Source organism: Schistocerca americana, chromosome 2 (genome assembly GCF_021461395.2).
Source record: "Schistocerca americana isolate TAMUIC-IGC-003095 chromosome 2, iqSchAmer2.1, whole genome shotgun sequence".
Classification (NCBI taxonomy): Eukaryota; Metazoa; Arthropoda; class Insecta; order Orthoptera; family Acrididae; genus Schistocerca; species Schistocerca americana.
The window spans coordinates 841,006,894-841,845,623 of NC_060120.1; the positions used below are offsets into that span (position 1 = coordinate 841,006,894).

Below are 838,730 nucleotides of genomic sequence, written 5' to 3' on the forward strand. Positions count from 1 at the left end.
GGTAACTTACCAGAGTGTGTGATCGTCTATTTTAAGATCTGAGAGGCGGTTTTCCAATTACTGGTTTCTGCGCTCATTGAGCGCTGCCTTCAGCTCTCTCTGTAGACTACTGAGCAGCCTCCTGGCGGCCTGATGTATGGTGTTCTGTATTGAATTTGAGCTAAAAAGCTTTCCAGGAGTTGTATCTGCAGGGGTGATCCATCCCTTTGTGGGTGGTGCTCTTCCGCTGCCTGTAAGATGGTACCTGTTAGATCTTGTAGCTCTTGCTCTACAGTTTCGGCAGTTGGTGATGGTGTGCGTGCGATATTTGAGGTGACAGTTTCCCGATATCGTTCCCAATCTGTGCGTTTGTAGGACGCCTGGTACTGTGGGAACGCTACGCACTCTCCCACGTCGATCTCGAAGATGAAAGGATTGTGGTCAGAAGACATTCAGTTGACTGTCCTCACAGCCACAAACCCTGTGATTCACCTAATGAGAGCTATGTCTTGTACGTCAGGTTTACCTCCTTTTTTAGGGAAGTGTGTGGGCTCAACTGGACTCCATGTTTCAAAGTGTTGGAAGAGTGCTAGTTGCTGAAATTTGGTGCCAGCTTTGGAGGTTACTCTAGAGTTCCAATATGGATGCTTGGCATTGAAGTTGGTCCGCTTACTAATTTGCCTTCAATTTGCCCTAGTGCTGCTATTTCTCCTTTGTCAATGTCGTCATTTGGGGGGCAACTACTATTAGGGGTCCGATTTCATTGGTAGCTAGTATGTGTACCTGATCGTGGGGGATCCCTCTTTTGATGTATATGGCCACTCCTGTGCCTTGGGCTGGCCTATCTACACGGTAACTATGGTAGTTGGGAACTGCCACTTTGAATCCAGGCTTGAGGTGGGTTCCTCTATCATATATTTGTGTATTGAGAACTCCTTCATGAATTCTCTGAATTCAACCTCTTGATTAACAATGCCATCAGTGTTAAAGGCGCACATAGTCAGGCAGTGGATATTTGGTGGTCTATCCATGATGGGGTTTTGCTACTACTGGCGAAGTCGCAGAGGGAGCGACTGCCGGATTGCTGCTTGAAGGGCAGCAAGGATCTGCGTGTCTTGCTTCTGGGCCTCCTTGGATTCCTTCATCATCTCCATGACGAGGTTCATGGTCTGGACCATCATGCCTATCAGCTGATCTGGGGGGGGGGGGGAGGTTGGGGAGTTGTTGGGGAGAGGTTTGCGCTCTCTGTTGCAGTATGTGTTATGAGTTCCTTAGTGCTTTCTCTGTTGGGGACCTGGTCGTTGTTTTGTTATAGCATTGCTCTTGTATTTGTGATTGATGTTATGGTGACAGGACTACCCTTTCATGGCTTCTCGGAAGAGAAACCACTTCAGCGTATGTTGCTCTTGGAGTGGCAGGTCTCGGTTTTACCCAAGTTTTGTCTGTGTGTGTTGACGTGTTTGGTTTCTTTGTGTGTCTAGAGGTGACGGTGGTGTTTTGTTTTTGTGTGTGGGGGGCGACCTTTGCGCCCTTTTCTTGCTGTGTGTGTCTCTTGTGGACCTCACAACCTTGGCAACCCACTGTGTGGTTTTTGCCACACAGCACGCACCTTATTTGTGGGTCTGTGGGTAGCAAGGGACAGGATCTCGTGTCATGGGCCTTGGCTCACTTCTTGCGCCTTACAGCCATGGTGCAGTGTTCAGCATTGTGATTTAGACCCTGGCACCTGACACATATCACTGGCGCAGTGGCTTGGTGGTGACAGAACTACTTTGATGTCTCTTTGTTCTGTAGGATGTTCGGGAGAGTGACCTGGAATAATGGCCACTTGCTGTCTGCTTTGCTTATCTGCTTGATGGTCTTAACGACGAGTCCCCGGAGAGTCAGGTCTGTTTTAATAGCCTGTGGGGACAGTCGTCTTGGGAGGTCCCTGATGACTATGATTTTGTTACTTGTCTTTGTTGTGGGGAACATGTAATAGGGTATGTTTTTGTTGGTGAAAAGTGTCTTGATTGTGTTGTAATCTTCCAGTGTGTGCAGTGTTATTTTTGTTTTGTCCTCGCCAGAAGATTTTGCCTTGAAATTCTCTTTCTTGATTGCCTCCTTTATCAAGTAGGTAAGTTCCTCGTAATTTCGATTAAATTCCGCGGTAATCGGAGGGAGATGACGTGTTCGTGTTTTTGTGTTAGTGTTGTTGTTTTGTTTGGGTTATCAGCCACCGCCTGAAACCTGTTCAGGATGGGTCCTACTCCCTGGGCCGGCGGAAGCTTCGGCTGGTAAAAGGTTTCCCTCGCCAACACGAATTGATTCCGAATTCTGCTCAGTTACGCAGTTTCCTTCCAGGGCGACGGTTTCCTGGTTCTCTCCCAGAGTGACAACAGGTACTGTCGGTGGCACAGGCTCCTGAGAGGGTGAGGGAGTGGTTGGGGTAGGGGTGGTGGACCTCTTCTTGCTCTTCGATTGTGTGTCCTTGCACTCCTTACTTACATACCGCTGTTTAGAGGAATTGGATTTGTGTGTGTATGTGTGTGTGTGTGTGAGGGGGGGGGGGGGGGATTTTAGGTATTTGGACCGAGATAAGGGTTGGGTCGAGGCGATGGGTTTGGGAAGGATTTCGGTTGGCAGACGGGACGTCTGCTTGCCTTTATTTAGGGATTTTATGTAATCTGGGAGTTGATTTAAGGCGCTGGCAAGCAGGAGCGGACTTCGGAGACGGAAAGGAGGGGTAGGATCACAAGTACTGACAATGTATGACGATGTTTGCGTTTTCTGTATTACAGCATTTTGTGTATTTGATGAAATGTCCAGAGTGGAAATGGGGGCTGCTGGCAGAGGACTGCCAGTTATAACCGTGGTTGGCACCGTTGGGTTTCCCGTTTGCATTGCTGCGGTGGTGGACGCGGAGGTCTGGACGGCGGCGGCGGGAACCTTCTCGTTGGTCCCGCGAGCGGCTTCCAGCTCCCGGCCCACAATTTCCCTAATCTTGGGGAGGGCAGAGTCTGGCTCTGCGGCAGCTGGGAAGCTCGAAACGGCCGGATGCGCGGACCGCGGCAACAACAAGATGCGCCTTTCGCCTACAGCGGTACACTGCCACGACCCCATGCCACCGCTAGTGTTCGACATTCCGGAACGGCGAGATAGAACGAAAATTCTGATCTCCGGCGTCTCCAAAGCTTCCTCGCTCACAGAGGGCCAAACTGTATTTTTACGAAAACGCAGTCGGTCGTTCCTGCATCCTTGGTATGCCTAAGTTTGAAAGCTTTGCGCACCCTCGAGACGTAACCTGCAAGAGAGTCCCTATGGCTCGACGCAGTACCGTACGTACTCCGGCAGCTCCGCAAGCGATCCGCACAGTACGACCGTCACCGAGCGACTGAGGGGTGCTCACACTCTCATCTGACACTTTCCTCTCTTTGGGGAAGTGTGTTGGGGAGTTTGTAGCCTTTTGGCTTTCACTCCACGTGTTTACTTGTGTGTGCGATTGTTTTCTATGATTTTTGGATGTCTGTGTAACGTGACGAATTTTCTGTGTGAGTCTGGTACTTGCCTGAGGTTGGCGAGCAGATTGATTTTAGGGGGGAGGAAACAGGATTAGAAATTGGAGATAGGGATTCTCCTCCCACAAACATCATAAAACTCTGCATTTGTGTGCAGTCGATGATTGAAGGCTCACGAACCTAAAACCCGCAAAAACACCGGTCATTGAAGAAAACAATACCACGTAACGGACAATTATAACCGCCAGACGCACAAGAAACATAAATGAGATGTTATTTGGCAACAAGCCAAACATTTGTTCGAAACAGGTTATGTTAAGAAGGGCTTGATATTTCTGTATATGGAAGATGCTGCGATTAAAAAACAGCAGAATGCACGAGCCATAGCAAAGGACTGGATAATGCGATGACTGTGGCATTTGATAGTCTGCTAAAATGATGTAAAATGTTCACAAGTTTCCCTCGTCTCGTGTGCATACGGTTCTCTTCATATGCGTTCTAATCATCTCATTGAATCTCCACATTTGCTCTTGGATGATTAAGAGAGAACGTAAACTTCTGTTTTGGGAGATAAGACTCAGTAAATTGCCACTTTCGCAAAAAATTAATGTACCTTCAAAAATAAAGAAATAAGTAAATTCTGTAAAGTCCCCGATATAGAAGCACATATTTGTACTTTACTATTGGACTACATAACATTTGTTATTGTTACAATCCACGATGGGTATCAGGAAAATTTTCTTGGAAACATTGACACTTATTGCGATGTCTATCGGAAGGTAACAAATCGGTTCAAGAACTGAAAGCAAAACACTATATTTAAGAGCTGGCCGGGATGACCGAGTGGTTCTAGGCGCTACAGTCCGGAACCGCGCCTCCACTACGGTCGCAGGTTCGGATCCTGCCTCGGGCATGGATGTGTGTGATGTCCTTAGATTAGCTAGGTTTAAGAAGTTCTAAGTTCTAGGGGATTGATGACCTCAGAAGTTAAGTCCCATAGTGCTCAGAGCCATATTGGAACTATATTTAAGAATCAGATGGTTCAAATGGCTCTGAGCACTATGGGACTTAACATCGGGGGTCATCAGTCCACTAGAACTTAGAATTACTTTAACCTAACTAACCTAAGGACATCACAAACATCCATGCCCGAGGCAGGATTCGAACCTGCGACCATAGCAATCTCGTGGATCCGGACTGAAGCGCCTAGAACAGCTCCGCCACCGCGGCCGGCTAAGAATCAGACGAAGGGGATATAAAGAGATGAAAATTTATCACATATACACATTTGAAATAAGAAAAACCATCGTGACACTCAAAAGTAAAAGTTTGTGTGGAGATGATGAAAACACCAACGAGATACTAAGAAGTTGTTGTCCTATAATTTGTTATTATCTCAGTCACATCTGTTTTAAAAGACTATTAGTTCAGGTATTTTACTACACAGATTGAAGCATGCCTTGACAGGATTCTACATACGAAGGGTAGCTGCGCAGAAGTCAGTAATTAGGAGGCAGTCTCACTTTTCACAGCACGTTTCAAAATTTTTGAGGGAATAATGTATTCGAGGGCTGTGACCCAACTGTACGAGTATGTGAGCGACTGAGTTGTTGCATGCCTTCCTCAGGGATATCGTGCCTAATTCTGTACAATTGGCGCGTTGGATCTTCAAAATTCCAGTCTGGTTTGAGGGCCCTGTTGGAGGGCCCTGCCCATAATGCTACAAACGTTCTCAGTTAGGGAGAGATCCGGCGACCTCGGTGGCCAACTTAGGGTTTGGTAAGCACGAAGACGAGCAGTAGAAACTCTCACCGTGAGCGGCAGATAGGTGAAGGAGGGCTACAAAACGGTGCATAGAATATCATCGACGCGCCGCTGTGCTGTAAGGGTGTCGCGGATGACAACCAAAGAAACGGCACCCCAGCCCATGACTCCTGGTTTTCGGGCCGTACAGCGGGCGACAGTCAGGTTGGTGTCTCACAGCTGTTTAGGCGTCTCCAGGCACTTCGCTGGTCATCACGGCTCAGTTACTATAAGAACACGCAGGCAGTGATATCCGCTCTCTGCAGTCAGAGCCAAGGCGATTTCTTTCTGTTTGTGGCGAAGCGTCTGCTGCAGTGTCCACGCTTAACCAACATAAACAAATCGCGGCGGCATTGGGTACTGCTAATAGCTGCACTTGTCGCGAGCCTCCTCAACAACAAGAGCTCACTGTCTCTGCTAACGATACTAACAAGGGAGCCTCCCCATCGCACCCCCCTCAGATTTAGTTATAAGTTGGCACAGTGGATAGGCCTTGAAAAACTGAACACAGATCAATCGATAAAACAGGAAGAAGTTGTGTGGAACTATGAAAAAATAAGCAAAATATACAAACTGAGTAGTCCATGCGCAAGATAGGCAACAACAAGGAAAGAACAAGAGCAGGAGTGCCGTGGTCCCGTGGTTAGCGTGAGCAGCTGCGGAACAAGAGGTTCTTGGTTCAAGTCTTCTCTCGGATGAAAAGTTTAACTTTTTATTTTCAGTTTATGTGACAAACGCTTATGTTTTCATCACTTTTTTGGGAGTGATTATCACATCCACAAGAAAACCTAAATCGGGCAAGGTAGAAGAATCTTTTTACCCATTCGCCAAGTGCACAAGTTAGGTGGGTCGACAACATATTCGTGTCATGTGACGCACATGCCGTCACCAGTGTCGAATAGAATATATCAGACGTGTTTTCCTGTGGAGGGATCGGTTGACCTATGACCTTGCGATCAAATGTTTTCGGTTCCCATTGGAGAGGCACGTCCTTTCGTCGACTAATCGCACGGTTTTGCGGTGCGGTCGCAAAACACAGACACTAAACTTATTACAGTGAACAGAGACGTCAATGAATGAACGGACAGATCATAACTTTGCGAAAATAAAGAAAGAAAACTTTTCACCCGAGGGAACACTTGAATCAAGGACATCTTGATCCGCAGCTGCTCACGCTAACCACGGGAACACGGCGCTCCTGAGCTTACAGCATCCTTGATGTTTCCTATCTGGCACATGGACTACTCAGTTTGTATATTTTGCTTATTTTTTCATAGTACCACACCACTTCTTCCTGTTTTCTCGATTGATCTGTGCTTAGTTTTTCAAGGCCTATCCACTGTGCCAACTTATAACTAAATCTGAGGGGGGTGCGATGGGAGGTTCCCTTGTAAGGAGTTAATACATCTTACTTAACGTAACCTAAGATGCAGGTCGTGGGTTGGGTAATAATTCGGTTTGTAACTTCCCATCGCATTAAAATACTTCACAGTCATATTTGATGCAATATTTATTGTTGGTTGTCTCTCTAATGTTAATAGTATTGATTCAGATTGTGCGTGATCACGAAAACACACACACACACACACACACACACACACACACACACACCACACACAAACAGTCATTGATTCCAGTGAGGGTGACCACTACTGTGTGTTGAACAACACATTCACCAGTCAATTCCTCAGTTGGCGTCGAGTGGATGAGATTTTTCAATTACCTTGCATTGCAAGAATTGTAAGGAAGAGCACTATGGGACTCAACATCTCAGGTCATAAGTCCCCTAGAACTTAGAACTACTTAAACCTAACTAACCTAAGGACGCCACACACACCTATGCCCGAGGCAGGATTCGAACCTGCGACCGTAGCAGTCCCGCGGCTCCGGACTGCAGCGCCAGAACCGCACGGCCACCGCGGCCGGCAGACTGAAAGTAAATGGACTTGTATCTAAAGAGCTGCGACAAAGCAAAGCTTGACCGACTATCAGATAATTGTCCACATGGGTTTTGTGGACGAGTATACTTTTAGTAACCAACCCACCCACGATCATTATGTAAGATTTCTCGAAGGCGTAGGGCCATTGTTTTCATTAAGTCGTCGACAGTGTAGCGTGATGGTTTACTTCCCACCATACGTTTTCTATATTCGTCCAAAGGTCGCTTGCATTTGTAGGTCCACATGGCAATGACCTTATTACCTCTGCCCACATATTCTCTATCTGGTTGATGTTCGGTGATCGTGGAACAAACAGCAACAGCTTATCCTCTCTTGCCCCTTAAACCAATCTCGCACTGCTCTGCTATGATGGATCGAAATGAAATTACAGAAATCGGATAATTTGAACGTCCGTATTGCAACAATGCTGGGCACATAAATTCCTATGATGGAGTAACAGGTAGCAACTGCCCAAGAAAAACTGAGAAATATGTCCACTAGCAGCAATGTAACGTAATTATAACCCGTATTTATGTGATGGAAATACTGAGTCGAACAATGCACATCTATTTCAGTGGTGGGAAGATGCACCATATCGAATTTACTGATGACATAATGACAATAATAATAATAATAATCCCGTGGGGCCGATAGGGGAAACACTCCCTCATATGGGTGGTACCTAGGAAATCAAATACTTGGGGTGAACCAAATACTAACACAATCCTCAACGACTACTCAATCCGTTGAACTCAAAATCCACGCATGTCTGAGTGAAAACCACCGCTACTCTGGTCACCGTTTGTTAGCTCAATGAGCTCGGCTGAAAATATTTGCTTCCAAAGGCTTCAACACCCTCTGGTCCTGTCCGGTCCTGGAATCACCCAGGCCAAACCAATGAGACACAAGCAAACATGAACTGTGCAAACTGTCAACAGGCGGCAGTTGGTATTTCGGATTCTGGGGAGGCCAGGTTAGCACGGCAGAGAATATTGAAGATCTCTTGTAAATTTCCCTAGAAGCAGAAAACATGCATTTGTAAACTACACGCCGCGCGGGATTAGCCGAGCGGTCGAAGTCGCAGCAGTCATGAACTGTTCGGCTGGTCCCGGCGGAGGTTCGAGTCCTCCCTCGGGCATGGGTTTGTGTGTGTTTGTCCTTAGGATAATTTAGGTTAAGTAGTATGTAAGCTTAGGGACTGATGACCTTAGCAGTTAAGTCCCATAAGATTTCACACACATAATACCTTTTTTTTACAACAAAAAATCGATACATTGATCCAAATAACGAAAACTAAATAATCTACCATAATAAATCGACCGACAAAAATTCTTATCATTGCTCTTCAAGAACCACGACTAACTGACAATGAAAGCTTCTATTATGGAAACCATTGCATCTTCAAGAGCAAAATACAACAAAAGGTAGCGAAAGGCGTACCAATCTTGGCCATGGCATTTCTCTAACACAGATCTATCATCAGTTTTGTCAAAGAAATCACACCCATCAACAATCGACTTATGACTATGCTCATTCAGAGCCCCAGAAAAAATAAACACTCATCAATGCACATGGCCCCACCAACATCGAAAATAAGAAAAATACCAAAAATGTCGAAAAATTCTGGAACACACTCGAAAATACTATGAGCAAAATTCACCAAGATGACGTGAAAATACTAAAGGGAGACTTCAACTCTCTATTTGTGAGAGAAAAAACCTGTAGAAAAACCATTGGTACAAATTCAACACACCGAAACACTTAGACCAACGGCACACGTCTGAGTGATATTTGCCAACAATTCAACCACATAAGGATGTCTTCCCACTTTAGGAAAATACCATTTCTCATGTAATATGCTTGGCTACCAGGTGCAAGCTGCTGTCGTTCGCCTTTCTATACTCGCTGAAAGCCAAATTTTTTATTCTTTTGTAGTAGAGCTACAAGCAGGCAGATACAAACTCAATAAGGGAATCGTAAGACAGCGCTCGAACAAAATTCGTCTTGGTACTTTCAATAACCCTTAGGCTGTCAGAGCGAAAACCTTACGATACTGCCAATTTCATAATGCCACTTTTGTTTTCTGACGACATATTTTTTGTTGTTGTGAATACATAATTTTATCTATGAAATTCCACATTTTCATAATACTTGCGATTGATACAGGAAATGAAGTAAATACAGATCTTTTCGAAGTCAAAAGTCCGTAATATTCTACTAATTCGTGTTGAAATAGGCTCAATCGTCTTAGAGAAACATAATGCTTTATTAAGATAGATTGCCGTCGTGATGTTTCTGTAGTAAGCTGAATTTAATTTGTATTAGTACAGGGAATATTTTAATTGCATTTTCCATTAGTTTACTAATCGCAACATTAATCATCAAAGAGAAATTAATCAGGAGCCGAATTTTCTTTTACGATATCTACAACAATCTGACTATGCTTAAGTTGTTTGGCAATTCTACGCCTGTAGAAACCCACTGGTTCTAACGATGTCATTAAACCAGTGTAGTTTTAAGAGTATTTTCGTCTAGAAATGAATTGCCTTGAAGGTTGATCGATCAAGAGCGGGAAAGGTAAAATTTTATGAATATATGACGAGAGGGACAAGTGCTTGAGAGAGGACTTCCCTATCAATACAAGTGCCTGAGAGATGACTTTCCTATCAATCTCCTGGATAGTTTTGTTTCTCAAATCAACAGGGTGAGTTATCATGTAGTAGCATAGGTGATGTAGTTTTGTTGCTCGACTTTCTTACACTGCGACCGAAAGGTGTCTCAGTTGTTGACAACAAATTCCAGCTGTGTTGCACACACCCCTTGGGGCAGAATTCGTAGCCCAAAAAACACTTTTGGAGCTATCAAACGTAAAATATTATGTTCACACTACACTTTACTCTAGTCTACGTCTTTTGGTGGGGCTCAGCCTTTCATTTCTTCTTAGGAAGTTAACGATAAAGGCATCATAACACGTCGCCAGTAACAATACTGCATAGGAATGCTCAATGAGCGACCTGATGACGTTCAATAATAGTCACTCCGTTGATTTTTGTTGTTTCGAATTAGAACATGCAGTACTCCTACACCAGACTTCTGAACTTTGCCTGTTGAATGCAAATGTCGCATGATGGTAAAGTGGTAATCTGTCACATATATCAGTAGTCAAGACTTCCTTAATGTGGAAAATCATTCATGCGTGAACGATCTTTGTTGAAACGAGAATATCTTTTTCTGGCGTATTTTTCCCAAAAGCACTCACTCCACGCACAGTTCAAATCTTTCTAGCTGCCTCCTCTACATTCACCCCTCTGTTATACCAAAAGTAAACGTTGTGTTGCACATGTTACACCTTTTTCCACTTGCGACTCAATTTTACAATGCTTCACTGTAGTTCATGATATTCAAGTATGCAAAATCCAATGCTCAGCTGCAAGATGATAACTAGAACTTCAAGCTGCAGATGGCCGGACTTAGAGTTGTCAGGGGCGGTCAGTTTTATTGGCCACCTTAAGTGAACGACTCGGACTTAGTCTCTGTGGCGGCCGGCCGGCGGTCAGTTTTTATGCCTAAGACTATACATCACATCTACAGATTTCCGTCGCATTCGGATAATTCCTTGATAAGACTTTTTTTTTGCCTTAGTGTGTAAATGGGACATCCTGTATATTATGTCTCTGCGATCTTTTGTTCAACAGACAAATTCGACACTAATGTTTATTGTCAATATGATCTACGTAACTTGGAACTAATCAATTAAGTACTATTTCAAGAAAATATTTAGCTTTCTGCCAAGAAATGTCTCATTTATGACGCTTGTGACACTGCTCATCATTATTGTTGGTTACAAGGTACTGCTTTTCAGCGACAAGTGCTTCTGTAGTCCTTAGATCCGAACCTTCAAACATCGACCGTACACAAACGCAGAGGTTGTTGATGTGTGACAGAATAGACACAGGTCCGAGTTCAGATATAATTTTTATTCGGTTTTAGCCGTTGGAGGTGAAGTGCTTGCCTCGTCAGAAACAAGCTTACCCTGTGTGTTTGCTTGGACGGTCGTACTGCCATTTAAGTGATTTTTACAGAAGATACTTTACGGTTTTAGTTACAAAGCTTCGTTACTGGTGGTTGCCGTTTTCTACTCCTCTTTACATATTTTCAGGCCAACAGGTTTTTCTTATGTGGAAAGTTTATGTGACATTTCACAAAAGAGAAGTGACCTACAAAGATAGAAAATGACGCAAAAGCAAAAGAGTGTTCTTAAAAGGAGAAAATAGCAAAGGGCGAAACCAACTTTTTTCTTATATTAAATGTGTTCGCCCTTGCGAATGTGGATATACATTAGCTGTATAATGGAACGACTACAAAGGAAATTTGCGTCGGACCGAGACTCGACGCCGGATTTCCAGGTTATCGCGAGTGGTCGCCTTATTGTCAGGCTATCCGAGCACGCTCCATGCCAACACCCAAACATTCATATGTCGTCAACCATGTGTCTGCAACATGTACTAGTACATTCATTATGTATATTCACATACAGGGGAGACTTTTTAATCGAAAGTCCCCTTCCCAGTGCCGGCGGATAAATATAATGTTTCAGTGCCTGTGTTGTTCAGAAGTACATGTTCCTTCAGACGTGCTGAGCACTATGGCTCTCAGCACTATGGGACTATGGGACTTAACATCTGTGGTCATCAGTTCCCTAGAACTTAGTACTACTTAAACCTAACTAACCTAGGGACATCACACACATACATGCCCGAGGCAGGATTCGAACCTGCGACTGTAGCAGTCGCGCTGTTCCGGACTGTAGCGCCTAGAACCGTTCGGCCACCGCGGCCGGCCTTCAGACATGCATTCCTATCCTAAAGAACATTACATTGTATTTTTGAACAACACAGGCACTACAATATCGTATATAACTTTCTTCCTCGAGTACAACCTCTGCTAACAACGAGGAATGGACCTGGCGACTTTAAACCACGCAAAAGAGATTAAATAATGCCAGCTAACACTGATAATGCTTTATAAATAAAGGCCTGGTACAACACTCTCTTAAGCTGCAGCATCTTAAAAACAGAGGAGAAAAACCAAATGACGACTAAAGACTACCCAGTCTTTGGGTTTTCAGATACACACATGAAAGTTTGAAGATTCCGATTACAATGGCGCCGACACCATTTGTGATGAATTTACACACTTTTGTCGCTTTTCCAGGAGGGAAGCAGCGTAGTGTCCGTGACGAGGACGCACTGCGTGGGCTTCGCGTGCGACGTGTGGCACCTGCTGTCCCGCAGGCTTAACTTTACGTGAGTACCGTTCTTACAGTACGTTATCACGTATCCACGTCGTGCGACGGTACGAAGAGTGGCAGCTGTTACTGTCATACCGTGACACCTGTGCGAGTTCATAGACACCGCCGCCGCATGACTTGTCGACCCTGCGCATCTTCATCTATATACATATATCGCGAGCCGCTGCACAATGAATGGGGGAGCGTACTTACTACTACAACTGCTCACTCCCTTCCTTGTTCCATTCGCTTCTTTTCGAACCCTAATCTACACTACTGGCCATTAAAATTGCTACACCACGAAGATGACATGCTACAGACGCGAAATTTAACCGACAGGAAGAAGATGCCGTGATATGCAAATGATTTGCTTTTCAGAGCATTAACACAAGGTTGGCGCCAGTAGCGACACCTACACCATGCTGACATGAGGAAAGTCTCCAACCGATTTCTCATACACAAGCGACAGTTGACCGGCGTTGCCTGGTGAGACGTTGTTGTGATTCCTCGTGTTAGGAGGAGAAATGCGTACCATCATGTTTCCGACTTCGATAAAGGTCGGATTGTAGCCTATCGCGATAGCGGTTTATCGTTTCGCGACATTCCTGCTCGCGTTGGTCAACATCCAATGACTGTTAGCAGAATGTGGGGTTCAGGAGGGTAATACGGAACGCCGTGCTGGATCCCAACGGCCTTGTATCACTAGGAGTCGAGATGACAGGCATCTTATCCGCATGGCTCTAACGGATCGTGCAGCCACGTCTCGATCCCTGAGTCAACAGATGGGGACGTTTGCAAGACAACAACCATCTGCACGAACAGTTCGACGACGTTTGCAGCAGCATGCTCTATCAGCACAGACACCAAGGATGCGGTTACCCTTGACGCTGCTGTACAGACAGGAGCGCCTGCGATGGTGCACTGAACGACGAACCTGGGTGCACGAATGGCAAAACGTCATTTTTTCGGATGAACCCAGGTTCTGTTTACAGCATCATGATGGTCGCATCCGTGTTTGGCGACATCGCGGTGAACGCACATTGAAAGTGTGTATTCGTCATCGCCATACTGGCGTATCACCCGGCGTGATGGTATGGGGTGCCATTGGTTACACGTCTCGAACACCTCTTGTTCGCATTGACGGCACTTCGAACAATGGACGTTACATTTCAGATGTGTTACGACCCGTGACTCTACCCTTCATTCGATCCCTGAGAAACCCTACATTTCAGCAGGATAATGCACGACAGCATGTTGCAGGTCCTGTACGGGCCTTTCTGGACACAGAAAATGTTCGACTGCTGCCCTGGCCAGCACATTCTCCATATCTCTCACCAATTGAAAACATCTGGTCAATGGTGGCCGAGCAACTGGCTCGTCGCAATACGCCAGTCACTACTTTTGATGAACTGTGGTATCGTGTTGAAGCTGCATTGGCAGCTGTACCTGTACACGCCATGCAAGTTCGGTTTGCCTCAATGCCCAGGCGTATCAAGGCCGTTTTTATGGCCAGAGGTGGTTGTTCTGGGTTCTGATTTCTCAGGATCTATGCACCCAAATTGCGTGAAAATGTAATCACATGTTTGTTCTAGTATAATATATTTGTCCAATGAATACCCGTTTATCATCTGCATTTCTTCTTGGTGTAGCAATTTTAATGGCCAGTAGTGTAGCCTATATCGTTCGAATAATCCTTTCGTGAGATGAATTTGGAGACAGAAGTATCGTTCTGCAGTCTGCCGCAAATGCTGGTTCTCTAAACTTCCCCGAATCTTTCCATCTAAGCTCAAGGAGACTTTCCGTAAGACTCTAGTACTGAAAATCAAATGAAACAGTATGGTACTAGAGACCTTTCCAAGTCTCTATATGATGTCTACACGCTGTGTGAAGTGACGAATGAAAATTTGTACCAACGCTGGGATTAGAAACCAGGTGTCCTGATAACTAGGCAGATGTGCTAACCACTGAACCACCCTGGCACAGTGGCTTTCCACAACTGCATTGACTACCTTAGCACGCCTCCCTCCTCAATCCAAATTCCCATTCGCGCTTCAGCCCACTTGTTATTTTTCCTAAACTCAAACTGCATTCCAAAAGACCTCCAACTGTACTGGAATATCATGTGAACATCGAGTGAAATGGGGATTCCACGTGAAACCCAGGCGTAGCTGCTTCAGTCAAATGAATCTATGTGGTTCCAGAGACCTTCTGGATTGTCAAATTGCTACGAACTGTATATGCAGACTGAACCGATGAGTGAAAAGTTGTACCAAGTCTGGGATTCGAACCTGGGTCTCGCTGACACTAGGTAGGTGCGCTAGCCACTGCGTCAATCTGCAACAGTGGTTTTGCACAATTATATGGAGTACCCTAGAAAGCCTCCCCTTCAGTCCAAATTCCTATTCCCACTTTGTATTCCGCCTACACACAATTATAGAGACTCTCCAACTATACTGGAATAAAATTTTTGGATGTGAAGTCCGCCAGTTATGCAAAACACCGTTTTTCTCAGTACGCAAACATGTTTCGGCACCACTGTGCCATCATCAGTGGGTTTTCGTTTATTTTTAGTTCAAACAACAAATCGTTTATTTTTGTAAATACCTTTACATTTGGTGTGCATGAATTTTCTGGATCACATTTATGTTAATTACTACAGGTATCTGCAACCAAACGATGTTGATGAGAAAGCTTTTTGCTGGGAGTTAATCTATCTTCTAGAATGTAATTTAGTTTTTCGCGATGTTTTCACGCCTATTTTCGTATTTACTTACGTTTTCGTGCGGCAAACACTTCCATTCTCCGCACACACACACACACACACACACACACACACACACACACACACACACACATACACACACACAAAGATATAATGCAAACAAAATTCAAATTGGGCGCCGAACTCTCTGGTGAACAAATGAACACTGACTGGGCTGGGACACATAACAAACCACAATCACACTGTGTTCTGGTGTAGTGAAAAGTGTTTTATTAAGTTATTTGTGGAAAATACTTGTTATAGTTACGTATGCATCACAACATCTCAGCATGATGCGGAGAACGGAAGGAACTCCGTCAGGGTGGCGTAGTGGTGAGCTCATCTGCTTAGTGAGCAGCAAGGGGATCTCAATCCAGGCGTTGGCACAAATTTTCGTTGGTAGCTTCAGTCTGCTTATAAACTCTCGTACTGACTGAACAGTAACCAAACTGTCAGCCTAGATACGTATACAATCACTGTAACTGAGTCAAGTCACATAGTATTGTACCTGAAAATTAAGTGAACATTTGTCCCAACCAACCTCACCTATTTACATTTATCCAGATTTTATCAAGCTGTCGTTCATTACACCAGATGGAAATTCTGTCCAAGTCATCGTAAATCTTACTCAGCGACAACACTTTCCCATACACAACATCTTCACCATCGAAGGGGCTCAGACTGAGGTCCACCATATTCGACTGTTTCTGTATATGTAGTTCAAAAGAAGTCCTGTCACTCTTGCTTGGGATCAGACACTAACCAGAAAAAAAACACCCCCCACATCGTAACACCAACTCCTCCATACTTCACTGGTGGCACCACACATGTCAGGTAACATTCTCCATGGATTCTCCAAACCCAAATCCTTCAACCGGACTGCCATAGGGCGCGGCGCGATTCATCACTCAAGATCACTCGTTTCCAGTCATCCATTGTCCGCTGCCCTTGCTCTTTATACTAACTCAAGCGTCGCTTAGCATTGACTACAGAAATGTCTGGCTTACGAGGAGGTTCTCCATCACTATAGACCATTGTTTTTAACTCACACAGTGATTGTGCTTGTTTGACTGTTGGTAGCACTTTGCAACTCAAGAGCGATTCCTTCCATTGATTTCATGTGAACACCCCTCGTGATGGGTTACGGCCCTTGTCTGTCAGTACATGAGGACTGCCTGTTCTTGGATTAGCTGCAGTTATTCCTCTGCGCTTCCACTGCACAGTCACATCACCAACAGCCAACTTGGACAACTTTAAAATGGTTGAAATGTCTCTGAGGGATCCTTTGTTCAGGTAACACCGAGTGACGAGTCCATGTCCCACATCACTGACCAAACCATGCCATTGTTATTCCATTGCATTCCATTATTATGATTTCATGATTATGATTTTATTTATTTATTTATTTGAGTGATCAGTCTTCTGAGTGGTTTGATGCGGCCCGCCACGAATTCCTCTCCTGTGCCAGCCTCTTCACCTCAGAGTAGCACTCGCAACCTACATCCTCAGCTGTTTGCTGGATGTATTCCAATCTCTTTCTGCCTCTACAGTTGTTGCCCTCTACACTTCCCTCTAATACCATAGAAGTTATTCCCTGATGTCTTAACAATGTCCTATCATCATGTCCCTTCTCCTTTCCCATGCTTTCTGCATATTCCTTTCCTCTCCGATTCTACGCAGAACCTCCTCATTTCTTACCTTATCAGCCCACCTAATTTTCAACATTCGTCTGTAGCTCCACATCTCAAATGCTTTGATTCTCTTCTGTTCCGTTTTTCCCACAGTCCATGTTTCACTACCATACAACGCTGTGCTCCAAACGTACATTCTCAGAAATTTCTTCCTTAAATTAAGGCCTATGTTTGATGCTAGTAGACTTCTCTTGACCGGGGCTGTCCTTTTTCCACTGCTGGTCTGCTTTTGATGTCCTCCTTGTTACGTGTGTGTGTGTGTGTGTGTGTGTTTGGTTTGAGGTTTTCGGGCGCTAAGCAGCGTGGTCATCAGCGCCCAAACGCATAGAAACAGGAACACATGCGGTGAAGGGACGAAGACGGACAGCGAACAAGGAGAACGGCTAAAAGACACAGGCCTGACGCTGTTCCAAATCCTCACATACAGAGGCAAAACAAGAGGAGAAGAAACGCACTAAAAAAGGAAAGGAAACACAAGGAAAAGAGAACAGAAATCGAAGTGAAACAAGTAGGTAATCGTGACTGACGGACCTCTTACCTAAAGCCTGGGTGAGCCAGTCACCCAGCAGCACATTAAAATCCTCTCCCTAAAATCCGAGGCAACAAATTGGACAGGACACAAAACCGTAAGACCTTAACCACAGTCGTTGCGTCGTCTTGCAAAATAAAGGGCAAATCCGGTGGCAAGGAAACCATCGCCCTCTGGTCAGAGAATAAAGGACAGTCAAGTAAAATGTGGCGGACAGTAATCTGGACGCCACAAGCACTGCAGATTGGGGGATTGACGCATAACACGAAAACGCAAAAGGGAGGTAACAGCATGGAGGGGGACGACACATCCAACAACGTAAGGGAGGGAACATGCATCTTTGGCAGCCACATCCGCCAGTTGGTTTCCCCTAATACCCACGTGCCCCGGCACCCAGCAGAAAGAAACCTCCTTCCCCTGCCGTTGCAGGTGGAGTAGGGCATCATGGATGTTCTGGACGACCTTATCCGCTGGGTAGAAGTGTTGCATGGTCTGAAGGGCACTCAGGGAGTCAGAAGAGATGAGAAACTTAAGATTGGGAACACGTCTCATCTGCTCCAATGCCCGCAAGATCGGAAACAATTCGGCATCAAAGATGGTAAACGCTGCAGGAAGCCGTAACTTGACGACTCGATCAGGGAAAACAACAGCACAACCAACAGAGTCCCCCTGTTTAGAGCCATCCGTAAATACTGGTACATGGTCGGCATGCTGGTTTAAAATATCGTAAAATAAGGAGGTAAAAACAAACGCAGGAGTGCAGCTCCTCCGGTACTCTGACAAGTCTAAAAGGACGCTGGGCCTCTGGAGCAACTAGGGAGGCAGGCGGGTAAAACCCTGGAGTTGGGGTGCCACACGCTCCACACCAAGGGACTCAAGCAAATGCTTGGCACGAATCCCAAATGGTCTCGTTGCCCTTGGACGACTGGAAAAGAGACGTTCCATAGGCGGCCGGGCAACAGTAGGGTATGTTACGTCCGTCATTGGTTATTTTGCTGCCTAGGTAGCATAATTCCTTAACTTCATCTACTTCGTGACCATCAATCCTGTTGTTCAGTTTCTCGCTGTTCTCATTTCTGCTTCTTCTCATCACTTACGTCTTTCTTCGATTTACCCGCAGTCCATATTGAAAATGTCTGAAGGAGCTTCCGGCGTTATACACTAGATCATTTATGAACACCACAAATACAAATTGGTTAATAATACTCCCTTGGGGTACTCGTGAGATTACCTATATATTTGTCGCATTGTTGAGTTACTTCTGAGACAATCCTGAATCTATCACGAATCTGGTTTACTACTCGGTAAGGTAGTGTTTTCTTCAGTAAACGGAAGTCCGGAGCTGTATAGGATATTTCCAGAAGTCAAGGAACACGGCATCGACCTTGTCGTCTTAGACTCCGGCGTTCTGCACTTTATGGGAGAACAGATCTGTTTTTCAGAAGACATCTGGTTTCGGAATCCATGTTAGTCTTAGTTGAGGAGACTTTCAGTCTCCGAAAACACAATATCGTTGAGCATAGGAAATATTCAATAATTCTACAGCAGATTGATATTAGCGGCGGAGGTTCGAGTCCTCCCGTGGGCATGGGTGTGTGTGTTTGTCCTTAGGATCATTTAGGTTAAGTAGTGTGTAAGGTTAGGGACTGATGACCTTAGCAGTTAAGTCCCATAAGATTTCACTCACATTTTTTTGATATTAGTGGTATAGTTTCATGGTGTTAGCTTGGTATTTTTCGAGATGATAACTACACCTTTAAGACTGCGCCTCGTATTGGCCTTTTAGAGCTTCTATGAATGTAATAGATAACCTATTTTTCTGTTTTTGTCGAAAACTGAAATTTTGAGACCGTGGCTGTGTACAAAGTAAGTGTTGATTCTTGCGAAAAAGAAAACAGCAACCACCACTGTTAACAATGCTGCTTATTCACACAACTAGCACCGTCATCGGTTTCGAGGTCTTCACACTGTGTTCACGATTAGATGTACATTTGTTCAAGTTTATATTAGCTTTCGGCAGTAGCTAATAACGACTGAACACAACGTAAACACATACTTTAGGTATAACTGTGTACTTTCAGGCTCCTTACATTGAAAATCCCTTATCTTTGTGTTGTAATAGTGACTGCTTGCGTTCGCAAAGTGGTTAAGAAAATATAAAACACTTTTTTGATGTGCGGTAATATATATCCATGTAATATAAAACACCACAGACACATTAATAAGTTTTTTCCACACGGATATCCCAAAACAGCGCCAGAGAATTTATCTTCGACAGACGCTACAGTGTATACGTTGTTCTGACATTCACGAAGCATAAACAATTCATAATATAGAATTTACATTCAGTGTGGAATGATTACAAATAAAATAATTCAAAAAGACAAGTTTGTTGCAAAATGTAACAGAATGATGTTATCTAAATATTGTGGTATACATAGAGAACAAAATAAATTATGAGAAACAAGTATATGTAACTAATGTATGAATGTATGACTAACCAGGCTTTTATATTTTAGTGTAGTGGTTCATGCTCGGTTATTGCCTGCATGTTGTTATTGTCAAAGGGAGTCATGTTTATGTATGTTTGCAGGTGGAAAGCAAGTGAACGAAACTTTGTAGAAATGCTTCATTGGCGAGCACAGCCTGTTAACTGAGGACATGATGTGTGGATTTGCTGTTATGTACATATGTTTCTATCTCTCCTAGTAGATTCATAAGGCTACCTTTCTTAGGGGGTCTTCAGCGCTTTTTACTCCACGTCTGTTGAGAGTTGTGTGCATTGTTCAAACGTATGACGCCTAAATGCCATTTGAGTCGAGTCTCTAAGCTTCTCCCTGTATGTCAGTATGTCCTACATCAGGGCCGACCATGATGTGCCAAACTTCACGCGGGCACGGTGTGTGGGCCGCGTGCTGGCCGCCGCTCGACCTGTCTCGTAACTTTACGGATGTACTCGGTACAGAGCGACATTTCAGGTAGTACTGCAGTGTTGCATTTTTCGGTCGACGCAACTCTCTCCCGTGTTGTCATGGCTGTTTACCATTCCCTGTATGTTCACGGTATGCATAAAGTTTGTGGGTTCAGTGGATGTTTGCACAAAAAGAGACAGTAGATTAGATTAGATTAGTATTTGTTCCATAGATCATGAATACAACACTTCGTAATGATGTGGAACGTGTCAGGTTAATAAAAGGTGTCTATACAGATATTACATTACACAAAATATTACATGACACTTAATATTTTTTAATTATTTTTTGTGGAGATTGGGGAAATTACCCAGTTACTATATCCAAAAATTCATTTAATGATTAGAAGGAGTTGCCATTCAGAAATTCGTTTAATTTCCTTTTAAATGCTATGTGGCTATCTGTCAGACTTTTGGTGCTATTAGGTAAGTGACCAAAGACTTTTGTGGCAGCATAATTTACCCCCTTCTGAGCCAAAGTTAGATTTAACCTTGAGTAGTGAAGATCATCCTCTCTCCTAGTGTTGTAGCCATGTACACTTTTGAATTCGTTCGGACTGTTATTAAGAAATTTCATAAGTGAATATATATGTGACGCTACAGTGAAGATCTATAGTTCTTTAAATAAGTGTCTGCAGGATGATCTTGGATGAGCTCCAGCAATTATTCTGTGCAATGAACACTCTTTTACTCAATGATGAGTTACCCGAGAATATTATGCCATACGAAAGCAGAGAATGAAAATAGGCGTGGCAAGCTAATTTACTGAGATGCATATCGCCAAAATTTGCAATGACCCTAATAGCGTAAGTAGCTGAACTCAAATGTTTCAGCAGATCTTCAGTGTGTTTTTTCCAGTTCAACCCCTCATCAGTGCATACACCTAGAAATTTTGAATATTCTACCTTAGCTACCGATTTCTGTTCGAAGTCTATATTTATTAATGGTGTCATTCCATTTACTGTGTGGAACTGTATGTACTGTGTTTTGTCAAAGTTTAATGAGAGCCCATTTGCAGAGAACCACTTAATGATTGAAACTTCCTGGCAGATTAAAACTGTGTGCCCGACCGAGACTCGAAATCGGGACCTTTGCCTTTCGCGGGCAAGTGCTCTACCAACTGAGCTACCGAAGCACGACTCACGCCCGGTACCCACAGCTGTACTTCTGCCAGTATCTCGTCTCCTACCTTCCAAACTTTACAGAAGCTCTCCTGCGAACCTTGCCCGCGAAAGGCAAAGGTCCCGAGTTTGAGTCTCGGTCGGGCACACAGTTTTAATCTGCCAGGAAGTTTCATATCAGCGCACACTCCGCTGCAGAGTGAAAATCTCATTCTGGCACTTAATGATTTTCTGAAAAACATCGTTTACAATTTCACCAGTTAATTCTTGTCTCTTGGGTGTGATAGATACACTTGTATCATCGGCAAAAAGTATCAGCTTTGCATCTTCGTGAATATAGAATGGCAAGTCATTAATATATATTAAGAACAGCAGAGGACCCAAGACCGAACCTTGTGGCACCCCATTCTTAATTGTTCCCCAATTTGAGAAATCACCAGTTTTTTGCATATTATGTGAACTGCTTATTTCAACTTTCTGCACTCTTCCAGTTAGGTATGATTTAAACCATTTGAGCGCTGTCCCATTCATACCACAGTACTTGAGCATATCTAGAAGTATTCCATGCTGTACACAATCAAAAGCCTTAGAGAGATCACAAAAAATCCCAACGGGTGACTTCCGGTTACTCAGAGCATTTAGTATTTCATTAGTGAAAGTATATATATAGCATTTTCCATTGAAAAACCTCTCTGGAAACCAAACTGACATTTTGTTAAAACTTTATTTTTACAAAGGTGTGAAGCTACCCTACAATACATTACTTTTTCAAGAATTTTGGATAAGGCAGTCAGAAAAGAGATCGGGCAGTAGTTGTTGGCATCAGACGTACCACATTTTTTATGCAGTGGTTTAACAATGGCATACTTCAGTATATCTGGGAAAATACCCTGCTTCGAGAGCTATTACATATGTGGCTAAGAATCCCACTTATCTCTTGGGAACAAGCTTTTATTATCCTGCTGGAAATGCCATCAATTCCATGTGAGCTTTTATTCTTGAGAGAGTTTATTATTTTCCTAATTTCAGAAGGAGAGGTGGGTGGAATTTCAATTGTATCAAATGGTGTGGGTAAGGCTTCTTCCATTAACTGCCTTACTTCTTCTAATGAACATTTAGATCCCATTTTCTCTACAACATTTAAAAAATGATTATTCAAAATGTTTTAGACTTCTGGCTTGTTGTTTCTCAAGTTTCCATTCGCTTTGATAGTAATGCCGTCATCCTGTACTCTTGGTTGCCCTGTCTCCCTTGTAATAATGTTCCACAGTGTTTTGATTTTGTTATCAGAGGTATTAATCTCAGACATGATGCACATGCTTCTGGATTCTTTAATAACCTTTCTTAATGTTTGGCTGTTTCTGGGCCATTACTCTTTCTTGTTGTTAGATACAGTTCCCTTTTATGGTTACAAGATATTTTTATTCCTTTAGTAAGCCAAGGTTTTTGCATAGTTTCTAATAATTAGATTTAACTACTTTCTTGGGGAAACAGTTTTCAAATTCTCTTACAAGTGTGTCATGAAATAAGTTATATTTTAAATTAGCATTGGTTTCCTTGTACACCTCATCCCAGTCTAACTGCTAAAGATTTTCTCTGAAATTTCTAATTGTTGAGTCATTAATCGAATGCATAACTTTGGAGGGTAGTTTTGAATTACTGAATAGAACTATGTCATATACTGTAACTAGCTGAACACCGTGATCAGAAAGGCCATTCTCAACAGGACAAGAATTTATGTTTTTAAACTTATCTTGGTCTATAAAAGTGTTATCTATCAATGTGCTGCTCCCCTTTACTACCCGAGTAGGAAAATTGGTGACAGATATCAAATTGAAAGAACCGAGCAAGACTTACAGGTCATTCTTCCTATTACTCTCTTTCAGTGAATCAACGTTGAAGTCCCCACAAATAATAATTTGCTTTCCCCTATCTGACAGATACCACAACATGGCATCCAAGTTTTCCAGAAATAAATGAAAGTTTGCTGAAGGGGACCAATATACTATTACACTTATAAAAGAGCCCTCCTTCATTTTAAGTTGACAGGCACATGTTTCTATATGTTGTTCTAGACAAAACTTCTTTGTATCTAAGCCTTTTACACAGTGATGACTTTTGACATGTATGGAAACTCCTCCTCTCACCTTATTCTCTCTACTCATGTGTGCAGCTAGTTACTAACCACTGCTATTTACCTTTTCCATATCAGACACAATGTGATGCTCAGACAGGCATTATCTGTTGCATTATCAGATTCAATGTCCTCTAAACAAACCAGGAGCTCATCTATTTTATTCTTCAATCCCAGAAAATTTTGCTGAAAAATGGCAACATTATTTTTTACTTTACTTTTGTGAGAATCTACTTTTTTCTTTAATCCACCAATAGTTTGGTTAAATATGGTAACATTATTATTTACTATCCTGTTGTGAGAATCTTGTGAGTTTTGGACCTCTTTAGCACCTGCTTGCCTGATCTTCTCATTGGACACTGATATTAGTCAAAAAACAGGTACATCCATGAGTACTAGTGTCCCCCCTTACGGATTTAGCTAACAACCCTGCCAGTTTACCCTTCCCTTTCCTATTGAGGTGTAGGCCATGCCTTGTGAAATACCCTCTATCAATAGCCTCGACAGGAACCAATCCAATGTCTGACAGAGTGGCCGCCTTACACAACTGATCCAACTCCATATTTACCCTCCTGACAGAGTGGTTCAATTGGGGCTGATCATACCACATGGAAGCAGGCACCAGCCTAACATTGGTATGAGTCGTTGCAGAGGCTATTTTCACCAGGTCACACTCAATACTGTAGCCCTAATCCCTATCAATACTGTTTCCCACTCCACCCACTATCATCACATGATCCTGCTTTGAGAAACCCTTGCACAAGGAACCTATGTCCTCTACCACCTGGCTAAGACATGAACTTGGCTTGAGAAAGTTTGTGACCTGGTACCTGTCACCTAATTTTTCCTGCAAAATCTGGCCCACACGTCTTCCATGACTGAGCGAGGTGGCGCAGTTGTAGCACACTGGACTCGCATTCGGGAGGACGACGGTTCAATCCCGCGTCCGGCCATCCTGATTTAGGTTTTCCGTGATTTCCCTAAATCGCTCCAGGCAAATGCTGGGATGGTTCCTCTGAAAGGGCACGGCCGACTTCCTTCCCCATCCTCCCCTAATCCGATGAGACCGATGACCTCGCTGTTTGGTCTCTTCCACCAAACACTCCAATCCAATCCTCTTCCATGGCTGCTACCTAACAACAGAACTTTTCTGTTACTTTCTACTTTTTTAGAAACAATTGGTTTCCTAGTGACATTCTGTTGTATCTTAACTACATCTACTTCTACTGGAGCCTCTTCCTTACTTAACTGTGGTAGCAAAGCAAACCTTTTGGTTGTGTCAATTGGGAAACTGTCGGACACTGTCCTCTTTCTGTGGCCCCTGTTCCCAGCTACCACTTCCCACCGCTGTTTACCCTCCTCCACCCTTAACCTCTTCAGTTCCTCCTTCGCTGTGTCCAAATCAGCCTGAAGGGCTCTAATTTTCTCCCCCTGTTCAGCTATAATCCTATCTCTTGAGCAAACCCTGCTAAAGAATGGAAAGTCTCGTTTGCTTCCCCAGTTCCCAAGCTGCTACAATTTCCCCAACGAAATAACCTGTCGCAACAGCTGCACAAAACCCCTGAACTAACTTTCCTACTGCAGCTCACACACTTAGTATCCATGGTAGTTTGGAAATTAGTGAAGAGATTTACTAAGTGATAACGATAATATATTAAATACAGATGCAAAAGGAGAGTAAATATGTTTTGGAAACTAATATGTAAGTAAACTGTTACCAAATGCACTTAAATTTGTGGTATGCACGATCAAACATTAGGCCAAAACAGCCGAATGTAACCAAGACGAACTTTTCGCAATTACTAGAACACTACGCAAATAAAAGAAAAACTTTTAATGGTGAGCTTGAAGAGTACACTAAAGAACGTATTTAATTAGTTAAAAGTGCTCAACTACAATTAATTACAACCTAAATTACTAATCTTTTACGAGAGCTCTGTCTCTGTATGTGCGGCCTTGTGCAGGGCTACCGTCTAGCGATGCATCGTCACTAGCTTTGTTAAATTAATGGGAATGACAGAAGACAGGGATGAACATTCTCAATATCTTTTATGCAGTCTTATAAGCAAGGGGTACTGAGAATTTGCTACGAAACGGTATTACAGGACCATACAGACAGAATTTAAAGATTTCATTGGCAATAAAACAGCAAAAAATTTAACGATTCATTATTCAGTACATCAAAAAACACTTTGTGCTAAATTTGTAGGCATGCAGCACGTGAAGAAACTGGTGGTATGAATCGTAAAATTTATGAAGTCACATGCATTATTCCACTGTCAGTTGGAACAGTTTCGATGGAAATGTATGAAGAGTATGGAGACTTTATGCATTACTGCAAAGTGCGTTGGGTCGATTTTTCGATTTAAAACTCGCTATTGTTGAATTTATGACTGAAAAAATAGAGGAACGGCAATTAGAACGTCCGGAAAGGGCTACAGACCTTGCATTGTAAGTTAACTTTACTGGACACTGCCCACAGTAAGAGAATGCAAAGTGAAGAGCAACTTCTTTCTGGTTTGATGGGGATGTATTTAAAACGAAAATCTCATTACAGAAGGTGCACATTCTGCCAACACAGTCCATTTCCCTAAGCTCACTGACGTTAAAGAAAAAGTGAGGTTTGTAGAATTTATTGTGACCCTGAAATAATTGCAGAGATCGTCTCCTAAACGTTTTTGAGGACACTTACATCTTTCGAACTGTCTGCGAGACCATATGCCGTTTCAGTTGAAAGCGCCCGTCTGTATGTGCAGATGTAACTGACTGGCCTGTAAGGTAATTCCAGTTTTAATGGCAAATCCTTTCACGTCAAAAGTGTCCAGGACGTCTACATTGCGTTCCTCTGGTAGAGTTTCCTTATCTCAGTAATGGGTTTGTAAAAGTGCTACAATATTTCGATCGACATATTTGTGTGGAGACCTTTCCTCGATTGTGGCAACTTGAGCGTGAAGATCTGGGAAATGGTCTGCATCCGTCCGTAGGCCGACAGTTTGTACCAGATGAAAACTGTATTATGTCTTCAGAGCGTCAAAAATAATTAAACAATACTGAAAATTTGTTTTGTTTGTGGCCTATGTTGTTGAGAAATGTGAAATTTAAAACCGAGCCGTATAGCCCACGCAGGATTCTCAGTGACCAATTTTAGTCCAGGGCGCTGAGCGAGTTCATTCATGTGTCCGGAAGGGGAGGTGACGGTGTCTGAAACCGTTCGGCTGGTCGACGATGACAGAATCGATACGCGCGCCCTGCAGCCGTCCTCAAACGAAGTTACAGAAAGTATACAGTAAAAAAATTCATTTTTGCTTTAGTTTTAGGTTTATACATCAGGTTTTTGATGGCGTGCCCTCATTTCTTTAATGGTCATAGTTACTGTGACTTTTACGTGGAAGTAAGACACTGGGCGAAATTCGAAAAAGTTTGTGTTGAAAAATAGAGGTCATTATGACTTTGCGTTTGGTGCATACTATATAATATGTTGCAGCGTATGAAATTTAGCGAACATATTGTGTTTTTCTTTAGACATGGTTGGATGTCTCTATTTGTCAGCAATCTCGACAAAATTTACCTGATGTAGTACACTCATTTGCGATTGCACCGCGCCAGCGATAAAGCCGAAGTGAAATATCCACAACGTTTCTCATATTTCATAAGCGGTTTGAGATATCGAAATGAGATTTTGGCAAATAATAGCACGCAAAGAGCGGAGTATTTTCCGACACAGTTATAATGCAAAATTTCATTATCTACCGTGTTGTTCCACTAACTATAGACATTTTTGATGAAAGAATGCAATTTGTAAGGGCCGTTGATAGCTGATGAAACGAGAAATGCTAGCCGGCCGCGGTGGTCTCGCGGTTAAGGCGCTCAGTCCGGAACCGCGGGACTGCTACGGTCGCAGGTTCGAATCCTGCCTCGGGCATGGATGTGTGTGATGTCCTTAGGTTAGTTAGGTTTAAGTAGTTCTAAGTTCTAGGGGACTGATGACCACAGAAGTTAAGTCCCATAGTGCTCAGAGCCATTTGAACCATTTTTTGAGAAATGCTATGTGTTTTGGAACAAGATAAGTGAAGACATTACACGTTTATTTTGTACCTAGAATGTGCTTTTTCATAAACTACTGACCTCACTTTTCCTCAGTTCCTAACTTAATAAACTTAATAAATTAATTTTCAGAATTTTTTTTTGCAACTGTGTCTGCACAACATGTTAGTGAGGTGCGACTGTGTAAACGCCGCTGTGTTTTCCGAAGAAGCAACTTTTAACAAGGCAACCAGAGAAATGTGTAGGTTTTACTCAAAATTCGCCACTCATGGTGCTTTTCTGTAGGTTATAAATGTATAACAAACCAGGCGAAAATAAATCGCTGCATTTTCGGCGAAATTCTTTGTAGATACTAACCAAAATAGGAGTGACAGTAGATCTTCTTGAATGGCCACCACACAAGTGTGCACAAGGAGGGCTCCCACTTCATATTTTACAGTAAATGTGAGTGTAGGCTTCAGTTTAGAATGGTACTTCCCCTCCAGCGCTTGGCATTTCCCCTACAGCGCCTGCCTGTAACCCCCACCATTACCACTTTCCCACAAATGCCCTGCCGCCTGCGCATCTAACAGTCACGGCATTCTGTGTGCACTATATGCAGTGCGACTGCACTGCCATTTCAATGCGGTACATTCACAGTTTCCCCCTTTTCGCCCTCCTTGTGCACAGACAGCATGACGTGGTGCGAGAAATGTGCAGCGGAGACTGAGTACTGTTGCACTCGTACCTGGACATGGCCAGTGAGCCAAAGTCTTGGTCACCCTACATAGTAGGATGGGCAGCTTTGGCAACTGAGTTTGTATATGCCTGATCTTTTGTATGGGGAGTTATTATTTCTTAAGTTGTGAATGGCTAGCTGCTGAAGTTAGTTGCTTGTGTTCCACAATGGAGCCTGAAGATGAATCTGTTGGCTCGAAACCGGTAATGACGCTATTTGTGTGACTGGAGAGGGTTATTAAGAATGGCTGGTTGCTGTTTCCTTCTTTGCAAGAATCAACCTGTGCCTTCTTTTTCGTTATTCATCACAGCTGTTTCATATTAACATTATCATTTTATACATTTTTGATACACAAGGTGCTCAGAAACGGTGTGAAAAGCTTGTAGGGGTCTTGTAGGATAGGTTGCGCTGAGAAATAATTGTTAAGAAAAAAAAACGGATATGTTGCGCGGTTTCTGAGTTAATTAGCATTGAAGTTAGCCAATTAGGTCTTCCTGTGCGTTAAAAACCGGTAATGCACAGATATGTGTTGGACCATGAGTTATCACTTGTTCAAATGCTCATTGCTAGTGAAAACTGCCTTTTTTGAAAGCGATAAATTTAAGCCATGTGAGCAAAAGCTGCATTTTTTCGGTCTGAGGAAACTAATCGAAGAACTTGTTTAGCGAAACTGCCTCTGACAGGGTGCTTGAATTTGTACTAACTTCAATGCTAAATAACTCGGAAATCAGGGCAACGTATCAAATTTTTTGTTTAACAGTTATTTATTTCTCAGCAGAGCCTCCCCTGTAACACTCTTACAAGCGTTTCAGTCTGTTTCTGACTGCCCTGTATAAATAAAGTCTCGTACATGTACTAGCTGATAAAATGAGGATGGCTGACAGCCGCACAAAGGTAGCTGACCTTGCTGAAGGCAGTTTCTGCCGGCAGGTACCGCTACGAAGAGAACACCGAGTTCGGCATTCGCAGCGGCAACGGCAGCTGGAACGGCCTGGTTGACCGCCTGATGGGTGGCCACGTGGAAGCCGCCATCCCCTTCTTCCTGCTCACATCGGCGCGACACGCCGTCATCGACTACAGCACGCCGCTCGTCACCACCAGGTCTGACCATTTCGTTTCCTAGTTGTGACCTTTGACCTTTTATGCTGCCATGGACGCTATTCCTTGGTTTCTCAATGTTTTCGACATTTTCCTCTCCTCGCCGATTCTGCAGAGAAGCTCTCACTTCTCGTTTTATCTGTCCACCTACTTTCACCATCTGTCTATAGCAGCATAACAAATTCTCAGTCGTTTTTACAACTTATGTTCAAATTACCATGAAATTTCGAATTCACATTGAACGGCTGCCTTCCTCATACTTACGTTAACCTGGGAGTTCGTAAAGGACTAAGTGCATTGAGATAATTCTCATGAAACATCGGATGATTGAATAGAAATTGGTGATGTCTCCCCACCTGTTCTAAGTTGAAAATGAATGAAAGGCCTAACACACCCCACGTTAAGTAGCACTGCAAAGTATATCACAGATAGAAATCTAATTCTCCCTGACCTGAACTGCAGCACAAATGTGGGAAGCCAGCAACCATCTCTCCATAAGACACAATGAAGTAAGATGCATGTGCCTTTTCACTACTATTACGAGGCAAAGCAGGACATCCATTCATCATGGCAGCAGGAAAAGAGCGGAATGCCTTTGTGAGTGGCCACGACGTCTCCCTAAACGAATTCTAGTGCCTCGTGTTCCTACTGGCCGGCACCTGTCAAACCTCGAACCCCTTGTCAAGACTACGCTTATTGTTTCCACCCAGCAAAGTGTCGTCCCAGCCGACGGATAGGTGACAACAGATTCGTGAGCCAGACAAGTGAATATCGCCAGGCACACGAATATCCAGGAGGAAAGGTGTTGCACTCCAAAGCAGGCGCCTTTCATTGTTCTCCTTGTCACCTAAGACGGAATGTTTTCCGCAGATACCATAGCGGGAGACATTCCTGCAATTATATGAACTCATCAATTTATCTTTTAAACATACATAATTAAATTTGTTCCAACGGTGTACCTGTACACAAGTATGTGACTCACACAAAGGAGCCAGCCGCTGTGATCGAGCTGTTCTATGCGCTTCAGTCCAGAACCTCGCTGCTTCTGCGGTCAGAGGTTCGAATCCTGCCTCGGGCATGGATGGTTGTGATGTCTTTAGGTTGGTTAGGTTTAAGTAGTTAGGGGACTGATGATCTCAGATGTTAAGTCCCATAGTGCTTAGAGCCATTTGAACCATTTTGAACTCACATAAGGGAGACTTGTATGACCACACACAGAACAACAATTAGTCAAATAGAAAATGCAAACATGAGAAGAATAAGTAACGGTGAAAATAAATAAGTATGTGGAACTGGCGAAGGAGACCAAGCTGTCTCACTAGTCCGCAATAACATAAACGCATATAACAATCAGGGAAACTTAAACAGGTGTGAGTCTATGTAGCAAGCGAAGGAGACTAAATTCTCGCACTAGTCCATAATAATATACACAGTTAGAACAATTAGTGGAAATTAAAATTCATTAGTCTATGAGACAGGCAAAGGAGACTAAGTTCATACTGGTGTGCAAAACTTAACGAGCAAGGCAGCTTTTGTATGATGTGTTACTGCAAGTAACGCTGCTCGATGAAACTCGTACCATACATAGAGAGAACTTCTAGTTAAATGAAAGAAACACACAATGAAACAAACAGAAATGCCACTTTTATTAAAGACTGCAATAACACTGAAGTTAATGCGATTTATGGTGGTACCCTGGACAAAAGGCATTTGACTGTGTTGATCTCACAATATTGCTCCGGAAGTTGGACCATTACAGAATAAGGGGAGTAGCTCACAATTGGTTCACCTCTTACTTTAGCAACAGGCAGCAAAAGGTCATTATTCACAATGTTGATAACGGCTGTGATTTGGGATCTGAGGGGGGTACTGTCTAGTGGGGGGGGGGGGGGGGGTGCCCCAGGGATCAGTGTTGGGGCTGCTCCTGTTCCTTATTTATATAAATGATATGCCCTCTAGTATTATGGGTAACTCTAAAATATTTCTGTTTGCTGATGATACTAGCTTGGTAGTAAAGGATGTTGTGTGCAACATTGACTCGGTTTCAAGTAGTGCAGTACATGACCTCAGTTCATGGCTTGCAGAAAATAAACTAACGTTAAATCGCAGTAAGAGTCAGTTTTTACAGTTTCTAACACACAATTCAACAAATCCTGACGTTTTAATCTCACAGAACGGGCATATGATTAGTGAAACTGAGCAGTTCAAATTCCTAGGTGTTCAGATAGATAGTAAGCTGTCGTGGAAAGCCCACGTTCAGGATCTTGTTCAAAGACTTAATACTGCCATTTTCACTATTCGAACGGTATCGAAAGTGAGTGATGCTTCGACACGTAAATTAGTCTACTTTGCTTATTTTCATTCACTTATGTCGTATGGTATTATGTTTTGGGGTAACTCTTCCCATTCTAGAAGGATATTTTTGGCTCAGAAACGGGCGGTTCGGGCAATAAGTGGTGTGAGTTCACGAACCTCTTGTCGACCTCTGTTCACGAGTCTGGGTATTTTGACATTGGCCTCTCAATATGTATATTCCTTATTGTCGTTTCTTGTTACCAATATTAGTTTATTTCCAACAATAAGCAGCTTCCCACTCGGTTAATACTCGGCAGAAATCAAACCTCCATTTGGATCGGACTTCCTTAACTCTTGTGCAAAAAGGCGTGCAGTATACTGCTGCATCCATTTTCAATAAGCTGCCACTCGAATTCAAAAATCTTAGCAGTAATCCACGCGCTTTCAAATTGAAACTGAAGAGTTTCCTCATGGGTCACTCCTTCTATTCTGTCGAGGAGTTCCTTGAAAAATTAAGCTGATTCTCATTGTATTGCTGATAGCGTTTGCTTAAACTTATGGACTGATTTTCTTTCAGGTTCATGTACATTTATTTTTATCTGTTATTACTTTTATGCTGTAAGTTCATGTACTGGCACGTTCCATGACCTTGGAGATTTGCTCCTCAATTTGGTCCTACGGAACTTGACGTGTAAATAAATAAATAACTAAAAACAAAAAACTGTAAATGGTTCTTAATAGGATGCGGGTCAACGTGGATGGCAATGCATGCTCTACACCATGCTCGCACGCTGGCTACAAGATAGGTAAGGAGTTCTTGTGGTAGGGCGTTCCATTGCTCCAGCATCACGGTTCACAACTCGTGGATAGTCGTTGGTACATATGGACGTGCTGCAATAAGTGTTCCTAACACATCGAACACGTGCCCGCGGGATTTCAGTCGGGGAAATGGGCAGGCCAAGCCATTCGTCAAATATCCTCTCGTTCCAAGAGGTCCTCTAGCTGCTCTGTTCGATGTGGTCACGGATTGTGGTCCACAAAAACGAATAAACGTCCTCAAGGAGTGCAGTGTCACACTAACACTGACCGCTGAGTATACCGTGTTCAAAGATGACTACATTCATGCAAAACTACGTCTCCCCACATCCTAACACCTGGCCTACCACAAAGGATCATGCGCGACAATGTTTCTGTGTGAATTAGGCCTAAGTGTTCCCAACTGTCGCATATGAGAATAGATCCTGAATCAGTAGCCAGACTGAATGTGCTCTCACACACCAAGAGTTAGCGAACTCACAGTGGCAGTGGTTCGTAATGCTCCCTGTACGTGTGAAACAATACTGTGAGCAACACACTCGTCACACTTCATTCTTCCAGTTTTACAATGATTCTTCCTCATGTCAAGTCATTGAAATGGTGTTCAAATGGCTCTGAGCACTATGCGACTTAACTTCTAAGGTCATCAGTCGCCTAGAACTTAGAACTAATTAAACCTAACTAACCTAAGGACATCACACACATCCATGCCCGAGGCAGGATTCGAACCTGCGACTGTAGCGGCCGCGCGGTTCCAGACTGTAGCGCCTTTAACCGCGTGGCCACCACGGCCGGCTTGAAATGGTGTCTTCAGACCAATTTGTAATGGAGAACACCAGCACAGGCCACTGTAACTATTCGCTGATTGAACACATTGTCTTTTCCCATTGCATCAACTGCCTAGCTGCCTCGTGTTGCTCGGGTAGCCCCATTTGGCACTATACTCATGCTGGCCTCATGTCATGTGGTGTCCTTATTTCTGAGCATGACTGGGAGATATCTGACAACCTTCTCCTGCACTTTCATTCATTTCCACCAAGTTATTAATATGTTATGTTACTTTATCTGTCGCGTAGCTATGTTTTTCAGAACAGTGTATTCCAAACTGATGACATTCCTTGAAATTTAGCTAGTTAGGTAGGCAAACAGTGCTGAAGTCAAGCTACATTATTTGTTTACAGAGAGAGAGTGGAAGACTAGGGTTTTAACACATTCATGAAATCATATATAGGGCATAAACAAACAAACAAACACACACACACACTCACACTCAAATTAGTTACATTAAGCATTACGAAAATGTGCCTCTTCCAACACAACGTAAAATAATAACCCTGTGACTCCATGAAAATTTATGATTAAGGGTGACAATGGTGCATTTAAAGAATAAAAACTATGTATGGGATTATTAAGATCAACAGACAAAGAAATAGTATGTTGCATGCAAAAGTTTTAACTGTGAGGCATGTCAAAGCACGCTGCTGAAAACATCAACTGGTCAAGTGACATAGTGTTTACGAGGCAGTATGCTCGTTCATCATTTCAACTAATGATAAAAAGCCAAATACCTAAAGTAACAAAAATCACTGCTCATAATCAGACTGATACAACGCACTTCTCCTCTATCGAAACACGCAAGGCCAGAGCAGCACATCACTGCCTCACGTTTCGTTTTTATCACAGTGTGTACATTTTTTAACATTTAACATCGAATGTGAGATACATTTGCGTTACATTCCATTTAAACTGGGCGCAGCGTCCTAGTAGTTTTTACATTTGCTCATATTCACATGGACGATCTTCCCTGCAGGTTGTCATAATAAAGTCCCTATCCCATACTACACAACTGGCCATTAAAACAGCTGCGTCGCGAAGATGACATGCTACAGACGCGAAATTTAACCGACAGGAAGAAGGTGCTGTGATATGCAAATGATTAGCTTTTCAGAGCATTCACACAAGGTTGGCCTCGGTGGTGTCATCTACAACGTGCAGACATGAGGAAAGTTTCCAACCGATTTCTCATACACAAACAGCAGTTGACCGGCGTTGCCTGGTGAAACGTTGTTGTGATGCCTCGTGTAAAGAGGAGAAATGCGTACCACCACGTGTCCCACTTTGATAAAGTCGGATTGTAGCCTATCGCGTTTGCGGTTTACCGTATCGCGACATTGCTGCTCGCGTTGGTCGAGATCCAATGACTGTTAGCAGAATATGGAATCCGTGCTGGATCCCAACGGCCTCGTATCACTAGCAGTCGTGATGACAGGCATATTATCCGCATGGCTGTAACGGATCGTGCAGCCACGTCTCGTTCCCTGAGTCAACAGATGGGGACGTTTGCAAGACAACAACCATCTGCACGAACAGTTCGACGACGTTTGCAGCAGCATGGACTACCAGCTCGGAGACCATGGCTGCGGTTACCCTTGACGCTGCATCACAGACATGAGCGCCTGCAATAGTATACTCAACGACGAACCTGGGTGCACAAATGGCAAAACGTCATTTTTTCGGATGAATCCAGGTCCTGTTCACAGCATTAAGATGGTCGCATACGTGTTTGGCGACATCGTATGAACGCACATTGGAAGCGTGTTTTCGTCATTGCCATACTGGCGTGTCACCCGGCGTGATGGTATGGGGTGCCATTGGTTACACGTCTCGGTCACCTCTTGATCGCATTGACGGCACTTTGAACAGTGGACGTTACATTTCAGATGTGTTACGACCCGTGGCTCCACCCTTCATTCGATCCCTGCGAAACCCTACATTTCAGCAGGATAATGCACGACAGCATGTTGCAGGTCCTGTACAGGCCATTCTGGATACAGAAAATGTTCGACTGCTGCCCTGGCCAGCACATTCTCCAGATCTCTCACCAATTGAAAACGTCTGGTCAATGGTGGCCGAGCAACTAGCTCGTCACAATACGCCAGTCACTACTCTTGATGAACTGTCTTATCATGTTGAAGCTGCATGGGCAGCTGTACCTGTACACGCCATCCAAGCTCGGTTTGCCTCAATGCCCAGGCGTATCAAGGCCGTTTTTATGGCCAGAGGTGGTTGTTCTGGGTATTGATTTCTCAGGATCTATGCACCCAAATTGCGTGAAAATGTAATCACATGTCTGTTCTAGTATAATATATTTGTTCAATGAATACCCGTTTATCATCTGCATTTCTTCTTGGTGTAGCAATTTTAGTGGCCAGAGTGTATTTTGTTAACAAGACAGGTTGTTACAATGAAGGTTCCTTCTCCTTGTTTATAGAATATTGCTATCCTGGTATATCTTGATTTCTTGACGAAGCGCTATATTTTTAAATACCTTATGTCAATACTAGCTACACAGTTTGTACATATATTCGTATGTACATGTCTACGTAAAACTTCAAAAACGTGATCCATTATTTAAACAGAGTAGAATATATAATATGGCTTACGAATTAATTGTAGTTAAGCAATTAATCACAGATACTTTGCGATCTAGTATAGATGTTGCCTCTAATGCCACCTTGTATAATATCCCAAATGTTATGAGCCAGTTTGGCCAATGATATTAACGAAGAATGTTTACAACTAAATAGATACTATGAATCCATTAAGATATGTAACTCAGCTCATTACATTCTGTTACACTTTGTATAGCGCGTAATTGCACAGAGGGGTGTATCCCATCTTTTCTCATGTTGTATTCTACAGGGTGTTACAAAAAGGTACGGCCAAACTTTCAGGAAACATTCCTCACACACAAATAAAGAAAAGATGTTATGTCGACGTGTGTCCGGAAACGTTTAATTTCAATGTTAGAGCTCATTTTAGTTTCGTCAGTATGTACTGCACTTCCTCGATTCACCGCCAGTTGGCCCAATTGAAGGAAAGGACGTTGACTTCGGTGCTTGTATTGGTTGACATGCGACTCATTGCTCTACAGTACTAGCATCAAGCACATCAGTACGTAGCATCAACAGGTTAGTGTTCATCACGAACGTGGTTTTGCAGTCAGTGCAGTGTTTACAAATGCGGAGTTGGCAGATGACCATTTGATGTATGAATTAGCACGGGGCAATAGCCGTGGCGCGGTACGTTTGTATCGAGACAGATTTCCAGAACGAAGGTGTCCCGACAGGAAGACGTTCGAAGCAATTGATCGCCGTCTTAGAGAGCACGGAAATTTCCAGTCTATGACTCGCGACTGGGGACGACCTAGAACGACGAGGACACCTGCAATGGACGAGGCAATTCTTCGTGCAGTTGACGATAACCCTAATGTCAGCGTCAGAGAAGTTGCTGCTGTACAAGGTAACGTTGACCACGTCACTGTATGGAGAGTGCTACGGGAGAACCAGTTGTTTCCGTACCATGTACAGCGTGTACAGGCACTATCAGCAGCTGATTGGCCTCCACGGGTACACTTCTGCGAAAGGTTCATCCAACAATGTGTCAATCCTCATTTCAGTGCAAATGTTCTCTTTACGGATGAGGCTTCATTCCAACGTGATCAAATTGTAAATTTTCACAATCAACATGTGTGGGCTGACAAGAATCCGCACGCAGTTGTGCAATCACGTTATCAACACAGATCTTCTGTGAACGTTTGAGCGGGCATTGTTGGTGATGTCTTGATTGTGCCCCATGTTCTTCCACCTACGCTCAATGGAGCACGTTATCATGATTTCATACGGGATACTCTTCCTGTGCTTCTAGAACATGTGCCTTTGCAAGTAGGACACAACATGTGGTTCATGCACAACGGAGCTCCTGCACATTTCAGTCGAAGTGTTCGTACGCTTCTCAACAACAGGTTCGATGACCGATGGATTGGTAGAGGCGGAGCAAAAAAATGGTTCAAATGGCTCTGAGCACTATGGGACTTAACTTCTGAGGTCATCAGTCCCCTAGAACTTAGAGATACTTGAGCCTAACTAACCTAAGGACATCACACACATCCATACCCGAGGCAGGATTCGAACCTGCGACCGTAGCGGTCGCGCGGTTGCAGACTGAAGCGCCTAGAACCGCTTGGCCACATCGGCCGACCGAGGCGGACCAATTCCATGGCCTCCACGCTTTCCTGACATCAACCCTCTTGACTTTCATTTATGGGGGCATTTGAAAGCTCCTGTCTACGCAACCCCGGTACCAAATTTAGAGACTCTTCGTGCTCGTATTGTGGACGGCTGTGATACGATACGCCATTCTCCAGGGCTGCATCAGCGCATCAGGGATTCCATGCGACGAAGGGTGGATGCATGTATCCTCGCTAACGGAGGACATTTTGAACATTTCCTGTAACAAAGTGTTTGAAGTCACGCTGGTACGTTCTGTTGCTGTGTGTTTCCATTCCATGATTAATGTGATTTGAAGAGAAGTAATAAAATGAGCTCTAACACGGAAAGTAAGCGTTTCCGGACACATGTCCACATAACACATTTTCTTTCTTTGTGTGTGAGGAATGTTTCCTGAAAGTTTGGCCGTACCTTTTTGTAACACCCTGTATATTCCCATCTTTTCTCATGATGTGATGCTGACAATGAAATGCATCATACAAAGTAAGAAATAAATAGAAAAATTGGTGACCGAAACAATAGTAATTTTTTAGCGTCTTTTTTCCGAAATATAGTACCTATGAGACATTTTTTCATGAAATTTCCTCCTTCTATGACATTCATTCCATACAGGTGACAAAGTTTTCCTCAGGTCTTTGAAATTTCTATGGAAGTGATTACAATTGTGGGTAATTTGTTCAAATGGACCAATATTTGCAGCACATTAGGCAAATTCCCATGCAGTTAATCTGCAGTTATTATTTTTCGTCTGGAAAACTGCACCGTGTTCTTCATAGAAGACGATGCAAAATGTATATTCATGTTTTAAGGCCTCATATATATTCCTAAATCCAATATGGTAACAGCTTTTGTGGCATATGGTTGGTACTGTGAGGACCCAACTGATGTATGCAATAGATCATGTGACGTGCTGGATCACAACCATGTATCACGGGAATTATATGTATTGAACAGAATGGAATTATAGCATTAACAGGTGAACCATACAAGCTGTCTGTGGCAGGTATACTTTGTATCAACACGAGACTAGCAGGCGCGAGTTCTGCTCCTGGCATACAGCATTTAATTGGTGATATTTCTCAATGTGTGAATTCTTTTATGTGTAGTGACTTTGAAAATGGTGTATTGCCGAAGCGAGTAAGCAAAAAAGAAATAAAATAAATATTTTGTTGAAGACGAGTGCAGAATATGACTGCCACGTCTCATAATACTTTTATATGTACGTATAGCCTCTAATCTTACCAGCGCACTCCATTTTCTTGTAAATAGAAGTTATCTGTAGAACAGATGTGTAGACGTGACCTGGGCGGGCCGTATTTGTATGGCATACTGCATTGGTGGAACTCATTATGTAATTAGTTGTGGCATATAAAATTAGCCACTAAGCGTTGTGATGAACTCGGTAGTTGGAGGCGACCAGCCCCTTTTTGGAGACCCCAATCGTACAGTGGATCTGAATGTTCCATCCAATGTAAAATGTAGCTGCTATGTGATGTATGCTGTGTTATAAAGATTCTTTGCACTCTTGGAACAGCTCATGTTCCCACCGACTCGTTCACACTAAACCATAGTCTCTTGCATCTTTCTCGCCATTTTGAGAACGACTGGTACAGTACACCAGGTGACGAGTATAAGAACTGGACTGACAGTCGTGAGTAATTACGAAAACATGATTATACATGTCATCTGTTGCTGCACATCACTGCTGATAATGTTGCTTACTAGAACAGAGAATAAATAAATTTTACTAGTTAGCCATTCTTATTGAATAGTCCTGCATGGTAGGGTTATACAGTTGCTATGTGGTTTACAGTCTGGATTTATACATCCGGGACCTGGATGAGCGGGAGTTCATGTGGAGCCACTTCCTGAGGCCCTTCGACACCCGCCTCTGGCTGTGCACTGCCAGCTTGGTAGTCATCACCTGGGCAGTCCTAAGGGTGCAGAGGAACTTCAGAGAAGCGGCCAGTTATGTGGCAGCAGATGGACAGACATACAGCGATTTCCTGCACGTCGCTGGATTATTTTTCATGCAAGGTAAAGGCAGCACTCTCTCTGGAAAATATGATATTTTCTTCATGTATGGGACAAATACATGACTGACGCAAATCACAGAAATAAGTGGTTTGAGTCGACAGTCGACAGCTTCATATATGTGTAATAGAAAATAAAACTCAATTTTATTATTTTTAAAATATGTGAAGGTGTCACATTGTTCATGTTGTTGTTATCTTTGTCGTTGCAGTTCTCAGCTTGAAGATTGCTTTGATGCAGCTCTTCATGCTACTCTAACCTGTGCAAACTTCTTTACCTCCAAATAAGCATTCCAACCTACATCCACTTGACTTGTATTCATGCTTTGGTCTGTCCCTACAACTTTTAGTTCTCCCCTCTCCTCCAACCCTCCGCCACCTTTCACAAATACACACTCCTCTGCATCACCAAACAGAAGATTCTTTGATGCCTCACGATATGTCCTATCAAGTCAAGTTGTGTCACAAATTTTATTGTTACATAATTCGAGCCTGTACTTCCTCATTATTTATAGGTGACTCCAAGAGAAACTGAGCCTGAGATTTATTAAAATTTTATTTTAAATAAATTTACATCATACGCTTCTGATTACACAAAAGTTAAATTTTACTGTCCTGAAAAATTATCAAAATTGTAAAATTTTTTGAGGAAATATAATTGAACAAATTCGGCACTTCTGTAGGTGAGGACACAAGACAAAAATTATTGTTTGAGTTGTTATGTTTCAAAAGCAGAAACTTACCTTTCATACATACTTCAGTTTTTAAAGAAATGTAAGATTTTAACCCTTTCGTGGTTGATGGGTCACATATGTCCCACTAACTTTGAGCGCCAGTTCGAGTGTCGGGATATATGTTACCCAGCTCTGCACAGTGCTGCCATCTAGGGACGACTGTACTGAACCTAAGAAAAAAATCGGGACTGCACTGCAAAGGCAATAGAGAAGCGGTGACTACTTTTGTCGACTGGCGTGTATATATGGCCGCTGCAACGCCACTTATTTGTGTCATTCTTCAGTTTTCATCATTTCTCACTTTCCAGCGATGTCTGAAGTAAGTAATTCATCTTATTATTAACTTAATAATCATTTTTAGTACAAATACAGTGTGGAATGTACTTCTCAGCGACTGTACTATCTTATAACCGAAATAAAATTAGTGGGACACATGTGTCCCAGCAGACATTATTTGTAAAGATTAGCAAGACAATTGATTAATGGGAATTCATGCAGGAAAAAGAGGGGATCAATGCCCACTTTCTTCCCAGCAAAGAGAGGAGTCTCTAGTGTGCCAGATGACGTCCGGCTCGTGAACGTAGGCAAACATGTACCGAAAGACAGTGGCACTAGGAAGCGATGCAGATTCTGCAGCACAAACTCTAAAGAGAAGAGAACAAAAGTTGTTTGCACTGCTTGTGGTGTACCACTCTGTGCCACAGCATGTTTTTCCAAGTTTCATGGCATATAAAGTTTTGTAAGTATTGATCATGTATCATGAAAACTGAAATGTAATGAATATTTTTCACACTGGCTCTACACAAATAAAAAGATTACATACATGTATAGTTTGTAGTTATTTTATTCTCTGCAAAATCCTGTTTATGGCTAAAAAAATAAAATTACAAAATCAGTCAGTCAGCAGAAAAGGTATCTTGCGTTGGTTCATGGGACATGTGTGTGCCACTTCCTGTTGTGAAAAAATGGAGAACTTAAAAAATATTTTGGTGGTGAAAATATAATAATGGGACTGAAAAGAAACTGTTATCACCATAGCTGTACAGCTATGCGGAACCCGTAGACCTTTACATCACTCTCCCCAGAGAAAAAGAGGAACCATAGGTGGCTCAAAACGACCTTCTGGGCTTTATGAATCTATTTCGCCATTTGTGGCATCAGAAGGCATTGTAACATGTATTTCATTTGCAGACACAGTAACGTTCAGTACAGAGAAGCGTGCCTTCAAGATGACAATTTCATACATGACAAATGCTGTTGACAAAAGACAAATTAATAAAAGCAATAAAAGCACAATACCGACAATCAAGTATGCACTAAAATTAATGGAGGAATCGAAGGACTTAATTCTATTTGCTGCTTCAGTGAAATTTAGCTCATTATTGGAAGAGATTAAATTTTCATGGATGTCCTTAATTAAATTATTGTCTTCAGAAAAACTTGATAAGGAATGCTTTCCATGTGTTAATATGTATGATTCATTGTAATAAACAGATAACATTCTAGTTAATGGCAGATGTCTAGTTGCATGAAATGTAGTTGGCAACACACTAGGCACATCAAATAGTTCACATGATGAATCAAAATGTGTGGCATTCCGTATTAATCCACTATTGTTCAATTTTAGTGTAAAGGGTAGCTCAGGTGTATCATAGTTTTTACATGTAAATGTGACATCAAGGGTGCAGTTAAATGAGAAAATTATACCTTCAAAACATCGTTTAAGAAATGGATGATAAAGATGCGTTAAAATTCTAGGGCAACCATCTCTTGGTGGATGATTCATAGACAATTCTTTCTCACAGCTTACACTCTACTGCCTAAGAATACTGCCGATTCAGGGCAAATTAGCTAATGACTGCGTTTACACATATGCATATCGTTTTCATTTAGGGACACAAAATAACTTCGATCCTTACTGATCAGTAGATAATCATTCTGTACATACTTTACATGAATACCTGCCTGTTTCCATTTCACTGGGTATGTATATATCTTATACATTTCAAAATTATGCTTTGATCTAGCGGTGGGAATAGAAACAATAACAGTTAATACATCTTCAGTCACTAAGGAGTGTGTGATGGTTAACTTATAGTGAGCATATAAATTGTAAGAGTTAACAGGGTAAATCATAGTATATGTTGCATCTAGCTTTCGTTCAATTGATAGTAGGATCTGTAAAAATTGTTTTGGATGTAGTAGCACACTACTCAAGCAATCATTTGAACTACTTTCTAAGGCTGTTATTACGTTAAGGGCATCAATTCTAGCATTTGACAAACTGTCAGTAATCCTTAACAAAAGAGTTTTTAGATCTAAGTGTGCACTCACAGCATGTAATTCTTTGGAATAGTTCTTGGATATTTGCGTTTGTTTCATTACGAAGTCGTGGAAATGTAAGATAAATTGCTTTACAATCTGTTCAATGAAAACTGTGTGGTTAGTAACGGTTCTTTGCATATTCTTTAATACAATAGTCTCATTAGAGAGGTTCGTTGAATCTGTACTGGACTGTTGTTCAAGAGCTAATATTTTGCCTTTAACTTCGAGTAGATCTCGACTAGTTAAAGTACCAAATACAGTATGAAGGACACTCCCTCCCAAATCAAACCAGGCACGTTTATGCCTAATTCAAGTTTTGTGTGGCAAAAGCTTTAAAAAACAGTAAATCTCTTGTTCATAATTAGCAAATGTAGACTCTACCTGCGTTTTGGCTGTGATCCAGTTATTATACCAAGATGTACCCATTTCCAAAACAGTATCATTACCCTTAACAGAGCGAATTAGGTCAATTTGCTTCTTTACAGAATTGAACTGTTACTGGATTTCACTCAGATTGTACTTGAGGACAAGTTTTGTATTACTTGTTGAAACTACCATGTCTGATCGTGCTTCAAACAAAACAACTGTACTCCGTGGTACTATTACTACAGCATTAGTAGAATACGCCATCATAGCAAGTATTAGAATAAAAATGAACGTGGTTAATTAGTTCTGAATACTAGAGGCAACAATGAACATAAAATAAATGAGTTTCGTGTGGTAACCTGTGGAATAAAAGGTTTAGTTTCGTTTGTGCACTCGTGCAATAGCTTCAATACTAAATTTTCTCAAAACATTCACATAAGCACATGGCTGAAATAAACACACGCATTGCGCTCTCATACACTATACACGTTTACGCAGATTGTAGGGGTGTCTCGAACAGGATCGCTCGGAACGTGGCGATACCTCCGCCTCGGAGCCTGGACTGCGACCCCGCGATTCTCGCCTCCTGGGTTTGAGAACAGCAGGTCTGCCTCTCGGTTGGTCCACTTCGTCTTGCGATACTACAGGAAATCTACCCGAACGAAAGGGCAGTCGGAGCTTAAGAGTGACTGGCGACAACACCTCCATGATTGGATATGGTCCTTTCCAAAACTTCTTAAACTTTTTGACTTGACTCTTCTTTAACACCACGTTGCTCAGATACACAATATCTCCAACTCGATACTGTGGCACTGTTGCTTGGCGGGCGTGTTGTCTTGCTTGGATCGATGATTCCGCTGTTTCACTCCCCTCCATGCTTCCTTTGACTTGCGTCCTAGATCCCTTACGTGTTCATTGCTGATTCCGGCAGTCGATCGTGCAAAGTCCAAGGGTGAATGCATTCTTCTTACGTAGACGATCTCATATGGACTTAGCACAGTTGAGTTGTGCATTTTGGCATTGTAACAACTCACCAAGTACAATAAACGGACATCCCAAATGTCGTGTTTGCTGGTCACATAATGGCTATCCATTTTAATGATTGTTCTGTGGACTCTTTCTCCACTCTTCCATTTCCTTCAGGGTGTGCTGGTGTAGTCCTTAACTGAGTTATTTGCATGAGTTTACAAGTCTGTTTAAGAAATTCACTCATGAAATTCGTTCCTTGATCACTAATTATACTTAATGGTGATCCAAACTTAAGAATCCATTCTTCTACAAAAACTTTAGCTATAGACTCAGCGCTCTGATCAGGTATTGATATCATGAGAAGGTATCTAGAGAAATGATCTAACATTGTCAATGTGTATTTGTTTCCACCTTTAGTCTTAGGCAACAGTCCTACGACATCTACTCCTACTCGTTCAAATGGTTCACTTGCTTCTGGCAGTTCTTACAATGGTGCCCTACTTTTTTCTACATTATTCCGTCTGTTACAGGAATCCCATTGTGAAACAAACTCCAAAACTTCAAATTTGCGACTTGGCCACCAAAACATTTGAGCTATTTTAATGTTTGTTGCTTTTTTACTGAAGTGTCCTGATAATAAAGAATCATGTTTCTCTCTCATTATTTGCTCTTTCATGCTTTCTGGAATAACTAGGCGGTTTCCTTTACTAGTGATTTTGTACAATAATCCATCTATTACGACAAAACGTTGATCATTTTTCCATAGTTTACATTGTGGATCTTCTTCCTGAGCTGCTTTTACTCTTCTTCTCGACTCATTGTAACACAAACATAAACTTTTCGACTCACTGCATCAGCATTCACTTGTTGTTTACCAGGTCGGTGAATAACCTTAAATTGGTACTCACTCAGTCTTAATGCCCATCTTGTTGGTCTGGAACTTGGATCCTTTAAGTTCAATAACCATTTAAGTGCGGCATGATCTGTAATAACTGTAAATTCTCTTCCTGTTAAGAAACATCTGTTATGTGTTACACCAAAAACCAAAGCACAAAGCTCCTTCTCAGTAGTGGTATAATTACATTCTGCTTTGTTTAATTGTCTTGAAGCAAATGAGATTGGATGTTCATGACCATCAACGTCTTGAGACAAGATTGCACCTATGGCAAAATTGGAAGCATCTGTTGAAAGAATAAAAAGTTTACTTATATCTGGCTATTAACACTGGGGCTGTGGTTAGAGCAGTTTTAAGTTCTTCCATTGCCGTTTTGCATTCTGTTGACCAATTACATGTGGCTCCTTTCTTCAGTAGCTGTGTCATTGGACGTGCTATATTCGCATAACTGTCTATAGAAATTTGACAATCCCATGAATGATTGTAGGTCTTTCAAATTCTCTGGATCAGGAAAATTCTTTACGTCTTCAATTTTGGATCAGGTCGAACACCTTCACTGGTTATAACATGGCCAAGATAGTTAACTTTACTTTGTGCAAAATTACATTTATCTATTGATAAAGACAGGTTTGCACTTATACGATCAAAAACAGCTTGCAGTCTCTCAGTATGCTGCTTCATGTTTTCACCAAAAATTATTACAAGGTAAACAAGTGCTTGTGTTGGGGTGAGCCCTCATAAAACTGAATCCATCAGGCGTTGAAATGTAGCTGGAGCATTACGAAGTCCAAACAGTATACGAAGATACTTGAATACTCCTGTTGCTGTTACAAATGAAGTATTTGCTTGATCATCTGGATGCACTGTTAACTGGTGATAACCACTTGTTAAATAACACACGGAAAAAATTCGACTTCTGCCCAAGTAATCCAAGGTTTCCACTAAATTTGGTAAAGGGTAAATGTGGGGTGTGGTCACAGCATTCAAAGATCGGTAATCAACACAAAAACGGAACTGTGGTTCTCCAGAAATTGATTTCTTCTTTAAATGGTTCAAATGGCTCTGAGCACTATGTGACTTAACTTCTGAGGTCATCAGTCGCCTAGAACTTAGAATTAATTAAACCTAACTAACCTAAGGACATCACACACATCCATGCCCGAGGCAGGATTCGAACCTGCGACCGTAGCGGTCGCTCGGTTCCAGACTGTAGCGCCTAGAACCACACGGCCACTCCGGCCGGCTTTTACAATTACAACAGGTGAACACCACGGTGGGTCTGGAGGATCTCTTGGTTTTATAATTCCGGCTTCTAATTGTTCTTTATCCATGTCTTCTACCAACTCTCTTTGACTAAAGTGTATTCGGTAAGGTTTCTGTGTGATTGGGGATGCATTCCCTGTATGAATACGATGCTGAACTAAATAAGGGACAGGTAAATTTGCAGGTTCTCGGAATAAGTCTGCATACTCCAACAACACAGGAGCTAGAATCTTCTGTTCATCAGTTGTCAAATGTTGTATCTTCTTCGAAATCTTGCGCTTCAGTTCAGTATTAACTTCGTCTCCTCGTTGTAATTTTGCGGTACTGTTACAAAAATCTGTATTTATAACTGCAGCATTTGTTACCTCATCTGGAATCTGTATTACATCACTGTTACTTACACTCGACACATCAGCAACTTACGTTCCTCGTGGCTAAACAACATCCTCATTGCTCTTATTGGTTATTGTAACCGGGACTTTTGCGACATTCTGTCTCACCACTGTAGCGACACCTACATTTCTAGCAACATAACAATGCATTGTATCCAATAACTCACTTTCCTCGGGTCGCTCAGTTAATAACGAAGTTCCTTCCTTGCATCGGGGTGACTTAACTTCGACGTAGATTGTCTTTCCTGCTCCCTTGGGAATTTGCTGAGGCTGAACAATTTGAACATCGACTCGGACGGTTTGAACTGATGCATAGTTTGGGCGGTCCATTCCCATGACATCAGTATTGCTGCTCCTTTGAGTACGATCTGGAGAACGATCTCCTATGTTGTAGTTGCTACGGCCTAGTCTGATCTTTCTTTCGGTGACAAATATCTCTGCCTCGTTAGCGGATAAGAAATGAAATCCAAGTACACGGTCATAACGCGTTTCGTTATTTGAAACTACTTGCACCCTTGCTGTGTATTTATCTTTATTTTGACCTTCATCTTGGCCTTGGCCAAGAATTAATTCTACTCCAACTTCTCCATAGTTACATAGCTTTCCTCCGTTTAACCCTCGCACTTTTAATATCGGCGGTTTCAATTTATTCCGTTTATCTATGGAACACCACACTAATGTGGTGTGTGTTCCTGTGTCAATAAGTAGTTTGATGTTTCTCCCACGATATACAGCACCTACCACGAAGTCATTTTCGGTCTGATTTTCGCTGGAACTAACAGGAATCACTGTCTCTGACAAGGGGCGGACGGAGTGGTAGCCCGTAAGTCCCTGTACTCGTTTAAAGATCTGACAGATTGTCTGTTGTTCGCATTACCTTCCTTCTTGTTGCCACAATCTCTCGAAACATGATCCTGCATCCCGCAATGCTAGCAGATTCGATTCTCTTTACAATCCTTACGCTTGTGACCCAGATTATTGCATCTGTAGCATTGTACTATTGTGTTGAAAATTCTGCTTTCTTGTTTCTGCATCTCATTCGGTCGTCTTAGCGCTTCAACGAAAACAACAGCTGATTCTACTGCCTCCTGAAACGTTTCACATTGCGCCAATCTGACAGCTTTGCTTACTTCCTCTCCGTGCAATCCATGAATGAGTGTGTCCAAGGCTCTCTGGTCGGCTTTGAACAACTGAATGCGATTTTCATTTTTATCTTCTATTAACTTGTACCTTTGAGCGTTGATGTTTCGAATTCTGTCGGGAAACTGCTCGACAGATTCGTCTCGTCGCATTCGCATACTGTGAAGCTGCTCTCTGTTAAATGTGATCGCGTTTTTACGTTTAAATCTCTAAATAACAATCGTTATAAACTCATTGTAATCTTCTGTTTTCACGCAAGGAGGCTCCACGGTAATGAAATCTTGTGCTGCTCCCTGAATTCTTAATTTAGCAACCACTAGCTTATCAGAATCTGTCCATGATCCTAACAGGGCGACACCTTCAGGTTTACGAAAAAACACTTTCACATCATCTTCGGATTTCCCACTAAACACTGGTACTGATGGCAATAATGAAAAATTCTTTATTGTAGTTTTACCTGCACTGCATGAACTATCATTTGCCACGTCTCTCGGAATGTTACACTCACTTCTTTCTGCTTTTAACTGCCGAATCTCTTCTTGCAGTTCATTAATAACAGTTTGTATATCGACAACGTTACTCTCACTGGATTGCGACATTTCGTCTAATTTAAAGCCAATGAGTCACTAACATGCAGATAAAAATCCATCACTGCCTTTTGTTTTATAGCCAAACTGGAGTAGACCAACCTGAATTCCAGCGTTGGATGTTCACGCTGCTGCTGCTCGAAGTTCACGTTGTGCAGTGTCTCTTCAGGACTGTAGATTTTCCATAATAATCTCCATTCTGAGACCACTTCTATACGGGGGTAGTTTGTGTTGTTGCTCCGGATGATGATTACACGAATATTTTGTCAGGATTTGTAAGCAGTGGGTCCTTGAGGTAGGGCAATACGCGAACACGACAAGTAAGTTTAAGCAGTTTTATTGACAAAGGCGGATTATAAAACACGCACGCTACGCGCACCCACCATCACAGTGTCTGACATCCTAACACCGGCTAATTACGGTCGTATCGAAAGGCTCCATGGTGAGCTAAGAAAAGAGACATATTCGCTTCCAAGGCCCCGCTAGGTAATACTGCCCGCTGCGGACGGCGGCCAGTCGCCTACTCCCCGTTGGAGTGCGGCTGGACGCACTTCTACTGACCAAGCAAATTGTCAGCATTCCAGACATGTCGGCTGGAGGGCGAGTGTTAACGTACCGCACAGCTGCGTGAAACCCACAGACCCTTATAATAAGTTAATTCGTATACACATACATTTACAGACTTCTAGTTAGAGACCATCATTAGATTTATTCCTGGTACACAATACGTTTTTTGCAAATAATTTATTACATAACATAGTGCCACACTGTTCACTCATATCTCACTATCAGTCACTGCACACACTATACTCACTTGGTTTCATAACGTCTCACTCACTACACAAACAACCACACAAATAGACCGGTGATCTTTGGGCCGTTTTCTGTACTGCAACTTCCCAATTCTATCCTGAAAACCTGACTCAGCATCCATCTATAATGAGTGAGATGTCGAGCTCAGAAAGAGGAAGAGGTGCCACTACTGTGCTATGCATTATGTGGGGGTAAGTTTTTCATAAAAAGGAAAAAAAGAAGGAAAAATACATGGTGTGAAGGTATTATGTGGAATGTTGAATATTTTATAATCATTATTATTATTTATTTGTACAACATTTTTCACTAAACCCCTACTCTGTTTTATCTAAGTAATTCTTCATGTATTGCATAACAGATACTTTTTAGCTGCCTTTTTAAATGAGTGTACTTTTGCAGTTTCTTTAATCTCATTTGGTAATTTATTGTACAGTTTTATTCCTTGGTAGATAATGTTATTTTGAGTTTTATGTTAATTTTTTCTTGGTAAATGTAGGTTGAGTCTAGCTCCTGTTCCATGGTCATGGACAGAGTTGTATATGAAGTAATTACCAATGTTATTTTTTATGTTTACAACTGACTGGTAAATGTATTCACACAAAGCAATTAAAATCCCCAGTGTTTTGAACAGATCTTTACAATGAGCTTGACTACTATTGTTGGTTATTATTCTCATGGCTCTTTTCTGGAGCTTGAAAATTTTGTTAATATTTTGTGCATTTGTTCCCCAAAAAAGAATGCCATAGCTAAGAATTGAGTATACATATGAATAGTATGTACCTAAAAGACACTGCATGTTATACACTGATGTCAGGATTCCAAGGGCATAACATGCTCATGACATTCTGTTTGCAAGTATGTTTGTGTGTTCACATAACTTCGCTTGAGAATTAATATTCATTCCTAGAAATTTTGCATTGGTTACACAGTCTATAGAGGTGCCATCTACATTTAATTTAACATTGTCGTGTTTGCTCTTCAAACTGAAATTCATGGCGTTAGTTTTCCTTATGTTCAATGTCACTTTATTGCTTATTGACCAGTCGTGAACTTCCTTGAGAGTTTCATTTGCTTTCTCTGCAAGGAGTTCTCTTGTTTTCTCAGTGACTATAATATTGCTGTCATCAGCAAAGAGAATTTTTTCACCATGAGTAACATTACTGGGAAAGTCATTGATGTATCAGGAATAGTATTGGTCCTAAATATGCTACCTTGCTGAGCCCCTACACTAATGTATTTTGGTTCTGATAAGTGTTTTACTAAATGTTTAGATCTATTTGAAGTATGTGGTGTCTCTACTCTTTGTACCCTATCTGCTAGGTATGATCGAAACCAGTCACTAACTACCCCTCTTATTCCTAATGCTTCTAATTTATTTATTAGAATCTTGTGGTCGACTGTATCAAAGGCCTTAGAAAGATCCAAAATATGCCTGTGACACGCTCATCTTTGTCGACAGCATCAAGTACAACTTTTGTGAATTCTACTGTGGCTGTGTCCATGTTTTTGCCACTTCAGAAACCAAACCGTGATTTGCTTAAAAGATTGTATTTATTCAGATAATTCATTAATCTGTCTGTCATAATTGCTACTATTATTTTTCAGAATGGTGACAGAAGGGAAATGAGCCAGTGATTTTCTGTGTCTTCTGCATTACCTTTCTTAAGGAAAGGTACAACACGTGCCTGTTTTAACTGCTCTGGAATGTCCCTGATTTGAAGGATTCATTTATTTTATTTGTTAAGGGGCCTTGTATAATCTCTATGCATTGTATTAGTACTCGCATTGGTACTTGATCTAAACCTACTGACTTTTATTTTTTAGTTTTTGAACGGTTTGATTGACTTCATTCTCTGTGGTTGGAACTAACATCATTGTATTTAGTGCAACATTATTTACACATGTTATATTTGTTTTGGGGAATTTTTGCTGTAACTTCTCTGCAATACTTGAAAAACGCTAGTTTCCATAGTTTTCTAAGTGTTGTGGATCATTTATTACCTTATCCCCCTCCCTTAGCAGTATGTTATCCTGCATTTGTTTGCCTACCCCTGTTTCCTTTTTTAAAACATTCCAGTCTGCTTTGCTTTTATTCTCTGCATTATATATTGTTTTGTCATTAAAATGACTTTTTTGCAGCAATCAGCACCTTCTTATAGATCTATTTGTATCTATGATACAAATGTAAGCATTCTGGATCTTTGTGACTCTTTCTGATGGAACTTGACAGTGCACAGCAAACTGCGGAAACGACCCGAAAATTTGTAGATGACATAAATAAACTTATTCCATCGTTGAGTAAGGAATTTGTTTTCAACTCCAACCAATCGGGATTTGAAGAGGAAATGCATATGAAAGTAAAATGCATGTGGTGAGTCATTAGCAACTACTAATTTTCATGTCATAATTGTTAACACAACACTTTCAAATTGGCCTTACTAAAGATTGAAATTGCTACCACGCAGACAAGGGGTTCCTCGTGAGATCAGTGATGAACAATCATACTTCTAAATTCTGTCGACATATAATCTCAAAGAAATTACAAGGTCTGAACCAGCTATCAAACTGATTGTACCAGGAATGTTTATTCTGTTGGAGTTTCAAACTGAAAGAAAGAAATCAGCCAAGTGCAGGTTTGCTGATGCTACACAGATGGTTCGTGAAGGAAATTCAGAAATACCGATTATGTGTATAAGATCTGTAGGAGACTCAATCAAGATGTTAAAAGCGGACAAGAAAAATGTGTCCTACATCGAGTTACAATAAGTACGTTAAACTCTTCCAAATACAGACATCAAATATGTTAAAAGCACTTTATATTATGAATTTTCCAGAAATTCAGACATTTTTGAAACTGGATGAGTTGTAATCTGGATAGTTTTTTAATGGTGGATTTCTTAAATCAAAGTAATTAGGTACTCAGGACTAATAATGATTTACTACCTGTATCTTACTTATAGGTAAAAGACTTTCCTGGAAGATTATTTAAACAGGAAGTTAGGCTGTAGCATGTTAACTACTGATTCATCTTTAAATTAACATCTTAAAATTAATGTTAACTTCTGAAAACAGATTTTACTTCACATGAGTCCCACCTATGACAGTTCCTTGTCCTATACATGATAGTCTTTGATTGCAATTTTATTAGTAAATTTTAATAACGTTATATTTACTGGTTTTTCATCACATAGAGAATTACTTATAGAATGTCAATTGCATGTTTTCTGCAGAAAATAAGTGCATAATTCACAAAGTTCTTGTAAAATGTTGGTGGGCATTCAATACTTTGTCAATTTTCTGTCCTACCTGTGACAAGGATTTAAATATGATTAATAGCTTACTTTGTAATTTTCTGATATTCAGATTTAATGAGGAAAAACAAATAGTCATATGATCTTCAATCAATTTTTAATTTATTTCTATTTATACTTTCTGTTTTATTAGCTTTTGATTGTTGAAAAACGTACTGCAACTGTCCCACCCATATCAATGGAATCCCCTTTTGATCTACCTATCTTATCTTGAGCATCCTTCTGAGGACAAAGTTTCAAATGCTTCTAGTCTCTTCTTGGCCAAACTGCTAATCAGCCACATTTCACTCCCGTACAAGGCTACACACCAGATAAATAACTCTAGAGAAGATGCCCTAAACCTTCAATTTATACTCATTGTTAAAAAAATTCTGAAACACTGTTCTTGATATTTCCAGTTTGCATTTTATTTCCACTCTACTTCGACCATCATCAGTTATTTTGAAACTTCCTGGCAAATGAAAACTGTGCTGTGATAGTCTTGCAAGTTTCACAGGAGAGGTTATGTGAAGCTTGGAAGATAGAAGACGAGGTACTAGCAGAAGTAAAGCTGTGAGGACGCACTGCGAGTCGCACTTGTGTAGCTCAGTCGGTACCGCACTTGACCGTGATAGGTAAAGGTCGCGAGTTCGAATCTCGATCTGGTGCACAGTTTTGATCTGCCAAAAAGTTTCATAACAGCACGCACTCCACTGCAGAGTGAAAACTTCATTTGTGATCAGTTGTTTTGCTGGTCAAATAGCAGAAATAATCTACTACATTTAATGTCTCATTTTATAATCGTATTGCCTCAGCACCAACATATTTCATTCGATTATAATGCATTATCTTTGTTTTACCTTTTTCAATGCCCATCCCATAACCTCTTTTCATGACACCATCCATTTGGTGTAGCTGCTCTGCCAAGTTCTTTGCCAGGTTTGAGAGAATTACAATATCATCAGTGCACATCATATTTTTATATCTCCTCCCTGAACTTTCATTCCATTGTTTTCTTTACTGTGTGCTTGATGTACAGGTTGAACAACGTGAGGGATAGGCTGTAACCTGCACCTGCTTCATTCAGTTCTAAGTGACTGTTTCCCTTTCATGTCCTTCGACCCTTATAACTGCTATTTGTTTTCTTTACAAGTGGTAAACAAGTTTTCACTCCTTGCATTTTGACCGTACTGCCTTCACTATATTATAAATAAGTGAAATATTAAAAATGTCATACCATGATGGAACTAGCAGTGTACTTCAGTGTGACCTGGAGGTAAACGTACCGGTCGAGAGTTCTCTCCTTTGATAAAAAATAACGTATGGTATTCAGTCACAGTCTTCTTGTAGATGACTCACCAAGGAGTTAAGCATTTTAACCACTCCTTCATAAAACGTGTAGTCGCTAATTAAATTCTTCATAAATAATACAGTGCAACAAATTGTAAATAATTTATATTCAGGAATAGATGAGAAAAGATTAGCTTGGTTTTTATTTTCATTTGTTTTCTCAAAATATTCCAGATCAATTGGAAAAAATTGAAAACAAAGCAAAAATGAACATTTCAAAAATCATTTCATACTCAAAAATACTCTCAGATTCTCAAAAACACTCTTAAAGACTCAACAGTACCCTAATTTGAAATGAAGTATTCTGTCTTTCACTTTTTTATTTCTATATAGAACCCCTAGAACACTGCAAAAATCATGAACTTTTGAGAAAGTTGAAGAAAACTCCAGAACTTTCTAAAGCACTGCAGAACATTCTAAACCCTTAAAGAACACTACAGGATAATGGAGAACACTCTGAAGTGTGCTGGAATAATCGAGAACAATTTATAACATTCGTTATCTTAAAAGAATATTCTTAAAAGTCAGAAAAAAATTATGGATAAAATTTTAACTTTTTCCAATGTACACAAACGGGAAAGAGGTGGAAGGTGTCCTAATGACCACAATAATGTGACAGTAAGTATTTAAGCGCTTTTATTTCCATAACAGCAACAGCTATCACTGCTCAGTCACTACAATGTGTAGCAGGGGACTGAGGGATAGAACCAGATAAAAAAACCAACATTAGGCGAGATGTGTGGCTGGAGGTATCATATTTGAAACCCTTGCGCCGTTTCTGATTTAATCAGCATTGAAGTATCAAATCATTGTGCACACAAATTCAAGCAGCTTGAGAGAGACAGCGTTGTCAAATGAGTTCTTCGTTTGGTTTCCTCAAACTGAGCAAATGTAGCTTTCGTTTGCCAAGCTTAAGTTCATTACTTCCAAAAAAGACACATTTTAACCGGTAATGTGCATTTCAACAAGTGGTAACTCATAGACCCACATATCTCTGTGCATTATCACATTTTAGGGTGTGCCAGTGCTTGAATCTGTGGGTGCAGTGACCTGATTGGCTAACTCGGCCTACCTGTAATACCCATACAGACTTTTCAGATTATTTTTGACCACCCTGTCAATTAAAAAAATGAATCAGGAAACATAGGAAGTGTAAAGATAAACTAAATCATCGTATTCTCAATGGAATTGTATATAATTTGTGGAGTCTTTGGAACAAAAACCTCTTTCCTTTAACATTTCCTGGCAATTTTTTTGCTTCAATTACATTGTTTGATAGCTATTTTAATGTCATTCTTGTTCCATTACATTAAGTTCAGTGAATCAAAATTTCTCAACACTGTGATCAGTGATTCTATTTATAATCTTAAACAACTGGCACTTCCATCAATTTCAAAAATTCGATGGGAAAATAATCATTTGCGTTTGCATTAACAGTTGAATCAATTGCAATGCATATTCCTTTCCCACCAGAAAGCTAGTTTTGATTTTTAAACTTCTTTATGTCTTATTACTAAAACATTATTTCAAAAATCCAATTTGAATCTGTGTAATTCTGAACAGTGTTTGAATAATCTTAATCATTTAATTCATCTGAATCATTGACAGTGTTACATAAGTCATTTATGAGTTCACATTGGCCAGATACACAAACCATTGCTATGTGCATTCATCAGTTTATAGGTCTCATTTCTTCATCATTGGAAAGTGGAACCCACTTATTTCTTCTTAATTGTACTTTTTCCATTTGAGGCCAAAGGAATGATTGCTTCCACAATATACTGATTTTGTCTGCTGAGGTCAGTTTTGGAATAACTAGAAGCATTTGCTGAAATTCTCCAGAAAGTGTAATTAATGCACCAACCATTAATTCTGAATTATCTTATAGATCTTGTAATGTTTCATGTGATGTGTCAAATAGCTTTTTATGTGCCGCTGTAGATTTGTTCCAAATGAATACTTTTTACTGTTTTAAAAGTTGACGTCGTTCCGATGCTCCTGATACATTCCATACTGGAAATTATTGTTCTGCATTATTTAGTGGCAGTTTCAAAGTAGAAAGAACAGTTTGTCCTCCTTGTATTAATGCTACTACAATTCCAGATGATGTCAATGCAAGCACAATCTATTTTTTGGCGCATATTTCAGCCAACATTGAATTTATTAAAAATGTGTTTCAGGCACCTTCTGTTGTCTCCAAACAGTTTCCTCCTACACTACCTCTGGTGACATGATCCATTATGTAATCGTAAGGTTACTGTTCACTTTTTATTAACAGTATGGAGGACACATCCTCTAGGCTGAAAGACGACCTGGTACACCACACATGAAAAATAATCTGCTTGAGCATATAAGCATGTCAGATGATCAACCATAAGGATAGATGTGGCTGCATTCTACATACCCTTAGCCTACCTTAAAGTGACTTCTTACTCTGTATGGTAACCATATGTTTTTTGTCATAGACCTAGACGCTCCACAGTTTTCTACCAATTCCCTTCATCTTTCATCATAGCAATAACCTTCTTATTTGACAGCTTTATGTCATAACAGTTATCAGCTTCATATCCATACACATTAAATGCCTCAGGGTAGCAACTTATTACCTGATATAGATTACAGTCCTTCACCCAGTTAATGAAGCTAACCATATCCATTTAAAGTGGCTCTAAGGATTCAAAACCAGTTCTCGTAAATTCACAATGAGAAGGATGTATGTGGAGGTTTGGTAGATCCAATACCCCCAATCCAACATAAACTGTTTTGCGAACTACATTACAGCCTTCAATATCATCAGAGCCACAAATTCTTTGTGAAGGTGACAGCACATTTAAATTTTCCCTTGGCGATCACCTGTCTCAGTTCACAACGCCCCTCCCAATGAATAATTTAATATCAGTTGGTTTCTTAATATTTTTTATTATTTCACCAAAAATCTAGTTAGTTATTAATATATAAAAGCTCCTTTCAAAAGTAAATGACATGGACGATCTTTTGTTGGTATTTAAGTCTATATACTTCCTATGACAGGGACTCTGATTGCATTGAATAATGCAGGTAACTAATCAGTTCTCTAAACAAACTAAGACATTACTGAATGTGTGATATACATCGTATTATCTCCTGGAAACGTGGACATAATGGCAAATCGCTGTGCATGTGATGCGAGCTACTAGAATATGGCAAGTCTAAGTCCAAAACGTTTGCTGCGCCAGAATCATGTGCCACATCTGCAACGTCAAATCCTTCGATTTCGGCATGAATCAACCATCGAAACCTCCAGTAGGTAGACAGGGTTGCATGACGAACCTGTATGAATTGTTAACATCGAAGTATGTGCGAGTTTTAGCTTGAATCAATGGATGACTTGTTGTTTAATTCACCCATTTGCAGGTTATTTGCCTTGGCATGTATATTAACATATTGACAAAGTCCCCATCGAATCCCACACTTAAGAAACAACAGCATGTCGCTATTGCTTAAAATTTCGACTCGTGCTCGACACCTGTGTGTTTTAGCGCTGTGATAACCGAGGCTCAGTGTAGTAGAGGGCACGAACCATCTGAATTTTTTTGAAAACATCTGCCAAGAGGCATACACTTTGTCTATATGAAGTCTTTCGTATTCCCCAAAGTCAGAGATATTTAACTCCTATCAAATACATTTCATGTACTCATATTATGCACCCATTATTGTATCTCCTATTAGTTTACTAGAAAATGCAGACATACAGGGTGAAGCTGACAAATTCAGATATTCATATGAAAAGATCCATTTCTTATATGAGGTGAAACTTAGCATCATTTGGATGTTCACCACGAGAAAGATGCATATCATATTGACTCATGGTTCCAGCAAAGTCCTATAGTGGTTCCTTGCAAGAATCTTGAAGCATTCAGGAAGTGCAGTGTTGTATGCTCAGTGGATTTCTTTGAAAACGAAATATGTTTACTCTACTGTAGGACATGTAATGCATCCTTTGTCAGGCAGCACTGAGCCAGTATGAAAATGACAAAGGTAAATGAATTTGCTAATTTGCTCAGTAGTAAGGTTTGCTGTCAGAGAGACAAATTACAGAAGCAATAGCATAACGTAATGGACTTACGTTCCAACATACGAAAATATTCATCATTTCGTTAAGTATTATGTGAACTCCTGTTAGAAAATGAAATCACCATCTCTTACTGATTAGTGAGCGTATCAGGCTGTGGGTGCTGATGAATGTACCTTTGTTCGATAAGCATATTGAGTGTGAAAAATATTACTTTAATTTTCACCTTAAAAAGTGGTAGGAAACTAAACCAGACTTCATATTTAAAGATGCAGGTTCTATTCAGAATACAATGTTCAAACAGCAAGACACAATCTGTGATCAGCCTGATTGCTTTCGAAAAATGTACGTCACCATTTGTGACACACCATCTCTAAAACAGAAAATATGTATGTATATGCATACCACTGGAAGAAGAAGTAACTGTGAAAGAACTAGATCTTCTCCGAAATATGGCTGTAAATAATGGTTATCCCAAAAACTTACTGGATACATTATTCAAAAAGAAAACCAAAAAAACGCATACCACTTCCATAGATGAAATAACTTCAACCAGAGACATAAACGAACCATGGGGAAACGAAGTTCTTTAATGGGCATATCTGGGTATTGTTTCCAACGAAATTACTCGATATTTGAAGAACACAGAAGTACACACTAGCTACAGAAGCAATAATAATCTACGACGATTATTGAGACACATACTACGAAAATCTGAGCCGTTTTCGCAATTTGGACTCTACAAAATTAACTGTGGAGAATGCTCAAAAGTTTACATTGGAGAAACAGGAAGGAAAATTAGTGCACGATTTAAAGAACACATGACAATAAACTACAATAACGCATCCACCTTTGCTGTGCAATTCAAAGACGCCAACGACAAAGTACCTAACATCTATGAATCACTTCAAATATTACATAAGTTACAGAAAGCAAAAATAATGGATCTAATGGAAAAAACTGGAATTTACATCCGTGTAAAAGACCAGTCAGACAGACAAAATTTTAGCAGTTCTACGACGAAGCATTAAAGAACCATGGTAAGTAAAATTATCGTTACACTCGTCAATTTTCGTGACTGTTATATAAAAGACCATGCAACTGTAAAGCAGTTTTTGCTCGATTCTCATAGTTTTAGTACTGTTCCATTAGAGTACTGTGGTCGATTATATATATATATATATATATATATATATATATATATATATATACGAGGTGTGGCTAGAAAAAAACCGGACTAGTACTGGTGAAACAATAAAACGAATGCAATAAGGCTGAAAGTCGCGTGGCCTGTCACGTGACTCTCGCTCCGCCTACTGCTCGAGTTTCATTTGCCTCCTGCACTCAGTCTGCCCGTGGCATCTGTTTTAAGTAGTTGACGTTTTGTCTGTGCGTCGGAAAATGTTGAGTGTACAGAAAGAACAGCGTGTTTAACATCAAATTTTGTTTCAAACTAGGAAAATCTGCAAGTGAAACGTTTGTAATGTTACAACAAGTGTACGGCAATGACTGTTTATCGCGAACACAAGTGTTTGAGTGGTTTAAACGATTTAAAGATGGCCGCGAAGACACCAGTGATGACACTCGCACTGGCAGACCATTGTCAGCAAAAACTGATGCAAACATTGAAAAAATCGGTAAACTTGTTCGACAAGATCGCCGTTTAACAATCAGAGCAGTGTCTGAGTTAACAGGAGTTGACAAGAAAAGTGTTAGGCAGATTCTTCATGAAAGTTTCAACATGAACAAAGTGTGTTCAAAAATGGTTCCAAAGTGTCTCACAATTGAACAGTAGGAACGCCAAAGAATGATTTGTTCTGACATCCTGGAAAACATTGAAAGTGATCCCACCTTCTTACAAAATGTTATTACTTGTGATGAATCGTGGTTTTTTACTTACGATCCCGAAACTAAACGCCAATCGATGCATTGGAAAACTCCTGGTTCTCCACGACAAAAAAAGCACGAATGTCAAAATCGAAATTCAAGGCAATGATGATTGTTTTTTTTTACATCAAAGGGATTGTGCACATTGATTGGGTACCAGAGGGACAAACAGTGAATCAGCATTACTACATTAGCGTCCTGGCTACCCTACGTGAGCGAGTACGGAGAAAACGGAACGATTTGTGGAGAAAAAAGTCATGGATCCTTCACCAAGACAATGCCCCAGCTCACAGTGCGTTGTCAGTGAAGACGTTTTTGGCAAAACACAACATTCCCATCTTAGATCATCCACCCTACTCACCTGATTTGGCCCCCTGTGACTTTTTTCTTTTCCCTAAAGTCAAGTCAGCTTTGGTAGGAACTAGATTTGAGACTGTTGAAGCAGTAAAAGAAAAAGCGACGGAAGTAATGTATGGACTTACCGAAAATGATCTGCAGCATTGCTATGAACAGGGGAAAATTCGTATGGAGCGGTGTAGAGACCGAGGAGGAGAGTACATTGAAGGAGATAACATGAAATTGTAAATAATTGTAAATAAATGTTTTTTCCAGCATCAGTCCGGTTTTTTTCTAGCCGCACCTCGTATATATATATATATATATATATATATATATATATATATATATATATATATATATATATATAATCTTCCTAGTACTAAGTACGTTAAAGCATCGACCTTATGTATATAAGCTTTGCGACAACTGCTTCAAAGTAACAAGCTCCTAAAATAACTAAAAAAAATCTAATTTGTTGTCGACTATTGCATGCAGACATTTGAACAAGGACGTGCATGGCATAATATACTACTAAGGAACCATCCATGAAGTCAGTTATAATGTACCTTGTATATTTACAGATATGATTTCTTCCCTTGCTAAAATCACAAGTGTCACTAACATGTCCATTGTATAATGTTTCCGTTTTAGATAATCGAAAATTGCCTAAGGCCAAAATTGTACAATTGTACGTGAAATAAAGAGAATGCATACTAAAGGCATTACGAAAGCATTCTAATAATTCATCGCAGCCGCAGACCCTATAGCAATGGAAATTGTAGGATTGCAATGGTTGTTTGATGAATGCTAAAATTCGTTATTTTTCAGGTGACCAGAGTTATTGGCTTCCGTAATGTCATATTGGCCAGCATAGAAATTAAGTACTGACCCATGAATCCCATTCTATGCAGTACATCTAAGCCGCAGTTTGTTGTTTTATGATATTGTACATATTCTATACAGATTTGTTTGGAGCTGATGAGCTGGGCTTCTTAAAATAATTTTGGTAACGAATTGTGTGTTTCTAATCTCAAAGTTTTGGTTGATTCTGGATAAATAGGTTCGGATTGTTAATGGTCAGTCATTAGTTTTATTGAGAAAGATACAAGTTAGTTTAAATATTCTTCAGTTTTCGTGGCCTATTAAAGACTTGTCGTCGAGTATATGTCTGCTTATTTAGTACTGGGATGTAATTTCATAGACTAAGTCGTTTATGTTTTAGACAACTCTGGAAACAAGTTTGCCTTTACATATTTTTCAGGTAGAGACTGTCTCTTATGCAGTCATGATCAACCTCCCTCAGTTAACAGTATTAATTCGAGCGATTTCCAATCTGATGTCTGACATTCAGGAGAAGATGAAACTCAACAGTTACTAAGTTTATTAAGTGAATTTCTAGGTATTACAGCCCTACACGTGACTGTAAGTATCAGAGTTAAGTCTCAGTTGCATCTCACCAACCAGTCTCGATTATGTCACTCTCCTCACTGATTATCGCTGCCAAATATGCGCGAGTTGTGGCAGATTACTGATAAACTGAGCGTGGACAGTGTCATTAGGCCTTCGACAACTCTGCATGTATCGATAGTGTTTTTGTTTCCAAAAGGAAAAAGCGAAGTATAGGTCTGTCATAGACTACAGATTGCTTAACCAGAAGCTAGTTTTGAGTTCAGTGCCCCTGCGTGATCTTCGCACTTGGTTACTTGGTTTACCGGAGTGCAGTATTTAATGGTTTTGTATCTGAATCACCCCTACCGTCAGAAACTCCTAGCTGAAGAATCTATGTCTAAGTGCTTTCTGCATGGATTGCAATTTGTTTGCGATGAACAAAGTTCCCTTATGATAGTCGACTGGTGCAGCAGTCTTTATCATGTCTGTTAGATTGCATCTTGTATGAACTGAAGTTTCGTTTTGTATGTAATTACCTCGATGATATGGTTGTTTACAGCAACCATACAGCACATTCAGTATCTTAAGCAGTCGTTGTCCTGTTCTAGGAAGGCGGGATCAACAGTGAGACCAGCTAAGCTTAATTTGGCCTGTGCTGAGATTTCTTTCTGTGTCATCTAGTTTCAGCCAATAAAGTTAAAGAGAGGACCAAGTCCAATAATAATTGTTCACCCTCTTCTCTCCAGCTTAAGAAGTGAACTGAATGGTTTATTGGAGTGATTAAAGTTTCAGGAAGTTCATTCTGAACTTTGACCAACTACTTGCCCTCTTAAACCAACCTGATTGTAAGGGAGAGTTTTTCAGTGGTCAGATACCCGGCAGTCAGATTTTGATGCACTGAAGCAGGATCTCAGTAGTGGTTCTGTGCTATCCATTCTGGATTTTCAGTGTCAGTTGATTCACCAAACGGATGCTAGCAAATCTGGAGTCATTGCCATCCTGATACAAGAATTTAATGGAGATCGTCGGGTGATCATGTATACATAGAGAGCTCTCTCAGTGCAGAGGTTAAATACTTCATATATAAGTTGGAAGGACTTGCATTTTTATTTGATCTAGACAACATAAAGTTCTATTTGGAGCACTGATATTTCTTATTAGAAACAAACACACGATAAGCTGGGTTCTGGTTGTACCCAATATGGTTGGCAGGATAGCATGCTGGGTAGTTCATATTTCAGCTTTCCAGTTTTCAGTTAAATACGTAAAGGGTTATGACAATCGCTTAGCTGATGTGCTGACTTGTGTGTTTAGTGGAGATCTGAAGTCCACTGAGATCTTGCAGTCAGGTGATAATCTTCAGTGTAGTATAGCTTCACTAACTGAAATTCCATCACTTTCCTGGAATATGAAGGAGCAGTAGGAGCAGGATCAAGTGCTTATGAATATTAAGAAGCAGGACTAGCCAGGTATTGTTTGAACAACAAGTCATATGTTATTGGTACCCACTTCAATGGAAGTTAAAATATTTTTCCCACCAAAGAGCTGATCCCAACTGTATTTTAGTACTTTCTTTCCTCCTTTTGTGGGTGTCATTTGGTACTTTTAAAACCACAATTAAATTTAAAGAGCATCTTACTTGGCCATTACCCTCAATTCAGATTTCAGAAAGTTAGTCAAGGAATATCTGAAATGTCAGTCTTCCTAGCCAAGTCCCAGTTCTCATCGTGGTTTGTTGCTTTCTAGTCAGGAAGAATTGCCAAGTGTATTTTTGTTGGAGGGATCCTTTAACTCGGTCTGTTTGGCTTTCGCCAGATAAAGTTATGACTATGGGTCTGACAGTTCAGTGTCTTGATAAAATATTTTCTTACTTTGGCACTCCCAGGACATTAATCAGTAATAATGTGCATAGTTCACTTCTAGAGAATTTATAAATTTTGTTTTGGTTGCATCATAATACATAAACATACAGCCTGACTATTGCATTTTTATGTTTAATTTTTAGGAATGTCTTGTCAATTAGTAAGAAGAATTGCGCTAGTGTCACTGCTATACTCCCATTTGGCATTAAAGTTAACCTCTCAGTTTCATTTTAAGATTTTTTCAATAGTCTGCTTATTACTGTCATGTACACATCCTGTAACCACTAATATCTACATTCAACATGTTGCTCCAAGGTATGTTTTCCATAAAGTACCCTGTGTGTACACCTAGTAGTTGCTCTTGTATTTCACTTTCTGATTCTGTTTCTATGTATCTTTACTATTTTTAGCAGATATATGAAGATGTCAAAGTCCAAAATGCAATTATATTGTGAGCAATAAAGTCATCTTATTTTCTAAGCATGACTTTTTGATTAATGACCAATCCAGCCTTTATACTGTTGTTGATGTTCACACAATGTTTATGTAATATGTAGCTATCCTGCATCAGCACAACATAAAACCAAGCTACATAGGTTGGTACATTCACTCTTGGCTGTGATTTGGTTCTAACTAATCCCATGGCTGGCTCTTCAATGAGACTGTTAAAATATTGATTCTCTGATTTACATAAAGATTGTATTTCACATTGTTTTTGTAATTGCCTGTTGTGATCAAGTGTGCTTACAAGTGTTAACCGTTACGTCAATTAATTGTTTATTGATAGCTGATGTATTATTCTGGATCATTTGTTGATTAAAATGTTTTTCCGTCTGTTCAAATAGTACTTACATTCATACTGTGCTTTACTGGATATATTTTGAGGCAGAACCATGCAAGTGAGGTGAAGCTACATCTACATCTACATTGATACTCCGCAAGCCACCCAACGGTGTGTGGCGGAGGGCACTTTACGTGCCACTGTCATTACCTCCCTTTCCTGTTCCAGTCGCGTATGGTTCGCGGGAAGAACGACTGTCTGAAAGCCTCCGTGCGCGCTCTAATCTCTCTAATTTTACATTCGTGATCTCCTCGGGAGGTATAAGTAGGGGGAAGCAATATATTCGATACCTCATCCAGAAACGCACCCTCTCGAAACCTGGCGAGCAAGCTACACCGCGATACAGAGCGCCTCTCTTGCAGAGTCTGCCGCTTGAGTTTGTTAAACATCTCCGTAACGCTATCACGGTTACCAAATAACCCTGTGACGAAACGCGCCGCTCTTCTTTGGATCTTTTCTATCTCCTCCGTCAACCCGATCTGGTACGGATCCCACACTGATGAGCAATACTCAAGTATAGGCCGAACGAGTGCTTTGTAAGCCACCTCCTTTGTTGATGGACTACATTTTCTAAGGACTCTCCCAATGAATCTCAATCTGGTACCCGCCTTACCAACAATTAATTTTATATGATCATTCCACTTCAAATCATTCCGCACGCATACTCCCAGATATTTTACAGAAGTAACTGCTACCAGTGTTTGTTCCGCTATCATATAATCATACAATAAAGGATCCTTCTTTCTATGTATTCGCAATACATTACATTTGTCTATGTTAAGGGTCAGTTGCCACTTCCTGCACCAAGTGCCTATCCGCTGCAGATCTTCCTGCATTTCGCTAAAATTTTCTAATGCTGCAACTTCTCTGTATACTACAGCATCATCCGCGAAAAGCCGCATGGAACTTCCGACACTATCTACTAAGTCATTTATATATATTGTGAAAAGCAATGGTCCCACAACACTCCCCTGTGGCACGCCAGAGGTTACTTTAATGTCTGTAGACGTCTCTCCATTGATAACAACATGCTGTGTTCTGTTTGCTAAAAACTCTTCAATCCAGCCACACAGCTGGTCTGATATTCCGTAGGCTCTTACTTTGTTTATCAGGCGACAGTGCGGAACTGTATCGAACGCCTTCCGGAAGTCAAGAAAGATAGCATCTACCTGGGAGCCTGTATCTAATATTTTCTGGGTCTCATGAACAAATAAGGCGAGCTGGGTCTCACACGATCGCTGTTTCCGGAATCCATGTTGATTCCTACATAGTAGATTCTGGGTATCCAGAAATGACATGATACGCGAGCAAAAAACATGTTCTAAAATTCTACAAGAGATCGACATAAGGGATATAGGTCTATAGTTTTGCGCATCTGCTCGACGACCCTTCTTGAAGACTGGGACTATCTGTGCTCTTTTCCAATCATTTGGAACCCTCCGTTCCTCTAGAAACTTGCGGTACACGGCTGTTAGAAGGGGGGCAAGTTCTTTCGCGTACTCTGTGTAGAATCGAATTGGTATCCCGTCAGGTCCAGTGGACTTTCCTCTATTGAGTGATTTCAGTTGCTTTTCTATTCCTTGGACACTTATTTCGATGTCAGCCATTTTTCGTTTGTGCGAGGATTTAGAGAAGGAACTGCAGTGCGGTCTTCCTCTGTGAAACAGCTTTGGAAAAAGGTGTTTAGTATTTCAGCTTTACGCGTGTCATCCTCTGTTTCAATGCCATCATCATCCCGTAGTGTCTGGATATGCTGTTTCGAGCCACTTACTGATTTAACGTAAGACCAGAACTTCCTAGGATTTTCTGTCAAGTCGGTACATAGAATTTCACTTTCGAATTCAGTGAACGCTTCACGCATAGCCCTCCTTACGCTAACTTTGACATCGTTTAGCTTCTGTTTGTCTGAGAGGTTTTGGCTGCGTTTAAACTTGGAGTGGAGCTCTCTTTGCTTTCGCAGTAGTTTCCTAACTTTGTTGTTGTACCACGGTGGGTTTTTCCCGTCCCTCACAGTTTTACTCGGCACGTACCTGTCTAAAACGCATTTTACGATTGCCTTGAACTTTTTCCATAAACACTCAACATTGTCAGTGTCGGAACAGAAATTTTCGTTTTGATCTGTTAGGTAGTCTGAAATCTGCCTTCTATTACTCTTGCTAAACAGATAAACCTTCCTCCCTATGGAATGTCAGTGATTTAAATCTCAAACTAATACCGGTAAAATTATATGTTTGTTGCTGATTTTTTGGGTTATTATACATAACGGAATTCATTTGAGTTTGTCGAATTTCATGTGAAATAAAAGTCATAATAACTGTTAGCATAACTAGTTGAATGAACTGAAACCTATTTCTCTTTTCTGGTATGTATTTTGTTACTGAAATTGTAATCGATATTTTGTAGATGTATTATGAAAATCTTATTATAATCTATTGATCATTTATGTTTTTTGAGACTGAAATTATGATCTGTACATTGTACTATGAATCTGAAATGTTATAACTTCTCTTTTAATTGAAAACAATATTATCACGCTTATTCTCATACAGGGGAGAGGTGGTCAATAATATCAGAAATAGTTAATAGCACTGAAAAAATATAATTAAAATTATTGATATATAATCTCTTATCAGAAGAACACCTGCTACAATGTAGCGCCTCAGGGAAATCAAAGAGTGTATAATGTGGCTACTTCTGTTTCTAAATTCTACTATATAAACCATGTGTAGGTATTCTTGTCTTGTTCTATGCGCTATGAATAAGTGTGCATAGCTGCAGCATGCGATATAGCAGGCATTTCCGTGTGATGTGCTATGGAAGGGATCAGGGCACTTCTGTTAAACTGCAAGAAAAGTGACTATAGTTAATTTATATGGGACAGACACACATTGAAACTGATACTGAGGTTTAGGTAGATCTTTGCCATAAGGTCATGGAATAAGAATACTCGTATCTGAGGAATTATGTACGTGGGAGAAAGTAGCGCTCAGTATTAAAATCTATTAAATGCAGAATTACCGATAACAGGATCTGTGGACTATATGAAGGGATTTTAAACTGAATACAAGAACGGAATTGGATACTTAGCTTTGAGAAAGTAGAAGCATACAAAGTTTGAATGAATATATCAATGAATAGTAATGGACCATAGTCCTTGTTATTATATCTTTGAGTGACGAACTATAAAAGTCATGGACCAGCTAGTTATGGTTATAAGTAACAACAATCTTCAGATCTGTAAACAAACAAAATACAAAAAAATACCTTAGCAAAATGTCTTTACAAAGTTTTGTAATTTGTAATTTCCTTGAGTCATTTTAAAATTTTAGAAAATTATTTGCGATGGAAAGATTTTTTTGCTAAGATAGTTGTTTTTATGTATTCGTATAGGTGTACAGCCAGGTTCAGTTTCATTGTTGCTGTTTGCACCAGATTTCTTATTCATGTTGCTTTCTATATAATGCATATCACCTGATGACTATTATTGGGGCATCCAGTTTGCATTCAACCCAAATTTAATATGAGTATGGTATGTTACATTAAAAGCATTAAGTTTTTTCTCGGTGTAACACAGAAAAATCGACTGTGATGCATATTCATTTTTATATTTTTACCCACATGAGTGTTCTTCTCACAAAGCTGTGTCAGCTTTCAAGTCCATATTTGGCAATGCTGTTGGTCTGCTGATGAAGCTGTGTCAGGCTGCTAGCTGACAAGATGGCAGCTCTAGCGTACATTTTGATTAGCTGTTTCATTTTAACTCTAAGTGCAATACTGGTCTGTGGTTGGAGGTGAGCTAAAGTCATGTACTTTGGCTTAGAAGCTCTCTGATTGGCGTATTCCCAAGAAAGTGGCAGGGCTTGAGATAGTGCTGAAAAATGAGACTGAATGATAAAACAATGAGTTGTTATTGGGATATATAAATGTGGGTTTGAAGCTCCCTGACTGGCCTATTACCAAGGAAGAGACGTAGCTTAAGAAATAATTGAAAAAAAAATACACATAGTGTGATATATAGGAAAGATGGCGGGTCTGGGTTACAAATTGATAGTCTGTTTCTCTTTAAAGGCCAGTAAAATATTGGGCTGTGGATGGCTGTTTTGTTTTAAAGGCTGGTAAAATATGGACACGATAGGAGGAGATGGGTGGACCTAAGGCAGAAGGGAGAGAGGGATGGGCCTGACTCCTCTTAGGTATTATTCATGAGGATTTGATCATTAATTTCTATTGCAGTCCCGCTCACAGAATCATATTTAGTTCTTTCCAAGACTCTTGTTCTTGGAATTCAGAGAATTGGGTCTGTATTCTAGTACTGATGGATTTCTCATACCACTCAGCAAATGGGGTGCCCCATGATATCCCTCTAATTTGCCCCTACAAACGTATATTAGCTGTAACAACAACACCGTTTTTTGCTACGTAAAACTCGCATCATTGCACCAGTTTTCATTTTACTGCAGTATATCGCAAATTATCTAGAATTCGGTCATATCCCATTCCCAAACACACTTCGGGGATAGTTTTAAATTACAATATCCAGCCTAATACCCGATCTGGTTACACATGATCATGTTGCCACAAATGATTGTGCCTGATAATAGGATGGTCTGAGGAAATGGCATTAGATGACAGATCGTTAGGGACTGACATAGACACTTGTGATGATAGTCTGTGTGATTTTAATGACAGTTCTGGAATGAATGTTCACAACGACAATTTTGCCACTCATAACAATGGTCCTGATAAGCCTGATAGGAGTGTTCACATTCCAGGACCTCACAATGCCGTTCCAGGCACACAATCGTTCAATGCTTTCTGGAAAACGAAAAAACAGGAAGCAAAATTTGTGTGCAAGCGTTGAACAATTTTTTTAGGAATGTACATGAATTAATTTATGTCAAGACTTTCCTGGTGTCTGACACGTACATTGGTATAGTCATCTGTACGTCAATGCCTAATCTGGTATTACATATACCTGACATTGTCAAGTTATGGGCGGTCTAGATTGATATAGAAACAGGAGTACAACTTCAAACAGCCAAAATGCTGCTTTACAACACTTATTATAATGACTAGTTTCAGAAAACTATGTTGCCATCACTAGATCTTCTGCAGTACATTTCACAGAATCTTGATCAAATGCATATTATACTGAGTCATATCACATAATGATACTTCATGAACATGCGAACAATAGTATATCAGTAAGTCAAGCATAAAATAACTATTACTTAAAACAAGTCTTCCAGTGTTCTGGTAGTCTTCGTTCTGGTAATGTATGAACATGAGTTTGTATAATCAGTGCAGTATATACACTGATTTAAATGATATTCATTTTATGCTTGACTTGCTGCTATACTATTGTTCTCATGTTCGCAAAATATTGTTCTATGATGTGATGAGGCGTAATATGCATTTGATTAAGATTCAGTCAAATGTACTGCAGAAAACCCAATGATGACAAAGTAGCTTGTTGAAACTGATCATCACAATAAATGCTGTATAATAGTGATCTTAGCTATTTGAAATTGTACTTCTGTTCCTGCACCATCCAGTACTTGTAGAAAAAAGCAATAACAGACAAATATAATGTGAAAGATACATAACTTACAAATGCATTAATGTGCACTATATATACATACATACATATACATACATACATATATATATATATATATATATATATATATATATATATATATATATACATGGCAATAATTACCCATGCAGTCATCTGTGGTAAGCAGTTCCAGTGGACTGAATGCTATCGGTTACTCTTTCAACAATGCACCTGGTAAACACAATGGGTTGAGTGTCATCAAGCCCTCATTCAGTATCATTATTTCAGTACTTACAGTATGTGAAATATCAGTGTCACCCTATAACTCAGGTACCTCCTGGCAAATGACGTGTGCACCTGCATATTTCTCTTTAAGCTGTGTTGGCAACTGCTGATGGTTTGATTGCTAAGTAACCAAAGTAGGTTACTCTTGTATATAACTGACAAGATTGTAGACTTGTAATTGCCTTATGTCAAAATAATAGTTATACTTCTAATAATAGTTTACTTTTACAACACAGTGGTGGAAAAACGCAACATCAAAAATTAATTAATGTAGAGTAATGATATTTTGGGAATACATTTGTCTATGTAACACATTTAAGAGATTAACATTGCAAGATCACAGGTTAACGTAAATGTGAGATATGCCATTCCAAATGTGAAATGTTGGTAGATTCATAACTGGTGTAACCACAGAATGTTCGATGCAAGCATGGAAATGTGAATGCATTGTGTTGCACAGGTGTCTGGAATTGTTGTCTGATGATGTTCCGTATGTGCTCGACTAGAGACAGAGCTGGTGGTCAAGTAGGCCAAGTCGAAATGTCGACACTCTGTAGAACGTGTTGAGTTACAACAGCAGTGTATCAGCGAGCATCATCCTCCTTGAAAACAGCCACTGGAATGCTGTTCATGAATTGCAGAACAACAGATCGAATCATCAGACTGATATACAAATTTGCATTCGGGGTGCATGGAATAACCACGAGAGTGCTCCTGCTGTCTCATGAAATCCCATCCCAGATCACAACAGCTGGTGTAGGTCCAGAGTGTCTAGCATGCAGACGGGTTGGTTGCTGGTCCTCAACTGGCCTCCTTCTAACCAACACAAAGCCATCACTGGCACTGAGGTTGAACCACCTCTCATCAGAAAACACAACAGACCTTACCCTCCAGTGAGTTTTCGCTTGTCACCTCTTAAGTCGCAAATGACGGTGGTTTGGGGTCAGTGGAATGTACTCTACAGGGCGTCCAGCTCGGAGCTGCCCTTGAAGTAACCGATTTATAACAGTTCGTTGTGTCACTGTGGTGTCAGCTGCTGCTCAGATTACTGCTGCAGATGTAAAATGCACCAGAGCCATACACCAAACACAGTGTTCTTCCCTCGCGGTAGTGTCACATGATACGGTCTTCTTGCGACCGAACATTCCCGTGACCACCTCTGCCAAACCTTGCTGCAGTATTGCAGAAGAACATCCACCTTTTCGTAGCTCTATTAAACGACTTCGTTCAAACTCAGTGAGGTGCTGATAACAGTGTCTTCGTTGCCCTAAAAGCATTCTTGACAACATCAATTCCCAATGTCCATTCTCAAGGATAACTGACACACACGATCGTTACAGCATGTATTTAAAGCAAACTTGATTTCCATCCTCATAGTCACGCTACTATCGCTAGTGTTATACGACTGTCGCGAATTCTGAATATACATCATCTTTCAGATGTGCAAACACCCCTACCAACTTCTGGTTTAACTCCTTCTTGCTATTGTGATATTTTTGTCTGTCAGTGTATTTTCAGCCCTGTCAGTCAAATGAAATGTTTTGAGATGTAACGAAAGAGGAGCCAACTTTGGCGAAGTTTAATGTCCATTGGGTGCAATGGAGAAGGTAGTTGGCAACACTGCAGCGTTCTCACTCTCTGCTGGTGTCTGCAGGGAGTCGCACTCGTTGTGATGTCCCCTTTTCTGACAGTGTGAGGGCATTGCTGTTATCGATGGCGCCGTTTATGCTGCACACGTCCTACAACGGCGTCCTCACGCGCTGTTGGTGCACGCAGGTAGCGGCACCGGATATGACGTTACCTCTCGGGGCTGCGTGCGGGTTTCGCTGCTTTCGGCGTCATTGGCGGCGCTACTGCTGTACACTGCCTACTGCGGCACCGTCACAGCGACTCTGGCGTCTGGGCGGCCTCATCTGCCCTTCACTGATCTTTCTGGACTGCTCCACGATGGCTCCTATCTAATGATTCACGTAGCTGGTTCTGGAGAGCTCTCATTCTTTACCGTAAGTAATAGCAAATTATATATCTTACTTTTGCGCGTAATTTAAAGCTTTATATCTTTATTACTTTGTAAAATGTACGACCAATTTGAGCTCGCCTTTTGAGACAAATTTTGGACGACAGCCTTGCAAGAACGATTACGGCTCGAAACATTTGAGCCACAACCGTTCAACAGCAAACAGGAAGAATTAAGAAAATGTTTTGGAAAATACAGGGTGTTTCAAAAAGAACGACCTGATTTTAAAATTCCATATTTATTGACAAACACATACTACAAACATGGGATGAACTGCAATATATTCACTAAATTTTAACGTTTTAGCTATTATTACAAACGCTCTATGTGTCCACTGGCAGTAGCATGAACAACATCTTTTTACATTTTTACCACAGTTAATATTCAGTGATGAAGCAACATTTCATGTTAGCAGTAACGTACACCTATGGGGACTCCAGAACCCTCATGACAATTACTGAGCATGAAAGAGACTCACCTAAAGTGAACCTTTTTGTACTATCTCTCGTAAAAAAGTGCACAGTCCCTTATGTTTTGAGGAAACCACAATGACTGGAATGAGCTATCTTCAAATGCTGCAGAACTGGCTTTTCCCACAACTTCAGAAGGACTCTGATGACTTCATTTTGCAACAGGAAGGAGCTTCACCATGCTGGCACAACAATGTACGTCAGTTTCTTATTGACACACAGCCTCAGCACTGGGTAGTGCACATGTGCCCGGAGACGCTGCGATACACTCCTTGCCTCTAACAGCACCAGGTATGACCCCATGCGATTTTTTCTTGTGAGGATATGTGAAGGAAAGTGAGTTGATATGGCAAATCTACGTGTAGCTCAAGATTGCTAACACACAATAGTATGGTTGGTTGTTTCATGGAAGGGGATCTCAAGAAGTGGAAAGAACAGGAGGGGAGTGCGTGAAAATATGGAGAGCAGGGGTGCCACAGAAATTCTGTGTGCAGTGGGCACAAGCACAACCAGCAACCTGTCCTGACACCTATACCATACCATTATCATGATAGGATAGCACCAGGGGAAGAAGACACAAGAAACAGCACAACAGACCAGAAAAAATGCAGGGAATATGTATGGAGAACATGGCGAGGATGGAGGCAAGGTCAAAGCCTACATAATAACGCCTAGGCTAACTGAACGGCTCAAATTCCAGAGGAAAATTCAAGGACTTATGTCTGAGAGTACAAACCACTTTCGTGAAGACCAAGGCGAGAGGCAACCATGCAAGGGGAGGGGTTGTTTTGGAAAGAGACCGAACTGCGAGTTCATCAGTCTCATCGACTTAGGAAAGGACGGGGAAGAAAGTCGGCCATGCCCTTTTCAAAGGAACCATCCCGGCATTTGCCTAGAGCGATTTAGGGAAATCACGGAACACCTAAATCAGGATGATCGGACTGAATTCCAGCATTACCGATGCAGGGTGCCACGAACTTGTTTTTTCAGCCAGGTGTCCCGATACTTTTGATCACATAGTATATATCCACGAATTTTAGCTATTGTTGAAGGTTTTTATTGTTTTTTCAGTCTTAACCACATTCGCCACGTGCAATAGTTTAATATGTACGCTGAGGATCTGGCAGTCGTGATCCCAAATCAACATATCGTCTAATTACTTTTCTAGTCACTCCATTCTCGCTTGGTAGAGCAGTATTCTGCACTACTTCATATTTTCAATCTCCACCTTCTCAGACAAAGCTGGATTGAAACTCTTTCTACAGCTTGTTAACGGGCCTATCGCCAAAATTAATTCTAGCTAATTATCAGAGTTAGCCGCGTGAGTACATTTACATTCACCTTTAAGTGTCACTGTAAGCATCATATATCGGGTGATTGAAAAAGAGAGAACAAATTTCAGTTGTTTATTACAAGTAAACTATAAGAGATAAATACACACTGCGCGTATCGCTGGACAGAGGAAGTTTCGAAGCTTTGACACAGTTGGACTGTTGCTTGTTTATAGCAACATGGCAAATACACCACAAGGGAAATCATTTAGTGTGTTGGAATCCGAGTGTAGTCAGTCCTTTGTTCAAGTGCAACGTGAATTCCGCCGTTGATTCAGCAAGAAGCCGCCCCTGCAGATGCTGATTTATGACTGGTATACAAAATTCTTAGAAGTTGATTGTATATGCAAAGGAAAGAGCATGGGTCGGCCACGAAAGTCTGATGAAAATCTTTAGCGTATCCGAGATGCCTTTACACGGAGCCCTCGGCAGTCTACAAGACGGACAGACCAGGAACTTCAACTTCCAAAAACCTAGTGTAAGGATCTAGGGGTCACAAAATACTGGCGTCGTCGTCGAAAATGAAAGAGACTCACCGAAACTGTACGTATTTTATGTTGTTTCTGTTCTAAAAGTTTTTAAAACTTTCTTTTTTGTGTAGTAAACTGTGACCGGAATGTCATACCTGGACATACTGCAAAACTGGTTGTTTCGTCAACATCACGAAGATTGTAATGGTTCTATTTTTATGCATGACGGCGCCCCGTCTCACTTTACGCTTGAGGTGCGACGTTATCTTAATAACACCAGCCCACAACATTGGGTTGAGAGAGATGAACCACAAGATCTTCTTCATTGCTTTTAGGTTCCAAAGTCAGACTGTACTATTTTTTCTGTGGTGGTACATAAAAGACAGTATATGTCCCACCTATGGCAGCTATTCTTCAAAAGCTGAGAAATCGAATTGTTGAAGCTAAAGATTCAATAAGTAGGGACCTGTTGATTCGCGTGTGGGATGTAATGGACTACTGTTTCGATGTTTCATTAGCAATGTATTGTGCTCATGTTGAGTGTATATACAGGGTGATTCACGAAGACATGCAAATATTTTAATACGTTATTTTACAAGTAAAACTAAAGAAAAAAGTTCATATAAACATAGGTCCGCAAATGTTTAGTTACGGAGTTACGGCTAATAAAAGATCTTTGCCTAAAATTTAGCAATTTCGCTAATATGAAGTCATCGCAAAACTGTACGAGGTTAAAGTAAAGCACAATTTCCATTCATTTTGTTGTTATTGATCCGGCGAAACTAATAAAACATGTCCAAGACGTGGCGTCATCATCATTTTGGACAGTTTCCAGGTCTCTGGCCGGGTCTGTATGGAAAATAGGCCTCTCCATCGTCTTCTATCTGGCCACCATCTCTCCATCTTCATCTTGATCCAGCCTCATCCTTTCTTCTGGACGCATTCCTCTACTCATTTCAGCCATCTGTCTCTCGGTCTTCCTCTTAGTCTCTTTCCTTCCAGTTTCATCTCCTGTATCCTCCTGGCTATCCTCTTCTCCTCCATTCTCTTAACGTGTTCATACCATCTCAGCCTTGATTTCTCTATCTCCTCCTGTAACGGTTCCACCTTCATTAACTCTCTGATCCCCTCATTTCTTGACCTGTCTATCTTTGTCACTCCAATACTGTTTCTCAAGAATTTCATCTCACTAGCTTGTACTTTGCTTTTCTCTCTTTCTTTCATACCCCAGGTTTCTGATGCATATGTCAGGATCGGGACATAGTATGACAACCTTTTATCTGATGTGGGGTACATCCTCGCTCCATATCAGGCTTCTGACACTCTTCCAAAATGCTTCTGCTTTTCTCCAACGCTCATTTATTTCTCTGTCGTTTTTTCCATCTTCCTGTATCAGGCATCTTAGGTACTTGAAACTCTCCACTCTCCTCAGTCGTTCCCCACCAATTGCTATTCTCGTTGCTACTCTCTCCATCTTTCTTGTTGTGATAATCAACTCTTCGTTCCCATACGTCCAACTGCTCTTGTACTTCCTCCTCCTTATTCCCCTAAATCATCAGATCATATGCAAACACTACAGCATTCATCTTCCTTTCACCAATTATTTGTGCTACTGTTCTCATTATATCATCCATCACTACAATGAAGAGTAATGGTGAAAGTGCACTTCCCTGCCTCAAGCCATTCCTCTGCTCAGTCTAAGCTGATGTCTCTCCTCCCACTTCCACACAGCTCACACCTCCATGGTACATTTCCCTTATCCTCCAAATAATCTGTTTTGCTACTCCTCTGTTCTCCAGGGCTATCCACACTTTGCTTCTACATACACTATCATACGCTTTCCTAAGGTCCAGGAAGGTCATTAGTAGATTTATTCCATATTCATAGTGCTATTCCTGCAGTTGTCTTACAGCAAAAATTAGATCCACCATGGACCTTCCTGTTCTGAAGCCATGTTTCTCTTCTCTCATTCTTCCTTCTAGTTTTGCCAGAATTCGTGCTTCCAAAATTTTCTTAGACATCTTTGCACAATGAATCACCAATGTTACCCCCCCAATAGTTCCCCAGACGTCTTTCTGCAGTAATTTCCCAGAACATCCAGAGAACCGAGCTAGGTTAATAATTGGGTCCTTTACCGACCGCCCGACTCAGCAGCATTAGTGGCAGAACAACTGAGAGAAAATCTGGAATACATTTCACACACATTTTCTTAGCATGTTATAGTCTTAGGTGGAGACTTCAATTTACCAGATATACACTGGGACACTCAGATGTTTAGGACGGGTGGTAGGGACAGAGCATTGAGTGACACTTTACTGAGTGCACTATCCGAAAATTACCTCGAGCAATTAAACAGAGAACCGACTCGTGGAGATAACATCTTGGACCTACTGATAACAAACAGACCCGAAGTTTTCGACTCTGTAAGCGCAGAACAGGGAATCAGTGATCATAAGGCCGTTGCAGCATCCCTGAATATGGAAGTAAATAGGAGTATAAAAAAAGGGAGGAAGTTTTATCTGTTTAGCAAGAAGTAATAGAAGGCTGATTTCAGACTACCTAACAGGTCAAAACGAAAATTTCTGTTCCGACACTGACAATGTTGAGTGTTTATGGAAAAAGTTCAGGGCAATCGTAAAATGCGTTTTAGACAGGTACGTGCCGAGTAAAACTGTGAGGGACGGGAAAAACCCACCGTGGTTCAGCAACGAAGTTAGGAGACTACTTCGAAAGCAAAGAGAGCTTCACTGCAAGTTTAAACGCAGCCAAAAGCTCTCAGACAAACAGAAGCTAAACGATGTCAAAGTTAGCGTAAGGAGGGCTATGCGTGAAGCGTTCAGTGAATTCGAAAGTAAAATTCTATGTACCGACTTGACAGAAAATCCAAGGAAGTTCTGGTCTACGTTAAATCAGTAAGTGGCTCGAAACAGCATATCCAGACACTCCGGGATGATGATGGCATTGAAACAGAGGATGACACGCATAAAGCTGAAATACTAAACACCTTTTTCCAAAGCTGTTTCACAGAGGAAGACCACACTGCAGTTCATTCTCTAAATCCTCGCACAAACGAAAAAATGGCTGACATCGAAATAAGTGTCCAAGGAATAGAAAAGCAACTGGAATCACTCAACAGAGGAAAGTCCACTGGACCTGACGGGATACCAATTCGATTCTACACAGAGTACGCGAAAGAACTTGACCCCCGTCTATCAGCCGTGTACCGCAAGTCTCTAGAGGAACGGAAGGTTCCAAATGATTGGAAAAGAGCACAGGTAGTCCCAGTCTTCGAGAAGGGTCGTGGAGCAGATGGGCAAAACTATAGACCTATTTCTCTGACGTCGATCTGTTGTAGAATTTTAGAACATGTTTTTTGCTCATGTATCATGTCGTTTCTGGAAACCCAGAATCTAATCTGTAGGAATCAACATGGATTCCGAAAACAGCGATTGTGTGAGACCCAACTCGCTTTATTTGTTCATGAGACCCAGAAAATATTAGATACAGGCTCCCAGGTAGATGCTAATTTCCTTGACTTGCGGATGGCGTTCGATACAGTTCCGCACTGTCGCCACGTGAATTCACGTTAAAGCGGGAAAAGCTAAGTGTTCAAAAATGTCTCCATCGAGTTCAATGCCCTTAGCTGCACGTGTATGAACAGATTTTGTTGCTTGTTTCATTTTCACAGAGTTGTTCTTAATTTCGTCTATTGCATTCATAATGCGAGCTTGTAATGCCTAACGTTTATTGACTTTGCCCTCATAAACTAAGTCTTTCATCCATCCCATACGCAAAAATCCATTAGTGTTAAATCGGGCGATCTGGATGGCCACAGACGTGTAGCACCGTGACCAGTCCATCTCTGGGGAAAATTTTCATTTAAATGTGTAGTAACGGCGTTGGTGAAATGTGGAGGCGCGATGCAGTGATGAATCTGGGAACGAGGGGGAAATCCCCCCCCCCCCCCCCCCCCGGAATTGGAAATCCCCCGCCCCCTCCGAGAAATTCATATCTATAGTTGTGATGAAACACAAAAATTATCACCTGGTCTGTTAATTTATACCGTTGTGACAAAATTTAAAGTACGCCAGCTGCTGTTGTTAACGAAGTTTGGAGTCAACTATGGATAAGTCGTGATGACATGCAGTTCTTACAAGCAAAATGAATGCGTAACACAACAGGTGGCGGCTGGATCGCTATAGTTTGGTTTCGTTACTTATCGGTTCGGTTTGGAACACTTAGCGTCGATTGTTCAGTTCTTATTATTATTATTGCCAACACCAACAAATCAGCAGTTGCTGTATAAAAAGTGTGCGGTAAAGCTAAGCGTTGCAAGGTGTGTTGGCAACGCCGATTGTGGAGTAAGTCCCTTTCCTCTCTCATGTCTTCCCTCACCGCACCTCCAATCGGCCTAACGTGTAAGCTAATTCCTTAGCTACGCAGCCCACCCTCGCTGCGAACTTTATTCTTATCCGCCACTCGTATCTATACTTTATTTGTCCTTAGAATAAACCTGATGTCACAAAACACGTCCCTGGGTATTGCTGCGGAATTGGAAGTAGCATCTGACATTATAAAAGATGGTTTGAATTTTTTTATTGCATTACTGGGAATATTTCCAAGATTTAATAGCCATATAGGTCTTTCCTAATCGATGAGTCCAAAGCTCAAACCATATATTTGTGTACACTTGACAATGATTTTCGCAGTGTCAATGGGGTTACACAATTTTTGCCTAAAGAAGCGTACATTTCACCATGAGTGGGACGTTTAGCAACGCTACTCTGCGAGTATAATCTAAGCTTTCATAAACATAAAAAGAAGTGTTGGTGCCGAAATACAATGTCGAAACAACAAACTTTAATTTCTTTCTTTTCTAATAAAAGACAGTGTATTGCAAAGGACAAAGACGAGTGTGAGTCTATTGAAAGAAGTGCTAGTGACTGTGACGATGAATTGCGTAGGTATACCAAGTTTTCAGTTTCCCTTCCACAGTTTACAAACGATAAATGTGCTATTTCTGGCCCACCCGTAAATTGCAATTATAAAAAAAAGTACTGAACGCGAGATTAAGTATCAGCAAAAATGGGAGTGTAAGTACATTTGGCTGTACCTTGATCACGAGCGGGGTGGGGCTTTCTGCAAATTGTGTGAAATGCATTTAAAAAACGATATCGAAGCTCTACAGAAAACAGGAGGGGTGTTCATTTCTGTACGTTTCACTAAATTTAGAAAAGCTACCGGAAGCCCGGGAAAACTACAAAAGCACGCCGACTCAGAAAAACATGCAAGAGCTGTTGCACTTGAAAATTGTAGATTACAGGGATTAAACGCTCCAATTCCCGTACAGATATTTAAACAAAATGAAAATGAAAAAGCTTTAAACTGCCAAGCATTGTCATAGTTAATTCGAGATCTGTATTTCCTTAGTAAGGAAGAAATATTCCACACAACAAAATATGAACCTCTAGTTCGTAAGGTAGTACTGAAAAGCGACTTTAATCTTGAAAAGTCGTTAAAATTTCAGAGCGAAAGGTTCACATATCTTAGTAAGTATACTGCGTCAGAATTCTTGACTTGTTTGGGAGAGTCTTTAGACTTTCAAGATGAAACACTTCTCCATGACAAATATTTTTCATTAATGGCACACGAATCTACAAATGTTTCCAACCAACGTGAACTGTCTTTAGTAGTTCGATATGTTGCATTCTCTCCATCGTTTGAAGTGAAGGAAAGGTTTTTATGTCTCGTCGAATTGAAAATCACTTCAGCTGAATCCATATTTACAGCAACTGATACTGAACTAAAGAAAAGAAAACTTTCTTACGACAGATTATTATCTTGTTCTTTCGACGGTGCTGCTAATTTTATGGGTTCTATCTCGGGAGTCCGCGCTCGGTTGTCAGAGAGGAAGGGCCATAAGCTGTCATACATTCACTGTAGAGCACATGTTTTGTCAATTGCTGTCACCAACTCTAGGAATAAACACCCCATTATAAAACGCACATTACATGTTATTAAAGACATTTACAAACTTTTTCATGGTTCTTCCAAACGAGAAAATGTTTTGCATGAAATTCAGTGTGCTTTAGAGCAACCTGTTTTAAAAAATACCGGAAGCTGTTGACATCCGATGGTTAAGCACCTATCGCACAGTTCATGCTATTTTCCTAACCTACAAGTCCATTATAATGCCATGTGAACGTATACACAAGGACGGTGCGGATTTAACAAGTTTACGTGGAGGAATCTTGTTAGAAATGGTGAATTCCAGTGTCATTGTAGGTCTAGCGATTTTAGACGATACGTTAAATTCAGTCTCAAACTTCTGTAAAGTTCTGCAGAGACAGTCACTTAAAATTTCGCAAATCCCTCTACTTGTTTCTGAAACTCTGGAACATTTAAGACACATCGACTGTCTTAGTGACTGCGATGGACATAGTGCAGAAAATGAAACTCTTAATAAAATTAAAAAAACCGCAGGAGGACGCAACAGAATTTAAAGGTGTGCTGTTCACGAACGTAGAGGATCAAATTCAAGCTATGAAAAGCGCAAGGAAATTTGTTAAAAATATGATTGATGAAATTGAGCAACGGGTTGATGAGAAGGCAATAAAAGTGATAGAACTAAGTGCATATTTTGAAAGTTTTAAAAAATTTCTAGAGTTTAATGATAGTGATTGTAAAGAACTGTGCTTGATTTTGGGACTTATAAACGTCGACGCTGTTATTGCAGACTTGAATTCTTTTAGGTACGTTGTTCGTAATAAATTAGACAATACGTCTTCTGATGTTGCTTCTTTCATTCTGAGAGCCGACATCAGCTACGAAGCACTACGGACATTCGCTGAATGTGTACTGTGCATTCCCATTTCGACTTGCAGTATGGAAAGGTCATTTAGTACAATGAGCAGGGTGATGGCAAAATTAAGGAATAGTATGGATCAGGAAACGCTCCAAGCTTGTGTGAAGATTTCAACTGAAGAGGACGACGAGCCAACAGAAAGTTTTATTGATGACATCATTAAGAGATATGCTGTAAAAAAGCCTCGACGTATTAGTTTGATGTAAATATGAGTTTTTTTGCATGCAATAAAATTATTTTATTATTTAATATAATTAACTTAGGCTTAGCCTAACAGCTTAGTACTTACCCTACATATTATTTAATTATATATTAGCTATTCATGAAAAATTTTAGATATTAATAGCGCTGCTACGTCTTTAGAAGGATATCACTTAAATTTTAAGGCTATAACTTTGCCCTCTCCCCCCCCCCCCCTCGTCAAGCTATATATCCCCCCAGGGGGAAAGTGGCTGTATTCATCACTGCGACGTCATGCTGAAAATACATTTGCAATCGCGTAGCAAGTGGAACATATTCGAGCAAGCGAGGCATTTCTTCTTGAAGGAATTGTAAGTACGTCTTGCCAGTTAGACGTCCTGGGAAAGTGAATGGTCCAATAAAAAGTGTGTTGATTATACCACACCACACATTTATGCTAAATCACGGCTGGAAATTGCGCTGCACTGTTGCTTATGGGTTTGCTTCAGACCATACGTACTCGTTATGTAAATTCTTTATACCGTCTCGAGTAAACTGTGCCTCATAATTAAATAAAATGCTTTCGTTTAACTGCCGATTAGTATTTAACCAGTTGCACAACTCCAAACGAAGGGGCGGAATCTCCCGGATGTAAATGATGCACTTTTCGTTTATGGTAAAAACGCAGATTTTTGTACTTCAGTGTACGCCGTACCTTAGATCGTGAAATGCCTAGTCGTTGAGAGATACGTCGTGTACCGGTACCCGGGCTACGTTGGACAGCCTCCATAATATCCTCATCATCGTCTTTACCTATCGAGCGCTCGTACTGATTATGAACGCAAGGTAGAGAAACTGTCTCCTTTAACATTCGAAATACTCCACTAATGGTTCGTGCATTCGGAATCCTCCGAGTTAAATAACGTACGCGATATTCGTTAACTGCAGCCGTAGCATTACCATCACATTTGCCATAAATAAACAACAAACTGGCATATTCCTCTGTCGTAAATTTGAAAGCCATCCCTATTTCAGAAATAATCTACAAACTACAACAGTTACTACGTGGTTTCACATAAATACACTGTTGTTATTATGTTCTTTCACTGAACAATACAGAAAACTAACTCGGTTCGAGTTTAGGAAACGAGTGAAACAACTTACTAACGGTTGTTGACAATGACATAAACGTTTCTACATTCTTAATGGAAAGTAAACAAAGCTACTTGTTTAATAATCTTTGCAATTCTGAATGTTCTGAAAAACTACTGCAGATACACACCTGGGGCATGTTTTATTAGATTCACCAGACCAACAACAACAAAATAAATGGAAATTGGTGCTTTACTTTAACCTCGTACAGTTTTGTGATGGTTTCATATTAGCGAATTTGCTAAATTTCAGGCAAAATCTTTTATTAGTCGTAACTCCGTAACTAAGCATTTGTGATCCTATGTTTGTATGGACTTTTTTTATTTAGTTTTACTTGTAGAATAACATATTAAAATATTTGTATATTTTCGTGAATAGCCCTGTATAGTACCTGTGCGAACATAAAACTCTGAACCTTCCTTTTTCCAGTGAAATGCGCAATGTGTTTCTGTCCTTCACAGTTTCTCTGTGACAAGCAACTGAAATCTGTTCTTTTGTTTTTTTTTAATCACTCTGTAGGTGCTTCTGGAAGAAAACTAGTAACAGCGTTCCTGCCTTGAAATAAGTTCTGTGCCGCTTTTAGTTATGTCTAACAGACTCTACACATGTGCGTATTACGTGGTATTGTGAGCGAACAATCCCTAGCACTACTTGTTGAGGTTGCCAGTTACGTAGAGCAAGGTAAACATACGATTAAATGAAACTTCCTGCCGTATTAAAACTGTGTGCCCGACCGAGACTCGAACTCGGGACCTTTGCCTTTCGCGGGCAAGTGCTCTACCAACTGAGCTACCGAAGCACGACTCACGCCCGGTACTCACAGCTTTACTTCTGCCAGTATCTCGTCTTCTACCTTCCAAACTTTACAGAAGCTCTCCTGCGAACCATGCAGAACTAGCACTCCTGAAAGAAAGGTCCCGAGTTCGAGTCTCGGTCGGGCACACAATTTTAATCTGTCAGGAAGTTTCATATCAGCGCACACTCCGCTGCAGAGTGAAAATCTCATTCTGGATACGATTAAATGTTGTTCCACTTTTTATTTCAACAAAAGACGCTGTTTCCCAATATTGTCAAAGTGTTCACCTTGGCCTTTATTATTTTTGTTCAAATAGGAATTCATTACTCGGATTTATTCACATGATTTGCCTTTCTCAGAGGAATATGAGTGTTGAAACGTTTCACGGAATTAATTTCACTGTCATAAAAGTCTGAGTCACACCTATAGGCGTGTTTATACTTTCTAACGATTAAGGCAACAGTTTGCAACAAGGAGAAAGTCCATTTTCGAACCCAGGTCCGGCACGAATTTTCTTTGGTCATGACATATTCATTCATTCTTTATGGTGAACAGCTGTACTCTTATTACACAGCGATGATCTTTAACAAACTGTTGATGAGAGAATGTACAGAGTGACAATTACTGAAATATATGAAAAAACGTAAATTAGTTAAGAACTACGCTCTGCACACGCTTTATTCAACACGTAAACGTCACTACAGATATCCGGATTTAGGTTACGACATGTTCGATATGCCATCGTTGGCGATGATTGGTGCAGACGAATAGCGAAATTCTGCGTGTTCCGCTGAAGTGTCGGAAAATCATTGCTGTCTATGATCTCCTGAATAGTTGTTTTCAGCTCAGCAATGATTTGGGGTTATTGCTGTACACCTTCTCTTTAATATATCCCTACAGAAAGGAGTCACATGTGTTCAGATCCTGAGAAAATGGCGGACAATCGAGGCCCATGCCAGTGGCCTCCGGGTACCCCAGAGCCAGAATGCTGTCCCCAAAGTGCTCCTTCAGGACATTCTGCTTCGACTGAATCGAGCTCCGTCTTTGATGAACCACATCTTGTAGAAATCAGGATCACTTTGGGTAATGGAGATGAAATCATATTCCAAAACCTTCACGTACCGTTCAGTAGTCATCGTGCCATCAAGGAATATCGTACCGATTATTCCGTGTCTAAGACATTGTACACCACAGAGTCACCGGTTGAGGGGGAAGAGATTTCTCGATCGCGAAATGAGTGTTCTCAGCCCCCCAAATGCTCCAACTTTGCTTCTTTACGAAGCCATCCAAATGAAACAACAAGCCGTGTGCACATAGTAATTCTCATCATCCCCCACGGCCAGCCGTGCTGTATGAACGTCCTAACCCAAATCATTCAGAAGTTATAACGATTTTATTTCATATAGATCAGTAACTGTCATTCTGTTATCTCACAGTGATAAACATAAAAGTAGTTTCAGTAAGCGTACAGATTTTCTTACGAAATTCTCCAATCAATTTCAGGATTCCAATGACCCAGTCATCAAGACAATTTACGCAAAGCACGTGGAAAGAGGAGTTAGGCCGATAGCAGCAAAGGAATTATTTGAGAGAATGTGTAGCTCACGAAAATATGCTGTGCTGGTAACGAAGCTGTTGTACAGATTGCACGAGCGTTTAATGAACTGTTCACTCATCACCGCACAAAACTACATGAGAGTTCAGGTGGCTTTTGCATTCAGAAAAAGAAGTCCTTACCGCGAAGCCATTAATTACCAGTAAGTATTTACGTACATTTTAAGAGCTGTGAAAAATTCGCATCTATTCAAATGTTAATGAACCACAAGCCATGAATCTTTGTAACAAGCGACGTGAAACTAAACGGCAAAGACAACTGTAGTTGACAATGTCAGCGAAACGATTATATACAAAAGCGCAGAATAGATCCTTCCATTTGTTCTTATTTTTCCTCCGTTATTCCGCACGCTGCTCCAATTACTAAAATGTAGCTTTCACTTTTATAATACGTTCTGTACAACGAGTATTCAAACACAAGCCATATAACGTGCACCCTCAAGGATGTATTGAGTAAGAATGTATTTCTCTTTTGTTCCTTGACTGATTTTGTAAAATTAGGTTAGAAGTATTAAGATGTATGTAGGAACGTATAAGCATGTTGGAATATAATTACACTGTCGTTACCTTACAGTAAAGTAACATTTCATCTTTAGCCTGTATACCCACAAACAAACACACTTCACTTCTTTCCTTATTCTTCCTTTGCAACGTTTACTTTTTCAGCTTGCCGTGCAATTGAAAGTTCAACTTTTCTCTCATACCACATTCTTGCTGTGCCAGTCCTATTTCAGCGGACTGGTATACGAACTGTTGCAGTGAAACGACCAGGGAGAAAAACAATAGCAGAAATAGTCTTTGTTTTAATTAAAGTTTAAACATAAATTCACTATACTTAATAGACAAACAGTTTTACGCTAATAAATGCTGTACATCTAGATGCTAAAGAATTAGAAGGTTTTTAATCCTCTCTTAAAAGAGGATTTCATTACATTTTTCATTTCTAAAAGCAACCCACAGAATATATTTTTATAGGTTCATACAGGGCTCATAATTGATATAAGACTTTCTTATGCATTTACAAGTACTTCCATAAATTAAGTAAGTCACTGTTTAATTCTAAGAATTCCTTTCGTGATATCATAATACATGGTGGTAGTCGATGGCGTTCGTATGGACAATGTTCTGAAGGTTTTCCAATGTGTCTGCTGAAGTAACATGGGTTCATTTAGTCTTCTCCAAAATTAATTAAAGGCTCTCTTACAGAAAGACCAGAATATCTATTTATGGGAAGCGAACAGATTTGGAGATGGCAAATAACTGAAACCAAAATATTGTAATTCCTAGTGTAATAGCCACATTTATTAAATTTAGGTTGCATGAGCCCAGATTACATAGGCGTTTCTCCTTCTTGCTAGACACATGTCACAAATCAGCTGCTTACTCTTCCTTTATTTACAGAATGTAGATAGCCTTATTCTTACTGCTTTGTGAAATTCGGCCAGAATGTAAATCGTTTGCTTATTGTAGCTTGTAGTACTGTTAATGCAAGTTTGATGTTTTCTTTGTGCTGCTTTCATGATGTTGTAATTTTAATGGTCATTAGTGTGCCGTATCCGAAGTTGTTCTTCATTAGAGGCTTGCAGAATATGAACACAATCGTTTCTAATTACTACACTTTGTAACAGAAAATTTGTGGATCCCACGATATGCAGAAGTTATCATTATGTTAGAGTTTAAATAATTATCTTTTTACTCCCTGGTATCTGGACGAGTCGTAACATTATCACGCTCAAAGGATCACAGTTACAGGCAAATAGTCCACTATGCAGATATATTTCTGATTACACTGACAGCTGTTATGAGTCGTGCAATTTTCTAATGGATGTCAGGAGGTCTAGTTTCAATATATGACAAACAATACTTTTGAGACCTAACATTTACCCATAATTAAACACCATTATGCTGTCATATGACCTCCATCATTTTATGAATCATAGTGATACCAGTATCTGTATCCCCTACAACCCTTCACTTATAACATGGATGTACAGAAGAAGCCACCCAGAACGGGATGCTCTATTCTGGATTCAGTTATATAACGCAGAACATTCGTTTTAGTTTGGGTATACTTCTTTAAATTTTACACTTTTTTGTGTGCTGCCATTAAAAGAAAGATATCTATCCCATTACAACAGACATTCTGGAATTGAAGCAGTTAGGAACAATGTCCCTCAGGCTTCTACCACGAGTTTATTGTTTTAAACGTTAATAGCCTTCGTGTAGCAATGCCATAAGGTGTAAATTTTGTCCTTTTTGCATATAATACAAGTATCAAAACGAAACTTAAAAGAGAGTACTGATGCCTTTACTGTAAGGACAGCTGCAGATATGTTTGAATGTATCAACAGAGGATTCAAAGAAAATAAATTGTGGTTCCATATTAGTGCATATTGTTTGGGACTCCACACAGAAGTGTGGAGTGTTAAACAGAATCTATTGAAGCAATGAAATCCGAGATGTAGGTAGCGACCAGTTTTTGAGAGTAGATAGAGATCTCAAAAAGTACTGTAAAACCACTCATTAGATTCCATGAAACCATTTAGTTCATTGGCACAGGTATAGTTTCAACCATGGATGAGTTAACGTTAAAGAAACTGTTTTTCTGCGCATTTCATGCACTTCATCACATGTTCGATTAGTAATTAGTAAGTGGGCGTCATGGAGAAGCTCATCAAGCTCCAGTGGTAGACTCCAAAAGAGAGCTGTGCATCATGGTGAAACTTACAGTTAAAGTTCTGACAGCATATATGGCATAACATGTATGGCATAACCTCTTTAACTTCCCACACTATTCAACAAACAATCAACAGATAGTTTTGTTTTTAGTTAACAGTCTTCTGTCAGTGGCCTGACATTTGTGCTAACCTCTTTGTGTCAGAGTAGCACATCAGCCCACATCCTCTATTATTTGTTGGATGTATTCCAATCTTTGTCTTTGCCTTCATTTTGCTACCATCTACAGATAGTTTTAGTGTCATGGAAGATATTTCCTGATGTGTCCTATCATCCTATCCCTTATACTTGTCAGGGTTTTCCATATACTGTTTTCTTCACCGATTCTGAGGAGAAAATTAGAGTACGAGATGAGCAAATTTGTGATTGATATGATTTATATAGCCTTATAACATAAATATTAATCATTTTGCTAAGGCAGTTGTAAATTTTAATGGCAAGTGAACAATTATTGTGAAATGTATGTCGATTTTCGTATAGAATCATTAAATAGTGCTACAATGAAAATTGAAATCAAAATAAATATTGTACATTTGAATGACTTTGGTCTAAATGGGTTTTAAAATCATTATGTAAATTTAGTATATTTAAGATATTATTAACTTGTGATAGTCTTATAATAGTGAATCAATTAATAACAATCCTAAAAATTTTTCACTTCAATTTAGTGATAAATTAAAAATATCAATTGAATAGTCAAATGTTGAAAATAGATTTGTTAAATTTTCAGTTCAAATTCTTTCTTCCAGTTACTCCTGTTTCTGCTTTTTAATAGAATTTCTTTTAAATTAGAAAAAGTTTATTTGTTTAAAGAAAATTAATACCACAGAAAATACAAATAAATAGTCATATGAGTAGTGGTATTTGGGGGATTTAAATTACAATTCCCATCAGGAGTTAGTTGTTTTAGTTTACTTGGCTATTACTAGCTATGAGATATCAGATGTTTTAGTAATTTTAGATTAGCACTTTAATATTATTTCTTAACCAACTCCTTGAATTATTTAAATAATAATTTTAGTAAATAAATTGACTGCAGTTCTTTCAGTTACAGTTGCTATAAATCAGTGAATTTCTCTATAAATTTCTGAAAACTGGCCAAAGTATAGTCCACGTCTATTTATTTTAATGTTCCTTGACTCTATCATGCAGGTGTAGCTCCAACTTTGTGTCCTAGAACAATAACTACTGTAAAATATTTGATGCTCTAGCTAAGATTCAAACTTCTGTACTGCAAGAGGAAGTTGGATGTAAAGATGCAGAACAATTGATTGAGTGTGAGTTGGGATACAGTTTTTAAACGCATTTGTTAAGAAATATCAAGTTTGGACAATCTTAAGAAAAGAGCAATGAAATACCACATTTTGTAAATACAGACTAGAGTCAAACAGTCAGATGCATTAGAATGAATAGATTCCACGCAGGATAAGGTAGCTGATAAACAGTGCCCAGTTTTCGTCCATACCATTGGGGGAGTTCACTCCTTTGTTTGGAAGAGAAGGCCAACAGTGTTTGCCACTTTCAGCTGGGCGACAATGACAGAATCCACGACATGCGATCTTTCTCCAACGATTTTACAGGAACTTCTTGGTAAAAATATTTCATTTTTGCTTTACTTATAGGTTTATATGTCAGGTTTTTGATCATGTTCCCATCGTTTCATTAATGCTCATGACAGTTGTGATGTTTACATGGAAGCAAGACACTGTGCGAAATTCGAAAAAGTTTGCGATGAAAAATGGGGGCCCTGTGATTTTGCGTTTGGTGCATATTGCACAATATGTTGCTCCATATGAAATTTAGGTAACATATCGAACTTTTCTTTACAGTTATATTGAGGTCTCTATCTGCCATCAATCTCGAGAAAATTGATCTGATGTAGCACACTCATTTGTAATCTCACTGTGCAAGTGATAAAGCCAGAGTGAAATATCCATAACAGTTCTCATATTTCATGAACGGTCTGAGACATGGAAATGAGATTTTGGCAAATGATAGCACACAAAAAGGAGAATATTTTTCCATATTGTTACTATGCAAAACTTCATTATATACTATGTTATTCTACTAACTACAGACTTCATGGATGAAAGATTGTAATTTTTAAGGGCTATCGATAGCTAGTGAAACGAGAAATGCTATAGGTTTTGTAGCAACAAAGGGAAGATATTACACATTTCCTTTGTACCGAGGATGTGCTTTTTCATAAGTTACTGACTTCTCACCTTTCCTCCATTCCTTAATTAATAAACTTAATAAACCACTGTTACAGAATTCTCTTGCAATTCATCTGCACAACAGTTAGTGAGGTGACACTGTATAAACTCAGCTGAGTTGTGGAAAAAGAAGCAAATTTTAACATGGCAACGAGAGAAGTGTGTAAGTTCACTCATGACGCTTCTCTGAAAATTACTAATGGTTAGCAAGCCAGGCGAAAATGAATCACTGCATTTTAAGCGGAATTTTTAAAATGACAACTGTAACAGAATTCACAGACGTTTTTGTGTGGTCACCTTGCAAGTGTGGGCGTGGAGGAGCTTCACTATATATTTACAAAAAATATGAGCGTAGGCTTCAGTTTAGAATCGTACTTCCCTCTAGCACTCGGCACTTCCCCTACAGCACTGGCCCGTAGTCCCCACCACTATGAGTCTCCTCACACATACCCTCCTGACTGCACATCTACCAGCCATGGTATTCTGTGTGGACTTTTCCTGAGCCATTATGAAACAGAAACTAATAAAAATTGATATAGCAGATCCAAACGATTCGTCAACATGTCAATCATAAGGTTTCTCAGTAATGCATAAATAATTGAACAACTAACCACTTATGGAGCAGAAAGTTAATCGTTATCCGATTGTAACAACAAACTAGCCAATAAAATTACTCCTCAGATCAGGATTGATCTCATAGACATGAGAAATGGATTTAATGAAACCTTTGAAATTATACATGGAAATTACACAACTTCTGACATCTCTGACTTTACCACTGTGATATGTGTCCACTACTCACAAGTCTGAAGAGAGATCGATTACTCCATCAGATAAATAATATCAATTCAACAAGGGCTAATGCCTCTGAATACAACCATCACACACAGTCCTTGGATTATGCTACCAAACCAGCAGGACTGGTAGCTTGAGCATGTGATTCCAGAGATCAGCACTACAAGCACAGTGTGCAATCTACAGTCCACCAAGTTCACCGCATTCTCGTAACTGTCCTCCTCTGGCCCAGTTGTCTCACCATGTCCACCTGCAACTGCACCCTCTAGCGCATGCCAGTGCCAGGGACCTCATTGTGCCCTTGGGCGGCACAGACCATGAATTTCATCCTTACAGTGGAAGGAAGACAGAAAAAATAGGTGAAACAAGTGCTGGGATGGCACATACTCCGGCCCTGCCGCCCCCCCCCCCCCACCCCAATCTCAGCTGGGGCCGAAAACCTCCTTCATCAGTTCTTAGCAACTGGCTTAATGTGAGTGATCTGAACTGAAACCTCCTTACAAATGTGCCAATCTTCTAACAGCACTGTTACCAGGGGAAGAAATCTTCTAATAGACAATGGTCCTCTATACTGGAGCAACAATTTTTTAGAGATTCGTTCCACCCTGTTACTGACTCCTGGAAATTCTGGAATTGGATGACATCGCCAACTTGGTAAGCATTTTCTTGGCTCTGATGGTTGTAACGCATAACTTCTTTCCTATGGGCCTTCTGGTTTATCTCCACTGCACAGCAACCTGTTGGGGATTCTTCCCTTCAGACAAAAGATCCTTGACTGCCCACAAGTTGTGCAACTGGCATCTGAAAACCCAGAAGTAACTTGGTTGTTGTTGACCCCTGAGTCTCATGATGAGCGGTATTATATGCTATGTTCAACAGGGCTGAGAACTGTATGAATTATTTTGATCCTTATAGTGTAGGTGATCAGTGAAGATCTGAGTTTGCAGTTAAGGCACTCCGCATAAGAGGAGTTAGTGTAGTATTGGGTGTTATATCCCCATCCTAAACAAAATTATTTAAATATCTTGGCAGGAAAACAGCTCACATTTTCAGTAACGACGGATTCGTTGATCTGAAGTTCCCAAAATTCCTACTTGAAATCTGTGTGACTGCTCAGGTCGTCGCCCCTCTGGTGGGTAACAACCATACGAATCAGGCACAAACATCAATACAAACCAAAATACACTTGCTCCAATCCCTACATCTCAGCAGGGAACCCACGAAATCAATATAAAAGTGTTCAAATATCTTATCAACGTATGTCGAAGCCACATACCCGTCTTTGGTATTCTAAGGAGGTCTGCTCAAAGCACATACCTGACAGTTCCACATCCATTTTCGACCATTAACAAAAACTCCCGTATCTTCTCCCGTGTTTTGTATACCCCAAATGCCTCATTACTGGGGATTTATCAAAATACTTAAATAACAGCGAGACCAGTTAATCACGTGCTACAACCTTCAGTCGACCCACGTCATGCACCTTACAACACAGCACCGGATCTTTCATTAAATAAGGGTCGACACGCTCACCATCCTCAATCCTCTACTTGATAATCTCCAGACGTTCATCCCGATCTTGAAATTCTCTGATTTGTCTGAACAGACTAAGAATCTGAGTCAGACTGTAAGTAATTTTACCTGCCTGTTCCTGTTCATGCTCTGGAGGAAGATGCGTTGGATTATCATCCTTCGGTTGATACATGTGGGCTAAACCTTGGTCAACATGTTCTTAGAGCCCTTGATATTACAGGCATCAGATCTAAATGTGAGAATCTTGGTAACCCACATAGCAGTTCTCCTGGCTTTCGGGGCCTAGCGATTACCCTGCTCTGTGCTTGATTGTCTTTTTTCAGGATAAATTTCTGGTGTTCCAAGTAGTACTAAAATTTCTCCATTCCAACAAAACAGCGAAGGGGTCTAACTCTTATATGGTGTAGTTCCTGTCCAACTCATTTGACCCTCTTGAGCCATATGCAATAGCCATTGGCTCCCCTGCTTTTTCGTGGAACAGAGCCCCGCCAAGTCCTTGTCCTTGTAACATTAATTCTCCATTAATGTCCAGTAGAGCTAATACTGGCGCAGACTTTAATGACTGTTTAAGAGCTAAAAACGCAGCCCTCTGAGAAGACCAGTAAGAAAAATTTGCATCACTTATGGCGCAATTCATTGAGAGGACCCGCTTCCTCAGAAAACCCGTCAATGAGCTTATGGAATAATTTCGCTATCCTGACAAACAGAGCAGCCTGTTTAAAATTACAAGGACGAGGCACTTGATTTATAGCCTCAACTCCGTCAGGATCGATACGGATTCCCTCTCTGGATGCCACATGTTCTACAAATTTCATCGAAGGATAGGCAAAATCCACTTCCTCAGGAATTCCTGTGGCACCTGCCTTCCATAACCGCCCAAAAACTTCCTCCAAATGTACCATGTCCTGAATTAAGTTACAGCATTCAATTAAATCGTCTAAATAGTTGTAAACAAACTTGAACTTCACATCAGAAAATACAACAACCATCAATTGTGACAGGACTACAGACCCTGTCCTCAGCCCAAAAGGAACTCTATTGAATTTAAATAAATTCCAATCGGTAGCAAACGTTGTGACTGGTTTGGACTGTTCGTCTGAAAGTATCTGATTGTAAGCCTGGTTAAGATCTAATGAGGTGAAACCCACAGAAACGTGAGTAAACGCCCCCAGCAAAGGTATCCATCCCAACACCACCTTTTTATTTAATTTCCAATAATCACTACAAGACAATATTCCTGACTTCATTCAGGCACCAGAAATATTGGTGCTGTGCAGGGTGACTTATGTAGGGATGAATGACACCTTGGTCCAACATTGCCTTTGTTTTTTCTCGTAATATTTTCATAATTGGTGGAGATAACCTATATGGTGTTGCTGTAACGAGCACCTGGTCCACTAACCCAATGAAACAATCATTCATGTGGGTGAACTATAGTTTCTGGGTTGGCACATCCAGAAATTGACAACAAAATGCTTCGATTTTGTTATTAACAAAGGCATTCAAATGGTTTAATTGATAAGTATATGTACCTGACTCCCCTTCAACCATCCTGATTTCCTGGGATTGTCTCTTCCTACCATGGCAACACCCTCACCATGCTGGCAGAACTTGAGCAGAGTTTCCAGTCTCAATTTGAAATAAAAGCTCGTCCTAGCCAAATTCGAAACTAAGCCCCACCTTCCCAATGGATTCAGCTCCAAGTATACAAGGTATGACCAAATTTTTAACAATCTTCATATTAATTTTTTACGGGAAAACTCCCAAGGTCACATCCACCAGCAAACTACCTTTAAGCGTTAACCTTGATTCATCCACTGTCACCAACAGCCCCTTTGCCGATGACAATCCTTCCTGCTTATATTTACCGTGATGTTTGGTGAACCAGTCATAATCAAATGCCGAGACGGTACTTTGTAAATCCAAGAGCTCACAAACTCGCTCGTTATTTACAACACTACAATCCCAAGGGAATCTGTTTATTCGACATATCCAAAATGTCCTGTCTGTGGTGCAACAATTGTCATGACTCATATTGCAACGACTTCCCCATACAATCCTCCTTCATATGACATGGTCTGTTTCAATTCCAACAATTCAGTTTCTAGTTTTCGCCCCTCGCAGGATCTTGTTCCTTATTCTCTACTGATTGTATCCTGACCTGAACGATATTTCCCTCTGCATTTACTTTCTTACTCACAAATTTTTTCCCGTCCGATTTCTCTCTGCAATAGTTAAGGCACTCCCTAGTTAGAATCTGTCTGATCAGGTCCTCTAATTGTAAAAATGTCCTAGGTACCTGGCAGAATACTGGCCTCTGTCTACTTTCAGGGTTCAACCGTTCTTGTAAGTATGTTATGACCTGTTCCCCAGAACCATCGCCAATACACAACTCCTAACACAAGCAACATATCTACTAATGGTTAACATAGGCAACATATTCCACTAATGATGATGACAACACTACTAGTTTTCATACTGCCAATTAACTATTTCCCTAAGAGCCAGGTAGGAATGAGCCTAATTATTCCGCACCTGCACTCTTGCCAAGCATTCATACATTGTACAGCTTGCAATTAATCTCAAGGCAATTTCACTTATTTCCATGGCCATTGCCTACTGCTGGGACGCTAATGGAAAGTACAAAAACTTCTCAATTGAATCCACTGACTTAAGCGACATACTAGCACGCTGCTTTAAAATACCTTGCAGTTGATTTTGCAACTTGGTAAACATAGTACTCAGGACTGTTCCCTTCATGTTCCCACTATGACCCCCTAAATTAAGGACAGCATCCTGCACATCTGTACCCCTGTCATTCCCACACCACCATTCCCAGATATTCTCGCTCATACATTCTACCGAAATAATGATCGAATTAGGCTTCTAACTTATAAACCTGACTAGCTGTACAACCCTCCAAGTCCTGGATAATTTTGACAGTCTCTACCGAGGAATCACAAATAGCAGCAGTGGCCAACTTGCCTTACTGGGTGTGGTCACTTTACATACTACCAGCAATTGATTGTGCCGATGTACTTGTTCAGTCAATTCCTATACTGTACCCTTGGGTTCAAGCCCCTGTCGCTCCAATTCATAAATAAGTTCACTTCACCTCAGACAAAAAGGATCCTTAACAATGCCAGGCATTCTGAAAAATACAAGATAATGAGACTGCACAACTTAATCTTAATATCAGACCACCGCTGGCACTCAGTCAATTGAGCTCACTCTGCTACCAGATTTGTAACAGAGAGATGGGCATGGACCAACTGATTGAGCATGAGTTGCAATACAGTTTTGAAATACATTTATTAAGGTATACCAGGTTGAGACAATCTTAAGAAAACAGCAATAAAATATTACCTTTTGTAAATACAGACTAGATTTGAACAGACTGATGCATCAGAATGAATACCCAAGCCATTATAAAACACAAACTAATAACGATTGATGTAGTTGATCCAAATGATCCTTCACAGTATCAATCATACGCTTTCTCAATAACACACAAACAAGTGAAAAAAGCCACATGGATCAGAGAATTAATCACTGACTGACATTAACAAAAAACCAGCCAACAGGCCACAAAATTACTCAGTCCCCATGTCTGGATTAATCACATAAGCATGAGAAATACACTCCTGGAAATGGAAAAAAGAACACATTGACACCGGTGTGTCAGACCCACCATACTTGCTCCGGACACTGCGAGAGGGCTGAACAAGCAATGATCACACGCACGGCACAGCGGACACACCAGGAACCGCGGTGTTGGCCGTCGAATGGCGCTAGCTGCGCAGCATTTGTGCACCGCCGCCGTCAGTGTCAGCCAGTTTACCGTGGCATACGGAGCTCCATCGCAGTCTTTAACACTGGTAGCATGCCGCGACAGCGTGGACGTGAACCGTATGTGCAGTTGACGGACTTTGAGCGAGGGCGTATAGAGGGCATGCGGGAGGCCGGGTGGACGTACCGCCGAATTGCTCAACACGTGGGGCGTGAGGTCTCCACAGTACATCGATGTTGTCGCCAGTGGTCGGCGGAAGGTGCACGTGCCCGTCGACCTGGGACCGGACCGCAGCGACGCACGGATGCTCGCCAAGACCGTAGGATCCTACGCAGTGCCGTAGGGGACCACACCGCCACTTCCCAGCAAATTAGGGACACTGTTGCTCCTGGGGTATCGGCGAGGACCATTCGCAACCGTCTCCATGAAGCTGGGCTACAGTCCCGCACACCGTTAGGCCGTCTTCCGCTCACGCCCCAACATCGTGCAGCCCGCCTCCAGTGGTGTCGCGACAGGCGTGAATGGAGGGACGAATGGAGACGTGTCGTCTTCAGCAATGAGAGTCGCTTCTGCCTTGGTGCCAATGATGGTCGTATGCGTGTTTGGCGCCGTGCAGGTGAGCGCCACAATCAGGACTGCATACGACCGAGGCACACAGGGCCAACACCCGGCATCATGGTGTGGGGAGCGATCTCCTACACTGGCCGTACACCACTGGTGATCGTCGAGGGGACACTGAATAGTGCACGGTACATCCAAACCGTCATCGAATCCATAGTTCTACCATTCCTAGACCGGCAAGGGAACTTGCTGTTCCAACAGGACAATGCACGTCCGCATGTATCCCGTGCCACCCAACGTGCTCTAGAAGGTGTAAGTCAACTACCCTGGCCAGCAAGATCTCAGGATCTGTCCCCCATTGAGCATGTTTGGGACTGGATGAAGCGTCGTCTCACGCGGTCTGCACGTTCAGCACGAACGCTGGTCCAACTGAGGCGCCAGGTGGAAATGGCATGGCAAGCCGTTCCACAGGACTACATCCAGCATCTCTACGATCGTCTCCATGGGAGAATAGCAGCCTGCATTGCTGCGAAAGGTGGATATACACTGTACTAGTGCCGACATTGTGCATGCTCTGTTGCCTGTGTCTATGTGCCTGTGGTTCTGTCAGTGTGATCATGTGATGTATCTGACCCCAGGAATGTGTCAATAAAGTTTCCCCTTCCTGGGACAATGAATTCACGGTGTTCTTATTTCAATTTCCAGGAGTGTAGATTTAACGAAACCTTCGAAATTTAGCAATTCTCAAAGTGGAAAACTAATAATTAACATCAATGGATTAGAAAGACTCTATTAGGAAAATCGTCATGCCAAGCACTCAGCAAATCAGTCTTAGCCAAAGAATCACACATTGCGACCAACGCTTTCAAATGCATCGCCTGCAAGAATCCCTGACAGATCTAAAAATGATTTTAATGCACCCATTTATTTGCCTGTCATCTTTTACTTGAATACTCCATTAATTAGAGTTTGCAGAACAAGCATTCTGTAAGGTTTAAAAGACAAAATATCTCTTCACTTATTCTCTGTGAGATGACAAGAGGCCAAGTTCCTCTCACTATCGCGTTTCCATAGTAGTCATGTCTCATGGAAATTACACAACTTCCAACTTGCCTTAATTTTCCACTATGACATGCAACCACCAGTCGCAAGTGTAAAAGGTGATCAAGCGCCCCAGCAGATAAATGACAGCAGTTCAGCCAGGGCTAATGCACATCTGCAAGTACAATCATCACACACCATTCTCGGAGTTATTCCATCAAACCACCAGGACTAATAGTTTGGTCACATGATTCCAGCAACCAGCAGTATGGGAACCCACACAATCCACAGTCTGCCCAAGTTTGCTGTCACCTCACAGTTGTCCACCTCCATGTTGTTTGTTTTGTAATCAATGCATATGCTTTGTTTTTTGAATATATTATCTATTTTATGTGTGAATTTGCTATGGTAGGTCACTGTATGGCATTTTTAGTGGTAGTGCGGGTTGTATGTGTTGGTGTGGCCTCATTAGTTTTTCCATTATTTGTCTTTACTTTTCTGTTTAGTTTGTCTACTATTGTTTTTTGTTCCTTTTTTTAATTTTATTTGTTTTATAATAGCCAGTTTTTTTTGATAAACAGAAGTGATAAGGCGGATGCTGTTCAGTCTATTTAATATGTATCAGATTCTAAACCTTTTCCTGATTCTGTTGGTGATTTAAGATTTATTTAAGATAGTGTCGGTTATTGTGGATTTTCTGTATATGTCAAATGAGTGTTTGTCATTGTCTTACCTTATGGATATATCTGGTATGTTTAGTGTTTTTTCTTGTTCTTCTCGTGTTGTGGGATTTATTTTGTGTGTAAAGTATTTACATCTTTGTGTAGTTTCTGTATTCTATTTTTAGGCTCATCCATCATATATATTATATCAAAGAAATTCCTGTACCAGTACATGATATCATAGCTTTTGTTTTTATTATGTCTTCAAATATTAATTTTTCTATATGATTCATAAAAATGTTGGCTAATGTTTCTGAAATAGGTGAACCCAGGGGTAAACCATCTTCTTTTATGTAGTATTCTTGATTGCATTCAAAATAGTTTAGTTCCATTATTAACTGAAACTATTTTATTGTCAATGAAGTAAATGGTTGTGTGTTTTAGGCTTTCTTCAATTAGTTTTGTGGTTTCATTAACAGGGACACAGCTGGACATACTTTCTATGTCAAAGGAGAGCAGTGTTGCTGTGCCAGGGATTTTAATATCTCTTATGTGTTTTACTAACTGAGAGGTGTTTCATATTGTCCAATCATTTTCAAGTTTATAGAACTGAGTGAGCTGTGACTGCATTTGTTTTGCTAGTAGGTATGTGGGAGCTGCTCAGAAGTTTACTATCAGTTGGACAGGATAATTCTGTGTGCCCGACCGATACTCGAACTCGGGACCTTTGCCTTTCGCGAGCAAGTGCTCTACCATCTGAGCTACTGAAGCACGACTCACGCCCGGTACTCACAGCTTCACTTCTGCCAGTATCTCGTCTCCTACCTTCCAAACTTTATTTTTGGGGGAGAATAAATTATCATGTAACAAAATATGAAAATTAATGCAATTAAATATTTGATGTGTTTTATAATATATATAATTATTAAGTGAAAATAAATATTAGTTATAATAATCATATTTGTTAAAACAATATAACCGACATATACTATAAAATGGATTTATTTGTGTATGTGTGTGTGTACATGTGTAAGTTGCACATCTCCTTGTACACCACTTAACCAGTTTCAGCCTATTGGGCATCAATCGCTGTGGAGATAAGAACCACCGAGCTATCATAGATCAGGACATTTAACATCATAAGCAATTAAATTCTTGAAAAGCTGCTGTGTCATGCATGACATCTAAGTTTATTACTTCTGTGCTACTAACTCTATTTGCAATGAACTTAGTAGCCAGTATCCACATATGCAACAAAATTCACTTCCAAAATTCTATCACAGAAAAATACATAGATAAAGAGATGTGAAAGGATAAACACATAGGTACATGAAAAGCTGTTGAATTGTGCATGGCATTTAAATTTATTAATTCTTTGCCTCTAACTGTATTCATAATACATTTTGCCGACAGTATCTATATATGCTGCTGAATGTACCTACATGAATATATCATTATATGACTTATGATTCAAGAAATATTTCATCATAAACACTAAGATATGTGGAAAAAAGTCGTATCATGCATAAAGCCTTAACACATTTATTTGTTACTAGTAAGACACTCCCATAGTCGAATCAACTTAAGGAAATCCCTGACACCTGGCAGTGCTTTTGACAGGCTTTAAGTGTGAAACACAAACAACTATAGGAAAAAATAAATGTCATCTATAGAGTTATGAAGTGGATTTGCCATAAAGATATTTACAAAACCACATTTCATACAAGTGAAGCAGCTGCACACAGCTTGCAGAAACTGTCTGGTATATTACTCTGCAAACACAGTTCATTTTTTGTTTTTGTTTCTTATCGAAAATTGGCAAGGTGAATACCCAGGCACTGTTGGGTTTGCCAGCTAACTTATTATAAATTTAGATTTATATTATAAATAATAATAATTATTATTTTTGTTGCTGTTGTTTTGTTACAATAAGATTGTTCTTGTTGTTTGCAGTGGTTCAGAAAACTATTTTTTCTATTGGGAAAATGACCTTTTGCTAACAGAGATTATGTTATAAACTAACAGTTATTTTCTTTCCTTCTTTGATGAGCACTCACAAATGCATTTCAAAATATGGTTACTACTTTTACCAGCCAATAGTTATCATCAGACTGTCTGTTTATGAAATACAGGAGACCACATAAACTGTTATAAAATCTATAAAATCGGTCAACTAGGAATATACCAACAATACTCTTAAATTTTACATCATCACTTGCAGCATCTGCCTATAGGTATAATTTTATTGTAATGTTCAAACGCATTGTTTCATGGCGATATACAGTGAGAAAACTCTTTTGAGCTACCAGCCATGTCAATTGGTTAAAACCTTGAGTACTCCTTGGCCATTGTCAAGTGGCCAAGAAAAAAACTGATAAAACTCTCTTCACCTGTCACCCCTTGAGGTTTCGGCAAAATACTTCTTTGTCATTGTCAAATAGTCATGAATAAAACCGATAAAGGTCCCTAGGGCTTCCTGCTGCAAGTAAGAGCGGTACTCAGCTGAAGACCCATAGATATCAATCCATCTGGTGTGCTGGAAGCTCAAGAGAATTTTTAAACTTTATTCCAATTTAACATCTGATAGATAGAAATTACTTTTGCATGTGGCAGGTTTTATAATATTTTCTGTTGCCTCCTATTTTCTATCTGTAGATAGTCTGAGGATCATCACTGGTTGGAAAAAATCAGTAACTGCATTCTAATTGGTTTGTGGTTGATGTCACAAGAAAATAAAAGAATGATTTATGTATTCCAGGGAACCTTCTAGTTGATACTCATTTAATAGAAGGGATGTTCAAAAAGAAACGAGCCGAAGTCTGGAATGTACGTCCTGCTGACAGGAGGGTAATATCGTGGCATGTGTAACGAGGTGTCGTTCTGACGAGAGTATGGAAGTTCACAGCCCGTCGCTAGGCGGCACGCGTGCATGCCACGTGACTATACAGAGCTAGCAGCAGCCTGCATCAATCGTCCTACGCTGCCAGTCGCATTGCAAACAGTGATATGGAGATGTCAAATGAAGAGCAAATAGGTGTTGTTCGTTTTCTGACAGCAGAAGGAGTAGGAGGAATGGACATTCATCGACGAATGTCACAAGTGTACAGCGAACACTATATGTCCCTTACAAAGGCCAAGGTGTGGCACAAGTGTTTCGGGGAAGGACGGGCGTCGTTAGCCGATGATGCACAGACTGGAGCACCACACTGCATTACTGATGACGTCGTCCAGCTGCTGGATGCATTCATTACCCAGGACCGCCGAGTGGCAGTGAAAGCCATACCCACTGTGGTCGTATTGAGTGTCGGAAGTGTTCACACCATCATGAAGGAACGGCTGCACATGCGCAAAGTGTGTGCCCAATGGATGCCAGACAGTCTTCAACCACACCTGGAAGCATGTTGAATGGCCCACTGTCTTGTTGATCTGCAGCACTATGCTCGGGAAGGGAATGCGTTCCTGGCATAAGTGGTGGCTGCAGATGAGTCATGGTGTGATCACTTCGAACCAAAACATAATGAGAAAGTGTCCAGTGGAAGCATCCAGGGTCACCACGACCAAAAAAAGCCAAGGCAATCCACACGAGTGCAGGAAAGGTTATGCTGACGCTCTTCTTTGACCAAGATCTCATCCGTGAGATTATTCTGCTTCACGACAATACAAAGCCTCATACGGCCAACACAGTCGTGGCACTCCTGCAGAAATTCAAATGGGAGGTTCTCGGCCACCGTCCATACAGTACAGACCTCTCTCCCTGTAATTACGCCATTTTTGGTCCCCCTAAAAAGGCTCTGAGTGGCAAACGATTCACCTCGGACGACGACGTCCAGCTATTCGTGCGGAACTGGTTAACATGGCAGTCCTGGGAATTTTGTGAGACAGCCATTCACTGGTTTGTGTCACAGTGGGACAAGTGTCTCAACAGCCAGGGCCAATACTTCTAACATACAGGTATTGGTTTCTGTAATTGTGCCTCTGGCTCATTTCTTTTTGAACGCCCCTTATATGTTGTAAGGTGATGTGATCGATAAAAGCAGTTTATTGAGTTCCAAGTAGCGAAACATAAATTCGACTATCGGTTACTAACATGTGATGTCTTCCTGTTACTGGAATAACTATTTGCAGGCTCCTGAAGCTGAAGGCTGAGGGTGTGCTGGATCGAATTTTCTTGAACGAACAGCTTTTCATTGACATGAAGCAAGCACAATGGCCTCTGGAGGCGGTTCTGTTGGAGCACGTGGCTCCGGCATTGGCAGTACTGGCAATTGCTGTAGTGGTGGCCCTGTGCCTGCTGGCGCTGGAGAACGTCTGCTGTAGGTACGAAGGACAGCTGCACAGCCCCCAAAGATTGTAAATATTTTCTGCTCTGTAGCAATTGGGCAGTTAGAAGAGGGATAACGGAATGCCCGTAAGTTTGTTGTAGCAATTAATTTGGATTTGTACTGCAGCTGTTCAGGAAATGTGGTGAAACTACAACTTGAAGCTCTGTTTTACAGCTATACATTCAACCATGTATCGCTGTGATGCCTGAGTCGCTGAGCGGAATCGTTGTTGCCAGAAAGTTTCAAATAAGCAAAAGGAAGATCTATGCAAAAGAGTTCTCTGCAGGATGGCTCCACACCACTTTATTTATTTTATTTCCTCTGTGATTTTACTTGTGTAGAGCGGTGTAGAAGGATAAATTACCTGAGATACGCTCACTGGCAAAAAATTAGCCATTCCCTAGAAGTACAAAAATGATTCAAATGGCTCTGAGCACTATGGGACTTTAACTGCTGTGGTCATCAGTCCCCTAGAACTTAGAACTACTTAAACCTAATTAACCTAAGCACATCACACACATCCTAAAAGTACACACTACCCACTTCAAGTGGTGAGGTAGCGTATATCTGTTCCAGGCGCTCATGTGATCCTCCTCTACCGACGCAAGTTTTAGTAGTGAAGTGTTGAGTATGTTCCAGTAGGCTGTATGAAAGCGGCGCAGTAAGATACGTCGACATGGAAGGCGTAACAGAAACACATAAAGGAAGTGCCTATGACCACACCATCAGTTAAAGTGCCCGATTTATTTGGGTTTCATCGCGGTCTGCCCAAAGTGTCTACAAGCTGGATTCGTTGATGAGATGGAGAAGATCCAATGAAGTGCGGCACATTTCGTCACGGGATCGTTTACTTGGCACGAGTAAGTTATGGAGATGCTTGACAAACTCCAGTGGCAGTCACTACAAGAGAAATATCGCGCATCATGGAGTCGGACAACATATTATACTGCTTGACAACTACTAAGCCGGCCGCTTTGACCGAGCGGTTCCAGGCGCCCCAGTCCGGAACCGCGCGGCTGCTACGGTCGCAGGTTCGAATCCTGCCTCTGGAATAGAAGTGTGTGATGTCATTAGGTTACTTACGTGTAAGTAGTTCTAAGTCTAGGCGACTGATGACCTCAGATGTTAAGTCCCATAGTGCTCAGAGCCATTTGAACCATAGCGCTCGAGCCACATGAACTATTTGAACAACTACTAAGAAACAATGACATTGTTGGGCAGGAATAATCACAAGCAACGATGGACACCATAAAACATAGTACATATGGTACAGAGGTGGAATGGTATATTTCAAAGGAAAAATGGTACAGCAGGATAAAAGACAGAAATAACGTTCATGGTTGACACAGATCATATTCCCAATATAAAGGTTAATGTCGTATTCTTAGTTAGGAATGAGCCACCCTTAGGCCCCAATGCACATTTTGCTGCTGTTATTCAGGCTGGTTACGAAACAGCTGAGGAGTCCTCGGGGGATATTGTCCCTTTCCTCTCTGGGGTGGTTTTCAGTTCTTGCACAGCCGAGAAGGGGGTGTTGATGGAGAACACGTCTGCCAAGAGCACCTGAGACATGCTCTGTAGGGTTTAGGTCCAGGGAGTACACAGGCCTTTTCGTTCATCCAATATGTTCACTTTCCAGTATGTCCACCGCTAAGTGATCCTGTGTTCTTCGTAAATGGGGACTTATCACACACCTAAACAGATAGACACGATCCACAGTAATCTGGCTGCAATACCGCTGTGCTTTAACGGTACTTTGTACAAAGATATGCACCATTGTTGTGCATAATGCTTGCTCAAATCATAACGCCTAGTCCATAATAGCGACGCTCATGAACATTCTGTGGTGTGTAACATGTTTACCCCTCCCGTCTCTCCTTCTCTCTCTCTACACTAACTGCTGGCCAGAAACACTTGTCACAGTGAAGCGGGATAATCGTAGGACACCTCTCGGGGCCACTGCTGCTTATCTCAGCAAACATGCTCCCCACACCAATAAACTCTTTCTTGACGATGGCGTGGTTGATGTGGGATGCATTTAACAGACTTCCCAAGTTACAGACCAGCCTGATTTAATCGCCGTGAAATGGTTCTGGGGGACACACATGTACTGGTAGTGGCAACAGGGTCTGCAGTGAACTGTTTAGGAATGAGATGTCTCGTCCTTCTCACTACTAGGGCTACGTATCGGTCCTCTTGTGATGTTGTCGTCCGCCTACCACCACATTCGTGCTTTCTAATTGGATTACCACCTACAGCTATGGCCACAATAGCGACTCTTTGATCGGCTATGAGCCATTCAACTACTCGTCCACGATCGTAAACACTCAAATGATGTCTTGCACACATGTTACCATACCACAAGGATTGTCACACTAAGTTTCATCAAACACCATATTGCGTGAACTGCCGAGTACACCAGTGTGTTTATGCACTGGCTTCACTGCAATTGGCACATCCCGCCCTCTACACTTCCCTTTTCTATCTTTGGTCGGCTGTTCTGCAGCAATTGTCAGTTGTTCTGTAGAAACTGTTGGTGGTTCCGTGGCTACAGGTAGTTGTCCCTTAGCATTTTTCATGCAGTGTACTACCTCCCACAAAGGTTTCGCTAAGCAGTCGTAAGTGAACATTTCAGAATGCCTAAAGCTCCGTGGAGAAGCACGGATCTGCCCCTCTGCTCATAGAGAAACGAAATGATTCTGCATCAAGTGGCATAATCGGCACTTTCTCGACTAAGTTTGAGAGTGCTCAATGGGGGCTTTGCCAGCAATGTCTTAAACAAATAATACATTCTTCAGCAATGTGTGTTGGCTGGACACTCACGAGAGAGTCACGCCCTGTGCCTCTATATTAGCAAACCTCGATTCACGAATGTGGACTCTCGACTAAGCCCGTGGCGGCCTTTGTTACAACTTAATTTCCTCCCACTCTACCTAGACATCAGACCACCGGCCAACGCCGAGAAGTTCATACAAAAATGTTCTAAAAGCTTCTAGAACTATTTAAGGCACCGTCCGCCCGAAGGGATTAGCTAATCACAGGGTCTCCTGCAAACAGTGTCAGGATAGCACTATGCGTTCTGCGTGGGAATAATTGTTAACCGGTAACTCCCAGGCGCCCGTTGACGGCAGGAGATGCATTCAAACGGGGTGGAAAAAGGCTTTTCTTACTGGGTGGTTCTGTACTGCTTCCTTTCAACCTTCGCCTGTGCCCCTGACACCGAGAAATGGCACTCGCTGGGCTGCTCCACAGGACAGCCTTGCAGCGGGCTGTAAAAATTCTGCCCTTCAGCAGCTGACCAAAAAACTCCCAGCTCGCCCCCGACCTGCCCGAAGCCAGTCGCTTCCTCAGCCTGTCTCGCTATCCTAGTCACTGCAAAAATTACTTTCGTAAAGCATGCAATGCTGCAGTTGTTAGCGTGAAGCTATCCAGCATCAATCAGTACGTTTCATGAACTGGTGACCCCACCTAAAATTGATCCCAATTGATATAAATATGTTAATCCAGTCGACCAAATTAATTACATTAGCTGATCATGTAACGAGGCAAAATACCACCGCCTACCATGATCACAACGCAAAAATTAGGGAAAGTAGTGCACATACTGAGCTTTATAGATAGTTATTCTCTCTGTATGCCGTTTGTGAAAGCAACAGGGAAGATAAGGAGAGGTAGTGGTACGAGAAGTACGCTCTTCCACCACAATATGGTGACATGTGGAGTCTAAATAAAAGTAAGACGGAAGGCTTGTAACATGCCGTAACAGTGGTCGTAAAAATATCCTAACAGGTATCGGGGTGTTGTAAATGACAGTCGGTTTCAGATCCAACTGGAATTTCTTTTGTTAGTGCATGTCTACACTTCAGCCAATTTCCAGCCGAACTTTGTTAAGGGACCTGCATGCAATGGGTATTTCGATCTGGGTACCTCGCAAGAGGCCTTTGTCCACAGCAGCACCTAAAGCTGTACGTTTTTGATAGGCCGAGCAGTACACAAGCTGAACGGTGGTATGTAGTGTGGTCTGATGATATATGATGTTGCATTTTTTGCGAATAATCCGAGTGTAAAGTGCACCAATGGCGCAATGAAGTGTTTAACCCACAGTGCGAGGCCCATGGTGTGAGATACTTCAGGCTGGCAGTGGCTGTGTGATGGGTTGGTAGTGTTTCTCTTACAATAACTTGAGACCATACACTACAGGTTACCGTGAACATGAGCCAGAATGGTAATTTCAACGTTCTCACTGAACAAACTTTGCCCTGTCTTCTGTACCTTCATGGTGAGTATGCTGTATATTCATCATATAACCAACACTCAGGCACCTTAACACACCTCGAATGGCTCGCTGTATCACCTAATCTCAGTCCCACAGAAAATGTCTGGTTCTGTTCGAAACAGAGGGTGAAACGTTGGAATTAACGTACCTGCAGTTTGATAGCTCTAGAATAGCTTTAGAATATAATAATCAACGAGTGGCTTCCGCTGTGTATGTAAATGGCATAAGTCAAAAAAGTGTGGACTCTCTCTCTCTCGCCAAAATTAAGCCATTACAAAGGTGGCAGGCAATATTGGCGTGATGTCCCCTGGGAGAGGAGGGGGAAGAGGAAGAGGGGAGCTTTGCCCAGTATGCCTATATTGCTCCTATTTAAACTCAACGAAAACTTTATAGCCGGCCGTTGTGGCCGAGCGGTTCTAGGGGCTTCAGTCTGGAACCGCGCGACCGATACGGTCGCAGGTTCGAATCCTGCCTCGGGCATGGATGTGTGTGATGTCCTTAGGTTAGTTAGGTTTAAGTAGTTCTAGGGGACTGATGACCTCAGATCTTAAGTCCCATAGTGCTCAGAGCCATTTGAAGCAAAAACTTTATAAGCGACGTTATCATTGAAGAAACACTGTTTTTAAGCGCTACTGCGCAGGAATTTCGGTAGACAAGATTACTACTTGCAGCTAGCAAGTGTATAATTCATCGCACCAGACAACCTCACGGTACAGGTTTCTGCTGATCGTGCTTTTGCAAGCTGACTGGATGAAAAAACTGGTTAAAAATTAGGTGGTTGGAGTTCAGGAAAAAGAGCTGAACATCTGTGTGCGATTAATGTCCAATAAAACGATAAACTTAATCGAAATCAGAAACGGAATACTGACTTTTTTGTAACATTACACACGCCTTTCAAGATTGAGTACATGTTGCAGAAGTCCTGATAGAATGGAAGGCAGCAGGATTAACAGAATAATTTGAACACACTGCCGATTGCATATCTGTTGTTTTACTGCACCAGTATGTTGTTGATAGATAGTTAACAACTCTGTTTTCTATGTGAAATTATCCAATTATGTTTCCTATAAACTATTTGCTTATTTTTTAATTGTTTGATATTATAAAATTTCAGTCGCTTAGTTCAGAAGGAAACTGCGAAAGCTACACCTTCCAGTCGCGTAAAGGGATTTTGATTTCACCTTGAAATATCAAGCTGCGACCATGAAAGTTGGTGTTATAGTCTATTCAAAATTACTCTAGTATTGACAGCTGCGACGGAAGTGGTAGGGAGAAGGCCGCGCCGGAGGCACGGCTCGGATTCAGCCAATCCCGTGATGGCTGTAGCCTCAGCCCAGCGGGCACGTGAAATCCTGAGTTGCCAAATCTCAGTCCACAACACTTCCGCTTGTGCCGTGATTTAGTTGCAGTGAGTCTGGCGATCGCTGCGCGCTGTGTTCGTTTCGTTGCAGTTTAGGAGTTACCGTATTGTTTCTGTGACAGTCATTTGTTGTGTCTTATTTAACATGTCAGAAGAAAGTACATCGAAAGTTAGAAGTGGAAAAGTTCGACGTCGTTCTCTTGGACAGGGGATTGCTTTACGAGGACAGTGTAGAGGAATGATTTGTTCGTTTAAAAGCTTACTTTGAGAGTGAAAAACTTAATGGTGGCCCACTGCTCTCCGTTAGCAAGGTAGTAGACGGAACGGCAGCAGCACTGAATATCAACAAAAACACTGTCGTCAAAATTGGGAAGGAACTTTTTGCGACAGAAAAGGAAGTTGGAGAACCATCCAAACTTGGTACTCCCAGGAAGAAACGTTCTATGGATAAGCGTCTTACGAATTTAGATTCATTTGCATAGGATGCAATTCGTCGACATGTTTACGATTATTATAGCGGAAAGGAACATCCCACACTCTCAAAGTTATTGGTGACACTTAAAGAATCAGGACTTTTTCATGGCAGTCGAACATCGTTATTCACAGTTTTGCACAAAATAGTATTTCACTACGGACAATTTTGCAGCCGTAAGCAATTGATAGAAAGGGAGGATATTGCTGCATGGCGATGCCGATTTTTAAGACAGACATTTAGCATAAATTTTAATGAAGTGGTTTAGCTAGATGAAACTTGGTTTAATCCTGGTCAGGGGTGGACAGACAACACGATTAAAGGAACAATGCAGATGCCGTCTGGTAAGAGGGGCAGATTGATTCTACTGCATGCAGGCACCTCCCAAGGTTTCGTACCAAATTGTCTCCTTCTCTTTAAATAGAACAAGACAGGAGATTATCGTGAGGATATGAACCACATTACATTCAGAAAGTGGTTCGTAGAAGCTCTAACACCCAATATAAATAAACAGTCAACAATTGTTTTAGACAATGCTCCAAATCATTCAGCTGTTGTTGATAAAGCACCTACCATGCCAAAGCGAAAGGAGGAAATGATTAATTGCCTTGAGCGTCGTAACGTAACTGTATCTGATGACCTTAAGAAGGCCGAGGTTATGGAAAAAATAAATTTCCATAAACCGCAATTTCCAAAATATGAAATCGACGAACTGGCAACAAAATATAGGCACACGATCGCCAGGCTGCCACCGTACCACTGCCACTTCAACCCTATAGAGTTGATATGGGCCCAAATTAAAGGTTTCGTTGCCAGGAACAACCAAAAATTTACGCTCTCCTCAGTAGAAGCACGCACTAAAGAAGCTATTACTCACGTTACCTCTGAGCACTGGAAGAAAGCCATCAAACACACACACAACAAACGGCATGGTAGGATGAAGGTGCTTTGGAGACTTCAGTGGAAGAGATGATTATCTCTTTAAATCACAACAGTGACAGCGAGACTTCAAGTGTCTGTAATAGCGACGAGAGTGATGTCAGTGGAGTTTTGCCATTATCCACATAGAGACGCAGCACAGACGGATTCAGCTACACGTTTGGAGTGCGCAGTTCGCACTTGTAAGTACTGACATAACAAAAAAATGGTTCAAATGGCTCTGAGCACTATGGGACTTAACATCTATGGTCATCAATCCCCTAGAACTGAGAACTACCTAAACCCAACTAACCTAAGGACAGCACACAACACCCAGTCATCACGAGGCAGAGAAAATCCCTGACCCCGCCGGGAATCGAGCGCGGGAACCCGGGCGCGGGAAGCGAGAACGCTACCGCACGACCACGAGCTGCGGACTCTGACATAACAAAATTAATTCACACAACGTTTTGAAATTTTAATATGGCGACATTATCAAATATTAATTCCAAAGAAAGTACATTTCTAGAATTCAATTTGTGCATACATATTACAGTATACAAAAAATAAAAATAAAAATTCATTGCCCGTTTTTGTATTGTTTTCGTTTCTCAGAATAGATGTTGCCCAATTTAAGATGCTAAACAAGCATTATTTTTTTTTTGTTATGTTGAAAATAAGGATGCATATCAGAAATATATCAGGTCTTTGCAAATACAGAGATCTGTTGCCAGTCGCTACTGTACGCGAGCAGACGATTGAGCGTCATATTATTTACAGTCCAGTACCTCGCGTTAGAGATTTTTGACACAGCTAAGGTTTGAAACAGATGAAAATTTGATGTTTTCTTGACATTTCAATCAAACAATGTGTACACGTAACTTCAATAACAAAAAACTTTCTCGTATGTCGAAAATTTGATAACGTCGTCGGAAAGTTGTTTCTTGAAAAAATTCGTTTTATTGTCTACATAAACATTTTAGAAAAATAAAAATGAAACCATCACATAGGGAAACTATGTCGCAACGAATTACAGTCGGCTCCACGTTTAAAGATCTAATAGTCAGCGTGTGTGAGCGAGTTGAATGTAACATGAGATTACCGAGTTCCGTGCGGGACTTGGCAACTCTGTTCCACGCTCACGTGTGCTACTTCGGAACTGTTAATCCTGAAGTAATTCTGAATGCACTATAGTCATTCTCCGCGTATTGCCGCTGAATACGACACGTTTCCCTAAGACGTATGACACCGCCGTAAGGTTAGCTGTAGAAGTCTGCATTTTGGATGTCCAGGAAATGTTCCACCTCGAAAACCACCTCCTTGTCATTTTGGAAATTCATGACAGACAATGGTTTTTTCATACAAGGAAAGGGGAACAACTCACTGGGTGCCATGTTAGGAGCATTCGCGGGTGGGAGTGGGAAGGGGGAAGGAAGAGGTAGAGCCAAAATTATATAGCCAAAAGGAATAGCGTATATAACTGTTACCTATGTAGGATGAAGTGTGGCGTTACTGTGATGGCAAAACATCCCATTGGGCAGCCTCTCACGGCCTTTCGTCTTGACAATCTCCCGTGACTTTCTTAGTTTACCCCTGTGACTGTTGTCCTCTTAGGAGCACAACTGGTTAGCACCAAAAAAACATTCAGCATCGCTTTACCCGATGATGGTTAGGTCTTCTCCTTCCTTAATGTTTTTCTGTGTCTCCAGCCCGCAGCGATACACCCAGCCCTTGTCTATGGTGTTTAGGTGATTAAAGACGTCACTTAGATTGGCTTGACACAACTGCAACATTCACACACTGATGTCTCGGCTCACTTCGATTGGCAGCATCATCCTGTTTTGACGCCCCATTGTGGCGTGCTACGGTACTGTGGTGCGGATGTTTCAATGTACAACAAAGAAGGTTAACCACACAAAATAACTATCATATACATGATTCTGCTGCTACCTCCAAGCTGTGGGAATAGCTAAAGGCATATAACCTCACAACACCATAGCATGTCAACAATGAACTGAAGTTTCCCATCTGTTAGACCAGGGAGGTTGACATATGTGACCAACTACTTCATCTTACTAAAATAAAATTTTCCCTCTTTGCATTAAAATCTGTGGAACTTAACGTTTAAATGAAAAATGAATTCACTCAAATTTGTGAAAAAACTGGACGTCATAGGATGAAAAAACTTATAAAAGGATCCGAAATCAGTTCAAAAATGCTGCAAAAATAGCGTAAAATACGCACAAACCAAAAATGATGTTGCATTGTGTTAATGTATACCAGGATGGCGAAAGTCAGGTAACATAACTTTCGCCAGTATGGATTGCTCATACTCGTGGCCAAACTTCCTCTTTGAAGCTTAGAAGATTTCCAAGCACAGTTAAGTATTAATCATCTGTGACAAATGTGCTGTACCTATTAGACTATATTCCTTACAAGCCATCCAAAACTCTTCAACTACACAAAGTGCAAAATGTCAAGCAGCTGCTGCTTTATGAATATCAAAAACAATTTCTGTTAATTTCTACATTTTGATGTAAGGTATTTTGAAGAAATAAAGTAGTGTAAAAAAGTGCCAGCACAACTAGTTTGTAAATTTTTTATTTCCATATTTATTATCACATGTAAAAATTAATTAACAAATACTGAACTACAATTTCCTATTAAAAATAACGACATCTTATTTTTATTATTATTATGAAAATAAATTCAAAATTAACACAAACCTGCAAAACCAGTTTTTGTTCATTGAAAAATAATTATTTACTTAAAAATGGAGGAAGTTGCAGCCAAAAACCGCAAGCTGGAGTACTTTGCGAAAACACTTGCCATGAAGAAAGAATGTAAACTGGTACTAGAAAACAACAAGCCACTGCACTTGTGCCAGCAAGGCTTATAAATTACTTTAAACACCTGAGGTATCTGAATTTACTGTAAATACCATGGAAAGTGCCAATGTGTTGGAGAAGTCGCAGAAATAATGGATCCATGAAAGATTGCCACATTAGAGCATATACAAAAAATCTCTTAAACTTCTACCCTCGTCTGGATTTGCTTAAAAATTATAGTTCCAATGTACTTAAACTGGCTGCTTGAGAGCGTATGTGGTGTAGGCCTACATGTGAAAGTCGTATTACCAGCTGTCAGTGGCATTGCAATTATTGGTGCAGAGTTCTAATGATAGTGCCAATACAGCAGAGTTCTCATTCATTGACTTTCGCTCATTTGGTTGTAAACAGACATGGAACTTGAAATTATTTTGCACCCTGTCGGCACATGCAGTGCGCTTTGATGTATTACAGTTTTCTTAGTCGCGTACATTATACACTCCTGGAAATGGAAAAAAGAACACTTTGACACCGGTGTGTCAGACCCACCATACTTGCTCCGGACACTGCGAGAGGGCTGTACAAGCAATGATCACACGCACGGCACAGCGGACACACCAGGATCCGCGGTGTTGGCCGTCGAATGGCGCTAGCTGCGCAGCATTTGTGCACCGCCGCCGTCAGTGTCAGCCAGTTTGCCGTGGCATACGGAGCTCCATCGCAGTCTTTAACACTGGTAGCATGCCGCGACAGCGTGGACGTGAACCGTATGTGCAGTTGACGGACTTTGAGCGAGGGCGTATAGTGGGCATGCGGGAGGCCGGGTGGACGTACCGCCGAATTGCTCAACACGTGGGGCGTGAGGTCTCCACAGTACATCGATGTTGTCGCCAGTGGTCGGCGGAAGGTGCACGTGCCCGTCGACCTGGGACCGGACCGCAGCGACGCACGGATGCACGCCAAGACCGTAGGATCCTACGCAGTGCCGTAGGGGACCGCACCGCCACTTCCCAGCAAATTAGGGACACTGTTGCTCCTGGGGTATCGGCGAGGACCATTCGCAACCGTCTCCATGAAGCTGGGCTACGGTCCCGCACACCGTTAGGCCGTCTTCCGCTCACGCCCCAACATCGTGCAGCCCGCCTCCAGTGTTGTCGCGACAGGCGTGAATGGAGGGACGAATGGAGACGTGTCGTCTTCAGCGATGAGAGTCGCTTCTGCCTTGGTGCCAATGATGGTCGTATGGGTGTTTGGCGCCGTGCAGGTGAGCGCCACAATCAGGACTGCATACGACCGAGGCACACAGGGCCAACAACCGGCATCATGGTGTGGGGAGCGATCTCCTACACTGGCCGTACACCACTGGTGATCGTCGAGGGGACACTGAATAGTGCACGGTACATCCAAACCGTCATCGAACCCATCGTTCTACCATTCCTAGACCGGCAAGGGAACTTGCTGTTCCAACAGGACAATGCACGTCCGCATGTATCCCGTGCCACCCAACGTGCTCTAGAAGGTGTAAGTCAACTACCCTGGCCAGCAAGGTCCCCGGATCTGTCCCCCATTGAGTATGATTGGGACTGGATGAAGCGTCGTCTCACGCGGTCTGCACGTCCAGCACGAACGCTGGTCCAACTGAGGCGCCAGGTGGAAATGGCATGGCAAGCCGTTCCACAGGACTACATCCAGCATCTCTACGATCGTCTCCATGGGAGAATAGCAGCCTGCATTGCTGCGAAAGGTGGATATACACTGTACTAGTGCCGACATTGTGCATGCTCTGTTGCCTGTGTCTATGTGCCTGTGGTTCTGTCAGTGTGATCATGTGATGTATCTGACTCCAGGAATGTGTCAATAAAGTTTCCCCTTCCTGGGACAATGAATTCACGGTGTTCTTATTTCAATTTCCAGGAGTGTATATTGGGGCAGAGCACGTCTGATCTGCAGAAAATTTCTTGAAAGGTGAGTGAATTTTCTGTCCGTCAACGTATGTGAATGGTCTACGCAACTGACTGCCATGCAGAGGACTTGGATTTGATTCCCATTACTGCTGTGTGGCCACATGTAGTAAGCGTTGCTTCACGCAGTGGAGAATGGCAAAACAGAGGCAGCCGGCGATTGCGGCATTGCGAAGTAGGCACGGCACAGATAGCCTTGCTGACAGTTGCAGTCCACCAACCGGCTGACGCAAGGACGCACGCAGACCGAGAGCCGAGCGAAGCCTGGAGAGTGCTGAGTAAGGGAAGTGAGGCCAGCACGCCAAGTTACGCTGCAATATACTGCAGGAGTAATAACAAGAAGCTACAACTGAGGGTAAAAAACGTCCTCCTGCCGGATATAAATAGTGGAGCGCAGGCAGCAACGGACAGAAGCCATTAGGAAGCAGTTCGTATCTGAGGACGGACGTGGTCCGTGTCCTAATGTTCAATCTTCGTAGGTGACGATTCCGGAAGTCTGTTCCAGCTCACAGGAGTCATCCGTTCGCCGCCAGGTGTCTACTTCAGCTCTGGGGGTGGGTCCGAGTTCAGTCGGCACCATGGCTGACTAACTACACCGAGAACTTCCAGCAGGACCGGCCGCAGCGCGGTCTTGGCCGCAGGCGCCGCCGGGGAATGACGCCCGGACCCCACGGCAACCCGGTCCCACGGCGCGTGGTCCGTCCATGGCGGGACCTCGCGGACATCGCGACCGACGGCTTCCCAGCCGCCGGTGCAGCAGGCGGCGGCAGCTGACCTCACGGCGACGCGGCTCGGTGGGGGTGCCGTACTGGGCTGCCGAGCGGCGACGAGTTCATCTCAACCACAGGGCCTCCTGACTTCAGTGGAGCACTGGTGGCGCGCATTGCGCGCATTGTCGGAGAATCTACACAGCAGCAGCCAGGCGGAAGGATGCGCAGGGCTGGGCAGCGACGACGAGGGAGAAATTGTAAAGAAAGCTCAATAAATAATTGTAAAACTCCACGCCGTCTCAGTCTTTGGCGCAGCCACTGTGTCTGCTGCTAACAAGTACTGCAGAAGTCGTAACAAGTAGCAAACGGCCATAACAAGTACTTCAGAAGTCGTAACAAGTGGCCATCTGACGTAACACTGCATTCAGCCTCATGAGGCCAAGTGAGGAGCTATTTGACCGAGTGGTACCGGCTTCAGGTCGCAAAAACTGACTACGGCTGGGGGAGCGGTGTGCTGACCCCAAGCCATCAATACCGCACTCAATATTATTGACAGAAGATGGCCCAGTGGTCAGTTGGTACTAATGGGACCGCCGTGGTCTGTGGATGGAGAGTACGCTTTTACTAGTGAGCTCACTAATGTGACACAAAAAAACCGCGCTGCCGCATCATGGAGATATTTACATTGAATTCTCCCGCAATAAACAGAATTTTGTGTGTTTTTCCCGACACAATTTGATCACATGAAAATCATTAAGAATATTCATTAAGAATTTTTACTAGGCTTCCTGTATTCATAATTTCTTTTTTATGACCAGCCCAAATAATATATTATTTGCTGCTATCCTCATCTATATCGCAACTCTGTAATCGATCAAAGACAACAATACTGCTGTTCAACATAGCAAGTAGCATCCAACCAATACACCGCAATCATATAGTTGATGCCAATCAGCATTTTAAAGATATCCACTCTCTTTCGATATAAGACTACCTCCAAGAATTATTTATTTATCACAATCCGCTTTCTTGATGACAACAACGGACCGTTGCGTATAGAGTTACATACATGCCTATTTTCATGATAATCTCTTTATTCTTCTTTACCTGTATTTTTTCTATTCCTATCACTGAATTAAGGAGAGTGTGAAACTCGATGGGGAGCTGTCTTTAACTTCGAACAGCAGCTGGTTATGTTTGGCCCAATGTACTCCGCGAAAATATTGTCATAGTGAGCATAACAAAGTAAGTACGCAGTAAGTCAAATTTGTTATTTGTGGGTCGCCTCACCACGGAAAAGTTGTAAGACAGTTAAGTCTCAGTTCGAATCCTGCATCGGGCATAGATGTGTGTGATGTCCTTAGGTTTAAGTATTTCTAAGTTCTAGGGGACTGATGACCTCAGATGTTACGTCCCATAGTGCTCAGAGCCATTTGAACCATCAAGTCTCAGTATAACACATTTTTATTTGTTCTTCATGATACTCACAATTCACATAAAATTGACAAAGAGAACAGATCTCTAAAATCTCAATAGAAATTACGTAAAATGACAGTAATGTTGCGGAGAGGACCACCTTATATGGAAGACTGTGTGGAGAACGTGGCAACATTTCCTCGTCGGGGCTACTCAGGAATTCAAAGTTAACGAGACAAAAAGACCAAGAAGAAAAACTCCACATGAAGGGAATGACTCAACGCTGTTGCCAATGTGAGAAACCAGGAAAACTTCCCACTCTGTACAAATTTGGCTGGGGCAGTGTCCCAACGATTGGTCGACTACTTCACACCAAGCGATGGTGACCCATTCGATTGGACACGCCGTAATTTTGGAGTGAAGGCAAGCCACCTTATCTCGTTGGTAAGGCAACACTTTGGCATCCCGTCCACACAGAAACGGCAAAAATGCCATGCCAGCAGTGGCAGCACAGCAGTCCCTAAGCCCAGCGAACACTGGCGCTGGCTCCAGTCGACAAATGCACGGTGTGGGCCGTGGCCCTACTTCTGCGAAACTGCCCAGCTCTCTAGGGGAGATCGCCCCTCCTGATGAGTCTCACTGACGCCCTGAGCTGACAAACAGGACCCAGGGACCACACTGGGAGCACACCAGCCTAGCGAGAAGAACGCAGATCTTTCCTCCCGAGCAAATGTACCCACTAGTTCAAATGGTTCAAATGGCTCTGAGCGCTATGGGACTTAACATCTATGGTCATCAGTCCCCTAGAACTTAGAACTACTTAAACCTAACTAACCTAAGGACATCACACAACACCCAGTCATCACGAGGCAGAGAAAATCCCTGACCCCGCCGGGTATCGAACCCGGGAACCCGGGCGCGGGAAGCGAGAACGCTACCGCACGACCACGAGCTGCGGACAACCCACTAGTCTTAGTTAAATAACCACGAAATAGTGGTAGAAAAATGAAACAATGTCACATACCGATGTGTAACATTCATGTCAAAAAGGCCTATAATACTATTTTTTCTTTTCTTTATTTCTTTCTACTATTGTCGCTCTAAAATTCAGATGTCTACCTATACGCTGCTCTACGTGTAGCTCATCTATGGTACCTCGTTCCACCCTCAGTAGGGTCTTCCTTTACCGTGATACAAAATGAGCAGCAGATTTTCATTATTTCAAATAATCTTGAGTAATTTTAGTTATCTTTATAACTGCTGGCAACGGCCTTGCCGCAGTGGATACACCTGTTCCCGTGAGATCACCGAAGTTAAGCACTGTCAGGCGTGGTCGGCACTTGGATGCGTGACCATTCAGACCGCCATGCGCTGTTGCCATTTTTCGGGGTGCACTCAGCCTCGTGATGCCAATTGATGAGCTACTCGACCGAATAGTAGCGGATTCGGTCAAGAATACCATCATAACGACCGGGAGAGCGGTGTGCTGACCCTATGCCCCTCCTATCTGCATCCTCCTCGGAGGATGACACGGCGGTCGGATGGTCTCGATGGGCCACTCGTGGCCTGTAGACGGAGTGTTTTTTTTATACCTTCTGCTATTAGTACAGTTACAAAAACATATACTACGACTACAGCAACAAAAATATAACATACACAGTTCTAAATAGGTCACCACCTTCATTTTTCTTCAATAACTAATACCACTACTGAAAATTATGTTACCAATACTAATACCGTTACTAATACTTCTACTACTACAATTACGTATGTAATGTAGACTCACTGACTCTCAGGGAACAGTTAAATAGCTTGTGTAGCTCCACTATCTCCGCTTATTGTGGTCTGAGGTGAACACATACACACACGCGCTCGCTCTCTCTCACACACACACGCAGTTTAGTACTAAGTAAATGTATGTAGTTTCTCTCTACATCGGCCACCCGTCGTGTACAGCAATGCAGCGTGTTCTGAAATTCCCGCTACAAACTTCTAGGACTTGTAGAGGAGAGTGAATGTATAGTATTTTGAATGGGAACCCACGTCCGGAAACGACATTCAACGACGCTACGGAGCGTCAAAGTTATAGGCACTGGGGCCTGTAAATGTATGTGTATACATGGTGGTTCCACGATGATGTTACAAACTTTCAAAGGATGATGGAGAAGGATAAATGTATCAATATGAGATAAGTGTCCCTGTACCGGAAACGAACGAGTTGAAAGTTATAAGCGAAAACCGTTGGGATACCTCTGACAGCGGAATACATGTATCGGTGCTGTTGATGCTAAGAATGTGGGGTAATCAACTTTCAGAGATGGCTGAATGGATCAAAATAAGAAAAAAATGTACGGTAAACATGGGCTCTAAAATTCATATCGGAGGAGGTATGAACCGTTTTTCGTCTTTGCTAGTGTGAAACACATCTCCTCTATTGAACAAGTGCTCATAGTTCTTAAGGTGTGCATTTTGGACACTTTTCTAGTCACTTTTTCTTGTTTTGCTCCATACTACCACCTCTGAATGTTGCCTACCCTACAATCTTAGCAAGAACCGTATCGGTACATGTACTCCATTGTCAGAGGTATCAGAACGGTTTCGGTAATAACTTTCGACTAGTTCGTTTCCAGTAGAGGAGCACTTACCTCATATTGATACATTTATCCTTCTCCATCATCCTTAAAAGTTTGTAACATCATCACGGAATGACCTTGTATACACATACATTTACAGGTCCCGGCGCCTATAACTTCGACGCTCTGAAGCATCGTTGTATGACATTTCCGGACATGGGTTCCTATTCAAAATACTATGTACTTACACCCCTATACAAGTCCTAGATATATCTAACGGGAATTTACGAACGCCGTGTATTTTACTTGAGCAAGGCGACTGAGCAGAGGCGCATCACTTGCATTTCACTGATTCGTCCAGTTTTCTGAAGTACTCTTGTGGTCTCCTCCCTTCATTCGTCCGTTACTGTATAAACGAACGAAGTGCTATCAGCCTTTGTTCTCGTTCCGTGCAGTAATATATTGGCCTTGCTGTTCTCCACCTTGGTGTCTGTTGGCTACAGTTACGACTTACTTTCCTGAGGCAGAAGCAGCTACAAGATTTAAGATGTCATAGTACTCTTTTGTTCAAATTATGTCATTGACAGTTTTGCCTCATAAAGGTGCTTAGCAGTCCTCGTTATATCTTCAACTGGGGGATCTGGTGTGCCGATTTCGCCATGGTCACAACTGGTCTTTGCCCTCCTACCAATTGTACTAAGACGTGTAAGGTATGGCCCGTTTCCCGAGTTGTAGTGGCCCAATCTCCTATTTCGCTGAACATCTATTACCTGAAGCCTTTCGTTTCTATGTGAAAGAAATGGACCCGTTCTCCTTGTTGTATCTAAATAACTCTATTTCTGATGCCATTCTGCAAATGTAGAAATAAAATTGGCCTGTCCGAGTAGTACCCGCTCACTGAAACTTCCGTACGAACTTAATTATGAATATAGACAGTTCATCCATTGCGAAAATCGATACTCTCGACCATTTTCGCCTGTTATCGACGTTGACGCTGGCAGTATATCGGTCACGGGGATTCCAAGATTTTCGAGAATGTTTTGGTTTCAATAAGGTATTAGTAAATGTGACATTAAGTCATGTCGGCTGACTGGGCCGCAACGGTAAGTCAGACATCGGGCAAGGAATAACCTTATTGCTCATATGACCCATTTCGGAATTTATCCATCATCACATATTCAGAAGCGTTTACTACACGTAGAGATAGCGAATGTTTGTTTCACAGACAACTTGAAACGCCATATCTACGTACAGTAATCGATTCTGGATATGTATGAATGAAACAAACATTCGCCATATATAAGTGCAGTAATCGCTCCTGGATATGTGATGATGGATAAATTCCAAAACGAGTCATATGGGCAGTAATGTCATTCCTTGCCTGATGTTTGACTTTTACATTTGGGACCCCGTCAGTTTGAATGCAGAATTATTGTTTGTTTTAGTTTCAAGTTTGACGTCGGATAACAAACGAGAAAACAAATATTTTTTCTTTTGATATAACTACACATTTCCAGTTTTCGGATTATTCCTTTACTTGTATTGTGAAACGTTACTTCTTGTCAAATTTCGTGATTCTACGCTAAAGGGAAGTATCCTACACGTTTTGATGAGTCAGTGTGGAACTGTCAAAATATTTGACATAAATGGTCGTATTTTTGAAACTTAATTATGTAAACAGACAGTTCATCCATTGCGAAATTCGAGATTTCGCCTGTTATCGACGTTGGGGCTGGCAGGATATCGGTCCCAAGGATTCCAAGATTTTCGAGAATGTTTTGATTTCAATAATGTAATTACAAATGTGACATTAAGTCATGCAGGAGGTAGGCGACCATTATTGTAATAATCAGCAGCCCTTCATTCAGGCTGACTGGGTCGTAACGATAGAAGTCAGACATCGGGCAAGGAATAACCTTATTGCTCATATGACCTATTTCGGAATTTATCCATCCTCACATATTCAGAAACGATTACTGCACGTAGAGACAGCGAATGTTTGTTTCACAGACAACTTGAAACGCCATATCTACCTACAGTAATCGCTTCCGGATGTGTGTGTATGAAACAAACATTCGCCATATCTAAGTGCAGTAATCGCTACTGGATATGTGATTATGGATAAGTTCCGTAACGAGTCATATGGGCAGTAATGTCATTCCTTGTCTGATGTCTGACTTTTAAAATTGGGATCCAGTCAGTTTGAATGCAGAACTATTGTTTCTTTTAATTTCTAGTTTGAAATCGGATAACAAAGGAGAATATAAATATTTTTTCATTTGATGTAATTACAAATTTACAGTTTTCGGATTTTTTTCCTTTACTTGTATTGTGAAACGTTACTTCATGTCAGATTTTGTGATTGTAGGCTAACCTGAAGTATCCTACAGGTTTTGATGAGTCAGTTTGGAACTGTCAAAATATGTGACATAAATGGGCGTTTGTTTTGACTGCACTGACCCAGGATCGTCAGTATTTTCATCCGCCAAGGGCCCATAGACCTCAGTACCATAAATTTCAACTCGATACGCCTGTTTTTCACAGACGGACAGACAGACAACAAAGTGGTCCTGCAAGGGTTCCGTTTTTACCGATTAAGGTATGAAATCCCCTAAAAGAACAAACGAACTGCTACGAATTGGAGGAATAAAACAAATCAATGGCAGCAACACACATTAACGACACAAGCCACCCTTTGAAAATCGAAGACAACTTGGAAAAATCGCACAAAAGAGAAAACAATAAAAAGAGAAGAAATGGAAATATTCATTCATAATATAAAATACGGTTATAATATTCTTAATGAAATTACAGAATTAAACAAACTCAAAATTCTTCTATGGCCTTAAAAATGTACGAATGCAATAGAATTAAGATGCGCCTGTGTGAAACAAATGACTACCAGACTGTTAGTACCATGAATATTGCTGAATGAAACGATAACCTAAACTCATCTATATGCTGCATGGACGTTCATTTTTAACATTGAAAAGTGGCTACACTGAGCCACAGCGCCAGAGATTGCGCCAAAGAGTTTTATTCAGCCGCCTCCACTGGCAGTGCTTGGGGAGAGCTCGTAGTAGTCAGTGCTTGTTGAGAACTCGTAGCAGAGAGTGCTTGCTGAGATGTCGTAGTGAAGAGTGCTTGTCGAGATGTGGCAGTACTCAGTTCTTGTTGAGATGTGGTAGTAGCGACTCGGTATGGTGATATATTGTAATGATTAGAGTGCTTTTCATCAATATAAATGAAGGTAAAAAAAAATTTTCTTTTTTACCTTCATTTATATTGATGAAAAGCACTCTAATCATTACAATATATTACCATACCGAGTCGCTACTACCACATCTCAACAAGAACTGAGTACTGCCACATCTCGACAAGCACTCTTCACTACGACATCTCAGCAAGCACTCTCTGCTACGAGTTCTCAACAAGCACTGACTACTACGAGCTCTCCCCAAGCACTGCCAGTGGAGGCGGCTGAATAATACTCTTTGGCGCAATCTCTGGCGCTGTGGCTCAGTGTAGCCACCTTTCATATGCCCCTCCTCCACGGGCCAGAATTTGATGGTATTTTTGCCAGCATTGGTGGTGAAAATACCACCAAATTCGTCCACAAAAATACAGACAAAAATAAAAGATAATATTAATAAGTAAATATCACATAATTAGATAAAATTTTGGCTTTGCACTGACCTTTCAATAGCCTAATATATAAAATACAGTAAGCAATACAAATTCTTTCATACATGTGACTTTACATAATAGTTTACACAATACACAAAAAATCAGTTTATACAAATGTTCACAAAAAAAGCTTTTAATTATACAAAAAAAAAACAAGTAGTTGATAGTTCCAGCAGTAGGACCCAGCAATGGTCAACAGGTGCAAATACCAACAAGTGACATCATTCAGCAGAAGCAGTTCCATTAGTGGCACTCAGCAATGTTGAGCAAGTACAGACACCAACAGGTGACACCTTTTCAGTAGAAGCAGTCCATCTGTGGCACCCAGTAGAAGCAGTCCATCAGTGACACCCAGCAATGTTGAGCAGGTGCAGACAGCAACAAGTGACATCATTTCAGTACAAGCAGTCCATCAGTGGTACCCAGCAATGTTGAACAGGTGCAGACACCAACAAGTGACATCATTTCAGTAGAAGCAGTCCATCAGTGGCACCCAGCAATGTTGAACAGGTGCAGACACCAACAAGTGACATTATTTCAGTAGAAGCAGTTCCATCTGTGGCACCCAGCAATGTTGAAGAGGTACACACAGCAACAAGTCACATTTCTCAGCAGAAGCAGTTCCATTAGTGGCACCCAGCAATGTTGAACAGATGCACACAGCAACAAGTGACATTATTTCAGTAGAAGCAGTTCCATCTGTGGCACCCAGCAATGTTGAACAGGTACACACAGCAACAAGTCACATTATTTCAGTAAAAACAGTCCATCAGTGGCACCCAGTAATGTTGAGCAGGTGCAGACACCAACAAGTGACATTATGTCAGTAGAAACAGTTCCATCAGTGGCACCCAGCAATGTTGAACAGGTGCACACAGCAACAAGTGACATTATTTCAGTAGAAGCAGTTCCATCTGTGGCACCCAGCAATGTTGAGCAGGTGCAGAGAACAGTCCATAATATTCACTATCACTGATCACACTGTTCATCAGAGTTTATAAGCAGAAATTAAACATGTCCTAGTGGCACCAATCATGTAGAAAAAGTACAAGTAACAGTCCATAATATTCACTATCACTGATCACACTGCTCATCAGAGTTTATAAGCAGAAATTAAACATGTCCTAGTGGCACCAATCATGTAGAAAAAGTACAAGTAACAGTCCATAATATTCACTATCCTAATCACACAGTTCATCAGCAGAAATTAAACATTTCTAAGTGGCACCCATTATGTTGAAAAAGTGCAGGTAACAGTCCATAATATTCACCATCACTAATCACACAGTTCATCAGCAGAAATTAAACATTTCTAAGTGTCACACATCAATGTTGAACAAGTTCAGGTAACAGTTCATAATATTCACCATCACTAATCAGACAGTTCAGGCATGAACAATAGTTTGAATCCACACACAAATGCTAATAAACACACAAATGATATCAGATAATTGTCATATTAACTATTACAAATACTCAAATATCAGTAAACCTATAATATTTATGGGTGTCAGTGCAAGCCACTACAAACAAATAAAATAATATTTAGGAGATAGGTGGGTAGGATTAGGAAAGGAAAACGCACAAAACACACTCACTCATCTTTCATGCACATTAAGTACTACTGTGTAATTGAATAGTGTTAACTGTGTAAATGTAATTCTGTCAAAATTTGATGTTCATCATGTGTATCAAGTAGCAGTGGCAGCAATGTATAACAGTCAATAATAGTTAAGTCAACGTCATAGTCATCATGTCAAGACCAATGTTTGCCAAGTCAGATCAAAATGTACGGTTGCTGAACAACTGTCACTGAGCCAAGATATGCAATTACTTCCTCTCTCCAAAAAAAGTATATACTGCTTAGTGATTTAACAAAGTGTGTGTAGACAATCTTCCTTCCACTTTAGTGTTCTAGTCTGCTATCTTCATCCTCCTTGTTCCATATAGACCAACAAAAAAAATATGCACCTCACTTACTTTTCCTCTTATACACCAAAACTCCAATAATCATCAGCATCACATAATCTCAATACTTCAATAATACCTCTTACGTCGATACATATAAACCTTATCAACAATATCATTTACCTTACCTCTTGTCCACAAAAACTCCAATAATCATCAACTTCACATAATCTCAATAATACCTCTTCAATACGTCGACACATATAACCCTTATCACCAATATCATTTCACTTCCGTAACAACTCTTTCCTCTAGTCAGTCTCCTCGAACAAGTACAGATAAAATCCTAATGGAAACCTCATCATCCCATACAATCCGAAGACACACTGTCAACACACAACCTCTGTGTAATCCGTCTGACCCAAATCTTCTACTCATTATGAATTATAAACAAAAGAAATGCATACATGACCTCTAACAGACTTAGTTCGAATAACTCTCAGTAATTAAGTACGATTACGGAGTGTGAATGATCATAATATTTCACAGTGTGTACACCACTTCAAGAATTATGGCAAACAGAAGCAAACATGTGGAGTATTTCTTGTGTCAAGTGTCACTTCCTATTTCAATTGCTCACGAAAAATGCAGTGTAATAACTGTCAATGGTCTAAACCTAATTTTGGTATGTCGTGTCGTTAGCTTCCTTCCTATTAGCATAAATTTATACAGCTTTCATAAAACCTCCAGCTCATGTGACTTCTATGAAGTTTCTTGTACTTCAACAAGACAAGAAATTGCAAATACCATTTATACTGACGTGATAGAAAAAAAATTAGAAATACTATAATTGTGCAAGAAACCCAGAATTACACACTAATACAAGAACACACGCCAGATGCTTTGTTGACTGAACCTGTAATGACGCATTATTTAGGACACTGAAATAATGAGAGAAAAAAGAAAATTTTTTTTTACCTTCATTTATATTGATGAAAAGCACTCTAATCATTACAATATATCACCATACCGAGTCGCTACTACCACATCTCAACAAGAACTGAGTACTGCCACATCTCGACAAGCACTCTTCACTACGACATCTCAGCAAGCACTCTCTGCTACGAGTTCTCAACAAGCACTGACTACTACGAGCTCTCCCCAAGCACTGCCAGTGGAGGCGGCTGAATAATACTCTTTGGCGCAATCTCTGGCGCTGTGGCTCTGTGTAGCCACCTTTCAACATATAATGCTTACATCTACAGAGAAACGTTTGTGTAGTGAAAGTGCGTCAAAGACACTGTTAAAATAATCAATACAATATTGTAAAGTTAAGTAACAGCTCCGCCAGTGCACCAAAGATGCAGATAAACCTCTGGGACGCGAAAATTGTAATTGAACTACCGACATATACAAAAGTATATCACACGATTATCACGCCATAATAACTGATACAAAACTATCTGCGTCCTGCACACTCTGTTGTCTCAACCACAACAACGAGGCACAGCTCCATGGCAGCAGGAGACAACACTGGACATCGATTTCTGGCCACCCACGGACCGCCATCTCCACTCAAATTAGCCGCTCCAGCAACAGAACAAGGGAACAAAACAGTTCTATGTTAATGTATGCTAAGACATTTTGTCTTAAAGCAACAGATGCATAAACGCCTGATTATGGGCAAACATGCTCGTAACGCGATTCAGTGTGTTAAATTAATCATAAAATAAATAAAAGTGACTTTTAGCAGGAAAATACACTACTGGCCATTAAAATTGCTACACCAAGAAGAAATGCAGATGATACAAGGGTATTCATTGGGCAAATATATTATACGAGAACTGACATGTGATTACAGTTTCACGCAATTTGGGTGCATAGATCCTGAGAAATCAGTACCCAGGACAACCACCGCTGGCCGTAATAACGGCCTTCATACGCCTGGGCATTGAGTCAAACAGAGCTTGGATGGCGTGTACAGGTATAGCTGCCCATGCAGCTTCAACACGATACCACAGTTCATCAAGAGTAGTGACTGGGGTATTGTGACGGGCCAGTCGCTCGGCCACCATGTGCTGGCCAGGGCAGCAGTCGAACATTTTCTGTATCCAGAAAGGCCCGTACAGGACCTAAAACATGCGGTCGTGTATTATCCTGCTGAAATGTAGGGTTTCGCAGGGATCGAATGAAGGATAGAGCCACGGGTCGTAACACATCTGAAATGTAACGTCCACTGTTCAAAGTGCGGTCAATGCGAACAAGAGGTGACCGAGAGGTGTAACCAATGGCACCCCATACTATCACGACGGGTGATACGCCAGTATAGCGATGACGAATAGACGCTTCCAATGTGCCTTCACCGCGATGTCGCCAATCACGGATGCGACCATCACGATGCTGTAAACACAACCTGGATTCATCCGAAAAAATGACGTTTTGCCATTCGTGCACCCACGTTCGTCGTTGAGTACATCATCGCGAGCGCTCCTGTCTGTGATGCAGCGTCAAGGGTAACCGCAGCCATGGTCTCCGAACTGATAGTCCATGCTGGTGCAGACGTCGTCGAACTGTTCGTGCAGATGGTTGTTGTCTTGCAAACGTCCCTATCTGTTGACTCAGGGATCGAGACGTGGCTGCACGATCCGTTGCAGCCATGCGGATAAGATGCCTGTCATCTCGACTGCTAGCGATACGAGGCCGTTGGGATCCAGCACGGCGTTCCGTATCACCTTCCTGAACCCACCGATTCCATATTCTGCTAACAGTCATTGGATCTCGACCAGCGGGAGCAGCAATGTGGCGATACGATAAACCGCAATCGTGATACGCTACAATTCGACCTTTATCAAAGTCGGAAACGTGATGGTACGTATTTCTCCTCCTTACACGAGGCATCACAACAACGTTTCACCAGGCAACGCCGGTCAACTGCTATTTGTGTATGAGAAAGCGGTTGGAAACTTTTCTCATGTCAGCACGTCGTAGGTGTCGCCACCGGCACCAACCTTGTGTGAATGCGCTGAAAAGCTAATCATTTGGCATATCACAGCATCTTGTTCCTGTCGGTTAAATTTCGCGTCTGTAGCACGTCATCTTCGTGGTGTAGCAATTTTAATGGCCAGTAGTGTACAAACAATAATATCATATAGTCATGGTTCCTAAACATACCCATCACGGCTACAATTAATTAAATTCTTTATTACTAACTGACTTGTCGCTGATTCCCCAATAGTTATGTGTAATTTTTCATAGAGATTGCAGTCTTTTTTTCTTATTTGTAGGTCCAGGGGACATATGCTCATTAGTATTGTTTGGGCGTCTATTGATACGGTGTTGAAGACTCTATAGCATCGTAGCAGAATTCCTCGCAGCACTTTCCTCACTGCAGCTGCAGATCCGACCAGCCGTGCGCCCAGGTAGTGACACAACTGGTTACAACTGCAGCTATATAGATTAGTGGTAAAATCTAATTACGAAACCTCCCTTGTCTCATATTAATAATTTTATTCATTACACAATTCCACTTCCTTGCTACAAATTCTATGTGGACATTAAACGTCCAGTGTTCAGCCAAAAAACTGTCATAATCAAGTTTTCTGCAGAGGTCTGGCTTCTGAATTTATTTATTAGAGACGATGATGGATGTTTGCACACATATTCTATGGCTTAGTTTGTGTTTATAATGCTCTACCCACATATCATAAACGATTACTACGCAACTGAAGAAGTCTTCTCCTTCCTCTGCAAAACGGTTTAAATGTGATTTCTACATTTCCTAATGTTGCTGGTTGCGTTGATCTATAAGCTAAGGTACCCAACAAGCACAACTATTGCAATAGTTTAGAGATTGATAGGCGATTGCAAATTCTGAACCATAGTTAATACTCAAATCATGTTCAATATTACCAGTTCTGGCACGACAATCATTACGGAACATTCGCTCAGTTGTCTCGAAATTCCTTTCCGGTTTCGAACTGGGTGAACTACCCGAACGTTCTTCATCACAGGCATATACAGGTTCACTTTTGTAGTAATTTATCTACACGTAAATTTTTCGTTTACTAAGACGAGAGCCATTGTATTCTGCAAATAATTTCCGCTGCGTTGGTCCGTTCAAAATACAAAAAAGAGTCATTCCTCTCATTTCTTCCTTGATGTATACGAATAATTAATAAGAAAATGCTCTGAAATCACTAGGAATGGAACTCTTTTCTGAACTATTACAGCTAAAGCACAAGAAAGTTAGTGTGGTTAAGGGGTAGACAGGAGTAGAAACTGTTTTGGCCTAATTTTTAATGGTTTAAAATGTTCCGTAGAGAGCCTGCTTTAGGATTCATTAATAATGTGTGCCATAAATGTTAAAATATTTTAAAACCGCGATTTGAAGCAGGGGGTCTGGCACATCTAAGCGCTCGAATGCAACCGACGCAAGACTGTAATTGTTACCGATGGAATATGGATCCTGTTAGTACGAATTATATCACATAGGGCATTAGTATGAATTAAAATACTATTTTCAAAAATATTTCTTTTCGTAACGTGATTTCTTCATGGTAAACAGTCCGAAAACACGTGAGTGTCTTGCGCCTGGTTAATTCGTCATATCGCTTGTTTCTTATACGAAGCGAAAGGTAGGCGTATCTAAATAAAGATAGAAAAGATTCGCAATCTCAATCGTGGAAAAAGCAATTCGACTGGTAACCGGAAGCCAGTTAATCGATATAATTTCATCAAAATGAGAGACTTTTGACTTAGGCGAAAAAAAGTCCAACTGTACGGTGCTGGCATTGCTGAGTAAAGGTTAGTTCAATTTCAGTATTAAAAAACGTAAGTTGAAACTTTAAACGCTTGTTCTTTCAAAACGACATTTTTCAAGTCGACAGGAGCTGTAACTCATGCAGTTACATCATAACTTTTTCTGACTTGTGAGTCGTAGCTTTTTCTACTGTAGTATGTAGGATTTTGGCGATATATTTTAATTTCATTTTTTGGTGCAGGTTCTTATGACAATTTTTTTGTCGAAAACATTGACTTCTATTTCAGAGTGCCGCCATTTTGTTAAAAATCATTTGTAGTGTCCTTACGCTGCGTAAGCCAGTATCATCAATTTCAAAGCATTTTTGAAATTCTGCAGTAGGGTGAAAATTGTGACGTTCAGAGCTCCCACCAACCGCTCTCGCACTTTTGTGGTCTTTCGTCGATATTGTGCTGTGTCCTTTGGGTACAAGTTTTTTACTTAAAAAATACATAAAACAATCTTAAGGGTGTACAATGAAGGTCTAAAGTAAGTTTTGTAATTTGTTTGTTATTTTGTTCAAACAAAAAATCATGACTATTGCTTCCAAAATCAAGCTGGTCGGCCCACTTTAGTTAGTATTTTCAACCTATGGAGCTGAAAAAATTGCTTTTACTTATTCAGTTGCCCTCGTAATTCATTTCCCTGCATGATGAAAATGTCTGATAGTTGGAAGATGGTATCTTTGAGAAAACAGTCTAAGTACGTATTGTCGAAAGTGTACTGAAAAATGAAGCGATGAAAAATGTCAAACAGTTCGCGACATATACTATTACAAAGTCGAAACTGTTTGTACACGGCACTTGACAACAAGACGTATACGAGGGTAAGTCAAAAAGTATCTGTGCAACATATTTACAATTTACATTTTTTACCAAGACATAATTTTTTCAACATAGTCCTTGTGGTTTTCAGTACATTGGACGATCGTCATGCAAGGTTTCCAGTACCCTCAGAAAAAATGTTTTTCGGTTGAACAGCAAACCATGTGTCCACTGTCTCCTTCACCTCTTCGTCGGAGGTGAATCGACAGCATCTTAAACTACACTCCTGGAAATGGAAAAAAGAACACATTGACACCGGTGTGTCAGACCCACCATACTTGCTCCGGACACTGCGAGAGGGCTGTACAAGCAATAATCACACGCACGGCACAGCGGACACACCAGGAACCGCGGTGTTGGCCGTCGAATGGCGCTAGCTGCGCAGCATTTGTGCACCGCCGCCGTCAGTGTCAGCCAGTTTGCCGTGGCATACGGAGCTCCATCGCAGTCTTTAACACTGGTAGCATGCCGCGACAGCGTGGACGTGAACCGTATGTGCAGTTGACGGACTTTGAGCGAGGGCGTATAGTGAGCATGCGGGAGGCCGGGTGGACGTACCGCCGAATTGCTCAACACGTGGGGCGTGAGGTCTCCACAGTACATCGATGTTGTCGCCAGTGGTCGGCGGAAGGTGCACCTGCCCGTCGACCTGGGACCGGACCGCAGCGACGCACGGATGCACGCCAAGACCGTAGGATCCTACGCAGTGCCGTAGGGGACCGCACCGCCACTTCCCAGCAAATTAGGGACACTGTTGCTCCTGGGGTATCGGCGAGGACCATTCTCAACCGTCTCCATGAAGCTGGGCTGCGGTCCCGCACACCGTTAGGCCGTCTTCCGCTCACGCCCCAACATCGTGCAGCCCGCCTCCAGTGTTGTCGCGACAGGCGTGAATGGAGGGACGAATGGAGACGTCTCGTCTTCAGCGATGAGAGTCGCTTCTGCCTTGGTGCCAATGATGGTCGTATGCGTGTTTGGCGCCGTGCAGGTGAGCGCCACAATCAGGACTGCATACGACCGAGGCACACAGGGCCAACACCCGGCATCATGGTGTGGGGAGCGATCTCCTACACTGGCCGTACACCACTGGTGATCGTCTAGGGGACACTGAATAGTGCACGGTACATCCAAACCGTCATCGAACCCATCGTTCTACCATTCCTAGACCGGCAAGGGAACTTGCTGTTCCAACAGGACAATGCACGTCCGCATATATCCCGTGCCACCCAACGTGCTCTAGAAGGTGTAAGTCAACTACCCTGGCCAGCAAGATCTCCGGATCTGTCCCCCATTGAGCATGTTTGGGACTGGATGAAGCGTCGTCTCACGCGGTCTGCACGTCCAGCACGAACGCTGGTCCAACTGAGGCGCCAGGTGGAAATGGCATGGCAAGCCGTTCCACAGGACTACATCCAGCATCTCTACGATCGTCTCCATGGGAGAATAGCAGCCTGCATTGCTGCGAAAGGTGGATATACACTGTACTAGTGCCGACATTGTGCATGCTCTGTTGCCTGTGTCTATGTCCCTGTGGTTCTGTCAGTGTGATCATGTGATGTATCTGACCCCAGGAATGTGTCAATAATGTTTCCCCTTCCTGGGACAATGAATTCACGGTGTTCTTATTTCAATTTCCAGGAGTGTATCTTCAAGTAGGCAAAATAAATGGAAACCCGACAGGGCGCGACTAGGGCTGTAAGCAGTATGCACCAACACCTCTAAATGCATATTCTGAAAAATGAGAACAGTATGGGAAGTGATAAGTGAACGCACGTTGTCATGCAAAAAAGAAGGCCGATTTACAATAGATCTCGGGCTTTGTTTCAAAGTTGCAGGTTTCAGCGGGCTGCAAAGCACATTGGTGCAACACTGACTGTTTATTGTTGACCTCAGTTTCCTAGTAATGAGGAAGAATTTTCTCAAAAACATGTGAGAATCACTTTTTCCGGAGAGGATTGAGTCCTGAGTTCCTTTCTCACTCGAGACCATAGATTTTTCCGGTCCCTGGCGTTTTCTCTATTGCCCAACGTGACGAGTCCGTGTCTCATCCTCAATGGTGAATCGTTTCAAAAACATTTCACCCACGTTTGTACGTCGTGAATCGTTTCAAAAATATTTTACCCACGTTTGTTTGCCGATACAATAGCTGCTGACAGACTTTAAAACGATTGTTCTTGTAGTTTTTTGGACTGTATTTTGCATATACTTTACAAAAGTTGAGCCTGTTGTGGATAATGTCATATGCATAACAATGACTAATAGGCATTATTCGAAATTACGGCACGGACTTTGCAAGTCTCCTCTACGTTAGTAAGACGTGATAGGATGACTACTTGTCCTAGACTGACCGTACATGCGAGGTTGCTGTTGAAAGTGTGCAAGTCCACGCTTCGCGTGGAGTACATCTATATGAGCTCGTAACTGGAATCTTGTCTAGATAGTTGCTCCCCCGTCGCAGTAGGTAGCGCGGGCCTCTGGCTCGTGGCGCTTGTGATGCTGAAAGCTGTGAAATCTGCAAGAGAAGTCTGACAAGGAACAGACTATTCGCTGTGAAATAAAACTGCAAATCACGTTAGGGATGCCATACGTTTATTGCTGGGTGCTAATCCAGGTGCACTCCAGAGATCACGATACGTAGATGTAGCACCATTTGCCACAATCCAACACACAAATTATGCAGTACATTATGATCGTACGATCATTGATACACCCTCAAGACCGGTTCTCAACATCATCACATTCGACTGCAATTTACCGCATTGTCTTTTAATATTTAACTGTGCCTTTGAAGTTTGTGACGATCGCGTACAGCAAGTGTCCATCAGCATCGGACGCCTCCACTCGACCCACCGTGGCCACGCAACCGACTCTTGGGCTGCTAGCCGCAAAAAAATCCTCTAGACCAATCAGAGTCTGGAATCCTCTTCGCTTCCATATACTGTAGGTCTCCTGTCAGCCAATGAGACACGAACAGTGAGTTCCATGTCACCTGACTGTTACGTGTTCAATGGCAGTAACCCAAGTTGGGTACTACTGCACAAAATAATGGAATCTTATGCATAGAATATTGTATGCTGCATATTTCATATGGAATGTATCTACTACAACTTTTTCAAAGTTGGCATCAGTTATGGTTCTGATTCAGCGTAATTCTCTTTTCTCGTCCTTCATGCTTGTTTAGCAGCTTTTGAATTACTCAAGCCTCTCTTAAATACTTCATCTGATAAAACTTAGGCCCCATATTGTGCTGACAAGCTCTGTTGTAGCTTAAATCGCTAGACTTTCTAGAAAACCTTATCAAAATTTGATTACATTACGACAAATATTCCATTTATTCTGCATACTGTATTTCCTATTAATAAATCAACCATAATTAAAAAGCAGCCTTTCTGAAGTCTTTTGCATAGACCTTAGCCAGTGACTACCAGGCCAGGCACAATCTGACTTGAGTAAGTAGGGCGTGCAGTCTGTCATACGTATGCACACGACATCCTCGTGATCTCAAAAAGCGACTTCTGTGGCTTTGCGTGTCAAACTGGTAAATCATCCGCACGCCGACAATATTCACTAAAATTGTGAATTTCTCCATCAGTAACTTGCGTGGTAATTTCCCTCTCCAACTGTAGTATTCTGTGACAAGACTTTTAAAATTTGATTCACTGTGTTTGATTGCCACAATCCCATGACGTCACGCTCTTACCGCTTCTGTCATTAACCATGTTTCGCTCTATCCGTCTCCAGAAATCCACGCATCAGTAATTATAATATTTACAGAGTTTTCCAAAGCACATCAGCAAATTTTTTATCGCGAATGAAAGGCACCTAACATCTGATGCGGAATTATTTGAACCTTTACTCCGTAGACTGACAAACACATTCTATCAGCTATTTGGAAATAGTCCTTATGATTCACTGAAGTGTCGAAAACTACTAAGCATATAATTTCGTGAAATGTAATACATGTTGACAATCGCTTTTGAATGTGTAATTGATTATTTTCCAGCACGAAACTTACTGAATTGGGCAGATCTCTTCTGTTTTATTTTGCAAGATACGAGTATAAAAATTAGGACATGAACTTCACTGAGATGCGGAAGAATGTAATCAGTAAGTGTATAAATTGGAATTTTTCTTGAAAAAAATCTACACTGGTCGACCTCATGAATCACAGAGCATTCGTAAGCCGAAACCGAAAAAAAAAGTGCGATTGCTTTCGACCACAATAATTTTGACACCTCTGAAAGCAAGTTAACACCTCATTTCACTAAGTGCGCAACGTTACGGTAACACAAAAACAGCTCGACACTCAGCTTCATTAGGAGAACGTTATTGATTGCTGCGCTCCTGTTTACTCGTCAGACTTCATGACGTAAATTGGTGACTTTCTGTCATCCTTTATCGTGAAGCGTCAATAACACAAACTGCTTAATTTCACACTCATCTAGGTACGAATCTAGTCTAGTAGGGGGAAGGGTTGAGAAATATTTATCAGTATATCATGTACTTACTACAAAATGTGTCCAACGTAGAACTTACAACTACGTCCACATCGTATGACGAATTCAGCATCCTATAATAAATGCTGTAGGCAAGAAATATTTTCTTAATAATTTCTTGGATAAAATATTACACTAAGCCACACGTCTATGTCCTTCTGCTGTTACTTGAGTAAACTGATGTACGAGGGTAATCCCAAAAGTAAGGTCTTCTATTTTTTATAAGTACATAGACCTGTTTATTTCTACAATGGGTTACATAAGTTTACAGCTCTAACATTTAGCTATTTTTCGACATAATCACTATTTCTGTCGATGAAATTTTGTAGACGCTGTGGCAGTTTTTGTATGCCCATGTCATACCAGCTCGCCGCCATGCTATTCAGAAAGTTATGAACCTCTTCTTTCACCTCGTCGTTGGTCAGGACTGTAAGGTGGGTGTTTCAGTGTTGTCCATCCGAGTTTTGTGATCGCTTCCATGGTTTTTTGACTGACATATGGCCGTGCCTTGTCGTGCAACAGCAAAACATCCTGCTTTTGCCGATGTGGTCGAACACGACTCAGTCGAGCTTGAAGTTTCTTCAGTGTCGTCACATATGCATCAGAAATTATGAGGGTTCCACTTGGTATGATGTCCACAAGCAAGAGTCCTTCGGAATCGAAAAACACCGTAGCCATAACTTTTCCAGCAGATGGTGTGGTTTTGAATTTGTTTTTCTTGGGTGAATTTGCATGATGCCACTCCATTGACTGCCTCTTCGTCTCTGGTGAAAAATGATGGAGCCATGTTTCATCACCTGTCAAAATTCTTCCAAGAAATTCATCTCCACTATTCTCGTACTGTTCCAAAAGATCGCTGCATACCGTTTTTCATGTTTCTTTGTGAGCCGCTGTCAACATCCTGGGAACCCACCTGGTACAAACCTCTTTTAACGCCAACACTTTCAGTATTCTGCAAACACTTCCTTCCGCTACCCCAACGTAGCGTGACAATTCGTTCACTGTGATGCGTCTGTCAGCAGTCACCAATTCGTTAACTCTCTGCACATTGACTGGAGTGCGTGCAGTACGAGGCCTGCCGCTGCGAGGACAATCCTCAATATTGCCGTGCCCGCTTTCATCACGTAACCTGCTTGCCCACCGATTAACTGTACTGCGATCGACAGCAGCATCTCCATACACCTTTTTCAACCTCTTGTGGATGTTTCCCCCTGTCTCGTTTTCACAGCACATGAATTCTACGACAGCACGTTGCTTCTGACGAACGTCAAGTGTAGCAGCCCTCTTGAAGACGTGCTGTGACGGCGCCACTCACGGGAACAGGTTGAACTAAGTTTGAAAACTAGCAGGAGGGATGTATCTACACACTGTGAAACACTCACACATGCAGAATGAAAACTGTATTTTTACAAGAATAGTGTGCATTTCTTTTGGAGTGACCGTCGTCGATAAAACGGAAGATTACCTAATATTGTGAAATACTCAAAAATTAACCGAAAACTTGTCTTTGGGGAGCGTGTAAAACCAGGCGAGAATTTTAAAAAACCAGAGCCAATAAAGGCATTAACTGGCAAATTAGGTAGTCATTTGGTGAGCTATGAAGAAGGGATCACATTTATTCAGAGATAGCCACAAAGAATTGTGGATGGCATTATTGAGTCATCGTTGCCTAATGTGGGGTCTTGACCACTCATCTCAGATAGTATGTCTAAAGGATGCTGCGTTCTCGGAGTGCTATACAACAATCCAAGCAAAATAACATTAGTAGTTTTATTCCAATAAAGCAGATTGACAATACTTAACTTTAAAATAACAATGGTGTCGCAAGCTATGAGCGATATGCAACATAAATCCGGGCCCTTTGTTATATACACTACTGGCCATTAAAATTGCTACACCACGAAGATGACGTGCTACAGACGCGAAATTTAACCGACAGGAAGAAGATGCTGTGATATGCAAATGACTAGCTTTTCAGAGTATTCACACAAGGCTGGCGCCGGTGGCAACATCAACAACGTGCTGACATGAGGAAAGTTTCCAACCGATTTCTCATACACAAACAGCAGTTGACCGGCGTTGCCTGATGAAACGTTGTTGTGATGCCTCGTGTAAGGAGGAGAAATGCGTACCATCATTTTTCCGACTTTGATAAAGGTCGGATCGTAGCCTATCGCGATTGCGGTTTATCGTATCGCGACATTGCTGCTCGCATTAGTCGAGATCCAATGACTGTTAGCAGAATATGTAATCGGTGGGCTCAGGAGGGTAAGGCGGAACGCAGTGCTGGATCCCAACGGCCTCGTATCACTAGCAGTCGACATGACAGGCATCTTATCCGTATGGCTCTAATGGATCGTGCAGCCACGTCTCGATCCCTGAGTCAACAGATGGGGACGTTTGCAAGACAACAACCACCTGCACGGACAGTTCGACGACGTTTGCAGCAGCATGGACTATCAGCTCGGAGACCATGGCTGCGGTTACCCTTGCCGCTGCATCAGAGACAGGAGCGCCTGCGATGGTGTACTCAACGACGAACGTGGGTGCACGAATGGCAAAACGTCATTTTTTCGGATGAATCTAGGTTCTGTTTACAGCGTCATGATGGTCGCATCCGTGTTTGGCGACATCGCGGTGAACACACATTGGAAGCGTGTGGTGGTATGGGGTGCCATTGGTTACACGTTTCGGTTACATCTTGTTCGCACTGACGGCACTTTGAACAGTGAACGTTACATTTCAGATGTGTTACGACCCGTAGCTCTACCTTTCATTCGATCCCAGCGAAACCCTACATTTCAGCAGTATAATGCACAACCGCATGTTGCAGGTCCTCTACGAGCCTTTCTGCACACAGAAAATGTTCGACTGCTGCCCTGGCCAGCAGATCTCTCACCAACTGAAAACGTCTGGTCAATGATGACCGAGCAACTGGCTCGTCACAATACGCCAGTCCCTACTCTTGATGAGTATAGTGTTGAAGCTGCATGTGCAGCTGTACCTGTACACGCCATCCAAACTCTGTTTGACTCAATTCCCAGGCGTATGAAGGCCGTTATTACGGCCAGAGGTGGTTGTTATGGGCACTGATTTCTCAGGTAATCACATGTCAGTTCTAGTATAATATATTCGTCCAATGATTACCCGTTTATCATCTGCATTTCTTCTTGGTGTAGCAATTTTAATGACCAGTAGTGTATAATGTTTATCAAGTTGACACACAGTTTGAGGATCACTAATAACTGATATCTTATCACTCTCTGCTATACCGTGCTAATACTCTGCGAGTACTGTCCACTAATGTCCGGCCGAAGCTGGCAGGAGCGGCGCTTATATTCCCTTCAGCTTGGCGGCGCTCGTGTCCTGGTGCAGTCCTAATCAGCGCACCACCGGCCCATGTCGTTTCACCGCCTTCTCTGATCTTGCGTTCTTAATCTTCGTTCGGCGCTTGTGATTACGCCAGAACATTATCAAGCTTCTTAACTCGTGCCTGAACGTGAAATATATTAATCTGCTTTGCACAATTTAACTAAGCGTACATGAGTGGAAACAGAGGAAAAGGAACGGGAAATACACGACTTCATTCATCCACTCTAGAACCACACGAAAAAAGACTAACTTCAGAGAAAGACCCATCACCATTACATGAATGCACTAACTGCGGAGAGCTTTACACCGACTGAAACAACTAGTTACCATAAATACACGACACAAGAATCAGCGCATACAACATACAATCAACCGAAGTGACCACATGGTGGGCTAAGTCATACATTTAACCGCTGCAAACAGAATTAAAATAAAATCACGAAATGTATGGAATCATGTGCAAATATGTCTATAAGAGCGAATAGATTATGGATCACCTCGAATTGATATCAACCAGCAGGATGGAAGACCCCAACTGTTCAATGAATACATTGTGCCCACTAAACAAAGACAATTACCAAAAGTTCCCACAAAATACTAAAATGCAATAGCTGAATTAGTGCAACCGGGCTTATCAATGAAAATAGAACGGACAACGTATAGAGGTGGAATAACGAGCTGAAGACCCACAGAATAAATAACAAGTGGGACAACAGCATGACGAGGCAGACACTATAACAGGTGAAAGAAAAGTACAGCAAATGAAAAGAAATATCGCACACACATGTAATTACTCTCCCATTCACACAAGATTAAAATCACCCTACATCAACCTAACCATGTTCCATGGAGCGCACTCGACACAACATTGTTCCAGAAGAAGAAAGCAAACTGCGACCAAGGATAAAATCATAAACTCCAGTAGTACCTGTCATCAGCAATGCATAGCACATCCCGAAGAGTAAATCGGAACACTTCATTTCGGCTGAAGAACTTAAGTATTCGCAACGACTTAATATCTGAACATCGTGGTTCAAGCTATGGCCTGTCTCATCAAACTGGTAGCATGATGATTACTATAAAAAGCTATGAACAACACTCACCAACAGCTAGTAGCAGAGTGTTGGTCCGCTCAGAGAGCTCAGAAAACCCATGCGTGCAGTGGGAGCAACCAGAGGGGTCGTTTCCGCCACCGACATAACAGACTGATAGTCATGAACAAAAGGAATAGGCCTCTTTGCCCATGGAAGAGATACGACGTTGGTTAACCTGAGCTCCCAGCAGACGAAACGCAACTCAACTACTAAACACAAAACAAATCCGAAGAGACACATGAAAACACCCATTCACTCACATTCTAGCATACATAAGTTAAGGCAAAGGAAGGATGTGATTGGTATGGATCTGGATTACACATGTGAAATGAATGGATCACGTGACGTATTGACATACTGATCCAAAGCGCAAGCTGCTTCCATTTAACATAAGAAAAATACTCAAGTCTCATCAACTCCACCGTTCAGTCCTTCTGGGAAAGTTAGTAAAAGACAAGCAGTGCAGAGAATGACGTAAACAGAATCAAATGGGACACCTAGTCTTATGAAGCGTCGCTACAGAGGCGTTTCAACTGTAATGGGTAGCAAAACGAGCATCCAGCTGGCTCTTACGAAAACTTACCGAGTCAAGAGATTTTCACTCTTCTGCTCGTCATTGCCAGACACTGAAAGTGTCGCTTTTCATGTTTTTAGCGAGTGCAGGCAGCCAACGTCCTTACCGCAGTGGTAGCAGCGGTTCCCGTCAGACCACCGAAGTTAACCGCTGTCGAGCTGGGCTAGGACTTGGATGGGTGACCATCCGGTCTACCGAGCGCTGTTGGCAAGCGGGGTGCACTCAGCTCTTGTGAGGCGTACTGAGGAGCTACTTGACTGAGAAGTAGCGGCTCCGGTCTCGTAAAGTGACATAGCCGCATCCAGTGACGCCTTTGGCTTAGGATGACACGGCGGCCGGTCGGTACCGTTGGGCCTTCCAAGGCCTGTTCGGACGGAGTTTAATTTAGTTTTAGCGAGCGTAGGCAGGTATTTTAATACGACCATTTGCGCATGGAAACATGCTTCCGTCAAAACGGAATAGTTGTCCCAGAGATCAAATTTTTAGAGCTTTTTTGATTAATTTTTATAAAAAGTTTTTAAACGTATTTTTCAGCATATTCAGACTTAACTTAATGCTGATTTGCGATATACGAGATAAGTGAAAAAACTAATGAGGCTGACAACAATAAGAGCGATCTGGTAATGCTACTGTGTTCTATTTGAGTAAGGCGTGTTGTTCGTCCTTTCCAGATGCTCATTCCGGGTTTCAGCTCCAAAAACCATCACGTGATTTTTGGGAGCGCGATCAGTGAAGTTATGTTTTAGTTGCGTGTTGCGAAAATGGAAGAGAGAAATTTAGAACAATGTTATGCAATCAAGTCTTGTTTTAAGCTTGTAGAATCAGCGAATGTGACCTTTGAAAAGTTGCAAGGGGCCTATCGAGAACATTCGTTATCAAGATCACAAAACTTTAGTTGGCACAAATCATTTCTGGCAGGTCGACACCTTCATTTTCAAAAGCCTACGGAAACGTCTGTCATTCTACAGAGTAAAGGTTCAAGTAATTCCGCATAAGATGTTAGGTGCCTTTCATTCGCGATAGAAAAGTTGCTGATGAGCGCTGGAAAATGCTATAAAGATAATTTTGGTTATCAGTGCCCAGATCACCGCCAGACCCAAACTTCCATATATCGTAGTTTCTGCTTCACAACTTGCACTCTTAAACATTATTTAATTCCGGTAAGGGGGAAGGGGGGGAGGGGCGGGGGACATTTTAATTCCAAGTCGCTGTCTGGTATCAGCTGGTAATTACGATACTACAGTGACTGTGTTGTTAAGACGTACGATGTGTGCTCGTCCGAAGAAACATTACACCGTACGTCTTAACAACACAGGCATTGAAATATTGTAACATACTATTTTTGATGTCTGACGTCTGCTCTTAACGCAGCCACTTTTATTTGGGCGAGTGGCCGGTGGCTATTAAATGTGAATTATTATGTTGTAAGCTGAAGCTGTGATCTTATTTAATTCTGCGTTGTTGTAGCACACTGTAATTTCCTACAGTTCAGAACATACTCGCATCTGACGAGTGAAATACGCATTAAAGGAAAGTTTTATGTGACTTGAGGCTGCTCCACGATTTTATTTTAAGTTTTTACAAGTGAAAATTACGTACCTGGTAGATACTTTTGGTAGCGATTCACTTTGTCGGGTTCCTAACATGATGTGAGTCACAGTTTTTGGTGGAAACTGCTAGGCTCCAGTCTCTAGTAAACGAGAGGCTGGTTTTCAGAACATAGCGGCATGCAGACGTGTACATGACGAACAGTTAGCTTAGTAGAGAAATGATTTATGTTAGTCCGATTCCAGTCCACATCCAAGCAGTATTTTCGGTTGGTTGCAGCGCAGTTTGGTAGGGGCACTATGCCTAACATGGCACTCTGCCTGTTTTCGCACCCCTCATCTTGTCTGGAAGTAAGTGCTGTCACCTGGCGGGAACTAACTTAACTAGTATCCAGAAGCAGGTCGACAGTCCTGTAACAGCGTTGGTGAAATGCACAGTTTCATGAAGTTCATTTTCTGTTTTCTATGCAGTCAAGAAGTTTTCGAAGAACAGTCTTAACCAAAAAAATTTGATCAAAAACTCTTTATAACATATTTTGAGTAGGTACAGTTGTAACAGTTTATGAGTTGATAGTTTGATCGGTGACGTCGGCCATACAGAAATGTAGTAGTTCACCGCCACCATAATCCTAATATCACATTGTGCGATACTATGCAGACAAAAATCATATAAATGGCTCCTAACGCTTTGTCGTTTTATTGGTATCCTTCAACTTGTTCTAATTTATTGTTACAGATGCATCCGAAGCTGATGAAACACTGGACTGAGGAAAACATGAAGAGAACAATCATAACAGTGTGGAATAAGGGGACGTGTCTGTGCCGCACGTCAAAATATTTTGAAATTCCAAAGTCAGTTATGATAGACAAACCAATTATGCAGACAACGATTAAAATAAATTAGTAACTACTAAACTGTGTAAGAAACGCGTGATTTACAGTGAGCTGGAGCTGTATCTCAATCTTGTCAAATACTGCTGGAATATGGTGGTCAGGTTTTATGGCTTGATTGTAATGAATGCGAAGAAAATGGCCTATCACTTATCAGAAAAAAATATACTTTCGACGTCCTTTCAACGAAAGGAATACAAGCGGGAAAATGCTCCTATCGCAGCACAAAAAATGCAAATATGTTCGTGTTAATTTTAAAAGACTCTGACTGAAAAGTGGGGTACCAGCTGCCTCATTCTATCTTCCTCAGCACCTATAAAATTTTTCCCAAAAATTTTGGCACGCGAACATGCTCGTGCGTTTTTAACGTGCAACTCACCTCAAAAACCTAACTGTAGCTCACTCACACCCACTACTCCATCGCTGTAAGTCGCTCTTGCCCTTCCACTCCTAGTTTCCCTTTCTCACTCACTTATTCAGCCCAACTCATTGTCGTTATCTCTTTTTGTCTCTCTGTCATCGTCTCCTGTGTCACAGCCACAGTCCCTTTCGTTTTGTCCTACTACTATAGTCTCTCCCCATTATCAATGTCTTTCTCTTGCTCTCTCTTACTGCTGCTATCCCATTCCCTCCTTCCTATTGCTGCTGTTTGTTCTCACTATCATCATCTCTCTCTTCCTCGTTGCCACTGTCATATACTCTGTCTCTCATTATCACTGGCTCTCACCCACTTCTACTTTCTCTTTCTCCTTATTCCTCCCCCTGCCGCTGTCTCCGGTCACTCTTTTAGTAACACTGTTGTCTCACTGCCAACTGTCTCCTTTACTCTTTCAACAACACTGTTCTCTCACTATCAACTATGTTCCACTGCCACTGTGTCCCTCTGTTTCTCTCACACTGTCATTGTCTCCTTCGCTCTTTATATAACACAACTGCTGTTCCCCCCCCCCCCCCCCCCTCCTCAATGAACCATAGACCTTGCCGTTGGTGGGGGGGTTTCAGCGATACAGATAGCCGTACCGTAGGTGCAACCACAACGGAGGGTTATCTGTTGAGAGGCCACACAAACATGTGGTCCCTGAAGAGGGGCAACAGCCTTTTCAGTAGTTGCAGGGGCAACAGTCTGGATGATTGACTGATCTGGCCTTGTAACATCAACCAAAACGACCTTGCTGTGCTGATACTGCGAACGGCTGAAAGGAAGGGGAAACTACGGCCGCATTTTTCCCGAGGGCATGCGGCTTTACTGTATGGATAAATAATGATGACGTCCTCTTGGGTAAAATATTCCGGAGGTAAAATAGTCCCCCATTCGGATCTCCGGGCGGGGACTACTCAAGAGGACGTCGTTATCAGGAGAAATAAAACAGGCGTTCTACGGATCGGAGCATGGAATGTCAGATCCCTTAATCGGGCAGGTAGAGTAGAAAATTTAAAAAGGGAAATGGATAGGTTAATGCTAGATATAGTGGGAATTAGCGAAGTTCGGCGGCAGGAGGAACAAGACTTTTGGTCAGGTGAATACAGGGTAATAAATACAAAATCAAATAGGGGTAATGCAGGAGTAGGTTTAATAATGAATAAAAAAACAGGAGTTCGGGTAAGCTGCTACAAACAACATAGTGAACGCATTATTGTGGCCAAGATAGATAGGAAGCCCACGCATACGACAGTAGTACAAGTCTATATGCCAACTAGCTCTGCAGATGACGAAGAAATTGAAGAAATGTATGATGAGATATAAGAAATTACTCAGATACAGAAGGGAGACGAAAATTTAATAGTCATGGGTGACTGGAATTCGAGTGTAGGAAAAGGAAGAGAAGGAAACGTAGTAGGTGAATATGGATTGGGGGTAAGAAATGAAAGAGGAAGTCGCCTGGTAGAATTTTGCACAGAGCACAACTTAATCATAGCTAACACTTGGTTCAAGAATCATAAAAGAAGATTGTACACATGGAAGAAGCCTGGAGATACTGACAGGTTTCGGATGGATTATATAATGGTAAGACAGAGATTTAGGAACCAGGTTTTAAATTGTAGGACATTTCCAAGGGCAGATGTGGACTCTGATCACAATCTATTGGTTATGAATTGTAGATTCAAACTGAAGAAACTGCAAAGAGGATTTAAGAGGTTGTACAGAGTTTCAGTGAGAGCATAAGGGAACAATTGATAAGAATGGGGGAAAGAAATACAGTGGAAAAAGAATGGGTAGCTCTGAGGGATGAAGTAGTGAAGGCAGCAGAGGATCAAGTAGGTAAAAAGACGAGGGCTAGTAGAAATCCTTGGGTGACAGAAGAAATACTGAATTTAATTGATGAAAGGAGAAAATATAAAAACGCAGTAAATGAAGCACGCAAAAAAGAATACAAACGTCTCAAAAATGAGATCGACAGGAAGGGCAAAATGGCTAAGCAGGGATGGCTAGAGGACAAATGTAAGGATGTAGAGGCTTATCTCACGAGGGGTAAGGTAGATACTTCCTGCAGGAAAATTAAAGAGACCTTTGGAGAAAAGAGAACCACTTGTATGAACATCAAGAGCTCAGATGGAAACCCAGTTCTAAGCAAAGAAGGGAAAGCAGAAAGGTGGAAGGAGTATATAGAGGGGATATACAAGGGCGATATACTTGAGGGCAATGTTATAGAAAGGGAAGAGGATGTAGATGAAGATGAAATGGGAGATATGATACTGCGTGAAGAGTTTGATAGAGCACTGAAAGACCTAAGTCGAAACAAGGCCCCAGGAGTAGACAACATTCCATTAGAACTACTGACAGCCTTGGCAAAGCCAGTCCTGACAAAACTCCACCACCTGGTGAGCAAAGTGTATGAGACAAGCGAAATACCCTCAGACTTCAAGAAGAATTTAATAATTCCAATTCCAAAGAAAACAGGCGTTGACAGATGTGAAAATTACCGAACTATCAGTTTAATAAGTCACGGCTGCAAAATACTAACACGAATTCTTTACAGATGAATGGAAAAACTGGTAGAAGCTGACCTCGGGGAAGATCAGTTTGGATTCCGTAGAAATATGGGAACACGTGAGGCAATGCCGACCCTACGACTTATCTTAGAAGCTAGATTAAGGAAAGGCAAACCTACATTTCTAGCATTTGTAGACTTAGAGAAAGCTTTTGAAAATGTTGACTGGAACACTCTCTTTCAAATTCTGAAGGTGGCAGGGGTAAAATACAGGGAGCGAAAGGCTATTTACAATTTTTACAGAAACCAGATGGCAGTTATAAGAGTCGAGGGGCATGAAAGGGAAGCAGTGGTTGGGAAGGGATTGAGACAGGGTTGTAGCCTGTCCCCGATGTTATTTAATCTGTATATTGAGCAAGCAGTAAAGGAAACAAAAGAAAAATTCGGAGTAGGTACTAAAATTCATGGAGAAGAAATAAAAACTTTAAGGTTCGCTGATGACATTGTAATTCTGTCAGAGGCAGCAAAGGACTTGGAAGAGCAGTTGAACGGAATGGACAGTGTCTTGAAGGAAGGATATAAGATGAACATCAACAAAAGCAAAACGAGGATAATGGAATGTAGTCGAAATGAGTCGGGTGATGCTGAGGGAATTAGATTAGGAAATGAGACACTTAAAGTAGTAAAGGGGTTTTGCTATTTGGGGAGCAAAGTAACTGATGATGGTCGAAATAGAGAGGATATAAAATGTTGACTGCCAATTGGAAGGAAAGGGTTTCTGAAGAAGAGAAATTTGTTAACATCGAGTATAGATTTAAGTGTCAGGAAGTCGTTTCTGAAAGTATTTGTATGGAGTGTAGCCATGTATGGAAGTGAAACATGGACGATTAACAGTTTGGACAAGAAGAGAATAGAAGCTTTCGAAATGTGGTGCTACAGAAGAATGCTGAAGATTAGATGGGTCGATCAAATAACTAATCACGAGGTATTAAATAGGATTGGGGAGAAGAGGAGTTTGTGGCACAACTTGACGAGAAGAAGGGATCGGTTGGTAGGACACGTTCTGAGGCGTCAAGGGATCACCAATTTAGTATTTGAGGGCACCGTGGAGGGTTAAAATCGTAGACGGAGACGAAAAGATGAATACACCAAGCAGATTCAAAAGGATGTAGGTTGCAGTAGGTACTGGGAGATGAAGAAGCTTGCACAGGGTAGAGTAGCATGGAGAGCTGCATTAAACAAGTCTCAGGACTGAAGACCACAACAACAACAACAACAACTGCTGTCTATTATCTTCCAGTATTTATTACTGTCACTGCAACTGTCTTCTTCTCTCTCAGCATACGAAAGAGCGAATATGTTCATATGCCAAAATGTTTGGGAAAATTTTTAAAGGTGCTGAGGAGGGTAGAATGAGGCAGAGGGTACCCTACTTTTCAGTCAGAGTCTTTTAAAATAGATAGGAAAATATTCGCATTTTTTGTGCTGTGGTAGGAACATTCTTCAGCTGGTTTCCTTCTTTTCTTGCTGCAGCAGGTCATATATCTCATATGAAAACAAATGTATTGCTCTGTAAAATTTAGATAGTTTACTTGAGTGATATTTGAAAAACAGAACTAATATTACACCTCAGACCAGATTTTATGTGAAAAATAAATTTGCATATACTTCAGTGCTACAACATAGGGTTCCCAGATGATAACAGAGACAATTTGCAACAAATTTCTCCGTGCTACGTCACTTTATAAACTAAGTTCCCGCCTCACACTGGGCTTTACGTGCGTGCTTCACATGTACGTGTAGGGTAACTATGAACTTCTGTATCTCGGAAATGGAAGAAAAAGTGTAGAAAATTTTCAAGCTAATTCAAGATCGGAGTCCTAGGAAATCATGGTAAAAATTACAGCCACTTGCTGTGTATAGCCGTCTCGGAATCCGCGGCCGGGTTTTGGTACCCAAAAAAATACACTCCTGGAAATTGAAATAAGAACACCGTGAATTCATTGTCCCAGGAAGGGGAAACTTTATTGACACATTCCTGGGGTCAGATACATCACATGATCACACTGACAGAACCACAGGCACATAGACACAGGCAACAGAGCATGACCAATGTCGGCACTAGTACAGTGTATATCCACCTTTCGCAGCAATGCAGGCTGCTATTCTCCCATGGAGACGATCGTAGAGATGCTGGATGCAGTCCTGTGGAACGGCTTGCCATGCCATTTCCACCTGGCGCCTCAGTTGGACCAGCGTTCGTGCTGGACGTGCAGACCGCGTGAGACGACGCTTCATCCAGTCCCAAACATGCTCAATGGGGGACAGATCCGGAGATCTTGCTGGCCAGGGTAGTTGACTTACACCTTCTAGAGCACATTGGGTGGCACGGGATACATGCGGACGTGCGTTGTCCTGTTGGAACAGCAAGTTCCCTTGCTGGTCTAGGAATGGTAGAACGATGGGTTCGATGACGGTTTGGATGTAGCGTGCACTATTCAGTGTCCCCTTGACGATCACCAGTGGTGTACGGCCAGTGTAGGAGATCGCTCCCCACACCATGATGCCGGGTGTTGGCCCTGTGTGCCTCGGTCGTATGCAGTCCTGATTGTGGCGCTCACCTGCACGGCGCCAAACACGCATACGACCATCATTGGCACCAAGGCAGAAGCGACTCTCATCGCTGAAGACGACACGTCTCCATTCGTCCCTTCATTCACGCCTGTCGCGACACCACTGGAGGCGGGCTGCACGATGTTGGGGCGTGAGCGGAAGACGGCCTAACGGTGTGCGGGACCGTAGCCCAGCTTCATGGAGACGGTTGCGAATGGTCCTCGCCGATACCCCAGGAGCAACAGTGTCCCTAATTTGCTGGGAAGTGGCGGTGCGGTCCCCTACGGCACTGCGTAGGATCCTACGGTCTTGGCGTGCATCCGTGCGTCGCTGCGGTCCGGTCCCAGGTCGACGGGCACGTGCAGCTTCCGCCGACCACTGGCGACAACATCGATGTACTGTGGAGACTTCACGCCCCATGTGTTGAGCAATTCGGCGGTACGTCCACCCGGCCTCCCGCATGCCCACTATACGCCCTCGCTCAAAGTCCGTCAACTGCACATACGGTTCACGTCCACGCTGTCGCGGCATGCTACCAGTGATAAAGACTGCGATGGAGCTCCGTATGCCACGGCAAACTGGCTGACACTGACGGCGGCGGTGCACAAATGCTGCGCAGCTAGCGCCATTCGACGGCCAACACCGCGGATCCTGGTGTGTCCGCTGTGCCGTGCGTGTGATCATTGCTTGTACAGGCCTCTCGCAGTGTCCGGAGCAAGTATGGTGGGTCTGACACACCGGTGTCAATGTGTTCTTTTTTCCATTTCCAGGAGTGTATGTTTTTTAGTGTTTCTCGATAAAGAGAAAAGATTTTTTAAAACGGAGAGGTGGTTCTTCTAGATAAATGCTTAGACAATATACACTTAAAATTTAAGCAATTTTCTGTCGCTATTTATTATTTAGATTTCAATCATACCGGATTTTACGTGTAGAAATAGGATAACTTTGAACCTGTTTATCTTGGAAACGGATAAAGATATCAAGAAAACTTTCAAGTTTTTTCGAGATCGGGATCTTAGGAATATGCTGCAAGAAAATAAGCCATTTGCTGTGCATAGCCGTCTTGGAATCCTCGGCTGTGTTTTGGTCCGCACCGGAAAATTCCGTTTTTATGCACAGCGTTTTGGATCATATTAGGTATGCATGCTGTTGCAAGCACACCGATTACTGCGAGACGAAATGTCACAACTCTTTTATGAGGAGGGATCATGAAATAATTTTGAGAAAATCCCAACCGACCTCATCCAAAGTATAAAGGAATTTATCCGAGAAAATGTTAAACAATTTTGCGATATTTGGGAAAAGATGAATCATTACCTTAAAAGACTCTACGACTGCACCAATACTGAAATTGCAATAGTTCAGCAGAAGATAAACAAAGTCATAGGCTTCAAAGATAAACGCCAATTTGGCGCTGTTTCTTCCACAGAAAGAGGATCCTTAATAAAGGTCGTTACGTGCAAGTTACTTTATAACACATGTCATGTTAGAAGCACATATAATAATTACAACGTAAAAACAATCGATAGAGAAGAGTGGGTGTAATCGACAGAAACGAGAGATCGCGTGTGGAAAATTGGAATTATTTAAGACTGTTCCCATCTTTCACCCTTTACGCATCTGCTTCTCCATACTTCCGTGTTTGCGATTGGTCGTTAAGATATAGATAAGAGGACACTTGTGTGAAAATGACTCACTTACATGGCAAACGAGAACTCAAAGGAAACGCACAGAGGGAAAAATATTGGTAACAAGTTAAGATCCCAGGAAATCAGCTCATTATGAATTTATATGCACTCGCAAGCGGCACTCCGATAGTGGGGACTGTATCAGAAAGCATGATCAAGAAGCGCAATTAACGCTTCCGTTCCTCTAGGCCTGTGCGTGTCTGTTGTTACTTGCTCATTTGCATCATTAGAAAGATGTCAGAGAGACTACGTGTAAAAACACGATACTCGTGGGAGCAGTTGCGCAGTGCACTGAAGGCTACGTGATAGTACTCCGGCGCCTGTAGCTACATTGCGACCGACGCAGGTTAGTGCAGCTGAAGGTGAGAATCTAATTTATCTAGTTTATTATACGAAGTGAACTCGACCTCAAACGACAAAATATCGGAGCTTGTTCGGGGATATTTTCTGGGTATTTTGGTACATAGAAGCCATGGCATCCAGCGGTTCGTTACAGATCAATTGCATTTCATTCGGTTTCTTACTCCATTTATTTTTTATGTTTTGCATGGAAATATTCTGCATAACAGCTCAAACGTTCAACATCTACATCTGCATCCATACTCCGCAATCCACCTTAAGGCGCGTGGCGAAGAATACCCCGTACCACAACTAGTAATTTCCTTTCCTGTTCCACTCCCAAATGCAAGTGGTATCCGGAAAGTAAGTTCCGATCGGCCGCAAAATGGAAACCACTGTGAAAGTCAAAAAGTTATTTGAAACAGTTAGCTACAACTTCCAGCTACTTATCTGCACAGTCGCAGCTCCGGCTTTGACCTTTGTCGCAGCGTTGCACCAACTTTCCAATACCCTCGTCATAGAAGGCTGCCGGCAGTGCTTTCCCCAGTTCCATAAGCTGGTCTGCTGCTCGCTGTCTGTGCCAAAATGTTATCTTCGTAGCCAGCGGTTCATGTGAGCAGAGACGAAACTCAGAGGTAAGAAGTTACGGGCTGTATTCTGGGTGATCCAATACGTCCCATCGAAAACGCTGCAGGAGCATCTTCAGTGCCCCTGCAGAATGCGGCTGAGAATTGTCTTGAAGGAGGAAACGCATAACAGTTATGTTACGTGGGCTGCATAGCTTCAGGATAAATTTCTCGTACTTGGCGGGAAACACTATTTTCTAGGCATCTTTACGTGTCCACTGCGCGATCAGAACTGAAAAGTGCGCCGTGACGCGATCGAAGGGTGAATTGGAGACACTGCCCAACACATCTGTCGAAAGCTTCATCGGGTTTTTTACAGTGGTTTCTGTTTCGCGACCGATCGGAACCTACTTTCCCAACAGCCTTCCAAGAAAGAAGGAAAAATGACCGTCTATATGCCTCTGTATAAGCCCTAATCTCTAGCATCTTATCTTCGTGGTCCTTACGTGCAATGTATGTTGGAGGCAACACAATCGTTTTGTAGTCAGCTTCAAATACCGGTTCTCTAAAATTCCTCAATATTGTTCCTTCAAAAGACCGTCGCCTTCACTCCAGCAATTCCCATTTGAGTTCAAGAAGCATCTCCGTATACTTGTGTGTCGTTCGAACCTACCAGTGTGTCGTTCGAATCTGTCTTTGAATTGCTTCGATGTCTTCCCTTAATCCGACCTGGTACGGAGCCCAGACACTCGAGCAGTGCTCAAGAATAGGTCTCACAAACGTCCTACACTACTGGCCATTAAAATTGCTACACCACGAAGATGACGTGCTACAGACGCGAAATTTAACCGACAGGAAGAAAATGCTGTGATAGGCAAATGACTAGCTTTTCAGAACATTCACACAAAGTTGGCGCCGGTGGCGACACCTACAAAGTGCTGACATGACGAAAGTTTCCAACCGATTTCTCATACACAAATAGAAGTTGACCGGCGTTGCCTGGTGAAGCGTTGTTGTGATGCCTCATGTAAGGAGGAGAAATGCGTACCATCACGTTTCCGACTTTGATGAAGGTCGGATTGTAGCGTATCGCGATTGCGGTTTATCGTATCGCGACATTGGTGCTCGCGTTGGTCGAGATAGAATGACTGTTAGCAGAATATGGAATCGGTGGGTTCAGGAAGGTAATATGAAACGCCGTGCTGGGTCCCAACGGCCTCGTATCACTAGCAATCGGGATGACAGGCATCTTATCCGTATGGTTGTAACGGATCGTGCAGCCACGTCTCGATCCCTGAATCAGCAGATGGGGACGGTTGCAAGACAACAACCATCTGCACGAACAATTCGACGACGTCTGCACCAGCATGGACTATCAGCTCGGAGACCATGGCTGCGGTTACCCTTGACGCTGCATCACAGACAGGAGCGCCTACGATGGTGTGCTCAATGACGAACGTGGGTGCACGAATGGCAAAATGTCATTTTTACGGATGAATCCAGGTTCTGTTTACAGCATCATGAAGGTCGCATCCGTGTTTGGCGACATCGTGGTGAACGCACACTGGAAGCGTGTATTCGTCATCTCCATACTGGCCTATCACCCGTCGTGATGGTATGGGGTGCATTTGGTTACACGTCTTGGTCACCTCTTGTTCGCATTGACAGCACTTTGAACAGTGGACGTTACATTTCAGATGTGTTACTACCCGTGGCTCTACCCTTCATTCGATCCCTGCGAAACCCTACATTTCAGTAGGATAATGCACAACCGCATGTTGCAGGTCCTGTACGGGCCTTTCTGGATACAGAAAATGTTCGACTGCTGCCCTGGCCAGCACATTCTGCAGATCTCTCACCAACTGAAAACGTCTGGTCGATGTTGGCGGAGCAACTGGCTCGTCACAATACGCCAGTCACTACTCTTGATGAACTGTGATATCGTGTTGAATCTGCATGGGCAGCTGTACCTGTACACGCCATCCAAGCTCTGTTGGACTCAATGCCCAGGCGCATCAAGGCTGTTATTACGGCCAGAGGTGGTTGTTCTGGGTACTGATTTCTCAGGATCTAGCCGGCGCGAGTGGCCGAGCGTCTCTAGGCGCTACAGTCGGGAGCCGCGCGACCGCTACGGTTGCAGGTTCGAATCCTGCGTCGGGCCTGGATGTGTGTGATGTCCTTAGGTTAGTTAGGTTTAAATAGTTGTAAGTTCTAGTGGACTGATGATCTCAGAAGTTAAGTCCCATGTGCTCAGAACCATTTGAACAATTTTTTTTCTCACGATCTATGCACCCAAATTGCGTGAAAATGTAATCACATGTCAGTTCTAGTATAATATATTTGTCCAATGAATACCCGTTTATCACCTGCATTTCTTCTTGGTGTAGCAATTTAAATGTCCAGTGGTGTATATGCGGTCTTAGTATGAAGGCTTTCACGACCGGATGACGTATCTTCTGGTAAACCTTGCGGGATGTAAGGTCGTGGTCCATGAAACTCTTCAGCTCCTAACGTTTCGTCCAGTGCTTCGCTGGACATCTTCAGAGGGGTGTTTCTCCTCCGGTGAGTCTTGCCGAGTCGGCAAGACTCACCGGAGGAGAAACACCCCTCTGAAGATGTCCAGCGAAGCACTGGACGAAACGTTAGGAGCTGAAGAGTTTCATGGACCACGACCTTACATCCCGCAAGGTTTACCAGAAGTATATGCGGTCTCCTTTACAGATAACGAACACTTTCCTAGAATTCTCCCAATAAATCGAAGTCGATCTGGCGCCTTTACTACCACAATCCTCATATGCTAGTTCGCTTTGCAACGTTACGCCCAGATATGCAAGCGACGTGTCTGTGTGAAGCAGAACACTACTAATGCACTACTAATGCTGTATCCGTACATTTTTTCCCTATTCATCCGCAACCTTGACGGTATGAGCTGTGTATCTTGTTTCGTAAAAGATTGGCATCATTTACTCAGGGCACGTACCGCTGACAACACTAATGTTCCCTTTAACTCGTTGCCCTCACGCTACATTCAGTACTGCCAGGTCCTGTCAAGGGCCTGCTTCTCCGGCAGTGTTAATTGTACGTCTGCAATGATACACACTGAGCTGACAAAAGTCATGGGACAGAGATGTGCAATATGCACATATGCAGACGGTGGTAGTACACTAGGTGTGAAAGGGCAGTACTTTGGCAGAGCTGTCATCTGCACTCAGGTGTTTCAAGTGAAAAGGTTTACGACGTGGCTTTGTCCGCTCGACAGAAGCTAGACGCAGGGGAGATTCCATTTTGGAAGTCATTAAGGAAGTCAGTACTCCGAAATCCACAGTGTCAAGATTGTGCCGAGAATACCAAATTTCAGGCACTACCCCTCACTATGGACAACGAAGTGGCGGACGGCCTTCCAATTAGCATGACCTACTGTGGTATTGTTGTATATGCTGGAACCGCTGTTCTCTATTAATGTACTCATGCTGAACTACAGGCAGCTTGTTGAGGGAATGAAGTATTGTGGGATCAGGGATACCATTCAGGAAGGTTGGGTTCTACACTAGCAGAACTTCAAAAGGATTATTGAGTAGATGAAACAAAGGATACTTTAAGCTGAGAGTCGTTATCCCTGTTAATATCACTGGCAGCCGAAAAGTCAGTCTGAGGCTGTCATGTTGAGTCCCATTTAACAGTGTCCCACAGTTCCATGATTACGATCATTCTGTGCCATTTGAGCACCCCTGCACATAGCAGGTGATGCTAGCTACACCTTACTTGCACACTGAGTACATCTTGGTAGGTCCTGTTTTCTGTAAATGTGGATGTGTCACAAGCATGTATCATGGGAATGTGTCCAATTCTGTTCCCCAAACAAACAGTTCCATTTAGCCAGCCTCAACAACAATTTGGATCACCATGGAGCAGCATACCAAATCGTTCCCCCTGGCATTGTCTGTGCTCTTCTGCTGCCATTAATACATGAGTCTTCCTGTCTGGCATAACTAACAAAATTTCCTTTGTTTTGAGATGTGCAAATATACCTAAAGTCCTCCACTTCACTGTAAACAGATGTACTACATTTCATTCATACATGCCATCAATGCTCATTACTCCATCCCCTCCCCCCTTCTCTTCTCTAAGTTGCCCCATCTCTTGACCTAAGTGCATACAGTGAGGTACGTGCAGACTGTTTGGGAGCAGCTTGCTCACTTTGTCATCTCATTAGGTCAATGCTGGTTAACGTGGGGTGGCAAAGTCCCCAGAATGGCCTGGAAGGGCGAAATATACCCAATGTGAGTGAACTGATACAATCGTGGAACTGTAACTTCACATTTACTTGTAACGGCTAGTAAATATCACCCACTGGCCCAGTCACCCACTCCTGTCTACAAGGTTTCTGTGTAATTCCATACTAAAGTACTTTTTGCCCTATTCTCGGTTTCAAAAATTTAACTAGTGATGGCATCTTCTGTCCATATACTACCATGTGTAGTGAAAGTCCTGTACTCTCGTGCACTTTTGAATTATCTGATGCCACTACATAAGATAATATGGTTACTGACTTAACATCTTCCCTACTGTCCTGTGAACCTGTTCCTTTCTGCCATTTGCTTGCAGATCCAGTGCACTTGTTCTTAATTATCGAATTAGTAATAAATGACAAAGTTTATTTATCAGTTGCGACCAGAAGCTAGTATCTTGGTCTGCAGTTAATGTCTCTATGGTAACGAATTTTAATAACTGTTTATTACACATGGTTTTGATTTCTGTGTCAGATTATTGATTTAGAATTGTTTTAATCTGCATGATGCTTGAAAATTGAGCTATTATTTTCGACAGACGATGTTTCACTGTCAGTATCTGTCCAAAAGGACCAAAGATGTCTAACCAGATCATATAAAATGGTTTACTGGCCTCTGATAATCTCTGCAATCGAATACACCGATGCTTTAATTCAGCTCAGTGTACCCATGTTGCACAGTTCATTATGTACAGCTCTACACCATTCTTGTGTGTCCACCACCAACATTTTTCAGTTGCATGTTTCTCTGTGATTCTGTGACCCACATGCCCTGCTAATACATGAACATTTGTCTATTTTAACACTTCATTTCACAAATAACATGGAACCACAACATGACACCCACATTTTGTTTGTTTACATAACATTACATTGTGCAGAATAAAATGTGGTTGCATTGTAAATAGCTCGCAGTTTGCATCAGTGGCTTACATTTTCTGCCATTCCACAGACTCTAGCATATTTGTGTGGCTTGCCAAGTCGATCAGTCTTCTCAACATCAAATCCATAAGTTTTACTGCCCAGTGTGTTAACAGTTAATTTAATCAATAGAACTCATGTTTGCACTGCACTGACTGCTGAAGATTCTCTCCTTTCTGCAGCAAATATGTGAGTGTTTGTTATTTCTACAAATTTTGGTAGACACTCTATTAATAACCCTCCAGGCCAAAGAAAGATTGCAACTCTTTTATCCTATGATCTGCTGGAAAGTCTTGTATGGTCTTTGTTACCATGGCTTCTATCTGAACTCTTTCACTGTATGAGTGAAAACGGTACTTTTCCTAATGTAAAGTGACCCAGTTCTAAGTGTTAGGTGTGCAGTTCAAAACCACTTGAATGCTTTCCTTAGCCATAATATATTCTCTTCTACGTTCTTCACAAAGATAGTTAGATGATCAAAATACGCTTTATATTGTTAAGTTTTCAATCTTAGCAGTACTCCAATTAAAAGGCTGAACTGTGGCCGGTTTTTCAATGCATCAGCATGTGCCAATGCTGATTATGTGTCCATGGGGCCTCATATGCTGTCTGTGGACAAATATCTCTTGTTACGTTTAACTGGAGATAACCATTCTGCAAATGTATGGTGGGAAAATATCTGCATTGCCCAAGATTCCACTATCCTCTTCACTCCTGAGACAAATAAAATTCACAGAAGATTTTTCCTTTCACATTTTCCAACAAACTATTACACAAGCATGAAAAAGTGCAAAAGAAATAATTTTTTGATTATTCACTTGGTCATAAATGTAGGTCCACATGTGTGGATTTGAGGTCTCACTTATCGTGAAAACATCTAGTCTTTGCTTTGTATTTTCTCTCCCTTTTACTCAACAGAACCTTCTTTAGCAAAAGATTTATTTTATTCGAAACAGTTATTTGCATATGCTAATGTATGTGGAAAATATGTATTTTAATATTAATATTTTTGAAAAATATGGTTCTTATACAGATATTTCTCGATGCTCTTTACCAATTCCATAACTGCAAGAAAATAAAAATCGTACAATAATTTCTGGCAAGTAATAATTCCCTACTGAAACTGAACACATCTTTACTTTTTATGACAGGCTTCAAAACAATTACTTTTCACACCACATAAATACATTTCACATTTGATGCACATGACTCTTGTCTTGGAATTGCAGCCAGTTCCTTGCATTTTGAGGCATTCTTGGTCTTAACAAATTTTGGTAGGCGGCCAACATTGTCAAACCTAACCTTTGCAACTGGTTGTGACATGTTTTTTCGGCTTTTTATTTACATTTTCTGCATCATCTACGTCTTCACTGTCAGAGGAATTAACTGTACAGAGGAATCCTTTTCTCAAAGCCACTGACACAACAGATTTGTAAATAATCATAGATTTGCCAGCAGGTATTTTATAATCCATCGGTGACAACCTTTGTTGTTTGGGTATTTGATTGTTTGAACACTATCTGCGCTTCATTGCCCAATAACTGACATCACAAGGTCTATAAAATGATTTAATATTCTTACAGGCCATTTTACTGTGCGAATGTAGCATCTGTAATATGACATAAATCTGTCACTGAGATCAACACCTCCAATATTTTCATTATAGAGCTTCACTGCCATCGGTTGTTGTGGAACATCTAATCTTTTACCCTTCTCTTGACCACCTCTTACATGTTGTGGAAGGGCTGCTTCCAATGCATGATGAAAGCAGCAGCAAACTTTTATTGTCTTTTCACTTAATAAGACAAATTTTGTGATCTTCCCTAACCCATTCTTCCCATTCCCCCTGTTGAATTGGTCTGTCATTTTTCAATTTCTTCATAATTGGACCTGCCCAGTTCTTCATGACTGCTCCTGTCTGATAAACGTTTCTCTCCAATAACATGTCTACAGAGTTTATGCTTGTGAAAAATCTGTCAATGTATAAACAATGCTGATTGTCTCTGCTGCACCAAGACTATATTCTTTCTGATCTTCAGTTGACACAGTACCTGCTCGAGTATATAACATGAAGTCCAACATAAGACGACCAGGTGCAACCAGAATGAAGCATATTAAACCTAATGCATTAGGTTTCGATGGTACACAAGCCAGAAAGCCACAGTTCCCAGGAAATGGCACCATCTGTTCGTAAATGGAAAGGTGGTGAGATCTTGAATGGGTCAGGCACTTCTTCTTCACACAGTCCCGAAAAGGTTTTATCCTGCAAAGCTTCTCATGGTGCTCAGTGGCGCTAGCCACAAAATGCATGTAGTTCCTCAGTTCATAGAATCTTTCTCTTGTCATACACTTAGCAATAACTGGAACATGAGTATCATGAGGGCAGTAAAGCTCTCTTTGTGCATAATCCAGGACTCCTATTATAACATATATACCAGCTAAATGCAATAGATCTTCTGTATTGGTGTTAACAGATCTAAGCTCTAGTTTCTGAACCGAATGTAAGTTGATTTGTAGGATGTGTTCTTCCTAGAATGACAGTGGAAAGTGTTCTAGGAAGGATTCAAAAATTCATTTCTCTTCTTTATAATCTGGAAGGTGAATTTTACTCCCACAAGGATTCATATGCCGCATTTGTTTCTTCTTCCACTTCATCGATCGTACTGGCAGACAAGGTAGAACGAGAATTTCGTCTGGGGCATCCAAAAACAAATAAAACATGAGTAATTGGACTACATAACTTTTAATTATTGTTGATAATTCCTATAAACAATAAACTCACCATTTCCATCATCTGATTCATCACGAGAATCCCCAATGTCGTCTACACTAGCTTCATCTTCGTCATTGCCTTCAAGCTCAAGAGTGCTATCTACAGTAAAAACGTGAATTCGTCATCTTCCCTATCAGATAATTCTCCATTGCTCTCATTAAGAAGAGTTTCTAATTGCTCATGTGTTAAGATTTCACGCATATCTGTAAAGTGTATAAGTGACGGTTATTTCAGTATTACAAGTGAGTATTACATTACGAAGACCAAATTGTAATTAGCAGATATGAATTAAGAACTGAATTCCACGTACGAGGACCCTCGTACAATACATAGGTAACAAACAAAATTTGTGCAAAACCGAACTAATTTTCAACATCTAGAACACTAATCACACTTTAGGAAAAAAACGCAGATTCTCCGTCTAATATTTACACATAATAATTATTTACATAGCTGTCCGACTTGTAGAAGCAGCCGTTTTTAGCGCACGCCGAAATGTAAACTAACACACGAGTCGTTCCTTGCAAAAGGTGCTGCGCTCTCGTGTTAAAACAAATAACTAAAAGGGCCACGCTCGCGGCCCATTGCTCTATACTTGGAAAAATACTCCTATTTTCGGAGAAAAAAATAATGAACAAAGGTCCACATTTGTGGACCGACAGAATGATGAGGCTATATTCTAGACTGGATAAGAACCCATAACCACAGAGCCTCGTTCCATCTGTACTTTTCTTTAGCACGATTACCACTGGCTCTCCTCAGAGATGGAAGTCTCCTCTATAATAAGATCTTAGTTAACAAATTCTGGTTGCAGATGATGTGATGTATGGCTCAATTTACTGTACATGATCAGCTCATTCCCCGTTGGGATTATATGCTGTGTCACTGGTGTCGGTGGCAAAGACCCACAAGATTTAAACAGATCCTCTTTTTCAAACAAAAAAATCCTACTTTGTCATTTTCTCTGCTCTTTTTAATCGCAGTACCTTCCCCCACTGTGCAGCTGAACTGGTGAGTTACTTAAGATTAAGATCCAAATTAGCTCTACCTAAATTTTGTGGCCTGCCTGATCTTAAGATTTGAATTTTCTCTAAGTCTTCTTTTGTAAGATTTCCAAATTGGTGGTCACCTGGTATACGCATTTCAAAAATTGTTGACATCGACTGATGGTACAAGCATTCTAGTTGACCATCAAATGTTTCAAAAGTGAGGGGTCTAATCCTGCAAGTTCGTAGACAGACCATCCAAGACCTGTACAACACCTTGCGAATGATTTATGGTACATCTGAACATATTCTGTCAGAATGATTGTACATACGAATTGTGGTGAAATTTGTGCCATAACTGCTGCAGACTGACAAGGAGCAACATTATGCAGAGATCTGCAGAGAACGACCACTTGAAGACAGTGAGTGGTGATAAGAGTCTGCTTTGTGGCTATGACCCTGGGACTCAGCAGCAGTATTTTCAGTGCTGTAGCCCTTTCGTCACCTTGGCCAAAACAATAAAAGCTTCATCAAGTTCAAATTAACAGAAAGTCCTTATTGATCTGTATATCCCTCTGGGCCGGATAGCTGCTAATGACTAGGATGTACTAGCAAGATTATACAATACTGTGTACGACCAACAGTATTCTGAAATGTTTCACTAAAAACAAAATAACATTTGTCTAGAACCTGCCATACTCATAAGACTTAGCTCCATGTGACTTCTTTCTCTTCCTCAAGAGGAAATAAAGTTGGAGGGGAGAAGATACGATACAATGGACGAGATTCAGGCTGCATTGATGAAGGAACTAACAACCCTAACAAAGGAAGACTTCTAGCATGCATTTCAAAACTGGCAGATCATGTGAAAGCACTTCAAGGATAGAAAAACTGTCTCTTGAGTTATTCAATACCCCCCCCCCTCCTCCTCTCATGAACCATAGACCTTGCCATCGGCGGAGTGGCTTGGGTGCATCAGCGACATAGATAGCCATACTGTAGGTGGAACTGCAACTGAGGGGAATCTGTTGGGGGACCAGACAAACATGTGGTTCCCGAAGAGTGGTAGCAGCCTTTTTAGTAGTTGCAACAGTCTGGATGATTGACTGATCTAGCCTTGTAACATCAATCAAAATGACCCTGGTATACTGGTACTGTGAGCAGTTGAAAGCAAGGGGAAACTACAGGTGTAACTTTTTCCGAGGGCAAGCAGCTATGTTGTATAGTTAAACGATGATGACGTCCTCTTGGGTAGAATATTCTGAAGGTAAAATAGTCCCCAAATCGGGTCTCTAGACAAGGACTACTCAATAGGATGTCGTCATCAGAAGGAATAAAACTGGCGTTTTACAGATTGGAGCGTGGAATGTTATATCCCTTAATCGGGCAGGTATGTTAGAAAATTGTAAAAGGAGAATAGAGAGGTTGAAGTTGGATATGGTGGGAATTAGTGAAGTTTAGTAGCAGAAGGAACAGTACTTTTGGTCAGGTGAATACAGGGTTATAAATACAAAGTTAAATAGGGGTAATGAAGGAGTGGCTTTGATTACGAATAATAACATAGGAATGCAGGTAAGATACTATGATCAGCAAACTGAATGCATTACTGTTGTCAAGACAGACATGAACCACACGCCTACCACAGTAGTACAAGTGTATATGCCAACTGTCTCTGCAGACGATGAAGAGATTGAAGTCCGCAGCTCGTGGTCGTGCGGTAGCGTTCTCGCTTCCCACGCCCGGGTTCCCGGGTTCGATTCCCGGCGGGGTCAGGGATTTTCTCTGCCTCGTGATGACTGGGTGTTGTGTGTTGTCCTTAGGTTAGTTAGGTTTAAGTAGTTCTAAGTTCTAGGGGACTGATGACCATAGATGTTAAGTCCCATAGTGCTCAGAGCCATTTGAACCATTTGAAGAGATTGAAGAAATGTATAATGAGATAAAAGAAATTATTCAGATAGTTAAAGGAGACGAAAACTTAATTGTGACAGGGGACTGGAATTCGACAGTAGGAAAAGAACGTGAAGGAAAAATATTAGGTAAATATGGACTCGGTGAAAGGAATGAAAGAGGAAGCCACCTGCTAGAATTTTGCACGGAATATAATTTAGTCATTGCTAACACTTGGTCCGAGAATCACAAAAGAAGGCTGTGTATGTGGAAGAGACCTGGAGACATCAGAAGGTTCCAGGTTGATTGTATAATGGTCAGGCAGAGACTTGGGAACCAGATTTTGTAAAGGGACGATGTAATGGGCTTAGACACAAAAAATAGCTTTTTCAAAAATTATTGTTTTCTCAAACTACAGAGTTTAATCTATGTGAAATGCATTTAAAGAATTAAAGTACTTAATTCTGTACTGGCAGTCACTCCCATCTATTTCTACATTTGGGAAACAGCTTATTTCAGCGGAATTTTTGCGAGTGTAAAGGTTATTTTCTTTCAGTGTCTCTGACACCTGTATCTATATCTTTGGCTGACGTCTACATCTTTAACTGATAAGTTTCACGCATGTGGTTTATTATGTTTTGACAGTACTAACACATACAGTATTAGTATGTGGAAAGTTTAATTACCATTTACGTGGAAGTGAAGAGACATGCATAATGGGTAGTGGAAAAACTGTGTTTAGGAAATGAAGGCTTCATGGAAATAGATTTACCAAGGAAGAAGAGGAATCAGCTCGAAATAAAGAACATAGCCTCTCGGCTTCAGCATCGAAAATTGAGACAGGAATATTGCGTAGGTGATGTTGATATGCATGACACTGCATTCAGGCTTATTCATTTAGAGCTTCTCTGCCAGGCAATAAAGCTTTCATGTTCATGTGTAAGCTGTAATAATACGGAATGCATGATTGTGTGATGGGAAAGGGGGGGGGGTAGCTAGTGATGTTAAATTAATTTGGAATTCATGTGGCTATGAATTTTCGTTTCCCTCCTCCATAAACACTAACAATGGGACATATGAAAGCAATTTTAGGATTACATTTGCTCTGAGATGCCTTGAACAGGGTAGGAAAATAGGTAATTTATTGTGAGGTTTTCTGAACATTTCTCCACCTTGTGCAAGGTTTAAAAAAAAAAAGTATAGAAATTTCTGATGCTGTACGTGATACTGCCAAAGTTTCAGTGAAAAAAGCAGAGGAAGAATTAGTGAAAATAAACCAAAAGCAAATATATGCTGTGGCAGATATTTATGATAGTGAATCTCCCATAAACGTGTGTTTCTGTAGATGAGACGTAGATGAAAAGATGTCATATATCTTCATTTGGTGTCGCATCTGTAATTGGTATTGACTTAGGTAAAATTTTAGATGTAGAAATTATGTCTAAATACTGCCAGCAATGTGCAACAAGATAAATGTTTAACAATAAAGAAAGTGAGGAACTGAGGCAAGAAAATCATGTAGCAGCATGCTCTAAAAATTATAGAGGCTCAAGTGGGGGGATTGCGGCCTATGCAGTAATATTTTCTCCAGACGTGAGGACCAATATGGAGTTAGGTATACTAAATACCTTGCTGATGGGGACTCCTCTTGGTTCGAAGTCGTAGCAGGTACAAAACTGTACAATACTACAATAGATATATTGAAATGTGTTGGACACATCCGAAAGAGGCTTAGTGTAGGCTTCGTCACTTGCCGAAGGAGAAGAAAGGCGAAGCGCTTGAGGGTGGAAAACCACCAGGAAGAAAAAGAATGTTTGCTCTGAAAGAGAGCTATTAGGAAATACACAAACAATTTACAGGCAATGGAGCTTGTTGTGTGGGCAATTTTTTTCCAGAAACTATCCAGTGACCAAACACCGATACATAATTTGTATCCAAAAGATGATTGGTGTAAGTGCAACACGGGAAATGAGATTTATTTACATAAACACTCATTACCAGAACCCGTTATGAATGCAATTAAGCCCACGTTCAGGTTTACTGAGGAATGTCTTCATGGAAAGACACAGAATCCAAACGAAACCCTCAGTAATCTGGTTTGGATTAGACGCTCAAAAAGGACATTCTGTGGGCTTGATTTGCTCAAAACAGGTACCTATGACTCAATTTTTTGTTTTAATGACAGAAATAATGGCAGAATTGAAGTGCTGAAGAGAGATGGCATATATCCAGGTGTGTTTACAACAAAAGTATTTTACACCATCGAGGAGAGTGGGGTCAAGAAAGCTAACAGATCACTGTCCTACCTACAAGTTCAGGCCAGGTAGATTCGAAGGGGAAAGAAGAGAAACCTGGCGTATCAGTACGGAGGATTTTAAAATTAGAGTAAGCTTATCACATGTGGAAGTATGGGAAGAAAATCTTTGAACTCTATTTCCCCAGTTTTACTTTTTTCATTATTAGAAGCCTTTCCTCAAAAAGTATGTGCACTAATGCTATGAAATTTTCAGATTTGTCCGAAACATGTTGCTACCTAAGTGGAACTAAAAAATACGAGATTCTGCGACTACATTCTGATTTTTAAGGGATTTTATATAGGGAAAAAACTTAATTTAGGATGTGGAAAATTCAAAACTATGTTAGTAACACGATTTGCATTTTCTTATGACACTACAATAACATTTTCAAATTCACTGCATGATTAGATTTAGTTACGGCTATTTATAAAAAAGACGATAAAAAATTAAAAATTCAAATTTCTGGCAAAATATTACTCCACCGTCTTTTATCTTTTTTCCGTTTAAATACTGCTATTTTTCTTTCCACATGTAAAATTTTAGACCTGTTCATAAATAATTATGGCTGTAATGATTTTTTAAGTAAATGTTTACATTCTCGGTTACATTCCCCCCTAATGTAAGATATTTCCGGTGCAGATGTGGACTATGACCACAGTTTATTGGGTATGTAGATTAAAACTGAAGAAATTGGAAAAAAAGATAGGAAACTAATGAGATGGGACCTGGACAATTTGAAAGGAGCCTGAGGTTGCTGAGAGTTTCAGAGGGAGCGGTAGGCAACTGTTGACTAGAACACGGGAAAGGAATACAGCAGAAGACGAATGGGCAGCGTTAAGGGATGAAATAGTGAAGGCAGCAGAGCATCAAATAGCTGAAACGTTAAAGCGTAGTACAAATCCTTGGACAACTCAAGATATATTGAATTTAATTGATGGAAGGAGAAGATATAAAAGTGCAGGAAATGAAATAGGCGAAAGGGTAAACAAACGTTTAAAAAATCAGACTGACAGGAAGTGCAAAATGTCTAAGCAGGACTGAAAATAGGACAAATGTAAGGATTTAGAAGCAAATTTCACCAGGAGAACGACAGATACCGCCTAGACGAAAATTAAAGAGGCCTTTGGCGAAAACAGCTGTATGAACAACAAGAGCCCATACAGAAAACTAGTCCTAAGCAAAGAAGGGAAAGCTGAAAGATAGAAGAAGTATGTAGAGGGTCTATGCAATGGAGATGAACTTGAAGGCAATATTATAGAAATGGGAGCCGACGTAGATGATGAGGTGGAAGATGTGATGCTGTAAGAAGAATCTGACAGAGCTCTGAAACATCTAAGTCGAAAAAAGGCCCCGAGAGGAGAGGATGTTCTGTCAGGACTACTGATAGGCGTGGGAGAGTCAGCCATGACAAATCTGTTCTTTCTGGCGTGCAAGATGTATGAGACACGCGAAATACCTTCAGACTTCAAGAACAATGCAATAATTCCAGTTCGGAAGAAAGCAGTTGATGACAGGTGTGAAAATTACCGAATTATCAGTTTAATAAATCATGATTGCGAAATACTAACACAAACGTTTTACAGGACAATGGAAAAACTGGTAGAAATCAACCTTGTGGAAGATCGGTTTGAATTCCAGAGAAATGTAAGAACACGTGAGGCACTACTAACCCTACGACTTATCTTAGAAGATAGGCTAAGGAAAGGCAAACTTCCGTTAATAGTATTTGTAGACTTAGAGAAAGCTATTGACAATGGTGACTGGAATACTGTCTTTTAAATTATGAAGGTGGCAGCGATAAAATACAGGGAGTGAAAGGCTATTGACAACTTGTACAGAAACAAGATGGCAATCATAAGAGTCGAGGGACATGAAAGGAAAGCAGTGGTTGAGAAAATATTGAGACAGGGTTGTAGCCTATCCCAGATGTTATTCAATTTTTACAGTGAATAAACAGTAAAGGAAACCAAAGAAAAATTTGTAGTGGGAATTCAAGTTCAGACAGAATAAATAAAAGCTTTGAAGTTTGTCGATGACACTGTAAATCTCTCAGACACAGCAAATGACTTGGAAGAGTAGCTGAACGGAATGGACAGTGTCTTTAAAGGGGGCTATAACATAAACATCAGCAAAGACATAACAAGGATAATGGAATGTAGTCGAATTAAATGAGATGATGCTAAGGGAATTAGATTACGAAAAGAGACACTAGAAGTAGTAGATGAGTTTCAGTATTTGAGCAGCAAACTAACTGATGATGGCTGAAGTAGAGAGGATACGAAATGTAGACAGCCGTTGCAAGAAAAGCGTTTCTGAAGAAGAGAAATTTGTTAACACCTGACACTGAAGAGTCAAAGAAACTGGTACACCTGCCGAATATCGTGTAGGGTCTCTGCGAGCGCGCAGAAGGGCCGCAACACGACATGCCAAGGACTAGGAAGCAGTGCTGGAGGAAACTGACACCATGAATCATGCATGGCTGTCCATAAATCCGTAAGAGTACGAGAGGGTGGAGATCTCTTTTGAACAGCACGCTGCAAGGCACCCCAGATATGATCGATAATGTTCATGGTTGACGAGTCTTGTGGCCAGCGGAAGCGTTTAAACTCAGAAGAGTGTTCCTGAAGCCAAACTGTAGCAGTTCTGGACGTGTGGGGTGTCGCACTGTCCTGCTGCAACTTCCTAAGTCCTTCGGAATACACAATGGGCGTGAATGGATGCAGGTGATCAGACAGGATGCTTACGTACATGTCACCTGTCAGAGTCGTATCTAGATGTATCGGGCATATCATTCCAACTGCACATGCCCCACATCGTTACAGAGCCTCCACCAGCTTGAACAGTCCCCAGCTGACATGCAGGGTCCATGGATTCTTGAGGTTGTCTCCCTACCCGTAGACGTCCATCCGCTCGACACAATTTGAAACGATACTCGTCCGACCAGGCAACATTTTTCCAGTCATCAACAGCCCAATGTTGGTGTTGACGGGCCCAGGTGAGGCGTAAAGCTTTGTGTCTTGCAGCCATCAAGGGTACATGAGTGAGTCTTCGGCTCCGAAAGCCCATATCGATGATGTTTCGTTGAATGGTTGTTGATGGTCTAGTATTGAAATCTGCAGAAATTTGTGGAAGGGTTGCACTTCAATCACGTTGAAGCAGGAAAGCTTCTGTAAAGTTTGGAAGGTAGCAGACGAGATACTGCCAGAAGTAAATCTGTGAGGATGGGGCGTGAGTCGTGCTTGGGTAGCTGGGAGGGTAGAGCACTTGCCCAAGAAAGGCAAAGGTCCTGAGTTCGAGTATCCGTCCGGCACACAGTTTTAATCTGCCAGGAAGTTTCATATCAGCACACACTCCGCTGCAGAGTGAAAATCTCATTCTGGAAACATCCCCCAGGCTGTGGCTAAGCCATGTCTCCGCAATATCCTTCCTTTCAGGAGTTCTAGTTCTGCAAGGTTCGCAGGAGAGCTTCTGTAAAGTTTGGAAGGTAGGAGACGAGATACTGGCAGAAGTAAAGCTTTGAGGACGGGACGTGAGTCGTGCTTGGGTAGCTCAGATGGTAGAACATTTACCCACAAAAGGCAAAGGTGCCGAGTTCGAGTCTCGGTCCGCCACACAGTTTCGATCTGCCAGGAAGTGTCATATCAGCGCACACTCTGCTACAGAGTGAAAATCTCATTCTGGAAGTTCGTAAAGACATTCCCATTTGCATTGCAGCAACTGCTCGGCGAATATCGTTTTGCGTTTTTAGTTTTTAATTTTGTACCATTTTCCTAAAAATAAACAAAAATTCGCTTTGTTTCCATAAATAAATAATTCCATACACATAAACGATAAAAAGTATGCGGTCGGATTTACCCCACCATTTAGCGGTCGAATTTACCCCACCATGCCATTTTGCATTTAACACCCATAGAAACAATTTGCACAAACATTCCAACAAAAACGATACATACACTGAATAGGTCACTAAATGCACTATAAAATCACTTACCGTTTGTTTTGCGATCGTTTTATTTAATAAGGTAAATCTAGTGATGCAATTTGCACAAAAATTAAATTGAAACAATCGAAAACACACTTGTTGTCTTTTGAGTGTCTAAATGTCAAACGCGGCAAAGCTGTCAAGGTGGCATTTTCGTTATTTCGAATGCTCAATGTGGTAACACTAATGCGAAATCGCTCCGCTTTGCCGTTTCTGACAAATAGAGGGCGGTACAGAGCCCTCAGAGCACGACTCCTACTCGCATTTGTTCACTTGTTCACTTTTTATTTTTTTAAGTTGTGTATCCAACATAATGAATGTCCTGAAAAAGATAAATGACACACGAGATGCGAAGCGAGCTGTTTAACTAAGAGAACAATGCTACGGGTACTAAAAGACTTGGTGAATATTTTTCTAGGAACAAAAATGTAAATCTGATCCGCCCAACCAGTAGTAATAACATTAACAGACAAGGTGAAACTTTAACGCCATTTAATGAAAGTACTCACACATGTGAGAAGTGTTGCGACGATGGTAGTAGAGTTATGAGTTGAAGAACGTTGTTTTTGGCTTTGATGCTGAAGAGATAGTAAAGATGAGAATTCTTGATGGTAGAACGGAGAGAACTGAGCTAGTGGCAATGAATATCGCAAAGATTGCTATAGAAGACAGAACAGATCCTGAATTTAAGTGCAGTTAAATTGTGGCCTTTGTGACAAGCCTGTGTTACAGATGCGAGTAATGAAAACGAAACAAACACGACCACTAACGGGCCCGTGCCAAGTGGCGCCCGCCTCATAGGTAAGTGGGTTCTAATGGTAGAAGTGGATGAAATGTTCATTGCCATTATTCGGCTGGAAAGCGGAGGAGAGGTGGTGGTGTAAAGTTCCTGATCATGCGGCTTTGTGTTCTGGATTAAATTCAAAACCTCTCGATAGTATCTCATGAACTGAGGACATGCGACACTGTTGATGTTGATTCATTCGTCTTTTGGGGACGTTATGCTCGGGGGCACCCACAGTGCTACTGGAAAGGAGTAGGCTATGTTCCAGCACACATTATACATTCATCCGTTACACTCACCTACACTCCACAAACACACATAAGGCACAACTCTCACTTATCTGCAAGGAAAGGTCCCTTGTGCGGAGGAATAACACGCTTTCCGACTAGGTGGCTGAATCTATCCCATGGGATTTCTCAGTCAGCAATTCCATAGATATTTCATATTTAAAAAATTGTTCAAACTTCTCTGAGAACTAAGGGAGTTAACATCTGAGGTCATCAGTACCCTAGAACTTAGAACTACTTAAACCTAACTAACCTAAGGACATCACACACATCCATGCCCGAGCCAGGATTCGAACCTGCGACCGTAGGGGTCGCGCGGTTCCAGACTGAAGCGCCTAGAACCGCTCGGCCACAGCGGCAGGCTCATATTTTTAAAACGAACCATTTAGTGATGTAGTGAATTGGGTTACTACAGCTCATTCAAACTCTCATAGCACCTCCGCGGAATTTCTCAGCGTTGGGAGAGATCTCCCCTTTGTTGCAATGAGATGGTGGTAGCCTGTTTGCCTTCACCTCCTGAGACGTAGCTGTTCATATACTGATTTTCTTATTCAGTGTCCTAATCAGAGACTACTGACTTGTAGAATTCACTGACTCTTCGAACTGTTGGTCGTACTTGTGACTTTACCATGGATATTCTGCTACAGCAGATTATCTCCAACCAGCATCACTAGTAGCAAACCAATTGTGACATACCTGATGTTGCTCGCACATTAAGATAACTGGGCTATGCATGGCTCTGTTTGAAAAGAATAGCACAATAATGCCGTACGTTCAAACCACACACGTCTTCTTTCACGCCCAGCAGCTGACATGCTGCAAATAATAACCTGAAACTGCGATCCTGCAGTCAGATAGCCTATGTATTGAGCAGAATTTCAAATTAATTAAATAAACAGAACTATTAAATAAAATATAGATAAATAATTTTTAAGAAATCGTTCTATTCTAATGTGTGTAACTGATGTAGATGACACCAGAGAATTATGTTCAATAATGTTTATTCAAGAAAGTAATTCTTAAATAAACGAAAAGTGGTCCTACATTAAACAATTATTCTACAGACAGGGAGTTAACCTTGTGAAATGCAATGAAACAGCGTTAAGTGAGCTACGTGAATGGCAGCAGGAGCCTCACGCTAAATAGTGATCCAAGATGCATGAAGAATAAGTCCATTTCGTGCTCACAGTGCAGGAAATATTGGCCAGACTTCTGCATGACGATTTACAAATTAACGCACATGAGACGAGTAGGAACTCATACTCTCTCTCTATTCGCAGTTCCGAAATGCAAGAGGCAAAATTAAAGTTCTGTACTGGAGCACATCCAGACCTCACCTTCAAAAGTGAAAATATTTTAGCAGCCGTTCACCGCCATAATTAATCGCCCACACGACCGAATAATCTACATTAGGACAGACAAATCTATCCTGCATCAAATCTCAATGTAAGGTATGTAGATTAGCTCCCTTGAGTGCGCCAGTCAAAAAGTTCCTCTTCCCCTTGACTCCAGCAGTGTTCAGCCACTGTCTAACTTTCGTTGGCTGACCGCCATATCCATCAAAAATACATTGTTCTCATGTTCTACCCACACAATTTTGACTCAACTTGAACGCTTCCTGTGCTAAACTAATATATCATAGCTGGTTGATAAATAAATAAGTCATCACTATTGCACAACTGCACTCACGTTGAAACACAACAAATTGATATTGAAACTATTGTTTATGCCTGCTTGACAGAAGCGTTTTTGGCACTCTTTTCGATAGGAACGTCAGCTATAAAAGGGATCGACCATTTCTTAAGTTATCATGGGTTTTAATACCAATTGTAGTCAACATTTTAAAAAAAATTACTGGCAAACATAGTAACGTATTCCTTAGTCAACTGTGCAAGTGAGTCAGGATAAAAGGCATTCATGCAGCATTTAGTTTCTGTGTTATTGTGGAGGATATGATGTTCTGGCAAACATTTGCGTGATGAAAATGATATGAAACGTAATAACTAAATAAATAAAATAGTTACAGATACGTAGCTTTCAGGAATTATAGCTATAGTGCAATACTATCCTCTGAAATATCGTTGGTTGAAATGGCATGAAGCGTTTAAAAGTTGTTAATTCTAAGGTACATTGTGAAAACATTTAGTCATTCTAAAATATTAATTTCTATTGTTTATAAGATAATGAAAATGTTATTGTTTCATTCGATGCACCTCATTTTCTGATACCACAGATGTATTCATGTTTGCTCTATCATATAACTGTGATTTATTACAGAATTTCTAAGAGTTACAAGAAGCCATATTTCATACTGTCTCGAGGTCCACCGTTTATGGTGTATCGCCAGCCCTCTGGCTATGAAACTCATGCCATTAAAATTCTCCCTGTTGTGGGTTTTACTCATTTCTGGCCAAGTGCTGCTTGCCTTCGTACCTGGGGTGACCAGCAATGGTCGCACGGCCTGGACCAGTCACGCCACCCACTATGCCCTGGGATCACTGGCGAGTGAGTGTTCAGTTGCACGACAAATTCAGTGTCATGTTTTATCTATTACAGGCGACAGAATCGCTAGCCTAAAGACTTGAAACGTTATGTACTGGTATAACATGGTAATATAATCATTTGCAAACTCGCTAACTGCGACTTAGCACTTCTGATTGTGAGTGGGTTCCACCTTTGTGTGTGTGTGTGTGTGTGTGTGTGTGTGTACCTTTTGTTTATTACTATTACTGAACTGAAATAAGAATTAAATCACGAGGTTTTCGAAACTTTTATGCATGTGCAAGACACACCATTTCTTTCTCTTGAATTTACAACAATAATTATGATATTAATATTACAAGTTTTAATGAAGAAAAACGATCGCAAAGTTACGCCAAACAAAGCTTTGTCGCTGTTGCATTATCAGTGTGGGGTAAAACAGCCTACGCTTGTATACTTAACTTTCTTACTGATAATCGTTTTCCCAAAGGTCTTATTCCAGCAGGTAATCAGTTGTTGACTAATGCCTACTCTTTATTGTTGTCTTTCTTCCTTAACCTGTCTCGAGAATCACCCATAGATACTTGTGCATTGACAGCCCACATTTAGTTACTAGATGAGATTTAAGGTGCCAATGTTGCAATGGCAAACAGCCAGTAAATATTTAAATATCAGTTCCCTTGAATTTGGCGAGAAATTGTATCAAGTTTCCAACAAGCCAGGCAAGCGCATTGTGCTTGGCGGCGGGGAAAAATTTCCAGTCTGGTAACAAAACTATGTTGACTGATTCTCATGATGGCTCTCGTGGTAATAGAAAAATTTTTTCTTTGTCATTTCCAAATATTTACCTTTTCCTTCCATAGATATACATACGTTCCATGTTTGTTTCAACACTGCACACTTCACATAAAAGTGAAGTGGTCAGTTTGATTTTGTATTTCTTAGCTACAGTTGGGTAAGTGTTGGTGATGATATCTAGCCACGTATCTCTTATGTTTGCGGGTAAAAACCTTTCCTAGACATTTCTCCAAACTTGTGACCAATTTACGTCAAAATATTTGATTGCCATAGGATGCTCAGGAGCACGTTGAATTATTGTTGGTAGATTCTTGCTGCAGAATATTTCAATGCGACTCTCTTACGAAGCTTGTGTCTATGTAGTATATGTAGCCATATCAGTAAATTATGCGTTCTGAATCGATACACTTTAAATCAGATGTCGTCAATCTGAGAGTCGAAATATTTGGAAGATTACTTACCTGCGCCTTCCTTGAGTCTCTTGCCTGTCTGTTTTAGGAATATTGCCACGCAATGCTGATACGGATTTATCAGTCCCAATCTGCCTTTGGTACATGGGATTGCTGTGTTCGAGAAAGGGCAGTTTGAACAGACCGTATCTCCAGAAATGCCACTCCTCCGTGAAAGTATTTTCGGGTATAGACAGGAAGGCAGATACACGATTGAGCTGGGATAATATGTAAGACTTGATGTAATTAGCCATTTGTATTCAGTCTGGACTTCAAAGACTTTGAGTCCCTAATGACGTTTTGATCGATTGCACTTTCAGCTGCCAGGAGTTCTAACGTGTAACTTACGTGGGATTTGCCGCGATTGTGATGCCCAAATGGTGTTTTTTGTCAACTGCATGCCACCATAGGTACCACTAATATTGAGAATTAGGTCTTACGTTAATACAAACTGATTTATCCATGTTGACTTCTGGATCAGCTGGATTTTTTTATATTTCTTAAGCATGTCAGCTGCGCTGCTCTCATTTCGCTTATCATTTAAAATCAGACTGAGGTCATCTGCATATGCATTTACGACAATCTTCACCCTGTTTGTTTAGCATCCGTCAATGCAGTCTGTACTCTTTGGAGACGATGTTCCGTTGCTATTGCGTAGAGAGGAGCAGACAAAGGACAACACTGAGAGAGGGTCCTTTCCGACAATATCTGTTCTGAAAGATTCTAATTAATCTTTAGTTTGGTACGTTCATTTCGTACACATACGTTGACAATTTCGATGAAGTTTCTATCAAATCCCATTTTATACATGACTCTTTCAAGGTAGTTGTGTTCTACTCAACCGTAAATTTTGGATGTAAAGAAATGCAATACGGAAAATAGTTTGAGCTTTGCAAGTGAATGGACAAGATCTCGATAGACTGCCATTATGTCAGTCATTCTACATCCTGAGCCTTTGGACGTTTTGTACAGTCAAAACTACAGTCAGATCACTTTTTAGTCGACTGTGAATGTCCCTTGTGAATATTCTGTGGTCAGCATTGGTTAAGGCATTCGGATATAAATTACCGCCTGCAGTAATTTTGGTTTTCTTTGGATTTAGCAGTGTTACAGCACCTGTGAATTCAGCTGGTGGCACTACGCTTCACAGGATTTCATTGCAGAATTTTTCTGCAGTGAACCGAAGTAAACCTTAGAAATTGCTATAACATTCCCACAGCAAACAGTCGGGACCAGCAGATTTGTGTCTTGAAGCCTTTTAGTGTGAATCATAAATCTCATCCATAGTAAATGAAGATAGGGGATTCACATTACGGTCTTTGCTAATTTGAAACAAAGATCTAAAGTTGTTTAACCACTCTTCAACAAGTGCAGGTGCCACACTTCCTGTAGAACACGAGGAGGCGAAGTGTGCTGCAGTAACTTGTGTGATGCTCTTCTGTGTGTCACGAACAACTCCTTCATCACTTTGAAAACTTTGCACAATGTACGTGGCGCTGTTTCGAGCTCTTGAACCTGGTGGTGTGTGCTTGTTAATTGTTGCCATGTTTTCCTTCATCTCTGACCCTGATGCAATTACCTGTAGTATGCTTCTTTGTCAAGCCAACAACTTTAGCCTTAATATGTTTTATCTCGACAAAGATTACATGTCTCTGCGTGCCTGTCTCGTTTAATTCGAGAAAGTAATATTCTCGCGTTGTTTTTTGGCAGGCAACCCGCTATCCCTTCACACAGATTATTAAGGCAAGCTTACCTTTCAGTATCCATCATTCGATCCTAGGTATGTTTCGCTCTGTCCTCAGTGTCAGTCTGTTACATATCGTGTTTATTTTTACTCTAATTCAAAATTGGAAGTAAATTTCAATTAAGTTGCCATAATTCTCTATCCAGGTGGATTTTTTGTGCTGTATGAGCAGTGCTGACATGATTGGCAGAATGATCTGAAAAAGCTCTGGGCCAAAATTCTGCTGCATGTATTTTGTTGGTGAGATGTGATCTGTACATGCTATTTAATCAACTCGTATTTGCTGTGATATACGAATAAAACTGTCTGTTTTGGCATTTTAGCCTCTAGGCGTTGGATAACTGAATTCCACTGATTAACCTCTGCAGCTCTAAGCTAAAATTCATATTAAGCGTGTGACTAAGTACGCAGTTAAAATCCCTGGCGGTGATCATTCAGGTCTGCTATTTCTGTGGTGAAAATACTTGCTTGTAGTTTGCCCCTGGAGGTGCGTAAATATTAATACACTACTGGCCATTAAAATTGATACACCAAGAAGAAATGCAGATGATAAACTGGTATTCATTGGACAAATATATTATACTAGAACTGACATGCGATTACATTTTCACGCAATTTGGGTGCATAGATCCTGAGAAATTAGTACCCAGTCAACCACCTCCGACCGTAATAGCGGCCTTGATACGCCTGGGCATTGAGTCAAACAGAGTTTGGATAGCTTGTACAGGTTACAGCTGCACATGCAGATTCAACACGATACCACAGTTGATCAAGAGTAGTGACTGGCGTATAGTGATCAGACAGTTGCTCGGCCACCACTGACCACACATTTTAAGTTCGTGAGAGATCTGCAGAATGTGCTGGCCAGGGCAGCAGTCGAACATTTTCTGTATCCAAAAAGGCCCGTACAGGACCTGCAACATGCGGTTGTGCATTATCCTGCTGAAATGTAGGGTTTTGCAGGGATCGAAGGAAGGGTAGAGCCACGGGTCGTAACACATCTGAAATGTAATGTCCACCGTTCAAAGTGCCGTCAATGCGAACAAGAGGTGACCGAGACGTGTAACCAATGGCACCCCATACCATCACGTCGGGTGATACGCCAGTATGGCGATGATGAATACACGCTTCCAATGTACGTTCACCACAATGTCGCCAAACACGAATGCGACCATCGTGACGCTGTAAACAAAACCTAGATTCATCCGAAAAAATGACGTTTTGCCTTTAGTGCACCCAGGTTCATCGTTGAGTATACCATTGCAGGTGCTCCTGTCTGTGATGCAGCGTCAAGGGTAACCACAGCCGTGGTCTCCGAGCTGATAGTCTATGCTGCTGCAAACGTCGTCGAACTGTTCGTGCAGATGGTTATTGTCTTGTAAACGTCCCCATGTGTTGACTCAGGGATCGAGACGTGACTGCACGATCCGTTACAGCCATGCCGATAATATGCCTATCATCTCGACTGCTAGCGATACGAGGCCGTTGGGATCCAGCACAGCGTTCCGTATTACACTCCTGAACCCACCGATTCCATATTCTGCTAACAGTCATTGGATCTCGACCAACGCGAGCAGCAATGTGGCGATACGATAAACCGCAATCGTCATAGGCTACAATCCGACTTTTATCAAAGTCGGAAACGTGATGATACGCATTTCTCCTCCTCCTTACACGAGGCATCACAACAACGTTTCACCAGGCAACGCCAGTCAACTGCTGTTTGTGTATGAGAAATCATTTGGAAACTTTCCTCATGTCAGCACGTTGTAGGTGTCGCCACCGGCGCCAACCTTGTGTGAATGCTCTGGAAAGCTAATGATTTGCATATCACAGCATGTTCTTCCTGTGGTTAAATTTCGCGTTTGTAGCACGTCATCTTTGTGGTGTAGCAATTTTAATGGCCAGTATCATAGTTTGTGTGAGTGAGAAGTCGAATTCAAGGCTGTGACCTTGTTCAACAATTGCCAGCTCATGCACTGTAGTGTGGCACAAGAGAAGATAGATGTGTCTGTGCTGAGATTAATTATTGCCTTATATTCCGACACACATACAAGTTTTGGGGTCGAACTGTACCTCTCCTGCTCTGTGGTGGTTGTATGCAAGAGAACACCCCTCTGAACACTATTAAGCCATCTGTGCAGGTTTGGGTCAAGTTATGTTGTATGTGCTACACCCAATAGTATATTGCTTAGTAAAACATAGATTGTGATTTTTGAAAAGTCAGGACGACAGATGGAGGGTGATGAGGGTGGGATGGGGGGAGGGGGGGGGGGTTGAAAAGTCTTTGTCCTAGAGCACCTACATTTGTAAATATAGCGGGATTTGCGGGAGGGGGGGGGTGAAAAGTCTCTGGCCTTGAGCACCTCCATTTGTAAATATAGCCCCATCAGTGAACACTTGCCTTTGTAGGAAAGCTATGTAGCTGGAAAATGTTATGCATACCATCCTTAATATGTACTGTTTCAGAGTGTGGAATCTGCAACTCGACATGAAGTGCAGAATTGAGGATGGGGCTCACACAGCAAGGCACAGGCACAGTCGCCATACACCGTCAGCGAAGGCGTGCTTCGACAGCAGCCAGGGGTCAGAAGTGGCGCCCCCTGAGGTGTGGAACAGCCTGCAGCCGCTAGTGGCGCTGTCAGCGCTGGTGGGGGTGCCGCCATGCCGGCCCAGGTGGTCGGCCACGTTGGACGCTGTGTCACGCCTCTACAGCCTCGCTGTCCTCTGTTCCCTCGTCTACATGGGTTACAGTGCAGCAGCGCGCGTCATCCAGTCCTTCAGGCCCAGACCCAACTGCTACAGTTATTTCGTGCCCAGACTGCTGGGTTGCGGTGTGGTCACCTCGGCTGCCTGCGCATCCGTGCTAGCGCTCCTGGCAGCCCGTTGTGACTGGTTATGCACTTTCTCGGCGGAGCTCCAGCGGGTAGACGACCTCCTGGGCGTCGACAAGTGGAAGGCACACCGCACCACCAAACTCTACCTGTTCATCTCGCTGGGTCTTCTGATGACAGCTTACATCGGAATCGTAACCTGGGACACCATAATTGCTTCCTATTACGATGTACTAACTGAGATCATTGTCTTTGTAATCACCATAACATTTGAACAGTTCTTTATTTTTGCTCTGATCATCAGATACCGGTTCCTTATGCTAAACGAAGCTGTGCTGCACATGTTCTCTTATCAAAAGGAGACCTTAAGCATGACGAACATCACAGCGACGACAAGTCGACAGTGTCACCTTTCCCCACTCTCTTTACCTAGTAAGCAAAACTCTCTGAAGCAAAGCACTTGGCCAGCGTCTTGCGACCAGCTGTTAACGGTAAAGGTCGCCCACAATAAACTCTCCAATTTAGCCAGTGCTTTGAATGAAGTGTACACTGTTCCTATTACAGCGATGGTCTTGCAAGCACTGACCAGTGGCGTGCAAGTGATTTTCAATGTCCTGTTGCTCCTTTTAGATGAGGAAGAAGACAATAACGTGCTGGTCCTCCCAGACATCTGCTATGTTGTAATGACTACAATAAATGTGGTAGCCCTCGCCTGCTGCTGTCAGTCCACTGTCTCACAAGCGAGAAGAACAGCCAGCATAGCAGAGGACCTCATTGTGGCCAATGCAGCAGGTATGTTACTTCCCTCATTAGCAGTTGTGACTACCGCTTTGTAACGTTATGGCTGGTTTTATTTCAGGTTGTGACAGAAACACCTACTTCCTGTGTAACAGTTACTACACAGCCCTTGGAGTGGGTGCCATGGTAGGAAATATTGTCACTAGCCTGTTGCAAACAGCTGTGCAAATAATATGGTAGAAACTAAGAGTAAGGATTATTGTAATTGACAAGATTGATAATGTTTTAATTTAAGTCTGAAGTTAATATAGCTAAGTACCTGGCACTGGCTGGTAGTTGTTTCATCGAAATTTTGTATTAAATATGGAAAGAAATAAAATTGCACCTCCATCACTTGTCATGCTATGGGTGTTCGTGTCCTGCAGAGTTTCTGTTTACAAATAGTTTATTACTTATATACCAAATGTGGTTGAATGTTCTCGAAGCATTATGCATTATGTTTTGCAGGTCACCATCTTCCACCTCCATATTCAGACGTAGGAGCTATACGTCATCAGTACTCGATCACCAATCTGCCTAGCCACCCTGAAAGCTATGGATTCGACAATAATATCGTTCTTTCCGATTATTATTGAAGGTCGTCCCATCTTTCACACTCACACACCACCCCCAAAGGAGCCAAAAGTGTCTTACTTCAACAATATTTTTGTTCCAAACGGAAAGTCATAAACATACCACAATTTGTTAAACTTCCTCAATATGTTCCAGAGTTGTGCTTACATGTCACACTGTTCCCATCTGTCTACTCCTACCAACAAAATCCCCCTAGAAGTGGTAGGTGTATCAAGTCCCACAAAACCTTTTTCTTCCAGATAGTAGTCATATGTAGTCCATCTCTATAGTTGAGTGGTCCCACTAGAGGGACTTGGGTTCGATTCCCAGTACTCCCAGCGATTTTTCCTTTATGGGAGAACTGGTATGGGATGAACTCAGGCTCGTGAGGCCAACTAAGGAGTTCCCCTATCGATTAGCACCTGTTCTAAAGTCAAGAAACCCTACAATGACTGGGAGAATGGCGTGCTGACAAAATGTACTCCATACCAGATCCTGTGATGCCACTGGTTGAGAATGACACGGTGATTGGTCAGTCCTGATTGACCCATCTGGGTCACAACATAGAACTTCTCGTTTACCTTAAGCTACATTTACATTAATGAGCTCAAACATTATGATCACCTGATTAATAGTGTGTTGCTCCAAATCTGGAAAGCTGTACAGCAGCAATTCTATATGGCACGTACTGGACAAGTCCTTGGTAGTTTTTCAGAGGTACATGGCACCACATGTCCATGCACAGGCTATGCAATCACCATTAACTACAGACCAAGTTGTGAGGGGGTGCAGGTCTGTCACCTGAAAGACTCCTCGATGTGTTCAAGCGAGTTTACATCAGATGAACCTGGTTTCCAAGACATGAACACGATTTAACTATCATGAACCTCAAACAATTATATAATGATTCCGGTCTTGTGACAGGGACACTAATCTTGTTAGATCACTCCATCACTGTTGGGGAAGCCATCAAACGTGAAAGGATGCATGTGGTCTACTGTATTTTTGAAGTACTTTAGAGCTGTCATAGTGCCTTACATTACTATCACATGTGCCATGCAAGCACAGACGTATCTTTGTGTGTTTCGAGCAGCCTTTCATTTGGATGACACCGCATCCAGACACGACCATCGACCTGGTGTAGCTGGAAATATGATTCTTCCAAAGGTGACACGTTTGTATTGATCCCTGGCCCAATCTCGATGACCCCATACCCACTGCCGTCGTTTTTTACGATTTCGCTGGGTCAATATGCGAACACATAGGGGTCTGATGCGAAACTCCGTTTCCAACAACGTGTTCAGAACAGTGTACTCTCACGCACTAATGCCTGCACCAGCGTTGTACTCTGCCACCACATCCGTCACAGATCGCTGCCTGTCCTGCTTTATTTCCGCTTTCTGCGGTGAGGTGTATATGTCCAACATATTGTCACCTACTCGTAGTATCATCGTATTTCAACCGCTTTCCATAGATGCTCAAGACAGTAGCACGTGGACAATCACCATCATCGCAGTTTCCGAGTTGCTCGTTCCCAGTCGCCCAGCCGTAACAGTCTGACCTTTGTCAAAGTCGCTTATGTCGGTGGATTTCCCAATTTACCCGTATCGTCGCTGGAAGGATACCCTAATCGTCTCTCCTCCACTTATATACTTTCCTGTCCGAGTCATCTGCCTACAGTGCTACCAAGAGGCACGCAGTCTAGCAGTGTTCAGTGGTCATAATGTTTTGCCTCGTCAGTATATGAACCAAAATTCACACACGTGGACACCGCGGCACGATTCATGCATACTGACTCAACATAAACGTTGTCACAAAATTTTGCCCCATGCATGTCTTCAGCATACAGTAAAATGAACATCAAAGAAAGGAAGTTTTGGAACGCTATAATTACTTGTACGACAAGTAACTTCATAAAATTCTGTGCACCTGTTACTGAATTGGGTATAGCTTTCCATTAGAACACTAGATTTCGAGAGTTTTATTGCATGTCTGGGTGTAAATTTTTTTTATTTTCTAATTTTAGAGTGTGTGACATGATATATCGCTTCTACATAATTCTACAACATTTACAGTAATTCTTATGTAAAACATGTGCAATTGTTTAATACTATCATAGAAATCAGACGTCGTTTTTGTTATTGTACTTTAAATAATTTATTTTTCCTTTAGACGTTTCGTCTATTATCTTCCACGCACTACATCTCCCATATTTTCTCGTCCACTGTCAGTATTGGTCCCTTTTCTTCACACTCCTTCCCCCAAAGGACGAAAGGAACCGATTTCACCCCTCTCCTTCTTGGTCCATCCCTGAGTCTTTTATTCTTGGTGGTTCTCCTGTAACCACTCAAATCATATTGTCTAAATGTATTGTTTCGCACTGCTTCATCAAATACATTTGGCACCAGTTTCCATTGTACCCTCTTATCACTGGTTCTTTCGATTACTATCAACTACTGGGTGGTTACAATTAATGTCCAGCTACTCACGGAGGTCCAGTGTGAGCTGTAATTATCATATGGCAGCAAAACTTTTAAATATGCCAATGCATGAATATGGAACAGATTTACGCCGGAACAAAATTGGTTCCATTTGTGGCTACCAGATGCAAACTTGGTACTGTACACTGTTTGTATGAAGGTATGACAAGCCATTACGTGAGCGAACAGAATGGGTATCGAGAAGATAGACTATGCACTGTTAGTCAAACATGTTTTATACGGATGGAAGCAGTTTTATTTCTACACTGAAGGAGTGTCGCTGATTGAAAGCTCTGAGGAGATGATATTCAAATTCTAAAACGCGGGTGTGCTTGGTGTGACACCTAGAAGAGGAAGGAGCTCTATCCCTTCATCAATATGAGGTTACTGTTTCTCGTCCAGCTTTTGGTCCCACAGCGCTGAGAACTCTGGTTCCTGCACTCAGAGCAATACCCATCAGACACAGCGGGGTGGCCATCCTCGTACAGAGCGAAAGGCATGTGGACACCAGCAACAGTGATTCAACACCCTTGGGTGGCGCATTACGTCAGTCGACACTCCAAAGTGTCCAACTGCACTACTACCAGAGTATATGCTGAGCTAGAAAGCTCACCATTATTAGTCCCACATCCTCACCAAACACCTCATCTAACACAAAAAGTAAAAACGACGCACCACGAAGGAATTATCCAAATGGGATGCAAATCTGTCGATGTGATTTTCATTTACAGACGAATAAATTATTATAGTTTCAAAAATAGTATGTGATTTATACAAGAGAAAGGTTTTCACAAATTGAGCAAGCCAACAATGCGTTGACCCACCTCTGGCACTAATGCAAACAATTATTGGGATTGACATTGATTGGTAGAGTTATTGGATGTTATCCTGAGGGATATCATTCCAAATTCCGTCCAATTGGTGCATTATATCGTCAAAATACCGAACTGATTGGAGGGCCCTGCCAGTAATGCTCCAAACGTTCTCAATTGAGGAGAGATCCAGCAGTCTTGCTGGTCAAGGTAGGATTTGGTAAGTTTGAAGACAAGCAGCAGAAAATCTCGTCGTGTGCGCGCGGGCATTACCTTACTGAAATATAAGCCCAGGATGATTTGCCACAATTAAATAATACAGGACGTAGAGTATGGTCGACGTACGGCTGTGCCGCAAAGGTGCCACGGATGATAACCAAACGTGTCTCCCTATGAAAAGAAACGACGTCCCAGACCGTCACTCCTGGCTGTCGGGCGACAGTCCGGTTGGTACCCAACCCCTGTATGGTGGGTCTCGGACATGTATTCGCCTGTCATAGGGGCTCAGCTCGAAGTGGTACTCATCAGTGGAGATAGTTCTGAGATTAAAGGCCGAATGTGCCCAACACCATTGTAAACGGGCTTGTCGGTGTACAGAAGTTAATCGTTTCTCGGCGCAAGGGGCTCGTCCCCCTTTCTGTGAGTGGCCTGTTAATGGCCCTTGTGGTCAGTATCGTAACGACGATAACTATGAATCCGGGGGCTCTGAGTGCGTGTCTGACGATTCCTCACTCCTGTCGTTCTGTCGCCTCTCTCTAAGACGACCGCTTCCTTCTCGACGTTGTGTTCGGTGATGGTTCATCCGTTCCTGCCAACAATGTCGAATAGTGACATCGCTCCTATTCAAATTACTCCAACCGGCTTATTTTAGCCCAAGTACACGTCCTTTCTCAAATGATAACATCTGCATGTATTGTTCACGCGCCAGCACTGTCCATCTGAATACACAGAATGAGATCCGGAAAGATTTTATGCCCTGTTATCGGCACGTCTTCTGTTTACAGTTCTTGCCACTAAGCGGAGAAATTGTACTGTAGCCTCAAACATTCATCCGACAGTCGTCAAAGTTCACAGTTTTGCCTTTTCCGCCGATACCTGATCGACTATCAGTTTGTGACTAGTTTGCATAACTCCTTCGTGGTGCGTCGTTTTATTTGTCTTACAGTGTAAGGTTCTCAGTATAGATCCAGCGACAGTATAATTGCACTCAGAACTGGAGAGGGAGCTCTCCACGCATCCTCCGCCCCCATTTCCGATAACACCCACATTTCCATGTCCCACCACACCGCCAGACATCTCCAGTTCCTCACACCAGCCCGTGAATCTAAGTGCTTGGCGACCAACCATACCAGCGGTTCACCTTCTAAAACATAATGCAGGTCGGATCCGCCCATATGGGCAATTGCAGGAGTGATGGAGATGGGAAACCAGTCCAGCCACTTTCAGGATCCGCTGGAGGGCACGGAGCTGGACCTAGGCTGTTAGACAGAAATGTTGCACCTGCAAGCGCTGGCGTAGCCGACCACGGCGTCTCATATCATGGGGTTCACCGGCGACCTGTAGGTCTGCGGAGCAGCTTCAGAAAGCTCAGTACCAGCATAGACTTCTTTTGAGGCGTTTCCGATATTCAGTCGAATTCCAGTCACAATAATATATGCAAAATTTCGTATCGTGCGTATTTTCGGTATCAGAAAAATGAAGAAATCTTTCGGCAAAAGCGGGTGTCTGAAGAAATGAGGTGTCATCAGCTTAGTATGACGCAGGAGAGAGAACTGGCTCTGGAGAACGCTTTCTGCACTAGGTAAACACAGTCTTTCGCCAAACCAGCATACCCTTGAGAAACATAACGGGGGCACTACTTTCGTGTCCCTCTGTCCCCTTCCACTCCACCTGACGCATTGTGTGACTAGTTAATGAGGGAAGGGGAAGGAGAGGGTTCAAATGGTTCAAATGGCTCTGAGCACTATGGGACTTAACATCTATGGTCATCAGTCCCCTAGAACTTAGAACTACTTAAACCTAACTAACCTAAGGACATCACACAACACCCAGGAAGGAGAGGGATCACATTAAAAAGGAGGTGCGATGTAGTGAAGACGCTCATTATAAAGCTATCATCTGAAGATGATGGCGACCTCTGCTGTCGAAGTATCCTATAATGTAGAAAATTGCACCCGGTTGGACACCCAAGAGCAATACAAAAAGCTGATCCGCCCGTGAGGTTTAAGATCAGACACTATTATTATTATTATTATTAGTCATAGCAGCAGCAGCGGCAGTAGTATTAACAGGAGCAGTAGCAGTAGTAGTGCCAATATTAACGTTATTAGTTGTTGGTGAGTACTGTTACATTGCCTTTATCTCCAGAATCATACATTAAAGGAAAAAAAGGCATCACCCTCAAGGAGGGTGAAAACCACACCACTCCATCTTTCGTTTTATAGTACAGCAACCTCTTGGGATGTTTAAGAAAGAGTAGGCAGTCCCGGTCGCAAAATGGTTTCTTGCGTTTCACTCTCACAGAAGTACCATCAGACATCAGGCGGAAAGCAAGTTTTCTCAGTACAAATTTATGAGTCAAGAATTAGCTATGAAGCTACATTGTCAGTTAAATCAAGCAATTGGGAAACCACGACCCGAGTTGTGAAAAGGTCGTAACCAAAGACAAACTCACCTGGTAAAAACGCTCGAGGACCACTGCCAACTGTACAGGAAGTCTCACAACCGCCAAAAATGGCACGTCATCCAACAAAATTTCCAGGACACATTCACCGGATAAAAGTGCTCGAGAACCACTGGCACGAGTATAGAATGTCCCGCAATCATCAAAAATCCACTGCATACAATAAAATATACAGGACACACCCAGCTACGGAAGTAAATAAGAGTATGTTTCAAGGCGAAGAGCGGTCAATGAAACAAGCATAAGGAACCACGTACATAAGGGCGGAAATAAAAGAACAAACATTTAGGGCTAAGCGAGCTTGGCTCACAGAGGATGTGAGTGATATAAGGAATAAAATCGTACAAGAGTCACACGTTACCTGTGTTTACGTGCCCTGATGCAGGGCACATTTACAACATAGACCAGGTGTATAAAGCCTCCTTATGCCACACGTTTACGGCTCCTACTACAGGGCTATGAATCAAAGAGACCTACATCCTATTAAGCCCCCCCGGCTAGCCCCGCGATAAGAGCAGGTTTCGTCTGAACGCGAGTGATGTAAGTACATACACACGTGTGTGGCGTAGACCTGGTGAGCTCTCTATTCCACATTGCATTCGCCCACAACATACAGGTTCTACCCCAGGATTCATGTTGTGGGGGCCATCGCTCACAACTCGTGGTCATATTTGGTGTTTCTGTAGGGTACAGTGACAAGTGCCTGCTGCCTTGCATAGGTAGTTATCCCCGTGCTACTGCCATTTCATCGACAGGAATGTGATTTGGTTAGTCAGAAAGACAATGAACGTCGACGTACGGCTACTGCGTCGTATCATGCCCTGGCCAGCAAGATCACCAGATCTTTGGCAAAAAAAGAACATTTATTTATTTATTTATTTATTTAGCGTATGTAAAAATTACAGAAACAACACGATTTTAAAAAAAATCACATATGTATAAACAGAGCAATAAATAACAGTTTGTATATAAGGACACCGCCAATTGTAAATTTACACTCACAGAAGAGCAATCACAAGCAGACGTCCAGCTTAGATAATAAATAGTCGATTGCCTCTTGGGTCGCCATTAGGAAATCCTGTGGGTCACCCTCGTATGCCCTTAGTGGGCATTCCTGCACGATGTGTTTGACCGTCTGTCTCTCAGCGCCACAGTCGCAAGCGGCCGAAGGAAGTTTACCCCATCTGTGTAAGGAGTCGGCGCATCTCCCACAGTTGGTTCTGATGCGATTAAGAGTTGACCAAACTTTGCGAGGGCAATCAAATCCTTTTGGTTTACTAAAGATGCATGGCATACTGTGGCAGTTTACTGCTGTTCTGCTCTCCCATTCCTCTTTCCATCGGTCATTTATTTTAAAGTTGGTTTGGTAAAGAGCCTGTGCAGTCTTTAGTGGAGGATGCCTAGACCGGATGTCGTGAGTATCTTCATGGATTGGTAATTGAGGGTTGGCCATGATTTTTTGAAATTCTCTAACCAGAGCGTGTTCACGGCGCAGGTTAGGAGGGGCTATGTTACTGAGAACGGGCAGCCACGCTGTAGGAGTTGGCCTGATTGTGCCTGATATAATACGCATTGTTGCATTAAGTTGGCTATCTACCATGTGTGTGTGTGTGTGTTTGCTGTTGAGCCACACTGGGGCACAGTATTCTGCCACTGGATACACCAAGCCAAGTGCGGATGTTCTTAAGGTAGATGCTGTGGAGCCCCAAATGGTACCGCAGAGCTTCTGCAATATGTTGTTGCGTGTTTTAAGTTTCGCTGCAGTTTTCGTCAGGTGTTCTTCGAATGTTAGTGTCCTATCTAGGGTAACCCCAAGGTACTTTGGGTGTTTGTTGTGATTTAGTAATTTCCCGTCTGGATAGACCTGTAGTTCTCTGTTGGCCATTTTGTTGTTCAAATGGAAGGCAGATACTTCCATCTTTGTAGCACTAGGTTGTAGCCTCCATTTTCTAAAGTACTCGCTGAGAATCCCTAGGTCACTCGTAAGGACATCTTCGGCAGTTTCTATATTTCTGTGGGCTGTTGCTAGAGCCCAGTCGTCAGCATAACCAAATTTGCGCGATCTGGTTGCAGGCATGTCAGCGATGTAAAGGCTGAAAAGGAGGGGCGCAAGGACAGAGCCTTGTGGGAGTCCATTATTGAGTTTCATCTGTTTACTTCTCTCATTCCCCATTATTACTTGGAAGGTTTTATTTGACAACGTATCATCAATGAGGTTGGTTATCTCCTTGCGGAGGACGACAAAAGAACATATATGGTCATGATAAAGCGGGAATTTTCTCGTTCTCCAGGGTCTGCCAAGAGCATTGCCGAATTACAAGAAAAGGCGTAAGATGACTGGGACCATCTATCGCAGATTTCTGATTGTTTGCATGCGAGGATATACGCTTGTGTTGCCGCCAGTGGGAGGTGGATTGTGTAATGATGCCACTGTTGGGCACCCTTCACCATGACATATCTGTTTCTTTTTTGGCCATGTATAAATTGTAAGGGCGAATGTTTTGACAGACAGTAGAACGATTTATTATAAATAGAGGAGAGTGGAAGAAATACACGCATATGGGTAATTACGCGCAGGCTGAATTACGAATTATCAAAGGCGGGTGATTTGCCCAATTCGTGTTGCACCCTGCTGGCAGGCGTAACAACTACAGCACCACTCCAGTTACGTTGTGGGATTAGTCAAGTGATGTTTCTTTCCAATGTGTGTGACGTAATTTTTGTCAGTTGTATTTTGCCAAGGTAATTGACACTGCACATTGCTTTAATCCAATGTTTTGCATATCAACTACTAGCCCTATAAGTAACCTTTCATTTAATTGTAAATTTGTCTACGTATTTGAACTAGGAGCCGAGTTCTGCTTAGTTTAGTCACCAGACTCACTTTGGGGCATTGGCATGTGGCTGTTAAATGCGTGGTATTCCTTCTTGGTAATAAAAGTAGTAGGTTTTGTTTTCAATACCAACAAGTTTTTGTTATTTAAAATGGCTAGAAATTGTCAAAGAAAAACCACGAAAGTAAAACGGACACAAGAGGAACTTCATAAGGCTCTTTATCCCATAAAATCAGAAAGAGAAGTATCAAGGACTTTTAGAATTCACGAAGCTACTTTGCACACGAGAATGAAAGCGAAAAATACCGAAGGTCCAAAACTTGGAATAAACCCCATATTTTCGATCGAACGAAAAATGAAATTAGGTTCAAATTGCTCTAAGTACTGTGGGACTTAACATCGGAGGGCATCAGTCCCCTAGACTTAGAACTACATAAACCTAACTAACCTAAGGACACCACACACATCCATACCCGAGGCAGGATTCGAACCTGCGACCGTAGCAGCAGCGTGACTCCGGACTGAAGCGCCTAGAACCGCTCGGCCATAACGGCCGGCAATGAAATTGGGGATCATTTATTACTACGTCCAAGCTGTTTATATCATTACATGCACCCAGCTGCGAGAGATTACGTTTGAGTACGCAGAGGCTAACAAGGTGGCAAACAATTTTGGTAAGTCATCTACGTTAGCAGGAAATGATTGGCTAGCTCTATTTTTGAAAAGAAACACGAGTATTAGCGTGAGAAAACCTGAAGCAACTTGCTTTAATAGAATAGAGGCATTTAATGAAGAACATTTTAAAAATTTTAAGCATGTCTGAAAAAAATAAATCTAATAAGCGCGAGTACTGATTGTCGATGAAATGAGCATAAGTATCGTACAAAAACCCAAGAGAATTTTGGCTTCTAAAGTTGTTAAACAAATAGAGGAGCAGGGCCTACGTCTTGCGAAAGGGGGAAAACACTACAGTCATGGGTTGTTTCAGCGCTGCTGGGGCGGGCATTCCCCGTATGTTCATCTTCCCCGGGAAAAGAATGGCAACTCTCTTAAGTAAAGTTGGACCAGTTGGAGCAATATGTGGTAGTTCCATCAGTGGCTGGTCAAGTGAGTCGTTATTTTTCGAATGGATCCAGCATTAGAGGATCCAGTGCTGCTAATTTTAGATGATCGCAGCATCCAAATTTCGCTTGATATTTTTGAATTTCGTAAAAAAAAAATCTATTGTCATGGTAATCTTACGTTCACAAGCTTCAAGCGCTTGATGTTACATTGTTTTCTTCTTTGAAATCAGCCTTCAATCGAGAGTGTGAGCCTGTATACGAAGTTTCCAATCGAGAGTGTATGCCTGTATATGAAGTCAAGACTATATGAAAAAATTATACCTTAAGAGTTAGCTGAATTTTTTAATAAGTCATGTATTAAGGTTGCTACTATGCCAAAAGGACGGTCAGGATTTGAGGCAGTTGGCATTTGTCCTTTCAATCCAGACAAATTTCAGCATATTGACTGAGAACAGGTCTTCTTGCTAAACAACGCTAAGCGGGCGCGAGGGCTCCGGCCACTCTCCTGCCTAGCTCTCCGAGAGCAGAGGCGATTGAGGTTGAGGGGTGAGCAGAGAGGTGAATGAAGGCTGTAGCTGGATGACAGCAATGCAAAGCATTCCCCTTTTCAGACGCTGGGTAGTTTGCTGGAAATACAGCTTGCGTTAAACTATATTTACGTTCTGCTTTAGGAATACTGTGGCGTCCAAGCAATTGCCCAAAGAATAAAAAGTGAAGAAACCAGATCGTTCAACGCCAAGTGGGAACTGCCTTACTTTTCGCATCGTTCAAAGACCATGCAAAATTCTTAATATGCCATCGTGCTATTATAGGCTGGAGAAACACATATTGGATCGTCGTTACAACACCATCCTGGAAGACAGTATGACGCACTTGTCTTCTGATGAACGACAGTGAATGCTGGCTGAGCTGAACGCAGCAGCCGTTAGAGAAAAAACTGAGTGAAGGGTAACCAGAGTGGTCACAAAAATCTTTTGCTGTTAACAGCACGTATTGTTTGAATCCTTTAAGTGTCTTAATCCAAGGGTAGAAACATTTGGTGGACAAGATTGATACCATTGTCCAAAAAGTAATCCTATGGAAAAATCAACTTCAATTCATGACATGGAACATTTCTCGTAATTCAAGGAAGTAATTTGTGGATCAGACATGTCTCACCATATTTGAGTATTAGAAACATTTCATGATGATTTCTCAAAGAAATTCCGATGCATTGCTCGACCGAAGACGGACTTCGATTTACTTGTCAGATCATTCTTGCTTTTGACTGCTAATGTATCTCGTTATTGACAACTCGAAATGATAAACGTACACTGTAGCATCTAGCTTAACGACGTGTTTCTGCTTTCCAGGTAGTTACAAGCCTTTTATGAAATTTCACTCCAAGAGCAATATCCTCGATTGCACAGACAAGTTGCAAGGTTATTTCAGTACTTAGTTCAACACAAGAGCGCAATTTTTTTTTTTTTTTTTTTTTTTTTTTTTTTTGGCGTTATGAAACTGCCATTGCCCGCCAAGCTTTCAGCTAACACATTTTAATCTTCTAAACTCCATATCTTTGAGTGTATCACAAAGGATAGTTTTAGTTACGTTCCATACTATAAAACCGAAATGTGTATAAACTTACAAGCAACACAACTTAAAGCTGAATGTCCTTATGTAAAGCTTTTTGTAGTTCGTGTACGGGTATGGAAACAACCTCATGTATGCATGGACCCTGCATGTCAGCTGAAGACTGTTCAAGCTGGTGGAGGCTCCGTAACGGTGTGGGGCGTGTGCGCGTTGGAGCGATATGCCTGATACGTCTAGATACGACTCTAACAAGTGACACGCACGTAAGCATCCTGTCTGATCACCTGCATCCATTCGCGTCCATTGTGCATTCCGACGGACTTGGGCAGTTGCAGCAGGACAACGCGACACCCCACACGTCCAGAACTGCTACAGATTGGCTTCAGGAACACTCTTCTGAGTTTAAACACTTTCGCTGGCCACCAAACTTCCCAGACGTGAACATTATTGAGAATATCTGCGGTGCCTTGAAAGTGCTGTTTAGAAAAGATCTCCACCCATTCGTACTCTTACAGATTTATGAGCAGCCCTGTAGGATTCGTGGTATCAACTCCCCCCAGCACTACTTCAGACATTAGTCGAGTCCATGCCACGTCGTGTTGCGGCACTTCTGCGTGCTTGCAGGGGGCCCTACACGGTATTAGGGACGTGTACCAGTTTCTTTGGCTCTTCAGTGTACTTATAATAGTTAATTACGTAATAAACCCATTGTTTTGGAAGAAAAATGAGAACCTAAAAATCTTCTGACAGAAGTAGTCAGACTGTGTTGCAAACACGTCCTCCTAGGTTTCTCGCACGCGTAGCCTTCAGCGTATAGGCGTCTCATTTACACGCCTGCTCGCAATACCACGCTGGTGGGGAAAGTCGTAGTGTTGAGCAGACTCGGCAGCGCTAGAGGAGCGCGTGCACACTCTGGGAGAGCAAATCCTGGCCAGGTCTGAATTAGAACAATGTGAGACCTCCCCAATGCAACAAATGGAAACGAGGTGGTTGCTTTTACAAAGGAAGCGAATATCCTAGAAAGTAGTCAAGAACAGGTTCCTGGGCCATCGGCAGAAATTCCACTTTCGACAGAAGAGGTCTTAATAAAGGCAATTAAAAGTTTAGTGACAAGCATGTTAGTGTATCTGACATATCTCCTACTGTAAAACAAAATAAGTACTCCCTAAAACAAAACAAAGGAAGGCCTAAGGGAAAGTCTGTGATCCTTACAGCAACCCCACAAGAGGAAGAACTACAAATGGAGTTAACAATACAAAAAGAAGAAGAAGCTATGAGAAAGAAAACTGAATAAAATAGAAAACTTAAGGGTGGAGACGACCAGTGTACAATTCAACAACTTAAAAAAAGGCGAAGATGACATAAATTTCGATTTAAAGGACATTTGTGATGACAATGAATTGGATGAAATTGATGCAACGGCATTTTTAGAATACGTCTTTTTAGTTTTTGGAGAACTATGGTACCGATGTGCTTCGTGTAGCATTTAGAGCCATGAAGAATGCACCTGCTGGAATACTCCAAAAGGTTACTAGTGTGATGTTAGCTATACAAGAATACGAACCCTTTTCAAGCCTGTAAAAACTAAACAAGAACTATGAGAAATGTTTACAGACCATCGTAATACTACCCCTGTGTTTCGTGTAGTAGGTGGAGCTATGAAGGATGCAACGGCTGGAACATTCCAAAAGATGACAAGTGTGATGTTTGCTATACAAGAAGATCAACTTTTCTCATGCCTACAGATACTAAACAAAGAAATTATGAGAAATATGAAGATAACAACTGCTCTCGAAAGAACAGATACCATTGATGACCGTGCAGCTTCTCTAGAATAAATGAAAATTAATTGAAGGCCTCAGCTGCCGACAGGTGTTGTTGATATACCTCGATGGCGACAGCTGAAATTGTCTGCCCTGACCGCGACTCGAACCCGGGATCTCCTGCTTACATGGCAGACGCTCTATCCATCTGAGCCACCGAGAACACAGATGAATAGCGCGACTGCAGGGACTTATCCATTGCACGCTTCCCGTGAGACCCACATTCCCAACTGTCCACAATCTACATATGTAATGTACCTAATAGATATGAGTGGATGGGCAAATATCTAATAAGTACATTACGTATGTAGATTGTGGTCAGTTGGGAATGTGGGTCTCACAAGAAGCGTGCAAGGCATAAGTCCCTGCAGTCGTGCTATTCGTCTGTGTCCTCGGTGCCTCAGAAAGACGCCGGTACGATAGCTCAGCGTGTTCTCTCAGAGAGCTGGTTGGCCTCTGTAATAAAGAAAAAAAAGTATAGAGCATCTGCCATGTAAGCAGGAGATCTTGGGTTCGAGTCCCGGTTGGGGCACATATTTTCAATGTCCCATCGAGGTATATCAACAACACCTGTCGGCAGCTGAGGGCTTGAATTAATTATCATTTAATTATGAGAAATGTTTACAGACAATCGTTATTTTGTTAATTAATGTACTCTTTAGTATACACAGTTAATAATGCAATAAAATATAAAAATAGCATCAACTGTCCATTATTACACCAAATAATGCTTGTTTAGTCCTAAGAGATGGGGAATACCACACATTTGAACCATTTTTATTTTAATGTTAAAAATTAAGGCAATGTTAACAACTATTTTCAGTTGGTTGGAATGTATCGAGAAATGTCCGCCGGCCACTGTCGCCTAGCGGTTCTAGGCGCTTTAGTCCAGAACCACGCTGCTGCTACGGTCGCAGGTTCGAATCCTACCTCGGACATGGATGTGTGTGATGTCCTTAGGTTAGTTAGGTTTAAGTAGTCCTAAGTCTAGAGGACTGATGACTTCAGATGTTAAGTCCCATAGTGCTTAGAGCCATTTGAACCATTTTGAGAAATGTCCATACTATGGTATGTATTTGTTTTCGTACCTGTTTGATGACGTAATGAACAATTTACATCGATTTTTACTTAGGTGCGTGTTTTCCCCAGACCTCCCAAATGTTTCTCCTTTACTGCATTTGTACAAACGTAAAAGGCCCTCGCAGTTTGACACTGTAAGTGAGTGTTCCCGTGTGCGCCCCACAGCTGGCGACAGCGAGGCGGCGTCCCAGCAGCTCCGCCAGCTGTCCAGGCAGGTGCGCCACAGCCCCGTGTCGTTCAGCGCGTGCTCGCTCTTCAGCGTCGACGCCACGATGCTGGCGGCCTTCCTCTCCACTGTCGCCACCTACACCATCATCCTGCTACAATTCGCCGTCTCCAACAATAGTTGCATCTGGAAAAATTTTCCACTGGGTACTGTGGGATCTGATACCAATGAGACTACTTCTCCATTACCGTGAAACCCTATGCAGCGCTTTGCTTTTGTAATACTAGAAGAGTATTCAGGGTTTCTCAAACCTTTTGGGTCAAAATGGAACAGGTGGTAGTGGGGTCCACAACAGATTATATTGAAACAGGGAGTCAACGGTCGGAAATGCATACACATTGTACACCATATAACGACAAAGTAGCTGACAGTAACTGTTCAAAGCGACAACCGCCAGTCTCAGTGCTTGTACTGCAACAGAGCAAGCAGTTCTGCTGCACTCTCGCAGAGATCCGTGATGTCTGTTGAACACAGGAACAGGCAGTGGACGGTAGAGTACAATCGTGATCACCAAACAGACTTTACACAACTTAGTTCATAGTATGTGTGTCATGTAACGACCACATGCATCGCACTGGAGCGTTAACCTGTGCTGCATGCACACCACTATCCCTTGTGTCAGTTGTCTATTGCAACAGACAGCTTGTGATGTGTCCATGGTGAGGTGCGTTACTGTGTACAGTGCATAATGCACAGTTCAAGAAGGAACTTTACTTATCACGAGACTTTGAAGACAATTACTGTACAGTGCTGCAGGATGTAGTGTCCTTAAAGCAGCACGAATGTATAGAGAACACTTCCCAACAGACGTCATCCTAATTACAAGAAGTTTATCTCTGTGGATAACAATGTATCAGAGATTGGGTCGTTCATGCCAAGGTTCCCATCAATGAAATATGTCGGAACTCCAGATTTTGAGAAGAAGTTGCTTGATTGTGTGGCCAAACACCCATCAATAAGGACCCATCAACTTGTTCATAAAATACACACTTCGAAAGATACTATGTGGAGAATACTGGTACAACAAATATTACACTCCTAACACAAAGAACGTGTGTAAGCCCTGGGACCAACTGTTTTTGAGGCCTGTGTTCACTTCTGTCAATAGATTATCCCCCAATAGTTCTGTAGTGCCGAACTTTGTACAGTTTTTATTGCTCACGGATGAGGACTCACTCACTTTTCGAAGGCGTTTTCAACACCCACAACAGTCACGTCTGGAGTATGGACAATCCACACGCAATGCATATCGGTGGCCACCACCAATGATCCTCTGTCAATGTATGAGAGGGCATTGTCCAATGTCATCTAATAGGAATTTATTTGCTGCCTCCCCATTAGTGTGGACCATGTTAGCTGGTGTTCCTGCGAGATGTGCTGCCACAGTTCTTGGAGACTGTACCTCTCGTTTTTCATGAAGGGATGTGGTTTCAGTGAGACGGAGTACCAGCTCACTTTGATGTTAATGTCCACGAGCACCTGAACAAAACGTATCCTTTTTGTTGGATTGGAATGGGAGGTCCTGTGCCACAGGCAGTGCCATCGCCAGATCACACACTTGTGGACTTTTTCCTCGCGGGTTATCAAGACTTTGGTGTAAGAAAAACCCTTAGAAACGAATGAAGACCTGTTTGCTAGGGCCCAAACTACCTGTCTCCTGGTACAACAGACACCAGGGATCCATGAGAGAGTGCGGCAGAGCTTCGTGCACCTTGTCATGCATGCATTGAAACTGGCGGTCCCCACTTTGAACAATTAATGTGATCTAAGTTGTTATTATGCGGTGTACTCGTCCATAGCACAATAAATACACATTTCCGATCATTGCTTCCCTGTCTCAATATAATCGGTTGTGGACCAGCTGTCATATGCTTCAATTTGACTCAGAACGTTTGAGACACCCTATATATTTCGTGTGTAGCCGTAGCAAGGTGATCCTACGTGCCTGACAGAACAGCCAAAGCTGTGTCCCTCCCTCACCATTAAGACAAACTTTCTGTATTTTTTCAAAGCAAAATTTTAAAATTTTGTAAATAGGTTTAATAATAATTAACCCTTATTGCAAAATATTACTAAAATGAAATATACTGATGAAAAATACTGAACACAACAAATTCAAGGTACTATTATAGTAAGTAAACTACAAATTGTATAAATTATTAAAAAGTTGAAGGAAAAATGAAATTCATGTCTTATTGTTCATGGCAGTTATTGTACATTGGTTTAAGTGTGGCGAATAATAAAAATATGAAACACTGTTGTCCTCCTCTCGATTATTTTATGAGTATTGTTTTAGCAATGTGACGCTAATTAGAAGAAACTTGCGCTCCATCACATCACTGATCATTTATTATAGCAGTATACATACATTGGCATTCATCAAGAGAAAGAAGCAGCCAAACGCTCACTTCTGCAATACGATATCGACCAACCTATCTAGAACAGTGATGGGTGGTCTAACATGGCTTACTAACATCTTGAACGAACCTTCTGATGCTGCGTACCAGAAGCCCAGCCTCACATTCTCGACCTGTTAAACCTACCTGCCGTTACCTGTGGTGCAGTTGCTCTTACGGTTCGCTCCCATATGTGCACCTAACTGAACTTTATGTGAGTACAACAACACTATCAAAGAGATCAATATGCCATTAAAGAGAGCACGAACTAATGTGTTAAAATCAAATTTATTATTAAGGGCCCATGTCCTCCAAATAATTTGGTGTATACGTTACAGTATTTATGCAAAGCTGACAATAGCACTCACCAGAACTCAAGGGGCTTGCGAGACTGAAGCTAATAGTGATTGATCAGACAATTCTGCCCTACCGAACTGTCTACTAACACATAACATTTCAATCATTTTGAAGCTCTGTCAAGTGTTACTTAGACACAGATTGCCAGTTTTGGAATATGCCAGCAATACGTCGCACGATTTGTCAAACTAACAAAATACGCTAATCGCATAGTCGTGACCATGCGGCCATCAGCAACAACCTATAGCAACAGTTAGCCAGTACACAACTAAACAATTATCGTCCAGCTTACCGACGTTTGGTTGGGTGATGTGTGGACGACGCGCCATAAGCTTTTCTCAGTTAACCTATCTTCGTTTAAGTCTGCAGACATTGGAGATATCTTCATCTTCTACAAACTCCTCCAGATTCCTCTTCATCCCCTCCTGTTTAGACTGGCTTGTATTGCTACGCTATTTACAGCCCTGTAAGCAGTCTGAAGACGTTCCTTCAATAATCGTTCGTACCATGTCATTCTCATATTTCGAAATACTTTGCACCTTACATCATTGCCGTCATTGAATGTAGCAGCAGCATCATGCACACCAAAGTGAAGTGTGTCTATTCCAACAAACAGGGTCTTGGGGAGTCTTGATCATAGAACACTATTTTCATTTTCATTGGGGTTCTGAGTTTTTCCATGAACACACTTTTTCAACAGTTCAGGTGCTGCTAAGTGTCTGGAAGTAGGTTTTATCGCGTCCATTACCGCATCAGGCCGACTATATTTGAGTGTACACTTCACCAGTTAACAATCCCTTGTTGTACTTACACCAACTGTTCTCTCCTTTGGGACACATGTAATGATGGGAATTTTCATCGGTTGAGAAAGTATGAAAAAAAAGCCCAAATAGCCCTCTTCATTTCATCGACTCTGTGTGTGTTTTGCCTAATAGCCATTCCATAATAGTTCTGTATCTCGCCAATTACACTGTCAGTTAATTTTTCCTTCCCATCAAACCCTTTACCATCACCGAGTTTTTGATTTTTGTACGAAGCTTTCAGTCGCCGAAATCTTGATCCCGTTCGTTGTGTACGTCCCCAATGCACTCAAATTTCTGCACTACAACATCATCACCATACGGCTACAGTTCTTGAATATGTTTGAAACTCTTAGAATCACCATCAACAAGGTAATTCACATATCACAGTTTATCACACGCAAGAGAACGTTGAAATACACTAGGAACACCAGATGCTTCCATTCCTCCACTACTGTCACTATAGTTAGCTGTGCAATTATTTTCATGTGTACCTTTATTTTTTGTGTATACTTACAATATTTGGATATTACTGCTACATCTAAAACTTTCCCTGTATACATGCTGTGGCAGGTTATACGCTATTAAGAGATGTGTGTCCCCTTTTATGCCAGGTACCATGGAATGCTCCAGTCAAGTTTATGTTACTACTTTTTTCTATTACTGCATCTTCCACAGCTCTCTTCATAAATTCTACACAGATATCTTCTACTTTAGACCCTATAAATCTACTATAGTTCGTAAACTTGGTTGGGGATTTGGAAGATTCCTCACACCATAGAAAACTGCACCTGCAGTAGCACTCTTACCGACTGTACGCATAGCATAAACAAATCTAATGTTGTTTTCGTAGATTTTGCTACCAATTTCTTCATTTTGAGTTACTGCAACACTATTCGAAACCTGTATGAAGACTTACCACACTTTAGTTCCATTTCACTGGAACTCCTAAGTGATTTTTTATAGAGAGTTCCACTTCACTACACTGAATACATCAACACAGTTTGCAAAACTTCCGTTGAGAACTGAAACAATATTTCATGCACATCCGATTTACTCATAATACATTCATACTTGTCACTAAGTGAACCAAGCTTCCTCGGCGAAGTACCTTCTTTCTCACTTTCATTGCAATGGGCAGTTGTACCAGCAAGGTTAGATTCAAACATCTGGTTATCGTCTTTATTGTTTACGGTAATAGCACCTACCTGATGATGATGTTTGGTTTTTTTTGGGGCGCTCAACTGCGTGATTATCAGCGCCCGAAGCACCTACCTATGGCTTTTCAACATTTCTGCTTTTCTTAAAAGTATTCAGAGGATTTCTAGTTACTTTGCGTTTACTCATGATTATCCTTCAATAAAACAGAGACTTCTATGCAAAAATTCACAACGAAAAATATCAGTATTACAAAAGAGTAAATAAACAGGAAACATACGGCAACCGAGCGAGCGATACGTATCGAACTATCACAGGTTAGTAACAACACTTTTTTTGTAACACTTATTTTCTCTCACATCATCACTACAATATGCAGGATGAGCATGTAGATTCATAGGAAAAACATCTGACAGCATTTTAGCAGCGACACAGTGGAACACGCCCACGCAAAACATATTTCAAAAATATTTTAAACATAGTTGTAGTCTTCAGGACTAAATAAATTATATATTATTTGAAAGGGGAAAGTCTGTAGACTTTTAAAAAGCAAAAAATTAAAAATTGAACATTTCATTATTTTGGGCCTTTTCGGAGCCGTTTAATTCTTACTCTTACAAAATGAGGTTTCTGCTCGAGTATTTGTCTTTCCTCGATCGTCCGTTTCTTGGGTTCGTCCATTTGCTTATTGCCAAGGATGTCTGGCCTCGGGAATTGCGTCTAACTTTTTTTTTGTGCCTTTTGTATTCTTACACCGGCTCGACGAAAACTTTCTGTTGACGCATTCTGAAGCGATTCATGATAACGTGGCATCCAGGGGTGTCCGACGGCCCCACTAACGTGACAACGGTCGCCTCATGCCGCCTCGAGCTAGCATGAATTCTGATTCCAGTACTTGATTAAAACTGAAATATCTTGGAGTCACAGCTCTGACCTACACGCGGTTTTCACCAAATGCTCTTCAATAAAATATCGCACCCATGCACTTTTTGTTCCTATCTCTTTCTCCTGTTACTCAATTTTTATGCTTACGACAACGAGGACAGCAACAGTAAGTGAGGTCGGTCAGCGATTGTACGAGGGTTGTTTTTTAAGTAAGGGCCGTTCGCGCGTATAGTCCCGTAGTTCGCGCGGACGCCGCAACAAGCCACCGCGCCACTTGCCGGCATCCTTCCCGTTCACACTGATGCAAGTTGCAGCTCTGTAGCTGACGTGTACGCATCGCTGTGCTACTTTAAAATGTTTACGATTATTGAATCGCCCGCCGCATGTGGGATACGGTCAGTGATACGTTTTTTGACCACGAGAAGCCTATCGGCTGCAGAAATTCATCGTCAGTTAACAGAAGTTTATGGCTTGAATGCAATGAGTGAAGGTAAAGTGCGTCAATGGGTTAGAGAGTTTAAAAATGGCCGTCAAAACGTCCATGACGAAGAACGCTCAGGCCGGCCCTCTGTGATCACTGATGATTTGGTGGCTGCAGTCGAAACAAAGATTCGTGAGGACAGAAGATTCACAATTTCCACTCTTTCTTTGGGATTTCCACAAGTTTCAAGATCGGTTTTGTACAAAATTGTGTCTGAAAACCTAAACTTTAAAAAACTGTGTTCTCGGTGGGTACCAGACCCCTCACAGAGGACCACAAAGGTAAGAGATTTGCCACTTCATTGGACTTTTTGATTCGTTATGAGGAAGAAGGGGATGACATATTGAGTCAAATTGTCACTGGAGATGAAACATGGGTATCCCATATCACTCCCGAAAGCAAGCGACAATCGATGGAATGGCGACACACAACATCACCCGTCAAGGTCAAAGGCAAACAGATGCTGTCAAAGCGCAATATTATGGCAACTGTGCTCTGGGACCGGCGCGATGTTTTGCTAGTGGACTTTATGCCACGAGGAACGAAAATCAACTCAGATGCCTACTGTGCAACTCTAAAGAAGTTCTGCAGAGCAATTCAAAACAAAAGGCGCGGCATGCTGACAAAAGGAGTTTTGCTCCTGCACGATAACGCTAGGCCTCACACCTCTCAAAAGACTCGGGATTTGATTGATTCTTTTGGCTGGGAAGTTTTGGACCATGCGCCATACAGCCCCAACCTTGCTCCTAGCGATTTTCACCTTTTCCAGTACCTGAAACACCATGTTGGTGGGCAGCGCTTCAATGACGACGATGAAGTGAAAGCGGCCGTGAACTCTTGGCTGTCGGAGCAGGCGGCCGAATTCTTTGAAGAGGGAATTAAAAGCTTAGTTGTAAGGTATGACAAGTGCTTAAATAAACAAGACAACTATGTAGAAAAATAGGTAAAAGTGTGTAGAATCAGAAAATAAAAGTTTTTTTACAAAAGTATTTGTATCTTTTTTAAAAAATAAAAACGGCCCTTACTTAAAAAAACAACCCTCGTAAATATCATTGCCACGTCTCAAACAGGTTTTACTTACTCCATGTGAATTATTAATATAGCATAAATAATTAACCAAAATTTAAAGAAAAGTAACTGTAATTAGAGATGAGAAAATATCTCTGTCCAAGGTTTGTGTTTTTATTATAATTTTACTTAGCATTCCTTGCTCTGGGCGAAAACTCATTGACTATGACCAATGGCAAGGCTCACATTTGTTAACATGAGGGTTAAGGCTTCCTGAATAGAGTATAGCCACAGCCTAACACATATAATCACGACACTTCTGCTCTTTTTGTCGCACACTGCTACAGCAGTGCTCCCAGGAGGCAGTAACGTACACTTCTGAATACGGAATCGGATGAGTTCGAATACTATCGCTCATGGCATACTGCCTGTTGGTTTCTGTCTCGAGTTCTTCGGCCGAGATTTGTTTAAGGTGTGACCCCATGGCCCCGTCATCCCGGCACCGCAATAGAAAGATGAGACATAACATCAATTGCGACTTCTTCTTCCATCGTTGGTCAAGGCGGCGGTGTAATCTGAAAATTCTCCTCTCAGTAGAGGCGTATAGCAAATCTGTAGAAAATGGCCAACAGCTAGCCTTTGTAAATGTGCTGGTCGCGAGAGATGTTGAAAACCTGGGACACAGCGTGTATCGAAAACCGACACAGACGAACACTTACCTGCGCAAACTTTAAAATCAGCAGCCAGGTCAGGAAGATGCATGATTAACATGCTCGTGACGCGAGCAAGACGAATGTGTGAGCCACAGCACTTCAGATGCCAGATGCAGCACAAGGAAAGCGTTCTGAGGAGCAATGGGGATTCCACAGTTAGATAAGAAGTGACATATCGGAAAAAGAAATGTTGGATACAGCCTTTCTGCCACATATTCCCAGAGTGAGGGACAGAATCGGCCTATATCGCGCATACAAGGCGTAAAAACTAAAGGTCTATGTTGGAATGACTAGACGATCAATAAACACCAGGATCACGAAACATAAGCCGCATTGCATGTTGAGGCAGGTGGAGAAATCAGCCGTGGTAGAACACGCACTGTGTGAGACAGATCGGATAGTAAAATTCGCCACACGGAAGTTCTTGCTGTAGGGAAGAGCTACCACATCCGTTAGTTCAAAGAAGCTACAGAAATACACAACATGAGAATAGCTTCAACAAGAAAGAAGATAGTCTCAAGGCGAATGTATCCTGGACTCCCGTGATGTAGAATGACCATTGCAGATATCGAGGAGAGGGGGGGAGGGGAAAATTGGCCGGGGAAGCCGCGGGGGGGGGGGGGGGGGGGGAGGGGCAGAACGTCAGAAAAATCATTAAACAAATGTTGGCCAAAGAACCCGAGACAGAATAGAGCAGGTAATCCGTCAATAAATGGCCGTGAGAGACTTAACCATTTTCTAGTACCTTTATTATTGATTTCTAACATAGTATTTTAAATAGCGAGTGTATGTAGTGCCATTAAAATAGACAATAAGTAAAACTTGACGCCACATTTGTCTTTAATTAGGCTCCTAAGGCCACTAGGAGATTTACGATGGTGTATACGGAACAATAATTTATTTACTGCCCTCTTGTAACTACAGATATTTAGAAAAGTGTGTTTTTTTCTTTTAAAAACAAAAAAATATCTAGTGAACATTAGAAGACCTGACATTATGCAGCAGGTTGTTGAATGCTATATCTACTCAGCAACATGAAATTTTGTTCGCTACACTTCCAGCCTAGTCACTGAATGTGGAACGTAGGAAACTTACATGGACTGTAGTATGTATGTTATTTAACGTATCAAACGAGCCACCGCAACTGTAGCTGAAGAGGAAACCACACAGTCGTGATAATAAAACGTCGAAAGCAATAAAACTGCTTCCCAACACACGAGAAACCAGTTTAGCAATTGTTGCTACCACTGAGCCACAAACGGCAAGAATCTCTAACACCCTCGCTTTTTGAACAAGACTTCGTACACAGCTGTTAAGTCTCAGGGAAAGTGCCTATCTTAATAAGAACGGACAGCAATAGAAATATATTCTTCTCTTGTATTAAGTATGTGTTTACGTTCTCGTCCTTTCAGTTTTACCTTCATGTTATTTCATGCCCCCCAAGTCCCATATGGACAGAAAGTGGGCTGTCACCGCTACATATTCAGCTCTTCAGCGAAGCTAGTTAAAAACATGCTTACTGAGAATGAGAAACAGACATTAGGACTGTTTTTCTATTTTAAATTAAAAATTAAAGACGGACACTAAAAAACGAAAATATATTCATTTTAAAAACACATCACTGAATGGTGAAATTATTCTGATAAGAAACATGAACAATCCACTTTCACCTAAAATCTGAAGGACCTGCTCTGGGTGTGAAGTATTGTGGGAGGAAAATATGGTCCAAGAGGTTGAGGGGTTGTGTAAAGAGATAGGTGTCTGAGAGGTAGGCAAACTGATGATAGATAGGAGATGAGGTGGATATTGGGACAACACAGATGGTGGGAAAGACAGAGGGTGGCGAGTAGTGTGATGAATGGCTAAGGTAGTGGTTGAAACAGGAATGGGATAGGCATGAGTAGAGCTGGAGGTGGAGTGAGGAGCCCTGATGTGGAGCGGGATAGGTGGGGAAATGTTAAAGTTGGTAGAAGCGATAAATATCGGGGGGATCTCATTTTCTGGGAGAGGGAGTTGGTTGAAGGTGCTTTCAGAGGAGTAAGCTGCAGTTATATCCATAAGTGGTAACTTGTATCACTGAATCAGGGAGATTCGGCTGTTTTTATATTTATTTCACAATTATTCATGTCTCTTGATAATTCACGAGCGTTGTCATGGAGAATGTGTACGCCCTTGCTCAACATTCCTCTTCTCCGGTTCTGAATTGCCCGTTTGAGTTATTTCAGAGTCTCACAGTACCTGTCAGCATTAATTGTGGTACCAGCGATTCAGCTCCGACGACGAAGTGAAAGAAGAGGTTCATAACTTTCTGAACAGCATGGCGGCGAGCTGGTATGGCATGGGCATACAAAAACTGCCACAGCACCTACACAAATGTATCGACAGAAATGATGATTATGTCGAAAAATAGCTTAATGTTCAAGCTGTAAACTGATGTAAACCATTGTAGAAATAAACAGGTCTATGTACTTATAAAAAAAATAGGAGACCTTACTTTTGGGATTACCTTCGTGCTGTTACAGGAGGCAGTTGAGTACTAGTGGATAGCCAAGAACAATTAGTGAAAGGACAGCCTGTAATGTTAAAGAAGGAAACGTGTGGTGCGTTCAACAGTTCGCTATGTGGTAAATTCTGCAAATTCATCTCTGCAAGACACAGCATCAATGCGAAAGCACCATTTCTGCTACTTGGGAATGGCAGTGTCACACCATGAGAAATATATGGAAAAAATTTGTAAGCAAGCGCTGAAAAGCATTTCGAGTAAATAAAAAATCCATTCACGTACCATGTAAAGTGGAACTGGCTGACGAAAAAAAAAGTTGGACATTGCAGCAACTCTGTGTAACTTACTGTTATGTTATGGACCTGGATATAACACAATACTTCTCTCTGATTTTTAGCATAATGTATGATTTCGCTCTGGTTTTTAACATAATGTATGATTACCTTACAACAAATCATGGCTTCTGTGTGCGAGAAAACTGCCAAGTAAATAGCAGTGTCATTGTGAACAGCAATAAGACAGTTGGAACACACAGTTTAACGTAGAAGTGTTCTAATTTTTAATGACGATGTATAACAACTTTCCGTGTCAAATCTAAGGCCCAGGAGTGAACAGAGATATCAGTTACCATTTTACCGATTTTATAAAGTGTTCTGATCTGCATCTTTGAGAAACTTTCATGTCTTCCTTGGCTTAAGAACGTGATATTACCTAAATGGAAGCTATAATTTATAACTACAGAACAGTTGGCGTGTTTGAGCATGTAGAAGATTGTCTTAAGTGTATTCAGTGCAAACAGTATTTTCAATGTGCTCCACTGTACTCTGTGCCAATTGCTTTCGAGTGGTGTAAACTATTGGACATCTTGCAGAACAAGTTCAGTGATATGTTTAACAGTGTTCTGCAACTTGGCTACTTGCAATACGAATACACAAATTTTCGGCTGATGTTCAAACAAATCTTCCAGACAATAAAGACTGAGAAATGATTACAAACTATGTTCTGCCTGCCTACAGTTTTTTTATAATTATTTACCTGGAAACTATGTACAAAATTATTAACATAGAGTCGAAGTGTTACATTAAAACTGGAGACCTATTTTTCTCAATTTAGCACATTTTTCTCCTCAGTACAGTCAAAGACAGATATTGTTGAATTAGGACAGTTCCCATTAATAATGATATTCCACAGGTATCAAGAAAAAGAAGCACAGATCACGCAATCGCCGACGGCATTCACTTAACGTAGTGGCGCTTGCGTAGAGTTGTCAGTGCTAACAGACAAGAAACACTGCATGAGATAACCACAGAAATCAATGTGAGACGCACGACGAACGTATTCGTTAGGACACTGCGGCGAACTCTGGCGTTAATGGGCTATGGCAGTGGACGACCTATGCGAGTGCCATTGTTAACAGCACGATATCGCCTACAAATTCTGTCCTGGCTTGTGACCTTATCAATTGGACCCTACACGACTGGGAGACCGTGGCCTGGTCATATGAGTCCAGGTTACAGGTGGTAGGAGCTGATAGTAAAGTTCGACTATGGCGCAAACCATACGAAGCCATTGATCCAAGTTGTCAACAAGGCACTGTGCAAACTGGTGGTGGCTCCATAATGGTGTTGGCTGTGTTTACATGGAATGGACTGTATCCTCTGGTCCAACTCAGTCGATCATTGATTGGAAATGGTTATGTTCGGGTACTACTTGGAGACCATTTGCAACCATTCATGTTGCCAAACATGTCACCAGGCTGCAATTGTTCACGACTGATTTGAAGAACATTCTGAACAATTCGAGGAAATGACTTGGCCACCCAGATCGCTTTACATGAACGGGACATAAGTGACACGTCAGTTCGTGCACAAAACCCTGCACCGGCAACATTTTCGCAGTTATGGACGTCTAGAGAAGACGCATGACTCAATATTTCTGCAGGGGACTCGCAGCGACTTGTTGAGTCCATATCACGTCGAGCTACTTCACTACGTCGGGGAAAAGGAGGTCCGACACGATATTCGGCGATATACCTTGACTTTTGTCACTTCAGTGTAATTGTTTAGGAAGGTAACATCTATTTAGTGCTTTTCATAAGTACACTCGTGTTTTACGTGATACACTACACTACAGATTTCTCCAAAACACTTCATTTTTAGTATAGTTTGTTGTGCTCAAGTAACAATGACAGCTAAATGTTCCACTAATGTTGTGGTGGACTTAGCTCATGGTATTGTTTAATAGTTAATTGTGAAAACGAAAGGAAATCCAGTCTGTAGGCTCCTTAGAAAGCACCATAGTTCTGATCAGTGAGCATTGCTCAGTTTTACAGCCACAAGCCATGTCTGTTCAAACATAAAAGTACATCGGAACTTCCAGCAATAAATCGCACATTTTCAGCAACTAGTGCATACTAATAACTGTACTAATAATACTTTTTACTTTAATCATTCAAATCGGCCTCCTCGCTGTCTCCACCAACCACCAGGCTCTCTGAATCATTTCTTTATTTGGTCATCCGACAGCAAACACAATCTGCCTCCGCAGCCGAGCAGTCAGTGCAACTGACTATCGTATGAGGAATCTGGATTCGATTCCTGATACTATGAGAGATTTATCCTTGATGGGAGAGGTGGTGGTTGGTGCAGTTGACCAATTATTAGCGGTTCCAAGGTCAGGAAACCCTTCGACGACCGGGAGAGCAGAGTGGTGACCACATGCCCCTCCATATCCCGTCCAATGACGCCATTGGCAGAGGATGACACGGCGGTCGGTCGTTTCCAACTGCTCGTTTAGGAGCAGAACGGGGAAGTTTACTACAGAAGACACAGCACTGCTTGCTCATGAACGACAACATTGCACGACACTTTACCGTCGAAAACAAACCAGCCTTTTTTAATTCACTGAATGAAGCATAATAGTTACAACAGGAGTGGTGAAATAGTACCTGTAAAACAAAGAAATCACGTACCTCGAGTGGCGAATTCACACCTCACACTTACATTAAATTAAACATGCACAGAATACTCTATGCCAAAGGACAGTGGTCATACCGAATACCCCACCACACATTACTGGCGTTCAGAGGGCTCTGGTACGAGGGCAGTTCAATAAGTAATGCAACACATTTTTTTTCTGAAACAGGGGTTGTTTTATTCAGCATTGAAGTACACCAGGTTATTCCCCAATCTTTTAGCTACACAACACTATTTTTCAACGTAATCTCCATTCAATGCTACGGCCTTACGCCACCTTGAAATAAGGGCCTGTATGCCTGCACGGTACCATTCCACTGGTCGATGTCTGAGCCAACGTCGTACTGCATCAATAACTTCATCATCCGCGTAGTGCCTCCCACGGATTGCGTCCTTCATTGGGCCAAACATATGGAAATCCGACGGTGCGAGATCGGGGCTGTAGGGTGCATGAGGAAGAACAGTCCACTGAAGTTTTGTGAGCTCCTCTCGGGTGCGAAGACTTGTGTGAGGTCTTGCGTTGTCATGCAGAAGGAGAAGTTCGTTCAGATTTTTGTGCCTACGAACACGCTGAAGTCGTTTATTCAATTTCTGAAGAGTAGCACAATACACTTCAGAGTTGATCGTTTGATCATGGGGAAGGACATCGAACAGAATAACCGCTTCAGCGTCCCAGAAGACTGTAACCATGACTTTACCGGCTGAGGGTATGGCTTTAAACTTTTTCTTGGTAGGGGAGTGGGTGTGGCGCCACTCCATTGATTGCCGTTTTGTTTCAGGTTCGAGGTGATGAACCCATGTTTCATCGCCTGTAACAATCTTTGACAAGAAATTGTCACCCTCAGCCACATGACGAGCAAGCAATTCCGCACAGATGGTTCTCCTTTGCTCTTTATGGTGTTCGGTTAGACAACGAGGGACCCAGCGGGAACAAACCTTTGAATATGCCAACTGGTGAACAATTGTGACAGCACTACCAACAGAGATGTCAAGTTGAGCACTGAGTTGTTTGATGGTGATCCGTCGATCATCTCGAACGAGTGTGTTCGCACGCTCCGCCATTGCAGGAGTCACAGCTGTGCACGGCCGGCCCGCACGCGGGAGATCAGACAGTCTTGCTTGACCTTGCGGCGATGATGACACACGCTTTGCCCAGCGACTCACCGTGCTTTCGTCCACTGCCAGATCACAGTAGACATTCTGCAAGCGCCTATGAATATCTGAGATGCCCTGGTTTTCCGCCAAAAGAAACTCAATCACTACCCGTTGTTTGCAACGCACATCCGTTACAGACGCCATTTTAACACCTCCGTACAGCGCTGCCACCTGTCGGAAGTCAATGAAACTATACGAGACGAAGCGGGAATGTTTGAAAATATTCCACAAGAAATTTCCGGTTTTTTCAACCAAAATTGGCCGAGAAAAAAAATGTGTTGCATTACTTATTGAACTGCCCTCGTATATATGTCGCAACTACGGCTGGACGGGGTGCTCCACAGTAGGGAAGCTGCTGTGTACCCTTCGTTTTCATGTGAAGACATTACATCCTATATCGACATTTCGTTTATACTGACATCAGTCCATGCTCTATTTTCTGGTATTTTATTGTGTATTGAATTGGGGATCTAGAAACGACTGAGAGGCTACGCCCCACCGTAGCCCTCAGTGCTTCACAACCCCACCACAGGCCACAGCAGTCCACCCACCACTCCACCGCCCCACACTGAACCCAGGGTTATTGTGCAGTTCGGCCCCAGTACCCCCCCCCCCCCCAACCCCCCGGGAGCATCTCATAGCACACGAGTGTAACCCCAATGTTTTTGCGTGGTAGAGTAATTCTGGTGTGCACGTACGTGGAGACAGTTTTGTGCAGCACTCGCTGATAGTGCAACTGAGGTGGAAAAAGGGGAACCGGCCCGCATTCGATGACGCAGATGGCAAACCGCCTTAAAAACCATCTACAGGCTGGCCGGTACACTCGACCTCGACACTAATCCGCCGGGCGGATCGTGCCGGTGTAACCTCCCCACAAAATATGATAAATGAAAATGAGCCAAGTGTAACCTCCCCACAGAAAAATGTAAAAAAACCCAAGTGTAACCTGCCCACAGAATTATAATTAAATGGACTTTTTTTTTAATATTGTGACCTCTGAACAAAATTGGCTCCCATTTATAGTCTGTGTGCAAAAATGTATTCACATTTAATATTCCCACAAAATTCTTTTCTCATTTAATGTCAAGTTCGAAACAGAAATATTCCTAAACACCAAAATGATAAAAAAATTCAGTAACCTGCTAAATTTTATAAGGACAGCAGCGCTGCCCTTCGGCCCTGTATTCTGAATAAAAAAGCAAAAAATTCTTACCTCAATAAAAACTAAAATTATATCTTCTCTTAATTAGATATCATTCGACACAGCATCGTGCAATGCTGGCGTATATTTTCTGTTGATTCTTGGAAGGAGTGATCATGTCTTGGAAATATTCTTTAAATTCAAATGAATGCTTTTTTTAAAAAAAGAGTTACTTTATATTATAAAAATTATTATTGGGGCATTTTTTTGAACAAATTAAATTATAATTAACATACATTATTAAATATGCGCAGTGCTGCTTCTTTACCTTCTACAACAATACTCATCCTCCAGAGTCCTGACCAGAGTCGCGAGCAGAGCACACAGCCGACGCATGCCGACTCCGTCCGACTACTACTGACTACTCCAGACTACTACTGTCGACTCGCGCAGACAAGCGCAGACTAGCGACAAGCAACAACTAACGATAAACTACTCTCTGGTCAGAGACTCTGTCATGCCTCGCCCATCGCCGGCGAAGCATACGCCTTACACCGGAGACTGGCACGCCTTCCTTCTCACGAAGCAGCGCGTTAGACAGCGCGGCTAGCCGGGCAGGCTATTTTCTGGTATACTCTGGAGACTTATAACAGCGTCATGTGTCGCACCATTTACTGCCGACGATATCGCTGTGTATCATGAGATTAAGTGTCTTTGTGGGAGCCCATGGTCTCAAGAAAGGAAATGTCTCGCCGGTCAATGGAACCCTAGGCCAGCCGCCTCAGAACCATCTAGGAGACGTGGGAGAGACCTGCTGTACGTCTGTGAGCAGGTCACGTTATATACACACACAACATCCACTGTTCGTCTTCTCACTGACATAATGTCAAAACTGAGAGTTAGTCACAGTATGCTAGTCAAAGAGCACCTGCACTAAAGCACTATGGTAAAGTCTTCATGCAAAAGTTTCATTTGTCTCAAAACAATAACTAACGCTCATGAAGCGATCCTTACATCATCGTTAATATTATGGGCAGACTGTGTTTTTTTTTTTCCTTTTTTTATAATCCGAGTGTGTGATAGAAAGAATGTAACTGATTTGATTCATTCACTTCATTTTAAGTAATTAAGGAACTCTCAGTAGAATTAGTCCCAAAGGTTTGTATTTCGTGGACATAAAAGCTATTACTGTATTGTAATGGCCGGCCGGTGTGGCCGTGCGGTTCTAGGCGCTTCAGTCTGGAACCGCTTGACCGCTACGGTCGCAGGTTCGAATCCTGCCTCGGGCATGGATGTGTGTGATGTTCTTAGGTTAGTTAGGTTTAAGTAGTTCTAAGTTCTAGGGGACTGATGACCTGAGATGTTAAGTCCCATAGTGCTCAGAGCGATTTGAACCATTTTTTTGTGTTGTAATTATTTTTCTTCTCCTGGCGCAGCTATATCCATTTATTTTTGTTGATAGGAAATGTCAGATCTACGTTCATTGCCCACAGTTAATAAATGAATTATTGTAGATTAGTGTCTTAAGCTAGATAATGCAATAAACAATCGTCATCTAAACATCTTCCCACTATGGACATAACAAAGCCCATTACATTAATTTGCTTCCCAAATTCGGGTTAACAAATCAATGAAATCACTCTACTGATACGCATGAGTGTATTTTGCAATCAATTTGTACAGCAGTGTTTTCACAACATTTTTCTGACGTTCGTGAAATAAGTGAAAGAGAAATACAGTTTCATCTTTCAACGTATTCACAAGCTATGGTGGAATTGCTACAACAGATGAGAAATAAAGGAAACTTCTTGCGGCCATGCAGCTTTTACTTGTTTAGTCTGTTTATCAGTTTCACCCGTGTAAGGGTAATTAAAGCCGGCCGAAGTGGCCGTGCGGTTAAAGGCGCTGCAGTCCGGAACCGTGCGACTGCTACGGACGCAGGTTCGAATCCTGCCTCGGGCATGGATGTTAGTGATGTCCTTAGGTTAGTTAGGTTTAACTAGTTCTAAGTTCTAGGGGACTAATGACCTCAGCAGTTGAGTCCCATAGTGCTCAGAGCCATTTGAACCATTTAAGGGTAATTAAGAGAGCATTAAGGTGCTTTGGATCTTGGACAATGAAGTGGCATGAAGTGTAAAATGTAGAAGTCACAACAACATTAACAGTTCTGTTGGACTCGGCGTATTAAGCATACACGTAAAAGTAGTGAATTTGGTAAGCATCTCTCACGTCAAAAGACGCAATGGAGGTACAGCAATTATATTTCGTAGTATATTATGGTTAAATTTTTTGGGGGTGAGCCACTGCACAAATAAATGAAACGCATATACATTTTTCGTCGTATTATTTTACATTATCGTGTTTTACACGATATTCAGACGAATTGCAGGAATGTTTCTGCTAAGTCTCATAACACACACACACACACACACACACACACACACACACACACACTGAAATAGTTTAACATCAAGACATATAAACACTGAATAGTCCAACACAATTTTAGAGAAACCAGCTCTCTCTTACTTGTGGTAGGAAAGTTCACCCATATGTTCTAAATAAGAAAAACGTATTTGGTTTGGAATAAACTGTATGGCACTGTGAAAGCAATTGATAAGTAGCTGCAAGCAACCCTACTGTGTGTCTCTTGATGCTCCTGAAAAAGTCTGTTCATAGTACACCTAAAGAGATTCTGTCCATACAGGAGCGCTTTTGTACTTCAGATTTCGAGGTAGAATTACAACGAAACTTTTCAGAAGTTCTATACTCACTTTTACACGGCAGTGTAAGAAATGGTCCATTATATGGCCTACACAGCACTCCACAACATAGTTTTAACGAACTGCTGTTGAGTAAGCATTTGTACAGTCTGTAATTAACTGGTGTCGCTAGTAGCTTGCGAATTTGAAATATCAGTCTGGTCACTCCTCATCGTAGCTCCGACTTCAGTTGTGGATAGACGGGGCCATAACTCAGGTGTGCAAAGAGTTGGAACCGTTCTCCTCGGCACACTCACGACGTCCGGCAGTAGCAGTACAGCCTCAGCCGGAAGTTCGTCATGCAGGCGCTCTGCTTGCCGTACCTGTCAACAGAAAAGGACGTTCCAAATACCGGTCCACGTAAAGCATCCAGTGATTTAATCGTTTAAACTATAAAATCTAACAGTACTGTGAAATAGCACTATAATTATGTCCTAATACCACCAACGTTTGTGTAAACTGCAACAGATAAAAATAGAAGACGGTCGAGTAGGACTTGCGCACTAAGGGTTCTGTGCAAACTTCATTATGTATATAGACAACTCTCGCAGTTGATGGTTGGAGACACAACATTGTTGTTACAGGTGGTCTGCGAAAACCAGTTCTTGGATGTCGGCCACTGCAGAATCGCATAGACGATTAGTTAACCTCCTTAGTTTCAGTTATGGCCTAAAGATGGCGTACTGAAGTACCGAAACTGGTAGCCATATAACATCGTAAGAACGAGTTTGAGTGTGCCATTATATTACATAAGTGAAGAGCCGAACGTCCTCAAATCTCCTATCATCCTGTAGTGTTGGGTATCTTCACGGTAAATAGTTTTCTGTCCGCACTTACTCAAGAAGCGAAAATATGATTATAAGCAACCTGAATCAAAACATTTTTTTTTATTTTATCTGTTGGAGCTGCGATACTTCCCTTACCAGTAATGCGAGATGCACACTGTAAGATCGTAGGCTTAATTAGCTGCCCATATAAAACTATACCGAGACGCTTAGACTGCTACCTGGCAACATATAAATGGCATCGTTCTCTCGATAGTGCGTTTAAAATTAGTTGCGACTTTTGACAGTTCAGTACGGAGCGAGAGCAAGGAAATGTAGTTGCCAATCTGTGCTGAACACGTCAGCTGTGCAAGCTGGCCGGTCTGCAATCTTTCTCAAACGATTTTAAAGAAACTGCACGGTAATAAACTTCAAGTCTCGCACATCTTAAAGCTTCATTCGTCAGCTTCATGATAAATTACCTATCATTTCATTATTGGTCATAGTTATTGTGATATTTCAGTATTAACTAAACTACTATAAGAAATTCTTGAAGTTTGCAGTGAAAAATAGGGGCTACTGAGAATTTGAGTTTGGTGTGTGTTAGGTTATATGTTACTGATCATTAAATTTAGATAACGTATTAAATTATTCTCTAAACGTCGAAGGATATCGCTATCTGTCTACTCTATCGAGAAAATAGAATGTATGTAAAGGGCTCTGTCACGAACGCAGCCACCAGTGAAAAAGTATCTCATAAACAGACCGGGATATCGAATCAAGATTTTGGCAAATAATAGCACGCAAAGAGAAGAGCATTTCGCCATATGATTGATAAGCGAAACTTTCACATCTACCACGGTATTCAAGCAACTACAGGTTCTTTTTAATGAAACAGTGCAATTCTTATGGACCGTCAATAGCCTGTAAAACGACAATTGCTGTGGGTTTCCATCAAAATGAGTTAAGAAGCTGCACATTTATTTTCATAATGAGAATAACTATTGATATGTCGCCGGCCGAAGTGGCCATGCGGTTAAAGGCGCTGCAGTCTGTAACCGCAAGACCGCTACGGTCGCAGGTTCGAATCCTGCCTCGGGCATGGATGTTTGTGATGTCCTTAGGTTAGTTAGGTTTAACTAGTTCTAAGTTCTAGGGGACTAATGACCTCAGCAGTTGAGTCCCATAGTGCTCAGAGCCATTTGAACCATTGATATGTCTCGCCCCCATTTGCGAGTTTAATAACATGCTGTTTTCTGATTCTGCCACAATTGTTGACAGCATTAGAATGTTAGCGAGAAGTATACCTGTAAAATCGGCTATGTTTACGCTAAAGGAGCAGATGTTTACACAGCAATAAGAGACGTAACGTGTTACTCAAAACTCCATACAGTCCATGAATACATGTCTCTTCAACTACATTCTTGGTATGGCTGACAATTTGAGACCAGTCCTGTGGTGTAGCACTTGCAATGACTTCTTTTGTCAGGATTTCAGAATCACTGAATGTAAATTTCTTGTTGTTTTTTGGCACATTGCTTTTCACCTAGTGACTTTCTCAGTCACATTTAAATGAACATTAAAAGGAGAAAGCCTGATTAAACTACACTCTTTAGTTTTAGCCATTTCGAAGATCTGGTAGCGTGGAAGTTTTACTGTATACGGTACTACAAGTTCAATTAAGGAGAAGTTTACTATCTTTTGGTTCAAAAAATCGATTTTTTTTAAATTGCATTTTTGGATCCATAAAAGTGTTTAGAATCCACTCCTGAAACGGTTTTTTCCGAACACGGAACGGAAATGTTTCTTATTCGTGGTTGAACAAAAAAAAAAAATGCACCTGCCTGAAATTGGCGTTTTTTACGCACCAATTTTTTTCGGGGATTTCGACTTTGTAGCCGCGATAAATTATTCTATGTGTTTGCCCATGACTAAAACTTATAGAGTGATCAAGGAGCTTACGACGTACTACGGCTTGGCAATCCGACGGCATTCCAATTCGGTGGACCGAGCGAGGTGGCGCAGTGGTTAGCACACTGGACTCGCATTCGGGAGGACGACGGTTCAATCCCGCGTCCGGCCATCCTGATTTAGGTTTTCCGTGATTTCCCTAAATCGCTCCAGGCAAATGCCGGGATGGTTCCTTCCAAAGGGCACGGCCGACTTCCTTCCCCGTCCTTCCCTAATCCGATGAGACCGATGACCTCGCTGTTTTGTCTCTTTCCCCAAACAACCCAACCCTCCAATTCGGTGGAACAGATAAAGAAGGCAATTTGGGCAACGTATTTCCACAAGTTTTCGACGGATGACCACCCACAACACCAAAATTGTCCGGCTGGGGAAAATAGTTGGTGCAAGTGGCGCATTGCAAAGGCTATCGGACATCTAGACGAATATCAACACTGCCAGCTGCTCTCCAAAGAAGTTCAAAAAGTGATTTATCCGATCTACGAGGCCGTTTCGGAGGACGAGTTATTGCACCAGTGCTTTGGAGGAAACAAAATTCATATGAAAGTTTGAACGCGTCTGTTTGGCAGTTAGCCCCCAAGCATTTGCAGTCTGGTGCGAAGACTGTGGAGACTGCGACTTTCCTGGCAGTGAGCAGCTTCAACGAAGGGTATTCAGCAATTCTGAAGACCATGACAACGATGGACGTCACCCTGGGACTCTATTCGACGCAGTTCGCCAACGATTCGGACGACCACCGGATTCAAGCGGCCGAAAACAACTTGTCACCGGCCATACGAGCGGCTCTGTATCAGCGCAGGATGGCGCAGATCCTCTCTGAGGAAGAGGAAGGACTAGTTTATGGACCCGATAGCAGATTGAACGTAAGTTGCATAATATTGCATTTATATGCAGTCAAAACTTCAAACGCGTTTTTACTTGAAATGACTTTTTTTTTTATCGCGCGGTATGGTAACTTCAAATTTACTGAACCGATTGGCATGATTCTTTGCTTCCGACGAAGCTAATTAAATTGTCTAGGAGTTGTACCACTTTTACTCCGATCCATCAACTACAAATATTTTTACTTGGTCGACGAAGTCGAAAAATCGATGGAGAAAACCCTGTCTTTTTTCAAATGGCAGCCATTTTGTTTCCTATGGTCCAAATAACTAAAGCGAGGTACAGCTCCTAAAGAATCTTGTATACTTCGCTAACGTCAATTCAATTTTGATTTCAGACGAGCTGGTTGACCTGTGACACACCGCGCGTGGAGGTCTACATCGAAATTTTGTATCGTTCCGCCTTTGCTCTTCGACATTTCCAGTCGAAAAAATTCCAGTTTGTAGAGGAAATATCAATAAAAAGTTTGACCAAATTTGGCATTATTATCTATAACACATCCCGAGAAAACAATTCAAGGAACATGCTTTTTTCGGGCCAAAGGTAGTAAACCTCCTCTTAACTTCACCTTACACAAATTAAGTTCTGCTTTATCGACTCGAACATTTCTTCTACCCAGAGAAAAACAGCCGCTTTCCTTCACTGCAATATAGGATTTTTATCCATCACAACAGAGAAGTAATGCGCACTGTGATTTACTACTGTCTAATTCGGAGGAATATTTTGCAACAGAACATTATCCTCAAAGCCGGTGAAAGTGATCTTAGGTGACCACTTCCACTGCGAATCTCGTGCTCACTTGTGCTGCACTGTTTTTATTCGTGCAGTGCCAACACGCAACACTCGTTCCCAATACCTGGTGACTGTAGAACACTTCAACGCCAGAAAATATATCTTCACAATGAGAGCTAATGAACGGAGGTGCCTCTAATGCGCGACACATGGCACTGTTTATCCACGGCGAGGCAACAGTGGCGCTTTACCAACCGAACTGCTGGCGGCGTGGTAGGGAAAGCCGACTCGCCATTGGTGTTATCTAGGCAACGGTGTCATGCCCCTGCGGCGATCCAAGCGACAAAAGGCGCAACTAATTTTAAACGCACTATCAAATTTCTTTGTCAGAGATTTGATCAAGGATGTGATCAAATAATCGTCATATACATTTGACAAAGATCTTTAACGTGACACTTAAAGGGGGTATTACACTGTCATCATAGTTTTCAAAAAATGGTTCAAATTGCTCTGAGCACTATGGGACTTAACATCTATGGTCATAAGTCCCCTAGAACTTAGAACTACTTAAACCTAAGGACATCACACAACACCCAGCCATCACGAGGCAGAGAAAATCCCTGACCCCGCCGGGAATCGAACCCGGGAACCCGGGCGTGGGAAGCGAGAACGCTACCGCACGACCACGAGATGCGGGCTCATAGTTTTCGTCAAAGTTCAAGATGGCTGACAACAACAACTTGTTATTAACCGCAGCAGTTGCATGTACCACAATTGCACAGTGGGCACATGCGGATAAGAAGCGGGGGGAGAAAAAGGAAACGTATCTGGGTAAAGCCGTGGATTTTATGACGACACAATAAAAGCATTCAACAAAACTTGTTACGTGAGCTTCTAGTGAAGGACGTCAAGTCTTACATCAGTTAGTTAAGAATGGATGAGCATACATTTCTGTATGTGCCCAGTGAAGTGTATTCTCATATCACAGAGCACAATACTCACTTAAGAACGGCTATATCTGCAGAAGCGAGGTTCACTGTAACACACTGATTCCTTGCTACAGGAGACAGCTAGGTTAGGTCCCATCTCCAATCTTCTTAATCTAGTTTTGTATTCAGGGTGCCTCACGTTGTAAAGCGCCTCATCGGCTTCATACATCTTCATTAATTTTGTAGTTGTCGGTACACACAAATTGTATTTACTGGCAATATTTATAAAAACACTACAGATGACAGAACGCTACAGCGATGCCAGCACTCCACGTTGTAACATGTCACATTGCAGTGAACAGAAGGCAAGCGACTTCTTTGATCAAATCTACGGCGGGGTCCTAGATTTGATCAAATATTTGACGAGATTTGACAAAGTTCCCTATTATACCATCAAATTTCTTTGACAAAGATATTCGACAAAGCTATTAGACAAAGAAATTTGATGGTGTAAAACCGGCTGTAGGAACGGGCAAGCGGTACCGTTAGAAATCGTCAGAGGCGCCAAGTAGGGAGAGAGACGACTCACTGGTTGAGGCGGCTGACGACGCCGGCGAGCGCCATGTCCCCCTCGTGCGGGCGGCGGCGCACCGTCGCCTCGAACACGGCGTCGCCCGGACTGGTGCGCAGCGTCACCAGCACGTCCACCGGGGCGGCGTGCGCGCCGTCTGCGCCGTCCAGCTGCGACTTCCTGCAACACACGGCGCTTCACAGCGTGCGCTTCAGCGAGCAGTAAAGTCGTCGGCACACGGGACGAGGCAGCTAACGTCGACGTGTACGCAGATGGGATATCCAACGTCACGAGACGCAGCGCCGTCAGCACACGCCACGACCAGGTTAACGTGCTATTGCACTTTCAGCGCTCTCCAGCGGCAGTTATCGGCTTTATTTGTCTCGTAAACAACACCATTTGTTCACAAAAATTGCCGCGCATGGAATTTCTATATTAGCTCTATTAAAACGCACATTTCCCTTCTTGAACATATACTAGTCATGCTGTTCCGTCTGTGAGATACATAAATAAAAACTTATACCCGTGAACGTATAAAAAGAGAAAAATGAAAGATACATGTCCACTCAGTCTGCCCAATCAGACCCGAACTTCTTCTGGAGGACGGAAAATTTCTTTTGCGAGGTAATGCTTTTAGTTGATTTTCTAATGATTTTAGATGCAAGATTCAAGCTTTTGACAATGTTGACTGGAATTCTCTTTAAAATTCTCAAGGTGGCAGGTGAAAAATTCAGGGAGCTAAAGGCTTTTTACATTTTCTACAGTAACCAGATGGTAATTATAAGACTCGAGAGGGTAAACTGGAAGTAGTGGTTGAGAAAGGAGTGAGACAGGGTTGTAGCCTATCCCCAATTTTATTCAATCTGTATATTGAGCAAGCAGTAAAGAAAACAAAAGAAGATTTGGAGTACGAATTAAAATCCGTGGAGAAGAAATAAAAGCTTTGAGGCGTGCCACTGACATTGTAATTCTGTCAGAGACAGTAAAAGATCCCGAAGAAATCTGAACGGAATGGACAATGCCTTGAAAGGTGGATGTAAGATGAACATCAACAAAACCGAATCGAGAATAATGGAATGTAGTCAAATAAACCATGTGAAGCTGAGGGAATGAGATTAGGAAGTGAGATACTTAAAGTAGTAAATGTGTTTTGTTGTTTGGAGAGAAAAATAACTGATGCTCGTCGAACTAGAGAGGATATAGAATGTAGACTGGCTATGGCAAGGAAAGCCTTACTGAACAAGAGAAATTCGTTAACATCGAGTATAGATTTAAGTGTCAGGAAGTCGTTTCTGAAAGTATTTATATGGAGTGTAGCCATGTATGGAAGTGAAACATGGAGGATAAACAGTGGAGACAAGAAGAGAACCGAAGCTTTTGAAATGCAGTGCTACAGAAGAATGCTGAAGATTAGATAAGTAGATCATGTAACTAATGAGGAGGTATTCTACAGACTTGGGGAGATGTAGAATTTGTGGCACAACTCGACTAGAAGAAGTGATTGATTGGTAGAACACGTTCTGAGCCATCAAGGGATCATTTATTTAGTAATGGAGGTAAGCGTGGAGGGTAAAAATCGTATAGGGAAACCAACAGATGAATACAGTAAGCAGATTCAGAAGGATGTAGGCTGCAGTAGTTATTCGGAGATGAAGAGGCTTGCACAGCACAAAGTAGCATGGAGAGCTGCAGCAAACCAGTGTCTGGACTGAAGACCACAAAATCGTGCAAGATTCATACAAATATATGCACCCGTTTTCAAAACGTACTTTGTGCACTTCGATTACAACAATAGTCGAGATCGGATAACATTTGGATTAAAATTTTCGGCTCATGTTAAAGCTATCCTCAGATTTTCTGGTCCGCCTATGGGTAGTGCTGGCGGTACGATCGCGGTATCACGTGAAGAGCCAAGGAGCCGCCAGCACCAAGTATGGGCGGCCTAAAAAATCTGAAGATAGCTTTAACATGAGCCGAAAATGGTAATCCAAATGTTATTGCGATCTCGACTGTTGTAATCAAAGTTAGCACCAGATCGCTGCACTCCACAGACAACGTTGTCTAAATTTATGATACTTTACACACTTGGCTTCATTTTACGGACTAGAGAAATAATTACGAAATATTCGCTACTGTAATAAATAGTAAAATAACGTTCAATAATTAGCATGCAAAATGACAGTAACAATATTCAGTTATATAGTGGAATGTAGCGAAACAAACACGTCCATGTATTCTGGAGGCCACGAGCTGTTTGTGCACTGTCACACTGACCTGCTGATATCTTCATGATGATGCCAAACAGTTGGCAGCTGTTGCACTTAATGAAAAGGTTGAACATTCAAACATGTGTAGCTCAGGTTCTCATTAGGAAAAAATATTTCTGTTGCAGCTAAGACACAGCGAAAGTTAATGTAACAGGGTCTAGAAGGGTTAACAAACTGTACATATGTAACAATTTTTACTGTTTCCGTGGAGAATTTATCCTATATTTTCTACTGTTTGATTTGAGCTCCTTAGCTCCTTGTATGTATACAATTTATGCCATTTCCTTCTGAAGAAGATATCCTTAGCGGTACCGAAACCCGGTCAAGGTTTTATAGCAAACTTACGCAACCGGTTGGCTGTATATTTCATAAATTGAAATTTATTTACGGTTGCTGCTGTCAGCCGTGTTTAAAATTGCAAGCTTATAAAAATTCATCACATCGAACAAACTCTCTCCTGACAGAGAGCGCACTTACACTAACATAACGTCAAATATAAAGGACATTATTTCTCTTTATTTCACAGGATATTTCCCACAACCTTTTAGAAAACGTGAAGGTGGAAAAAAAATGATGTTCATCAGGGCGCGAACCCTCTACCAACTCTGCCTCTGTTCAGTAACGTGGCGCATCAACCAACTATACTGTAACTCATCTTCCAAAAGACGAAAACCGAATTTCGGACACCGTTTTTGCTGTCGTGTTTACACGTTAAAGTCTGAAGCGGATTTGATAGTTCAGTTAAATGTGGCGTCTGGGAAACAGCCGATCCAGTTTCTGATTCAGTCAACACAGTCGTTATTTCTCTTCACTTAAATATTACAGGTAGGCAGCTTCACGCCCAGTCTCATATTTCTGCTTCTCCTTCAGTGCACAATAAATACATATTAACCGAATATTCCGAAAAACAAGACGTAACTTGACAACCCAAGTACGTTTCAAAATCGGTTGCATTTGCATGGGAGCGAAAATCAATTGGGGACATGGAAAACCTGCGACTAGAAGCAGATTTCCAGAATAGGTTTTGAAGTGTCCACACGACCACCCAAAAGCGGTATTGGGAAATCGGTTTACGAAAACCAGTTTTGGGAGCCCCAGGTAAACCGAGTGCCTGTGACTTTGATTCTGCTGGCCTTGTATTTAATGTTAAAGTCTAAAGGCTTCAATCACGGGAATATTATTAACTGACGTTTAACTATAACAATTTATAATAATAATCACAGGTTCTCCTGAATCTTCACTGGGTCGTTGCCTTAAATCGTATTACTCTCAAACATGCGACTTCTAACGCAAATAACGAAACACGAGAACTCTTTAACCATCAATATGACGTTTTCTGTCATTTTATTGTAACAAATCGTAGCAGTACGTTTGTTCTCGAGACATTCAATGTACTGGTGCTTAGAAACAGTATACATTCATTAGCACACTGGACTCGCATTCGGGAGGACGACGGTTCAATCCCGTCTCCAGCCATCCTGATTTAGGTTTTCCGTGATTTCCCTAAATCGTTTCAGGCAAATGCCGGGATGGTTCCTTTGAAAGGGCACGGCCGATTTCCTTCCCTAACCCGAGCTTGCGCTCCGTCTCTAATGACCTCGTTGTCGACGAGACGTTAACCACTAACCACCATCTAACCACTATTCATAGGACGTAACATATAATATAAAAACCACGAATATGGGCTTCTTCTGACAAGGGGACGTACGTACTTGTCCTCACCGATTTGATTCATACAAACAGGATGTGTAGAGCATGGCTAGGACTTCAGCTTAGGTAAAGAGGAAGGCGCAACTCTGAACTGTTTTCGAGAAAATCGAGTCTGGAAGTTTCAGGCATTCAGATATATACTACTGTGTGGCAGCTAATAGATAATGAGTCCGTAGCGAAGTGATTAAGTGTTTGGTTTCAGAAGCACAAAGTCTGTGGATTGAATTTCTCTGATGGTGCTTTTTTAATTTTTTTAAATTCCCACTTAACTCTAACAACAGATTTATTATGACGTTCCAAATTATGAATATTTATTAGCGTAATATTTATTCTGAAAAACAGGAAAAATAAACATTTTGTAAGGACTCTGGAAATAAAAAAGAATGCACGACCATTTTGAATCAAATCAGTAGTCTTTCTTACTAACGTTACTGTGCCTACATTTGTGACACGTATGGAGCACTGCGCGAATCAGGAAGATAATGATCGTAGAAACGTATAAAACAGTAATTATAATGGCATACAGCACGCGTAATGAATCCCGAGTTTTTGCATGAGCATGGTTTATTCGATGTTTCTATTGGGAAACAAACTTGGTTTACGTTTATAAACGGTTCTCGGACCGAACATTGGTGCAAACAACTGATGGTGTACGATTGATTGAATTTTCATGCATTCTTGTCTTGAAGCTATATCTCTGTCGTTATCGATTAAGTACGAGCAATTTTGTAGTCTCTTTACGATGTTTTTCACCCGCCTGTAAAAATAAACGCCGCAGGGATGACCAAAGGAGTAAATTTTGGAAGAATTACTTCAATACTGCACTGCAGGCCCTCTCTATCTCGAAAAATTTCACCTTCAAAACCAGGTTCGTTTGCCCTCTCCACGAATCGAGCAGAAGGAGAAATTTTCCTTCTCTCATGTACTTAGACGTCAATTAGGAATTCCCTGTACAGTGCTGTTGCGAGTTTGCTGGGCTTTGTATCTGCGTGCGTACTCATAAGCTGGTTTTTGCACCCTTGGTCTAAATGAGCCTGTGGTCTCTTGCAGGCAAACGAAAACCGTTGGTAATAATTTTCCGGATAAGATGACAGCCTATTGTGCAGTGTACAAAATGGCTGGTTCAAATGGCTCTGAGCACTATGGGACTCAACTGCTGAGGTCATTAATCCCCTAGAACTTAGAACTAGTTAAACCTAACTAACCTAAGGACATCACAAACATCCATGCCCGAGACAGGATTCGAACCTGCGACCGTAGCGGTCTTGCGGTTCCAGACTGCAGCGCCTTTAACCGCACGGCCACTCCGGCCGGCTGCAGTGTACAAATGTGTCGTTCTATGCATATCCTTTCCCTGCACAACAAACTTCTTTGTTCCGCGGTCGGCGAGAGTTCGGTCGTAAGTCGATTGGTATTGGTATCCTAGAACAAACATTCACAAATTAGTATCGTATGGTCTGCATGAACAGTATTGCTATTGATGTAAATGAATCAGGTACTTTTATGTGTAATACTTGTCTGATCGTTGTTAGTAACAAAATCCTTGTCGTATTCTGGTATGAGGGCTCGAGTCTGCATTCGGAAATTGCTGCAGTAAAGCGCTTTCCCTCTCGGATACAAATCTGGCGATTTTTCCCTGGCGAATCCGATGTCTCCGCTTGAAGAGCACGACACACGAGACATAAGTTCGAAAATTTAAATCAGGGAATTCTTCAGCAGCAGCAAGAGCCCATTGCTGTAGGTATCTCGTCGTCACCTGCTGATTACATTCTCGAGTTTCTATGAAACGCCCATACGTCCACCGATCAGTTGTTCATGCCTCTTCCACCTTGTTTTGGAGAAGGAACTGTTCACTGTACGCAAATGCCAATTAAAGTCGTACTTTTGAAATTTCACTGTAAAGCGATTCGGCTTCATACTCAGGTTCCCGTTCTTTTGCTGTCGAAGTACCAGGCACATCAATACATTTACTCGTAAAATCAGACGTCTCGGAGTATAGACGTGTAACTACCTCGGAGGCTAACATATGAATGAAGTACTCTTCGAGTTTGTAAACACTGTTCCCTTTCTACCTCCCTGGTGGGTCAAAACCAACTGCAAGATAACCGGAAAAATTGGTTCATACGGTGAGTGGTATTCACCCGTACCTACACCGGGAAAATGGGCTCATGGTTTGATGAAACCTACCTGCAGGAATGCGATTATAATGAGAAACTACTCCCAAACCGTTCAAGAAAAACACGAATTTTCAAGTTGAAGATAATAAGCAAGAGCGAGATTCAATCCACAGTTCTGTATCTTATGGAACTAAGCGCTTACTCTGTCGCCTGTGGACTCCTCGGCTGCCGGCGATCTCCCATTAGCGTATATCTCTGCCTAAAACTTTCAAACTCGATTCTCTCCAAAATGGTTGAGACTTTCGCCCTCCGTTTTACATACACACACCAAAAAAAGTTTTGCATCACCCCGGTTCCCAGTACTCCTGAAGACAGACGTTGACTGTGAATATTGTATCACAGACACAGTCCCTTTGACTGTTCATATATGTCACTAAACCTCCCAAAGATGTAAACAACCATGCATGAGCAGCGCCAATTAGACGGAAGGGGTCCGACAGCCGATCAGTTCCAGTCATTCCATCCGGAAGGAGGTACACGCCTCGTGTTGTCTGTAGTTCTACCATGACAAGACGCTCCATACCGCGGTTCGATAGCGTCCGCATTGTTACTTTGTGCCAGGAAGGGCTCTCAACAAGGGAATTGTCCAGGAGCCTCGGAATGAACCAAGGCGATGTTGTTCGGACACGCAGGAGATACAGAGAGACAGGAATTGTCGATGACATGCCACGTTGCCGCGCGGTCTAGGGCGCCTTGTCACGGTCCGTGTGGCTCCCCCCGTTCGAGGTTCGAGTCCTCTCTCTGGCATGGGTGTGTGTGTTGTCCATAGCGTAAGTTAGTTTAAGTTAGATTAAGTAGTATGTAGGCTTAGGGACCGATGACCTTAGCAGTTTGGTCCCATAAGACCTTACCACAAATTTTTTACCAAACTCGCTCAGGACGCCCAAGGGCTACTACTGCAGTGGATGACCGCTACGTACCGATTATGGCTCGGAGGACCCCTGACAGTAGCGCCACCATGTTGAGTAATGCTTTTCGTGCAGCAACAGGACGTCGTGTTACGACTCAAACTGTGCGCAATACGCTGCATGATGCACAATTTCACTCCCGACGTTCATGACGAGGTCTATCTTTGCAAACACGACACCATGCAGCGCGGTACAGATGGGTCCAAGAACATGTCGAATGGACCGCTCAGGATTGGCATCACGTTCTCTTCACCGATCAGTGTCGCATATGCCTTCAACCACACAATCGTCGGAGAGGTGTTTGGAGGCAACCCGGTCAGTCTCAACGCCTTAAACACTATGTCCAGCGAGTGCAACAAAACGCTGTTTTGGGGTGGCAGTTTGTGGGGCCGACATACGCCGCTGGTGGTCATGGAAGGCACCGTAACGGCTGTACGATACGTGAAGGCCATCCTCCTACCGATAGTGCAACCATATCGGCAACATATTGGCGAGGCATTCGTCTTCATGGACGATAATTCGCTCCCCCATCTTGCACATCTTGTGAGTTATCCTTCAGGATCACGACATCGCTCGATTAGAGTGGCCAGCATGTTCTCCAGACAAGAACCCTCTCGACATGCCTGGGATAGATTGAAAAGGACTGTTTATGGACGACGTGGCCCACCAACCACTCCTGACGGATCTACGCCGAATCGCCGTTGAGGAGTGGGACAAAGTGGACAACAGTGCCTTGATGAACTTGTGGATAGTATGCCACGACGAATACAAGCATGCATCAATGCAAGAGGACGTGCTGCTAGGTATTAGAGGTACCGGTGTGTACAGCAATCTGGACCACCACTTCTGAAGGTCTCGCTGTATGGTTGTACAAAATGCAATGTGTGATTTTCATACGTAATAAAAAAAGGCGGACATGATGTTTATGTTGATCTCTATTCCAGTTTTCTGTACAGATTCCGGAACTCTCGGAACCGAGGTGATGCAAAACTTTTTTTAATGTGTGTATTTTGAAGTCCTAGCCATGCTCTACATACCTCATCAATATGAATCAAATCGGTGAGGGCAAGTACGTACGGTCCCCTCGGCTTTCTGCTGTGACGTAGGAAACGTTCTTGCTTCCTACTGGTTTACGTGGTACGTTGCCGAAATATCGCAGAACGTATTTTGTATTTCACGTGACGAAATGCCTCCTCAGCGTGAAACAGCAGGAAGTGAAGTCACGTCAACGTTGGCTAGCTCGTCCAGTGTGCCGGCGGCTTCAGGTCGTCCTCGCATGTGTACGTGGGGCGAGCTGGACAAGTTCTGTGACATCATGACATGGAATTTCATGTCACAAGACACTCCTAAACGTGGAAGGCAGACTCGTACGCGTAAAGCCACCTTCACACAGAACGTGGCATTCAACGTACAGTGCTGATGACGTCTTTACCGTGCTGTCGAAAGCGGAGAAGTGATCCGGCTTCTTCATACGGTATTTCTACCACGACATGATCACATGCTACCGTACGGCGCTCTAGTTGCAAGCATCTGCTAGCGCTTGTGCAAAATACGTTGTGACCCGTGCAGAAACTCATTGCCGTTCTTAGCACTGGGAGAGTTCGCCCCTTTTTTTCTGAAGGGGCGGCCGCTTTGTTTGCTGATGCCTGATGATCTGTGCACTACATCGTTATAGGTGGCCATCTCACTTGTTAATGTGCTGATTGTTTAATTTGGCACTATAGTCAGAAGCCACTCAGTTGTAGAATTATCGTTCGTACTCGCCTAACCTGTTAATACAATTGATTTGCTGACTGTAGCTGTTAGGCGTTCTACTAAGTGTAGGCTTCAACTGTTGAAACGCATGACACACAATGTTCAAATCAGACTTTCTGGCGAGAAAGTACAATGAATCTAGTCCTACAGGAACCCCTGCTCGATTACTGAACTGTTAGATACCACCTAAATTTTAGCTAAACTCGAGTTGATTTTCATACGTAAATTATATAGTTCTTACCTGTGAATGTTCATAGGTTTCTTATTGTCAGACACAATTTTCCCGTAGATATATTTTTGTGTTTTATATATCGATATGTTATCTGGTATCACTCTTACACCAAGAAAATTAGCACTCAGTATATTAAAAGTATATTATCTGAGAAGAAGTCTACATTCGATGCAATAATTTTCATTCTTCAGTGTTGTATGAAACAGAATATCTGTCTCCATTTATGATTTTGTTAAGTTTACTATCGATAATGGAATCTATTTTATAAAAATAACAGGAAGTTTCCATTTTTAAAACATTCAAAATTTGTAACCTTCATTATTAATTATTAGGCCTGTAAATTTTCACTTAAATATTTATTTTCAGAAAGTAGTATATAATAAAACTGGAAACAGTTTCAATAACCAAAACTGTATTCATGCTACTTGGATTTACTACCTGTTCTTGAAGGTTCTGAAACATATGTTCATAATATATTGAAACACGTATGTATTCAGTGTATTCATTAACAGCGATGGCGAGGCATGACAGAATCTCTGACCAGAGAGTTATTTATCGTTGCTAGTCTGCGCATGACTGCGCGAGAGTTCAGTTGCGTGTAGGGAGTCGCGAGTTGCAGTTACGAGTTGGACTCAGTGGAGTCGGTAGTTGTGTGTGAGGAGTCGGCGGGCGTCGACATGGGTCTCTGGTCACAGTTCTGGACGAGGTATATTGTTACCGAAGGTAATGAAGCAGTATTGCGCTCAGCTAATAACACATGTTAATTGTAATTAATTTGTTCAAGAATTGACCCAATAATAATTTTCTTTTATAGTAACTGTTTTAAACAAAAGATTCATTTCAAGTTAAATAATATTTCCTATGCATTCCCTCCAAGAATCAAAATTAAATACGGGCCAGCATTGCACGGAGCTGTGCCGAAAAATAAGAGCAGATATAGATGCAGTTTTACTGAGGTAAGAATTTTGGTTTTTGTGTTCAGGTTTAATTATTGCACAGGGCTGAGGGTCAGCGCAGCTGCCCTTACAAAATTTATCAGGTTCATATTAACGTTAATTTTGTGGGGACTTAACATTTTTGCACATTTTTATTATCATTGAGTTTTATTACTGTGGGGAGTTTACATTTGCGCCATTATTATTCTTTAATTTTACAAGGAGGTTACGCTTGGTTCATTTTATTATGCAGTTTTGTGGGAAGATAACATTTTGGCTCAATTTCATTATCATTGTCTTCATATTCTTGCTGGGAGGTTACAATTTCACTAATATTGACCTTTTAAAATTCGTGCGGGGAGGTTACACTATATACACTCGTGTATACAATTTTTTGAGGCAAAGTGCGTAAGAGTTTGGTACTGGACTTCATGAGATTAGTCCGAATTACTCTCGGGTTGCTATCACTCAGTTTCTCATTAAGTTCTTTAAACACAACGTGAAAATGATATATCTTCTACATTGTTTACTTAAAAATTTGTTTTCAGTAATGATGTGAAGTGCCGAACAAACACCGATTGTGAACTGAAATTGTTAATTCTTCAGACGAAGTAAATAGTAACACCCAGGATTTCATTATATAGAATACTGCGCAGTAGTAGTAGATCGCTAGACGCTGAAGCTATCTTGTAAAGGTAAGTACTTGTTTTGAATTTAATGTAATGTAACCTACCTTTAACCCAGGAAATCAAAGCTACAACATGAGAACATTGCGTAGCATATAAGATTGGTTCATTACAGGGGTAAGCTTAAGAATCAATATTTGTGTTATAGCGATAACAATAGTAACACCAGTACTAGTAGCAGTACTGGTGTGTTATTTACATACAACATAATAGTAGTACCATTGAGATGGATATATAGGAACGCTGAAGAAGTGATCATTCTATTAGATGGAAATATTAAGAACAATCCACTCACTTAATTTACGTAAACATTTTGCTTTGATGTAACGATATTTCTGTAGACTCTCTCCCTCACAAGGCATCTATTGCGGAGTGGTGTACAGCTCTTATCCACTTTGCTGCAAGCCTTTCAGTAGGGAAACCGTTTAAACACGATTCATTAATAATCACAAACATAACAGAAGCCAGTGTTTTTGTTTACACTCCACTCTGGAGCTTAGTAAGTATTATTCACTATACTAAACCCCCTTTCACACTCAGAGGAAAATACTGGTTTTATTTGTATCCTTTGCATCAGATCCCATAAATTTTTACGAATTAAATTTTCCTTTTCCACTTGCTTGAACAGGCACATTTCCTTAATTAATTTTACAACAACAGAACTGTCACTGGTTGAAGGCACTAATTTCATGGTTTTACAGGTAGGAGTCGATTTTGGCATCACCAAATAACATCAACTTATTTTCTTCCTGTGGCCACCACATTTTATTTAAAATGTCATACTGTTTCAAGGATAAATTATCACCACCAACGAAAAACCTTGCAGTTGTGCTGTCCATTAATCCTTGAAGCTGGTACTTGAAATTTGTGAACAATTCAATCACTCTGTCTGAAGGTTCGAATGATCCTTGAATGTTTAAGTAGCTGAATATTCGACTTCAGCAGCTTGTGTAATCTAATGACTTTTCAAGGACAGAGAAGGCAGACTTAGTGCATATCAGTGATTGCAATGAAAATGAACCAAATGCTCAGAATTTTTTAAGTTGTTCGTCACTTGTTTTTAAGAGACACACACTCCCTCGTTCTTTAGAGACAGACACTTCTCTCTCTCCTGCCTTGGCCATTCAATATGTAAGCAATAGTAATTCTCGTTAATAATGTGTCAACATGAAAATTTGTGTTTATTTTAAATAATAATAATCATTATTTTCCCAGTTAACAGAACAGGCGTTGAGTTTTTGTAAGTACTTGTAATGTTTTCCGGAAAAACAGTTTGCCGACGAACAATTAGCAGCCGTTTTTTACATCTCATGGAGATCTCTACTGACGGTAACAAACTTTTTCAGAGCCTGCAGTTATTAATTCTCTACAAAGTCCGATAACTTGGCGCGATCAATTTGACACGCCTGCAATAATTATTTTTCACGCGGTAGCGAATTATTCAGGCAGCAGACAACGGTTCGACACATTTCAGTCTCAAAATCACAATAACTACCAATATTTGTCCTTTGGCCCATTTTATTCTTCCTCTCGGACTGAAAGGGACAGTTATAATGTCCCCTATATCGAAACAATTCAGTGCCTCCAAAACACGTGAGTTTTAAAAAGTAAGAACGGGTCGTATTCTATACATATGAGATACGCTGTTCTAAAACCGCACGCGGTCGCTTGTAATGTCTCTACATTCTTTTCTTCCCACTTTCTGCAACCTTCAGAGAAAGATTTTTCGATTACTTCCTTTTTCCTATCATTCAAAATAGATTCGCTCTTTAAGTGAAATTTGCTCCTACCATGCTCACTAATTTTATCATTTAGCTTTTCGCTGTTGTTTGCATTGAATCCTTCAGTAAAAGTTAGCTCAATGTGCGTTTTACTGTCTTTAAGAGCACCGTGATTTTGTATTTCCTAGAACTGTTTGATAAAAGCCAGAGGCGATTTCCTTTCCGTTTTTGAAATCCGGTTTTGTTGACACATCCCCCGATTAGTGTAATACACTTGTTATTTTCAGTAACAGATATCAGTTCCAATGTTGCAGTTTTTTACTAAGAAGCTGTAGTATTAATATTCCTTGAAGTTGAAGCCTGAGATTCGAACTGGAATAAATCACTGTCATTACTTTCCGTAACTTTACGCTTTATCGTCACAAATTGAACCACGCTGACCAGGAATAGAACACTAACTGTTTCAAGAAATTGAAATGCAAGGTACAGTCGTAATGGCTGGCGCAGAACTGCTGGAAATGTGACCCTAAATACCAAGCCATTTAATGAACCTGAGAATTGTTTACCGTTTAGCTTACTTTGTATTAGCAATATGGATTCTTTTGCTTACATCTCGCTCTCGTACCGCGTACAACCCCCGTCGAACGTATTCTGCGTCTTCTATTTTCAAAGAGCAGTAGTAATACTCACAGTAAAAAGAAAAAAATACTTCCCTGGCAGGGAAGAAATTCTTCTTTGAGAGGCCGGGGAACTATTTAATGAGAGGGGGAAATCCCCTCATCCTCCTCCCCCCCCCCCCCGCCCCCCTTTAATTCGAAGACTGATGACAGAGCGCATCTGCGTAATAATGTTCGTTATAGTAATTTGCACATTCGGCGTTGTACAGGCACTATCTTTCTTTAATTGTATCTGTCAATGCACACAAGACATCCTCTGTCGCCGGCCTAGGTAGCCGAGTGGTTCTAGGCGCTACAGTCTGGAGCCGCGCGGCCGCTACGGTCGCAGGTTCGAATCCTACCTCGGGCGTGGATGTGTGTGATGTCCTTAGGTTAGTTAGGTTTAAGTAGTTCTAAGTTCTAGGGGACTGATGACCTCAGAAGTTAAGTCCCATAGTGCCATCCTCTGCCCACGCAGCCGTGATGCTCTTTATGTACACCCAGACATCAAAACATTGCCATGTAGCTCGTTGACGTTAAAATTCACGGACCATTTGAGGACTGCTTATAGCGCAGAGAGTAATTGGCCAATGGAAGATAAACTAACTCTGAAACCAAGATTTCCTCCAATATAGTGACAATACAGAACCTCAGAGAAAAGGGACCTTGTTTTAGGGCACGTTTCTTATACAACTTTGACGAGTGATTCAGTTGCGTTCTGAAACGAAAACAATTCGCAAAGTGAGTTTAGAGAAATATGTGTAGAATCAATCAAGTGACATTCAGTTTCGAAACTGAGCATTATTCGCTCTGTGAGTGCAGAAGACGATGCAGAAGTTATCTTTAGGCCACATCTACTCGAACGCCAAAATTCAAGACGTCATAATTACTCGTAAAAAGCCATGAAACATGTTTGTTTGAGATTTCTATTCCTGACGAACTGCAGCTTCTTTTTCATCAGTCTTCCCCTACGATTTTTACCCTCTACAGTTCTCATTTCAACCATGAATGTTGTTCTCTGTTGTCTGGTCCTTGTCATCTTTTTCCCTTGCTCCAAGCGTCTGAAGATTCTCGGCCACCTGGTCTCTGCACCTTATTTTCAGTCTCCCATAAGATCTTCGTCCATCAGCTTATGCTCTCGTACTTCTCTCAATCTAGCATCCTCTTCTCTTCTACAGACATGGCCGCCACATCTCAACCTCCCTGTCTTATTCATAAGACATTTTCCTAAGCTCCCTAATTTTCCTTCTACGCCATTCTCCTCCCTCAGAAACTGGTCCAAATTTCTTTCACAGGATTTTATTTCCAAACACCTTTATCATTCTCCTGTATACCGTACTTCTCCTTTATCCTAATTTCTACCCGATATAGTAATACAGCTCTTATTATAGTTAGTATATCCCTATTTTGCTTCCTCGAAAAAAAATGGATGACGGTAATTAGTTGAGTGAAGACGCTCTGGATGTCGCTTTGATCCTCGCTTCTGTTTCTAATTTCTATGTTGTTTGCTATATTCTACAGACAGTTAAACCCATCTACTTTTTCAAACATGATTATCAATCTGAAGATTTCCCCTTTATATTAGTCCTGTAATTTCTTTCTGATCTCATGAATTTAATTCATCGTCATTTACCTTTAGACCCCTTTTTTTAAAAAAACTCCTTTCTTGGCAGGTCATCTATATTTTCAGAGATTAATTCTACATCACCTGCAAAGCTAAGTGTATTAATTTTTATTCCTGTGTTAATTGCATTTTTTAACAGGCTACTCATTTTTCACCATCGTACTGTAACAATAATCACAAACACTCCGATTCTCTTCTTTTCCAGTTTCTTCACAGCCAGAGTTCTTTACACCCCGTACTCAGTACTGTGTAGAATGATTATTCCATTTAACAGGCCCTATAACTGTCCCATCCTTTCAGTGAAGGCAGCAATGCCATCAGCAAATCTTATAATTAATGTCCTTTAACTCTGAATTATAACCCAAATATCCTATCCTCTGCTTCCACCATTGGTTATTCGAAGCACAGGTTGAACAATAGGGGAGAAAGACTGTGTCCTTGCGTTATGTCTCTTTTATTGTGAACACTTCTTTCTTGGCCTTCCACTCTTATTGTTCCCCCTCGTATCTAGTGCGTACTGAATATTATCTGTCTTTCATTACAGCGTGCACCAATTTTTCTGAAAATCTCAAACCTTTAATTCCATGTTTCATTGTCAGACACATTTCCTAGGTCGACAAATTCAGTGAAAGTATTTAGATTTATCATACACCTAGCCTCGTTTACGAAGCCTCATTGGTGCCTTCATCTTTCCTAAAGCCGAAGTAATTGTCATCTAGCATGAGCTGTTGAGCTGATTCTGCTCAGAAATCACTCCTTAGCAGATGTAGCCACTAGAGCACTGGTAAACACGCGTGAGCGATGTTCGTTCCCCATCATCAGTTTGCACTTGATGTGGGAGCACGTTGTCGGCCGTTTCCTCATTCGTCGTCGTGGGAGTGAGTACTCTCTGACTAAAGGAAAACGTGTTAGGGAGTGTATCAGGTGGCTAAGGAAACATGAACTCACAGTTTCGTCACGACGTAACACCACCAACTAATGTTAACGACGTTTCTTTCCAGAGTGAGATTCATACGAAGAAATGTCGCTGTGGCAAATCTGTCTTTGCAAAATGCTCGTGGTGTACGGAATTTCTATGTTTCGAATGTTTCTGTGATTGTTATAATCCAAGGGAAGGCACCAAATTTTCCTGAAGAATAAACATAAGAGTAAAATAAGAATAAATTATAAGAATTAAGAATTGATATAAGAACAAAATATAAGAATATGAGAATTTAAAAAGATTGTGATCCCTGAAAATACCATACACATATATAATGAATAGATAACACGTATTGTCCAACCTAGCTATAATTTTACAATTAAGATAACGCCCTTTTACCCTTAACTCGATAAGAAACATTTGTCTAGTAACCTTCTACGGACGTGGGTAGATAAAGGAAAGAATTAAAATAAAATAAATAAAAACAATTATCGTGTTTCGGACTTAGGACACAAAACTAGCTGTGACACTAGCCATTGTGCCACTAGTTGGGGCGAGCTTCTCTCACACTAAAAGGCATCTAAACTACGTCGAAAACTTTGACAGTCATTTTCTCAGAAATGGTAGAATATCGCCGGCCGGGGTGGCCGAGCGGTTCTAGGCGCTACAGTCTGGAACCGCGCGACTGCTACGGTCGCAGGTTCGAATCCTGCCTCGGGCATGGATGTAGGTGATGTCTTTAGGTTAGTTAGGTTTAAGTAGTTCTAAGTTCTAGGGGACTGATGACCTCAGCAGTCCCATAGTGCTCAGAGCCATTTAAACCATTTGGTCGAATATCTACTGATAAGCCGACAGGCGTGTTATTTTGGCTCCTGTTCCACGATCAGAATTTCTAGGAAGTCGGGTTATGGCACTTCCGTGTTCTCCTCGTGAGTCACTAGGAGAGTCAACATCGATCATATTCGGTTACTTCCGTCAAGCTTCGCGAAGTGTATTCGCTCACTGTCGCACACAGGGCTCTTACCTACCTGGCCACCAGCAGCCGTGCGTCGCGGACTTCGGCGAGCGTCAGCCGGGCGCACTCGCGGTGCGAGCCCAGGAGCAAGTTCAGCTGCGTCACCACGAAGGTCGCTGCGCGCACCGCCTCCTCGCTGTCTGTCGATACCGGGCGACTCTCCTGGCACGTGCACCTGCACACAACCACCGCATTTGCTGGCGACGCCTATACTAAAAATTGTGGCGATATGACTGTTTTTGTTTTCACGGCATTCCGCTTGTTTTTAGGGACGTGGAAAATATATCGATAATGTATCCATTTTCCTGCCTTCTGAGCTCCGTGCATATGGTTTATATTATTTTAATAAATACAGCAACCAGCTACTTTGTTATGTATTTGCATTTAAGCTAATAGGCGTTTCGGGCTTTCACTCAGTTAACATAATACATATTCGAAGTTTATTCAGTACATACTCACAACGTAGACAGCAAATTTAATACTGCAGTCGCCCTGTGCAAAACAATAATTTAGTTAAATTACTAAAATTCGTGAGTTGCATGTTTACGGTGTACTGCTGTTTACGTGTATTTACTTTCTGCCCTGCTTGTTGTTATGCCGATTTCCGCCCTTATGGATGTGACAGAAAGATTTTTCTTTGCTTCTGTTTTGCGCAAAACACACCAGTATCCGCCATGTTGCCGACTGACTTCTTTGTTTACATCCTAAAATGCGTCTGTGGTCAAAGATTACAGTTTGCTTACAGGTTATGTTATGGTTGAAGTTGTATTTTGCTTACAGTTTCTGTACGACTAAAAATAATTAAAACTGTTTGACATGAATGTGTTGAATACATTAATGGTTGCTAAGTAAGTGGGTTAGTGATTGTTTATGGTTGGTTGGTTGGTTGTTTTTGGGGAAGGAGACCAGACAGCGAGGTCATCGGTCTCATCGGATCAGGGAAGGACCGGGAAGGAAGTCGGCCGTGCCCTTTGAAAGGAACCATCCCGGCATTTGCCTGGAGCGATTTAGGGAAAACACGGAAAACCTAAATCAGGATGGCCGGACGCGGGATTGAACCGTCGTCCTCCCGAATGCGAGTCCAGTGTCTAACCACTGCGCCACCTCGCTCGGTCGATTGTTTATGTTATATGGTGTAATATAACAAATGAAAATAATGTAGTACATTTTGTATAGAGGAATTAATATTACTATTTTTCTTTCCTTTTCCTCTCATAGTTGGAAAGATATTTATAAACAACAAAGACAGAACAACAGGTTTACGTGAAGTAGAACCGTTTAATGTACCAGATGGATTCACACTGGTTTATGTTTTCTCATAACCCAGTGTGAGCCCATCTCATGGCCGTGATTAGAGTGTTGTTACGCAAGCTTATTATGAGCATTTCTTACAAAAATAACTAAACTAGCTACCAACATAACGTGTCTAATGATCTCAAGAATTTAGTCGTATAACCGCACACAAAGCACAACCATGAAAAAAAAATGTAATCTGATGTGAGCCGATCCAGTGCATAAAATAGTTCTGCATAGTGTTAATCTGTTGTCCTGTCTTTATTGTTTATAAATGTCATTACAACTGTGAGAGAGAAAGAAAAGGAATAAGAAAAGAAAGTAATGTTAATTCTTCTACATAAAATGTACTAAATTATTTTTATTTATTATAAAATACCATATAACCTAAGCACTCACCAATACACTTTTTTAATAACCACGTAGAATTATCAGCACTCTGACATTAAAAAATTTCAGATATTTTAAGACACACAGAAACAGTAAGCATAATATAACTTTGACCATAGCGGGACCTGTAAACAAAATGTAAGTGTTGACCACAGAGGTATTTTCCCGACGTAAATAAAGACGTCAGTCGACAACATGGCGGATTCTGTGCTGTTTTTGTGAAAAACAGAGGTAAAAAAAGTGTTTATCCCACGTCCATCAGTCGTATTGCCCCAATACTACTCAGTGCAAAAAACCGTACATAAATTTTCATGTTTTGTAAAAATAAAACTGAACACAATATCGTTCGATACAATTATTTAGAGAGAGAAAGTTTTATATTTATGAAGAAAATACCTTTGAAAACAATAGAAATATGATTTTTTAATATACTTTCTCGCCAAATGTCCTTTTAACCCAGGGAACAGGTGATAGTCACTGGGCGCCAAGTCAGGACTATAGGGTGGGTGGGTGATTGTGTTCCACTGAAACTGTTGCAGGAGAGCAACGGTTTGCCGAGCGATGTGTGGGCGAGCGTTGTCATGGAGAATGTGTACATCCTTGCTCGATATTTCTCTTCTCCGATTCTGAATAGACCGTTTGAGATTTTTCAGGGTCTCACAGTAACTGTGAGCGTTAATTGTGGTCCCAGTGGGCATAAAGTGGACCAAAAATACCCTTTTCCGATCCCAAAAAACGGTTGCCATGATTTTACCGGCAGACTGTCTTTGTTTGAATTTCCGCGGCTTTCGCGAAGAAGAATGCCGCCACTGGCATGATTGTTGCCTGGTCTCAGGTGTAAAGTGGTGTGCCCAGGTTTCGTCACCAGTGACAATTGGGTCCAGAAAGTTGTCCCTGTTCGGCTGCAAGGTGGTCCTCAGTCAGCATGCGTGGCACCCATCTTGCGCACACCTTCCGGTAGTTCAATGTTTCCGTTAAAATTCTGTGAATAGTGCTTCGGGAAACCTCAGGAACCAACGTGCAGAGATCATCCAGGGTGACCCGCCGAACCGGCCGGTGTGGCCAAGCGGTTCTAGGTGCTACAGTCTGAAACCGCGCGGCCGCTACGGTCGCAGGTTCGAATCATGCCTCGGGCATGGATGTGTGTGATGTCCTTAGGTTAGTTAGGTTTAAGTAGTTCTGAGTTCTAGGGGAGTGATGACCTCAGAAGTTAAGTCCCATAGTGCTCAGAGCCATTTGAACCATTTGATCCGTCGATCTTCAGGCATGCTTTGCTCAACCTTCAACACTGTCTGCTCAGAAATTGACGGTCTCCCGCTCCTTTGTTCGTCATAAATTTCGGTCCGACAAGCTGCAAACTCTCTACACCACTGAGAACATTTTTGACTTTCATGCCCGACTCACCATACACTTCCGTCAATTGGCGATGGATTTCAATCGGCGCAGTGCCCTTGGTGCGTTCAAAAACCAAATAACTGCCCGCAGTTCGGACTTGGCGGTAACATCCTACGGGAGCTCCATTCTCAACAGCTGCCAAGCCAAGACTGATCTTCTCAGCGCGGCGTGCGCATGTTTGCACACAGCGCGTGAAGCTCTCCTCGTAACAGTGTGACCAACTGCCACACAAACAGAGTTCTGTACTTATAAAAAAATAGGAGACCTAACTTTTGGGTTTACCCTCGTTTAATTCCAGTGTGGTTATGGGGTCATACTGACCCCAGTGGCATTGAAAAAAAAAAACACTCCGTCTACAGGCGAAAAGTGGCCCATCGTGACCATCCGACCGCCGTGTCGTCCTCAGAGGAGGATGCGGATAGAAGAGGCGTGGGGTGAGCACACTGCTCTCACGGCTGTTATGATGGTATTCTTGACCGAAGCCGCTACTATTCGGTCGAGTAGCTCCTCAATTGGCATCACGAGGCTGAGTGCACCCCGAAAAATGGTAACAGCGCATGGCGGCCTGGATGGTCACCCATCCAAGTGCCGACCACGTCCGTCAGCGCTTAACTTCGGTAATCTCACGGGAACCGGTGTATCCCAAGTGGCACTAGGAGGGTTAAATATGTGGGTGGAGCGGAAGTAAACACGGATTGGATGGTTAGCAGCCGGTGAGACGAAGCTCACCAGTGTGGCTCGACGCCGGCGGAGGCGCAGGTCCTGGCGGCGGGTAGCTCCGTGAAGAGGCTGAGTCCTCGCGCCGCCTGCGAGGAGTCGGCGGAGGCGGCCGCTTCGGCGGCGGCGCGGCTGCGCACGCGCAGGGAGTCTGCGTCGAGCCCGCGCGGCGCGTGAGCCACGTCGAGCAGCGTGCGGTGCAGGTCGAAGGGCGTGCTGAGGCGGCGCGCGTTGCGCCGCAGGTTGGCCGCCGCCGCCGGGTAGCGCTGCTGGAAGCCCGCCGGCAGCAGCACCGACAGCATCGGCAGGCGCTCCTCCAGGCGGCCCTGGTACGTCTCACGGATCGCGCCCCACCGAATGCCGTGGTCGCTCATCACCACCACTATCTGCGCGCACGCCCAACACTCGTAAATGCAAAGCAGTGCCGGCAAAACTTATGCAGTGATACCAAAGCTACATCAAAGAAAATCTTCGTCCTTCCCACCACCTCCCGCAGCCCAAGGGCCGTAGTTAATATCTACGAAGATTGTTCAATAAGTAATGCAATACATTTCTTTCCCTGTCAGTTTCGGTTGAAAAAAAGTGGGATTTCTTGTGGGACATCCTGGAATATTCCCGCTTCAGCCCCTATAGTTACAAGAAGTTCCCATAGGTGGCGGCGCCATTAACCTTCAAAATGACGTCTGTAATGGAGGTGCGTTCAGAACACAGAATTGTCATTGAGTTTGCTTTGGTGGAAAACCAGAGCACTGAAAATATTCAGAACGTCTACGGAGAGTTGTCAGTGAACAAAAGCGCTGTGAGTCGCCGGGCGAGGCGTCTGTCATCATCGCTACAACGTCATGCAGACCTTGAAACTTCTTTATTTAAATGTGTGTGTCCGTACTTAAATTGACTGAACACCTTATCCTCAGCGTCTTCTTCCCCTCCCTCACCATTACCTGCGCCACTATCTATGTCCACTCCACTGCTCCTCTTCCTTATGACTTCATCTCGCACACTGACAGCACCTTCTCCACCTATGTGATTGCCGCCGACCGCAACAGTCATAGCCGCGCTCCTGCCGCCCTTCGGCGGTGGCATCAGTTCCTCTCCACGATCCAGGGCGACCTTGTCCCCCTTCCCCAGCACACCCGACCCGAAAGTGCCACCACCTCAGATGTTGTCACTGTCTCCGCCAACCTCCTGGGGCGTATCGCCGTAGCCGTCGCCGTCCTTGACCCCACAGGTACCGATCACCTCCCCGTCCTTCTCACCATAACGTCTGCTCACAGCCCCCCTCCAGCTCCGCACCCTGCACCCCCTCCTAAGACCGTCCATGACTACCACCGTGCCAACTGGGATGCCTACCAGGACTCGATCTCCACCCAGGTGGAAAGCCACCCTCTTACCTATCGCCATCCTGACGACATCATCCACGCCTCGTCCTTCCTTCAGAAGGTAATTACGGACGCCGTGGAGGCCCATGTTCCTACTAAAACCATCCACCCCCACTGTCCCACTCTCCCTCCACGGGCTGTCCTCCTCCTCGAATCCCGCCACGTCTATCGCTCCTTCCTACGCACTCGTGACAGAGATACACTCCAAAACGCCACCGGCAAATACAGCGACAAGTACGGAACCTTATTACAGCAACGAAACGCCGAGACTGGTGCCAGACCTGCACATGACTCAACGCCACCCTCCCTATCAACTCCTCCAAGTACTGGTCTGCCTTGCATCGCCTTACTGGTTCCCTTTCCACTCCCCACTACCCCCTTCTCCATAACGATCGCCCCATTCCTGACAACCTCAGTAAGACCAACCACTTCGCTTCCCACCTTTCCGAGGTCTTCTCCATCCCAGATGATCCCCACTTTGATTATTCTCTTTTCCCCACCGTCATGGAACGTGACGATACCTCGGTCACTCCACTCGCTCCTAGTCTGCAGTACTTGAGGCAATTGGCAGTTGCCCCCCCTCCGACATAAACACTCCCATCACAGCACAAGACATTAAACTTATCCTCCAGTCCAAACGCAACACAGCCCCTGGTCACGACTGTGTCACCTACTGCCACCTTCGAGAAAGGCCCTTTCCTTCCTGACTGTCCTCGCCCATCTCTATAACGTCATCCTCTCTACTGACTTCTACCCTGACCTGTGGAAGACCTCCTGCATCCTCTTATTCCTCAAACCCAACAAGCCCCCTTCTGCCGCCTCTTCCTATCATCCCATCTGCCTCACCTCTGTCTTCAGTAAGGTCTTCGAATCCACTCTCTCCCACCGTATCCATCAGCACTTTACTCAACACCACCTCCTCCCCTTTACCCACTGTGGCTTATGACCCTCCTTCTCCTCTGAAGACCAACTCCTTAATGTCGTTCACCTTCTGTCCCTCCAGCTCAACTGCCATTGCTCTGCCATTTTTGTTTCCCTTGACCTCCAAAATGCCTATGACCATGTATGGCATCCTGGTCCCCTCTTTAAACTCCAAACCTACGCTGTGCCTATCAATTTTGTCCATCTGGTACCTCCTTCCTCTCGCACCGTCCTTGCTATGTCACCCTCCACAACACCAACTCCCGTATCTTTTATCCCACTGCTGGAGTCCCCCAGGGCTCTGTCCTATCCCCTCTCCTTTATCTCTTGTATACAGCTGATATGCCCAAGCCTCCCCCACCAGTCTACCTTCTCCAGTATGTTGATGACACTGCCTTCCTGGCTCTCTATCCTACCCTTCAACAGTCCCAACGTACCCTCCAAATCCACCTTAACCAGTTCACCACTTGGTGTAACCTGTGGTCCCTCCGTCTCAACCCCTCCAAAACCCAGGCAATCATCATAGGCGGCACCACCCGCTCCTTTCGTCTCCAAGATTTCTACCTCACCCTTTATGTTCGTCCCATCCAGCTCACCCCCACCCTGAGATATCTTAGCCTCACCCTCGACCGACACCTCACCTGGACCCCTCATCTCCAGACCATCCAGCAGAAAGCCCATTCCTGCCTCCGCCTTCTGAAACTCTTGTCTGGCCGGACCTGGGGATTGCATCCTTCTACCATCCTCCACACCTACAAATCCCTCATCCATCATACACTCTGTTATGCCAGCGTTGCCTGGATCTCCACACCCACCCGCTTTTACAAGGACCTCCAAATCCTTGAACGCCATGTGCTCCGCCTTGCCTTCCGTATCCGCCTTCCTTCCCCCATACGGCTCCTGTATGAACTGATCCCCTTCCCCCACCTCCTCCTGTTCCTCCAACATCTCGGCATCCTTTACATTGTCTGCAGGGTTGATCCCCCCCACCGTCTGGTTTCCTCCTTCCTCTCCACACCCCACCTGCTGCTGCACCTCTATCGCTGTATTGCTCCCTCTCTCCACCTCCACACCCTCCATCTCCTTCATCAGGGCAATTTCCAGCGCCTCCCCCTCTCAGATGATGAACTTTGCCGTGACATCTACCCTTCATTCCAACTATAACCTGGCCTTGTCCCCCCCCCTTCCCAGGGCCCCTTTTTTTCTCCCCTCCTTCTCCCAGAGCGGATTTTCCTCCTTCCCCCCCCCCCCCCCCCTGAGTCCCTGCACCCAATCCTTGCCTCTCTCCTTCCCACATCCCTCCCTACCTGGCCCTCTTCAGCGCGCCCCCCCGCCCATCTCCCCCCTCTGCTCCCCTCTCTCCCTTCTTCCAGTCTCCCTCATCTCCTTGCGCCTGGCAGATCCTCCGTTTTGATCATCGTCAGTGTGCCACGTCAGTGTTGTGTTTAGTGCTGTTTCTCCTGTGCGTCAAGAGGTGTGATTTTAATTGTGTGCTGCCTAGAGGTTCGCTGTCAGTGTTTGTTATGTGCTACGCCATCCGTCGATACTTTTATACTCCGGTCATACAGTGCCTTGTGTTCTTTTAATTGTCGCAGTGTGTGGTTTCTTGTGTGTGCTACTTTTTTGTACGGATTTTATCTCCATTTTACAGTTGCCCCTTGTTTTGTCTATTGCCTTCCATTATGTTCCCCCTTGTTTATATCTATGTCCACCATATTCTCTCCTTTGTATATTTTTGACTGTCTTCTATTGTTTGTTCCGTCTTTCAGCTGAAGAGCAGCGCATATGCTGCTGCCAGCCCGCCCCGATGGGGAATTGAAATACAATAAAGGAAAATACTTAAATTGCTGAATGACTGAGAAGATGAAACTTCTACGTTATTTGATTCTGAAACAGCTGAGTAAAAGTGAATGTACTGAGCCTACTTTCTCTTTACTTTTTTTAAATCAAGTCAACACTGACCCACAATATTCTATCGCAACGCAATCTGACTGCTGAAAAAAGGGTAACCTGACTTCAAATAATTAATTCAAAAGAATGGCCCTGACTGAAGAGAAATCCTAACAATGATCTATACATTTCATTAAGCACTTACCTCACAATAGTCTTCATTACGCGAACTACTGCAATACAGCGAGCGTCAATACTGCCAGCTAAATAAAAAATTCTAAGTACTAAAGCCACTAACAACTAATAGGCATGTGGTTAGCAAAGGAAAGATTTTGTTGCAAACCAAATTATGTATTTTTTACCTTAATAATGTGACATCCATTTCAGGGACGAACATAAATCGTCATTGACATCTGGTACATAGGTATATAATCACGAATAATATTCAATCTCCAAGTCGAACATGTACAGATCGTTAGCCTACGTTAACACTTCAGATCTCTACCCTCCATCAATGCTAACTTCTCACATCTAACATCCATCACTGCTGGTCCTTCACCTCCAACTGCCCAACAGTACTTCCATCACTGCTGGCGACTAACTTCCAAGTGCCCAACACTACTGGCGATTAACTTCCAACAACGAGTCCAACCAGCCACAGAGACTCTTACAAAGAAAGCGCAGTCAGATCCAATGCAAAGCGCTACACAGCGCTGCCAACACAGAAGCAGCCCACTCACAACCTGCCCGATCTCGCGCGTGCCGGCCAGCCGCACACAGCTCTGACTACGCCAGTGTTGGAAACCAAAGAGCGACTCCAGTGTTTACGTCCAAATCACTTCTCCTTCTCCATGACAACTCAAGGCGTCACACAAATTGGGCCGTCGAAAGGAGTTCACAAAAATTCATTGGACTGTTCTGCCTCATCCAAACTACAGCTCGGATCTCGCACCTTCCTACTTCCATCAGTTCGGCCTAATGAAGGACGCACTCCGCGAGACGCAGTACGTGGATCATGGGGAGTTTACTTATACGGCAAAATTTTGGCTCCGACGTCGACCAGTAGAATAGTGCTATGAGAGCATACAGGCCCTCCCAGAAAGGTGGCTTAAAGAAGTCGCACTGAACGGAGATTATGTTGAAAAATGGGGTTTGGTAGCCAAAAGAGTCGGTAATAATATGGTATACTGGAATCCTAAATAAAAGTAACCTGTTTTCAGGAAAATATTTGTTGCATTACTCATTGAACCCACTCGTCTAAATGGCACGTAACAGATGGCTTTTGCTATTTGGGCTAAATTTAGGGTCTGTAGATCCCTAGGGTGACTAACCTCTAAAAACAGTTTCTTTTTCGCAATTCTCGAATCAAAAACCTATACTAGACATGGTATTGCGATAACTACCTTGCTTTGGTTGAAAGCTTCTGTTGGCATTTTCTTCGTGTTTGCGAATTATACTAGGGCTTTCTAAAACTCCAGAAAACACAATGTATTTCTCTTTTCTATTTCCCCAAACATATTGCAACTCCTAAATGCCATTTTCTGTGCATCTACATTTATTACTGTACAAAAGTATTGTACAAAGTGGATGGTTTTATACTATTGTAGTCCAAAAAACAGTAACATGTGCATCTTTTTTCGTTTTGATTGCTCACCTGAAACTATACGAATTGTGAAGGGACAATTATGCAGGTCAGCTTGCATTTATGGCTTTTTACGGTTTGACAGCATGTCGTCTACAAAGTAGTCAGAATGCTTTGCTTGAAGAGTTACTAATTTTGAAAATATTTCTTCGAGAGTCAGACTGATGTACGTCCTGTACTTACTTATCTCGTTCTGTTGTGCATCTTCACGGTGCTTTTCATTTTTTCCTTTTTTCCATATCTTTTACCCTTCTCTCCCAACTTTTTCATACACGAAACGAAATACGGGACAAAACGGACCTCCACATATGCACGGAGAGACATTATATTATTGTTACCGTTCATTTATTCAGCATTTTGCTTCTACCGTATGTGGCGATAATTTTGAAAGTTTTTTGTGTGTTTTTGGATGAGTCTGCTGGGACAGAACTTATTTGATGTGGAACTTATTTGATGTGTGTGAGCACGCACGCACACTTGTGTGTGTGTGTGAGAGAGAGAGAGAGAGAGAGAGAGAGAGAGATAGTGTGTGTGGGTGGATGGGTGGGGAGAGAGAGAGAGAGAGAGAGAGAGAGAGAGAGAGAGAGAGAGAAATGGGGGCGGGAAGGGGTTGATCAGCAGGTGTTTTGTATAATAGGGGATGTTTAATACAGGCTATTATGTTTTCTTTCAGGAAATTTCTTGGTGTAGTTCATTAAGAGTTACAAATAATGTTTTTTTGCATAGTGTTGTGTAATAGTTCAGAACTTTCGTTCCTTCTGTTACTGCTTTAGTATGTGGTAGTTCTCCTTTACTGCAAGTTTTCCGCAAAGACTGTTGCATTCTCTGAGGATCTCGAGATTTGTTTCAATAGGCAATTTCAAAATAGTAAAACACACATGAACTCTGTATAAAATTTTACAGCAATAAATCAAGACCCATAGAAAATGGCACATATGTGTCGAAACATGTTTTGGTGGACAAAAATATGAAGGACGGGGTTTAACAAGACGCTGAGTTTAAAAACACAAATTTCAAAAATGCATCATTTAAGGATTACTATCAAATAAAATACAATATTTTACTATTCAGTTTATGGTTTCTTGAACTGATGCGATGAAAAATGAAAATAATTGAATTCATTAAGATGTTAAATAAGATTTATTAACATCCCTGTGGACACATATATTTTTTAAGGAAATAAAAAAGTTGATATTTCTGTCCATGCAAACACTAGTATTTTAATTTTAAAGACGGGGTTACAACCATAATCAAACGTGTATGTTAGGCAAATGCAATATAGCAAACGATATGAATCAACAAAATAAATTTCGTCAATATTATATTAAAATTCAACACCTTCTCAAATAATTAAACAACCTGAAAAAGTTAGTTTTAAATAGGTTATTGGCTAATTGGTTTGCGCATTCACTTCTGAAGCTGTGTATGATATCTATGTAGGTAAGTTAGTACTCACAAAATATGACTTTCAATAATAGCACAGAGATTTTAAGTCTCTTTTTCAACAAATTCAATTTTGACAATGACCTTTTTCCACTGCTGTGTCTGATCATAAATGACAGGAACATTTCGATGTGGGGAAAATTCCGTTCGACGTTTCAAGGATTCTGGTTTCGATGTAATTACGTATGGACAAAACCGCATTTCTGCGAAATCGAACTCTTTTCAATGTGCCACAACACCGTTAACCGTTCTTTTATGAGTCTGTGCAGTTTTACCAAATGAAATCCCGCAAGTGTGACCGGGCGCCAGTGCGAATTTGACGCGAGAGGAGTGCAGAGTTTGAGAGAATTTATATCAGTGTCCAGCGAAAAGCCCATAGGAAATAGTCTTCCACGACTATAAGGGAGTCCGCTTCAAAGTATAATTGACGATTAAAAATTTTCCGTTTGAGGCCGTTGGTGCAGCGTATATGCAATGTAACGCGCCTCCGGTACAGGTACATAATCACCAACATGTAAGAAAGGGATTAGTGTGACATTTTTGTCTTTCCGACGTGCATCCGGTAAATGCGGAAACGTGAACTATGGCGACCGAGGTCCTGTTATTCTTTACTTGGCTGCCGATGGACAAACAACGGTAGACATCGATCGGGAATTACAGAATTTGTTTGAAGCAGCATGTCTGTCGAAAACCCCCTTGTTGAATGATGCGAGAAGAAGCACTGTTGCTTTATAGTACCACAAGCCGCCATATCGCGAGGACCGTAATGCAGGAGTTACGCCAACTCGAGTGGTAGTGGAAGAGAATCGAGCACTCGCCTTATAGTCCTGATCTCCCCCCGTGCGATTATCACGTCTTCGGTCACTTTAGAAAAAGCTTTCAAATGTCGACGATTTCTGTCGGACTACGATGTGCAGCAGGCAGTTACGCACTGCTTCACGCAGCATGACACGGTATTTCACCAAACCGGTATCTCCAATCTGCTGCGTCGTGGGATGATTGCCTCAACTCTCACGACTATTTTGCCTGATCTGTATACTGATTCTGATCTGTCCCACAGGAACTTATCACAAATTTTCAATTTTTTCAGGTGACAACATGGTGCTTGCTAAATCTGTCAAACAGCGTTCTCAACTGAAGATGGCGACAAGGTGGACTGGTGAATATTGTGTCAACGTGACTGTTTGATCCGGATGCAGCGCTTAAGAAAGATATGTTTTTATACTAAACTTTTGTAGTACATAGCTTGAGCAGCGCATGTGGTGGTTATTGCGGGAACGTAGAGCGAGGAGCGGTTCGCTACGTGAGAAAATATACACTACGACAGAGGAAAAACGGCGCACCACGAAGGAGTCATGCAAACAGGTTACAAATTAATATTCATACAGCTATTGACGGAAAATGCAAGATTGTAAACTACGGCGGCCGATGGACGAGTATGGGGCATCTGGCAAGGATAGTAAACAGGGGACATGTCGATACCAGGGCAAAAAGTCTTTGCTAATTTCATTTCGTGTACGCGTACTGGGAGTACCTATGCCTCGCAGACAGGCGCGTGAACAATTTACGCAGATGTCAGGATTTTAGAGATGACGTGTAGTTGGGCTCAAAGAAGACCCTTGCAGCAGAACGGTAAGTCGACGAAATTCTACGCCCTGTTTTGTTGCTCTTCATGACAAGCCATTCTGGGCTTAAACTTCAGCAAGATAATGGCCGCTCGCGGACACAGCGAGAGTTTCTACTGCTTGTCTTCGTGCTTCCTGAACCATATCTAAGCCATTAATGTCGCCGGATCTCTCCCCAATTGAGAACGTTTGGAGACTGTGGCCAGGCCCCTCCAACCAGCTCGAGATGTTGATGATCTAACGCTCCAAGTGGACAGCATTTGACACGATGTAGCACAGGAGGACATCCAACAACTCTGTCAATAAATGCTGAGCCGAATAACGGCTTGCATAAGGGCCAGAGTCGTACTAACTCACGAGTGACTAGTTCAATTTGTGAAGCTCTTTCTTTCGAAGTTGTAATCATTTGTTTGTCTGTAGATGTCCATCACACGTACCGATTTCCGTCCCATTCGGATAATTACTTTCTCGTCCATCTTTTTTTTTAATTTTTTTTTTTATTTTACTGTACCTTGCACACTGACATATGTATCGAAGATATCTCAATTACATTTATTAACAACAATAATAAATGTTTTATGTAGAAAAGGTCAGGGGAAATCTCTGTTATTGATTATGAGAGATTATTAAAGTGCAATAAACTTGGAGTTTTGGTAAACAAATAACTGGGTTAGTGTCAACCGAAAAATATCGAAAAGTTATGAAGTCTTAAAGCAGGTCTTGTGGGTTGACAAGTGCTTCTGTCGGTACTTAGCCCTGATTCAGCCAATATTTATTTGTTGACTAGGACCGTACACATTTTCCCATCTGCGAATTAGTTATGTAAATTAATAACAGAAGTGTATCACTGTAATATTAACAAATATGAAATATAAGAGGGTGAGTCAAATGAAAACCTCAAATTTGTAATAACAAATCGAAATTTCGCGCTGTTATCCTGTAAGTTCGTAAGCGTGCTACAAACAGCGTGCAGAATGGTCTGTAGGTGGCAGCATAGTGCAGATGCACACATACCGTCGCAGTATCAGTATAAAGATGGCCGCCCCATTTATGACTTGCACCAAGAACAGCGTTCTGTTATTCGTTTTTTGCATAGTGAAGGTGTGAAACCTATTGAAATTCATCGACGAATCAAGATTCAGTATCGTGATGCATGTTTGTCACAGCAGCAAGTCTACGAATGGAGTAGGAAGTTCGCAAACGGTGTGACTTCAGTGGAACATGCTCCTCGTCCAGGTCAGATACAACGAGTTGTGGCTCCACAGAACTTTGCAGCAGTTGAAGCCATAGTGAAGGAAAACCGCCGGGTGACACTGAATGAAATTGCAGCAAGTTTACAGATTAGTCATGGGTGAGCACACCACATTGTGCTTGATGTGCTCCAGTTTCACAAAGTGTCTGTAAAATGGGTGCCACGGCAGCTGACTTCTGAAATGAGAGAACGACATGTTTATGCTTGTGAAGAACTTTTTCGGCGCTTTGAACGAGAAGGTGATGGCTTCCTTGCAAGAATCGTTACTGGGGCGAAACCTGCGTTCACTTCCACCAACCGGAAACGAAGAGAGTGAGCAAGAAAGGCGCCATTCTTCATCACCAAAACCAAAGAAGTTTCTAACAGAACCATCAGAAGGAAATATTATGCTGACTCTCTTTTGGGACGAAAAAGGCGTCATTTTGGAGCATTACATACCTAGAGGGACCACTGTCACCAGTGCATCAGGCCCCACACTGCCCGTACAACAGTTGTAACAATCACAGACCTACATTTTGAGTGTCTTCCTCATCCACCATACTCACCAGAACTCGCCCCAAGTGATTTCCATATGTTTGAACCACTCAAAGACGCAATGGGATGGAAGAAGATCCGTTCTGAAGAGGTACGCCACGCAGTGCATGAGTGGTTGTGCGGACTACCAAAAGAATTTTTTCTAAAGGAATTTATGCACTTTGTAAGCCCTGGAGAACTTGCATTGATCGTGGGGGAGATTATGTTGAAAAGTGATACAGCTTTGTACCACTTCTGCGCAATAAATAATATTTTAAAAAATATTTAAGGATTTCATTTGAATCACCCTCGTAGTTAACGCACCTTGACGGCATCTCCATTTTTCGTCTATTGATGGTAGTTACCCACAATTCTATCAGAAGACCCAATTCATGAATTTACAGCATGACAACGCCACAGTCTGCGACAGACATCATCAAAGGAACTGCAAAACCTAGGAGGACTGTCTAAATGCTTGCTCACGAGATTAATTCACGTCTAAATTAACGACTCAGTTAAACGGATATGCACAGTGTATTTGTACAGCACCGAGGTCGCTGCTCACGGGCGAAGCGGAGCGCAAACGCGGCAGATTCTGCTCAGCGCTTCAGCTTCGCCCGTTGCCACGCTATTTCGAGCAAGTGCGTGGATGACACGGCTTTACGGCGAAGGCTACACATGCTGGAAACTTAGGAAGATGTATTTGCAACGTAGTGTGGCTACTCTAAGAAGCGATAGTTGCAGCATACTTTTATAACCAGGGTTTTATCACATATGTTTATTTTCAAGTTTTTATTTTTCTTTCAAAGCAATAACATTATTAGTTAATTAAATAAATAAATTAGAAAGCTGTTTTTCAAAATAAAAATCAGTCGTCTGTTGAAACTGACGACTGATTTTTATTTTGATAAAAAGAATACGCACTGCAGTTGCTGAACAACAGCCATGAACAAAAACCTAAGATACTTCTAGTATAGTGAGCAGAATTACAGAAACCTGTACATTTAGGCATGTAACATTAACTTGTGGTGTTTATAAATTCCTACTCATTTCGATTTTTGTATATGTTACGTATCTGGACTTATGATTTATCATACAGTCAGGTGCGTGGAGTTAGGCAGGTTAAAATCTGTTAAACCCGGGCACTGGCAAGACTTCATCAGTTTCATAGCACAAAAAAAAACAACATAGGCACGCATACAGGATGATTTAGTTGCCCCTGCATACCCACATCGTCTTCAAATCCACGAGCAAGATTTTCATACACTCTTGCTCGCTGTGAGCAAACTACGAGTATTAGCCCTACTGAAAAAATGAACACAACCTTTTTGAGGAAATTTAATAGAGTTAAATTTTGTACTAGGACACGTTTCCGCTAAACGCCATACTTTTCCAATTATTCAAGAATACTGTATAAGAATGACTTATAAAGCGTATTTCTTAAATAATTCGAAAATCGTGGTCTTCAGGGGAAACGTACCCCAGTAACTGCATTAAATTTCCTACAGTCTTTCTGTAGGACAATTAGTTCGTGCGTAGTGAGCAGAAGAATATGAAAACGTTCTGCATGATATCTGAAGACGTTGCGGCCGCGTAAAACACAGTGGTAAGGGCAGCTGAGTCAGAGTATAATGAACCAACCATTGTAATAACTTCAGACAAATAAATCGAAAACAGTCTTCAGTCGTTGCAAGTCTTGGAATCTCTTTGAGTAGTCACACCAAAATGTCTGGATTACTGGAACACAGTCAGTCATGTCTGATCTACAAATGACTGCCTTGAATTCCTAGAAATGTTGTGTGTCAAGAGCTTGAAGCTGATATTTCTAGAGGATTAATTTTTGTTTGATAACATGCATCTCGTCCACCATATCTGTTACCAAACGGCATGAAGATACTTAATGAACTCAAATAATTGATGATGTCGAACATAAAAAATCTTGTCACTAATTATCCCTGTTTTTCCTTAATAGAACCAGCATTAACTCTTGTTCGTCAGAAGAGAAAGGCATCAAATCATGTTTGCTTGTGGTGCTGCGCATAGTGAGCAAGAAAATATGAAATCGTTCTGCATGATATCTGACGGCGTTGCGGCCGCGTAAAATACATTCGCAAGGGTAGCTGAATCAATGTGCATACTGAACCAAACATTGTAATTACTTCAGTACCTTCTCTTTGAAGTCAGAAAATTGGTCTTTGGGTAACATTTTATAAATAACTTTTAAATTCCTGGTTTGGACAAATAGGTCCCTGAGCCAGGTGGTACGCTATAAGTCTATCAACTTAAGTTACTCGCATAAGTAATAAGGAACATCAGCAGTAAAAGGTGAGAATGGTCTGACAAACATATTGTGGTGTTTTTCCAGCTCATAACAGTATCATGGCATATCAAAGACATTTTATGGTCTTCAGACGATACGAAAAATAGAGCAGTTCCCATTCCGCTTTGATTGATGTGGCTATTCCACTTTTTCTTTTTTTGGACAGATGCATAGGCACCATAGTACTCCTAACGCATAATGTGAATCTAATTTAATACAAGTAGTATTGCTAGCAAACTGCCTGGCGTCTTTCAAGACGACTGTCTAGTTTGAGCGCCGTGTGGCCGTCTGACTGCAACCACGGATCGTTCTTTGGCCAAGCCAGGCATGATCCACATCTACATCTACATCAACATCCAAATCCATATTCTGCAGACTACTGTGAAATGCATAATGCAGGGTACTTCATACTGCTCCGCCTATTAAGGATTATGCCCGTTTTATTTTGTATGGATGAAGGGAAGAATACTCCTTAAATGTCTCTGCGAACAATTATTAGTCTAGTCTCATCGGGTCCGTATTGTGTTTTCTTAGATTCTTCACATTATCCTGGTTCCCAAGCTTTTGTAAGCAAGGATTTTGTGGGATAGGTGTCATCTTCAAACTTCTGCCTGTTCAGGCTTTTAAGCTTTCCCGTGACGCTCTCTCACGATTCAAACAAGTCCTTTAGTCACATGACACATCCTTGACAAAAATTCTAAGATGTGTCATACGAGTGTTTTATAAGCAATCTCTTTCGCAGAACGAATGATTCCCCTCAATGCAGCGCAAGTTCATCTTCCGGCCCTCATTAACACATCACTTTTTTTTTAGTTAACAACCTGATGCTGTGCTGTACGGTACAGTATTGCCCACGTTTGTTGTGAGTGTAAATCGACATCAAAGAGGAAGGTAGTCTCGACGGAAAAAAAGTGAGACGCTATGTATAGGGTCGATTAAGGAGAACTGTTTAAAAAATTGCTGCTGAATTTGATGCTGAAGCATTTGCAGAGAGTCTTGGGTGCGTTGTCAGCATGGCAGCCCCAGTAACGTAGACAACAATGTAGCCGGCCCCTATACGGGCCACTACAACCACCAACATCACATCCAGGCCCTGCGGGTTGCTAGATGCCTGGGCCGCAGGCGCTTCCTCACCAGAGGCGTACGTACTCCGCAAGCTGGGAGCGCAACGACCGATGGCGGCACCGTGATGGCGGAACTATTTTCTTCACCCGCGATCACGTGACTACACATATCCGTGCAAGCACCATCCACAGCGGCGCTGTGATCACAGTCACGTGATGAAGCGCATATCCGCCCGCCTGCCTTTATAGACTGTGACGAGGCCACCAACAGAGCAAAACCACCCCTTCCGTCTCCTCGACGTTGCCTCTCCTGGAGTCTCCATCTCCGGACAATCCAAGCCAAGGCACGCTCCCGACTCCGTCTCCTCAAGCTCCTTTCTGGCCGCACGTGGGGTCTGGCCCCCTCCACCATACTCCACACCTATAAATCCCTCAACTGCCCTATCCTCTGCTACGCCTATCCCGCCTGGATCTCCGCCACTCCTACCTTTTACAAATCCCTTCAAATCGTGGCACACCACGCGCTCCGCCTCGCCTATCGCATCCGCCTCTCCTCTCTGACGCGGATCCTGTATGACCTCATTCCGTCCCGCACCTCCTCCTTTTCCTCGAACAGATACGGATCCTCTACATCTCCCGTAAACTTAATCCCCCTCACCCGCTTGTCTCTCCCATCCTTTCCCATCCCCGTCTTCTGCCGCGCCTGGATTTCCATGTCCCACCCGCTCTCCATCTCTCCACTCACCATACACTGGCCCAAGGTGGCTTCCGTCAGCTCCCCCTACCTGATGATGCCCTCATCCCCTCCTTCTATCCCTCCTACCAACTTTGATCCTCTCGTTCCACCCCCTGTGTTTTTCCCAAGGGCACCCTCTCTCCCTTCTCTCCCTCCTCTCTTCCTCCCTCCCTCCACTCCACCGGGCTTCCCCTATCCCCCTATCTTCTTTCCTCCCACTCACCGCTCCTCTGCCGCTGGCATCTACATCACCTCCTCTCCCTTCTCCCCCACCTTGTCCCTTTTGGCAGGTCCCCGGACTCGTACACGAACAGTGAACATTCGCGCGCCGGAGATCGTCGCCAGTGTTTGTGTGTGCCTTCGTGTTAGTGTTTCAGTGTTTCATCGTTTGTGCTCCATCGTTCACGTGTGTCATTTCTGTCATCTCTGTTCGTGTCCACGTTCTGCACGTTTTTTTTATTCGGACACTGCACCCGTGAACAGCTCCATGTATTTTAATCTTGTCTGTCTACAGTTGTTTATCCACCATGTTTGTTTTTCCATGTCTCTTTATGTACCGATTGTCATTTCTGTGGCCGAAGAGCGGCGTAAGTTGCCGCTGCCGGCCAACCTGTATAAGGTATGAAAATAACAATAAAGAAAGAAAGAAAGGAACAGCAACAGACTGACTGTTTTGCCAATCCGGTCGAGCGCTGCCTTCTAGCGGCAACCGACTCATTCCGACGCCGGCCTATTGGACCACCAACGTCGTCAGTTTCGCCGGCCCCAGCGTGCCTGTGCCACAGCATTACGGCAGGTCCAGGCCAGCTTCCAGAGAAGCCTCTATATTTCAGTACCGTATGTCATGTTATTGTTAACCTCCTGCAATAAACCACTGCAGAGATCACTGGGTATCCCTGTTTACTTCCTGTGCCATCGTGCAAGGACACAAAAGCCGGTCGTCACTCTTATAGATGTAAATGACTATCACGAAATGGTAATGACGCTAGCTGCGTTACGCCCCCAGGACATGACTTGAAGCCTTTTGTTTGGTGTACGAATTCAACAGATATGTGGCTTTGGTGTACGACAACTTTTTCAAAAATATATTATGGCGCACAGAATACATCGCCTTATTTTTTTCCAAAATGACGTCAGCAGTAAAACGGGCCGGTAAAATACGTACAACTCCGTGGCATCACTCGTCGACGTTCCAGCACTGCGGTATCATTTTCTTATGATATTTAATGTTAACATGGGGCACGTGAAATTAAAGAGTGGTGAAAGTGGTTATTATTCGAAATAATTATCCTTCAAAGGAACATGCGAAAAAAAAATTCGACAACTAAGTGAACACAAGCATCAGCAAAACTACCAAACAAAGCAGGTACACGATACGTGACAGCGATAGCTTGAAATGTGTGAACACTGAAAGGTATTTACAAGTCCACACTTAACCACTGCAACGTTCCTGCCTTAGTTTGTTCGAAAATATTTCTCCATTTCCACCTCCCCCAAACATGATGACATCTTACATAGCGCAAACGCACTGCACTGGTGTCGGTTGATACATGCTCTGGAAAGATTCATTTAAATTACAAATAAATTACTGTCAGTGGTGACTAGTAGCCAGGTTTACTTTCCAAAATTGGAGGTCGATATATTGTCCGGAATGTCGATGTTCCTATAATTCAGAGAAATAAGTATTGATACTGAAACATCGACGTATAGACTCCCGACTTCGAGGATCGTAGGACATCGGTAACATAGACTCACAGTGCGGTTGAGGGCCCCGCAGCGTTCGAGGTCCCTGAGCAGGCGCACGTAGAGGCGGTCCCCGGCGGCGGGGTAGCTGAGGATGTCGTGCGACAGCGAGGCCCCCCAGAAGAGCGCCCAGAGGCGGCGCCGGCACGTCAGCAGGGCGCGGCCCAGCCGGCCCACGTACTCCAGCAGCACCTCGGCCGTCAGCCGCGACCCCGTGCACAGCTTGGCGTTCATCGGCTTCTTGTGGCCCACGTCGTCCTCGGACAGCTTCATGTACGGCCGCAGGTAGTAGTCTGTTGGCTGCAGCACGAAGCCCACCTGCCGAGCATACGTTCCCCCACTTACCACACACAACACTCTTGTTCTCAAATTACAAATATTTATTACCGAGCGTCCACTCCAACAGCGAACCTATCCTTGCCCGAATCAGACCTCAGAAAATTAGTTTCCAAAAAATATATAAACCCCCCTTTCCACTGTTACTTCGAGAAATCTCGTTTCATGCGATTGCTACTTTCATTCCTACTGTAATGAATACTGATGCGCCAAAAAATAATGACCACTTACTAAATAGCATGTTGGTACACCTAGGAAACGTAATACAGCAGTGATTCTGCCTTCCATGGATTCCACAAGTCCTTGGTAGGCATTCAAAGATATGGGCAAGACCCTCTAACCATCTCTGGACTTTGACGATCTAATGCACCAATTGGACAGAATTTGGCACGATATCGCTCAAGAGGACACCCAACAATTCTATCAATCAACGTAAAGCCGAATAACTGTTTGCATTAGGGCCAGAGGTGGACCAACCCGTTGTTGACTTCTCTTGAAAAAATCAACCAATCCCTCTTCTAACAATACCACTTGCAAAGTAGGTTAGAAATCAGATTAATTATGTTGCTCACGCAGCATATGTTCGCTTTATAGGGCAACAACGAAGTTATTGACTGTGGATGGTATCGTAAGAATTGACTGTGGATGGTATCGTCAGAATGGAAATAATGAAGTCACTGTAAAAAAGTCATTAATTTTGGCACTTATCTTGAATGGATTCCCACGTAGATTTCGTCGAAGTTGTTATGGCTCATCTTGTTGATTCTAGGGTGATTCCACTTTGACTGCTAGAAGGTCCAGATCTGTATTTTAGCAATATCTGAAGACCTAACAAATGCGTTTTTCAGAAATTTGTTAATGATCAAACAATCCCAGATCAGAACAATGGTATGGTAGAAATAATTTTTGACTTCGTGTTCACGATCCTAATTTTTATTAAACTTCTTGTAAATTCACATATACTTCTTCTTAATCTACATCTACATCTACATCTATACTCCGCGAGCCACCTTACGGTGTGTGGCGGAGGGTACTTATTGTACCACTATCTGATCCCCCCTTCCCTGTTCCATTCACGAACTGTGCGTGGGAAGAACGACTGCTTGTAAGTCTCCGTATTTGCTCTAATTTCTCGGATCTTTTCGTTGTGATCATTACGCGAGATATATGTGGGCGGTAGTAATATGTTGCCCATCTCTTCCCGGAATGTGCTCTCTCGTAATTTCGATAATAAACCTCTCCGTATTGCGTAACGCCTTTCTTGAAGTGTCCGCCACTGGAGCTTGTTCAGCATCTCCGTAACGCTCTCGCGCTGACTAAATGTCCCCATGACGAATCGCGCTGCTTTTCGCTGGATCATGTCTATCTCTTCTATTAATCCAACCTGGTAAGGGTCCCATACTGATGAGCAATACTCAAGAATCGGACGAACAAGCGTTTTGTAAGCTACTTCTTTCGTCGATGAGTCACATTTTGTTAGAATTTTTCCTATGAATCTCAACCTGGCGCCTGCTTTTCCCACTATTTGTTTTATGTGATCATTCCACTTCATATCGCTCCGGATAGTAACTCCTAATTATTTTACGGTCGTTACCGCTTCCAATGATTTACCACCTATGGCATAATCGTACTGGAATGGATTTCTGCCCCTATGTATGCGCATTATATTACATTTATCTACGTTTAGGGAAAGCTGCCAGCTGTCGCACCATGCATTAATCCTCTGCAGGTCCTCCTGGAGTACGTACGAGTCTTCTGATGTTGCTACTTTCTTGTAGACAACCGTGTCATCTGCAAATAGCCTCACGGAGCTACCGATGTTGTCAACTAAGTCATTTATGTATATTGTAAACAATAAAGGTCCTATCACGCTTCCCTGCGGTACTCCCGAAATTACCTCTACATCTGCAGATTTTGAACCGTTAAGAATGACATGTTGTGTTCTTTCTTCTAGGAAATCCTGAATCCAATCACAAACCTGGTCCGATATTTCGTAAGCTCGTATTTTTTTCACTAAACGTAAGTGCGGAACCGTATCAAATGCCTTCCTGAAGTCCAGGAATACGGCATCAATCTGCTCGCCAGTGTCTACGGCACTGTGAATTTCTTGGGCAAATAGGGCGAGCTGAGTTTCACATGATCTCTGTTTGCGGAATCCATGTTGGTTATGATGAAGGAGATTTGTATTATCTAAGAACGTCATAATACGAGAACACAAAACATGTTCCATTATTCTACAACAGATTGACGTAAGCGAAATAGGCCTATAATTATTCGCATCTGATTTATGACCCTTCTTGAAAATGGGAACGACCTGCGCTTTCTTCCAGTCGCTAGGTACTTTACGTTCTTCCAGCGATCTACGATAAATTGCTGATAGAAAGGGGGCAAGTTCTTTAGCATAATCACTGTAGAATCTTAAGGGTATCTCGTCTGGTCCGGATGCTTTTCCGCTACTAAGTGATAGCAGTTGTTTTTCAATTCCGATATCGTTTATTTCAATATTTTCCATTTTGGCGTCCGTGCGACGGCTGAAGTCAGGGACCGTGTTACGATTTTCCGCAGTGAAACAGTTTCGGAACACTGAATTCAGTATTTCTGCCTTTCTTCGGTCGTCCTCTGTTTCGGTGCCATCGTGGTCAACGAGTGACTGAATAGGGGATTTAGATCCGCTTACCGATTTTACATATGACCAAAACTTTTTAGGGTTCTTGTTTAGATTGTTTGCCAATGTTTTATGTTCGAATTCGTTGAATGCTTCTCTCATTGCTCTCTTTACGCTCTTTTTCGCTTCGTTCAGCTTTTCCTTATCAGCTATGATTCGACTACTCTTAAACCTATGATGAAGCTTTCTTTGTTTCCGTAGTACCTTTCGTACATGATTGTTATACCACGGTGGATCTTTCCCCTCGCTTTGGACCTTAGTCGGTACGAACTTATCTAAGGCGTACTGGACGATGTTTCTGAATTTTTTCCATTTTTGTTCCACATCCTCTTCCTCAGAAATGAACGTTTGATGGTGGTCACTCAGATATTCTGCGATTTGTGCCCTATCACTCTTGTTAAGCAAATATATTTTCCTTCCTTTCTTGGCATTTCTTATTACACTTGTAGTCATTGATGCAACCACTGACTTATGATCACTGATACCCTCTTCTACATTCACGGAGTCGAAAAGTTCCGGTCTATTTGTTGCTATGAGGTCTAAAACGTTAGCTTCACGAGTTGGTTCTCTAACTATCTGCTCGAAGTAATTCTCGGACAAGGCAGTCAGGATAATGTCACAAGAGTCTCTGTCCCTGGCTCCAGTTCTGATTGTGTGACTATCCCATTCTATACCTGGTAGATTGAAGTCTTCCCCTATTACAATAGTATGATCACGAAACTTCTTCACGACGTTCTGCAGGTTCTCTCTGAGGCGCTCAACTACTACGGTTGCTGATGCAGGTGGTCTATAGAAGCATCCGACTATCATATCTGACCCACCTTTGATACTTAACTTAACCCAGATTATTTCACATTCGCATTCGCTAATAACTTCACTGGATATTATTGAATTCTTTACTGCTATAAATACTCCTCCACCATTGGCGTTTATCCTATCCTTGCGGTATATATTCCATTCTGTGTCTAGGATTTCGTTACTGTTCACTTCCGGTTTTAACCAACTTTCCGTTCCTAATACTATATGCGCACTATTTCCTTCAATAAGAGATACTAATTCAGGAACCTTGCCCTGGATGCTCCTGCAGTTTACCAATATTACGTTGACTTTTCCTGTTTTTGGTCTCTGAGGACGGACGTTCTTTATCAACGATGATAATGTCCTCTCTGGTAAGCCGTCAGGTATTTTATCGTTTCGCCCAAGGGGGGGTCCCTCTAACCTAAAAAACCCCCGTGTGCACGCCACACGTACTCTGCTACCCTGGTAGCTGCTTCCGGTGTGTAGTGCACGCCTGACCTGTCTCTCTCTCCACCCAATAACGGAGGTCGATGAATTTGCAACCATTATAGTCGCAGAGTCGTCTGAGCCTCTGGTTTAGACCCTCCACACGGCTCCAAACAAGAGGACCGCGATCGACTCTGGGCACTATGCTGCAGATATTAAGCTCAGCTTGCACTCCGCGTGCGATGCTGGTTGTCTTCACCATATCAGCCAGCCGCCGGAAGGAACCAAGGATGGCCTCAGAACCCAAGCGGCAGGCGTCATTCGTTCCGACATGTGCTACTATCTGCAGCCGGTCACACCCAGTGCGTTCAATAGCTGCCGGAAGGGCCTCCTCCACATTACGGACGAGACCCCCCGGCAAGCACACCGAGTGCACACTGGCATTCTTCCCCGACCTACCCGCTATTTTCCTAAGGGGCTCCATAACCCGCCTAACGTTGGAGCTCCCTATAACTAATAGGCCCGCCCTCTGTGACTGTCGGGACCTTGCCGGAGAATCGGCCACTGGCCCAACAGGCGAGGCATCCTGTGGTGGCTCGGAAACGATGTCATCACCACTAGGAAGCACCCCGTACCTGTTGGAAAGGGGTAAGGCAGCTGCCACGCGGCCAGATCCCACCTTCGCCTTTCGGCCAGGCACGCGCGAGCCCACCACTGTCCGCCATTCACCCTGGAGTGATGGCTGACCGGTAAGATGCTCACTGCCGGAAGACGCAGCGACATCAGGGGTTCCATGCGATTCCAAGGCCACCGAAGTAGGCATAGGTCTCACCACAGTTGCCCCAACGCCACTACGAGCCGACGCCTGCGCCTCGAGCTCGATGAGCCTAACAGACAAAGCCTCCACCTGCCCCCGAAGAGTGGCCAATTCTCCTTGCGTCCGCTCACAACAACCACAGTCCCTACACATGACTATGTTTACCCTACAAGCGAACGGTGTACTCGCCTTATTAGCAGCAGGAAATCGAAGTGCTCTCTCACTGACGGTCTAACCGACACTGTGCTGTTCTAACCAAACAAACAAAAGCCTGTACGATACGAGGGTCGATAGCAACGGCGATACTGTACACTACACTGTTATTAAAATAAACGGTTGTGTCTAGTAGGCACTCAAACACGCAAGAAATTACAAAAATAAAATAGTAACTACCCAGATAACTGAAAATAAGTTGTACCTGTTTGAAGCTCGCAAAAATGTGTAACAAGCGAACGGTGTACTCGCCTTATTAGCAGCAAGAAATCGAAGTGCTCTCTCACTGACGGTCTAACCGACACTGAGCTGTTCTAACCAAACAAACAAAAGCCTGTACGATACGAGGGTCGATAGCAACGGCGATACTGTACACTACACTGTTATTAAAATAAACGGTTGTGTCTAGTAGGCACTCAAACACGCAAGAAATTACAAAAATAAAATAGTAACTACCCAGATAACTGAAAATAAGTTGTACCTGTTTGAAGCTCGCAAAAATGTGTAACAAGCGAGCGGTGTACTCGCCTTATTAGCAGTAGGAAATCGAAGTGCTCTCTCACATCATCGAAAAAACAGTTTTGTATCAATCTTCATATATTTAATTTCCACTTTAACCGAACACAATACTTGACTGTTCTTTTACAAAGCGAAATAACAACTTAACTTCTGCAAAGTGAAACAAAGACTGCTCTGTGCGCATTTGCGCCAAAACGGTTTCAAGTAAGTCAAAGATTATGACAGTCTCACAGAAATGAATACGCACAAGAACCATATCACTGTAATATATCGATACATCGGAGTACCTATACATTAATAAAACCAAATGTGAATACTGTCACAAAAACATGTCTGTTACTTCGCAGAAAAGTAGTACGATATTACTGGTATTGAGAACTGGGGTTGGAGTGCGGTAATGGTCATGTAAATAAAGAACCATTACATTCTGAAATTGTAATCATTTCTTTGCTGTACATGTACATCACATCTACCGATTTCCCTTCTATTCGATAATTTCTTCGTGATGCGTCTTTTTTTGTCTTAGAGTGTATATAATCATTGTTATTGAACGTGCACAACCTGTTTCGAGAGCTTGCAGATAACAGGTTTAAAATGTATGGCAAGAAACTGAACAGAATGAAATATACCTTGAGGTAGCTGAAGATGCCCATCCAGGGCGCGTCCTCGCCGAAGGCGCTGCGGTAGCCGGCCGCGTGGAAGGTCTTCCAGAGCCAGGGGCAGTCGTCGAAGGCGACCTTGTCGTTCGGCCAGCACGCGTTGCGCAGCTCCGCCTCCGACATGCCCGCCAGCACCGGCACGAGATTCGGGAAAGTGTTGTCGCCCACCTGCCAAACAGCCAGACTACTCCAGTAGATCACCTTCCCAGCGTCCACTTCATCCTCCGATGAGGCTCCAATTGAGCCACGATGAAATTCTACTCTGCAGGTTTGTGCTTAACTATACTACTGCTAGCCATCAAAAAATTGGAAATCTGTGGTTAGGTCTTATGGGACCAAACAGCTTAGGCCATCGGTCCCTAAGCCTACACACTGCTTAATCTAACTTTAACTAACTTACGCTATGGACAACACACACACCCATGCCCGAGGGAGGACTCGAACCTCTGACGGGGGGAGCTGTACGGACCGTGACAAGGCGCCTGGGATCAAAAGTTTAACACCATGAACGGAAGCGAATAACAAAATATCACTGTGTGTTCGCATACAGCTCAGAGGGGAAGAACACAGGCTTCAATCTGTAAGTCATTTGCGGATATATAAGCTGCGAAATTAAGAAGACATAGCTGCTCTGGTTACTTAGTTACATGCTCCATAGATCGCCTGAACGATTCTTCTATCGATATAAGACATTATGGAAATGAATGCTCCAAACCATGCAACAATAAGGTAAGGCGTTTTTTAATATTATACACGATAGGCCTGTTTCGGCTTATTGCCGTTACCAAGTGACCTGCGAAATAACGTTAGTAAGATTATCTGTATATGAATTGTGGCTGTTTTACGTTTACATTTGCGCTGTCACTTACGTCTAGCTGGAAGTGACGACCACATTGCCTCTATTGTAAAGTCTGTCTGTCAGTCTCAGTAAGTAGTTCTTGTAGTAATCTAAACGTAAAAATACGTTTTTGTCAGATATTTTGACAGTTGAGTTTTGACAGTTCTTTACTATGATGCTAAATGTTTACAAGCTATATACGGCTTAACAGAGATTACGTTAGCTATCGTTGTTCTTATTTTCCTTTAAATTTTATCTATGGTCCATGTAACTTTTGTTTACCATATGGCTATGTCATTTCGTGTTGTATTATGTCAATAAAGTTTTCTAGACAGTATTTATGTTTAAAATCCGGGTGTTCGTTTAGAATTTCCTGTGGATATTTCCTTGTATGAATATCAATTTCCAGTTCTTCGAGAATGTTCATAGTAAGTCCTTTCGGTATTTTGTGTAGTATTACAATGTCAGTTTCAATTTTCTCCGCTTTGTAGTGTTAAGTTTTCTGTTCTTCTTTTTCTTTTTTCTTTCTTTTACAGCCTACCAATTTTCAAATAGGAATTCGTCTATGGAGTAGAAGCAGTTAACCAGAAGAAATGATTTCAGATTAGATTTAAAACTTTCTTTGCTATGTGTCAATGTTTTACATTCTTGGACACATGGTAAAAAGTTTTGTTGGTGTATATTGAACTCCTTTCTGAACCACTGACAACTTTAATAATGGCTACTACTACTAAATACTTCGTCCGAACAGGCCTTGGAAGGGCCAGCAGAACCGACCGACCGCCGCGTCACCCTCAGGCTATAGGAGTCACTGGATTCTGATATGGAGGGGCATGTGGTCAGCACACCGCCCTCCCACCAGTGTACGTTTTCGTGGCCGGAGCCGCTAGTTCTCAATCAAGCAGCTGCTCTATTGGCCTCACGAGGGCTGAGTGCACCTCGCTTGTCAACAGTGCTCGGCAGACTCGGATGGTGACCCGTCCTGGTGCTAGCAAAGTCCAACAGCGCTTAACTTCGATGACCTGGCAGGAACCGGTGTTACCACTGTGGCAAGGCCGTTGGCTTTTAATAATGAGTAAAACAGGCAGTTTTGTTCTTCTAGTGATCTTGGTATGGACATTGTTCATTTTCTCAAGTTGTGATGGATTCTATGACGAATTTCACTAGCGAATATGGAAGGGCTAATCAACAAAGACTGACGCTAATTTTTTTTCGCAGGCGTTTATTAATCCATTTCACGTTTAGATGATCTTTTTTAAAGTACGCCCCTCCTAGTTGAATGTACACTTCCAGTACTCGAACACTTGGCGCAGGGCATTCTTTGTAAGGTCCTTCAGAACCGCCACACTTTTCTTAAACACTGTTTCAAAGTTCTCAAATGGAATGCCCCGAAGCTTTTGCTTTAGCGATGAGAATAAAAAAATCACAGGGTACAAGACTGACGCTATATAAGGCGGATGAGGTACACAGCTAGTGATCAGTTGGGCTAGAAACTGCATGACATGATTTGTGGCGTGAGAGCGCGCATTGTCATGATGAAGTCGCCACCCAGTCCGAGAAAGTTCTGGTCGTTCCCTTGCAATATGTTTCCTGAGTTTAGCCGATACTGACGAGCGGTATGCCGCTGCAACAGCAGTATCAGATGGAACGGCATGCTGGTAAATCATTCTGTGACAGTCAAAAAAAGTGATCACCATCACTTTCCCTGCTGAAGAAACAACTGTCGCCTTCCTTGGTGTTGGAGAACCTGACAATTTCCACACTGTGCTGGCTTGTTTCCCTACAGAATCATAATGATACTGCCATGCCTCATTATTGGTGATAATCGATTCCACAAATACAGGGTTATTACAAATGATTGAAGCGATTTGACAGCTCTACAATAATTTTATTATTTGAGATATTTTCACAATGCTTTGCACACACATACAAAAACTCAAAAAGTTTTTTTAGGCATTCACAAATGTTCGATATGTGCCCCTTTAGTGATTCGGCAGACATCAAACTGATAATCAAGTTCCTCCCACACTCGGCGCAGCATGTCCCCATCAATGAGTTCGAAAGCATCGTTGATGCGAGCTCGCATTTCTGGCACGTTTCTTGGTAGAGGATGTTTAAACACTGAATCTTTCACATAACCCCACAGAAAGAAATCGCATGGGTTTAAGTCGGGAGAGCGTGGAGGCCATGACATGAATTGTTGATCATGATCTCCACCACGACCGATCCATCGGTTTTCCAATCTCCTGTTTAAGAAATGCTTCTGTTTTAGCCTTTTCCGTAAGATTTTCCAAACCGTCGGCTGTGGTACGTTTAGCTCCCTGCTTGCTTTATTCGCCGACTTCCGCGGGCTACGCATGAAACTTGCCCGCACGCGTTCAACCGTTTCCTCGCTCACTGCAGGCCGACCCGTTGATTTCCCCTTACAGAGGCATCCATAAGCTTTAAACTGCGCATACCATCGCCGAATGGAGTTAGCAGTTGGTGGATCTTTGTTGAACTTCGTCCTGAAGTGTCGTTGCACTGTTATGACTGACTGATGTGAGTGCATTTCAAGCACGACATACGCTTTCTCGGCTCCTGTCGCCATTTTGTCTCACTGCGCTCTCGAGCGCTCTGGCGGCAGAAACCTGAAGTGCGGCTTTAGCCGAACAAAACTTTATGAGTTTTTCTACGTATCTGTAGTGTGTCGTGACCATGTGTCAATGAATGGAGCTACAGTGAATTTATGAAATCGCTTCAATCATTTGTAATAACCCTGTACTTCGCATCCACCAATTAAGAGAGGCAGCTCCTCACGGGTTGTCTCCATTCGTGCGGCCTTTTGTTCGGGAGTCAACACACTTGACACCCAACGAACACAAGTTAATCGTAAAGTCAGTGCCATATGAAATTCTCAATATTTCACTAAGGTCACGTAATGTTATCCACCGATCTTCACGGACTATCTCAGCACCTATCTTGATGTTGATTTCAGTCATAGCAGAAGCCAAAACATCAGACCCACCTTCCTTAATACAAACACATCGGCCTTCTTTGAATTCCTTGAGCCACCTAAATAATGTTACACGATGTAGTGCATCTTCACCGTACGCTTGCTGCAGCTTTTCCTAAGCGTCAGTGGCTCCATGGTTTAAATGAACACAGAATTTTGTTGCGCAGCACTGTTCCTCTCTCGTCACATCGATTGTTTGGTATACGAAATACAAAGAGCATGTACAAAACAGAGCAATATACCAATCTACCGATACGAGATTAGCAGCCTATGGATAATGTACATAAAAACCCGCTCTTTTCAAATATACATGGTACAGATAGGAAAATGTCACGAATACTGCAGGAAAAACTGAATTTAAGTCTTTGATGATCAGCCCTCATATGCATTGCGGCGACACAGTTAAAGCGCCTAACTCGTTGAAGAGGTGATGGCTGTAGGTGAGCACTACAAGAATAACTTAATTGTTTCAATAGCTCAGTAATACACTTCTTCGAGTCCAAGTTTTAATCACTATTTACACCAGACATTTGAAGCATTCTACCATATTTACTGATTCCTGCTCAACTGTTGTATCAGTTGTTGGTATGACTATTCGTTGTACCAAACTGTATTTAGTGCGTTTCTTACAAAATGTAGGAAGAGTCCATTTTGTGAGACTCACTTTATAATTCCTTGGAAAAAATCATTCACAATCTCTTATGTTGATTTCTTTCCAATAGGATTTATTATAACACTAGTATCGTCTGGAAAAATACCCATTCTACTTGTTGAACTTAAAGTGGAAGGTCAGTCACACGTAAGAAAGAAATTGAACCGTGTGAGGACTCCCTTTGTAATTTCTCCCCAGCCACTAAATCTTCCTTCCCTTCCACCTCTGTCGGAATTATTCAACAGTTGTGTGTTAAACGATTAATTCTATAAAACTTAAGTTTTTCTAAGGGAGTAACGTGATCTACACAGAAACCTTGGAAAGAACACAAAAAATATTAATTGGTGGTATTTTACCATATAAGGCTTTTAATACTTTACGAGTGAATTTATAAATAGCAATCGCAGTCGAGAAATCCTTTTGGAATCCAAACTGTATTGTACTAAGTGAGCTGTTTTTACTTAAATATGAGGCTACTCTTGAGTGCGTCACTTTTTCGAATATTTAGGAAAGAGACGTCAGTAACGAAATTGGACGATAATTATTAAAGTCTTTGTTGCCACTTTTCTCACGAAGAATTTAACTATTGCATATTTTGGTACATCTGGGAAAAATTCCTTGGGCCAGTGATTCATTACGTATGTCACTAGGGACATTACTTATGAAGTTGGAAGAACTTTTCAAAATTCGATTTAAATTCCATCAATACTATATGAATTCTTGTCTTTTAGAATTTCTTGTAATTCTATTAATTTTGGTGAAGGATGTTGATGCTACTTCTAGATACTTAAAGCTTTGTGGCATGACATTTTTAATATATTCTCTTCCTGCTTTGAGTAAACCATTTAATCCTCGCAACTTGTGAATTATCAATCACAACAGTGCCATTTAGCTTAATTTTTATGGTATCTTATTCACTGACTGGTTGTCGTGTCTCCCATTTGGCAATAACGAATACAGTTAGAATCTTATTATTATCATTGTTAATTTGGCAGGAAATACAAACTTCACGACATTTTAATGACTCTCCTTGAAATATTACAATACTATTAGTAGAATGCAAGTAAAATCAGATCTTGACTTCTTCTGGCCTGATTTCCGCCTTCCTCTTACATGAGATTTTAATTTCCTTAGTTATCAATAGTTTACTTGTTTTTTTAATGGATTCTCTGGATAACTTCAGACTCTGGATACTTTCATTTTCTAACACTAATTGCTATCGAATAAATTTGATTTAAGATTATTATCTCTTTCTATATATATCTAATCCCATACCATCTCGCTTAGATTTCTCTTAAAACGCTGTAGCCTGTTTTCATTAATAAGCATCATGATCAGATATTCCATTAATAATTAAGTACACATCAACTGCTTCAACCTGAGCACTGTGTATCAAAATGTTATAAATCAGTGTCCTTCCAGCTGGCAGCAATAACGCCTCTTATCTGGCGTAAAGCCGAACTGAGCCTGGATGGCAGATACTGTGGGCTAACAGAATGGATTGAGTAAATTACTGTAACTCAGATAGCAGAACATCTCTGAAAGCATTTAACTAGCTTGTGCTTCAATGAAAGAAATAAGAGCATCGCCTTATTTCATTTCTGTTCATCATAAACATGCACCGCGACATCAAGAGTCAAGTATGTGGCACAAAAACATATTGTTCACTTGTATGTAGGTCTAATGTTAGACCGATATGAGAAAGTATAAGATAATGCATTACGAAGAGGTAAAGTCCGTAACGGTTTCCCTAATATGGGCTCGGTACCACAGCTCCTCTATGCAGTGGTTCCTCACGCTACCTGATGCCTTGGTCTGAGATGGTCGAATAGACCGAAACTGCTAACCAGAATCAGTAACAATAATTTATTGCGATCTGGGGTCCTTTTTATTAAAACATTAATTATAATCGCCGCGTTACGTAACGATGTAAGAAACTGTCGTTTTAAGCGGCGCCAAGGCGAGGGCCTACCTTGTTGTAGCCGAGCATCTCGATGGCTCCCAGCCTGCGTAGCTCGGCGAGCGTGCCGTTCATCTGGCGGTGGAAGTTGAGCCTGGAGACGGCGTCGATGCCGACGATGAGCACCGAGGGCCGCTCAGAGAAGGACTCGTCGTCGTCGCCTACGTCGGTGAGGTTGACCACGCGCTCCTCGACGCGGGGCTTGAGCGGCACGAAGGCGTGGTAGTCGCGGAACACGATGCTGCCATTGGTTGGCGAGCGACACTCCACCTTCACGAACTCCTCCCCGGACACGTCGGTGCCGCTCTCGAACGGCACGCACTCCTCAGCCATCCTGCGCAGTAGCAACAGTTACGCGGCTTCGGGATCCCGCTCATTATTTCCCCATACAACGGTAAGGAGGTACTGATGCAAAACTGTACCGTAGTGATCATTTACCCCTGGCAGAACTGCCGAAGTTTCCCACCCCCCTTTCCCCTTGCTCCCCAGCCCCACCCCGTAAAATCACCTGTATGAAAATTTTGCTACACATTTTTATCAAATTTTATTCCTTTTTAGGTAAGATTGTTAAAGGTGAAGCATTTTTAATAAATTATATTTGTACAGAATATTGCACACGACAAATGAACTGTATCATTGTAGTAAATAAAATACAAGCTCTATAAACTTCATAAAAAGAATGAGAGTAAAAACAAGATATTTGTGCTGTTTTTTATGGCATATTCGTTTTACTGTGATATATAACAAAGACCAGATTTTATTTGTTTTTCATTAGTAACTAATTAGAAATAAAAGAAAAATGGCAATAATAAAGAGCTGAGAAAATACACTCCTGGAAATTGAAATAAGAACACCGTGAATTCATTGTCCCAGGAAGGGGAAACTTTATTGACACATTCCTGGAGTCAGATACATCACATGATCACACTGACAGAACCACAGGCACATAGACACAGGCAACAGAGCATGCACAATGTCGGCACTAGTACAGTGTATATCCACCTTTCGCAGCAATGCAGGCTGCTATTCTCCCATGGAGACGATCGTAGAGATGCTGGATGTAGTAGTCCTGTGGAACGGCTTGCCATGCCATTTCCACCTGGCGCCTCAGTTGGACCAGCGTTCGTGCTGGACGTGCAGACCGCGTGAGACGACGCTTCATCCAGTCCCAAACATGCTCAATGGGGGACAGATCCGGAGATCTTGCTGGCCAGGGTAGTTGACTTACACCTTCTAGAGCACGTTGGGTGGCACGGGATACATGCGGACGTGCATTGTCCTGTTGGAACAGAAAGTTCCCTTGCCGGTCTAGGAATGGTAGAACGATGGGTTCGATGACGGTTTGGATGTACCGTGCACTATTCAGTGTCCCCTCGACGATCGCCAGTGGTGTACGGCCAGTGTAGGAGATCGCTCCCCACACCATGATGCCGGGTGTTGGCCCTGTGTGCCTCGGTCGTATGCAGTCCTGATTGTGGCGCTCACCTGCACGGCGCCAAACACGCATACGACCATCATTGGCACCAAGGCAGAAGCGACTCTCATCGCTGAAGACGACACGTCTCCGTTCGTCCCTCCATTCACGCCTGTCGCGACACCACTGGAGGCGGGCTGCACGATGTTGGGGCGTGAGCGGAAGACGGCCTAACGGTGTGCGGGACCGTAGCCCAGCTTCATGGAGACGGTTGCGAATGGTCCTCGCCGATACCCCAGGAGCAACAGTGTCCCTAATTTGCTGGGAAGTGGCGGTGCGGTCCCCTACGGCACTGCGTAGGATCCTACGGTCTTGGCGTGCATCCGTGCGTCGCTGCGGTCCGGTCCCAGGTCGACGGGCACGTGCACCTTCCGCCGACCACTGGCGACAACATCGATGTACTGTGGAGACCTCACGCCCCACGTGTTGAGCAATTCGGCGGTACGTCCACCCGGCCTCCCGCATGCCCACTATACGCCCTCGCTCAAAGTCCGTCAACTGCACATACGGCTCACGTCCACGCTGTCGCGGCATGCTACCAGTGTTAAAGACTGCGATGGAGCTCCGTATGCCACGGCAAACTGGCTGACACTGACGGCGGCGGTGCACAAATGCTGCGCAGCTAGCGCCATTCGACGGCCAACACCGCGGTTCCTGGTGTGTCCGCTGTGCCGTGCGTGTGATCATTGCTTGTACAGCCCTCTCGCAGTGTCCGGAGCAAGTATGGTGGGTCTGACACACCGGTGTCAATGTGTTCTTTTTTCCATTTCCAGGAGTGTATGCTTTTCCAAAAGGTTTATAACAGGTTTTTCTTTACAGTTCCTTGCTTTGAGGGAGGAAAAGTAGTTGATTATACGGGCTGTCCCAGAGATGTTGCGGCGACAAACTTCGAGAGATTGTAGAGGATGTCTTCAGGGACAAATCGAGGACAGGAACCTGTCTCCAGAAACGTCATCCAATGACGGTACAGAGCGTTGAAGTTAGAAGCGGCGCCTGCCACTAGGCCACCCCTTCGACAGCAAACGTGACTTGGTACACTGACGGACCATAGGCGGAACGTCTTGCAATGTTGCTTGTTATTCAGTGATCGCGACTGATTACCACGATCGCCAGTGGAGAAGATGGATTTAGCTCCCGTGCAGAGACGCCTTGCTCCTATGAATGCGCCGGCCGTGGTGGCCGTGCGGTTCTAAGCGCTTCAGTCCGGAACGGCGGGACTGCTACGGTCGCAGGTTCGAATCCTGCCTCGGGCATGGATGTGTGTGATGTCTTTAGGTTAGTTCGGTTTAAGTAGTTCTAAGTTTTAGGGGACTGATGACCTAAGATGTTAAATCCCATAGTGCTCAGAGCCATTTGAACCATTTGAACCTATGAATGCGTGTCGTGTGTAGCTGTTGGATGACCTCGAACTGAGCATCTGGAAGGAATGAGCAGACCTGTCTATACAAGTGCAACAACACAGTGTTGCCAGATTTCTCGCAGTGCTGGCAGTCTCATTACTTATTTCACACGCCTCATATTCTATCGACAAAACGGCTAAATTTTGACTGTCTACTTCCACTCACAGTCGACTCTTAAGACTGAGCAAGGTTAGCAAACTGGACTCGCATTAGGGAGGAAGACGGTTCAAATCACGTGCAATCCAGATTTAGGTTTTCCGTGATTTACCTAAATCGCTCCTTTTTCTGAAAGGGTCGCTGCGGATTCCCTCCACACCCATGAAACATTTCGAGCTTATGCTCCGTCTCTAATGACCTCGATGTTGATGAGACGTTAAATCATAATCTTCCTTCCATTCGTTTCGACCTTAAGCAGTATTCTTCATCACCTTTAACTTACTTGAAGTGTGTTCAGAAGACGCTGATGTCGCTGGATGGTCATAAATATCATAAAAAATACGAGTATTCCCTTGCTTTTATAAGCATCTCTTAACCCACGCTTTCGGAAAGCCTTCAGAATGATGAAATGGGATGCCGTGTCAGTTATCTTCATCAGCTCTTTCAACTGCAACTTAAAATCAACCATTTTATTTACTGACTCCGCAGCATCAATATCTCTACTGGAAATTTGTCAAGGCAAGACGCAAAGCTTACATTTGCGACGTTTCTCAATGCGAAATTAAAATCGGATGAAATGAGTGATGTAAGTGAGATCTGCTTTCCACGTCACTTTTTTATTGTATCAAATTGAAGCGCTCAAGTAGGGTCTCGCTCCAACCCTCAGCTACAGTAATCGGCGAAAATCGGAAATCTACCACCATTACCGTATTTACGTTAATACCCGGTCGCCAACCTTTCATATGCTGCTATTACGTAGCGCGGTAGTAGTAAGAACTGCACTGATGGAAGCGAGTGAGTTTTGCTGACGGCAGCTGTGCGAAACAAGTGCATTATTGCCATATAAACCAGGTTAGCGATACAAGGCGTGTTCAGTAGTACTCGTTTGTTTATGATGTTACTTGACAAAATAGGACTGCACAAATGATACTGAGACAACAACAGCGTGAGTTTAATCTCGGGATGAGGTAAACATCTCTCCTTGCAGGCAGACGTCAGGAATATTCGGGTAGGAGAATTCACGTACCCTTTCAGGTTAGTTCCTCAATTAACTTTCTTTTTGATCAGTTCCTGCGAGTCTCAGTACCTGAACCCCTGCCAGGGGACAGTCTCGCCATGCTCTCGGTGCGGTACTGAGTTGCGACACAATACCGCATAGCAGTATTGTCAGAAAGTGAAGCTTCTAACCATCAGAGAACATAGTTCCGATGCAATATCATTCGTTCAACGGCACTAACATTGTTCTCTCTCTCTTCCTCTCTCTCTCTGACTCTGACTCTCTGTGTCTCTGTCTGTCTGCACACATAGTGTGTAATAAAGTGATACCGACCCACTATATGACTTCAACCGAGTTTCCATTTCCGCATCGAATGGACGAAACGGATTAATTTTTGGTAGGCATAGGCCGCGGTAAGGGCCTGTGCCTTACAATGTATTTGAAAAGTGGTATGCGTAATCGAATAGTAGGCACTTTCCTTGAAAACAATGATTTTGGCCTAACGTGATACAAAGTTTTACGTTACCGAGCAGCTAGATTCCGAACAGCCGGGCTTGCAGAACTTGCAGAAGATAGCAGGGGTCTCAACCCACACCCTCTGATATCCAGGCCTCACGGGGCAACTGTGAGGTCATTGCCTCTAGGTCGCTGCTGCAAACCAGCGTCAGCGCAAGAGCGTCTACTTCTTTTCTCCCACAAAGTAACGAAGGGAACGCAAAAATCGATCGAGAAAAATGAAATAGGAAAGTCGATTTATGAATGATCACAAGCAAAACCAACGCGTTTTTCACGACGCGTTTTACTATGTGGAGGGAGGGGGTGTATGAAGGGGGGGGGGGGGGTAATGCACTTTGTGCCCACCCAAAAATAAATAAAAAAGAACCAAATCTTTAATTGTTGTTCACTTAAATTAACAACATGCTTTTGAAATAAGTACTGATGTGCAAGTAGTGAAAATAACCTTTAGCACACTCTTTGCAACATCAGTGGATATTCAGTAACGTGTACTACCAACCTTACGTTATGATTGTCCACAAAAAAATTTAAAAATGGAAATTTCGTTAATTGTTGTTGACGTTTACCCACAACATAATTTTTTAAAATATACTGATGTGTGAGGGTGATCCTGAAACAGAAAATATTGTATACAACATTCACTGTGCAAATAACATCTACTTCCTATACTTAAATTTTTGGGTTAAGCTTAATTTAAAAATTCAAAACATCTATGGAAACTGGTAGATGAATTCATTAAAAACAATAAACTTTTTTTTCAAAATTTTAAAACGCGTATCAACCGACTCAAGTCCAATATTTTCAAAAGGTGGACATAATGTATCCCCGTTCCGCCCCTTGGTATTGCGAGCGTTAACGAGAAAAAGGCTCGTATGTTCTCCATCCCCCCCCCCCCCTCCTACCGGTGTTCTTCTCCCTACGAAAAGAAGCCTCTCCACCAGCTGGAGAACGTAAGTGCGGGCCATTTGTTGTCACAGTGTCATTTCTGCAGTGTCATAAAGCAGCATCATAAAGAAACGAATACACAAACGGACGTTTGTCACTAATGTGGTTTACATGCCAACAGCGCACTTTGGTTCACACAGCTCGCTCATGTTCAACAATGCAGTTCTTGCTGCGACCCGCTACGGTACTGTTGGATCTCAAAGTTTGGACCGAGCGAGATGGCACAGTGATCAGCACACTGGACTCGCATTCGGCGTTCGGAAGGACGAAGGTTCGAATACCCGTCCGTTTATCCAGACTTAGGTTTCCAGTGATTACCCTCAAATGCTCCAGGCAAATGCTGGGATGGTTCCTTTGAAAAGGGTGGCGCAGCCGATTTCCTTACCCATCCTTGAAACAATACGAGCTTCAGCTCCCTCTCTAATGACAGCGCTATCGACTGGACGTTAAACTCTCACCTTCCTTCCCTCCTTCCTTCCTCAAAGGTCGGTCGGTGAGCGGGAGCCGAAGCAAATACACTGTAAGACATAAAAAAGAGAGGCACCACGAAGGAATTATCCAAATGGGACGGAACGCAGTGGATGTGATCTATACAAACAGACAAACACAACATCACAGTTTCAGAAAATTTTGATGATTTCTTCAAAAGAAAGGAAATAACAAACTCAGCAAGTCAATATCACGCTGCTTCACCTCTGGCCTTTATGTAAGCAGTTATTCGGGTTGGAATTCATTGATAGAGTTGCTGGATGTTCTCCTGAGGGATGTTGTTGTTGTCTTCTTCACTCCTGAGACTGGTTTGATGCAGCTCTCCATGCTACTCTACCCTGTGCAAGCTTCTTCATCTCCCAGTACCTACTTCAACCTACATCCTTCTGAATCTCCTTAGTGTATGCATCTCTTGGTCTTCCTCTACGATTTTTAACTTCCACGCTGCCCTCCAATACTAAATTGGTGATCCCTTGATGCCTCAGAACATGTCCTACCAACCGATCTCTTCTTCTAGTCAAGTTATGCCACAAACTCCTCTTCTCCCCAATTCTATTGAATACCTCCTCATTAGTTATGTGATCTACCCATCTAATCTTCAGAATTCTTCTATAGCACCACATTTTGAAAGCTTCTATTCTCTTCTTGTCCAAACTATTTATCGTCCACGTTTCACTTCCATACATGGCTACACTCCACACAAATACTTTCAGAAACGACTTCCTGACACTTAAATCTATACTCGATATTAACAAATTGCTCTTATTCAGAAACGCTTTCCTTGTCATTGCCAGTCTACATTTTATATCCTCTCTACTTCGACCATCATCAGTTATTTTGCTCCCCAAATAGGAAAACTCCATTACTGCTTTAAGTGTCTCATCTAATTCCCTCCGCATCACCCGACTTAATTCGACTACATTCTATTATCCTCGTTTTGCTTTTGTTGGTGTTCATTTTATATCCTCCTTTCAAGACACTGCCCATTCCGTTCATCTGCTCTTCCAGGACCTTTGATGTCTATGACAGAATTACAATGTTATCGGCGAACCTCAGAGTTTTTATTTCTTCTCCATGGATTTTAATACCTACTCCGAACTTTTCTTTTGTTTCCTTTACGGCTTGCTCAATATACGGATTGAATAACATCGGGGAGAGGCTACAACCCTGTCTCACTCCCTTCCAAACCACTGCTTCCCTTTCATACCCCTCGACTCTTATAACTGCCATCTGCTTTCTGTACAAATTGTAAATAGCCTTTCGCTTCCTGTATTTTACCCCTGCCACCTTCTGAATATCCTGAGAGATATAGTGCCAAATTCTGTTCATTTGGCGCTCTGGATAGTCAAAATCCCTGGATGGTTGGAGGACCCTGCCCCTTATGCTCCAAACATTCTTAATAGAGAAAAAATCAGACGACCTTGCTGACCAAGGTAGGGTTTGACAAGCACGAAGACAAGCAGTAGAAACTCTTACCACGTACGGACGGAAATTATCTTGTTGAAATGTACGCCCAGGATGGCTTGTCATGAGTGTCAACAAAATGGGGCGCAGAATATCGTCGACGTACCAGTGTTCTGTAAGAGTGGCGCCTATGACAACCAAAGGGATCCGGTTATGATAAGAAACTGCACCCGAGACCATAACTTCTGTATGTAGGGCCATATGATGGGGGACAGTCAGCTTGGTACCTCATCGCCTTCGCTGGTCATTGGGCTCAGTTCGAAGCAGAACTAATCACTGAGGACAGTTCTATCCCAATCAACGAAATTCCGGACTGAAGACGTGTCTGGAGACGCCCCGAACATCGATGGTATGCCGGCCTGACAGTCACCCGCCATACGGCCCGACATCCACGAGTGAAGGTCGGGGTGCCATTTCCTTTCATAGCAGGACCTTTGATTGTCATTCCGGGCACCCTTACAGCAAAACGGTACGTCGACGATACTCTACGCTCCGTTTGATAGCCTTTCATGGTAAGCGATCCTGGAGTTACGTTCCAACAAGATAATGTCCGCCCGCATACGGTGAGAGTTTCTACTGCTTGTCTTTGTATTTTCCAACCATACCTGGGACAGCAAGGTCGTCGCGTCTTTTGCCAATTGAGAACGTTTGCAGCATTATGCACAAGACCATCATTCATGTCGCGATTTTGACGAGCTAACGCGCCAGTCGGACAGAATTCAGCAAGATATGCCTCATGAAGACGTCCGGCAACTCTTATCAGTCACTGCCAAGCCGAATAACTGCTTGCATAAGGGGCAGAGGCTGAGCGGTGTGTTGTTGACTTGATCGTTTTATGAAGTTCTTCCTCTTGAATAAATCACCCAGTTTTCCGAAAGTGTAACATTTGCTTTTCTGTTCATGTACAACGTATTTCCGTCCCATTCGGTTAATTTCTTCGTGGTAAAAGGCTTCTTTTCTTCTTCTTCTTCTTCTTCTCCTTTCTGAGAGTGCATTTTATTCGACCCAAAGCTTCCGATATTTTGCCGATTTCTGCTGAGCAATGGATTGACACGCGGCATTGGAGGGAGTAAGCACAAAAAGGTGGAGATGATATGTAACTTACTTGGATCTCCAGCAGTACCTTTCTGCTCTCAGGTTTCTGCTGTTAAGATCAGCTAAATACATAACAAATAATTCAAGCATAAGCTTGACTGATAATGTTACGGGAGCTGTTCTTCTTTGTCCCTACAGACTGATATACTCTTTTCTTCTAACAAGGAGACCATGGAGCAATTGAATTTTCGAATTTTTTTATATTGGTGGTACGCGAAGTACAGAACTCAAATATCAGCTGCCCAAAGCAGTGACATTCAGCTCTAAAAATTCTCAAGAAAATCTACTTTGAAGTTTGCTGAGCACCTTTAATAGCTTAACAAGAAACGATTTTGTTTCTATGGGCAACTTGTCTCTGTGACAGAATGCTTGTTTACCACTTAGGGGTCTTGAGGAACCACGATTGTGCGCTATTCAGACCTCAAGGAGATAGTGTTACAGTGTAGGGTGCGGAAAATTTTTGTGTCGGCGATTATGAAACCATAACAGACCAGAATCAGCCTCCCCCTTGTCTCATAAAATGTTTGTGTTCCAATGACATTTTCAATATCAAATTGTGTTTTTCAGTAGTTTTTTTGTCTCTTTGGTTGGATTAGATATATTGGAATCTTCTACGACCCATTGCTTCTCGAACCATTTTCCCATAGTGTTATCTCTTACATACCATCGCAATGTTCGTTTGTGTTAACTTATAATTGGTTCTGTTGTTTTATACCTATGTGTTGTGTCTTCCCTTTCTTGTTGTTGTTGTGGTGTTCAGTCCTGAGACTGGTTCGATGCAGCTCTCCATGCTACTCTATCCTGTGCAAGCTTCTTCATCTCCCAGTACCTACTGCAACCTACATCCTTCTGAATCTGCTTAGTGTATTCATCTCTTGGTCTCCCTCTACGATTTTTTCCATTTCGTACTATTAAATATCTTGTTTCCGTCTGCTCCACAAAAAATACAGTCTTCCTGATTTTAATACTATGCGAGTATAACATATAAATTAACGTTCTCTTCCTCCAATTAACCAAATGTGTGTGATCTCCTACGGGACCAAACTGCTGCAGTCGTCGGCCCCTAGACTTACATACTACTTAAACTAACTTATGCTAAGAACAACACACACCCATGCCCGAGGTCCGGCGGGAGCGGCAACGCAATCTTTCTTTTCATGTTTAATGCGATGTTTTAATTGATTTGTACTGTTCAGTAACATAATCCGTATTGACATTAAATGTAGCAAATAATGTTCTTAATAGGAATCACCCAACCAAATAGGTTTAGAGGTATCTTGTAGTAAGACTCAAGGAACGATAAAATACAAAAGGAAAATTTGAGCAGCCAGAATAAATGCATCACGAACTCTTAATACAAAGCAAACGTAAACAAATACGAAACGAAAATTTAAAACGAGAAATTGTAATAAAATGTAATCCACACTTCATTTCACTTTGTTATTATTGTAATCTTATAAGAAATAAAGTTTACGTTGTTGGAAAAAAAAGGTTCGATTCCAAATCAATGCAAATTTTTAAACAATGGTGATGTGATGTTCTACGAGCAGATTCGTTAAGCTTAAAATACATCAGGCCGGCCGGTGTGGCCGTGCAGTTCTAGGCGCTTCAGTCTGGAACCGCGTGACCGCTACGGTCGCGGGTTCGAATCCTGCCTCGGGCATGGATGTGTGTGATGTCCTTAGATTAGTTGGGTTTAAGTAGTTCTAAGTTCTAGGGGACTGATGACCACAGATGTTAAGTCGCATAGTGCTCAGAGCCATTTGAACCATAAACATGGAAAAACAATAATTAGCGCTCGAGACGTAATCGCTGGATCACTGTTTCCTCGTTCATTTCGAATACTTGTCATTTAGTTATAAAATTCATCAAGCGTATGCTAATGATCACGTGTCTCATTGTAATTAGTATGGAAACTGCATGTCCCCTTATATTCAATTTCAATCGCACACAAAAATTCAGTTTCAATGAAAACATAATTTCTTATTCGTTCGTCTTTCATAAAATATTCTTAATAAAGATTGATTACATTACGAACAAAGCATTACAATCTTTTCCATTCTTATGTATTTTAACGGAAATGCTCATGAGTCATGCACCTTCGTTTAATTATTTGAAGAGGTTAGGATGCAAAGCCAGGCCACCCCCACGTTAGGCGAACATTCTGACACAGAGCCACGTTGTCCGTTGAGGAAAATGACCTGATTCTAGAGTATAAAAGACGCTCGGATAACTTCAAAGTCGATTTTCTTGAGAATTTTTGAGAATTTCATCGAACTACTTTGGAAAATTGATATTTGAGGTCCGATCTTTATGTAACATAAACATAAAAAAACTCAGATTTCTGTCTGGTAACATTTTCAATAATGCTTCATTATTATTATACCTGTTTAAAAATTATAAAACTTGCTAAATCTCCGTAGAAAAAATGGAAAATAGGAAGTTTTCAGGAGAGTGGGCAGCTCTGGCAGATCACACAGGGTCATGTTGGCAGGGCTCTGCATGTAGACGATGTCTTCACTGACAAACTAAGTGTAGGAACTTATGTCTAGAAGAATCACCCAAAGACGCAACAGAGCGTCGAAACCGCGAGATCAACGCTTGGGGTGACACAGTCACTTCGCCGACAGACGTGTCGTTGTGTTCTCACTGACTGAAATCGTACATTTACGCAATGGGGTCTGACAGTATTCAGGGCATTAGACTGTGTCGAGCCCGTCCCCGCCCGTCACAACAACACAACAACACCGTAGAGGGCGCTAGTGCAGCATCACCACTTCAATCGCTGTCTCTGTCCTTGCGACACGCGTAGCACGCTGTGGTTTCCACGCTTCATGGTGTAGCTGGATGACGTTTCCGGGCACGGGTTCGCACCCTCAATTTCTTACCAAAGACGCCCCCTCTTTTATGTCCTTTGAGACCATTATCGTATAACAGTGTAGGAAGAAATCCTTCTGTTAATAAATTAAGCTCTTCCATTCTTATGCTTGCTTATTTTTTCGTTTACCAGCAACCCACCCTCGCTTAGCATCGTTAACACTAGGTATCTACGGTGTGACGACTAGTTTGTAATATATACTGATATAGGCTACACAAATCTTCATCTTGAATCTGTCTAAAACCGCATCAAAAACTTCACAGTAGTTCTTGAGATCAACCGCAACATTTAGTTAGAAAAGCACGTCAGGTGCTTTAATTTTGATACTTACAGATTTACAGCAACTATACATTCGAATTTAAAATGTAATACTGACTACAGGTAATGAGTTCGTTCACTGTAGTCAAAACACGGAAATCGCTTCTTAACGTACGTTAAATACATAATCAAAACAAACGGAAAACAATATTTTCTATGTTTTACAGATATCACACAGTGTAGCAAAAACACTGAAATACAGCAACTATAGGATTTCCTACTATTTGAGGCACACAACAGACCAAGGTATTTTCAATACCAAAGATAAACCCAATTACTAGCCAACAGTGGGGTATATAAAAATATTGTCGTTACTGCGATAAGATTTATATTGGTCACTCCACATTTGCTGGGCATGTATTGAGAGAGGACCACAATTTCCAGCCACAGTGCCCAGTCTTCCATGTAGCAAACGAAAGCCAAAATCTTGAATTGTTGGAAACACTGGAATCTCCAGGTTTAATGCGGAATGTCCAGACACAGCTAAAAAATCCCCCTTCTCTAAACTTCGTTTAATACTATCAGTTTTCCAGTGCTTCCTTTACTGACTGTTCTTTTTTAGTTCTTCATTTTCCTGTATTTGTTTCTTTAGTACTCTTGTCAGCTATTAATTTTATTTTGTAGTGACTGTTAATTTAATTTAAAATCTTATATAGGAACTTTATTTCGAGATTCGTTTTAATGGTCTTTTTCTGGTTTGGTCCCTTCATAAGGAGCGATAAAAAAGTTTTCGTTCGAAGATTGTACAGTACAGAATCGGTATCCCAGTCAGACAAAATCACCGTGAGCACTGAGGCAATAATCCCACCGACAAACTACGTTGAAGATACCCATTTGGCGAAACAACGCATCCTGCTGCGCGAGGAAGTCCGTATCTGCTGCTGCACATCCTCGTTCGACAGGGAGCGTCTTCCTGTCGAAGCCTTTATGAAGAGACCAAACGCGTGATAACCGCACGGAGAGAGAACAGAACTACTGGATAGGTGCTCGAGTGTCTCCCACTTGAGCTGGTCTGTGATGAGGCTAGCCTCCCAGATAGACCGGCATCTTGTATCGAATCGCGACCAGCTCGGAAGTTGCCGTGCCATTCCACAGTCCATTGTGGTTTCTGCCAAACATGCTACCTCACATACATTCTTCAGTCTCTGATGGATATCCACAGGCGTTTGTCCTCCGACACCCAAGAAGCGAGGAACAGCACGTTGGTCCTGTTTGGACGCACTTAGTAACAGCATCGCCATTGTTCACGTTTCCGCATTTATTGCATGCACATCAGAAAGACACGAATGTCACACTAATCCCTTGCCTACACGTCGGTTCTTATACAGGGTGATTCAAAAAGAATACCACAACTTTAGGAATTTAAAACTCTGCAACGACAAAAGGCAGAGCTAAGCACTATCTGTCGGCGAATTAAGGGAGCTATAAAGTTTCATTTAGTTGTACATTTGTTCGCCTGAGGCGCTGTTGACTAGGCGTCAGCGTCAGTTGATGCTAAGATGGCGACCGCTCAACAGAAAGCTTTTTCTGTTATGGAGTACGGCAGAAGTGAATCGACGACAGTTGTTCAGCGTGCATTTCGAACGAAGTATGGTGTTAAACCTCCTGATAGGTGGTGTATTAAACGTTGGTATAAACAGTTTACAGAGAATGGGTGTTTGTGCAAAGGGAAAAGTTCTGGACGGCCGAGAACGAGTGATGAAAATGTAGCACGCATCCAGCAAGCATTTGTTCGCAGCCCAGGAAAATCGACTCGCAGAGCTAGCAGAGAGCTGCAAATTCCACAATCAACTGTATGGAGAGTCCTACGAAAAAGGTTAGTTATGAAACCTGAACGTCAACTACCCGAGGCGATGGATCGGCCGCCAGGCAGCCCGTGACAGAGCACTTCATCACTGGCCTCCAAGAAGCCCTGATCTTACCCCCTGCGATTTTTTCTTATGGGGGTATGTTAAGGATATGGTGTTTCGGCCACCTCTCCCAGCCACCATTGATGATTTGAAACGAGAAATAACAGCAGCTATCTAAACTGTTACGCCTGATATGCTACAGAGAGTGTGGAACGAGTTGGAGTATCGGGTTGATATTGCTCGTGTGTCTGGAGGGGGCCATATTGAACATCTCTGAACTTGTTTTTAAGTGAAAAAAAAACCTTTTTAAATACTCTTTGTAATGATGTACAACAGAAGGTTATATTATGTTTCTTTCATTAAATACACATTTTTAAAGTTGTGGTATTCTTTTTGAATCACCCTGTATACTTAGATCGGAGTCACACTACATTGCATATACACTGCAGCGACACCGTCAAATGGAAGCTTTTTGATTGCCCCTTACATTTAAGCATTTAATGTTAAACTTGTAACTTGTTAATTGCATTACCACTTCACTGTCAAAGATGATATTTATTCTATGTTCGTGCCTCACTCTAGGTGAGTAACATCTTTCCCAATCCTATTTACAAATATTGTAACCTCTTTGACAAAGAGATTTATAGACTGGTGATGGCCGTCTAAGCCGAAACTCAGTTAACTAAATCGACAACAGACGTTCAGCTTCTAAATGAATCATAGTTAACAGGAATCCGACATAAGGTACTTGAGTTACCCAGCAGACAAATTGACCAAACGCAGTGCCGCAGTGGTTAGCACACTGGGACTCGCATTCGGGTGGACGAAGGTTTAAATCCAAACCCGCCCGTTCTGATCTATGTTTTCCGTGATTTCCCTAAATCACTTAGGGCAAATGTCGAGATGGTTACTTTGAAAGGGCGCGGCCTACTTCCTTCCCCATCATTCCCTAATCTGATACAACCGATGACCTCACTCTTTGGACCCTCCTCCAAATCGACCAACCAACAAGAAAAACTGTCGCGCTCAGTAAATAAAGCAAGCTTTACCGAATTTTAATTCGAAAACTAGTAAACATTTAGTAGATAATTTTATAAAATTTGTCTTCTTTTGGAGTCAATTTTCTAATTTTTCGTCCAATTTGAAATGCAATAGACCAAGTTAGTATACTTTCAACTACTGTTGGCAGAATCCTCTTCTGTGTTTCTTTTGGTATTTGCCCTGTTACACAGAATTCCATTTACATCTTAATTGCTTCTCTAGCCTGTTGGACCCTGCCTTCCATATCTCCTTCACAGCTTCCCGAAGTATGGATTACCGATCCTAAGAATTTAAACTGCTTTAATAGATCCTTGTGGTAGAACTACATTCCTTCCATTTCCTCCCACTAATAGATATTCTGTCTTGATAATATTTTTTCGAAGCCCTCTTCATTATCATATATTTGCAATTCTCCCTACTTTATGATATCAGGGCTTCATCATTGGCAAATACTAATGAGTAGACAGTTCCATGCTAGGAAGGCATTCATACGTTCACACGATTGCTTCCAACGTTCCAGCGTATATTGCATATATATTTGAAACAAGGTCGGTGACATACTGCATCCCTGTCCAAGTACTTTTGATGTGTGAATTTACACATTAATACAATCATTTTCAGAAAAAAAGGGACAACTTGAAAGACTAGAGATAAAATGTTCATATTCACAACACATGGATAGCAGGGCAAGGAGAGAAAGAGCGCAATTGGTTTTAGTGTGGGTTGCCTACATCAGGGGCAAATCCATTGCTCTCTTTTGAATGACAGGTCCTTAACTTCTTGCTCGACAAGCCTGCCCCTCCCCCTCCTCCTTCCAACCCCTCAGGAAACCTCCAATCCTCCACCTCCCCTTCACTGATACAAGCACACTTTTGGTATCTATTTGATTGACTACTTAATTAAATTGATCAATTAATTAATCCCTCCACCACTGATAAGAGGGACGTGGCTAAATCGACAAGGCATAGCCTTTAATTTATGATGATGACCTCTGATAACACCCGCATCCCCCCACCCCCACCCACTTCCAATAATTGGCGGCTCTATGGTGTAGAGTAAGGCTATCACTGACAGGAAATTCAATTATAAAGCAGAAGGTTTATTTTTTAAAAAATCAGTTTGCAGGGGTTGGATCTCTCTTGCTCATCATTCTCTGCTATTTAGGAAGATGCAAGTCATCTAAAATACATCGAAAAGAAGTAATTATATCGATCGATTTTCTTTTCATCCCGATCGCGCAAGGCGTACCGTTATGAAACATCCATCACACGTAGTTACTCTTTCGATCGAGAAGCATGCGCCATCCACTGGCCCACATAGAACGACACCCATGCAGGCTCGTTGGAGCTGGAGTGTACAGGGGCTCCCACGAAGCGACCCGACCTGTCTGTCAACGGCCGTGCCACGCGCCGGTGTACAAGGGGTGGCCGCTGGGGCCGCATGACTAAGAGACCAGATTCACGCTCATCTCCGAACGAAAGCACCCGAGAAATTCCTGTCGAAACACGTGCTCCCTCTCTATTTCTCCTCGAGTAAAGTGCCACGGCCAGGCCTGTTTGGGCCGTCGGTGCGGTCGGACCGAACCACAAATAAAGCAGTGTTTACCCTGTAAACCCCTGTAGAAAACCGATGCACACGAGAACTCCTTCCAAGGCAAATGCCTGGATGAGAATCGATCCAGAAATACTGCTGAAATTAATAAATAATTAATTTCCTGTCACGTAATCATGATGTAGGGGATACTAAGGCGGATGCCGTAGCTGTCTCATACACGCAAATTGACGATGTCACAAAACTAGTTACCGGCTGACTCAAAATACACTTTTAAAACAAGATCGTAGCAAACAGAGAGAGAGAGAGAGACAGAGACAGAGAGAGGGATAGCGCTCCAGTTTGCTTTGAAAATGACATAGGAGCTAGCATGAGATATTTCATTTCGCCATGGACTTTAAACTATCCCAGACTTCCTGCGCACCTTTCTTGAGGTACACTTCCTGAACTGCTTCAGCAGTTATTAAATCGGGTGTGAGATATTACATCCTGAAGATGTCACAAATGCTGCTTCAGAAGACATGCCATGAGATTAAATCGTTAATATGGCATTTAAACAATTTCCTTCTCACAGTTTAAAACTACTCGAAATTAAAAAAAAAAAGCATCAACACTGCACAGTAGTTTGTGTGCATAAACAACAGTGTTATGTTTTGACGAGAAATTTCATTAAACAATGCAAACCCATTATTTTGACTACGTAAGAAAAAATTTTGTAACTATTATACAGAAGTGTTATGTTAAAAACGGAGAAACTTATTTTTCTCAATCTAGAGCATTGTTCTCCACAATACCGTCCAATATAGGTATCGCAGAATTAGGGTTAATTAACACAATGTTATACAACAAGTCCTAAGAAAAGAACCAATTTATCAAATAAACAAGAAATTACACCTTTAAGTACAGTTAATGCGTTATGTGCATGGAAAAGGAAACTGGAAATGGAGAACATCAAAGTAAAGAAAAGAGGACTGGAGTATTTGAAGAAGAAAACCACCATAAAGGAAGAATATAAGACGCAAATGGAAAAGGAAGAAGCTATTGTGGATGTTCAGACCACACAGTGTATGGAGAAGTCTAGCTACGACTGAGGAATATAAGATCATAGCATTTACTGTAAAGATCAGTCGTAAGTGGCCATATGTTGAATACTGGCCGAAAACGGTGGATTGGAGCACGTTTATTACGTTAAAGGACACGCGACAAATCTGTTTATCAAACTCCATTCCTCCTCGGATCTGCTTAAAAAGGATGGTTACCTTATATCGAAATGTGGTGGGCTTGAAGTCAGACACTTAATAACAAAATAACCGTTTTCAGAGCTTAAAACCGACGAAATAGCAACCGTTAATGGCAATTCGTTTGCAAAAGTTCGAAACCTAAAGTTCTATACCGAAATTCCACAAGAACGTTCAGCAGAAGTACTGACAGCCTACACCTGGAAATATGTGGAGTGTCATAACAGCATTATGCACGAAATAAGAGGAAAAATTAAGATCACCGTATGCTCTCGTCTAGAATAACTGCCAGAAGGAGCAGAACTAACTGTTAAAGTCACAACAGAGATAGCTTACAGGAAAAAAAATTAGATACATACTGGAATTCAAGAATATACCTTGTCTGTATTTGTCAAATTACTGGCTGGAGAAAGAAACAGATGATTCAGATGTTGATATAAAGTACAAGTTAAAAATTAAATTGGACGTTATTAAAACTAAAACTAACAAAAATAAGAAAACAGCTGTTTTCTGTATGTAAATGTATAAGCAAAAGTTAATAAAAAATTTGTACTAGAATATTTACCTGCCTTATTCGCTAATCTACCAAAAATTTCCTATATACATTGATTCATGTGCGTGTATTTCGGATAGGGGAAGTGTGTAGCAGGGAGATCTTAAAAAGTAGTTGAAACTAGGTAGTTGAAAGTACAGTAACCCCCTTTTCTTACATGTATGAATAGTGAACTACCAAACCCAGTTTGTACTGAGTCGCCTTCGGGACTGCAATGTGTCGCATGTATATTCTGCCGATATTCGAGAAGATTCAATATGATGAGTGTTTGCGCTAGGAGTATTGGTAGCGTTTGAGCTCCTACCACTCAGGTCCTCCATGGCCTGCGGGCCTCTCTCTGGCTGACACGTGCTTCCGCGGCAGCAGTCATGAGCCACGTTTACGGTGGCAGTTTCCTCTGCTGGTGCTGTACTGTGGTACCGTGTGTGTGGGCGTCCAGAAGGACAGTACGTGGGCTGTGAGAGAGTTTTCAACGATCTCAGTCATCTAGCCGTGAATGGATCGTGTTTCTCAATACATCGCGGTGATATTTGTTGTTGTTAGTATCCTATCACATGGTATACCCTTTCCTCCCCCCTTCTTCGTCTTGGTGTAGCTGAGAGATGCAGTCAGATTAGGAATTCTATAGCACTTTTTTTAAAAAAGAAACACTTAACAGATCTGTAGTGGTTGGAGACTCTCTAATCGTGACAGTATAAATTGACGCCGAAATCTGAAATTCAACTATCGTTCCAATCGTGACGCCAAATAACAATAGGCACCTAGCAGACCTGTTGTGTTTCAGGAACTTTATAACCGTGATGGTGTAAATTCACATCGAGATGTGAAATTCCAACTATCGTTTCAAACATCACCGGCTCCATTCGTGGCGTCAGATACTAATAGGTTTGGATTATTTAATGAAATTTCTTGTCAAAAACATAGCACTGTTGTTTATGCACACAAACTACTGAGCAGTGACGATCTTTCTCTTCATTTCGAGTAGTTTTAAATGGTGTGAAGCAAATTGTTGAATTACCATCTTAACGATTTAATTAATATTTGCCATGGCACGTCTTCTGAAGCAGCATTTGTGCCATCTTCAAGATGTGATATTCCACACCAGAACTCATGAAGCAGTTAATGAAGTGTACCTCATGAAAGATGCACAGGAAGGCTGGGGCAGTTAAGAGTAGGTGACAATGAAATATCTCGTACTAGTTCTGTTGGGTCTTGCGTACTCGTTTGTATAGGATGCCTAAAGGATGCTGCGTTCTCTGAATGCTATACAACAATTCAAGCAAATAACATTAGTAGTTTTATTTCTATAAAGCATATTAACAGTACTTTGTGATGCAAACAGTAATGATCTTCGCTATAGACAAAGTCCAACTAAGTACGATATGGACCACGATATCGTAGTACTCTCTCCTATGCCTTGCTATGCTCCGCGAATACGTTTCCTAATGTCCGTATACTCAGACGATCTGAGCGGCTGAGGCTGACAGGAGCGGCGGTTATATTCACTTCTTGCAGGGGGCGCTCTTGTCGTGGTGCGGTCCTCATCAGCGCACCATTGGCCAGCGTCGTTTCACTGCCTTCTCTGGTCTTCCATTCTCCATCTTCGTTCCGGCACTTGTGGTTACACCAAATTTGGGTGCGCGAGATAGCTACCACGTTCGCCAAATATCACCTGCATCACGATCATGCGACAGGAAATATTCACTTAAGCAGTATTTCTGGATCGTTTCTCAGTCAGGAATTTGCCTTGGAAGGAGTTCTCACATAAATCGATATTTCACAGGGGTTTACAGGATAAATGCTGCTTTATTTGTGGTTCGGTGACCGAAGGCGTATGCAAACCTTGCAATGGTGCATTACACGAGGAGAAATAGAGAGAGAACACGTATTTAGACAGGAATTTCTTGGGTTCTTTTGTTCTGGGATTAGCCTGACATCCCCCCATGTTGTTAAGGGGTCTGAGCAGCCACCTCTCGGAAATTGGCACATGGCACAGCCATTGATGGACAGGTTGTTTCGTGGGGGCCCCCTGTTAATCCGACTCCAAGCAGCCTGCATGGGTGGCGTTCTATGTGGACCAGTGGATGGTGCATGTTTCGCGATCGAAAGATTTTTAACACTGCAATTATGTGTGATAGGTGTTTCATGAAAGTATTCCTTATGCGATCGGGATAAAAAGAAAAGCGATCGCTTTAATTATTTCTTTGGGATTGTAATATTAGTAATTTTCGCCTCACAAACATTAATATACGCTCAGTAGTAAATGCCTGATGGCCTAAAGTTATCGAACAATTGTAAAGTAAAAGAAATGAACCATCGCATAGCAGCGACAGAGTCTATTATTCTTTATCTTTTCCGTTCTTGTGCGGTGCCTGTAAATCTGTATCGATTAATGGTATAAAAAAGAATTCTGTTGTTTCAAGACAAATGAGGCTTTTGGCGCCGCACCTTTTAGTGTTTGTACTCTATGAAAGGCGGACGCGGACTTGCTGTGTTCCGCAACTGTATTTTATATTTTGTGTGAAAATATTGAGTAAATATGCTAATTGTTATTTTTCTTTTTTTTTCTATCAGAAAACATGTAGTTTCTTGTAACTGATTACGAACAGGAAGCATCAAGAGGACATTTTGACTGTTATGTATAAAGTATTTAACCACAATGGTCATCTATTGTAATTTAATATGAAAACGTACGTAGCATTAAAAAAACGCGTGTTAAAGATAAGTGTGCTTATTTCAGTAAATTAACCTTGATGATTTCCATCTCCTTATTTACCTGAAGGATAATTATTTTGTGTTACTTCATCACCAGAAATTACGATCACGCTAATGGGCCGAACGCAGCATGATGCAGAAGGAACATTATCGTTTTCCTATTATTTCTGAACCAACTCTTTTGTGTAGTGTTGCATTTCTTTTAAAGTCTATAAATCTTTTGGTCCCTTTGTGTTGATCCGGGTATGACTACATCGCGACTATAAAAATGCACAGAAATGATAATGTTTCTTCCGAACGATCTCAAATATATATCAATATGCTGCTCTTATTCAGGTATTTAATGCTCAACCTAATTTATTATAATAGTGTAATCAATCCCTGATTCTGTTGCCAAGTGGCCCACCAAAATATTCACTTTTTCGACATTAAAACAAAAAGTAACAATTCTTTTTCTTTTCGTCCCCCAAGAGCAACGCTACAGGATGTAGCTTACAAGACCTGCATCTTTGCCAACAGCAGAGGATGATGAGCAAGAAAGATCGAACCCCTGCAAATTGAATTTTTTTTATAAATAAACAGTATACTTTCTGCTTTGTAACTGAATTTCCTATCGTGAGATCCTTCCTCTCCACCACAGAGCTACCAATTTCCAGGTAGAAGAGGGGGAGAGGGCAGGGTAGGATTGATGAGTGTGTTACTAGAGGGGAGGGGTTAATTAATTGATCAATTTAATTAAGTAGTCAATCAAATAAATATCAAATGTGTGCTTTTATCAGCGAGGGGGAGAGTTGGAGGTTTCCTGAGGGGTTGGGAGGAGGAGGGGCAGGGGTAGGGGTGGGAGAGCAATACGTTAAGGACCTATCCATCAAAGGGAACGATTATTCCAGGGGGTCATAATCCACTTAGCAGAACAACAGGTTAAGGACCTGTCAATCAAAGGAGAACAATAGGTTTGCCCCTGATGTAGGCAACCCACTCTAACGAATTGCACTTATGCTCTTCTTGCCCTACTAATGACATGTACATTAGTACGTTCTGCAGAAAAGATTACTATTTGAACCATGTCAGGCTGTGGCTTCAAGGTGAACATTGATGTCACAGCGCAACACCACCTACCAGTAATGTTGGTGGCTCTGGTTGCTGCTGTAAACCAAAGGTAATAGATTAGCGTGACTCGAGCAAATATGCAGGATGCCCAGCAGATGTATGCACAAACTTTACCATCAAATGAGTGAGTTTGAAAGAGGGCACGTTATATGCATTAGAGAATGTGATGCATCCACCTGGAAATTGCTCATCATGTGGGGTGAAATGTTTCAGCTGTGCATTAGGTGTGTGGTGGAGAATGGTTCACAGAAGACCGTAGAGCACCATGAGATGGGTCAGGTCACACCACCCAGACCCCCCCCCCCTCCCCCTGAGATGATCGACACTCATCTGAGTGGCATTGCAGGACAATCTGCATCCTCCTCGGCTCTGGAGCAACAGTGAATCAGCGTAACATATCGCACACTATCAGGGGTGACAGTCTGTCGCAGTTTATTATTGCATGGGTTACGTGCATGTTGTCACTTCTCCACTTTCCTTTGACGAATGTGCAGGAACATGCTAGATGTCAATGGTGTAAGATACGATGTCACTGGGGACCCAAATGACATCAGATACTGTTTTTGTACGAATATACGTTCTGTTTGTTTGAAATGACGGCCACATTTTGACCCGCCGCAGATAGGAAGGAGCAGAATCACAGTGTCTGCATTCACACACGACATATAGCGCGCCAAGTCAAGGCTTGCTATTGCGTACAACCACAACGCAGAGTTGGTGCTTATCCAGGACACTGTGAGCAATGTGACCTACGTGAATGGCGTCCAGCGCCCCTTAGACATACCCTTCCTGCACAACGCCCCTGATGCCATTTTTCAGGAAGACAATGCACGATCACGTGTTGCTACGTTGCTGCACGACCACATGCCTTCTTGCTGTCACAAAATGTCAGATTTTTACCTGTTCCACCAGATCACCAGACTTGTCACCAATCGAAAATGTGTGGGATATGTTGAAATGATGGGTACAGCACTGTGTGTCAATGCCAGCCAACACAGATGAATTTTCGAACCAGGTGAATGCAGTATTCATGACTATGCCACAGAACGCCATTCACGATTTATACGCTTTGATGTCATCACGATGGAGCAAGTTATCAGGACCCATGGCGGATCCTGTGCCTGCAAGGCAACAGGACACATGCTCAACTGAGGTGACTGAAATGCTAATCATATCTGCAGAACATACTAATGTACATATCCTATGAATATTAACATCCTACATCTAGTCGTTCAAGGTGTTCTGTTTTTTCTAGCCTTGAGTGTATTTATTGTGGCTGACACACTGCATTGTAAAAAATTTTAAAGTTTGTTCATCGTAATACAATTGCTATGAACTTTTACCATATACTGAACATGTTTTCACATGATTTTCTTCGAGAAATAACTTGGCTCACGTTCCATTGTTTCCATACATAGGAAATGATTAAGAGGGATAACAAATCAAAACAAATCGAATTATGATAACTGAGTAGTTTCTGCCAGAGAACGTATGACTGTTGGTATAGAGTACTCACGTAATTGCGTCGTCGACGCCGTGTGAATAGTGTTTGGGGTCGCCATCTGGCCGCCAGAATCGGCGGTAGCAGCAGCTAAAATCTGAGCTGACGTTGTACAATCGTAGACGCTCCCTCTGAAAGCAAAAGGCAGCAATCCACAAGTTACAGTTCCTGATAGTGTGTTAGCGACAGTGGTGCAAAGTTCAATAAATGAATTTTCTTTAATATCTTAACTTCTATTCTTTCACTTTCACATGTCTCTGAAATGGACAACAGATGTGCGTCAGCTTTATGAACCGTAGCTACAACACTAGTATTTCAGTTCCTTTTCATTTATGTTCTACCACAACACATCGACGCATATTTATTACATTCATTCTTACAATACTGGTAAGCATTTAGTTACCGGTGAAGACTATCCTATGGAGGCAGTATTTAATGTCGTGTACTGCATCGCATACAGTGACGGAACACCACGCCTCTTCCGAAATGCCGCATGTTTAGTTTATTCTCAAGTGGTGCACGATGCAAATGGAATGTGTTTGTGTAGAAATTCTCCACAACATCTGACTGACTTATTTCAGAGAAATCATGAATAATTTGATCGTAATCGTGATTAGGGTGCGACCAGGCATACGGCTCTAATGACAAAGGTGAAACAAATAAAACTGAAAACCAGATTCATTACTTTATCCATGATTACTGTTATTAACCACAATGTCCGAGGGGTAAATTGCTTGAAAAACTACAGCATACAGCCACTTTGTTGTTATTCATGCCAAGAAGAGTTTCGCTTTCGCATCTGCCTTGAAGTGCTACACTTGTGCACCCATCAACATCATATTTATGTCGACTGCATTTTGAATGCTGCACTTATCTTTTATTCTAAATTCTTATTCTATATCCTTTTCTTTTCTGAACCACATAGAAAACAAAATATTCAATGAAAATTATGCAGCCAAAACAACACAAGGTTATATACTTGTACCGTTATGTGAATGGCATCATTTGTTTGGTAGATCAAACAGGCACCTGGATAAAACAACTACATAGTGGTGTAGAAATAGTTGACCCTAGAATAAAATTCATCTCTGAGACAGAAGTAGGTGTGATAAGCAATTTCCTAGGCACTACCACATTCAGCATAAAACATACTTTCGGGGTATTCAGGAAGCCCACAGCCACAAGCACAACCATTCACAAACATTCCAGTCACCAACAGACAAACAAACTTTCAAGTTTTAGGTACATGATACACAAGCTTAACATAACCCCACAGGACAAAATCAGTTACACACAGGAACTAAATGCGATACACCAGATAGCGAGAGAGAATGGGCACAACACACAAATAATAAACAAACTGAGCAATAAAATAAAAGCAGCAAATCGAAAAACAACAAACTAAGAACAAATTACCATCAACAACAAAGATCCAGGAACACCAATACAGGATAAACACTGGGTACCATAAACACCTTACAAGGAACAGTTGCATAAACTGACATGCAGCAATAAAACGTCCACAGGTTCTGGAACATTCTGAAGAAACAAGACTACAAATGTCATACCACACAACACAGTACAGAAAAACCTAAACACCTTCATATACATACGTACATTAATACTTGTTCCATAGATCATGAAACAACATTCTGTAATGATGTGGGATGTGTCACTTTAACATATGTTTTCTTTACACGAAATAATTCATTTTTTTACAGTTACTACTTCATGTCTAGAAATTCATCTACTGAGTAGAAGAATTTGTCATTCAGAAATTCTTTTAATTTGTTTTTAAATTTTGGTTGGTTATCTGTCAGACTTTTAATGCTATTTGTCAAATGACCAAAGATTTTTGTGGCAGCATAATTCGTTCCTTTCTGTACTAAAGGCAGATTTAAAACAGAATAGTGAAGATCATCGTTCCTTCTAGTGTTGTAGCTATGTACTTTGCTGTTATTTTTCATAATACAAAAATATTTTTCATAATACAAAAATATTTTTCATAATACAAAATAAACGTAAAGCAAAAGAAAGAGATATATGATTTGGAACATAGAATACTCGTAGGTCATATAAAACAAGAGCCTCAATCGGTCTAGTCAAGGGGGTCGAAAGATACAGGATGGATTTAGTTGCTTTAGAGGAAGTTAGATGGGAGGATGCTGCTACCCTTGAACTCGACAAGTGTGTAGTGTTTAATGGAAGCTGTACTTCTGGACGCAAATTAGGTATGGGATTTTGTGTGAGTAAGGCAGTAGCTGCTAATATATCTGAGTTTTCATCAGTGGCCCACTGAATACCAGTGTCAAGAATAGACACTAAGAGATACACAATATCGTTTGTGAACTGCCATGTGTCGACAGAAGAAAGCACACCCCAACTGAAAGACGAATACTGTGCAGAGTTTGAAGTAATGGTGACTGTCATTCCGAATAGCAATTATAAAGTCCTAAAGGCCGTTGTGAATGCAAACTTGTGAAGAGAAGGGCTATTCCATTCAACAGCTTGAAGACACAGTTTACATGAACTCAGCAACGACAATGCATCAGATTCATCACCTTTGCAACATCGAAAGGGATGTTCATCGGCAGCACAGATTTCCAGCGGAAGGATATACACAAAGGAACTTGGGTGTTACCAGATGGTAAAACAATTAAACAGATTGGTCACATTGTCATTGACAACAACCCAAAAAAACTGTGGGATGGATGTAAAGACAGGACGGGGTGCGGCGCGCGGGACCGACCATATCCTAATAAATAGCTGGCTACAAGTACAACCCAAAGCCAGAGTCCGAATCAACCTTAAAAAGTAGTACACTGCCACATCAATACGCTCAAAGACAATACAAGGAAATATGAATTGTAGCTCAGTAAACGTTTTGAAATTCTACAGGATAAGTATCCACAAAAGAATGCAGAAGAACTATGGAAAGAAGTAAGGAATTCTGTAAATGAGGTCCATATGTAGTCATCAAGAAGCACATCAGGGACAACAAGATTTGGCTGGGAAAGAAAGCTGTAAGGAATCAGCCGAAAGACGAGAAACTAAGGAGAGGTGGCCACGAGGCGCAAATTCTACACAACGCAGAACAAAGTTAAAAGAAGTATGGATAACTACCTAAGCAAACGTAAGGAGAAGAAAGAGAATTACGTCAAAGGAAAGATAGAACCGGGTCCTCAAGATTTCTTGCGAAAAGAGACTCAAAAGCTGTACCATAATGTTAACTTCTTCAAAGAGGAATACCAGAGCAACCAAAAGATCGTGAAAGATAATGAAAGGACTGTAATCAACATTGAGTTCAACAATGATGAAAGATGGAAACAATATTTGGTAGATTTAAATTATCCACCATCTACAATGGATGAAATGAAGAATCGGATAACGAAGCTGAAGAAGAACAAAAGCCCAGGAGAAGAGGAATTTTTTCACAAAATTGACAACACAAAGCTCTATTCGGTTCTTTTATTGTACTGGCGGTTTCGGCTACAAACCATCATTTGGTACCGAAAACGATAATACAAGAAAAGAACCAAACATAACTTTGTGTTATGAGTATTGTGAAACATATTTGCGTTGCTGACAACCGGCGCCTATTTATATGTGGCTGTGCGCCTCTGTTTTGCTAATGCGCTGCTCCGAGTCATGTATTCATAACACCTGGGTTGGGCCAGTGGGCCCCTTCTGCCTGTAACTTGCGCCATGCCAACCTCTGCGTTTACTCTTTTCAACAGGTCTACAGCCCTGAGTCCTCCATTCTACTTCACAATCTCTGGTGGTGTAACTTACTGTCAACAGGCCCACGCCTAGCTGTAACTTGTGTGCTCCATAATACTGCACTGATACTAACCTTTTCCCATCTTAAACGGTGGTGCCACTACATTATTCCCCCCTTTGGAAAGACCCGGTCCCTGGGACGTCCTCTAACTACTCTTTAACTTGTTTGGGTCAGCATGTACTTACGACATATTTACTGCTACTATAAGAAAACTTAGATGTGGTCTAGTCATCTTAAAACACGTGACATGAGACAAAACATAAAAATTCTTTACTGGATGACCACTCCACTTGATCAACCCCTTACCTACCCGTCTTATGCCCTCAATATCGAAACCACTGGGATTTGGACTATCGTCGGTTCCCTCTTGGAACTGGCTCTCCGTCTGATTGGAATGAAAACAACACACAACAAAGTTAAGGCTGCAATGGCACTTGGCACAGAGGTGCTCAAAACGATCGTTACTTGTCGTTGCGCGGCGCGGGATTAGCCGAGCGGTCTCAGGCACTGCAGTCATAGACTGTAAGGCTGGTCCCGGCGGGGGTTCGAGTCCTCCCTCGGGCATGGGTGTGTGTGTTTGTCCTTGGGATAATTTAGGTTAAGTAGTGTGTAAGCTTAGGGGCTGATGACCTTAGCAGTTAAGTCCCATAAGATTTCACACACGCACTTGTCGTTGCCTTTGCCTATATTGAGCGACATGCTGCACAAGCTGTTCGGGTGATATGCGCCCCTCTTGCTCTGAAACTAACTGGTATACGGATCTCAACAGACCTGACTCCAAAGTTTGATTTAACAAGGTCAGATTCTGCCTTGGTAAAACTCCAAAGTTGCTGCTGGCCAGTACAGCTGTGGCTGTGTAACATTCAATTGTGGGACTTCTGAAATTGATGCTGGCAGGTGGAAGGTTGGTCTTATTATGTTACACGCAGTTCCATTGATTAAAATTCTGCTCCCCTCGAGCTCTATACGTTTCGCTTCAGCAAATACTCCCTGCTCAAAACAACTTGCTACTACCATTAATATTCCGTAGGTGGAGAAGATCCAATGCATCTCGACTTGTTACAAGCTCAATTTTGGCTCCATGATGTCCCTTGGACAGTCTATTTCTTCCCTTCTGGCTAAAAATAACTGCACTGTGCATGTGTCCGGATTGGTTGTTATCACCCTGGCTGGACATACCATTTCCTTCCCTCTATGGCAGCTCCGTAATTCCTCCCTTGTCATCTCGGCATACCAGCTGTTAACTGCCATGATCCACAATACCTCATCAGTTTTTTGCTTCTACCAACTTGCTCAATACTCCCCTTTTCAGTGACCTGAGAACATGGATCACAATCACCCTTCCTCCCTCTTCAAAAAGACTGCTGTTCCTAGCAGGCTCACAACACTCGAAAATACATACAACATATGAATATACAATGCCTAATTAATCTATGCAAAGCCAATGTTACATAACAAGAAAACAAAAAACTACAAATACACCACTACTTTCATTGTCGCAAAGCATACGGTACATCATGCTGTACTCAATCTTCCTGGTTTTCTCTGAGATGAACACCTCTCTTTCTTCCTCCTCCCCTTCTGTGACATGCCTGGAATCACATCGGGACAACCCTTAAATGGCCGCAACCACCCAGTGTGTACTTTTGTTGTTGTAGTTGGCAGCTGAAGCTTAACATTAACGGAGAATGTGGTTTCTACTACTTGGTATGGCCCTTGATACCTCATGACGAACTTCTTCGTTTTCCCTTTTTGCTTATAGGGGCTGGATAACATTACCCATCGCACTACTCTATACTGTGGTAAACTTTCTTTCCGCTTCACTTCATCTTCCTGCCTTTCCAAAACCTTTGTATTTGCATTTTGTACCCGTTTCCAAACATCCTGAATCGTTCTCACGAATTGACGTGCAGATTCACTGGTCCTTCCGTTCTGTAGCTTCACTAAATCGAATGGTGACAGCATTTTTCGCCCATACACTACCTCATATGGAGACAAACTGGTATTGGTATGGACTTTTGCATTGTATGCACATACAATATGCTTCAAATACTCGTCCCACAGATGGTGATGAGAATCCACATAAAAACTCAGCATCTTCCCAATTGCTCTGTGTACCCGTTCTGTCCTTCCATTCACCTGTGGATGTAAAGCGCTCGTCCTCAACTTCGTTACATTCAACGGTTTTCACAGTTCCTTCATTAAATCCGACATGAAAATGGTACCTTTGTCAGTAATTACTGTCTCTGGTACACCAAATTTCAAAATCCAGCTATTTACAAATGCTTCCACGACCATTGCTGTCTGTTGATTTGGTATAGCCGCCATCTCCACATACCTCGAAAATTGGTCCATTACTGTCAGAACGAATCTGTTCCACGATGGTGTTCGACTGTAAGGTCCTAAGACATCAATTCCCAACATAGAAAATGGACATGTCGCTTATGGCAATCGTTGTAGCTGTATCTGTTTCCGATTCAAATCTGCTCTCTGTGCACATGGTATACAATTCTTCACATACTGATCCACATTCACTTTCCTACCTCTCCACCAATACCTCTCCACCACTCTCCTATCCGTAGCTCTACACCTGCCATGACCAGATAACACGTGATCATGTGCTTCCTTTAAAACCTCATCTCTCAGTTTCGCTGGCACTACTACCCTTGGTCCTAACTTCGTTTCCCTGCACAGAAGACTGTCGTACATGTTAAGTTGTGGCTTGTAACAACACCAACGCTATACTATTGTACATATAATAATTTTTTCTTCTGATTTTCGATAAATTAGTGTAATCGATGTTCTGATTTCATTTCTTTTTTGTTTCATGCCATTATGTTAAAGGAACTGTAAACAATTTTCGATGTGAATATTAATGTTTATGTCAAATGTTTAAGCAATATTATAACAGAATTGAAATGTAAGAAACGTTGAAACTATTGTAAGATGTCAAAGTTGTAATTGTGCGTCTGGTCCATACGTAGGCAATGTATAAGGATATGTGGAGTGCAAAACCTTAGGTGAATACCCTGTCTGTAGGGGAGCGGTAAAAGGTGGATGGCAGGCGAGCGCGGGAAAATGCACACGGGCGCGGCACGGCATAACGGGCTCAGCAGTAGTAGTCGGAGTTGGGCATTGGTCTGAGTAACAACGTTCTGGATCGAAGAGGCTCTCCTGGAAAACGTGATTTCGTTGAGCCTCGGATGTGCCGTTTCCGACGCCTGTACAGCATGGCAATATTCCATAGGCACTAAATGGAAAACTATTGCGACGCTAAGAAGAAGTAAAGTGCCGATACATCAAGAGCTATAGCTGTGATTGTATGTGTGCTCTGCGCCTCACCATCTCGCCGCCCGCCAACCGCCGCATCGATACGAACGGGTTGAAACTTTTAGTACTGTATTCGTGTGGTCCAGTGTTACTTTTGTTTCTGACTGTTCAATAACTACTTAACTTTTACCAGAACTGTCCTATCATTTAATTATCCTCATCACTAACCTAGACAGGGTCCTTTCAACATGTTGTGCAATCCGAGTGTTCCGAAATGAAGATTTAAAGTTTATGTTAATAATAATTACCTGCAGACCTATCTATGTTTGAATGATGTTTAAAGAACTTTGTTGTTAATGAATCAATAAGTAAAGAACAAAGGTCTGACAAAGTTGGAAGATAATGTTGAAATTGGTTTAGCAATGAAGTTTAGTTAATTTGAGACAAAAATAATGGTAGTTAAATGAGCAATAAATAAGACAAAAAAGAGTAGTAACTCATATATTGGAAATCTTGAGTGCTTAACGACTTCGATAATCAAAAATTTCAGTACAGTGATCATAACAGTTTCAGGGTCCCCCCCCCCCCCCCCCCCCTTTTTCTTTTCTATTCATTTAAATTCTGAAGTGTACTGAACTGATTTGACCAGCAAAGCTAAAGTCAATATAAAACCAAAATTTATTAGTGTTTTACCTTTTTCAAACTTGACATTGTATGTGTGTTTCGAAAGCGCTATTTCTAGGGTAACCTATGCCCGATTTTAATCAGATCAATAGACTGTACGAAGTTTGTAGTAAACATTATAGTGTATTGTTGTGTATTTATGGCTTGTTCATATTAGTACAGAAAGTGAAATTATTAGTTCAGTAGATTTTCTGGTTCTAAAATTTACCATATTATGCAGTGTTATTACGTGTTGTTTTGCATACACGTACTCCAACTTGTACAGGGAAGAAACTCATTTAATGCCTAATTAGGCTGGCGACCGTTTTATTAACAAATTGGTAGCATATGCTGTGTTGTTTCTTGCCCGTCCTAACGTGTAGTTGCACTTCAGACTTGCTTGACGTATCATTGTTGTTACTGAGTGGGTGAAAGTCTGATTTCACTAAGCCTCACAGCGCACCTAGCGAGTCTAGTGGACGGATCCTTCAACCCCAACAACCACTTCAACGCAGCATGATGTCACTACCCAAAATCTTCTCCCACATAAATAACATTTAAAATACGTGATTCCATAGATTACACTAAGCATCTCCCTATCTGTTGTTGAGTAATTCCTCTCTGCTGCATTCAACTGCCTAGATGCATAGGTTACAGGATGTTCTTTCCCATCAATTTCCTGACTAAGAACGCACCCTAATGCTTGATTCGATGCATCACATGCTGCTATAAACTCCTTTTCAAAATCTGGAAACACAAGAACCAGACTTGATGTTAACACTTCTTTCCATTTTTCAAACGCTTTCTGACGCTCTTCTGTCCACTCAAATTTCACACCCTTCCATAAAAATAGCGTCAATGGCTGTGCTAAATCTGCAAAACCCTTCACGAACTTCCGCTAGAAACTTGAAATTCCGAAGAATGATTGCACTTCCTTAGCTGTTTTTGGCTCCCAAAAATCCCTTACAGGCTGTACCAACCTTGAATCTGTTCACACTCCGTCCTTACTGATAATATGACCTAAATAATTCACTTCTCCCAACGCAAAGTGACACTTCTCCAGGCTCAACGTCAAACGAGCTGCTCTTAAGCTCATAAAGACTTCCTTTAACCGCTGTCTATGTTGCTCCATACTACTTGAAAACACTATAATGTCATCCAAATAGACAAGACACTGTCAAGGTTTCAAACCCATCAACACACTGTCTAGCAACCTCTGGAGCGTTGCTACAGCGTTTGTCAAACCTAATGGCACTCTGATGTACTGGTAATGTCCTCCTGGAGTAGAGAAGGCAGTTTTTGGACGATCCTCTGGAGCCACTTCCAACTGATGATAACCAGTTGTCAAATCCATCGTAGAAAAGTTCTGGCACTGTCCTAAGTGATCCAAGTCTCCGATATGTTTGGAATGGAGTATGTATCCGTTACTGTCTTATTATTGTGGTATCGGTAGTCACAACAGAACCTGTATTTCTTAGTTCCATCCACAAATTTTTTAGGCGCAACGACAATGCCCCCTCCCCAGCAACTATTAGTATGCTCTATAATACCGTCCACAATCGGCTGCAAATACCTCGGTATTCTGTATGGTTTATGGTAAACAGGTGCTTCGTTCCCTTTCGGTATCCCATGTTGAACTAATGGAGTTGCTGGTAACGGCTCTTCCGGGAAAAACAAATTCTTAAATTTCCACAACAATTCTTCCATTTGCTCTTTTTCTTCTCCTTTCAAATGCTTAACTTTGTTACGCAATGCAGTTCTATCGGCAGTTAATGGTTGATCGCTACGCCTACCTCTCGAACACCAGTCATTTGGTACATCCAAATTCGCTACTAAAACTTCGCGTCTACAGCGCTAAAATTATCAGTGTTCACGGGGCTACTCGCCCGTCGTTTCCCTCTTGTATGCGTGCAATACTACATTTCACAAAACAACCTAATGGATCCAAAAATTAATTATCCTCCAACGTTTCAACAACACATACCGTACCCACAGTTATATCTGACTCTACACTTACCCATAGCGACTTCCCGGTGCCACTAGATACACACTCATGCGAATTAAGCCTTAATGCTAATGTACGCAGTTCAGTTGGTTTGTTCATTGCGTTGAATACCCCTCGCGACAGCTCTCCATTGACAACAGTTTCCCCTATCTGAAATAACATTTCACCAAGTTCCATAGTTCGTAGTCCAAGGTCAATTTTGGCATGATGTTGATGCAAGAAATCTACTCCAAGGAACATATCGTAGCCTTTGCTTACCCATGGTACTACCTCCATGCATGCATCGAATCGGACTTTCCCTATGCGAAAGTCAACTGTCACTAACCCCAAAGGTGTGACCTCCTTATCCCCCACTCCACGCAACTGATAATGCGGTGGGTATAGCTTCCTTTGTCCCATTTAACTCTTAATAGCCACTGACACTTGCGCCCCTGTGTCCAACAAAATCTTAAACTTTTTAGTTCCTATGGATCCTACCACTGAACATCCCACCTCTGCATACGTATTTGTAGCACTGAAATTAAACAGGAGCTCCCTTAGGTGGGTCTTGGGCCCCCTCTGCCGTTTAATGCTCGTCCACCTCCACTAATTCCACTTCTCCATCCTCCACGCTGCTTATTTCCACCACTTCCTCTATTCCTCAGTAACTGGGTACACTGCCTCTGCACGTGTCCTTTACAACCACACTTACAACATTTTATACATGCTGTAAACACTGTTTGCCTGTCACGTACCCTCGTTGCCACGTCTATTTCTTCACATTGGATTGCCAGCTGAATTGCCAAATGTAAATCTTTTGGAGTCCTTTCACTCACTTTCCGCGCCATATGCGACAGTAACCCCCACAAAAATACACCAAGTGCCCTTTGCTCGGCCTCCTGCAACAGAACACCATTCACCTCATCGCACTGACCCAACTTGTAAGTACACTCATTAATTTCTCGTATCCTGTCCGCAAATTTCTCTACCGTCTCCCCTCGCCTCTTCGTCATTGTACTCAACCTCTCCCTGAAGTAACGAGCGCTATTCGGTTTCTTGTACCTCTGTCAAAGCCCCTCCTTCAACTTCTTAAACTGTCCCGCTTTCCTTAAGGCCTCAGAACATGTTTCATATGTCTTTGCTTCACCCGTTAATCTAAGCTTGGCTACATGTAACAACTGTTCATCAGACCAACCATTCATCACAGCTGAAGTTTTCAAGTCCTTTACAAACGAACGCACATCCTCAGATGCCTTGCCAGAAAACAGAATAATCAAGCTCGTGGCTGGATCAATCTCCCGCTGAGGTATCATAGGTAAAAACGGCTGATCTGATGCAGTTTCCCGTTCACTTCTTGATGTTAATTCACTTCCCAACTCCATATTGTCCGCCGTGAATTGTGTTACCTTTTCCAAAAAATATCCGTACCGCTTCTGGTTCCAACTTACCTTGCGTCCCTGACTGTTCCACTGTGTTGCTTTCGTTCCCAGTTAGTCCCATTTCAGCCTATAAAACCCCACAGAAACAAAACATTTAACTACAAAAATAAACTGACTTCTACATCCCAGAATCTTATTTTACGTTTTAGGAGGAGATAAAACATCATACTCAACCCAGTACAGAAGTAATTAAATGCCATGAAAGAAAAAAATCTTACTGCCCCAAACAAAAAACACTTATTCTGACAAACAAAAGTAATATACCTACGCAAAACATATCAAGTGGTCTGCCAGGAGCCATACTCGAAACACAAACAAAAAGGAAAGAAAACGTCCAACACACAAAAAGTAAAATTGGTCAACACTCCACACATTTTGTGAATGTAATGCAGGAGGTGGGCTCGAACCTCGTACTGTGCAGACGACGCCTGCTATTCTGATACCAAATGTAGGTGGATATTGGACGAGGATGGAAACTGTCGGGATGCACTGTATTAAAACTCGCCCCAGATTCCCAAGTGATTTATTATTTTAGCTACAGTGCTCCCATTCCTCTCGGTCTGCATCACGGGGTCCCACAATGCTGCAGACACCACTTCGCTGTCCGTGAAATGGCTTGGCACGGGATGGCTGCCTCAGTGACCCGTGCAATACCCTGCTGTGTGTCGGTCTTGTACGGCCGTGGAGTTGTGACGACATCAGGTCGCGCGGGCAGTCGACTCAGCGGTCTCCGTCCCTATTGACTCAGCGCCACCCGTTGCAAGGCGAACCGCGGTGTGGTTCCTCACTGACGTAGCTAATATCGCAGCGACTACAAGCGCCCGCAATCCGGCGTCCAAATCTGCAGCTCTCGCCTCGAGATGCCTCTGGTGTGTGTTGGGACCCAACAAGACTGCTCACAGTAGCGAGCCGTGGAATGGCCCACCACTGGCTGGCTGCGGACCCTATGTTGGTCTCAGAGGGATGAACCAATGACCTGCTGTGGACTGGAAAGCTGGCGCCCCATCTGCTGCTGCGTCTAGCCAGTGGTGTCACATACCCCGCCATCCAGGAGAGCTGTCAAACTTGAATGCTTTGTTAGTGAAACGGCACCTATTTATACGTGGCTGTGTGCCTCTGTTTTGCTAACGTGCCGCTCTGAGTCATGTACTCATAACACCTGGGTTGGGTCAGTGGGCCCCTTCTACCTGCAACTTGTGCCATGAAAACTGTTGCATTTAATCTTTTCAGTAGGTCTACGGCCCTGTGGCCTCCATTCTGCTTCGCAACAGCTGGTAGCGTAACTTACTGTAAACAGGCCCACACCTGGCTGTAACTCGTACGCTCCAAAATACTGTACCAAAGCGAACCTTTTCCCACCATGACTCATCTCCAGCCACCACTCGCGCCATGAACGCATTCCCTTCCCGAGCATAGCACTGCAGATGAGCAAGACAGTGGGCAATTCCACATGCTTCCTGGTGTGGTTGAAGACTGTGGGGACCCACTGAGCACACACTTTGCACATGTGCAGTCTTTCCTTCATGATGGTCTGAACACTTTCGGCACTCAATTCGACCACGGTGGCTAATGCTTTCAATGTCACTCGGCGGTCCAGGGTAATGAGTGCATCCGCCAGCTGGACGATGTCATCGGTAATACAGTGTGGTGCTCGAGACCGTGCAACATCGGCTAACGACACCCATCCTTCCCTGAAGCGGTTGTGCCACGCCTTGACCCTTGCAAGGGACATGCAGTGTTCACCGTACACTTATTACATTTGTCGATGAATGTCCGTTCCTTCTACTCTTTCCGCTGTCAGAAAATGAACAACACCTCTTTGCTCTTCTTTTGACGCCTCCATGTCACTGTTTGCAATTCGACTGCCAGTGTTGGACGATTGATGCATGCTGCTGCTAGCACTGTACAGTCACAGGACGTGCATGCGTGCCCTCTAGCAACGGGCTGTGAACTTCCAGGCTCTAGTCAGAAACACACCTAATTACAAACGCCATGATATTACCCTCCTGTCACAGGTTTGCGCATTCCAGACTCCGGTTCGTTTCTTTTTGAACACCCCTTATATTTTATTTCCTGCTGCTTTGACTATTTCATCCCTCAAAGCTACCCATTCGTTTTGTAGTGTATTCGTTTCCACTGTTTAAGTCAAGCGTTACCTAATGCTCCCTCGGGAACTCTCAACACGTCTTGGTTCTCTCGATTTATCCACGTCCCATCTCTTTAATTTCCTACATCTCTTCAATTCCTTCAGTTTTAATCCGTATTTCAAAGCCAATAAATTATGGTCAGAATCCAATTGGGCTCCTGGAAACGTATTACACTTTTAATGAGGTTTCAAAATATTTGTCTTACCATCATATAATCAGTATGAAACCTTCCTGTGTATCCACGTCTTTTCCGCATCACTATTAAACCAAGTGCTACAGATGATTAACTTATCCTCTGTGGGAAATTCTATAAAGCGGCTCTCTTTTTCATTCCTTTCCCACAGTTCCTATTCTCCCACCATTTTTCCTTCTCTTCCTTTTCCTACTAAGGAATTAGAGTCACCCATCACAAATTTTCGTCTCCCTTCACTATGTGAATAATTTCTTCAATCGTTTCACACATTCTTTCAGTCTCTTAATCTGTGAAGCTATTTGGGACATAAACTTACACTATCATGGTGTTGCACCGGTACACGGTACAAAATATTCAATCGTGCGACGACAAATCAGACACAAAACAAAGTAAAATGAAAACTGTAAAAACTTTGAAGATGCGCGTGCAATTAGCTGTCATAACGGTAATTTACAATGAAATGAAATAATAATGGTACAAACACACTCTATAAGATAACTGTATAGGATCTTTGTGGTAATTAATTGTTCTTTTACTCACTGGCGAAAGAAACTAAAAAGACCAGCGTTATTACTCACTCTCTGTTCTAGTCTCGAATCTAACGCTCACTACGGCGGCCATTTCGCATTGTAAGTTGTATATTTTAAATAATATATGGTAATTTATGCTGATTGTGCATTTTCTTTCGTTTGCATAGTGACCTTCACGCAGAAATAAAAATATTATTTGTAAGGTTTTCAGCACGTGGAATAAACAACAAGAACGGTCGAACAATCGACCATTTTTGGCAGACATCTTGCGTAGGAATAATTTCATTATAATTTCAAAGCGTTCCGCCATCAACGGACGCTTTAAAAGACTCGTACCATAATTATTAAGGAAAAGAAAGTGAATATATTAATTTATGTCGTATTAAGGTAAAAACTAAGAACATTCAGTTAAGTCCAGCCATTGGCCGCTTCTCGGCAAGGTGAAAATTATTACGTTTAAAAAAGGGAAATACGATCTTTCATTACAAGGTTTCTTTTAATTAAATTTAACTACAGTAAAGATATCATGCAGCAATACTTCAATGTGATAACACGAAATACAATCCCTGAGATTATGTTTACGTGTTTTTTTTTTTTTTTTTTTTTTTTTTTTTTTTTTTTTTTTTTTTTTTTTTTTGGTCAGTATGAACACTCCACGAAGACGTCAGTTTTAACAAATTCTAAAAGCGCCTCACGCAATCCTATATTAACAAGGCGGTGAGTCGTGTGCTGTTAAATAATCAGAGTTCAGAGAACTGTTATACGAAACTACAGATTCGGGTCTCACATATTATCATGATTCTTTCTTGTGTCCGCTCCGCCAAATAATTGCTCGATTCACGATCTTGCCGGGCGTAAATATCAGTAAAGTTAGGCAGTAAGACCGTACACTCCTTTCGTCACATTCATTGTGTACACCGTAAGTATACATGAGACGGTGTCCGGACCTGGGCGATAGCGGTACAGTGGGTATTGGCCTCGTGTCTATCTTGCTTACGGTAACACGTTCACTACATTGTTCCTGGTAGTTTCTCTGCATTCCAATTTTCTTATTCGTGACTAGACCTATTTCTGCATTGCCCATAACTGATTTTTCGTTTATAACTCTGCAGACACCTAACTGAAGCCATGTTCTTCCTCTCACCGCATTTCACTAATTACCACTGTATTCAGCTTCAAACGTTGCATTTACGATTTTAAATCTCTGATTAAGGGATCGAAATTTCCATGCACGGGCCCTTAGAACGCAAGTTCAGTGTTTACTGATGAGAATTTCCTCCTGAGCAGTCCCTGCCCGGAGATCTGAATGGGGTACAGTTTTGCCTGTATAATATTTAACTAAGAGGATTCTATCATTAACCTGTAGAGTAGAGCTGTATGCCATCGGAAAAATAATAATTATAGTTTCAACGTGCTTTCAGCCGTTCTCAATACCAACACAGCAAGGCTATGTTGGTTGATGTCACAGGGCCAAATCATTCGATCATCTAGGCTGTTGCCCTACAACTACTCAAAAGATTGTCGCTGCCTCGCTTAATATTCCATATGTTTGCCCGACCTCTCCAAGGATATCCTTCCACTGTGGTGGTGCTTTATCACGGTTACCTGCGTCATTGGGGCACAGAAGCCATCCCACTGCTGCGAGGTGCACGTTTCATAGCGCATGAGTACCCCTCCTATGTGGTTACACACATCGTACGACTATCTGTATTCTTTAGATACGAAGTCCCCCTACTGTGGTAAGGTCCGCCATTCGTGAGATACGAGATACAACCAGATACTAGTTTCGGATGGATTTACTTCAGACGCTGTAATAATCGTCCGTGTACCGTAAACATATTAGTTGCGTGTACGATCTTGATTAGCTACAGGTGGGCGTGGAGTGGGTTTGAAACGATGTTTAGTAACAAAGGAACAACTGCGTGTGATAGAGGGGTACAAGCTTTGTTTCCATCGAACTCTAAATAGTGAAATTTAACAATGTTTTGCTGTAAAAAGACTTGCAAAGCCTATCTAAATATTGATGTAACAGGTAAGACTCGTGAAGAGACTATTTCTCACAACCATGACCCTGTCGATGTCCAGTCTACGCTCAGGCAAAACGTAAGTAACTCTTCCAAACATAAGGCGGTTGAGCAGTTGTGCGAATGATCAAGCAAAGTTCTTCATTCTGAGATTTCTACTGATGACTTAATTAGCTTGAATAACAAAGATGTCATTCTGATTAGAAAAAAAATGCAGTTAACTCGGCTTCATCCTAAATTGCCAAGGGTCCTATCGGAGTTGGGCGCGATTATATCTCAGTATCTAAATAACTTAGTCTACATCTACATTTATGCTCTGTAAATCACACTTGAGCGCCTGGCAGAGCGTTCATCGAACCACCCTCACAATAGTCTCTGTTATCCCACTCTCTAACACTTACATCTATCCGTGCGAGCTCTGATTTCCCTTACTTTATTATCATGATCGTTTCTTCCTCTGCAGGTCGGCATCAACAAAATATTGTCGTATTCAGAGGAGGAAGATGGTGATTGAAATTTCATGAGAAGATCCCCCCGCAACTAGAAACGCCTGTGTTTCAATGATGTCCACCCCAAATCCTGTATCACGTCCGTGACACTCTCTCCCCTATTTCTTATTAACTACTTTAGATGAAAATTTGTTATTTGTTATTACGATTATAGGTCTAACCACTGTATAAAGCCTGTTGTTATTATAGGGCTAACCACTGGAAAAAATCTGTCATTCTTAAACAGTGTGATACTTTATTTATGGACAGTACTTTTATTATCCTCCCCTCCCTTTTTAAACACCTTTTTGTGGTTCATGGTTCTAACAATTATACATACGTACTGTTACTTTTTACTTTATTGACAAGCAAATCTCGTAGTATGTACATGTCGGCCCTTCAAAAACTAAGTAATTATTTATCAGTAAATTTTTCTTCGTGGGCTGTTTGTATTGACTTTGAGGAGGCTACTCATTCTGCTGTCGTCATTATTTGGCCAAATACATCTATGATAGGACGTCGTTTCCACCTTGACTTGATTCCGCAAAATTCAATCATTCGGTAATGTAAAGAAAGAGGCTAGCCAGGGTAACACTTTACACTTCAGAAAGACTTTTTTCGGGCTTGCTATTGTCTCACCTGGTGAGTTAGGTGATTGTTTCGCAAACGAGGTTATGGCCTTCAACCACACGACAAAGCTGCACGTCAGTTTCCAGATTATCCGTTACAACAGTACATCCAGTAAGAACTTAAATTTGCACCATCACTAGGAACAGAATTCTCCTCTCCTCTGACACCAACGACGAATGCATACTAAAGTATTCGTCTAAAGTTTCATTTACGCTCAAACATATTTCAGATTGGTAGCCATCAGTGAGATACAAGCACCTGCATTCATAATAATGAATAGAATAAACTTGAAAAACATTAGACAAAATAAGAAAGCAGTTGACGAGAAGGAATTTCTTCAACAAAAAATGATACAATTTCGAGAAGGCGAAATAAGTAGGCTATAGTATATCAAAGCCATAGCATACAAATTTCTGGCGTAGATGAAAACAGAAAATCATGTTGTACAAAAAGACTTAGTAAAAAAATGTACCATAAATGTTACAATATTTCGTACAAACATTTTAACATGCCTACGAAATCGTAGTGGATTTGGTGGCTAGGTCTCTGTCTGACTGAGCAGGAAGGAAAATATGCGAGACAGAACTCGGGTATCTCAGTACTCAAGGGGGTACGCAACACGGCTATCTGGTAAATAGCATGGATATGCAAATAAGATTTTTTTTTTTTTTTTTTTTTGCTTCTTCCGTAGCTAGTTCAAATTCTGACACACCCTTCCACTGTGGATGCTCTTACTGTTCAACAATCTGCATCGCTGCGGTACGCAAGGCACGGTAAAGCTCACATTTTTTAAGGTACGAGGCACCCCTCCAATATGGTAGCATTTGCACTACAGCTGTCTGTATTACCGAGACAAAGAAGTCAGTCTACTAGTTATCCGACAGTTCGCAGGGCATGAGATAGAAACTGAAACGAAACTCCGCCAGAACAGGCCGTGAAGGACCCCTGTACCGACCGGCCGCCGTGTCATCCTCAACCCACAGGTGTCACTGAATGCGAATATGGAGGGGGATGTCGTCAGCACATTGCTCTCCCAGCCGTATAACAGTTTACAAGACCGGAGCCGCTGCTTCTCAATGAAGTAGCTGCTCAGTTTGCCTCACAAGAGCTGAGTGCACGTCACTTGCAGACCAAATGGTCACACATCCAAGTGTTAGCCCAGCCCGACAGTGCAAAATTTCGGTGATCAGACGGGAATCGTTGTAACACTTCGTCAAGGCCGTTGGCTGAGGCATGAGATAATCCTCTAATATGGCTGCACTTGTGGTACCACGACCAGTACCGCTGAGGCACGTTTAAGTCCCACTAACGCGGCAAGGCCCACAGTTGGTGGGGTATGAGATACCCCACCTACGCGGTTGCACTTATTGTGTAACTGTCTATATTAATGGGGCATGCAAGCCACCCTAGCGCGGAAAGGTCCACGGTTCTTAAGGCATGAGGAGGTAGTCCTCTGTTGTGGCTGCACTTAAGGTATGAGACAATCTGTATAGATGTACACAAGCGATCTACCGTGGCAAGGTCCGCGGTTTTTATGGGACGAGATACCCCTATGACATGATAACACTTACAGTACAGCTGTCTGTATCTCTGAGGCTCATTAGTCACTCTACCATGGTGAGGTCGACAGTTCGTGAGGTATTAGACATCAATCTGAAGCAGTTGCATTTATGGTTTGACTATCTGTATCGCTGAAGTATGTAAACCACCCTTCCATAGCAAGACCCACGGTTTGTGGAGTATGAGTAGTCCAGTGTGGTAACACGTTTATACATCTATGTGGGAATACCTCCTGTACGACTACCTGTATTGATGGGGTATGCAAGCCACCCTATCAAAATAAGGTCCACAGTTAATGGACAAGAAAAGCCCGTCAGATTTTGTGGTACCTAAGGTATGACTTTCTGTATCGTCCAGGCACGCAGTTCACCCCCCTACCACAGCAAGGTCCACGGTTCACGAGGTATGAGATAGCTACATATTGTGGATGCATTTAAGGTACGACAGTCTGTATCGTGGAAGCACACAAGCCACCCTATTCACGTTGAGGTCGACGGTTCGTGGGACACGAGATACACTTCCGATGTTGTTGCAGCTGCACCGCGGCTATCTGTATCGTAAAGGAACATAAGCAATCTCACCACGGGAAGCTGCGTGGCTCTTGGGGTATAAGAGATGTAAATGTAGGAGCACATAATGAGAGGAGATCCATCTGGGTTGGACTAGGACAGGGGTTGGGATTGGCGTTGGGATAGGATGAGAACAGTAGAGAGGCAGCTTACCGTACCCGGATGTAGAGGCGCGCGTCGTCCGAGGTGACGAGCCGCGGCCGGCCGCAGTCGATGTGCGGCGGGGGCTCCACGAAACGTCGCACCTGCGGGTCCCAGGCCTGCAGCGCCGGGATGCGGCAGCCCGCCGTGTCCACCGCGAAGCTCGCCGCCGACGACTGCGCCGCCAGCCGGCGCTCCTCCTCGCTTTCCACCGCCACCATCCCTGCAACACACACACACCAAGCACTGCCTATGTACGCTGCTGACAACACGGCACAATACTAAACACCATTACAAAAACATTTTCTCTGCCGCAATTACGTCAGAATTTATGTGTGATTTAGTTGATGAGATATGAGCGACATAAATAAACCACTCTAAGACTGCACTACTTTGCCATCGTGACTTGCATCTCTTTATGGAAAACCTCTTTCTCAGTAACGTACTAATCACAGGAAATCACTATGTAATGGAGATGAAAGTAAGCCTTCACTCTCACCCTCCATTTTTATTTTCTTTTATATATATTTGTGGCGCGTGAAGTTCAGAACTCAAATATCAGTCCCCCGCAGCAGCTCGTTGCAGCTCTCAAAAATTTTCGAGCAAATCGACTTTTAAGTTTTGAAGTTTTCCGAGTATCTTTAGGGCCCTAAAGTAAGGTCGATTTTTCGGCAGTCGCTGTGGCTCGGTGGTAGAGTCCTCGTCTGTCAAGTGGCCGGTCTGGTTTCGATTTCCGGCAGATGCAAATTGTTAAACGAATATGCTTGTTCTATGAGCATTTCTGTGCAGTGTAAAATGCATAAAGATCGGAAAAAAATCAGTAGCGCTCGAGACTCGTAATCGCTGGTTCATATCTCATTTCGGTCATTACATTTTTCGTTTTTTTTCGTTCAATTCAATTTATATATAAAATTCATCAAATACACTCTAATTAACAAATACCTAATAGTCATTTTTATGAAAAATGCACGTCTTCTTATTTCAAATTACATATCATACACAAAAATCCAATTTTCATGGTAAATATAAATTCTTAATTACCAATCACTTATAAAAGATTTCTTACGTGACCATTTTTCTGCAAACAGTCACGCAATCTATGCAAATCCACAATGAAAGATCTATTTGATTGAATATTTAACTGACGTCCGCCTTCTTAACTCATTAGTCACCGCCTCTGTCTGCCATTCAGTGTGGCCAGGTTCGATTTCCAGCTGGGTAGGAGATTTTCTCTGCCTGCGGACTGCATGCTGTGTCATCTTCATCTTCATCATTATCGACACGCGAGTTGATAATGTGGCGTCAGCTGAAAAGACTCCCAAATCGGCAGTACAACTTCCCCGCGTGGGAACTCCCGGTCATCAATGCAATTCGATCATTTCATATCATTTAACTGTCACCATGGAATACAATAAACAGCAGTACTAGTGACTGTCAGAAACTCACTAATGCGAACTTACTCTTCTTTTAAGCTTCTTTCGAATTTGTATGCTTTGTAGAAGTGAGAACCGTTGAAAGCATTGTGGATATGGAAATGAGCGTTTGGCGTCATTGGCCGGGAGGTCTCTTGCGGGACAGGTCCGGCCGCCTTGGTGCATGTCTTATTACATTCGACGCCACATTGTGTAACCTGTCCGCCGGATGGGGATTAAATAATGATGAAGACAGCACAACACCCAGTCCCTGAGCGGAGAAAATCCCGACCCAGCCGGGAATCGAACCCGAGCTGTAGGACGGCAATCCGTCACGCTGACTCAGCTATCGGAGCGGACGTTGGAAGCACTGTGAGTGGTGGAAACAGGACGCAGATTACCGCAGACAGTAGAGTCCGCCGCAACCTTTAGAGCTAATTTGCAGATGACCGGCCGAGGGAGATGGTTCAAATGGCTCTGAGCACTATGGGACTCTACATTTTTGGTCATCAGTCCCCTATAACTTAGAACTACTTAAACCTAACTAACCTAAGGACGCCACACACATCCATGCCCGAGGCAGGATTCGAACTTGCGACCGTAGCAGCAGCGCGGTTCGAGACTGAAGCGCCTAGAACCGCTCGGCCACTCCGGCCGGCGCCGAGGGAGAAGCGTGCCGTGCCGGGAGTCAAGCTTTCATCTCAACGAAAGAAGATACGATCTCTGGTTGCGCACGCTGCTGGCGAAACATTTTACAACCTAGGTGTGGAGCGAAGAGGTTCGCTTTTTAGCGGAAGGCACTATAGTGCTCAAATATAGAAAGCTGAATCTTTCTGAAAAAAGCAAAGGACGCCAGAGGACATCTCGAAGACAGACTGGGGTCCCACAGTTTAGGTCTTGGAAACGTAAGAAACCGCTGGAAATACTGACTCTGCAAAAACACAAATGTTTACACAATACAAGAACTGCCATCACTGGCCACGGCAAATAAATTACGGGCTAGAGAGAAACAGCTTATGGGTGACGAAGACCACTACACTGGCCAAAGAGAGAGTGAAGCGACTTTTTTCTGCGGAGGATGGTAAGATGAACATTATTGGTTAACGATCTAGAGGAAGGGATTAGCATTTTTATTGGTTGGCGCCCGGAATATCTGGAGCCCAGCCAATCTGAACTTAGTAAGAGATGCAAAACACAGCAATGCGAGATTTCCTTTTAATTAACATTCCATCAGAAATCATTCAATCTTTGAGAGCCTCCACTGCCAGACTTTTAAACTGAGAGGTGACGACGACTCGGCTGGCCTGCCGCACCGCCTGAGCTAATGCATTGGGGACTTACAAAAATTTCAGGCTGATCCGCATGTACTCTGGCGAGGGCCAGTGTTTTCGCCAACGACTGATTCTGCAATCACTTCAGCCTCCACTTGCAACATTATGGTGAGATCGAGCGGCAACCATGAGACGATGTATAGGGACACCAACCACCAAACCATGAAACTACACTACAGGCCATTAAAATTGCTACACCACAAAGATAACGTGCTACAGACGTGAAATTTAACCGACAGGAAGAAGATGCTGTGATATGCAAATGATTAGCTTTTCAGAGCATTCACAGAAGGTTGGCGCCGGTGGCGACACCTACAACGTGCTGACATGAAGAAAGTTTCCAACCGATTTCTCATACACAAACAGCAGTTGACCGGCGTTGCCTGGTGAAACGTTGTTGTGATGCGTACCATCACGTTTCCGACTTTGATAAAGGTCGGATTGGAGCCTATCGTGATTGCGGTTTATCGTATCGCGACATTGCTGTTCGCGTTGGTCGATATCCAATGACTATTAGCAGAATATGGAATCGGTGGGTTCAGGAGGGTAATACAGAACGCCGTGTTGGATGCCAACGGCCTCGTATCACTAGCAGTGGAGATGACAGGAATCTAAACCGCATGGCTGTAACGGATCGTGCAGCCACGTCTCGATTCCTGAGTCAACAGAAGACAACAACCATCTGCACGAACAGTTCGACGACGTTTGCGGCAGCATGGACTATCAGCTCGGAGACCATGGCTGCGGTTCCCCTGGACACTGCATCACAGACAGGAGCGCCTGCGATGGTGTACTCAACGAAGAACATGGGTGCACGAATGGCAAAACGTCATTTTTTCGGATGAATCGAGGTTCTGTTTACAGCATCATGATGGTCGCATCCGTGTTTGGCAACATCACGGTGAACGCACATTGGAAGCGTGTATTCGTCATCGCCATACTGGCGTATCACCCGGCGTGATGGTAGGGGGTGCCATTGGTTACACGTCTCGGTCACCTCTTGTTCGCATTGACGGCACTTTGAACAGTGGACATTACATTTCAGATGTGTTACGACCTGTTCAAATGGTTCAAATGGCTCTGAGCACTATGGGACTTAACTGCTGTGGTCATCAGTCCCCTAGAACTTAGAGCTACTTAAACCTAACTAACCTAAGGACGTCACACACATCTATGCCCGAGGCAGGATTCGAACCTGCGACCGTGGCGGTCGCGCGTACGCCCTGTGGCTCTAGCCTTCATTCGATCCCTGCGAAACCCTACATTTCAGCAGGATAATGCACGACCACATGTTGCATGTCCTGTACGGGCCTTTCTGGATACAGAAAATGTTCGACTGCTGCCCTGGCCAGCACATTCTCCAGATCTCTCACCAATTGAAAACGTCTGGTCAATGGTGGCCGAGCAACTGGCTCGTCACAATGCGCCAGTCACTACTCTTGATGAACTGTGGTATCGTGTTGAAGCTGCATGGACAGCTGTACCTGTACACGCCATCCGAGCTCTGTTTGACTCAATGCCCAGGCGTATCAAGGCCGTTATTACGGCCAGAGGTGGTTGTTCTGGGTACTGATTTCTCAGGATCTATGCACCCAAATTGCGTGAAAATGTAATCACATGTCAGTTCTAGTGTAATATACTCGTCCAATGAATGCCCGTTTATCATCCTCTTTTCTTCTTGGTGTAGCAATTTTAATGGCCAGTAGCGTATGTTACCACCAAATCATATAAATACGTTACGACCAAACCATATAACCATGTTATTGCTGAACTACAGAACCATGTTACTACTGAACCATGCAACCATGCTACCACTGAACCATGTAACCATGTTACCAGCAAACAATGTAAGCACCAAACCATCGGATGTTCGTACAGTACTACCATCGTGTGTGGCACTGGTGGTGGTGTGACTGACCTGGCAGGATGTGTCGGTGGTAGGCGGTGGGCGCGACGCTGGCCAGGTAGAGCAGCGCGGCGGTGAACGCGAGCCCCAGCCACAGCCAGCAGCGCGCGCGCTTGCCGCCCGCTTTGCGTTCCGGCGCCGCCTGGCCCATCTGCAACACACGCGGCGGTATTGTCAACGGGGCCGCACATTTTCCAGGCCACCAGCGCTGCTGTAGTATATGGCGTTACTCCCACCTTGCGCGGGAAGCTGGTGTGGTGTGCGTACTGTAAGACCTTCAGCACACACACCATGAGATTATTTGACCTGTCGCTCTAACGAAGTAGGCGAGTGTCAGCAATATGTCTCGTGGTCTTATCGTGGCGTTTTTATCTTCTGCCATTAGGTCAGACGATAGAAATGCCACTTGCACGCTTAGAATAGCAGATTGGCGGTGACCAACTTTAAACAGAACTTGGTTAATTTTCACACACATTTATTAACATAATAACAAGCATAAAAATTACTTAACTTGGTTCTGGACGCTATTTACAATTGATAGATTCCACAACGAAACATTGTCTCGAAATTTCGTAGAAAATCCGAAGAAATTCTGGTCGTATGTAAAGTACACAAGCGGCAAGACGCAGTCAATACCTTCGCTGCGCAGTGCCGATGGTACTGTTACCGACGACTGTGCCGCTAAAGCGGATTTTTTGAACGCAGTTTTCCGAAATTCCTTCACCAGGGAAGACGAATGGAATATTCCAGAATTTGAAACACGAACAGCTGCTAGCATGAGTTTCTTAGAAGTAGATACCTTAGGGGTTGCGAAGCAACTCAAATCACTTGACACGGGCAAGTCTTCAGGTCCAGATTGTATACCGATTAGGTTCCTTTCAGATTACGCTGATACAATAGCTCCCTACTTAGCAATCATATACAACCGCTCGCTCACCGATAGATCTGTACCTACAGATTGCAAAATGGTGCAGGTCGTACCAGTGTTTAAGAAGGGTGGTAGGAGTAATCCATCGAACTACAGACCTATATCATTGACGTCGGTTTGCAGTAGGGTTTTGGAGCATATACTGTATTCAAACATTATGAATCACCTCGAAGGGAACGATCAATTGAGATGTAATCAGTATGGCTTCAGGAAACATCGTTCTTGTGCAACGCAGCTAGCTCTTTATTCGCACGAAATAAAGGCCGCTATCGACAGGGGATCTCAAGTTGATTCCGTATTTCTAGATTTCCGGAAAGCTTTTGACACCGTTCCTCACAAGCGACTTCTAATCAAGCTGCGGGTCTACGGGGTATCGTCTCAGTTGTGCGTCTGGATTCGTGATTTCCTGTCAGGAAGGTCGCAGTTCGTAGTAATAGACAGCAAATCATCGAGTAAAACTGAAGTGATATCAGGTGTTCCCCAGGGAAGCGTCCTGGGACCTCTGCTGTTCCTGATCTATATAAATGACCTGGGTGACAATCTGAGCAGTTCTCTTAGGTTGTTCCCAGATGATGCTGTAATTTACGGTCTAGTAAGGTCATCCGAAGACCAGTATCAGTTGCAAAGCGATTTAGAAAAGATTGCTGTATGGTGTGGCAGGTGGCAGTTGACGCTAAATAACGAAAAGTGTGAGGTGATCCACATGAGTTCGAAAAGAAATCCGCTGGAATTCGATTACTCGATAAATAGTACAATTCTCAAGGCTGTCAATTCAACTAAGTACCTAGGTGTTAAAATTACGAACAACTTCAGTTGGAAAGACCACATAGATAATATTGTGGGGAAGGCGAGCCAAAGGTTGCGTTTCATTGGCAGGACACTTAGAAGATGCAACAAGTCCACTAGAGAGACAGTTTACACTACACCCGTTCGTCCTCTGTTAGAATATTGCTGCGCGGTGTGGGATCCTTACCAGGTGGGATTGACGGAGGACATTGAAAGGGTGCAAAAAAGGGCAGTTCGTTTTGTATTATCACGTAATAGGGGAGAGAGTGTGGCAGATATGATACGCGAGTTGGGATGGAAGTCATTAAAGCAAAGACGTTTTTCGTCGCGGCGAGATCTATTTACGAAATTTCAGTCACCAACTTTCTCTTCCGAATGCGAAAATATTTTGTTGAGCCCAACCTACATAGGTAGGAATGACCATCAAAATAAAATAAGAGAAATCAGAGCTCGAACAGAAAGGTTTAGGTGTTAGTTTTTCCCGCGCGCTGTTCGGAGTGGAACGGTAGAGAGATAGTATGATTGTGGTTCGATGAACCCTCTGCCAAGCACTTAAATGTGAATTGCAGAGTAATCATGTAGACGTACATGTAGACAATCTGAAGTTCCTTTGGTATTGGTACGTTAATCTTATTCTCACATATATCTCTGATACTTCACAAAAGTGTCTATACATTTATCTTCATGGCTATGTACAAGAATATGGTAATCTTATTAGTCGCAGACTGAAACTTGACTATAGACTGGTACAGAAAAATGTAGAACTCGTACAGACTGGTACAGACTAATGCAGACTGGTACAGACTAGTGCAGACAAATGCAGACTGGCTAATCGGAGGTCTGTACACTCGTTATAATACCTCGCGCGTTCGTGTATCACTGCGCGAGTGTGATCCGCGGGGAGATAAGGTTCTACATTTGCAGCAATCTCACTGGCTGCATTACATATTAATACGCGGATCGGCGGAAGCAGAATTTGGTCCGTCTCTATGGCAGCGCCATCTCATAGTGCGGAGACGGACGATCGCTGCGCCTGCGCTGTTGTGCGAAAGTTGTGTACGCGCTGACTACGCGGAACTATGTACACAACAGGTGGAAAGCTAATGATTTGCATATCCGAGCTTTTATAGTGCAATTGATGCCAGTTTGAGGCTTGTTGCATGCAGTCTTCATGGTGTTGCAATTCTTGCGGCCAGTAGTGTATTTTGCATGAGGGCTGAGTGCTGCCATACTGCTAACGGAAGCTAGGTCGAAAGGTCACTGAGGCCACAACCACATTATCACAATCAGGCTATGTTCAGAAATGCAACAACAGTTCAACTTTGTCTGTAATGAATACGTCAATTTATTATAAAATCGGTAGTACCTAGCGTTTTCTGGTGTGTTTTAAATGTGGTACCCACGCCAGTAATGTACATCCACAGCTATATCTACGTACATAATCCGCAAGCCACCGTACGGTGAGTGACGGAAGATACCCTGTACCACTACTAGTCATTTGCTTTCCTCTTCACTCGGAAATAGATTAAGGGAAAAACGTCTTTCTACATGCCCCAGTATGAGTCCTAATTTCTCGTATCTTACTTCCGTGATCCTTAAGCGAAATTTATGTTGGCAACAGTATAAACGTTCAACAGCCAGCTTCAAATACTGGTTCTCTAAATTTTCTCAATATTGTTCCTCGAAAAGGACGTCACATTCTCTCTAAGGATTCCCATTTAAGTATCCGAAGCATTTCCGTAACACTTGCGTGTTGTTCGAACCTACCGATAACAAATCTAGCATGTCGCCTTCGAATTGCTTCGATGCATTCCTTTAATCTGAGCTGTTACAGATCCCAAAAACTCGAGCACTACTCAAGAATAGGTCGCACCAGCGTCCTGTCTGTGGTTTCCTCTGAGATGAACCACACTTTCCTAGAATTCTCCCAATAAACCGAATCGACCACTCGTCTTCCCCACCGCAGTTTCCTACTCATCCGCATTAACTTACATTTTTCCGCATTTAAAGAAAATGTCCAAATGTGTGTGAAATCTTATGGGACATAACTGCTAAGGTCATCAGTCCCTAAGATTACACACTACTTAACCTAAATTATCCTAAGGACAAACACACACACCCATGCCCGAGGGAGGACTCGAACCTCCGCCGGGACCAGCCGCACAGTTCATGACTGCAGCGTCCGAGACCGCTCGGCTAATTCCGCATTTAGAACTAGGTGCCATTCAACATATCAACTAGAAATTTTGTCTAATTCATCTTGCACCCTGCTACTGTCACTTAACTTCGACCTCTTGCTGTAGACCACAGCATCATCAGCAAACAACTGCAGACTGCTGCCCATCCTGTCCACCAGATCATTTATGTTAACAGAAAATAACAGCGGTCCTACCACACTTCACTGGAACACTCCTTGACGATACCCTTTCTCTGATGAACAATCGCCATCGACGACAGCATACTGGGTTCTTTTATTTAAGGTACCATCAGTCCACTTAGTACCAATGTATGCAATGCTTCAACTTCGGTGCGACGAGCTGATATTGTGGTGAACGGCATATACTGACTACGACAATCGAACGTTCAGTGGTACGAACGCATCTCTGTGTCTTACCGAACCAAAGATTTGTTTTATAGGCTCTTGGTGACGGAAATTGAGAGATCGGACGTGTGAGAGGAGGAGAGAGAGTGTATTGTTGTGAGACGCCATTACGGTATATAGTAAATGTTCAAAATAGTTTTTTGAACAAAATAAAATCCAATAACTAACATCAAGTATTCAAGCTGTGTATATCTCCATACCAAAATTAGTTAATTATCACCGTACAAAAATTACGAGACGTAGATCGCTCGGAGATGAAGTTTGGAACGACAGTGCGAACCCGCATTCGTCGAGAGATTACCTCCGAATTAATAAACTTTAACTCGCTAAATTGTTGGACCTATCATCCAGATTCATCAAACAACATAGCACACAGTTGCGCCGGACGATCTGCGTAGCGAATAAAGGTATTAGAGATTTCGGGTGGAGCAGATAACGACGAGGAATTTCTGCAAGATCGCCGCTGCGGAAAACATCTCTAGCTCTCCTGTGGTAATTAAAACGAAATATTTATATTTCCCAGGTTTTTAGGATAATAAAAATAAAAGGAAATAAGGAACTAAACTAATCCAACTAAATCCATTAATTAAAAGCACACATAAAGGATATTTATTTATAATAATAAATAAATAAAGAATATTTTAATTAACTAACCAATAGTAGTATCCTAAATGACTCACATATCTGGGAACCTATTCCGCATGCTCACACCTCCTTTAACAGTCTGCAGTGGGGAAAGGGGCAAGGGGCACCGTGTCAAATGCGTTCCACAAATCTAGAGGTATGGAATGTGCTTGTTGCTTTTCATCCATAGTTCGCATGTGAGAAAAGGGAAAACGACCTCTAAAACCGTGTTGTTTCGTGGACATAAGTTTCTCTGTCTGAAGAAAATTTATTATGTTCCAACTGTGAATATGTTCAAGAATTCTGAAGCAAACCGATATTATGGATATTGGCCTGTAATTTCTCAGGTCTATTTTTCTACACTTCACATACACAGGAGTCACCTGTGCTTTTTTCCAGTCGCTTGGAACTTTGGGCTGACCAAGATAAATCCACGCTAAATAAGGGGCAGTGAGGTAGCGTACTGTTTGTAAAACCAAACTGGGATTTCATTCGGATCTGGCGACTCATTTGTTTTCAACTCTTCTATAACCAAAATTATAATTTTTTGTGTTAATCTCGCGATCAGGAGCAGAGTACTACACGATTCCGCAAGACCGCCTTGTCATCCTTACCACACGGCCTTATTTGGACGCTGTATAGAGGAGCATGGGGTCAGCGGTCTTGTCTGGCAGTTGTCAGATTTCCAGACCTTGCAGCCGCTCCTTCTAATTCAAGGAGCCCACAACTGACCTAAGGTGCCTGAATCCTATCACCAAGGGGAAAATCATTGACCAACAGGAATGGAATGGCTCTGAGCACTATGGGACTCAACTGCTGAGGTCATTAGTCCCCTAGAACTTAGAACTAGTTAAACCTAACTAACCTAAGGACATCACAAACATCCATGCCCGAGGCAGGATTCGAACCTGCGACCGTAGCGGTCTTGCGGTTCCAGACTGCAGCGCCTTTAACCGCACGGCCACTTCGGCCGGCATTGACCACCAGGAAATGAAGTTTGTTTCATGACTGTGAGACACGCTAAACGCTCAGACACTGAGGTGGTGGGGACATAATTTCTTATACAGTGTCCATAAAGACCTGCTATCATTTAAAAAGAATCATAACTTGCAAAGCATTAGAGGGAGCATCGAGTTTTGCTATGAGACGTTTAGCAGCTCTCATTGGTTTTTTTTCTGTTATGCTAGAATTTCGCTTTTTTCCCCACTCTTCGCTCGTAGAACATCAAGTTGGTTTTAGAGTTCTGTCCAAGGATGAATCAGCGTTGCAGCATCAACTATTCATATTGCTTCACTGTTTCGTGTGCGAAGGATAGAAATGTCATTGACTGGTGTTGTGTACATTCAATCCGTTACGTAATCCTACAAAAAGAAGTTTAATGGCGTGACATCGGGAGAGTGCAGGGGTCACGCCATGGGGCCATCATGACCTATCCCCACCTCTCCGGGAACGTCTGCTGATCAATCGCGGATAAGGGAGATCGGCCGGTCATATTTACAAAAGGAAAATCACCAGACAACCAATGTTTCCATAAGTCGTTATTTTATTTATGCCACCAGTTTCCGCACCTCTTTAATGCCACCTTCAGGCCCCTGTGCACTCAATGTGTAGATTATCATATACATCGATGCGTGAATATCCGGAGCCATCAGTACCTAGATTCCGTGAATTTTTTGTGTAGTATATACTTCGAAGACTTAACAACAACTCAAGTCAAGTCTTTGAAGTAGAGACTCCACAAAAAGTCTTGGAATTCAGGTAATGATGGCTCCAGTTATGCATGCATCGATATATCTGATTCTCTATTCATAGAGTGCATAGAGGCCTGAAGGTGGCATTAATGAGGTGCTGAAACTGGTCTTAAAAACATGCGTGACATAATAAAGTACTTTACACAAGAACCTGCAGTTGGAGATATGTTTGTGAAGTAGTCAAGTACATTAACCTTCTCCAAGTAGTTCCAGTCACGACAGCAACAACAGAGCGGTCGTTTAGCGCCCTTAGGCGTCTGAAGTCATATCTCCGATCAACAATGGGACAGAAGCGATTGAACAACTTGGATGTTCGTCATGCCCACCGAGATGTTTTGGATGAATTGGATATCAAACCAGTCATCGACGACTTCATATTCAGTAATTCAGTCAGACGTTCGACATTTGCATCGTTCTAAAGACACTCTAGCCCTAATAATGGTATTTAGAGCAATATTAAAAATCTTCATAAAATAGAATATTAAATTATAGAATATAGAATATTAAATACATACATAATGTTAAATTTTCAGTTTCAAAATATTAGTACTAGTTTAGTACTATATTACTATAGTACTATATTACTTTAGTACTGTATTAGTTATTTTTAAATATTATTTTTAGGGTGTAAGACCCAATTAAAAACAGCTATTTACGTACTTTTCGACTGACAGTATTAGGCATACTGTATTAACTGTATTAAAAGCATTAACTTTGAGATATTGGTTTTATTTGATGAACCCTGAGCCTTATTCAAAGAAAGCTTAAATTAGCTATTTCACTTATTAATCAAAATGCTATTACTGTGCGACAGCAATATTTTATGTTTTATTGATTTTATGATAGTTTATGATTTATTTAAATATAATTTCAGTCTCTTTAGAGCTATATATTCACTGTTCTGTAATAGCCTATAAACATGACTATTACTGTAAATTAAATTAGCTTTCTACAAAAATACCGAGCCTGTTTATTTATTTTTCTTTTTTTTTTCAAAGAAAAAAAAAGTGTCAGGATTGTCGAGTTTCCCGGAGTGTCGAGTTATCGAGAATCCAGTTTTCGGGGTTCTAATGTTCATCATATGACTCTAAAATGCTTTAAAAAACTTTAAAACTCACTATTTTTCATCTCAAATTTAGAAAATTTCCCGGGGCAAGACCCCCAGTATGCCCCCCCCTCCCACACACACACAATATGTTTTATAAGTCGGCGCCCCTTAATGTGGAACGTTTCTTCATCTGATAACAGACACTTTTTCAGACAATCATTGTCAGCATCTATTCAGGAGAGCGTGGATCGTGAATGCGTCACACAAAATTCTTGGACCACTTGCACTTTGAACGCAAAAAGAAGTAACCGCTTACGTGACACTTTACAGACAGTTGATCTTACTTTCTGCAGTTCGCGTGATACAAGACGAACTGACTTCTAGGAGCGGCGTAGAAATGCAGCTTGCACTCCGTCAACACGTGTTGGAGATACTGGGGGACCTCCACTTCGAGGAAAGTTTTTGAACCACCTCATTATGCTTGTTTTATTGTCGGTGGTGCCCTCCCATACGGCCGTAGATAATTGTGCAGTACCGCCGTCATAAATTTCAGTTGTGCATAGCAGATAAGACACTTCACACTCTCCCGGTCTGTCGCCATTTAGATGTACTTCAAGTGCAGTCTGCAACATAGGACAAAGAGAAAAAAACCTTTGAGAGATGTTAAGCGTTTTACAGCAAACCACGACTTTCTGTCCGTAATAGTTTTTAGGTTTTGATTTTTTGAAATGATGGGGAGACTACCTATTTGTGCTGGACGGCGTTTCTATACTCGCAGATGATATGGTACAGCGTGATTCAAAAAGAAAAAAAAACAGAATTTTATTGTTTATTACAGACAAACTAGAAAAGATAGAAACATATTGCGCATGTCACTGGATAGATAGACACTATCCCATCCACTCAACACAAATATCATGCGTTGCTCGAGAAACACCGAACTCCCCGTTCATCGAAGCGTCAGCTTTAACAATTAGCTTTCTTAGGTCTTGATGTACAGCTGCCATAGGCTGGACAAAGACTGCCTTCTATGTACCCACACGGAAAAAATAGCAAGGTGTGAGCTTTGGTAACCAGGGAGGTCAAAACAATGAATAAGATCTTGTTGCCCACCTCTTCCAGTCCAGCACTGTGGGGTGTTGTTGTCAAGATAAAGCTGCACCTCAAGGTGAAAGTGTGGCGGCGCCCCGTCATGCATAAAAATGAAATCTTAGCGAAGCTGAGCAAACAACCAATTTCGCAGCAGTCTCTGTTGCTCCATTATGGACAGGGGACATCGTCTGGTTAAGTAATTGACAATGTCAATGAAATTCACCAACAGCGGAGTAACTTAAGATGTTATTTTATTTTATTTTGAAGGTTACCAGTTTCAGCATTTCATTATGCCATCTTCAGGCCCTATCAGCACCTCTCCAAGCGAACAAAAATGTGATATACGGCCATAAATCACTGGATGTCGTTAATTCAGTCGTTTCACTAGTGCTTCATTCAGTTGCCATCAAGTCTTCGAATGAAACACGAGTGAAACGATTGAATTCACGACATCCAGTGATTTGTGACCGTATTCCACATTTTCGTTCGCTTGGAGAGCTGCATGTGGGGCCTGAAGACGGCATTATGAAATACTGAAACTGGTAGTCTTCAAAATAAAATAAAATAACATCTTAAGTTACTCCGTTGTTGGTGAATTTAATTGACATTGACAACAATTTTACAGTATGTCCAGGTATAAGCTGAGGAAACAACCAATTTTGCAGCATGTCCAGGTATGACATTCCTGTCACAGTTTCCTCCGTAAAGAGGGAAGGTCCAATTTCTGTGAGCCTCTTTCATGTTCGATGACGATTTTGTCACTCCCAAATTCTTACATTATGCCAATTTACTTTATCCAATAGATGAAACGTCGATTCATTCGAAAAGATGAGTCCTTCAGAAAAGTGTCTTCTGCCATATCCGTCGGGGCGCAGCTGCTGCAGTAACTGCAACTTGTAAGGCTTCACATGCAGGAGTCGTTTCAAAACACGCCACATCATTTTTGGAGAAGTGCCCGTCTTGTGGACCTCCGAGGACTCCGTATGAGTGCATCTCGGATACGATCGATTTCTCCAAAAGGCATGCGCGGACGACCATTGCTTTTCCCTTTGCAGGTGCGACCAACTTCCAAAACTATTGTATGCCAGTCGTAAATTTGATGTGAAGAGGTGGCATCTTGCTGAATCGACTGCGGAATGCACGTTCTTCTCTTATTCAGTAGCGCTACAGCCCTTGGTGAGCCTTGGCTTCTTCAACAATCTTCCTGCACACTTCTCGGTTATTTGCTGCTCTTTTCCATCCCCGGACTCCCATACTGGTGATATCCATTATTACCTCGTCGATCCATCTTCTTCGAGGTCTCCCTTTTCGCCTAGATGATGGATCACACATTTCATCATTTTCTTTGGAATTCTATCCCCTGCCATTATCTTCAAGTGTTCTAGCCATCGTGATTTGACAAATTTCACTATGTCCCTGCCTTGTATTAACTCTTGTAATTAGGCATTGTAGCGTGTTCTCCAGCCTTCTTCCTCCCTTATTGGCCCATAGATTTTGCGTATTGTTTTCCGCTGAATAGTTTTTAGCGCATTTTTATCATGTTCTATCAACGTCCATACATCTGACCCGTATGTGATAACTGGCGGACTAGGGAATTATACATTACCAGTTTAGTTTTTCTTGTAACAAGGCTATTTTTGAAAAGTTGCATATTTGCAAAGTAAGCTCTGCTTCCTGCTTGTATTATTTCCCTTACAGCCTTTCCAATACTGTTATCATTTGTTATTAGGGCTCCCAAATAGTTAAAAGAGGACACTCCTTTGAAGCATTTCCCATTGATGTTTACGTTTTTAGGGGTTCTTCTAGCCTCAGATTGTGACATTATCACATAATTTGTTTAGTTTTCATTTACTATGAGGCCAATTTTTAAGGCTTCTGTTTCCATTGCCCGATATGTTAATAGGAGTGTATTGGTATTTCTTCCTACTATAGCAATGTCATCAGCGTATGCACATATCTGGCTAGTTTTCATAAATATGGCGCCTCTTTTGTTGATTTTATTTACTACACTATGCAGGGCTATATTGAATAGGACAGTGGAGAGACTATCACCTAGCTTCACGCCTTTATTAAAGTCAAAGCTTTCACTTGTTCTGCTAAGGACCTTTACTTTTGCACTTGTCTTTGTTATTGTCATTCTGATTAGTCTTATTAGTTTAGCACATATACCAACTTCTTTCAGTACTTTGTACAGTTCTTGCTGATTTATGCTGTCAAAGGCTTGTTTGAAATCGATGAATAGGAAATGCAGATCTATATCATATTCATTGATCAGTTGTTCCTCTGTCTGGTCGAAAGCCACACTGATATTCCCCTAGTATGCCTTCTGCACACTTCCGTATCCTTTCGTGTAATATACTTGTGAAGATCTTATAAGTTGTGCTTAGAAGTGTTATACCTCTATAGTTTTCACATGCTGTTCTGTTCCCTTTCTTATAAATGAGGATTATTATTCCAATTTTCCAATTATCTGGCATAGTTTCTGTTTCCCATATATATCATGTTATTGTGTGGAGTGCGGAATGCACGTTGCACTTGAGCAATGTACCGACTTCGAGCAAATTCCGACGCACAAAAGGATCTCTCTTGTGGTGTGCTCGCCATGTTGCTACAAACAACAGCGCAGTTGTGCCAAAACTTTCAACCTCCCTCTATCCAATGACATACGCAATGTGTTTCTATCTCTTATATTTCGTCTTTAATAAACGGTTAGAATCTGTTCTTTCTTATTGACCCATACGGTATAAATGGAAGCAAATGCTCGTATCCTCTCTCCCAAACATCGACGTGATAGTAATCTAGTGTTGCGAAAATTTATGGACATATTTGAATCACATACGTGTAGTGTTGTAAGAAAATTCTAAAACAGATAGATGGAAAAATGTACTGAGGCACCAGGACTCTATTGTTTTTTAAAAAAAAAAAGGCGTACGGTTACCTATGGGTAATGGTTGCATAAATTCACGGTACTATTCGACATAAAGTTAACAGCATGAGAGCTTAGAAAGAAACAGGAAAACATGTTAAGCGTGGCCTTAAATTACAGAAGTACTTTATGAGTTTCTGGAAGACTAAGTGACACATTGTATCAATGTGAAACAGGTTCCCCCGTAGCAAAGTGCCGAGTAATCTCACCTCGATGTCGAAGGGACGTTAAATCCTAATCTTTCCTAATCTTCTGAGTGACCTCATCCCAGACGTTTGTAACCAACGGGTCGCAACTGTTTATGGGCCTGTGATAGCACGAGCGGTTGACAGTTAAGTGGCGTATGTCAGCGTCCATTTCGAAACATAATAGGAGGGACACAAGTTAATTTTCTACACGTGTCGTACCCCAGCCATGAATTTGTTGAAGAACATTGTAATGGTTCCGCCTCGGCTGTTGCAAAGATAATACGTTATTTCGCTTCGGACGATTGGCCAGTTTCGATCTATTCTGAAGTGCTACACGTGCTAATCGAGCGAAACAAAGTAAATACGTATTGACCCGGTAACAGCCGTGGTGGAGCCATTACAACCCCTTCCAACCTTCTAAGATTTTAGAAACAATCAACAGAAAACGCTAAGGAATTGTGAAACAACTATAGCTTTAAAATTCGTCATCTCTTATTGTTACATCAATTGGAACTCAGAAATTGGTAAGTTACTTTGTTTACAGTGTTTTTTAAAAGAAAAAAGCATAATGAAGAAATGTAAATTTCGTTTGGAGATTTTCGTTGCCAATATTTTAGGATTTTTTAAAATTCTAACCCAACAACAATGGCTCGAATCGCTTCGTTCAACACCTGTTAATAAGCCAACTTCAGAACAGACTATTAATAATTGGTTTGCATAATCTCACCACGGTCGTGCTTCCGTCGTTATGAATTTCGCGATGTCGGCCAAAATCGGTCGTTGTTCCAAAAAACATCAATGCACTGCGAAATATGATTCAAGACGGTCAGTATATAAATTATCATGAGACAGAGGCATCCATATGGATATAGAGTACTGCCGTGATAAAGCTACTTTCGCGATGGAATACATGCATTTTGACCGAAACCGAAAACTAGATTTTTATCGAATGATGTAAGTAAAAGCTAAAAAAAAAAAAAAATTAACAGAGAAAATGTGAAATCGATGTACAACATAGTAACAGGAGACGGAACTTTTACATTTTTGTATGAACCGTAAACTAAGCACCGATCAACTGTTTGAACGTTCCATGATGAACTGAAATCAACAAATGTGGTTCTTCGCGAAGCACTTCCAAGTAAATAATCACACGTTCCTTATGTTGCACTAGACAAGTTGCGACCATTGGTTTGAACGTCGAGGAATAGTTAATGCTGAACGGTATAAAATAATTTGTTTGCCACAAGTCATTTTCTAAATCAGGAAACACAACCGAAGACGTTTCAATCATTCTTCATCATGAGAATGCCAACAATGACACAGCATGTGAAGCAGTTGATTATTTGAACAATAAAAACCTCGAATTAAGACTTCATTTTAGAGCCGTATTGAGTGTTAAAACTATCGTGTTTGTTTCAGAAATATGAAAAGATTCTCAGAGACAGTTGCCAGTCACAAATCATCGTTGATATACTTAAATTACGGTATTTAATACAGCAACACTTTTCGAAGCACAAACCTCATCTTCTGGCTGCAATAGGAATACAAAAACATTTAACAAAAGAACGAATAAATATTAAAGTTGTTCTTTACAGTCTTGGCATGTGCTGTGGTCATCTTGTTCATACGAAGTAGCTGTATTTCTATGAGATGTTCAGATACGTTCACTGCTGTGGCTTCTTGGGTCTTGTAAACTACTGATTATAAACTTGCAAAGGACACTTAAAACGCGTCGTCATAATCAACGCTACTGTCGCAGTAAAGTCTGATGACGTGTTTTGAATGTCCTTTGCAAGTTTATAACTAATGCTTCAGAAGATCCAAGAAGCCACAGCAATGGACGTAACTGAACATACCACAAGGAGACATGTATTTCATATTAATAAAAATGACCACAGGACATACCAAAATTGTAAAGGACAACTTTAATATCTACTTGCTCTTTTGTTAAAAGTTTTTGTACTGTCATTGCAGCCTGAATATCAAGTTTTTGCCTCGAAGCATGTTGCTTCATTAAGTTATTTAAGCAAGTCAGCAACTATTTACCACTGATACCTGTCTCTGAAAAACATTTTCATAATGTCTTGTTGCCGTATTCACCTGTTTGCCACCAATAAACTTCATTTTCATCCCTTATGTGAAACACAAATTGCGAGCACAACGATTTTCATCACATCGAGAAGCTGTTCAATACTTCTACACACATCAAAAAAAGTTTTGCATCACCTCGGTTCCAAGAATTATGGAACCTGTACAGAAAATTGGAATAGAGATCAACACAAACATCGTTTCCGCCCTTTTTATTGCTCATGGAAACCACACATTGTATGTTCTACCACCATAAACTGAGACCTTCAGAGTTGGTGGCCCAGACTGTTGTATACATCGGTAACTCTGATACCCAATAGCACATCCTCTTGCATTGATGCATACCTGTATTCGTCGTGGCATGCTATCTACAAGTTCATCAAGGCACTGTTGGTCAGGATGTCGCCCTCCTCAACGGCGATACGGCGTAGATCCCTCAGAGTGGTTTGTGGGTCACATCGTCCATAAACAGCCCTTTTCAATCTATCCCAGGTATGTTCGTTTTCGATAGGTTTCAAGTCTGGATTACATGTTGGCCACTCTAGTCGAGCGATGTCGTTATCCTGAAGGAAGTCGTTCACAAGATGTGCACGATGCGAACGCGAATTGTCGTCCATGAAGACGAATGCCTCGCCAATATGCTGTCGATATGGTTTCACTATCGGTCGGAGGACGGTATTCACTTATCGTACAGCCGTTACTGTGCCTTCCATGAATACCAGCGTCGTACGTCAGCGCCACGTAATGCTACCCCAAAACAGCAGGGAACCTCCACCTCGCTGCACTGGGCGAACAGTGTGTCTAGTGTCCAGCCTGACCGGGTTGCCTCCAAATACGTCTCCGACGATTGTCTGGTTGAAGGCATATGCGACACTCATCGGTGAAGAGAACATGATGCCAATTCTGAGCACTCCACTCGGCATGCTGTTGGGCCCATCCGTACCGCGCTGCATAGTGTCGTGGTTGCAAAGATAGACCTCGCCATGGACGTCGGGAGTGAAGTTGCGCATCATGCAGCCTTTTGCGTAAATTTTGAGTCGTAACACGATGTCCTGTGGCTTCACGAAAAGCATTATTCAACATGGTCGCGTTGCTGTCAGGATTCCTCCGAGCCATAATCCGTAGGTAGTGGTCATCCACTGCAGTATCATCCCTTGGGCGGCCTGTGCGAGGCATGTCATCCACAGTTCCTGTCTCTCTGTATGTCCTCCATGTCCGAACAACATCGCTTTGGTTCACTCCGAGACGCCTGGACACTTCCCTTGTTGAGAGACCTTCCTGGCTAAAGTAACAATGCAGACGTGATCGAACCGCGGTATTGACATCGAGGCATGGTTGAACTACAGACAACACGAACCGTGTACCTCGTTCCTGGTGGAATTACTGGAACTTTTCGGCTGTCGAACCACCTCCGTCTAATAGGCGCTGCTCATGCATGGTTGTTTACATCTTTGGGCGGGTTTAGTGACATCTCTGAACAGTCAAAGGGACTGTGTCTGTGATACAATATCCACAGTCAACGTCTATCTTCAGGAGTTCTGGGAACCGTGGTGATGCAAAACTTTTTTTGATGTTTTTGACATAGGCATACCGACACCAGATTGAAAAAAATATTTTCGGAATTGGGAACGCATGCAAAGTGTATACATTTTGAAGGTGAGTATTTTGGGAAACAGTAAATCAGCTGAATTTTATTTTCGTTTGACTGTTATTGTTACACTCAAAAATCTACCCGTGTAGTACAGGAACTACGGGCATGATTTTGACTATCACAATTGCCATGACACACAGATGACTGTCAACACAAACAGCCTCCTACAGCCCGATGCTGATGCTGTTGATGCAGGTGGTGACCAACCATGCCACCTTGTTAGTGACAGCATCAGGAAGTGCTTTCGTCTTGGCCTATGCTGTCTGCACGTGTCATGCTCGAGGTCACTTCCCATTTCTCTCGTCATTAACCCAAGACAGTAAGAGCTAATGAATGGATTACATACAATGCCTCCTCATATCGTGTCGAACCTCCCTTTGCCCACCGTAGTGCAGCAGCTCGACGTCTATGTGACATAGGCTCAAGTCGTTGGAAGCTCTCTACAGAAATATTGAGCCGTTCTACCTCTATAACCGTCCATAATTGCGAAAGTATTGCTGGTGCAGGATTTTGTGTACGAACTGACCTCTCGATTATGTCACATAAATGTTCGATGGGATTCATGTCGGGCGATCTGGGTACCCAAATCATTCTCTCGAGCTGTCCAGAATGTTCTTCAAACCAACCGCGAAAAGTTGTGGCCAGCTGACATGGCGCTCTGGCATTAGTAAAAATTCCATCGTTGTTTGGGAACATGAAGTACATGATTGGCTGCAAATGGTGTCCATGTAGCCGAATATAACCATTTCCAGACAGTGATCGGCTCAACTGGACCAGAGGACCCAGTCCATTCCTTGTAAACACACCACACCATTATGGAGCCACCACAAACTTCAAAAGACCCTTGTTGACAACTTGGGTCCGTGGCTTCCTGGAGTCTGCGCCATAATCGAACCCTACCATCAGCTCTTACCAACTGAAATCAGGACACATCTGACCAGGCCACGGGTTTACAGACGTCTGGGGTCCAACCGATATGGTCACGAGCCCAGGAGAGGATCTGCAGGCAGTGTCGTGCTGTTGACAAAAGTACACGCGTCGGTCGTCTGCTAGCACAATCCATTAACGCCAGATTTCGCCGCACTGTCCTAACGGGTACGTTCGTCGTACGTCTAACATAACGCAGTGCTGCTTGTGTGTCAGCACTGACAACTCTACGCAAACGCCGCCGCTCTAGTTCGTTAAGTGAAGGCCGTCGGCCACTGCGTTATCCATTGTGACAGGTAATGCCTGAAATTTGGTATCCTTGGCACGTTCTTGACATTGTGGATATCGGAATATTGAATTTCCCTGCGATTTCCGAAATGGAATGTCCCATGCGTCTGGCTCCAACGACCATTCCGCTGTCCAAGTCATAATTCCCCTCGTGCGGCCATAATCACGTCGGAAACCTTTTGACGTAAATTATCTGAGTACAAATGACAGCTATAAAGATGCACTGCCACATTATACCTTGTGTAGGAGATACTACACCATCTGCATATGTCCATATTGCTATCCCATGACTTCTGCCAAATGGTTCAAATGGGTCTAAGCACTATGGGACTTAACATCTGAGGTCATCAGTCCCCTAGACTTAGAACTACTTAAATCTAACTAACCCGAGGACATCACACACATCCATGACCGAGACAGAATTCGAACCTGCGACCGTAGCAGCAGCGCGGCTCCGGACTGAAGCGCATAGAACCGATCGGCCACAACGGCCAGCTGACTCCTGTCACCTCAGTGTACGCGCCTGCATTAAGCTATCCTCCGATTCAATAACTGTTCTTAAAAAAAAGGTCATAATCCCACTTTGTTAATACCTGATGATGATTTTCGATTATACTAGGTGTTTCACAATTCCTGTTGTAATCTTGGGGTTACGGAGGGTACTTGGTAAAGAAAGTTTTAGTAAGGAACTCATATCCGGAAGTGTACCGTTTGGATATAAAATAAGTTTGAAGATCGGATCAGTTTCAAATCTACCGCTTCATGGCACGCTACAAAATGGCAGAGCTGCATAACGGCTGTATCGAGAACCTGATTTGGATCACCTCAGTCAATCACATCCATCCAGAATGACAATTTCACTCTGCAGCGGAGTGTGCGCTGATATGAAACTTCCTAGCAGATTAAAACTGTGTGCCGGACCGAGACTCGAACACGGGACCTTGGCCTTTCGCCGGCAAGTGCTCTACCAACCGAGCCACCCGAGCACGACTCACGCCCCGTCCTCATAGCTTCAAATTTGGAAGGTAGGAGACGAGGTACTGGCAGAAGTGAAGCTGTGAGGACGGCGCGTGAGTCGTGCTCGGGTAGCTCAGTTGGTAGAGCAATTGCCCGCGAAAGGCAAAGGTCCCGAGTTCGAGTCTCGGTCCGGCACACAGTTTTAATCTACCAGGAAGTTTCAGTCACATCCATTTTCGTCCAACTGCAACACGACTGCGAGAAACGGGTACGTTATCAACTAAGAGCGCCAACTCTTGTGCTCCAGAGACGCGCTCCGGGGTTTGTGGACCGTGTGTGTGTGTAAACGTGCGTCGCAGATTCACAACGGGGTCCGCCAAGTTAAGCAGCTCCTGCAGCGCACACAGGTCATAGCTCACTGTCTCCGCCGTATGCGTACAGTGAAGCAGAGATTTGAAAATGATCCGATCTTCAAACTTATTTTACATCCAAGCGGTACGTTTCGAGTCATGGGTTCCTTATGAAAACGTATCTACTAAATCGACCCCTAGAAGCCTGCAACAAGAATTGTGAAACACTCTGTATAAACATCCTCCGAAAAACGAAGACGAATCCCCAGCTTCTTTCCGAACACCAGGCAAAGGCTGAACTGTTCAAAAGGACCGACCGCTTTCTGATGATCCACGGACCGTGTGCCTCCAGATTACATCGAGTCAGAAAGAAACAAACAAATGAGTGTATCTGCGCAGTAGATGGGCCTCCAGACAAGTCATGACCTAATTCTGGGATTGTCGCTCACTCATTTCATGACATACGTACATTACTACAAAAAGATTTCATAAACATCTTTCTATTCAGTGCCGTGCACTTAATATGTTATAAATATTGTATGTTAATGTTTTCATCAAACATGCTTTCTTTTAAGTGTAATGCACCGAAAGCATAGCGCCGATGAGAGCTAGGCAGGTGGGAAGGGTCGTTTGGCTGTAGGGCGCAGAAGGCATTTGTCTTAATTTTCGCTTTTCTCCCTCTTCTCTAATGAAAAAATTGAATGTTATAGACATCTCTTGTAGTAAATTTAATGACCTGAGTACATTCAAATCACCAAGGAGTCACAACAGTTCTATTGAAACGTTGATATCTGTGATATCTCTAATAATACGGAAGTTGGCTTTTGAATGCAAGGAAATCAGTTGGGAATTTTATCAGGCCGTAGAACTGCATTCTAGTAACCGGCCATGAACGCTACACAGCGATAATCAATCTAATATTAAGTTACGAGGCCAGTTGGTAGCCAGCGGACGATGTGAAAAGGGTAGCTCGCGTTACACGAGCGAAGAGCCAGTTACGTTCCGTAGTTGTAAGAACAGTTATCAAATGTTCTCTTAACTTGGGCGGCCTGCGGTCGCATTAGATACTTTAATAACTGTCGGGACTCTGAAAATATTCGTGTGATGTGGGACTCTGAAAATATTCGTGTGATGTGGGACTTCATCAAAATTCAGCATTTGGGACGTGTTGTCGAGTTGAGCTAAATGAAAAGTTATTATTGTGGAATGTGATACATTTTGATCTGAATGCATCATTTCAACCGTCATTGTGGGATTTATTTTATTATTAATTATTTAAATAATTTATGTAGGACCACCATCTTTAATTATTTCAGAGAGCTACTGAATGAATAAACCAATTAATTTACATAATATCTTCTAGCTCGACTGCGTCATTTAATTGTGACATCACATGATATCATTTATTTTATTTAACGCAACCAGTTGCACTTCATGTTATTTATTATTCGCACTGATTAGCCAATGCCTGGTAAATTAGGCTGCAAGGTCACTGTCAACCGACGTATGTTGCGCAGTCAAGTTACTGCAGGGCGTTAAAGCCGACGTGTGTGGCTCAACCTCTACGACAACAGTGAGCCAAATACTCGTATCTAATCTGAGGCACACATTGCCCAATATCGGTCTTCATCATCTCCTTTCCCTGTACCTCGGAAATGGTTTGTCTCATCCGGGATAGTCAAATCCGATCTTAACTTTCCTCATTCATTACACTATTTTCACCGGTACGTAGCAATGTTCAACAAAAGATCCATTATCAACACCTTTCTGAGTTTGAACGAAGTCCTGTAACAGGGCTACGAGAAGCTGGATGTTCCTTCTGCGATATTGCAGAACGACTTCGCAGGAATGTAGCCACTGTACATTGCTGCCAGCAGTGCTGTTCACGAGAACATACGGTCGTAAGCAAGAAGACCAGGTTTCGGACAGCCAGATGGCACCACCAAAAGGGAAAGCCATCGTGTTCGGCGTACGGCTCTGGCGCATCGTACTGTAACTGCAGCAGCAATCTGAGCGGCAGATGGCACCACGGTGACTCAAAGAACTGTTAGGGTGCGTTCCACTGTTGTCAAAGCACCGTCATTTGCGACTTCAGTGGTGTCAAGCGAGAGCTCATTGGGGGGCAGGATGGAGGTCTGCTGTGTTTTCTGGTGAAAGTTCGTTCTGCCTCGGTGCCAGCGATGGCCGTGTGTTGGTTATAAGGAGGCCAGTTCAGAGTCTGCAAGCAAACTGTCTTCGTGCTAGACACTGAACATACACCTGGAGTCTGGGTGAGATTTCGTATAACAGCAGGAGCACTCTTGTAGCTACCCCACGTACACTGACTACAAATCTCTACGTCAGTCTGGTGATTCGGCCTATTGTGCCGCCATTCATGAATAGCATGCCAGAGAGGATAACGATCGCCAATCTACCGCTGTTGTAAGCCAACATGCTGTCCAGGGTGTCAACATGTTTCCTTGGCCTGCTAGATCGCCAGATCTGTCTCCACTCGAACACATATGAGGCATCATCGGACTACACCTCCAGCGACATCCACAAACAGTATTAAACGTCCCTGTATTGACCGACCAAGTGCAACTGGCATGGAACTCCATCGCTCAAACTGACATCCGTCATCTCTACAACATAATGCATGGGGGTTTACATGCTTGCGGTCAACATTCTGGCCGTTACACCAGTTATCAATGTATCAGCATTTCACATGTGCAATGACTTATCTCGCGCTTACAGTAATCTGCGAACTTGCAATGGTAATCGTGTCACCTAGACAAATGTATTTCTGAAATTTCATTACTCTAAATTAATTATTTTTTGGTGTTGCTACTTTTCTCTGTCGGTGTGTAGACTTAATATAATAGAATATTTAACAACAATGTAATATTCGTTGTTTATCGCGATGATGGCTGCTGTGCAATGACATTGCCGGACTTATGGTTTATTGCAAATCATAAACTTGTTTATCAGTCAGTAAGTGTAAACATGAGAAGATGGAATGAATGGTTTAATTGTAAATATGTTTATGATTGCAGTTGGCAGTTTTTATACGATGTTTTGCACTCTGTTGATTGACTTGATGCTCTTGCATTTACCTGGCCTAATTTCGTGTTATTAAAGTGTGTAGTACGTCTGCCGTCAGCTGGACGTATACTTCAGGGTCCAGCTACCTGCGGTCCACTGTGGCCGTCCTGTGGCCGCCTGTAATCGCCCTGCCGGTAAAACCCCGTCGCTCGCGATAATCTACTCATTGTCCGTAGGCCCTCCCCATACCTGCTTAGCGGAAGCCATTTCCAACCTTCTAGCTATCTGTTGGTATTTAGTCAGATTTAAAACCCTCTAAACTTTCTGGGATTCTCCCAAGACTCGTTAAGCAACAGTCTTCTATTGTAAGCGAGTTCTCGACAACTCAACAGACATTAACTACCTGTTGTTTTCGGTCCCACCAAGGGTTTTTCGCTAGACTCTTTAAGTTAAAAGATACATTTGCGCCAGTATTTCTCCCCTAGGTTCCCAATTTCACAGAAATTCTCCCGACTACCTTGGAGGTTCTACGGAGATATGATTTAGCCATAGCTGTGGATTGCCAGGAGACAAGTTGCTCACGGAAGTGAAGCTGTGAAAGCGAGTCGTGAGTCATAATTGGATAGCTCACAATCAGTCGGTAAGAGCACTGACCGCAAGAGGCAGTGTTCCTGATTTGATTCCCGGACAGGTTGGGTTGTTTATTTAAAACATCCAGCGGCTAAGCAGCTACCGTTCACCGCAGCGGTTGCAGCACTTTTTCTGACTGCTCTGCCTTTAGACTGTCTGGCTGATTATTGGTTTAGCGCTCAACGGTTTAATGCTCGTCTCGTTTTTATTTCCCATCAAGAAGAAGAACATTATCTTTCACATTATCAAAAATGGTTCAAATGGGTCTAAGCACTATGGGACTGAACATCTGAGGTCATTAGTCCCCTAGAACTTAGAACCAATTAAACCTAACTAAACTAAGGACATCACACACATCCATGCCCGAGGCAGGATTCGAACCTGCGATCGTAGCCGTCGCGCGGTTCCAGACTGTAGCGCCTAGAACCGCTCGGCCTCTCTGGCCGGCTCACATTATCAGATACCTGATAATTACATATGGATGTCGCTAGACATTGTAAATTTGTACACAAACATTTCTCTAAATGGAGCCATTTCTCTTGTAAGACTGAATTTTATTAAATACAGACGCATGTCTATAGGTGAGATTCACGATTTACCAAAATTGTTAGAACTAGTTCTGTCATATAATTACTGCTCCTTTAAAGGGGGGTTTCTCAAGCAGCATGATGGATTAGCAATGGGCGTTATCTGTCAGGATCACAAAGCTAATATTTTTATCAATCAATTGGAAGAATTTCTTTTTTATACAGCAGCAGGAGTTAAGTGGTTTAATTATGTACTATTATCGATATATTGATGATACGCTGTTATTACTTAATCAGGAGAATGAGAAGTTAAATAGAATTTTTGAGGGGTTCAACACTCTACATCCCAATACACAGTTTCCATATAAAAGTAAAGTAAACAAGAATATTAATTTTTTGGATATTATGTTGATGAATAACAATGGAAATCACAGTAGGAAGCTAACAGATACAGACGCGATTATCCCATGTCATTTCGCTCATCGTGACAGATATAAAACTTCTTTTTCTTGCAGTTCAGTCAGTAGACTGACAAAGATTCCATTAAAAGTTGATGAAAGAGAATGGGAAAAACATGTTTTAAAGGATGTATTGCTCAATAATGGGATTCAGACTGAATTAATTGACCAAATGTATTCAAATAAGATCAACAAGAGTTCTGATTTACTACACGAGATTTTTTTAGAGCGATGTAGAAAGAGACAAAACATTTTTACCAGTTTGAGGTACATTGGCCCACTGTCTAATGATATGGAACATACTTTACGTAAAGTTAATGTTAATGTAGCATCCAGAAGTAACAACACGTTATCATAGTTACTAACACTTCCAGTAGAACAGTTCGATCCGTTACAGAAATCAGGCTATGCAAAGTAACCTGAGCTGATAGTGAATCCATTTACATAGGCCAAACTGATAGAAATTTCAGAGAAATATGTAGAGATCATACTTCCTTGCGTACTATTAAATACTCAACGTTCAAAGAACATATAAAAACAACGAAACATACTGTCGTACGTATGAGAATCTAAAAATTTTACGCTTCATAAATAAAGGAGGTATAATGGACATCATAGAAGATCTGCAAAGTTACATCCATTCCCATACAGAACCTAATCGTTTGCTGAGCGAACAAACTGAGTCGAAGAACAAACTATTCTTTGACTGTTTTCGTAATTTATTATGCACATTGACCATAGTTTGAGCCATGAATGTTAGAATTACTTTGACATTGTAAACAGTACATATGGTTATTAAAACTGTACAGACAGTCTATAATCTCGATGTACTAACCTACATGGTTTTCATGTAAACCATTACGAATTTCCACTTACTACTTTCTATCATTTGTTTGACTGTAACCCGTTATTTAATTTCATCCTCTTATCGAAATATTTCAGTTACGATATTCCTTGTACGTGGTTTTGTTTTCGATTTCTCATATCGACTGTGAGATACTCTTAAACTGTCAGTTTTGATGTCGACCAACTTCTTTGAGTATTCGCTGACACAGATCTTTGGATGTTCTATTTTGAATGTTTCTCTAGTCAGTCAACAGATGCTGCTGGAGAGAGGACATCACATTTACAGGTACTTCTAGCATTCATTTAGTGGTAGTTATTTGTGTTGTACCTTCTGGAATTCATCGTTTTTATGTCGTTCTGTAGATAGTCTACGTAAACCAGTTATGTCGGCCACCGATGCATCGTATATGTGGATCTTGATAACCTCTTCAGCATCAACTAAGGTGAGTCCCTTAGTGTTCTCGGTGTTTTTGTGCGCATTTGGCTTATGACTGAGGATGGATTTTCAGTATTGACGTAGCTTTCTTGAGAAAGCATTGCAATTGTTCGGTTCTTTGCTTGTTCAAATATAAGAGTTACATCATTTGTAATTGTAGGTTGTCGGATGTCTATTGCAACCTTGGGCTGAAGGTCCCAGATTATCCTGGTTCGACTAAAACGAATATCTTCGTTCGCAAGACCTACCAGGACGCGTGGCTCAGTTGCGGAAAAATATTGTGCAGGGGAATGTAGCTGTGAGCCCAGACGGACAAATGGAAATATGTACAGATTAAGATTGTCGCCGCGTGTTGATGCAACAAAACAGACTGCGGATACTAACCGCGACGTTAAGTGAAGCACACTCTTTCCTCCCATCTCCTGGAAAAGTTACGTAGTGACACCGTAGCTGCTGACGAGAGTAGGAGCTGGGCTTTAATAAACATTGCGAATTTCAGTTTCTTTGCGGTTAGTATTCACGGATCTCGACTACACATTGTGAACCAAACTTCGCGTACTCTGATGCCGCAGCGCGATTCCTTGAATACTAACAGTATAGGGTGATTCATAAAGAAACAGTCAATTTCAATTGTTTTGTACAAACTGTGAAAGTCAGAGCCGCTTTGTGCTTATCACTGCATAGGGGAAGGTTCAAAGTTCTAAGTTCGCACTGACACTACACTTAACATGAGTACCATGCATGCGTTGCTAGTAAAACATCGAAACGGTATTCCATTTCATCCCACACACGAATCCACATGTCGCTGTTTATTGAATCGATAGCTTCGACAATTCGATTTCTCAGCTCTTGAAGAGTAGCTGCCACAGATAGGGCAATGACTCCGTCTTTTATGAACACTCACAGAAAAAATTCGTAAAGTGTGAGGTCTGATGACATGGGAGGTCAACAGCAATGAACAAGAACTTACTGTCCACCCCTTCCAACCAAGATTATGGGATGGTGTTGTTAAGATAACGTCGCACCTCAATCTGAAAGTGAAGCGCGGGGCCGTCACGCATAAAAATGAAATCATTGGAATCTTTGTGAAGTTGAGGAAACAACAAATTTTGCAGCGTTTCGAGGTACGACAGTCCTGTCACAGTTTCCTCCGCAAAAAATAAATGTTCATAAACTTTATGAGTCTCTTTCACGTTCAACGACGACGCCACGATTTTGAAAAGCCCGAATTCTTATATTGTGGCGGTTTAGTCTACCGGATAGATGAAACGTCGATTCGTCCGAGAAGGTGAGTCATTCGGAAAAAAAGTGTACTCTGCGATATTCTGGAGAACTGAAATCCAAGACTCGTAACTTCTGTTATAATTGCCGGAAGCAATTGCTGCAGTAACTGCCTCTTGCAGCGGCCTTTTGAGTAGGGAGGCCGTGCATCCAGCTGCAGAGAACTGAAGCGATTCGCTTTATACTAGACCTCATATATCCTGCCACACGAGAGCTTCGACTTCGGATCACTGAGGCGCAGTGTAGCTTGTGGAGTGAATCGCTCGCTCCTCGCTTTACGCGGAACCTTATGGACGCTTTCATATAGGATAGAGGAGCCTCTAGTCGCCCTTAGCGCGCAGTTTCGGTACACGTTGTTGACTCAGCCAGATGCTGAGTACCTATATAGTTTTACAAAAACATATTAATGACAATCATCATTAGGAAATGATATACAAAATAAGTGGAAGAATTTAAGATCATCATATTTGAGGGATATTAAAAGATTTACAGAAGTAAAGAGTGGTTCGCAGCAACTGAAGAAACTGAATATATTTTTTTCTGACCTATCATTTTTATCAACTGTTATTCAACACAAAATGTAAGTAAACATCTTATACGGTACTCGTGTATTATCTTACTCTGTATGACTGAACGCACTGAAATTACTTTCTTTCTTTTTTCTTTTGATTCTTTCCAGAACATACTATAACGTATGTGAAGAAGATGCCATGATTAGAAACGAAGCTGAAGGGGATACCGATGAATTGGCAGTAAGTATTTGTGAGAGAGAACGGGTCCCTTCAAAAACAAGAATTAACAATTTGATGTTCGCAGAGATGCTTTTTACCCACCCCAACTGTTTTCCCCAAACGCCTTTGGAATGAATCACCCAACAGCCCCCCCCCCCCCTCCATCCCCAGTCGTGGTAAACAGCAGTTACACACAACATTCCTCTCAGTCCATTCCGGAAATAGAAAACCAATCTGATGATACACCAGTTCTGAGTATCTGAAAAAAACTTTTTGCTTCGTTAATACATACAATACTTCAGCTGTCTTACAATTCGGAAAAGCTTCCATGACATTAGAGTTTATTATGCTGACCGACATTTGTATCTATAACAAATAACTTGCCGGCCACTGTGGCCGAGCGGTTCTAGGAGCTTCAGTCTGGAACCGTGCGACCGCTACGGTCGCAACTTCGAATCCTGCCTCGGGCATGGGTGTGTGTGATGCCCTTAGGTTAGTTAGGTTTAAGCTAACTCTAGGGGACTGATGATCTCAGATGTTAAGTCCCATAGTGCTAGGGGTCATTTGAATCTTTTGAACAAGTAACTTGTTACAATTCTAATAACATGTACCATGTTTCTGCAACAAACAAGTTTGTTTTGCATCCATCTCGGAGTAAGTTCTAAGTTCTAAGTTCTAGTTCTAGGGGACTGATGACCACAGCAGTTAAGTCCCGTAGTGCTCAGAGCCATTTGAACCATTTTTTTTTGTTACTAAATACAGAATATAGCGCAAAAGACGTAGTCCTGGAGAGATTAGGAACAGTGACATTACGATTATCAGACTTTTACACTAGCTATTCAACTACCTGCAAATTTTTTAAATATATTTTTCGGGTGCGGACGTTCTTGTTATTAATACCTTCAAAAATACAGAAAACTTAACACAACGCACTGAAGAAGGAAAACACGGGTTTTTATTGCGGACGTAAAAATAAATTCTGAACATGCAATCAAGTTTTCGTAGTTTTATGATTATGTACATAATATACACTAAAATATCAATCAGGAAATTGCGTTACATAATCAGGTTTTTAAATTCTTTTTTCAGTTTTCATTTTTATAACCAAAAATGTTTAAAGTACAGCGTGATCGCAGAAAGTGTCCTGTAATGGAGATCAGTCTGTTACCATATCATTTATTCGAAATCCATATTCGAAGGCAGGAAGAGTTTGCATCGACGATGATGTCCTTAGAGTGAAGTGAAAGCTCGGCTTTGGGAAATGCGGGTAAGGAAATCGGCCGCGTCCTTCAAAGGAACCTTTCCGGCATTCATCTTAAGCCATTTAAGGAAACCGCGGAAAAATCAAAACGTGAATCGCTGAACAGGGACTTCGCCTTCCTTCAGAGACAAAGTCCAGGGTCTTGCCATAGCGCCAGCTCGCTCGGAGCACTTATTTACATTCGGTTTAATGCTCATATAAAAATAAGAAACCAGCAAACAGTCACAATCAATAATGTTGTTATCCATCAGGTATTCTCGGAGAATTTGACGGTTCATAAATTTTTGTGCTTGCAGTCGAGTTTCCATTTTCTCCGTAGTCGATGTTTCGACACTTCCCTAGCTGTCATCGTCAGTTGTCGAGTGCAGATTTGTTGCTCAACCAAGCTGCTTGAACGCAGCGCAGATAACGGGCAACAAATTTGCGCTCGACACTTCGAAGGTACAGAATTTTTGCTGAATTCAATTGGAAATTCTTCGAGTAAGAATCCTGTATCCTCGTCGACTATAAATGAGCAAGCGGGTCTGTGATTAATATTATTCTACTGTTTATGATGTTTAACCCCAGGTTACTAAACCCTCGTAAAATTTACAGTTGCAGCTGGTGCCAATTCGCAGTTCCAGCCAATCTGGTATTTACAGTATAGGGCGTACAACAGGACATTCTGAACTTATTTTGTGAGTGACATACCACAAGAGACATTATAATTGTAACTAATGGTTTAGTAACAATGTAATATTTTTCTCCCTTTAGTGTGCTAGGATTAAATAATACGCATGCGTGTTGTTTCGGTAGGTAGGATACATATTCTGTGTTAATGCAAATATTTATTTTTTTATTGTAATATTTATGTGACGTACTCGTCGGGCACCGTGCGGCGGTGGCAGTTCGTCAGCAGCTAATGAAGCTACCAACACCGATCGGACTTCTGAGGAGCGGCCTAGTACTCTTGGCCGAGAAGATTCACCCGTGAAGATACAAAATATTAATGGATAATATCGACATGGACAAATTTTGTATGATTTGTATTAATGTGAGTGACAGCTCGACAGCAAATCCAAAAAAATTTATAAACCGTTTATAATCAGACGCGTAATCAATGGAAGGGTCGGCATGGGAGGGAGGGGGGGGGGGGGGGGGCATGGGGTCATGACGCCACTCCCACCCCTCAAAGAGAAAGATAGCAAACGCAGCCCCCTGCCCCGCACCCAGGAGGCAAGAGGGGTATCAGCTTAGAAATCTTAAGTAGGTACGCCCGTTTTCATTAAGCATTCGGGTTCTCCGGGAAAAAATACGCAACTTCTGTATTTAACACTTTTTCCATTGCGTGACGGATGGCATTGCAATCAACAAAAATCAAAATAGGTTGAAAACCGTTGAGAAATGATAATATATCAAGAAATGTACATCACAGAAGGATCTCATTGGGTTAGAAAGGCAGTTAACCTAAAATCTTTAATGAGAAACCGTGTTTTATAGCAAGAAACTTTATTTCTGAGGAACATAATACATTACTTTGTTCACATCATCGGTGTAATTTCTTTCGCAGTTTTTAATTCATTGAAAAAAATGAATTCTTGCAATTGATTTCCAGTAAAGCGACATCTGTGAAAGAATTACACGAATGATGTGGATGTATTACGTTCTGGAGAATCAAGCTCTTTTTGTTATAAAAAAAACTGGTTTCTCCTTGAAGATTTTAGAGTAACCGCCTTTCTAACCTCCGGATATCCTAGTCGGATGTGTACTTCTTGAGACGATATTAATTATTAGAGGTCTTGAAGCTATTTTGACTATTGTCGATTGCAGCGGCTTCTATTACGCAACGAAAAAATGTTAAATACAGGAGTTATGTATTTTATCCCGGAGAATTCGAATCTTGGAAAAAAAATTGGAGTTCCTACTTAAGTTTTCAAAGTTGACTCCCCTCCATCTCTCCGTCCCCTGGGGCTGGGTGTTGGGTCGAGTTTCGTGTCATTGGATGTCCCCCTTCGAGACGAACAACTTTTATGACAACCTTTTCTTAATAAGGTCTGTAGTTTACCACCTATTCCCGAAAACAGTTTTAAGCGCCTCATCCTGTATAAGCTATAATTATATGCGTTCAGAACATCTTGAAGATGGTTAGATTCAAAAAGTTAAATATAAAAATTTGTATTTATTCCTGAAGAATCCGAAACTCCAATAAAATGGGTGTTCCTATTTAAGATTTCGAAGTTGACGCCTGACTCTTCCCCCCCCCCCCCCCCTCCCCCCACTCCCTCCGTCCACAGAACAACTATTATAAAACGTTTTTTTAATCCGATTTGTAGCATTCCAGATATTTCCAAAAACGGTTTTAAATGCCTCATCCTGTGTATGATAACGAAACTATCTGTGAATTAATTATCACATCTGATGATGACAATAATTTGCCGAAACCGGTTGCGTGAATACCTGTAGTAATTAGGCGATCTTCACGTAATGATCTGTTATACGAAGGTGGAGCTCAGACCGCAAGCATAAAGAGGAGCCGCGTTCAGGAATAGTGAATAGTGACCAAAGGATACGTGAGCTCTTAATAGCTGCGGAGGAGCCAAAGAAGGGGAAGATGCAACTAACGAAGACTTGCTGCCACAGCCAGCGGCGTTACCTTGCGAAGGCATCGGCAGACGCGGAAGCGGCAGTCGGTGGTGTGTAGCCAGTGGCAGGCTAGCGGCAGCGCGGGCAGCCGGGGCATCGTCGCGGGCGGCGGCACGGTAGCACAGCCGCGCGGGCACTGTCTACGTCTGCGTCTGTGTGGAGGCCTCGCCGCAGAGGGAGGGCGCCACCGCCGGCGCGGGGACAAGGCTGCGGCTGATGACGCACGGGGGCACTCATCAGGCGAATCTGTCCTATCATTACACGGCTGTGCCTGCACTGATCAAACCACCTTCATCTTCACCACTGCTGCCTTCAAATCTTCCAAAATTAAACACTTGTTGCGACGTCCCCATTACCCCGCTGCGAATCTCTCAAAAGTTTCTTTACCAGCTGACACTCGAATTTTTTTCCACTCTAGGTCTCCAGTTAATTGTTGGAAATACAGGATGTTTCGAAAAGAATATACCCATTTCGAATGCATACTTTTATTAAACATTAATACACACGGCTATGAAATTTGGGAATCATATTTACGAATCTCGCAAGTTTAGATTACAGTTATTCAATATGTCCGCCACCAGTGACACGAACAATATCACATCGACATTCGAATCCTCCTAGATTCGGGTAACCGAGTCCATCATGACCGACGTAATGACAGTTTGGATCTGGCCCTTCAACTCTGCTAGTTCTGTTGGTGCATAAACGTTGTCCTTAATGAAACTCCACAGGAAGAAGTCACATGGCGTCAAATCCGGTGAGCGTGGAGGTCAGCTGAGAAACGATAAGTCGTAATATGTTTGACGACCAGTCCAACGGCTCAATAGAATTTCATTCAGATATGCACGCACTTGGCGACTCCAGTGAAAGGCCCCTCGTCTTTTTGAAAAATGAAGTTGTCCTCGTTCAGCTCGGAAAAAAATGGTTTTGTAACCTAGCAAGATACTGCTGACCGTTAACCGTGTTTCCATCAAAGAAGAATGGGCAGTAAACAGATGAGCGGGTTATCACACAAAACACATTGATTCAAATGGCTCTGAGCACTATGGGACTTATCTTCTGAGGTCATCAGTCCCCTAGAACTTAGAACTACTTAAACCTAACTAACCTAAGAACATCACACACATCCATGCCCGAGGCAGGATTCGAACCTGCGACCGTAGCAGTCGCGCGGTTCCGGACAACAGCGCCTAGAACCGCATGGCCACCGCGGCCGTCTTACAATTGGGACCCAGTCAGTTTGAATGCACAACTATTGAATGCTATTGACAATGATAACATTTCCGTACAGCGCATAGTGTTCAGTGATGAAGCGACTTTCCACCTTAGTGGAAAGCAAACAAACTCAGTGTTCGAGCCCACATACGCACACTGAACTTGTACGAGATTCCCGAGAAGTCAATGTGTTTTAGCCGGCAGGGATGTCCGAGCGGTTCTAGGCGCTTCAGTCCGGCACCGCGCTGCTGTTACGGTCGAGATTCGAATCCTGCCTCGGACAGGGGTGTGTGTGATGTCCTTAGGTTAGTTAGGTTTAAGTAGTTCTAAGTCTAGGGGACTGATGGCTTCAGTTGTTAAGTTCCATAGTGCTTAGAGCCATTTGAACCATTCGTGTGACATATTCGTCAGAAACATGAAATCAACCAGGACTCTTCCCTTTATATACACATCGTGTGTCTACAAACCGTCGATACCACCTGCGAGTGTTCCAGCCATGCAGAGGATTAGTTTGGCACCTCTACCTGAACGTCTTTGCACTGTAATCACGAAATAACACTTCGAACACTTGAGAACACAAAATGATATCCGTTGCGGAGTAGCTATTTTGAAACACGTGATGGTAAGAGCAAACAGAAGACAACCGACATCTAGCGGCAATGAATATTCCTCCAATAATCGAGCCATGGCGCACGGATCGATAGTTTTGACAACATAATACTTCGTCGTAATACGTATGTTCCTTTTGAAACACCTTGCATTACAATATCCAGTTTCTCTCACAGTCTTTACCGTCTACACCTGCTTCTAGTACCATGGAAGATATTCCTTGATGTCTTAACATATGAAGAGTGAAAATGCCATACGCTCCAAGTACATTTTACACAAAAAATTTTCAGTGCTGTTGTGTTCTCTGTGCTCTGTTGCACGTCCGTAGACTTGTTTCAAGTGCCAACTCATAGAGAAAATGTTTCAAACATTCGTTACTAGTTGGCACACGTCTTCGTACCAAGTAACGCCTCCCTCTAGAGCAGCAAAAGTCATGCGTCAAGCTCTCCTCCGTTTAACTAACGTACAGCCTGGTATGAAGAGGTAATACACAAGCTTTTGGTTAGTCGGCACATCTATTTGAGTAGTGAGAGATTTTTGAAATTACACTACTGGCCATTAAAACTGCTAAACCAAGAAGAAATGCAGATGATAAACGGGTATTCATTGGACAACTATATTATACTACAACTGACATATGATTACATTTTTACGCAATTTGGGTGCATAGATTCTGAGAAATCAGTACCCAGAACAACCACCACTGGCCGCAGTAACGGCCGTGATACGCCTGGGCATTGAGTAAAACAGAGCTTGGATGGCGTGTACAGGTACAGCTGCCCATGCAGCTTCAACACGATATCACAGTTCATCAAGAGTAGTGACTGGCGTATTGTGACGTGCCAGTTGCTCGGCCGCCATTGACCAGACGTTTTCAGTCGGAGAGAAATCTGGAGAATGTGCTGGCCAGGGCAGCAGTCGAATATTTTCTGTAGCCAGAAAGGCCCGTACAGGACCTGCAACATGCGGTCGTGCATTATCCTGCTGAAATGTAGGGTTTTGCAGGGATGGAATGAAGGGTAGAGCCACAGATCGTAACACATCTTAAATGTAACGTCCACTGTTCAAAGAAGTGCCGTCAATGCGAACGAGAGGTGAGCGAGACGTGTAACCAGTGGCACCCCATACCATCACCCCGGGTGATTCGCCAGTATAGCGATGACGAATACACGCGTCCAATGTACGTTCACCGCGATGTCGCCAAACACGAATGCGACCAGCATGATGCTGTAAACAGAACCTGGATTCATACGATAAAAAATGACGTTTTGCCATTCGTGCACCCAGGCGCTCCTGTCTGTGATGCAGCGTCAAGGGTAACCGCAGCCATGACCTCCGAGCTGATAGTCCATGCTGCTGCAAACGTTGTCGGACTGTTCGTGCAGATGGTTGTTGTCTTGCAAACGTTCCCATTTTTGACTCAGGGATCGAGACGTGGCTGCACGATCCGTTACAGCCATGTTGGATAAGATGCCTGTCATCTCGACTGCTAGTGATACGAGGCCGTTGGGCGTTCCGTATTACCCTTCTGAACCCCCCGACTCCATATTCTGCTAACAGTCATTGGATCTCGACCAACGCGAGCAGCAACGTCGCGATACGATAAACCGCAACCGCGATAGGCTACAATCCGACGTTTATCAAAGTCGGAAACGTCATGGTACGCATTTCTCGTCCTTACACGAGGCATCACAACAATGTTTCACCAGGCTACGCCGGTCAACTGCTGTTTGTGTATGAGAAATCGGTTGGAAACTTTCCTCATGGCAGCAAGTTGTAGGTATCGCCACCTGCGCCAACCTTGTGTGAATGCTCTGAAAAGCTACTCATTTGCGTATCACAGCATCTTCTTCCTGTCGGTTAAATTTCGCTTTTGTAGCACGGCATCTTGGTGTTGTAGCAATTTTAATGGCCAGTAGTGTATATAGACACGAAGAAAGGTAAGAAAGGTCTTTGTTCCACGAGATTTAGTTAAGATTGTTGAGTTAGCTAATGCTATGGACCCATTCCACTTAATTTCAATGCATACAACTGACTTCTTTGATTTTAATGATGCTGCTGAAACACTGTTGTCAACGCAGTACGACCAAAGTTGTCACAGTCATTTTACTCAAAAACCTATTAAAAGTGTTACACAACGTCGATGGCTGTTCCCGGATATGTCATCTTCCGGTCAAACAGCTGCTTGAAATATGCCCTGCGCTACAGACGCATGTCGGGAGGACAGTACGTTATTCTGCTATGGGAAATATTCAGCTGCGCTTCCATGAGACCAGTGGTAGTAATTAAAGGCGGCGAGACCGCCGTCGACTACGTGAATTTTACTGAGGATCGTTTAATGCTCACGTTTCTTCCCCGACCTCGATGGCACCTTAAAGCACAATAACCGTCCGTATCTCAAGGCCTATATCGCGCTCTCGTGGTTTTACGAGCACGACAGTGAACTCACGTTGATGTTTCGGCCATCAAATTCGCCCGATCTGAACCCGGTGGGATACGTCTGGGATACAACATACATACACACACACACACACACACACACACACACAAAAGTACAAGCGCTGTTCGTCTAACACGGGTACCACACGGCAGTCCTGTTTTATATTTATGGTACGTGAAATTCAGTAGTCAAATGTCATTGCTTCAAAACAGATGCAACTCTCGACTTTGAAATATCCCGAGTATCTTTAACTGGCTAAGTCTGGGACGATTTCCAATACAAATATTTAAACAAGGGTGCATGTTCTATTAGCATTTCTGTGAAGCGTAAAATACATAAAGACGAGAAAAAAGTATTGTACGAATTTTTTTAATTTGAATAATCTTTCCAGAATGAGAGCGCGCTGATATGAAACTTCCTGGCAGATTAAAACTGTGTGCCGGACCGAGACTCGAACTCAGGACCTTTGCCTTTCGCGGGCAAGTGTTCTAGCAACTGAGCTACCCAAGCACGACTCACGCCTCGTCCTCACAGCTTTACTTCTGCCAGTACCGCGTCTCCTACCTTCCAAACTTTACAGAAGCTCTCCTGCGAACCTTGCAGAACTAGCACTCCTGAAAGAAAGGATATTGCGGAGACATGGCTTAGCCACAGCCTGGGGAGAGCTTCTGTAAAGTTTGGAAGGTAGGAGACGAGGTACTGGCAGAAGTAAAGCTGTGAGGACCGGGCGTGAGTCGTGCTCAGTTGGTAGAGCACCTGCCCGCGAAAGGCAAAGGTCCTGAGTTCGAGTCTCAGTCCGACACACAGTTTTAATCTGCCAGGACGTTTCTGAACAATCTTTGTTAACAAAATTTTAGTAAAAGATCGATAGTTAATCATTTGTATTTGCAATGAAAGCAGGAATTTCGTGTGCGATTCGTAATTAGAAATAAGACGTGCATTTTTCATAAAGAATGACAATTAGCATAAACTTGATGAATTTTATATTTAATTGAGTATGTATTCCACCTGAAAGAAAAAAAAAAGGAAAATTAATGACCAAAAAAAGACTCGAACCAGTCCCGAGTCCTACCGATTTTTTGATCTATACCCATTTTACGCTTCACGGAAATTCCCGCAAAACTTGCACCTCTGTTTAAAAATTTGCATCGGCGAGGAACAGAGCCCGGACCGGCTACGCACATGGCAAGCGAGCATTCTACCTCAGAGCCCGTGTTCCATCGACAAATCTGCCTAGATTTAGCCAGTTAAGAGTAGGCGGAAAACTTTAAAGAGTCGATTTTCTCGAGAATTTTTGAGAGTTGCATTGCTGCTTTGATGCACTGATGTTTCATTTGTGAGCTTCGTGTACCATAAATATAAAGAAGTAAAGCAATCTGATTGTCATGTCGTCTCCTTAAAGACATTTTCGATACGTTAGCACGTAAATACCTAAGGTAATTTTCAAGTATTTTCCCTCCTTTTCGTACATCACGAAATCCTTATTTTTTGGCCCCTAATTATTTAATCTATCTTCGTCCGTATTTTTAAATGATTGTGGACATTAAACGTTCGGTCCTATATGGCATGGCATCGCTCAGATAACTTACATATAGATTAGTTTTTGGCTTCCATCCTCCCCAAAAGCTGCCCCACATTTAGCATACTGAAATATATAAAAATATTTATTTTCCGATTGTAAATATAGTTATATGCTCAGAATAAGCGCTTTTTTAAGAAGAATTTGCGGAAACTATTCAAACGTTAACGTATCTACTTTGTATATGACATGTGAAGTGTATTAACAACACACAGTGTCAATGTTCCGCCCTCTGTGCTTCGTTCAGTGACAGCCTCATTCGTTTCCTCAACGCCCCGTGACATCACTGCAGCTAAACCTAGGAAGCGCACTAGTCGGAAGCTCCGGTTTATTCGCCACTTCAGTGGGTTGTAATACTAATGATTAATGAGAAACACCACAGTTGAGAACCACCACAATTGTTTTGATACACATATATTGTATCACGACTCGTTTAGTTCGTTACTCAAAGTTGTTTTAGTATCATAATATGAGATGTCTAGCTGTCTTACATCAAGATAGTACTTAGCAACCTGTTGGCTCAAACGTCTATCAATCAGTTGTGGAGTTCAATATGATCATGATCAATCACTAACTAACTCTACAGGTGTGACTGCCCCCTTCGTTTTCTCTGGCCAGGCTCCAGATGCCCGTCATCGGCTATGACGGTATCGGAGACAACGCTACTCAGCTCTCATAGTTTCTCACCGCTTGACAGGAACCTTTGATCAAGTGTAGTCCGTGTTCTACCTGCGTGGTTTCCTCATCTCACTCTTCCAACTGCCGTCTATCAGCTAACATAACACAAGAAACAATACATTTTTGGTACATTCTCTCTACATTCGTCTACATCATGGTCTTTGCCACTGTTGCCAAAAATCCGCAACTCAATATCTATGTTATTCTCTCTCCGGCGCTATACACCGTACAAGGTGGCTAATCGAGAGCAGTGGAGCTCAAATCTTAGTTGTTTTCCCAGAACTTTTCTCGCCGTGGACAGCATCTACATCTACATCATACTCCGCAAGCCACCTAATGGTGCGAGGCGGAGGGTACTTTCGTACCACTAACTGAGCCCTCCTACCCTGTTCCACTCGCAAATAGCGCGTGGGAGGAATGATTGTTGGTAAGCCTTCATATTGGCTCTAATTTCTCGAATTTTGTCCTCGTGGTCATTGTACAAGACGTATGTAGGGGGTTCACGACATAGTAACATGTCCGATTCTTCCCGATAACCACTCTCTCGAAATTTCAATAGTAAGTCTCTCTCCGATTCACAACGCCTCTCATGTACCGTCTGCCAATTGGGTTTGTTGGGCATCTCGGTAACGCTCTCGTGCCGACTAAGCGATCCCGTGACGAAACGTGCCTCTCTTCGTTGGATCTTCTCTATGTCTTCCATCAGTCTTATCTGGTAGGCCGGCCGGAGTGGCCGAGCGGTTCTAGGCGCTACAGTCTGGAACCGCACGACCGTTACGGTCGCAGGTTCGAATCTTGCCTCGGACATGGATGTGTGTGATGTCCTTAGGTTAGTTAGGTTTAATTAGTTCTAAGTTCTAGGGGACTGATGACCACAGCAGTTAAGTCCCATAGTACTCAGACCATTTGAACCATTTATCTGGTACGGGTCCCAGGCAGATGAACAATATTCAAGATTGGGTCGAACAAGCGCCTTATAAGCCACTTCCTTCGTGAATGAGTTACGTTTCCTTAAGATTATTCCTATGAATCTGAGTCTCGCATCTGGTTTTCCCACTATTTGTTTTATACCGTCATTCCACTTACGGTCGCCCCGGATAGTTATTCCTAGATATTTTACGGCAGATACTGTTTCCAGCGGTTTGTCATCAATAGTGTAATGGATTTCTTTTCCCATGTATGCGCAGTATGTTACATTTATTTACATGCAGGCTCAACTGCCAGAGCCTGCAACATTCATCAGTTTTCTGGAGGTTATTCTGCAAATCGTTGCTATCTTCGGGCGTTGCTACTTTGGTATAGACAACTGCATCATCTGCGAACAGCCTTAGAGAGCATCCGAGGCTTTGTACTAGATCATTTATGTATATGTTGTAAACAGTAACAGTCCTACCACACTTCCTGTGGGTACACCGGAAATTAGCTTTACATCTGTCGATTTTGTTCCGATTTTGCACCACTCACCATTCGCCCCAACGATTTCTTCTACTTAACGTACACGAGCTCACCGTTGCAAAAACCCATTCAATAATTATAAAAAAGCCACGCTCTTGACCTCTACCTGACTGACTACGACCATTCACCTCAATGAAACACTAATATAAAATTGTTAAGGCTTTCGTGGCCACTTGTTGACACACTGCCTATTGGCTTCTGTCTCGGGTTCTTCGGCCGACGTTCATCTAAGGATTTTTCTGACGTTTCGCCAGCACGAGTGGCTGGCATTGTCAAAGCTTCATCCTCCATTGCCGGTGGTGAACTGGAGGCGAGCTCGCGGCCGCAGACTATATGTACCTGGCGCGCCAACATCCGAGAGCTTCTCCGCGGTCATTTCCGGTGCGGTTCTCCTCTTGCTACCTGCGATGGTCATTCGCTGCAGTACGGGAAGCCAGGATCCGTTTACCTTAAGGCTTTCCTCTTTCTTGTTGAAACTGTTCGCGTGTTTTTGGATTTCTACAGCTTCTCTGAACAAGCGCGTGTGATAGTGCTTCTCTACAGCCAGAACTTCCGTGTCGGCGAATTTTATTACGTTGTCGGTCTCATTCAGTGCGTGCTCTGCCACGGCCGATTTCTCCACCTGCCCCAACCTGCAATGTCGCTCACGCTCTTTGATCCTGGTGTTAATTGATCGTCCAGTCATTCCGACATAAACTTTACCGTATGTGCATGGTATACGGTATATTCCCGACATTGCAAGTGGGTCTCTTTTCTCCTTCGCCGATCTAAGACACTCTTTGATCTTCCTTGTCGGTTTGAAAATCGTCTTTACGCCGTGTTTGCGCAATATACGGCCGATTCTGTCCGTCACTCTGGGAATGTATGGCAGAAAGGCCGTACCCGACATTTCTTTTTCTGGTTCCTTACTTCGCCGAGTGTTTGGCTCTGTTACGAAAGTGCCACTCAGTGACGCTCTGGAGCACATCGGTTCCATGTTCCCGCAAGACATCAAAAAGCTCTTCCATGCATGTCTCACCACGAGCTATTTCACGTGGAATGGCGATTTCTACGAACAGCTGGAAGGCGTCGCCATGGGTAATCCTCTCAGTCCAGTGGTGGCCAACTTCTTCATTGAACAATTCGAAGCACAGGCACTGGACTCGGCGACTTGCAAACCTAAGGTGTGGTACAGGTACGTCGATGATACTTTCGTGGTGTGGAGCCATGGTGAAGAACAGCTCGATGAATTCCTGAGACACTTGAACAGCCTCCATGCCAACATAACATTTACCATGTAAGTAGAAAAGGACAAGAAACTGCCATTTCTAGAAGTGCTGGTCACAAGGGACGGCGAAAACCTGAGACACAGCGTGTATCGAAAACCGACACACACGGACCGATACCTGCACAAACTGTCAAACCACCACCCGAGCCAGAAAAGAGGCATGATTAGTACGCTCGTAACGAGAGCAGGACGAATATGTGAGCCTCAACACCTCAAACGAGAAATGCAACACCTGGAAACTGTTCTGAGGAGCAATGGGTACTCCACAAATTACATTAGAAGTGTAACAGAGCCAAACACTCGGCGAAGTAAGGAACCAGAAAAAGAAATGTCGGGTACGGCCTTTCTGCCATACATTCCCAGAGTGACGGACAGAATCGGCCGTATATTGCGCAAACACGGCGTAAAGACGATTTTCAAACCGACAAGGAAGATCAAAGAGTGTCTTAGATCGGCGAAGGAGAAAAGAGACACACTTGCAATGTCGGGAATATACCGTATACCATGCACATGCGGTAAAGTTTATGTCGGAATGTCTGGACGATCAATTAACACCAGGATCAAAGAGCATAAGCGACATTGTAGGTTGGGGCAGGTGGAGAAATCGGCCGTGGCAGAGCACGCACTGAATGAGACCGACCATGTAATAAAATTCGCCGACACGGAAGTTCTGGCTGTAGAGAAGCACTATCACACGCGCTTGTTCAGAGAAGCTGTAGAAATCCAAAAACACGCGAACAGTTTCAACAAGAAAGAGGAAAGCCTTAAGGTAAACGGATCCTGGCTTCCCGTACTGCAGCGAACGACCGTCGCAGGTAGCAAGAGGAGAACCGCACCGGAAATGACCGCGGAGAAGCCCTCGGACGTTGGCGCGCCAGGTACATATAGTCTGCGGCCGCGAGCTCGCCTCCAGTTCACCACCGGCAATGGAGGGTGAAGCTTTGACAATGCCAGCCACTCGTGCTGGCGAAACGTCAGAAAAATCCTTAGATGAACGTCGGCCGAAGAACCCGAGATAGAAGCCAATAGGCAGTTTGTAAACACTAATATACCTACGACTAACACTCTTTAAATATCTTTGAAGCCCCAGCTAGTAATTGTTAGGACAGGAGCGCACAATACACTAAAACTACTAAGCAACCAAAAATGCTTACTAAATTTCACCAGTCTTATCAGTGGCATCCTTAGCTATGCAAATGTTGCATTCGCGTACCTTCCAAGTGTTACTACTACCTTCAAATTCTTGAAACTATACGCACTACGCATTGCTTTCCGTATGCTATACTAGCCGATAAATTTCTCGCACTCCTCCGAACACCTGAAACAAGTTGATTCATCCCACATCTCCCATTAGTTTGAATTCCACCAGTCCAATGCATCGCCTTTAGTTGAGAAGTCTGGACTGCTATGGTGCCTATACCAGAAAAGCGATTGTCTCCAATCATTTTGGAATGAAACCATTTTGGTGTTTGGCGCGGCGTCATTACGATACACTAAAACAATATAAAACCTACGTCTCGCAGGTCTTTGCAGAGATCCTCTTTAGGACGAGCAGTTTAGAGGACCTTCGCAAATACTATCGAACGTCAGTGTTGTAGTCGTTTTAGTGCAGTGGTTTTCAAGCTGGGATGTTATCCCCTGTGGAGCAAAATGAAATTTTCTGAGGTGTAAAAACTAAACGATTCGATTCTGTTTCAGTCTCAAAACTAATTATTTTCAAAAGATCATTACTATCATTACAATTTTGAAAAACTAGTATTGATTATATAAGTTATCAATAATTACTTCTCAATTCGTAGCATTAATGCAGCGGAAGTTATAGGTTCCTCGCATAGTCCACCCACTCCACATATATGTTGTGATTTGTCCTGGACATTGCTGACGATAAAAGTGAGAAATATACGTAAAAATGCCAAATATCTCAAGAAAATGTCTTCACCATGTTGTAGATAGTACCTGCAGTAGTACAGAAATTGGTTCATTACTCGCTTCGAAACAGATAAATGAATTAATTGACAGCAGGACACAGCAGTAACTACATAAGGCCTACTATAGTGCTGTGCACAGTATTATTATTACCACTATTACAATTAGTGGCTGTGGTCAGACATAAAGCATTAACAGCCTGAAGTCTTCCCATTTCTGTCAGTTCAGAAGTAACAGTGCAGCTATTAATTGATTTACGGACACTAAGTACAGTGCATATATTTTAATTTCGATGATTTTTAAATCGGGTGGTAGTGTTCAGGTCCAGTAAGTGCCACGATGGGGAGGGATAAGGCAGGGGAAGTACGTTTTGTAACAAACGTCTAACCTCGCTGTAGACAGTTAGCTTTCATATATGAGAAGGAGTTGTGGCACTTGCGATGCACCATGAACTCGTTCCTCATTCAAACACACACACACACACACACACACACACACACACACACACACACACACGGAAACACAAACTAAATATCATACATCTTTCAATATTTTAAAAATAAATGCTCCCAGAGAGGTATTTCATTCTATAGTTTGATTAGGTTCTTAAGTTGGCGGATAATGTGAGAGAGGGGGGAAGGGCGAAGGTACTAGCTAATTTCTAATTGCTCTCAGGGTTGGTAACCATTGTTTTAGAGTTTGATAAAGACACAGCCTAACACCCAAAAATAGTTTAGTCGCATGTAGTACCATCCATTACGTAGGAAAGCAACAGAAAGACGTGAAAATAAATAAATCACCAAGTTCGGATGGAATTCCAGTTCGGTTTTATAGAGGGTAATCTACGGCACTAACCCCTTACATAGCTTGCCTTTATCGCGAAACTCTCGCCCAGCGCAAAGTCCCAAGCGACTGGAAAAAAGCGCACGTGATTCCTCTCTAGAAGAAGGGTAAGAGAAGAATCCGCCGGATTACAGATCAATATACTTTACATCGCTTTCCATCAGAATTTTTGAGCATATGCTAAATTCCACTATAATAAATTACCTTGTCGCAGAAAAGCTTCTGTCCACAAATTAGCACGGATCTAGAAAGCAGCTCGCATGAAACACAGCTTACCTTTTTCTTACACAATATCCTACGAACCATGAATGAAGGGCAATATACAGATTCCATATACTTTGATTTTCAGAAAACGTTGGCGCTGCACCACAATCCAAACTGTTACCTAAGGATTCTCAGATTTGAGAGCGGCTCGAAGAATTAGAACCTAGTACGTTATCACAGATGGCGAGTGTTCATCAGAGAGAATGTTATCGTCAGTAGTGGCCCCGGAAAGTGTGACAGAGCCGCTAATGTCCCGTAAGTACACAAATGATGTGACACACAGGGTGAGCAGCAAGCTGATACTGCTTGCTGATAACGCTTTAGTGTACGGAAAAGTGTCGTCGTTGAGTAACTGTAGGAGGATGTAAGATAACTTGGGAGAATTTCTCTTTGGTGTGACGAACGGGAGCTTATTTTAAATACAGAAAAATTCAGGTTAATTGAAATGAGTAGGAAGAACGATCCTGTATTGTTCGAATGTGGTATGTCCGCTGTTTCACGCAAATATCTGGGCGTAACGTTGAAGAGCGACGTAAAACGGAACGAGTACATAATGCCTGTTATAGGGAGGGGGTCGACTTTGGTTTATAGGGGCGTCTACTACAAAGACGGATTTTGTAGTTGTAAGAGAAGGCAACATACTTGTAAGATCAGTTGAATGGAATGTCTTCTAAAGATGACTCAAATGAAATCAAGAAAAATGGAAACAAGGATAAGCCAATGCAATCGAATCGATTCACTCGATCTTGAGCAAGTTAGTTTGGGAAATAAGACACTAAAAGTAGCATATTAGTTTTACTGTTTGAGAGCTAGTAGAGCCTAACACACGGTAGCCGAAATAGAGAGGATATCAAATGTCGAGCCGGCCGAAGTGGCCGTGCGGTTAAAGGCGCTGCAGTCTGGAACCGCAGGACCACTACGGTCGCAGGTTCGAATCCTGCCTCGGGCATGGATGTTTGTGATGTCCTTAGGTTAGTTAGGTTTACCTAGTTCTAAGTTCTAGGGGACTAATGACCTCAGCAGTTGCGTCCCATAGTGCTCAGAGCCATTTGAACCATCAAATGTCGACTGGCAAGAGCGAGAGCAAAAACGTTTTTGTGGAAAAGATAAATGTGTTAAACCTGAATATAAGGTATCAGAACGTCTTATCTGAATGCATCTGTCTTGAGTGTCGTCTTGTACGAAAGTGAGATGTGTACGATAAATAGTTCGTACAAGAAGAGAACAGAAGCTTTTGAAATGTGCTGTTATAGAGGAATGCTGTAGACTGGATCGGTAGGCTAGTTAACAAAGAGATACAGAATCGAGCTAGAAAGAAAAGAAATTCGTGGCACGACTTGGCTAAGAGAAGAGATCGTTTGACAGGACACATTCTGGGAACCACGGAATAGCCAATCTTGTATTGGAGAGAGGTGTGGGGGATAAAAATGGTAGAGGGAGACCGAGACCTGAATAAAGAAAACAGTTTCAGGTAGATGTAGGTTGGAGCAGTATTTCAGAAATGAAGAAACCTGTATAGTATACTAGCATGGAGAACTGTATAAAACCGGTCTGCGGATTGAGAGACCCCAACAACAACGATTTTGTTCAAATTGACACTGGCCACGGCAACTTACGTAATTACCACATTCGCCTTACCAGATTCAGATTTCCAGGGTGCACATCTGTACCTACATACATACTGCTCAAGCCATAATACAGTGCATGATGGAGAATACCTTGTACAGCTGCTACTCATTCCGTTTCCTGATCCATCCGCAAATGGAGCAAGGGGAAAACGACCATATGCTTCCGTACCACCCATGTTCCCTCTTATCTTGTCTTCGTGGTCCTTACGCGACATGTATGCTGATAGCAGTAGAATCTTTCTATGGTCTGTCGCATATGCCGGGTATTTAAACTATCTCATTACTGTTTCGCGAAAAGACCGTCTTCTTCCCTCCATGGGTTCTCATCTGAGTGCTCGGAGTATTTCCACAATAATTGCATGTTGACCGAATTCGAATCTCTCACCACGCCTCTGAATTGCTTCTACGTCTTTCTTCAGTACGACCTCGAGGTAGGGGGAGGGGGGAGGGGCGGAATCTCAAACACTCGAGCAGTACTAAAGAAAGGGCTGCACCAAGTGTTCTGTACGCAGTTTCCTTGTAGATGAGCTACACTTTTCTAGAGTTCTCCCTATAAACAAAGTGGACCATTTGCCTTCCCTGTAACCGGCCTTACGTGCTCGTTCCGTTTTGTGTCGCTTTTCAACGTTACGCCTAAATATTTGTGTGAAACATCAGACATACCACATTCGAACACTGCTGGACCGTTTTTCCTACTCATTTCCATTAGTCTGCATTTTTCTGCATTTAAAATAAGCTCCCGTTCGTCACACTAAAGAGAAATTCTATCCAAGTCATCATATATCCTCCTACAGTTACTCAAAGAGGACACTTTTCCGTGCACTAAGGCGTTATCAGCAAGCAGTATCAGCTTGTTGCTCGTACTAGATTTTACTACTTCGAGCCGCTCACAAATCAGAGAACCTATTTCTTAGGTTACAGTCCGGAGTGTGGTACTGTGTAAAACGCTTTCAGGAAATCAAGGAATATGGAATCTGTATGATGCCCTTCATCCATGGTACGTAGGATATTGTGTAAGAAAAAGGTACGTTGAATTTCACGCGAGTTGCTTTCTAAATCCCTGGTGATTTGTGGGCAGAAGCTATTCTGCGACAAGGTAATTTATTGTAGCGGAACTTAGAATATGCTCTAGAATTCCGTAGCAAAGCGATGTAAAGTATACTGGTCTGTAATCAGACTGGTCCGCTCTTTTACCCTTCTTCTAGAGAGGAATCACTTGCGCTTTTTTCTAGTAGCTTGGGGCTTTGCGCTGGACGAGAGTTTCGCTATAAACGCAAGGGATGTTAAGGGCCAGTACCGTACACTACTCTTCATAAAACCGAACTGCTCCCTTATGTCAGGGTTGTACAACATACGCACCAAAGGCAGTAATTAACAGCTGTGAGAGAAGTGCTCAGTGCCGGCCGAAGTGGCCGTGCGGTTCTAGGCGCTGCAGTCTGGAACCGCGAGACCGCTACGGTCGCAGGTTCGAATCCTGCCTCGGGCATTGATGTGTGTGATGTCCTTAGGTTAGTTAGGTTTAACTAGTTCTAAGTTCTAGGGGACTAATGACCTCAGAAGTTGAGTCCCATAGTGCTCAGAGCTATTTGAACCATTTGAGAAGTGCTCAGTAATATGGCGACATCTCCTGATTTCCAAGATTTCCCTATTCGTCCTTTCAAGACTGGTGCATGAATTAAAATAACAAATTTTGTCTTCAATGGAGGACAGGACGTTTATATAAGTAGAGAAGGATGCAATCTGAAACATATAATTTGGCTTAAAATACAAGATGGAAACGTGATATAACTGCTGATAAACTGTTTCAGTCACATTTTTCTAGTTGTTGAGATTTCAAAAACTCCAGTCTTTTTGCATCTTCAATTGCGGATTACGCTTAGGGATGCGTTGCAAGTATCTCTGAAAATGAAGAAAATGTAGTTCCTGTATCTTTCTATTTCATTGTTAATCTAGACCAACAATTTTTGAAATGAACTGGAAGTGGCACTTGTGGCTTACATCGAAATGCTTATGAAATAAATTAATTTTTTACGTATTGTGTGTAATTACCTATTTTGGCTGTTCTAGCGGATTCGTACTAAACAGTTCAACACCGTGCGGTCCCTGTATCGCCTTTAAACGGGAAGGACTATAAAATATCCGCGGGGAACTTGTTCTTCGGCCTGTAAACTGTCAGCCTGCTTTAACAGAAGTGTATACATAAAATTATCAAAAATAGTGTGATAAAAAAGGCTATACATGCACCAAGAGCTAACAGCAGGACGTGATATTTTACGGTTCGATTCCTTAACTGGCAGTTATTAATCCATTATTAAGTCACAATGGTTAGCGAAAATCTCGGGAAGAAGATAAAAATATGTCGCTTAAGGGGCACACTAACATTAAATACAAAGAAATAGATGATCGTCGCACAAAACGCTATACTTAAAAATACGAGAGGAATTCAGTACGTAACGCAACGCCTCTGGTTTCTGAAAGCAAGTTGGTTTTAATCAGGATTCCAATACACCATATTATTCCCCATTCTTTTGGCTGCAAAACCCTTCTTTTCAACATTGAACATTTTCAACATTGAATCTGAATGTAGACAAGTGTAATGTGCTGCGAATACATAGAAAGATAGTTACCTTATCATTTAGCTACAAAATAGCAAGTCAGCAATTGGAAGCAGTTAATTCCATAAATTATCTGGGAGTACGGATTAGGAGTGATTTAAAATGGAATGATCATATAAAGTTGATCGTCGGTAAAGCAGATGCCAGACTGAGATTCATTGGAAGAATCCTAAGGAAATGCAAACCGAAAACAAACGAAGTAGGTTACAGTACGCTTGTTCGCCCACTGCTTGAATACCGCTCAGTAGTGTGGGATCCGTAACAGATAGGGTTGATAGAAGAGATAGAGAAGATCCAACGGAGAGCAGCGCGCTTCGTTACAGGATCATTTAGTAATCACGAAAGCGTTACGGAGGTGATAGATAAACTCCAGTGGAAGACTCTGCAGGAGAGACGCTCAGTAGCTCGGTACGGGCTTTTGTTGAAGTTTCGAGAACATACCTTCACCGAAGAGTCAAGCAGTATATTGCTCCCTCCTACGTATATCTCGCGAAGAGACCATGAGGATAAAATCAGAGAGATTAGAGCCCACACAGAAGCATACCGACAATCCTTCTTTCCACGAAAAATACGAGGCTGGAATAGAGGGGAGAACCGATAGAGGTACTCAGGGTACCCTCCGCCACTCACCGTCAGGTGGCTTGCGGAGTATTGATGTAGATGTAGATGTAGAATGAATAAATGTAGCCTTACCCACTAAAGTTCTAGAAAATTCCGCAAATGCCAAGAAACAGACATACAATGAAATTAATAAAAAGAGTGGTCCATAGATTCAGTACAGTCAAGGAATTAGTCGTATGAACATCAAACTGGAGGGCCATTCTCGGGCTTTCGTCACTGAACACATGTAGGAAGCGAACCTTATCTTGAATGTGTTGGAGTAACACCAGGAGATTAAAATCATATTTTCTTAACATGTAGGCCGTATGTAAACCGGCAAGGAGTTTTACTACAACAGTTAATGAGATCTCATGAACTGTTACTCATCAATATAGCGTTCCTCCTTCATCAAAACGATATAGCAAGTTTAAAAATATAATGAAAAAATGCAGCCTTACCCTAGAAAGTGGTGAAAAGTTCATAAAGCACTAAGAGATGGTTGTACGGCGTGCAGTCCAACAGGAAAAAAAAAATTTTAAAGAAGGAGGTCTCGCAGTTCCTGCAAAATCTAGCAGCTAGTGGTGTCCACAGCCTTACCTCGTGCCCGCGGAGCCCTGCACCTCGCCGGCCGACTCCGTTCCGTGGCGGCCGTGATACGTTATCGCCGTTTGTAGGTGGCAGGTGGAAATACTGCACGAGTAAGAGTGGTAGCGTAAATCCCAGCAGGCTGTCAGCGGCGAGACGGACCGCCCCGCCCACTGGCTGTGTCGGCGCGGCGCCCGACACGAGGCTTCTGGCTGCGACAGCGCTGCCACTGCTCGCGAGCGATGGCGCGTTATCGCCGCTGCGATAGCCCAACCCTAGCCCCGCATGTGGCTAATGAAATGGCCGGATGCTGGGTCCTCGGCCAGCTGGGCCCCATCTACCAACCGCTCACTTCCAACTACAGCAGTCCAGGCACAGAGCAATTTTCAATTTACTCTCTCTTTCCCCGTCTTTTATCCTCTACTCAGGAGATTTGGATGGACTTTGTAGAACACTACCTTATTCTTTTCGTTCAAATATCGGAGCTAGTTGGGAGTGGGGCAGTAGGAGTCAAAGTGACAATATTTAAGAGGGAAATTCAAGTTGATAAGAACCGAAGAATCTGACCAATTTTCAATTATCTCTGAGAAAATGTTGTGGTGTAGCCACAAAAAAAGTTCCTATAACATTTAAAGTCTATCCATTCTACTAGAAATTTACGATGGAGCTAAAAAACGAGGGCCAGCTACCGTTCCTCGACGTGTTGGTTAATAGAAGATCGGCAGGTCTCTGAGTCACAGTTTATACACAGTGTGTTGTACAGGTGTCAAATGTCAGTTTGTCGGATGGTGTTCCACGTCTGTTGCACTTGGTCGGTCAATACAGGAACGGTCAATCCAGTATGTACACTACTGGCCATTAAAATTGCTACACCAAGAAGAAATGCAGATAATAAACGGGTATTCATTGGACAAATATGTTGTACTAGAACTGACATGTGATTACATTTTCACGTAATTTGGGTGCACAGATCCTGAGAAATCAGTACCCAGAACAACCACCTCTGGCCGTAATAACGGCCTTGATACGCCTGGGCATTGAGTCAAACAGAGCTCGGATGGCGTGTACAGGTACAGCTGTCCATGCAGCTTCAACACGATACCACAGTTCATCAAGAGTAGTGACTGGCGTATTCTGCTCGGCCACCATTGACCAGACGTTTTCAATTGGTGAGAGATCTGGAGAATGTGCTGGCCAGGCCAGCAGTCGAACATTTTCTGTATCCAGAAAGGCCCGTACAGGACCTGCAACATGCAGTAGTGCATTATCCTGCTGAAATGTAGGGTTTCCCAGGGATCGAATGAAGGGTAGAGCCACGGGTCGTAACACATCTGAAATGTAACGTCCACTGTTCAAAGTGCCGTCAATGCGAACAAGAGGTCACCGAGACGTGTAACCAATGGCACCCCATACCATCACGCCGGGTGATACGCCAGTATGGCGATGACGAATACACGGTTCCAATGTGCATTCACCGCGTTGTCGCCAAACACGGATGCGACCATCATAATGCTGTAAACAGAACCTGGATTCATCCGAAAAAATGACGTTTTGCCATTCGTGCACCCAGGTTCGTCGTTGAGTACACCATCGCGGGCGCTCCTGTCTGTGATGCAGCATCAAGGGTAACCGCAGCCATGGTCTCAGAGTTGATAGTCCATGCTGCTGCAAACGTCGTCGAACTGTTCGTGCATATGGTTGTTGCCTTGCAAACGTCCGCATCTGTTGACTCAGGGATCGAGACCTGGCTGCACGATGCGTTACAGCCATGCGGATAAGATGCCTGTCATCTCGACTGCTAGTGATACGAGGTCGTTGGGATCCAGCACTGCGTTCCGTATTACCCTCCTGAACCCATCGATTCCATATTCTGCTAACAGTCATTGGATCTCGACCAACGCGAGAAGCAATGTCGCGATACGATAAACCGCAATCGCGATAGGCTACAATGCGACCTTTATCAAAGTCGGAAACGTGATGGTACGCATTTCTCCTCCTTACTCGAGGCATCACAACAACGTTTCACCAGGCAACGCTGGTCAACTGCTGTTTGTGTATGAGAAATCATTGGAAACTTTCCTCATGTCAGCACGTTGTAAGTGTCGCCACCGGCGTCAACCTTTTGTGAAAGCTCTGAAAAGCTAATCATTGGCATGTCACAGCATCTTCTTCCTGTCGGTAAAAGTTTGCGTCTCTAGCACGTCATCTTCGTGGTGTAGCAATTTTAGTGGCCAGTAGTGTAGATGACACTGGAGTTGTCGTACAATGATGTACCGTACACGCTCGATTGGAGACAGATCTGGTGATCGAGCAGGCCAAGGAACACGTTGGGCTGTAACAGCGGTTTGATGGCGAGCGTTATCCTGTTGGAAAACACCCCCTGGAATGCTGATATTGAATGGCAGCACAACAAGCCGAAACACCAGACTGACTTACACATCTGCAGTCAGGGTGCATGGGATAACCACGAGAGTGTTCCTGCTGTCATACAAAATCGCATCCCAGAACATAACTCCAGGTGTAAGTCCCGTGTGTCTAGCACACAGACAGGTTGGTTGCTGGCCCTCAACGGACGTCCATTTAACCAGCACACAGCCATCACTGGCACCCGGGTAGAACAAGCTTTCATTGGAAAAATAAATCGGACCTCCACACTTCCCTCCAATGAGCTCTCTCTTGACATGACTAAAGTCGCAAATGGCGATGGTTTGGCGTCAGTGGAACGCACGGTAAAGGGCATCTGGCTCGGAGCTGTCCTTGAAGTAACAGATTTGTTGTAGTTCATTGTGTCACTGTGGTGCCAACTACTGCTCAAATTGTTACTGCAGATGCAGTACGATGCACCAGAGCCATATGCCGAATACGATGGTCTTCCTTCTCGGTAGTGCCAACTGATCATCCGGAACCCGGTCTTCTTGCGGCCAAACATTCTCGTGATAGTGGCTATATTCCTACCAAGTCTTCCTGCAGCATTGCAGAAGGAGCATCCCGCTTCTCGTAGCCCTGGCACACAACCTCGTTCAAATTCAAACAGATGTTGATAATGACGTCTTTGTCACATTAAAGGCATTTTTGACTAACATTAACTCACGACATCCAATCTCAAAGATAACTAACGCTCATGAACGTTACACCGCGTATTTAAAGCAAACAGACCTCGGAATGCCCAACGATAATGGCCGACGGCCGTGTCATTCTCTTCCCATGGGCATCACTCGATTCGGATATGGAGGGGCACGTGGTCACCACACCGCTCTTCCCGCCGTTGTCGACTTTCGCGACCGGAGCCGCTACTTCTCGATCAAGTAGCTCCTCAACTGGCCTCACAAGGGCTGAGTGCGCCCGCTTGCAGACAGCGCTCAGCAGATCGGACGGTCACCCATCCAAGTGTTAGCAAGCCCGACAGCGCTTAACTTCGGTGATCTGGCGGGGACTGGTGTCACTACTGCAGCAAGACCGTAACTTCAGCGGAAGGGCCGGCCGGGTGGACGAGCGGTTCTAGGCGCTTCAGTCTGGAACCGTGCGACCGCTAAGGTCGCAGGTTCGAATCCTGCCTCGCACGTGGATGTGTGTGATGTCCTTAGGTTAGTTAGGTTTAAGTAGTTAAGTTCTAGGGGACCGATGACCTCAGAAGTTGAGTACCATAGTGCTCGGAGCCATCTCATCAACGGAAGGCATGACGTTTTACTTTATTACCTCTTTACTACTTAGTCTATTCGCAACGCATTTTGCAGGCAGTACCTGTATATATCACAGAATTTAGCTGCAAAATTGTATCACTGTATGACACATAGTTCAGGAGATATGAGGTCATAAACTTCGAGATGGATGAAAAACTAGGTTCTGCTTAAAATGAAGCGCAAATTATTTTTAAGATTCATTCACATAAAGTGTGCTACAAATGTTAAAATATGGTGAGACCGCAATTTACTGTATGGGTATCTGGCGCATCCAAGAGTTCGAATGCAACTAATGTAAAACTATAATAGCTGCCGAAGGAAAAGGGACGATGTAGATTCGGATAGTATCAGAGAGGCCATTAGTATCAACTAAAATACTATTCTCAACAAGATTTCTCTTCGAAAGATGATTCGTTTATGTTGTGGGTGCCTGAAAAGTATTTATACGATGGCAAGGGTTCCAAAAATAATCCTAGTCGTGCAAAAAACGCTTAGTTTGGTAAGCGGAAGCCAGTTGATCGATGTGATTTCGTCAAAATGAGAGGGTTCCGACATCGGCGAAAAAAAGTCAATTTCAATATTGAAAAACACAAGTTGAAACTTTAAACGCTTGTTTTTTCAAAACAACGCTTTTCAAGTTGATGGGAGCTATAACTCATAAAATATACACGCAATTACATTACACCGTTTTATGACTCGTGAGTCGGCGTTTTTTTTTTGTACAGTACGTAGGATTTTTGCGATATATTTTAATTTCGACTTCTTATACACGTTTTCATAATGACTATTTTGTCGAAAACATTAACTTTTAGTTCACAGCGCTGTTTTTAAGATATCCCTACGTAAACGTTAGACAATATCATCAGCTTTAAGGCAGTTTTTTTATTTTTTATTATTATTTTTTTTTTTTTGGGTTTCGTTCTACGTTGAAGATAGTGGCGTTCAGTGCTCCCACCAACCGCCCTCGCACTCTGCGATGGCCTGTAGTCGATGTTTTGTAGTGTCATTTGGTTACAAGATTTTTACTTAAAAAAATATGTAACACAGACTGAAAGGTGTACAATGAAAACCTGAAGTCATTTTTGTAATTCGTTTGTTATTTCATTGAAAAAATCATGAAAATAGCTTCTAAAAGCGAGCGTCACTCTGGTCTACCTCCTTCAAGTTAAATATTTAACACATTAACTCATTTACGAAGTGATCAGACGTTTGAGCAGTTTTGTACACGGGAGTTCGATTATTTAGAGAATCAAGGGGTTAGTGGGCAGTTATAAATAGCGGTGCGAGCCAACAGCAGGTCACAGCGTGGTTGGAGTCAGGCAACGATTGCACACAACAGAGTAACTTGCAGCACCTGAGGAAGAAGACGAATGGGTCGCTCGTCGAAACATTGTGCGTAAAATGGAAGCAACTACCATACTGAACACACGGATGTACACCATTAACTTAGATTCAAGGCACACGACCATCCTACAGCTGTTCAGCGTAACAGTGCACTGTGATTGCGTCGCTTATTTACCCACGAGTGTGATTGGACCGCTTTCGAAGCATTCTCATCAAAGAAAAAAGTCCGATCGAGTCATAGCTTACCTACTCTTACATCTACAGTAACACTTCGCGAACCAAAGCGTCCAATTACACTCCTGGAAATGGAAAAAAGAACACATTGACACCGGTGTGTCAGACCCACCATACTTGCTCCGGACACTGCGAGAGGGCTGTACAAGCAATGATCACACGCACGGCACAGCGGACACACCAGGAACCGCGGTGTCGGCCGTCGAATGGTGCTAGCTGCGCAGCATTTGTGCACCGCCGCCGTCAGTGTCAGCCAGTTTGCCGTGGCATACGGAGCTCCATCGCAGTCTTTAACACTGGTAGCATGCCGCGACAGCGTGGACGTGAACCGTATGTGCAGTTGACGGACTTTGAGCGAGGGCGTGTAGTGGGCATGCGGGAGGCCGGGTGGACGTACCGCCGAATTGCTCAACACGTGGGGCGTGAGGTCTCCACAGTACATCGATGTTGTCGCCAGTGGTCGGCGGAAGGTGCACGTGCCCATCGACCTGGGACCGGACCGCAGCGACGCACGGATGCACGCCAAGACCGTAGGATCCTACGCAGTGCCGTAGGGGACCGCACCGCCACTTCCCAGCAAATTAGGGACACTGGGGTATCGGCGAGGGCCATTCGCAACCGTCTCCATGAAGCTGGGCTACGGTCCCGCACACCGTTAGGCCGTCTTCCGCTCACGCCCCAACATCGTGCAGCCCGCCTCCAGTGGTGTCGCGACAGGCGTGAATGGAGGGACGAATGGAGACGTGTCGTCTTCAGCGATTAGAGTCGCTTCTGCCTTGGTGCCAATGATGGTCGTATGCGTGTTTGGCGCCGTGCAGGTGAGCGCCACAATCAGGACTGCATACGACCGAGGCACACAGGGCCAACACCCGGCATCATGGTGTGGGGAGCGATCTCCTACACTGGCCGTACACCACTGGTGATCGTCGAGGGGACACTGAATAGTGCACGGTACATCCAAACCGTCATCGAACCCATCGTTCGACCATTCCTAGACCGGGAAGGGAACTTGCTGTTCCAACAGGACAATGCACGTCCGCATGTATCCCGTGCCACCCAACGTGCTCTAGAAGGTGTAAGTCAACTACCCTGGCCAGCAAGATCTCCGGATCTATCCCCCATTGAGCATGTTTGGGACTGGATGAAGCGTCGTCTCACGTGGTCTGCACGTCCAGCACGAACGCTGGTCCAACTGAGGCGCCAGGTGGAAATGGCATGGCAAGCCGTTCCACAGGACTACATCCAGCATCTCTACGATCGTCTCCATGGGAGAATAGCAGCCTGCATTGCTGCGAAAGGTGGATATACACTGTACTAGTGCCGACATTGTGCATGCTCTGTTGCCTGTGTCTATGTGCCTGTGGCTCTGTCAGTGTGATCATGTGATGTATCTGACCCCAGGAATGTGTCAATAAAGTTTCCCCTTCCTGGGACAATGAATTGACGGTGTTCTTATTTCAATTTCCAGGAGTATATTTTACTACGCAGAGTTAACGAGTCGAATGCAGTTTCCATTATTTCGTTCCTGCATCGATGAAAGATAGGGCCTACTGCTGCAAAGAAAAATCTGGAGTCATATGTTATATCTCACATCGAAGGTTTTGAGGAGCGCTAGTTAAGTTTTGTTTATATCGTAGTCAGCACGTGTTACATGATGCACGAAGTACATGATTTCTTTGTTCATCATTGCTTGTATTTAGAACTTCTCTATTACGCTTTGCTACTAGTTTTAGCCATCACGATCATCCTTCGGCTACACATGTGTTACAAGGGATATCAGGATCGCAAGGATGGTATAATTGTTATGTGTAATTTCAAATGCAAATTGATCAAAAAATACATTCAGAGACTAACTGATATACGTCATTATACTGTACAGTACATATGACGACAAAGCTATAGCATGTATGTGGCTTCTCTTCGCAAAACAACCTTTATACGGATCGAACTGTTAATGATAGCAATTGGGTAGTACTGGATAATGTCAGCTGTAAATGTAGTTGAAATGAGCGCATTGTAAGCGGTCTACATAAACATCTATACTCTGCAGGCTGGCCGAAGGTGTATGGTGGGAGTCATCATTCACGAATGGCGCGTGAGAACGACGAGTATTGGCAAACTTCCGTATGAGAGTCATTTTCTGATTGTCTCGTTCTATTCATTTCATGACATGTGTGTGAGAGAACATATGTTGTCTGACTCTTGGCCGGAGTGGCCGAGCGGCTCTAGGCGTTTCAGTCTGGACCGCTACAGCCGCAGGTTCGAATCCTCGGGCATGGATGTGTGTGATGTCCTTAGGTTAGTTAGGTTTAAAAGTAGTTCTAAGTTCTAGGGGACTGATGAACTCAGACGTTAAGTCCCATAGTGCCCGGAGCCATTTGAACCATTTGTCTGACTCTTCTTGGAAAGTAAGCTCTCTGAACGAGAGGAATAAACATTTCCGTGATACTCAACATCTCTCTTCTAGCTTCTGCCACTGGGTGTTTTCGAGCATCCCCGTAAAACTCTCGCGCTTACTAAACGATACCGTGATGAAACGCGACCCTCTTCTCTGGATTTTTCTATCTCTTCAATTAATCGGACCTGGTAACGGTTATAAACTCCTGAGCGATACTCAACAATTTCTCAAGAGAGTGTTTTGCAAGGTACTCCTTCCGTGGCTACGTTAGATTTCCCTCACCATTCATCAAATGAATATCAGGCTGTCCCCTGTATACTGATCGGCCAGAACATCATGACTACCGACCTACTATCGATATAAACTCGCCTAGACGATAGCAGAGTCAACTGGCGAGGAATGACCGCTAGTCAGACGCATGCTTGGTGCATGTAGTATCAGTGAGCGTTCTGTTCGTGCTCATTACAGATGTCGGACGTCCTAGGCTGGGCAGACTGGTGAAACGGCACATTTGGCGAACTGTGGCGGAACTAACATCAGACTTTAATGCTGAGTAGAGTACAAGTGTGTCTGAACACACAGTGCACCGAACACCCGTAACGACTGGCCTCCGCAGCCGACGACCCATGCATGTGCCAATGTTTACACCACGACATCGGCGACTACGACTGAAATGGGCACGTGACAACCGGTGCTGGACGTTGGCGCAGTGGCACAGCGTTGCATGGTCTGATGAACCCCGAGACATTCTTCACCATACCGATCGGAGGCCGAGAATCCGTCGTCTTTTAGAGGAACAACTTCTTGACATCCGTACTGCGCGACGGAGACAAGCTGGCGGCGGGCTCCATTACGCTCCGGGGAACATTCACGTGGGCATCCATCAGTCCAGTGGAGCTCGTGCAAGGGACCATGACGACCAAGGAGTACAGTACGCTGGTTGCAGAGCACGTACATGCCTTCATGACGATCATGTTCCTCGACAGCATTGGCGTTTTTGAACAACATAATGTGCCATGACACAAGACCAGGAGTGTGATGCAGTGGTTCGAGGAACACAATGGCGAGTTCCAATTGATTTGCTGAGCCCTCAACTCGAAAGATCTGAACCCGATCGGAAATATCTGGGATGTGATTGAACGTGCTCATCGCCCCCCTTCCCGGAATTTACGGGATTAGGTGACTTGTGTGTGCAGATTTGGTGCCATATCCCTCCAGCGTCCCACCAAGGTCTCATTGCTTCCATGCCTCGATGCGTCGCCACGGAACTACCGCCTATTAAATAGGTTATCGTAATGTTGTGGCTGACCAGTGTGTTTCCTACAACTAGTTACATGTGGACGTTGTGCCTCTTGTCGTTGCGGAGGATTACTCTTAGGTGTCTCACGGGGGCGGTTTCCAGCGGTTTATGGTCATTAGTGTAATCGAATAGTATCGCACACTTTCTCGTGGGGTAAACGAGATGTAAACCGATGGTGTAAACAAATTCCGTCCCTATAAGGGGGAGGAGCGGGGGGAGGGATAGTTACAGAAAAGGCATTCGGCCACCCTCTACCACTAATATAGCCAAAACTACAAATTAACATTCCTACCAAATGGTTCAAATGGCTCTAAGCACTATGGAACTTAACATCTGAGGTCATCAGTCTCCTAGACTTAGAACTACGTAAACGTAACTAACCTAAGGACATCACGCACATCCATGCCCGAGAAAGGATTCGAACCTGCGACCGTAGCAGCAGCGCGGCTCCGGACTGTAAACATTCCTACCCCGTGAAGAAACAACAGTGTAATAGAACAGTAATGGGCCATTTCACTTACTATTTGTGCGTGAAACCTTACATTTATTTGCGTCGATGGTCAGCAGCAGGTTTCCATTCATCGTAGTTTTCCGGTGCTGCCACTCTCGCACGGATAAGACCAACGTCTGCGAAAGCTTCACGGGACTTCAGATGTTGACCAGTGTGCTCTTTTAAGAGGTGACTAATATTTTGTCCTTTGAGCTTATTAATCATGCAGCACCACTCGTACAAAATGCAGTTGCGTCAATCCCTTCATCACATCGTACCTATCAGGCAAAAACCAAGCCAGGCAATGGAGCGGTTAAGACACTCGCCTCGTATTCAGATGTCGCGGGGTCAGTCAGTTGAATTCCTACCCATCACTATAGGCGAACGTCGGGCTCGTTACTGTGAAACTAACTACAGCAGATCTCTGATCGCAGCTTTGTACGTTTGAAGTGGTGTTTGGTATTTTTATTTTTACTTTTTTATTTATTTATTTTTAGCACTTTTCATTCCGTCCCCTTAAAGAGGAAGGGCGTCCCTCACTAGAGCTTGCGTTACTGAGGGCGTGCGGCGGACTTACATCCCCTGCTCCGCGAGCCGTTTCCTCCGTAGTCCGCCCCCATGCCCACACGTGGGCGGTCGAGATGCTAGCGTCGGCAATGTGGTAGCATTGATGTAGGTGCTCTGTTCGCCCTGGTTACTAGATCGTTTTGCTTGCTGAGAGTCTTCTTAATTAAACTCAGTGCTGGTTCCCAAGCCTTGCTAAGATTATAGTCGCAATCTCGGTTGGTGAAATCGTCCTGTTCCGAAATACTGTAGCCTCTCTAACGACGGTGTTCCAGTGTTAGGAAGTCTGTGTCAAGATCCTAGTACGTTCGTATCACTCGCGTATTTCGCTGACAGTGGTCTGCGAACTTATTGGTACACAACATTTCAGTGCGCCTCTGGTGTACTCGGCAATGATCTTCAACGGTGCGCATTGTCTGTCCAATAGATGTCTTTCCACATTGGCAAGGAATATGGTATCGCCGGCCTTCCGTAAATCTGGATCATCTTTGACGCTTCCGAATAAGACTCGTGTTTTATTGGGCGGGAGAAATACAGTTTTTACCCAGGGTTTTGACGTAAAACCACTGACCTTTTCAGGCATGTCCTCACCTCCACGTATTTTCTGTTTAATGGAGAATACTATGAACAAATACTAACCATTAGTATTTCAAAGAAGGGTTACGGTAGTTGTTTGGGTGGTATCACTGTGACAATCTTGCTTAAAAGGAAAATGACAAATGTTTTTAACTAATCTCTTTTACCTTACATCCAATGATGATATCTATGACTGAAACCGGTAGATGATATGTACCGTAGGTTAAATAAAACAGCCGATGGTTAAAATGCATTTTCTAAGGAAATGAAAACACGTGCATTTTTCATAAAAATAATAATTAGAATATTAATTAGCATATATTTAATAAGTTTCACCTGGAATCGAACCGAGACTCTCCACATGAGCACTCTACCACAGAGCCAGGCAGCTTGTCGTAAAAAAATTACATTCTTTTTGCAAATTAAGCATGGTCGGAAAACTTCAAAGTCGATTTTCCGGAGAATTTTTGAGAGTTGCATCGAACTGCTTTGGGAGAGATATTTTTGATATCAAAACTTCACGTACCATAGACACAGAAAAATAAAAATATCGTAATGCTGTGTGGTACACTTGTCAGACAATAAAACTAACGCGACACGTTCACCAGACCCATTCTTAGGCAGTTCAAAAATGTTCAAATGTGTGTGAAATCTTAAGGGACTTAACTGCTAAGGCCATCAGTCCCTAAGCTTACACACTACTTAATCTAAATTATCCTAAGGACAAACACACACACCCATGCCCGAGAGACGACCCGAACCTACGCCTTAGGCAGTTCCTCGTCTCGTCCGTTTGACTTTGGATCGTTCGTGTAGACTGGCGCCGAAATCTGTCGTCATCTTAGGTAGTAGCACATTGTAACCTCAGCCACGTTCGAGTCAGGTGTCAACTGCATAATCACGGTAGGTATCCAGGTCCGACGTGCGACGATGACACAGCTATAGCGATCGCCGAAATTACGCGTGTACTGCACTATTCTGTTCTGCGAGCACTCCACGTGCCGATGTCACTTTTGTAAGAGCTGCCGCACATGCACACTTTGCGTTGAATCTCTTCACCGTCTTCGTCACCCATTGTCTCCTCTCGTTCTCTCTGAGCAGTTTCCCATGCATTCTACCAACTAGGACGCTCTACGGGACGGACCAACTTTTTATTCATCTTTTTTATTCTTCTTTCCAAATTTGAACCCGCATGGAGGACAAGCTATTACCAGGTACAATTGCCACTGTGGATTGGTGTTTTCCCGCTCCGTAAAGGTTATGGTTCAATATACGCAAAAATTAATTGACTTTCTGCTTCTCGATTACTTGCCTGTCCCTAATTCAGCAAACACCCGTCTGAAACGCCTGCTGTAGGTTTCGTTCCCCGACTTTGCCACGGTTAAGGAGATAGAAAGCTATTCCAGGTAACCTATTATTTATCTGGAGACAGCAGTAGGATGTTTCAGTGATGGCAGTAGTTCCCATAGTCACCATCCATAGGACTCCATCATTTCATTCTGCTTTCTCTTTATGGTGATGCCATTGACACAAATACACCTACTCTTCATTTAATACTCGCCTCTTGAGTTTCCGAGACAGAGGCGAACCATGTATAAATTTACGCAAGGTTATATACGCGGGCGCGCTGGAAAGTAATGCCGCCCAATTTTTTCTTCTGTTCTCAGTATAGGTTGTTCTATTACATATCATGCGTATTTCTCTTTCGATTTTCCCGCTTCACTGACGCAAGATGCAACCCTTTACCGCTAGAGGGCAAGGTGTAACATGGCGGTGTGTAACGTGACTATGTCGGTGCATGAGAAAAAGCTTACTGTAATCGAGTTTCTAACTGCAGGAAACGTATCTACAATTGAAATCCATAGGAGAACGAAAACTCTGTATGGTGGTGATTGTATCGACATTAGGACATCAGTAATGTGCGACGCTGGGTTCTTCGTGCTCGTAATGAAGGGAACCGTGGTGCTTTCCTCAATGTGGGTGACAGAGCTCGTAGTCGCCGGCCGCGTGCAACAACCGACGAGGCTCATCGGAATCAGGTTGATGAACTCATCAGAGAAAATCGTCGCATAACACAGACAGAGCTCTCAGGTACGTGTGGCATATCACGAGAGCGTGTAGAGGCCATCTTTGAAGAAGTGCGGGGCAGAACTGTGTGCACTGTGGGTGCCTCAAATGCTCACTCCTGAGATCAAACAGAGAAGACTGGACATCTCTCAACAATTTTTTTCGCATTTTGTGTCATTTAAGCTACAATTCTTTACAGGTAGCTGGTGGTAGCAAATAAAGGGCCTGTAAATAAGTAATAAAAAAAATGATTCGATTGGCAAGAAGAATACAGCGATCTAGACAGCCAAAGAAAACGATATATCTAGTGAGAACAACAGCCAGCAGCGCTCTCATTGTGTAATATTTTCCCGGTACGCCACCAGGTGAACCGATATGTCTAACGGCTACATTAACCATACCTGTAACAGAGGACAAACTATGTATCTAGCCTATTTGCTAATATTCCATAATGACATACCTTAGTTACACACATCGTTTGATCGCGCAGTAACTTCCTTCTTGTTGTGGTCATCAATCTAAAGACTAATCTGATGCAGCTTTACACGATACTCTCTCGTCCGTAAGTCTGTTCATCTTTCCGTAACTACTGGGCCCAACGTTCCTTTCATCCCACTTATTATGTTCAGGCCACCCTCTACAATTTGATTCAGTACCTCTCTTCGATACTTCGCCGATCTACCCATCTAATCTTCAGCATTCTTTTTTAGTACTACACTACAAAAGTTTCTACGACGGGCGGTCAATAAGTAATGCAACTTTTTTTTCTGAAAGGATATTGGTTTCTTTCAGGAGTCCAATACACCATATCATGCTTAATTCTTTTGGCTACAAAACCCTATTTTCCCCAACATAATCTCCGTTCAGTGCGACGGCCTTACGCCACCTTACTGGGAGGGACTGTATGCCCGCACGTTACCACTCTACTGGTCATCGTCGGAGCCAACGTCTTGCTACATCAATAACCTCCCCATCACTCACGTACTGATTCCTCAGAGTGCATCTTTCATTGCGCCAAACAGATGGAAGTCTGACGGTGTGAGATCCGGGCCGTAGGGTAGATGAGGAAGAACAGTCCAATGTTCTGTGAACTCCTCTCGGGTGCGTAGACCTCTGTGAGGCCTTGCGCAGTCATGGAGAAGGAGAAGTTCGTTTGCATTTTTGGGGCGACGAAAACGCTGAAATCGTTTCTTCAGTTTCAAATGTGTGCGAATTCTTAAGGGACCAAACTGCTTAGGTCATCGATCCCTAGACTTACACACTACTTAAACTAACTTATGCTAAGAACAACACACACACCCATGCCCGAGGGAGGACTCGAACCTCCGGCGGGAGGGGCCAAGCAGACGTGACAGGACGCCTCAAACCGCGCGGCCACTCCGCTATGCTTTTCAATTTCCTGTCGGTAGCACAATATACTTCAGAGTTCATCGTTGCACCATGAGAGAAGACGGACGCCTCGCCCAACGACTCACCGTGCTTTTATTCCTCCAGGTCTTCTTAGATATTCTGCAAAGGCCTACGAAAACTTACGATGCTCTGGTTTTCCACCAAAGCAAACTCAGTGACAGCTCTCTCCTTGGAACGAATCTCGGTTACAGACGCCATTTTGAAGGCTACGTATAGTGCCGCCACCTATCGGAACTTCATGAAACTATAGAGGCTGAAGCGGGAGTATTCCACGACCTCTCACAGCAATTACAGCATTTTTTTTAACCGAAACCAGCCGGAAAAAAAATGTGTTGCATAACCCATCGACCGTCTCATTTTTTAAAATATTTTCTTCCTGCTGCCAGACTAGGTTTGATTTATTCATTACTTTGGCGTCCTTAGTTATTTTTCTGCACAAATAGCAACCTCATTTACTTATCGTGCCATAATCTGTATTATCTCAGCATCGTCTGATTTAATTCGAAGGAAGACGTAGTGAAGATCTTAATTTAACTTCCGGTCGACAAAGGGAGCTTTAGACGCGGAGCACAGGTTCAGATTAGGGAAGATAGCGGAAGGAAATGGGCAATGCCCTTTCAAAGGAACCATTCTGGCAATCGCCTTATGCGATTTCGGAAAATCACGGGAAGGCTAAATTTGGATTGTCAGACGGGGATTTGAACCGTCGTCCTCGTGAATACGAGTCCAGTGTGCTAAAACTGCATTACATCCATTCCTCAGACTTGACTGTTTTGTAATTGAATGTTTGCAAAAAATTATCAGCATAGAGCTAAGAAACAGACTGCAACAACTCTGGAGGATGATTTCATATTTTTACATTCCCTCAAGGCTTTTGACACCGTCCCTCACAAGCGATTATTCACATGCGACTTCTAATTATGGGCCTACGGAGTACCGACTCACTTGTGGGACTGGATTCGTGATTTCTTATCAGAATGGTCACAGTTCGGGGTAACTGACTGAAAGTCATCAAGTAAAACAGAAGTAATACCTGGCCTTCGCCAAGGAAGTGTTACAGGCCTTCTGCTGTTCCTGATTTGTATAAACGATTTAGCAAACTATTTGAGCAGCTCTCTCAGACTGTTTGCAGATAATGCACTCATTTACAGTGTTGTTCAAATGATCAAAGCCAGTTGCAAAGTGATTTAGACAAGAAATGTGTATGGTGAAAAAAAGTGGAAATTGACTCTAAGTAATCCAAAGTGTGAAGTCACCCAAATGAGTACTAAAAGCAATCCGCTAAATTTCGGTTACACGCTAAAACACATAAATCCAGAACGTGTAAATTCCACTAAATATCTAGGGACTACAATTAGCCATAACTTAAATTAGAACGATCACATACATAATGCTGTGGGGCAAGCGAACCAGAGACTGCGTTTTACTGGCACAACACTTATGAGAAGCAACACATCTGCTAAAGAGACCGACTACACTACGCTTGTTCGTCCTATCGTCGAAGGACATCGAAAAAGTTCAAAGAAGGGTAACTCGTTTTGTATTATCGTGGTACAGGGGAGACAGTGTCATGGATGTGTTACCTGAATTGGGGTGGCAATCACTGAAACAAAGTGGTATTTCGTTGCGGCAGGATCTTCTATTGAAATTTCAATCACCAACTTTCTCCTCCTTTCGCGAAAATATTTTGTTGGTGCCCGCCTACATAGGGGAAAATGGTCATCATAATAAAATATCGTAATAAATTATATCAGATCTCGCACAGGAAGATTTAAACGTTTGTTTTTCCCGCTCGCTGTTCGACAGTGGAACGATTGAGAAATAGCTTTATGGTAGTTCGATGAACCCTCTGCCACGCACTTAATTGTGAATTGCAGGGTAGTCGCGTAGATGTAGATATAGATAAAGGATGTACTCACCCGTTGTTAAAAATCATGATATAACGACTGCTGGCTACAAATGTGTTCGATGTAAGAAGTCATGCCGTAGTATATCATCCGTATTGTTCAGATACACTGAGCAAAATGTTCTAACAAGGTTTTGGATCAGTCTGAAACATACACGACGGAAGGAAATTAGGCAATTGCTCGGGATGGCTCTATTGCAGCTCGACAGGAAGAAATATTTCGGAACGCTGGTGTTCATTAGAAGTTCATATATGTTAGATGTTCACATATGTTAGATGTAAGAAGTCATGCCGTAGTATATCATCCGTATTGTTCAGATACACTGAGCAAAATGTTCTAACAAGGTTTTGGATCAGTCTGAAACATACACGACGGAAGGAAATTAGGCAATTGCTCGGGATGGCTCTATTGCAGCTCGACAGGAAGAAATATTTCGGAACGCTGGTGTTCATTAGAAGTTCATATATGTTAGATGTTCACATATGTTAGATGTAAGAAGTCATGCCGTAGTATATCATCCGTATTGTTCAGATACACTGAGCAAAATGTTCTAACAAGGTTTTGGATCAGTCTGAAACATACACGACGGAAGGAAATTAGGCAATTGCTCGGGATGGCTCTATTGCAGCTCGACAGGAAGAAATATTTCGGAACGCTGGTGTTCATTAGAAGTTCATATATGTTAGATGTTCACATATGTTAGATGTAAGAAGTCATGCCGTAGTATATCATCCGTATTGTTCAGATACACTGAGCAAAATGTTCTAACAAGGTTTTGGATCAGTCTGAAACATACACGACGGAAGGAAATTAGGCAATTGCTCGGGATGGCTCTATTGCAGCTCGACAGGAAGAAATATTTCGGAACGCTGGTGTTCATTAGAAGTTCATATATGTTAGATGTTCACATATGTTAGATGTAAGAAGTCATGCCGTAGTATATCATCCGTATTGTTCAGATACACTGAGCAAAATGTTCTAACAAGGTGTTGGATTAGTCTGAAACATACACTACGGAAGGAAAAAAGGCAATTGCTCGGGATGGCTCTATTGCAGCTCGACAGGAAGAAATATTTCGGAACGCTGGTGTTCATTAGAAGTTCAAACATAGTTCAGTACGCCCCAAAGAAGCAAATATTCATTACGCTACGGGTGTTAGAGCCAAGACGTGGCTTTACGTTCAGACGGAGTTTTCCTGAGAGTGAAGTGACTGCCAGTAGTCAAAGTTTGTATGGACAGGAGTCTGGTGTCTTTAACAGCACAGTAGGTCTCCTCCTAACTCGGTGTATCTTGTAACATCCGCTGTGACTGCAGTGTTTAGAGACGCGTTCGTGCGGTGCGTGCCCATCGGCCCGCGCGCGTCAGCACGCCGCGTTGGCGCCAGCAACCTAAGACGTTCAGAAAGCCGTGCCAGCTGACTCGTGTCGGTGTTTTCGTCCCACCCCGTCCGACGAGTAACCGCCAAGGTCATTTAACGAGCCCTCTACAGCACATCTGATACCGCCTGGGAATGCCCGTTTCCCCGTGTGGTACCAGGAATGAGTTAGACCCAGACAGTTCCGTGGGTACCTGCCGTGTGGTCTGTCAAGGGGCTCACCGTACGTCTTGAGGAGAACTCGGAAACTAGTACCATGTATGGACCGACACCTCGGATGGCTACCCCAGCAGATACTCAATGTCTCCCACAGGCTTATGGTACTCGTTTCAGCGAGATTCCTCTCACCGCAGTAACGAGTCACTGTCTGAGGACCCTTATGCGAAGTCTCTACCGCATATCTGATACATACCGGACATCGCACGGTACCCAGACTCTGTGATTGGGAACTCCCCAATAGTTTTGTGCACATACGCCGTGCGGACTGCCAAGGGACATCGCCGGTGCCACTCTGGGTACGGATCCCATTTCACGCCACCAGGTGAAACGACATGTCCAACGACTATCTCAGCCGTTACTGCTTGTTCGTATGGTGTTTACCCACCATACTACTTCTGCCTGCGAGACTCTTCTCACAGTGTGTGACGACTATCCGCCGAGGTCGCCGATATAGACCTCTGCTGCACAGAAAGTTCCTCCCGAGGTTGCCCTTTTCCCTGTAGGGCGTCACAGAACCGGGAATTAGGTAGAAGCAGAACTGCTTTTATGGGTTATCGGCGTCCTTCGACAGAGTTGCTTCATGACCATCCGCGGCCTTGTCTGAGTCCTGAGGTTACATTTTATGAATTAAAATTTTGTTTTCATTGCCAATGCGTTCTTCTGGGACAGAGTAACTTTAAAATACAAAATTTTAAAAATTGATGTGATTCACCAAAATATCAGGACATGTTCAAAGTGAATATCATCTACGTTAGAAAATACAGTATCTGAAATATATGCAATTCTCAGAAAACTCGAACATCAGATGATTCTACAAACAGTGCCAGTGGACTGTGTAAGTATTGACCGCTGCCGAATGTAGGCCCAGTCCTAGTTCTAAAAAGTATATTACTGAATTGTTGTGATGAAATAAACAGTCAGTTATTCGACAGTGTGAGATATGCATGTTGAGATATATTCTAAACACATTCTAGTCCAAAAGTAATTAAAACGAACAGCTGCCTTCATTTCTCGAAGATGTACTGACACAGCGATAAACAGCTTTCATCAGACAGATACTGCCACCTATTGGGAATATGCAGAAACAAAAACAGTGTTACACAGAAAGCACATAGTGTGAACTATACCCCACAATAAAGCACAATGAGTTTAGTTTATTCCCTGAGCTAGAAAAAAAAATTGAACATAGCATCTATGCTACGTAAGAATTGACGAGGTTATATCTCGGGCGATGGCCCCCGACAGTCTCGGAGCCAATACTGTCCAGTTCTTCCTCCAATCAGCGAATATTATACGAACATCGCTTTTAACGGTTCTATAACTGACCACTAGATGGCGCTACTGAGATATGACATTACTGTTGTTTTAAGACTCGTCATTTGTTATCGTTAAAGCCATGGAAGCTCGGAAATTGGTCAGTAGTTTCTTTACAGCGAACGCCTAATGTAGACAATCATGTAAAAAATGTAAATTTCATGTGAAGATTTTCGTTGTTTATTTTTTTTTTTTTTTTTTTTTTTTTGCGAGAAGGCCTCGAACAACTTTGTTCAGTTTTGGTAATCAACCACCTTCAGAAAAGACTATTTACAGCTGGCTTATAGAATTTCATTGTGGTCCTATTTGCGTCAGCGATATATTTCGTGAACATCGACCAAAATTGGTTGCCGTTACAAAAGAACTCGATATCGTGCACAGCATAATTCAACATACAGAAGCATCCTTAGGCATGTCGAAGACTGCAATGCATTCTAATTTGTATGAAGATTTAGCTGTGAAAAATACCACTTTCCTATGGAGTCCGCACAATCCCAACGAAGCTCAAAAACATTAGTGGGCGACGAAATACTAGAATAATTCCACCGAGGAATGAAAAACCCGTGTACAACATCGTAATAGGAAATGAAACTTCGATATACAGGGTGTAACGAGTATAAGCAAAAATATTTCTATTGGTGATTGAGGACAGTGTACTGAATAACATTACATTAGTATTTACATCATTTTCAGAGTAATAATTATAGCCATTATAAATTGTATATGTTTAGGTTTCTTAATACCTCCAGGTACATGTAGCAGCAGCATGCCATTAACGCTGGCCGGCAGGTCAGGTACTGAAGTGTGGACGTGTGGACGCAAAACGGTTAGTCTACATTGACAGCTGTAGTCCACTTAGTGGTGCAGTGCGACCATTCACAAAACATCAAATCGTAAATTTTGTGATGTGTTTATGAGAAGACTGTTCGACGCAGAGAAAAAACAAACAACACACTAATCTATGCACATATATACTAGGTACGACATATAAAAATACCTACGCTTATACCCGTTACTATCTGACTGGTGCAAGCCAGAAACTAAGTAGCAGTCCACTGTTTGGTTGTTCCAAAGTCAACCATTCACGAAGCACTTCCAGGTCATGTCACGACATTTGCTTTAGAGGATCGATGAATAGTTCATTCTAAATGCTACACAACATTCCGTTGCCGCAAGTCACCGACGAAATCAGGGAAAACGCTCGAAAACATTGAAACATTCTTTATGACGACACTGCCTGCTGTAGCATAAAACATCAAATATTTATTTGACGGAGAGAAACGTCTTATTATTGTCTCATTACCATTATTCACTTGATTTATCAAATGGCTCTGAGCACTATGGGACTTAACTTCTGAGGTCATCAGTCCCCTAGAACTTAGAACTACTTAAACATAACTAACCTAAGGACATCACACACATCCATGACCGAGGCAGGATTCGAACCTGCGACCATAGCGGTCGCGCGGTTCCAGACTGTAGCGCCTAGAACCGCTCGGCCAGCACTTGATTTACCGCCTGAAGACTTTTTCGTCCCTTCGTGTCCAACAAAAAATATGTAAGCAGATCGCTACCTTAATGAGCTGCTGAGTCCTATCAAAATCACATATTCCTGGTGCCGACATCAGTATGTGTACTAACACGAATAACTATAACGTTAAGCTCCTTGTCGCCTGAGCGACGGAAGCTAAACATTGTAAATCTTATTTCAAGGAATGTATATTAACTTTATTTCAATATATTCACACAACTTTTTTTCTGTTCTGTGCGAAAACGCTACATCGTATTGCTGTGTTGCCGTGGGGTTCTGCGGTGCCGTCGCTGGCGTGACCTACTCGACAGCCAGAAATTGGTAGTCGCATTATAAATACCGTTTTTGGGGTCTAATGCACGGCTTTCCGGAGTGGGAAGGAGCGCCTGGTCCCCGGCACGAATCCGCCCGGCGGACTTGTGTCGAGGTCCGGTGAGCCGGCCAGTCTGTGGACGGTTTTTAGGCGGTTTTCCATCTGCCTCGGCGAATGCGGGCTGGTTCCCCTTCTTCCGCCTCAGCTACACTATGCAGGCGATTGCTGCGCAAACAAGTTCTCCACGTACGCATACACCACCATTACTCTACCACGCAAACATAGGGGTTACACTCGTCTGGTGTGAGACGTTCCCTGGGGGGAGTCCACCGGGGGCCGAACCGCACAATAACCCTGGGTTCGGTGTGGGGCGGCGGAGGAGTGAAGTGGACTGCGGTAGTCGTCGTGGGGTTGTGGACAACAGCGGCTGCGGCGGGGACTGAGCCTCTCCGTCGTTTCTAGGTCCCCGGTTAACATATAATACAATGCCAATATTTTATTATCCGATCTACTACTGCATACCACATTCGGATGGTAGCTCTCGTTTACTATAAATCATTGCTGTCACCACTGTCTAAGAAAAATGAAAGTAATTGTGCTTTCTGTTAGAACGAATTAGAGCTAGGCTTAGTAGTGTGGGCAGCCAGGCTTGCGGATTAATAGTTAGGGCACACTGCTGGCTAGGGCCCTGTCAGGAGACATACAGCCCACGTCTGCACACGCAAAGGCATAACATAGTCTAGGGCCAGGACTAGAAAATGCAAGTAGGTTTTGCAAGCCACTGAAACATCCCATCTCCACCATCAACGTTCTACACGCCTAATGAAAAACCTGACAAAAAGAACGAGTCTGACACAACCACACAGGCCGAATTTCAATAATCACCAAGTGATCCCCAACAATCTTAGCAGTCAGTCCGACCCACAGTCAGATCTCATTGTCAAGTCAAAGATTGTCCTCATGAAACAGAATCTCTTGAGGTACATGACGACGAAGGTTTTCAAAAGTACGCTCCAGGTGTAACTCGAGACGAAACTCCACTGCGTCCAAAGAATCTGGTAAGAATCCAGCAAAGTTTGATCTGAACATTCAACCTAGAATAGTTATCACTGAAAATCTGGACCCTAAGGAAACAGCGAAATCTTATCATACAACACTAAAACAATTCAGCCTTGCACAATTTGTAGTAGACATGAATTTTAGAAGTAACTATGTCAAATTCAACACCTACCAAACTGACTTAGAAACCAAACTAAAAAAAAGCATTTAGCACCACTTACTGACACGAAGCAACTATCAAGACAATAAACAACACCCTCATTGGAAACTACATGGATCCTTCCTAAGTGTCGTCATCACCAATGAGGAAGTCGAACAGGAAATAAAGATGCAGGGATATTAATTCAAAAAAGCAACGTGCCTACTCGTGACTCACAAAACGAACCATCAAAAAATTCATTTCATCTCTGATCGTAAGGAAACCAATAGACAAGCTTCTCGCACGCCACTTCAGGTTGCACTGCGTACTTCATAAACTTGAACCACCCAACCCAATATCTCCACAACCGACACAATGTAAAAAATGCAACAGTTTCCAGCACACCTCGTAAAACCGTCGTGATGAACCCAAATGTCAGAAATGTAGCGGACCTCATCTGATTTGCAGCTGCAAACTAAATTCTAAAAAGTAAACACCTAACAGCAGCAGTTGCAGTGGTACTCACCTCGCTGCCCCTCCAAACTGCTCAGAAAGGCCCAAGCAACCCATCTCCGTCAACAGGACAGAGAAGATCAAGGGCACTGGTGAACGGTGAACCACCTTACCCCGCCCAGGCATCCTAACACACTGAAAACCTTGTGCGTGCATTCACCACCGCACTACTGAACATTCTTCCGGAACGTAGATCCCTCATTACTAAAACGATATAAACGGTTTCCCTAATGTTCCTCCGGCGGGATATGGAAATTACGCACGCCTGGGGTAAAACACACATCTACATCAGTAACCCGCCAAACTCATCCGCCTAAGTCCAACCTATTGCTGCACTCTACAAATCTGGTAATCTTTTCTCATTCACGTCCAGGAAATACACTGCAACTACATGCTTTGTCAACGCGAATGATTTCCGTGCTAAAAAAGAGCTCCTAGAAATATTGGTTCGCGAACAAAACATTACAGTTATTGGAACTGCCGAAACCAAATGCTTCGGCAAAGACATAAGCCTTCTCGATTACATATGCTACAGGATATACAAACCCAAAACAGGCAGAGGAAAATGTAGCCATCTTTCATACAAACCAACTGGCCGCTATAAGACTTGATTTAACGGAAAAACTGAACTCCCACCAAGCAATTGTCATAAAAATAAACCGATCTTTTTCCTAGTCGTTTATGTACCTCACTCTGCTGATCTACCGATCGATCTCTTTGATTACATCTCTACACTTCGCCTAGCAATCATCACAGAATACCTTAGTGCCAGACCCACTGTTCTTGGCGACAAAACCAACAACAAAAATGGCGATCTCCTCATTGCAGCTCTAAACGACAATCTGGTCCACCTAGAAAAATAATTCACCTACATTCATTAATAACACTGGAACCTCCATAGTTGATCACAGATCACATTATTTGCACGCCGCAAATTGCTAGTCACTGCAGTGAAGTGGAAATAGGTGATAGTATTTCCACAGACCACCTCCCCATCATCGTAAAAACTACTGCCATTACCCCAGTCAAAAATGAAAACCATAATAGGAATACTTTCATCGACTCCACAAAAACCTTAATATACAAAACTTCAAAACAGAATTTTTAAGCAAACAGCCCAACAAGACAACCATTAATATGACAGAAGACCTTGACAACTATCGCTCACACGGTAGAATCTGCTATCACTAACAAGGCACCAAAGAAAACCATCATAGAACATAAGGACACGCTTCCTACCCATATTATTAAGGTAATCAAAGAAATAAGAAAATTATATATCCAAATTAACGACAACCCAATGAAAGGGCAAAAACGGAATGGAACCGTCTTAACAATCAAGTTAGATCAGAGATTTGCCAATTCAGAGCAAACAGATGGGAAAGTGAGTCTCAAGGAGTTGACCCACGTAACCTCACTTCCTTTTGGAATAATTTCAAGAGAATCACGAACAAAACCGTCACCGAAGAACCGGCTTTACCAATCGGTAACCACATCACGACGGAAGAAAGGGAGAAAGATGAAATACTCCGCGATTTATTCGAAAAAAGTACACGATCATCTACAGAACTCCAAATTTGACGACAAACACAAGGAAATTATTATTAGGGGACCTTCATTCACTTCTATACAAAATACCACATCAGCCAATCATCCAATACTGAAAGAAATAACACAATTTAAGAAGCCTCTGCCATAATAAGCGGCAAAAATACAGCTCCTGGAAACGACGGCACTGGACGATTTCCTCTCAAACTACTTCTACCACATGGAATTGTTCAGACACCAAAACCTTTATTTAATGCAGCCTTACCTCAACAAATTGTATCATCACAATGGAAACATGCGCGTATTAGAACGATTCTGAATCATGGAAAACCCAAAAACAACACCAACTCACACAAACCAACCAGATTACTGTCAATAATTGGTAAAACCTTTGAAGCAATAATTAACAACAGACTGCAGCAGTTTGCAAAGGACAACAGCACTATATCACATGAACAAGCTGGTTTTACAAACAGTCACAGTCCCGCTGACCCATTATTAAGACCAACTTGCAAAGTAGCAGAAGCCTGCAACACGACAGATGCGAATGCTGCCCTCTTTCTGGGCATAAAACGTGCCTTTGATAAGGTATGGCATGCAGGACTTCTTCAAGGAATGCTAAAATACAACTTCCCACCTGAAATAGTACAATTAACAGCAAACTTCACTGGAAATATAAAAGTACAAGGACAACTTGGGAATCAAAAATCGTCCTACTCCACACCCAAAGCGGGGGTCCCTCATGGTGCCGTCATCTCCCTACTGTTATATACAATATCTACAGCTGACATCTGACATCCCAAGACCCAGGTGGTGGAATGAAGACATAGCTCTGTGCGCTGGTGACACCATTTACTGGTGCCTTGCACTCACCTGCAATGCAGTCAATGAAGTTACCAACAGCTACATCAGCAAACTTAAAACCTAGCTCTGTAAATGGAGAATACGACATAATCCAACCAAAAGTCAACTTATTCGATTCAGACATAAAGATCTTACTAACTGCTAATAACAAGACCCCCCCCCCCCCCCCCCCAAAAACTCAACATTCGACTCTGGGGACTAGAAATTACTCTGCAACCAAACGTCAAATATCTCATTTTACTAAGGTTTGAAGCTCCCCTTTTCGTTCTTCCGTGTTTGCAACTTAAAAACTGGGTTGTTTTGGAAAGCAGCCTTATGCAAACACTTAAAACCAAGAACATGCTAGACAGAATAAAAGAACAAATCACCAGATTCGGGCTTAACAGACCACGTAACAATGGACTTACAAAATCACTCTTGCATCACGATCCTAGAACGTTTAACTTTCCGAAATTCAACTGTGCATTTCCTCCCTACATTATTCTCGAAGCAGTAAAGGATTCAGTCCAACAGAATCCTCTGGAAAATGACGAAATTAATGAAACTGTCAACAGACCAAGAACACATACAAGGATTTGGGATGATGTAGCAACCTGATATAGAAAGAACAACTTACTAGCCGCGCGGAGTAGCCGCGCTGTTTAAGGCGCCGTGTCACGGATTGCGCGGCCCCTCCCGCCGGAGGTTTGAGTCCTCCTTCGGACATGTGTGTGTGTGTTAGTTTAAGTAGTGTGTAAGTCTAGGGACCGATGACCTCAGCAGTTTGGTCCCTCAGGAATTCAGACAGATTTCAACGTTTTTGAACAACTTACTGAGCAAAATTACTTCAATCAGTTCCTATACAACAAGATAATATTCTCTACAGCGGCTAGATTTTCAAGTTTTTCATCTCCTACAGAACTAGACGGTTATTTTCTACATCAAAAAAATTCAAGATCACAATATAAAATTGTCAAGACCACTGAGATATATGACGATATATACGCCGAACAACAGGTAGTCAATTCCAACAGGGATTTTTTCGACTGAGAGGTTTTTTCCTCAACCATAAGGTAAATGTCTCGATTTGGAACGAAGGAAACTTAATGAACAACATCTCACTCTCAACTATCCACCCATACGCAATTAAAAATCCTACAAAATTAAATCAGCACCCAACTGTTCTAAATAAATGATTTCACAACAGCACAAACTATATTATTGGCTGAAAAGGACTATGCCCACCATCTCCTTCAAAGATGGAATGGAAAAGAAGCTCTTCTCTTTAATAGGTATGCAGTACATTTGATGTTAGGACCTTAAGAACAAAATGAAAGCCATTAGGCATGTTGTTAAGCACGTAAACGGTCACTCTCTCACCATGCTGTGCACGAGTAAGTGCCAAAGGGAGTGAGTCACGTAGGTACAATGTTATTGTGTCAGACGACCATCTTTCAAGATTTCACAACAAAACAAATGACTGTCACTAGCAGCAAGCAACTAGACTAGACTTGACCATTTGAACTGGAAAGGCATATAAAAGACTAATACCTTAGAACTGGCAGCCCTTTTATTTCGTGAACAGTTCCAGCTACCGAAACAAGGTTATCGGCAAATGAAGTAGGCAAAAATGCAGGAAATTTTGTTACATAGATAACGCTCTCAAATGGTTCAAATGGCTCTGAGCACTATGGGACTTAACTGCTGTGGTCATCAGTCCCCTAGAACTTAGAACTACTTAAACCTAACTAACCTAAGGACATCACACACATCCATGCCCGAGGCAGGATTCGAACCTGCGACCGTAGCGGTCACGCGATTCCAGACTGTAGCGCCTAGAACCGCACGGCCACTCCGGCCGGCCTAACGCTCTCAACTCTTATATCAGCCGAGATATTGAAACAAGGGTAGCTTTTCTCTTTTTTAATTAAATGACGTACGTTTCTCAGTGTCATTCTTATGCTCCTCAAAAGACGAATAAAGTAATAATGCGATCGTTACATCGTGAAAGCGTTCCGGGAAATGTGCTGAAGTTGAAATGCAGGACAACCGGTATTAGCTACTGCAGTCTGAACTCGATAATGTGCCGCTGTCATACGTCTCAGGAAGATAGGCCCACGCTGCTTAGATAAAACATGTTTTCGCCGGCCGAAGTGGCCGTGCGGTTAAAGGCGCTGCAGTCTGGAACCGCAAGACCGCTACGGTCGCAGGTTCGAATCCTGCCACGGGCATGGATGTTTGTGATGTCTTTAGGTTAGTTAGGTTTAACTAGTTCTAAGTTCTAGGGGACAAATGACCTCAGCAGTTGAGTCCCATAGTGCTCAGAGCCATTTGAACCATAAAACATGTTTTCCTTTAGTCCTGCTTCATTCGACAGAGATACAGGGTCAGCTACGTTTGTTGAGAATAGAATTACACTAGCGACCCGTCCGGCTTTTCACTGGTAGTACTAATTATCTACAACCGGAAGACTTGTCTTCCAACCTTCCTCGTTAATCAGTTCGAATCTGTTGGTAACCACGATATCTCGCCACTTCGGCGAGTTGAGTGTTGACGACCTACCCCAGTTTTCCAACTGGCGAGAGGAGACCTACAGTTCAAATTTAGAAGTTAATGTTATGTTTAAAAGCAGAGTGAAAAATCCGTGATCCACCTGGAATTCGATCCTACGACCTTTCTGTTCCCAGGTATGCGCTTTACCGCTTTTTTTATTTTATTTTATTTTTTTTTTTACTGTCGTATTACACTATCGGCCATAACCCACTATAACCGCCGGCCGGTGTGGCCGTGCGGTTAAAGGCGCTTCAGTCTGGAACCGCGTGACCGCTACGGTCGCAGGTTCGAATCCTGCTTCGGGCATGGATGTGTGTGATGTCCTTAGGTTAGTTAGGTTTAAGTAGTTCTAAGTTCTAGGGGACTGATGACCACAGAAGTTAAGTCCCATAGTGCTCAGAGCCATTTGAACCACTATAACCCACTGGAATCAGTAACAAGCGTAAGATACATGGAAGCGACCTAAAGCGATATAACCACATAAAACTTATCGTAGGAATAGCTAATGCCAGGCTGAAATTCTTGGGAGTCTAATAAAGGTAAAGTCCTCGGCGCAAGCCTATGACGCGCTATTTCCCTGACTGCATGCAGCGTGCAGCCTTCCTTTTCACGGCACTAAGAGGGGGAGGGTGGCGGGACCATCACCTCGGTCACCTTTCACCTTTTATCCCAGGGAGAGGTCCCCGATACTACTTCATAGCAGGATGAGTGGACCTGGAGCCGTCGTGGAGGGACTAGAACCAAGAAAACTCCCCACCGCTATCCGGAACTGAACCCGGAAAGTCTAAGGCCAGAGGCTAGCGCTCTACTGACTTTTTCTTCGCCTAATTACCTACGTGTTCAAGTTTAATCTTCAAACGTAATGAAACAAAAATCAAAACTAATCCTACTTGGCACCGCCACGCTTACCCTATCATAAAGAAATGAACTATCCCTCTTCAGGCATTGTCCCTAATCATTCCCAAAAATTCTCCCAAGGCCATAGGATCGACATAGAATTTTTACACGCTTATAACACTAAATGTGTACAAATGGAAATCCTATAAAACACAGTGTTACAAAAAATGTTATACAAAACAAAAATAACATTTATAGATTGCTTGGAAAACCTCAGCTAAAAGAATCTTTCTTCTACAAATGATCCAACTGGATGTTTCTTGTCCATTGCCGTCGGTGTTTTCTATCTCCAACAATGACGTGTAAAAACATTTACAGCAGACTCATTCTGCTTTTCTAATGCCTCAGTGAATGCAGCTTGCACGAATCAGCCCATCTCTTTCCTTTCCACTTCTTACTATTCTGTCTTTAATGTGATGTTTCTTGGAACGTCAGACTCCCCAAGTACGTTACACCACTGGCGTAGTCTGGTCAAGTTTTGCTCTGGAGTGTCTGCGCCTGTTTCCTTTACTGTTTTTCCCACCAGACACCGCCTCCTCTGTAGCTGATCGGCTCATTACCGTGAGATGTCTCTCGGAATGATGATTAAATATGGAGCAGATCATAATACATACATTACACACTTGTCTTACTCAGCGGTAATAAACAATATCCACAAATCTTCTTCGTGAGTCAGTCTGTATATTAGTGAAAACACTATCAAAATCCCTACAGTCTTTCCTAAGTTTATCCTGCATATACAGACAGAAACCGCTGGGGAGGAGGGCGGGGGGAGGGGCAGGGGGGAGAAGGTTACATTAATTCGTTTTACGTATAGATGATAATATCTAGCGCGTCAGACGGCACTAAGGAAAACCATTTAAAATGTCCATAAAAGCGTTTAAGTGAAAAGTTTTGTGGCAACAAGTAACATTCAAAAGGCTTGATAAAATGGCGAAGCCTGGCTTTAGCCGATTAACATCGCCTTGCCTTTCAGTTCTAGCATATTTTTGGGATCATCATCATCATCATTCAGCAGTTCCAGTTTCCCAGGTACTAGTAATGAGCCTTTTCCACTTCGTCCTGTCCAGATACACCTGTTCATGGAGAACATCATCCACTGTCCATCCTCTGATCACTAGATCAGCGTTCATCAAGTCCATCGATCGGGTTAGAGGTCTTTTCCCATCCACCTGTCTTCCCAAATTTATTTTGGCTGTTCTAGTTGACTCCATTCTCATCACATGCCCGTACCATCGAAGTCTAGCTGCGCCAATTCGATCTAATAGGGGTGTCTTTACTCCGGCTTTTTTCCTCACCTCCTCATTCGTTAACTTGCCCATCTTGGTCTTTTGGATGGTAAATCTAAGGAATTTCATCTCTGCTGCTTGCAGCCGTGATTTTTGCGAAATGTTTCAACTACAAAATTAACTAGTGTTATGTTGAAGTACTTCTCTTTTCAAGAGCTTTGTTAAAAAAGAAATCAATCTCGTTTCATTGAAAAAACATAATTATTTCAATATGTCGGTTGATACAACATAATTACACGGCACGCAGCCTACTATCACTTGCCGAAAACCTCGTTTCGATAAGATGCATCGTTTACAAAATGAAAGGGCTGTAAGTTTTCGGTGCGTCACCTGTTTGGTGAGTCACCTTGTACAGAAGGTGAGGAACCCCGACTGTGTTGATACTGAGAGCAGCAGCCGGTCATTCACAGTATGAATGGAGAGATGTCAAGCACCCCTGCGGCAGTCGTTAGCAGGCAGATAACGGCATGATGAGGTTCTCGATCCGCGGGTTAACGACACTGTTTACACTTTCTTAGGACGCTGACACCTGCGCAGACCCACAAGAGAATTAATACAAATACAAGAAAATCACCTCTTTGTAACGTGACGAGACTTCTCGATTGGATGAGTCGGTCTAGTTGATAAGAGCAGTGATGGTAATAAGAGGAGAAGAATGAACTGTCATAGTGTTGGGTTCTCTGTAATGTTCTCGTTCCCTTGCGACGCGCAAACGTGTCAACCAAAATCTGTATGCTTAATGTAGTGTCACAATTACCAAATTAGAGGGGTGTGTGCTACTTGAATTATTAGAACAGGGTAAAATTAGGTACTGAAATGTTTAGCTATTTCTTCACAAAAAAATGTTAACTTCGCACAATATACAAGAAAACATCTGAAAGAGTTTAGAGACAGTTGCCCCTTTTTAGGTCTATTTCACTTTTATTCATCATTAAAAATTTAGAAATACACCACCTGGTTAAGAGTATACGGATTTCGCACGAGAGGCGGAGCGGCAAGTATAAAAAAGGAGGCATGCATATTGAGTTGTCAGCAGAGAAGCAGTAAAAGCAGAATGGGTCGGTCAGGAGAGATTGATGACTTTGAACGTGATCTAGTCGTTGGATGTCACCTGAGTCACAAATCCATCAGGAACATTTCCAGCTTTATAAAGCTGTTCAAGTCGACTGTCGGTGGTGTGACTGTGAGATTGAAACGCGAGGGAACAACCACAGTTAAAGATCAGACAGACATCATGTCTGATGAACAATGCCGTCGAGCATCGTGGAGGGTGATTGTAAAAAATCACATGAAATCAGCGGAAGGACCCACTCGTGAGTTCCAAATGGATACCACCAGTCCACCTAACACAATGACTGTGCGATGGGACTTAAAAAGAATGGGGCTCATTGGCTGAGCAAGTCCTCATAAGCCACTCATTTCTGTAGACAATACTAAGCGACGCTCGAGATGACGTAAAGTGAGGCGCCACTGGACAATGGCGAATAATAAGAAATAACTATAAAACGTACATTTAACTGTAATGTACAAAAATAGTTGGCCCATTTAGTTACGTAGGCCATCATCAGTAAAGATTAATGAATAAAAATTCCTTCTCACTTACATCAGCGCCGGCCGGAGTGGCCGAGCGGTTCTAGGCGCTACAGTCTGGAACCGCGCGACCGCTACGGTCGCAGGTTCGAATCCTGCCTCGGGCATGGATGTATGTGATGTCCTTAGGTTAGTTAGGTTCAAGTAGTTCTAAGTTCTAGGGAACTGATGACCTCAGCAGTTAAGTCCCATAGTGCTCAGAGCCATTTGAACCATTTGATCACTTACATCAGCAAGCGAGCTATCATACGCGTTAACACTGATTTAAAGTTACTGGACGGATGCAGGAAGGAAATAACAAAGGAGTACGTTAATGCAACTGAAACTCGCCCATAGTATTTACGTGACTTGCGTTCCAAAGGACGAAACAAAAGCTTTCCACTATTCCAGTTCTGCTTCTCGCAAACGTGCACCGCAACATCAGGGGTAAGTATGTGGCACCACAATAAATTGCCCAATTGTACACAGTTCAGATGTTTTATCGAGACGTTCGCCCCCGGTAACTGAATGGTCAGCGTGACGGATTGTCAGTCCTCTGGGACCGTTTTCGATTCCCGGCTGGGTCAGGGAATTTTCTCCGCTCAGGGACTGGGTGTTGTGCTGTCCTCATCATCATCCTATCATCCTCATCGACTGCAGGTCACCAAAGTGGCGTCAAATTGAAAGACCGGCAAGCCATACGACTAAATAAATAAAATAGAGATAAAAAGTGATAAAATACTGCGTTAGGAAGAGGCTAGCTTTGGCGTTCTACTAATGTATGTGTTTCGCAGACAAACTGCATCCTCTGTTTCTTTCAGTATCGAAGACCAAATAAGCATCTGTTTCCAGTTATCTTGCCATTTATATAGTATAATTAATATTCCGCTGAGTCAACAAATACCGATAATCATGCCGATGGGAGGGTGCGAATCCGTCGTCTTCCAGGGGAACACCATCTTAACATCTGTACTGCGGGACGGAAACAAGATGTTGGAGGTTCCACTATGCTCTGGGCGGCATTCACGTGGGAACCCATGGAACCGGTGGACCTCGTGGAAGGCACCATGACGGCTAAGGAGTATCGTACACTTGTTAATGACCACGTAGGCCCCTTCATGACAATCATTTTCCCCGACGGCAGTGGCATTTTTCAACAAGATAATTCGCCATGTTACAAGGCCAAGAGTGTGATGGAGTGTTTCACGGAACACAATGGCGACTTCCAACCGATGTGCTTCTCACAACAACTCGCCAGATCGGAATCCGATCTTAACACATCTACGATGTGATTGAAAATGGCGTCAGAGCTCATCGCACCCTCCACGGAATTAACGGGAATTAGTTGAATTAGGTGACTCCCTCCAGCAACCTAACAAGGCCTCAGTGCATCCATTCCACGACGGTTCGCCGCTGTTATCCGTGCCAAAGGTTGACATACCGGCTATTAGGCAGGTGGTCATAATATTCTGACTGATCAGTGTATTTCTTAACAGTGCTGTAATGGTTATAGCTTCTTACAGTCATTACATTAATAATATTATTATCATTACTATGACAGTGAGTGATAAGATGTACCACAGACGAGAAGAATTACGGAACTGCTACTTCCAGACTTGAATTTGAATCCTTTATGCATGGCAAAGCTGCTACTACGTTCACTTGCGCTTCGCTATCACTAGAGGCGCTTCTACGATTATTGCCCACTCACGATCATTCACTGCAGATTATCATTCACGTGATAATGTAGCCACTCGAATCACGGAGCAATCGTCATATCCGATGTGCTGTAGTTTTCTTATCAGCCACCACCGTGGAAACATGTCAACAAAAATGGCTCTGAGCACTGTGGGACTTAACATCTATGGTCATCAGTTCCCTAGAACTTAGAACTACTTAAACCTAACTAACCTAAGGACATCACACAACACCCAGTCATCATGAGGCAGAGAAAATCCCTGACCCCGCCGGGGATCGAACCCGGGAACCCGGGCGTGGGAAGCGTGAACGCTACCGCACGACCACGAGCTGCGGACGTGTCAACAAGAGCACTCGAGATAACTCACTGTGTTCCGCAGGAAATCATGCGTACAATTCAGTCACGGTTGTGTGAGAGTATCACTCATTACTGTACAAGGCCCTCCTTTTCTGCAAAGTTTTCCCAATAATATGATATTCATTTACATATCAGCCCTCCGTCAAAAATAACACAGCACTGATCCTGCAGACATAGAGTAGTAAAGATGTATGAGACGATATCACTGTCACTGAACCATCATTTCCCATCTCGACTGTAGATAGAGAAAGACACAGACAGATAAAGATAGAGAAGAGACAGAGAGAGAGAGGAAGAATGTGCTTCCTAATGCTTTCAACATAATGAACAGAGATCCAAGGTACGTTGACGTATGCAGAAAACTACGTTTTACCAAGGGCTCCGTCTCTGAGGTTTCCACACCTTCGAAGTCAATATACTCACTAATACCGAACTTTATTATGCGATTTCAAATATCCTTTTTAGGCAGCAGAAAATAAGGACGTAAAATATATCAGCTAAACCGTCACATTAAATGGTGTGATTTAATTTTTCGTACATTACACATAGAATGCATGACAGAGTATCTGAAATTTATGAGCTTTGTGTTTGTTGCGACGGTATTCATTTACAGGGCTATTACAAATGATTGAAGCGATTTCATAAATTCACTGTAGCTCCATTCATTGACATATGGTCACGACACACTACAGATACGTAGAAAAACTCATAAAGTTTTGTTCGGCTGAAGCCGCACTTTAGGTTTCTGCCGCCAGAGCGCTCGAGAGCGCAGTGAGACAAAATGGCGACAGGAGCCGAGAAAGCGTATGTCGTGCTTAAAATGCACTCACATCAGTCAGTCATAACAGTGCAACGACACTTCAGGACGAAGTTCAACAAAGATCCACCAACTGCTAACTCCATTCGGCGATGGTATGCGCAGTTTAAAGCTTCTGGATGCCTCTGTAAGGGGAAATCAACGGGTCGGCCTGAAGTGAGCGAAGAAACGGTTGAACGCGTGCGGGCAAGTTTCACGCGTAGCCCGCGGAAGTCGACGAATAAAGCAAGCAGGGAGCTAAACGTACCACAGCCGACGGTTTGGAAAATCTTACGGAAAAGGCTAAAGCAGAAGCCTTACCGTTTACAATTGCTACAAGCCCTGACACCCGATGACAAAGTCAAACGCTTTGAATTTTCGGCGCGGTTGCAACAGCTCATGGAAGAGGATGTGTTCAGTGCGAAACTTGTTTTCAGTGATGAAGCAACATTTTTTCTTAATGCTGAAGTGAACAGACACAATGTGCGAATCTGGGCGGTAGAGAATCCTCACGCATTCGTGCAGCAAATTCGCAATTCACCAAAAGTTAACGTGTTTTGTGCAATCTCACAGTTTAAATTTTACGGCCCCTTTTTCTTCTGCGAAAAGAACGTTAGCGGACACGTGTATCTGGACATGCTGGAAAATTGGCTCATGCCACAACTGGAGACCGACAGCGCCGACTTCATCTTTCAACAGGATGGTGCTCCACCGCACTTCCATCATGATGTTCGGCATTTCTTAAACAGGAGATTGGAAAACCGATGGATCGGTCGTGGTGGAGATCATGATCAGCAATTCATGTCATGGCCTCCACGCTCTCCCGGCTTAACCCCATGTGATTTCTTTCTGTGGGGTTATGTGAAAGATTCAGTGTTTAAACCTCCTCTACCAAGAAACGTGCCAGAACTGCGAGCTCGCATCAACGATGCTTTCGAACTCATTGATGGGGACATACTGCGCCGAGTGTGGGAGGAACTTGATTATCGGCTTGATGTCTGCCGAATCACTAAAGGGGCACATATCGAACATTTGTGAATGCCTAGAAACACTTTTTGAGTTTTTGTATGTGTGTGCAAAGCATTGTAAAAATATCTCAAATAATAAAGTTATTGTAGAGCTGTGAGATCGCTTCAATCTTTGTAATAACCCTGTACATGCACACTCTGAACGTACATATCATATTACGCTCATTCTGTACTCCCGTGGATGTGAAGTCTCATAGTGCTCAAAGCCATTTGTACTCCTGTTTATCATCGTAGGTGACAGAGAGCCATCTACATCAACGTCAACACTGAGATGACTTAAGTCATGGGAAAACGATATGCATATAGAAAGATGGCGTTAATAGCGCATACGCAAGGTATAAAAGGGCAGTACATTGGCGAAGCTGTCATTTGGGACTCAGGTGACGCTTGTGAAAAGGTTTCTGACCTGATTATGGTCGCACGACGGGAATTAACAGATTTTGATCTCGGAATGGTAGTTGGAGCTAGACGAATTGGACATTCCTTATCGGCAATCGATAGGAAATTCAGTGTTTCGAAATCCACAGTTTAAAGAATGTGCCAAGAAAACCAAATTGTAGGTATTATCTCTCACCGTGGACAACAATCACCGGGCCGCAGTTGTATGCGAATGGTTTGAAGAAAATTCTGAAGAGTTCGAGCGAATTATTTGGCCATCCATCGAACTTTTATGCGACATAATCGAAAGTTCAGTTCGTGCACAAAATCCCGCACCGGTAACTCCTTCGCAACTTTGGACGGGTATAGAGGCAGTATAGCTCAATATTTCTGCAGAGGAGTTCAAACGACTTGATGAATTCATGCCAAGTCGAGCTGCTGAAGTACGCCGGGAAAAACTCCAACACGATATTAGGAGGTATACCATGATTTTTATCACCTCAGTGTATATACCCTGTAAATCACCTTACTGAGTAGCCGGGAGTACTTCGTATACCATTGTCATTTGCCCCTTTTCCTGTTCCAGTCTCGAATGGTGCACGAGGAAAACTAATGTCGGTATGAATCTCTGTAAATTTACCTTCACGGTCTTTTCGTGAGCTGTATATGGGAGGAAGCTATACATTGCATGACTCATCTAGGAAACTACACTCAAGAAATTTTAACTGTAAACCACACTGCGCGCTTTCGCACTAAATAATCGAATCTGTGACGAGGCGTGCCGCTCTTCTCTGGAAATTCTGTTTCCACCATCAGTCCTTTCTGTCTCGAGTCCCAGACTGACGAGCAATGTTCAAGTCTAAACTATGTCATTTGCGGGTGGCTTACACTTCCTGAGGACTCTTCCAGTGAATCTCAGTCTGGCATCCGCTTGTCCTGCAATTTGTTTTATGTGGTCATTCACTTTAAGTCACTTTGTGCGCATACTCGCATATATCTAATGCATGCCGCTCCTTCCGGTGCTTGTTGGGTAATCTTGCAATCGAACAATAACGTTCGTTTCCTCTTATTTATGCGCAGTTTGTTACAATTGAAGGGTCCACGGGGAAAAGGGTTTAAGTCAAAGAAATAAAATTTTGGGTTATTACAGATTGAGAAAGATTTCCACAGCTTTTATCAGTTTTTGTTTCATGGAAAGAAGGGGGATAGTCTCAAAGTTACAGCGGTTTAAAAATATACCGTCCACGGGAAAAAGAACGTAAGTCAATGTGAAACTGGGAAAAAAGAGGGTTAGTCAGTTGGCAGTACTGATCGTAGCTGTTGTTTACATTCCATTGTCTATGATTATTAGGTGTTGAGTATGTGCTGTTGGTTATATTAACTTAGTGTTTTGTGTGTTATGTGGCCGGCCGGTGTGCCGAGCGGTTCTAGGCGCTTCAGTCTGGAACCGCACGATCGCTACGGTCGCAGGTTCGAATCCTGCCTTGAGCATGGATGTGTGTGATGTCCTTAGGTTAGTTAGGTTTAAGGCGTTCTAAGTTCTAGGGGACTGATGACCTCAGATGTTAAGTCCAATAGTGCTCAGAGCCATTTTTTTGTGTGTTGTGTGAATTGTTTAGTTTGTTTTACGTTTTAACTGAACTGTGGAAGTGAACATGGAAAATGGAGATGAGAAAAGTATCACTTTCAGCGAACTGTCACATTCAACGAAGAAAAGGAAGAGAACAGGTCGACTTTCCGACGTGAGAAAAAAACTTTTATCATCCACCCATGAATTCGGGCCAGATTGTAAATGTTCCACACTGAAATGTTTTCAGAGTACCACTGACGCACAACGTGGGTATATTATATCTAATTATAACAGAATGACTGTGAATGATCAGAATGCTTACTTGGCAGGCCTGATTAATGTAAATAGTATATTGCAGATGAGACCTAGGCAACCAGAATATTAAACTAAATTTCGTGCCAACAGTTATTCATATCGTGTAAGCCATGTATGGAAGTGAAACATGGACGATAAATAGTTTGGACAAGAAGAGAGTAGACGAAATGTGGTGTTACAGAAGAGTGCTAAAGATTAGATGGGTAGATCACATAACTAATGAGGAGGTGTTGAATAGAATTGGGGAGGAATTTGTGGCACAACTTGACAAGAAGAAGGGACCGGTTGGTAGAACATGTTCTGAGGCATCAAGGGATCGCAAATTTAGCATTGGAGGGCAGCGTGGAGGGTAAAAATCGTAGAGGGAGACCAAGAGATGAATACACCAAGCAGATTCAGAAGGATGTAGGTTGCAGTAAATACTGGGAGATGAAGAAGCTTGCACAGGATACAGTAGCATGGAGAGCTGCATCAAACCAGTCTCAGGACTGAAGGCCGCAACAACAACAACAAGAGTGAAGAGGGAGAATTCTGTCACCAAAGTAAATGTTTGTTATAAAGCCTTTATATCTTTTTATGGAATATCTAAAAAAAATAAAAGTAATACACCGTTATCCGAGAAAAGGTGTTGAGTCCTAAGGTTGGTCAAGGCCAACATTCTAAACGAAAACATCGTCTGACATCGGAGGGAGTTGACGCAGTTAGCCACATTAGTGCATTTGAAGGTGAACGAAGTCATTACAGCTTGAAAACCTCTAAGAAAGTGTATCTCCCACCAAATGTAAACATCATTAAGATGTATGAGTTATTTATGAAATCATACCTTTCTCAATAAGTGTCGAATGAAAATTATAGACTTGATTTCAATATAGAATTTAACATCGGTTTCAGGTACCCTAGAATGGACACTTGTAGTTACTGTGATGGGCATGCTGCCGTAATTCGATCTGTTGAGCGTGCTTGGAAATCGTACTAGGAAAATAGCTCAGAAAGGGCGAGCGCAGGAAAAAAAAATCAATCAACTGTCAACGGTGAAAAAACTTCACTTATTAAAATCTGACATATTTTATATTCGTAAAAGAAGTTCTAAAGCAAAAGAATGTGAAAGTTTTACTACGGATTTCCACTACTACTACAAGAGACAGTTAAAGTTGTGCATTTTTAATATACATATATTGTCAACCGATGAATCATATTTCTTCGTGTATGATGAAACAGCAGCCTACAAAGGGTCTAACGAGGTCTCTTCCTTTTTGTCTTATTTTGTGACGCAATTCTTGATCCTTCTGTCAGAAAATTAGAGACTCTTGTTGGGGACAAAACAAGAATTGAACTATTTTCCGCCTGCTGCATCGTTAGTCACGTCAAGAGACTTGAGCACGTGAAAATGATTTTTCCAATCTGTGGCCACTCGTATCTCGTATGTGATCGTAACATGGCCAGTATTAACCAAACAAAAAAAGGGTTGAAATGCCCAAAGACTGGATAGAGGAAATAGAGAGTACAAGAGCAAAACCCTCACCTTTTCATGTTGTCGCAGTAGACAGGTAGTTTGTAAGAGATTGGTCTACAAACCTCGATCAGTTATGTTTCAAGAAATATCCATTTCCTTCCAGACCAATAAGAGAATTACTGGCTGCAAAAGAGCATTCCCGATTCTTGGAATACAGAAGTACATTCCACGGCCATTAAGATCGCCATGTTATCAACAAGCCACTTACGGTTCCAACAAAACAGCCTCAGCCTCAAGGAGAGTTCTTTCTACCTGACAATGCATATGAGGGTGAGTGTTTTTTATTTCATCCTTATTTTTATCATCATTTTTATTGTATCATTTACTTAAAACAGGTTTTTTTTAATTTTGTAAACAACTACACCTACATTTACTTTTTAAGAAGCCTACAAGAAAGTGTTTTTGGTGTAAGTGCACAACCTATTACTTATGACTAGTATGCAGACCTGAAACAGTTAAAGATGTTTTGCGGAGAAGAGGTTAGGAAGTTTTTTTCCCAGCTGCCAAAACTGGAAAAAGAACAGAAGCATAACAAGAAACTGTGTCATCAAGATAATACTGTTTTTCCAAAACCAACAAGTGCAAGTGCTAAGAAGCAGACCCAGAGCAGAAATGAATAAACAATGAAGGAACATAGTTTACAAAGAAATTGTTTGGGCCTACAAACTTTTGTTCTGTTTTTAAAGAATTAATTCTAGTCTATAATTTTCTATCTTATGACTTTTATGGTTTTTTCGTAACTAATAAATTTTTGCATATTCATTTTTTACATTTTTAATGACATCTTAAATAATACTGGTAGTTAGTTCTAATTGTACTGGGTTTAACCAAGTTAACGAATTAGCAAGATTTACTGACATTCCCCCTTTTATAATGACTTACCCCCTTTTTTCCTACAAAAAATTGAAATTATTCGATACAATATTTTCTTTGGGTTGTTACAGTGCGTTTACACGAAAACTTTGTGGAGGTATCTGACTACACTAAACATAAGTTTCAAGAGGATTGGCTAAAAACTGCATTTGGTACAGAAGGTTTGATGTTAAAATCTTCTTTCCTGAAAAATTAGGAAGAACTGACTTACCCTATTTTTCCAGTGAACCCTTCAATTGTTTATATTGAGTGTCAATTGAAAATTACTTCAACAAGCGTCGATCTCATTTCGCTATAATTTCTAACGTTGCGACTTCTTTGTGTAAAACAGCATCACCCGCGAATTGAATGGCCTTCTGGACATTCTGACCTTCTCCACTTGGTCACTTACATATAAAGTGAATAGTAATGGTCCCTTAATGCTCTGTTGGGTTAGGCCCGAAACTTATTTTACGTTTAAAGACATCTCCGTCAGGAAAGATATATTGTATCCACACTGACGAGAAAAAAATCACAGCACCAAAAATAATTAATGTATAGTACTGAAATTTCGGGAATATATTTTGCTAGGTAATATATATAAGTGATTAGAATTGCAAGATCACCCACATAACCCATTGCTAACCTGAAATGCTGGTACATTAATAACTGGTGTAGTCGCCAGAATGTTAAACGCAAGCATACAAACCAGCGTGCATTGTGTCGTACAGGTGCCGGCTGTTAGTTTGTGAGATGGAGTTCCATTCCTGTTGCATTCTGTAGGTCAATAAGGGGATAACTAGTACTGGCTGTGGATGGCGCTGGAGTTGACATCCCATGATGTACCATGTGTGCTCGATTGGAGGCAGATCGGGTGATCGAGAAAGCCAAGGAAACATGTTGATGGACCGTAGAGCATGTTGGGCTACAACAGCGGTATGTGGGCGAGTGTTATCCTGTTAGTAAACACCCCCCTTACCTCCCCCCCCCCCCCCTTCCAGCCCTTGGAATGCAGTTCATGAATGGCCAGATTAAAGTACAAATTTGCAGTCAGGGTCCGTGGGTTAGCCACGAGAGTGCTCTTGCTGTCATACGAAAACTCATCCCACACCATAGCTTCATGTGTAGGCCCACTGTGTCTAGCACGCAGACTGGTTCATACAGCTCAACTGGCCTTCGTCTAATCAACACACGGCCATAACTGTCACTGCAGCGGAACCGGATTTCATAACAGGCCTTTACCTGCCGTCCAATAAGCTCTTCTTTGACGCCAATGAAGTCACAAATGGTGGAGCTTTGGGGTCAATGGAGTGTACACTACTAGCCATTAAAACTGTTACACCACGAAGATGATGTGCTACACAAGGGGAAATTTAACCGACGGGAAGAAGATGCTGTGATATGCAAATGATTAGCTTTTCAGAGCATTCACACAAGGTTAGCGCCGGTGGCGACACCTACAACGTGCGGACATGAGGAAAGTTTCCAACCGATTTCTCATACACAAACAGCAGTTGACCGGCGTTGCCTGGTCAAACGTTGTTGTGATGCCTCGTGTAAGGGGGAGAAATGCGTACCATCACGTTTCCGACTTTGATAAAGGTCGGATTGTAGCCTATCGCGATTGCGGCTTATCGTTTCGCGACATTGCTGCTCGCGTTGGTCGAGTTCAATGACTGTTACAGAATATAGAATCGGTGGGTTCAGGAGGGTAATACGGAACGCCGTGCTGGATCCCAACGGCCTCGTATCACTAGTAGTCGAGATGACAGCATTGCTGTAGCGGATCGTGGAGCCACGTCTCGATCCCTGAGTCAACAGATGGGGACGTCTGCAAGACAACAACCATCTGCACGAACAGTTCGACGACGTTTGCAGCAGCATGGACTATCAGCTTGGAGACCATGGCTGCGGTTACCCTTGACGCTGCATCACAGACAGGAGCGCCTGCAATGGTGTATTCAACGACGAACCTGGGTGCACGAATAGCAAAACGTCATTTTTTCGGATGAATCCAGGTTCTGTTTACAGCATCATGATGGTCGCATCCGTGTTTAGCGACATCGCGGTGAACGCACATTGGAAGCGTGTATTCGTCATCGCCATACTCGCGTATCACCTCGCGTGATAGTATGGGGTGCCATTGGTTACACGTCTCGGTCACCTGTTGTTCGCATTGACGGCACTTTGAACAGTGGACGTTACATTTCAGATGTGTTACGACCCGTGGCTCTACCCTTGATACGATCCCTGCGAAACCCTACGTATCAGCAAGATAATTCACGACCGCATGTTGCAGGTCCTGTACGGGCCTTTATGGATACAGGAAATGTGTCTCCAGATCTCTCACCAACTGAAAACGTCTGGTCAATGGTGGCTGAGCAACTGGATCGTCACAATACGCCAGTCACTACTCTTGATGAACTGTGGTATCGTGTTGAGGCTGCATGGGCAGCTGTACCTGTACACGCCATCCAAGCTCTGTTTGACTCAATGCCCAGGCGTATCAATTCCGTTATTACGGCCAGAGGTGGTTGTTCTGGGTACTGATTTCTTAGGATCTGTGTACCTAAACTGCGTGAAAATGTAATCACATGTCAGTTCTAGTATAATATATTTGTCCAATGAATACCCGTTTACCATCTGCATGTCTTCTTGCTGTAGCAGTTTTAATGGCCAGTAGTGTATATTACAGGTCGTCAGGTTCGGAGCTGTCCTTGTAGTAACCGATTTATAACAATTCGTTGTGTCACTGTGGTGCCAACTGCTGCTCAGATTGCTGATGCAGATGCAGTACGATGCGCCAGAGTCATACGCCGAACACGAGGGTCTTCCCTCTCGGAAAAGCCACTTAACCGTCCGGAGGGCACATTGTCGTGACCACAGCTACCAGTAAACATGTACAGTGGCTACATTGCTGCTAAGTCTTTCTGCAGTATCGAAGAAGTAATATCCAGCTTCTCGTAGGCCTATTACACGATCTCGCTTACACTCAGTAAAGTGATGATAATAGCGTCTTTGTCACATTAAAGGCATTCTTTGCTTAACTTCGACTAGCTTCGTCCAATCTCAAAGGCAACTAACGCTCACGACCGTTACAACTTGTATTTAAAGCAAACCTGACTTACATCTTCATAGTGGCGCTTATGGAGCGGGTGCGAAATCTGAATATACATCATCTTTGAGATGTAGAAACACGCCTACCAACCTTTGTTCATGTCGCACAACTCCTTCTTCGCGTTGCGATTTTTTCCGTCAGTGCCTTTGTTAGAAACTCTTCAATCTAGTTAGAAAACTGGTCTGATACTACGTACGCTCTTATTTTGCTCTTTGGGCGACAGTTTGGAACTGCGTGGAGTGTCTTCTGGCCATGACGAAAATAATACCTGTGGCACAAAATAAATATCAAGTGCTCTCACTCACAAGGTTACTAACGAATCTCAAGAAATGTGAAGCCTATGCCATAGCTCCTAACAAGCGACTACTTGTGTGGCGATGAGAACGACCGCATTTTGTCAAGAATGGGAAAGGTAATTTTATAAGCCACCTCAACAATGGATATGTTATACTATAGTAACTTTTTGACTATTCAGAGTATAAATTAGTTTCATTCGTACCCTGGTACGAAGTTGATTGGAAAGGCTGAGAACCATTTCTGTAATCACGCAAGTGAAAATGGAATACGAAAGAATGAACTTCTATAGAGTATTGTTTTCCTCTACGGTGAGGGATCCTCTCGGATACAACGTCCTCGGCGTACAGTTCTGTTGGAATGACTGTACGGGCGCGCTGCTGCCCGAGTGCGTGTATTAAACTTCAGACTTTGTTTTCATTCACAGCATGCGCGGTTGCATCTAAGCTTACGCTTGAGGTTTTTTTTACGAGTACAAAGCCACGCGTTGCTGTCCTTGCCAGTACTTTTCCGAGTGGTCGAGGCATTCACTGCAGCCAGTCAGTACAACGTATCGCCCGAGGACAAGTGACCTCCATTTACAAGCGGTGCCCAATCAATGGTTCTTTTAACTGAGAGTGAAAAGGAAAAGAGAGTCAAGGGACTCCTGCGAAAAGTAATTTACCCGCCACTGCAACCACAATACCTCAGGCTGTGTAGTTACCGCTATGTTTTTCTATATACATATGATTTATTGGCCTTTGGCATTAACCGATTAGACAGAGAAGTAAGTAACTACAGATTTGCATACAATATCACATATACAGCATAGGCATTAGAAATTACATTAATTAAAGGTAAACTTTATAGTACACATTGTACATTCACACACTCATTACAGTCCGTATATCACAACTTTGTCGGTATCTAACAGATACCTTGTGATAATTCATATATCTTGTTAGGGAATTAAGTTATAAGTTAAAATATAAAACAAACCTTGCTCCTGATTTGTCTGTGTGTCCCCGAGACGAGGTTGAGACAAAAATACATACTGTCTGTCCATCTGTACAACAGTAATTTCGGATCGGGTTAGTTTTAGTACATCTCCTTTCAAATTGTAATTATTGGTGGGCACGAAGATGGCGGTGACCATTAGTGTCCTTAGTTTGAAAAATGACGCCATGAGCCCAGAAATACCTGCCAAGAATGCACAGACAATAGTGGCAACAGAAAATAGTGCCTACCCTGACAGAGTGCTGGACCCAGTCACTTCCGTCGGTGTACTGGAACAGATCACGTGTAGCGTCTGTATCCATGACATAGATCGCGATAGGCGCCGTAGTGACAAAAGTCTGGCTATTTGGCTTCAAGCCCTTACAGGAATTGTGAGAAACTTTGAAAATCGAGTATGACGGTTACAATTCATGAGATGTAAATGATCATTAGACACAATGAACGAAGTCTTTTACCAGACGGTTTATATGAGAAATTTTCTTATCTAGGGCAATGCGCAAGTAAATGTAGTTTTTTTCAATGGATAGTGCAATAGGAAAGCGAAATCGATAAACAGCGAAAAGAAAATTTTGTTTGATTCGTGAAACTCCAGCATGATACAGGAGCAAAATTGATCAACAGCTTATTTTCTTTGAAACTGTTACTTGTAATTAAGTGGAAGTTGCGGTGAGAAAAATCGTTTATTTGCGGTTACTAGTTTCGAACATGACGTTCATTATCAAATCATCGTCTTCATTGTAATTACTGACACGTAACACAATCAGAATATTTGCAAATAGCCATAATCTGCTTGCATGATTGACATATATAAACTCATTTACAGTGTACTATCAGTGCTGACACATGAGTTTATAGATGATACTCATGCTATTTGCAGATGTGCTGGTTGTATTCTGTGTCAACATTTACAATGAAGGCGATGGTATGATAATGGACTTCATGTTCGAAACTAGTCACTGCAAATATACGATTTTTCTCACCGTAACTTCGACAAAATTACAAATAATAGTTTTATTTTTGTTTGAATTTGCAATAATATAACTGAATAAATTACACACAACAACAACAAAATATTTGCGTCACCCCGGTTTCCAGAACTCCTGAAGATAGACGTTGACTGTGGATGTTGTATCACAGGCACAGTCCCTTTGACTGCTCAGAGATGTCACTAAACCCGCCCAGAGACGTAAACAAGCATGCAAGAGCAGCGCCTATTAGACGGAGGGGGTCCGACAACAGATAAGTTCCAGTCATTCCACCGGGAAGTAAGTACACGGCTCATGTTGACTGTAGTTCAACCATGCCTACACGGTCAATATTGCGGTTCGATCGTGTCCGCATCGTTACTTTGTGCCAGGAAGGTCTCTCAACAAGACAAGTGTCCAGGCGTCTCGGAGTGAACCAAAGCTATGATGTTCGGACGTGGAGGAGATACAGAGAGACAGGAACTGTAGATGACATGCCTCGCTCAGGCCGCCCAAGGGCTACTAATGCAGTGGATGACCGCTTCTACGGATTATGACTCAGAGGAACCCTGACAGCAACGCCACCATGTTGAATAATGCTTTTCGTGCAGCCACATGACGTCGTATTACGACTCAAACTGTGCGCAATAGCCTGCAAGATGCGAGGTCCACCTTTGCAACCACGCCACAATGTAGCGCGGTAGAGATGGGCCCAACAACATGCCGAATGGACCGCTCAGGCTTGGTATCATGTACTCTTCACCGATGAGTGTCGCATATGCCCTCATCCAGACAATCGTCGGAGACGTATTTGGAGGCAACCCGGTCAGGCTGAACGCCTTATACACATTGTCCAGCGAGTGCAGCAAGGTGGAGGTTCCCTGCTGTTTTGGAATGGCATTATGTAGGGCCGACGTACGCCGCTGGTGATTATGGTAGCCGCCGTAACGGATGTACGATACGTGAATACCATCTTCCGACCGATATTGGCAGCATTTGGCGAGGCAATCGTCTTCATGGACGACAGTTGGATCCTCCATCGTGCACATCTTGTGAATGACTTCCTTCAGAATAACGACATCGCTCGACTAGAGTGGCCAGCATGTTCTTCAGACATGAATCCTCTCGAACATGCCTGGGAGAGATTGAAACGGACCGTTTATGGACGACGTGATCCCACCAACCACTCTGAGGGATCTACGCCGATTCGCCGTTAAGGAGTGGGACAATCTGGACCAACAGTGCTTTGATGAACTTGTGGATAGTATACCACGACGAATACAGGCATGCATCAATGCAAGAGTACATAGTATTGGATATTAGAGGTACTGGTGTGTACAGCAATCTGGACCATCACCTCTGAAGGTTTCGCTGTGTAGTGGTACAACATGCAATGTGTGGTTTTCATGAGCAATAAAACGGGCGGAAATTATGTTTATGTTGATCTCTATTCCAATTTTCTGCACAGGTTCCCGAACTCTCGGAACCGAATGATGCAAAAGTTTTTTGTTGCGCGTATATTATACACTAACAATGAGCTGCTACATAACGTATTGACCTGTCTGGTCTTCAGTTGCCTGTTTAATAATACATTTTCTCAGGATACCGTAACAATTGGAACTGAATTAGCATGTTAGTAAGGTGAAGTTGTGTAAGCCTTGGTGTGTTTTGGCAAAAGAAATAAACTTTAATACGGGAACAAGAGTTGACCTTTGAACCCGCCGATAAGGCGGCTCTACGTCATCTTGGCAGCGCGCCAGCCGCGGACTAAGCGCACAGCGGACGGGAGCACCTAGTGAGTCTAGTGCTCCCGTCCGGGATAACGCGCGGCTGGCACTGTGAAATATTCTGAGTCCGAATCAAGGTCATGCGCTATCGCGCGTCTATAAAAGCGAGCGCAGCCCGCCGAGCGGATCATTCGCGCTGCTGCTGCTGCACAGGCAACTGCATTGAACGCTGCCAAGATGCCTTACAGAAGATACCGTCCTCGTGCAAGACATACAATATATAAAACAATTGAAGACGTCGAAATGACTACATCTGCTGCCGACAAGAAAAAGAATACTATCAAATCTGTCGCTGCACATTCTCTATTGGATGGACCCGCAGTCTTCTGTAGTTGCAGACTGAACTTCAGCATCGACATTAATGATTCCTTTACCCATACTCAAAACTCGCCAGTGACACTTCTTTGAAGAAAAAAATAAAGGGGATAGTAAATCGTCATATTTTCGCAATTTCTTTCAATCCTTAAAGCCCTTTAGCCTCCCACCATCAAGAGGTTCACAGTAAGCAGACAGGAACAGTACAACAGTTTAAATACGAACAAATAGTAGCTTTGATAATTAAAAATAATAATTCAATGGTCTTCAGAGACAAATCGTAGAATCAATACTGCTTCGTATGTTCCTACATTTGTCCGGAACCCAAACTGATCTTCCCCAAAGTTGGCTTCCGCCAGCTTTTCCATTCTTCTGTAAACAATTCTAGTCAATATTTTGCAACAATTACCTATTAAACTGATGGTTAGATAATATTCACAGCTGTCAGCAACTATTTTCTTTGAAACTGACGTTACTAAATTCTTTCGGACATCTGATTATATTTCACTTTTCTCATATATCTCGCACATCAACTGGAATAGTAGATGGTTCCTATAAATAATCATAATTTTTTTTAGTTTTTTTATCTGCGGAGCTAGTTGACAGATAAACTTTCACTAATTTGGTGAGCATTGGCTTCGTGTCCATAGTTGCTTATCATCATATCTATTTTCTTATTAATCATTAGGCCTAATCCTGTATTACCCTGTTTCATTTTGCGGTTGATAGTCCGTTGCTGACCTGACTAGAAGTCCTGTTCTTCCTGTCATCGCACTTGACTAATTCCCACTATATCTAACTCCAACCTATCCATTTCGCTTTTTAAATTCTCTAACTTGCCTACGCGAGTAAGGATCTAACAATACACGCCCCGACTCATAACAATTACAAACGTAATATCTTGAAACAGTAGTAATGTCACGTCTCAATAACGCGCTCTAGTGGTTGCCTGTAAAAATTAAAATGTTACTGTCGTAAGCTAGCAGTGATGCCACTGACACTATGTCCGTACGTCGGGCCAAAATTTCTTATAAAACTTAAGACACATTAAAAGCTATAGTGCGATTACATCTTCTTATTCTGCTGTAACAGGAGGGTCGTATAAAATGCATAGTTTTACAGCGCTTGATGGTGTACAATCTTGATAACTGGAACGTCGCAACTCTAAAAATCTAGGTTTTGATTTTTCATATGCATTATAAGGCATTACTCATTTGTTAAAAGACATCTTGCTGTACACCATGAGCTGCTTGTAACAAATTTTACATGGGGCTTATGGTGTACACCAAGGTGTCTTTTAACAAATACTTACGAGCTGCAGAGTAGCAATCATACAAGGTTTTTGCAAGACTCTTTTGTAAATAACATTGTTTCCAGGCAGAGCACAGGTTACAGTGTTGTCAAGACATGACGGATTTGCGTCACCACTTCATCAACATACGGTTACAACGAATAATATCTATTTCAATAGGGCAAACAATAATTCCTATCTTGAAATTATGGAAATTTGTGTTAGTTGCCAGTAACTTCTCTTTCAAAATGTTTTTACCTGTAACTGGTTTTTGATAAAACTTCTTCTTAATTTGATTTCACTTACTAGCGTGTAATAGACTACTAATCTAGCACACAGATTGTTAAATACAGTACTGACAGGGTTTTCTCGATAACGCCACTTTCAAATTTGAATAGAATATTTTTTCCTAGGCATATGACCATGTTGAAGCTCGGAAAAGTTTTTCACATTTGTAAAAACCTTACTTTTCCGGAGTAGTTTCTGAAAAAGACTGCACCACATATTAAGTGAATGCTGTCAGCTCAAAGTGTAATAAGAAAATATATTAAACTTCTATTACAGGGTTGGCTAGAGGTGAATATCTGGTTAAGTGTTCCAGTGTAAAACACACTCCCCCGCGTTTAATTCTCTATCCCAATACGAAGAGCTGGCTGTTCCGAGTGTTTGCCAAAATTTCTCGAAAGCCTGTGCAGAACCGTCGGATTGGAACTGTTTTTAATTTAATTCAGGAACGGTACTTTCCACAAAAAAAATTCGAAGCCTGGTATATGTGAATTCGCATTTGTACATGTGTGCACTAAATACACTCGATGACTTGCTCGACGTGTGAAGTGTATCTGACGTTATCGGGAGTTGAACTGAAAACAACATTAATAAACAACATTACACGTAAAGTGAGAGGAAGAGAGAACTGTTGCCAAAACCGTAAAATGTTCCTTCATGGAACTAATGTTATTTACATAAGAACGACATCGTCATGGATAATACATTACGAGTACCTGAAACACAATACCCAGACACTGAAAGCTGTAAAGCACCAATTACTGCGGTCCTATACCAGTCAGCACTGACGTAATTGTGTTATAGCTTTTCAAGTATAATGAACACACTGGCAGTTTGTCTACCAAGAGGTGGTAAATTTTGTGAACTGCTGTGTGCATATGGAATTTAAAAACTTCATGTTGTTTCGGAAATAAGTATTTTAACTTAGCTGTTTCTCTGAGACTGTTAACTTCAAATAATAAAAGACACTTTTTCAACGTACTTACTCGTTTTGCTGGTTCTCTCCGATTTAGCATCTTGTGTAATAATAGTACCTTCACATTGTTGACACACAGTGCACAAGTCAGTACGCCATAAAGCGCGTATTCAAAAAGTATCAAAGAACTTTTGTTGTGAAGGATGTAGTTGTGCCAGAGATCTTCACAACTCCAAGATAATAGTCGTACCATAGCAAGAATATCTATGGAGTGATCATTCAGACTATTGCTGTGCTTGAGCACGACACTAACTGCTCCAGCAGTTTACATCGGGGCTGAACAAATTTCGGGTTGTGCTCAAACCTTCGATCGCCATGTATCCAGCGGCTTGTGCTGCTACTATCTGCACGTCGTGCTTTAGCGTTGTTAACATACACAGAATAGATCTTAATAATAAAAACATCTGTGAAACACGGGCTGTAAAATATTCTAGGATGCAGCTCATACGCAAAAGCAGGAGTTAATAAATAAATAAAAGATTGTAATCGCGATTCAGTCCAGTTCTCGAACTTCCGCTCTTCTCGTGATCTATAATCCGTTCATCATAAGAATAAACCTGATGTAAACATTGCACTATGTATTCTTCCGCGTTTTCTGGAACCTCATTGGGTTTCCGTTTCACGTGGGACTGCAGCCAAGCAGTATCGTTTTTAGCTAACGTACTATTTTAATTAAAAACAAGAATGATGAAAATTCCTGACTTAACCACAGGGTAATTTTTCTGCATAAGCTGTGTGTAACGTAAGAGAGTGTTGAAGGATCTCACCGTGTAGTTAAATATTGAAGCCACTGAAGGTATTACTTATAGTCAGTCGTCTGGTAATCTCTTAGCTCCTTCCTTATGCGAATCCGAGAAATACGTTTCAGTTCTGGAAGTGTCACCTGCTACGTTGATGACGAGCCTATCACTAACAAAAGCCACGAAGCCAACCAGGCGCACAGCCTCTTCTCTTCTTATTTTACGAAGAGCCGTTCTATATCCCGGCAGCGTTCGGCAGTGACGTGTGAAAAAGCTGCGTGCTGTAGTTCCAGCTTTTCGGGTGTATAGATTTAAGAGTCAGGAAGTCGTTTCTGAAAGAATTTGTATGGAGTGTGTCCATGTATAGAAGTGAAACGTGGACGATAAATAGTTTAGACAAGAAGAGAATAGAAGCTTTCGAAATGTGGTGCTACGGAAGAATGCTAAAGATTAGATGGGTAGATCACATAACTAAGGAGGAGGTATTGAATAGAATTGGAGAGAACAGAAATTTGTGGTACAACTTGACTAAAAGAAGGGATCGGTTGGTAGGGCATATTCTGAGGCATCAAGGGATCACCAATTTAGTATTGGAGGGCAGCGTGGAGGGTAAAAATCGTAGAGGGAGACCAAGAGATGAATACACTAAACAGATTCAGAATGATGTAGGCTGCAGTAGGTACTGGGAGATGAAGAAGCTTGCACGGGATAGAGTAGCATGGTGAGCTGCATCAAACCAGTCCCTGGACTGAAGACCACAACAACAACAACTTCTCGCGCCAAACCCCGCAGCTCCAGATCTGTTCTGTTTGGTTCATATTGTAATGGTACAGTAGCAAATGTGAAAATGTAGCGTTTGTATGATGTGCTCGATGCTGTGAGAATGATTGTTTTTCATGTTTCTACGATACTTATCTACCTCTGTGGTATAAAACGATGGACATAGTCCAAATAAAGAGGATTTGGTTTTTCATTTTTGCCTTAAAAAATTAAATTGTTATGTTTTCTTAATTTAAACAATTTTTACGAACTGTCTTTCACAAAACATCGATAACTAAGAATTTGTATTTGAAATGAAAACAGAAATTTAGCGTCTAATATGTAATTAGAAACAAGACGACGTGCATTATTGATAAAAATGATGATGAGTTTTATAACTACGAGATGAAGTTATTTGAAACTGAAAAGGAAAAAAATGATCCTGGGGAAATTTGAACCAACGCACGAATAACCGCACATCCAACTGCGCTACCGATTGCACTAAATGTCCAGTGGTAGTTTGTTTATCAACTTCAGTACTTACAACAATGGGAAAACTTCAAAGCCAATTATCTCCGTAAATTTATGAGAAACATTAAGAACAGCCTATTTCTCAGCACTTTTCAACCGTGTTCCACGCAGGTGTATCACTACGGAACATAAAATCAGACTCAGCCATTTTCATAGTGCGCGTTAACAGCGCGACAATCAGAGCACAACGTTGCAGAGGCTGTGACCGTACACGGTTTTTGAAATAAAAACTACGTAGTTAAAGCGTGATTAAGAAAAACTTTGATGACTTAATACGTTTGAATATTTTTTAAGTTTCATTTAACGTAACTTAGTAATAATATATCTGATACATACGTAGGACCTACTTCCAAGAGCGTAACAACACCAGTGTACATGTGCTACGGCTTCTGACCAATCATCGCGTTTGTGTTTGTTGAAATCGGGTTTATTCTTATGATGAACAGATTATAATGGCGACTGTTGGTACTATATCCACGGTAGGCCCCGCTGTTATTTATTCTCGCAGTCGCATTTACATTCAGTTCAATATGTCTTTTAGGCATTTAATTCTTAATTATCTTTCATATTTCACTTGACTGTTACCATTTTGTTTTCATGCTGTTTAAAAGCTGGTGACTTTCCTAATATGATGTATCATGCAGCGTAATTTGCTGTGACAGTGCGAGAGAGAGAGAGACAAAGGTATTGTTTATTACTCTGTGGCGGTTAGCGCTCACATAATTATTCTTAGGATATAGAGCTTTTGTTCTTGTTAAGAGTAAATTTTACAAGAAGAGAGCCATTCTTGTGATGTAAAAACCGACGCCATTGCGAGTTTTTCATTTACATTGTAAAATATATGTGTATATGGAAGGAAATCAGTTAATAGAACAATAAAATATTGTTCATTTCAAGAAGGTACGTGATATTCTACACCCAGCGTATACTTCTATTGTGATTTAATAATAAATACCAGCTTGAGAACAGTTCCGACGGGAGCGTTCAGTTCTAGTGAAATAGTTCGATGTTTTCTTCGGAAAAGAAGTCACTTCATGGATCATTCAAATCCACAATAGTACCTGGACATTTCTCAGAACTGAAAGCAATCTGATTGCTATGCAACAGAGCCCCGAAGAATATTTCTCCGTACATCGGTTACCACTTTCAGCTCAACAAGATATCTGCAGCATCTGGAGCAGATTTCTACAACAGCGGAAGCGTGTAATCGCCATCAGTTATACATCGCCCTGTGTACGCTGCATGTATTTACCCACAACAGTGAACATACAGTTACTCACACACATATAAAGACAATACAAGGTGGTGTGGGAAACATTTCAGTATAAAGGTCCTGTAGAGCTAAACAGTAATTAGCCTAGTAGTAGTAGTAAACAAATTTTTTTTTTCAAAGGAGCCTTTATACTAACCTTTAGTGTAATATGTGAAGAGGGTCGAAATTCTCATTAGCAAATCACTGGGTGAATCATGATAATCTCTACTAACCAAACAAAATATTGTACTGGGTTCACAATCACGTACTTTGTTTTGAAGGACAACATTTTCGCCGTTAAATGTCATCCAGAGATACCCTATGAGAACTCTAATTGCAAATTAGTCCAAATACAACATAGTTTGTACGATGATGGAATTTACTGCCAATACCTCCGGTGTTCCACAAAACTGCCAAATTTTAAATCAGGCTATAACTTTTTGATGTAGCGAATTCGTAGTTTCCAGCGTACCAGTGACTCTCCCATGTACAACGCATCTTCTCTCTTGAACTATGTGACATGAAATTATATGCTGGTGTACAAAACTTAAGGACGAAAGTAATTTTCACATGATGTGTCACTGCCAAGTAACGTAGCTCGATGGAACTTGGACTATGCATACAAAGAACTGCTCCACTGTAGTACAGAAGGTAATTGAAAGAAATATACAAGGAGGTGAACAAAAACGATATTTTTATTCAAAATGAAGATAATTACATTGAAATCACTGCGCTTCATTATGGTTCCTTGGACATTACAGACGGTTGGACAGGGTTCTTAATAGGATGTGTGATCACCACGGAAGGCAAGGCATGTCTGCAGACCGAGCGAATTGACGCTACGTACACTGGACACGCGTTCGGGAGGGCGGCGGTTCAAATCTGGTTTAGGTTTCGCGTGAGTTCTCTACATCGATCAAGGAAAATGTTCAGGATTTTTCCTCTGAAAAGTGTACAGCCGATTTCCTTCCCCATTTTACGTAATCCCCCGTCATGGGCACAAGTAATGACACTAGACTGCCTCTTGAACACTTATGGGGCAAAGTACTGGGAAAGAATATCTTGCATAGCTACAATGAGTCGTATTCGATATGGAGAACTTCTGTCCCTGATTAGATTTGACGATAAAGAAACAAGAACTGATAGTCGAAAGTAGCATAAGTTTTGCCCCCTTCGTGAAGTTTTCGACAAAATTGACGAAATGTTTGTGAAATACTACATACCAAGTGAGGATCTGACGATCGATGAAATGCTCTCCCTATTTCGAGGAAGATGTCCCTTTAAGGTTTTTATGAAAGACAAGCCTGGGAAGCATGGCATATTGATAAGGATGTTATCGGATGCACACTCCCGGTGTGTTATAAAAATGGAGGTCTATGCAGGGAAAGATGAACGACCTGCCGAGGGACGAAGTGCAAAGGCAGTTGTTAGACGCCTAGTGAATCCGCTGGCAGGAAGTGGAAGAAATATAACAGCAGATCGTTATTATACATCCATAGACCTAGCCGAGGAGCTTTATAATGATGACAAGTTAACTTTGGTGGGAACATTGAAGAATAACGGAATACACATACGAGAACAGCTAAAGAAGTTCTTATTCACAGATGTGAAAACAGGCAACGCACCAGTTACCTTGGTTTTCCCCATCTCTAAACTGAAGTCTACTAAGAATCTCCTACTTCTTTACCACACAACACAATGATAACAAGGTGGATGAGTCGACAGAGAAAAAAGAGGCAAACATCAATCTCCACTACAATGAAACAAAAGGGGGCCTAGACAACATTGATCAAATGACGCGACATCATTCAGTAAAACGGGGGACAAGAAGGTGGCCATTATCTCTCTTTTTCACACTGATAGATATTGCCTGTCTCAATGCTGGAACAATTTTCATGATAAACAACCCAAACTGGAATAAGAAGAAGCATACTGTAAGAAGCCGTATCTGCTAGAATTAGGTTAATAGCTCGTTAGGCCAGCTGTGGAAGAGAGAGAAAAGAGTATCATGGGTTTACAAAAGCCTATCATCTCTGCAATGGAAAGTGTTCAAGGGAAGACGATGCCCAGCATTACTGCAACTGTTCGATCTGTTGAATTTTATTCAAAGGGAAGATGTCACATCTGTCTGAAGAGTAAAAACTCCAAAAAGGAAAAAGATAAGATGACAAAAGTGTCTATAGTTTGTTGCAGGTGTTCCAAGTATGCGAGTTCCACTCATTCTGCAAAAACAATCACATGCTAAGGTTGTGAAATTGAAAGTGAGTAGGAAGGAAAAACTTAATTGTAATTTCTGACTTTAGTTTTCTGTTTTCTTATTTGTAGTTTGCTATCGTATGATGTATATGAAAGTGTTAGTCTCATGATAAAATTATAATAATATTTCTCATATTCATTTCTTTATTTATTGTGCTTGTATACGTTATAATGTCCCTGATAACTACGGAAAGTATGTTGCAACCTAGTAAAGAAATTCTTAGTTCATGAAATAATCAAATCAAAACAAAAAAACAAAATGTTAAAAGTGAAAAGAATGTGAGAGCAATTTTTGCCCCCCTTAGACATCCATGTGACAGATCCGAGCTTAGTGGTGCTAGGGTTAATAGTGATTCTTGTCTACATCATTTATCTCCTCATGCGGTTTCGCAGCAAATCTCTCACAATTCACACACTTTCAACTGCGCGGTTCTCTTTTTAACCATATCGTGATCCTCCTTGGGAAACGTGAGCCATGTCTCAGGGTATTTCCTCACCTGTTCAATAAACAATTCCACATCCAAATCTGCTGCGCCTCTGGCTGGGTGGCGATAGCTGTTGCCGATAGCGGTGGTTGTTGCTGAGGTTGCGAAAACGTATGTAGTGCCTAATTCTCCGACGGGTGCTGGCTGCTTCGAGGCGTTCGTCCTCTCACCATTAGCCCAGAAAAATCAGCCGTGATGACCAATAAATATGTACAAGCTGAAATAATTTCAATCGACTTTGGGCATCCCAAATAAGAGTTAAATGAGTTTGTGACGATTTTCGACGTGCTAAACTTCTGAAGACCGAAAAACAACGAAGTTTTTGTGCTTTTTTCAGTTTTCTCGTATAACAGACACCAAAATGAACGAGAATAAAATTTCGTGTAGAATGATCTACTTTAAAGTTAATTTCGGTCCAGCGGTTTAGCCGCAGTAGATCGTAAGAAATCGACAATTTTTACCAGCTTGGTGGAAAACTGACTTACGCTCACATTCCAAAACCTGTAACTCAATAACAGCTACTCCAAGTGAAAAATGTCACGTATTAAAGGTGTATAGCATCAAATTCTGAGTAAAAGTAACTCCTAAAGTTGAGAATTCACTCACTCTTCTGCTAACACAAAAATAAAAATGTGGGAGTATTCGTAGAGCTAAATTTCTGCTAATACTTTTTTGAGAACTCAAATTGCTTTTGAACGCCAAATCGTCCGCATTCTTCCAAATTTTAAAATCTAAAGGCATCTTAGTTAGGTACTTACCTACCTAGGTAGTTAGCTCTATTAATTTAATTATTAAAGTAGGTGATGTATAGTGTTTAGTGTTTATTATTTGGGCTTATCGCAAACACAAAAGGAGTATCAAACAAGAGGTAAAGAAAGCGTGGAAAATATTCAAGGAAAATCTTTAAGGACGTGTAGTTCCTGAAGACGAGAAGACGAGCTCAGTAGTGCCCCTAGGAGAGTCGTGAAGTTTACTGTCAATATGAGTGGTGAATCAATCCCTGTCAGCGCTCGTACAGTTTTCCGTCTATCCGTTTTCGTATGAAGTCATGACAACAGCTCGTGTCATACTTCGCCTTTGAGTTAGCCCCATATCTATTAACTCTTTTTGCTGGTGACGGAAGAATGTGCAAGAGAAGAAAATTAAATCTTTTTAAACCGCTTAAGCTAGTCACTGTTAAAACCACAGTCAACACAGTCTGCGTTCTTGACGGTGGGTTCCTCTTACACTGAGTTGTGTGGAATACTGATGAAGTGTTTCCCGCCCACCCTTGAAAAGTATGTGAACTACGCAAAAAAAAAAAAAAAAAAAAACCGCTTTGAGCCCAACTAAACCACTGTGTACCCTTAGAAGGGTGTTGAGGAAAGCATAAAATCAGCAGAATGTAACAGAAGAGCGCGCACTGTGTCATCCGCTCCTGAGTTATTTGATGAGACAATATCACCAACTATGCTAAAATAAAAGTTTCTTACTCAACTAACTTAGTAAAAATCGTCTTACATCAAGGTAGACAGAAAGCGTATCATACCAAGCAGGCCATCGAAACGGAGACCCCTTGGTTGTTGGTACAGCCACAGAAAAACTGAGACAGTCGTCCGTCTCAATTGTCGAGGATGATACTGATTTGTTTGGTCCTGCTAACTGACCGTATAACTGATGTGAGAAGGAAGAACTCGTATTCCATATGAAACCTGCAAGAGGCAACCACGATACGTTCATTTACACCCCAACAACTCCAAGGTTTCTGAAGCAGCCAAAAACATGTATTATTTCTTCACGCCTGCTGTGGCTGTGACAACACACCTACATTTTTTCGACAGGGCAAAATCAAATTTATAAATAAATTTTAAAAGAACGCGAATCTCCAACACGTCGCCTCGGACATCACGGATCCCAACGCCACTCCTGATAAGTTCGCTGAGGCAGTATTGAAGTTCATTGTGTGTCTGTACATGGGTCGCAGCACCAAACTTTTCAATGAAATTCGTCTGCAGCCGTTCCAGAGAGCTTTATCGGTTTGACGTGTTTGCCTCCCACCGAAGCCGCCGTAGCAGTGCCTCAGGATCTGCTTGCAGGTTCAGATCTGGAGAAACAATCAGCTGAATCCACTGAAATTGGCAGGAGCTGCTGAACACAACTGTCTGCACTCGCCAGAAGGCATGAGAAGCAGCTTCTTCCTCCAGAAAAGCGTCTGTTAAGTGCTCCGCTGCATACAGCGATTGCAAGAGGCTTTCATGCCGTAAGTCTCTGACAGACAAGGTCTATCTTGATTCGGCGCTGATCAACGATGAGATGACATCGTCAGGGAGCAAATCCCTTTAGATCCTAGGACGAATGAAGACGAAGAAGTAAACGAAGACGTTTACTCCCCAGGACCATCTTCCCCAAAATGCAGATAAACATCAAAAAATAAACTGTAAGTGAGTCTAAAAACAGAACAACAGCTGCTTAATAATGTTTGTAAAAAAAATCTTGCAGTTATACTATAATAAGCACTTTTCCGTTAATGAAACCGTTTATTTTATTTTGTTTTTTCTTTTCATTTTTAAACACGTTTATTGTCATCTTGGACTGCCACAGCAATTAATTCGTATTAACACATTGAGCCAACTACCTAGGTAGGTAGCTGCCTAACGAAATTGCCCTTAAATCTGAATTTTTTTCAGATGTGGATGATATGGGTTTCAAAGATAATTTCAGTTCACAAACAGGTCTCAGCAAGAATTTAGCGCAACGAATACTTCCAAGTTCTTATTTGCTTCTTCGTAAAGGAGTGATCAAATTTTAAAATGTAGGAGCACTTTGTACGCAGCATTTGACGCTCTACAAGTTTCATACGTAAATTTTTCATTTGGAGAATTTTGTTTTTGAGTTACAGGAATTGGAACGTGACCATAGCTGAGTTTCTCACCAAGTTGGTAAAAGTTGCCGATCTTTCACGATCGATTATGGCTAAATGACTGTACCGATTTTAACTTTTAAGTGGATCATTCTACACGAAATTTTATACTCTTTCATTCTGGTAGCTTGGTAATTTTCTGTAGGCTGTATCGTTTTTTAGTTATAAGCGAAAAACTGAAAAATTCCAAAAATTTCGTTGTTTTTTGGCCTTCAAAAGTTTAGCACACGTCAACAATAGTCGTAAACTCATTCAACTCTTATTTTGGACGCCTAGCGTAGTTTAAAGTTATTTCCAGCTTGTGCGTAGTTATTGGCCAGCTCAAGTTCAAATGGCTCTGAGCACTATGCGACTTAACTTCTGAGGTCATCAGTCGCCTAGGACTTAGAACTAATTAAACCTAACTAACCTAAGGACATCACACACATCCATGCCCGAGGCAGGATTCGAACCTGCGACCGTAGCGGTCACGCGGTTCCAGACTGAAGCGCCTTTAACCGCACGGCCACACCGGCCGGCCAGCTCAAGTATACTTTGCTTGCACTACACGGCAAGTTCGCAGCTTCACTGCCGTAGCGGCCGTGGTTCCTCTCCTTCGTAACTGCCAAAACGCATGATCAAATGACGCTGCGAGCTGGGCATAATAGATGATAGATCGCTCGTGTGAATCTAGCATTAGACTGCACATGTTAATAGACTTTTACGGGTAAGGTCGAAATACAGTCTTTTTGATCTATTTTCTCTACGTTTTCTATATTCCTCTGTCTTTCTTTGTTGACAATCGACTTTACAGTACAACAGAAATGCGCCCTTTTACTACAGGCTGCACGATGAATTTGCGACAATTCGCCTCGGATGATGTTACGCGATGCGAACATTGGAATGTCTTCCGATGAGAAACCTGCATCGACATGGGCAACAATCTGACCGATTTTTTAATGTGCAACCAATTTTCTGCTTAATATAGAAAAAAACATGTTAAACAGTTCCTCGATACAAGGCAGCGCTAATCTCTTTTTCTTTTATGACCATTTTACTTGGGTGCAAGCAGTTGTTAGAATTACGATTTCCACGAACTGAGAGCTTTCTAAAAGCTATGTTATCCTAGTTGAAGACTTCTCTAGAACATATCTGTGAAAAGGACTGTAAGACTGGTAGGCAAGAGGATTAGAATAATAATCACTCCGGTTGTTACAGAAGATTTCTTATTGGAATAAACACAGCGACCAGACACAGTGATACTGTCTATTCTCCTTTGTTTGAAAACTACCGCCACCGATTTCGAACATCGCAATTTAGTCTTACTACAGTAATCGTAACGTAAGCAGCACTAATGCATTAGGCTTATAAAGGTCTATTTCGTCTAACCGAGTGTTCTCTACAACGCAGTATGAGGAGCGATCTATGATCTTGGGACATGTGATCAGCATGTAGTCAATGTTACCGACCGTTATTGTCAGTAGATGAACCCTGGTGACGCCGCTACTTGTCTATAAGAGCAGCTCGTCATATGGCCTCGTAAGGCTGAGTGGGCACCATACCATACCTCCCTACATCAGAAAAATTCGAGTAGGTACCGGGAGTAGAATCCGGGTCCTTCCACAGTGAACGCAGCGATGCTAATGGCCCGGTTACAGAGGCGGTACACGCCTCAAATTGTTGTATCGATGAGATGTGAGCTCAAACTCTTAACCTCGGTTTGCTGCTGCGTTCTAGAACATATTCTGAGTTCAAACACAATAAATTTCTTAGAGGCCGAATACCTTTTGTCCAAGAATTAGCGCTGTTTTAGAAAGCATAGCTCGTGTGAAATTCCTAGAGCCCTTTTCTTACATGATACGAGGTCTGTTAAAAGAATCCGGAACTTTGTCCACAAAACTTTTCTACGCTTACCTTTTACTTAATGTGCTTGGTCTCCGAAACTCTCTCCTCCACAATTGATACATCGCTCCCAACGCCGTTTTCACTTTCGGAAGCAGTCTTGGTACGCCTTTTGCTGGATCGCTCTAAGCGCCGTCTGCGAATTTTATCTCGTCTATCGTAGCAAATCTTCGTCCTTTCAGCGTCTCAACATCATAACCGTAGACCCACGTCTCATCGCCAGTTATGATTCTCTTAAGGAACATCTCGTTCCCTTTTTCGCGATCCAAAAGCTCTTCGCAGATTGCGAGACTAAGGTCTCTCTGGTCTTGACTCATGAGCCGTGGGACTAATTTGGCGGCAACACTATACATTCCAAGATGCTGTGTCAGGATTTCATGACATGATCCAACTGAAATGTTACAGTCTTCTCCAATCTATGGGACAGACAGTCTTCGATTGGCACGCACAGTTTCGTTGGCGTTCCTGATATGGACGTCGTCGGTAGACGTCGAAGGGCGTCATCTTTAACTTCCGGCTGGCCATTTTTAAACCGTGCGGACAATTCGTAACACAGGATACGGCTTAAGCACTCATCGTTGTAGGCTTCTTGCATCATTTGATGTGTCTCCAAAGGATTTTCTGAGTTTTACTCAAAATTTAATGGAGATGCGTTGCTCCTCTAACTCTACCGTCTCGAAATCCGCAAACTGTGCGACACAACGTTTCAATACAGCATTGGACAATAACTAACAGACATACAACAATGAAACTTCCAGCAGTTGCATATTAAACACAGGGGTGTGCAGGGATGCCAACCGCATTTCACTCCGACGTATCACTGGCGCAAAATTACGAATGTTCCAGAATTTTTGTACGGACCTCGTATACTCCGAACTATGGATGATGAGCAACAGGCAGATTCCATATTCCTAGATCCGAAAAACATGAGACGCGGTGCGCCACTGCTGATTACTGACGGAGGTACGAGCATACGGAATAGGTTCTCACACATGTGAGTGGCTTCTTAAGTAATACAACCCAAGTACGTTGTCCTCGACGGCGAGTGTTCATCAGAGACAAGGGTATCGTAAGCAGTGCCTCTGCAAAGTGTGATAGGACCGCTGTTATTTTCTGTGTGTGTGTAGTTTGGGGGAGGAGACCAGACAGCGAGATCATCGGTGTCATCGGATTAGGGAAGGACGGGGAAGTAAGTCGGCCGTGCCCATTCAAAGCAAGCATCCCTAGATTTGCCTGGAGCGATTTAGGGAAATCACGGGAAACCGAAATCAGGATACCCAGACGCGGGATTTATCCGTTGTCTTCCCGAATGCGAGTCCAGTGTGCTAGCAGCTGCGCCACCTCACTCGGTGTTATTTTCTGTATACATACATGATTTGGCGGACAAGGTGGGCAGCAATGTGCAGTTGTGTACTGATCATGCTGTGGTGTACGGGAAGGTGTTGAAAACGAGTGACTGCAGGGAGTTACAAGATGACTTAGACAAAATTTCTATATGGTATGAAGAATGACAACTAGCTCTAAATGTAGAAAAATGTAAATTAATGAAAATGAGTGGGAGAAAAAACCAGGAGTGTTCGGATACATCATTATAGCGTCCTGTTTCACACAGTTATTTCATAGCACGTGAGGACTGTGGCAGGGAAGGCGAAATGTCCACTTCAGTTTACTGGCAGAATTTTAGGAAAGTGTGGTTAATCAGTAAATGAGACCGCATACAGGACGCTCGTGCGATATGTTCTTGAGTACTGCTCGAGTGTCTGGGATAAGCATTAAGTAGGATTACGGGAAGACACAGAAGAAATTCAGAGAGGGGTGTTAGATGTGTTACTGGTAGCGTCGAACAACACGCAAGTGTTTTGGAGATGCTTCGGGAACTGAAATGGGAATCACTGGATGGAAGGCGACGCTCTTTTGGAGGAAGGCTTTTAAGAAAATTTAAAGAACAGGCATTTGAAGCTGACTAGAACGATCCTCCTGCCTCCAACATACATTTCGCGTAAGGACCACGAAGGTACGATAAACTAGTGCTCATTCGGAGGCATATAGATAGTCAAAAGACTGAACTAAAAAATGTAAAACATGAGCGTAATTCGACACTTCTTTGGAAATCCGTGGCTACTTACACAGCTGAGCTTATTACTCTTGCCCTCGTATTGGTTCTAATAAATGACACATAACGCAGGAATAATGGAAACAGAGGCTAAACCAGAAACCTGGCACATTCAGTGCTATGATCAAGGTATTAAAAATCGGAGTAGATACTGTTACTGCGTAATGTGGCGGCCGCAACGAAACGGTAATTTTCGGAAGGTAATTTTGTTTAATTTAACTGTAGTTTAAATCATTTCTTTTCACCTTTCTATGTCGTAACTGGATTTAAGTATATGTACTGTTTATGAGTCAATCATGGTTATCTTTCCGATGCATAAAGAAGAAACTGTTATAAAAATTTCAAGCTGGTACAACTGTCGCTCGCGGCAACAGATCTGTTTTATAAAAGAATAACAGTTTCTGTAATGTCAAAATATGTTGTAGTGTAACGCGAATATACGCAGTGACTGGGACATGGCTTTTTATAATGCCCTGTTCGCTGAATGTGCGTGACCTTGCCGCCGCTGACGCTGCGCGCTTCCTGCGTGCCCTGCAGCTTCTGTGAGAAGGATAGGAACGAGATGATGCAGTACAAAAATAACAAGTCCAACAGGGCCAAATTACAGTGACGTATGTCCGTTCTGCTAGTGTAAACAGAAGCTGTAAAATAACTAAATCTGTGGATGCATGCGATAAATGTCAGGCGGTGTCTTACAGACGCAATTAAGATTTGTTTTGACGGAACCAGCTGATGTCGAGTAACTGAGCGCGCAACGGACGTAGTACCGCTGTTCGCCGAGAGATGTCAGGAGGTGTCAGCATCGTATGGCGCATGCTCGTGACTCGCCGTAGTTGTGAGCGCTCGGTCAGTTTGGTTACACAGACAACCGGAAAAGTCCGACATCGGTTATTCAGTAGCCGCTACGATCGCGGAGTGATGCAGCCGTTTTCCTACTTCGACAGCTTGGGGTGCCGGACTATTCACGCTGCTCCGGGTTTCACATGGCAAGTATCAAAGCACGCGGTTCGCATATGCGACCGGCATTCCTTGCAGCGCGTTGCCAACCGTTGGTCCACGGATGTCGGTGGTTGTAGAGTGTTTCACTTGCTGCACAGAAGTTGCTATAGGTTGGTAATACTAATTGATGCTTATTTATTTTAAGAATTTCTGTCCAGCAACTCCTGGCAGCAACTCATCCAGCAATCGCATCGAAGTGTATCACCATTCCGTGATATCTGTAATCAACAGCGAGCAAGGTTAATGACATGTCCATTTATGAAAATGTGTTCATAAACTAAAGATTATTTTTCAGCTCAAGGCGCACACTCTTTGCAATTGTTCCTGGCGCGAAAGTACATATTCGTGAATAAAAATCTAATAAGAGTCTTTTGGTATTATAGTAGCTGCCGCCAAGCGCGATAGTTCATTTCATGAGAAGGGAAAATGGTGATGGGGGATCTAGGGGAGTACCAGTCATAAAACTGACGATGTTTATTGTAAAGTAGTATTTAAGACTTAGTATATTTAAGTTATTATGAAAAGAGAAACTTTTAAGGGACATGTTAGCGGTTTATGAATGACAGTATCTTCTCGGAAGTTTGCGGAACCTACAGACTACTGTCATCCAAGCTCATCACAAGTAAAGATCGCGTACCTCACGCTTCGCTTGGTTGGCCGTGTAATGGGCGGATGTTGAACAGAAACGTGGTCATTCTTCTCCCTGTTTGCTACTGACAACGAAATACTTCAGTCACGCGCGAGAGCAAGATCGTCCGTGAGAGGCTTGAAAAGGGCATTCTCATGCATAGATTTCGCATTTCAGTTCTAGAGCATTTTTTATGGCAGATACATGACAGTAAAAACTGACACATCAGCTGGAATCGCCAATGGCGACGAAGATTTCTAGCTTTCAGCGCCGATCTGGCTCCTTCTCTCATTTCCCCTTCCCTCCCCCCCCCCCCCCCCCCAATCTCTCTCTCTGATAGTATGCTGCAGTAGCTTCGAAAATGCACTTCTGTTGCTTGTTATGTAACTGATTGTCCCTGTCCTATGATATATATCGACTAAAGCATAGCCCGATCTCCTCCTTGGTCTGGCGTATTGTCGCTATTTCGAAAAAGTGAAAGTCAGGAGTTCGGGTTTCACATTGTCCTGGTGTGGACTTAAAATGAGCCATTACTGTGTGTGTGTGTGTGTGTGTGTGTGTGTGTGTGTGTGTGTAAAACACATGCTCTGTCAGTTCAGAAAACTTCGAGACTGGATTAATAAAAAAAAACTGAGAAAATTTAAGATGGTGGCAATAATGCATAAGGTTTTATATGTAGTAACTGTTTCTTTGGGATGTTTCTCAAATAGCGCGTCACATTCACACGCTCTTCGTTCTTGGCAAACCGTCAGAGACCCAGTCTGCACTTCGACGTTTTATGGTTGGTTCGTCATCCGCGATGGGTTTCAACAGAAAAGAACTATCGCCGTTTCTCGTTTGATCGAATCCTGGTTACAGTTCACATGTCGTCGTTTTTGTTTGGGACTCAATGTGTGCGGTACAATTTTGCACGCACTTTTCTCTTCTTCAAAACATACTGGAGACTGTCTTGAAAACATGATATAGTGATGTTCAGTTCAGAGCTCCATTGCGATTTGACACAACGTCGACACACGATTTAACACCGCCTGATCACAACTGGCTGATCGAAAGCACATCTACTCTTTACAGCTATTAGTTCAAGTTGATATAGTAGTTGTTGCGCTGACGGCCACGTAATCGCCAGGAATGAAAAGAGTCTAACGATGTACAAAATTCAAAAGTATGTCCCAACACACGGTGCCTTACGTAAATTGCAACTTCGCAGTCCTCGCAGAGGATGCAGGGACTGAACGAATAATCACATTCGCACTCAATGCCAAGTCCGTCAATAAAGAAAATTAGAAAAAGTGCACTGACTTTGAAATAATTAGGATTGATCTGTGCTGCCTCCAAAAAGACGGAGACCTTGATGACTACCTTTCCAGTTTATACAAAATGGTGCAAATATTTTGAGGGTTCCTCAGGCTATTCGCCTTTAAAATGTATACGCTTTAGTTTGGGTTCAAATTGGTTCTAGAAACATTTTGATATTGCTGCCTCAAAATAACTTTTTGGGGAGATTCAACAACTGCTTGAGGTGACGACAACATGTAAAATTAATACCTAGGCATTTATTGTTTGACATAAGGGAATAAATTGAAGTTATTAGATCACCAATAAAGTGAAAATGGCTAACTAGATACTAATCGATGCGTTTCTCCAGCAGAGAGCCGACCGGAGTGGCCGAGCGGTTCTACGCGCTACAGCCTGGAACCGCGCGACCCCTATGGTCGCAGGTTCGAATCCTGCCTCGGGCGTGGATGTGTGTGATGTCCTTAAGTTAGTTAGGTTCAAGTAGTTCTAAGTTCTAGGGGACAGATGACCTCAGATGTTAAGTCCCATAGTGCTCAGAGCCATTTGAACCATTTTCTCCAGCAGACAGTTGATTTTTGACAATTGGCATCGTCATAATGAAAAATGGTGGAGCAGTCACGATTGCTTATTATTTCGTTCAAAACTTGGAGCAATGAAACCATTGTATACTATTCATCATGAACTGCAATGGTTGTCACATGTACAGTGTGACCAAAAAAACATGTGATCACTTTCTTGGAACTGCTTCGAGAAAGAATCCGTTTTTCGGTTTTCTTCGAACATTCACACAGGTGACAGACACCTATTTTCCGGCTCGTACGAACATATCCACGTTTCGTTTCTTGTTAAGATTCGCTGTGATGATTTTGCATTTCCTTCGTTGGATTAACTTTTCATTGCCATTATTCACTTGATTTGTAGCCTGACGGTCCTTTTTGATTCGCTTATGTCAAACAAAAAACTGCGTGGACTTCAGTACTTCAGAATGCTGTTGAATTCTCCCAGGATCATCCGTGTAAGGTACCAACACACAATAGAAAAAATATGTTTACGGAATTGAATCGGACGCATGGAAAAATGTATAACTTTTAAGGACGAATATTTTGAGAAAGGAAGAAAAATGTACAAAAAAACGTTTTACGTATGGACGCACCAAGTCTGAAATTTTATCGCTGTTTGTTTATGCATTCCAACGCACGCCCAACGCATCAATGCCCGTGCGTTCTCGTGAAGCAGGTCACCATGTCTTCTTAGCGGCGTGGGAGGGCTACAAGCTTGTTGATCCATACTCAGCTAATTCCCCCCCGCCCTCCCTCCTACATCAACCTCACACCCATAATTAAGGCGAGGCGCGTGGAAGGTAATTGGTGGGTTAGAAGTGCCGTATACGGGGCTGCACTGCTCCAGGCTGAAGCCTAGATGTACGCTTTATAATTGAATAGGACTGTACCGAATTCAGCAGCGTGTTGTGAACGTTCCTCTGGAAGTAGAACCCGACTACGTAACCACAGAGTATAAATATCTATGGAGTGAGAATTTGAATGCTCAGAACGAGAATTCTGCTCGCAACATCTCCTGCATTCAAGTCATATTATTCTGGGACGGCGCATTTTAGCCCGTAGAGTGCTTACCATATTTTGAATGTTATTACTTCGCTGCTACAGACAGACCACCTTCAGAAATACCAAGAAACTTCGTACAAGCGTTTTACAAACATTTTGACAATCTGATACCAGGAGCTGAAGTTGGCTTAAAAATGTGAAGAGCAATGGTATTACGCTTTTTGCCACGGTATCATAGCTCAGATTCCACTTTATTTTTTATTTTTTTCGGAAACAGGACAAGAAGTGACAGCCAACAATTTTTTTTACGTTTTCTATTCCACTTACACATATTGTAGAATGTCTCATCTAATTAATTACGTTCCAATGACAGTGTAGTCGGCGCCGAAGTGTCATGAAAAACCAACGCAGTAGGAAGTATGAAATTGTTATAGTAAATACGGAAAGTGATATACACCATTTGCTTGTCCATTATTACTTTCAATTTTTCTTTACTTACCCTTCTGCGTTTTATAGACAACTAAAGTACACTATGTGATCAGAAGTATCCGGACACCCCAAAAACATGTTTTTCATATTAGATGCATTGTGCTGCCAGGTACTCCATATCAACGACCTCAGTAGTCATTAGACATCGTGAGAGAGCAGAATGGGGCGCTCCGCGGAACTCAATGACTTTGAACACGGTCGGGTGACTGGGTGTCACTTGTGTCATACGTCTGTACGCAAAATTTCCACACTGCTAAACATCCCTATCCGATGCGATAGTGAAGTGGAAAAGGTTAAGGGACACGTACAGCACAAAAGTGTGCAGGCCGACCTCGTCTGTTGACCGACAGAGGCCCCCGACAGTTGAAGAGGATCGTAAAAATAGGCAAACACCTATCCAGAACATCACACAGGATTTCCAAACTGCATCAGGATCCACTGCAAGTACCATGACAGCTAGACTGGAGGTGAAATGAGATGTCGTGTGGCTAGGGCCTCCCTTCGGGTGGACCGTTCGCCTGGTGCAGGTCTTTCAAGTTGACGCCACTACAGCGACCTGAGCGTCGATGGGGAGTGGAGAAAATCTCAGACTCAGCCGGGAATCGAACCCGGGACCTTAGGATTGACATTCCGTCACGCTGACCACTCAGCTACCGGGGTCGGACTAGACTGGAGGTGAGAAAACTTGGATTTCATGGTCGAGCGGCTGCTCATAAGCCACACATCACGCCAGTAAATGCCAAACGACGCCTTCCTTGGTGTAAGGAGCGTAAACATTGGTTGATTGAACAATGGAAAAACTTTGTGTGCAGTGATTCGTCACTCCACACAATGTGGCTATCCGATGGCAGGGTGTGGGTATGGCGAATGCCCGGTGGACGTCATCTGCCAGCGTGTGAAGTGCCAACAGTAAAATTCGGAGAGGATGAATGTTCAGAAATCGGCCCCAAGCCCTCCAGCCATTTGGTATACGTGCTACGGACTGCCTCAAGGATCTGGGTCTCTCAGGCATGAAAATACACACCCAGGGATGGAACGCACTGCCGCCTTGGTGTCTTCGGAGGCCCAAAGTGATTTTAAGCTTGTACTCCAGATATAGTTTTTACAACTTTGTTTTCGTCTATTTTAAGGATGTACCATACTTTTATCGTTATTTATACAGATGGATCCCAGCTGGGGAATGCTCTTTTTTTTTTTTTTTTTTTTTTTTTTATTTCTACATCTATACTCCGCGAGCCACCTTACGGTGTGTGGCGGAGGGTACTTATTGTACCACTATCTGATCCCCCCTTCCCTGTTCCATTCACGAATTGTGCGTGGGAAGAACGACTGCTTGTAAGTCTCCGTATTTGCTCTAATTTCTCGGATCTTTTCGTTGCGATCATTACGCGAGATATATGTTGGCGGTAGTAATATGTTGCCCATCTCTTCCCGGAATGTGCTCTCTCGTAATTTCGATAATAAACCTCTCCGTATTGCGTAACGCCTTTCTTGAAGTGTCCGCCACTGGAGCTTGTTCAGCATCTCCGTAACGCTCTCGCGCTGACTAAATGTCCCCATGACGAATCGCGCTGCTTTTCGCTGGATCATGTCTATCTCTTCTATTAATCCAACCTGGTAAGGGTCCCATACTGATGAGCAATACTCAAGAATCGGACGAACAAGCGTTTTGTAAGCTACTTCTTTCGTCGATGAGTCACATTTTCTTAGAATTCTTCCTATGAATCTCAACCTGGCGCCTGCTTTTCCCACTATTTGTTTTATGTGATCATTCCACTTCAGATCGCTCCGGATAGTAACTCCTAAGTATTTTACGGTCGTTACCGCTTCCAATGATTTACCACCTATGGCATAGTCGTACTGGAATGGATTTCTGCCCCTATGTATGCGCATTATATTACATTTATCTACGTTTAGGGAAAGCTGCCAGCTGTCGCACCATGCATTAATCCTCTGCAGGTCCTCCTGGAGTACGTACGAGTCTTCTGATGTTGCTACTTTCTTGTAGACAACCGTGTCATCTGCAAATAGCCTCACGGAGCTACCGATGTTGTCAACTAAGTCATTTATGTATATTGTAAACAATAAAGGTCCTATCACGCTTCCCTGCGGTACTCCCGAAATTACCTCTACATCTGCAGATTTTTAACCGTTAAGAATGACATGTTGTGTTCTTTCTTCTAGGAAATCCTGAATCCAATCACAAACCTGGTCCGATATTCCGTAAGCTCGTATTTTTTTCACTAAACGTAAGTGCGGAACCGTATCAGATGCCTTCGTGAAGTCCAGGAATACGGCATCAATCTGCTCGCCAGTGTCTACGGCACTGTGAATTTCTTGGGCAAATAGGGCGAGCTGAGTTTCACATGATCTCTGTTTGCGGAATCCATGTTGGTTATGATGAAGGAGATTTGTATTATCTAAGAACGTCATAATACGAGAACACAAAACATGTTCCATTATTCTACAACAGATTGACGTAAGCGAAATAGGCCTATAATTATTCGCATCTGATTTATGACCCTTCTTGAAAATGGGAACGACCTGCGCTTTCTTCCAGTCGCTAGGTACTTTACGTTCTTCCAGCGATCTACGATAAATTGCTGATAGAAAGGGGGCAAGTTCTTTAGCATAATCACTGTAGAATCTTAAGGGTATCTCGTCTGGTCCGGATGCTTTTCCGCTACTAAGTGATAGCAGTTGTTTTTCAATTCCGATATCGTTTATTTCAATATTTTCCATTTTGGCGTCCGTGCGACGGCTGAAGTCAGGGACCGTGTTACGATTTTCCGCAGTGAAACAGTTTCGGAACACTGAATTCAGTATTTCTGCCTTTCTTCGGTCGTCCTCTGTTTCGGTGCCATCGTGGTCAACGAGTGACTGAATAGGGGATTTAGATCCGCTTACCGATTTTACATATGACCAAAACTTTTTAGGGTTCTTGTTTAGATTGTTTGCCAATGTTTTATGTTCGAATTCGTTGAATGCTTCTCTCATTGCTCTCTTTACGCTCTTTTTCGCTTCGTTCAGCTTTTCCTTATCAGCTATGATTCGACTACTCTTAAACCTATGATGAAGCTTTCTTTGTTTCCGTAGTACCTTTCGTACATGATTGTTATACCACGGTGGATCTTTCCCCTCGCTTTGGACCTTAGTCGGTACGAACTTATCTAAGGCGTACTGGACGTTGTTTCTGAATTTTTTCCATTTTTGTTCCACATCCTCTTACTCAGAAATGAACGTTTGATGGTGGTCACTCAGATATTCTGCGATTTGTGCCCTATCACTCTTGTTAAGCAAATATATTTTCCTTCCTTTCTTGGCATTTCTTATTACACTTGTCCCCCCTGCGGGTTCGGGGGTTAGAATAGGCCCGCGGTATTCCTGCCTGTCGTAAGAGGCGACTAAAAGGAGTCTCAAATGTTTTGGCCTTAATGTGATGGTCCCCCTTGGGGTTTGACCTCCATTTTTCAAAATTCTACAGAAGTGCGAGCCTTTTGGGGAAGGACACCTTACATGGTGTACCACTGGTCCTAAGTGCACTAAGACCTTGGCACTCAGCATTGCACCGGCGTTGTCACCGTACCCATTATTCCTCAAATTGGGCCTAAACGCCTGATGGGTTGTCCAAGTTACGCCCATAGTGCATCTCCATCTGCACCAGCGATCATGATGGACTTTCCATGGCACCAGAAATCCAGCACGGTAGCCAGCCCGTTGTGGTGGGGTCGTCATGTACCCTCTAGGTTGTAGCCCCCTGACAACACAGGGATCGTACTGCCGATACCTGAGCTGCACCCTCCCCACGTTGGCCAAGGAGTAGATGCCCGTCTCCTTGGGGCATCAGGACTCCCGGCAATGGTCATCCTGCCAGGTGGCCCTTGCTGCGGCTGGGTGGCGCCCGTGGGGAGAGCCCCTGGTCGGAGTGGGTGGTATCGGGGCGGACGTTTCGCACATGAAACGTCAACACGTATCAGGTCGCTCTGCGGCCGAGTCTTCCAAAAGAAAAGGTACCGTTTCTAGTTCTGGTTCTCCTGCCCTTTCCCCCTTGGCCACTCCATGGGAGGAGGGACAGGCCCGCCGGCTTGGGGCGAAGTACTTCCCCCGCTATTTGGTCTGTTCTCGAACAGATGGGGGGACGTTCGGCACCTCCAAGCCCATGTTCTTTGTTCAACACATTGAGGACGTCTTCGGGGAAATCGAGGCTCTCAGCAAGATGCGATCAGGGTCCGTTCTTATCAAGACCACCTCTGCCACACAATCGGCGGCACTCCAGGCGTGCGACCACCTAGGGGACATCCCAGTCTCCATTGTCCCACATCTGGCACTAAATAGGACGCAGGGGGTTATTTTTCATCGTGACCTCCTGCTACAATCTGATGAGGAGCTCAGGGCCAACCTGGAGCGCCGCGGCGTGCATTTCGTCCGGCGAGTCCAGCGCGGCCCCAAAGACCGTCGCATCGACACCGGGGCCTTTATCCTCGCCTTCGAGGGGGACGTTCTCCCGGAGAAGGTAAAGGTGATGTGCTACCGGTGCGACGTGCGACCTTACGTCCCGCCTCCTATGCGCTGTTTTAGGTGTTTGCGCTTTGGGCACATGTCGTCCCGGTGTGAGGCTGAGCCCCTTTGTGGCGACTGTGGACGTCCTCTTCGTGAGGAACATACTTGCACCCCACCACCTCGGTGCCCTAATTGTCCTGGCGTCCACTCGCCTAGGTCCCCAGACTGCCCCGCCTATCAGAAGGAGAAAAAGATACAAGAAATCAAAACTTTGGATCGGCTCTCTTATTCTGAGGCCAGGAAGAAGTATGACCGCCTTCATCCCGTGTCACTGGCCACTTCGTTTGCCTCAGTTGTGTCCACTCCTTCCGCTGTATCCTCACCTCTATCCTGTCCCCCCTCCGCCTCCTCTGCCCGTCAGGGGGCTCTGCCTCCGCCTCCCAAATCCCTCCCTTCCAACTCCTCCCCCCCCGCGGCCCCCACCCCCCCTGCCCCAGGGGCCACCCTTCCTCCTCCTCCTCCCCCCACGCCACCTGAGAAGCGATCCTCTTCTCAGGCGTCCATCGGGGAAACGTTGCGGACCCCAGCTTCCGAGGTCCGGCGTTCCAAAACGGACCCCGCGCGTGAGGACCTTCTTCGGGTCCAGCCCACCATCCCTGTGCCTCCTCGGCCTTCCAAGAAGGCCTCCAAGAAGAAATCTCTATCCCCCTCTCCACCCCGGCGCGTTTCATCTGACGCTTCATCCGTGAGTCGCTGCTCCCGGCCGTCCTCAGTTTCGCCGGGACGCTCTGCTGCCAGGCGTTCCGCCGGCCTTTTGTCGGCAAATGATGCGGCCCCTCCTACACAATCAGGGACAGCGGCCGCAGCTGGCGACGAGTCGGTGGAACCGGATCCGCCTGCCGTCAGTTGTAGCGTTGTTGCCTCGCAACCTGGCCCTCCGCGGCCATCGAGGTGACCAGCTCTTCCCCGTCTCGTTCCCCCAACTTTTTGACTAGCAATGGCGTTGTTTCATTGGAACATAAGAGGTATTCGATCTAATCGGGAGGAATTACAACTGCTCCTCCGCCTGCACTGTCCGCTCGTCCTTGGTCTCCAGGAAACCAAGTTGCGCCCGACTGACCGTATTGCCTTTTCCCACTATACCTCGGAGCGGTATGACCTCGCCCCTGTGGACGGTATCCCAGCTCATGGTGGGGTCATGTTGCTCGTTCGGGACGATGTCTATTACCATCCCATCCCATTGACCACCCCACTCCAAGCAATAGCTATCCGCATTACTCTTTCTGCTTTTACTTTTTCAGTTTGTACCGTCTACTCTCCACCGTCATCTGCTGTTAGTCGGGCTGACATGATGCACCTGATCGATCAGCTTCCCCCGCCGTTCTTATTGTTTGGCGACTTCAATGCCCATCATCCCCTTTGGGGCTCTCCTGCATCCTGTCAAAGAGGTTCACTCTTGGCGGATGTCTTCAACCATCTCAATCTTGTCTGCCTCAATACCGGCGCCCCGACTTTCCTCTCGGACTCTACTCATACCTACTCCCACTTGGACCTCTCGATCTGTTCTACCACTCTTGCCCGTCGGTTCGAGTGGTATGTCCTTTCTGACACCTATTCGAGCGACCACTTCCCCTGTGTCGTTCGTCTCCTGCACCACACCCCATCCCCACGTCCTTCGCGCTGGAACATACTGAAAGCTGACTGGGGACTTTACTCCTCCCTGGCGACCTTTCCGGACCGCGATTTTTCCAGTTGTGACAGTCAGGTCGAATACCTCACGGCTGTTATTATCAATGCTGCCGAACGTTCCATACCTCGTACTACTTCTTCTTCACGTCGCGTTTCCGTCCCCTGGTGGAACGAGGCTTGTAGGGACGCTATCCGTGCTCGACGACGTGCTTTACGCACCTTTCGCCGCCATCCTACGTTGGCGAATTGCATTGAATACAAACGACTCCGAGCGCAATGCCGTAGAGTCATCAAAGACAGCAAAAAAGCTTGCTGGGCCTCTTTCACGAGCTCCTTTACCAGTTTTACTCCCTCTTCCGTTGTTTGGGGTAGCCTGCGCCGGCTGTCGGGCATTAAGGCCCACTCCTCAGTACCTGGCCTGACCTCAGGTAATCAGGTCCTTGTTGATCCTGTGGCTGTCTCCAACGCCTTTGGCCGCTTTTTCGCAGAGGTTTCAAGCTCCGCCCATTACCATCCTGCCTTCCTTCCCAGGAAAGAGGCAGACGAGGCTCGGCGGCCTTCCTTCCACTCGCTGAATCTGGAGACTTACAATGCCCCCTTTACTATGCGGGAACTCGAACGTGCGCTTGCACTGTCCCGGTCCTCTGCTCCGGGGCCAGATGCCATTCACGTTCAGATGCTGGCACACCTTTCTCCGGCGGGCAAAAGCTTCCTTCTTCGTACCTACAACCGAAGGTCAGGTCCCCATGCGTTGGCGTGACGCCGTTGTTGTTCCTATACCCAAACCCGGGAAGGATAGACACCTTCCTTCTAGTTACCGCCCCATTTCTCTTACAAGCTGTGTCTGTAAGGTGATGGAGCGCATGGTTAATGCTCGGTTAGTTTGGATTCTTGAATCTCGACGACTACTTACTAATGTCCAATGCGGCTTTCGTCGCCGCCGCTCCGCTGTTGACCACCTTGTGACCTTGTCGACATTCATCGTGAACAACTTTTTGCGAAGGCGCCAAACGGTAGCCGTGTTCTTCGACTTGGAGAAGGCTTATGATACCTGTTGGAGAGGAGGTATCCTCCGCACTATGCACAAGTGGGGCCTACGCGGTCGTCTGCCCCTTTTTATTGATTCCTTTTTAACGGATCGAAAGTTTAGGGTACGTGTGGGTTCCGTATTGTCCGACGTCTTCCTCCAGGAGAACGGAGTGCCTCAGGGCTCCGTCTTGAGCGTAGCCCTTTTTGCCATCGCGATCAATCCAATTATGGATTGCATTCCACCTAATGTCTCAGGCTCTCTCTTTGTCGATGACCTCGCGATCTACTGCAGTGCCCAGAGAACATGCCTCCTGGAGCGCTGCCTCCAGCGTTGTCTAGACAGCCTCTACTCATGGAGCGTGGCAAATGGCTTCCGGTTCTCTGAAGAGAAGACGGTTTGTATCAACTTTTGGCGATATAAAGCGTTCCTTCCGCCATCCTTACATCTCGGTCCCGTTGTTCTCCCATTCGTGGACACAACTAAGTTTCTAGGGCTCACGTTGGACCGGAAACTGTGTTGGTCTCCACATGTCTCTTATTTGGCGGCCCGTTGTACACGTTCCCTTAATGTCCTCAGAGTTCTTAGCGGTTCATCTTGGGGAGCGGATCGCACTGTCCTGCTTCGCTTGTATCGGTCCATAGTCCGATCGAAGCTGGATTATGGGAGCTTCGTCTACTCGTCCGCTCGGCCATCCCTCTTACGCCGGCTCAACTCCATCCACCATCGGGGGATACGTCTTGCGACCGGAGCCTTCTACACTAGTCCTGTCGAGAGTCTTTACGCTGAAGCTGCCGAGTTACCGTTGACCTACCGGCGCGACATACTGCTGTGTCGGTATGCCTGCCGGCTGTTGTCTATGCCTGAACACCCCTCTTACAAGTCCTTCTTCGCCGATTCTCTCGACCGTCAGTACGGGTTATATGTGTCTGCCCTGCTGCCCCCCGGAGTCCGCTTCCGTCGCCTGCTTCGACAATTGGATTTTGCCCTCCCTACCACCTTCAGAGAGGGTGAGAGCCCGACACCACCTTGGCTCCAGGCTCCGGTTCGTATTTATCTCGACCTCAGCTCACTCCCGAAGGAGGGTACTCCGGCTGCAGTGTATTGCTCACGGTTTGTCGAACTTCGTGCTCGACTTGCTGGTCACACCTTTATTTACACCGATGGCTCCAAAACTGACGATGGTGTCGGCTGTGCCTTTGTCGTCGGGACCGCCACCTTTAAATACCGGCTCCTTGACCAATGTTCCAGCTTTACGGCCGAGCTTTTTGCTCTCCATCAGGCCATTCAGTATGCCCGCCGCCACCGCCATTCATCGTATGTCCTCTGCACTGACTCACTCAGTGCTCTTCAGAGCCTTGGGGCTCCCTATCCGGTCCATCCCTTGATTCAACGAATACAGCAGTCCCTCCATTGTTTCGCTGATAATGGCGGTTCTGTCAGCTTTCTGTGGGTCCCCGGACATGTAGGAGTGCCTGGGACTGAGGCTGCGGATGCTGCAGCCAAGGCTGCAGTCCTCCAGCCTCGGCCAGCCTCCCATTGTGTCCCGTCATCTGACGTTTGTGGGGATGTATGTAAGAGGCTTGTGTCCTTGTGGTGGGATGCTTGGTCATCCCTCCAAGGAAACAAGCTCCAGGCAGTAAAACCGCTCCCAACTGCTTGGACAACATCCTCCCGACCATCTCGGCGCGAGGAGGTCCTTCTGACCAGGTTGCGGATTGGGCATTGCCGGTTTAGCCACCGCTACCTGCTCTCTGGTGACCCAGCCCCGCAGTGCCCTTGTGGTCAGGCATTAACGGTGCGCCATGTTTTATTGTCGTGTCCCCGTTTTAGTCAATTTCGTGTTGTCCTGTCCCTGCCATCTACCTTACCGGATGTTTTAGCTGATGACGCTCGAGCAGCTGCTCGTCTTCTGCGTTTTATAACTTTAACTGGCTTGACCAAAGACATTTAACCTTTTTACTTATTTCATCTGCATCTTTGTCAGGTCCTTTTGATGTCCCCCCATCCCCTTGAGTTTTAGCAGGTTCCTTGTGCTCTAACACCAGTGACTGGGCGCTAATGACCTCAGCAGTTGAGCGCCCTTAAACCCTACCAAAAGAAAAAAAAAAAAAATACACTTGTAGTCATTGATGCAACCACTGACTTATGATCACTGATACCCTCTTCTACATTCACGGAGTCGAAAAGTTCCGGTCTATTTGTTGCTATGAGGTCTAAAACGTTAGCTTCACGAGTTGGTTCTCTAACTATCTGCTCGAAGTAATTCTCGGACAAGGCAGTCAGGATAATGTCACAAGAGTCTCGGTTGTTCTGTGGTTTTCCCTGAAAGGGATAATTTGCAAATTATGATGCGGAATCATATGACATTCTAATGGCACTGGAGAGGGTTCACAGACATCACCGTACAAGTTTTCTTATCTGTTCCGACTCTCTTAGTGTACTGCAAGCGCTTCACCAAATGTATCCGGTAGACCCGCTTATTCAGTTCATCCATGACTGCTTACAGCGGCTCCAACGCCGTGGCAAGGAGGTGATCTTTTGCTGGGTACCTGGCCACATTGGAATACAGGGTAACGACATGGCTGATAAAGCTGCCAAGGAAGCATGTTGGGATGGTTCTGTCCATCAATGTCCCATCCCGTTTCACGCCATTATCTCATTTTCTGACAGATGCATCATGTGTCAGTAGGAGACTGAATGGTTGCAGGTGTCGGACAACAAACTGCGGTCGCTCAAACCGACCACAAAAGCTTGGCGGACTTCGTGTCAGCCTCGCCGCTGGAAGGAGGTTTTGCTTACCAGACTGCGCATCGGACATAGCCCTTTCACACATGGCTTCCTCCTCTGGGGGGAGGATCCACCTTTCTGTGAAGTTTGTGGCGTGCCGCTTTCAGTTCAGCATATTGTGGCTACGTGTGTCCTGTATACTGATATTAGGACAGCCCTTGGTCTCACTGGCGATCTGCCCACGGTCCTGGTAGATACCGATACCAGTGTTAACAGAGTGGTGAAATTTTGTGAACTATCGGCCCTCATTCCAACTGGTGGGGAAGGGTGGCAGACTTTAGTACGTTATAAACTGCTCTGCATGTGGGGACAGCCTTCGTTCCCACCCATGAGATTTCATGTTGACTTTTCGACAGGGCGCTGATGACCGTGATGTCGAGCGCCCCTTCAACCCAACGCATCATCATCATCATCATCATCATCATCATCATCATGGAGGGTGGTGTTACTGAGTGGTCGTAATTTCCATGGAGCGGGCTTGCATCCCCTGTTGTTTTGCGTGGCACTATCACAGTACAGGCCTACATTGATGTTTTAAGCACCTTCTTGCTTCCCTATGTTGAAGAGAAATTCGGGAATGGCGATTGCATCTTTCAACACCTTTTCATAATGCACGGCCTGTGGCGGAGTGGTTGAACGACAATGACATTCCTGTAATGGACTGGCCTGCACAGGGTCCTGACCTGAATCCTATAGAACACCTTTAGAATGTTTTGGAACGCCGACTTCGTGCCAGGCCTCACCTACCGACATCGATACCTCTCGTCAGTGCAGCATTCCGAGAAGAATGGGCTGCCATTCCCCAAGAAACCTTCCAGCACCTGACTGAACGTATGTCTGCGAGAGTGGAAGCTGTCATCAAGGCTAAGGGCGGGCCAACACCACACTAAATTCCAGCATTACCGATGGAGGGCGCAACGAAACTGTAGGCAATTTTCTACCAGGTGTTCGGATACATTTGATCAAATAGTGTACCTAACATTTCTTCACCATCTTATCAGATCTTATCAGAAAAGAATAACCATAGAGTAAGCCCAAAAAAATAAAAAATACTAGATCAATGTTCGAAAATGGAGTAATGAAAGAAGTAACAGCCAACAGTATCTTTTTGAGGTTCTCTACTGCACTGACTCATATTGTCGAATCTGTTCTAATTGATTACGTTACAATGACACTGTCTAGGAAACTGTCTCACGCAGAAGTACTTAGATAAACGCAAGGGTTTGAGAACCTGTATAAATTGAAGGAAATTAATCAAACTAACATGTATAAATTTTATCTGCAATGAACGTAGCACCATGCCGTTTACTGGAACACACTTGTAAATTTATCTAGCACTTGCCTCGTAAACACGTGGTCATAAAACCGCAGAAATTCTCTCTACAATACAAGACTTTATAATTCTGTGTCTCGATATTTTTCGACATATAAAAGTGCCTCATATCAAAAGGACATTTACAATTATAAATCTGTTGTACATACCTATGAAAAGTAGCTGTTTCTGCTTTCACAAACTTCTCTTCACATCCGTGGCATCGACAGTACTGCACTACAGCGGTTACAAAAACTCATAGGTGCAGAAAGGTACATCAAAAAAGTCGAATACGTGTAATATTCAAATTTCGCTATCACAGGAAATTGCAGACGAACAGTATCGCCCCAGAATCACATGACTAGCCCAGTTTGATGTTGATAATATGCACAGTGGGCTAAGATCATTCCATAGGTAAACATACTCTATGGACGCAACAACAGATGCTGAGAACACCCAGCAGAATACTGACTTCTTTGTTAATCTTAGATGAACGAGGGGTGCGCTGACATCACAGACATAAGAAGGTCCAACATGATAGTGGGAGCCAGCAATTTCAGCGAGTCCGGCAAGAAGCTCTCACAGGATTTACATCTGCCCACGTCCACTATTTGCAATACTATTGTGAATTTTTAACATGAGGAAAGAGCTAAACACAACCTCCACAATGACAGATCTCGCTCATTAACTGATTGACATCATCGCACTGTAGCAGTGCTGTCCAAATCGCCAAACTATTTGTCATCTATATACCATTGAGTCTGCAGGCTTTCGGGCTTTCGTAGTCGCTGTAAAATCTGAGTCCTCTTCAAACTGCACGATGTCCCAATCTCTGTTTTGAGATTCTCTCCATGATTCCACTGCAGCATCTAGATGGCTGAATGCTGTTGAGATAAAGCGCCGTGTTGAGATATATGTGTCCTGATAGAATTTTTCTGTCGGTGGAGATATTTTCAATTTAAAGGGAAGTTTTTGAACAGTCCGACGGTGTTACTATGTGCTCACATTGGCCGCCAGTAGTGGCTGACATTTTTATGGGGTATTTCGAATAAAAGACATTAAGTAGAGCGAAACTAAACCATCTTGCTGGCTCCTTTATGTGGATGACACGTTTGTTTTATTGCCACACAACAAGAAATAGCGAAGTAAATCCGAATATTTTCTAAATAACATTCATCCAAAAACTTCGGCCTCCCGTTCCTAGGTATGTTAGTCTAGAGGATACGTGACAATACTCTCTCTCACAGTGTTTACAGGAAGCTTACCAACGCAAATAAGTATTTAGATGTTCCTTCGCTCCTCCATCCAGCCCAGAAACAAGCAGCTCTGGACATTTCGTCTTCATATGCGTTCAGGATCAATGACAATAAGACCTTGCGATGAAAGTTAGATTTCCTGAGTGAAGCATTGATGGCTCACTGCTATGATGATCATTTCATAACCAGCCGGAGTGGCCGAGCGGTTCTAGACGCTACATTCTGGAACCGCGTGACCGCTACGGTCGCAGGTTCGAACCCTGCCTCGGGCATGGATGTGTTAGATGTCCTTAGGTTAGTTGGGTTTAAGTAGTTCTAAGTTCAAGAGGTCTGATGACCTCAGACGTTAAGTCCCATGTGCTCAGAGCCATTTCAACCATCGTTTCATATAAAGGCCCTTCAAGCGAAGGGGTAACAATAATGCAAACAAGAACAAGGAACCCTCCCTCTTACATTGTAAGATTACCGCTCGTTAGTAGTTTAATCGACCTCATAGGCGGAATTATTTGGAAGAATGGTGCAAGTATTAGACTTTTCCGTCAATTCAAAATAAAGTCCTTCTGACCTACAACGGCCGAAACTGACCGCATCCTCTCTGCGGAAGTCTATAAAATGACGTCCGGCTATAGCAAACGGTTTATAGGGGAACAGGGACAATAAGAAAACGTGTTGAAGAGCACGAGCGCTACGCATGTTAACGACAAAATGTAAAATCTGCGGTAGCGGAACACCAAGGAGAATGTGACCAGGTTGTAGATTACTAAGAACGTACTAGTGCTGGCCAAAGAATGTAGTGTTTGTAGAAGGAATGACGAATACAGGATTCCGGCTTCGTGGATGCCGGCGTTCAAGGAAGTAAACGCCCAGCCGCGGCGAGCGATAAATATCAGGAAGCGCCTGCGACGGTTCGACGGCAGTTATATTTTGGATAACATTCCCTCTCCCTTTCAACATGTGCTTTTAGTACTTGCCCATGACGAAGGCCCAACAACGACAGCGTGGAGGTTTTTACCCAGTACTTCCACTAACGTGAATTCTTTACAGACGAATGGAAAAACTGGTAGAAGCCGACCTCGGGGAAGATCAGTTTGGATTCCGTAGAAATGTTGGAACACGTGAGGCAATACTGACCCTACGACTTTTCTTAGAAGAAAGATTAAGGAAAGGCAAACCTACATTTCTAGCATTTGTAGACTTAGAGAAAGCTTTTGACAATGTTGACTGCAATACTCTCTTTCAAATTCTGAAGGTGGCAGGGGTAAAATACAGGGAGCGAAAGGTTATTTACAATTTGTACAGAAAGCAGTCGAGGGACATGAAAGGGAAGCAGTGGTTGGGAAGGGAATGAGACAGGGTTGTGGCCTCTCCCCGTTGCTATTCAATCTGTATATTGAGCAAGCAGTAAAGGAAACGAAAGAAAAGTTCGGAGTAAGTATTAAAATCCATGGAGAAGAAATAAAAACTTTGAGGTTCGCCGATGACATTGTAATTCTGTCAGAGACAGCAAAGGACTTGAAAGAGCAGTTGAACGGAAAGGGCAGTGTCTTGAAAGGAGGGTATAAGATGAACATCAACAAAAGCAAAACGAGGAATATGGAATGTAGTCGAATTAAGCCGGGTGATGCTGCGGGAATTAGATTAGTAAATGAGACACTTAAAGTAGTAAAGGAATTTTGCTATTTGGGGAGCAAAATAACTGATGATGGTCGAAGTAGAGAGGATATAAAATGTAGACTGGCAATGGAAAGGAAAGCGTTTCTGAAGAAGAGAGATTTGTTAACATCCAGTATTGTTTTAAGTGTCAGGAAGTCGTTTCTGAAAGTATTTGTATGGAGTGTAGCCATGTATGGAAGTGAAACATGGACGATAAATAGTTTAGACAAGAAGAGAATAGAAGCTTCCGAAATGTGGTGCTACAGAAGAATGCTGAAGATTAGATGGGTAGATCACATAACTAATGAGGAGGTATTGAATAGAATTGGGGAGAAGAGGAGTTTGTGGCACAACTTGACTAGAAGAAGGGATCGGTTGGTAGGACATGTTCTGAGGCGTCAAGGGATCACCAATTTAGTACTGGAGGGCAGCGTGGAGGGTAAAAATCGTAGTGGGAGACCGAGAGATGAATGTACTAAGCAGATTCAGAAGGATGTAGGCTGCAGTACGTACTGGGAGATGAAGAAGCTTGCACAGGATAGAGTAGCATGGAGAGCTGCATCAAACCAGTCTCAGGACTGAAGACCACAACAACAACAAATTCCACTTCCCCGAAAAACGAAGGGGAAACAGTATTTTATGAGTGGAAGCAACATTATTTTTCGACAGTATTCAAGCGACCAGTAGAATCCTGAAGAAGAGGCCAGCATAGGGATCTAAACGTCGAACATCGAAGAAGTTTGAAGAGCAACGTGCTGCGGCGTATCAACTCAGAGTATTTTACCAACTACTTATAAAGCATAGGTGAGGAGTTGTATTGTACGTCTGGTACAGAAGACACTCGGAGATTTGTTGAGTGGAGAAAGGACACTGCTGCTCATGATCATGATGCTGACCGTACAGGTAGACCATTGATCGAAAGAACGATGTGTGGAGCGATGGGCGGAGGTTTGCGTGAGATAATTAGAACCGATACATGATGTTGCACTCAGCAGGCCATGTATCGAGCTGCCGCATACGAGGTGAGCGCAGTTTATCTGTCGTGTTTTGGCGAATGTCGCAGTCGGTGCAGTGGTGCTACTCTGGGTATGTTATTTCCACCTTGAGGTCAGACTGTTGGTTACGACGGCCTGCATAATGAACGCAGTGTCCATGAAAATATTTCAGATAGTGGCATATTCCACTTGCTAAGGAAACAGTTTACAGTCGTATATGGCCTGTATGGAGCAACAACGTGTGGGTGTAACGTACCGTCACAATCAAATCACTGAAGATGGAGCTCTGTCTCGAATTGGATACGGATGGTACGGAAAATAGTCGTGCCATGCTTAAAGTAACCAATCTCTTTTTTCCTTTTTTTCATCAGTCCTGTGATTCTGATTTGATGTGTCAGTCCAATTTATATCGTCTCCTACGGTTCTTTGCCCCTCTAAAACTTTCTCTAGTATCATGGAAATTTTATTCTCTGATGTCTTGACACATGTTCCTTCTTCTTGTCAGTGTTTTTCACATATTCCTTCCCTCCACGATACTACTGAGACACTCCTCATTTTATCTGATTTTCGAAATCTTCCTATAACATCATACGTTAAATCATTCGATGTTCTTCTTTTACGGTTTTCCAACAGTTCACAATCCACTTCCATACGATTCTGTGCTCGAGACAGTCTCAGAAATGTCTCCCTCAAATCGAAATGGCTCAAATGGCTCTGAGCATTATAGGACTTGACATCTGAGGTCAAAGTCCCCTAGAACTTAGAACTACTTAAACCTAACTAATCTAAGGACATCACACACATCCATGCCCGAGGCAGGATTCGAACCTGCGACCGTAGCGGTCGCGCGGTTCCAGACTGAAGCGCCTAGAACCGCTCTCAAATCAAAGCCAATGTTTGTTTCTAGTAGACTTCTTTCACCCATTAATGCCCTCTTTCCGTATACTAATCCGCTTTTTATATTGTCCTTGCTTCGTCCATTACGTGTCACTTTGGTTGCAAGGTAGCAGAATTCCGTCACTTGGACTACTTCGAAGTCCCCAGTTTTTCCGCTACTCCCCATTGCCTGCTTCTTCGGTTTCCTTTCAGTCCATACTCTTGAGTTCAGTAGACTGTACATTCCATTCAGTGGGTTCCGTAATTCATGCTCGATTTCACTTAGGATAGCAAATGCCACCAGCGAATGTCGTCATTGATATCCTTCCACCATGAATTTTACTCTCACTCCTGAGCCTCTCTTTTTATCTGGGTGATTGTGTCTTCGATGTACACCGAAAATCGAATTTGTCTATATTCTTGTTGAAACATACCGTTTTTTAGAAAAATAACTACCGCAACCAACCGATGCTACAGTTCTTCCCGGAGGTATTCTACAGGGTTTCGGTTGAATAGTTGATAAAGTTTTTAATGTTCAAATGTGTGTGAAATCTTATGGGACTTAACTGCTAAGGTCATCAGTCCCTAAGCTTACACACTACTTAACCTAAATTATCCTAAGGACAAACACACACACACACACACACACACACACACACACACACACACATGCCCGAGGGAGGACTCGAACCTCCGCCGGGACCAGCCGCACAGTCTGACTGCAGCGTCTTAGACCGCTCGGCTAATGCCGCGCGGCTAAAGTTTTTTGAACAGACTGAACAGTAGGGGAGAAAGACTGCGTCCCCGCATCACACTCCTTTCTTATCCAAGCTCGTCTTTGTTGGTCTTAAATTGTTCTTGTTAGTTGTTGGTTCTCATACATATTGCCTGTAGCTTGCACCATTTTTGTAAAAATTTTGAACGTCTTGCACCGTTGTTAAAATGCTAAGTTCCACATGGAGAGACGTCTATGGAGAGTCTCTCCGGAAATTCATGATGAAACATATGTTATATCAACGACATTTATTGATCATAAACATCAGCACTTGCGTGTAGCATTTGCAATGAATATCAAATAAAAGGATTAGATGCTTAATCTAAACTCCGAACAGGCCCGGTAAGGACCAACGGTACCGACCGACCAGCGTGTCATCTTCTGCCGCTAATCGTCACTGGAAGAGGATTTAGAGGGGCATTTGGTCAGCACACCGCTCTCCCAGCCGTTGACAGTTTTCGAGACGGGAACCGCTACTTCTTAGTCACGTAGGTGCTCAGTTGGTCTCACAAGGGCTGAGTGCACCCTGCTTGCCAACGGCGCTCGGCAGACTCGGACGGTGACCCATCCAGGTGCTAGCCAAGCCCAACAGCGCTTAACTTCGGTGATCTGACGGGAACCGGTGTTACCACTGCGGCAGGGCCGTTGGCAGACGCACCATGTGCAGGAATAGAATTTATGTACATTGTAGCTCACAAAATATTATGTTCTGGACGACAGCAAGGGTGATTGCTTCCTGAAATTTATTCTAATACACGTATACGTTACTCACAGAATAATTAAAAGTAAAAAATAAATATGCTAACTGAATTAACAATTAACTCAGGGTTGCAGATAAATTGTTCTGCGAGCGGTTTAGTTCTTGTCATCACCAGGCACTTAATGACCGGTTGGTTGATAAAGGCGGCACACGTGAGCCGGCAAGCAGTGTATCTGGGTGCTGGTTGTGTTGTGTGGCAAAAGAGCAGAAATGCCGGGAGTGTAGCCGCAGGCATAGCTGAACCATCATAAGGGTCAGTCGGCAAATCGGAACCGAAGTACTGAGGAACCTCTGATACAGTGTGCCCAGCGATTGAGTCCTTGATATTAACATTAAATAACTCTGAAAAGTAAGATCGAAAGAGGAGGGCGACAAAAGATACGTTTATTGCAAAAGCTGTAAGAAATTTATACAGAAGTTTCGAGACAGTTCGAAAAGCTGCTAAGAGATGGCGCTGTACTCTGAGCAGCTCGTACATTATCAGTGAGCATAATTAAACTCGTCCTCTGCAAGCAGTCTTTTCAGTCACACCAAAATCTGTTCGAAATGATCAACACTCGCAGTATGGAGGTGACTCAAGTGAACAATGAAATTTGCCATCATATCCTGTAGAGCGTCAACGGAAATGGATTCAAATGCCACACAGGTCGCAGATTGAGACTCCTCCAGCGTGGTGGGATGGTTCCGATGGACGGTGTGTAAGTAGGCTGTTTAGGTTTTTATATTGGTAACGCCACGTAGTGCTCTGCATGAAAATCGCTGACTGCGCTGTGTGCAGTCTGTGGCTGGTTGCACTCATTGTGCAAAGATTCGCTTGTGTAGTGTTGGGCTGTTGGATGTGAAAAGCGCGTAGCGTTGGGCAGTTGGAGGTGAGCCGCCAGCAGTAGTGGATGTGGAAAGAGAGATGCAAGAGTTTTGAGAGCGGACGATCTGGACGTGTGTCCGTCAGAAAAAGGAAATTTGTAAGAATGGATGTCATGAACTGATATATATTATGACTTTTGACCACTATTAAGGTAAATACATTGTTTGTTCTCTATCAAAATCTTTCATTTGCTAACTATGCCTATCAGTAGGTAGTGCCTTCATTAGTTTGAATCTTTTATTTAGCTGGCAGTATTGGTGCTCGCTGTATTGCAGTAGTTAGAGTAACGAAGATTTTTTTATGGTAAATGATTCTGAAAGGTATAGGTTATTGTTAGTCAGGGCCATTCTTTTGTCGGGGTTATTGAAAGTCAGATTGCGTTGCGCTAAAAAGATATTGTCAGTTTAGTGATGATCAGAATAAGTAAAGAGAGAACTGTCTGAGTACGTTCAGTTTGCTCAGTTGTTTGAAACTCAAATAACGTAGAGGTTTACCAGCACAGTCATGCTTAATTTTCAAAGGGGAAGTTTCAAGTGTCTTTCAATGTGCCCCACAAAAATTAGTCACAAGGAGTGAGATGGGGCGAATATAGAGGCCAATTTGCAATAATCCAACATAATGACTCTGTTCGCAAAGTATTCATCAAGAAAGAGAAAAATCTGTTGGGGACGATGTTGTCTGGCCCCATCTTGCATGAACCACTCGGTGCATCGTCGATCCTCCAAAACTGCAACGTAGCGTTCACTAGTGATCGTTTCTCGCATGAGAAAAGGGGCAGTAATACCTCTGTTTCATAACGCAGCCCAAACAGTAGCTTTTGGAATGTACGATGGTTTCGTTTCACAAAAATGGGGATTTTTTGGAACTCTGAAATCGCCAGTTTTTTATTCATGAATCCATTCCTGTGGAAGTACTGTAACCAACTCTCCCACTTTTGCCGGGATCTCCTGTATGATAGAAACTTTTTAAATCCTCCCGACTCCCTTACTGTTTCTCTCGTTTATTTCGTCAGTGAGCACTATTATAGACACTAATCCCGCAAATTACTATCGATAGTTCAAATTCCCTTACCGACAGATCTAAAGAAGTCTTATTATAATAATCGATACTATTGTCGACATATAGTATTTTTTTCATTCATGCTTCTACATAAATAAGGCGGTTCGGTCAATGGAATGCGGAGAGGAGAGAGAGAATGACTGATCTACTCGTCTGCAGGTGTCCTGAGAGGGGGAATGTTTACTTTTTTCACGGTCATTCGGTCTACTGGCAACCCACGGGTCCGCTCGCATAGTACTTATCAGCAGCTGTGGTATAAATTGTTATATACTAGCCAGTAATGCCACCCGAGCCCGCTGCCAAAAGGTTGGCAGCATCAAAGTCCGGACGCCGTCCGCATAAGCAGCGCCAGCGAGAGAGGAAATCGCCGCAAGTCTGCGCGCGCCGCCGGCTGGCTTCTGGTTTCTTAAGCGCTGGAGTCGCGAGCGCTAGGGCAGTTCTGTATTCGCCGCTCAGTTGTATACTCGCCACCGAATTGTGTACTTGCTAGTCAGTTGTGTGTTCATCGCAGCCGAGTTGTTGTTTGTCGTCAGCCGACGCTGACCTAGCCGCTCCGACTCGAACTAGACAGATTTCTGTAGACACGGAGTTCACTACTGTGTTTCTGTATCATCGTTAATAAAGATAAGTACCGACTTTTATTTAATCAGAGTGTTTGGGTTTTCATCCTTCTGTTCACTGTTCCAGCGGACCGGTCGGCCCGCTATTAAAAGTGTGGCGGTGACTTCGTAAGCCGTTTCTACAGCGAATTGTTTGTCCCTACGAACGCCGCCACAAAATAAATAACAGACGGAAGTAACAAGGACTTCCTAAAGCGGATTACAGAGACGTTTATGTTTAATCGCACTAGTTACATTATTTTCTCAATCGTCTCTCACAACATAACATTTCGCAACGCTTCGAATGGGCCAGCACTGAAATCTCCATTGTCACCCATTCGAAGAAAATATATCGTAGGTGTGCATTTGAAATTTATTGCGACTGAATCTCCCTTAAAGTCATTGTCAGATCATGGTCACCTGAATTAAAATCATGACCAACTGTTGGTCACCGTAGGTGGAAGTGAGCTTCGTCTGTGAACCAGATGCAGCCAATGTGAGAATGTGGTTCGCAAAGTCAGCCCTTTATCGCACAGCACGTGTAGGTATAGCCTCATGGCTTTGGATTCCGAATGGAAACATGTGTACACTCTGTCACAGTATTTTCTGCGCACTGGAACGCTTCAAACTAGTCGGTGTTGCAATTCTTCAATAGATTTCCTTGAATTCTTCTGAATGATTTCAGAAACCGTGGCGACATTTTCAGGAATACCTACTGCTTGCCTGGAGCCAACATTTCCGCCTAGATCATCAGCCACGCTGCCTGTCCGATGGAATTTGGTGAACAACTTGCGAAAGGTTTTCGCGTCGGCTCCTTTTGGAACATTAAATCGTGTATGAAAACTGTGACTTTGTAGTCGTAGGATTGCGTTCTAACTTGTGATATTCCAGTACCAGGAAAACTCGTTGTTAAATGGAATACATGATTTTAACCTCTCCTTCTGTACGCTAACTCCTTACAAGTTAGACAATCCTCCCTTACAATAAACATATAGTTTTTCGCACTCGCCTATCGATTTTAATTTTCAAGATATTTAATTTTGAAATCAGGGACACCTTCGCTGGACACCTTGTAAGTGGCAGATCTCACCTGAGAGCTAGCAGCGAAATACGTTTTTTTTTACGTGTCAGCTAGCATCAAAGGGTCTGATATTAAGAGGAACTCTGCCCTACTAGTATGCAAATTTTTTTCTGAGTGGTCTTTATCTCTGCAGAGATGGGATCCATTGTCTCACCAGTGAAATTATTTGGTAGCCCTTTGCTCATGTTATGTAATGCCCTTCTTCGCCATGCTGAAGTAAACATGCACTTGTCAAAGTGGTAATTTTTAAGAGCATTCTTTAGTAATGTTCAGTTTTCCGACATCAGCAAACCTCCGTGTAGTGTAAGTCATAAAGTCTCTAGTATGTCACTTCCTCTGTGCCATTATCTTCTACACACTAAGTGTTTGTCCAGACCTACAGTGGTGGTGATGTGTCTACCTCGAAAATTGTCTAGCAAATAGCTCCTTCTGTCTTGTCTCCAAGTCAATCCCCTTCCCACTCACACAGACGCTACACCACCCCAGTGTTGGCCTTTACTGAGTTAGGGAAACCGTGGAAAACCTAAATATGGTTTACGAACCGGTTTTCTCAAATGTGTAGTGAATTCACTACTGTCGCTCGGTTGTATGCATGCTGATATCTACAAATCACATATCACTGATCGTGGTTTGAAGAAAATCAGGTGGTTTTTCTGGCCTGCGCCTGATCAGATATTCAACCTAAACCTTTATAATATACTTGGGAAGAACTACAGCATCAGTTGGGTGCCGTAGCTATTTGTTAAAAAGCGCTGTGCTTCAACAAGAATATAAACACATTCCATTTTTGGTGTATTAAAACTTAGTGAAAAGCCTTCCCCGAACATAAAACGCTATGATAGTAGCAAAAGGAATTCCTGCAAGCTGTTAATTATATGGCTACTGCACAGCTTATAACAAGCAGCTGCACTAATATTTATTAATTGTAACATGTTTTCCGTTTCAAATGACACTAAAATATCTCTTCTTTAGAAAGATCTGTAACAAAGTTCATTTGGATAAATGTTATCCTTACTAAGTTACAAGGAAGGGCACTACGAAGAAGCCTCCAGTGACGAAATAAATACGTCTGTTCTTGAGCAATAGGGAGGAGAAATACCCAAGTAAAGGAAGGATAACGCCAACATAAATCACCTAGGAATGAAATCAAAAGGAAGTGTGGGAAAGTTAGAGCGAAATGTCTGCGGGAAAAATGTGAAGAAATTGAAAAAGAATAGATTGTCGGAAGGACAGATTCAGCATACAGAAAAATTAAAACAACTTTACGAGTAATTAAAAGCAAGAGCGTCGACATTAAAAATGCTAAGGAAAAACCGTTGTCAAATGCTGAAGAGAAATAGATGGAAAGAGTGTACTGAGAACTTATATGAGGGGAAGTAACTGACCACTGACGTGATAGAAGAAGAAAGCGGTAGCGTTCTCGCTTCCCACGCCCGGGTTCCCGGGTTCGATTCCCGGCGGGGTCAGGGATTTTCTCTGCCTCGTGATGGCTGGGTGTTGTGTGATGTCCTTAGGTTAGTTAGGTTTAAGTAGTTCTAGGGGACTGATGACCATAGATGTTAAGTCCCATAGTGCTCAGAGCCATAGAAGAAGAAATGAGCGTCGATTTGGAAGCGTATTAGAGAGAGTATTTGTAAGAGCTTTCGAAGACTTGCAGACTATCTGAAATTGATGCCAGAAGTCGCAACCCAGTTGATATGTAGAATGTATTGGGCTTGAGACATACCATTAGATTTTCCGAAAAATATCATTTACAGTGTCGAAGATACTAAAGGCAAGGGCATAGGCACAATCAGCTTAACAGCTCATGCATCAGAATTGCTGACAATAATAACATAAGGAAGATTGTTCAAAAATGTTCAAATGTGTGTGAAATCTTATGGGACTTAGCAGCTAAGGTCATCAGTCCCTAAACTTACACGCTACTTAACCTAGATTATCCTGAGGACAAACACACACACCCATGCCCGAGGGAGGACTCGAACCTCCCCCGGGACCAGCCGCACAGTCCATGATGGCATCGCTTTAAACCGCTCGGCTAATCCCGCGCGGCAAGGAAGATTGAAAAGAAAATTGAGGATCTGTGAGGTAACGATCAATTTGACTTTAGGAAAGGTAAAGATAAAGGTGTCAGAGGCAGTTCTGACTTTACACTTAATAATGGGAGCAAAACTTAAGAAAAGTTAAGGCTACTTAGGATTTGTTGCACTACAAAAAGGACTAGACAACTTAAAATGATGCACAATTCCCATAAAAATAAGCATAAACTATAGGTAATGTAGCGTAATATGCAGTACGTACAAAAACAAAAAAATTAAGAATAATTAAGAATGGAAAAAAAAGAAAAAATGCTAGGACTAAAAATGGTGTGCAGCAAGTATACAGTCTTCCTCCCAACAATTCAACTTTTATATCGAGAAACAACGATGTAAATAGGTTTAGGAGTGGGATCAAAATTGTGGGCGAGAGAATATTAATGAAGAGTCGCTAATGTACTTTCCTCATGGAAACTGAGAACGGATTACAGGACCTGTTGAATGGAGTGAAATGTGTAATGGGCAGTGAATGTGGACTGAGAGTAAGCCAAAGGAAGAAGAAAGAAGCAATAGAAATGAAATTATCGACATACTTTGCATCAAAATCGGGGACCAGTTAGTGGACGGTTTTGTACATAGGATGATAGGACATGTCTCGGGACGTCCAGAGCACCACGTGCAGACGACAGGAATTACGGAACGATTTCGTTTCTGAAGAGGGTACAACGCCTCCAGCATCATTTCCTTTCGTCAGTAGCGGAACGGTGACCGCCTGGTTCTATCTTTGCCTAACGTTGCTCGAAATCAGCAAGCTTCAGTGACGCTAGCACGAACCACGGCACGCAGTTTCAGTGGAACAAACGGTCCGACACCTGTGCGTGGTACATCGTATTGTCAAAACACAGCTCTTCTTTGTTCGTGTAATTAGATTGGATTTTTTCTCGAAGCAATACAAATATTACCACTATTTATTAAGGTTAGTGGATGTAGGTAAATCTTAAATATATCGCGGTTTTATACATACACAGATCAAAAAAAGTGTTGCATCACCCCGATTCCCAGAACTCCTGAAAATAGACGTTGATTGTGGATATTGTATCAGAGACACAGTCCCTGTTACTGTTCAGAAATGTCACCAGCCCAAAGATGTAAACTACCATGCATGGGCAGCACCTATTAGACGGAGGAGGTCCGACAGCTGATCAGTTCCAGTCATTCCACCAGGAAGGAGGTACACGGCTCGTGTTGTCCGTAGTTCAACCATGTCTAGAAGGTCAATACTGCGGTTCGATCGCGTCCGCATTGTTACTTTGCGCCAGGAAGGGCTCTCAACAAGGGAAGTGTCCAGGCGTCTCGGAGTGAACCAAAGCAATGTTGTTTGGAATGGAGGAGATACAGAGAGACAGGAACTGTCGATGACATGCCTCGCACAGGTCGCCCAAGGGCTACTACTGCAGTGGATTACCGCTACCTACGGATTATGGCTCGGAGGAACCGTGACAGCAACGCCAGCATGTTGAATAATGCTTTTCGTGCAGCCACAGGACATCGTGTTAAGACTCAAACTATGCGCAATAGCCTGCATGATGCGGAACTTGACTCCCGACGTCCATGGCGAGGTCCATCTTTGCAACTACGACGCCATGCAGCGTGGTACAGACGGGCCCAACAACATGTCGAATGGACCGCTTAGGATTGGCATCACGTTCTCTTCACCGATGAGTGTCGCATATGCCTTCAACCATACAATCGTCGGAGATGTGTTTGGAGGCAACCCGGTCAAGCTGAACGCCTTAGACACACTGTCCAGCGAGTGCAGCAAGGTGGAGGTTCCTTACTGTTTTGGACTGGCATTATGTGGGGCCGACGTACGCCGCTGGTAGTCGTGGAAGGCGCTGTAAGGGCTGTACGATACGTGAATGCCATCCTCCGACCGATAGTGCAACCATATCGGCAGCATATTGCGAGGCATTTGTCTTCATTGACGACAATTCGCGCCCTATCGCGCACGTCTTGTGAAAGACTTCCTTCAGGATAACGACATCGCTCGACTAGAGTGGCCAGCATGTTCTCCAGACATTAATCGTATCGAACATGCCTGGTATAGATTGAAAACGGCTGTTTATGGACGACATGACCCACCAACCACTCTAAGGGATCTATACCGAATCGCCGTTGTGGAGTGGGACAATCTGGGACAACAGTGTCTTGATGAAATTGTCGATTGTATGCCACGACGAATATAGGCACGCATCAGTGCAAGAGGACGTGCTGCTGGGTATTAGAGGTTCCGGTGTGTAAAGCAATCTGGACCACCACCTTGAAAGTCTCTCTGTATGGTGGCACAAAATACAGTGTATGGTTTTCATGAGCAATAAAAAGGGCAGAAATGATGTTTATGTTGAGCTCTGTTCCAATTTTCTGTACAGTTTCCGGAACTCATGGAACCGAAGTGATGCAAAACGGTTTTTGATGTGTGTGTATATAAATTTACAAATGTCAGTACTCAATTTGTCAGAGATTTCTAGCCGCTTCTTGCAGATAAGGTGTTATTAAACTGTTATTTTCGAAGGTGTTAGGACTCATTATCGTTTTAATATTTATTGACAAGGGAATCCGCATTTTTGCACGATTTTCCCAAAGTTTATTGTGGTGGGTACCATATTCAGAACATCCCAAACTGATGTGGTTAATATCACCGTCGATTCTGGATGTTCGTTGCAAGCATGAGAGTATGTCGGTCCGATCCTATGAAGAAACACGTATGACCCCCACCTTAATCAAATAACTGATGTCACATGTCTCCTCGGAAGATTCTCCTGGTTGTACCAAGATTTTGTGGGACTACCGTGCTGCACTGAAGCGAACGAACACCTCCTTCCCTGTATCAGTATTTGCCATTGTAATTCCACTTGCTGATATGCATCTTTTCTTGGAACGCGGAGAGAGAGTCGGAAAGTGGAAGCTGTATAAATAATGGATTGCCTTCTTTGATGCGGCATTTTGCAAGTCCATATACTTCGCCTTTGTGCGGAATAACGGAGTGCTCATCTAGACACATTAGATGAAAGATTTTATTTTCCGTGTTGGCTTTCGTTTCTAATTCCACAACGACATAGACAGAGCTGTTACAAGAGTTCCACTTCCGATGCTCTAATTGCTGCTAAGCACTTGCAGAGTCCATGAGAATTATTTTTTTAATATTTTTTTTTCTCACAAGCATACTTGCTTCTTTATTGTACTTACCTCTTCACTATAAACTCCACTTAACTGAGGTAATGTAATCTTTTTCGGTAAGTGCAACGCACGGCTATAATATGCGCAACCACCTTCCTTGTATGTTTTGGGTCTATCAGTATTATTCGCAGAATATCCGGCCATTCGCTTTTCAGTTACCTGATTACACCATTATTAACGCTAAACTATGTATTAACTTAATTGGGACAAAGGATACTCTTTTAGGGAAGTGGGTGGTCGATAGTGAAAGGCAACAGCAGAGTACGCAGAATTGTTTACTTTGGTTCCTTTAGCATTCCTCGCAAATACCTATATAAATTAAACTTGTTAAGGCACGGGATTCGCGAAGAGTTCAAATGCATGTCTATTGGCCTTCTTTAGGCTTTCCGTAGTTTCCATACATACAGGATGGTTATAATTAAAGTGCAACTACTCACTAAGATCCAGTGTGGCTATAATTATCGTATGGCAGCGAAACTTGATTGACATGCTCACGTGTTGATGCGGAACGGATTTACGATGAAAAAAATAGTACCAATTTTGGCCACCAGGTGAAGGTCTCACGCTGTACAGCATCTCGTCAACGTCTTCTGTGCTCATACTGAACGAACTGTGTAAACGGCGGTTAACAGTAAAATCAACTTTATGATTTTCTCTCTTGTTTCACCTTCTCTGTCCACGTCCTGCTTCTAATCCATTACATATGAAAATATTTCTGTGTGTCTCTTTTGCGTTCACAGCGCCAGATTTGCACGTGGTGGTCAGAATTGGAACTAATTTTTTTTCCAGCGTATATCGGTTCCGCATTGACAGGTTAGAAATCAACCAAGTTTCGCTGTCGAATGATAATTACAGCCCACAATGAACCTCAGAGTAACTGCACTTTAGTTATAGCCAGACGGTAGTATAAAGAGTGTGCCAAATAGTGCCCTTGAAGAGGTCCCATCAATCTTTGTCGAGCTCCAACTTGGGTCAAGCACTAATGACCTAATGACCTCCTCGTCTGTAGGATGTCAAGATCGTCTTTCTTTGTTGGTGAGGATAAATACACAGGGACTAAAATTAATCGCCATCTTCCACTCCCCGAGAAACATGAAGTAAATACTGTGTAACACCGCTTGGTATCGCTTTCCACTCTGCTAGGAAGAGGTTCCACAGGTTTTTTCAGGTATGCCATATCAGCTGAAACCACGCATGCATGATTAGAATCCCGTATAGTTGCCAAACTGCGGATGTGTTGATTGCTAAGTTTCACCCGCTGTCCAGACATGGGAACATGCTCGACAGATTTAGCGGGCCAATTGAAGTGTGATCGACAAAACGGAAACGCATGCATGTAGATTTGTGAACACAGCTGTTGTCGTCTTGGAAAACAGAAGTGCCCACAGCATACTTTTCATGAACTAAATTCCTTGGTCACCAAGAATGGTGAAATGTACATCCATGTTCACCTCCACAGTAACCAGGGTGAGTGCACACAGACCATGGTACGAAAAACATCCCGAAAACATAGCAAAACCAACTCTGGTCTGAACTACACCCTCTACACGCAGTCATTGCGGCGTGGTGCACTGGACACTGAGCATCATTCGAAAAGACAGAAAATCATACAGTTTCGGACCGAACTACATGACTGTAGTCAGCTGCTGTGCATATTCTGTGACACTGAAAACGTGCAGCCTTTTATGCGGCTGCGAGTAATGTGGTGTGTGCAATGATATTTGTGTCTACAGGGTAATGTTGAGACCAAGGGTCAGTCTTCACAATGGCTCGGGAAAGGTTCTTCAAGAACAAAAATAGCTCGTCAGGAGGTCAAATGTCAAAGCTATGCTCATAGTTTCCTCTGACTCTGAAGGATTAGTTCATAATGAATTCGTGCTACAGGGAAAAAACTGTTAATCGATGGCACTATCGGGACATGTTGCGACGGTTGCGAGAAAATGTGAGAAGGAAACGGCCCGAAATGTGGCGAGACGGGTGCGGACTTTTTATTTTCAGAGTTGAAAAACCCGTTGAAAGGAGGAAGATTTGCAACGACAGACGAGATAAAAGAAAATTCACAGACGGCTCCTCGCGCGATCCAGAAAGAGGCGTACCAAGACTGCTTCCGGAAGTGGGAACGGCATTGGGAGCGGTGTATCAATTGTGGAAGAGAGTATTTCGAAGGAGACCGTGCACAATAAGTAAAAGGTAAGCGTAGAAAAATTTTGTGGTTAAAGTTCCGGAATTTTTTTAACAAATCTCGTATCGCGTACATAATACAACATTTCAGAGACGATGATTACCAGAATGACAATACAGCGTCTCGCTAAGCGGTATCTTTGAGGCAAAAACATTGGACAATAACATTCCTGAAATGGACTGGCATACCGACATGAGCCAAATGCAAGGATTAATTAGAACGTAGACTTCGCTCAACCCTAGCGGGAAACATCACTAATTTCTTTGATTCGGCTCTTGAGGAAGAATGCAAGGGGAATGACTAATATTTAATCTGGTTAAGCGAGGAAAATTGTACCTGCAGACTGTGTGTGTGTGTGTGTGTGTGTGTGTGTGTGTGTGTGTGTGTCAGTTAGGTGTACGTGACGTTCATACTCAGCAAGTCAGCACAGGATACTGCAGCTCACTGACGATAACGGAGCATCAGCGGTGTCTTTGAAACGCAGAGGCAGCCGGCGTGCATGCAGAGGATCGGTGCAGCGGGGCGCCCCCGAGAGCCGTCCCTATTTTTAGACGCGATGTGCTTCAGCGGCGGGCGTCCGCTTCGCTAGGCTAGAGCGTTCCCCACTGCATCGCGCGTTGATCGTCCCCCGTCTCCACAATAACCGCTCCTGCCGTGCGCGCGACTTTGGTGTATACAGGGTGTTACAAAAAGGTACGGCCAAACTTTCAGGAAACATTCCTCACACACAAATAAAGAAAAGATGTTATGTGGACATGTGTCCGGAAACGCTTAATTTTCATATTAGAGCTCATTTTAGTTTCATCAGTATGTACTGTACTTCCTCGATTCACCGCCAGTTGGCCCAATTGAAGGAACGTAATGGTGACTTCGGTGCTTGTGTTGACATGCGACTCATTGCTCTACAGTACTAGCATCAAGCACATCAGTACGTAGCATCAACAGGTTACTGTTCATCACGAACGTGGTTTTGCAGTCATTGCAATGTTTACAAATGCGGAGTTGGCAGATGCCCATTTGATGTATGGATTAGCACAGGGCAATAGCCGTGGCGCGGTACGTTTTTATCGAGACAGATTTCCAGAACGAAAGTGTCCCGACAGGAAGACGTTCGAAGCAATTGATCGCCGTCTTAGAGAGCACGGAAATTTCCAGTCTATGACTCGCGACTGGGGAAGACCTAGAACGACGAGGACACCTGCAATGGACGAGGCAATTCTTCGTGCAGTTGACGATAACCCTAATGTCAGCGTCAGAGAAGTTGCTGCTGTACAAGGTAACGTTGACCACGTCACTGTATGGAGAGTGCTACGGGAGAACCAGTTGTTTCCGTACCATGTACAGCGTGTGCAGGCACTATCAGCAGCTGATTGGCCTCCACGGGTACACTTCTGCGAATGGTTCATCCAACAATGTGTCAATCCTCATTTCAGTGCAAATGTTCTCTTTACGGATGAGGCTTCATTCCAACGTGATCAAATTGTAAATTTTCACAATCAACATGTGTGGGCTGACGAGAATCCGCACGCAATTGTGCAATCACGTCATCAACACAGATTTTCTGTGAACGTTTGGGCAGGCATTGTTGGTGATGTCTTGATTGGGCCTATGTTCTTCCACCTACGCTCAATGGAGCACGTTATCATGATTTCATACGGGATTACTCTACCTATGCTGCTAGAACATGTGCCTTTACAAGTACGACACAACATGTGGTTCCTGCACGATGGAGCTCCTGCACATTTCAGTCGAAGTGTTCGTACGCTTCTCAACAACAGATTCGGTGACCGATAGATTGGTAGAGGCGAACCAATTCCATGGCCTCCACGCTCTCCTGACGTCAACCCTCTTGACTTTCATTTATGGGGGCATTTGAAAGCTCTTGTCTACGCAACCCCGGTACCAAATGTAGAGACTGTTCGTGCTCGTATTGTGGACGGCTGTGATACAATACGCCATTCTCCTGGGCTGCATCAGCGCATCAGGGATTCCATGCGACGGAGGGTGGATCCATGTATCCTCGCTAACGGAGGATATTTTGAACATTTCCTGTAACAAAGTGTTGGAAGTCACGCTGGTACGTTCTGTTGCTGTGTGTTTTCATTCCATGATTAATGTGATTTGAAGAGAAGTAATAAAATGAACTCTAAGATGGAAAGTAAGCGTTTCCGGACACATCTCCACATAACATATTTTCTTTCTTTGTGTGTGAGGAATGTTTCCTGACAGTTTGGCCGTACCTTTTTGTAACACCCTGTATATGTCATCGAGATCGCACGGCTGTGGCCCGAAAGAATTGTTGAGTCTGTTTGCATCCGCTGGAAAGATCTTCCAATCATATTTTTTTCATAATGCGGGGCCACAGTCATAGTATATTTCTTTAAAGTCAGTACCGCCATTAGACTGTTGTTTATTTCCAGTGTTACATTTACACTTACGCAATCATGATTTCGGCTTCGAAGTGCCATTATCAAGTGTTTTAAGTGTTATAAATTGCCTAAGATGGCATACTGTCGTATTAAAATACGCTATTAGATCCATTGTCTAAGAATCGATATTTCTGGCAGAGCCTACTGCTTTGAATCAAGGCGACCGAAACGGCGATCGAATCCGAGCCTAATTATTAGACTGTGCCCGAAGTCACGAACCGTTAAGCTTTACCGTCGCATGGCGCAGCCTACGTATGGGCAACAGGCGGGCATGGGCTATACGGCAGCTAGTGGACTTTCCAAGAAGACGTTCCAGAATAGGGGCTGGAGTGCCAATTCTCAGGACTTTCGTTAGCTAGTCGGCAGCTCACACTAGTGTGTCTACGGCTGAAAAAGGTATTACCGCTGCAGACTTGCTGCTTGGTCAAGCGGATAGCTGTCGCATGCTGGGCCTCAAACCTAGCCACTTCCTTTTTGCCCCAGAAGTTTCCTAACCTCGCGCAGCCTCGGCCGTTGGGACGGCGGGATGTTCTGTGGAAGAATTGTACAGTCGTACAGGAAATAAAGAGAATGGCAGCTGAAGCTTCAAGAAATCATTGAAAAAATGAATATTTTGTGGTACAATAAGTTATTGTTTTTCTAACGATTTAAGTCTAAAGATTGTATATTATTAAATTTTACGTCTTCGTTTTTCTTCCTCGTGTGTGTGCAGGATTGAATTGTTTTGCATTAATTGTGATTATTTTACAAAGATATTTTGTGTTCTTCAAGCAATATTGAAGTTTATTCGAGCCTCAAGAAACCTTTTGTTTATAATAGTGTTTTTGCGTGAATCCCACTCCACTTAAATCCTACGCTACAAGATGATGCTGATAGAATAGATCACGAAATCACACATTAAAATGTAGAGCCGTGTGGAGTGACCGAGCGGTTAGAGGCGCCGTGTCACGGATTGCGTTGTCCCTCCCACCGAAGGTTCGAGCCCTCCCTCGGTCATGTGTGTGTGTGCTGTTCTTAGTTTAAGTTAGTTTAAGTAGTGTGTAAGTCTAGGGACTGATGACCTCAGCAGTTTGCTCCCTTAGGAATTCACACACATTTGAACACTAGAATGTAGACTTGTTTGGCTATTTAGGCAGCAAAATAACTGATGGTCCAAGTAGAGAGAATATAAAATGCAGACTGGCAATAGCAAGAAAAGCGTTTCTGAACAAGAGAAATTCGACATGTCCTGAGGTATCCAAGAATAGTCAGTTTGGTAATGGGAGGTAGTGTGTGTGTGTGTGTGTGTGTGTGTGTGTGTGTGTGTGTGTGTGTGTGTGTGTGTGTGTGTGTTTGAGAGGGGGTGGGGCGGTGATTTAACGTTGTACAGGGAGAGCAAGGCAGGAATACAGTGAACAACAAATGGATGTGGGTTTCATTAGCTATGTAGAGATGAAGCAGGCAGCAGAGGATAGACCAGAGTGGAGACCTGCATCAAATAGGTCTTCGGACTAACGATCACAACAACAACAATACAAAATCTAAACCATGATAGGCATCCGGGAATAAGAGACCCCCCCCTTCCCCTCCTTCTGAAGATCGACGGCGATATCATTAGGGACAGAGGACAAGAAATTATAGGGGAGGAAATCGGTAGAGGCCTCTTCAAAGGTATTTGCCTTGAGCGACTTGGAAGAAACACGGAAACCTGGATCAGGCTCGTCACTGGCACGTTTGATTCACCTTGCTCTCCAGTGAGTTACCGGTGCACCACCTCCATCGCTCGCTGAATATCTCCCCAGTGGTAAAAATAAGCTCCGCCTCACTAGTTAAAAGAATGCGCGTGCATTCGTTCATCTCGCTGTCGCTTGAGGAGGGAATGAACATAAATAAGGCGACATGTGTTTAAACGTATGGAAGAACGTCACGCCGCAGAAAATACCGCGGTTAGTAACCGCATCCGCCTATTGTACTCATAACTTCTGCTCTGCATGCACCTCCTCTTAGCGAGGATGTATGATACCTCAACATAGCCTCAACGTTGTCAAACGTAAGCTTACTCTGTATAAGCTGACTGCACAGAACTAACTACAGGATGAAGAGAACGATCTACACTGACGGAAAAAGAATCATACACCAAAAAATAATTAATTTACAATAATGAATTTTTGGGAGTAAATTTGGCTACGTAACATATAAAGTGATTAATGATAATTAAATGGACACCCTAGCTGCAAGCAGGCGTTGATATACTTCACTGGGGACATGTGAAAATGTGTGCCCCGACCGGGACTCGAACCCGGGGTCTCCTGCATACATGGCGGACACTCTATCCATCATTTCATTCTAGCAAAGCTGCATGGTCATTAACTGTAACTGTTCTTTCGGGAACAGATACTACCGTCATATATAAAGTGATTAATGCTGCAAGCTCACAGGTTAATGTAATGTAATTCGTAATCGTGGGAGATTAATAACCGATGTAAGCGCCAGAATGTTGAATTCAGGCACGCAAACGTGCCTGTATTGTGTTGTACAGGCCAAGGCAACTTGTGGACACTTTGTAGAGCACATTGTGTTACAGCAGCGGTATGTGGGAAAGCATTATTCTGTTGGAAAACACTGTCTGGAATGCTGATCACGAATGGCAGCACAGCAGATCGAATCAGCAATTGACGTACAAATTAGCAGTGATGTTGCGTGGGATAAGCATGAGAGTGCTCCTGCTGTCATACGAAATCGCACCCCAGACCATACCTCCAGTGTGTCTAGCATGCAGTGAAGTTGGTTGCAGGACCTCAAGTGCCCTCCTCCTAACCATCACCTAAACATCGACGGACATCACTGGCACCGAGGCATCATCAGGAAATACAACAGACTTCCACCCTGGCCTCCAATAAGCTCTCGCTTGATACAACTGAAGTCACAAATGGCGGTGGTTTGGGGTCAGTGGGATGCACCCCACGGGGCATCTGACTCGGAGCTATCCTTAAAGTAACCGATTTGTAATAGTTTTTTGTGTCACTGTGATGCCAGCTACTGCTCAAATTGCTGCTGCAGATGCAGAACGACGGGACAGAGACATACGCCGAACACGATGGTCTTCGATCTCAGTAGTGCCACGTGGCCGTCCACTGCCCGGCCGTCTTGCGACTGTACATTGTCGTGACCCCTGCTGCCAGCAATCAAGTACAGTGGCTAAGTTCCTGCCAAGTTTTACTGCATTAACGAAGAAGGAACATCCAGCATCTCGTAGCCATATTGCACGACTTCGCTTGAACTCAATGAGGTGTTGAAAGTGGCGTCTTTGTCACCTTAAAGACATTTTAGACGAACGTCGACTCACGAACTCCAATCTCAAAGGTAATTAATGTTCACGACCGTTACAGCGTGTATTTAAAGCAAACCTGATTTGCATCCTCATAGGGGCGCTACTAGCGTCACTCTTATGCGACTGGGGCGAAGTTTGAATAGACTTCTTCTTTCAGGTATAGAAACACACTTTCTTCCTTCTTTCTTTCGCTTACGCCATAATACCACAGGGATCGCAGGGTCGAGGTGGTTACAACGGATTTGGCAGTGTTAGTATTAGGGATGGCCAGATACCCTTCCTGCCGCCACCCCATACCCCCAGGACGGAATCAGGGTACCCCAACTGCCTGCGTCTAGTGTAAATCGTGAAATAGTGCGGACGTGTTTCAAATGTCTTTGACGCGTTTAACTGAGGTGGAACGTATAGAAACACACCTACAAACTTTAGTTCATGTCGCACAGCTACTTCTAGGTGCAACGATTTTTTTCTTCCGTCGGTGGATTATAAGAAGATGAGTCAACTGTCCTCCCGACTATTCGTGGTTTTTCTAAATGAATCCTGGCGGTTACCTGTATGGATCTCTCTGTACTCATCCCTCTTCAGCTTACTCTGTAATTTCTTACATGTCGACAAGAGGATATACTTCGACCTTCCTGCCTGCTAATTACTCTCACGTATGTGATACGCTAAACAAAATTCAGGGCAAGATAGATCAAATACAGAAGAGTAGAAGGAAATAAACCTGCTTCCCGTCTTCATTCAGCTAGATAGCTTAGTGCCGAACGATACGAGAATGTCATTCATTTTATCTGCACTTCAGAAATTTTTCATTTTAACCACAGTGTCACGACCGACATCTAGAAACTTTCTCCGCACGCTTCTCTGCAGTGTAAGACTTCATTCTCTTTACTGTATTGTTAGCGACTTTCGCTTCTGCTCTTTTCTCGTATGGAGCCCTATTTTTTCCAAATATCCCCACCTCGTGAATCTAGTGCTACTGAGTTCTTTTAGTTTTTATTAGCATTATCTTTGCATTTTATCCAAATTTAAATGTTCCATAACGTCTAATTCGTCCAACATTTCCTTGCAATCCTCTATCAATGATACTTTCCTGTCGACAAAATCGTCCTTAAAATACAATTTGATGGCACTGCTGACTCCATATGACAAATCTTTTATGCACATTCGGAATAATAGCTGCCTTGTTACGCTACATTGGGGCATACAAGGTTTACTTACGTTACTGTTGAGGATTTGTCGCTCACTGTAACTTAGGGTTTGCAACCGCAAAATGTTTCAGAAAATGCCATATTTGTAAAGATAGCCCAGAAAATCGTACTAGGATTATCAGTCGTCGGTGTGGTACAGCGTTGAGCGCCTTTCGAAAATCCACGAAAACGGGAATTACCTGTTCGCCTAAATCCTCAGTTCTTCAGCGCATCGATTTTACTTTCCATACTTCACAGAAGCTTTCCTGTATACGTTGTTGGAATTGCGCCGTTGGAAGCAAGCCAGCGGGATTTCCAGAATGAAGCGTATCTCCTGTGTATATTTCCTCTAAGAAATGTTAATCCAGCAAGGTACGTAGGTGAATTCCTGTGAAAACTGTGAGGTAGGAGAGAGGCACTGTACACGTTAACTTTGAGGATGGGCCCTGAGTTGTGAGTAGGTAGCCCACCCGTTTATACACTCCTGGAAATTGAAATAAGAACACCGTGAATTCATTGTCCCAGGAAGGGGAAACTTTATTGACACATTCCTGGGGTCAGATACATCACATGATCACACTGACAGAACCACAGGCACATAGACACAGGCAACAGAGCATGCACAATGTCGGCACTAGTACAGTGTATATCCACCTTTCGCAGCAATGCAGGCTGCTATTCTCCCATGGAGACGATCGTAGAGATGCTGGATGTAGTCCTGTGGAACGGCTTGCCATGCCATTTCCACCTGGCGCCTCAGTTGGACCAGCGTTCGTGCTGGACGTGCAGACCGCGTGAGACGACGCTTCATCCAGTCCCAAACATGCTCAATGGGGGACAGATCCGGAGATCTTGCTGGTCAGGGTAGTTGACTTACACCTTCTAGAGCACGTTGGGTGGCACGGGATACATGCGGACGTGCATTGTCCTGTTGGAACAGCAAGTTCCCTTGCCGGTCTAGGAATGGTAGAACGATGGGTTCGATGACGGTTTGGATGTACCGTGCACTATTCAGTGTCCCCTCGACGATCACCAGTGGTGTACGGCCAGTGTAAGAGATCGCTCCCCACACCATGATGCCGGGTGTTGGCCCTGTGTGCCTCGGTCGTATGCAGTCCTGATTGTGGCGCTCACCTGCACGGCGCCAAACACGCATACGACCATCATTGGCACCAAGGCAGAAGCGACTCTCATCGCTGAAGACGACACGTCTCCATTCGTCCCTCCATTCACGCCTGTCGCGACACCACTGGAGGCGGGCTGCACGATGTTGGGGCGTGAGCGGAAGACGGCCTAACGGTGTGCGGGACCGTAGCCCAGCTTCATGGAGACGGTTGAGAGTGGTCCTCGCCGATACCCCAGGAGCAACAGTGTCCCTAATTTGCTGGGAAGTGGCGGTGCGGTCCCCTACGGCACTGCGTAGGATCCTACGGTCTTGGCGTGCATCCGTGCGTCGCTGCGGTTCGGTCCCAGGTCGACGGGCACGTGCACCTTCCGCCGACCACTGGCGACAACATCGATGTACTGTGAAGACCTCACGCCCCACGTGTTGAGCAATTCGGCGGTACGTCCACCCGGCCTCCCGCATGCCCACTATACGCCCTCGCTCAAAGTCCGTCAACTGCACATACGGTTCACGTCCACGCTGTCGCGGCATGCTACCAGTGTTAAAGACTGCGATGGAGCTCCGTATGCCACGGGAAACTGGCTGACACTGACGGCGGCGGTGCACAAATGCTGCGCAGCTAGCGCCATTCGACGGCCAACACCGCGGTTCCTGGTGTGTCCGCTGTGCCGTGCGTGTGATCATTGCTTGTACAGCCCTCTCGCAGTGTCCGGAGCAAGTATGGTGGGTCTGACACACCGGTGTCAATGTGTTCTTTTTTCCATTTCCAGGAGTGTAGCATTACCCGCGTATGTCAAGGGTTCAGGTTCGAATACCTCAAAACAGAGCGAGCTCTTCTATAAACCCGTAAACGGGTGGCATGTAGGAATGATAAATATATATTTAAGGAAATCTGTGCACCTCTACCTGCACTGACACTTTTCACAGTATTATGTTGATCATAAACATGGTGTGTGCAGTATGTAACTAACAATCCGAAATTCAGTGTTACACAGTTAGTTGTTTTGGTCTTCAGTCCTACAACTGGTTTGATGCAACTCTCCACGCTATTCTACCTTTGCAAGCTTTTTTACAGCTTCATAGCGACTTCAACCTACATCCATTTGAAACTGCTTGCTGTATTCATGTCTTCGCCCTCTACAAATTTTACAGCTCACTTCCTTCTATCATCAAATTAACGTTTCCTTGACGCCTCAACATATACCCTGTCAACCTTTAGTCAGGTTGTGTCATACATTTTATTTTCTTTCCAGTTTGATTCAGTATTTCTTCATTCATTATCCGAAGCACCCATTTATTCTTTAGCATTACCCTGGGATGCCTCATTTCAGAACCTGGTGTCTGAACTGTTTATCGTCCGCCTTTCAGTTCCGTACAAGGATACACTCCACACAAATACGGGGGAGTACTGAAAAGTAATTCCTCAGTATTTTTTATTCTGTTCTCAGTATCGGTTGAGGTTTTACATGTTATACTTAATGCACGATCGACTTTCCCGCTTCGCTGCCTCAAGATGCAAACCGTCTGCTGCTAAAGGGTTCCGAATTGTAGCGCGCAACATGGCGTTGTTAACGTAACTATGTCAGTGTGTGAGAAGCAGGTCGCATAACAGATTTCCGAATTCCAAGAATTCGTTCACAAATGGAGTTCTCTCTCCTTTAACATGACAGACCATACAAAAACGCTGCGACATCTTTAACTGTCATCGATCATCCTCCATAAACTCCCGTCTTGGCGCTATCCGATATTCATCTCTTTCCAAAACTTAAAGAACACCTCCGAGGACTTTAGTTTGTTGCGATGAAACGGTGCAAGCAGAGGTAAGGTTGTGGCTCAGTCATCAGATTCAAACATTTTAAGGTGGCCATATCAACAAACCAATCTCTTGTTGGAAGAAATGTGTTCGTCGTCATGTTGACTATGTGAGAAATAAATGTGTACACAAGAATAATAAAGATGTAGATAGTTAATAACGTTTTATTTAAAAAAGCTTTAAGAATTTTCACATTAAAAATTCGGAGGCCTTACTTTTCAGCATGCCCTCTTTCCTTCACAAGACTTCTATCATTTAATTTATACTCATGTCAACAAACTTCTGTTTTACAATAACTTTTTTCTCGCTGTTGCCACCCTGCGTTTTATACCCTCTCTATTAAGGTCGGCATCAGTAATGTTGCTGCCAGAGTAACAAAATTTATCTAATGAAGTTTCCTATTATACTTGCCTGATCACTGGCTGATATCACTCGACTACATTCCGTTACCCTTGTTTTCTTTTATTGTTGTCCAGCTTATAACCTCTCTTCAAGACAATGTGCATTCCGTTCATCTGCTCTTGTAAGTCATCTCTGACGGTATTCAAAATGGTTCAAATGGCTCTGAGCACTGTGGGACTTAACATCTGAGGTCATCAGTCCCCTAGAACTTAGAACTACTTAAACCTAACTAACCTAAGAACATCACACACATCCATGCCCGAGCCAGGATTCGAACCTGCGACCGTAGCGGTCGCGCGGTTCCAAACTGAAGCGCCTAGAACCGCTCGGCCACCTCGGCCGGCTCTGACGGTCTTAAAACATCACTGGCAGGGCTTAAAGTTTTTATTTCTTCTCCTTAAACTTAAATTCTTTCTCCCAAAATTCTTCCTGGATTCCTTCACAACATTGTGAATAGGCTATTATCCTGCTTGTCTTTGTTTACCCCCTTTTGTATGTTAATGAAATTATTGAATATTTTTTTATGTGAACACATTGTCATTTCTTGATCTTCTGTACAAATAATATGTTGTGCACTGTCGTATTCCTTCGAAAAATTTGTGGTTTTATTACCGGATAAATAAATAGCCACGTTGAGTCCAGTTATTTGGAAATGGTGCTAAATATATTACTATTTCTTTAATAGCTCTAAAAGTGAAACGTACTTTTAATTAATGGTGTATGGCACCTTATGTCTGATGTTGGGTTTCTGGTGGACTTACGCTGTTTACGATATTCTCTTACGACAGTAGTAGTAGTTTCCATGGCATCAGTCGTGTATCTGCCACTGTGTCCAACGAAACAAGGCTGCACACCGCTGACATGGCTGACTAGGAATACAGTTTCAGTGTATTTCATTAGGCAAATTACTGATCGAAACAACGTTACAGTACTCGTAGTAAGCGTAATTACAATCAACTACGTTAGTTGGCACTTAATAACTTTAGACACTAAAGCAAGCAAAGAAAAGGAAAATTAAGATCGACCAGTGGGAGAGGCATTAAAAGGGATAACCTCTGCGATGGTGGTTTGAAGCATACTAGTGCGTGAGAAAACGGAAGCTGGTACCTGCGAAACAATCTCTAACATTGTTGAGTGTAATTAAGCTGAATACGAATATTGTAATGTTGTTTGGATCAGCAATTTGCCTTATGAAGTTCACTGATACTGCATCCCTCATCAGGAATACAGCCTATGCCTAAAGACTGACATATAGGCTCGAACATAACCGTAATAGAGAACACTAAATAATTTATAGTTCGCGTGAGCATCTCCGTGTGAATGAAAAAAAAAACTAAATGACTTACATTCGTTTCAGAATGGAAATATTATTTCATTTCTGTTTGTACTAACTGCTCTTCGAGTAGCAACTGCTTTAAAAGTGAATTTAAAAATACAGACATGGAAGTAGAGTTCAGTACGAGTTACACTGAAGAGGCTGTCGACTGTGGGGCACTACAGCGTTCAGTAAACAAAACCCGTGACGTGAAATAACTCTGTATATCTAAAGCTGTTCGGAGGCACAGCACCACAAGAAACCAAAATCTTCACGAAAAATTCTTAGAATCCGCTATTAACAATTGTACCAAGAATACATACAACAATTAGAAACAAGATGCTAATCAACTGATTTCACATCATTTTACGGAACGATTTTTTCCTGCTTTTGTGAATTTGAAGAAATTATTTACGCGCAGATCCAACAGTTAGTCTCACTCTAGAGGTAGTGGGAGCCGCTGGGACTGCTCTTCTGAAACTTGGAAATTTTAGGCGAGGTTGCTGTTGTAGAGAGCTGTGCTGGTTTCTGTCTTCCAGTAGCCACCATTACTCTAGTTCCTCTGAGGCATAAAGCATGTACTGGGCCAGGAAACCACATCACGGAAGGTACGTCACGCAAAACGCAATCTGCTTAAAATACCAATTCTGTTCCCCCTTGCGGTCGCTGCTCGTAAGGGGTAGGTAGCGTGACTCATGAAATTGAGTGTGTTGCTATAATAAAGCAGGCGCACAGTCATATTTTACCATGAATTAAGAAAGAAATCAGCCATGACCTTGATAAAGGTAAATAAAACTGACGTTCAATAATTGCACGTTTCGTCCCTCGAGAACAAACACCGCCGACTAGCCGCTATGTCACCCTCGACTTCCTATATGAAATACATACCATACACAACCAAGGGAACACTGGAACTAGCTTACAACTGGCTCACAGCCAACAACTTAATCTTTAATCTTCAAAACCCTATAATATGCAGTTCCAAATAACTCAAAATTACTTACAGGTACCAGAAATCGGCATCTATTATCATACACTCGTGTATACTCCATGTATGAAGTTCCACATATACACTAGTTTGCAAAACATGAGGACGAAAGTAACTTTTTTGTAATGTTTTAGTGCACGTTACACAGATCGATGAAACATGGACCATACATAAAAGAATTGCTACAGTGTAGTACAGAAGGCAACTGAAAGAAATACCTAATGAGACTGCCGGCCGCGGTGGTCTCGCGGTTCTAGGCGCTCAGTCCGGAACCGCGCGACTGCTACGGTCGCAGGTTCGAATCCTGCCTCGGGCATGGATGTGTGTGATGTCCTTAGGTTAGTTAGGTTTAAGTAGTTCTAAGTTCTAGGGGACTGATGACCGCAGATGTTAAGTCCCATAGTGCTCAGAGCCATTTGAACCATTTGAACCTAATGAGACTAACAGAAATGACACTTTTATTGAAAGAGAATAATCACCGCGATTCATGACGGTCCAATGGAAATTACAAAAGATGGGACATGGACATAAGATGTCACCAAGGACGGCAGTGCATGCTCTGCCATGTGTTCTCATGCTGGTCACAAGGTTGGTACGGTGCTCTTGTGGTAGGGCGTTCCATCCCTCGAGCCACGTGGTTGACAAATTCTGGATGCACCGTTGGTGCATGTGGACGGGATGCAAAACGTCTCTCCACATGTGCTCGATGGGATTTATGTCACGGAAACGGGCAGGCCAATCCATTCGCCGAGTCTCCCCTCGTTCCATGAGCTGCTTCACCTATGCAGTTAGATGTGGTCACGCATTGTCATCTACAATAATGAAGTCCGGGCCGAATGCACCCATGAAAACGCGCACTTTGGAAAGGAGTACAGTGTGTCACAGTAACACTGACCGGCGAGTGTACCGTGTTTAAAGATCTGGAGGTCAGTACGCCCCTGCAACATTACGCCTACACGCGGCGTAACATCTTGACCATCAAAACAATCATGTTCGACAATGTTCCTGATTGTATTACGTGTTTCTACATCATGTCTTATGAGAGTGTTCCAGCACTGTCGAATATGACCATTTTGGCGGCCCAGGAATTATGAAGTGTGGAGCCAGAATGTTGCATGAACATCATGACCTCCGAGTCTTTCAACACACTCCACTCACCGCTGATGAACTTCCGCACATCATGATGGCAACGTGGTCGCTTGCCGAAATATTGTGCCCGTTGACACCGACATCCGGTAGTTCAAATGTGAACTATTTTGTCAAGTTGCTAACCTGTGCACCACTTTATACTTTTACGAAGACCTACCTGCTTATTTGTGCAACTTTTAGATAATTACTATAATTGTCTTCCAGTTCAACAATATTAAAGATTAGCAGAAACGGTCACAGTACTAACATACAGCTGCGCTGTACGCCAGATGTTATTTCTTTGTTACAAATTTCTCTTACGATCATACTTTCGTTAACAGTTTGCATTTTTTTTATTTGCGTTGACGTAAACACTTTACGTTCAGACTAGTTTCATCGATAGCTCACCAACATTTGTAGGCCTTTTATTCTTTTACTTTTCATGTTCCTTACATTAATAATAACAGATCGTGTTTCTTCACACAGCAGGCCGTTTGTTGATCTCTCTTCACTGGGCTACCGATTTGAAAATCTCATCTTCCTACCAATCAGTCCTCTGTAATTGTGTGACAACGCGACTGTTTCTTTGGCCAACGAATCTGTTGATCGACTTTAGATTCTTGTGAATTTCACTAGTAAGCATTGATTCACTGGCACACAGCTAACAAATCACGGCCAACGCATGCTGTGCTCTATGGATAAACATAAAACATTATTATACTATCTGATCAAAAGTATGCCGAAACCCCTACAGAATACGGAACTGACCACTAGATGTGACGAGAGACGAAACCGTCAGTATTAAACCAGGCAGGGAGTGTTGTCAGTACAGAAGCAGTAACAGCAGAATCGGTCGGAGAAATCAGTGACTTCAAACCCGGATCAGTAACTGGGCATTATATGAGTAACCAATTCATCACGGACACTTCAATCCTTCTACAGCTGCCCACATCGACTGTTGTTGAGATAATTGTGACGTAAAGATAAGAAGGACCACACCTAAACCGAGACCAGACAGATCTCATGTAGTGGCAGACAGGGACGGTCGAGCACTGCGGAGAGCAGTTGCAATAATTCGCACGAAATCAGCAGTAGAAATCATTCGTGTATTCGAAAGTGCTACCGGCATGCAGATAGCATAACGCCCGTGCGCAGGGACTTAAAAAGTGTGGGGTACAGTGGTGGAGCAGCTCCTCACACGGCACGCATTCGGTTGTTAGTGCTGAGCGACGCTTGAAGTGGTGTAAGGAGCGTCACTAGACGGTGGATGACGAGAAACGACTGATTTGCGGTGATGAAGCGCTCTGTACCTTGTGACAATCGGATGGAAGGCTTTGGGTTTGACGAAAGCATGGGGAACGTGACCCGTGTGGGCGCAACAGTACGTTAACGAAAGTGGTGGTTTTACGGTGAGGAGTGTGTGTTTCATGCTTGGGATGAGGTATCCTTATTGAGCTTAAGAAAACGCTAAATGCAGAAAGATACAGGGTGTTTCAAAAATGACCGGTATATTTGAAACGGCAATAAAAAGTAAACGAGCAGCGATAGAAATACACCGTTTGTTGCAATATGCTTGGGACAACAGTACATTTTCAGGCAGACAAACTTTCGAAATTACAGTAGTTACAATTTTCAACAACAGATGGCGCTGCGGTCTGGGAAACTCTATAGTACGATATTTTCCACATATCCACCATGCGTAGCAATAATATGGCGTAGTCTCTGAATGAAATTACCCGAAACCTTTGACAACGTGTCTGGCGGAATGGCTTCACATGCAGATGAGATGTACTGCTTAAGCTGTTCAATTGTTTCTGGATTCTGGCGGTACACCTGGTCTTTCAAGTGTCCCCACAGAAAGAAGTCACAGGGGTTCATGTCTGGCGAATAGGGAGGCCAATCCACGCCGCCTCCTGTATGTTTCGGATAGCCCAAAGCAATCATACGATCATCGAAATATTCATTCAGGAAATTAAAGACGTCGGCCGTGCGATGTGGCCGGGCACCATCTTGCATAAACCACGAGGTGTTCGCAGTGTCGTCTAAGGCAGTTTGTACCGCCACAAATTCACGAAGAATGTCCAGATAGCGTGATGCAGTAATCGTTTCGGATCTGAAAAGTGGGCCAATGATTCCTTTGGAAGAAATGGCGGCCCAGACCAGTACTTTTTGAGGATGCAGGGACGATGGGACTGCAACATGGGGCTTTTCGGTTCCCCATATGCGCCAGTTCTGTTTATTGACGAAGCCGTCCAGGTAAAAATAAGCTTCGTCAGTAAACCAAATGCTGCCCACATGCATATCGCCGTCATCAATCCTGTGCACTATATCGTTAGCGAATGTCTCTCGTGCAGCAATGGTAGCGGCGCTGAGGGGTTGCCGCGTTTGAATTTTGTATGGATAGAGGTGTAAACTCTGGCGCATGAGACGATACGTGGACGTTGGCGTCATTTGGACCGCAGCTGCAACACGGCGAACGGAAACCCGAGGCCGCTGTTGGATCACCTGCTGCACTAGCTGCGCGTTGCCCTCTGTGGTTGCCGTACGCGGTCGCCCTACCTTTCCAGCACGTTCATCCGTCACGTTCCCAGTCCGTTGAAATTTTTCAAACAGATCCTTTATTGTATCGCTTTTCGGTCCTTTGGTTACATTAAACCTCCGTTGAAAACTTCGTCTTGTTGCAACAACACTGTGTTCTAGGCGGTGGAATTCCAACACCAGAAAAATCCTCTGTTCTAAGGAATAAACCATGTTGTCTACAGCACACTTGCACGTTGTGAACAGCACACGCTTACAGCAGAAAGACGACGTACAGAATGGCGCACCCACAGACTGTGTTGTCTTCTATATCTTTCACATCACTTGCAGCGCCATCTGTTGTTGAAAATTGTAACTACTGTAATTTCGAAAGTTTGTCCGCCTGAATATGTACTGTTGTCCCAAGCATATTGCAACAAACGGTGTATTTCTATCGCTGCTCGTTTAGTTTTTATTGCCGTTTCAAATATACCGGTCATTTTTGAAACACCCTGTATGAATACATTGTACTATGTTGTGTGTTGCTTTCAGTAGAGGAATAGTTCAGAGACGATGATTGTTTGCATCAGCATGACAATACACTCTGTCATGAAACAGCATATGTGAGGTAATGTTTTGTGGATAATAACATTCTGGAAATGGACAGACCTGCACAGAGTTCCGACCTGAAACCAATGAAACATCTTGGGGGATGAATTACGTCGTCGACATCGCTCTATACCCCAGCGTCCCACAGATCTTGAGGAAGAATACGCTGCCATTTGTCCATAGACATTCAACACATCACTGAAAGTGTCCCTAACAGAGTTCAAGCCGTCATACGGGTGTCACATACTTTTGGTCAACTAGTGTATGTAGTGTCATGTAAGGAACAGAGAATTAGTGTCGTGGCAAGTTGTTACCGGAACGATTCAAAATGGTTCAAATGGCTCTGAGCACTATGGGACTTAACTGCTGTGGTCATCAGTCCCCTAGAACTTAGAACTACTTAAACCTAACTAACCTAAGGACATCACACACATCCATGCCCGAGGCAGGATTCGAACCTGCGACCGCAGCGGTCACGCGGTTCCAGAGTGTAGCGCCTAGAACCGCACGGCCACCCCGGCCGGCTGGAACGATTTTTGGGGTAAAAAAGCAACGTGTTTGCCTGAAGGAGGACATCCAAATGCCATATTACTTCCCCAAATGCAGATGTTGATTTTGTACTTTTCTCCCAGAGAAGTCGCACTGATGAAGCTCTTAGACACCCCGTGTCCCTCTCAGAGAACCCATAATGTAGGGTTAATGTGTCATGTATAGAGTTTTAAAACTAACACAGGTTGCAGGCTGCTGTAGACTATCATAAGTAAGCATAGAATACGGCAGTTTTCCTAGTATCTTTGGTCAGTTAAGGTCGTACCCACATTATCTGTACATTAAGTGCGTTGCATAGCTACCAGGCGTTACCTCATAACAGTCGCTTTCTTTATGTACACGATGATTGTGTTACTAGATTCGCCTAAAATCTGGAAGCAGTGAACTGTCTAGAAACTGAATGAGGATATATAAAGGGCTGGGTAACCTAAAGAACATTTTTGTTCTACATAGCTGTCCTCCCATCTTATTTCAAAATTAATATTTACAGCAAAATTGGGATTACCAATTTTTGCTTCAGGTTTTATTGGACAATTTTTGATTTCTTACGTGAAAAGATAGCGGTTGTCGTAAAAAATGGAAACAATACAAATTTATCATATAGCGCTAGAAAACGTAATTTCCTCAACAAAAAGGTAAAATAAAGAAATTGCAGAACAAAAATATATCGAACATCGTGTCGATACTTCGTCGAACTCATATAAAACATATTACTGTTATTCATAAACAACTTTTAGATGCATCAATTATAATAGGAAACTATTGCCTTTGATCATGACGACGAACGTTATATTGAGTACAAAATAACAACAGTTATATATTTTTTATATTTGTTCATGTAAACTGTATTTGCATCAGATGTAATTGCTTTGGTTACATAAAAGCGCAGAAGTTACGCGTTCAATAACGCTTTTCTTATAAAATTCAATTTATGTTCTGTAAGGATGTAAAATCCACAATGACACAAACGCTGAATACGTGCTGTTCTAATCACGCGAAAAACAAACAAAAACAAAGAGAAGTCGTCGGTTGCCAGTTTCTCTCTCACACATTAATTTATATTTCTTTCCCTACCAATACTAACAATACTGCTGGTAATCCCACCACTTACTACGTCATTTATGTAGTGTACTAAAACTGCCAAACCGTAGTTTTGCTAGAGCGCAACTCAAGTAGTGGAGAACGGGAATAAAGTTGTCGGAGTAGTTTCATACAGATACCATTCTTTGCATTATGCACGAACTTCCGTAAGCACGGAGATGGTCGAATGGCATGTTTGTCAAAAAATGTGACTCTACGGGAGAGTAATATCTTGCTACGTATTCTGCTTTCAGTAGAGTTCTGTGGCCGAACTGCAGAGCAGTGCAGTATATCTTCTCCTTTCACCTGTCCTGTCGAAAATACAGAACGTCATAATTCAAGCACAGACAGACTGAATGGTTTTTGGTTCGAAAAGGAAACAGAATCCCAGCCAGAGCCCATAGTTACAGAGGGGTCTTTTATTTTTATTAATTTATTTATTGTTTAATCTTTTACGTGTGGCTCGGAGGCTCAGTGCGATACTACATATGCGAATGCTTGGGGTTTGATTCCCGGTCAGTCTGAAACTTTGCGCGATCGGTTGCCCGCGACACGTTTCCTGGAACACGATCTCTGGCGTAAAGGGGGCGTGGCACGTTTGCTGCAAGTGGCCTTGAGGCAGTTTTCCGGGAGAGGCAGTGAGTGAAGCAGCACTGTCAGTCCACGTCTGCGATGCAACGGGCTAGCTGTTTGTTCTGCCGCCCGTGTTACTTCCACGTTTGTCTGGCAGACCATCTACCGGACACGAGGGACGTGCACCGGGAAGAGGGTGGACACGTTAGTTCTTCGCGCGGCCAGATCTCGAGGCGAGCACTGAGCCGTCGTCATCCACACATCTCCTGATAGCTCCAAGTTTTCCACTGTTTGTCGCCGCACAGTAGCTTTGGATGCTTCGGCGCCGAGACCACACGCCATTCGTTAAGACTGACCTTACCTCCCGCTGTGAGCGTGATAATTGGGACTGGTTCGCTTCCTGCGCGTGTTGGTGTCTTGCTACTTCTAGCCGGCCGAAGTGGCCGAATGGTTAAAGGCGCTACAGTCTGGAACCGCACGACCGCTACGGTCGCAGGTTCGAATCCTGCCTCGGGCATGGATGTGTGTGATGTCCTTAGGTTAGTTAGGTTTAAGTAGTTCTACGTTCTAGGGGACTTATGACCACAGCAGTTGAGTCCCATAGTGCTCAGCCATTTTGCTACTTCTATATTTGACTCGGTTCAGCCTCCTGTTCTTATTGTTCCCTGTTCCTGTGTCTTGATAAGTGATTTAAGGAGTGTGTCGCTCGTATGAAAAAATACCAGCTAATTTGGTAATTGCCATAGACTTGTGATTTGATTGTCTGTTTTAAATTGTTGGGCGTTTGTAAATTTTTTATGTTCAGTGTGTCATTTCAACCTTTTTTTCTGCCTGGTACTATTCTATCGCTTGCACCTTGTTCCGCGATTACGCAGGGTCGGCCATGGTTAACCGGATTTGGCATGTTAAGTGTAAGGGGTGGCCGGATGCCCTTCCTGCCGCCACCTCGTACCCCCCAGGACGGAGCTAGTGTACCCCAGCTGTCTGCATCTAGTGTAAATCGTGAAATAATGTGAATGTATTTCAAATGTCTGTGAGTTGTGTAACTGAGGCGGGACTTGGGCACCAGCCCAGTATTCGCCTAGTAGGATGTGGAAAACCGCCTAAAAACCACATCCAACCTGGCCGGCACACTGGCCGTCGTCGTTAATCCGCCGGGCGGATTCGATCCGGGGCCGGCGCGCCTACCCGAGTCCAGGAAGCAGAGCGTTAGCGCTCTCGGCTATCCTGGCGGTTTTTTTTTTTGTGCCTGGTACGTTGTGCGCTAAATCGCCAATTCGCCTTCTTTAGTTATTTGGAGCACCCGACAGCTTATGAGTCTTATGGGGGAAAATTTCATGTTTTTTTAATGGTTTATACTTCCAACCCTAGCCTGTGTTCACATAAGTGACATTCATGAGCCAACCGTTCGTGTCTTCCTTCCACCTATGTTTACCGACCCGCGCAACGGTTACGTACCTACCATTTCTGCGTTGTGGTCTGATTAGATTAGATTAGATTAGTACTTGTTACATGGATCATGAATACGACACTCTGTAATGATGTGGAACGTGTCAGGTTAATAAAAGGTGTCTATACAAGATATTACATGACACAAAATATTACATGGAACTTAATATTTCAAATTTTTTTGTGGGGATTGGATAAATTACCCACTTACTATATCCACAAATTCATCTAATGAGTAGAAGGAGTTGCCATTCAGAAATTCTTTTAGTTTCCTTTTAAATGCTATATGGCTATCTGATCTGAAGCTGAATCTCGGTAGATCGCTGAACTTTACAGTCGGGTTAACTGGGGATGATTGCCTTGGCCACGTACTTAATAATCTGTTAACGACTTATCACAGCAGTTTTGCCTGCCTCCGTGTAATCTGACGACTTACTTGCTTTACTTGAAAGTTAGTTCTCTGTTCATCAGACTATGAATATTATGTTTGTGCGTAGGGGCGTCTTCCCACAGGTTTGCTTAGAAAAGGAGGGGTGTGGTGAACAGCATATCAGGCCTTCCTAAGTATTTTCAGGGCCGTTCATCCGGAACACATTGCCCATTGCGTGGAGGTTTCATATCAAGCAGCTTTAATTGTGTTTCTTGCCTTTTAATGAACTCCTTTTTTGGTAAACCTGACTATTTTTGTTGTATTTTATTCAAACACGTTCTGGAGATGTTTATTGCCTACCAGTTTTGAAGGCTGCTTTTCTATCATGCTATACTTGGTACAAAATACTGTTATTTGGGGCATTTTTCAGTTTTGTACTTAAATCTTAAGAACCTCTGAAGACACTGTTTCATCGATTATCGGTAATTGTTCTTAGATTGCCTTACTTAACTGCATTCTTTGTTTTAATATGTCAAGATCCTGTTCACATAATCGGTGAAGTTACGTTTCCTGAAGAGTGTTAAAAAAGTTTTGATACGAATGATGATCAATCTGTATTCTGCCCGGTCATTCCATTCCCAGGCAACCTTACGCCAGCAGTGCGTATCACGGACCTGCTATTTTTAACACAGTTAAAAACACTTTTGAAGCATGTAGCGCAACTAAAACCGGCAAATTATAACTTACTTCGAAGCTCATACTACACAGGACAGTACCATTGAAAGGCTGGGCTCCGACTCCACTTAGACTGCTGTAAACCTTCTATATCTCCAAGAGAAGAGACGCGCGAAGAATACTCATTTCTGATTGGTCAGTTTTCTTTGAGGCCAATAGAAAAACTTATTCCCCCGCGCTAGTCCGCGCTTTTCATGACTAACCAATCAACAAATAACTCACTTTCTTACTGTACTTTTTCCCGAAATAAATATTTTAACATTGTGATATTTTGTTTATACTTCACGTTGTTAACTATTTTCATTTACACTCGAATTATCTTTCCTTTTACCATAAACTTAGTTACCATGTTATGATACAAAATTCCCCGTCGTACAACGTTCATTAGTAGAACAATGATCTACATATTTACTGTAGACCACATTCACGCATAATTCACACTACTAAAAGAATATACAAAACTGTTCAAGCATAAATAAACAAACAAGTCTTCAAGAAATAAACAGAACCATTCAAAATACATACTCTTGACCTGTTTCTTGAATGTCTCTGTGCACTGCTGTCCTCTAGCAGATGAAAATTACGAGGGTCACTCCAAAACAAGTGCACACTATTTTTGTAAAAACACAGTTTTCATTCTGCATGTGTGAAAGTTTTAGAGCGTGTAGATACATCCTTCCCGCTTGGTTTCAAACTTAGTTCAACCTGTTCCAATGAGTGGCGCCGTCACAGCATGTCTTCAGATGGCTGCTACACTTGACGTTCGTCAGAAGCAACGTGCTGTCATAGAATTCCTGTGCTGTGAAAACAAGACGGTGGGAAACATCCACAAGAGCTTGAAAAAAGGTGTATGGAGATGCTGCTGTCGATCGTAGTACAGCAGGTTACGTGATGAAAGTGGGCACGGCAATATTGAGGATTGTCCTCGCAGCGTCAGGCCTTGCACTGCACACAGTCCAGACAATGTGCAGAGAGTTAATTAATTGGTGACTGCTGACAGACGCATCACAGTGAACTAATTTTGTCACTACGTTGGGATAGGGGAAGGAAGTGTTTGCAGAATACTGAAAGTGTTGGCGTTAAAAGAGGTTTGCGCCAGGTGGATTCCCAGGAAGTTGACAGTGGCTCACAAAGAAACAAGAAAAACGGTATGCAGCGAACTTTTGGAACAGTACGAGAATGGTGGAGATGAATTTCTCGGAAGAATTGTGACAGGTAATGAAACATGTCTCCATAATTTTTCACCAGAGACGAAGAGACAATCAATGGGGTGGCGTCATGCAAATTCACCCAAGAAAAAAAAATTCAAAACCACACCTTCTGCTGGAAAAGTTATGGCTACGGTGTTTTTCGATTCCGAAGGATTCTTGCTTGTGGACATCATGCCAAGTGGAACTACCATAAATTCTGATGCATATGTGACGACACTGAAGAAACTTCAAGCTCGACTGAGTCGTGTTCGACCACATCGGCAAAAGCAGGATGTTTTGCTGTTGCACGAAAATGCATGGCCACATGTCAGTCAAAAAAACATGGAAGCGATCACAAAACTCGGATTGACAACACTGAAACATCCGCCTTACAGTCCTGACCTGGCTCCACGTGACTATCATTTCTTTGGGAAACTGAAAGACTCTCTTCGTGGAACAAAGTTTGTACATGATGACTCCCTTATGCACGCTGCCAAACAGTGGCTCTAACAGGTTGGTCCAGAATTTTACCGTGCGGGTATACAGGCGCTGGTTCCAAGATGGCGCAAGGCAGTTGAGAGGGATGGAAATTATGTGGAGGAATGAAAATATTGTTCCTGAAGGATGTATCTACACACTGTAAAACTCTCAAACATGTAGAGTAAAACATGGATTTTTTAAAAAAGGTAGTGGGCATTTCTTTTGGAGTGACCCTCGTAGAACTACGTACTCGACTGAACCCACTTCAGACCGCCTGTCACTGTGCAGGCACGAGTCATTCTCCTGATACACAGGCTCTAGACAGCAGCGGTATAAGGCGCCAAGTCTCAATGTAGTGCAACAGCGACTGTGTGGTGTACTACGAATTGCTTCCCCGAGGTGTAACCATCTCTGATCACGTTTATTGACAACAACTGAGACGTCTTGCAGACGCAGTCTAAGAACAACGACCGGGAAGACTGCGTGAAGTGATGCTACTGCACGATAACGCCTGTCCGCATTCTGCTAGATTGACAAACACTGTTCAGGAGTTTCGTTGGGAAGTCATTCCGCGCCCATCTTATTGGCCTGATATTGCGTCTCCAAATTTTCAACTTTCCCGCTCTCTATCGAACAACCTTAAAGGGGCCATGTTTGCAAATGAAAATGCGCCCCAAACATGGCTCCATGAGATATTCGTCACAAAATCATATGATTTGCACAATCGCGGAATCGAAAAGTTTTCCCAGCGTTGGCAGACAGTTGTAAACAGTGAGTACTGATAATATGTTGTAACTCATTCTACATACAAATCACTTGCTCATACAAAGGGTATCATGAATGTATAACATTACTGCTAAAATAGATATTTGTTGCATTCTTTGGCTTGGGAAATAAACCAACTAACCTCCCAATATTGCCAAACCTCGGTCTAGGCGACACTACTGTGTTTCAAATATCTCCCCCCCCCCCCCCCAAAAAAAAAAAAAAATCATCTTCCAGAGCCTGACTACAAGACAGTGTCAGCACGTCGGCCGGCCGCTGTGGCCGAGAGGTTCTAGGTGCTTCACTCCGGAACCGCGCTGCTGCTACGGTCACAGGTTCGAATCCTGCCTCGGACATGGATGTGTGTGATGTCCCTAGGTTAGTTAGGTTTAAGTAGTTCTAAGTCTAGGGGACTGATGGCCTCAGATGTTAAGTTCAAATGGTTCAAATGGCTCTGAGCACTATCGGACTTAACTTCTGAGGTCATCAGTCCCCTAGAACTTGGAACTACTTAAACCTAACTAACCTAAGGACATCACACACATTCATGCCCGAGGCAGGATTCGAACCTGCGACCGTAGCGGTCGCGCGGTTCCAGACTGAAGCGCCTAGAACCGCTCGGCCACTCCGGCCGGCCAGATGTTAAGTCCCATAGTGCTTATAGCCATTTGAACCATTAGCACGTCCTCCATAATAAAAAAAAGGAAACAACGTTTTCACTTTGTTAGCGGACCAGCGGTATCATGGTGTTAAATATAGCCAGCATCACCAATAGACCTACGCACTTCTATCAAACAGCAGGATCATTCCATCTATAACAAACTACAGGAGTTTGCAGAAGCCTACATAAGACGTAGTCACATTTCATATCGATGGATCACATTTACTAGAGAAGCATACAAATTTAAGTGGTCTGCTCTGGTTCCACACGTAAACGTCACACACCATCACTTCAGAGCTCAAAGCTTGTGTCCAGTACTGGCTGTTGACCGTAAGAACAGGTAACTACATTATTACTAAACTTTTAATGATAGACCTAATGTAAGCATAAAGATGTACCAAAGGAATTATTAACTAAGAACTTGTACAGAATTCTAGAACAAGCACGCAGTACTGCACAAAGTTCTCCAGCCATCCCAGCAAATCACAGCACGGACAATCACTGTCTTCAGCTATATCAGGTACCAAATACTCAAACATCAACGTCGACTGCTGCAGCAAGAATATATCTGCCAAAAACATTGGACCATATATCAGTTTGGTGATGCAATGATGCCTACTTCATGTACCTCGTGCTTGTTCGGCAATACTGAACTATGTTCAGCACTACCCGCAAGACTGAATAGAAATGTCATACAAGGTGATTCAGCTGCTCCTACTTACGGGTTTTATGCAACCTGCACCGTCTTCTGATACCACAAGAAAGATTTTCATACTCTCTCGGTCGTTTCACGCAAACTATTACTCCCACAGAAAAAAATGAACAGGGTGTTTTGTATGAAATTTAATGTAGTTAAATTTTGTGCTGAGATATGTTTCGGTAGAGACCATAGTTTCCGAGTAAATCCCAGTACAAAATTTAACTACATTACATTTCCTGCAGAAAGATCTTGTTCATTTTTGCTATAGGTCTTGTAGTTTGGACATAGCGAGTGAGAGAATACGAAAGTCTCGTGTGTGGTATTTGGAGGCGTTGCAGGTTGCATACAACCCATATGTTGGGGCAGATGAATCACTTTGTGTAAAAAAAGTGTTCCGTATTAAGTATGGTAGAATATCCACTTATTCGACCCAACTCATTGTCGTACATATACTGTAAGAAAAAGCAGAAGAAGAAAACACAGCACGAAGGAATTATATGAATGGGATTGAGATTGGTAGTTGTGATGTACATGTACAGACAGACAAACAAATGATTATAATCTCTTGATTTATTCAAGAGGAGGACCTTCACAAATGGCTACTCACTGTCCTGTTCACACCCGCCGTAAGACTTCTTTACCTTCACAAAAAGGTAAAGTTATTTATTTATATGAATACAGGAAATAGTGCTTAGTGACACAAAACAGGCAAAATCTTATGAAAACAATGTACGCCTGCAGTTTAACTCGATTTAATCCGTGTCTGTACTAATGTTATAGGCGATGACATTTAATGCATATGAGACAATTAATGAGCTGTTAGGTTGCGTTATAGCAAAATAGTGATAGCTATCTTACTGTTAGGGAAAGGAAGGAAGATCATGGTTTAACGTTCATCAGTCACAGAGAAAAAGCATTAATTCAGTCTGCTGTGTTCTGTAGTATTGGTAGTATTGGTAGTAGTAGTAGTAGTAGTAGTGGTAGTCGTGGTGGTGGTGGTGGTGGTGGTGGTTGTTATTGTTGTTGTTGTTTCATTTATCTGTAGATCTCTTTTACAAAGATACTGTACATTACAATGTAAGGACAACACAAATAAAGTAGCTGACATACACAGACGTTTAGACTTACAGGTCTCTATAAATGAGATGGATGCGAAAGGTAGTGGGCCGCGGCCTTGTAGTAGGAACCATCCCAGCATTTGCCTGAAATAATTTAGGGAAACCACAGAAAACCTAAATCAGGATTTCTGGATGAAGATTGGAGCCTCCATCCTCCCGAATAAAAGCCACTCTCTTAAAAACAGTGCTACCTCGTTCGGTTTATCCCTAGTGTACAATAATGTTTTTAACAAACGATTTGTTTAATAGTGATAAAGGGCTAATGCTATACAGATCATTCATTTCTCAATCCCAGTAACTGCTCACACTATACAGACATTGTTTCGTAAATTACGCATACCGCACGGACTATTAGCTGATGTCAGGACCAATTTGTGCACCGCAACTTCCCATTTGCTAGCCTGAAAAAATGAATCACCATCCGTCTATAACGAGTGGGACGTCGAGTTCAGAAAGGGCATAAGGTATTAGCATTATACACTACATAACTTTACGACTAAGTTTTTTCCAGAAAAGGGAAAACAGAAGAAATATAGTGTGGAAATGTTATGAGTGGTGTTAGATGATTCATCATCGTTATTATTTGTTACTTTTTTTACTAAGTCCCTAGTCCGTGTTATCTACGTAATCCATCGACGTATAGAATGCTTTGTTAACAGGTACTTTTTAACTGCCTTTTTAAGTAAGTTTCTCTCACAACTATGAGTATTTGTGCAGTAATTACCAATGTTATTTTTGATGTGTACAACTGCTTGGTAAATGTATTCACATTGTGCAGTTAACATCCCCAGTGTTCTGCCCAGACCTTTACAATGAGCTCGACTACTATTGTTGGTTATTATTCTTATGGCCCTTTCCTGCAGTTTGAAAACTGTGCTTATATTCTGTGCATTTGATCCTCAGAAAATAATTACATAGGTATGAACTGAGTGTACACATGAATAGTATGTAACTAAAATCTGCTGGCTGTTGCACGCTGATGGCAGGGCTCTAAGGGCATAACATTTTGATTGCATTCTGTTTGCATGTATCTTCGTGTGTTCACACCACTTCGGCTAAGAATCAATATTCATTCCTAGAAATTTTTCCTTTTGTTACAATATCTGTAAGAGTCTCAAATACATTTAATTTAATGGCATCATTTCCTTCCCTCTTCAAGACGAAATTCATAACATTTGTTTTCTTTACGTTCATTGTTAGTTTATTGCTTATTGACCAATATCGTAAACTTCTTTGAAGGTTTCATCTGCTTTCTCTGCATGGAGCTCCGTTGATTTTCTCAAAACATTGGCAAAGAGAATGTTTTCCCACGACTAACACTAGTGGGAAAGTCATGATGTATATCGGGAACAGTATTAGTCCTAAAATGATACCCTGAGGCACTCCTATGCTAATGTATTTTGGCGCTGGTAAGTCTTCTCGGAGGAAACATCCCGGGATTCACCTTAAGCAATTTACGGAAATGTACATGTGCATGGCCGGACAGGGATTTGAACCGCCGTCCTCCCGAACGCGAGCCCAGAGCTTCAATAAGCACACCATCTCGGTCAGCAAACTATCGGTCGATGAAGTGCAGTGGCACGTATTAAGTCGGCAACAACATAGTGTGTGTGTGTGTGTGTGTGTGTGTGTGTGTGTGGAAAGATTTTGTTTTGTTTCTTTTAGGGTGCAACGACAACTAAGGTCACAAGCGCCCTCTATGGTGTTAGCACAGCTTACTGCGCATGTTCTAAACATCAAACAAGGCTAGTCACATGATTTTGGCGCAGCGCTACTTGTCTACAATTTGCGGTAATAGCGAAACTTGAATGTTACACGTATTCGCCTTTCATAGGTATGTACAACAAATGTATGATTGTAAATGTCTTATTGATATGAGGCACTTTACATGTCAAAAAGTTATCGAGACACGATATTATTAAGTCTTGCATTGTAGAGATAACTTTTGTGATTTTATGGACATGTGCTTACGAGACAAGTGCTAGATAAATTTGCAAGTGCATTTGAGCAAACTTTCAATCAGTGCATAGATATATTGGTATTATGTCAATGCATATATATTGGTGTTATGTCAATATGCAGATAAAATTTATACGTGACAGTCTGATTTATTTCCTTCAGTTTATGCAGGTTCTCAAACTCCTGTGTGCTTGCTAGTATTTCTTCATGAGACAGTTTCCTATAAAGTTTCATTATAATCTAATTAATTAAGAGACTATACAATATCAATAAATAGATAAATAATAAGTAAAAAAATTACTGTTGGCTGTCACTTCCTTTTTTACTCCAAAATTCAAGCACTTATCCTGCGGTTTTTTTAAGTATAGTGTATGGTTTTCTTTTCTGATGAGCTGGCGAAAAAATGTTACAGGTATGTGTGTTAAAATACAAGGGTAAATAAAGAGAAATTTAAAATAATAATGGAGAAGCAGGTGGTGCATATCGCTTACTGTATTTACTGTATAGGTTCCAAATACGTTGTTTTTTGTGACATTTCGGCACCGTCTACAAAGTCATTGTAACGTCATTCATTGGAAAAGGGATTCGACAGTATGAATAAGGCAAGAGAATACACAAAAAAATATTGTTGGCTGTGTCACTTCTTACGTGTTACTGAAAAATCGTAAATAAAGTCGAATATGATCTATGGTACTGTGGCGAAAAAACGCAGTACCATTGCTCTTCACATTTTTAAACCAACTTCAGTTCCTCGCATCAAACTGTTAAGATGTCTGTAAATTGCGTATACAGAGTTTCACGGTGTTTCCAAAGGTGATCCATCTGCAGCGACCAAGTCATAACACTCAAAATACGCTAATCGCTATAAGGGCTAAAACATGCCATCCTAAAATTACGTGACTTGAGCCGCAGACGTTACTGGTAGAATTCTCGTCCTGGGCATCCGAATGCTCACTCCGAAGCTGTTTGTACTTTATGGCCAACTAGTAATCGAAACATTTACTTATGGACGAGAATGCTTCTTAAAATGGAACAAATGAAATTATGTAATGATTTTTTATTTATATATACCATTAGTATCAACAACACCGAAACCTGTACGTTGCATGCATTTCCTCTGTTTTAGAATATGTTGAAACTGGCGATATATTAGACCACACCATACCGTCAGTATCAACAACATATCCCAAAATGGAGGCGAAAGCGTGCAACGTACGGGTTTCGATTTTCGAATGACCCCGCGGCTAGTAGGTATGAATAGCGGCTATCCAATCTGCATCTGTTGGTTAATGCAGAAGGGAAATGTGCGCGGAGCGTGCCCTTTGTTTCGCCCCTCGAACTTAGGCAGCGCGAGGCCGGTTCTCTTCTGCTTCGGTTCACGGACTTCGGCACCTGACTGTCCTTTCCTTGTATCGATTGCCGCTGGCCTATATTCGCAATTTAGCAGCAAATGGCGAGGCAGGTATGTGTAGCAGATGGCGATTCGCTAACCTGCGACACTACACGCTATAGGTTAAAACTGATACGGGTATTTAAGTTCTGAATCACCGTTATTTTTCAGTATTTGTTTGATCTCGGTTACAACAGGTTATTTTTATTTTTTACTAATAACTGCGTAAAAATATCGAAATAACAATTAGCAGTTATAACACCCCAACGACCCCCTTAAAGTCAATTAAGACAGAATATCATAATATGAAGTAGGGAACAGTTATCTTGGCAAACACGACATCTTTGCCCATAAGCTAACACCAAGAAGTTTTGATAACACTATAGATCACTGAGAGTTTTGTTATGAAAAGAGGAGGAAGAAATCTCAGATTTAATTAATAGACAAATATCCAAGTGATAATTGCAATTAATATCTTGAAAGCTAAGGCCAAGGTGATGTTAGTCAGAGAACTTTTATGTGGAAGAGAGTTGTAAGCACAACGAAGAAATTCAATGCGCCTACAATACTCTTTCACAGAAGTCGCTTGCTGGCTCTCGTCCTGTAAAGACGTGCGAGAACAATTCTTGTGTTAGTTATTGAGAGTACGGAACGCGACGAGATTGTTTTGCGTTCAGAAGTGTTTCTTGCGCGAAGTTATTCAAGAACTTCGGAAACTGATTTTGTAAGCAGAGACAGGAACTGATAGACGCGTTTAACCGTGAATAACGGGTTAATTGAACTTTATTGACGAAACTAGTGAATTTCGGACTTGACTTTCAAATAGTTGGATCTAAAAGAAGAGTGGATAGTATATCAAAGAACTACACTCAATTAGTCTCGAGTAGGACACAATTACACGACTTCATGAAGATAATACAATTACGCTGAAGAATCAAGTTGTCGTAATTGTCAAGAAACTTAATTTTAATAGAACTGACTTTACCAACCAACTGCGTGTGCGTGTGGTGCGAAAGTTGTGAAGTATTTAGTGGCCAAGGAACAATAAACTGTTCGTTCCAAGTGAAACAGCAAGCGTGGACTACATTGTTAATGATTTAATCAATGATAGTTAACCAACGACTGTTTAGAAAGCACAAGTTAATCAGAATATCAAAATACCTACTTCATTAATTGAAAAGAGAACTTTCGAACATATTTTTTTAACATTACGGCGTAGGTTCACTCAGACGTGATCAAAGAGTATCTGTGGATCTCGCTTCATACAGGTTCAGCAGCTCCATAGCAACGAGCCATCAACGTACGAGAAGACTGATAATTACAATGTTTCCTCGCAATTGGTGGTGTGTACGATGCGGATGATATAAGATTTAACAACTACTGCATATCCGGGCAATGCATCATTCAATCTTAAATCAGAAGAAGCATCCATCGTACGAGTTCGCATTTCTGCCTCCCGTTCACCAACGGGGACCTACGTCATCGCGAATCGTGTCTCAACTCCACGGCGAGAGCTGCGGCAGTAGCAGCTCTACGGCGTCGACGATATCAGCACGCGGGTGGAGAGCAGGGACGCCACACAGTGCAGCAGTGCTAAAATTTTTTACATGAAAACGAATATTTTTATTCGTGAAATTTCTATTGATTTAAAGTACTGCATTGTTATAGAAAATGGGAAAAGTGAACAGTGCTATCTTAATAACAATGTCGATAGACACGAGCAACAACCACATGGCATAAGATTCGGTACATCATTGCTGGGGGAAACTGTATCTGTAACCATATAGCATGGCCTATTAGATGGTTCGCATGTATATGCAGTTTGTAAGACTGGTCCCGTCTGGTATGTATCATGCGGTATGTAAAACTGGCCCCATTTGGTATGTATGGTAGTTTCTCGCTGTTGTCGTCACATATCTCTTGTATTAGAGAATGGTAACGTCCCCAGTAAGGAAGTATTTTACGAAGTGCGGTATCAATGAAGTGCAATACTTCTTTAACCTTTGCTTTCATCCTTTAGCACAGACTATTCGTAGTACCCAAATAGTGGTATGATTCTCGATTACAAAATGATTAGATGTTTGGGCAACATGGTTGTGCAGAAACAGCGATTGCTATAAATTAACTCAGTATTAAGAAAACAGTCTTAATAGCGATTTTTTTATTCATTTAGTGTCGACCGGTTTCAGCCCATCGCAGGGGCCATCTTCAGGACATCTTCACGTCTACCGAGGTGTGACAGTCTCCTGCGATGGGCTGAAACCGGTCGGCACTAAATAAATAAAAAATCGCGATTAAGACTGTTTTCCTAATACTGAGTACAAAATGATTTTTTAGCAGAGTTACAAAAAAATTGGAATCAGTAGGAGAATACTGGAGATTTTTTTGTAGCATTAAATCATGTATCACTTTCAGAAGAAAGCAGCGAACAGTGGACGGACTACGTTTTCTATTATTTGTCTGTTTAAGTTAATATTGTGATTCTGTGTATCTTTAAACTGAGTGAGTCTCATTTTTTCAGCCTCTGTTAGTCCAATTATTTTACAGAAAATTAAAGAAGTAAAAAATAGAAAATCGTTTATTTCAGGAACCGTTTATTCTGAGTGGTTCAACATTCAGGTTAAGACAGCAGAACAGTGCCCTTCCTACGACCGATTGAATAGTGCTGTTGGCAGTACGCAGATTACCATTCCCCTACAACACTACTGCCATACACAAACGAGGGTATCTACGATTCATTTGTGATTCTTCAGTTTCTCCCGGCGTATTTGTTGCTCGAACAGTCCACGGGTGTACTGCCGGTTCATAGTGTCCAGCGGGCACAATATTTCGGCGATCAGACATGTCGCCATCGTCAGGTGTGCACCGGCAGTATACCCGTGGACTGTTCGAGCTACGATTTATTTGTTTTCTAATACTTACCTCATCTGTAAAATAGTAATCGAGTAAAATAAATTAGTAGAAGTTTTGGAAATCCTAATACACAGATATTTCATGCCGTAGCATTGAAGCGCACGGAACAGTGTTTCCTCCACCCAATTTTTGACTATATCCATCTTTTCGAATAGCGTTGATGTGGCTATGTGCTACTGATGTACGATATTACTGCACTTGCCCGTTATCGGAAGCACGCGGTGACGTTACAGACAAACAAGTATAGTGGGGACTATGAGAAGCGCATCGTACCGTTAAAGCTTTCAGGTCGATTGTGCATATACCATCAATCGTAGTTACGCGCCGACTCAGGTTTCGCCACCAAAGTTCCCTCACTCTCAGGTGAAATAACGGTGTGGTCGACTATTAACTTCATCTAACAATGACAAAATATGTCTCTTTCAGCTTCATATGTTTATCGCTTTATTGGTTACTTGGATATTACTGGTCTTCTTCGTATAACCATTGAAATGTGATCCCTTCGCAATTTGGCATTTTATTGGGCAAATGCTCGGAATAACGGGCTTAAACTTCAGAACCGACATTGGCCTCATCCCTGTGATATTTAGTGATGAGAAGATGTGAATTTTGATGGTTCCCGTACCCAGCAGCAGATGGCAACACATATCTCTAAACTTTCACATTTGAGGGTTAGCTCGTTTTTCCGCGCATGTCTTCACTTCTCTGTAACTCCTGTTCTCATTACCTCAGAACATTTTGACGCCTCTAAAATTTTATTTCCTCCACGAATTATATTGTCTTTTTCTGTCTTTCTTGGTGTTTATTCCGCCGATTTCATGGTTTGACAAAGTTATTTTTACTTTCACTTGGTAGTCGGATGCCTGCCCGTCGTCACAGCCGTGAGTTAATCTCAGCTGAGGGGAGGGGAGCTGTTACGCCATCTCTAATCGCGTAAGCTTCATTCTGTACGTTGTCGTATTTTACCTGTATGTATATCGTTTTTTGTGAGGCAGAAATCGGGGTCCTGCGTTGTTTTAGCCCAAACGATCGTGGAAAACAACTTAATACAAACGTCATTTCTGAACGGCATTGCCGGTGAACAGTCGTTAATTTGCCGCAAGTCTATCTCAACTCGCTGTCTTACGATCTAGCGCACATCTTGTTAAGCTGTAAAAGGAGATAAATCTCCGAAGTATAGTTATTTTCCTCCATTTATACCTTACGTGATAGCTTGGACCAAACTCAGAGCGAATGGCCATGTATATGAGTTTTGCATCGGACTGCTTTTTCCCATGACAAGACAGACCCTCTCTTTTCTGTGTATATGTTAAAATACTTCATATACACGTACTTACTAATTTACTTACTAATTTCCTTTTGCTCTTATGCAGGTTTCCGCCAGCGCACTCTATTTCCGACGAGGTTCTTCAACTTTACCAACTTTTTCCTCTCCTCCTTGTCCACCTCCTCCACTGTTCTCCTCCATAATGTCCTTGGTCTCCTCTTTTTCTTTTCCCTGTGGGTTCTAACAGAGATCTTGTCTCTCTACAGCATCCTGGCTTTTTCGGAGGGTGTATCAGATTCACCTCCACTTCCTTCTCTTGTTTTGGATGGGAGTTAGGATCTCCTCTCATTCGATTCGAAAGGTCTTCGTTGAATATCATAACACATTTGGCCAAAAGATTTTAAGAAATTTACTAAGACATCTATTGAGGAAGACTTGCAAGCTCTTGGTGACTGTCTAGGTAACCTTCCAAACTTCATATGCGTATAGCAGCACTGCTTTCATATTTGTTCTGAATACTCGTTTTTGTTATGGAAACCTCCCTTGCCCCCATATTGAACAGGGCCGGGTAAAGGCTCCATTTGCTTTTCGGATTCTTGCTCTGAAATCGACAGCTGCCCCTCCGTCTTCAGTAACTACAGCCCCACGATATGTAAACGCGGTAAAAACTTCCTGATGGCAAAAACGCATAAATATTTCTTTGTTTCGAAATACACTACTGGCCATGAAAATTGCTACACCACGAAGATGACGTATTACAGACGCGAAATTAAACCGCCAGGAAGAAGATGCTGTGATATGCAAATGATTAGCATTTCAGAGCATTCACACAAGGTTGGCGCCGGAGGCGACACTACAACGTGCTGACATGACGAAAGTTTCCAACCGATTTCTCATACACAAACAGCAGTTTACCGACGTTGCCTGGTGAAACGTTGTTGTGATACCTCGTGTAAGTAGGAGAATTGCGTACCATCACGTTTCCGACTTTGATAAAGGTCGGGTTGTAGCCTATCGCGATTGCGGTTTATCGTACCGCGACATTGCTGCTCGTGTTGCTCGAGATCCAATGACTGTTAGCAGAACATGGAATAGGTGGGTTCAGGAGGGTAATACGGAACGCTGTGCTGGATCCCAACGGCCTCGTATCACTAGCAGTCGAGATGACAGGCATCTTATCCGCATGGCTGTAACAGATCGTGCAGCCACGTCTCGATCCCTGAGTCAACAGATGGGGACGTTTGCAAGACAACAACCATCAGCACGAACAGTTCGACGACGTTTGGATCAGCATGGACTATCAGCTCGGAGACCGTGTCTGCGGTTACCCTTGACGCTGTATCACAGACAGGAGCGCCTGCGATTGTGTACTCAACGACGAACCTGGGTGCACGAATGGCAAAACGTAATTTTTTCGGATGAATACAGAGTCTGTTTACAGTTTCATGATGGGCGCATCCGTGTTTGGCGACATCGCGGTGAACGTACGTTGGGAGCGCGTATTCGCCATCGCCATACTGGCGTATCACTCGGCGTGATGGTATGGGGTGCCATTGGTTACACGTCTCGGTCACCTCTTGTTCGCATTGACGGCACTTCGAACAATGGACGCTACATTTCAGATGTGTTACGACCCGTGGCTCTACCCTTCATTCGATCCCTCCGAAACCCTACATTTCAGCAGGATAATTCACGACCGCATGTTGCAGGTCCTGTACTGGCCTTTCTGGATACAGAGAATGTTCGACTGCTGCCCTGGCCAGCACATTCTCCAGATCTCTCACCAATTGAAAACGTCTGGTCAATGGTGTCCGAGCAACTGGGTCGTCACAATACGCCAGTCACTACTCTTGATGAACTGTGGTATGGTGTTGAAACTGGATGGGCAGCTGTACCTGTACACGCCATCCAAGCTCTGTTTGACTCAATGCACAGGTGTATGAAGGCCGTTATTACGGCCAGAGGTGGTTGTTCTGGGTACTGATTTGTCAGGATCTATGCACCCAAATTTGCGTGGAAATGTAATCACATGTCAGTTCTAGTATAACATATTTGTCCAATGAATACCCGTTTATCATCCGCATTTCTTTTTGGTGTAGCAATTTTAAATGCCAGTAGTGTAATTGGTTTAGACAGACTCTGCCGTCGTCTTCATGTCTTAAAAATTTTTTATTATAAAATGTGTTCAATTTGAGTTGGACCTCACGCCATGTTGTTATGTAGATGTCCAACTCAAAATGAACACATTATATAACATAAATTTTTGAAGACTTGAAGATAACAGCAAATACTGTGTAAGCCAGTTGTTTGTAAATAAAGAAATATTTGTGTGATCTTCACTTTAGGAAGTTTTTACAAAAAAAAAAAAAAAAAAAAAAAAAAAAAAATCCAGATCGTTCCTTCTAATTTCTCAACACGAGAAAATTCAGTCATATGTGAAGTCATTTAGCCTTTGAAGGTTGGTTCAAATGGCTCTGAGCACTATGGGACTTACCTTCTGAGGTCATCAGTCCCCTAGAACTTAGAACTACTTAAACCTAACTAACCTAAGGACATCACACACATCCATGCCCGAGGCAGGATTCGAACCTGCGACCGTAGCGGTCGCGCGATTCCAGACTGTAGCGCCTAGAACCTCTCGGCCACCCCGGCCGGCTCCCTTTGAAGGCCCCCATTGCTCACTCCTAGCTTTTTCGTATCTGTCATATTGACTTTCATTATCTTCTTGGCGGCATTCACTTTCAGATCACCAATCTTGGCTTCGTTTTCAAGATACTGCGATGTCAACATGGTTCTCGTAGAGGGAGCAGATGTCATAGACAAAAGCAAGGTCTTCCATCCGCTCGGTCAGTCCCTATTGAATCCTTCTCCTATTATTCTCCACCACTTTCCACATCACTCAATCCAGCATCAGTAAAAACGTATTTGGAAAAAAAAACACATCCTTGGCAAACTCCAGACAGTGTTCCGCAGCTTTACCCTCGTCGACGATACGGCATGTGTGTGGTTATAGTCAGTATCTCGCATTACTTTCGCTACCTTGTCTGGTATCGTATACTGTTTCAAAGATTTCCACATATGGATTTAGCCTTGAGGCGTGCTCGGATAGCCAAATGGTAAGACGACCGATCGCGATAAGCGGGAAATCTGGGTTCGAGTCCCGGTTCGGCACAAATTTTCGTTGCCATTCCATTCTACAGCTGGTGGTTATCCATAATCGCAAATGTGAATACATTTAATGTATTTCATAATAGCTGGAGTCGCCGCAGTGCGTCTTGATCGTACTTCTGAGCAACACAGTCACTGCAGATAATCTTTCTAATAGATTCGAAGGCCTTTTCAAAGCCTACAAAAAGACTAGTGATGAATTCCGTTGATTGTTCGATAATGACTCTAAGCGTTTTAACATTTTTAAATGTTCGGATAATCAGTTGCCGTCTCTTTATCTAAGAATAGATGATGAATGCAGCTAGCCTCTATCTCTGTGTATTGTCTTGTCTGTATAGACGTGTATCTGTTGCCTTTAAGATCCCTTCACCTTCACACATAAGTCTATACAGTGAAGTAAGGCCCTCCCCGTTCTTGGCTGATCCGTGATAAGGCAGGCGAAAAATTAGACTAATGGAGGATTATTAGTATTACCTCTGTTTTCATTCGCTCTCTCTCTTTCTCTCCTTTATCTATGTACAGTTTTTAATATAATTTTTCATCACGTGAAATCAGCCAAATAGAAACTTTGGTGGAGTCCTTCTTCTTGGTAATCAGCGGCTGGCTTGCTGTAAGAGATCTTTAAATTTATTATTACCGTTAAACACTGTAGTCAGTCGGGAGAATCAATCGTGTGGACAATTTGTTCCTTTTACGAAAGATTGCGAATTCCAGATGTGTACGAAGCCTTTTTGGACGATTTAACACAGACTCAGTGTTTGCAGGCTCTCTTCGACACAGCTGAAACTTCCCCACTAATTACAGGGCCAACGTGATCATCAAATGATTCAGAAAAAACTCATTCGTTCATTCACTCCAGAACAAAAAAGTCACAAACCTTATTTATGGAGGAAATCGTGTATTAAATCCATCTCCATTACATGTCCAGATCTCCGGTGATTCCACGCCTTAATTATTTTCCTTTTACAGTCTCTTTCTCTTCAAACAAACCGCTAGCGGCACAAATGTTAGCGAGAAGAAAAGCAGAATATGTATCTCTCAGAAACACGTCAATCGCACAACAGATACTCCAGACGCTGTCCTAGTTACCACTCTAACAACCATGGAGAATGCATATATGCATCTCTGTTATTTCAAAGAATAAACGCACTAGAAAATACTTTGGCGTCGTCGAGCTGTCGCCGCATATATTACGAGAAAATCAGATCAGGTAACTTTTCCAAAGCGAATGAATGTGGATGGTTTGACTGAAAATGATTAATTGGTGCGTGGTAGAGGGTATTTTCTATGGGGACATTACAGCGTGTTTGATGTGTACAAAGAACCTTACTTCTAAAACCGGCTTCTCATTGATTCTAATAAGGATTATCCGCGACAACACTTTGCTTAGAATTGTAATCAAGGTGATTCCCCTCCAATAGTGGCAGTTGGTGATGTCTCCTTTTTGGTCAATTTGACGCAAAGTCTCTCTCTTCACTCCTGCGGTGCGCTCTGCAAGTCCTAGATCTTTATCAAAATAGGGGGAAGAAGATCAGTGGCTGTGTCAGTCGTCAGAAGTTCTGCTGCAACGTAATCTGGCCGTGGGGTCTTTCCATCCTTCAGTTGTGAGACAGATACTGGCGTCCAGCCTTTCATTTGTGTAAATGATCGTGGAAAACCTCTTGAAATCTCATAGGAGATGAGCGGTCAATAATCCGCCGCGCGTCTGTCTCAATTCCCTGTCTTGCGAGCTAGCGCACTGCGCGTTAAGCTATACAAGGAGGCATATCTGCGATTTATATTTCCTCATTCATATCTTCTGTGGTAGCTGAGACCAAACTTAAAGTGAACGGCCATGTATAACATTTTTGCATCTGAGAGTTCTTTCCCATGAGAAGACCCTTTCTTTTCCGTGGACACTAAAATAGTTCCTATACAACTGATTTCACATAAATATTGACCCTGTTATCACTTTCCTCTTCGTACATAATAAAATATCTTTAACTGTACTATATAAGCACCGAATGCCGGAAGTTCTCCACACTGCGTTTTACGAATACTTCAGTAGTTTCCGTTACCACCAACGATGTAGAGTACGAAAGCGAATAACCAGGTCTTAGCAGCTTTGTAGTCAAACTGCCTAACACCACGTAGCATTAAACACCAGAGGTAGGGGTTTACTATCCAGAATACAGATATATAACACAGGCTTCCTGTAAGTACATCAGGGTTGGTTTCGAGATGAGAAATATTCCGTCCACAGCTCCACAAATGAACACGCATCTAAGTCTTCTCTTAATCACGAAAGTACTTATAAGTCTTCGTTCAATCAACTGTATCCCTGATCTACGCCGGGACCCATTTCTGCCATCTGCGTCAGTTCCATGAGATACAGAAATGATTCAATGGGAAATGGACAGTTTGCAAAAGTATCCGAAATATACTGAGCTACAGCCAGGCAGGCATTTCCTTTCGTTTTGACTTCCTCAGCTAATCGGAAAAGACATAGAAACAAAGGGAAATTCTGCTCTTTGACCGGACTGAATCATTAGTTCGTAGGATGCGATGAAGAAATAATTGATTATGCGTTCCACTGCTGTAAAGAAAGAGTACTGTTGCTTCACAGTAAGATTATTCATTGCAACAGTGCTGCCTGGTGGGGCTCCAAACTACTAGACCATGAGAGCCGCAACCAAATTTTGAATCTCAGTGGCGGCAAGATGCCACAACTCAAAAATTAAAGAAAAAAATTTTAACGACATTTATTGTTTTCTAAGACAATATCCAGGGAAACTAAGGGCAGGCTTTATCGCTTTTAAGTACACTTACAAGGGGGCCGCGTCAACTTGTCATCACTGATTTCCTCCAAATGTGTAGTATATGAAGGGCTTGGCCAGCAATGAAGGTCACTGACTGAAGCGAGAGCTCCAGATGGGCAAGTGTTCAGGGGAAAAATTCCATTTTTAGCACGAGTCTCGTGAGGCATTAGACATTTATGTTTGCGTAGATCAGAATTTGGCTCGAAGGAAGGAGTACAGAGCGGTATCGACTTTTCCTACAGTCATATCTTTACATGTTTCTCCCATCCGTTTCCATTTATACAGTTAGCGCTACCCGTTAAGTTTCACTCCGAAGCAACCCAAACCATCTCATTTATAATATTCTTATATGAGATGTTGAACACACTGACGAGGACTTTCTGATGCATGCTGGCGGGTCTTCCGTGAGTTCACAGACCTGGACAGACCGCAACAGCGCCTTCCGAAGAAATAGAGAAAATATCCAGGAATCCAAATGTCGCAGTACCACTTTATTCACATAACCAGGAATCAAAATGTCTCAGTACCACTTTATTCACATACTACCGACAGAGCTGAGGGCTCACGCTTCGATCGGAAGCTTTGACTTGTGTACAACACAAAATTTGATAGGGTGCCAGTGCTATGATATTTATTCTTTTTAGCTCCCATTTGAATAGCGTAACGAAGTGTCCGTAATATTTTTCTTCTTTTTCTTTCCCTTGAGTGATAGATATTTGCGTTCAGATTAGTTTCAAACGATCTCCTTGCTAGTTAGCTCGAACTGTCACAAAATTCCGAAAGTGCTTCTCGGACCAGTTTCATTTTCCCCACCCCCCGCCCCCCAAATTACTCCGAACTTTGTCTGCTGTCTCTTGGAAACAGACCAACACTGTGAATCCCCCAGCATCGTCCGGGAAGTAACTCAAGCAAAATATGTTGAAATAGATTCCTGAGGGTTGATTATGACTGCGTAAACGGGACAGTGCAGTTAGGCAAATGAGCGACCTCATAATAAAGCTCATAAGTGAGCCCGCATTCTATTAGCGGTAGGAAAAATGCGGGGATCCCGCATTACTGTCTGATGAAGGTCTTACGGGGGTCGTTTTCAGTGCAAAGCAATGCTAGCGCGTGCAGCAGAATGGAACGAAGTGCAACTAAAATAGTTGTTCTTATGTTCTGTGGGAGCGGGGCTCGAACTTCGGTCTGGCCGCCATAACTTCGTTTTTTTTGTGGTTTCTCTGAACCACTTGAGACGAATGCTGGAATGGATACCTGAATACGGCCAAAACCGATTACCTAGCCCATCCTTGTGCAGATTACATGTTCTCGGTGTACTTGTTAATTATGCATAAAAATAAGTGCTTTCTACAAAATCCACTACTGTTTTCATCAGGGACAAACCGACTGTCAAACAAGCAACATAATCATACACACGTTAAAATCCACCTCCGTTTTGTTGTTTGGATTACAAAAAGTGAGTCCCCATCGGTAAATTCTCAAATCTATATTCCCGTGGGTATCCAGAACGAAATTTTTACTCTGCAGCGGAGTGTGCGCTGATGTGAAACTTGCTGACAGAAGTGCAATTCCCGAACGTTCGCAGGAGGACTTCTGTGAAATTTGTAAGGTAAGAGACGAAATACTGGCGGCAGTAAAGCTGTGAAGACAGGTCGTGGGTCGGCTGGGTAGCTCTGGTGGTAGAGCATTTGCCCGCGAAAGGCCCCGAGTTCGAGTTTCGGCCCGGCACACAGTTTTAATCTGCCAGCAAGTTTTCCCGGGTTTGATTAACAAGTGCTCGATGGTTTTCCAGGGTTGCAGGTCTACGAATTTTGTATCTGAGGGGTTTTATCTTTGTAAATGACAAACATAAACTTTGAGTAATGTTTCTATTGTTCAGTACGAAGACAGACATCTTGCACCTAGCTTGGTCAGTATTGTCAAAATATCTCTGTAAATGAAAATGTAATCTCCGTTAGTTTAAAATCACAAATCTCCGATTCCTTTTAAATTTTGACACAATATTCGAATCCGAGAGTTTTTGATGCACCCACTGGAGCGCCGTCTGTTGAGTGTAACCATTATACACGCAACACCAAACATTGCTCCTACTGGAGAGTGTGCTTCTTGACATCTACATCTACGTTTTTTCTTTCTTTTAGTACGCTGCCTTCAGTGCTAAATAACTCGAAAACAGCGCACCATATCGAATTACTTTCTTAACTTGTATCGCACAACTTCCGCTGCAACATCATTACAGGCTTTTCAGAGTATTCCTACCCATCCCTGTATACTTCCGCGCATGGTTCTACATTGCTCCCGAACACGCACTGATATTCCCCGTGCTTGGCCTCTGATAGGTCCTCGTCATCTATAAATAATTCGTCACAATATTTTGTAACCATGACTCACTACAATAATGTCTCTTTAGTATTCCACTGCTGTTAGTTCCTGTCGCGTTCGAAACTGGGAACAATAGCTCATCACTTTCTGATACCGGCGGTGTTACACTAACAATTTCTCTTTGACAAAGTTTATTGATAAAATAAAATTTGGTGGTGTAATAAGAAACTTTGTCAAAGTTAGGCCTTGGTCAAATTTTCTTTGATAAAATCTAGTGCCTCCCCTCAGATCTGATCAAAGAAGGCGTTCGCCTCTTGTTTACAGCATGGACAAATGTAATCGCTTGGAGCGCTAGCATCGTTGCAGCTGGCTGACATTTGATGTTTATTAAGATGGCTTAGAAACTTACGTGGTGCGTCGCATCTACAACGGAACTGATAGAATTGTACGAGGCAGATGTAGCACGGTATAACTTTCGGCATCTGTAATATAAAAACAGAATAAGAAGAAGCAAGAGCTACAAAAAAAAAAATTGAGGAGGACATTCACCGTGAAGTACGGCCAGGATGTACTCCCCCGAAGTTATAAAGGAGAAAATCTACAAGTTTCGTAGAAATAAAAATATTTCTTAATGGTTACAGTATCTACTAAACAGTTATTTGCATTCAGATATTCCTCTTTCAGTGCTTTATAAATACCTTTACACATTTTGGTATTATTTTCGTCAGTGTGTTCAGCAGTATTAACAATGCTATACTGTAAACCAGAGTACCTTTCTCCTGCTGCAAGAAATAGGAGCGTTACGGTAAGTCTGTCTCTTTGTGGATATAGCATTTCTGAGGTGAGTATTCTGCTTCCTAATGAGGAGCCACTTTCTTGAGCACCGGGGTGGCTGAGCGGTCCTAGGCGCTACAGTCTGGAACCGCGCGACCGCCACGGTCGCAGGTTCGAATCCTGCCTCGGGCATGGATGTGTGTGATGTCCTTAGGTTAGTTAGGTTTAAGTAGTTCTAAGTTCTAGGGGACTGATGCCCTCAGAAGTTAAGTCCCATAGTGCTCAGGGCCATTTTTGAACACACTGAAATGTACTCTCATCCATACACAATTAATTTTCATACGACTTCGACTTGCAGCTCCCATAACAGATTTTGGTGGGCGCTTTTAGCATCTCGCCGTGAGATCTACCGCTTCATCCAAGTACGTCCCCTTTTCTTTTGTACGGCTCCTCTTCCAAATGCAAATACAATGTAGTTGTGGTACACGCAACTGCAGAGCACAGTAACAAGTCTTCGTTGGCCTGTCTGAAGGAACTATGACGTCAAGAAATTCTGATAACAGTGTAATACCCCTGTTTGCTCTACGTCAAATACATTGAAGTAACTAAAGTCATGTGATTGCGATACGCTCATATGCAGAGGCGGCAGTATTGCGTACACAAGGTATAAAAGGACAGTGCATTGGGGGAGCTCTCATTTCTACCCAGGTGACTCATGTGAAAAGGTTTCTGATGTGATTATGGCAGAATTTGAATGCGTAGTGGTAGTTGGAGCTAGGAAGTCGTTAGGGAATTCAATATTCCGTGATCCACAGTGTCAAGCGTGTACCCAGAATACCAATTTCAGGTATTGCGACGCCACAGTCAACGCAGTGGCCGACGGCCTTCACTTAACGATCGAGGGTAGCGGCGTCAGCACAGAGTTATCAGTGCTAACAGACAAGCAACACTGCGTGAAATAACTCTAGAAACCAATGTGCAACGTACGACGCAGGTAACCGTTAGGGCAGTGCGGAGAAATCTGGCGTTAACGGGATGTGGCAGCAGACGACCGACACGAGTGCCTTTGCTAACACACGACATCGCCTGCAGCGCCTCTCCTGGGTTGTGACCACATCGGTTGGACCCTGGACGACTGGAACACCGTGATCTGGTCAGATGAGTCCCGATTTCAGCTAATAGCAACTGAAAGTAGGGTTCGAGTGTGACGCAGACCCCACGAAACTATGGGCCCAAGTTGTCACCAAGGCACTGTGTAAGTTGGTGGTGGCTGCATAACGGGGTGGGCTGTCCTGGGTCTCATGCTTCAAATGAACGGATCACTGATTGGAAAAGGTTATTTTCAGCTACCTGGAGACCGTTTTCAGCCATTCATAGACTTCTACATCTACATGGATGCTCTGTAAATCACATTTGAGTGCCTGGCAGAGGGTTCATCGAACCACCTTCGCAATTCTCTATTATTCCAATCTCGTATAGCGCGCGGTAAGAATGAACATCTATATCTTTCCGTACGAGCTCTGATTTCCCTTATTTTATCGTGGTGATCGTTCCTCCCTATGTAGGTCGGCGTCAACAAAATATTTTCGCATTCGGAGGAGAAAGTTGGTGATAGGAATTTCGTGAGAAGGTTCCGTCGCAACGAAAAGCGCCAGCCCAAATCCTGTATCATTTCTGTGACACTCTCTCCCATATTTCGCGATAATACAAAACGTGCTGCCTTTCTTTGAACTTTTTCGATGTACTCCGTCAGTCCTATTTAGTAGGGATCCCACACCACGCAGCAGTATTCTAAAAGAGGACGGACAAGCGTAGTGTAGGCAGTCTCCTTAGTAGGTCTGTTACATTTTCTAAGTGTCCTGCCAATTAAACGCAGTCTTTGGTTAACCTTCCCCACAACATTTTCTATGTGTTCTGTCGAATTTAAGTTGTTCGTAATTGTAATACTTAGGTATGTAGTTGAATTTACGGCTTTTGGATTAGACTAATTTATCGTGTAACCGAAGATTGAGTTCCTTTTAGCACTCATGTGGATGACATCACACTTTTAGTTATTTAGAGTCAACTGCCACTTTTCGCACCATTCAGATATCTTTTCTAAATCGTTTTGCAGTTTGTTTTGATCTTCTGACGACTTCATTAGTCGATAAACGACAGCGTCATCTGCAAACAACCTAAGACGGCTGCTCACATTGTCTCCAAAATCGTTTATGTAGATAAGGAACACCAAAGGCCTTATAACACTACCTTGGGGAACGCCAGAAATCACTTCTGTTTTACTCGATGACTTTCCATCAGTTACTACGAACTGTGACCCCTCTGAAAGGAAATCGCAAATCCAGTCACATAACTGAGACGGTATTCCATAAGCACGTTTCCAAACAACGATGGAATTTTTATGGATGACAATGCCCCATGTCACCAGACAAATATTGTTAGCGGTTGGTTTGAAGAACATTCTGGACAGTTCGAGCGAATGATCTGGCCGCTCACATCTCACGAAATGAATCTCATCGATCATTTATGGGACGTAATGGAGACGTCAGTTCGCCCGCAAAATCGTGCATCGGCAACGCATTTGCAATTATGGACGGCTATAGAGGCAGCTTGGGTCAGTATTTCTGCAAGGGACTTCCAAAGACTTGGTCAGTCCATGCCGTGTTGCGTTGCTGCACTACGCCGTGCAAAAGGAGACCAGACACGATATTAGCAATTAAAATTGCTGCATCACGTAGATGACGTGCTACAGACGCGAAATTTAACCGACAGGAAGAAGATGGTGTTTTATGCAAATGATTAGCTTCTCAGAGTATTCACACAAGGTTGGCGCCGGTGGCGACACCTACAGCGTGCTGACATGAGGAAAGTTTCCAACCGATTTCTCATACACAAACAGCAGTTGACAGGCGTTGCCTGGTGAAACGTTGTTGTGCTGCCTCGCGTAAGGAGGAGAAATGCGTACCATCACGTTTCCGACTTTGATAAAAGTCGGATTGTGGCCTATCGCGATTGCGGTTTATCGTATCACGAGATTGTTGCTCGCGTTGGTCGAGATCTAATGACTGTTAGCAGAATATGGAATCGGTGGGTTCAGGAGGGTGATACGGAACGCAGTGCTGGATTCCAACGGCCCCGTATCACTAGCAGTCGAGATGACAGGCATCTTATCCAAATGGCTGTAACGGATCGTGCAGTCACGTCTCGATTCCTGAGCCAACAGATAGGGACGTTTGCAAGGCAACTACCATCAGCACGAACAGTTCGACGACGTTTGCAGCAGCATGGACTATCAGCTCAGAAACCATGGCTGCAGTTACCCTTGACGCTGTATCACAGACAGGAGCGCCTGCGATGGTGTGCTGAACGACGAACTTGGGTGCACGAGTGGCAAAATGTCTGTTTTTCGGATGAATCCTGGTTCTGTTTACAGCATCATGATGGTTGCATCCGTGTTTGGCGACATCGCGGTGATCGCACATCGGAAGTGTGTATTCGTCATCGCCATACTGGCGAATCACCCGGCGTGATGGTATGGGGTGCCATTGGTTACACGTCTCGGTCACCTCTTGTTCGCATTGACGGCACTTTGAACAGTGGACGTTACATTTGAGATGTGTTACTACCCGTGTCTCTACCCTCCACTCGATCCCTGGGAAACCCTACATTTCGGCAGGGTAATCGAAGACCGCATGTTGCAGGTCCTGTACGGGCCTTTCTGGATACAGAAAATGTTCGACTGCTGCCCTAGCCAGCACATTCTCCAGATCTCTCACGAATTGAAAAGTCTGGTCAATGGGGCCGAGCAAATGGCTCGTCACAATAAGCCAGTCACTACTCTTGATGAACTGTGGTATCGTGTTGAAGTTGCATGGGCAGCTGTATCTGTACATGCCATCCAAGCTCTGTTTGACTCAATGTCCAGGCGTATCAAGGCCTTTGTTACGGCCAGAGGTGGTTGTTCTGGATACTGATTTCTCAGGATCTATGCACCCAAACTGCGTGAAAATGTAATGACATGTCAGTTCTAGTATAATATATTTGTCCAATCAATACCCTTTTATCATCTACATTTCTTCTTGGTGTAGCAGTTTTAATGGGCAATAGTGTATCCCATGAGTTTTGGCACCTCAGTCTATCTTCGCAAAGAAAATGTGATGAATATTTGATCACATTCCTTCGTCAAAAGAAATTTTATAGTGTAATACCAGGGTAAGCGTTGGTGGCCACGCTGCGGCGCCACGCTGCAAGGCCAAGCGAGTGCGCTCAGCTGTGACGCAATCGATACCTGTTGGCGCGTAACGAGCCCGCTCTACTGTGCCCTGCCGTGCGTCCCTTGTGGGCGGGCGTCGGCGCCGCCTACGACGCGGCACGACCTGCTCCCCGTTACGCCCACGGCTACGGTCGACGCCCCCAAGCGCTGTCGCATCCACTCTCGTAAAACGCGCCGTCGTCAACGCCGAGACACAGATATGTCTGGCGCGTTTCCAGGCAGACGTCGCCTTCCTGCCGCCGGCTTTATTACGATGCGACGCCCTCACACCCGCCACAAATGTCTGGCTCGAGCCCACGCATTGCTGTGCCCTCTAAAAAGGCTGCCATCGGAAGTACGCTGTATGGTAATTCTGAGATGTGATACTACCATTGTTTTTGTTATTGTTTAAATAAAAGTTTCTAGTATGTTCGAACCTGCACACGTACCACCAGACTCGGAAAAATATCAGTCACACAGTTACGAAGGGTAGATATTTGCGAGACCTACCGCACAGTCAGCTTGACGGCTCATGCATCTAAGTTGTTGGCAACAATAATACGAGGGGCGTTCACATTTTTTTTCTGAAAGCAGGTTGATTTTATTCTGGATTCCAATACACCATATTACTCCCCATTCTTTTAGCTACGAAACCCTATTTTCAACTTCTCTCCGTTCAGTGTGACGGCCTTACGGCACATTACTTGTAACACTCTACTGGTCGACATCAGAGCCAATGTCGTGTTGCATCAATAACTTCCCCATCATCCACGCACTGCTTCCCGCAGAGTGCGTCCTTTATCGGACCGTACAGATGGAAGCCGGAAGGTGCGAGATGGATGAGGAAGAACAGTCATAGTTTTGTGATGATGACAGACGCCTCGCCCAACGACACACCGTGCTTTTGTTCTCTACCAGGTCTCCATAGACATTCCTCAAGCGCCTATGAATATCTGCGACTCTCTGATTTTCCACCAAAAGAAACTCAGTGACAGCTCTCTGGTTGGAACACACCTTCGTTACAGAAGTCATGTTGAAGGCTACGTGTAGAGCCACCATCTGTTGGAACTTCATGAAACTAGAGGCGCTGAAGTGGCAATATTTTGCATTGAAGCAAAGGATGACGCGCGTAAAGCTGAAATACTAAACACGTTTTTCCAAATCTGTTTCACAGAGGAAGACCGCACTGCAGTTCCTTCTCTAAATTCTCGCACTAACGAAAAAATGGTTGACATTGAAATAAGTGTCCAAGGAATAGAAAAGCAGAGGATCCAAAGAAGAGCGGTGCGTTTCGTCACAGGGTTATTTGGTAAGCGTGATAGCGTTAAGGAGTTGTTTAGCAAACTCAAGTGGCAGACTCTGCAAGAGAGGCGCTCTGCATCGCGGTGTAGCTTGCTGTCCAGGTTTCGAGAGGGTGCGTTTCTGGATGAGGTATCGAATATATTGCTTCCCCCTACTTATACCTCGCGAGGAAATCACGAATGTAAAATTAGAGAGATTCGAGCACGCACGGAGGCTTTCCGGCAGTCGTTCTTCCCGCGAACCATACGCGACTGGAACAGGAAAGGGAGGTAATGACAGTGGCACGCCACACACCGTAGGGTGGCTTGCGGAGTATAAATGTAGATGTAGATGTAGAATATTCCACGATGTCCCACAGCAAATTCTGCGTTTTTTCAACAGAAATTCGCAGCGGAAATAAATGTGTTGCATTACTTGTTGAAGGACCCTCGTATACAGAAGAACAGAAACGAAAATAGGGGTGTCTTGGGTAAAGGCTCCGGAGTGTCAGTTGTCACGCTGCATTTGACAATGGAAGCAAGACATAAGAAAAATCAGACACGTCCATTAGATTTGTCGACTAAGCAAAATGGCGCAAGATGTTCGAAATTCTCAGGAAAGTAGGTTTTCGCCACGGGAAAAGACGGATGATATCCAACATTTATTTATATAAGAAGCAGGAAGGAACAGTAAAACTGAAGATCAGGAGTAGAGTGCTCGGATGGGAAAGGATGTAAGACAGCGACATAGTCTTTCGCCAATACTATTTAGTCGATACATCGAAAGACGTGGATAAAAGAAGTTGGATTACAATTCTATGTGAAACATTTGTTGAAAGCACTGGTAACCTCAGTGAAGCCGAGGAAGAATTACAGCTTATACAGAATGATTGAAGAGACTACTGAGCTCAGAATATGGAATGAGAGTAAAATGAAAAAAGACAAAAGGAAATAGGAATAGCAGAAATGAGATTACTGATAAATTTAATATCAAAATGGGGACCCAGGAAGTAGACGACGTGAAGGAGTCCTGCTACCTCGTATGACGGACAAAGGAAGCAGAACATAAAAAGCAGACTACCACAGGAAAGAGAGCATTCCTGACCGAAAGAAGTTAACTTGTATCAGACATTAATCTTATTTAAGGAAACAATTTCTGAAAACGTACATTTGGAGCTCCACAATCGTAGTGTGGTGGTGAATCTTGGACTGTGGGGAAAACCAGAGGAGAATGGAAGCGTGCGAGATTGCTGTACAAGGAAAGTGCTAATTAGATGGACTGATCAGCTAAGAAGTGAGGAGGATCTCCCCAGAATCGACGGGAAGAGGTACACATGGAAAAGAACTTATTCAGTACAGGCATTCCCATTTGAAGCCGGTCGGTGTGGCCGAGCGGTTCTAGGCGCTTCAGTCTGGAGCCGCGCGACCGCTACGGTCGTAGGTTCGAATCCTGCCTCGGGCATTGATGTGTGTGATGTCCTTAGGTTAGTTAGGTTTAAGTAGTTCTAAATTCTAGGCGACTGATGACCTCAGATGTTAAGTCCCATAGTGCTCAGAGCCATTTGAATCATCTGAACCATTCCCATTTGTGTTCTCGTGTCACTCTCGTATTGATCGATCCTACCGGTAACGAATCTAGCAGCACACCTTTCAACTGTTTCAATCTTTTCTTTTAACTTGACCCTTCGGCGATCCCAAACACTCGAGCAGCATCCAAAGTGGGTCGTACTTCTATTCTATAAGGTGCGCTCAACTGAAAAAGAGACTTTCGATGTAGCCCATTGGGCGATAGTGGCAGCATTTCACTTGCACAAGCGAGTTAACGGCTTCACAGCAATTTCCTCATTTCTGGAAAACTGTTTACGCATTTCGTTGTATGATGGATTCTCCTGATCAACTCCATGAGCAGTAATTTAATTTATTCTTACTGAAGGGGAGCATGTTTAACTTATTTATCGCAGGATGAAAGGTGTACGGAGAACAGTGTCTCGCGCGGTGCAATGGTGTCAGAGTTAAGAGGCGGGACGTGTAAACACCAAGAACATGCCAGTCCATGAGCAGGCGGGCGTTGTCGCCACCAGTACCACGTTTTCGGCTGTGGAGGAGCTCGTACTAACGAAACATCGGATCGCCACACATGACTTTGCTATTGCACTGTCGAAAAGCAAGCGAACTGTGCATCACAGTCCACGACTAGCTTCGTTATGGCAAAGTTTGTGCACAGTGGGCGGCCAAGCATCATTCAGAAAATCAGAAGTCAGCGAGAATGGACGTTTGTCTGACGCATCTGTTGAGATATGCGGGACAAGGGACAGACTTCATTGCTGAGATTGTGGCATGTGATGAAATGTGGTGTCACCATTTAGACCCTGCCTCTAGACAGATGAACATGGAGCGTCGGAATCCAGGCCCCATCAGGCCAGAAAATTGATACTCAGTTTCTTTTTCGATTAAGAAGGATCTTTGATTCAACAGTTAACGCTGAGCGGTAGTGGAACGAACAGACCATCAAGAACAAGGGCAGAGGTAAGCTCTTGAGTGGGATAGTACTTCTCCAGGACAACACTATGCCATATGAGTCCAAGAAGGCCCTCTAGATTCTTCAGAAATTTTGGTTGGACGTCCTGGAATATCCTCATAACAAGCCAGTATCTCCCCAAGTGTCACGTATATCTTCGGCCTCTTAAAGTAATATCTAAAACGCCGAGGTTCACCTGTGACAAGGAAGAGCAGGACACTGTGGGAACATGGATCCGTCAGCAACCCTCGAGTTTCTACACTGAAGCCATCCACTCCCTTCCTATGCGCTGCAACCGATGTATCAATTTCAATGGCAGTTATGTATAGCTGTCCTGTACGGTGGTACAGGCAACTATTTATTTACAGCTCGTAGAAAATAGATACGTGTTTCAATGTTTTTCTGACCTCCAAAGTAGCCACCAGCATTGTGTATAACCCGTTGCCAGCGATGTGGAAGTCGTAGGATACTCTTAGCAGTGCCAGCTGTGTTCCAAAACTGAACAGCATAGAGACAGAAGTAATGACACTTTCTGCAGGACCTGACCATCATTTTGCAGGACAATGCTGAAGGACGAACAGTCCAAATTGTTACTGATTTGTTTGACTGTTGGGGTCGCCAAGTGCTATACTACCTATTGCACTCCTCTGAGTTAAGCCCTCGTAAGTTCGACGCGATTTATAAACTGAAGGAAATACTTCGTGGCATTCGCTTCAGAACTGCTATAAATTCGTCGGACAATAGACCGCGAAGCTCGAACTGTCAACACAACTGGCACTGCTAAGAGTATCCTACGACTTCCACATCGCTGGCAACGGGTTATACACAATGCTGGTGGCTACTTTGAAGGTCAGTAAAACTGTGAAACTCGTATCTATTTTTTACGAGCTGTAAATAAATAGTTGCCACTATTAAAATTCCAACTCTCGTATAATATTGGTATTAAAATTTCTTTGCGTACAACTGTGGTCTCCTTTTCATTTGGGCACACATTTATAGATGAGCTACAGTTTCCTAGAATTCTCCCAATAAACCGAAGTCGCCATTCGGCTTCCGTACAACCGACCTCAGGTGATAGTTTCATTTCATGTCGCTTTGCGAGGTTACGACTAGATATTTAATCGATGTGACTGTCAAGCAGCACTGATACTATGTTCGAACATGACGGGATTGTTTTTGCCACTCGTCTGTAGTAGTTTACATTTTCCACATTCAGAGCAATCTATCATTCACCGCAGTTTTACTCTGACTGTAACTCTCTCCTACCTTGTGAAGTATGAGAGCTGGTCTTGAATTGCACAAAGCTAGCTCAGATGGGGACAGCATTGCCTACTTCAGGCAAGGTCCGGGATGCGACGCCCGGTTTGCCTCACAGTTTTGATCTGCCAGAAAGTTTCCAAACAGCGCACATTCGGCTTCAGAGTAAAATATTCGTTATAGAAATAACTTGTAAGGCTGTATCTAAGCGGTTTCTCCGTAGCAATCCTTGAGTTTTAGTCCCCAAAGGTACACAAGAAAACTTCTATGACGTTTGGAAAGTAGAAGAGAGGTACTGTCGGAAATATAAATGTGGGGGAGGGCCGTGAGTCGTGCCTGTATAGCTCAGCTGGTAAGATCAATGCCTGTAAAAGAAAAGGTTCTGTGTTCGTGTCCTCGTCCAGCACAAAGTTTTATTTCACCAGGAAACTCCAACTGCTTCGGCGTTCCATGATGAACCGAAACCAGCACAGATGGTTCGCACGCGAAGCGAAAATGATCCAAGATAGTGGTGGCTTGTTTCTTCTGTCACGCAGGACGTGCAACCATTGCCTGTATTCCCCTGATCTATAGCCAAACGTCCTTTCTTTGACGATTTACATCGTCATAGAAAACCGTTAAGTATATCCAAAACCATGTTTTTGAGGTACCATATTAGAGTAAAAAAAATGTCTGGAACTGATTCGAACGCATGCAAAATGCAAAAAATTTTAAATGCAAATGTTTTCTTCTTTTTATTTCGTATTATCTACTGCTGTCGCCGCTTCTACACCCCAGCCCCCATTCTCTTCTGCCTTGACTTTCCTCAACGTTAATATTCCTTGCTTGCATTGCGTCCTCCAAATCGTTTTGCCAGTCATGTTGTGGACGACCCCTTTTCTTCCGCTGGGGTAGTTTCCATCTTAGTATCCTATTTGGTATCCTATCTTCGTTCATCCTATTTACATAGCCAAACCACAACAGCTGTTTTTGTAGGATGTCGTAACATATATCCTTATCCAATTTCATCCTTTGTCGGATCAATTTCTTTACATTCTAATCTTCGTTGTGCCTTCTTATCTTTCTGTTCTATAGAACAGAGTTCATTGCCCTTGTTAGAGCTCGTCCGTTATTAATCCTACTAGTGGTTTCATCATTGATTGTGCCCTGTCTACTAAATAATATCCCAAGATATTTTGCCTTTTCCACATTGCAATAACGTCTCCATCTACCTCCAAATTATTTACTTTCGCCGTTCCAACGGGCAAGTACTCACACCTTTTCATATTCATCTTCAGGCCAGCCTTATTGAATTCCTCTTTAAGCTTTCTTATCATGTAACTCAGATGATCTTCGTCTACTGCTAGTACATTACTTTGAGAAATAAAAAATCGATTTGAAGCAGTAGTAGTTTTTGTAAAAACGTTACAAGCGGCTCTCGTAATGTGCCATGTGGAGTAGGTGATATAACATAATGTTGTTGAAAGTAACTCATAGTTTAACAGGAAATAATCGATCTGATGACGAGCACTCGATCTTCATCAGGTCGATTGACACCGTTAGTCTCATAAAAAACGATAAATTACTATGACATAGTTAAAACATTAATAACAGTACACCGATTTCTTTCCAAATCCATATACATCAATCATCGTGCTATCTTTGGATATACATGACAGCAAATACTCCACTGAATTTTTATTTTGACAGATTTGTGGTAAAAATTAGTTTGTGTGTGTTTTTAGCCCTCCCATCCCCTTAATATTTCGACTGAACCAGTGTAGGTCGAGTGGTTCTAGGCGCTTCAGTCTGGAACCGTGCGACCACTACGGTCTGGTCGCAGGTTCGAATCCTGCCTCGGACATGGATGTGTGTGCTGTCATTAGGTTAGTTAGATTTAATTAGTTCTAAGTTCTAGCGGACTGGTGACCTCAGATGTTAAGTCCCATAGTGCTCAGAGCCATTTGAACAATTTTTTTTAAACCAGTGTATTACAAAATGAGTATGCATACGGAATTTGTGAGTGACTACCACTTCTGTTACCAAGCGCTTAATCATGCAGAAAATTGGACTTGGGCTTAAATTAACAAAACGTAAAATGTAAATTGGATTGAGAGATGGAACGATACATGCCTCGGTCACCGCTGTAACAAGGAAGTCTCAAGTCACTATGTCAAAACAAGCTGCCTCATGCTGAAGGAGGCCAGTATGTTGCAATCAGCTTGGAGGATAAGTTGACACACAACGTGTGCCACAGCAGTTGCTTCGGTGTTGTTGTCACCATTGTGACTTTCAATCGTAAGACTGGTACGATGCAGCTCTCCAAGCCAGATTTCCCTTTACAAGCCTGTTTATTTCTTCATAACTACTGAAGCCTACATCCACTTGAATCTGTTTGCTGTATTCCAGCTTTGGTCACTGTCTACAACTTTTATCCCCCGCACTTCCCTCATTTGCCAAACTGACGATTCCTTGACACCTTAGTATGTGTCCTACCAACCGATCACTTCTTTTAGTCAGACTTTGCCATAAATTTCTTTTCTCCACAGTTCCATTCGGCACCTCCTCATAACTTTTTTGATATGCTCATCTGACCTTCAGCATTGTCCTGGAGCACCACATTTCAAAAGTTCCTGCTCTGAATTATGTATCGTCCTCATTTCGCTTCCATACGGGGCTACACTCCGGAAAAATACCTTTAGAAAAGACTTCCTAACATTTAAATGTATATTTCATGTGTCGGACGCGATCTGAGGAACAGCCGTGTGCCACTCGTCTGTTGGTGTGCATATTCTGCCGCTTATAGCGCCATCTATCGGTCACATTTTCGTTAAATTTTTCCCATGTCCTTTCCGCCACGTCAATAATATGCTGTTCAAACCTGACGTCATAATGTGCTGTGGTTCTCTTTCTATAGGTTTTTGAAACTTGAACTTTAATTTTGGACACCCTGTAGAATACTAAAATATGTTGCAGAATAGCTCTAACGTAATTTTCTTTTGCATCCTATTCAACACACAATGGTCCAGGAAATGCTTCGAGGAGATATTCCTTACTCCTCTGAATATATGCAGCATTAAAAAAAAATGTTAGCGTCTAACGTAAAGTCGACAACGAGGTCATCTGAGACGAAGCACACGCTCGGATTTGGGAGGATGAGGAACGAAATCGGCCGTGTCCTTTTAGAAGAGTCACGCCAGCATTTGTCTAGAATGCTTTAGGGAAATAATGGACAACCTAAATCTGAATGGTCAGGCACGGATCTCAGTCTTCCTCCTTCGTCATGCGGGTGCACTGTATTGAACATAGTGTCTCCTCGCTCTGTCAAGCGGACGATCCGATTCTACTTGTGTCCTTTGACCCGTGACTTCCCGTGTGACGTCGTGAGTTTACGATGCGAAGGATGTAAGTTGGCCTGTTATTATAAAATGTGATCTGTATTTGTCTGTGTGACTGGTGTAAACTATGCTGCTTTTTCCAAATAACACCGAAGCGCCAAGGAAATTGGTGTAGGCATGCTTATTCAAATACAGAGATACATAAAAAGGCAGAATACGGCGCTGCCGTCGGCAACGCCTATATAAGACAACAAATGTTTGGCCCAACTGTTAGATTCATTACTGGTGCTACAATGGCAGGTTGTCAAGATTTAACTGAATTTGAACGTGGTGTTATAGTCGGCGCAAGAGCGATGGGACACAGCATCTACGCGGTAACGTTGAAATGGGGATCTTCCAGTACGAACATTCCATGAGTGTACAGTGAATATTAAAAGTCCGGTAAAGCATCAAATCTTCGACATCGCTGCGGCCGGAAAAAGATCCTACAAGAACGGAACCAACGACGACTGAAGAGAATCGTTCAACGTGACATAAGTGCAACCCTTCCTCAAACTGCTGCAGACGAAACATAATCGATATGGGCTTTCGGAGCCTATACCCTTGATGACTGAACGACACAAAGCTTTACGCCTCGCCTGGGCCCGTCAACACCGACGTTGGAGTGTTGATGTCTGGAAAAAAGCGGATGGAGGTGTAGGGGTATGGAGACAACCTCGTGAAACCATGGACCCTGCATGTCAGCAGGGGACTGTTCAAGCTGGTGGTGGCCCTCTAATGGTGTGGGGGCGTGTGCAGTTGGAGTGATGCGGGACCCCTGATCGTATAGATACGACTCTGACAGGTGACACGTACGTAAGCATCCTGTCCGGTCACCTGCATCCATTCATGTCCATTGTGCATTCCGACGGAAATGGGCAATTGCAACAGGAATATGCGACACCCCATACGTCCAGAATGGCAACAGAGTAGCTCCAGGAACACTCTTCTGAGTTTAAACACTTCCGCTGGCCACCAGACTCCCCCGACAAGAACGTTATTGACCATATATGGGATGCCTTGCAACATGCTGTTCAGAAGAGACCTTCACCCCCTCGTATTCCTACGGATTTATGGACAGCCCTACAGGGTTAGTGGTGTCAGTTCCCTCCAGCACTATTTCAGACATTAGTCGTGTTGCTGCGCTTCCGCATGCTCACGGGGGGCCCTATACGAAATTATATACTTGTACCAGTTTCTTTAGCTCTTCAGTGTATCTCGTGATTTGCGACGGTGTGGTTAGACAGGAACCTAAAAGTAAAACGAGTAGTGATCATGATCATGGGTGACTGATTTTTTCAGATGTGACCTCGTGGAGGCGTCGTGTATTTTAAATGGATGGCTTTTGTAGCGAGGGGTGTTGTTAAGTTAAATTTGCGGGACTCACGATTCTGTGAGGGTAGTGGAAGGGGGAAGGGGGATGGGGCTCTGCTAACGCCGTCATCGTCTATATTTGCAATAGTCGATTCTAATCGTGTGTTTCTTGCATTTTTTATTCGGTTTACTCTAGAGGAATTCTTTTGTATTAATTTTTCGATTATGTGGTTCTCTTGGATAGATGGTAAGTTTTACTGTCATATTTTTAGTTTGTCCCTGTCCAAAACCCCCTAATTGCTTTTATATTTCCGTTAGTTTTATTGCATTAGGTGACTAAAATATTTCGCAAGGTTTTACGTTTGTTTACGACCGCAACTGGCTTGTTGTAGCCACCATCTTGAAGAGTATAAGTGACTTTTTATTAAATATTATTTGTGATTATCCTGTTAACTGGTGTAAACTATCATATTTACTCCAGATATGACGTCACGGGTCAAAGTAGACCAGTGGATTCAGACACGCGCTAATCCCGGTTGCTAAGTGAGATCTGTTAACTATCTTGAGTGTTCTTACGGGCATGAACTTACGAAATGGGTATAGTAGTTCGCCTTGAGCTAGCCTCTCTCTTTTTGCCTTGTTGCTGTAAAGGTAAATCGTACAAGTCGTTGTTAGCAAACTACAATCACTCCAGAGCTAGGATAGGTTCAATGAAAAGTAAATACTTACGAAAAAGACGGTGTTGGGCATTATAGCTGGTGGCTAACATTGTCTTGCCGTGACGGAGCATGGTCTGGGATTTTGTTGGTCATTCTATTTAAAGCTTACTTTCTACCGTTCGCTATCTTTATACACGACTGTAAATCGCCAGGAAGCCATAACCTTCTTTTATATTTACTGCTATGTTACTGCCGATAGTATCACTGGTGTCGGACGATAAACAACAGATTATCACCTGCAGCTTGATCGACCAACCGATCAAGTCATAAATAATTGATGACTTACTGGCTGCACGAAGGATCTCCATGTGAGGACGTCTGCGTGAAAAAAGTCGCTATAAAGTGGACTGGACATACGATTGCTATGTATCCAGACTTCTCAGTGTGTTATGGCAGTCAGTTAAATAATTTTGATGCATGCTGTGCTTCGATGTGACAGCTAAAGCCTGTGCAGATAGGCAACGGCCTCTTTCACGTCCCGCCAGGGGGCTCGCACGCTTGTTACCGCTCCGACTTAACAGCAATGTACTTGAGTAAGGATGACCATCCAAGGACAAGTGCTGCGAGTCATGTGGCACATGGTGGCTAACAGCATTTGCTGAAGTTGAATATAACTCTTACGTGCTCGAGAAGAGCGTTGCTAGCACTTAATGGAAAGCGGCCTTGGAACTTTGCTGTTTGTGGCTAGAGAATTCACCGGCAGTGTGGGATTACTGAGTCGTAGTCTCGTAACTTGTTGGACTTGCTTGCGAGCACCTTAGTGCGTAGATACTATGTGTGTTTTACTGTTTTAGGTGTCGGTTACCCCCATTTCATTTCAAAAGTTTACCGGTTCCAATGTGGATGGCTTACATTGCCAAAATTGTTTATACGGCAGTTACTCCTGTCTATCGGGCTTGAGCCCTGTTGCTAATTTGTAAATATTATTTTTGCTAGACGTCTGATTTATTTGGAACCCATGATTAATGTAATTTCCGTGTTACTGCCTGCCGTTTTACTTGAAGCCATGCTTGTGTTATTGTTTAAATTTTATTTATATGTTATTTTATAATGCTACCCTATCACAATGTACATTGGTACATTCTCTTTGCTGAGATCTGAATTCTACTTAATGCCATGTCTGGCTACTTAACGAAAGAACCGCTACCTATTTATAAGACCTCAAACAATATTTCTCTGCTTTACATAAAGATTACATTTCATATTCTTTTGTAGCAGGCGCTAATTGAGTGTTAACTAAACATTTATTGATGTTTTTTTTAACATATGTTAACTGCAATAGTTTTCTCTGTCTGTTCTAGTAGTACGCAAAATCACAATGTGCTTCATTGCATTTATTTATGACACAGTAGATCTACGCGATGTCATGGTTTCAAATGTCAACTGAAAAAGCTAAAATCTGAAAGACTAAATCTTTATAGTTGATTTTCTTGCATTCATTTGATTTGTTTAATCTCACGTATTGGAAGACATTCTTCGCTTGCTAACGTATTTCAAATTTGCATCTGTGATATTGTTACATAATGATATATTTCATGAACATCCTTCAACTATACAACTAAAACACACAGAAGTAATCGTCTCTAACGTTCAAAGTTGGCCTCTCCTCGGCTGCGTCAGAAGCGATGATCTTCAGCAGTGACTGAAAAATGAGATTATTTATTGGCCTAACGATTTCGATTTTAGCCAAAAAGAAGTTCGTTAGTTTATACAATTTTTAGGTAATACTTTCAAGGTTAAATATATTTAACTGTTACAAAATCGGAAAAGTAATGGTCAACTTACAGATACAACTCGATAGTATTACAACTCGGTCCAGTCTTCTTATTCTCTTCCAATATTGATCACATCGAACTGATCTGGTGAATCAGTTCTTCACATATCCACTGCACGAACGGGGGAGTAGTATCTTAGTACTTAGATCTTAAAGAGCAAGTCTGGGATGCATTGAGGATTTAATGGCAACTTCAGTCGCAACTTAGCCGAGACGGAACTAGCATCGGGTGCGCCGTTAGGAAACGTTTAAAGGCCACTGATGTTGTCAGTCTGTAGGAAGTGTTTCCTGTTTAATATTATAAAAGATTTGTTAGTTAGCAGCCCTCGCACGTTATTCACTGACGCTTTTGACTACAGAAAAGCATCTTTTCTGGATAGCCGTAAAGGAAACGCCGAACTACTTGGATAATAATTCCACTTGGTTTCACGAATTTGTGTAAATACAAAACTGTCCCATAACAAACAGCGTCTGCTGCTCGTTATATCGTTTACACAGTATGACAAAAAAAGTGAAGTACCCAGAAGACATCGTCTGATGCCAATGTAACTTTGTATATGTACACACCATCAGTGGATATGTAAATTCCTAAGGTTGTAATTATCTGGCTCATGCTATGCGCGCCGGCCGCGGTGGTCTAGCGGTTCTGGCGCTGCAGTCCGGAACCGCGGGACTGCTACGGTCGCAGGTTCGAATCCTGCCTCGGGCATGGGTGTGTGTGGTGTCCTTAGGTTAATTAGGTTTAAGTAGTTCTAAGTTCTAGGGGACTTATGACCTAAGACGTTGAGTCCCATAGTGCTCAGAGCCATGCTATGCGTTGGATTAAACCTACGATGCTATTCTGTGTTTAGTCTCCCACGGTTATCGCGATTATCCTCGCGGTTATCCTCTCTTTCCGCGGGTGGCAGCAGCGGTGTGTATCGATATTCGCGCCTTGGGCTATCTTTGGCCTGGCGCTTATAGTTTACGGCTGGGCTGTGTGCGGGCAGTTGGTCTGTTGGCGTGGAGCATCGGGGAAATCTCCGTGGCGCGTGGTTTGGCTGGGCCCACTGGCGGCCTGTATGCGATGTCGGAGTGTGTGATGCTGCCCCATTGCTACGAGGTTCGTGGCTCACCGGTCATGGACATGAAAGTTGAGTTTTGACTTAATCTACCAGCAAGTCACGACTGTTCACGTCGTGTCATTTGGAGTTCGTTGTCGGCTGTTGGGATATTTCCACGAGCAACAACGTGTGTTACAAACGTTGGCAAATTTTAGCCGCCCTCCGGTGGAGTTTAACTGTACTTGGTTATTTAAATTGAAGTGCACCAGCGGAATCTTCTGCCTTGTGGCCGTTAACGTTGTGATTACCTGCCCTGGCCGTTGACGTAAATTCAGGCGGAGTATTTTTCTCATTGTGGTTCGCTGTCCAGCACGGTGTGTAGTTTGACAGCTCAGTTTAATTGGTTGTGATTGCCAGTACCTGCTATGTTGTTCCATTGAACTCCCTGATGTGTGCTGGCTGGGTGGAGCGGAAGTTATCTTGTTGGTGGGTCCGTTGACTCTGTCGGTTGGGTTGTCGTCGGTTTGAGAATGGTTGGACCGACTGTCTGTCTTACCTAAGCGAATGTTAGTGTTTGAATTCCAGGCCAACCCTCGGAACTTCTGAGCGCCCTTGGGTGTACTGCCTTTAATTGTTTGTTCTTGTTGTTTGTACTTGTATGGCTTCTAGTCGATTTTAGATTAAGGTTGTTCTGCTCTTAAGCTGTCAGATGGTTTGAGCCTTCAGCCTAATTTAAGAACTGTTTTACGTGAAGCCTTTGGCATTTTTAAAATTAATGTTATTGAGTCTTAAGTGTTGGGCCTTCAGCAGATTTTGAATTTTAAGTTGTTTGCTCTTAAAGTGTGAGATTCTTTGGGCCTTCAGCCTAATTAAGGAACTGTCTTAAGATAAGACTTTGCCTTTTAAATTCCTCATTTCAGTTGAGCCTTAAGTTACTGGCTTTCAGCCGTTTTTAAATTAAAGTTGTTTTGCCCTTAAGGCATGAGATGGTACGGCGCATTCAGCCGCTAGTTATGTTTCAAAGCTACAGGTTTTTTAAAAATTTTTGGCTCTTATAATGTTTGATCAAATAAAAGATTGTATGTTTGAGTGTCACTGACAACCGCTTATTTTGGCCCCTTTCCACAACTTAAACTACTTGTCCTGTCCTGCTGGTTTAGCAGGGCGTCTCAAGGGTTTAATGTTGTTAGGACTGGTATGGTATGTAAGGGATGGGAGCAGCGTCAGAAGTTGGATGATCTTGTGAACGACACGGTGTCGCCACGTACTCGCGTGAGACAAATGTATCACCACCTGAAGGAGTTTGAAAGGCACCTAATTGTCGGTTTCCATTTGGCCAGCTGATCGAACCGAAAATATCCAGATTTGTAGGCTATTCGGACGTGGCAGTGGCCCGATGTTGGACTACGTACTTGACAAGGTTCCGGTGGACAACGTGTGACCACCATAAGGCTGTACTGTGCACCAAGCGAGTCGTAACCCCTTTACGTCTGCGCGTGGCATCCTAGAACGAGTAATGCAGCATTCTCTGTCGTCTCGCACCATTGGTCAGAGACTTACAGCAGCCGGCTAAGGGATTTACTGTGCCATGCATACAGTGGCGTCGTGACCGGGAAGCACCGACTGCTGGTGAATCACGTCACATTGTTTTCAGCAAAGACGAAGTAAATATTCCAGAATTCGAAACCAGAACAGCTGTTAGCACGAGTGACATAAAAGTAGATATCTTAGGTGTTGCGAAACAACTCAAATCACTTAAGAAAGGCATCTTCCGGTCCAGATGGTATACCAATCAGGTTCCTCTCAGAGTATGCAGAAACAATAGCGCCTTTCTTAGCAGTCATATACAACCGCTCACTTGACGATAGGTCTCTTCCTAAAGACTGGAAAGTAGCACAAGTCACAAAAACATTCAAGAAAGGAAATTGGAATAACCCATTGAATTACAGACCCATATCACTGACCTCAATTTGCAGTAGGATTTTGGAACATATACTGTACTCGAACATTATGAATCACCTTGAAGAAAATGACCTATTGATACATAACCAACACGGAGTCAGAAAATATCGTTCTTCTGCTACACAGGTAGCTCTTTATTCCCATGAAGTAATGAGTGTTGTCGACAAGGGATCTCAGATCGAGCCCATAGTTCTAGTTTTTCAGAAGGCTTTTCATACCGTTCCTCACAAGCGACTACTAATCAAATTGCGTGCATATGGAGTATCGTCTCAGTTGTGTGACTGGATTCGTGATTTCCTCTCAGAGAGGTCACAGTTCGTAGTGACAGACGGTAAATCATCGAGTAGGACAGAAGTGATATCTGGCGTTCCGCAAGGTAGTCACAGGCCCTCTGCTGTTCCTAATTTATATAAATGATCTTGATGATAAACTGAGCAGCCCCCTTAGATTGTTTGCAGATGACGCTGTAATTCACCGTCTAGTAAAATCATCAGACGATCAATTCCAATTACAAAATGATCTAGAGAGAATTTCTGTATGGTGCGAAAAGTGGCAATTGGCACTAAACAAAGAAAAGTGCGAGGTCATCCACATAGGTACTAAAAGAAATCCGATAAATTTTGGGTGTACGATAAATCGCACAAATCTAATGGCTGTCAATTCGGCTAAATTCCTAGGAATTACAATTACGAGCAACTTAAATTGGAAAGACCACATAGATAATATTGTGGGGAAGGCGAAACAAAGACTGCGCTTTGTTAGCACAGCACTTAGAAGATGAGACAAACCCACTAAAGAGACAGCCTACATTACACTTGTCCGTCCTCTGCTGGAATATTGCTGCGCGGTATGGGATCCTTACCAGGTAAGATTGACGGAGGACATCGAAAAAGTGCAAAGAAGAGCAGCTCGTATCGTGTTATCACGCAGTAGGGGTGAGAGTGTCACTGTTATGATACGCGAGTTGGGGTGCCACTCACTGAAGCAAAGGCGGTCTTCTTTGCGGCAAGATATATTTACGAAATTTCAGTCACCAACTTTCTCTTCCGAATGAGAAAATACACTCCTGGAAATGGAAAAAAAAACACATTGACACCGGTGTGTCAGACCCACCATACTTGCTCCGGACACTGCGAGAGGGCTGTACAAGCAATGATCACACGCACGGCACAGCGGACACACCAGGAACCGCGGTGTTGGCCGCCGAATGGCGCTAGCTGCGCAGCATTTGTGCACCGCCGCCGTCAGTGTCAGCCAGTTTGCCGTGGCATACGGAGCTCCATCGCAGTCTTTAACACTGGTAGCATGCCGCGACAGCGTGGACGTGAACCGTATGTGCAGTTGACGGACTTTGAGCGAGGGCGTATAGTGGGCATGCGGGAGGCCAGGTGGACGTACCGCCGTTGTCGCCAGTGGTCGGCGGAAGGTGCACGTGCCCGTCGACCTGGGACCGGACCGCAGCGACGCACGGATGCACGCCAAGACCGTAAGACCCTACGCAGTGCCGTAGGGGACCGCACCGCCACTTCCCAGCAAATTAGGGACACTGTTGCTCCTGGGGTATCGGCGAGGACCATTCGCAACCGTCTCCATGAAGCTGGGCTACGGTCCCGCACACCGTTAGGCCGTCTTCCGCTCACGCCCCAACATCGTGCAGCCCGCCTCCAGTGGTGTCGCGACAGGCGTGAATGGAGGGACGAATGGAGACGTGTCGTCTTCAGCGATGAGAGTCGCTTCTGCCTTGGTGCCAATGATGGTCGTATGCGTGTTTGGTGCCGTGCAGGTGAGCGCCACAATCAGGACTGCATACGACGGAGGCACACAGGGCCAACACCCGGCATCATGGTGTGGGGAGCGATCTCCTACACTGGCCGTACACCACTGGTGATCGTCGAGGGGACACTGAATAGTGCACGGTACATCCAAACCGTCATCGAACCCATCGTTCTACCATTCCTAGACCGGCAAGGGAACTTGCTGTTCCAACAGGACAATGCACGTCCGCATGTATCCCGTGCCACCCAACGTGCTCTAGAAGGTGTAAGTCAACTACCCTGGCCAGCAAGATCTCCGGATCTGTCCCCCATTGAGCATGTTTGGGACTGGATGAAGCGTCGTCTCACGCGGTCTGCACGTCCAGCACGAACGCTGGTCCAACTGAGGCGCCAGGTGGAAATGGCATGGCAAGCCGTTCCACAGGACTACATCCAGCATCTCTACGATCGTCTCCATGGGAGAATAGCAGCCTGCATTGCTGCGAAAGGTGGATATACACTGTACTAGTGCCGACATTGTGCATGCTCTGTTGCCTGTGTCTATGTGCCTGTGGTTCTGTCAGTGTGATCATGTGATGTATCTGACCCCAGGAATGTGTCAATAAAGTTTCCCCTTCCTGGGACAATGAATTCACGGTGTTCTTATTTCAATTTCCAGGAGTGTATTTTGTAGACACCCACCTACGTAGGGTGAAATGATTATAATAATAAAATAAGAGCAATCAGAGCTCGAACGGAAAGATTTAGGTGTTCCTTTTCCCCAAGCGCCATTCGAGAGTAGAATGGTAGAAAAGTAGTATGAAAATGGTTCGATGAACCCTCTGCCAGACACTTACGTGTGAATTGCAGAGTAACCATGTAGATGAATGAATCGCGGTTCTGCACTATTCCGGATCGTCCGTAAGTATTTGGGTTGGGGGGGGGGGGGGATGGAGAAGCACAGCATCGTCACTCCTTGCTTCATGGTGTGAGAAGACGTCGGGTATCACTTCAGTCACGGCGGTAGTGACTGAGATAACAGCACGGCGATACGTCGTGAACATCCTGCGTCTGCATTCTACCCCTCATGCGAAACGATCGTGGCGCTATTTTTCAGCAGGACAGCGATTGTCCAGACATGGCACGCATCTCTATGAACTGTCTTGTGATGGTGAGGTACTCTTGTGGCCAGTAAGATCCATCGACCTGTCACTTATAGAACAGGTGTGGAACTTGCTCTGACGTCTACTCTATCCCAGAGCCTGTAACCATAACATCAAGCACCAGTTCAAAAATGGTTCAAATGGCTCTGAGCGCTATGGGACGTAACTTCTGAGGTCATTAGTCCCCTAGAACTTAGAACTAGTTAAACCTAACTAACCTAAGGACATCACAAACATCCATGCCCGAGGCAGGATTCGAACCTGCGACCGTAGCGGTCTTGCGGTTCCAGACTGCAGCGCCTTTAACCGCACGGCCACTTCGGCCGTCGAGCACCAGTTACAACGGTTTTGGCCAGCTTGCCTCAGTAGAGGATTCCCTTCACAAGCTAGTCAGTGAACGTCATACTGATAAGTGGACTCATATGGAAAAGTTCTATATAAACTTCATTCGATATTGTAATCATTGAAATAACGTCACATATTCTGTATCCGTGAAGTTCCATTTCCCTCCTCCACTTCTGCGTATTTCGCTTCTTTCTTCAGGTTGCGAATTTTCGGATAGTATTACAAAGGTCATGCGAAACTGGAATGTAAGCCTGCCCGTAAAGAGAGCTACATAAAAGGCGCTGCACCAGCGTTTTGAGTCCTTACCACGTGCGCAAGGCAGCGGTTATCAAACGAATTCTGCGGTTCCTGCTAGCATCGTAAATGGTCGACTTAGGTAACTGAAATTTGTCGTAAGATATTCAAGGGTAATGGGATACTATAGAAGGAAGGAGACATTTTTCTCGAGAATGTGTGTGGAAAGTAGGCTATGGACGTAGTGGCGCAGCAGGGAACTGCGATTGGTGATTATTGGGTAGGATACTGACTGCTGGGACGGGTTTAAAGATTAATGTAATGAATCCGATGGTGCTCAAAGACGACAAGAAAGAGTGTGAAGTGAACCTGGGCCGCGCCTTCTACCGAGGGCCGCTGCCCAGCTCACACTTAGTGGCTTCAGCGCAGTGTGGTGTCTTCGGGCATCGCGCAAACCGCTGGTGGCACGAATCGACACCGGTGTAGCCACACCGGCCGGCGCCCAGCATGTTCATTTCCTCGCCGCTGGCCGCGGGTAGGGAAGAAACTCTTTTACCCAGAGAAATTGTATAGAGGTCAAAAGCTAAAGTACGAGGCGTGTTTTTTAAGTACCTTTTTGAAATATTAAAAAAAAAGACGTGCTAAGATATCTCAATAATTTTATTTTTACATGAAAGCCTTTACCTTTATCCAATTTTCTACATAATTTCCGTCAACACTGAGGCACTTGTCATAACGTTGTACCAGTTTTTGAATACCCTCCGCATAGAAGTCTGCCGCCTGCATCACCACTGCTTTGACTTCGTCATCGTCTTGAAGACGCTGACCGCCCAGGCGTTTCTTCAAGATGAAACATGGGTGGCCTACGTCACACCAGAATCAAAGCAACAGTCCATGGAATGGCGGCATTCAGATTCACCGAGAAAAGTGAAGTTTAAGCAAACAATTTCTGCCCCGACAATCATGTGCACAGTGTTTTGGGACAGAAAAGGAGTATTGCTTGTGGAATTTCTGCCTCGTATGAGACAGTCAATGCAGCAGCTTACTGTAAGACATTGCACAATCTGCGCCGTTCAATTCAGAACAAAAGACGTGGCAAGTTGAGCAAGAGTATCGTTTTGCTGCAAGACAATGCCCCGTCCGCATGTGGCGAATCAGACCAAAGATCTCATCACATCTTTTCGATGGGAAACTCTAGATCCTCCGTACAGCCTCGGTCTTTCGCCCAGTGCTACCATCTGTTCCTGCACTTGAAGAAACACCTGGGCGGTCAGCGTCTTCAAGACGATGCCGAAGTTAAAACAGTGGTGATGCAGTGGTTAACAAGTCAGGCGGCAGACTTCTATGAGGAGGGTATTCAAAAACTGGTACAACGTTATGACAAGTGCCTCAGTATTGACGGAAATTATCTAAAAACGTAGATTAAGGTACAGGCTTTCATGTAAAAATAAAATCGAGATATCCTAGCACGTGTTTTTTGAATCTCAAAACGGCTGTTACTTAAAAAACACGCCTCGTAGTTACAAGCAGCTGCAGACACACAGTTACTGCATCACGCCTCATCCTTTACAGTTCTCGGTAGTTCATAGAATAGAACCTTTGTCCCCTGTCCACTGACTAGCTGCTGAAGCGGCGATAACGGTACGAAACGGAGAAATTCATCTGTCTCGACAAATATTTGCCGTGAGACTTCCTGCTGTCAGACCCCGCTAAACTCCGTGCTCCCAAGTGCCGTTCAGACAGCAAATCTGTATCCCCACAATGTTCTCGGTGAGAGTTGCTGCGATAACAGTCGTTCTCCTCGAACAGACATAAAGGATCCATGACGACTAACTACTGTCGGACTTGTTATTTACTCTTTCGGCATTATAAAGGTAATCAGCACATTAAATGCTGATAGCGGTGTACACTTTAAGATAAAAACGAAGGAACGCTCCAGTTCGTAGAAATAGACGGAAAGTCATCGAGTAAAACAGAAGTAATATCCAGCCTTCCCCAAGGAAGTGTTATAGGCCCTCTATTTTTCCTGATCTATGTTAACGACATAGGAGACAATCCGAGAAGCCGTCTTAGGTTGTTTTCGGATGATGCTGTCATTTACCGTCTTGTAAAGTCATCAGATGATCAAAACGACTTGCAAAATGATTTAGATAAGTTATCTGTACCGCGCGAGAAGTGGCAATTGACCCTGAATAAGGAAAAGTGTAAAGTTATTCGCATGAGTACTAAAAGAAATCAGCTAAATTTCGATTACGCGATAAGTCACACAAATTTGAAAGCTGTAAATTCAACTAAATACTTAGGAATTACAAATAACCTAAATTGGGACGCTCACATACATAATATTGTGGGAAGAGCAAACCAAAGACTGCCATTCATTGGCAGAACACTTAGAAGGTGCAACAGGTCTACTAAAGAGACTGGTTACACCAAGCTTGTCCGCCGTATTCTGGAGTATTGCTGTGCGGTGTAAGATTCGCATCAGGTGGGACTGACGGATGACATCGAAAAAGTACAAAGAAGGCAACTCGTTTTGTATTATCGCGAAATAGGGGAGATAGTCTCATAGACATGATTCGTGAATTGAATTGAAGTGGCAATCATTAAAACAAAGGCGTTTCTCGTTGCGACTGGATCTTCTCTTGAAATTTCAATCACCAGTTTTCTCCTCCGAGTGCGAAAGCATTCTGTTGGCACCCACCTACATAGGGAGAAATGATCATCACGATAAAATAAGAGAAATCAGGGCTCGCACGGAAATATTTAAAGGCTCGTTTTTCCCGCGTGCCGTTCGAGAGTGGAACGGTAGAGAGACAGCTTGAAGGTGGTTCATTGAACTCTCTGCTAGGCACTTTATTGAGAGTAACAGAGTAATCACGTAGATGTAGATGAAGAATTAGATGGAAATCTGTAGATGTGATGTACATGTACAGTCAAACAAATGATTACTATTTCAGAAACATTGGGTGATTTATTCAAGAATAGGAGTAGTTTCACAAACTGAGCAATCCAGTCGCTTTCGACCACTTCAGGCCCTTATGCAAGCAGTCATTCTACTTGGCATTGATTGATAGAGTAGTTGGATTTCGTGCCAAATTACATCCACCTTGCGCGTTAGATCGTCAAAATCCCGAGCTGGTTGAAATGAAGGCACAGAATGGTTTGTCATAAAGGGCAACAAAGTGGGACGCAGTATATCGTCGACGTACCACTGTGCTGAAAGGGTGACAAGGATGACAACCAAAGGGGTCCTACTACGATAAGAAGTGGTACCCGAGACCATCAATCCTGACTGTGAGGCTGTAGCGTGGGCGACAGTCATGTTGGTGTCCCACCACTGTCCAGTACGTCTCCATTCACGTGTTTTGCCTGAAATCTCGTTGTCTGGAGTACAATTCTCTTCAGTGATGACCTCGGTGAGAAGTGAGCCTCGATCACCAACGAAGAAGTGTCTGGAGACGCTGCGGACCACAGCGGTGGAATACTAACCTGACTCTCGCCCGCCATACTGCCCAACAGCCAGGAGCGATGGTCTGGTGTGCAATTTATTTTCACAGCAGGACCTCTTTGGTTTGTCACCCGCGCCACCCTTACAGCACAGAAGCACGCTGACGAAGCTCTGTGCACAGTTTTTGCCCTTCACTACTTACCATCCTGGGCTTACATCTCGGCAAGATAATGCCCGCTAACATACGGCGAGAGTTTCTGCTGCTTGTCTTTGTACTTGCGAAATCCTACCTTGGCCAGCAACGTGCCTGGATATCTCTCCAATTCAGAACGTTTGGACCATTATGGATAGTGTCCTACAACCAGGTCAGGATTTTGACGATCTAATGCGCCAATTGGTCAGAATTTGGCACGATATTCCTCAGTATGACATCCAGCATCTCTTATCAATCAATGCCGTGTCGAATAACTGCTCGCATAAGGTACAGAAGGGACCAACGCGTTACTGACTTGTTCGATTGATGATATCCTTATTCTCGGACAAATCATTTGAGACAAAAGCTTGATGGCAAATTGAAGTTGCTTGAATTGAATGGATGAATGTGTTGGGATCACGGGTATGCGAGATATGAGAGAGACGCCTCCAGCTGCTGAAGCTGTGAGGATAGTAGCTTCAGGGAGAGTATTTCACGTAGTTCTATTCTGCGAACGGGTAGAAATACAAAGTTCTGACAATTCAGATTCCGTGGTAGTAACGTAAATACAAGCCTATAAGCCATAAAAACAACTTTCCTTTTTTTTCTTAAAACGACTGAGAGCTAGAAAAAAACAGCCCATTGTTGTGTTTAAAATTATTTATAAGGATAAAGAATATATACGGCTGAAACAGTTTGTCACATGGTTTAAATGCAATGCTATCTTAGTTAAAGCTAAGCGCGGGAAAGAAAACGAAACCGCACATTTTCACAGCAGAGCACAGCGTAGCAAAGCATTTCATTTTCAACAGAAGACCTGTGGGTGATTCTTTAAGAGTACTCTGTATAAATTTGAAGTAAATTGGACAAGAGCTTTTCGGTAACATTAGACACCGTCTTGTCCTTATATAGTAGTATATAGACCTTTCCGGAGTGACAATAACGACACTGGTGTGAAAAACTTAAGGACCAAAGTAACTTTAGCATGATGCTCTACGTACCGTCATATGGCGACAAGTGCGAACACGTAAGGCACCCAGGACCATTGTCGAACATGATAGTTTTGGTAGTCCATGTGTTACGGTGTGGGTAGGCATGATGTTGCATCGGCGTACTGACCTCCGAATCTTTGAACACGGCCACTGTACTCCTTCACCACGAGCCTCTTTTCAGTGGTGCATTCGGCTCTGACTCCATTTTTATTGATGACAGCACGCGGCCGGCCGCGGTGGCAGAGCGGTTCTAGACGCTTCAGTCTGGAACCGCGCTGCTGCTACGGTCGCAGGTTCGAATCCTGCCTCGGGCATGGATGTGTGTGATGTCCTTAGGTTAGTTAGGCTTAAGTAGTTCTAAGTTCTAGAGGACTGATGACCTCAAATGTTAAGCCTCATAGTGCTCAGAGCCATTTGAACCATTTCTGTGATTAAACATTCGCTTCATTATTTGTAATGTAGTTTAAGCCCTTGAAATAATTGGTGAAATCTATACATATTCATGATTTAAACTCCACGGCGCATTTTTTCATCTGTATGTGAAGGAAAATCTCATGAACGACTGTAGAATTTTTATAGTGCCACAAGGAAGGTTTGTGTAGCAGTCCGCGCACCGCGCACGACAGTGCACAGCACCGATATCTTCCCCTGAAAAATCGCAGTTTCACGCGCAGAAATTTGGGTCATTTGTGAGCTTCTATTGCTAACAGAAATAATCCGTCAAGCGTTTTGGATGGACCGTAGCCTACCGACCATTTGTATACTTAGCAGAAGAATGGGTATACTATGACTACCCTACAGCACAGGATCAAAATTTGAACATAACACACTTCCTGCAGCCGAGGCAAAGTGAACACTGGGTGTGGTCTAAGGTGGACCTTAGGCAGCTTATAAAAGCACCATTTGTTTCCGAGTGGTTCCTGAAAAAACCGCGAAAATGATTTTTAGGTATGAAAAGTACCAGTTGGGAATGGCAACTTCTATCATTTCCAATAATCATGGTAGATCGTTGAAATTTTTACCATGTGTTCTTAATGTCATGTCCTCAGGGAAATTGGAAACACTGTTCGATATCATTATCCGCTCCCTAGATCTACAGGCTGATAGTTACCGCACTTATGCAGAAAGACGGATAACAAGTTTTCAGCAGTTTTTGCGCCGTGGGCAGGAATTACCTAAATAACAAACCATAGCAAATGGCCCAAATTTCAACTGCACATTCTTTAGACATTCATCTAGGAATACCACTTTCCAGTTTTGGAAAATCTGTATCCGTTATCAATATACAACCGAAAAAGGTGATTTTTGGTAGCAGTTGTAGGAGAGAGAAAATGGCAGCGAAGGAGAATGGGATATAGGTGAATACAATAGCAATGGGAGCCATAGAGAGAGAAAATAGTGATGGTCAGTAAGAGATAGAGGTAGTAAAAAGGAAAAGAGAGAGGGATGGAGATAGCAGCTGTGACAACAAAAGAGAAAGGAGATAGTGGAAACGATAAAGAAAGATGAGTGGAGATTTTACACAGACTCGGTGGGTTTGGACCCTTCCAGACCGGCGAACTTTTAACACGTAGGTATAAGAGGAGGGCGTATTTTGGAAATAAATTTTAAGCACTTTGGTGTAGGGGAAATGTAAGTTGGACACACCAGAATTTTTAAGCTGCCGAGGGAAGAAAGACGCAGACAGGTTCCATAAGACTTACGTCAAGCGAATATAGTGAGTTCACTATAGTGTTCCCGAAACCAATGTAGCATGGTTGTGGCTCAGAGACAGGGACAGTTACACTGCTGAAAGGCCGGCCGGGGTGGCCGAGGGGTTCTAGGCGCTTCAGTCCGGAACCGCGCAAGCGCTACGGTCTCCGATTCGAATCCTACCTTGGGCATGGAGGTGTGTGATGTCCTTAGGTTAGTTAGGTTTAAGTAGTTCTAAGTTCTAAGGGACTGATAACCTCAGATGTTAAGTCTCATAGTGCTCAGAGCCATTTTTGAAGAAAGACAAAAGGAGACACTGAAAGTGAGAGAGGAGAAGGTGGCAATGGCAAAGAGAGAAAGTGGGAGGGAGAGAGAGAGAGAGAGAGAGAGAGAGAGAGAGAGAGAGAGAGAGAGAGAGAGAGAGACAGTGACAGTGAGAGGAAGACGCTGAGTATGAGGGCTATACTACAGACATACTGGGTAAAATAATTCAGCATGTTCGGGGTGGTAAAAGAGCGAGAATATGTTCGCATGCTAGAATATTTGGTGAGGAATCAGGATTGAGACAACTAATCCCACGTTTCCGTCAATCTTTTAAAAAGGAACATATTGGCCTTTTTATGCTCCCACAGGAACATTTTTCCGTTGATGTAGCTTACTAGCGCTACTCCGGCCAAATCGTCCGCCCGTGGCCACTTAGTGCTACCCGTGCAATGCAGGTCCGTGTCGGTAGTTAAATGTAAAATAAAGAAAAGGGAAACCACTCGGACCGCTTACCTCATGGTACTAAATTTCTTGATCATCTAGACTGCTACCGCAGCGGATGCGTTATTGGCAGTTCCTGATCTTCATTACTGGGGCTCCTCAGGGTTAAGAACGTTATATGCTGTTGGGGAATTTTACATCTATGAACGATGCGAACATTAGTTACGTCAGTACGAGTGAATCCTGAATGCCGGGAATGTAAGTTGTTGTTCCCAAGAATAGGGAAGTCTCATAAACAAAAAAAAAGTTAGCATTGGTCATAGATGTAGAATTCTGCAACAGGTGTTTCCTCAAGAGGATAATTTCCTTAAACCTGAGGTGTCAGAGTGGTTAAGATCAGGAATTACTAGTAAGCTATCTGCAGTGATGGTGTAGATGAGCAACAAACGTTGTACCACAGTTTAAGGCTTGTGGGTGTTTTTCCCGCTTCACTTCTCAATAGCGCCCCCAAGCTGTCGCTCGCAAAAATTTAAAACATGACCCTGTACCAAGCGGCCCAACTGGACAAGTGGCACCCTGCGGTCACCAATTGGAGGATGAGGCGCAGGGTTGGGGCGCAGCAGTACGCGCCATCAGCTGCGCCTCAGCTGCGCTAACGGAACGAACAAAACCAGAGGAGCGCCTTAACTAACTACGTGGAACAAGCACGACGGTCTGTACCGAAGTTTTAAAGTATCCAGCTCAAGTATTATTAAATTTTCTTGAAATATGGGCAAAATGAGGTCTTCGATAAGTACGTCTACAGTGACTGGGCAAAAATACGGAAGCACCGCGAGAAATGCAGGCTTGTACATGAAGGCCGATGCTAGCAAAGTCTGTAAGTTGAGCTGTTGTATTTCACCACGAACAGCAGCTCCGCAATGTCCTCAATGCGTTGGAGGTGTCAGTTCAAAATTGTTCAAATGGCTCAGAGCACTATGGGACTCAACTGCTGAGGTCATCAGTCCCCTAGAACTTAGAACTACTTAAACTTAACTAAACTATGGACATCACAGACGTCCATGCCCGAGGCAGGATTCGAACCTGCGACCGTAGCGGTCGCGCGGTTCCAGACTGCAGCGCCTAGAACCGCTCGGCTACTCCGGCCACTCCGTTGTCAGTCGCGGTCAGAACAGTGTTCTGTGTAGTTCTGGGTGCATTATGCCGGAACTAAGTGAACTGGGATTTGGGCAAATTGTTGGTGCTCGTATGGTGGTATATGTAATGTTTAGTGCTCCAAGAGGCACCGTATCGAATATATCTGTCGTACACACAGAAAGCAGAAAAATATCATCCGATATTTCACAACACGGACGAAATTGTGTGTAGACTGACCGTGATGGACGGTCATTGAACAGGATTATGATAAAAAATAACGGGGATGATAGCTGCAAAAGTCATTGCAGAACTGAATGGCGTACACACTCGCGAACGATGTCAGCACCGTAACGACACGAAGAGAGCTCCATAAGCAGGGAATTTCAGAGCGAGCTGGAATTGCAGAACTACTCATCAGTGATGCAGACGCCCGTAACAGGGAGACGTGGTGGCGACGCAACAAAATCTGTACTGTGGGGCTGTGGAAGATAGTCATTAATTATCTCGGATGAGTGTTGGTTCACATTCCAACTTCTGGCCGACTTTATGTCCGATATTATTACATTAGGGGTTCGGTGACGATTTGGACAGCCTTTTCGTGGTATGCCAAGGGCCCCATGGTTTCTCTCCAAGGTGACGTTACTGCCAAGGCTTATGTGACTGTTGTGGCTGGCGATGTCCACCTCACGGTGCAATGTTTGCTACATAATGGTATTGCTGTGTTCCAAGATGACACAGCCCCTGTTCACACAGCTCACATCGTTCAGGACTGGTTTTGTGAGCACGAGGGGGAAGTGCCGAATCACCCCTACCCACGGCAGTCACCAGATGCCAATACCATGGAGTCTTTGGAGAGAAGGGTGCTTGAATCGTCGTTACCTGAATTTGCCACTACTTAGCAGGCAGAGTGGTAAAAGATTCCCTTGAAAGCCATGCAGGACCTGTGCGAGTATGTATCCCTTCCGAGACGACTAGAAACTTTTCTGAATCCCTACACCGTATTTGGCATGTTAGTAAGTTGTGTTTTTAGTATTTCCATATTTTATTCACCTCCTGCACGTTTAGAGTCCGCAAGGCACCTTGCAGCGCATGGTGGAAGGAACTTTCAGTAGCAGTACCTTTTGCGCTTTCCCTGTGCCAGTCTCGTATAGAGCGTGGGCAGAAAAAACTGTCAGTGAACCTCCAAAAAGTGCCAGTTGTTCTGGTTTTCTCATGTCCTGTTTATTTCTCGAAACGAATGTGGGACAATGTACGAGTAACATGTTGGCTAACTCTTCTGAGAAAGTACGCTGATGAAAGCATAACAGCAAACCTCTTCTTGGCGCACAGCGCCTCTCTTTTATTGTCTGACACTTGCATTTGACAGCATCTCCACAGCGCTCTCGCGATTATTAAACGATACCGTGGTGAAATCCGCCATCCTTCCTTGGCTCTTCTCTATCCCCGCTGCTTATTCTGTTTCATAAGGGTTCCAGACTGAAGACTAATGCTCAAAAATCGATCGCAAATTCTTTCGTAGATGAATTAAAAATGGCTCTGAGCACTTTGGGACTTAACATCTATGGTCATCGGTCCCCTAGAACGTAGAACTACTTAAACCTAACTTACCTAAGGACATAACACAACACCCAGTCATCACCAGGCAGAGGTGAATTACATTTGCTCATGATTCTTGCGTAAAATCTCAGTCTAAGACCTAGACAGACACACTGCGCAACAGAACTAAAGGATCACTTATTTGAAACGCCATAGTTTTCACCCTCTGCGACGCCTAAGTTTGAAATTTTGCTCAAAGGTGCGTACAACCTTACTCTGTAATGGTGGAAAAGCGTGCGCGCTGCGACGGCAACATTGAGTTCGATGACGCTTCAGTCAAGTTATCGACACATGCGGAGAAAGGGCCGCGACTCAGAAGTTCATATGACGTTTAACGTGGGTTAATAATGTCACATTGCCACCAAAATCCTCTACATTCCTGCCCTGCACCAGCGTGGAAGTGTCGCGCGACGGGAATTCGTCACAGCCGTTCTTACCCAAATTTCACCCCATGTTTTGACGCCTCTGCACTGGAGGTTAGAGCCGCGACGCACAGCGTTCAAATTACGCAGTTTTCTTATGAGAGCCGAGGAAAACATTCCAGACACACCGCTCGTCAGAATCGGCACAAAAAGTCGCAGGAGATGGCGTAAAGGACCTCAATGAAACCATCCCTTTTCCTTGGGGCGTTGGTTCCCTCACATATCGCGACCGAAAATGAAATTTCGCAGTACGATGGGCAACAGGAAGGCGCTCTTCACAACCTTTGATACTGCTGCGACCATTTGGATAGAAAATGACGGGAATCAAGAGATCGAACGCGCAAATTGCCTGAGTAACAGTGGTAGGGAAAATAGCCATCAGCTACTTTCCATTTCGTGTCGCTTTAGATAAACTTAATCCTTATTTTCCTCGAGCTCCAATATCACGCCAACTCGGCTCTTATATAGCCGCTCAATGCGAAGTTTCAGTGTGGCTAAGCATTTCCTGCTGCTGTAGATAAGGCTGCACGCCACTGGGGCTGACCCTTACGGACCTGCCAGAGTAGTTGGTGGCTTATCGCCGTCCTTGGGGCTGCGGCCACGCACAAGCCCCTGGGGTTTCCTTCTCGCAATCGGTGTCAGGAGGTCGCGGAGGATAATGGACGAAGCCGGAGGGAGCGGCATGACGCGCGTCGCTTGCTCAGGGCGTGCCCCCAGCTGGGCGCTCGATACGTGGCGCCTCCCTGCCGCGTCCCTTACACGCTTTACTACTTTCTACACATTCGCCCTCAGAGCGTCTGGCTACGGCTAAAATACGCCCACATTACTGCTCCTTCCAGCCAAAAATACATCAAGAAAAGAACATCTTACACTCCCAGAAAAAAATAGTATATCCTTTTAGAAGTTTCCATTTCACTCAAGATTTGTTGTTGCAATAGTGCATACGGAGTATATGAAATGATATTTACAGATGAATAGCACAAGTGATTCTGAGGTGCCAGGTATCAACCCGTGTTGAAACACCCATATTACATTACTGGCCATTAAAATTGCTACACCACGAAGATGACGTGCTACAGACGCGAAATTTAACCGATAGGAAGAAGGTGCTGTGATATGCAAATGATTAGCTTTGCAGAGCATTCACACAAGGTTGGCGCCGGTGGCGACACCTACAACGTGCTGACATGAGGAAAGTTTGCAACCGATTTCTCATACACAAACAGCATTTGACTGGCGTTGCCTGGTGAAACTTTGTTGTGATGCCTCGTCTAAGGAGGAGAAATGGGTACCATCACGTTTCCGACTTTGATAAAGATGGGATTGTAGCGTATCACGTTTGCGGTTTTCGGCTGGTCCCGGCGGAGGTCCGAGTCCTCCCTCGGGCATGGGTGTGTGCGTTTCTCCGTAGGATAATTTCGGTTAAGTAGTGTGTACGCTTAGGGACTGATGACCTTAGCAGTTAAGTCCCGTAAGATTTCACACACATCTGAAAATTTGATTGCGATTTATCGTATCGCGACATTGCTGCTCGCGTCGATCAGGATCCAATGACTGTTAGCAGAATATGGAATCTGTGGGTTCAGGAGGGTAATACGGAACGCCGTGCTGGATCGCAACGGCCTCGTATCACTAGCAGTCGAGATGACAGGCATCTTATCCGCATGGCTGTAACCGATCGTGCAGTCACGTCTCGATCCCTGAGTCAACAGATGGGGACGTTTGCAAGACAGCAACTATCTGCACGAACAGTTCGACGACGTTTGCAGCAGCATGGACTATCAGCTCGGAGACCACGGCTGCAGTTATCCTTGACGCTGCATCACAGACAGGAGCGCCTGCGATGGTGTACTCAACGACGAACCTGGGTGCACGAATGGCAAAATGTCATTTTTTCGGAATCCACGTTCTGCTTACAGCCTCATGATGGTCGCATCCGTCTTCGGCGACATCGCGGTGAACGCACATTGGAAGCATGTATTCGTCATCGCCATACTGGCGTATCACCCGGCGTGATAGTGTGGGGTGCCATTGGTTACACGTCTCCGTCACCTCGTGTTCGCATTGACAGCACTTTCATCAGTGAACGTTAAATTTCAGATCTGTTCCGACCCGCGGCTCTACCCTAAATTCGATCCATGCGAAACCCTACATTTCAGCAGGATAATGCACGACCGCCTGTTGCAGGTCCAGTACGGGCCTTTCTGGATACAGAAATTGTTCGACTGCTGTCCTGGCCAGCCCATTCTCCAGATCTCTTACCAATTGAAAACGTCTGGTCAATGGTGGCCGAGCAACTGGCTCGTCACAATACGCCAGTCACTACTCTTGATGAACTGTGGTATCGTGTTGAAGCTGCATGGTCAGCTGTACCTGTACACGCCATCCAAGCTCTGTTTGATTCAATGCCCAGGCGTATCAAGGCCTTTATTCCGTGAAAATGTAATCACATGTCAGTTCTAGTATAATGTATTTGTCCAATGAGTACCCGTTTATCATCTGCATTTCTTCTTGGTGTAGCAATTTTAATGGCCAGCAGTGTAATACGTGGTGTAGCCTCGACGGGTGGAAATACAGACAATGATTCTAGCATCCAGTCGCTCGTACACGGCTGCTCGACCTGTTCATGCAGTTCTTAAAGAATTGTTGGTTGACTGCTCGCGCGAGTCACTTCTCGTCCAATCATATCCCACATGTGCTCAATACAGATAAATTCGGAGGTTGTGCTGACCAGCGAAGTTGCTGCACGTCTTTTGCAGCTCGTTTAGGTTCACGGGGAGTGTGTGGGCTAACATTATCCTGTTGGAACGACGTATTAGCTTCATATTGCACGATTGGCAAAGAATAGGTCTAACAACATTCTGCACGCTCCGAGCTCTAGTTAGCGTTCCCTCCAAAACCGTAAAGCCTGTGGCGGGGTCAGTGTGTCTTACGCGGGGACCTTCTGGGAGATGCATCGAGTTATGAGCTGCCACTTCGCCTCCTTATGGTTTGGGTAGGCACCTATCACACCCTAAAATTGTATGTGCCAATGCGGCCTCGTTTTAGAAATACTGCCAGTTAAAGTTTGGGCAGCTCTTTATATACAAAAAACTGTCTCGTTGCAAGTGAGGAAGTAGCCGAGTGGCAAGTGAGCGAGACTCCCGTCCAGGCGACTCTGGTTCGAGACCCGTCTATGCTACTTTTGTTTTCGTGACGCTAGATCCATCGCATAAAGTAGTATTCCATAACGTCAATGCAGTGGCGTTTCCTACGGACTTGAGAAAATTCATATGCGATTGCGACGAAAAAGAATGTGCATTCGTACAATGTTCGTGGTGTCGAAAGTACAAATGTTCTGATTGTTTTCATAGTAAGTATCATCCGTCTGAATGTACTCGTCAAAATATAGGAAATATCTATTAACTTTCCATTAAATGAAACACATTTTTAATCCCTCATTCGTTGTTTTTTTAATATTCCCTACCTCAACAGAACAAAATTAAAAATACAACGAGAACAAATTGAACAGTACTAAAATATTTCAAGAAATTACATTACGGTTGATATCTTGTTAAAAAAAATGCAAAAGATTGACACAATATGTGACATTCAATTTGTAATTTTGATTTATAGAGGCTTGTAATCCTTTTTAATCAATTCATTGCGGAATGTTCAGGATTCATTAAAACTAAGAGGCATTTGAAAAAAAAAAAGGAAACAAACGTAGCATAGACGGGTCTCGAACCAGGGTCGCCTGGACGGGAATCTCGCTCGCTTGCCACGAGAGTGAAACTTTCCTTTATACAAAGAGCTGCCCAAACTTTAACAGGCAATATTTAAAAAACGTGGCCGCATTTGCACCTACAATTTTAGGGTGTGATAAGTACCTACCCACACTATAAGCAGGCGAAGTGTGAGCTCATAACTCGATGCACCTCCCAGAAGGTGCCCTCGTTAGACGAATGCGCTGTACAAGACAGTGCTCACCAGGTCTACGTCATACTTGGAAACGACTATCACTTGCAATCAGGCAAAATATCGTTAAAGACCACGGTTCGCCATTCCATCCTACAAGAGATCCACTGATGGCACCAGTCGAGTCATACACGTCGATGCTACAGCGTGAGCGGAAGACGGCATAGAGGTGTGCATGCCCATGGTCCCATTGTTAATTAACGGTTCGCAACAGTTCATGTTGACACGTCTGAGCTCACAAGCTCTGTTACCTGTGGAGCGTTAGCTGTATGATACCCATTGCTGCTCTTACAATACGACGATCCTGGCGGGTGTCTGTACAGCGTGGACATCCAGAACCTCGTCTACGGGTGTATGAAAGTTCACATGACCATTGATACCAGCATTGTTGCACAACTGACGCTACACGTCCAACTTGTGTGGCAATTTCTGTAAAGACCATCCCACCACTCGGAAGGCCACAATTTTACCCCTTTCCAAACCCGCACAGCTGGCTGTAGGAAGCAGAGTGCATCTCTGTGGCATGGTTGCCTCCTTGCTTCACACATTTGCACCACTCACACCCTTCAGGCTGTGAGCATTCCCTATTAAAGGGTAGACACAGGTTGCGCTCTGGTAGTCATGCCACTACGTTATCTGTTGGCCGACGACGGTGAAACCATTATCAGTACATCTACTGTCCCCCAGGTGGCATATGCCGACATCGTACCAAAATCTACGTCGTCTTTCCAGGAGTACTATTTTTTTCTCAGCAATGTATTTAGTCGCATTCCGCAGAAAGCAACTGTTCTTATCTTTACAGTGTGGGTTTGGAAACACTATTATTCACTGATGAAAATCGAAAGTCTTAAACATCGGCTCCTTGACCGAACGCTGTAAAACTGATACTCGAGTACAGAGTGGGCACAAAAGCTTTCCTTGATTGCAAAAATTTATTTCTAGGGAATAATGCTAGATGCAGTTGTGCAATTTGTTGCAAGTGGTAACATAATTCATCAAATTTTTGTGGATATATGTTGGAACTTTACATAGCACCTCAGTTACAGGAATTTCAACCACAGCTAGTGTTTAAACAAGATGGTATACCACCATACTGGGGATCATTTGTTTACCAGGTCTGGAATTAAATTACCCCGCGCAAATGGTCGGTGAGATGGTCCAACATCAACGCCTCCATCTTCACAAACATAAGCCCTCATGACATTTTTCTTGCTCATACCAGAGATAGTGTTTAGTTCGTCAGTTCCTGGTGTGCAAACTCTTACAGCACTAGCAGGCTGTAGAATCGCTGACGCAGGAGGCGCTGGCCAAAATGTTGTGGGTTGGCAGGAGAGCCAACACCGGGTTATTAGAGGAAGCCGAAAGGCATGCGTTTTAGCTCACGCAGGCTGGCGTGAGGTCTGGAACAGGACAAGGAAATTAGACTTTAGAAAAAACGGACGTAGCTGGTGGAATACTTAACTTTAATCCATAACTGGTGAACGTCGCTCTTGACTGTACATTATTCACAATATCAATAGTAACTGAACATGGCGCCTTGCTAGGTCGTAGCAAATGACGAAGCTGAAGGCTATGCTAACTATCGTCTCGGCAAATGAGAGCGTATTTCGTCAGTGAACCATCGCTAGCAAAGTCGTCTGTCCAACTGGGGAGAGTGCTAGGGAGTCTCTCTAGACTAGACCTGCCGTGTGGCGGCGCTCGGTCTGCAATCACTGATAGTGGCGACACACGGGTCCGACATATACTAACGGACCGCGGCCGATTTAAAGGCTACCACCTAGCAAGCGTGGCGTCTGGCGGTGACACCACACAAAACATTGAGAGAAATTGAGTATCGCGTAGACATTCTACGGGCAACAAACAGAGAACATGTGGAAGTGTATCCATCAGAAACTTTGAGTAACGTACCATTTCCAACAAACAACGCGGCTCCTTAATCTTTTTAATGAGGAGAAAACTTTATGCTAAGCCTGTATTTCCATGACTGTAGGATATGTCGATAAAAATTTCCATCCTTACGTGAGCTTATTTTCATTACAGAAAAAAGCTATTCTTACGGATGATGAATGGTGTGAGCACCTGACGGTTATTGCGTGTGTATAACGTCAATGGATATTTTCAGGTGGAGATCACAACAAAGAATGGCAAGAGGACGTTCACGTGCTGCTTACCGCCAGCTTCCGTAATCAGAGAATCATTGTCGTGAGGGACATGGGAGCGTCATACCGATAAACGGCGCGGACAGCTGACCGTACTGCAGTGACTTCAGTAAGAGTGTCGACGAGATGGACGCAGGACGAGTCGCAAGCAGAGTGAGCACGGGTCAGTTCAAGAGGACTACAGTACGAAAAGACTGAAGGATTTTTCGACTAGCTTTGACAAATGTACAGCTGGAATTCGGCAAGAGATTATAAGCCGAGTGCCACCACGAAACTTTGCGAACAGATGGCTGGAGCTGGATTCAGATCTCGTTTTGTCACACTTCCTATACCGCTCACAATCTACAACAGACAACACTTACATGCTGTAGAGCAGGGGTTCCCAAACTTCTCCTCTGTCGAAGCACTTGGGCATCCTGGTGCTCTGATGGGACACATTGTTTATTTTGAACGTTAATTAACTTTTTTTAAATATGAGAAAAACTTAGTGAGTACTTCAATTTCAAGTCATAACTAATTACAAAGAAACCATAATAAAAAATTTTAAAAAATTAGTATCGTAAAAATTTCGAAATAAAAAACCCCAAATTGTTAATATTTTTTGGCGAAGCACTTATTCGCTTTCCGCGGAACGCAATTTGGAAAGCCTGCTGTAGAGCCACAGTCAACTTGTGTGCTAGTTTGCATTAACTGTTCTTCGATTCTCTAAAATCAAATTCTGCGATTAAGAGGCTGCACAAGAGAGGTGTTCGTGGTGTGCAGAAAACAGAAATAAGGCTGCGTAGCTACACACAATAACCAAATGATACATTACGGTATATCACTAATCATTGGTGATATTCCATATGATATATTTATAAAATTTTAAACATCAATATGCTTCGGAGGAGAACAATATCACAGCATCTGCAGCATAAAATTTCTCTTTAATTCCAGATAATGCTAACAAACAGTCGTCAGACCATCGTTTTCGAATCTTAATGACCACCTTCAAATATGCCAGAAAATGAAATCCAACTGTGAATAGTGGGCAATATACATATTTGCAACAACAAGTTATAAAATAATGAAAAAGTTCTAATTTCATATAAACTGATGTGCAAAACGTAAGGACGAAAATAACTATCGAATGATGCGCCACTGCCAAGTAACATAGCCGGACGAAACTTGGACCATATGTAGAAAGCACTGCTACAGTGTAGCACAAAAGGTAAATAAAAGAAATACGCAAAGAGCTCAACAGAAGTGAGACTTTTGTTCAAAGACAGTACGAGTAATTGCACTGGGTTTTTAAATGTCATTGTCTTACTTTCAACTGTTAGAATTTTATTTTACGATTGCAATTTCGCATTAACCCATTTTCGACGGTAATATTTTGACATATAGGTACACAGTATAGTACAGAACGTGTAAGTAGGCTGTTTAGGTTTTTATGTTGGTGACGCCACGTAGCGCTCTGTATTAAAATCGCTGAGTGGGCTGTGTGCAGTCTGTGGCTGGTTGGACTCATTGTTGGATTATTCGTTAGTGTAGTGTTGGGCAGTTGGAAGTGTACAGCGCGTGGCGTTGTGCAGTTGAAGGAGTTCAGGGTGAGCCGCCAGCAGTGGTGGATGTGGGGAGTGAGATGCCAGAGTTTGGAGAGGTTACTATGAGCGGACGATCTGGACGTGTGTCCGTCAGAAATAGGAAATTTCTAAAACTGGATGTCACGAATTTATATATATAGACTTTAGAAAACTATTAAGGTAAATACATTGTTTGTTCTCTTTCAAAATCTTTCATTTGCTAATTATGCTATCAGTAGTTAGTGCCTTCAGTAGTTTGAATCTTTTATTTAGCTGTTAGTAATGGCGCTCACTGTATTGCAGTAGTTCGAGTAACGAAGATTTTTGTGAGATAAGTGATTCATAAAGGGTGTAGGTTATTGTTGGTCAGGGCTGTTCTTTTGTAGGGATTATTGAAAGTCAGACAGCGTTGCGCTAAAATATTGTGTGTCAGTTTAGACATGATCAGAATAAGTAAAGATAAAACAGTCTCAGTACGTTTAGTTTTGCTCAACTGTTTGAAAATCAAATAACGTAAGAGTTTTTCCAGCTCTGTCATTCTTAATTTTCTAAGGGGACGTTTCAAAGGTAACTGAAGGACATACGAAATCAGGCAACTTTTATTCAAAGACCATAATTACACCGAAGTCACCGTGATTTATCTCGGTCCGCTGGACACAGCAAAAGGCGGGACTCATTCTTAACAGGATGTGTGATCACCACGGAGGTACTGCTAAATCTGCCTTAGCCTATGTGATACACTCAGGAACACTGTCGAACATGATGATTAATTTGGTGGTCCATGATTTATGGTGTGAGGAGGCACACATGGCATTGGTGCATTAAACACTAAATTTTTGAACACAGTACACTCAGCAGCGAAACTTGTTGTGACAGTGTATTTCTTGCTCATGTGCGTCTTTCCACAGGTGCATTCGGCGCCGATTTCATCTTTTTTTTTTGCGACAGCCGTATCAGACAGCACAGGTGGAAGAGTTCTTGGAACGAGGGGATATTCGGCGGGTGGCCTGGCTTCTCGTTCCGACTTAAATCCCATCGAACATGTATGGAATGCAACGGGGAGACGTTCACGCGCACCAGCGACCATCCAGCAGGTGTAAACCGCAGTGGTAGAAGAATAAAAAGCCCTACCCGGAGAACTCTTTAAAAACCTCGTGGCCAGCATGGCAGCACGTTGCAGAGCGTGCATCGCCGACTGTGGTGATCACACACCGTATTAAGAACCACGTCCCGCCGTTTGCAGCGGGTTGTTAAAAAAGAGCGCCGGTTTTGAAACGGTTGGTAAATTTTTGTTTATCGGCTGATGACAGTTTTGATTCGTTTCTATTTCCGGGAACACTGACTGTTGACTCAGTTTGAATTTCTCGCAGTCGGTGTCTGACCATGGAGCAGTTAATATGAGCGTAAAGTGGAGCGCCAGCCCAACAGTGTACTCACAAGCCCCGGCCGATGAGAGCAGAACATTGCGGTGGCTCGCAACAGTGTGGCCGCCAGCCCGATGGAATCAGTCACCGCTCCCAGCAATCGGGCCCAAGGCGCTCAGTACGGAGAATCCTCCGGCTCGATCCCCATTACCACAACCATAAAATTCATTTGACGCACCAGTTGAAAGTGACGCATTAGCAGAAGAGCCGACAGCTTGTTGATTGGGTTCTGAGAGGGTGACATCTTCGCAAACAAAATCCTTCTGAATAAGCAGAACTGCCGTATCGAGGGGTCAAAAAATCCTCGAATGATCCAAGAAAGGGAAACGCATCCACAGCGCTTTTGGTCGGGTGGCGTCATCGGTCTTTTTTCTTATTTAAAAAAAAGAGACGAGGCAAGACAAGCTGTCAATAGAGACCGATGCCGTACGATGATAAGCAGTTTTTGTGGCCTCGTTTGGATCGAAGAGTTGTTGTTTCATCGAGATTGTGCCACTGCCATACTACCCGCGAAGCAATTCAGTTAAACAAGAGGTTCCCGGATCGCCTCATTTCGCGCAACACTGATCATCAGTGGTCACCAAGGTCATGTTACTTCATTTCTTGTGACTCTTCTTCTCTAGGGCCATCTTAAGTTAATGGTGTACGCCAATAAACCCCGAAACATTCACGACTTGAAGGAGGACATTTGACGTGTTGTCAGTGTAAACTTGTCGTGCAGGCGTAGTTAATTTCATGGACAGAGTTCTTTCATGCCAGCGCAATAGAGGTGGTCATATGCTTCACATTTTTCGTATGTGAAATGGGAATGTTAGATGGACATGTTTACGTATTCTGTTTGTGTTTCTTGTAAAAATGAACTTCTTACTTCGGTATATCAAAATCAGCGCTGTTTTTGGACCACCCTAATGTGTCAAGGGGGTCATCATGAGCCACGGTGAATTCAGTGCAATTACATTCTCGTAATGTGAGTACACATCTACTATAATTTTTTTAGACGTTATCACCTTGCTTTCAGCTGTTAGTATTTTGCTTTATGTTTGCAATGTCTTATGGTTGGAAATTACTTAATGCTCAAATTGCAACCATAAAAAACAAATTCTACGTTTTACGGTTTACTTTAACCTATACGTCAAAATCTTACGCTTGAAAATGGCTTAAAGCTGAAATTGCAATCGAAGAATGAAATTCTAACAGTTGAAAGCAAGATAATGGCATTTAAAAAAATTCAGTGTAATTACTCATATTGCCTTTAAATAAAAGTGTCATTTCTGATGGATTGATTATTTGTTTTAGTTACCTTCTGGATTATACTGTAGCAGTTCTTTCTATGTACCACGGGACGTTAAACACAAATCTCCTCTTTCTGTGCATGGTCCGAGTTTCACCGAACTATGTTACTTGGTAGTGTAACACCATCCGAAAGTCACTTTCGTCATTAAGTTTTGCACACCAACGCATATAGAAAAGAGGATGCGATACAACATGCCTGATTAAAACGTAAGAAACCTTAATTATGCCAAAGTGGCATCGTCATACGATATTGACAACTTTAGCTTCGAATCATCGAACACGTATAATAACGAAGTGGAACGCAGGCCACAGAACCGGGAGAATCATACTGTGAACTGTGCTGTTGCTCACAGCACACTCGGGTACAGGTGCGACACAAAAAACATGTTTCTCACGTATGCTTTTCAGTTGTCTCTACTGTACACATATTCGACAGTATGTGTCAGCAGTTGAGCAAAAACATAGTTAGGCAAAAATTATTCCGGAACTAAAATATGTTTTAAGTTGTTACCGTAATAAAACGAAATACATCAAAATTGATAAATAACGTAGATTTTATTCGGACAGGAGCATGGAAACCACGACGTGCCACCAACGCTGACACATCTACACCCACACCCTGAAAACTATCTTACGGTGTGTGGTTGAGAGCATGTACCACCGTCATTACCCCTTCATCCACTCTCGGTAAGCCTCCGCAACAGTCTAAGAACCTGCGAACAGCATCGATATTTTTTTGAAATAAAATCTGATTTTGCTCGAAGTACACGAAATTTGTCGCTAACCGATGCACGGCCGTGAGGAAACTCTGCAAACCACAAATAAACGGACTTCGTTGATAGTGGTTGGTTACCAAAGTTAAGCGAAGAGATTAGAGGCAAGTATAAAAAACGCGACTCTGGTAACAAGTGTGACGTAATGAATATAATGTTACACATATAGGTGCAGTATTCTCTACTTCCAAAAAGCACTTGCTCTTTTTAACGTAAGCGAAATTTGTGGCAGGAATGAGGATTTCTTCGTGCGTAGGACGAAACATTTTGGTTTGGGTGGAGAGTCATCGCTGTGTGTTCCAGGGACGTGCGTTGGGAACTTTACTGTTCAGGTTGTATATTAATGACTTTTCAGACAGTATTAGTAGTAGTCTAAGACTTTTTCAGATGGTGCAGTCCTGTATAACGAAATACTCTCTGAGAAAAACCGCACAAATATTCAGTTAGATCTTAATAACATTTCGATATTGTGCAAAAGTTGAAAACTTATTTTAAATGTCCAGAAATGTAAAATTATGCACTTCGTCTAAAGAAAAACATTATCATCCTAGGACTTCAATATCAATTACTTAAAGTTAGAATCAATAGTGACATAAAATACCAGGGCGTAACATTTTTGTACGGATACAAAATGGAATGATGATATAGGGTCAGTCGTACGTAAGCATGGATGCAGACTTCGGTTCACTGGTAGGATACTTGAAAAAATAGTCATTCTAGAAAGGAGACTACTTACAGATATCTTGTGTGCTCCAGCTGAGAATATTGCTAAAGTGTGTAGGGTCCTTATCCGTAGGGCTAATGGGGATATTGAAAGTGTACAAACAAGTGTGTCTAGAATAGTCACAGGTTTGTTTGACTCACGGAATTCCATTATGGGTATATTGAAAATCTGGATTGGCTGGCAGACAGACGTAAGCTATGCCATAAAAGCCAACCCACAAAATTTAAAGAAACACTATTAAGAAAAGAATCAAAAGATACTCATCAGCCCCTTTACATACCGCATCGGTAGGGACCCGTATTACAGTAATTAGTGCAAGCGTAGAGACACTTAAACAGTCAGGCTTCTGCGCTCCGTAGAACAGGAAGGAACTCCAACATGCCTTAGCATGCTTAATACCCTCTGCCATATAGTTCTTAGTGGTTATCAGAGTATGAATGTAGATGTAGAACTAGATTTATGACAAGATACGAAATTAACATAGCTTCTAGCATACACCACTAACTCCGTATTGTGACATTCGTATCGATTCCAATGAACCCGTTGTTTCATAAACACGAACGATACATACAATTTTTAGGAAATAGTTTTCGATGTTGAGCCCCAGTCATGCAATATTTTTTAAAAAGAGAGAACAGACATTTGGCCGCCTGTTAGTATAGTCATCTTCGGAGCTATCTAGATTTCGGCTTTTATGCCGTTCTCAAGTACAATGCTAAAAGTTCCTGATCATTATTGTCATAGCTGTTAAGGCAAGCTGGCCGGAGTGGCCGAGCGGTTCTAGGCGCTACATCTGGAACCGCGCGACCGCTACGGTCGTAGGTTCGAAACCTGCCTCGGGCATGGATGTGTGTGATGTCCTTAGGTTAGTTAGGTTTAAGTAGTTCTAAGTTCTAGGGGACTGATGACCTCAGAAGTTAAGTCCCATAGTGCTCAGATCCATTTGAACCATTTTTTTTGTTAAGGCAAACCAGAGCAGGTAAACAATACTAACACATGTCTTTAAGATGAACTGTCAAATATTCAATCATCTAAAGGCTGCTCCACCAACGGACGAACATTTGAAACCGGTAGTAGAGGAGGCAACTGGTTTTCATATCTTTTGGTAATTTTCTCGTGATGTACAGGACATCTGCTACAGCCAATCACACATTTGGTTTACAGAGTTTCCTCCTGGCCGTGCATCTGTCACTGACGAAATTCGTGAATTGCGAGCAAAATCAGTTTTTATCCCAAAAAGAACATCGATTTCGTTCGCAACTTCTTAGAGCTCTTGCGGAGGCTTACCAAAAATGGACGACGGGGCAGTGTCGGAGGTACAAGCCCTCAACCGCACACAGTAAAGTGTCTTGCAGGGTGTGGGTGTAGGTGTATCAGCGTTGGTGGCCTGTCATGGTTTCTGTGTTTCTTTGACAGTTCATCTTAAAGACTTATGTTGGTCTTGTGTAGATCTTTCGGACGGCCTTAACAGATGTGACATAACAGTACAGCAACTTGTAGCATTGTACTTGAGAATGGCAAAAGCCGAAAGGTAGATAGCACGGAAGATTTATGCAGCAGTACAGTCAAATGACGGTTTACTCTTTTAAAAAATCGACTTGGAGCTGTAGTAGCACCAAACAGAAAAGACTGCAAATTGCGGCCTGCGCGGTACGGATGTAGTGTTTATCGTATTGCGTGTTTACGCAAACGCGCTTCAGATATGATACGGACGCTGGCGCCGTATTATTTTGCGATTATTTGTGCCGCCATTAAGAGCTACGCTGTATTTATCATTGGGCAGACACGTGTCCCTAATGATATACTGCCATTTGTCAGAAAGCAACAATTTTGTGAAAAAAGGCAGACCACTGGTTCCAGACTTCACTGCTGGTAGTAAATCATTGACTCCTCGAATATTGCAGTGCGTTGCACTGTGATGAAGCTTTTAATGCGACATTCAGATTGTTCGGTGTTGTCTATACGAAAATATCGTCGATGAATGATTCCTTACGGAGAAAGACTTACACAGCAGTTCTTCACAACGGCTATGATCCAACTGCTTGATTACACATACAGGGTCTCCGTATTTTATAACGAATGGCTGCTCTCCATAAATGTTGATAAATGCGAGACAACACCCATAAAAAGTGAAAAGTCTAAAAATTATTATATTTCAGAGTCGTTGTTCGTAAAAATTCTGGAGTGTTTCAGAAATATTCAAACATCTAAAGACTACAACTGAAATAAGTAGTAGCAGAGGGGAATGGTATCCATACATTTTTTGTGATATTTCTCTGGATGTGCAGGGCGTCTGCCACAACAGTCACACGTGAAGACTGTAGCACGACCTATTCTAGAATACTGCTATAGTGTTGAGAATCCGTATAAAGTCTACGCGGAGAAAGAAGTCATAGGAATCCCCAATTTTAGGGTCGAAACAGATCGCTATACCCGATTCAAAAGAGTGGTCAGTGCTGTTCGCGGAATTTAAACAGCAATTTATGAAATAAAAATGACATTGCTCTTACAAAAAATGAATAATCAGATATGAAGAACAGGTAAACTGTGTAATATTTCTGGGTCCTCCATCGCATATCTAACATTCGGATCGCGAAGATTAGGTTGGAATGGTGGTGTATGGAGCGCAATGGTTATAATGCAATGGGTTATCCCAACACCAAGCCTTTTTCAGCGGCCTGCGAAGTGTGTATGTAACCTTTAATGTTTTAATTCAGTATTAGTGGTGGTCTGTTAGACAGTCACGTCAGTTAAAATATCTAGGTGTAACGTTGCGAAGCAATATGAAACGAAACGAGCAAGGTCGATTGAAGCGAACTTCGGTTTATTGGGAAGTTTCTAAGAAAGTGTAGCTTATCTATAAAGGAGACCGCGCACAGAGATCCATTCTTCATTACTGCTCGAGTGTATAGGATCAGCAACAGTTCGGATAAAAGCGAGACGTCAAAGCAATGCAGAGGCGAGCTGCTAGATTTGTTACGACAGGTTCGATCAACAAGAATATGTTACGGAAAAGCTGCGTAAACACAAACGGGGAATCCCTGGAGAGAAGACAACGTCCTTTCCGTGAAAGTCTACTGAAAAAGTTTAGAGCTTTGGAATATTCAACAGACTACAGAATGATACTTCTACTATCAATGTACATTTAGCGCAAGGAACGCGAAGACGAGATAAATCAGGATTCGTACGGAAGCATATAGAAGTCGTTTTTCTTTCACTCTGTTTTCTAGTGGGAAAGGAAAGGAAGTAGTTAGTAGCCGAACAAGGTAGCCCCCACCCACCCTCCCTACGCACGAGAGATCAGAAATTAGTTCCGTATACGCGCTTTAAATTCGATAACGAGTCCTGTGACGTCATCTTCGAACTCGCTGTCCCTGTATGTGCTCGTATACTCGACTCTTGAACCTCCGCCGATGCCCAATTGTCATCTGACTCTGTTGTCGAATACAAGTAGACTCGACTCGCTCAGAAAGAAGTGTCACAAATTTCGCTTGACGTCCCATGCGATCGTATTTTCAGTTATAAGCGAAAGTGTCATAATGGTAAAATGCTGTCCGGAAGTCAAGAAATACTGAAGCTGCATGTTCAGCATTATATTATCTCCGACATATGTGTTACTAGAGTCGCCGTAACCGTAAATGCCTCGAAACTCTTAGTTTAACTTTGCTAACCAGTCATCAGCAAAGTCTGTTTACATGTGGTTTTCACAGTACACGGCTAGTGGCGACAACACAAATGAGTCTTTGTGCGAAAGCTGTGGTATGCAGGATACTAAGATTAGCCCACAGTGCTGCAAACTCTAGGAGCAACAGTGGCTACAACCCGCCTGAGTATCGACTCGAACTGAACTTGGATACTGATACGTGATTCCATGTCGTCTCATTTTTGTCGCAGAGGTCATCAATGTGTCAATCGTAATGACTGGTGAGAGGTGGCTTGCCAATCTCTCGGCCGTGCACGACTAGATATTTCCAGCGGTTGAGAGATCTGCAGAACGTGCCGGTCGGAGCAACCGTAGAACACCCAGCACGGGCAACACCAGGTCTCGCTTTGTCTTGTTGAATGATAACATCACAGGTACCTCGAAGATGGGGCACAACCAAATATAACAGTCGCTGTCCAAATTACCGGTTGCGCGAAGCAGGGTTGATCGTGTTGTTTACCCAATGGCACACCCACACCAAGGTCTGATGTTGGGTTCATTTTACTACAACCTGGTAAGTTTTTTCTCCTCGGAGCATCACTACACGGATATGTCAATCGTGGTTCTGTTGTTGGGCGCACCACCTTCGGCGCGCATGACCGAGCGGGGTAGCTTGGTGGTTAGCACTCTGGACTCGCATTCGCGAGGAAGATTGTTCAAACTCGCCTCCGGTAATCCTGATTTAGGTTTTCCATGATTTACCTAAATCGTTTGAGGCAAATGCCGGGACACTTCCTTCTAAAGGGCACGGCCGCTTTCCTTCTCCATCCTTCCCAAATCCGGGACGTTGAACACTAATCTCCTCCCGCCGGCGCGCATGGCTCTGCTTCTGCGTCAAGGAAAGCCGCTAGAGTGGTCGCCGTGCTGACAACCGTAGCTCTCCAGATATCATGGACTGGAAAATCGTGGTCTGGTCAGATGAGTCCCGATTTCAGTTGGTAAGAGCTGATGGTGGGGTTCGAGTGTGGCGGAGACCCCACGCAGCCAATTGAGTTCAAATTGTGAACAACGCACTGCATGCTGTTGGTGGCTGCACAATCATGCAGGTTGTGTTTATTTGTAATGGACTGGGCCCTCTGGACGTTCGGATGCTTGAATACCATTTACAGCCATCAAAGGACGTCACGTTCCCAAACAATTATAGAATTCTTGTAGATGACAATGCTCCACGTCACCGAGCCACAATTGTTCGCACTTGGTTTGAAGAAAATTATGGACAATTTTGGACAATTTTAGAGAATGTTTTGGCCACCCAGATCGCCCGACATGAAAAGCCCATCGATCATTTATGGGACATAAACGAGAGGTGAGTTCGTGCACAAAATCCTGCAGTGACAGCATTTCGCAGTTATGGACTGCTCCGGAGGCAATATTTCTGCCGCGTACTTCCAACAACTTGAGTCCATGCCACGTCGAGATGGTGCACTACGCCGGACAAAAGGAGGCCCGACACGATATTACGAGGTATCCCATTACTTTTATCACCTCAGTGTGATTTTCTGCTTTCCTGCGAAGTGTTTAACGTCCCGTCGACAACGAGGTCATTAGAGACGGAGCGCAAGCTCGAGTTAGGGAAGGATTGGGAAGGAAATCGGCCGTGCCCTTTCAAAGGAACCATCCCGGCATTTGCCTGAAACGATTTAGGGAAACCACGGAAAACCTAAATCAGGATGGTTGGAGACGGGATTGAACCGTCTTCCTCCCGAATGCGAGTCCAGTGTGCTAACCACTGCGCCACCTCGCTCGGTCCCGAGTTCAGTCCACCGGCCACTATGGCCGAGCGGTTTAGGCACTTCAGTCCAGAACCGCGCGCCTGCTACGCTCGCAGGTTCGAATCCTGCCTCGGGCATGAATGTGTGTGATGTCCTTAGGTTAGTTAGGTTTAAGTAGTTCTAAGTTCTAGGGGACTGATGACCTCAGATGTTAAGTCCTATAGTGCTTGAGCCATCTGAACCATTTGAACCCGAGTTCAGTCAGGCGGTGATTTTTCCATGATCCAGTCTCTCTATGTCGGCACCACGTCTATGCAGCCTCCTATCAACTGAATACCGCTGATCTTTTTTATCCTGGGATAAACGGCGGCCCCGCTGGTCCCGCCAACCCTCCCCCTTCTAGTGCCGCAGTGAACAAAGTCAGCACTGTACCGACCAAAAGTCCGGTCACAGGTTGGCACCACATACACAACGCAGAGGATATCTTCGATTTAACGAGATGGTACTAGCAAGACTCGACTCTAATACACATCGTGCCAATTTAACGTTTGTTGCATGCCACCTTTAAATGGTTCAAATGTCTCTAAGCACTATGGAACTTAACATCTGAGGTCATCAGTCCCCTAGACTAAGAACTATTTAAACCTAACTAACCTATGGACGTAACACATATCCATGACCGAGGCAGGATTCGAATCTGTGACCGTAGCAGCAGCCGCGGTTCCGGACTGAAGCACATAGAACCGCTCGGCCACAGCGGCCGGCCATGCCTCCTTCATAGTATTTGCAATTTTAATGACTAGCAGTGTAAGTGTAATGAGAAAAATGAAGAAGAAGAAAAGAAGAAGAACGCAAGGAGAGAATGGTTCAAAAGCAGAATGAGAGATAATGGAAACAATTAAGTAGAGCAGCAAGAAAAATTACAGCATTGGCTAAGATGTTGTCTCGAGAAAGTCAGAGAAGAAATAGAAGAGAATTTTCAGGATGACAAGAAGATGTCGCATCGCATATTAGGTAACAGAAGAAATCAAGAATAAAAAAATTCAAAAGTCATCAACAAAGAAAGAAAACCCATGTAGGACGAGGAAGTAGTTTTGAAAGTTTGGAAAGTATACTTCCAAAAACTACATGTAGGATATGGTGAAACAAACACACACGATGAGACAGAGAGACACGTAAGAAATATCACCAACACAGAGGAAATAGAAAGAGAAGATCTGCAGATGTTGAATGTGCAAGCTGTACTAGAAATGAAAAATGCGAAGCTCTTGGCGTTGATGATATCACAGGAGACATAATAAAAGCCGCAGGGCCTGTCAGAATTCAGTGACTGTATAGAATAATGATGATAGACATATGGAAAGATTACTGATGGCTGGATAAAGGAAATTATTGTACGCATCTTTAAGAAGGGTGGCAAGGGTCTTTGTGAGAATTACAGAGGACTAGCACAGCTGTGCCACTGCATGAAGATTGATGAAAATATAAGTTTATGGGAAGTCAGGAATAAGATAGCACTACAGTTAAGGGAAGAAGAATAAGGATTTCCACATGGAGGATCAACTATAAATGCCACATTTACCGTCAGACAGATTGTGGAAAAGAAATGGTAATTTGGGAAAGACATCGTAGTTCCATACATAGATTTATAAAAGGCTTATGATACTGTTAGAAGAGAAGTCATATGGTAATGTCTGACTAGCCGGAATTGTCAATAGGAATGCAACTGAGAATAAAACATGTACAACAAATGCCTGGATCGTGTTATAACAGACGGCAAAAAATCAGAATGGTTTAGAACGCACAGAGAGTTTCGGCAATGAAGTGTGCTCTCGACAGTGCTTTTTAATATAGTCGTGGACAGCATCTTGAAAAAAGTTGGCCAAGAGTAGATGGCAGTTGATATGAAAATCATAGCAAATGCATGGTAAGAAAATGAGCAGAAATTGCAAGAATTAAATACTTGGCAGAGAGTAATTGAAGAAGCAGGAATGGAAATAAGTTCAACAATAAATGAAGTAAAGGAAATCAGTAGGAAAATGAAAAAATGTAGATTGTAAGTGTTAATGGAAAAAATTGTTAGAGACGTAGATGCTTTCAAGTATCTAGGAAGTAAATTAACTAACTAAGGAAACATGAAGGATGTAATTCTAGAGAAAATAGAAAATAGTTCAAAATTTTATTACTGTGTATCGAAAATAATTAGAAATTACAAAATACCTACCACAGCAAATATCATGATATTGAAGTCATAATGTCTTCCAGTTTTGGCCTATGTATCAGTGTGCTGGACGTTGACAAAGAAAGATCTGAACAGAGTATAGGCAGCAGAGATGCATTTTCTAAGAGGTATCCTGGGTAAGGCGAGAAGGTACAGGACATGGAATCAAACAATACGTAACACCCTCCAGATCAAGCCCCTAAAAACTACAGAGTGAAATAGGCTTAAGTGGTTTGGCAACATTAAAAGGACGGTACAAGAAAGAGTCCTAGAATGGACAGAAATTGGACGAAGATTACGAGCAAGACTGAAAGATCAGGTGAAGGGTGATGTGAACCGGAGAGGACTGATATAGGAGGATATCGGGAATGATAGACTGTGGGAGAAAACAGAAGCTTGGAAGAGGCTCTTCAAAATATCTACACAAGTAGGATAAGAAACGCAGGTCATACCCGATTTCAGAAAAGCTCGCAGGACAGATGCACATACTTACAGATGGGCCCATACCGTTGACGTCAGTCTGTTATAGAATTATAGAACGTGTTTTATGGTCAGGAAATATGACGGAAATCTCGTCTATAAAAAATCAACGCGGGTTTCGCAAACAGAGATCTTGCGAAACTTAACTCTCTCTATTCCTCCATGAGATCCATAGAGCTAGGCTTGATGTCATGTGCACCGACTTCAGAAATGCATTTCATTTGACACCGTTCCGCACTGGCGCTTAGTGAAAAAAATAGATTACCGACTATGGGACCAGATTTGCTACTGTATTCTAGACTTTTTTGCAGGCAGAACGCAGCACATCGCCCTTAACGAAACAAAACTGACAGATGTAAAGATAATTTCCCGAGTAACCCAAGGAAGTGTGATATGACCGTTACTGTTTACAATGTATGTGGATGATCTGGTAGGAAGCGTCAGAAGCTCCTTAATACTGTCCGCAGATGATGCGGCTGTCTATAACAAAACAATAATAACAGGAGACAGTATCGATTTGCAGAACGACGTGCAGAGGATTGATTAATGACGCCGGCTCTGGCAGTTGACGATGAATGTAAATAAATGTGATTTATTGCACGTAGATAGGAAACGAAATCCATTACTGTACAGCGACAATATTGATGACAAATTGCTGAAACAGTATCTGCCGCAAGATCTTAGTAACTATCGAGAGCGACAACCACATAAAACAAACAGGAGGAAAAGCAGATGCCAAACTGAGATTTACAGAATGCATCATAAGGGAACGTAACTAGTTCACGAAGGAAGTGGCTTACAAGGCACTTGTTCAACCGGTTCTTGAGTACTGTTCGTCAGTCTAGGACAGTGGTCGTCAAACTGCGACTTGAATCAAATATTGGTGCCGCTCGCGGTTCTCGGCCGTATTTTGTAACAAGATGCATGTAAGAATTAAGAGCCAGTTCCAAAAACGTTACCTGACTTTAAAGGAGTCTCAGTAACAAAGGAAAATATTTACTAGAGGGTAATATTTCAAGATGTGGTTAATTTTAATTGACGTTGGTGGACTCTGTATGTAAAGTTCGCTGTTTACCTCAGGGGAACAGGGCTAAATATCGCGACAATTGCGGTGTTCAAAAAAATGTTCAAATGCGTGTGAAATCTTATGGGACTTAACTGCTAAGGTCATCAATCCCTAAGCTTACAAACTACTTAACCTAAATTATCCTAAGGACGGACACACACACACACACACACACACACACACATGCCCGAGGGAGGACTCGAACCTCCGCCGGGATCAGCCGCACAGTTTGCGGTGTTAGAGGGAGTCAGCTGGGTATTGTTTTATTGTTTGTCTTCCAGTACTGACAAATCACCGACGTGTGTCTCATACCGATCAGCTGCTGTGGTGAAAATTTAGATAAAGAAGTAACACGGATTCGAGAATCGGACTGTAAAGGCGATTATCTTCAAAAGTAGTACTCGCACTGATAATCCAAAACATTAGGATCATCTGCTTAACAGCTTGTTTGCCCGTCTTTGGAACTAAATACATCACTGATTCTGTGTATCAAGGATCCGACAGTTTTCTGGTAGCTTTGTGAAGGTATGTGACATTAGACGTCTACGCATAGGTCACGTAATTCGCTTAAATAACGGGCCGCTGATTTGCGTACGCGGTGATGGCGACCGATAACTACGCACATAGGTTCCATAGGATTTACGTCAAGTGAGTTCACTATAGTGCTCCTGAAACCCATGTAGCATGGTTCTGGCTCAGAGACAGGGAGAGTTATACTGCTAAATGATGACGTCGTCGTCGGGGAAGACATCAAGCATGAAGCTATGCAGGTGGCTCGCAACTGTCAGCGTGTCTTAGATTACAACCACAGGTCCCATGCAAGCGCAGGAGAGTGTCTCCCACAGCATAATACTGCTCCCACCAGTCTGCGGCCGTGGAGCTCTGCACGTTTCGAGCCGCCGTTCACCTCGATCCCGGAGTTTGTGTAGACGACCATCGACCTAGTGAATCGAAAATAGGATTCTCCCGAAGAGGCTACACGTTTCCATTGATCGACGTTCGAATCCTCTTGGTCCCGTGCCCACTGCAATCATAATAGACGATGTCATTGGGTGAATATGTGAACACTTAGTGGTAGTCGGGTGCGGAGCTCCATGTTCAACAATATACGATGAATTCTGTGCGCCGAAACACTTGTGCGTGCACCAGCATTGTGTTCTTTCGACAGAGATGTCACAGATCACCATCTATCCTACTTTACAGGGCAGACAATTCTCCGAGCCCACGTTCTGTGAAGAATCGTGGACCTTCACCCATTTAGCGCCTAGTAGTAGTTTCACTGTCTTGTCCGCCTCCGTTAACTGAGTGGTCAGCGCGGCGGAATGCCACGCTAAGGGGTCCGGGTTCAATTCCCGGCTGGGGCAGGAGATTTTCTCCGCTCAGGGACTGGGTGTTGTGTTGTCCTCATCATTTCATCCCCATCTTCGACACGCAAGTCGCTCAATGTGGCGTCGAATGCAATAAGTACTTGCCCGCGGCGGCTGAACTTCCACGAATGGGGGACTCGCGGCCCACAATACCGTACGCTCATTTCCATTTCCACTGTCCTACCTCTCTCCGTAGATGTTCACGACAGTAGCATTTGAACATTCGACCAGCTTCGCCGCTTTCGAGGTACTCGCTCACAGGCTCTGCGTAATAATAATCTGCCCTTTGTCAAAGTCGTTTATCTCAATGGATTTCCCCATTTGCATCCCTTTTCTTCGCTAGGGCGATTCCCCGTCCGTATTTGCTCAGCTTACATGCTTTTGTTGCCGTGTAACCACCCGCAACGCCACCTGGCTTCCTCCAGCGTTTCTGTGGGCAGTGGTCATAATGTTTTGGCGTATCGGTGTATTTCTAGCAAATTAAATTAAACCTGTTGTAATACAACGTAATGTGTAGAAGAAAAGACATTTAAAATATTTAGCCGGCCGCGGTGGTCTAGCGGTTCTAGGCGCGCAGTCCGGAACCGCGCAACTGCTACGGTCGCAGGTTCGAATCCTGCCTCGGGCATGGATGTGTGTGATGTCCTTAGGTTAGTTAGGTTTAAGTAGTTCTAAGTCCTAGGGGACTGATGACCACAGTAGTTAAGTCCCATAGTGCTCAGAGCCATTTTTAAATATTTAGTAAATATATATGATCGTATCTCACACTGAATTTGAATGTAAGAACAATTACTGTTATTAATCAGTTAGTCATCCGCTCACACAGACAATACAACAAAACTTCGTCAGGGAGTTACAGCGCCACAATTTTGGGGTCGCTGACGGCATTAGCAATCTAAATAGAGAACAGTCGATATGAAGTGTTCCGAATGCTGCTGACTCCTAACTATCAGTACTTGGGCGGCGACTCATAACATACTAATTTATGTAGGTTATCGGTTAACAATAAGATCGGTACATATGCATCCCGAGATGCCACCACCCAATATCAGCATTGGTTCCTGAGCCAAAAGTTTGAGGACTACTGGCGTAGCATCGTTGCCAGGTAGGACAGACAGAAGAGGTAAATAAGATCCAGCGTAGGGCGGCTCGTTTTGTCTACATCTACAAGGTTACTCTACAATTTACACTTAAGCGCGTGGCAGAGGGTTCATCGAACTATTTTCATGCTACTTCTCTACCATTCCACTCTCGAATGGCGCGTGGGAAAAAGGAACACCTAAATCTTACCGTTCGAGCTCTGATTACCCTTATTTTAATATGATGATCATTTCTCCCTACGTAGGTGGGTGTCAGCAAAATATTTTCGCATTCGGAAGAGAAAGTCGGTGATAGAAATTTCGTAAATAGGTCTCGCCGCAAAGAAAACTGTCTTTGTTTCAGTGACTGCCACCCCAGCTCGCCTATCATATCAGTGACACTCACACGCGAAACGAGCTGCTCTTCTTTGCACTTTTTCGTTGTCCTCCGTCAATCCTACCTGGTAAGGATCCCATACCGCGCAGCAATACTCCAGCATAGGACGGACAATTGTAATGTAGTCTCTCTTTAGTGGGTGTGTCGCATCTTCTAAGTGTTCTGCCAGCAAAGCTCAGTCTTTGTTTCGTCTTCCCCACAATATTATCTTGTGGTCTTTCCAATTTGCTCGAAAGTGTAATTCCTAGGTATTTCGACGATTTGACAGCGCTTAGATTTGTGCGATTTATCGTGTAGTTGACGTGAGAGCGTTGCAGAGATCATCAAAAAACTCCAATGACGGACGTTACAAGAGAGGCGTTCTGCGTCAAGGAGAGGCTTTCTTTTGAAATTTCGAGAGAGCACTTTCCGGGGAGAGTCGAACAACACATTGCTTCGTTCCACACAAATCTCGCGAATTGAGCACGACGAGACAATTTAAGAAATGTGGAGTTAAATCAGAGGCTTACCAACAATCATTCTACCCACGCGCCATTCGCGAGTGGAACAGAGAAGGGAGAATCAGTTAGTGCTACGAGAAGTAGCCTCAGGAACACACCGCTAGTTGGCTTGCGGAGAATGATGTAGATGCAGAAGAAGAAGATCATGATAACGAAAACGATGTGGGAATGCGGAGATACACTACTAGCCATTAAAATTGCTACACCAAGAAAAACAGGAGATGATAAGAGTATTCATTGGACAGATATATTATACTAGAACTGACATGTGATTACATTTTCACACAATTTGGGTGCATTGATCCTGAGAAATAAGTACCCAGAACAACCACCTCCTGCCGTAATAACGGCCTTAATACGCCTGGGCATTGAGTCAAACAGAGCTTGGATGGCGTGTACAGGTACAGCTGCCCATGCAGCTTCGACACGATACCACAGTTCATCAAGAGTAGTGACTGGCGTATTGTGACGAGCAAGTTGCTCGGCCACAATTGACCAGACGTTTTCGATTGGTGAGAGATCTAGAGAATGTGCTTGCCAGGGCACTAGTCGAACATTTTCTGTATCCAGAAAGGTCCGTACAGGACCTGCAACATGCGGTCGTGCATTATCCTGCTGAAATGTAGGGTTTCGCAGGGATCGAATGAAGGGTAGAGCCACAGGCCGTAACACATCTGAAATGTAACGTCCACTGTTCAAAGTGCCGTCAGTGCGAACAAGAGGTGACCGAGACGTGTAACCGATAGCACCCCATACCATCACGCCGGGTGATACGCCAGTATGGCGATGATGAATACACTCTTCCAACGTGCGTTCACCGCGACGTCGCCAAACACGGATGCGACCATTATGATGCTATAGAGAGAACCTGGACTCGTCCATAAAAATGACGTTTTGCCATTCGTGCACCCAGGTTCGTCGTTGAGTACACCATTGCAGGCGATCCTGTCTGTGATGCAGCGTCAAGGGTAACCGCAGCCATGGTCTCAGAGCTGATTATCCATCCTGCTGCAAACGTCGTCGAACTGTTCGTGCAGATGGTTGTTACCTTGTAAACGTCCCCATCTGTTGACTCAGAGACCGAGACGTGGCAGCACGATCCGTTACAGCCATGCGGATAAAATGCCTGTCATCTCGACTGCTAGTGATGCGAGGCCGTTGGGATCCAGCATGGCGTTCCGTATTACCCTCCTGAACCCACCAATTCCATATTCTGCTAACAGTCATTGGATCTCGACCAACGCGAGGAGCAATGTCGCGATACTAGAAACCGCAATCGCGACAGGCTACAATCCGACCTTTATCAAAGTCGGAAACGTGATGGTACGCTTTTCTCCTCCTAACACGAGGCATCACAACAACTTTTCGCCAGGCAACGCCGGTCAATTGCTGTTTGTGTATGAGAAATCGGTTGGAAACTGTCCTCATGTCAGCAAGTTGTAGGTGTGGCCACCGGCGCCAACCTCCTGTGAATGCTCTGGAAAGCTAATCATTTGCATATCACAGCAGCTTCTTCCTGTCGGTTAGATTTCGCGTCTGTAGCACGTCATCTTCGTGGTGTAGCAATTTTAATGGCCAGTAGTGTAAAATTCGTTCGCACGTCACTTGCGAACCGACACGGACCGTACACAAAGGCCGCGACCTACCTGTCGGTGGGCAGCTGGGTCGGACCACAGGCGCTGGTGGACACCGCGACCGCGGCTGACCGGATGCGCCGCGACGACTGGCAATTGGCCGCCGGGCCCCGCGCCGTCTCCCGCCTGCCGCAGCCTCAGCCTCGAGCTCCCATCTGCGCGCCACGCAATGCGAGACGTCGCCGCATTGTGCCGCCAGCTACCGTCACGTCCCGAACGGAAAATAACAACTGCTGAAGAGCACGGATTCGGGGCTTATTTCTACTCCCTAGTGATAACGGAACTCCTTCAACTTCTTTTCTTCTTCTTATGTCGTTATGGCCTCTGTACCACCAAAGGTAGGACTTTCGTGAACTGCATTTTCTTCTTTTCCTCCCACAACCGCTCCATCCTATTTATTGTCTCCTGCTCTTCTTCTTCTTCTTCTTCTTCTTCTCCTCCTCCTCCTCTCCTCCTCCTCCTCCTCCTTCTGAGATGTTCGGTATCCTCGTCTCTTGTCTGCTCCACTGTGACACTATCCTTTTCTTGTATCCTTCTCTGCCGTCCATTTCTGTCGCGATGGCCGGTGTTTACTTGATTCTCAGTGGGAGACTGAATGGTTGCAGGTGTCAACAACAAACTGCGGTCGCTCAAATCGACCACGAAGGCTTGGAGGACTTCGTGTCAGCCTCGACGCTGGAAGGAGGTTTTGCTTACCAGACTGCACATCGGGCATAGCCCTTTTACACATGGCTTCCTCCTCCCGCGGGAGGATCCATCATTCTGTGAAGTTTGTGGCGTTCCGCTTTCGGTTCAGCATATTGTGGCTACGTGTGTTCTGTATACTGATATTAGGGCAGGCCTCGGTCTCGCTGAAGATCTGCCCACCATCCTCGCAGATACCGATACCAATGTTAAGAGTGTTGAAATTTTGTGAACTATCAGGCCCTGTCCCTAAACAGGTGGGGAAGGGCGGCAGACTTTAGAACGTTATAAGCTGTTCCGCACGTGGGGACAGCCTCTGTCCCCACCCATGAGATTTCATGTTGACTTTTCCTCAGGGCGCTGATGATCATGATGTCGAGCACCCTCTCAACCCAAATCCATCATCATCATAATCATCATAATTATCATTATCTGTACTTGATTCTCCAGTCTTCCTTCCGTTCCACCTTGGTCCCCAATTCCGATAATTCCTTCATGAGTTCAACACTTGGTTCCTGTCCTTCCTCCTGACCTCCCTGTTCTTCCCATACTCTTTTCATCATTATATCGATCCTGGGTGTTTCAAAATGAATATACGGGTTTTAAGGCTTTGTAGCACATATTACGTTCACCTTACTATCATAAATAATACACCAAATGAAAGAGAAACACACAGTTTTTCTTAAAATTATTCAGTGTGAACACCGATCACACATAGAGTCGATAGGCGAGTTGTTCCGAAACCTTGACCAATGTGTCAGGAGTAATTGTTGCAATAACACTGTTTCTAAAGTCGAATAGATCATCTGATATCGGAGGCAGATACACGTGATCGTGTCAGCTCTTGTGTGAACGTGGAGGTCGTGCATGAAATGCTTTGTCAACCGGCCCCATGCGCCCAATCCACAGGTCGGATACAACGTCGTTTAACCAGTCGCGTACTGATTTATGCCAGTGAGGCGGCGCACCGTCTTGCTAGCAAATAAAAATGTGTTTTTCAGCTTTTTCCCATTGAGGCACTGGCCTCAGCTGAAATCAAGAAAAGAAACACCAGTTACAGCCGATTCACCGAAAAAGAAAGGCCCATAAACTTTCCGCGGGGTTATTTCTTGGGGCTAAGCGTGAAAGGATCGCACTCGTTAAACACGTTTTTCAGTCACTATTTGTCATTCCATACTCTTCCCATTGCGCACAGGTATAGAAACAAAACTGTTTGAGTTGCTCTTTCATTTGGTGTATTATTTACAACTGAAACACCCTGTATTTATCCTCATCACATGTACCGTAAATCTTACTTTCCACATTCCAATTCCTCCTAGCATTCTTATGCCTCGGTACACTTCTTCCCTAGTGTTGTAACTGCGACCAGGACGGTCGCGGGGTAGCAATGACGGAAAGCGCGGCGGAACCCGCGGAGAGGCCCGCAAACAACAACAACGGGAGAGGACGGACACGACCAACGAAGGACAGAACGAATACAACAAGATCGAACAACTGAATCACAAGGAAACAAACACGCCAACTAGTACACAGAACAAGGAAGTAAGCTGTCTAGCGCGAAGCGAGGTGTCAACCGACGTACGCCGCTATTGTCCGTTGCAACCACGTGTTCCACTGTGGCGCCCTCACACTAAAAGCGGGCCAGAAGGCGCGCGCCAACACAGCTTACGGCGCGATGGTGCAGAGACCTATATCGGTCTTCGACGTCCATGACAATTGGCGGGGATTCAGACCTAGGCCTTCGCATCTCTTTTAGGGCCCAGTATTTTCCTCAGTGCTTTTCTCTTTCTACTTACTCTGCACCATTTCATCCAATTTTATCTTCAATAGCATATACACGGTCCAGTCACATTCATGTGACTACGCCTATGTTCCACGCCGACGTGCAATAACCACTAACATATGGCAGGTGGCAGCACTAGTAGCGGAGGGTATGTAAAGCGTGTCAGAAGGATGCGGAAAACAGTACAGTCGTTGTTGAAATGCGAAAAGAAGAGCCATTGGCTTGACGTCCGGAAGGCCATGATCATTGGATTTCGAACTAAGGGTGGAAGCATTTCCGAAACGGATAGCTTTGTAAACTGTTTGCGTGGCGCCGTAGTTCATGTACTGTACACCGTACGTGGCAAAATAGCGCTATCTATAATCAATGCCGGGGCAACTGGCGACAGGCACAGGCGACTATGATGAACGACGTCTGCAGAGATGTGTGAGGGCGAATAGACGTGAAATTGTTGAGCAACTTACCGGCCAGATGAACCTAGGGGCTATCAACAGTCTCCTCAACTGTCTTTCAGCGGACGTTCCACCATATGGGCCTCTGCAGCAGGTGCCTGGTACATGCTCCTTTGCTGAGTTGCGACAAGTGGCTTTTTCAGACGAATTGCGCTTTATGCTCCATCGGACGAAAGGCCGTTCGATTGTCGGAAAGATCAGGGCCAGAAGAGGGAGCGTTATGGTATGGGGAATGCTTTCGTGGCATTCACTGAGTAATCTAGTCATTCTGGAAGGCACAGTGGATCAACAGAAGTATTCATCTATCCTGTCCACCCCTAGATGCTAAGTATGATAGCATTTACGAGTAGACAATGGAATGTGTCACACAGCTCGCAGTGTTTCTGGATGTGAAACTTGGTAGTCAAGGGAAGGCAGTATTCGGTTATGATTGTGGACGGGTCCGTGATCGGTTACTACTATTGGGTGCCTTTTACAGTTACACACAATTTATTTTAAACCAATAATTCGAGACTCAACAATAAATAAAAAACCACACGTTATTAATGAAGGAATAAATAATTGCGTAAATAAGTGTTTTCAGTGAGTTACAATTTAGCAAATCACCATTAAATACAGATACAACAGATATTTTAAAAGCAAGCCACTGTGATCTGGGCAGAAGGCCTTACACGCCAAGAATGGCAACAAATTAAGAATTGTTTAAGAACTCGCTGCAATTTGCAACTTACAGGTATTGAAATACTAAGGTATGTCGCCACAAACACAGCAGAAGGCATCAGACGCCAGGAATGGTAGTAAATAAGGTTTTAAGGCTTACTGCTAAAATACAAATACCAAATTAGAATTTTAAGGCAAATGACCACAATCATGGCTGAAGGCCTTACATGCCAGGTATGGCAATAATATTAAAAAAAATTGAAACCTGCTGTAAAACACTAAATACAATAGCAAAAGTTAATAAAAGAAACAAGCAACTGATCCAGACGGTGCCGCAGAAATCGATCTCTGAGAAGGTCCGGCAACAAACACTTTCGCGAGCGATGAGATAGGCAGCCAAGAGTTGCATTCACTTCACAAGATGGTAACTCAGAATAGTGGCAGTCTGACGAATGACTAGTGATAATCTTGCTGAAGCTACCTGACGTCCGATAAACCAAATGCAACGATGGAACAATACGCCAAAGCAGGAACCAGGGGTCTGCACTACGTCCCCAGAATACTGTGTTTAGAGCGCCCGGAACGAGAAAGGAATCACTACCACCAGAGTAGAAGAATCACCAACCGGCCTACAATCAAGAAAGCTGTCAAAACTACACGCCTTACCGGACAGCAGCGGCAAGGCGACGAAACGTACTCTGCCATTACATACACTAACCCCCAGGGCAGGTAACTGCGGCGTTAGCGGCCACCAGCCAAGAAAAATTACCGCTGGTTGAACTTAACAAATTGTAAGCAGTTGAACTCAGTAATAGTAATAAGAAGTCGAGGAAAGCTAATCAGATCCGCCTTCCCCAAGCACTCCGCTCGTTGCTCTTCGCCTCAGCGACACTACGAGCAGCAACACGAACCCAAGTCACTGGAGAATCGCTAGATATTACAATGGTGGAGGTTTCTCTACTTGGATTGAAATGCACTCATCTTAAAGCTTGCTGGGTCCGGTTTACGACGAGGTCGTGCACCCCCGTGACCACAGCCCTTCCATCCTGCAGTCCATGTGTGCCGACAGCAGTCCCGGCGTGCTCTTGCACTGGGCGGACCTGGCTCCTCCTGAGTCCCCAACCGAACTCGCACACTCACACGACCCGGAAAAACAACGACGTGGCCCCAAAGATAGGGCAACAGTTACTACATACTGATAACCGCCCCTGCTGCCACTAGCGAACAGGCAACGCTTGCGAAGTCAAGTGGCGTCAGTCAACACGAGAAGAAGACAAACAACCGCAACCATGCCAACTAAGCGATACCGTCTGACCTGCAACAGAGGCCGGAAATCTACAAACAGTACCAACGCGAGCTGCAGCACGGCTTAGGACGGTTGACCAGGATGTGTTTACAGTACTTCTTTGTTCGCCACATTCTCTGGATTTAAATCCAGTTGAGGATCTGTAGCATTCGCCTTGATAGGGGTGTTTGTACCGTAGATTCTCAAACGAGAAATCAAGTGCAGCTAGCCGCAACACTGGAGTCAGCATGGCTACATGTCCCTGTCGGTACTTTCCAGAACTTCGCTGACTCTCTGTCTGCACGTCCGCGTGCAAGAGGTGGCTGTTCAGGATTTTGTCAGGTGGTTATATTAATGTAACTGGACAGTCTATTAGCGCAATCCTCAACGTTTCTCTGTTGTCTGGATCTGTAGAAATCTTCTTTTAATTGTATTCACTGTCTTCTAAAAAGTATCCACACAAACCTGTGTAATGCGAAATTGATCAACAGATGTCACTCGAGGCAGACCCGCCAGTATGAAAGGAGGTGGAGGGTACTGTGTTGTCATCAGAGGAACAGAATGGGTCGCCCAAAAGAGCACTGTAACTTCGGCCAAGGACTCGTCATCGGATGTCACTAGAGTAACAGATCCATCAGTGACATTTCAACCCTTCTAAAACTGCGCATATCCACTGTTGATGTGACTGTGGACTGGAGACGCGAATGAAAATTCATAGCTGTACTGCGCACAGTAGAGGAACAGTTCGGAAAGGAAGAGTCTTTGTATCAGCCTGACAATGCTCCCTGTCAGAAAGCGGCATTAGGGAGGCAAAGGTGTATGTATAGGACTTTCCTGAAATGGACTGGCCTGCCCAGAGTCCCGACCTGAACCCAGTGGAACACCTTTGGGACTATTTCGAAAGTCGATTTCGCTCTAGACCCCAGCATCAAACATCACTACCTTCTCCGGTTTTTGCTCTTGAGGAAGACATGAAGACACCTCAGTGATAGGGAAGGGTTCTCAGCAGAGTTCAAACCGTAATAAAGGCGAAGGATGGACGCGCCGCAAATTAATGTCCATTAATAGGTGCCCGGATACTTGGTGGTGGTAAGGTCCTAAGGGACTCAACTGCTGAGGTCATCAATCCCTAAGCTTACACACTACTTAATCTAACTTAAACTAACTACGCTAAGGACAAAACACACACACACACGTGCCAGAGAGAGGACTCGAACTTCCGACGGAGGGAGCCGCGCGAACCGTGACAAGGCGCCTGTGATCACGCGGGTATTCCGCGCAGCACCGCATACTTCTGATCAGATTGTGCACATCTCGGGTAATACAGAAAGCTAGCGTCTTCATCGCTCTAGCATTCACACATTCGCTCCTGTTTCTCCCAGGTACTTCAATACGTCCTCATGGCGTTTTCCAATCCCCAGTGGTATAAAACATCTTTGTATTGTTATAGGCGATCGTCAGTCCCACCTTTTTGTCTATCTTGCTTTGTTGAGTTGCGTCTTTGCGTCTTCTTCGGTTTCACCGTCGCTTCGTGGTCCTCAAGGACTAGGCAGCCCACTTGGACCCTATTGTCCTTTTTGCCTCATATGCGTCTTTTGTATTCCCATTTTCTCATTTATTGCTCTGAATTTTGTGGTCACTTCGTCCAGCGCTATTTTGAACGGAACAGGTGATAATCCGTCTCGCTCTTTGACACCGGTCTTGACCTCAAACTCTTCCTATAGTGCTCCTCTAAATCTCAGCCACGCCTTTCCGTCTGTCAAAATTTCAGTTATTAGTTCTCGTGTAGGGCCGTGTAATTCTCTGTTCTTCAGGATCCTTCCAAGAGTCTGTCTATCGATAGACTCCTATCCCTTCGTGAAGTCCACGAAGTCATTTTGTTTCTTAAAGTCCTATATTCTATTGATTGTTTCGATATAAAAGTACACTAACGGAAAAAAGACACAAAAAAATTAATATAGAAAATGGAATATCTGGAATACATTTGTCTAGACCACATATTTAAGTGATTAACACTGCAAGATCACAGGTTTATGTAAGCACAAGATAACCCATTGCAAATGTGAAATGTTGCTACATTAATAACTGGTGAAACTGTCAGAATGTTGAATGTAAGCGTGCATGTATTATATTATACAAGTGCCGGATGTCAGTTTGTGGGACGGAGTTCATTAGCTGTTCCACTTGGTCGGTCAGCAATGGGACGGTTAATGCTGTTTGCGGTTGATGCTAGAGTTGTTGTCCGATGGTGTCTCACATGTGCAAGATTGGAGGCAGATCTGGTGATCGTGCAGATCAACGCGACATTTCGACACTCTGTAGAGCATGTCCGGTTACGGCAGCGCTATGTGAGCGAGAATAATCCTGTTGAAAACACTCCCTGGAATGCCGTTCACAAATTGCAGCACAACAGGTCGAATCACCAGATTGACCTACAAATTTGCAGTCACGGTGAGTGGGAGAACCACGAGAGTAATACTGCTGTCGTACGAAATCTCACCCCAGACCATAACTCCAGGTGTAGGTCCAGTGGTCTAGGCTGCAGACAGGCCGTCAGCTGGCCTACTTCTAATCAACCCATAGCCATCAATGGAACCAACCAGATTTACACCCTGCCTTCCAATGAGCTCTCGCTTGAAACTACTGGCTGTAGTTCGGGGGTCAGTGGACTGCACGCTAAAGGGAGTCTACCTCGGAGCTGTCCTTGAAGTAACCGATCTGTAACAAACAGTTCATTGTGCCACTGTGGTGTCAACTATTGCTCAAATTGCTGCTGCAGATGCAGCACGGTCCTCCACAGCCATAAGCCGAACATGTGACCAACCCGACCCCTGTCTTCTTGCGACGGTACATTCTCATGTCCACCGCTGACAGCAATCATGTACAACCTCAAATATATATATATATATATATATATGAAGGAAAGAAGACTCAATCTGACAAATGAACAATAAAGCTTAATTATTAAAATCAAAATCATAAAAACAAAAAATCGTGCCAAGTCTTTTAGCAGTATCGCAAAAGGAACGTCCAGCTTCTCGTAGCCCTGTTACATGATCTCGTTCAAATTCAGTAAGGTGTTGATAATGACTTCTTGTCTCCTTAAATGCATTCTTGGCTAACATCAGCTCACCACGTCGAATCTTAAAGGTAGCTAACTCTCACAACCATCTTACAGACGTAGAAACGCGCCTACTACGTTCAGTTTAGGTCGCACAACTCCTTCTTGGCGTTGTAATTGTTTTTCAGTGTAATTTCTATACATCCTCTTAACGTCTTAATGCGCTTGCTAATACCCAAATGGTTCAAATGGCTCAGAGCACTACGGGACTTAACTTCTAAGGTCATCAGTCCCCTAGAACTTAGAACTACTTAAACCTAACTAACCTAAGGACATCACACACATCCATGCCCGAGGCAGGATTCGAACCTGCAACCGTAGCGGTCACGCGGTTCCAGACTGTAGCGCGACTCACGGAGAGGGAGGATAACAGCATAATCGTGGGAGACTAATCACAGAATAGCAACCAAGGTTTAATGCAAAGCATAACACGAGTCAGCCACGGCTCAATAAGATGTGGTTAATCTAAAAAGGCTATCAGTCGCCATTCAGTGTACATCCAGTTACGGTACTGGCGTGAAAATTCCACTCTTTGCCACCGATGAAGAGAAGTCAGCACGAGTGCACAAAAATGCTGCGGAGGTCCATACGCAGCAACTTTCGCTAAAAAGTCGTTGAGCAGACACTGTTGGTAGCCCCATGGTTCATGTGGTCGGTCAGTTGCTCTAGAGTTTGGCGTCTATTTGCCCGTACACATCTCCGCAGCCGTCGTTGACGCATGTCACAAACGACCCAAGGTGCACCACAACTGCCGCGGCGACGTTTTGGATAGCAATGTTACTTATAGTCCGTCTTGATTGCATAAAATGTTTATTCACATGACCGGTTTCGGTTACTCTAGAATCATCTTCAGATCTGCAATTTCGGTTACAGGAGTAACCCGTCCACACACCGCAACCTTCACATGCTGCGTCACATTATAACATTGTAAAACCACCGATTGCGGTTGCCCCATCAGGCATTATGTCTGTTTTTGCAAAGTTTTATGTAGCACCATTTTGCCGTGCACTGTATACTGTAACCACTGTGGCACGCGAATAGTTTACAAAGCCATCCGTTTCGGAAATCCTTCCACCCTTTTGGAAGTCAGATAAATCGCTCCGATTCTGCATCACAACGACTGCGCCGTTTTCCGTGTTCCTTCAGCACTTTTTATAGACTCTCCATTGTTAGTGTTGCCACCTGCCATCTGTGAGAGGTTATTGCACGCTTACGACGAACATAGGCTGTAGTAACATTAATGTGACTGGACCGTGTATATCCGATTACAAGCAGCGCACGTGACAGTTCCGAAAGTGAGAGCAAACACGTGCAAGCGTCACGTTTATAATAAAATATTTACTTAATACCGTAATGGTCATCGCTGAATGTATTGGGAAGTTTCTAGACACTGTGTGTGCTCAACGTACGTGCTGACAATCATTCACACTTGCGACAGCAAAGATAAGTATGTTAACCTCGAATATAAATATTAGAAAGAATTCTCTGCACGCATTTATCTCTAGCCTAATACGAAAGTGAAACATTAACGACATGAAGAGACTTGTATGTACTACTGGAGATTGCTGAAGATAAATAAGAATAATAAACTGTATGAATCAGAGAGAAAACAAATTTATATCACAACTTCCTAAAAGAAGAAATCGTTTGATAGAACAGATCCCGAGGCATCAAGGAGTACTTAATTTTGTAATGGAAAGAAGTGCCAGGGGTAAAAGTTGCAGAGCGAACCCAAAGATAGACTGCACTAAGCAGGTAGAAATAGAAGTAAGTTGCAGTTGTTATGCAGGGTAAAGAGGCTTGCACAATAACTTAGAGAAAACGTCTGGCCAATGGTGGCCGAGCAGCTGGCTCGTCACAATACGCAAGTCACTGCTCTTGATGAACTGTGGTATCGTGTCGAAGCTGCATGGGCAGCTGTACCTGTACACGCCATCCAAGCTCTGTTTGGCTCAATGCCCAGGCGTATCAAGGATGTTATTACGGCTAGAGGTGGTGGTTCTGAGTACTGATTTATCAGGATCTATGCACTCAAATTGCGTGAAAATGTAATCACATGTAAGTCGTAGCATAATATGTTTGTCCAATGAATACCCGTTTATCATCTGCATTTCTTCTAGGTGTAGCAATTTTAATGGCCAGTAGTGTAGAACATTAGCTCTAGGCACGAAAACAAACTATTGATCAGAGTGTGAAGCAACATAAAAATTTACATCGTCTCCGTGTCAAATGGCGTTCCACAATCATGGACAACGAAGAATCCAACCAAATAGCGTAGAGCACTTTTAAAGAAGAGGTATCATTCTTTGTACACCTTCAGACTTTGAAGTTATAATAAACAAAGGAGCATTCGTTGAATGGTACCGTTTCTAAGAAAAATATCAGATTCCAGGAGACAATTAATCATTCCTAAAAGGAAAGTTATTCAGAGTTTGAACTTGTACGATGTCGTCTTATGAATGCGAAACTGACACGGATTTCACCTTTCACATTTCCATAGACTCGATGTTTAAACCTTTCTGTATTGCATAGGTCACCTTACCATCTTTCAGGATTGGCAGTACTAAATTACCTACTGCTCGGCTGCTACTGTTAGGCAAGTTACAGGCAAAAGTCCATATGGCACACGTTGAACTGCCCGCAAGTGTCATCAAGTTTCCTCGATAGCCGAAAGTGTGTACCCATATCGTGAAATATTGGAAATGAACATTCACCTGAAAATGTACGTAGATACCGAGATACAGTAGCTGGTGGCAACTGTCTAGTCCTTTACTGGTAACTGGCTTACTTGTATTCACAGCATTAATACCTAGTCTCTGTCGGTTGTTTATTTCAAGACTGCTCGTTTAACAACTCAAAGTTACAATAAGAAAGTTTGTTTGGTTGTGTTACTTCGTTACAATACGTAATTAAGAAGAATGAGAGTGATGTTTCGGACCTGCTCGTGCAGCCTAACACGTAGCGCGCTATCTTACGAGCAAAGTTGAGCAAAATTTTTTCAAACGATGAGAAACGAACACAGAAAAAAATTCTTTTCGTTATTTATTCATAATATGTGAATAAAGAGGATTAAGAATAACAGGTAAATTTGAATTCCAAAAACTCATGGCTCCAATTCATTGTCATTTATAGAACAAATTTACTTTCTGTTGATCTCTTGAAAATCAGCTTCAATTCAGCCTAACGATATAAAACTTTAAAATCACGATCTCTTCAGGAGGAATATTGAAAACTTTTGAATTTCGTTCTAGTTTTTGGCGAATAACGTCACTGTGATTCTACATCAACTTCGCCAACCAAATCCCTTTCTAAATCAAAATGTTTTCCATTATATATCGATAGCTCGTTGAAGGACTGTTTGTGATAACAATACAGGTGAACTACTTCTTTTCAAACCGTTGGTAAGACAATACTGCAGTAGCTGCATGTTCTATTTACACTTTCTCGATAAGATGTTGCCCTTATACTGCAATATAGCGAACCATTTTATGTATTCAAACTCAGCGTCTCTTATGAAATTTTTCAACCTCAAAGCTGAACGTAAATGCATAGTTGTATGTCGAATTGTAGAACTATTCCATCTTGTTGCCGGCCGGGGTGACCGAGCGGTTCTAGGCGCTACGTTCTGGAACCGCGAGACCGCTACCGTCGCAGGTTCGAATCCTGCCTCGGGCATGGATGTGTGTCCTTAGGTTAGTTAGGTTTAAGTAGTTCTAAGTTCTGTGGGACTGATGACCTCAGAAGTTAAGTCCCATAGGGCTCAGAGCCATTTGAACCATTTTTCCTCCTGTATTCTCCTACAGTTATTCAAAGAAGACGTCGTCTAGTACACTATAGCGTCATCAGCTAACAGTCGCAGAGTGCCGCTTACCCGAACCGGCAGATCGTTTATGTATATAGAAAACAAGTGAGGTCCTATCACACTTCGGACGATACCTTCGTCTCCGATGAACACTGGACGTCTAGGACAACGTACTGAATTTTCTTACCTAAAAAGTTAGAGCCAGCCATATACCTGAGAACCAATCTGCATGCTCGTCTCTTCGTTAATACACTCCTGGAAATGGAAAAAAGAACACATTGACACCGGTGTATCAGACCCACCATACTTGCTCCGGACACTGCGAGAGGGCTGTAAAAGCAATGATCACACGCACGGCACAGCGGACACACCAGGGACCGCGGTGTTGGCCGTCGAATGGCGCTAGCTGCGCAGCATTTGTGCACCGCCGCCGTCAGTGTCAGCCAGTTTGCCGTGGCATACGGAGCTCCATCGCAGTCTTTAACACTGGTAGCATGCCGCGACAGCGTGGACGTGAACCGTATGTGCAGTTGACGGACTTTGAGCGAGGGCGTATAGTGGGCATGTGGGAGGCCGGGTGGACGTACCGCCGAATTGCTCAACACGTGGGGCGTGAGGTCTCCACAGTACATCGATGTTGTCGCCAGTGGTCGGCGGAAGGTGCACGTGCCCGTCGACCTGGGACCGGACCGCAGCGACGCACGGATGCACGCCAAGACCGTAGGATCCTACACAGTGCCGTAGGGGACCGCACCGCCACTTCCCAGCAAATTAGGGACACTGTTGCTCCTGGGGTATCGGCGAGGACCATTCGCAACCGTTTCCATGAAGCTGGGCTACGGTCCCGCACACCGTTAGGCCGTCTTCCGCTCACGCCCCAACATCGTGCAGCCCGCCTCCAGTGGTGTCGCGACAGGCGTGAGTGGAGGGACGAATGGAGACGTGTCGTCTTCAGCGATGAGAGTCACTTCTGCCTTGGTGCCAATGATGGTCGTATGCGTGTTTGGCGCCGTGAAGGTGAGCGCCACAATCAGGACTGCATACGACTGAGGCACACAGGGCCAACACCCGGCATCATGGTGTGGGGAGCGATCTCCTACACTGGCCGTACACCACTGGTGATCGTCGAGGGGACACTGAATAGTGCACGGTACATCCAAACCGTCATCGAACCCATCGTTCTACCATTCCTAGACCGGCAAGGGAACTTGCTGTTCCAACAGGACAATGCACGTCCGCATGTATCCCGTGCCATCCAACGTGCTCTAGAAGGTGTAAGTCAACTACCCTGGCCAGTAAGATCTCCGGATCTGTCCCCCATTGAGCATGTTTGGGACTGGATGAAGCGTCGTCTCACACGGTCTGCACGTCCAGCACGAACGCTGGTCCAACTGAGGCGCCAGGTGGAAATGGCATGGCAAGCCGTTCCACAGGACTACATCCAGCATATCTACGATCGTCTCCATGGGAGAATAGCAGCCTGCGTTGCTGCGAAAGGTGGATATACACTGTACTAGTGCCGACATTGTGCATGCTCTGTTGCCTGTGTCTATGTGCCTGTGGTTCTGTCAGTGTGATCATGTGATGTATCTGACCCCAGGAATGTGTCAATAAAGTTTCCCCTTCCTGGGACAATGAATTCACGGTGTTCTTATTTCAATTTCCAGGAGTGTAGTTGCAGTGTAGGATAGTGTCAATCGCTTTTCGAAAATGTAGGAACTTAGTTGTATATAACTAAGAGCTCTGTAAGGTGATGATTAGTGAGACAGGCGCAGATGACATGCATAGAGGAAGGCAAGATGTGTCGATACTGAAGCCGTTACAGGTGGTTAAATCTTTCTCTTAGACAAATACGTGGGGAGAAAAAAATTGCTCAAATGGCTCTGAGCACTATGGGACTTAACATCTGAGGTCATGAGTCCCCTAGATCTTAGAACTACTTAAACCTAACCAAACTAAGGACATCACACACATCCATGACTAAGACAGGATTCGAACCTGCGACCGTAGCGGTCGCGCGGTTCCAGACTGAAGCGCCTAGACCCGCTCGGCCACACCGGCCGGCATACGTGGGGAGAATCTGACCGTATTGTTATAAGAGAACAGTCCCAGCATTTGTCTGAAATTATAGGAGACACGGAGAACCTAAAACTGGATGACAAGGCGGTTGTTTGAAACCCACTCATCCCATAAACTTACCGAGTCACTGGATAATAACCGTTTCACTGGTTCTCTCTAAAACAGGAATGCCTTATGGGCACTTTACATCAAGTGATATGGCAGATCAAAATTTTCGGCCCAGTGATAGTCTCATTGGGTTCTTGTGGAAAGCTTCATACTGGTACTTTGGAAAAGATCTAAATGTTTTAGGCTATTTTGGTACGATTATCGTCCACAAAATTGTCAAGGGATATGATGATTCGTATCGTATACTGGGTGGTCCATTGATCGTGACCGGGCCAAATATCTCACGAAATAAGCGTCAAACGAAAAAACTACAAAGAACGAAACTACTCTAGCTTGAAGGGGGAAACCAGATGGCGCTATGGTTGGCCCGCTAGATGGCGCTGCCATAGGTCAAACGGATATCAACTGCGTAATTGAAATAGAAACCCCCATTTTTATTATATATTCCTGTAGTACGTAAAGAAATATGAATGTTTTAGTTGGACCACTTTTTTCGCTGTGTAATAGATGGCGCTGTAGTAGTCACAAACATATGGCTCACAATTTTCGACGAACAGCTGGTAACAGGTAGGTTTTTTTTTTAATTAAAATTCAGAACGTAGGTACGTTTGAACATTTTATTTCGTTTGTTCCAATGTGATACATCTACCTTTGTGAACTTATCATTTCTGAGAACACATGCTGTTACAGCGTGATTACCTGTAAATACCACATTAATGAAATAAATCCTCAAAATGATGTCCGTCAACCTCACTGCATTTGGCAATACGTGTAGCGACATTCCTCTCAAGAGCGAGTAGTTAGACTTCCGTAATGTTCGCACATGCATTGACAATGCGCTGGCGCATGTTGTCAGGCGTTATCGGTGGACCACGATAGCAAATATCCTTCAACGTTCCCCACAGAAAGAACGGGGACGTCAGATCCGGTGAACGTGCGGGCCATGGTATGGTGATTCGACGACCAATCCACCTGTCATGAAATATGTTATTCAATACCGCTTCAACCGCACGCGAGCTATGTGCCGGACATCCATCATGTTGGAAGTACACCGCCATTCTGTCATACAGTGAAACATCATGTAGTAACATCGGTAGAACATTACGTAGGAAATCACCATACATTGCACCATTTAGATTTCCATCGATAAAATGGGGGCCAATTATCCTTCCTCCCATAATGCCGCACCATACATTAACCCGCCAAGGTCGCTGATGTTCCACTTTTCGTAGCAATCGTGGATTTTCCGTTGCCCAATAGTGCATATTATGCCGGTTTACGTTACCGCTGTTGGTGAATGACGCTTCGTCGCTAAATAGAACGCGTGCAAGAAATCTGTCATCGTCCCGTAATTTCTCTAGTGCCCAGTGGCAGAGCTGTTCAAAGTCGTCACCGTGCAATTCCTGGTGCATAGAAGTATGGTTCGGGTGCAATCGATGTTGATGTAGCATTTTCAACACCGACTTTTTTTAAATTCCCGATTCTCGCGCAATTTGTCTGCTACTGATGTGCGGATTAGCCGCGACAGCAGCTAAAACACCTACTTGGGCATCATCATTTGTTGCAGATCGTGGTTCACGTTTGACATGTGGCTGAACACTTCCTGTTTCCTTAAATAGCATAACTATTCGGTGAACGGTCCGGACACCTGGATGATGTCGTCCAGGATACCGAGCAGCATACATAGGACACGCCCGTTGGGCATTTTGATCACAATAGCCATACATCAACACGAATCGATCTTTTCCGCAATTGGTAAACGGTCCATTTTAACGCGGGTAATGTATCACAAAGGATATACCGTCCGCACTGGCGGAATGTTACGTGATACCACGTACTTATACGTTTGTGACTATTACAGCGCCATCTATCACAAAGCGAAAACAGTTGTCCAACTAAAACATTCGTATTTCTTTACGTACTACACGAATATGTAATAAAAATGGCGGTTCCTATTTTTAAAAAACGCAGTCCATATCCGTTTGACCTATGGAAGCGCCAACCATAGCGCCATCTGGTTTCCGCCTTCAAGCTAGACGAGTTTCGTTCTTTGTAGTTTTTTCGTTTGATGCTTATTTCGTGAGATATTTGACCCGGTCGCTATCAATGGACCACCGTGTATATTCAAACTGAAACAAAGCTAATATTAAAACCACTGCAATCCCGACCATTTTTAAAAGTTGACTGATTCGTAGCGAAATGATTATACATCAACTAACTTTCGGCAGTTTCAATAAAAATGAGTCATTATTGAAACAAGTGTTACTGAAACGTGCTGCATGCAGTCTGGGACACAAATATTTAAATGTATTATTGCAGTACAGACATTACGAATTGTAGAAAAGTCTTAAAGAAACGTAAATCTAAACGAAATCTGTACCTCATTGTTTATGGTAGCTACTGTACATTAGTCTATATGGGAAGACTGACAGGTACAGTGAAATCGACTGTCCAGTGAGATTTTGTACAAGAGCTACGTCGCCTGGCAAAAGGAAGTGAAGCTCCCAAAAGACGTGATCAGATGTTAATGTAACTTTGTACACGTACACGCCATCAGTGTGTAAGTTCATAATTAGAGATTCAGTTCTCCGTGACAGGTAGAACGATGACCAGACCGCATTAGTGATGTTAAAGTTCAGTGTTGGCACCATATCTAGTAGGGTAAGTCAACACCGTCAGATGACGAGCGATCGCTGTGAAGGACACGCAGATTCCGCTTACTCGTGTGAGTCAGCGTTATCAGCTCCTGACGGACTGTAAGATAGGCCTTTTTTTGGGCCTCCATTTGGCTAGCTGGTCAATCGTGCAATATCCAAGTTTTTTGGGGATTCGGATGTGATAGTGGTTTGACTTTTTTCCCATTTTATTGGCTTTCCAGTCTTGCCCATTCAGCCATCTCAGTAATGGAGAGGATTGTCTTGTCAGTTATGACGATAAGAACGTAACGATATCACAACATCCAGTCCCCACGCGGCGAAAATCCCTAACCCAGCCGGGAAAAGAACCTGGGCCTATTCGGTTAGCCATCTGCCGCGCTGACCGCTCAGCTACCGATGCGAACTGGCGGCTTGACGTTGGACTGCATGGGAACATGAATGTGGGCATATTGGCCGTCAAGATTACGGTCGATCACATCTGACCACCCAAAGGGAGGAATGCCATATAGTGGACCAAGTACATAGTAACCTTCACATCTGCGTCTGCTATCACGCAACAAAGTGAGAAGTTACGCTTCATACGATTAAACTGGACGCGTTAGTTGGTATCAACAAGATTTTGGTTCTTTGAAAATGGAGTAATGCCAAAACGCGTAAGAAGGAATGAAATAAAATAACTGTGGTCAAGTCGATAGTTCTGTTATAAGGAAAGTAAATTTCCGTAATGCTGTATTTTTTAAATTTTATTTTGATGTTTATCTCATGTACATACAACAGAGAAATGTTCAAATGTGTGTGAAATCTTATGGGACTTAACTGCTAAGGTCATCAGTCCCTAAGAGTACACATTACTTAACCTAAATTATCCTAAGGTCAAACACACACACACACACACACACACACACACACACACACACACACACACCCATGCCCGAGGGAGGACTCGGACCTCCGCCGGGATCAGCCGCACAGTCCATGAATGCAGCGCCGCCGGCCGGAGTGGCCGTGCGGTTCTAGGCGCTACAGTCTGGAGCCGAGCGACCGCTACGGTCGCAGGTGCGAATCCTGCCTCGGGTATGAATGTGTGTGATATCCTTAGGTTAGTTAGGAATTAGTTCTAAGTTCTAGGCGACTGATGACCTCAGAAGTTAAGTCGCATAGTGCTCAGAGCCATTTTGAACTGCAGCGCCTTAGACCGCTCGGCTAATCCTGCGCGGCCATACAACAGACTTTGGAACGATTATGACTCATCTGCAGGTACTGCTTAAATCGAGTGTACGTACATTTGATAGATAAACATCAAAATAAAGTAAAAAATACCACTGTAAGGAAATTGACTTTTTAATAAAAATAACCTCTGAAAATCATATGAATATTCGGTACGTAACCGTCACTAAAAAAAAAGTAATTTCAGTGGCAGAGTACTGAGCGGTGGCAAGGTCGACAGTGACGTCAGCGTCGCGGTTTGCTACTGCGCACACGCCGCATGGTCCGTACCCTGTATTCTAGTACCGTAGGCAGCCACCCAGGCCAGTCCTTTAGTTAGCTTTCTCCGGATAACACGCATTTGCCACAAAACATTTATATAGTACTTACCATATGGTACTTTGGCTGTACACTCGTGAATCTCATCTTGTACCGTGTTGCCTACACCACAACAGCGTCGGGGGATCATATTTCGAGGCAGAATCCCGGGTGCTGCATGCGAGCATAAATGCACGGGCGGCGAGGCGAAACGTGAGCGAACGCGCGACTGCGCTCGTACGGGCAGCGTCGGGCGCACATGTCGTCGCGGTGGCGCGGGGTGTACGCGGCGCGGGGCGACGCCCAGCTGCGGGGGCGGCAGGGCGTGGGGACGGCGAGGGCGGCGCCGGCGGGCAGGCTGTCAGTGCGTGCGCGGCGGCGGAGGCGCGCGGACTCTGCGGGCTGGAGGCCAGGCCGGCCGTGGCGCGGCGCTGCGGCCGAAGCAGAGGCCCGCTATCAGCGAGACCCCGCGACCCCGCAGTATCTGGCTGCCCGCGGCCGCGCGCGGAACGAGTGCTGCCCTGCAGGCCGGCGCGACGCCTGGTCACGGCAACAGGTAGGGCGCAGCCCAGCGCCAGCACCTCTCTCTCTCTCTCTCTCTCTCTCTCTCTCTCTCTCTCTCTCTCTCTGTCTACGCGCTACTTCGCACCGGACCGTCGGTGAGTACTTAAGCCACTTTTACACCAGCAACTTAACTTTCACTACTCGTGACAAGTGAGCCTACTGCAGCGCGCTAGCGTTTTATTCCTGTACTGACGAGGCGAACACGGCAAGTGCCATAAACCGATTTCCCAGAAACTTAGTGGAAGAGGGCACAGAACACACTGAGGAGACAGGAGCCGTGGGACAGCGACATCCAAACATAGGCATGGCGACATGATCGCTTACACAAAGTATAACTGGGCAGCGCGCTATCGCAGCTGTCATTTGTACACGGGCGGTCCATGAGAAAAGGTTTACTACGTAACTATGGCCGCAAGACGGGTACTGACAGACTCTGAACGCGGTGTGGCAGTCGGAGCTAGACGCGTGGGACATTCAATTTCGGAAATCGTTTGGGAATTCATCCGAGATGCACAGTGTCAAGTGTGTGCCGAGACTACAAAATTTCAGGCACTATCTCACACCACAGGCAACAATGGCTGACTACCTTCAACTAACGATTGTGAGCAGCGGCTTTTGCATAGAGTTCTCGATGCTAATAGAAAAGGAGCACCGCGTGAAGTAGCCACAGAAATCAATGTGGCATGTACAACGAACGTATCCATTAGGACAGTCCGGCGAAATTCAGCGTTTATGAGTTATGGCATCAGCCGACCGACGCGAATGCCTTTACTAACGGCACGACTTTGTCTGCAGCGGCTCTCCAGAGCTCGTGACCTTATCGGTGGGACCCTAGAAGACTGAAAAACCGTGGGCTGGCCAGAGACTCTAGATTTCAATTGGTAAGAGTTGATGATAGGTTTTTGGACAGCATGGGTGTGGAGAGAAGCAGCGATTAGTATGATTAATCAATAATTCAATTATGCAGACGGGAGTGACACCACCAGCAGTCGACCAATGGTGTAAACGCCCACTCGGCCGGGGTGGCCGAGCGGTTCTAGGCGTTACAGTCTGGAGCCGAGAGACCGCTACGGTCGCAAGGTCGAATCCTGCTTGGGCGTGGATGTGTGTGATGGCCTTAGGTTAGTTGGGTTTAAGTAGTTCTAAGGTCTAGGGGACTGATGACCTTAGAACGTCCCATAGTGCTCAGAGCCATTTGAACCATTTTTTTGTAAACGCCCAGAAGATGACCCCTACGTCGGGTAGAAACCGGTTGCCGGTATAATAATAATAATAATAATAAATGCGATTAAGACTTTTGAATTATTGATGATAGGTCTTGATTGTGGCACAGACCCCACGAAGTCTTGCACTTCAGTCGTCAACGAGGCACTGTCCATTCTGGTGTTGGCTCCATAATGGTGTGGGCAATGTTTAGATAGAATGGACTGTAATCCACCTGAATCGAAGACTGACTGAGAATGTTTATGTTCAACAACTTCGAGACCATTTACAAACCATTCATGGACTTCGTTTCCAAACAACGATGGAATTTTGTGGATGCCAGCGTGCCTGGTCACTGGGCCAAAATTGGTCGTGATTGATTTGAAGAGCATTCTAGACAATTGGAGAGACTGATTTGGCCATGCAGATCGCCCGACATGAATCCCATGAAACGTTTATGGACCGACCGGAGTGGCCGAGCGGTTCTAGGCGCTTCAGTCTGGAACCACGCGACCGCTACCGTCGCAGGTTCGAATTCTGCCTCGGGCATGGATGTGTGTGATGTCCTTAGGTAAGTTAGGTTTAAGTAGTTCTAAGTTCTGTGGGACTGATGACCTCAGAAGTTCAGTCCCACAGTGCTCAGAGCCATTTGATGCTGCTATCAGTACTGTTATCATCCAGGGGAGTGCACCAAATCATCATGAAGAATAAACATAAAACACAAGAATTAAAATTTATGGAAGAATGAAATATAAGACCATGCGAATTTAAAACGATTGTAACACACATATTATACATTAAATGTATGACACTTGTTCTGAAAATAAGTTGTAATTGGACAGTTAACATAATGCCATTGTGTCCCCTAACCTCGTAAGAAACACTTGCGCAGTAACCGTCTACGGACGTTGGTACATAAAAGATGAAAATAAAATAGATAAAAATAATAATCGCGCTTCGAACACGGGGCGCAAAAATGAGAGACTGCGACGCCTGCCACTGTACCACCAATTCGCCTGACATTATCGCTCGCTAAAAGGCATCTAAGTTACGTGAAAACTTTGACCGTCGTCGTCTCAGAAGCGGTCGACAATCGACGGATAAGCCACGACACGCGTTTGCTTATTTTGACACCTCTTCCACTGAACCCAAGTTTCTAGGAAGTCGGGTTATGTCACTTGACGTGCTCTCCTCGTGAGTCTCGCTTGTCAAGAGTGCTCATTTTCGCTTAGACGTCAGTGAATAAATTGAGAGTGCTGTGATAGCTGTCTACTGTATAGACTGGCAGCTAAACGGTGATAGCGGGGTTACGAGGGACCATTATTTTTACTAAAAGAATACAAATACAGACTTTTAACAACAAAGTGACATATATTCCTATAGGAGACAGATTTGGTCAAAACTAGGACAAAAGTAGCTTATAATGATGCAGAGGTTCGACAAAAGTACAGAAACACCGCGAGAAATGCATGCTTGAACACAAATGCAGATGGTAGCCAAGCTGCAGGTTGCGCTGTTGTATTCGACCACGAACGATGTCTGCGCAATGTCCTCAATATTTTACAAGCGTTCGTCGTGGTCATAACGGTGTTCTCTGCAGTTGTGAAGATATTATTTGTAGCTAAGTGAATCCGAACGTGGGCAATTTGTTGATGCCTGTATGGTGGGCGCTTTCGTAACCAAGTCAGTCGGAGTGTTGTGAGTTTCACGAGGCACCGTGTCGAAGATTGATACCACATACAGGAAAATCGGAAAAACATCATCCGCCAAGTCACAGCTTGGACGAAAATGGGTCTTGAATGATCGCGACAGATGTTCATTGCAGAAATTGTCAATGTCAACGAAATTCACCAACAGCTGTGTAACGTAAGATGTTATTTTATTGCCGGCCGCTGTGGCCGAGCGGTTCTAGGCGCTTCAGTCCGGTACCGCGCTGTTGCTACGGTCGCGGGTTCGAATCTTGCCTCGGGCGTGGATGTGTGTGATATCCGTAGGTTAGTTACATTCAAGTAGTTCTAAGTCTAGGGGCCTGATGCTTTCAGATGTTAAGTCCCATAGAGCTCAGGCCCATTTGAACCATTTGTTATTTTATTTTGAAGGTTATCAAGTCTTCGAATGAAGTACTACTGTAACGATTGAATTCACGATATGAAGGACTTCATGATACAATACTCGTTTGGCATTTTCGTTTATTTGGAGAGATGCATATGGGTCCTGAAGATGGCATAGTGAAATGCAGAAACTGGTAGCCTTCAAAATAAAATAAAATAACATCCTAACTTAAACAGCTGTTGGTGAATTTCATTGACATTGACTACTACTTAACCAGCCGATGTCCCCCGTCCATAATGGACCAATAGAGTTCATTGCAGAGATTTATCCGAAAAAATAAGAGGATGACAGCTGCAAAAGTCGCTGCAGAACTGTCGTACTCGCGGACCCTGTCATCATGGAGTTCCATGAGCTGGGAATTTCAGGGTGAGCTGGAATTCGAAAGCCACTCGTGAGTGATGCAAATGCACGTAACAGGAAAACGTGCCGAAACCATAAAATCTGGAATGTGTAATAATGGAAGAAAGTCATTTGGTCGGATGAGTCTTACTCCACACTGTTTCCAACTTCTGCGCGATTTTATGTCCCAAGAATGAAACGTAACGGCGGTTCGGTGATGATTTGGAAAGCCAATCCCGGTATTCCAAGGCCCCCTGGTTATTTTGCGAGGTCACATTGCTGCCAAGTGTTATGTGACCATTTTGAATAACGAGCTCCATCCCATGGTGCAATGTTTGTTCCCCAGCAGTGATTCTGCGTTACAAGTCGACAGGACCCCTTTTCACACAGCTCGCTTCGTTCAGCATTGGTTTCATGACCACGAGGAAGAATTGTCACACCTCCCCTGATCACCACAGCCACCAGATATCAATAATATTGAGCTTTTATTGTCGACTTTGGAGAGAGGTGTATATGTTCGTTACCTGAAATTGCCATTATTTTGAAGGAAATGTGCTATAAGACTCCCCTACAAACCATACAGGATTTGCAACTATCCGTGCTGATACGACTGTAGGCTGTTTTCAACACCAACGGTTTTCCAACGCCTTATTAGACATGGTAATGTGTCGTGTTTTTTGTGTTTCCGTATTTTTGTACACCCCCTGTACATCCAGATACCAGTCCCTCTTGACACCTGTCTGTTACACAGAAGTAGACACTATACGTAGTGCTGCATCTGGTTAACACGTATCCTGACTCTTCCTTGGCACATCTCTCATCTCTGCTGCGAATCAACAATTCTTTCAAGTACATGTGGCTCAATTCCCTTTGCGTCACCTGTATTGGTCATACGCTCCTGTGAAGTCTGCAGTTATCAAAGTGGTCAAGGGGCATCACCAGAGATGCAACGGACTGAGGTCCGGTGAACGGAGAGCCAATGTCCCCGGACCTCTTATAACAATTCATCGCCCTTGAAACGTTGCTGTGAAGTACTGTCGCTCGATCCGTAGAAAATGTGGTGTACCGTCATGCATAAACTGCAGCCGTAGACTTTCTGCGAGGGTAAAGGTCTACAGCGCTGACAATCCACGCTGCAGAAATTGGCGATACACAGCAGCTATTAATTTGTTCGGTAAAATGCATGGTCCCATGAGTCTCCTGCCGATACATTGGTGATGGAAAGATCTTGATGCCACACCTTCATAATTGCTCGAGGATTTCCATCTGCCCGCATGTGAGTATCGTGGTAATTTACTTTAACATCTCTTGTGAATCCTGGCTCATCCGTACATAAAGTGCGAGCTGTGAAATGCGGATCTCCAACGACCCATATCTCATATTGGTTTCCAGACATATCAGAATGAAAAATGTTACTTTCATAGCACAAAGAAAGGCGCAATACGTCCTAGACAGTGTGTGGTATGTAAAAGAAAGGAACTAACTTTTGGACTAACCTGCAAGCTTCAGTGAGATTTAAATCAAAACACCTTGACATATTCGCGTTATTATACTTGTTACAAGTAGTCCTCATGTCCTGTAATATAAAGCAACGAGTCAGCCAAAGTAACGTGATACATGATGTCATGTCGTACAACATGGCACATGTCATCCAACATGCCAATTGTCGTGTCACGCAGTATGACACAATGTGTTATTAAAGTTTAGGATCTTTGCATCCACACTCTGTGATACTATTGTAGATGCATCCCGCTCTCTAGAAGCACATAAATTTGCCTCAACTTGTTTTTACAGCCCTCACCATCCATTTAACAGGGGGTGCGTTTATGTGAGAAATGGTCCTCTCGCCCGCCCCCCCCCCCCCCACCCCCCACCCCTATCGGAATGCATGCGACCTAATACGTTCCAAAATGCCGTGCATAAAAAAAAATTCGGTGCCCATACCTCGGGTTCTACCGCTGATAAAAATGTAGGATCAAATGTTTTGGACCGGCCGGGGTGGACGAGCGGTTCTACACGCTACAGTCTGGAATCGCGCGACCGCTACGGTCGCAGGTTCGAATCCTGCCTAGGGCATGGATGTGTGTGATGTCCTTAGGTTAGTTAGGTTTAAGTAGTTCTAAGTTCTAGGGGACTGATGACCTTAGAAGTTAAGTCCCGTAGTGCTCAGAGCCATTTGAACCCAAATGTTTTGGATAGGCCTTGGGGCCCCAGTGACCATTTGTGTACCCAACAGAAGGATCGTGTTAGTGTCATTATCCTAGAGTGCAGGTTCGAAGTATGAATATTGCACACTTCCTCTTGCTTAGACAAATGGAGCAAATCGGTCAATTCTTTTCGAATCTGATGCAGTCTACGGCGGGCTTGATGGGATTTGTGGAAGCACCATTAGTTCATTGGCGGTTCGTCGGAAAACCGTACAAAAGTGTTCTTTTAAACATATTTTCGCCGTCATCAGTGGACCAAAACCCAGCCAATCCGACGCCTATGCACATCAAATGGCTGAAATTTGTATGATACATTACAAAGATTCCAATCGTGAACAAGCTTCAAAATTCCTTGATGTCTTTATCCGTTTACAAAATACAGAGGTTCAAAATTAACCTACTTCTGCACTTAAAATTCTGTACGAGGTGAAATCTAAATAAAAAATAACCCCAATAAATTGCTCGAAACTTAACCGTATATTCTTTAGGCATTTATCTAGAAGATCCATCTCCCTGTTTTCAGAAATTTTTATCCGCTATCGAGAAACACCTCCAAAATTTGCATTTGGGGCACCAAAACCCAGTCGCGGATCCCGAGACGGCCATGCACAGCAAACAGCCGTGCCTATCATGATGTATTCCCAAGATCTCGATTTCGATCTCCAACAACCTTGAAATTTTCTTCATATCTTTATCCGTTCCCGACCTACAGAGATTCAAAGTCACACCACTTGTACATGTAAAATACGCACGTAAAATCCGGTGTGAAACGGAAATGTAATTTATAGTGGCGTAACGCGGAAAAAAATGCTGTAAGGTGACTTCGTTATCATTTGGGAACCCCATTTTGTAATATTGAAGCACTTGACAAACTTTTTGCGCGTAAAATCCGGTCTGAAATGTAAAATTAGTTTTGGACTACTTCAATTTCATATAAGTAAACTATCTAAATTTTAGTTACCAATACATTTCTTTTCATGTGCGTCAAATGCTATGCTTTAGCAGGGAAAAGAAGGGAACCAGCTGGAATATGCTCCAATCGGATCACAAAAAAATGCGAATATGTTCCTGTACATCGAAAAGACTCTGATTGAAAGTGGGATACCAGCTGCCTCCTTCTGTCTTCCAAAGCACCTTTAAAATTCTCCACAAAAATGTTGGCACGCGAACTTATTCGCACTTCTTTATGCTGAGAGAGAAGAAGACAGTGGCAGTGGCAAAGAAACAGCAAAGTAATAAATATTGAAGACAGTCGACAGTGGTTTTGCTATAGAAAAAACGAAGGAGACAATGGCAGTGTGAGAGAAAGAGAGGGTCTCAGTGGCAGTGGAACAGAGTTGACAGTGACAGGAGTGTGCTTGGAGAAGAATGAAGGAGACAGTGCCAGGGAGGGGAGGAATAAAGAGAGAGAGAAATCTGAAGTGAGTGAGAGGATGTGATCATGAGTGACAGAGTATATGACAGCGACAATGAGGAAGCTAGAGGTAGTGGTAGAAGAAACAACAGCAGTAGGATGGAGGGAATGAGATAGCAGTAGTAAGAGAGACCAAGAGTGACACAGTGAGAGGAGAATGGAGTAGTAGGACAGAATGAAGGGGTCTGTGGCTATTAAACAGAAGACAATGAGAGACACGCAAAGAGATAATGATAATGACAATGAGTTGGGCTAAATGAGTGAGTGAGAAAGCGAAATTGGGAGTGGATGGGTATGAGCGAGGGAGTAGTATTTTTGAGTTACAGTTAGGGGAGCCTGTGGGAGTTGGAACAAAAAAAGTGCAAATATGTTCGCATGCCAAAATTTTTGGGAAAACTTTTAAAGCTACTGAGGAAGGATAGAACGAGGAAGCTCGTATCCCACTTTAAAGTCAGTCATCTAAATAAAATGGAACATTTTTTTGTGTTCCGATAGGAGCATTTTTGCGTGGTTGTTTACTATGGTGGCGAATCTTCTGGATTTTGGGCACAGGATCAGGGACTTTAGCCTATAAATTACAAGCTGCAGGTGTGCCAATAACTTGTAGCTGAGAGCGTTCACTGCGCTAGGGAAGTAGTGTTACTCGTAAAAAAGCGCGATGCGTCAAGATGTTTTGATTTAAATGTCTTTGGAGCTGGCAGGAACCTAGTTCCCTTCTTTTACATCACTAACTCTGCCCAGCACATATTCGCCATTTTTGCGCTATGATAGGAGCGGTTTCGTTCTAGTTCCAAACTGTTTCTGTGCCGTAATTTTTATATTAGACAGCCATAGCTTAGCAACCGGTGTAAATTTTTGTTGACTCGGGTGACGTCTGATCCGGTATAGGTTGTTTTTTGGCACGCAAGTAAAGTATTAACTGTCTCCTACGATTTATGAATTTAGAATTAAAAAATGGTGACGTTTACTAACATTATTACATACAGAAACCGCTACCAGTATATTTTGATTCGGAGAATAAAGCGCAATATAGCACAGTGCGTGATGAAAACTTTGTTTGTCGGAAGGAAGTGACTTTAATGCTCCATGAACACAGGGCCATTAGAGACGGAGCGTTAGCTCCGTAGGACACAGCAAGGCGGAACGAAATCGACGGGTTTATGATGTCATCACGGCTTTACCAGACGTTACGCAGTGAAAGAAGGGAAAATATGTTTTACAATTCTACAAAAAAGAGATCTTGCGAACCTCAGATCGCTCTGTTCGACTCTGAGATATAAGAGCGCTTTAGAGAACGGCGCCCAGACTGGCTCCATGTTCCTTGTCTTTCGGAAGGCATTTGATACAGTTCCGCTCCGTCGTTTCTTGAACAGCTTACTGAGCATCGATTTATGTCTGGATTCAGGATTTCCTTGCAGACACTCAACCCTGACATAGACATGTAAGCAGGTAATTTTGGGAATACTCCGTGAGAGTGGCCGGCCGGTGTGGCCAAGCGGTTAAAGGCGCTACAGGTTGGAACCGCGTGACCGCTACGGTCGCAGGTTCGAATCCTGCCTCGGGCATGGATGTGTGTGATGTCCTTAGGTTAGTTAGGTTTAAGTAGTTCTAAGTTCTAGGGGACTGATGACCTTAGAAGTTAAGTCCCACAGTGCTCGGAGCCATTTGCACCATTTGAACCGTGAGAGTACAGGGCTATTACCGATCGCGGTATATACTGCGTTCAACTGAACTCTACTGACAAAGTTTTGGATGTTGCTCAGGGATATTTTAATATTATTTTGGTATTAGGGACCCTTGGTCTCCGGTGTCTCTTAGGTTATAGCATTTCGTTTATATCCTGCCATCATTTACCTCTATATCTGTATCGGATTGAAAATACGAGGGCTGTTCGTTTATTAAGAGCCAGTCGGTCGCAAAATGGGGACCCCAGTGAAAATCCGATGAAGCGCAGAATTGTGAGGAGTAAAGTCTCTAGTATAACCGGCGTTCATATCATTTAACTCCCTTCAGTTCTGAGCTCACAGTGAGCACGTAAAGACGCTTAGAAAATTGTCTCTCCCGCTGAGTACAAGAGCATGGTGAAGGATTTCGCCTGACTTCGTGCAGCCCACATAACGTAGCTGTCATGGATTTCCTTCTTCATGACAATTCTCGGCCGCACACTGCAAGGGCAATGAAGATGCTCCTGGAGCGTTTTCGATTGGCAGTGTTTAATCACCCACCGTCCACTCCCGGTAGCTGAGTGGTCAGCGCTACAGAATGTCAATCCAAAGGGCCCGGGTTCGATTCCCGGCTGGGTCGGAGATTTTCTCCGCTCAGGGGCAGGATGTTGTGTTGTCCTAATCACCATCATTTTATCTCCATCGACGCGCAAGTCGCCGAAGTGGCGTCAAATCGTAAGACTTGCACCCGGCGAACGGTCTACCCGACGGGAGGCCCTAGTCACACGACATTTATTATTATCACCCACCATACAGCCCGGACTTGGTCCTTTCTGAGTTTCATCTCTTCTCAGATGAACCATTAGCTTTGAAGATATTTTGACACAGGCAACGAGCTGCAGACCAGCGCAGAGAATTGGTGTAAAGTATAGGTTGTGTTTCTACGAGGGTTGACTGAAAAGTAATGCCTCCACCATCGTACCTCTTCAACAGTTGGCAGCAGTGGTATGGGGTAGATACTGGCTCGTTCCGTAGCCTCTTGTCTACAGCTCCAGTTGGCGGGAAGCCTTAGCATTGAACGATTGTGTTGTTACAGTGTAAAGTATGGAACCCTGCGCAGACGGTCGGTCAAAGCGATTTAAGCAACGTACAGTCATTGAATTCTTGACAGCAGGTGTCACCTCAAAGGAGATTTATCAGAGAATGAAAGCAGTTTATGGTGATAGTGCTGATGTGAGTACTGTGCGTCTTTGGGCGAGTGTGTTTAAAGATGTTGAGGCGTGAACATCTGACCTGCGTGACAAACAAAGAGAAGGACGTCCTGTTACAGCAACCACCGAGTTTCACAAGCAAAATATTGACAGATTGATTCGGAACGATCGTGGTATCACTCAGAGAGATCTTGCAAGCACAGTCGGAATTTCACGAGAACTTGTGGATCACATTATTGCTCTGCTTGGCTATCCGAAGATCTGTGCACGATGGGTACCCCCGAGGCTAACTCCTGAAATGAAAGTGCACACACTTGAAATTTGCCAGGAACTCTTCTTGCTTTACGAGGATGAAGGTGACGCCTTTCTCAATTCAAAAAAGACGATCTGTGGGGACATCATTATGCTTCTGATGCAGACATTGAGAGAACTGTGAGACTGTGGTTGCGGAAACAGAGCGTCGACTTCTTCCGTGACGGCTTCAGAAAACTTGTACATCGTAGGCAGAAATGTATCGAATTGGCAGGTGATTATGTGGAAAAGTAAATATTGGTAATTAAAGATCACATTCTAAGGATTATTTCTGCGTTTGATTCATTAATATTTTCCCATCCAAACCCAATTAACGAAGGTGGAGGCATTACTTTTCATTCAACCCTCGTATGATAATGGTATTGAAAAGATGGTACAACGCTACGACAGACAACTAAGTCGGAGCGGCGTTTATGCAGGAAAGTAACTGTAAGGCGAAACTAACTGGTTTCAATTTCGCGACCTATCGGACCTTAACAAACGAATAGCTTTCGTATCGGCACAACACTGCAAATGACAGTAAATTCTGATCTTATGTAATATCAACATGACACTGCACTAGCGCACTTTGCACTCGATGTACAGTTTCATCAACAATGTACTAGTCGTGATGGTCATATTCGAAAGCGAACCCGGCAGTGCCTCGCAGTCGCTAAATATCTATGGGAATTTGATGTACATCATACACTTCTTCCCACTCTTTTTGTCCATATCCTCCACTTCCTGCACTCCCTCTCTCTGTGCAACAGCGCCTCCCTCTCTGTCTGTCCATATCCTCCTCTCTCCTCTTATATGTTCCTCTCCCTTCCTCCCCCCCCCCTCTTTGTTTTTACGCCTCTCCCCTCCCCCCCCCCCCCCCCCTCCTCTCTGTTATGTTACTGCTCTCTCTCACATTGATCCTTGCTTATTGTTATTGCAACCAAAACCTTCATCGGCAAATGAACCCGCTTAAAATGAATGCGTAAGTTGGTTGGGATCATTGGCTTACAGGGGTATGGGTGAGACCTCTGCAGCTGATGGATCTGTGAGGATAGTAGCTTCAGCGACTGTATTTCGCCTAATTTTAATCTGCGCATGGGTATTATTACAGGGTTTCGGACGATTCATATTGGCCGCGCGGGATTAGCCGAGCGGTCTTGGCGCTGCAGTCAGGGACTGTGCGGCTGGTCCCGGCGGAGGTTCGAGTCCTCCCTCGGGCATGGGTGTGTGTGTTTGTCCTTAGGATAATTTAGGTTAAGTAGTGTGTAAGCTTAGGGACTGATGACCTTAAGTCCGATAAGATTTCACATACATTTGAATTTTTTGTATAAATGATCAACAGCCTTGTGCGGCTGTTCGCAGATGCTGCTGTTGTCTACAGGGATGTTGCATTGCAGACTGTAGCGAAATGCAGGAAAACCTGCGGAGGATCGATGACTATTCTGAGGACTTTCAGTTGTCTCTGAACGTAAATAAATGTAACAAATTGCCTGTAAGTAGCTAAAGCGATCCACTACACTATTGGCGATAAATCGCTGGAATCAGTAACTACCGTAGAAATGCCCAGCAATGCCGTCCAGAGCGACATCAAATGTAACGAACTCCTAAAACTAGTTGTAGGAAAAGGAGATGCCATGCTGAGATCCACTGGAGAAGTACAGGGTGAGCCAGCGTTGTCTGATGGTTTTTGAATCTATAGTACACAGTGACATTTTAAGAGGAAGCACCTTATTTTATTTCAAAGGATACTCACTGGATGACATCTTATACGTTAATTTTGACAGAAATTAATTATTTGTGAAAGATAATGTCCTGAAGTACTGGCCCTCTCTTTCGCCACACTTGTTGACACTCTGCACAAAGCTTGCCCTCCCTTTCTCTAGTTTGTAATGGGATACAGCACAAATCTCTGGCTCGGTGGTATCCTTTAATTGAAGCACAGTACGTGGCTTACTGATGTACACTTTGTTCTTGATGAAGCCCTACAAGAAAGTCACATGGAGTAAGGTCCGGAGAGTGGGGCGTCCAGTCAACATATCCTCTGTTGGATATCACTTTCCCAGAGACAACTCCCTTACTTCAGCCATACACACGTTGGAAGGGTGAGCTGTCGCACCGTCTTTCTGAAACTAAACATTTCGACAATTTACGCCACATCGACGAAGTTCTGGAACGTGAAATTCAAGCAACATGGTCAAATAACTCCGAGTTCACGGTAACGGCTCTCCCATTTTCGCCCTACGACACAAAATTCCCATAATCCATCCCACACTGCAATCCTGTCATAATGCAGTGGGTGATGATGCAGTTGCTGAGGGTTGTTTGGAGATCAGTAACAACAGCTCTGTTTATTAACACTCCCGTTTAGGTAAAAATGAGTCTGATCTGACATTAAAATCACAATTCCAGGTTCTCCTTCGAACATCTCTTTCATTACTTACGCAAAACATCTCCGTCTCTCAAAATCTTGAGCCTTCGATTCCTGAACAATCGCAGTTTGGTAGGGATGAAAATTTAGACAGTGTGAAATGGCGTCGAACGGACGAATTCGATAACCCAGGAGACTGTGCTTGTCGCCTTTCAGATCGGTTAGGGCTCTGCTGAAATGCATGATGCACAACTACAACATTTTTCTTCTAAGCAGAATCTGTCTCACGAAAGTTCTTAAACCCAAGCAGAATGGTATTGCCGGGCGGAATTGCAGAATTATGTGGAACGTTGAATTGGAGACGGAACTTCCTCCGAGTGGCGGTCGCAGACTCTGCATTTTTAAAGAACGTCTGCACTACGAACGCACGGTGTTGCATCGTCCGCCTCTCTGTTCTAACTAGACTACTGCTGTAGGAGAGTCCGCAGCTCGTGGTCGTGCGGTAGCGTTCTCGCTTCCCACGCCCGGGTTCCCGGGTTCGATTCCCGGCGGGGTCAGGGATTTTCTCTGCCTCGTGATGACTGGGTGTTGTGTGATGTCCTTAGGTTAGTTAGGTTTAAGTAGTTCTAAGTTCTAGGGGACTGATGACCATAGATGTTAAGTCCCATAGTGCTCAGAGCCATTTGAACCATTTGCTGTAGGAGAAAACAGTGAGCCCAAGAACGCCCCTCCATTACGCTGACTCACCCTCTACCACTAGAGTCAAAAACGTCAGCTCGCGCTGCCTCGCTCTGTACAATGAGCGCACAAAAATTGTGGCATACAAATCACTCGTTCGACCGGCTCTTGAGTGTTGTTCACAGTCTGGGATTTTTAACAGACTGGATTTATAGAGAAGATAGATAATATACAGGGTGAGCATAAAGACTTTCCCTGATTACAAAAATTTATTTCTGAGGACCTACGGTAGATACTGCTGTGCGGTTTGTTGCAAACATTCGCTTAACCCACGAAATTACCATGAGTTGAGCTACAATTTGCAAGACACCGCAAACCCGTATCCAGCATAGTTCCTTAGAAATAAACTTTTGTAATCAGGGAAAGACTTTATGTTCACCCTGTATTTTTAAGAGCAGCATGTTTTGTCACTGGATCCCTTAAAAAGTCGTCTACAAACGCCAGACAGAAGGACCACGACACGAAAATCAGAGAAATTAAAGCTCCCACGCACCGTTTGCGAATGCACCAAGGAAGGGGGAAAAGTATAGCGGAACAGGTAGTCCCCCCTGCCTCGGCGTTAAGTTCGCTTCCGAGGTATAAACATACACGAGACCCAGGAGGCAGCAAAAAAGAAAGTTGATTTCGAAGGTGGAGAGAGATGTTACTGACAGACTGATCCTTAGCGCAGCCCGAGGTCTAGATACGGTTGTAGGGAGATAATTTGGTCGTGACAGCGTTCCTTCCTCTCTTGCTATGGCAAATGTCGTCTGCCTGTTGCTCCCTGATATGCTGCGAGGAACTAGCAGCTGGCACACCCCCTGTCCTTCCCTTCACACCGCAGAGCGAGCGCTGACAACATTGCCACACCAAACACACAAATTACGGACTGGCCACGATCCAAACTTTTGCTCTGTTGCGGACTGTCGCATAATGAACAAAATACATACCTACGTGATCTAGCGAATAACGCAGGAAGTTGCTCTGAAGTTGTACGCAAATGATGCTGTTGTAACAAAATTACAACGAAATATTGATCGGCGCATGTGGCACGGCTTGGCAGATTCTCAACAAAACACACACACACACACACACACACACACACACACACACACACAAGGGTCTACAATATTTCCGAACCGGAGTAAAAACTTGATTGGTTCAAAATGGTTCAAATGGCTCTGAGTACTATGCGACTTAACTTCTAAGGTCATCAGTCTCCTAGAACTTAGAAGTAATTAATCCTAACTAACCTAAGGACATCACACACATCCATGCCCGAGGCAGGATTCGAACCTGCGACCGTAGCGGTCGCTCGGTCCCAGCCTATAGCGCCTAGAACCGCACGGCCACTCCGGCCGACAAAAACTTGATTGTGGCGCCCCCTCTCCCCCTCGAGCGTTTGAGATAGGACGTCAAAAATTTTAAAAAATCCATTTTTCAAAAATACGTGCATTTTATAGCTCACATCTTTGAAAAGTTTGATATATAAAACGTACATGTTCGAAGAAATGTTATTTGGTCGTAAGTCTACATCTACATCAATATCTACATGACTACTCTGAAGTTCACATTTAAGTGCTTGGCAGAGGGTTCATCGAACCACAATCATACTATCTCTCTACCATTCCACTCCCGAACAGCGCACGGGAAAAACGAACACCTAAACCTTTCTGTTCGAGCTCTGATTTCTCTTACTTTATTTTGATGGTCATTCCTACCTATGTAGGTTGGGCTCAACAAAATATTTTCGCATTCGGAAGAGAAAGTTGATGACTGAAATTTCGTAAATAGATCTCGCCACGACGAAAAACGTCTTTGCTTTAATGACTTCCATCCCAACTCGCGTATCATATCTGCCACACTCTCTCCCCTGTTACGTGATAATACAAAACGAGCTGCCCTTTTTTGCACCCTTTCGATGTCCTCCGTCAATCCCACCTGGTAAGGATCCCACATAGCGCAGCAATATTCTAACAGAGGACGAACGAGTGTAGTGTAAGCTGTCACTTTAGTGTCCTGCCAATGAAACGCAACCTTTGGCTCGCCTTCCCCACAATATTGTCTATGTGGTCTCTCCAACTGAAGTTGTTCGTAATTTTAACACCCAGTTACTTAGTTGAATTGACAGCCTTGGGAATTGTACTGTTTATCGAGTAATCGAATTCCAAAGGATTTCTTTTGGAACTCATGTGGATCACCTCACACTTTTCGTTATTTAGCGTCAACTGCCACCTGCCACACCATACAGCAATCTTTTCTAAATCGCTTTGCAACTGACACTGGTCTTCGGATGACCTTACTAGACGTTAAATTACAGCATCATCTGCGAACAACCTAAGAGAACTGCTCAGATTGTCACCCAGGTCATATGTATAAGTGTGCCTAAGTGCAGTGCCACGCCTCTTCACATAGCATTCTTCTGTCGCACGTGACTGTATTTCGCTCTGCGGAATTCAGACGTGTATATTTTGTAATGGAAGCCATCAAACCTATTTTCAGGTCAGTGGAAATTAAAATGTCCAGCGTGGCTCTCCTGCTCCCAGTCGGCCGGTTTGACATCCTACCCCACCCACCCCCAACCCCTTAAGGAAAAAAACTCACAATAGTGACCGGGAGAATGAGATTTCTTCAGAAAATTAGCACTCTTTCTTGCCTATTAGCTAATAACTTTCTCTTTTGCGTGACATAAAATTAAATAAAGGAAACATAAAAGCAGTAAAGACGAGACACAATCAAGAGAATAAATATTTCTTCAAACATTAGGTCCCAGCATTTTTTTCTCTTTAATCTTGCTACAGCTTTACACGGCGCACTTTCCTTTCTGCACAGGAATCTATTATCTCATCATAGTTCGTCAAACGTTTTGCTAAGTGAAAAATCAAAACATCGATATCTAATACTGAAAGTGTGGTGTGGGTTCTTGATTTGATTACGTCTATTTTCTCACTGTCTGCTAGATGAAAACGAAATAGGCTTTTCTAGTATTGCAGCATTTGTAACACGCGCAGATTAAGCAAGGCTGTTTTGGCACAAATGGTCATTTGTATCTACTTCATTTATACGAGTAACACGACAGAATGTAATTCACGAAGCACAAATATCAACCTGCGATCGTAGCGGTCGCGCGGTACCAGACTGTAGCGCCTAGAACCGCTCGGCCACTCCGGCCGGCTCATTTTCTTGGATATACCGAGAAGATAATACGTGTCTTTCTTGCCTGTTATTCCTGTTTTGTCGTACCTTTCCACTCTGGTAGCCTGAATCTGCGGATTTCTCTAGTAATTATAACAACGCTTATCATTTGCACACCCAATCAGCCACATAAACAAACAGTGAATGGCATTCAGCCATTCGGGTCTATTCGGCTCAGCACTTACAGCCTCGTCCCCTTTTGTCGGCTGGAAAGTTTTTTATTCCTAGATGCGACGGGGATTCCCCTGATGGAGATAACAAGTACATTGTGCACGCATTCAAAAATCAACTTACTATTCGTTCAGATATGAACTTAGAATGTGTTCAAAAACCAACAGGGAAGCGTTTCAAAATCATATGAACATTCGATAGACCAACGTCTGATGGATGCTAGGTTCTTTGTGAAACTAGGTTTTGTCTTAAAGAATATTAATTTGACGCACCGTGAAATTAATGTACTCTCACACGATTTCACAATAACCACAAGATGCAGTCACATTAATTAAGTATCTGGGAGTATGTAGGCGGAGCTATTTTTAAATGGCTCGACCACATTAAATTAATCGCGGATAATGTAGATGCAGACTGAGGTTCATTTTAAGAAACCTAAGTAAGAGAAGTCCACACACGAGAGTGATGGCTTTCAAAACTCTCTTTCGATTGACTCTTGTGTTCATCAGTGTGTGACACTCACCCAGATAGGAAGAGAAACAGTTGGCTACGTTACAAGTTTAGCAACCGTGAACGCGAAGCGGAAATGCTCATCCAACTGTTCTGGCTATAAGACAGGCATTGTGCATTGAGGTGCGGTTTACTGATAAAATTCTGAGAGCTGACGTTCGTGGGAGAGTCAACATGTACGTTGCTTCCTCCTACGTATATCTCACGAAAAAGCCATGAAGGTAAATTGGATAGATTCGAGCTGAGTCCATGGCTTATCAACGATCGATCTTCCCGTGCACCATTCACGAATGGAACGGGGAATGGGCAAACGATATTGGTACCAGAAGTGTTCTGTACTTGCGGAGCTCGGATGTGTATATGAAATATAATTCAGAATGGTTGAAGGGCGAATCAACGCCGCTCTTCAGACACAGGTTTAGTGTGTTAACTTCGGTGGCATTTCATTCGCCTATTGATTGTTGCCTGGCGTAGAAAACGTTTGCTGCGGGATGAAGGTAGACGTAAAGACTGACGTGAAGTATGTGAGAACAGAAATTGCTGTGACGTATCAGTGGCGCGGAAGCATAGTGAGTTTTGTTTTCTTGGATAGAGTTAGTTAAGCACGCGGTCAGTGCAGCGCGGAGGAAAGCCGTTTCGTGCTGACACGCAGGTCGTCTGTACAGATTGGCCCTGAGAAGAAAACTTGGGTCGAGGTTGCGACACTGCGGCTTAAGGACAAAAGTAAATCCGTGGATTTACCATGTAACAAAACTGTTTGCGTCTGACATTAGACCACATGTCAAGGTATCGACAAGTCTCTGTGAATTTTTACTCAAGAAAATAAAATGTATCTACTTACATTAATTTATCCATTCTTACTGGTTGTTGAATTCCACGGATGTGGATTATATTACTTATATTACTTTAAGAAATCCAGGAACCAGCCAAATTTCTTATATTTGAATTATACCAATACGACTCGGGCTTTCATCAGCTGGGGTGATCTACATCTACATCTACATCCATACTCAGAAATGCACCTGACGGTGTGTGGCGGGGGGTTTCTTGAGTACCTCTATCGGTTCTCCCTTCTATTCCAGTCTACATCTACATCTACATCCATACTCCGCAAGCCACCTGACGGTATGTGGTGGATGGTACCTTGAGTACCTCTATCGGTTATCCCTTCTATTCCAGTCTCGTATTGTTCGTCGAAAGGAGGATTGTCGGTATGCCTCTGTGTGGGCTCTAATCTCTCTGATTTTATCCTCATGGTCTCGTCGCGAGATATACGTAGGAGGGAGCAGTATACTGCTTGACTTCTCGGTGAAGGTATGTTCTCGAAACTTCAACAAAAGCCCGTACCGAGCTACTGAGCGTCTCCCTTGCAGAGTCTTGCACTGGAGTTTATCTATCATCTCGGTAACACTTTCGCGATTACTAAATGATCCTGTAACGAAGCGCGCTGCTCTCCGTTGGATCTTCTCTATCTCTTCTATCAACCCTATCTGGAACGGATCCCACACTGCTGAGCAGTACTCAAGCAGTGGGCGAACAAGCGTACAGTAACCTACTTCCTTTGTTTTCGGATTGCATTTCCTTAGGATTCTTCCAATGAATCTCAGTCTGGCATCTGCTTTACCGACGATTAATTTTATATGATCATTCCGTTTTAAATCACTCCTAATGAGTACTCCCAGATAATTTATGGAATTAACTGCTTCCAGTTGCTGACCTGCTATATTATAGCTAAATGATAAGGGATCTTTATTTCTATGTATTCGCAGCACATTACACTTGTCTACATTGAGATTCAATTGCCGTTCCCTGCACCATGCGTCAATTCACTGCAGATCCTCCTGCATTTCAGTACAATTTTCCATTGTTACAACCTCTCGATATACCACAGCATCATCCGAAAAAGTCTCAGTGAACTTCCGATCTCATCCACAAGGTCATTTATAAATATTGTGAATAGCAACGGTTCTACGACGCTCCCCTGCGGCACACCTGAAATGCCACTTACTTCGGAAGACTTCTCTCGAGCCGGCCGGTGTGGTCGTGCGGTTCTAGTCACTTCAGTCTGGAACCGCGTGACCGCTACGGTCGCAGGTTCGAATCCTGCCTCGGGCATGGATGTGTGTGATGTCCTTAGGTTAGTTAGGTTTAAGTAGTTCCAAGTTCTAGGGGACTGATGACCTCAGGAGTTAAGTCCCATAGTGCTCAGAGCCATTTGAACCATTTTGAACTTCTCTCGACATGCTGCGTTCTGTTACCTAGGAACTCTTCAATCCAATCACATAATTGGTCTGATAGTCCATATGCTCTTACTTTGTTCATTAAACTACTGTGGGTGTTACATATTCAAACCTTCAGTTAGCACATCGTTAAAAATATGATTGCAATTTGGATACTGCAGCTGTCCTGTGCAATAAAACAATTTTGATTATGTACTTAGCGAGTAGCTCGTTTACAATGAATAACTCGTTAGGTGCACATACTTTCTATTCTGGTTGTTGTTGCTCCTAATTTCCACTTGCATTCGGGAGGACGACGGTTCAATCCCGCTTCCGGCCATCCCGATTTAGGTTTTCCGTGATTTCCCTAAATCGCTCCAGGCAAATGCCGGGATGGTTCCTTTGAAAGGGCACGGCCGACTTCCTTCCCCATCCTCCCGTACTCCGATGAGACCGATGACCTCGCTGTCTGGTCTCCTTCCCCAAAACCAACCAACCAACCTAATTTCCACGTTTTGAAGCGTCGCATAAGCAATTTCTGTGATGCCCCAAAAACAGCGCAGTGTCCGCCATGTTGCCGACTGATCTATTTTCTTACTTCGCAAAAATCATATGAACAAAAGACCATGCAGATATTTCTGTTTTCATATCCAGTGTGGGACCATCCAGAGTATACAGTCGGTCTGCATCATATAAGTCAGTTATTCTGCCTTTATTCATTCTAAATGTCACTCCAATACGTCAGATTTATTAACTGTGCGTAAAGTGTGTAATATTAAGCCTTTTGTGTAAAATGTACTTCGTTATTTTTGTAATATTTGACATAGTTTAGTTAACCGGTCAACACTGCATTTGGTGAATAACCATGCATAGCAATTGCTAAAGCCATTACAGAAAAGACTTTAAAGTACACTAAACTGTTTCTATACACTACAGGCAGAGCAATTACAATTTTTAATCATTCAGAAGTTTCAATTAATACGTCAACTATATACACCGAAACGACATTACCACTGGTTTGGGAACTTGATTTTCACTGTTAACATAATTTTTTCTGATTTAAACAACGCTCATTTATCCGGGAAATGGAAGCACCACCAAGCAGAATAGAATGTGCATCAAACTACTAATATACAGGATGATTTTTTTCCACCGTGTACAAACTCCGGGATGAGAGGATACGGGACAAAAAAGTCTAATGAACTCCGGAAATGAATGGTTACCACGTCAGAGATCATTTATTCAACCATACTTTGTTACAGGAACTGCGGTCTAATATGCGCTGTACCATGCAACCACATTTACAGTACAATATGCATGGTTTCCTCCTACAGGGTGGTACTGTTCCTCATACGACGTGTCCTAGTGCTCTCTCTTCCCGTAGTAATTGGTAATGTTGTGTCCGATTCACTTCTCTTGCTGACTCACTTTGTATTGGATGTGGTACAGCGTTGTACACAATGGTTCCGTATTTGAATCGAGAGCTTGCCAACGTGGTGTTCACTTACGGAAAGGAAAATGGCAAGAGGCGGCGGTCAACAAGGTTGTATCAAGTGTCCTATCCCCGCCGAAGAAAACCACAGCATTCAATGTTTGCACCAGTGTTTCATCGTTTGTCTGAGACTTTGTCGTTTCAGGAAGCAGGAAATCATGCAGGACGTACCTGAAACGCTCGGACACCAGACTTGGAGGAAAATGTGATCAACACTGTGGAAGGGGACTGCCGTGACAGTACCAGGCAGTTGGCCCGCCAGTACAGGGAAGCCAGACGAGAGTGTGGGACAGTCTCTATGACAACTTGATGCTACCATTATCACAGAGTGTACAGGGCTTACTAAGAACAGACTTTCCACATCGGGAGCAGTTTTGTCACTGGTTTCTTCACTAGGCAACCAAGATTCTGGGATTTGTGTCATACAGTCTATTCACAGATGGGGCCACCTTTACGCGGAGTAGTATCTTAAACTTTCAGAACAGTCATCTGTGGGATGGTACACATAACTCCCATGGTATCGTGACAGCGAATCATCAGCATCGGTGCAACCGGAATGTGTGGGCCACGACGATTGGTGAACGTATTTTGGAACCAGTCTTCCTTCCACGTCTCCTAACAGTGCGAAACTATCGGCGATTCTTGCTGGTGACTTTATATCGCCTGGTGGAAGAAGTGCCATTGATGTTTCGAAGGGGTATGTGGCTGCTACATGATGGTGCTCCAGCGAACATCGCCGTTAACATCCGGACGCCTCTCAGTCGTGTCTTCCCCGAACATGGAACGGACGAGGGGGTCCAGTTACATGGCCTGCTCGTTCACCGGATCTCATCCCGTGTGATTTCTGTTTATAGGGCCATGTCAATAGTATCGTGCATGCAGAGCCCATTCCACATGTGGAGACACTGGAGCAGAGTATTCACGCTGCATTTGACACTGTCGAGATGCAGCCTGGCCGATGCGAACGTGTGAGACAGAACACGCTACGGCGCGTACACGCATGCGTTGAGGCAATTGGAAACCATTTTCATCACATACTCTAACTGTGGCTGCATGGTACAGCACATATTAGACTGCAGTCTCTGTAACAGTGTATGACTGAATAAGTGATCTCTAACATGGAAACCAAGCATTTCCGGACATAAGTTCTTTAGACATTTTTTGTTCCGTATCCTCTCATCGATCAGTCCCTAGAGTTTGTACTCGGTGGAAAAATTCTCCCTGCACTGTAAACACACAAATCGCGAAGTGTACTAGATAAACAAAATTGTTATTTTGCACAGGACAGCTGCAGCATCCAAATTGCAGTAGATGTTTTTAGTGACGTGCTAAGTGAAGATTTAAATATGCATTACACTAGCTGAAGATGGGCGAAAGCTCGAAACACTTATTACTGTAAATAAAAATACATAAAACATTGTTTGTTGGTGTGTTACCTAAAGTGGCACTTACTTACGTTATGAAATATCAAGCACTGCTGCCAGTCACTTTTTCTTATTGGATTTCGATGCTTTTCATGTGGAGTGTTAATCCCCATGCAGTAAACGTTTGATTTACTGCCGCGATCAGCAGGCGAGCTGGTGCATAGGTAAAATGCTGGACTTGGATTCTGGAGGACGATGGATAAAATCAACGGTCCGCAGCTCGTGGTCGTGCGGTAGCGTTCTCGCTTCCCGCGCCCGGGTTCCCGGGTTCGATTCCCGTCGGGGTCAGGGATTTTCTCTGCATCGTGATGACTGGGTGTTGTGTGATGTCCTTAGGTTAGTTAGGTTTAAGTAGTTCTAAGTTCTAGGGGACTTATGACCATAGATGTTAAGTCCCATAGTGCTCAGAGCCATTTGAACCATTTGATAAAGTCAACGTCCGATCACCCAGATTTAGATTTTCCTTGGTTTTACTAAATCACGTTAGACAAATACAGCGTCAGATATGCCACTGCCAGTTTCCGTTTTCATAGTATGACAGTTCGTATCCATACTTGATCCGCAATGACCTCGTTGCCGACAGTACGTCAACCCCTAACCTTCTGTTCCGTCCCTTTCCTTCAGGGGAAACGACTCGGAAGGCACAGACACCATCAAAGAGAACACACACGATTTAGGCGGCGCTTTCAGCACTGCATACTGCTCCACAACATGGTACCATGCACTTGGCTAAATAGTCATGGACTGTGTGGCTGGTCTCGGCGGAGGCTCGAGCCCTCCCTCGAGAATGGGTGTGTGTGTTTGTCCTTAGGATAATTTAGGTTAAGTAGTGTGTAAGTTTAGGGACTGATGACCTTAGCAGTCAAGTCCCATAAGATTTCACACACACCTCGCTAAATGAGGAATGTTGTTTTGATTAGTAGCAATAATTCCCTTAGTCTCGGAGGGTAAGACTGTAAAAGTTACACTAAGAATTGCTTCAGGATCTCGGTAGTGTGTAAATAACTTATGACATTAAAGTACATCAACTTGCACATGTGGCATAAATATATTTTTTCCTAGAGTTGCTTTTAAATTTAAAGGTCACTGCGCATCTTTCATGAAAAATGTCTTCAAATCAAGAAGCCACACTTTTGCTGTGTCTTCCGCGACAATATTCACTGATCAAATCCCCACTGGATAGGAGCTTCAGATAAAAGTTGTTCGGCAGTTGCTGGAATGGCTCACAATTTCCGCCTCAGAAAATACGGTACACAGTTAAAATACCATGGCACACAGAGCAAAGTATATACGGTTCGTAGACGTATGACCCAGATGACTTCCCTTCCGTGGCTTACCTAACTACTGTTGCAACAGCAAGGGTCCAGCCACAAAGTTAAAACAAAAATAAGAATAATTTCTAAACAAACGGTCAAACGTTTTGCAAAATGATGTGTCTAAAAGTAAGAAACAAAATACGTTGTAGCAAGCATTTAACGCACCTATGAATCATATTCCATAGCACGTACATCGAATGACACTGCATGGTTTATACACTGAGATAACAAAAGTAATGGAATAGCGATATGCACTTATACAGATGGCGGTAGTCTCGCGTACACGAGGTATAGAAGGGTGGTGCACTGTCGGAGCAGTTATTTGTGCTAGGTGATTCATGTGAGAAGGTTTCCGACGTGTCTATGGCCGCACGACGTAAATTAAGACTTTGAACGGTAATGGGAGCTAGACGTGTGGGACATTACAATTCGTAAACTGTTAGGGAATTCAATTTTCCGCGATCCACAGTGTCAAGAGTGTACCGAGATTACCAACTTTCAGGCACTACCTGTCGCCAAATTGCCAGCAGCGCCTCTCCTGGGCAGGCAACATTTCTGTATACCCTAGACGACTGGAAAACCGTGGCCTGGTCAGATGAGTGCCGATTTCGGTTGGTGAGAGCTGATGGTAGGGTTAGAGTTTGGCGCAGACCCGACGAACCCAAGGTCAACAAGGTTCCTTGAAAGCTGTTGGTGGCTCCATAATGGTGTAGGCTGGGTCCTCTGGTCCAACAGAGCTACCAGGAGACCACTTCCAGCCATTCATGGACTTCATGATCCCAAACAACGACGTACGGAATACATGCCACAGTCGAGTTGCTGCACTACACGGGGTAAAAGAGGGTCCAACACGATATTAGGAGGTATCTCACGAATTTTGTCACCCACCAGACAAGTATCCCCTAGTACTCTTTAAAAATATGTAATTCTAAGCTAAAAAGTGAAATTTAAATTCTCAGTCGGCACCTCGTTTGCCGAATACGATTGCGAGCATCATTCAAAGATACGTCAAATATTTCCCTATTCTGTTTTATTTCTTACTTTTTGACAAACCATTTCACAAATCATTTGATCGTTTTCTTTCAATTTTTTGTTCCAAAATATTTTTAACAAATAAAAATTACAACAACGCAACATTTTATGCACATAAAAGCGAGTCCTTGAAGAGATGAACTTGTTGACGTTTAATTTACATAACTGGCAGCAACTTTTCGTAAAATTTTCAATTTTCCCCACCAAATTACCAACTAAGTTTTATAATTACATTGATTAATTTCAAGCAAATAAATTTTTTTGTTTGCCAAGCCAGACCTCGCGCTGGTCTATTTCATATCCTAGTTGTCATTTCCCTCTCGTTGTTCAGCTATGAAATTTCGGTCAAAAATCCATCGTGTATTTTTTAGTAACTCTTGTTTTCATTCCATTGAAACATTTGACCAATAAAATTTACCAAGCTGGTAAATACTGCACATTGGATTGCAGCACCAGTCTTCCATAGCACTACTGGCATTCCTAAACATGGCACACACGCCAGTTGACGCTTTTCACTTGCTTCTAATGAGAACAGAGGAGGAAATTTAAAAGCAGAACACTTATTACCGACGAGCAACGTTATACTCCGGTTATTAGCAATTAGACACTTCTGTTAGAAGGCATTTCGTATTTAAATAACCACTATATCTTAGATTGTTCCTGATGTATAAAGTGACACACACGAAGCAATTGTAGAACTTCGTTGTAGTACGTACATATTGATGAAATGTAAATATACGTACAAAGTATCAAATAGGCTACCTGATAAAAATCTACTATGTGGTTTATTAGAGAACAGGTAACGTGATGCGAGAAAACCATTTGCATTTATTTGATTATAGCTGTAACAACATCTGAAACGGTGGCAGAAATCTTGTGGTTTGTTGATAAAATGTATGGTTGTGTAGCAGCCAAAGACCATTATAGAAAAATTGTCAACCAATGCCACAGCATGAAAGGAAACAAAGCAAGTTGTGTAATGCGAGGCAAATATGAAGTATCGACATACATAACTGACAGAGTTATGCGAGAAAAAATATATAAATGGAAAAAATACTGAGAATAGCACAAAAAGTGCTGAGACGTGTTTGGGCAAATCAAAACTAATCAAATTGTGTTGCATAAGGCAGAATTTCTCTCCAACCCTATATGCAAACACGGAAAAGAGCAGCAGCTTCAGGATCCAAAATGTGATTACATACCATAACTTAAAGCTCTGCCTGAGTTGTACAACACTGATATACAATCTTATTAACATACAATGTTAATTATAATCCGTCTTGATTGCAAAAATGTTTATTCACGTGACCGGTTCCTCTAGACCGAAACCGGTCATGTGAATAGAGATTTTTACAATAAAGACGGATTATAATTAACATTGTATAACCAGTGATTGCGGTTTCCCATCAGACATTGTATGTTTTTGCAAAACTGCTGACATACATCATGCATTTTTTTAATGTGCATGGTTGTGTTTTTAACTGTGCAGATTTGTGACAAAATGCCGCGCAACCTCAGCTCGTTGTAGCAGTACTGGAGGTTATCAGACGGCTGGCCCCACGTGGTCGCCACGTGTGTGTGTATCTGAGACCGGCGCAGCGCTGCGGCAGTTGTCACTCGCTGACGCCCTCTGTCAGTGTGTGCCAGAGATCACAGCATGATACGGCCAGTTCCACCGGACGCAGCTGCTTTCCGGGTTTAGAGTTCGTCACAGTGACTAGCACTGGCTGCCAGAACAAGCTAGCTGCTACATTTGCTTCGTTGCGGCGGCAGGCTTCTGCTGTGTTTATAGGTTACGGATGAGTAGCGGGCTACTTCCCTAATATCTTAGCGCCGCCTTCCATTCATCGTCTCACCGTGGTACCTGCCGTACGAATTTGTGTGGTGGTTTTAGAGTTGCTGACGCGGAGGTTGTTATTGTTATTGGTGGTAGTTGCAGCGCTGCAGGTGATCGTAAAACATTCTATGTTCGTTGTTGATCATTTCCTTTTTACATGGTAACTCTTCATGCCTCGAGGTGACAAAAGTCATGGGATAGCGATATGCACATACACTCCTGGAAATGGAAAAAAGAACACATTGACACCGGTGTGTCAGACCCACCATACTTGCTCCGGACACTGCGAGAGGGCTGTACAAGCAATGATCACACGCACGGCACAGCGGACAAACCAGGAACCGCGGTGTTGGCCGTCGAATGGCGCTAGCTGCGCAGCATTTGTGCACCGCCGCCGTCAGTGTCAGCCAGTTTTCCGTGGCATACGGAGCTCCATCGCAGTCTTTAACACTGGTAGCATGCCGCGACAGCGTGGACGTGAACCGTATGTGCAGTTGACGGACTTTGAGCGAGGGCGTATAGTGGGCATGCGGGAGGCCGGGTGGACGTGCCGCCGAATTGCTCAACACGTGGGGCGTGAGGTCTCCACAGTACATCGATGTTGTCGCCAGTGGTCGGCGGAAGGTGCACGTGCCCGTCGACCTGGGACCGGACCGCAGCGACGCACGGATGCACGCCAAGACCGTAGGATCCTACGCAGTGCCGTAGGGGACCGCACCGCCACTTCCCAGCAAATTAGGGACACTGTTGTTCCTGGGGTATCGGCGAGGACCATTCGCAACCGTCTCCATGAAGCTGGGCTACGGTCCCGCACACCGTTAGGCCGTCTTCCGCTCACGCCCCAACATCGTGCAGCACGCCTCCAGTGGTGTCGCGACAGGCGTGAATGGAGGGACGAATGGAGACGTGTCGTCTTCAGCGATGAGAGTCGCTTCTGCCTTGGTGCCAATGATGGTCGTATGCGTGTTTGGCGCCGTGCAGGTGAGCGCCACAATCAGGACTGCATACGACCGAGGCACACAGGGCCAACACCCGGCATCATGGTGTGGGGAGCGATCTCCTACACTGGCCGTACACCACTGGTGATCGTCGAGGGGACACTGAATAGTGCACGGTACATCCAAACCGTCATCGAACCCATCGTTCTACCATTCCTAGACCGGCAAGGGAACTTGCTGTTCCAACAGGACAATGCACGTCCGCATGTATCCCGTGCCACCCAACGTGCTCTAGAAGGTGTAAGTCAACTACCCTGGCCAGCAAGATCTCCGGATCTGTCCCCCATTGATCATGTTTGGGACTGGATGAAGCGTCGTCTCACTCGGTCTGCACGTCCAGCACGAACGTTGGTCCAACTGAGGCGCCAGGTGGAAATGGCATGGCAAGCCGTTCCACAGGACTACATCCAGCATCTCTACGATCGTCTCCATGGGAGAATAGCAGCCTGCATTGCTGCGAAAGGTGGATATATACTGTACTAGCGCCGACATTGTGCATGCTCTGTTGCCTGTGTCTATGTGCCTGTGGTTCTGTCAGTGTGATCATGTGATGTATCTGACCCCAGGAATGTGTCAATAAAGTTTCCCCTTCCTGGGACAATGAATTCACGGTGTTCTTATTTCAATTTCCAGGAGTGTATACAGATGGCGGTAGATCGCGCACACGACGTATAAAAGGGCAGTGCATTGGCGGAGCTGTCATCTGTACACAGGTGATTCACTTGAATAGGTTTCCGTCGTGATTACGGCCCTACGACGGGAAATAACAGACTGAACGCAGTGTGATAGTTGGAGCCAGACGCATGGGACATTCCATTTCGGAAATCGCTAGGAAATTCAATATTCCGACGTCCACAGTGTCAGTGTGCCGGGAATATCAAATTTGAGGCATTACTTCTCACTATCGACAACGTAGCAGCCGACGGTCTTCACTTGACCGAGGGCAGCGGCGTTTGCACAGAGCTGTCAGATCTAAAGGACAAGCAACACTGCGTAAAATAACCACAGAAATAAATGTGGGACGTACGGCGATCGTATCCGTTAGGATGGAGCCGTGAAAATTGGCGTCAGGGGGCTATATCAGCAGACGACCGACGTGAGTACCTTTGCCTACAGCACGACATCGCCTGCAGCGTCTCTCCTGGGCTCGTCACCATATTGGTTGGACCCTAGAGGACTGGAAAACCGTGCCTAATCAGATAAGTCCCGATTTCAGTTGGTAACAGTTGTTGGTAGTTGTCGAGAGTGCCAAAGACCCACGAAGACACGGACCCAAGTTATCAACAAGGCATTGCGCAAGCTTACCAGAGCTACATAATGGTGTGGGCTGTGTTTACATCGAATTAGCTGGATCCTCTCGTCCAACACAACTGATCATTGACTGGAAGTGGTTATGTTCGGCTACTTCCAAACCATTTGCAGCCATTCATGGACTTCATATACTAAAACAATAATGGACTTTTTTTGGATGACAATACGCTCTGTTAGATGGCCACAATTGTTCGCAGTTGGTTTGAAGAACATTCTGGACAATTCTAGCGAATGTTTTGACCACCCGTCGAACATTTATGGAACATAACCGAGAGGTCAGATGGTGCATAAAATACTGCACCGGCAAAACTTTCGCAATTATGGACGGCTATTGAGGCAACATAGCTTAATATTTCTGCAGGGGACTTCCAACGACTCGATGAGTCCATGCCACGGCTAGTTACTGCACCACGCCGGGAAAAAGGATGACCTACACGATATTAGGAGGCATTCCATGACTTTTGTCACTTCAAAAATAAAATGGCCCTGAGCACTATGGGACTTAACATCTGAGGTCATCAGTCCACTAGAACTTAGAACTACTTAAACCTAACTAACCTAAGGACATCAGACACGTCCATGGCCGAGGCAGGATTCGAACCTGCGGCCGTAAGAGCAGCGCTGTTCCGGATTGAAGCGCCGAGAACCGCTCGGCCACGGCGGTCGGCTTTGTCACCTCAGTGTAGAGCAATTTTCTCAGGGCGATGCTCGTCAAATTACATATTCGATTCCTATATCGCAGTTTCAAAGGAGCAATCATGTAAATAATACATTGTTTATGAAGAATCAAGTTTGCCAAAATCGCTAGTAATTCTTATTATTACAGTTACTGATTTAGATAGATTCATGCTGTCATCATCGGAGCTTTCGAAACCGGTAATAGTAATAAAAGTATTACTGGTGTTGTTGACGAACTTATTCTTCAAGAATAATATAATCTTTAGATCGCCCTATAAGGACTGATGCAATGTCAAACTCCTCGAATTCTCCAATAAGTATAATCTATGAGTAAGATAATGTGAGCTGAACGGGGTATCGAAAAAATTACAAAACAAGGTAAAGACTGTGTAAATTATATAAAATCTTTTCCTCGACATGGTCTAGCGGTTCAGGCGCTCAGTCCGGAACCGCGCGACTGCTACGGTCACAGGTTCGAATCCTGCCTCGGGCATGGATGTGTGTGATGTCCTTAGGTTAGTTAGGTTTAAGTAGTTCTAAGTTCTAGGGGACTGATGACCACAGATGTTAAGTCCCATAGTGCTCAGAGCCATTTTTCCTCAACAACAAAACATTTACAGAGGTCCTATGAGATGCTCAAAGGGCACCAGTATCATTTCTGGAGAGATCTCTGCCCAGGCCTGGAAGAGTCCTGATAGCGGCTGCACTTCGTCTCCCCCAACGCATCACAAACGTTGTACATAGGATTCAGATCCTCAGACTTTGGTAGCCAGTACAGCGGTGGGTGTTGCAGGTGAGAATTCTCGCTCGTGAAGATGACGAAGAAATTAACCCTTCAAAAATCACACATGCGGTTCCAATAGACTCCCTGTACGCCTATGGGTTAATACTGTTCCTCCTATCACCGAAGAAGACTCCAAGTTTTGTTCGTCCATCTAACGTGTATTCTACAAGGGCCCCGTATTCACTAAACTGATCTCTTCCTACGACATTCCTCTGATTGTACAGGACATCACTTTCCCACCAGATAAGAATCATTTTGTGAAATTAAGCTGCATTCTCCTCTGATGAGCATCTTGTTCCATTCAATCACCGTTCACTCTGTCCTCCCCCGGTAGCTGAGTGGTCAGCCGGCACGGTAGGTCAGCGTGTTCGGTCAGAGGGTTAACAGCCCTCTGTAATAAAAAAACTGAGTTCATGGATCAATGACTAACTTAAACGGATGTCTTACGACGTCCGCCCCCAGCATATGCAACGAAAGTAAACGAACAAAATGAGATGTAAAAAAAAAGTGGTCAGCGCGATAGAATGTCAATCCAAAGGGCCCGGGTTCGATTCCCGGCTGGGTCGGGTATTTCCTCCGCTCAGGGACGGGTTGTTGTGTTGTCCTAATAATCATCATTTCATCCCCATCGACGCGCAAGTCGCCCAAGTGGAGTCAAATCGAAAGACTTGCACCCGGCGAGCGGTCTACCCGACGGGAGGTCCTAGTGAGGCGGCATTCACATTTTGTACCGTTCACTCGGACGTACAGACCATTTAGTCCGCGGCCCGTATACCTTGGGAAACTGCAGCCCTCGAAGGAGCTGAGAGTTCTGCACAGGGACCGATAGGAGTAAATATCGATATTTTCGTTAGTAGTTCTATTATCTGTCTCTGATTATTTCATAGTATCGTAAGAAACATTAAGAGTATCGATGTCAGAAGAATAGAATGGCATGCAAAAACAATAAGATTCCTTTTCTGATTTGATGAGAATTAATGCAACGTCTATGTAACTGACAGGAAACGCAAGCACTGTTGTAAAAACTACATACCGTGTGCCGTCTGTTAGGAAGGTGTCAGATTTTAACAGTATATATGAGTAATAACAATCACGTAATCACTGACCTGCTCGTGTGCCGTAAAGCGCTGCGCACTAGCGTGCGAGACAGGGAGGTGTTGCAGACCCGGATGGAATCCGTGCAGCGCATTTACGACCGTTGGTCTGGTGCACCGGGCGGCGTGGGTGTGCTCCTAGGTGGTTTTCCACCACGTTTAGCCAAAAACCGCGCTCGTCCTCAATCTCCACCTTTGGAAAAACGATACACAGACACAAATTAAAATACGATAACACACATAACCAAGTTTACATGGTTAACAAATAGATGGACACATTACTACTTTCACTCAGGTAACCTCGAAGACTGTGGCTTCAGAAAGGGCATCCACTTACGCCAGAAACGGGAGAACATTACATGTGTACCAACTACCTTCGGAAGTGTTTCAAGTATTCAAATGCACTTGGACTAAGTGTATGGGAAGGAAGACCTCAGTAATACGACTTTAGTTTTCAAGAGCCTTGAGCCTATCTGACTTATCAAAGGTGTAGGAATCTAAGGTATAAGTCGCTGTAAAATCATTTGATTTTTCTTATGACTCATGGCCAGAAAAGGGCGAGACTACCCAGCACCACAACTTTGTACCTCACCAAACGTAGTGAGCCCTTAAAAAACGTATTCTCTTGAAGAGGAGGAGAAGGACATGAAGATAACTTGCACTCCATTACACAAACAGCCAAGAAGTCATTTACTCACTGCTTTGTGAACTTCCTCGTAAGCTGGAACCACACTCGTCCAACAAGCAAATCGGCTTCCTAACATACACCTAGGGATATTCAGGGTTCAAGTAGACATACGTTTTCTCTACACAAATGATTTTACGTGTAAAAACTGCACGCACGAACAGCATGAAAAGTACATCAAGGCCCATAACTGAGTGGTGTCTTTTATTGCTTACGCGAAAGCTCTGTAACCAATACACCGACGGGAAAAAATCGCAACGCCAAGGAGTTGTTGTGCGACATAAACAAGAGTTGGCAGGCTTCTTTCTGCATCTGAAAGATAATGTCTCTTCAAATTTCGCGCCAGTGCATTAGAGTGGCACTAATAGCCCCATTATGAGAATGCAAATCAGGTTTATTTTGAATACATCTACATCTACATTCTGTCTACATTTATACTCCGCAAGCCACCCAACGGTGTGTGACGGAGGGCACTTTACGTGCCACTGTCATCACCTCCTTTTCCTGTTCCAGTAGCGTATGACTCGCGGGAAGAAAGACTGCCGGAAAGCCTCCGTGCGCGCTCGAATCTCTCTAATTTTACATTCGTGATCTCCTCGGGAGGTATAAGTAGGGGGAAGCAATAAATTCGATACCTCATCCAGAAACGCACCCTCCCGAAACCTGGACAGCAAGCTACACCGCGATGCAGAGCGCCTCTCTTGCAGAGTCTGCCACTTGATTTTGCTAAACATCTCCGCAACGCTATCACGCTTACCAAATAACCCTGTGACGAAACGACGCGCCGCTCTTCTTTGGATCTTCTCTATCTCCTCTGTCAACCCGACCTGGTACGGATCTTACACTGATGAGAAATACTCAAGTATAGGTCGAACGAGTGTTTTGTAAGCCACCTCCTTTGCTGATGCACTACATTTTCTAAGGACTCTCCCAATGAATCTCAACCTGGCACCCGCCTTACCAACAATTAATTTTATAGGACCATTGCACTTCAAATCGCCCCGTACGCATACTCCCAGATATTGTACAGAAGTAACTGCTACCAGTGTTTGTTCCGCTATCATACAATTATACAATAAAGGATCCTTCTTTCTATGTATTCGCAATACATTACTTTTGTCTATGTTAAGGTTCAGTTGCCACTCCCTGCATCAAGTGCCTATCCGCTGCAGATCTTCCTGCATTTCGCTGCAATTTTCTAACGCTGCAACTTCTGTGTATACTACAGCATCATCCACGAAAAGCCGCATGGAACTTCCGACACTATCTACTAGGTCATTTATAACGCTGTAACAGTCGTGAGGGTTTGTTACCTTTGAGACTGGATGTGGTGAGTTGATGTCAGTAAAGAATTTCTTTAAGGCGACAAAGACGCCATTATCAACACCTCACTGAATTTGAACGATGCCGTGTAATAGAGCTATCAGAAGCTGGGTGTTCCCTCTGTGATACTGCAGAAAATTTGACAGGAATGTAGCCAATGTACGTGACTGCTGGCAGCGGTGGTCACGAGAATGTACGGTCGCAAAAAAAAAAAAAAAAAAAAAAAAAAAAAAACACAACGCGTTCCGGATGGCAACGTCGCACAGCCGAGAGGAAAGACCATCTTGTTCGGCGTATGGCTCAGGCGCATCGTACTGCGTCTATCGCAGCAATCTGAGCAGCAGCAGCAGCAGCTGGCACCGTACTGAGACAACGAACTGTAGCAAATCGGTTACTTCAAGGCCAGCTCCGAGCCAGACGAGCGTTCCACTGACCCCAAACTACCACCATTTCCGACTTTAGTGGTGTCAAGCGACAGTTCACTGGAGGCCAGGATGGAAGTCTGTCGTGTTTTTTTATGAATGCTGGTTCAGTCTTGGTGACAGTGATGTCCGCCACTGGAGACGCCAGTTGCGGATCTGCACCAAACCTGTCTGTAGGCTGTACACACACTGGTCCTATACCTGGAGTTACAGTCTGGAGTGTGATTTTGTGTGACAGCAGGAACACTCTCGTGGTTATCCCACGCACCCTGAATGCAAATTTGTGCGTCAGTCTGATGATTCGACTTGTTGTGCTGCCATTTTTGACCAGCATTCCACAGAGTGTCTTCCAGCAGGATAACGCTCGCCCACATACCACTGTTGTAACCCGACACGCTCCACAGAGTGTCAGTATGTTGCCTTGGCCTGTTCCATCACCAGATCTGTCTCGACTAAATCACATATGGGACATCAGCGGACGACAACTCCAGCTTCATCCACAAACAACATTAACCGTCCATGTATTGACTGGCCAAGTGCAGCAGTCATGGAACTCCATTCCACAAGCTCACACCCGGCACCTGTAAAACACAATGCATCCACGTCTGTGTATAGAAAGAAGGATCCTTTATTGTATGATTATATGATAGCGGAACAAACACTGGTAGCAGTTACTTCTGTAAAATATCTGGGAGTATGCGTGCGGATCGATTTGAAGTGGAATGATAATATAAAATTAATTGTTGGCAAGGCGGGTACCAGGTTGAGATTCATTGGGAGAGTGCTTAGAAAATGTAGTCCATCAACAAAGGAGGTGGCTTACAAAACACTCGTTCGACCTATACTTGAGTATTGCTCATCAGTGTGGGATCCGTACCAGATCGGTCTGACGGAGGAGATAGAGAAGATCCAAAGAAGAGCGGCGGGTTTCGTCACAGGGTTATTTGGTAACCGTGATAGCGTTACGGAGATGTTTAGCAAACTCAAGTGGCAGACTCTGCAAGAGAGGCGCTCTGCATCGCGGTGTAGCTTGCTCGCCAGGTTTCGAGTGGGTGCGTTTCTGGATGAGGTATCGAATATATTGCTTCCCCCAACTTATACCTCCCGAGGAGATCACGAATGTAAAATTAGAGAGATTAGAGCGCGCACGGAGGCTTTCAGACAGTCGTTCTTCCCGCGAACCAAACGCGACTGGAACAGGAAAGGGAGTTAATGACAGTGGCACGTAAAGTGCCCTCCGCCACACACCGTTGAGTGGCTTGCGGAGTATCAATGTAGATGTAGATGTAGAATGTAGATGTATTTACAGTCTAAAGGTTACACTGGTTATTAATGTACCAACATTTCATATTTGCAATGGCTTATCATGCGCTCACATTAACCTCCGATCTTGCATTGTTAATCACTTATATGTGTTGCCTACACAAATGTATTCCCGACATTTCATTAACCTTCATTAATTATCTTTTGGTATTGCTATGATTTTTTCCCTCAGTGTATGTACGAAAAGGCCACGCGCAAAATCGTGGTTTTGGATGCCTTGGTGCGCCGTTTCTATTTGACCTAGGAACTTGGGGTAGAATGTTTTTTGTGTAGCCCAGCAAAGCGGCCATTTGTATAGCCATTCGAACATATGTCTTACTGTAGCTATGTTAGAGTATATCAAGCAAGGTTCGAATGACGAATTTGAACGAGCGCCCAGGCAAATTCTGCGAATCGATTAATTACTTTTGCAAAATATTTTAATTGGGCTGAAATTCATTTGTATGTGCACCGTTCGGATTTTACGTGTAAAAACAGTCACCCTTAAATAACTCCGGTCTGAAGCGAGACTGATAGTTAAAATTTGGCCCACCGCCGTATCGGCCCTTGAACTAAGGAGTTCTATCGTATGAAAAATATCTTATTTCGGTTGGATTTTAAGTGCAAAAAACACGCTTTTCTGGGAGCTTTTTGAAGCGCGTCACTTGTATACTTTAAACTTGTGCGCATCGGTTCACATTTTGTAAGACGACAGACATATGTAATTCATGGTCGTCGTATTGTTTTGAGAAAGCTTTATCCATTGCCACGATAAAAGAAACATGGTTCGAAAGACAATACAAATCCTATATCGGATCATTCGTCGCCTGAGTCACGAAAAATCTTCATCGTCTGCCAAGCTATGGCGGACTAATGTCAAAATTATGGAAGCAAAATGAAAATCTACATCGGTTACAAACTATGGCAGTCCAGTGTCAAAATTATGGTACATAAAAACTCAGGAACCAGTCTGAAAAATGCCCCTAACACAGCACAAAAATTTAGTCATATTGATGGATATAAAAGAAGGGAAGAAGCTTTTCGACTTGTTTGGCAGCTCAGTGTTTTTTGACATAATCACCCCTTTTTTTACGGGTTAACCTAAATTCCTCAGCACAGTGAGCTGTCGTATCTGGAAGGTTTTGGCCCACCTGCATCTCGGAATTTATAGGCAAAAGTCCCTGATCCTGTGCCCAAAATCCAGATCATTGGGTGGATGCACTATATTACGTGACATGGGTGCTAACAGTAAAAAAAAAAAGGGGGAATATAAGATGTTTTGATTTAAATGTCTTAGCAGCTGCGAGATAAGTTGAGAAGGCAGTTCTCTTATTTTACATCCCTAAGTCTGCCCAGGATACATTCACCTTTTTTGTGCTTTGAAGGAGCATTGTTCATTTTGGTTTACTCAAGATTGTTCGTACAAACAGAGGAAAATTTCTGTTTTTCTGCTTGTTTACTGATCAAAGAAAAGCTTAACATAGCTGAAAAAAAAAAACGAATCACTATCTTTCGGTGCTGTTATGATCTATATTTCTTATTTAATTGCTACTGGTATCGGTACCACATATCGTAACCAATCTGGTATTTGGAACGTTGCTCGTTTTGTGAACGATTACCTTACAGGCTCCTGCGTGGATTGTCGTACTGCTAAGAAGTTAATACTATATATGCGCCATATTATGTAGTTACTACTCTTGACAGAAGCTGCATTGGTCTGGCACTAACATTTCCTGTGTCTCAGAACAGTTGCCAAAGTTCTCTGTCGAAACTTAGTGATGAATTTAATGCTGCTAAGACAGCGTCTGAAATTTCTAGTGGAGATTAAAGTTGAGGCGATGCTGAGTGAAGTAGACTAAGAAATGAGAGCGGTGGATGAGTGTCGCAGTTTGGTAAGCCAAATAACCGACGATGCCAGAAGTAATAGGATATAAAATACAGACTTGCAATAACAAGAAGAGATTTTCTGAAAACCAGGAATATTTTGATATGTAAAGTAAATTTAAATATTAGGAACTCCCTTCTAAAAATATTCGTCTGGAATGTTGCCTTGTACTGAAGCTGAACGTGAACGGTAAACAACAGATACAAGAGGAGGAAGCTTTATAAATGTGGTGCTACAGAAAAATGCTGAATCTATTAAAAGACGGTGTTACGTTGTCGTGAAGAAATCACGTTAGGCTCGTATTGTGTGACATAGTCTAGATGAAAATTCATAAATTCACAACTGTTGCTGCTACTTGCTTTTAGAACTGAAGTATGCTGATGGTGGGGAAGTAGCCGGGGCAAAGAGGCGGGGGAGGGGGGAGGGGGGGGGGGCTTAAAATTCATCTGGCTGTAGGTTGCAATGGTCGTGCATAGACGAAGAGCCTTGCACACGGTAGACTAGCGATAAAATTTTCATCGAGTCAGGTATAGGTAAATGGCTAAACAGAACGTAACAAACGACAGAATCAGCGAAAGACAAGCTCTCAAACTATTATTTGAGAGTGTTGTCAGCAAGTTGGTTTGGGAAAGCACCAACAGAGGAGCCTCGGACCGTAATTGCTGAAAATGGTGGCGAATTAGGCAAAGGATACAATTTGCGTGGTAGAATTTGCACGTTGCGAATCGGTAGTGGAGGCGCAAAGAGATTTCCGTTGTAAGTTTCACAAGAGACAACCAGTTTACAATAGCATCGTTAATTGCGACAAGGAATTCGAGAAGGATGGTGCGAAGCAAAACGTCTGCGGCCGACGGGACGTATCAGAAAAGACAGTGGATCTTGTAAGATGGGTGATCTTGCTAATTCATAATTGAACATTTCTCAAGAAAGTGTGTGGAAAATTGCTCGTAGGTGGTAAGAGTTAAGCCGTATGAACTGCATTTTCGTCAAGCCGTAAACTTTGACGAAAAATTGCACCAGCTGCAGTTCTGCATTGATATGCAGAACCGTCCTGAAAATGACGACCTCACAAGAAACTTAGTCTTCAATGATGAAATCTCTTTTCATCTTTGAGCGAAAGACAACCGACATAACACATGCATTTGGGGAACACAGAATGCATTTGCAACTGTCGACCATATCCGGAATTTATGGAAAGTTAACGTGTTCTGTGCCGTCTATGGGCCTTTTCCTTCCCTGAGAGAACTTTCAAAGATATCACCTCTCTCTGTATGCTGCAACTGTGGCTCACGCCACAACCTGAAACAGGTATCAGAGATTTCATCTTTCAACAAGATTGCGTCCGTCTACATTTCCGCAATTGTGTGAGACGTCAAGTGAATGAGACGTTACAGCGTTCCTGGGTAGATCGTGTTGCGGCTGCTGATCTGAGTGGCCACCACGGTCGCTAGTAAATAAATGCGTAATTGTATAACGTATACTATCACAAGAACACTATCGTGTAAACTGCAATTGAATTGACATAATGGCATGCCTTCACAAATTTCTTTAACAAATTTGTTAATGGCTATTGGACATGACCCATACAAATAGGGTTTGAATGACTTTTTAACATTTAAATGTGCAGCAGTCTGAAACTGTTACGAGAAAATATGGGATAAAAGTACTGCAGCAGAAGACCGGTGGTATTTCAAGCAATCAAACAAAGTTTCAGAATTGAAGTCTTCGCATAAGCTGCCAGAATTAGAATCCAGACGGGACTAGCAACATCGCAGTTCAAAACTAAATTCGGTGAAGCTTGTGACAAGAAAGAATTAGTATAAAAAATATCTGTAGGCAGAAGGTCTATAGAACGAAGCAAACCCTGTCGAAAAATGTTACTAACTAGTAATTGCACGAAGAACTACGCTAAAAAGTTCAAATCCTGGCACGACAGTCCCAAGCTAAAATGTTGAGATTTGAGCTCAAATTATTGTCCCAAAAAGACAGCCCAATATTAAGGTTCCAGTATGACGACAACACAGCCAAGTGCAGTGTATCCAGATGAAAACAAAGTCCAGAAGTCATACAAGTCTACTTGCAAAAACGCTAACGCGAAGTTTTGTGTCATCGTTGCAGCTGCTCTAAAGTGAGTTCCTGCTTGAAGAAATGCATAAACATCCGGCACCTGGGTCAGGAAGCAACTTGGAGCGAACTGCCTGTTTAGGGACTGCGCACCGTCCTAAGTACAAAACTCGGCGCTAGGATACAGTTGGTCTTGCTTTCTGGCATGTGGTGAACACTGAAAAGAAGTCTCTGCTGGCGCTTCGGTCGCCGTCTGGTGGCCGTGTGTAGGGTGGTAGCTCTCAAGTGGCATCCACAGGGTGTTCATTTTAACTGAATCCATTGAAATATCTCTAAAACCTCACATCGGATCAAACAAAGTTCCAATTATCCATTTACTTTGTCGCGGACCGGGACATTCAATGATGGCACACTCAGCCCCCCCACTCCCAACCGCACCCCCGACTACAACCCGTACGAGGGAGGGCAGAGGGCAATCTTCAATGGGAACCCCCGTATTTTTATAGCAGATTACGATACTACAGCAAAATCTACATATGTTTTGTCTGAAGCGTTTTCTTCGTTTCGCACAGATGGTGCTGTCATCGGAGGAATATAAATGAGTACACAATCGTAATTTAAGACATGCTACTCAATCGCCCTTGAATATCCAATGGCACGTGGGACCTAACATCCAAGCTGTCAGGGTATGAGACGCCAGTATTTCTTAACTCCTGATTGGAAAACCCATTCGCAACGTTGCATTCCTACGATATATTGAACAAGGGACCACTCGACGTGCCACTGTGGCCGTGGCTCGATGCGAACGCTACTCTGCTTTTCCAATTAGAGTAAGTGTTCAAACGTAGTGTCGCCAACTTAATACACTTAGTGGTCAGCTTTTCAAATGACCGTACACAAGACAAAAGCATGTTTGCGGGAATATCAGCACAGGCGTTTCTGATGCGGTCGACCATTTCATCACGGCCTGTTGGCACTTGCTGGTACTTGCTTTTAATTATCCCCACAGAAAGAAATCCGACAATGTCAAATCCGGCGACCTTGTGGGCTAATTAATAGGACCACCTCTCCCGATCCACCGAACAGTGTAAACACGGTCTAATACCTCCCGTGCTTCAATTGCGTAATGTGCTGGGCAACCGTCGTGCTGAAACTACGTAAGTTATCGAACGTCCTGGGCAACATCCTGCAACAGTACCGGTAGTTCCTGCTCCAAAATAGTTCGATATTTGCGTCCATTCAGCGTGTCGTCTAAAAAATACGGACCAATGAGTTTGTTGCCCATGATGCCACACCATACGTTAACCGACTAATTATGTTGATGGTCAGCTTGTCGTAACCAGTGGGGATTGTCTACGCTCCATGTTACGCCGGTCAACGCTACCAAGTTTTGTGAATGTAGACTCATCGGAAAATAATACCTCGTCAAAGAACGTGTGGGTCGTTTCAGTTTGTTGACATGCCCATTTTTGGATTGTCTGGCACCAAAGTGCCATAGGGAACTTTAGCGAGTAGACCTGTACTCTCAATTATACTCCATGTATTCCAAGCCAAGACGTTTGCATCAGGGAATGATTCAAGGCCACTGTAGTCAGCATGGTTGCTCCATACTACAGCCAAGGTCAGCCATGTACTGTCTCCAAACACAGCAGACACATCACAGGTGAATTGCATTCGTAGTCCACGAAATACATTCGGACCACCCAAGAGCTGTTGCTTATTAAATTGTCCAGCCAAGTCAATATCTATTGCCCTCAATGACTTATAGACAGGAACACTGCGCCGCCAGCGACGACGATATCCACGTCGCAAAGGCATTGCAGGGCACGTTAAAACACAGTGTAATACTAGGGAGCCGGGCCCGCAGCGCCAGAGACTAAGTCCCGTTTCTACATCTACATGACTACTCTGCAATTCACATTTAAGTGCTTGGCAGAGGGTTCATCGAACCACAATCATACTATCTCTCTACCATTCCACTCCCGAACAGCGCGCGGGATAAACGAACACCTAAACCTTTCTGTTCGAGCTCTGACTTCTCTTATTTTATTTTGATGATCATTCCTACCTATGTAGGTTGGGCTCAACAAAATATTTTCACATTCGGAAGAGAAAGTTGGTGACTGAAATTTCGTAAATAGATCTCGCCACGACGAAAAACGCCTTTGCTTTAATGACTTCCATCCCAACTCGCGTATCATATCTGCCACACACTCTCCCCTATTACGTGATAACACAAAACGAGCTGCCCTTTTTTTGCACACTTTCGATGTCCTCCGTCAATCCCACCTGGTAAGGATCCCACACCGTGCAGCAATACTCTGACGGAGGACGAACGAGTGTAGTGTAAGCTGTCTCTTTAGTGGACTTGTTGCATCTTCTAAGCGTCCTGCCAATGAAACGCAACCTTTGGCTCGCCTGAAGTTGTTCGCAATTTTAACACCCAGTTACTTAGTTGAATTGACAGCCTTGAGAATTGTACTATTTATCGAGTAATCGAATTCCAACGGATTTCTTTTGGAACTCATGTGGATCACCTCACACTTTTCGTTATTTAGCGTCAACTACCACCTGCCACACCATACAGCAATCTTTTCTAAATCGCTTTGCAACTGATACTGGTCTTCGGATGACCTTACTAGACGGTAAATTACAGCATCATCTGCGAACAACCTAAGAGAACTGCTCAGATTGTCACCCAGGTCATTTATATAGATCAGGAACAGCAGAGGTCCCAGGACGCTTCCCTGGGGAACACCTGATATAACTTCAGTTTTACTCGATGATTTGCCGTCTATTACTACGAACTGCGACCTTCCTGACAGGTCACCCTGCGCCTAGCGCGTAACCACACGCTAAAGCGTACATAAATGAATTCTTTTTCAAAGGAGAAACATGGGAGAAATAAGTGAAGGAGATAAGGAATTTTTACTGTTTATAATAGAACACACAGTCACCAGTGATCTTTATTTTACAATTATTGTTCCCTACTTTGGCCCATATAACGTGCATGGAGTTAACGTGCCCTGCAATGCCTTTGCGACGTGGATATCGTCGTCGCTGGTGGCACATGTGTGCCTGTCTATAAGTCATTGAGGGCAATACATATTGACTTGGTTGGACAATTTAATAAGCAACAGCTCATGGGTGGTCCGAATGTATTTCGTGGACTACGAATGCAGTTCACCTGTGATGTGTCTGCTGTGTTTGGAGGCAGTACATGGCTGACCTTGGCTGTAGTATGGAGCAACCATGCTGACTACAGTGGCCTTGAATCATTCCCTGATGCAAACAGCTTGGCTTGGAAGACATGGAATGTAACTGAGAGTACAGATTATGGAAACTGGTGCCATGAAATTCTTGATGCTATAACACATGGTATAGGTGATACTATGACGATGTAGTATTGTGACAATTCTGTCTACGGATGTACCAGAATTGCGGTGTAATTCCGTGTGCTTATCCGTGGATTGTCGTGCACTGCCCCTAGTATAACTATTTCATTAGTTTCTCCTGTAACACTCTTGCTACGCTTCCTTTTGTCGACCTGACATCAGACATAAAGGCGTTCGCAACCTTGTAAAAGAACGAACGAAAGCAATCTTTCTCTGGAAAACACTCGGCATACAAGGCAACAGCAGCCTCAACATTTCTCCTACACTCTATGTAAACCATGTTGTGTTGTTGTGGTCTTCAGTCCTGAGACTGATTTGATGCAGCTCTCCATGTTACTCTATCCTGTGCAAGCTTCTTCATCTCCCAGTACCTACTGCAACCTACATCCTTCAGAATCTGCTTAGTGTATTCATCTCTTGGTCTCCCTCTACGATTTTTACCCTCCACGCTGCCCTCCAGTACTAAATTGGTGATCCCTTGATGCCTCAGAACATGCCCTACCAACCGATCCCTTCTTCTAGTCAAGTTGTGCCACAAACTCCTCTTCTCCCCAATTCTATTCAATACCTCCTCATTAGTTATGTGATCTACCCATCTAATCTTCAGCATTCTTCTGTAGCGCCACATTTCGAAAGCTTCTATTCTCTTCTTGTCTAAGCTATTTATCGTCCATGTTTCACTTCCATACATGGCTACACTCCATACAAATACTTTCAGAAACGACTTCCTGACACTTAAATCAATACTCGATGTTAACAAATTTCTCTTCTTCAGAAACGCTTTCCTTGCCATTGCCAGTCTACATTTTATATCCTCTCTACTTCGACCATCATCAGTTATTTTGCTCCCCAAATAGCAAAACTCCTTTACTACTTTAAGTGTCTCATTTCGTAATCTAATTCCTTCAGCATCACCCGACTTAATTCGACTACATTCCATTATCTTCATTTTGCTTTTGTTTATGTTCATCCTATACCCTCCTTTCAAGACACTGTCCCTTCCATTCAACTGCTCTTCCAAGTCTTTTGCTGTCTCTGACAGAATTACAATGTCATCGGTGAACCTCAATGTTTTTATTTCTTCTCCATGGATTTTAATATCTACTCCGAATTTTTCTTTTGTTTCCTTCACTGCTTGCTCAATATACAGATTGAATAACATCACGGACAGGCTACAACCCTGTCTCACTCCCTTCCCAACCATTGCTTCCCTATCATGCCCCTCGAGTCTTATAACTGCCATCTGCTTTCTGTACAAATTGTAAATAGCCTTTCGCTCCCTGTATTTTACCCCTGCCACCTTCAGAATTTGAAAGAGAGTATTCCAGTCAACATTGTCAAAAGCTTTCTCTAAGTCTACAAATGCTAGAAACGTAGGTTTGCCTTTCCTTAATCTTTCTTCTAAGAAAAGTCGTAGGGTCAGTATTGTCTCACGTGTTCCAACATTTATACGGAATCAAAACTGATCTTCCCCGAGGTCATTTCAAATTTCTGCTGTGGTTGTGCATGAGTATCTGCGATTCGCTATTACTCATTCGTGCCCTATAGAAGTGCAGTGCCCTTAGTGGCATATTTATATATTGTTTTAAAATTTTGACTATACCTGTTATATATTCAGGTGGAAAATGTTTTAATTCGGGTTTTAATGTTTTGAGTAGAGCGTTGTCACTCAAATTTCCTTTTAACAACATGTAAGGTGATAGTTTCTTCTGAAGAAGGCGCCCATAGTTGGCGTTGAAAACTAGTTAAAGAATTTTAATTTCTGTTTGCAACCGGGTGGCTGGAAATTTGTGACATTGTCATTAAGTACATTTTCTGATCACAGCAATTTTCAAAACATTCAGTTATGTAACTGGATTCGTGATTTCCTGTCAGAGAGGTCACAGTTCCTAGTAATTGACATAAAGTCATCGAGTGAAACAGATGTGGTTTCTGGCTTTCCTGCAGTTAGTGTTATAGGCCCTTTGCTGTTCCTTATCCACATAAACGATCTAGGAGCCCGTCTTACGTTGTTTGCAGATGATGCTGTCGTTTATCGGCTAGTAAAGTCATCAGAAAAACAAAACAAATTGCAAAACCGATTTAGAAAAGATAGCTGTACGGTGCAAAAATTGACAATTGACTCTAAATAACGAAAAGTGTGAGGTCGATCACATGAGTGCTAAAAGGAATCTGTTAAACTTCGGTTATAAGATAAATCTAATGGTTCAAATGGCTCTGAGTACTATGGGACTCAACTTCTGTGGTCATTAGTCCCCTAGAACTTAGAACTAGTCAAACCTAACTAACCTAAGGACCTCACGCACATCCATGCCCGAGGCAGGATTCGAACCTGCGACCGTAGCGGTCTTGCGGTTCCAGACTGCAGCGCCTAGAACTGCACGGCCACTTTGGCCGGCGATAAATCTAAAGGCCGTAAATTCAACCAAACATCTAGGAATCACAATTACGAACAAATTGAATCGGAAGGAACACATAGAAAATGTTGTGTGGAAGGCAAACCAATGACTCCCTTTTATAGGCAGGACACTGAGAAAATGTAACAGATCTACTAAAGAGACTGCCTACATTACGCTTGTCCGGTCTCTTTTAGAATACTGCTCCGCGGTATGGGACCCTTACCAGATAGGATTGACAGAACACATCGAGAAAGCCTCAAGAAGGGCAGCACGTTTTGTATCATCGCGCAATAGGGGAGAGAGAGTCACTGACGTGATACAAGATTTAGGGTGGACATCATCCAAACAAAGGCATTTTTCGTTGCGGCAGTATCGTCCCACGAAATTTCAATCACCAATTTTCTCTTCTGAATGCGAAAATATTTTGTTGATGCCGACCCTCCATAGGGAGAAAGGATCACCATGATAAAATAAGGGAAATTAGAGCTCGCACGGAAAGAAATAAGTGTTCGTTTCTTCCGCTTGTTGTGTGAGATTGGAGTAAAAGAGAATTGTGAAGGTGGTTCGAAGGACCCTCTGCCAGGCAGATGCGCAGAATATCCATGTAGATGTAGATCCATTGCATGACACCTTTAGTTAAACTCATTTGATCCTGTGGGGAACTATCTGTTTGTAGGTACGGTCACGCTCAGCTGTAACCTCATATAATACCGGGAATCGAAGCCGGGTACGCCGAACGGCAATTAGCAATTAGCCGTCCTGAATGATCAGCTACGAAGGTGGACTTTCCTGTTGTATTAAATATGTTTAGCTGACAGTTTTCGAACATCTGACTGATTTTACGCTATCTTAGAAGGTATGAGATAGCGTCTACATCTGCATCCATACTCCGCAAGCCACCTGATGGTGAGTGGCGGAGGGTACTTTGAGTACCTTTATCGGTTCTCCCTTCTATTCCAGTCTCGTATTGTTCGTGGAAAGAAAGATTGTCGGTATGCCGCAGTGTGGGCTCTAATCTCTCTGATTTTATCCTCATGGTCTCTTCGCGAGATATACGTAGGAGGGAGCAATATACTGTTTGACTCCTCTGTGAAGGTATATTCTCGAAACTTCAACAAAGCCCGTACCGAGCTACTGAGCGTCTCCCTTGCAGAGTCTTGCACTGGAGTTTATCTATCATCTCGGTAACGCTTTCGCGATTACTAAATGATCCTGTAACGAAGCGCGCTGCTCTTCGTTGGATCTTCTCCATCCTCTCTATCAAACCTATCTGGTACGGATCCCACACCGGTGAGCAGTATTCAAGAAATGGGCGAACAAGTGTTCTGTAACCTACTTCCTTTGTTTTCGGATTGCGTTTCCTTAGGATTCTTCCAATGAATCTCTCTGGCATCTGCTTTACCGACGATTAATTTTATATGGTCATTCAATTTTAAATCACTCCTAATGCCTACTCCCAGATAATTTATGGAATTAACTGCTTCCAGTTGCTGACCTGCTATATTTTAGCTAAATGATAAAGGATCTTTCTTTCTGTGTATTCGCAGCACATTACACTTGTCTACACTGAGATTCAATTGCCATTCCCTGCACCATGCGTCAATTCGTTGCAGATCCTCCTGCATTTCAGTACAATTTTCCATTGTTACAACCTCACGATATACTACAGCATCATCCGCAAAAAGCCTCAGTGAACTTCCGATGTCACCCTTAACGTCATTTATGTATACTGTGAATAGCAACGGTCCTACGACACTCCCCTGCAGCACACCTGAAATCACTCTTACTTCGGAAGACTTCTCTCTATTGAAAATGCCATGTTGCGTTCTTGTATCTAGGAGCTCTTCAATCCTATCACACAATTGGTCTGATAGTCCATATGCTCTTACTTTGTTCATTAAACGACTGTAGGGAACTGTATCAAACGCCTTGCGGAATTCAAGAAATCTAACTGGGAACCCGTGGACGAATAGCGCGAGCTGGGTTTCCCACGATCGTCTTTTTCGAAACCCATGCTGATTCCCACAGAGTAGATTTCTAGTCATCGTGCAGGTGACCCTGGGTGAGATTGGGAGTGCAATTTTATGACATAGTATCTCTTACTTCTTTTATAGCGTTTTAGACTTTTTAACCACATTCGTTTCTATTAGTCTCTGTCCGTCTCCTGTTTGGCAGGGGCATATTGAGATGCCAAAGCACAGCTGGACCGCGGCGGAATGCGAGCGCTTCTTGTGACTGAGCCGTTAACAGCGGCTCAGCTTGCGTTCAACATGTACCTCGATGTCTAAATGGCTCTGTGGTGCGTTTACCTTGCCTCCGTTCGTACGCGAGACAATGCGGGAGACACCACCTGCCGACAATGAGAACAGCGGGACCCGCTAGGCAGAGGATACTCGCGAAACGGACAATAGTGCGGGGCGCGCGCGGCCCGCTTCCCGTCACCCCGAGGCGGGTCGGCCGCGCGCCGCAGTCAGCCGCACTCACTCGTGCATTATGCGAGCACACGTCCCTCATTTGGAACGGAGCTGGCAGTGCAGCTGCGCCCCGTCTGCCGGCTGGTCGGGGAAAACGACCTCGAGGCTTCTGCTACGAGAGAGCGCTGGCCGATATATTAAACGCAACACTCTGGCGCAAATGACTACCGCGGAGCTCCCGTCATCTGGGCAGTTTTTACAGGTGGTATCATGAAGCTTCAATTTTTATTTGTATTTTTAGGTGTCGTTAGTCCTCTGAATGGTTTCGTGAGGCCCGAGACGATTTTGTCGCCGGCCGCTGTGACCGAGCGGTTCTAGAAGCTTCAGTCTGGAACCGTGTGGCCGCTACGGTCGCAGTTTCGAATCCTGCCTCGGGCATGGATATGTGTGATGTCCTTAGGTTAGTTAGGTTTTAGTAGTTCTAAGTTCTAGGGGACTGATGACCTCAGATGTTAAATCCCATAGTGCTCAGAGCCATTTTGAACGATTTTGTCTCTTGTCCCATCCTTTTGATCTCAGTGTAGCACTTGTTGTTGGCTGTACTCCAGTCTTCCCCTACAGTATTTACCCACTGAAGTTCCCTCACTGCAGACTCTTGACGGAGGTACAAGTGTACTGAACAGATTACCAAGTATGTGAGTGGCTCGAAGACATCTGAAGTAATAGAAAACAGTACGTTGTCCTGGTTCGTGAGTATTCGTCAGGAATGCCCCCAGCAAAGTATGACAGAACGGCCCTTGTTCTGTATACAGGGGGTCCATTGATCGTGACCGGGCCAAACATCTCACGAAATAAGCATCAAACGAAAAAACTACAAAGAACGAAACTTGTCTAGCTTGAAGGGGGAAACCAGATGACGCTATGGTTGCCCGCTAGATGGCGCTGCCATAGGTCAAGCGGATATCAACTGCGTTTTTATTAAAATAGGAACCCCCATTTTTATTACATATTCGTGTAGTACGTAAAGAAATATGAATATTTTAGTTGGACCACTTTTTTCGCTTTGTGATAGATGGCGCTGTAATAGTCACAAACATGCGGGTTCCTATAAAAAAAAAAGCTGTTGATATCCTTTTGACCTATGGCAGCGCCATCTAGCTGGCCAACCATAGCGACACCTGGTTTCCCCCTTCAAGCTAGACGAGTTTCGTTCTTTGTAGTCTTTTCGTTTGACTCTTATTTCGTGAGATATTTGGCCCAGTCACTATCAATGGACCACCCTGTATAGGTCAAACGACACGAACGGTCCAGGAACGTTGTGTAGAACACGAAAGACACACCCGTCTGCGGCAACCCTTAAAATCAGCAGTGGAAGAACATCGAATTTCCGTGGGACATTCAATGGAATACAATAATACCAAAATTTTAGCACCGGTTTCCAGCTTCTGCGACTCTGTAATTAAAGAATCCTTGGAAATACGTCTTGCTGACAGTTTAATGAATCATGATAACGGCTTTCAGCTGGATAAAAATTGGAATTCAATTATTAAAACTATGCGGTCACAGCGCAATCGACATGTTCAGTCGATACTCAGCGATTAGACTGTTCTTACTTCACCACTGAGGGCAGCACACACTACTAAGCTGCCACGAGCATGTCACCTCCTAACGCATGCGCCGTAAACCGACAGTACGGCTTGCATGCGCGGAATTTGCTATAAATACCATGACTGCATCAGGTCTCTTCACCTGGATCCCTCATCTCCGCTCCATCCAATTCAAAGCCCACAACCACCTCCGACTCCTCAAACTCCTCTCTGGCCGGACATGGGGGTTTGCACCTCTCTACCATTCTCCACACTTACAAATCCTTAATCCGTCCTATCCTCTGTTATGCCAGTCCCGCCTGGATATCCGCCCCCCCCCCCTTCATATTCTGAAAGTCCCTCCAGATCCTCGAGCGCCATTCACTCTGTCTCGCCTTCCATATAAGCCTCCCGTCCCCCACGCGGATCCTCTACGACGCGATTCCTTTCCCCCATCTGCTCCTCTTCCTCGAACATAACCGTATACTCTACACCTCCCGCCATCTTGATCCCCCTCATCCCCTGGTTGCTCCTCTCCTCTCCAACCCCCACCCTCTGCCAAGCCTTCACTGTTGTGTCCTCCCTACCCACCATCTCTACACCCTTCAACTCCTTTCCTGAGGTGGCTTCTGTCAGCTCCCCCTCACTGATGCTGCCCTCTCTCCCTCCATTTATCCCTCCTATCAACTCTGATCCTCACCCCCCCTCCTTTCCTTTGTCCGTTTCCTAGGAACCCTCTTCTCCTCCCCCCTCCGCCCCTCCATCCTGTTTTTACCCGCCTACCCATTCTCTGCCTCCCTTCTCTCCCCCGAGTCCTCTTGCGTTTTCCTTCCTCTGTCTTTCCCCATTCCCTCTCGTGTCTACCCTGCTCCCCCTTCTGAGTCCTCTCCCTTCGTCGTCGTCCCTCCCCCCCCCCCCCCCACGCCTTTCGTTTTTTCCTCTCCACCCCCCTCCATTTTCTTCCCCCTCCTCTTTCCGGGTCCCCCCTCTCATCTGCCTCCACCTGTGGAGTGTCATCTTCGTGCCAACCTTTTAGTACAGTGTTCCTAGTGATTGTTAAGTGTTGTGTGTCTTTTCTGAAGTGTTGCAAAAGGAAATCATGCTGTTGTAGGGTGTGATTTTTTTATATCTCTTGCGAACAGAATCCAGACTGTCGCCGTGTCTTATTAATTGTCTGTCTACTTTTTGCCTGTCTGCTACCTCTGTATTTTATTTTCATCGCCCACCATTAGTTTTATGTTTTAACTTTCCATAATTTTCCACCGTTTTACATTTTATGTCACCGTTTTATCGCCTGTTTTTATTGTTTCTTATCTTCTTATGTTTTAAAAATTCTGTAGGCTGAAGAGCGGCGTACTAAGCTGCTGCCAGCCCACCCCTTTGGGGAAAATCGAAATGCAATAAAGGGAAAAAAAGGCAGGTCTCTTCAGTACTTCGTCTAATCACCTGAGGATGGACGGACGTCTCTGGGCCGAAATATCGTGGCAGAACGTTGATGGAATCCGGCTGCAAACCCGAACATTACTGGAAAAAGAGATACGCTGGGAAAATGTCAGAAGTCACAAGTGCGATTCAGCTAACCAGATTACGACGATGTGTAATGCTTGGTGGCTGATACACACTGAATTAATTATTAATTTTTATTGATACGAAGGTGGCTCCTCAATGAGCTGAAACCAGTAATCGATGAAGGAGTTTTAGCGATCTTGACGTAGGATTTTTTATACACACCTTTTAACGTAACAGATCGCCTGTCCCTCGAATTTACGGTGTCAAGTAATGGCGACAATACTTTTACGAACTTCCAGCATGTTGCACTGCTTGTGGGTCAGCAGCTTCTGTTGGTCAGTACAACGAAAAAACCAGTCCAAAGTTGCAAATTTTGCTTATTTTTATTCGCGCGATGACTAATTTCGGCCTGAGACCCATTTTCAGATCATCGTAACGTAGCCAAAACTGTTCGTTGCACATTTTTGACACGGTTTTCTCATCTTCGGAAATCCCATTTCTGACTATGTTACGATGATTTGAAGGTGGGTCTCGAGCCCGAATCTCGTGGTCGTGCGGTAGCGTTCTCGCTTCCCACGTCCGGGTTCCCGGGTTCGATTCCCGGCGGGGTCAGGGATTTTCTCTGCCTCGTGATGGCTGGGTGTTGTGTGATGTCCTTAGGTTAGTTAGGTTTAAGTAGTTCTAAATTCTAGGGGACTGATGACCATAGATGTTAAGTCCCATAGTGCTCAGAGCCATTTGAACCTCGAGCCCGAAACTAGTCATCGGGTGAATAAATAAAAAAAAGTAAAGTTTGCAACTCTGGGCTGGTTTTTCGTTGTACTGACAAAACGTTTACTTGCAAAGTAAGTCGGAAACAACGGAGACTCACTGCAGTCGCACTGCATGCTTGACAAAGAAAAAATCTTTCGGAGAGCATTCGTTCCCAATCCAGCAGGATTTCAGCCTTCATTTTAGCAGCACTGTGGCTAGCTACCCACTGAAGAAAGTTCTCGATTCATTGTAGTTGTTTTTGCCCGTCTCTACACTGCCCTAATAGTGGTTGCATGCTTGTTTTTGCAGGTGTCAAGTGAGACAGTGATCGACGCCGCGCCCCTCCCACCGGCTGCCGACGCAGCCCGCGCCACAGGTGTTCCGCGACGCCAGCGCCGCAGGTGGACGCGGCCGTAAGCTGGCACCTGCTGTGGGCAGTGTTGGTCGCGGGTCGCAGTAGCAGCAGCGTCAGAAGCAACGGCGGGCTATGGAGGGTCGCAGGGCGCGCTCACGCTGCATCTTCCTGTGCTGCGTGGCGGCCGCGGCGGCCATGTCACTGCTCTATGTCGCCACACTGGACGCCTGGCAGCGGCCCGACCGTGGTAAAGGCCACCTCTCGCATCGCTCCGTAAATCCCACTTAACCGCATGAGTTCAAAAATTTCGATATTGTAGTGCCTGTATTGTTAAAAAGAATATTGCGATGTACCTTCGGACATGCGTGCACGTCCGAAGGAACAGCCACTGCAGCAACTACAGCCGTTACGAAATACACGAAATGTATTCGCAGTTGCGAATACGAACAACCATCAGCAATGTAATGGAAAGACGACAACGAAAATCAGTGCTGGACTGGGACTCCCCGCTTTAAGCGAGCACTCATCTTAACCGCTAACCCAAAGCGGTTAATGCCCCTAGTACACGATGCGCCTAAACGCTACACCTGTGCACCATCGCCCCAAACGTGCATATCTGTAACTATCGGCTGCTTCACGTAGACCCATTACACCACCCACGTGAGATATACCTGGTGCACTTGCGCAGTAGACGGTAATAACGCACGAGGCGCAGACAGAACTGTCTAATCTGTTGTAAGTCATTCGTTCTACCGCGCGAAACTCAAGGGGCGCCGTGTGACATGTTGGAACGTCTTTCGTTCAAATATTTATGTGAGCTCAAGGTTCCTATTTAATAAGAAATTGTTTTTATCATTATTTCAAAAAATGGTTCAAATGGCTGTGAGCACTATGCGACTTAATATCTGAGGTCATCAGTCCCCTAGAACTTAGAACTACTTAAAACTAACTAACCTAAGGACATCACACACATCCATGAACGAGGCAGGATTCGAACCTGCGACCGTAGCGGTCGCAGACTGAAGTGCTCGGCCACCACGGCCGGCTAATCATTATTTGTTAAGTGATTTTTATTCTCTTGCATAGGTTAATACTGTTCTGAATTACAGACTCGATAGTTACTTTGATAATACGACACTTGGTTACACACGTATAAGTTCACCATGTGATCGAAACTGCTGGCCGGGATGGCCGAGCGGTTCTAGGCGCTTCAGTCTGGATCGGCGCGACACCTACGGTCGCAGGTTCGAATCCTGCCTCGTGCATGAATGTCCTTAGGTTAGTTAGGTTTAAGTAGTTCTAAGTTCTAGGGGACTGATGACCTCAGCAGTTAAGTCCCATAGCGCTCAGAGCCATTTTTGATCAAAACTATCCGGACACCTGCTGAAAACGACTTAAAAGTTCGTGGCGCTCTCCATCGGTAATTCTGGAATTCAATACGGTGTTGCCCCAGCTTTAGCCTTGATGACAGCTTTGACTCCCGCAGGCATACGTTTAATCAGATGCTGGAAGGTTTCTTGAAAGATAGCACCCTTGTCTTCACGGAGTGCTGCACTGAGGAGAGGTATCGATGTCGGTCGGTGAGGCCTGGCACGAAGTCGGCTTTCCAAAACATCCCAGAGGTGTTCTGTAGCATTCAGGTCAGGACTCTGCACAGGCCAGTCCATTACAGGGATGTTATTGTCGTATAACCACTCGGCCACACGCCGTGCATCATGAAAATGTGCTCGATTGTGTTGAAAGATGCAGTCACCATCCCCGAATTGCTCTTCAACAGTGGAAAGCAAGAAGGTGCTTAAAACATCAATGTAGGCCTGTACTGTGACAGTGCCACGCAAAATAACAAGGGGTGCAAGCCCCCTCCATGAAACACGACCACATCACAACACCACCGCCTCCGACTTTTACTGTTGGCACTACACACGCTGGCAGATGACGTTCTCCGGCCATTCGGCATACCCACACCCCGCCATCGGATCGCCACACTGTCTACTGTGATTCGTCACTCCACACAACGTTTTTCCATTGTTCAGTTGTCCAATGTTTAAGCTCCTTACACCAAGCGATGCGTCGTTTGGCATTTACCGACGTGATGTGTGGCTTATGAGCAGCCACTCGACCATGAAATCAGTTTTCTCACCTCCCGCCTGTCATAGTACTTGCAGTTGATCCTGATGCAGTCTGGAATTCCTGTGTGATGGTCTGGATAGATGTCTGCCTATTACACATTACGACCCTCTTTAGCTGTCTGCGATCTCTGTCAGTCAACAGACGAGATTGTCCTGTACGCTTTTGTGCTGTACGTGTCCCTGCACGTTTCCACTTCACTATAAAATCGGAAACAGTGTCCTAGGGATGTTTAGGAGTGTGGAAATCTCGCGTAGAAACGTATGACACAAGTGACACCCAATCACCAGACCACGTTCTAAGAGGGTGAGTTCCGCGGAGCGCCCAATCCTGCTCTCTCACGATATCTAATGACTACTGTCGTGGCTGGTATGGAGTACCTGGTAGTTGGTGGCAGCACAATGCACCTAATATGAAAAACGTATGTTTTTTGGGGTGTCCGGATACTTTTGATTACACAGTGTATATATATATTTAAGTTTATACAGCAGTTTGCACATTGGGGACCCATTTGTTTTGGAGCTATTTCTCTAACAGTAGCACTAAATCTTCAGATTACAACGACGACGAAAGCGAAAAGTCAGATGTTGTTAAATTCGACCCTGGCTGAACATAAGGAACGAAGGCATGGGATTATATTCACTGCTTATGAAAGAACTGAGGCCCGAAGATCCGCAAGAATTTCCGAACATCGTGAGGCTGGACGTGGCCTGTTCGAGAAGCTGCTGTTTATGATAGAAGATGGAATTAGCAAGAGTGATACAGTCGTGGGGGAGACTATCTCACCTCGAAAGAGCCGGCCGCGGTGGCCGAGCGGCTTAGGCGCTTCAGTCCGGAACCGCGCGAACGCTACTGTCGCAGGTTCGAATCCTGCCTCGGGCATGGATGTGTGTGATGTCCTTAGGTTAGTTAGGTTTAAGTAGTTCTAAGTTCTAGGGGACTGATGACCTCAGATGTTGAGTCCCATAGTGCTCAGAGCTAACTGAACCATCGGAACCTCGAAAGTAAGAATGAAATCATGTTTATACGTTTTGTGATCATACCAACCTAGACCACTGATAACATACCGGTAAACGCCCTGTTATGTTGCAGGCTGGTTGTAACATTGTTTCCTTGCAAATAGGGAATCTTTTAAGAGTCTGGCTCTTAGCCACAGAGTAGCGCAGCCCACCATTTCAAAAGTTGTTGTGGATGTATGCACTGCAATTTGCTGCATTTGAAAGGACCACTACTTAAAGGTGTACTAGTGTTATATTTCCAAATGCTACTCAGAATGTTTCAGTCCTCTTTTATCGCACTGGGCGAAACTGCACAGACTTTGACGCCTACCACTGCCAGTTTCTCTTTTCTGGCCGCGTGAAATAAACAAGAGATGCAACCAAAGCAAACATGGACTTTCATAAGCCAAGGCAAAAAAAAAAAAAATGGTTCAAATGGCTCTGAGCACTATGGGACTTAACTTCCAAGGTCATCAGTCGCCTAGAACTTAGAACTACTTAAACCTAACTAACCTAAGGACATCACACACATCCATGCCCGAGGCAGGAGGGACCGTAGAGGTCGCGCGGTTCCAGACTAAAGCGACTAGAACCGCTCGGCCACAGCGGCCGGCAAAGTAAGGCATCACGGCACAAATAGAAAATCACCGTGTGGCGTTAAATGCATATTTCTTGGAAAGAAACGATTGCCGACGTATCGTATTATGATACAGTGAGTCACACGTACACCTTTCCTCGCTGTATGCCTGAATTAAGACGCTTAACACCTCTTTGCTCCATTTCATTTCTATAATACGAAGTAATCAATAGAAAAAATGCTTTCACAAACAGCTAGTAAAAAAGAAAGTCTACTTCCAAATAATAATAATAATAATAATCTGCATTTATGAAAACCTACTTACTGAAACAAAACGCGAAAAATTCTCAACACGAAAATCTGAAATTAGCTTCTAGCCACCAAGCAGTAAGTAAATAACAAGCAGAAAACACTGCGGTAGCCCCTTGCGCGTATACGCGAGTTATCGCTGCCTAGTGCGCATGGGCGGATTCACAACAGAGTAGAACTGCTCTGTTCTGGCACACGGATAATGTGACTGCTAATTTTCATAGTTTCACCTGTTCTACCGGTAGATGGCTGTCCCGCTAGACCAGTACCGTTCGCGGCGGATCGTCGTGTAATACCCGCTTAAGGCGACTGCTAGCATGAAATGAGAAATCCGGGTTCGAGTCGTGGTCCGGCACGCATTTTCACTGTCGTCATTCCCTTACACAGCTAATGGTTGTTCGTATTCGCAACTGCGAATATATTTCATGTAAAAAAGTTTAATTTTTAAATATTTCACAAATCTAACCTTTAAGCCGGCCGCGGTGGTCTAGCGGTTCTAGGCGCTCAGTCCGGAACTGCGCGACTGTTGCGGTCGCAGGTTCGAATCCTGCCTCGGGCATGGATGTGTGTGATGTCCTTAGGATAGTTACGTTTAAGTAGTTCTAAGTTCTAGGGGACTGATGACCTCAGATGTTAAGTCCCATAGTGCTCAGAGCGATTTGAACTAACCTTTAAAGCCATAGTAATCAACGAATACAAGAAAAAAATGCCAAAAAATAAACAGTCAATTGTCTTAACGAGGTGATTTCATGTGGAATGACTGGGACACACCAATTTCATCAACCCAACATTTCATAAGGTGTACTTGAAAGCTATTTCGCATATTTCCTAGGCACACTCTAATCTCGAAACATCAATTAACTCGTATTGCCTAAAACAAATTGTGGTCCTAAAAAACAAGCAAAGTGAGCCTAAATGTAATAAATTTACATCAAAACTACATACTGCTGCCGGCCGCGGTGGCCGAGCAGTTCTAGGCGCTTCAGTCTGGAACAGCGCGACTGCTACGGTCGCAGGTTCGAATCCTGCCTTGGCATGGATGTGTGTGATGTCCTTAGGTTAGTTAGGTTTAAGTAGTTCTTAGTTCTAGGGGACTGATGACCTCAGATGTTAAATCCCATAGTGCTCAGAGCGATTTGAACCATTTTACATACTGCTGCAGTGGTTTCCTTTAGAAACCACTCATAGAAGCAATAGTACAAATTCAGATTTACCACTAGATGTTTCTGTCTTCCAACAGCATCCGTAGTTTCAGGCGAAACACATATTGGTACTTAAAGAACTGATAAAATGGTGTTTCCAGGCAAAACCACCGTTGCTCAAAGGATTACATCCATCCTCCCACTGGTGACTTACCACCACCCTGTTGCTGAATGCTGCACGAAACTGAAGGCAAAGTCTATATCTGACGATGAAACCACACGGCAATAGGTGTATGTAATTATTTTTTAAATATTTATGGTACGTAAAATTCGGAACTCATCGAAATGGTATCCCTTTTCATTCTCCCGAATTTCTCCTCTATTCATTCACCCGCACAGACATCCTTTTAAGCACTACTCACACTGCTGCATCCACATGATACGCGTTTATATTTTAAATTATGGTACTGAATCTATGCCTTGTTATTATGTAAAACATTCATTTTGTTAACTGCTATGTCCAATTTTATAAAATATTTTAAACTTTTTTGCTCTCATATGGCTGAAGAGCGGTGACTTATATCCGCTGACAGCTCTCCCTCCTTTCGCATGGGACGAGGGGAATGAAATGACAATAAAGAGAAAAAAAATCCGAACTCAAATATCACTCAGCCGGAGCAGTTGGAGCAACTCTCAAACATTCTCGAGGAAACTGACTTCGAAATCTTCCGAACATCTTTAATCATGTTAAAGCTAGGCCTCTTTGCTCTACGATAGAATGCTTGCCGCTCACCTGCCACATGAGTGACTGTGATTCGATAACCGGTTGATGCAAATTTTTAACGGGGGTTCATGTTCCACGAGCGTTTTCGTGAAGCGTAGAAAACATAACATGAAAAAAATTATGTAATTTTTAAGTTAAGCAATCCTTTATAAATGATCGGTAATTAAGTATTCCCTACTTCCTTCTTCCATCTATTGTCCACATTAAACAATGTCCAGTCCAAGTAATTAATAACAAGAGTCTTCCATGAAGCTTTGAGAGCAGCGAAGATTACAATAAACTTTCATGTTCTTTTAGCTTTCACGTTGAGATGGCTCCAGTTCTTCTTGTCTAGGTGTCAGATTCTTGAAGCTGAAAATCTAACATCTGGTTCTCACGGTTGGTTTGAACTCAATAAATTGAAAGACTGTTGTTGCAGATTTTTTACGTGAGTGTATTTTCCACTGATTTTCCCACATTTTAGTGTATCATACAGTATTTTGATTTTTCACATTGACAAAGCGGAAATTACATTGTTCGCACTTATTATACAAAAATACGTCCGATGACATCAGGACAACATTATGACTCTCACAGTCTACGGAATTACAATATTCCAAATGGTTTACTATTTTTCTTAACAAATGAGTTCCTACTAGTTTTCGCTACATTATTAATTTCGATTATTATTTCATAAATGAATCCAGAAATAAACATAGTAAACAGTACAGGATTGCGTAGTCAATAACAGAAATTTTAAGTGTGCAAATAATCCGTAATTTCAAATTTTTTTAAGAAAAATAATGGTAACTGTACATTCAGAACTAGTACTTATCGATTATAGCATCGAAACTAAAATATTTTGTGAAGTAATTCCTTTTCATAAATTTTAGCTTGAAATGTAACATACTGTGTGTAAAATTATACGAAATTTTCAGAAAAGCAACTGAGATAATATTAACCTGCCCAAAATTCGAAAAAAATACTGTATCGACAAATGCTGTCGAGGAAAAGTAATGTTAGAGGAGGCTGTCCCATTACAAGTACATATACATATTTCCAATGAAGACTTGAATGTTCTGTGTGATATTAAGACACGAATTTTCAATAAAAAAATGACAATTACGTGTTTTGTGTTATTTACCTTACATTTAAATCACGTTAACTTTTCGAACTGAATGCGAAAAACACGAAAAAAATAAAGATGACAAATCAGTCATTACCAGTCTACAGCGCTACCCGTTTTTTTCCGTATTTACGTATTTTACACTTCACATAGATGCTTATAGACTACGTATCTGTGTTTAAAAATTGGCATCGGCTAGGAATCGATTCCCGGTCGCCCACATTGCAGGCGAACATCCTGCAACAGCCACAAGGCCAGTCAAAAAGATGTTCTAGCTTTAGCGAATTAAAGAAGCTCGGAAATCTTCAAAATCGATTTTCTAGTGTTTTTTTGAGAGTTACATGCTGATATGAGTTTCGAACTTCACATACCATAAAAATGAAACAAATACAAAAATCTTCTTTCCATGTGGTCTCCATCTGAGCGTTAAAGCGCGTACCATGGTACACGAATGATGGTACCGTTGGAAACCGAAGCTTTTGCTTGAACGTTAGCCTTCGAGCGGTGAAGATGTCTGCAGTTGCGCACCTCACAGCTCCCGCGGCACGCTGGTAAAGGGGTTTCAAGAGCAAATAAGACAGAATACTGCAGCTTGTTGCAAAGAAGCCTTGAGTGTTTTAATTCACAATATGAAATGATGTCGTGCCTTTTTGACATCAGAAATAAATATTATCACAAAGGAACAAACATGTCATAGCATTATCACGTTGAAATAGTCTAGGACACGGATGACAGTGCATGGAACTAGAGAGAAACTAAAAGCCTCCGTTTAGACTACTGCCGCGAAGGACACGTCTTAGAGACCTCGAAAAAGAAGTGGTGCTGTAGCTGAGGATATTTACGTACCCAAAGTATAGTTTTATGACAGATTCGATTGGCCAGTGGCATGGAATCTTAGAGTACCCGATAACTTCCCGGAGAAGTAATTGCTTTTCCCATCACAGTTTGTTCTTCGCTATTTTCCGTTGTACAAGTTACGAGTATTCGTCCTCTAAAAGAAGTTAGTTTCTCCTCTCTCGGCGTGCTCGTCCACTTTTTCACTCATAATGACCGGTTTCTTTTTTGTGTGTTAATCACTGCCGTGGTATATCACGCAGCGACCGCAGAGAAGGCAAGAATTACTAGTTTCCTTTTAGCACTAGGTCTACAACTACAGATACATCTACATACATATTGGGCAAGCGGCTGTATGGTACGTGGCGCAGGGTACTCTGCTACTACTAGTCATTTCCTTTCCTGATCCACTCGCAAATAGAGCGAGGAAAAAACGAATATATACCTCAGTACGAGCCCAAATCTCTCTGTCTCCGATCTTATCTTCGTAGAACTTACACGAAATGTACATTGGTGGAAGTGGAATCATTCTGCAGTCAGCCTCAAATGCCGTCTCCCTAATTTTTCTCAATATTGCTCCTCGAAAGGAACGTTGCCCTCCCTCCAATCTTTCCCAATTGAGTTCCCGAAGTATCACCGTAGCACTTGCCTATTGATCGAACCTATCGGTAACATATGTATCAGTCTACTTCTGCATTGCTTACATGTCTTTGCCGGTCATGGTGGCCAAGCGGTTCTAGGCGCTTCAGTCCGGAACCGTGCGACTGCTACGGTCGCAGGTTCGAATCCTGCCTCGGGCATGGATGTGTGTGATGTCCTTAGGTTAGTTAGGTTTAAGAAGATCTAGGGGACTGATGACCTCAGATGTTAAGTTCCATAGTGCTCAGAGCAATTTGAACCATTTTTAGATGTCTTTCTTCAGTCAACAGTGGGTCGCTGTAGTGTCTTACATGCGGCCTCCTTTACAGATGAACCACACTTTCCTAAAATTCTCTCAACAAACCGAAATCGACCATACGCCTTCCCTACTACACAATCCTTACATGCCCATTCCATTTCATATTGCGCTGCTGCGTTACGCCTAGATGTTTAATCTACGTGATTGTATCAAGCAGCACACCACTAATGCTATATTCCTACTCATCTGCAATAGCTTACATTTTTCTACATTTAGAGCTAGTTGCCATTCATCACTCCAACTAGAAATTTTGTCTAATTCATGAGTAGTAAAGCAAATTAAATCACTTAATAAAAGCAAGTCTTCTGGTCGAGACTGTTTACCAATTAGGTTCCTTTCGGAGTATGCTGATGCATTAGCTCCATACTTAACAATCTTATACAACCGTTCGCTTCACGAAAGATCCATACCCAAAAACTGGAAAGTTGCACAGGTCACACCAATATTCAAGAAAGGTAGCAGGAGTAATCCATTAAATTACAGGCCCATATCGTTAACGTCGATATGCAGCACGATTTCGGAACATATACTGCGTTCAAACATCATGAATTACCTCGAAGAAAACTGTCTATTGACACACAGTCAACATGGATTTAGAAAACATCGTTCCTGTGCAACACAACTAACTCTTTATTCGCATGAGGTGTTGAGTGCTATTGACAAGGGATTTCAGACCGATTCAGTATTTCTGGATTTCCGGAAGGCTTTTGACACTGTACCACACAAGCGGCTTGTAGTGACATTGCGTGCTTACGGAATATCGTCTCAGTTATATGACTGGATCTGTGATTTCATTTCAGAGAGGTCACACTTCTTAGTAATTGACGGAAAGTCATCGAGTAAAACAGAAGTGATTTCTGACGTGCCCCAAGGTAGTGTTATAGGCTCTTTGCTGTTTCTTACCTATATAAAGGATTTAGGAGACAATCTGAGCAGCCATCTTAGGTTATTTGCAGATGACGCTGTCGTTTATCGACTAATAAAGTTATCAGAAGATCAAAACAAACTGCAAAACGATTTAGAAAAGATATGTGAATGGTCCGAAAATTGACGGTTGACCCTAAATAACGAAAAGTGTGAGGTCATCCACTTGAGTGCTAAAAGGAATTCGTTATACTTCGGTTACGCATAAATCAGTCTAATCTAAAAGCCGTAAATTCAGCTAAATACCTATGTATTACAATTGGTTCAAATGGCTCTGAGCATTATGGGACTTAACATCTGAGGTCATCAGTCCCCTAGAACTTAAAACTACTTAAACCTAACTAACATAAGTACAACACACACGTCCATGCCCGAGGCAGGATTCGAACCTGCGACCGTAGCGGTCGCGCGGTTCCCGACTGAAGCGCCTAGAACCGCTCGGCCACCACTATTACAATTACGAACAACTTAAATTGGAAAGAACACATAGAAAATGTTGTGGGGAAGGCTAACCAAAGACTGCATTTTATTGGCAGGACACTTGGAAAATGTAACAGACCTACTATGGAGACTGCCTACACTACGCTTGTTTGTCCTGTTTTAGAAAAATGCTGCGAGGTGTGGGATCCTTACCAGATAGGACTGACGGAGTACATCGAAAAAGTTCAAAGAAAGGCTGTACATTTTGTATTATCACGAAATATGGGAGAGAATGTCACAGAAATTATACTGGATTTGGGCTGAACATCACTAAAAGTAAGGCGTTTTTCGTTGTGACGGAATCTTCTCACTAAATTGCAATCACCAACTTTCTGCTCAGAATGCTAAAATATTTTGTTGACACCGACCTACATAGGCCACGATAAAATAAGGGAAATCAGAGGTCGTACAGAAAGATATAGGTGTTCGTTCTTTCCGCGCGCTATACAAGATTGGAATTATAATAGAGAATAGTGAAGGTGGTTCGATGAACACTCTGCCAGGCACTTAAATGTGATTTGCAGAGTATCCATGTAGATGTAGAACGCCGACTCGTCCCCGTACTCCACAGCATCATAAGCAAACAGCCGTAGGCTGCTGCTTATTCTGCCCGCGAGATCATTTACTTGTATACAAAATAACAGCGGTCCTATGCTACTTGCCTGGGGCACCCCTAATGATACCCTTGCCTCCGGTGAACACTCGACGTCGAGGACAACATACTGCGTTCTTGCTTAAGAATAACCACGCACCACTTCTTGCGTTCGCTTTAGTGCCAGCTTCGTTGCGTGTTTTTAGGAACATGTGCGAGTAAATGGGCGCAAAGGTCCCACGGAGCCTCTCGGCGCTGGTAAACTTCACGGCTCCTATTCACCAACATGTTACATTTTTTAAAAAAATCTATATGGGATGTTTCTGAAAGATTCATCCAGTTTTGCAATACTGTGTTCTCTACACAAATAAAGACAAACTTGTGCTGAATTTGAATATCGGTATAGAGCTATACAGTTCTATTTTCGAAACGGTCATCCATTGTTACAAGAGTATACTTTTGCATGATTGCTGAAACAAGCTTCCTGTCCATGTTACGACTATGTTTGTGATAAAGGTAAAGAATGAAGGAACCTATCAAAAGAGGCTCCTGGAAATAGGCAACCATCGGAAAGATAAGTGGCTTTCACTCTGGTCACTAGCACTGACATCTAATTCTTCATCTACAGTGACTGTCATTAATAGTCAGTCACTTTACTACACGTAGTAGAAAGTGTTTTATTTTCCTCTATATTTTTAATGTGTTTTCAGTAAATTAAAAACGCTTTCTTTTAATAAATATCAACTGTATCACATAATTTCATAGGCAATATATTATTAAATAATATATTTGAGTTTAACCCTATAGCGTCTAAATATTCGGTCATAACTTAATTTTCCTAGAAAAGAGAAATGATACTCGAACTCGTAACTTCGGGATGGTGCAGTGATTACCACAATGGACTCGCATTAAGAACGGCAACGGTTCAAATCCCCGTCCAACCATTCGCATTTCACACTTCCATGATTTTTCCCTAAATCCCTTAAGGCAAATGCTCAGATAGACCGTTTGAAAGGGCACAGCCGATTTCCTTCCTCATCCTTGTCTAATCTGAGCTTGCTCCCCGTCTCTAATGGCCTGGTTCTCGACACGACGTTAAACACTAATCTTCCTTCTTTCTGCTTTATAACCGCTTTCAAAGGTTCCCGAATGTAACTATTTTTACTGTGTACCCAGGCTACGTAGAGCGACGACACCTACCGCAACATCATCAAATTATAGAGGCTGAAACGAGATACATTCCACGATGTCTCACAACAAATTCCGCATTTTTTTCAGCCGTAATTGGTAAAGAAATAAACCTGTTGTCTTACTTATTGAACGCTCTTCGTCGTAGAAAGCAAACTCTTCAAGGAAAGATAGAACCTTAACGCGATGAGTATAGGAAATGTCTTATTTTTCAGTTACTTTTCAACACCTTGAAAATTTTTTTTTTTTTTTTTTTTTTTTTTTTTTTTTTTTTTTTTTTTTTTTTTTTTTTTTACACTTGCTCGCTCGAAGATTGTATGGAATATCTTTAGGGCTGTATAGCAGTGTAAAAACTTTACCTAAACCCTATGCGTAGTATGTTTTGCAGACCTGCCTAAGTAACTGATCCATAAATATTCCTGCAAATTTGATCTAATTGTTACAAACAAATAATTTATTAATTGTCACATTTTCATTCAGTGAATTTTTTAAGGTGTATGACAGTAGTTTACTTTATAGTACATTAGAGACCAAAATTATCGGCAATAGTAAGATGAGGTACTGGTATAATACTGGTAAGTCAGCGTAAAAGTACACCAAATTGTGATGCAAATGTAAACTATCCCCCGTTCATACGGAAGGATTGCGAAATTACACGGCAAAATACGTGTTAACCAAAATTTAATTCGCAGTGTTAGACTGCACAAAATAAGACACTCATATCAGAGTATTTTTTTGTGAAATAGAAGAAAATTTACTAAACGACATCGCAAAACATTATGAACGAACTTAGAACTCGAATTTCTCAAATGTGCGAAACGGATGCGGCGTACACGTTCTCTTGATGTTCCTAGAAATTTCAATCAGGCTATAATTGAAGAGTAAGCAAATGCTGCGTTTTTTTGGGGGGGGGGGAGAAGGGCAGGGGGGGAGTAGGCGTTGATTATTTTTTCAATCACTGTTAGCCGGATCGCAGAATTAACTTCGTGTACGTATGGACTCGTGCATCGAAAATAGGGCAGTGGTATCCAAACAGGGAAATGTAATGATCTGTATAAGAACTTGATCATTCTGCCACACATAGCGGCGGATGTCTTTGGAGTACACACTTAAGGCCACAATGTTATCGATTGCGAAGTTCGAATATTGATGAAAAATAGTTATATTTGTTTCTATTCCTGGCGAGTTGATGTGTTTCTGCGGTAGAGGTACGTGTCTTCATTTCTTTTCTGTTTATACAACTTGCAACCCCGGCAGAACAGTGTTTTAATCTACGCCACACTTTGTCGTCTACGCCACACTTTGTCGTCTACGCCACACTTTGTCCCGCATTTGCTGATGTCTCCCATTGTACTGCGCCTCTGGAGAATAATGCACGAGGCCTCATACAGGGTTTTCTTTCACGAAGCTCTGTGCACATTATTCACAGACGTGCAGCGCATTTATGAACTTTCTGTAACGGTAGTCGGTACTGTACGCCGCTTTCTTAGCACCGTTTGTGTTCTGTAAAATAAAATCTAAGCAGTATGTACCCCTTTTCAAGGTTGCAGATTTATTATGCATAATGAGCATTATATGTTCATCTTCGTGAAAGAAAATGTCTATGCGAAAATTTATTTTTTTAGTGGTATTTTTACTAAATATGTTTACAAGGCAATGTTTTACAGCTCTTAAATGGTTCAGAAGACACCTTACATGACAAAAGCTTGCTGTACTGTATTCGTTTAATCGTTTTTATTAATTGGAACTATTTTCGATTTTAAATCATCACCACGTTAACAGATGTGAGCATAACACGGGAGGAGATGGTTGCGTGAAAACTGAAGTGTTTGATTTTGATCAGAGTTGGCGACCTTTATATTTTTGAGCGTTTGTAGTAAGATTTCGTCTTTGTAAGATTGCAGAGGAGGTTTGTAAGGAATCAGTTTGCAGTTAAACGGGAACATACCGTAGTCCAGTGGCCGAAAAACAGAGTTCGTCGGAGTACAGTACAGCCGTATTGTTACAGAGTGATGGTTAGACGTCAGAGGTGTGACTCATCTGCTTCGTGGATCGGCAACCTGTATGAAAAACTGTTTCATTAATACTCCACTGCAGAGAGTTGATGCAGTCCGCAAATTAACAGTTCCTTTACAGAGAGTGGTGCAACTGCTTTACGTAACGCCGTCACTGGGATCACAAGGGGCTGAAGGGTGTAGCGGGGCTGTCGCAGCTCCGCGGAACTAACAGTGAGTAACGATTGTGTTTGACATTTGTAGCAATTTGCAGGGATATGTCATGAGACGATCATAAAGTCTCAGTCGTAGGTAAACGCCGCGGCAGGCTTCGTTTCATTAAGTAGGGTACTGAGAAACTGCAATCAGTGTGCAAAGAAGACTGATTACAAAACACTCGTGCGACACACTCTCCAATATGACTCGAGAGGGTGGATCTCATACCAAACGGTATTACAAGGGGGTGTTGAATTAATGTACAGGAATTGAGCAAAGCCGCGCGGGATTAGCAGAGCGGTCTCGGGCGCAGCAGTCATGGACTGTGCGGCTGTTCCCGGTGGAGGTTTGTCCCCTCCCTCGGGCATGGGTGTGTGTGTTTGCTCTTAGGATAATTTAGGTTTAGTAGGTTGGAAGCTTAGGGACTGATGACCTTAGCAGTTAAGTCCAATAAGATTTCACACACATTTGAATTGAGCAAAAATATGAAACACAGCGAGAAATGCAGGCTTGAAAATAAATACAGGTGTCACCCAAGCCTTCACGTTGCGCTGTGATGTTTGACAACAAACGGCACGTGTGTAGCGTTCTCAATATGTTTCAACTGTAAGTCGTGATCAGAACGATGATCTGTGTGGTTGTGAGTTCATTATTTCGGAGCCCAGTGCATTCGGATGTGAGCAAACTGTTGGTGCTTGTGCTTCCGAAATGTAGGTAACCGTAGTGTTTGCTGTTTCAAGAGGCATCGTATCGAAGATTTACACCGCATACAGGTGAAGCGGAAGAACAACATTCGTCAAGTCACAATGCGGGCGGAAGTGCGTGTCGAGTGATCGTTGCGGTCTGTCATAGAAGAGAATTATGACGAACAATAAGGGGACGATAGCTGCAAAAGCCGCTGAATGTCGCACTCTAGAACCCTGTAAGCGCAAAAGCAACACGAAGGGAGCTCCGTCAGCAGAGAATTGCAAGGCGAACTGAAATTCCAAAACCACTCGCCAGTGATGCAAATGCCCGTAACAAGAAAACGTGGTGCAGAAGCCGTAAAGCAAGGACTATGGAGCAATGAAAGGACGTGATTTGGTCGGATGAGTTTTGTTTCCAGCTGTTTCCAACTTCTGGTCGAGTTTACGACTCAAGAATACGGCGGGGGCTCGGTGATTTGCGCAAACCTTATTGTGGTATTCCATGAGCGCCATGGTTACTTCGCAAGGCCACATTACTGTCAATGATTCTGTGACGATTTTGGCTGACCAGGTCTATTCCATTCTACAATGGTTGTTCCCTGATGGTGATGCTGACATACTGTTGACATACTTCGCATCGTCTAGGACTGGTTTTGTGAGCACTAGGACGAATTGTCGCATTTCCCCTGGGCACCACAGTCGTCAACTCACAGTATTATTGAGCCTTTATGATCTACTTTGCAGTGAATGCTGGGTGATCGCTATCCACCTCCATCGTCTTTACCTGTACTTGCCGCTATTTTTCAGGAAAAATGGTATAACTTTCCACTAAAAACCATACAGGCGCTGCATTTGTTACTTTCAATACGACTGAATGCTGTTTCCAACGCCAAACGATTTCTAACACCGTATTAGGCATGGTACCGTGTTATTTTTCTGGTGTATCCATATTTTCGAAATGGTTCAAATGGCTCTGAGCACTATGGGACTTAACATCTGAGGTCATCAGTCCCCTAGTACTTATAACTACTTAAACCTAACTAACCTAAGGACATCACACACATCCATGCCCGAGGCAGGATTCGAACCTGCGACCGTGGCGGTCGGTAGGAGGGCAGTTTGTCTGACCCACGGGACAGGTTCGCTGAGAGACTGGAAAACTGAACTGGATGAGGCCCGAAGATGGACGCCAGCTGTTCCACGAAATTATATTTACTCAGTTTCAAGAAACAGTATTAAGTGAGGAAATTAGGAATACTCTGTTGCTTCTTAAGCACCTCTCTTGCACGGACCGCGAAGGCAAGATTACACCGATCACAGTGGGGCCAGTGCTATTTAAGTAACCATTCTCCGGCGGCCATGCCCAATCGAACGGGACAGAACCTTAATTGTGGTATGCGTCCGCAGTGGTTTACAGTGTATGAATGTACAGTGAAGAGCTGAAGGAACTGGATCACCTGCCTAATATCGTGTAGGGCCCACGCGAGCATGCAGAAGTTCCGCAGCATGACGTGGCATGGACTCGACTAATGTCTGAAGTAGTGCTGGAGGGGACTGACACTATGACTCCTGCAATGCTCTCCATAAATCCGTAAGAGTACGAGCGCCTGATCTTTACTCCCCTTTGCAAATTTCTCCTTGGTTTTCTTCACAGCTCGCTCAATATACAGACTGAATAACATTGAAGATATGCTTCAACCGTCTCTCACTCCCATCTCAACCATGGTTTCCGATTCATGCCTTTAGACTTTTACAACCGCATTCTGATTTCTGTAGAAGTTGTAAGCAATCTTTCGATCCCTGTATATTGTCCCTGCTTCATTCAGAAGGTGTAGCCGAGTCCATATTGGCAAAAGCTTTGTCTAAATTTAGAAATGCTATACATATAGTTTTGCCTTCTTAACCTTGTCTTTTAATCTATGTGTTACTGACCTGTCTTTCGTATTTCATCATTCAAAGCTACTTGTTCTTTTTATATTGTACTGATTTCTCCTGTTTCTAACGTTGCCTAATGATCCCTCAGAAACTTTCAGCATCCTCTGGTTCCTTCAGTTTATACATGTCCCATATCCTTAGTTTGCTGCTTACACGGATGGTACAAAAATATGGGAACGCGGCGAGAAATACGTGCTTCAACATAAGTGCAGATGCTAGCCAAGCCTGCAGGTTGACCACAGACGCAGCTGCGCAGTGACCTCTACTCATTCCCAGTGTCAGTCGTGGTCAGAACAGTGTCTGTGCACTTGTGAGTACATTACGTCGGAGCTAAGTGATCAAATTGTAGGCAGATTGTTGGTACTCATATGATGAGTGACTACGTGCCGAGGGAACCGAAGTGTTTGCTGTTTTGTAAAGCACCATATCGAAGATCTATAATGCGGACCAAGGTTTGTGTGTTGAGTAAGAGAGACACATGGCCATTGAAGAGGATTGTGACGAGAAATAGGAGAACGATAGTTACAAAAGTCACTGCGGAACTGAATGTCGCATTCACGAACCCTGTCTGCATCAAAACAACGCGAAGTGAACTCAAGAAGTAGGGAAATACAACGCGAGCTGGAATTTCAAAACCGGTCATCAGTGGAGCAAATGCCCGTAACAGGTAAACGTGTTCCCAAAGCCGTCAAACCTGGACTGGAGTAATGGAAGGTAATTCGGTCAGATGAGTCTCATTTCACACTATTTCCAGTTTCTGACCGAGTTTACGACCTAAGAGTGAAACGTGGCTGGCGTTCGATGGCGTTTTGGGTGGCTATTTCGTGATATTGCCCCGTGGCTGCTCTTCAAGGCCTCATTACTGCCCGAGACTATGTGACCATATTAGCTGATCGGGTACCTCCCAAGACGCAATGCTTGTTTCCCATTGGTGACTCTGCGTTCCAAGATGACAGCGCCCCTGTTCACACAGCTCGCGTTGTCCAGAAGTGGGTTTGTGAGCGCGAGGATGAAGTAGCGCATCTTGCGTGGCCATCATAGTCATCAGACCTCAATATTGTTGAGCCTTTGTGGTCTTTGGAGAGAACAGGGCGTGATCAATGTGCACATCCATCGCCGTTACCTGAACTTGACACTATTTTGCAGGAAGAACGGTAAAACATTTTCTTGAGAACGATACAGGGCCAGTATTTATTTATTCGGAGGAGGCTATTTTGAATGCCCAAGATGCTGTGTTTTTGGTGTTTCCATATTTTTGCTCGGTCACCGTAAATAACCTGAGACGAGTGCTGCGATGGTTTCTTTGAAACGGTCGCGGCCGCCTGCATTCATCTACATCTACATACATACTCCGCAATCCACCATACGGTGCGTGGCGGAAGGTACCTCGCACCACAACTAGCATCTTCTCCCCCTGTTCCACTCCCTAACAGAACGAGGGAAAAGACTTCATATATGCCTCTGTACGAGCCCTATTCTCTCTTATATTATCTTTGTCAGCTTTCCGGGAAATATAAGTTGGCGGCAGAAAAATTGTAGTGCAGTCAGCCTCAAATGATGGTTCTCTAAATTTCCTCAGTAGCGAATCACGAAAAGAACGCCTCCTTTCCTCCAGAGACTCCCACCCAAGTTCCTGAAGCATTTCCGTAACACTCGCAGGGTGATCAAACCTACCAGTAACAAATCTAGCAGCCTGCCTCTGAATTGCTTCTATGTCCTCCCTCAATCCGACCTGATAGGGATCCCAAACGCTCGAGCAGTACTCAAGAATAGGTCGTATTAGTGTTTTATAAGCGGTCTCCTTTACAAATGAACCACATCTTCCCAAGATTCTACCAATGAACCGAAGACGACTATCCGCCTTCCCTAGAACTGCCATTACATGCTTGTCCCACTTCATATCGCTCTGCTATGTTCCGCCCAATTATTTAATAGACGTGACTGTGTCAAGCGCTGCACTACTAATGGAGTATTCAAACATTACGGGATTCTTTTCCCTATTCATCCGCATTAATTTACATTTATCTATATTTAGAGTTAGCTGCCATTCTTTACACCAATCACAAATCCTGTCCAAGTCATTTTGTATCCTCCTACAGTCACTGAAGGACGACACCTTTCCGTACACCATAGCATCATCAGCAATAGCCGCACATCGGTATCCACCCTATCCAAAAGATCATTTATGTAGATAGAAAACAACAGCGGACCTACCACACTTCCCTGGGGCACTCCAGATGATACCCTCACCTCCGATGAACACTGACCATCGAGGACAACGTACTGGGTTCTATTACTTAAGAAGTCTTCGAGCCACTCACATATTTGGGACCCAATCCCATATGCTCGTACCTTAGTTAGGAGTCTGCAGTGGGGCACCGAGTCAAACGCCTTCCGGAAGTCAAGGAATATGCATCCGTGTGATACCCTTGATCCACGGTTCGCAAGATATCATGTGCGACCTCTTCCTCGACTGCCCGCCACCCCCTGACCGCGGCGCCCGCCCGCAGAGTCCGGCTGGCGGCGCCGCCTGCTGGTGTCCACGCCCGGCTGCGAGCTGCCCGCCATGGAGCTGCGCTCCGCCGCGGTGGCGCCCTACCTGCAGCGGGAGCCGGCGCCGCCCTGCCTCGGCGCCAGCCCCGCCGTGCTGTCCAACGCGACGCACCTCTGGACGCGGGACCGCCGCCCAGACTGCTGCCTGCAGCTGCTGCTGCCGCGGCCGCGCTCCGACTCTGCCTACTCGTGAGTCTTGTAACATTATTGGACTTCAGATACTTTCCAAATGAGATATTTGTCATAAAAGAGAGGAGCTCGTAAGGATATTAAGCATCAACAGCGCATTTGTAAACAGACAAAACAGTTTATAATGTGCACCTACACCAAGACGGGCATCCAGCGTTAAAATATTTCAAATGAACACTATGACCTGCTTTAGGACTCCGCCTTCAAGCCACAAGTGGCCACCATCCGACCGCCGTGTCATCCTCAGTGGAGGATGCGGATAGGAGAGGCGTGTGGTCAACACACCGCTCTCCCGGTCGTTATGATGGTATTCTTGACCGAAGCCGCTACCATTCGGTCGAGTAGCTCCTCAATTGGCATCACGAGGCTGAATGCACCCCGAAAAATGGCAACAGTGCAAGGCGGCCCGGATGGTCACCCATCCAAGCGCCGACCACGCCCGATAGCGCTTAACTTCGGTTACCTCACGGGAACCGGTGTATCCACTGCGGCAAGGCCGTTGCACTATGACCCGCTGGACGCAGAGATTTAAATCATTGCCACAGCGCTCGATAGCAATAAGCTGCGAAACATTTGAAAGAACAATCCATCATTTGTTAAGAAATGTTCTAGAGACGTCATTACTTGTTAAAAAAAATGGTTCAAATCACTCTGAGCACTATGGGACACTGTATATTTGTTAAGGCAACTGCGATTGCCGCAGTGGTTACACCGGTTCCCGTGATATCACCGAAGTTAAGCCCTGTCGGGCGTGGTCGGCACTTGGATGGGTGACCATCCAAGCCGTAATGCGCTGTTGCCATTTTTCGGGGTGCACTCAGCCTCGTGATGCCAATTGAGGAGCTACTGGACCGAATAGTAGCGGCTTCGGTCAAGAATACCACCATAGCGACCGGGAGAGCGGTGTGCTGACCCCACGCCCCTCCTATCCGCATCCTCCACTGAGGATGACACGGCGGTCGGATGGTCCCGGTAGGCCACTCGTGGGCTGAAGACGGAGTGTATATTTGTTAATGTGTATTATCTTAACGCCTTTGTTCTTTGAGAATATATTGATGCTTCACTTTACAGAAAATCTCTGCTCATTCTTTTCTTTAAACTCACCATGATTTTTCAATGTATGTAAGCTTTGTTACAGGTTCGCTCTTCATCGCGGTATCTCGATTGTGTTCGGGAGGACATTAATGTGTTCAATTTCCAATATGTTAATTTTTTACAAAATTTCACTGTTTTGCATTCATTTCCATTTTTTTATTATTCAAATAGATCCCTTAGGTATTTTCATCAAAGATTCTGATTGCGTGAAGGCAATCCGGGTCAAAGGTCAGTCACGAAACCACCTTCGCGTAATCAAACCTTACGTCTCCTGAACACAATCGAGAACCGACGCATAGGCGATCATACATTAATTTTTCTCTCTTTCCAAGTCGTACCAAAAATGGCAAAGCAGAACTGCTGTGAGTAAGCAGTGTAGTGTTATAGGTTGCATTCTTTATCTTGTAGGCAAACATTGCCAGGCATTATCATCATTACTGTTATATTTCATTAAATGTGTGTGAATAGCAAAATCTGTAACACTAGAGTCTGCTCTGCTCGCCATTCTCTGCCTGCTATCAGCCCCGACTCTAAGGGTATTTCCGAACCGGGGCAAAAACTTGATTGTGGCGCTCCCTGTCCCCTCTCGATCGCTTGAGAAAGGACTTCAAAAATTTAAAAATAATCGATTTCTCAAAAATATGTTCGTTTCTTTGAGCACATCTTTCTGAAGAGTTTTATGTACAAAACCTACATGTTCGAGGAAATGAAAGACATGTTATTCGGCCTTAAGAGTGCCAAAGTGCAGTGCCACGCCTCTTCACACAATATTCTTCTGTCGCACGTCACTGCGTTTCGCACTGTGGAATTCAAACAAGTATATTTGTAACGGAAGCCATCAAACCTATTTTCAGGACAGTGGAAATTAAAATTTCTGTGGTCCTCTCCTCCTCCCTCTTGGCCCGTTTGTCATCCTACCCCCCTTAAAGAAAAACTTACAATTAATACTGGGAGGCATCATTTGCCACCGGGAGAATAAGTTGTCTTCAGAAAGTTTGCACTCTTTGCTGCCTATTAGCTAATAATTTTCTCTTTTATGTGACACAAAATTAGATATAGGAAACATAAAACCAGTAAAGGCAAGAGACAAGCAATACAGTACACGTATCTGGAATCCTTAGGTCCCAGCATTTTTTTCTCTCTAATCTTGCTACAGCTTTACATGGCGTACTTTCCTTTTTTTGCGAAAGAATTTTTTACCTCGTCAAACTACATCAAATGTTTTGCTACATGAAAAATCGAAACGTTGTTGTCTAATACTGAAAAAGCTGTTTATATGAATAGTACCGAAGACTGGTGTGCTTTCTCTATTTTATTACGTCTACTTTGGCACTGTCTGCTAGATAAAACGTAATAGTCCTTTCTAATGTTGCAGCGATTGTAACACACGCTAAATAAGCGAGACTATTTTGGAACAAATGGTCATTTTTATTTACTTCAGTTATATAAATAACAGTACAGAACATAATTCACAAAATACTGATATCAAATGCCTGTTACGCCTACTACAAACGAAAAGTTTTATGTTCAGATATATTTCCACATTTCACTCACACGCTCCAGTTTCTCAAGCATGAGATCGAAAAGTAGTAGTACGAAATTTTTATATAAATTTGGAATCCTCATATTCTTCCATATAATTTCTCGATGTCCCCTTGTTTTCTCCTTTCCCGTTCTGAAACATCATCTTGTCATCACTAATTCCGAAACTATTCCTGCCATCGTCAAAACTCATTCTCGGTTAACTTGACTAATCCTGCGAGAATCACAGGTTCACTTATCCCGCATTTATTCTCCGGTTAGACGTTATCATGTGTTCGTACAATGCGTTTTGCCCGCTATTCCGAGAATAGAACTTACAGCGACCGCTAACTTGGGAGTGTGCAACTGGCAGTGTAGCAATCTGGCAAAAATTTTCTTTCAAAATTTCATTTTCTTGGCTGTACCGAGAAGGTAACGTGTAATCTTTCTTACCAGCTATTTCCACTCTGGTGCTCTGAATGTATGGATTTCGCTAATAATTATAACAACGCTGATTCTTTGCACACCAATCAACGACATAAACAGCGATTGGCATTCACTCGTTCGGGTTTGTTCGGCTCAGTTCCTATAGTCGCGTCCCCTTTTGTCTGCGGGAAAGTTTTTTATTTGTAGATCCGACCGGGATTCCCCTGGCAGAGACATGACGTATACTATGCACGCATTCAAAAATCAACTTATGATTCGTTCAAAAATAAACTTAGAATGTGTTCAAAATGCTCAAAAACCAAGTGGGATGCGTTTCAGAATCAATGAGTAATCGACAGACCAACGTGCGCTGGATGGTAAGGCACTTTGTGGAACAAGACTTTTTCTTTGGCCCCTGAAATTGCCGTCCGGGGCAGATACCTAGGTCCCCCCCCCCCCATAGATCCGGGCCTGCCTGCTGCCTTAACTCTCTACCTGCGTGCGCTGGTGTGCGCAGACGGCTTTTTTCCACACAGACGACATACGCTACCTGATCAGAAGTATCCGGACACAGATTACTGGACATTAATAAGGCAGTGTGACCTTCGCCTGTACGACGGCTTGACTCAGCTGGGTCTCATTTAGGGGTCCAAATTTTTGCCATTCCTCCTCAAGAGCCGAAACCTGAGAAGACAGCGTCCTGGACAACTGGGATCTGGAGCGAAGTCGACGTTCTGACTCATCCCAAAGTTGTTCCACTGGGTTCATGCCACGGCTCTGGACAGGCCTGTCCATATCAGGATTAGTCGTGTCCACAAACCGTGCTTCACACATCACATAGAGTGCACTGTCATGCTGATGGAATCATCATCTCAGAATTGTTCCTCTACTGCACACAGTACATAATGCTGTAAAATGTGTTCATACCTTTCTGACTTAGTTTGTTTAAGAGGAGTAAGGGACAACACCCCAACCATGAGAAACACACCACCTCCTCTGTAATTCACTGTAGCACTACACGTGACGTGAGGCAACGTTCTTCAGATGTACGCCAATCCAAAACCCTTCCATCGGATTGTCATAGCACGACCTATAACTCCAAATCACTCGTTTCCAGTCATCTGCTTCCTAGTGGCGTCGCCCTTCACACCACTTCAATTGTCGCTCATCTCTGTATACAGAAATGTATTGCTCATTAGCAGCTACTCCACCATTGTACCCCATTCTTTTTAACTCCCTATGTACAGTCATTGTACAAGGCGTACTGATGTGCTTGGTCTTGGTTTAGCTGTAGTTCTTCCTCCGCCTTTCCACTTCACCAGGAGTCTGGCAGCATCAGAAGAACTGAATTCTCTCTGATGGATTTGTTACTCAGGCGACATCCAATGAGCAAAATTACAATTAAACAAATACCATTAGCTGCTGGCAGGCGTTGATATAGATCAGCGGGGACAGTTGAACGTGTATGCCCCGACCGTGACTCGAACCCGGGATCTCCTGCTTACAATGCAGACGCTCTATCCATCTGAGCCACCGAGAGCACAGAGGATAGTGCGACTGCAAGGACTTGCCGCCTGTACGCTCCCCGTGAGACCCACATTCTCAACTTATAGTCTACAATCTACATTCGTAGTGTCCCTGCCATTATACCCATTACTCTCGGCAGGCAATCCACAGAGTCCCGTAAGAGTTCAGGCAATTCCGCACTGAAGGAGGTCATCAGCCGGTTAGCCTTAACGATATGAAAATGGCATCTGTTCTTTCGGACATGCCATCTTCATATCTAATGAGTAGTCCACGTTCGAAGCACTGAGCTCTCCAGTCTTACCTGTTCTGCTGTTACTGCTTCTCTATTGACAACACGATAACCCCCCCCCCCCCCCCCGCCCCCCCCCCCCCCCCGCCCCGACTCATTTTACGCTGAAGTCTCTCGTAACACCTAGTGGCTGTGCATCACTTAGGTCTGTTCGGATACATTTGATCAGATAGTTTTCTCATTTGGCGCCCTCACCCCATTTGCCCTACTACCTCAGACGTTAATTTCTTTTCCTTTGACTTTTGCTAACATCTATAAAAACGTTTCAATCTAGTGATCTCGGGAAAATTATATTCCCACTTCAGATGTAGAAATTTACGAAAACAAGGGAGGAAATATGGTGTAAGTGCAGGATGAACGGACCTATGACGGCTCTTCTTTCCGGGCACTCAGACCGTCGCTAGTTTACGCTTTACGGCACGCTTCCCGTTCGTACCACTGCGTCACGTCCGCCTGTTCCACAGTGCAGTCTGGCGTTCAGGGCATGCGACCACCTAGCAGCTGACTGCGTGAGTTTCAATTTTTGCTCGGTTTTTCACTCACGTAGTTTGATATCCCCACACGTTCCGTTTCCCTCTCCTGGTTCCCTCATTTCTAAATTGACTAACCCGACCACACTTGCTCGATTATGTCCATAAGCCAACTACCATCGGTAGTTACTTTTTTACAATTCTATGTATTCTACACGGACTTACACTATATTTCGTCCCATGATTAAAAAAATGTATACACCATGAGATGGAAATATTATTTTCCCGAAATCGGTCGTGTTTATAATAAAACACCACAACTGAAGCGGATAGTTTGTCTCAGTATGCAGCTAAGTTGCGGATGTGCTGCAAACAAAATCATATGCTAGTCATCGTCGAAATGATTAATATTTTTTCTTTTACGAGTAAAATAAGTTCCTCTGTAATAGAAATGAATTCTTGACTCTTATTCGACAGCTAAATATAAAAAAAAAATCTTTACCATTTGAGGTAATTCCTAAGATCTTTTAACGGCTTTTAGTGAAAACGAAAATAACTAGTCTCTTCGTATTTTTCTAGCTTCAATAAAAATGTCTATTGAATTGGATGGAAAGAACTACCATATAAAATTTCTGTTACTTTTTTAGTTTCGTAATGGACCTTTTTAATCCTATAACTTACAAACGGTTTCACTCGGCATCGGCAAATGTGCAACAGAAATACAAAAAAATATCATTATCTGCGTAAAGGACTGGGCCTTTTGATCCATTCCCTCTCCTTCAAAATCGGTAAATCCATCTTTTAATTGGGCTTCCTAAAGTTTTATTAACTCTTGGTTTACATTGTTTCAAGCATTCCTGCATCTGGCGTAAGGTTCATGTGTTCTTTCCGTCATAGCTGATGTTGTTTTACTGTGACTATTAAGTTTAACATATTCAGTTCTGCTCGAGTTTCGCGATTTCTCTTTTTATCTATGTATATTCAGCCATGTATCTAAGGATGTTCAGTCCCTATGCTCCTATTCTCTTTTAATCTCTCTTATTAAGGGCACAGCTTTCGCATCCACAGACAAGTGCTGGTACAGCCATAACAATATAGAGCTCCACTAGAGTATCAACGTTCTGCGTATAGTTCCTCGTAAATACTGAAACAGGTAACTTATTTTGTATTTCAATATTTGTCCGATATCTAACACTGGGCCTCAAATATTTAAAGATATTCACATACTCTACGACCTACTTGTCGATTTGGATATCAACTCGCTTAGGCTGGTGTCCTAAAAACGCCCTTGGTCATCAACAAAAAACTGTGTGCTAACATTGACATAGTTAGTTTTGAAACGTTCTGTTGGCAGTAACAAAGTTTTGTTACATCGTCGATATCCATATTAAGAAGAGTGGGTGAAAGGGAACTCTCCTGTTTAGCTGTTTGGCCTGTTTCACCCATATTATGTCTGTTGTCTGATATTTTTATTTGTATTTTGTTATTGATATATGAACTCTGTACAGCTCTCTTAAAACGAGACGCCGTCCCTCTGTTTTCTTAAAATTTTCCACAGTTCGTTCCGGTTTATTTCGTCAAGCCCTTTTGTCTAGTCAATGAAGGTGAGAAAAGTCGGGAAATGGAATTCAGGGTAAAATTTTCTGGCACATTAAAACCATGTGCCGGACCGAGACCCGAACTCGGGATCCATGCATTTTCGCGGGCAGTGCTCTACTGACTGACATTCGTTCAGGGGAAGTCGAAATGAATACTTTTATGTAGAACACTTTTGGCCTATCAAGCCGCGAAACAATCTCATAATGGCCTACAAAAGCCACCTAAGTGCATGCGCGCTGAGTGAGGTTTTTAATATCCTCTCGGCCTCTTATCCACTGCATTTCGTTAACATCAGTAAGTTAACCTTTCCTGTGAAAGACTTTTCAGCAAGCTGTGCAAAAACAAATTATCGTTACCAGTTCAATCTAAACTTAGCCCTTGCAAGCACAGTTCTCTTGTAGCAACAAGGCCAGGAAAACAATGTGATTTAATTGTTAATTTGAAGCTTTCAAAATTCACAAAACTATGGAGTAAAATTTACACAAACGTCAATTTTACATTTCGTAAGTGGAACAATAAAAGGTTTTTGATACCCAAGGGCCATTTTAGCCCATATTTCGTGCGGCACGCGTGCGCTGTGACATAGGCTGCTTTTGTATTACAAGTTGGGTTTGTTTTTCCTGCTTGATAGTCTTGTATATAATTTTTCGTGTCGACTTCTTCTACACCTCTGTGATACGTTGCAGACAGTTACCGCTTACACGCCACATATGCCCACTACCTGCAGTCGGTCACTCGATCCACTACACTTATTTTATAAGGGTCCAGTTGAGCTGTGCTCGAGTCTGTGAGCAAATGCCGCTGAAGTGATAAATATCGCAGTCGTGGACTCGGACTTGTTTTCTTGACCACTCCTAACTCATCGTTTATTATCTGCAAAAAGTATTGCGCCAGCGAGAACGAGCTGGAGTTGTTCAGAAGTGAAGGGCCATTCGGCTCGGTAACCCCGGAGACAGCGTTTGCGTCATATGTAAAGCGCCCTATGCGTAAATATGTAAGAGTAGGCGCTGCAAGACTAGGAAGGAGCAACAAATAACACACACATACGAGCTCGTAAGTGTTAATCTTAAAAATGTTACCTCTTCCTAAACCACAGTTCACATTCGACTGCCACTTTATCGCAGTCACTGCAACCCAGTGCAGTTGATATGAGCCATGATTAAAGGTTAAGTTGCCAGGAATAATAAAATAAAAATTACGCAGCAGTCGGTTTTCTCACTAGCAAAGAAAAACTACCTCTGCAGACTGGAAAGCCATTAGTCATTCACAGCTTTTTTAGCATTTATTTCAGCAGATGAACTGATCATGTCATTCAACAAAGACAGTAACAGTGTCGCTTCAAACGTCTGTGTTAGCGACGAGCGAAATGCCAGTTCAGGCTTTTTTCCCCATTGTCAGCACAAAGTAGATGCTCAAGCTGATTCAAAAAAGTGACTGTGCGGTTCAAGTATGTGTATAGCAAAGTTTCGACTATTAATAAGAAGGCCGTTACCAGCATCTGATTCGGAATAAAGTTCATCTGAGGAACTTTAGTCTTTAACACACACAAGAAATCTGTCACTGTTTGAAATTCTTTTTTTCTTCCAACCCTGTAAGACGAATTATCTCGAGTAACACGCACCAGTTTTTTATTTTGTTAAAAATAAGTAGAAAATGTGATCAGAACATGAAAAACAGGATAATTATAAATCTAGCGATTAGTTTCTCCTTATGAAACCAAACGGTCTACCACTCGGCTTCTGACGCGAACGTAGCAATACAGTATACTTTCCACTTACATTATCTCTTGTGAGGTTTTGGGCGGATAAAAATATAGTGCACTCTTAAGATCTCATTCATAAAATTACTTACCTAAATTTCAAACAAATAATGTTTCTTGAATGTCGAAAATTCGGAAACTTTATCATGAAATGCATTTTCGTAAACACGCTGTGTATAATTTCAAAAATTGTTGCTGTATATAAATCTAAAATGAAAACGTAGGGAACCTCTTTCAAAAGACTCTGATGTCAATACCTTTGTACACTGAGTAGTTCGTCAATTTGTGTGAGTTCAATGAGATGTAAAGCCTGTTTACACTCGAGCGACCGGAAGCGAACATAAACGAACGAGGATACGCAGATATTTTCCCAGTGCTCGCTACCATTCACTTGTACCTGTGAACGGAACAGAACACGAGGTAACGAGAATAGTGTGCCAACCTTAGGATTACTACGTTTTGCTGTTGTAGCACTAATAACCGTCACACATGTTTCACGCGATATTGCCCCGATTCAGAACTTTGGTTTTCAGTGACGATTATTTTGCACGTGAAACGCGCGGTTTTGACGAAGCAGGCAAAATGGTATCGAAATGGAAACCACAGTGAAAACCAAAAACGTTTTATTTGTTAGGTACACCTTTCACCTACTTCTCTACATAGTCGCCACTTCAACTTCGAGTTTTGTCGTAGTGTTGTATCATCTTTCCAATATCCTCGTCATACGAAGCAGCCGCCTGTGCTTTCAGCCAGTTATCTGCACTGGTCTGCAGCTCGTTGTCTGTGGAAAAATTTTGTCTTCATAGCCAGCGGTTCTTGGGAGCAGAGATGAGACTCAGGGGGAGCCAATTACGGACTGTATTGTGGGTGATGAAGCACTTCTCATCGGAAACGCTGCAGGAGCGTCTTCATTTCCCTAGCAGTGTGCAGCAGAGAATTGGCATGAACAAGGAAATGCTCGACAGTTGTGTTATGTGGGCTGCATGACACAGGCGAAATCTCTAACCAGGACCTCATACTTGGCGGGAGACGCTATTCTGTACGCACCTTTACGTGCTCACTGTTCACTCAAAACTGAAAAGAGCGACGCGACACGATAGACGGGCAGACTAGAGACACTGCCCAACACATCTGTGCAAAGCTTTACCGGATTTCCTCAGTGGTTTCCATTTCGCGACCGATCGAAACTTACTTTCTGGACAATCCTCGTAGCTTAGGCAAAGAAGAATGTAGCTCTCTCTCTGTTTGTATGTGAGCGTGAAACTTGTGGAGGTAGTGAACTTAACACTGAACTGAAGCTCCAACCTTCCTTAGCGTTACTCCAAAACTTTGTACATATTTTAGGAGTCCCTAGATGAGGCGTCCTACGTGGGTGTAGAATATTCTAGTGGGGGTGCGGATGTGTGGCCCTGAAGTGCGCCGAAGCGCTAGTAAGACATCACACAGTTAACGGTGCGAGTTTTACGGTCACTCTTGTCTTGTGCACAGTGTAGCTTGCCAGCGCCCAGCAGGCAATCTGCTGGCACAGGCCTGGCTGGCGTTGTCTGCGTTCAGTGCCTCGGGCCTGTCGTATAGGGTGCGGTGACCGGCGCGTCTTGGCAGCCTATCGTAGCTGTGGACATCTGTCGTAGCCTCGGCGTTCTCATTAAGGGGGGTAGGATGTCAAACGGGCCGACTTGGAGCAGGAGAGACACCACAGGACATTTTATTTTCTACTGTCTATACTTTTACAAATAAATTCATAAAACTTTGTCAGCATGACCAGGAAGGATTCAAGATTCACACTCGTAGCAGCGGAAGTTCAAAAAACTAACAAAATAAATTTTTTTTAGATATGAAATTTCATCATTTTTTCACTTACCGTTGGCTGCTATTTGTTGCTATAGTTACATTTTTCTTCACACGTAAGAGAGATTCTTTGATGAATTTTGCACAGCATACAAACCATACAAGAGTCGAGGGGCATGAAAGGGAAGCAGTGGTTGGGAAAGGAGTGAGACAGGATTGTAGCCTCTCCCCTATGTTATTCAATCTGTATATTGATCAAGCAGTAAAGGAAACAAAAGAAAAATTCGGAGTAGGTATTAAAATTCATGGAGAAGAAGTAAAAACTTTGAGGTTCGCCGATGACATTGTAATTCTGTCAGAGACAGCAAAGGACTTGGAAGAGCAGTTGAACGGAATGGACAGTGTCTTGAAAGGAGGGTATAGGATGAACATAAACAAAAGCAAAACGAGGATAATGGAATGTAGTCGAATTAAGTCGGGTGATGCTGAGGGAATTAGATTAGGAAATGAGACACTTAAAGTAGTAAAGGAGTTTTGCTATTTAGGGAGTAAAATAACTGATGATGGTCGAAGTAGAGAGGATATAAAATGTAGACTGGCAATGGCAAGAAAATCGTTTCTGAAGAAGAGAAATTTCTTAACATCGAGTATAGATTTAAGTGTCAGGAAGTCGTTTCTGAAAGTATTTGTATGGAGTGTAGCCATGTATGGAAGTGAAACATGGACGATAACCAGTTTGGACAAGAAGCGAATAGAAGCTTTCGAAATGTGGTGTTACAGAAGAATGCTGAAGATAAGGCGGGTAGATCACGTAACTAATGAGGAGGTATTGAATAGGACTGGGGAGAAGAGAAGTTTGTGGCACAACTTGACTAGAAGAAGGGATCGGTTGGTAGGACATGTTTTGAGGCATCAAGGAATCACAAATTTAGCGTTGGAGGGCAGCGTGGAGGGTAAAAATCGTAGAGGGAGACAAAGAGATCAATACACGAAGCAGATTCAGAAGGATGTAGGTTGCAGTAGGTACTGGGAGATGAAGAAGCTTGCACAGGATAGAGTAGCATGGAGAGCTGCATCAAACCAGTCTCAGGACTGAAGACCACAACAACAACAACAACAGACCATACTTACAGGTGTATGAAGCTCTAGAATTTTCCAAATCTATTAAAAACTGTGATAAAAATCAGATAATTAACTACAAAATATGATTTTTTTCTAAACACAAAATTTAAAACGTAACAGCTCATTCATTTTTACACAAATTAAATAGATTCTAGAGTTTCAGACACCTGTAAGTATGATTTGTGTGCTGTGCAAAATTCATCGAACAGTCTCTCTTACTTATGAAGGAAAGTGTACCTATAGCAACAAATGTAGCTAATAGTAAGTGCATAAATGATGGAATTTCACACGTAAAAAAAATTATTTTGTTATATTTTTGAACTTCTGCTGCTACGAGTGTGAATCTTGAATCCTTCCTGGCCATGCTGACAAAGTTTTATGAATTTAGACAGTGGAAATTAAAATGTCCTGTGGTGCCTCTCCTGCTCCAAGTCGGCCCGTTTGACGTCCTACCCCCCTTAAGTGTAGCTGCGCTGAGATTGGGCCCCGGAAATCTGCTTGCTCCTGTTGTCGATTGTCGTGATGACGTGTAGGCAGGAGATCCAAAAGCGACACGGAGGACAGCCCGAGAAGTTGTCAGAGCCTACAGCTTGTAAGGCAGGACTTGTACTGCCCAGGAGCGGTGGCATAGGCGCCCTGATCCCAAGTTAAATAACTTGCAGATGGGCACATCGGTTCTTTATTCACAGAAGATCAGCCTGACCCTCATCTTCAAAATGGTTCAAATGGCTCTGAGCACTATGGGACTTAACAGCTATGGTCATCAGTCGCCTAGAACTTAGAACTACTTAAACCTAACTAACCTAAGGACATCACACAACACCCAGTCATCACCTCATCTTCGGGTAGTCATGGGTATCGCAGAGATGAAGTTCCTTCCACAGCAGGACAAATGCATACTTGTAGCGGTAGACTCCAAGCAGGCGGTGGCCGGTAACACATAGTCGTATTCCCTGGGCATCTTGTAAGTAATTGAGCTGACCTCCTATCGACATCAGTGATGCAAATGGAGCGGCCAGACTCTGAGAGTGAGTAAAGGTGTGGCGATGGTTTTACAGCAATCGATGATGTGGTGCACCTCAGTTGTGGTGACCGAGCCGGCCGCGGTGGTCTCGCGATTCTAGGCGCTCAGTCCGGAACCGCGCGACTGCTACGGTCGCATGGTTCGAATCCTGCCTCGGGCATGGATGTGTGTGATGTCCTTAGGTTAGTTAGGTTTAAGTAGTTCTAAGTTCTAGGGGACTGATGACCACAGATGTTAAGTCCCATAGTGCTCAGAGCCATTTGAGCCGTTTTTTGTGGTGACCGAATGTGCTGCCATTTTCCGAGCGTGCCAACGTTCTTACCTAGCCTAATGTTTAGTTTCAGAGTTTCAGTGCGTTTCTTACGTAAAGTTTGCAGTTTGAAAGGCGTTCTTGCGTCGTCCCTAGATGTAGTTACTACACGCAAATCCTGTTGACAGAATAAAGCTATGTCTGCTCTGCCTTGTTGTCAAGGTGCTGAGTCGGTGGTTCCAGGCTATCTTTGATCCATAGCCAGCAATGAGCTCCCTGTCAGTTTGTAGTTCAGTTCTTTCGAATTTTGACACTGATTACGCCCTCGTTGCGTACTCGACAGGCGTGCACCACTTAGCGTCGTCCGAGTTGGTTTCAACAAAATTTTATTCCTCCATTACTATTTTGTTGTGCAAAAATATGTTGGCTTATATTTTTCGCTGGCTTCTCATAACATCTGAGGAGGAAATTTGAAAGCAGAACACAATTACCAATTGGAATCGTATAACTTGAAGAAAGGATAGTATTTCCACTTCGGTTATTAGTAACTTTGGAAATTTACATAATTAACTGTTTCGCTTTACAGTAGCTGCTACATCTAAAATAGTTACTGACGGCTGCAGTGACATGTATGGAAGAAAATGCTGATAGAATATGATCAACGAAATGAGAAATATTCATACAATCCTTCACACAGACTATTTGATAAAATGTTGTGTTTAGCTTATTATATGGCAAATAGCGTGACAGCCGAGAAAGGCATTTCATTTATTCGATTATTATATCACAAATCTCTAAAAGAAGACTGATGTATCAGCCATGTAATTACAATTACTATGAAATGTAAACAACGACAATGCTCAGAGCATTTTTATATTCATAAATTTAATCAGGTTAATAGATACAGATTCACACTTGCCACTATCTCCCTGTGCTTCGCAACTGCTTCATTAGTGTAAACAAGCTCCAGTCGCTCTGTAGAACTTCATTTACTCCACTACCGTTTCGGTCTATTAAGCCAGTTTCAAGTGTTTGAAACGGCTTACTAGAAAGGCCTCAACCATTCGTGGAGTAAATAATGTTCTATAGAGCGACTGGAGCTCGTTTACCTTAATTAAATATTCACAACTGTTTAGTTTGGAAGAAATTGACTGCTTTGGCAATTTTCCAGTCAGATTTCTTTCCTTCGGCGTTTGTGCTGCTGATCTCTTGGATACCACAAGCATCTATGATATTTATATCAACGCCTGTACATTCATTTCAGACTACCCTATCGATCATGCATCTGATGTCAACAACAATAGTTGTTCGTGCTGAAAACAGAAGAAGAATGATGTGTGCTGCTAGAGACGAAGTGGTGAGGATGCGAACTTGCTTCAGTGGTTCTCTGAAAGACCCTTGCCGGCCGGGCTGACCGAGCGGTACTAGGCGCTTCAGTCTGGAACGACGCGACCGCTACGGTCGCAGGCTCGAATCCTGCCTCGGGCATGGACGTGTGTGATGTCGTTAGGTTAGTTCGGTTTATGTAGTTCTAAGTTCTACGGGACTGATGACCTCAGATGTTAAGTCCTATAGTGCTCAGAGCCATTTTAACCACTTGAAAGACCCTTAACCAGCGTAACGCTCGATGGGCACGAGCAGTTTATCATCAAGAGCTCGCAGCGTCAGTTGCTCGCGCGTTTCAGCAGTGTATGCGGAACAGTGGAGCCGCGCACATTGAGGCGGGGACGTTGCGAACTCGCTTCCTAGGCATGTGCTCGCCAACCGCTGCTGCATCGCAGCGGTCTCGCGGATCGCCGTGGAGCAGCAGTCGTTGTCGGTGAAAGGGGCAGTGCACACGCGTTCGCATCCCCACCAACAGCTGCCGCCTGCCTGTCTTGGGTGCAGCATGTTTGAACCTGAGATCACACAGCCCCTCAACACTTCAGGTGAAACGCCCCGCTTAACCCGTAGGGCAGGTCAGATAGTATAAATTGTGGAAATGGGCTGTCAGTTACTCTCGAACATACAACTTTATAATTTGATCAAATATTACAAGAGCCCAAAAATTTTTTTTTAACACACAGCTTTAATCTTTGGGACTTAATCACCGGCTGAAAAGCACTTCAATTTAAAAACGGCTGAAGGCCAATAACTTAAAACGAAAGCACAATCAGAAATTTAAAAGGCAAGCCTTACCTTAAACAGTTCTTTAGTTAGGCTGAAATAAACAAGTTAAATTCAAATCGGCTGAAGGCCTAACACTTAGAACTCCATAACATTAATTTGTTTTAAATGCCAAAGGCCTTGCGTGAAACAGTTCTTTAATTTAGGCTGAAGGCCTTAAGAGCAAACAACTCAAACTCAAAATCGGCTGAAGGCCCAAGACTTAAAATTAAACAACATTAAAATTTTTAAAATGTCAAAGGCCTTACGTGACACAGTTCTTTAAACTAGGCTTAAGAGCAAACAACTCTAATTTTTAAAAATCGGCTAGAATCCATACAAGTACAAACAACAAGAACAAATTTTTAAAAAAATAGGGCAGTACATCCAGGGTCGGCCTGGAATTCAAACACTAACGTTCGCTTAGCTGAAACAGGCTGTGGGCCCAACCATTCTCAATCCGACGGCAACCCAACCGGCAGACAGTCAACGGACCAATGATAAAGATCAGTTCCGCTCCACACTTGCACCAAAACACAAACGATGCTAACAGCAGGGACTGTGGAACAACTTCAAGAACGGATCACAGACAACCTACGTATAAGTGGTGGACGACCCAAATACACGTCGTCTAATCAGACGACCGACCAAACGGCCAAGCAAGGTTGTTGCCACTCAAACGTGTGTGTCGGCAATCGTCGGACGAGTGATAGGTATCCCGTCCTTCCTCGCTACTCCACGCCAGCCGACCAATTCAGAGCCAGTACGCCGACAACATTTAAATTAACTTATCAGTCACAATCACATAAACTACACACCGTTTCACGAACACTTGCGCGACGAACTAGACGATGCTAACGGCAGTGACTGAGCAATAACGAGGACGAATCACGAGTCGGCACACACAGCCGTAAGCGATCGCCGACCAAATACTCGTTGTCCGACAAGACGACCAACCGACGATCAAACAAGGTCGTCCCCACTCAAAACATGTGTGTCGGCAATCATCGGCGAGTGAAGGCTATCCGCGACTCGCTGGCGCTGCATTCCCCACTGGTGCTACGACGCGAATGCGCCAACCGACCAGATGCTACATATCAGCACGGAGACAGCACTAAAATAACTGGGCAGTCAACATCACAGGCTACACTCAATTTCACAAACACTTGGACGAAGAAGGCGACCAGTGCTAAAAGCAGTGACTGTGCAGTCACAAGGACGAACCAGGCGTTGAGACACACACCGCCAACCCATAAGCGATCGGTGAACAAATGCACATCGTCCGGTAAGAGGACCTACCGACGATCAACCAAGACCGTCCCCACTCAATCCATGTGTGCCGGCAACGGTCTGGCGAGTCATGGCTATCCGAACCTCCCTGCCGCTCCAACCCGACTGAACTTCAGCCGCGTACCAACAGTCCGACTGCCAGGTCCGAACACCAGTGCTGGCGCGTTCCAACTGACTTCATTGCCCGGTCCCAACCGCACTGCTGGCGCGTTCCAACTCGTTGGACGACACACGACGACCAGGAAGTAACAGCAGTCCAGCAAAGATAATACGGCAGAGCCTATATCGATAAGCGCTGCTGCTACCGCTCACGGGCAGGCAAGGCAGCCACTCAGTGAGACCAGTAATTGAAAATTAACATAACGAGGCGGTAGTACGGTAAAAACAGGGTGTTAAATAAGAGATGGCACGAACACGAGCCACGCACGTCTCATAAGGGTCTTCAAATTTAAAACTATCTCTGGAACGACACTAATTGTGAAGGACACAGCACCATTTAACAGCGCTAACAGTAAAGTTCAGCTTAACATCGACAGGTACTTTGAAATAGTCTTCATTTATTCTTTTTCCAGAAGCGCGCTCCACGTATCTCTGAGCACGACTTATACGATAGTTAATGATCCAGTCCTTGTAGGAGAGAATAGTTGCGAAGTGCAGTTTCACGGCAAAAATAGATTACATTACGTTATATTGAAAGCCTCATCGAATAGTCTTTGCTTCCGGTGGGTGAACGCAGTTTTGCTGTTAACTTATCAACCTGCTGTACACTCATTCAAAAATAACTAATGAATTACTTATATCTTCTCTTAAATCGTTCGCAGCTCGTGGTCTTACGGTAGCGTTCTCGCTTCCCGCGCACGGGGTCTCTGGTTCGATTCCCAACGGGGTCAGGGATTTTTCTTGCCTCGAGATGACTGGGTGTTGTTGTGTCGTTTTCATCATCATCATTCATCACCACTTTGCCTTGCCTAGTACGTCGGTGCGGGTCTCCTGCATCGTCCCCTACGCTCCTCGGTGTATGGGACCTCAACATTATATCTTAAATCTCTAAATAGTGACGCGAGTACTCTTTTCCGTAGCCGTGAACTAACCAGTGGTTCAATCCAAAACCTGCTGTTACGTTTCTTTATGTATTCATAAAGTAAATAAGCAAACTCTGCCTTCGTTCATACTGGCTGGCTTATAATGTAATACTGCCACGCCTTTATCACTGCGATGTCGCAGTATGTGCACTGAAAAGATTTCTGACCTCACAGCGAGCACGTGCGACTGTTACTCGCTCGAGTGCATACAGTTGAACATGAGCGAGCAGCAAGCGAGTGCTGTTCGCTGCCGGCCGGAGTAGCCGAGCGGTTCTAGGCGCTGCAGTCTGGAACCGCGCGACTGCTACGGTCGCAGGTTCGAATCCTGCCTCGGGCATGGATGTGTGTGCTGTCCTTAGGTTAGTTAGGTTTAAGTAGTTCTAAGTTCTAGGGGACTGATGACCTCAGAAGTTAAGTCCCATAGTGCTCAGAGCCATTTGAACCATTTTTGCTGTTCGCTCGCGTTCCCTACTGTTTGCACCTGGCAGATTTCTCATTTGTTGATGTTCGTTGGCTTTTGTTCGCCCAAGTGTAGACCATAATTGACTTTACGCGTGCGTTGTGTGCGGGATGAGGCAGCTGCTCCGCTTCTCCGCATGCTCCTGTCGAAATGTCAGTCCTGCAGGTTGCAGACGTCGGCTGCTTCCATCGCACGTTGTGTCGTGTGTCCGCAGGGTGACGAACGGGTGCATGCCGCTGCCGGCGTCCGGGCTGCGCGTGTTGGACAGCGAGGGCGGCGGTCCCGAGTTCGTGCGCGTCTCGTGCCCCGGCGAGCGCTGGCAGGACCTGCACGCCTTCGTGCCCCTCACCAGGCCCGCCTACAACTGCTCTGCTGCTGACGGTCAGTTCCACACTGTCGCACTCAAAGCTTCCACTAACAGACATCTTTTTTTCGCAGTGGAAGAGATTAATTTATGCTTATTTTAATTAATGTCGTAATGCGCGTGAGAATGTAGAAAAAATTCCCCGCCATTTCATTCTCAAACGTGGGGAGGTATGGGACACACGGGGTGACTCGTAAGTACCTCTGGGTTTTCAGAGGGCGACTGCACAAAATCTAAAAGATACACAGAAAACAGATATTCATCGGTGGGTAAACTACCCCCCCCCCCCCCCCCAAAGTTTTCATCTGTCTTTACAGGTGCCCAGTATGGACACCGTTTGTTGCGCGACAAACGCCGATACGTGCGTGCAGCTCATTGACATCTGGGAAGGCGCGACGGTAGCCTGCTTTGCAAAACTGTTCGTTGGGTTGCCTACCCTACAGGAGCGAACTAATTCGATGCGAGAGTAAGGAGCGGATGATTTGTGTACACGTTCTGACACACCTGCACCCCAATGCAAACTCGCCACTTCTTAAGTAATATAACCCAGTACGTTGCCCTCGACGGCGAGTGTTCATCAGAGACAAAGGTGTCATCAGGAGTGCCCCAGGGAAGCGTGATAGAACTGCTATTATTTTCTGTATACGTAGATTATCCGGCGGACATGGTGGGCAGCAATCTGCCGTTGTTTGCTGAGGATGCTGTGGCGTACGAGAAGGTGTCGAAAGTTTAGAGACTGTAGGTCGATACAAGATAACTTAGAGATTATTTCTATTTGGTGTGATGAATAGCAGCAAGCTCTAAATGTAGAAAAACGTAAGTTCATGTGGATAAGCAGGAAAAATAAACCCGTATTGTTCGGATACAGTATTAGTAGTGTCCTGTTTGAAAGATCACGTCATGTAAATATGTGGGCGCAGCGTTCCAAAGCGATATGAAATGGAACGAGCATGTGAGGGTTGTAGTAGGGAAGGTGAACGGTCGACTTCGGTTTATTGGGAGAATTTTTGGAAAGTGTGGTTCATCTGCAGAGGTGTAAGCATACAGGACGCTAGTCCGAGCTGTGAGTACCGCTCGAGTAGTCGGGATCCGTGGCAACTAAGAGGCGAGCTCGTATTGAGAAAATTTATAGCACCGGCATTTGGAGCTGAGTGCAGAACTATTCTACTGCCGCCAACATACATTTCGCTTAAGGGCCAGAAATAAAAGATACGAGACGTTAGGGGACATAGGGGGGCGTACAGACAATTGTTTGTCTCTCGCTCCATTTGCTTATGGAAGAGTAAAGGGAAGGATTAGTATAGGTACTTGGTACCCTCCGCCACTAGCTGTAAATGTAATATTATGAATTGAAATTTGGAGACGTGGCCTGTCGACATGCATGTTTATCTGCATGTCTTCTAATTTTCGCGCAGTCGTCTTATGAAACCTCAGAGGTGTTTACGAATAACCTTGTGTGTGTCCCAGAGATAATGACATGAATGATCATCCTGTATTTTTATGTATGATATATATTGCCAGAAAAGCACTTGGATCAGATTTATTATTACCAATCTTGACAAGCCCTTTAGCATTAGGCTCAAATTCGAGTGTCGCATGTGACAGTCACATAGGTGCTCCTACTTTTGATACCGTGTGAAATAGTTATTGCAGAAGGCAATCTGACACACAGTACTTAAGGTTCTTGTTTGAGTTGCCTTCTTTCTCTTGCCGCCTCATGCGCATCTTCTTCTTGTTTGCCGGCCGGGGTGACCGAGCGGTTCTAGGCGCTACAGTCTGGAACCGCGTGGGCATGGATGTGTGTGATGTTCTTAGGTTAGTTAGGTTTAAGTAGTTCTAAGTTCTAGGGGACTGATGACCTCATAAGTTAAGTCCCATAGTGCTTAGAGCCATTTGAACCATTTCTTCTTGTCTCAACATCAGTAGCTAGATGTTCCCCAGCGTTCACCAAAGATTTGTACCCAGCACTTCGGCGTACAGCAGCTCTCTTTCTTTTGACAATTACATCTTCCTTTCTCAATGCAATCATTTAATCTTCAAGTAGGATAAAAATCAATCACTGGCGAACAGCGGACTAATAATGAAAATTGAAGACAGCACTACGTACAAGTACAATCCACGTGCAATTTGTAGTTTTAAGAGTTCTGCAAACAATTGGCAACCATCCTTTCGCCAGCGAGACGTTTATACGTAGCAATAAGCAGCAACAAATTTCCACTGCACCAGCTCGACCGGTTAGTAAGTCGGAATTGCAAGTAGTGTACAGCCTGCGATCATCTCCAGTACTACGGAAACTGCTGATGATCAACTCGGACCCCAGGCGGAGCAGACGGTGACAAGCCAGACAACATTCCATGAAATAGAATCGCTGCGAGGCTGCGAGTTCTTATGTCTATCCCAGCTCTGTCTGTAGGCTCCTGCGGCGGGGAAACGGCGGCGAACGACTCTGTGAACGTGCTGATGCTGGGCCTGGACGCCGTCTCGAGACTCAACTTCCACCGCCAGATGCCTCTGACTGCCGACATGCTGCGGGAGCTCGACGCCATCGAGATGCTGGGCTATAACAAGGTAAGCCGAGCCAACTGACCTGCCCCGCAACCTCACTACGCGACCTTCCAACGGTATTGCGATATCGCGGCGATAAAACACCACACTGCTAGCTTTGACTCTTCTCGCGTCTCTGTGTTTCGTCGCATTCTTGTAAGCCTGTTCTCCTCAGAACACGGAACCATGCTTTCCCGCCATCTTTCTGCATCCGCTTACCTTTCTCCACGAGGATCCTTTACCACCAAATCAAATTCTCACCTCTCCTCACTCGTATGAACACCTGCGAATAACCTACACTATCTGTAAACACGACTACGAAAATCCTGTTGTCTCTCTTCTCCTTTCCAAACCCAGTGTGCTGCCGCGCTTCTACCTACACATCCCACCAACCCTTCATGTGCACATCCTCCACATCCTCTCTCAAGGAAATTTCAGTTGTCTTCCTCTCCTGGACCATGAACTCGGCCTATCAACTGTAAACTATCCTCCCATATCCAGCTCCCCCCTCCCCCAGGATTTCCTCCTCCTCCTCCTCCTCCTCCTCCTCCTCCTCCTCCTCCTCCTCTTCCCCTACCACACCTCATCCATTTCCCCTTCCCCGCCGCCCCGACCCTCTTTTACTCTCCAATCTGTGGCGCTTTATACCAGTTGCCCCTCTCTACTTGTCCCCCACAGCCACCCCTGTCTTTGTCGCCACATATTCCCAGTTCACCATCCTCACCACCACCACTCCCTTATCTCCCTCCATACCCATCCGTCTTTTCCTCTACAATCAACCGTCCCAGGGCAGGTCCTTTTTCCAGCTACAGTGAAAGTGCACGGTGCTGCATTTTCAATGGCCAACGTCTCTTCTGTGGTGTTCAATGTTTTTTCCAGTGATTTTTCAATTGTTTTCGTGTTCAAGTGTTTCTCAAGTGTTTTTAACTGTGCTGTCTGTCCACATTTTTATCATTGTTCGTAAAATGAATGTTCAAGACAGCATTTTATTATTTCCATTAACGTTTCAGTCCCTATCCACTTGAGTGCAACACATAGTACGTTGATACAACGATCCGAAACTGCCATAAATGTCCTTTTTTCGTGTGTTTACACTCTCGCGTCGCATTTACACCTTCGCTCTTGGCAAACCATCAGCGACGTATTCAGCAGTTTGTCGCTCTGTCGTATGTTCGCATTCAGCACCAAAGCTCGTCACCAGTGATGATCTTTCCCAGAAAATAATTGTCCGCGTTTTCTACACTCATGCTCATAAATTAAGGATAATGCTGATACAGGGTGAAACAACGCTCTGGTTGGCGGTTTGCGGGTTTAAATCACCTCGAGGTATAACCATGCGGTGCATTTGACCTGCGGTCGTCGCACGGTGGCGCTGGCAGCAGTCAGCCGGGTTTTCATCTGGCGTGAACCAGGAACCAGATACCAACCCCTTAATGTCCTCGAAAGGGACCTGTATGGAGGCCGTGGTTTGATGGTGTGGGGTGGACTACGACTGGTGCACGTACACCCCTGCATGTCTTTGACAAAGGAACTGTAACAGGTCAGGTGTATAGGGACGTCATTTTGCACCAGTATGTCCGACTTTTCTGGGGTGCAGTGGGTCCCACCTTCCTCCTGATGGATGATAACGCACGGCCCCACCGAGCTGCTATCGTGGAGGAATACCTTGAAACGGAAGATATCAGGCTAATGGAGTGGCTTGCCTGTTCTCCAGACCTAAACTTCATCGACAACGTCTGGGATGCTCTCAGTCGACGTATCGCTGCACGTCTTCACATCCCTAGGACACTTCAGGAGCTCCGACAAGCACTGGTGCAAGAATGGGAGGCTATACCCCAGCAGCTGCTCGACCATCTGATCCAGAGTATGCCAACCCGTTGTGTGGCCTGTATACGTGTGCATGGTGATCATATCCCATACTGATGTCGGGGTACATGCGCAGGAAACATTGTCGTTTTGTAGCACATATGTTTCTGGACAGTTTTCTCACCTTATCACCAATACCGTGGACTTACAGATCTGTGTCGTGTGTGTTCCCTATGTGCCTATGGTATTAGCGCCAGTTTTGTGTAGTGCCACGTTGTGTGGCACCCTTAATTTATGAGCATGAGTGTATATTAACGATTCAGTCCCTACCCACTTGAGTGCAACGCACAGAACGTTGATACAACGATGGGAAACTGCCATAGATGTCCTTTTTTCGTGTGTTTACACTCGCGCGCTACATTTACACCTTCGCTCTTGGCAAACCATCAGCGACCAATTCAGCTGTTTGTCGTTCTGTCGTATGTTCGCATTTAGCTCCAAGGCTCGTCACCCGTGATGATATGTTCCAGAAAATAATTGTCCACGTTTTCTATTTTAATCAAGTCGCGGTAGACGTCCACGCGCTGTCAGCTTTTGTTCGGCAGCCACGGTGTACGGGACAAACTTTGCAGTTGCTTTACCTTTCTTAAAAACATGCTGCAGAAATTCTTAAAACACATGATTTAGAGATGTTTGATGCTTAATAGCGATTTGTGACAACAACGTTGACACATTACTGTCGCACGTCCACTACTTCACGCTCCCTGCTCACAACTGACGGCTCTGAAGCACGACTTGTTTACTGTTGTTAGTTTGAGCTGCCGCTGTAGTTACTACGTTGATGTCGCTTGTATGCGAAGAGTAAAATCAGTCTCGGAACTTTTTGGACAGATGATTTTTGTCGCCAATATTGCAATCGAAGAGTGGTGAGTCTTCCCGCCAATTTGTGCGCAAAACGTCGGCCGCTGTAACCGAGCGGTTCTAGGCACTTCAGTCCGGAACCGTGCGCCTGCTACGGTCGCAGGTTCGAATCATGCCTCGGGCATGGATGTGTGTGATGCCCTTAGATTAGTTAGGTATAAGTAGTTCTAAGTCTAGGGGACTGATGACCTCAGATGTTAAGCCCCATAGTGCTTAGAGCCATTTGAACCATTTTTTATGCTCGAAACGTTACGTTTATTTACATCAACTGCAAGTCCCTGCATCAAACTTTAATCCTCTTCAGGACATTCTGCACTTCGCTACAGCTTTGCATCCTCCCTGTATTCATCATCATCATCCATCATCACCATCATCATCATCATCATCATCAGCATCATCCGCGAACAGCTTCACCGATCTTGCGACGTTATTCACCGGATCTCGTATATACTGATCACAATCGGACCTACAGTACTCTCTCGGAATGCTCCAAATATTTACCCGACTAATAACGAGATACTGAGTGCCATTTTGTTAGGAAGTCTTGAATCCGTTCACGCAGATGGACCGATGTTTTATTAACCCGTATTTAGTTCACTAAGCGACGATGCGAAACTGTGCTGGATGTTTTCTGTAAGTCAAGGAACATGGTATCAATCTGAATGCTATTAGCATAAAAGACGTCCCTTAAGTCTACGAGAGACTGACGCCAGCGATGTAATCCTACAATTGCGAACACCTGTCTGACGAACTCTTCTTGAAAACAGCAATTACCGGCGCCTTTTACCGAGGAGAAAACGTTGCTCACAGGAGAGCGAGATCTTTCTCATAATATGAATAGAATCAGACACATATATTGTCGAGTCCAATGGCCTTTGTTCCATTGATTTATTTAAATTGATTTTCAAACCCACGATCACATGTCTCAATGTAATACGTTGGCGTTCGTGTGACTATTGAAAGTAGGACCCACATTACGATCGTGTGCAGTGAAACCATTTCGTAAGACCGAATTCGGTTTTTACCAGCATGTAGTCTCAAAACGTCGATCATGTCAAATAAAGCTCGCACTTTTCTCGTATGAATTCCTGAAATCCACGAATCAGGTCACGTAGATGCACTGGCGGGAGAGTGGAAATGTCAGTCGTTTTAAGTGCCATTTTTTCACAAAACGCGTTTTCAGTGCTGTGTTCTCGGTAGTCTGTTCCATATCCCTTTCCTTGTTCCAACTGCAGCCCGTGGAGAAAATGTTTCAGACATTTATTAGATGGCGCATGGTCTTAGAACTCCAGAGGGAAACACTGCTTTGTTCAAAGTGCCACACGTCAGCCCCCTGTTTATTAGTTGACACGCAATTTGTGTGGTAAGCAGAGGCATGTAACCTTTTGTTGGCTCCAGCAAAACATCTTTCTAATGAAACGATGTAATTTGGGTTTTGAAAATAGTACACGAAGTTGGAAAACATTTTGAATGCCAAAGCTATGAACGCAATCCATGTAATTCCAACGTAAACAACTAACGTACTCGATTTTAAAGATGCTGCTGGAACATGTGAGGTAGACAAATGCAAGTATGATCAAAATGTCTCACACTCAGCCATCTCAGATAGCTATTAAAAGTCTTAATCTGAAACAGAAGAATGGAAAACTGTGAGTGTCTTCAAAAGAGGAAAGACCATGGCTGGTGAATTCCATGCCATACTTCCTCTGAAGATCAGTCATATTCATCACTTGCAAACCATAAAGATCTGCTCACGATGTTGCCATTTCTTCCTCAACAAAACAGGAAGCTTTGCAGTAGAAGTCGCAACATATGATCACAACAAGTACTTACACTTGAGTCAGTACTTACACTTATTGCTCAAAGTACAATCGTATGGATTATCAAGCGAAATTTGTGACTTTATTTAGAATTTCTTGGACGCAGTATGTTACCATGGGTGGATAGTAACTTCTAGTGAGTTCCATTTCCGGTCGAGTCGGAGATTTTTTTCCGCTGGGGGACTGTGTGTTGTGTTATCCTTATGTTCGTATTGTCAAAACTGACATTTCACTATTAAGATGGCTGTATGGGCACATCCCGAAAGCCAATAACTTAAAAAACTTTAGTTGTACCCCAGGGTAGCGTGTTGAGACCATTGATGTTCATGCTGTATATTAATGACGTTGCAGACAATATTAACAGTAACCTCAGACTCTTCCCAGACGCAGCAGATATCTATAATGAAGAATTATATGGAAAAGCTGCACAAACACTCATTCGGAGATTGTAAGATATCACAATGGTGCAAAGTTTAGCAAATTTATTTGAATATTGAGAAAGATACAATTGCATACAATATAAAAAACTCACAATTGGAATCCGTGCGTAGCACCGAGAACACATGAAAAATAGAGATCTTGGGAAATCAGCATTTGTTTAGCACGGTCTTACAAATAAACAGACCCGTATTTGGTAAAACCAAAATCTCGTTCGACTCTTCTACAAGGTGGAATTCTGTTACTATACAACCAGTAAATATTAGAATTTCGGATAACAACTTCAACCGGGACAGTGGTTATAATCTTGGTGCTGCCTGTAAACAAGCTCGTGGCGTTGAGAAACACACATGTGCTGAGCTGTTTACGTTCCTACTAAGGAGCGCAGACGTGGACTCAGTCTCTAACAACATGACGAAATCATGACGTATACTAGCCGATCACAAGTCGTCTGTGAGCTATAAATGATCACTGCAACAACATAGACATCAGTCATTAGTTCATCATGAAAACAATGGAGGATTTCGTCGAAAGCATGAGATTTTGTCCAGATGCCTCGCGGCAAGTAAACAGGTGCTGTTTCATACACTGTTAAGATTGTTGGCAAACTGTCCGATTTTGATAATTCAGTAAATACATAATCATTTACGCACCTCTCCATACAATTTGCTTCTCATTAGTTAAAAAAAAGAAATGAAAAACTTAGTAGTCAGCCCAGTTTTACTTCTTTGTCTTTACAACAACAAAATCGCTTCGTCTACATTAACCAACACTTTAAAAAGGCCCGTAGCAACCCGATAATCCAGTCACAACTCAAATGCGGCAGAGCGGTTACATGGAACAGTCAGTAAAAGCTGAAATTCGGCAACCAGAACCGCATTCACCAGAATCGATATTGCAGACGAACGATAAGGGGACTTGAGGAATCAGTTAACAAAAAATAAAATAATAAAATGTAAAGTTCGTGAGGTTTAATTTAAATTCGTCTCCGCAGAACTTTTTTCGCGAACGATATACTTCCATAAATTTTAGTGAACATCCATATATATACTTATCAAAGTAGTATGAGTAATAGAGAATGCAAGCAAGATGATGGTTTGAATAGCAGCAATGACGACTTAAACTTGGCATAAGAAGTCACCCTGTTTCTCCTAACGACCTTGTCAAAGAGGGCGCAGCAGTGGACAAACGTTCGGGGCTCTCTCTTGCCCTTGGGGTGGGAAACTGCTCCCCAAACGGCGGAAAAAAACAGCAACGATAAACGACATGAGGATGTCGAAGGTAGCTAAAATCATTGAACTAAATGCACATAAGGTGTATCCAGAGCACATGTGACCTGAAACTGAAAAAGTATCACGATGATCTCTCCGTTGGCAAAAGATTCCGACCGCGCGAGATTAGCCGAGCGGTCTGGGGCACTGCAGTCATGGACTGTGCGGCTGGTCCCGGCTGAGGTTCGAGTCCTCCCTCGGGCATGGGTGTGTGTTTGTCCTTAGGATAATTTAGGTTAAGTAGTGTGTAAGCTTAGGGACTGATGACCTTAGCAGGTAAGTTCCATAAGATTTCACACACATTTTAACATTTTGAACAAAAGATTCCGAATTCGTTCCCCATTCGGATCTCCGGGTGGGAGCTTCCAAGGCGAAGATGACGATGAGAAAAAGATGGAATAACAAATGGAGGGATAACATTCTACAAATCGGAGCTTGGAATGTCAGAAGTTGAACATTGTAGTAAAGATAGATAATCTGGAATGAGAAATGCAGGCACTCGATCTAGATACAGTGGGGATCATTGAAATGAAATGGAAAGAAGACAAGAATTTCTAGTCAGATGAATTTAGGGTAATATCAACAGCCGCAGAAAATGGCACAGCGGGTGTAGGTTCCGTTATGAACAGGGACGTAGGCACAGTGTGAGCTACTGTGAACAAAATCGACAGCAGACCAACACCGACAACAGGTATACATGTCGACGTCGCAAGCAGAAGATGAGGAGATAAAGTACATCAGGATAGTAAAGGGGGTAATTCAATACGTAAAGGAAAATGAAAATCTAATATTTATGGGGGATGGAATGTGGTTGTAGGGTAATGAGTAGAATAAAGAGTTACTGGAGAATACGGACTAGGCAGTAGGAATGAGAGAGGCGACAGGCTGACTTCTGCAGTAAATCTCGGACAGTGAGAACGAATACTCTGTTTCATGATCATAAGTGTTCTGGCGTAACCACAAGCGCCGGAACGAAGATGAAGAACGGAAGACCAGAGAAGGCGGTGAGGAAACGTCAGCCAATAGCCTGCTCACAAGGACCGCGCCACTCCAGGAGCGCCCTCTGCAAGAAATGAATACAAGTGCCGCTCCTGCCAGCCTCCACCGATCAGATCGTCTCAGTATATGGACATTAGTGCTTAGTAGTGATCTGTATCAAGTGCTTACTTGGACCTTGACCATAGCGAAGAATCTTACTGTTTGCATGTCATTTGGGACGCCGATGTAACTCCAAAGTTAAGTGTTGTTAATCTGCTTTATAGAAATAAAACTACTAACGTTATTTGCTTGAATTGTTGTATAGCATTCCGAGAACGCAGCATCCATTTGGCACCCTATAAGCGACGAGTGCGCAAGATCCAACAACAAGTGTAGGAGATAAACTTGGAAAATACTTGAAGTCACGGGAAGCCACCAGCTGGTTTACGTCAGGGTCAGGCAGAGATTCCGAAATCAGATATTCGACTGTAAGACGTACCCAGGACCAGAAAAGAATCGGATCATAATTAGGTAGTAATGAAGAGTAGGCTGCAGTTCACGAGAATCGTACGGAATAATCAGTGTGGGAGAAAGTGGGATACTGAAATACTGGGGAATGATGAGATCCATTAGAAGTTCGCTAAGGATGTGGATACTGTGATACGGAATAGTCGTACAACCGTAGGCAGTTGAAAAGGAGTACACAAGAAGAGGTAGTCGTAGATGTTGCACAATCAGACATAGGTAGAAGGAAGGTGACTCCGCAGAAACCTTACACAACAAAAGGATCACTTCAATTGATCTGATCGACGATAGGGAGAAGTACAAAAATGTTTATGGAAAAATGGTTCAAATGGCTGTAGGCACTATGGGACTTGACATCTGAGGTTGTCAGTCCCCTAGACATAGAACTACTTACACTGAAACGTCCCCTTTGAACAATTATACATGACTGTGCTTAAACTGACACACAATATTTTTAGCGCAACGCAATCTGACTTTCAAAATTCCCTACTAAAGAATGGCCCTGACAAACATTAAACTATACCTTTCACAAATCACTTACCTCACAAAAATCTTCGCTGCTCAAGCTACTGCAATACAGCGAGCGCCACTACTGCCAGCTAAATAAAAGATTCAAACTACTGAAGGCACTAACTACTGATAGGGGTAGTTAGCAAATGAAAGATATTAATAGAGAACAAACAATGTATTTACCTTAATATCATCACAAGTCATAATATATATATCAGTTCATGACAAATTGCAAACCTCCGCCATCTCTCTCCCCACATCCACCACTGCTGGCGGCTCACCTCCAACTGCGCAACGCTACGCGCTGTTCACAGCCAGCTGCCTAACACTACAATGGCGAGTATTACAACAATGCAAAGCAGCCACAGACTGCACACAGCACAGCCAGTGACTTTCATACAGAGGTGGCGTTACCAATAAAAAAGCTAAACAGCCTACTTACATAGAGAAAACATAAACAGCCTACTTACATAGAGAAAACATAAACAGCCTACTTACATAGAGAAAACATAAACAGCCTACTTACATAGCCCCCATGCTCCCCACAAAAATTTTTACAAATGGTGTTGGGCACTGGCCAATACAGATTTGACAAAAATTTTTCACAATTACAGTAACAAAGATATAAAATGCACACACTTATTAATATTATGTTGGTCAAAAGATCAAAATTTCTCACAGTCCATAAAGACAGTCCACATTGTTCATCACAGTAAAAATGCAGAGCTTTTCTCAAAGTCCAAGCAGTAAAAGAAAATGCACATAGAAGTAGTGGATTTCCATGCAGTCTTGAAGAAGTAGTGTTGTCCTTCCAATGGAAAGACAGTGCTCACTCTCGACATGCAGACAGGTAATGGTCCACAACAGAGCAAACCCACAGCAGAGTCATTCGAAGTTCTGACGAATATTGGTAGGTAGGTCATCACAGAGCAGACCCACCGTAGTCCTGGTAGAGATTACGATATTGGTGGGCCACCAGAGGTGCAGACCCACTGGAGTCCTTGTAGAGATAATGGTATTGGTGGGCCACCAGAGGTGCAGACCCACTGGAGTCCTTGTAGAGACGGCCAGCAGCCATCTGTTGCGACTGTGCAGGTGCACAATCACCCTCGAAGAGTCTTGCGGAGAATATAGCAAGTCCATAAACCACCACTTGTGCACTCACAAAGTTTTTGGAATTGTCCTTAGAACCAGCAATGCTGTTATCCAGTCCCTTGCAGAATTATTAACACACGTGCAAACACTAACAGTCCCTACTTCTCACATATTGTCCATATACTATGACCAACAGAAATGTGTGCAGTGAAATGTAACTTACAAGTTAATAATGTCATGAACTGGTGACAATGACAATTTTATAACATAAGAATACAATTACAAAGGTACAAAATACATCATTAAAAACATAATAATACAGATAACATTTGTAGTACAGGCTTTACAAAAGAATAGAAATAAACATATACATCAGTGTTACAAAAATAGTGACATAAGTACATACATAAAAGATCAGAATAACTTTCGAAACATCAACTTCACACATGAGCATTAAACAGAACGGAATTAACAATATCTAACATCTTTACAAAGTAAATAACATATTATTAATGCCAATTATATTCGAGGATAACAGTATTCCTCATCATAGTGAATGTAGCTTAATATTAAAAGAAGAAAAAATTCTATGAAACTACACAGAGACAGGAAGAAAACAAATACTCAAGGGTACACAAACACATAGTGGGATAACACCAATAGGAAAGGACAGGGTTCGTTTTCAGTGTAACATGTGGTACTGCAGTCCAACCCAAAACTTCATATATCTCTCCTCTTATTTCATCCTTTGTTTCCACCAAAAAAATTCTATCTAAGCATGCTTTCTGTATTTATATGTCCACACATTTCTTACCTCAACATTTATTTCCAAGAAAATCCTACCTAAACCTGTTTTCTCAATGCATTTCTTCCAATTCATCGCAACTCATTCTCTTAGAGGCTACCCCTCTTAAGCTAACTTAAATCTACTGAGCTCAGATGCTAAACTAAGGAACGAGGCAATGCAGCATCACATAACAAATCAACACAAACAGCAATGCAAAAAAATGCAAATTGGCAAAGCTAGCAGCATAAATGAGCAAAAGTCAAATTCAATAACACTATGCCTGGCAAACAGCAGCAACTTATACCTAAACATGACATAGCGCAAGCAGAAAAAATATTACACTAAACAATAATGCAGATAAGGGAAATGTATATTCACATCTTAATGTCTATGTAATTAAAGTGGTGCACCACAAGAAGTTATTCTACCAAAAAGTTACCAATTACTTGAAAAGAAAATTATGAATGCAGTTACTAGTTCCTTCTTATTGTTCTTTCCTTTCCAAGTGCTCCTTTTTTAAAGAATATGGATCAAAAAATAATTATTTAATAGATCTGTTGACAGAAAGTGTTCACATTAGCAAATGCATTTTATTTTATAAAAGCAATGCTGCAACACAGCTGGAAAACAGATGTCAAATGAAATAAGCAACTATGAAAAGCAAAGCATAAAAATATCATTCAGTAGTCATGTGACATTTCATAAGTTAGTAGCTCTCAACTCTCGTAGAAAGACGCTTGTCGTAATCAGGTGTGCAGATGTACGAATATTTCCCATCAATTCATAAGCATTTCAGTAATTAGCACAAAGTGCGAGTAATCATATGTTTTCAAGTAACGAGGGTGTCGCATTAGCGATGAAAGGCACACCCTAATGGCTTGTTCTCCAGGTGTTTGACCGGCTCACCTCCAACTGCGCAACGCTACGCGCTGTTCACAGCCAGCTGCCTAACACTACAATGGCGAGTATTACAACAATGCAAAGCAGCCACAGACTGCACACAGCACAGCCAGTGACTTTCATACAGAGGTGGCGTTACCAATAAAAAAGCTAAACAGCCTACTTACATAGAGAAAACATAAACAGCCTACTTACATAGAGAAAACATAAACAGCCTACTTACATAGAGAAAACATAAACAGCCTACTTACAACACCTAACTAACCTAAGGACATCACACACACCCATGCCCGAGGCAGGATTCGAAACTGCTACCGTAGCAGCAGCGCGGTTCCGGACTGAAGCGCCTGGAACCGCTCGGCCACAACGGCCGGTTGTTCGTGGAAAGATAGGCACACAGCAATATAAATCAATGACGAATGAATGAAAGCGGAGCCCAAAACGAAATGGCGACAAGAAAAAATACGAAGAGAAAAAAGGAATAATCCTCGGAAGGACTGATTATCATAAACAAGTGAAGACAACCTTCGGTGAAATTAAAAGCAGGGATGGTAACGTTAAGAGTGCAATGGAAATTCCTCTGTTAAACTCAGAGGAAAGGGCGGATACTTGGAAAGAGTACACTTAAGATCTCTAAGAAGAGGATAACTTGTGTGACGATAAAAAAAGAAAGTGGAGCAGATAAGGAAGACAGAGTGGATCCAGTATTAAAGTCAACATTTAAGAGCTCTGGAAGACACGAGATCAAATAAGGCAGATGGGATGCTTAACATTCCATCAGAATGTCTAAAGTCATTGGGGTAAATGGTAACCGCAGGCCGATGTGGGCGAGCGGTTCAAGGCGCTTCAGTCTGGAACCGTGCGACCACTACGGTCGCAGGTTCGAATCCTGCCTCGGGCATGGATGTGTGTGATGTCCTTAGGTTAGGGGACTGATGACCTCAGATATTAAGTCCCATAGTGCTCAGAGCCATTTGAACCATTTTTTTTTAAATGGCGACCAAACAACTCGCGAGTTGGTGTTTAGACTCGGAGACTGTCGACATACCTTCAGACTTTCAAAAAATATAATCCACACAATTCCGATGACAGCAAGGGCAGATAGGTGCGAAAACTATCGCGCAGATTACTATTTCATGCATCCAAGCTGCTGACAAGAATAATATGCAGAAGGATGAGAAAGAAAATTGAGGATCTGTTACATGACAACCAGTTTGGCCTTAGGAAAGGTAAAGGCGCAAGAGAGGCAGTTAAGACTCTGAAATTAATAAAAGAAGCAAGACTGATGAAAAATAAAGACACGTTAATAGGATTTGTCAACCTAGAAAACGCGTTCGACAATTAAAGTGGAGCAAGATGTTCGAAATTCTGACAAAAATAGGGGTAAGCTGTAGGGAAAAACGAGTAATAAACAATATATACAAGAACCAAGAGAGTACCATAAGACTGGAAAACTAAGAACGAAGTGCTCTGATTAAAAAGAGTGTAAGACAGGAATGCATTCTTTCGCCCTATTGTTCAACGTAAACATCGAAGAAGAAGTGAAGGATATAAAAGAAAGGTTCAAAACGAGAATTACAGTTCAGAGTGGAAGGATATTAATTATAAGATTTGCTGATGATATTTCTATCTTTAGTGAAAGTGAAGAACAATTACAGAATCTGTTGACTGAAATGAACTGTCTAATGAGTACAGAATATGGATTGAGAATAAATCGGAAAAGACTAGAGTAACGGGAAACAGAAGAAAGGCAAAAAGTGAGGAGCTTAATACAAAAATTGGTGGTGTCAAAGTAGAAGAGGTTAAGGAATTCTGCTACTTTTGAAGCAAAATAACCAGCGACGGATAAACCAAAGAGGACACAAAAAGCATAGTAGCACAGGCAAAGAGGCCATTCCTGGCCAAGAGAAGTCTACTACTATTAACGGTAGGCCTTAATTTGAGGAAGAATTTCTGAGAACGTACGTCTCGAGTACAGCATTGTGTGCTAGTGACTCATCGACAGTGGTAAAACTGGAACAGAAGAGACCCAAAGCGTTTGAGATAGGGTGCTACAGAATAATGTTGAAAATTAGATGGACGGTTAAGCAACAAGAAGGTTCTCCGGAGAATCTGCGAAAAAAAGAGCATATGGAAACCACTCACGAGAAGAAGGCACAGGGCATACTACATGTGTTAAGACATGAGGGAGTAACTTCTATAGTACTAGAAGGAACCGTAGAGGATTAAAAACTGTAGGGGAAGGCACAGACTTGAATGCATCTAGCAAATAACTGAAGACGTAGGGTGAAAATGCTACTCTGAAATGAAGAGGAAATCATAGCGGGCCGCATCAAATTAGTAAGAAAACTGATGGGTCTGGTTCCGTTATACAGGAATAAAGATGTAAAAGAAGTTTTACTCTAGTGACCAATCGCAATATGTTGTAACTCTGACCGTTACCTCATTGGTAATGTATGAGCAGTGCAAAGTGCTAAGGTACATACGATACGTCCAATACTCATGCGTCATACTTCACGCTCACAATGTAAGTACCCAAGCTCAAAGTACAAATACCGAATAAAACTAATTTTGAAATATGGGGACATGTTTCTTCTGTCACCCATCAAAGTCATTTATCTATAAAAAATTCATTTTTGTACATTCGATGGTTGAAGAGCAAGGAATCTACAGACTACAGCAGCAAAAGACGCTGAAGAACTAACAGAGTATTAGTTAGTAATACTTTACATACAGTACATGTTAAATTCCGTACGTATTGTTGATTTCGTATGTTTGCAAACTGACGAACAGCAGGTCACGCGTGATACATGACTGATATTCTATCGCGAAGTTTACTCTTACACTGAGGTGACAAAAGTCGTGGGATACCTCCTAATATAGAGTCCGACCTCCTTTCGCCCAGCGTAGTGATGCAGCTCGACGTGGCATGGATTCAGCAAGTCACTGGAAGTCTCTTGCAAAACCTTTTCACATGAGACACCTGAGTACAAATGACAGCTGCCTTTTTTTGTACGTTTTATATACGATATTATCGCTATTTCTATATGTGCATATCGCGATCCCGTGACTTTCGTCATCTCAGTGTACTGTCACCTAAGTCTACATATTTACAAACATAAAGAGCTACGTCGGCATATGCGTGGCAAATACCCATGCTTCGGACAAACCTGTGTCTATTTCTACTAATCTACTTGGGATGTGTTCAATATTCCTTGTGAGTCCTCTTTGGTACGGGCCCCACACCCTTGCACAATGTGCTATGTTGTGTCGCACGAGTGTCATGTACGCACTCTCCTTTGTAGACAGATTGCACTTTCCTAGTACTCCAACAATGAACCTACAAGTGACTTTGTGATTGGTCTATTTCGTATCCCTTGAAAGTTACGGATAAACTGGCAAATGTAGTTGTTTCCCCACACACGATCTATCTCAAATTGCATGGACGCTGAGATCAAGACCGTCCTTAATCGAACGCAGCATCTCATCATCTTGGGTGGTCGAAAAATAGGTCGTATGCCTCTTCTTCCCAGTACCCTACCTATGTCGCTAAAAGTAACACCCACGAAGAAGCAGCACTGTAGGTAGCCATTGTTCAACGTTTACACGTTTTCGTTTCTGGAAGAACGGCAAGTTAACAGAGAATGTTCTGTACAAGAATGTTCTCGCACGAAATGTCGATCTCATATCTCATTACCCTCTATCTTGCGTAGCTGGTCATTTATGAACTGCTGCAGCCACTCCCAATTTTAGTGGAAAGACTATTATCGTACACAATCAATAGCTTGCGATAAAACATGCGCTAATTCTGTACACAGAACTAGGAATGTGTATTTTTCTCATTGACAAATTTTAATGTCATTCAAAGTCTCCAAACGTTTGGAGAGCAACAGTATTCCACTAGTGATCACTCCGCACATTTTTCTTAACGCTCGTGATCGAACAGGTCAAACAAAACAGTTTCACACGCATTAATCGGTGTGGATAATGTTTTCAAACTTCTTTTTCTTGGATAGTATCCTCCTCCTCCTTTTGAAGAAGAGACTAACATTGATGAGAAAACTGTATTTCTCTTTGTTATAATTAAAAATATTATGAACCTATTGTTAACCCAACTGACGTAATGTCGAAGTCGTAACAGGTTCTTCACAGATCACTAACGCTCGGAAAATCTGTACTGGCTCCAGCCAGCATAATCGTTTCTGACACAGCAATAAATAAAAAATGCAAAAAAATATATATTTCGTTTTCCACAAGCTGTGGCCCTTGTAAAAGCAGTGCATGTGCTGCGCCATACAACGAACTGAAACCACAGATATATTGGGCTTCTTCTTGTCTGATCACAAACAGGTACTCTCTTATGAGTTACAGTTTGACTTTTCTCAATTTTAGAAAAGTATTCTTATAGTTCCGTCATTAGTGTGTTTCGTTGTATGTACCCTTGTCCGTATTTTCCCTTAAGTTTGAGGCCTTAGAAACATTTTGTTTTTAAGACAAAATAAGTTCTGTCGCACTAAATTTTGTGATGTTCTCCCCCGACTGCAGTTTGGTTGTCAGGTTGGTTGTCTCGGACACTGGGATTGTTGTCACGGGGTTATTTTTGTCGGAGAAAGGAAATTGTTTATTAAAAAAGGTATACTAGGAGCAGAAAAAGCAAACAATGATAGTGAAAAAGCACTATTACATATTTAAGGCCAATTTAGACACAAAAGTAGCAATTTAAGTAAATATTTAAGATGATGTCCTACATTAGCGTAGTCACTTTCGATCACACTATCACAATTGTTACATGTTTAACAGTTACTTATCGCAGGGGTACATAAATCATGAGCTTATCTCTTACATTGTGCACGCTGGATCCATTTTTCCTTAGCTTTACTGTTAGAAAATGTTTCAAAAGATACTAAATACAAGCAGTCGTCATCCTCTTATTCATTGACTGAGATTTTTCGTTCTTTCTTCTGTTTATTTTCTTTCTCTCTCCCTTTCTGCATTACTGTTTTTTAGTTATTTTTAATTAGAAATTTCATTTATTTTTACTTACATTTTCTTCTAGTTCATCGAGTTAAAAAAAAAAGCAGTGAGTGAGCTAAAACGGCTGTATCTCTTTTTCGGGAGTTGTTTCTGTCTGTATTTTTCCCAACACCAACCTTTGGTAAAGGGTCTACTACAAGATGGTAATTGCGTACTTCGCTGGGCCTTACAGCAGTTAACAGAATTTGCCACGCAAAGTTCATATCAGAAAGTGTTGATTTCTTTTGGTGTGAAACCGTAGTAAACATCGGCAGCTTGAAGATATTTCTTTAGTTCCCTTTCGTCATCAAAAGAGACGCTTCCCTGTTTGGAAAATAGCTAACGGTAGTGAAAATCTAAACTACATTTCCATCGTCAGTTTCGTCTTGGGGACTTTTCTCACAATGTCTTGCTAAAGTTTGATACCTGATTTGATAATCATCTGCAACTTTACGAATTGGTAATCACTGGTTTTTTACCTTCCTAACTGCAGCAAGCATGGTGCATGGAGAAACTGCTCCTCGGTTTGTCTTTTTCATGATTAGTCACCATCTTTACCTGAAACAAGCAAAAAGAAACTTCTAAAAAAAACGTGCCGTGGTAGGTTGCCACGTGTGACAACCAGTCTCGAAGTTTTTGTGAGACCCAACCCCGAACAGACATTTCAGATAAACTTCGACGCAGAATAACGCTGTGAAACGTTTTATAAAATAACAGAAAATACACCGATGGAAAAGAAATTCCAGCACCAAGAAATAATTAATGTAGAGTAAACTGAAATTTCAGGAATAAAATTCTCTACGTAATATATCCAAGTGATTAACGGTGCAAGATCACAGGTTAGCATAAGCACAAGAGAAGCAATTGCAAATATGAATAACTAGTACATTAATAGCTGATGTAACCACCACAATGTTGAATGCAGTTAAGCAAACGCGCATACATTGTGTTGTACAGATGCCGTATATCAGTTTGTGGGATGGAGTTCAATGCTTATTGCACGTGGTTGGTCAATACAAGGACGGTTAATGCAATTTGTGGATGACGATGGAGTTGTCGTCCGAAAATACCCCATACGTGCTTGAATGGAGACAGATTTGGCTATCGAGCGGGCCAAGACAACATTTCGACGCTCTCTAGAGCCTGTTCGGTTACAGCAGCGGTATGTGGGCGAGCATTATCCCGCTGGAAAACACCCCATGGAACGCAGTTCATGATGATAGCACAACAGGGAAGAAATAAAAACTTCGAGGTTCGCCGATGACATTGAAATTCTGTCAGAGACAGCAAAGGACCTGGAAGAGCAGCTGAACGGAATGGACAGTGTCTTGAAAGGAGGATATAAGATGAACATCAACAAAAGCAAAAAGGGGATAATGGAATGTAGTCGAATTAAATCGGGTGGTGATGCGGGAATTAGATTAGGAAATGAGACACTTAGAGTAGTAAATGAGTTTTGCTATTTGGGGAGCAAAGTAACTGATGATGGTCGAAGTAGAGAGGATATAAAGTGTAAGACTGACAATAGCAAGGAAAGCGTTTCTGAAGAAGAGAAATTTGTTAACGTCGAGTATAAGTTGGGTTGTTTCGGGGAAGAGACCAAACTGTGAGGTCAACGGTCTCATCGCATTAGGGAAGGACGGGGAAGGAAATCGGCCGTGCCCTTTCAAAGGAACCATCCCGGCATTTGCCTGGAGCGATTTAGGGAAATCACGGAATACCTAAATCAGGATGGCCGGACGCGAGATTGAACTGTCGTCCTCCCGAATGCGAGTACAGTGTGCTAACAACTGCGCCACCTCGCTCGGTCGAGTATATGTATCAGGATGTCGTTTCTGAGTATTTGTGTGGAGTGTAGCCACGTATGGAAGTGAAACGTGGACGATAAATAGTTTAGACAAGAAGAGAATAGAAGCTTTCGAAATGCGGAGCTGCAGAAGAATGCTGAAGATTAAATGGGTACATCAATAACTAATGAGGAGGTATTGAACAGGATTGGGGAGAAGAGAAGTTTGTGGCACAACTTGGCTAGAAGAAGGGATCGGTTGGTGGACATGTTCTGAGGCATCAAGGGATCACCAATTTGGTACTGGAGGGCAGCGTGGAGGGTGAAAATCGTAGAGGGCGACCAAGAGATGTATACACTAAACAGATTCAGAAGGATGTAGGTTGCAGCAGGTACTGGGAGATGAAGAAACTTGCACAGGATAGAGTAGCATGGAGAGCTGTATCAAACCAGTCTCAGCACTGAAGACCACAACAACAACAGCACAACAGGTCGAATCACCAGACTGAAATGCAGATTTGCAGCCAAGATGCTTGGAACAACCACCGAAATCCTCCTACTGTCATACGACATTACGCTCAGTGCCGTGAGGCCAGGTGCAGGTCCAGTGTGTCTAGCGCGCAGACAGGCTGGCTGCAGCCCTTCAGCTGGTTTCCTAACCAACACACGGCCATCGCTGGCATCGAGATGGAAGCGACGTTCGTCAGAGTAACACAACAAACCTCTCTAAATCCTCGCACAAACGAAAAAATGGCTGACATCGAAATAAGTGTCCAAGGAATAGAAAAGCAACTGGAATCACTCAACAGAGTAAAGTCCACTGGACCTGACGGGATACCAATTCGATTCTGCACAGAGTACGCGAAAGAACCTGCCCCCCTTCTAACAGCCCGTGTACCGTAAGTCTCTAGAGGAACGGAAGGTTCCAAATGATTGGAAAAGAGCACAGGTAGTCCCAGTCTTCAAGAAGGGCCGTCGATCAGATGCGCAAAACTATAGACCTATATCTCTGACGTCGATCTGTTGTAGAATTTTAGAACATGTTTTTTGCTCGCGTATCATATCGTTTCTGGAAACCCAGAATCTACTCTGTAGGAATCTACATGGATTCCGGAAACAGCGATCGTGTGAGACCCAACTCGCTTTATTTGTTCATGAGACCCAGAAAATATTAGATACAGGCTCCCAGGTAGATGCCATTTTCCTTGACTTCCGGAAGGCGTTCGATACAGTTCCGCGCTGTCGCCTGATAAACAAAGTAAGAGCCTACGGAATATCAGATCAGCTGTGTGGCTGGATTGAAGAGTTTTTAGCAAACAGAACACAGCATATTGTTATAAATGGAGAGGCGTCTACAGACGTTAAAGTAACCTCTCGCGTGCCACAAGGGAGTATTACGGGACCATTGCTTTTCACAATATATACACTCCTGGAAATGGAAAAAGAACACATTGACACCGGTGTGTCAGACCCACCATACTTGCTCCGGACACTGCGAGAGGGCTGTACAAGCAATGATCACACGCACGGCACAGCGGACACACCAGGAACCGCGGTGTTGGCCGTCGAATGGCGCTAGCTGCGCAGCATTTGTGCACCGCCGCCGTCAGTGTCAGCCAGTTTGCCGTGGCATACGGAGCTCCATCGCAGTCTGTAACACTGGTAGCATGCCGCGACAGCGTGGACGTGAACCGTATGTGCAGTTGACGGACTTTGAGCGAGGGCGTATAGTGGGCATGCGGGAGGCCGGGTGGACGTACCGCCGAATTGCTCAACACGTGGGGCGTGAGGTCTCCACAGTACATCGATGTTGTCGCCAGTGGTCGGCGGAAGGTGCACGTGGCCGTCGACCTGGGACCGGACCGCAGCGACGCACGGATGCACGCCAAGACCGTAGGATCCTACGCAGTGCCGTAGGGGACCGCACCGCCACTTCCCAGCAAATTAGGGACACTGTTGCTCCTGGGGTATCGGCGAGGACCATTCGCAACCGTCTCCATGAAGCTGGGCTACGGTCCCGCACACCGTTAGGCCGTCTTCCGCTCACGCCCCAACATCGTGCAGCCCGCCTCCAGTTGTGTCGCGACAGGCATGAATGGAGGGACGAATCGAGACGTGTCGTCTTCAGCGATGAGAGTCGCTTCTGCCTTGGTGCCAATGATGGTCGTATGCGTGTTTGGCGCCGTGCAGGTGAGCGCCACAATCAGGACTGCATACGACCGAGGCACACAGGGCCAACACCCGGCATCATGGTGTGGGGAGCGATCTCCTACACTGGCCGTACACCACTGGTGATCGTCGAGGGGACACTGAATAGTGCACGGTACATCCAAACCGTCATCGAACCCATCGTTCTACCATTCCTAGACCGGCAAGGGAACTTGCTGTTCGAACAGGACAATGCACATCCGCATGTATCCCGTGCCACCCAACGCGCTCTAGAAGGTGTACGTCAACTACCCTGGCCAGCAAGATCTCCGGATCTGTCCCCCATTGAGCGTGTTTGGGACTGGATGAAGCGTCGTCTCACGCGGTCTGCACGTCCAGCACGAACGCTGGTCCAACTGAGGCGCCAGGTGGAAATGGCATGGCAAGCCGTTCCACAGGACTACATCCAGCATCTCTACGATCGTCTCCATGGGAGAATAGCAGCCTGCATTGCTGCGAAAGGTGGATATACACTGTACTAGTGCCGACATTGTGCATGCTCTGTTGCCTGTGTCTATGTGCCTGTGGTTCTGTCAGTGTGATCATGTGATGTATCTGACCCCAGGAATGTGTCAATAAAGTTTCCCATTCCTGGGACAATGAATTCATGGTGTTCTTATTTCAATTTCCAGGAGTGTATAAATGACCTAGTAGATAGTGTCGGAAGTTCCATGCGGCTTTTCGCGGATGATGCTGTAGTATACAGAGAAGTTGCAGCACTAGAAAATTGTAGCGAAATGCAGGAAGATCTGCAGCGGATAGGCACTTGGTGCAGGGAGTGGCAACTGACCCCTACCATAGACAAATGTAATGTACTGCGAATACATAGAAAGAAGGATCCTTTATTGTATGATTATATGATAGCGGAACAAACACTGGTAGCAGTTACTTCTGTAAAATATCTGCGAGTATGCGTGCGGAACGATTTGAAATGGAATTATCATATAAAATTAATTGTTGGTAAGGCGGGTACCAGGTTGAGATTCATTGGGAGAGTCCTTAGAAAATGTAGTCCATCAACAAAGGAGGTGGCTTACAAAACACTCGTTCGAGCTATAGTTGAGTATTGCTCATCAGTGTGGGACCCGTACCACGTCGGGTTGACGGAGGAGATAGAGAAGATCCAAAGAAGAGCGGCGCGTTTCGTCACAGGGTCATTTGGTAAGCGTGATAGCGTTACGGAGATGTTTAGCAAACTCAAGTGGCAGACTCTGCAAGAGAGGCGCTCTGCATCGCGGTGTAGCTTGCTGTCCAGGTTTCGAGAGGGTGCATTTCTGGATGAGTTATCGAATGTATTGCTTCCCCCTACTTGTACCTCCCGAAGAGATCACAAATGTAAAATTAGAGATTCGAGTGCGCACGGAGGCTTTCCGGCAGTCGTTTTTCCCGCGAACCATACGCGAGTGGAACAGGAAAGGGAGGTAATGACAGTGGCACGTAAAGTGCCCTCCGCCACACACCGTTGGGTGGCTTGCGGAGTATAAATGTAGAGGTAGATGTAGATGAAGAAACCTACACCTTGCCGTATAACGAGCTCTCGCTCCAGTCGCAAACGGTGGCGGTTTGGGGTCAGTGCAATGCACGCTACAGGGCGTCTGGCTCGGAGCTGTTCTTGAAGTAACCGATTTGTAACCATGCTTTGTGTTACTGTGGTGCCAATTGCTGCTAGAATTGCTGGCGCAGACGCAGTACGATACGGCAGAGCCATACGCCGCACACGACGTTGTCCTCTCTCGTACGGCCATTTGGCCGTCCGGAGCCCGGTCTTCTAGCGACCGTAACTTCCCGTGAAGACCGCTACTAGCCAAACTGTACAGTGGCTGCATTCCTGCCAAGACCCTGTTCAGAATGCTGTGGTCGTACTGGAGTTTGTGTTCAGATGGCAAAGGAATCAGCAGCGATTGAGAACTGAGACTCTTGACAGTCAGCTGCGTGTCATCCTGGCCCGACTACCCGTGGCTGGCAGTGTTTGAGCGCCTCGCCTCTGTTGCAGGTTGGCGACAACACGTTCCCCAACATGCTGGCGGCGCTTAGCGGCCACACGGAGCGTGAGCTGCGGGACTCCTGCTGGGACGGCAAGGCGGCCTTCAACCCCTGCCCCTGGGTCTGGTACAACTACAGGTATGTAAATGACCTCAAGGGGGGACGTTGATGAAATTGACCAAAAATGTCAATTTTCGCTTTATTTTTTATTTGTTAGTACAACTCATGGGCAATAACGTAAAAGTTTTCTGGGTATAGTACCGCGTCATAATGTAAAAACTACTGCTGCTGGAGAAAAACCAACGTTTCGGCCACGATTGCAGCGGCCTTCTTCTGGGTCTAATGGTGCGTTCCAGCTACGCAGTGTCCTTTATATTTTGTTGTTAGTGTTCACTGCGCATACCATTACGTCATAATTTTAAAAAGGTAGTTGGTTTCATTGGTCACTTAGGGAAGAAGGAGAGTGAACTTTATTGTAATAGGTTATTCCGGTGGAGGGAGAACGTGACCCCTGTTGTCCATTGGCTCCTGTGTTATGAACCATGATTGGTGGTCTTGGCAGTCTTGCGGAAAAGAAATAAAATTCAGCGAAGCCTGTGTGTTGGCCAAGCAGCCAATTATGACGAAACGCAAAATCAGAGAGGCCATCGAAATACTTAAACACCCTAACAACACGAACAGGGAGGATGGACTCAGGCTTGCCCCATCTTGGCTGCCAGTAATCAGTGCCCAACAGTCCGCACTGTCAACACGAGGCACGAGCACTACTGGGCGAGTAACTGCCGCCGCGCGGCCGACGTCCAGCAGTTGGTAAACAACAGCAAACTTCTCATTCGACGGTGACCACCAGTCATGGCACATAACACAAGAGCCAATAGACAACAGGGGTCACTTTCTCCCTCCACCGCAATAACCTATTAAAATAAAGTTCCCTCTCCTTCTTCCCTAAGTGACCAATGAAACTAACTACCTTTTTAAAATTATGACGTAATGGTATGCGCAGTGAACACTAACAACAAAATATAAAGGACACTGCGTAGCTAGAACGCACCATTAGACCCAGAAGAAGGCCGCTGCAATCGTGGCCGAAACGTTGGTTTTTCTCCAGCAGCAGTAGTTTTTACATTATGACGCGGTACTATACCCAGAAAAATTTTATGTCGACATACTCTGGCCGCGGAAGCCTACGCAATTATATCATTGGCAACAAGTTCCCAAAGTTTCAATGTTGAAATCGCATCCGAAGTGCCTGAAAATTAATTATAAATATGACGCAGCCTCCCTGCCACGCCCACGTTTTGAATTAGCACTTCAATACCAGCTCAGTGAACAACGGTTCTGTGTATTACTTTCAACCAAACGTGTGCGGGATACATCTAGAAGGCCGTGATACATACTTTTTGGTTTAATAGATAATCTTTGATTCAGTTCCGTATCTTATAAACGATTCTCTAAATTCACTCATATGGAAACGATGCCCTAAAAACACGTTTGCATCTGCTACAGTTATCAGAACTGCAACTTTTGATGCAGTTATTGTATTCAATGGTGGGAACGTCGGGAGGATGAAAGTATTAGAAAGAATGGAATTCAAGATAGGAAATTTTACTCAAGACATCCTGAGACAAATAGATTTACAGCGCGTCTCTGCAGCTGAAAAGTCAATTGAAGACCTGGTAAAGCAAAGAAGACAGACAGCAAGAAACCAAAAGAGAAGCCTCGAAGGGAAAGACGACCCAAAGTACAAATGTGGCGCCTTCTGAAGAAGTGACATAAGGAAAAAAGTTAGGTTGAACTTTAAATTGCGTTTCCTGAAAAATTTGTTTTTAATAATTTATATACCTTTTCTACAGTTTCTATGAATGCTTCAATTATGAAATTTTGTACGCATATTTCTGTAAACCTAAAAACCGATGCCTCAAGAGCAATTTTGAAATTCTGATTGCAAGTTTGGAATTTTGCATTAATTTAAAATTGTACTTGTGGAATTATGATTAAAAAATTATGAAAATTCTCCTATTAGACCTATTCCAAAAACCTCATGAGAGAAGCTTACAACATATAAAGAGATGTAACAGACAAATTTTTGTAGAAATCTCTTGAATATTTTCTGAGAAAAAGGAACATCCATTATTTTTTGAAAATAAAACTTCAAATTTCTTTTTAAAAAAAGTTGAATATATATAATCAAAGGATTTTATATGTAAATGTGTTACTTTGATGTAAAGCGCGGTACAAAATTTCATTGCCATATCTCCAAAACTGTGGATTTGGTGCATTTTTTAAATGTGTATTTTTCATCAACGTCCCGCCTTAACGGACGTTCAACAAGCACAACTGGTACATTCTGCCGACGATACTACTGTTGTAATAAATCATATTAGAAATAAAGCAATGGAAGAGGCCGTTAGTGAAGATTTTAAATAAAGTTTTAAGTGTTTCCCTGCAAATGAATTCTCCATTAATTTTGAGAAACACTATATTCAATTCTGCGCATCAGGCAGCCACACCATCAGTTGTTGTAGTGCATGAACAGGAATCAGTAAGTGGGGTAAAATGCTACAAAATTTTGGGTGTAAATATTGATAGAAACTCCGAGTGGAAGAAGTATGTTACTGAGCTGCTCAAATGGTTCAAACGGCTCTAAGCACTATGGGACTTAACATCTGAGGTCATCAGACCCCTACACTTACAAGGGGAAGGCCCCAGACACGGCCAACCGATTCGGCTCAAATTTGGCAGGTCACTTGCGTACAACCTAAAACGAAGGAATCTAAGATATTTTGGATCAACACCCCCGCGTTTTTGAGAAAATCACCCCTAAAGGTTATGACGAGCAACCGACTCAAAATTGGCGGGATCGATAGATAATTGTAAATAGAGCATTTTTCATCATCAGGTATGGGGTCCGAAAATACATATTTTTCCAGAAATCGAGGTAAGAAACTTTTACAACTGCCGCTTCTGTATCCACATGGTAAACGCTTTTCGCCGACAGCACCGATACCGCAACGGCTAAGGTAACTGGCTGGGAATCGGAGAACCCGTGTTCGAATCTCGAAGAAACCTAGCGGATGTTCTTCTTTTCTTTTGTATTTTTCCATATCTCAATTGATAGGGATAGGAGGGTTAATAAGGTAAGTAAATCAATAAGGAATGATAGTAATAAGGTGAGCAAATAAATTTCTCAAACCTCTTGGGATAGTAAACAACGTAAATGTTACTCCAGGTCACTTTACAATGGCTCTTCCAGTCACTACTTCGTGCCCTCACTTTTCTTCGAACAAATAGATGGATGGTACTTGTCATACAAACATTCGAAACAAATGTACTCACGGCACCAAGAACATCTAATGAATGCGATCTTTCGACAGCTACACTGCTCCTTCCGAAGAGTAGGAGGAAAACAAACTTGGTTTACATTTAAAAATGTGTCTTTTTCGGGAATTAATTTTGATGAGTACCACGCATACGACATCATTGCCTGAAAAATCGGTGCTGAAAGTTGGTTATGAATTATGCTGTGAATAGTTATTGCATCCGTGCGAATGTGCAATTCTCGCTAGGATTCCAGAAGCACACTGCAATTCTGAAGCCCGGAAATAAAGTTTTTAAGCTGACCATAGAAATAAACATCATACGGCTGGCACACAGGTGTGCAGTTTGGCGGTATTTTACTGCACACGTAGTTTGACCCTCGCCATCTATAAACATTGTGTCATATGTTGTAGTATTAATTTGTCCACTCCAAGAATCGAATATTAGACAAAACTTGTTACCAGAAACGTATGGTTTTAAAACATTCTCAAGAAATGTTCTGTAAATCGCATTCGTCAGTTTCCCGGATTTGGAGCAGGTAAGGTAAACAATTTTTCAACGAGTCGGTTAAACGACTGACCTCTTCTATAACCCGAGGACCAAATGTAATATTCGTTTTTTGTAAACACAGGAAAACCTTAGGCAACACTTTTCCAGAGGCTGTGATGGCATATTGCGCCGTGTACGAACGTGTTAGTTCGTTTTTACTACCAACTGCGACAAGGGTTCGTTTTTCTCCCTTATGCGATAACGTGCGTCTAATATTCAGCCGATACTCGCATCCTGTTTGATCGGTGTTGATCACGTAATCACGATTAAAACTGGTTATAAGTGACGCCGTTTACGTGCTGAAAAGAGCCGCCACTTTCTGTATATCTTCTATATTTTGTACATCCTTTTGAGACAAGTATTTAGTGACGTACCGTTGACGAATTTTATGCTCCGATTTGAAATTAGTTTGCCTACCTTATTATTATCATTCCTTCTTGATTTACTTACCTTATTAACCCTCCTATCGCTATCAATTGAGATATGGAAAATTACAAACGACACGAATAACATCGGCTAAGTTTCTTCAAGATTCGTACCCGATTTTTCCGATTCCCAGCCAGTTACATTGGCCGTCGGACCCCATACCTGATGATGAAAAATGCTCCATTTACAATTATCTATCGATCCCGCCAATTTTGAGTCGATTGCTCGTCATAACCTTTAGGGGTGATTTTCTCAAAAACGCGGGGGTGTTGACCCAAAATATCTTAGATTCCTTCGTTTTAGGTTGTACTCAAGCGACCTGCTAAATTGGAGCCGAATCGGTTGGCCGTGTCTGAGGCCTTCCCCTGTTAGAACTACTTAAACCTAACTAACCTAAGGACATCACACACATCCATGCACGAGGCAGGATTCGAACCTACGATCCCGGCAACAGCGCAGTTCCGGACTGTAGCGCGTAGAACCGCTCGGTCACAACGGCCGGCACTGAGCTGCTCAAACTGTCAACTTCAGCTACTTTTGCTGCTCCTATAACTGCTAGTCTTGGAAACAAATAAATCAGCCTCCTAACATGTTATGCATATTTCCACTCTATAATGTCTTGGGGCATAATTTTCTGCGGTAATGCAATTTTTAGAAAGAAAGTATTAATTTTACAAAAGCGAACAATAAAAATAATATGTGGTGTTCACCTGCGATCATCATAGAGGCGCAACTTGAAGAAGTTAGCCATTTTAACAGCACCTTTACAATATGTATATAAGCTAATAAAATTCGTCATAAATAATTCATCACAATTTGAGAAAAATAGTAATGTCCATAACACAACACTAGAGGGTAAAATGTCTGACAGGTAACAGAGCAAGTTTAAAATCTAACCTAAAATCATTTCCCCTTTGTAACACCTATTCCATGCACGAATATTTATACATTATTTTCTTCTTTCTCGCTGTTTTGGTTACGTTGTTTTAAAACGAAGCAATGACTGCGCAATTTCTTTATAAGGGAGGCGTTCAATTTAGGCCACTTAAGGTTTGGACATTTAGGGAAATCTATCTACAGAACTAGAAATTCAATTTACTCCTTTGTTAGGGTAAAAAAGGAGAGTTTAATAACTTCACTAATTTAAATGTAAGTAATGAAGCGTTAGTCGCTTAGTGGGCTTTAACACTCTGTATCCTAAATAAGGTCGAATGTGTGTTCTTAACAAGGCCCATGCTCTTAAATTACCGAGCGAGGTGGCGCAGTGGTTGGACACTGGACTCGCATTCGGGAGGACGACGGTTCAATCCCGCGTCCGGCCATCCTGATTTAGGTTTTCCGTGATTTCCCTAAATCGCTCCAGGCAAATACCGGGATGGTTCCTTTCAAAGGGCACGGCCGACTTCCTCCCCCGTCCTTCCCTAATCCAATGAGACCGATGACCTCGCTGTCTGGTCTCCTTCCCCCAAAACAAACCAAACCATCTTAAATTATTATAGAAGTAGAAAATAAGACACTATCAGATTAAATGTTGTTACATTATTGTAACAAAGAAATATAATTACAAGTAGACATTTACAGAGAGAAAAAATTAAGTAACCAAAAAAATGAAAAAAGGAAATACGAAAATTCCAGTTAAACTGTTCAACATCTTAAAAACATACTCACACTTTCTTCATGAACATGTTGCTTGCACGTTATACATAACCGCATACCTAAAGCATGGTCCTTTCGAGAAAACTTCTTTTCTCTTTTACGAACTTAAATTAAAATCGTCAACTCTAGTTTTCGTAATAACCCCCCCCCCTCCCACCTCAAATAAGTGTTCACAGGTTCCAACTCTCACATGAGTCAATTAATTAGCGGAGAGGACAGTAATATCTGATTCACAGTAAAGAAAACTAATGACTCTTTTCTTACAAGAAATGTATTAAACAAGGCCTACCCGGGACTTATCAGACCCCCCTACTTTCCCCCATTCAGTTAGCAGTACCCTCATACCACTAATAGTTTAATTACACAGTTTCAAAGACGAATAAACGAGCTTTCCGGGGCATATATAATACATAATGATTACCCACAAATTACTCCAGATGTATCAGAAAGCCACACACTCCGAAGCTAGTCCAGCTTAGCACTCAAAAGGAACAACACAAAATGGAACGAAACGAATTACAGCTGAAATGCGTCGCTAGCGCCGTCGAGTGCTCACTAAGTGCTGACACCTTCCAGGTCTCCCTCATACTTTCAGAATTACGAGTAGTGGGCCTTCTTTGATACGCCCGTGTTACTACTACCGACGCAGGAACGAAGGAGAAATATACACACCTGGTTGACAATCATTAAACAGGCGTTAAGCCCACAGCAGCGTTTCGTGGGAAGTGGAAAGACACCAGAAATTTGATGCCGGCATGAATGTTTTGGCTCCAGAGAGATATGGTACGGTCAGTTACGGTGCTTCCACGACGGTGGATTGTAGTGACTCCAGTTACGAGACTTAGTATATTTAAGTTAGATGATGCTATGATAAAGAAACAAGATATACTTGCGTTTGTTTTTCATTTCGATAACTATGCCTAAGCACCTCACGATGAAGCCATGAAAAGGCTTCGAAATCAATTACTTAGTGGAAAATTACTATCAAAATATCCAGTGTGCTGCAGAGCAAAGAAAGCCTCGGTAATTAACTTACGACACGTTTCCAGAATGAAATTTCCACGCTGCAGCGGAGTGTGTGCTCATATGAAACTTCCTGGCGGATTAAAACCACGTGTTGGACCTTTTCCTTTCAAAGGCAAGTGCTCTGGCGGCTGAGCTATCCATGCACAACTCACGCCGCGGCCTCATAGCCTTACTTCTGCCAGTACCTCGTCTCCTGCCTTCCAAACTTCGCAGAAACTCTTCTGCGAAACTTGAAAGCACTCCTGGAAGAAAGTATTGCGGCGACATGGCTTAGCCACAGACTGAAGGATGTAACCCAAATGAAATTCTCACTCTGCAGGGAAGCGTATGCCAATATGAAACTTTCTAGCATAAGTGCAAGTGCCGCAACTTTCGCAGGAGAGCTCCTGTGAAGTTTGGAAAGTAGCAGACGAGGTACTGGCGGAAGTAAAGCTGTGAGGACGGGTCATACGTCGTGCTTAGGTAGCTCAGCCGATTGAGTACATGGGCATGAACGGCAAAGGTACCGAGTTAGAGTCTCAGTCTGGCACACAGTTTTAATATGCCAAGTAGTTTCAAAAAATGGTTCAAATGGCTCTAAGGACTATGGGACTTAACATCTGAGGTCATCAGTCCTCTAGAATTTAGAACTACTTAAACCTAACTAACATAAGTACAAACGTGTCTGCCTCATCTGTTGTTACTGTTACGGTCACCGCTTGCGTTACCTACTGTGCTTGGACTTAGGTTCAGTCCTACAGCTACTTTATTGTGTTCTGTGTGATGCAATTGTAGAATGAATAGCAATTTGGATAATACCGATGAATTATAAGCTAGGCCATGTACCACGTGTCCCATAGGTCACTCTCTTGATGCTTTGTTCCCAGTTCATGAATACCTGTGTCACTTTTTTTCGTGCAGCGCAGCAGGACACCGGACGATGTTCATCGAGGACTCTCCGTACCTGGGCATGTTCCACTTCGAGAAGCCGGGCTTCTCTGAGTCTCCCACGGATTACTACCCTCGACCCTACATGCGCGCCGTCGACAAGGAATTGGGCCACGCCGGCACCGAGACTACGAGCAGGTCAGACACTCTACCTGTGGACCGTTTCCATTCCCAGTAGGACTCCCAGTGTGTTTGGGTCGCGGCTGTGTAGCTAAAAATCTTTGGTGTGTTCTAGGGCTATAAACGTGTAATTTGGTCCCTCCCCCCTCCCTCCCCCCTCTCTCTCCCTCCCACTCTCTCTCCCTCCTCCTGTTCCCCTCCCCCCTCTCTCTTTCACTCTCTCCCCACCTCTCCCCCTCCCCCTCTCCCCCCCCCTCTCTCCCCCTCCCCCTCTCCCTCCCCCTCTCTCCCCCTCCCCCTCCTCCTCTCCCTCCCCCTGTCTCCCCCTCCCCCTGTCTCCCCCTCCCTCTCCCCCTTCCCCTCTCCATCTCTGTGTGTGTGCGAACGTGTGTGTGTGTGTGTGTGTGTGTGTGTGTGTGTGTAAAACATTAATTGAAGAGAAAAAATGAAGACGATGATGCTCTTTGATTCACGATCCACCATTGCTAAGAATTTTTCGAGTGACTCCATTCCATCTGCAACTGCCAATTTTCTATTTATTTTCTCTACTGTAATACAGTTTTGGTCTTAGGCTATTTTCAAGTTTATAAGAACATTCGATGACTGTATCAACATGGAGACCAGCAATGGTAAATGTCATACTGGCCTCTTACACATGTACGTAAATTATGTCAACAGCATTGTGCACCTGACTGAATATGTTACATTTTTAATTAAAATTGCTCTGTCACAGCTTGTACGCTGAGTGCGATTGCGAGATTCAGTAATATATGTTACTTTAGCCTCTTGATATGCTGGCATGTTAATTGTGCTAGCTGTACATTTGTAAGAAATACCTATGTGCACAAGGCTGTAGATATGTTTCTTATGCAGTGCAGCTAAGAGGCTAATATGGCAAAATATTTTCATCGCAGGAATTGATGATGACACTTTCAAAAAATGTACACTGATGTCCAAAATTAACGCAACAAACCCCTATTTCCCCGTCCCGTGTCTAAGTCACCATACAATCATACCAAATGTCAACAGATGTCCGTACTATCGTGTTCTGCACGGAACATAGCGTTCTGGTCAACAGACTACCGCACGCACCAGCGATGACATCAGGGCACCCATGAAACGTCGAAGTATTTGTAGGACAGTCCCACATCCACAATCGTGTGTACAGTCACAGAAGGTGCAGTATGGCACAGACAAGACGCCGACGAGACACTATGCGCTGGGGCGCCGTAGGAAGAACGGAAGCAGGACAGTCGTAAACTCGTGTGGCCGATGGCTTAGTGTGGATCGTTCTGTTGTTTCTCGGATGTGGCGACAGTTTATACAGACAGAAACTGTATCCCAAAAACCAGGGTAGGGCCGACCACGTGTGACATCGGAAAGAAAAGACTGTTACTTGGCTGTAAGAGCACAACGGTACCGCCCAAGTACTGCACGGTAACTGGCATCTGACCTCGCAGCATCCACTTGACGTACTGTATCGTGGCAAAGGCTGTGTTTAGTGTCGGAGACTTGCTGTGTGTGTACCTCTGATGCGTCTTCGCAGAAGGGAATGTCTGGAGTGGAGTCGTCAGCGTGCCGCCTGGACGGTCGAACAGTGGGCCGATATTCTTTTCAGAAATGAGTCCCGACTTGATCTGTCGAGTGAGGCTCGACGGATTCGCATCTAGAGGGAATGTGGAACACGATTTAGGGACCCCAACTTTATGGAAAGAGACCAATATAGAGGAGGGTCCCTAATGGTGTGCGCAGGGATAATGTTGACCATTCGAACCGCTATTCATGAGATTGCACGGGTAAATGGACAAGGTTTAACTGTTGTCCGATACCCTGACGAGATCTTGGGACTCACATGCAGTTGTTGCGAGGTGCTGTGGGTTCGGACTTCGTATTTATGGGCAAAAATGCTCGACTTCATAGAGCACGCGCGGTTGACGTTTTCTTGGAAACGGAAGATTCTGCATGCGTGGCGTGGTCTGGTCCCACTTTCGATTTGAATCCGATGGAGCACGTCTGTGGTGCACTACGGAGACGGCTTGCATCACGCCAGCATCCACCAACCATTATTGCAGACTTGCGAGCAGCTCTGCAGGAAGAATTGGCGGTGTTGCTTCAACATGAGATTGACGACATCACACACAGCATGCACCGTCGTTGTCAGGCATGTAATGTTGCAATAGATAGTCACAAGCCATACTGAGCACAGTGTCAGTTGTCGGATTGTGTGCGCAAATCCGTTAAGTTGGAAAAAGACGAACAACATTTTTGTCTACCATTACGCATGTTGCAGTTGCTTACGTTCTGTACTCTTTATATCGTTTATACTTTACTATCATCTGCTTACGCTGTTCTATTGCGAAATAAACGCAACCCTGCAAACTTTCCTAATGTTTCAGTACTTAAAAATAGCCTAAGGCCGAAATCGTTTCGTAGTACAGAAACTAAAACAAACACTGACAGTTGTGGTGGGATGGAATCATAAAAAATGGAGACAATGTGCCTTTGCTTCTTCATGTGCCAACTCATTTCATTTTGAACGATTAGCTAAGTATTTTGTTCCTATACGGAGTGTCTCATCCTACAAAAAACATGTCCACGTAGTCTTCATTCAAACGGCAAGTCTGAATAATTGATGCCTCAAGCCAATGACAATCCACCAACTACATCCTCTCGTCGGCTTTGCAGCACCCAATAACAGGAGGTAGTTGTCGCGGAGAGACAATAAAATGAATGTCACATCCTGGGCAGCCTCTGTTACCATAGACTTACACTTTATTCACTCCACAGAGTTTTAGAAACAGCACCATCACCACCACCACTGAAACAAAAGCAAAAAGCAAAATTGGTGAAGAAATGGAGGGCACTGGATCATCAATCAGTCATTCTATAAAAAGGCTGATTTCCACCCGAGCGCAACATCTCTCTTTCTTTATGTAATTCTCTGAAATGACTCACTGCTGTCTTAAAGTGAGGAACAATGTGAACTTACAACAATGGCAACGACTAGGTGAAGGGGTGAACATAGCTGTGGAGAATAACGCAGCCCTGGCACTGGCTAATGTGCACAAAACTGAGATATCTGCTCACAAAGGAATCCCTACTGAAAGCAAATACCAAAGCTGGAAATTATGCTAAATATCTAATGTATGTTGTGTAAGACATACGTGGAAAATAAATCTGGAGAAGCGTCTCTTTAAAAAACTCTTCTCTCATTTGAAACAGGTTGTAGTAGCCTGCCCACATGAAGGGAAATGGTCTGTCATATTTATTGATCAGATATTCTTAGTGATGTCTGCAACAGATTCACAGGCTTGCTCATGTCTTGAATAATTGTCCAAATTTCCCCAGATTTTTGATTTTACTCGAGCAAGACTTGCATTACTTTAACGTCATTATATCAATGATGTAATAGCAAAATTTTATGTTTATCTTGACCTGATTAACAAAAGAGTTCATGTAAATAACTAATTTGTAGTATAATGTTTGACTCACAGTCATCGGCCCAGTTTTCAAATGGTTGCAATATTAATAACTCCAGAGAATGATATAGCATTTATTACTTTTAGAGTCAAACTTTTCATTTACATTCCACATCTTCAATGTGCCCTTTACTGGACACACAACAAACAGCCAAACAGTCAAATTAGTCTCGAGTTCTGTGAGTCTGTCAGGATGATATTCACTGGAAACCGATGTTGTAATGCGAGATCCGTTCATCTCTCATGCATTGCCTTATTCTCTGCGAAAATCACGTCCAATAGCTGGAACTGAATATCAGCAGCTGAAATAGAGAAGCTAAAACGCCGTCTCCCACTGTGTTATCGCCCAATGGACTTGACATACATTGGGTAATGAAAGAGGGGTGAGCAAGCTAATTGTACAAGGCTGACCCCTTCCAGCGACAACATGAAATGCCAACTCACGACTGGTACATATATAAAAATTTACTTACAATGTTTTCTCAAGCTTATATCTTGAAACAAGCAGAACATATACACAGCCCAGTCGCATTATTATGACCATCGCCTGTGTTCGATGTCAATGTGCAATAATCGCTCACAGATGGCAGATAAAAGCACTAGCAGTGGAAGGCATATAAAGTGTTTTGGGTGGACCCAGAAAACTGTGTAGTCGTTGTCATAATGCAGAAACAGAGCGATTTATCCGACGCCCAAAAGGGAGTGATCATTGGGTTTCGGAAGAAGGGAGGAAGCATTTCCGAAACGACTAAGTCTGTAAACTGTTCGAGCAACGCCAAGGTTAAGGTATGCCATGCATGGCCAAATGGCGCTGTGTGAGTGAATAGACGTCCAACTCTTGAGCAACTGACCTCCCGTGTGAACCAAGGGACTACCGACAGTGTCTCCGCAACGACCTTTCAGTGAATGTTGCTGTGTGTATGAGTCTCCACAGTAAGCGCCTGGTTCATGCACCCATACTGACTGCTGTTCATCAACTTTGAAGCCTAGAGTTTGTACGCCGGCACCACAACCGGACATCCGCTGTGTGGAGACAGCTGGCTTATTCAGTTGCATCACGTGTTACGCTCCATCGCACTGATGCCACTGACTTGTACGGCGTGAAATGTCTGGAAGCAAGCACCCTGCAATGATTGTTGGAACAATCCAGGCTAGAGGTCATTCCCTGGGTGAGCTCGTCATTCTCGAAGCCAAGGTTGATCAACACAAGTATGCATCTATCCTTGGGGGCCATGTCCACCTCAAAGCGTATGACTCGGTGCCCCACTGCAGACTCCTAACTAAAGTACGAGCATATGGGATTGGTTCCCAAGTATGTAAGTGGCTCGAAGACTTCTTAGGTAATAGAACCCAGTACGTTGTCCTCGATGGTGAGTGTTCATCGGAGGTGAGTGTATCATCTGGAGTGCCCCAGGGAAGTGTGGTAGGTCCGCTGTTGTTTTCTATCTACATAAATGATCTTTTGGATAGGGTGGATAGTAATGTGCGGCTGTTTGCTGATGACGCTGTGGTGTACGGGAAGGTGTCGTCGTTGAGTGACTGTAGGAGGATACAGGATGACTTGGACAGAATTTGTGATTGGTGTAAATAATGGCAGCTAACTCTAAATATAGATAAATGTAAATTAATGCAGATGAACAAGAAAAAGAATCCCGTAATGTTTGAATACTCCATTAGTAGTGTAGCGCTTGACACAGTCACGTCGATTAAATATTTGGGCGTAACATTGCAGAGCGATATGAAGTGGACCAAGCATGTAATGGCAGTTGTGGGGATGGCGGACGGTCGTCTTCGGTTCATTGGTAGAATTTTGGGAAGATGTGGTTCATCTGTAAAGGAGACCGCTTATAGAACGCTTGTGCGACCTATTCTTGAGTACTGCTCGAGCGTTTGGGATCCCTATCAGGTCGGATTGAGGGAGGACATAGAAGCAATTCAGAGGCGGGCTGCTAGATTTTTGTTACTAGTAGGTTTGATCATCACGCGAGTGTTAACGGCAATACTTCAGGAACTCGGGTGGGAGTCTCTAGAGGAAAGGAGGCGTTCTTTTCGTGAATAGCTACTTACGAAATTTAGAGAACCAGCATTTGAGGCTGACTGCAGTACAATTTTACTGCCACCAGCTTAGATTTCGCGGAAAGACCACAAAGATAAGAGAGATTAGGGCTCGTACAGAGGCATATGGGCAGTCATTTTTCCCTCGTTCTGTTTGTGAGTGGAACAGGGAGAGAAGATGCTAGTTGTGGTACGAGGTACCCTCCGCCACGCACCGTATGGTGGATTGCGGAGTATGTATGTAGATGTAGATGTAGATGTAGATGTACATGCAGTCTGTTCTTCTTCAGCACGATATCGTCTACCAGCAGGACAATGCAACATTTCACACAGCTCACAGTACACATGCATGCTTACAAGATGACCACGGTAAGTTTGCTGCACTCCCCTGACAACCAAACTCCACGGATTTAAACTCAGCCAAGAATCTATGATACCACCTCGACTGGGCTGTTTGCGCCACGGATCCTCAACCGAGAAACCTAGCGCAGCTGGTCATGACACTGGAGTCGGCATAGCTCCACTTCTCGTTTAGTACCTTCCAAACTTGACTGACTGTCTTCCTGCAACTCTCGTACTGGTCAGCACTGCAAAAGGTGGTTATTCAAGCTTTTGACGGGTGATCACATTGTGACTGGACAGTAATTTTTAGGTGAACTTTTTTGCATCCCCTAATTAACTGTGAAATAGAAGGTAAGCAGAGGTCAACGTTAAGAAATAGAAGTGTTCAAAGATGACTAAACAGAAAGACAAAGGCTGTGTGGACGAGACTTCCTGGCCCTGTTGCAGGTGCGCTGGCGAGCGGCTTCAGGTGTCCGTGTTGCTGACGTACGTTCGCAAGTTCGTGGAAGCGATGGGTTCTGCTGGCTGGCGCTACTGGGCACTGGGGTGGAGCACGTCCGTGACGCACGATCGGCTCAACGGTCCGCAGCTGGCGGATAGCGAGCTCAGCAGCTTTCTGCGCTGGCTGAGGGACACGGGTGCACTGCAGTCCACCGTGCTCATGCTGCTCAGCGACCACGGCATTCGCGCCGGCGCTTTCCGGCAGGTAACCCTCCCCTACATACACCTAACTGCACGCAGCTGACAGATCGCTAGTCCAGCAGCCTGCTGCGCTGCCGTAGCGATATGGGCGCACTGTGCTACACTGTGCAAGTGCTGACAAGAAACCACAGACTGTGCAGATACATTTCCTATTGTACACTCTGTTAATGTCCGATAATCATTACTAATGAATAACTGAGGCCGTCAGCTCGTGATGTTTTTATTGTGGTCTTAATTCTAGAGAATATTTATTCATTTTACATTTGGCTTGTTTGATGGAACCTGCCACTACTAAATCTCCTGTACTAACCTTTCTCTTTGAGAGTAGCACTGGCAAACAACGTCCTTAATTAGTTGGTTGGCATATTCCTATCACTGCCTTTCTCTAAAGTTTTTACCAATTCGCTCTAGACCCAATACAAATATTCTGAGATGTCTTACAATATGTCCTATCATCCTGCACCTTCTTCTTGTTGCTGTTTCACCTATTTCTTTCCTTACCACTTCTGTGGAGAATCCTTAATTTTCTTGTATTATCATTCCCTCATAAACAGTGGGTTTGATTTTGTTCCTAGAACAGTACTGAAAGATTTGTTCCCATGCAATAAGCCGTGTCCTATCTGAAATATGTAATGTATCACCAAGTCAAGACATTTTTCCCGAGAGACTGAAACATACCATTGTTACACTGCTCTTTAAGAAAGGTGAGATGTCAATAACTACTGACCTGTATCACTGCTGACAATATTATTCAAAATGTTTGAGAAGGTGATGTATTCTAGAATCCTATCTCACATGAGCAACAGTATTGTTCTCAACAAACCACAGTTTGGATTTCAGAAGAGTTGCTCTGCTGAGAATGCTACTGACATATTCACTCACCAAGTTTTACAAGCATAAAATAACAGAATAGTGCCGGTTGGTGTTTTCTGTAACCTATCTAAGGCATTTGACTGAGTAAATCATAATATTTTTCTAGATAAACTGAAGTTTTATGGTATTTTCGATCAAGTCAACCAATGGATTATGTCATATTTAACCAAAATAATATAGAAAAGTTTACTTAGTAAATCAACGTGTGTCGTCTGGAGACGTTTTTCTGACTGGAGAGAAATTATGTATTGGGTTACACAAGCCCCACTCCTTGGCCCACCATTGTCCTCATATATGCTAATGATCTTCAGTCTAATATACAACAAACAGAATTACATCTTTTTCAGATGACACAAATGTTGTAATCAGTCCAAGCATACATACAGCAAAAGAAGAAATTGTAACCAAAGTTCTTAAAAGCATCATTGACTCATCTTCTGTGAATGGACTCATCCCAAATTGTGAAAAGACAAAACATACCAATTTCTGCACATCTAGAGGTACTACACCAATTATATAATACATGGTAAGGAAATAATAAATAGGTTGGAAACTTTAGAACTGTTAGGTTTCCATGATGATGAAAATTTAAACTGGAATAAGCACATTTTTGAACCCCTAGAACAACTAAGTTCAGCTACATTTGCAGTTAGAATCATTACAAATCTTGGGGACAAAAAGTCAGTAAATTCAATTACTTTGCATATTTTCATTCAGTAATGTCATACAGAATAATGTTGTGGGGTAACTCATTTTAAGAAAGAAAGTCTTCATTGCTCAAAAACGAGCTGTAAGAATGGTCTGTAGTGCTCACTCATGATCATATTTCAGACATCTGTTTAATGAGTTGGGCATTCTGACTACTGCTTCACAGTATATTTATTCTCTCATGGAATTTTTTTGAACAGTCTACTGTAGTTCAAAAGTAACATTGATGGACATAATTACAGTACCAGAAGGAAAAATGACATTCATTAGTCCAAATTAAGGTTCTCTTTATCACAGAAAGGGGTGCATAATGTCGCAGCTAAAATGTTTGTTAATTTGCCCAATAATATAAAATGTCTAACAGACAATGTAAAATTTGAAAACAAACTGAAATAGTGTCCCCTTGACAATGCTCCTATTCCATAGAAGAATATGTTATTGCAGTGCACAAAAGATTGTGGCTAGAAATTGCTAACTCACACTCATATATTTAATAATAATAATAGTAATAATAATGATAATGATAATAATAATAATAATGATCTAAAACTACTGGCAGCAACCAATCAACAACTCAACCAATTACTAAAGATAACAGAAGTATTCAGCAATGATATAAATATGGCTTTTGGAACAGACAAATGTAAGAAAAATAGCATAGTCAAGGGAAAACACACTAAACAAGAAGATTACATATTGAATAACCACAGTGACTCCATAGAAGCGATGGAAAAAACAGATGCCTATAAATATCTAGGATACAGACAAAAAATAGGAACAGATAATACAAATATTAAAGAAGAACTAAAAGAAAAATATAGACAAAGGCTAACAAAAATACTGAAAACAGAATTGACAGCAAGAAACAAGACAAAAGCTATAAATACTTATGCTATACCAATATTGACCTACTCATTTGGAGTAGTGAAATGGAGTAACACAGACCTAGAAGCACTCAATACACTTACACGATCACAATGCCACAAATATAGAATACATCACATACACTCAGCAACAGAAAGATTCACATTAAGCAGAAAGGAAGGAGGAAGGGGATTCATCGACATAAAAAACCTACATTATGGACAGGTAGACAATTTAAGAAAATTCTTTCTAGAACGAGCAGAAACTAGCAAAATACACAAAGCAATCACTCATATAAATACATCGGCTACACCACTGCAATTTCATAACCACCTCTACAACCTATTTAGATCACGTAACATCAACAGATATGAAGAAAGTAAATTGGAAAAAGAAAACACTACATGGCAAGCACCCGTATCATCTAACACAGCCACACATCGATCAAGACGCATCCAACACATGGCTAAGAAAAGGCAATATATACAGTGAGACGGAAGGATTCATGATTGCAATACAGGATCAAACAATAAACACCAGATATTACAGCAAGCATTTTATTAAAGATCCCAATACCACAACAGATAAATGCAGACTTTGCAAACAACAAATAGAAACAGTAGATCACATCACAAGTGGATGTACAATACTAGCAAATACAGAATACCCCAGAAGACATGACAATGTAGCAAAAATAATACATCAACAGCTTGCCTTACAACATAAACTTATAAAACAACACGTTCCCACATACAAGTATGCACCACAAAATGTACTGGAGAATGATGAATACAAATTATACTGGAATAGAACCATTATAACAGATAAAACAACACCACATAACAAACCTGACATCATACTCACCAATAAAAAGAAGAAATTAACACAACTAATCGAAATATCCATACCCAATACAACAAATATACAAAAGAAAACAGGAGAAAAAATTGAAAAATGCATCCAACTGGCTGAGGAAGTCAAGCACATGTGGCATCAGGATAAAGTTGACATTATACCAATTATACTATCAACTACAGGAGTCATACCACACAATATCCACCAGTACATCAATACAATACAGCTACATCCAAACTTATATATACAATTACAGAAATCCATAATTATTGATACATGTTCAATTACCCGAAAGTTCCTAAATGCAATATAACATATACCGTACAGTAAAAAGGAAGTGACGCTTGATCAAGGTCCGTGTCACTTCCCATTTTTAACCAGGCTTAACGTCTGAGAAAGTAAAGAAATAATAATGATAATGGTAAACAAAAACCAGGAAGCCTTTTATATTTCTGCATGTAGCAATACTTGCAAATTAATTTGCAATGCCATTGTAAAATGACCCATTCCACATCACTGACCATGATTCAAGGTACATGAAACTAACTAGCAAGCAAAACTGTCTACATCTCTCCTAGCACCACATCTTGAACACTTTGATACTCTTCTATCTTGTTTTTGCAACATCTATGATTCACTTTAGTATTATGCTGTGCTCCAGACGTTCATTCTCAGAAATTTCTTTCTCAAACTGAAGCCTATATTTAATACTAGTAGAATTTTTTTGGCCAGGAATGCCCACTTCTATTGTGCTTGCATGCTTTTTATATCCACCTTACCTCATCCATCATGTGTTATTTTCCTGGCTACACAGCAGAGTTCCTTAACTTCATCTACTTCATGATCACAAATTATGATGTTAAGTTTCTCACTAATCTCAATTCTACTACTAATCACTTTTGTTGTTCCTTCATTTACGCTCAGCCCAAAATTTGTGCTCATTGGATTGCTATACCAGTCAACAGATCCTGTAAATCTTCCTAAATTTTACTGAGGATAGCAGTGGCATCAGCAAATCTTAGCTGACATCCTTTTACCCCGAATTTTAATACAATCCAAAAACTTTATTTTATTTCAAACATGTCATCTTTGGTGTAAAGACTGAACAGTAGGGGAAGAAGACTTCATCCCTGCCATACACCAATTTCAATCTGAGCAGTTCATTCTTGGTCTTTCATTCGTATAGTAACTTGTGGTACTTCCACATATTACATCTTTCCCTGTAGCTTACACTTATTTTTCTGAGAGATTCGAATATTTTGTACTATTTTCAATTGTTGAATGCTTTTTCTAAGTGGACAAACACTTTAAGTGTCTTACATTTTCTTAAGCTTGCATCCATTACCAATTGCAGTGTTGGAACCGCTTCCCTGGTGCTTTTACCTTTCCAAAATCTGAACTACATCTCATCTGATAGATCCTAAGTTTTCTTTTCCATTTATCTGTATAATGTATTCTTCTCAGTAACTTGGAATCATGAACTATGTAGCTGATGTGTGACAGTTCTTGCACATTCTGTCTTTGGGATTGTGAGGGTAGTATTTTTCTGAAAATCTGTTGGTATATTTCCAGTCTCATGGGTTATACATACCAACTTAAACAATTGTTTGGCTGACACTGCCTCCAGTGCTGAACCTGTGCAGTTCTCTCCACATCTGCACAGCTTCTGCTCCAACAAGCCTGTCAGCTCACTTGCTGACTTCGAGCTTTTAACCCCTCTAAAATTCCTCCTCCCACTTTTTTCATTCATCTATTGAACAATTCCTTAATGCCTCACAAGTCCTGTGAACCTATCCCTTCATTCAGTCTAGCTCTCTCTACCCTCACTGATTCAGTACCTCTTCATTAATTATTCCCTCTGCCTTCCTGTGTGTATTCTTCTGTAGCACCACATTTCAAAAACTTTTACTCTCTCCTTGCTCTTATTGTTCTTTGTCCACATTCTAGTTCCAAATAAGGTTATGTTCCTAACAAAGACTATCTACCATTTGAATTTATTTTGTTCTGTTATATTTCTCTTTTTTTCTTAAAAAAAGAAAGCTTGCCTTGCTGTTGCAATATGCACCTTTACTTTTGGCATCATCAATGATTTTGCTGCCAAAATCGCAAAACTTCTCTGCTACTTAAAGTGTCTCATGTCCTGATTTAATTCGAAAACACTGCATTGCCTTGTTTTACTTTTGTTGCTTTTCATTGTATAACAATTTGTCAAGGCACTGTGAATTCCATTCGTCTTCACTACCAAGTCCTTTACCCATCTCCAGCAAAACTTTAATGTCATTGACACACCTTAATGTTTTTTTCTTCTTCTGAGTGATCTTATTTCCTTTTCCAAATTGCCCTTTTGTTTCCTTTGCTGCTTGCCTATGTACAGAGGAATAAGATGAGGGATAGGCTACAATGCTGCCTCACTCACTTCTGGATTACAGCCTGCTTTTTTCATCTTTTGAATCTTATAACTGCAGTCTGGTGTTTGTAAAAGTTTTAGAGAAAGTTACACTCCTTGCATTTTATCATTGATAACTTCAGAATTTTTAAGCATATTGTGAAAAGTTTTCCTAAATCTACAACAGCAATAAATGCAGAGTTGTCTTTTCTCCTTCTGTCTTCTAAGATAAGTTGTATGGTCAGTATTGTCTCGCATGTTGCTGTAGTTCTCTGGGACTCAACCTGATCTCCTGTAGGTGGGATACCCCAGCCATTCCATTCCTATATAAAGAATTTGTGTAACAGTTTTGTAAGCATAATTTATTAAACTGACAACTTGGTAATGCTCTCACTTTCAGACACTCTTCTTTTATATTTTAAATCTTCAGTCATCTTCAAGTCTGAGGATGTTTGGCCTGACTCACATATTGTATATACTTTGTGAAACAGTTCTGGTATTGTTGGCACTAGCAAGGCTCTTAACAGCTTAATAGAATGGCATCTTTTTCCGGTGCATTGATTCGGTTCGAGACTTTCAATATTGCATAAAATTTTTCTCCAATTATCACATCATCTACTTAGTCCTCCATTTTCTGAGATAGCATAAAAAAACATTTCATTTAAGAGCATGTATGTGATAGTGGAAACCTCTGTAATAGGTCCCCATACCTCATATATCTATCATTGCTCCCGATAGTATGTTTTGAAAAGCCATCCCAACCTTTATACCTCACTAGTGTTTACAATTTATCATAATTAAAGTGCAAACTAGCTCACTGATTGTTAGGTATGTGTGTGGGGTTTAGTCATGCAGTTATTATGTGAGTTTGCCTGTATAAATTTCATTATTCGGATTGTGCTCCCTGATGCTCTAAGGCTGATGTGGCTAAACTCCTTAGTATATATATATATATATATATAAGAGCAATCTAAGAAGCAACAGACTGCAGTATTTTTATTGGCTCAGAGAGTCCAGATACACACTAATCACCTGAGTCAAAACTTTTAAGGTTATCGTGCCATGTTAACTTCAGCTCTTCTTACCAATGTCCACAGAATGTTGCAGGAGCGTACTTCTCGGGGTATTTTCATTTCATTTTAATTTTCAAAATGTCTGACCGAGGAAAAACTGAGATGATACGTTGAAGACGGCACAATAAGAAGCCTAACAAGATTTTAGAAACATGACGAAACTTGTGAAAGTCTTCACAGTTATATCTAGAACACATTGTTTCATGAAAGAAAAGTGAAGGGCGCGTTACAGCATAACTTACTACTGGAGAAATCTGCTGAGTCTTATATTACGAAGCGAAGAAAACTTAAACTGTTATAATGGAGTACCTTTTTTTCTGGGAGTGTATTTCTATGTCTCTGTGCGCCACATGAAACGATTACCGATTTGTTGAGAAAATATCTCATTTCCATTTTGAGGAAATGGAGTACGACAAAATCTTTAAGTCGCAAGTATTGCCTGAAATCCCACCAGTTCCAGTACTTTGGTCCGGGGTGGGTGACTTCATGCTAGCAAAAATGAGAGAAAAAGGTGCGTTCGACAGTTTGGCCGTTTCTCCGAAGAATGGCCTAGTTGGAGTCGGGTCAGTGGCTGCAGAGGGAAAAGTTCGGCTGGAACGACCGCCGCCCGCAGAATTTTCAATCTTGTGGTGAAGGGGGACGGCGGAGAGGGGCAGCTAACAACCGACGCCGCGGGGGAAAACCTGTTGAGGCGCCTGAGAGGGGAAGCTCTCAAAGGCTTGCGCAGCGGCAGGAGGCGGCCGTGACGTCACTAGCGGCAGCTGGCGCCCTGTGCGAAATCTGCGCTGATCCCAGGGGAGTGCGACGGCGACACAGTGAGCGCGATCTGGTCTGTTTCCTCGATTGACAAATTCGTGCATTTATCTGCGTTTACGCCAGTAAATAAGCTTTCGCTTGTATCTCGATGGTAACTTCGATGAAATTTCCTTAATGGGTGGACTCGAATGGGATTGATAATCCAAATAACCGCAAATGATACAGGGCTTAGTGAACACATGGTTGTTGTAGCGAGACTGAGTAACGCAATTCCCAAATCGACCAAAAATAAACGAAAAATTCTTCTATTCAAAAAGAATTCATTTCCACTCCTTCCAAATTAACAAGTAAGTATAGACAGGTGTGGCTTGAATTTAGAGAATAGTATAGACAGAAATTGGGAGATTTATACCAAATAAATTAACAAAAGATGAAGTTGATTTCCCATGGTACACAAAACAGGTCAGACCACTGTTGCAGAAAATACGAAAAGACCATGCCAAATTTAAACGAATGCAAAATCCCCAAAATTAGCGATCTTTTATAGAAGCTGGAAATTTAGCACGGACTTCAGTACGAGGTACTTACAATAGTTTCCACAACGAAACTTGATCTCGAAAACCGGCATATTCAGTCTGGAACCGCGCGACCGCTACGCTCGCAGGTTCGAATCCTGCCTCGGGCATGGATGTGTGTGATGTCCTTAGGTTAGTTAGGTTTAAGTAGTTCTAAGTTCTAAGGGACTGATGGCCTAAGATGTTAAGCCCCATAGTGCCCAGAGCCATTTGAACCATCTGAAACCGGCAGAAAATCCAAAGAAATTCTAGGCGTTTGTAAACTATGGCAATGGCAAGAGACAGTCTGTTCTCTGCGCGGTAGCATTAATACACTGTCGATAACAGTGCTGATAAAACGGTGTTACTAAACGCAGTCTTCTGAAATTCCTGCATCAGAGCAAACGAAGCAAATATTTGAGAATTTGAATCAAGAACAGCTGTCAACATGAGTAACTTAAAAGTAGGTATCCTCTGAATAGTGAACCAGTTTAAATCGCTTAATAAAAGCGTCTTCCGTCCAGATTGTATACGAGGTTCCTGCCAGAGTACGCTAATGCAATAACTCTGTACTTAGCAATCATATACAACTGCTCGTTCGACGAAAGATCCGTACCCAAAGACTGGAAAGTTGCACAGGTCACACTAGTATTCAAGAAAGGCAATAGGAGTAATCCAATAAATTAGTGGCCCATATCATTCATTAACTTCTATATGCAGCAGGATTTTGGATCATATTTGTGCTCGAACATTATGATTTACCTCGAAGAGAACAATCTGTTGACACATAGGCAACACGAAATTCTGAGTGCCTTCACAGCTGATTTCAATCTGATTCCGTATTTCTAGATTTCTAGAATGCTATGGACACCGTACCTCACAAGCGAGTTGTAATCAAAAGATGTGCGTATGGAATTAGTCTCACTAATGGGACTGGATTCGAGATTTCCTGTCAGACAGTTCACAGTTCGTAATAACTGACGAAAAGTCATCGAGTAAAACAGAAGTGATTCCTGACGTTCCCCAAGGTAGTGTTATAGACCCTCTGCTGTTCTTATCTACATAAAAGATTCGTGAGACAATGTGGGCAGCCACCTTAGATTGTTTGCAGATGATGCTGTCGTTTATCTTCTAGTAAAGTCATCATAAGATCGAAACTAACTGCAAAACGATTTAAATAAGATATCTGTATGGTGCAAAAATTGGCAATTGACTCTAAATAATGAAAAATGTGAGGTCATCCACATGAGTGCTAAAAGGAATCCGTTAAACTTCGGTTACATTATAAATCAATCAAATCTAAAGGCTGTAAATTCAGCTAAACACCTAGGAATTAACATTACGAAAAACAGAAATTGGAAGGAATGCATAGAAAATGCTGTGTGGAAAGCAAACGAAAGACTGCATTTTATTGGCAGAACATTTAGAACATGCAACAGGTCTACTGAAGTGACTGCCTACACTACGCTTGCCTGTCTGCTTTTGGTGTATGAGGGATCCTTACCAGATAGGATTAACGGAGTGCATCGAGAAAGTTCAAAGAAGAGTAGGACGTTTTACATTATCGAGAAATAGGGTAGAGAGTGTCACGGGCATGAAACAGGGTTTGGGGTGGACATCATTAGAAGAAAGGCGTCTTTCGTTGCAGCGGGATCTACTCACGTAATTTCAGTCACCAACTTTATCCTCCGACTGATGAAATATTTTGCTGACGCCGACGTACATAGGGGGAAACAATCATCATAATAAGACATGGGAAATCAGACCTCGCACGGAAAAACGTAGGTGTTCATTTTTTTCCGCGTGGTGTTCGACTTTGAAATGACAGAGAAGTAGTGGGAAGGTGGTTCGATGACCCATGTGCCAGGCACCTCAGTGTGATTTGCAGAGTAGACATGTATGAAGCTGTAGAAATAATAAATTACTTGAAGAGCCCATAATATACTGGGCTGTCATAAGAAGGCAGATGATTGGGCAATGTGCAGAGCACTACGTACGCAACACTAACGTATTTCTATCACGTCCGTCTGTAGCGTATTCTTCAAAGTGCACGTAGCACACTTAGCATTGATTTCCAGCTAATCACCTTTCAATGTCCACGTCCTACACTCCGTCGTAAAATGGCTGCGAATTGTGGCACACATTTTCTGTCGGTATCCCATAGTGCTCCCATGGGATATGGGTTACAACAACCATGGCATAGTGACGTTATTGGCCGGCCGAGGTAGCCGAGCGGTTCTAGGCACTACAGTCTGGAACCGCGCGACCGCTACGGTCGCAGGTTCGAATCCTGTCTCGGGCATGGATGTATGTGATGTCCTTAGGTTAGTTAGGTTTAAGTAGTTCTAAGATCTAGGGGACTGATGACCTTAGAAGTTAAGTCCCATAGTGCTCAGAGCCATTTTGAACCAGTGACTTTCTTGTAATCACCGCGCACACTTCGTTTACGACTTTTGTGAGTCTGCCTGTTGCACGGTATTCTTACATAAGCGTCTTCTACTTCTATAATCGCTGTATTTGCTTATCTTCAATCAGCGGCTGTATGCGAATGATTTTGATAGGTGTTAGAACAGAAGGATCTCTGTATTTTAAATACATTTTTATTTAGTTTTAGCCATTGGAGCTGGTTTCCTTACCTTACTAGTCCTAAATAAAAACAAAATAATTGTGACTGAACCTACAATTAGAGCAAACTGCCGGCCGCTGTGGTCGAGCGTTTCTAGGTGTCTCAGTCCGGAACCGCGCGACTGCTACGGTCGAAGGTTCGAATCCTGCCTCAGGCATGGATGTGTGTGATATCCTTAGCTTAGTTAGGTTTAAGTAGTTCTAAGTCTAGGGGACTGCAGATGTTAAGTCCCATAGTGATTAGACATTTGAACCATTTTTGAGCAAACGTATAATACGATGAATTACATATTGAATGGAAAGCTATAATGAGTGACTTTCATCTGTTACTTTGGCTCATGATCTACAGATATTATTATAGTTGTTTTTATGGTTTGTATACAGGAAAAGGAGGAATAGTAAATACTTTAGTAATAGTATACACAAGTTAAGATGAAATATTCCTTGTAACATGCGTATAATTGGTTTTTGGTTACAAAGCTACAGGTGATTACAGAGACAAGTTTCCGCTTCACGTGTTGCTGCTGTGGGTTAATTTACCTATTGTCATTCTCGTTTTTAAGCTCAAGTAGTTGAGATGTGCTTGTGTTCACATAATTGATTTTTACAACTGCGCGCCGGCCACGGTGGTCTCGCGGTTCTAGGCGCGCAGTCCGGAACCGTGCGACTGCTACGGTCGCAGGTTCGAATCCTGCCTCGGCATGGATGTGTGTGATGTCCTTAGGTTAGTTCGATTTAAGTAGTTCTAAGTTCTAGGGGACTGATAACCACAGCAGTTGAGTCCCATAGTGCTCAGAGCCATTTTTACAACTGCGACTGCGACTGTGATTTATTCGCCAATTCCGCTGTATCGTTTCTGTGTCGTTCAAGAATGCCACACGTATTTACTAACACTGAGTATATGATAGTGCAGTTTTGAGCTCAGTTTCCGTGCCTGCAGAAAATAATAATAAATTAAGGATGGGTGCACCTTCTTGGAAGTATACAAAATATTGTTTTAACACTCAAACATGTTTTAGCACAGTTTTTTTCTTTTATTTTACACTGTGTGTGTTCTGTGGCTGCCAACCGAAATCAGCCACAGGTTTAAATTAGTATACCATGTCGTGATTGTAGTATTTGGCTAGTGCTGAGCGGTGATAAGTTTGTTTTTGGGTGCCGAAGGTGTTTTTGTGTTGAATTTCTTGAAAAGAGCTTCCAGCATTATTGGAAGAAGTTGCAGCATAACTGCAAACGTCAGGTGACTCATCATTCAATCTAACATTTCCGCGAAGGTGAATCGGCATGAATAGACACTTTCCTAGCCCCTAAGGTTCTCGAACATTACGCGCCGGCCGAAGTGGCCGTGCCGTTAAAGGCGCTGCAGTCTGGAACCGCAAGGCCGCTACGGTCGCAGGTTCGAATCCTGCCTCGGGCATGGATGTTTGTGATGTCCTTAGGTTAGTTAGGTTTAACTAGTTCTAAGTTCTAGGGGACTAATGACCTCAGCAGTTGAGTCCCATAGTGCTCAGAGCCATTTTTCGAACATTACGCGCCAAAATATTTATTGTGGGGAGAAAGAAAACGTAAACACGAGAGACGAATTAAACGTTCGGATTATGGATAGTGCTGTCCCATACCAAGAGGAGAGTTACTCGTGGTGTCATCAATAGAATATGAAAGTGCATTGAAGTCGAAGGTGCAATTTACGAAAATGGACTTTGAACTTAATCAGTTTCCACTTATTGACATCTTCTGTGAGTATTTGCCTGCGTTACATTCTAACAGTTGTACGTCTGTACAAAAATAAAAATTGGAGACATGTTATATGGAACGTTTTATTCTAATTAGTCTATACTAACCCACACTAAAATATTTACGAGTCCGAGAGCAGGGATTGTCTGCAGGGGAGCGACTGTTAATAAACTAAGTTTTCGAAACAGGCACAAGTTACACTTTGTATTTTTTATACAAAGTGAGACTTGTGGCAGTTATCGAAAACTTGTTTTGCGAGTCGTCCTAAGTCACCCAAAAGAGCTCAGGTGTGTCAGTTCCATACAATGTACTGTTTTATTTGCAAAGTTCTCGACCAAGATAACTACCCCCTCCGTAGTCTTTTGTATACGTTGTTCTACAGCTGCCGTGAATTTGTTGAGGAACGTCATTTTCCTGTGTAGCCTCTTTTTTTATTCTTGAGGTTATCACTTTATTTCATGCTTAGCTGTTAGCTAAGTTCGCCCCCTTCGGCATTTTCAAGCTACCTCTGTTACTCGCAGCCCAGTAAAGAGCTGTAATCATATACCATCTTATACTGTGCACATCTGTGTGGAGGAAGCAACATCGGATGGCGTCCTTGCATATGTATCTAAGACGTCGACTGCCCCATGTGTTGTTCAAATGGTTCTGAGCACTATGGGACTTAACATCTATGGTCATCAGTCCCCTAGAACTTAGAACTTCTTAAACCCAACTAACCTAAGGACATCACACAACACTCAGTCATCACGAGGCAGAGTAAATCCTTGACCCCGCCGGGAATCGAACCTGGGAACCCGGGCGCGGGAAGCGAGAACGCTACCGCACGACCACGAGCTGCGGTCGTGTGTTGTTCCATTTTAAATGTTACATTAAGGTATTTTTATGTGTTGTAGGCTGGCAAAGTGGGAAAACCCGTTTTTGGGTTGCATTTTTCTCTTTTTTCATACATAGTTCACGTCTGACATAGTTAGTTATTGCCCATAACTACTATGATCGTGCGAAACTGTTATTAAGGATGCCAGCAGATGTTGCTTCCTTCACAGATGTGAGGAATATAAGTTGCTATACGTTTACAGTGTTGCACTGTGGTGCAGGTAAGGGTCCTACCATACTGGGACGCCGCGGCAGCTCTGCTGGCACTGCTCTCACCTGCCGGCACAATTCCTCAGCAAAGAGATCATCTGCTCTCTGTATCGAAATGAACGTAGAAAATATACACTATTGGCCATTAAAAATGCTACACCAAGAAGAAATGCAGGTGATAACGGGTATTCATTGGACATATATATATATTATACGAGGGCTATCCACAAAGTACATAACGTTTTGGAATTAAAAATAAATAAAGTAATGGAAAATTTTTTATTATATACAGATGAAAAGCCACACTTAAATACTACTTTTCTACATAGTTGCCATTTAAATTAAGGCACTTATCGTAGCGATGGACGAGCTTAGAAATTCCTTCGTCGTAAAATTCGGCCACCTGCGCCTTCAAACACGTAATTACTGTCTTTTGGGACAGAAAAGATGTGATTTTTGTGGATTTCCTGGAAAGAGGCACTACAATAAACTCTCAAAGGTATTGCCAAACTCTGCACAACCTCAGAAGAGCAATACAAAACAAGCACAGGGGAAAGTTGGGCTCAAAGATCTTATATTTAGATTAAAGTTCAGTCTTGATCACATTATGTCTGTTTTAATGAGTAACCGGTTTCGGTTTTTTTTTCTATAAAACCATCATCAGACCCATTGGCTCCAACTGACTGCACAGCAGCAAGGAGAGCTCCACCTACCAACCCAAGGGAGCCAATGGGTCTGATGATGGTTTTATAGAAAGAAAAAAAACGAAACCGGTTACTCATTAAAACAGACATAATGTGATCAAGACTGAACTTTAATCTAAATATAACAATTAATTGATCACTGTATTCCAAAAATGTTTACCAAAATTGTTCAAAGATCTTGCTGATTCACGACAACGCCCGGGCCCACACGGCAAATGCCACTCGTGAAGTTCTCGAATCTTTTAAGTGGGAGTTGTTCTCCCATCCGCCGTACAGTCCGGACCTGGCACCGAGCGACTTCCACTTATTTCCAGCAATGAAGAAGTGGTTGGCTATGCAGCGTTTTGATGACAACGCACAGCTTCAAGAAGAGGTAACCACGTGGTTGAAGGCGCAGGCTGCCGAATTTTACGACGAAGGAATTTCCATGCTCGTCCATCGCTACGATACGTGCCTTAATTTAAATGGCAACTATGTAGAAAAGAAGTATTTAAGTGTGGCTTTCATATGTATATAATAAAAAAAATTTCCAATACTTTATTTATTTTTAATTCCAAAACGTAATGTACTTTGTCGATAGCCCTCGTACTAGAACTGACATGTGATTACATTTTCACGCAATTTGGGTGCATAGATCCTGAGAAATCAGAACCCAGAACAACCACCTCTAGCCGTAATAACGGCCTTGGTACGCCTGGGCATTGACTCAAACAGAGCTTGGATGGCGTGTACAGGTACAGCTGCCCATGCAGCTTCAACACGATACCACAGCTCATCAAGAGTAGTGACTGGCGTATTGTGATGAGCCAGTTGCTCGGCCACCATTGACCAGACGTTTTTAGTTGGTGAGAGATCTGGAGAATGTGCTGGCCAGGGCAGCAGTCCAACATTTTCTGTATCCAGAAAGACCCATACACGGCCTGTAACATGCAGTCGTGCATTATCCTGCTGAAATGTAGGGTTTCGCAGGGATCGAATGAAGGGTAGAGCCACGAGTCGTAACACATCTGAAATGTAACGTCCACTGTGCAAAGTGGCGTCAGTGCGAACAAGAGGTGACCGAGATGTGTAACCAGTGGCATCCCATACCATCACGCCGGGTCATACGGCAGTATGGCGATGACGAATACACGCTTCCAATGTGCGTTCACCGCGATGTCGCCAAACACGGATGCGACCATCATGATGCTGTAAACAGAACCTGGATTCATCCGAAAAAATGACGTTTTGCCATTCGTGCACCTAGGTCGTCGTTCCGTACACCATCGCAGGCGCTCCTGTCTGTGATGCAGCGTCAAGGGTAACCACAGCCATGGTCTCCGAGCTGACAGTCCGTGCTGCTCCAAACGTCATCGGACTGTTCGTGCAGATGGTAGTTGTCTTGCAAACGTCCCCATCTGTTGAGTCAGGGATTGAGACGTGGCTGCACGATCCGTTACAGCCATGTGGATAAGATGCCTGTCATCTCGACTGCTAGTGATTCGAGGCCGTTGGGATCCAGCACGGCGTTCCGTATTACCCTCCTAAACCCGCCGATTCCATATTCTGCTAACAGTCATTGGATCTCGACCAATGCGAGCAGCAATGTCGCGATACGATAAACCGCAATCGCGATAGCCTACAATCCGACCTTGATCAAAGCGAGGTACCCAGCCACACGGCGCCACCTGCGCTGCTGCGCCCTTAAATACGAGGGCATTTCTCCTCCTTACACGAGGCATCACAACGTTTCACCAGGCAACGCCGGTCGACTGCTATTTGTGTTTGAGAAATCGGTTGGAAACTTTCCTCATGTCAGCGCGTTGTAGGTGTCGCCAACCTTGTGTGAATGCTCTGAGAAGCTAATCATTTGCATATCACAGCATCTTCTTTCTGTCGGTTAAATTTCGCTTCGGTAGCACGTCATCTTCGTCTTGCTTGGCTCATGTGAGTGTCGGTCCGCCCCTGCCCCACTGTGCTGTTGCAGACGCGGCAGGGCCAGCTGGAGGAGCGGCTGCCGCTGCTGGCCGTGGCGCTGCCCACCTGGTTCTCGCAGCGCTACCGCGCCGCCGCGCGCAACCTGCGGCGCAACGCGCGCCGCCTCAGCACGCCCTTCGACCTGCACCGCACGCTGCTCGACCTGGTGCGGCCCGACCGTGCGCTCCTCGACCACCAGCTGCTGCGCCGCAGAGAGCGAGGTACCCAGCCACACGGCGCCACCTGCGCTGCTGCGCCCTTAAATACGAGGGCAGTTCAATTAGTAATGCAACACATTTTTTTTCTCGGCCAATTTTGGTTGAAAAAACCTGAAATTTCTTGTGGAATATTTTCAAACATTCCCGCTTCGTCTCGTATAGTTTCATTGACTTCCGACAGGTGGCAGCGCTGTACGGAGCTGTTAAAATGGCGTCTATAACGGATGTGCGTTGCAAACTACGGGCAGTGATCGAGTTTCTTTTGGCGGAAAACCAGGGCATCTCAGATATTCATAGGCGCTTGCAGAATGTCTACGGTGATCTGGCAGTGGACAAAAGCACGGTGAGTCGTTGGGAAAAGCGTGTGTCATCATCGCCGCAAGGTCAAGCAAGACTGACTGATCTCCCGCGTGCGGGCCGGCCGTGCACAGCTGTGACTCCTGCAATGGCGGAGCGTGCGAACACACTCGTTCGAGATGATCGACGGATCACCATCAAACAACTCAGTGCTCAACTTGACATCTCTGTTGGCAGTGCTGTCACAATTGTTCACCAGTTGGGATATTCAAAGGTTTGTTCCCGCTGGGTCCCTCGTTGTCTAACCAAACACCATAAAGAGCAAAGGAGAACCATCTGTGCGGAATTGCTTGCTTGTCATGTGGCTGAGGGTGACAATTTCTTGTCAAAGATTGTTACAGGCGATGAAACATGGGTTCATCACTTCGAACCTGAAACAAAACGGCAATCAATGGAGTGGCGCCACACCCACTCTCCTACCAAGAAAAAGTTTAAAGCCATACCCTCAGCCGGTAAAGTCATGGTTACAGTCTTCTGGGACGCTGAAGGGGTTATTCTGTTCGATGTCCTTCCCCATGGTCAAACGATCAACTCTGAAGTGTATTGTGCTACTCTTCAGAAATTTAAGAAACGACTTCAGCGTGTTCGTAGGCACAAAAATCAGAACGAACTTCTCCTTCTTCACGACAACGCAAGACCTCACACAAGTCTTCGCAACCAAGAGGAGCTCACAAAACTTCAGTGGACTGTTCTTCCTCATGCACCCTACAGCCCCGATCTCGCACTGTCTGATTTCCATATGTTTGGCCCAATGAAGGACGCAATCCGTGGGAGGCACTACGCGGATGATGAAGAAGTTATTGATGCAGTACGACGTTGGCTCCGACATCGACCAGTGGAATGGTACCGTGCAGGCATACAGGCCCTCATTTCAAGGTGGCGTAAGGCCGTAGCATTGAATGGGGATTACGTTGAAAAATAGTGTTGTGTAGCTAAAAGATTGGGGAATAACCTGGTGTATTTCAATGCTGAATAAAACAACCCCTGTTTCAGAAAAAAATGTGTTGCATTACTTATTGAACTGCCCTCGTAGATGCTGTTTCACGAACGACGCAAGTGCTGTGTCCGGCGTGATACGAAAACCGACATCGGACAGAGTAGTAGGCAAGCCCCGAACGCTTCAGAGGCCCCCGCCCTCCAGTGACCAAGAAGGAAAAAGGGAAGTCAGTGTGGAGTTTAACAGTTGGGTTGGGTTGTTTTGGGAAGGAGACCAGACAGCGAGGTCATCGGTGTCATCGGATTGAGGAAGGAAGTCGGCCGTGCCCTTTCAAAGGAATCATCCCGGCACTTACCTGAAGCCGTTTAGGGAAATCACGGAAAACCTAAATCAGGATGGCGGGACGCGGGATTGAACCGTCGTCCTCCCTAATGCGAGTTTAACAGTCCCGTTGACAGTGAGGAAATTAGAAAACACAAGCTACAATTGCGAGACGATGGGAAAGGAGGTCAGCCGTGTCCTTTCCAAAGGAACTATCCCAGCATCTGCGCCTAGCGATTTAGGGAAACCGCAGAAAACTTAACGGCGGTAGGACGTCAAATGGACTGACTTGGAGCACGAGAGGCACCAGATGACATTTGAATTTCCACTGTCTATACTTTTACAAGCAAATTCATAAAATTTTGTCAGCATGACCAGGAGGGACTCAGGATTCATACTCGTAGCAGCGGAAGTTCAAAAACATAACAAAATAATTTTTTTACATGTGAAATTTTATCATTTTTTTCCCCTTACTATTGGCTGCATTTGTTCCTATAGGTACACTTTTCTTCACAAGTAAGAGAGACTGTTCGATAAATTTTGCACAGCATACAAACCATACTTACAGGTGTCTGAAACTCTAGGAGCTATTTAATTTATGAAAAAATGAATGAGCTGCTAAGTTTTAAACTTCATGTTCAGAAAAAAATCAAATTTTGTAGTTACTTATCTCAATTTTTACCACAGTTTTTAATAGATTTGGTAAATTCTAGAGTTTCATACACCTGTAAGTATGGTTTGTATGCTGTGCAAAATTCATCAAAGAATCTCTTACTTGTGAAGGAAAATGTACCTATAGCAACAAATCCAGCCAACACTAAGTAAAAAAATGATGAAATTTCATATCTGAAAAAATTTATTTTGTTATGTTTTTGCACTTCCGCTGTTATGAAAGTGAATCCTGAATCCTTCCTGGTCATTCTGACAAAGTTTTATGAATTTATTTGTGAAAGTATAGACAGTAGAAGATAAAATGTCCTGTGGTGCCTCTCCTGCTCGAAGTCGGCTCGTTTGACGTCCTACCCCCCTTAACCTACCGGATGGTTATAATTACACCTTTCCCTATGTAACATGTTATAAGACAGAAATTAATTACCGTAGGAGTATCAAACTTGGTATCATTAATGTCCAGATTATGGATCCGCAGGTCGTGGTCTCGAGGTAGCGTTCTCGCTTCCCGAGCACGGGGCCCCTCGTTCGATTCCCTTCAAAGTCTGGGATTTTCACCTGCCTCGAAATGACTGGGTGTTTGTGTTGTCCTCATTTTTTAGTCATCATTCATGAAAGAGGCGAGTTTGGACTGAGCAAAGGTTGGGAATTTCTACATGCGCTGGTAACCGCGCAGTTGAACGCCCCACAAACCAATCATCATCATCATCATTATTATCATCATCCAGATTATGGGGTGTATGAATTCAATGCGTCACAGTGCCACCGTCCAGTTCCAGCTTTGGCCACCAAGTGCCCTGATAAGTCATCGTAATTCATACTCTCACACTTCTGATCAGTAGCAGTGCACTTTTTTAGCTATCAACATGAGCTCGGACAAAGGAGCAGGGCGTTACTGGTGAAGCTCTATTATGAAAACAACAGTAATGTTGCAGCTGCACTTCGAGAACATCGCCGACTGAAAGGATTACGGAAGGGTCCTCTTTCTTCACCTGCTGTGCGGAACATGACGAAGAAGCTCGAATCAACTGGAGAACTGGGCGTTGATCCGGGAAGAGGCCCACGACCGGTTGCACCACAAGTGGTTGATGAAATCGACGTTGCTATGGCAGACAATGCTACGCGCAATTTCCGATCGTGAGGCAGTGCGCGTGCTGTGTCACGACGGTCAAAGATGCCGTGGTCCACTGTACGGAAGGTGCTTCGAACCATTCTCAAATGGTATCCGTACAACATCCATAACGTACAGCAGCTTGCACCACAGGACGCATAACGACGTGTTGACTTCGATCTCCACTTTCTTGGAAGCACAAAGTCTGCTCCCGGACCATCCTGTGGACAGACGAAGCTCATTTGTCTCTGACGGGTGAGGTGAACACACAGAACTGCCAAGTCTGGAGATCTTCAGCCCCAGTCACTGTACTTGAAGTTCCTCTGTGTGGTGAACACGTCACCGTATGGTGCGCCTTCAAAGCTACGTTCATCATTGGCCCATTCTTTTTTGAACAAGTTGACGCCCAAGTACCAAAGACGTGCAGTGTGACTGTCCAGGTATATGCTTCACCAGCATGTGATACCCGACCCACAGAGGAGAGACTCATTGAACTCAACAGTTTCCATGCAAGATGGGGCCTCACCGCACATCGCTCGTGAAGTTCACCTACTTCTCCAAAACAAACTTGGAAACGATCAAATTATGAGCCGATTGTTTCCAAATGCTTGGTCGGCACGATCACCTGGTCTCACTCCCTGTCATTTCTGGTTGCGGGGCTACCAGAAGGACAGGGTTTACCAGGGGAACATTCACTTATGTGCTGATCTGAAACGCAGCGTATGAAGAGAGGTAGCCAGCATACCTACGAACATGCTTCGTTCTGCTGTGCAGAATGCAATCCTGCGTTATCAGACATTTTTGGACACTGATGGGCGCCATATTGAGACCTTTTTGTAGCAGTAATTGTACCGGTATTAAAAGTGTTTCAGTTGACTTGATTCTGCATTATTCCTCTTCCCTATGTCCTTGAGATTAATGCTGCCAAGTTTGGTACTCGTAAGTAAGTTAGTTTCCGTGTTATAACTTGTTAAACAGAAAAAGTTTAATTATAACCACCCGGTATACGGAGGGACACGGGGTTGAAACCATTTTCCTCTGAATGAAAATCCAATGTGCTGATCACTGCGCCACGTCGTTCGGTTCGAAGACCAAGATAGCAGCCGGCCGGAGTGGCCGAGCGGTTCTAGGCGCTACAGTCTGGAACCGTGCGACCGCTGCGGTCGCAGGTTCGAATCCTGCATCGGGCATGGATGTGTGTGATGTCCTTAGATTAGTTAGGTTTAGGTAGTTCTAAGTTCTAGGGGACTGATGACCACAGCAGTTAAGTCCCATAGTGCTCAGAGCCATTTGAACCATTTTTTTGAACCAAGATAGCAGTCCTCGGATTAAAACTCATTCAAGACGGAGATGCAGTACTCTTCCCCTGCTGTTACGTATATAAATCGAAGAAACAGCGGCAGAAAAAAAGAACGATTCGAAATGGGATTATAATGCAGGATGAAAGGACATCAATAATATGATTCGCTGATGACATTGTTGTCCACAGAGAAAGGACGTGTTGAATTGAATGAGTAGTCTAGCAGTACAAAATATGAACTATGATCAAACCAGAGAAAGAAGAAACCAACGAGACGTGGTAGCAATGAGATTAACAATAAACTTGTCAAAATAGGACACCGTGAAATAGACGAAGGAATTCTATCTTGGAAGCAAAATAACACATGTCGGACAAACCAAGGAAGATATAAAAAGCAGACTAGCACAGCCAGAGAGGACATTCCTGGCCACAACAAGTTTGCTAGTATCAAACATCGGTCATACTGCGAGGAAAAAATTTCTGAGAATGTACGCTTAGGCATGGAATTGTGCGGTAGTGCCCGTAGCTGAGTGGTGAGCATGGATGTCTGCCCATACGGACAACACGGGATCTTTTCCCGGTACTACCAAGGATTTTTCTTTGATCGGAGGACTGGTATGATGTGCACTCAGCGTCGTGATGCCAGTTGAGGAGCTACTTGACAGAGTAGTAGCGGCTTCACGGTCTGGAAAATTTGCAAAACGGCCAGGAAAGCAGCATGCTGACCACTCGCCCCTGCACACCATATCCGTATGACGTCACATTGTAGAGGATGACAAGGCGGTTGGAAGACACCCCTTCAGCCTTCACGGCCTAGCGAGGAGGTCGTTTTATCGTATGGTAGTGAATCGTAGACTGCACGCACATGGAAGAACAGAAGAATCAAAGCATCTGACGCCATATAAGAATGATGAAGATTAGGTGCACTCGCAAGTTAAGGAATAAAGAGATTCTCTGCAGAGTCGGCGAGGAAAAGGAAGTATAGAAAACATTGGCTAAAAGAAGGGTCAGGAAGATAGTAAATGCGTTTAAGACATCAGTGAAGAGCTTCCATACTACTAGAGGGAGTCGTAGAAGATAATAACTGCAGGACAAGACAAATATTGGAATATATCCAACAAATAACTGAGGGTATTAGGTATAAGTGATACTCTGAAGTATGAAATGAAGAGGTAGGCGCAGGAGAGGAACTGGTGAAGGGCCGCATCACAGTTATCAAAAGACTGATTACAAAATAAATAAGTACAGATGAGTTGGGGGTTCTCATGGAAAGATACCCATCAATATTTTCGCTCCATTTGGACAGTCACACAGGTGTTGATCAGTATCATATGCTCACAGGGCGGTGCACAATCTCAGACTGTTCACTGACACCAATGCAGATAATGTTCCTCGATGTCTCGACGTTAGTACCCCAGCCGACTATTGCCTTTGCTTGACGGGTTGATTGATCCTGAAATTTTCTTTCTTTTGTGAAGAAACATGGCTACTTTTATCGGATACTTTTCCTACTAGATAGTCCTTGGATTTCTGAAAAACCTCACCAGCTTCAGTAAGCCCTCCACGACTTGATTACAGGAATGTGGAATGCAGTTACCTCAACACGACTCATTGGACCAGTTTTTTCCATCTAACGATAACTTTGATGGATAAGGCATGATCAGAAATTGAGAGTACTCAGTCGTTTAAAAATCGAAAAGGCAATATATTGAGAAATATTTCCAAGTACACGTTTGTACATCAAACACAATTTTTCAACGTACTTGTCTTCGTTCTCAATGCATTTTGTGAGCCAAAGACTGAGGTTTCTGATAATTTCGTCAAAAAAGTCTCCCATCGCCTCTGTGGTCCGTTGTTTGATGGCACTTTAGACTTCATCGTCGGTAGAAAACCTCTTCTGCACGTTAACGTAACTCAATAATTGTTTCATCAGAAGAAAAGAGTATTTCAGGATCAAAGTGTCCATCATGCACAGACATTACTGTGTAATGTTTTCGCTTGAGTTTTTGGGCAACACTGTGAGCAGATGCCACTCTCACATTGATCTGAAGTGCCAAATAGCTCAACGATCTTCCTTCACTTCTCGGCAAGACACTCGTCCAGTCCACTGTGCCACCGGTCAGTGTTTGAGGAGCGGATCGAAGGACACGCGGCGGTCAGAGCGTTTTCCTCCAGCGTTTGTTTCTACTCAGCGCCAGGCACAGATCTTCCTATGTACATGTAATAATAGTCTGTAGGTGGCGACTGGTAATTATTGGAATCACTGAACAGATATATCTGATATCGCCGTCACATTAAAGAAAGAAATGTTAATCATCAATAAAATGTTTCCAGTTATGTGATCACGTCGCCAAGTTGTTTTTGGGTACTGTTTCAAATATTAGTCTCTTCAGTCTGAAGTACAGTATTTACTAGTGGCTCAGTGCCACAGTCATTTCTAATACGATGTGATTTTTATCCTACTCCTGAAGTCAGTTTGTCAAGAAAATCATTGAACTCTATTTTGACTGCATGGCAGGAGTGACGAGGCAGAGAGTAATACCCTTTAATTCCTAAATGGAAGAACTTTTTCACGGTGATCCATTTAAGGACCAGATGTTGTAGCAGAAGTAGTGAGATCAGCAGTAAGGGCAATGAAAGATGGGAAAACATCTCAAGTCCTTTGATGGTGAACAAGTAAATTTTTTTATAATTCAGGTATCAAACCTCAAAAATGAATAAAGTTAGAATTCTTAATCTTACAAACAAAAGCGACGAGCTAAAATAGTAGTGACTACAGGACAGAGAGTTTCATGAGCCACCTCCTGAAAATATTTCTAAGATTTATCGACAAAAGACTCTACAAAGTTTGTCAGGAACTAACGGCATCTACACAGTTTCGCTTCAGAAATGTTTGCAGTACTCAAGAAGATCTGTTCCGCATTCAAATCTTATTCCAGAGATTTAAAGATGTGATGTCTATAGCTGTTTAGTTGATTATCAAAAGGATTTTCACAGGGTAAAACTTTACAAGATACCCGAGGTGCTAAAAAATGGATGGTGAACAAAGATTTTTTGAATAAATATGCTGCTTCGAGAGAAGAAAATAAGAAATCTGCCACATTAAAGATACGCCAAGGAGTGAGGCAGGGTTCTTTCTTGTCGCCACTGATAGCTAATCTTTATTCGGAATATATCTTCAAAGAAGCTCTTGAAAATGTCGGAGAATGAATCGTCTTGAATAGAGAGAAGCTGAACAATATCTGCTACGCCGAGCTTAGTGTTCAACATCTTGAATCCTGAATCAACGGAGTTAGCGACTGTTATGTCCTAGATTCAAATGTCTCTGAGCATTATGGGACTCAACATCTTAGGTCACAAGTCCCCTAGAACTTAGAACTACTTAAACCTAACTAACCTAAGGACATCACACACACCCATGCCCGAAGCAGGATTCGAACCTGCGACCGTAGCAGTCCCGCGGTTCCTGACTGCAACGCCAGAACCGCACGGCCACCGCGGCCGGCTTATGTCCTAGAAATCGACATAAGTAAAACAAAATTAATGGTCATGAGCAAGGAAGATACACCGCACATTCATCCAAACAATAATAGTACTCTTATTGAACAAGTAAATAAACATACATATCTGGAAAGTAGATTAAAAATCAGCGGGATAGCTCGCAAGAAATTAAAGTTCTTACTGAAAAAGCCAGAGCTACGTTTTGTAAAATGGCTAATGTGTTAAAGAGCCATCACCTCCCAATCGAAACAAAATTAAGATTTTCACGTTGCCATCCTTTTCTGTGCAGCTGAGAAATGGATCATGCCCGAGACGACGCCCAAACAACTGGAGGCATTTGCGATGCGGCTGCACAGGAGTGCAGAGTGCTACGGACAGATAAAATTACTAGCAACGACATTCTCTACAAAATTAAAAAAGAAAAGGAAGTCCTAAACTTAATAAAATGCAGACAATTACAACAATGTAGTGAGGAACGGATTCAGGTACAAACTGCTGCAGGACGTTCTTGAAGGATAGATATCTGGTAAAAGAGAACTGAACGAAGTGGGCTTCACACATGAGCGAGGAACTTTGGCGAACAAGCAAAATATAACTATGCTGGTCACTAACAGCCGAAACGCATAGGTACTACAAGAAGAATAATTCCTATTGGGGTGCAAGTGCTACTCTGATATTAAGATGTTGACGCAAGAGTAGAATTCGTGGCTGGCCTCATCAAACCAGACACAAGACCGATTAACAAAAAACTTTAAAAACGGTGTTGGTTGGTACCGGCGAATGACGGGTAACCCAGTACGACGACGGATGTGGGCCCTCGTCGGATCCATCGCTGGCAATAGGAGAGAGATCTCAGTCTGCCTCAACTGGTGCAGCACTAAGTGTAGTGTCCGGAGACACACAGTACGCAACGTGTTCCCTTAGCACTCAGTAGAAAAATACTACTTCATCGTACTGCACTGCTCTCATTCACCGATACCAGCCGGTAGGAATTAAAATAAGAATTACTATGTAAGAACTGAACAAGGTACTGACCCACCAGTAAATAAACCACAGCGATTTGGGCGATTTAAAAGAGTGACCAAAATATTGATCTATAGAGCAACATGTCGACGCAGTCACGTCCCCAGAAAAGTTTTACAGAAAATGACGATGGCTGTGGAAGCTTTAGCTCACACAGAAAAAGTGAAGGCATTACGCCCCCATCGTTACGCAGAAATTTGCGCACCCAACAGATTATTCACACTGTTTACTGTACATTGAATACTAACATAAGACAATAGATTGCGTCTGTATAGCTTTTCAAAGTCCTATAGTTGAATTCTTTTATCTTGGCGGCTCGCGCATGCCCGCCCCGACGCGGGAGATTGCTGCGTTGCCAGTTGCACACGACGCACGCGCCAAGAGAAGCAGCGCCATAGTATAGCATAGTTCGCAAGCTTAGGTTTAGGGGGGAGCGCGCAGTTCATGAAGTAAAGCCTCCACGGCCGCATTAACCCTATCGCTGCTACAAAGACGTGCTCCCTGCATTCCGCGCTGTGCGCGATTTTATCACTGCACTGCTCGCCTGTGTAGACACACGGTGTTCCGGCTGCTTTGACACTCTTATCATTCGATTTCACAAAAACTATTTGGCCCAAAAATTTGATTTTTACACATCTTCTTGACTGATACCTTCCCCCCATAAATGACTTAATTTTGTTTCGATGTTCAACGCAGTTATTGTGCAGCATTAAATATAGTAAACCTTTGCACGAAATTTTGAAGAGTTTGCAGAGGTAAAAGTCCATAGAGTATACTTTCCGCATGGTCGATTTTAGTTGCCACAATGTTGAGAATGAAACATGGACAAGATAACTAAATTTCATATAAAATTTACTGTATAACAATATCTCATTTAATTTAATTACCACATAGGTGTCATATGTAATATTGAGAAATATTCCGTCTTTCGCGACTGTAACAAAAGTTTTATTTACACCGGGCACGTTTGGCTTTATTTTAAAGCACTTCAATCAATCAAAAAAAAGTAGACAAAATACATTAAACAAAACTGTGGACTTACAAAAACATTAGGACTTGAATATATTGTCTATCAGTGAAGTCCTCTGAGCTATGTCAAATATAATTTTTGTGTGTGGCACACAGAAACAACATTTATTTGCTAAAACACTGATCAGCCGACACAAACGTTGAATATTGTGTTACCGCAGCACAAAACTACGAAAGGTGACTTGGCAATGGAGGGGACAAAATATTGTCCACTGAAGATGCTTCAAAAGAGAGACACGCATCTGGTCTAAACAAGTCGCTTTATTACAGTTGCAGAAGAGGAATATATTAAAATACCATTGGTAAAACTGCGACTGTGGAACAAAAACAAGAAAGAGAACATGAGTACCATTGTGTATGTGCCATACCTTTCATTGACTGAAGTGCTATAAAATAAAGCCAAACGCGCCCGGTGTAAATAAAACTTTTATTACAGTCGCGAAAGACGGAATATTTCTTAATATTACATACGACACCTATGTGGTACTTTAGTACTGAATATCTCACTTAATTAAAGTGAAATGTAAATATAAATGTAATCCACAAAAATAGAACATCTTAGACTGGATGGGAATTTTTTTTGCGAATCAATGCGTCGTTGTATTACGTTTCGATTTAACGGAAAGCAATCAGTGTGAATAATGTGTTCCGTGTGTAAATTTCTTGGGTTGTAAACTTGGCCACGAGTTAGAAACACTGTGAAACAAGAGTCATCTGACCAAATGGCATTCTTCCATTGATTCATAGCCTAGGTTTCACGGCTTCGGCACCACGTTTCCCTGTTACGGGCAATTGCACCACTGATGAGTGGTTTTCTATTTCCATCTCGCCTTGTAATTCCCTGCTTACAGAGCCCACTCCGTATTGCTTTGGTGCTGACAGTGCTCACAGTGTTGCCAGTGCGACATTCAGTTCTGGCAGTGACATTTGCAGCTCTTGTCCTATTACTTTTCGTCGCAGTCCTCTTCAGTAACATCTGCCACGATCGCTCAACACACACACACTCTTCCGCGTTGTGACTTAGGAGATGATACACAATCTGTGGTGTCTATTCTGACATGTCCGACAGAGCAGTCACAATACTGTCGGTTGATACAGCGGCCGTTAGTATCAAATTTCGAAGCAGAGACCGACGCCAGCTGAGATCGAGCTTCGAAATGATTCAGTAGTTAAAGTTGAAAATTTGTGCTGAACTGATATCCGAACCCGGATCACCCGTTTAACACGAGCAGTTGCCTTAACCGCCTCAGCCATCAAGACATGCTTCCCGGCCCGATCCAAATTCTCAACTTGCGACACGCTAGTACTGTCCACTACCCATTTACCTACTTGCTCGCACGAGTCGAGTATTCCCACAAGAGACTGGGATCCTGTTGCGCATCCTTACTGAAATTATCACACGGACCGATGTACTACATACATTTGAGTGTCTATTCTTTCTGACATATTTATCTTTAACGGAAGGTTATTATTCACCACAGGATTATGATTGTAGTTGAGGTGATTTATCAGGTGGTAAAGGTTTGTATAGTTTATTTATTTATATTTTTAATTACATTTAATGATGACATGATTCAGTGCTTAAGATTTATCGTTTAACTTTTATTTTTTAAATATTTATTTTAGTTACATTATATTCTTATACTACCTAAATAGCTTATCATTATAGGGATACTGAAGATGTTAAGGGAATGTTTTTATTTTTAAGTGTATTTATAAATATAAATATACTGTCAGAAAAAAATGCAGCACCCTCAAGGACTGTATTCAGTGGTGCCTGCGTATAATACGTCTATACTGTGGACTGTAGTGTTAGTGGCTTGTTTGTCACAGTCATAGGCGATCAAATGGTGTGCCAGTCCACCCTCTGTTTTGATTCTGCGAGTAGTAACTGTGCTGAGTTTAGAGATGATCATTTTTGCAACATCCATTCTAGGGTACATTCATCAAAGAGTATGTACTGTTGTTGAGCAGCTTCAGCCATTTGAATGGGGTGACATTGTGGGCCTGCAGGAAGCTGGATGGACATATCGATGGATTGCTGCAATGTTGCTGTGGAACATCCGCACGTTCGTAGACCAGGTTCTGGACGTCCATGTACTACAGGTGCACCTCAAGATAGCTGTGGCCGACCGAACATCATCCAGGGACCAAATCCGGTCACATGTTGCATTTTCTGCATCATCAGGAACCGTTGGTACAGTCTGCTTGCAGCAGGACTAAGACTGTGTGTGCCCTGGCCAGGCTACCACTGGCCCACAACACCATCAAGCATGGCTACTCCAGTATTGTGAAAGAGTCAACTGGGGCATGGAATGGCCCTCAATTGTCGTCAGTTACAAGAATAACTTCTGACTGTGTGTGGATGATGGACGTACATGTGTATGGCATAGACCTGGTGAACTGCCAATGCCGGAGTGCTTTCGCCCATACCACACAGATAATGCTTCAAGGTAATGGCGGCCACCAGCCACAACTCGCATTCACATTTAGTGTTTCTGCAGGAAAAAGTAAACAATGCCTGCTACATTGCACTAGCTGTCACCCCCTGCTACTGGCATTTCTTCGACAGGAAGGTGATGTGCTTTTTCAGAACAACTATAGGCACAGTGCATGTCTACATACGGCTTCTGTGACGGAATGTGCTCATCGTGCTGTAAAACAACTGTCCTGGCCAGCAAGAACACCAGATCTCTCGCCAACTGAATACGTATAGGACACGAGCACACAAGGGCCATTGCCGAACAGAAACAAAAGGCACAAGATAATTTGGGACAGTCTTCTCGCAGAATGGCATTCGGCATCTTCATGATTATTTGCATGTGAGAATACAGGCCTATACTGATGTGCCTGTTTGGTGAACCTTTACTGTGATGTACGTGTTTCATTTGCTCTGAATTTGTTATCCTATAATCCTACAATGAAGAATTACCTGTCAATTCACTTGTCAATAAAATTACCGTGTCCTTGAGGGTGTCCTATTTTTATCTGTAGCGTTTATTATTTTTACAAACAAAACGTAACATCTTATTTAAACTATACAGGGTGTCCCTTCTAAAGAGTCGTCAGGATCTTTATCTCTGGTGTTTCGGCAGGTATTTGCAATTTCGTATTTGCAACGTGCAGCAGGAGTCAGCTCAAACAAACAGTGCTCGTCACGCGTTTCATGCGACTCCCAGTATCAACGGAAAGTGCCGGTTTGTTTCCCGTTACGAATTATTTTTAAAGCAGGGCCAGACGTGCCCATTCGATGCACCGGTCCCATATCAGTCTTGCGCGATGTTCGTTTTATCGATATGAATTAATAGAGACGGAAAAAGGCGAAGAATAACGAGTACTCCAGTAGAAGCCCGGCCCACACTGACAGCTACCGCCGTGAACCAGCTGTGCTCAGTTACTGCTGGAATAATGGTTTTTCTTCCGTTTTACTGTCCCTGGCAATAACCATCGATAAAACGAATATCGCGCCAAACTTATTTGGGACCATTCTAAGGAATGGGCACGTAAAATCTTCCTTTAAAACTCATTTCGTTCATAGTGGGAAACAAACCGTCGCCTCAGGGCTTCGCTTGAAAGACGTGATGAGCGATATTTGTTTGGGCTGACCCCAGGTACATATTGCAAAAACATTTCAAACTTCTCCCGAAACAGAAGAGAAAATGCTCTTGACAACTCTTAGGAGAGACCCGATATTAAGCTTGACTCAAAAAGGGCCTTACAACTTAGGAATGATATAGAAATATATGGCGATAAGTTACAGAATCGGTAGATGTGTCATTTTGTACCAAACAATCTCAAGTCTGATTTATGTAGTGCATCAGTACCCCATTTCGCGATCAGGAGTGCCAGCGTACTCCACAATTAAAATGGCGTCTTTACTGGCGTAGACTGTGCTCGCTGTAGGTTGAGTCAACATTTCATATCAGTAACACGGTATACACCAACAAAAACGGCAGAATATGGGACAAGGCAAATCCAGACGCAACCCTGGAACACGTTCGTGGCAGCCCCAAAGTTAATGTGTTTTGTGTCCTTAGCAAACTGAAAGTGTACAGCGCTTTCTTCTTCGTGGAGAAAGCTGTCACTGGTATTGTGTATCTACACTAGTGTCCAAAGTTAAATCCGGCCGGTGTGGCCGAGCGGTTCTAGACGCTTCAGTCTGGAACCGCGAGACCGCTACGGTCGCAGGTTAGAATCCTGCCTCGGGCATGGATGTGTGTGATGTCCTTAGGTTAGTTAGATTTAAGTAGTTCTAATTTCTAGGGGACTGATGACCTGAGATGTTAAGTCTCATAGTGCTCAGAGCCAGCCAAAATTAAAGCAACAAACGGAAATTTTGCGAGGCTGCGTTTGTTTTGTCACAAAACAGTATAAACGTGTGATAGCAAAGCAGAAACAATGTAAAGAACACAGAACGTAAACAACTGCAACATGCTTAACAGTAGACGAAAATGTTCTTTGTTTCTTCCCAACTTAACAAATTTGCACACACATTCCGACAACTTATCATGTGCTCACTTTGAGGTGTGACCACCTTTGGCAGCAATACAGTTCTGACAACGACGGAGCATGCTGTGAATAACGCCATCAAACTCATGTTAAACCAATAAGGCCATCAAACTCATGTTAAACCAATAACGCCCATTCTTCCTGCAGAGCTGCTCTTAAGTCTTAGAGAGTGGTTGGTGGATGCTGGCGTGATGCAACCCTTCTACCTGCCGCATGCCAAACATGCTCTTTGGGATTCAAATCGGGAGAGCGAGCAAGCCACGCCATGTGTGCAGTATCTTCCGTTTCCAAGAAAACATCAACCACTCGTGCTCCATATGGTCGAGCACTATCGTCCATCAGTACGAAGTCTGGGCGCACAGCACCTCACAACAACCGCACATGAGGTCCCACGCCCTCGTCACGATACCTGACAGTAGTTAAACCTTTTCTATTCACCCGAACAATTTCGTGAAAAGATGTCCAAGTGGTCAACACCATCCTTGCCCACAGCATTATCGAATTTCCTCTACATTGGTCTCTTTCCACAATGTTCGGGTTTTGTAATCGAGTATCACATTCCCTTCAAATGCGAATCCGTCGAGAGTCATGCTCCAGATCAAATCGGAACTCATCTGTGAAAACATCATTGGCCCACTGTTCGAACGTCCATGTGGCATGTTGACGACTCCACTCTAGACGTTCCTTTCTGTAAACATGCGTCAGAGGCACACACACACAGCAGGTCTCCCACAATAAAGGCCACTCTGTCGAAGCCTTCCCTACACCATTTGCCTCCATACAACATGTCCAGTGGATGCTGCGAGATCAGATGCCAGTTGCCACGCTGTACTAAGGCGCTACCGTAGTGCCCTTACAGCCAAATGATGGTCCCCTGCCGGCCGCTGTGGCCGAGCGGTTCTAGGCGCTTCAGTCCGGAACCGGGCTGCTGCTACGGTCGCAGGTTTTAATCCTGCCTTGGGCATGGATGTGTGTGATGTCCTTAGGTTAGTTAGGTTTAAGTAGTTCAAAGTCCAGGGTACTGTTGAGCTCAGATGTTAAGTCGCACAGTGCTCAGAGCTATTTGAACCTTTTTGATGGTCCCCTCTTTTTGATAGCATGCGTAGTCGGCCCTGCCCTGGTCTTCGGGTTACAGTTTCGGTCTCTATAAACTGTCGCCACATCCGAGAAACAACAGAACGACACACGGTAAGCCACCGGGCCACATGAGTTTCCAACTGTCCTGCTTCCATTCTTCCTATTGCCCTCGACCGCAGAGTGTCTGATAGGCGTCATCTTCGTGCCACACTGCACCGTCTGTGACTGTGTACAGAGCGATTGTGGATGTGGACTCCCCAGCAAACACGACTCCGTTTGATAGGTGCCCTGACGTCATCGTTGGCGTGGTTTACCGGTGACCGAAATGGCACCTTCCGTGCAAAACACGACGGCACGGTCATCTGTTGACAGTATGATTATATCGTGAATTAGAAACAGGACGGGGAAATAGCGATTTGTTGCTTTAATATTGGACACCAATGTATACGGATATGCTTGAAAACTTTTTACTTTCACAGATCGATTAAGATGACCGAGATGGGAAGGTTTACTACCAGCAAGGATGGAAAAACTGGTAGAAGCCGACCTTGGGGAAGATCAGTTTGGATTCGGGAGAAATGTAGGAACACGCGAGGAAATAGTGATGCTACGATCTCTCATAGAGGATAGGTTAAGGAAAGGCAAACCTACCTTTACAACATTTGTAGACTTCGACACACTTTTGACAATGTTGACGGGAATTCTCTTTCAACTTCTAAAGGTGGTTGTGGTAAAATACAGGGAACGAAAGACTATTTACAATTTGTACAGAAATCAGATGGCAGTCATAAGAGCCGAGGGGCATGAAAGGGAAACGGTGGTTGGGAAGGGAGTGAGACAGGGTTGTAGCCTATCCCCAATGTTATTCGATATGTACATTGAGCGAGCAGTAAAGGAAACAAAAGAAAAATTTGGAGTAAGAATTAAAATCCATGGAGAAGAAATAAAAACTTTGGGTTTTGCCGATGACATTGTAATTCCTCCAGAGACAGAAAAGGACTTAGAAGAGCAGTTGAACGAAATGGACAGTATCTTGAAAGGAGTATATAAGATGAACATCAACAAAAGCAAAACGAGGATAATGGAATGAGTCGAATTAAATTTAGTAATGAGGGAATTAGATTAGGAAATGAGACACTTAAAGTAGTAGATGTAGTCTTGCTATTCGGGCAACAAAATAACTGATGATTGTCGAAGTAGAGAGGGTATAAAATGTAGACTGGCGATGGCAAGAAAGTGTTTGTGCAGAAGAGAAATTTGTTAACATCGAGCATAGATTTAAGTGTCAGGAAGTCGTTTCTGAAAGTATTTGCATGGAGTGTAGCCATGTATGGAAGTGAAACGTGGACGATAACTACTTTAGTCAAGGAGGGAATAGAAGCTTTTGAAATGTGGTGCTACAGCAGAATGCTGAAGATTAGATGGGTAGATCACATAACTAATGAGGAGATACTGAATAGAACTGGGGGAAGAGAAATTTGTGGTACAACCTCACTGAAAGAAGGGATCAGTTGAGAGGACACATTCTGAGGCACCAAGGGACCACCAATTTAGTACTGGAGGGAAACATGGAGGGGGTAAAAATCGTAGAGGGAGACCAAGAGATGAATACAGTAAGCAGATTCAAGCCCGCCCGGTTGGCCGTGCGGTCTAACGCACGGATTTTTGGGCTGGTAGGAGCTCCTGGTCCCCAGCACGAATCCGCCCGGCGGATTTGTGGCGAGGTCCGGTGAACTGGCCAGTCTGCTGATGGTTTTTAGGCGGTTTTCCATCTGCCTCGGCGAACGCGGGCTGGTTCCCCTTATTCCGCCTCAGTTACACTATGTCGGCGATTGCTGCGCAAACAAGTTCTACACGTACGCGTACACCACCATTACTCTACCACGCAAACATAGGGGTACACTCGTCTGGTGTGAGACGTTCCCTGGGGGGGGGGGGGGGGGGTCCACTGGGGACCGAACCACACAATAACTCTGGGTTCGGTGTGGGGCGGCGGGGGGGGGGGGTGAAGTGGACTGCGGTAGTCGTCGTGGGGTTGTGGACCACTGCGGCCGTGGCGGGGACGGAGCCTCTCCGTCGTTTCTAGGTCCCCAGTTAACATACAATACAATACAAAGCAGATTCAAGGGATGTAGGTTGCAGTAGTTAGTCGGTGGTGAAGAAGCTTACACAGGGTAGAATAGCACTGAGAGCTGCATCAAACCAGTCTTTGGACTGAAGACCACAACTACAAGAAAACTACCAACAAGGCGGTGCCCCACCTCATTTCCTCACGGAAGTCCGCGGTATCCTCGAAAATTGCTTCACAGGTCGGTGGATTGGCCGCGAAGGGCCAACCGCGTGACCACCTCGTCTCCGGACTTGACGCCACTGGATTTCTTTCTCTGGGGTTTCATTGAAGACCGTGTGTATGTTCCTCCCGTGCCAAACAACTTAGCAGAGGTGCATAATCGAATCTAAGCTGCCGTTGCACAATTTACGGCCGATTTACTGCAACGAGTGTGGGGAGAAACTGATTACCGGTAGGATGCTTGCCGCGTCACCACTGTTAGTCGCATCGAACCAAAAAGACGCTTGACACTTTTACGTGAAATTTCAGGTTGTTTGCTACAAAATGACGCATCTACCGATTCTGTAATTTATTTCAATAAATTTCCATATCATTTCAAAGTTGTAAAGCCCTTTTTGACTCACCGCGTGTAATCACTGCCACAGGCCCAGTGCTATCTCAAATCGGCTCTGGCTCAGGCAGGCTCAGTGATTACTAGAGAGAGTTTGAGCGCCACTGTCGGTCACGCATCGTTAGTTGCAGCGGCGGATTACAGCTAATGACGCTTTGTTCGGCAGAGCCGGGCCGCGGCCGCAGCCTGTTCACGGCGCTGCCGGAGTCGCGCACGTGCGCCGACGCGGGCGTGCACGTGCACTGGTGCGCGTGCAAGCGCGGCACGCGGCCGCTGGCGCCGCAGTCGGGGCTGGCGCGCGCCGCCGCGCAGCGCTTCGTGCACCAGCTGAACGCGCGCCTCGCGCCGCTGCGCGCGGCCCGCGGCGGCGGGGCCGGGGGAGAGCGGCTGTGCGCGCAGCTGCGCCTGCGCCGCGTGCTCTCCGCGCTGCGCAGCCCGCACGACGTCACCGTCACCCTGGAGACGGCGCCGGGCGGCGCGCGCTTCGAGGCGACGCTCGCGCTCGACGACGCCGGCGGCGGCGATGACGGCGGCGCCCTGGGGGCGGCCACGCTGGAGGCCGTCAGCCGCGTCAACATGTACGGCAACCAGAGCGCCTGCATCTCCGACTTCCACCTCAAGCTCTTCTGCTACTGCGTCTCCTAGCGACCTGCCGCCTTGCTTATTGTCATGTTTCTTGAAAGTTCCTCCAAGTTACCTCGTAACTGCTAGCTTCGAGCTAAGAATGTAACGTATCCACCGCTGATTACGAAACAATTTAATTGTAGTGTTATCTCTCACTACAGGGTGATAGTCTCGCTTGGTGCTGGGATGTGCAGTGAAGGCTGTCTCTGCAACAATCACAAAGTATCTTCTTCTATGACTGTCCATACGTGCAACTGCTTGCACATTATTTGAGAAGGAAGTAAGTGAACATCCAGTAATTCCCGTTAACAGGAAAAAAAGTTGTTTGGTCTTTAATACAGTGCTTCATACGTATTGGGGATGGGTGGTCTTTTTATCAGTGTCCAACAATTGCCTTAAAGATATTTTCATTTGGGTCACATCTGTATTCAAATTTATGAGCTCTTCTGCTCTAGCACTTTATCTCTGTTTCTGTGAATTGTAAAATTTTCTCGTCGAATTGAATGTTTAAACAAACTATGGGCTTGTAGCCGGTCGTCGTTTAATTCATCGCACGATATTTCGACTGGGCACCTGTCAATCGTCTTGAGATGAGCCGTCAGTGACTGACAAAGACTTGCTCCGCTCCGTCATAAATAGCGCTCCGCGGGTATTCCGTGCATGTGTCAAAATTAAAGTTGACAGACGGACCACACTTCCGATGGCAGCGCCCTCGCTGGTGGAATCGCGGAACTCGGCTGTCCCCTGTGTTACCGTTCTGCGCGGCCGTTTGCGCACTCTGTTGTCTTCGATTAGAACGAATCGTAGAGGTGATGGGGTTCGACGCCTTGTCCAACTGGTAGCCGCTATCACGGTTCATTACATTTTCCACCAGGCCTGTTTCCACGGATTCTTTAATAATGGAGTCCCAGAAAGATGTAACTGTGATGAGAATCACAGGTCTGTCATACTCCATTGAATGTACAGTGGAAATGCAATGTTCGGCTATAGCGGACTTGCTTGGTTGCAAAAGGCGAACGCGACGATGATGCTTAGTGCAACGTTCTTTCACAGTGCGTGCAGTCTGTCCTATGCAAGCCACACCACACTGACAAGGTATTTTGTGAATTCCGGACTTCCTCAATAACAAGTTGGCCCTTACCGATCCCAAAAGGTCTGCAATCTTAGTGGATGAAAAATCGCTTTCACCCGAAATTTGCAGAGGATTCTTGCTATTTTAAACGAAATGTTACCCACTACCTGATTCTTATTTTTTAATTTTGTTTATTTTTTAGTTTTTATTATTATTATTTTGTTAGCTGCCAGTGCCCCATTAATCTGCTGTGTGAAATATCCATTTTTTCTGAACGGTACCTTTAGATGGGCGCGCATAAGGATGAGTCTGTCAATGCATGCCTCTTCGTCGGGTTTCTTGTGTGACCTGGCAATTTGTGAATTACTGCCCTGAAAGCTAGTGTGCTGTTATATTATTTGTGGTGTTACTCACGAGCGTCGGAGGAAAGGAACAGATTCGGTGAAATCCAGTAATGGTACACAGCCTAATTCTGTGGAATGGAAGCATGAAATCTGTCGAGCTTAAGCTCAACAACTAGCGGCCAGATTGCCATTACGTGCCACATTTCCTCACTCCATTAGGCGGCAGAGGGCTAAACTTGTAACGGAACTCAGGGTGTCGGTACAGCGTTGCTGATCAGACATCCGTCGACCAAAAGTGCAGAGTAAACTGTGCTGATGAAACCTCCTTCGTCCACCACGATAGCAACAGACTATCTTTGGGCCCAATATTCGATAGCAATCCCAGCTGCGGCAGTTGATTCCTTTCCGTTAAATCTAAAGTTCATCGAGTTGCATCAGTTTGAAGACCATTTTCCATGACGAATTTCACACGGCTGTGAAAACGCATTCCGTGTCTAATTCGCCAACCTACTTGCTATATTGATTACAGCAGAAACAGAATGTGAGCTAGTGGGGTCACGCGCGTATTGCTTAGAATTGATCTGTGCAATGCTATTTGCAGCCCAAAACTGTCATAGAGCTGCTGAATAATAGGATGATATGGTGCCTACCGCCTCTTATTCTTATTCTTTGGAATTGAGAGGATAACCCCAGTTGCTGGGTTGCAACACACGCACCATGTTGGTTTTGGTGACGTTCGTGTGTAATGACTGGAGGGTCGTGGATCCAGTAGCACAAAGTTGTGGTGACACATCACAAGTTGTATATACCATCATACCGTATACGCAAGCCTGAATCAGTGCATGCATCGTTGAATTTCACATTACGCCATAACGCTGCCTTGCACCCAACCATTTTATGCCATAGAACAGGGTGTTTCAAAAGGCTCCTGCAATTTCACTGTAGTATATCTTCCGCGTGAATGAAAATAGAAGCCGGCCTCGGTGGCCGAGCGGTTCTAGGCGCTTCAGTCCGGAACCGCGCGACTGCTACGGTAGCAGGTTCGAATCCTGCCTCGGGCGTGGATGTGTGTGATGTCCTTAGGTTAGTTAGGTTTAAGTAGTTCTAAGTTCTAGGGGACTGATGACCTGAGATGTTAAGTCCCATAGTGCTCAGAGCCATTTGAACCATTTGATTTTTGAAAATAGAACCTCGGGGTGAATTTTAATTTACGCTTAGGTCAATAAAAGTTTAATTTTCGAAATAACCATCCAGCTTTACAACAATCGGGCTGTACAGATTCTTTTTCAACAGTCGCTATCTAAATTGTTTATATTTGCCATAGGTGGCAAAAACCGCAACAAAATTTCAGTGTTTATGAAAAAACGTTCTTTTTTCATTATGCAGTACTCGAAAGGTGTAGCTATCACCGGTTTGTATTAATTCTGGTCATCTTCAGTTAACGTCAGTTTTAACAGTGCCGGTCAAAGACGATATTCCTTTGATTGATATTGTATGAGGATGATAAAGCAAGGCGGATGATATGATACTAGAAGTAACCGAAACTAATGTTAACTATTACGAGTGTAACAAAACAGTGATGTGACGAATATTATGCGAAAGTTCAGATTTGTATAATTAAAGGATGCAGAGTTTTCATATAAGAACACACTTCGGTTTCGATTTCAGAAATGGTGTGCGTTGAGAGTGGTACATGATGACAGATAGTGTGACAAGGGCAATTCGTCTGTGACGTGTGTTTGCTAACGCCGTAATGGGTATGGTGGTACTTGACTACACGTGACGCGAATACCGCAGTATTTTCCACTGTCGAGCAGTTCACCAGAGATGGAATTTTACTAATAATATTGTAATCTATATTAGATGTACGTAGTCGTGCCGGGCTGTATGATACGCACACATCATCTAATGAGCACCTTGCATGTAGGTCTACATTTTCTTCGTGCACGCAGGAAGGTTTCTGTTTCACAATAGTTTGTGCTGCGAAACGCGAGCAACTGGATCTCATCCAGTCCCGGAACAAGACCCTGCTGGAAATATGAACGATAAAGAATAAGTAATCGATTATTCGGCGTGAAAGATTCGGTCCATGACACAAAGCTAACACAATGTTGCGCTTATACGCGAGATTTGCGTTGCGCGTAGCTGCGTTGCAAAATGACAGGAAAATGTTTATCTCGCACGAACATACCTGGAGAACGCCTCGAAACGGCCTCTCCTCACGTCGCCCAGATGATGCAGCTGCAGCGACCTTTCGCGGAACTCTGATTGAGAGACAGTTACAGAGAGACTCATCTCATCTCTTATCGCGGGTCGAATTAATGACCCATTGTACTGTAAATGGTCCAGTTACTGAAGCAGTTTTATGATATCCCTCAAATTGGTTTTCTCTGTAGGTAGCTTAGATGCATTTGTGCTGAGGTACTGTTCTTCTCACTCTGTGGAGATTGCGCTTGTCTTACAGGAGTGCTCTGTGCCGTAAATTCCTGTGTTCTTTGTCATGTGCAGGGACAAACGGACCTCGTATTATAAACCATGCTGTTTTTCCTCTTCGTTCGGAGCCGGCGGTACGCTGCATGCGATCTAGTTTCACTAACGCTAGGGGGAGTCACGTTGGAACACGTTGCACTTAAATAGCTGATTCGGCTCTTGCCGTCCACCTCTTGTATCACTTATACCACAGTCAGTTTCTAAATGAAAGGCCCCTGCTACAGAATAACAATATCTTGGTAGCTTCATCAGGGCTCTCAATACCGCAACAATACCGCCTGCTACAGTAGCACCAGATTCCTAACGCTGTACCAGATTTTTCTTTTCTTAGTGACTTCAACGCCGTCTATAGTCACTTATAGAATACGCGGCTCTCACTGGACTGAATTTCTAATCCGACAAGGTTCTAACGCATGGAACTGTGATGTCTCGTTGTTCATTGTAATGTTCGTAAATGGTTATTACAGAATTGTAGAGTTCAATATGATAATTGCCAGCCCGCTATTCGTGCAGAGAGCCAATCGTTAGTGACATCTGACAGAGAGAACAAACAAACAAACGAACGTACACATATCGATCTCTCCCAAATATCAACATTTGGTATACATGACAATAAAAACAAAGTTAGTGATATATCATGCATGTCCATATCAAGTAACGTGCAGTGTCATTTACAAAATCTGTGTAATGTCAAAACTGATGTGGATCCACAAATCATAGAATCCCGTCGATGTTTAAAATCTAATCATAACCATGTCCACGTGATCACAATAAGATTCAGCATCTGTCCCATTTCTGCAGTACACATTGCAGCTATCAAACACTAAACAACCACATGTCCTGGTCACAGTGGTCACTTATGCCATGGAATGAAAGCGTATAACTGGTAAACAGGTCACTTATGGTAAACAGGTCACTTATGGTAAACAGGTCACTTATGGTAAACAGGTCACTTACGGTAAACAGGTCACTTATGGTAAACAGGTCACTTATGGTAAACAGGTCACTTATGGTAAACAGGTCACTTATGGTAAACAGGTCACTTATGGTAAACAGGTCACTTATGGTAAACAGGTCACTTATGGTAAACAGGTCACTTATGGTAAACAGGTCACTTATGGTAAACAGGTCACTTATGGTAAACAGGTCACTTATGGTAAACAGGTCACTTATGGTAAACAGGTCACTTATGGTAAACAGGTCACTTATGGTAAACAGGTCACTTATGGTAAACAGGTCACTTATGGTAAACAGGTCACTTATGGTAAACAGGTCACTTATGGTAAACAGGTCACTTATGGTAAACAGGTCACTTATTATCTCTAATATCAAGGTACATCACTGACATCCGCTCGCTGTACGTTCTGAACACCGCAATTCGACCATTAGAATATAAGAGCAGAAATACACGTATGTACAGGGTGTTCGGAAATTCCCGTTACAAACTTCTAAGACATGTAGGGGGAGTAAGTGCATGATATTCTTAATAGGAACCCATGTCCGGAGAAGTCATCCAACGACACTACATAGCTTCTAAGTTATAGTCGTCGGCGCCTGTAAATGTATCTATATACAGGGTGATTCCGTGGTAATGTTACAAACTTTTCAGAATGATGAAAGAGGATAAATGTATCAACTAGAGGTATGGGGCATTGTAACGGAAATGAAAGAGTCGGAAGTTATATGCAAAAACTGTTCTGATACCTCTGACAGTCGAATACGTGTGCTCATACTGTTGTTAAGATTGTCGGGTAGCAACTTTCAGAGGTGCTAGTATGAACAGAAGCAAGAAAAAAATTTAATCTGAACGTGGGCTCTAAGAGGCATACCTTAACAGGTATGAGCAGTTGTTCAACAGAGTAGATGTGTTTCGTTAAAAATTGCTCGTAATTGTAATTTAGAGCAGATATTTACTGGATTTTTTTCCTTGTTCCGGTCCATACTACCACCTCTGAAAGTTACCTACCCTACAGTCTTATCAACAACAGTACAGCACATGCATTCTACTGTCTGAGGTACCATAACGATTTTCGCTTATAACTGTCAATTCGTTCGTTTCTGGTACACGGACCTTACCTCAGAATGATACATTTATCCTTTTCCATCATCCTTGCAAGTGTTTAACATCATCACGGAATCACCCTGCATCACACTTAACATGCGCCACCTCCCATAACTTTGACGCTCTGTAGCGTCGTTGGATGACGTTTCCGGACATGGGTTCCTATTTAAAATATTTTGTACTCACTCGCTTCCACAAGTCCTAGAAGTCTGAAACGGGAATTTCCGAAATGTGTGTAGACTTGTGTAATATGTAAGAAACATCATGTTTCTAATGTTACATTTACAATATATTACTAGTATTATGTTGTAGATATACATTTGCTTGTTTGCCACCGTCTATGGGCTCTATGGCCGAATAGTGGACCGGCAATGAATTATTTTACGTGTAACTCGTGGTGTACACCGAGCGTACTACAATTTTAAATTTAGTAACACGTAGCGCGCCCGCCGCATCTGTTGGCTCTTGCGCGCGCCCCGCACCGCCCCCCGAAACTCGGTAACTGAGGACTTGGCCAGCTCCAACACGATCACAATGAGAGCCATTTTTCATAGTAAGCCAACAGTAAAATACTATCAATTCGTTATGTCTCTGCTGCTAAGTTTCTCGGCTCTACTATCTTAAAAGAGGACTCTTTCGCGAATTAGCAACTGCATGTTTCGAGGATTGCCCCACGACAGAATACTATCACAAATCAGCATGCTATTACCTTAATCTTTAGTCAATAACACGCTTAATCGTTTCATCCGATAGTGACAATAAGCTGCCTAGTTTGAAATATTTGACATTCGAGGGGACTGAAACCGAAAGGGATAGGTGACCTATGATATGAAATCTTGAGGAGATTCGGATTCGATTATATCTGGTACAGCTTCGCTCGTTCCTTGTTCTTGTTACTCTGTGAAGCCACTCCTGTTAAGCAAACGTAGGCAAAGGATTGAACGTGTAAGGAGTACAATTTTGCGTTCGTTGTTTAATTTGTTACGAGTTTGCAGTGGTCGACAGTGAAAATGTTTTCTCATTATTTTTGCAAGCAAATCGGTTTTGGGTTGTGTGTTTTTCCGTGTTTCGAATTGTATCGTACAAAAAAAATGACTGAAATGCGTCGCTTTAAAAGACAAAGAAGAAGGAAGGGGTAGGGGTGGGGGAGGGGGAGAGGGAGAGATTGAGAGAGGGGGGAGGAGAGTTTGCCCTTGGCAGCAGTTACCATAGAGACGAGAGACGCCAATGACGGTCACTACCCTCCATTTCGTGCTGATTTTGAAAAAAAGCTCAAACAAGTCTTCGTCAGCACCATCTGAGACCACAAGCCATAGTATCTTTACAAACATTGACGGTCACTCCAAGTTGCTCGGCAGTGAGCCTCGTCACGAAAAGAGAGCCAGTCAGGGTATCGTACACAGTATACACCCTCTGGAAAATACGCTAACATGCCAGACCAGGTTGTCGTGACGGCCAAGGGATGGGATGGGGGATGCGTAACGTTCTAATAAGCATCTCTCTCTGCTTTCCCACACGTTACGTGGATATCCGCAAGCACAGTAACCGCGTGATCGTGCATGACGACGAAGCAGCCACCAGAACTGTACGTATCCCTTCGCTGCTAGTCGTTATCCACCGACCAATCAAGCGCTCGCTACCTGTCACCGTGTAAATGCAGCATTTGTGTGGTGCTTTACATGTAACAATCTCTTCTGTCACTTCTTAAATATTTTGGGAGAATCTTGCAGATAAACGACTGATGAGTACTTACATATACATATTTTTTACTCTGAGGAGAATTAGTTGGACTAATTAGCTTCAATCGTTTAATAACCGCTATGTTGTTTCGTACATACATCCACCAACTTTATTGTACAAATTCCATTGGGGTTGTCACAGCTCTAATAGAGACAAAAAAATTTCGTTTCTACGGTTCTAATGAATGACCTGTACTTAATTTTCAAATTATTTTAACTCGACAGCGCTTATATTAAATTTTAGTTAAACTGAACCTTGGCTGTTACCGTTCGACAGAACACCTTTAGTACTGTTTATACTCTTATATATACAATTTCCATTTTGTTATACTTGAAAGACTGAAAATTGGACAGAGCATTTTCAGTAACATCAAGAACGTAGTTTACACGTACACTTGTCGCTTCGAGACTGCTGTTATCCGAGAAGTGTTGCAACAATCAGTTTCTAGTTCCATCAGCAGAATATCGGGCCACCTCTGTTCTGTTATCCTAAGCAAAACAAATATTTTAATGATTGTAAAGAGATGATGCAGTGAATAAACAAAACAGCAGTAGTGCATCTTCTATAAAAACTAGGTCGCCCTTAGTTTCGTAGCACACGCGAGAGTTTATATGTATCCTTTCCTTTCCTTTCGATTCGTGTGGTACCTGTACCGTTAAAATGAGATGTAACTTTTAATTTTACACAAATTTTGTGTACTGCGGCTGTGAATAGTCGGAACAAGTATAAAATCCTAATCTGCGGGTGTATAGTATATTCTAATTTAAATCGTCACACTAGGTTAGCACTTGTTTGACGCAACGCTTGAAAACTGCACGAAATCGAAAATACACATATGTGTAGGACTCTTCAGTGTCCTACTGTTGACCACATGCGCACATAGTGTGTGCCACAAAGACTGCCAGCCTTTGGTGGATCAAAAAGCTGTGCTTAATGGCGCGTGTGCACTGTAGTAACGGACGTTACGCGTTCTGTACATGTCTATTGTCTATAAAAAGATGTTGTTAAAATGTTCCCCTGTATGTATTTTTATATATTTTCCTACTAATTATTCACGTATTGTGCCTTCAAAAACTACTCCCGTTTCAGCACTTTTGTGTTATTCTTGGAAATGTCTACTTGTAGCTGTCATACAATGTTACAAAACGCTGTAAAAATTGGATCCCGATAGTGAACAGACATTAGTTACCAAGAATCCTCTACGCTTGAATGAAATGTAATCTGTTAACAAGAGAATATGCACTATTCAGTGTTATCTGTGATAATTTTACTAATTACCTTGTTATTCTAAAGTATAGCTGTTTTGACTTACTTTTGTAATTTTACTTATTTTTCTAATTTTTTTGTGATTTGTGTTGTACTTAATATAGACGTTCATTGTGCGTCTAAAGTGCCTGTTACAAATTTGTATCGTGTAACTATTCTCTTATAAAGACTACGTGCAAAATAATAAAGAGTGATATTCTTTCCGTCTATTTTTACCACTTATTAGCAGAAGTATTGTTTTTTCTTATTCCTTGCCTGTGATGCTTTATTTCTCGTTTTTCGTAAATAATATACTGAACACTTTTTTCTCTATATTTTTATTTATCGGAAGAAATCAAAGATCACGTTTTGAAATTTGTGAGTCGGTGAGTGATTTAATATCGTTATCCATATTCATCGTGGTTCCCAGTAGCAACCAATCTCACTGTCTCACTGATGCAGAATAGCCATTGCCTCGAGTGACGCATAGACCTGTAAAGACGATTATGTGCTGTGTTGTATCAACTCATGAACTGTAGCATTACGACCGAATTCTCCAGGTTTCGAAGTTATCTCGTTATGAACACCCACCACAGTGCGCAAAAAGGCGACAACATTTCGCCAACAACCACTTCGACTCAATACCATGCATTCTGGACGCGAATCTTTCGGGGAAACAGTAAGGAGCTCGTCAACAATGACCGCCAAAAGCTGATACATTGACGGAAAGAAAGGTGCAGTACCAAAACAGTAATTAATGTGTGTAATTAAATGTCGATATTTGTCTAGGTTACAAGTGTGATTGACATTGCAATACCACAGCTTAATGTAAGCGAGATAAGCCATTGCAAATATGAAATTCTGGAACATTAATAACCGGTGTAACGGCTAGAATGTTAATTGCAAGCATGCAGACATGCATGCTTTGTGCTGTACAGGTGCCGTATGTCAGTTTGTGGAATGGAGTACCATGCCTGTTGCACTTGGTCGGTCAATATAGAGGCGGTTAATGCTGTTTGTGGACGACGCTAGAGTTGTCATTCGAATTTGTCCCATATGTGCTCGATTTTATGACAGATTTGGTGATCGAGCAGGCCAAGGCAACATTTCGACACTCTGTAGACATGTTGAGTTACAACAGCGATATGTGGGCGTGCGTCCTCCTGCAATGCTGTTCACGAATGGCAGCTCAAAAAACATCGAATCACCAGATTGAAATACAAATTTGCGGTCAGGGTGCGTGGGATAACTAAGAGAGTAATCCTACTGTCATACGAAATCGCACCCCAAACCACAACTCCAGGTTTAGGTGCAGTGTGTCTAGCACGCAGATAGGTTGCTTGCAGGCCTTCGACTGGTCTCCTCTTAACCAACACATGGCCGTGCCTGGCATTCAGGCAGAACCAGCTTTCATCAGAAAACACAGCAGACCTCCACCCTGCCCTCCAATAAGCTCTCGCTTCATACGACTGAAGTCGTAAATGGTGCGTCTGGCTCAGAGTTGTCCTTGAAGTAACAGATTTGTAACAGTTCGTTCTGTCACTATAGTGTATCACTCAAAATGCTATTGCAGATGCAGTACGATGCGCCAGAGCCATACGCCGAGCGAGATGGTCTTCCCTCTGGGTAGTGCCATGTGGCTGTACAGAGTCCGGTCTTCTTCCGACTGTACATTCTTTTGACCACCGCTCACAGCTGTCATCAATAGTTGCTACGTTCCGGCCGTAGAAGGAACATCCAGCTTCTCGTAGCCCTTTTACATGGCCTCGTTCAAACTCAGTGAGGTGTTGATAATGGCGCTTTTGGCGCCCTGAAGGCATTCTTGGCTAACGTCAAGTCACCACACCCTATCTCAATGGTAACTAACGCTCACAACTGTTATAGCGTATTTAAAACAAATCTGATTTGCATCCTCACAGTGGCGTTACGAGCGCCACTCTTAAGCGACTGGCGCGAAATTTGAACAGACATCGTCTTTCAGTAGCAGAAACATGCCTACCAACTTTCGTTAAGTCGCACAACTCCTTCATGCTGTTGCAACTTTTGCAGTTGAATAGTGTCTAGGTCTGAGATGCAGATTAAAGAGAAAGTAAGACCTTGTGACCTTTCCATCAGAAACTAGAAGTTCATTTCGTATAATTTTTGTAATAAGTTATTGCACTGACAAGGGGAGTCCACGACGTTTGGAGCGCGGATTTACTGCAAACTACGTACACTCGTTGTACTCCATTAGGACAACAAAATGTGTAAGCAGTAGCGCGTACTTCTCAAGCGTTATTGAGGAAATCGCAAGATAATTTTGGTCGTCAAATATATACCTGTGAGTGGCCATCCTTACCAGGAAACGCCGGCAGCCGAGTGGTTAGCGTTCAAGCCCCATAATCGCTGGATCGAGTCCCGCTCGTCAGTTTTTTTTATTTAATTTCTAACACAGTCATTTTCTTTACTATTTATATTACAATTGATGTAATGAGAAAAATACGTGTAATCGGATGAACTTTTATTAAATTTACAATGTTATTTGGCAGTCTACAAATTTTTATTACCACAAATAATATAATTTACTATCGACTAGTGAACGACCAAACGCATAAAGTGATACCGAAAATGTATGCTTGTCCGTGTCTTCAAAATTGTTCGTATTTAATCGAAAGAGAACGAGAAATTGCTTCTCGTGAAGACGCCATTAAAATACACTCGATACTGCATGACCAATGATCAGCGCCGATATTTAAGGAAATGCTGCGTTGTACATGGTTTGCTTCCAAATTATCGACTGAAAGAGAGGTTTTTTTAAAATGTTAACGAGGTTTGTTTTTCCACGGAAAACCTCAAAAGACATTGCGTGTGCGGAAACATAGCATTTATTCAATGCAGCTGGTGCTGTTTAACTTTGTTTTTCGTGTTTTTACGAAAAAAACCATCCCGCAACTTGTAATCGTAATGTCGAAAGCGACGATTAATTGTACATCTTTTGAAAGTCGTCTGTGCCGATCAAAACTTGGAGGTAACAAGTCGTTTCGGGCTCCTTCCAGGCATGAGAGATTTCTCAAATCACGGACAAGCATACATTTTCAGTGTCACTTTATGCGTTTGGCCCTTTACTAGTCGGTAGTTATGAATATTACATTATTTGTGATAATAAAAATTTGTAGACTGCCAAATAACATTGTAAATTTAATAAAAGTTCATCCGATTACACGTATTTTTCCCATTACATCAACTATAATATAAATAGTAAAGATAATTATTGTGTTAGAAATAAATAAGAAAAACTGACGAGCGGGACTCGATCCAGCGACCCAGCGATTACGGGGCTTGATCGCTAACCACTCGCCTGCCGGCGCTTCCTGGTAAAAAAAGGCCACGCACAGGTGTGTATATTTGACGATCGAAATTATCTTGCGATTTTCTCAATAACGCTTGAGAAGCACGCGCTACTGCTTACACATTTTGTTGTCCTCACGGAGCACTAAGAGTGTACGAAGTTTGCAGTAAATCCGCGTTCCAAACGTCGTGGCCTCCCCTTGTGAGTCAAGTCGCCTTAAGTACGAGCAAGCGTGTCGTTTAAAATCTCGCAGAGGATGATCTCCCACTGCCAGTGTAGAGGTAGGCCGCAGTCATAACTGGGGGAATTGATGGATTGCGTGGGAAAGTACTTTGGGAGACGCAAGATCATAAAGTATGCAGTGGCTTCAGCCTCCGAACAACTAACGACATGAATAGCATCACATTTGAAAACGCTCAAAATTCAGAAACTCAAAAACTCGGGGAGTGTGTCTGTAATCATAAAAATACTCCGTCACGATACAGAAATTCACAAGACGAAGGGCTGCGCGTATTGATTTAGGTTTTACTTTGTCCCATCATTCATGGTGCACCATCTGACAATCATTACAGTTGTAAGTATGTACTACTCTGGTTTAACCGCGGATGACAGCACAATCACCAAGCGAGTAATTCCTTAACAGTAGATCCCATTTTTCCAACTGCTGTCATTACGTGAACGAACAGCATGATGTACGATCGTGAATGACAGATCTGGACGACGTGGTTTCTGTGTAAGAAGGATGAGAACGCTGCGGATATTCAAAGGCGATTGGTGGCAGCGTGTGAGCAGCGTGCACCATCACGTAAAGTCGTGGGCAGCTTGGTGGATGACTGAGAAGTAGCCGCACGTCAGCCAGTTCTGGAAGAGTGACTGTGGTACGACCAATCAACATTTCAGGAGTGGGAAAGCATGTTCGGGAGAATAGGTGCCTCACATTTACGGAACTGAATGCGGCCACAGGATGCCAGAAGCACTCTGCACTGACTAGTGCGCGAACACCTTAATCTAGGAAAGGCGCCCGCCAGGCGGCTTCCCAAATCCCTGAATGCAGCATAAACACAATAGCGCAAGGACGTGTGCACTGATCTCCGTCACAGCCAGGATCAAGAAGGTTTTATGTCCGAACTCGGGATTGGTGACGAGACTTTGCTCGACTACCATTAGCCAGAGACCAAAGCCCAATCAATGAAATGGAAACATACAGCCATAAGCTCCGTTTCCTCCGTCCCCCCTCCCCTTGTCCCACACCCGTCTTTCCCCGCTGCTGAATAAGTTCTGTGCAGCACTTTGAGTGGGAGAAAAACATGGCCGCAGCCTTTTGGCACAGAACGGAGTCTGCCTTGTTGATTTGCTGGAACCAGAAACCACCGTTACAGCACTACATAGGTGAAGACTCTACAGAGGTTGCGCAGTGCATTTCAAAAGGAACAGCGAAAACAATGGGCAAAAGGAATGCTGTTGTAAGCCTTTTATCAGTTGAAGATGTAGTCTTGATCACATAAACTGTACAGTTCAAATTTCGTCCATTGTCATCTTCAGATTTGTTTCAAATAGAACAGTGGTGTAACTATGTTCAATTACCTGAAGCAAAATCTGCAAACCTGGTGAAACGTAAGAAAAATAAAAAATGTTAACATGATTAACAGCCATGTATAACAGCGATACATACCATCATAATAATCTGATGTAGGTATCAACATCAGAATCTGTATAACTAGGTACGTAGTACGTGCTGACAATGGCCACGATGCGTTCAGTATTTATACAAACAACCGAGGCCAGCAGAGGGCACAATAGAGCTAGGGAACGTGTGTAACCAGTACCGTACAATCAGTATTTAAAATGCAGTATGCGTAATGAATAATTAAAATTACTTCTTATAGCAAAATGAGCGTGTGACAATAGAGCATGAACTGACATGTAACATGTGGAATTAAATCCATACTTAAAATCCACATACACGTTTAAAGAGTAACAACAGAAACCTCCTACCCTTGCAAAGTAAATAAGACACAATTGTGTGAAAACCAAAATAAAAAGTTTGAAACTCACATTACATCTATAAATCGAAGTCTTTCAGCAAGGCAAAACAATTAAAATTAACCGCAAGTGTAAGATGATTAACAAGATAGTCTTATTAATTAAAATCTCGATAGTCGATATTACATTCGGATCTGAACCGTAGTGGCGCTGCCTCGTGGCGTCTCTCTAAGAAGTTTTTGTTTCCCTGTGGCGGAGCTTGTGGAAGAAGGCTAGAAGTCTCCTCGCCATAGGTAGCCGGTGCCCACCAGCGAGCGCCAAGCAGCTGCGACGCGCGACGCTGTTCAAACTACACTACTGGCCATTAAAATTGCTACACCACGAAGATGACGTGCTACAGACGCGAAACTTAACCAACAGGAAGAAGAGGCTGTGATATGCAAATGATTAGCTTTTCAGAGCATTCACACATGAGGAAAGTTTCCAACGCATTTCTCATACACAAACAGCAGTTGACCGGCGTTGCCTGCCGAAACGTTGTTGTGATGCCTCGTTTAAGGAGCAGAAATGCGTACCGTCACGTTTCCGACACCGATAAAGGTCGGATTGTAGCCTATCGCGATTGTGGTTTATCGTATCGCGACATCCCTGCTCGCGTTGGTCGAGATCCAATGACTGTCAGCAGAATATGGAATTGGTGGTTTCAGAACGGTAATACGAAACGCGTTAATACTATCACTACCAGTCGAAATGACGGGCATCTTATCCGCATGGCTGTAACGGATCGTGCAGCCACGTCTCGACCCCTGAGTCAACAGATGGGGACGTTTGTAAGACAACAACCATCTGCACGAAAAGTTCGACGGCGTTTGCAGCAGCATGGACTGTCAGCTCGGAGACCATGGCTGCGGTTTCCCTTCACACTGCATCAAAGACAGGGGCGCCTGCGGTGGTGTACTCAACGACGAACCTGGGTGCACGAATGGCAAAACGTCATTTTTTCGGATGAATCTGTTTACAGCATCATGATGGTCGCATTCGTGTTTCGCGACATCGCGGTGAACGCACATTGGAAGCGTGTATTCGTCATCGCCATACTGACGTATCACCCCGTGTGATGGTATGGGGTGCCATTGGTTACACGTCTCGGTCACCTTTTGTTCGCATTGACAGAAAATGTTTGACTTCTGCCCTGGCCAGCACATTCTCCAGTTCTCTCACCAATTGAAAACGTCTGGTCAATGGTGGCCGACCAACTGGCTCGTCACAATACGCCAGTCACTACTCTTGATGAACTGTGGTATCGAGTTGAAGCTGCATGGGCAGCTGTACATGTACACGCCATCAAAGCTCTGTTTGACCCAATGCGCAGGCGTATCAAGGCCGTTATTACGGCCAGAGGTGGTTGTTCTGGGTACTGATTTCTCAGGATCTATGCACCCAAATTGCGTCAAAATGTAATCACATGTCAGTTCTAGTACAATATATTTGTCCAATGAATACCCGTTTATCATCTGCAGTTCTTCTTGGTGTAGCAATTTTAATGGCCAGTAGTGTAGTAGGATTCTGTATGCCTCAAAATAAGCGTTCAAGTTAAACTCATCTTCGTTCAACCGACATGATATAAAGGCGAAATTCTGCCCGTCCCCTCGCCCTACGAAGCATAAAAGGGCGTACTTCAGAGCTAAAACAACTACTCATTCGTAACAACGAGGAGGGAGAATTAAATGTCACTAAACAAGTAGCGAGGGCAAACGTGTATAAGGACCGTGATTTAATGAGCCTTTATAACAAACTTAAGTCAAAAATACATGACTAGAAGGAGAAAATAGATCCAGATGACAAGATGTTTGTTGCTATGTCGCACAATGGTGCATTTTGCGACAGAACTGCACAAGCAACAGCAACAAATATTTAGAATCTAGTGCTTACAAGATCATCTGCCAAGATTGTTAAAATGTTTTACATCGGTCTGACGAGAGGGAATTCATTTTAGGGAGCATATATATAACCGAGATAAGAGCGCATTCGGTACGTATTTGGATAAAAGAAAAATATGTGGCAGGAAATATAGAGGACAATATGAAACTTTTGCCTAAAGCACCAAGAGGAGAATTATTGAATCTACTGGCGAAATAGAATTTTACATACACAGAAAACGGCAACTGGGATTACTGCTGAATGAACAGAATGAGTTTAAGCTGAATGCTTATTCTGATGTGCTCATAAATCTACTGGTTCGTGCAGCGTCGAGTGCCGCAGCAACCTGGCGCGCGGTGGTGTGCCCCGGCCACCGGCAGCGAGGAGTCTAGGCCTTCTTCCACAGTCTCCGCCACAGGAAAACAAAACCGTCTTAAAGAGAAGCCATGAAGCGGCGCCACTCAGATTCCACACCAAATGCATCGACTATCGAGATTTTAATTAATGATCACTGTCTCGTTTATTACCTTACACTTACGGTTATGTTTAATTGTTTTTGATGCTGAAATGCTTCTACCTACAGATGTCATGTCACTGTTAAACTTTTTATTCTGGTTTTTACGCAATATGTGCTACATACTTTTCCACGCTAGGCGCTTTCCGTTGTTACTCTTTAAACGTTTTATGTGGAATTTAAGTATGAATTTAATTCCACATATTGTATGTCAGTTCATGTTTTATTGTCAGAAGGTCGTTTTATCATTGGAACTAATATTAATTAATCAATACGATTAATCAATACGCCTACTGCATTTTAACTATTGAATTTACGATACTGGTTACTCGCTTACCCTGCCTATAGTGTCACTACTAGTCTCACTTATTTGTATAAATACTGGACGCTTCCAGGCCATCACGAGCACTTACTATATACCTAAATACATAAAGGGTAAATCACGTAAAATTGCACCGAAAGTATTGGGGAAATTGAAACTGCTATTAATGTGCGGTTTTCACAGAATGGATAGGTAGTAAGGGACTCGTATTGTCAGCCAATCAAAAGATTGTAATAACACTTAGAAAGTGTGTTTTTGTGTAAAAGTACACTTTCTTAAAATGGAACAGTGCCTGTTGAAATTAACAAGCTAAAAATAGCGTAAACTGGAATGTCAGTGATGTTTGTTGCAGGATTCTAGTGCGAGTCGTTTACGAGACATTGTATTTTGAGAAGTCCCACACCGACTTTTGTACGTACCTATGGTCGCACACACTAAAGAACAACATATGTGCGTACACTGGTTATGTGGATTCCGACCAGTAACGAGACAATTGACCATAACAGGTTGTGCTCAAAATTACCATCGGCAGCAAAATTACGATCGCTTCCGGTCTGGTATGAAACGACTGCTGCACACGTGCTAGCATTTCAGCGGAGATGTCCGAGCAGGCTGCAGTAAAACATTGTCGTATAGCATCATCGCACGTAGTTGGTTTGTCCTTGTACAGCGTTTTACAGCTTTCCCCACATAAAGAAAGTCTACAGGAGTCAAATGTGGGGAACGAGACAGCTGAGGTACAGATCCTCTGCGTCCAGTCCAATGATGTCGAAATAGTTTATGAAGACATCTTGTAGCATTTTATGCACTATGGGCTGGACAGCCATCTTGTTGGCACGACAGGTTGCTCCTAGTCTGCAGAGGGACACCTTCTAGCATCCGTGGAAGATGGCTGCTGTACTTGTGCACATTCAGTATTCGTCTATGAAAACAAACCCTATGAGCTGATGGTTCACTATACCACATCACACTTTACACTCCAAGGACACTAACGTTCCACTTGACGAAGCCAACGGGAATTGTTAACAGACCAATAGTGCATATTCCGGCGGTTTATCTAGCCACGATTGGTAAATGTACTGTCATCGCTAAACAAGATACATGATACATCTGGGGCATTTGTCTTGAAGCCCCCATACACAAGTTAACACGGTTCTCATAATCATTTCCAGAGAGAGAGAGAGAGAGAGAGAGAGAGAGGGAGAGAGAGAGAGAGAGGTAATAGGGATGGAACGTACGTCTATGGAGAATGCCTAGGACTGTTGCAAGACTCATGACACTTCCTCGTGCGATTGCGCAGGAGATATCGTGCGGATCAACTGCAACAGCAGCAAGAATATTAATTCCCCCCTCTTCTGTCGCCACTTGTTTCCTCCTGTTACTTTGTCTAGATGCTGCACTACCACTTTCACGTAACTGGTTGAAGAGGTTGACAAATTATTGCCGAGATCGTTGACATGCATTGGAATATCTTGCCGTATACACCGCACACGAACAAACTGCATTCTTCCTACACTCTCCATACACCACGCGGTGTCGGCTTTTTCTGCACTACCTAAATCTCATCGTACGCCTACGACCTCTTGCTTGGACTGTCACACACTAACTGACCAGCAAGTCAGAGTGTTCTCAAGGAACACACAAGCACGCTGTAAGCAAACATAACAGCATAACCTAGTAACTACGCAGGTTAAATGGCACAGATGAGTGTGTGTGTGTGTGTGTGTGGAAACTTTTCAAAACACGATATCTCGTAAACGACTTGCAATAGAATAGTGCGACAAAGACCACTGACATTCTAATTTACCATACTTTTAGTGGGTTAATGTCAATAGGCATTGTTCCATTTGAAAAGGTGTATGTTTGCGCAGAAAATACACGTCCTATGTATTATTACAGTCCGTTTCTTGGCTAACAATATGAGCCCCTGATTACCAATCCGTTACCGAGCCCGAACACTTACGGGACTCGGTAAGATTGTCAGCCGCCAGTAATGAGTGTAATGGGCAGGAGCACTACGAATGTAGTGTGTGGACATTAAGCTGGGAATGTGGGTCTCACGGTGAGTGTGCAAGGGGTAAGTCCCTGCAATCGCTCTATCCTCTGTGCCCTCGGTGGCTCCGATGGATAGAGCGTCTGCCATGTAGGCAGGAGATCTCGGGTTCGAGTCCCGGTCGGGGCACACATTTTCAACTGCCCCCGTTGATGTCTATCATCGCCTGTAGACAGTTTTTGGTCTTGATTTAATTATCACTTACACAGTTTGTTCAATACTAGTACCCGAGACGTCGACGAGATGCTGCCTCCGTAAAAACAAGTGAGCAGCAGTTCCGGCGGGATCTGAGCAACGCGTTCCTCTATAGAGGCCTACAGATCATGTAGAGACCAAACGTGTCCCTGGTAAATGCATTCTTTTAGATATCCCCAGAGCCAAAAGTACCGTGGAATCAGATTTGGTATCTCGCAGGCCATTCGTCTGGAAAACCTCTGGAGATAATACGTTCGCGGAAGGTTGCATTAAGCACATCTTTTACTGGGCGAGCGACCTGGGGGTATTGCCCCATTTTTCATGAAAACAGTGGTTTCCACACTGTCGCGGTCTTCCGAAGCAAGAATTACATGTTTTACAAGGGGGCTCGATAACGTGCAGACGTCTCCTAAATTCAAGAAAATCTTGTAGAAACCTGTTCAAGGAACTTTGTATTCCAACCACTCCTTCTCAGTGTATTTATTTCTTAATGAAATTTGTTCTGTTTCCAACCAATAACTCATTCCATAGTATCAATACTAGGATAAGAACAATCTACATAAAGACGTAAAACACTTAACATGGTCCAAAAAGGGGTCCAATATTCAGGAACACACATTATCAATAAATTGCCAGCAACCATTAATAACTTGGTTTCAGATAAAGCACGGTTTATACAGAGTTTGTAAGACTTTTTGATAGGCAGCTCCTTCTACTGTATGGATGAATATCTTAACAGGGACTGTTAGACCAGCTTAAGTAAAAATGTCCGTTAGATTTCAGTTTTGACAGCACTTGTTCACAACAGTCAAGATTAGGTATTTTGTGTATGATAGATTTATTAAAGGTGCATAACGAAGTTTCATTCTGACAGAGTATTAATTCTGTAAATACTAGCAGCTCCAGTTTACTGTAATGTATTCATCTATTGTGACTATCTCCTGACAAGTGACCAAGGTAGTAAGTATTCTATTCAAATATTTTATGTTTTTTATGTTGTGCGTTCTGGCATGTTCCACAACCACGAGAATAATCTAATTTTTTGGGGGGTCTGTGGAACGAAAAATGAATCTAAGCTAATCTAAAACAGGCCCTCTGGGTGTATCCTCCTCAACGAAGAACGGACCGAGAATAAAGATGCTCTTGAATCCACACCACACAGTCTGATACGCAGACTGTAGTGGCTCTTCTTGCACAACACGCGGTTCAACAGTAGACCAAATTCGGTAGTTCTGTGAATTCACCGTGCCCTTCAGCTGCTGCATCATCTGGATCTTGTACGGATACCAGTGTAAAATAGACAGCAAAACTTTCCGTACTGTTGACTACGGCATGCACAATTCCCGCGACACTGCGCGAGCACTGACAATACCCGGGGCACGTGCTGCGCGGTCAGCATGCTTTAGAATTTCATTATCATCTTCTTTGAACCATGTAATGTCATCTGGTCTCTCCTCATATCTTTCTGTCGTCGATACTCTCTCAGTGCAGCACTGTAATCGCTGCCGTTCACATAAAACAGTTTCACTAATAGAGCAACGCCTCTCTTCTTGAAAGCCATACTGTTCACTCACGTTACGGCTTGTCAAATGACAGCATGGATGTCACACCGTCATAAAAAAGGTGTGTGGCGCTAGATTTGAACATGACGGACAAAGGTGAAACTAATTTGTTTTCCAGATTAAATCAGTTCCGCACTAAAGCAGTTGCATATCTACCGGATTTCGCCGTCATTCGATAATTACAGCCGACACTGGTCTTCCGTGATTATCTGCGCGTTAATTATAGCCACCCGGTATAAGACCTGTTTCAGGTTAGCAGCGAACTGGTTTTACATTCAGTCCTCAATAAACGAAATGAAAATTAAATAATCCTATAACTGCGTGAGCCTTAGAGACTTTCGTCAACACGGCGCCTAGCAGGAGGTTGTGTGTGAGTGGACACTAATACGCGGACGCTGCGTGCTGACTGCTCCGGAACAGCAACAAAAGTGACGCTAAATTACCTTGTTGGATCCTACTTAAGGAGACTTTTACCTGAACAACTGTCAAAAAATCGATTTTTTAATTTTAGTCTTAAATAATTCTCTGCAGTTTCCTGAACCACAAAAAGTCTACTTCCAGTAAAATGAACCACAGAAAGTACCAAAATTAGAGGAATTTAAAAGTGACTGCACACCCCACGACGTCCCCATGACACACAGTCAGCTCTGTTAAAAATAAAGTTTTGCTCTCGTTTGTTTCGTTGGCTAACCTGCGAAAGCTTTACAGTTGCTTATCCTTTGTTTATACAGCGAGTTTAGTCATTGTTTGCTGTTGTTTCGGCGTGAATATTTTGTTTACAGCGACATAATTGTGTGCGTGAGTTTCTTATTTCACTTTAAAGCAACGGGAAGAACTAAGAAGTTCGGTATTTAACAAAGGAAATTTTATGGAAATACGTTCACCAAACGGATTAACTCTGCCAATACTGAAATACATCGTGATACAACGCTTAATCAGCTTCAACTACTCCAAATGCTTCGAAGCTAAAACTGAAATATTTGGACATGGTCTCGACAGTATTAATGCTGGTAATATTGAGACGCCAACTATTGATTCAGGCTGTGTTACTGTTGAACTCTCTACTCTGTCTGAGCTAATGAATATAGCTTTGCAGTGTAAGGAATGTGGCGATAATGGTGTGAAGGTAATTTAGGAGATACGTGCTAGAAGAGGTTTTGCATCAAAATTAAGAATTGTTTGTAATTGTGGCGTAATTAAACAGAGTATATAACATAAATATTAAACTTGCTTATGCTATGAGGTGTACAGCCAAAGGTTACAGAAGTGCACAAATTTGCTGTACTGTTATGGACTTACCTCCCCCTGCAAGGTTTCACAGGGACAATAAAATGATTCTACAGACTTTAGAAGAAGTAGCAAACAGTAGTAGGAAAAGTGCTGTTCAGGAAAGTGTAGACATGAATGACAGTAATAAGTGTACGTCTGCAGCCCTGGATGCATCGTGGCAACAAAGAGGCCATGGTTTCCTAAATGGTGTAGTGACAGCTACCTCCTTGGACAATGGTAAAGTCGCTGATGTGGAATGTACATGTATTACCAAGCACTGTCATGGCTGTGCTGGTGGAACTGAAAATCATAAACGTTTGATCAATTTTGGTGCGTATAGTGGACAGATGGAACCTGAAGGTGTTGTAAACATATTTCACAGATCAGTGGAGAAATACTGTGTGATGTATGGATCTTACCTACGAGATGGAGACTCAAAAGGATATCAAGAAGTCTGTGAATCCAAACCTTATGCTGCCACAAAAATTGAAAAAATGGTATGTGATGGACGTGCCCAGAAAATGTTAGGTACAAGTTCGAGGAACTTGAAGAGGAATTTGAAGGGAAATAAATTAGTTGATGGTAAGCACATTATGGACGTGATCAGCTTACAGACGAAGAAATAGACAGGTTGCAGTATTATTATGGACAAAATAAAATTGACTCTGAGGGAATGAAAAACGCAGTATGGGCTACCTTCTTTCATAAACCCTCCACAGATGACAACCCATGTCATGCATTCTGACCACCTGTCAGTGATTCATGGTGTGGCTACGAGGGAGCTGTTACTCAAGGTGAGACCTACAACCATAAACATTCTTTGCCATTTGCTATAATGAAAGTTATAAAATCTAAGTGATACAAGATTATTAGAGAAATATTTGCATGGTAGGACTCAAAATCCAAATGAAACTTTCAATAATTGCATATGGGAACGGATACTAAAAACTGTTCTAGTAGGACTAAATACTTGAAAATAGGTGTGCTAGATGCAGTTCTATGTTTCAGTGACGGTGCAGTGTGAAGGCTTAATGTTATGGGACTGATGGGAGTGCCTGGTGGACTAAATATGCACAGAGCTCTAATAGCCACTGACCAAAGGAGACACTTCGAAGCAGAAAAATCAGTGTTGGAAGCAAGAATGAGAAGAAGAAGTATGAAAAAGAGAAGGGAGGAAAAACAACACAGGGAACAAGATGAATATGGACATGGGATGCATTAGTGCCACGCAAGTTTAATAGAAAAAGCAAGTTTTAACTTTAACTTGAATTTCCCGAAAGTTAACTTACTTCATGTTTTGGTACACTTTGGCTAAAAACTACAGAAGATTGTGAGCTGACATTTTATATACTGTCTTGAAACATGATTAACTATAAAGTAGACTACTCTTATGACATTGAAAATAAAATGCTTTTTTTTAAAAAAACCTGAATTCATTTCCAGAAGTTCTGATAATCAGAATTACAACCTTTTTGTACCACAATTTATGACAGCACCATCTATTCAGTAGTGCGCCTGAAAGTTAATAATGTAAAGAACTTATAAGAAAAAAATAAACCTTCTTCTTTGTTTGTATTTTGAGTAATGTGTACCTATGATGTACATAGATAATTATCATGGTTTATTTCACTTGCAACAAAAAAAATTTAAAAAAGTGTAAGAGCTCAAGTTGTGGTTAATACATAAAGATGTTCTCAAGAGATGTCTTAAAAGATGCTAAGCATTATACGAGCTTAGAAATTCTATTCTTTGAGTTACACTGTTTAAAACTAAACTCCGTCCGAACAGGCCATGAAGGCCCAACGGCACCGACCGACCGCCGAGTCATCCTCAGCCCACAGGACTCATTGGAAGCGGATATGGAGGGGCATGTGGTCAGCACACCGCTCTCCCGGCCGTCATCAGTTTTCGTGACCGGAGCCGCTACTTCTCAATCAAGTAGCTCCTCAGTTTTCCTCACAAGGGCTGAGTGCAACCCGCTTACCAACAGCGCTGGACAGACCGGATGGTCACCCATCCAAGTGCTAGCCCAGCGCGACAGCGCTTAACTTCGTGACGGAACCGGTGTTACCACTGCGACAAGGCCGTTGGCAGTTCTACTTTTTAGAAAACTGAATTTTTTTTCAAAGTTTCCCCTGGTATTCGCGGACCAGTCCGCTTAAGGACTTGGTCCCAGAAAGAAAACAGCTGACTGTCATGGTAGGTATTAGTTTCGGTTACCACTCTAAACAGCTGTTCATACTGAAAGCTCTTCCCACTTACAGACGAGCTCTGAGGGAGCTTTCCGGATTTGTTAGCTTGCCATTACCTGGCTGCTCCTTACCGTAAACTATCCCTGTGCTCCTGCATCCTTCAAACGAAGCAGCCTGTCTAACGATCATCATCCTCTTGGTTACCGTCAATAACTACAATTTGAAAAGAATTGCACTAAAATTAGTTCGGCACAAATTTACTCCTGTATAAACGGAAGTAAAGGCGAAATTGGAGCAGGAAAATGTGAAGAAATCGCAAAAGAATTGACCGTCGGGAGGACTGATTCAGCGTATAGAAAAGGAATGGGAGTCTTTACGATAGTTACAAGGGATCCAGTATTACAGCAGAGTGTATGAGAGGTCTGGAAGACTTGAGATCAAATATGGCACACAGGATAGATAACATTGCTTCGCAGTATCTAAAACCGTTGTCGAGGACGACTGGCAACCATAAGACGGCTGAAGTTGTTTTGGGACTCTATGAGACTGGTGAGATACCATCATACATTCGAAAATATATCATCCACGCAATGCCGAGAGTGTAGCGAGGTTAGATACGTGTGAGAACTATTACACAATCAGCTTAGCAGTTCTTGCATTCAACCTGCTGACACGAATAACGGAAATGAAAACTGAGGACGTTTTCGGTGACAATGAGTTTTGTTTTCGGAAATGGACCGGAAGTAGAGAGGCAGTTCTGATGCTGCGCTTGATAATAGAAACAAGACTTAAGAAAGATCAGGACGCATTCATCGGATTTGTTGAGTTAGAAAAGTATTCGATAGTGTAAATCGGTGCACGATTTTCAAAGTTCTCAACAATTTGGTATAACCTATAGGGAAAGATAGGTGAATGTACAATATGTACACGAACCAGGACGGAACAATAAGAATAGAAGACTAAGAACGAAGTGCTCGGATTAAAAAGAGTGTAAGGCAAGAATGCAGTCTCTCACCGCTGCTGTTAAATCGGTGCGTCGAAGAGCAATGATGGAGATAAAATAATCGTTTCAGAATAGTTCAAATGGCTCTAAGGACAAGGGGACTTAACATCTGAGGTCATTAGTCCCCTAGAATTAGAACTACTTAAACCTAACTAACCTAAGGACATCACACATATCCATGCCAGAGGCAGGATTCGAACCTGCGACCGTAGCAGCAACGCGGCTCTGGACTGAAGCGCCTTGAACCGCTCGGCCACAGCGGCCGACTAAACGTTTCAGAAGTGGGATTAAAATTCAGGTTGAAAGGATATCAATGATAAGAATTGCTGATGAGAAGTGAAAGAGAAGAAGAAATATAGGATCTGCTGACTGAAATGAACAGTCTAATGAGTAGAGAATATAGTTTGAGGATAAACGAGGAGGTAATGACCAGCAGAGGAAATGAGATTAGCAATAAAATTAACACCAAAAGTGGTGACCACAAAGTATAGCAAGTGAAGAAGTTCTGCTACCTTGGGAGCAAAATAACATATGACAGCCGAAGTAAGGAGGACATAAGAAGCAGACTAGCTCAGACAATGAGAACATTACTAACCTTAAGAAATCGAATAGTATCAAACATCAGCTTTAATTTGAGGAATAAGCATCTGAGATTGTACGTCTGGAGTGCAACATCGTGTGGAAGTGATTCATAGACTGTGGGGAAAACGGAGAAGAAGAGACTCAAGCATTTGAGGTAAGTGGACTGATAAGGAATGAGTAGTTCTCCGCAGAACCCGATAGGAAAGGTACATACGGAAAACATTGGCAAGAAGAGACAGGCTGACATAGCCGAGATATGGTACAAAAGGATGTTGGAAACAGAAACAAGAAGGTTCTTCGCACAATCGGTGACGAAAGTATTGACAAAAAGGAGAGACAGTATAATAGGACTTATGTTAAGACATCAAAGAATAACTTACGCGGTAACTGTGAGACCTGCAAAGGCCAAAAAGTGCAGGGGAAGACAGTGCAATATTTTCAAGAAATAATTGATGTCGTTGAGTAAAAGCGCTACTCCGGTATGAAAAAGTTAGCAGAGGAGAGGAATTTGTGGCGCCCCGCACCAAACCAGTCAGAGGAGTAATGACTGACAATAAAACTGTAGGCCGCGCGGGATTAGCCGAGCGGTCTTAAGCGCTGCAGTCATGGACCGTGCGGCTGATCCCGACGGAGGTTCGAGTCCTCCCTCGGGCATGGGTGTGTGTGTTTGTCCTTAAGATAATTTAGGTTAAGTAGTGTGTAAGCTTCGGGACTGATGACCTTAGCAGTTAAGTCCCATAAGATTTCACACACATTTGAACACAATAAAATTGTAACTTAGTTCTTTAGTAAAATAAATGTATTACGAATTTGATATGCAAGCGTTAGGCGCAGGCAGCAGCTGCCGCTAACCTGTCTGGTGTGGAGCGAGGCAACGGCGGTGCGACTGGGAACACGGAGCCCGGCGCGTGCCGGCGCCGGATTACGTCCCACCAGCGTTACGTTACAACAGCAGCAGCAGATGCGCTGATCCCGTTGCGCACGCTCAGCTGCTGCGACAGCGACAATCCTCTCACTATCGGCTCGTGCTGCGCTAAAAGCTAACCAGCTGGTCTCGCCCGAGCCACTCGCACGTGTCAGTGTATCGATCAACAATCGTTCAGCGCGGAATAGCTCCTAGCAACAGCGAACATCACACTTTTCGAATTTCCTTGTGGCGCTGAAAGCGGAACACTGACAATGACAAGCTCTTCCGTCAGTTTCGTGACAGAAATACAAAATGGTAAGAAGATTTCAGTTTATTAAGTTATTGTTTATACCGAATTGGTCGTAATTAATTCAGTAGACACATATGTGAGTAAGTTTACAACAGAAGCGAAAACATGCGAGTAAACACGAGTCGAGCTAATTGCGAGATTGTGGTTTCGAGTCGCCACTGACTATACCCCAATTTAATGTCCTACTTTGAACGAAAGAACACTCTAAGAAAAAGCGATGCACAACGAAAGTATTATCTGCAAGGAACAGAAATCGGTAGGTGCGATGTACATGTACAGACAAACAAATGATTGCAAGTTCAGAAAAAATGGATGACACATTGATGAATTCTTCTCGGGTTACCAGTCGAGTGGTGGCGTCGTCTTGTCACTATGTTTCAATGAGTTTCGTACCCATCATATTCGCCAGAAGGTGATGGGTACGAACCTCATTGAAACGTTGCGACAAGAAGACGCCACCACTCGACTTGTAACCCGAGAAGAATTCATCGGTGGAATACGCCGAGAAAGACTGAAATCGCATGGATGATACATTTGTGAGAAAGGGGCTCACAACTTGAACAGGTTACGCGTTGGCCTACCTCTGGCATTTATGCAAACAGATATTCGGGTTTGCAACGATTGACAGAGTTGTTGGATGTCTTCCTGACGGATATCGTGCCAAATTCTGTCCAACTGGCTGGTTAGACCGGAATGATTGGAGGGCCCTGACCACAATGCTCGAAACGTTCTCAATTGAAGAGAGATCCGGAGACCTCGCTGTCCAAAAGACAGGGTTCAGCAAACACGAGGACAAGCATAGGAAACTATCGCCGTGTGTGGGTGGGCGGCATTATCTTGCTGAAATGTAAAACCAGGATGGCTTGCTACGAGGGGCAACAGAACAGGGCGTAAAACATCGTCGATGTACTCTGTGCTGTAAGGGTGCCGCGTATGACAACCAAAGGGGTCGTGCTATGAAATGAAATGTCGACCCAGACCATAACTCCTGGCTGTCGGGGCCAATAGCAGGCGACAGGTTGGTGTCCCACCGCTGTCCAAGGCACCTCTAGACACGTCTTCGTCATAGACTCTCACTGACTGGAGTAGAATGGTCTTCAGTGATGAGTCACGCTTGTAACTGAGTCCTGATGACTAGAGAAGATGTGTCTGGAAACGCCCTGGAAATTGGTGGGAACCAGACTGACTGTCGACCGCAATACGGCCCGATAACCACGACTGATGGACTGGGATGCCATTTTATTTCATAGCAGGACCTCGATGGTTGTCATCCGCGGCACCGTTACAGCATACCGGTACGTCGTCGACATTCTACGCCCCATTTTGTTGCTGCTCATGGGAAGGCATCCCGCTCTTACATTTAAGCGAGATAATGCCCACTTGCACACGGCGAGAGTTCCTACTGCTTGTCTCTGTGCTTGCCAAACTTTACCTTGGCCATCAAGGTCGTCGGATCCCTCCCCAGTTGAGAATGTTTGGAATATTATTGGAAGGTCCTCAAACCACATCGGGATTTTGACGAAATTTGGCACGACATCGCTCAAGACGACATGCAACAACTCTATGAATCAATAAAAACTAAACTCTACCAGAACAACACATGAAGGCCTAACAGTGCCGACCGGCCGCCGTGTCATCTTCAGCCCACAGGCGTCACTGGATGCGGATATGGAGGGGCATGTGATCACCACACCGCTCTCCCGGCCGTATGTCGGTTTACGAGAGAGGGGCCTCTACTTCTCAACCACGTAGCTCCTCAGTTATCCTCACAAGGGCTGAGTGCACCCCGCTTGCCAACAGCTCTCGGCAGGCCAGGTGGTCACCCATCCAAGTCCTAGCGCAGGCCGTCAGCGCTTAACTTCGGTGGTGTGACGGGAACCGGCACCCTTACAGCACAACGGTATATCGACGACGTTTTGTTGTTCTTCACGGAAATGCACTGAGGAAAAGCCGTTGACCTCCATCAATCAATGCCAAGCCGAATAAATGTTCTTATAAGGGCCAGAAGTGGACCAAAGCGTTATTGACTTGATCAGTTTGTGAAGCTCTTTCTCTTGGATAAATAATTCACTTTTTCTGCAGCTTTAATCATTTGTTTCTCTGTACATGTACACCACATCTACCGTTTTCCGTTCAATTCGGTAGTTTCTTCGCGTCCACCGTTATTTTATTTATTTATTTCTTTTTTCCTTAGACTGTGTTTGAAATGTAAAATTTTCGATTAAAGCGCCATCCAGTTGGGCTCCAGTTGGAACCGTGGCCTTTACAAGAAATGCAATATTGCTTCGGCACATTACATGTCAAAATTTATTGTATGCGCGTACTTGTTAATGGAAATGTTCACGTATCGTTCTCGCATCAGTATGCGAATTACGAATTCTTCCAGACACCCGTGGACCATTTCGTAAATCTTGGCAAGACTGTACAGTTCGCTACTCCGATTATTCAATTGTCATCAGCAGTAGTGTCGTGCATTTACCATTTGAGACGAAACCAGTAAGAGAAGTCCAAAGAATTGAGGTCAGGTAATCTTGGAGGGAAAGGTGCGCGACCTGATCGACCTATTTGTCTCGGACAATATTGATGCGTTGGATTTGTCTTACACCGTAGCAAAATATGCCGGTGCCTTATCATGCTTTACTACATTCCCCAAGCATAAAAAACCTTGTATTAACGAGGACTTTTCTCACTATTTAGTTCATTCAGCACTGATTCGCACTGTCGCTACAACTCGTCCAAAGTAGGTTTGAAATTTGTGTCGACATATGCGTCAAGATAGACTATAGTACTGTCTACCACCACCAGATGGGTTGCAGCTTCCCACAGGCGGCGCGTTGCAGCAGCACTTGTTCCGACTTGCGAATACCTGCTGGACATCCGTAAGACTACATGGAACCATTAGACAAGCACGGCAACGGTGGACAGTGCGGTTTCTCTAGTGGGAAGAAGTGGCTGCTTCAGGCATCAAGTTATTAGTAGCCATAGGTGGAGAAACAGCACCAAGTCGCCGATCCGTGTTTCGTTGGGAACCAGAGTTCAGAGACGACAGGGACTGTGCTGGAAAACGCAAAAGCACTGGGCGTCCAGCAACTTCACAGTGTCCAAACAGTGCCCGGCGTGTCAATGACTTGATAATGGGGTAAAGGCGAAACACGATTGAAGAACCAGAGAAGGCAACATGTCTATCACGGGGAACCCTCGACACCAGCATAGATGATGATGATTTAAAGATGAAAAAGGTGTGCGCGCAATGAGTGCCCCATTCTCTCACCACCACACAAAAACAAAAATCCCTCGAAGTATGCCAACAGTTGATGCAACAGTACAGTGCAGATCCAGCAGAGTTCTTTGAGCGTCTGGTCACCGTCAATGAGTCACGGCCGTTCCACGACACTCCAGAAAAGAAATGCCAGTCTCTGGAGCGGAAGCACACTGACAGCCCTCGTCCCAAGAAGTCAAAATCGTGACTAGTCGAGCAGAAACAAACAGTAATCCTCGACAGTTACAGGTGCTGCAGTTCACTGCACCAACTCTGGCGACGGGTTCAACAGCGCCGCCACGGAAAATGGGGTAGTGGCGCTCTGCTCCAACACACAATGCACGGCCACACGCCAGCCAGACCATTGACTCAGAGTTACCTTCCTACCACATCCTCCCTATCTTTCTGGTTCCTAGCGACTATGCCGTATTCGACGCCATTACAGAGGTCATGCCGTGTACGAAGTTCACCACCAATGATGAACTTCATGCAGCTGTCCACCAGGGCCGTCGATATACTTCCAAAGAACGACTTGCCATGCAAATACGGAAGCTGACAGAACGATGGCAAAAGTGAACAGAAAACTTTTTATATAACCTGTATTCGTTTGTTCAATAAATTTTTCCTGCGCACACAAAAAAAAATGTGGTGCGAATCATTTTTAACACCCCAAGTAAAATCGTTGGCGGCTCACAGAAACACATTTGCAGTTATCTCGCAAACGACTCATTTGCAGAACGGTGTCTGCTGAAACGTTTTTCATTCTATTATCATATACTTTCACCAATATCAGTTTTCGGTATTAATTGCGATACACCCTTTAATTTGAAACTATATGTTTTAATATGAGGGATAAAATATAAGTGCCGTGTGGCTAGGGCCTCCCGTCGGGTAGACCGTTGGCCTGGTGCAAGTCTTTTGAGTTGACGCCATTCCGGCGACCTGCGTGTCGATGGGGATGAAATGATGATGATAAGGACAACACAACACCCAGTCCCTGAGCGGAGAAAGACTCCGACCCAACCGGGAATCGAAGCCGGGCCGTTAGGCATGACATTCCGACGCGCTGACCACTCAGCTACCAGGGGTGGACAATATGAGGGATGTTCAATAAGTACTGCCACACCTTTTTTTATGAAAGCAGATTGGTTTTATTCAGGATTACACTGCACCATATTACTGCCCACTCTTGTTGCTACAAAACCCTATTTTCCAACATAATCTCGATCCAACGCGACGGCCTTACGCCGACTTACAGGGACGGCCTGTATCCCCGCGTGGTAGACCTACCTCTCTGTTGGTCACGTCGAGACCAGCGTCTTGCTGCATCAATGACCTCCCCATCATTCACGTACTGCTTTCTGCGGAGACCATCGTTCACTGGGCCAAACAGATGAAATCGGGAAGTTGGAGGTCTGGGCTGCATGGCGGCTGAGGAAGAAGAGTCCAGTGAAGTCCTGCGAGCTCCTCGCGGATGCTCAGATTTGTGTGAGGCCTTGCGTTGTCATGGAGAACGAGGAGTTCGTTTTCATCTTTGCGACGGCGAACACGCTCAAGGCATTTCTTGAGAGTAGCACAATACACTTCAGAGTTCATCTTTGCACCATCAGGGAGGTCATCAAACGGAATAATACCGTCGCCATAGCTTTACTAGTTGAGGGTGCGGCAAAGAACTTTTTCTTCGGAGGAGAGGTGTTGTGGCGCCACTCCATGGATTGTTTCCGAAGTCATGACCCTATGTTTCATCGCCTGTGACGATGTTCGACAAAAAAGTGTCACGATGAGACTCGTAAGGTGCAAGCAATACCGCACAGACCGTCCGTCGTTACTCTTTACGGTCTTCTGTTACGCAGCGAGGAATACAGCGGGCACTCTCATTTGAGTACCACAACTGGTGGACGACGTATCAGAATTACCATCGTAGACGTCCAGTTGTGCAGCGATGTGTTTGATTGTGAACCGTCGATCACCTGGAAGAAAGTGTCCGGACCTTTCAACAATTCAAGAGTTAGCTGTGTGCAGCCAACCGGCACGCGGGACATCGGACAAGTCTACGCGACCTCGTTTTTATGAGGTCAGACACCTCGCACAACGACTCACAGTGCTTTCGTTCACTGCCAGGTCTCCGCAGACTTTCTGCAAGCACCTACGAATATCTACGATGCTCTGGTGGTCCGCGAAAAGAAAATGACAGCTCTCTGCTTGGAACGCATCTCCGTTACAAACGCCATTTTCAAGGCTATGTCTAGCGCCACCACCTGTCGGAACGTCACGAAACTGTAGGGGCTGAAGCGGGAGTACTCCACGATGTCCCACACAAATACCTCATTTTTTCGAACAAAACTGGCCGAGAAAAAAAATCTGTAGTATTACTTATTGATCGCCATTCGTACTTTGTGTTTGTTATCACGCGTTGTTCAAGTACGTCATGCCCAACTCAGCCTGTGGGTTTACAATTGGAATAATACGCGTTACTTGATTAAGTGATACCGTGTGTGTGTAAGCAAGAGTATTTGCTGTGTAAAGGAGTTAGATACAATGACGAGCCAAAACATGATGATCACCTGTTGAATGTCCGCCCCCGGTAGTTGAATGGTCAGCGCGACAGCATGTCAATCCTAAGGACCCGGGTTCGATTTCCGGCTGGGTCGGAGATCTTCTCCACTCCGGCACTGGGTGCTGTGTTGTCCTAATCATTTTCATTTCATCCCAATCGACGCGCAAATCGCCGAAGTGGCGCCAAATCGAAAGACTTGCACCTGTTGAACGGCCTCCCGACGGGAGACCCTAGTCACACGACATTTCATTTCACCTGTATAATAGCGAGCTGCTCCACCTTTGGAAATGAGTACAGCAGCGATTCTCCGTGGCATGGATTCGACAAGTTCTTTCTAGTTTTCTTGAAGTATGTGGCGCAAAATGTCTCGGCACAGGTCACGCAGTTCCCTTAAATTATGGATTGGTGGCTTGTGAGCGCGGAGCTGGCGCCAGGTAGCATCTCATATGCCAGTTTCAGATCACGCTAATTTGGGAGGCAAGCCCTCGACATGAGTTTACTTTGGTACTCTTCAAACCACTGTACAACAATTCGGAACTTGTGTCGCGGGCAGTTATCCTGCTGGAAGACACCGCCGCTGTCGGAAAAGACATCAAGCATGAAGGTATGCAAATAATCCGCAATAGTGTTCGGGTAACCCGCAGATATCATCGTGCATTTACACTATGTGATCAAAAGTATCCAGACACCTGGCCGAAAATGACTTACAAGTTCGTGGCGCCCTCCATCGGTAATGCTGGAATTCAATATGGCGTTGCCCCACCCTTAGCCTTGATGACAACTTCCACTCTCACAGGCATACGTTCAATCAGGTGCTGGAAGGTTTCTTGGGGAATGGCAGCCCATTCTTCACGGAATGTTGCACTGAGAGGATGTTTCGATGTCGGTCGGTGAGGCCTGATACGAAGCCGGCTTTCCAAAACATCCCAAAGATGTTCTGTAGGAGTCAGGTCAGGACTCTGTGCAGGCCAGTCCATTACAGGGATGCTATTGTCGTGTAACGACTCCCCCACAGACTGTGCATTATGAAGAGGTGCTCCATCGTGTTCAAAGATGCAGTCATCATCCCCGAGTAGCTCTTCAACAGTGGGAAGCAAGAAAGTCAATGCAGGCCTGTGCTGTGACAGTGCCACGCAAAACAATAAGGGATGCAAGCCCTAACACCACCGCCTCCAAATTACACTATTGGCACTACACACTCTGACAGATGACGTTCACCGGGCATTCGCCATACCCACACCCTGCCATCGGATCGCTACATTGTGTACCGTGATTAGTCACTCCACACAACGTTTTTCCACTGTTCAATGGTCCAATGTTTACGCTCCTTACACCAAGCGATGGGTCGTTTGGCATTTACCGGCGTGATGAGTGGCTTATGAGCAGACACTCGACCATGAAATCCAAGTTTTCTCACCTCCCGCCTAGCTGTCAAAGTACTTACAGTGGATCCTGATTCAGTTTGAAATTTCTGTGTGATTGTCTGGGTAGATGTCTGCCTATTACACATTACCACCCTCTTCAACTGTCGGCGGTCACTCTCAGTCAACAGACGAGGTCGGCCTGTACGCTTTGTGCTGTACGTGTTCCTTCACATTTCTATGAGGGTCACTCCAAAAGAAAAGCACACTATTTTTTTTTAACTCCATCTTTTATTCTACATGTTTGAAAGTTTTACAGTGTGCAGATACATCCTTTAGGAACAATATTTTCATTTCTCCACATGATTTCCATCCTTCTCAACTGCTTTACGCCACCTTGGAACCAGCACCCGTATACCCGCACGGTAAAATTCTGGGCCAACCTGTTGGAGCCACTGTTTGGCAGCGTGCACAAGGGAGTCGTCATCTTCAAACTTTGTTCCACGAAGAGAGTCTTTCAGTTTCCCAAAGAAATGATAGTCACATGGAGCCAGGTCAGGACTGTAAGGCAGGTGTTTCAGTGTTGTCCATCCGAGTTTGGTGATCGCTTCCATGGTTTTTTGACTGACCTGTGGCCGTGCATCGTCGTGCAACAGCAAAACATCCTGCTTTTGTCACGTATGCATCAGAATTTACGGTGGTTCCACTTCGCATGATGTCCACAAGCAAGAGTCCTTCGGAATCGAAAAACACCGTAGCCATTTCCAGCAGAATCTTTTTTTCTTGGGTGAATTTGCATGATGCCACTCCATTGATTGCCTCTTCGTCTCTGGCGAAAAACGATGGAGCCATGTTTCGTCACCTGTCACAATTCTTTCAAGCAACTCATCTCCACCATTCCCGTACTGTTCCAAAAGTTCGCTGAATACCGTTTTTCTTGCTTCTTTGTGAGCCACTGTCAACATCCTGGGAACCCACCTGGCACAAACCTTTTTTAACGCCAACACTTTCGGTATTCTGCAAACACTTCCTTCCCCTATCCCAACGTAGCGTGACAATTCGTTCACTGTGATGCGTCTGTCAGCAGTCACCAATTCGTTAACTCTCTGCACAATTTCTGGAGTGTGTGCAGTACGAGGCCTGCCGCTGCGAGGAGAATCCTTAATACTGCCGTGCCCGCTTTCATCACGTAACCTGCTTGCCCACCGACTAACTGTTCTGCGATCGACAGCAGCATCTCCATACACCTTTTTCAACATCTTGTGGATGTTTCCCACTGTCTCGTTTTCACAGCATAGGAATTCTTTGACAGCACGTTGCTTCTGACGAACGTCAAGTGTAGCAGCCATCTTGAAGACATGCTGTGACGGCGCCACTCACGGGAACGGGTTGAACTAAGTTTGAAAACGAGCGGGAAGGATGTATCTACACACTATCTTTCACACATGCAGAATGAAAACTGTATTTTTACAAAAATAGCGTGCATTTCTTTTAGAGTGACCCTCGTATTTCACTACCGCATCGGAGACAGTGAACCTAGGGATGTTTAGGAGTGTGTAAATCTCGCGTAGAGACGTATGACACAAGTGACACCCACTGGCCTGACCACGTTCGAAGACCGTGAGTTCCGCGGAGAGCCCCATTCTGCTTTGGCTGGCTCTGAGCACTATGGGACTTAACATCTATGGTCATCAGTCCCCTAGAACTTAGAACTACTTAAACCTAACTAACCTAAAGACATCACACAACACCCAGTCATCACGAGGCAGAGAAAATCCCTGACCCCGCCGGGAATCGAACCCGGGAACCCGGGCGTGGGAAGCGAGAACGCTACCGCACGACCACGAGCTGCGGACATTCTGCTTTCTCACGATGTTTAATGACTACTGAGGTGTCTCGTATGGAGTACCGGGTAGTTGGTGGCAGCAGAATGCACCTAATATAAAAAACGTATGTTTTTGTCGATGTCCGGATACTCTTGATCACACAGTATGTTAATACCATAGGTCCCATGGACGCCCAGGCGAATTTCCGGACAGCGTAACACTGTCCACACTGACCTACGACCGAGGCTGGTGCATGTTTCGATCAGCCGGGATGATGACGTATCTGGACGTTACCATCGACCTGGTGTAGTAAGACACAAGATTCATCCGGCCAGGTGACACGTTCCCGCACAGCCACGTTACAATTTAGATTATACCGTGCCCGCTTGGATCGTTATTGACGGTGTCTTTGGGACTACATCGGAACACATCTACTGCAGAGCCTCAAATGGTTCAAATGGTTCTCAGCACTATGGGACTTAGCATCTGAGGTCATCAGTCCCCTAGACTTAAAACTACGTAAACCTAACTAACCTAAGGACATCACATACATCCATGCCCGAGGCAGGATTCGAACCTGCGACCGTAGCAGTCCCGCGGTTCCGGACTGCAGCGCCTAGAACCGCACGGCCATCACGACCGGCTCTTCCTCTGTGAAACAACTTTGGAAAAAGCTGATTAGTGTTTCAGCTTTACGCGTGTCATCCTCTGTTTCAATGCCATTATCATCCCACAGTGTCTGGATATGCTGTTTCAAGCCACTTACTGATTTAACGTAAGACCAGATACTACATCAATTGCAATATTTTCGTATTCGTTCAGAGATGATCAGTTCCTGTTATTAACCTCAGTTGTTCTTGTTCGATGCGTATAAATATTTCTGTACGCATTCTATTTTACTCGTCGCTAGCGCTCGTAGTGCCTAGTGGCTGAGGTCACGCTATACACTCTCTGGCAAGCTTTCAGAGTCGCATCGCCGGTATACCACAAGGAGCCTCTCTTTCCCTTGTGGTGGGAAACTGCCCCTAAAAGGCGAAACAATCAGCAGTGGTCAACGGCACTAGGATACAGAATGCGATGGAAACCACTGCATTACAGACACGTAACACAGAGGCCGGATACTGCAGAGCCTCCTGTTCAACAACATGCGCTGAACGGTGTGTTCTGAAATTCTCGTGCCAGCACCAATATTGTACTCTAGCGTCAGATCTGCCACAGATCGCCGCCTATCCTTCTTTAAATAGCGGGTAGACTTCCGACCTCCACGTTGTGGGATGAGGTGTGGACATCCACCATCATGTCACCTGATGGTGGTTTCACTGTCCTTCAATCAGTTTCCACAGATGCTGGCGTCAGTAGCACGCGAAAATCGCATCAACTTCGCTGTTTCCGAGTTCCTTGTTCCCAGGCACCGGGCCTTAGATATCTGCTCTTTATATACATTGAAGCTCCAAAGAAACTGGTATAAGCATACGTATTCAAATACAGAGATATGTAAACAGGCATAATACGGTACTGCAGTCGGCAACGCCTCTGTAAGACAGCAAGTGTGTGGTGCAGTTGTTAGATCCGTTACTGCTGCTGCAATGGCAGGTTATCAAGATCTGAGTTCCAATGTGCTGCTATAGCCGGCGCACGAGCGATGGGACACAGCATCTCCCAGATATTGATGAAGTAGGGATTTTCCCATACGACCATTTCACAAGTGTACCGTGAATATGAGGAATCCGGTAGCACGTCAAATATCCAACATCGTTGCGACCGGAAGAACATCCTGCAAGAACGGGATCAACGACGACTGAAGAGAATCGTTCGTCGTGACACAAGTGGAACCCTTCCGCAAATTGCTGCAGATTTCAATGCCTGGCCATCAACAAGTGTCAGCGTGCCAACCATTCAACGAAATATCATCGATATGGGCTTTCCGAGCCGAAGGCGCACTCGTGTACCCTTGATGACTGCACGACACAAACCTTTACGCCTCGACTGGGGCCGTCAACACCGACATTCGTTTATTGATGACTGGAAAAATGTTGCCTGGTCGGACGAGTCTCGTTTCAAATTGTATCGAGCGGATGGACGTTTACGGGTGTGGAGACAACCTCATGAATCCATGGACCCTGCATGTGAGCAGGGGACTATCCAAGCTGGTGGAGGCTCTGTAATACTATGGGCGTGTACATTGGAGTGACATGGGACCCCTGACACGTCTAGATACGACTCTGATACGTGACACATACGTAAGCATCCTGTCTGATTGTTACATCCATTTATGTCTATTGTACATTCCGATGGACTCTGGCAATTCCAACAGGACAATGCGACACTCCACATGTCGACAATTGCTACAGAGGGCTCCAGGAACCTTCTTCCGAGTTTAAACACTTTCGCTGGCCGCCAAACTCCCCAGGCATGAACATTATTGTGCATATCTGGGGTGCCTTGCAATGTGCTGTTCAGAAGAGATCTCGACTCCCTCGTACTCTTACGGATTTATGGACAGCCCTGCAGGATTCATGGTGTCAGTTCCCTCTAGCAATACTTCAGACGTTAGTGGAGCCCATGCTATGTCGTGTTGCGGCACTTCAGTATGCCCGCGGGGGCTCTACATTATATTAGGCAGGCATACCAGTTTCGTTGTCTCTTCAGTGTAATTCACTTATGTCGGTGGACCGTATCAACTGTAGAATGTCTCCCCATTCGCCTCTGATCCACTTATATACTTTCTTTACCTCGACACGTGTCCTTAACATCACCAGGTGGAATTCAACCACGCAGGCGGGCGGTGGTCATAACATATAGGTTCGTCAGTGTATATTGTGAATTGTAATGATCTCACAACAGTGCCTTGGTGTATGGATTATGTTACTTTGTCGTCTCAAGGCTTCTGTTCATTATGAAGGAGCCGCTTCTTTCTGTTTGCTAAGAAATCGTCTACCAAATCTCAAAGTCGTTTGATATTTCGTGTGCTCGTATTTTCTTTCTGGAGATATCCAACTGCGGCACTGTGGATCGAACAACTCCGGAACGCGGGATCTACTGTCGTTTGGTCAACCAGAGAGAGTAGGGTTTCAGACGAATGTTGTTTGCAAAATCTGATCTCTACAGACATTTTCGGTCTCCAAAAGAGTTGTAACTCCCGCGTATAAAGCGATTTCCAGAATATTAGATTCCGAACTCCTTAAACGTAGGTGTTCCTAGTATCTCCATATTTAATCTGTCAACAATTCAGAGGCAGGCTGCTAGATTTGTTGCCAGATAAATTCGACGAACACCTAAGTATTACTGAGATCCTTCGTGAACTCAAATGGGAATTCCTGGAGGGAAGACGACGTCTTTTCGAGTCACAAAATGGAGGAAAGTTTGAGAAGCGGAATTTTAAGTTGACTACAAAACGATTTTACTGCCGCCAACATACATTTCGTGTAACGATCACGTGGATGAGAAAAAAATAGGGATAGTACTGAGGTTTAAGGACAGACCCTTTCCCTCGCCCTTTTCGCGAGCGGAACAGGAAAGTAAATGAACAGTATTGGTACAAGGCGCCCTTGGACAGAGAGTACACGATGGCTTGCGAAGTATGTATGTAGACTACTGGCCATTAAAATTTCTACACCAATAAGAAATGCAGATGATAAACGGGTATTCATTGGACAAATATATTATACTAGAACTGACACGTGATTACATTTTCACGCAATTTGGGTGCATAGATCCTGAGAAATCAGTACCCAGAACAACCACCTATGGCCGTAATAACTGCCTTGATTCGCCTGGGCATCGAGTCAAACACAGCTTGGTTGGCGTGTACAGCTGCCCATGCAGCTTCCACACGATACCACAGTTCATCAAGAGTAGTGACTGGCGTATTGTGACGAGCCAGTTGCTCGGCCACCATTGACCAGACGTTTTCAATTGGTGTGAGATCTGGAGAATGTGCTGGCCAGGGCAGCAGTCGAACATTTTCTGTATCCAGAAAGGCCCGTACAGGACCTGCAACATGCCGTCGTGCATTATCCTGCTGAAATGTAGGTTTCTCGCAGGCATCGAATGAAGGGTAGAGCAACGGGTCGCAACACATCTGAAATGTAACGTCCACTGTTCAAAGTGCTGTCAATGGGAACAAGAGCTGACCGAGACGAGTAACCAATGGCACCCCGTACCATCACGCCGGGTGATACGCCAGTATGGCGATGACGAATACACGCTTCCAGTGTGCGTTGACCGCGATGTCGCCGAACACAGATACGACCATCATGATGTTGTAAACAGAACCTGGATTCATCCGAAAAAATGACGTTTTGCCATTCGTGCACCCAGGTTCGTCATTGAGTACATCATCGCAGACTCTCCCGTCTGTGATGCAGCGTCAAGGGTAACCGCAGCCATGGTCTCCGGGCTGATAGTCCATGCTGCTGCAAACGTCGTCGAACTGTTCGTGCGGATGGTTGTTGTCTTGCAAACATCCCCATCTGTTGACTCAGGGATCGAGACGTGGCTGCACGATCCGTTACAGCCATGCGGATAAGATGCCTGTCATCTCGACTGCTAGTGATACGAGGCCGTTGGGATCCAGCACGGCGTTCCGTATTACCCTCCTAAACCCACCGATTCCATATTCTGCTAACAGTCATTGGATCTCGACCAACGCGAGCAGCAATGTCGCGATACGATAAACCGCAATCGCGATAGGCTACAATCTGACCTTTATCAGAGTCAGAAACGTGATGGTACGCATCTCTCCTCCTTACACAAGGCATCACAACAACGTTTCACCAGGCAACGCCGGTCAACTGCTGTTTGTGTATATGAAATCGTTTGGAAACTTTCCTCATGTCGGCACGTTGTAAGTGTCGCCGCCGGCGCCAACCTTGTGTGAATGCTCTGAAAAGCTAATCATTTGCATATCACAGCATCTTCATTCTGTCGGTTAAATTTCACGTCTGTAGCAAGTCATCTTCGTGGTGTAGCAGTTTTAATTGCCAGTAGTGTAGATACAGGTGTAAATTAAAAAGCTCCAGCAGCATGCTCCTATCGCGCTACTTGAACTGTTCTAGTGGACCTGTTACCGTCTTCCCGGCAGCGACACGGCGGTCGTTACCAGGAGCACATTAAGCAGCGTCTGAGCGTAGAGGAGCTGACTCGGCGTTACCTTAGCTGGCCGCAGTGTTTGTGTCAGGTGAGGGCGGCCTTGACATTATCTGTGACTGTGCGGCGGAGATGTGACGCACCGCTGGAGGTGGCCGCTCCGGGTACCAAGACACAGCTTATCTGCCAGTGACCCGATGTTTTGCTCGGGAGCGACTGGACACGATCAGGTAGAAAACACGTAGCGACCACTGGCGGTAAGTGGAGTGTTGTAAAGTGGTGAATTTCTTGCTTACATTCTCAAGCAACAGTACATTGTCATGAAACTAATAGGTACAGATGGAAAAAGGGTTATAAGAAAACGCAGGTAACAAGAATAATAACAAAGGGTCTCTCAAGAAGAATCACCCGATCGCACTATGTATTTTAGCCGGCTGCGGTGGCCGAGGGGCTCTAGGCGCTTCAGTCCGGAACCGCGCGACTGCTACGGTCGCAAGTTCGAATCCTGCCTCGGGCATGGATGTATGTGATGTCCTTAGGCTAGTTAGGTTTAAGTAGTTCTAAGTTCTGGGGAACTGATGACCTCAGATGTTAAGTGCCATAGTGCTCAGAGCCATTTTAGCCATGTATTTTAACACAACGCATCGAAACTAAACTGCCGGAAAAAAAAGTCGTACACCTGGAAGGACGACGTCGATTTTGATCCCATGACGGCTTATACCACCTGGCGGATAGTATATGTACCGACAATGGTTTCAACGTCGTCCGCCAACAGAGACCGTAGCAGCTATTTGTGCCTACCCTTACAGACAGGGAGCAGTATGTCGTCCTGAACGGAGTATCTTCAACAGAAACAAGAGTGACTTCAGGTGTGCCCCAGGGCAGCGTAATAGGTCCTCTGCTTTTTACGATTTACATAAACGATCTGGTTGATCGTATTGACAGCGGCTTTAGACTGTTTGCCGATGATGCTGTAGTCAACAGGAAAGTAGTATCACACGAAAGTTGTGAAGAAATCAATGTGGATTTGCAGAAAGTAAATGCGTGGTGTAATGAATGGGAGTGATCTATCAATATTAGTAAGTGTAACCTACTGCGTATAACAAGGCGAAAATCCCCATTATTGTATGAGTACAAAATAAATGATCATCTTTGGAAGCGGTAACATCAGTCAAGTATCTGGGTGTGACTGTTTTAAATGATCTCAAATGGAATGATCAGATTACACAAGTAACGGGTAAGGTGAACTCTAGATTACGGTTTATTGGTAGAATCCTGAAGCGATGCAGTACTTCAACAAAGGAAATAGCTTACAATATGTTAGTTCGTCCAGTCTTAGAGAATTGTTCGTCTGTATGGGACCCTTACCAGTTGGGTCTGATTCAAGAGATAGAGAAGGTCCAAAGAAGAGCGGCAATATTCGTGACGGATACATTTAGCCATCGCGAGAGCGTTACAAATCTCATAGAAAGTTTGAAGTGGGACACACTTGCAGATAGACGACGCGCTAAACGGAAGGGGCTGCCCACTAAATTCCAAAATCCAATCTTCACCGAGCATGTAGAGCATACATTATTGCCACCAACTTTCAAATCGTATAATGATCATCATTCAAAGATAAGGGAAATAAGAGCTCGTTCTGAGGCGTTCAGACAGTCGTTTTAACCTCGCACGGTCCGCGAGTGGAACAGAGGGGGGGGAAATATGACTGGCGCGAATTGTGCCCTCCGCCACACACCGCTTGCTGGCTAGCGGAGTATATATGTAGATATATGTAGATGTAGAATAGGGAATGCTACGGCCATAGCCGACCGGAGTGGCCGAGCGGTTCTAGGCGCTACAGTCTGGAACCGCGCGACCGCTACGGTCGCAGGTTCGAATCCTGCATCGGGCATGGATGTGTGTGATGTCCTTAGGTTAGTTAGGTTTAAGTAGTTCTAAGTTCTAGGGGACTGATGACCTCAGCAGTGAAGTCCCATAGTGCTCAGAGCCATTTGAACCATTTGCTACGGCTAGAAGGGTCAATGGGGTGCAAACGTGTGAAGCAAGCAAGCAACCGTGCCACGGTCACGCTCTCACGCTTCGTACAGCCAGCCGAGCGAGTTTGAAAGGAGCCGAACTGTCGCCTTCCGAGTGGCGGGATGGTCGTTTCTGAAAACTGCCACACAAGTTGCACTTGCTGCGTCAGTTGTACAATGATGCTGGTGTCAATGGTCACCTGAACATTCCCAAACCCGTAGGCGAGGTTCTGGACGTCCACGTAGCACAGGACGGCCGCGTGGATCGTCGTACTTTAAGGACAGCAGTGCAGATCGTACAGTTACCACAGCTCAAATAAGAGGGCTTGTGACCCCTCGTGTCAAAACGAACTGCAGCGAACCGGTTATTAGCAGTGGGGCTATGGGCACGCACACCTCTAGCCCGTCTTCCCCTCACGCTACAGATCGATGTGCGGGACTCGACTGGTGCCGTCAGAGGAACATTTGGAATTGCACCCCGTGGTCTTCAGCGATGAAAGTAGACTCTGCCTTCACGTAGATTTGTTGAGTGCTGTCGCGTAGAGTGCATTTGTCCAAGACACACTTTCCCCACCACAGGCCTTATGGTCTGGGGTGCAATAAGCTACAACTCTCGTTCATCTTTGGTGTTTCAGGGGACGCTAAGGAGGGCTCGGTGCGTGGAGAATGTTTTTAGACCAGATCTTCTGCCGTTCTTTCAACAGCAAGGTGATATGTTGTACCTACAGGGCAATACCTACCCATGAAACTCAGAGTGCTCTGAAAGACGTGCAGCAAGTTCCCTGGCCAGCACGAGCTACATCTACATCCATACTCCGCAAGCCACCTGACGGTGTGTGGCGGAGGGTACTTTGAGTACCTCTATCGGTTCTCCCTTCTATTCCAGTCTCGTATTGTTCGTGGAAAAGATTGTCGGTACGCCTCTGTGTGGGCTTTAATCTCTCTGATTTTATCCTCATGGTCTCTTCGCGAGATATACGTAGGAGGGAGCAATATACCGCTTGACTCCTCGGTGAAGGTATGTTCTCGAAACTTCAACAAAAGCCCGTACCGAGCTAATGAGCGTCTCTCCTGCAGAGTCTTCCACTAGAGTTTATCTATCGTCTCCCGTAACGCTTTCGCGATTACTAAATGATCCTGTAACGAAGCGCGCTGCTCTCCGTTGGATCTTCTCTATCTCTTCTATCAACCGTATCTGGTTCGGATCCCACGCTGCTGAGCAGTATTCAAGCAGTGGGCGAACAAGCGTACTGTAACCTACTTCCTCTGTTTTCGGATTGCATTTCCTTAGTATTCTTCCAATGAATCTCAGTCTGGCATCTGCTTTACCGTTGATCAACTTTATATGATCATTCCATTTTAAATCACTCCTAATGCGTACTCCCAGATAATTTATGGAATTAACTGCTTCCAGTTGCTGACCTGCTATATTGTAGCTAAATGATAGGGGATCTATCTTTCTATGTATTCGCAGCACATTACACTTGTCTACATTGAGATTCAATTGCCATTCCCTGCACCATGCGTCAATTCGCTGCAGATCCTCCTGTATTTCAGTACAATTTTCCATTGTTACAACCTATCGATGTATCACAGCATCACCCGCAAAAAGCCTCAGTGAACTTCCGATGTCATCCACAAGGTCATTTATGTATATTGTGAATAGCAACGGTCCTACGACACTCCCCTGCGGCACACCTGAAATCACTCTTACTTCGAAAGACTTCCCTCCATTGAGAATGACAAGCTGCGTTCTATTATCTAGGAACTCTTCAATCCAATCACACAATTGGTCTGATAGTCCATCCAATCGAGCACATATGCGATATGATGGGACGAGAAGTGACCCACGCGACTCATCACGAACAACTCTTATATATTTACGTGAACAGGTCAAGCAGGCGTAGCATAACGTATCCGAGGACAGTATTCGCGAACTGTACTTTCGACTAGATACCAGAGTTAGTTCCTACACTGCCGTCCGTGGATGCTACATCGCGTACTAACACTGGTGTTGCAAAGTGGGTCGATATCTGATACCTCAGAATCGTTTGTGCTGTTGACCTATAAATGTAATGATTTCATGTACTCCATAAACACTGTTACAACAATAAATCTTGAGTGAATCGGAAAGCTCTAAAAGACAGTACAATTATTTTTTTACGGCGATGTAAATTATTTCCTTGGCGTCAGCGGTAGTATGCCGTTTCATGTGGCATCCGCTAGGGGTCTCTATGGTAAAGCTAGCTCGTTCATTAGCCAATGTGCATCGAATCGAGGTGACGATAACACAGCAACAGACGGCGTGTTGCGTTCTCCGGTTCAACAGATGAAGTTCATTTGCGACTGCAGTGCATGTCTTTCGTCGAAAGAATGACACTGCACCTCCTACAGCTCAGAGCTTTCGACAATGGCGACAGCAGTTTCCGGACGCACGTTACGTAAAGGGAAATCCATGGGTTGGCCTAGTGTTTTGGTTCAAGACGTGCAGCGTATTCAATAGAGTCTGGCACGTAGTCCACAGCGGCAGATGGACAGCTGATTCAGTGTGAGAATAGACACTGGAACAGACACACGCTAGGCGTGGCGATGCGGTCATTATAGGCGCCAAAATAAATGTTTCATAATTTATATTGTAACCGAAGTAGCTTACAGAAAGAAGTCAATATCACAGGGAAAGTCTTTTTATTAATTATAGATATCACTACGATTCAGTGACATCGTTATACCATCGTACATAGAAACATGTGGGGAGCCGGCCAGAGTGGCCGAGCGGTTCTAGGCGCTACATTCTGGAACCGCGCGACCGCTACGGTCGCAGGTTCGAATCCTGCTTCGGGCATGGATGTGTGTGATGTCCTTAGGTTAGTTAGGTTTAAGTAGTTCTAAGTTCTAGGGGACTGATGACCTCAGATGTTAGGTCCCATAGTACTCAGAGCCATTTGAACATGTGGGGACCACACTCTCAACCGTTCGCTGACGATCGTATACAATGTTCTAATAGTGCCTCGAGGACTGCACTGGTTTTAGAGTCGAATTTGGGTCATTTGTCAGACACCCTCTCGTTCACACTTTCACGTCGATAGCAATACAATGAACACGACAAATGGTTATCGTAAGTTGATCATAATGATTACTATCACGCCTCATTGTAAATGAGTCTCGCCATCCGCAAATGGAATACCAAATGCAAGAATAATATGCGGCAAAACGTACACATTCATTGTTTTACAGCTGCCATTGTCCTTTTACGGGACTGAATCAAAAGGTAATTCCTTCTGTATCATAAAAAGTTAATAATGAACACACATCATTGGTTTGGTGCATAAGTTCGTTGAGTTTTTCCATAAGTTTAATAAACACAACTGATACACCTCACAGAGACTTTGTATTGTATTGTATGGAGCTGGGGACCTAGAAACGACGGAGAGGCTTCGTCCCCGCCGTACCCCTCAGTGGTTCACAATCCCAACAGCTACAGCAGTCCACTCAACCCACCGCCGCAGCCCATCCCCCCTCCCCTCCCCTCCCCCCCCCCCCCCACGCCCCCGGGAACGTCTCACACCAGACGAGTGTAACCCCAAATGTTTGCTTGGTAGAGTAATTATGGTGTACGCGTACGTGGAGACAGTGTTTGCCCAGCAATCGCCAACACAGTATAATTGAGGCGGAATAAGGGGAAACAGCCCGCATTCGCCGAGGCAAATGTAAAACCGCCTTAAAACCATCCACAGACTGGCCAGCACACCGGACCTCGACACTGATCCACCGGGCGAATTCAGTTGATCATAATACACCGGGCGAATACAGTCTCCTTCACCTTTTACAACAGTTTGCCTACGATAGGGTAACTTTTCGATTCTGTGACCGTAGAAATCACATAGTTTTGAGACGAAGAACTCGTATAGCATAAGAGGTCACCCTCATTCTGCCAACGGCCTTGTCAACGAGGGCGGAAGAGCGGACAGAGGTTCAGGGCACTCTCTTGTCCTATAGGTGGGAAACTGCCCCTAAAGGCGGAAGAAACATCAATGGCATGAGAATGCCGAAGACAATGGAAGCCACTGCATGAAGATATAATGCGTGTCCACAGGACAAGTGGCCTGTAATTGAAAAAGTGTCATGGTGATCTCTCTATTGGCAAAAGATCCCGAAATAGTTCCCCCATTCGGATCTCCGGGAGGGGATTGTCAAGGGGAAGGTAACCATGAGAAAAAGACTGGATAATCAACGAAAGGATAACGTTCTATGAGTCGGGGTGCGTAATGTCAGAAGCTTGAACGTGGCAGGGAAGCCAGAAAATCTGAAAAGGGAAATGCAGAGGCTCAATTTAGATATAGTGGACCTCAGTGAAATGAAATGGAAAGAAGGAAAGGATTTCTGGTCAAATGAGTATAGGGTAATATCAACAGCAGCAGAAAATAGTATAACGGGAATGGGATTCGATATGAATCGGAAGATAGGACAGAGAGTGTGTTACTGCGAACAGTTCAGTGATAGAATTCGGCTCATCAGAATCGATTTAAAAACGACACCGATAGCAATAGATCAGGTACACGTGCCGACGTCGCAAGCTGAAGATGAAGAAATAGAGAAAATATATGAGGGTACCGAACGGGTAATTCAGGACGAAAAGGGAGATGAAAAGCTAATAGTTATGGGGGACTGGAATGCCGTTGTAGGGGAAGGAGTAGAAGAATGGGTTACGGTAGAATATGAGCTTGGTACTAGGAAGGAGAGAGAAGACAGACTGAGTTCTGCAACAAATTTCAACTAGTAATAGCGAATACTCTGTTCAAGAATCACAAGAGCAGGAGGTATACTTGGAAAAGGCCGGCTGATACAGGAACATTTCAGTTAGATTACATCATGGCCAGACAGAAATTCCGAAATCAGATACCGGATTATAAGGCGGACCCAACAGCAGATATAGACTCAGATCACAATGTAGTAGTGATGAGGAGTAGGCTGAAGTTTAAGAGATTAGTCAGTAAGAAACAAAACGCAAAGAAGTGGGATACGAAGTACTAAGGAATGAAGAGATACGCTTGAAGTTCTCTAAGGCTACAGATACAGCAATAAAGAATAGCCCAGTAGGCAGTAAGGTTGATGAGGAATGGACATCTCTAAAAAGGCAATCACAGAAGTTAGAAGGAGAAACATAGGTACAAAGAAGGTAACTGCGAAGAAACAATGAGTAACAGAAGAAATACTTCAGTTGATCGATGAAAGAAGAAAGTATAAAAATTTTCAGGGAAATTAAGGAATACAGAAATACAAATCGCTGAGGAATGAAATAAACAAGAAATGCAGGGAAGCTAAGACGAAATGGCTGCATGAAAAATGTGAAAAAATCCATAAAGAAATCATTGTGGAAGGACTGACTCAACATATAGAAGAGGCAGAACAACCTACGGTGAAATTAAAAGCAAGGATGGTAAAATTAAGGGTGCAAAGGAAATCCGCTGTTAAATGCAGAGGAGAGAGCAGATAGGTGTAAAGAGTACATTGAACGCCTCTATGAGGGGCAAGATTTGCCTGATATGACAGAAGAGGAGACGTGACTATATTTACAAGCGATAGGGGTTCCAGTATTAAAAAATCATAATTTAAGAGAAATCTGGAAGACTTAAAATCGAATTTGATAGAAGGGATAGATAACATTCCATCAGAATTTCTAAAATCATTGTGGGGAGTGGCAACAAAACGACTATTCACGTTTGTGTGTAGAATGTACCACTCTGGTGACATAACATCTGACTTTCGGAGAAATATCATCTACTCAATTCCGACGACTGTAAGAGTTGACAAGTGTGAGACTTATCGCTCAATTAGCTTAACAGCTCATGCAGCAATGTTACTTTTAAGTATAGTATACAGAAGAATGGAAAAGAAAATTGAGGCTGTGTTAGACGACGATCGGTTTGGCTTTAGGAGAAGTAAAGGCCCCGGGAGAGGCAGTTCTGAAAAGAAAAAAAAGGTTCAAATGGCTCTAAGAACTATGGGACTTAACATCTGAGGTCATCAGTCCCCCAGATCTTAGAATTACTTAAACATAACTAACCTATGAACATCACACACATCCATGTCCGAGGTAGGATTCGAACCAGCGACCGTAGCGGTCGCGCGGTTCCAGACTGAAGCGCATAGAACGCAGTTCTGACGTTGCGGTTGTTAATGGAAGCAAGATTTAAGAAAAATCAAGACACGTTTATGGGGTTTATAGACCTGCAAAAAACGTTCGACAGTGTAAAATGGAGCAAGATGTTCGAAATCCTGAGAGAAGCAGTAGTAACCTGTAGGGAGAGACAGGTAATATACAGCATGTACAAGAGCCAAAAGGGAATAACAAGAGTGGACGTCCAAGAACGACGTGCTCTGATTAAAAAGGGTGTAAAATAGGGATGTAGTCTTTCGCCCCCACTGTTCAATACGTTCATCGAAGAAGCAATGATGGAAATAAAAGAAAGGTTCAGAAGTGGAATTAAAATACAAGGTGAAAGGATATCAATGATACGGTTCGCCGATGACATTGCTATCCTGAATGAAAGTGAAGAAGAATTGCATGATCTGCTGAATGTAATGAACAGTCTAATGAGTATAGACTATGGACTGAGAGTAAATCAAAGAAAGACGAAAGTAATAAGAACTAGCAGAAATGAGAACGGCGAGAAACTTAACATCAGGACTGACGGTCACGAAATAGATGAAGTTAGGGAATTGTGCTGCCTAGGCAGCAAAATAGCCAATGACGGACGGAGGACGGAGGAGATCAAAAGCAGACTAGCAGTGACAGAAAGTGCATTCCTGGCCAAGAAGTGTCTACTAGTATCAAACGTAGGCTTTATTTGAGGAGGATATTTCTGAAAATGTACATCTGGAGCACAGTATTGTATGGCAGTGAAACATGGACTTTGGGGAAAACCGGAACAGAAGAGAATCGGAGCATTTGAAATGTGGTGCTACAGAATGTTGAAAATTGCGTGGACTGATAAGGTAAGGAATGAGGAGGTTCTGTGCAGAATCGGACAGGAAAGGAATATGTGGAAAACACTGACAAGAAGAAGGGCCAGGGTGGTAGGACATCTATTGAGGCATCAGGGAATAACTTCCATGGGACTACTGGGAGCTGTAGAGGGCAAACACTGTAGAAGAGGACAGAGACTAGAACACATCCAGCAAATAATTGAGTACATAGGTTGCAAGTGCTTCTCTGAGATGAAGTTGGCAGAGAAGAAGAATTCGTGGCGGGCCTCATCCATAAAAAGCAGAATGCGGGCAGAGTTTATCGTGGAGTTGTATCACATTAGCCAGTCTCCCTGGTCAGTTGTTGACGATAAGTGTCAGTAGTGATGGTTATACCTCGGGGAAGCAATTCGTTGTACTGCACCATAACGTCGCTGTTCCACCAGATGCATAACATTATCTCTTGTGGATGCGCGCAGGCGTTTGTACGGGGAGTCGCTTCTTTGTTTGGGCTTAGCCATTCCTTTGTTTCCCTTTTGTTAGCATAAAGAAACCATTTCTCGTCACCAAGAACGGTGCAGAATAGCAATGATCGGTCTTGTTCACGACCCAATTGACGAACAAGCATATATGCACATATGGCCACGAGCTGATTTTCACGATTTTAACTTGGAGCATGTGGTACGCATATACCTGATTTTTGAAACTTCCGAATTGCATGCAAATGTCTCACTATGGTGGAATGGTCACAGTTTATCACATTTGCCACTTCTCTATTACATTGAGAGGTATCATTGTGGATTAATGCGTTTAAACGGTCTTGAACGAAGTCCGAAGGTCTTCCTCAACGTGGTGAGTCACATCAAAACCATCCTCATTAAAACAAGGCCGGCCGAAGTGGCCGTGCGGTTAAAGGCGCTGCAGTCTGGAACCGCAAGACCGCTACGGTCGCAGGTTCGAATCCTGCCTCGGGCATGGATGTTTGTGATGTCCTTAGGTTAGTTAGGTTTAACTAGTTCTAAGTTCTGGGGGACTAATGACCTCAGCAGTTGAGTCCCATAGTGCTCAGAGCCATTTGAACCTTAAAACAAGAAAATCATTTTCCTGCCGTGCTTTGTCCAATGGCATTATCCCCTTGTTGTTGTTGTTGTTGTTGTTGTCTCCTGTCCTGAGACTGGTTTGATGCAGCTCTCCATGCTACTCTATCCTGTGCAAGCTTCTTCATCTCCCAGTACCTACTGCAACCTACATCCTTCTGAATCTGCTTAGTGTATTCATCTCTTGGTCTCCCCCTACGATTTTTACCCTCCACACTGCCCTCCAATACTAAATTGGTGATCCCTTGATGCCTCAGAACATGTCCTACCAACCGATCCCTTCTACTGGTCAAGTTGCGTCACAAGCTTCTCTTCTCCCCAATCCTATTCAATACTTCCTCATTAGTTATGTGATCTACCCATCTAATCTTCAGCATTCTTCTGTAGCACCACATTTCGAAAGCTTCTATTCTCTTCTTGTCCAAACTATTTACCGTCCATGTTTCACTTCCATACATGGCTACACTCCATAAAAATACTTTCAGAAATGACTTCCTGACACTTAAATCTATACTCGTAGTTAACAAATTTCTCTTCTTCCGCAAATGTTTCTGGCTGCCTCGGATGCTGCCATCCCTCTACTGAACTCAAACAGAAGAAAATGTCGGAAATGTTCAGATTCCTCCACTTGGCACTCCGTTTTCTAGCGTCCACATCTCCACTCATTATCTGCAAACGACAAAATGACAATATCTAAACTCAAATAGTAACAGTGAACTACAAATAAAAAAGTAATCAATAAATAAACCCGTAGCAACCCAAATACCAATATACAAAACAAAACCCCTACGAACTTATGCACTAACCTAATAGTACACATAATGTCCTCTACACGACACTACCATTCAACACAATAACCATACTTACGTACGCATTAGCGCCGAAGTTGAATCCAGACATCAGAACCAGTGTGGAAACATTCACGGCATTAATTCTTGATCCATTTACCTCAGAACGATTTTAAAGCTGTTGTTTGTGAGACATGTTGTCGGCCGGCAGCTGTGCAATTTATCTGCGATGTCCGTTTCTGTGTTACCAAACTTCTTCACCCAACGCCGCACATTGCTGAAGTCGATTACAGCGTACCCGTACACTTTCTTCATGAATGAGATTAAAACAGTTTTAAAGTCATTGGGTAAGCAGCAAAACCCTGAATTTTTCCAAACTGGTATCAAATGTGGCGCAAATGTATACAAATGCATGATGACTACGTTGAATGATAGTGTTATGCATTGCATTTTGATCCCCCCTCCTATTATACTTTGAAGAGATTTCCCTTTTTTCAAATTTTCTGACAATATCTCGAAATTTGTCCGCAGACTTACAGGACCGTATAGTATTTAACTCTGCCGAAGACCAAGATTAATACTCTTCACTACCACACAAGTGGTATATTATTGCTTCTATTAAATAATGTTAAGCTGTTTACAGTAAGAAAGAAAATAAATCCTTTCACCTTACTGTAAATGTTTAAAGCCTCCGAATCAACAAAACGCGTTTTTCACATATAATTTGATATTGGCCCAGCAAGTTCACGTCGCTCTAGTTTGCATTGTATTTTTTCTGATTACGAAAATTTTTTATAGCAACTTAAGAGGTGTACAATTACACACATACGTAACTACCACTAAACATAACAGAAGGTTTCAGAAAGAAATTTGGTATACAGGTCATTTTGTTTCACCTTTAAAAACGATCGCCTCCAAAATATTTTCGCATGAATTTACCCACTTTATACACCGTGGAATTCTGATACGCTAGTGGAAACCTTATAAGGGGATTGCTTATCTGTGGGCAACGTTTCGCCGTCATTAGTGTAGGAGGAGGACATAGTACGTGCAGTTCGGCTCATAGGCTGAATGAGCGTCATCGCAGAATAGTGTCACTTTGTGGGCCGAGTATATTTTCAGGACATATGTTTGATTCACGAATAAGCTCAAGATAGTCATTGGCTATTGTTACTCGTAACTAGGGACTGTTGCGATAGCAATGGGTGAGTGCGTGTCTGCGCAGATAATGGCGGCAGGTGCACGCACGCGACTTGAATAATGCAAAAGTGACGCACTGTGGCGCACTTGGCGTGACTCCGCTGCCGAGTCGGGAATATCTCCCCGGTCTCGTGTTCTGCCCAGATGGTACTTGTAGACCCGGACAAATATTCAGGTCTCTATCCACAGCTTTTGAAACAGTTGACTACCTGGAATACGAAAGAACATTTTATTGTTAATTTAGATACACAGTCAATAATGCGGATTGTAACGGGAATATGCCAGATGTTTACCAACAGCAGTTTATCATTTCTTGTCGTGTTACCAGTAGGATTTTACAGCATACTACAACTGTGTATCCTGTGTTACATTTTCGTCTTGTTTACTCGTTTCATTATACTGTGGCTGTAAGACTTCTTGTATGTCAGAATCAGTCCTTTTGTTAAGCCTATGTAACTTTTTACCAGGGTCCGACTGATGTCTGCTCTGAACTGTTACAACAAACTGTAATATAACATTTCCAGTGCTGAGATGACTGTGTGGGCACATTCCGATAGCCAGTAACTTGAAAAATAAATTTCTCTCCAGTTTATGATCTATAGGTGTGATAGGTTGAGCATGCGCCATGAGCCAATTATGAACTTAAGCAGACACGGTACGGCAACCTCAAAAAAAGCGTTTCGCCATTTTTCCGTACTATTGTCCTCTTAACGGGGCAACTACAATGCGAAGTATCATGAGTGGGATTACAGCAACGCATAGCCATAACCACAGATAGTTACAACTCATAAACGAAGAACGATTCTGATCTCCTTTAAAAAAACTGCATCATAAGTATAAGTTTGAATGTCTCGTAAGAACGGACGTACAGAAACTTAGTTTGATTTGTATATACGTATATGCTCCCAATGCTTCTGTACAGAACATGGCAAATGCTGCCTCGTACCAATCTTAACGATTCCCTGGCCTGTTCCAATCGCGTATTGAGAGAGAGAAGAAAAGGTTGTTCATGTGTCTCAGAACACTTCCACTTATCATATTTTCATGTACCCTACGCGATACATACCGTAGTGGCGGCAGATTGGTCGCAGTCTCCCTCGCAATTTTTCTATTCATCACTCTCAGTTTGGTCTGATGCAGCCCACGGTAGAATCTTCTCTTGTGCCAATCTCTTTGTCTCGGAACAGCACTTGCACGCTACGTTCTTGGAAGTACTCTCCGTCTTCCTTTACAGTTTTCACTTCCTACAGCTCCACCTGTTACCATGGAAGTTGTCCCTGGTGTCTTACACATGTCCTGTCAATGTTGGATCTCTTATCGTCAATCGTGTTAGTTATTTCCATATGAACCTTCTTCGCTGATTCTGCAGAGAACCTTTTAATTCCTTATCTTATCAGATCATATATTTTGCAACACCTTTCTATAGCACCTTAACTTAAAAGCCTCGATTCTCTACTTTTCCGCCTTGCCCACAAAGGATGAAAAAAAAAATGAGACTGAGCGTACGGCATTGTGGAACGGGAGTCTCCCATTTGGGAAAGTTCGGCCGCCGAGGACAAGTACTTACTGCATTCGACGCCACATTGGGCGACTTGCGCATCGGAGATGGGGATGAAATGATGATGAGGACAACACAACACCCAGTCCCTGAGCATTGAAAATCTCCTGCTCCAGCCGGGAGTCGAACCCTTGGCGTGGCATTACGCCGCGTTGACCACTCAGCTAACGGGGGCGGACACCCACAAAGCATGATTCACTATTATACAACGTCGTGCCCCAAATGTACGTTTTCACGAATTTCCCCCTCAAGCGTCCGCCTGTTTATCTAGATGGTAACGTGCTTACCTCCCGTGCAGCGGGCCCGGGTTCAATTCCCGGCCGGATTGGAGGTTTTCTCCGCTCGTGGACTGGGTATTGTGTTTTCCTCATCACCATTTCATACTCTTCAGCGGCGCGCAAGTCGCCCAATGTGACGCCGACTGATATAAGACTTGCACTTGGTGGCCGAACTTCCCATGACAGGGTCTCCCGGCCAACGATGCCATACGATCATTTCATTTTTCCTCCTCAACTTAAGGACTGTGTTTGATATTAGCAGACTTATTTTCGTCAGGAATGCCCTCTTTCCCCGTGCTAGTCTGCTTTTTACGCCCTGTTTGCTTCGTCAGTCACATGCCATTTTGCCTCCAAGGAGGCAGAATACCTGCATTTGGTCTACTTCATGCCCCACAATCTTGATGTTAAGTTTATTGCTAATGTCATTTCTGCTGCACCTCATCTCACTACTTTAATCATCTTCACTTTACTCATTAGATTGTCTATTCCATTCAACAAGCACTGCACTTTCTCTTCACTTTTAGCGAGGGTAGTAATGGGTTGGGTTGGGTTGTTTGGGGAAGGAGACCAGACAGCGAGGTCATCGGTCTCATTGGATTAGGGAAGGACGGGGAAGGAAGTCGGCCATGCCCTTTGAAAGGAACCATCCCGGCATTTGCCTGGAGCGATTTAGGGAAATCACGGAAAACCTAAATCAGGATGGCCGGACGCGGGACTGATCCGTCGTCCTCCCGAATGCGAGTCCTGTGTCTAACCACTGCGCCACCTCGCTCGGCGAGGGTAGTAATGTCGTCAGCGAATCTTATCATTGATAATACGTCAACCTGAATTTTTATCTCATTCCTGATGTTTCTTTTACCCGTCATCGCTCCTTTGACAGATTGAACAGTAAGGGCAAAAGGCTGCAACTCTCTCTTACACCCATTTTAATCCGAGTATTTTATTCTTATCTTCCATTCTCATTATCTTCTTGTTCTTTCTTGGTTTCTGTACATATTATGCATTACCCTTCTTTCCCCACAGCTTGCACCTGTTTTTTCTAAGAATTTCGAACACTGCACGCAATTTTACCTTGTCTGGGTCGACAAATCCCGTGATCGTGTCTCGACTAGCCTCTCTGGTGCCTTTACCTTCTCTAAGGCCAAAGTAACGATCATCTAACAGGTCTTCATTTTTCTCTTCCATTTTTCTGTAATTTTTTCTTGTCAGCAGCTTCGATATCCATGAGCTGTTGAGCTGACTGCATGATAGTTTTCGTACTTATCTGGCCTTGCTATCTTCGGGATTCTGTGTATGACATTTTTCCGAGAGTCTGATGGTATTCTACAAACTAATCTGAACAGCCGTTTGGTTGCCGGTGTACCTAATGATTTTAAAGATTTCGAATGAATGTGATGTCTTCCATCTAATTTGATCTCAAGTCTTCCAAAGCTCTGTTAAACTCTGACTCTAATACTTGAATCCTTACATCTTCCACATCGATTCCCATTGGTTCCTCTATCGCAAATTTCCTCCCACTCTTATGGGCTCCCACCAATCTGCTCTCTCCTCTGAATATAATACTGGAATTCCACTTTTACTCTTAACGTTGACGCCTTTGGAAGGCTGCTTTCACTTTTCTGTTTACTGAATGTATCCCTCTGACGGCCGTATCTTTTTCGATTTCATCATCTGTACTACCTTTTTGAGCCATTTCTAAGTGACTTATACTGCCATATTTGTATATTTTCCTGAGCATTTTTGTACTTTCTTCTTTCGTCGATCAACTGAAGCGTCTCTTCTGTGACCCAAGGTTTCTTTGTAGTTAACTTCCTTGTACCTATGTTTGTTTGTTCAACATCTGTAGTTGCCATTTTTAGAGGTTGCTGCTGGTAAACTTCTCGGGATACAAGGCCGTGCTCCAAGAAACTCTTCTGTTCCTAACGTCTCGTCCAGAACTGCGCTGGACATCTTCAGAGGTGTTGCTCCTCCGCTGGAAAGACTCCACCGGCAAGGCTCAACGGAGAGGTAACGCCTCTGCAGACGTCCGTCGCAGTTCTGGACGGAACGTTAAGAACAGAAGAGTTTCGTGGACCACGACCTTATATCCCGAAAGGTTTACCAGCAGCAATGTTATCCGGTCGTGAAAATATTCATTCTATCGTCATTATTAGAGATGTCAATTCTTATTCCATTGAACTCCTGCTGTGTTAGTTATCACAGCAGACTCCACTGCCATAGACTTTCAAACAGACTTCATCGTCCCTCAGTTCAGTATCCCACTTCTTTGTACATTGTTTCTTCCGGACGATTCTCTTGAACTTCAGCTACTCTTCATTCATTGTGATGTGAATCTATATCTGCTCCTGCGTATGCTTTGCAATTCAATATCGGAGTCCCGAATTTCTGTCTCACCATACTTTAATCCAGCAGGGATCGCTTCGTATCTCCTTGCTGTTTCTCATGGTTTCTGAAATGTGACTTTGCTATTACTACCTGAAATCTAGTGCAAAACTCAATTTATTAGTCTTTTTCCCCTCTCAATAGTACTACCGTCGCATATTCTCCTGTAACTCTTTTGTGTTCCCTTCTCTACTACAGCGTTCCAGTCCCCATTAATTATTATATTTTCGTCTCCGTTTACATACCCCATTACCCGCTCAGTGTCCTCATACGTTTTCTCTTTATCTTCATCTTCTGCTTGTGATGTAGGCATGTATACCTGCACTATTGTTGTTGGTATTGGATTACTGTCGATTATGATTAGAATAGTGGTATCACTGGGCTGTTCAGAGTAATTCCCTCTCTGCCTTACCTTCCAGTTCATACAGAATCCTACTCCCGTCACGCCACTACGCGATTGTCTGATGCTGTTGATATTACTTTCATTTTTTACTTACACCGAGTATTCCTTGGCCGAGCCTTTGTGTTTCCCTTTCCAGATTTTCCAGCTTCCCTACCACAATCAAACTTCTTACTTTCCATGGTCTTGACTCCTATAATGATACTTTTTGGCTTCATATATGCAAAAAACACACGACACTCACGTAACACTCTACAATATTGCTAAATACTACACCAGTGTCTCGTGTTTTTTTTTTCATTCATAATGAATATAATATTCAACAATGAACAAACGGAACAGTCAATTAATGTTCTGTTTGGCTATTTAGTGTTTCTCTCATGGTTACTTCCCCCTTGGTAGTGCCCTCCAGGAGATCCGAATAGCGGACAAATCCGTAATCTTTTGACAGTGGAGAGATCATGAGGACACTTTTTTTCTATTAAAAGCTACATGTCTTGTTTTTTAACAGATAACTGTATTAACAAATGAGAATAATTATATATTTGATAAATCACAGTGAAATGCGTATCTTAAATAATTTAATTTACAAAAATAAAACAATAAAAATTATTCTTGAGCAGTACAAACTTAAATGTCTTCTTATAAAGTATGTATATTATTCTCTTCCCAGTCTTTCTTCAGTCCTCCACTGGATTATCCTATTCTAGTTTTCTCAAATGTTACTTCCAGAATGTTGCCAAATAATTTTCTTGTGCTACCGCTCATTTTCTTTCCCAGTAGACCATCTCCGCTGATGGTGATCGTAGATTGACATAATATCCCTATAACCACATAAAAATGTTATTTTTGAGTTAGGAAAAAACTAGGTTGCAAGCCGAAGTAGGATGTCTGTCATGTAGCTGGTTTTGGAGATCCTTGTTACCAGGGCAAGTCTACTCCTCATCCATCTCCAGTCGCTAATGGGTGACACCCAGTCAAAGCATATCAACCAACCCATGTGAGGGACATTTATCCGTGCCACTAAGCCCAGTTCTGTAGAGCTTCTTTTGTGGCAGCGGTCAGCGGTGTTGTTAACTATCCTGTACCATGTGGATGTAACGTCAGATGTATGTTTTTTTAGGCTTATGTTTGCCCACACAGTTCCCCAGTCAGTGACCAGTTGCGTGGATTCTACATTGTTGGGAGTTTACGATTTTTATCACTCATGTTGGAAATCTTTTGTTGTCAGGTGGTTCCTCTTTAGGAGTCTTGGCGTCTTTGTAAATGGCTTGGAGGTAGAACTCCATAAAATGTTTTAACGTGTAGTTAATTTTGCTTACGTCGGTCGGAGGTAGAACTCCATAAAATGTTTTAACCTGTAGTTAATTTTGCTTACGTCGGTCGGTGGATGCGTGCTTGCTGGGCGCACAGTTTGGAAGATATTAGTGGTGATACTGCCTAGACTTTCGTTTAGCATTGTTATTATTCTCCAGAGGAATAACGTCGTTGATTTTCTGTTAATGTGAACAAGTTCCAGGCCACAATACTTCAATATGGCTAGCGTATCATACAACAGCTTGAATACGCTTCCCTTCCCTATGTATCTGCTAGCCAATCGCGTAATCCTGTTGCCTTGCACTTTTGGAACTGAAAAGAACTGTGCGACATAGTATGCTTTGGAGAATTCATTATTGTTTATGATTCTTTTTTTTCAGTTTCATTTATTTTCCACAACTGCCCCTTGCATTTCGTTTGTAACAGATCTCCACTTTTTGGCTGCCGTCTTTGGAGAGCACCTATCTAAGATGACAGACAGCGTTTCGTGATAATCCACACCTCGTGCCCACGGTATTTCTAGGTTGTCGAATCCCCTGATGTTTAAGATTTTACATTTTCCGTCAGATGTGCCCCCACGCGACGGTATATTTATCAGCGTCTCGTTTAATGGATGCTATCTCATCTTCATTTCTTATTTCGACACCGACGTCATCAGCATATACTCTTTTTCACTAACGTTTGATCAGACACTGGAATATCTGATAAAGGATGGTCAAGACGTCGTAGCAACGGCTCCAACAAGAGCACGAAAAGAAGCTTAGAGAACTGACTCCCCTGTGGCACACCCTATTGGTTGTTAAAATATTTTGTTCGTTGTCCATTAACTTGTGCTCTAGCGGGTAAGCCAGTGATCACACTTCGAATGACTTTTATTACATTTCCTTTCAGACTCGCTTTCTGTATTATCCGCTTATGTATTGATAGCAGCAAGAACCAATGCTTTATGAAAATCTACGAAAAAAAGGCTCATTTGGGGTATTGAAATAAGGTCTCTAATATTAGATGCAGCTGACATTTTACTCTTTTCAGGGATGCAAATGTGATGCTTTTTTTTACTACTTTTTCAAGCAACGGTGTCCTCCTGCTGTTAATAGCTCTGACGACAGTTTTGCATTCAAAGTTGAGCAGTGTAATAGGCCGTAGATTTTCGAAGTTTTCCCGTCCGCACATCTTTGTATGAGAACGATTTTGTACGCTTTTATCTTCTTAAGCACAATCTTGCAACGAATTATGTCGTTCAAACCGCAGTAAAAGTAGTCCCAATAATATCCCAAAATTTGTGATAAAACTCTTTAGGAATTCCGTCCGGTCTTGGAAACTTGTGGGCCGGTGATTTAACAGTGAATTTAAATACTTCAGCCACTATAAAATCGGTTACTATTTTTTTACTATCGTCTTCTGTGATTTCTCTGTTTAGCGGTTGTGTGGCTTCTGCTATCAGATCCTCACCGGTGTGACTCACGGAGTAAAGCTTTTGGTAACGCCTTATATTTCATTCAGCATCTCGTTTTTATGAGCGATTATATTCGCATCCTCTGTTTGCAGCTCGTCTGCGGTTGGTGGTGATGTTTGATAAGGTGATACATGGACGCTATTTTGGCTTCTGCTATGGATCTCGCTTTGGATTTGATCTTCTGGGTATCTAACTGTCTACTTTTGATGGTAATGGGTTTCGCCTTAATTATTTTCTTCGTTGCATGTGCTCATTTGTAAGGTTGGAAAAGTAAAATTCGACGATTTTCTTTTCATCATTGGTTTTACGTCTCTTAGCAATTCGCATCTACCAGTCGGCTTTCGACGTGAAATTGTGGAGTGAACGTAGGCAGCTAGTCCATGTTATTCTGACAGCGTCACGTAAGTCTTTGATATCTAGATGGGAGATTGACGTCCATTGGCCGCCATGGCATTTTGAGGGCTGTTTGTCTATATTTAACGTCACACATAAAGCACAATGATCTGAAAACAGAGCATGGGTGATATCAGCAGAGAGCACTCAATGAAGAATGTTATCGGTTGTGTGTGTTCCATCATTTCGGCTAGCCGAAGTCGACCGCAGAAAGTATTGATACTTCACAACAAGGGTTGGGATAATTTTAAGGAAAAACACGTGGAAGATGAACCCACATATTTTGTTATTTTTCATTTCATTGAATACACTTCCATGCATAACAATAATTATTATGATTACAAATTAAAAATCTTGTCAAAAATGATTAACAATGCCCACAATAATTTAAAGAACTAGAACAGAATCACTTAATTAATATAAAACTTTAACAATTTATACCAGTCGGCGCACGAGCGATGGAACACAGCATGTCCGAGGTAGGGATGAAGTGGGGACTTTTCCGCACGACCATTTCACGAGTGTACCGTGAATATCAGGAATCTGGTAAAAAATCGAATCTCCAATATCGATGACTGAAAAGAATCGTTCAACGTGACAGAAGTGCAACCCTTCCGCAAATTGCTACAGACTTCAGTGCTGGTCCATCAACAAGTGTCAGCGTGCAAATCATTCAACGAAACATCATCGACTGGGCTCTCGGAGCTGAAGGCCGACTCATCTCCCTGGATGACTGCACGGCACAGAGCTTTACGCCTCGCCTAGGCCCGTCAACACCGACATTGGACTGTTGATGACAGGAACCACGTTGCCTGGTCGGAAGAGTCTCAGTTCAAATTGTATCGAGCGGATGAACGTGTACAGGTATGGAGACAATTTCATGAATCGATGGACCCTGCATGTCAGTAGGGGACTGTTCAAGCTGGCGGAGGCTCTGTAATGGTGTGGGGCGTGTGCAGCAGCAGTCATTCGACCCATGATACGTCTAGATACGACTCTGACAGGTGACATGTATGTAAGCATCCTGTCTGATCACCTGCATCCATTAATGTCCATTGTGCATTTCGACGAAATTGGGCAATTCCAGCACGACAATGCGACACCCCACTCGTCCAGAATTACTACAGAGTGCTTCCAGGAACACTCATCTGAGTTTAAACAATCCCGCTGGTCACCTGACTCTCCAGACATGAACATTATTGAGCATATCTGGGATGCCTTGCAACGTGCTGTTCAGAAGAGATCTCCACTCTCTCGTAGATTTACGGATTTATGGACAGCCCTGCAGGATTCATGGTGTCAGTTCCCTCCAGCGCAACTTGAGACATAAGTCGAATCCATGTAATTCGTGTTGCGGCACTTCTGCCTTCTCGCCGGATCCCTACACGATATTAGGCAGATGTGCTAATTTCTCTGGCTCTTCAGTGTATAAAGCTTAATAAAATCCCTTAAGCAATATAATACACAGTTCCCTAAAGTACAAGGAGATCTGGGAATGCATACAATTTAAACGTGATTCCCAGCTGGTACACACCAGCAGAAACATTAACAATGACCCTTAAACAAGTACACAGTCCCCCAAAATACAAGAAAAGCTAGGAAGGAATCAAATTTAAATGTGACTCCCAACTGATACACACTAGCAGAAACATTATCAATGACCCTTAAATAAATATGCAGTCCCCCAAAATACAAAACAGGTGGCAAATTACAGCAGACAGCTATCATAGCCAACAGGCAAGCAAGTTTCACAATGAATGGAGTTAGCTAATGACTATGGATACAAAAGGAAAAATTCAACAGTCTGTTCTCACAAGTAAAGAGCTTTAGAACTTGACATGCTCCAGAACTAGCAATAAGGGTGCAAGGTTTAAACAAGTAGTTAAAGAACAAGTATAGTAATAAGGAACTTAGGACTTGTAGAGCACGTTTTAAGCGGCGGAAGTGTCGCTGAAGCAGAAAGAAAACACGTCTCTGCTCTAGGCCCAAGAAACAGAAGGGAACAGTAATCTGCCCAAATAAGGCTACAAACGAGAATGTATAGGATGTAGTGATTACACATACTAGTTACAAGCTTAGCACTCAGTAAAATTACTTGAAAATTAACGCGGTGACATAAGAGTGCTTGAAAATCCAATTAGTAAGGCACTCTTCGTCTATAAAAGGTGTCTTGCCTTTGTCATAGACTATGTTGCAATTTCAGTTTCATCAATTCAGTTTACAACAGAGAATGCTCGTCACAATCACTCGGAAGCGCGTTAATATGACGGGTCTAATTCCACATTAACACAGTCGTGGCCTTACGGTAACAAGTACCAACAAAAAACAACACTTAACTCCACTCAGGAATGAAGGAGCCGTGCCGGCCGGAGTGGCCGTGCGGTTCTAGGCGCTACAGTCTGGAACCGCGAGACCGCTACGGTCGCAGGTTCGAATCCTGCCTCGGGCATGGATGTGTGTGATGTCCTTAGGTTAGTTAGGTTTAAGTAGTTCTAAGTTCTAGGGGACTGATGACCTCAGAAGTTGAGTCCCATAGTGCTCAGAGCCATTTGAACCATTTTTGAAGGAGCCGTGACTTCCAGTACTCAATGTAGGGATGTTTTTGACTCTAGTCCGTACAGGTGATCTTCCAGGTACTGTAAAATTTAACCCTGCAAAGTTAACCCAGGACTTGCTGACCAGGTTGCGGGTGACGTCCGGTGCTATCAGTCCTTAATCCTGCCGGCAAAGCTTGCCTCCGACCGATTTAAGCACTCGCAGCTTCTCGAAGGCCGTACTGGACGGCAGGAGTCCCCCAAAACAAACAGTTTGCTTGCGATCTGCCTTCCAGCTAACTGTCAGTACCGTGGTCCGCCAAAAACCAGCACCACTCCCCTCGATCAAAGACCCTAGCCCCCGACATATGATCAGGATCGATATCGCCAGCCCAAGTAGCTAGTGGCGCCAGCCGTCAAAATTAAAGCTGCCACGGCTCAGTATATTTCACAAATATGGGGTATTTTAATTCCCAAGCATCAAAAAATTTTCACATGCGTATGAGTTCCTAGGGGACTAAACTATTAAGGTCATCGGTTCCTAGACTCACACAGCACTTAAAATGACTTATGTTAAGAACAACATACACACCCTTGCCCCAGGGAGGCCTCGAACCGCTGGCGGGAGGGGCCACGCAATCCGTGACATGGCGCCTCTTACAGCGTGGCCACTCTGCGCGGCTCCTATGCATCTTTGAGCCCTAAATTCTTCACAAGGCCGCGTAATTCCATACAGTGGTTAAAATTCGGCCGCTGCTCTTTCGCGTGAAAGAGAAACTTAAAGAGGAGAGAGGGAGGATGTTACATTGTTAGGAAACCGTTTTTAAGTTGACTAATCCACATTTTATTCAAAAGGATTCATAATTTATAGGTTACGCGTTAGTTGATTACCATTATTAGATCTCCAATAGTATGTTATATACGAAATTAAGTACAAAATGATGTGTTGGCAGAAGAGCCAACACCGTGTTGCTAGAGGAGGCCGAAATGCACACGTTTAAGCTCACGCAGACTGGCGTGAGGTCTGGAACAAGGTAAAGTAATTATAGTAGCCAAAAATAGTACATAGCTTCTGGAATAGTTAACTTTAATCCATAATTGGAGAATATCGCTCTTGTTGATACATAATTACAATCTCAATATAAACTGGTAATGGCGCCTTGCTAGGTCGTAGCAAATGACGTAGCTGAAGGCTAAGCTAACTATCGTCTCGGCAAATGAGAGCGTATTTGTCAGTGTAACATCGCTAGCAAAGTCGTCTGTACAACTGGGGCGAGTGCTAGTAAGTCTCTCTAGACCTGCCGTGTGGCGGCGCTCGGTCTGCAATCACTGACAGTGGCGACACGTGGGTCCGACGTATACTAACGGACCGCGGCCGGTTTAAAGGCTACCACCTAGCAAGTGTGGTGTCTGGCGGTGACACCACACAAAATGTTCTGTTTTATACCCTTCAGCAATCGTAAGTTTTACGAGGGTTTAGTAATCTAGGGTTCAAGTCACCTCCTATAATTACACCGGGTGGTTTATGTCTGAGAAGACAAATTTCTTCATCTGTAAAGAAGGCAGCTCGTTCCGCATTTTTGCTGCTGCCTGTCAATGTTTAGAAAGATGACATTGTAAATTTTACACGTGATTCCTCTCCCGGATTCTTGTTTCTCAATATCTCTAATTGGGATACCTTCACGTACAAGTGCCGTGCCTGTGTATTCTTCGAGTGTGAGGTTCACGATTATGTGAAAGCCAGGTACATTTATGTTTATTTGTGTCACGTCTTGCAAGGTGATAACGTCGGCAGTGCAGCTATTTTTAAATCAGGCGTGATTCTATTGAGGTTTAGGGTAAGAACTGACCATGCCTGCGACAATACTGAATTACTTTGTTTTATTTTCAGGCGGATTATTTTAAGTCCTCGGGCAACTCGATTTGTGTGTCCTTCGCAGTGTCGGGCTCGTGACCGTCATTAACCTTAGCTTTAGGTGTTTCATTGAAATTTTTCTTGTAGATTATGTTTACGTTAGTTTGTACTTTTGTACTACTACATGCACTGACGCTACCTAGTTCTGCAGGCGAAGGTGGCCGGTATGGAGGTCCATACTGAGGGACTGTTACCTTCCTACGTGTGTGACTTCACATGCATACGAACAGGGCGGTTTTCCTTGCAGCTGCTCAGTATTTACGTTATGACTGCCGCTTTCCTCGTGTTTGTGTGCACCGGCTGCCCTCCTCGCAGTGTTGTCGATGGTGGGCTGGCGCGAGGATGTTTGTGTACCGTCAGTAGATTTTGTGACGTGTTTGTTTTCATTACTCGCGTCGCCTGGTTAGATGCACTGGGGCGCCTGGCGGCGGGAAGTACGAGCGTAAAGCAAGGCTACGTCATCATGTTGTCGTTCCGGTAACTGAATTTCTGTGTCACGGAGTAAGCGGCAACTGTATTATCTATTGCCGTGTCAGAGGCAGGCTCTTAGTGTCCTTTGTAGACGACTCTCCCGTTTCGGTAATGCCGTCGTCGGAACTATTAACCTTCGTACGTTCGACATCTCTTAACAGCTGTCATTGAAGCTACTGTTTTATCTATAGATTGTTCAACGTCAGGTTCGCTTGCCAGTGACGAATAATCTTTGATACGTAACATGTCAGATTTTTGCTCGATTCCAGATGGACTTGGCGGTACATCTTTGGTTACGAGATCTGCTACGGTCGGTTTCTTCCGTTGCTGCCGAGAGTTTGCAAAACCAAAATAGTTTATGGCAGCTTTGATGAAGCTAATCGCCTGCATTCAATATAGAGCACGTAAAAAATTCGCCTGAGTATGAAACCTGCACCCTGTATCCTGCAACGGAATATTGACTTTTATCTGCATTTATACAGATTGCATACAAATGAAAACTTGCAATCTATGTTGACTGGACCAGCGTTAATTTACAATGATTTGTTACGGCACAGAGTAATAAGGGGTTGAAAATTAGAAAATTTTATTATAACTCATTCATCTTGCTACGAGTAAAGTGCGGTCACGGCAGAGGCAGAGACAGAAACAGGAAATAAGCGGTATGTCCCAAGTGGGTCAGGCGTCGGCACATTACAGCACTGCGCCGAGAGAGGACGAGCTCAGCAGAAAGAAGCACGAGACAGAAAACCAATGGATACGTGACGTGCATATTTGTCACCTCGTAATAAATGTCTAAAGAAACTGTACCTATTTCATGAGAACCAATATCAGAGAACTTACACACCAATTAAGAGGCTGTTAAACGAATATAGCAGAATAAGAAGGACACATGCAGTCATTACAAACCGAGCATCGTGTCACAGCCTCACGGTAGCTCCCTTTGAATACTCGAGCTCTCCAACTCTCAAGGAATTAATCATTGCGTTCGATGGCGTTCACCGTAGTAGCACTCGATTCAAATATTACGATACTGTAGCGAATCTACGTTCTAGATACTCCAGAACAGCCTACGAACCATCCGAAGATGTACCTGAGATGACGGTCTTCGCCTAATGAGCTTCATACTGTTCGTCGCCTACCATTGCTGCTGAAGAAGCTGACTATCTTCAGACAACACCATATCACTGAGTACTGACAGCACCGAACTTCAACGCGGAAACCGGTAGCAGGCCCTCGTGGGGTCCACGTTCCTGTTCAACACTTAGGCGCCTGCGTGTGCTGAAAACTACCTGGCCTGTAGGAAGGAGGTTGACCAACCATATGACTTTCGACAACACCACGTCGCGGATGTGCCATCAGGGGCCAACATAGAATTCGGAGTGGGAGCGAGCACGCTCCAACGGCTACGTATGTGTATGTTCCACATCTCCTCCTAAACCAACGGACCGATTTCAGCCAAACTTGGCACACACTTTGCTTACTGTCAGGCAACAACGAGTCAAATATCACTGTCATGTCTCATTTTCTCGGTTAATTAACAATTATTTCAAAGAATACGTGTTGTAGACGAAGTGTTAACACCAGAATTTTAACCTTAGGAACACTCCGCGTACTGTAATTTGTAACGTTCGTTCTAACAGAGTCGCATTCTGCCGCTATTGCGATGGGCTGACGACGGATTGCTCGAATCTGTGATGTCAATGTCTATCATAAAATTTTTCACGAGGGAAGAACACACCGAAAAAAAGCACTGTCAAAATTTTTGTTGCTAAGGCGCACTGCAAGTATTTTTTTAATGTTATAGTTACTCATTTTTTCCACGCGAAGAACCGCTTATAACAGCGGTTTATACAACACTTCCTACCCAGCACACAAATCAGCGATTAAGCACACGCAACTGTGACAAGAGGACGTAGCGCCGCTTAGCGCGAAGTCCAAAGTGCACATACGGGAATGTAAAGCACTTAAACCATACCAAAAATATCTCAATTCATTAATTTTTTGAATAATTTGCAGTTCATATCAACAGCTAAACTGTTGCAGAGATGTAATTGTTACACAAGTGACTAGCGAGGAAAAGAAACCAAGACAGCGTATGACGCTACATTACAGACGACGCCCAGCTGTCAGGACTTCAATTTGTTTATATTAAATATTTTATAACAGTTCCTGTAGCACCGTTCTTATCATAATTTTTGAATAATATATATTTTGATAACAATGAAACGCTTCCTTGTTATTTCATATGAGCAAACATCTTTGGACGGAGGCAGCAATATCCACACAGCGCTAAGCGATTATTATCGAGATGTGATCGCCGTTTCATCGGCCAGTAGGTTGCGCGGTGCCCTGGTCTCCGTGGGTTTTGATCGCGCGTTTGATAAAGTGCACCATTCTTTCCTGGCTATCGTGATAGATCATATGGCCTTCCCAGCCGCCTTTACCCACGTCATCACGCGCATTCTCCATGATGCCCCCTCGAGGTTGCTGATTAAAACACACACATCTCCATCTTGTGTCCGACAGGCTGTCCTCTTCCAGTGATCGTGTCTGCAATAGCGACAGAGCCACTTCTGTGTGAACAACATTTTTTTTAAGATCGCTCTGAGAGGACACAATTTCCAATGCCACGCTTACACAGATGATCTAGTCTTGTTCGCCTGTATTGAGGAGGAGATGGTTCAAATGGCTCTGAGCACTATGGGACTCAACATCTTAGGTCATAAGTCCCCTAGAACTTAGAACTACTTAAACCTAACTAACCTAAGGACATCACACACACCCATGCCCGAGGCAGGATTCGAACCTGCGACCGTAGCAGTCCCGCGGTTCCGGACTGCAGCGCCAGAACCGCACGGCCACCGCGGCCGGCGAGGAGGAGATCCGGGTTGCGCTAGGCTGTATTCATCGTTATGGGAATGCGGCAGGCATCAACATCAACATGGTCATGTCACGTGCCATGGAAATCAACAGAGGGCTCCTGGAGGGGAGTGTGATCTCATTGCTGACGATGGATACACTTCGGTATTATATTTACGAAAGATGTCCGCCGTACGACGGTGCTTAACTATAACCGTCTTTTACGAGCTCTCCGCACGGGCGTCCGCGGCCATCTCTCCGAGATTTAGATATAGTTCAAACGGTCGCCTTCATTAACACCCACATGGCGTCCCGGATATCTCATTCGACGCAGATCCTAACGATGACTCCAGTGGTGGCACAGCGGATTCAGGTAGCCTTTGGATATTGCGTTAGTAATGGACTCCTCCCCCCTCGCAGTGGAGGACTGGGACTGGTCAACGTTCGAGCGCGTGCGGCAGCCCCTTTCATCAACATCGTGGTCAAGATATGGACCCACCGTCGACACAGCTTTATTGGTCTCCTCACTGAAAAGAACTGGCGTCTCCGTTCTACCTGCCCGTTATTGATCTCGCCCACGACAAAACATTCTTCCTCGATTATAACTATGTGCACACAAATGTCCCCTGTACCTAGGTATCTACGGCTTGTGATGTGATAGCTAGCTCATGACCAACGAAAAGTTTCCGGCAGACATAGACCGCACAACATTGCTCTAGCTGGCTCTCCAGTACACGTGCGCCATCGTGCGATTGACATGGATGAACATCGCCTGGAATGTGGACCTTCTGCGGATGTGTGGCTTGTAATTCAGAAGATGATCGCCCTCTGTCTCCGAATGGCGCCTCAAAAGATCGAGTTCGGAACGCTCCTTCGCCCGATTAATACTTATTTTCCTCAATCAGAGACAAGTGCGATTAACTGTATCAAAGGACATTCTGTGCACGACCTTTTCTATGATGGTCTCAAAGATGTGCTTGAGTTTTGGACTTTGTTACAGGAACGACACGATCAATTACAGCAAACATTCAGATATCGTCAGACCTTTATTAATTACTTAAACAGTGTATTCAAGGATTCGCCTCCCCACAGCTGAGTAGTACCGGGTGAGAGAAGTTGATTCCGGTGTACAATGACTGAATCGTCAAATGGCTAAATGAACGATACTCTGTTCCGAGAAGACATACCGAGTCCCCGCTGAGGAGATTTGGGATCAGACACCGTTTATTTTCCGAAATTTTCGTGTGGTCGTCGTTCTTATATTGTACTACTGGGAGGATATATCCTCAGTTTGGTTGGTTCTGTTTTATATTGTTAAGTAATAAATACAACGCTATCCCACAGGTTTTATTTTGTGTTATAATTTTATGATGTGCATACTGTTAGAGCCATGTGAGTCCACTAACTGAAAAAAGTGTGAAGAAAGTGAAAATAAAAAAAGTGGTCAGCACATCTGAGTGTCATGCAGTGAAACCCAGGTTCGATTCCTGGTCGGGTCAGATTTTCTTCGCTCGGGTATTGGGTGTTGTGTTGTCCTCATCATCATTTCATCGTCATCGACATGCAAGTCTTCCAGTGAGGCGTGAACTGAAAACACTTGCGACTTCTTGGCGGCCGGACTTCCCCAGGTGGGCACTCTCGGCCATCAGTGCCATGCGACCATTTCAGTTTTTCCCTGTAGTCGTCACAAAAATGTGAAGCGTCTGTTGCATGTCGAAAGCAAACATTTTCCTTGCACCAGGCACACATGATAAAAGAAAAATTAATGCGTTCAGGTAATTCCTAGTAATTACTAGTTTTATTTAGACAGAACTGGCATAGAACAAGAAATGGTCGTGGCTGTCGTTATGCATATTGTGCTGTGTACCAGGCATACTTCATCAAATTCGTAAAATGTTGTGATGCAAACTGATAATGCAGAAATGACTGAAGTTTAACAACACTGTTCCGCTGCTAAACCTGAAATGATGAAGTGCTGTCGGAAATTACACTCTCCGACAATTTTCTGTAAAATCCTTAGACTGTTGAAAAATGTTTTTTTATCAAGGGGCTGAATCACACTATTAATTCTGAGTGGAGTCCGAATTATATATATTTCGTCGTCCTCATAAAGACAGAGGTGTCGTTATAGCCGGGCCAAGATTTCAACAAAAGCAATAATTACTTTCTACTAATGGCAATAAGACGTTTCTGAAGTAAAATTGAAAATTATTCTCTCAAATTTTTCCAAATTTTGCTATGTCGATTACAAGACTTTTACAAGTAAACAGGTCTTTTTTTTTAATTTTTGGTCCTAATTTGCCTTGATGTTCCTGAAGACAGAGATAAAGCTGTGGAAACAGTAATGGTTTAAATGGCTCTAAGCACTATGGTACTTGACTTCTGAGGTCATCAGTCCCCTAGAACTTGGAACTACTTAAACCTAACTAGCCTAAGGACATCACACACATCCATGCCCTAGGCAGGATTCGAACCTGCGACCGTAGCGGTCGCGCGGTTCCACACTGTAGCGCCTAGAACCGCTCGGCTACTCCGGCCGGCGGAAACAGTAATCCACTGTTACTTATCACTGGCATTGCTGTATACAGATGTGTCATAGCACTCATCGACTGCATTTCGCTCGAACTGCTAAAGTGTAATTTGCATGAAACGTGACTGATTGGCTTTACGTGCAGAATTATAGAGGCTACAAAGAAGCTTCGTCTTGCATCATCTTCTCTACAGTAATACCGGTAAGTGACATCTCTTCGACATGTTTACCTGAGGTAAACTTCTTAATTTTGCGACTTCATTCTCCTAGTTAATTCAATTATTTTATTTAACCAGGTCGAAGAAAGATGGAAATCAGTAATGTTTATCTCATTTGAAATTCAGAGTGCCCAGTCTCATAGATCTCCCTTGGTAAAAGTGCGCTGAGTCCCATAAGCCGATCTAGATCTTTCGAATAGTCTTTCTTTCATTCTTTTGCGAGTTTTATTTTGCCGCATATTTCGTATTTTTTAAAATATTTCTTTCATTTATACGAGGGATGGAACTTTAATAGGGCAACTATTTATTTAGAGTTCGTGCAAAATAGATACGTGTTTCAAAGTTTTACTGACCTTCATAAAAGTCACCAGCGTTGTGTAGCGTTCTCGCTTCCCACGCCCGGGTTCCCGGGTTCGATTCCCGGCGGGGTCAGGGATTTTCTCTGCCTCGTGATGGCTGGGTGTTGTGTGCTGTCCTTAGGTTAGTTAGGTTTAAGTAGTTCTAAGTTCTAGCGGACTGATGACCATAGCTGTTAAGTCCCATAGTGCTCAGAGCCATTTGAACCATTTTTGAACCAGCGTTGTGTATAACCTGTTTGCCAGCGATGTGGAAGTCTTAGAATACTCTTAGCAGTGCCAGTTGTGTTGACAGTTAGAGCGGCGCGATCTATTGCCCAACGAACTTCTAGCAGTTCTGAAGCGAATGCTGTGAAGTGTTTCCTTCAGTTTAGCAATCGAGTTGAACTCACGAGGGCTTAAGTCATATGGGAGTGCAGTAGGTGGTATAGCACTTAGCAGCCCCATCAGTCAAACGAATCAGTAACAGCTTGCAGCCGGCCGGTGTGGCCGAGCGGTTCTAGGCGCTTCAGTCCGGAACCGCGCGACTGCTACGGTCGCAGGTTCGAATCCTACCTCGGGCATGGATGTGTGTGATGTCCTTCGGTTAGTTAGGTTTATGTAGTTCTAAGTTCTAAGGAACTGATGACCTCAGATGTTAAGTCCCATAGTGCTCAGAGCCTTTTTTTTTTTAACAGTACTCCACTGTACGTGCTTGAGCACTGTCCGGCAAAATAATGGTCAGGTCCTGCAGAAATCGTCACTACTTGTATCTCTAAGCTGGTCGTAGGCTGTGTTCCAAAAATGAACAGCATAGAGACAGAAGTAGTGACACTTTCTGCAGGACCTGAAAATCATTTTGCAGGACAATGCTCAAGCACGTACAGTGCAAGCTGTTACTGATTTGTTTGACTGATGGGGCTGCCAAGTGCTATACCACCTACTGTACTCCCCTGACTTAAGCCCTCGTGAGAACAACTCGATTTCTAAACTGAAGGACACACTTCACGACATTAGCTTCAGAACTGCTACAAATTCGTCGGGCAATAGACCGCGCCGCTCGAGCTGTCAACACAACTGGCACTGCTAAGAGTATCCTACGACTTCCACGTCGCTGGCAACGGGTTATACACAATGCAGGTGACTACTTTGAAGGTCAGTAAAGCTTTGAAACACGTAACTGTTTTGTACGAGCTGTAAATAAATAGTTGCCACTATTAAAGTTCCAACCCTCGTACAATTGATGTTCAGATTTTACAAAAGGAACTTGGCTTTGTGTTTTCTCGCTCCTTCGTTTAACCGAAAAGTTTCCTTTCTCACCGAAAGCTATTACTGCACATCTTTTCTTTGAGCTTGGAAGGTGCTCTGCTTTTGTTCCAAACTTTTATTAGCCCAACATTCGAGTCACAATTCACAGAATTGTCTAAGTTATTTCCTGTCTCTCCTAATGTTTTCACAATTTCTAATGAAGTGTCGATATCATAGGAATGAATGTCCAAGAAATTAACTAATAAATAACACATATGTCGATCTGCAGAAGAGGTAGATAATTTCGATTGCATACCATGTTCTTCACATTTTATTGTTGAAAGTTCGAAAACATTAATATGATTCCACATTACTGCGAAACTCTGGAACCTGCAGAAAGACAGATGCTATTAGCAAGCATACACCAAGAAACCACAAAGAAAATTAATTCAGTTTTAGCTTCATCGTTAACAAGTAGCAGTACCACAAAGGCAGTCGCTAATTATTACGAATATGAAATAAATTGTAAATTTGAGCGAATAGTAACTGTGAACAATTATGTCAGAGAAACTATCAATAGAAAGAAAAATTTGCTTTACAATCTACGATCGCCCTGTGCTGTATTATCTGTTTACCGACGTGTCGTCAACCGAAGTTCTTGCAGCTCCCAAAGTAGGATTTCGCGGGATAGTTGGTGTCTGTGTTGAAGCCTCTGCCAGTTCCTGTTTTACAACATATCAGTGATGTTCCGCAGTGGCCACTGACGCTGCCTTTCTTTTTATACGCTCATTATCCTCTGTTAGTTCTATCTGTTATGGATTCTAGGATGGCTGGCGAAGTGTTTGTACACTGCCAGTGTTGTGTACATAGTTCCGCGTAGTCAGCGCGTACACAACTTTCCCACTAGAGCGCTCCCCGCTAAGCACAACAGCGCAGGCGCAGCGCTCGTCCGTCTCCGCACTACGAGATGGCGCTGCCATAAAGACGGACCAAATTCTGCTTCCGCCGATCCGCGTATTAATATGTAACGCAGCCAATGAGATTGCTGCTAACGTAGAACCTTTTCTCCTCGCGGATCACACTCGCGCAGTGACACCTGAACGTGTACAGACCTCCGATTAGTCAGTCTGTATTTGTCTGCATTTGTCTATAGTCAAGTTTCAGTCTGCGCCTAATAAGATTATCATATTCCTGTACATAGCCATGAAGATAAATGTATAGACACTTTGTCAAGTATCAGAGATATGTGAGAATAAGATTAACGTACCAAGACCAAAGGAACTTCAGATTGTCAATTGGAAACAGCATCCAGAATAAAGTTACGTAATGTCTATGCTTCTTATTAGTTTAATAAATGTGTGTGAAAATTAATCAAGTTCTGTTTAAAGTTGGTCACTGTCAATCTGCTACTCTAAGCGTGCAAGTGGCATTTCTATCGTTTGACCTAACGGCAGTAGATAAGCACGCCACGATAAGACCACAAGACATATTGCTGACACTCACCTACTTCGTTAGAGTGGCAAGTCAAATAATCTGATGGTGTGTGTACCAAAGGTCCTACAGTACGCACACCACAGCCAGAAAAAAACTAGTGCACCCGGAAAGACGATATCGATTTTGATCCGATAACGGCATTTGCCATTTGGGAGATGGTAGATGTACTGATAATGGTTTCAACGTCATCCACCAACAGATGACTAAATGGATGGATACCAAGTCTGTGCCCACACTTTAATCTGGAACGTCCACAGCCAGAAGGCACAGTATGGTGCAAACGTTTGAACTAAGCAGGGAATCATTCCACGGAGACGCATTCGTGCTTCCCACAGCCAACTGACGTGGTTGAAAGGGGTCAGACCGTGACTTTCCGAGTGGCAGGATGGTCCTTTGGTAAAATTGCCTCACGAGTTGGACGTCCTGAGTCAGTTGTGCAACGATGCTGGCATCAGTAGTTACGTGAACTTTCTGACACCCACAGATGAGGTTCCGGATGTCCACGCAGCACAGATGATCCCAGGATCGTCGTATTGTAAGGGCAGCAGTGATAGATCGCGCAGCACAAGAGGGCATGTGACCCAAAATATGCCAACACGAACTGTCGCGATTATCAGCAATGGGACTGTGGGCAAGCACAGCTCTACCCCGTATTCAACTCACACCACAGCATCGGCGTTAACGTCTCGACTGGTGCCGTCAGACGATCACTTGGAAGATGGAATGGCGCGCCATTGTCTTCAGCAGATTCTGCCTGCACTTAAATGATTATCGGTTGCACGTACGACATAGACCTGGTGAGCGCTTCTCATAGAGTGCATTCATCCGAGACTCCGAGACACACTGCCCCCCCCCCCCCCCCGGGCCTTATGGTCTGTGGTGCGATGAACTACAGCTCTTGTACACATTTGGTGTGTCTGGAAGGGAACCTAACCTGCGCTCAGTACGTGCAGAATGTTGTTAGACCCGTTCTTTTGCCGTTCTTCCAGCAAGAACGTTTAATTCCAACAGGATAATGCTCGCCCATACGTTGGACGTGAAACTCAACGTGCTCTGCAAGAAGTGCGATAGCTTCCCCGTCCAGCACGATCTCCGAAATTGCCGGCCGAAGTGGCCGTGCGGTTAAAGACGCTGCAGTCTGGAACCGCAAGACCGCTACGGTCGCAGGTTCGAATCCTGCCTCGGGCATGGATGTTTGTGATGTCCTTAGGTTAGTTAGGTTTAACTAGTTCTAAGTTCTAGGGGACTAATGACCTCAGCAGTTGAGTCTCATAGTGCTCAGAGCCATTTGATCTCCGAAATTGTCTCCAAGCGAGTTCGTGTGGGATATGATGGGACGAGAAGTGACCCGCGCGACTCGTCAACCAACAGCTCTTACACAACTACATGAACAGGTCAAGCAGGCGTCACATAACGTATCCCAGATCTGCATTCCCCGTCTGTACTATCGACTGAACGCCAGAGTCAGCGTCTGCGTTGCCGTGCGTGGAGGCTACGTCACGTACTAATGCGGGTGTTGAAGTATGGCTCGATACCTGGTACCTCAGAGTTGGGTTGGGTTGTTTGGGAAGAATACCAGACAGCGAGGTCATCGGTCTCATCGGATAACGGAAGGATGGGGAAGGAAGTCGGCCGTGCCCTTTCAAAGGAACCATCCCGGCATTTACCTGGAGTGACTTAGAGAAATCACGGAAAACCTAAATCAGGACTGCCGGACGCGGGATTGAACCGTCGTCCTCCCGAATGCGAGTCCAGTGTCTAACCACTGCGCCACCTCGCTCGGTGGTACCTCAGAATTGCTTGTGCTATTGATATGTAAATGTAGTCATTTCATGTACTCCATATGCACTGTTGAGACAATAATTCTAGAGTGGAATGGAAGCCTCTAAATGGGTGTACTAATTTTTTTCCGGCAGTTAGTTTCCTATGTAAAGTTATTGCAAGTCTGCTACATGATCCACCTACGTTCATTATTAAGTTATTCCTACCTGGTAGTTGTATCCTTCAGTTGTATCTTGATATTTTCGTTAATTACTGCAATTCCTCACTGGCGTTAACCTTTATGAATTCACTGTTTGCCGTCGATTCGTTTTCCATTATGGATCACTGCGTTGCCGTTATGTATCTCACGCACCCATTGTACTATCTTGATTTAGCAAGAAACAGAACAAGGACAGAATGGACAAATCGTAGGGCTGAGCATCCGTAAACTGTGTGTTTCGTCAAGTCGTTTCTCACAAGAGGACAACAACAAAAATACGAGAGACAGGGTGAACAGAGTGGGAACAGTAATGATCGCCGAAGAGGATGGGTGGAACCCTTGTGTTTGCAGAGCCAACGCCGAGGGAGGAGCGAGAATATGTCGCTTTGTTGACGTTGTAAAGGGGAGGGGTGTGTTTAATCACAGCGAGGAGCGAAAACTCTGAGCAGTCTGAGAGTGGCGACAGGAGAGAGCACTGAGTGTTGGCGCTCAGAAATGGGCTATTTTTTTTAATACTTTTGCCTAGTATGGAAATCTGTTTGCCAACAGACCAAAACGATGTTATTTAGTTTACGGAGATATGTTAATATATGTTGAGTGTAAATACTTGTTTTCTGTTCCTAATAAATTCGCTACTGAGGCAATGCATGGCAAATTGGCTGTAGCTCGGGCGAATGCACAATCAAATCCGCTAACATACTACATAAGAGACGTTCCTGTGTGGTATGAGACTGCATAAAATAATTTTAATTTGAAGCTCTTCCACTGGCCCCTGTCTGCTTAAAAAAAAAAAACAATATGGTACTTTGAGTCCGCCTTGATGCCATACACTTTTGTTTTATATATGTTTATTCACAAACTAATTTCAGCGACAATATCATCAGCATTAGTGGATTCTTTAATTCTAAACAAGCAAAAAGTACCATACTTGTAAACACTGCAAAACATTATTACTTATATATTTTAAACATAGCTGCACAACAGCAACGGTTTCACGTAATAAAATTATAAACAGCGGACCAGTTGCAATGGATAAAGAAATTCTTTACCCAGGTTTCGACAAATATAAATTTGTCTTCTTCAGAAGGTAACAATGTTGCATTAGTAAGGACTAATGTACCATCGCCGGCAAATGTAAAAACGGCGATGGTACACTAGTCCTTACTAATGCAACATTGTTACCTTCTGAAGAAGACAAATTTATATTTGTCGAAACCTGGGTAAAGAATTTCTTTATCCATTGCAACTGGTCGGCTGTTTCTAATTTTATTATTACTTATGTATTGTTTGGTTCCAAATATTATGTTCTGTGAATAGTGTCATAATACCTTATTGACTTTACGACACAGTATGGTTTTTACATTTGTTACCGCTGTTTGCGGCATGTTTTCTGTGTTTGATGTTGCCGTTTCTTCGGCCTACAGCATGTCATCTGCAGCTGTGTGAGTGGCTGTCAGCAAACAAATATGAAAAGTGAACTCATGTGTTTATACTATAACTCTGACACACTTTCCATATTTTTTTTACTAACAGTCAACCGTACAGTTGGAGATGACATGCTGTATGCCGAAGAAACGCCAACAAAAAGAACAGAATACATGCCGAAAACAGCGGTAACAAATGTAAAAACCATACTGTGTCTTAAAGTTAATAAACTATACGCAGAACACTATATTTGGAACCAAGCAGTACACATGTAACAATATTCTACAATGTTTATAAGTGTGCTACTTTTTGCACGTTTTAGAATTAAAGAATCCACTGATGATGGCGATACTGTCACTGAAACTAGTTTGGGCATAGATAAATAAAAAAACAAAAGTGTTTTGTATGAAGGGGAACCCGCAATCCCACATTGTCGCACTAAATCATGTCGCAATAATGAGGGATTTTTCTAATTTTCTTACATATCTGAAGCTCTACGTCTACATCTACATCGATACTCCGTAAGTCACCTTTTGGGGTATGGCGGATGCTCCTTTTGTGCCACTTTCCTGTTCCCGTCGCGAATGGTCCACTAGAAGAATGACTGTTGGCAAGCCTTCGTGTCATCTCAAAGTCCTCTGATTTTATTTTCATGGTCTTTTCGCGAAATACACGTAGGATGAGGTAATGTATTTTCCGATACTCCCAGGAACGCACACTCTCGAAATTTTAACTGTAAACCACATCGTGAGGCACAATGCCTCTCTTGTAGCATCTGCCCTCTATCAAATACGTCTGGTACAGGTCCCAGATTGAAAAGCAATTATTCAAGTATCAATCGAGCAAGGCCTTTGTACGTTACCTCCTTCGTAGGTGAACTTTCGAAGGGCTCTTCCATTTACTCTCAGGCTGTCCACTGCCTTTTCTGCATTTAGTTTTATGTGGTCGCTCAACTTTAAAACCGAGCGAGGTGGCGCAGTGGTTAGCACACTGGACTCGCATTCGGGAGGACGACAATTCAATCCCGCGTCCGGTCATCCTGATTTAGGTTTTCCGTGATTTCCCTAAATCGCTCCAGGCAAATGCCGGGATGGTTCCTTTGAAAGCGCACGGCCGACTTCCTTCCCCACCCTTCCCTAATCCGAACAGGCCGATGACGTCGCTGTTTGGTCTCTTCTCCCAAAGAATCCAATCCAATCCAATCCAACTTTAAATCGCTTCATACACTTATTTCCAAACATCTGTGGTTGTGGTCTGCATTCACTTAATAATACCGTAACGAGTTCTTTTGCCAATTTATGTACAATGCGCTACATCTGTTAATGTTGAGGGGAAACTGATACTCCCTGTTGCTAATCCCTCCACCAAGCGTCGATTCTCTGCAGGTCTTCCCACATTTCGCTACAATTTTCTATCGCTGCAACTTCTACCTATCGTAAAATATTATAAGTATCCTATCATGCGCAGTCGTTTTCCCACTGTCCGTCGATTTTAGTCGATCTTCTATTCCATGGTTACTTAATTAGAACACTACTATTTTGGCGTTGGTGGCGCGATTGAAGAAAAGGAACCGCTGTACGATCTTTCTCCAAACTAAAAAAAATGTAGTCATTTCATGAACTCCATATGCACTGTTGAAACAATAAATCTAGAGTGAAATGGAAGCCTCTAAAAGGGTGTACTAATTTTTTTCCGGCAGTTACTTTCCTATGTAAAGTTATTGTAAGTCTGCTACATGATCCACCTACGTTTTGAGATTCTCTTCATCAACATCTATTTCGCAATGTTTGTACAGATGGGTAAATGTATTAATTTAAGGCTAAGGGACCTTGGTTCGGAAAGGACGGAGTCGAACGTTATAGGCAAGAATCCTTCTGGTACTACTCATAGTGGACCACTTCTGCTACAAGTTCTTTCCTTTCCATATTTTAAGCCGGCCGGAGTGGCAGTGCGGTTCTAGGCGCTGCAGTCTGGAGCCGAGCGACCGCTACGGTCGCAGGTTCGAATCCTGCCTCGGGCATGGATGTGCGTGATGTCCTTAGATTAGTTTTAGGTTTAATTAGTTCTAAGTTCTAGGCGACTGATGACCTCAGAAGTTAAGTCGCATAGTGCTCAGAGCCATTCCATATTTTAGGAGGAGGTAGTATGAATCAAAACAAGAAAAAAATGTGTAGCAAACTGGGTTCTTGAAGTGCATATATTAAGAACTATGAGTACTTGTTCAGTAGAAGACATGTATTTCACTGACGTGAAGATGAACAAGTACTCATAGTTCTTAAGGTATGCACATTAGAGCCCATGTTTACTTGACATTATTTCCGTGTTTTGGACTCTATTGCAACCAAACAGCTTACATTAGAAGATACGATACGACATTGTAGTGCCTGTGCTGTTCTGACGGGTTATGCAAAATTCCTTCGGATATGCCTGCATGTCCAAAGGAACAGGCACCGCGGCGGCTGCAGGCGCTATGAAATACAGAAAATATATTCGCGTTTGCGAATATGAACAACCATCAGCTGTATAATAGAATTAATAGAATGAAAATTTGTGCCAGACCGGGACTCGAAATCGGGTTTCCCGTTTATCGCGAGTGGTTGTTTTTACCATTAGGCTATCCTAGCACGACTCATTGCCAAACACAAACTTCCAAATGTCGTCAACAATGTGCCTACAACCCGCTTTCAATCATTTATTATGTATATTCCCATGCAAGGGAGACATTTAACTGAATGTCGCTTGCCCGCTGTCCGCGGAAAAATATGATACTGCAGTGCCCGTGTTGTTCAGAAGTAGTATGCAGTGTTCCTGCAGACACGCATGGAATATGGTATTTATCGCAGACACCGGGCAAGTCATTTTCAATTAAAATATCTCCTATGCATGAGAATATACACTACTGGACATTAAAACTGCTACACCACGAAATTGACGTGCTACAGACGCGAAATTTAACCGACAGGAAGAGGATGCTGTGATATGCAAATGATTAGCTTTTCAGAGCATTCACACAAGGTTGGCGCCGGTGGTAACACCTACAACGTGCTGACATGAGGAACGTTTTCCAACCGATTTCTCGTACACAAACAGCAGTTGACCGGTGTTGCCTGGTGAAACGTTGTTGTGATGCCTCGAGTAAGGAGCAGAAATGCGTACCATCACGATTCCGACTTTCATAAAGGTCGGATTGTAGTCTATCGCGATTGCGGTTTGTCGTATCGCGACATTGCCACTCGCGTTGGTCGAGATCCAATCACTGTTAGCAAAATATGGAATCGGTGGGTTCAGGAGGGTAATACGGAACGCCGTGCTGGACCCCAACGGCCTCGTATCACTAGCAGTCGAGAAGACAAGAATCTTATCCGCATGGCTGTAACGGATCGTGCAGCCACATCTTGATCCCTGAGTCAACACATGGGGACGATTGCAATACCACAACCATCTCCACGAACAGTTTGACGACGTTTGCAGCAGCATGGACTATCAGCTCGGAGACCACGGCTGCGGTTACCCTTGACGCTGCATCACAGACAGGAGAGCCTGCGATGGTGTACTCAACGACGAACCTGGGTGCACGAATGGCAAAAGGTCATTTTTTCGGATGAATCCAGGTTCTGTTTACAGCATCATGATGGTCGCATCCGTGTTCGGCGACATCGCGGTGAACGCACATTGGAAGCGTGTATTCGTCATCGCCATACTGGCGTATCACCCAGCGTGATGGTATGGGGTGCCATTGGTTACACGTCTCGGTCACCTCTTGTTCGCACTGACGGCACTTTGAACAGTGGACGTTACATTTCAAACGTGTTACGACCCGTGGCTCTACCCTTCATTCGATCCCTGCGAAACCCTACATTTCAACAGGACAATGCACGACCGCATGTTTCAGGTCCTGCACGGGCCTTTCTGGATACAGAAAATGTTTGACTGCTGCCCTGGCCAGCACATTCTCCAGATCTCTCACGAATTGAAAACGTCTGGTCAATGGTGGCCGAGCAACTGGCTCGTCACAATACGCCAGTCACTACTCTTGATGAACTGTGGTATGGTGTTGAACCTGCATGGGCAGCTGTACCTGTACACGCCATCCAAGCTCTGTTTGATTCAATGTCTAGGCGTATCAAGGTCGTTATTACGACCAGAGGTGGTTGTTCTGGGTACTGATTTCTCAGGATCTATGCACCCAAATTGCGTGAAAATGTAACCACATGTCAGTTCTAGTATAATATATTTGTCCAATGAATACCCGTTTATGATCTGCAGTTCTTCTTGGTGTAGCAACTTTAATGGCCAGTAGTGTACATAATGAAAGTCCGAGTGCAGGTTGTAGGAAAATGGTTGACTACATATGGAAGTTTGGCCCTGACCGTGAATCATGCTCAGATAGCCTAATGGCACGGCGACCGCTCATGATAGCGGGAAACCCGGGTTCGAATCTCGGTCCGGCACAAATTTTCATTGTTGTCATTCCGTTATTCAGCCAATGGTAATCCATACTCGCAAATGCGACATTTTCTACATTAGAAAAGGTCCACTGTCAGAACGATTTTCGCTTGTAACTTTCGATTCGGTCTTTTCCGGGCCAGTGCGCCTTATCTTCAATCAACTGATAGAGTTACACTCCCGCGTCATCCCCGGAAGTTCGTAACGTCATCAGTGAATCACGCTGTATATGTAGCTGTGCACTGCCAGGCAGGTCGGTAACAAGCACAGGTGTGAGAGGCAGGGGGCGGCTCGGCTGGTATGGGGCAGGAAGCTCGGGACAACAGGCGTGACGGGGGATCGGCAGCGGCTGCCGTGCCCCCAGATCGATACGCGGCGGGCACGGGAGCGCCGAGCAGCCGCCTGGGTCCTGCCGAGTGCGTAGCCGGCTGCCGGCTCGCCAGGGGACGGCGCGCCGCCTCACCTCGCCTGTCCTTTTTTTTTAAATTACCACTTTTTCCCCTGGTGGGACGGACAGTCGACAAATGGAGAACTTATTACTATTTGGGGCCTTAACGCGCTTAGAATCTTGCTGTTGCAGCACTGGTTTTCTTTTTTTTTTTTTTTTCCATAATCTGAGATTAATTTCAAGTCGATTAAATTGACTGCCGTTAATTTTGGGTCTGTTATTTGTAAACTGTAATGCAGGTTATAAGTATTCAATTTGACACCATGCAATGCTTTATATTACGTATACAGTGATATGGCATGTTAATACCAACTACTGTACAATGAAGAAACCATCGTAATGGAATTGAAGTTCCTTTCCGGTGCTTGAAAAAAATTTAGTAATTAATAAAACTCTGTGCCCGACCGAGACTCGAACTCGGGACCTTTGCCTTTCGCGGGCAAGCGCTCTACCAACTTTTTTTTTTTTTTAATTCTCGTTTTGTTCGTTTTCGTTCGTTGTATGTGCTCGGGGCGGACGTCGTAAGACATTCGTTTAAGTTCCTCTTTGATCGGTTAACTCAGTTTTTTTATTACAGAGGGCTGCTAACCCTCTGACCGAACACGCTGAGCTACCGTGCCGGCAACCCACTGAGCTACCCAAGCACGACTCACGACCCGTCCTCACTTCTGCCCGTACCTCGCCTCCAACCTGTGAGGACGGGGCGTGAGTCGTGCTTGGGTAGCTCAGTTGGTAGAGCACTTGCCCGCGAAAGGCAAAGGTCCCGAGTTCGACTCTCGGTCCTACACACAGTTTTAATCTGCCGGGAAGTTTCATATCAGTTCGCACTCCGCTGCAGAGTGAAAATCTCATTCTGGAAATTAATAATTGAAAGCGTCGGCCTTTATGCAAGAAAACAATTTTGTTTTATTGCTCACACACGTGTTTACCAAAGTTGTGGCACCTCGAAATGGTTTTCCTTTTATGTACATATAAAAGTTTATGGCTCTGAGCACTATGGGACTTAACATCTATGGTCATCAGTCCCCTAGAACTTAGAACTACTTAAACCTAAATAACCTAAGGACAGCACACAACACCCAGCCATCACGAGGCATATAAAAGTTTATGTGCGTTAGGAATTCATACATACAGGGTGTATCAAAATTAATCATCCGATTTGGCACGTCTAATTTTCTGAAACCAATAACATATACAATGAATTATGTTCTTTGATGAAAGGGACACTCAAAAAGGTTTTTTTTCGTACCTTTTCATAGGTGTTTAATAGTCGCCCTTGAGTTGAGGTATTCAAATTGTTTCCACTCTGCAACGAGTATGTCTTGAGTTACAGTTTCCACAGCTGCTGCTATGGTACGTCTCAGTTCATTCATTGTTGTTGGTAACGGATGCACATAAGCAGAGTCTTTTATAAAGCCTCACAACAAATAATCACGTACAGTTAGTGACCTTAGAGGCCAGTATTGTAAGGCTGAATCGTTTGGTCCAGTGCGACCGATCCATCGTCCAGTAAACCTTTGATTTAAAAATTCCCGCACTTCCAGATGCCAGTGTGGCGTTGCCCTATCCTGTTGGTAAATGACGTCGTTCGAATCAGGTCTCCAACCGTGAGAAAAGAAAGTACTCAAGCATATCGAGATATGTCCTTCATGTAACAGTGTTCTCCGGCAAAGAGAAATGGACGATACACCTTCTCCCGTGAAACTGCACAAAACACAATAAATTTTGGAGAGTCCCTCTCATGTTGTACAACTTCATGTGGTAGATCCGTACCCTATATTCTCACATTATGACGATTCACCTTTCCACTTAAATGGAATGTTGCCTCTTAATAAACCACTAAGAGTGGAATAAAACTTCCATCTTCCATTTTGCCAAGAACGAAATTACAGAACACCACACGTTGTTGTTCGTCACCTTCACGAAGAGCTCGCAATAGCTGAATTTTGTATTTCGTGAGTAAACGTCGACGCAACACACGTCAGATGGACATCGGGGGCATTTTGAGCTGTCGAGCTGCACGACGAACGGATTTATGTGGACTCCTTGCGAAACTATGGTGGAAGTGTTCGATGTTTGTGCCAAAAAATCGGGGACGGCCCGGCGATTTGCCTTTATACAAACAACCTGTTTCTCCTAATTGTTCGTGCCGTCGTCTAATGCTGTGAACTGTAGGAGTATCTACACCATACCTAGTACGAAAGTCACGCTGAACAGTTATTACTGCGCAAAACGTAGGAGACAACAAGCTTTCTGTTGCCCCCACACCATTTTTACTAGAACTGAAGTGGGCGAACACTGCTACTACCTAGCGGGGACTATGTAAAACTCGAAAGTTTTCTCTTCCCGGCAGTACATTGTTCACGCACATATCTCAGATAACATAATAATTATGATTTTTTTAATCGGATGATTCACTTTGATACATCATGTATAATGAAGAAATTATCATAATGGAATTAAAGGTCCTTTCCAGCGTTTGCAGAAAAATTAATGAATTGAAAGCGTCCGCCTTTTTTTGCAAGAACGCAGTTTTGTTCTATTACTCACACATGTTTTACCGCAGTTGTGACAACTTGAATGGGTTTTTCTTTTAGATCCATATAAAATTTTATGTGCGTTAGGAATTAATACATATTAAAAATGTACGCATTTTTGTTATATGAGTGTGTGTGTGTGTGTGTGTGTGTGTGTGTGTGTGTGTGTGTGTGTGTGTGTGTGTGTGTGCTTTCCACATCTCCTCCTAAACCCATGGACCGATTTCAACTAAAATTGTTACACATCTGCCTTGCTGTTTGGCAACAAACGCACTGTGGGTAAGAACCACCTCCCTGTCAAAGTTCAGGATTATGACATCATAAACAATTAGAGGCGTCAAGAAATGCTGCATCATGCACGACGTTTAAATTTACTACTTCTTTGCTTCTAAAGTACTCACATATGCCGCTGAAAAGATGCCTACAATATTATATCATTGTCTGGCACATAGATCAGGAGATATTACGTCATAAACACTTAGATGCGTGAAAAACTGCTGCATTATGCATGACGCAAGAATTTATTACTTCTTTCCTATTATTTCTTTCGCAACACATTCCTTAGAGTATCCACATACGCCGCTGAATGTACCTACTCAAATATATCATTGTACGAAACATACTTCAAGAGATATGACATCATAACCACTGAGATGTGTGAAAAATGCCGTATGTGCATGAAGTTCTAATACATTTATTCTTTACTACTAAGCCGCTCCCACAGTCGAGTCAACTTTAGGAAACCCCTGACACCTAGCAGCGCTTTCGACAGCTTTTAATTTCGAAGCGCAAACGGCTGTATGTGAGAACGGTAGCCGTCTATAGAAGTATGAAGAGGCGTTGCCATAGAGAAGTTTACTGAATCGCTTTGTAGACACGGAAGCAGCTGCTTTTATAGACACATGAAGCAACTGTACTTATACATTTGTATAGTATGGATATTTCTCTGTACGACCGTTTCATAATACCAAAGGTGCTTTCACGAATACATGGAAATGAAATTTTTCTGATGTTACACTACAAACGCATTTCAGTTTTTACTTCCGTTTCTAACAGAAAATTACCAAAACGAATACCTGGGCGATGTCGGGTTTGTCAGCTAGTATTGTGAGCGGGCTGCTTCTGTGTTGGCAGCGCTGTGTAGCGGTTTGCATTGAATCTCTGTCTGCGCTTTCTTTGTAAGAGACTCTGTGGCTGGTTGGACTCGTTGTTGGAACTTTATCACCAGTGGTTTTGGGCAGTTGGAAGCTAGTGGCCAGCAGTGATGGAAGTACGACTGGGCAGTTGAAGGTGAACAGACAGTAGTGATGGATGTTAGATGTGAAAAGTTAGCATTGATGGAGGGTAGAGGTCTGAAGTGTTAGCGTAGGCTAACGATCTGTACATGTTCGACTTGGAGATTGAATATTATTCATGATTATATACCTTTGTACTAGATGTCAATGACGATTTATATTCGTGTCGGAACTGGATGTCACATTATTAAAGTAAAAATACATTATTTGGTTTGCAACGAAATCTTTCCCTTGCTAACCACATGCCTATTAGTAATTAGTGGCTTTAGTAGTTAGAATGTTTTACTTAGCTGGCAGTATTGACGCTCGCTGTATTGCAGTAGTTCGCGTAATGAGGATTTTTGTGAGGTAAGTGCTTAATGAAACGTATAGGTTATTGTTAGGATATCTTTTTAGTCAGGGCCATTCTTTTGAATTAATTATTTGAAGTGGGTCAGTGTTGACATGATAAGAACAAGAATAAGTAAAGAGAAAGTAGGCTCAGTACGTTCAGTTTTACTCAGCTGTTCCAGAATTAAATAACGTAGAAGCTTCAACTTCCCATTTCATTCAGCAATAGAAGCAGAAAAGAATTTTAATACAGAAGTTTCAGTATGAATTTACTGACATAAGGTATTTTTCTGTTTTTTAGATTACATATCTCAGTTGGATTTTACCTGATCTCCTGATGTGCTGATTTCGTTTGACAGCCACAGGGTATACATATTACACCCTAGGACATGGTGCGAACACTACATTTACATGTTAACACTGTTACGGCAATTTGTGATAGTATTGTCGGAATAAGTCAATATTACAAATCGAACAGCATTTTACTTTCAAGAGACATATTACACAACTTTTGCAAATGAGGGCCTGATGTTATTCAACAGTCCATTTTAAAATTCTCCACTTTCGCTGTACCACATCTCGTTAAAGTGTTCCGTGATACTGTTGTGACGCTGACATGCGATGCTGATATTTGATTCTCCTTTGAAAATAATGCCTCCAGATCCGCTATGTATCTGTTCCAGGTAATGACACGAGTCACCTATTGTCTAAGCTGTCGTCGTGAGCTTGATATCGTGGGACTACGAACAATTTCAAATACGAGGCACTGACGTGTTTCCGAGGTATATGTGTTTGTCTATACGATGTCTCACTCTCATTCACCCGCGAAACAGTTTCAGTTCATTGAGTGACACGACACAATTCAAAGCTTATTCACATCAAAACCAGTGTCCTCGTAACGTTCAAATCTCATATAAAGCAAACCCACTGTTTTATCAGTGACCCATTGATATGCGTCCCTTACGAACACGAAAATTGCCTTACTCCATCCATAAATGAAATCACAGCATTAATCACCGTCTTTCTGCAATTCCCACTGATACAGTGCACATATCACTTTAAATGTTTTATCTCTGTCCTCTCACATCTGTCACGCCACCACCTTAACAATCCTCGCATGATCACAGGCTCATGTTCGAGCTGTTGTGGACGTATGTAGTAAAATAATTGTGTATTTGTTTACATCAAAGAGTGCAAAGTGTATCATAGTGCCGTATGGATATTTATATAGGATATAACTACTTTAGCTTGTACAAAAACACTTACATTTCTATTCACCTAGGCATCGAGCACCACCATGCTGTGATTTCTGTGCTTTCATTAGCAGAATCTAGAGTCTACGACATAACCTTTGAAGTCGCACATTTTAAGATGTTTAACCTTACTGCTCTATATAAATCAGTAATGCGTCTTATAAGGGTATTAGATAGTAATACAAGGATGTGTATCTGCTTAGACATCGAGCACCCTATATAACAAGTATAAGTGAGATAGTGCTACTATGATATACGCATGATTTTTACATGGAATACCTTTTACACGTTTGTTGTAGTTCGATTTACATACTGATTAACAAAATATAATTACTAATGGAAGGGTATCTGCACCCAGACGCTGGCAGCGAAGTGCGAAGCCCAGATCAGCGTTGAAAATACCTTCATCATATGCAAGTCCGGTTCGAGAACATTTTTCCAAACAAGTGACATATCTTTTGGCGCCCAGCTCCCTCGTATACTTGCATCGGCGCCAGTTTGTGCTACCGAGGTACACCCTCTAAACAAATTTTGGACTTGGGCGTCCTCCTCAGCTTGGCATCGAAAGCAGTCACTTGTGTCGCTTTAGCTTTAAGCCGGCCATGGTGATATGATTTGAAATCTGGGCTGGAGGGAGAAGGCTTTTTTCCCTCAATCAGCAATTAATTCAAAAGTACAGTACGGAGGGCAGTGCCTGCATTCCTCTTACAGCTGGGCAGTATCTCCGAAGACCCTGCCCAAAGCAGACCTGTCTATCAAGCTTGTATGGTCCATGTACCTCACAACTTGGGCTAGACGTGCGTGACCGATTTTTCATTCGGCTGACTTTACTCGGCTAATAATGGAAATCATTGTGCATTTAACTTTAGTTAATTGGGTGAGAACTGTTCATGGACGTGACAGATTTATGGATTGGGCGGGTGCGAAACGTGCATAGTGGTGAAGGTAGAAAGGAAACTATTAGAAACTTTTGGAATGTGGAGTTATCAGAGACGAAGATCAGGTGGACTGATCGAGTAAAGAGCGAAGACGTCCTGTAACGACTCAACTAGAAAAGAAGTCTTACAAGTGACTTAACAGAATCTATGGGCACACCTTACCACGTGAGTCGTTGATGAAAACAGTAATTGAAAGGATGGCAGGTGCAGGGTGTGAGTTTATAAGGTATAACACAGATGATGTGAGATGCAATAGTTTTGGTAAAATGGAAGGGATAGTAAGCATGCGATAGGAATGGAGAGCTGCATAAAACCAACCTTAGGCCAATTACTGATCCACAAAAGTCATCTCCTTAGCCGAGATGCCGGCACGGTAGCTCAGCGTGTTCGGTCAACGGATTAGTTACCCTCTGTAATAAAAAAAAAATGAGTGAACGCATCAACGAAGAAACTGGACGAGTGTCATCGCACGTCCACCCCGAACATATTCAACGAACAATATAGAACAAAATAAGCTCAAAAAAAAGGTCGCTAACGTAAACCTGTGGCCTTCAACTCGGAGGTAGACAGGTTCGAATCCCAGTGTTGGATGAAATTTTTCTTACCAGTATTTGGCCGTCAACGGGAGGAAAAGTGGTGGCGATAAGTTTCTGCTTACCAGCCTTTGCACCATTGTCTTGGATTAAATTCCAAACCTCTCCACAATGTCTCATGTAGTGAGAGACTGTGACCCTGTTCATGATGATCCGTACCTTGAATTGGGATGTTGAACTCGGCGACCCTCTTGGTGCTATTCGAGAGGGGTAGGCTGTGTGCCGGCACCGGGTTTCACCCTCTCCCTTCTGCCATCATCATCATCATCATCATCATACAACATCAAACATAGCACTACACTACACAAGCATCGATTATACACACCTACACTCTCACGTATCCACGTGGAAAAGAGGTGCATTTTGTGCACTGAGGAATAACACATTTTCCAATATGAGGCTGAACCCGTGCGACATTTAAATATAAGTAAGTTATATCTCTTCCCGATTTGCAAGTGTTAGTGAGTGTGCCATCATATTCAAGGCTTTGAATAATTTATTTTCGTTTTGCATTTATAGGTTCAAATGGTTCAAATGCCTCTGAGCACTATGCGACTTAACTTCTGAGGTCATCAGTCGCCTAGAACTTAGAACTAATTAAACCTAGTTAACCTAAGGACATCACACACATCCATGCCCGATGCAGGATTCGAACCTGTGACCGTAGCGGTCACGCGGTTCCAGACTGAAGCGCCTAGAACCGCACGGCCACACCGGCAGGCAGCATTTATAGGAGAGAGATATTTATGGAGTTACTTATTAACAGTAAATATTTTCAAACAAGCATTGGGTGTACTGATTAAAGCTGTCAGAATATCACTCGCCCGTCAGAAATAGCAGCCGAGTTGTGGAAACACTGAAAGAATTAGGATAAAAGTTTGACATCCCGTCGACGGAAAGTTATTAAAGACGGAACACAAGCTCTGATGGGGAACGATGCGAAGGAATCCGTCTTGTAAGGAACAGCCCCGTAATATTCCTCACGGGATTTAGGCAAAAATCCCATGCCTGCGTGTCGGACGGATATTTGAAGCGAGCCTCCCCCCCCCCCCCCCCTCCCCAATGTGAATCCAGTATCTTACCACAGCGGTATCCCGCACGGCAGAAAAGCGAGAAAATAAAGCAATGAGAGAAAAAGTCAGCAATTTTGACTCATTGCGCCCAGTTCTTGGCTAACATGACACGAACAAGCATTAACTTCGCAGGACGCCAGAGATGAAGCCGCCAGTTCGTGGCCGCGCCTGACACCAAATGGAAGTCGTTTAACGTCAATTAAAAATGAAAGCGTCCGGGAATGGAGGCTGGCAGCTCGAAACTCAAAGTAATGCAATGATTGTTACGGCGCGATAAATACGGGACAGCTGGCTGCCCGTCTCTGACATTGTGTCGCCCCCAATTGAACTCAAGTGTTCCGCTGACAAGCTCGGTTTCCCAGCACATCGTCAACATTGCTATCGTCCCCTGTCAGCTCAAATTCGCCACACTAACTGGAACTTAGTATCGCCGCCACAGGCGAAGTCGCATCAACTTGTGTACACGTCATCTAACGACGGCCCTACATCCTGAATTCTGAACAGTGGCGCACTTAGCACGCTAAGAGTGAGACGCCTGATGTTTCCTGCAAGGACTGCGTTCCTCATATTGCGCGTACGCGTCAGGTCACTTTGCTCTTACAGTGCCACTTGCCGCCCAGACAAAAAGGTAGCTGTCAATACTATTTCATAACTAATGGAAGATAGCAAGAACGATTAGCATTTACCGTCCCGCCCGACCGTCCGAAAGATCCAGTGGACAGTGGGTAACGGCGCACGGGTTGAAACCGTGGGTTCCTTTTAGTCATCAGCCTTCTGACTAGTTTGATGCGGTCTGTAAACGAATTCCTCTCCTGTGCCAACCTCTTCATCTCAGAGTAGGGCTTGCACCCTATGTCTTCAGTTGTTTGTTATTTCTATTCCCATTTCTGTCTTCCCTTTCAGTTTTTACCCTCTACGGCTGCGTGTAATACCATGGAAATTATTCCCTGATGTCATAATACATGTCCTATCGTCATGTACCTTGTTCTTCTCACTGTTTTCCATGAGTTCCTTTCTTCGCCGAGTCTACAGAGAACCTCCTCATTTCTTATCTTGTAAGTTGACTGTTGCACCACATCTCAAACGCTTCGATTTTTCTCTTTTCCAGTTTTCCCACAGTTCGTGTTTCACTGCTATACAGTTCCAAGCTCTAGACATTCACAGATTTTTCTTTCTCAATTTAAGACCTCTGTTCGACTTCCTTTGGCCTGAAATTCTCTCTTTTCCTGTCCCAGTCTGCTTTTTATGTTCTCCCTGCTTCGTCCATCATAGATAGAAATTGAAAATTCTCAATGTGTCGCAATTGGAAGATAGAGTGCGCTGTGTTGGGGACTACGCGTGTGGTGACAAATGTTTTGCATGTAGCGAATGGCTTAAAGTCTGGTGTCGTGATTGTTGTTTCATCGAAATGGTTCGATGCGGTTCTGTTGAAAAGACCGAGTATTTATTTACCATTTACAGACCGTTCGATGGGACATCCCGTGTTACAGAGCGTTTAATTCACTGCACGTGTCAGGTGTCTGTCCAAATAAGGTATCTGCCTGCTAGGTTTTCTTTGATGGGTATCGTCCTGTTAACAACCTTGGTCCTCGTGCTGCTGACTTCTGGTGATAAAAAAAGCGCATCGAGATATTTTTCCACTCGATGTCCCGTCGCAACTGCCGGAATTTTGACTCAATGATAATCTTCTGTGGGCTGTCTCTGATAGAGTCATTAGACTCATAAAATTTCTTTACCGACTTCTCTCTGGGACTGAGGGCGCTTCCCGTTCTGTGGCTGTCTTTTGTGTAATATTGACGCGTGTAGCCGAGTGTAGGTGGTATCTTTGTGTGGGCTTTGTCGCGGAATCTGGTCTGTATTTCTCGAACAGTACCGCTGTCGGGCTGTCCTGTGTGTGATAAAAGCGGCCTACTGCGACATAAAGTCGATTAGGCCGAGCCCTCCTTCTTCTGGTTTCAGAGTGTATGCGGTGTACGCAACCTTAAATTGGTCCGTACCACGGGACTCAGGAGACCGCTTGCTTTACAGCTCGTCCCAATTCTTCGGTCAGGATTAGGGTCTGACCCTTGTACCAAGATTTTGACGATAAAAGTATGTATCTACACTGCTCAAAAGAATGACTTTGGCGGCTGCCATACTCCCTTGAACTATAACTGAGAACTGGGTATGTTACCAAATTACAACTTTATCTTTCACAAATTAAATACACAACAAAAGATTATTACATCCTCGTTTCTATATATAAAAATAACTGACATTTCCGAATGGTGTCGAAAACAAAGTGGAAAGACTCAGTCATCCCTTCATCCTGGGTGCTCTTAAGTGGAGTCTGAGAGATTCCTTAACGTGTATGCCCTCCGTGAACGTTAATCACTGCGTCTCACCTACGTCGCCTGCTCCGTATAAGTCTACCAAGGTCACCCTGTGGTATTTGTTCCCATTCTTCAATGACAGCTCACGAGAGTTCATGGAAAGTCGGTGGTGGAACAGGATCACCACGAACACGTCTGTCAAGCATGTCCCACAAACGCAGGATGGGATTAGGTTCGGACTCACCGCCGGCCATTTCATTACTTCAATGTTCAGCCTACGGATGGCATCCCTGCTGACGCCCGCGACATGGGCCGAGGCACTGGAAGGAATTCAGGGTCACCATCGTATGCAGCAATCACCACATGGTGAACAGGTTCTGTTCGATGTACTGCCTGGCGGTAAGGCGACCGTGGACAACGGCACGATCCGTATAATTCTCCCCACAACATCACAGACCCTTGGAAATCTGTCGATTTCCTGGACAGCATTAGGCAGGTACCGCTCACAACGGGTCTCCGAACACGAACACGGCCGTCACCTTCCGACAGAGGATATCTGGACTCGTCTGTGAATAACACGTTTCGCCAGTGTCGAAGTTGCCAGTTGACATGGGAATGGCAGAAATGAAGACAAACTGCAAGGTGTTCTGTCAAGCAGGGTACTCGAATTGGATGTCTGGGTCGTGCAGTCCTTTGTCGCAACCTGTTCGTTACTGTCTGATCGGACACAGCGGCTCCAGCAGTCCTTCTGAGATCATCTTCCAGTCCTCTGGCCGTGTCCGTACGATGCCGCAACACAGAGATGGCCAGATATAGGTCTTCACTTGGGGTTGTAATGCGTTGGTGACCTTGTACAACCAGCCTTGTGTACTGACCTGTCTCCATGCAGCGTATCCACGGCTCATGGATGACGCATGAAGAGGTATTGGTGTCTGCAGCAACACGACAGGAAGTCCAGCCTCTTTGGATTAAACAGACCGCCCTAGAAACTCTAACTGCATTAAGATGTCGCATTACGTTTGCTTGGTTGAATACAACGTCTATACATGACAACTGCCATCCGTGTAACTCAGTAGAAAACACTAGGACATCGATACTCCCTTCCTTATGAGGGGTCACCTCACACTGTAATGCATAACACAGCAATAGATAGCGAATGATTTTAACTTTGCCAACACTGAAAGCGAATATCAAAGCCATACAATGAGACCACAGGTACCACCTGCATGGAAATAGTTTTAACATGTCATGCGGGATACAAGTGTACACCTAATTCATTTGAACAGTGTCCGCCCTCGGTATCTGAGTGGCCAGCGCGACAGAATTTCAATCCTAAGGGCCCGGGGGCGATTCCCGGCTGGGTCGGAGATTTTCTCCGCTCAGGGACTGAGTGTTGTGTTGTCCTAATCATCGTCATTTCATCCCCATCGACGCGCAAGTCGCCGAAGTGGCGTCAACTCGAAAGACTTGCATCCGGCGAATGGTCTACCTGGCGGGAGGCCCTAGTCACACGACATTTACATTTTGAACAGTGTATAACTTCTCTGTCAGTGTCAGGTTTCTTGCTGCCTGTACTTCAATTAGTGCTGTGCTAGAATGTAGTATTGGCTGCCATTTGTTGCTGTCGTGGGCTGTACGTGAACAAATACACCGCACAGGCTTCAGCAGCGGAAGAGCGACTCGCTACTAACATCACATCCACTTTCTTCCCATAACTTTCGGTCATATATATAACGAAAGTTATGGGGAGAGAGTATATATATATATATATATATATATATATATATATATATATATATATATATATATACACTCCTGGAAATTGAAATAAGAACACCGTGAATTCATTGTCCCAGGAAGGGGAAACTTTATTGACACATTCCTGGGGTCAGATACATCACATGATCACACTGACAGAACCACAGGCACATAGACACAGGCAACAGAGCATGCACAATGTCGGCACTAGT

The 838,730-nt window shown here is 43.4% G+C and overlaps 3 protein-coding genes, 1 non-coding gene and 2 pseudogenes across 6 annotated transcripts; 4 read left to right on the forward strand and 2 right to left on the reverse strand.

Moving 5' to 3' along the window:
- Positions 1 to 140,037: 140,037 nt before the first annotated feature.
- LOC124597082 lies at positions 140,038 to 140,155 on the forward strand (annotated as a pseudogene).
- A 36,532-nt stretch (positions 140,156 to 176,687) lies between these two features.
- Positions 176,688 to 195,087, forward strand: LOC124594476 (gustatory receptor for sugar taste 43a-like). Its single transcript, XM_047132852.1, has 2 exons — positions 176,688 to 177,822; positions 192,894 to 195,087. Exons 1-2 carry the CDS (start codon positions 176,688 to 176,690, stop codon positions 193,145 to 193,147), a joined length of 1,389 nt encoding a protein of 462 aa, XP_046988808.1. The 3' UTR covers positions 193,148 to 195,087.
- A 15,766-nt stretch (positions 195,088 to 210,853) lies between these two features.
- Positions 210,854 to 687,935, reverse strand: LOC124595590. 3 transcript variants are annotated; one of them, XM_047134384.1, is made up of 13 exons: positions 687,857 to 687,935; positions 610,888 to 611,068; positions 500,998 to 501,070; positions 314,315 to 314,453; positions 309,671 to 309,876; positions 290,250 to 290,365; positions 266,956 to 267,277; positions 260,469 to 260,666; positions 254,078 to 254,383; positions 237,550 to 237,923; positions 233,756 to 233,917; positions 217,153 to 217,314; positions 210,854 to 211,611 (listed from the first exon to the last, which is right to left on the reverse strand). In XM_047134384.1, exons 2-13 carry the CDS (start codon positions 610,968 to 610,970, stop codon positions 211,542 to 211,544), a joined length of 2,211 nt encoding a protein of 736 aa, XP_046990340.1. In that variant the 5' UTR covers positions 610,971 to 611,068; positions 687,857 to 687,935; the 3' UTR covers positions 210,854 to 211,541. The 3 variants fall into 3 exon arrangements, with proteins under 3 accessions (XP_046990340.1, XP_046990343.1, XP_046990342.1); XM_047134387.1 differs by lacking the exons at positions 610,888 to 611,068; positions 687,857 to 687,935 and adding an exon at positions 578,797 to 578,814; XM_047134386.1 differs by lacking the exons at positions 500,998 to 501,070; positions 610,888 to 611,068; positions 687,857 to 687,935 and adding an exon at positions 578,797 to 578,996.
- Positions 332,280 to 332,354, forward strand: Trnas-cga. Its single transcript has one exon. It is a non-coding gene; the product is annotated as a tRNA-Ser (tRNA).
- Positions 446,987 to 447,105, reverse strand: LOC124597385 (annotated as a pseudogene).
- LOC124594478 lies at positions 631,100 to 744,713 on the forward strand. Its single transcript, XM_047132853.1, has 9 exons — positions 631,100 to 631,214; positions 650,327 to 650,558; positions 668,620 to 668,786; positions 671,183 to 671,337; positions 693,365 to 693,492; positions 701,230 to 701,394; positions 707,700 to 707,958; positions 724,139 to 724,349; positions 743,028 to 744,713. Exons 1-9 carry the CDS (start codon positions 631,100 to 631,102, stop codon positions 743,504 to 743,506), a joined length of 1,911 nt encoding a protein of 636 aa, XP_046988809.1. The 3' UTR covers positions 743,507 to 744,713.
- Positions 744,714 to 838,730: the final 94,017 nt, after the last annotated feature.

Excerpts from the sequence above, each read along its gene's own strand:
- LOC124594476 (XM_047132852.1), top strand. The coding sequence starts at position 176,688 with ATGAAGTGCAGAATTGAGGATGGGGCTCACACAGCAAGGCACAGGCAC. Across the intron at positions 177,823-192,893 it reads CATTGTGGCCAATGCAGCAG|CTGGCGACAGCGAGGCGGCG; the intron begins GTATGTTACTTC and ends TGCGCCCCACAG.
- LOC124595590 (XM_047134384.1), bottom strand. The coding sequence starts at position 610,970 with ATGCGCTGCACGGATTCCATCCGGGTCTGCAACACCTCCCTGTCTCGC. Across the intron at positions 290,366-309,670 it reads ACGCGCGCCTCTACATCCGG|AGGGAGCGTCTACGATTGTA; the intron begins GTACGGTAAGCT and ends TTTTGCTTTCAG. Across the intron at positions 260,667-266,955 it reads AGATGCTCGGCTACAACAAG|GTGGGCGACAACACTTTCCC; the intron begins GTAGGCCCTCGC and ends GCTGTTTGGCAG.
- LOC124594478 (XM_047132853.1), top strand. The coding sequence starts at position 631,100 with ATGGAGGGTCGCAGGGCGCGCTCACGCTGCATCTTCCTGTGCTGCGTG. Across the intron at positions 631,215-650,326 it reads CTGGCAGCGGCCCGACCGTG|AGTCCGGCTGGCGGCGCCGC; the intron begins GTAAAGGCCACC and ends GCCCGCCCGCAG. Across the intron at positions 724,350-743,027 it reads GCTGCGCCGCAGAGAGCGAG|AGCCGGGCCGCGGCCGCAGC; the intron begins GTACCCAGCCAC and ends TTTGTTCGGCAG.